Raw genomic sequence first — 1,033,310 nt, 5'->3', positions numbered from 1 at the left:
CGGAGGCCTGAGAGGAGGATCCGGCCTCGCCCAGCCCGAGTGCTGGGGAGCTGGAGGCCTGCGAGAGGCCTGCGGGCCCGGCCCCAGGGCTCTCCTTCCACCGCTGCCCGTGCCCCCGGCCACTGAGTACGGACTGCACCCCGAAAACGGAACTAGCCCACCGCCTAGGAAACCACTTCCAGGGTCTTCCTGTGATGCAGCTTCAGGCGGTGGTTGAGTAACTTGGGAGGAAACTTCTAGAAGGACTTCACCGGGCAGTAGGGTGGGCAGTGGGTAGATCCCAGGAGGGGCCCTTTGCGCACCCTGTCCCCGGGACCACGGCCCTTTGTCCCAGCACTGGGTGACTCAGCACTTGTCAGGAGAGCTGCTGAGACTGAAGTTGCGGGAGGAAACCAAACAATTCTTATTTACCAAACTGTCAAAATCCTATCATTGCAATTAAGGAGATAGGCAATTAACTGTGTCTTAATTACAGCAGCTGCCACTTCTTCTGAATGCTGTAATTTACAGAGAGAATGGGAGGAGACTTTAAATTAATGTGTCTTTAAACAACGAAAAACATTGATGGGGCCTGAAGAAAATTGTCGGCATGGTCCTCGGGTCCTCTCCTCAGGAAGCATTGTGTTTTGAGATGTGCAGCGTCTTTGTTGTTTAATGGCTGCGTTTGGAATACATGCCAGAGTGACATTGTTATACCCTATTTTGTGTACATGCAAATTTGCAGATTTCAATAGGAACTTCATCTGTGAAAGCCTGTGCAAGTGGCACCACAGTTTCGTTGGTTTACAACTTGGCTTTAAAACAAAGAGATTTAAACAATGAGTCCAGACTCATGGGCAGAGAAAGCAGCTTTGCAGTGGCAGGTTGAGAGGGTAGTCAGGTTTGCATCTTGTAGTTCGCTACAGTGACGCAGCTTTGTGTGTGTGTGACTGCAATGCTGCCTGGGTGCTGTCCTTTGGCTTTTTTGCTTACGCCTGGCGCTCTACCGCTTGAATCACATCTTCATTTCTGGTTTGTTGGTGGTTAATTGGACAGAAGTCTCACAGGCTTCCCTGCCTGGACTGGCTTAGAAATGTCATTCTTAGCTATTAGCATCCCGAGTGGCAAGGATTACAGGCATGAGCCACCTCCCTTGCTCAGTGAGGCAGCTTTTATCACCATACTTTGCAGAGGAGAAAAGCAGGCTTCGAGAAGAGCAAGCAGTTATTGAGGGTCACAGAACAAGCTACTTAGTGGCCAAATCAGTCTTAAGCCCATGGTTGACCCCAGAGAGTTGGCTTTCCTCTCAAAAGCTGGTTGGTAACATAGAGGGGCAAGTGAGGGGCCCTCAGAGGGGAGAGGGCCGAGCCTTGGGCTGCAGGGCAGATGATCACCTTGGTAAAGCCCTGCTTCCATCTTCAGTGCCAAAGGAGGGAAAAGGCCCTGAGTGGCGGGTAGCGATTGGCAAGTAAGGACCCAGACTCAGTTGCAGTGAGGTGTGGAGCTGAGCTCCAGCTCCTGGGAGCCTGGGGTGAATGGTAAGGGCAAAGTTTCCCACTGTACCTCAAATCCTTGCTCCTCCGCCTCCCTGCCAGGTGACCTTGGGGAATGTCCTTGTCTCAGAGCTGCAGTAGCATCTTTGTGTGTAGATTGGGGGACTGCATCTGCCTTGCACACGGCAGGCAGCCAGCCATGAAGGGACATGCAAGTCTCAGGGATAATGGTGAGGATGGTAAAAGTATTTGGCCTGTGTTAGTCCATCCTCCCTCTCTCCCCACCCCCTGTCCTGAAAGGTATCTGTGCTGGGCCTTACTTCCAGGAGACATGGCAAGTACTGGTGGTTCCCAGAGGGAGAGAAAGCCAGGGGTTTCTGATAGCACACAACCAAACCAGAGGCTGAGGAAATCCCAGGACTCTGTGGAAGACTGAATGGCTGAGTTCAGGGAGAGGGAGGGAGGCAGAGCTGTGGAGCTGGGCGGGGTGCTGGTCATGTGGCCGGTGGGCCAGAGTGGGTTTATTGTGATGTACATGCTGTCTTCTCAGTCTTGGGGCTGACATTCAGTGAATCCACACCTGGAAAAGCCACACTCGGCTCGGGCTTAACAGACTCAGGAGACTGACAAGGATCTCGGTCTAAAGCCTGGAAAGTCTGTGAGTCTCATCTCCAATTAACTAGTAAAGAGACACAGTGGAGCTGTGGCTCAAGTGGTAGAGTACCAGTTTTGAGCAAAAAAGCGAAGGGACAGTGCCCAGGCCCTGAGTTCAAGCCCAGTACTGGTACCCCCCCCCCCAAAAAAAAAAAAGAAAAAGAAAGAATCCTACTACTTAATTCCTAAGTTGCCAGCCAAACATCTTATCAGATGTTTAGGGCGGTTGAGTTGACTTTGGTCTTTATGTCTGGCAAGAGACGAATGCAGGCAAGACTTGAACATAAGTAAAGGTGAGAGGAAAGTTAATTAGAAAAAAAATATGACAGATAAAGAGAGTCTGGGACACAGAGATGCCACAGGAAAGCCACACTTCAACTGGGGCTCTGCCATCTTGACCCGGGTCAACCTATCTGGTTGGCGAGCCTTCTGTTTCCTAAAAGGAACTGGTACTGAAGACTTACTGACCTGTCCTCATTCCCTCAATGCCTTGTCATTCTTCCTTGGTCTTTTGTAGCCCCTCCACCTCCATTTGATCGTCAGGCAAGTTTGGGTTATTAGCATATCCTACCATCTGCAAGCTGTCCAGGCCGTTGCTCCCCGATTGTATTTCTGACCACTCCCAGCTTGCAGTGTGCCCACAGCTGTCTTGACAAGTTCACCCAGTGAGGGTTCCAGGCCTATAGTGCATGCCTAAGGCTGGTTCACCGTGTGGCGTGACTTCCATCTCCCTTCCAAAGACACCACAGCTTTCAATACAGTCCTTTCACGGAGAGTCAAATAACATGAAACTGAAGCAGATGCCTATAAATATCTTCATACGAGATTGAACCTGAGCAGAGAGTTTCCTGGTAGCTGTGAGATAAAGACCGGTCCAGCTCAAGAAGTGGATTATTTTGTGTGGAGTCCCTGAGACTGGGTAATTTATAGAGAACAGAAATTGACTTCTGCCAGTTCTCGAGGCTGGGGAACTAAGATCAAGGGCACAGGCATCTCAGGTGGGGGCTGCTGTCTTCTTCCAAGATGGTGGCCTCTGGAGAGAACGAAGCACTGTCCCCAGGGGCGAGGAGGAGGAGGAGGAAGGCCAAAAAGGAAACACTATCTCTGTCAAGGCATTTTTTAAAAGTAGAATTTTATTGTTATTAAGGTGTACAGAGGAGTTGCCATTCAGAAGTCAGGTGATGAGTACATTTCTCTTTTGGATGATTTCACTCCTTCCCTTGTCTTCCCCGTTTCCTCCTGCCTACAAGTTATGTAGTTCATTTATCACATTATGTACTCTGAATACCATGATGCATCTGTTCACCTTTCCTCCCTCCATTTCTACGCCCTCCTTTTGCTTCCCCTAAAAATACAAAAACAACAACAAAAGACCTAAAAACAAACACAATACCACCACTAACCAATCTGTCAAGCCATTTTATAGAACCCCTAACCCATGAGGCCACAGGTCGTGTGCTTGGGTAAAGTTTCCAGTTGAGTCGTGAGTCCTAGCAGGCCTTGATCTGAAATGGAGATCCTTTTAAGTTGTGTATCTCAGGCGATTTGTTATACAGTGACTAACAAAAAGAGCATGGAGTTCATCAGATCTTGAGAAGAGGAGTGATAGAACTAAGGCAGTTCTTTAAGACTCGGTTCCTGAGCGTTAGGTGTTCTCGCCTGACTCCATCTTGACCACACTGTAGTTACACCAGTGTGTGCTGAGCCAAAACCTTTAGCTCAGCGATCTGAATTTCAAACCCAGCAGGGATTTTGTGTATATCAAAATGAGTTAGGATTCTGGAAAACAGATTGATAGGTCCCTTTGCAAAGGAGTCTTAAATAAATAAAAGGGAAAGTATAATGAAAGCCACTTTGAAAGAGCTTTTCAAAATGGCGTTGGGCGTCCATTTGGGGTTCCTGTTGCTCTTCCGGAATGTGAACAGGGGTCACCTTCTTCCCTGTGACCTCAGGCCGGGGAAAGCTGGGGAATGATGGTGCCAGAGCTTCGGTACACATTGAGGCGCTGTCAGACCCCTGGCTGATAGAAGTTTCCGTCCTATGTCTACAGTGTTTCCTTCACCTTCTCTTGGTCATTCAGCCTCTGCTCCTCCTCACCACCCTAGAACCCACATGGGTTCCTGCTTTTCCTGCTTTGGTCGGGACACAGATTCAGAGCTGTGTCTAGGGAGATGAGTAAAGTCCTTGACATTTACAGCGTCTGAGTTTGGTTGGTTGATGCCTTATGCTTCTGATAAGTCCGCTTTCGATTAGGCTCTCCAACAAGCCCCGCCCCCTGCCCCTTTCAGGCATCCTGAATTTCCCAGGACAGCTCACAGAACTTGGAGAGATCCTCATGTGCATTTACTGGATTGTTTTTAGGGTGATTACTATAACCCTAATAATAATACTAACACTGATGTGGAGGGGAGACATGGCCAGGGCAAGGGGGGTGCCCAGCTTGCGGCTGCCTCCGTGGTCAGCGGCTTGAATGTCTGTGGAGGCTTCCCTGTGTAGGCATGGTGGATCGCATCGCATCGCTGGCTGCGGCGATCCCCTCTCCCTGCCTGGAGCTTGGAGTGGGAGAGGTGGGTGTGGAGTGGGAACTCTGGTCTCAAGGGAACCAGGGCTGGTTCCCCTGGCAACCAGCCCCATCCTGTTGTCACCTGAGAGCCCCAAGCCATCATTAGCACACAGCTCATTAGCATGCACAACACTTGTTCTTTGGCGATTCCAAGTGTTTTAGACATCGTCTGCCGAGGAACAGAGAAGAGACCAGGGATCTGTTTCACAGTGTCACAAGGGCCATGGGGCTCCAGTGTGTACCGCTCCAGGACACTCCCTTTAAAAGCCTGGGCCGGGAAGAAAGCAAAATCATGTAACAAGATACACCATTCCAGCAGTTAGCATGAGAAGGCTAAAGTAGCTACAGTAATAACAGATAAAATAGATGAAAAAACTCCCACAAACTGTATTAACAGTTGGAGACTTTTATGGTGATTGAGGGGTTAATGACTCAGGAAAGACATCCTTATGCTTTAAGTAAGAGTTTCAAATACAGGAAGCAATAAAATGGATAGAATGAAAGAGGCAAGTAAACAACTACAAAATCACCATTATGATGATGTTAACACCTCTGTGTCTTTACCATTGATAGAAAAACTAGAGAAAATGACTGGGTGTGTGGTGGCTCACACCTGTAATCCCAGCTACTCAAGAGACTGAGATCAGGATATTGGTTCAAGCCCAGCTGAGGTAGAACGTTAGCAAGATCCCATCTCAACTAATATGCAGGCCTGAAGAGGAGGAGCAGCTCAAGTGGTAGAGCTTCAGCCTTGAGCAAAAGAACAAGATCCTGAGCTCAAGCCTTAGGAAATCTGATCCACGCTGATGTATCTACTTTGTATTTCTCTTTGTGACTTCCAAAACTACAAACCCAGGAACTAGATTTAAAAACACCCCTCTAAACGAGGAGAGGAATCAACTTAACACTAGGTGGAAACTACCAGCGTGGTCAGGTGTAGCTGTGCAAGGTATGATGTCAGCTGCCCTGTGGCTGGCTCTGGTTTAGGAATCACCCTTATAAATGTCTAAAGCGCATGCTAATTATAATTGTATCTTGTGTTCATTTAGCTAAGTTTACTGACACATTTACATTCCTACAGTTACTGATTGCCTTGTTAATCATTTGCAGGTCATTCCTTCACATACAGCCATGTGATGGGTCTTGTACTATGTTGATTTACTGATATCTAAGATTAGCTTTAAAAAGCTTTGTCCTTGCTGGGCATTGGTGGCTCACCCCTGTAATCCTAGTTACTCGGGACTAAGATCTGAGGATCTTGGTTTGAAGACAGCCTAGGGAAAAAAGTCTGTGAGACTCTTAACTTCAATCAACCACCAAGAAGCTCGATGTGGAGTTGTGGCTCAAGTAGCAGGGCATCAGCCTTGAGCAAAAAGCTACCGGATGGAGTCCAGGTCCCAAGTTCAAGCCCTAGGACTAGCACAAACGAAAAGAAAAGAAATCCAGAAAATAAAAAAGTTCTTGAAAACTGGGTTGTGACTTGTGATCTATACTCTGTGTGTGTGTGTGTGTGTGTGTGTGAGTGAGTGTGCGTGCATGTGCGCATGCATAGAAATGCATGTAACTTGTCCTGTAGGTAGACTGACACAGTCCCAGTTAGCTCATAATTCACATGCATTGTGGTAAGAGCTCTGAACAGCCATATACAACAAGGAGATTTTTTCCCTCTTCATTTATATTTTAGTTTTTATTTACTGGTGCTGGAGGTTGAACCTGAGGCCTCGGGCTTGAGAAGGCCTCCTGGGCCCTGTGTCCTGTCTTCAAAGGGTTAATGCTGATTTTAGGTACAATACGGTATTGAACTGTGGCCTGGAGGAAAGCATTTCTGGTTCAAGGTTCTGGCACCGGTGGAAAGTCCACGTCCATGTCCACACAGCCTGTTTGTGTCTGGGGCATCCAGAATGGTGTATCCATGGATCCAACCCAATAAGACGGGAGCCTCAGTGTCTCATGGCTCTGCAGGCTGGAATCTCCAGGCTTGGGCAGGGAGGACCGCCACTCACCCGTCCCCGAGGGTGGACGTCTCCTGGCACTCCTGGGGCTCTGTGGCTTGTAGGATGACCTCCCCTCCCCCGCCACATCTCTGCCTTTCTTGTGGTGGCAGCATCTCCCTTCCAACACAAGACACATTGTGTCTCGGGCATGCTGCTGATGGATGAGTTCGTCTTTAGTCTACTACAACCCCACTTCCAAAGAAGCCCATAGTTTGAGGTATTGAAGGTTAGGGCTTTTTTTTTTGGAAGGAAATACTTTAACCCTTGCCCTATATGTGTGGTACTCAGTGTGGGTGGTGAATGGGCTTGGCATGGGACAGGAGGAAATGAGACCAGAATATTGTTATCATCAGTAGTAGTAGTAGTAGTAGTAGTAATGGCAGACATTGGTTGAATAAAAGCGTTTTATTGCAAGCTCTAATCACATGTATGTTGTCTGTATCAGAATATCCTCTTTTTGTGTGTGTGATGCTGGGGTTGAACCCCAGGTCTGGGGCCTGCGAGGCAAGTGCTCTGCTGCCTGAGCACCGCCCCACTGTGGCCCTCAGCCTTCGTATGTATGCACGTGAAGAAAGCTGTTTGAAATGCTCCTGACATCTCTCCAAAAGGAGTTCTTTTAAGAAGTCAGGTCAGATTTTCTTGGGGACAGGAGGCCAGCTCCATGTGACACCTCCAGCCTAGATTTGTGTGTGTGTGTGTGTGTGTCCTACAAATCACGGGTCAGGGAGCTGAGTCAGGATTGAGTCATAGCTGGAGTTATGTTCTTAAAGCCCAAACAAACTCTGTTTTTAGCTCTGAGTAAGTGCGAGGTGCTGACCTCAGGCTCGTGACTTTTTCAAGGGTTCACTGGCAGAGGCACGGAAGCTTCCGGTTCCAGCCATGCCTGGGGCTTGCAAAACTGGGTGAGCCAGTTCAGCAGCTCTCCAGGTCTCCGTGAGGAGAAAGGAGAGAATCTAGTGTCAAGTGGGAGATGATTTTTTTTTTCGTGTGTGTGTGTGTGTGTGTGTGTGTGTGTGTGTGTGTGTGTGTGTGTGTGTGTGTGTGTGTGTGTGTGTGTGTGTGTGTGTGTGTGTGTGTGTGTGTGTGTGTGTGTGTGTGTGTGTGTGTGTGTGTGTGTACTGGGGCTTGAGCCATAGTTCCACATCCGGCTTTTTGCTGATTAACTGGAGATAAGTGTCTCATTTACTTTTCTGCGTGGACTGGCCTCTAACCCTGATCCTGGGCTCTCAGCCTCCTGAGTAGCTAGGATTACAGGGGTGGGCTGCTGGCACCTGGCTCACTGTAGTCCCGTGTTGAGATGGAACTGGGTCTTTTGCCTGGGCTGGCCTGGAGCTTGAGCCCCTGATTTACGTTTTCATGATAGGTGAGAAGACAGGCATTTATCCCCGCACCTTGCTACGGGTTGAGACCAGGAGTGGCGCGTTTTGTCCAGGCTGGCCTGGCACTCCTCCCCACCCCTGCGCCCTGGTAGCTCACACGGCTGTGCCCACCATCGCCACAGCTTCCTTTTACGTCTCACAGAGCGCTGCGGCCTCCCGGCATTCTTGTACTCAGCCAGGAGGGAGGGTCAGGGGCTGCAGAACCCCGGGTGTCCCCAGAACTCACTCTTCTGAGGAAGGTGGCTGCTCCGGTGGTCTAGAAGACCAGGGAAGCGCTGGCAGCCGTGCATAGATCCCAGCGAGGTGCGAAAGGCCGAGGCGCCCTGAGATGCCGCAGCGAATCTCCTGTCCAGGGACTAAAGAACAGGAAAGGCTGAGGACGGCTCCAGGAGCAACTGTGAGGACAGAATTGTGGAAAGGGTGAAACTCACAACCTAGGCCTCTGCTCTGCCTGGTCAGGGCTCTGATAGTAAAGAGTGGAATAAGGAGATACTGAAAGTCCTGATTAGCAGCGCCCTTGGGGACCCCCCCCCAAGACATCAGGCCCTGTCCCTGCAGGACCCAGGCCGCCCCAGCCATGCCTGCCCTCCCCACCTCGGTGACATCAGGCCAGAGGAAGTGTGGCCTGCAGAGCAAGGGGAGGGACTGTGCCCTGGAGGCCGGTGTCCACGGGTCTGGGCAAGCCCTCTGGTACAGGCCTGGGCGAGCAGGCTGGTGTAGACAGGCCTGGGCAAGCAGGCCGGTGTAGACACACAGGGCTGGGTGAGCAGGTGGGTATAAACAAGCCTGGGTAAGCTGGCCAGTGTAGATGGCCTGGGTGAGCAGGCTGGTGTAGACAGGGCTGGGTGAGCAGGCCGGTGTAGATGGCCTGGGTGAGCAGGCCGGTGTAGATGGCCTGGGTGTGCAGGCTGGTGTAGACAGGACTGGGTGAGCAGGCCGGTGTAGACAGGGCTGGGTGCGCAGGCCAGTGTAGACAGGGCTGGGTGAGCAGGCCGGTGTAGACAGGGCTGGGTGTGCAGGCCGGTGTAGACAGGGCTGGGTGAGCAGGCCGGTGTAGACAGGGCTGGGTGAGGAGGCCGGTGTAGACAGGGCTGGGTGAGCAGGCCGGTGTAGACAGGGCTGGGTGAGCAGGCCGGTGTAGACAGGGCTGGGGCTGGGCCTGTAGAACCGAGAGGCTGGGGTTTAATGGCCCAGTTTTGTTTCTTCCTTATATTCTGTTTTTCTTTCTTTTTAATGAAGTTAATTTGTGTGGGGTGCTGGCCGTCAAGCTCAGGGCCATTGTGCACGCGAAGTAACCTCTCCGCTGTACTCTCAGGCTGTTCTCTGTGACTTTTTTTGAGTGTGGTGCTGGGGTTTGAACTCATGGCAGGCACAGGGCTCATGGGCCGGGCACTCTACCATGTGAGCCACGCACCTACCCCTTTGTTGCTTCAGTTAGTTTTCAGATAGTCTTCTGTTTTCCTTGGCCAGCCTCGGTCCATGATCCTCCCGCCCTACCTCCTGTGTACGGGGACTGTAGCTGTGACTCGTCACGTCTGGCTGGCTGGTGGAGATGGACCCCGGATTCTCTCCATCTCTGCCTTCTGGGTGGCTGGGATTCTAGGGGTAAGCCACCGTGCCTGGCTTGGTGCGCTGCCGTTGGGAGCATCCTCCCGGGGAGACTCCACAGTGACCCAGTTCCTTGAAGCTGTCAGCTCACCTGGGAGAGCAGCTGGGGTGTCCCCACCAATCAAGCAGACCTCAGCCCCAGAGCTCTCTCCTTCACCCAACTCCTGAACCCAGCTGGTGTGTTCCCCGCCCTAAACCACCCACGTCCAGGAACCCGACTGGGAGTCACTCTTTGCAGCCTAGAGCTTGGTGAAATCATTCACAGCATCCCACCCCAAGCTTACGTGTGTCCCCACCCCTGCCCGCTCCTTCCTGTGATGGTGCTGGGACAGGCTGTGGGCTCTGCACCCTCCCCCTCGCCGCTGCCCCCTTCCTCGGTCTCACACCCACCATGTGGCGCTTCCTGTTTGCTGAAACTTCCTTCCTGACCTTCACTTCCAAGGCCTCTGTCTTGCCCCGAGTGAGGTAAACAAGTCCTGGGCAAAGGGAATTCTCTAGATTTGGGAACACTCTTGGGACCGGACAGATAGGGAAAAAGAGGTGTGATAAACAGCAGCCGGGAATTCAGAAACCAACACTGTATTTAGTGAATGGGTCTGTTAGAAACCCAGAGGCACGGTCTTCGCTGTATGCCTGAGCTGCGGAGCTCATACAAGGAAAGAGAAAAGAATGAGAGCAGCTTCTGTCTGACCTCGCCCGCTGGCCCCCAAATAATCAGTGTGCTGTGTCAACGGAGCAAGGACGTCCCAGAATGCTGTTTATCCTGGCACAAGACACGCCTGGAAAAGCACAGGCGCCTTCGGCACAAAGCATTTATCTCAAGGACGGACAATGTCTGGGAAAAAAAGTGTATGGCAGAATGCACCTGTCCTTTATGTCATTATGTCATAATGTCCTGCCATTAGTGACCAAAGTTTAATGAGCAGGTCGGTCTTAGAGAGCCTGAGCCCAAGTGATAAGGCCGGGTGTGGGAACAAAGAAAAACCACTCATCCTGGAACAACTTTAAGTCAAACCCTGCCTTTTACCAGGGACGCCCCTGATGTCAGGAGAGCTCACCCCCAGTCTCTGTTAGCGTGCCTCTGACTTCCACTTGTTAGCTGACTCAATCAAGCCCGGCCACATTTTCTTACCATTGTGACTTGTCCTGGAATTCTTACTCTGTGATCAAAGTCAAGCACCTGGGACAAAAACTCCAAGTGGAGGGAAACATCACAGCCCTCAGCAGAAACTAGTGATGCTCTCACTGGATCCAAGATGGAGTAGTGCGAGGCAAAGCCTGGGAGGAAGAGCAGACGCTGCCTGCAGACGTCCTGAGCGGCTGGCTTAGCAATGCGCGGTCTTGTACTGTGCTCGACTGCTGGCACAGGTCCACTGGAGGGGAGAGTACAGCCACGGCCCAACTTGCCCCCTTCACCTCTCAGCCGACTGGCTGGGTCCTGCCACATGTCTGCGCTCTTCCAGCCTCCCCAGGACCGTGGCTGTACTCTGTAGCCCAGCGCGGATTGTAGGAGGTGCTTATGATGGCGAGTGTCAGCATCAACTTGACTGGATTGAAAGACAGCCAGAAAGCTGATGAAGCACTTTCAGGTGTGTCTGTGAAGGTGCTTCCAGAGAGGGCTGGAGTGGGGGCCAGCGAAATGAGGGGAGCGCCTGCCCTGGACACGCTTGGGCCGGAAAGGTAGAGGAGGCTGCGTGGTGCGCGGTCAGCCTTCTTGAGAGGGCATAGTTGTTATTTTTCTTTTGCAGCTGATGTGTATGTCACACCCCTGGCTTCCACCTTGCTCTGGGATACATCATGATTGCTCTCTTGTTTTGAGGCTTCCTGCTTCTTAGACTGAGCAGCTGCTGTTTTCTCTGCCTCTATGCCCTGGCTGGCTGAGATGGCCATTGTTTGGATTAATCTCCTGTGACAGTTCTACATTCTATTGTTCTGTTCCCTCCTGATGGTACCAATGCCATTGTAGAGCTGGACTCCTGGAGGGCAAGGATGGTTCCGTTCCAACGTCAGAGACACTCAACTGTCAGAGACAGGCTCTGGGATTTTGATGAGTGGCAAGAAATGGGGGTGAACTCCACCTGGCCTGGGCAGAACTCCAGAGGTGTGGAACAAACACAGTGTTCCTACAGCACTGTGGATTGGTAGACACCAAATCCAGGCATTGCCCAGTTCATACAACCTAAAGCTGCCGTGATAAAAAGTGACAACTCCATGTCCAAGTTTTGGATCTGAGATATTTTTCAGACCCAGAATCCAGCGACTGAAGAGTCTAAGTCCTCGTGGGGAATAAAAGCCAACAACATCTCTGCTGTGTTTAATGATGTTTCCCCACTCCTTCTCAAATGATCCCGTGGATATTTTCTTAGGTAAAATGCCGATTGTCCTCAGTGGCGAAGGCATTCAGTTAGAAGGAAGGCATGTGGAATCTCTTGACTGCAGGTGTTGATTTCCTCTGGAGCCTCACCCCGCCCTGCCATGTGGGCACGGGTCACTAATCCACAGCAACCCGGGGGACCTTGGCTCACCGAAGGGGCAGAGCCGGGGGAGGGGGGCTGGTTTTCTGCTGATGGAGTCATCTGTCCCCTCTCTCCGTGTTGATGGACAGGCTGTGTTGTCACCATCGCACTGCCACTTGTACCCGGAAAGAGCTGTGCCTCCAGACTGCAGGAAGTCTGGATAAGCCCAAGAACGACAGGAGGCGGAACACTGTCACTCTGTGAGGAGTGGGAAGATTGTCATCTGAATGTGCTTGGACACCCGAGTGGCTGACCCAGGGCCATGGAGAAAACTAGTTGTTGGAAGAGAAGAGGGAAGAATTTTGTGAGACTACATCCCCATGTCTCAGCTCTTGCTAGAAGTATTCTTTGTATCGTTCCAATTTTAGCTCTTGTACTGTTGAAGCAAGCACCCTCTGTCCACTCTTGTAGCAAAGAAAGTTGCCTTTTTTTTTTTTTTGCCAGTTCTGGGGCTTGAACTCGGGGCCTGGACACTGTCCCTGAGCTTCTTTTGCTCAAGGCTAGTGCTCCACCACTTGAGCCACAGTTCCACTTACAGCATTTTCTGTGTATGTGGTGCTGAGGAATTGAACTCAGGGCTTCATGCGTGCTACCACTGAGCCACCTTCCCAGCCAGAAAGTTGCTTTTAAGAAGCCTGTATAGTGGTTCTCATTCAGTGACACTGATCTATTAGCCTTTTATTCCCCCATACAATTGTTGGGTGGGGAAACAAACGTGGAGTAAGGGTGTAATACGGGAATTCAATCACCAGATACTGAGAAGCCGCATTTTGAGAGGTGGAATTGGGAGTCTTTATTAGAAAGCCAGCAGCTGCAAGCGGATGTGTCCCCCCAAAGCTTACAACCTTAAATGCACTTAATACTGTTAGGAAACTGAGCCACGAGGCTAGTAAAGAAAGAGCAGAAAAAGCATCTCAACACACCAGATCAGCTGTAGTGGAGAGTTGAGGAGGGGCACCATGGCGGCCTGAGGAACGTCGGAGACACGAGGCATGGCGCAAATGGCAGCTGTGGGGGCCAGGGGCCTAAATAGGGTCATGGCCAGGGGGCAAGGTCACAGGGACCTGCAGAGTTCAGAGTCTCTCGAGTTCACGGTACAGGTCTGGCAGGTCCAGTAACTTACTGTCCAAGTCCCTGCCTCTAGGAATTCAGTTGGGCCTATCACCTGGGGGTGGGAGGGTGGATTTCACCTCTAAGAGTTTCCAGAAAGTCCCCATCTGCCACCAAGATGCCAAGTTGGTGCCAGTTAGACCCAGTGTCCATACTTCAAGAGTTCCATGTGTGGACGAATGATAGTTTCATTGCCTTTCCTTGGTCATCTTCTTCATGTCTTCACCTGGACTTTTCTGCCTCAAATCTGACATTTAAGGAGCCACGTTCCTTCTAGGACCCATCCAGTCCTTTTCTCCTGCCTTCTTCCCTCAGGTCTCCCGTCCTCAGCCTCCACTGCCTTTCCTAACCCTCCTCTCACCTGCCTGGAGAACCCCGCTTGGAGCCCAGGACTCAGGTGTTTCTGGTCTCAGACAAGAGGGGTTAAGTAGGCCATTTTTTTCTTGTGTTAATCAAGAGGCTGCTTTTGAGCTGTGGGAATTCCCATTCTTCCAGAAGTAAAAATCTAGAGCAGCTGCTGGGGGAAAAAAACCTTGTTTGTCTGCACTGAAAAAGCAATTAAGAAAATATGAGATGTCAGGACGGAGGTAAAGGCAAGGGAAAACTGAGCCATTAGAAACTTCCATGACTCAGTGACCTGGACAAAACTGGTAGGTTTACTCTACTTTTTCTTTTTTTTCTTTTTCTTTTTCTTTTTCTTTTTTGTGAACACACTGTACAGAGGGGTTACAATTACATGGGCAGGTTAATGTACTCCACTTTTTCAAGAAGACAGACACAAACTGCAATAGTACAAGAATGATGTATGCAAATTAGGTCATTAAGCGAGTACAGAAAGCTTCTGGGATTCTGACTTCTGAGTCCAGTCCTGCTTCCCAACTCTGACTTCACTTTAGTTTCTAACTTTCCCTGTTTGTCCAATCTTTCTTTGTGCCGTGGAAGTCCCAGAGCCATCAGAGAAAAAAATAAGTTCCTTGGAAAACCTGCCACAGGCTGCAGGGTAGGCTGGGTCTGTGGCTAAACACCCCCCCGGCCCCCCCCCCCCCCCCCCCCCCCCCCCCCCCCCGTCAAGTGTCACCTGAAGCAGTTGCTAATCCTCTCTCTTCCTGGAAGAGGTAGTTTACAAAGCTGAGTTGTAAATCTGTTGTAGGACCAGCTTCTAAGGCTGGGGCTGAGGAGCGCGCAGACTCCTCCCTCCCCCGCCAGTGCCAGCCTCCCTGGAGGGAGGATTTAGGGCCCTGGGCCAGTCCTAACTCCCTCCCTTAGCTTGTTTTTCCACCTAGTGCAAGCCTGGTTCAAACCCGCTAACCTGTCTGAATTTGCGCACAAAGGTCTCTAGGTGGCAGCAGGGTACCGTTTTCCCAGATGCAACCTGCTCTGGTGGAACAGAAAGGTTTCCCAGTGCACCTGAGGACGGGGGGTGGGGGGGGTGGGGGTGGGGGTGGGGGTGGGGTGGTCCTGGCCCAGGCTTCCTTGGCATGAGCTTTCTTCTCTGCATGCGGAAGGGCAGGGAGACAGCCCAGTCCATGACAAAAGCAAACACTTCAACCAGGAAAGCAAAAAGCAGAGAGGGGACTTAAATGGTAGAAGGAACATCTGCCTAGCAAGTCAAGACCCTGAGTGCCAACCCCACATTGCCGAGGGGAGAGGGAGAAGGAGAGAGAGGGAAGGGCTGTCTTACTGTGCTGCTTTCGGCTCGTTAGCCCCAAACTCAAGCTAAACTACAGCGATCCTCCTGCTTCAGCTCCCTGAGGAGCCAGGACTATGGGAGACTACCACGTGTCTGCTTTGTATTTTTACTTATTTTTTTTGCCGCCATTGCTTGCACCGATAGTTTGCCAGGCACAATTCCTCTACTCCAGAAAAATCTCGTGCCAGGCTTACGCCTTCGGGAGTCACCAAAGCTGCTCTTTGAATACTGTGTGGGATGGCCTGTGCTGGGCGGGCCTGGGCGGTCTGTCCACCTCCGCCTCCTGCAGGGCCGTTGGTTGGACTCGGAGCTGGGCTTGCAGCCGTGCTGGCTGGGGTTCTGGAGCATCCTCACAGACGTGTGGGCAGAGGGGCTATCTGCAGCCTTCCCCAGCCACAGCTTCCTGGTTTCCTTGGGAAACATGGGTGAACTAGGAGGACACAGGACGCAGCGATCGGGGGTTCGCGCGGGCTGTGTCTTACCTGCTGCGTGACTGTGGCTCACGCTGCGGCCTCCCCATCTCCGTTGTCCTCCAGGGCATGCTGGGGTTTTGTGGGGCCGGGCCCCTGCAAGGCCCATGCTTGTTTGGTTCCCAGTGTTTCTGTGTTGAGGAGGTGGGAAGCTGGTGAGGGCGTGAGGTCAGCAGCGGGGAGCAAGTGCAGTTCTCACGGGAATGGATTAGGAGCCGCAGGTCTGAGGGCTCAGGTTCTCCTCGTGTTAGGTTTCCTCTGGCTGTGTCTCTTGCTCGCCCTGCCTGTCGCCCGCGTCGCGACACAGCACGGGGCTGGCAGGTGCAGCTGCCTGACTTTCAGAATCACGCAGCAAAGAAACTTTTCTGAGACTGAGGTGTAGCCCGGTGGCTGGGCACTTGCCTTCAATCCCCAGCAAAGCAAAAGCAGCCTTTTAGTTTTGTATTTTTTAATAAATCACTTTCTCTGCTGCTATTTAGTTATAGCAACTGTTCAGAGGCTTCCCCTCACCATTGGTTCACACGTTCAGGAATCCCATGGAGCAGGAACTGAGAAGGAGGCCGCAGCAGCATGAGAAAAATAGGGCAAACTGTCCAGCGTGGTGACTCACACCTGTAATCCCATCTGATCTGAGGATCACAGTTCAAAGCCAGCCTGGGCAGGAAAGTCCATGAGACCTTTGTCTCCAAAAGCCAGAAGTGGAGGTTATGGAGCTCCAGTGGTAGAATACTAGCCTGGAGTGAAAAAGCTAAGCAAGAGTGTGAGCCTTTTGCTTTTCAGGTCCCAGTACTGCCCCCCACCCAAAGGGGGGCAAATATCTATATTTCCCCTGGGTCTGGGGGGGGGAGAGGGGAGAGGGAGAGAGAGTGCACCTGTGTACTCTTTGGTAATGTCAGTAATGATCTAATTACCTGCTGTATCATACCACTGGGGATTCCAGTTTCCATATATGAATTTTGGGGGAGCCTCTCTATGTACCCCTTAACAGGGAGCAGCCTGGTCTTCCAGAGTTAAAAAAAAAGTTCTTTAATGATCTAACCTGGAGTTTATGTGAAAGCCATTGGCCAGGCAGTTTCAGCAGGACAGCCAGTGTTTGTGCACGGGCGTTTCCCACCACATGAAAACATCTTGGAGGGTGGAGGGCTCCCAGCCCCTCCCGCCCCGGAAAGCCATGTGCGCGAGCCGCCCTCTGGGGCAGGTGTGTGCCCGGATAGCCAGGGGGCTTGAGGGGCAACAGCTGCGTTCCCAAATCACAGACCACCCTCTCCCGTCAGAGAGGCCGGCTCTCCAGCCCCGGCTCTGCCACATACTGGCTGTGGGACCCGAGCTGTTTGCTTCAGATTTTAAGCCTCAGATGTACCCTGCATACTTCCTCGTAGGATTAATTGTGGGGATTGAATGAGGTCGTTAGTGCGTGAGAATCTCCAGCCCTGTGCCCAGAGGGGATAAGTGTTCGGTTCATGTGAGCTGTGGGGTTATGTAAGAAAAGCTGAGTGATTTCTGGGAGGTTAGTGTCACCAATAGGGGTGTGTGTGTGAGTGCGTATTGGTGTATGTGCACACATACAGCATGCGTATGCATGCACATGTGTGCATGCGTGTACAAGTGTCTGCACATGCTGTGTGTGTGTATGCACACTTGCACAGTATGTGTGTGTGTGCCTGCATGTGTGTGTGTGTCGGGAGAATGGTGGCTTGAGAAGGAGAGCATGCTGGCAGCTCTGTCTTGACAAGCTAAAATCCTCAGCCTCTGAGAATAACGCTACCACATACTACATGCCACATGCTACATGCCACATGCCACGTGCCATGTGTCTTCCCTCCCTCCCGCAGCCTCGCCCACGTCAAGAGGTGTCCGTGAGGGCCGGGGCCCTCTTCTGCGTCCCTCTCACAGTGGCCATTGTGCGACACTCCTGCTCTCTGGAGCAGTGTGTTCCTGGAAGAAGGGGGGAGGGAGTGAGGACAGAGGGGGTGCAGGGGCAGAAAGGGCCCCCTCCCAGCAGGCCTGGCCCGTTCCCCTGTGAGGGTTTGCGGCGGGGAGGCTGGGGCCGTGGTGACGCGGTGACCTTGGCTGGCCTGCGGAGGGCTGCGGAGAGCAGTTGTTTGAAGGGGAAAGGAGGTTAATTGTTCTAACTTGAGCAGAGTAAACTTGGAAAGTGCGCGCTCCTCCCATTCCAACAGGCCTCTGGTCCAAGCCCACACCTGGCCCGCCCGCTTCTAATGATGGTCCCCACAGAGCTCCAGGTGTTCAGCCGGGTGACTGATTGCCAGCCCCGCCGAGTTCGGAGGGACAGGATGGAGGCGCGGGAGAAATCCAACCAAGTTGCCAAAGGTAAAAAGACGCGTGACCGATTAGAGCGCTTCGGTGCTTCCCAGGGAGGCAGCGGCTCGGGCTTGAGCCCCTGCGGCCTCCTTGGGTCCCAGGATCCCAGGGCGCAGTGCCATCCGCTGTGGGTGCCAGGATCCCCTGTGGCCGAGGTGCCTGGGCCAGCTGACACTTCAGGCGGCGTCTGGGGAGAGGAAGGGCTGTGTCAGTTGCACTTGTGAGTGGCTGGTGAGGGCTGGCGCCTTGGCAGCTGGGGTGGAGGGGTGAGCAGGCAGTCCTGTGGCTGGGAGAGGCGCTCCCTGAACTGCACACTGACAGCCAGCTGGCGGCCAGCACCTGCTACCGCCCGGGGGAAGGTCGGCCAAGGTCGGCCATACCCACTCTGGGATGCGGGCGGAGGCAGCGGGCGGAGGCAGCTGGCGGAGGCCTCGCTGGTGAGGCTGCCTCCCCTGGTCCGTCCTTCTGTGGAGGTGGGCGCGGGTGGCCCACCCAGCATCCCGTAGCTCCGTAAGAAGGCCGGGTGTTTCAAAGCTGCAGGCAGCATGGGCATACGCAGAACAAGGGGCGGCGTCTTGGCATCCTCTGCTCCAGGGCCAGCAGCAGGTCTTAGGCTCTGGGCGTGCCAGCGGGGGCTGCTGGGAGGGGCGGCCCGGGCCGTCAGCCTGGCGGCCCATGGGCTCCTCAGCTAGCCTTCCGCAGGCGCTTGTCTGCGGTGGGCTGTTGCACCTGGGAGTGGCTGGTAAGGGCTGGCGCCACGGCAGCTCAAGCGAGTGAGATGAGGCTAGCTTTGGGGTGCTGTGGGGCTGACTCAGCCCTCCTCAGACCCGGTGCCCCCACGTTGGCCACTGCCAGGAGATCGGCCACAAGCCTGGGGGCGCAGTGGCCAGGGCTTGTCCGTGCTGCCCACCCTCCCCGGATGACCTCGACACCGGGTCCCGGGTGCCAACCCCACCCCCAGAAGGGCAGGGGTCCCCACACCACTGCCCCTGAGCCCTGCGCTGCAGTGAGGCTGGGGACTCTTCACCCAGGGAGGCTGCGGCCGGCCCCGCCCATCTGAGCAGAACGCGGCCAGGAGCTTCCCTCCGGAAGCTGTCAGCCAGGGGGACGTCCTGTCATCTCCCCCGGGGTCAAGGGGCATTGAAACTGCTGGGCAGCCCAGCTAGCTTTCTATTGGGCAAATAAACCACACACACACACACACACACACACATGTGCACACACACACGTGCACACACAGATCACAGTCTGATAGTGTCCCAAGGCTCCTGGGCACCCTGTGTGCAGCGCTGGGGGTGGAGGGGTGACCGGCCTGTCAGGACCTCAGCCCTTCTACTAGATTCTGTGTCGAGGCCTCTGGCCGTGGTTGTGGGAGGCTCTGGGCATGTGATCTTGTGTGTGTGTGTGGGGGGCAGGCTGTGTCTCGGTGACCCCTGAACCAGATGCACATGGCCATGCCTGGTGTCCCTGGAACACCCCGCATGACTGCGTCCAGAGCACCTTTGCGCTGTGAGCATTTGGTATCAGAGGTTTGGAAACCACTGAGTCGCGATGTGCTGTCTCGTGGGCAGGGCACCTTTGTGGGATTGCGGGGAGAAAGGACAGGGTCGAGGACCCCAGTCTACTGGTCCTACTTGTACCTGCTGGCGGGGTCTGCGGGAGGCAGCTGCTGGCTGAATGTTTGCACCCCGAGGTCTCCTGGCAGGACCCTCAGACACTCACTGGCCAGGCTCCACACGTGTGAAGAAAGGCAGGAGCCTGCAGACACGGCCGGACATGGCTGGACATGGCCAGGGCACCTTCCTTGTTTGCTCATTGGGTGCTATACCACTTGAGCAATGCAGCTTTTTGCTGATTATTGTGGAGATGATGTTTCATGGACTTGGCTGCCCAGGTTGGCTTTGAATCTCTGGATTTTGACCTCCTGAGCAGTTGGGATGACAGGCATGAGCCACAGTGCCTGGCTTAGGAGAAGCTTTTCACTCCCGCCCCAACCCCGGCTAGGGGACAGCCCAGGAGTCATAACTGTTTTGTTTTGTCGGTCGTGGGGCTTGAACTCTGGGCCTGGGCGCTGTCCCTCAGCTCTTCAGCTCAAGGCGGAGCGCTCTACCACTGGAACCACAGTGCCACTTCTGGTTTTCTGAGTGGTTAATTGGAGATAAGAGTCTCATGGACTTTTCCCGCCCAGGCTGGCTTTGAACCACGATCCTTAGGACTCAGCCTCCTGAGTAGCTAGGATGACAGGCATGTGCCACCATGCCCGGCTCTGGAGTCATAACTTTTGTCCTTTGCATCAGGCAGCTGCTGGAGTGGACGGGGTGGGTGGTGACTCACTCTGAGCAAAGGCCGACGAGAGCCGAATTTGGAAACACAAGGTGAGGTGCTGGCAGCAGGACGTTCGGAAGCCTGAGTCATCTTCACCACTCCCCGGGATCTGCGGCAGTGATCCGTCCCTACGCCTCACGCCCGTGAGAGCCGGCCGGTGGAGGACAGGAGAGGCCCCGGGCGCGGCCTGGCGTCCCGGGGACGTGGGCAGCAGGCCTGGCCCGGACCAGCTGGCCCTAAGTGGAACTGGAGTTGAGCGAGAGACGAGGGCACCAAGCTTGGCACCCGAAGTTCTTGGCTTCCGGAAACAACTCCCAGAAGCAGAGGCCAGAGCCAGGCTGCTTGGAGTCAGCTCGGGGACAGCGCGGCCGGCGGTCCTGCAGGGCTGTCTGGGTCCAGAGATGAAGTGGAGAGGCGGCCACAGGAACTCACGGCTGTGATCCTAGCTACTCAGGAGGCTGAGGTCTGAGGATCACGGTTCGAAGCCAGGCTGGGTAGGAATGTGTGTGAGAGTCTCACGTGCAGAGAACCATCAAAAAGCTGGAAATGTGGCTCGAGTGGTAGAGTGCCACCCTTGAGCACAAAAGCCAAGTGAGAGTGAAAGGCTCTGACTTTGAGCTCCAGGCTGGGCACACATATCCTAACAATGGCGACAACAAAACCAGGGAAGCAGAGCTGGGAGTGGTCAGCGGTGGGCGGGTTCCCAGGGCTCACATGGCCAGTGGGTTTTAAAAAACTATTAACTATTGTTATTGTTATTGCAAAGGCGACGCACAGAGGGGCCACAGTGATAGAAGTCAGGCAGAGTCTATTTCTTTTTGGACAATGTCATCCTATCCCTGTCTCCCTCCCAGGTTCTCCCTCCCTCCCCACCCACAAGCTGTATAGTTCATTTTCCACAGTTTCTACCAAGGACCATTGCTGCAATTGTTCACCCTTGGTCCCTCCATTTTGAGGCCCCCATTACTCTCCCAAAGACAGATAAGTGAACAAAGGAGACAAAAAAGAAAACCAAAGCAACAAGAAAGCTCTTGTATCCATTTCCGGGAGTTTATTTCGCTAAATGTTATTTTGAATGATCTGACCCACAGAGGCCTTGAGCCTTCGTTCCTCCTCTAAGAAGATCCTTGGGTCTCACCCTGCGTGGATGTCTAGAGACCTGTACAATTAACCATGTCCCAGTGTATTTTAGATGTGGCTTCCATATGAGAGAAAACGTGCTGTTTGTCTCTGAGCCTGGCTTCCCTCATTTACCATGATTTGTTCTAGTTCCACCCATTTCTCTGCAAATGACGTAATCGTATTCTTTCTAATGGCTGTGTAAAATTCCATTGTGTATAGGTAGCACAAGTTTTGGGTCCACTCATCTATTTAGGGCATCTGGGCTGTTTCCCTACCTTGGCCGTTGTGAATAGTGCAGCAGCAATGAACATGGATGTGCAGATGTCTTTTCAGTATCCCGGACTTGTGATATTCTGGGCAGATGCCCAGGGATGGTATGGCTGGGTCCTAGGGAAGGCCTGTGTTTAGTTTTTTGAGGAACCTCCAGACTGCTTTGCAGAGTGGTTGTACTAGTTTACAACCCCCCTCCCCCCAGCAGCAGAGTTCCTTCCCCCACACCCCACCAGTATTTGTTCATATTCATGTTGGCCAGTCTTAACTGGGGTGAGATGAATCTCAGAGTCCTTTTGATTAGCGTTTCCTTTACGGCCAGAGGCCATTTCTTCAGGCATTCCTTTGCCATTCTTACCTCTTCTTTGGAGAAGTCTCTCCTTAGCTCTTCTGCCCATTTAGCGGTGTTTTTTTTTTTTTTTTTTTTTAAGCTATGGGAGGGGTTAGTTTCTTGAGCTATTGTATATTTTGGATATTAGAGGGCCAGTGTTCTAGCCAGCATCCCCACCCCAGAATTAGGCAAAGGAGTCACATTTCCAAGCCAATGAACTTTTTTTTTCTTTTGAGAATTTGCATAAGCAAACTTATTAACCCCCCAAAGGTTGTTGATTTATTTGCTAGGCCTAAGTAGAATGATCAGAATGCAGAAAGGCCAGAAACAGGCTCTACTTACATCAGAACAAAGAAAGCTATGAGATGAGAGTTTGGGAGGCACCTGCTAGTGTGAGGCTGTTCTTTTGATCAGGGTTCATGCTCTGTCAGGGTAAGGTATCAGAGCATACTTCCAAAGAGGTTTAACCGAGTATGATGATTGAATCTACTCCTTTAGGGAATCTTACTTTTATTTTATTGTAAAGGCGATGCACAGAAGGGCTACAATTACAGGAAGGCAATGAATACAATTCTTGTCAATGCTACCCCTCCCTCGTTTCTCCTGCTTTCCCTCCCCCAGTCCCCTCTTTCCCAAGTTATAGAGTTCATGTCCAGCACAGTGTCTACTGAGTACTGATGAGTTGGTTCACTCTTTGTCCCACTATTTCTGTGATTCCCCTTCCCTTCCCCAATTCAGATCCGCTTAGATACAAGACAAAGGGTACTGAAATGAGAAACAGTGACCACAGGGAATAAACCAGAGGAAAAAAACAAAAGAAAAAGAAATAACTGCAACATCACACACACACACACACACACACACACACACACACACACACACACACACACACACTCACACACGAGCTGGTGCCAGTGGCTCACGCCTGTAATCCTAGCTACTCAGGAGGCTGAGATCTGAGGATCAAAGTTCAAAGCCAGCCAGACAGGGAAATCTGCTTGTCTCCAATTAACCATCAGAACAACTGGAAGTGGTGCTGTGGCTCAAGTGGTAGAGCACTCGCCTGAAGCTGAAGAGCTGGTAGATAGCACCCAAGCCCAGAGTTCAAGCCCCACAACTGATAAAAAACCCCAAACAAACAAACAAATACAAGAAAGAAAACTTGCTTCTATATCATAGAGTTCATTTCAATTAGCATCATTTTATATGGTCGTATGCGCTATTGTGATCCTGTGCTAGGATTATCCTAGGCATATACTAATTATTACAAATGAGGGAAACCATGGAGCCTACGTTTGTTTGGCTCTGGCTTACTTTTAATATGATTTTTTCCCAAGTCTTTCCATTTCCTTACGAATGGGGCAATGTCATTCTTTCTGATGGAAGCACAAAATTTTTTTTTTAGGGATTTTTAATATGTGTGTGTGTGCGCACGCGTGTGTGCGCATGCTGGGATTGAACCCAAGATGTTACATACTAAAGAAGCGGTGTAACAGTGGGCTACATTCTCACCATGAATGTCTCTTTTTGCTTGCCTTATCTTGTATAAACTCCACAAAACTCTAATGGAAGCATGATCTTATGGCGACCCCCATATTACAGATGGGAAAAAAGGTCCATAAATAGGATTTGCTCAAGGGTGATGTCACCAATAGTTGTCAGGTGCTTGAATTTAGAATCAGCTTTTGGACTTCAAGTCCATGTTTGTTCCAACCATTGTGGTGCAGCTTTCTGCAATGTCGTCAACAAAGCAACGTGTAACTGTTTTTGAGGAACTCTAGGCAGCCCCCTGTCCTGTGATGTGGAGTTGGAGATTTGTTCCACCTTGTGTGTCTCCAGCATGGCCACAGGATGGCAGGGCAGCCTTGATGATGGCAAAGCTGGCCTCTCTCCTGCCTCCAGTAGAGGGCTGTAGTTCCTTTTTTTCCCCCAAAAGTGAGAAATGGAACCTGGGGGGGGGGCGGGTAGGAAGAGGGGAGGGGGGAGGGAGTGGGGAAGGAAGAAAGAAAAAACAACACAAAATCCATCAGTGCCTCCATTGATGAACAGGATGGTGGGAGGTTTGTTTTTCTTTTTTTAAAATCCAGGCAAGGAGAGTTCAAACAAACAAGTCTCCATGTTCACCTCTGTGTTTGTTTTGGGCGGCCGGGGGTCAGGCCTTGGGCCAGCTGCCCAGCCCACGCCGTCCCTCTGCCCAGCGCCACTTCTGGGACACATGGGAAGAAATGAAGTCGCTTCAGTTGGGGGGAAACTGTTGTCATTGTTGCTGGGGATGCTTCTGTTTGCCAACAAACATTAAAAAAAACATACTTTGGAACCTGAGCAGGCAGGCCGTCAGAGGGAACTTTTGTTCCATGTTTGGGCTGGGACGCTTCCAGAGGGAGATCAAGCTGGCATTTGAACCTGAGGAGGGAGGCGAGGGCGGCGCACAGCAGCTACTGACCAGAGAGCCCGGGCTCTCAGCTGGGGCTCGCATCTGGGCGGTAGCCGACCGAAGCCCCGGGCTCCGGGTTGCCAAGCGGGGTCACTGCCCTGGATGGGAATCACGGGATGCGCAGTCCAGCATGGCCGCCTGGCCACAAAAGGGGATAAACAGGCTTTGGCTCTGGAGCCTCTGGAAGGTGGCCGTGGCTGTGGGGTTGGGGGAGAGTAAAAGTGGTCCTGATTCCGGGGCATTTATTTGCTGTCGGCTGTCAATTACACTAAGACGGCTGGCAGTCCCGTCTGGACTGCTTTGCTGCAAGGCCCGGATGACTCAGGTGGAGAGCCGGCCCCGGCTGTGTCTGCTGAGGAAAGTTTCGGGTATGTAAATGCGTGTTCATGCCGGTCTGAGGAAGCACAATTCAGAAAGCCGAGCTGCCCGTCCCTGCCATGGTTACATAATTCAAGTTGAAGGCCCCAGCCACAGCTGTCTGGGGGCTGCCGCTCCCTCTGCAGATGGGCGAAGCCCGCTGGATGGATGGCCGGACTTCCACTAATCTATCTATTTGGAAAGAGAGGTGGTGATAAATGACTACCGTGGCGAATATCATTACAATGCGAGAGAATCAAAGGCACTTTGCATGTTAATTCTGGCGCCTGCACCGCGCGCTGCAGAGGCTGTGGAGGGGACTTTTACATTGAGCTCTGGAGTTGGAGCCACAGCTCAGAGATGACCATGACCCAAATGTCCAGGTCCCAAATGGCAGGTCCTCTAGGGGAGGAGCTCGAGCCGTGATTGGAGCAGAGCTTTATTATGTAAATGGAGTACCAGCTCCAGGAAAGAGGTGATTGCCCCAATCACACCCCTAATCGGTGGCTAGAGCAGAGCCAAAGCCCTCCTCAGAGCTGATTGCATCCCATGCTGCCCCCTCAAGTTCAAAGCGCCTGGCTTTCTCTTATGTATTTATTTCAACACTGGAAATTGAACCCAGAGCCGCACCCATGGCTAGAACACTGAGCTACATCTCCGGTTCACTTCTGGTTTTCTGGTGGTTAATTGGAGATAAGAATCTCACGTACTTTCGAGTCCAGGCTGGCTTTAAACTGTGATTCTCAGACCTCAACTTCCTGAGTAGCTAGGATTAAGGTGCCTAGCCACCTGTGCCGGGCTTCAGTCCTGTTTTTATTGACATTACAAAAATAAACCAGCCTTACTCTAGCTCAAGACTAATTCTAGCTACTCAGGAGGCTGATATCTGAGAACTTTTATTCAAAACCAGCCAGCGCACAAAAGTCCATGATACACTACCTCTAATTCGCCAACAAAAAGCCAGAAGTGGAGGTATGGTGCAGTGGTAGCTTTGAGCAAAAAAGTCCAGAGCATGAGGTCCTGAGTTCAAGCCTTAGTACCAATACCCACACCACACACCCACACACATACTCCAAGTCTCACTTTAATCTACCATTTGCATTAAGGCTGTGTGGTCAGAAGCGGGAGGCCACCCAACCCGAGGCCCCTGGTTTCCAGCCTCCAGATTCACTTGGGGTCTGAATGCCAGCTATGAGGCCTTGTATATTTTAGTTGACCCTAGAGCTCAAAAACAATTTCAGGCATCAGCTTTGTGAGCATCTGTGTTAGAAGACCAGCAAACTGTCTGCAAAGGGCCAGTGGTCAATTCTTTTGGTCTTTGAGAGCCATCCCTTAGGTGAAAAGTTGAGATAAAATGTCTCAGTGATGACAACTCCTTTTTGCACTTCCAGCATGACAACAGCCACAGAGAATATACAGGCAAATGAACAGAGCTGTATGTTTTTCCTTAGGACTAACTTTACTGAGAACTTGGTCTTTGCCTTTTGCTCGGCCTGCTCCTGGTCTGAGCACAGGCCCTTGCACCTACCACCTTAATAAGGAGAATTCTTCATTTTTACAGTCAGGGACCTGACAACCCGAATAAGGAGATGTATTTGCATGGTGCTTTTCTCCCAGCTCTGGGACGTCCGGGATCGAAGTGTCCTTGCATTCAGTGTGTGGAGGGGGCCCCTCCTGCTTTGCAATCCCGTCGTCTCTCCCCTAACGTGGCAGAGGGAGAACGTAAACTCTCTGGTCCCTTCTCAGAAGGGCGTTAATCTGGTCATGTACATTCCCTGCAGGAGCCGCTCCGGCCCAGAGACCTATCTCCAAATGCCTGCACATAAAGGTTCACACACAAACTCGGCATGAGGGCTGAACCCAAATGCACCCCAAGGTGGCTGGGTAGGTGGGGTGCTCACTGACATAGTCACAAGCTTAGGAGAAAGCTGGACTGGGAGGGGTGGAGGCTGGAATCTAAGCTGGATGTGCCCTGGCTGTCTCGGCCGTGTCTGACACCACGTTATGCCAGGTCTTATACCACATCATCTCCCCAAATCCTCCCACCCAGAGGGGTTTGGTGCTAGGACACTGGCTTTTGTGTAGGAATCACCATCCGCCCCCGGCTGAACTCCAGCCCCCAATGACTTAGGCCCCCAATAAATGTTTGTCCAGTGTTGAATTAACATTCCAAGGGGTGGCGAGATCTTTTATTTGTACGCTTGTGTCCCATGTTCTCTTTACAAATAACTGTCCGGGGGTCGGAGGGGTGGATTGCTTGCCTGACATGAAGGAGGCCCCGGGTTCCACCCCCAGCAAAATGATGCGAAACAAAACAGAAAGCAGAAAGGAAACTGTGCACCCCAGGTCTCAGCTCAGCTTGAAGACCAGACTGAGTCACCGTGCAGGTTCCCCTTATTCCAGGTGACGTCAGGAGGGTTTCAGAGCCCTGACTGCCTGTACAAGGGGATGGGGTGCGGCACTCCCTTGGGGGCGTGGCCAGTGTGTGGGAGGAGCCTGGACAGACCACTTCTGTTCCCAGCAGCCTTCAGACCTCCACTCAAAGTCACTGGTGAATCCAAGAAATACCATTTAGAGCCTGGGGCCATACTGGCTCCTGGCTCGGTTGAGGCCCAGGTCTCCAGGCCCAGTCGTTGTGGCTCTGTGTCTTAGAGAAGCAGTTAGCTTCTTCCCCGAGGGCCTGGCCTTTGCCCTTCAATTAAGGAAGAGAGCAGCCAGGAGGTGATGTGGTCTCTCAGAGGCAGGGAGGTCACTTACCCTGTTCAGTGAAGTCACTTATAGGACTGTGTGTGCAGCAAAAGCCACATAGGATGGTGTGCAGAATGAAGATAGGAAGTTATGTGCAGCAAAATCACAGATGGTGTGCAGTGGGGTCACAGGGTGGTCACTCACAGGCGGTCGCCTTCGACACGGCTGTCACGCGTGACTTACAGGATGGTGTGTGCAGAGTGAATTCAGTTACAGGACGATGAGGCAGGGCGGCCTTCTTGTCTATCACAGGAGGTGTGGACGTCTTTGTGTCTGGACTTCTCCTTTCTGGGGCCAGACCTCAATTCATTCTCAAGGAGGAACCTGCAAAAGCAGGAAGGGAGATGGGCTATTTTTAGATCAGGCCACGCCCGGCGTGCCCATATGTTCCAGAAGATTGAGGGTGGGGGTGTTGTGGGAGGCACTGGGGGGGTCATGGGAGGCATTGTGGGAGTCATGCACTGGGGTCTGTCCTCTTCCAGGGCTCCCCACAACAGTGCCCTATGCTGAGCTTACGTTCCTGTGTGTAAGACAAGGTGTGCCCGGACGAGTTCCATAGTCTGCCGAGTTCCATAGTCTGGCATGAAGGGTCAGAGTTTGCTTTTTGTAAAATACTGATTTGAAGGGGTAACCTTATTGAAAGATTTCTAAGTCTTCATAAAGTAAAAGATTTGACCCCTTGTCATATTTGGTGCTGAATTATCTAGGTTTTCTTTTTGCATTTATTATATTTTATTTACCATGGCAATTGAAACAAAGAATGACACACAAGCTAGTCTTACTTTTTCATTTTTAAATTATATTTTTATTCTAAGATGTTGTACAAAGGAGTTACTATTCAACAAACTGGTTTACAAGTACAATATATCTCCATCTCTGTCACCCACCCTTCATCATTCTCCTCTACCATGCTCAACCTTAACCCTTCCCTCAATATTTTTAAATTTGTAGGATATACATTGAATATTATGACTGCATTCTCCCTCCTTCTGTCTTCATTTCTCCATTCTCCCTCCCCCTGTCCTCCTCCACAGCCTTTCAAGTACCCGTTTCCTGATTTTCATCTTGTTAGAAATGAGTTTTTCTAAGGAATTACATCATTTGAACTCTCCCCTGCAAATACCATACTTTGGTTAATATGCTTGTGTGCACTTGTAATCAATCCTATATATGTTTACTTGTACACTTACAAATTAGATCTTCTACATATGAGAGAAAACATTCATCCTCTGTCTCTCTGGGCCTGACTTACATCACTTAACATAACTTTTTCCAGGTCTTTCCATTTCTTTGCAAATATGCAAAACCATTCTAATGGATGAGTGGAATTCCATTGTGTATATATCTCATTTTCTTGATCCATTTGTCCACTGAGGGGCATCTGGGCTGATTCTATATTGTGGCATGGTAAATAGTGATGCAATGAACATGGTTGTCTGGTGGCTTTACTGTATCCTGGTTTGTAACCTTTTGGATAAATTCCCACGAGTAGAATTGCTGGATCATAGGGTAGTTCTATGTTTAGTTATTTGAGAAGCTTCCATACTACTTTCCAGAGTGGATGAACAAGTTTGCGTTCCCATTAACGATGTATTAGAGTTCCTTCACCCCACTTCCTTTAGCCTATCACTCACTGTGGGAACTGCTGAGTTCATTGGTAGGGGCAGAGAGAGGCCAAGGAGCCTAAGATTGTGTCTAGGGTAGAGGAGGTGCTTGGTAGGATTCTGAACCTCCTTGCCATTAGAATGCAAAAGCATTGAGTCCCTGAAGTGGAGCACAGGGCCTGGTTGTTCCATGCAAGGTCTGGCCAGGGCAGACACAGCACCTTAGCCTCTTCTTTGTTCCTACTACCACTTTGGACTATGAATAGAGGAATGTTGGCATTATTTATTTACGTGTACTATCTGATTTTAAAATAAAAAAGATGCAAATAATAACTATACAAAAAATAAAGAGAGCAAGAGGACACAGAAAAAATGTCTTGTACACAGTTTTCTCCACATTCTTCACTTCCTTTCCCCAACAGTAGTTTCCAGCACCTATTTCCTGTGTGGCCTTCTAGACTTTTTGCCTTTTCCTTCTTCCTTCCTTCCTTCCTTCCTTCTTTCCCTCCTTCCTTCCTTCCTTCCTTCCTTCCTTCCTTCTTCCTTCCTTCTTTCCCTCCCTCCTCCCTCTCTGCTTCTCCTTCTCCCTCTCCCTCTCTCCCTGTCCCTCTCCCTCTCCCCCCCCCCACACTCACACACACAGTAAAAGCAATCCATAGAGTGGGAGAAGATAGGGACTAAGCCAGTATTGATCAAAAACAAAGACAGTCCTGCAAATCAAGCATGGGATGGACAATTCGACAAGGAAAGTGGACAAAAGATCTAAGCCAAATGGGTGTTAGGTACATCAAGAAGTGGCAAGCCTCACTAGTCACTAGGAAATACCCAAACAAGAACAAAACACTACCATAACACCCAGAGAAGGTGAAAACAGTCATAACCAGGTACGTGGCAGCTTTCCTCCTGAGCCCTGCCAACACATGGGCTTGTCACTCTATTTTATTTTAGCCACTCTCACAGCTGAGCAGTGATATTCTTTGTTCTTTCCCCTAAAAAATCTTAACATGTGCATGCGCCATCTGTAGATCTTCTCCTATGAAATGTCCACTTGTGCCTTTTTTCCTCTTTCTGAAGTTATTTAATTACCTGTCCTTTGACTGTCATGTTTTAAGAGTTCTTTGTTTTAAAATGTATTTTTTATTATATTTAAATACTTGTGCAAGGAGATTTCAGTTCCTGTCTACCACTTAAAAAAAAATTGTTATTGTAAACGTGATGCAGAGCGATTATTGTTATGTAAATCAGGTACTGAGCACATTGCTTTTTAACAGTGTCCCGTCTTCCCTGGGTTTCTCTCCCAAGTCACCAAAAAATGGGAACAAGAAGTTTTTTTGGTTCTTTTTCTTTTTCTTTCTTTCTTTTTCTCCTTTGTTGCTTTTTTTTTTTTTTTTTTTTTAATTTCTGTGCCTTTAGCTTGTATGTAAATTGATCTTTTAGGGAGGGTAAAGGGGAGTATAGAAATGGTGGGTCAAAGCATGAACAAATGAAGCAATTTTTTAAAAATTGTGATTAAGTGATTCATAGTATTGTGAGATAGTGATACTTAAAGTCACAAACACATTCTAACCTTCATGAGAAATGCAGCAGTTTTAAGAATTCTTTAACAAATGCCATTTGTATCAAAAGTGTTTGGATCCAAGGCTGGTGTGTTTCTCAGCCTTTCTTCTGTTCTTTTCTGTTTGTCCAAAAATCTCACTTGGCTTTTTTTAATTGAGGGCTGGAGCTCTATCACTTGAGCCATACATCCACTTCAGGTTTTTGGCGAGCCAGAGGTAAGTTTCATGGACTTTCTTCCCTGGGCTGACTGAAAGCTGTGATCCTCAGATCTCAGCCTCCTGAGTAGCCGGGATTACAGGCGTGAGCCACCTGTGCCTGGCTGTAGTTAAACATTTTAATCTGATCGTCTTTATGTTTTGCTGAATTTAATCAGACTTCATATAGTGACATATTATAATATATTATATTATTTCCAACCTGTTTCTTCCAGTGTCTCCCTCCAAGTCCTTTTGGAAGTTGCAGCCCCCTCCCCAGCCCAGTGCCTCCTCTGCCCTACTTTGTTTCTCTGATGGTTTATCATTCTTCAAATACCCAGTGATCACAGTCACAGCTACCTCTTTTTATTTATTTTTGCTATAAATTGTAAAGAACTTTAGTTTTATCATAGATTTTATTTATACTTTTTTTTATCTCCATCAATTTCTATACTCTTATTTATACATCATCTTTGGGCTTAGTTTAGTGGTGGGTATGATGTGTTGTGCGTGTGTGTGTGTGTGTGTGTGTGTGTGTGTGTGTGTGTGTGCGTGCGTGCGTGTGCGCGCGTGCGCGTGCATGTGTTCCCAGTACTGGGAATCAGAGGTCCTTACATGCTAGGCAGGGGCTCTGTCACTGAGCTACTGTCTCACCCCAACAGCCATAATTTTTGTCTGAGAACTTTTTCATTGCTCTCATTGTAAAGCTCAGTATAAAATTCTAACTGGATAGTTACTTTTCCTCAACATTTTGAAGTTGTTACTTACTTTCTGGTCTCTATTGGGGCTGGCAGAAAATTTATTTTTTTGTGCATCATTTTGCATTTCTTTCTTTGCTTTACGCGACTTTCTCTGTGTGGCTTGACAGCTTCACGGTAATTAGCCTAGATGGAGGACTTATATGCAGAGAGAGTTGAGAACATTTTTCCATAAGATTTCATGTCTTCCTTTGATGATGGAGAACCCATAATCACTAACTTTATAGATAATACTTCTCTGCCATTTCCAACACTTGTTTTTAAAGAATTAGTTTTATTAGCTTATATTAATTATACAAATAAGGAGCTGCATTGTGATGTTTCCATTCACAAACATAATGTACTTTGAACATTATTACCCTATCCTCAATTGCCATTCACTTTTTTTTTTTTTTTTTCAGTGCCGGTCCTGGGGGCTTGAACTCGGCCTGGGCCCTGTTCCTGAGATTTCTTGCTCAAGGCTAGTGCCACTTGAGCCAAAGCTCTACTTGTGGTATTTTGAGTGGTTGATTGGAGATAAGAGTCTCACAGACTTTCCTGCCTGAGTTGGCTTTGAATCATGATCCTCATATATCAGCCTCCTGATTACAGGAGCTATTCACTTACTTTTGAAATCTTGTAAAATATGTCTAGGAATTTCTTAATGTAGTCCTTATATCTTTCAAATGTTGTGTGAAAGTAGTAGTTAATATCACATATATGCATATATATATATATACATATATATATATACATATACACAGATGTGTAACGTATGTAGAAGAAAAAATGGTACCAATTTTGAGGCATTCTGGGATGTTTCAAAGATGTATGATGTTCAGTTCAGGGCAAACATATTTATCTTCTCAAATGCCTATCATTTCTTTGTAGTGAAAATAGTACATGGTCATTACTTATAGCATTTGAATATCGATAACCTCTATGTATCTCTGTATCTATCTGTCTACCTATCATCTGTCCCTTTTGTTTTCCTGATCTTTGTTCTGGAAGAATTTGTCAGTATTCCCTTCTCATTTTCATTCTTTTTAGATTGTGTCCAGTCTAGAAGGATCTCATACACTGAGTTTTAAAAATACATTTAAGGCGGGGTGCTGTGGCTCACACCCATAAGCCTAGGTACTCCAAAGGCAGAGACTGGAAAGATCTTGGTTCAAGGCCAGGGTCAAAATTGGTGAGATGCTGACACAACCAGCGATAAGCTCAGTGATGTGGTGAGTGCAGTCATTTTAGGAAGGATTGCAGTTGAGGCTGACCCCAGCATAAGTTCAAGTCCCTGTTCAAATCAAAGCAAAAGGGCTGAGGGCCTGGTCTGAGGGGAAGCCTGCCTCCCAAGCACAGGGACTAGAGCTCAAACTTCAGTCCTGCAAACAAACAAACACACGGCTCTGGATTTGAGCTGAGTGTGTGGCCACGGCCTGAACTACCAGCGGCACTCAGCAGGCTAAGGCTGGAGGGTCTCAAGTTCAAGTCCACCCTGGGCTACATGGTGAGCTCTAGGCTAGCCAGGGTAGATAGCAAGACCCTGTCTCAAAACAAACAAAAACCAACCAAACAACAACATCGAAGAGTCTGTTTTTATATTTCAAGCTTTCTAGTTGATTCTTATTATGTACATCTGTTCTTTTGTTTTTTTCCCCCTCTACATATTCTTGGTCTGTTAAAATGTTTCACTTATGTCTTTGAACATTATAAATATCCTTTAAACGCTATTTTCCAGGCTGTTCCATAAAATTATGTAATGAGAAACCAATCAACGTTCCCTGTCTCTATTTCCTTGTCACTTGACTTCTTCGTGCTTGGAGATGTTAGTTGGTTCACACACATACGTGAGTGGGAGAGATTTTTGTTTACCTTTTCTTTCTCTCCTTCCACCTCACCTCTGCCCAGACTTCCCTCCCTCTCCAGAGATTTTATAGTTGTTCAAAGCTTTTGCCATCTGAGGCTTTAGTCCTGAGTCACAGTGACTGCTGCAGAACTTGCCTCCTTCCCTAAGCCAAGAATTCTTCAGAGAAAAACAACCAAATAAGACATATAGGCCAGGCTCTGGTGGCTCACACCCATAATCCTGGCTACTCAAGGAGGCTGAGATCTGAGGATCACAGTTCAAAGCCAGCCCTGGCAGGAAAGTCCATGAGACTCTTATCACCAGTTAACCACCAAAAAGCTAAGCTGTCAGTGGCACTGTGGCTGAAGTGATAGAGTGCTAGTCTTGAGCAGAAAAGTTCAGGGATAGCACCTGGGCTCTGAGTTCAAGCCCCAGGACCCACACATACCATACAAAAAGGTATATGATACCTGATCTACAGATTTGTTACGGAGATTGGCTCTTGCAATTATAGAGGCTGGAGAGGCAGAATGGCCGGTGCTTTGATTCACTGTTAGCCCAGTGGCCAAGGGCAGAGAACCTGGTCAGCCCAGCTCAAGAGAGCATGTGCAACGAAGCTGTCCTCATCTTTGATTTGGGCTACCAGGGGGCTGACGGGGTGATGTCCACTCACATAGGCGGGTGCCATCTTCTTTCCTCCTCTCCTCTGCCCCTCCCCTGTCCCCCACATAGTCTGGCTGGGTTGGTGGCATGGGCCTGGTGACAGATGCAGGGAAATATGATGGCTGTCTGCAGTGGTGCTCACCTGCCGTCTCCCAGTAGGAGAAGCACAAGTAGGAGGCTCACAAGACAGGTTGGCCCGGACATAAACCTAGACTCTACCTCAAAAATAACTCAGATAGCCGGGCGCTGGTGGCTCAATGCCTGTGATCCTAGCTGCTCAGGAGGCTGAGATCTGAGGATAGAGGTTCAAAGCCAGCTCAGGCAGGAAAGTCCGTGAGACCCTGATCTCCAATAAACCACCAGAAACCCAGTAAAGATAATAGAAGCCTGGACTAGGGACGGAGCTGAGTGCCGGGGGAGCTGCTGGCTGCCGAGACCACAGCCTTCACCCAAGGGTGGAGCTGGAGGGGGAGGGGGGGCCCTGTGGACAGTTTAGATCTGAGATGCCCCTCAAAGGCTCATGTGTTGAAAACTTGGTCCCCAAGTTTGCTTTGGAGGGCGATGGGGCCTTCAGGGAGTGAGCCTTTGGAGTGACAGGATCCCTGGGGGCTGGGACGTGGGGAGCCGGGCCTGGGAGCGGAGGAAGTGGGTCACAGAGACCATGCCATTGGCTGCACTGGGGCATCGCCACCTCGCCTCTTTCTCTGCCTCCTGGCAACGGCAGCAGAATGAATCCCTTCTCCTCCTGCATTGTCTGTCCGGGGTGTTCCGGGGTATCCGTCACAGCCGCAAGGCTGCGAACCCCCGGGGCCTGACCTCTACCAGTCTCCACCGAAGTCCCTAGAGGGAAACCAAGTTTTAACTGGCAGAAAAGTAGACCTGGACATGCGTAAACTACGAGCATCTAGTGGCCTACACGGTGTCACTTCATTATTTCCCTTATGAGACTACAAATAACTTCAACCATTTCCAATGAAGTCGAAAATTAAAATGAATAAAGACAAACTTTTAAAAAATATAATTGACTATAACATGGGACCAAATTTGAATTTAAAATCTCTTTGTATTTTATTAATTCTGAATAAATTTTCTTTAAAGAATATTTAACAATAATTAGCACTTTAAATAATCTAGTCTTGGCTATTACTTCATTCCCTATATTTCTTTTTCTTTTTTTTTCTTTTTCTTTTTCTGGGCAGTCCTACAGCTTGAACGCAGGGCCTGGGCAATGTCCCTGGGCTTCTTTCACTTAAGGCTAGTGCTCTATCTCTTGAAGCAATAGCTCCACTTGTGGCTTTTTTGGTAATTTATTGGAGATAAGTGTCTCACACACTTTCCTGCTTTGGCTGGCTTCAATCTGCGATCCTCAGATCTCAGCTTCCTGAGTAGCTAGCATTACAGATATGAGTCACTGGCACCTGGCTCCTGTATATCTTGAGAGGTTCTAAGTTTGTCCTGCAACAAAACCTTCCGGGGTGTAAACCCCTTGCGTTGGAACAAGTCTAGATGAAACGCTATCCATGACGAAGCTACGCATTACAGCTCACTCAGTGTGGAACTTCTCTTCATGGCCCATTACCTAACACAACTATAAAGGCACACTGAGCTTTGTGTGCACACAGACATCACTCAAGGGGTTAAAAATCTCAGGTTCTCTTGGTTCTGTGAACATGTGGTAGCCAGCCAGAGCTAGACGGAGCCATGTTAATTTCCCAGAAGATTTCAAAGAATTATCTTTTGAAAAGGAGACATTTGGATTAATAAAAACCAGGATAACCTTTGCTAGCCACATGGAAAAGAAAGAAACAAATGACTCCTGGCCTGCTCAACATTGTTGCTGGAGGCTTTTCCTCGTCCAACCCGACTGCTTCGTTTTTCTTTATTCCAAACAGAGAAGTTATTTCAGAAAGTCCTGGGAAAGGTAAGGTGTGAGAGTCTGGCCAGGTGCTTATCTGAGTGTTCCTGTGTGGTTTTGTTCTCATGTCTATCGTTCTCTCTGTCTATGCCTGTCTTTCTGTGTCTTTTTCTTTCCCTGTCTATATTTCTCTGTCTGTCTGTCTGCCTGTCTGTCTCTCTGTTTGTCTCTTCCTTCATCTCCGTCTCTTGCTTTCTCTCTGTCTACTATTAGAGATTGGATTCAGGGCCTTACCCACACCCTTAGTCTCTTCTCATTTGCTTTTACTTAGTTTTCACAAGGGTCCCATGCTTTTCCTGGGTCAACTAGACCATGATCTTGCTACCCCTGCTCCTGAGTAGCTGGAATTACACTCAGGTACTACCATGCTCATGAGCCTGAGGTTAGAAAGAGCACAGCTTCATGATGTTCAGAGCCTTAATAGGGAAAACTCGAAGGTTTGGGTCAACTGGGGTAAGAGTTATGCAGGAGTTGCTTTCCTCACATCCCCAGCTGTCCATCAGGCCTCACACGGGAACACAAGGGGTCTCATGCAGTCTGGGCTTCCTCACAGTATGGCCGCCTTCTTAAATGTCTTCTATGGATATCAACCAAGGATGCAAAGGTAAGTTCCTCAAGGAAACTGGGGGCGGGGGGAGAGAGGGGAATACCATTGCTTTTTAGATCCTAACCCTGGATGAAGTCACACAGCATCAGTTCTGTGGGTCCCAGGAGTGAGAACAGAATGTCCACATCGCATGGTGAGAAGAGAAGGACTGGGCGATGTTGGATGGCATTTTTGGGAAATACAACCTGCCCCAGTCTGACACCCCCAGAGGGGGTGGGCATGGCTTGGCCTTAGGATGGTATCTGTGTCACATCGGCCAGGAGGAAGAAACCGTGCCAGAAGGCTCCGAAGGCCCTGAGGTTGAAACTTCGGTGCCGGAGGGTGGGGTGGACATTGTCTGAAATAGGGAAGTCACCGAGCAAAGCTGGAACCCCTTCTTCCTTCTTCCTCTTTACCTACCACACAACGACCTCACTTCCAACAACCAGCGCTTTGCAGTCCTGGCATATTTTATCCGCACAGTGACACCGATCCCAGGACCTCAGCGAGTTGATGGGCCCGGACAGACTCGAAGAGGTGACGTCAATGGCTGCAAGTGGAAATGAGGCCATTTATGACTCTGATTTGGAATGAAAAAAAAAATCCCATGTTAATTTAAGCTTTACCTATTTAAAGAAAGAAACAGGTGAGGCAAGCACTTTTTCTGGAATGTGTTTTATTACCATCATGAAAAGGTATTCAAACATTGCTCCGTGTGGGAGCTCAAGTTCCTTTTGATGGCGTTGCCGGTGGTTTGGAGGTGAGGCATTTTGTGATCACTTGATCACTTCAAGTGATCCTTTCTCCACTCCACCAGCAGGGACCCCTTCCTCCTGGGTCTGCTGGCCAGGGAGCCAAGACCACCTACTTAGCCACTTGGTTTCACCAGATGGGCTACAATGAGGCTGCTATGGGACCATTTGAAAACATGAGGGCTGCTGTCCTTGGACTGGGCCTTCAGTCAGAGGCTGACCAAACATTGCAGTACACAAGCTTCTGTGGAGCTAGCCTTTGGGAATTGCTTTGAAATCCTTCCTCCTGCTTTTACCTGCCTTACTTACTAGATAAATCAGAGTTCTTTAATTTGTAAGTGCCCAAGAATGACTCCATTTAACTGGAAAAGCAAATTATTGACTCACGAGGCTAGAGTGAATGGGCATCAGGTTTGACTGGGTCCAGGAATTCAGATGGCATGGTGGCCATGCTTCTTTCGATTGTCTGTGTAAGTCCAACTCACCTTCTGTCACCGCAGATGGGGGTTTTGTGTATGTCAAGGAAGAAATCCATCAGCACCTCCAAGACTTGTCTCAGTTTAGTAAACTCAGGGAAAAGAGAGCCTGATCCTGCTTACTGTCACTCCATCTACCCATCCATCCTTCCATTCACCCATCATCCATCCATCCATCATCCATGCACCCTTCCATCATTGCTAGATAATACTGTTACTCCAAACTCAGCTTTGCGCCCATTTCTCTGGAGAGGAGAGAAATAATCACTGCCAGGAAAAAAAAAGAGAAGGATGAAAACCCCCACAGAAGTCCTGGATGGACCAAAGTAGTGGAGGTCCATGTCTGGGCACCTGCTTCTATCATCTTTGTGGATGCTGATGACCTTGGACGGCTCCCAACCTGTTCCGGTGGCCAGTAAGAAATGCCGCGCTCGGGCCCTGTCCCAGCCCTGAAAAACCAGCAGCTGTGTAACCAGAGTCCAGGTGATTCTTTTTTTTTTTTTCCTCCAGTACTGGGGTTGTAACTCAGGGCCTGGGTGCTGTCCTGGAGCTTTTTTTGGGCTCAAAGCTAGTGTTCTGCCATTTGAGCTACACTTCGACTTCTGGCTTTTTGCTGGTTAACTGGAGATAAGAGTCACATGGACTCTTCTGCCTTGGCTGGCTTTGAACCACAATCCTCAGATCTCTGCTTCCTGAGTAGCTAGGATGACAGGCGTGAGCCTCAGACACCTGGCTCATCTCTGCTTTTTAAAAACATGAGCCTTACAACAGTTAGTAAAGTGCTTGTTAGAGTGGTTCTGAAATCTGGCTCCTGTCTCGAGCCACTTCATGCATAAGAGTTTATGCAAAACACCATCCTACCTAGACAGACTTTGCCCTTTCCCACATGAATTAGTCATAGGAGTCAGATGTGGAAATTAGAAAAACTCTCAGTTGGCTCAATCAGAATCCTTCTCTTTTATCTGCTCGATTTAAATAGAGAATCCAGTAAGAAGGGTGCTGAAATGGAAAGCCCCTGCTAGCTGGATTAGGTAGAATGCTTGACCTGGACCAGAGACTGCAGCTGTTTCCTGCTGCTTGGCCAGAGGCTCTGGGACCTTTGTAACTCGTGGGTGTGACCCAGGCTGTGAGGGGAAGGGATGGGCAGAAGCAGGCTCCCGGCGAGCTGCGGCCCAGCTGGGCTGCCCAGCTCCCACACATGCGTTCTTCATGCGCATGCGTTCTTTTAGGACTGTCAGGTATTCTGTAAGCTGTGGAGGGGCTCCTGCTTCTAATGGATTTCCAAGGGCCGTGTGTGTGTGTGTGTGTGTGTGTGTGTGTGTGTGTGTGTGTGTGTGTGTGTGTGTGTGTGTGTGTGTGTGTGTGTGTGTGTGTGTGTGTGTGTGTGTGTGTGTGTGTGTGTGTGTGTGTGTGTGTGTGTGTGTGTGTGGTACTCTTCTTTGGCTTTTTCACTCCAGGCTGGCACTCTGTCTCTTGAACCGCACCGCTAATTCTGGCTTTTTGCTGGTGACACAGAGATAAGATTCTCCTGTAATTTTCTGCTTGGGCTGCCTTCGAACCTCAGTCCTCAGCCTTCTGAGTGAACCCCACAGTTGCCCTTAAAAATGCTTCCTCCCTGCCAGCAGCCAGCAGCCGGGGCTCAGGGGCTTCTTCATGAAAGACAGCTCATTGCATTTTCAGGAGGAAGCCCCTGCTCCGCAAGCACAGCTTGGGCTCCTGGCGGAGGCTCAGCGCTCGCTCCTGCAGTGGGCAGAGTGGTTGGAAACTTCCTGGGCGGTTGGGGGGCTGGCACCGAAGGGGAGAGCCCAGTGTGGCAGCACCTAACGGTGCTCAGCCCCGCGGCCACCCGGAGCTGCGTGGCAGATGCTGCCCTTCTTGTTGGCTTCTGCAATGACGCGGCCTGTGGACTGCCCGCAGCGCTTCAAAGCCAAGAATGCGCGATCCAGGCCTTCATTCTCCACTCTTGGCCAAACCCAGAGCCCAAACACTCAGGTGGCGTGGACGAGCTCACGGTGTTGGCGAGCCTTCCCCTCCAACCCCAGCCTCCGCTTCCAGACCTCTCGGCCTCCCCGTGTGCTAAACCTACTGGATGACTCCTCCTTCTCCTCTTCCTCCTCCCCCTCCCCCTCCCCCCTCCTCCCCTTCCTCCTCCCCCCCTTTCTTCTTTGCCAGTCCTGGAGCTTGAACTCTGGGCCTGGACCCAGTCTCTGAGCTTCTTTTGTTCAAGGCTAGCACTCTACCACTTGAGCCACAGCACCACTTTCTCTTGGAAGTTCATTGGAGATAAGAGTCTCATGGGCTTTTCTACCCAGGCCAGCTTTGAACCATGATCCTTTGATCTTAGCTTTCTGAGGGGCTAGCGTTAATAGGTGTGAGCCACCAGCACCCAGCTTAGGCCTTTCTTCTCCACTTTACCCAAGCAGGGCTCTCCTTCTAGAATGTTCTGCTCCTTTGGTTTCCATGCCCACCTTCTTCTTCAACTGTGTGACCCATACAAAATATTCCTGTGAGTGCAGCCCTGCAGGTCAGTCTGTTCTTGTTTAACATTGCCTGAATCCCCCAAGGCTGAGGCTACTAGAGCTGTTCCCGTCCCTTCCAGAGGTCAGGGAGCATGCTGCATCTTCCAGCTCATGAAGCCTCAAGCAAGAATCTCATTCTCCAGGTGCCAGAGCCCAGCACCCTCTCTCCATCTGCTCGCGGGGTGCTCGCCCCCCGCCCCCCCAGGCAGCCAGCAGCTTCCCGTCCCTCCACTCTGTGACTCCGTGACTTCAGATGTCCAACCAACATTGCTGAATGTGCGGGTTAATAGACGAATCCACGTGTGGAGTGGTTTTCTATTCCAAAGCGCTCCCAACCCCGGAAATGTTCCTTTTCAGGTGACATAATTATGTAAAGATGGTAGGAACTGTGGACATGCTCTCTGTCTCTCCCTGTGTCTCTGTCTGTCTGGTTCTCTCCATCGTTTAGTGCTGGCTGTGAGTTGGGGAGTCTCGATGGCCTGGTGAAAGGAAAGGGCCATTCTACTGCTGTTTCAATTCCATTTCCCCATCACCCATGCTGCAAAACACTGGTGGGGAATTGCCATCCATGCACTTTTGAAACCACGCAGGCCGCCGAGGTCTTCCGTGGCACGGCAGGCTTGGGCCCGGCGTGGCCTGGCACGTCACACCGGCCCGCAGGCTGCGAGTTCACGCCGACTGTGGGAGACACCTGGGAGGCGGAGGGAGGGGGCTCCGGGGGCGACCCCCACGATTTGCCCGTGTTCTGCTGCTGCCCAGAGCCAGGGCCTTCCTGGGCTGCCCAGCCCCACTCCACACGGGGGACCCGGAGCCTGCGGCTCCTGCCCAGACTCCACAGAGCTCAGTGCTTGGGCGTGTGTGGACTCGAGGCCTCCTCCTGCTCCTCCTGCTCCTGCTCCTCCTGCTCCCCCTCCTCTTCCTCCGGCCTCCAGCATGGCTCCCTCACTAGCGCTGCCCTTGACCCTCTCTGGTCCAGGGACTGGGCTTGCCCTGCGTGCCCCGCGTGCCCGCGTGCCCTGTGTGTGTGAAGAGGCAGCCGCTGAGGGAGTGTGAGGGAGAGGCCGTGGACTCACCCTGCATGCGCAGGAGCACGGCTGGGCCCTCCTGTCGCCGTGTCACCGAGCACAGCACCCTCGCGGGAGAAGCACCGTGGCTCCAGTCACTAAAAGGCCCAGGTGGGTTAACCTCGTAATGACCCCGGAAGAAGACCTGGCTGTGTGCTTCCGAGCGGCGTGGCCTGGCCACTCCCGGGGGGGCTGCTCCCCTCTGGAGAAGGAGCGAACAGGAGCCACTGCCTAGCAACTCCGTCCTGGGGCCCAGGGAGGTGACGCAAAGCGCCTTCCACAGCGGGGCCGTCACAGCTGTCATGGCCCCAGTGGTGTGAGCGGCGGCCAGTGCTGAGCTCCCACATACACTGGATGGGGCCAGGGCCGGCTCGAGGGCTGCAGAGGCTGGGGGGGATGGGGGCTGGCTCAGGGGCTGCAGAGGCTGGGGGGGGATGGGGGCCGGCTCAGGGGCTGCAGAGGCTGGGGGGGGCCGGCTCTGGGGCTGCAGAGGCTGGGGGGGCGGCTCGGGGCTGCAGAGGCTGGGGGGGTGGGGGGCCGGCTCTGGGGCTGCAGAGGCTCTTGGCCGGGGGATCAGGGGGCTGTAGCTGGCAGCAGACTAGTCCCCGCTCACATCCTGTTCTTCCATGGTAGAAGTGCTCAAATCATAGAAATGTGTAATGCCTCTTTTTAATTTTTTTTTGGTCGGTCGTGGGGCTTGAACCTTGGTCCTGGGCGCTGTCCCTCAGCTCTTCAGCTCAAGGGGAGCACTCTACCTCTTGAGCTACAGTGCTACTTCCAGTTTTCTGGTGATTTATTGGAGATAAGAGTCTCACAGACTTTCCTGCCTGGGCTGGCTTTGAACTGCAATTCTCAGATCTCAGCCTCCTGAATAGTAGGATTACAGGCGTGAGCCACCAGCGCCTTTTATCAACCCTTTCCTTACATGTATCATTTTACCCTTTTGACGTGTGTGTGTGTGTGTGTGTGTGTGTGTGTGTGTGTGTGTGTGTGTGTGTGTGTGTGTGTGCTGGTACTGGCGCTTGACTCAAGGCCTGAGTTCAAGGCTAGGGCTCTACCACTTGAGCCACACCTCCCTTTCAGCTTTTTCGTGATTAATTTGAGGTAAGAGTCTCATGGACTTTCCTGCCTGGACTGGCTTTGAACTGTGATTCTCAGATCTCAGCCTCCTGAGTAGCTAGGATGACAGGCGTGAGCCGCCGGCATCGGCCACCTTATCAACTTTATTTGTTGCAAAGATTGGCTAACATAAGCTCAATTGCAGCCACCAGAGTGCCTCAGACCCGCCTGAATCTGAGGACATTTTCTTTCACACCCACCCTCCCCACCAAATATCCAGCCACTCCCCATTTGAACAGCAGCCATCTTGGAGGATTTTGAACGATCCTTTGGATTCCAGGTGAGGCTTTGCTGGGGAGGAGACCGTTTTGGGGACAATTCAGGTGTAAGGACCGAGGACGGGGCGCTGGGTGGCCAGTGCCCCATGGTGGGCATTATGCCCCTTGAGGAGGGCACCCTTTGAATGCCCCCGGGGAAGGGTCTGGCCTGGGGTCCTTGGCATAGATGCACTCATCACATTTGCTTCTCTGGGAAGGAGGAAAACATGTTTTTGGAGACTGCTTGACAGACCAGGAGGATATTAATAAATGACATGCAGATTTTTAAACTGCGCTTGGCCGGCTGTGCGGCTGTGATTTCTAGGAGGTGGGCTGGGAGGGAAGCTGCTCGGCCTGTGTGTGTCCGTGGGCCATGCGCTGTCCTGGGCCGGCCGGCCGGCAGCTGGGGCTGGGCACCTCGGGGCGGGGCGGGGGAGGGAGGGCAGCCGGGGTCTCAGATTGTTCCCACCTTGCTCCTCCCAGGGCTGGACTGTGCAGCACTGTGGGAATTTCTTTCTATAGCCAGGCGGGCGGCCACACCTGAGGCCGTCACCTAGTCGCCCACCGATCGCCTTTCTACTCTGAACTTCGGTGCTGCGGCTTAGTTTCCCACTTCAGGAAAGGCAGGACTCACCTGCGAACAAAACCTGCCTCCTTCCTTCCTGGAGATGCCTGTTTCCTCGAGGGCAGGAGGAGCCAGGCTTTCACATTCGTGTTGTCACTGTGGCAACATAGCTGAAAGTCAACTTCAAGGAGGAAAGATATTTATTTATTCATATTACCTTTGGCACTCCTGAGGTTTGAACTCAGGATCTCATGCTGGCTTACTTGAACCACACCTCCAGCTTAGCTCTTTTGGAGATGGAGTTGCACAGACTTTTCTGCTCAGGCTGATCTCAGCCTTCTGAGAAGCTGGGTGTGAGCCACCAGTGCCCAGCTGAAAAGTCAGAGGTTGCAGTCCTTAGCCACGTGGCCAAGATACCTGGGGACTGTGGCCAGGCAGTTCTCTGTGGCGGGAGCGCATGTCAGAGGAAGCTGCTCACCTTGTGGTGGCAGAGAGCAACGAGGGAGGGGCCAGGGCTTCTTGAAGGCCACACCCCCAGAGGCCTCTTCCTCCCTCTAGGCTTCATGTCCAAAAGTTTTCAGCATCTCCCAAGAGCCGGTGGAAACATTCAAGGTCCAAACTGACAGCACCATTCTTTGTGAGAAGACTTTTCCTTTGTTCTGGAAAAGATCATCCTTCTCCAGATATGAATAACTGGCTTTCTCATGCAGTGCAGAAAACAGCAATGACAACTTAGAGCCAAATGTTAATTGCCAATAACTATGTGTCTCCTGCTAGCCATTCCTGTTTGCCTTACTTAATTTTGGGGAATGAACTTAGCCCTTATCTCCTCTTCTTTACATGCACATAGTTTCTTTTGCTGGTAGATTTTCATTCTTAGAATTTAAAAAACAATCGTAATATTCCACTTCTGAGGTAGAAGAGTGACTGGCTGTGCAGAGTAGTATTTTTATAAGATCTGAAGGTCATAACCAAGTGGAAGCCAAATTCAATTCGATTGTGTAAAGCTCTTGTTTAGAAAGCTGCCCAGCACTTACAGATCCCATTACTGAGATTTATGTCACACTGTGTAATCTTTCATAAATTTAAAATAATACCACTTGCTATAAGCAAGTCGTGGCTTCTGAATTATTTGTAAAATACTGTTTGTAGACGGGGTCTGGTGGTGAATTATGTGGATATGGAGCTGTAACCGGACGCCCTTGCTGTGGACACGGCTTAGAAATCTACCGAGAGAAGGCTCCCGCAGAGGACCCTGCAGCACTTGTTGCTATGTGCCGTCGCAATGCCAGCCACATTCCAGACCCTTCTTTAAGTAGGTCAGTGGAACACAGATTTTTGCAAAGACTGAGAGGTGGGAGGAGGGGCCGAGAGAATCTAAGCAGTCTCCAGTAACATTCAACCTCATTTATCAAAAATACATGAAAGAGAAAAGGAATCTCTTCCTTAAAAGCCATGCACAAGGCCTGGTGTGGCTCACGCCTATAATCCTAGCTACTTAGGAGGCTGAGATCTGAGGATCACGGTTTGAAGCCAGCCTGGGCAAGAAAGTCTGCAAGACTTTTTTTTTTGGTTGGTCATGGGGCTTGAACTCTGGGCTTGGGCACTGTCCCTGCACTCTTCAGCTCAAGGCAAGTGCTCTACCACTTGAGCCACAGCACCACTTCTGGTTTTCTGGTGGTTTATTGGAGATAAGAGTTTGATGGACTTTCCTGCCCGGGCTGGCTTTGAACCACGATCCTCAGATCTCAGCCTCCTGAGTAGCCACTGTGAGCCACTGGTGCCCGGCTTCTGTGAGACTCTTACCTCCAATTAAACCATTCAAAAACCAGAAGTGGAGCTGTGGCTCAAAGTGGCAGAATATTAGCCTTGAGCAAAAGAGCTCCCAGGCCCTGAGTTCAAGCACCAGGACTGACCGACAACAACAAAAAAGCCATAAATACTACAGACTGAAGCATGGGCCACGGGAAGGATGATTTCAGCAAGCAGCACGGACTGGAGTAAAAGGCCGGCACCGCCTCTTCTCCTTCTCCCCGGCCAGGGCCCTCCTGGGTGCCCCAGGCGGTGGCACTCAGTCTTTCTTGTTTGGCTGTCAGGTCGCTGCAGGCCCAGGCTGGCTGTGAACAGACTGGAAAACGGCTCACACTGGCAGGATGGACTCTTTTCTACCCAAGCTCCTTCCTAGCTTCTAGCCACTGCCAGACATGTTGCAATTGCTCCTAACCGTTTTTGTCTCCCTCAGGCTTCCGTACATTGCCTCCCCCTTTTGTATGGGACAGCAGTAGAGCTCACAAATGGTGTTCCTTTCCTCTGCCCTCATCCATTCATCCATTCATTCATCCATCCATTCATTCAGAAATGGTCCTGAGATTTAGAAAGAAGTGTTTGGGGCATGTGCCATTCAAGCAAAGAGATGAAACTTTCCACAGAGAAAGCTCCTTTTTAAACCCCTTCATCTTGCCCATTTTTCTCCATTGGATCTGGAACCTTCTTCAGAAGCCCCTGTAAGAAGCGGAGGCCACGGGAAGTGGGGGGCTGGGCTCCTCTTTCCTCGCACGCCTAGCCCCACGGCTTCCTCAGCTCTGCTGCCCCAGACCCAGGGCCCACTGGTCAGGGTGGAAGCTTCCAGACTGGGACCCTGAGAAGCTCTCCAAAAGCTCGCCTGGTGTGAGTCGACGAGCCCAGGTACGTGGACAGGAAGGGAAAGCTGACCCCCACACGGAGGTCACGTGACGAATGGTGTCTGTGGCCTTCAGTAAGCGTGTGAAATCCTGAGCGTGTTCTGAACGGAGGGAAGGACAGGAAGACGGAAAGACCCATGTGGAGTGGCAGCATCACTGAGTGACTGGCCTCCCCAGCCAGCCTCCCTCCACAGGCCTCCTGCCCAGCCTCCCTCCACAGGCCTCCCCAGCCAGCCTCCCTCCACAGGCCTCCTGCCCAGCCTCCCTCCACAGGCCTCCTGCCCAGCCTCCCTCCACAGGCCTCCTGCCCAGCCTCCCTCCACAATCCTCCTACCCACCCAGCCTCCCTCCACAGGCCTCCTGCCCACCCAGCCTCCCTCCACAGTCCTCCTGCCCACCCAGCCTCCCTCCACAGTCCTCCTGCCCACCCAGCCTCCCTCCACAGGCCTCCTGCCCACCCAGCCTCCCTCCACAGTCCTCCTGCCCACCCAGCCTCCCTCCACAGTCCTCCTACCCACCCAGCCTCCCTCCGCAGGCCTCCTGCCCACCCAGCCTCCCTCCACAGGCCTCCTGCCCAGCCTCCCTTCACAGTCCTCCTGCCCACCCAGCCTCCCTCCACAGGCCTCCTGCCCACCCAGCCTCCCTCCACAGTCCTCCTGCCCACCCAGCCTCCCTCCACAGTCCTCCTGCCCAGCCTCCCTCCACAGGCCTCCTGCCCAGCCTCCCTCCACAGTCCTCCTGCCCAGCCAGCCTCCACTGTTCTTGCTGCAGGACAGAGGGGAAACTGTATCCTTGGGCCTCTGGACGCCAGCTTCTGTGACTTGTAGCCAAACATTCTTCACTGAATTCACCAGTACTGCCCCAAAGGAAGGTTTTTCCAGAAAACGCAAGCCAAACTCAATCTGTTCAGGCATGGCAGGTATCCACTGTGTCCCGGCGCAGACGTGGCATCCTCCAGCCACGTTTCCCTCGTAGCCGAGGGAAGGCAGGTGATGGCCGTGATTCTGCCGCGTCTCTTTGCCATCCCTTGTCGCCCAAGCCTCTGGGGTGGTTTGTTGTTCGTTTGATTCCAGTGATCCTCCCGCCTCGGCCTCCCTAGCATCTGGGACTTCAGGTATGCACCCTAAGCCCGGCTGGGGCCTCTTTTGGGCTGGTATTGAGGTCTGAACCTGGAGCTTAGTGCTTGTTAGACAGGCGCTCTGCTCCGCAGCCGGGCCTCCAGCCCTGTGTTTTGTTGCTTGCTGCTGAGTTGAGGTGTGTTCCTGGCCCCGATCCGCCTGTGTTTGTTTGGCTTCTTGCAGTTGCCACCGAGAGTCTTCAGGCTCTTCTGCGGAGCCTGGCTTGGAACCGGTTCCTTCCAGTGTCAGCCTTCCGTGTCGGCTCGGATGCCAGGCCGATGCCTCCACACCAGTATGCAGTCAGAAGGGGTCGTGGGAGCTTTAATGCCTGGGCTGGCCTGGAACCTCGATCTTCCCATTCTCAGCCTCCCAATAGCCTGGATTACGGGGATGCACCACAGACACTCACAGCCCTTTTGTCTGGTAACTCAAATTGCCTCTCACGACCTCGGCCTTGGCCGTGTGTCAGCCCGACAGAAAGCATAGAGAACAGCATCGAGTGTTCCCATCTATTTATTTTAGGCATTTATTTATTTATTTAGCAGGTACGAATTGACGTGTTTATTAAGACAGTCTTCCCCAAAGGAAGGCTGCTGGTCTGGTCTAAGGGGTGAGACTCATTTCCAGTTAACCACTGGAAAGGCGGAGCTGTGGTTCAAGTGGTAGAACAGTAAGCCTTGAGTGAAAAAGCTGAGGGACAGAGCCCAGTCCTCCCCCTCCAGCCAAAAAGAAAGGAAGGAAGGAAGAACCATCACTGCGGACCTGTGTGAGGTCGATGCCCCCGACGACGCTCCGGCTCAGGTCGCTGCAGTGTGAGGAAGCTGCAGTGTGAGGCTCCGCCACGTGAGTTGCTTTTTGCAGGAGGACACCGCATCGCCCGCGCTTCCGCAGCACACGGACAGGTTCACCATTGACTTAAATAAACGAAGGCGTCCAGATCCCCACCGAGCTGAGCAGACACAGCCCTTTACCTTCATTACACGTCAGAAATAGCCCCCTCTCTCCTCTTCTTTCCTTCTGTCTCCCCCTCCTCTGGGTCCAATATCAGGGCTTGAATTTAGGGGTGCGGTCCCTTAGCTTCTGTACTCAGGCTGGCTCTCTAACACTGGAGCCACACCCTACTGCGGTTTATTTTCCAGGTCAATTGGAGATTCTTATCTCCAGATTTCTTATCTCAGATTCTTATCTCTCAAATTTGTCTGTCCAGGCTAGATTTGAACTGCAGTCATTGCATCTCAGCCTCCTGAGGAGCTAGGACTACAGGTGTGAGCCACCAGCACCTGACTCCTCCTCCTCCTCCTCCTCCAACGTTGTGGAGTTTGAACTCTGGGACTGGGCGCTGGCCCTCAGCTCTTCAGCTCAAGGCTAGCACTCTACCACTTGAGCCACAGTGTCACTTCCAGGTTTTCTGGTGGTTTATTGGAGATAGGAGTCTCATGGGCTTTCTTGCCCCGGCTGGCGATCCTCAGAGCTCCGCCTCCTGAGTTTGGCAACGTGTTGTTGGTAGTGCATTTGGCACTGATGGTGCCGGTCAAGAGTCCTTCCCCTCCGGGGCAGTTAGCCCCCTCTCGCGCTGGCTCTGGTTCTGCGAGCCTTGGGGACAATGCTGTCTTGTCACCCTTGCCTGACGGCTGTTCCCGGCTTTGGCCGCTCTGATCCAGCCACGTGGGCGCGCGTCCTTCTGGGCGGCACCTACCCTGTGAAAGGCTCCCTGGGCTGCCGGCCTTCTGTTCCTTGTCCCCTGCCCTCAGGTCCCCGTGGCTCAGGCTCTGCTGGGTCGGCCTGGAAGCCACCAAGAGCTTGAGCCAAGGAAGCTGAGATGATGGAGCGTGCTTCCAGGCTGCCGTAGCTGCCTGCCCTCTGCCTGTGGCCGCGGCGGCAGGGCTTGCAGCATCAACCCCGTGCCTGTGCGCTCGCTTTGCCTGTGCGCTCGCTTTCCGTGCGCGCTCACTTTGAGTGTGCACTCGTTTTGTGTGTGTGCTCATTTTGTGTGTGCGCTCATTTTGCATGTGCGCTCATTTTGGGTGTGCAATCGTTTTGGGTGTGCGCTCGTTTTAGGTATGCACTCGTTTTGGGTGTGCACTCATTTTGGGTATGTGCTCGTTTTGAGTGTGTGCTCGTTTTGAGTGTGTACTCGTTTTGCGTGTGTGCTCGTTTTGAGTGCATTCATTTTGAGTGTGCGCTCGTTTTGAGTGTGCACTCGTTTTGGGTGTGCGCTTGTTTTGGGTATGTGCTCGTTTTAGGTGTGCACTCACTTTGAGTGCACTCATTTTGAGTGTGCACTCATTTTGTGTGTGCACTCATTTTGAGTGTGCGCTCATTTTGCGTGTGCACTCGTTTGGGGCATGCACTCGATTTGTGTGTAAACTGGTTTTGCGTGTGCACTGGTTTTGCATGTGCACTGGTTTTGCCTGTGCACTCATTTGCCTGTGTGCTCATTTTGCATGTGAACTCATTTTGAGTGTGCACTCATTTTAGGTGTGCACTCACTTTGAGTGTGCACTCATTTTTTCCGGGCACTTGCTTTGCCTGTGCACTGGTTTTGCGTGTGCACTGGTTTTGCCTGTGCACTGGTTTTACCTGTGCACTCATTTGCCTGTGTGCTCATTTTGCATGTGAACTCATTTTGAGTGTGCACTCATTTTTATTTTATTTTATTTTATTTTGTTTTTTTATTGTAAAGATACTATACAGAGGGTTACAGTTACATGAGTGAGGTAATGAGTACACTTCCTATTGAACATTGTTACCCCCTCCATTGTTTTCCCCCTACCATCCCCTCCCTACCTCCCTTCCCCGAGGTTCTTATTTTTTTTTTTTTGATTGTGATTAAGTGATTACTTAATTTCCAGAAATTCACAGTATTGTGGAATAATGATGCTCATTTAAAGTCAAAAGCTCATTCTAACTTTCCTGGAGCAAATTGTCTATCACAGTCTATAACATATAACGGTGTACACATGTTATACACCATATATGTGATCAGCAGCATGGGGATATTTGGTAGTGGTTCGACCAGATGAGTGGGAGTTCTTTGTTTCTTAAGTCCTGTTAGTTTTGTCGTATCACCTAACATTTTGGATTTAGCATCCACTTATCAGGGAGACCATGTACCGTTTGTCTCTTTGCTCTTGGCATTTTAGGTGTGCACTCATTTTGAGTATGCGCTCATTTTTCCTGGGCACTTGCTTTGTGTGTGCACTGGCTTTGCGTGTGTACTTGCTTTGCGTGTGCACTGGTTTTGTGTGTACACTAGTTTCGCATGTGCACTCGTTTTGCATGTGCAATGGTTTTGCCTGTGCACTCGTTTTGTGTGTGCTCTGGTTTTGCATGTGCACTTGCTTTGTGTGTGCACCTGTTTTGCGTGTGCACTTGTTTTGCATGTGCACGTGTTTTGCGTGTGCACTTGTTTTGTGTGTGTACTTGTTTTACGTATGCACTCGTTTTGAATGTGCACTCATTTTTCCTGGGCACTTGCTTTGCATGTGCACTCATTTTGCGTGTAGTCTGGTTTTGCGTGTGCACTTGTTTTGCCTGTGCACTCGTTTTGCATGTGTACTCATTTTGCATGTGGTCTGGTTTTGCCTGTGCACTCGTTTTATGTGTACACTCATTTTGAATGTGCACTCATTTTAGGTGTGCACTCCTTTTGAGTGTGCACTCATTTTTCCTGGGCACTTGCTTTGCGTGTGCACTGGTTTTGCTTGTGCACTTGCTTTGCGTATGCACTGGTTTTGTGTGTGCACTGGTTTTGCGTGTGTACTCGTTTTGCATGTGCACTGGTTTTGCGTGTGCACTCATTTTGTGTGTGCACTCCTTTTGAGTGTGCACTCATTTTTCCTGGGCACTTGCTTTGTGTGTGCACTTGTTTTGCGTGTGCACTCATTTTGTGTGTGGTCTGGTTTTGCGTGTGGTCTGGTTTTGCGTGTACATTCATTTTGAGTGTGCACTCATTTTTCCTGGGCACTTGCTTTGCGTGTGCACTCGTTTTGCGTGTGCTCTGGTTTTGCATGTGTACTTGTTTTGCATGTGCTCTGGTTTTGCCTGTGCACTCATTTTGTTGTTTCCTTCAGTTCCCTCTGGTTTTGTCTCCTCCGAGCCTCTCTGGTGTCTGCTCTTGGCCAAGGCCTGCTCTGGGCCGCTGCGTGCCTCACTATTATTAACCGGCGTGACAGCTGAGTTCGCTGCAGCACCAGAGGCTGACACACGTACTTCTGACGGGGCCCTGCCCTTGGCACAGGTGTGCTTCCGGGGCCGCAGAGCTCGCGTTACAGAACGAGGCCTCGCTGGGGGCGGCTGCTCTTTCGTGTCCAAGGAGACACGGGCGGAGGTGGGGTGGGGTGCGGCTGGTCCGGTGGGGAGGGGTCTCTGGTGGCAGAGCCTGGAGGCTGAGGGTGGCATTGTCGTGATGTCCTCGGGTGGGTCAGGAGGCCCACGTTGGGACACAGTGGCCTCTCCCCTCCTCTCGAGGTGCCGCACACCGGAGGCACCGGCTGCTCAGCCCAAATGAGAGGGGCGGGCATGGGAGCTGGCAGGAAGGCAGGTCACCCTGATGAGAGGAGTTGGTCTGCTCGACCTTCCAAATCAAAGCAAACCAGCCCACCCTCCCCCCCCACCCCATCCTCCGCTGGGTGGAGGAACCGAGCTGAGGAGTGAGAGGAGCGTGGCGGGGATAAGATGGGACTGGGCGTCGGTGGCCCGCAGCTTGGTTCTTGGTGAAGCCTTTCCCGCCACGGCCTTGCCCCGCGTGGTGGCAGACCTCGGACTAGGCCGTAGTTGGTACTCAGTGCTGTGGAGTACTTAGTGCCTCGTGAGCAGTCTTCCTGGGAAGCAGGCCGCAAAGCATCCTACGGACACATGAGCCCTCTTGACCCCCGTCCTACCAAACCCGCCACCCCGGGAGAATCACGTCTAAGAGTCCTGGTGCGCTTCCCGCCACCCGGGCCCTGGAGAAGGGGGAGCACTTTGTCTCCAGCCCTGTGGTGTTTCATTTTCACGTTTCTATTGGAAACGCGGAATCTGGAGAATTAGAGGCTGTCCGTATTGATTTTCCAGGGGCAAGTGACAATTACATTTGGTCAGGACAGGCGAGCGCGGGGAGCGCGGCCACAGGCCCGGCGCGGGCAGGACCGGGACACACACACCTCTGCGTCTTTTTTTTTTTTCCCAAGTGACAAAAGCAAGAACTAATTTTTGATCCATGTTAAATGATTCCTGCTGTGATTTTCAGGCAGGAGGGAGGTTGAGGAGGGAGAAAGCAAGATATTGGTGAAAAGCAAATACAGGTTTCTCTTTTAAGCTGTCCAGGAGGAAGGCCGAGCCCAGGCCCAGGCCCGGCCATGGCGGAACCAGGTGGAGCACCGGCCTGGTCTCTAACACGAGGCCTGGGGCTCAGCTGTGGGCGTACTTCTTGTCTTTGCTAATTTACATTGGCAGAAGCGTTCATCTCAGAACCTCAGGTTTTCATCTGTACATTGAGGACAATAATAAGAATGACTTCTTAGGTCATGAGAGTCAGGTGACTGATGAAAAAAGAAGTAAATGATCCATGTGGCCATGCACGGGTGGCTCAGACTGTAATCCTAGCTACTCTGGAGGCTGAGAGCTGAGGATCACCGTTTGAAACCAACCTGGGCAGAATGGTCCATGAGACGCTTAAGGCCAACGAACCAGCAAAAGCGAGGCTGGCATGTGACACAAGGGGCTTTGAAGATGTGTGTGTGTGTGTGTGTGTGTGTGTGTGTGTGTGCGCGCGCGCGCGCATGCACGCGCGCGTGTAGCCACAGGGCAGGAAGGATCTTTCCAGGCAGGAGAGGAGCTCAGGGGTTCCTGAGTCCCCGGCTTTGAGACAGTGCTGACCCGGGACCCTCACACGTTTCTCCCAGATGTGCAGCACACAGCACAACAGCTGCGTTGAGGCGGAGACGCCCTGCGGATGCTGCAGAGCCCGCCCTGCCTGCTCCACCCGTCCCTGCCCGGGCCCCAGACCTGCCGGTGTGGGAGGGAGGACCCAGCGGCTGTGCTTTGAAATTCTGCCATGGAAAGTTCTCTTCCGCAGGTCCTCTTCCAACCACCCGCTGCAACAACTGGGCGCGGTGTGCGAGGGCTCAGGTTTCACCCCGGCAGCTGGAATGGCTGGCACACAGGTGTTCGCTCACTTGCTCGCTTGTGTGCCAGCTGCTCTGTGGCCTGACTCTCTGCATGGGGGAGGGGCGGAGCTCACACTTGTTGCAGCAGGGGGTGGGGGGTGGGGGGCGGGCCAGAGGGGGAGGGCCGGAGAAGGCCAGCTGTCCCCGCAAGTCCGGTGTACGTCCCGTCCAGTCCCATCTGGCTCACGCTCTGGGCCTCTCTCCTGGGATTCCCTTGGAACAGCTGCACAGCGAGCTGGCCGGGTCCAGGGAGCCTGGTGTGCTCACTGGGTTCGAGTCCCACCTCCACCTAGAAGCCCAGTTTCTCCCTGGATGGGGGCCTCAGTTTCCTCCACCATAGAGTGAGGTACATCACACCTTATTGGTAGTCTGCTCCAAGTGGCACCACGGGGTGGTGTTTGAGACATCTGGGGGGCCCGTGGTGCACCTCTGTACTGACGTACTGAGCCCCCCTTTCTGACCCGTGAGGGATCCCGGGGGCGCTCTGGGCTGGGGCAACCCTGGAAGGAGCAAGGGCTTCCGTCCTGTCCTCCAGCTGGCTGTGTGGCTGGGCTGACTCGTGGGGTAGTCACCCGTGCGTCCAGTCCTGTCCAGTGTGACTGTGGGCATCAGGAAACAGGAGCTACTCTCTCCCGGCCAGGGAGCTGGGGTCCCTGCAGCCCAACCTCTAGTTGAATTGACGTTCGGCCCCCGGGCAGGGGTGGAGCTCAGGTGTGAGGTGGGGTCTTGGATGCGGCCATCTTGTCAGACTCTACTGTCCGCACCTACTCCTCTCTACCAGGCTGGGAAACGAAAGGTGAGATGATCCTCAGACCCAAGAAACTGCCGTGGGGGAGAACCACGGAGAACCGCAGCCCAGAAAACCTGCCTTCGCTTCTGATTTAGATCCTCGTCCACTCTCCAGCCCTCAGCGACCTTTCCACGCCACAAGCCTCCACAGCCACTGCCGGCTTTCCACTCATCTCAGTCCGTTTTGAGTTACAATAACAGAATATCACACACTGGATACTATATGAAGAAGGTGAACTTGCTTCTCATCATCGCAGCGCCGTCGCCCCCGTGGGAGGGGGAAGGGCAAGACAGGTGACGCGAGAGAGCCACAGAGCGCCGCGTCCTCCGGACACACATCCAGTCCGGTGCTGGGGCACTGGGAGACAAGTCGCTCACTCCTGCAGCAGCCGCATTGATCTAGTTGTCAGGCTCGATGCAGGACGGTGCTGCCCCTCACGCGGTTGCACTGGGGAGTAGAGTTCCATGAACGCTGGAGGAGGCCCTCAAACCACAGCACCTCGGAAGATGAGTGCACTTCCAGACACCTGGCACTTCCGAATGGAAAGGCACGAAGACCGCCCGGTTACCTGTCCCTTCGCCATGTCCTGCTGCCTTCCGTTCTCCTTGAGACTGTTTCTTTGCAACTCAGGGGACTTGCTTTCCTCCATAGCTGCTGGAGCTGGGGATGCTGAGGTAGGACAGGGAAGACCGGAAGAGCCACGGGAGGTGAGCTAACCAGATGAGTCTCGAACCAGCCCAGCTGTGAAGCAACAAACTGATGTGTGTCACCTCAGCCGCTGTGATTTGGAAGTCTGAAAGGAAAGCTGGTTTTTAGGGGATAAGGATTTCAATCTCCCATCTTCTTTGCCATCTACATCTGGTCAGCACGACCAACTAGTAGTCTGGGAACTAGGGAAGGCTGAGGCTCTGCTTACAGATCCCGCGTTGCAAGAGGAATTGTGTCTGTGTGTGTACACATGGGCACACATACTCCACTGAGTTGATGAGTGTGGAAATTGGTGTTCTCTTTCAACAAATGGCATGATATCCTGGAGCCCCTCCACAGGGCGCTTTTAAACTCCCAATGACAAGATCGGAGGATTGGCTTCTCCACCAAGCACCTTTCACTATCTTGACCCAGAATTTGGAAGTTGACCCATCCTTTTCCTGAGGAAAAAAAAAAGAGTGGGTCACTTTTACAAGCTCCGTGTGGAGAACTGTGCTGTGCGTCGCCATGAGTACTAAGGCTTTCCTTGAGGGAACTTCTCCTGGCCCCTCGGGTTTCCTGTTCTGATGCTGGCCGTCTGGGAAGATCCTTGGAGAGGCTGGCCCCTGTTTGCGCTTGGGGAGTGAAGAGCAGCCGCGGTCTGCTGCAGCGCAGGGAGAGTGCATGCACAATAAACTCTTGCTGACACACAGATCAGCACTGTTATTTTTCTGCGCTCTTTGAAGGTTGTCCCAGATGCCAGAAGTTTCCTTTAGTCCAAGTCGATCATTTTTCAGAATAGACCTTATGATTTGGAGCAGTTGTAGATTCTTAGCAAAATTAAGTGCCAGGGGTACTGAGATTTTCCACCCATCTTCTGCTCTATGACTGTGTAGTGCACCCCGGAAGAGGCTACATTGTTACAATGGATGAACTGTATCGGCATCTGTCACCTGGAGCCTGGAAGGCCGTTCTGACCTTAGTTCTGGAGTCTGCTCTGCAGAGCTCAGCCCTCTCTCCTCCCGCAGCTGTCCCGGCACCGAAGACTTGTTCTGGGTCTTTATGATCTCCACACTCTTCTCTAGGAAGGCTGCATCCAAACCATTCAGAGCATGCTTCTCTCAGACCAAGAACTATTGCAGAAAGAGCACGGTCCTGCGGCCCTCCGCGATGCCACCCTGCTGGGCAGGCTTCCCGCAGTCCTCTGGAATGGACGGAATGCTTCCTCTCCTTGTTGCACATCTTTGAGAACTGATGGCAGCACCTTAACCACGGTCTGGCCAGAGCCCGGGCTGTCAGCTCTGCGGATAATCTGTGAAAAGTCCAACTGGGTAGAAATGACCCTGAGGAGAAACAGGAGTGGACGAAGCTGCGCTAGGGTGGTGGTGTGGTGGTGTAAAAGAGAGAAGGCCGGCTGATGTTGGTCCCCAGAGAGTCTGTAGACAATCAGGAATATAAAGTAGCTAAGCTTTAGGGATGGCTGTGGCCAAGCCGTACTGACCAGAGCCCCTGAGACCCTCAATCTAAAAGCGGTTCCATTCTCACATGAGACCACGAGTTGGCCCATCAATGGCCCCTCAACATCCTGTTTTACATTTTAGGCCAGAACTTGGGCTTGAACTCAGGGCCTGTGCACTGTCCCTTTGTTTTTTTTTTGCTCCAATCTGACGCTTTATCAACTCGAGCCACACCTCCACTTCTGAGACATTCCTGACTGAACTGGCTTTGAACCAAGATCCTCAGACCTCAGTCTCCCTCGTGGCTAGGATTACAGGCGTGAGCCACTGATGCCCTGCTCTGATTTCTTTTTAATACCATGTCATCCCAGTTATTAAAACCAGTGGTGTTCTCATTGGAAGTACTCCTGTCTTTGACTTATAAACCATCAAGAGGAAAGAGCTGTATGGATTTAGTGGGCAGGTTGTCTTCTTTGATGCCCTCAACTTTTTGGATAGTAGATAGTATTTCTGTGTCCCCGATAAGGACTCCGATGAAATGAACTGAGGTAAGAGGGCATGGGGTGTCATCCCATGGGACTCACCATCGGCAGAGGCTCCATCCTTTGGGGGGTGGGAGGGGAGGAGGAGACACAGGGACAGGCAGACGCGACCCAGATCACTGGCTTTCTGCCACACCTGCAACCGCATCTTCAAGCTTCGGAGCCTCTTACCCATGATCCTTTAGGACTGCTTGTTGCCTTTCTTTCTCATGCATCCTTCCCAAAGGCACCTTCCTTTCCTCAAAGTACTGCTTGGTGCTTGGTGCTCCCTTCCACAATGGACCACTGGGGAACACCAATGCCTCTCACACTCTGCCCGGACCCGCAGGTATTTTTTTTTTTTTTCATAGACCAAACAAAATGAAAGAGTTTCTTTTCTGTAGGACTTTGTGGAGCCTTAAGATACTAATAAGCATTGCAAATTTTCCAACATGTCCCCCAAGTTTACTTGCCTGGGATCCTGGCAGGAAACAGATGGCTCATTCAAGGGCGTAATTGCAGGGACTATTAACAAAAGTGTGAACAGATTAAGGATCCCAACAAGGGGGATGATGAAGCACCCCGCACCGCCGGGGAAGCGGGGAAGCGGCTCCCACCTGAGGCTTTGGGTTGAAGAAGACAGCAGGGCCTAGGGCAGGTGAGGGCCTGGGAGAGGCCCTGAGCACCCAGAGCTCCTGCCAGGGGCCCAGCCGGGGAAGGAACCTCTGGCCTCTTCCACCCACTGCGGCCTAGCGGCACCAACTGAACTCCACCAGAGCCAAAGGCCGGGGTCCAGGCGGAGAGTGGGAGAGGACAGCTTCCCAGGGAACTGCATCTGTGAACAGCAGCTACTGTGTCTGTCAGAGCGCCATTTAGGTAGGCAATGCCGGCGTGAAACACCAAACCCACTGCCCCCAGGTCACCAGCACCCACCAACTCTGTCTCCCACCGAGACCCTCTCTGAGGTCTCCGGACCCTGTCTGGATCAGTGGGTCTCCACCTGTGGCAGCCTTGGTCTCCACATTGGCAGATGCTGTCACCTGTCCCCCGCAGCTCCTCAGCACATGGCTTCCCCTTGGGGACTTCTCTGGTCACCTTCGACAAAGGTTTGCTGTCTCTGTGCTCGGTGATGGCAGGCACAATTTCCAAAGTAGGGCAGACGCTCTCTGCAGATTCCCCCTCGCTCGCTGTGGCGATCCGCGGAGTGGATTTGGGTGCCCCGGATACCCGCAGACCCAGTCACGGCCGCATTTCTGGGGGTGGGTGGTTTGAGACTGGGGTGTCGTGGGGACTTGGGGGCTGCGTCCCAAGGGATGGGGGGCATTTTCCAGCCTGGCTACTGATTTGCCATCTGCACCCATTGAGCTCAGTCTAGTTCATGGTGGTGAGTCCCTGGGCCTGGCGGCCTGCTCCCTGCCAGGCTGTAGGACAGGAGGTGAGGAGATGAGCCCCAGGGTAGGGAAGGGGTGGCACTCACTCCGGGGCCTTTGTGTTTCTGGAGAAGAGGACTCGGCAGAGCTGGGGAGGCCGACGGTGCGCGGGGAGGCAGATCTGGGGGTGCCAAGCAGGGTGGTGGCAGTGTTCTCAGCACAGCGGCCTCCACGGCCTCCTCCTCCCTCTTCCTTCTGCTCCAGAGCTGAGGAGCAGCTCGCTCCCCGCCAGCCGGGCTTCTGTCCTCGTGTCTGCGTTAACTGGACACCACCCTGTGGGGCGGGGGGTGGCAGGGTGGGGAGGGGGATGGCGGGGGTGGGAGGGGGACCTGGGACAGAGTGTGGTGTTCGAATTCACCAGCCAAGTCTCCACGACCAGGGTCGTGCTGGGCGGTGTGCAAGGCCTCGTGCTTCTGGAAAGCGCCGGCTCCTCTGGCGTCCCGCCCGCGGAGGCCAGGTGGCCGCAGGTGTAAGAGGGTCGGGAATCAGTGGGAGCTGCACCCTCCCCGCGTGCGGCTGCAAGGCTTTGTGTAAACGTGGATGGCGCTGTGTTGGAGTGAAGATGCTGCTTTGTAGGGAATTCATGTTGCCCGTGGTGTTGGGTGTGCGCGTGTGACCTCTGCGTGTCGGTGAGACACACTCTAGCGTACCTGGGTGACGTCAGTGTGTGTGTGTGTGTGTGTGTGTGTGTGTGTGTGTGTGTGTGTGTGTGTGTTGGATATGTTAGTGTGTGTGAAAGAACTGCCACTGACCCAGGGATGAATGATCAGCAATGAGATTAAGCAAACAAGTGCCCCCCCCTCGGCTCTTCAGGGGCGCCCTTTCCTTTGGGGTGAGTTGGAGGCGATGGGAGCCGGCCCTCCCCCTCCCCTGCCTCCCTTCCCCCTCTGCCAGCCTGCCGGCCTCAGCTGGCATCACAGCGGCCCTCATGCTGTGGCCGGTGGGTGAGGCCCTGCTGCCCTCTCGTCTGCGTCCTGCTGCGGTGTGTCACCCTGGACAGGAGCGGCTGGCGGGCCGTGACAGTGCCCGGGGACTTGCCTGCTGCCATGCTGGAGGCCGCAGAAGGTGGCAGGAAATGACAGTGCGGTGTCCCGCTCCCCCGTCCGCAGTGGCCTCCGGCAGGCAGGCAGGCGGGCGGCCCCTGGGACTCTTCTCCACCCGTGGGTGAGGCTTCCCGGGAGGGTGGAGCGTGAGGCTCTTCCCTTCTTTGGTCACAGCCTCTGAGTCCTGAGTGACAGGTGTCTGGCCTGGGTCCGCGCTCTTCCTCAGCCCCGCCCCGGCCTGGCTGCACACTCTGGCCCCCTGGCCTTGCGGCATCAGCACTGTGAGCCCGGGAGGGAGACTCGGATCTCAGATCCCAGATCCCAGATCCCAGGGCTCCAGACGCCCTGCTGTCCGCTCAGCAGCCGCCTTCCTTCTCAGGGCGCCGCAGAGCCGTCCGTGCTGTGCAAGATGCCGCTTGCTTCTTCAGCCCGGCCCGGCCCGAGGGCTGCACAGGGCACCCTGGCGCATCTGCAAGGCTTGGTTGAGAACTTCAGGCTGTGCCAAAGTGCTGGGGACACAGTGCTCATCTGGGAGGAGTCTGACACAGGGGCAAATAAAGCAAACGTACAGCCCTGGCACCCCAGGCCGGGCAGATCCGAATCCACGAAGGAGCCAGCGGAGGATTGAGCTGCAGGCCCGGGGCCTGCGTCACTCCAGTCCTGCCGCAACTCACGCTGGCCCAGCAGTCAGCGCCAGAGGCCCTCCACGCCCGACCCCAGCCTGGGCTGCCGTTGCTTAGTCCAGGTGCGGCCACTGCTGGCCGGTCTGGCTGACAGCTGCAGCTTGGGGAAGGGTGGGGAAGTTTCCTGGGAAACACCAGCAGCTTGATGTCAGAGATGAACAAGCTAAGAAACAAGCTCAGCTGGTGGCCCCGACTGTAATCCTAGCCACATAGGAGGCTGAGATTTGAGGACCTGGCTTCAAAGCCAGCCTGAAAGTCCTTGTGACACTACCAGAAAACCAGAAGTGGGGTTGTGGTTCAAGAGGTAGAGAACCATCCCTGAGTGGAAAAGCGCAGGGATAGTGACCATGCCCAGAGTTCAAGCCCCAGTACCGGCACACACGTGTGCAAAGACACACGCATGAAACAGGAGCTCCCCTGGGCCTCCTTTTTGGTGAGTGTCTTCTCTCTGCCCACAGCTACAATGCCATCGTCGTCCATTTTGTTCTATAGAGATGGTGTTGCTCACACCCCCCTCCAGCCTCTCTCATTTCAGAAAGAATCTCAAGGAAGCAAACGAGTTGCTGTGGAGCGTTGGTGATAAACCGCGTCCTCCAGCCTCTCCCAGCTGGCCAGGTTTTACCCCCTGCCCCTCCCATCCCCCCTGCCCCTCCCATCCCCCCTGCCCCCCCATCCCCCCCCTCCAGCGCCGGTCACAAAGGCAGGCAGTGTAGTCGGGCAGGCCCCACAGTGAGCACTTTGTGTGTCTCTCTGCAGACAAAGGGCAGGTGGAGCCCCAGCCTCGCCGTCGCCTGGGACCCGTGGCTTGCTTCACTGCAGCCACCCTGGAGCCTCCTTACCCTGGGTGCCTCCTTCCAGGCCTGGCCAGTGCCATCCTGTCAAAAGGAAGTTCTGAAGTCACAGAGTTGATAAAAGAAAGAGATGGGTCTGGGAAAGGCCCAGCGTTGGCCACCGGAGCTCCCTGAGTTTGGTTTTATTTTACATATTTAGCTAAGAACTGTGGAGAGAGAGAGAGAGGGAGAGAGAGAGAGAGAGAGAGAGAGAGAGAGAGAGAGAGAGAGAGAGAGAGGGAGAGGGAGAGGGAGAGGGAGAGGGAGAGGGAGAGGGAGAGGGAGAGAGGGAGGGAGAGAGGGAGAGGGAGAGGTGGAGAGGGAGAGAGAGAGGGAGAGAGGGAGGGAGGGAGAGAGAGAGAGAGGGAGAGGGGGAGAGGGAGAGAGAGAGAGAGGATTGCTCTTGCTACTCACTTGAGGGAAGGGGGGAGCTCGCATCTGGAGCCCCGCGCCTCCTCTTCAGCACATGACATCCACTGCTCCCCAAATTTCTTTCCCACCAGCACCTGCCCGCATGTCTCTGGGACTGCCTCGGGCACATGGACCACCCCACCCCAGCACCCCACCCCGGCACCCCACCCCCAGCACCCCACCCCCGGCACCCCACCCCCAGCACCCCACCCCCGGCACCCCACCCCCGGCACCCCACCACCAGCACCCCACCACCAGCACCCCACCACCAGCACCCCACCACCGGCACCCCACCACCAGCACCCCACCACCAGCACCCCACCACCGGCACCCCGCCCCCAGCACCCCACCCCCGGCACCCCACCACCGGCACCCCGCCCCCAGCACCCCACCCCCGGCACCCCACCACCAGCACCCCGCCCCCGGCACCCCACCCCCAGCACCCCGCCCCCGGCACCCCACCCCCGGCACCCCGCCCCCAGCACCCCACCCCCGGCACCCCACCACCGGCACCCCGCCCCCAGCACCCCACCCCCGGCACCCCGCCCCCAGCACCCCACCCCCGGCACCCCACCACCGGCACCCCACCCCCAGCACCCCGCCCCCGGCACCCCACCACCAGCACCCCACCCCCAGCACCCCACCCCCGGCACCCCGCCCCCAGCACCCCGCCCCTGGCACCCCGCCACCAGCACCCCACCCCCAGCACCCCGCCCCAGCACCCCACCCCCGGCACCCCGCCCCAGCACCCCACCACCGGCACCCCGCCCCCGGCACCCCGCCCCCGGCACTCCGCCCCCAGCACCACTTCCAGCTTTTTTCTTTTTGCTTATGTGGTGCTGAGGAATCGAACCCAGGGCCTCAAGCATGCAAGGCACGCGCTCTACCACTGAGCCACCTTCCCAGCCCCAACTTTTAATTTAAAAAAAAAATAATTTCCATGGTGACTACTCAAGCATGGCTGCTCTGTTCGCTCTGCCGATCCTCCTCTCCACCCGAGACACAGCGAGTGCTCTGTTCTCTCACGCCTGCTGCTTACCACTCCACCCGAGACACAGCGGCACTACCAGAGCGGGCTCACTTCTTGTTCTTTGAGATAGGGGCTTCCTGTGTGGCCCAGGCTGGCCTCAAACCCGAGATCACCCTGCCTCAGCCTCCAAGTGCTTAGCGGGTACAGGAGTGTGCTTCCTGCGGACAGTATCTTTACCTCTCTGACGTTGCACCTGCATCAGTGCTCAAACCAAAGGGCGCGCAGGAGCAGGGTGGCATTAATGTCCAAATCCGGAACAGAGGCGGAGTGCTCACAGGTCCGTCTCTGTTCACCAACAGGAGGCTGAGGACCCGAGTCCCTTTCTGAGTAGGAGCGGCCACAGGACCCCAGACCTGCATCTTGCATCTAGTGCCCTCCCGCGGGGAACAGCTTGTTGCCCAGGCCTACTTTTAGAGGGGAGGCCGAGTCACGGATGACGGTGGGTGAAGAAAACACAGGGAGAGCTGTGGGGACAGACAAGCCAGATGCCTCTTCCCTCCCGCTGGCCCGCCTCCCCGGGCCGGAATCTGACTCTGCAGCCAGTGCGGGGAGAGCCCAGAGCGGCCCAGCAGCAGCAGCAGCCCCGGCTGGTGTCTGGGTGACAGTTCCTGGGCTTCTGACCAGCCCAAGCCAGCACAGGGCGCCTCCTCCCTCAGCCTCCACCCCATGCCGATCCTTCCTCCACCTTCAGGCCCGGAGCACAGTGTGTGTGTGTGTGTGTGTGTGTGTGTTTGTGTGTGTGTATGTGTTTGTGTGTGTGTATGTGTTTGTGTGTGTGTGTGTTTGTGTGTTTGTGTGTGTGTGTGTGTGTTTGTGTGTGTTTGTGTGTGTGTTTGTGTGTGTGTGTGTTTGTGTGTGTGTGTGTTTGTGTGTGTGTGTTTGTGTGTGTGTGTTTGTGTGTGTGTTTGTGTGTGTGTGTGTTTGTGTGTGTGTGTGTTTGTGTGTGTGTGTTTGTGTGTGTGTGTGTGTGTGTTTGTGTGTGTGTGTGTTTGTGTGTGTGTTTGTGTGTGTGTGTTTGTGTGTGTGTGTGTTTGTGTGTGTGTTTGTGTGTGTGTGTGTTTGTGTGTGTGTGTTTGTGTGTGTGTGTGTGTGTGTGTGTTTGTGTGTGTGTATGTGTTTGTGTGTGTGTTTGTGTGTGTGTTTGTGTGTGTGTTTGTGTGTGTGTGTTTGTGTGTGTGTGTTTGTGTGTGTGTGTGTGTGTGTGTTTGTGTGTGTGTGTGTGTTTGGGGTGCTTGAGGTTCTGTTTCCCATGGATTTTCCTCTTAAGAAGCCTTAGCAGCTGTGGCCTCTAGTTTCTGTGTTTTGAGATGTCAGACAATGTGACAGAATAATGCTTTTTTTTGGAAAAGGCTCCACCTGATTATGGCTCCTCCCACCGAGCCCTGCGCCCTCTAGTAGGCTTGGGTGTGGGTGGTTGCACCCTTCCTCTTCCTACAGCTCACTCAGCACTGTCTCCTCCGCCAGCGCAGCCCAGGCTCTGCACCCTCTGGTCCTCTGTGCACACAGATGCATACACAGAGGTGACATAGGTCACAAATAGAAATGAATATGTGCATGTCGGCATGTGTGTGCATGGATGTCATTAGGCGTGTGCATATACGTAGATGCCCATGCATAAGTGTGTGTGTGTGTGTGTGTGTGTGTGTGTGTGTGTGTATTATAGTCTTTTGTCAGTGTTCGCTGGTTTCCCTGGTTATCAATTGTGCCAAGCACTTTTGCTATTTGACTCTCCTGACACCTCTACCAGATGAAGAAACAGGCCAGGAGGGTCTCTCTGCTTCCTGGCTGCTGCGGGTAAGCTGCTGTGCTCCCCCACCGCTCCTGTCCCGGCGAGCCCAGCCCTCCGGAAGTGGGGATGTGAACTCAGAAACGAGCAGAAGGATGATGACCAAGGCAGAGGCTGGGCGATGTGGCCACTGCCCGGGAACCGAGGCAGGCCAGCAAAGGCAGCCGCTGGAGGCGGTAAGCAAGGGTCCCCAGAGAGATGGAAGAGGAGCCCGGCCGTGCACACACAGCAGCTTCAGACATTTAGTTTCTATAGCTGTAGTATAATCATTTTCAGCTGTAGGCTAAAGAAAGAAGACTAAGAGAGCAGGAGAGAAAGAGACGGAGGCTCACAGACGCTAGCCCGCAGCCAGGACGAGGCCCAGCCCCTCCTCACTCCAGGCCCTTGTCCATTCCGTGCCATCTTCTGGCCCAGCCCATCCCTGGACGCCCTGGGGCAAAACCCCAGCCCTCCAGGCCGCGCTCTTACACTGCCTACAACACCTCCGTGTGGCCACACCTCCGAGAGGCCTCGCTCTTGCTCTTTTCCCATTCCTGAATGTGTTCTTTCCCTTCCTTCCTCTCTAACAATATCAAAACAAACAGAAAGTGTGGGTTATGATGCGTGAGGCTTAATTTGACTTACTATACAGACCGCTAATATTCCTCAGGAATCCATTCACTGGCATGGGGAGGCAGACCATGGCCGGGGAGGCCTGGGGTCACCTGCAGTTCACAGGGCAGAGCAGTGACTCACTCCTCAGTGGCACGGGCAGGCAGCGCTGGATCACCCTGCGGCTTCCTTCCTTACATGGCCGGAGATTCTGCCCGCTGCGTGCATAACAAAGGCCCTAATGTCCCCCTGGCCAATAGAGAGCCGGCCGGGCAGCCAAGGCACCGCGGCAGCTGGTCTTTCCCAGAGTGCTGAAGGCTGCAATCCTAGCCCCGCTCAGCTGTCGCGGTGAAACCTTGTGGGGTCCAGCGAGAGGCCACAGATGGCCCAGGGCCACGGGCCCCACCCGGGGATAGTTGCAAATCTGTGTCCTGCGGACAAGGCCCTCCCAGCATGCACTGCTGCCAGGGAAGCATGGCCCTCCCTCAGACACAGGCAGCACTATTTGCAGAGCCTGGGCAGGGAGGGGGGAGGGGAGAGCCTCCTCTCCCTCAAACCCTGAATGTCTTAATGTCTTATCTACTCCTTGTCTCCTTCCTTCCTTCCTTCCTTCCTTCCTTCCTTCCTTCCTTCCTTCCTTCCTTCCTTCCTCCCTTCCTTCTTTCCTTCCTTCCTTCCCTTCCCCCCCTCTCTTCTTCTTCTTTTCTTTTTGTGCCAGTTTGGGGGGGTGTTAAACTCAGAGCCTGAGCACTCAAGGCTGGTGCTTTACCACTTGAGCCACACCTCTATTTCTGGCAGTGAATTGAAGATAAGAGTCTCACAAAATTTTTCTGCCCTGGCTGGCTTCAAACTGTGATGTCAGTCTCAGTCCCCCGAGTCACTAGGATTACAGGTGTGAGCTACAGGCGCCTGGCTTGCCTTTTCATTCTTGACTTACTTGTGTCTGTCCTTTGGACCACTGGCTAGGCATTAGATGAATATCAAATGTTGAGTAGCCATGGGTGCTTTTTTTCATGAAGTAAGCTTGGCAGAGAGATACAAAGGTTGCTTTATGTGAAGGTCGTTTCCATCATGACTTCCCAGTCTTCTCGCGGGAAGGGCAAGCCATCATGGTCACCTGGAATAAACTCATTTTTCTGATGAAAAGGGGGACTGAATCAACGGTAGCAGCAAGAGCCTTATGTAGGGGATGAGAATCAGAATAGCACAGGGACTCCGTCACCAGCCCACATGGTTTGAATGCGGACACTTTTTTAGGGGACCCTGGGCGAGTTCCTTAGGCAATCCGACCCTCAATTTCCTCATCTGTGAAATAGGAACATTGATACTGAGCTTCCTGTGGCTGTTGTCCAGACTAAAGAGGTCCCAGGCGCTGGTGGCTCACACCTGCAATCCTAGCTACTCAAGAGTAGCTGAGGATCCAGGAAAGGTCCATGGAACTCTTATCTCCAACTCACCAGTGAAAAGCCAGAAGTGGAGCTGTGTCTCAGGCGGTGGAGCACCAGCCTTGAGCAAGAAGGCCAAGTGAGAGCTGGCGGCCCTCAGTATAAGCCCCAGGATGGTACAAACAAACAAACAAACATACAAACAAATGAAGTCAGAGGCGGTGGCAGGGAATGCTTGCGGTTAGCAAGAGCTCAGAAATGTGAGCTCCACTTCTCTCCTTTATTTTTTTTTTCCCCTCAATGTTTCCAACCAGAGGGCAGACTTCACCCGGCTCAGCCTTGGCAGACTGTCTCGGGCGAGCTGGCTGCCTGGAGGAATGCTCCGCTGTCCTAAGACCTCCATATTAATGGGGCTGATTGTGTCAAGCTGACGGAGCCTCTGTTCCCAGCCAAGAGGTGGAGGCCGCAGGGCCTCTTTCACGCCGATGAATGAGGGGCTCGCTGAGCTTCTTTATGCACACTCAAGGGAATGGGGTCAGCGTCCCTTCCCTCGAAGCCCTGTGCCCACGTCTCTGCCCCTGAAAGAGGCAGCTTTGTTGTGGGTGCCGTTGTTTTATCTAAACTTTCTTTAAATGGACCTCCTTTCTCCACAGTCTCTGCTGCCGTAATTGGCCTCCCCCACCAAATGTTTCTGAAAGGGGCCCAAATGGCCTTTGGCTAAATGCCAGATAAACAGCTCTTCTCCCCGAAGCTTTGCCAGAGCGCAGGGCAGCCATGGGGCGGCTGGGAGGCGAGCTGCTGGGTCCCGTGTCCATCCGGCGGGAGAGCCGCGCGGAGCTCGCTCTTCTGCTGACTGCCCTCTCCCCGCCTGCCCTGCGAGGGCCCCTGTCCTGGCCCTGCTAATGATTCAGGACCCACAGACATGCTGCCACAGGGAATTCAGATGAAGCCATTGTGGTTTGAACCTAGTGAACATGACCCTGCAGTCCACAGGGCTGGTTGGGTTTCAGTGGCTAAAACTGTCCGGTGTGCTCAGAGTTATTTCGTGACACCAGCTTTGGCACACAGAATGGCCTTGCTGAGAGGATCGGGGCCTCACCTTTGTGGTGAGAAGGAGCGTGCAAGCCAGCAGGGCAGGAACGCGCTGTTTCCATTGTGGCGGTAGAGAGCGTTTCATTGCGTTTACTTCACCGCTTCAGCTGGGTTTTCCGAAGTCTCCCTCACGATCACATTACCTTCTCACGGGGAACAACAACAAGAGATTGAAAGCTTGTGTCCCAAAGATCTGGCCCACTGGCCCAGGCAGGTTTCCCTCTTTCCTCGCTGATGAGCCCCTACTTTTTCTCCCGAGGTAGAAGTCATTCTTTGCAGTGCGAGCTGGTGAGTGCTATTTACAGGCTATTTTAAACCAACAAGCTTATTTTGGAAGGTTAGGGTGGACTTAGAGGGAATTACAGGATTTGGGTTGGGTAATGTCTTGGATGCAAGGCCTGTTTTGATGGACACGAGGAGAAATGACTAAGTGCCTCTTTGGCTGAGGGGAAGCAAGAGCAAGCGCCTGTGCTGACGATGGTGCAAGGAGCTGCCTTTCAAACGTCAGGTAACGACCGTAGGCCTTCCTCAGAGATGTCTTCCCTTCTCCCAAGACTACGTGGTTCAGGGAGGAGTTGGATGGAGTTGGGAGGGTTGTGGTTGCGAGCGTGTCTCGACGTGTTCCTTCCCATCCACACAGCCACGTTTGCAGCAGTGGAGACAAGCAAGATGACGCTGGGCTTGGGTGTGGTTTCACACCTCCAGCAGGCGCAGGGCAGTTTCAGGACGGCACCGAAGGAGGCAGAAGGTAGAGGGTGCCGGGGTTGCCTTCCCACTGCCTGTCTGGTGTCTGTTTCTGCTCCATTGCTTCCTCTGCCCCTGAGTGCGGACCCGGACTTGTATTGAGTGTGTCCTTTCTTCCCCGCTGTGCCCTGGAGAGATGCTGACGTGCCAGTGTGGCCCGTGGCCTGTGCGCAGACTGGGCTGTAGGAGGCTGGCACTGTGAGCTGGCTGGGGAGCCGCGCAGCCCAGCTGTGCCTGCCAAGTCTGCACAGAGCGGAGGAGGCTCGGTGGACGCTGGCTCTGCACAGGCGGCGGTGCCCTCCATTTTGGAGAGGTTGAGATGTTGGGAGAACTGGACCAGGTCCAGGTCTGGGCCAGAGAAACAGTGCTCCTCCACAGTCTGGATTTGGGGACGACTTCAGAGTAGGAGAAGGGTACCAGGTTTATGTCTGAAGAGACTTCTGGAATACCCTGGCTAACCCAGGAAGAGCTGCTAGAGAAGAGGATGGCTAGGAAGTTAGCCTGGAGCATGTGCATATGTATGTGCACATCTCAACTCAAGTATGTTCCGTGCAGCGCTTCAGTGGTCTAACTCCCTCGAACAACTGACCTACAGTTAACAACATCAATACTAGGAAGTGGGGACATGTGTTTTCAGAGGAAGGGGACGCACAGATGAAGAGAGGAAGTGTGGGCAAGTACATTTATAATATTTAATAAACATGCAATAATGGAACCAGGTTACTGAGGAGCGGGGTGGGGTTGGGGGAAATGGAGGAGAATGACGGAAGGGGTGAATTGATCAAGATGCCTCGTACGTACAAACTGACACGTGGAATTGAACCCACTTAGTACAATCACGTAAAGATAATATAAACAAATACGTTCTCAAAGAAGGTAGCCTGTGATGTTTTCACAGGAAATTGTAATTTCCTCCGTGAAAAATCACTTGTGAAATTGTGTGCAGACCCAATGGAATCTGGCGTTGAAAAGAACATCAACTATCAGGTGCTGGGAAATGAAACCAGTCATAAAATTCATTATGCCGTGCTGGCGGAACTTGGCTTGCTGTGGCAGGAGTCCCAACGAGAGGTATCTTGATTTTCTTTGTGGTGCGGTGAACTAAGGAAATCCAAATCTTATTTTCTTATCAACGTGCATGTCAGATTTATGGACTGCCAAAAGTACAAAGATGAATCTTAATTTGAGCTCTCAAATGTGAGGCTGCAAAAATTTGTCTATGTAGTTGCTCCTTCTTAGAGGATAGGATTGATCAGGACAAGAAAACTTCTTTTTTTTTTTTGGCCCAGTCGTGGGGCCTGAACTCTGGGCCTGAGTACTGTCCCTCAGCTCTTCAGCTCAAGACTAGCGCTCTACCACCTGAGCCACAGCGCCACTTCCAGCTTTTTTCTTTTTGCTTATGTGGTGCTGAGGAATTGAACCTGGGGCCTCATGCATGCAAGGCAAGCGCTCTACCACTGAGCCAACTTCCCAGCCCAGGACAAGAAAACTTCTGAATGCTATTTGAAAGCCCCTGTGGAAGAAACTAGTCCCAAGCATCCACGAGTATTTTTGAAAGAGCTAACTACAAAAAACCTGACATTGTCCCAATGAACCTCCATGCATGGAACGTTACTGGGGAACAGGATAGACAGGCAAGCAAAACAGTCTCTGTTCTTGGCACTTGAAGCCAAAACCATAGACTCAAACTGCGTAGGAACGACTCTTCATATATACCTTCCATCCCCAGCCTTCTTAAAGCAGAATTGAGAGTTTCGAACCTCACAGTCAAACCTCGAATCATCAAAGCCTCATCCATATTGCACTAATCAGCGGAAACATTTAGTGCTCACAAATCTGTGGGCAATCAGATGCCCGCCTTCAGTCCTCCTCTTGCCTGAGATTCTAGCGGCATCCAGTGCCGTTCACTGATTGGCTGCCTTCACCCTCTCGAACACCATTATCTTGTAGACTGTTCTTTCTCCTTGTTTCCTACCTTGCTTCCATGAGTCGTCTTCCAGCCCTGCAGTGCTGAGGACTGAACCCAGGGCCTCACACTTGTGCTCTCCCCCCAGAGCTACGTATTCTGCTTAGGGCTTCTGACTGGCTCTTTCGTTGGCCTTCTAACCACTGTTTTCCCAGAGCTCCATCCTCATCTTTTCTCTGCTTACTCCACATACTTTGTCTGAACAAGCTCAGAAGCTCCCATGGCTTCAACCACAAGCAGGGCACACGGTGACTCAGAAAATGTGCTCTTGATACTGAGCTCTCCATAGACAAGCATAAGACACCCATAGCCCTGAAGCACGAAGGGACAGAAAGAGACACATTAGGGCCGCAGTGTGAAGAGTGAGTGTGAAGAGTGAGCTGGGTGTTGGCACAGTGGAGGGATGCGGGGTGAGACCCCCTGTGTTTCAAGGAGACTGCCTTTCACATCTTTGTCCACTGCACATTTACTCTACTTCCACTAGGTATCTTGCCACAGTATCTTGAGTTAGGCCTGCCTCCCTTTCCAGGATGGGAGCTATTTGGGAGGAAGGACTGGCTTACATCTCTATGTATTTATGCTGCAACAATTGCTGTGGTGTGAGTCACTATTCTCAATGGAGCAGGAGTGAACTGGAAAAGAGGGAAGACAATGGCGATGTTGGTGGCATTGCTGATGGCACCGGCAGCCCAGTTGGATGTGGGGCCTGAGGAGGTGGAGGTAGTTCGGGGAGATGGAGCACGGGATCAGGAGGCGAGGGACGGTGAGGCCATCATCTAAGGGAAGACACAGAACACGGAAGGGGCAGTGGAACCCATGTGTTGGGTTTTGGACACAGAGAGATCAGGGCCCAGAGGAATCTGGATGTGGAAATGTTGAAGAGGCAGATGGAGCTGTGTTGATCTACTGTGAATTATTCCATGAAACGGAAAGCATTATAACTGGAAATTTAAAAAAATGTATTACTCATTGCATCCTGGCATCTCAGGGATTCGAAAGGTCCTTACAAACCATCTTGGTCATTTGTTCACTGAATGCCTGAATCCTCCCTGCGGCCTTCCCGCTGACCTTCCTGCCCTTTGGTCTCAGCTGACAAGCTCTCTCTGTGTTTATCGTAGTTTTCCTTTCTGATTCACCTTCAAAGACTTCAAAGGTTCTTTCACTTTAAATCTCTCTGGTTTTTCTGTCAAAACAGATTTTCATCAGTCATCTGTTTGGAGGAACCAGCCACTGGACCTTATTGTCCTGGCTTGGGTGTCCATATTTTTACTGTTAAGCTATCTGAACACATTGTTCTAGTCTGTGTAAGTGGAGTCTGTGGGTAAGTTAACTAGGAGACACAAGATAAGAACGGGTCAGCTCATAGCTGCTGTGCTTCAGAGCTCTGAGATTTCTTCTCTTGGGCACACCGAATCTGACTCTAAGCCTTGGTGTGAACAGGTCTCAGCTGCATCATGACCAGCGGAGAGACTTTAGGCAGGTGACTTAGCCACCTGGGACTATGGTTCCCTTTGGTAAATGGAAACGGACTTTGGTTTCACATTGTACTGGTTTCACAGACTTGCTGGGGAGCTTGGGAAATGCTGGAAGGAATTTTGCTGTGGAGTTGTCTTCACAAATGTTAGCTCTTCTTATCCCAATCTCAGTCATGCTCATCCTCACCGAGAACAATTCCCACTGAAGGAAGAATGGCTGGAAGGATGAGGAGAGATAGCAGGAGGCAGCCTCAGAAGAGAGAGGCAGGACTGGAACCACGCAGCTTCATGAGAGCCCACGGCCACTCCTCCCAGCTTTCCCAGGGAGAGAATCACAGGAAGAAGCAGCCTCCGGCATTCAGGAGTGAGAATGTTTTTGTCACCATTGTGGGGTCTACTTTAAATAGTTTGGCTAATTAGCTGATGATTAAGTTGCAATGTTTCCGTACGTGTGTGCTTTCTTCTCTGCAGAACGTATCCACCTCAAACCTTTATGTATTTGTGAAGGAACTCGCATATTTTGTATGTAGTAAGCACTCAAGTGTGTTGAATGGCAAGTTATTTTGTAAGATAATGATGATAATAGTAAATAGCAAACACATTTCAACACTTAATTATGTGAAGCGCCTATGAGGTTGGCACTCTTATTCTTCCCCAGGGTCCCCCAAGGAGACTGGAGAGCCACACGTTCCTGGCACTGCTGAGGCCTGTCATTTCTTTGCTTGTGTGCTGGCACTGTCATGTTCTTGGGCATTCTTAGTGGAGATGCACCTGCAGGAAAAATGATAGGAATGACTTTCAGAAGACCCGTAAAGGAGGAACTAGCATGTGGTAAGCTGATGACAGAAACATAGAGATGATTAGGCTGTGGGGCTCAGGGTGGGTGAGGAGGAGGAAGGAAGAGGAGGAGCAGGCAAAAGCCACCTGGAGAAGCAGACTGATCGAGAGCCCTTGGTGGAGCAACTGCAGACAAGCCTGAACATTTGTCCTCACCTAACACAACGCTGGGCCCATTATCAATGGACACCAGCAGACATGTCCAGCCTTATCTCCTATTACTCTCTCCTCCCAAGACCATCATTTTTCCATATCTCCAGTTTTCTTCTTGGTAATCCCTCTCCCTTCTCCACAGCCTCAACTGGAATGTTTAGGACAGCTGCTCCTTGTTTTTTGTTGTTCTTTTGCCAAAACCTAACCTAGGTCATCCCCAAGGCCGTACATCAATGCAGGGTTATATAGTCAGATTGAGGGCTAGGGGTGCATTCGAACGGATTTTAAACCCTTCACCTTCTCATCAGGGCTGGTGATTTCCCATGGCCCTCCAAGGAGCAGCCCTCATGTCATTTCCTTGGTAAAGCATTAATGGAATCCTGCAGAATATCGTGCACCCTCTCAAGTCTGTAATTCTAAAACACTGTAGACGGCATTTATTAATGCGATACTCCGATCAGATAGTTACATGGTTCTCCCCTGAGTTTCACAGTGAGAGAGAAAGATGTGTCCTTCCATACCATTGTCATAATGTGTATCTTCCCTCTCCTCATCTTCTCCTCAAGTTTTCTCTGTTGCTTGTCATATAATATGCCAACAAGAGATAATCATTGGATTCATGAATACATCAGCCACAAAGGAACCCAACATAAATCTGAGAAAACCTCCATTGTTGATCCTGCCTCTGTGTATGCTCTTCAATGAAGTGATGGGTGCTCAGGTGACTGGCCACGGAGATACCCACCTTTGCCGGCCGATGCCTGCTTCCCACCCGAGTGCTGCACTGTCGGGAGACGGGCCAGGCCCAGGGCCTCCTTCCCTGTGGCCGTGGCAAACATGGCAGCAGCAGCAGTAAAAGCAGCAACCACAGCAGGCACACCATTCCCAGGACAGTGCGAGGCTCTCCTTCCCCCTCATTTCTGACCTGACAGCAGACATCTTTGGCTTCCTCGGTCCAAACCCATCTTAGAGCATTTGTTGAGTCCTCACACATCAACACTGTTCTGTGCAGACATGCATTAAGTGCTTCTTCCATAGCTGCTCTGGGTGATGCGTTTTCCAAATGTTTGCTTGGCCAAATATCCCCGCCCCGGCACTAATCTGTGGTCTATCTTTCAAAAGAAGCAGAATCACTTAACCCCTGAGAGGCTTACCCGCATACGTGCCAATCATTTCCCGGCCTCTGTCAGTCTCTGACCTACCTCCTTTTAGACTCCCGCTACCCTTCCTGCTTTAAAATGTGATGAGACTTATTGCCAGAATAGATCTCTGGAAGCGGAGCTGATTGCATAATGACCGGGGCCAGGCTTCCTTCCTGGGAAGAATTAACCCCTTCTCCTGTGACTGATCAAAGCCACGCAGCGGTGAGCCGCGTGTCTGCGCCATCAAGACCACAACCGCCCCTCCAGGCTCCGTGTCTTGTCATAGTGTGCGATGCCCATAGGCTCTTTAACCTTGATTCTGAGTCATTCTCCTCCTTCCCACCATACACATGGAGACCTCACACCACACACACCTAGACCTCACACGACATAGACCCCCACCATGCTCATAGCTCTCCATTCACATATGTGGACCTCCCTCCCTACACATAGACCTCCCCCCCCCCACAGACCTCTTTCCCACACATAGACCTCCCCCACCCCCGCTGACATGTAGACCCGCCCCCACATATGTAGACCCCACACTATGTGTATTTTCTTTTTCTTGTCAGTCATGGGGCTTGAACTCTGGGCCTGGGCACTGTCCCTCAGTTCCTCAGCTCAATTACCACTTGAGCTGTTCTACCACTTGAGCCACCCAACCACTTCGGGTTTTCTGGTGGTTTATTGGAGATAAGAGTCTCACAGACTTTCCTGCCTGAGCTGGCTTTGAACCACAATCCCCAGATCTCAGCCTCCTGAGTAGCTAGGATTACAGGCTTGAGCCACCAGTGCCCAGCAGTATGTATATTTTCTAGAAGCCTTGGGAGACTGATTTTTTTTTTTTTTACTTAGTTTGGTTACAGACATTATGTAAATACTTAGGGAAGAGCCATTAACTGATTAACAGATGAGTATAAATTAGCTTGTCTGATTAGGTGATTAATACCTATTGTGAACTAGCAGAGAATAGAGTCTGGTGAGGGAGGGCTGTAGCAGCGCGAGGATTTTAGGCAGACTTGGCACCTATCACTGTTATATGCCGCGGGATCCACTTACTGAACGCAGGAAAGAAGAACCGGTGCGGGGGGAGGAGAGCCCGTCCTCACTCAACCTGGGTGCACGTCAGCTCGGTTCTCCCGCAGCCCAGCGAGGAAGCAGCCGCGGGCCCTGGGACGGGGAGATGGGGCTTCACAAGCAACGTGTCCAAGGTGCATGGCCCCCACTTCTGGCCTTCCTCCCGGGGTGAGAGAGCTAAAGGAGACTGGAGTTTGGTCTGTGCTGAGTTGTGAGATTTAGTGATGATGGTAGGAAGGCGAGCGCCATCCCGGTGCGGTGCAGGGTCAGGAATCCGGGGGAACTTCTCACACTTGCTATTGTATTTTGTCCGCACGGGCCTTCCGCCAAGGTGGTGGTGTGAACCTCTTTCTCTTTCTCCATGGGAAGCGCAGGCTCAGAGACTGGGTGGTTGTGCTAGAATTAGAGCCCAGCTCTCTGATGACAAAGCCATTGGTCTGTGGAGGGATGCTGAAGAACCGGAGGAAACATCTGTGCTCCTGGCTTTTCCCTTGCTGCCACAACATACCCGACATCATGAAAAAGAGGAAAGCGAGCGTGGCGCCATGCTAGCTCACTTTGTGGCTGGGAGGCAAAGAGAAAAGGAAAAGAGCGGCCTCAGCCCCACCCCCTTCAAGAGCCTCCCTCCAATAACCTGACTCCCTCTGAGTGGGCCTGGCCTCCAACAGCACCAAGGGTGACAAACCCTCTACATGGGTTTGGGGGGAGTTCTAGATCCAACCTATAGCAACACCCAACTACCGCTCAATGGCAAGAAGTCTAGAAGGAAACTTTAAACTCTAAATCAAGCTAGAGCACAACTTACCTTCTCCTCCAAGACATGGGACCATTCTAGGCAATCTAATATCAAACCAAACAAAATAAACCAACAAAACAACAACAAGCCTTAAATTGCATGTGCAGTAATTAAGCATGAGCTGTGCGAGGGCCGCCACGTTGACCCCTGCAGTGTTTGCCAGTGAGGAGCGGCCGTGGCAGTCACGGGTAATGACGCCGATTCCTGGTGAGGGCCCCGGCGGAGGAGACGGAGAGGTCGGTGGAGGGAGGCGCGCTCAGGGCGCACAGGGAGGAGGATCTGTCAGAACAGACCCGGGCGGAGGCTGGAATGCCAAAATACAGTTTGCTTCTCTCCAGAACCTGCTGAAACAAAGCCCAGGGCATTTTACTTAGGAAACACACGTGCAGACGTGTAACACGAGCAGTTCACGTTGCCTGCGTGACAGCCACCGAGGGGAGACAGGCGGCATGCACCCACCCGCGTGAGCACCGTGAGAAGGGGTGGGGGCGTCTCCTTCCATTCCCCCCTGTTCTGGCTCAGGACTCCCTTCTCAACGCCCAGGGGTCCGGGATGACCCCCAAACCTCAGTGTGAGAAGATCTGGCCCTCACTTCACACTTCTCTCTCACCAGAAACTGCATTGGAAGCGTGTTTCAAACAAACTTAGCGCAACAACAAATCCGTGCAGATAGTTAGCACCTTGTTACTAGACTTTAAAATAGGACCCTCACCAACCATCGTATGTGCTACTACTGACCAACTTTGCAGGCTCTAAGGCAAGGAGGGCAGAGCTATCTGGAAGAGCGAAGGTTCCTGCTGGCTGCTCAGGTCCGGCCTCAGTAAGCCCTTGGGAAGGCATGTAGGCCTAAGTAGACACAGGCCGCTTTCTCAGGACCAGCGGCCGCAGGCCACTAGCAGGTGCACAGGGGTAAGCATCAGCTCAGCTCACCAGAAAGGGGCTACTCGGCTCCAGAGCCCGCACTGTCCCCAGCCTCTGGCCCAGTCCAGTCACGTACTGACGGCGGCCTTGTTTCTCCTCACCACGTGCACCGCAGGGCGTGTCGGGGGTGGACACAGAGGCTGCAGCAGGAGGAAATGGGATTCTGGGCAAGCCTGGGCCACACAGCGAGGCCCTGTCTCAGAAAGAAAAGGGAAAAAGAGAGAAGGAAGCGAGAAAGGAAGGAAATGAGGAAGGGAGAAAGTAAGGAAAGGAAAGGGAGAGAGAACAAAGGAGAGAAAGAAAAGAAAAAGGAAGGAGAAGGAGGGGAGGGGAAGAAAGGGGAGGCGTTGAAGGAAAGGGGGAGGCCAGGGCAGGCCAGGGAGGATGACCTGGCGGGCGAAAGAACACAGAGGGGAGGAGGGAAGGGGAGGGGAGCGAAGGAGAGCGCAGGAAAGACAAGTCATTTAGGGTAGGGCCCCAGAGAGAACCACCGCCCTTTGGTTTGTCCTGAACGGCTTGAGTCAGAGCTCACCTCGGCACCTCGTGTGCCGGCGGTCACCAGGCAGATGTCGGGTAAGGCCACCAACCCCCAGGCGGCGAGGAGCTGTGCAGTGGTCCACCCCCACGGGCTCTCCTGCCCTCAGCCCCTGCCGTGCTCTCCGAGGAACCCTCGGATGGGAATATCTGACGCCAGATTCTTCTGTTCTGAACGTGCTTGTCTCTGGCTGCCCACGCCTGTCCATTGTTTTGCATTTGATCATGTATGTCCTCGTTATCCATGTGTGAGAGAAGCTAGCGTGCAAGACACCAGTCAGTATCAGAGCACGTGGAGCCGTTGCCTGGCCGTATTTCACCTGCAGTAAGGAACATGGCCGCTGATGTCAGGGAGCTCCAGGCCCAGGATCTTGTCTTTCTTGTGTCAGAACAAGAGGCCATGTAAGGTTCCACATGGTGTGCACACGGAGTCCAGGACTCACTTGCTCTGCTTAATGCCTTTGGAAATCTCCGTGGAAGCCCCCTGACAAATGTGAGTACCCTGCATGCCACTAGTGGGTTTGAGCATTGAAATGTTCAGTATTTGGAAATAAGGTTGAAAGATGGCTTACCCTAAGGGGTGTGTGTGGGGGAGCATTAATTCAGTGGAAAACTAGGGCACAGACACATCAGGAGACCTGGTCCCAGAATCCCTGGAGCAGACAAACAGGTAAATCAAAGCCCAGTTTGTGCCAGTGTTGGCCACGCTGCCCTGTCACTGGGACGGGAGGCAGTTGAAGCCAGGTGGGCGAGGAGAGAGCGGCTGTGATCTCTCTAAGGTGGCCAGATGGCAGGGGGAGGCCTGCTGAGCTTGGTAATGGCCAACCAAGGCCTGGGCACTTTTTGCTGGAATTTGCTCTCTGTTTTCAGGGCGCCAGGTGACACGGGTCATCTTCCGCTTCCAGCCAAGATACAGGACAACAGGAGAACTCTACCACCTGGCCGAGACACTTCAGTGAACAGCTCCCACGAGGGCTTGACTGCAAGTTGATCTGCAAGAAGAAAAAAAAAAAAGAAATGTTGTTTGTGTGGTCTTAAAGGGCCCCTCGGTGCCGGGGCTGTGCCGGGCCTGGGCCGCCTGCCGGCCTCTCTGAGCTGAACTGGACATGCAGTTACCTTCTGAGCCTTTCGTCTGAGCGTGCGGGTGCTGCACGTGTCTGAGGCTGGGACCCCACTCCCAGGCCAGCCCCTGGCCCAGCCCTCTGCCCTCCCCCAGCCTAGAAGGGGAGCAGCATGACGTGAACCAAAAAAGGCCTTCGAGAGAAAATGAATAGCCCAGAAACAAGATTGAGTATTAGGCCGTGGGCAACGGTGCTGTTGAGTAACAAGTATCTAACGGTGCCTGGTAGCCGCACCAGCCAGGGAATGGGCCTCGGTGGTAGGTACCAGGAAAGGAAGGGTTTCAGGAAAAGCTGCATACGGCTCTGTCTCCCTTCAAGATTAGAGACCCTTCTCCGCTGCTTTGTCATTGCCTGGAGCTTGAGAGTCACTATATATAGCGTTGGAGTCACGGATCTGCCAGGCACGGGAGCTTTGCACTTGCAGCCCTAGCTCCCCGGGAGGCTGACATCAGGAGCACTGCGAGAAGTGGCCTGCGCCTGGCACCCGGCCGCGAGGAGTCTGAAGCAGTGGACTGCTCAGGTGCATATCTGGGCTCTGGGAAGCGAGATTCTAGCTCAAGTATAATCTGCAGAAACATCTGGAGACATGGCTCAGTGGTAGAACACCTGCTCAGCAAGCACAAAGTCCTGAGTTCAAATCTCAGTACTGCCCCCAAACAAGCAAACATATAAGCAAAAAGCTCATTGAGCTGCTGAGCAACGTTTTGGTCCCTGAGCACCCGCTACCCCGCTGTGGAGAAGCAGGCCCAGTGTGAGCAGCAGGCGTTGATGATGGCATTTCCCCCCTGAAATTTCATCAACATTTACTAATAGTTGCATACAGCCAGGGGGACTTTCTGCCCTCCAACCTCTACCAATAACGTGCAGAACTCTCATGAGATGCAAACAATAGAAGAGGCCAAGTCCCTTAGGAAGGGGACTTTGACTTCCATCTGACTTAGACGCAGTCATAGGAAAGACCCTTCAAGGAGAGGGGTGGGAACTCGGCATGGGGTCTCCATTCTTAGATCCGCTTTGCCTTCTCCGCAAACGCATCGTCAGGAATCAGAACAGTCAAGGCGAAGAACGGGGCGCTGTTAGCAGTAGTTCTCAATCCCCTTTGGGGAACACATTTTATTGGAGCAGACAGAGTCTTCCACAGAGGGCCGGGTGCTGAGCAGGGCAGGAGGTCTGTGCCACGCGCCTGACTCAGCTCACACGTGTGTGTTGATATGTCCTGGCCCAGGTACACGGGAGAGAACAGGCAGGCCGGCTCTCATCCAACCTGAAGAAGGAAGGACACGGTGGGCTAGGAGGGGGTGAGAGGGCCAGCCCAGCAATGGCCTTGGATGTCCTCTATGAGCAGCTCGGTGGGAGCCCAGCACCTTGCCCTGGCCGTAGACACGTGTCCGGGAATGTCTGGCGTTGAGAGGCCAGAGGAAGAGCGTCCAGGAGGCTGGAGAGGCCTCAGGCACGAGGTGGAGATGCCAAAGGCTGGGGCTTCACGCTGCCCCTCCTCTCACCCCTCTCCTGCTGCTTTGCCCAGTGTCCCCTCAAACAGGCTGTGGTAACGTCTCCCATCAACTCCGCCCTGGCGTTGGCTGTGGTTCCGTGGCTGGTAGAGGCCCAGGTCGCGGGGTCTCTTGGTTGCTGAGAACAGATCTCGTGTCATCTAGCCTGGCTTGGCAGGGGTGGGCAGGAAGTGGCTGGGCATAAGGCCAGAAGGCAGGGGGAGCATTAGCCAACGAGAGTGCCTTCCTTGTCTGACCCCTTCTCCTCTCCCAGACCACTGTCCTTCGGTCCTCGGCGACGACGGAACACGAACTCGGTGACTTTCCAGAAAAGCGGTTGTGAGCGACGATCCCTGGGGATCTGTGTGGAATTGCCCAGCGTGGGAGTGGAGCAAGCCGCTGCCGCTGCTTGTCCAGCCCTAACGTCCACGTGCTCCGCGGACAGAGCCCACGAAGTGCGCGGGACGGTGGGCGGCGGGGAGGCGACGGTGGGCGGCGGGGAGGCGGAGAGGTCGCGTTTCCGCCGAGGCTGGGCTGCGCCCCGCTGCGTGGACAGCCTCCGAGCGAGGGTGGCTTTGGGTGCCTCCCACTCGGGATCTCCTCACCCGGTGGCTTTCCCTGCGGTGAGAGCCCCACCCACCCAAACCACCGACAACACACGGCCAATGAGTTAGAAGCCCCGGAGAATGTGTCCACGAGGAAAGAAATCTCGGGGGTTCTCCGAAGCTCAGAGTTGAGGTTCAGGGATCTGTAGGAGCCCAGGGAACTCTGCTGGCCGCCCAGCGCCAGACGTGGAGATCCGGGCTCAGGGTCGCGGTGCAGGGGTACTGGCCCGGACATCCCAGGCCCGTCCTGCCCTGATTCAGCCTCCCTGACTTTCTAGCACCTTTACTCTTTCTTCCCATCTGTCTATGGACATTTTTTAGCCTATGCATAATGCTGTAAGTGCATTAATACTGAGGTATAGAGGACTAAGAATTCTCACACGGTTTACAAAGATTGATTTTTTTTTTTCTCCCCCTGCCAATCCAGAGGCTTGAAATCAGGGCCTGGGCGCTGTCCCTGAACGTCTTTTGCTCAAGGCTAGCACTCTACTACTTGAGCTACAGGGCCACTTCCGGCCTTTTCTGTGTAAATGGTACCAAGGAATCGAACCCAGGGCTTCATGCGTGCTAGGTGAGCCCTCTACCACTTGAGCCACAGTGCCAACTTCCGGCCTTTTCTGTGAATGTGGTACTAAGGAATGGAACCCAGGACTTCATGCGTGCTAGGTGAGCACTCTACCACTGAGCCACCTTCCCAGCCAACACAGATTGAAGGAACTCATGGTAGGGTTAACCCAAACTCCTGACACTGAGCAATTTGGCCCATTTGAAGTAGTGACCTCCCCTGAGGGCTGATTTGTAACACCGCACAGAGCAAAGGGGCTCACAGCTCGGGGCAGGGGTCTGCTGGGGGTTGCAGAGATAATCCTGCACAGGGAGTGAGAGCAAGCCCCCTGCTTTCCAAAGTGAGTGGCCTGGCCGGGCAGGGGACAGGTGAGCACTTTCAGGTCTCCTTTCCTTGTCTCTGTGTGTGGATGTGTATGTTTGTGTGTGTGCATGTGTCTGTATCTGTGTGTATGTGTATGCATCTGCGTGTCTGTGTCTGTGTGTGTATCTGTGTGTATGTGTATGCATCTGCGTGTCTGTGTCTGTGTGTGTATCTGTGTGTATGTGTATGCATCTGCGTGTCTGTGTCTATGTGTGTGGATGTGTATGTTTGTGTGTGTGTTGTGTCTGTATCTGTGTGTATGTGTATGCATCTGCGTGTCTGTGTCTGTATCTGTGTGTATGTGTATGCATCTGCGTGTCTGTGTCTGTGTCTGTGTGTATGTGTGTGCATCTGCGTGTCTGTGTCTGTGTGTGTATCTGTGTGTATGTGTATGCATCTGCGTGTCTGTGTCTGTGTGTGTATCTGTGTGTATGTGTATGCATCTGCGTGTCTGTGTCTGTATGTGTGCATGTGTGTCTGTGTGTGGTGTGAACCCAGTGGCTGTCGCTTGCTGGGCAGGTGTGGCATCGCTGCGCCACACCTCAGACCAGCATCTAGCTCCCTACTGCTTCCCGCATAGCTTGGGTGGCGGACATGACTCCTCTCATCGCTTATTGTCATCGAACTCTCACCCCATTATTATTATTATTATCATTGATTATTTTGCCTGTTCTAGCTTTGAAAAAGCTTTCCAGTGTTTGAGGTCAACAGTCCCTGCATGACCTGGGGAGCTGGCATCATCACCAGGAAGAACACTGGATGTGGTCCTGGGGGTCCGATAGAATGGACCGCAGAGGACCTGGGGCCTTCCCAGGTGTGTGACCGGAGGGTCAGACCCGGGGCCTACTTTTCAAGGCCGGTGCTAAGTGGCTGTGATGCCCCAGCCCAGAGCCCAGGCTGAGACCAGGGAGGAACAGCTGGAGATCAGCTCCCTTCCCAGGAGCAGGATGGAGCTGCGGCTCCCCAGCAAGCAGGCTGAGCCCGAAGCAGTGCTCACCAGCTGCTCCTCCGTGGCACAGAAATTCACATGCACTCATTTCTCACTTGATAAGAAGCAGTTGTCTTTCCAGTGACGCCCAGATTCCCATGCCGAGCGCAATATCAAAATATGGCAGCCAGGAGAGCAGGGTCCTTCCCCCCGGGGTCTCTGTCGCCCTCTGCTCTCTGCCCTTTGCTGGGACACAGTTTTCCGTTTGTTTTTGAGCGCCCCGGAATCCCACTCTGCCCTATTAGCATAAGATGCTATGACTCATTGACTCACAGATTGTAAACCAGACTAACATTGAGTTTTAATTAATTATATTAATTTTAGGGGAAACAACAAAACTGAAAAGTCTGCAATGCTTCATTTACTGAGAAACTCTGAAATGTCTTTTATTTTTAGTAAGAGCCATAAAAACATCTCCTACTGAAATAATGTAAAAAAAAAATCAAGGAAGGGTTGTATTACTCAGTGCGATCGCGCCCTTTAAAAGGCTTTGACATTTTCTTTATTTTTGTAAGTTTTTTTAGAAAGAAAAAAATCTCTGTCTGTGATATATTACATACACAGCCACGGCGGCAGCACACCCGTAACTGAGCACCGCTCACTCCTGGCTGGAATACAGCGCCACGTGTTTCCACCTCTGGGCCGCTCAAAGGGAGATTAATGACCAAATTATTATACAGAATTTGAAACAGAAACAGGTTAGCTTCCTTTAAAAGATTGCTCCATGGCACACACACACACACACACACACACACACACACACACACACACACACACACACACACACACACACCCCACACTCTGTGTTTGTTTATTATTCACTTGAGTTTATTCATGTATTCAAGCTAACACCTACCTGTGTCTATTCTATGCCTGGTCCTGGTGCAGGTGCAGGGACCAGCAAGATCAACCTGGCTTTGGTGAGGGTCAGGGGGCTCCCCAGGGGGCTATCATACAGAGGGGGCTCCTGGGAGGAAGGGAAGGGCTTGCAGGGTGCTGGCTTTCCATTCAGGGAGGAAGGACGGCTGGACCGGTCGGTGTGGGTAATCGCTGGGACTCCAGCTGGGAACAAGCTAGCTGGCCACCACCCCTCTGGATTCACAATCCTCTAGGGATCATGACTAATCAGATAGTAACATGGGAGTGAAATTATGAGAGCGCTTAAGGAAACGTACAGGTGCTTGGATCATATACTTTCTGGGAGCTAAGCAAAATGTTGCAAGTAACGATAGATTTCCCTGAGAAAATGACATTGAGCTGTGACTTGACAGACAAGAGGGGTCAGCCAGAGGGAGGGAGGAAGAGCACTCCAGATAGAAGGAACACTAAGAACAGAAGCATGGAAATTTCTAGAAATTGAAAAAAAAATCCTGGAAGGCTGGGAAGAGTGTCCTGAGACCAGGTGGGCAGTCCAGGGTTACATTAGCTGCAGATTTTCAGACAGGAGCAATAAGAACATAGTGATGCACACACCACACACACACACACACACACACACACACACACACACACACACACACACACACACACACACACACACACACGAGCATCCAGAAAGGAAATGATGAATTTAAAAGTGCCCAAGAATTCTAGTCATTCTCCGAGCTCTGGACGCAGGTTCTGCCCTCGCTGGCTGCTCTGCCCAGCCTCCGCCTTCCGCTGGTCTCGGGCGGTGATGCCGCCCCGTGGGCTTGGCCGCTGAGGATCCGGTGATGCCGCCCCGTGGGCTTGGCCGCTGAGGATCCGGCAGCTGTGGTTCCTGTTGTCTCTTGTGCTTAGGCACTCCGTGACCCGATAGATCATCCGCTCAACACTCCATTCAACAAACGCGTACAAATCCGTGTGCAGAGGCTTTTCTCACTGAGCTTCTGGTACTGCAGAAGTACAGGTGAGTCCCGACACATGAGAATGACCAACGTGAAAGCTGAGTTTTCACGGCACTAAGGCAGGGGGAGAAAAGACCACGTTAATAGGAAACCCAACATGGTGTTCAGGCTCATTTTAGAATGAGTAGGGGACTTCGCCAAGATTGCTAGACGATGCCAGGCCACTTCCCCATCGTGTAATAGCCCGGAGGCTCCCCTCCAAGAACAGGCTTCTTTCTGACTCGCGGTTCGGAGTTTCACTCGCCTCGCGGTCAGCTGGCTTTCTGATGTTTGAGCTTGATGAGGAGCATGAGGCAGAGCCAATCACTGCTCGCCACAGGCCTGGAAGCAAAAGAGGAAGAAGTGGCCGGGGCCCCACAGTTCCCTTCAAAGAGGTCCCGATGACCTAAGACCTCTTCCAAGTTTCCATCACCTCCCGACAGAGGGAAGCTGGGGACCAATCCCTTAACAGATGGGTTTTGGGGAACCTCCAGGTCCAAACTAGAGTAGGTAGGATGAAATTACCAGAAACTCCGTTGTACTCCTGCAAATCGGCACCACCCTCTATGAAGGCCAGGAAGCAACTAATACAAAACATTTTAAGACATTAAATAAGACCTGTATGGACAAGGTGTCTGAAACCATAGTGAGAGATCTCATTGGGAGGAGAAAATCCAAGTGAGACTCGGGTTTTCTGACTGCACACTCAGAGCAGATTCCTTCTGGGGCCCCCAATGTGTGAGGTTTCTCCTCCCCAGAAAGCCAGCAAGCAGTTCTGCGCCAGACACCGGCCAGGTCCCCCCTGATTCCGGAAGCTTCTGCACCCTCTTCCTGGAGGCAACGTCAGAAGCCACGAGCTAAAGCCTCGGCCCCCAAGCCTGTCCCCACTCACATTTTAGAGGCAAGCTGCAAGCCCTGTGCTTTAACCCGGCTTCTGAAAGCTAGACGTCAGATTTCCCACAATCCCCTCCTCTCCTTGGATCCGTCTGTGTGAATGGCTCTCACGACACAGGGACACACTTCGGTGTACTGGTTGATTTATTATCAGGGATCTTACAAAGTTTAAGGGGAGGCAATACACCGGGAACCTGTCCTGCTAGGTTTCCAGGGAGATTTTGTTGGCTGGGCATGATGGCTAATAATCTGGTGAGCAGGGAGCCCTAGGAAGGCCCAGCGGTTCACATTCCTCTTGGCTTCTCTACAGCCCTGGTCTTCCAGGGCACAGGGGGGACCCCTCCAGAGCAAGGAGGAGACCACAACACGCTAGCAGACAAGGGTGCTGCAGAGAACTTCCTTGTGTTCCATGCTAAGCCAGAGAGATGAGGGAGGATGAGCGCATCTGTCTTGTTTTCAGGAAGGGAAATTCTTTGGGAAAAGAGTTATGATCTAGGAACCACTGGTGAAACTCAAATATATATAATGTGTGTGTGTGTGTGTGTGTGTACATACAATATCACAAAAGAAAATGAAAGCAAACAAACCAATGGAGAAATAGATGATATTCATGGAAGAGAAGGCCCAATATTGGAAAGAAATGTATTTTTCCAAATCAATTTGTAGATTCCATGTTTCCTAATCTAAAGCAGAATCTCAGCAGGATGTTTATAGAAATGTTCACAGGTGGATTTTGTGCCTATTGCCCCAACTCCTAGTTGGAGAAGGATGTCACATGTATAGCTTGACATCCGCTATAGTGGGTTCAATGCAGCACAGAAACCAACGAATGCTGCTGGTCGGGAATCCCTCTCCTCTGCTGTTCCATATTTTCTAGCTCACTGTGGAACTCATTCTGTTATAAGATAAAATGTGGGGGGCCGGGAAGGTGGCTCAGTGGTAGAGCGCTTGCCTCACAGGCATGAGGCCCTGGGTTCGATTCCTCAGCACCACAGAAGCAGAAAAAGCCGGAAGTGGCACTGTGGCTCAAGTGGTGGAGTGCTAGCCTTGAGCTGAAGAGCTGAGGGACAGGGCCCAGGCCCAGAGTTCAGGTCCCACGACTGACATTAAAAAAAAAAAAAGATAAAATGTGGGAGTTATGTAGGACTTGAGTCCTATAAACACAACAGAAATACAATCCCTTAAAAATCACGGTGTGCTGGCTTTCTTAGCGACATCTCTGGTGCACACATGCTCCTCCTCCCTTTCTCTGAGAATTGCTTTCCCGTGTGCCTTGGCAACCACAAATCCTTCCCGTTTAATTTTATTGAGCCAGAGATGCCACATGATCTAGCCAATCAGATTGTCTGTTTTGGAATTTGAAATTAGAATTAGCCAATCTGCTCTTCAAGATGACAAAATGGACACAAGAATTTTTCTCTTTTCTCCCCTGACACTTGCATAAGGTGTCAAAGAATACGTCCATAAACATAAAGATAAACATCAGCAGGCAAGATGGTTCAATGAGGATTCGTGGAATCTGAAGACAGGGTGAGAGAGGAATGAGACGAAGCTCGCGGGCTGCCCGCGCTGGTCCCAACAACCCCGGAGGCTTCGCCGAAGAGGCCGACTGCCCACCGGAAGGCTGACGCTCGGCAGACACACGACGCTACGCACTGAATTACCGAGCCATTCTTCCCTCTTCTGTCTGTTCCTAGAAGGGCAAAATGAAAGGGTCCCAGTCTAAGGGAATTAGGGTTGCTGGGGCCAGGTAGTGTCTCTGAGTAAGGACCTTTCTATCCTTGCAATCAGACGCACTTCCCACCCAAATTGGCTCCCCTACTCAGCCAGGTCTTCTCTTGCGTCTTCTGATCATTCCTGTGAAGTTCCCCAACACTGCATCTATGAAAGAGCAGGAAAATGGGCCTATATCTCAGCAAAAGGTACCTACAAACCTACCTACCTACAAACCGGTGAGGTCATTCTTTCACTTAATTAGAAATGGACGAAGTTAACTGGATCTCGGGGTTTAATGAGTAGCATGAGGACAGCATAAGCAGAACCAAACACAGTAAACTTACTCTGGTAAAGAGAAAGAGGAATTAAGGGAACACAAAAGCCAACTGATAATGGAATAAGCAACAGCATACACTTGCATCCCAAGCCAACGGGTGAAAAGCACAGGCTGACGGAACAAGGGCAGGCTGCCTTGAGTACGGAGCAGAGCAAATGGACATCAGTGCAGAGGAGGCCACAGGAAAGAGCTCAGCCACGCTGGGCCATGCCAAAGTAACCAACTTGGGGTTGTCGTATCCTCTTGTGGGGTGGAGTTAGACGCATTCTGAAACTCCAGAGTGAATGGGGTTTGCTATTTCTCTGTATGAATGCAGTGTTGAGAGAGCCAACCTCCAGAAGAAAGCAGAATGAAAAAAAACACAGAGAAAAACAAATAGAGCAAGAGGGCAGCTAGAGTCTTGATCTCTTTCCAACTCCTGCTTTGTACTCCTGGAGAGGCCCGCTGCCCTTGGGTCCGGTGAGATGACCTGGTAACTTTTTAATAAATTCCTCTCTTGGTTCAAAGTAGGTCAAGTTTTTGTTGTTGTTGTTGTTGTTGTTGCTGCTGCTGTTAGAAAACAAAAAGAGTCTTAAACAAAAGACTGGGAGGTGATCAAGTCTCAGGTCTCTTAGAATCCACTGAGAGTGCACAGAGGGTCAGAAGACTGGAGTCTAGTGAGTGTAGTGCCCTTGTTCCTCCGGGTGACTTTTCCTGAACATTATTCTGACATTCAAATTGTAAAGTTGGACAGCAGATGCCCCACACGCCGTGTCTCCTGCGTTTCCATTTATTTTCTTAACATCTTGAAAGAAAGATGGGGCTTAGCCTGCCAAATCTCTAAGCACCTTATAATAACCTATTCAGACATCATATGGAAGGATTAATTTTGTCTTTTCACACAATCATACAGTCACAGACAAACTAACCCACCTCTTCCTGCAGCCAAGACAGTCTGGGAATTTAAACTATCACCATAGGGTTATCTTCCAATGTATACATATAACATTATATGTAGCATATTTTATAAAGTCTATTGTAATTATATAATAGAATACATAGATACATCTTTATTGTTAAAACCAGATTTAAGGGAAAACAACCAAAAAGAGGCAACCAAAAATTGACTGTAAAGAGACGGACCTATCACTTGGGTGGGGGACGGCCCTCATTTCCTCCTTTTCCTGCACCTGCCTTTCCCTCTTCTCTCCTCTGGCTGGCCTTGGAGAGACGACGCCAGAGAGCTGGATGATAAAGGAGCCTGGATGAGCTCTGATTTGGAAGAGGAGCAATACAGCTTGAAGAAGAGTCCGATAACTTTGGAGAGGAGGAAGAGCATAAGACAAGCGAATGGAGTACACCAAGAGCACCTCAATCAAGACACAGGCACGTGGCACAAAGGTTGCGTTCTAACACCAGGCTAGCCTTTTCCAAACATAAAGGTATTTCCTTTTTCTCTGTTGGTTTTGGTGGTGTTTGTGTGCATTCCAGCCTGGAGACAGGTTGCCTTCTCAAACCCGGCACAGCCCATGAGCTGGTGTTTGACCCAAATCCCATTGAATGCTTCAAGAGAGGAGGAGACACCCACACCCAAGAGGCCCAGACCAGAAACAAAGGGCATCTCGTGGTGCCAGCTCTTGGCTTCGGCGGGGCCCAGTGGGGAGCCAATGCCCCGTGCCAGGGCCAGGGCAGCTGCAGATGCTGGGCAACTGAGCCATCGGTTTCAGGGGTTCCAGTTCCTCGGGGTGTCCACGCTTCCCCTCCCCTCGGTGGGCGGGCAGAGGGCGTCCGGGGCAGCGTGGTGCACCGCTGGCTGCCAGCGCGGCTCAGGCTGGGAGAGCTGTCGCCGGCGTTTGGCTGCGAGCAGGAGGTTTGCTAGCGAGCCGCGCTGTCTACTTAGGAAGATTTATGGAGGAGTCGGCAGACACTGGGCTTTGAGGCAGAACTCAGGTGAGCGCGCATCCCCTTTGTGGAGGTTCAGGAATGATCGAGAGTCATTTCCTCGGCCCTCGGGTGCCTGTTGCTATTCCAGCACTGGGCCTGGCCCGAGAGGAGAAGCTAGTGCGAGGCCTGGCTCTCAGGCGGGGTTCATCCTCTGGGGTGTGTGTGTGTGTGTGTGTGTGTGTGTGTGATCTCTCAGGGAGGGGAAAAGGCCAAGATAAATGGAGAGTCTCAAGGTCGTCAGCTTCTGGAGCTCACCAGGCTCTGCGTGCTGCCAGAGGCTGCGTGGAGGTTATGGATGCTTTGCTGGACCGTCAGAGCTCCTGTTGGATCTGGAGCCGGGGGCTGTTGCCAGGGCGAAGCCGGGCCCGGGCTGGGGGCGCAGCCACTCTGGCTCTCCTGCAGTGGGAGCCCCCATGGAAGCGGCGCCACTGGGGTTCAGTCTTTCCCACCCTACATGAAAAAGGCCTCAAGAAGACCCGCAAATCTTTTCTTGTGGGTGTGCTGGGTTTTTTCTTTTTTCTTTTGTGCTGGTCCTGGGGCTTGAGCTCTGGGCCTGGGCCCTGAGCTTCTTTTGCTTAAGACTAGTCTTCCACCACTAGAGCCACAGCGCCGCTTCTGGCTTTTTCTGAGTAGCTTATTGGAGTTACAAGTCCCTCTGACGTTCCTGCCCAGGCTGGCTTCAAACCATGATCCTCAGACCTCAGCCTCCTGAATAGCTAGAAGCCATCAGCAACTGGCTTGTTTCTGGTTTTCTTGTGTGTGTGTGTGTGTGTGTGTGTGTGTGCGCGCGCGCGTGCGTGTGCGTGCGTGCTTGTGCACATGCACACGCATGTGTTTTAAACTCTTGTCATCCTGGCTGGTGCTCTACCGCTAGAGCCACAGCTCCACTTCTGGCTTTCTGCTGGTTAATTGGAAATAAGAGTCTCATGGACTTCTCTGCTCTAGCTTTGAACCACAGTGTTCAGATCTTAACTGCCTGATTAGTTAGGATTACAGGCTTGAGCCACTAGTGCTCTGCAAGCCTCCTCCTCCTCTTCCTCCTCCCTCCCCTACCCCCCTCCTTGGAGTGGAGTTGGAGTGGGTGGAGGGGAGGCCTGGGAGGCAGGGAGGGGAGAGCAGTATCCCTCATATCAACGCCATTCTGATGGGGATTTTAGTTTTGTTTCTTTTCATTCTTTTCTGGATCCTCCGAGTTCTCCCTGTCTATACCACATCCTCATTCTTCTCTAAGCCTCCCTCTCTTTTGGTACTGGAACTGGTACGTGAACTCAGGGGCTTGTGATTTCTTGCTTGGCTTTTTTTGCTCAAGGCAGGTGCTCTACCACTTGAGCCACAGCTCCACTTCTGGCTTTTTTTTTTTTTTTTTGCTGAGTGACTGGAGGTAAGAGTCTTACAGGATTTCAAGGATTTACCTGTTGGAACCAAACCAAGATGATCAAATCTCAGCCTCCTTAGCTAAGCTAGGATTACAGGCTTGAGCCACCAACCCCCAATTCCTTTTGCAACACTCTTCTGAGTTATCTCTCCCCTCCCTCCCTCCCTCCCTCCCTCCCTCCCTCCCTCCCTCCCTCCCTTACCTCCATCCCCTCCCTCCCCTCTCCCCCTCCCTCCCTCCCTCCCTCCTTCCCTGCTGGGCGAGTCTGTGTTGATTTCCACTGCAACACTGGAAATCTTTCATCCTTTCTCCACACCATCACTTGGTCCCTCAGAAATGGAAGCAGACGCTGACGTGCAGAGCTGGTGACGCAGAGAGATGAAGCGTCTCCTCAGTCACCACTGAGGTTCACTCTAGAAGTTTCCTCCATGAAGTCTGCCCTCCTCCCCTCTGCCCCTCCTCCCCCTGTCTTCTCCACTCACCTTTCCCTGATGCTCATCTTTCCATCTGCCCTCGCTCTCCCCCTGCTTCCTCGCTCTCCCCCTGCTTCCTCGCTCTCCCCGCTTCCTCTCCTCCCGCTGTGGTCGAGCATGCCTCCAGCACACTGTGAGGCTGGCCAGGGCCCAGCCCTGCCACACCTGCGCCCAGTTGAGGGGTACAGAGGGGCCCCAGCCAGCTCCACAGGTTCTTCTGAGCTGACCTCCAGCTCCAGCCGCAGCACTTCTAGGCAGGAAGGGGAAGGAAGGGCAGGGAAGGGGAGGGAAGGGAGGGAAGGGGAGGGAAGGGGAGGGAAGGGCAGAGAAGGGGAGGGAAGGGCAGAGAAAGGGAAGGGGAGGACAGGGGAGGGCAGGGGCGGGAAGGTCTCCTTACTTCTACCTCCCGTGGAGCCGGGGGTCTTCTCCAGACTCACCATGGGGGTTCCCTCTGCAGGGGGGTGGGGGGAGGCTCTGACCACAGCCCTTGCCACCTGGCTCAGCGTGTTGGGTATGGGAAGGCCGGAGTGGCATGGGCACTATTTCCAGAGGGATCTGGCTCAGAGGAGACTGGGGAGGGGCTGGGCAGACCCAGGCAGCGGCTGACCCTGAGCTGCGGGCGCCCTGCTTCCATTGTAGCCAACGGCAATGGCCGCTCTGGCGCGGCGCGGGACTGACAGGCGCTGGGGTAGAGTTTTCTTGGGGAGGAACAGGGCTCTCCACGAGAGCCTTCAAACCGCAGATTGTCTTCTTTTGCTTTTGCAAGTTTATGATGCCTAAGTACTAAATTACTGAGCATAGCTGGTGACTGGTGGCTCACATCCGTAATCTTAGCAACTCAAGAGGCTGAGATTTGAGGATCATGGTTCAAAGCTAGCCTGGATAGAAAAGTCTGCAAGACTTTTATCTCTAATAAGAAAGAAAGAAAGAAAGAAAGAAAGAAAGAAAGAAAGAAAGAAAGAAAGAAAGAAAGAAAGAAAGAAAGAAAAAAGAAAGGAAGGAAGGAAGGAAGGAAGGAAGAGAAAGAAAAAAGGAAAGAAAAAGAAAAGAAAAGAAAAGAAAAGAAAAAGCTGGGAGGGGAGCTGTAGCTCAAGTGTAGAGCACTAGCTTTGAAGCAAAAAAGCTGAAGGACAGCACCCAGGCCCTGAGCTCAAGGCCTAGGACCAACAACAAGAACAAAAAAGACCAATGATTGGTTCTAGGTAATGTGATCCCATCCATCACTGAGCATTGGTACACAGCATCACCCCACCAGTGACTCAGCATTGGTGCACAGCATTACCTCTTCACTTAGAATTATTCATCAATCATTTACCAGTGTGACATGTCACTACTCATCATAGCGCCGGTTTATGGCATTACCCCATCAATCACTTAGCACTGATACACAGCATTACCCATCACTTAGCACTGATACACAGCATTACCCATCACTTAGCACTGGTACACAGCATTACCCCATCAATCACATAGCACTGGTACACAGCATTACCCCATCAATCACATAGCACTGGTACACAGCATTACCCATCACTTAGCACTGGTACACAGCATTACCCATCACTTAGCACTGATACACAGCATTACCCATCACTTAGCACTGGTACACAGCATTACCCATCACTTAGCACTGGTACACAGCATTACCCATCACTTAGCACTGGTACACAGCATTACCCCATCAATCACATAGCACTGGTACACAGCCTTACCCATCACTTAGCACTGGTACACCTTGCAGCCGTTCACAGAGCATTTTCACTTCATGACCTCATTGGATTCCTGCAGCCAGAGGCATGGCCGTTGTAGTTCCCTGTGAGATGACTGCAATGCAGAACAGCTGCGCTCTCTCCATGAACACACAGCTAGCCAGAGGCCGAGCCAAGAGCAGACCCCCGCCATTCCCCTCAGCCATGCACAGCAAGGAGGTGGGAGGTCTGGAAGACCGCAGGCGTCCGAGCCCTTCCAGCACCGCCACGCAGGGGGCCTCCGTCACTAAGGTGTCATATGCCAACTGTCTAATAGAAGCCGTGATCAAGTCCCGAGCTCCCCGCAGCAGAGAGGAGCTGTGCGTTCAACGTGGGGCCAAGGCCTGGGCCAGGCTCCGTGGTGAGCCTTCACCTGGCTTGCGGGGCCCTGGGATCCTCCCCAGCACCACAGCAACCATCACCAGCTCAGCCTGGAGAAGGAACGGAGGACGTGCGCCCCTGCTCAGCCCGGGGACGGTGAGGCCTCTCCAGCACCCTCGGCACTGCAGGGCCCAGACCCGGGAGAGGAGAGACGGCCCTGGAGGACCACAGACAGCGAAGCCCCTGAGCCCGGAGGAAAGGCCTTGCTTTTGCTTTTATCCTTCCAACGGCTCCTCCCTGCCATCCCCCCCAGTGTCACCAAGGGACCCGGGACAGGAGAGCGGCCCCTGCGGTGGAAGGTAAGATGGCAGGGCTCCCACAGACCGGGCCAGGCGGTGGCGGGGGCTTGGGGTGGCGGGGGGGGGGGGGCAGTGTGGGGGGCGGCAGCTGGCCGGAGTGGGCACTGTGGGCCCGGAGCTGGTCACCCGGGCCGCTGGCAGTGTGATCCTCGGACTGCCCCTCGTTCTAAGCGTCTGCGGCAAGAGGCTTTGCTTTTGTGGATTCTCTGTGTGCTGCGCTTTAGAGGATGATGAGCGTCCCAGCCTCGCTCTCCCCAAGAGCCAGCCGGTGAACTCACGCATCGCGAACCCACCCCCTGGTCAGCCAGGGCCGTCACCCTCCACGCTGGCCCCTGGCCATCGCCCGGCCCTGCGCCAGGAGCCATATAGGCAGCCCCCCCACCCCTCCAGGAACTTCTAGACCCATCTAGAAGGCCAAAAGCAAACATCCATTTCAGCAAGAAAGTAATCAAGCAAGGATCCACCAGGCACTGTAACTTGCAGCCGGAAGGGAAGGCCAGCTGCAGCTGGGATGCTCCTGGGCTGGCCCTTGCTGCTATCTGCCACGACCTGGGAGGGTCCCCCAGAGGCCCTGTCCCTGGTCTGTGACACTTTGGGGGTGGAGAGCCGTTAGTGGCTGGGGCCTAGCAGAAGGACGTTGGGTCGTGGGGGGCGCATTGGAGGACCGCTGGGATGCTGCCCCGTCCTCTCTCCCTCCGCGCTCCCCGGTGTCGTGAGCATGTCTGCTTCATACCGCGCATGCTCCCACCCCTCCTCCAACGACAGAGCCCCGTGACCGGCCACGCGCCGTGAGCCCAGGCCTCCCCCTCCTGACGCTGGCTTCTCTCGTGCATTCTGTCACAGCAACGGAGGAATGACTGCGCGCGGACCCATGGGGACGGGGCCTCCCGGGTCAGTGCTCTGCGTCTCCAGAAGGGAGGCAGGGGTTTCCGCGGAGGTCGGAGGCTGGTTCCCTGGACACCCTGGTGACTGCTGCCTGCGCTTGCCCCTCCCGAGCCCGCCGAGGGGCCTCCGAGAGAAGCGGGTGCGAAGGACCACCCCAGCCGGGAAAAGCCCTCCGCACAGACGTCCACACGGGATTCTTTATTTTTCGCCTGAGAGGAGAGCGCAAACGCGGCCAATTTCAGGCTGCGAGCGCAGGGACGCAGAGCCTGCCCTGCCCCGGGCCGCAGGGACGCAGAGCCTGCCCTGCCCTGGGCGCAGGGGCGCAGAGCCTGCCCTGCCCTGGGCGCACGGGCGCAGAGCCTGCCCTGCCCTGGGCGCACGGGCGCAGAGCCTGCCCTGCCCTGGGCGCACGGGCGCAGAGCCTGCCCTGCCCTGGGCGCACGGGCGCAGAGCCTGCCCTGCCCTGGGCGCAGGGGCGCAGAGCCTGCCCTGCCCTGGGCGCACGGGCGCAGAGCCTGCCCTGCCCTGGGCGCACGGGCGCAGAGCCTGCCCTGCCCTGGGCGCAGGGGCGCAGAGCCTGCCCTGCCCTGGGCGCAGGGGCGCAGAGCCTGCCCTGCCCTGGGCGCACGGGCGCAGAGCCTGCCCTGGGAGGTGCGCTGGGCGCTGGCTTCTGGGCCGGGCCCACTAGGTTCAGGAGAAGAGATTGGCTCGGCATTTTCCAGTGGGAGCCACCCCCCCTCCGGCCGTGCCCAGCCCGCACAGCCACCCCGGCTCACTCCAGCCGGGGCTCGCGGTTCCATTTGCCCATCCATCCCAGGGAAGCACCCGAAGACAGGATATCTCAGCCACAGTGAAGAATGAAGGAGGTAAAGGAGAAGAAGAGGAAAGAATGTGGAGGAGGAGAAAAAGGAGAAAGAGGAGGAGGAGAAATGGAAAAAGAGGAAGGAATAGGAGAAGAAAGAGAAGAGAAGAAGAATGAGGAGGAAGAAGAAAAAGAAGAGAAGGAATAGGAAGAGAAAGAGAAAAAAGATGAATGAGGGGGAGAAGGAAAAGGAGAAAGAAGTGGAGGAAGTAAAAGGCGGAAGGGAAGGAAGAGGAGGAGGAGGGGGAGGGGGAGGAGGAGGAGGAGGAATATAATCAGGGGTATCCAAAGAGGCAGAGACGGATCTGTTTCTTGGCTGTTGATTTTCTCACTCCTATCAAAAGCTATTTCTACCATATGGTGCTCACATGGTACTGATAGAGGTCAGCAAATGTCACTAAAGGGCTAAATAATAAATATTTTATACCTGTGGACCATATGGCCTCTGCTGTAACCTCACCGTGCGCCGTGGCAGCGCAGTCAACGGTTCGTGGGCGCCATGTTCTGGCCAGACTTTATTTGAAACAGCAGGTTGCAGGCTCACCTGCTTTGGTCCATGAGCTATAGTTTGCTGAGTCCCACCAAGGGCTGAGGTGTGGGGTCCCCTGGGGTGCTTCTTTTCTTCACACATACCCGCAGGTTAGAGCCAGCATTCGTGGTTCAGAGATAAGATGTCAAATTCCTAAGTTCAGGGCATCAGAGCAGCGAAGGCTCCGTGCGAACCCACCCTGCATCGCCTCCTCCAGGTAAACATTCTCCCAAATCATCCTCGCTCTCACCCCCTCAAGGGGAAATGAGTTAGCAGCTTAGAGGCGCCTGGGCCCTGGATGAGGGGAACTGGCGGGAAGCCAGGGGTCCCCTCACCCAGCATCCTGGCTCGTGAACTCTCAGGCGGACTTCCGGCTCTGTGGCTGCCACACCCTGGAATCCCAGGGCTTGGAAGGCTGAGGCAGGAGAATCAAAGCTTGAGGCCTCATCTTGGCTACATAGCTAGCAAGATGCCACCTCAAACAACGTGGGCCGGGGAGAATTAACTTAGGAAGAAGGAAAAAGAAAAGACCTCAGATCAGCACGGCTGGATTTGTAAGTTTTCAAGGTCAGCGTCTTGCTGTCCTCGATGGCTCGAACGTCACAGCAGCAGTTCTCTTCAACAACATCTTTTTTGGGGGGGTCTTCAGTGTCAGGTCCTCCTCACGGATGTGTCTTCTCCCTTTCGTAAGAGGAGCCCTCAAAACACTGGAGCCCAGATTTCCCAGTGAAAAGTACTCCAAAGGGATCCACCTTGTTGCACTCAGTTGGAACTCTCTAGAAGATAAAGAGTAAGAAGGTATCATCCCTGCTGGTTCTGAAAGTAAGCTCTCTACGATTCTGGCCATTCCAACTTCCTGTTTTCCCACCATGAAGGGCCTGAGCTTTCTTGGAGTCTGGAAGACAAACAGCACCCCTGGCACGGTCCGGCCTTCGTCACTCCATCCAGGGGAAGTGAGATGCGCGGTGACAATGGTGACATGGGATCTTTGGAGATGACTGATATCAGGTCCTTAGATGTGTCCCTTCATGTCTGGTTCTAGAGACAGGTTGGTTCCAAAACAACTTTACGTGACTGTTCACAAGCTTAGCGGGGAGAAGAGGCTGATGGGAAATATCAATACAAGCATCTACCTGAGAAGCTCCATATCAGCCATTCCTATTGGCTATGACTACAGTTTTCAACCCACTCAAAGCCAAGTCAGAGATCGCTAATGCTTTAAGCCTGTGAATCTCTGCTGTTCATGCAAGACCTGACTCTTGTGTTCTCTGTCTTCTCCCTTTTGGAGCATGTTTTACTACTCAGAGAGTCAGTTAAATGTGGCTTCTCAATCCTATTCCATTATCCCAACCTAATTTTGGATTCTGCAAAGTGAATTTTGATTGCTGGGACGCGGATGCCTTTTAATCCAAGTAGAATACGGAAACATTTCTGCCTTGCCCTTCACATTTGATTGATACTTTTCACTCGGAAAGCTAATTATATCTGAAGTGAAGGGAAAATGGAATCCAGAAATATGGGTGTTCTTTTCGTGAATTTTCCACTGGGAGGACGCGGGTCATCTGTTCAGTTTTCGCACGTCTCAGTTTACTCGCGATGGTAGCCAGCTTTCTGTGGCTGTGACCAGCTACCTGGGGACGTCAGCCTAGGAAGAGGGGAGGGTCAGGTGGCTCAGCACCGCAGGGGTCTCAGCCCCTCGTTGCTTGGCCCTGTGGTCCTTGGGCTGTGGCGGAACGCTGTGTGGGACATGTGTTCTCCTCGCCTCGCAGTGAGCGCAGTGAGCGCAGAGCAGGAGAGAGAGGAAGGCTGAGCCCCACCTCCCCTCCGCAGTCACATCACACCCCAATGGCGTCTTCCGGCCACCAGGCCCCACCTCCCCTCGGCACCACAGACCTGTGAGCAAACTCTCAGCACATGGCCTTGGGGTGACGTTTAAGAGTCAAACTGTAATGCTCATCTGCCAGCCAAGGTGATATGCCTGGTCTTGCACAGATTGTGTCTGGGAATTGATTCATTAAATCCACAGAACCCTGGCCCAGGAAGGATCGCCAAGGTCACCACGCGTGGCTCTTCACTCACCATCGGAAGGTCCTCTGTGTCCTCCCTACCAGACAGCGGGGGGCCCAGCCCTGGGGTGCATTCCTCCAGGGCCTGCCGCCCTCTGCATTCAAGTCCTCCACTCTTCTCCTAAGTGGCTCTCATTACTAGAATGTTCTTGATACATCTGCCCATGGTGGAAACCCTGCGTTCTGAAGTAAAGCAAAAAGGATGGAATCTTTCCCACGGTTCAGTCTTTCCGGTTTGTCTTCTCTTGTATAGACATGGTTGTTTAAGGTTCACTGAAAAAGAGCGTTTTGAGAAAGGTAAATGTATTGTTACATTTGCTGCGGTCACTCCTGCAATTAGTCAATTCTCAGTTAAACAAGATGTGTCCAGTGGAGTGGGAACCTCATAGGTACCTTGGTTGACAGCACCAGCGAGAGGACAGCAGCATCTTCCGGGACGTGGGCAACCAGATTTCTCTATCACACATCGCTAAGCCCTGCCTGGATGATGGCTCTTCTCTCGTCGGCGATGTTTACACAGCTAATGAGATGACGGAATCCGAAGGGTCTGACCAGAATGTAAAGGACCTGAGAGATTGCAGAAGACTTTCAGAGGAGATTCTTAGGGTGCATTTTATAAATGTGAACACTTAACATCAAGAGTCTATGGTGCCAATGAGGGGAGATTTTTATATAGACCTTTACCTTAGGGACTGGAATATTCATTTGTTTGTCCAACAAATATTTGTTGAATATCTATTTTGTGTTAGGAAACGTTCTGCATATTTGTGTTACCTAAGAGAACAAACAGACAGGAATCCTGGTTCTTGTAAAGTTGACATTCCGGCAAGCAGATTTTAAAAAATGTGTATTACAACATGACAATAAATAAATGAATTACATTATAGATCAAAAGATGCCATCTGAGGTAAGAATCTGTGATAAAGTGTCTGCCCAGCACGCTTAAGGCCCTGAGTTTCATCCTCAGTGTCCTAAAAATAATTAATTAAAATAAACAAATGAATAAAAGCTGCTATGTTTACTTATTATTGTTCTTCTTACATAGTTTACCAAGAGGTTTCCCTTCCATAAATCAGGTTATTAGTACAATGCACCTTGATCAATATCACCTTCTTGCTATGTTCCTTAAAGAAAAAAACATGACAAAGTTATGGCCAGGAATACTTGGAAGTAAGTAATACTGATTAATTGATCGATCGATTGATTTGTTGGTTGTTTGGTGATGGGCAATTTCAAGAAGTAAAAAGCAGTAGGATGGGCTGGGAAGGTGGCTCAGTGGTAGAGTGCTTGCCTCGCATGCATGAGGCCCTGGGTTCGATTCCTTGGCACCACATAAACAGAAAAAGTCGGCAGTGGCACTGTGCCTCAAGTGGTAGAGTGCTAGCCTTGAGGAAAAGCAGCTCAGGGACAGTGCCCAGGCCCTGAGTTCAAGTCCCAGGACTGGCAAAAAAAAAAGGAAAAAAAAGCAGTAGGATGTAGAGGTTGTGCACACAGTGCTTCCTCGAGGCGGGGGAGGGGGAGAGGGGGAGGAAAGGCTGACCCTTACACACGGATGACCTCCAGGGAACGTGGCTGCTGGACGCAGACACACGAGCAATGGCTGGGAGGCAGGAAAGAAAGCCAAGGGTATGTCAGGAGTTAAGGTAGAAAGCAAGCTCGGAGGGTTGCCTCTGTGTGTGTTTGTGTGTGTGTGTGTGAGTGTGTGAGTGTGTGGTGGTGGAGGGTTGACTCCCTGTTTGTGTGTGTGTGTGTGAGTGTGTGGTGGTGGAGGGTTGACTCCGTGTTTGTGTGTGAGTGTGTGTGTGTGTGAGTGTGTGGTGGTGGAGGGTTGACTCCATGTTTGTGTGTGTGTGTGAGTGTGTGGTGGTGGAGGGTTGACTCCATGTGTGTGTGTGTGTGAGTGTGTGGTGGTGGAGGGTTGACTCCATGTGTGTGTGTGTGTGAGTGTGTGGAGGGTTGACTCCATGTGTGTGTGTGTGTGAGTGTGTGGTGGTGGAGGGTTGACTCCATGTGTGTGTGTGTGTGAGTGTGTGGTGGTGGAGGGTTGACTCCATGTGTGTGTGTGTGTGAGTGTGTGGTGGTGGAGGGTTGACTCCGTGTTTGTGTGTGAGTGTGTGTGTGTGTGAGTGTGTGGTGGTGGAGGGTTGACTCCATGTGTGTGTGTGTGTGAGTGTGTGGTGGTGGAGGGTTGACTCCATGTGTGTGTGTGTGTGAGTGTGTGGTGGTGGAGGGTTGACTCCATGTGTGTGAGTGTGTGGTGGTGGAGGGTTGACTCCATGTGTGTGTGTGTGTGAGTGTGTGGTGGTGGAGGGTTGACTCCATGTGTGTGAGTGTGTGGTGGTGGAGGGTTGACTCCATGTGTGTGTGTGTGTGAGTGTGTGGTGGTGGAGGGTTGACGCCATGTGTGTGTGTGTGTGAGTGTGTGGTGGTGGAGGGTTGACTCCGTGTGTGTGTGTGTGAGTGTGTGGTGGTGGAGGGTTGACGCCATGTGTGTGTGTGAGTGTGTGGTGGTGGAGGGTTGACTCCATGTGTGTGTGTGTGTGAGTGTGTGGTGGTGGAGGGTTGACTCCATGTGTGTGAGTGTGTGGTGGTGGAGGGTTGACTCCGTGTGTGTGTGTGTGTGTGAGTGTGTGTGTGTGTGAGTGTGTGTGTGTGAGTGTGTGTGTGTGAGTGTGTGGTGGTGGAGGGTTGACGCCATGTGTGTGTGTGTGAGTGTGTGTGTGTGAGTGTGTGTGTGTGAGTGTGTGTGTGTGAGTGTGTGGTGGTGGAGGGTTGACTCCGTGTGTGTGTGTGAGTGTGTGTGTGTGTGAGTGTGTGTGTGTGAGTGTGTGGTGGTGGAGGGTTGACGCCATGTGTGTGTGTGTGTGAGTGTGTGTGTGTGTGAGTGTGTGGTGGTGGAGGGTTGACTCCGTGTGTGTGTGTGTGAGTGTGTGTGAGTGTGAGTGTGTGTGTGTGTGAGTGTGTGTGTGTGTGAGTGTGTGGTGGAGATTGAGTGAAGGCCTCCCCCTTGCTGAGCAGGCATCGACCACCGGAGCCACGCCTCCAGCTCCTGGCTGTGCTGGTTGTTTTCAAGGTAGGCTCTCATCGTAAAGTGTGTCTCAGCCAGCCAGGGCCGTGATCCCCTTCCTGGGCCTCTGTCGCTGGAGATGACAGGTGTGCTACGGAGCGCATCCCCAGCTGGGCTGGGCCGGTGTGCCCCAGCACGCCCGGTCACTGGTTGTCATGAAGTCTCATGGAAGTCTATGCTGTGTTAGCCCGAACTGTAACCCCCACCCCGCCTCCCTGGTAGCACTACAGACGTGAGCCACCGGGCCTTTAAAATGCCAGCTGTGCTTTCACTATAGTGTGCCGGGCTGGGAGGTCAGAGGCATGTGCTGGCATGGCCTGTGGCGAGTGAGATTTCTGCTGGGTGTAGACCCCGACACCCAGAGGGAAGCTGCTGGTGACACTCAGGGAGACGTGAGGGTGAACGGGCAAGACCAGAGTCACGTCTCAGGGTCCTGCCTAAGGCAGGAAGGAAAAGACTGACCGGGTAGAGCCTTCCCCGGCAGCGGCACCGCCAGAGAGAGGGAGCGGGAAGCGCTCTGCCTGTATTGAGTGAGTGGGTAGTTGGAATATCTGTTATTCGTTCATTGTATTTATTACTAATAATGTATATATTATGATACGTATGATCATTTATCATACTTATTATTTATCATAGGCTGCATCTCTCCCTACGATTCTGTGAGCAGAATAAATCAGGGAGCTAAATAGAGAAGTACAGTTTAGCACCTTCTCTCTCTTTCTACTGGTTAGGAATATGGGGAGGATTGGGTCTGGGGCCTGAACCCCAAGGAAACCTGCTGAGCGGCGGACATGCATTCAGAGTGCCTGCAGTCCGGGAAGATGGCGGTGGGCCTCTGTCAGCGCTCAGAGACGCAGCGCTCAGAGTCAGCGCATACGAGGGCTGCGCTGGGAGCCGTCCCCGGGACGCATGTGTGCGCTCCGCACACCCTGGCCCCGGGGAGCCACCCTGACGTCCTCTCCGCCTCAGGACCATTCCCTTGGCCCAAGCCGTGTGGTGTGCATGATTGTGAGGAAACTGGGAAAATCAGAGAACGCAGAACTTAGTTCCTGGGGCTGAGGGGTTAGTGACTGGACGCCCCACTTAACCCAGGGTACACAGGACCCTAGGAAACCATGAGAATGGAAATGTGTCCAGGTCCCAGAACTGGGATCCCGATGACTTGACTGTTAAGTTTAGTAAGTCATCCTTCTGCACTCATGAGAGATTTATTCCAGGACTCCAAGATCAGAGACATTCAAGTCTGTTATGTAAAGTGTTGTGGTATGCGCATGCGCACGCACACACACAGGGACACACACACATGTGCGCACACATACACGCAGGTGTACACACACTTCCCTGTGGACTGCAGATCACCTCGAGAGCCCTGCTAGTCCCTGGCACGGCCAGGCGCTGTGCAAGCAGTTCCTGCCGCACTGCTCAGGGCCGGTGACAAGAAATCCAAAGCCTGCGTGCGTTTGGAGCCGGAGCAACGCTTGTTTGCCCTGAGTGCTTTCTGTCCATGGTTGCATCCGATTCACAGATTCCGAACCTGCAGATACGGAGGGCTGGCTGTATTAACAAGCAACCCTGCACTTAGGAGCAGTAAAACACGGAGATTTTTCTTTTTTATAAGAATTTCTATGCAGGCGTGAGAGCTGTCAGAAAACCGCCGCCAATCGTCACTGACATCACTCAAAGAAGTTCCAGAAAATTCACCAGCAAAATGACAATTTTAAGATGTATTTTCAAAGTTAAGGAAATGCCTTCTGTGTTTAGCGGGGGATGTGTGTAGGGAAGGGTGGGGTTAGGGCTGGGGAGCGCTGCCCCGAGCGCCTACGTCTGGCGGGGGACAGTCACCCCTGTGCTCTGCGGAGCCCAAGGTCTCCGGAGTGAGCACAGCAGCTCCGTGGTGCCAGCCGCCTTCCTCCAGCTTCCTGGGGGCTCCTTCTGCCCGCCCCTCCTCTCTCCAAAACAGGGTCTCATTCATTTCCCAGTAGCTTCTCTCTGGAACCAGTTCCCTCATCCCATCCTGCCCAGAGCGCCGGGTCCCCGAGCGCCCGAGGCGCGGCTGGGTGCGGCCGACACACTCTTTCTCTTTTGGAGATTGGTGTGTGATCCCTTGTGGAGAGACTGCAGGACTCGAGCTGAGCCCATTGCTGCAGCCAGGGAGGACGGAGCCCGGGAGCCAGGAGATGAATATCCACCGGGCCTCGCCGTCACTGGCCCCCCGATGACCGTAAATAACGTTTGGAAAGATCGGGGTGCATCGTGAGCTATTATACGGCGGCGGCAACCGTGGTGGCTCTCTCGGCTGTGATTCATCACGCTCGGCAGCCACACAAATCCTGGTCCTTGCCCGACACCCGGGATGTTGACTTCTCGCTGCACTGTGATGAATTTGTGCTCCTGACACCACATTTTTAACCTGGGCTAGCCTGACCTTCTGCTCCAATTTGGAAATTACTGAAAGCACATTGTTATTGTTATTATTATTATTTTAAAACGACCCCTTTGGTTTTGCTGGTGTTATACTAAGAAGCTCTTTTCTTCTTCTTAGCGGGACCCATGGGCAAAAGTACAAATAGTGACAAGGTTGTATTGTGTGTGTGTGTGTGGGGGGAAGTCTGCATTTTATTTTCTTAACACTGTACTGAGAGGAGATCAGGGCAGCTCCCACGGTCCTCAGAAGACCTTAGAACTTTGCTCTCTCAACACCTGAAAACCTGGAACTTGTGATTCTCTTACCTCAGCCTCCTGAGGGCTGGGATTATAGGTGTGTACCACCACACCCAGCAAACATGAATGTCTGAGCTGCACTTGCGTTTAAATGGTGAACTTAGAAAGGCAGCAACTACACTTTTCCACCATAACTTTTTTTTTTTTTTAAGATATTTGCCTTAGATTCTCGGTTTTGAGACAGAAAACACAACAACGCTCCAGCCAGGAAGAGCAGCGAGGAGGAGGGGCTGTTTTTCTGGGGGATCTCATCTTGGGCAGAGCAGGGTGCTCCACCTGCTGAGGCCGGAGCCCCAGGATCACCTTCCTGCCTGTCTCCCAGGCCGCCCGCTCGCTCAGACTGCCCTGCTTCCTAACGCCCGTCCGCCGCTCCGCTGACAAGCCGGTCTGTGGTCCCATGCGTCCGGGCGGGAGCCCGTGCAGGCCAGGCCGGCCGCACAGCGGGGCCGGCAGCCACTTCCAGGGCCGAGTTTCAGGTGGATGCTGAGTCCCCTGAAAAGGGAGGTGCCACGATGCCCCTTCCGCCCTTTTCCTCACCTGACACACGCGTGCGCGCGCGCACACACACATACACATGCACACACGCACACACACCACACTGTCTCTTCTCCTGCCTTATTTTTCTCATTTTTCGACGTGGAATTCTGAGTCACTCTCCAAACAATAGAAATTTCGTTGGAGTTATCGAAGCTGACATTCATGTGCTAATTTCAGGCCCAGATGAAGGAGCCATGACAGTCAGCATTCAGTTCCTGCCGGTACTTTGTCATATACAGTGAGTTCTCCATACAACCCGGAGCCTTGGCAGGCACCGCCTCCGTCTCATTCCGCATTCTACTTTCTCATAAACATCTTCTCTCATCCAACCTAACATAACTCCTAATACTTTAGATAACCACAAAATTCCTCTCCCCACCTTCATTGGCTAGTTCCTCTCTCTCCCAACCCAATCTTTCCTCTATTCACTTTACATCACAACAACATTAATTGCTATTTTATGCACATCCACAGACAGACTTCTTCACAACTTTACTTCTTGGTAACTTTTCAGTGCACGGGTTGACAGCATCCTCAATTAGCAGAGTCATTTCCATATCCTGGACATATACATTGATCAGAAAAGATGACAATTTATTTTTAGACCCCCGCAGACTGCATAATTTAAATATATTTCCCATTTGGCAAAAATGGTGTTGTAGCTAATGTATGTACAATATTTCCAAAAACATTGGTACTTTCCCATAAATATCTTCCATATTTTTTTTCAGTGAGTAATAAAAAAGGTTGAGGTGGGATGTGTTTTATCCCACCACATTATATCATTCCTATTTTTCCTCTTTGTTGGATGGCAATCAGGGGCCCTGATGCCAAGCTTTGGAAGCAACAGCATCTGGCTCCTTGGCAGAGCCCGCAGGCAGCCTCACTGCCAGCCTCTAAGCTGTGTCTGGGTCTGTTGCATGGTTTGGCTGCAGATGGACGCGGTGGGTTGCCTCGTGCTTCTGGAAGGCAGTCCTGGCTTTCCTTTGATTCCGAGGACTTCACTCATTTTTATTCATTTGTGGAGAAGGACCTGTCCAAATGTTTTATGAAACCAACACAGGAGCACATTAATGGATCCACTTTTGCCTTCGAAGAGGCAGAGGTCAGTGCGCCTTTGGGCAGGGGACATGGCCTTCTGGAGAGGGGTCCTCCCCCCCTGCCAGGGGCGGGCAGGCATTTCCTGTGGACCTGTGTTCCAGAGGGCTCAGAAGGAGGTCAATCTCGAGTTACCATCTCTCCCTCCCCGGGGAGATACCTGGAGAGACAGTCACATGGACACGTGGAAGCGCTCAGATCGGTCGGGTCTCCTGATCCTGTCCCCTTCTCGGTAGAAGCAGCCATTGAAGAGGGAAAGATGCAGGGTGGAGGCCCTCCTCTCCCCTTCCCCCCTACACCATCCCGTTCTCCACCCCAGAGCAAGAAAGAAGAGTGAACATAGTCTTCATTTAGTCTGAACTAAGCACACACACCAGCTTGGAGAGTGTGGCCTATAAGGAAGAAGCGTTTCCATTTTCTTAGCAGTATAAACTGATCACCGTTAATACCATTTATCACTCAGAGCCACTGAAAAACTCCAAGCCCTGCAAACATGTGCACATTCATATTGTAATGAAAACTTACTTTATTTTTTTCTGTGGAGATTATTGTGAGAATTTTCATGACATTTCTTGCACTTATTCATTCTCATTTGCTGCTAGTTCTTTACTATTCTTATCATCATTTACCTATTATTTGCTAAATACAAAATCCTACTCTGGAGTTTACTATCTACCAGAGGAAAGTGAGAAATGAAACAATTATTAAATCAAATTTACAAGATACTTTTATAATGTGGTACTGCTACAGAGAGAGAGAGAGAGAGAGAGAGAGAAGAGAGAGAGAGAGAGAGAGAGAGAGACAGTAGTTCATGCCTATAATTCTAGCTACTCAGGAGGCTGAGATTTGAGGGTCAAGGTTTGAAGACAGTTTGGGGGGAAAAAAAGTCTTATCTTAATTAACCAGCAAAAAGCCAGAGTGGAGATATGGCTCAAGTGGTAGAGGGCACTCTTGGAGTGAAAAAGCCAAGTGAGAATGTGAGGACCTGAGGTCAAGCCCCAGTACTGGCACACGCGCGCGTGTGCGCGCACACATACACACACAGAAGAAAAGAAAAGAAAAGAAAAGAAAAGAAAAGAAAAGGAAGAGTAGGAGGAAAGCTATTTAAGGTTGACTGGCCTCACTTCTGGGTGTGAATCCAAAAGAAACAAAATCTGCATCTCCAAGAGCATTCCACTCTCACATTCATTACGGCATTCTTCATCACAGTCAAGATGTGGAAACAACCTAGGTGTCCATCAGCAGATAAAGAAAGAAACAGTGGTGTGCGCCCACAATGCGGTATTTAGTATTCGGCCTTCAAGAGAGGAAACCCTGCCATTTGGAGCCACATGCGTGAACTCCAAGGATGGCATGCTGAACAAAAGCAGCCAGACTCAGAAAGACAAATGTCGCATGATCGCATTTGTTTGTAGAATCTAAAACAGTGGAACTCATAGAAACCGAGTCTCCTGGTTACCAGCAGCTAGAAATGCAAAGATGTGGGCAAAAGATCCCGGCTCATGATCATAGATGAATGGGTTCTGGAGGCCTGGTGGACAGCATGGCGACGGTAATTAATAATAATGAGGTCTCTACTGGGAAATTGCTAAGACGGTAAAATTTAGAGATTCCGTCCCTCCCTCTCTCTTTCCTTCCTTTCCTCCCTTTTCCCTCTTTCCCTCCCTTCTTCCCTCCCTTTTCCGTCCCTTTTTCCTTCCTTTTCTCTCTTCTTCTCTCCCTCACGTCCTCCTTCCCTCCCTCCTTCTCTCCTTCCCTCCTTCTTTCCTTCCCTTCTTCCCTTCTTCCCCCCTTCTCTCCCTCTCTTTCCTCCCTTCTTCCTTCCTTTCTTCCCTCCTTTTCTCAGTGTAACATGTGAAACGAGCTAGCTTGTAGCAATCTTTTCACAACATATATGAATACCAAGACATCATGCTGCACACCTTGAATTGCTGCATTCTTATCAATTATCTCTCACAAGGTTCAGGGGTGGCTCAATTGGGGAGAATTATTTAGGAAAGTGACATCAGGTCCAAGACCAAACTGACGGGAAAGAGACAGCTGTGGCCTGGAGCAGTGTGGTGGAGGAGGAAGGCAGGCATGGCGGGGCTTGGGGTGGTCTCGGCACCCCAAGGCACAGGAAAGCAGGGGATGTTGTGTGGAAGGCAGGGAGGGCTGTGCCGCTCAGGACCTGGCGGGGCTGGAACTTACTCACCTAGGGCATCTGCATCCTCTCGCTGGGTACGAGGCCTGGCCATTGGCGGTGTGACAGGAAATGGCGCGCTTCATACGTAAGGTTAAGAAAGGCTGCTCTGTGGCGCAGTGATGTCGGAAGCAGACCCCCCTGGAGGCTGCTACAATAGAGGAAGCGATGGCCCCAGATCAGATGCCGGTGGTTCCTACCCACGGCGTGCGTGTCACAAATTCCCTGACTTGGGGATTCTTTTCCCATCTCGTAGAAGAAACCAAAGGCTCCAACCGACTCCCCTCACCCCGACCCAGGCCGGCACAATGCCTCCTTGTGCTCTGAAACTGAGGCAGGGTGGAAAATTCAATTCTTTTTCCTTCCTTCCTTCCTTCCTTCCTTCCTTCCTTCCTTCCTTCCTTCCTTCCTTCCTTCCTTCTCTTCCTTCCTTCTCTTTCTTTCTTTCTTTCTTTCTTTCTTTCTTTCTTTCTTTCTTTCTTTCTTTCTTTCTTCTTTCTTTCTTTCTTTCTTTCTTTCTTTCTTTCTTTCTTTCTTTCTTTCTTTCTTTTGTTGTTGTTGTTGTTGTTGTTGTTGTTGTTGTTGGTCGTGGGGCCTGTACTCTGGGCCTGGGTGCTGTCCCTCAGCTCTTCAGCTCAAGGCTAGCGCTCTACCACCAGAGCCACAGCGCCATTTCCGGTTTTCTGGTGGTTTATTGGAGATAAGAGTCTCACGTACTTTCCTGTTGGGGCTGGCTTTGAATTGCGATCCTCAGATCTCAGCCTCCTGAGTAGCTAGGATGACAGGCATGAGCCACCAGTGCCTGGTGGAAAATTCTTTTCTGAATGCCTTCAAATAAGAACAAGATGAGGTTAAAAGTAGGCATCCAGATAGCAAAGCCTTTGTGTCAATGCACGGAACCAAACACCCTCAGCAAATTCTGTTTGGGATTAATAAAAACAGCATGGTAGGTGGATGGCTCAGCCAACCAGAGAGGCTCAGATGGAGCCCCAGCCCTGGACGCTTGGAACACCTTCTGGGAAACCTAAGGGTGATGATGCAGCTCTGCTTCTAATCCAGGAAATCTGGGTTGTCCTAGAAGAGTACCCCTCAGATTGCTTGTCACCCCTAAGTTCCAATGTCATAATTATTACTATTAGTGCCAGTCCCGGGGCTTGAACTCAGGGCCTGGACACCGTTCCCGAACTTTTTCACTCAAGGCTGGCACTTGAGCCCCAGCTCCACTTCCTCATGTCTTTCCAAGTCACCAAAGTTATCTGCTTACCTAAACTGAAAACTCCTGGACTTAGGGAGAAAATTAAATTCTACTTGTATGAAAAATCAGCTTCCACTTGTAGGAAAGGACCTCTCAGTAGACCCAGATTTACTCCTGTTCATGGTTGTCGCCAAGAGCTGGAAGGCACTGTCGGCAGCTAGTGGGACAATGTTCAACGTAGCGTCCATGTTTCTCAAAGATTGTCACACGTGTGGTAATTCTGTCCAGATCACTGCTATGGCTAACTCCATAAGTTCTCTTTTTTAATCATTACAAGTGTCAAGTACCCCATTACTTTGTATTAGTTTCCAGTTTCGGCCTCTTATCATATATTTGCTTGAATTGACTGGTGATTTGCCTAAATGTAACCATGAATTTAATGAGAAGACTAAAGCGAGTGATCTCTATGTATTATATTTATGTATTATTCATACACATATGCATTATTTATATATGTGTATATATATCCAATGATAATATCCAATCATAGTATTGAAATGACTTTCATTTGAGCCCACTATTTTATTACTACCCAATATTTTACTAATATCATTAGCTAAGCCATTTTCTTTGTATGCACTTTCTTAAAATTCCGCCTCGGCTTCTGTCAGCTGAAAATGTGATGCCAGTGTATGATGTTACAGAATTGTCATTACATCTTACTACTGAAATGCATCTGCTTTCACAGGCCCGGGGACTCTGAGTCTCTCCGTTAGACACGGGCAGTGACAAAACACCACACCACAACACAAATGGTATAGAACAAAGGAGGTGCTGTGGAGGTCTCCAACATCCAGCTTCTGAGCCTCTTCTTTTTCCTATAGAGTTCTTGAAATGCATGCGGTTTGAGCTAAGGCACTCAGGGCCAGGGAGGAGTCTGGGCAGAGCTGTCCGTCCGTCTGCTGCATGCCTGGTGGAGCCATGGGTAGCTAGCTGCCCATGGAGGCCGGTGAGGGAGGCTTGAAGATTGGAGACTTGAGGAAAAGCAGCTTCAGTGTGAGTGGAGGGAGAGGCCAGCCCTTGTCCCACAGCAGTCTTGGTGACCGCTGAACGCTGCCAACACCGGCCAAGCTCTCCCTCTGCCCCCCCCGCCAGCCCCCAACAACTCTGCCTTCAGGGACTCCGGGCTGTGTCTGGAGAAACCTGTGCTCCCTTCCCGCTGCTCTCTCAAGTGGAGCTGTCCATCCTCTGCGCAGGCCCAGCCCCAGCCGCAGGAGTGCCCTGGCCAACCCCTCTTTCCTTCCTCTGACCCCTCCTGCCAGGCAAACACTCTCAACTCCTCCTCCTCTTCCCCCTCCTCCTTCCTCCTCCTCCTCCTCCTCCTCCTCCTCCTCCTCCTTCCTCCTCCTCCTCCTCCTCCTCCTCCTCCTCCTCCTCCTCCTCCTCCTCTTCCTCCTCCTCCTCCCCCTCCTCCTCCTCCTCCTCTTCCCCCTCCTCCTTCCTCCTCCTCCTCCTCCTCCTCCTCCTCCTCCTCCTCCTCCCCCTCCTCCTCCTCCTCCTCCTCCTCCTCCTCCTCCTCCTCCTCCTCCTCCTCCCCCTTCCTGTCACCGCTGCCCCCCCCACCTCCTGCCCCATTTTTCTCTGTCACTCAGGGTGACTTTGCTCCTCTGCCCGCTGGTGGTCCTCGCAGGGTCTTGATTCATCTCGCTTCATCTCACATCCTTGATCACCTTGATCTTTTCTTCCAGAGATCAGCGCCGCGTTCACACAGCCATGACTGAGACACCCCGGCGTGGCCGTTCACCGAGCACCGTCTCCTGAGACTCAGGCACCGTCCCACTATGATGCCCATCTGTCTCCGCTGAGGAAATGGATGGGTGAGTCACCTTTCCGTCATCCTCCACGCTGACCCTTGCTGCCCCTCCCTCCCTGCCCCTCCCCATCACCCCCTCCACCCACCATCCCCACCCCATCACCCCTCCCCTCAACAGGGCCAGGCCCAATGGCCATGGGAAAGGCATCAATGGGCAAAAGTCACTCTGGAGTGACAGAGACAGACAGGGGGCAGGAGGAAGTTCAAGGGGGAGGAAGGACCGGGAGCAAGGGCCGCTTGAGCTGTGCCTCTCTTGGGAGAGAGAAAGAAAGCAGTCTCAGCACGGATCCAGGACACACTGCTCTCCTCATTGCCTGGCCCGGGTCTGTGGCCCTACAGCCCTGCAGGGGTCCTTGTCTACTGCCCAGTCCAATCCCCAGCGCCCACGCCCGCCCACCCCTCCCCTACGCCACGGTCAACCACGCCACTCAGCCCTCCCGGGACCAGCCTGACCCCTCCGTGTAAAGGCCTGCTGTCCACCTGAGATCAGGAGCATTCTCAAAGACTCTGCTCCTGCGATTATTTCCTCTTTCTCTTCCTCAACTTCTCTCTCTATTCATTTCCATTGGCGAATAAATATGTGCTATCATCCATGTTAAAAAAAACAACCAACAACAGCAACACACACACACACACACACAGAGACACACACGCACATGCACACACAAACGCACGGACACACACGCGCACACACACGCACACACAGAGACACACGCGCACACACGCACGCACACACGCGCACACACACACGCACGCACGCACGCACACACACACACACACACACACACACACACACATCTGGACTCCTCCTCCAGTGTGGTGCAGCCATGTCTGTGAGCCTCCTTCCATGGGGAAATCTGAGAGGATGTATTTATCTTTCCTTCCCATTCCCTCACCTCTGGGGCTCCCTCCTGCTCCCCCCCCAAAAAAAACAATCCAAAGCCTTTGTTACCTTCATTGCACAGAAATGACCTCTGCTACCAAGGTCAAGGCCAGGCACTGCTCGGCCTCCCTGCACTGGGCCCTTGGCCTCCTGGCCTCCTCCCTGCCTGCCTCCCGGATGCTGCCTTCGCTGGCTGGATCACTTCTTCTCTGGTGCTCCTCCAGGGGACCCGCTATCGGGGGGCTCAGGGATCTGCCCCAACTTCCTAACAGCCCCACAGCTCATCCCGTCTGGCGATTTGAGACCCAGCACCACCGGCCCGCACTTCCCTGTGTCCGCCCTGACATTCCCGAGTGCTGGACTAACTCCTCAGCCACCCATCCTGGTCCTCACGGAGAGGACTGGGGGCTCCTCCCGGTGGGCCGCGCACAGCCCGCGTCTTTGTCTTCATTCGATGTCTTCTGTCCCACGCTGCTGAGCTCTTCTCCCCCTTTCAGAGCACGCGGCGCCATCCACCCAACCGCTCAGACTAGAAGCCTGGGCCTCCACCTCCAGTCCTCCGTCCCCGAACGCTACCTCCCATCCCTGACTGAGTGCTGTTGACTTGGCTTTCAAAGTACGTCTCCGCACAGACTGTCTCCCTCTTCTCCAGGGCTGCGACCACAGGCTCAGCCCCCCTCATCTCTTCCCAACCATTTCCCCGCCTCCCCCTCACCTCCTGTTGCTCTTCTTACCCAGGGCAGATGGAGCTGTTTTCCTATAGCATAAACCAGCCGGTGACATTCCTTTGCCTAAAGATCTTTGTTGTCTTTCAGTTACTCTCCAAATCGAACTCAAAATGGCTTCAGGATCTGAATCTTGCTACCCCCCCCCCCAGGAGTCCTGGGGCCATGCTTCCCCTGCCTTCTCAGCCCCTCTACCCCTGGAGATTGCACCCCAAAACTCAGCCTCACTCTCTACACCCTGTCCTACCTCAGAGGGCTCAAAGAAGAAGTGGAGACCATGTGTCCTTCCTGTATTTGCGTCTTGTCTCTCTCCATTACAAGGCAAGACTAACAGTGCACAGATTCAAGGCTGAGATGATCTTTCCACTGCCCACTGAAAGTGTTTAATACAACGGTTTTGCAAGATGAATGGATTCATGCAATCATTGCCTTCAGCGGTTCTCAGATTGGGGACACTGTCCAACACAGAGCAAACCAACGAAAACACCCAGGGCACGACTCAGGGTACAATGTGAATTAATCATAGATGAATCTGCGTGTGTCATTGATTCTGCCGTGTTTCATGGGTGCCGCGTGCAGACCAGGCCCCGTGTCCTGACCGGCTCAGGGAGAGGTTGAAGTCGTCCGAAGTTTGCTGAGCACTGAGCACGTGAGTGAAGGGAGATTAAATCGGGGTGCTCAACGCACACAGGACGGGCCTGGCTCTCTCACTTCCCCAGGCAAGCCCTGGCTCACAGGACGCGGCTGCCGCCTGTCTCCCTCCCAGGCTTTGCCTCGCCTCCGCCCCCTTCCCAGGGTTTGGGCGTACCTCTGCGCCTGGCATCCTCCACGCGTGGACCCTGTGGGGACCTGAGTGGGGCTTGCGGAGGGACGCTTACTCAAGGTCTTGGCCACCATGACCTCCCCTCCAGGACCGTCCCGGGTCCCTTGGCCTCAGTGGAGGCTTAGGCCAATGTCAGCAACTCTTAAAAATGAAGGCACCAGCCTGGAGAAGGCAGCCGCAGAGGCATTCAAGGAATCTCGCCCCAGAGGAAATCCTGTCCCCAGGGGAGTGAGTCACAGCTTGCTCAGCTCTGCAGGGGGGAGACACAACATGGGGGGGGGGGTTTAGAGCCTTCCCTCCCGTCTTACCCTTGGGCTTCGAACATTCCCGTTACATCCTCCCAAGGTGTCCCCAGGAGGGTCTTTGGATGGCAGCAAGTCTCGGGCACCCTGGGAGGGCACCCAAGAGGGCTTTAGCCAGGTGTTTCCCACACTGGTCCCTAGAAGCTTCCCAGGAAGCGGGGGTCATTCAAGAGCGAAGCCTTCTCCCATCTGCTCAGAAGATGAAGCCAGGGCTAGCTGTGGCGCACAGAGGCGAAGGGTCTGTGGTTCACGGGCTACTGATAGTAGATACTTGAAAGAAATGTTGGGAAATCCCTGGAATAATCTCGCAAACACCCATGTAACGCTAACACAAAAGCCACCCAGAGACAAGGAAATGGCGGCCAGAGGCTGGTCCTTCCCCGGAAGCTCCAGAGGCCCTGAGAGGAGACAGACCCCGGAGCTCAGGGCTCAGCGCCTGCTCTGCCGCAAACGTCGCTCTGCTTTCTCCCTCAACCCCGACCAAGCACTCAGAGATTAGGCCAGGACACCCTTTCCTCTTTCAGTAATCACTGGCTAAAACATCTCTAGGGGGTTGGGTGTGGTGAGTCACGCCTGCAATCCTAGCTATTTGGGAGGCTGGGCTGGTTAGGCTCAAGGTTCAAGACCATCCCGGGTAGAGACATTTTGGAGACCCCTTCTTAGTGAAGAGCTGGATGTTGGGGTGCAAAGTTGGGAGAACTTTTCCAGGCACAGGGGGCAGGAAGTGAGGCTCCAACACAGACGGTGACCCCTAGGCACATACACTGGCAAGAAGCAAGACCCCATCTCAAGCATGCACAGCCAAAGTCAGAGCTGGAGGTGTGTCACTGAGGTAAGAGTGTTTGCTTAACAAATTCAAAACCAGAGTTCAAAACCCTGCCCAGTGTCTCCAAGAAGACAAAATACAGTAAGGTACTCCTGTGACCTACGGAGGAGAGGTCTACCTCAAGGGTGAACCCTGAAAATGCCATTCCCCACCTGCCTGCGGGGGTCTGCGGAGGCGAAAAGCTGGGAAGCATCCCTGGCCTTGGAGGCGGCAGGCCTCTGATGCCACTGCTCGTTTCTTAGGAGGGAAACGGCAAAGAAAGGACAAAAGCAAGCAGACCAACCAAGGAGTGCGCCAGCACACAGCGGCCGTCCTGGGCTCTGCCGTCCCAGCGGGCGCCGCAACGCCACCTCCACGCAGAGCCCCGGGTCAGCCGCGCCCTGCGTGAACCAGAGGCTGGCGGACGCTGTGACTGCGCTTACCGCAGTGCGCAGGACCCTTGCCCTAGTCTGTCAGCTTGAAGGATTATTTCAAGTACGATGTAGTGGCATTTATTGGGTATTTGTTTAACGATCACTGCTCATTCTCCATCGGTCAGCCTGGGGGAATCGGGGATCCAGAAAAAAGAAGCATCCTGAGCACAAGGAGTTTGGGGTGCACGATAAACACAGACCAGCAAATCCACAGGGATGGTTCCGCAAGCCACGCTGGCTAGCACGGGGGTAGAAGGGGCAGGGTTACCTCAGGTAGCCCCGCGCGGGGCTCCAACAGGAAATGGCTTGGGAGGGAAATAAGTTGATGCTGAGATTTCAAGGAGAACTAGAAGCCAGCCCAAAGAAGAGAGAGCATGCAGTGCAGGACGAGGAGAGGCTGAGGCGCAGAGGCTGGGGGGGCCAAGGCCTCGCGCTCGCCCTGCTCCAGGCGCCCGTGGTGCCCAGGCAGCGAAGTCTTTCAGGCAGTCCTGAAGTCACGGGGGTGCTGGGGGGCTGAGGCTTACACTGTAGAAAATGGATTCTGTCCTCTTCAGAATAGAGGACAGGAATGAGAGGAGCAAGCCTCAGGTTCAGGATGAGGTGAAGGTTGGGATTCAAAGAAGATAATTCATCAACAGAACTGAGTGGAACTGACCACCCACCGTCCAGAGAGACCGAGGGGGAGGGAGTTGAGTGTGGCACCCACAGGGTGTTGTGATTTAGACAAATCCACCTTTTAAAGAGCAACAGGGAAGGGTGGGGTTGGGGGGAAGGTTGATTGGGGCGACATTGATCAAGATGTGCTCATAAACTGATGTGTTGAATTAAAAAACTAATAATAAAGAATTATATATATAAAAACACAGCGAAGGGATGTGTCTCTCGGTGGTGAAAGTCCATGTTTTCACTTCTCACTTAAGATAAACACACCTTCTCTTAACACAAGTTCCCTCTAGGTTTCAACTTTGACTTTGAACCAAGAATCAGAGCCTGAAGCCCCCACGGGGAATGTGGACTGTGGAGCTTGAGGTCCTCCGGGCTGTCACAATTCCCACTTCTGGGCGTGACCTTGAATGCACAAAGGGTCTCCAGAATGGGAACTGTGCTACCACTGCAAGCGAGATGTATAAATATGAATGTCAGGCCGGTCCAGTGCGTGAAAGGCTTTGAGAATGCCGGAGAGTTCCAAAGTGCACGGGGCCCAGCACAATGAAATGGTAATGAAGACGACCGGTACGGGGACCACCCACCAGCGGTTTTATGGCTGTAACTAGCAATGAAGGGTCTCCCTGGCACTATTGACAGTGGCTGGCATTGTCATTTCCAGCACACGCGGGAGCTGTGGTTGTGAGACCGAGCTGGAGGCAGACTATTTATGGACACCCCTCTCCCGCCACATTCTTGTGCCATAGCCATAGGTAAGAAAAAAATGGAAAATGGCTGCTTGGTTGCCACAATTGCCCCATAAATTCCCTGTCCATGCTTAATTAACCGAGGAAGAAATATGAGTCAGAGGCCTCTTTTGGGGAGGGCCTGAAGCTTAAGTTCAGCATAGGTCTTTTACCTTCTCATTTATTCCCTTTATCTTTGGGAAAACCTTGGGTCACAGGCCACCCACAAAGCAATAGGTCAAAGGACTGCACTTCACCCGGGGACGACTCCCCAACTACCCCACAGACCAGAGACACTGGCTTTTGTGTATGGAATGCAAATGTCGGACACAATTCACTCCACTGTCCCTGCTTTCAGAACACTCACTCCACACACACCCGTGCGTCACATGTACACGTGTGCACACAGCATGTCCTCACAGGCTGAGTGGGAATGAATTCCTATAGTCCAGGGTGAGGAACGCTTGGTGTGTGCGGTGCTCAGGGAGGCTATGGTTTCCAGTCTTTTCTCCTGGCTTTTCACTCTGTAATGTATAGACCAGTAAGAAGGTGGGGAGCTGAGCAGGGAGGGGAAGCGGTCAGTCTGGGCCCCTCAGAGATCAGTCCGATCTTGGGGGGGTCAAGTCTATGAATTTGCTTCTACTCTAAGAAGTTGGATGGCAGATTCCAAAAAGTATCTGTTAGCAAGCAAGGAACTCTAGGGTTCTGTAGCACAGAGAGGTGATTACGGGTTGCAAAAACCTTTTTATCTGCTTTATGAACAACAAGAAGAGAAGAGCTGGAAGGCACCAAACGCCAAGTAGTGATAAGGAGATGGAAATGTTAATTATCCTGCTTTGATCTGTATTATTAAATACACCTATTAAATTCATATATTGTATACATGGCTTTGCTTTCTCCCTGCTGATTTAGCTAGCCTCTAGAATGACAGATTCATTTGTTCTAGGAATAGCGGGAGTGTGGGTCAGCTGGTGGGGCTGCGGTGGGTGGGTGAGGACTTACAGAGCGAGGCTGTCTCCAGGTCACTAACAGCATGCTTCCTATAGCAGGATTTTTGTCAGGGCTGATGAACTCATAAGAAATCTTTGGGATCAAGCAAACACACATCAGACACCGCCTGACCAGCATCAAGGCCTGTGCTGTAACATAGGAATTAATGAAGGATCAGCCCAGCAGACCCGCCGTTTCATTGCGTCTTGTTGATGTGGGGTGGGGGGCAGCTGCAGGAGGGGAGACCTCAACCACTGGCACTGGGAGCTGGAGGTGGGCCCCGATGAACCTCCTGCCTGAGGCTAGTCCCTGGCGATCATTCAGCTCTCCCTGGGTGGAGTCATTACCATTCCCCCAACCCCCCTCAAGCTGCAGCTCGCTCCTACTGTCCCAGCCGCAGGTGCCCAGCTCGGACTTGGCCAGAGGGGAATAATCACAGATACACTAACCGCTAAGGAACATTTGAGTTTCTTATCAGTAAAACTAGGTAGGAAAACTGGTTAGACATAGAGGGAACTTGGTGATTGTGACATTGTGGTATGGAAGGTGGGGTAGGCAGGAAGGGATAGGGTTAAGATGCCGGCAGAAAAAGAAAGAACAACTTAAAGTTTCTAAAGAGACAAAGATCAGCAGTGACAAAAGGTGGAGCAGGAAACGCGGGTGCAGTATTGGAAGCGATCTGTGAGACTGGACGCCTCTGGCCTGTACATTTCCCTCCTCAAGTTTTGGGAGAAGTTAAGCATCTTTTTCTTTGTCCTTTTCAAACATCTGTGTTGTTGGTTTTGCTTTTTAATTATTATTATTTTTAAGGTCAGTAAGCAGTTACTGAATTAGCTTATCCTTATACTAGGGAGCAACCCAGTGTTTTCTGATAGGGGGTCCGGCGTGAGCACTTCTGAGCCTGCGAGACAGTGCCATGGATTTGCTCACATGCATTGAACACCAGCCAGGCACCAGTGGCTTACTCCTGTAATTCTGCCTACTCAGAGGCTGAGATCCAAGGATCACAGTTCAAAGCCAGCCTGGACAAGAAAACCCGAGAGACTCTTATCCCCACTTAACCACTCAAAAGCCTGAAGAGTATGAGCCTTGATCAAGAAAAGCTCAGTCCCTGAGTTCAAGTCCCAGGCCCTGAGTTCAAGTTACACTCCCCCCCCCCCCCGCCCCCCACACACACTTGGAATACTAAAGAATAAAAAGACTTTTCAGTCTGGAAACTATGTCCCAAACTACAGCTGCTGGTAGGAGCGCTAGGAAGCCAGACTGAACAAGGGAGACAAAGCAGAGGCTTTCAATCTCCACATCAGCAGGGCCGGTCGTGGTGGACAGTACGGGTGGACAGTGCGGTAACCGTGGGCATGGGGTGGAGACATCACTTTGGATGTGATGTAACTGGTGAATCCCAGTGCCGGTCCCAGCACCTCCCCTCCTCCCTGGGGGGGAGGGGCTCAGGCCCACACCAACCCGGAGCCTGACCTTGGAGAGACACCAGAGGGAGGGCACCAGGGCTGGCCATCCAGGCGTCCAGGCCTTTCCTGGGTGACCAGTGGCTGACAGCGGATCTGGAGAGCCGGGGAGGGAGGAACGGGCAGGCTGAAGGAGGCTGTTCCTCGCAGCTTCAAATCCGGGAGCTTCGGGGCTCTCCCTTGCTGGCCAGGGGGAGAAAGCACTGTGTGACCCCAAGTCCCGGTCCAGGTGATTTCCCACCTATCCCGGGCCTGGGGCTGGCAGGGGCAGCTGCTGGCTGAGCTTTATGCTTGCAGCCCTGGTCACAATACAGGGGGAGCGCCCGGGCCCAGCCTCCCACTCAACCACCCACCCAGCCTCCCACCCAGGGCCCCCAGCCTCCCACCCAGCCACCCACCCAGCCACCCACCCAGCCTCCCACCCAGGGCCCCCAGCCTCCCACCCAGCCACCCACCCAGCCACCCACCCAGCCTCCCACCCAGCCATCCAGCCACCCAGCCACCTACCCAGCCTCCCACCTGGAGCTCCCAGCCTCCCACCCAGGGCCCCCAGCCTCCCACCCAACCTCCCACTCGGCCCGGCCTCCCACTCGGGGCCGGCCTCCCACTCGGGGCCGGCCTCCCACTCGGCCCGGCCTCCCACCAGGCCCCACCGGGGTGTGAGCGCAGGGCCTCAGCTGTCCGCAGCCCGCCCCGCCCGGCTCCCTGGGCGTTCATCCCCCGCAGCTGTCGCACTTGTGCCGGAGCAGCTGCCGCCTGCGCACATCCTGCCACAGACCGCGGGCGGCGCCCTGCCGCGGGCTTCCCGGGCCCGCCCCGCGCCCACCCCGCGCCCACCTGGAGCCCACCCGGAGCCCACCCGGAGCCTACCCCTGTGCCCACCCGGAGCCCACCCTCGCGCCCACCCCGCGCCCACCTGGAGCCCACCCGGAGCCCACCCCTGTGCCCACCCGGAGCCCACCCCGTGCCCACCCCTGCCCAGCGCCGCCCAGGCCGCCCTGCGCCCACCCGTGTCCACCCCACGCCCACCCCGCACCCATCCCTGCCCAGCGCCGCCCAGGCCGCCCTGCGCCCACCCGTGTCCACCCCGCGCCCTGCGGCCAGCCGCCGGCCCCCTCTGCCCGGGCCGCGGGTTGGATCCCCACGCGGGACCCGCGGGCTGCGCTCATGCGCATTTGGTGGCAGCGTCCCGCAGAACCGCCCCATCCGCTCCCAGGAGCCGCGCCGCAGTGACCTTGAGCGCCGGCCCTGACCCTGACGGGCGGGCAAGGTCACGTGCTGGTCCAGTTTAACTGCTCACATTTCGTTGTTTGGGGGCTGGAGTGGGGGGACCCGGGCCCTGGCCGCTGACCCCGGCCTCTGACCCGGGCCTTTCAGTACGGCCTATGCCCCAGTGACCAGCTCCGCTTCTTAGCAGACAATCCCCACGGAAAGTATTCACAGGTGGTTCGAGTCCCGGCCTCGCGCCTTCGGGGTAACACCTGTGGGCACACAGCGGGGACCCATAGCACAGACACAAATGATGCCTGCATGGTTCCAACAAGCCCCTGGGGAAGCCATGGTAATAAAAATTATTTGGGTGAGACTTGACCCTTGACCTCCCCCCCCAAAGGTGAATATTGATAAATCACTGACAATTGCAGTTCTCATTTCGAAGTTTTCCGGTTCTTGAAGGGATTTAAAGGACTTAAGAATTAATACTTGATTTATTAAAATTAAACATTCATGAAATCAAAGTCCTAATTTCCCTTAAACTTTTAGGTTCAGCTTACAAATCTTGTTATTTTATTTGTAAGTCTTTTATTTTATAAATCCTATAAATTTTGCAGTTACTTTTAAGAACTTTTCCCTTTGTAGTTAAATCGCCTTAAATATTACTTAAAAAGTAATATACTCGATTTCTCATTGAAATGTTTAAATTGTCTATAAACAAAACTTTCCTAAGTGCCCATACTATGTCTACTATTAAAAGACACATCTACATATGATGGATCTTAAGTTATTTAAAGTCTTTCTGTTGTGTTTAAAACCTTAGAAAACCCCTTTTGTATCTTTCAACTTAGACTCATAGGTCAAATTAATAACTTAATTTCATGCTTAAATTGAGATGTGAAATTAGAATGTTTTGTTACATGCTGGAATTTTCCCATTCCTCCTAAATATTCCAAAACTTATATAACTATATAACTATATATACACACACACATATATATATATATAGCTAAAACTTCCAAATTTAACCTTAAATCTTAGTATGTTAATTTGATATATTTTATACTTTTTTGTGCCAGTCCTAGAGCTTGAACTGAGGGCCTGTGTGCTGTCCTTGAGCTTTATTGGAGGGGGTTGGTTAATTGGAGATCAGAATCTCATGGACTTTCCTGCCCAAGCTGGCTTTGAACCATGATCGATCCTCAGATCTCAACCTCCTGAGTAGCTAGGATTTCAGGCATGAACCACTGGTGCCCAGCCATTATTATTATTATTATCTTTAGGTAGTATATAAAGGGGTTTCAATTGAACGTATCAGTTTATGGTATAATGCACCTTGATCAATATCACCCCTTCCATTATTCTTACCCTCCACCTGTCCCATCCCCACCTATCTATCCCTTTAAGTTACCTGGCCCCATTTGGGGGTTAGTTATTTTTTGCGATAGGGCCTTGGGTTTTGCCTGGCCGGCCTGGCAGTGCTCCCCATGGTACATGCCACAAGACCCAGCCAGTGATTGGTTGAGATGGAGTCTCTCAAACTTTCTGTTCACAATTCCTCGATCTCCCCCCACCTCCCAGGAAGCCAGCTGTCTTGACTCTTGAGATAGATGAATGGCGAGCGAAGGGTAGAATGGAGCTGGTCACTCTTTCTCACTGTAGCTTCCAGAGAGCTGTGAGCTTGCGCGTTCCAAGGAATACAGTTCCAAATGTTCGTGTAACCTTGAATCATGTATGCACGCTCCACCTTAAGCAGCCTTGAGGCCATGTTTTGGTCAAGTGCCGCTTTTGTCCAGCGAGGCTCTGGGGAGCCTCCATTGCTGGACAGGCTGCCAATGGACAGAAGATGAAGTCGGTACTGCTGTGCAGTCTGCGAGTCTGTGCTGGGATGGGCTGGTGGACAGATGTTGTGCTGCTGTGTCATGCCGTGGAGTCTGTGGACAGGAGAACTGTTGGACAACGCAGGACCACCGTGCCTGGAATTGTTCTTTGGCCTGCCCGAGTCAGAGAACCTGAGAGCTTGCATCAATGAGTGTTATTAGATCCTGAATACTTCCCAAGTGTTGCCTGCCTGACTGCATTCAACCAAGACAGTGTTGATGGCACTGTGTGCACGGGGAAGGCAGGGAGGGAAACGTGCGGGGGGGGGGGGGCGTGTGGAGGGGAGCTGGCCCCCTCGAAGGAATGACAGCTAGCAAGGTAGAGTGGAAATCTCCTGTTCAATACCACAGCTCACACAATGCATCCTGACAGCAGTGGAGATGTTTGTGATTTTGTTTTTTTTTTTCTCACCAAACTTGTAGGCAGGGAGGTTATACAAATTCTTCTAAGAGATAAAATTAAAAAGCAAAACGTTGTGCTTAAAGGAAGAAGACCAGTAATGATAGATGGAACAGCAAAGAATGTCTTAAGCAAGCTTCAAACACAGTTGAGCCTTGTCTGAATTTTTAAAACAAGAATTGTAGGTAGCTGTTCCACGTTGCTGCCGGGAGAGAGAATAGAAGTTCCTGATGACAGCTGCACTGGGGCTGGGTAGGAGGACAAAGCTGTCATCTAGTGAGGAACATTCCAGAAGCTAACTTGTGTTCCTGCTCCCCTTGAAGGTCATCTCCTTTAGCTTACAAATGCCTTCTTTTTTCCCCCCTGGGAGAATCAGCTTTAATTTTTATTTGTTTTTTTATTGTTACTGTAAAGGTGATGTGCAGAAGAGTTACAGTTTTATAAGCTGGGTAATGAGTGCATTTCTTTTTGGACAATGGCACCCATTCCCTTGCTTTCTCCTAGTTTTTCTCTCCCGACCCTACCCACAAGTTGTAGAGTTCATTTTCCACATAGTGTCCAGTGAGTACCACTGCTGCGTTTGTTCACCTTCTGTCCCTCCATTACCGATCTCCTCTTCAAGAGATTTCCTGTTATCATGGACTCATACACCCTGAGTCCTGCATCCAGATGTGTAACCCAAGTCTTTGTGCAATCACCGGGACAATGTCTGGTTCTCCCGCGGTATGAGAATGCAGCCTGTCTTGTTTCCTAGCACATTCCCCAGTGCCCAGCAATCCAAGGGCTAAAAGGTGCACAAGAGGTGATTTGTTGAATGAATGTACGGCGTGAAAGAAGGTCCAGAATACCACAGGAATGGGTGAATTACTAAACGGCTCAGGATTCTTGGATTCTCTTTAATTATGCGTGGATCTCTGTGTGCTCCTGGCTCAGAGTGCCAGACTCACGTGTGTACTGAATATATGCAACCTCCAGACCCATCATCCGGGGCACCTCTTAGAACATGATGTGATGCTATCAAAGGAAGAAGAGGAAAATTAATTCCCTCATGGTCTGTTAACCAAATGATTAAAAGGAATACCAAGTTAGAAATATTTGAAATGGTATTATATCACAGTGTCTATGAGTCACTCTTTTGTTTCATTTAAACATGTGTCACATATACATACATACACACATACATAAACATATATTCAATATATATTTTGGGATTATGTCTTAAAGAAATGAATTATAGAAATAATATTGGTGGGGGATTCTGACCCTAAACCTTATGCAAAAGATGGCTTCTCAACTTTATTGCCAGATTTATGACACTTTGATTTCCAGTAATGTTTTCAAATGTTTGACTTCTAGCTTGAGAAAGAATAGGGCTTCAAGTTTCCTGCCAGATTTTGGGACACTCTTCTTATAACTACAAAAGTTCCTGTAATAAACATCTCTGAGTGTTTATGATCATGTGAATATCGCAAGGTAGTATTTTGTGCTTCTGAAATTTTATGGCCCATGAGACGAGAACCCATGGGTCATCTGCTCTGCTAGTAACTCCTGGCCTGGCCTTCTAGAAGTTACCAAGCTGCATCTCTAAGCCAATGACTAATTCTATAAAAATCTAGATGTTGTTAATAATAAGACTGAGTTGGAATCTGGAGTAAATGACTACATCAAGTTTTGGCATTCCTGGCATTTTAGAGCTCCCTTTTTTTGTTTGTTTGTTTGTCAGTCCTGGGACTAGAACTCAGTGTGTGGCGCTGTCCCTGAGCTGCTTTTGCTCAAGGCTGGCACTCTACCACTTGAGCCACAGTGCCACTCCAGCCTTTTCTGTTTATGTGGTACTGAAGACTTGAACCCAGGGCTTCATGCATGCTAGGCAAGCGCTCTACCACTGAGCCACCGTCCCAGCCCTAGAGCTCCTTTTAATGACAGGAATGAGGGACCTCCAATGGAGTCAGGAATAATGAGGGGGTCTTTGTATACCTTCACTTCTTCAATTTGATGCCTGTTGGGAGCTATTCCTAACCCAGCTGCAACTGTCCACATGGAGACCATTTCTAACAGATGAGGTCTGATTACGGAAGTACCTACCCAGTGTGAAAGTTCTAGAAAGTTCTACGTGTATCTATATAGAGGGAAGATTGACTTGGTCCAAGCTGTGAACCCATAACCATCTGCACTTGCCATGTGGGAAAATCAATGAAACTTCACATTCATGTTGTTTCTTGGCTCTCTACCCTCTGTTAAAGGAGAACGAAGACCATTTGCCTTTTCCTCAGAAGTGTGGGCTTTCCACCGCTCGGGCGCTGGGTTCACTTTCATCTATAAATACATCCTGGTTTAGTCACGCTGATGAGGCATTGGTTTTGAAGTGTCACAGCGCTGGTCTGAGACACGTGGGCGCGGCTCGCGTTCCCGCGGCACAGGCTGGGAGCGGCGGCGGTGAGCAGCTCAGCGTGGGGAGCGGGAGGCTCACCTGCTGGCCGGAAGCCCTTCCTGCTGCCCAGAAGGACTTCTGCTGGCTGGCCCGCCCTCTGCCACTGAGGTAAACCAAGCACAGCGCAGCCCGCCAGCCTGCCATGTCTCTGTGTGGGCCACGGCCCCTCTTCTTAAGTGGCCTCCCTGGAAGCCATGTGGGACGCGGCCTCTGCCCCTGGTGGCCCAGAGCCTCCCCGATCTGAGGGGCCGGGGGGGGGGTGTCCACTCTCGTTAGTGTGGGAAGGAGGGCACAGGCTGAGCACTAGGCCAGAACGCGCAGTCTGTGCGTGTGAGCCCCTCCGTGCTGTGTGTGCCCCCGGCAGCACCCCTCAAATCCACCTCTGTAAGGGGAGGGCTCGCACAGCTGGGAAGTGTTCGCCCCAAGTGGCTGCCGAGCGAGCGGAGCGCTCAGACAGCCACGGTTTCCCACCCGTGGATTCATCCCGCGTCCCCCCCTGCGCCGGTCCGGGGTGGAATCCCATCTCCTCCGGCCTTGGCCACCCCTGGCCGGGTGGTGGACTTGCAGGGAGGGCGGAGGTGACAGGGAGGGGGGCTGGAGAAGGCGGAGGAGACAGGCTGGTCGGCAACCCAGGAGACACAAGAGACACGCTGGGTCTAGGCAAGAGGCCTCGAGCTCTCAGGACATGGGGGACTTAGACAAACCTGGGTTCCCACCTCCAGCAACCATAATGCAATTGCCCTACACCTCGCCCTCTCCATCAGGAGAGCGAAGGTGACGCTAGCACCATACGTAGTTGTGCGTGTGAAGATGGGGTCACGGCTGCACGCACGCCTGGCGCAGCATGGGCACAGGGGTGGCCATGGTGACTGGCGCTGTGTTCAGGCTCCAGACGGCAGGAACTGCACCTCCTGCATGTTTCAAAGAGGTTGTGTGGAGGGTCAGGAGTGATGGAGCCCTCCTGTAATCTCAGCGGTGCGGGAGGAGGTCTGTCCTGGACTAGCCCCAGGTTCTGCTCCCCCCCTCCCCCCAAAGGAATGTGAGATCCTATCTGGAAAATAGAGCAAAACAGGGCTTGAAGACACAGCTCAAGTGTCACCTGCTTGGCAAGAGCCGGATCCTGAGTTCAAACCTTGGTATGGAGAGACAGTGCAAGAGAGAGAGACAGAGGGAGAGACAGAGGGAGAGAGACAGAGAGACACACAGAGAGAGAATGCATATAAGGCACTTGGCACAGCACCTGGTTCTCAGGAAATGCCTGTCGTAAATTCAAATGCTGTTGCTCATCGGGTTTATGTCACTGGCGACCCTGCTGAGCCTAGAGGTCAGCGTGGAGAAGAACTCGGCATGGATTTGCTGAATGCGCACATCTGTGGTGGGCCTTCACAGCGGTCACGGGCTGCCTGGGTGGTTTGCCATCCTTGAGCCTACGAAGGGAAGGATGACGGGAAAAGTTCTATTTTGTCCAAAAATCTAGGAAGTGTCATGGCTAACAGCAGGCAGAGGGCTGCTTTCCCTTTGTAGAAGGCTGAAGGCAAACAAACCAGAAAGTTCTTGCAACTTTCCGAAGCTACCTTGCGTCTGAATCATCCAGAAGCATCCACTCACAGTGCAAACTTGTTTTCTCTTCCACCAAATGTTGTCTTTCCTTTTTTCCTTTTCCACGAGCATTACTCTGGACCACCTTGACCTTCCACTTTTTGTGGGTCAAACATGGTCAAATAGCAGCATCATAACCACAGAAATAAAGGCAGGAAATGATTGTCTACTGTAGGTAACTTCCATTATCCATTTTCTCAGATGAGAACAAGAGGTCAATAGTTTGCCTCCTAAATCCACAAAGCCGCGATTAAAATTGATAGCACTTCTATTTCAAAAGCCTTTACATGTGCATACACGATTTCAGACCTAGCTTTACGCTTTTTGATTAGTTCTTTGGTTTTCTTTTTCAAGTGTACTCTGAAAGAAAGTTAAGAGTCGGAGTTCGTTGTGTGTCAGGTATCATTCTAAGCATGCTAAACACAGGGAATTATTTTCTCTCTGTAACAGGAAGGTGCAATTCCTCTTCATGTTTTACAAAACATGGGGTGAAAGAAGTTTGCCTGAATGGAGTCAGCTCTGCTGAAGATGGGGCAGAGCGGTTCCCAGCAGAATCCCCCGAGCTTGCCTGGGCCCGCCGTCCTCCTGCCGCTCAGCACAGGGGCCTCTCCTTTGATTGCTTGTTAATGCACACATGGGCATTGCATCTGGGCTTTTACTATAAGCTGCTGAAATGATCACAGGGTCCTCCTTTAAAGATGCTCATGTAGATGAGTAATGAAATACCAGTTTTGTTATTTTACAGTACCAGCGCTTGAACTCAAAGCCTGCACTCAGGACCCTGAGTTTGCCCAGCTTGCTTGGCTGGCACTCTAAAACTGGAGCTGTATATCCATCTCTGCAGCCCTCCCTCCTTCCTTCCTTCCTCTATCCCTTCATCTCTCTCTCTCTCATTTTTATTTTTGTTAATTGGAGATAAAATTTGGTGGACTTTTTTTTTTGTTTTACCCAGTCTGACTTTGAACCAAGATCCTCTGGATCTCAGCCTCCTGAGTAGTTGAGATTACAGGCATGAACCACCGGTCCATGGTCTAAATAACATCTTTAACTTTTTGTCTAAATTATCTGAAGACACTTTGTGCAAGTCAAGCATTTGCATGCATTCGCTACCTCTCCTCCTTCTTTAAAGAGTAGGCTTTGAGAACCAGTGTTTCACTGTGTATTTACTTATCTGACTGGAAGGCGGTCTTGGTCTAGGTTTCCCCAGCATGTTATTGCGTATTAAATGAATTCCTTTAGATGTGTTCATATTATAGACCCAAACAATTGTTAGGAAGATTGCACTGGTGAGTTACAGACTCACAATCAATAGCAGCAATAGTGTGAAGGACCTTCCACATTTATGCACAGATAGCCAATGCTGACATTGTAAATGAAGAGACAAGCACCAACAAAAGCAGTTATCAAAACTTTTTTGCCTTCAACTCAAGCCCTGCCCTATATCAGAGTAGAGTATGGCAGCCCAGGTGTCCATCACAGGACGAATGGTAAAAGATGTGCTTCCAGTCAAAACAGAGTTCCGATCAGCCATAGGCAAGAAAGACATTGGGTGGTTTGTTAGGAAATTGGAAATTATCACGTTCAGTGAAATAAATCCTATGTAGACAAACATTACATGTTTCTCTCTCATGTTGGAACTAGGTGGGAAAGGATATGAAGGAAAAAGGGTTCACTAGGAATATGGAAGGGTTGAGGGAGAGGGGATAAGTATATTATATGCATATGTGGAAATGTCAGAATAAAACTTATTTTGCAACTAACCTACGCTATTTTTTTAAAAAAGTATATGCAATAAGCTTTCTAGAAAGCCAGTCTCTGTATCTAACAAGACACCAGTTTCTTAACAGCTTAATTGAATTACTGAGATTATTCACTTGGCAAGATGTTGTGTGGGGGGTGGGGGTGGTGACAGATTCAGGCACAATTGGACACTGCTGTCAACTTAATTAGTAGTGTCGATCCTGTCTCCAATAGTTCCCCATCCCAGTATTTGGTGTTAAAGCAAGTATCAATCATCCTGGGTCTCTTGGTTGAGTGCTTAAGCAACTCCTCTGCTTTTCAAAGATAATCTCTCCTGTCCTCTCTGGCCCACACTTCCTTTGATGGCCAGCGAGCACGGCGTGTGTGGTCTGGAGACACGTGACAAGACGGGATCTCAAGAGGTGGACGCGGTTGAGGCCACTCATAGATTCGAAGGAGAACTTGCTAGGCTTCCAAAGGCACTTCCTTTATGGATAACTTCATGTTTTATTTGGAATAATGAGTGAATTGTCTAATATGCTAATGGCAGAATTGTAAGATCTGAAAAATAATGTTTTCGATCTCTGGTTGGTGTGTGACATTAAAAATTATGTTTTCTGAAATGCTGTGAGTTACCTTTTTCCCCCTGCACTGTCTTTTCACACAGTGGATGTGAAACGGAGATTTCCCCCGGGTCTTCTCATGGATGGCTGAGCTGGCGGGAGCCGGGCTGACCGGGTTCCAGGAGCCTCTCGGTCCCGTTTCCCAGCGCCTGACTGGAGGCCTCGGTGCAATTCTGGATCTCAGAGGCTGAGGTGGCGTTGCAAATTCCCCTCAGTGGGTCAGGCCTGGGCGTGGTGCCGCTCAGGAACCTGAGGCAGTAGCTCTCTGCATCTGGGCGCTTGCAGAGCCTGCACAAGGCTCTGGGCTCCATTCCCAGTCCCCCCTGCCCCGCCCCCAAAGGAAAGATAATACTCCAAGACAGCAAGTCTGAGACAGAGGCGCCAGGGAAGGGGCAGGGAGAAAGGACTGGAAAGGGAAGAGCCAGAGGACCTCCAGGGGCACCGGAGACATCCTGAGCACCCGCCAGCAGCCTGCCCTGACTCCCATCTCCTGACAAGAGAGAACAGACAGAGGGCTTCTTTCTGTCTGTCTCTGTCTCTCTCTGTGCCAGTACTGGGGCTTACACTCAGCCTGGACATGGTCCCTGAGCTTTTTTCCTCAAGGTTGGTGTTCTATCACTTGAGTCACAGTTCTACTTCAGCTCTTTGGTGGTAAGAGGTTGATGGACTTTCCTACCCTGGCTTGCTTTTTGGACCACGATCCTTAGACCTCAGCCACCTGAGTAGCTAGGATTATAGGCACGAGCAGCGGGTTTCTCTTAATTGCTGTTAGAAAAAGGAAAAATGGGGTGGAGCGTCTAGCTTAGCATGCACAGGCCCGGGGTTCGACCTCCAGCACCAAAAATGGGGGGAAAAAAAGCAGAGCTCTCTGTTCCCATGTAAGGAGCTCCCTGCTCCCCACACGGCTCTTTTCACCCCATTTTGCTAGTCTCTTGGTGAGAGGGTCACGTGCACTTTGTTGCATTTATCATCTTTGTTGTTAAACTGTCTGAAATTACAAATAAAGGAAACGTGATCCCATCCGGAAGCCGAAGGAGAAGCAGCGACACCAGCGCTGTCTTGCTGAGTCTAAAATAAAAACTGTAAGCGCCATCTGCCTGGAGAGGAGCAGGTAGACGAGCCACCGCTGCCAGCCCCCATGCTGCCATCGGAAAGGGCCGCGGCGCCCCGCCGCGCAGCTGGGCACTTTCTGTCCACGTGGCTTTCACCAGGGACTGGCCAGGAAGTCTGAGTTGCCACTTTTCCCTTAGATCCTAGCCCATGGCTTTCAAAGTATGGCTATTGAGCAAAGATTGGTTTCTAAGGTCCTGAGGTAAGAAAGCACTCACCTTTCTCGGTCACTCCATCGAGCCTCCGTCTGGACTTGTGGCACTCAGTGGTGGGAAAGCGTGTGAGAAGCTGGGAGCCAAGTAGGACAAGCCAGCAGAGTCCAGATCAGCTGTGTTTTCCTCCCTTCTCCGCGTCTTCCTAACGCGCACCGGTCACGGCTTATTTATCTTTAAACATCCCACAGGCCAAGTCATTCCTGCAGGGGTTTGTGTTTAAGCATCTTCAGACCCGGTAATGGCTCTCAAGTCTTCTTCTTGGGTGAGAACGTGTGACCTTTTTTCTAGATTGACTCAAGCCCATGTTTGAGAACAGATCCAAGCTCCCTGCTGTCCAGGAAATGCTGCATTCTTGTGTGTGTTGGGCAGGATTTCCTGCAAAGGGTCAAGAAAACATACTTTCCCATCATCTTTGTTTAAACTGTAAAAGTCCTTGGGTCTAAGTGGACACCCTGTTCGTTGCCGCCATGGTAACCACGGAAGATGGGCAGGTCACTCCTCATCACTGTGTAAAAAGCCCTAACGGCCACCTCCCCAGCAAAGCAAATGAGAAGCCTCGTTGTATCCAGGGCTCTGTGCGCTGTATAACACCTCTGCGCACCTAAAACAGGACAGGTGCAGCTGCTTGTCCCGAAGCAACTGCATCTGAGCCAGTACACGGAGGGTGCGGGTCTCTGGCTCATTAGTGCTCTTGCTTAAGTGTGTGTTTGTGATCCATTAAGAAAGAGCCTCAGCTGGGCGCCGGTGGCTCGCACCTGTCATCCTAGTCACTCAGGAGGCTGAGATCTGAGGATTGCAGTTCAAAGGCAGCTTGGGCAGAAAAGTCTGTGAGACTCTGATCCCCCAATTAACCACCAGAAAACCAGAAGTGGAGCTGTAGCTCAAAGTGGTAGTGCGCTCGCCTTGAGCAAAAAAGCTCAGGGACAGTGCCCAGGCCCTTGGTTCAAGACACACAACCAATTAAAAAAAAAAGTTTCAGCCTATAGCAAAACCACCCTGCGAGTCTTGAATTGCTATTCTTGAGGTTTTGCTTATAGGAGACAAAGTTTCCAAAGCATTAGCCCTGGAGAGCCAGATGGATGCAGGATCTAGAGTGTGGGCTGCAAGTCTCAGGTTGGGCCCCGTGTCTAACACCAAGTTGGCTTGAGTAAAAATAACAGTTGAGGCAGGGAACAGAAAACCTTGGCTCTCATTGAAGTGTCACAGATCCGAGGCTCTACCCACCACACTGGAGCTGCTGGTGTCCCGTGCTGCGGGCGGTCTGTCCGCAGGCCCCCTTATTACTCAGCCGCAGTCTTCCTACTCCGCCGGTAGCCGTGAAGCAGCTTGCACCGCTGTGACTTAGCAGGATTGGTTTGTGCTTATTTGGAGATTTCCAGCCACAGTGAAGACCCAGGGCCATTTGCTAGGTCAGTGTTCCCCAGAATGGCTCCACGAGGAAGCTGCGTTTCAGGGGCTTTGGTCCTTATGTCTCAGAACAACCCATTTGCTTCCGCGCTGACTGAACAGGGAGGGCAGGTCAAAGTCATCCGGGATGCTGGGGAATGAAACGCTCAACAACAGGCTGACGTGGAAAGCAAGAGATAGAGAAAATTACGCTCCATGGAGTGAGCAGCAGATCATTCGCCTGGCTTTGATCTAGAGTTACTCGCGGTCATCTGTCAAACAAACAAAAAAGGAACATAGAATGTCACAGGTACAGCTGTGCTAAAGCAGCTGCCTACATCCTAGTGTGGAGAGAAATAAAAAAAAAAAACCCAGCTGCCGCATAATCAATAATGGGATCCACTTGCCCATCAGTAACATCATCAAAAAGATGGTATAGGGCTAAATAGTTTTCAGTTAAACTCAAAAGGCCAGCAACAAGTAAGCTCCAGCCCATCAGTAGTACTATGAAGATGGGAGGAAATGCTGGTATTTTCTTCACAGGCACATTTTTGTAAGTGTTGGTTAAATGAGGCCATGATAGGTTGGCCTAGACAAATTTTACGCACACATCTAGAATAGTGTCTGGGAAGGAAGACCAGAATGGAAAGCGATCCTCATTATAGCAAGGTCTTCGCTCTGCACCTGCACCGGCCTGGGCAGACTGAGGAAGTCAGGGACACCCAAAGGAATGCCCTTTGTCCACAGCGCTCTTCAACACTGGCTTGTCCCTACCAGAAAGTTATATAACAGAACTTGATTCTGGCCTTTGAACACACACACAAAACTTATAAAGACAGCGATTCAGGCAGCACATTATTAAATGCCCAAAGATAAAAACAATGCAACGTCATTTATGCAAAGTATGACAGTCAAAATTCATCTATGCCATTAAATGTCAGGAGAAATTACCCTTCTTTGGGATGAGTGTTCTAAGACATTCAAAGAGAATGGAGCACTGGTAACACTTTTGTTTATTAATCTGGGTATAGGTCACACAAGAATATTTGGTTGCAACAATGCAAATTCATGCAATGTTTTGTGTGTGCAGGTTATATTTCATAAAATGATAGTTATGTGCCCAAAGAGAATGTAGATCTTTCTTAGTAGGGAAATTTGCAGAAAGGGATGCTTTCTGGAGAGCACATGACTAACGTTGGGCTAAGATTGGTGGTGTGTGTGTGTGTGTGTGAGTGTGTGTGTGTGTGCACACATATGTGCTCATTGCTGGAAATCGGAACAATTCTTGGTCCCAAACAAGTTATCAGTAGGCAGTTGTCCAGTGCATGGGCATCAGCTCAATGTGCACACTCAAGGGCAAAATTGTGTAGACAACCAGGTGACATTCCTGGCTGTCCTGTTCAAAACCTACCTCTCCTACCTGCATTGTAGTAAGTCAGCTTAGTGCAGGCCTTTCCTCATGCTTGCATTCAATGCTTCGGTTTTTTTTGTTTGTTTGTTTTTTGTTTTTTTTTGCTGGTCTTGGGGCTTGAACTCTGGGCCTTGGCACTGTCCCTGAGCTTCTTTTGCTCACGGCTAATGCTCTACCACTTGAACCACAGTGCCATTTCTGGCACTGGAGATGAGTCTCATGGCCTTTCCTGCCTGGGCTGGCTTCGAACCATGATCCATAGATCTCAGCCTCCCAAGTAGGAAAGATTAAAGGTGCAAGCCACTGGCACCCAGTTCAACAATCTTTTAACGAGCATACATTGCAGTGATGAGGGGTACTTGCTAATTGCTGAGAGATCTAGAAGGGTCGTACAGAGAACTGTCTTGTGGAGAACGGATAAGAAACCCATTGAATACGGCAAGATGACCTAGGGATTTCATGGATGCACCTTGGGAGAATATGGTTTTTCTTTGAGTTACTTTGATAATTGTCTTCTAGTTAATATCAACCGTGTTATAGTATCATTCTACTTGAAACAAGTCCAGGGTCACAGAGGATACTTGAATGGTCAGGTAAGCCAAAACAATCATCACCACCACTATTTGGCAAGGGAGTGCTTGCCCAGAGGTAGTCATAAAAGGGAATCAGCTGGTGCCGCTACCTTTTTACACGAGCCCATACTCAGTTGGGGGAACTGTGGTGGGGAAAAGTCCTAAGCTTTCTGCGCCTTTGTTTCTGTTTTCACAGAGTCCAGATCCTCTGAGTGGAGACTCAGTCCCTGAAGCTCCAGCTCCCCTCGTGACGTGTCAGGCAAGGGAGAGCTTTTTGGCTGGAACCAGAATGCAACTTGGCTCCAGCACAAAAGCTCTGTGCTCCTACATCTCTCTAAGCCGCTTTTCACATTCCAAGGGGAAGGCGTCCACACACGACTGTGAACGCACACGTCCTGGGAGAGTCAAGAGACTTGTATTTTGGATCAGAGAAGGAACTTTACAACAGGACCCCTGTCGACAAAAGTTATCCACTCCCAAATCACCTGCATTTCCTTTCAGCATGCAGTGAAGGCCCTGGAGGCCGTGGATGATGGTTGGCGGACCAACCATTTCCCTGAAAGATAGCGTGCGCACCTGTCAGTGTGCTCAGCTATTCCTTTTTGCCTGCTGGAGGCACACGGACAGTGTTTCAGAATTCCCATATGGCCAGTCCCTTTTGGAAATGTCAAAGGCCATGCGGCCTTCTAAGTCGTAAGAGTTTCTTCACTTATCAAGAGTCTGGTCTGGACAGCACGTGTTCGGCTTTGGGGAGCCTGACTCTGTTTCTTGGGTAACTAAAGCAGTGCTTCTTACCATGGTGTCCTGTCCACTGCTGCTCAATGCTCATTACCTTCATCAGCATCGAAGCCTGGTGAAGAGGCTTTTTGTCAAGGATAGGAAAGAGACTATGACATTCTTTCTTTATGTATAGAGGAAGTGCAGTGGTAAGCCCTGAGCATTTGGTTGAAGGTCACACAGAAAGCATGCTGTCATTTGCACTGAGCGAGGAGGAAGACACAGAAAGGTGCTGGCAGCTTCTCCACGGCTGACTCTGGGCCTGAGCTCCGCAGCTTACAATGAGAAAGGCTTGGTGTTGCTCATGGCTTAAAAACTTCAGGCTCTGTTGCTCTGGGCCTGTGGAAGTTCAGAATCTCCACAGCACACCCACAGTAGATCATGGCGGGAGAAGATGGTAAAGTAGGCTGCTCAATTCAAGACAGCTAGGAAGCGAGAGAGAGAGAGAGAGAGAGAGAGAGAGAGAGAGAGAGAGAGAGAGACAGAGACAGAGACAGAGACAGAGACAGAGACAGAGACAGAGACAGAGAGACAGAGAGACAGAGAGACAGAGAGAGGAGACAGAGAGACAGAGAGACAGAGAGAGAGGGGAGAGAGAGAGAGAGGAGACAGAGAGACAGAGAGATAGAGAGAGAGGGGGGAGAGAGAGAGGGGAGAGAGAGAGAGAGAGAGAGAGAGAGAGAGAGAGAGAGAGAGAGGGAAGGAGGGAGGGAGGGAGGGAGGGAGGGAGGGAGGGAGAGAGGTTCATGATCCCTTTCGGGAATATGCTGTTGGGACCTCACTTCCTTTACTAGGTCCCACTTAGTTCCTAGAAGTCTCCCATCGCCACCCAGGCTGACAGCTGAGCCTATCAAAGGGCTTGACCTAGTTGCTAGATACTTGTTTCTATAGCAATGATACTCATCTTCCCATTCAAGGCCTCGGGTCACGATCATGGTCACTGCCACTCTAGAAGAAGGGAATGAGCGCATCATTCTGCAAGAACAGCTCCTGTAGGGCCCCACCCCATCCAGCGGGTTGAAGGAAAGCAATGCTTGAGGGGGGTCAGACTCCCAGACGGGCTTCCAGGCTCCTCAGCCCTAATACTCTGGCCCCTGCGCAGTCTCCACCCACAAGAAGCAGGGCTGCAGACACGGCACTGGGTGTTTTCTGATGACGGAGACAGACACTGGGCATCTATAGTCACTGTGTCGAGGCACTCTTTTGTGAAGCTATACCTCTACCACGCAACACATGTTTTCTGAGGCCCAGAACTCCAAACACTGTACCTGGACCCCCTCAAAGGAAAGAAGTTATTATCCTCCAAGTGCAGAGGAGGAGCAAGAAGTAGCCGCAGCATCCAAGACACTTGGGGACTGTCTGGTGACACAGCCTCCTGGGAATGTCCGTCCGCTCTGACGTCGCCGGGCTCTGCGGGGCCCTCGGCCAGGCAGGCGATCTGCTTAGAAAGTCACCGAGATAAAGATTTGGGGACCAGGATTTTACAAATCCAGTTTTTGTGTGAAACCCAAACAAATGTTATCTAGAGGCGAAGTTATTTTTAAGGTCTTTCTTCCAACGGAAAGATGCCTGCACACGCTCACGCTTTGTATTTCACTTTCCTTTATTAATTAGCAGGAACATCTGCATGAACACAGGATCATTCATTTATAATCTAGTGGGTCTTTTCCTTTCCGAACTTCCCGGATGAAAGAGAATGGAACAAAAAGGAACTGTTTGATCCGGACTTCTCCCACAGATGTAAAAGATGCCCTCCACTAACATTCAAGGTGTCCATTTTGCCCTTATCTAGAGTTTCATGAGTTAAACCACATTAAACAAAAGTGGAGGCATTAAAATTCAGATCCTATGTTCTGTTGGCTACACCATCCTGTCTTTCTCTTTAAATTGTGAAAACAGCCGGTGTTAGTAATGGCGGCCTGAGACACACCATTTCTTGACCTAAAAGCACAGCTTCCGCCAAGGCACTCGGGAAAGAGCATCAAAATGATAAGCAGTTTTGTTACTCTCAGCATTTAGGACTCACCTCATCCTCCGTTTCCATCTTCCTCTCTATCTTGGTTTAAGCCTTGATGGATTTTCCTGAAAACAATGGGTTCTGGACATTCACATAAAATCCTCAGAAATAAAATAGGAATTTGTTCCACAAGGGGATTAACTTCCTGTGACTGCTGCAACAACCTGTCACGGGCGTGGTGGCTTCACCCCCCCCCCCTTTGAGACCACACTCACTTGAAGGACTGATGTCTGCCGCAGGCCACGGTCTCGCATCGCTTTTCCAGGGCCTTCGCGGGGGCTTCCATGGGCTGTTCCAGTCTCCAGGCTCCCTTCGGTGCCTTGCGTGACTTTTCTCGTCAAAGCCAGCAATGTGCGTTGTGTCTTCATACCGCACCGACCTTCTTTCCCACAGTCACACCCGACTCCTCTGCTCCCCGCTTCGCTTCCTCTTCCCGCTCAAGAAGCTCCTCTCCTGAGGGGCCAGGGATTCATGGGCTCAAATAAGAGGGCGCAGAGCTCTTAGGAGAGGTCATTATTCTGTGTCCCAGAAAAACCTGAGGCTGCCTACCAACAATGCTGTCAGCCCTGGCGATGTGGGCTAGAACGCTGGGCTAGCCAGCGTGCAACCTTGGGTCTGATGTCAATCACTACAAAAAACTATAATAACTATTGTACAATTACTACTCATTAGAATTACTATTATGGTCTTTATGAAATATGCCAATTAATTATAGAATTGTAATTTATAGTATGTAACTATTAGTATTAATTATATGATATTTATATAGTATATTATATAATTATATACTATATACTTATGTTATATAACATATGATATATAATTATATGATTATATCCTATAATATATCAGACTATAATATATAAGATATATAATTATATAATGTATGACTTATTACATATAATATATAATATATTATAATGTAAGCCATAATAATATATTATGTAATATATAATAATATAATATAATAATAGATTATATATAAATATATGATTATATAATTTTATAATTATAGTTATATAATCATATAGTTATTAGCCACATAATTATATATAGTTATATATAATTTTAGTCATTTATAATTTTATAACCATATGTAATTATTATGTATAATTTATATACTTATATATCTTGCAATACAGTATATATTACATATTAATATATAATTTTCTTTATGGATATATAATTTATGCACATTATATTATAATATATAAGTTATACACTTATATGTTATGTATTACAATTAATTATTGATTTATTTATTGGTCAGTAGTGAGGCTTGAACTCTGGGCCTGGGCGCTGTCCCTGAGCCCTTCAGCTCAAGGCAAGTGCTCTACCACTTGAGCCACAGCACCACTTCCAGTTTTCTGGAGATAAGAGTCTCTCGGACTTTCCTGCCTGGGCTGGCTTTAAACCTCGATCCTCAAATCTCAGCCTCCTGAGTAGCTAGGATTACAGGTGAGCCACTGGTGCCCAGCTCTACATATATTTGTAATACATACTATGGTTATATAGTATATATTATATAATGTAATATATTATGATATTTATTATATAATGTTATATACTATATTGTTATTACTTAAAGCAGTACTGATTAGTTAGTAATTAAAATGAGTGATTATAGTTAATGATGAAGAATGCAGTGCAAGCCCGATGCTGTTGGCTCTCGTCTATGATCCTAACTCGTTAGGAGGCTGAGATCTAACAATGTGGTTCAAAGTCAGCCCAGGTAGGAAAGTCTGTGAGACTCATCTCCAACAAACTATTCAGAAAAAATGGGAAGTTGTGCTGTGGCCCAAGTGGTAGAGTGCTAGCCTTGAGCAAAAGAAGCTCAGGGACAGTGCCCAGGCCCTGAGTTCAAGCTCCAGGACCAGCAAAATAAAATAAAATAAAATTCTGTGCATTTTCTCTCCTGAAAAGCTATGTGTTTTTCCGTTATCAGCAGCACATGAATTCACCCACGCTGCCCTTGCTAAAATGCCCCATAGACGGTCTTGGCAGCCAGTAGCAAGGTATTTGCTTCATCTGCAGTGAACTTCTGCAGGATCAGAGTGGACCTCGGCCAGGGAACACACAGCCCAGGAAATAGCTCTACAAGGACCACACACTTCCTCGGCCATGGAGATCACAGCAGTGCTGCTACCAGAATTACCGTTCTAGTTAGAAAGTTTTATTTTTAAGAATATCTGATGCACCGGGAAGTACATGTCTTTAAATCTGTTACACATGAAAGACACAGAGAGCGGTGGCAAGACTCCTTCCATTCCACGCTGCTCCCGTCTCTCCCCAGACTCGACTCCTTCCATTCCACGCTGCTTCCCAAGAGGCAGGCAGCATTGTGGCTCTACATTTTGTAGTATGTTAACTATTTTCTTCCCAGTACTCACCAAATGTGGACTTGAGCAGCCACACATTGCTTTATCAAATGCTTTTTCTACCAAGGCTTATATGTTCTCACTGATTTTCACATTTTCTTACTTGCATGATATGCAATCAGTATTTTACAAAGTTGGGGTGGCTGCAAAATTTTGATAGGATGTGCTCCCTTCCTTCCTCTCTCCCTCCCTCCCTCCCTTCCCTCCTTCCTTGCTCCCTCCCTCCCTTCCTTCCTTCCCTCTTTCCCTCCCTACCCCTTCCTTCCTTCCTTCCTTCCTTCCTTTCCTTCCTTCCTTCCTTCCTTCCTTCCTTCCTTCCTTCCTTCCTTCCTTCCTTCCTTCCTTCCTTCCTTCCTTCTTTCCTTCCTTCCTTCCTTCCTTTCCTTTTGCTTGAACTCAAGGCCCGGGAGCTATCCCTTAGCTTTTTGCTCAAGGCTAGTGCTTTACAATTGAGCTGCATTTCCACTTCTGGCTTTTTGGGTGGTTCCTTGGAGATAAGAGTCTTATGGCCTTTCCTGCCCTGGCTGGCTTTGAACCTCAATCCTCAGATCTCAGCCTCCTGAGTCGCTAGGATGACAGGTGTGAGCCACCTGCGCCTGATGTGCTCAGTAATTTAATACTCGATGGTATGGATCCCATTCTCACCCGATTAAGAGAACTAGATGAAAATAAAGTAGCTACAATTACCAAGGATGCTGTGTGAAGTTTCTGTCCAATAGATGTTTCATGTGTAAATTTAGTGCATCTGAAAATGCTACCAGGAATTCCATACAAGAAACAAGAGGAAACTGTCCATCTGGGCCTTTCACGCAGGAGCCAGGGCCGAGGTGAGTACAGGAAGATTTATTTCTCTGCCGGGCCGACGGCATGGCTTTCCTTTTGATGGTCAGCGCTCCCAGACGGGGAGCCCTGGCTCCCCAGGCTCTGTGCTGGAGCTCCAGCACAGGATGGAAGAGTGCAGGATGCTCAGAGCCACGGGATGGAAGAGTGCAGGACATGTGCAGCCCACATTTTCCCTCCTATTAAAGCATCCTGGACACAGGAGAAGGAAAGACAGAAAATCTCCCTCCCTCCCTCTCTCTCTCTCTCTCTCTCTCTCTCTCTCTCTCTCTCTCTCTCCCTCCCTCCCTCCCTCCCTCCCTCCCTCCCTCCCTCCCTCTCTCCCTCTCTCTCTCTCTCTCTCTCTCTCTCTCTCTCTCTCTCTCTCTCTCTCTCTCTCTCTCTCTCTCCAATCCTACAGGTGGTTTGAGTTACTCGATGTGTTTGTCCAGTTGCTCAAATGGTACCTGCAAATGTGGACCACGAGTCATCTTCTCTGGTGTTCTCCTCTTGAGCCTCCGTCCCCTTTTCTGCGCGGGGAAGCTGGGGTGCTGGGTGCTGTGTGGAGGGTGGCCGCCCCGTCTTGGGGAGCTGCCTAGCCTCTGACAAGCCAGCCAGCGCAGGTGGGGGGGGCGCTGGCGGGGTCGGAGGGGTTACGCAAGCAGCCTCCTCTCCAGGAGACAGTACAAATATTAATATTAATGCAATCCCTGCTCCTTCAGATGGGAAGGGGAAACGAGTGGGAGAAGGCTGGATCACTCGCGCCGTTTCTGGCGAGAAGACCGTGGCTTTGTGTTGTGTAAAGCACATCTGGCTGGAATCACAGTGCTCCTGGATGGAGCCGGAGGGCCCCCCTGCCATGGAACTCCTGGGGGGACAAAAGCCATGCTTGGAAATGCTCTGCGCCCCCTTCCCCTGCAGGTTGGGGAGCCCCCTGCCTTGGGTTCAGTCTTCAGCTGGTGACCGGCTGGCCGGGTCAGCCCCGTGGGGCTGCCCGCCCCCCACATCTGGCCCTGAAGGGAGCCCAGCCGCGCACCGGGGGAGGCCGTGGAGGTGGGGTCCGCAGGGAAGGACAGGAGGACAGGCAGGGGGTGGACGCGGGCTCTGCAGACGCTGAGGATGGCCAGGCTTTGCAGCTGGGAGGTAGAAACGCAGCCTTGTGAGGGAGACAAAGATGTGGGGCCCGGGGGAGGCGGGGGCCTCTGAGCCTCCACTGTTCTCTCTCTGAGAAGTGAAAAGCACCCGGCCCAGCCTGGCGACATCTGTGACCTTGCCCGTCCCCTCACCAGATGCCAGACGGCCATGCACTCAGAGGAGTGACCTTTCCAGTGACACCCCTGCCAGCTCCCCTTCCTCCCCCCCCGGGAGGCTTTGTGAGCGGCGCAGGAGGCAGAGAGCCAGGCTGGGGCGGGGGGGGGGGGGGAGAAGGAGGCATCTTCCACTCCGATGTGTGTGGAAGATCAGCGGAACATCCTGGAGAAATCTGTTTCCTGAAGCGCAGGTCTTCACACTCACCACAATCACTCCCCAACACCCCGCCACCATCACCCCACCCCACAGCCCGCTTCCCACCTCTGACACACAGGTCCCCCCACAGCGTCCTGGCAAAGTCCCTGGAGACACAGCAACCTGGAAGTCACCGCAAGCACGAGTCTTCCCGGCCCCCTGCCCCTACCCCTGGTGACCTCCCTTCCCAACATGCTGTCCTTCCACGTCCTGTGTCCATGGAGTATCTTACAATCAAGGTTTGAGGTTAATCCCAAGCAAAAAAACTTAAGACCTTATCTGAAAAATAACCAGAGCCAACAAGGGCTGGGGGACACACACACACACACACACACACACACACACACACACACACACACACATGCACACACACACACACTGTGAGATGCTCCATGGTGTTTAGAGAGTATTTTGTTTCCCGGTGGAATGTAAATTCCGAAGTGTCATGCTGTCCTCTGTTGTCTGGAACTGTACCAAGCCCAGGGAAGATTCTGGACAAATGTGTGTGGATGTGGTGACGCAGAGCTCCCCGGGCCGGAGGAGGGAGAGCGCGGCCAGACGCAGAGGGCCGGCTCCGGCTCCATCCATGTCGGCAGCAGGACCTGGCCGGGCGCCACCCACAGGACTGCGGTTGATTGAGTCAATGACGATTGTCATTCCAGGTGAGGAGCTTCAAAGCCCTCCTTGGAAACGTGGTTCCATACACGTGGTTTCTAAAGAAACACTCTTCTGCTCTTGAGTACATTATGTTATTGCTATGGAAACAGCAGTATTTTAAAGAAGAACATTGGAACTTTCCAAATACAGTATTTATTCTTCTCGTGCTAGCAAAATAATGTGTTTTGCCTGAGAACTTGTTAGGTGGCCTGAAGCTAAATATAAAGAGACAGATTCCCATCATGTGAAAGTCTATGGGAAAACTTGGACCACCAGCTTTTCGAGATTATTATTATTATTTAAAATAAAGTTAGTGCAAAACTCTAGACATAATTGGGGCTTTCGGTGAAATACCTAATATGTTAGATTTGTGTGGTGAGTTAAAAAGAGCTATTTTGTCTTTGAACCCCCAAAAGCACCTTCTGCAGGTCACAAGCTGGCGCTACCTTTGGCTTTCCGGAGCCCCAGCATCCCCGGTCACTTTTGCCCTTCCTCGGTCGATGCTCAGCTGGCTCTGTGGCCCCAGCTCTCCTGGTCTGATGTCTTATTTTAGCCAGGAGGTGAACTCACAGCCTAAGAGAAACGAGCAACGCAGGGCGGGTGATTGCTGTTGGTGGCCGGGCAGCTCTCGTTCCCGCACAAGTTCACTCTAGTTCTGAATATCCCTGGCACAGGTCACTGTCCTCACTGGTTGGTTTTGTTTTTGTTTTTGCCTGGCCTGGCCTGGCCTGGCCACTGTCCTTGAGCCTCTCTGTGCTCAAGGCTAGCGCTCTACCACTTGAGCCTTAGCACCACTTCTGGCTTTTCTGTATATGTGGTACTAAGGAATCGAACCCAGGGCTTCATGCATCTAGGCAAGGACTCTACCACTAAGCCACCTTCCCAGCCAACTCTGCATCTTTCTTTTCCTCCCTCTCCCCCCTTCTCTCTCTCTCACACACACACCTCTGCTGACAAAAAATAAAAAAATCAGAACAATTTATTAAGAAACCCATAATCTGCTCTTTGCATTATATGCAAAATGGACAGGACTCTACCCTTAGTTTTCAGTTTCAGTTTTCTCTAGTGATGGAAAAAACAGAAGCTTGAAGCTAGCGGGAGCCCAGCTGTCCTCCATCTTGCCCCTGAGCGATGTTGGTCTGAGTCATTTCCACGCCCTTCAGCTTCGTCCGGGCTTGTCTAGAAGGCCATGTGGGAGCACATGGAAAGGAGCTGAACCAGGTCTCCTAAGCGTGAATTTCTTCCTTTTCACGACGGCATGAAGTGACAGCCATGTGGGTTCCCGCGCCCTCCCCCCTCCCTGTTAAAGTTGAAAGAACTCAGAATCACATTTCCATGGACATGGTTTACTTTCAGGAAACATGTCTGCTGCTACTATTTTAGTTCGTGTAAAATACAAGTGCTCATTTGATACACGTACCGTTCACATTGTTATCGTTTGAAACGCGTTGCCGTGTTCCGTGCGCGAGGTCCTGGGGAAGCACGGCATTGCGGCGTGGCGGCCATGCTTGCTCTCCCTTTCTCAAGAGGCGGAGGCAGCAGCATCGCGGGTTCTAGGCCAGCCTGGGATAGTGAGACAGAAACCATAAAAAAAACCAACTCCAAAGGTTTTCTGCTCTTTTTATTTTTATTTTTGGCCAGTCCTGGGGCTTGAACTCAGGGCACTGTCCCTGAGCTTCTTTTGCTCAACACTAACACTCTACCCCTTGAGCCACAGCACTGCTTCTGGCTTTTTCTGTGTTATGTGGTGCTGAGGAATCAAACCCAGGGCTTCATGCATGCTAGGCAAGCACTCTACCTCTCAGCCACATTCCCAACCCCTCCAACGGTTTTAAACACAAAAGTGCTTGCAATCAGTAAGGATGCAGTTAAAATACTACACCTCACAGCCATGCCCTGAGCTCGCCAGTGCACACCTTGTATTTCCCCGTGGAGCCCATGCCCTTCTGCCCATCACCAACCTTCTGCTCTCTCTCTGCCCTGTTGGGTCTGCGCCCACTCCCGTCTGCAGTTCCAGAGGAAATCACCACCCTGTCTGACTCCATTACAAGCTCGGGCTCCCAGTTCCTCTGGGCTCCAGCCTCTGTGCATGCCTCTCCTCCATTCTCCATCCGTCTCACCAGGGCTTCTGAATCTTCACTGGTCTACCCAGTCCCTGCGTCCTGGCATCTTAGAATCCACATGGAACAATCTACCACAGGAAACACCAGTACCGCTGCGTAAAGGGCAGTAGTTGCTCTGTCCGTGCTACGCCCCCGTGTGAAGGGCGGTAGTTATTCTGTCTGTGCTACGCCCCCGTGTGAAGGGCGGTAGTTGCTCTGTCCGTGCTACGCCCCCCGTGTACAGGGCGGTAGTTGCTCTGTCCGTGCTACGCCCCCGTGTGAAGGGCAGTAGTTGCTCTGTCCGTGCTAAGCCCCCGTGCCCAGTGTCCACCCCTCCTTGGCGCTGCGTCACCTCACCAGGGCACCATACCCTCGTTTCCTCACCATCCCCTGACACAACCGCAAACCCTTTCTTCCTTTGCACCTAGAAAGGGGATCACGGATTTGTCTCAGGAAAACCAGCAGGTGATGATAACTGGGTAAGAAACAAATGCAGAACGTGAGCCTTCCAAAGAGCTTGGAGTTCCACAGAGATCCTACTGCGTCCTACCTCAGGTGGGATGAAATTCTAACTATTTCTTTACCTGCCCAAGACCCACATCAGATGGTGTTTTACTGCTTCCTTGGGCCCCGGCAGCAGCCTGTGCCTCCTTACTGACTTCACCTCGGTCGGCTTCTAGGCCTAGTGGCACACGCCTGCAATCTCAGTACACAGGGAAGCAGAGGCCCAAGAGTCATGAGTTCGAAGCCAGCCTGGGCTATATAATAAGACCTTGTCTCAGAAAGACAAAGGAACAAACCACCAACCAAGCCGAGGCCCAGCTCAGTGCTCTGTGGGAGGAACCACGCTGCCCCTCTGCCCAGCTGTGCGGCTCCCTTCCGTTTTGTTGTGATACATTTCCACATTTAACATTTAGCAATTTGACATTAAAAAATTATAATGTAAATGTCATTTGTTTTCAAAAATCTAACTGCCAAATTCTGATTCTTAAGGTCAAAGATAAAAATATTACCAGACTCGGGAGACTATTAGGGGATGATTTACTTCTACGTTTCCTACCAAGGCCACAGAGGATCAATTCCTGATGACTGCCTTGGTCAAGGGCATCGCCTTGTCTACTGTGTGTGGTGTCCAGTGGATGATACATCCTGATACACGTACTGTTGGGGACAAGAGGTACCAGGCTAGTGACCAGAGTTGGGGTCATCCTTGTTGCTCTTGGTGATATTTCCAGTAATGGATGCTCGCCCAACAATGGGACTATGGAGGAACTCACAGGGCGATGGGTACTTTCAGGTTGTTGCACAAGCCTGGTAATAAGTAGTTTGGAAATGGAAGGAATGTATGCCTTTTTTGTTGTTGGTGGTCGTGGGGCTTGAACTCTGGGCCTGGGCGCTGTCCCTCAGCTTTCCAGCCAAGCACTCTACTACTTGAGCCACAGCATCACTTCTGGTTTTCTGGTGGTTTATTGGAGATAAGAGTCTCACGGACTTTCCTGCCCAGGCTGGCTTTGAACTGAGATCAGCCTCCTGAGTTGCTAGGATTAAAGGCATGAGCCACCGGCACCCTGTGGAATGTGTGTTTTATCATTGGTGGTTTTAAATAGGGCTGGAAAACATTCACTTGAACCCAGGAAGAGTCTCTTACCTAAGCATGTAACTTTTAAGAGAGACAGAGTGCAGAGGAGGGAGAGGGAGAGAGGAAGAGAGGGAAAGAGAGGAGGAGGAGAGGACAGGAGGAGGGAGGACAGGAGAGGTGGGGGGGGGGAGGGGACAGGGCGGGAGAGGGACTTAAAAGTGACCACACTCAGACAAGGAAAGGACGGCGTTAGCCCTCAACAGAATTTCCCAGCCATTGCCTTTTTTCCAAACGTCTAAATACAGAAATCACATACAGGTAAACTTAATGACATAAAGAAATGATTGAGCACATACATGTAGTGGGACTCGTGAAGGCTGCATGCATGCATTCGTATCTTATTCCTCACTGAAAACCAGGAAGTGTATTGTGTATCTTTTGTAAAGGAGCAATAGAGCTGAACAAAGAGATTAAAATACATGATAACTGTTCAAGTTCAATGCACAGAACTTCTATATAACAGTGTCTATAAGTGTCATTTCTGAGGGCTGACATGGAAATCAAGTATCTGTGACAGCCCATGCTCCCAACTACCTTACGCCACTCATCTCTCCAAATAGATATTTTAATCTCTAATTTATTAAAAGATGAAATGTTGGAATGCTAGCTTGAAATCATTTGTCAGATCACGAAGTCCTCATAACATTTCTCAGCCTTAATAACACATCTGCTCTTAGAATGCGGTCTCTTGATAATAGCTGTCTGAAAGTGTCTGAATTTAGGGATTATTTGAGACAACAGATTTCCTTCTATTTGGAATTGGACAAGGCATCTGCTCTCTCCCCATTCGCTCTGTACAACAGTCTCATGGCAGTCATGAAAGGGCAGATCTGAACATTAGGAGAAGGGAAAAAAACCTTTGGTACAACAGGAGATCTAGAGAGAGGAATTCAGAACATTTAAGGGTAGTTTATATTCAGAAATACCATTTCACAGTTGATTTTCCAGTCTGGGTCAAACAGGAGTTAGATTTCTGGCGTGTCCATATTCCCGAACCAACAACGAAGAAGATGTTTGCTAGGAATGCTCATTCACAGAATTTTATCAGATGTGATTCGGTACAGTCACCAGAACTTGGTGGAAATGGACAAAACCTTGATCATCCCAGAGCCTGGATGCTAACTCAAGTGTCCAACTGTAAGACTAGTCTAAGCACGACCCATTTTCCTTCCCACAGAGAATACTCTAAATGGCAAAACCATAATAAAAGCTTACGCAAGTCGCAGAACACACTGGCAATACACAGAAATTGGAGGCAAGAGCTGAGACGTGTTTGAAGGTGTTTGACTGCTGGGGAAGAGGCTCGTGTCAGCTCGTTAATTATAGTTCATTATAAAAATTACCATTTATAGTTTAGCAAATTCATTTTGAGATGATGGTGTTGCCCCTTTCTTTACACACATCCACAAAAATATTCTTTACATGTGGAAAGGAGTGAGGGGTAAGTTTATCTACCACCAACCAGGCAGAGAGCATCACAGATGGCATTAATGGATATGGAACCACAAGATCACATTTTTCCTTAATACAACTGCTCCTTCCCTAAATCAGTGCTTGTGCGTGCACAAACAGATGTACAAATAATGCAGATGCGAAGCTTGTGACTTTTTAAAGTAGGGCTAAATTCTCAAATTGTATAGTGGAGTGAACTTTAGAATACTAATGAATCACAAAGACTGGTCCCTCTCTGGGGGTGGCGGGGGTGGTGGAAATAGAGTTGTCCAAATATCTGGGCATTTACTACAACCTTTAACTCTTTCTTTCTTCCTTCCTTCCTTCCTTCCTTCCTTCCTTCCTTCCTTCCTTCCTTCCTTCCTTTCTTCTTCCTTCCCTTCCTTCCTTCCTTCCTTCCTTCCTTCCTTCCTTCCTTCCTTCCTTCCCTCCTTCCCTCCTTCCTTCCCTCCTCCTCCTCCTCCTCCTCCTCCTCCTCCTTCAGAATCACTAAAGGTGTAGTGAGAAGCATACTCCCATTTTCTTCTGGTAAGAAAAGAGTCTCTATGTTTTTTGACCACATTTGAGACCACTGCCTGGGAGTCATTTTCCTCTCAATTTTCTATCATGCTGTTTTTATTTCTTGGTAATTTGGACAACTCTTTCCCTGAATCCAGATTCTCTCCTCACCCCCCGAGTTCTCCACAGCCCTGGGTAGGGGATGAGGCTAGGTGGGCCTTTGCCCGGCGCCCTGTGGTTGGAGAGCATGGGTGGGATTAGAGGAGAGAAGATGGCGGCGGTGGGGACAGTCGGACTGCGCTGTTCCATGGGGTGCGATCCACCACGTGACAGAGGGTTGTTCGGCCAAAAGGCAAAGTGCGCCACACCCTCGAAACACGGAATGGGAAGCCAAATCTTTGAGCCTCATTCCTCCTTCCATCGCCGATGACTTCAGAGCCCTTGGTTTTCATGGCGCTCCGACGTCCCGGGTGCACCGGGGCACGCTGCCCCCTGGCACTGCCTCCCCAGCCTGGTGTGCTGCCAGAGCCCCCCGGGAGGTGCAGACCAGCGTCCCAGAAAGCTGCCCATGCCATCCTTGTCTGCTTCTTCCTCCTCCTCATTCCCACACAGCTGAGCGGGCGCTGCTGGCTCTCTGTTCCGACAGCCCCAGCCTGACTCCTTACCCCACCTCTATGCTGCCGGCTGCCCCGAAGGAAGCCCTCCTACCAGCCAGACGACAAGCCAGCCCTGGGCAGCCAGAGCCCTCCACTCCAACCACACACACACACACACACACACACACACACACACAGCCCTGGGCAGCCAGAGCCCCCCACTCCAAACATGACCACACACACACACACACACACACACACACACACACACACACACAGCCCTGGGCAGCCAGAGCCCCCCACTCCAAACATGACAAGTCACACACACACACACACACACACACACACACAGCCCTGGGCAGCCAGAGCCCCCCACTCCAAACATGACCACACACACACACACACACACACACACACACAGCCCTGGGCAGCCAGAGCCCCCCACTCCAAACATGACAAGTCACACACACACACACACACACACACACACACACACACACCACACCACACACACACACACACACACACCACACCACACACACACACACCACACCACACACACACACACACACATACACACACACACACACACACACACACACACACACACACACACCTTCTTCTCCTTTTGTCTTCCATCTCCCAGTATTCCCCCATCCCAGCCTTCTGTTCCAGACATGCTTATATACCTGAAAGAATTACTTGAACTTATCATTCCTTTATCAGTACCTTCCCAATGATCCCTGACTTCACTCTGTGACCTGGGTTTTCTCACTCACAGGTTCTCTGTGGAGCCTGAGAGAAAGTGAAAATCAGACATATCAATCAGACCTTTTTCTTTTCCCTTTTCTATTTTTTTTTGGTTGTGGGACTTGAACTCAGGGCCTGGGCACTGTCCCTGAGCATTTTGGCTCAAAGTGAGTGCTCTACCACTTTGAGTTAAGCCATGCTCTACTTCTAGTTTTCTGGTGGCTAATTGGAGATAGGAGTCTCATGAATTTTCCTGCACAGGCTAGCTTTAAATCATGATCCTCAGATCCCAGCCTCCTGAGCAGCTAGGATTACAGGTGTGAGCCACCAGCATCTAGCAGTGTTCCCTTTCCTTAACATTGTGACGTTGGGCACATTATTATTTTTTTAAATGTGTGTGTGTGTATAGTATTCAAATACACGTTGTCGTGACTCCTGAGTTCTCAGGTATCTGTTGAAGTCTCAAAGCACAGGCCAAGGCCTCCCCTGCCTCCTCCCCATTGAGGACCTGGATTGGAAAAGGACATTTCTTACCTTTATTCTTATCCTATTACCCATCACTTCTGAACCCCTCCTAAGACCCCTACGGTTTTCTTTGTGGTTTTCTATCACTCTGTGCCTCACAGAAGGCCCTTGTGAGGACTGAGAGCTGGAGGGTCCCCCAGAACCCCGTCTCCAGCATTGCTCTAGCCTCATCTGTCCCCAGAACCCATTGGTCTAGCCTCATCTGTTGCCAAGTACACTGCCATGAGAGAATGCTGGTCATCTGCAGGATCGTGTCTAGTCCCCTCTGGGACCAAGGATCTGATCTTGTATGTACCTTGAAGCCAAAAACTGAGCCGTCCACTCAGTAGATGCGTTGTAAGGATCCAGAAGCATCCCGGAAGGCAGCAGCATGCAGCTTTAGAATGTCAAATCAGACACAAGAAAAACCAACACAGAGAAATCCTAACATTATTTCACTGTTATTTTTTGCTTTAAAAATTATCTACAAATAGGGGTGACAATGTAGATTATTGATGGAGTGTTTATAAGGCACTGGATTGAATTCTCAGCCCTGGGGTGGGGGGTGGACAAAGGAAGGAGGGAAGGAAAGAGGATGAAAGAAGAAAGTAAAGGAAAAGGGAAAAACTATGAGCAAACCTGTTAGGTTTAGCTTCTCAGGAATAGAAAAGTAACCTGGGCACTGGCACCATTACTGGGCTGTGGTGAATCGAGGTACGTCAGAGCACATGAGTAGTGCTGAGCCATTCCCAAAGACTGAGGATTCTGTAGTTCATCCACTTCCTCCTCTGCGCAAAGAAGCTGAGACAACGCTTCCTCCTTCGTGCAAAAACACACAGCTCTGGGATCACAGGGTTAAGCATTTCAGATGCATGTGGCAGAATAAATCAGTTTCATCTCAGCAGAGAAAGAAGACATAGGCTGCTGGAAGGTGAGCTCCTAGACACCAGAGGCAGGACTTCAGGCCGCTGTTTGGAGAAGTGTGCGGTCTTTGGATCTGAGGCCCCTGGGAGGTCTGTTCTCTGCCCCTCCCTCCCCTTGGCAACAGTGAACTGTGGTTCTGATAGGAGTGGGAAGCTGGGTGGGATCCGCCTCCTCTCCCCTCTGTGTGTCCTTCTCGCTCTGCCTGCCTTTTCATCTCTCTCCTTTCTGCCCAAATTCCCTTCTCAGACTCCTCAGAACAGTGCTCTCAGCCTGAGAGCAGACGTTGAGTACATTTGATGGCAATGAACGATTCCTCTGCGTGAATACCTTTCTAAATATTTTCTACGTATACTTTTTACGAAGAACAAGCACATATGCTGTACACGAACTGTTCTGGGCTCTTCTAAGATATAATGATTTCCCTAAAATGTGATTATTTTAAACACTACATGAGCTAATAGGAAAATATCTCTTGGCTACAATTTGGAACTTGAATATTCCCCCAAAGACCCAAGTGTTGAAGGCTTGATTCAGTGGTGCTACGGGAAGGAGGGGGAGCCTTTATGGGTAGAGCCCAGTGAGAGGCTGTTAGGTCATTGGGGTTGTGGTCTGGAGAGGGCATATGGGACTCTTTCCTCTTCTTCCTCTCTCTCCTTCCCTCTCTCCCTCTCTTTCCCCTTACCTCCCCTTCTCCCTCTTTCTTGCTCTCACTTGCTCTTGCTCTTTCTCTCCTTCTCTCTCCCCTCCCCTCTCGCTGTCATGTGCTGATTGTCTAAAACCATGTGCCAAAATATTACTTTCCTCCTTTTAAGAGGCTTCTTTTTTCTTTAATTTTTTTAATCATACTGATGGAAAGTTAATACTTTTTCAATAGAAAAAGAAGTAATCACAATATTTTTGTTGTGGCTACGTCGGAGTCACTCTACTCCCCGGTTGCAATGGACTGCTCAGAGGAGATAGTACACGATCCATCCTGCTTAGGCAGCAGATTCTGGTGAGTTCCCTCGGGACCCTGTGAGACAGGGGTGGGGCAGGGGCTGAGAGCAGAGGGGAGCTCTCCCGAGTCTCTGGTCAGCTCTCTCCTCTCCCCCCTGCCATTACCTCGCTAGGTCTGTTAGCATCAATAAGGCTTCCAGCCCAGACGATCTAATTTGCTGAGCAAAACATCTTGGGTTTTAAGAAGTGATAGGTAAGCATTTTTTGGGATCGCCAATATTTGGAATGCCTAGAAGAAAAGCATTATTTATCTGTCCAAACAATGTTTTATCTTTTCCAACCTCTGAACAACAACATTTAAGGAAACGTAGTGGTGTCGGGATAGCAGTCTGGCGAGCTGGGAGGTTACAGCGAGGCCTGCCGGTCGTGTCTGGCAGGAACATACAAACATGTATGTAGGACAAAGGGAGGCAGAACAAAGAACTGAAGGAAATGACAAAATAGTTTCAGGAATTTCTAAAAAAATGCAATGGGGTTCATCAATTGCCTATAACAAAAAGCCGCTGAGTGACTTAAAACAACACAAATGTGTTTCCTCATGGTTTTGGAGGCCAGAAATCCAAAATCAGCATTGCTGGGCTGAAACCAAGGTGGTGTCAGCTGTCCACTCCCCGTGAGGGAGTGACAGAATCCATCCTGTGGATCCATTGCCATTCAGGTGACCTCCCCCCCCCCCCCCCCCGCATGGTTTTGTAGCTCACCCTGCCTCAAGCTGCCTCTTCTGCTTCCATTTGTGGTAAGTCTCTCTCCCTCCCTCTTCCATCACAACATCATTAACTAAACTCCATTTGCAAAGTCTCTTTTCCTGTGTTAGGTGAGAAGGCAGTTTGCGGGAATTAAGAGGTGATGTTTTGGGAGAGCTTGTGGACACTCATGGAAGGATAGAAATGCCTTACTGGACCATAGTCATACAGAGAGATGGTGAGCAAAGGGCATCTGCTTAGTCCTTAGGGGTAAGGAAAATGGACTTACTTCCTTCTCCACCGCCATTTTTTTGTGCCAGTCCTGGGGTTTGAACTCCAAGCCTGGGCACTGGCCCCAAACTTTTGTGCTCAAGGCTAGTGCTTTACCACTTGAGCCACAGCTCCACTTTCAGTGTTTTTGGCAGCTAATTGGATTTAAGAGGCTCATGGACTTTCTTACTCAAGCCATGATCCTCAGATCTCAGCCTCCTGAGTAGTTAGGATTACAAGCATGAGCCACTGGAGCCTGACTTGGAATAACTTCTGTTTAACTTATCGTTTTTCCAAGAGGGAGGATGGCTTTCATATTTGAAATGCTCCTTCATGTACCACCAACAGATAGTCAAAGATCAAGCAGAGTAAGGAACTATGATCCATGCATTTAGCTTAAAAAAATTAAATCTGCATGTCAGGCTCTGGAAGAAAGGATGAAGATAATGTCAGGATCCGCTGGGAAGGCCTTCACGCAGTGCGCTACTCTTCCCTCTTCAGATTGTGGCTTTTTACGGTCACTTCTCTGAAGAGTAGTTACTACTGACCTTCCTGAGGAATCTGCGCCCCATTGTGAACCCCACAGGGCCAGGAGTATTTTCCTTTCACTCACCAATGTGTTGACACAAACAACACCCTCCTTCTCAATACTCATGGAATGAAGCATAACTCATATCCCATTAAGCACTCTTGTTATTCGTATTTATTGATTTCCTTAGGTAGGAAAGGAAGGCAGGAAGAAGGGAACACAGAGGGAAAAAAGAGGAGAGAAAATAAGAATAGGAGGTATGAGAGGACAGACGGACGATGTCTCCATTTTCATAATGGGGATAGCAAGATACACTAAGACTAAAACTTGTAACTGTGACACTTGTTCCCCAGGACAACTTTGAATGAATTATTAAACAGAGATAGGGTGTGAGGAATCTGTAATCACTTCAGGCTTGGCCCAGCTCTTGAATTCAGGTTCTCCTAAATCTGTTGTGTAAGTATAAGACAAATATGTGAGAGAAAACGAAAAAAGAAAACCTAAAGCCCTGAGCTCCTTCAAGCTTCCCTGAGCTACCCTGTGCTCCATTCAGGGAAAACATGCCCCCAACATCGGATTCTCCAATCACAGAGATGTAGGATCCCAACATGGGAATAACAGGTTGTAGGACACACAGTGAAGTGGGGGGAAAAAAGTCCAATTGACATCCATGACATGAGCAAACAGTCACAAATTTCAGAGGTTTTCTGACCTGTATAACACATGCCGATGGGGTAATTATGAGAATTGAAATAGAGAAAGGATTTCTTTATATAAAAACACGAAGGATTTTGAGTCATGTGAATTCAAGTTTTCCTTTCTCTCCCTTTTATTTCTATTGCACTTTGCCTGAGGTAATAAGGGGTGAACAGTAGTTTAATATGGGCATCTACATTTGAAGGAACACAACAAGAAACTGTAGTGGGTCCATAGAAAGGGGAGTGGATTATGGGGTTTGCTCAACACGCTGTGTCACTGCAACACTAGTCTCAATTGTGCCCACAGCACCCAACAATTTTTAGTGGGGTTGGTTCCCCCAAACAACATCGTCAGGCAAGTAGGGGAGCGTGAGCGTACCATCTCACACAGGAATCATGCGTGACTGTGGTGGTCAGGTCCCCTGAAGATCACACCATTTTTAAGCAGCAACGTTAAAGCCGAACAGAAGATAAAGCATTCATCTAGCTGCTTCTGCTTTTTTTTTTTTAATGCAAAAGAAGTGGGAAATACTACGCAAGAGAAGCCCCAAGGAAGATGGTTACCTAACTGCCTTAAAATATTAGGAGGCTTGTTCCGTGGGCAGGAAATGGATTCCTTCCAAAGCCAGAGCAGGTAGAAGTTAAAGGCAAATAAGTTTGGCTTGGCACAGGCGGAAGGGACCTCTGGGACACTGCAGGTGGCCCAAGGTTGGCCAGTGAGCTGCTCAGTGGGGAGGGGTGTGCAGTGGGTGTCAGTGACACCGGGCCCATTTGTTTAACTCCACTCTTTGAACGCCTCATTCCTGAGCGAAGCCCGGCGCTAGGCATCGTGGGAGACAGAGACAGGCAGGTCCTCAAGATGCTGTCTCTGAATGTGGATCACCTCAAATGCCCCCTCCCCCCTCCCCCCTCCCCCCGCGACGTCAGAAATCACACGAGTGTCTGACATTTTTATTGAGACAGATTTTAAGACATTTGGGAAAACACAATTGGCATCCCCGGTGGAGACTTTTAACAACTGACAGAAGGATGCTTCTGCCCCCAAATGCTGCTTTATTTTTCACTATTGAGTGGACATTGGAGGTAGCGCATCCTGATCCACAAGCCTGTGAGCCGCTCTCCGAGCCAGAAGCGGAGAATGCGACAGGGAGATGGGTATTTTCTCCTCCTGCATCCTGTGTCTGAGAGAAATCATTTTATTTATTGTCATAACAATCTAGAATCTTAGCTGTAATTTGAGGGGGAGATCAGGTCAGTTTAACACTCACTGCCTTTATATTTTTATAAAAAAAATGTAACCATGTGCCAGTCTAAAGCATTTCAATATTTGCATTTCTAATCCCTATAAATTATAAGCATTTGTTTTGTGGAACTTGGAAAGATCACTATTTGTCTCGAATTACACCAGTTCTGTCAGCATCCCACCACAACACAGAACTGTAGAACATACGAGATAGAAACCTGACACTCAGTTCTCTGCGATGTGTTAAATAGGAAAAAAAAAACTGTACTGCTGTATAAAAAGCTGGATAATCACTCTCAAACCTCACATTATAAGATTAAATCACTGAAGGAAACAGTGGGGCAAAGGTCCCCAGCTCAGAAACTCAGAAGGGAGTTCAGAAGCAGAAGGAAGGGCAGAATAACCAAATAAAGCAAACACTCGTCAGCTGCTGTTGATTTTTAAAAATTTGGTTGTGAATTTATTTGTTTGTTTGTTTGTTTTGCAGTGCTAGGGAGTGAACCCAGGGCCTCACGCATGCTAGGCAAATGCTCTGCCACTGAGACACGTCCCCAGCTATGTTATTGGATTTATAATCTGGATTAAAAATGAACCCAGAGGTCATGTATATTTCTCTTAAAATAATGCATTGAGGTATGTTTTGGGTGTCAGTTAATTGTTGCTGTTACTGATTGAAAAAAAAATCATTATTGTACCCATGGTGCCCAGAAAATAGTATTTTCTATGATCAAAAGTAAAGAAAAAAGATAATGATTGCCCTTTACAGTAAGTTAGTTTTAAAAGCTAGACCTCCTACTAGTCTACAAGCACTTTCTGTCCTACAAGATCTTCCCAGACTTTGCTATATTTCTGTGTCAAAATAATGATGTATCCGGTAACAGTAAGCCATCAGAGCATCAGAACCTTAACAAATCTCTCTCTCTCTCTCTTTCACACACACACACACACACACACACACACACACACACACACACACACACACACACACATGCTGTACATCAGAGTTCCAGATTTCATCAAAATTAATCTTTAAACAGACCCTATGTGTTAACCTGACTTATCACTGGTAAATCCTTCCATCTCTCTTGAAAGAACCCAGACTTACGATGAATCACTGAAGTAGGTCCTGGCATCTTGATTTAACTGCTGTGTGCAGAGAGATTTTTTTCTTTGATTAATAGTTAACTACAATAAGATGAAAAATTTTAAACCCTGTTTTTCAGAGAGCTATTTTATTTCTTCAGCATTCAGAAGAGTAAGTTACGAATTTGAGACTGGTAAATGATTTTTAAAAAATGTACCTCAAGAGAATGTGAGAGAGGGTTATTCTCAGCAAATATACTGTCTATACTCTGGAATGCCACAGTGAGACCCCTTGATGTAATTAATACATGCTAAAAGAAATGAATGTCAGCGAAGTAAAGCAGGCCGTGTCGGGTAGATACAGAGGGAGGAGGACGAAGAGGTAAAGGATGGATACGTTCAAAGCAGGGCATGGAGAGAGAACAAGGAAACCTGTTGAAATGGTTTCACAGAAGCAGCAGGAAGGAGTGAGGGAGAGGGATGGAAGGTGTGGGTGGCTGGGGTTACACTGCACGTATGCGTGGAAATGCCACCGTGAAACCCACGTGTACCACTAATGAATGTCAATTAGCATTTTTAACTTACCTCCTCTCTAGAAGCATCGAGGAGATTTCCTTCCTCTTTTCGATGGCTTGATAGGACAGACTTTTGGACCTCCAGAACAGGCAAGAGATGGGTAGAACTGTATGCAGCGAACAAACACTAACGCCCGGAAGACCCTGTGACTCGGTTCCCGCTCTGCCCTGGGGTTTCTCCTCCGTGCTGTCCTACTTCGCGTGAAGAGTGGGGAGTCTCACCCACCGGCTCTGGGCTGCGCACACCTGCTGCCTTGACCTCAGGTGACATTGCTAGACAGTCACACGCCGGGGCACTTCAGAACTGTGGAACTACACAGCCCCAGAGGACAGGGGTCCTGGCCCTTCCTTGGGGGTCAGTTCTGCTCCAGGTTTTAAAAGCCTTCCGTTTGTCTCATATTCCTCCAAGACACATAGGGATGTGGGAAAATATTTCATCTTTAATCTGACTCCTTCTTTTTGCTCCGTCGTGGGGCTCGAACTGCGCTGCATCCTTCCAAGGTGAGCGCTCCACCACGTGAGACTCAGCACCACTTCTGGTTTTCTGGTGGTTCACTTGAGAGGAAAGTCTCATGGACTTTTCTGCCCAGGCTGGCTTGGAATGGCGACCCTCCGATCTCAGCCTCCTGAGTAGCTAGGATTACAGGCGTGAGCCACTGGTGCCCGGCTCCCAAATCCTTCTTACGCCTGCAAACTTCCCCTCCTTGAGATGGTTCTTGGGTGGATGTGACCATCACATCCATCGTCCTGTGCTGGGGAGAGCCGCTGGCCTCGGCCTCCCACCGGCCCATCTTCCCTCTGCCCACCGCAGCTGTGAACTCTGTGGGAGACGCGCGCCTCTCGGCGTCTGCATGCCACGGAAGCAGCTATTCCACGAGTCTTCCGTCCTTCGCCTGCCTCGGTGTGCCGTGGAGACACGCGGAGGTGCGAGGTGCGGGCCCTCGCCCCGTCTTTCCCGGGCTTCATCAGCAGGGCCAGCCGCAACCTGCTCAGCCTAGCGGGACTGGTGGCTCCTTCCTCACAAGCCTCGGTTAGGAAGACGATGACATCACGCAGAGAAAAGGCCAAGTACGCCGCCGGCACCCGGTGAGCGCTCCATAATATCAGTTCATGTGCCCGACGAAAAGAATAAGCTTGCTGAGTTTGGTTGGGCAAGAGGGAGAGATGGGGAAGGGAAGGGGGAGAGAGGGGAAGCAGGGAGGCCAGAGAAGGAGGGGGAGAGGATAAAGGGTAAGGGAGAGAGGGTAGGTGTGAGGGAAAGGGGGCGGGGGAGAGAGGGTGGGGGTGGGGAGGGGTATCGCGTCCAGGCCCACCGTGCACGGGTAGAGATGCCAACGTGCAACCCTCTTGTACAGCTAACTGGTGCTAATAGAAACAGGGAGTCTGGGCTGGGAAGGTGGCTCAGTGGTAGAGCGCTTGCCTTGTATGCATGAGGCCCTGGGTTCGATTCCTCAGCACCACATAAGCAAAAAGAAAAAAGCCAGAAGTGGCGCTATGGCTCAAGTGGAAGAGCGCTAGCCTTGAGCTGAAGAGCTGAGGGACAGCGCCCAGGCCCTGAGTTCAGGCCTTACGACTGGACCCAAAACAAGCAAACAAACAAACAAAACAGGGAGTCATCCTAATATTAGCTAGTGTCTCTTCAGTGACACATTGGCCTGATTCTCAGATACGCCGTGTTTAGACATCCGGACTGTGGTACACTTGAGGGGTAACCATGAGTGGAAGTTGGCTGCTCGGTGTATCCTCAGAACCCGTGTGACCGCTGGCGTGGGGTTTCAACCTGGCCCGGCCGCACCTGATTCCTTCTGGTGCCTGAGCTGCTTCCTGAGGGCCAGCATCGCCCTCCAGGCCTGCGTGGAGAGGTCTGCGTGGACAGGTGGGCAGTGACTAATGCCACCCGAGAGCCGGCCCTGCCGTGCGGCTGGGATTCTGGGGTGGAAGTCCAGACTTCGCAAGCCCCGTCCGTACGTACTGATGAGGGATGCTCGCACATCCTCAGCCCGTCAGGGAGGGACAGATGAGACGAGAGCCAGGCGAGGGCGGGGCGGGAGGTTCGGGAAGGGCTGTTCTGCAGGAGGGCAGGGTGGCTGGCTCCAGGTCAGCTGGCCGGGGAGATAGTGCGATCGCTTGCTGATGCTACCTGCCTCTCCCTTGGGTCTTGACTTAGCGTCCAGTCCCAGGTGTGGGCTGACCACCGGGAGATGCGCGTGGGAGCCCTGGGCACCGGGTGGGGCCTAGCTGCAGGCTGCAGGCGGCTCCTGCCCGGGAAGCTCGTGTGTGGCCACAGCTCGGGCGGGAGCACAGCGCCGGCTGAAGCCAGACCTCTGTGCTCCAAAGCACCAAGGGCCCAGCGACGTTCTGAAGGACTCTCTAGGTTACATCATGTGATTGGGGGCAATGCTCTCTGGCGGCCAGGGGAGCGCAGATGTTAAGGCCCTGCATTGTCCGATGCTGGTGGTAGTAACAGAGCTGTCCTCCACAGCCTGGTGCATCGGTGGGTGGCGTGGGTTTGACGGCCAACCCCTCCTGCCTGTCTCCTTCCTCCCCGTGGCCATCTCCCCGCCCCCTTCTCTACTTGCCTTGTGTGCTTTTCTCGACCCACTACAGTTCTTCAAGCATATCTAAGATGCAATCCCATAATGAAAATCTTACCAACACAAAACACTTAATGTAAGCTCTTTATTGAAACAACATGGGAAAGAGGTTTCCTAATATTACTTTTTAAATTATATATAATTACACATATAAAATTTAAGATTATGTAATATTACATATTTGTATATTGTATAGAAGTTATGATCACATATAAGTTAAGCATTTTAAATGCATATATAATAAGTTACATATACATGTCTATATATAGATAATAGAAAGAATTATGTGTTGATCTAATTATAGCTATAGAATCTGAAATTTTAAGAAAAATGTCTTCTTTAAAGTAATTTTTCAGAACGAGCTGGAAAGCGTGCAGTGGGCCCCAAACCACATGGATAAAATTATGAGGTTGGCTATTTCTCTTTTATCTGTTGTCTTTCACTGTGTAGATGTTGCTGTGAAAGAAAGAATATTGCTTTCAAACTTCAACAGAATCAACTTCTTAAGGGAAATGGACTGTAAGGGATGCTCCTGGGTCTTCCTGGAGGAGCTGCATCACAGGAGGGAGGATTCAATCATCGAGGCTCGTGGCAGAAATAGCCCAGGCTAGTGGCTGAGTTCTTCGCGGCTCACCTCTGTCTGGTCCTGGTTTTGATGGACATTCCTTTTCGGATTTGGGGCCCATTTCCCAGACCCAGGGGCTGCAGGACTCCATGTCGGCCGGTCCCCTCCTCTAGTTTTCCACTGGGGCCCTCAGACCGCTCGAGAGGCAGCAGGTCTCTGATCACCCATTTGCTCAGGGAGGGGTTGGGGTCCCAGCGGACGCCTCCCCTCTCCCTCATCACCTCTGCTCTTGACAGAAATGGAACCTGCCTCAAAATCTCCTGAGAGATGCCATGTGGGTTTTTTTTTTTTTTAGTGTGATGCATTTTTATTCCACTTTGAGAAAAACGCTGCCAAAGTGTTCTCTGGGGAGCAGAGCCTCTATAAGGAGATCACAATGAATAATCACTTCTTTAACACCTAGCCTGCATCCCAAAGGCCACAGCCAGCCTGGGAAGGATGATCACATGTTGGGGGCACATGTGTGCTGGGTTAAAGAGAAAGAGACATCGAGAAAGTTGAGGCCCGCAGACAAGGGATGCAAGGGTAGAACTGAGTAACAAGCAAAACCAGGAAGCAGGGCAGAAGACCGGACCATGGCCTTCTCATATCAATAGTATATGTCTGTCATACATACAAAGTATCTTTTCTTTATAGCCAGGGAGAGCCCAATGAAGAACTGGATAGCTATCTTTTGGCTATGCTACAGAATTTGGTCTTCAACATTGTGTGTGTGTGTGTGTGTGTGTGTGTGTGTGTGTGTGTGTGTGTGTGTGTGTGTGTGTGTGTGCATGTGCGCTTTTTTTTTTTTAATTCACTGAACCCTGGGGGAGCAGGAGACAGTGAGGGAGAACAAAGAAGAGAAAAGAAAAAGCATGGAGACATGAATAGGTTGAGCACAATGGTGGCTGGGACACACAAAGGGTTTGTGTCTAACTCAGCGATCACCCGTGGTCTGTTTCCTTAAGACAGATACATTCTTGATATCATTTCTTTTTTGAAACATTTTACACAGTAACTAACTTGGTGCACATTAACTTGCTTCCTTCTTCATTTGGGTGAGGTTGCTAAGTTGCTTAAGCTGATCTCAAAGTTGGACTGGAGCAGCCCTCCTATCTCAGCCTCCCAAGTTGCTGGGACTACAGACAGGCACCACTGCACGTGGCTCTCCCTTTGTTGTAGAATAATCTATTTTTTAAAAATTTTGACACTAAAGTCTAGATATATTTCTGGTACACTGGAGTTCCTGATAAGACTTTTAAAAATTATTTTCTCTCCCAGATGGTGCATAGTTCAATATGGTGCATTTTTCTTTACCTATAGAAGATTCTGTATAACTCCAGGATTGGATGCCATCTGAACATTTGTTCGTGAATGTAATAGAGTACACATGCAATACCAAGTGACTGCTGTGCACTTATGCAGAGAGCATCTTTCTGGTATTTTCTTCTGCAAGCACAGTCTCAGAGTACAGGGAATTACAAGTCTCAGATCTAATTGATTTCACTTTCCTCCTTTCTTCCCCCCATGTCAAAAAGGATCTTTCCAGCTTTGCCTGGGAATAACGTCGTAGTTTGACACTTAGTACATTCTCTCTACCACCTGAGCACAAAACACAATGACAGGAAAATGCATGTCCTTCCTTTGAACCAGATGAACATTTGTTCTGAGAGCAGGACAGCAGGGTTCGAGGGCCCGGATGACGAATCCAAAGACAGGGTAGGAGGAAAGAAAAACGTCTTTCTTCCATCCTCGCCACCCATCACGGATTGTCCCGGCTCTCTGGGGACACCGCTTCCTGCATCCAGGCAGGCCTCCGTCACTTGTGCCTGGAAGTGCCTGGGGCTTCCAGAAAGTCACAGAGAAGCCCCTGTCATGGAGAGCTGTCCTGGAAGAGCTTCAGGGGAAAAAAAACCTCAGCTTCTATTCAGATGAAAATACATTCCACGTAAAAAATTCAATCTCCTCTCTAGCTAAGTATGTGTGTGTGTGTGTGTGTGTGTGTGTGTGTGTGTGTGTGTGTGTGTGTGTGTGTGTGTGTGTGTGTGTGTGTGTACACCTTTGGCAAAACTATCCTCAGTACAAGTGGCTTGTGTGGCCAGGTCTCCTTGGCTGGCACAAGCAAACTGCGGAGCTTTCCAGTGCCCTGACCTTTTCCCTGCCGTGCATGGGCCGGAAGAACCTGAGATTTCAGGCTGCTCAGGGGCAGGAGAAATGCAATGTAGGCATCACCTGTCATAGCTCACCTGTGATGGCTTTTTTCTTTGTTTCTTTCATTTCAAAGCTGTAGTTTAGAATAGAAAGCACGTAATTTCCATATACAGTCTTCCAACGGTACTTGTTCATCGTTGCAGTTACTTGAGATCTGTGCTGCTCGGCGTCTGTGCTGTGCGCTTGGAGTGGCTTCGGCCTGGGGGTCTGGATGCTCTTGAAGGCATGGCTCTGTGTTGCTTAGGACTCTCGACCAGCAGCCAACCACCTTTTAAACACACCTAATGTACTGGACCTGTTTGGTGTATGATCATAAATCCAACCTCTGCAATGGCTGGCGACAATAAGAAAGCAGCCTGGCAAGAGCTTCTGTACTTAATGGCCAATTTCTGAGCATTCAATGCTGTTTACAATCAATTTGCTGGGTATTATTGTGCTTCTGTTTATAATACAAAATTATCGAGGTCATAGTGTTACCTTTCCAGGCTAGTGGCAGAATTTACATCAGTGTTCTCTAGAATAATTGTTCAGGCATTTGTCACCATTGGGAGGGGGAGAAAGAGAAGAAGGAAGGGGGGAGAGGGAGGGAGAGAGGGAGGGAGGGAGGGAGCTCTGACTATTGGCTATCGGTAGGCTCTTGCACAGACAGACACTTCCTCTAACTTTCCCCCCTCAGGACCAGGTAATTAAAAGGGTATTGATGCAAAGGGAAGCGGAGCGCCACATGGCTTGGCAAAGTGTTTCCATAAAGTTCTGTCCTGTAGCTGTGGATACAGACTCAAGCTGGCCGTGTGCAGAATCCCGGCATGTCAGGCCCACTACCCTTCGGCACAGCCAAATGGTTCAGCAGCTGCCCTTTTGTCCTGTTTCTTAAATAAACAAAGAACAGATACAAATTAATGACCTAAATTTATGGCAAAACACACTGCCTTCCCAGAGCAAATAGCCTTAAAAGAACAGATGCTAAACTAACATTTCTTACTCACCAACACCCAGAGAAGCAGATACTTTGGGGAGCGCGTTAGTATCAGTGGATAGGAATTATCATTTGTAGAAATGCCTTAGCTTACATGAGGATTGATTTCCTCAGCCTTGGGTGTGAATAGAGGCCAGGCCAGTTATTCCAAAGTGTGCCACTCCAATGATCTTAGTAGCTGTATTTCACTTTTGCATCTGGGGTGATTTTTTTTTTCCCTCAGGAAAATCAAAAGCTCGTTTTTCTAGGATTTTTAAGTAATACCTAGTGATCGGGTTTGGTTGGCATTGTTTTTTGTGGTGGGACAGGATTTGATGAAGATAGGGTTGCTGCTGCCCAACTGGCTTCAGCGTTTGCTCTCCACGTTTTGTTTTGTTCTTGGTTCTGTCTTTGCCAATGCCAGTGGCACATAACAAAACCTGAGAGAAACAATGGAAGCTCGCTGCCGACTTCGCCCCGGGGACTTAACGGTAGCTTCTTAATTCACAGCAAATGGAGGGCGGTGAGGTGACCTCCGGCAGGCGTTAGGTGGAGACGGTACAGTATGTTCATTGGCCACACGTTGCGCATTCTCTTTATCCCACACTGTACAATATTTCCAATCTTATTCAATAATTTAATATACATTTTCTTGTCATGCTTCTTGGCAGCAAGCTACGCAGCTTGCAAGATGGCCTGAGAATTCTACAGGTGGGCTGATTAGCGGGTGGCATTTCTGAATTCTAACAAGCTGTTAGCATTATGTCTGTTTGCTTTAGGTACAGATGTGAAATGATTTGACAGTAGATTTCAAAAGTGTGTGAGTACATTTTTTGTATGTCAAACTATGGAAATCTGGTTTGTTTTATTTTTTATTCATTTCACACATTGATAGTATGTATTGTATTTATTAATTTCGGGAAGTATATGCCACTGACACGGCATGAAAATTAAAAAGCAGTATCCGCGATGTATAAAACGAACAGATTGAATCCACATCCCGCCCCCAGTTAATCAGAAAGTCTTATCTCGTGCTTCAGAAAAAGTCAGAGGTTGCAATATCACCGCCAGGAAAAAAAAAAAAAAAGGAGTCTTTGAAAAGTTTGTTTTAATTGGTGTTAGTGTGATGGTAATTTTTGAAAAAGAAGTGGGGGCGGGGGGTGGGGGGAGAAAGAAGCAAAAGGAAAAACAACGACCACACGCAACAAATGGCGTGCGGAACATTTGCCAGTCACATTAAGTGACATCTGCCCTTGTCTAAAATTTCAAAGGTGACTTCAGGATTTGTAAAGAAAAGCCTGCAAATTTAACTTAGAAATGTAAATGTCAACGTGCACCGAGGCTCCCAGGCCAACGCGAGGGGGTGGCGCGGGCGCTCCACGGCCTGGGCACAGGGCGCGTCCTTCCGGAGGGTGAGGGCACAGCTCGGGGGGTCCGGGGCTGGTCCCCCCACTCCCCTCCACCGTCCCCTCCGGCAGGACTTGGCCGGAGCAGCAGATGGCAAAGCGCCGCCGTCCTTCTCAGGTAGAGTCTGCGAAGCCACGTTCACAGTCTGGCCATCAGAGGGAAGACGGAGCATGGCAGATGCCCACACTACCCCATGGCGCACACAGGCAGCTCCTGATGGGCCCCAGAGACACCCCCCCCCTCCCAGAGACGCTCAGGCCTGATGGCTTCCGCCTGCAGACAAAAGAGATGGAGGCTCGCAGTGGAAGCACCACCCAACACCTCTGCCACCATCGCCTCACCGCCACCGTCAGTGGCAACCTAAGGTTCCGAGTCGGCCTCCACCATGAGCCCGGGTGTTGAGAGCACTGAGGACCTGAGCAGCCTGGCCACACAGGTGAAACCCCACGGCGTGGACAGACCTGGCAAGGCATGTAGAAGCAGAAGCCCATCGGGGCTCCCAGCAGGGCTGCGGGGAGGCGGGGACCCGAGGACGCGGACTTGGTCCAGCCGTTCTCTCCCTGGCTCGCACACAGCCTTCAGCACCTCAAGCGCCCTGCAGCCAAAGGCGGTTGGGCCGCACGCTTCCCCGCTGTCTCCACTCACCATGTGGTTCTGGGCACGGACTTTGTGCCGGGCACTAGTCTAGGCTAAGGGAATAAAACAGACAATCTTGACCGTGGGAGCCGGCCTTGTGGCGGGAGAGAACAGCAATGCCTGCGTCGGTTGGCGTCTTGGGTGGTGTTTGGGAAAGGGAAGGGGCTGCGAGGGAAGATGAGGCAGGTGGGGGCGGGCTGGTCTGTCTGTCCTGGGGCACAGAGGCTGGAGCCACGTCTCTGGATGGATAGAGACGGGTCCTGCCAGGTCCTGAGGGGGGACGCCGTGGCAAGACTAAGTTAACAAGATGAGTCCCAGGCTGCAGTGTGAGGCAGGCCAGACCCTCACCAAAGGCCTCCAGCGGGGCGGGCGGGGGGGACAGGGGGGCGGGGGGAATGGGCTGCAGAGACCCCGGGGAAGGGGAAGGAGAAAGGGAACACTCCTGAATAGTCCTTGCTGCAACAGTCCGTAGCACACACAGACTAGCAATACAGAATAGTCCATCTTACATACCAGACGTCCAAGCCACGCTTCGCAGCCAAACTCCTTTATTTAGAAAGGGTATCCCGCCCTTAAATATGCAACAGGCAGCCAGGCACCAGTGGCTCGCACCTGTCATCCTAGCTACTGAGGAGGCTGAGATCTGAGGATCGTGGTTCAAAACCAGCCCGGGCAGGAAAGTCCATGAGACTCTTATCTCTAATGAACCACCAGAAAACCAGAAGTGGCGCTGTGGCTCAAGTGGTAGAGTGCTCACCTTGAGCTGAAGAGCTGAGGGACAGCGCCCAGGCCCAGAGTTCAAGCCCCACGACTGACCAAAAAAAAAAAAAAGCAACAGGCCAGAGACAACACTGGCCCATGTGGGGTTCTAGCTTTTTCTACACAGAACTGGGACACTGACTTGTGTACATTGAGTCTTTTACCTTCTGCTGTGGATTCCCGTAGAGTGTGCGCCCTCTTCCCACAGAAGGGCTGCATCTGTTCATTCCTATGTACGTGAACAATCATCAGTGGCAGCGATCAGCTTAGCTTCCCGGCTCTACATAATTCTACATTTTCCTTCCTAGCTTTTCTTATAATAAGCTTTTTTTTCTGTTAATAAACTAATCTCTTACAAGCTTACTTATTCTACAACTCAAAAAAGGGGGTGTCCTGTGAACCAGTGTGGAACCCTTTGTGATATCATCCACCATGAGGGTCTGTCCCTGGCCTGTGCCCAGCCTGGCACAATGCAGACAGCTTAATAAAATCTGGTGACTGTTGACAAGAATTTTCACTAGAAAATAAAGTAGCCAGGTGCTGATGGCTCGCGCCTGTAATACTAGCTACCCTGTAGGCTGAGATCTGAGGATTGTGGTTTGAAGCCAGTCTGGACAAAAATGTCCATGAGACTCTTATGTCCGATTAATGAGCAAAAAGCTGAAAGTGGAGGTGTGGCTCAAGTGGTAGAGTGCCAGGATTGAATGAAAAAGCCAAGGAACAAGAGGCCCCGAGCGCAAGCCCCATTGCTGCCCCCTCCCACACTCACTCACTCACAGAAGTAGACAGAATAGACAGCAAAGGAAAATTATTTTTCATTTTCACCTTTTCCATATACTTGGATGTGCGTCCTTTTCCCCTCCAGAACCTAGTTCTAGAAACAGCGCATCCTGGGAGGTTTGGAGCTGAGCTGCTCTCCTGGCTGGCATCTCAGGAGGGGCTCATGCCCAGAAAACACAAGTGTTATTCCTGGGTGCGGGGCTTTGATGTTTCCTACCATCCAGGGATCACAGAGAGAAGTCAGCGTCCGCAAACACAGCCTGACCTCCTGCGTTTGTCCAGCTGCTGTGGTTGCTTCAGCCGCCCTGGAGGCCAGCTGCTCCTCGCGGCCATTGTGTGCCCGCCCCCGCCCCTCATCAGCCCCTCCGACTCAGCAAGTTTTCCACGGACTTAAGGCCTCACCCCAGCATTGCTGCACACACACACCACCTTTCAAAACACCAGCGACTCCCAAACCCGCTCATGCTGTAGAAACCAATCTACATTTATTTTCAGCACACACACACACACACACACACACACACACACACACACACACACACACACACACACACAACCTATCACCAATGTTTTTGAAATGTTTTAAAACCAACAATGATGTTTCCAAAATAACACTTCGTGGTGGCAGCACACCCTTCTCTGCGTGGCGGGAGAGCACTGCTGGGTCTTCATGCCGCGGACAGGCGCTGGAGCGATGCGTTGGGAGAGATGATGGATTTGCACCGATCCCATCCCACTCCCGGTCTGCCTGGTGCCCCCTGTGACCAATGGCAGGCATTCGCGAGACAGCTGGCCGGGTGAGGGGTACGGGCCGGGCTGGGCTTGGAGCTCACTGGCCTCTGCACGGATCAAAGATTCATTAGCATTTCGCGCTCACCAAATCAACTTATTGGCTCCGACAATCTGTACGGCTCTAAACCTTTAGACAGCTATAAAATTTGTCAGCTACGCAGGGTTAGGATGTGAGTTTTGACAGTTAACATTCAAAGTTGAAAAAAGAAAAAGCACAATCCCAAAGCCACAGAGATTGTGTATATTGTAATTCCAAAGCTGCTGGTTTTATGGTTGTTGTATTATAGGGTTTGGGGGGGCAAGTACAAATTAAAAATTGTTTTCCAAGGTACTAAAATAATAACTTTTGTTTATAAAAATGTAGCAAATAGGCCACAAGAAAGTGGAGAAAATATTTCACCTGGCAGACCTGGTGCCAAAACTTCTAAAATATGACATCATCATTCAGATTGTCTCAAGAAAATGCCAAAAGATTGATAAGATCATAGGATTTAGTGTGGACAAAGCTTGCTTTCTGGTCTATTGGCGATTATCCTGCATGCAGCTTCATGGTCAAAAGGAAAGTTGAGAAGGCAAACGATCTTGACTCTCAGTTCTTGTTTATTCCTGACAGGTCTCACCACATTGTCTGCACCATCAACAACCTGGCCAGGTTTGTCCTACAGGTCTGCACTACTCTTCAACTTCTGATTTACATTCTATCATGACTGACTATGCTGTGTGGGCGCGCACGCGCGTGCATGTGTGTGCAGCTTGAACTTTGGCCTAAGTGCTGTCTCTTAGCTTTTCCCCATTCAAGGCTGGAGCTTTACCATTTGGGCCTTATCTCTACTTCTGGCTTTTTGCTGGTTAATTGGACAGAAGAGTCTTGTGCATTTTCCTGCCAACGCTGGTTTTGAACTAGGATCCTCTGATCTCAGCCTCCTGAGTAACTGTAACGACTGGCATGTGCTTCTAGCACCTAGCTTGACTATTGCTTCTAAGAGCAAATAACTTCACACCAGATAGAGATTGAGCGTTCCTGTGGCCAGTGACGTGCTCCTTGCAGAGATGGTGAAAAGAAGGACTTTTTAAAAATCGAAAGATCATTTTACACCAGGGTGAAGGCCTTGCTGCAGAGTCACGAGGCCTGCTTCCGCTTCGGAGCGGAACTCTGCCGTGGAGGTGATGGAGAAAGTCTCCGTTTTAGCCACCCACGTGTCCCTTCCGATGCTTCTCTGCGTGGCTGTCCAGTTGCTGGGCACAGCGGAGCCAGAGCCTGGCTGCCGCCCTATTTCCTTCCAAGTATCCTCCACGCCCCTCCCGCCCTGCCGGACCAGCAGGAAGGCCGCAGCCTGATGTTCTGCATGGTGCCGGGCACTGGGAGCGCAGGAGGGACGGGACTTCACGCCTCCACCTTCCAGGACACCCTGTGTCCAGGCTGGCTGACACTGCCCATCCAGGTCCCTGGGGGGGGGGTTGACCAGGGGACACCAGTGCTTGGTTGGGGGTGGGAGGAAGAACAGCAATCATTTAGCAAATCATGAAAATCATAGGAACATCATTAAAAAATAATAATAAAGGCTTTAAAAACTCACATTACTCGGAGAGCAAGCAAGAAGCAGCTGCTGGGTGGAGGGGAGAGGATGGCGGCGGTGAGCTGCGAGGCGGCGGCTCTGCGGACCGGGCAGGGGCGGGCGGTCTGCTCCTGCCAGCACAGGAGTGCCGCAGGGCAATAAATCAAGTCAGGAACGCCAGCGCTGGTTGGCTTCTCAGCGGGTCTTGCTTTCTCCCTCATAATTCTCGCCAGTCAATAAGAGGGCAGAAGGGAGGAAGATAGAGGGAGGGAGGGAGGGAGGGAGGGAGGGAGGGGACGACTTCAAGACCAGTTGAGAGTGGGGGTTGCACCAAGCAAGCAGTTCTCATGCAATTTAATGTTTACTTATTTATTCACGTGTTGGTTTTTGTGCTGGTCCTGGGGCTTGAACTCAGGGTCTGGGTGCCGTCCCTTAACTTTTTGGCTTAAGACTAGTTAGTACCCTGCCACTCAAGCCACAGCTCCACTTGTGGCTTTTTTGAGGTTAGTTGGAGATAGAAGTCTCAAGGTCTAGGCTGGCTTTGAACCTTGGTATGGGATCTCGGCCTCCTGAGTAGTTAGAATTATAGGTATGAGCCACCCGCATCGGCTGGTTTTAAAATCAATCTTTAACGAAGGACTTTTCCTGTCTTTCCTCTTTACCAAGCATGTAATCCAGCGCCTGCATCCCTCACCCCACCATTTAGACTAGATAATGGGTTGTTTACCTGACTTATAATTGGCTTTGAAACGATGCTGAGAGCCTGTATGGTTGTGTGTCTGGAGTCCCTGCTGCTCTGGAAGCGGAGGCAGGAGAATCACTTGAGCCCCTGAGTGGAAGGCCGGCCTGGTAACAGTGAAATCCTGGGGTGTGTGTGTGTGTGTGTGTGTGTGTGTGTGTGTGTGTGTGTGTGTGTGTGTGTGTGCGCGCGCGCGCGCGCTACTCCTGGGGCTTGAACTCAGGGCTCTGAGCTTCGTAGCTCAAGACTCCCACCTTGAGCCTCAGCACCACTTCTTGGGGTAGCTAATTGGAGAAAGTCTCACAGACTTTCCTGCCTGGGCTGGCTTTGAACCACGACCCTCAGATCTCTGCTGCTGGCACCGGGCTGGTTTAACACTTTTAAGAGTCTACACTTCTTCCCTCGAGTATCCATAAGGCGGCCTGGGCTTTCCTGTCCCTGTGCATACCAGCTGACATTTCTTTTGGGCTCTCTTCTCAGGTGGGTCTAGTAAAGCCTGCGGTGACAGCACACTGCCACCCCCGCCCAGCACAGTGTTAATGTTGAGTTAGGGGTTTTAATCCTATGCATCTTGCTAAAAATAGTTTACCAGAAGCAAATCTGCTTTAGTTTAATTGCACTTTAAAAAAATCCATGTCTGCCAGGCATGGTCACGGAGGGCCAGCGTCTGAGACTGCAGTCAGCCGAGACACCCCACGGCGCGGCCGGGCTGGGGCACAGGTGGTCCCAGGGGGAGCTCCGCGTGGGCCTGGGTTCGCGTCCCCAGGGCGCGCCTAGCGCATCGGCCCAAGGACCCCGCGCGGAGCAGAGCCCTCTGCCCGGCCTGGGAAACCCAGGGCCCGCAGGTGCCCGCGCCCGATGGACGCCCGGGCGGTCAGCGGTCAGCGGTCAGCGGACTTCGGTGTGCGCGCGCCCTGCCCCCTGCGCCCCGCCATGGCACCCTCCCCCACTGCTCCCCTCCCCACTGCTCCCCCTCCCTCAGTGCTCCCCTCCCCACTGCTCCCCCTCCCCCACTGTGCCCCTCCCCCAGTGCTCCCCTCCCCACTGCTCCCCCTCCCCCACTGCTCCCTTCCCCCACTGCTCCCCCTCCCCCACTGCTCCCTTCCCCCACTGCTCCCCCTCCCCACTGCTCCCCCTCCCCCACTGCTCCCCTTCCCACTGCTCCCCCTCCCCCACTGCACCTCCCTCCCCCACTGCTCCCCCTCCCCCACTGCACCCCCTCCTCACTGCGCCTCACTGGGGCCGCAGCTGACCAGCCCCTGACCAGCTGTCCTGTGGAACCCTCACCCCATTACACACAGAGGAGAGAACAAGAAGAACAAGGTAAATAGAGATGTCGGGGATGAAAAAGGCAGAAAGATGGAACATCACAATGAGGCTCTGCAGAGAGAAGAGGCAACAAAATCGGAGTTGCTTTCCTGGGAGAGATTCCTGGCTGGGGGAGGGGGAGGGGTGCAAAGACAAGAAGCCTGGCTCCCGCTTGTCGTCCTAGCTACTCAGGTGGCTGAGATCTGAGGATCCTAATTTGAAGCCAGACTGGGCAGAAAGTCCTTGAGACTCTTGTCTCCAATTAACCACTACAAAAAAGTCTAGAAATGGGTTGTGGCTCAAGTGATAGAGTCCCAGCCTTGAACAGAATACCTAAGGGTCAATGCCCAGGCCCTGGGTTTGAGCTCTAATATGAGCACCACACGCAAGTACAAAAATCCTCTAGAGCTAAGGCACACTGTAATATTCCAGATGACTGACACTATGGCATAGATTTGAGGGACCCAAAAGTCAGAAGAGGAAAACCAAGAACAACCAGAAAGCCATGAAAACCACATGAGCACTTAGAGTCACCCTGGAAGTGTGAAGAACAGCTTAACTGTTAATCCATGCAAATGATCTCACAGCCATCTCCAGGACCCTTGAAGTCCAGGTTCACCGGAGGCCTCTACCGCACAGGCTGGGGAAGACACACACTTGAGCCCCTCTTGGTAGTGGTGGCTGCGGCAGGACGCTTCTGGGTCACCGCAGAGGAGACAGTCAAGGGACAACTATAGAAATGCTGGGAAGAGAAAATGAAGAGATGCTGCCAACCATGGGGCAGAGCCTGCAGCGTCAGAGCCGCTTGACAAATCTGTTGTGTTGTGTTTATTGCAATGTCTACTTTGTGGATGCACTGTATCATCCGTGCACAGGGTATCGCTTCTGGCTCCAATAAGATTGTTTCCTTGGGCTCTGCTATCTCTGCCTTTAATACAGTCGATATTGAGGCGTGAATTAGACAGGTGGGGGGGGGAGGGAAATTTCACCAATCTGGGGATTCCACAGAGAAGTGGGGAGGGGGATAAAGTAGACTGTTGCATTGCTCAATCTCATGTGATGAATTCTTTTTCCTGGGGCTTGAACTCAGGGCCTAGGCATTGTCCCTGAGCTTCTTTTGCTCAAGGCTAGTGTTCTACCATTTGGGCCACAGCACCACTTCCGGCTTTTTTGTGTATGTGGTATTAAGGAATCGAACCCAGGGTTTCAAGCATGCGAGGCAAGCACTCTACCCCTGAGCCACCTTCCCAGCCCCATCATGTGGTGAATTCTAATGTATTTATCTGTAAGGTTTCTCTGCCACTGTTAGAACCAAAAGTGGAAATCTATTTCCATCTTCTGTTTTTTGCCTCTCAGCACTGGGGTTCTAGTTTTTAAAAATACATGTAAGCCAATTAGCTCAGCGAGTGCATGAAATCTTCAGATTGTTTTTAAAACTTAGTTTATCCTTAAATTACTTTCTAAAAATATTGTAAAAATTAGCTGAGTGCCAGTAGCTCATGCCTGTAATTCTAGCTACCCAGGAGGCTGAGATATGAGGATTGTGGTTTGAAGGCAGCTCGGGTAGGAAAGTCTATAAGCCTCTGATCTCCAATTAGCCAGGAAAAAGCTGGAGGTGGAGCTGTAGCTTGAGGGGTAGAGCAGTAGTCTTGAGAAAAGAAAAAAAAAAAAAAAGGTTAGGGACAATGCCCAGGTCCTGAGTTCAAGCCCCAGTGCCAGCCAAAAAATAAAAAAATAAAAAACAGAGCTAGGCCCTGGGATAGTTGTGGATCCCTCGCTTGGTGCGTTTGAAGACTTTCAGCGCAAGCTCCAAACTCAAAGTTCAGCTGCTGACTTGATTGGCCTCTGGCTCAGGTGCTTTAGGCGCTGCCCCTACGGGGAGGGGAGGCAGCCCAGCCCCCCAGGGCAGACAGGCAGAGCAGCCAGCGGCAGGGAGTTCTGGCGTCCGAGGTGCCTGGCCTGGCCTGGCCATGGCAGGATCTGCCGCTGAGCCCCCAAAGCCAGCCGCAGCCCAGGGGAATGTGAGTGAGCTGTGCGCGAAGCACAGGAAGGCGCAGGTGTTACTTATTATTCCTTCAAATCAGGCAACAAGCGGACTTTCTCAGCACCCCCAGTCGCGGCTTCGTTCCTGGGACTGACCGTCCCCCCTTAGCACTGACCATTTGACACAATTGCAGCCCGCACGACCTGTCCGCAGGGCCACTACTGTGCACAATCACAACACGGAATGAGTCGGCCATAGCCAGGTCCGGTGAGACCCGGGGCGGGGGGGGGGGGGGACGGCTCAACAAAATTCCCCCCCGCCGGGCACCTGTGGCCCTGGAATCCTGGCTGTTCAAGAGGCTGAGATCTGAGAGGATCACAGTTCAAACCCAGCCTGAGCAGAAAAGTCCAGGAGACGTTTATCTTCAAGTAACCACCAGAAAAGCCAGAGGTACAGCTGCGGCTCAAGTGGTAAAGCCCTAGCCTTGAGTGAAAGGTGGAGGGCCAACACCCAGGCCCTGAGTTCAAGCCCCAGGACTGGCATCGAAGCAAGACGATTTTCACTCACCTCTTTGGAGAATTTCCCACTGTTCCATGGGAGCTGCGGGGCTCTTTCAAGCGTGAGACGTGCTACCTACAACTTCAACGTGCGATGCTTCTCGGGGCCGCGGCTCGCGTGTCCGACGACGTGACTACAAGGTATCCCGCCTCGCTCGGCAGGCTCTTTCCTGCTGGGTCTGCACACTTGGACTCACGCTGCGGAGAGCAGGCGCGCTGTACACCCACCCAGAATGGATTTTTGATCATTTGGGTTGTTTTGCTTCATCTCTGATTTTGTTGTTTAATTTCGTTTACAGTACAAATAGCCTCAGCAGACGCTAGCCGTTAATTCTGCAAACAGAGCCAGCGCCTCGTTCCCTTCCTCCCTTCCCCGCTTCCCGCTTGGCGTGGAGCGGAGAGGACTGTGCCCCGTCTCCCGCGTCTGCAGAAGGACAGAAGGCCCACGAGGACCTGAGCACCGGCGCCGGCTGGAGCCAACACAGCGAAGCCAGGCAGGGCTCCCTTTTGGGGTGTAGAGAGCCTTCCGGCGTTGGGTGCTGCTGCCAGGCGCTGCCGGGTCTTCAGACGCCCTGCTCCCCCTTTCCCGTACCAAGGGAGACCCCTCCAGCAACTCTGCTTAATTAACCTGTTCTGAGGAGCTAGCACGCGCCCTCAGCTGAGCAGCTCATACATGGAGCCGGGCCTGCCAGCCCTTCGTCACGTGTGCATTCCGAGTATTAATTATCCGCGAGGAACGCGCGCCCACCGAGCCACACCGAGGGGAGAAGGGGGTTGCTGAGCCCGGAGCCCAGCTCTGGGTCGGGCGGGGAGGGAGGGGGGTTAGGTGGGAACACCGATGGACCCCTACATTCTGGACTGTAAAGCCACAAAGTTGCCCTCGCAGGGACGCCCCAGGCCCCCTTCTTCCTCAGCCCGCCCGTGCACCCCTGGAGCCCCCTCACAGAACCAAACCCTTCGGTGCGGTCTGTGCCTATAAATACAAGCTGGGAGGAAGACTGAGTCAGGCTCAGGGCACAAAAGAGATGAACAACGACAGTCCTAACTAAGATGGCTGTAACCACATAGCCAGGCGAGGGCTCCGGAGAGAGCACCTCGTCACCTGCTGAGAGGGTGAGCACAGCAGCTGCGGAGGGTGAAGCCAGGGCTGGGGGGGCTGGGAGGACTGGGGGGGGCGGGGAGGGGGCGGGGGGGGCGGGGCACGGCCTGCCTGGCAACTGTGAGTCCTGACCTCATCCCCAGGACCAGAGGGAGACAGAGACAGAGATGGACGGAAAGAGAGAAAGAGAAGACAAACAGACAAAGAAAGAGGGAGAAAGAGACGTGAGCGCAAGAATAGAGCCCTGAGTTCAATCCTGAGACAGGGAGAGAGAGGAAAGAAGGAGGAGGAGGAGGAGGAGGAGGAGGAGGAGGAGGAGGAGGAGGAGGAGGAGGAGGAGGAGGAGGAGGAGGAGGAGGAGCCATGGCAGCAAGCTAGAGGCCACGACATGGTGACGTGGCTCAGAGCTCCTACTCCAGGGTTGCACACAGGGCCCTGCTCTGTGACAGGTGACTCTTTAAGCAGTGGCCGGCCATGCGGCCGTGTGACGCGCTGGACCAAAGGAAGGCCTGTCCCCTGAGTGGGCATCGTGGTGCTCGCGAGAATGTTCTGGGGCTTTCAGCCTCTGCCTGGCTCGTCTCCGGACCGACTGCCCCGTGCCCGTTTCTGGTCTGAGGCTGGCTGCGGCTAACTGAACCCCAAGGGCAGAGCTGTGTGTGGGGACAGAGGGCCGGGGACCTGCGCCACGGTGGTGAGTGGAGCGGACTGTGCGAGCCGAGTCCGGACACCGGCCGCAGTTCCAAGGCCTCGGCTACTGGCTGCGCAGAGGGAACTCCAGACTTCTAGAAGGAGCACCCTGCTGGGGGGTGGAAGCAGAGCGTGGCTCAGAAATCGCGTGCGTCCTCCAGCGGCCGAGCCCACACCTGCCCCAGAGACCCAGCGTGGGCGCGGTGGGGACCGCGAAGCCTTTGAGGAATGTGGGGATCTCCCACGGGGTCAAAGGAGAGAACCCCTGCACCTCAACCGACGCTGCCCGCCCCCCGCCCGCCCCCCGCCCGCCCCCATCCTCCCCCACGCCCTGGGCCCTGGCGCTGGCCGGGACTCCGGCATCCACACCCGAGCAGGGGCTCATCAAAAGCCATTAGGAAGATGACAGCGAGCGCTGAGACAGACCTGTCCCCGAGGAAGACCACGGTGAGACCACACAGCCCGCAGATGAAGCCCACGCAGGGGCGAAGCCGCCGCGCGCAGGGGCGAAGCGCGCCGTGCAGGGGGCGAGGGGGACAGACAGCCGCGGCGCGCAGGTTAGCCCGTGTGGCATTGAGACGCGCGTGGGGCACGCGCTGGGCCTGGGGGACAGGCTCTGCGGGGTGGACTGGGGGGCAGTGGCCCCGGGAGGACACCGATGGAGGAAAGGGGCCCGCGTGCGTGCTGGGAACCACCCCGTGGGGCAGAGCCAGTGGGGAGCAGATGGAGGAGGGGAGCAGGGGATAAGACCTGAGTGGCTCCACCCAGCCACGAGACGAAAGCCCCACAACTTCAGGCCCTAGGAGGACGCGGGTGAAGGTGGGACCGCTGCCACGGTCTCGCAAGACACCGATGCCCTGCTGGACCCTGCGGCTGGGCTGGAGCGCGGAGCCGGGACGCAGAGGTGCTCGGCGTGTGAGGTGAGGGCGGCTTGGCATGCGGTGTCTAAGATGCTGGAAGCAATTGAAAATTGGCAGGATGCAGATATGACTTCATCTGCATTGCATTTGAGATATTAACTCACCAACTGTTCCGACTTTGTTTCTTTGTTACCCACCAGTATTTCCCAAAAAAGGTATGTCCAGGCCTGAGGCTCAGACCGAGGGTGGTCTGAACAGAGCTATGCCCTGGCTCTGACAACCCGTGTGCGTTCGGGTCTCCAGGAAGATCGAACAAGGACCGCAGCACCACCAGGCTGCTATGGCCACTTAGACCCACATTTCATCTTTTTTTTTGTCTCAGCCTCCTCTGGTCTCACACACGCACACACACACACATGTAAACACACTCAGTTTCTAGTGTCTCAAGCCCAGGGCTTTCAATTGTGAAGGCTCCTATGCCCTGTGCTATCTTCAAAAGCGATGCCAGCCAGGCGTGGTGGCCCATGTGTGTAACCCCACTACTCGAGAGGCTGGGACAGGAGGTCAGCGAGGTCAATGCCAGTCTCGGCTCCATAGTAAGGCTTCGGGGAGCGGAGTGGCCGGGGGGGGGGGTTTCTAAACGCTGCCACGTTTTTGTAGCACTTCTCATGGCTGAGCACGATGCATACAGAACTCCGAGTTAAGAGACACTGAGTGGCGCGGTGCCCGATGGCTAGGCGTGAGTTGCAGCTGCTAACATGAGGCTGGTACCTCAGTCATGTCAGCAGTAAAAGCACCGTTCTATCGTCCCATGGAGATGAAAGAAGTTAATAAATACCACCTAGCACCTGATGCCATGGGAATTCACATGTATCCCCCACACCCTGTGAGTGCTCAGTAAACTTCGGCCGTTATCACTTGTGAATAACTCCATAAACATGACCTCGTTCTCATCCGTGTAACACTTCTGCAAAACCAGCCTTCTCTTCCCTACCTGTGAAGGAGGACTGGGAGACTCAACGGATGTGGCTGACGAGACTCAGGTTGCAGTGGGATGCGGGGACCAGAGCGTGGCTCTCAGTGAGTCCTGTGCGGAGGTGACCAAGGGTGCAAGCCATCTTGTTTAAGGGAGGGCGCTACCCATCTCAACCGGATCTACAACCTCAAGGTAGGAGACAATTTAAAAAACGGTTGATGTTAAATAATTACACACAATTAGAGCTTCTAATAGAAGTCCCTAATTTAAGCGTATCCCCCAAATAGCCACTTAGCCTTATTTAATTGTGATAATAAATTAGATTGGCCAGGTATTTTCCTCTTTGATTTTATGGACTATCCCTAGAGATGAGGCTTATTGAAAACTTGGCTTCTCATTTCCTGTGGCTGAGACTGGTGTGCTGTCATCGGGAGGTTCGCCGGTGGGGTTTCCGGCCCCGTTGAGTTGCAGTCCAGGGCCTCATGCGGTCTTGAGCGGTGTGTGTGCACAGAGGGTCTGGGCCAGCCAGGAGGCGGCAAGCGTGAGCCTGAGCTGCCCAAGCACGAGCCCCACTCAAGATGCAGCTGCTTCGTGGCCCTCAGGCCCTGGGGAAAGAGCCTGGGCTGGGCTTTCCTTGGCCTCCCGTGGCACTTTTCCATCCCTGCTTCATCGTCTCAACCCTGGGCTTCGCTCTGCCTTTGTGCCCACCTCTGTGGATGGAGCCTAGGTTGTCGGGGAAGATGTTTGCCTGGAGTGGCCACCGATCGTGTGATCAGAGGGGGCACATCAACCCTGGACAAAGGAACGGAAGCCGGAGGCCTGTGCCGACCGAGGTGTGTCCAGCACCAACAGACAAACTTATGGGTGAGGTGGGAGGGGCGCAGCGGTCCTGATCTGCACAATTGCAGGCCCTTTCTTAGTGGGTGCTTGTCTGGACCTGGACCGGAGGGTAGTAACTTATCCGTGTGTCCTCTAAACACTAAATGGAAGCCTTGAAAGACACCAAGTGTGTGTCTTGCCATTTTTGTTCCCTGTGGAGTCTGACCTATGGCAAACACGAAGCAAACGCTCACTATACGAGCGAAAGGGTGATACATCTTGCAGAGGATGCTGTTTCCAACGTTTCTATCACTAAACCAGCAGTGAACACCTGCCATGGCGCTTCACTAAGTGCCGCAGATTATGCTAGCATTTGGCATCCATCCATCTTCCTTTCCTTTCCCTCTTTCTTTCCTTTCCTTCTTTCCTTTCTTTTCTCTCTCTTTCCTTTTCTCTTTCCTTCTCTCCCTTCTTACTTCCCCCTTCTTCCTTTCCTCCCTTCCTTCCTTCCTTTCTTCCTTCCTTCCTTCCTTTCTCTCTCTCTCTCTCTCTCTTTCTTTCTTTCTTTCTTTCTTTCTTCTCACTAAAAGTTTCTAAGGCAAATGGTGCTCCTAGCCCAATTTGTAAATAAGTAAACGAAGGTTTAGTGAAGTTGTCTTCTCCAAAATGGCATCACTCTCAAGGCCAGAAGCAGCGATCCTGCCGGATTCTTCGGCTCAGGAACTTGACCGCTGGAAGCAGTTTTGTTGGAGGCTGCCTGGGATCCGGGACCCTCTCGGGAGCCGTTCCCAGCCTGCCTGGCCCTGCGGCTCCCGGGGCTCCCGGTTCCTCCAGTGGCGTCTCCAGCCGCACACCCCGCACACTGTCAAATCGTTAATTATCTGGTTAGCTGAGCGTCCTACCAGCAGGAGCTCTTGTTCATTTACGTTCTCCCATTGTGAATAGCATAATGCCTGGAATACTGTAAGTGCTAAATAAACGTTGGTGGAGTTGATTAACGATCAACTCCGAATAGACAATGGTTATTGGGAAGCCCGTGGACTGCAGACTCTGTCCATCTTCGCTCAGGAATTCCCACGCGGCCTAAATGGGCCGAGTGGAAACTGGTTTCAGCACCTCTCAGTGGCTGCGGGGGGGGGGGGGGGGCGGGGACGGGGGGGCTGGATTTATTGTCCTCTGGGGTGAAATGCTGGCCCTGGGCTTTGCTGCTTTGTCAAGAGCAGCGGCTTAAGGAGTGGGGATGTCCATTACCTCACAAGTGAACTCTTAAGCCAAACGATGAGGTGTTAACAGGGCCTCCGAGGCCCCAGGAGGACCGGGCAGGAGACACCGGAGAACAGAGCACGCTGCTCCCGCCTCAAAATTAACCAGTGAATAAAGGCAGGCTGATATTGTAAACTATAAAAACGCTAAGGCTTTTAATGGAACACAGACACAAAAACAACCTCCCAAAGTCAGTGGCTAATGGCACAGTTAAACTTGTTTCAAATTCTGACCCTAAGTCTCTTGTTAAAGAACTTTGTTATTTAGGGAACATTACTGGCTGCGCGTCTCAAATGCTCTTGTGTGTAAATGGTACTGATAATGTGTATCGCCTGTGTTGGTCAGATTTCTATTACATACCAACTGTATGAGTCGAGGTAACTTATATGAAGAGGAAAGGTGTATTTGGGCTCATGGATTTGGAGGTTTCAGGCATGAGCAACTGACCCCCTTGCTTTTCGGCCTGCAGTACATCATGGCTGGGGTTTTGACCCCCATAATTCACTACCACCCCAGAAAGAAGAAGAGCCCAGGTCCTCCAAGGCCGTGGCTTGTCCCCTCCTATTGGGCCTACTTCTTAGGGCTGCCACCAGTAGCACGAAGGGACCGACGCCTTTAGCACACGGCCTGTGCGAGGTTTTCCAGAGCCGACTCCACCATGGCAAGCATGAGATTCAGCGTGAGAAGCAGCTGGACAGCAGCAGCAACTATACAGCTAACGCTTGCTGAGCACAGCTGTCCTCCACCAGTCCTGCCCATGCCAGCTCCTGTGCTGTCCCCGCCTGTGGTTCCTTGTACAAGGAGTCATGGGTGCCTCCGCGGCGTGCCTTGCCTGGGCCTTCCCCTCTGAACTTGAACCCAGCCAAGAGGCTTGCCTGTGACCAGTGGATGGAAGCCAATGCCACGTCAGTCGAGACTTGAACCTGCTTGTGTGGGTCTCTGAGGGAGGAAGGTGGACTCAGAAAGCACAAGTCTAGAACTCAGTGTCGGTGAAAACCCACATCCCATGTAGGTGAAGCTTGGAAGGCTCTGCCACGGCCAGAGCCCGGTGGAAACAGCCATCACCGCTCGGCCTCCTTGCCACCTTTAGCCTTCGGTGTCTACCAGGGTCTTGGCCAAAACAGCGATTGTCCTGAGTGGGGGGGGGGACCATGCAGGGTCGCAGGGCTTTGTTAGGTGCATGCGGTGCTGGTGCGTGTGGGCACCCTCCCCTCCGGAAGGCAGGGCAGGGCGGCCATGTTGGCGTCACACAAGAGGAAATGAAGACTCTATGGAGTGAGATTATGGGGGTGGAAACCCAAGGCTTCCCTTCTAACAGCCTGCTGCATGTGAAGCTAGGAGTGGTTAGAAGTTACATAGAAACAGAAACATTCTGGATTCCAAAGGGAAACCCAAGGGAAATGACTTCTTTTTCTTTAGTTGGTAGAATGACAAGGATACTTAAAGCCTTACTGCCCAGACATAACGAGTGGCGGGGTCGCTTGGGAACTAAATCCGCCCCCTCAGGAAGGCCACACCACGAAGACTGCAGATGACGTGAGGGACCCAACCACCTCCCCCCCCCCCCCCCCCCCGGCTCCCAGCATGCTCCACCCAGCAGACAGGCTCCTCCCCCGTGCAGGGATTATCCTCAGGTGGGATGGTCAGCCTCCTTCTGTTCTCAGGGACCTCTGAGCTGCAGGTGATTGGATCGGGGCCTTCAGGAAAAGGCCTTTGTGCCAGCAGCCTCGTCTCTGTCTAGGCACTGTTGGGAAGCATGGAGCCTTTGACAGGTGGGGCCTGGTGGAAGGTCTTAGGTCGGGGGGAGGGACAGGCATGCCCTCAAAGGACTGTCACCGCTTCCTCCTACTTTTGTTGTTTTTCGCCTTCTTGGGCCATGAGATGAACACGCTTCCTCAGCCCCACACCCAGCCCATGTTCCGCTGCCTTACTGCAGGTCCAGGAATCATGGCACCCAAAGACCAAGGGCCGAAGCCTCTAAAACTGTCAGCCAAAAACAAACCTTTCTTCTTTTCAAGTTGCTTATCTCAGGTATTTTGTTACAGTGGTGGAAGTCTGACTACTACAGGCAGCATCCGAGGAACAGGCAGAGAGCACACGGTACGAGCCAAGCTACCCTGGTCACATGGAGCCGCAGGGCCTCGGACTGCACTTACGACGTTGAGGAAGGATGATCGTCCAGGGAAACTGGGGGGACGGAGAGGCTGTAAGAGGAAAAGGGAAGGAGAAGAGCGGAGGAAGAGTCTAGGGCCAGCCTGGCCATAACCACAGCAATGATGTAGCATGTCTACGGGGCATTTATGGTTGGTGAAATACTTCTACATAATTTTTTTTTCCATTTAATCTTTACAATAACCTTGTGAGAAGTAAACAGAGGGGCACTTTTCCCTAGATGGGGCTCTGGAAAATGAGCCCCTCCTCAGCTAATCAAAACAATTAAGTAAGAAATCCCCCTCATTGTCCTACACACTCTCTGGACTTGTCACCCTGAACCACTTGTGCCTGGCTTGGTTGTACCCTTACTTATCACAGCCGGAGCGATCCTCCGCCTGGTCTTGGAGCCTCCCCTCCCAATGCCATCAGCTAGCTGGACGGCTGTCTGGAGTTCCCAGCCTGACTGGGCCACAGCCTGCTCCCCAGCCAAATGCCTGTTATCTCCCATCACCCAGCTGCAACACTTCCTGTTCTTTTGTTAACTAAGCACCAGCCACATAGGCACCAAGGATTGACAGCTCCAACTGGAAAGCTCATTTAGGTGGAGTTCTAAGCAAGTCTAACGATGAACTTCCTGCTTAATGAGGTGATTCATACCACGCGGTTCATTCATCTACCCATTCTTTCAGTGGATGGACTGAATGCCCACTCCAAGCGTAATGTGGGGGTAGACTTTGCAAAGGACTGGAAAATTCCAAGGCATGCTCAAGGAAGGTGGAGTGGAACAGGAAAGATGAGCATACAGACAACTAATACACAGATCAAAGTGCTCTGTGGGAAAGAGAGCTGGGCTTACGCACTGCTTTATTTATTTAGTCACCATTTTCTAAGTCCCATTTATGGGGAAGGAACTAAGCCTGGTTCTACTCCTGCTCTGTTGTATGTCGTTCGTCGCTGTTGATCTCTCTGAATCCTGGGTGGGCTGCTATCCTAGGCCCCGAGGAGGACTTCACATGGAGAGAGTCAGCACTAACTTCCAGGACCCCCCACTTGCATGCGTGGGTGCTTTCAGTGGGAAGGGTCTTGGGAAAGGGTCCACATCTTGTGTTTTTGTGAGGCTCGCCACACTAATATATATGCTTTGTCTTGCTGTCCCCCATTATGTAAACTTCAGCTGTGGGTACGCCTCTACATTTAAAGGCTGAGCTTTGATTGCATCCTGAGAGATTTTATTTTATCTTAAAAAGAGCTTCCAAAATGTTCAGTGGCCCTGGAAATAGCTTTTTCCTTTCTCTCCTTGAAAGAAACCATTCTTGTGGGAATGAAACACAAAAAATATTAAATGTAGCCCCAGTGACAGTTAATGCGTTCAGGGTGGGTGTCTCTTCTCCAAACCTCACTAGCAAGCCCCGCCCCGCCCCACCCCTGCGCACCAGCTCCTCCTCCCCCGCCTGGCCTTGGCCTCTGTGAGGAGTGCTCTGGTCTGGATATTCCATTTAGATGTCTGTGTGGGGCAGACATGGTGTTGCTATGTGATCAGTGATCAATGGTACATGTGGGAGCCGGTCATCCCAGCCACGTGGGAGATTTGAAGTTCAAGGCCAGGCTGGCCAGAAGAGTCTGTGAGGGCCCATCTCAGAAGCAGTTGGGCGTAGTGACAGTCCTGTCATCCCAGCTACAGTGGGAAGTGAAAAACAGGAGCATCACAAAAATAAACAGCACAAAAATGTGCTGGAGGCATGGCTCAGCAGTAGGGGACCTGCCTAACACGTGCCTGCTCCCCCCCCCCCCCCCCCCGTGTTTAAACCCTAGTCCCAACAACAGAAAGAATGGAAAAGCCCCATAGCTCACGGCCTCACACATCCGCAGAAATAAACTCAATTTCCATCTGCCTGCAGCTCACCAAACTCAGAGCTGTGCGCAGGGGTGGGCGGGGGAGACGGGAGGAGCGCTACAGGCTGTGTTGAGAGGTGGCCCCGACCTGCCATGCCTGGTGTCAGGGCCCAGCGCCTCTCCCCGCCCTGCTGCGTGCTGCGGGGCCCGGCGGACACCTCTGATGCAGTAGCCTGCTTGGCAAGGAGGGGCACAGCAGGGCTCGGCTTGTTGCTCCCCAAGCTGCTGGCCAGACCCTGGTCCTGGGGCAGGCCCCGCCCTGGGCCGTACTCAGGCGGGAGGAGGAGGCTGAGGCAGCAGGATTTGGCCGGATGGCACCTCAGGTCTTGGGTGCTGAGACCACGCCTTTCCCAGCGATTTGCTTTTCCAGCCTGTGCCACTTAGGAGTCACAAGGGAGAGACTTGCTTCCTGAAGGTTCTGGGACAGTGGACAGGGTTCTCTGTGGGCAGCAGGTGGGGTGGGGCAGCTGTCCACAAGCAAATGTGGGAGGAGGAGGAGGGGAGGAGAGGGAGGAGGGAGAGGAGGAGGGGGAGGAGGAGGGTACAGCTGAACCTCAGGGAAACATGGAGCACTTGTGGGTGCCCCTACACCCGCTCCCAAAGACAGATAAACAAACAAGACCAAAAGAAAACAAAACAATCACAAAGAAAAAGCTTGTATCCATTTCCTGGCGATCATTTCAATAGCTACTATTCTGCATGATCAGCCGAGGCCCTGCGCGCGCGGCCCCTCCCGCATCCGTGGGGCCGCCGCGTGTGAGCCTAGCGTCCTGTGGAATTGACCATGTCCCCACTTCCACATAGACATAAACACGTGCCGTTCGTTTCCGAGCTTGGCTTAACTCCTTTAGCATGACTTGTTCTAGGTCCACCCATTTCCCTGCAAACCATGGGTTTTGAACCCCCAAAATAACATTCATCCCGTCTCCCAGGCTGCCCGGGGGCTCCAGTGCTACTCAGACCTGGGCCACGCCATGATCTCCCGCCACGCCGTCCTCCCTGCCCCCCTCAGCTCCCCCACAGAGGTCCAGGCCCCCGGGGCCAGCCCAGCACTCCGTCCACAGCTGGCCTCCCGCACTGGACGCAGACAAGGCCGCACCCCGCCCGCATCGCGAAGAGGACTGGGTCAAAGGGTCTTTGCAGGTGGGATTGAGCGAGGGTCTTGAGATGCGAAGTGTGCTCCGCACCATCTGTCTGCACCATCGCTGGGTCCAGTGCAAGCGTCCTCAGAGGAGTGCATGGAGCTGGGGGGAGGGCATGGAGATAGAGCCTGGCACGCAGAGTCCACCTGGGGCTGAGCCCAAAGGCCGTGGGCCACAGCGGGAACACCGTGCCAATGCCTGCATTTGGGGCTCATTTTAAGCCATCGTGTCTGAGAACGGGACAGGTCGCAGCTCCAGGCTGCCTGGTCTCCGCGCCCCCCCCTCCCGGGGTCCCTGGCTTCTCCCTGGGCCCCGGCTGCACGGTGGCCCCGTCTTCCCTCTCCTTGAAGAATCTCAGCCAGAATCGCCAACCTTGTAACACTCAGGACATTCCGCTGCGAGTTTTGGTTGCTGTTAAATTGATCCGTTGCTGGTCCACTGGTCTGTTCGTTCTGAGGGGGCAGAGACGGCACTGTGTCCATCCGACCACTGCAACTCAGCTGCACCCCATCCCCCGCCCCGAACACAGACCAAGAAACAGAGGCCGTCCCTGGCTTCCTGGACCAATAATCTCTTTCATCTTCAGCCCCTCAGAACGTTCTAGTTTTCCTGCCACCTCTGGGAAGCTTGAGTTAAAGCACATTCGCTCAGGCGTGGTTTTCAGGTCCCCAGGAGGGCCTTAAGGAAGACATATTGTCTAGGCTTTTCTAGAAAGTTCTTTTCTTAGAATTTTGTCTATGTCTAGATGCTGTCATCGTCTTCCTCTAGGCGTACCAGCTGGGATGTGGTGATATTGGCCCATGTCCAACTCCCCCCCCATCCCCCTCCTCCCCCCACCCCATGAAATATGGATTCAAACCCAAGAAAATGGAGTGGGAAGGGGAAAGAGTGTGAGAGAATGAACAGCATCTAAGCCCCTAAATCTGCCCCCGCCACCATCACTTCTGGACTCCTGGGTGAAGGACTTAATACATTCTCTGCCTTTTCCCAAGCTAGTCTGAGTCCGTTTTCAAGGGTCCTAGCAGAGACAAGGCTTCCTCTGCTGGGCCAGTCATCTCCGGGCTCTTCCCAGCCAGAGTGAGGATTTGTGCTGTGGTGAATGAGTGCACAGCTGGGTGGAGATCGGAGCCCCGCCCACAGGGCGGCCAGGAGGAGGAGAAGGTGGCAGAGGCTGGGAAAGAGACAGCATCCTTCACGAGTCCTCCCTGTGCCTACTTTCCACACCGCGTCATTTGAGCACCAGTGGCCAGGGTGTCCTGTTAGGACAGGATTTGTGATGCCTCCACCAATGCTTATCCACTTGACCTTGAGACTCAAACTACTCCGGCACTTCTTCTAGTGTCTTGTTTTGCATCTTTAGCCAGAGGATCTGGTGTTCCTGAGGACTGAGCAGCCTTACATCCAAATGGCCCGAAGCCACCATTTCCAACATCCTGTGTGGCTCTGGACGCAGTCTCCCTGGGGCTCAGCCTTTCCTCCCTGGGGAATGGGGCAGAGTCCTTTTCCAGCTGTGGCCAGGAGCACAGGGAGGGGTTTGTATATGCTAGGCGGCTTCTTTCTGCTCTGATTGGTGGTCACTGGTGCTCAGACTTATAGAGCCCATTTGTTCAAGAACACAAGCACCCCTAGCTTCTCACACCGGGCCTGCATGGGTCCCCGAGGCTTTGGGTAGAGCACCTGCTGCGAATGCAGAACTTCCAGGCCGCACCCGAGGAGGAGGAAGGAAATCCTGCTTCTTTGTTCTGCTGCGGGCTCACCCACTGTCCCACCCTCCAGGAACGCAGCACAGTGGAGTTCCAAACTGTCGACAGGGAGAACTAGGCCAGGACTTGAGGAAAAATGTCCGTGGATGCGCTCCAGGGTTATCAAAGGCAAGGGAGGGCGTGCACGCGAGCTAACTCAAAACAGAAATTAATTTAGATTCCACAGTACTTAAAAAACAACTCACACCTAATCACTTGGCCTAAACACACTTCATCACTTGACCGTGAATTAGGCGTTAACTGCTGTGAGCTCACAGGGGAGAATATATTCTTCTCACTTCCAAATCAATAGTATTTGCTCATTGCTTGCCTTCAAATTCAGTCTAGAAGCATAATGGGCCCCCTATTGTTTTGCTCGCTCTGCACCAGCCTCATTTCTGGGAATGGCTCCCTGCCCTGGCCCCTTGAATACACAGCCCTCCACGTGCATATGGCACCGCAGGAGCCTGCCTGTTGGCACAACGGGCCTCGCCTTGGGCCTCGGCCATTGGTCGAGAGGTGGGCACCTGATCCAAAGTGGCCAATCAGAGCCTCCTTCAGGACTTGGGCCCTGTAACTGACAAGAAGTCAGTGTCTCTCTGGGTGTCTGAAAATGAAGACATGTGGATGCAGAAGCAGTTGGCAGCCCCGTTGCACCATGTGGGCTGAGGAAGGGAAAATGCCAATCACCGAAAGAGACTCCGGGCCGAGGGGAGGAGAGTGAGCCCCGGCAGCCTCGGAGCGCCCCGTCCCAGCGGCTCCTGAGGCCCTGCCATATTCCTCTTTTGGATTCCATTGAATCCAAGTAGCCTTATGATAAGAATTCTTTTTTGGCTTAAACTAGCTTAAGTTGGATTTCTCTTCCTTTTTCACAAGCAAAAAGAATTTTAACTAATACGAGATTGTAGTCCTATTTCAGCCTCACTCGCATGCGAATTATGAAGCCCTCAAAACCATTTCACTTTGGGGCTTGACAGAAAAAAAGATCAAATGGAAGTGAAGCCAGGTCTGGTGGCTCACTCCTGTAATCCTGGCTACTCCTGAGCACAGGGCAGGAAAGCCTGGGAGACTCCTATCTCCCACTCACCAAGAAAAAGCCAGAAGTGGAGGTGTGGCTCAAGTGGTAGAGCAAATTAAACAAAGGGACAGGAGCCAGCCCTGAGGTCAAGCCCCGGTATTAACATGCACGTACACACACAGGCACACACATGTACACATGTGCACACATGGGCACACACAATAAAACTATTTGAATTAGGCTTCTGCACAAATTTAATCTAATCGAATTCTTGGGCTGGTTTTACACAAATATGCTGGTAGAGTGTTCCTCCATCTTGGAGTAGATTAAGAACATTCCAGAAATGCAGGGAATGACTAGGTCAGTGGCCAGACTGACACGGAGCATCATGGATTTTTATGACTGTCACAGACGATGCGGTCTTCTCAGCCGCAAGCACACTGTGTTCTCTTTTGACGCTGGGCCTAACTCGCAGGCCCTCCCTTTGGATACATCTGTCCCGTGTGCTGCTCCACAGCAACGGACTCTGAGGCGCTGGTACCTGTGCAAACGATCAGAATTAGCCTTGTTGTGCACACCGCACTTTCCTGGAAGAAGGCTGGGAGCTGTCCAAACAAAACTGACGGAAAAACCCGGACAGAAAACCCCTTTGCAGAAGTGCCGGGCGTGCGGGGCAAGCCTCACCTCCTCTTATTTATTCAGCATCTCCAATGAAAACATAAAACTTAGCACAGAACTCACTGGGCTTGGCCACATGGCCTCAGCTGAGCACGTGTGTGCTGGGCGCACGGCTAGCAGGTGCAGAAGGAACAGCGGAGTATTGGAACCCCACAGGCTGGCGGAAGCGCTGGCCGCCCTGCCCAGGCCTGGCTTGTCCACCCTGGGGAGTGAGTTAGTCACCATGTGTGTTCTTATTGGAAAAGATGTCCTTGTTCAAGATCAATCAACACTTCAGCTAAACAGGTAAAAAAAAGAAAAAGAAAAATAAACAAAATTGGGGGGCCGGGGGGAGCAGGCCAGAATCTCAGAATCCTTTGGCCCAAAAGGTTTATTTTCAAGATGAGACCACGAAGTCACTTGTTCAAGATGGCACAGCTGGTGAGCGGCGGGGGCGGGGGCCAGCTCCTCCGGCACACTCTCCCTGCCCGCAGCCAGGCTGCCAGCCTCTAAAAAGAATCAAGGGCCCCGGCTCCTCCAAGTTCTCCAGGGAGAAAGTTCCAGGCTCTGGGGGTTGGTGCAGCAGAGCTTTCAGCGCCTGCAGCAGGAGCCCCATGAGCGAGCGGCGAGCGAGCGAGCAGGGACGCGGTCCAGATGTCCTCAGGTCCCCTCTGCACACACAGGCTTGCACTGCGGCAGTCCGCGTGCAGGGCCGGCTGGAGCCCCAGGAGCTCCACGGGAGCTCACCCCAGACACGCAGTGCAGAAGCAGGGAGGATTCCAGGCAGCACGGGGGACGGGGGCGGGGCCGGCCCACCTGTCACCTGCCAGCCTCTGCCCCGCCACCTCGGCTCGGGGTGTGTGTGTGTGTGTGTGTGTGTGTGTGTGCACGTGTGTGTGTGTGTGGCAGGCCAGGAGGAGACAATGAATGACAGGGCACACAGAAGCCACACAGACACAGCCACACTTGGAACAGGGTCCCCAAATGCTCGGCAGCTTGAGTGGGAATGTGAGAAAATCCTGGGGATTTCACAGAGCAGGTGGAATTCAGCACAAACAACCCGGAGCGCCTTGCTAATCATTAGAGGTGGCACCTTTGTTCCATTCCAAGAAAAGCAGGCGGGCGTGGGGGGCATTTTCCCTCCTGAAAAAAAGACATTGGAACCTGCCTGGTGGAATTGTAACCTCTGTACCACTACTTACTACTACTACTAATAACAATAACAATAATAATAACACAGTGTAAATAATAAAGGACAGGGTGGGCAGAGGTAGCCACGCTTGCACAGGCCCTGGGCTCCAGCCTTGCACCCGGTAGGGGGCACTGTAAAGATAGTATTAATTTGTTTAAGCTCAAGAGGTGCAAGGAACTGCTGTCAGCTTTGGGGGGGGGAGGTGTAAGATGACTTAGCATCACCTGAGCCACAGGGCTGGCCAGCCCTGCTGCGGCTTGACAGTGAACCCCACTTGTCAGCCGCTGCCAGGCTCACACCCAGGGAGCTAGCCATTGCGCTCTCTGCCCTGGGTCTTTTGAACAGTAGGCAAGCTAGAGAGACCAGGCGTGGGAGCCCATGAAGGATTCTCCTGCATTCCCCATTTCACTAGCTTGGAGGCTTGCTGCATCACTCGCTCCCTGTACAGAGACAGCAGTCCATCCGAGGCTGGCTAGGAGGAGACCAGGCCTGTCTCCCAGGTTCTATAAACCCCGTACTGTCACTCTGATATCAAGGATGCTATGTAGTAGAGTGCACGGTTTGGGCTAGTATCAATTTGGAAGGCTGTCAAATAAAACACAAAATAGGAAAATAAATCCAAAGTAAAATTTATGACATGATTTCTACTCCCATTACATTCCACTTAACAAATGCATATGTTTTACAATATCTTTAATAATAATTATTAAACATAGTAAAATACTTCCAAACTTGGCTCATTGCATAATTGTACTTCGAGTGGAGAGGGAAAAAAACTGATCGGGGGCCTTTGTCAATATGCCACTTCCTCCTCCCCCAGCTTTGAACAGAAGCAGTCTCCAGTGAAATAATCCAAGCTGTGTTCAAGAAGTTGGCAAGTAGGTCCAATTAAATGTGGTTTTACTGTATTCTGGCGTTTGCATATCTAGTTTGCCAAGAAGTAATCTTTCAGAAAAAAAAAAGAATAGAATAGAAAAGAAAAATCTGCAGTGGTCCAGACTCAGAATGGTGCACTATCTATCACATAAGCTTCTCCCATGCCTAACTTTCTGGGTTTTTTTCTTAAATAGCTGTGGAAAAAAAAAAAAAAACAACTCTATCACGTAGCCATCATAATTCTGTGTGAAGCACAAACGCCCATCCTTCATGGAACTTCTTACATTCATACATGACAAACCGAAATTCACCGTAGTGGCTGTTTTATTTTAATTATTCATCTCAGAGGGAGTTAGTTTTTAGCCACCTGAGCTAGATGTGTTTATTCAAGTATGCTCCAGCCGGATTACCTGAATGGGGCTATAAATGATCCTACTGACTATGCAGGGCTTCTTGAGACATCGGGTGCCATACACGTGCAGCGGCCCGGCCGAGCCTCTCTGAGCTCCAGGGACGCCCCGGGCAGCTCCTTGTGGATGTTTTACCCCCGCTGGTCCCGTACGGAAGCTGCCCCTTCTTCCAGCTCACCAAGGCTCTACGTGAATGATCGGCCGTATCCAAAGTCCAGATGGAGAGCTGTCAACAAAGAGACTCCTTCCGCTCTGCCTACTGCATGATTCATGCCTGGCAAGCGGACAGGCCGGAGATGGCTCCTCCAGCCCGGCCCCCATAGGTGGGCCAGGCCAGGAACGCAGGTGCCCACTCTGCAGGTCGGCAGTGGGGGAGGACTGGGCCGAGAGGGCTACAAAACGCACAACCTGGCCTTTGTTACCAACCATCGTGCACTCATTAAAAACACATGCAGAAGTGGTTAAACAAAATCCTCTAAACCTTGCACAGAATTGCCAGTCTATTAGAAGCGCCCGGCTCAAAGCAAACTCTCCCTTCCAGCGTGTGCAACGGAGCAGCTAATGTCCTTTGGACTCTTGTCTGTGGCACCAAGCAGAGGGAAGTTTGTGGGAGTTTTTTTAAGGGAGGGGCGCATTTTTGTTTGTTTTATGGTTCTTGTTGGTTTCTTTATACTTCTTTAAACAAAACTAGTAAACAGCAACCAAAAGAACTTTTTTTTTGTCAAACATATTATTGCAGTCATTGCCTTTTCAAAGAAAAACTGATGGCAATTATAAAATTAAAAGATTTGTGTCGTGATAGAGGGAAGGAAGAAGGGAAGGAAAGTAGGTGAGCGAGGCCCGAATGCTTTTGTGCCGTGGCGTCCCCCCAAAGAGCTGTCGCGGACCCTGACTGGCTCTCCCCAGCCAGGCAGAGCGTGGCTTTCATAGGTGAAAAAGCCGGTCATCACTCTGCCCCGAGTCACGTTTGCTCAGCGTCCTGAGAAGCCCACTGCTCTGTGGACTCTCCCAGGTGTGTCTTTCCCCTCGTGGGTTCATTTGCACAGATGTGCATGGCACCACAATGCTGGTCTAGCAGCACCCCAAGGGCACAGACCCAACAAGAGGCCAGGCACCGAGAGCCCTGAGCCCTGCCACGGCAGCACCTCCGTCTCCTGGTGAGGTGGGAGCAGGTCGTTCACGGCTCCGGGGAAATCATTTCAATCCGTAGGCTTCCCTGGGGTGCACCTGGCTGCCCTCACCTTATATCCAGGGGCCATACTTCTTTTCTACTTGCACTACGCCAGTGAACAGGACCAAAACTTTCCGTCTTGATTCTTAGCGTTCAGAGGGAGGAGAAAAAAATGCCCGTGTCCAACTTGGCTTTTTTTTTCTTTTTCCGCATCAGATGAATCAGAAAAGAGCTTTGAGAGATTTGTCAAAAAGCAACTAAAAATGTGATCTTTTCTCTAAGGTTTGCACATGCGTACAAATCCACCTGACCACATGGCAGTTGGGATTTTTTTTAAATTACCAGGCTACTTTAATGTTTACATTGCATACAGAAATCACTTTTTATCAAGGAGTACTTGACACTGAGATAAAGTTAAAACTATTAGGGCTCAATCTATTTAAATGATAAAAATGTACTTAAGACAATCTTCCTTTGTGGGGAGGGGCTTGTCCTAGGGAAGGCTTTCACTTTGGTACAAAATGGTTATAATAGTGTTACTACACCACACTTTTCCTTGTCACTTGAAGAAGTGATTTGGGCGTAAGTGTGCAGCAGAGCAGGAGGAAGGGTGGGGCTCTTCTGGTGTTGCCTGGATATGCCCCCCCCTTTCCTTGGAGCTGAGAAACGTCCCACCACGCCACGGCGCCAAGGCCGATTTTCAGATTAGGTGGAAATGTGTTCGATTCCCCTGCATCTGCAGGAAAGCCAGGCGGAGGTCGGCTTTCCTGGGTTGTGTTTCTTCTCCGCCTCCTGTGTCCGCTGCCCTGCAGTTTCGGGAGCAGGGAGCCTCTCGGGGATTGCAGCAACCCTTTGGGGGCTGGAAGGGCATGGGAGAGCGAGTCACAGAATCCAGCCAGCTTTCCCTCTGCATGCACCAGAGGAGAGAGGCCTGGACGACTCTGCCACCAGCAGAGACATTTGTTACAGAGTCTGCAGGGCCAACGCTGGGGAAGGAAATAGCATCCTGTCAATCTTCCATTCTCGTGGTGAGTGTGTGGAGCAGACAATGGTGCGTGTGGCGGTGGTGAATATACAGTTGCATGATGCAAATTTCATCTGAGGCACAACACAATGTCAGCTCCAGATTCCAACCTGCTCAAAGAGGTGCCCAGCTCACGGACTTTGACCTTCCTGCACCTCCCACCGGCAAACTACATGAGACCTGAGGAATGTGCCAACTCTGGGCCAAGGCTGTGGAGGGGAGATGTGCCCCGAGCCACCGCAGCCCTTTCTCAGTCTCAAAGTGTGAAGTGTGAGTTTTCACATCGGTGTCTCACACGGGGAGACTATCACACACCTCCTCCCCTGCTGTCACATCAGGAATTTTTCTCATTTGAATAAAAAAATTAAATTCATTCATTATATCAAAGGCAATCAGTCCAGAATACAAAGTTTCAAATTTGAGATGCAGATTATTAAGTTGATTTTTTTCCTGTTTATGATACTTATATTATTTAGGATATATATATATATATACACACACACACCTATTCATTTTTTATTTACATAGTATATGCGTAAATAAATAAATAAGTAAATAGGTGTGTATATATATGTATGTGTAAATAAAAATAACGATGTGATGGCCAACTGCCTCCTTCTTCCAGGGTGTTGTTTGACTGACTTTTAAACAGAAACACTTCAATCACTGAAAATCCTGCCATGCGGGGCAAACCTACAGCCCGCCTGGCGTATCATGGCTAACGCATTGTTTTTTACTGCAAGATGGGCACCTTTACCAAGCAGAGTGAACAAACGGTGACAACACCTCCATCCTTCTGCCTTTCCCACAGGAGCAGTTCAGGTACTGCTTTGAGGCAGCCCCGAGTAAAATAACATCAATAGAATATGAGCAGCCACCCCACGATCAAGACTTCACGTTCACCACGAAAAGCCAAACTTCTCTATGTCCCAACATAGCCTTCTTCCCTCCTGAGCCTGATGTTTACACCCATGTCTAAACGTTGTGTTGTAAGGAGGCCCAGAAAGGCTGAGGCTCCTCTCCTGGGCAGCTGGGTCTCTATCTAGGATGGTGCAAGCTCGCTCATCTGGAAGGTAGTAAATAGGGCCAATCAGAAATGTGCTTTATCATTTCAAATTTGTTTCCTTTTTCTCTCAAAATGGTGGAAAGATACAAAAACAACTTGGCTGGAAAACTCAGTTGTATGTGGGGTGTCAAAATCACTCGGTGCATACAATTTACCCTCTTCTAGTAAATAAAAGGATGCACTCGAGAGCAGACTACAAAACAGGAATTTGAGTTTTGAGTCTCAACAAAAATCAGAACCTAAAGGAATATTCCATCTGCCAGACTCGGGTCTCTCCCGGTTTAGGCAATTGCAGAATCTGGAGGATTTTGTAGCCATCCCCAAACAAATGTTACACTTGAGGCTCACACACAATGATGATGTTTTGAATCTAAACATGGATTGCTCCTCCTCCTATCACATGCTGGGACACGAGACCCTCTAGCTCGAAGCCAGGTAGTCACAGAAATAACTATACAAATTACATTTTCTTGGGATATAGCTTTATGCTCAAATTTCTTCTATTTGGTGACGATGTTAAGTGACAGAGAAACTGTTATAAGGGGAAAAAAACGTTGATTTTTAACACTAAATATAAATAGATGTACTAACTTCTCTGGTTGCTATGGTTCATAAACCATGAATATTTACTTTCAATATTTTAATGATCTATTATTGTATTACTAGATTTTCCCAAAACTTGTCCAAATAGGCCTTCTTAAGTGGCGTTGCTGTCTACCTAGTAACCCTGCAAGTGACAGTTCATGACTGCCCAGCAGTTCATGTATGTGAAACAAAGAAAAGGTCTATGTATATTTTGAATCCCTTTTGAAAAAAAAAATTTAAGACATCCAGATGAAAAGCCTGAATACTCTTACTTGATCAACAATCATTTCGAGCAATAGCCATATACAAATGTTAGGGTCTTTAATAATTCTCTCAGAAATAAAGTGAATTGCTAGTGCAGTTATGGTTTTTAAATGAAATAAATGAACAAAGTCTTTTAAATGACTTTAAATAACATATACTTATAAATCATATGTAATTAAGGCATATTTTTAAATTCTGTGCCAGTACTTGGGCTTGAACTCAGGACCTAGGTTCTGTCCCTCAGCTTCTTTTGCTCAAGACTAGTACTCTACCACTTGAGCCCCAGCTTTACTCCTAGCTTTTTGGTGGTTAATTGGAGACAAGAGACTTGCAGACTCTCCTGCCCTGGCTGGCTTTGAACCGTGATCCTCAGATATCAGTCTCCTGAATAGCTAGGATTATAGATGTGAGCCACGGGCACCAGATAAATTCTTTTTAGTTCCAGCATAACTAAGGTTTATGTGATTTTTCCAAGTTCAATATCATTACATATGCACTGTGCATTTAAACAACAAATTTCATCTACCCTATACATTTACTAGTTTTCAAATATTCTTCCACTTTCCACTTCACACTAGCTACAAATACACTTTTTACTAAATATTTAGGGCACCATGACATTTAAAAATTCCTTTATTGATATTAAGCATGCCTAATATGCTTAATAAAAGCCACTTGATTTAATGATTAACTACGGAGATCATAATGAACTGAAAGCAGCCATGTCTGGGAATGGACTGTCTGGGCTGCCACGCAGCCTCGGTTCCTGACTAAATGAGCTACACTTTAAAGCCAGATTGGGCTCCGTTCCTCTTCTGCCAAAGGCAAGTTCAGTTGCGCCCAATTCCTAAAGATGAGGAAAGGAGACACTTTGAAGTGTTATGCATTATGCTCACATAACACTTAGAATGGGGATGGACAGTAAATTAGTATTGGAATAGAACTGAAAAAGGTAACTGGATAATTCATCCCTCTCCCCCCACAAAAAATTTGCTGATTTCATTCAAGGGCATAAATACTTTAGGAGAAACTATTTTGTGTGTCTAGCTTATTGGGAGCATGAAGTCACTGGATGGGGCAAAAGCAGATATACGTTATTTGGATTGAAGAAGAAAAAGCTTTCCTCGCCCAGGCCTACCCCCCCGTGCCCCCAGGCCCACCCCCCCCCGCACCCCCAGGCCTACCCCCCCACGCCCCCCCTCGCTGCGCTGAGCAGCTTCCTCAACAAGAAATTATGACAGTTAATTAGAGAGGATTCTTCCTTAAACAGTTGGGTTGCGAAAAACCAAACAACCAACCAAAAAAACAAAAAACAAAAAAAACCAACACCCCAAACCCCTGAAATTTAACTTCTAAAGCATATGAAAATGAATGACTATTTCTAAAACCTCTCGTGTCACCAGTAAGAGCTGACTGCTTTGTTATCCGTTTATAATATTAAAAAAAAAAGCCAGGGTAGAAGGGTGAAAATGAATTAAATGTTTACACCAAAGGATGGCATACGGAGATACTTTGCTGTGTTTCTTGTAGGCAAAAGGTAGAGATTTTAACAGAAGGGACAAAATCCCGGCAGTGTAATAAACTTGGACTCTAGCCAAAATGAAATTCCTAAGAGTTATTTACTTAAAAAAAAAATAAAACTATTGCTTTATTTTTAAAGGTGACATAATCTGTAACATTTCAATAGTAAAAATCTTTAATAAAAAGAATGAAGCTTTTCTGTCCAGTATTTTAAAATTCACACTTATGTTCCTTACCAGCAATTTCAAACATCCTAACAAATAATCATAACATTCCTATCAGTATCTACAATTAAAATAGGAAATTATCTGACTTTCCTACCCTGGCGTGCACAAGTTTCAAAGAATATATTAAATTTTATAGGAATGGGGTAGCAAAGCATAACACTGGGAGATTGTAAGAACTTCACAAAATTCTTATCTGATAAAACAGGATTTCTTAAGTGTTGAATATCTTTTTTGTGTATGTTTTATCTTTACAATTTGAAAGTTCAAGATTTTTTTTTTAAGTAAAACTACCTTTTGGATTAAAAAAAAACCAACTATTTTCTTTGAAGAAAGTACAAAACAAAATACTTGTTTGGAAAAAAATGAGTAATTCAGTCATTTTGATATGAACTATTATACAATCTTAATACAGTGTTCACCTTTTTCTAACTCTCCCATAACCTGTTTGTAGATGTTCATGACAAGTCTGTTAACTCTACTTGATTCACCTGTTAATTTGATAGCATAATAATAATAATAATAATAAAAACCAAACCAACATCCTTAATATTTTTTTTCTGGTATGTCTTCCAGGATACACCTAGCACACAATGCTGGGACCAGGACCTAATTGATTATCTCAAAGAAGCAGATGTGTTCAAAGATGAGACCACATCTCTAACATATACTTATGGATGAGCCAGATGTCAACGGCAAGAATCACTGCTAATGGTTCCCAACATGATTCAGTGACAACTTCTCTTTCTTCAGTGTAACAAATGACTGATTCCTGAATCTCACTTTTCAAATATGTGGCAATTTGTAAACTTAATTGTCTTAGTTTTGTAATGTTTTAAGAAGCTATTTCCAAATAGCATGTCAAAAATAGTTTGTCTGAGTCCGTCCAGTGTAGCTTCCGAGGGGGAGGCTTATGTCAAGGTAGACTGCCAGTGAACTAGGTGATCCAAGTGAACTCTCGACATCTGAGCTCTGGCAAAGACTTGACTTACAGAAGTACAGAGGGGTCCTCTTTGTCAGCTAGTAAGTGCTCAGAAAGTTTTGTGGAGCCTGATGGCCACGCACTTGGAATGTCTGGCTGATTAAAATCAAGTTGAGCTGCATATCCCTTTTTTTCTATTAAAAAGGAAACGCAAGACTTCAAATTGTAAAATTCCAATTGTGCTTTATGTATGATAATACCGAGTTTACAGACAATGCGTTCTTCTCAAGCTCCAGGTCTCATATTCTGCTCTGCAGAGTCTTAAGCTTACTACAAGCCATTTTATCTAAGGGTGCATTGATATCTACAGAACATAAAACTACTATTTTCTGTGTCTTTAGGTTGCGAGTTATGGACAGCTAGAGATGTCAGGGTTTTCTAAGACCTCTCAGGCCAGGCTGCCTGGCTTTCCAGCTCGGAGGATGTGTGAGGACTTCAGGTGGACGGCATTGCTCCTGTGCAGTCAGCATCCCGCCTCGGGCTGACACAAAACCCACCGGCTCCGAGTTGGGATGGTAATGAAGAGGGAATAGATGCAGTAGCCAAATAAATACACTTTAAAATTAGAGTGAGGAAATTTTAAACCTGGGAACCTCCAGCCTTCCCATTCTCCCAGTAACAGGAGGCACACGTAGACCTCGCTCCCCTTGAGCGACGGAAAGCCTGTCAATCCGATTGCCTAGAATACCACTCATTAGCCAAGCACTCTTCCAGGAGTCAGGTCTCTTCCAACGTTCCACTTTAACTGGAACACAGAACAGGTTGGCTCAATCAGCTTGGGGTAAATGACACGTGAGAGGTGGGTACAGCGCACGAGTTGGTGCTTGCGCGGTGGCGTGAGAACCCACACTGCCTCAGGAGCCTATGGGTTCACAGGGTTCTAAGACATCGCTTCGGCCTGCTCGATTTCTCCGCTCCAGCATGGGTCATTTTTTTTAATGTGCACTTTAGTATCTTAAGTGACTAGAATGGTTGGACATTTCCAATTTGGGTGACCGAAGGCATTCTATTCATTTCATGAAGTCTGAATAGAACTGACATGAAAATAAAGATGTCGCATACCATACCTCCTTAGCATCTACGCAACTCATGATGGTAACAAACAGCACACAGGAGGGAGAGCGTCGGTTCATATAATTTATTGCAGTTAGCACACAGTTTAAAAATTCACCAACACACCAATAGTACAAAACTAAACAGCATTATAAGTTATTCCCCCCTCAGGAAAATAAAACATACTATGATTGTCAAGGCTAGATGTCAGTCTAAGTTTTAGAACAGAGAAAGAATGTGAACCTAAGTACAGGAAAAAGCAATTGCTCACCATGACCACAAAAGAAAATCCCAAAGAAAGTCCGCTTTCTCACAGACATTGATTGTCTTTTCTAAATTAATAAAAATTATTTTAACATAAACTGTATTAAAAAAAAAACTAGAAACTCTTCAAGTAACTAAAGATAATGCTCCAAGGCCATTTTCACAGCTTTGTTGTTGTTGTTTGCTTTAAATGCCATCACAGCCAAATTAACACACATTTGACCAAATATTTCCAAAACAGTCCAGCAACACACAATGGAGTTTTCCATTCAGTATCTTAAGCACAAAAATAGGCTATGTTTACAGTAGTTAAGGCGATCAAATTTTAAACAAAAGCAATTAAAAAAAAGGGGAAAAACAGCAAATGTTTTCCATGCTACTCCATAGACCATATTTGTAAGTGCAAGACAGGAAAACAAACACTGTGCAAAACGCTCTCGCCCAGCGTGCAGGTCACTCAAGCCACACGTGGGCCGCAGCCGGAGCTGCAGCTCAAACTCTCACCCCTGCCCGTCAATCAAGGGAGTCCAGTCCTTTCAGCCTGGGGCTTTTTCAGTCCATAGAATCTTTTCATGAGTTTGGGGTGGGAGGGAGGAGGGGAGGAGGAGGGAGGGTAGGGAGGGTAAGGAAGAAGAGGAGAAAAAGAAAAGGAGCACAAAAAGAGAGAGAGAGAGAGAGAGAGAGAGAGAGAGAGAGAGAGAAATGACCTATTGTCAATTTGTGCAGTAGTATTCTAAGAACGCTCAACTGGGTAATTGTGTACATCTAAACTCTGAGCTGGCGTAGGTCCTGTGCAATCAGGAGTTTGTTCTAAGCGCACACTGCTCATGCAAATCTTTAAGCCGTTTGTAAACATTTATATGTTCCTTGTTAAGTAGCGAAGTTATCAAATTTGCAGCTTAAATTTTTATTCAGCTTAACAGTTTCAACTTAAAGACAGTGGGAAGTCAATTTAAATTATATAAAATAAAAATAAAAACAGTGCATTTGCGTTCTTCATAACACCAGTTTTCTTTCCAAATGGTGCTATTTTTCTAAGGAAATTAAATAATTTTAAACTCACTCATTAAAGTTATACAATGCAAACAAAGACAAAAAATATATTGAAACTCATGCATTTCTGTAGCGTTAATATTTACTTTTCAAGACTCAACTAAGAGCATCAACACAACCTGTCAAGTTCTTTGACCCCCCCCCAGCCCGTGTAATCAATTACAGTATACAAGAACAGTAATTCACATTTTTAAACACACACTTCAACACTGCTGAAGCTGCAATATCCTTTTCATCCCAAGCAAACCTTCACAAAGACAGTGTCCCAGGGACCCCAGTGTACTTGCAGATTACCCCGCACGGGGAACCTTCTGAAAACCAGAAGTTGCCACAGAAAGTTTTAAGTCAACTGCTTGTTTAAAAATAGATAATCCAGCATTTCAGAAATTTTCCATTTGGGTCTAAAAGCATTCAGGTTTCCAACAGCCAGAAAAGATTCATGCAATTTGAGACATAGGAAGAGGCTAATAAAACTGGAGGGGATTTCTTTCTACTTTAAAAAACAAAAACAAAAACAAAAACAAAACAACAAAAAACCAGAAAAATATGGGGCAAACACACCAAAAAAAATGGACAATACGGTGTGGACAAAGTTCAGCCCCATAAGAGCGTCTTGTGACAGGGCCATCTGCTAGAAGGTTCTTGGTAGCTTCCCTGCCTACCCCTCAAAGGAAAAGACACCCCTCTATTCTCCAACTTGCTCTAAAGTTTCTTTTATCAGAATGCTAAATTAGTGAGATTCTCATGCTATTATTCTAAAGTGCAAAAACAAGTTAAGATCCCAACTTCTTAGTTCCAGGAAACAAGACTGCTTTTAGACCGTACCACAACTATATAGAATCTATGTATATATATGTATATATATATATATATATATATATAACTTATATATATATATATATATATATATATGATTATTTCCAAAGTTCTTGGGAGCTGTCCTCCAAGGTCCAGTCTCTGACCGTGGGCAGGCTCAGCGCTTCGCTCTTGACGGACAAGGAGCTCACCAGCTCGCAGTGGAACTTGCGGATGTGTCTGTACAGGTCCCCGGACTGCGTGAACCTGCGCTCGCACCACTTGCAGGCGTGGGGCTTCTCGCGCGTGTGCACCACGGCGTGGCGGCTCAGGTTGTGCGAGTACTGGAAGCTCTTGCCGCACTGGGTGCAGGTGTAGGGCTTCTCCCCCGAGTGCGTCCTCTCGTGGCGCTTGAGCGTGTACATGCAGGAGAAGGTCTTCCCGCACAGCGAGCACGTGGGCACGTTCACATCGGCGGCGGGCTTGCTGCGGAGCCCGTCCTGCTCCCGGAAGTGTGTGCTCAGGTGGATCTGCAGGATGTGCGGGCTGGGGAAGACCTTGTTGCACAGCGGGCACATGAAGATCTGGCCCGCAGGGCTGAGGATGTTGGAGACGTAGGGCAGCAGGCCGCCCTCCACGCCGCCCTCCCCGGGGGCGCGCTCGCTCTCGGGGGTCATCATCTCGTCGTCGCTGGCCTTGTCCTCGCGGTCCAGCTCCCGCAGCACCGAGTCCTCCCGCAGCGGGGCCAGGTGCGCCGGCTCGTACGGTACCCTGTGGTTGGCGCCCGCACTGTCTTTCACAGTGCCATGTTCCATGTCATAGTCATTAGTGCCAACATCACCCTCATCACAGGACGCCTCTTTCTCCACCTTCACCTGCACCAGGCTGCTTCTCAGCACGTCCTGTGAAGAGAAATAAGAGCTGTTCAGATTGTCAACTCCCGAGAGGCTGGACTTGACAGACAGGTCCAGCACACAGTCAACATCTGCCGAATCCCTCACGGAGGTGACAGACCTCTGGGACAAAGACTCTGTGGAGCTGCAGGGGCTGGCCACTGTTTTCGCAGCTGCCGTGGCGTGCGGCTCGGCCTCGGCGCCCGCCTGGCCCAGGCCTGCGGCGTCCGACGGCAATCGCATCCACATGTTCCCGGGCTCGGCCGCCAAGTCCCGCTTGCTGGGCAGGAGGTGCAGCTTCTCCTCCTCGCCCTCATCCTCGTCGCTGGGCAGGTCGCCCGCCATGTGGCTGCTGCCATCGGACAGACTCTCCACTTTGTCCGAGCAACTCGAGGCGTCTTCTTCCTTCTTGGTGCTGTCCGCCTCGGTGGTGGCTTTCTCTTTCAGCTTCTTCTTGCAGACTTTGACAATGTCGTACATGTGCAGATAGCTGGCGGCGGCTAGCACATCTTCGATGGGCAAGTCTTTGAACTGGAGTTTCCCTTCGTACATGAATTCAAGCAGGAGTGCGAAAGCGGGGGCTGTGACAATGTCGCTGTTCAGATGAACAATGTCCCTTTTGTCCAGCTGGTCCTTGTAGAAGAGGTGGAAGTACATGCTGCACGAGGCGAGCACGGCGCGGTGTGCTCGGAACTGGGCATCCCCCACCAGCACCGTGCAGTCGCAGAGGAAGCCCTGGTGCCGCTGCTCGCTCAGACACTGCAGCAGATGCCTACTGTGGTCTGGAAACTCCATGCTGTCTTCATAACCTGGGAAGAGAAGAGCTTCTCATTAGAGCCTGCTCGGGAGCACACCGCAGCCCTCCCTCCCGCCCTCCCTCCAGTCCCCATCTAAAATAATCACCACCAGCACACCACTGCTCAGCTCAGCTCCAGTCCGGCTGTGGCTCACACCCCAAGGACAGCAAATCACACACACACACAAGACCTAAGCGCGAGGAAACGACCTCCTCCCCACCAAGCAGCCTCGCCTCCTCCCCAAACTTCTCATCAAGTTTTGAAAGCTTCCACCTAATCACAGCCTCTTACAGAGCGAGAGCTCAGATCTTTCGGGAGAAATTTAGCCATCTCTGCTCATCAAATTATATCCAAATAAAACCTGTAGATAGGCTTAATTTCAAAAGGAGCAATTTGTATAGCAAAGCAAAGTCCCAGATATCTTCTGAAAGATTAAAGAAAAACTTGCTTTGTTACTTTGGATGCCTGTCTTTACTTGGAGAGCAGTTTAAATATGTACACATTTGGCTGAATCAGGAAAAAAAAAAGAAATTGCATAATTAGACCAGAAATCAGCAAACAACTTACTTTTAAAGTCAGAGTGTTACAACAACAAGAGCCCTGTGTATAAAAACAGATGTTAGTGCTGAGATCTGCAGGTATGGCTCACGTGCAGGAGAGCAGAAGAACGACACCAACAGATGGAAAAGATCATCCTTAGTCTGAACAAATCCAAAGTCTTTTTTTTTTTTTTTAATGAATTGAGAGGGTAAAAAAAAAAAAGCTTCTATTTCTTTGTATGCTCTGCACTTGCACAGTATGAGCAATGAGAGGGGCTTCACCCAACTCTGAAAATCCTCATCTAAACTTGATCCCTACAAGGCAAGTCTCCTATTAACTCACACTTAAAAAAAATAAAGCCATACTTCTCCTCAACTGAATGACAAAACTTGTACAGGTTCAACATTTAGAGACAAGAAAACAACAACAACAACAACAAAAAACCTCTTTCTAGAAAAGAAACTTTTTTTCCTGGCTGCGCCTTACCTCACCAGCAGAAAATACTTTGTTTCAACACAACGGGCTATATTCTGCTTTCCCACTGCTTCCATGGTCTCAACTGAGCTGCTCTGCCCTGCTGGCTTTCTGGCCAGGAAAGACAAAGATGTGACCGCGGGCAGAGTCCTTTCAAAGATAGACAGAGCCCCACTTCCCCTCTGGAGACCACCTCACAAGAGCATTCCCCGAGGAAGGTGTGTGAAGTTCATACTCAGAAATTACTTCCCTTCCCCTTCTACACTTTGCCTAAAACTTTCATCCCAAAACCAAATAGATCCTGCAAGATGCCACTGCTAGACTACACCAAGATCTACAATACAATCACTTTAAGTGCCCCACAGCTAACATCAATCCTAATCCTTGAGAGGGCTAAAAATAAAGATTGGAGGGCAGCTCACAAGGTAGCCGTGATCAAATTAGGAGGCTGAGAGGACAGAGGGACAGAGAAGGAAGCTTATAAACATCTGATGCAGCTGACAGTGGCCATATGGCAGCTGCTACCAGATAAAGAGATTAAGAATGGGGGAGTGCGGTTACAGCTGTCTGGCCAATTCAGGCAGCTCACATCTACAAGTTCTAAATCAGTCGCTAACACAAAAACTCCTGCAAATAATTATTGTTATGCTGAAATAAAAGATCTCTTAAATATATATCTGAAAGAGGAAAATGAGGAAACTAGTCAAACTATTCTCCTAGGGACAAAAGTTCTTTTTGTTTTGTTTTTTTCCCCCTTAAGAAACCTCGGGTTTCAAAAGCACTCCAGCTGTATGTTTCAGCAGTGCTACTGACTGTTCTGAAGAATAAAGTTTCACAGTGGAATTCATTACACAACCACCTCGCTTCTTAACTGGAATCATCTTCTCATATCAATCTGAATGCTGGATTCCAGACAGTTTACTATTCCACATTCGCCCCCCCACCCCAACAAAAGGAACCTAAACAGCAGTGAACAACAAAAAAGCATTTTAATCCAAAGTGATTTCAAAAAGCTGCATTTCAAAGCCTTTCTTAACAGCCCCAAACTTGAAATATCTGTGAATTAATTTACTTGCTCAAAGAAGAGGGGCAAAAATGAAAACTAAGTAAGCCGAGACCTTCAACTCCAGGAAGACCGCCTCTCACTAAGTTCCGCAAATGAGTCCTGAACTGCATTAGAAAAGCAAGGTGACTCCTTAAAAAAAAAAAAAATAAAGATAAAACACCGAGGGAGCCGGGGAAGCGAGCCTGCCCGCGCGGGTCCGGGCGCCTACCTCGAGGACGCGCACCCTTGCCTAGGTCCTCTCCTCGGGGTCTCGCTGGCTCCAGGTCTGTGACATCGGTGGGAACAAGCAGACTAAGGAGACAGATGCAGAGTGGAGAGGATGTTGGAGAGGAAGGCGATACCTTCTCCGCCACAGACCCGCGCACACTAGCTCCCTGTCTGTGTGTTAGAATAAAAGGCTGAGGGGCGGCAGGCTGTCATCTGCTCTGACATCACGCTCAGATGGAAATGCTACCTCCAGCTGTGCTCCTTTTAATGCCATATGCTGCTCCCCGCCACTCCTGCCACCCGCTCTTTCTTAGGAGAACTTTTCTCTGCTGTTAGTATAAACAGAATACTTCAAAGTCTTCCTTCCCCCAAACTTTCCAACGCCGGCGCTGGAAGCCAGCATATGGACTTCTCTGTATTTATGGCACCGCGGCCTCCCCGCCGACAGCTCGCCGGGCCCGGGGCCGTCCCGGAAATCCACCCGGGCGCCGGGGCGGCCGGGGGGTCCTTAAACCGCCCAACCGACACCCCGGGCCCGCGTCCACGCCGCCCCCGCGGGGACGGTGTCCCGGTGTCCGAGGCGGGGGGAGCCGCTCCCGCGCCCGCCCCCCCCGCCCCCCCCACGCGCGGGATCAGCCCGCGGCCGCGGCGCTTTCTGACATCCTGGCAAGTGCCCGGGTCCGGCGAGACGAGCTCACCGGCCGCGGGGCCCGGCCGCCCGCCCGGCCTCCGCCGCGCCCCGCTCGGAGGGCCGCCCCGCGGGGTTCGCGGCCTCGGGGACGCCTGGGGGGGCGGGCCCGCGAGTTGGGGAACTTTCCCGCGAGTTGGCGGGCCGGGGCCCGGGGAGGGCCCGGGGCCGGGCCGGCCGGAGCCCCGCGCACGCCGCCGTGCACCTCCGCGGCGGGGCCTGCGGCGCCCGGCCCGGCCCCGGCCCTCTCACCCGGAGACCTGGGCACCGCGTCGCCCGCGCCGCGCCGGGCCCGGCCGCCCCCGCCTCCCCGAGTCGCCCGCCCAACTTTCTCCAACTTGGCGGGGAAGGGCGCCGCGCCGGGCGCCCCCGGGAGCCGCGTTCCCAGCCGGCCGCGCCGGGGCCCGCGCCGCCCCGCGCCGCCGCCCGGACGCTCATCCCCGCGCCCGCCCCGCCGCGGGCCCGCCCCGCCCGCCGCGCGGGGGTCGGGGGGTCGCGCAGCCCCGCGCGCGCCGCGCCGGGGAGCGGGGCCGCCGGAGGCCCGGGCCGGCGGCGCAGCGCGGGCGCGGGGCCGCGGGGAAACACCTCCCCGCTCGGCCGCGGAAACACCCGGGTCACGGCAACAACAAAAGAAAAGTCGCAAGAAGCGGCCGCGGGGGGAGGCGGCGGCCCCGCGCCCCTCCCCGGCCGCCGCCGCAGCTGCACCGGTCCCCGGAGCCGCGGCCGTCCCGGGCGCCTCCGCAGCTGCGGCGGCCCGCGCCCTCCCCCGCCCGCCCGCCCTCCGCACCCGGGAGGCGCCGCCGCAGCTGCACCGGCCCGCGCCCGCCCCGCGCCGCAGCTGCACCGGCCGCGGGAGGGGGCCCGGCGCCCGCACCCGCCCGACCCCGCAGCTGCGGCGGCGCCCGTCCCCGCGCCCCGGCCTCCCGCAGCTGCGCCGCCCCGACAGCTCCGACCCCGCAAACTAACTCCGCTCGCGGGGGCGCCCGGCCCGGCCGCCCGCCCGCCCGCCCGGCCGGCCGCACAGCTGGCGCCTCCGCCCGCGGGGCCCGCAGGGCGCGGGGTCAGGGGCCGGGGCCGGCGCCCGGACTCACACGGAGCGGCCCGAAGTCCCCGCGTCCCCGCCGCCGCGCGTCCTCCGCCGCCGCCGCCGCCGCCGCCGCCGCCCGGCCGCCGCCGCCGCCGCCGCCACCCGGCCGCCGCCGCCGCCGCCGGACTTGGTGGGCTTCCTCCTCCGCGGGCCCCCCGCCCCCCGCCCCCCGCGCCCGGCTCCGCCGCCCGCTCCCCCGCCCGCCCTCCCTCCCACCCACCCCCGCTGGCAGCCGGAGGCGCGCGGCGGAGCGGAGAGGGCCCCTCGCTCAACGGCTCCCCATGGCAGCAGCCCAGCGGCGGCCGCAGCCTGCCAGACACAGGAGCGGGCGGGAGCGGGCGCGGGGCCGCCGGCCGGGGGGCGGGGCGGGGGCCGGAGGGGCGGGGGACGCACCACGCACGCACGCGGCGGCGCCGGCCAGATGTTCCCCGGCCCGCCCCTCTCCTCCGCGCCCCCGCCCGCGCGGGGCGTCTGCGGCGGACCCCGAGCGGCGGGACCCGCTCCCCGCCCGCCCCCGGGCCGCAGACTCTTCCAATAGGAGGGCAGCGTTCCGGGAGGGCGGAGGGGACGGCGGGCAAGAGCGGAACTGACAGAGGAGACCAACCAATGGGAGAGGCGAGCCGGAGCTGTCGCCCGCGCAGGCCAATCGCAGGGGTCGACTCTAGGGATGGGCGGGGCTGCGGCAGCGCGGGGCGGGGCCTGCGGGCGCGGCAGCGGCGGCGGCCGTGGCGGCCGCGGAGCCCCTCCGGGTGACTTGGCCGTGAGAAAGTGAAAGGAGCCCGCGAGCGGCGGCGACAGCTGCGCGGAGAGGGCCGCGTCCCGGGGAGGCCCGCGCCCGGGGGCGGTGAGCGGGCCCCGCGGGCCCGACCCCCTCGAAAACGTACTTTGAGACGTGCGGGGCGCGCGGGGGCCGCCGAGGCTCAGGCGCGCGTCCCGAGCCCGGGCCCGGGCGGGGCGGGGCTGGGGCCCCGCGCAGGTGCACGTCGGGGCGGGCCCGGCGCCCCGCGGAACTGAACTCCCGAGCCACCGAGTTTCAGGGCGTCTCCGTAGCACTGGTCCCGGGCGGACGGGCACCGAGCCGCGGCTGCCGGGCGGCGGGAAGCCGGGCGCACTTCCGCCCGGTGCCCGCCTCGCGCGGGCGCTGCGCCCCGGCCGCCCGACCCCGCCCGCGGCCTCGCCCGGATCGCAGCGCCCCGCCGCCCCCGCGCTCGCCGGGGCTGAGGCGGGCTCCCCCCGGCCTCCCCGCCGCCTGGGAGGCCTCGGGCTGGGGAGCCCGGCGGGTGAGACGCACCGGGAAACGACCCAGACCCGACGGAACCGACGGAACGCGAGCCTCGCGCGCGACGGCAGCGTGAGGGGAGAAAGGCGGAGCGCCCTTCCCGGCGAGCTCGGCCTCGGAGAAGGGTGGGGAGCCCAGGGGAAATCCGAGGAGTCAGCCGTGCGCCCGGCGGCCTCGGGACGGAGCCGGGCTAACCAAGGTTCCGCGGGAGGACCCGGGGCGGGCCGCATCCGAACCGGACCCGCCGGGAGCGCGGACTGTGTGGCCCCGAGACTGGTTAAATAACTGGTGTGACAGAGGTGAGGGCCCCGCCCTCCCCAGCAATCCCAACCAAGGCCCCTGGGGCAATGGCAGCCTCTGTCCCCCCATCTCCCTCTCCCTCCCTCCCTCCCTCCCTCTCTGAAAAACTTACACACTTTCAGTTCTTTTTGGAAAGTCAGCACACAAAACAAAGTGGTGTCAGAGGTGTCCCACACTACAGAGTGATTACTAATTTTTATTCAGCATCCATGGGTACTTAAGGTTCCTTAGAACCCCTTCTCTAAGGCCTTGGGTCAGCAAATGAACCATGATGCCCAAGGGTAGACAAACGCCGCCTTGGCGCTCACTGGACACTATGTTGAAAATGAGCTATACAACCTGAGGGTGAGGACAGGAGGGAAACACTGGGAGAGAGTGAGGGAAGGGGTGACAGTGTCCACAAAGAAATGTCCTCTGCCTGACTCATGTACCTACCCTCTGAACATCACCTTATATTTAACAATAGAGAAGTTGGTCGTGGTAAAGCCAATAATCTACTTCCTTCTTCCTCCCATGCACAGGGGAGTTAGGGGAGAGGGGGCCCAAAAAGTGCCAACATTGAACTATCACAAAAATAGAGCATTACTTTCCCTCTATAGGCATCTCCTTCCTGTATAATTTCAGTTAATCCCTGCTTTCTTGGGAGTCCTGAAATTAGGGGAAGAAAAAACAAGAGAAACTGACCATTCATGGTTATGTTTCTTGCTAGGGAATAAGTTTTATGTTTTAATAACATGCATGTCGACCTATAACAACCAACTATATAAAGTGGTGACAGATCAAATAAAATTTAATTTGACAGGCAGCTCCATAAAGTGAATGTCTGACTTTTAAAATGTGAACCACAAGTTAGATCTTTGAAACCATCAGTGATTTTATTACACTTGATGCAATTGGTCTTGTTGAAAATTGACCTGTGAAATTCAGTGTGTGTGTGTGTGTGTGTGTGTGTGTGTGTGTGCGCGCGCGCGCGTGCACATGCGTGTGCCAATCCTGGAGCTTGAATTGAGGGCCTCCATACTGTCTCTGAGTTATTCTGCTCAAGCCTAGTACCACTTGAGCCACAGCTCTTCTTCTGGCTTTTTGGTGGTTAACTGGAGATAAGAGTTTCAAGGACTTTCCTGCTGGGGCTGGCTTCAGACCTCGATCCTCAGATCTCAGCTTCCTGGGTAGCTAGGATTAGAGGCATGAACCACACCTGGCAAGAGACAGTTCTGAATATTGGCTTTGCATAAACTTGTTCACTTCACATATAATTAGATTTTTTTTCAAAAATTAGGCAAAGAACAATAAAAGGCCAGATAGACCAAGGTGTAATATTAATAATGACTATAAATAAATTGTGACTGGAAGTTAACCTATTTATCTCATGTGTGTGTGTGTGTGTGTGCGTGTGTGTATGTGCGTGTGCGTGCACCCGTGCTGGCCCTGAGGCTTGAACTCAGCTTGGCCTCTGTTCCTGAAGTTTTTTTTTTTTTTTTTCTCAAGGCCACTGCTTTACCACCGCTCTACTTCTGCCTTTTTTTGGTGCCTAATTGGAGATAAGAGTCTCACAGATTTTCCTTCCTGGGCTGGCTTTGAACTACAATCTCAGATCTTAGCATCCTGAGTAGCTAGGATGACAGGCATGAGCCACCGGCATTGGACTCAGCGAATCTGTTTTTGAGGTGTATCTGGATTGCTCAGGCTGGCTTTAAAGTGGCCTTGGGAGATGTGCTTGCCTCAGGCACCCAGGCAGCTGGGAGTTGCCCTACTTCCTGACCCTGACTTTCCCTCTCTTCCCCCACCAGACCCCACCTCTCCTCCTCTTCCTGTCTTACTCCTAGCTTTCAGAAATTGGTGGGCTGATTGATATGGTCTAAAGGGAGAAGGAGGCATAAAAACCCAACTGAGACAATCACTGAAACATAAAGAAAAGCTGGGTGCTGGTGGCTCACACTTGTAATCCTAGCTACCCAGGAGACTGAGATCTGAGGGTTGTGGTTCAGAGCCAGCCCCGGCAGGAAAGTCTATGAGACTCTTATCTCCAATAAACCACTAGAAAACCTCAAGTGGCACTGTGGCTCAAGTGGTAGAGCATTTCCTCTTGAGCTGAAGAGCACAGGGACAGCGCCCAAGCCTAGAGTTCAATCCCCACGACTGACCAAAAAAACCTATAAAGAACTCAACACATGCCACAATAGTGAACAGAGAGCTCATATGGTATATAGCTTGGTCTTTAAAAATTCAAATTCTGCAGGTCACACTCTATAGCAGGTCACCCCGGGGTGGCAGGTTCTGTGACCCTCCTCGGAGCTGTTCACTGAGCTCCTGTACTGCAGCCAGCCTGCGCTGGAGAGAACACAGCCACATCTCAGCCCTGAGGACACAGGCGCTCAGGATTTGCACCGCGCTGGGACTCCCCAGCCTGAGCGCCCAGGACAGGGAGAGCCTCAGGAATTCAATCCTGTGGAGTGAGGAGGGCGCAGAGCCTTCCCAGAACCGCTTGTCCTGTGTGGCCAGTTTTCAGCTGCTTCCTGTAAATCCGCGCTGTGCAGAGAGCAAAACGGCTGAAGGAGGCAGATCTCTCCAGGTAAGTTAGAACTAGGCTGACCAGAGAGTCTAGAGGAAAGCAAAGCGCCTCTTCATGCCGTTCAATCCATACCTGTTTCTCAGCTTGCTCTCTCTCTCTCTGTGTCAATAAAATATATTACACAATGGCATAGTGGGGCGTTTTATAGTTAACTTCCTTTATTTGTTTATGTTTGTTTTCCATGCTGGGAATGAACCCAGGGCCTTGCCTGCCAGGCAGGTGTCTACTGGGGCTCCACCCCCCTGGACCACCCCAGGCAAGTTCTGAACCCTAAGCTAGTTCCCATCCTTGCTACACTAAAGTTCTTCCTGAAGTCCATCATGGCAGATCAAGCCATTAAAGAATTACTATTTATTTTTATTTTCTGGCAGCACTAGGAATTGAACTCAGGGCCTTGTGCCTGCTAGGCAGACATTCTTTCACTTGTTCTACCCTCTCAGCCTAGTTAAAAATGATTTAAATGTTACCCAAAGCAAAATAAACGAATACAGGCAGCTGAACCATCCTTTAAAACCACAGTGAACCTCCCAAAGCTACATGCTAGAATTTATTTAATTAGGATAACTGGAAGATACATTCATTTCATCTGCAGGTTTGTATTCTAGATTTAATTTTCAAAAATAAACGAAACAGAAGACTTTTCCAGATGCATTTACTGGACTGGGAAGGTGGCTCAGCGGCAGAGTGCTTACCTTGCATGCATGAGGCCCTGGGTTAGATTCCTCAGCACCACATAAGCAGAAAAAGCCAGAAGTGGCGCTGTAGCTCAAGTGGTAGAGTGCTAGCCTTGAGCTAAAGAGCTGAGGGACAGTGTCCAGGCCCAGAAATCAGGCCTCATGACCAACAACAACAACAACAAAGATAGATTTACTAAGAACCTATGATATTCATAACCCTTCCTATTTTAAGTATTTACAATTCCCTGACCTGAAGTGCCACCGGCAGGGCAATTATATATGTGTTCAAGTACATGTGTGTGTAAAGGGTGTGCATGTGTGTGTACATACATTGTATATGATCATGATAGCATATTTCAGTCATTAGGTTAGTTTTCTGGTTTTATCTACTATGTAGTAGATAAAAGGCACTTGTTCAAAATAAAAATCAAATTTCTATGTATTTAAACACCAACTTAAGTATTATATTCAGCTGCCTCATCTGGGACTTGTGGGAATCCAGGGTGCTAGTGAACTCAGACAACATGAACAGCTGAGCACTATCACACGACTCAGAACCACTCAGGTGCTGTGCTTCTGTGTGTGTGTGTGTGTGTGTGTGTGTGTGTGTGTGTGTGTGTGTGTGTGTGTGTGCGCACGTGCGCACACCTTGCTCTGCACCCAGAAGTCGTCCCTTCCTTGTGTCACGTGACCCCTGAACACAGCACCTTGGTGGACCCAAACAAGCAGGAAATCTGTCCATCTCTGAAGTCACTCCCTGAGAACTTGGAATACGTTAGAGAAATTCAGAGCTACAGGGGCGTGACTCTGTCAAACTTCAGCCGTTTGCCAGGTGACAGCAATACACTGAAATGCCATCCTCTTTACATTGATCTTTATTATGTATAAATGTGAAGCCCATGGACAATATTGAGACTTTTTTCTTTCGGTGGCTAAAATATTGTTGCTGCCAAATAAATGCATAGCAGTCCCAGACCTGGTTTTAAAAATTCTCCAGGAAAAGCTATACATTTAAGAAAAATGTATATTCTGTATATTTAAGAAAAAAGTCTCGACACCTACCAAATTCAAAATACTGGTAGTAGCAGGAGCAGACAGAAGGTTAAATCTCGCTCCAGAAACTTCCTTCGACCTTAACGATCACATGGAACTCGGGAAGTTACTTCCCTTACAAAGAACTAGCATTTATGCTTAAGACTAAAATGATTATTTTTAAAGTATCCATTTTACAATGCAAATGTGTATCTAAATTAAACCCAGTAAAAATAAGCATTTTAAACTGCACCACAGTGATGAGGATGGGGACAATGGGAACGTGGAGAGCAGCGTCTCGGCCCCTCCTGGGGACCAGAAGCACCCTCGGTTGGTCTGCGCATGTTGGCTGCGTTCGCCCGGCAGCCCATGGCTCAGAAGTTGTTTGACAAAACCAAGGCTGTTCAGCCAGGTCAAAACCAAAATGAAAGGGAGGGCCACAAAAGAAGAGGAAAAATTCCCTAAATGGACATCCAGTCGACCATGCCCAGCATGCTATGGACAGAGACAGGGATGCGGGTCCCTAAGACAGAGCAGCAGGACTGAGGCACTACTGGGCATTTTTGCTAGAGCTGGGTGACAGGTTGAGAAGAGGAGGTAAGGCCGGCTGCTCTACAGAAGAGGAGGAGGGCTTTAAAGAGAGGGAGAAGAAGCCGGGCACTGGTGGCTCACGTCTATAATCCTAGCTACTCAGGAGGCTGAGATTGAGGATCGCGGTTCAAAGCCAGCCCGGGCAGGAAAGTCCGTGAAACTCTTATCTCCAATAAACCACCAGAAAACCGCAAGTGGTGCTGTAGCCCAAGTGGTAGAGTGCTAGCCTTGAGCTGAGGAGCTCAAGGGACAGCGCCCAGGCCCAGAGTTCAAGCCCCACCACCGGCCGCCACAAAAAAAACAAAGAGAGGGGCTGATCCCAGGGGAGGAAGACGGTGAGGGGCCAGCAGTGACGTGTGGAGAGCAGAGATGTCAGAACTTCTGCCCAGGTGCTGCGCGTCCATGCCACTGTCTCATCTCCTGCCGCCTGCTAACTGTCCTGAAGTCATGTTTCAGGACATCGCTAGCCCAAGGTGAAGAGGGCTAGCACGTACACGGCCAGCAATTCCCTGATGAAAAGTGTCACAGGCAGGGCAATTGTGCACGTGTGTGTGACACGTGTGGACTGGAGTGCAAGCATGTATGTATGTGATCAAGACAGACTGTGTATCAGCCCTTGGCTTTTCCGGCAAGACTGGATAAATACAAAGTAAAATTTCCTCCTATAGGGTGAGAGTTTCATAGCACATTCGTTATTACATCGTCTTAGGGAAACCAACACCACATGAAGAACATGAACCCCTCAGCGGCCTGATGAACGCCATCTTAGAAATACATTTGTTTGCTCCCCACCCCCCACCCCCAGTTTCCCAAACGCTGTCACACTGAGGGCCTGCTACTGGGCACATTGGCCTCCATGCAAAGTATCTGGCACCAGGGTTCATACCAGATGCATAAATGACCACTGCCAAGAAACAAGGTTGAACACTGGGTCTTTGATGAAGTGGAACAGAAAAGTCTCACGCTATAGATGGTTTGGCTTTTAGTTGTGGGTCTCCTGCATGCTGAGCAATGCTCCACCACTGAACAGCAGCGCTGGCCCCTGGACTGCTGCTTCTCCCCATCTTTCTTTGCAAGTCAGCAGCGGTGTCTTAGCACCTACAACGCTGCCCTGCATGGAAGAGCCATTCAGGGACTAGGTGAGAAGGGGAAGACGAAAGAAGGAAGGGATGGAGGAAAGCAGGGTGAGAGGAGACATGGAAAGTGATGTACACTTTCGCGTTTTGTCTGCAGGCTACAAGAAAGGGCCGTGCTCTACATTCCAAGCAGCCTCTTCTAGTGCTGGAGGTAGCGCTTATTTTGTGAGAATGCCAAACAGACGCACAAAGCCGACGCACTTTCTTCAGGCTGTTCTATGCCAACAGAGAAAGACCCCGCATGGATGTGGTCTGGTAGGATCAGAGCAACTCCGTGTCTCACGTGCAGTTTCCTCTCGCTGGGCCATGTGGTGCCTGCGGTGGCCCCAGCCACGCAGGAGGCGGGGCAGGAGCGCCAGTCCACGTCAGCAGTTCAGGGCCAGCCTGGACACCATAGCGGGATCCTCTCTTCAGTGGAAAAACAATTCATCTTTTGTAGATGAGTTATTGTTTCATTGTTGTGCTGTTATTTTTATTGTTTGGAGAAGAATCTCGAGAGGGATTGGTAAGTCCAGGGCCCCAGGTGTAGGTTGGTAAATGTCAGGGCTAGCTGACATCAGTCGCTGACCTGCAGGTATCTAGGCCATTCTGAAACTAAAAGAAAACCCTGCGGGGCCCGGTGGTTCTTGGCTGAATCGTCGGGGACTTGCGGGCCAGCCTGGCCGAGGGAGGGAGAACTTGCTTGGAAACAAAACAAAACAAAACCCTCCATTGTTTAAAAACAAATTAGACTCTTCCATGCTTCGGAAAAAAACGAGACTATTGGTTTTGTTTTTCATTCTTAAGAAAACAGTCCGTGATTCCAACTGAACCAGATAGGCAAGCTAAAAATATAAGGAAAGAAATGAGACCTAACTTCTCAAGCATAGCTTCAAGTAAGGACGTATGCCGTTGGCGTGGATGGGTAGAAACGAGGCCATCTCAGGGCAGAGGCCTCCCTCTCTGTGGTCCTCTGGAGACGGCAGGTCCTCGGGGCAGCAAATCTGATGCAGAGGACCTGATAAACCTCCATGTGGGTGTATCCTGTGACTGCAAGAGAAAAGACTGTATTTTCATTTGCATGGTTTGCTAGGTTTTATTTGGCAGATATAATATCACAAGCTACACAGAGCCCATAAAACAGAGTGGGAACAGCAGCTCATTTGGTGGCAGAATGTAATGGTGATGGCTAAAGGGCTTACATAATTCATCTCAAACCCTTATGCCTCTATTTATTGTTGTTTAAATGAAAATTAAAGTCTCACAGCCAGAAGGAGAGATCTGGTCAGAAATGTGATTGAGAATCTTTCTTCTTACCCAGTATCTGAGATTATCAATCTGTGACACTTAAACACAGCTATGTAAATATGCTAGAAGGAAAATACTTCGCCCAAGCAACTTAGTACTGCCTCTCTTCAATTCTGCTTTTCCCAACAACTCTAAAACTCGGGCACAATGGGAAGGGGTGGAGAGAAGACCGTGTGCTCTGCTCCGACTTGAAAATCCTGGTTAGGCTCTTGGCAACAGGAAGCTATGGTTAGGAGGTGATGTTTGCTATCATGTGACGTTTAGCACAAGGGAACATCCGGGGTAGGGGATGAAAGAACAATACCTCAGAAAGTCCACGCAGAGATTCACAGACGTATAGTGGCTCTTAATTTATTAGAAATATTTCTGTTATATCATACTGCTAAAAAGTTTTTCATTCATGATTTTAAATAACTTTATTCTTACACGAGTAGAAACACTGTCAACTGTGCATGTTCCTATAGACCTGCTATTGGGGGGGAAAACTGGAATTTTGGGGTAGCGGGAAATTTTTGTTTCTGTTTTTCATTTTGGAAGAAACAGGACCGAGGGTGACACTGTCCAAAAAGAAATGCACACTTCATCTGACCTATGTAACTGTAACCCCTCTGTGCACCACCTTTATAATAGCAATGAAAAAAATAATAACGAAAGGAAACAGGCCTGAAAATAGAGTTTGTAGAAGAGAGAGACATCTAACCCAAGGTCTTTCAAATGCTAGGACAGTGTAGGTAAGTTTGAAAGTGGCAATAACCATAGTAGCAGTTTCATGGAAATGGAACAGTATGGTTGAAAACATGTGTAAAATAATGTACAGTAATCTACTTGGTGCAAATTTCATGCAGCATATATACATTACTGTAATATACTTTACAATGCCAATTAAAACTGCTTGCCATTCAATGGGGTAGGACAGCATCATGTTTCTGGGCCATTGTCATTCTATAATTAGTGTGCTTAAGAAGAAAAGTAACAAATTAAAACTTAAACTTAAAAAAAAATGAACCAGCATACCCTTTTCATACAAGATGGACAGTTAAAGATACTCCTTTTGAAAAAATTTATTATCAATGTGATGTACGGAGGGGTTACAGTTATATGGAAGTAACGAGTTCAAGTTGTACAGATCATTTCCAACATCTTGTGAGTATCGCTGTTGCATTGGTTCCCCCTCTATCCTTGGTCTCACCATTTTGTTGTTCCCTCCCCTTCCCTAATTCAGACACATGTACCCAGGGCACCAAAATCAAATGCAGTGACAACAGGGGATAAATCATAGGAAAAGAAAAAGAAAAAGAACTCATATAGTACATTAACAACAACAACAACAACAACAAAGAAAAACCTCTTGTTTCCATGTCTTGGAGTTGATTTCACTTAGCATCATCTAATATGGTCATATACATAGCAATTGAGCTACTCATCTGCTGGGACCGTCTTAGACATATACTAATTATTACAAATGAGGGATCTATGCTTCTTTGGGTCTGGCTTACTTCACTTCATATGATTTTTTCTAAGTCTTTCCGGTTCCTTACCAATAGGGCGATGTCATTCTTTCTGATGGAAGCATAGAATTCCATTGTGTCAATACACTCTTAATAGTTTATTCATTTATGTTAATAAGCAAAAGCCATGTGGCCTAAATTCTACTCAACATGAGTCATACAGTGGCTGTTTTTGAAACTGGGCTATCACTCTTGATTTTAGAACTTCTTCATTACCTTTAGGTAAATCAATATGGATACTAAAGTGATTAGCTTGAACTTTCCAATTTTGAAAATATTATGCCTTTTAGGTTGTTGCTGTCTACATACAGCAACCAATTTGGAGGGAAAGACAAATACAGAAAGTTATTTTAAGCCACTATTAAGTGCAAGTAAATAACTCATTTTCTAAATAATGAGATAATTGGTGGCATTCATCTTGCTTGGTAGTAAGCCCATGAGCAGCATGTGTATGTGTGTGTGTGTGTGAGTGTGAGTGTATGAGTGTGTATGTAAGACAGAGAGAAAGAAAACACATAGCTTTAATTGTATATCTTCCTAGCTTAATAGGCATCTGTCTAAATAATAATCCAAGAAACATTCAGAAACAAATAGAGCATTATATGTTTTCATTTGAAACAACAGTATCATGGTCATAAGTACTCATAACTACACTATAGCCTTATGCATTTATTCTCCCTAGGAATATGTTTCTTAGCCAATCTACATTTACCCCCTAATCAACTGATTTTGATGCCTGTCCAGTGGCTAGGAAGGATCTGATAAAAGGAAAGAGAAAACGATGAAGATAATTTCAGGAAGAAAGAAAAAAAATCAAAAAAGGGGAGAGGAGAATGAAGAGAATCTAGTGAAGGTAGGCAAAACTTTTAGAAATAAAACCATTTGAGAAGCTTTCAGTTGGTCTTTTTCCCAACAAACATGTTTTTGGGGTAATATATTCTTGTTAAGTTTTGGGGATAGAACCCAGGGCCAGAGCAACCTTCTAGGTAAGTACCTTACCCCGAGCGACACCTGAGCCTCCAAACTTTTTTTTTTAATTGGAACTAATGTGTTCTAATATTTTGCTTTTTAGAAAAATCTCTCCTCCACTAAACTGAAAGCAAGGATTTACTGTCTGAAACATCTAGAAGCTGCAATCTTGATTATAAGCTACAAGCATGTGCTGTGGAATGGGGCCACCCCTCTACTCGTAGACATGCGCCTTCTCAAGCTAGAGGGCCAGGAAGAGAACAAAGATGACTTTCCCTCTGAAAGACACTGAGCACAGAGGAGCTTCGCTTTGGTGCCTGCCTGTCATCCGTGTAGAAGATGTTGGCATGGTCAGTGCGAGCATCAGATCCCATTCCCAAGTGAGCAACGTCTCCTCCCGACGTCTGGAGCCTCCGGACCTCGCCTCCGTCCCACACGCTCCTAGTCAAGCTTTCTTTGTTTGAGCTCTTAAGGCATACGACCACTGATTTTTTTTTGTTGTTCTAGGGATGCAATCTTCAGTAGTCCTTATTTTCACTCAAAATTACAACACAGGGGCCAAATGGCCAATGCTATACAGATGGCCAAATAGATAATAAAGACTCAGTTCATGAATAATATCCACTCCAAAAGAGGACAAAAGCAACAGAAAAAAAAGAGCCCAAATTGGACAAAATGTGCATGCTATATTTAAAAAAAACACACACACGCGATCATTGTCAGAGATCATTAAGGGTGCCCTGTAGTTTTAATTATATGCCAGTGGCACCAATTTGGTGTGACTGTTTGCTCTTGGAGTCAATAAAAAAAGTCATAACTGCCATCAAATTTAAATTTAATTTATTTTCTACACAGCCCTTTCTGTTTTCCTTGTTTTTTTCTCTTTTATAACATTAACACTTTTTTTGTTAAGGAATGTGTGAAAGATTAATTTGTGGAATGAGGGGAGCTGTGGCTGCACAGCGCAGGACAGATGGCGCGGGGACAAGCCGGCTCTCCTCTGTTGCTGCTTACTGCAAGTGAGCGCGCGCAGCTACTGCCACCAGCACCCGTTCTTGGGGGGGCCCTGCAGAAGGTATGTTCTGGGACCCACAGGCTGGCTCGGCGACCTGGGATGCAATCCACACTGTACCCTACACAGCCGTACTCTGTCCAAGTTTTCTTGGAGTCCTGGACCCCATTCATTTGGAAGCTGCATTCCCATATACTTCCACAGACTCTTGTGGAAAGCAGAATGGAACATACTTTTTCCTGCTAAACTGACTCCACGGAGATGAATTAATGATTTGTCTTTGCTGAAGTTCCATACTGCAAAGCCAAATAAATGCAGGAAAGTTTTGATGCAGAAGAGAATTAGTATTATTTTTTAAAATGGTTGGGGCATTGGTCAAAAAGTTCTCATGTTGAAGAGGATTAAAAAAAAACTGTCAGAAAACGACAACGTGCAATTTTTGCCTTGGAACAACCCGAATTTACACATAAGTACTGTAGGAGTTTGCTATTGTAAAGGTTCGTATTGAAGACTAAAGCAATTACTGCAGAAAATCACTGTCATATGGCGTGCACAGACACTGGGAGGAGAAGTAGAACTTTGAGGAGGAAGGGGGGAATTGAGGACAGCAAGTGAGAAGGGAAGAGGGGAGTTTTTTTTTATGCACAAAGAGATCCATTAACAATCTCTTTATCAGTTGCTTTCTTCCTCCTGAAGTGAACCAGCTTGCAGAGCTCAGAGCGAGGCTTCAGGGAAGTGGGCCTGCAGGGAGGAGTGAGTGCAAGTGGTAAGGTTATGGCCCATTCGAGGTGAGGTTTGCCTCAAGTCAAGCGCCCAGCGCCTCAGCCTCCACCGGCCTTGCGCCACAGGCAAGGTCAGCAGCCGCCTCTGCCACCCGCACTCTGCTTCTTCGGCAGCCCCAACGCTGCTGTATGGTGGTCAGAGCGCTCAGGGTAGGGGGTTTGGTCTGGAAGGGGTTGTTTATGATTATGCTATTTTCCTAACTAGAAACAGGGAAAAAGGCAGCAGTCCAAAATTGTACCTGGTTGTCGTACCAGCTCTGCTGGGGGCCCAGGAGTGGTCGGAGGTCCTGGCACAGGCACTTCCGTACGATTGCAGCACCCATCTGATGTCAGGCGGCCCCTCGCTACCTCACTGTAGCCGAGTCACTGCCCGAGCCCTGGTCTCCACTGCAAGACAGTCTGAGCCAGTACCTTCGTTATACAGTTAGAGAAGAATTAGGAATGACTGTTCTTGTAAAGGAATGTGCTGTAGACCCTGCCTGGCAGAAGTGAACTCCCAAGTTCCTAGAAGTCATTTTTGCAATGTTCTTGAACACCTGACATCTATCTGAGGGCTCTTTAGTATTTATTCTGTTTCCTTAGGGGAACATAGGAGCAGGGTTGGGATGTGACTAAATGGATGTGGTATGAAAGAAAAGGAGAGATACAATTAAATCCAACCAACATCGCATCATATGGGGAGACTATACTTAGGAATGTTAGCAAATAGGGGTGAAATCTGGTATGTATGTGTATCTGGTATGTACGTGTGTGCATAAATACATACATAAGGGTGCATATATATTTATATAATAGAGTTCACCAAAAGGAAACAGGTCAAGGTATCTACCATGTATCTAACCTAAAGAAAGTTATCTATTACATATTTATGTTATAAGAATTTGACTATATTTCTATACATACAGAAAAGAAAGGTACAGCAAGTCTTTCAGCAAACCCTAACATATGCACACACACACACACACACACACACACACACACACACACACACACACACGAGGTTCAGGATAGAGTATCTATTCACAAATCAATGCAATGATCCACACTAGTCTTGCTTATATTGAAGCAATTGCAGTCTGTTATTTTGTGCTCTTACACTTATAATTAGTTCTGTGTATGCTCATGCCCCAAATGTAAAGTCTCTTCATTTTTTCTTTCCTAGTTGATGCAGACATATATATATATATATATATATATATATATATATATATATATATATATATATGCCTGAAACACTGCAGAAAAGCTAATTCACTGATTATGAAGGAATTCTTGTGGGCTAAGATACAAATTGTAAGTTATATACACTGTATATATTTTTTTATTTTTTAAATTTTTTGTCAGCTGTAGGGCTTGAACTGTGGGCCTGGGCGCTGTCCCTCAGCTCTTCAGCTCAAGGCCAGCACTTTACCACTTGAGCCACAGCACCACTTCCAGTTTTCTGGTGGCTTATTGGAGATAAGAGTCTCACGGACTTTCCTGCCCCAGCTGGCTTTGAGCTGTGATCCTCACATCTCAGTCTCCTGAGTAGCTAGAATGACAGGTATAAGCCACCAATGCCCGGCTTGTATCTTTATTTTTAAAAACAGTTTACATTGCTTGGCAGTACTGGGGATTGAATTCAGGGCTTGAATTCACAGGGTAGGTGATCCTCCACTGCTACACCCTCAACCCCATTTTTGGTTGTAGTTATTTTCAAGATAGGATTTTGCTTTATGCTGGGTTGGGCCTGGACTTTGATCCTTCTACTTGTGCCTTTCCATTGGGCCTGGCCATTAAATGATTGAGGGGAGTCTCAAGAACTTCCTTAGAGGCTGACTTCTAACTGGGACAAGTGCCCAGTACATATCATATCTTATCTATCTATCTATCTATCTATCTATCTATCTATCTATCTATCTATCTATCTATCTATCTATCTAACCTACCTACCCATCCATCCATCCATCATCCATCCATCTTTACAGTGCTGGGGTTTGAAACCAGGTCCTCACACATACTAGGGAAGTACTCTACCACTGATCTGCACCCCTGCTCACATTTTAAAAACATAAACGAGAAAATGTGTATATGTATACACATGTATGTCTACAATTGCATTTTATATACACTGACTTTCCTTTATATTTATTAATTAGATAGGTATTTCTGGCTGTCTACCCCGGTTTAGTGATAAAATTCAACTTTTACCAATAAGTACCCTGAAATAAAATTCATTTCCCAGCCTCCTTTGAAGCGAGAGATATCAATGTGACAAATTCTGGAATTATGAGTAAGTGGTTTATGTAGTTTGCAGGTTTATGTAGTTTGTGAAGTATGGCTAAAAGGCCTTTCACTCCTTTCTCTTTTCTTTGTTATTGTCTACTATCTGAAGTATGTTTTGTGATGGCTAGAGCTTTGGCTGTCATCACGGACCTTGAGGATGAGTGCCACTCTAGGGAGGCTGGAGGTGGGGGATGATCTGGAATGTTCTCCTGAATTCGAGGACTTCCTACATAATCATTCCAGCCCACGACTGCTGACCGCCCCCAACCTGGTTTCTATAAAAAAAAAAATCATGTTGGTGAAAACGTAAATCAGTATAGTTATTATGTAAAACGGTATGGGGGTTCCTCAACAAGTTAAAAACAGAACTACCATAAGATTGGGCAATCTCTCTTCTGGATATATATCCAAACAAATGATGACAGTGACACACAGAGCTACCGGTATGCCAGTGCTTACTGCAGCATTACTCATATGAGTTCAGGATGATTTTAAATGGATAAAGGAAATGTGAGACACACACACACACACACACACACACACACACACACACACACACAGTGGAATACCACGTAGCCTTAAAAAAAAAAAGGACATCCTGTCATTTGTTGCGTGAATAAAGCTGGAGGCCATGTTAAATGAAATAAGCCACAGAAAGACAAGATCTCTCTTATATGTGGAGCATAAAACAAGTAAAATTGAGACCCAGAAAGAAAAGAAGGAAAGAAGAATCAAATTCATACAAGTAGAGGATAGAGGAGTAGTTAGGGGTGTGCAGGTCAGTCTCCACCATGGGATATGGAGTTGCATTTGGGTAGGGTCAATAAGGTCTCTCCACCTAATGGACAGCATGGAGACTAGTTTAAAAATACAGCAGTCTATACCTGAAATACACCGAGAACAGTCTGCTGTGTTCTCCCCATATGCTCAAGATAGACAGACCACACACACACACACACACACACACACACACACACACACACACACACCCCATAACCATAGCTAGAAATGGATATGTTAATTAGCTTGATGATGGTAATCAATTCACTGTATCTACAAACATCACATTGTAACCCTGAGTTACATACATTTATATTTAAAAATTTAAAACAAAATCAATAGCAAATAAATTAAAAAAAAAAAAACCAAGCAAGTATACGAACTTAGTTCTAGGTAAAGGACATACAGCTGATTTTTTTCCCTTTGTATCCTTTGGTATCTTAAAGTGAAAATATAGATATTAATTGTGGACTTTTTTTTAAAAGAAGGCTTATTCTTAATCTTGCCAGTCTCAGTTCTAGGTAACGATTCAGGAATCAGGCCTTACTATTCTGCCCATCAGAACCGGGAGCCTTCTGCACAGATGGCCTCTCAAGTCCTCAGAGAAAAGAGAGTGGCTCGGGTTGCGGGTGGAATCATATGCGTGAGATTTTAAATAGTCTAGGTCGATGTGGCATTTGACACATAATCTGCCCACACTCCCCTACCCAGAAGCCATTCGTAGGACCCCAAACTAACTGCAAGAGACCCTGGGAAATTTGGGGTTAGCAGTGCTCTCAGAAAGAAGAGGTAGAGCAGAGCACTGATTTTCTCTTTCCCAGTAAATAAACAGCAATGTGTGTCTCCCACATCCCTGTTTGAAATACATACTAAAGAATATAGATTATGACATACTAATATACTTCCAGGTCATCTTCATGTTGATATATCTCAAGCTTCAACATGACTCAATTTTCTTTTCTTTTCTTTTTGGTCAGTCATGGGGCTTGAACTCTGGGCCTGGGTGCTGTCCCTCAGCTCTTCAGCTCAAGGCCAGTGCTCTACCACTTGACCCACAGTGCCACTTCCGGTTTTCTAGTGGTTTATTGGAGATAAGAGTCTCTTGGACTTCCTGCCTGGGCTGGCTTTAAACTGCGATTCTCAGATCGCAGCCTCCTGAGTAGCTAGGATTACAGGCATGAGCCACCGGCGCCTGGCTTCAATTTTCTTTTAAACACATCATTTCTCAAACATTTATGTGTGCTGGTCCCAGGGTTTGAACTCAGGGCCTGGGTGCTATTCCTGAACTTTTCATTCTAGGCGGGTGCTCTACCACTCGAGCTGCAGCTCCACTTCTAAGCATTTTTGATGAAGGCAGATGTACTTTCCAACTCATATAGTTTCAGTCATCAGCTCTGGCTACTCCATGTACAGTACTCCTGTACTGTTCACATGAGGGTAATGTTTTAACAACTACAGAGTAAGCTAGGAAAAGGACATAGGGCTCTCAACCGATCAAAATGCACTAACGTAGTGGTCTAGAGTAGCGTGGTAGAGACAGAAATTGATCATTGAGGCAGACAGAACTTTATGACTTTCTCTTATAAGTTCTATAGGTAGTTTTATGGGTTATTGTAAAATGTGTTTATAGACTATTGTGATTGTGGGTTATCTTAGAAGGTGAAACAAGTTCACTTGGAGTGTTTCTATGTTTAAACAGCATGGTGTGTAATTCAGTGCCTTACATTTGCTATGTGAGCACTCTATTGCTGAGATACACCCTCAACCCTTATTTGCACTGATTATTTTTCAGAGAGGGTCTTAATTTCTGCTTGGGTGCATGCCTAGACCACAATCTTCCTATTTCTAGCTTCACACCATAGCTACCATACCCACCTGAATTCTTCCATTGAGATGGAGTCCCTTGGACTTTCTTCCCTACTTGGCCCAGAGCCACAATTCCCCCAATACCAGCCTCTCACAGGGCTCATAGGAACTCATCACCACATCCAGGTATTCATTAAGAACAGGTCTTAGGCACATGCTGAGTTGACCTCAAATCACAATCATTTAGGGTATTTTAATAGGGTTAGGTACTCCAAAGACAGGTGGCCAATTAATTAGATAGGAAGGTAGGTATGTAGGTAGACAGACAGACAAACAGATGCTGGACAACCCTTTTCATAAATGATTTAAAAAAATAATGGAGTCAGTATTAAGAATAAAAGAAACAAAAACATCATAGAGTCTAGTGGAATAGAGTCCAAGATGCCATTTCCACTTAGTAGTCTATCTGCGGCCTGCATCCTAAGACAAGTTATTTGCTGTCACATTTATCATGAGACTTGTTATAATTTGGATCCAGACCAGATGGTCCCCAAAAGGCTTGTGCTGAAGGCTGGGTCCCCAGCTGGTGGTGCTATTGAGATATGGTAAAAACAAAAAACAAAAACAAACTTAAGAAGTCAGGCCTTATTTAGAGGGAGTGCCCTCTATCATGGAAGGGAATATTTGGATTTGGCCCTCTCTTCTTCTCGGTCTGTCTCCTCTTTCTCTCTCTGCTTTCTGGCTGCCATCAGGTAAGCAGCCTTCTCCTCCATGCTTTCTCCTACAAGGACGCTCTGCCTCACCATCTGCTGAAAGCCCCCAGCCTGGCCCAAAGCCTCTAAAATCATGAGCCAAAGGAAACCCTTCCTCCTCCTCCTCCTCCAAGCTGATTGTGTCAGGAGTGTTGCCACAGCAAGGGAGAACCAACGCAAGACTCCTGAGTTCATGAAAAAAGGACAACTATCTACAAGATGTTGATGGTATGCTGGTTTGTTGGGGTCTTTGCTGCTGTTGTTTCTCTTTTTCAGTTTTTGAAGTTGAGGTCTCTTTCAGAGGTTTGAGGTTTGGGGAATATGATAAAAGATAAAACCTTTTTGGGGGAGGAGGTTGTCTATTTCCTGAATGAATTATAAGTTTTAATAATTTGGCTTATTCATTAGAAATGTGAAATGAATTTAGTTTTTGTATTCACAAAGGAAACAAGAAATTTTGATGCTTATATGAGACACAAGAAGAAACTGTACAAACAAAACTGCACAAAAAATGCTTTTGTGAAACAAGGAAGAATTTTAGGCTAAAGATAAGGACTTTTGATAGGGTTGTGTATGTTCCAAGGAAGCCCCATTTGGAGGTTGCTAAATTTGGGAATCTGGGGTTACCTATCTATCTACAAGGTGGGACCTGGGGCCACTCAAATAGGTTTTGACTGATGAATGTGAAGGCCGGAAGAGTCTCAGCTGGTCTCCGTGTTCAGTGAGCAGTGGGAGGAAGGCCAGAAATCCCAGTCCTATGACCCCAGAGGAAGCTCATGCAGACAGAGAACCCAAGCATCACAAGCACATGTGGAGAGCAGATGTCTCACATGGACTGCTGTGGTCACCCACAGCCCTGTGCTGTCAGGACACACACGGCTTTGCCAGTTTGTGGCATAGGGAAGAAGGAAGAGATTTTTGGCTACCTGATCATGGCTCTGAGGTGCAGGAAAACCATCCAAAATCCTTCAGCCCTCACCAGTGAGTAGATGAGCCTCTTCTTTTCCCAATCTCTTTCCATTTAGCCAAGGTTGGAGACATGACCACTGCCTTGGTTACCAATTTAGAGCCATTGGTGCTTATCATAAGCACCGTGGAGCTTTGCCAAAGCACTGATGCCAGGGCCTTACTACAGACTTGTTGCATCCCAATCTCCAAAGGAAGGGCTTGGACATGGAATTGAAGGGTGCTACCTTCAAGCCCCTCTCTTGAATCTGACCTGGGCTAGAGCATAGCTCTAGTAGTAGAATGCTTACCCAGCATGCACAAGTCTCTGCACTCAAGTCCCAATTCTACTATGTGTGTGAGTGTGCGCGCGCATGTGTTTATCCATATCTACATTTATGTATATATATACACACAATATGAGGTGGTGCCTATGGGAGGAAGTTAGGCTATTGGTTCTGACCTTGAAGAAAATTGTGGGACTCTGTGGGATTCCTCTTTTTTCTTTTTCCGGCTGCCATATGTGTATATATACGTATATATATACACATACATACATACACACACATATACATACAATACACGTCCATATGCATGTATGCATACGTATGTACACACATACATCTCCTGGCCTGGTTTATCTTACATTTGAACAAAATGAGCCATGATTTCAGATAGTGAATGAAGTTGTCACAGGCTTTGGCTACCGGCTTAGTATATGCTATGATTTGGATTTTAAACACCCTCTAAGTAAAGGTCTCTATACCAAAGGCTTGGTCCCTGGCCTGTGACAGGGCTGGGAGGTGGGGAAGCCTTCAGAGGAGGGGGGGGGGGTAGGGGTGGCCTTGAGGAGGCCGCAGGCCCCTGAGGGTCCGCCTTCTCTTTCTCGCTTTTCTTGTTTCTGGCTGCCATCAGAGTCCTTCCTCACCGGTGTCCTGTGCATTACTGCAGGCCCCAAGTGACTGCTCCAAGCAACTGCAGAGTAACGCTGCAGAAGCTGCAATGCAGAATAAACTGCGCTTTACGCTGTTAACTTGGGTGTCTTACAGCAATAGAATGCTAGCTGACATCCGTGGATGGACCTGCTCACAGCCTCACTTTAGGATGTACACTCATGAGCAAAGTCCATCGTGCCTGAGTCCCCGTCCCTGCACGCGCGTCCGCCCGCACCGGAGTCCCCGTCCCCGCACGCGCGTCCGCCCGCACCGGAGTCCCCGTCCCACGCTCACGTCCACCCGCACCGGAGTCCCCGTCCCCACACGCGCGTCCGCCCGCACCGGAGTCCCCGTCCCCGCACGCGCGTCCACCCGCACCGGAGTCCCTGTTCCCGCAGCAGGGAGGCGGGTAGTGGTCCGGTATCTATCCATCTCCAAGCATTTGGATGGAGCTCCTGTGGACCTAGGAACACTCAAAAAGGACAAACTGAGGAGGTGCGGGTGGACTACTAACACTTGGGAAAACTGCACCCAGCTGTCCAGATTCTCCTGTAACACCTGCAAAAGAGTTAATGCATTTCTTGGTAAGTAACTGGCTATATCCTGATAAAATATGATTAATTTGTCTTCATTTAGAAAACTCAGATGATGTGCAGTCAAGAGCAGTGTGGTCTATACCCAGAGACGCTTTCCATCAGGAGGCCAGCTCACAGCATGCTGGACTGCAGTTCTGAGACGTCAAATAGCTCTAAAATGGAATCATCACTTTTCAGGTCCCGAGCTAGTGCTCTCATAAACGGCTCACAGAAAGGAGGAGAAGACTGCGTGAGAGGAAGGTCGGGTGGCATTTAAAAAATATATCTAGCTTGCTTTCTTTTTGAAATATTGATTTCAATCTATTAGACCTTATTTAGATCAGTTAAAGTTGAATAACCAGACTTTGAGCTTAGCTTCCCTTCTCCTCATAACAAGGATGGAGCTTATAGTCCGTAGCTCAAAAACAGTTCACAAAAAATGCCTATTACCGTTTTATATATGCCCAGGGCATACACCGGAGGGCATACCTACTGAAAAACAGAAAAACAGACTCCCCCCCACCCAGTCTTTGTGCATCTAGGTGAAACTCTTTGCACTTAAATTTATACTGTAGAAAAAAAAAACCAACAAACACTAATGTTCAAACCCCAAGGGAGCAGCCTGCTCACAGACAGAGCACGACCACACACTTGCAAAGCTTCTGCTGTGCGACACCAAGCCCAGAGGAGAAAGCCGGAGCCGGACAGATTCCACGCGGGAGAAGAACACAGCACCCACGTGTGTGTGAGTGACATGTAACCTCTGAAGAGTCCGTTCACACATGGCCCAAGATTAGCAGGGCATAAACCACATGTGTGTGTGTGTGTGTGTGTGTGTGTGCACGTGCTAAACTCACATTTACTTGACAATACACATCATCAACTTTGCAGTCAGATGTCTATGCAGCAGGAAAAACAAGCTATTTTTAGGAGTCCAGCCAAGGACCGTTTGCTCATTCATGAGTGTATTCTAAGAAGTCCAAAACCAAAATATGAAGCCAGGCCGCGCTGCCCAGGCCATGGCTGCAGGGCCTCGGACCGCCCTGCGCTGGGCAGGGGGTACAACAGACCCGAACGAGAGGGGCGATGTGTGGTTAACGCACGTCCGTTACTACGCTGAGGAAAACAACAGGAGCAGGCCTGCTGATGGTGTTCAGAGTGTGGTGCACCCAAAAGGTGCACGATTTGAGCAGGGGTGGGGTGGGAGGAGGGCCCAAATGTAATGCAAAAGCTACTCAGGTAAGGCCAAACCCTAGATGCAGGGGTCCTGTTGTTTGCAGCAAGTAGGGTGAAGGCTGTGCTGGAAGCTGGGAGGGAACAGAAGAAAGCCTCCTGCGGGGGAAGACAGATGCAGACAGAATGCCTTGCTTACCCTCTGGTTGGTCAGCGAGGCTCTGGTGGACTTCCACCTGGTCCTGCTCCAGGTCCCAGCGACACCGGGACAGAAGCCACGCTGCGGGAGCCCTGTGCCTGCTGTTTAGGAGGGTACTGATGCAGACAATCGCTCCGAGTACAGTTCCCCGTGTGGACTGTCAGAGCAGGGGCCGGTGGGGCCTGCGGGCCGGCGCCCCCACCCTGCCCCCTTGCCCACGCCCCATGTCCCTCAGCAAAGTCTGTTGTAGCTTTTGCCTTTTGTCTTATTTTTCTTCATTTGCTCAGTCTAAGGCTATTACCTAATGTTGGATTTGCTCTGACGTTCAGAGGAGCCGAGGAGCCACCGGCTCAATGGCCACAAAGGCGTTTTATAGATGAATGAAGGATTTCCTCCAGTGTGGTGGAATCTCTGGTAGAAAGGGGTCACGGGCTCCCCGCATGCATGTGTGTGTGTGCGTGTGCGCGCGCGCGCGTGTGTGTGTGTGTGTGTGTGTGTGTGAGTGTGTGTGTGCGCGCGCGTGTGCGCGTGTCTGATCTTCCTCTTGGTCTGCACACAGATGTCCCCAGGTGCTGCGGTCCCCGCATTTCCTTCTGGTAACACCCAGATGCCTCGGGGCTTCAAGGTGCTTCCCAGCATGGTGAAGGCACCGTCGGGATTTTCCAGGAGACGCCGGTGAGTCAGGAGGGAGGGTCGAGCAAAGTACACCTGTGTAAAAGCAGACAGGTTTGCAGCCAGATTTCGAGTCACTGTATTGGATCTCCTCTTCTGTAACACAGCGAGGACTGTTCCTAATTTTTGTTTGTGGCAGTGAAGGGAACCCAGGGCCTTGCATGAGCTAAGCAAACGCTACCACTGAGCCACAGCCCTGCCTGGCAAGGTATTTTTTTTTTTTTTTTTGATCATTGCAATCTCTACATTCATTCCAGCTAAGTCTACCTGATACCAAGCAGGGGGCTCTGTTTATCTGCCCCAAATACTGACAACACACAGCCTTTTCCACAAACAATAGAACTCTTCCAGAGCAATATTCTCATTAACAATTAATTTGTGATGTTAAGCATTTTGTCTGTTGTAAGTCAGAGCTGTGGTACTGTGAACAATAGTAGTCATCACCATATTTTAAGCCGATTCATGAGGAGAAAAGAGTAAGGAAGTTCTTTATAATGTAAATGATCTCTAAATTCTAGAAATTCAGTTTACCCTTATAAACATTACTTAATTTCAAATTCTCCCATTAAAATATGTAATTGTTGGAGCAACAAGCTCCCTCTTTAATTGCTGATTCTTTAAAAATAAAACTCCACTGCGTGTGACTATGGGTTAGAGGAAAGTGACCGCAGATGGGAAGTGAAGCTTCTAAGGGCGTGGCTTAGTCCTCTCCACGGAGGAAGTGCTATTTATTCCCCATTTTCAAAGAGAAAACCGCATTTCTCACTGTGTGTGCCCTGTATTGCCTGCTCCAGCCCTGATGTCTGACAGGGATTGTGTGGTTCAGATCACAGACTCACTCATGGGTTTTCATTCCTCCTGGGCCGCTGAACTAGCTGTGACTGGAGCAGGTTCTTCCCTCAAAACGCCATGAGCTGTGAGGTGGACCCAAGGAGGAAGAGGGCCGCCCCTGGGGTGCATGAAAGCATCAGCCAGGCCCAGTCTGCAGGGCTCCGATAGAAAAGCCCAGCGGCCGTCACGGCAAGTGGTGCTGTGTGCTGTGGTTCAGATGGGCATGGTACCCAAGGCCCAGCTGTTAAAGGCTTGGTCCCGGGGTCCTCCCTGGGGGGAAGCAGAGCCTTTACAAGGACGCGGGGGCCTCAGGCTTTTCAGGTCATCGAGGCCATGCCTGTGAAGGCCCCAAGGGACCCTGGCCCATCTCTGTTTTGTTTTTTCCTCCCTCCTCAAGGATGGCTCTCTACCACAGCTCCACTTTTTTTTTTTTTTCTGGGTAATTGGAGGTAAGAATCCCATAGGATTTCCTGCCTAGGCTGGCTGCAGACTGTGAACCTCAGATCTCAGCCTCCTGAGTAGCTGGGATTACAGGTGTGAGCTACCGGCCCCTGGCCCCTGTTTCCATGTTTTTCCCCTGGCTGTGAAGCGTGCAGGCCGCACCAGCATGCCCTCTTTACCCAGGCGCCCATCAGACGCCCAGAACAAAGGGGCTGGCTGCCCAGTCTTGGACTGAACTCTCCAGAACTATGGGTTTAAAGAAGCCTTCTGTCTCTGCCATCCTCTGCACGGGGTGTTTTTATTGTCGTGACAGCAGGTAACACTTTGTTGACATGCAAGCCAGCGCGGTTCTGTCCCACCTCCCTGGCTAACTGGGCACGTCCCTGCGGGAGGCCAGCCGGCAGACATGGGCGCTGGCTGGAGGGCTGCACATCCTGTCCTCCTGGTGTCCTAAGGGAATTAGTCCTCTAGACTTCACTGATCAACTCTGAACGCCTGCAACACACAACTCGGACGGCCGCCGGGCACTGCCACCTCTGCAAATAGTGCCCAGATCCCAGCCTGTGCAGCGAAGTCCTGGGAGGCTCAGGCCTGTTCCTCCCACAACTGAGCGCCTGTCTTGGGCCTCGGTGCCCTGCTCGGAGAGGCGTGCTCACGGGGCAAGTCTCAGGGCAGGAGGCGGCGTCAGGGAAGCCCCTCGGGGCAGCAAAGGGGGTGCTGTGGTTCAAAGCCCAATAATGCTCATGCTCCGCTTTAAAAACAAAATCATACGCCCTGTCCTGGGGGCGTGGGTAGCTGGTCCTCATCTTACCCAGCCCTGTCCAATGACACAGAGAATTCCCCTTTCCAGCAGCAATATTAAACCGCTCTTTATTAACTTCAACATAATTATTCTCATGGTTTACTGGGAGTTCAGTTTCTTTCCTTCCCTACCCTCCCTCCCTTCCTTTCTCCTTTTCTTGCTGTGGTACTGGGGTTCGAACCCCTGAGCCACACTTACCAGCTCTCTCTGGCTGGTTATTTGTCGGGCAGGCGCTCAGTTCTGCCTGGGACCGGCCTCAGACCACAGTCCAACAGGTGGCTCATCGCTGGACACGCGGAGGGGCGCTGCACCCCGCTCAGGAGGATACCCGTGAGGAGCAGAGGCGGCGGCGGCAGCGCAGAGCGGCCGAGGACGGGAGCCGGACGTGAACCCCCAGGGTCACCAGAAAAAAAGAAAACAAAAATGAATCAAAGGCCCTTGTTCCTCTAGATACATTTTAACAAATTTACATGTAGTATTCTGTTGGCAACAGATTGGAAGATAAATGTCTTAGGAAACGGATTTTTAAGCGATTGTTTTAATAATAATTTTAATAATCACTTAGTAATATAAGAGTATCGAATTTTAAGCCCCGAGTGTCCTGGGCGCTTTGAAGAGGAAGTGACTTCCTCCCGGCCGGCCGGGCCTCCGCGGGGTCTCTCCCCAGCTTGTCCCGGGAGGCCGGGCCCGGAGCTTTCTGAGGGATGAGCCTGGGCGCTGGGCGCTGGGCTGCTGGGCGCTGGGCGCTGCTGGGCTGGCAGCCAGGAGAGGCTGGGGGGGGGGGGTAGGCGGGGAGGCGAGGGAGGGAGGGAGGAAGGGGGGAAGGGACAGACAGCTTCCCGCCTGGCACTCTGGCTGGGACTCCTCCTCCTTGGGCGCTCACTGTCCCAGCCCTGCAGCCCCAGGTGCTGCTGTGGTCGCAGGCCTGGTCCCTGCGTCCTGGATCGCAGGCTGTCACCACAGCCTCTCCCACGCCAAGAACACAAGCACCGCTTTCCTGGAGAAGCAGGGGTGCGGCATCCACGCCCGAGGGCCTGGCTCTGTGACTCCCACCCGGGGGCTGCGCTTCAGTCCCGGGGGAGGCCGTGTGCCAGGTGCAAAGGCAGCCGTCCTATGTCTCACTGGACGGCTGGGGCGTGGGGAGGGGGGGGAGGGGAGTCTTGTCCACACTGATCACGGTCTGCCTCAACCAGGCTTCCACTGGTACTCATGCCTTGCTTACACTGCGTGTCCTCTGCTCAGAGGACTTCCCACGGCATCCCACAGCTGCAAACACCATGGTGTACCATGGTGTAATCGGATGGATCACAGACATCCACATACGACCCTATGTTTGTATTCTAGGTCTAACATCCACATATGAGAAAGAACAGGTGACCTTTGCCTTTTGAACATAGCTTATTTTGCTCAACACCATGTTTTCGAGGCCCTTCCCTTGCCCAGCAAATGGCATAAATTCATTCTTCTTCATGACTGAGTAGTATTCCATTGTATGTATATTCCACATTTTTCAATCCATTCATCAGTTTAGCTGTAGGACATTTGAGTTATTTCCGTTGCTCGGCTGTTGCGAATAATGCAGCCATGAACATCTTGGCTAACCTTAAGAGTTTTCATCTTAGAACATGGAGGCCACAGGAACTGGAGGTGGGTCAGCGGCTGCTATTCAGTGAGCAGAAGCCAGTCCTGGACTTCTGGGATTTCAGAGGCCGCTTCTTTACCCTAACCCTGTGGAACCCTCAGACACCCAGTTAATAATGCGGGTTATTGTTCTCTTTTTCAAAGTTTGTGGTACAATATACAGAATATGAAGTTTGCTACCTTAACCATTTTCTAATGTAAAGCTCCTTAGGTATGAGGTATATTTACCTTGTTGTACAATCCTCTCCACAACTCTGTATCTGGCAAAAATAAAACTTTGCATCAGTTAAATAATAACTTCCTGTTCCCTCTCTCCTTAGTTCTGGAAAGCACCATTCTTTTTTTATTTTTTATTTTATTTATTTATTTATTTATTTATTTTTTGGTCGGTCGTGGGGCTTGAACTCTGGGCCTGGGCGCTGTCCCTCAGCTCTTCAGCTCAAGGCGAGCGCTCTACCACTTGAGCTACAGCGCCACTTCCAGTTTTCTGGTGGTTTATTGGAGATAGGAGTCTCGCGGTCTTTCCTGCCCGGGCTGGCTTTGAACCGCGATCCTAAGATCTCAGCCTCCTGAGTAGCTAGGATTACAGGCGTGAGCCACCAGCGCCCGGCCTTTTTTTATTTTTTTAATTTAATTAATTAATTTATTTTTTGGTTCGGCTTGGGCCTGAACTCTGGGTCTGGGCGCTGTCCCTCAGCTCTTCAGCTCAAGGCTAGCGCTCTACCACTTGAGCCACAGCGCCACTTCCGGCTTTTTTTTTTCTGCTTATGTGGTACTGAGGAACCGAACCCAGGGCCTCATGCATGCAAGGCAAGCGCTCTACCACTGAGCCACCTTCCCAGCCCTGGAAAGCACCATTCTACTTCCCGTTTACAAATCTGACCACACCAGGTACCCTATGTGATGCACAATCAGTCAGAACCTGCCCTTTTGTGGCTGGTTTGGCTCATCTAGCTTGATGGCCTCAGCTTTGTCTACATTGTAGCATGTGCCGGAGTTCCTTCCTTTTTCAAGGCTGATTGGTATTCCATTGTATAGATATTTACTGTATTTTTCTTATCCATTTATCTTGGATTGCTTCTGATTTTTGACTATTTTGAATTATGCTGAGCACGAATTACTGTGAATTATTATGAACATGTATAAATATCCATTTAAGATCTTGAATCCAGTTTGTTTGGGTTTATATACAAAATATAACTGCTAAAATATTTGGCAATCATAATTTTAGTTTTTAAAATTTTTTTATTTCTTTTTGTCAGTTGTGGGACTTGAACTCTGGGCCTGAGTGCTATCCCTGAGCTCTTCAGCTCAAGGTTAGCGCTCTACCACTTGAGCCACAACTCCACTTCGGGTTTTCTCATGGTTATTTGGAAATGAGAGTCTCATGGACTTTCTTGCCTGGGCTGGCTTTGAACCGTGATCCTCAGATCTCAGCCTCCTGAGTAGCTAGGATGCCAGGAGTGAGCTGCTGGTGCCTGGCTTGAGTTTGTTGTTGTTTTTAACTTTACTGTGCTAGGGATCTAATCCAGGACTTCACCATGCCTGGCACAGGCCGCCGCCTGAGCCAGCAAGCCAGTGAGCTGTCCTACACACCTATCTTTCTAATGCTTGTTTCATTTTCTCGAAAATTCTCGACACCTGCATGGGTGCAGTGGTATCTGGTGGTGTTGTTTGTATTTCCCGCTGACTCAGGATGTTGAGACGCTGGCATTACCCGAGGCTCTGTGAAACCCCGGAGGTGCCCTTGGCTCCCGCAGGTTTGAGTGGAAGTTCCACACTTCCCCTCTGGCCTCCGCCATGTTACCTCCTCTCCCTGTCCTGTCTCCTCTCCAAGGAAAGGAAGGTGGAGAGAAGTACAGAGGTGGGCGCCTAGCAGATGGGCGCCGCTGGCACAGGGCGGGCCACGGGGCACCGCACCAATCCCTGCCTGTGACTCGGGCTGGCGGCCCGCAGGACCCGGGTCCCGTCCGTCCCGCCTCCCGTGCGCTCTTCCGCGCTGCTGTGAGCGCAGCTCTGCACACCCGTGCTGGTCTCCAGGGAGTCTTTCCTGCCATCCCCTCTGTCCAAACGCCCGCCCGAGTTGCTGTGGTTGTTCTTTCTAATGATCTATTTCTGCTAGATCTTAGCAGTTGGCCCAAGAGGGCTGGGGCGTAGCTGGGGCGAAGTGCCAGCGCCTTGGGTTCCGTCCCCAGGACTGAAAACACCAGACCAGCACACACAGCTGAAAAGTTACGTGTCAAGAATTGGGGCCAAGAGCCTGTCCTAGGAGCCTCAGGGATTCCTGGCCGGCCAGGTTACGCGCAATTATCTACGTGGGAATCGCCTGTCCGCGCGCCGGCTCGCAGGCTGCGCCCGAGGCAGGGGGAGGAACGCCACCCTGACCGGTCACCCCTCCCGTCACCCCATCCTGTCACCCGTCACCCCTCCTGCCACCCCATCCTGTCACCCATCACCCCTCCCGTCACCCCTCCCATCACCCCTTCCCCTCACCCCTCCCATCACCCCATCCCCTCACCCCTCCTGCCACCCCTCCCGTCACCCCATCCTGTCACCCATCACCCCTCCCGTCACCCCTCCCATCACCCCTCCCGTCACCCCTCCCGTCACCCCTCCCATCACCCCTTCCCCTCACCCCTCCCATCACCCCATCCCCTCACCCCTCCCATCACCCCTCCCGTCACCCCTCCTGCCACCCCTCCCGTCACCCCATCCTGTCACCCATCACCCCTCCCGTCACCCCTCCCATCACCCCTCCCGTCACCCCTCCCATCACCCCTCCTGCCACCCCTCCCATCACCCCATCCCGTCACCCCTCCTGTCACCCCATCCTGTCACCCATCACCCCTCCCATCACCCCTCCCGTCACCCCTCCTGTCACCCCTCCCATCACCCCTTCCCCTCACCCCTCCCATCACCCCATCCCCTCACCCCTCCTGTCACCCCTCCCATCACCCCTTCCCCTCACCCCTCCCATCACCCCTCCCATCACCCCTCCCGTCACCCCTCCCATCACCCCTTCCCCTCACCCCTTCCCCTCACCCCTCCCATCACCCCTCCCATCACCCCTCCTGTCACCCCATCCCCTCACCCCTCCTGTCACCCCTCCCGTCACCCCTCCCATCACCCCTCCCATCACCCCTTCCCGTCACCCTTCCTGTCACCCTTCCTGTCACCCCTCCTGTTGCCCCAGAAGCCTCTGGAGGGGGAGGGGCCACTTGTTGAGCCACACAGTGTGCCTCGAGCAGGCGCAAGCCTGGCACACAGTAGGTGTTTACAGTGCGCCAAACTCCCATGCAGGGAGCCGAGCACAGTACAGAATTTCCTCCTAACACAGGCTTTCTGTTGCCTGTCGTAAAGAAAAGACCTGGAGCTACAGGTAGGGTAAGCTCCTGGTAACACGGTCTGGTCTCTTGCCTCAGGTCCCCTTTAAGCCTTCTCTAGTGCTCTGTGGTCCTCACACACCCAGCACGGCCTCAATCTGGTGAATTCAAGGCTACACTGGTCAAAGGAATAAGCCCCTGGCAGGGCAGGCCGAGGGTGTCGTGAAGCGGGGCTTTCCCATTGGCAGTTTCTACAGGGCCATGTGGAGAGGCATTTTGGAGGGCAGAGGAACTCTTCAGCAGATCACTTACGGGCGGTTTGCATTTTCTTGGATGGACGTAAATAGGCCAGTTTATATATGTGCAATGCTATTGGATAATATATTCTGACTAATACACTGCAGGATTCTAGTCCAATGAATAAATAATGACTTTAGCCTCAACCTGAGCCCCCCACTCCCAAACACCCTAAGCCAACCAGAAGCAAAGAAGCATGTGCCCTGTTGGACGGGAGCCAGGCTGCTCCCTCCTGCAGGGTGGACTGTGGGCTGTGGGTTCCACAAAGGCAGGGCTGCGGCTCACGCAGCTCTGGCTCCACAGCGCCAACCTAACAGTTGGCCCAGAGAGAGAATCCTGAGATTCCTGGTGGGTAGAAGAGTCTGGGGAAGAAGAAGAGGGACAAAATGTAGCCCAGAATGACCTCAGCTTCTCCAGAGGCTGACATAGGGTTCTAGGCCAGTCCAGTGCAAAATGTAAGTAAGACCTTATCTCCAAAGCAAGCTGGGCATAATGGTTCATGCCTATAATCCGAACCACAAGGGATTGGAGGCCAACCTCCAGCTGGAAAATAAACTAAAAGCAAAAGGACTGAGGCGTAGCTCATGTGGTTGGGTGCTGAGTTCAGGCCTCAGTACCACAAAGAAAGAAAAAAAGAAAGAAGAAAGAGAGAGAGAGAGAGAGAGAGAGAGAGAGAGAGAGAGAGAGAGGGAGAGAGAGGGAGGGAGGGAGAGAGAGGGAGGGAGGGAGGGAGGGAGGGAGAGAGAGGGAGGGAGAGGGAGGGAGGGAGGGAGGGAGGGAGGGAGAGAGGGAGGGAGGGAGGGAAGGAAGGAAGGAAGGAAGGAAGGAAGGAAGGAAGGAAGGAAGGAAGGAAGGAAGGAAGGAAGGAGACCCCTCAGGTCCTACTATCCAGGGACATAAAAGAGAGTTAGGAATAATAAAATCTGTAATCTGGGCGAATGGAACACAAATGAAATTCCTTTTGGCCAAAGGTACAACAGTGAAATTAAATCAGTTTTTCCAAGAGCTCTGCTGTTATATTTAATTATTTCTTCAGAAATTGCATAGAGTATTTTACCAGCCCCAGGAGGCAAGACCACTACCTCAAATGGAAATATTGCCATAATTACCCTTTCACCCAGTTGTTCATAACTTTTGAAAATTTCAATGTTTTGGCTAGAATTTCCCCAGCTTGCTCTCAGACTAAAGGCAGATGTTGGACAGGTAAGAAATAAATCATATACTCATTACCTGACTTATGTAACTCTAATCCCTCTGTATATCATCTTTGCAATAATATTTTTAAAAAAGAACCTACTTTATGTTTAATTTGGTAAAAATGAATTCTTCATTTGTTTTCCCTTATAATAAAACATAAACTAGAAATGAAATATAGAACAAAAGTATTCCAAAGGTAAATTAATAAGAATTTGGTGTTCAAGTTTGGAAATGTTCATTACTCTATCTCCTGAGACTTCACAAAATCACTTTTCAGCCGGGCATGGTGGTACATGCCTGTAATTTCAGACTTCAGGAGGCTGAGGCTGCAGGACTGCATTTGGGACTACATTGAGATACACAGAGAGAACTTGTCTCCAAAAGACTACCTTTAAAAAAAATAATTAAACTTGAGGTACAGCCCAGGGTAGTGTGCGCGCCTTGCATGCCTACAGCCCGGGGTTTGATTTAAAAAATCAATCTGTAAAACAAACTCCTTTGTAATTACCTTGTAGACAGGAGTAATGCATTTTTACCTTTAAACAACAAAGCCCTAGAGCTAGATTCCCTTTTCGTTCAGGATGGATCCCAGCTCACGGGTGACGGGTGCAGCACCTTCACACTGTCGGAGGGAGCCCAAGCCTGTGAAGGCCTTCTGTCCCTGCTGCGTGGCCATCTCTGGTGGAGGGTGTGGCAGTGCCGGAGAGCCGCGGGCCTCGGCTGAGCAGGGCACTGGCACGGGCATCCCTGCCCCCGGACGAGGCTCTCACACACTGGGCCCCGGACTTTGGCAGTTTTGCCACCATCCAGGTTGGGGCTTGCCCTGAGCAAACCTTCCCTGACTGGCTCCCTTAAACCACAAAAGTGCAGCCACAGGCGTGGTTCTGCAAACACCAGAAGCCAAACCGCTTGCTTCACCGCTGCTCCTCGTTGCTTATCCTGAATCACCCGAGCTCCAGGCTCCAGCTGCAGGGCTGGCCGCTCAGAATGTCCCGGATGAGAGCGGTAATGGGGGGTGACTTCTGAGCTGGAGCAGGCCTTGAATTAAGTAGGTGCATTCAAAGTTGCCATAGAAACCCTGTGGGAATGCCTTCTCCTCTGCAGGGTTGATTTTATGTTTAAATGTTAATATGCCTTCTACATTTAATGATATACCAAATAGAAAGAAGACAAACATGAGAGAAAATGTCTGCACTACTTAGGCCACTGAATAGTTTTCCAACCCAGTCGCCCTTTGTAGGGGTGGACCAAAGAGGAGGCAGCGTGGGCCGCGGCTGCTGGGGGTGCGGACAGGATCTGCGGGCCTTTACATCAAATGCCTGCTCTGAAAGGCCCCGCTGTAATTCACAAGCCCAGCTTGCACTTGAAGCCAAATGAAATGCAAAGTTACTTTCAATAGCGAACCCCACTGAAGAAAATACCAGCTAGTTACTGTGAGAAATCTCAGCTCCTTCTTTTTCTTTTTTTTTCACACCGAATCTTTACCACTAAGTGTCCGTGGGAAAACATTGCAGAGCCTCTTTAAAAATGGTTACATTATCAATTAATCTATAGTATGCCTTAAATAAATATTTCTAGTCAATGTAACAAAGCCCAGCATTTGTATGGCTTGCACCTAAATTATCATCATCACTGGGAGGCAGATGCGGAATGCAGGCTAGGCGAGCAATCTGCACTGTAATTTGCCCAGTAACATTGTTTCAGATCTAATTAGTGCTTAGGCAGATCCTTTACAAAAAAAATGTGAAAACTGCACCAGGATGTAATTGTTTAATGAATTTAGTGCAAAGCACATCTGCATAAATTCCATTTCAGCTGAAAAAACCAAGTTCAACTGCTATCTGCTCTGGAGCCAAAACACTGTGAATTGTGCCCACTGTGCGTTAGCCTTGCTCTGCTGGCTTGGATATTCCAAATAAATACGGCAAAGTTAAAGCCTTCAGCTGCAGACCAACCCATCTGTAGATGCTTGTTATATTTGGCAGTATTCTAGAATGATCGTGCCTTCCTGCTGGGGGTGGACAAAAGTGGGGGGGAAATCCAAAGTTTTGTCAGCAAAAAAAAAAGTTTGAAACATTCATCGCCCAACACAAGTTTTTGAATCTGGATCTTGTTCACTCGGTTGTGAATCGTAAACTCCTGTTCCTCGGAACCGCTAGGTGAACTGGAGTAACGGACGTTCCCCCGTTTTCTTCAACATTCGATGTTGGTTCAGGTCACAGGACCATATTTACTAAAAATTAGAATACAAACTGTCACTGTTCAGAGATTTTGCTCGATACTTCTTGCTCACAGAAACCAGTAACTTCTAGGAAAAGAGGTGTGTTAGTGATGGATGTGCTTACCTGGTTGAATGGAAAGTCTCTGTCAGTCATCTGTCTGCATCTGTCTGTCGCTGCTCACACTTGCCTCCAGCTGTCTTTCTGTGTTGGTTGTTTTTGAGGTGGGGTCTGTCTTCCACCCAGGCGCCAGCCTACTGTAGGTTTCCATCATGTGGTGCTGACGCACCTGCCATGTTGTCCAGCATCCCTCCATAAAGATGGGTCTCCCCTATTTTTCTCCCTGGGCTGAGCTGGCACCAAGAGCCTCCAGCTCAGTCTCCAGAGACCTGAGGACACAGCATGCTGCAGGAGTAGATACCAACGTGGGTCACCAGGTGGCACACATGTTGACCTCTGACTCAACATGGGGTTGGAACCAATGCCCCGCAAGAGTGGCGCCTCTTCCCTTGGCCTTGGCCCTGCAGCACAAGGATTTTGAAAGAACTGGCGGCGCCGACATCTTGAAGAGCCAGGAGCTGTGTGTTCTCCCCTCTGGGGCACTATTCTGCTCCTTGGGGCCAGACACGGACCCTGGCAGACGCCAGAGTGGACAGGTGGAGGCCCCTCCCTAAGCTGGTCCTGGGACCCACGTGAGGGCTACACCTCCTTTTACTCCTTGCTTCCCAGATCCACAGGGTGCATTGCTGGGACCGTAGCTGAAGGGCCACGGACAAAGGTTCTGGAGGTTGTGGCCCATATTGCAACTGATCACCTCCAACATGGTGCTAAACAAGTGCTCTCTTCCAGCCCGCATCTTCACCAGGTCCAGTGGAGACCCTCCCTGGACTGGTCTGTTGAAGTCTATGGTCGAACACATCCTGCTTTTCCCCTTGACTGTGAGGCATACCGTTCCCCGTCTCTCACCCTCCACTGTGTGGACCGGAGAGCAGCTTAGGCTTGGCAGGCAGGAAAATGGAGCCTGAACCAGCATGCCACCCTGGTAGTTGAGGTACATCGCTGTGATGTACCTCCTCTCCCTGAAGTAGCCGTGTCGGCTCTGAGGGCTGGTGCTCCATCCCGGCTCAGGCTCTGTCTCTGTCACTGGGGCGGCACGCTCAGCAGCAGTAAGGACTGCGTGGGCCTTGATGAGCGGGGAGGTGTGTGGGTGAGAGTGGGGGCACCCATCCCAGTGGGAGACGCACCATGTTCACGCTCTGACCCGTGAGTCAGTTCACTGTCCTTTGTCTAGTGTCTTTTCTGCAGTAGAGAGAGCGCTTGTGTAGCCTCGTGCTCGATCCCACAGACACACACAATGCTGGTAGAGGCCTCGCACCTTTCCCAAGCCTCTGTCCTGGACATTTCCAGTGTCCTTGCCCACCAGTGTCTGTAGGGGACGCTTCCCTCTAAAGCATGCCAACTGATACTGCATCCCACCTACTGGGGCAGGGTTTTCCCTTGCCAGCCTTTTAAGGCTACTGCTAGGGGGACCATCGTATGTTCATCAGCCTCTCAACGGACTCTTCCATGAACTAGCCCTGGCCTCTTCCCTTCTCCGTGAGTTGATCCGTAAGAGCCGTCTCCGCCATCATTCTCACACAGGCAATCTGCACTGACGCACGGGACGGGGGCTGGTGTGACCAGGGTGCCCTCTGTGCACCGCCGCTAGCTCGTAGTGGCTGACTCCTGGTCCCTTCTGACCTTTTGACCTGATGAGTTGGACAGAAGTCAGCTTATGTGCGCAGTTCTGGCCGCTTGGTCACTTGATGCCCCTTGGTGAGGCCCTCCAAATCAGCCTGGGCGATTCTTTCTCACACAGCTCATTCTCTGCTGCAGATGGCACGGGCCCCGCTCCAGAACCTCAGGGGTGTTTGTGTCTCCACTGGCTTACCATCCACTCCACACGCATGTCATCCCACCGCAGATACCTGTGGTGACAGAAGGCCGCTTCCTCACGCGCCACCATCACACAGCTGTGTCCATCACTGCCTATGTCTGACCCCACGCCCCCATCCCGACCCCGGGCCCCACCTGGCCAGGTGGGAGCAGTTTTGAGTCTTCTCATCTGACCTTCTTTTCTTTGGTTGGCAACATCCCAAGTTCACACACCAGAGTTGTTGTGGAGCTCTGCCAAAGACGAAGTACATATATCCATCCCAGTAATACATTCACAGACCAAAGAAATACCTGTTCGGTGTCTCCTAGACCCAGGGGTCCACTGAATTGTGCAGGGCTGAGTCTACCTATTATCCGGTGCGCAACATGCTCTGTTTCCAACAGAAGGAACATGAAGATATTCTCAGGAGTTAATGTGAACTCAGAATGTATGTCTAACCACTCAGGAAATGTCAGGGTGTCTCCTTTTCCCACTGAGAAAAGTGTCTTTCTTCCTCAGGCCCCTGTGGACATACCAGAGATCATGTTCACACACAGCAGATGTCAGGATGAAGTGTCTTTCTTCCTGAGGTCCCATGTTTTGTTTTTGCTGAGTAGAGTCTGGGTTTGAAAACAGGCCTGGTGCCGGGCGCTGGTGGCTCACGCCTGTACTCCTAGCTACTCAGGAGGCTGAGATCTGAGGATCGCGGTTCAAAGCCAGCCCGGGCAGGAGAGACCGTGAGACTCCTATCTCCAATAAACCACCAGAAAACCGGAAGTGGCGCTGTAGCTCAAGTGGTAGAGCGCTCGCCTTGAGCTGAAGAGCTGAGGGACAGCGCCCAGGCCCAGAGTTCAAGCCCCACGACCGACAAAAAAAAAAAAAAAAAAAAAAAAAAAAAAGAAAACAGGCCTGGTATAGAAACACGGTAAGAACTCAGAGTGGTTTGTTATGGTGTCTGTACCTAGTTGATTGGTGATTCATTCATTGGTGATTCTTTTTGGAACGTACACAGAGCAGTCAGCTCAATGTCAGCTGCCATTTATTCTGCTTGTAGGAGGACCAAGCACCCTTCACCATTTGCACCCATCTTGATTCTGATGGCTAATTACATGTCTGGCCCTCCTATTACACTGGGGTCTGTCACTGTCCATCCACCATCCTCCAGGACCCAATCCTGACATTCTCCACTCGGGACTCTCAAGACCCTCTCCCTGGAGTGCTCTATATGGCTGAGGGGGCATGCATGATGTGCTGGATTCCCCTCTTCTCCGTGTGGGTCTGGGTCCCCCTAGAACTGACCTTTAACCTCTTGGTATGACCTCTGAGGCCTCCCATGTAACACAGTCAGCTGATGGGCTTTCTGGGTGCTCATGGTCATGTTCTGACGAAGTGTGCAATTCGCTGGCGTAGCCACAGCTCTCCCTTACACAATCTGGTTGTCCCCGCTCCCCCTAGTCCCCACTCTTAGGTCCCTGCTCCACACACGCTTTTCCAGCTTTCACTGACGTGTGTTTGCTAGTTCCACTGGTTCCTGACTGGCAGGGACCCGTCCTAGGGCAGGTTCTAAGGAGGGGAGGTGCCGCAGGCGACCTGGCAGTGGTCTGTTCTTCACCCTCTCGGGAGTGCAGAGAGGGGGCCACCGTGGCACCCGAGGTTTCAGGGCCCTGAAGTGGCCGGGCCGGGCGGCTCCGCCTCAAGCCTTCAGTTCCCCCTTACCCTGGATGAGTGGTGATTTTAGGCTGCACTTGACAAATTCTATTTTCTCCACTAGCCTTCGATTTAACTCCCTAGCCTGACCAACTCTTTTCACTTTGTTTTTAAAATGTTTTACTTATTTGCCTCTGACTATAAAAAAAGAGTAACTTCGTGTACTATGAAAGAAGTTCTGTAACTTTTCAAGGTGGAGAAAGTTTCTCTAACTTTGCCTGCGTTGATGATATTCCCTTGTAGTCACCCTCCTCTTCCTCCAATGCACAGGTGACACTCAGCAGGCACTGTCCAATGCCCATTTTTCCCTTTGGAATAAAAACTCTGCTGAACAGCATTCTCTTTCTTTGAGGTACAGCTTTGCTTCGAAGCCGCATGGGTTCCTGTGACGGGGACATGCTGTGGTCTGACAAGCATGCTTTCCAGACCTCGGTGTTCAACTCGCTTTCATTCTCATCCCATTGCTTCTTACTTCTTTCTCCTTGCTTCTTTGTGGTCTCCTCCTCCTCCTCTTCTTTTCCTTCTCCTCCCCTTTCCTTCTCTCCTCTTCCTTTCTTCCCCTTCTTCCTCTTCAACTTCTCCACCTCCTCTTCCTCCTTTTTCTTCTTCTTCCTCTTCCCCTCCTCCTCTTTTCCTTGGTTTTGGGAAAGCAAACAACTGCTTACTCCTTACTCGAGTCGATAAAAGGTTTCCTTTACTTTTAAGGCTTTTTTCCCACCTTACCTCTGAAAAAGGCTGTGGGACCCAGATGACCAATTCTAACTATCTGCACATAGTCATTTCCTGACCTGTAAGAAAGCACAGCCACACAGATGGAAAAGCCAGCATCCTAACTGATTAACATTCCACCATTGGAGAAGGTGACTGGCTGCAGGAGTGTGGCGAGACAGGCGCTGGCACGTGTTTGGAGACACACACGGGGTCTGATCCATGCACCTCATCTACACTTTCTGATGAACAGCTGTGGGAGGTGCTGTTTTGTCCTATCAGCACTCTCTACAATTCCTGAGAATTTACAATTCCTGAGAATTCCCCAGCGGGGAAGAGAACCAAGCAGAGTCCCTCTTCCTTCTCAGGAGGAACAGAGTAACGGAGACTAAGGCCCTCAGCCAGACACTGAACATGAACAGGAAAACGATACACCTGTATCTTCATACACAGCCTAGGGATTAGCCTCCAAAGCAGCTCATGCAAGAGGGCAGAGTTCAGTTGGGACCCATGGTGTGTTCAACTGGGACAGCAAAGAGCAGACAAAACCACCACTCAAGCTTCGCTCAGCTTTTTATTTTTTCTTTTGTTGGTCGTGGGGTTTGAACTGCGGGCCTGGGCGCTGTCCCTCAGCTCTTCAGCTCAAGGCTAGCACTCTACCACTTGAGCCATAGCGCCACTTCCAGTTTTCTGAGTGGTTTATTGAAGATAAGAGTCTCCAACATGGACTGTCCTGCCTGGGCTGGCTTTGAACCGCGACCCTCAGATCTCAGCCTCCTGAGTAGCTAGGATTACAGGCATGCGCTACGGGTGTCTGGCTTCACTCAGCTTTTTGTAAAGGGGATGGAGGAGCCAGCGGGTCCCAAGGCCATCACCCCTAGACTCCGGCCAGCTCTGGTGCCTGGGTGCCGTCCTGGCCACCTCGTTCATTCATCAGCAATGGGCTCAGAAGCAGAAGGGCCCCTGATTCTGACAAATGGCTCTGTCTCTCTCTGGTAAGACACAGCTGTGTCTTCTGTGTGTGTGTGTGCACTTGCCACCCTTGTGTCTGCTTGTGCAGCGTGCACAACCACTGTTTTATCTACCTGTGCAGCACTGCTATGTATGGTGTGCACCATGGTGGTGTCTGTCTGAATGGTGTACACCCCCTCTGTAGTGTCTGCTGGTGTGAGATGTACCACCACCATCGTGTCTGCCTGTGCGGTGTGTACCATCGCCACCTGCACATCTACCTGTGCGGTGTGCCCTGCTGCTGTTCTCTTACAAGCACACGGGCAAGTGGAGGCGAGTGTGTGCTGGAGCAGGGCGGTGTGGAAGGCACCTGTGTTGCTGAAACTGCTCTGATCCTCTAAGTCCACCCACTCCGCACCTGTCCCATCTGCCTTTCTTTCAGGGAAGAAGATACTTTAAAAATACTTTCTATTTTGGACTGGCTTTAGCTACACAGAAAACTTGAGAAGATACTATAGAAGATTCCTCTATTTCTCTTACCCAATTTCCCTTCCTAGTAAATCTTGCATTAGTGAGGTATATATTACAAATAATAGGTCAGTATTAATGTGCTATTATTAACTCCATAGTTTGTAGCTTCACCACACATCCTGTTTCTCCTCCAGGATTACACTTGGGCCTGCTCTCCACTTCTCTTTAAGTCTCCTTGCGCTCTCCTAGGCTATGGCTAGCTCTCATGGCTGGCCTGTTTTAGATGGCTAACAGTTATGAGAAATGCTGGAAAAATAGTTTGTGGGGCATCCTCTACTGGGATTTCGCTGATGCATTTCTCCTGATGATTTGGGGATTACAGGGTTTACGGGAGGAAGACCACAGGGGCACAGTACCATGCTCATTACAGCAAAAAAAAAAAAGTAAATAAAAAAAATTCTCACAGACTTTCCTGCCTAGGCTGGCTTCAAACTGTGATCTCAGGATCCTGAGTAGCTAGGATTACAGGTGTGAGCCACTGGTGCCCAGCTCCAAGGTAAGTTTTGACAGTTTTATTCACTACAAATTTACTTTCCCCTTTCTATACTGTATCCTGGGAAAGAAGTTACTATGTGCAGTCCATACTTGAATCATACTTGAAGAGGAATTCATCAACAAGCAGGATGTCTTTTCTCTTTTATTTATTAATCTATCATCTATTTATAGCAGAATAAAGTGATGGGCTCATGAATATTTTATATATTATTATGTTATCCAATACTAACTTATTTTGCTTTTTTTTTTTTGGTCAGTCATGGGGCCTGAATTCTGGGCCTGGGCACTGTCCCTCAGCTCTTTAGCTCAAGGCGAGCACCTTATCACTTGAGCCACAGCGCCACTTCCAACTTTTTTCTGCTTTTGTGGTGTTGAGGAATTGAACCCAGGGCCGCATGCATGCGAGGCAAGCGCTCTACCACTGAGCCACCTTCCCAGGCTCATTTATTTTGCTTTTTTTAAATGTGTTTTTAAAATTTTTTAAATTCTCTTAAAGTAGTTGTACAGAGAAGTTCCCATTCTATAAAACAGTATATGAGTACAAAGTGTCTGACAGCATTGTCACCATCTCTCCTAACCCATCCCTTCTCTCTTTTTTCTTTAATTGAGATTAGCTGATTACATAAATTTCACATATTTCACAGTACTGTGGAATAGTGATACTTAGAGTCACAAACACTTTTTAACTTTCGTAAGGCAAACTGTCATTATATTTTGCTTTTTAAAAGTTGTTACAGCTTTGGCCATTGGACCAAAGAGACAACATACTTTAAAACAAACTATATTTTTTTATTTCTCTTTCTTGTCACCCAAAAATCCTACCTGATACTATTAAAGATCTCACTAGATCATACGTTAGCAGTAAAACAACATCATAAATACTTTGCAAGGGACACGAAAATAGAGCCCTTGATCAAATTTACCCTCTGCATCTCTCTCCCTAATTCGCCCTTTTCCCTTCTTGAAACAATTTCAACAGGTTTGTTGCTCTGCTTTCATACGTGCATATAAAGTACTTCGGCCACATTTTATCCTCACTCACCCACTCCCCTCCCACACACTGGCACCCATCCCCAACAGAAGCTGTTTATAGCCTGTCATTCATTTTCATTACTGTACGTTAATTGTACAAAAGGATTTCACACATGCACATATTCTACTTCAATCAGATGCATCCCCTCTGCTGCCCTCTGTTTCTATCCCCCAGACCTCTACCATTCCACAGTGTGCTGCGCGTTTGCTGTCTTCCTACATCCTATCATGCCGGGAAGCCACAAGGTGTAGTTGTGAAAACAAAAACGGAGGCGATACCTGGAAAAATGCCTTGAAACACACGTATGGAATGTATAGACCCCTGCTCAATAAACTATGTTACAACATACACAAGTTCTCTACAAGTCCAGGGTGTAATGATTAAAACTCAGCCAACTCCTCCTTATCCAAGTCTGTGGATAATTAATGCACTGACATGGCAAAGCATAAATCACCTTTTCTTTTTTGAATTTTTAAAATAGTGATTATAAAGTTGATGTAAGAGAGGGGTTACAGTTACATAATCAGGTCAGCCATGAGCACGTTTCTTTTTGGATAATGTCACCCCTTCCCTTACTCTCTCCCAGGTTTCCTTCCTGCCCCCATCCACACGTTGTATATTTTCAACACAGTGTCTTGTGAGCACCACTGCTGCCTTTGTTCACCCTCTGTCCCTCCATTTTTGTGTCCCCCTTACCCTCCTGAAGACAGACAAACGATCAAACAAGACATAAAGAAAACAAAAACAGCAATGAAGAAAAACCTTTTTTTTCCCATTTCCTTGAGTTCATTTTGATAAATATTATTTATATGGTCAGAGGCACACAAGCATTGCCCCTCTGTGTTCCTCTCCTAAGAGCATCCTCCTTGGGTCTCACTGTGTGTGAATGCCTAGAGTCCTGTATAATTGATCATATCCCAGTGTATTTTAGATCTAGCTTCCACATGAGAATAAACACATGCTGTTTGTCTCTCTGAGTTCAGCTTATCTCACCTAACATGATTTGTTCTAGGTCCATCCATAACATGACATAATATTCTTTCTAATGGCTGTGTAAAATTGCATTGTGCATAGATATCCTAGGTTTTGGAGCCATTCATCTATACTAGGCATCTGGGTGGCTCCCATATAAACCTCTTTTCTTTTCTGGTTGTAGGGAACACCTCCCACTGAGAATGCTTTAGTAAACCCATATCGTTTACATACTAAAGAAACAGGAACTGATCTGTAAAAGTTCCAAGCACATGGTCCCCAGTGCCAGAGTGGGAAGTCTGGTGACTCCCAGGAGCCGTCCAGGCAGCTGGGGTGAGCGGAGAGGCTAGGGTGCAAGACTAAGCCCAAGTTCCGTGGCAGCATCCTGAGATGGGCCAAGCCCAACCTGACAAAGGCTGGGTCAGGGCATGTGTCCAGGACCTGCTGGGGCGGGGATCCTGGCGGGGTGTCCGGGGTGGCAGTATCACTTCATCTACGGCTTCTTTCCTCCTGCACATAGCCCTAGAAATCCTAGATGTGTCACCTTTTTCATACAGGAAAAGTCAAGTGAAAATGAACTTCAGGAACAGATGAGAAGAAAGCCAGACAGGAAATGACAGCTGTGTGTGTTTCTGTGGGTAGGTGGAAGTCTGTGTGTAGGTGTGCTTCTCTGCATAGATATAACATGTCTGAATATGTGTCTCGGTATTACTGTCTGTAAATGTGTGTGTGAATCTGTAGGTGTGTGTGTGGATGGATGTGTTGTGTCTTAGTGTTTGTCTGTGTGGGTGGAGGTGACTGTAGGTGTGTGTCTGTGTGCTTGTATGTGTCTAGATGTATGGATACGTTTCTTTCTGTGTATGAACAGGGAGATATGCATATGTCCATGTACTTATGAATGTGGATCTATGTGTATATGTGTCAATGTGTATCTGCATGTGTGGATGCATATTTATGTCTGTTTGTATGTGTTCATGTGTATCTAAGTGTCTATGTACCTGTGTTTATCTATATGTGCCCGTGAATCGTGTATGTGCTTATGTGTGTCTCTGTGTGACACGGCGTAAGTCTGAGTCCATCCTTTCCTGCTGTTGTGCCAACAGCAGCGGGGGGAGTGATGACAGACAACGGAAGGAGACAAACAGAGACGGGGACTTGGCTGTTCTTCTCACTTATTTATTCTTATTATTTATTTATTATTTATTTATTAGCACATATTGTTTGTACAAAGGGTTTCACTGTGATATTTCCACAGAAATATGTCCCCTGATCAAACTCACCCCTTCTACCTCTCTCCCTAATTCTCCCCAATTTCAACAGGTTTTGTTGTTGTTTTCGTACATGCATTTAAAGTACTTCATACTTATCCTCACTTACTTTCTCTTCCCACTCCCCCCCCTCTGGCACCCATCCCCAACAGAACCTGTTTATACTGCTGTCATTCATTTTGATTACTGTATATTAATGGTACAAAGGGATTTCACCGTGGCATTTCAAACATGCATATGTTCTACTCTAATCAAATGAACCCCCTCTATAGTCTCTACTTTTCTCTATCCTCCACACCTCTATCATTCAACATGAATTTTTCTTTATATCATCCATCTTCATAAATAAACTTAATGCATTTCAACATTATTTACCCTCCACATTCTCTTCCCATTCCCTCATCCTCCAAACAGTCCCCCAGTTAAAATCATATTGTGTTTATGTGTATCTTTTAGGACTAGATCCACATATGAAAGAAAATACATATCCACTGAACTTCTGAACCTAGCCTACGCCATTTAACATGATGATCTCCAGTTCCATCCAATTTTCCGAAAATGTCAGAATTTCATGCTTTATGGTGGAATAATACTCCATGTGTGTATATGTGTGTGCACATGCCATATTTTCTTGATCCAGTCTTCAGTTGTAGGGCGTCTGGGTTGTTTCCACAGCTGAAACAAACATGCTGTCCAAGTTCCTCCACTGTTTGCTGACTTGCATTCTTTCAGCTATACACCCAATGGTGAATCATATCTATTCTTAAAGTTTTTTTTTTAAAGGAACCTCCATACTGTTGCCCATAGGGGATGCACTAATTAACAATGTAAAGAGTATCTTTCCAAAAACACATATGCATTTGCCAGCATTTTTTTTTAAATGACAGCCACTCTGCCTGGACTGAACTGAAATGTCAACGTCATGGTTTTTCACTCAGGCTGGAGCCACACTTCCACTTCTTCAATGCCATTTGGGTTTGCATTTCCTTTACGGCTAGGCATATTGAGTATTTCTCTAAGTATTTATTGGCCATTTGTAATTCTTTCAAAAATTCTCTTTAGTTCATCTGCCCATTTAGTAAATGTGTTGCTGATGCTTTGGGAGGTTCTATTCTGGTTATTAGTGCCTTGTCAGCTGCATTTTCTCACATTCTTTAGGCTATCTCTCTAGTCTAGTGACTATTTCCTTTGTTGTGAAGAACTTTTTAGTTGGAGGCACTCCCATTTATCTATCCTTACTCTTATTTGCTGAGCTACTGGAGCTCTACTGCGGAAGCTATTACCTATGCCTGTATGTTTCTTTTCACATAGTACTTTCAAAGCTTCGGGTCTTACTTTGAAGTCTTTGACTCACTTTGAATTCATAGTAGTTCACGGTGAGAGACAAGGTTCTACTTTCAGTCTTCTATGCATGAATATCCATTTTTCTGAGCACCATTTATTAAAGAGGCTGTCTTTTATCCAACACAAGCTTTTGGTACCTTTTGTCAAAAGTCAGCCAGTTGTAACTGTGGGTTTTTATCTGGGTCTTCTGTTCCCTTGTCTGCTTGTCTGTTTTGTGCCAGTACCGTGCTGTTTTTGTTACAATGGCTCTGTAGTGTAATTTGAAGCCATATAGCATGACAACTCCAGTGTTGATCTTTTTGCTCAGGTTTTTTTTTGAGTATTTTGAGGCATTTCAGGTTTTAGGACTGACTTTGCTACCTCTGTGAAGAATATCACTAGAATTCTGATGGGGACCACATTGAATATATAGGTTGCTTTTGGTCAAATAGCCACTTTTGTGGTATTGATTTTGCCAATACATGAACATGGAAGGTCTTTCCATCTTCTTAAATTTCTTTATCTAGCAATTTGTAGTGTTATTGTAGAGACCTTTCACTTCTTTAGGTAAATTATTAATTCCTAAGGTTGGTTTTTTTGAGACTATTGGTAATGGGATAAGACATGGATAAATGTCTTGACACAAATGATACACCAAAACTCAGGATATAAACAGTTTCAACAGATCTATAATGAGTAATAGGATGGAGTGAGTAAAGAAGAATTATCCCAATAAAGAAAAGCCTAGGGTGGGGGGGGGAGGATTGGATGGGGGAGGGACGGGGGAAGGATGGGAAGGGATGGGAAGGGGAAACAAAGAAAAAGGCTACAATGATTGATAAGAAATGTACTCATGGGCTGGGAAGTGGCTCAGTGGTAGAGTGCTTGCCTTGCATGCATGAGGCCCTGGGTTTGATTCCTCAGCACCACATAAGCAGAAAGAAAAAAGCCGGAAGTGGCATTGTGGCTCAAGTGGTAGAGCGTTAGCCTTGAGCTGAAGAGCTGAGGGACAGCGCCCAGGCCCAGAGTTCAGGCCCCACGACCGGAACCCCCCCCCAAAAAAAAATGTACTCATTATCTTGCCCATGTAATTGTAACCTCTCTGTACAGTATTTTCACACAAAAAAAAAAGATGAAGAAAAAAAAAAAAAGAAAAGCCTAGGGCTAAATGGATTCATTGCTGAATTCTACCAGATCTTCAAGGAACACCACCAATCCTCTTCAAACTATTCCAAAAAAATATATAAATAGAAAGAATAATAGGAATTCATTCTACAAAGCCAATAATACCAAGATCAGGTAAAGATGCTCCCCTTACCCCAAAGAAGTTATGGACCTATTTCCTTGATAAACATAGATGCAAACATTCTCAATAAAATATTTGGAGATCTTTTCCTGGGAATGGATGAGGAAGAGGAGGATGGTCAGAGGAAGGGAGTGGAAGGATGCTGAGGCTGGAAGGATATTCATGAACACAGCAGAATGACCCTTACTACGGGAAGGGGACAGAGGGAAGGCAGGGGAATGGGGTGGAGCGGTAAGTTTGCTGAAGTACACTGTGTGCATGTGCGGAAAATGAAACTCTTTCACGCTAAAATTAATTAATGGAATAAATAAAACAAAATACTCGCAAACTGTATTCAACAACACATTAAAATGATTATATGCCACAATCAAGTTGGTTTCATTTTACTCTACAGATGAACAGCTGGTTCCACGTATGAAAATCAATATATGAAATACAACACAAAGCAGAATCAAGACAAAAATATATGATCATCTCAACAGATGCAGAAAAAGGCATTTCACAAAAATTCAACATCTTGCCAGGCATCAATTGCTCACACGTCTGTAATCCTAGCTACTGAGGAGGCTGAGATCAGAGGATCAAGGTTCAAAGCCAGCCCAGGCAATAAAGTCTATGAGACTCTTATCTGTAATTAACTACTAAAAACCCAGAAATGGAGCTGTAGCTCAAAATGGCAGAGTACTAGCCTTGGGCACAAAAGCTCAAGAGCAGCAGCACCCAGGTCCTAAGTTCAAGCCCTAGAATCGACAAAAAAATTCAACTTCCTTTCATGATAAAAGATGTGAAGAAACTAGGAACACAAGAAATTAAACTCACATAACAAAGGCTATGTATGACAAACCTATAGCCAACATTGTACTAAATGGAGAAAAACTGAAATAAATAAAAATAAAATAATTTCCACTTTTTCCACTCTTCTTCAATATTCCACTAGAATTCCTAGCCAAAGCAGTAAGACAAGAGAAAGAAATGAAAGGGCCTCAAACAGAGAAGAAAGAACGAAACTATCCTTATTTACAGCTGATAGGATCTCCTACCTTAGAATTCCACCAAAAACCTCTTACATCTCATCAACACTTTCAGTAGAGCAGCAGAATACAAAACCAATATTCAGAAATCAGTAGATTTTTCTATATACCAACAATGAACAGACTGGGAAAAAAAATCATGAAAACAATTCCATTCACAAGGACTGCTCTTTTAATCTCCAGCATTGGCAGACAAATCCAACTCTTCCTGACTTCCAACTACCTCCACAGTCAGGGTCTGGGGACCAGGGACAAGAGAAACTTGCTGCAATTCATTCTTTTTCCTGGGACTGCTCTGGTCCAAAGCCTGAGTTGATCTTGGGAAGGAACAGGACCCCTTCCCCCATACACACATACATACAATACTGGGTGTTTTCTAGGTTAACACTAGAACTTGCAAAATCACTAGTCAAGAACTGAGGAAATGAGGAAGGGATATCAATCAGCACTGCATTCTTAAATATTAACAGAAGTGAATTTGGTTAAAGCACTAATAAAAAATTTCTGGTAGCCAGGCTTCAGACCTTAACCTTGAAAAATAACTGACCACTGCTAAAAAAAAAAAAAAAAATTCCACACTTACGTCTAGGCTTCCGGCATCTCTTGGAAGTGAGTGGCCCAGCGGCTTTGGCTAGCTAGGGTGACAGAGGCCATCTCCTCCAAGGGCTCCTGGACCACTTGGTTTTCTGTCTTGCTGCAGCCAGCCTGCCCACACATTCCAATGACTTGTCTGACCTCAGTCAGCATTTTGAGGCTTATCAGCACTGACCTATGGAGGAGACGGGGGAGGAGGAGAAGGGAAAATAGTTATTCTAAAGATGAAATCTATTAGATGGGTAATGCAAATTAGATGTTGGGAAATTATTCTGACTAAAGATTTTTTTTTTTGGGTCCAGTCGTGGGGCCTGAACTCTGGGCCTGGGCGCTGTCCCTTAGCTCTTCAGCTCAAAGTTAGTGCTCTACCACTTGAGCCACAGCACCACTTCTGGCTTTTTTCTTTTTGCTTATGTGGTGCTGAGGAATCAAACCCAGGGCCTCAGGCATGCAAGGCAAGCGCTCTACCACTGAGCCACCTTCCCAGCCCCATGACTACAGATTTTTGAGAGAAAAAAAAAAAAACTTGATTAACCTACAGGTATATTTCTGTGGTATTTAAGCATTGCTACCATAGAGAACAAATTAGATGTATTTTATAATAAGGGATTTTCTGCTTCTTTTTTTTTTCAAAATTTATCTTTTGTTGATGTGGTACCAAGGAATTGAACCCAGGGCCTCATGCAATCTAGGTAAGCACTCTACCACTAAGCCACATTCCCAGTCCCTAATGACTTTCGAAATCATCTATTTAGAAGCTTCAGTGCTCAGGCTTCTAAGAGACTCTAGGACAACAAATTCTCATATTATGAAAGTATTTAAAAATTATCCTGAGGCCATTTTCTTCTATTCAGAGCCGAAGCAGATTCAGATCAATTGGGCATATTTCAATTTATAGAAAAAATAACGTACTTGGTATTTATGTTCCGGGCTTTTAAAAAAATGATTAAATGTAAGTCCTGGATCTATTACAATTATAAAGGATAAAATAAAAGATGAGCTTCTATGAATTTATCTAATTATAACAGCCCAATTTGTTTTAAAATATTCTACAAATGCCCCTAATACTCTTAAAATTTAAGACTAAGTGCAAATGATCTGGGCCACATGGCTAGAGAGGCCAACAGCAAAGTCAGCAGGAAACTGCGGATTCAGCCTCTTCAAACAAAAATGAATTGTGTTGATGAATGAGAATTCCTTAATGAATGGCCACGGGGCATGCCAGTAATATTTTCAATGTCACTCAGAGAAAGTTTTCATTTGTCTTTTGTTTGGCTGCAGCTACTTAAAAAATAATGGAAGGTCAAGGCCACCAACACAACAGTGTCTATTATGGTCCTGGAGGCAAGTTGTGCCCACACTGCGCCTAAAGGGAGGAGAACGGGGCCAGGAGGCTCCCCTCCAGCCCCCCTCTTGTTCCCTGCTCTACATGGAGCTGTGCGTCAGCATTTTGTGAAATCTAGTTTGGATACGAACAGAATCAGGCACCTGTTCTGTGAGGGCAAGTGTTAGGTGGTCACATTCGAGACCCTAGGCTCACAGGTCATGCACAGTGCATGAAAGCCTCTGTGTATGTCTGTGTGTGTGTGTGTGAGAGAGGGGGGGGGAGAGAGAGAGAGAGAGAGAGAGAGAGAGAGAGAGAGAGAGAGAGAGAGAGAGAGAGAGAGAGAGAGAGAGAGAGAGAGAGAAAGCGCAGTAGAGGGAAACAGGAGGCACTGAGGGTCGTAGGAAGGAGCCCACAGTTCTCCTGGTGCTCACACACTTCGTGACTGACACCAAGCATATGGGGGTGGGTCTATGCTATCCATCGGCCAATTCTGGGCGTCCTACAGGTTAACTCATTCTGATACTAACTTCTTGGAGCTAGTTCATGTTTCAGGTTAAGGACTCAGTCCCACAAGATGGCCAGTCCTTACTAGACACAAATTGCTAGTCCGGTCTGGGCCTTCCAAACCTCTGACTGAATCAAGAGGTTAGACCTAACTCTGCCTACTTTGGTTAAGTAACATAGAACAGCTCTGTAGGCCTGAAAACACTGATTCGTGTTCACTGGGTTGTTCTAAAGGGTACCACTTAGGCACAGCCAGATGGAGGAGGGGATGGTGGGCCAGGTGTGGAGGAGAGGAGCTGGTGCTCTACACCAGTGCCTCCCCGAGCTCACCAGCCCTGAGCTCTCCAAACACGGCCATTCAGGGTTTTGAAGGAGAGGGCGTTACCTGGTGAAATCATTGGCCCTTGGTGATTGAGTCATCTCCAGCTCCTTCCCCTCCTTGAGGAGGGGAGGCCTGCTGGCTGGCCCTCTGCTTGCACGGCTGGTTTCCCTGGCAGCCAGCTTCTGATTTTAGGGGCTTCCTAGCTGTCCCCCCATAACAGGAACTCAGGGGTACTGCACTGAAGTATGTTCCGTGCCTGGGCTGATGGTAAGGCAGCGTGGCGTGATGGGCACTTCGGGCAGAGCCCACGGCGCAACCCTTGGCCCAGAAGCAAAAGGCAGGAGGAGGAGGAAGAGGCCGGGCTCCCCAGGTCCCATCCAGGGCATACAATCCTTGACCTAAAGACGGCCCTCCAGGCCCACAGCCTCAGTAGCCTCCAGGTGGGAATCGAGGGCCTCGGGGGACACCCCAGATCCAAATGAGAGCAGAAGGACCCCCACACCTGTCATCTCATCTAGACTGCCGTGTGCAGCTCCTCCCTCCTCCCCTGCGCTCAGCTCCCTGGGACGCAGGCCATCGCGTACACCTGCATCTGTCCTTGTCCTGTGCTAGCGCCTGGCATCCCTCGCCCCAAGCTGTGGGCTCACCGACCCCTTCACACCCAACGTCCCGCAGGACCCCCTCACTGGAATAGCTTCCTGTGTATAATTTCATCTTATAAAGTAAATTGGAGAAAAGGAAATTTGCAGAGGTGCACTTTAGAATTGTTATGGTTTTTCTCGCTGGCCCGTTGGCTGATGAGCTGGGAGTTTTTGTGGTTGCCTTCCAGCGAAATGATAGCAGGATGTGGTCAAAGTGTATCCAACTGTATCCGAGTGCCTGCTAGCCCTAAATCCTCAGCTCTGGAAGCCAGGGGCTCCACACCTCCCAGCCCCGACACCTCCACACACACTCTGGTTCTCGAGAGTTCACTGCAGTGCGACACCACCCAGATGGTCTGTGTCTCTCTTTGCTTGGGAGCCATTTCTTTTCTGCCTCTTCAAGACAGTAGTAGCATTTTGTAAGCCACGGGTTTACTAAATCCCTGTCTTCCCAACCAGTGTCTCCTGTGCGCGTTTCTGACATTTTTCCGTTCAGAAGTTCCAGAGGAACCAGAAGGAAATGAAAGGGAAGGATGTTTAAGACACTCATGGTGTGTGTGAGCCCACGCACAGATGTGTGAAAGGAGGTGTGGAATGGAAAGAGCTTGTGCAAGACAGAGAGGCTGATGCTGGTGGCTTCGTAACCACCATGAACAATTTCCAAGACTGAAGTACCCAGATTCCCCCCTTCCCGGCACTGCCCGGGCAGGGGCCTCATCTCACCTGCAGCCTGCCCACAGCTTGCTAGCAAGTCAGGAAAGCTTTACATCGGGTCAGGCTTCTGAGCAGCCAGAGCCCTGAGCCATGTGGCCCTTAGGCACATACTGGTGTCTCCCCGAGCTCTACTACTGCAAGTCGAGGAAACAGCCCACCTGTAACCACCACGGGTTATCACTCCTCATCCTTACGGTCTGTCTCACAGTCGACGGCACTGCCGGCTAGCTAGTTCAGCCAGCAATCTGGAAGTGATTTCTGGCAACGTCCCCTCCTCCATAACGACTTCAGCGCTGGGTCCCAGTGATTGACTTGGCACTCTCACCAGCACTTCCAGTCCCCGCTGTGCCACTCCCCCGCCCCACCCGCGCCCTGCCTGCCACCTGGAAAGTGGCAGCTCTGCCCTCGCTCTGAGCAGTCATGGCATCTCCATGTGCTCTACAGGCCTTCAGGTGACTTCGTGAGTTCCACTTGCTTTTAGGATGAAGGCAGATCTTCAACATGCCCTGGATGGTCCATGTGAGTCAGTTTTCTGTTACTCATGGTGACCAGAAAGCAAAGGAAGGAGAAAGGACAGGGATCCTAATACAGAATCCCTCCCCCACCCCCTGCAATGACCTAACTCCCTCCTACGGAGCCTGCCCCCCCCAAAGGTTCTCCCGGCTCCCCGGAGTGCTACAGGCTGGGAAGACTCTCCAGCAGGCTTGTGGGAGTTGTGCAAGATCCAAACAATAGCATTTCTGGCCCTTGCCTGCTCACCCCTGCCACAGGGCCGGATGTGGAGGACCCCCACTAGTATGACACGTCAGCTGGAGATCAAGTGGCTTTACAAACGTCTCTCCTGCCATCAGTGGAGTTCTGACAGGGTCTTCCCGCCATAGCAACAGACTCGAGGCTCTAATTAAAAGTCAAATTCTGTGCTCTAGTGTCCTGGGCCCCTAATTGTTGATATGCCTTTGGTAATCCACTCTGGAAAAGATTCTTTAATCTCATGCATTGATGTTTTAAAGTCTTTGGCAGAATGTATTTAATGAGGATTGACTTTATGTGGTTTTGGCAGTACTGGAGTTTGAACGCAGGGTTTCATACTTGCTCTATTGACATGGGACCACGGAGTTGGGCCTCCAGCCCTATTTCTTCACTGGTTATTTTTAGGATACGAATTCTCTTGCTGCCTGGCACAGGCCCAAGCTAGGATCTGCCTACTTTTAGGATTCTTGCCATCGCTGGGATGACAGGCATCAACCACTACTTCTCGCTTTCCTCCATTGGAGATGGGGTCTCACAGGCTTTAGTGCTTGGCCGGTCCTGGTAACAGAAACCTCCCAATCTTAGCATGGCATGACAGGCATGCCCAACGACACATAGCAGTATGTAGAGAAGAGAGGGATTAGAGGACTTTTCTGCCTAGAATGACCTCAAACCAAGGTCCTTACACCTCAGCCTCCCAAGCAGCTAGGATTACAGGCCTGAGGCACTGGCACCAGTGGCAAGAATTGATTTTAGTGTTCCTAAAAAATTTTTAGTTAACTGACTCCATTTATCCTGATAAATGATTTCACTTTTCAGGACCGAGGACCTTGGCAGTCTTCTGAATATTTTTCATTTTCATTTGCCTCTTCTACGTTGCACATCCTTTGGGGCTCTACGCTCCTTCCCACATGGTTTTCTCTAGACTTACAGGGAAGCTTCTTAGGGTTGGAAGCGTGGTTCAAATGGCAGAGTGGCCAGGCAAGCAAGCAAATCAAGCAGACCTGAAGACCTGAGTATAAGCCCCAGCGTGTGTGCATGCACACACATTGGTACACACGCAGGTACCCCCCCCACACACAGAAGAATGTCTTATGAAGATCTTAGCATATATTCTAGTATAAAACAATTATTTCATTGATTCAGTTCAATGATGTTTCACCCTCTCCTACTCCACGCCTTCTTTTCCACTAGTTAGATTAACGAGTTGCTTTTGAAAGCTGGCAAGTGTACAGACAGAAATCTTCATAAGTACTTTTCCATTTTCAATATTTGGAAATTAAGAGTCAAACACCAACCAATCCTTCAGACTGGAAGCGGAGAAACTCCCTGGGCCCAGTCTGTATTTGGGCTCCTATTGAGATGAAATATTAATCAGATCATCAATAGAGTACTGAAACAGCTTCATTTGTATGTAAAAGCTATTACAGTACACTTAAAATTTCATGGTTTACAAGTTTGCATTTGACTGTCCGACCAATCAAATGTTAATAGCCTTGGTTTAAGTGAACTTAATATTTATTTCATATCTGAAAAGACAAATGACAGAAAAATAACAGGGGATGCCAACTTCCTGCCCTCAATCTGCCCCACACAGAGACAGCGCAGAGAAGAGAGATGGAGAGCCCCAGGCTGACCTCAGCAGCTCCTAGGGCGGGGCATGGTCTGCGGAGGGCAAAGGCCAGAGCCCCTGGATTCGTTATTAACTTTGTTTTCTTTCCCACACTGCACAAGAACACAGTGAGCTGGGCACCAGTGGCTCTTAGGCCTGTCATCCTTGCTACTCAGGAGGCTGAGAGCTGAGGATCGAGGTTCAAAGCCAGCCCAGGCAGGAAAGTCTGTGAGACTCTTATCTCCAAAAAACCACTAGAAAGTTGGAAGTGGCATGGTGGCTTAAGTGGCAGAGTGCTCGCCTTGAGCTGCAGAGCTGAGGGACAGCGCCCAGGCCCAGAGTTCAAGCCCCACGACCGACAAAAAAAAAAAAAAAAGAAAAAAAGAAAAGAAAAGAAAAGGAACACAGTGAGGGCCTAGGGAAGTTGGACGGAGAGGTAACATGAGGGAAGCATTCATGCCTGCTGAAATAAGAAGCATGGCGGAGGGAAGGCCGGGGGAAGACCAGGCCTCCTCCTGCCTGCTTTGACATGACTGTCTTTCTGGGCAGAAATGCTGGCAGATTCCCTGGTAGAGAGACAGCACCCAAGACAAGGAGAATGGGAATGGCTGAGCACGAATGCAATACCAGGGGCTGCTCACCTTTGGAGCTTCCGCACACTCCAACCCTAAACTATCCTGGAAAGCACAAGAAGCACTTCCTCCCTTTCTCCCCAAAGCACACGCCCTGTGTTCTGCCTCCCTCTGCTAGGCCCCAGCTTTCTCCCCTAAGCACACACCGGGTCCCCGTGTTCTGAAGTCTGTCCCCCTCTGCTAGGCCCCAGCTTTTGCACCGGAGACTCGTGGCATCCACTCTCAGCCTCTCACAGCTGGCTGTGCCATGTGTACCACATGCTTTGCTTCTTTTCTTGGAAGATGTTTCTTTTTTACCTTCACAGTAGTGATGTTTTGTACACCACGGGCTAAATAACTTTCCGTGTCTGCCTGCCTTCTGCCTGCCTTTCTGACATTCTTCTGTTCAGGTGCTCCATAGGAACTCATTTTGTCTCAGCGCAACAGAGACAAATTCACAGTGGAAAACAATGGGAAAAAAACATTCCAGAGAAAGCAAAAGTAATGGGAAAAGGGTTGGGATGTTAGATTGGTACAAAATGCTTGCCTAGCCTGCAGGGGGCTCAGGGATTAATACCCAGTCTTGTAAAAATGAAAACTGTAATAATAAATAGCAAAAATAATAATAATCGGTTGTAGGTCTTGAACTTGGGATCTGGGTGCTGCCCTGAGCTCTTCCACTCAAGGCTAGTGCTCTACTACTTTGAGCCACAGTGCCAGTTATGGTTTTCTGTTATGGTTTTGGAGAAAGGGTCTCATGGATTTTCCTGCCTGGGCTGGCTTTGAACTGCCATCCTCAGATGGCAGCCTCCTAAGTAGCTAGGATCACTGGTGTGAGACACCAGTGCCTGGCACAATCATTATTACTGTAATTGTAATTGTGAGAAGACAGCATAAGAACTTAAACTAAGTGTAACTAACTGCCCTAACATAAAGATATTGTATAACTGCAAGATAAGCAAGTGGCTGTGAAGATAAAACCATTTCAAGCATTAAGTACAAAAGGCCCCAAATTTCCAAGCAGCAGAGTCAATGGCCAGTTTAAATCACAGAATTGATGCCTATAAAAAAAGATAGAATGAACTAGAAGACCCAAGCAAGTAACCCTGAAAAGCATCAGGAAAAGGAAGGATGTCAGAGACATTAAATGGTATTAAATAGAGAAGTAAAACTTTTATATCATCATCTGAATGATATTGGGTGAAATAATTTTCCAGAGTTAGAGAAAGAATGATTCAGACTGTCGGGTTATATATCTAGTGCTAAACAAGCTTGAAAAGGATAGGAAAAATACAATAGAGATACATCATAGTGAAATGTAAGAACATCAAAGTTGGAGAGAAAATTCTTAAAGTAAAGCAGATTGAAGAACAAGAATCACAGAATCTGGATCAAGAGAGCAGCTCAGTGACAAGAACACTCACCTGACATGTACAACCCTGGGTTTGACCTCTAATCTCTCTCTCTCTCTCTCTCTCTCTCTCTCTCTCTCTCTCACACACACACACACACACACACACACACACATGCATGCACGCACGCACGCACATGCACACACACACCCTGAAAAGGCAGAGGAATCAGACTGATAGCAGAATCCCCGATAGTGGTAGAGAAATATTTTAAAGTAATGAAGACAAAGAACTTGGAGCCTAAACACGTGCACTCCTCAGCTCTGTGACTGTGTAATGACTTTCTGAAGCTTAGGGCTAAGGAAAGGCTATGACACAGTTTTATGTCTCTGAAAGAATTCTTGAAAAATTTCTATAAGAAGGGAAAGTAATCTATAAAGAAGCAAGAAGATATTAGGAAACAGGACAGATGAGCCTTGCACACATTATGTTAATGGAAGAAGGTAGTTGTGGATGGCCACATATTGTGTGGTTCCATTTCTGTGAAATGTCCTCAGCCGAGATCCACAGAGGACCACAGGATTTCGGGGGTGGGGGGGGTGGGGGGGGTGGTGGCAGTGACCACTAACAGGTATGCAGTTAGATAATAGTGAGGGTTGCACAATTTAGTGAATGTACTAAAACAAACTGAATTGCACACTCAAAAAATTATTCAAAAATCTTTTGAGCCAGAGTCTTTATACCTCAGGCTAGCCTGGAACTCCAGATGCTCTTGCCTCAGCCGCCTAAGTGCTGAGATTACAGGTGTGCACAACCACGCCCATCTTTAACGTTATTTTTAAAATAAACAAACCGCATGCACACATAAAAAATTCCTGTCAGTAGACTAGGGGTGTAGCTCAGTGGTAGAGCACCAGGTTAGCAACATCACAGCCCCATGATGAATCTCCAGTACCAAAACCAACAACAATAAAAAAGTGGGAGCTTGAAAGACAAAGAGATCAGCCAGTCTGTGGAGGGCGGGGCTTCTTGAAACAGCACACTACCCTGTAAGAGGACTTGGGTCCTAGGATAACAAAGACTCCCCGTAATGATGAAGGAGACAGAAGACTGAGAAGGACTAACACTGTGGTTAGTAATCAAGCAACAAGTGATAAATGGATGAGGAATGAATAGAAGAGCCCAGTATCGGAAACATTTTCAAAGTAGGACTACAAGTCACAAATCTGTTTACATTCCACTTCCCCAAGCAAATCTGCTTGAGATGAGCCACACCTATATTTTAAATATTATAATAATAAATAAGAAAAACGAGAGGAATTGAAGCTTCATTCCAGGATGAAGGGCTTAGTTTCAGTATGAAGCAAAGCATATTGATATTAAAAGCACTCACAAGCAAGGAAATTTCCAATTAAAATTTGTTAAGTGATTGTCTTCATATAAACCATTAAAGGAACCAAAGTAATCATCTTTTACTAGGCTACTCTGGGATCAAGGGAGTTATGACTAATAGTCATGATTGGAGAGTCATAATTGATGTATTTTTTCAAATGCACCTCTAATCTTGTTATTGAATTATAAATGATCATTCATTGAAGCCTCTCATTTCCACTAGTGGAATCTGGGACCCAGGTCACTGAACTGGTGTACCAACAGTAGGACAGACAGCTGGACCTTCGGGCTGGACCAATTCTGTCAATACCACTTCTGTCTTCACGCCAACCATACGCTGTCATTCCCATGGATTCTCTTTCACTGCCTGAAGAAGTCTCTTCTTTCGGACACCCCTACATTTAGGACAAATGGAACCTCCAAAATCTTCCCCGCTGACCTATATTTTCCAGGGTCGGTACTATACAAGGACCCAAAGCCTTCTCTCTTTGTTGAGACCATAATTCTACTGGGTCAGGGCCATATCTCCTCCAATACCACATTCAATGGAAAAGATATTTAACATGTTTAATAATTATATTCATGGTATATTCAAGGTGGTTTAGGTGTAACACGACTTCTACAATTTGAAGCCGTAATTTTAGAAATGGGAAGAGTTATGTGGGAAAAATATTCTCACCACTGGTGGAAAAATCACGTTTTCACAGGGTTTGCAAACAGGGAAATATTGTGGTTTTGTCTCATATGTTTTGCTTTTTTTTGGCAAAAGCAAAAGGCAGTTTTCTTTGCAATGAAAACGGCCTTTCGTTTTCGCCAATGCTTCACATCCATTTTTGCCAAGCAAAAAGCTGTTTTCCCAGGAGAAAACAGCTCAGGCTGAAATAAAAGTGAAGCACTGTTTGTAAAATTTCTCTCTCTGAAAACAGAAATCACTCCTCTCAATGCAAATGGTACCTGAGGGGCTGTGCAAGGAGAAAGATAATGGTTAAAACTCAGAGAAACAAGATTATTTAGGAGACAGAAAAACAAATTCCAGGTCACAGGAATGACAGATTTTAGAATTAAAACTGAGTTGTCTTTACCTTTGTGATCCCAATGTGCTTCAAGAATAAGTCTCAAGTCAGGCATGGTGGAAAATACCTGTAGTCACAGCTACTCTCATCTACTAGAGGCTTGACCCTAGGAGTTCAAGACCAGCCTGGGAAACACAGACACTGTTTTAAGACAAAGAGACAAAGGAGAGAAAAGAAAGAGGAAAGGAAAGAGGGAAAGAAAGGGGGGAGAAAAAGGGAAGGGAAGGGTGAAGGAAGGAGAGAAGTGAAAGGAAAAGGGGAGGGGAGAAAAGGGAAGAGAAGAATGTGAAGAGAAGAGAAGGAAAATAGAACGAAATAAAGGAGAGAGAAAGTTTCAAGGTGGCACTTGTTAGTTCCCTCAGTGTCATTTACTTTAGATGGCTTCTGTACTAATGACATTTTCCATCTTGTTATTATATCTGCCAGTCAGACAGAGAAGGCATTATCTCCACTTGATAGAACGTCAGCAGGCACTTAGAGAGAGGGAGGTGCAGTCCTGGTGGCTGGCTTACCTAAGGAAACCAACACTCACACGGGGCACGGTGCCAGAGTCTAAGCATCAGATCAGAATCCTGTTGTTCTGATTCACTGCTCCTGCGCTTTATCCTGGAGTCCTTTATAATAAACTCTCATCAAGATACTGTCAAGGAATCTGCCTTTTGTTCTGTTTTGTTTGGCTTTGCATTTCCTTTGGAAGACAATGGCATATCATAATAGGTATGTCATAGCTCTTTGATTATAAAGATAATCTTTAGTTTATTCTGTTCTCTTTCCAAGCAAGGACTGAACTCAGGGCCTTGAAGTTGCGAGGCAAGTAACTTGACTGAATTAAATCCTCAACCCCAAACTTTCACTTTGGAAAAAAAAAAGTAGTTTCAGTAGCCATGCCAATTTCAACGGCAAGTAGATGATAGAGCAACTGTCACCTTCACAGAAGTGGGCTGTTCATCATAGGGGCAAATGAAAAGATTGAAGGCAGTGCTGATTAACAGCAGTATTCAGTGAGCCATTCTCTGATACCACCTCTGGGAAATTTTTAATTCTACATGTTAACAACTGCAACTAGATTATAAAATGACCCCCAAGATCTGAAATAGTTTAAAATAAGCCATTTCTAATTCTAAATTTCCACACTGACCATAATTACTGTTTTCTAACTCATTTTGTACCCAAGCAGCCAGCAAGGAAAGAGCAACTATGTCTGCATACATTGCAATTCAGACACCCCTCCCCGCACCGCAATCCACAGACATACCTTCACCTGTCCCTTCTGTGTGAACGCAGGGCTAAGCCTCACCTGAAAGAGAACTCTCTGCTCTCCCCCAACCCTCCCAGTTTCCCATCCATCCTAGTTTGTAGTAAGAAATTTACAAATGATGCCACCAAACTGTCCCTTCAAAAACAGCTGAAGAGTAGTAAGGCTTGTGTTTGTTTTGGGGTTTCCTGTGGAACTGGGGTTTAAACTCAGGGCCTCGCGCTCTCACGAAGCCAACCTGCAGCCTGGCGCTTTTCTTTTCTTTTCTTTTCTTTTTTAAAATGATAATCTAGTGAACTTTACTGTCTCTGCTAGTCTCCTACTTTGATTCTACAGATCTGAGGCGCCTGAGGAGGCTCCTGGATAAGAATGGTAAGTTTTATGGCAAATATTATGTATATATTTCTCACAAGCAATAAGAAATCAAGAGGAAAAGGCTATGTTTAATTCTAAAGAGCTTAATTATAAAGTGACTGTCTATTTTTTTCTTTAACATGTTTTGCCACTTAAAAATTTATCATTTACAGTGCTTGAGTTGTTTCATGTGTGTACACTGTCTTAACTAGATTGTAAATTTTTTTAATACTTAAAGCCATGCCTGAACTTATTCTTCCCTGTCAACATTTATAACAGTGATATGATACAGAAGATCATAAACCAATCATTACCAGTTGATCAAGAAGGATTTTCATATCATTTGATGCATCCCTTAAATTTTTAGATAAATACAGGGAAGACAGCTTCAGGAAAAGTCACAAAAATCTACTTCACAGCTCTCATTCATTCTGCTTCATCATTTTAGTTTTTAATCCACTGCCATCCTTCCTATCTGTAATAAGGAGATTTGTCAAAAGCCAAAGCAGAGCACAAATCCTCTGGTAGTAAGGAATGATTTTTGGTACTAACACGGATACCATGGACAGCGCCTTGGCCCCTGTGGGGGACCCCACGGTATCCATGGACAGAGGGATATGTGCTTCAGCGGGCCTGCAGATGGAAGGAGATGGAGGACAGAGGAGGGGCCGAGATGGAGCCTGCTCTGCTGAAGGCCTTCAGTTCAGCCAGGGCCACCAGGGCTGCACAGGGCCACACAGGGCCAGCCGTGCCTGTGCGTGAGTGTGAGGAAGCTGACATTCATCAAGATCAGCACACACCTGCTGCCCACCGCCGCTGCTGCCACCACCGCCGCCGCCACCACCGCCGCCGCCACCACCACCGCCACCGCCACCGCCACCGCCACCGCCACCGCCGCTGCCACAGGACTGTGCCGGGGCCAGAACACAGGAACACACAGACAGGGAGAGACCACAGATAGCCTGCCAGGCGGGCGTTAGCCAGAAGGGGTGGATGGCCTTCACTGTGGACACTGCATGGAGGGACCCTGCATCAGGGAGGTCCCCACAGCTGCGCTGAGTGGAGATGGACAGGGGTGTCCTCATATCCAAACTGAGTGGAGATGGACGGGGGGGGGGGACTCATATCCACACTGAGTGGAGATGGACGGGGGGGACTCATATCCACACTGAGTGGAGATGGACGGGGGGGACTCATATCCACACTGAGTAGAGATGGACAGGGGTGTCCTCATATCCACACTGAGTGGAGATGGACGGGGGGGGACTCACATCCACACTGAGTGGAGATGGACGGGGGGGACTCATATCCACACTGAGTGGACATGGACGGGGGGGGGACTCATATCCACACTGAGTGGAGATGGACGGGGGTGCCCCTCATATCCACACTGAGTGGACATGGACAGGGGTGCCCCTCATATCCACACTGAGTGGACATGGACAGGGGGGGACTCATATCCACACTGAGTGGAGATGGACGGGGGGGACTCATATGCACACTGAGTGGAGATGGACGGGGGGGACTCATATGCACACTGAGTGGAGATGGACGGGGGGGACTCACATCCACACTGAGTGGACATGGACAGGGGGTGCCCCTCATATCCACACTGAGTGGACATGGACAGGGGGGGACTCATATCCACACTGAGTGGAGATGGACGGGGGGGACTCATATCCACACTGAGTGGACATGGACAGGGGGGGACTCATATCCACACTGAGTGGAGATGGACGGGGGGGACTCATATGCACACTGAGTGGAGATGGACGGGGGGGACTCATATGCACACTGAGTGGAGATGGACGGGGGTGCCCCTCATATCCACACTGAGTGGAGATGGACGGGGGGGGGGGACTCATATCCACACTGAGTGGAGATGGATGGGGAAGGGGGGTGTCCTCATATCTGCACTGAGTAGAGATGGACAGGGTTGGTGGGGGTTGTCCTCATATCCGCACTGAGTGGAGCTGGACGGGGTGGGAGAAGTACCAAGCTTCTTCCAAGGTGGCCCTGGGCCTCAGCCTCCCCTTCCCTCCGCACGGAGCAGCCCGTGTCTGCGCCGGGCTTCTGCACACAATTCAGGTCCGTGTGGGTGGGAGTACCCCAGCTCACGTCCCTGCTGTTCAGAGTTATTTTCATTATCCTACCTTATGTGCCGTCTCCCTAGCTCACCATGCTTGGAGAAGGGACAGGATGTAGAAGAAGGGGTGGAACGGACCTGCCTTAACTCTCCTGTTGCCACGGGGGCAGCTGTGGTTCCCGCCCGCCCCGTCTGGATCTGCTGGCACCGGGGCAGCTGTGGTTCCCGCCCGCCCCGTCTGGATCTGCTGGCACCGGGGCAGCTGTGGCTCCCGCCCGCCCCGTCTGGATCTGCTGGCACCGGGGCAGCTGTGGCTCCCGCCCGCCCCGTCTGGATCTGCTGGCACCGGGGCAGCTGTGGTTCCCGCCCGCCCCGTCTGGATCTGCTGGCACCGGGGCAGCTGTGGCTCCCGCCCGCCCCGTCTGGATCTGTGGTACCCAGCGACTCCAGCTATGCACAGTGCTCCCCACCCCCGTTCTACGCACACCATGACAAAAGGTTGCGTTGTGTGTCTGTGTCCTGCAATAGTTTAGAGCGCCCAGCCCAGCAGAACTACTGTTATGCAGGCTCTCGGCCCTGAGGACCTTCTAGGCCTGCCCTTTAGTGGCATTCCAGTCTTTCCACCCACAAGACCCTCAGCCGCTTGGCTTCTGCCTTCTTCCCGCCAGGACTGTGGAGTCTGTGTGTGGGGCTGTGGCAGTGTCCACAACTGGCTACATCAGAATCTTCCAACAAAGCTAAAGCAGAAAATGCAGTGGAAGGAAGCTTAGAACTTTGCCAAACCTAGATGGAAAGGGAAAGGTCAGTCTGCGGTGCCCGAGCTTCTGTTTTTCAAGTTGTGGGGGCTCTTATCTGCTCTGTTGCAAAAACAAAGTTGGGTCAGGAAACACTTACTCCCCTCTGGGTACCAGTTTTAGCTGCCTACGTGTGAATTATTGGCATTAGAAAGGGGAAAGTTAGTATGTTACACACACAGTCAAAGTAATAATTTATCAGTTCTTTTACCTTAATAACCTCTGTTTCCTTGTCCCATGATCTGGGGCTGGGGCCACTGTGTGTCCAGCATTAAGACGTGGAGCGTAACATGAGGGTGAAGGAGAGGCATGAGCCCTGAGCCGGTTGGTCAGCTTACGCACGAGTGTTATTGCCTCACTTTAAAGTGTCTGTGTCTTCTAGAATGTGCTCCAAACTGCTATTTAAAAAAACTCAACACTAATGGATAAACATTTAGAAAATTAATGCTACTTAGTTTTTAAAGTCTGTGTGTGTGTGTGTGTGTGTGTGTGTGCACGCGCGTGCGTGCGTGCGTGCACACTGGTACTGGGGCTTAAATTGGAGGCCTGGGCACTTCCCTTAGCTTTTCACTTAAGGCTGGTGCCCTACCACTTGACCAACATCTCCATTTCTGGCTTTTGCTGATTAACTGGAGATAATAGTCTCATATGATAAGAGTAAAAGACAAAAGATAAGACTTTCCTGCCTCAGCTCACTTTGAACCCTGATTCTCAGATCTTCCCTCCTAGGGAGCTAGGATTAAGGCATAAGCCACCTGCACCCAGCCAAGTATTTCCTTTTATTGTTTGCTTTATCTAGAGATCCTGCTCTGATCTGTGTAGTAAGAGATCCATCTTCTGTTGGAAGACCACAGAACAATCCCTTTGCCCACCACTGTGCGCAGAAAGAAGAAGAATGCCTTGATTTAGGAGCAAGAATCTTTTCTCAGGCAGATATAATTAAGTATTGAGATGTTAATAAAGTATTTGTTACTGCATTTTAATTACTTTTAAAGCAATATTCCTCCAAGTTCATTTTCTAGATGAGAAGATCAAAAAAATCCCAACTCATGAACAATCTTTAGCACAACATCCTTTACAATATAACCTCTAACCAGGAAGAAAGAAATAACTGACTTTAAAACACAAAACTCCCTCCATCATGATCCCTCCAAGCCATCAGAGCCAGGAAGAACCACTCTCCCCAAATTTCCAGAATAAAATCTCTTGAAATGGACTCTGAATCAGGGGAAAAGGAACAAAAACCAAAACACCAACACCACACATTGCTTCCACCTCCATAGCTATGTCTTCTGTGTTTACACATCAGAAGTGAATTCTAACTTAAGAAGCAAAGCAATTTGTAGTTTAAGAACAAATTAGCCTCATTAGCTAGTACAAAATGCAGTTCCTCCAGTGATTGCTCTGTGAGAATTTTTCCTTTTTTAATTGTAGTTATCCTTTCTTTGCCGCTAGAAGTCAGTCCTCAGATAAGGTGACAGCTCCCAGCCACCTGAGATACTGTAGCAGATACCAATTACTGTCTTGAATCACAGCCTTCTGCAGACATCAAGAGCATCTATATGAGGAAAACAACAACCATGTTGTGTGTGTGTGTGTGTGTGTGTGTGTGTGTGTGTGTGTGTATTTATTGTGTTGTGTTGTGTTTATGTGTGTTGGTCCTGGGGCTTGAATTCTGGACCCAGGTGCAGTCCAGGAGCTTTTGTACTCAAGGGTATGGCTCACTTGAGCCATAGCTCCACTTATGGCATTTAGGTGGTTAGTTGGAGATCAGTCTCATGGATGTTCCTTCCGGGGCTGGCTTTGAACTGTCATCCTCCTGAACAGCTAGGACTACAACCAAGTGTAACAGCCATCATGGAGTGGAACTTTGTAGACAATCAGGCATTTCCAAGAGGAGTGGCTCTCTTAGTGCTGAGTGTGAAGTGTGGCCTTGGAGCCCATCCGATGGAAAGTATGATCACAAAGTACACTGGCACCTTCCACCCACAGTCTCCTTTCATGCCCCTAAAAGGATACTGTATCTCATAGCTTTTATTCTACTCCACCCTCAACGATAGTCCTCTACCACGCGAGCCATGCCCCAGCCCCTTTCTGCTTTAGTTATTACTTCAGTATTTTTAAAGAAAGGTTCAAGAATGCTTTATTCATTCACTCTTTTTAAACCAAGCCAAGCAGTCATTTTTGTCATAAATCAGCCCATCACTGGCTAACCTCTTTTGTTCTTTTCTGCCGATTATCCCACTAGTTCCTCGGTATCTACCTGCTCACAAGGTAAGTGGATCTGGACATCATTTGCCAGGTGTGTTTTTCCAAATGCACTAAATGACTCCACTTCTCCCTTGTGGTGTGCTGTCTCCACACATACAGCCCCAAATTCACATTGGCTTCCATGGCATATTGCGAACACATCTAATTTGTTGTCTACTGTCCCTCTGGTCTCTCTGGCATTATTGTGTTCTGGATTTTCCTTTCTCGCTGCATACTTTGGTGACTTCCCTGCTCCCCAAACCATGGGGTTATGACTGTCTGACTAAATTCTCATTTCATTTGATCCTTTCCATATTAACCTCCCAAACCGAGTGTAGTCTTTCTCTTTATTCACTGGTGTGTTTCCAATGCTTCCTGATTTAATTTCATCTCCAAATCTAATTACATGCTGGGCTACTACATTTTTTTCCAGGTTACAAATGGACATGTTCAGAAAAAAAATACCTAGCATTAACAAAGATTCAGGGAGCCCTTCTCAGTGCCTTTCTACTGGGGTAGCCTCAGACAGCACAATTAACTCTCTCCAGCTCAGGAGATGGATGCTACAGCCTCTTCACACCATTTTGATGGACAGCTGTGTCTCTCTCCTAATCAGCCAATTTGGAGATAGAACAATTACAAAAGACAGCAATTATTGAATACAGTCTGTCATTGTAAAGATGGAGGGTGAGGAAGGAAACAGGAAAGATAAAATGGCCCAAATTTAGTCACTCGATAAAGAAAATCTCCCCCCTCTTGAGGAAGAGGGCTGGAACAGAGTGGTGGGGCCTGCAAAGCAGAGTCCTACAGTCAAGAAGGGAAGCGGCCTCCCGCTTCCCGGAACCTGCTGCCCTCTCCCACAGCTTTTAGTAACCAAAAGCCTGTGACCAAGGCCGGGGGTTTGGGCTTTTCTAGAGACTCCAACGGTGTCTCAAAAATCACGCTATGCTATTTAAACCAGTACTGTTTAAATTTCTCCTGATATCTCTCCAGTTTTTGTTGTCAGAATTTAAATATAGTTCCTTCTTTACAACATGTTTTTGATGTATATTTCATTTTTGTTCATATTTATGGTTACTTAAAAAATCTTATTATCTTTAAACAGTTGTACAAAGGGGTTTCACTCCAACAAGTCAATGTGTCTTCATTATTATCACCACTAATCCTTTCTATTCCTTCCCTACTCATCTCCTCAAGTTTGACTTGATAACGATTATCAATCACAGAGCCTTGAAGAACTTTTGTGAAGACACAAAAGTGTCCTTTCACTGTTTCTGCTTTGGGCCTGATTTTATCCTAAGTTCATATTAGCACTGGTCTCGAAAGTACCATACATTTTCTCCAGATCCAGGAGAAAGGCTCCAAAAGGGAAACTAATCAATGAGAAAATACTATTTCTGAGGTTTAATAGGCATAGTTCTTGAATCATAAGATTAGGAAAAGGTCATAAGAAAAGCAATATGCCTCTCCATTTAAAAATAAGTATTTAATCAGAATACTTTTTTTAATTAAATGTGTTTGTTTAAAGATGGGAGATGGAAAATAAGAAAGGCAATTTTTCTTTACAGGTCTCTGGCTGTTTGAAAACTTGTAGTGTTTAATGAAGCAGTCCTACCCAGCAGAGGTTGTAGAAACTTCAGGAAGGAGAAAGAAATAAACCTCTTGAAAGGATGATTGGGGAGAAGAGAGTCACAGGAGAAGCCCTTTGCCACTCTCCAGCATCCTCTGTTTTCATAAAAGAAGGCAAGAGAAACACAGGCACAATGCCAGCTTTTCCATGAGTGAACAGAGGAAATGTGGGGTGGTTTCTAGATAGAGATTTTCAAAGGATCCAAGGGAGTTAAGAATATGGAGTCAATCGAATGTGCCCTCTGCCGAGTAGACTGGAGTTAATTGTGGGAATCTGGATGGTTAAATGTCCTAAAACATGATGCAAGTGGAGAAGGTTCAAACTGGAAGCTTCCATAGTGCCTGAATATCTACAGATGAAAGTTAGGTAACTGTTTTCCCTAGAACAAAAGAGGTTAAGTCCAAGTGGGTCTGGCTTTGTCTTTTTTTTGTGTGTCAATCTTTACACATAGGTACTTGAGTGCTTTGGTTCTCAGTTTTCTCATCTGTTCAAATATCTTCTCTCATCAGGTTGCAGTAAAGATAAAATGAAAGGACAGATGACTTATACCTCAAACTTCACGTAGACATGAGCTTTTATCACCATTAACATCTCACCCCAAATTGTAATGTGTGTTACTGAAAGTATCTGTGGTTGCTTTTACTCCTGGGGGAAGATTCTGTTTTTTATTTATTAGTCCTAGTCCAGTGAGATCAATGCTTTCATTTGCAAACAAACAAAAAAAAACACCCAGTACCAATTTAAAATATTTGATAGGCTGGAAATGGAATTCAGAGATGGAACATGTACTTAGCATATAAGAGGCCCTGGGGTTCAACTTTAGCACCTAAAATAATTTGAATGTCTTAATACATAATATAGTTCTATTACTAATAATCTAATCCAGACAATCAAATTTTTATGTGTTTTTTTCACAGAATGGATGTCTGTACTTTAGAATTGCCCTATCATTTAACTGCCAAATATTTTTGCTATATTTTTATGCACATTCTGTTTTTTTTTTTTGCCAGTGATATAAAGTGATAAGCAAGTCATGGACTATCTGCTGAATTGAAGTCATGAAACACTAGACAATCACAGTGATGAATGGCTGAGCAGGGAATAGCAGAGCAGCACGTCAGTGAAATCAACTGGACCCTAGGTCCAGTTTGTGCACAGGTTATATACCAGTGAAGAATTGGCCTAGTGTATTAGCAAATATAACAGAAAAGAACCAGACTGCAAGCCTTCATTCTGAGTTTCACAGTAGCTAACTAATCATTCGGTGTTCTAAGCTGCTTCTCATCACTCAACCTGCAAATGGCCTGAGTTCTGGACACGTGGAACATGTTATTACCTTGTGCAGGATCCCTGTCTGGCCTCAAACTCACGGTCCTCTTGCTTCAGCCTCCAAAATACTAAGATGACAGGCTTACCATCCCTTCCCCACCCCCAAGGCCTGGTTGCTTGCCAAGTTCTGAATCATAAATCACATAATAAGCTCAGTTCTAAGCTGCAATGAAACCGTCGCTCATCTCCATTTAGGACAACTCTGGTTACCACTAAATGAGCAATTGCAGACCTACTTCCCACCTGTCTCTTCTTCCCACCTTTCCCACTTCCAACCAGAGTGCCCCATGGCCCTGTCAGCGCGTTGAGCTTTCCCGTGGAGTGTACCATCACTGCGCACCGCACAGCCTCCAGGGTAGGATGAGGTCCGGAGCACACCGCCTTCACACAAGTGAATGTCCTGCGCGCACACACTGGTGCTCTACCCCCTGCGTGAGCTTGTGACTCCCAAGAGGAGCTGAGCTGCAGCCTGTGGCTGACCCACCGGGAGAATCCATAGAGGTGAAAGGAAGCAGTGGCTGAATAAAAGAATTCTCCCCAGTTTTAAATTTAATAAATAAATTTCCCTTGGATTTTTGCTCTGCACTTGTAAATGGTTGTATTTTAGATGCTTTATTATTTTTTTCTTGCTCGCCACCACTAGCTCCCCAATGTAACAGTTACTTTCTATGCCCAGAAAAAATATGTATCCCAACAAGGTGCTGTGTACCCCTAAATGAAAGAACGCCTGCTCCCACCCTCCTCCCGTAAGTCCCAGTGCTCACAGCCTCCAAAACCCTCCAGGAGAGCACACGCACACAATGTGGAGAGACTGTTTGAAGGCTGATATAAAAGCACACCCTGACGTCCTGGAGCTAAGAGATGGGAACGGATATTTATATTAGATGTAAGGCCAAAAGCATGGGGAAGTTCAATGCGCTCAGGGATAGACCGCGGCTGGGACGGTGGCGGAGGAAGCAAATCGCCGCAGCAGATTGCATCTTTCATGTTTAATTTTCATTTAATTCCTAAAGAAGGCAGAGGCTCAAAGGAATGACTCACTCTCATCCTCATCCTTCAGAAAAACTTTTGCCCACCCCTCGAATGCCAAACCCTAGAAATATCCATATTTGCTACACCACTGAGTCGCTTGTTTTCCATAAAGTACTTATTGATTAGAAGCAATGCTCAGCTGAGTCTCAGCCACGAAGTGGTGTTTCAACGAAGTCAAGATGGACATTTGCAGCCTGTTCTGTGAACTAACCCATCTGTCACCATCTTTGTGCACAGAGGGAACAGTAAGCCCTCCTGTCTCCTCCTCCAGCTCTTAGCTGCTCTTTGTCACAAAAATACAGGGAACACATGAATGCATTTTATCTGTTTTAAGCAGAAACATTTTTGTCAGCTCATTTAAAAAAAAGGAACTAAAGTTGAGCTTGAATTAAAGTTCTGAATAACAAGAATAGTTCAGTTGAGTTCAACATGAGGTTATTACAAAGTAGAAATAGCGGAGAAATTGAAATCAGATATGGTACAAGGACTTTAAGCAGCCGCTTTTATAAAGAACAGGTAACAATGTGCAAGGGTCTCTGGGAACAAAGCCAGCATGTTTTTAATGGTCACCAATTTGACATCCAAAGAGAAATAATTAACCCTTCTTGTAATGGTATCCCCAAAGTCTCAGAATTCTTACAAAACATTCTCTGGGCTGCACTGATTATGAATAGAAGTTATTTATTATGCTGACTTTAGTTCAGGATGAACTAAACTCTGAAGAATTCTGGATTTACCTGGGGGAAGAGCCAACCAGCTTGGCTCACCCAGGATTTCTCTGTGGAGACAGAAGATAGCTAAAGCACAAGTAGACATTTATTATTGTAAAATCTGGGGCCTTGGTTTCCTTTATTTTCCCTCAATAGATTATTCATGAACCTTGAAAATGATTATTGAGCTAAAAATGTCTGAATATTGCCACTCATTTATCCAGCAAGAATTTGAGGAGCACCACTATGTTCAACAAGACAAGCTTAAATGTTTTTGTCTATGATTTAATCCTTTTAAGGTTTTTATGACTTTATGGTTAGAGAGTAGGTTTTTTTTTTTTTTTTTAATGTATCTGTGCTAAGAGCATACTTCGGTTACAATTCAAATATCAGGATAAAGAGATGATTTGTGACAATGATAAGTTGCTTGGTCCGCCCAACTTTCCATCTAGTATTAAATGTTATTGCTCCAAAGATTATACTATATTGTATTTTTAATTCAAGCCCCAAATTAAAGCCTCTTTGATGAAATTGGAGTCAAGTCCCTATGGTATTTGCAAGTGGTAACATCATGATTTCCCCATATTTTATATTCCAGTATTTTTTTCTCTTTCCTCAACCTGTTCCATAGACAGGTTTCCAATTCTGTACCCTATCTCCAAGTGCGATTCCACGGGAAATTTCATATGAATGAGAAATATTCACTTCTCTTCAGAAACAAATAACCCTCTAATCTGATAACAAATAAATTTAATTTAAATGCAAAGCGTTCTTTGACTTCCAAAACTCTGACCTTTATTTCCCAAGTCCTATGAAGAAATTCCATTCATGAATTTTATCTATATGAGAGCAAAAAAATATCTAATTGCCTCTTCTATGAAATCTGTATTTATCAATTATGGCTTTCTCGGGGAAATTCTAATTTGCAAAAATGCTCTACTTTCCAAGCTTTAACAGTTGGAGGTGGATGTCCTTAAGGATGGAGGGGAAAGAAGTTCTTTTTTAAATGGCACATTTACTAATTATAAAATGCTCTTATCTCTCTGCAGCCACAGCCAAAATGAACATGTGCCTTGTACTAAGAAATCCCAGGATTGTCACAACTTGTGCCAGCTGTTGAGGTTACGACACCTGTGCCAGCATCGCCAGCTCTGCCCACTGTCATCTGTTCCAACTGCTCCATCTGCACTGTTTGTACCAATTCTCCCATTTCTGCATCTGTACCTTCTGCAGAAACGTCTCCAACAATGCCAGCTGTGTCATTGGTGCCAAATACGCCAGATGTTCGATTTGTCCACCCTGGGCCAAATCAATGCAGTTTTGTGCTCATTAGTTTTAGCTGGTAGATTCTATTTTACAATTTTTCGAGATGTATTTAGATTGAATCTCGGCAAAAAAAAAAAAAAACACCACCAAAAAAACAACTCCCTTACCATGACCCATGACATTACATCTATCTAGCCATCGTTTTTGCAACCCCAACTTTTTATCTGACAACGTGATGTCGGCCCACATTTTCATCATGTTAAACCAACTCACGATAACCCACTTCAATACTAATTTTGGTAGAGAACTTCCTATCATGTAAAACTGTATATTGCAAAAGCCCATGGAGCACAGCAACAAATTGGCAAAGTAATTAAAAAAGAATAAACTTTGTTCTGATAAACAAATTGAGAATGCTCGGAAATCAATATGGTAAGCCGATTAGAACAATCTCTGGCATAATGTCCTATTAAACAGCCTGTTTATTGGTCTTTTAATTGACAGAGTCATGCATGCAGATTAATGTCCATGTCATCCTCCCGTTTCCTGGGTTCTGCTCTAGAGACTGTTAACCAAGGGTGCACATGGGTGGCAAGTCGAGACCTACCTACTTTTTACTTCCTAGCAGAAACCAGCAAGCTCAGGAGGTCGTCCGCCAGCTAGAATCTAGCTTCTCTCTTCTCTCCCAAATGTCAATTCCACTGGTGCCAACACAAACCATTCTTATTCGTATGTTCTTCCAGCCTGAAAATTGGAAAATGAAAAAAAGTATTTTCATACTTACGATTTCAATATTCGATCTCAAAGACAGAATATTGAAACTACAAAGTAATGGTTTTTTTTTTTTCTATTTTCTCATTCTAATCGGTCTTTATAAGAAGCCCTAATCTCTGGATTTTTAACTCAAATCCTTTCAAGTCATTTTCTGAAGTAGACAATAAACACAGCATTTGTTACCAGGAATTGGTGGCTCAAAGGGAGACAACACTCACCAGCCCACAAACTCTACAGGGCCAGTAACTGTTCCTCAATATCCCAAGTCCTTCACTGGCCTAGCCAACTTTTATCCCTTTCTGAACCTTCTTGAACCAGGAGAAGTCAGTGAATAAGTATCAGTTCATTATAATGGTAGCTTCCTATCAAAATATGCCCAACCTAGTTAGGAAGATAAAATCTGAATCTGCTGACCCTACTTCTAGAAATGCCATCAACATTTTTATTCCAATTCCCTGTGCTGCAAGATGCCAGGAAGGAATGAACATCCTTAATTAGGATTAAAATAGTTGTGTGACTCGTTGGGAGTGCACCCTGTACACTCCTTGGTACATTTTAATTAATATAACTTCTGCTCCCTGCTGACAAAGATGTTTCCGATGGTGTTTTGGTCCAACATATTTACCGCCTTCATTGATGTGAGTCATTTGAGCACTTGGAAGAATCCACAAACTTCATGTAAAATAGAGTTGAGTGTTCAAAATGCCAGGTGGGCATAGACAGCTCAGAATATTTTCATCATCTAGCTGGCTTCTTTATGTAACTGCTTAATACAGTGACCAGGAGAACCCCGATGTGCAGGTAAACCACAGAGAACCAGACGCTCAGAGAGGCAATGGGCAGACCAGAGAAAAAGGCTCTAGTGTTTTAGAAATTTGCTAGTACAATTAACTTCTTCTTTTCTGAGATTAAAAGGCACCATGGGGAAATACTGTGTGCTGTTCCTGAGCTCTCTGAAGTTAGAGGAACCTCGGTCCTCGTGAGTGGCCGCAACATTTGTCTTCCTGCCTTCCTAGGCTCGCTGTCTACATCGCCGTTCTCGAAGCAGAAGAACCTCTGGACTTCGCACTGTGACATTATCAGCTGTGGTTAGTACACTAGTTTACCGCCCCCCCCCTCACTAAGTCACAAGGAGGCAATTGTATGATTGATATGAAGATAATTGTATAAGGTGGCAATTGTATGATATGATAGGAAGATAACATACTGAGACGTCCTGGCCACACAGGGTACTTTGGCTACTACTGTCAATCTCTTCCTTTGCTCATCCAGTTGTCTGTGTGTTCTCAGAAAGATGACAAGCCTCACTGCGGTTCCAAGGCTTGCATGCGGCTCTGACAGCGCAGCCCTAGAGCCAGGGTTGCTAGATACAGACAAGATATCCACATCTTCCAGTCTGTTAAAATGGAGAGGAGCTTGAGGGAGCAGGACAGAGGTTGATAGAAAACAAAGTAAAGCAAAGATACAGTGGTAGAGTGGTAGCTTGGAACAAAAGAAGCTCAGGGACAGTGCCCAAGCCCAGAGTTCAAGCCCCAGGACTGGCAAAAAAAAAAAAAAAAAAAGAGTCAAAAAACAAAAAAAGCACAAGTCACTGCCCAAACCAGGAAGATTGGTGGGCAGAAGGAGACTGTCTTCATTGCATGAAACAAAGAGAATTAGTGACTCACAGGACACTAAACCACCAAGTTGAAAGCAGTCGTAAAGATGCACTAATCTAACCAGGAACCACAGACTCTGAGAGGTGAGGGTGCATCTAAGCGTACATAGCTAATTAATGGCAAACCAAGGCTAGAACTAACATTTTTGGCCAGTTTCCTCATGTAAAATGAGGTGATGTTAGTGTAATTTATAGTTGTGGTGAGAATTGAGTGGGCAGGAATAAAGCTCTAACGGGCAGTTCACACTCCGCATCAGCACCATCACCAGCATGCCATGACTGTGGTATTACCACACTTGAGCCCATGATTTTTACTTCTCCGGGATCTCACTAACTGAATCTTGCATATTTTCAGCATGGATTTAAAGTCACATTTTTATCCTAGGCTATGGAACCATATTACTTGCAGGTTTCTGTTTTTACTGTCAAGTTTGTATTATGAAAAAAAGAAGTCTATAATTAAACTTGATTTCCTGGTTACTCCCAGATGTTCAGTGCATGCAGGGAACTTCAAGGTGCTGAGCCATGATGGGTCTAGACCCATAAATGATACAACAGCTTTGATATCTGGCTTCAGAGAGAAAGCACATTCTCCACCAACACCTTCACCCATGCTATACAGATACTTTCAAGATACTTTTTTTTGCCAACCACAGGTATTTGAGTCCTAGATGAGCAGTAGAAAGGAGACCACAGGAATTCAGCCATTGTAGGAAATTAGGAGAAAACTAAAACAGAAAAAATTATAGCAGTTCCTTCATGAAACTATCTCATGGTCCTAAAGCCCATGTATGTGTGTGCTGCTGGGGATGGAACCAGGGCTTCAAGCATGTTAGGTTAAATGCTTTAGGCTGAGATACACATCCATCCCCCATGAAACATTTACTGCCTCTCTCTGTTTCCTGTTATTACCTTCTGCTTCCTAGCTTAGTATTTTGGAGCTCAATAAAGTGAATGGGGGTATGGGACTTTTTAAAAACCAGAATGTCAGGAGCCACGGTTTGCTCTATCAGAGGGCATGCTTAACATGTGCAAGGCCCTGGGCTCAAGCCCCAGCACCAAAAGAATTCTATAAATAGAACATCAGACCAACTCAATGAGAATCCTTGGGTGTTGAAGATAGGTATATGTGGGTTGGTTGGTTGCTTGCTGGGGTGCTGGAAATCAAACCTTGGACTTTGCACATACTAGACATGTGCCCTACCACTGAGCTACACCTCAGCCCCAATGGATTTGTGTTTGTAAGAATTTACTGGGCTATTACGATGTACAAGAAGGGTTAACATAACACTCTTTCTAAGCCAATCAGGATTTCTCCTTCACCAAAGCACCCTCCGGCTGGGGTTGCAGCTTGGTGATGTGCCTAGCACACACAAGGCCCTGGGCTCTGTCCCCAGCACCATCGCCAACAGCAAAAAGTAGCTTCCTAACAGAGAAGTAGCAAAACACTGAAAATGTTGAGATTTTCAGAATGTTGAGCTTTGAACCAGAAATGTCCCTTCCTTTAAAAGATCTGGATGAAACTGGGTTAACTTTTCCTGTCTGGGCTTCTGCTCCTAGAGTCATTTCTTGCTCCATCTCAATCCACTCAAGTTGGACAGAATCACCTAAACCAGAGATGGGACATTAGCTCCCGAGCTGGGTCCATATGCTGCAGCAGGAGTCCGCCTCGTTGTGAGCCTTGTTATAGCTCAAGATGCATCATAACAAGTGTTGGATGAGTGATGACACAGACAAAAGCATGTTAGAGAGCCTGGTCGCTGGGCGGGGACTCGGCGCAATCATAATGATACGGTGCTTGCTAAACCTAAGTCATGCTATCCTAAGTGGGAATCCCTAGTTTATTAGATACATAGTAGATAACTTTTTACAGGCGAATGTTTCAAATCATGTTTAAAGCAATGAACAGCTATTCTTTTTGCATGGAAGAATTGCCTAACCTATGGACCATGGCACACTTGTGTAGCCCAGATGGCTTATGAGAGTGCCAAGATAGTGACCCCATTATCCTGGGGGCAGCCAGAGCTGCTGGGCTAGTTGCCTTTGGGCGTTAGCAGCCTCAGCCCACTGACCACACACACACACACACACACACACACACACACACACACACACACACACACACACACACACACACACACACACACACACACACACACACACACACACACACACACACTGCAATCTTCTGTATGTTCCACGTGGTAAAGAATGCTGGAGAACACTGAGCAGCAAATACCAAGCTCTGGAGCAGTGCTGCTCCACATGCAAATCTCTAAACCAGTCACACACACTAAGAATGATGTCATATACCTGTAGTACCAGCACTGGAGAGGCAGGAGGATCCTAAGTTTTAGGCCAACCTGGGCTACACTGTGAGACACTGTCTCAAAAAGGGGAAGTGTAGAAGAAAGGAGAGGAGGAGACAAAGAAGAAAAGGAAGAATGAAGAAGAGGAGGAGAATCACCACCACCACCACCACCATCTTCATCAATGTGGGTGTTTCTCAAATTTTTATTTTAATATAAAGTAACTATCATCTACATTTATAATTTCATAAAAGGAAATGGTTGTATTTTGTTTCTAAAACATTTTTTGCAGGATCGGAATTATTCTTTAATTGCCAAGAATTTTGTTTAGCAAGTTTGTCTATTCAGTAATTCCATCATAACATAGGACTATTACAGCCACAGAAGTGGAAGTAGCGTGCACAAAACACTTTAAAATGGTTCATATCATACAACTTGGTACTGCCGAAACATACGCTACCAATATAAAATTTTATCAAGAAGATTTGATTTTTATGTTAAAATGTTCAATCTGTTCTTGTGAAAGTTTTTATGTTTAGAAAAAAAATATTAGGTAACAAAATGTCTAGCAAGTTCTTGAAAAGTGTCTCTTACTGACAAGCTGAAGCAATCCAGTATAAATGCCCCTTCATCAATATTTACAAACTGTTCACCTTTGGCTATGTGGGCCTTGTCTCTTTGTCTCTGCATACATGTTCACGGACTCCCGAGGAAAACTACGGCATTCTCCAACATGGTTGCTCTGCTGTGATCCCGCCTAAGAAACCAGCACTGGGCTAGAGGCCTGCACCTCAGACGCAGAGTGTTTGTCTAATGTCCACAAGGCCCTGCGCTCAGTTAGGAGCACCTCTCTACCTCATCATAACTTGGCTGTTAGCCTCTGTAGTGTCTTTAATTTGGAGCAGTCTTCCCACATCCATTATTTACTTATTTTGAGTTTCTGAGACAGGGTCTTATGTGTAGAACAGGTGGCCTAGAAACTGTGATCCTCCTGCCTGAGATTTGGGATTACAGGTGTGTGCCATCCCAGGCCAGCTGTGGTATTTTCCCGGGTTCCAGGCTTGGGAGGTGCTGAGTGGTTGGTTAAGAAGTTGTCCAGTGGCTTGGAGGGAGAGGCTAGGGCTAACACTGATTCCAGGGGGTACAGAGGAGCCCCTCAAACACTGCTGGCCTCACACCTGATGGTGAGATATGGGGCCTGAAGGGCCCCAGCCTGGAAGGATGGACAGGTGGTGAGCTGTCTTGATGAGCTTCAGCTCTTCTCCGGGGAGTGACAAGCAGGCTTCTGCAGGAGAGCCCAAGGCTGCCACACAGGTTCTACTTCCTCAGGAGACACCCTGGGTGATCTAGAAGTTTCCCTCCATCAACTCTCAGGAGAAGCGGCCTGACCCTTCCGAGCCGCATCTTCACAAGCAAAGTAGTGGCCTGGTGTAAGGTAGGTGTAAACCAACCAGGCATCTCCACCTCAGTGGATTAATTCTGACAACATGGGAGGCCAAGGTGAGTCATGGATATAGAGCTAACCACAAGAAATGGAGATAGGTAAGAAGATAGGGTTCAGAGGTTGTAACTGGAGAGGACGTTCAAAGGCAGTTGGGGTTTAAGAGGAGGGAGAGAGTTCTTGGGTTTGTTCTGTCCAAACACTGTTGAAGCAAGAAACAGATCTGTGGGAACTCTGGATGCACTGCCCCACTTTTTTAAAAAATTGGGAATTCTATTTTATATAATGAATTCCATAATGGAAAATAAAGTCCGTTAAGGTCCTCCCATGATCTTGATGCTTTTGAAAAAAACACTGTGTAGATCATTCCTCTTTCTGGAGTCCTCTGCCTCAAGGCAGAAAGGGTGTTTGTTAAACTCTAGATACTACCTCTGAGTGTGTGAGCACACTGAATTACATGAAGGAATCCCTGGGTGGTCTCCAGTTTCCTCCCTGTGGAGTGCCATCCATAACGCAGTCCATAACTTCCCATAGGCCAGCACGAAGAGGTCATTTTCCTAGAGAATCAAAGCACTTCCCCACAGTCTGTGTGTCAGCCAATGGTGTCACTGGGAAAAGGCCTGTAGTCTTTGGAGAACTGGCATAAGATTCTTCCAGGAGTCATCTACATAGGTGTTAGGAGGGTGGCTGCTTCCCTTAAGCTTGTTGTACTGTGAGATAAGGACCTTATAGGGATTCTATTTGCCAATAAACAAATCAACAACTTGTAAAACAAACAAACACATCCAAGCAGTATGATGCCCACTTAGTACCTTGACTTCATCAAAAATCTTCCTCAGATACACTGAGTACCATGTTTGGAGATCAAAGACTCTAGGACGCAGACAGACTCCAGTGCCCATCCTCCCTGGGGCACTAGGGACCATCAGAGACCATGTAAGGACAGCGGCTCCTTCCAGTAGATCTGTTAGGTTGAAATGGTATCTGACTCAATGCTGTCAGTGAACTCTCAGAGACCAGACAACTGTGCTTGTTTTAGGGAGGTGAGCAGAAAGCTGGCATGGTATGGTGGTGAATGAGAGCTTCTAGCTTGACAAACACCTTAATGTCAGTGCCATCCACTAGTGAAGGGCATTCTAAACCACCAGGTTTGAGGTGGGTCCCCACACCATTCATTCATGTATCTTTCGAAAGTTGTTCTTCAGACTGGGAAGGTGGCTCAGTGGTAGAGCGCTTGCCTTGCATGCATGAGGCCCTGGGTTCAATTCCTCAGCACCACATGAGCAAAAAAAAAAAAAAAAAAGCTGGAAGTGGCGCTGTGGCTCTAGTAGTAGAGCGCTAGCCTTGAACTGAAGAGCTGAGGGACAGCGCCCAGCCCCAGAGTTCAGGCCCCACCACTGGACCCAAAAAAAGAAAAAAAGAAAAAAAGAAAGTTGTTCTTCATCACCTGCTGTAGGCACAGAGCATGAGTTGTTTCCACGGTGACACCACAGGTGACTCCAGCCATCATGTCACAGCGTAGGTTAACAGCGAGGGAGGTTCCTGGGTGTGTGGGGAGACACAATGGGTCTCCCGATTGGTAAAACATGGAACAAATTATGAAGCGATAAAATGATTACAAATGCTGCTATCTCCTTCATAGAAGTCACTGAACCAGTGGCCAACCCCAGGAGCTCTGCTTGTTGGAGATAAATGAAACAGCCTTTGTTGTTCTCACTTAAGTGAACTCAGTGTCCCACAGTGACCAGACGGTTCTCTCGGGTGGAAACCCAGGGCAGCAGGCTTGTGAAGTCTGGGCCCTGCCCAGCTCACTGGTCCAACTCTGCGTTCGTTCACTTAGACCAGGTAACTGAGACTGACTTCTGGCTCCTGCTATGCTCCTGGAATTCTTTGTTGTCTGGAATTCTTTGTTGGCAGATGGTAAACGCCATATTAGGGACAATCAACCTACGAAAGGGAAGAGATCCTTCCTCTGGGACAGCAGAGCACTGCGGTAGGACACATGTGACACAGTTGAGTAGTGTATTCCTGCACATGGAGGCAAGGCTGAGGAAGGTGACATTGTGAATCAGTGGTCCATGGCTGTGAGGATCGGCAGCGAAGGTGGCCCCTGTCCCAGGCTGGACAGACAGTGGCTGGTCAGATCCCCTGGACGGAGTGTCTTCTTGTAACCTCAGTGAGAAGCTGTGCCCCCTGCAGGGCCCTTTGCCCGTTCTCGACCCCTGGCACACACAGGTGAGGCCTCCCTTTTTGCAGCCTCCGAGCTGTCCTTGTTGTTAGGTCTCCATTTGATCGTGACAGTTTTCTCAGGGACTCAGTATCTCCCAGGCAAGTTCAGGGAGAGGAAAGTGTGCTGTGCCGTGGCTGCGGTGATGGCACTCACTGAACGCCGCAAGACAGCAGAGATCTGTGCTCTCACAGTTTGAAGTCTCACTTCAAGGCGTCTATGAGGCCAAGAACCACGCCTCCTGACCGACCTGGCTTCTCGTGACTGATAGCTATCCTTCGCATTCCTTTGTTCATGGCCTTGTGTGTGTCCAAATTTCCCTCTTCTCATGAGGACACTAGTCACTGGACCAGGGCCCACTCCACCTAGAATGGTTTTGTCTTCTCTACTTATCTCATGTACAGAAATACTATTTACTTTTCTCTTTTGTTTCCTTAGGAACTGAATAGGAGTCTCATCTATGATGAGCACAAGCTCTGTCACTGAGCTACACCTCCAATGCCTTTACTCCTAAATAAGAAAGCAGGGTAAGAGGCAAGGGAGGTGGGGGGTGGGGAGCAAAAGGAAGCTGCAGCTTTCTGGATTTCATTCTTTGTGATCAAAGGAGACCAAAAAAAAAAACGCGCGTGTCATAGGGGAGCTCTAGGTGGAGTCTTTTGAGGAACCTCCATACTGCTTTCCAAAGTGGTTGAACAAGTTTACACTCCCACCAACAGTGCAGTCAGCTCCCCGCTGCCACAGCTCTATTTCTGCTTTTTAAAATATAATTTGGTTGTGATTATTAAGGTGTTGGGTAGAGAGGCTACCATGTCACAATTCAGGTAATGTATGCACTTCTCTCTTGAACAACCACGTTTGGAATTTCCAGTTTACTCCTTGCTATGTTCTTTGATGAGCCTCATTTCTCACATGAATTATCTTCTCCAAACAACAACTACAATAATAAATAAATACCAAAACCAAGACCTCTGGGGTCATGCATTTCAGGACAGAAAACAGCCTTGAGGACCAGGCCTCCCAGACAGAGTTTAGGGGGCTGTTCAGGAAAAGCACAGGCTTGCCAGCCTCAGGGTCAGGTGAGGAAAGGCAAGGCCGGGGGAGAAGCACTTCCCGTGACTACACTTCTTTAGATTTAATCCTGCAGTGTACTTCGTGGCCTAAGGTGTGCCCACCCCAGTGGTGGTCACGAGCCCGTGGAGGAGTCTAAGCAAGCCTCTTCCCCATTACAGCCAATTCCAGCCTTGCCCTGGTGGCCGCCCTGGTCATCAGCCCTGGCGCTGTCACTCCGTCTCCTCACAGTACCTTGGGCACCACAAAAGAAGGACTCACCCAGTGACCGGAGTTCTGAGTCCGATGCATTGTTTTCCACTTCTTGGCACGTGGCCTGTATGAGGCTTGCATACACGCAGACATGAATCTCGTGCCACAGGCAGAAGGGTGGGGAGAGAACCAGAGGCAGGATTGGGGTCCATGGCTCAGCCAGGTCACATCTGCCATGGTGTCATGCTCTTCACGTGTATGTACAGACACAGACAGACATTCCACAGCCTTCGATCCCCACGCTAGTGTCTGTCTCTGGTCTTGAACTGAGCTATTACACACTCACAGGCCTGTGCTCAGACTACCTGCAGTGGCCTAGAAAACTCCATGCCCCACATCTAGTCCCTCGGGCTCTTCCCAGTCTCACCACAGACAGCGGTCCTTGGCCTCCGCATCTGCTAATCGCAGATTAAGACTCCCTTCTGATCTCACTCAGCTTTTCTTGACCAGAATCTGGGGTTGCACAGATAAGAGCCTCGTCCCTGCCTTGGCTCACTTCTTTGTCCTGAAACATTCTCTTTCCAGTCCCTTCCCCCCACTGAGAATATGGCTGTCTTCTCTTTTTAAAGGCACATGTCATGATTCAAATAGAAAATAAAAATCTCAGCACTACTGAGTCTTAATAAAAATCTAGACAGAAACCAGGCAGCCTATGTTTCTTTGGATCTGGCTTACTTCACTTAATATGTTTTTTCCAAGTCTTTCCATTTCCTTATGAATGGGGTGATGTCATTCTTTCTGAAGGAAGCATAGAATTCCAGTGTGTGTGTGTGTGTGTGTGTGTGTGTGTGTGTGTGTGTGTGTGTGTGTGTGTGTGTGTGTGTGTGTGTGTGTGTGTGTGTGTGTGTGTGTGTGTGTGTGTGTGTGTGTGTGTGTGTGTGTGTGTGTGTGTGTGTGTGTCGTATTTTCTTGATCCACTCATCTACTGAGGGGCATCTGGGTTGATTCCATGTCTTAGCTATGGTAAATAATGCTGCAGTGAATATAGTTGTGCTGGTAGCTTTAGTGTGGCCTTGTCTGTGGTCATTTGGGTAAATGCCCAGAAATCAATGCAACAGTGATACTCACAGACAATATGTTGGAAATGAACTTTACAACCTGGGAGAGGAGGTAATAGTGTGTGACAAGAATTGTACTCATTTCCTTACTTATGTAACTGTAACCCCTCTGTACATTACCTTTACAGCAAAAAAAAAAAAAAAATCTAGTCTGAGAATTCAAGCTCATTAAGAACAGACCCCTGGGCAGCTTTATGTCTCTTAGAAATAGTGAGTTTGGAGCCAACTGAAACAACACCGCCCATCATTAACCCATTATCTTCCACAGTGATGGGAAGGTAGCACTTCTGACATCAACTCAAACTATTAATATTCACCCCAGGAGCAAGTCTTTTCCTACCCCAGGACATTTGAACTCACTGATCCTTCAGCGTAAAGCACTTTCTTTGCCCTTGGGTTTTTAAAGAAAGGGTTTCACTATGTAGTCCAGGCTGACCTCAAAATCCCAGTCCTCCTACCTCAGCCTCCTAAGTGCTAGGATTACAGGGTGCATCACAAGCACATGTCTGAGTAAGCCAAGTCCATATCCTTCAGAGCACAGTGCTGAGCATAGTTTATAAGTGGTCCTCTCTAAGTGCCTAAGGAAGTCTGCTATCGCTCTCTGTGCAAACATGTAATTACAGCTATAGTTCTTTCTCTCTTTCTATGCCTTCTTTCAGACCACAGGTCCCAGGAGGGTAAACACTGTCGCATCTCTCTGCGCTGTATGCACAGCACAGAGCACAGAGGAGAGGATGTCGCTTATTCAAGAGATCAGCACACTCTGGTCCTGGCTTGTGCGGGCGTACTTCAGAACCACACAGGAGCAGAGAACTTGGCTATCATTGTCTCTTTCAGAGTTCAGGAGCTCCCCCTTGGAGCTAGCTCTCAGGAGTTTGGTACAATCTCCAATGCTCCCATTTTTTCTCCTACCCACAGCTCATCAATGGGCTCTCACCCCATGCTGCTCAGAAGGAGCAGGCCAAGGCCTGCTCACAGAAGGGCTCCCCGGGAGGCCCAGGCCCGCGCACTATGCACACAGCTCTTCCGGCAGGGGAAGCAGGCAGCCAGATGGTCTGTCAACACCAGGACAGCTCCTCTGGGGCTGCGGACGCTGAAGACTTGTGTCCCCGTGTTGAGTAAGGTTCCTGGGGCTCAACCCCCCGCTGGAGCTCCTCTGTCACTACTTCAAGCCACTACCATGGCCTCAGTGGTTCAGGTGATATTTAGTTCCAGGCCAGGCTTCTCCGAGCCCGAGCTCAGGGACTTCCCTTGGGATCCAACAGTGCAGAATTATACATGGCCACCCTGGGAACGCAGGGGTGGAGTGGATGGAGAAGGAGGAGGGGAGTCCCAGGCTCCATGAGGAATTTTCAGGCTGGTCTAATCTGGTTATTCTTGGCAAAGAGTAACGTGGAAGTCATTTGTTCTGGCTGCCTTTTCCTTCCACTCATCCCAGGAGAACTGGGCATATCTGGATGGAGGCTGGCTTGAGTATCTTCAAGCTGCAGCTTCCTCTCAAGATGAATGGGAACCAAGTGAGGCTTGGGAATCTCTGGAGCCCAGTTCTCCATCAGCCTGTAAAGATACTGGGATCCTCAGAACTTGAGGTGAAATAAAGGCTCACGTGTTAGATTTTAGCCTCTGTGACAAAACACCTGAATCAATTAAAAGGAGGACAAGGGTTTGGGGTTCACAGGTGCAGAGGATCAGTCTGTGGTTACTCTGCCCTGTTTCTTTGGGTCTTTGTAGGCACAGCACATCATGGTGGGAGCCAATGGCAAAGACCTGATTACCTCATGGTGGCTAGGAAAGAGAGAAAAAGAGAGGCAGAGAGATAAAGCTAAATAGACGTGGAGACACAGAGAGAAGGCACAGGGCCTCGGGAGCCCCTTCAAGGATGTGCTCCTGAGGATCTAACTTCTTCCCACTAGGTCACACCGCTTAATGGCTCCACCACTTCCCTGTACCACCAGAGGCCGGGAACAGGAGCAGTTAGGGAACAATTCCAACAAGCAGCTCAGGTCATCTCTATAACTAACTTTCCCTGAGGTCGCTATGGAGACCACTGAGGAAGCATTATTAACTCAACAGCCCCCCTTATAGCTGGCAGGAAATACTCCTAGCAAAGCTTTGTACTTAATGCAATGACCTGTTTCTTCAGAGTTGTACCACAACCCAAGGGAATCAGCAGATTGGCAAGGGCAGGCAAAAGCCTGCCAAAGCAGCCCTTCTTAGACTTCCACATCATCCTGGTTGGACTCTGTATTTCGGGTATCCATTGATTGATTGAGAAGACACGCCATGGCAAAAAGATGTTAAGAATTCAGTCATGCTTTGAAACAGATCTATGTCTAATTAAATTAGACACGGAAGCATCTACACACATTTTCAAAACATAATGAGTGTATTTATATAAGGCATTCTGCATTCACTCCAGACAAAGCCTGGCGCACAGATGGATGCCTGTCTCCTTGCAACGCTCGGCACCGTCCCGCCACTGACAGGCCTTGGCTCCTCACCACCGGTCAGAGGGCCTGGCCACTCCGCAAGGTGCGGACAAGTCGTCAATATGGTGTGCTCTGTGCAGTGACAAACCCAGCAGAAGCTACACCCTCAGGAATCAGAAACCAAGTGGACGCTGAGGCTGCTGACCAAGTGTGGGGAGACCCAGGGCATGGACTCACTCCAGGGCGAAAGCCCAGCAAAGGCTACGGACCGCGTGGGCAAGTCCACTGAGCAGGCCAGGGCTGGGGCTATTAGCCGAACAAGTGCTGGGACAAGGAAGGCAGCCACTGGGGGTCCCTGGGCATACAGGAGAACAGGACTTAGCCTCGGAGCTGGCTGGCAGTGAAGGGTGTTGGCGGGCATGGCACGGAAAGTTCGCAGATCCATGCAGCAGGGCATCCTGACTGCAGAGGCATTTGATTTCATCTCAGGGTGACCGGGGCAGCGACTGTGCACTGCGCATAGATTCCTATCACGAAGCATGGTGACAATGACATCACAGGCAACCAGGTGCTAGTGACAAGCCCGAGGAAACAGAACCCCCAGGTGTGAAGCAGAATCGCCTAACTCCGATCCTGAGAACTCAAGTGAGAGAGAGCGCGAGCCGGCGAGCTAGAGAGAATACTTTTCCAGAGCCCCCTCCTTTTTTGCACTCCCCAGGCAAAATTGTATTCAGTGGGGAGAAAACATTAATACTTGGGGCCTCACTTCCCAAAAAAGAAAATGAGAGCGAGACAGCTTTCTGGGCAGAATCTTTGTGGGCTCTCTTGCTTCAAATCCTTATTGTAATTCAGGAGCCAGAAGCTTTTCCACACCGCCCCCACAACTCAGCCCGAAGCTGCCTCTCCAGACTGGGAGAAGTGGCTCCTAGAAGCCGCGCCTCCCTCCCCAAGCCCTCCACCAACAGCTCCACAGCTTTTGTCTGTGCATCAAAAACAGGATGATTAATGTAGAGGGTGGCAGTGCTTAAAAAGGGATCACCGAAACCAGCGAGGTTACCTAACTGCAAGTTTCTCAAAAGCGCTCTGCCCAGACCTCAAAGCGTTCCCCACCCAGCCCGGCCGAGCCGCAGCAGCAGGGCGGTACATGGAGATGAGAGGTGTTCAGAATAGTAAAAAGGCCGGCTGCAGCCTGAAGTCAAAACAATGCATTGCCCTGGAGGGGGACTCTGTCCTGAGACCAGCCTTCATGGAGCATAATAATACAAACTTCGGGATGGAAAGCACCATACAGGCCTGGGGTGGCAGGGCGGTCTCCCCACGGCCATGCCTCTAGCTGGTGACGTGCTTGGGAAGAACAGCATTTTGGAGTTTGATGAATTGAAGAGGGGCTTTTCAGGGGAGTCCCCCAGTCTTCCTTTGGTTCTGTGCTAGCCCCCAAGTCCCTGCCAGGCAGCAGGATTCCCGCTCACCCTGGGGCTCCCGCTCTGCCCGTGCCTCCAGACAGGCTTCCTTCCACCCTACCCACAGGTGCCCTGCAAATCAGATACAGGAGCCTCCACGTCTGCTTCCCTTCTGGTCACTGTCACCACAGAGGAGAGTTTCTATGGGCAGAGGGGAAGGTGTGGCCTGTCCCCGCCCTCCACAGCACAGGTAAAGTCCAAGAGGTATAGTTACCCACAAGGCACTGGGCTCTCATAAAGAGCCAGCAGGATAGCACCAAGAGCTGGTTGTTCCTGTGTACATGTCCACCACGCCTGGGCTTCAGGCCATGTGCTCTACACAAGAAAACAACGGGTCAATGATGGCTGCTGTGGAGGATGGGCTTCGCTTCCCCCCTCCCTCCCCCAGCCCCCAGCCTCCTCCTGCTTTCCTTCCCAAGAACCCCCACCAGACTGCCTCTCTGAAACTCAAGTGAGGCATGGGAAATATGTCCCCTCCCCATTTCCAGAGGTAGCTACTCATGCACTGGAATGAACTGTAGAGCGAAGACTGGCCTAGGAATGCCAATTACATGTGTGGCCATCTCTAGCAACTGTTGTCAGCTAGGGGCTGGTGTCTGACCTAAGTGAGCTCCACCAGCCTGGAGAGGAGGATGTCTGAGCATGCTCTCGCAGCTCTTGAACTCTCTCCCTCCTCATCAACAGTGTGTATAGTACCTCTACTGCTGTCACTGGGTCATTGTGAGAACAAAGCTGACACACGTAGACCGAAGTAGTACAGAACCACAGGAGAATGGAGAAGCAGAGGTCACAGGATTATCTTAGCATGCACTCTACTGCAGGCCTCCTTGGTGTATATGATGATAAACGACTTTATTATCAGAGCCAGTTTGAGTCAAATGTGACTTTTAGCTCAAAGTATCCAAACTGATATACCTTGATGAGCCATGCCCTTCTTCCCCTTTCTGTTCTTTCTTTTTCTTTTTCTTTTTTGGTTGCAAATCTGGGACTTGGTATGCGATGCTTTGCTCATTAGCTGGCATACCTCTAACCCCTTCCTTCTTTACTTGCAAGTAGTAGCTGTGCCACGTTTCCAGCTGCATGGTGCAGCCCTGGGGCAGATTCCTCACCTGCCCAGTCTTTGATGTCCTCATATGGAAGAACCAGATTAATGGAAGAACTAGACTACAGAATAAACTGTAAGATCAGTTCAAATCCTAACATCTGCACAACAAGATTCTACAGCAGAGACTACCGTACTGGAAAGGCAAGTGTTGTTTTAAGCAGGTAGGCCGCTAGGATTAGTTCAAACTAGCTCAAGCAGGGGCTGAGAGCAGCGAAGGCAGTGAGAAAGATGGCCTGTGAAGACGTGAAGTGATCTCCCATAAACATCAGGCTTCAAGTCAATGAGCCCAGAAAGCCAATGAGGTGAAAACCAGGAGCCCCTGGAATGAATGAGGTGAAAATAAATTGACCACAAATTGTATATTTCTTTTTATATTAAACTCCAAGACTCTGTGGTGGCTCTTGGCTCTGTCTACCCCAAGAAGACAAGGAAAGAGTCCAACTTCATTCATGACAAAGGAAGCACAACTGACGGAGAAAGACGCAGCGTGATGGGTCTCAAGGCTCCGCAAAGGCAGGGGTGTTTTGCCCGCTCTGAGTCCCCTGTCCCCACGTGACCAAAGTCAGATTCCGTTCGGAGCAGTTCAGCCCCAGGACTGCCCCAGCATGCTCTGCCCACATGCAGAGCATGTGGGGAGTGGGTGTGAGGCTCTGGGTCTGACCCCTAGTACCACAAACAAAACAAACAAAAAGATCATTAGGCCCCTTGGGGAGTTAATGCCTCAGCAGCAGGCTCATTCAAGTTTATTTTTATATTACTTAAAGATTTTTACCAGGAATATTAACTTCTCAAAAGGAAGTTGAGAAATGCATTATACAAAAAGTTCCTACCAGACCACACTTGGAAAATTCCAGACAATTTTTTCTTAGAATAAAAATTCTTAAAACTCTCAGATAAGAGAGCACTCCTCTTTTATGTTTATTTTTATTTTCTGCAGTGTACTGAATCAAACTCAGAGGAGCTCACGCATGCCAGGCAAGTGTTTTACCACCGCGCTTGCCTTTCCACACAGCACTTGCCTTTCATAGTGAAGAAAACCATGTTGGCACCATTCTATCCTCAACCTAAACCCAGTGAGCAATGTCTTCAGACTTTCTAGGGAAAAAATGATGGCCCATTCTTTTACTATATGACAATAAGTTCCTCATACATGAGAGCAAACTAAAATATTTTTATTATGTGAAAATTCTGGTAAAATAGTCCATCTTAGTTTAAAAAATTCTACTTTGTTCTCTTTCTGTAAACCTACTCAAGGAAATACTCTACTAAAACAAAAATTCAAGTTTAATAAAAATGTTTACAAAGAGAGAAGGAAATTTTATAAGAAATGGGCTGGGCTGGGTACCAGTGTCCATAATCCTAGCTACCCAGAGAAGGCTGATATATCCAGAATGTTATGGTTCAAAGTCAATCTGGTTATAAAAGTCTAAGAGAAGGAGATGTGTGGCTCACAGGACAGAGTGGCAGCCTTGAGCAGAAAAAGCTAATACGCAGGAGTGTGGGGCCCTAAGTTCAAGCCCTAGTACTAGCACACACATGCACACATATACACACGTACGCATAAATACATACATACATATGCACATGCACACACATGTGTGTGTGTGTACGTGCAGAAGGCCATTAGTTCAAATCCCCGTACTGTCAAAAAATATGATGAGTGTCTGAGTAACATGTAGAGCCAAATAGAGGACACTGATACTGGATGGTATTGTGCGGTTCAGGGGGAGGGCTCATGCCTAGCACGGGGCAGGCCCTGGGATGGACAAATAAAACAAATCAATGAGGAAGTAAGACTTCTCAAGTAGCAGCGTGTTGGTGGGCACAGTGGCCCAAGCCTGTGCCCAGGACACAGCAAAGCACAAATGCCATGTCTCCCCCAGCTTACAGCAAGAATATACCTCAAAAATAACCAATGCGCAGGGGTACCGGAGGTGTGGCTCAGGTCGTAGGGTGCCTCCTCAGTGAACACGAGGCTCTTAGCTCAATCCCCAGTACCACCAGAAAAGCACTAAGTCATGTAGCAAGAAAAGGCAATGTGATTTTCTCTGTTTTCTTGTGACATTCATTATCTTTTGTCATCCCACTGCATGGCCTGAGAGACTATATTTGCAAAAGGCCTCTGAGTCTAGGCCTAAAAGTTTTTTCACATACTCATACCAGCTTATGGGAAAACACTTCTTCTCTCAGGCAGCCCCAAGGCTCAAGATGTTCTGAGCCCCCTCCTCAAGATTTAACCTCAACAAGACAGCCAATAAATAATGTAAGAGGATATAGTGTGGCTACAAATAAAAATGCAGACAGCATACTGAGAAGGTGACCCTCTTCACCTCAAGGCACCGAGCAAAGGTTCACTCTTCCAAAACGAAAACGTCTTCAATAAGGAAGTCAAAGAAGAAATCATCTGAGAAATTGCTACTGGCAATCCATACTGTTTTCATGAAAGCAATTAAATAGAAACAATAGATTTATAAGATTTATACTTTCCACAGTAATATAAGGATACATTCAGTAAGTAATATGTAATGACAGTAATTACTAAAGCTATCTTCTTCATTTGATTTATTAGAAGTCAAGTCATGAGATGTGAGAACATAGACTGTACTTCTAACTACACATGTATGGGCTCCATAGACTCACCATGAATAACAAGGACATTCAATAAAACATGCAGTAGGTCTGCTGTTTGACATAGGGTCTTTCTATGTAATACAGGCTGGCATGAAGCTCAAGATAGTGTTACCTCAGCCTCCCCAGTGCTAAGATTACAGGCATGTACCACCACACACTTGGCTTATTTTTTCTTTTTTTTTTTCTTCTCCTTCCTTTCCTCCCTTTCGCCCTCTATGTCTCTGGGTTTTCTTCCAGCTACTGGACTGTGTGTCTAAAAAGCCACCTCTTGGCCCTGGCTCTCACAAGGATTTCTGTATGCATGCAGTTCAGACAGGGTGGAGACCTGACGCCTAGCACTGTGCTTGCATCCTCTAGAAGCTCAGTAAGAATGGCTGAGGGAATTGCGTTTGAACAAAACATTCGGGACCAGGTACAATAATGTATGCCTGCCACACTACCACACTGGCAGGGCAGAGCTGCCAGTGATCCAAGCCTGTGCCCGTGCTGCTCACTGCCAGGGGCCAGCCACTCGCCCTGGCAGCACCTACTCCAGTGAGGAGCTTGCCTCACCCCGTGAAGCAGGCACCGCGCTGAGGAGGTCCACGTGCAGACCTGGGTGCCTGCCCTGCTCACTGCCGGTGTCAAGCCCTTTGACCTTTAACCTCTGTTCTTGGGCTCCCCTTCACGCAATGCTCTTCCTCTGGGTCTCAGAATATACATTCTCTCCTCAGAAAGACTTTAAAAAGACAGATATTTGGCTTATGTGAGTTCCATCCACCAAAATTTCCAAATAAGGAATTAAACAGAAAACATTTAAAGTTTGTTCTTTCATTTCAAATAACAATAAAATTTTATTACATGCCAACATAAACCATATATTTTTATGGAAAATGACTAGATTTGTCTAAAACAAATGTGAAGAGAGTGGTATTGGTTTATGACTTTGCAATTCTCTTTAATGTCTCGCCTAAGAGAAAATAGCTAGTCTCATAGCACCATCATTCAATCTGTGGGGATATAGTGTTTTGGTTGAGGTAGAGGAAGAGAACTTGGTTCTGTGCAGTTACGTAGTTGGGAAAAGTTAACAGCCCTTTTCAGAGTTGTAATGATTGCTCTCTGCTATTCTACCAACATTTGATATTCAATCTTCCTCAAACCGTCACTGTTGATGTGGAATCTGAAATTGTATCCATGCACTTTTCTACTTGATCGAATTAAATCCATTGGCACCAGACACTTGCAATGGATCTTTTATCCATTCCTGATTTTGTAATACTATGCATTGATCGTTCAGAAAAATCCTAGCTCACCAAGTTAATGCAGATATTGTGAATGTTGATACTTTCACCAGATTTCATAAAAAATCACATTCATCAACATCAATGTTGATCTTATCAGAAAAATAGGGGAATCTGTCAAGGTCAAACTAGAAGATAAAAGTTTTCTAAAATTTTTATTTTCACTTGAAAGCTTATACCTTACTATGGGCAACAAATACTGTCAGTTATTTTCCTTGAAATGACAGCTCGCTTTATTCTTTTTTCTATTGTTGAGCAAAATGAGCAACTATCCAACCCAATATAATAATTTTCCATCTATCATCTTTTAAGTAAAAATGGGGTCACATGTAAATGCTGCCAGTCTAGCTAGCAACTCAAATAACTGCACAAGCACTTTCCTGAAGCATCATATCTAAGTACCGTATCATCATCGTATGTGCACAAGTGCTTTCTTCCTCCTTTCAACTGCAATTTAGCTTAGAATGTCCCCCTAAAGGCTGGTTTAGAGGCTTAGTCCACAGCTCATTTTGCTACAGGGAGAGGCAGGACCTGTAAGAGGCAAGGACTCGGGGTGTTGTTAGATGACAGTGAAGGGGCCCCAGCTGCCTCCTCTCTCCCTTCCTCTCTTCTTTGTATCCTGACCATGAGGTGAGCAGCTCTGCTCCACCTCCACCAAGTCCCTCACCATGAGAGGCTACTGGATGTGGGCTGACATCCCTGAAACTTGAACCAGAATAAACCTGGTCTTTTTGTAAGTTGGCTATCTCAAGTATTTGCTACAGTAATAGAAATCTGACTTACACATGTTCTTTTTAGTCTCAGTGGTATTGGGGTTTGAGCTTAGGAACTAGTGCTTGCTAGGCAGGCACTGTACCACTGGAGCCATGTCTCTAGTTCCACACTTTCCATTTTCATACAAAAATATCTTTACAATATATATTTCAATGGTTGAGATTTACTAAAATTAATACTTTTTGTTGTTCTGTTTTGAGACAAGGTCTTGCTTCTCAGCCTAATCTGGCTTTCAACTCACTCTCTTCTTGCCTCAGTTTCCCAAGTACTGAGACTAAGTCTGGCTCAAAATAGCTTTCACTGCTTTGTCAAGAACATCATAAATGAAAGAAATGATTTTTAAATTTATGTGTTGTGTTAATGATGAGTGCATAGTAAAAGGCGCACTGGCACACACAGTCTCTACTAGGATATTGTGATGCCATTATTTGATTCTTGCTGAGGTACAAGCAGCTTTATTCCCTGCAATATTCACCCAGCTTATTTGTGTATGTAAAAATCAATTCCGTAGTTCCCCCAATCCAAGGAAAATGTGCCCTTAAGATCCCATGTGGATATCTGGGACTGCCACAACTACAATAAAGCTTAATTTATTAATTGGGTACAGTGGAGGATTAACAACAATAATAAAATGGAACAATCATCATAACGTACTATAATAAAAGTTATGGGAATGTAGTTTCCCTCTCTCTCCCTGAAGCTACCTTATTGTACTGTACCCAGGCCTCTCGTTGTGATGGTGTGAGATGCTACCATGTGTATATGCTGAGCTCAAGTGAACAGCATAAACACTGAGAATCACGTCAGCGCTCTGACACCATAGACATGAAGCCATGATACTATGACACCTTGATCCATCTAGCTACTAGGTAACTGAGAGTGGGGTGGGCATTAATGGCGTGGACTGCTAGAGCAGGACAGTATGAGATTTTACTATAATGCTCTGCATAGTGGCAGTTTAAAAGTTATAAATTGTTTATTTCTGGAATTTTTCCACTGAATGTTTCTGCACTGCAGCTGACTGGTCAACTGGAAAGGGAACCTTACAATGAGGCAGAGCTACTGTACAATACAAAATGGAGAACAGTCTCCGCTTTGCTGTGACGGAGAGCTCGATGTGGATTCTACAGAGGGCTTCGAGCCCTGCCCCCACTCCATGCCCAAGGTCTTCACACTACATGTTGAGAACCGCTGCTTTTCCAGAAGGATCTCCTCTGGGTGCAGCCTTCTTATCTCCCTGACCTGGCCCTAATCAACAGGGTTAGGAAAAGTGAACTAGAAGGAGGCTTCCACAAAAATACCTTTGTATTCCTGGCTCTATAAAAGAAGAGATGTCCCATCTGAAAGACCTAGAGGATGATTTTTCAGCTGGTTTTGCTGTAGGAAAAGAATGTCATGATGTCCAATCAGAACCTTGGCTTTGGGAGCATCCGTCTAGATGGGGGGAGAAGGAGAGGGAAGGCAGACAGGAGAAAGGAGTTAAGGCTCTATGGACTCCATGGAGGGGAGGGTTGGAGAGATTGGCCTCAGCCCTTCCGTGGCACTTCCTTCCTGCCCCTCCACACTGACCACAGCCAACTGTCCTCTCTCCTACTCTTTCTCTCCATCCATGGGGAACATGATATCCGGAAGTGCAGCATTAGTGGGATATTACCAATGCATCCTGTGCATGTAACAGATACTGAAAATGTTCAGGACTGTCAGGCCTGGGGACAAACACACGCCCCTTCTCTTCCACCTGCTCCACCCAGGGACAGCAGCATTTTGTCAGGCCAAGGCTGCGATGACAGTGGCATAAAAGGTGCTGATACGAGGTCCGGGCTACTTGGCAGGCTGGGCAAAATGATGAGACTCTGACTAAAAGAACACCATAAAGAAAAAACAAAGATCCAAATTTGTGTGGCTCTGGGTGACCAGCCTTCTCACTTGCCCACTCTGGTGGCTGCAAGCGAAAGCAGGAGATGGAGATTCTAGTCACATACACACCCCATTCAGTCTACTTCCTGTGAGGTGACAGATACGGTGCCTGCAAGGCCCTGGGTCGGCTGCTGCTCTTCTACTGGGGAGCTGCCACTCCTCCCACTCCTCCACTGGGCTAGTTTTCCAGTACTTGGAGGGTCGGAGGGGGGGAGAATCTTGAAAGGCATGAGAGAATTGAGAAGAGGTACAGCAGGGCATTCTCCAGCCTCTTCTACTTTTTTCACCAGGCCCATAATCCCCTCTTTGTGCTTGCAGTCAGCACCAAGCCTGGTAATTTCTTTCCCTCTTCCAGGTCCAAAGGAGCTCAGGGACCAGGGCTCCCGCAGCCCTGGAGGGAGGCAGGGATTCCGGTGGTTCCCTTGCCACAGAGCCCAGGATACCAATGCTCACACTCACTGGCCCAGGAGTGCTGATGCATTCTGATGAGGTAGGAAGTGACCCCGCTTGGGCCTGTGGTCTAGGAGAGCAACTGGAACACCCCCATCCCAGTCCTTAAAGGAAAACACCTTGAGAGCCTTCAAAGTGGAAAGTGCCTCTGGTCAAACAACAGTGAAAACCCTCTGGTCCCACAGGAGAGAATGAGAATTAGTTCTCAGACTGACTCCTTGCACAGATGCGAGGAGCTGGTCCAAAATGTGGAGAGTAAGAGAACAGCGAAGTCAGTGTTGAATCTTCCATCATTAGAACATTCTACAGGGCTACAGGTTTGCACCAACCTTCCTGGAGTTAATGGAGCTATCAGCTCTGGTTCACTAGCTCAATGGCATCCTTTCTTTTCATTGCTCAGTTCTCTGGGTGTGAGATTTACAATGTTATTATTCCCATTATGCAGATGGTGACACCATGGGGGGGGCGTGGAATGTGCAAACTCAAGGCAAGAGCTCTATACTACATCTCCAGTCCAGCACCTGCTGAATGGAGCCACTCTCCTGGGTACTGTTCTTTTCTGTCAGGTTGGTGGCCAGGCCCCTGGAAACTGAGCTGGTTTTAGGTAGATTCTAGCTCCATCTCTTGAAAAAGAGTCTTCATCTTTCTAAGCCCAAATCATTATTAAGAATGAGGGGTGATCACTGTTGACTCAGGAATGGTGTGCAAATCAAGTGTGTCTGTTAAGTTCTTTGCAAAGTAGAAAGCACTTACTAAAAATACTTTCACATTTTTCTAGTTGTCCCGGAGTGGAGGCCGTGATCATATCTCCTGGGAAAGGCACCACGTGCACAGCAGCTCTTCAGAGTCTTCTACCTCTGCTACTTGGTATACAACACCGGAAACTCCGGGGCTGCAAGTAGGCCTCCTCACCCTTTAGCAACCGTTTTTTCTTCTTTCTGCTATTGAATTTAGGCTGCTCCCCATAGGTTTTCCTCTTAACTAAAAAACAAATTACCAAGCATCATGTTGGCACTCTGGCTAATTTTCTGGTCTAAGAAGGAGAAAAGAAAATAAACAAACAAACAAAACACCTGTTCAATTGTTAAGCTTGGAGACACCTGAAGAAGACCCTAAGTCAAAGCCCAACAAAATCACTACCAGGAAATGGGTCCTGATGGTTCAAACCTGTAATCCTAGCTACTCAGGAGACTGAGATCTGAGGATCACAGTTCAAAGCCAGCCCAGGCAGGAAAGTCCATGAGACTCTTATCTCCAATAAACCACTCAGAAAACCAGAAGTGGCGCTGTGGCTCAGGTGGTAGAGTGCTCATATTGAGCTGAAGAGCTGAGGGACAGCGCCCAGGCCCAGAGTTCAAGCCCTGCAATCAAAAAAAAAAATCGGTACCAGGAAATGGGTACTTGCAAGAGGGCAGATGTGGCCAAGAGGAGAGGGATAGAAGAATGACGGGGAAGGTGGGAGAATGCAGGAAGAATGTGTTGTATGCACCACAGAACTGAGAAACATAAGGGAAGAGGTGGGTGGAGCAGGGTGAAGAAGTTGAAACTATGGCACAGATCAAAATGCGTTGCATACATAAACTGCTTTGCTAAATGGCCCAAAAAAAATCAATATATATCCTAAAAATTAAGAAAAGTGAAGGAAGGGGGTCAGTTAGGAAGGGTGGGTGAGAAAGATGAAAGGGGTGATATTGACTGCATTCATAAACTTCTTTGTTGAATGGTAACTCTTACACAACTACTTAAAGATAATAAAACGTATGTTTGAAAAAGAGCACTCCAGCTATCTCTTTGGTTACTTCCTAGGTGAGGTCTGTGAGTTATCATGATGGGGTTTTCAAGAAGCCCTCCCCACTTTCAAAACACTACAGAGAGGAGGAAATCCGTCATGGGCAGCGGAGTGAGATCGTTGTGTAAAGGGAAGAGGAACATGCAGAATTGAGAGCAGGTGCTTCCCAACAATCAAAAATCCAGCCTGGGGCTGGGAAGGTGGCTCAGTGGTAGAACACTTGCCTTGTATGTCTGAGGCCCTGGGTTCAATTCCTCAGCACCACATAAGCAAAAAGAAAAAAGCCGGAAGTGGCACTGTGGCTCAAGTGGTAGAGCACTAGCCTTGAGCTGAAGAGCTGAGGGACAGCGCCCAGGCCCAGAGTTCAAGCCCCACGACCCGGACCCCTTCCCCACCCCACCCCACCCCCCCGCAAAAAAAAAATCCAACCTCTGCAAGGAGTATTTTTGGAAGAAATCGCTCTACAAGGAACGTTATGGTGTAGGCAGAGGGGCGACTTCAGTCACTTGTAGACATTGGTCTTTGCTGTAGGAAGTCTGCTCGGGTGTTTAGTATTAGTTAAGGTTTTGGCCTTGCTACAGTTTGAGTCTGAAATGTATCACAAAGGCTGTGAATACGTCCAGTGGCAGGAAGTTAGATCACTGGGAGCTTGCCCTGGATGGAAATGTGGAACTCCATTTCCTTCCTAGATGCTCTGAGGTAAACAGGCAGCCCTGGGGTCCATGACCCCAGACTGACTGATGCCTCTAAATCCAGGGCCCAAATGAACATCATGATTTGCTTTCTCAGCACTTTTTCAGAGTGATGGAAAGAGGACAATCACAGGCCCACGCATATGACAGGAGCAGGCGTGGACTATGAAGATGCATGCGGGTACTCTGAGTAGAGCCTGAGAGTCAGGAAGAACTTATCGTCATGCTTTTTCCATTTTACAAATGTGAATGCTGAAAGTGGAAGCATTTCCTTCGCTTTTACAATTCATTCACTATAGTTCCCATTTTGCTCTTAGATCCCAATTTATCAGTTTTAGCAGAAGTAAGATTTTAGGATTCGTGTATCTCTAAATTATCTTGGACTGTGACTGGCTAATCCTATGTACAGCTTCTTAGTCCTGACTTGATACTTCCTCTGTTATTATGTTTTCTAGACACTGTATCCAATCCACTGTAGAACATCAAAGAAAAATAAATAAGGAGTCCTAAAACCTTCACACGGGGACCCTCATCTTAACAGACATGTAAGGAATCACTGCCTGGGGCTGGGGGCCACGCACTTGTGCAGACACAGGAATTCAATGAGAATAAATGATGCAACTCTTTGTGCAGAACGCCAAGCTGCTGCAGAAACAGAGGACGCGCCAATAAAACCACAACAAGCAAGGAAGTGAGTTCTCATCTGAAGCCAAATAATGGTGCCCCTGGAGGCACATGGTCTTCCCCCAGCCCTGCCCTGCTCTGTTCCTTCCTACCAAACCACCCCGGCCCACCACTTCATATTCACAAGGCTGGCTTTGGTGTGTTTGTTTGTCTTCTCTTTTCAAGTAACTCAAGGTTCTGAATTCGGAATACCTAGCTGACAAAGCCTGAGTCTTAGCAACGAGCACAAGAGCGCGGAGCACTATCCTCACTTGCTATGTGGAGGAGCACAATTTTGTTTCATAGAGGGAGACAGGAAAGGAATCACTGCTGTCCAAACATATTCCATTAAGGTGGCAGACCGGACAGCACCAGGGCTGGGGCCACCTGAAGCTAAATTATCACTTAATATACATAGTGAGCATCTGATGGCCAGAAGCGAGCTTCAAGCTTCTTGCTAACACGATGAGCAATGACCATCTGTCCCCACAAAGCCAGGCAGCATGACCTTCAGCCCCAAGCCCTGCCAGCCCTGCTCCTTCCCGTGATGAAGGGTGAGAGGAAGAGCAGAGCTGATAATTTTCTGATACCAGCAACCACAAAGATTGAAGCTCTGGTCTCTAATTTTATTTTTTCTTTTAAAGAGAAAAAAAATAGAGGAAGAATCAAGAGGAATCCTGGTCAACAAGTGAAAGCTTAGAGCTGTGCGACTCTATTTTCTTGGAAGGAAGATGTATGCATATAATTAATATGCACTCAAAGAGCAAAGAAGAACACATGCATCATACCAGAAATTCTTTCATGCTTTATTAATTTAAACTGCATGAAAATATGTAGCTGGAACAAAAGCCACAGATCAAAACCTCAGGCCGCTAGCCCTCTATTGACAAATGGCAAGTCACGTTAAACTCGATGGCCACTGTGTTGGCATGGAGAAATTGCAATAATAGAAGTAGGTATAACTTGCCAGTGAGGGGTTTATAATTTAGATTGACTCATTAAATCCTTATGTGAGTTGAAAATGACTCCCCCATTTAGCTCCTGCCTTCTTTCTGCATCTGTGGTTAACAAGAGATTGTCAGCATCATCAGAACAAAAAGGGGTAAAAGTCCACACTGCTTCTCAGTGGGGACGCATTGTTGGACAGAGAATGAGAAAAATCACTTCCAAGATCAACAATAGCAGATTTTATACAATGTTTCTCTAAGTCTAAGACGTTCCCACAATACCAAGCAAAACATGGAAGAAGCATGTTATTTTTATAAAGAATTCTATTTTTCCATATCCTTTTACTCAGCTCTCGGGATTTAAGTTGTTCTTTTTTTTTTTTTCCTAATGTAAGTCATTTCCTAAGAATTTTGTTTAAGAGGCCATTTAAAGAACTAGGAAACATTCTATAGCATAGAAAGAGAATCATGTTTGACAGCAACCAATTCGATCTTTCGAAATAGCTGGGAGAGGACCCTGAGTGTTCCTACAACAAAGAAGTGGCAAGTAGCTGCTGGGATCAATATGCTCATCACCCCAACCTGATCATTATGCGCTGTATTTATTCGAGGGCTTATAAATAGGCACTATTATTATGAGCCAATTGAAATTAAGATTAAAAAGAAAACCACAAGAAATAAAAACATACCATGTAGGAGTTGGAGTATTCTCTTCCCACATGTTAGGTCACGAGGAAGTAAACCATTTACCATGGTATAAGCCAGAGTTGGGAGCGTAACATGATGGTTAGAGGGTACAGATAGCATGCACAATGCCCAGGATTCTATTCCCAGCACAACAAAACAACCACAAAGACCATTCACTGTTGTTCTCTCAAGAATCTGGAAGGTGGAAGCTTCTAGGTAGGTCACCCCTCTTCTTTTCCTCTGTCTCACTCTACTGTGAATATTTGATTTTCATGATAATATCTATCAGCTCAAAATCCAAACATGGCTAACAATGGTTCCGATATCATATTTTCTCATTCACATCCTAGCATGCAAGAAAGGGGCAGAGGCAACAACAGGTCGGGTCTTTGCTAGGCTCTTTTTTGATCCAGGAAAGGCAGCCTTCTGTAGTTTTCTCCTTGTATCCTATTGGCAACAGTAAGTCTCAGGTCCATCTCTAGACCATTCACTAACAAAATGGAAAAATAAATTCAGCCAATCATGAGTCACTGCTGAAATGAAATCCCTGTCAAACAGCTGTCAGTGGGGAAGATATGGGCAAATGGATCCTGGAGAGGTGAGGAGACTGTGTCAGTTGTACAATTCTTAGGGCAGATCCCATCTTCTCGCCACTGTCTAAAGCCGTGACCATCATGGGGAGGTGTGAAACAGCTACAAACAGATGGGATACTGTAATGAAAATCCATTTCATTTTTGTTTTTCCAGGCTTTCCCTAATATTATTTCATTCGTCTAGTGTAATTTTCTTTCTGACAGCATCTCTATTACTCATGCTTGTCTCTGAGCCTTCTCTCCCATCATCTCCCATGTTTGAAGAATTCCACTTGGATATCTACTCATCTCCTTCACTAGAAAGGTTAAAAACTCAAGTGGGTACAGTCAGATATTTGTACATCCATATTCATAGCTGTATTATTCATAACCACCTGAAGACAGGAGCAATCCAAACATCTCTTTGGATACCAACGAGAAATAAAATACATAATCTAATAGAATATTATTCAGCCTTGGAAAAGAAGTGCTGGTGTACTACAACATGGGTGAGCTTTGAGCACATCCTGCTAAGTGAAGTAGCGTAGTCACGGAGGGAAACGCATCGCGCGCGCGCGTGCTACTGTGTGAGACACAACACCGAACAGTGGCCATGGCAGCTGGGGAGGGGGAGGAGCGGGAGAGGCTGCGGTTTAACCGGCCCAGAGCTTCAGTCTGGGGTGTGAGGAAGTCCTGAAGAGGGAGGGTGGTAGATGAGCACACGCTGTGAGAGCATGCGGAGCGCATAAGCATGGTTACAACAGGACCTTTTACATTAACTATTTTACCACAGTTTTAAAGAAGGAGTGGGGCTAGGGATTAGCCCATGAAGAGCTGCATCCTGAGGGGCTTTGGCCTGCTCCCCGAGCCTGTCTTCTCTTTTGCTCCCCGCTGAGTTCCAGTGTACGGCTGTGGATTCTGGACACCTGTTGTCTGCGTAGTGTCAAGCTAAGGAAAAACCAGGTTGCTTCTCCTGGGGCTGAGCCCTTGCTCTTTGCACTCAGCAGGGAAACTGCTCCCTGGTACCCAGAAGCTCAGTACCCATTCATACTTGGTGCCCCATACTCCGTGGCAATGCCACCGTATGTCTGCACAACAACCAAGTAAAAGGGACTCGTGTGTGTGTGTGTGTGTGTGTGTGTGTGTGTGTGTGTGAACAGTTCTGTGAGTTTTCACATAGGCCACAACTTTTGTTCTGAAGTCACACAATCTAGAACCTCTTTAAGTAACTACTGAGCTCAGGTTAAGTAAGTACTTGCAGCTTGTTCCACGGTCCATTTTCTCCTTCCTGTGGCGGCAGTTCCTAACACTGTCCTTCCAGGACAGTCAGGCTCAACACGCTTCATCCATGGTGTTAGCTTTCTGTTACTTTAACAAATGCCTGCAAGAATCAGCTTAGAAAAGAAAAGCCTTCGTATGGCTCACCGTTGGGCAGGTTGCAGTCAATGATGAAGTGGCCCCTTGCTTTCTGCTGGTGCAACATGGCATAGCAGGAGCACATGGCAGAGTAAAATCACACGCCTCCCCGCAAGAATGCTAAAAAAACAAGCGGAGGGGCGGGGAGAGCAGGGCCTCTTCAAGGTCACGCTCCCAGTGACTGCAAGGTCTCCCACCAGGAGGCCCCATCTCCTAAAGTTCTACCTCCTAGTGCCACACCGGGCACCAAGTCATCAGCACATGGCCTTGGGGCACCTGCTGTGATGGTTCTCTCCTAGAGGTGGGGTGGGGAGGGAGCACAGGGAGGTAGGCTGCAAGGTGGACACAGTTCCTTCAGAATGGGCGAGAGTATCACCCTTTTCCCTCCCGCAGAAGAAAGCAAGCACGAGAGCGACTCCATGCAGACACGGCCCTGCATCTGCCTTTATGACGTTTCTTCCGTTGTTCACGCTTTGCTATTAGTAAGAGTGGCTTGGGCAACAGCAGCTCTCAACAACCTGACCATGAAGAAGCAATGACCGCAAATGGAAGGAATTTTTAGCCCATGTTACAGCCTGGTTGGCCCACTTCCTTGCAGGAGCTTGCCCTGAAATCTTTGTGCTTCTCATGTTGGGAGGCCTACAATTGTTATGGAGACAGATGATAGGAAATCCTTAGCACAGACTGAGTTTTCCATAAATAACAGTCTTCTTTGCGTGGAGATGTGGCTAAAATGGAACTGATGAAACCGTGAAAAGCAGAACATTTCTCTAATTCTACCTGTGCTCCAACTGTGGAAGAGAACCATGGGACTTTCTGCCCCTGGAGTCTGATGTACGCATCACAGTGCTTCCTGCTGCCTGTATGAGCCAGGATGCAGCAGAAAACACAAAGCAGAAAACACAGCTAATGAGCCTTATGTCTTTCAGCCCTGATTACCCACATAGCCAGTTTTAAGATCCATCAGTGAGTAGACCTGGGTCTGTGTAATCAAGGGCCCAAATCATTCTTTCTTCCTGTTCTCTCAGGCTCTACAGAATCTACAGACGGTCACTGGTATTTGTATGTATATTTGAATATAGTATGTATATTTGTACATATAGTATGTATATACTTGTATGTATAGTATGCATATAGTGTGCAAGCATGTCTTGCTACTCAGCTTGCTCAGTACTGGGATTACAAGTGCACACCACTGTAATGATTACAGGCCTGGCTTCACATGCCTACACCTGGCCCATCACTGGCAAGGGAAATGACAACAGCAGGAATGGACTAGACCATTCAAGCTGACCCCAGGAGTGAGGCAGGCTCTCTATCTGAGTATAAAAAAAAAGAGAGAGAATCGGTAAACAAAAATTGTGTTCTACACCATCTAAAAGATTATCTCTAGGCTAGGGAAACTTTTATAAAATATACAATGTAATGGCTATGACAATGACTAGAAGAAGCAAGCTTGGATTTTCTATCAGCAAAGTGATCATTAGAAAAGTTAATTTCTTGTCTCTTTGATTAGCCTTTGTCCTCATGATTCTGTCAGATTTTATCCAGATATACATTTAATAACAAAATTGTTTTTATCAAGATGATATACATTCATTTTCTTATTCATTTTTAATTGAACAAAATTTTAACGTGCAGGGGAAAAAGTAACAAATCACTGAAAATTCCAGTACCCAGAACCAACCATATTAATGGTAATTAGTATTGTTCAAGTCATAACTGTATATATGCAATGGATACAGAACGGAGAACTAGATAGGAAGAAATAACTTAGTAAGAGTAACAAAGCATTTGTGTTGAATTATTAAAAGCATGAAGTTTTACATAAGTTTTAGTGAAACTGATACTTATTACTGAATTTCAGACCACTTCTTGACCACAGATAGACTGCTTCCAAAAATGTATGTTTTTTGAAAGAGAAGAGATGGATCAGAGGTTAAACTAGAGCCAGCTGGGCTAGTACACAAGGGTAACCCCAGCTCTCAGGGGAATGAGGAAGGAGGATCAAGAGTTCAAGACTACCCTACGCTCTATAGCGAGACCTCATCTCTAAGAAAAGGAGGGGGTAGAAAGTCAGGTTATTCTTGTTCTTTAAATGTAAGTCTGGCCTTAGTAAGGATGAACAGATGAGGTGGCCTCCCCTGAGGCCTGCTGGCGGTACTACCTGTGTTTCATGGAGCTTGACATCTCTGCCCCGTTCCCAGTCGGAGGCAAGGTAATACAGTCAGCCCAGGCTCCCTGCCCTTCCACTGCTGGTCGGAATTCTCCAGACTTCACCATGCTCCTCCTGGATGCTCTCACTGGGCAGCAGGGCTGCCCATGGCCAGCCGAGTGCTGTCATTCCTTGTTCTGTGCTTGTTCATATTATTCCTCTCTCACAGCGGAGTGTGGTCCTGCTCTTCAGACGCTACATTCCGCATCCTTAGCATGTCTTTTCTGTCCACTCACTTTCACATCAGCGTTTTTCCCTTTTATTTGTTCCACTGACTATCCCTTTAACCTTCTACTGTTTACTGCTGGACGCTGATGTACACCCTTGAGCAGCTCAGAAGGGGCTTCCAGTCCCACCTTCAGTACTTCTCATACACTCAACAGACAACAACTACTTGGTGAAAGAGCCATGCAGAGCCAAGCAAAGCACCACTCTGATGTAACCAACACTGAAGGAGCAGTATGTGGCTGTCAGCTAACCCCAGAGTAGATAGCTGCTGGGCCCTCACACCCCCACACCCCTTAGTAAAAAAGCATGTCTCCTGACCTGACAGAAGGAGACAATTCATAAACAAAGAGGTCACTAAATAACTTCCTTCCATGTGAAGACATTTCAAACTTGTTTGTTTGGTGTTAGGGACTGAATCCAGTGCCTCATACATTCTATGAAGGCAGTCCGCATGGAGTGTTACACCAGTCCCAGGAAATAGACAGGTTTTCATGCAAATAATTATTGGTAAGAGGGTAAAGATGAGAGTTTCAATCTGTGTGTATTTGACAAACATGCTTGAGTTACTTCATGTAAGTTTCTGGGGATCCACTGTAGAACTTGGTACACTACAGTCCCTTGACTTCAGGATTTTAAATACTATTTATTTTTATATTATTTAATATGTAATACTATTGACAAATATTATAAATACTATTTTGATAGCACTTGCATGTACTAATGTGGTCAAAATCTGAACAACTGTGACCTTTTGGTTCAAAAGTTTATTGACAAAGGTGCAGCTGAGCCAGGCGCCGGTGGTGCCCATGTAATCCTAGCTACTCAGGAGGCGGAGATCTGAGGCTGAGATCAAAACCAGCCTGGCCAGTGAGACTCTGATCTCCAGTTAAACCACTCAGAAAACTGGAAGTAGCACTGTGGCTCAAATGGCAGAGCACTTGCCTTGAGCTGAAGAGCTGAGGGACAGTGCTCAGGCCTAGAGGTCAAGCCCCACACCTGACAAAAATAAAATAAAATAAAACGAAAGATGCTGCTGAAGCTCCTTTAAGCTAAATAGAAAAGTAGTTCCACCAGAAGGTTAGATTTGAGCTGGGTATTTCTGTTTTTGTTCTGGCACTTGTTCTAGTGTTGAGCTATACCTCAGCCTGGATTTTAGGAAACCTTTGCATGCAGGTGTGAAATTAAATCATAAAGCTGACAGAAAAATGACTTCTTTAAAACATTCAGCAATGAATTATGGGTAAGAAAGAGAAAAACAGCCAGAGATAACGTATTACAACCGTATTTGTCAGAGGACTTGAAGCCTTAGTTATGAAAGAACATGGTTTGAATATCTCCCTGGATGAAAAAAATTAATAAATGCCCCATTCTTACCAAGCAGTATCAGCAGTGCATCACAAAACTTCCCATTGGAAGCCCCGCTGCTTACAACCCTGTCCTGTACAATAATTTTGGCTCTCAAGCATTTTTCTGTCACTCTGATTTATATGAAAGGACTTATGATCTGGCTGCCTATCTTTATAATATATCTGCAAGTTTCTACCTGTGCATTGGTGGTTCACGCCTGTGATCTAGCTTACTTGAAGGATAATTGGAGGATTGTAGTTTGAGGCCGGCCAGGTCAGAGATGCTTATAAGATGTCCTCTCAATCTAGGCCAGGCTCAGTGACACATTTGCAGTGGTTAGTCTGAGCTACATGGAAGACCAGCCCTAGCAGAAAGTCCATGAGATGCCGTCTCCACGTCTCCACCGAGGGAAGCTGAGGTGGTAACATGTGCCTGTGGTTCTCATCATGACAGAAGCTGAAACTGGGCAGATCACAGGCCAAGGGCAAGACCTGGCAGAAAGGGAAACCCTATCTCAAAGATAGCCAGCAGAGAAGAGGGCTGGAGATACAGCTCAACCGGCAGAGTGCCAGCCCAGTAAGTAAGCAGAGGGACCTCGGTTTAAAGCATACTATTGCCACACACACACACACACACACACACACACACACACACACACACACACACACACACGTAAATATACATATATATATACACACATACATATATATGTATATATCGTAAAAAATTCACCTTTTAGCCTAGATTCTCAAGTAAGAGTTTACCTTTTACCTAAGACTGAATGAGGTATTTCATAATCCACAGAAAAACAGGTATCTGTCATTATGTTAACTAGATATATTCATGCAGTGTGTGGGGTGCATGTATGTGTGTGTATTGTTGGAAAGGGGTCATAAGCTAAGCATTGTGGTATTTTTTTCCTAATGCAATAAAATTGATTTCTACTAGGCTAATAAAAATATCAAACAAAGGGAATAACCTAGTAGTAAAGGCTTTTTATATAGCTGCTTCAGAAATACCAATATATATGCTTTGGGGACAAATGGTTTAGCTGCTTACCTTTGGGCCAAATAAGATCTGTCAGTCCCGCTCTACTTGTAAATGCTGTCCCATCAGCCCCAAACCATTCCCCCCCCCACCTCAACCACTGTATAGGCTTTCATCTGAACCAAGGCTTGGCTGAGCACTACAGAAACAGCTATGTGACTTGTAAATACAGGTTCTGGGTTGAGTGTAGCTCTAAGATAGAACACTTGTGGAGTACGGGGGTAAGTCTTGGGTTCAGTCCCTGGCACTGGGGTTTCCTGCCCCCACACCCGCAGAGAGCCTTATTCACTCCATGGGAATGGGGTGGGGAGTTGGGTCATGGGTCCTTCCCAAGCCATTCAAAACAGGGGCAATCTGGAAACCACGGCACTGCTCCCACACTCCAGTGCCCCTTTCTCTAGGAAGCCCTGCCTAGGCCTTCTAGCTGCCCTTCTCTGTACTACGCAACTGCTTCCCTGCCTGTTCCCCTCTCCTCCCTTTGTGCCTCCCCCGACAAGCCGTGTTTCTCAGATGACACTTGGGGGTTCCCAAGAATATTTTCACAGAGTTCTACCAGTGACAATATCTCCTGCCTCACACAAAAAAAAACCCTGTCATTTTTTCTGAGAGTGAGCCATTTGATTAGACATGTCTGGACAATTATGAATGCTCAATCCAGAAAATTCTTTGTTCTCTTTTTCACATAGGAGGACAAGGTGACTGTGGAGAGAAACACCAAATAAAACAGAGAAATAAGTATGTCACACCATGGTGCAGGGCTGAAGGAATGGGAGGCGTTGGTGCCCCTTCTAAAAACAAAAGAAAAGGCACCCAGAGGATGTAGCTGTTTGGGAATGCCTGTGGTGCGGATTTTGCCATTGCAAAGCTTAGGACTGGCTGCCTACATGCTCACAATATAAACAGGAAGGATTAGTGACCCACGCTGGAAAAGACGAAGCAGTCTGGGAAAGCTCTGGGTACCATGCATCCTGAGCAGCCTGCCCCTTGATGACAAATGTCCCAGATTCAGGCATTCTTTTGTCGTTCATGGGAAAGCAGGCTAATCCAGGCGAGCCCAAGCACCCAGTCCATTCAGCTGGCGGGCACAATGCTCTGCCTGCGCCTGCCCTGTGTGGCGCAAGGGGCCCCGGGGCCCAGGATGCCTGGCTCCATCCAACCTGACCACCACCCAGCTCCACCCTCCTCTCCATGCGCAGGCCTTGAGTGAGGAGCCGGGCAGGGCTGTGGGAGCACAGTGTGGGAAAGGGGAACAGGTGGCGCTGGCGGTAGGTGGTAACCAGGGGGGCTGCCCTTCTCCTCCATCGATCTGGCTCACTCCTATGCAACCACAATGTCCTGCTCTCTTAAGCCTTTCCATATCAGCCCTTTTCCTCTCCCTTGTCTCCCTTCCTTTTTGCCTGACTGCTACCTCTGTGTGGCACTGGGCACGGAGCTCAGGTCCTGGTGCTTGCTATTCAAGCACTCTGGCTACCTCAGGGCAGCAGCCCAGCCCTCAGTTAGCACTTCCATTGGGCCAGGCCCAAAGAACTTTTCAGGGAGTTTTTTAGTCACTGGAGCAAGCTTGTGTGGCAGGTACATGTTACAAATGAGGAAACGGAGGCACAAATGAGGCCGCTGGCCCTGGAGATAGGAGGAGGCTACCATGTACGTGGCTTTCACTGCTGTCACATGTCACCGTGGCTGTCACTAGCGCAAGGCCCCTCCAAGCCTGCACTGGGAGTTGTCCTAAACAAACACATCTGTTCCCATCCCAACTGCCTCATTCAGACACAAAGTTCACACCAAATGGAGAAAAGGAGGCGGCTCAGTGTTTACCAAAGCATGTTCAGCAGCAAAGCCCTCCAGGACAGAAGGTCTCCTGTTTCAGAGAGCTTCCACCCATATACTAGTTCCACCTTCCCCTAAACGAGTTCCCTTTAAGCCAATGTCAGTGGCTCACAGCCTGCTAATCCCAGCTACTCAAGAGGCTGAGATCTGACGATCACCGTTTGAAGCCAGCCTGAGCAGGAAAGCATGTGAGATTAGTATCTCCACTAAACTACCAGAAAAAGCTGGAAATGGAGTTGTGGCTCCAATGGTAGAGGGTTATCCTTGAGCACAGCAGCTCAGGGACTGTGCCCAGGACCTGAGTTCAAACCCCAGGACCAGCACCAGAAAAAAAAAACGTTTCCTCTATGGGGAGGCTTGAAAGCAAGGCTGCAGCTGGAAGCCTACAGTCCCTGCTACTGAGAGGGCTGGGCGAAGGCTGAGGCAGGAAGGAGGGCTACTCTGAATCAGGAGTTTGAGACCAGACTGGGTCTAGAATCTGAATGAAAACAAAACGCCACGCAGAAAAAGCGAAGCTTCACAAAGCACATGTCTGTCTCAGCTACATGGATGAAGGAAGGGTGGTCTACAGAGGTGTATGCATTGGTGACAAATGCCCGATGTAGTATGCTAGGTACCTGGGAATACGTTCGTAATTCAGAAAACAAGGCAGTAAACAAAATCCAAAGACTCCAGACAGCTTTGTGAAGACCTTTGGAGCATGCTAGTCTGAAAACTGTTCTGAGGGGAAGTTTCATTTATGATTATAGAAATGAGATTAGGGATTAAACATGTGGTTCAGTGGAACAGCATGCTTATTTAGCATGTGCATGGCCCCGGGTTCATTCCTCACAATGAAATGGCCATAGCACCATTAATAAATAATAAACGCTTAGGGAATATGCTTTTTATGTGGTGCAGTATCTCTGCATATTGACTTCCTCCATAAAACCCCTCCAGTTCCCAAGAGCTATTGAGTGGGGGAGGCAGAAAGTCGTGGAGGACCTATCGAGCAGAGCTGCTCTCCCTGTGGCTGCCAAGAAGCAGCCAGGAAGGACAAGGGGCTGGTGACCTTGTATGTCTTCTGGGACAGTATCCCACCCTTAGTGACCTCCATCACTTCCCACCCACTGGACATCAAGCTTTCAGCCATGAGCCTGTGGAAGATTCTCATAACTAAACCATAATACAACTCTTTTTTCATGAAGTGAAAAGTCACAGAAGCAAGACTTATGTCTTTATCAGCAACAGAAACCACAGATATTTTTGGACTGTATTATTTTTACAAGTAGATCTCCAGATAGAATGTATGCTTCATCATGACTTCAAAATAGTTTGATAGAACCATACATATTAGTCTGACTAATCTCTCAATCTTTCTGTCACACACACACACACACACACACACACACACACACACACACACACACACACAATCTTTAGTATTAACCTCCTCTCCAAGCTCCTGAATCACAGAGCCTAATGCCTCCTACCACCACCACTAGTTCACTGTCTAGTAAATCCTCAAAGGTAATACACCTGTAAATGCAGCTCTGAGTCTTTCCCCCATCTCTACTTCCCCTTCATCACCCACTTCTCAGTAGATGACTTTCCCACATCCACTGTACTGATTACATCAGTAGCTAGATGTCTGTCTTCATACCTATATCCCTCTTTATCAAGCGTCCTGTCCCTGACCACTCCAGGTGTCCTCTCCTGTCTGGATGTTGTGCTCCCGTGGCTTTGATTTGCCTCTTGGAAGCCCCACTCAGCTTCTACTTTCTTATCTTTCTGTCACCAACTCCAATGTCACCCACAGACTATCTTCCACCTGCGACCTGTGTCCATGCTTTCTGCTAGTTTCTAGTCCATCTTCCCCACCAGAACATGAGCTGATGGAGGGCAAGGATCTCATGTTGCTCACTGACACATAAGTCATCAATAAAAATATACCGAGTACATAAATGTTCAAATCACCTGCTTCATAAATCCATTCAAAGATCAGTAGAAATAATGCAGATTCACCCCTGAGATGTCAACACTGGAGGGGAGCGCTCCATCCTCACCACCACCTTGGCGAGGGGCAATGGTGAGGCATACGAAGAGGGAGTTCACCTTAACTCACAGAAAAGGATGCCCCCCACACAAACACAAAGACATTTGGGAAAATGAAGATCAATGTAAAGTGGAACTTTACTTTTCTGACATACAAGCCAGAACAGGTCTGGATTTGGGAGTAAGGTAGTCTGCCGGGCACAAGTCCTTAGCTCTTTCCTTCTGAGAGTTGAATGCTGGGGATTTCCTCAGTGTCTCAGGGCTCACCTGGAGCCCACAGGACCTGCCCTTTGAGCTGTGAAAGCTGGGCAACAGTAAATGGCACGCTGCAGACCCTTTCTAACACAGTTTCCTTTTGTCACTACACCATGCCCTCCTCCCCCAAGGAAAAAGAAGCCCCAAGAGCCTTAAGGTTCCTAACAGTGCCCTCATTTTGTCTTATGGTCTTTGATGTTGGATGTAATGAAGTACTTTGCTCTCTCACCACCCCGCCCTCAGCACTACTAGAGTGTGACTCAGAGCCTTATACTTGCTAGGCAGGTGATCCACCACTTGATCTAAGCCCCCAGCCCTTTGGGCACTAGCTACTTTTGAGCAGGGTTTATGTCCAGGCTGCCTTGATCTAGACCTCCAGTTTATACTTCTCACATAGCTGTGACCATAGGCATAGGCCACCATGTCCAGCTTTTATTGGTTGAGAGGGGTGGTATCATTTTGGTGCCCGCACTGGCCCTGAGCTGTGATCTTCCTGATCTCAACCATCCCAGTAAATGAGATTACACGCATGAGCCACCTTGCCCAGCTCTTCCTTTTTTACTTAATCTGCACTCTTCACAGAATAGGCTGTTTCAAACAAGAAGTATTTATGAAGTACATTTTACGACATGAATTTTTCTTTCTTGCAGTACTGCATTTGATGGAATCTTTTCCCAGGAAACTGTGCTGATGTGGATTCCTATCTGTATTCAGCTTAGACTACCACTGTTCTTCAAGGGTAATTTTCAAATCTTTCTACACAACTTGACATGCAGGTCCCATTGATAAATAACAGCCTCAGGCTTTTGCCTCTATACAGTATTTTGACAGATCACCACGCCAGAGAAGTTTTTGTGCTTGAGAAAACTAATTTGTCTAAAAGAAGAGGGTATTTTCAAACCACACTATATAAAACATGTCAAATAACAGGAATAATGGAAGAAATGGATTTTGGAGTAAAAGAGGTAACACCTGAGTAAAAGAAAACTCAAAAAATATATACAAAGATCAACAGTAGACACCACCCATGGAAGATAGGAATGTAAACATTTCTTACAAGTGTTTATACCTCATTATATAGTTCTAAAAGCATAAAATTCTTCTGCAGTTCTAAGAATATTAAATGTCATAAGTCTAACAAGGTAGGAAAAATGATTTTTGTTGTTGTTTTTGTGGGATTTAAACTCAAGGCCTGGGTGCTATCCTCCAGCTCTTTTGCTCAAGGCTAGCACTCTACCACTTGAGCTACAGCACCACTTCTGCCTTTTTCTGAGTAGTTTGTTGGAGATAAGAGTCTCACAGACTTTCCTGCCCTGGCTGGCTTCAAACTGTGATCCTCAGATGCCAGCCTCCTGAGAAGCTAGGATTAAAGGTGTGAGCCACTGGTGCCCAGCAGAAAAGTGGTATTTTAAAACAGAAGTGTTAGGATTTGGACATGCAATGTCTCCCAAAGGCTCTTGCATTGAGGGTCTTGCATTTTGGGAGGTACTAGGAACTTTGCAAAGTGGGACTTAGCTCAAGGAAGAGGCTCTCTGTGGGAGGGTCTGGGGAGGTATATGTTGCCCTGAAACCTTGTGTTTCTCTCTCCTGCTTCCTGGCTAGCCCAGGTAAACAGCTCCACTCCCCCATGCCCTTCGACCTGCCTTTCCATGGGCTAGAACAATGGATCCAGTGGAACATGGGCTGAAACCACATGAGCCAAATTAAACTTTCCCCTCTTTAAGTTGTTGTTCTCAGGGAACTGGTCACTGTGATATAAAACTTAGGGCCACAAAGCCTTCATCCTTCAAAAAAACTCCCTAGGTCATGGTGTGTATCTGTAATCATGAGACCAAGGCAAGAAGATCATGTGTTTAAGGTCAGCCTAGGCTACATGTCAAGACCTTGTCTTTGAAGATCAAAAAGAAAAAGAAGGATGGAAGGAAGAAAGGAAGGAAGGAAGAAAAGAAAGAAGGAAGGAAGGAAGGAAAGTAAAGTGAAGGAAGAATGGAGGGAAGGAAGGAAAGATAGATGCATCAACACAATTATTCTTACCCCATTTTAACCTACAGTCTCTTTAATAACAGGGTCTTGTTAAAGAACTACAATACCTGTTAACTTCTGAAAGAGTTTCTCATAGACCAAAGCTCTTGAGTCTAGTTTCTTAATTAAAAAGAAACTCCTTCCCCCAAGAACTTCTTTCTAAACAATCTTTAATAGTTTGTGTGGAATTATCCTGAAGTCCCTCCTGTTTTGTTTCATTTTTTTTTTTCAGTCAATTGCTATTCTAGTTCTAGTCCTAAATGTTCATGGGTTCTGTTCTGGATACCATTCCACACCCCATCTCCCTGCTCTAGAATCAACTATCTTTCCTACTAGAAACACATTTGCATGTACAGTAAGCAATAGCTTTCATTCCAAGTCCCCTGTCCAGCTGTTTAAATCACAGCTCATCTACCTTCCAGCTTTTACTGATCAAGCTCTTCAGAACTGGAACTAGGCATGAAAAAGAAATTAATCTAAGTGAAGACTACTGGGCATGGAGTAAGAATGTGGCCCTTCTGGATGCTTCTAGGAGAACTGACACTATGGTTATTTTGCCTAAACTCTAGGCATTTATATAACATGCATGAAAAGCAATAATTTGTACTACAGTTTGGAATTTTCTCTTTTAAACTGCAAGATACTAGTTTCATGTGAAAGATTATTAGACTAATGCTATTGCTATGTCTGTTATGGTTCTCACAAAGTAACATCCCAGAAGACTAACATTTGTTGGGCCAAGCTGACTTTGGTCATAAACAGTACAAATCACTTTGGTTCTGTTAGATTTAGCTTAGCTACTGATCTAAGTTTCCAGTAAGAAGGCATAGTAGTAATCAAACTACTATAGAAGCCTCTGAAACTGCAGTCGATACTCAGTTCTTCTGGGGGAAAGGTCGCAACTGTAGACATTTATGAGCAGCAGAGGCAAACTTGAGTGCTTAGAACTGTACTGGAGAAACACAGGATCTTGTAATCTTGTAATACCACAAGATTCTGTATTTATATATGTGTGTGTTATTTAAATACCAAGCTGTAATTCAAAAATTCAATCAAGCATTGTAATATATTCTCTATATGAAATTTAAAAAACAGACTTCATTTAATGCTCTGAACACAGAAAGAAATTAAAATTTATTGGCTTAAAATATGCCTTCCTCTTTATAGAAAATCATATTCTCAATTACTGAAATGATTTAAAAGAATTGAGACTGGAATTTTCTCTCCTAGTATGTGTGTCAACTTTCCATCACTATATAACAAAATGCCTGAGTTAATTTACTTTTGAAGTGTAAGATTTATTTTGGATTATAATTTTAGAGTTTTTAGTCCATGATTGCTTGGCACTGCTGCATTTTGGCCTATGACAGAATAGCACATCATGGGAAGAAGAGAGGACAGAGCAAAACTGCCCATCACATGGGCAAGAGAGAAAGAACAAGAGAACATGAGAGAGAGAATGGGGGCCAGGGTCCCACAGCCCCCTTCAGTAACTTCAAGGCCTCCAATTAGGCCTTGTCCTTCAAGTCTCTATAACTCCCAATAGTCACCCTTTAATACACGTGCCTTTGGGGACATGCAAACTGGAAACTATAGCAAGTAATATATTGTACAGTCAAGATATCCACACACAGTTTACCTCCTTTCTGTGTTTCTTGTGCTTGTTAACTTCAGAGCATATGACTATAGTGTGTATGTTCTGTTCTAGATAGGATATGAGAAGCACTTTGTGTGCAGTTTTCTACTTGCTGCAGTGGAAAAACTGAGGCTCGTAGACAATAAGTCATGTGCCAAGGTCAACCAACTTTTAAGTGCTGAGCTGGGATTACTGGAGTCTCTGGCAAAGTAGTCACAATTCTAAGCTGAAAAACTAGAATGACTAGCTGATTTCTGCAAAAAGAAAAACTTATTAGAAAGATAATAAGCTTGTGAATAGACTTTGCAGGAGGGCTACAAGAATGGCCACAGGAAAATGACTGGATGGAAAGGGAGGTAATGCAGACGGAATCACAGCCAAAATCATGCAATAAATCAGCCTAGCTGATCCAGGGCAAATCACAGCAGACACGAGCCACAGTGAAGCACGGCCCCAGCATGGCCAACGCTGGGCTGGACCCTGCACCGGCACCAACGTTCCTGGAGTCCCTGGAAATCGGGATTGTCTGCCATTACTGCAGCCACCAGCAGGCCATTTTCACATGATGTGCACTGTCGGATCACCCAGAGAGGCAGGGAAAGTGAATTTTGAGTTTAGATTAGTCTCATCTTGATTCAGTCCCATCTAAATTGAGCCTGGTCTTTAGTCTAGATTGAGCCAGGGCATCAGCTACATGGCAGCCCAGAGAAAGAAATGATCCAGCCTCTCAGGTTCCCAAGGGTGGGAGGGACGCACTGCAGTGCACCAACATTCCTGCGAGTGAGAACTTTCCTCCTAGGAGGAAGAAATGTTCTTTTCCTTATCGCCCTTCCCAAGCATTAGCAAAAATACTGAACAGGAAGTGGATGCTCATAAGTATATGTGAAATTAACAAGCAAATGTATATATGATCCATCTGTTACTGAAAAGGTTACAAGAAAAAGCTAGGAAATACAACCATACCTGATAGCTCAATGGACACAGGAAAACACGGAAACCATAGTCAAGCAAACATTGTATTGGAGTCTCCTATCCCACAGAGCAAAGTTGTGACTGACACAGCTAAGCCTGCTAGTCCCCTTCCTTCCCAGCCATGTCATGTCCCCTTGAGATCCAGATCCCCAGGAGAGGGAGCAAACCAAAGAACCCCACACCCTCTGTGCTGGTGCCCACGGCTGCTGCCAATGAGGAAAGCAACTCTTTAGAAAGCAGTGAACACCTGCTAGCTGCTACAGGTTTTACAGCCACTGTCTCATACAATCAGCACGTGGCAGTGTCAAGCTTAGTTCTCACTCTTTTTTTTACAAGGGATGGCATATGTTTTAGAAGTAACTGCTCACAGTCAGATAGACGTAGGTTCTAATCCTCAGTCTTCCGTCATATTAACACTGTGGTCTTAAATCAATCATCTGCTGCCTTTGCCTCAGTTCCTATTGCTGGAGACCACAGTCTCATCTTGCTACAGGAGGATAATGGTCCTGAACCTGGAATCAATGCACAGGATAATGAACAGAACAAGCTGCGTGTCGGTGGCTCACACCTGTAATACTAGCTACTCAGGAAGCTGAGATCTGAGGAGCGAGGTCAGAAGCCACCTTGGGCATGTAAGTCTGTGAGACTCATCTGCAATAAACTACTCAGAAAAAGCTGGAAGCAGTGTTGTGGTTTAAGTGGTAAAGTGCTAGCCTTGAGCAAAAAGCAGCTCAGGGATAGTGCCCAGGCCAACAGCAAGCCCCAGGACCAGCCTCCACCCCACCCCCAAACCATAGTCTATCGTAGACAGGCACTTCTATGTTCCACTGCTGAGAAAAAGAGTAGTTTCTGCAGGCAGCAACGATGTCTTGTTTCTTTTTCACCTAGCTCCTCAAGTAGACTGTCCACTGGAATAGAAGTGACAAACCACTGGCACACTGGGTAAGAATAAGTAATTACAAGAATAAGTAGAGGAAGTGGGGCTGCAGCTCAAGTATCAGGGACAGCGCCCAGGCCCCAACTTCCAGTCCCATGACTGACCCCCGCCCCCCAAAAAAAGTAGGCATCTGATCTAGTAGAGGAGAAAGAGGAAAGAAAGATAGGAGAGGAAATGGAAGGATGAAAAAGAAGGAAAAAGAAGAAAAAAGTGGAAGGAACAGAGGAAGAAAGGGAGCTACTATTTGTAGCCCCACTTTTACAGATGAAAAGAGCTAAGGCTTAGGAAGCTGGCTTGCCCCGGTGATGTTGTTAGGGATGGCAGAGCCTAGCTCTGAACCCATGTCTTACTGTCTGCACATCCACCGTTACAGGCACTGCAAAACATATTTGACAAAATGATAAATCTAGGTCACCGCAGAAAACACTTCTGTTGAGGAGCTTATGATCTTGCTGTCAACTCCTCTCATTGTCCCTCCGTTCTCATTTTCACAGGAGAAACCAGCCTACACTTGAGAGGCTCCATAGAGAGAAATGGAGAGCTGAGCTCGATGCTCTCCAAGGTTCTGAAAACCGAGGTTTGAAATGTAAAATGTAACTGCCACGGTAAAGGTAGCATCATTTTACATTGGCTCTTCCATTTTTACACCCAGGGCAAAGCCATCTGTGAGCGGATGAAAATGAAATAATTGTGAAATTTAGGCAGTTCTTAAGAAATGAAGTTTTCAACACACCCACATCCATTCACTAAAATTAAGGGATAGGAACTCTGAAAACAGACTTCCTTTATACATTTTTGGCTTTTCTCCACCATGATGAAAGTCGATCCATGCCAGTAATGTCTATACCCACGATGGAAATCTTTTGAGTGCTGCATCCTTAGTCCTGGAACATGGCTGAGGCCAAAGTTAGCATCTGGAAGCAGGTACCTGGTGGCACCGACAAGAAGCAGCCAGTAGGGTGAGGATCAGAGTCAGAACTGGCAGGCAGAACCTGGAAGAGGAAAGGAAACCAAAAGGAAAGGAGGGAGTCAAGAGGAAAAAATACCCGAAAAGCCTGAATGGGGCTGGTCTGGAAAGAGATGAGGCTGTGGCCCGTGGCAAGTTGTGACTTTCGACTCATGGGGAGAAAGGTGTCATTTGCTGCCTCTTTACTCTTAATGCCAACTGCAGCGATGCTGTTTCATTCCAAGTCTTTCTACATAGCTCCACGGGGGCTGACACTGGGCTGGACTGACATCTGCCGCTACTTCTTGCTGCATTCTGTGCTATTTGGAGATGTTCTATTGATATCATCCTTCTTTGACCTTGCTTCGCTCTTCCCCCTCCCAACTCTCCTTCCGCTGTCCTATTTGTAGCAACCACTTTGGTCCACTAACAAGGGCTCTTTTATCTCTTGGTCCTGCTCTTGCCTTTATTTCTCTTGTCTACTTGGAGTCGTCTGCTTGATATAAAGCCAACATGAATTCTCTCTGTCCTTGAGAAATTGTTGAATGTAGCTGACTTGCTAGAGCCGGCAGGTAAAAGTATAAGCTAATTCCATATTTCATAGTAGCCAGCTTTTAAGTAGCCTTACACTTCAGCTAAGCAAATGACCATTTTCCTTGGCGGAAATTGTCACTGTGCCCTTATAATCACAATCCTGAGCCAGGGAGTTGCAGAGACCACATGCGTTTAGAATAAATAAATAAAAGAATGAGTTCCTGTCATATGGCGTCTGGCTTTGGCTGTCTGCATCCTGCCGCTGTAGCGGAAGGCGGGTTGCTGCTCACAGAATACTAACTGCCATTACTATTCTGGACTGATCTTTCTTGTGAAAGAAAAAAAAACTGAGAGGAAAGCTTATTTTGAGTTGGTCACTCAAAATTGTAAGTGGAAAAATTCTATGTGCCACCACACACACACACACACACACACACACACACACACACACACACACACACACACACACACACACACACACACACACACACACACACACACACACACGACTTTCCTAGATACTTTTGGGTTTGTACCAAGTAGGAAGTATCACGATTTTTTTAGTTATGTTTTACATGCGAACTGTGTCCCAGGACTCTGCCAACAATATTTACTGTGGTGATTATACACACAGAGCAGTAGAAAGCCAGTCTTGTTTGTTTGACTCTATTTAGACAGAACAAATTGACCTACAAGTTTGTTTACCAGAGATTCACCATTGATCAGGTATTCTTTGATGTGCTGTCTCTCTAGTGGATTAAACATCAGATGTTAGCAAACTTGAAGAGAATTCATCCTCATCCCCAAATAGAGGCTTTCCTGGTTTTGTGGGAAAGCTCTAGATTTGCAGTCAGGACTCTGGCCCTGGTGCTTCTAATTTGCTAAGGCATAAGCAAGTCATTTGCCATTTTTCAGCTCTGTTTTACCATGTCTGAAATTTCTGCCCAGAGTATATCACAGAATTATCACAAGGATTAAGCGAGGCCATGATGAACCAGCTTTGTATATTGCAAAAGACTCTACAATGGGAGGGATTAGTAACTATGATGACATTTAACACCACGTCTATGAAATGGTACAAGCTGTTGGGATTAAGGATCACAGTTCAGAGGATGGCCACTTGAAATTACTGTCAACCTATTTTCCCAAGTACAAGTTAATACTATTATAATAAACTCAAAATATGCTTCAATTATCTCCTGTGGGGATTTCGTTTCATTGGATGAATTATTCAGAACTGAAAAAAAGAGCATTTGCAGGGACAGGAAGCAAACTGGTTTAACAAAGATTGGTTCATTTGAACAATTTTCTTAATAATACATACATACATATATATATATATATATATATATATATATATATATATATATATATATATATACTAAAGATATTGTAAAGAGAATCATTAAAGAATCTAGAATACTACATGTTTGAGAAAGCCTCATCATAAAAAACCACTTTGAATATTTTTTAACTAATTATTCTTCGTAGGGTACAAATTCATAATTGGACCATTATGGACAACTAGGAGAAAGATCTTTCTTCACTGAAGACAGAGGGCTGGAATGCTTTAAGAGACACTAAAAGGCAGGATCCTGAGAGGTTCTCTCCAGATGCATGGTCCTCAGGGATGGAACAGCTTTGCTCCTGCAAAGAACCTAGGCAGTGTCTCAAATGCTGATGGAAGCTTAGAACAGATCCGTTGTTTCATTTAAGAATTGATGTCCTTCTCCCAAAAATTAAAAAAAATCATAAACTGTCACTGTAATTTCATTGTTTTAATGACGAGAATTGACCCAAACAAAGTGAGATTGGTTTGGAGTATAACTCAGTAGTAGAGCATCTGCCTAGCCTGCAGGAAGCTCTGGGTTCCATCCCTAGCCTCAAAATGAATAAGGGTTGGAGACTTAGCTCAGTTGGTAGAGTGCCAGCAAATGAGTGAAAGAATTAGGTACTGAGTTTAAGGTCTGGTCTTGGACCAAAAAAGGGATAGCTAGAATCTCTCAGAACAAAGAATAGTCCTGTAAATATAACCATGTAGCTTACTGAAAACTAACTATAAGCCATGTATGTGGTACACACTTGTAACCTCAGGTATTTAAGAGGTGAAGACAGGAGGATCAAGAGTTCAAGGCCAGTCTAGGCAAAATTAGCAAGAATTTATCTTAAAAACAAAATAAAAACCAAAGGACTAGAGATGTGGGGTCAAGTGGTAGAGCAACTGCCTAGCAAGAGAACCATGCCCTGAGTTTTAGCCTCAATAATGCAAAGAAAAAAAGTGAAGAAGAGAGAAAAGAATAAAGACAAAATATTCCCTGAGTCTTATACCAGCTGCAGAGCCAATACTTGATGGTGATCTGGAAGTTCTCCAACCTAGAGACACTACTATTGCATAAATATATGAAACAAAATAGTAGCCCCAAACAGAACTCTTCCATTGGAGAATGCAAGCAGCTACTTGTGAGATCAAGAATAATTCTGCATTTTCAGAACCAGGCACAGTGTGAGAGTCTTGAAGAAAGACACTGATGCTTTTACCCTTTACTCTGGCAATGATTTTTTTTAATGGCTAACAGAAAAAAAAAATCTATCAATAAAATAGCACAGGTTGTTCAGATATGGTAACCAAAGACATGTAACCTTCCTTTCCTAGTGTTAGAAGGTGGTGTGTTCCATTTCTCAGGATGTAGCACAAGTAATTTTGGAGGTGTGGTATTCACCTGCTCTTTTGCATTTCTATTAGCTGCATTTCTCTGCATTCCAGTTTCACCGGAGGACCTGACTAACCTTAGCTCATTACAGAAAGAACAACTCCCCGCTGGGAAGGTGTCAGTGGATAAAGTCTCATGACTTAAGTGTCTGTGATGTACAAGCGCTGTGGCTCTGCTCATTGTGGAAAAGAAAACATGCACATTAATTAGAATATCTGACTTTGTCCTAGCCAGCATCAGACACTCACTAGGCAGAACTATTTCATACAAAAGCTCAGGAACCATGATAAATGGCTTCTTAACAGAACAAAGGTTGTTTTCTTAAGTGATGTATTTCCTATAAATAGGACGAACAAGATTGTGGCTGTGTGATATTTCAAAACTTTATAAATGTGCTATACATAGCATTTCCATTTAGCATTTCAAGCATTCTTTGCCCAGTAGAGCGGCTGAAATGCATAATAATTGTTTCTGTCTAAATCAGGTTTCCTTTTTTAAAGCTCCTGAAGGGACTGGGTTGATTTCTTGTCCTTATTTTCTCGCTGTATCACAGCCTATCCAGCAAATGTAGGATAATGAGTTCAGAGAAAATTAACCCATGCTGTACTAACACTAGCGCTCAACAGCTCCTCCACTTATTTAGTCTATGGGCATTTTTTGGATGACTGCCCCATGCAGGGAACTGTGCTACAATCTGTAAACACCTAGATAGACAAAAGAGCCTAAGATTGGGTTCAAAGTTAGTATGGGCCGACCCGGATGCAACTGAGCCAGTGTGTCAGAATCAAAGTGTTTGAAATTACTTTATCTCCCAGTGCTATACTGATATGCACACATACATGTCAGTCAGGCACTCAACATAGCTAAAATAAAATTTTTTTACAAAATTCAATATGGAATATGCTGAACTACTTTTTATTCTATTTCACTTAAATTGTTCTCAAGTCTGAAATAACTAAATTAACTTCATAGCTAAAGTGGTTATAATTTACAATGTAAGAAGTGGTGATCTGGGATTCTCCTGCTCTAGCTCTGTATACACCTAAAAATATGAAGAAAAATTTCAAAGTACTGTAAATAAAAGACATGACTAAGGTATTACCTTATGCCAATTTACCTTAAGAAAGATTTCTTACCAGGAAATGTTGGAAGTGGTAAACTTAGAACTGAAAAAGTCATTCACTAATGGCGCTGGCAGTGTGGCAATGGTGGCAAGCATGGAAGAAATGGATAGATCAGGATTGCTTGTACTTGTTCCTTTTTACTTCCGTTAGCCATGCCCACGCACCCTACCTGTGACAGCACAGAGATGGAGGTGCAAACATTTCAGAGTTGGTTGTCAGACATACATCCCAATCAGAAATGCAAATATATGAATTATTAAGTACATTCAGAGAGGCAAACTGCCTCATGAATGTATAAGATATGAATGCTTTAAGTGCATCAGATTTTTCCCAGGGACACACACCTACTTGGTGATGTCATGTTGTCTCCATTGGCACCCACCTTGGCTCACTCCTGCCTAGCTTCCTGTCTCATTTGTCCCCCATCCCCAGGCTCTTGTTCCTGAAGTCTACTGATTGGTGGAGCCAATCTGTATCTACTCTGGACCTGCTAACCAATTGCTACTAGGCCAATCCTGGGGGGGGGGGTCTTACAGATACTAAAACACCAAACATATCTAGAGTCAACACTGCCTTCCAAACCAGCTTCTTCTTTTCTGATGCTTACTAATTAACTGTGTATTACTAGAAAGAACCAGCCCATTTCTACCTAGAAGCTACACTTCCTCATGTCCCAAACCCAATCACATCTCCAAGTTCTGCCAATTTTACTGCCCTAATACATTTTAAATTATCTTTAACCTAAGTTTCAGCATGTCAATATGTGATCGATGTCACCTCTTTCCTCATTCTCCCCCTTCTATCTCTCCTTCACAATTCTTGACATCTTTGCCTTCACACTTCTTACCATGCAAAATCCTTTCAATTAGGCTCCTGCTGTAGCCTAGGCTTCTAAACTGGCTAGGCCTAGGCAAGGAGCCATTTTAGTCTGTTTTCTGTTGCTATAACACAATACCCGAAGCTGGGTAATGTATAGGAGAAGACATTGCTTAAAAGCTCAGAGTCTGCCAGGCATTGGTGGCTCACACCTATAATCCTAGCTACTCAGGAGGCTGAGATCTGAGGCTCACAGTCTGAAGCCAGCCTGGGCAGGAGAATCTGTGAGACTCTTACTTCCAATTAACAAGCAAAAAAAGCTGGAAGTGGAGCTGTAGCTCAAGTGATAAGAGGGCTCACCTTAAGCAAGAAAGCTCAGAGACAGCACCCAGGACCTGCGTTCAAGCTCCAGGACTGGCGCCAAAACTAGGCACACAAGCTCATAGTCTTAGAGGCTCCTCGCGCAGCCTTACGGTATGCGGGGAAAGTGGGGGTCGGAAGAGGCGAAACGCAAAGGACAAGCGGCTTTATCACATGACCCATTCCGCAGGTGACCGCGAGACCTCACTTCCGCCCAGACACAGAATTAATCTGTCAAGGAGGGCCAGCAGCCCGCACCTCACCGCCCGACAGGGCTGCCCTGAAGAGATGAGATCGCAATAGTGACGCACACCAGAGCAGGCCTCTCAGCTCCACTTCTCTGAGAAGCCCTAGAATGTCTGAGGCACCAACAGCCCCTGCTGGGAGGGGCTCTTAGGCCACAGTGCTGTGCTCACCACAGGCCGGGCACTTAGCTGATAAGTGACCCTGGTGTGGGAGGAGATCCACCTCCAGAAGCCTGCACAAGTGGGGCAGGGGTTGTGGGGCTCTCTACTGGGCTGAAAGTTGCAGTCAGTCAAACTCTCCCTGTTGGGAAGTGTACAGAAAGGGAGAAAGCACCCCTGGGAAGGAAGGGAAGCTCAGGAACTGGGCTTCGGGACGGTGGAGGGGCCAGAGCTCTGGAGAAACAGGAAGTGTTCTCTTGTCACCAGAAGTGACTGCACTGTGGTGGGCATGGCTTCAGTTCCAGCCTCCCGTTCCTGTGACTCTCGTAATCAGCTCCCAGGGACTCAGAAGGCTCTGCTGCTCAGAAATCTAGGACGCCCCATACTGTTCACCAAGTGATGCTTCAAAACACAAACCAGGAGTAATTCCTCCTCGTAATGATTTAATTTTTCTTTATCTTTAATTCATAATAAAACCCTCAAGACTTGAACATGACATCAACCCCGCCTTCCATTCTTGGGCCTTGGCTTCTGCCCACACATCAGCCCAGGTAACACTGGTCGATGCTGAGCTCTTGCACACAGGTCCTCTATACACACCCATCCCTCTGTTTCAATCCTACCTGCCCGTTCCCAAGATAGACTTAGTCGTTTGTCAAGTGTCAGCTCAGATGCTCTTCCCTCGTAAGTCTTTCCTGTCTCCCTGACAGGTCCTCTACAAACTTCTATGAAAGCAATGATCAGGGCACCATAAATCTCCCCAAGTCTGCATCTAGTCTATCTCCATATGGGATGGGAAGGCAGGACTTTGCTTGATAATTCCTAGTACTCTTCAGCTCTTTCCCCTATTAAGCAAATACTTATTGGATTCCTACATACATCAACTTGTGACAATACAACTCTGAACAAGGCAAATACAACCCTTGACCTCCAGAAATGCTCAGCTTGGTGGTGGAAATGTGCATTTAGTAAGACAGCATGATGAGTGTTTGTGTCAAAGGCAGAACAGGGCCTTGTAGAGACCTTGTGCTCTCCACAGGGAGGTATCCACATGAAACCTGCAGAATCAGGGCTCAGCAGCAACATCTAGACGGAAGAAGAAAGAAGGAGAAATGAAGGAAAATGGTAGCAGAAAAGGAAGCAGCATATACAAAACTGTGAGGAGAGGAGAAAGCTTGAGAAGGAATGTGGCAAGCAATGAATGGGAAGAGACTGAGACGGGAATCATCATAGTTCTTTGCTTTTAAAGACCTGCAAGGAGAGACAGGCCCAGTGGCTCATTCCTATAATCCTAACTGCTCAGAAGGTCAAGACTAGGAGGATCATGGGCTGAAGTCATCCTAAGACACAAGTTCATAAGACCCCAAGTCAACTAAAAGCTGGGTACAGTGGCTTATACCTATCATCTCAGCTATGCAGAAAGTATAAATAGCAGACTCAAAGTCCAGGCTAGCCCTGGATATAAATGCAAGACTTTATTTGAAAAATAACCAAAGTAAGAAGGGCATGGAGGTATAACAGAAGTGGCAGAGTGCCTGACTAGCAGGAGGCATCAAATTCCTACCCTGGCACCACGAAATAACAAGAACTTCAAAGACAGAAGCCATAACAATGGAAAAAAGGAATAGGAAGAGAAGAAACTGTCTTGATTTTATTTATACCCATTACTTCTCCATATTATAATCTGTCAAGTAGGCAAAATAAAATCTATTTGGATGGGGGAGTGGCTCAAGTGCCTGCCTAGCAAGCATGAGGCTAAGTTCAAACCTCAGTGCTACCACGTACACACATACACATTTGTGTTTGGGGATGACTAAGTCAATCTAATAAACATATCCATCATCTGAATACCTTTCATTTTTTGTGGTAAGAATACTTAAAACTTATTCTTTTAGCAATGTTCAAGTATACAGTATAATTAACTAGAGTCTCCATACTGGGCAACAGATTCCTAAGACTTAAGTCTCTTATTTAATTGAAACTATGTATCCCTCACCAACACCTCCCTAGTCCTCCTTACCCCACAACCCACGTTTTATTGTGTGTGCCTAATGCCCTTAGTTGATTTATCCCAAATCTTTTAGATCTCAGGTCACTGGATTGTAGCGCTCCTTTTCAAATGACAATGACCTATCCAAATGATGATATCTCTGAAGTATACTTGCTATTGTAAGAATATTAAATAAGTAGGTGCATGGCTCACAATGGCTCATACCCAATTCCAATATCAAGACTCCAATATAAAAACCTAAAACCCCTTAATACGACCCTGAAACCCCCTTAATAAAAGTTAAAAATTTGATACATAAAAATCCTAAGCCTTCCATTTCCTTTCATAATCTTCAGTAGAATGAAAACACTATATGATCTCAGCATCCTTCAGAGCACATGGTTCACGCTCTGCTCTGAACAAGACAGGTTGGTGGTGAGTCCTGTTTTCCTGGCAGGACGGTGTGCACAGAAGTTAGGTGCTGCGTGCACCACAGAAAGCAGCTGTGTCAAAGCTCAGATTTATAACTTGTAATTCGCAATATGGAGCTCCTTCATATCCCTAGTAAAAAAAATGCTAAGTATATTATATATCTAAATTGTAAAATGAAATCTACTGGAGAATTCTGTTTATCATTTTAGCTCAAAAATTGAATAACACAATCCAGAAGAACATGCATATTAAAACTGTAGATAATCTTTTTACAAACTGAAAACAGCTTAATTAAACCAACAGAGCAGACAGGGCAATTCTGTTCCTTACTGACAGCCCTCAGGTGTTTGAATTAACCATCCTACTAATCAATACCACATTGAGACTTTCACCTAGCATTTATTTTAAGGGGTATCTTGTTTTAAACAATCACTTTAAATCGTAGTAAACTGAAGAATTAATTAGCAACCACAGAGGATCAGCAAACTAATGCTTTAGTCTGTCAAACCATCTGCTCAGGACCACCCTTCTCAAATCTGGGGAGTATGGAGGGTGCGGGCGGCCGGCACTCTTGATGCTGATGCTGGTAGACAGGTCGGCCCATAATCGTTAACCAGTCCACTCCCCACAACACAAGAAGCAGCTCCATCTGAAAAGCAAGCTCATCCAAGTCCTGGCTCCTTTTGTATGTACAGTGAGAAATACAGTAAAGCCAAGCTTTCTTGGGGGAAAGGGGATCTTCATGAAGCTGGCTGGTCTCTGCAAATAAATATGTGCCTTCAGAAATGGTGCTGTAGAGGTTCTATTCTCAATCCAATGACTACCTCCATTGAGATCGTTTTTTAAATTCCACCTTTGGAATTTCCTTTTGTCTTGTCTAGCAGATGCATTCTGAAAACAGTGGAAAACAATTCTGATCTATTTAGCAAAGGAGGATGTTCTGGTTAAAAATATTATGTAACTATAAATTAATGAGAGACATTTTATTTTATGGTTTTTTAAACTTTGGAAGCAATTCAAAAAGAGGAGATCCAAAAGTCACACTGTTTCAAAGAGAACGTGATTTAAATAAGCAGATAGCTTTCTAAATTGTTAAAGACTGCTTTTTCAAAAGAAGTATCTGCCCTTCTATGAACATAGTGCCATGGGTATAGATCAGTGGTATAACCCATGCTTAGCAGGCATGAGGCCCTGATCAAACCCTGGCACTCAAAACAAAAACAAAACATGTTCATCAACTAAAGTAGAAACCTGATTTCTTTCGTGCTCAGCTTCTCCTTCCATCAGCACAGTATGCTGATTTCCTTTAGGGAGCGGCCCTTTACCGGTTCTCAGTCCATCTAGCCCTGGGGAGTGTATGCAACTTGGATCAGACCTTGCCTGACACAACCCATCCCCATGTTACAGTAACTGGTTAAGGAATGAGCCTCAGACTCAAGTCAGGCTAATGAGATTCAATTCTAGGTCTCTGGCTAAGGCTTGGGAGAAAACAGGGTGCTTTCTTTTTGGGGTTACTAAGAGGGAAAAAGTGGAATCACTCAGAACCCTCTGTGGGGAAGCCAAAGCCAAGTAAAACAGAGGTGAAAGATGATCCTGATAACAACATTTAGTAGCTAGATCCAGCTTAGCCTGAAGCAAGACCCCAGAAATGCTCAGTTATATGAGTCAGTCAGTTCGTTTTCTGGATTTACTTCCACTTGTGTGTTTCTTTTTATTGTATTGTATTATATTGTATTATACTGTATAGGTGATGTCAGAGGGGTTTTATGTGTTTCTTATGAGCAGGTCAGCTAAGAAGGAAAAACAGAGCAAGCAATGTCAGTTCGCACACATAGAAATGCAGTGCAGCTTATGCTGTGTTTCATTTGCTATCTATCCTTAACCATCTAAATGTCTTTGGTGCACAACATGTTCTTCATCTTTGGTCACCATTACAGTGCTAGTGATACAGTGGCAGGAATGGGAAGGAAAGGTGGCTATCTTTAAGACCCTTTTCATCAGTGGCCTATAAGTCTAAAATGTAATGATTCTGAGAAAGATATACACAAAGTCAGCACCACTACTTTAGATGCTATGTGAATGGAAGCTAGGCCCCAACGCTGATGTCTTTTGCCTTGTCCATGTCACACCTGCCCTTGGCCTCCCAGGTCAGCACTCCTCCCACACTCCAGCCGGCTATGATCTGGCCATCATAAAGACAGTGCTGTTCTAGCCATCAGCACAGGAAACCCATTACAGGCTGTGCTTCTCTAAACATCAGATCAATACATCTGTTTCCCCAGGGGTAGAAAAAGAATAAACAGCCCAGCCGGTCCTGATAAACCTTCTCGGCTGCCCTTGCACACTTCCTCAACTGCTAGCCACCCTGAGCACTTACTGCTCTACCCTTCACCATTAATAAGTCCTGCTTGAGGAACAGATAACAGCCTTCCATCCAGCACACAGCATCAAGCCCCCTCCCGTTCTGAGTGTTTGCTGTGCGCGTGCATGACTCATGCCTTCTCAGCGGTCCCTCTGGCCTCTAGTCTGCAGCCAGGAGAGTCAGCGCATGAAGCCTCCCAGCGAGGAACTTTTCAGCTACTGGACTCGCAGTGTGGCTCTGCTCACACCGGAGGGCGGCTGCCACGGAAGAATTCACTCAGGAGTTCAGTTCCACATCCTTAGAGTCCTCAGATGCAAACTACAGGGACACTGACTGCAAACCTGAGTGGCACCCTGATTTGGAAGCAGACCCCTCTTGGGCAGCAGGCAGAGGCAGCAGGTGTCTCCAGAGCCGTGCCCACGCCTCGCCAGCGCACCCGCCACTTATAATCTTCATAGAAACCCAGTCTCTGGACCCAAGTTGCTCAGAGAAACAGCCCCCCATCTCTCTGTCTCTCTTTCTCACTCACTCTCTCCCTCCCTCCCTCCTGCTCTTCCTCCTGCCCTCCCACTCTCCTCTCTCTTGTCCCTTCTACCATGACAAGACAGTAAGGGCTTCTAAGAAGCGCCAGCACTGAACAGAAGAAGACTGTGCTGGAAATTCTGTGATTGAAAGTTAGGAAAAATATTTTAATGATTAAAACTGTTTATGTGAAGAGCTCAACAAGACCTTCCCCTCCCTCCTACTGTAAGGGTTCATTAAGGAAATCACTATTGATGAAAAAACCAAGGACCTAGGGTGTAGCTTAGTAGAATGTTTGCCTAACATGCACAAGGCCCTGGTTCTTAGCAAAACATGCGCACACACACACACACACACAAAATGAAAAAGAAGGAAGAAAAATAAGTATATGGAAACTACTGCTTGCAGTTCCCACATTCCCAGGAACTCTGTGTAGCCCTGGGATGCTAGAAAGGGCACACCCTCCTTCTTCGAAGTCTGTTTAGAAATGGCGTTTAAGTGGGCTACATCACATGTTGTTAAGGAAAACAGTCTCAGCCAAAAACTTACTCTTGAATTCAAGAATTCAAGTTTTATTCCAATAAAATTCCCTGTTTGAGCCTGGTGTAGTGGCATGCACATATAATCCCAGCTACTTGTAAGATTCAAAAGGCCAGCCTCATAGGATCCCATCTCAACCTATAAGCTGGATAGGGTGGTTCACATTTACGATCCCAGCTACCTGGAAGATATAGGTAGGAGGACTGAGGTCTGAGGCTGCCCTAGGCAGCAAGAATCACAAGATCCATTCAGAAAAACATCTAAAGCAAAAAAAAAAAAAAAGGGCTGTGGGAGTGGGTCAAGAGGTGGAGTATTTGCCCAGCAAGCATAGGACCCTAAATTTAACACCAGTATACCTCACCTGAAAATTAAAGCTCTCTCTGCTTAAGCTCTTTAAAAGAAATGTATGTTTACCACACAAATAATTTCCAGCTCTGGGGAAAACATTAGTATTTACATTCACATATATACAAATCAGACCCTGAGACCTTTAGCTGTAATGTACAAGTCATCACACAGCGACTAATTTTTCCAAATCAGTGAAGGAAGTCAGAGCCATGAGTCAGTGAGTGTGTCACCCTAATGAATAAAAATAAAATGTATCTTCTCCCAGATGGACTGTATTTTATTCTTAAAATATTTATTAAAGCTTAATAATTTTGTGCTGAAATTTTGTTAATAAATCTCAGCTCTTCAGTGTGCTAGAGTATTTTCTACATGCACAGTTTAATACTGAATCACCCCCAAGGAATGGACTTTGAGACAGGCAACATGTACATAAGCAATACAGCAAAATCTACTTTAGTCAGAACTATACACAGAGCTAGGTGCCAGTGCTTCATGCCTGTCCTAGCTGCTAAAGACTCTGAGTCTTAAGGATTGTGATTTGAAGCCAGTCCTGGCCAGAAAGACCATGAGACTCTTATCTCCAATTAAGGATCAAAAAAGTCAAAAGTGGAGCTATGGCTCAAGTGGCAGAATGCCAGCCTTGAGCGAAAAAGCTCAGGGACAGTTCCCAGGCCCTTCCAGCTCCATTACCAAACACAGACACAAAGAAGTACACAGATTGCTATCTTTTAGTACCACTCTTATGAACGATTTCAATATTTAACACAACCTTTAAGGGCAGAAAATAGTTCTGTTTAAATACCACCCGCTAAACTAGACCTATAATGATGAGACCATTTAGATGCTTATTTTTTTCAGAGCTTGTCAAGCATCAACTGTGGTTGATGTTACTTGGAGTAAGGTTAAGGAATAGCACCACAGAGGGCTGCCCATGGATAGACATATGTACTATTTACTGATTCAGCAAACCTTCTTAAGCAAGTACAGTGTCTAGCTCTGCCTTGGAGTTATGTGGGGATTAAGGTCCTCTGTGCAGCCAGTGCAGAGGTGGCCCCGCCGGAAGATGTGATACAGGAGTGCCATGCTGAGTCTTTCCATATGAGCTTGAAGGATGGTCACCAACAGGAGTATGCACAAACCAGAAAGGTAAGAATAAGACAGGAAGTTAGGCCAATGAGGAAAACCTTTTAATAGCAAAGAAAAAAGCATCAAGATTCTTGTGACTGGCATATGGAAGTTAATAGTGTGGCTACCACCTTCTCTAGAAGAGAAAAATTTGGAAGATAATAGTGTGGCTACACCTTTTCTTGAAGATAAAATTTGAAGTTTGAAGGGAAAGTCGCTAAAATTCTTTGGGAAAACACATTAGCGCTGCAGAGGCTGAGCGCTGGTATCAGATGCTCTAAAGAAGTCTGTCTACAGAGATCTAATGCAGCCGAGTTCACAGTGGTGTAGGTAGGTGCCCACAAACATTCAACGCAAACCCACACAGAGGTGCGGCGGAGTCAAGACAGAATAATAAAGTCACATTTTAATGAGGGTTGTTGAGTTTTGCCAGTGAAAAAAATCTTTTAGTGCCAACCCAACTGAAAATCTTGAGACACTTATAGAAGTAATCTAACTCCAAGAGATTTGGCTGGGTTTGGTTTCCTTCCCTCTTGAATTCGGAAGGAAAATTGGGATAATGAAGGAGAAGTTACAAACAATGAATTACAAAGATGCTGCGTTAAGGTTTATTCTAGCATGGCCCAACTGTACTATCCTTTAACACGTGGAAAGGCATCACAATAAAAAAGGCATTTGTACAAAAATGTGACAAAAAATTTGTCCTTCCTTCCCTCCCTCCTTCCTCCATTCCTTCCATTCTTTCTTCTTCCCTCCCTCCTTCCTTCCCTCCCTCCCTCCCTTCCTTCCTTCCCTTTGGCAGTACTTATTGGGTTTTGAATGGGGCCTGTGCTTGCTAAGCAGGTACTATATGTACCGCTGAGTTACTCCAACAACCCCTTCTTGCATTTTTTTCAAGAAAGTGTCTCATTTTATGACTGGGCTCCTCCCATTCGTGCTTCCTTTTGTCACTGTACTCAGTCATGATTTGAGATGGACCCTTGTAAACTTTTTATGTCTCAATTCATGATCCCCCGACCTCAGCCTCCCAAGTGACCAAGATTACAGACTTGAGCCACAACACCCAGCTCATTTTTTTTCCTTCAAGAAATCAGGTCTTACTATATATGTCCAGGCTGGCTTCTAACTCCTGGGCTCAAAAAAAAAATCTTACCTTAACCTTCCAATTGGCTGGGACAAAAAGTACCAATCATTGCAGAAACAAATTGATAGTTTAATTGGTAAAAGCTAATCATATTTTTAACTATGATTTTTTTGGCAGTACTGTAGTTTGAACTTGGGACTTCACACTTGGTAGGCAGGAACTCTACCAACTGAGCCACACTCCAGCCTTTAACTAGCTATTCTTATTGATGCTTGGCTCTGGAGCCTGAAGAACTATAAATCAGCAACCCTTGGAAATGTAGCATACTGCAAATACAAGCAAGTTGAAGTAACTAGCTCTAATAGCAGGCACTATTATTTTGCATGTTGCATCTTAATTAATTTACCTTAGAATATTTGAACCATCATTATACAGTTGTTTTTAGTACTGAGAATTGAACATGGGGTCCCTAGCATGCTAGACACAAACGTCATTGGAGAGCTACACCATCTTTATTTATGAAGATACTAAAGCTGGACATCAATGGCTCACATCTGTCATTCTGGCTGCTTGACAGGCTGAGGTCAGGAGGATCTAAGTTCAATAACAGTGTGGGTGGGCATACATGTAAGACGGGTACCGTAGCACACACCTATCATCCTAGCTGCACAGGAATCTTGAGGTTGGGAGGATCACAGCTGCAGGCCAACCCAGACAGAAAAGTTCATGAGACTCATCTCAACAGAAAGAAGCTGAGCACAGTGGCACATGTCTATTATCCCAGCTAAGAGGGGAAGTCTAAAATAGGTAAACTGAGGTCCAGGAGCATACCCAAGTAGGAAGCAAAACCATATTCAAAAACAACTAGCACAAAAAGGAAAGGAGGTATGGCTCAATGGTAGAATAACTTCCTAGCTAATAGAAAGTCTCGAGATCAAACCTACTATGTTCCCCAACTGTACAAGTAGCACTAAGCAATATCTATCATGTAATCAAAAAGTAAGATGCATTTCTTGGGGCTGGGAAGGTGGCTCAGTGGTAGAGCGCTTGCCTTGCATGCATGAGGCCCTGGGTTCCATTCCTCAGCACCACATAAGCAAAAACAAAAAAGCTGGAAGTGGTGCTGTGGCTCAAGTGGTAGAGCGCTAGCCTTGAGCTGAAGAGCTGAGGGACAGTGCCCAGGCCCAGAGTTCAGGCCCCATGACTGGACCCCTCCCCCCCAAAAAAGATACATTTCTTGAATGAGTAATTAAATCAATCCATCCTCCCCCTGTCAGCTAAGAACTGTCTTTTCTTCTCTCAATACAGGAGAGCTACTATCTAGAACATATTCAGATTGGCTTACAGAAACCCCCAAGGTCAAGTGTGATGTTCTGGCTATCAAAGAAAGAGATCTACACTGTGGATAAGAAAGACCCCTGCTTAGCAGGTAGCTTTCCTGTCCTGTGTTCAAGGTATCCCCTTTCCCGCACTACAAAAGCTCTTTTGTGTGCGTGACTTTTCCCAAGATGGTCTTTTTGGTGAGCTGTGATTCCCCCCTACCCATTTTCTCAAATAAAACCAAGTTATTTGAATAAAACTGGTTTCTTTCCTACCAACTCTTGTGTCTCAAGCATTGGTTTTCCACTCTGCCAAAAGACAGCCTTAGATCTGGAAGTATCCATCATCTCTACCACTTGAACTTACAAGTCAGTTTTGTTCAGCAATTGAGACCCAAGGACATATGGAGAGAGCAAATTCTGCTGATGGAGTGAGCCGAGATCTCTGAGCTCAGAGAGAGATTATGTTGATCAGAAAATTCTGTGCTACTTGAATCTGTCATCAAAACACATTCACAGAAGCCCTGAGCTTCGGGGAGGTGTGTGTAGGAAAGGTGAAGTCAGATGGTGGGAGAAGGCTGTTCCAGCCTGCAGGGCCATGTGGGAGCACATGAGGAGGTGGCCTACAAGGGAAGCGTGGGAGTGCTAAGCAGTTGTGACTGAAAAGTGGAGGTAGAAAATGCAGGAAGTGGAGGAAGTGACAGCACTCAGTTGAGCAGTGGGCTTAACAATCTGGCAGTAAACTGGGAGCTAACAAGGCCCACCTGGAGTGGTTAGTGACAAAAGAACCATTTGTAGCTCACTGAGAAGATTTAATTGAGGAGAAAATAATATGATGTTTGGCTAGCAGGAGACTCATGCTGTATCTTGGACCCAACTTCGTTTGGAATTTTGAAATGGGCAAGAAATGACTGGCATATTTGTGCTTCTGGAAACTTGTTTCTTCGGTGGTATTTTAGCACCCATGCCAGCATCATCATTATTTGCTTCATAGTGATTTTTGCCTGGCCTTTTGTGTTGCTTAATTTGAAGACATTTTGTTCCTACTATTTTCCTTATTAAAATTGTTTTATTTTATTCTTTGATTAGCTGCTTGGCACAGATGTACTTTCTGATGCTAATCATAGAATTATGCCTTTTAACTTATTTGCAATCTTATTCATGATAGTTCAACTTTGCTTTTTTTCCTATATACTTATAAAACCTGTCTTCCATATTTAGTCATAAAAGATTCATTCACCTTAGAGATTCCAGTATTCATCTTTTAAAAGCCTACAGTCCATCTGTTCCCATCTCCTCCCATATTAAACTTTATTACCCTTTGTTATTTCCTCCAACTTTGGCAGAGGAGACTTTTCTCCGATAAGCCTACTTACTTCATATGGCAAGAAATGCATTCAGGTTTTTTTTTTTTTCCGTAAGGTTTTACTGTAAAGAAATCATTAAGCATACCCCAAAATGTTGCTGTATAGTCCTTGTTTTTGGCCCTGGTGCATTATGTAGGGTGGGGAAGGAGTCAAACATAAATAGGAAGTAAAGACTTAGAAACTGAAGTTGCTGTATTAAACCAATACTGCAACAGACTATCAACAAGGGTGGCTAAAGCACCATATTTGTTACCTCACAGCTTCTGTAGGTCAGGAGTTCGGGCAAGCTTGGCTGAGTTCTGATCTCAGAGTCTTACAAGGTGGTAGTCAGGGTGTGAGCAGGGGACAGAAAAGCATTCCTTTCTCCAACTCCTCTTCCTAACTCACTGGAGGCTGGCAGTGAAGGACTAAGGCTCCCTTCTCTTACTGGCTGTCAGCAGGGTAGCTACGGACAGCTAGGGGCCAAGTAGAGCTCCTTGCCACGGGGTTCCCTCTCTCAGGTGACAGCATGTCTTTCCGGCATTCTGATCAGGTTAAGACCTTCATAACCTAATGTCATCCCCAGGTAGTTTCCCGCCCCCCCCCCCCCTCAGAGGTATCATACCCCTTCCAGGGACAGTGAGATGCTCCTGCCTTTTGCCCTCTGGTGTCAGTGGAGGGGTCGAGGGGAGGTGCAGGACTCCCACTTTGTGCTTCGGAAAGGATTGTGTTCCCCTAAAATTCTGAAGCCCTAATTCCTAATCTGAGTGTCTTTGGTGATAAAGCTTATAAAGAGGTAATCAAGATTAAAGAAGTGTAGGCCTCCAATATGACAGGATCAGTGTTCTTGTAAGAAGGGACTTTAGAGGTGAATCTGGCAAAAGGAAGTCCTGAAGACAACCAGTGTTTTGGGTAGGTCTCACTCATCTTATCCACTCCAAACCATTTTCTAAGGATTACAAGTACCTAGATCTGTACCTTTATCTGTCTAGCTCCGAAGGCGTAAAAGCTACTGGTAAGAATGGCCATTTTTTTTAGTGCTTAAGTCCCATTTCCTGTGTGGGGAGTAGGAAACATTTCTAATTCTCCCAACTTGATTCCTGCTATACTAGAATACATCCTTGCTAAAACTTTCACCTTGTGAGAGCCTTTTGGAGAGTCACCTGAAATGCTTTTCATGAGTGGATCTCAAGGACCTTTGATTTTGTATGGAAACTGGGAAGTTGCAGGAAGCCCTCATCTAGGAGGCCTCCGGTAACAATAAACCTTCTTAGGACTTGCTCAGGTTTTTCAGGTAATGTCCAGGTAGGTATGTTACAGGTGGTTTCAGATGATCCAGGTGCTCCTTGGTCTTGGGTACTATGTCTAAGTTTATTATGCTGTCTTCAGTGTAGCAAAAGAACCAAAAAGAGTAGGAGGAATGTGAAGAGTGATATTTAGCAGGAAAGCAGAATTATACCTTCTGGGATCAAGTGGGAAGTTTAGGTAAAGACTGATTGCATGGAAGCTGTGGAGAATTTGACTTTTTTTTCTAATGAGATGGGTCTCTATGTGATATTAAACTGAGAGATCCCTGCATGGTCTCTCTCCATATAATTTGGCCATTATACAGAGTCTGGCTAGTGTGAGAAGTCCTACCTGCCTGTGATATTTGATCACCTTTGCCCTTCCAGTTTAACCTTCTGAGGACTGAGCCCTGTAAGGACATAGGGCCATTATCTTAGTTTGAGGACCAGCATGTGGATGCAGACGTGTGACATCTGGGGGTTTTAGAATGGAGTCTTGCAGTCTAGAGCACATTCCTGCTCCTGTATACCCTATCTGCCTACAATAATGAGTAAATTTAATGTAAAAACCCTTTGAATAATGGATTTTTAAATTCTGAAATGGATTCTTCAAAGAGAAATGCCCATTCAAAGACTAGGTCAAATATGTACAACAAGCCTCAAATGTCTTGTGTCATAAAGTAAGACAACTACAAAGAACTAATAGCATCCTGTGTAAATGAAAGAGAAGCCTAATTGAATATACTTCCGCTGGTCTAAGATGGCACAAATGGAGCATTAGGAAGAAGAAAAATGTGTGAGAAGGTGGCAGCAGAAGCAGTCCCCTCAACCTTCCTAAATTCCCCTAAAAACAAAAAGAGCAATTAGGTTAGCAATTAAAGGCCTCTAAGTGATCTCAGTAACAAATCTGGTGATAAGCTACCTCCCTAATCCCCTGAGTATGAAACACCCTCAGCCAGGAGGTCTGAGCAATGTCACCACTAGCTTGGAAGAAATAGAGCAATGATAAATGAGCTGCTTCCTAGCTGCTCTCACACAACAAGAACCACAAAAATAAACTAAGCACAACAGCTGAATCTGGGAGAAGCTTCTAGAAAGGAGAGTGGTGAGTAAGTACAAGGGGATGGGGTTGTAACAAGGGCTAATGGTGTAAATACGGTCTAATGCAGCAGTGTGGGTCTTAAAGACTCAAAATGAACAAGCTAAATCTCCCTTCCAAGACCAAGTCCCACAGTGGGGATAAAATGCTAAACAGAAAATCCAAACAGAGCAGGATCCTAGAGCAAATAAAGAGCACATCGATGTAAAACTTGGAAAGGGATGCAAGGAATCTGTTCAATTCTTCTAGTATTTGTATGTTTTTATCTTTATTGTCTTTTTATCTCCTGTGGTTTCTGGTACATGCAAATTCTTACTATTTTTATTGAACACATAAATACTAATGGCTGTTACATCTCCACTGGGATTATTGTATTTGATATTATTAAGGTGTTTTTCTATATTTTAATGCTTCTATTGTATTGGCTTTTTTGGTTTATCTTCCATGTATATCTTTCTTCCAAATTCTTATTGTCCCTTCATTAATGCCTTAAAATTAGTTGTAAACTTTCACTTTCCATCTTCGGCATCTCCTAGAATATTATCTATGATGTGTTCCTCCTGCTTTTTCCCTCAAAGCGTTTTTCTTTTTTCTAAGTCTTTCATTTTGTCATGTCTTTTTAAACATTTGTTTCAACAATCATTTCTAAAACTAAAATTTCTCCAACCAAGGTCAAAGAGTTAAACATTTTAGGAAAGGAATAGTCCTCAAGACCAAAGTCAAAGACCAAGGTCAACCAGGTGGATGCAAAGGCATCTTTCAAACTGCCAAACCCAACATTAATACCTACTTCTCAGGTTCTCGTGAACACAACAGTAACCATTTCTTAGACCATAAAGAAAATCTCAATAAATCCCAAAGAATTATCTGACAATAATGCAATCCAACTAACAAACAATGAAACAGAAAACCAGAACTTTTTTTCCCTCCTGAAAAAATTGCCAGTAAACACTTAGGTCAAAGGGCAATGCAGAGCAGCCTGTACCGTTTCCTTACGGTCAGGATAGTCATCTAACGATACACCAAAACCCTGGGAACAGCTTAATATTAGACTCAGCAGCGGAAATACATTTCATTTCATTAAACACCAACACCAATTAAAATCAAATGAAAACTCAGTCTAAAAATTCATAAACTGGCCTGGTGCGGGGGCTCGCGCCTGTCATCCTAGCTACTCAGGAGGCCGAGATCTGGGCCGGTGGTTCGCAGCCAGCCGGGGCAGGAACGTCCACTAAACCACCAGAGAACCCGAAGTGGCGCTTGAGCGCTCTCCGTGGGCAAAAGAGCTCAGGGACGGCGGCCCGGGCCCGAGCTCAAGGCCCACGGCCGCTCACACACTTCGTCGAACAAGGGGCTGGGGAAACAGCCCGGTAACCCTACAGACTTTAATGGCCGCACATCACGAACACATGAAAGCGCATGCGCACGGCTGGGCCCGGCGCTGCGCCTGCCGGCGGGCCGCTCCACTTCCTCAAGGGCCGTCACCCTCCGTGACGTGCCCCCCCGCCGTGACGTTGCCCCCCCATGCCGTGACGTCGTCGCAAGGCCGTGACCTGACGTGCGCCCACACAGAGCAGCAACTCTCGTGGCCTGGCTCGGTCTGAGGTAGACACCCGATGTATTACTTGCAGAGTTCATTGGATGCTCTTCTTTCTGAGTTCGAGAAACCTGTTATATTAACATATTTTTAAAGACAGCAGGGCTGGGAAAGTGGCTCCGTGGCAGAGGCCTGCCTCGCATGCATGAGGCCCTGGGTTCGAGTCCAGAGAACCGGAAGTGGCGCTGTGGCTCAGGTGGTAGAGCGCTAGCCTTGAGCTGAAGAGCTGAGGGACAGCGCCCAGGCCCAGAGTCCAGGCCCCACGACCGACAAAATAAAGCCACGCATAAATAGAGTAAGTGGTATTCGATACTTGAATCAGGTCAAGCGCAGGAACTCTTTATAGTGAGAATTTTGGGAATCCTTTCCTGGGTCTTGAACTCTGGGCCTGGGCACTGTCCCTGAGCTTCTTTTGCTCAAGGCTAGCGCTCTACCACTTAAGCCCCAGCGCCACCTCTGGCTCTTTCTGCTTATATGGTGCTGAGGGATCGAACCCAGGGCCTCATGCATGCAAGGCAAGCCACCTTCCCTGCCTCCTCTGGACTTTTGAAATATGCAGCGTATTACTGGTATCTCTAGTCACCCTACTGTGAATAGAATACCAGAGCTGCTTGCTCCGGCCTAACTGTAACCACATTGACCAAGTTTTCTACATGCCACCCTCCTCTCTACACCTCCTACGCTCTTGTAATGCGATTTTTCTCTCAATTTCTATAAGATATATTTTTTCAATTCCACATACAAATGAGATAGGCAATATTTCTCTTGTTCTCGTCTTATCTTATTCAACATATTCAGTTCTAGTTCAGTCTGTGTTGTCACAAATGACAAATTTCTGTGGCAGAATAGTATTATGTTCTGTGTATGCACCACATTTTCTCTTACCCATTTTTCAATTGCTGGACACTGAGGTAGTTTTCATTTCTTGTCTATTATGGATCATTGAGTTTCTTACTCCTTGATACCACATGTTGTTGGCCAGTGTAACATCGCTGAGGTTCCCATTTCCATGATATTGTGAATAATAAAGATGTAAGGTGTACACCCATGGCTCATGTCTATAATCCCAACTATTCAGGAGGTTGAGATTCAGAGAATCATGGTTTGAAGCCAGCCTGGGGGGAAAAATCCACCAGACTCTATCTCCAATTAATCAGCAAAAGAGTCTATGTTGGAAGTGTAGCTCAACTGTTAGAGTGCCAGTTGTGATTTAAAAAGCAGAGTAAAAGTGTGAGGCCCTGAGTTCAAGCCCTGGCACCAGCAAAAGAATAAAGGAAAAAAATCACATAGTCAATATTTTATCTTCAGTAAAATACTCCATACCACACCAGTGAAACTGAGTTACTGGAAAAGGAGTTCCTCATCAAATGGCAAAATAATGCAAAATAATATTCACTAATAAGACAAATATAACAATTTATCTGTAAATTGTTACATTCATAAATATGCATACACATATGTGCTGTAGAGTTACTATACTCAAAACAAATTTGGAGTTTAACAAAATTTATATTGAAGTTCTGAATATATTTTTAAGTAGGAATTACTAATCATCCTATAAAAAGAGGGGCTCCTGCTATAAAATGCAAAGCAATAGCAGAAGTTCCAGTTTCCAGTAGAGGCAGGTTTCCTCTTGAGGACATTCTAGCAGCAGTGTTGAATATACACATATCTTATGACCCAACATTTCTGTTATTAATTATTTATCCAAAAATGCATGCATATATACACCAAATGACATACAGGATGTTCATAGAAGCATTATTTTTTACACTCCGAAAGTGGAAACAATTTAAGTGGCCATCTTCAGTGATACAGATTTTATTTTTAAATATGACACATTTCTGCAATGGAATATTATATAGCCCTGTATTGTAATATGTTTGGATAGTGAATGTTTTCCAAAGGTCCCTGTGTTGAGGCTTGGTTCCCAGTCAGTGATGCTAATGAGAGATGGTAGAACCTTAAAAAGATGAGGCCTAGTAGAAGAAAGTTAGTTCTCTCGAGCTGTGCCCCTGAAAGGATTATGGCCCCCTGGTCCTTTCTCTTTTCTCTTTCTGGCTATCATGAGGTGGACATACCTCTTATCCACTACACATTCCACCACGTACTGTGCCACCTGGCTCACAGCGCCAGATTCCAGCCGCATGCAGTTTACACACAGGCAATGCCAGTTTATGATGTTACCATTAGGAGTGCCATGAGCTTGGTGGAGAAAGGTGATGGCTTTAAAAGGGTTTGAGGACGTGTTCCAGGAAGGACCTAGGTGAAGATGACATGTTGGTGTGCTTTGTCAAAAGTTACCGAGAAACCATGTTAGCTTTCTGTCTCTGTGACACAATACCTGAGAAAACTCAACTTTTAAGGAAGGAAAAGTTTATTATAGCTCAAGGATTCAGGGATTCAGTCTATAGTGGCTTGGATCTATTGCTTTGGGCCTGTGAAGGGAATGTGTGATGGACAAGGTCTGTTAACATTAAGGCAGACAGCAAGTGGAAGCAGGAGATCATGTCTTTGAGGCAATCTAAACTACATAGTGAGATCCTGTCTTTAAAATAATGATAATAACCAGGTGCCGGTGGCTCACACCTGTAATCCTAGATACTCAGGAGGCTGAGACCTAAGGATCATGGTTCAAAGCCAGCCCAGGCAGGAAAGTCCATGAGACCCTTATCTCCAATAAACCACTAGAAAACCGGAAGTGGCTCTGTGGCTCAAGCGGTAGAACACTTGCCTTGAGCTGAAGAGCTGAGGGACAGCACCCAGGCCCAGAGTTCAGCCCCACGACTGACAAAAAAAAATAATAATGATAACAATAAGAACAACAATAAAAATATAGAACTGTGTATTTTGTCTAAACTTTCACTTAGTCATAAAGTTCTTTGGATAGTATCTTTTCATGTTATTTTTGATCTGTATGATTCTGTAATGTTCCCCTTTTTCATTTTTCACATTGAATATTTATGTGCTTTTTCTCCTTTGCTTGCCCTTGCCCATTGGTTTTTCCATTTTGCCAGGGTTTTCAAACACAACTTCAGGGCAGTTACTATCTTTATTTGCCACATATTTTGTAATGGATTTGTTATTACCACGTTTTTGTTTTCATTCTTCAGTTTATTTAATGTTTCTGTTTGTAACTCCTTGGGATAAATGATTAGAAGGTTTACATGTAGCTTTTCTTTTTTTTCCCCAGTGTATTTTTCTAATGGAAACTCATATACTTTTGTTGTTGTTGTTGTTGTTGGGGTTTTTTTGGGGGGGGTCCGGTTGTGGGGCCTGAACTCTGGGCCTGGGTGCTGTCCCTCAGCTCTTCAGCTCAAGGCTAGCGCTCTACCACTTGAGCCACAGCGCCACTTCCAGCTTTTTGCTTTTTGCTTATGTGGTGCTGAGGAATCGAACCCAGGGCCTTATGCATGCAAGGCAAGCACTCTGCCACTGAGCTACCTTCCTAGCCCCAACTCATATACTTTGAAATGTGATATTTTCATTGTCTCTTAATTTAAAATAAGGTTTTTTAAAAAATTTTATTTTATTTTATTTGTGAACATACTGTACAGAGGAGTTACAATTACATGGGCAGGATAATGCATACATTTCTTACCAAGCATTGCACCCTCCTCCTTTGTTTACCCTTCACATCCCTTCCCAGCCTCCCCCCTCCCCCCTAAAATAAGGTTTATACTATTATTTTTTTTAATTCTGTTTTTTAATTCCCCAAAAGATAGAGGTATTCTTTATGTAATACTAGACTCAAAATTAAAAATATAGCAATGATTCCTTTCACGTCTGAGCTTTTGCTTAATTTTTATAAGTGATTTACAACTGTGTTTCAAAGGAATATGTCTTTTGTAGTCGGGTGTACTGTTCTATATATGTTCTTTAGGATATTATTTTAAAAATCATATGATCTACCTGGTGCTAATGGCTCATGTTTATAATCCTAGCTACTCAGAAGGCTGAGATCTGAAGATCAGAGTTTGAAGCCAGGCTAGGTTTCATAGGATGAAATCTTAGAGGCTCTTATCTTCAATTAGTGAGAAAGTGTCAGAAGTAGAGGTAGGGCTTGATCGGTAGGTAGAATGCCAGCCTTGAGAAAAAAAGCTAAGCAAGAATGCAATGCCGTGAGTGCAAGACCAAGTCTCAGCACACGAACACACACACATGGATGAACATATTTTGTATCTTCACCAGTTTTTGTCTGCATTGCCTGTCAAGTCCTGAGAGAAGAATGTGAAGACGTTTCACTCTGATGTGAATTTGTGTCTTTTTCTTGAAGTTTTATCACTTTTCAATTTGTGTATTTTAAGGATATGGGTTTTTTGTTGTTGTTTTGTTTTTTGTTTGTTGGTCATAGGGCCTGTACTGTGGGCCTGGGCGCTGTCCCTCAGCTCTTCAGCTCAAGGCTAGCACTCTACCACTTGAGCCACAGCACCACTTCTGGCCTTTTCTGCTTAGGTGGCGCTGAGGAATCGAACCCAGGGCCTCATGCATGTAAGGCAAGCACTCTACCACTGAGCCACCTTCCCAGCCCTTAAGGATATGTTTTCAGAAACACAAATTTATAATTTTTACATCTTCCTGGTAAATTTAACCTTCAATCAAACCTCTTTATCTCTAATAGTGCTTTTGACCACAATATCTGTTTTGTCTCATATTAAAGGCACAGTTGTTCATCATGAAGGGATTGGGGTCTGAGAAATGTGCTGTTTCATCATGATCTGAACATCACAGGACGTGTGTGCACAAACCAAGCTGGGACAATTTGCTACCTCCCCAGGCTACACAGTATCCGTGTGTGAGAGAGCCAATTGCTCCCAGGGCCATGACAAACAAAACAACATGAGATTAGATCAAGTTTAAGCAAAAAAGATGTGATCAAGACAGTTGGCAAACAAAGGATGCATGTTGTGTTACAGTAAGCTTTCAGTTTATCAGCAGGAGTGTCTTCTCAAATAAAGACATAGTAGGTAAGAACCTCAGCAGTAACGATGGTTTATTGTCAAGTATTTAGTACTGTTCTTAATTGTGTGCCATAGATACATGCATTCATTCGTTCATTTATTTGTTTGCTTAGTAGTACAAGGGATGGAGTCCAAGATCTCATGCTTTCTAGGTAAGCACTGAACCACTAAATTACACCCCAGCCTGTGTGGAATGCTTTTAGATTACTGGCTGTGCAGGGTTTCTTTAAAAAAAAAAAACACCATCATCATCATCACAGATATGTGAATAATGTGCAATGCTATGTATATATAAAAAGAGAGAGAAGACTCAGGGTCCCATAGAGCCGCAGGGAATGTACCTATGTGGATGGATATAATTTGTATGTATACAAATATATGCATGCATCATGCATGGGTGGGTATCACATATACAGACGTAATGTGTGTGTGTCTGGAGTGGCTGGATCTGCTTTATTTGGGATACTATTTCCATACAGTGTTTTTCTCATTCTTTTTTTTTTGTCGGTCATGGGGCTTGAACTCTGGGCTTAGGCGCTGTCCCTGCACTTTTCAGCTCAAGGTGAAAGTAATACCACTTGAGCCACAGCGCCACTTGCAGTTTTCTAGTGGTTTTTATTGGAGATAAGAGTCTCACGGACTTTCCTGCCCAGGCTGGCTTTGAACCGTGATCCTCAGATCTCAGCCTCCTGAGTAGCTAGGATTACAGGTGTGAGCCACCGGCACCCAGCCAATGTTTTTCTCATGCTTTTACTTTTAGAGCAGCATTTTCATTTTCCTTTATGTTTTCAGTACACTTGTGCTTTGCATGAATTTTTAAAAGTCAGGTCTGACAGGTGTATATTTTAAATAGAAGATTTTGTTCATTTACGTTTAATAGTTCACAAAATGGTTTGCTTGTTCTTTTGTTCTTCCTCCTCTTCTTCTCCTCCTCTTTTCCTTTGTCTTCTTTGAAAATATGATTCCCACCTCCACTTTCTGTAGTTGAGCAAGATATTCATTTGGAAGACCCTAGCTCAATGAAAAGACATAAAGCCTCTGGCAAATACTATCAGTTGGCTCCCTTCAGCCACTTCAGTAACTCCTCTTTTAATAAGGCTATTGCCTTAGCTAGGAAGACCCCACTGTTAAAGAGGCTAATTAATAGTGTCCCTGCCTCCTTCCAAGTCCCTCATAAGCATATGGAAAGAGTGCTTCTACCTGAGCTTGGCTCCAGCAAGACTTTACTCAGAATGACAAGAAAAGGAGTCCAGGTGGTATTTTTCAGTGCTGTCTGTCTTGTATCCTTGATGTGTGTGTGCCCCTCAGCTGGACTTTCTTCATATCTTCCTCTTAACTCATCACCTGTGAAAAAAATCATTGTTTATCTTCTATGAATGTGTCAATTGATTTTTGTTTATTATGGTACTAATTACTTTAGAAATTACAGCATACAAAACTTAAATTTTGAAGTTTAAAGTTTATCAATACCTTTATTGTCCTAGAGTAATGGGAAGGTCTACAAACAATACTCAGACCCCATTCTTATACCAAATTAGCACATTTATATAGTGATGTGTCTTAATTAAATATCATTTAATTTTTCCACAAGCCAGTAATAATCATCATCATGATATATTCACACAATGGAATATCCTACAGCAGGCAAAAAGGTGTACAGTTATTATAGGTGAATCTTAAACATACAATACTGAAGATGAGGAAAAAGGCCAACAGGCATACATTTACCTGTGGCCTGTTACATTGTTGGAAACCCCATAATGAAAATGATCCTGGAGGCTGGGAAGGTGGCTCAGTGGTAGAACACTTGCCTTGCATGCATGAGGCCCTGGGTTCGATTCCTCAGCACCACATAAGCAAAAAGAAAAAAGCTGGAAGTGGCGCTGTGGCTCAAGTGGTAGAGTGCTAGCCTTGAGCTGAAGAGCTGAGGGTCAGCTCCCAGGCCCAGAGTTCAGGCCCCATGACTGGACCAAAAGAAAAAAAAAAAAAAAAGATCCTGAATTTCACCATAATGAAGTGATTATCCTTAAACACAGGGAAGTGTTTATGAAAGAAGGGCTGTCATTAGGGAAGAGCAAGCAGGATTTTGCTTTCTGGACCTGAGTGGATACTTACACATGTGTTCACTTTAAAATTATTGGTAAATATACTTGTGTGTTTTATGTACTTTCTGCATAAGTACTAAGTACTACATTTCACAATTCTTAAAAATGAAGATTAAAAAATCAATACAGAACTAAAACAGTCATGTGTACAAGCTTTACTTCTTTTCCTTTTTTATTTTACAGAACATATTCTTTTCTAAGTTATTGGTTTAGGAAACTTCTGGAGACAGAAATGTCCCACAATTTACCCTCTGCAATCTGGAGACTTGAGAAGACCAGTAACACAGTATGATTGTCTGAGAACAGAGATGGTGTAGTCTCCAGTCCTGGTCTGAAAGTCTTAAGAACCAAGAGTGTGGAGGGCAAGGGAAAAGTCATTTACCCGATCAAGTGATCAGACAGAGAGGGACAGAATCCTCCTCCTTCCTCCACTTTTTATGGTTTTCAAGCCTTGATCTAATTGGATAGGGCACAACCCACAGAGGGGAGGGACACCATCTGCTTTGCTGCTCTGCTCTGATAGCTCACAAACACACCCAGAAATATTGTTTAGCCAGTTATTTGGATCTGTGATCCAGTCTGGCTGACACAGAAAAATGATAAAGAAAGACTTTTCTGCTGGCTAAGAGTGTGTTATCGCTGTCCTCACTTGGCTTCCTATTTAAGCCGCTCATTTCCACTCTACTGCAGGCTCTACAGCACACTTGGCTGGCAATTTGGGGATTGTTTTGCTGTCATTCGAATTAATATCAGTTAAATTAGAGAAAGGTGTTGGATTAATCATGAAGGAAATGGAGAGAAAAGCATTAGTTGGTCTAAAAGGTTTTGAATTTGTTGTACTTTTGAGAAAATTCCTTTAAGTCAGAACTAAAGGGTTGGTTTCTATTATGTGGCAAATGCAGTGTTGTTGTTGTTGCTGTTGTTGTTGTTTTCTGAAAACTCAAGACATTAATCATTTAATTGGTAAATGGATTTAGAAAATACTATTTGGTTAAGATGAAAGAAAATCTGAGGAATACAGAAACAAGGAAAGATGATGTGAAGGAAAGAAAGCCTTGTTTCTCTTCTAAGTTTGATGTTTTGGGAAGAGCTGGAAAGTTGGAGAGCTCTCAGGAGTGGGTATCTGAAGGCAGGTCTTGACAATTTTGGAAGTCAATCTGGACTTAGGGGTGGAGTAATATACTTTATAGTACACAGACCTACCTCCTATGTTCCACAGCACAGGATAGTCCTTTAAAAATAATTGTCATTGGGCTGGGAAGGTGGCTCAGTGGTAGAGGGCTTGCCTTGCATGCATGAGGCCCTGGGTTTGATTCCTCAGCACCACATAAGCAGAGAAAAAAAAGCCGGAAGTGGCGCTGTGGCTAGCCTTGAGCTGAAGAGCTGAGGGACAGTGCCCAGGCCCAGAGTTCAGGCCCCACGACCGGACCCCCCCCAAATAATAATAATAATTGTCATTATCTAACGTGTAACAATTTTCTTGCTGTTATTTGGGTTGATAAACCACTTGTGTATTTAAAACCGGCTTATTTCTCTTATGGATGTTATGGTGATTTGCAAAGACACTGATTGAATTCAGGGCAGTCTTCAGCCACAAGTGGAGTCAAATGCCGAGTAGATGGGCTGACAAATGAGGACACTGCTACCAGTTTAATCCCCGTATGGGCCAATTAGTTTCACATCGAGAAGAACTCTGTTCCAAAGTCACAGATTGCACCATTAACCCCAGTCAGCCGTCTCCAAAATGAGTGTCATTGATCACAAGAGGCCCAGGTATGAGTGTCAGTCCTCAGTGCAAACTCATCATCACCTCTGAGAACAGGGCATTCCAGCGTCCTGTTACCTACTACCCCCGGATCCCAGACACTCCCGAGAATGGGTCACTGAAGGCTCCTCTGTTCCCGCCAGCTTATTATTAAAAGTGAAAAGTTACAGTTGCATAGCTTCGATTTTTGTATGAAATCTATATGCTCTAAAGGAAGCACCTAAACACTTCATTGATAAGCAGAATGTTGGCAAAGACAAATAACGGTGGAATCATATCTTTGATACTTAATGACACCTTAAAAATGCCAGCATTGCAGTCAATGCTGTAAACTGGTTATCCCAACTTCATGGGAGGCTGATTCCAGGAGGATTGCTATTCTAGGCCATTCCTGGCAAAAAAAAAAATTTGAAGTCCCATCTCAACAGAAAAAGAGTTGGGTATGGTGGCACATGCCTGTCATAACAGCTACAGCAAGAGGCATAAAATAGGAAGATCAGTGTCTGCTTGATCCTGATCCAGGAAAAAAGTGAGACCCTATCTCAAAAATATTGAGCACGAAAAAGGCTAGAGATGTGGCTCAAGGGGTAGAGTACCTGCGTGGCAAGCATGAAGTCCTGAATCTAAAAAAAGTGTTAACATTGATCCAAACAGATGAGAAAAGGCCAAATACATGTTTTATATTTCTTAAAACCTTTTCACTTCTGGTCAATAAGAATTAAGATGACACATAGAAGTGTACTAATGTGAAATTTGCAAAATGTGACATTTGACTAATCAAAGAGGCAAATTTTTCTTCATCTTTTCCTTCTCAAAGCAAACTAAATCTTAACTATGTTCTTGCTATAGAAGAACTGCAGAGCCATCATTAAGGTGGTACTAAGCCTGAAAATTTATTTCAAAGGGTAATTTTGGGTAAAATAAGGTCAAATTAAAGTAATTTTAAAACAGGCATTAATAAAAAAACAGTGTCATCCTTACCGTCACTACTGCAAACCTATAATAGATGTTTTGATACAAAGATTCATTTAACATACTTATCTTTTAGTAATAAAATGTAATTAAGTTAATGGTAAAACTGATTTTAGCAAAATGCTGATGCAGTTCTCCTTTGTAACAGAGCCAACACTCTCAGTTCTTTATGAACCTTTTGAATTAAGCCCAAAATTCAGAGAATAAAGGAAAAATGATTTGAATCTAATGACTGGGAGTTGGGGTAGATTCCATTTGTGACTCATTCTTTCTTAGGCAGGAACTGCTTGCACTGTAGGTCCAGAGCTATGGGCTTCTCAGTTAGAACTGCTGGTTTTTCTTTGTATTAGCCCCCATATCGTGTTTATCTTTTACCTTCCTTGATATTTTTTTCTCTTTTTCTTTTTCTTTTTTTTCTTTGTGCTTGGTTATGGCGCTTGACTCAGGGCCTTTGACTTTGAGCCACAGCACCACTTCCCAGTTTTCTTGTGGTTGACTGGAGATAATTTTCTTGACCTGGCTGGCTTTGAACCATGATCCTCAGGTCTCAGCATCCTGAGTAACTAGGTTGACAGGTGTAAGCTACCAGGACCTGGCTTTCCTTGACATTCTTTACATGCCATTTATCACCCTGAAGAGCCTCCCAAACACTATACAGTATTTTCTTTCTTTTCCAAAAGTGTCAGAGGAAAGTTAGCAGAGACTAAAATCAGTCCCTCTTTCCCGCTTGTAAATGTGGATCCCAAGAGAAGCCCAGTGCGTTGGAAGCATGGGATGAAAGCAGATAGGCCTTGGGGAAACCCACTCCAGTGAATGAACAGATCTGAAAGAGGCAATCTCCTTTCGTCCTGCCCTCTACTTCCATGTGTGTCAAAGCTAGCCTCCTCGCCTCTCTCATCCTTTATTCCCTTATTGCCAAGAGGATTGATGGGGAATATGGGGCAGGAATGAACTAGACACTTAGCCCATTCAGAGTCCCCAGTGTTTGGAAAACAAATGCCTGCTCCCATACCCAAAGAGGCTACATTTGGGTTTCTGGGTGAAGTGTTCACAAGCTCACTTAATCTAGGCACATACGCTCATTCTCCAGTCTAGTGTTTACCATCATAAAAGGGATGTTTTCTTCTCTAATACCCATCTATGCAGATCCTCTTGATAACTTCTTCTCAAAAATAAGTAATACCATAGCGTGTGCACTCTCTCTCCTTCTCCCTCCTCTTCCCTGTTTCTCTCCACATCCATGCTTCCTACCAGTGCTGAGCACAATAATTCTCCCTCCTTCTTCTCCCTCCTCCTCCCTGTCTTTCTCCACATCCATGCTTCCTGCCATGGAAGAATAATTCTGGGTACCATCTTTCAATCTTTCTTTTCACTACCCTTCTGCTTGTAATCCAGTCACTCAATTCTAAGTCATAAATTATTCTGCAGGCTTCCTTCTCTCTCCTCCACTGCTTCTGCATTCACATAGTCTCTTTCCAATCCTGATTATTCTTCAAGACCAGCTCAGGTGTCTTCCTATCACAGCAACTTTACTGGTGTGCATTTTTTTCTTAAGAGTCCCTGGTGTGTGTCTACTGTGCGTTTTGATTCTTGATCTCTGATTACTGACCTCACTTCAACGTTCATCTTAAATGTCCTTAGCCTCTCTTTATCTTTCCTTCTCTTCCTACTCTTAATTGTTTCACATTGAGTGTCCTCCTCTCCTTTATTCATATTGTAGCTGTTATTTGGATTTTCTGCATAAAAGAAACATCTCAGATAGGCTCTGTACTGATACTTATGCTTCACTCTAGATCTTTGCCTGTGAAGAGAATAAATATTTATGGAATTAAGTTTATGGAACTAAGGTGTGAATGGTTAACATATGAACCAGATGGTCTGAGGCTTGAAATGTTTTATCAGGGAAGACAGTGGGACTAGGTAAACATGCAAGTAAGTTTTATGAAACACTGATTGGAAATTTGAGAAAAGAGGTTCTGATGTCCCATCTTTAAGGAGAAAGTGTGTCAGGACTAACAGAAGTGGAAGATTGCCTCTTTACTCAGTCTTTCTAAATTTTCCCTAAGGAATCTTCCAAAGAAGCTTCTCCTTGTAAGTAATATTCCTGGATTACACACAACTCAAGGCCTTTCTCAGATATTTGGAGAAAGGACATAGCTAGAAAGAAGCAACTTTTCAGAAAAATGAGAGGCAGACAGGGGCCTGAAATAGGCAAGCATGACATTAATTTCATCCTATTTCCTGAACCTTTTATGTGTATTCAAGGTTCATAGTAGCACTACAGGTGGAATAACAAAACATTAAACACAAAGGTGCAAATCATTTCCTGAACTTTGTGTTTTTGTTTTGTTTGGATGGTTTTGAGATCTGAACAAAGAGCCTAGTGTTGGATAGGCAGGTGCTCTACCACTTGAACCATACTCCCAGCCCTTTTGAACTTTAATTTTTTGATATAGAACAAAGGAAGGTAGCTCCTTGTTGGTAATCATAGCCCAGTCTTACATTGCTTTTTTATAAGTCTATCTGAGTCATGACAAGGATTACACTGACCTGCTTACAAATTGTAATTTTGTAGTTTTACCCTTGGTTTTCTGGCATTTGCATCATAGGAGCTTCAGAGATAAGATTTCATCATGTTCAATTCAAAATTTTGTTGTTGTTGTTGTTGGTTGTGGGGCTTGAAGTCAGGGCTTGGGCACTGTCCCTGTGCTCTTCAGCTCAAGGCAAGTGCTCTACTGCTTGAGCCACAGCACCACTTCTAGTTTTCTAGCGGTTTATTGGAGATAAGGGTCTCATGGACTTTCCAACCTGGGCTGGATTTGAACTGCGATCCTCAGATCTCAGCCTCCTGAGTAGCTAGGATTACAGATGTGAACCTCTGGCGCTTGGCTTCAATTCAAAAATTTTAAGAAAAAAATTTAACAAATCAGCCAAGGGTAAGAGCCTCTGAAATATGTAGTAACTTTAATGTAGGTAATAATGTGCCAAAAAGGAAGTATTTGTCAAACAGAAATACAAACAAATACATAGAAGATAACATTTTAATTAATTTTGAGCATTGAACACTTGTTAGCCTAAATATATTTTTATTCCATAATAGCTGCTAATTTATATTTATATAAGTATGTAGACAAACAATGAACAGAAAATCTATATGGCCCAGGTAGAACATGTTTTTCAATAGGAATTTAAAATTAGAGTTTCAACTCAAATTCCACAAAGTATGACATTTTAATCTCTCATGAAGAAAATAGTTCACAGCCCTAGATTTTGACCCAAATGTGGTCATCTGCTTTAAGAATATTCAACAGTGGAGAAGATTCTAGATAGAAGAGTTCTTCCAGGTGGAAGAACTGCGTCAGCCCGTACCAAGGCCCTTCCCGTGGCTTCCACAACATGCTGTGGGAGCTTCCTGCAGTGGGGCCATTCTGTAGACTGGGATCTGACTCCCCATCAGGCAGTGGGGAGATAAGCTGCTCAGATACTTCCATGAAGTAGTGACAAGAGAAGGAGAGAATGGCTTGTGGGACAAAGGTTGTTTTCATGTTTCCTGTGGCCTAGATCAAGTTTCAGGGCGAAGAGAGAACTGGCCTGGAGCCATCTTGAATCTTGTGTAAGAGCCTGTGGCAGGGGGGTGGGAGGGCTGCCATTGGCTAAGGAAACTGAAGCTGAAGCCATCAGGAGTATCCAGCCAGAAGAAGCATAGCACCCATGTCATGAAGATTGCAAGGAGAGGAGGCAGGAGCAACATTTTAAAGAAACCCTTAGACAGCCTTAAGCACATGCCAGCCATGTTGTGCACGTACAAGGTACTTAGCTGGTACATGGTTAACACTATCTTGAATTTTTTTAATTCTTAAATTCTTATTGTGAAGGTGATATACCTCAGAAGGGTTACAGTTACTTAATTCAGGTATGAGTACATTTCCTTTTGAACAGCATCACCCCCCCATTCTCTCCCAGTTTTCCCCCTCCCAACTTCCCTGCCCCCAAAGTTGTGTAGTTCATTTCCAATACAGTGTCTAGTGAGTATCACTGCTGAATTGTTCCATCATTGCTGTGCTTCCTCTTCCTCTTCCCAAATTAGATAAACTTACATAAAAGACAAAGGGTACAAAAATAAAAAACAGTGAATTAGCAAGAGGAAGGAAAAGAAGAAAGAAAGAAAGAAAGAAAGAAAGAAAGAAAGAGAAAGGAAGGAAGGAAGGAAGGAAGAAAGAAAGAAAGAAAAAAGCACAAACAGTATAGTAAAAAAAAAAACACATTCTGTTTCCATTTCTTGGAGTTCATTTTGATAAGCATCATTTTATAAATCATAGTCATGTAGCTACTGAGCCCTTGTGATCCTCTCCTAAGAATATCCTCCTTTGATCTCACTGTGTGAATGTTTAGAGTGCTGTTTAATCCATCATGTGCAAGTGTAATTATTTGTTTTTTTTTATTATCTATTGGGTTTACTTGTAGATTTATAGACACATTCTAATTATTACAAATGAGGGAAACCATGCAGCCTGTATTTCTTTAGGTCTTGCTTGCTTTGCTTAGTATACTTTTTTTCCAAGTCTTGACGCTTCTTTATGAATGGGGCAATGCTAGTCTTTCTGATGGGAGCATAGAATTTCATTGTGTATACACCACATTTTCTTTTCCTTTTTTTTTTTTTGGGGGGTCCAGTCGTGGGGCCTGAACTCTGGGCCTGGGCGCTGTCCCTCAAGGCTAGCGCTCTACCACTTGAGCCACAGCGCCACTTCCGGCTTTTTTCTTTTTGCTTATGTGGTGCTGAGGAATTGAACCCAGGGCCTTGATCATGCAAGGCAAGCGCTCTACCACTGAGCCACCTTCCCAGCCCTATCACATTTTCTTAATCCATTCATCCACTGAAGGGCATTTGGGTTACTTCCATATCTTAGCTATGGTTAAACAATGCTGCAATGAACAGGTTGTGCTGGTGGCTTTAGTGTGGCATGGTTTGTTGTTATTTGGATAAATGCACAGGAGTGGGATTGCTGGCTCATAGGGAAGCTCTATGTTTAGACTTTTGGGGAACTTCCTTGCTGCTTTCCAGAGTGCTTGAACAAATACTCAAACTGGACCAAGAAGATTTAAACCAACTAAATAGACCAATAGCAAGTACTGAAATAGAAATGTTAATAAAAGACTTTCCATCCAAGAAAATCCCAGAACCAGATGGATTCACAGCTGAATTCTATAAGGCCTTCAAAGGAGAACTCACTCCAGTACTCTTCAATGAGATTGAAAGGGAAAGATCATTACCAAACTCATTCCATGAAGCCACCATAACATTCATCCCCAAACCAGATAGGGACTCAGAGAAAGAAGTATAGACCTATCTCTTTGGTGAACATTGATGCAAAACTTCTCAATAAAATCTGACCAACCAAAGTCAACAGCTAGCCAAAAAAGTCATACACTATAATCAAACAGAATTTATTCCAGGGACACAAAGCTGGTTCAATACATGTAAGTCAATTAATGTAATTCCACACATCAACAGGTGCAAGAACAAGAACCACATGATCATTTCCATAGATGCAGAAAAAGCATTTGACAAGATCCAACACCTCTTTATGATGAAAGCTCTGGAGAAGCTAGGAATCAATGGAACATTCCTCAATATAATAAAGAGTGTATATGACAAATCTACACCCAGCATTTATACTTAATGGTGAAAAGTTAAAACCATTTCCTCTAAAATCAGGAATGAGACAAGGATGTCTGTTCCCTCCACTCATCTTGAAATTACTTAATTTCTGTCCAGCAAAGCACCTAGCATTTTCATTTTACTCTAGGCTCTAAAAATTGTGTAACTATGCATGCCAAGTGCAAAGCTGGCTGATAATGGTAAGAATGGGTAAGAATGTAATAATGGTACCAGCTGGGTAAGAACTTTTTGTCTTTCATAGACTGCTTTTGCTATCGAAGAGGAACTCAAAATGGGGAAATGGAAACGCTGAAGCCACATACCTTCGTTTTTAATGCTTTTAGCCTAAAGAAAACTCAAATTCTAAGTCATATTCAGAAGTGTGAATAAAATCTCATTGCCCAATTGAGATTGTGTTTACATCCTAAAGTCGTGATTGTTCTTAGTAACTAAAGGTTAACAGAAAAATTGAGACTAGATTTCCTCTCATCATGAGCAAGCTATGCCAGAACCATGGACCAACACATTTGTATCTTTCCACAAAGTCAGAATTTACTGAATATGAATAAACTCTCAAGCTATGGCAGCTTCATTGGCTTTTACTTGGCTGAGTACTCTTGCTTTTGTTTGATAACTGTGACCAGGGCTATTCCAAGTTCTTTATTCCATTCTAATCATGACAACCAGTATCTGTCACATGAAGAACATATATGTAATATAGATAATAGAAAGGTTGAGAAAAGGTTGAAAGTGACCACAGGATTTAAAGTGATATAAAGAGCTGATACACAGGCAGTCATTTCAGATGGTCAGATAAGGCCTGAAGAACTGGTAGAATGGGGCTGGGAAGGTGGCTCAGTGGTAGAGCGCTTGCTTTGCATGCATGAGGCCCTGGGTTCGATTCCTCAGCACCACATAAGCAAAAAGCAAAAAGCTGGAAGTGGTGCTGTGGCTCAAGTGGTAGAGTGCTAGCCTTGAGCTGAAGAGCTGAGGGACGGCACCCAGGCCCAGAGTTCAGGCCCCATGACTGGACCCCCCCTCCCCCCCAAAAAAAGGACTGGTAGCATAGTTAGCAAGTCACAGAACTATCTAGGCAGGAGGATCAGGATGGTTTGCAGTTTTTAAGTGGGTGTTGCCAAGAAGGAGGCAGAGCTTAGTTGACTGGTAATCTGGTGATGCATATTCAGGGTGGTTTGCTAAGAGGATGATAAGTATGGAGGTATGGGCTCCTTTGTATAGTCTTAGCTGCCTCTGCTATTGTTTTTGGTGAAGGGTTTGCACAATTTTGAAAATAAATTGATTATCTTTTAGGTACTTGTACAAAGACGGTGCTGTTTAACAAAGCAGTGAATGAATGTAATGCATCTTGATCAGTGTGAAAACATGGACTTCTTCACGAAGTTGTGTGTCATCTTTGTGCAGAGGCCAGACTAATCTTCTCTGTATCATTCCAAGTTGCACGTATGTGCTGTCCAAATGAGCGTGGTTTGCATTCTGCGTGGTTCAGTGTGTTTTAAAATCTATAGGTCTAGTTTTTCTGATATGCTATATCCATGCATGCAGATCCCTATCACTTAATTTGGTTATTCACAAGTGGTATTTTTTTTTTTTTTTTTGCCAGCTGTGGGGCTTGAACTCTGGGCTTGGGCACTGTTCCTGTGCTCTTCAGCTCAAGGAGAGTGATCTACTTCTTGAGCCACAGCACCACTTCCGGTTTACTAGTGGTTTATTGGAGATGAGAGGCTCACGGACTTTCCTGCCTGGGCTGGCTTTGAACCGAGATCCTCAGATCTCAGCCTCCTGTGTAGCTAGGATTACAGGCGTGAGCCACCAGTGCCCAGCTACAAGTGCTAATTTTTTTATGAATAACTTTTCGGTTTATACCACAGGATGGTGCCATGTAACCCAATTTACTTTTTTTTCTTTTAGTAAGTCCTGTGTGTCCAACGTCTTCTGATACTTCACTTGCCCAAATGAGTTACCAACTCATCCTGCCTTAGAACTGGCACTCAAAATACAGTTCTTGGGAAGCTGTTGCTTTATGAGGCAGGATCACTCAGAGATTAGAGGCAGGGCTCACATGGTAGAGCGATTGCTAGGTAACAGCAAGACCCTGGGCACTGCCAACCCTATCAAACCCTAATACTGCCTGATGAAGATGAAGAAGATGATAATGACCAGGATGATGATAAGGATGACGTAGTAATTCAGGACCAGGCCAATGTGAAAGCTTCTGTTCACTGCAACATAGAGCAACTGAGAGAAGGACACATCCTGCTTTTCACACCTTCTACTAAAAAAGCCAACCATATCATTTAATGCAAAGCACATAACCAGCAATTGGATGAACTTATAATAGATAAGTAAAAAGAGTAAAAAAAAGTCAGATGTGGATTTGAGACTTTCTAACTTCATATCATACATTTTCTTTCCATTCACTTTTTATTAGCAAAACTTTGTGTTTTTAAATGGGTAGAAGAACTTTCTAGAATAGGACGTTATTTACCTTAGATAACTGAAGAAAGACAAGGTGATTACCCAAGTAGAGGGTGGAAATTTAGTTTTATTTTTACTGTAAGTTGTGTTGAAAATTTCAATCCCCACAGAGCAGACTTTGAAACAACTAGAAATGCACACCAACTTAGAAAGATAAAATTATATAGTAAAAAGAAGCTCTGGGATCAAAATATGTATGCATTAGTTTTATTGCATACCATGATTCTACTGTACATCCAGGAATAATAATAATTATGTATGCTTGCTGCTTTGGAATTGGAACATGATTTCTACTTGGAAGCTTCACAAGCAGTTATTTAATTATGGTCAGTAATTCTCTGTGACCCAAGTGTCATGAAATATAAAATGTATTGCTTAGGGATTGCTTAAGCTGCTAACAGATTTAGCTCAGGGTGGGGAGAAGGAAGAAATGAATGAAAAATTTCATTCATAGTCTAGTAATATAGCACAACAAAAGAATCTGACAATCGAGAGGGGTTTTCACAGAGTGTAGGCATCTCAGTTTCACATATCAGCAGATCAGTAAACATATCTGGTTCTCAGGATTGCTCAGATGTTCCCACACAGGTATTTGGCCTGTGCTTTAAGAAAGAAATCTGTAAAGAAGAGAAAAAGACAACTATCACTAGTAATTATTGCAATAGACTTCTATTGTGTCTTAGTTGGTGTTCCTATAACAAAAGCCTCTCAGACTGGGTGACTTAACCAATAGAAATTTGTTTCTCACAGTACTGGAGACTGGAAAGAACAAGATCAAGTCCCTGGATCACCCAGTGTCTGCTGAGGGCTGGCTTCTTCATTGGCAAATAGCAGTCTTCTTGCCATACATCATCTCTCATGGGAGAGAAAGAGAAAGGCTGCAAGCTCCTATGGTGTCCGTTCTTATAAGAGCACTAATCCTAGTCATTGGGTCCCACCCGCATGACCTTGTGGCCTCCCAAAGCTCCATTTCCTGTCACTGTTGGATTAGTATGAATGTTGGGGAGACAAAATCCGTGTGTGTGTGTGTGTGTGTGTGTGTGTGCGTGTGTGTGTGTGCGCGTGCATGCGTGTGTGTGTGTGTGTGTGTGTGTGTGTGTGTGTGTGTGTGTGTGTTCCAGTCCTAGGACTTGGACTCAGCATCTAGGTGCTGTCCGAGCTTTCTTGATGCAGCTAGTACTCTACCACTTATGCCAGAGCTCCATTTCCAGTCTTTTCTGGTAGTTAATTGGAGGTAAGAGTCTCACACACTTTCCTACCTGGGCTGGCATTGAACCAGTCCTCAGTTCTCAGCCTCCTGAGTAGCTAGGATTACAGGCGTGAGCTATTGGCACCCAGCTAATGGCATTTTACTTGTACCTCTACCTAAGTTATGCTTTTGGAAATTTCTTTTAGTCACCCAGGATAGTCACTAATTACAGCTGTAGATTTAAGATAGTTATTTCAGAGATTGACTAGTGATTCAATCATTTTCTTCTTCTCCCTGAGCCCAGACTCCACTTCATGGCTTGCCTTGATGGCTTGGGAGATTTCTTACCTTTGGGAGGAGTACTGGGGTCTGAACTCAAGACCTTGTGCTCACACTTGGCTTTGTCACTCAAGGTTGGCTCTACCACTTGAGTCACATCACCACTTCTTTTATTGTTGATGGTTAATTGGAGATAAGAGTCTCTCAGACTTTTCTGTCCAATCTGGCTTCCAACCATGATCCTCAGATCTCTGCTTCCTGAGTAGTTAGGATTACAGGTGTGAACCACCAGTGCTTGGCTCTTTGAGCCTTCCTCCACATTTTCCCCTTGAGGTTGTGGTTATGTGTTAAGACATGTTAGAGCGCTAATAGGAAGTTGGACCCATCAATAAATTCTCTGTGGAAACGTATCTGTTATTCAGGACTTCACAAGAATGAGAAATGCATTTCCTTGTTCTGTGGTGATGTAGATTTTTGTTTGTTACCATGCCTATTATGACATAAATATGAATATGTTAACATTTACAGTAAAGAATTTTTGGCTTGTTAGCTGCTTAGTCTGTTTTGGGTACTAGTATTTCATAAAATTCAATTCACATAAATTGTTCAAGCAGTTGTAATTGCCATCTTTCAAATAAGGAAATTAAGACTTGGATAAATTAACTTGACTGAGATGACACATAGTGTGAACTCAAATTTTGAGTCTCCAAAGCATTTATGTTCTTTCCAACAAACCATATTATATCTGAAATGAAAATTACTATGCAGATTGCACATAGTGCATAGATTTATTTGTCCTCTTATTTGTTCATCAATTTTTTTCTTTTTTTTTGTCGGTTGTGGGGCTTGAACTCTGGGCCTGGGCACTGTCCCTCAGCTCTTCAGCTCAAAGCTAGTGCTCTACTACTTGAGCCACAGAGCCACTTCTGGTTTTCTGGTGGTTTATTGGAGATAAGAGTCTCACAGATGCCGGGGGCTGGGTTTGACCCATGATCAGATCTCAGCCTCCTGAGTAGCTAAGATTACAGGCGTGAGCCACAGGTGCACAGCCATTCATCAATTTTTTTTTTTTAATTTTTTTTATTGTAGAGATACTATACAGAGGGTTACAGTTACATGAGTGAGGTAATGAGTACACTTCCACTTCCTCTTGAACATTGTTACCCCCTCCATTGTTTTCCCCCTACCATCCCCTCCCTCCCTCCCTTCCCCAAGGTTCTTTTTTTTTTTTTTTTTGATCGTGATTAAGTGATTACTTAATTTCCAGAAATTCACAGTATTGTGGAATAATGATGCTCATTTAAAGTCACAAGTTCATTCTAACTTTCCTGGAGCAAATTGTCTATCACAGTCTGTAATATATAACGGTGCTCATATGTTATATACCATATACCATTCATCAATTTTTAAAATGCTTACTCTGTGTTTTTTTTGTGCCACACTCTCCTTGGACAAGATTTCCTGACAATTAAGTCAGGAGAAGCATTTTATTTATTTGTACCCGATGTTCTGAATGTTTATGGTGCCCCCAGGTTTATGTGTTGAAATGCACATCTCAAAGGTGATACAGCTGGAGCTCTTATATATGGGATTAGGCCATTATAAAGAGGTCAGTGCCTGAGAATGTAGCTCAGGGAAAGAGCACTTGTTTAGCTAGTGGACCTGGGTTTATTCCCCAGAATTAGGCAACAGCAACACACCCTCCAAAACCTACTGCAGTGGTGTATACTTGTAATCCCAGCTGGGTTACTAAGTGAGACTCTGACAAAACAAGCAATGCCCAAAAAGGGTCACTCCTTGAGGATACGGAAAGACAACACTATTTATGTCTCAGGAATGTAGGCCTTCATCATACACCAAATCTGTCAGTGATTAGATCTCATTGATAATTCATAACACCACAACTCTTAGTGTTAAATATTTAAGAGATTGACACTTGTTTGGGCACTAGTTGTCATAATTCATTTTCTTAAAAATATAAAAGGTGGGCTGAGGTATTATGGAATAAAATTCTTATCCATTATTTTGTGTTTTACAGCAAGAAACCTGCAACCCAACTATTTTGCCAACAGCTATAGCTAGAGATCTGATAATCATGGGAATAAATTGTGTGTACTTCAAATGCAAACTGAACAGAATTAGGACTTAGTATATGTTTATTAGTCAGCACTTGGCCCTTGTGAAATATGTGGAAAAGGACAGGCAGTAATGGAGGACTGAAGATATGCTCACAGAGGAATTGTTATTATTTTTGTGAAGTTGACAATTGGCCTTGTTCAAACACACACACACACACACAAGTGCTCTGTCATTGAGGGGTGTGTCTTAAAATGGTGAATTTTGTTCTAGAATAGAGAGGCAAAACAAGTTTGACTTGTAAATGGCAAAATCTAATTTTTAGAGGAGAAACCCTTTTCTTTCTTACTAGGTTTTCTACTCTTGCCTAGAGTCCCAGTAGAGTTCCAGTAGGGATATGCTGAGACTGGTTATGGGGTTCAGACCTCTTAAACAGTGTAGGGATGTTACTGCAGGGCTTTCTTTTAGTAAGCATGCTTTAATGTTTACTTTCCCTCCAAGTGACCTAAGGTGGGGAGGCCATTTGATTGACAGCTGCCAAACTTCCCTTGTGCCCAGGGCCTTGGGCTTGGAGCTGTTCATCCAGCAGCCCTTCTCTTGGGCACCAGTGGGACTGTCCTTATGGCAGCATGGCTGCTTTGACACCTCACAGATGCCTTGAGAGGGCAGATGCCCTCCAGATGCCCAGGACACTGCAGCTGACGCCCCAGGCGCCTGCTTCGGGAGGCCATGCCCCAGCCACCCTGGCCTCCTAGACAACTGAACGCTGGCCTTGGAGGGCAACACTGAAAGCTAAGACAAGCCAAGTAAACTACTTTGAAGCGCTGGGGACTGAACGCAGGGCCTTTGAAGCGGTGTCCTGCTGATCCGTATCCCCCATGTGTTTCTTCTTCTTCCAGGTGTCCCAGGCTGCCTCTGGGTGGCTGGGGATGCAGGTCAGCACCACCCGTGCCCTCTGCCTGGGGGGAAATGCCCATGTCTCCACAGCTTTTCTCGCTCAAGATGGCTGGGGGAGACCCTCCTGAAGAAGTCGGCAAGGACTCGGGATTAGCCCCGACAGCCGTCCACGATTGGTGGATTTGGAAGCTGTGTTGTGATAGGTGCAAATAAAACCCTTCATTTGCATCCACAGCAATAGGCCATTTATGAGGCAACAGGCAGGCGTTCTCCTTGGCCGCCACACTGGGTCGGTCAAGGGCTCCTTGGGTGACCTTCGCCATGGTGCGGTGGGCCCACAGCCGAGGCAGTGCGGGCTCTGGAAGCCGTAGAGATGAGATGGCCCGGGGGGAGGGGCTGTCCGGGAAGGCCGAAGGTGAGGGCCGCAGGAAGGGCCCCGGGGACCGGCAGCCCCAGGAGCCAGAGCCCTGATACTAGCCGAGGCGGAGCCCACGCGCGCAGGCCGCGGGCACGCAGAGCCTCGGGCCCAGCGCCTAGGCTGGCCAAGGCGGCCTGTGGTGGGAGGCTGGAGCCTCACTGTCGGCCCAGCCCGTGAGCCCTGGCTTGGCACCCAGGGGAAGGTCGAGGGCTGCCAGCGCCGGAGGCACAACTCTTCACCTAGTGGTGATCGCCATTCAAGTAGGGAAAAGGCGGCCAGGTAGAGCCCTGGCCGTGCAGCCGCGGCTCCCTCCACGCGGACCCGCTGGGAGGAGCGGCGGGAAGGGAAGGTCTCCCGCGGGGGAAGCCGGTCTGCAGACGCGTCCAGGGCAGGAGCGAGCCGCGTGCCCGGGGAGATGGGGCGGGGCCGGGCCGGGCCACGTGGCGGGCCCGCGTGGGGAGCGACGAGACCCGGTCTGCGGGTGGCCTCGATGGCTTCCCAGGGGAGGCCTGGTGGCACGCGGCCATGTTCCGAGCCGCGTCCCCGCTGCTCAGGCTCCCGGGGCCAGGAGCCTCAAAAGACGCGGCGCGGCGCTGCCTGCAACGCCCGCAGCACGGCTGACCCGGGCCCCGCGGCGCCGGCTCTGCTGAGCGAGGCGCGGGGCCCGGGGTGCGGCGCGAGGCCGGCCCCGCCCGCCGGGGCTCTCATTTGTGGGTCGCGCGCGCGGGGGCGCGCGCGGGGGCTGCGGCCTCGGGGTTCGCCGCGGGCCACGCGGCGCGGGGAAAGCCCGGGACTTCCCGCCCGGAGCCGTTCTCGCGAGAGCAGAGGGGGCGCGGAGGGCCCGGGGGCGCGGGGAAGCCTGCGGTCGAGGGCCGGGCCGGGCCGGCCGGGGACGCGGGGAAGCCGCTCCCGCCGGGCGTCGAGCGCCCGCCCTGACGTCAGGAGTTTTCCTCAAAGTCAACAACAAGCCCCGCGGCGGCGGCGGCGGCAGCGCTCGGCGGCCCGGGAGGAGGGCGGAGGGGGCGGCGAGGCGGCGGTGCTCCTCAGGCGCGGCGCGGGGCGGCGGCCGGCGGGGGAGGCCGCGGACCCCCGCCCCGCCCGGCCCGGCCCGGCCCCCGCCGGAGCGCGGTGGTCGGGGGATGAACTGAATGTGTGGCCGGCATCCGATTCCCACGTAGTCTCCGCCCCCTCCTCCCCGCGCCGCCGCCCGCCTCCCGCCGCCGCCGCCGCCCGCTCCAGCGCCGCCGCCGCCGCCGCCCGCCCGGCTCCCTCCCTCCTCCCGGCAGCCCTGCGCCTCCCTCCCGCCGGCCGCTCCGGGCTCCAGGGGCCGAGGCTCTGCGGGGTGGGGGGAGGACAGAGGGGAGAGGAGGGAGGGGGACCCCCGAGTCGCCCCCTCCTCCCCCCGCCCCCCGGCTCCATCCTCCGCCACCGCGCGAGCAGCTGCGGGGCCGCCGCCGCCGCCTTTGCAGGTAACCGCCCCCGCCCGCCCGCCCGCCGCGCCCCGGCTCCGGCCCGGCCCGGCCCCGTTCCCCCGGCCCGGGCGCCGGCGGGGTGCGGCGGGGGGGGGCCTCGGGCTGTCACCGCGCCGGGGCGGGGGCCGGCGGGGTGGGGGCGGGGATCCGGGGGCGCCCGGCGCGGGCGACACCGACACCCACACCCCTCGCCTTCCGAGGGGCCGGGGCGGGGGCCGCGCCGGGCCTAGCGGTGCGGAGCGTCTGGGCGGCCGGGCCGGCGCCTCCGGTACCCGCGCGGCCCGCGCCGCTCCCCGCCCCGCCCCGTCCGGCGGGCCGCGCGGTGGGGAGGGGGCGCCCGCCGGGCCGGGCCGGGCCGGGCCGGGTTACGTAACGCGGCGCCGGGGCCGCTGTCGGGGTGGGGGCGGGGGCTGCGGCGCCCGGCGCGGGGCCGCCTGCGCGCGGCGGGGCGAAGGCGCGGATGCTCGGGCGGACCCCGGGGTCTCGGTCCCCTCGCACCGCGCCCCGCCCCGCCGCCGCCGCCGGCGCGCGACGAGGTTGGGCGCTGCAGGCTGGGGTGCGCCGGACCCCCGGTGGGCGACGCGCCCGTCTGCGGTGCTCCGGGTAGCGGGGCTCGAGCCGCCGGGAGCGGTGAGCTAAGAATAGAACCGTGCGGAAGATGCTGGGCTCGGCGGATCCGCCGCTGCCGGCGCGGCGTAAACAAACCCGCTCCTTCCCGGCCCTCCTCCGCCCCTCCCCCTCCCCCCACCCGCGCCGAGGTCCGCACGGCCGCGGGGCGGGGGCCGCCGGGCCCGCGTGCCGGCCGCCGACGCCCCGCCCGGCGGGAGGGTCGCCTCGGTGCGGGGGCCCTGGGCGCAGGCGGGTGCGGTTCCTCTCGTGGAAGCGGAGGACCGCCTCCCCCGCCGGCCGCAGGCTCCATCCCGCGGCGCGGCCGGGAAGCAGCCCCGGTGCCCTCGTGCGAGGGTCGGGGCGAGAGCCGGGGGCCGCCGCCGATCAAAGCCCCCGACTCGAATTCCCGCCCCGGGAGCGGCCAGCTCCTACGAACACGTCCCGCGGTGGTCTTCCGAGGGTCGGGCGGGTGACTGGGAGCCGCCCCTCCGCGGGCGGTCTCTGGCCGCCGGGCCGCGCGTGGAGAGCCGCGCGGGTGCGGAGGCCCGGGTCACTCCGTCCCCTGTAGCTGTCAGTGCCGGGACCTTCGGCAGACACCGTGCCTTGTGTTAGGCTTTCTGGTCACCTAGGGGAGAAAATCGGAGCAGCCAACTCGGGGGAGAGTTTAGGAAATAAAAAGATGGTTTAGGACTCGAACATCAGTGCTCAGCACTTGAGCCTCGTTGAGGTTGCTCTCCTGGGGAGAGTGGGTGATTTAGAATCACTGCAAATCCAAGTAAGAACAGTCTGGTGGTGACACTTCCTGTAGGACAGTAAGTTCAGTCCTGCACAAAGTAGGGATCCAGGAAGTGACCAGGTACAACTTAGAATCATTGTCGATGTTGTTCAACTAGTGATCTTCAATTGGAAGAGAATTCACTCACATGAAACACCTGGTGAAATATTTGTAAATGAATCGATATTCCAGGAGATGGTTGTCTAAAACAACTTTATTAAGCATCTATTTTTTTTTAGATTCCCAGTTTCTTCGAGTATCTGATTAAATGGACACTATATAAGACACATGTGTGTACGTGTATTATACATAAATACGTGTATGTAGCAACATGATTTTTTCCCACTTTTTGATCCTGTTAAGAGGCTTGCTATTTGTTAATGAGGTTGACCTCATCTTTGGTTTTAGCTTCTACTCTTAAAGTGAAGAACATATTATGAATGAAACAATTTTGGACTTTCTAGATGAATATAGGATTTTAGTTTTCAGTTATATGTTTTTGCATTTTGCACTTACAGTATGCTTTCCAACAGTATTTTAAAGTAATTTTGCAAAAAAGTTGATGTAATAATTATTTGTGTTCATTCTGCTCCCTTCACTTCGTTTTAAAAAAAATAGTGCTTAGTGAATTGTTTTGCAACTTTAGTCTTAGTTTAATCTTGACAGTGAATGAATATTAAGTTGTGATCGTCAGAGCACGTTCTGCTTTCAACTCGTTTATGTAATTTTATTTTTGGTCTTTTTGAGACAAGATCTCTATGTAGCCCAGGCTGCCCTCAAACTTGGAATCCTTCACTTTCAGCCTCCAACGTGCTGGGGTGACAAGTGTGTGCCACTATGCTAGTCTTGTTTACATAACTGTATAACTAAACTAAATTCTTTAAAGTTTATTGAGCAAATATTAACATGAGTAGTGATGCTAGCTTGAGTAAGAATTTTTTGCAGTTCATTTAGAAAGAGAATTTGTGGCTTAAAATCACTGCAAACCTAAATAAATGGGTTAGTTAAACAGGATACAAATGTGCTTCGTATATCCTGGACACCATAGGAATTGAAGATTTTTAAAACATAACTTAGGATTAAGAATATAGATATTTCCAAGTACTTGGGCTTCTTTAAGAATAATCTTTTTTAATGGAAGTTTAACTTTTACTTAAAACTTTGCATGGTTTTATATAAAACAACTGCTTATACTTTTTTTGTGTGTGAACTTCTAGTTCAAGAATTTGAGGGGGGGATGGTAAGGCCATTCCTATTAGTGTGTTAACTGACTCTTTACCATGATTTGCTAGGATTTTATAGCACTAAAATAATGATTTAATACTAGTTTACTTTTGAACAACAAAGTATAGGAATAGGAAAACTACTCATTTTGGTTTGACCAAATAATTCTTGTAATCCGACTTGCATGTTTAAGTTAATACTAATTAATAAGGGATATAATACTTGTGGCAGATTTGTTTTAAAATATTCAAGCCATTTAAAATTGCTCCTCCGTCCAAATTTCTGCATGTGCATCAGGATTCTCAATGCTGGTGTCCTGCAGCCTGCACCTTCTACAAAGGCAACCTGTATGTTTTGACTTTAACAAATAAGATAGGAAAGCATTGGGTTCAGTTTCCATTTGACCTAACCACAGCCTGGTGAGCACTGTTAGGTGTGCTTTCCATGTATTAGTTAATTTAATCTTTATAACAGCCTTGTTACACTTCGGAATGTGATTGTCATGAGAGAAACACTTCTCAGGGCACAGAAATACATGTCAACTCTCCATATTCTGAAGCACATTTTTTTTTTTTTTTTTTGTCTGTAGTGTTTTCTCTCACTTATTTGTGCTTATTCTTAGAGTTCACTGTGACAATGCTATATTTGGTTAGAGTAATGCAATGAGTTCCAGTCAAGTTAATGTAGTTTTTAAAAAAGGTGTTAACCTGTTAACCTTTTTCATTTAATTAGTTTCATATATCAACTGCTTGCATACTTTATTGTAACATCTTACTCTGTATGTTGGATGTAAACTTCCTCTAGTTGCTACTTGAGCTATAATTAATCATTATTTAAGTATATTTAATATATTTCAGTATTTATCACCAAATACAGGTTTTTTCACATTTCTAAATGGACATATTTTACTGCTGTTTAGAGTGGAAAGTCAAAAGATTTACTAGACAACTCAGGGAAATGTTCAAATGAGATTTTTTTTCTCTGTATTAAGTAAAATAGGATCTTACTATAATCAGGTGACTGGGGGAGGAGGAGAAGGAAAGAAATATTTTTCTAGTAATGGAGTTAGCTGAGATTTTGTCTGAGGTGAATCTTTTAATGTTTTATCTTACTAACTATAAAACTCTTGAGGATAGGAGCTATGTATAATAATTTACCTACTATGCCATCTGTATATGGAGTACTCAGCAGATTTTTAACTTGAAGAATCATAAATAGTAGCTCTAGAACTATAAAGCATCTAATACTATATTTTCCTCTTTCTTCCTTTCCTTTCCTTTTCTTTCCTTTTTAATAGAGACTGGATTTCATACTGTAGCCTAGACTGGCCTGGGATTTGTCAGGTATCTCAGACTGATCACAAATTCTTCATCCTCTTGCTTTAGCCTCCTAAATACTGGAATTACAGGCATGCACCACCACACACAGCTCTTCTTCATGGTTGAGGAAATTGTGGCAAAGAAAATTAAAGGGATTTTATGTAGTATTACTGTGGATGGGGCAGAGTTGTGAGTGGAGACCCAAGTTTTTTGCTCTGTTTAGTGCCCCCCCCTTCATCCCCAGAGGACTGGGGCTTGAACTCAGGGCCTGGGCACTGTCCCTAACCCTCTGCTCAAGGCTGGCACTCTACCACTTGAGCCACAGTGCCACTTCCCAGCTTTTTCTCAGTAGTTTGTTGGAGATAGAGTCTCACGGACTTTCCTGCCCGGGCTGGCTTGGGTCATGACCCTCAGATCTTAGCCTTCTGAGTAGGCAGGATTACAGGCATGAGCCTCTCCCCCCTGACTCTTTTTAATGCACCTTTGGGATGGTCTCTGTTAGAGGATTCTAGACCTACTGGTTAACTTCTGCTTAATTGGGATAAAGGTTGTCAAGCTGGACATCTCTCATATCGCGCTCTCTCTCTCTTCCTCCCCTTCTCCCCCCCCCCTTCTGTCCCTTCCTTCTTCCAACCTGCAGTCTTCAATTTGCCCACCTTATAGGTGAATTCATATAGAGATGACATTTACATGAGAAGTGGGATAATTTAACATTTTATCGGTAGCTTGTTTAGGGGGTTAAGTGGTAGGCATCTTGTAAGCATTTTTCCTAGTGTTTCAAATTAGACTGATATACCAGTTTTTCTTTTTAGTAATGGACATGTGCTTGGAATGGCATTCTCATGCTCTAAATGGTGGGGAGAGGAATATGCCGTATGTTTTTGTTGGTATATTTTCAAGTTGATAAAGTTGGTTGTTAAGAATTGGCAATTTAGGGCATGGCACTGGTGGCTCATGCCTGTACCACTAGCTACTCTAGAGGCTAAGGTCTAAGGACTGATGTTGAAAGCCAGCCCCAGCAGAAAAGTCTGAGAGACTCTTATCTCCAATTTTAAATTAACCAGCAGAAAACCGGAAGTGGAGCTATGGCTTAAAAGTGGTAGAGCGCCAGCCTTGAGTGAAAGAGCTCAGGGACAGTACCCCGGCCCTGAGTTCAACCCCATGATCCATGTACACACATATGAAAAAAAAATTGACAGTTTAGGTGGCTCACTTCTCTGTATGATTTCTTCTTTTGAACAGATAAACAACTCTTAAAAAGGACAGACTACTTTGGAATTATTTGAAGTGCAGAGTATTTGCATCCAAAGTTTGTTGGTAGTTTAGAGAAAGTTATATTTTGGCTTTTAACATAGAATTAACATGTAGGAAATTATTAACTTGTTAATTTTGTTCTTATTTGTTTGAAAGAGTTGCTGGGTACTTTTTAACTTTATGTTAACCTACTTTTAGTCTTCTGTTATGATTTCGTTTGTGATACTTCAGCTTACACACACACACACACACACACACACACACACACACACACACACACACACACACACACACACACACACACACACACACACACACACACACACACACACACACACACACACACACAATGTATTTACATATGCTACTTTAAAACATGTTGCTTTCCTGGAATTTTGGATAGTAACTTGATAGAGAAAATGTTTCAGTATTTGAAAGTGATAATTATATATATATTTGAGAGTTCATGCCTTGTTATTTGTTAGAAAACATACCAAACTGATAGGAAATCTCATTTGCAGGTAGTCATTCTTATTGCTTGTTATCAGCTTGACTGGAAAGCTGTGGGGAAGTAATATCATTGGTATTGAGCGGTCACAGATTTTCTAGTTTTACAACTATGGCTATGTTAGCCATTACATAAATTACTGTCAGTCAAATAAATTGATATAAATAAAATGCTCTTGGATAACAAATTATAGGATTGGGGAATATTTTTTTAAATTCTTTGTTTGCCAGCTCTGGTGCTCACACCTATAATACTATTAGCTACTCAGGACACAGACCTGAGGGTCATGGTTTGAAGCCAGTTCAGGCAGGAAAGTCTCTGAGACTCCCATTTCCAGTTAACTACCAGTAAGTAAAAAATGGAGCTGTGGCTCAAGTGGTGGAGTGCTAGCCTTGAGCAGAAAAGCTTAGGGACAGATCTCAGGCCCTGAGTTGAAGCACCAGGACTGGCATACAATACCAAACAAAAAACAATGTTTTATATCCTCGTAATTTATTATAGTTACATAGTAAATAATCAGTAAATATTTATTGGCACACATACACATATACGCGTACCTGTATCTCTCTATCCATCAGTTTAGTTTTTTCCTTAAAATTGCATGATTGGTTGCTCTAAGCAAATATCTTTAAAATATTCTAGACTTCCATTTTTCTTCCCATAATGAATAATTTTTGTAGTATGAATTTTTTTTAAGTTGATACTTAATGTCTCAACAAAAATTGTCAAAAAATGTCAAGAAAGAGGACAGTTTTGTCCAGTGCTGGTGGCTTACCCCTGTAATCTTAGCTACTCAAGAAGCAGAGATCTGAGGATCGTGGTTTGAAGCCAGCTGAGGCAGATAAATCCCAGAGACTCTTATTTCCAATTAACCAGTAAAGAGTTTGAAGTGGAACACCAGCCTTGAGTGCAATGGCCTGGTATTGTCATAAACATCAAAAACAGACAGTTTTAATGTGTCCTAATTCTTGAAAGTCATGGTGGTCTGAAGTAATATGCTTAAACAGATAGGAAAGAATACCATAATTTTAATTATATACTTATATATAGGTTTAATTGTGCATTAACACCTCCATAATTTTTTTTGGGGGGGGGGTCCGGTCGTGGGGCCTGAACTCTGGGCCTGGGCGCTGTCCCTCAGCTCTTCAGCTCAAGGCTAGCACTCTACCACTTGAGCTACAGGGCCACTTCTGGCTTTTTTCCTTTTTCTTATGTGGTGCTGAGGAACCAAACCCAGGGCCTCGAGTATGCAAGGCAAGCACTCTGAGCTACCTTCCCAGCTCTCCATAATGTTTTAATTGAGTTTTTAACAACCCCTTTCTTTGTTGTCTTACATTATTTGCTTGATTAGCTTACTCATTTTTAGTTATCAAAAGCTATATTTTTTGCTCCTTTTATGATTCATTCATTCTGTATTTATTGAACAGCAAAGCAGTGCTTTAATAATTTATATTATGATTGAATAGAATTAAAAGACATGACATGTTTTGCACAGTGAAATTCAAACAAAGTTTGTAATCACCTAAATGAAGTTTTCCTTAGTGTATATAAATGCTCTGTATAAGTTAAAAATTGACCTTTTTTTTTTGAGCTGTCCCTGAGCTTTTTTGCTTAAGGCCACTTGGAGCCACATCTCCACTTCTGCTTTTTGGTGGCAAATTGGAAACGAGAGTCTCACAGACTTTCCTGCTCCAGCTGGCTTCACACCATGATCTTCAGATCTCAACCTCCTAAGTGGCACCAGTCTTGAAGTTAACTCTGCTATGAATTTTGTTTTTTTTTTTTGCTTTTTGTTTTTGGTGGTTGTTAGTTGTGGGGCTTGAACTCAGGGCCTGGGCACTATCCCTGAGGCTCTTTGTGCTCAAGGCTAGCCCTCCACCACTTGAGCCACAGTGTGGTTAATTGGAGATAATTGGGGACTTTTCTGCCTGATCTGGCTTTGACCCATGATCCTCAAATCTTAGCCTCCTGAGTAGCTAGGATTACAGGCTTGAGCAACCAGCACTCAGATTTGTGTTCATCCTTTTATAAGAAAAGGGAAAATAAATGTTTTTGATACAAAAGTCTTAAAAAAAACTCTAGAATTTGATGGTTATAACTCACAGGCTAGAACACATCTCTAGATAAGTTACTGTAGAAGGAAAAGTTCACACTGCCCTAGGAAACAGGTTGCAGAGTTTCAGCTGATCTTTCAGACTAGTGTTTTAAGTAAACATGGAAGACAGTGAAAGAGTATAGATGACCTGGTGCAAGAGCATTGCCACTTTGGAAAATTGAAATCAACATGATTTACTACTTAGGGGTTCCATGTTTTAATATACAAAAGACAGCATTTATTGCAAAGCTGTTGGTAATAGTATATTTATAACATGACTTAGGATGTCAGAGAAGGCATCAATTTAGGTAACAGAGACCCAGGAACAATTTTGAAAGAGGAAAATTGTGATTATTTATAGATATTGTTTGGTAACACTTTAAGGTACAAATAGATAAAACCATTTCTAAAATACTTGGTTTGTGCTTGACCTTGGACGGAGCAGTCTTAATAATTGCGGAGGCATTCTGGTGACTTCTCCCATAAAATATCTGATTATCTGTTTGAGAAAAAGAAAATGTAAGCTTATAACCTGTTTATTTTATATAGTAAACATGCATTCATATTGGGGGGTAAAAACCTTGGTTTGGTGGCCCTGATAATGATTGTAAATTTTTTCCTACTTAATATACATCTTAAGCATTTAATGCATAAGCACAGATAATTTTTTAAATTTGTTTTCAAAACAGTACCATACCATTCTAAAACAAAATGCATTGACTGGATTGATGGGGTATTTTGGTGTGCTGTTAATACCAAAGCGGCAGTGTGAGCAGCAGGAGGAAGGAACACACCTGATGTCTGGTCTGGTTCTGCCATTCAGGGCTTTGTGGTCTTGAGCAAGCCACTCTAGCTGTCTTGTCTTGGCCTCTCCTTCTTTAGCTATAAAGCATAGATTCCTCCAGCTGAAGATTCTGATAATGTCCATTTAAGAATTGGGATCAGTTTTGAAAATACTTTTTTTTCCCCATACTATAAATATAGGGTAAATCATCTTACTAAGTTTAAATTTTTGTTATTGTTCCGATCTCTATCCCACTTTTGTACCCAAGAATAATGAGCTATGAATTCTTCTATTCACATTATATAGTTTTATAGTGAGAAGCAGATATAGAGTGTATTGCTGCAAGTGCTGCCAGAGGTCTTCTGAGGACACCATTTTTACAGTGTTCCCCAGGACATAACGTAAAACTCTTCATGCGGAATGAGGAGATGGTTGGTCTAGTTTATGTACCCATTGTTTTGCTGTTCTTTACTTAAGGACTTTTCTAAAAAAAAAAAAAAAAGGGGGAAATGCATCTTAAATTATGTGACCACTTCTTATGGCAGTATTTAGACTTTTCTGGGATAAATTAGGTTGTATGTATTTATTTTAGACAAATATGTTATTTGAGATGTTTCAAGAGAAGGACCTGACTTGTAAAACTTTCCTAAACTTTAACAAAGAATTTCTCTTCTTTAGCTTTCCTTTTCTTATTTCTCCAAATTTCTTTAACTTAGTGCCTGTTAGATAAACGTACTTTGAGGAAATAAGCCCAGATTCTTTTGTTTTATTTTTCTTATGAGGATGGAGCTCAGGACCTTACATATGCTAGGCGAGTGCTCTGTCACTATCACTGTATTGCTATGATAGCAGACTTCTGTGATGATTTTGCATAGGCCTCGCCTTGCCTGTAGGTGTTTGCCTCTGCCCCCACTGCCCACTGTTGAGTTTTTGTCAGGCTGTTTAGGGGATGTATAGTATTGGTTCTAATATGTAAGTTATGAGGCACATAATCATCCATGATTTACATTGGAGAAAGACCTGTATAGTATACTGTAGTACTTTGGGGGTGGGGGCAGTCTAATCTTGAATTGAATGTTATACACTGTTTATCAACTCAAGTTGACTGAATAGTCCTGTTTTTCTGGTTATCTAAAATTTATGCCTTGGTTACTGGACCACATGGTATGTATATCTGTACATTTTTGGAAATGTGGAAATACTTTCACTGAATTTTTTTCTTACCATTTCCCATTTTAGATTGAGGGAGATAATAAGAAATAGTCATTAGACCCAGTTTCTGTTTATGTAAGGATGCTTTTGAAGTCTTTATTACACTATAGATATCCCATGAAGACCCACAAGATAAACTTCTGGCTTTCATGATCAGAAGCATTGTATTTCTTTTGAACAACTTCTTATTTTTTTTAAGATTATAGATAATGTAAATATGGAAACTTACCATATTTTTCCTTGTTCGCATCATTTTCCCAAAAATTTCATGTCATATATTTGGCTCATTTTTGACAAATACTGAGAGTTTTACTCTAGCTCCCTTTTAACTTAAGGCTTTGGATATAGTTCTGAAATTAAGAACATAGGCCCTGGCCAGGTACCAGTGAGGCTGAGATCTGAGGATTGTACTTCAAGGTCATCCCAGGCAGAAACATTTGCTGGACATTATGTTCAAAAAGCAAAAAGTTTGGCTGGTGGGCTAAGTGGTAGAACACCAGCTAAGCAAGTACAATGCGATAAAACCAAACCCAGTTTGGCAAAAAAAAAAAAAAAAAAAAAGAGAGAGAATGCAAGCACTGGAGTCAAATAGCCTGGGTTCCCATCTTGCCTCCATCTCCTATTGGCTATGTTGAAATTTGTCATGTTGCTTAGTTTCTATGAGACTCAGTTTCCCTTTTTGCAAAATGGAGTTAATAGTACCCTTAGGGTTGTGAAGATGAGATTGACGGGTAAGCACTGGAAGCAGTTCTTGGCTCCTCTTGATTTTCTTTTCTACTTTCATATTCCATTTGTTTCATTTTCTCTGTCTACTTTCAAAAATAATTTTATATTATATACTTCATGTAATCTACCTAAAATATTTCTTGGAACAAATCAGAGTAAGAATACATAAGTGTTGGTTTCTTGGCACATTGTATTTTACATAAAGTATAGCAATTAAAATATTCACAGTGGCTTTGACATAACTCTGAAATTACAGGGATTTGGGTACTTAACTTTCATTCTCTTTCCTTTTCTGCTCAAACACCCATCAGCGAACACATTTTCTGTATTTGTATAAGTGTGACAGAGGTTTTCTTAAGACACATTTTAATATAAGCTTTTAAGTTAAAAGTTTCACTATCATTTGAAATCTGTCTCAGGACTAGAGCAATGCATTCATTTAGAACTTTTAATTTAAGTAAATAAGAGCCAGACTTTTATTTGCAGTCAGGCCAGTTGAAGACATTTACAAAGAATTAGTTGTTTGTTATTGCTATGTGAGTTGCAAGAATGGAACATAAAAAAAAAAAGAAATTCTTTCTTCAATACTTCCTTCCAGGCTGACTCATCACTAGAGAGCGGGAAGGGCAGCAGCAGAGAATTCAAACCCTAAAGCTGATTTCTCCTCGCTGGGGCTCAGAGGGGAGCCATCATGAGCGATGTTACCATTGTGAAAGAAGGTTGGGTTCAGAAGAGGGGTAAGTGTTCAAGAAAACTGAAAATAATGTTGGTAAGAGTGCTGAACAGTGAGTGGTTGGTGTCTTTGATATTTTTTCTGGTACTGTTAAAGTGAACCATGATACAGGAGAGAAATGATATTTAATATGTATACTAAGGATTTTCTTATTTAGGAATTTCTTTGTATTTCAAAGTTACAGTAATCTATAATTTAGTTATGAAGTTAGATTTGACTTTCTGGTATGTTGTGTCCATGCATGTTACTGCTATATTTTTTGTTGTATCCACAGATTCTATAATTCAGAGGGATCTCTTGAGAATCATTTAACATCTAAAAAAAGTCACTTGTGTATATTAATATAATAAATATGTAAATAAAAGTATTCATTTAAGGTAGTTTGGATGGTAGGTGACAAAGGAAAGGGGGAAGGTTTACCTACAAAACCTATAAATTACCATAAATTAGGTAAGTGAAATTCTGATGTAAAAGGCCAAGTAAGGATCAGGAGAGAGAGAGAGAGAGAGAGAGAGAGAGAGGAGAGAGAGAGAGAGAGAGAGAGAGAGAGAGAGAGAGAGTGTGTGTGTGTGTGTGTGTGATTTTTGTATTTTAATTTTTCATTATACAATTTTAATATTTGTGTTCATATTACTTTACATAAATAAGCAAATATTTTTATTATTTAAGAAAGAACTCTTCACTATAAAATTTAGTTGATAATCTGTTAGGGTATTTGCTTACATGCTCAATGTGTAGAATGTAGAGTTTGGAATAGTTGCTAAGCAACCACTGTTTACTCATGTGGCCAAGGTATAGGATGAGAATTGATCTAGTCTCAGAACATTTTAGTTTCTGTGTGTCTATCTTCTGGTTAAAAGTTACCTCTTAAATGTGATTTTTATATTCTTTAAGGGTCTATAGTTAATATTTAACCCTGAAAACTTGTTACCAATAAATTAAATACAGGTATGCATTACTGAGCAAATCAGTCTTATTGAGTTACAATTTTCATAGATCAAAAATAATTTTTTTAAATGAATTGTGTGATGTGTTTACAGTGGAGTCAAACATTACAGTCATAATACAGAATATTTTCATCACTCCAAAAAGTTCCTTTCCTGCCCTTTTAGTCCAGTTCTTGTCCTTCAGTCTCTAGAAACCACTAATGTGCTTTCTTCTACTCTTAATTTTCCTTTTCTAGAATTTCAGTTAAATCCATAGTTTTTTCTGGTCCAGTTTTTTTTTTTTTTTTTGCCACAGCATAGTGATCTCCCTCATTTGTAAGAACTAGATTATGTATATGATATTCTTAACAGGGAATCTCAATTACCTAACTGCTTAGTGCATAGGACCATATATAATGAAATGTATCAGCATGAACTCCAATATATGGAAACAAGGTGGTTCTTATTAGACCCTGTATGTAGTTTTCTATTGTTTTTTCTTCATTTATCTTAGTTTTTTGTACCTCGTGTTTTGCATATAAGATTATGCAATATGTGGAAAGGAAAGGGAATCACAGAAACAGCAGGACAATGGATGAATCAAAGCAACATTGATACTCACCTGACACTATGTGGGATATGAACATTACAACTTGTCGGGGGGAAGGGAACAGGATGGGGTAAGTGGGAGACAATGAGGGATGGGGTAACAATGATTAAAAACAAATGTACTCATTGCTTTACTTATGTAACTGTAAATCTGTCCCCCCATCACCTTTTCAATAAAACAAACAATTTTTAAAAATTGATTCAGGTTGTATAGATAATTACTTTATTACTTTTTTTTCTCATTGAGTAGAATTCCCAGGTCTGGATATATCACTATTTATTTTTTAACAGTCGTTGGACATTTGGGCTGCTTCTAGTTTTCAAATTGTTAAAGTTTCTCTGAACATCGAGTACATGTCTGAGTGGTATGTTTTTTGGCTAACAGTGTAGGAATGAGGTCGGGTCATATGAGAAGTGTAAATTTAACTTTATAATAAGTATTTGTTTAACTTCATAATAATTGCAGTGACTGTATTAAGATTTGTTTTCATGTTAATTTGGAAAATACTTTCAGATTTCAATTCTTGATGAAAGATTTTTTTTTTTTGCTTCTTTCTGAGCTTGTGTATTTTGCTTCTTTAGTTTTCTTAGTTTGTTTTATATAGCTAGAGGTAAAATTTGCTATGAAGATACTTAGTTAAAAAAGCAGGAAATTTCACCCGTTTCAAGTTCTAAATTACAGAATTCAGTGAATTGCAATAATATGAAAGGTTTATATTAATTTACAAAACCTTATTTGCTTAGTATTTCTTTTTTTTTAAAACCTAAATGTACTAGTCTGGTTTTTTATATCATAATAAAATACTTGAAAGAAGCTATTTTATAAAGAAAACTATTTTCAGCTTACTGTTTTGGAGATTCAAGGGATGGAACCTATGTGATGCCATCCAGTTCTGATGAAGGTTGCCTGGCAGGTGGCATATGGCACAAGCCATCACTGAGGCCAGGATTACCTCTTTCATAATAATCCTCTTGTGAGAACTAAAAGACTTCTATGAGAACTATCTTCCAAGATATGTCCCAGAAGCTTTGTGACCTCCCCTCAGTGCCATCCTGGGCACTAAGGACTCTGCAGTGACTCGCCACTCCCAAACCATAGCACTGAGAAACATCTTACAATGTGATCAGTGCCTTGATAACCAAGTTTACCGTATTAGTAGTGAGCTCGTAATGCTACTGGTTTGAAAGTGGTGCAGATTTAGCAAGTGATTTATAAAACACAGTCTGAAGGAAGTGCTTTTTTGTATCCCTTAATGTTAGTTATTTAAAAGTTTTTCTACATAGATCTTCAGGTTGCCTGTGAAGAGCCTCAGTTGTATTTCTTTCCAATCCTTAGGTTTTTTGTTTCTTTTTCTGGCCACTTTTTACTGGGTGGGATCTCTAGTAGAACATGACATGGAAGTGGTAAGTGGACATTCTTGCTTTATTTCTCATCTTAATGGGAAAACATTTATTTTGCCACTAAGTATCCTATTCATTGTTTACCTTTTGTTAGGTTGAAAAGCTTCCTATCCTAACTGGCTTGCTGATTTTTATGAAATAGTAGTTCAGCTTTTTAAAAATTGAAATAACCAATTTTTAATTTAGAATCTCTTAATATACTAATGAATTATGGTCATTGCTGGAATAAATCCCAATAAGGATGTATTTCAAAGTATATTTCAAGTTTGAGTTTATTCTACCTTTTTAAGGATATTTGTTTATACTTGTCAGTTGATAGTTTTCAAGTTTTGGTGGATTTATAAAATTTGGGAAGTATTCCCATTAAAGGAAATTTTATAAGATGGATTATTTCTTTTTAAATGTTTGATTAAATTTTGGAGTTTTCTTTGTGGGAAGATTTTGATAATACATTTTATTCCTTTAAAAAATAAGGGGGTTGTATTTTCTATTTCATCTGATGTTAGTTTGGCAAATTGTATTTTTAAAAGATTGTCCACATCTAAGTTGCTCATGTTAGTATTGAACATAAAGTTGTTATTTTTAAAAGTGTTTCTTAATATTCCTTTATCCTTTTAATTTTGCAGATTTTTTATTACTATTCTCTTATAACTGGGATTGGTATATTATGATTTTTTAAAATAATCTTATTAGGAGTTTTTTTCTTAGTCTTTCAAAGAGCCAACTTTATGCCTTATTAACTTAGTTTATCCTTTGTTTCCTGTGAAACTACTTTTGATCTTAGTTGTTCTTTTACTTTCTGGATTCTTTAGATAGAAACTTAGATGACTTTTTAAACTTAAAAAATACCTAATCTCATGTATTTATCAATAATATACAGGGTCCTGATCTTGCTACACAGAGGCTATACCTCTAGACCTTTCATACATTGGTTATTTTTGAGGTTGGGTCTTACATTATTATGTCTGGGACTACTTTGGGCTACGATAGTCGTACTTGTGCTTCCTGTGTTGCTAGGGATGACAGACAAGTATGGTTTCCCTGTAGTTGGGATAACAGGCATTTGCCACTGTGCCCCATGGATGAGATGGAGGAGTCTGATGAACTTCAATGCTTGTGCTGACTTTGAATCAGTGATTCTATGATCTCTGTTTCCCAAGTAGCTAGGAATTACAGGTTTGACCCCCTGCCCCTGCCTGTGTCCTATAAGTTTTGATATAATACATTTTTATTATCATTTAGTGCAGAATAGCTTCTAATGTCCCTTTTGATTTCTTTAATTCATGGGTAGAACAGTATTGTTTTATTTCAAACTATGGAGTTTTGGTAATACTAGCCAATTGAAGTTTATTTTTAGTGGTTTTCCACCCTTAGATTCTGCCTTAGTTTTCTGCTATCGAGAGTATAGAGCTTTATAAAAGCTTAGTCAGAGGATTAGAAGCATAGCTTTACATGGTTGAATTCTGGTCATAAGTGAGGAAATTCTGAGAATGTGAGGTTCTGAGTTCAGTCCTCAGTACCAACAAAAAACAACAACCCCCTCCCCCCAAAAAACAGCAAAAAAGCTATAAGTGGTGCCAGTGGTCATGTCTGCCTATGATCCTAGCTGCTCAGGAGACTGAGGTCAGAGTATGCCAAAGTCTCTGAGAACACATCTCCCAGCAAAGTATTGGAGGATGTGGTTCAGATTGTAGAGTCCAGCTGTGTGCAAAACAGGCAAGTGACAGTGTGAGGACTGGAGTCAAGCCCTACTATCATTGTAAAAGGGAAGGAGGGAGGGAAGGAGAGAAGTAGGAGAGAAAGGAAAATAAGAAAAAGAAAGAAAAAAGGAAAGGGAAAGGCAAGAAAGAAAGAGGCAGACAAGAAAGGGCAGCCTTGGTCAAGGTAATAATGAGTTTTATCTTGTGTGTGTTCACTTACTGATATTTTTTCCCTCTAGTTCTGTTACTTGCTCTGAGGGTGCTACAATCTCTATACCTGGGAATTTATCTGCTTTTCTTTGTAATTCTGTCTTTTCAAAGCTTTTTATATATTTTGACACGCCATTAGAGACTGCGTTTGATTGCTGTATCTGATTGACATACTGGCTCATTTTTCTTTTTTTCTGGTGATACTTGGGTTTGAACTTGGGGCATCAAGGTTGGTAGACAGGCACTCTATTGCTTGAGCCATGCCCCCAGCCCTGTTTGCTTTCTTTTTTTTCTCCTGATAGGGTCTCACGCTTAACTTCCAAAGGTCAGGCTTGGATCAAGAGCCCCTTAACCTCTGCCTCCTGAGTAGCTGACTTTACAAATGTGTGAAACTCACTTTTTGTTCCTGGGCTGCCCTTGAGCCAAAATCTTCCCCACCTCCACTTCTGGGAGGTGAGATGACACCTATGCACCACCACCATGGCACCACCCTGTCCTCTCTTTATTGGTAGTAATCTTGAAATGCAAGTATCAGATACCAGTAGGACTACTCCAGATTTTTAAAAATCATTGCTTACATTTTTTACAATGCAAGCAAAAAATGCCTGTCAGCATTTTTCATTTAAGCTGCTTCTCTTAGAGATTGCATGTGTTTGGGTCCTGCTTTTAAAAATGAATTTGAAAGTCAGCTTTTTAATTAGGGACATTTAATGGCTGAATTTCCTACTTGGGCCATTTATTATTTGTTTCCTTGCCCTGCTTTCTTGCCTTATGCTGATTTAATGTCATTTCAATATGTGGTGTCCACTATTTGCTTGTCAGTTATGCTGCTGCTACTTAAAAAATAGATTTGGGGGAAGGGGGCTGGGCACTGGTGGCTCATGCCTGTAATCCTAGCTACTCAGGAGGCTGAGAGCTGAGGATCATGGCTCAAAGCCAGCCTAGGCAGGATAGTCTCCATGAGACTCTTACTTCCAGTTAACCACCTGAAAGCTGGAAGTGGCACTGTGACTCAAAGTAGTAAAGTGCTGGCCTTGAGCTGAAGAGCTTAGGAACAGTGCCCAGGTCTAGAGTTCAAGCCCCATGACCGGCAAAAAAAAAAAAAAAAAATTAGTTGATACAATTGAGTCTATGTTTTGTGTTAATCAATTTTCCATTGCTATGACAAATTATCCCAGAAAATCAACCTAAGACTAGGAATGACCTATTCTAGCTCAGGTCTCAGAGATTTCAGTCTATGGTAATTTTTTTTTTTTTGGTCGGTCGTGGGGCTTGAACTCTGGGCTTGGTTATCCCTCAGCTCCTCAGCTCAAGGCAAGCGTTCTACTGCTTGAGCCATAGCACCACTTCCAGTTTTCTGGTAGTTAATTGGAGATAAGAGTCGCATGGACTTTCCCTGCCAGGGCTGGCTTTGAACGGTGATCCTCAGATCTCAGCCTCCTGAGCAGCTAGGATTACAGGCATGAGCCACTGGCTCCGGGCAGTCTATGGTAATTTATACCTGCTAGGGCCATTAAGGCCTGTGGTGAAGCAGTACATTGTGGTGGGAAGCCTTGGTAAGGCTGTTGCTCACCTCATCATGGTCATGAAGCAGAGACAAAGTCATAGGAATTACCAGCAGTATTTTAACTTCCTTAGGGCCATAGGCCGGCGACCTAGCCTTCAATGCATGGCCTTTTAGGAACAAATGGTAATTTGATCTACTATTACTTATTTTGTTAGTCCTAGTAGAAAAGGTTCCTTGGCTTTACTTTTTTTTTTTTTTTTTAAGCACAGTATGCTATTTACCGTTTTCTCTCAGTATACATTCTCATTGTGGATGAGAATTCCCCGAAACTGTAATTGGTTCTTGGAGAATATAAAAAAAAAACCCCTTAGATATGATTAGATGGAATAGTGATTGGGGGGGGGAAAGTCTAAAGAGATTTCCTGGTATGAAAATGGACAAAACTTACAGAAACACTGTTCTGCTTCCATCTTACCTTGCACTTATTGTTTTAAGTGATTCTAGAGTAATAGATTTCAACCAAGATTATTTTGGCCCTGGGTAAGTTTGGCAGTGCCTAGACACATTTTTGATTGACATGTAATGTGGGAGTGAAGTTGCTATTAACATCTAGTGGGTAGAGATTAGGGTACTACTAAACTTTCTGTAATGCACAGAACAAGTTACCTATAACAAAAATTTGTCCAGTTCAAAATGTCAGTATTGCTGAAGGTTGGGAAACTGTTCTTGGGATTATAATATGCATCCTTAAATTATCTGCTTATACACCATTTTTATTTTACTGTATTTAAAATATGTAACTTTTACCAATGTTGTTGTGAGATTTACCCCCCTTCTTCAGTGCCTTGTGATGTTAGATGCTACATGTTATAAACCATATAAGATCATTTTTACTTTAACCATATTTTTTGTGAATGGAAAAAATATGATCTTTTATATTTATATACTTGAAGTTTTAAAGATTTCTTCCAAAGATTTGTTTCTGAGATAATTTTTCTTGAATCTGAAGAACTTTCCTCCACACTTGTCTTAATACCCATCTATTGGTTACCAGTATATTTGCTGGAAAGATTTACATGTCTTCATTTCATCTTCATTACTGAGAGATGTTTTCATTGTATATAGAACTTCTGAAGTGATAGTTTTGTCTCTTTTTATAATTTTAAAGATAGCATTTAATATCTCCTGTCTACTGTTATTTCTCAGTTACTATTTTAAATAATATATGAATTTCTCATGAAAAAATTCAAATAATAAATATAAGGAGTAAGATGGTTATTTCTTTATTCTTTTCAGAAATAATTTCTATGACATGTGACATGTTGGTAAAAATCCAAAAATTTTCTTAGTATATAAGAACCAGTAAAATAGGTCAAATCTTTTAAGTAGTAGTCACCTCTTTTCAGGAAGTTGAGATGAAAGAGATTAGGCCGGACCGAGAAGAGGGAATGCTTTAAGAGGGAATGCTTTAAGAAATGATACTTGTTTGCTTTATTCTATATAAAGGTTTGCATCTTTTTGTCTAACTTTATGTAAGTGACATCATGTCTTAGAAATTAGTTCATGCCTAAAATGTGTTATTTCAAAAAATGTGGCTAGTGTGACATTACTTGCTCTTAGTGAATCTGTTCTCATCTATCTGTTTAAAAATGTAAGTACTCGTGTGTGTGTGTGTGTGTGTGTGTGTGTGTGTGTGTGTGTGTGTGTGTGTGTGTGTGTGTGTGTGTGTGTGTGTGTGTCTGTCTGTCTGTCTGTCTGTCTGTCTGTCTGTCTGTCTGTCTTTGAAGTGTAGTTAGGGCAATTTCAAGTCCTGACTGCCATTTACTAGTGACTGTGGGCAGAATACTTGGTTGTACCCGTGGTTTGTCATCTGTCATGGAAGTAATGGTAATGACTGTTTATATGGTCACAAGAATTAAAGATCATAATATATAATTATCTCTTAGCACAGTGCATGAGACATACTAGTTAATAAACAGTAGCTAGTATTTTCATGTATTATTATTATTAAAAGAATGTTGCTAGGTTTATATTGGTAAATTTAGTATTTAGGTTCATTATTTTCTTCTGTGTAAGTTAGCAGGCTATTTGTCCTTTTAAAGCTTTTGCATTTTAATTCATTCTCTGCTGTGCTGAAATTGAACTTCATACATAGCTAGCTATTCCCTCTACCACTGAGATGTGCTCCCAGGCACTCTTTGTTTAATTGATTTTCTGTATCGATCAAAGATTATAGATGTTGCCAGGAATCAATTAACACAGTGACTTTAGGCATCAGTTTTTTAATTTCCTATGTATACTTGGAGAAGATGATTATAAAACATAAATTAATGTTTCTTTCCCATGTCTTTTCTATATATTATGCTGTCTTACTTGGGCCACATCTTTTACAATACAAAATTTTACATTGCAGTAATTGTTATTGAAATCATTATAGAAGTTCCAGTTTCTAGCATTTTTTCTGTATTCACTATTATCTTTTCCAACACTTTTTCTTAGATGAATTTGTGCAAAAGCAATAAGTACATATATTTTTCTCCCTCATTGAGAATTAAATTAGGCCTTTTTGGCCTAATGTCTATTCTGGTGTTTGAACTCAAGGAAGATCTCATGCTTGCCCAGCTTGTTTGGCTAGTGCTTAACCACTTGAGTCATGTTCCAGCCAGGGTTTTTGCTGGCTAATTGGAGATGGAGTCCTGTGAACTCTCTCCGCTGACTTGCTTTGAGTTGTGATACTTTGGATCTCAGGTTCCTGTATGCCTAGGATTACAGGTGTAAACCACTGGCATATGGCTGGTCATCTTAATTCTGTGGTTAAACTTTATGACTTTATAAACTTTAAACTTTATAAAAATGTTTACAAGAACACTAATTTTCTGATCTTACACAGTTGGAAGATAAAATATTCTATCCAGAATTTATGTGTCAAGAAATAAAGGCATATATCTTTCCAATATGTAATATCAAACAATGGAAAACCCAAATTAAAATAAAACTAACAAAAATTGAAAAGGAATTGACCAAAGGAAGCTTGATTTCTTTTGTAGTGAAAAGTTGGGTGATGCGGGTATAGGTAATAAGAAACAGGCTTGATGATGTCAAATATTAAGGTAGTGATTTAGAGAATGAGGCTGTTTTTGTATGATTGATGGATAATACCCTTTTAGTTTTAAGTCTTTCATATTCTACTGAGTGTATATGTTCTACTTCTTGTATATATTAGTAATCAAGAATCTATTTTACATGTCCTAATTGTGAAGATGTGAATATATTTTATGAGCCTATTTTGTGGAAAAAATACTATTAAGGGAAAATGTTTAGAAGTTCCTAGACTCAATTTGTCACATTTATTTGGCATTAATATGACTTATTTTTATAAGGTATACATTATTTATATTTTATTTATATAAAAACATAAATTTATGAGTATGTGTGTATGTGTGTGTGTGCTCATGTGTGCAGGCTTGTCCTAGGGCATTATCCCTGAATTCTTCCTTGAGCCACAGCTCCCTTTCCAACTTTCCTGTCCGGGTTCACTTTGAACTGTAATCCTTAGTCCTTAGCCTCCTGAGTAACTGGGATTACAGGCCTGAGCCACCGGTGCCTGAATTTAGAACTATAATTTGATTAAAGGAATTGTGCACCATTCTTTAAATGTTTGTAAATATGTAAGTAAGATTTGGCATTCTGCTGGAAATAACAGAAAATACAGCCAACAGTAACAGAATAGATAGGAATTTGTTTGCTTTCACTTGAGGGCAAAGATGGGCAGTTAATCTGCCAGCTAGGAGATCAAGACTGTTTAAGCTTGTTCTTTTTGCTTTGCCTCCTTTAACTTGTTGGCTTTTTGTCCTACCTGTTGCTGCAAAGTTGTAGCAGTAACAAGCCATACTTTTTTCCTCAAGTCACAGACCTGAGAGAGGGCTCTTGACAGCTACCCTGCCTCAGTACCAGGAAAGTAGCAGCTTTCTCAGAAGCTCACGATCACACCTCCTTTCATGTCCTGTTGTCCAGAGCTGGGCCATCCTTGCCTGTGAGAAGTGTTTTTCAAGTCAGAAAATGTAATGACATGGGTACTTCACAGCTTTACAGCTTTTGATTCCAATTCCACCAACCTGGTAATACTGGATGAACCCTAAACACAAAATTTGTTTGACGTAGGTGTTGTATTTTCTTAAATCTGCTTATTTTAATGGTTATTTTTCTGTCATAGACAAAAACTTGTTAAATTTTATATAGTTGTCATTGTGATGCTTGTGGACTTTAACCTTGAGATAGTTTTGAATAGAATACATTACTCTTAAATTACACTTATTTTTACATTATTATTAAGTAGTTGTACAAAGATATTACAATTCCATAAGTCAGGTTATTATGAGTACAGTCCTTCTTGGTCTCTGCCACCCCTTCCTTCATTTTTCCCCATTTTCCCTCTCCTCTCCCTACCCTCAAGTTATGTAGTTCATTTTGCACATAATATACATTGAGTATAATGACTGTATTTGCTTAGCCCCTCCTTCCTTCATTCCTGTGTCCACCCTTTGCCTACCCCCCCAAAGCATGTTTCCATTTCCTTGTATTCATTTTGATAAACAGTACAGTAGTTGTTCAGAACAGACTTGTTTTAAAAGTTAGATTTTAATAATAGTGTTTACCAGTGAATTGATGTACTTCTATCCTTTTTTTTTTTTTAACCAGTTGGAGATACTTATTTAGCATCAAGGTATTTTTTAAGTCCAAAAAGATTTTATTTCTTTACGCTTTTGAAGAGAGAATGAAAATAGTTCTTGCAAAGTAAATGGGCATACCCATTTCTGACTGGAACAAACCAATTTCTGTATTTACTTAAAAACATACCGTGTTTAAGAAATTAGGGATAATACTAAGATGCAGAGACAAGAAACTTGCTTTCACTTCTACTTTCCTGAAGGTAAAAGACTCTTAAGATAAGTCACTTCCTCTGTCTATAAAGTAGGAAGGAATGAAGTCAGCTCCCTTATTGAAGGTTATGAGGATGAATTGTGTAGTGTAAAAGGCTTAGAATTATTCCAGACTTTTTATTTCTACAAAGAAGAGATGTTTATAAAGTGCTTTAGAAATACAAATAAGCTAGAAATGGACTTTTTTTGGAAGTTAGGGGAATCATAAAATTTTAACTTTGAGTTTTGCTGAATAGTTTTCTTATTTGTCTTTGCCACTCAGATACTTTGTGTGTAGTAAGTCTTCAAAAGCTATATCATACATGAATGAATGTAAGAATACAAATATGCTTATATAAGTAGAATTGTGTGTGCTCGTGTGCATGCTTGGGCTTGAACTCAGCCTTGCCCTCTCAGTTGATTTTTTTTTTTTCCCCACTCAAGGATGGCACACTACCACTTGAGCCATACCTCATTTCCAATTTTTTTGTGATTAATTAGGGATAAGAGTCTCAAAGACTTCTGCCTGGGCTGGTTTCAAGCCACCATCCTCAGATCTCAACCTCCCAAGTAGTTAGGATTTTAAGCATGATCCACTGGTGCCTGGTTCATAAGTGGATTTTTTTGGGGGGTGGGGATGGGGGTGGGGTGGGTTATGGGGCTTGAACTCTGTGCCTGGGTGCTGTGCCTCAGCTCTTCAGATCAAGGCTACTGCTCTACCATTTGCTCCACAGCGCCACTTCTGGTTTTCTGATGGGTTTATTGGAGTCTCACAGACTTTGGTGCCCAGGCTGGCTTTGAATCCTGATCTTCAGATCTCAGCCTCCTTAGTAGCTAGGATTACAGGCGTGAGCCACCGGCCCAGCTATAAGTAGAATTTTTAAGACTGCTTCTTGTTCTTTTTTAAAGCTCTTTATTTTTAATTTTATTTATGTATACAGAAGTATTGAACCGAGGCCTCATGCACACTAGACAAGTGCTCCAGCACTAAGCCTTATTCCCGCCCCCATTAAGACTGCTTCTTAAAACACTTTTCAGTAAAATTTGAAGATACATTAATATTCCTTTTGGTGGTGCTAGAGTTTGAACTCATGGCCTCACACTGGCTAGGTAGGTGTCCTACCACTTAAGCCAGGCCCTACATAACATGGTATTTTTCAGGAAGGTCTTAACAATACAAATATATTACATTACAGACTACAGGGACATTAATCTATTTTTCAGTATTATAGATCATCGTAATTATATCAACTGCTGTTATATAATGGACTAATCTAGTATTCAGTTACTTAAAAGAACAATGATTTATTATTTCTCATGATTCTGTTTTAGTTTCATGGTTCTCTTACTGATCTCAGCTAGGGTCACATGTGATTGACTAAAGTAGCTGGCACAAATGAGCAGATTCTAGAATGCTTGCTTCCGTTTTGGGTCATAGGTGACTGCCAGTGCCTCAGTTTTCTTCCATGTTGCCTTTTCCCTGAAGGGTAATCTGAAGTATAACACAGCATGAGACTAATGCCTGGAGCAGAAGCTACTAGTCTTTCTAAAGACTGGTTTGAGAAATGACACTGTTCTAATACATTTTGTTGAGTAAAGAATTCATGATTGCAAGAGTCCCTTTCTTGATAGGAAGAAGAGCAATGAATTTGCCACCTTTAATACATCACAGTAGCATAGTGACCTATTTTCTTTGATGTTTACAGACTGTCTTTCATATCATTGACTTCCTTATGCTTAATATCTTCATTTTCTTTAAATTTTAGGGGATTTTTACAGTTTGTCTTCTTTTGTGTGCTGAGGAATGAATCTAGGGCCTTGTCCTTGCTAGGCCAAGTACTCCATCATTTGAGCAATGCTCCAAGCCCTTTTTGCTTGCTTGCTAACTCTCTTTCTCTCTCTTCCCTTCCCCTTCTCTCTTTCTCTCTCTCCCCCTCCCCCCTCCCCCTTCTCCTTTTTCCCCTCTCTCTCCCCCTCCTCCTCCCTCTTTCCCTCCCCTTTTCTTTCTCTTGAACAGGGTCTTGCTACCTTGCCCTGGTTTCAAACTTGTGATCCTTCTCCTTCTGCCTACTGAGGCTGGGACTGTAGATATATACTGCCAGAAAGATATATACTGTCTTCTATTATTCAAATTTCTATTCATAAAGGGTTTTAGTTCTGCTGTGTTTTTACTTTTCTGGCTTTCTTTTCACATATCCTGCATATTAGATACTTTATATTTCTTCTAATTGTATAGAATTTATTAAAATTTTTTACTCAGGCTGTAAATCATAGGTTTATTAGTAGGGCTAAAGGAGTGTCAGAACCAGTAGGGTGTTGTCTACCATCTTCTGTTTTTGACAAGACTGTGAGACTAGTTTAGTGGGAAAAAGTGAGATTATCCCACTTTGAGGTATCTTCACCTGTTGGTCATCTTTACCAAACTTCTATGTGTTACCCTGATTTCAGTGGTACTCCTAAAATTGCAGTGAAGTTGCTCATATTTTGTGATTTAAAAATTCTGAAGATAACAAGTTGATATGTTAGCTTGACAGCTGAGTCAGTCTGATGAACAGTTTGGAAAACTATCTTGAGCCATGTAAAGATGGAAAGGGCATTAAGTTCCTTTTCTTTATCACAAATACAATTATAAGCCAGAAGCCACCACAAACTTTTCAGCCCTGTGATCAAGACATCTTAGGAGCAGGCCCAACCCGAGTAGAGCCTTATGACTGTAGCCCAAGATCTCTCAAGAAACTATTATACAACCACCCAGCTAGCCACTCCTGCCCTACAGTATACACATTTACTGTATTTGAAATGCTAACTTTTGGGGTAAATTATTATACAGCATTCAGTAATCAGTATAGATTTTGGCATCAGACTGGTTCTTTCCCTCCACTCATCTTGTAAGGAGGAACAGAGTTTCAAGTCATCTGTAAGAAAGGAGGGGCAGAAGTTAAAGCATGTAGGGAATGGACAACCATCTTAGCTATAGTGAGGCTAGTTGTTCAGGAGTGCAGGGTAAATTTGAAAGCTCATTTCAAGAAGCTGATGCCAGGGAAAGAGGTATGGTGGCTACGTACATAGTAAGAGAAAGTGAATAATTTTTAGAATGAGATAAAATACAATGTTTACAACTTGGTACTTCTTTTTGGAATGTAATAAATGGTAGATTCCCAAACCAAACTTTAAAATATGTCTCATCAGCAATTAAATGAACATTGGTGACGTCTCAGGAAACTCTGATTACTTTGTATTTTCCTGTGAAGGAAAAGTGTCTTTTACTGTGTGTGTGTGTGTGTGTGTGTGTGTGTGTGTGTGTGTGTGTGTGTGTGTGTGTGTGTGTGTGTGTGTGTGTGTGTGTGTGTGTGTGTGTGTGTAAATGGTTACATGGTTTCTTGACCTTTGAGTTCAAATCACATCTATCTCTGCCTTTCTTGTTGGTGGTGGTGGTTGTGGGGGCGTGAACTCCTGGACTGGGAGCTGTCTCTGAGGTTTTTTTCTCAAGGCTAGTGCTCTACCACTTTGACCCACAGCACCACTTCTTGTTTTCTAGTAGTTAATTAGAGATGAGTCTCAAGGACTTTCCTGTCTGGGCTGGCTTTGAACTACACTCCTCAGATGTCAGCCTCCTGACTAGCTAGGATTACAGGTGTTAGCCACGATCCCCTGGCTGTGCCATTTTCCTATTGCAGAACCTTTGGTTGATTATTTAACATTTCCAAGTATTATTAGTAATGTGAGTATAATGGCTAATCAGAAGGTAGTTGCAGTGGTAATTAAGTGAAATTAAAGTATGAAGCCACTTACTCTAATATTAGACCAATTAGAGTTTCAATAAATGTTATTTTTAAAAGTTTTTTTAGTATACTGTGGCATACGTTAAGAGGGAACATTATTTTCCTGTATCTTGAAGCACATGCCGTCCAGTTGAAAGTGTCGTTTTTTTCAAGTCCTAGGGCTTGAATTCAGGGTTGGGGCACTCGTCATTAACTTTTTCACTCAAGGCTGGTGCTCTGCCACTTGAGCCATGGCTCCATTTCTGGCTTTTTGCTGGAAATAAGAGTCTCATAGATTTTCCTGCCCAGGCTGATTTCGAACCTTGATCTTCAGCTCTCAGCCACCTGAGTAGTTAGGATTACAAGTGTGAGCTTCCAGCACCTGGCAAAAATGTGTACTTTTTTTGGAATACCATTCCTGTGTTTTTAATTCTGCCTTACTTGCAGCTCATTGTTCTTCTCCTCATTTAATGTATTTGCCATCATATTGCTGGTAAGATGAGCATAGGTAGTCGAATCAGGTCAGATAAGCTATGAAGTTATATGTATGATGTTTATATGGAATGACCCCATTTTTAGTCTCATTCTTGATCTGCATATTAAAAGTTTAATTATAAAATAATGAGCTCCCTTCTGCTTTGTATGACCCTGACCATACATTATATGACTCTGATCTGTGAGGTTTAGGCATCTTTTTTTTTTTTTTTTTATGGCCTAGCTTATGTGGATATTGAGGCTCCTGATAAACTTATTGTTACATGCTCAACTTAATGTTTGGATGATTTGAGATAATTGGAGATTACTAGAATGATAGTGGGTATTTGGTTATATCACTAATAATAATCTTAGCCATGAAATCTAGTTTTGTTCTCTTACAGCTAATTAATAGTAGAAACATAATGGTGAGGAGAAGCTCAACCTGCTTACTAGGTTTACCATTGTAGCATTTGCTTTTACCAAACAGTGAACTTAAAAGGAAAGACGAATCAAGGTAGTTGTATAAGTGACTTTTATTGTTGTTTGAGCAAGAACAGTGGACATTCCCTAGTACAGGAAGCAACTTTTAAAAATTGTTGGCAGAGCTAAGAAGTCAGACTAGACTGTCCTTGACACTTAGATCAAATGTTGTAGCGTCTGAGTTTCCTTAAATCTTCTTTAACTGAGAAGCAACATTTTGGCACAAAAGAAGATTTATTCCATTTATTTTTCTTTTTATAAATGATGAGCCTAATGAATTTGCTAACAAAAACAAAACCTTTATAATTTTTACTAATTTCATCTTTTCTTTTAAGTTTCAAGTACACAGCACTTTAAAATGAGCTCGGCTGTACTAGCAGATAAACATGTTGGTTCATTTGACCCACAGCTACTGCATGGAGCCTAGAGGGGCACAGATTGTTCTTTACCCTGCCCCTGGCAGCATGTTTTTCTTCCTCTTGTTTCTGCTGAGGGAACTGGACTGGAAAAAGTGACGTTCCTTATTTAGGTTCACCTGCATTGTTGGGGGGGGGGTCAGGGAAAAGGATTTCCTCACCATTTACTTATCCTTTGTTTTATTTTAATTTTTTCCCCTTTTTTTCATTTTATTTTAATAGCACTCACAACCATCAAATGATCCTAGGTAGAATATTCCAAGTCTTTTTTTTTTTTTTCCCCTCTCCCCCACCCAATCATACCCCCTCCCCCCCCCCCCACACCGACATTGTAAAGCTGGTTTTGACATGACATTTTGTATTTTAATTCTTGTTGCTAGTATAAAGCATATACTTCCCCTCCTGTGCTTGTACTATAATAACCATATTGAATAATAACAACCATCATTTTTATTTTTGGTGGTACCAGGCTTTGAACTCAGTGCCTCATGTTTGCTAGGCTGGAGTCATATTGCTGAGCCATGCTTCTAGCCCTATTTTTCACTGGTTGTTTTTAGCATGGGTTATCTGTTTGCTCCCATTGTACTCAGAGCCAGAATACACTTACTTGAAAGGCTTTCTGTTACTGGGATCACAGGTATGTTGTCACTCCCAGCTCCTCACAGTGGAGAAAAATCTCTCGGACTTTGTTTTGCCTGAGCTAGCCTGGAATCATGGTCTTTTCCATCTCTACCTCTTACATAGCTTGTCTGACAGGCATGTACCACCGTGTAATTGATTGAGAAGGAGTCTTGGAAGCTTTTCTGCATGGGCTGATCTAGAGCTACCATTCTCCTGTTCTCAGCCTCCTAAGTAGCAAGGATTACAAGTGTGAGCCTTCAATGCATGGTTTACCTCATAGTTTTACTTCATAGCTTATATAAAACTTAATGCTCTGTTTGTTACAAGTAATGTGCTTAAGGTATAACAAGTCAGAGGTATATTCAAAATATTCCCTTTGAGGATAAGCTTAAGTGTGGATACAAAGAAATCAGCTGTACAGTGGGCTTGGGATAATAGGTATACTTACATAGAATGAATTTATGATAGATATTTTATGACATTTATATAATCAAAATAAACATAGGGTAAGATGATCCTTAGTATGTTGAGATCATTTTTAGAATACAGCCAAGGTATGTGGCATCTATTATTAAATAACCCTGAATATGAAAGAGTATGTTTCAGTATACATTGTGCCATCAGCTTGACATTTCCTGCCAACATAGTGTACAACCTGTGTATCAAAGACTGCATCAGTATAAGATGCTTTTCCTGAAAAAATAATTTGTTTTTGTACTAGTTTTAGATTAAATACAATTGAGATTTGAGAATTTTGTTCAAATGTACTTATGTCAAAAGTTCACATTGTAGAATTCCAAAAAGCAGTATATTTTGCTAAATTTCCCACACTTGGCATATCCTCCCATCCCAATGAAACTTGGGTAGGCTATGAGGGGAATGAATGCTGGGAGAGAGTAACGTCAGCATGTTTAGGATGAGGAAACACTGGGTAGATGTAATATCCAATTCATGCCTATGAATGCTGTCGCAGAAGTCCAGCATTTTCTATAGACTCTGTGCTTCTTAATCTTTTATAGGTATAATATGGGCCTTTGGTCTTTTGTTTGAAACATAAGAAATGGAATCTTTCATCCTAATTCAGCCTGTCTCAAAGCAGACTGATCATTTCTTTCAAAGTAGCTAGTAATGTCTGTCTTCTAGATTCTCTTTCCTTCCTGGAGTACTAGGTATTGAACTCTGGGCCACACCCCACCCCTTTGTTTTTAGTTAATTTTTCAGCTAGGGTCTCATGTTGACTTTGTCATGATCCTCCTACTTTGATCTCCTGAGTACTTGAGATTACTAGCATTCACCACTATGCTTGGTCTTACTTTCTAGCTTTTTGTATCAATATGTGGTTTTACTTCTTCGCTAGGCACTTGGAAACAGTCTTTACTGAACTTTTCATTTCTTTCACACAATCCTATGCTCAGCTGCTATGAATAAATACTGCCTGATTTTCCTTAAGGTTTTATTAGCTCTGCCTCACTCATGTGGGCATGTGGCTTAAATTCACAGGAAGTAGGTGACCAATAATATTTGCCAAATGCTTAAGTCATGTCAGTGATATATGATACATGTTTTTATGCTCTCTGTTCTTTTCCATGCTCTTCTACTTTTATTTATGTGGAACATATGATTTCTATTGGATATCTGTGTTTAGTCTGCTTAGGAAAGTAGACCAAATATCCTAGTGCCAAACACTAGTACAGCTTACTTTTTTAGTCACAGACTTCAATACTTTTTTATTTATAGCATGTGCTCTTTCCAAAGGATACTATTATATATCATTTCTGAGGAAATACTTACTTTCCTAGTTTCTATACTTTTTTTTTTTTTCTGGTCCTGGGGTTTGAATTCAGAGCCTGCATGCTGCCCTTGAGCCTCTGTGCTTTTAAGGCTAACCCTCTACCACTTGAGCCATACACAGTGCCACTTCCAGGTTTTTCTGAATAGTTTATTGGAAATAAGAGTTTCATGAACTTTTCTGCCCAGGCTGGCTTTGAACTGCAGTCCTCAGATCTCAGCCTCCTGAGTAGCTAGGATTACAGACATAAGCCACCAGAACCCAGCAGTTTCTGTACTTGTAATTATCTTTTTGGCCACAAAATTAATTACCTAAATTTCACCCTTTAGCACAAGTCACTTAAAATACATGATTACTCCAACTAATAATTGGGTTATTTTCTCTGAACACATAACTTTGCTGTGTAAATAGAATTTTGTTACTCTTTTGATGCAGCTCATGTATGACAGTTATTAGTATACCTGACTTTCTGGAGACAGTAGGCTATTAAAGTTGATTTCTTTAACATGAACTGAGTAACTATAATTTGAATTTTATTTCTTGCTCAGCAAAATCCAAGCTTGGTAGTATGGATTGCTGGGCTCGTTCTATCTTATGGCTCCACCATCTTCAGCAAGTGGTTCCTACTAACATGTTCATCTGCTTGAGGCCAGAATAGGAAAAAAACAAAATGAGCAACACATAGAAGACCATCTAGAGGAGATATGTAAGTGGGCACTCCTAAAAGTGGCACTGCTTATTTCTCATCTTGTCCACTAGGATTTAGGTGTCCATATTGACAGTTGGGGATCTGGGCAGCGGGCCTATGAAAACATTTTGGTGTTTATGTGGTAGTTTATCACAGTGCTTAAAAGCTTGTGTTCTTAAAGTCAAACAAATCTGAATTCTAATTCTGGCATTTTATGTACTAGAAATGTGATCCATGACAAGTATCAGTCTATTAGATTTAAGTAATAATACAGGTAGAACTACTTGGCATGTAGTAACTAGTAAGTTTTGTTGTCATGGTCATACATGTTGAAGGAATTTTCACATGATTGGTATAAGGAGTTTTGTGTGTTATAATTCTTTTTTTTTCTAGTTAATGTTATGATGGGAACTATGAAAAGATCTATCCATACCAGACCTTATAAGTTATCATATACTAAAAGGAGAGACTAATTGGAGAGACTAGAAGATAAAGTAGAAACATCTTGTATGAGTAGAGTGAAAAGAGACAGAAAATGAAAGAAAGAGTCCAGAAAATTAGAAAACTTGTATAGAAGTTTCCTTAAAATGATAGACTTTAAAGAAACCAGGAGAAGCAGGGAGACCATTTAGTGAAATAAATCAAGGAATTTTAGAACTGAAGAATGTATGTTTTCTCAAAATGAAAGGGTTTACTCAGTGGTTGTTAGTAAGCTCCACAGGAGGGTGCTCATCATTGGGAAATTTAGCTAAACCCACAGAAGAAGGATCAGGAGTTAGATTGGCTTTTGACTTCCACAGAAGCAGGATGCACTACCTAGAGAATTCTTTTTTTTTTTTTTAAATTTTATTTTATTTTATTTGAGAACATACTGTACAGAGGGGCTACAATTACATGGGCAGGATAATGCATACATTTCTTACCTACCTAGAGAATTCTAATGAAAAGTTATTCAAACTAAAATAATCATAGTATTAAGCTACAGTAGCATAAAGATGGGATCGGAGAGAGAAGGTCTCAAAAATCATCCCCCATAGTCTCTCAGGAAGTCAAGGAATATAGTCTATCTAAACCAGGGAATCTTATCAGTGGAGAGGAAAATCTGGCAGAGTGACCAAAGGAACACCCAGGATGGTAGCTGTGTACTTGAACTTGACCCAGTCCCAGTCCAGGCTGGAGCAGGTCAAAAGAAAGAAGGAGGCTTCTTCCAGGAAATGAATGCGATAGAAGTGCAAATGAAGTTTCTCAGACCAGAGAGTCAGGCCTGGATTGGGTTAACTATGTAATAGATAAGCCTCTATGGACAAGTATTTAGAAAACTAAATGAAAAACCAGTTATTCTGAGAAAAACACCATGTTATTCAAGAAAGAGAGGAATTAATGTTTACTGCTTAGCTGAACACTGATAACCTATGCAATTATAGTCATATAACCCTTAAAAACTGATCTAATCAAAAGTTAAGATAAATCTATATTGAAATGGTGGGGGCGGGAGGTTGCAGAGCTAGGAAACAGATAAACTTTCTCATTTGGCTGTTACTAGATAAAGTACACAAAGCTTTTAGGGAATGAAATGTTGGAGAGAGGACTTTTGAGTAAAATTTGTTTCTCTCCTGTAGATGAGGGGGGAAAAATAGCTTTCTCACTTTAGTCTTACTAGGCCAAAGTTTTGGTAGTGGATATTGATTTTGAAACATGGCAATCCACATTATTATCTTTTAGACAGAAAGATATTACTAGTGAGAGGATGTTTGCAGTCTGTCCCTATCAACCACTCCAGGACCAAGGCTTGAATCAAATAATCTAGCCAAAGTGTTTTTATTTTGTGTCCCCTATTCCTAAACTTAAACATTCTGTCTGCATTGTCCCCTTCTGTGTGGTTTACTTATGACGTGTTCATAAATCAATTCTTACATGGAATTCTTATTTCATTTTGGGCCTTTACTTTCTTACCAGCACCTTTAGCATTTTCAGCAGCAAGGATAACTGGGGAGAAGCTGTTATGCTTCTCTGAGGATGACTCTGCTCAAGTATAGATCCAAGGGCCAAACAGAAAGGAGACTGTGAGCAAGTTGCAGAGGTTGAGGAATGCTGTCACCCTCCAGCATTTCTGGTTTAACTGCTTATTTTTGCTATCTGCGCCTCCAACAACTTTAATGGCTGTGGGGCTCATGAACGACTGGTTTACTGTTATTTATCACATACTTACTAGATTGAGATTTCATAATTGTTTATAAGAACTGTGTTATTGTTTTGTTAATTTATGCATAAAGGAGTTTTATTGATGATATTGAGGGTCTCCCTGAACCAGTGAAGAGGCTAGGCTACTTACGTCAGGGCTTCGTAGCTAGTAACTGTTTTCCCTCCGTCCCTCCCTTTCCCATTCCTTTCCCCCTCCTTCCCTATCTCTTTTCTTCCCCCCTTACTTCCCTTCCCACTCCATCCCTCTCCTGTTCTTCTCTATCCCTCCTTTTATGGTTATTTTAGAGATGGAGTCTCATGGATTTTTCTGCCTGAGTAGCTTTGAACCATGATCCTCTGAATCTCAGCCTCCTGAGTAGCTAGGTTTACAGGAATGAGCTACTGGTGTATGATAAATCCTGTATCTAAAATAGCTGAACAGGAATACTTAATAACTTGAAAATCCTGCAATTGAAGGTTGCTGTTCTTTACTATATCTATTAGCTATTACACTGTAGATTGAGATACTTATTACTTTTATTTTCAAATAGAATTTATTAGGGGAGAAGGTTGAGATATAAGATTTGTAAATTCAGAGGTATGTAGAAAGTAATAGTTCAGACTTTTCAGGAGATAAAAACATAGATATTTGTTCCTTTGTGCTTGACTAACTCTAGAGGACAGCCTTAGATCAGTGCATTTTTAGTTTGTTCTTATTAAAACACAATTTAGATTCCTTGATTAAAACCTTTCATGTTTTCTTTTTTTTGTCTCAGAAGAAAATAATCTGAACTGTTCTTGCTGATATTTATAGTTTGTAATGATCAGAAGAGAGGTAGATAGATTTCTTTTGTGATGATTTATTTAAGGGCTAGGAGTGTCTAAATTTGCCTTGGCTTTAATTGGATATTTGCTTCAATGTAAACCTAATTTATACTGTTCAATTCCTTTTTTCTGCTTATGTGGTGCTGAGGAGTCGAACCCAGGGCCTCATGCATGCAAGGCAAGCACTCTACCACTGAGCCACCTTCCCAGCCCCTAGAGAGGTAGATAGATTTCTTACAAAGCTAAAAAGCTAAGGTCTCTCACATAGCAGCTTTCTGAAGCTGTATCTAAATTGGTTACTGTCACAGTAGTTTGTTTTTTGTTTTTTGGGTTTTTTTTTTGTCTGTCATGGGGCTTGAACTCTGTGTCTAGGTGCTGTCCCTCAGCTCTTCAGCTCAAGACGAGCGTTCTACCACTTGAGCCACAGCACCACTTCCTCCCCGTGGTTTTTAAACTATGATTGCCTCGCCATCACCCCTTACCTCCTATTGTCTCAGCTTGCGTTGAGGTAGGCACAGGCTATTTGGGATTTCCAATGTGAATTTTTCCGTCATTTGTGTTTACTGTAGTTCTTGCTGGCTGACCTTGGAACTATCATGTCCGTCTGCTCCACCAGCTCACCTGAAGTCCCAGAGCCACAGGGTGCGTGGTGCTGGGGACTGACTGGTCCTATGGCAGCCAGCCAGCACAGGAAACTTGTGAGAGTCACCATTTACAAATACGAAAGAAATGAAAAAGGTTCTCACACATTGAGTTATGTGGTGCATTTACACCACTTCATAAATAGTTGTGAAGTTTGGAGAAACTGTGGAAAAGTTTAAAGCCATTAGTAAGGAAAAGTAAATTTTCAATTGCATTCTAAATGGAGGACTATTTTCTCTAGTCTTGCTATAGAAAATTACATTACAAAATCATTGCCATATAAAGAAGTCAGGTACTGTTTAGGTAGGACAGGCTGGAAAATTATTATCAAAATGTGTTAGAGAGTTAATTATTAAAAAAATTTTTTTTGATGCGGTTGTCAGTTACAGAAAATATTGGTACTTTGATGTAGCTTCTTGTCTGATTCCAAATGAATATTGAAGTTAGGAACCAACTTGTTTTAAAAAAACAAATTTTGTGTCCTTTTTACATAAAATTACAGTTAAACTGAAACCTGGATCCCCCCGAATTATCCGGTGTGCCTCATTAGCCGTCTCACATGCTTTCTCTCATCCCTGAAGTCCAGACATGTTAGTCTTTCCATTCCTCGCATGGATATGTTCGTGCATACCCTGGCCTGTCACTCCTGGTCTACTCTTTCATTAGCTTCTCTTCACTCAATTCTCAGGACAGGTTTCATCTTAGTCTTAGAACAGTCAATATAAAGTCTACTGCCTGTTTGTTCTTGTGTTGTTTATTGCCAACCTGTTTATTGTTTATTTTTTCTTTTTTCCACATATTAGCATATGAGCTGAGGATTCGAGAGCTGCGTTGTTCCTACTGTGTTATGACAGCCCAGGAGACCACAGACACTTGTTGAATGAGAAATTGCTAATGACTTTTTGCTTAGACATTTTGCCATCTACTTGTTAGTTTATTTATTTACTTGTTTGTTTGCTCATTATTTATGGTACTGGAGCTTTTTTTGCTATAGTTATTTTTCACATAGGGACTTGCATTTTTGCTTGGGCTTGAAGCCATAATCCTTCTACATAGGTCGATATAGCCTGTATAGTCTTGATCACAGCATGCACCACCACATCTGGCTTTTCAGTTGAGACTAACTTTTTCCCCAGGCTGACCTTCAACTTCAGTTCTCCCAATCTCTGTTTCTAGAGTAGCTGGGATTACAGGTGTGTACAGTCCTTCTTACCTAGTTTCTTTTACCCTACCAGTGCAATTTTTATTTTGTGATGCCCATTTATGGTTTAAGTGAATGATATGTGGTGTGTGTGTGTATTCGTGTATATATTTGTGCATATATGCCAATACTAAGGCTAGAACTCAGGTCCTGAGTGCTGTCCCTTAGCTTTTATACCATTTGAGCCACAGCTCCTCTTCTGGCTCTTTTGTTGGATAATTGGAGATTAGAGCCTTACGGGCTTTCTTGCTCATGCTGGTTTCTTACCAATCCTCAAACTCCTCAGTATCTAAGATTTTAGGCATTACCCATCAGTTTTGATAGCAAATGATGGATAGGTTTTCCTGTACTCTGGCCACCAAGTCATCTACAATTTAGTTCAATTCTAACAGTACCCAAAATTTGTGTCATTTCATAGATTAAGGGCTCAATCCCACAGACTGCTCTCTCCTTGTGCCCACTGTAGGTACTGATTGCAAGTCTGGGCTACCCATTTTTAATGAATTTATTTATTGTTGTAAAGGTGATATTCAGAGGGGTTATGGTTACATAAAGAATACATTTCTTTTTGAACAATGTCACCCCTTCCTCGCTCTCTCCCAGTTTTTCTCCTCTGTCCCCAGCCACAAGTTGTATAAAAAGACAGATAAACAAATAAGATAGAAGGAAATGAAACAAAAACAGCTACAAAGTAAAAAATAAAAAAGACCCTCTTGTTTCCATTTTCTGGAGTTGGTTTTGAAAAATATTATTTTGTATGGTCAGTTGCACATTGGGCTACCCATTTTTGACCTGTTGGCTATAAACTGAGGTTCTTAATGCTTCCTCAGGTTCAGAATGCTCACAGTAATTAGGAAAACATCTTACTTACTCTTAACAGTTCATTAAAAAGGATTTTTCTGATGGATATAGAAGAGCAACTAGAGGAAAACATAGGGTGAGGTACAAAACAGTCTTGAGCACAGTCTTCTATCCCGTGTGTGTCCTCACCAACCTGCTAGTTTTCCAAACCCTGTAGTAGCTTATTATATGAAGGCATGATTGATCAAATCCCTGGACAGTGGTTAATTCAGTCTATAGCCCTTTCTTCCAGAGGGTGAGGGTAAAGTGCAGCTGAAAATTTGAATCTGAAGCCACGTCTCAGTCTTTTTTCCTACCGGTCTTCCTAAGGGACCCCACTACAAGTCTCATTCTAGTACAGAATTTGCACAGCTGTAGAGGTTCTTAGGGTACTAGATGCTCTTGCATTAGAAAAGGGAAGTAGGCCAAATTTCATGATAAAAGAGGTTCTTACCACTCAGGAAATTACAGAAGTTTGGGGAACTTTGTGCCAAGAATCTAGGAGCTCAGTATGAAGACACACACACACACACACACACACACACACACACACACACACACACACACACACACACACACACACACACACACACACACACACACACACACACACACACACACACACACACACACACACACACACACACACACACACACACACACACACACACACACACACACACACACACACACACTCTCTCTCTCTCTCTCTCTCTCTCTCTCTCTCTCTCTCTCTCCCCTCTCTCTCTCTCTCTCTCTCTCTCTCTCTCTCTCTCTCTCTCTCTCTCTCTCTCTCTCTCTCTCTCTCTCTCTCTCTCTCTCTCATTACAGAAGTTTGGGGAACTTTGTGCCAAGAATCTAGGAGCTCAGTATGAAGACACTCTCTCTCTCTCTCTCTCTCTCTTTCTCTCTCTCTCACAGGCTTCAGCTAGCTACTAGAATCTGTCTTATCTCTTTTGTGTGTGTGTGTGTGTGTGTGTGTGTGTGTGTGTGTGTGTAATTCTGTTAAGGTCTTTAAAATTTAGGTCTTTAATATACTTGGCGTGGTGTATGCGTGTAATGTAAGAGAATCAAATCTTTTCTTCCAAAGATATAATTGTTTAATTTAATTCATCACTATTGTTCCAGTTATATATTGATTATTGATATTTACATATTGATTATTTCTCTGCTGCAGTCTGAACATGTGTGCTCCCAACTCTGAAATGTCTATGTTCAAACCAATCCTCAATGTGCTAACATCAAGACGTGGTTTTTGGAGAGATGGTTAAGTTGTGAGGAAGCACCCCTACTGAATAGGATTCATGTTCATACAAAACAAGGAGCTGGTTAGCTCCTTCTGCCTCAGATGGGTAGAGCAAGGCTACGGGGACCAGTTCTTTACCACTGTGTCTCTGGATGCCTGAAGAATGGACTGTATCCAGGACTGAATAATGATCATGTTTCCTCTCCTTCATTTATAAGCTACCTAGTTTACGGAGTTTTTGTTACAGCTGCCTCAAAGACTCAAGACATTCTCTTTAGCCAATGTTTGTATTATTATGTCTCTAAAAGACCATTAGAAGAGGAATGGTTAAAAAATATCATTTTTTCTGGGATCTGTTTCTCAAGTTTTATGAAAAATGCAGTTAGAATCTTGCTTATTTAATAGAATATAAAAATTTGATTCTTTTTTTCATTAGGAAATAATGTCTTTCATTAAAAATATGTAATACAGAAACATTTTGTAAATCCCATAGTCTTACCATCCACACATCACTATTGTTGCCTTTAGGAGTCCTTAAATATTTGGTACTTTAAAAATGACATTTTTGATAAAGGAGAAAAGGGTAAATTATACAGTTTTTTAATATTATGAAATAACTTTGGAAGAAAAACAAACTAATACGTTATTTAGGGGGAAAAAGGCATATAAACTGGGCAGATGCCCAATGATAAGATTTTTATCGTATATCTTTTAATGTTTGATTCTTGACGTGTAAATGTGCTAGCTGCTTAATTCAGTATAATTTTAACCTAGTGTGATGCAGCATACACTTATGCTTTGTATTTCCAAATCACTAGTCTACAGTATAATGATCCTAACTTTACTCAGTAAAGTTACTGTCGATCTTGAAAAGGCATACCCTGGCAGCTATACATTTGACATTCTTACACTTGACATTCTAGTGACTTTGGAATTTCCTGCAGTTCTTCTCTACATACAACATTGCTTTTGCATATTTTGTTCACTTACATGTGTCTTCTTCATACTCTTTTTTTTTTTTCTTTTGGTGCTGGTCTTGGTCATGGGCTCAAGACCTGTGTGCTGTCACTGAACTTTGTGCTCAAGACTAGTATTGTATGACTTGAGCCACGGCCCCACTTCTAGCTTTTGTTGTTGTTGTTTTGGCAAGTAATTGGAGATAAGAGTCTCATGGATTTTCCAGCTTGGTCTAACTTCGAACCTCAATCCTCGGATCTCAGCTTCCTGAGCTAGGATTATAGATTTGAGCCACGAGTGCCTGGCCATCATCAATTTTTTAAGTCATTTTCTGTCATTTTTCTCTGAGAATCTCTGTCCTGAATTTCTGAGAGGCTGTTAAGTGATGGTCTCATCTTTTTTTTTTAAATCATATTTCATTGTAATAGTTAACTTCTTTATTGTTCCTGTTTCTGTTTTCTTTGATAAGTTTGCCTATGGGAGAGGTGCCATCTTTCAAATAGTTTATTATCTTTAAATTTTTAAATTTAACTTATTTCTAGCTTATAGTCTTTAATTGAGAGAGAACTGCAGGAATTCAAGCACTGTAAGATACTGTGTAAGGACTGGCGTAGTAGACCAGTTTTACTTTGAGAGTCTGACATGAGTCCTGAGGTGGCAAGGTGCAGGTGGGAATGTTTTAATGGTCTGTTTAAAGCAGCAAGCAATATGGGATAGCTTCACCATAGAGGATACACAACTGGAAGTGAATCAGGGTAATGGGAAGGGGAACAGGGACAGACTGTGAGATGCCTAACATTCTAGTTTAAGGATTTAAATGTTATTCTGTAAGCAGAGTATTGCTATTGTATGTTTTTGAACAAGCAATCGCTATGATCTGATCTGTTCCAGATAATTACCTTTATGCTTTCTGTAATTTTTCTTTAAAAAATGTTTGAATAAGGGATTAAATACAGATAGGCAGGCACATTTTCAAAATTGCATGATTTTTGTCCATTCCGTCTATGTAGTCCCATCAACCTAGAATTCTCTGATTCCAACAATGAAATTCTTATTCATCTCTCAAAAGACAGTTCATATGTTAGTAATTTATTGTATCCTATTCTGTCTGCATTGCATTAATTTCTTTTATGACTCCTTTCATACTTTCTTTACAGTGGTTGATTTAAACATCATCAAAGCTGCTTCCTTCTACAAACCTTTGTGTTATTTGATTTGATCTAATTATGACACTTAGCACATTATCATTATGTGACAGTATTTGTTTCAATAAAAATTGCTTGGATTCCAAGAAACTCATTTTTTGGTAGTCTACACTTTGTACTATGTGATTAGGTTTATGAGTTCCTTTGGTGAGAACTTATTTTTATTTGTTCCATTTACCAAAGCTTACACATAATAAGCACTCAGTCATCAAAGGCTTAGTTCAACACTGTGGATTAAAATTTGTATTTAAAGCTGGCGTGCCTGTAATCTTATTTATTTATTTTTATTTTTTAACCATTTCTTTATTAATATTTTATTGTAAAGGTGCTGTACAGAGGGGTTACTGTTACATGAGTGAGGCAATGAGTGCATTACTTGTGGATCATTGTTACCCCTTCCCTTTCTTCTTGTTGTCCCACTATCCCCTCCCCCACCTCCCACACTCCTTCCCACTCTAACTCCCCTCCCTCCCATCTTCCCCGCCTCCCCTGAAGTTGTAAAGTTCATTTCCAAAATACTGTCCTGTGGGTATTCTTGTTGCAGTGGGTCATCCTGTGTCCTTGTTTCAGCGTTCTGTTATTCCCCTTCCCCTCCCCAGATTAGACATATGTATATACAAAATGCAGGGTACCAAAATCAAGTACAGTGACAATGGGGGATATGCCATAGGGGAAAGAACATACAAAAGAAACAACAACAAAAAATAGTCACATGGTACATTTAAAACATTAACAATAAAGACAGACCTCTGTAATCTTGATATCTGAGGATCGTGGTTTGAAGGCAGACTGGACAAGAAATTCTGTGGGATTCTTATCTCCATTTAACCACCAAAAAGCTAGAAGTGGAGCTCAAGTGGTAAAGCTCTAGCTTTGAGCAAAAAAGCTCAGAGACAGTGCTAAGGCTTAGTTCAAGCTCATAATAGTACACATGCGTGTACACACAAGTTGGATTTAAATCTTGCCTGTACCACTGTTTCCTTGATTCATTCTAGAGAAGTTACTTAGTCTAAGCTATACTTTCCTTGTCTATAAGATGAGGGAGTGAAAGTACCTACTGTATTAGTCTCTTCAGGTCATCATAACAAAAATGGACTGGTTAGCATAACCAATAGCAGTTTATTTTTCAGTTTTGCAGACTGTATATTCAGCATTTAGCTATCAACATGGTTGGGGTCCCGTGAGAGGTATGGAGTCTTGCTTTCACAAGAGAACAAACTTACCTTAGATCTCTTCTTATAAGAGCACAAACCCTAATGTCAGTCTAGAAGTCCCATTTCCAACTGAGTGACATTGAGGAATAGGTTTCAAAGCGTTAATTTTGGCAGGGCTTAAGCAATGCAGTTTATAACACTGATATTCCCTTCATGGTACTTTGTGACATGATGCAGCATTGTGCCTGAAGCAAAAAGTGACATATTTAGCCTATCATCATCATCATCATCTTCACGGTATAAATGTTGAGTATGGAGTATTGGAAAAAAGTTATGCTTCCTTGATGAAGAGTGTGTGATAACATTAAGAAGGGAGGTAACATGAAGAAGAGCGAGCCTGCAAGTATGCTGTTGAGAGTTACTTACTTCATTGTCTTAGTAGTGGTTTGCATGTCTGGCTTACAGATGTACCTTAACTACGCCATGTCTAGAAGAAGAGAAAGAGGCTATAAACATGGTTTTGTGCATGTGTGGCCTTAAAGTTGTTTTTGTTGTTACTGTTGTTTGTCTGTCTTTGTTTTTGTGCCTGTCCTGGGGCTTGAACTCAGGGCTCTGAGCTTTTTTGCTCAAGGCTAGTAGTACTCTACCACTTGAGCCACAGTTCCACTGCTGGATTTTTTGGTGATTAATTGGAGGTAAGAGCCTCATGGACTTTCCTACCTGGGCTGGTAGTTTCTCTGGTGTCTGGAATCAGGCAGACTCTTATTTCTACATTCTTTTTGTTTTTATTGATATTGTAAAGGTGATGTACAGAGGGATTATAGTTACATAAGTCAGGTTGTTAGTACATTTCTTTTTGAACAGTGTCACCCCTTCCCTTTCTTCTCTTCTATTTTACCTTCCCAACTCTTCCCCACGTTGTATAGTTCACTGCTGCATTTGTTTACCCTTTATCCCACCATTTCTGTGTTCCTCCCTTACCCTTCCCAAAACAGATAAACTTATATATAAGGAAAAAAAATAACAAAAACTACCTCGTTTCCATTTCTTGGAATTCATTTTGATAAATGTCATTTTATATGATCGTATGCCCATAGCTATTGAGCCTTTGTGATCCTCTCCTAAGAATATCCTCCTCTGTTCTCACTGTGTGAATGTCTAGAGTCCTGTATAATTTATCATGAAAACATACTGGATGGTATTTCTTCATTCTTTAAGACACTTTTTGGTGAATGATAGATCATAATTGTGGTGGGAGATGTACAAGATATCAGGCTAATAGAATTAGGCAGATAGCTGCTGGTTTTATCATTTTTACTGTCACAGATGTTTTCTTTAATTTTGAATTATCTGAAGAAGAGGAGAGATGTCTCGGCTGTTGATCTAGAGATGAGAGAAAAGCTGCATGAAGGAAACACTTCCTGGCATATTTTATTTTCTGCATAAGGCTTTTTGATGAGTTACGCTTATGACAGGTTCTACTATGATCTAGCACCCGTGCTACCCTTCCCTCTCTTTTTGTGTGCTCCAGATTCTCACAGGCAGTCACAGGTAGATGTTAAAACTCTTCTTTTTAGCTGAGAAACAGCATGATACTTTGGTGAGAACCTGCACTGGAAGTAGGGTTAAACTGAGTTGAGTATCCAGAATATACTAGGAATTCTTACATATATATTCTTATGTATATATTTAGGACCGTGTCATCCTATGACAAAATTTTTTTTCAAATTTTTTATTGTGATTAAGTGATTACATAATTTCCCAAATTTCACAGTATTGTGGGATAGTGATGTTTAAAGTCACAAACACATTCTAACTTTCATGGAGCAAATTGTCTACCACGGTCTATAACATTTATGAGTTCTGTGAGCTTTGCGATAGTTATTTCTTCCATATTGGGTGATATGTACATTTCTTTTGTTTTGCATAGCATCAGCTGTTCCCTCTTTCCCACTTGTTCCCTCCCTCCCATCGCTGCCATTGAGTTGCTTAGTTCATTTTGGTCAATGTCCAGTGCAGCTGATGGGTCCCACTGTTGTATGTTTTTCCCTGATTCCCTCTAGTTCTGTGTCGTCCTCCTGGTTTCCCTCTGGTGTGCACATATATACCATACATGTGATCAGCAGCATGGGGTTATTTAGTAGTGATTTGACCAGATGAGTGGAAGTCCTTTGTTTCTTAAGTCCTGTTAATTTTGTCGTGTCATCTAACATTTAACATCGACTTATCAGGGAGACCATGTGCTGTTTGTCTCTTTGTACTTGGTTTACCTCGCACAACATGATTTCTTCTAGCTCCATCCATTTCAATGCAAATGACATTATTTAGTCCTTTCTAATGGCTGCATAATATTCCATTGTGTATAGAAACCACAATTTTTTGATTCATTCATCTGTGGTGGGACATCTGGGTTGTTTCCATATCCTGTCTATTGTGAATAGTGCTGCAGTAAACATGGAGGTGCATGTGTCCTTGTATACTGGTTCCTGTTGTTCAGGATAGATGCCTAGAAGTGGTATGACTGGGTCATAAGGGAGGTCAATATTTAGATTTCTGAGGACCCTCCAGATTGCTTTCCAAAGTGGTTGTATAAGTGTACATTCCCACCAACAGTGTAATAGGGTTCCTCTTTCTCCGCATCCCCTCCAGTATCTGTCATTGGCTGACTTGAGGATGTGGGCCATTCTGACTGGGGTAAGGTGGTATCTCAGGGTTGTCTTTATTTGCATTTTCTTTACTACCAGGGATGATGAATATTTCCTCATATGTTTCTTTGCCATTTTTAATCTCTTCTGAGAAGTCTCTCTTTAGTTCCCTTGCCCATTTAGTAATTGGTTTGTTAGGTTTGGGAGGGATTAGTTTCTTGAGTTCCCTGTATATAATGGATATTAACCCCTTGCTATGACAAAATTTTTTGTGAAACCAGAATTCTGGGATTTATTCTAGACTTTTTTCTCTTCTTTCTGTATGTATAGATTTTATAAGCCAAGTTTCTGATCTTTCATCTTAAGAGAAATTCTACTATTGCTGTTCTTGTACTCCTTCATCCTGTGTATAAGTTCTTTGCATTTTTAGGATGTTTGCCTATTCTGGGCCTTTTCTTCCTAACTTTAGGAAAGTTAACATTTCTTCATTGGCTAAGTGTCTTTCTCTGTGATTTCATAAACCCATGTGTTTTCCACACTCAAGGCATTTATCATTTCTTCCCTTTCCCCTTCCCCTGTTCTCCCCTTCCTCCCTCTCTCCATGATTCTCCCTTCTTATCAGTACTGGGGTTTCAAATCAGGGCCTTATGCTTTCTAGGCTGGTGCTTCACCATTTGTGCCATACTTCCAGTTCATTTTTGCTTTAGTTACATTTTAGGTAGAGTTTCATGTTGTTGCACAGGTCTGACATTAGACTTTAATCCTCCAGTCTCTGCCTCTCAAATATCTGGGATTCCAGGTATGTGCCACCACACCCAGCATCCATGTCTCTCTTCATAAGAGTTCAAGGTTTTGAGAGGCTTGTGCCCTAAGATATGAAACATTGTGATGTTTGTTATGTGTAATTTGAATTGAACCACTGCCTTTGCTATAACATATGCGCTATCTACTTATAGCTTTATCTTTCACTTTCAATAAATTCTATATAAAATAACTTTTATATCTTGAGAACCAAATGTCGGCAAGAGTTTCTGTGAAAGTGCCCTATTATTTCTATTTTAGAAATAATTTCAGTTTAAAATTATTTCTTTTTTCTTTTGATTTCTTCCCTATGATGGCAGGAAGTGTCAGCTGTACTCATTTTTGTATATTTAATATAAACTAGTTCTGCAAATACACGTTGGCTGTGAGGTGGGTGCCCCTCCCCAAGTAGGTAGCAATGTGCGTACACACAATACTGGTACTCTCAAAGGTTGGATACTAAATATTGTTGTCCTTGCTCTTTTGGCACAAAACTGATCTTTCTAACACAGTACCAGTCAGACTCCTTCTGTGGTAGACTTAAGGGTAGAATTAGTGAATACAAAGAGAATTCGGGACATCATTCCTACTTTTTATAGAATTCAGAAGTAAAGAGGAGGAAATATTTAAGTCTCTTTGGAGAGGTGAAGGAAAGCTTCCCAAGAGATATCCTCTGTGATAACTCTAAGGTTCTTCTCAGCTGAAAAATTGTGTAAATCAAATGCACCATTTTCTGCTGCAGTAAGGAAAACCTGGGTGGTTGTAAAGAGAAGACTGTGAGCCACCAGCCAGAAAGTATTGGCTGTTCTTGAGACCACCTTCTTTTGCGCGGCAGCCAACACTTACTTCAGCTAGAGTAGTAGCTTGGGAATTTAAATCTAATTCCTTACTAGATAAGAGATTATTTTTAGATTATCCATGATTTTGGTCTCGGAGGTAATCGAAGAAAGGATTAAGTAACACTCTGATGGCTTTACAGAAGCCAGGGCAGGTCTTGTTTATACTCTGGTTAACCAGGGATTGAGGAGGCACTGTTACTTAGAGCTACTGATACATACTGTGTAATTGGCTTACCATGTGATTTTTCTCTCTCAAGTCCCACTAGCATGTGAAGGAGCAGGAGTTCTCTCTAACTTGTTGTTCTGAGTACTTGTGAAATGAACACGTAGCAAGTTCTTAGCCACCAAAAAAAGTGTGAAATGGTAGAGGTGGAAGCTTGTTTCTATGGTTGAGGGCAGCTGGACTTTTGATTGTGAAGCAGAACAGATAGGGTGTTAATTTGTTTGAAAGTTTGGGTGGTCAGTGGGGATTTATGAAAATTTCTTCACAAACATTTGTTTTTGATACTGCTGGTAGTTTGTAGTCTTTTAAAGTTACCATCTTCTCTTAGGTTTCTAATTTTAAATTTAAGTTTTGTAACCATTTAGTTATAATGAAAAATTTTTTTCCCATTATTCAGGAAAGTAAAAATTTTAAGTATTTTTTCCCTTAGTCTAAATACAGCTGTGAAATGATGTATCACTAAGTAGTTTTAGACCTTAGATTGGTTTTGTTTTTTTAAATCACTAAGCAGATATGTACCAAAAATAAATACATGTGTCAATGAATTTACATTATTCAAAATTCTAGAATTAGACATCTGTCTAATGAATGCTGTTCTAAATGTTGCTAAATGATTAATAGTAATTAAAAGGTTAAATACAAGCTGAAGAAAGCTTTGAATTTTGAAATGTTTGCAACAGCTAGTAATCTGACTGATGCAGACGTTTTTGTCAAAGTTGAAAAAGTTAGAGCTAATTAATTTCTTGGGAGACATCTGATGAAACTGTAGGTGTGATAACATATTTGAGGAACATATGGTGGTTATGGGCACCTTTCTAATGACTGAACAGCCAGTTCAGTAGAGACTTTCTGCTTTCTTTTCTTTCATTACCATTCTTTGTTACTGTGTATTTTAAAACTAATTTTGTTTTCTAAAGGTCAGTACTCAGGAATTAACAATTTATACTTAAAATGTTAATATGAATATGTAATTCTTTCTAACTTGGCATAAATTTTAGTGGAATTTTCTTAAAAATGCAACCATTTGCCCCCAGCGTAAACGTGTGTGGAACTTACACAATTACGTATTAAAAGAATGGGAATTACAGTCACTTAATCCTCTTTTGCTCTTGAATGAGGACTCAAAAATACTGCCTATGATACATAGCATGGATCTACAGTTTTCTTATACAGATTTACTATTTGCATTTTCAGCACACTAACTTCCTTCTAATCCTTTTCCTTTTATAGTTAAAAATCTTAGCTTTTTGAGTATTGCTTGATAAAGATGGCTAATTAAAAAGGAATCAAAATGACTTTATACTATGATAATATGAAATGAGTTTATTACTAAAATAACATTTTGTTTATGCCTTGGTAGAGAAGAGTTTGAAGTAGAAGTCTTGCCTATAGAAATACCATCACACCTTGACTCAGTTTATATTTTTATTTTTTAAAGGTTGGATTTTATATTTGAAATTTAAATGTTAACATAGATACCTATAGATATTATAAACTATATTATAAATTAACATTTAAAATATATTGTAAACATGCAATATATTATACATATACAATATATTTATAATACATAATTTATTATGTTTAAAATATATAATTTATAATATATATTAATATATTTATGGCATTTAGGAACAAATATATTACAATAATATATACTAATATATAATAGAATTGAATACATTTATAATGTATTATATTAATTTTTTATTACATACTTGTATTATCATAAATTTGAACTTGTAAGTTTGTTATATAATATAATGATGTAAACTTTTCAACCATTCTGGCACACAATGAAATAAATGAGGTTGGGTTTCACATTTGAAATCCATGTTTGGAAATATCTTTTTGCTTTCATAGTTGTTCAGATGTTTTCTATTCAGATAAGTCTGTCTTATGTCATAATGTTAGCAAATGACTGCTATCAGGTCTATAAGCCAATGTTAAAGAAAATTGCTGTAAGTATTTGGCCTCATTGTAGATCAGCGTCTGGAACAGTGAGTGAGTAATTGTGGAGCAGTAGGAGACATACGTTTTACATGAACCTGCCAACATTCTTTACCTTGCCATGTATCATTTGGGCTGCCAGGTGTGCCAAGGTCAGTTCTGAAATGACCTCGAGTCTTGAAGGACTAATGGTTGAAAAGAAGGGTTTGAGAGGAAGCATTCTAAAAGCGTTCTTACGAGTATGGAAAGCAGTCCATTCTGTGTGGCACATGATGCGCCGTCCCAGAGAAGCATGTTTTTGAATGTTTTCATAGTCATCTGTAGTGGACAGACAGGTCATTGATTATATATAAGTCAGATAAAAAAAGATAATTTTGATATTATCTTTTCTTAAGTCCTGTGTTTCTGCATATTAGCTTGATGAAAGTATTAGAAAGGCATCCAAATAGAGCAATGAAAAACATATTGCATATATTTTGTATGACTTTATTTTAGTTTTTGCTTTTGACACAAGAAATTTAAGAACAGATGATCCACAGTCTAGTCTGAGAATAAATGATTATTTTTCCCTCTAGGAATGAAAAATTAGTTTTAGTAAACATATTTTAAGTCCATTCGTGTTACCTGATTTAGTCATTAAATACATGCCAGAACTTCTCAAAAACTCAAAATTACCATGAAAATTAAATTTACCCCAGAAGTTTAGGGGAAACTTTAGTTGATTTTAATCATTTATAGTTGTCAGATATCTGAAAGAAATCTTTCTGACTTTTGCTTTCCTGTTTGAATCCTTTTATTTCTTTCTCTTGCCTTATTTCTCTGTCTAGGAATTCTACTGCCATATTAAGAATGGGTAGAAGTTAGGTGCCTATAATTCTAGCTATTCAGAAGGCTGAGTCACAGTTTGATGCCAGTTCAGGCAGAAAGTCTACAAGACTCCATCTGCAAAATAACCAGCAAAAAGCCACGGTATTAGTGTTGGTTCAAGTGATGGAGCCAGAAAGCTGAGCACATATGAGGCCCTTACTCCAAACCTCGAAAAACAGAAGAAAAAAGTGAAGAGAGTGGACAGTCTACTCAGTGAAAGAGAGGTGCTAGCAAAAGGGGACCCCAGCAAATAATGTAAGGATCTGGTAAAAAATATGTCACATGTATGAAAATAGAATATAAAACCTGTTGAAATTGATTTCTTAAAACCATTTTATTCTTAAAGGTGTGAGGGAGAATGATTAAGGGCATAAGTTTTGATCTGGGTAAATTGTATGCATTTATAGAAATGTAACAGTTAAATACCCTTGGACAAATAGTATGTGCTAATGAAAAAAATCATTAAAAATATCGGTTTGGCCCAGGGGCCAGTGGCTCATGTTTGTAATCCTAACTACTCAGGCGGCTGAGATCTGAGGATTGTGGTTTGAAACAAGCTCAGGCAGGAAAGTCTGTGAGACTCTCTATCTCCAATTAAGTTCCAGGAAAGCCAGAAATAGAGCTGTGGCTCAAGTTGGGACAGTGCCCAGGCCCTGAGTTCATGTCCCAACACAGGCATCCAAAAAAAAAAAAAAATCTGTTTGACTTTTAGAAATTATCTTAGAGTCAGAATTTCTCATAAGTTAGGAAATTTTGATTGCTGTCAGTAGATGAGACAAGAGCAGTCCATAGGATAAAGAAACCGAAATTGTGTTCACTTTTGCTTTGACAACAAAATACTAATTATATTTCTTAAAATACATACATATCATGTTCTTTAAATTCATTCATATTATTTTAAGAAAATCAAATGTCTTTTAAGTGAATCGTTATTTCTTTCTAGCTACCGTTTACCTCTTTACAGCTTATCAGACGTTTTGCTGTGTACTCTGCATGTAATTGTTTAAATGGCTGAGTGGATTCATGTAGTATTTGATCTTTTATTACTGGCATTTTATAGTGGCCTAGGCCACTTAGCATAATGACTTCAAAGTTATCCACATTGTAGAAAGTGGCAGAAGAGCCTTTTTAAAGCTGAGTACTGTAGGTTTATACAGGTAGCACATTTGTTTTTCTATTCATTCTTAAATGTCTTTTAGTTTTTTTGTGAAAATACATTTATTTTGCCTACTTTTTTGTTGTTGTCAATGGTGGGTCTTGTACTCAGGGTCTGGGTGCTGTCCTTGAGCTCTTTTGCTTAAGGCTAGCACTCTACCACTTTGAGATACAGTTTTACTTCCAGTTTTTGAGTGGTTAATTTGGGAAAAGAGTCTCAGGGGGACTTTTCTGCTGGCTTCTAACATTGATCCTCAGGTCTCAGTCTCCTGAATAGCTATGATTACAGAGAGAGGTCTAAGTTGGGATTTATTTTCTTGTACTCCCTGAGGATGTCACCCATCTTTGAGCTTCTAGTATACTTCCTGAAATGTTAGCTGTAAAAATAATTGTTGTGCCTTGGGAGATAATCTCCTTGTTCTCTAGCTTCTTTTCTTATGCTACTTTTTTTTATTTATGCTCAATATTTATTAGCTATCTTTTAATATATAGATATCTTTCATCAATTTAAGAAAATTCATAGCATTACCTCTTTAAATAATTGTTTTGACCTGTGTTCTTTCTAATCTAAGATGACAATTAAAACCTTTTAAAAATATATGTATACTCTTTATTCCTGTACCTATCTTTTTGTTGTTCTTTTTTTTGGGGGGGGGGGTCTGGTCGTGGGGCCTGAACTCTGGGCCTGGGCACTGTCCCTCAGCTCTTCAGCTCAAGGCTAGTGCTCTACCACTTGAGCCACAGCGCCACTTCCGGCTTTTTTCTTTTTGCTTATGTGGTGCTGAGGAGTCGAACTCAGGGCCTCAGGCATGCTCTACCACTGAGCCACCTTCGCAGCCCTTTGTTGTTCTTTTTTAAAAATTTATTTTATAGGGGAGGATTTTGTTGTTAAACTTTTGTGTTTTATCCTTGGTACTTTCAGTTTCTCAGTTCACTGCTTCTCTTTTTCTATTTGTCTCATATATACTCCATTTGTCTAACGAGTTCTTATTTTTGGAATAATATTTTTAAATTTTCTTTTTGTCTTCTTGGTGGTCACAGTTTTATTGTTGTTGAGAGTTCCATTTTTGGCTTTTATCTTTTTGAACATAAATTCAGTGTAGTTGCTTTTATTTACCTTCTGTATTTAATGCTTTGCTTTCAGTGGCTGAGTCCCTGTAGGTCTGTTTCTGTAGTTTGCTGTTTCATTGGAGCTTAACTCCTAGTGTGTTTGCTTGTTCTGTACTGATTATAAATACTGTTGATTCTTGATATTCATGGTATTATGTTATAAAATGTTGCCATGAATACTGAACCATGGATTCTAGAGGAAATTCGGAGTTAGATTCCTATAATTCTCTAGTTGCATTTTCATTAACTGAACAATGCATAACTTTGTTTCTGTTTAAATAAGTATTATTGATCCAATAATATTGATATAATGGTCACCATCACTATAACTCATGACTATGAAGCTCATTTAAACAGCACACATTTTCTACGTAAGGCACATCATAGGCTTCTTGTACTGAGAGACACAAGACCGGATTAAAACATTGCACATGGAGGTTATTCTTTTAGCAGTACTGGAAATTGAACTCAAGGCTTTGCATTTGCTTGATAGGGATTCCTGCTACTTGAGCCATATTCTCAGTCCCCCCCCCTTTTTTTTTTTTTTGCCTTCATTATTTCTTGACTGGAATTTCAAGAGTATATCTGGGTAGGCTTTGACCACAGTCACCTATTTCCCTTGTTGTTGGGATGACAAGTGTGTGCCACTATGTCAATCCTACTGATTGAATGGCTTTCCATGTTTATGTGTGGGCGTCTTCTACTACTTTGAGCCATGCATTTGGTCAAGCATTTTGTTGATTAATTGGAGGTGGAATTTTGTGAACTTTTCTGATTGGTCTGAGTTTAAACTCTGAGCTCTGTGAGTAGCTAGGATTACAGGCATTAGCTACCAGTTCTGGGCAAAACATGATTTGTTTATTTACTGGGTATTGAAAACGGGGCCTGTACTAATGTGGTCTCCCATTAAGCAACACTCTCAACACAGGTTTCTGTTGTGTTGAATGAGACTGGCCATCTTGGAGAAGTTGAGATTAATCATTGTTATCCTCTTTTCTAATGAATCTATCCCTTTCCCCTTTTATCTGTTTTCTACACAGCAGCTCTAGAAACCTTTTACAAGGTAGAGGAGGCAGCTGCTCTGCCCTCAACCCCCGGTGGCTTCATGCCTTGCTCAGAGCCTTTTCTGTGATCCCCAGGTCTAGGTGACCTGGCCCTCACCATCTGCCTGACTTCATCTGCTTCTCAGCCTCTCTGTCCTTCTCGCTTTACCATTCCAGCTTGTTTGTGTTCCTGGGATATATTAGGCCTTTTCCCATCTCCAAGTTTTGCTGTTTCCTATATTAGGAAAGTTCTCTACCCTGTTGGCTCTAATCTTTAATGAAGATTTCCTTGATGACCTTGTAGTATAAAACTTTTATCCTCACCAAAGCTTCACATTCACTTCTTGTCTATTTTATGTTTTTCTTCTTAGCATTTAACACACTATTCATGCTATTCATTTGTCGTTCATCAGAAGATGGACCCGAGAGCAGTGATTTTTTTTCCTGCCATGTTCTTAGTGCTTGTCAAAGAGTAGGACACTTGATAGTGTTGAGTGGATAGTAAGCGAAGGAAGGAAATGTACTACCGTAGCCTGTAAGAGTTTTAACTGTTAATTAGGTAACTGTATAAAATGAAAATGTACAATTACAAATGCAGAGACGCTTTCATTTTATATTTTGAAATAATTTTTAAGAAGTTTTATTGTATAGCTGATGTACAGAGGGGTTACAATTACATAAGCCAGGTAACGAGTATATTTCTTTTTGAACAGTGTCACCCCTCCCTCATTTTCTCCCAGTTTTTTCCCTCCTGACTTTGAAATAATTTTATACCTAGAAGTTGTAAGACTAGTAGTTTTCTCTCATGCTTCATTTTAGGGTAATGCTTATTATTCTTAAATATTTTTGTGCACTTTTATGAAAAGAGATTCTATTATATAAGAAGAGTATGGGGTTGAAGGTCTGGCTCAGTTGGTAGAACACTAGCCAGTGAGCAAAAGCATCAGATACCAAGTTCGAGTTCGTCTTAGACCTCAAAAAAAGAAAACAACATGACTAAGGCAAGAAATTCATATTGATAGGTCAGTTACTGCCGTGCATGTATCAGTTCCTCTAAGATTTTTGCCAGTCCTTGCTGGAGAATTCTACTTCAGTATCTTACATTATATTTGCTTGGCAGAGCTCTTAATTCTTTTCAGCTGGAATGACTCTTAGAATTTGTCTTTCATGGCCTTGATGGTTTTCAGTTTGGTAGAATGTCTCATACTTCAGGATCTGTCTGATGTTTTTTCATGTTTAGATAGAGGTGATACATTTTGGGCAGCAACATCATAGAACTAATGTCTTTGTTTGGTTTTGTAATCCAGGTTTTTCTTGAGCTGAAGATCCTCCTGCATTAGCTTCCTATGTGGTGGGTGATAAGTCTGTGCCTGCCACACCAGTCTCCACTGTTAGTATTGTAATGTGTAGATTGTCTCACCCTCAGCTAGTAGGACTGAATTTTTTAGTAATTGAAAACCACTTTGCAGGTAGTTTCTTGGTTTATAATAAGAGGTCTGCTCCTGATAGCATGTAGGTTCTCAGAATGCTTTTCTCTGTTCTAGACAACCCTGCTATAAATAGTTGTTAAATTTGAAGATATTGCATAAAGATTTATTTATCTAAACAAAGCTGGTCACTATCAGGTTTAGGGCTACAATGTCGCCTAAATCTAGGACCTTACAGAGAGGGGGAAGAGTGTTCAAGGTTTTAGTCCCATTTCCCAGGTGCAGAATTGGTCCAAAAGGGTAGATACACCTTTGGTGGAATTCCTCCCTGTTCCCAGCACATACTCTTCTCTCATATCATTTTTCTACCAGTTTCAAGGTCTTCATACTTCTTCCACTCTTGATCTTCCTTAAACTTTCTAAATGTTTCCTTTAGGCATGTTTCCTTTAGCCTTTGAATCCCAACGTATGCGTTAGAATGTGATGTGCTTCTTTTCTTCCTGGTACTCTTAGGCTTGGCGCCAAAAGAGAAAGGCAGCTGCAGGCACTGCAGAGGGCAAGGAGTTAAGTGCAACCAAGGAAGTGCTGCAAAGACTTGGCTAGCATGACTGAGAGCTTGGTTACAAACACGAGACAGATCACATAAATAATGGATTGCAGATAACGATCTCAGTTTCTCACTGAAAGTTACACACACAGAAGGGGGAAAGCTAGAATAACTTAGTGGTATTAGTCAGGGATGAGATATTAATGCTAACTCAATTTTCAATATATAGGTACAGAAAATAAAGTATAATTATGTTTTTCATCTACACACACACACACACACACACATTTCCCTAATTCTGTTATTAAAAAAAGACTGGTATCAGTCAAAAATAACCAAATCAAAAAATGACTGGTAGATTGACTTAAGGGGTAGATCACGTGCTGTGGCAACTGTGAAACCCTGACTTCAAACCCCAATACTGCCAAGGAAAAGAAAAGAAAAGAAAAGAAAAAAAAGTTCTATTTGGGTTTGAAGTAATAAAAAGTTAAAATACCATATACAAGATAGGTGTAATTGAAATAAGATTGTTTTAAAAATTAGATTTGAAGTGATTGTTAATAGGAACAATTATTTTATCTATTTTAAGGTAAGATTAATTTAACAAAACTATTATTACATGAAGTTTAGGTAATGAACATGGATGGTATACCATTGTATTATTTAGCGAATCAGTCACCAAAAGGCCAAATTAGTGTTATCAAGTAGAAAGTATGTTCCTTTGGGAACCAGAGCTGCTTGGTGAGCACAGAACCAGCATTTAAAGACATTTCAAATGACGCCATCCCACTTCAATGGGTGCACTATCAGATACACACAGGCTTGATTTTGGGTACATATGTATTTTTGTACTTTTCAGAATTGAGAATTTTTTCTTAGCTAAAAATGTTTGCTTAGTGAGTGATTATTGGTTTTATGCCAAAAGTAAGAGATACTTTCAGTTGTGTCAAATAAGAAGGCCTTCTGATAAGCTGTCTGACCCAGCTCAGCAGCTGTCTTGAGTGGCTCTTCACACTTGTGTTTTCTCCTCCCCTTTCCTGGAACTAGTAGATCTTGATGGGATACAGTATCAATGTGAATAACAGACTGGTTAATCAGAGTGTCCTGTTGAAGGACTTTGTAGCTCCATGACTGAAGTTCATGGAACCAGCCAGCCTCCTAAAACTCCAGCAATGCCTGAGAATTGAGCCTCAGGCACTGCATGCTACTTCTCTGTTCTCCCTTGTAGCCCTTCTGCCTCTGCAAGTCATATTCTCCCATGCCTGCGTTTTCTTTTAACTCTTCCATGCCTGCCTCAGGCCTTTTCTTCATACAGAGGTTCAACAAGAAACTTTTCTCCCTTCCTCATGCTGTATTTCTGAATTTGGCTTCTTGAATTTCTCCCCATCTAAAGTGTCCCCTAACAGTGAACTAGATTTGCCAGTGTTGTGTACCCGTACAGAGTAGTCAGACCAGACCCTCTCTCCATTAGACTAAAAAAGAAAAGAAAACAGCCGAACAAATAGCTTATTGTTTAGCTAGACACCAGTAATTCATGCCTATAATTCTTGGTACTCAGGAGGTTGTGATCGTCAGGATTGAGATTCAGAACCAACCCAGGCAGAAAAGTGAGAGACTCCAAAATACCAGCATAAAGCTGGGCTAGCATGGTGGAGTACCAGCTGAGCAAGCTGAATAAGTGTGAGGCATGAATTGTTTTGAAAGGTAGTATGTTTCAATTCAGAGCATTTTGAAAAAATACCCAGAATTAGAGGAAAATGCACAGAATTGCTGCCTTTGGAAAATACTCAGGTTGGGTTGAGAGATGAAGGCGTACAGTATTTGCAAGTGACATGGTATAGCATTAAAAGATGTTAAGACATCTAAAATTGACAAAATGTATGCAAATATATAAAATTTCATATATTGGAAACACTGAGTTATGATTGGAAAAAATTAGAACAAGCTTAAATGAAGTAGCTTAAAGCAGTATTTTGAAGGAAGAGAAGATTATCAGAATGTAAATCTGGGCTAAATTTATAGACATTAATTTTTACTTATTAACTACACTGCTTTTTTTTTTTTAACAAACACATCTTTGCTGCTTTATTTTGCTGAAATGTATATGAGGACCATATTGCACTTAGACTCAATGAGAAGTAGTTGGAGGAAGGTTGGAAAGGATGTAAGAAGAGAATAAAAAGGGAAGCTAAGGGAAAGCAATAATTCTCATGTAAGGAGAATGAAGCCTGTAGAAACCACTGATAGAATCTCATTGGCTACCTTAGATCAGTGCCAATAGAAGAGTTTGCCAGGAATTGAGGAAGGAAAGGATACTGAAGAAATGGGGAAAGTTGTTACAGATACTTCTTTGAGTTATTTTTTGATAAAAGGAAAGAAAATATACTTCAGATCAGAGAGATATCCTTTGGAGTGGAAGTATATTGAGCAAGTTTGCAGGTTGTAGGGAAGGCGTCAGAATGCAGAGGGAAGTTGTGAAGGTTCAAGAAAGATATAATGAAAGACATAACCAATCCCAGAGAAAAGTAACAATAAAATGAGAGACATAGAAAAGTACTTAGGACTTTGAAAAGGGTGGTATAAATGAGTAAGGGAGTGTTTCAAATAGGGAACTAGAACTTTGGAATTAGACTCAGTGTTTTTTTTATCTCCAAGGAAGTAGGGTAATGATAATAGGAGGGAGAAGATTTTGAGTAAGGTGAAGATGATGTGACATCTTTTCCTAAAGGAAAATAATCATGTGATGGAGTCAACTAGAGATTAACAAAATAATTTCCAGAGTTGCATGAATTTAAGATGGGTTTATTTAGCTTAAGTTTTATGATTTAATGTAGCAGCACTTAGAAGAGTTACACTGAAAATAGATTATATATATATAGGGTAAGGATTGAAAGCATGGATACTATTATAAGAAAAAGTAAATGAAAAAAATAGGCTGATGATAAGAAAATGAGTTGCCTGAGTTGGAACTTTAGAGCGAGGAACAGAATAGAGGACTCAAGGTGATAAGAGAAAGAAAAGAGAAGTTGATTGGGAGTGAAGAAATTGTAATATGAACCTAGAGTATCGAAGGTCGAATATTCATGCAACAGTAATTAAGTGCTTACAGTATGCTAGATACTGTTCATTTTTATTACAAGAAATGAAGTGTGAAGTACACGCTGTTCAGTAAACTTGCCACTAGATGTCACCGTGACTCACATCGTAAGTCTAGACTTAAGATTTCAGGCTTTGAAAGTCAGTTTTGGACATTATACCAGGCAGATCCTAGTAACCTCTTAAGGGTCTATGGAGATCAATTTTTTGTTATCCTGGCATATCATCTATACAACATGTTTTAAAGAAAAACCGCTCTAGAACAAAACTAAGCTGGCAGATTTGAAAAGTCCGTGTGATTGATACTGCCTTTGTGTTTTTTAATTGTGTTAATCACATTGAATAGTAATACTTATTACTCCTTTGAGCTTTAAGTGTTTGTGAAGTTAATTTTATTTTCTTAATATTAAATTATTTGTTAAACTGGTTCTGCTTATATGGAGACTCATACACTTTTGCATGCAGGTATAAAGGTACTCATTTCTTAAATAGTCAAGTTTATGCATATCCACATCAAATGTGTGAATTCATATTCTGTTCTGTAATAGAAGGAAGCCTGCATTGTCTACTAAGGGTCTTGTTTAGAAAACTTGACAGGTTTCCTGCTACCAGCAACTTTTCTCATCTTGATATTTTCAAAGCCTCTGAACAGTTTGCTTTTTTGTGTGTGCCAGTCCTAGGGCCTGAGTGTTATCCCTGATCTCTGTCTCTGTCTCTGTTCCTCTCCCTCTCCCTCTCTCCCTCTACCCTCTCCTGTCTCCCTTTTTCCCCCTTCTTCCCCCTTCTTCCCCCTCTCTGCTCCTCCCTCTCCCCCCTCTATTCCTTCTCTTCCCTCTGTCTCCTCTCTCTCCCCTGTGTCTCCTCTCTCTCCATCACTTGAGCTATACCTCCTGTTATGGCTTTTTTTGGTGGTTAATTGGAGAAAGAGTCTCACAGGCTTTCCTACCTGGGGTTGCTGTCCTCAGATCTCAGCCTCCTGAGAAGCTATGATTACAGGCATGAGCCACCAGTGACCAACTGAATAGTTTGCATTTACATTTAAACACATAGAAAAAACAGATAACAGATTGACTTACCTAGAAACATATTTAACACTATCCAGACACAATGTATATTTTTAAAAGTATATTTATAACCCTATATTTTCACTTGTAAATTTTTCTTCATCTGAACACAGGGTAGAGGTGAGGTTATGTGGCATTATTAGAATGGTTGAGTTTTAATATAAAGGAATTTGCAGCTCATCATGCTGGGAAAAGCATATTGCTACAGTTTTTTTGCCTGTGATGTGTCTAACCACATACCCTATGTTTTCTACATGCCTCCTTTCATTGCTGACTCACTTAACGCTTGACTCATTATGATCTCATAGCCAGGCAGGTATAAAAAAATACTGCTTTTTCTGAAGTATAGTAAATGTATTCCTTTTCATTTTTACTGTGTTTACAGACAAAGGTAGTTTATATTGTAATTTAGTTTTCTTTGGTGTCTCCCAATGTACTACTTGCCTTTTCATTTGGAAAGGCACTTGCTTGTTATAGTCTATATAAGCAAATGTTAATTAGGAAATCTCTTTGCATGAAACATGGAACCTGAGGCCTAGACTGGTAAGATACAATGAAGGGAAAACCTGCATTATTTGGAATCACTGTAGAAGGCAGAAGATGCCATTGAAATTTGCATAAAAGTCTTCCTTAACTGGACACTTGGTCTTTCATTGGATTTTAGGACTAAACTTTAGGTATGTAGTGTATATTTCTATATGTAATTGTACTATATAGTATGCATCGTGTGTGTATGTTTATATGTATACACTTTATAAACAGTGACAACATATATAGTGTATGTATACATATACTATTATATATATACACACTGTGTGCATATATATATATATATATATATATATATATATATAAATTGTCACTGAATTACAGACTGACTTAGAAAAAGCATTAAAGTGTGGTTCAGAAATTGTCCATTAATGAAATTTCTCTCAAAGTTATTTTGTATGTCCTGTTTTGTTCTCAAGTTCAGGTTGTAAAATAACTTTCAAAATGAAGCTTTGTTCTAATGTTTTTTATTTGTACAAGGAAAATTTTCACTTTATTTCTTTGGAGTTTTACAGTGAAAATATTATATGTTTCTTTTGGGGACTGTATTCCTTTGTTTTGCTGAGAGCAATCAGTTTATTTAGATAATAGACGTCTATACTCCTTCTCTAATCCCCAAGGCCTTCACCTCCATTAGGAACAAATGTAGATTTTTGTGTGGTTGAAATAGCTTCCTGGGCATGTGAAAACGCTTTTGACATCATTATTTGGGGGCTCCCGTCCTCCCAGTGGAGTCGCAGTCTGACACAAAAACTTTGCAGCTGGTGAGCTCCCAAAGCCCCTTTTGATGATTGTGGTTGGACTCAGCGTGGCAGCTTGCAGTTGTTCCTTCCCTGTACTGGCCGGCCCAGCTCTCACGTTCACGTTCTTCCCGACAATAGGAATTCTCCAGAGGTAACACACAGGGCTGAAGATTGCTATGCCTTCTTTGTCCTCTGTTCTTCTGAATTCGTTTTCATTCTAGACATCAACCATATTCATAAGCCTCTGGGGATTGTCAAAGGGAAGATCAACCCCCCACTATTCCAATATACTTCTCATTTCTTTAAAAAACAGAACCGCAAACTTTCAGATTTCAGAGAATTAAATTTGCTGAAGTCATCAGTAGTAATCATCTTTTCAGAAGAGTATGTTTATAACAGATTAAAAAATAAAAAAAATATAGTCTGCCTATGATCTAGTTCTTTAAAACCTTGGAAATTTCTTCCTTCTTTTTTTGTGTTCTCTGTTAATAAAATGAAGGCACAAATAATCCAAGCAAGTAGCAGTTAGTAACTTACCTACTTACTGGCATATTGGGTGACAAAAAATTTTCTCTGAAGTTTTTGTTTTAACAAATTAACTAGCTTTTATTAACAGCATGTAGTAATATTTAAAGGAAAAATTGCTCAAATTAAGCATGTTTATTGAAGTGTAAAAATGTAATATATCTTATCAGTTAAGTAGGATATGACATAGATATTATGAAAACATATAAACTATGATTGAAAAAGATAAAAAGGTATGGGACTAATGATGTGTGTGTGTGTGTGTGTGTGTGTGTATAACATGATAGAATATATATTTTAGTTCAGTACAATAAGCAACAAAATAGAGCTAAATGGAAATAAAGAAAAGGCTAAGTTTAAACCAAACTCAATGAACCTGAAAGATCATTTTGATTCTATGTAGGAAATTTGTGTTTTACAGTTGTTGATACTTGCTTTAAAAGTTGTATCCCAGAGTCAGTGCAGACTTTGTTAAATTAATTGTTGAAGTAGTCTTCTTCCTAAAACCTTGGAGGGAGGGTTGGAAAATTTTCAGGATGAATACTATTGGTATTGCAGATGCTCACTTTATATAATAATTATATGCCTTGAATTAAATAAATCCAATCTCAAAAGCAGGTTATGGAAAATTCCTTTGCACAATAAAACCTCCATTTATAATGCTAGTGGTAAATGGTCAGGAGAACAGTCTATAAGGAAAAGTAAGCCAGATGTGCTGGTTCATGCCTGTAATTGAAGTACTTGGTAAGTAGAGGCAGGAGGATTTTATTTAGAGCAAGCCAGGACTACATTGTGAGTTCCAGTCCAGTCTGGTCTAGTAGACCCTTCTTTGTAAAAGCAAGCAAGCTTTCTACTTGTGTTTTGATAAGAGAGAGACCTAAATAACTTCTCAAAATCATTAGTTTTGGCATGCTGCAACCATGTCTTATTTTTGTGGTCATGTTGTCATATCTAATTTTTGTTAAAACTGATGTGTCCCTTCTCTTTCAGAACTGTACCCATCCGCATGAACATTACAGGACATTTTAGTACTACAGGTGTTACTTGGTAGCATATGCAAGGCCCTAGGTTTTAATCCCAGCACTATATCTCCTCCGCCCCAAAAATAAGAAAGAAAAATGTAAAGCTTCCTCTAAACTTGTAAAAGAACATCTTTCTGACAAATTAAAAGAAATGCCTTTTAATGAGCAAGCACACTGAGGACTCAGCCTAAGTGAGAGTCTCCTGTGGTGACTGTGGAGCCCAGTCAGGAATCCTGGCTGGTCTAACAGGCAAGTGGTACCAAAAAGCAGTCCAACCAAGAGATTCCATCTCTGTTAGCAGTAATAGTTTCTTAAGGAAACTGTTGAAGTATGAGATACATACAAAAAGTAAAAGAATCATAGATTATGCTCATTCTCACAGTGAGTGTAACAGTTAAATAGGTAAATAATAGCCATTTTTAAAAAACCAGAATAATGTCATTATCTTATAAGCTTCCACCTCCTATTTTTACAGTTACTGGGTTCTGTCAAACTAACAGGACAACAACTATTCTGTATACTTGTTGGTTTGCCTATTTTTGAATTATGGATTCACATGGCTTTTCAGGATTTGCCCATGTTGTACGTACTTAATTCATTCCCATAACTATGTAATATTTCCATTTATAATTAGACCCTAATTTATTTTTGTATTCTACCATTAGATGCTTGACTTTTAGATTTTTGAATGTATGTGTCTTAAAATGCATGTGTACATGTTTCTGTGAAATGTCTACTTTGAAATGGGACTACTTGGTTATTGGGCATGCTTATTTTCAGCTTGTGCATATACGGCTAGATGGTCCTGAAGTGTTGAAGTTCCCATAGCAGTTTATAGACTTCTTTCATTAACATGATTATCCATTTCATCCTAGGTATTTATTAGATATGTAGTGAGAAAGCATTAAGGCATTGGGGTCACTGTAGTGTGTGTGTGTGTGTGTGTGTGTGTGTGTGTGTGTGTGTGTGTGTGTGTGTGTGTGTGTGTGTGTGTGTGTGTGTGTGTGTGTGTGTGTGTGTGTGTGTGTGTGTGTGTGTGTGTGTGTGTGTGTGTGTGTGTGTGTGTGTGTGTGTGTTGAGACAGTATCTTGCTATGTACCCCAGGCTGTCCTCATATGCTCTGTTTTTTGTGCCTAAGTCTCCTGGATGCTGAAATTACAGGTGTGCCCACCTTGCCAGACTGGCATTGTGGTTTTAATTTGTACTTTCCTGGTGACTAATAAAATTGAGCATTTTTTTTCTTTCTTTTTTTTTTTTGGTCGGTCATGGGGCTTGAACTCTGGGCCTGAGCACTGTCCCAGCACTCTTCAGCTCAACATGAATGCTCTAGCCACAGCACCACTGAGCTTCACTATCCCACAATACTGTGAAATTTGGGAAATTATGTAACCACTTAATCACAATAAAAATTTGAAAAAATTAAAAAAATAAATAAATAAAATTGGGCACTTTATATGTTTGACATTTCTTTACAATGCTAAAATGTATGGAAGTTGCATTAAAAAATATTAAGCCTATGTTAGCAATATAGCTTAGTGAAGTGTGTGTTTATTTTTCAGGAGCCTCTAGATTGGATCTCTAGAGACATCACTAGATAGATAGATAGATAGATAGATAGTCTTGTGTTAAGAAGGAGTATTACAAATTAGATACTATATATATATATATATATATATATATTTTTTTTTTTTTTTTGTCGGCCGTGGGGCTTGAACTCTGGGCCTGAGCGCTGTCCCTCAGCTCTTCAGCTCAAGGCGAGCGCTCTACCACTTGAGCTACAGCGCCACTTCCGGTTTTCTGGTGGTTTATTGGAGATAGGAGTCTCACAGTCTTTCCTGCCCGGGCTGGCTTTGAACCGCGATCCTCAGATCTCAGCCTCCTGAGTAGCTAGGATTACAGGCGTGAGCCACCAGCGCCCAGCCTAGATACTATTTTAAACATTTGGCTTGATCACTTAATAATGAAGTTCTTTGGGAAATCTTATTACTTGCTATGTTTTGAACAAAATTATTTTCAGATACTTATATTTTAAGTATTAGTAAAATTATTGAAACTATATTTGAAAAAAGAACAAAATGAAGTAGTTTAAACAGATTATTTTTTTCCCTATTAGGAAAAAGTTACTAAACATTTTAGAGAGAATAATTTAAATTAGATCTCTTTTTAACTAATTTTAGTTTTAGAGGTCAGTTACAAATTATCTTTAACACAATTTTGAGCTTCCGTGAGGGGGTGGGTGTGTGTGTGTGTGTGTGTGTGTGTGTGTGTGTGTGTGTGTGTGTGTGTGTGTGTGTGTGTGTGTGTGTGTGTGTGTGTGTGTGTGTGTGTGTGTGTGTGTGTGTGTGTGTGTGTGTGTGTGTGTGTGTGTGTGTGTGTGTGTGTGTGTGTGTGTCATGGGGCTTGAACTCTGCCTGGATGTTGTCCCTCAGCTCTTCAGCTCAAGGCTGGCACTTGGCCACAGCACCACTTCTGGTATTTTTGGTGGTTTATTTGAGGTAAGAGTCTCATGGACTTTCCTACCCGGGCTGGCTTTGAACCACAATCATAAGATCTCAGCCTCCTGAGTAGCTACGATTACATGTGTGAGTGAGCCACCAGCGGCCGGCTGGTGAGCTATGTTTTTGTGGTAGACACCATATGACTTCTTCATGTGCCCTCACGTCTTCTAGCTTTCTGTGTACTTGTGTAGGAACCATATGACTTAATTTCTGACCAGTGGTCTATGATGGAAATATGTGTCACTTTGGGCAGAGGCATTTAAGTGCTGGTGATCTTCCTCTTGGTCACTTGGCTTGCTGTGGTGAACATGTCTGTGCTCAAGAGTTCATATGTTTAAGTTACTATCTGTTGGAGCAGTCTTCATTAAGTGACCTAATAGCTTTATCTCAGTAAGTGGTCTACATATGTGTATGTGTGTGACACCTTGGAAACCTTAAAATATTTTATGTCCATGATTTTTGTAAGCCTCACTTGCTGCCTTTCTTAAAGACAAGATTTAAGAATATGGGGGGGGGGGGCAAATTGGTTTGTACCAGGAAAATAAAAAGAACAAAAGTTTGCTTATTACACTACTAAAAATGAAAAAAAGTTCTTATTTATAATATCCATAAAATATCATTTTCATCACATGAAGTCATTTTAAATATTTATTTTTTAAATTTCCTTCCTTAAGGAAGGTGACAGTTGTCACAAGGAGGCGTTTGACACAGATTGTACTGGGGGTTATGTAAAAGATTGTATTCTGTAAGTATTTTTGGATATTGAATACAAAGCACAGCTAACTGGGATGAAAAATATTTAAGGAAGTACAGTCCTCAGATTTTTCTCATTTTTGTTTTTTTGAACAACAGTATGGTTCATGAAAAGCTCTTGTTTGTATGTTATAGTTGGTTTTGTTCTAGAAAGAAGTTGAGCAACCCAAAATAAGCTTGAGTTCATAATCTCCATTGCATAATAACAGGAAGATACTTAGGAGGAAACAGAGCAGCATTGAGAGAAGCAAACCTCAGGGCTAGAGGCATGGCTTAGTGATAGTGTACCAGCCTAGCACATGTGAGGCCACCTCAGTACTATCCCACTACAAGAAAGAAAGAGCTCTAGTGTTAGAACACCAGCAGAATTTCTACAGTAAACATGAAACAAAAGAACTAACATGAAAATGGTAAGGACTGGGCCAAGTTTATACTAAATTTTCTTTCTTGACATAAAAAAACATGCAGTTTTAAGGCTGGGAAGGTGGCTCAGTGGTAGAGCGCTTGCCTTGCATGCATGAGGCCCTGGGTTCGATTCCTCAGCACCACATAAGCAGAAAAAAAAAGCTGGAAGTGGCGCTGTGGCTCAAGTGGTAGAGCGCTAGCTTTGAGCTGAAGAGCTGAGGGACAGTGCTCAGGCCCAGAGTTAGGCCCCCCAAAAATGCAGTTTTATATGTGTTATTTAAATATCCCAAGTGAAGGTCTAACGTTTTCTCCAAAAAAAAACCCACATTTCAGGTACCTCAGAACTTGATTGAGACCTTTCTCCTTAGATTTAGTGCCCCCAAATTTAATAAATATGCTTAGAGAGTTTATATAAAAAGAAGTACTACAGTTTTTAGAGGACATGCTTTAAATATTATTTCTACTCAGTCTTGTATACAGTATTAGATACAATATGAAGAGGAGAGATAAAAGCCAAATGCAATACCTTATCTATGGCCAATATTAGCTAAGACTACTAGTATGTGCCTGAAACTACAGCTAGTCCTGTAGATGCTACTGTTTTTGTACACATACTGACTGTGACGTTTAATTTAGAAATTAGGTGCACTAAAAGATTAGCAGGCTGGGCACCAGAAAACTGGAAGTAGCGCTGTGGCTCAAAGTGATAGAGCACTAGCCTTGAACAAATAAGCTCAGGGACAATGCCCAGGCCCTAAGTTCAAGTCCCATGACTGACTTATTGATATAAGTAAAAATAAAGTAGAAAAATAAATACTGTACTATGATAAGAATTGTGTCAGTGTGGTCTCACAAGGTTTTGTTATACTGTCACTCCTCTTGTGGTTATGTGAGATGATGCAGTGTCTCAGTGATGAGATGAAGTTGAAGTAAGGTTCATACTGTAGATATTGTGATTAGCAGCATTAGGTACTGTGCAGGTGTTATTATCACTGCAATTACATGACATAAAAACCTGTTTTCAGTCGACCTAATAACTGAAACAGATACTAAAGGACCAATGAGTGGTTTGTACATACAGTATAGATACATGGGACAAAGTGATGATTTGTGTCCTGGGTAGATAAGCAGGGATGATTTATGTCTTGGGTAGATAGGCAGATGGTGAAAGAGTGCACCATGCATCAGAACAGCATAAAATTTAAAGCATAAATTGCATAAATGTTTTATTTCTCTCTGGAAAAGGAAGCTATGTACCAGGGGTATGCACTGATAATGTTACTGAGAGACCACTGGCCTGCTGATGGGATTATGAATTCAAGCAAACTTTCCCAACCAAGTTTCAGATTATGTAAGAGTCAGAGTTCTCTTTCTATAAAGGGCCAGGTGCTAAATATCTTTGCAGATTATATGCTTCATTGTTGCTTTATTGTTACATGCTACCCATCATCTCTGTGATTTGATGCAAGAAAACAGCCATAGATAGCACAGGCATTGCTATGTTCCAATAAAACTTTACGCAGAAACACAGGTTTCGTGTGTGTGTGTGTGTGTGTGTGTGTGTGTGTGTGTGTGTGTGTGTGTGTGTGTGTGTGTGTGTGTGTGTGTGTGTGTGTGTGTGTGTGTGTGTGTGTGTGTGTGTGTGTGTGTGTGTGCGTGCTGATTCCTAAGTAAAAAGGCAAACTTGCTTTCTGTAGCCCACTAGGTTCAAAAGGAAGAAAAGGATCTGAGTTGAGTTCTGCACATCAAGATTTTTCTCCTGAAATATATTCATCAGATGAAATAGCCTATCTTCCCAGAATTACAATGAATAAAGACGTAGAAACATGGAATTATACTAATTAACTTTCCCTTATAAGACATAGGCGATAGTCTGATATGCAGATGCATTGCCCTTTCAATGGACTCACAAGAATTTATGAGCATAAAGTTGTTAGCTCATGCTCCATATTCCCATTTTGAGAATGTTTTTTCCTCCCATTTCATTCTTGTGATGTACAGAAGAGTGACAGTTACATAAGTCAGGTAATGAGCACATTTCTTTTTGAACAGTGTCACCTCTTCCCTTGTTTTCTCCCAGTTTTTCCCTTCCAACTCCCCTACCTCACAAGTTGTATAGTTCATTTTGAACACAGTGTCTAGTTTGTTCATCCTATGTTGATTCTATGCTCCCTCTTACCCTTCCCAAAACAGATAAACTTACATGCAGGACAAAAGGTACAGAAATCAAAAAGAGAGAGAGAAAAAGATAACAAAAAAACTCGTTTCCATTTCTTGGAGTTCATTTTGATAAGCGTCATTTTATATGATCATATGCACATAGCTGTTGAACCTTTGTGATCCTTCTTCATTGTGTGAATGTTTAGAGTCCTGTGTAATTTATCATGTCCAAGTGTAATTTCTTTGTCTTTTTCCATCCATTGTGTTTGCTTGTAGATTTATAGGCACATTCTAATTACCACAAGTGAGGGGAACCATGCAACCTATGTTTCTCTGGGTCTGTCTTACTCCACTTAATATAATTTTTCCATTTCCTTATGAATGGTGCAATATTGTTCTTTCGGATGGAAGCATAGAATTCCATTGCGTATATATACCACATTGTTTTTCATTCATTTGACCACTGAGGAACATCTGGTTTGATTCTATATCTTGACTATGGTAAACACTGCTGCATTGAACATGATTGTGTTGGTAGCTTTAGTGTGCCCTTGCTCCATTTTGAGAATCTTGATATCAAATCATTACTTCTGATAATTTTCCTGTCAGCTCATTTTTAGTTAGTGATACTAGCCTTGAATTGAACTCCCAGGAGAGGCCTTAACTTCTTGCTACCTGAGGAGATGTTCAAGGATGCCTTTAGCATACTTAAGGAACCTCAGATTGTTCTGAGGAGTGGTTGATGTTTTTCAAGGGTCACAGAATGCCAGGCATTTTGGTAAAGCAGAGGATGCAGCAGTGAGCAGGAGCAGCATCTTTTCTGCCCTCCTTATCTGAACAGGTGAAGCAGAAAGGACTCTGAGAAGAGACAATTGAGAGCTGAAGGGTGAGCTGATGGTGGCCTGCTGACAGGGATGCAAGTGAATGAATAAGCATGTAGAAATTCATCCCAACATACACTAACAAGTTGTGTTATAGGAAAAAGGGAAATTGGGGCTGATGGAGGCTTAAAAAGGAGGAGTCTGTTGTTCCTAGACCTTTCTAATAGTTGGGTTTTGCCCAGAGATTAATGATTCCTAGACCCTTCTAATAGTTGGGTTTTGCCCAGAGATTAATGAAAAGGGGTTGATGGGTTTTTAAGTCTTACAGATCTGAATAATGTGCATTTTTGTATGTTGGATCTGAGTTAGTAGAGGCAAAAATTGAAGCCCTGTAGCTTCATTGTCTAGCAAAACAGCCATGAGCCATGTGTGTCTTTGAGTTTTGGAAATGTGACTAGTGTGGCTGATGAACAAGTGTTAAAAATTTTATTTAACTTTAATTAGAAATTTGGAACAATTTAAAATATTTTTTATTAGTTTGATAGGATTACATTTCACTTAAGTTGTTGAAGTTAATGGAGTTGTGCTGAATGGAGTTGTGCTGTAGGTGTAAAAGATACAGTGAAGTTTGAATTCATTATATGAAAATATCTAAAGTGCTTCTATTGATTTCATGTTGAAGTACTCATGTTTTGGATGTATTTGATTTCATAAAATTCTTAAATTGATTTTTCCCTGTTGCATTTTCCTTATCTAATTAAAGTATCTAGTTTGAGGAACTTCTAAACTACAACCATTGATGACGGTGTGTATCAGCTGCACAACTCTGTCCCAGGGAGAGGTCCTCACAGGACCTGGAGTGGTGCAGCCAGTAAGGTAGAAGCAGCCCACAGTGAATTTGGTTCAATGAGAACGGGGTGGTGAGTTCCTTGAGAGGAGGCAAAAGGGAACTGGTAAGCACTGAACTACAAGGAAGTCTGTAGTAGCTGAATAGCAAATAAAACATGCAAACTAGCAAGTGGTACACTTTGACAAATGAAAATCATGTAGTTACTGCTATTGGATTTTTTCTTTAGCATTGGTATTTTCTAGTTATTAGGTGTTACACGTGGATATGTTCTTATATAATGTAAATGTTGCATATCTTAGATTGTAACAGCACACCAACACCTTACTGTGTGAGGATGGTTTATCATCCTTGTTCTTTGTCGTTATCTACCATCTTTTCCAACTAGTTTCCAAGTGGGGCTCACATACTTTCCCAAATGTAAGTTCTTTAGACATTTTCAAATTTAATGCTGTGGAATTTATTTACTTTTATTCTGAGTGAAGAGTAAGCACATTCATATTTAAAAGAGCAAGTACAGTGTTTACCTGTGAAGCTTTGTGAGACCCCTCCCTATTTTAAGCTGAACCCTGCAGTATCTGATGCTTGTTAAATGCTTGGTGCTTCTCCTCTGTTGTCCTCATAAGAAAGAAAGATGCATTTCTAGCTTCATTTTCCAGGCTCTTAAGCTTATGAAAGTAGTCGAGACAGTTTGTTGACCCCAAAGAGACCTTTCAGTCTCTGGCTCGTTAGCCAGCAGGGTCTGTGTTCTCCATTGGCATTCAGATCACAGGCGGTCCCTGGGCTCAGCTCAGAGCCAAGCACAGCTTTAGGATTTAGACAAAGCCACCCTGGCAGGGGAGCCCAGTTGTCAGGGGAGCTGGCTGTCTTGTAAAGGACTGTTGCATAATGGGGAGACCAAGTAGAACTATTAGGATGCAAATGTAGAAAAATGGTGGAGCTAACCTGCAAAAACAAACATTTCTTTTTTGGTGAAGAGTCTATTCACTGTTGCTTTCTTCTGTTTAACTTCTCTAGGCCTTAGATGTAGTTGATGCAATTTGAGTATATTAGTTATCTTAATCTCTGTTCATAATGCTATTATAAGTTAGTTTAAAATGAACAGCTAATTTGTACAACGAGAAACCAAAGTACTTCAAGTGTTCTGTGATTGTCTTTGCTGAGTGTGTCTACTACTTCATTGTCTAGATCAGTTTGTATATGTATTTTTATAACCCATTTAGGATGGAGAATTCCTTTTCTGTTTGATGTGATTTCATCTGACTTATAACAGAATCTTATTTTCATCATTGCTGTTCAATCATATTCCTAGTGGCCTATCATTTACAACAGGAGTTGACTTTTATTTACTAATGTCTGAAGGAAATCCCCATTTCATTTTTTCTCTTTGTTGTTTATCTTGAGTATCCAGTTTTCCTTTTGTTACTTTTTGTTGTTTATGGGGCTTGAATTCAGGGCTTGGAGCTGCCCCTGAGCTCTTTTGTTCAAGGCTGGGGCTCTACCACTTAAGTCACAACACCACTTCCGGTTTTCTGGTGACTAATTGGAGATAAGAGTCTAGACTTTTCTGTCGAGGCTGGCTTCTAAACCTGGATCCTCAGATCCCAGTCTCCTGAGTAGCTAGGATTAAGGGTGGGAGCCACCAGTGCCTGGCCTTGTTTTGTTTCTTTCTTCATCTTTATTTGTGTTGCCACATTCTTATCTTCCTCAGTAAAATATATTTGAGTCTACAGTTTGATAAATGCTGCAGTAGGAAAAGAGAAAAAAGAACAAAAAGCAATAGGCTTTAAATCTGGACTTTTGGTGCTGAGTAGTTACTACATGGCAAGCACAGTTTTAGATGCTTTACATGAATTATCTCACTCAGCTATAGCTTGATGAGGTAAAAATTCTGTTACCCCATTTTGCAAATGAGTATACTGAGGCTCAGAAATGATGACATGTCCAAGTTCATACCCTGTATGTGGTGAAGAACTTGTGGTGGCTGAGCTGAGTGGAGTCACCTGATATATACTGCATGGGGAGGAAGCAGCACACTTTTCTGGAGATGACCATGGGTGGTAGACTGGTGAGGAGTGAGTCGGTGAGGATGCTGCTTTACCTTCAGATAATATTCTACATTTGCTGTTAAGTGTCCCAAGATTCATATTGTTAGCAAATACTTGCATGTCTGTAAAGTTATATGAGTCCAGTCTGTTGGAAGATGGAAAGTAGCACCTGTAGTAGAATCCATCTGAATGAAGTCAGGTAGACTAAGGTTTTTAACAGTAGATGAATCTGGAGCAAAGTCTTGGAACCTTTCAGGTGTTGTTTTGCAGCAGGCCCTGTCCTGACTTTGCATGCCCTAGTTAGCAGGTAGCACTTGCCAAGGTTCCTGTTTTATTGATGATTGTCCTGTAGGACTATATTTCCTATTCTTCATTTAGTTCTTGTCATTTTGCCTTTAAAAACCTATAAGCACAAAATAGCTGTGCTACTCTTGTTTTCCTGACTTGTGAATTTACCTCTAGTCATTTTCTTCCAGGATGGCTTTCTTTGGCCTTCTTTTGATACCTTTTTGTTTGGTTTTTGATCTAGTTAATTGCACTGGCATTGGGCAACAAGTACAGGCATTTTTGTGACCTAAGTATTTTTTGGAATCTGAAGGCTGATTATTACAGCCACTAATGATTTCTGATTATAATTTCTAACCAATAAAGATTATTTGTTAGAGTAAATACCAGGTAGTATGCCAATTGATAATACATAATGGCCGTTTGTTTTGTTTGTTTTCTGGTGGCATTTGAGTTTGAACTCAGGATCTCAGACTTACCAGGCAGCTGCTTGCCCAGCCCTTCGTCCTGTCCTCTGCATTTCAGCTAGACTCTCATGCTTTGGCTGGGACCACTTTTGACTGGCCCAGGCCTGAATCTTCCTCCATCTGCCTCCTAATAGCTGAGATTATGGATCTAAACCACCCTGCTTGGCCTTTTCATTTTGTTTTTATTTATTTTTGTGTGTACTGGTATCAGGATTTGAAGTCAGGGTCTGGCGCACTCACTTAGCTTGCTTGCTCATGGCTGTTGATTTATCACTTGAGCCATGCTTCCAGTCGGGCAGTTTTCTGGTTAATTGGAAATAGACTACTTTTTCTGCCCAGGCTGGCTTTGAAGCTTATTCCTCCAGGTCTTATTTGCTTGATAACTAGCATTATAGGCATGAGCCACCAGTATCCAGCCTATTCGTTCAATTTTTATAGCAAAAGAAGTGAAATTTCAAAAGGATCAGTATCTAGTTTACAGTGATAATGGTGGAGGTAGAATTTGAATCCAGGAATCTTAACTACAAAATATGTATTTTTTACTTAGATTGCAAGTTTTTTTCCCTACTGGTACTTGCATTAATTGAAAGTTTCCTTTCCTTTTTCTTTTTTCTCATTCCTGTCTTTCTCTCTTTCTTTTCCTTTCTCTCTTTCTCTTTCTCTTTCTCTCTCTTTTTCTCCTTCCTTCCTTCCTTCCTTCCTTCCTTCCTTCCTTCCTTCCTTCCTTCCTTCCTTCCTTCCTTCCTTCCTTCCTCTCTTTCTTTCTTTCTCTTTCTTTCTCTCTTTTTCCCTTCCTTCCTTCCTTCCTTCCTTCCTTCCTTCCTTCCTATTCTTTCATTTTCTCTTTCTTTTGTTCTCTCTTTCTTTCTCTCTCTCTCTCTTTCTCTCTCTCTTTCTTTCTTTCTTTCTTTCTTTCTTTCTTTCTTTCTTTTTTTCTTTCTTTCTTTCTTTCTCCCTTCCTTTCCTTCCCCCTCCCTTCTCCTCCCTCCCTCCCTCCCTCCCTCCCTCCCTCCCTCCCTCCCTCCCTCCCTCCCTTCCTTCCTTCCTTCCTTCCTTCCTTTTTCTTTCGTGTAGTAGTGCTTGAACTCAGGGCCTTGGTATAACATCTGAAAGAAAGGGTAAGCATTGATGAACAGCTAATAATAATGAGAACATGTGGCAGTGATGCTCATGACAGTGTTGGTAAAGCCACGGCCATTCACATGCTGAAGTTTGTTGCTGGATATGCTATAGTAGTCTCCATAATGAAGAAAATTGTTTTTCTTCATGTTTTCAGGAAAACACAACAAAATAATGTTTTCAGGTATAAAGTTTGCTCTTATCTGGGGTATAATTCAGTGGTAGAGTGCTTGATTCTCAGCACTAACAACAATAACAATAACAGTATTGCTTATTACTTTTCAGTATGAGTGGTCTGTTGTTATAGTTTCAAATATAAAATGATTTTTTCATAAACATTTTTAGATGATGGAATAATATATGTTTGCCCTATTTCTAGTTGATACTCATTTTGTCAACAATATTCCATGGTTCCAGTTTTGTCAGCATTCATTTCCATATGCAGTCATTCATTTACACATTTACTCATTCACTTGTGAGTTCTTTATTGATGGAGGATTTAGTGCTCACTCTGGCAGGGAAGGTATAGGAGATACAATGCAGACATGGAGGACACAATCCCAACTGTCACGGATCTGATGGTGTATCTTGTCACTGCATTGGATATAGGATCAATCATGTTACATTTTTCCTCTTGAGAGATTACTCCCTATTTGACTTTTGTACTTTCTTTGTTTTGTATTATTGCACTTGAAAATCCTGACTTCTGAATTTGTGGTTACATAAATTATTTGACTACTACTCATATTTTTTATGATGGTTAGCTTTTACATTTGTGCATTCTGAAATTTATTTTATTCAGTATTATGTCTTTGTATCCTCTGTTCATGCTATGTTAGTATAGCTATAGTTATTGATTGTCTATGCTTTTTTACTGCTGCATACTATTCCATATGGCCATGTAGCACTCCATTTTTCTTATTCTTGATTTAGTATACTTTTAAGATATTTTTCTCCTTTTCCCCTTCTTTTCAGTGAATTCTATAATTGTCTTTTCTTAGACACTTGAAACAACTTTTGAAAAAGAGCTAGAATGTTTTAAAACAAGTTCTGAGTTTCACTTTCAGCATTTTGGTTTGAGCTATTTGTAGAAAGGTGGTTCTGATTGAATTAGTTTACATTGACTGTACTTGGTCTTCTTCTCATGCCTTATGAGAGAAAGTCCTGAGCAGGTCATCGTATTTGGAGTGGTAAATTGTCATAGCACAGTGCTGAGCAGGTAAAAGGAAAAAAAGTATAGGAAAGCTGCTAATTATAGTGATTGCAGCTGGTTTCAAAGTACTTCTAACAGTTTGTGCATAATGCCTACTTGAAAGCATCAAATGGGTGCTAGTTGTGAAACAGAACACCTGTTTGTTGTTGAGCATGTGTTTATGCAGATGATTGTTGTTGTCAAAGCACCTTGATGTAGAGTAGTCCTGTTTACATTTACATTCTTCCCAAAGGATTAACAGTGTGCTCTCAATAAATTTGCAGTCTATTCTCCTCTCAAAGGCTGCTGTTTGGAAGGTGGTGTGAAAGAGCAACACGTGCTTGCTAATCACTTGAATATACATAATTAGCTACAGTCTGGTGCACTGGAGCCTTTGTGAACCAGAACAATACTGATGGGCAAACTCACACAACAGTAGGTGGGTCACCATATATCCATAGAGTTGTTGAGAGCAGTGATTGTGTTTGTTCTTTAATTTTCTAAACTTCACTTAAGTTTCCATTGTCAGTATACAACTTTTGTTCTTTTGAATGAACTGGTGTCCTTTATTTAGCATTTCTTCAAAGTAAGCTACCATTAGTCAGTAGTGTTTCAAATTTCTGGACCAGGGGTCTGAGTTTATTATCTAAAAAAAATTTGACATATTTAGTAATCTCAAAGGTTGAGAAACACTCAAACTCTTTGGCTAGCTCTGTTGACTCTGCAATGCAGATTCTTAGACTAAAACAACACATATAGGTGTAAGACATACAAATCTGCGTTGTAAACCAAGAAACTCAATACTTACTGGTATTTCCTAATGTTCTAATGTGACTTCACATTGTGCAGTTGCAGGGTTATGTAAACTTCCGACTCGAGTTCTTACAGTACAGATAGAAGCCAGGGCCACAGGCCCCTGAAAACACCAGCCAGGCTCCTTCCACAGCCATGCGCCAGCCTGATCTGAATAGAGTTGTAGATTCCAGAGCCTCAGTGTGGCGTTCCTTCTGCTGAGAAGCGTTCCCACAGCACTAACACGTCTCAGAATGTCAGAATGTCTCAGAACCTGATTTGGGAGTGTTATTGGAGAAGATACTTTTTTTTTTTTATTGCTTAAAACAAAGAATTACAGTTAACATAAGTCAGGCAAAGAGTACATTTCCTTTTGGACAGTGTCACCCCTTCCCTCACTTTCTCCCAGTTTTTTCTTCCCATTACACCCACAAGTTACAGAGTTCATTTTCAACATGGTGTCCAGTGAGAAGCACTTTGATGTAGATTATAAAAAGCTTTTTACCTTTATATAACAAACAAGTAGGTGTTATGTATTCTATTGTATGTATGTGTTAATGTTATTGTATTATAGTAGGAGGTTATGTTGTTGGCCACTTTGAGGATCCTAGAAGTGGCTGGCCAGTCTTGTCTTATAAGCCCAGTGCTGCACAGCATTTCCCACAGAGTGCTGGGCGAGATCTTAGGTAGCCCGTGGGGCGCATTGTCAACTTCATCATTTGTTTTTATATAGTAGAAGGGTATGACTAGCCTGTCCAGCCTGCCCTGTCAAGGTGGGGACAGTAACATAGACCCTGCAGATAAAGACAGCATCTCCTTCTTTGGCCACATGACTGCCTTACTTCCTTTGGTAGAAGTAGAGGTCAGGCAGGGGAGGGAAAGGGTCACTGTGGTGGGAGGGGAAGACATCTGTATGCATGGGGAAGCTGGGGTTTAACATCTTCTGTGGCTGTTTGGGGAGTGTCTTCTGCTTTCTCTGCTTGGTCTTGAGTTGAAAACTGGTGGTTGTTGCCTAAGACTTGATGGCTGTGAGCTCTTGACTCCTTAGAACTTGTGGTTTGGCTTTTCAGGCTGTTGCCAGCCTGGTTGTGGGTTGAAGTTCTATGTCACACATGGCCTTTGATACTCATTCTTTTACGGAGAAGCACTGGTAAGATAAAGCTGAATTGATTGTGGAAAAAATGCCAACCTATATATAAGCAAAACTGTTAATACTTAATTAAATAATACAAGTGTGGTGTGGGTATGACTGAAAGTGGTCAGAAAAGAAGTGCAGGGAGGGAAACTAAAACTGTTAGCCCTCTGTACCAGGTAGCTCTCTGTCTTCCAATGCATGTCATCTTCCTCCAATCCTCCAAGCAGGACTACCAGAACACTAAAATCAAAATGAAGATCCTGAGGACTAGGACAGTCATTGAGTCATAGTTACACAACTTAGTAACTGCGAGTGCTATAATTCTAACCCAGAGCTTTCAGACTCAAAAGATACTAACCCTGCCTTTACAAGTGGACTGAGGTATAAAACTGTCTCTCAGGCTTCCACTTCAGATGCTGTGGGGTTGGTTTTTTTCCCTTTTCGTCACAGTCATTTTGGATAAAGAGAACCTAAAGCATAATCTCCCCAGTGACTGAAATAAATGGCAGCCATTTCCAAGTCTGTGGCTGCGTCCGTGGTTGCGTGCTTTCCTCCCAGTCACTGTGCTTAGGACTTCCTTCAGGATGACCAACTCTTTCTCCTTTCTCTTCTCTGCCCTCAGTTCTTTGTGATACATAACAAGTGTTCTCTAAATTCTTATGATTTGTCTATTTTCTGTTGTTTTACTGTTGTTGATACTCTCATGACATTGAAAAGTACAGATGTGTGATTTCACATTTGAAATCCAAGTTTACTCAGGAGGTAGAGTTAGGAGAAACATTGCTTAAAGCCAAGCCCAGGTAAAAAGTGAGATCCTGGGGCTGGGAAGGTGACTCAGCTGTAGAATGCTTGCCTGACATGCATGAGGCTCTGGGTTCGATTTCTCAGCACCACATAAGCAGAAAAAGCTGGAATGGTGCTGTAGCTCAAATGGTAGAGCACTTGCCCTGAGCTGAAGAGCTCAGGGACAGCGCCCAGGCCTAGAGTTCAAGCCCCACAACCAACAATAACAACAAAAAAGGTGAGATCCTACCTCAAAAAATTGACCAGGCATGGCGGTTCACATCTGCAATCCCAGTTATGTGGAGGTAGGGCCAAGAGGGTTATTGAAGGCAGAGATAGGGGTAATAGTTTTAAGCAAGCCTGGGCAAAAGTAGGAAATAACCCTATCTGAAAAACAAACCAAAAGTAGCAGAACAGCTGAGATGTAGCTTAAATGAGACCTTGTATTCAAATCCCAGTGCTGCAAAATAAATAAGTACAATGGATGGAAAGGAGTGTAAATGAACTACTACAAACTATAACATTATCTGCAGTGGGGCATTGCATTCTTTCACTTGGCTAGAGGTGGATAGTTTTTAATTTCTTAGGTATTTATCAATTTGTAAACAAATTATCCAAAGATATTTAAAGTTGTAAAACATGTAAATGTTGAATGCTTTTAGGAAGAGGTGAATAGGAAGGGAGACACTGAGAATACAGGCAAGATGACAATAAATTTGTCTGTGATTTTACTGTCAGAGATATTACTATTTTGTTTCTTTTGTATTTCGTGAATCACATGGTTTTGTATATTTGAAATTCAACAGTATGTACTGAGAATGGGTCCTAGGGCTACTTGAGCCACACTTCTACTACTTGAGCCACACTTCTGCTTTTTGAGAACCAGGTTGTTTAGGTGGGTCAGATCAAGACTGTGTGTGTGCGTGATGTGTATGAGGTGGTTCAATACAAGATTGTGTGTGTGATGTGTGTGGTGGGTTAGTACAATACTATGTATGTGCCCAATGTACATGTGGTAGCTGTCCTTGCTTAAGGATCATGTACAATAGTAAGGGATTTCAGGACTTAGAAACTGTGGACACTTTTTATTGGAAAAAAATGTGATTGATGTTTCTGCATTATTGAACAAGTCTATTTGCTAGGTCCAGGTATAGAGAAGTCACGTTAACATAGGCAGTAAGTTATATAGGGAATGAATAGTTTTAGTCTTCAGCGTTTAAATAGTGTATCATTTTCCTTAAGCTATTAATTTTTTTTGTTTGTTTTTGGGTCCGGTCGTGGGCCTGAACTCTGGGCCTGAGCTGTCCCTCAGCTCTTCAGCTCAAGGCTAGCACTCTGCCACTTGAGCCACAATGCCTTTTCCGGCTTTTTTTTTTTCTGCTTAGGTGGTGCTGGGGAATCGAACCCAGGGCCTCATGCATGCAAGGCAAGCGCTCTACCACTGAGCCACTTTTCCAGCCCAGCTATTAATTTTTAGGTTCACATTTTACTTCAGGCGGTGAGAATGACAACTGTATCAGGGTTCAGCATAGTTAGGTCAGCTTTAATGAAGTATAAACACTCCTGTGGCCATCAAATCATTATTGTCATATCCTCTGTCACTACTCATAGATTCGTTATTTTTTTTTAGTTTGGTGCTCACAAAATAGTTATGATGTTTCATTTTTAAGGTATTGTTTTGTTTCAGTTTTAATAAAGTGTAGATAAGGGTAGAGGTTCTTTTTCTGTAGGTGTGATCTCTTACATGAAATTCTTAGTGAAATTTGGTTGTAAATAGGTTGTAAACAGGTTGTAAATAGAAGAATAAGGCTTTCAGCTTGGCATGTTTCAACATGTTTCAACTAATTAAGAATCCTTATACTGGTAAACCTACCCTTGTAGATGATGTATGCAAACTGACCACCAATTACTGTCCCTTGCTGCCCTTTCCTTTTCCTCCCTTCATATCGGATGTCAGACTGAGCTCCCTCCACCCAGCTTTGCCTAGTAGTATATAGTGATCTTCAGCTTGTGTTAGGTGTGTTGTGCTGCTTTTCAGTGTTACATGCTCCATCTGTATGTGCATGAACTGCACATTTTCTGTTATAACCTGTGGCGTGGAAGGACTGTTGAAAACTGAGGAGGCAGGGTTTACCCAGTGCTGACATCCCCCGGCTGACTGCGAGCCTTAGCTGGGCCACTTTCATCACTGTCGAACAGACTACATTGTTAGAAGCATAATTGCTTTGCTTTGACTGTGTATTGCTAGAGTTGGTTGAAGGATGCCAGGATGTTAGAGTGAAACAAGTTTTGTTTTTGCTTTCTAGCTTATGTCTATCAAATCCTTTCCTGATTTTTTCCTGGGAATTCCCTGCCTTTCAATGAGAACAATGAAAGAGGTCAAACTACACTGAAGGCTTGTCTGTAAAAAAATTTCTCTTGGGTTGACAAAGACAGTATGGATGGTTGGCAACACAGTCTAAGTTTTCAGGAAAAGTGATAACTACTATTTTAAAGAAATTACTGTTGTAACTTACTCGAACTTAGATATAAACTGAACAACCTTATTATATATATATATATGTTGGTTATATTTTCATCTTTCCTTTATTGAGTATAAAGTGTTTGTACATTTTGTAGGAAAGTCAAATGATGATACCTCACCTTTTTCCGTTTAAAACTGTAATTTTGCAAGTGTAATTTACTTAATCATGTTCTAATACATATTAAATCAATTTTTTCTGTTATTACCTACCTTTCATGAGTATTAAAAATAGATTTGGCTTTTATTTTGAGGATTATGCTCAGGTTGTAACTCCCAATTTCTGAAACTACAAGATCTGTTACCCTGCCCTGCAATACAGCAATAAAAATAGTTGAAAAAACAGCACATCTGATGTTGGATGTGTGGAGCTCACACCTGCCCTCTGCAGATTTTCTCAGAAAAGACAGTACTGTCCTGGTCTGTGAGCAACTGCAGAAACCACCTTCCTGCCTGCATGGTACTAATTACCCGGAATATCATAATCAAATATTTTCAAATGCTTAGTACTTACAAGATTTTAGGCAGCATTTTACTTACTTGTCAATAATCATTACCTGTTTGCATTCATTGAATTAACTTTGACTTTTTTGGCCACATTGTATGTGGCATATGTATGCTTTTCATTAATGTAGCTCAGTCATATAAACCAACTACCATTTGTATTTCATTTTCTTGACAGTGGTTTTGGAAGAATTATATATCTGTACTGTATATTATTTTTTAAGCCAGAAGTTTCAGGTACATGCTTGTAAGCATTTTATTTAGTTGCTGTTGGAAGACCTGATTCCATGGTCCTGTGTCTGCCCTCAGCCCTTCCAGTCATCACCCCGGGCTCTAAGCAGTATTGTGCAGACCCATTAAAAAACTGTTCTCTGTTGCTCCATTAACTCAACACGGTGTCTGTCACCTTTTCCCCAAGAATGGCATAACTTTTTCTTTTTTCTTCTCCTGTTTAACACCTGTGTCCTCTGATGAAAAACTACTTTCTCCATTCTTGTGGGCCAGTGAAGTCCTACCTACCTGTAAATCTTTGAAATGTAGCTGCAGTTTTACGTTTTTGATCTACTTCTTCCTTGCTCTCCTAGGAAAACAAACACTCCTTCCAGAACTGTCAGAACTTCTCCTATTGCACGTACCATGGCTTTGTTACTTACGTACATGATTTCAGTCTATATTGGAAACTGTCTTAGAGTAGTAATCGCTTTTTATTCATCCCCCTCACACCCACTTCTTACAAGTATTTTGTTGACCAGACATTTGCTGAATAAATGAAGTGTAGAGTCTAACTTAAATGGCAGTGTTGTTCTTTTTTCCTCCCAGGAAGAACTCTCTTAAGTTAGTGTTTCTTAAAGAGTGGCCTATAGACCATGCATCTCAAAATCCTCTTGAATGCTTGTTAAAAGTGAAATTTCTCAGAAACTAGAATTAGAATTTCTAGATTTGGACTCTTGGAAGATGGATACACTTACATTAAGTAGACCTAGTAAGTTTTAAAATTTAAGGCTCTCAAATTATGATGAGATTTCATAAGAATTCATTTTAGCTTATAAGTATTTAAACACACAGTTATCAAATATTTAACTTATTACTCTAGTTTTATAGTGTTGAAAGAAATCCCTCTTGTATTTGAGATGGTATATCTTTGAAAATTACCTTGGTGATTAACAGATTGTGGTCTTGGTTACTAATCTTTTTGGTGGGGAGGTCAGTCCTGGGACTTGACCTCAGGGCCTGTGCACTATCCCTGAGCTCTTTTGCTCAAGGCTAGCACTCTACTAGTTTTGAGCCAAAGCTCTACTTCTGGTTTTGGGGGCAGAGTGGTAGTTAATTATACATAACAGTCTTGTGGACTTTCCTGCCTGGGCTGGCTTTGAATCACCATCCTCAGATCTCAGCCTACTACTAGATAGCTAGGATTACAGGTATACGCCGCTAGTGCCCAGTTTGGTTACTAATCTGTGTGTGTGTGTGTGTGTGTGTGTGTGTGTGTGTGTGTGTGTGTGTGTGTGTGTGTGTGTGTGTGTGTGTGTGTGTGTGTGTGTGTGTGTGTGTGTGTGTGCGCGTGCGCCTGTGTGTTTGTATAAAATTAAGAATTATAACGAACTCAATTGGCTACTTTGTAAAGTGCCAAACAGCACTTGTGTGTGTGTGTGTGTGTGTGTGCCTGTGTGTTTGTATAAAATTAAGAATTATAACGAACTCAATTGGCTACTTTGTAAAGTGCCAAACAGCACTTGTGTGTGTGTGTGTGTGTGTGTGTGTGTGCGCGCCTGTGTGTTTGTATAAAATTAAGAATTATAACGAACTCAATTGGCTACTTTGTAAAGTGCCAAACAGCACTTGTGTACACTTCAAAAAGTGGTGGTCTTAAAACACCCCATTTCTTTTGATTTTTGCCTTGTCTTACATTGTTTCAGATCTTTCTTTTTTTTTTTTCCTTTACCATCTTCATTAACGTGTTAGGAATCAATCCCAGACCTTGAAAATGCTAGGAAAGCATTTTCCCACTGACCTCCATCCCTAGCAGTCTTCGTGGTTTCTTAGGAGACATTTTTTTGAGGAACTCAGAGATTGTAGCTCTAGTTTTTCTCTACTGTCTTAAACATCAGTGTTACAAATAGTGCCGAAACGTACAGTAATTTGAGGATTATCTATGGGTTAGAAAGTGGGATTTGTTGCATCTAACTTAGAAACTAATGGGTGTACATTTTATAGGATTCACTTTTAAAGGGCATTTTATGTGTTATTCTCCCTGAGAAAGTTGACGGCTAGATTATATTTTCCAGATAGGTATCAGATTCTTGAATCTGTAGTTTTTGAATCACATTCTTGAATTAGTGTCCATTTAAAAAAAATACTGATACATCATGGTAAATGACTTTCAGAGTTTTTTTTTTGTTTTTTGTTTTTTTTTTTTAGATTTGAACTTGGATTTCTGGATCTGGGAATTGGGGGACATTTGATTCAGAGTAGACTAGCTTTTAAAGTGATAAATTATATATTCATGTCTCATCGAACATATAGAAAATGAAAATAGCTTCAAAAGTATGTCTCTCTCCCTTCCTCCCTCCCTCCCTCCCTCCTACTCTCCATTCCTCTTTCCCTCTTTTTGAGTAGTGACAGGCATCTATGAATAGTGATGAATTCAGAAAAACTCCTAGGCTAGATGTTATCTTGACAGTTGGTGGACAGATGCTCCTGATCTGAGTGTGAGACTGAGGTATTCAGAAAGTACTTCAAAACATTCTCCTATGCCAGCCAACATTATTTTTGTTATATTCAGATTGAATTTTTAACTATTTTGTAATAATACTTCTTGATAAAGGATTTGATAAGAGCTGAGTAAAATATTTGTGGTTTATTTTAAGCATAGTATCTATTTTTATAAATTGCTATTTAGATCTTGTTATTACTTGTAATATAATTTTTTTTTTGGGTCCAGTCATGGGGCCTGAACTCTGGGCCTGGGCACTGTCCCTCAACTCTTCAGCTCAAGGATAGCACTCTACCACTTGAGCCACAGCGCCACTTCTGGCTTTTTTCTTTTGCTTATGTGGTGCTGAGGAATCGAACCCAGGGCTTCAGGCATGCAAGGCAAGCTCTCTACCATTGAGCCACCTTCCCAGCCCTTAATATAATTTTTAAAAGAATACATACACAAAGTTTTACCATGAACATTTTAAGTGAAAATAAATGTTAGCTGGATGTGTGGCAGCTGAAGTTTGTGATCTCAGCTCTGTAGAAGGTAGAGATCAGAGGATTGTAGTTCAGAGTCGTACCACGTGGAAAAAGAGGCCTGCGAGTCCATGTTAATCAGGGCTCAGCGTGGTGTGTGCTCATGTCACCCAGCTACTAACAGAAAGCCTAGAGTAGACAGAGGGTGGTCTAGGTGCATACCTGAGAAGTGGAGATCCTATCTTAAAAAAAAAAATTCAAGCCAGATACCAGTGGTTCATGCCTGTAATTTCACTTAGAAAAACTGAGATCTGAAAATCAAGGTTTGACGTCAACCTGTGTAAATAAATTTTTAAGACCCTTATTTTCAGTTAACCAGCAAAAAGCCAGAAGTAGAGGTGTGGCTCAAGTGATAGAGTGTTAGCTGTGAATAAAAAGCTGAGCTAGAGAGAGGAGCCCAGAGTTCAAGCCTCAGTACCTGCACAAAGTAAACAAAACATATACAGAAAAGGGCTGTGTAGTGTTAGAATGCCTAACAAGTGTGAGGCACTGATTTCAAACTTCTAGTACAAAGAAAAAGAAAAAAGGAAAGGAAAGAGAGGAATGAAGAGGGGGAGGGAAGGGAAAGGAGGAAGAAGAAAGGAAAAGTGTGAGAAAAAGAAAAGAGAAAGGAAGGAAGAAAGAAAGAGAGAGAGAGAGAGAAAGAAAGAGAAAGAAAGAAAAAAATGTAAGCAAGATACCCTAATTTTCCAGTAGAAATTGGGCAGGATGTTTTCTTCTAGGGTTCTTAGTTGGAACTTATTCTAGCTGTTAATCTAAAAGAATTCATTAATAGTAAGTTGACAAATTGTGTAGTGTGAGGGTCTCTAGGCCTTGGCTGTTGGGGGGGGGGTGTTGATCACTGAAACTAGTTATCATTATGAGATGAGACTATCTTTTATAAAAACAATATTTGGTATGTTGTTTTCTCTTTAGCTTTTTATCTATATGCATGCACTCACAAACAAGCATTTAGAAATGAGTTTTAGAAATGCTAAAATTCAGGAAGTACCACTTTACAAAATGATTTTGTATTAAGAAGTAAATTTAAACTGCTGCTATTTTTAGTGTGAATAAGTTTTTGTCTTAAATGTATAACTCTTATAGTAATCAGTTCCAATGTAATCAAACTACAATAAAAACTTAATTCAGCATAAGTCAGCAGTGTAATATTTGGAATATGAATATGGATAAAAGATGTTTCAAAATATATGAGCCATTAATAAACATTTGGCTTATGAAAATAATGTAACATGACCATTAAGCTGAAAAAATTTTACTAACTAGTAAAATTAAAGTATTTATTTCTGAAATGTGTTTAGAAATTATTTGGAATATTTACTTGGTTTGTTAGATATCTTACATAATGTAGAAATTCATATTTGATACAAAAGATAAAAAATGATCATACTAGGCTACTTTATATAAAGAGTTAATCATAGGGGAGTCTTAACCTGTGATTTACTTCCTGAAAAGAGTATATGACAGTCTTAACCTCTGATTTGTTTTATAAAAAGTTATCTGTAGGTTAATCTTACCTTTGATTTAATTTGTCCAGGAGCAACAGTAATTTTATTGTTTCCTTTTAGTACTTATATTCTTTGATTCTGATAATAAGAGGGATCAAGTGATAGGATTACATTGGAACAATACATTTCCTAGATTATTGTCTCCATGGTGTAAAAAATATAAAATTCAAGAATTATAAGGTAGTGTTTATTTGTATCAGTTAGCCCTATTTGCCCATTTAATGGATTGTGACACATAATTTAAAAGAGTGACTTTATAGTGGTACTCACTAGATACTATGGTGAAAATGAAATCTACAACTTGTAGATAGGATGAGATGGAAAAACTGGGAGAGAGCAAGGGAAAGGGTGACATTGTCCAAGAAGAAATACATTTATTACCTGATTTATGTTATAACTGTAACCCCTCTGTACATCATCTTTATCATAACAATAAAAAATTTAAAAAGAGTGGCTTTACCATGCTTAATTTTCTGAAAGGCATGCTGTGAGCTTTTAGAAATAATTGTAACACCTAAGATGTAGATCAGAAAAAAAGGAGAAAAAACCTTTTGCATATTGTTTGGCCCCAGATTGCTTGAACCTTTAATATTTATCCAATTTATAATTTTATTTGTTTTATTTTTTGGTCGGTCGTGGGGCCTGAACTCTGGGCTTGGATGCTGTCCCTGCACTCTTCAGCTCAAGGCGAGTACTCTAGTGCTTGAACCATAGCACCACTTCCAGTTTTCTAGTGGTTTTTATTGGAGATAAGAGTCTCACTTTCCTGCCCGGGCTGGCTTTGAACCATGATCCTCAGATCTCAGCCTCCTGAGTAGCTAGGATTACAGGCGTGAGCCACTGGCGCCCAGCTATCAATTTATAATTTTAAAAGATACTTTCATGCTGGGCATTAGTGGCTCACACCTGTGATTCTTGCTACTCGTAGGAGGCTGAGGTCTAAGGATTATAGTTTGAAGCCAGCCTGGGCAGGAAAGTCTATGAGACTCTTATCTCCAATTAGTTACCAAAAAGCTGAAAGTGGAGCTATGGCTCGAGTGGTAGAGTGCTAGACTTGAGTCAAAAAAGCATAGGGACAGTGCCCAGGCCCTGAGTTCAAGCTCTAGGCTAGGCATACCCTTCCCCCCCCCCCAAAGATATTTTCATTATTTTGGAGATTACCTTTTCCACTGATTTTACTTTCCAGTTAAAGCAACATGGTGATTATTGCCAAGTGTATTTTCTTTTTCTTTCTCACATCTTTATTGTTTTGGCAGTTCTGGGTTTTGAACTCAAGGCTTTATGCTTGCATTTAATGTACCATACCACTTGAACCAGCCCCTTTCTACATTGTTTATTTTGGGGATAAGGTCTTTTAAACCTAGGGCCAGCTTGAACTGTGAACCTCTTATTTGCTGGGTCACTACAATGTTAGTAGGACTTCATTTATAAATAAAATACCAAAAAATTTCAAAAACAATTTTTTAAATTCCACTGTATATATAATGGAACTCAGTTAATGTGGAGAAGCTTTTAGTCAGACCTGTGTTATCATCAGTTTTATTGAAATTGTTGTGTGAACTGCTTATCATTTTCTTACTCTTCATTTTGGGGGAAAAAAGCCTGTGAAAAAGCAAGATGCAGGGGCTGGGAAGGTGGCTCAGTGGTAGAGTGCTTGCCTTGCATGCATGAGGCCCTGGGTTCGATTCCTCAGCACCACATAAGCAAAAAGAAAAAAGCCAGAAGTGGCGCTGTGGCTCAAGTGGTAGAGTGCTAGCCTTGAGCTGAAGAGCTGAGGGACAGCGCCCAGGCCCAGAGTTCAGGCCCCACGACTGGACCCAAAAAAAAAAATCTGAGATTTGTTGGAAGGTGGCAGAAGTTGGGTAGCATTGTGGGAACAATGCATCCAGCATCTGCAGTACATCTAAATTCTGTGCTCGTGTGTACAGTTTTCCTTCAACAGGTCTCTTTGGAACCATGTACCACTGATACCCAGGGTCTAACTATCCACTTGATTACTTTGCTTTTATTACAGAAATGAAAAGTCTGTAGTCAGGTGTTAGTTTTCTTGATTTTCTATTGAAGAGGTCCATGGGAATATGTTAGTTTTCGTGTCATAGGGTTCCATCATGGTAGTAAGCCAGTAGACCACTGCATTATTTTCTTAGTGGTTTCACAATTTTGACCAAAAATTTTAAAGTATATCATCTATTTGTACTTGCACACCTCTTTTGAGGATATGTTATTCACATTTTTTGGCGGGGGGGTTCGGTTGTGCAGCCTGAATTCTGGGCCTGGGTGCTGTCCCTCAGCTCTTCAGCTCAAGGCTAGCACTCTACCACGTGAGCCACAGTGCCACTTCCAGCTCTTTTTTCTTTTTGCTTATGTGGTGCTGAGGAATCGAACCCAGGGCCTCATGTATGCAAGGCAAGCACTCTACCACTGAGCCACCTTCCCAGCCCAAAGTTATTCACATTTAAAAAGAAAACATCAGATTTGTTCTTTGGTAACATCTTAAAAAGATTTATTATAGGTAAATCAAAATAGAAATGCTACTAGATCTAGTATCATTGGATTCTAGAATCTTGTTTATGACTGTTTCTTACAGCTTTGCTCTGTCTGAATTGATTTCTCCGCATCACTCCTTGCATAAAGAATGTTGGAATTGTGATTATACAAAGACCATATTCTTCGTAAACATTACTTGTCAAATGTTAAAATGTCAGAATTAATTGCTGCCAAATGTTTTTTTTTCCCTTTTCCTTTTGGTGGTAACTAGGTATTGTGCATTCTAGGCAAGCTTTCTACCATTAGAGTCATATCCTCCACATCCATTTTACTTCAGTTATTTTCAGATGAGCCTCATACCTTTTACTTGGGCTGGCTTTGGATTGGCGTTGGACTGTGATCCTCCTTCCTGTGCCTCTCACACATAGGTAATATTTCTGACAACTACCACCATACCTGGCTTATTTATGGAGAAGATGAGTCTCACTACTTTTTTCCGAGGCTGACCTTGGATCACAATTCTCCCAATGTCTACCTTATTTAAAGAAGCTTCTAAAATATTACTAATTTATCACTATGGACAGTTAAATTTGCAATTAGGCCATTGACATAATGCAACGTAATTCTACATAGCATAGAAAATGATAGAGTAAAAAAAGCAACAACAAGCCTGTCAAATGTGGTAATATCATCTTTTCAGAAGTCAAGACCATCAGCCTTCCATTAAATTTCAGGTGTTAGGTTTGCCCTGACTATAACATATAACTAAATGGAGCTTTCAGATCAAATACATATCTTTGATTTTTTAAAAATAAAATCAAGTTTTTGTTTCTGAAAGTCATCACAGTGATGATTAGATCAGTCATTTGTTACATCTTTTTTAAAAAAATTTTATTGTAAAGATGATGTACAGAAGGGTTACAGTTACATAAGTAATGAGTACATTTGTTGTCGAATATTGTTATCCCCTCCTTTGTTACATCTTTTTAAACATTGCCACTCTCCTTTTTCCTCATTAACCAGAATTTTTAGAATAGCACATTTTTAGAATAGTAAGATTTTTAAACCTTCTGGAGATAGATGTTCTTTTTTGCTTAAGACCATGTAGTGTCATTGTGTCAAGACCTTGTTCTTATGATAGGATTTACCTGGCTTAAAAGTTTATAGTATTGGACATGTGCTGCTGGTTAATATTTTCCAAACAGAACATCTGCATATGTCAAACTAATCTTGATCCTACATGAGATTTTCAGTGAATTGTAAAGCAGTATACAAAACCAAATTATTTTTATCTAAGTAAATTGGACTCATAGCTTAATCCTAGTAGCATTGAGAGAAGCCACCATGCCAGTAGTGGGTGATAAAGTATATTTCTTTTCAACTAAGATAGAACTGTCTCATAGAGAGTGATTGTTGGTCCTTACTGGATGGGGCTTTTCCTGTTCCTTCTGAATGGAGGTATTTCTGATTCTGAGAGACAGGGTCACAGTCTTCTTGAGGTATGTTAGGATATTATTACTGTTCACATGTATGTTTATTAAAGACAGATTACTTCAAACTTAAGTTGGAATTCTGACTGAGGTTGAGGTAAAATTTCTTCCAATATTTTACTTTGTCTTCACTTGCTATTACATATGAATAATAGTAATAAAAGGTTAATGCTTTATTTCACATGAACTTTCAAGGAGTTCTGTAAATTTGGTTAAAAGTCAGAGTGTTTAACATGTAATTTATAGTAGAGGGACAAATATGTAACAGTTTGTTCTAAAAGGCAATACCTAAATTTGTGTTTAAATTCTCAAACTAACTTTCAGGGTTTTTTCCCCAGAAAAAAAAAAATATATATATATATATTGGTCTTGATGCATTGATGCTGTTGAAGCCTTTGTGTTCAAATAGTAGTCATATTTTCTTTTAAACTTTGAAATAGTAAAAATATTTTCCATTTATTTTTAGAATTTTTAAAATGCACGTGAAAACTTTACTATATTACATCATCTTTCCTGTACCTACCAAAAATCATGGCACATGTTTTTTAATAACTTTAATTGATAGCATTCTTGAAAAATGTTTTAGGACACATATAAGACATGTTTACACACATGAATGCACCTTGTACATAAGTATGTATCTCAGAAATCTTACTAACAGTTATAGTTTATTCTGTTGGAACTTAAAATATTAATGACTTAGAAACCTTCCTGTGAACCTAGATTCACTAGGTTTTTAAAATTGAACTAAGGAAAAAAACATTTTACAAAGTGGACACATTGTTTAATTTTGTTTTGTATTTTACTAGATTGTAGTGCAAGGCCAGTAAATTAAACCTAGGCAGTTCTGTTGCTAATTACACACAACTTCTCTTGACTATCAGATATTCAAATCCATTTTATGAATATGGTAGAGAGAATAACAACTGTAAAACAAAGCAGTGTGCATGTAAGTGACTGTTAGCGTGCATTTCAGAAAGGATAAATGCTCACCATATGGTACAATTACTGTGTCCAACTTTTCAAATTAGCTTCTCTCATCCTCCTTATTACTGTCTTTAAAAAGAGAGGAAAAAACCCAACATGATTTATCTACTCTGCAACAGAACTCTTGACGCAAAACAGCAGCCCAGTTCTGTCCAGTTTTTTTTTTCCCTTAGCATAATAGAGGCTGTGGGACTTTTTTATACTAATTACTGTGTGAGCCTCAGATGAACCCCCTTCAATTCACAGGGCTTTGTTAAGGGAGGAGCTGTCAATGCGTCTGCCCGCTTGCAGCTGTGCTGTGGCTTTAGCTTGCTTAACATTATGCTGTTTTTTAGACTTGACAGAAGGGATTTTTTTTTTTATTAAGGCAAAGCAGCCTTGTAGCGAAATGGTTTAAGCAGCTGCATTGTAGGGAAGCACAAAGAAGTTATTATTGTGTCTGTTTAGGGGGGTAGCATGGAGGGGGAGATACTCGGCTGCTGTTGATGCCGATTGTTGACTTGCCATCTGCCAGATAGGGAGAAGAAAAAAATGACAGCTCCAGCAGGGTGTTCAAGAGGTTGTTTGGAGAGACGCATAAACATGTGCAGATGTCGAACTGAATAATGGCTAGAACTTGAGACGGTTTATGATGCTGCTGCTGTGTGTGCACATACAGAATGAATGTGTGTGTGGATTTGGTTAACCGAGGGTACATACTAATTATCATTGTTTTCCTGCAAGCCCCCTCCCCATATTTCCTTAATTAGTTTAGGAGTTTAATACTTCCTCTTCCCTCCCTTGTATACATCTAGTTTTCAGAAAGCAACTTCTTAAACAGCAACACCAACTTGCTTATTTCCCCATATAGATGGTATATCATTTGTTTAATGTTAGGTGTGAATTGCTAACTAATAATGGGAGCTTGTGATTAAGTAATAGTTGAAGAGTCATGCCTTTAAATACTTATATTAACAGTTCAACTAGTTCAACTATCCTTTGGAAATAAATGACTGAAATGATTCATTTCATAGGCTACTGCTAAGCATTATAGAGAACCGGGTTTCTTTTACTGAGTAGTTCCATGATACTTGAACTTACATGTTCCTAGTTGTCAAAGTTATGTAGTTCCTGGCCTTTTTGGTTAATCTCTTTCTTGATTCTACTAGTGAAAGACCTACATTTTCTTCAAGCATTTAAGAGTTGGTTGTGTATTTCCTTCTGATTCATTTTTATCATTAAATGTTTGGAGTAGATTTGATGTACCTGGAATACTTTTAAATGTTGAAACATTTATAGTTAGTTAGAAGTAAATACATTTGCTTTTCTATTTTCTTACCTTAATTTCAATAATTGAGAAGACCTGGTGATGTTAGGTAAAGATTTCCTAACACATGCTCCTGATCACCTCAATTTTTTGTAAAACTTCCAAAACCAAACCCAAAGAAAATTAAATGAAAGCCCTGGCTTTTGTTGTCTTTTTCTATTACTTATTGTCATTTGGACTTATATTACCAAAGAAAAGAAAATGTGTGCGGAATTAAAAATTGTGTACTCTGAGTTTTTGTCAACTCATACTTTCCTAATATATTTAAGGGTTTGTTTGTTGCATGATTGTTAAGCAAAAATGCCTCAAATGTGATTGACACACTAAGCAAAGCTTGGTGTGAGGAGTAATGTCTTTCTGCAAGTACTATTTTCTACTTTTCAAAAAGGCAGGTGTACCTAGAAAAACGTTCTGTTTCACTTTCCTCAGTGGCCCTACCTCATGGAGAATCTGCGGCGTAGACCTCCCTTTTGTCTTATGTACTTACTCCTGTTCTTGTATTTGGAGAGTCATAAATATGTCCATATATTTGTAGGATAATTTACATACTGCTTTGTAGTCTGTCCTGATATCTCATTAAGTATGGGGCAACTGGAACACCATTTTCCTGGAAGTAAGAGAGTGGTCAGGATGTTAATGAGCATGTAAAGCTAGCTGGAATAAAGTAAACCTGCCTGCTCATGCCTGTTACTCTCATTTTGTCAGTACCATTTGCCAGTTGTGGCCAAGTATATATACCTAGTAAGATGACTGATACTGAAGGTAGAGTATCTGAAGATTTAAATTTAACAACCTGTGCAACTATGAAATAACTTATGACAACTAGGAAAGTATTTAAGCATGAATTTATCTAGTCAAAGAAGTAAACAAGAACTTCTGTGGAAGGATTTTGAGGGAACTAAAGGAGATAATATATTTAGATTATATGGAGCAAATGCAATTGCCATTGTTCTTGATATTTCATTTTTGTTAGGCAAGCCTAGTCCCAAGTCTAGAGGTCTGTTACTGTTCAAATTGGAGTGTTAATACAATGCTGACCATTGCAAAGTGAGCATACAAAGTTATGGAGACTGTTAGGAATGGTCACAAATAACATTTTTTTCTTATAATCTAATGTTTAATGGCTTACAATTATTTCAGAAATCTGGAAGAAAGTAGATTTTTTAAAGACAATATAGAGAAAACTGCTGAATATAAACATCTTGATTATGTGATATGGTATTTACTGGTGATTTCATGTTCTGTAAGATTTTTTTACTTAATTCAATATAAGATTGCAGAATTATCTTCATTCTTTTGATTCATATTAATCTCAACTAATTTGGAGCTCCATTTTTCTCTGTTATGACCAATCTGTAAGCTGTACTTGGGTTGAAATTATTTTTACAGTAAGATTTTAATATGGTTAATTAATGATGATAATAAATGAGCAAATAACACTACAAAGAGTGTTTCATCTCCTCATAAAGTTACAAAGCATTATTTGTTTGTCAGGGCTCTTTATTTTGCAGATGAAAAAACTGATCAAGTTCCCACAGGGAGTGCTGGGATACACAGAAGTATGTTCCTAGAGGAGTAATCTGCAGATGGCATTGATTGACTTGAGGCCATCAGTCCATACAGAGTATGATTAATTCCCACACAGATGTAGCTGTGTGTGTGTGTGTGTGTGTGTGTGTGTGTGTGTGTGTGTGTGTGTGTGTGTGTGTGTGTGTGTGTGTGTGTGTGTGTGTGTGTGTGTGTGTGTGTGTGTGTGTGTGTGTGTGTGTGTGTGTGTGTGTGTGTGTGTCTGTCATGGGGCGCTGTCCCTCAGCTCTTCAGCTCAAGGATAGCACTCTACCACTTGAGCCACAGTGCCACTTCCAGCTTTTTCTGTTTATGTGGTGCTGAGGAATCGAACCCAGAGCCACATGCATGCAAGGCAAGCATTCTACCACTGAGCTACCTTCCCAGCCCCGTAGCTGGTGGTTTTTAAGGATTTTCTTTTCAGCTTGTTTCTGTCAAGCCTTCAGCTTTAAGTATTATTTAGTATGGAATGATAAGAAATATTGCACCTGGGATTGCTGCTTATTTGGTATTTGAGAGCCACAGAATTGAGTATAGTGACTGGGAATTCCATTTTGGTTTCAAAGAATAAACTGGTGATACTAGAAAAATGAATGCAGTACTAATTTCATTGAAGGATATTTTAATACTTAATGATGTGACAGATGCCAAAATCCATACACAGATAGTTAAGTGTTACAGTCTGATTAAAAAAGTAATACTGTGTTTACTAAAAACAACTTACATAATAAACAAGTGGGAATATCCCATAGCCTATGAACTGTTGTGTAACAGATAAGGATAAAAATATACTTTAAAATACTATGAGGACAGTTTCACAAATGAATAGAACTGAACTTAGCATATTGTTAGGATCTCTCTCTCTCTTTCTCTCTCTCCCTTTCCCTCTCCTCCTCCCTCCCTTCTTCCCTCTGTCCTTCTCTGTCTCTCTCTCTTTCCCCTCTCCCCTTTTTCCTAGGAGCTTCTAGCTTTCTTGGTATATAGATGTATTTGAATTGAGCCTCAGAATAATCTTGTATGAGTAGTGAGTTCTTAAAAAAAAATATTGGCCAGTGTGTTAAAAACAGAAGAATATTTCACTGTCTGACATATTCTTTAAGGCATCTTGCTTCAGACATGTTTTGGCTTTAAATTTTTAATGTGTTTTTAGTCTCTTGAAAATCTGATTAAAGATGTTGGTAAACTTGGGAGTACTTTTTAGAACAGAAGATGATTAAGATACAAAGGCGGGGAAGGCATAAACCATGAAGAAGTTGGTGTATTTTTTTTTTTTTTGGCAAAGGAAGTCACTTATTTGTCAGAGACTAGAACTCAGCATCAAGTTCATAATTATATATGTTGAAGTAAAAGTGTATGGAACAGCAGCTGTTGCTTTTTGGCATCTTTGTGAAAAGATGTTGAAGTTTAAGAATACAAACTATGAATGAGATTTTTATAAGATGACCCTCTTTTCTTCATTTGCTCTATATTCATCTACCTGTTAACATATCTCATTGTACTTTGGTAGTGAAAAATGTGTAGAACTCACTAGCCTTATAATTGGAATGCTTTTATTTTTAAAAAATAATTAAAATATTTAATTCCAATAATAAAATTTAAACAACTGGTTTACTCAAAGTATACTAAATAATGACATAGTTCCTGAGTGAATTATATTTTAAGTTTTAGACACAAAGGCTTTTAAAAATAAATTTTAAATCTAAATAAAAAGTACATTTTGATTAAATGGCAGCCATATATCAGGAGATCAGTTGTATAAAAGTAGATTTGATGTTTACCTCCTTGTAATAATGTTTATCTCTCTGCAGTGGACCTTTTTTTAAAGTTAGGTATATTTTTCTTTTTATTTATTTTTTAGAGAGTTAGTGATATGAAGTTTAGACTTGGATAATCACCAGTTTTATATCTATATAAAACTCTGACAGGGAGATTAGCACTTTTTATATTCTTCAGTGAAAAGTCTGTCATACCATTGAATAATATACTGCCAGTTCCTCTGTGTTTGGCAAAAATGGTGACTGAGTAAACTGCAAATAACTTCTTTCCTACTTTCTGTGAGAAAATGCACTTTCTGTGCATTGACTCAGGTGCTAGGGGGAAAGTTGGTAACTATTGCCCTGCCCAAATATTTCATGCTCTCAGTTACACAAAGCAGGGTATACTCCACTTTATATTTGCCAGTGTGTCATTTGCATTATCAAGTGCATGGTTTGTAACAAATGATCCCAGTTGCTGCTTTTAACAACAACAACAAAAAATAGTCTTCTTTAGTGAATGATTGAACATTCTGATGTCTCAAAAAAATTTAAGCATGCACTATTATACATGAAACATACCAATAGGTATTTCTTAACTATTTACACAGAGTGATTCATGTAACTTTTTATTTCATCAGTTTGGATGGCCTCCATGAGACTTTGAAGGCCTTTTCCTTTCAAATGTCTTAGTTTTTAAAAAATTTCCACTTAACATTATTAGAACCATTTGGAAACAAGCAGTATTTTCTGTGTGAAGGTCAGATAATAATGAAGATAGGAATACTTTCATGTAGTGAGCAAATTATGTCTATTTCACTTTTTGAATTATTTCTGTTTGAATGGCGATGGTTCTCCGGCTCTGGCTGTGTTAGGTAACACTGCCCTCAGAGGGCCGAGGTGAGGAAGTTCATTCACAGCACTGACAAGTAGCTCTGCTGCTGTTCATCTGCTCACAGGCTTGGAGGGGAAAATGGGCTTATTTGAATAATCGAATAGTATTTGCTTTATGGTTGCATTTCTTTGATATGTTCAGTTATTTTTAAGGTGTTAAGTGTATGTGTGCCCCTGAATTTGATGGCAATATTTAAGCACATTTAGTTCTCTAAAATAATGATTAAGAAATGACTGACTGTAATGACTGATTTATAAAGAGTAGAAGAAAATTATCTGGAGAGTTTTAAGACTTTACTTAGGTGGGTTTTTTTCTGTCTTTGATAGTAGTCTAGTTAAAACTATCTACAGTCTTAATTTGCATATATAGCAGCATTCATTGGGATGGAAGCATATATTCTCTAATTATATCTTCAAAATATGAATAAAGAATAATTACTTCATTGGATAATCAAAGGCTTCTATGTAAATCTACCAGCAATTGAAATATACTGTTATTCTCTTTTTAAAAAACCTAATAGTGATGTGTGGCTTAATGTGTCTGAACAGTTTAAATGACGATTCACTTGTATAATAAAAGATGAGTAAGAAAGGAATAATGTCAAAATAATTATATGTATCCTTTGCTCTGTTCTTTCTTTTTGTATGTAGTAACTTTTTCATGAGATAATTGAAAGAAACATTAAAGTGTTTAATAATTCAGTGTAAACACCTTTAATTTTTAAGAATTAGCTATTTAATATTAAATCAGAGGATTTCAGTGAGAGTGTTGTCAGCTTTTAACTAGTAAGTTTAACTGGTTAAGCATAAGTGAGATGCAATTCAGCAGCAGCAGCAGCAGCATTATCATCATCATCATCACCACCATTATTAATGAGGATTATTTTGTCCCGGTACTAAGTTTTGAACTCAGGACCTGGGTGCTGTCCCTGAGCTTTTTTGCTCAAGGCTCGTATTCTATCACTTGAGCCAAAGCTCCACATTTTGCTTTCTGGTACTTAATTGGAGATCAGAGTCTCATGGACTTTCCTGCCTGGGCTGGTTTTGAACAGTGATCATTAGATCTCACGCTCCTGAGTAGCTAGGATTGCAGATGTGAGCCACCAGTACCTGAAAGAGTTCATCATTATTAATCATGGTAGTTGAAAATGGCAAAAACAAAGGGATGACAAAAATTGAATTTTTTCCCACAAAAATCCCTCATTTATTCAATTAGGAAAATGAACAAATTTCATTTTATTTTAAAAACTGTACTTTCATGTAGCCTAATATTTGGCACACATGAGTCACTCATCAAATCTTTGCTTTCCTTCACCACGCTATATCTTATTCAATTAACAAATACTTATATAGTATCGAATGTAAGCCAGATGTTATTCTGTGTGTTTAATAAATATTTGTTTCTTTATTATTATTGCATGCCTGTTTGATATCCACATACTTGGTGAATGACAGACGCATTTGAATCTGGGCAGTCTGTCTTCACAGTGCACCCACTACCACTGCATGGTATGAAGCCAGAGCAGGGCAGGGTGATGACCTCTGTTCACCTCAGCTCTGCCTTTAACTGACTGTTGTGTGTCTCAGGGTCTCAGGATGCCGTGGCACCTGCCTCTCAGCACTACTGTGAACAGCTCCCTTGGGGTGCCTGAGCACAGGGCAGAGCTAAGGACTTCCTTGGTTTTTCTCGTTCAGCCACCATTTCTTCCTCTAACCTTTGACTTACATGTCTCCACTTACTGTCTAAGGAAAAACAAAGGGCACTGAGTTATTCTTTGAATAATAAGAGCCCACAGGTTTGATGCAATATCAGTTTTGAATCCCAAAGTACTGGAAATAAATGTATGGTAGGAGAGACCTTTTGACAAGAATCAGAGATAAAGCCCTGTTCTGTTACATTAATTTTTGTTATGTAGGCAGTGAATTTAGTAGAGAGGAGGGATAAGTCGGCTGAAACTCGGGCGTTCCCTATGGCGTAGGCCTCCTGATGAGCAAGGACTACGAACTTGTTTGCCAGACCCAACACGACCAGCTACTCCACTGCACACCATGCCCAGAAAGTGGACTGAGCTGTAGAAATGTGGTAGCAGTATTTATGATTGAGATAGTGGTTATTGCTTGTCTGCTATGTGTTAGCTGAGATACATGTCAAGGCAGTCGTTGCTTCCACATTTGATGTTAAGATTACCCACTGCAGTTTCTATACAAGGTAAGATATTACATTTACTTGAATATTCAAGAGAATGTGGTTGATAAATGGAAAATAGTTACAGTAAAGAAGTAAAAATTTTAAGTTGGTCCGTATCTTTGCAATACTTTACACTTTGTTAAAATTGTATAGACATGACTTCATATTCATTGCAGTGTAGTGTGTAGAAATGGAAACTTTACTATTATGCAGAAAGCAGATTAAAAAGAAAGCTTTGCTTTCACAACCTACGAGGGTGTAAATGTAAGCAAAATAATAATTTAGCTCACATTTACCCAGCAGGAAGCTGAGTACAGATTGAGTAATTCTCCACAACATATCTACTGCTATGTAAACTCATCTCATGGTTTATTCTTCATTAAATTGCAATAATGTTGTTTTCCATTGACTGGTGTGTGTGAATGTCTCTCCTCCCTCACCTTCTCACCTCTCTCCCTCTCCTTTCTCCTTTCTCTCCCTCTTCTCTCTTTTCTCTTCCCCTCTCTCTCCCTTCCTCTCCCTTTTCCTCTTTCCATCCATATGGCTTTTCTTCTCTCAGAATAAAACTTGACACTATAATTTTGTTACGATGTTGCTGTGTTGAATAGAATACAAGTATCCCTAATGGAACTGAGATTTGATTGACCAATTTATGGAATATCACAAAACAAATACCAGAATGCTTAAGGTAGAAGGTAAATTATGAAGTTTTGAGAAAGTAAAAGGAAATGGCAATGAGAGAGAGTACTAACAGACCCGCTACTCTGAGAAGTTTAGGGCGTAGAATTTTCTTTTCATTTCCTCAGCTTCAAAGCAATACATGGACCTTTCCTTCTTTAAGGAAAAAAATGACAGGTTCATGCATTATGTAGTAGAGGCAGAGCTTCTTGACTATAATACACTTTTCAAAAGAATCATGAAGGGACATATGTGGGAAGACAGAAGAATGGGTTTGCATCTGGAAAGTTTTTAAGGCATCTTTGAAGCACAGAAGCAGATTAGCAAAATTGTAAACAACTTCCATGTGGCCAGTTGCAGGGTGATAGTTGACTGGTCCAGTAGCAGCCAGGCCTCTCAAGGAGGCCTGGGCAGGGCCCCATCCTGAAGTACTGCAGGCTCATATGTGCCATCTGCCCAGTCCCTTCAGCATAGGAGAACCATGTCCCTTCCTCAAGGCTCAGAGAAATGCCAAGGGTAGAAGACGCTGCGGTCTGGCAGTGCTTCAGATTTGCCTGAGGGCAAGGAAAGAACTTTGGAAAGCCTTAGAGAAGGGAAGCCATAGCCTAAACGTTCTTCACCAAGAATGGAGAAGGAAATGGGAGAGATTTTCACTTTGAAAAAAAATTTTTTTGAAACAATCTTACTAAGTTGCTCAAACTGACTGAAAACTCTTGGGGTTCAAGCAGTCCTCCTGGCTAAGCCTCCAGACACCCCCAGTTTTAGTCTGAGTTAAACATGTTTACCGCATCCTCTTGTTCGGTGTTCTGGTTTCTTAAAACTGCCCACTAGAACTAAAACTTGATGATGTTTGCATTATGCATTCTTGCTACTTGAACATATTTTGACACCAAAAGTAATCTATTTAGAAGCCTATTTCCTCAATTCTAAATACATTTTTAAACGCATATTCTTTGACCTAAGATGTTCATTGAGCAGCGTCTTAGAATGAGCAATCTTGGAACCAGTATGTTTCATAGACCTCCTAATTTTCATTGGTTACTCAAACCGGCATACATAAAGCTGCTGATGGTAGTGGATGACACCGCATTAATGTCACAGTAGGTTTTAGCATTGTAACTTGATGAAGGGCAAGAAAAGGACATATTTGAAGGACTTGGTGAAAAGGAAATGATAACCTAAACATGTAAGTTCACAGAAGCTGCAAAATTTTACATATATATATAAACTTATATATAACATATATGCATATTTATGTATATATAACTTATTTTAATATATAAATATATAATATATAATATATGTTTATAAAATATATAAAAATATAAATATGTATATATTTATGTATTTATAGTATAAAATATATAAAATATTGTACACTATGTATTTATTACATATAAATGTTTTATACGTATAAATGTATTTATATGTAATAAATGTTTTATTTATTTATGTATTTATTTATTTATTTTTGGGTCTGGTCGTGGGGCCTGAACTCTGTGCCTGGGTGCTGTCCCTTGGCTCTTCAGCTCAAGGCTAGCGCTCTACCACTTGAGCCACAGCGCCACTTCTGGCTTTTTTCTTTTTGCTTATGTGGTGCTGAGGAATCGAACCCAGGGCCTCATGCATGCAAGGCAAGCGCTCTACCACTGAGCCACCTTCCCAGCCCCAATATAATTTATATATAAGATAACCTATCTTAATAAGGACCAAAGCATTTGCATTTTTTAAAAGTTAAATTTTATATTTCCTCTGCGATTGAAAAAGTACTATAGTAGTTTCCTATACATATGATAAGATAAAATCTTCAGATTAATTTTGAGGCATGTGTAAAATAGAGTAAGTTCAGGGAAAAGTATGTTCCCATTGTTTTCTAAGAGACATGGACAGTGGTCCATTAGCACCTCTGTAAAAAATATAGCAGGCAACTTTAAAGATTTCAGGTGTTTTTCTATATTTATTATTATGCCTTATTCAGTAACAATATTTAGTGTTAGGATAAGAAATCACACAATTATGAATTATATAATTCATTTGGTTGGAAGATGGTGAGAAAAACTTACGTTTACTATATTGTGAAGTATGAAATTAGTTCCATTTCATACTGATACTAAATCTCCTGTCTGAAGTAGACTTTTATATTAAGAGTATTACTGAAGATAGGTTCATAAGTCATTTAAATTTATTTTTTACTGAACACTATCATTTTCTGGTTTAAAGCTCTGCTCTCTGGAAATTTTTTAAAAAGCTTGTGTTTTCATAGTGCTGGACATTTGTGTATATCAATAAAAAATCAGAAAGGCCAGTTGTAAATTTATTTATTTATTTATTTACTTATTTATTTTTGTCAGTTGTGGGGCCTGAACTCGGCCTGGGCACTGTCCTGCAGCTCTTCAGCTCAAGGATAGCACTATACCAGTTGAACCACAATACCACTTCTGGCTTTTTCTTTCTATGTGGTGCTGAGGAATAAAACCCAGGGCCTCATGCATGCGAGGCAAGCACTCTACCACTGAGCCACCTTCCCAGCCCCAATTTATTTTTATTTAAGAAAGTTTTTTGACAGTACTGGAGTTTAAATTCAGAGCCTCATGCTTACTAGGCAGGTGCATCATCACTTGAGTTATGCCCCAGACCTTTATGCTTTTAATTTTGAGACAGGGTCTCCTTTTTCCCCGGCTAGTCTAGACCACACCCTCTTATTTGTCTTTTTTGTTATAGCTGGGATGGAGGGAGCATGCCACTACAAACAACTTTTTCTGTTGACATTGTGGTCTCAGTAACATTTTACTGGTGCTGGCCTTGAGTCACAGTCCTCCCAATCTCAGCCTCACAAAATAGCGAGGACTACAGATGTGAGTCATATGTCCAGCTGGTGGGATGAATTTATTAATGCAGTATTTATTAATTTAGTATTTATGCAAATACTACCGAATAATCACAGTACCATTACAAATTATGTTATCAAATTAGCAGTTCCATTTAATTTAGAGTTTAACACTTGTTAAATATGAAATGCTAAGGACTTTTACAGTATGCCCTTACAAAAATTCTTTATGTAAGTATGATATGATTCCCATTGTACAGAGGAAGAAGGTAAATATAGTGGAGTGGCTGCATTTGTGCGGCGAGTCAGTATAGTTAAGAATTCTTAATTATCACGTTTTACTTAGAAAAATTTTAGATGCTCTATCTGTGTACTCCAGATTGTCTTCAACTTATGCTTTTTCTACCTCAGCTTCCTGAGTGCTGGAATTACAGGTATATACCATCTTGTCCAAGGTAGAGTAGAGAAGAAACATTTAAGAATGTTTATTCTTTGTTCCTTGCAGAGTAACTAGCTTTAAAATCCAATGTTATATATAACAAATGTGACTTGCCAGTGGTAGTTGAAAAATCTTTATCCTCTGTGTATCTTAGAAAACTCTGAATTTCAACTTGGTTGCTTTACACATGTTACTCTCTAGGACCTTTTATTTTCCATTTTATTTAAGCAAATAGCATATTTTAAAAACAATGGCTTTGTCTCCATAAATACATAAATGTGGATTTATATTCATTTGGATTATGTTTGTGCTTGTTCTAGTAAAACATAAGTTAATATATATGTGTTTTTAGTACCATCTCATTTAGCATTGGATTTCAATAGATGGGTAGGTCTCTTAACAGCTAACTAAGCATTGCTACAGCAGTTTGTACATGGTTCAGCTCATATCTAACTTTGTATTTCTCTTGAAGTTAGAGTTATAACTCAACACAACCTAGCCTTAAGAGAACTCATGTTTATTTTAATAAATTTTAAGCAGTGTGGGAAAGTTGGCAAAGGACCAAAATCTAGAGTCCTTATAAGTAGAACTCTACACTCTAGAAAACAGCCTCTTCCAACTCTGCATTTCACAACTTGGATTCTCTCATTTTTATAGAAGGTATAAGGATTTTGTCATTTTCATTCAGGAGATATAAACTGAATCTGTATATTATTCCATGCCAAGGACTAATGAATTCGATTTTTGTTGTTTCTGTTCTGTGAATAATCCTTTGGTTACAGTGATTAGAAGCTGTATTTATTTCCTGTGGTGGTTGTAACAGAGTGTAGCAGGGTACATTAAAACAACAGAAACTCATGATTCTGTCCTCGTTGTATAGACTGGAACTTAGAAAACAGGGTGTGGCTGAGCCTACTCCTTTTGAAGGCTCTAGGGTCCATTCCTTATTTCTTATGGCTTCTGGTGGTGGTAGGTGCTTTTTAGCTTATGGTGTATCATTCCAGTCTTTGCCTACATGGTTACATTGCCTTCTCTCTATGCATCACTCCATTCATACACAGACATTTAAAATTGGGTTTAGGGCTCACTCAGATAAGCTAGCAGAAGGAAGCTCTTTCTCAAAATCATTGACTTAATCACATCTTTTGCCAAATAAAGTGATGTAATATTCTTAAGTTCCAAAGGTTAGGATGAATGCATCTTTGAAGAATGAATCATTTAGCTTATTACACAAGCTAAACTACCAGAATCCTTGCTAGGAAATGCAGTTATGCCCACATAAGGATTTGGTCCGTGACTGACCACATATTGAATAATGGTCGCAGGAGATTATAATGGAGCTTAAAATTTCCTGTTGCCAAGTAAGATTTTAGTCAGAGTTCAAACCATTCCTCATGTGCTTGTGATGGTTAGCAAACCTGTGCTAGGATATGTGCAGGCTGTACCATCCAGATTTGTCTAGGTACACTTTCTGATGTTTGCACAAGGACAAAATTGCCTTAAAAATGCTTTTCTCAGAGTATCTCTTGCTGTTAAGTAAAACATGATGGCGTATTTTGGAATTGGAGATAAAGTAGGTCAAAACAAAGTCCAGCCACAGGAGCAAGCAGAACACCTGCAAATGTGGGTAGAGAGTTGATGAGAAGTTTGTGTTAGTTGTCACATTGTACCAACTCACATTTGAATGCAGACAAATTTGGATGTATATTGATGGATGTCTTTGGAACAGTGCCTTTGAAAATTGTGTGTGTGTGTGTGTGTGTGTGTGTGTGTGCGCACGCGTGCACACGCACACACACACGCATGCGCACTGGTTTTGGGACTTGAAATTAGGGCCTGGGTGCACTTTACCACTTGAGCCACAGCTCTACTTCTGGCTTTTTGGTGGCTAATTGAAGGTAAGGGTGTCACAGATTTTGCTACCTGAGCTGACTTTGAACTACAATCCTCACATCTCACTTAGCCTCCTGGGCATGACCTACCAAGGCCTGATTTCTTTTGGCTTTTTTCTTTTTTTTTTTTTTTTTGTCGGTTGTGGGGCCTGACCTCTGGGCCTGGGCGTTATCCCTCAGCTCTTCAGCTGAAGGATAGAGCTCTACCACTTGAGCCACAGCGCCACTTCCGGCTTCTGCTGCTTATGTGGTGCTGAAGAATCAAACCCAGGGCCTCATGCATGCAAGGCAAGCACTCCACCACTGAGCCCCCTTCTCAGCCCCATCTTTTGGCTTTTTGATAGTTAATTGCAGAAAAGTCTCATCAGGGCTGGCTTTGAATCATGATCCTTAGATCTCAGCTTTCTGAAGAGCTAGGATTACACAGTGAGTCACTGGCACCTGGCTTAATTTTTTTAAGACAGGGTCTCACTACATGGCCCAAACTTGATTTTAACTTAAGATTCTTTTGCCTCAACCTCCCACGTACTGAGATGATAGATATAGCTGCCATGTACAATTTTCATTATTAAATATTGACTAAAGCTTATTTTTTTTGGAAAATAACATTTTGTAAATGAAAATTATAAGTCAAGAAAATGAAAGAACACAGGTTGAAACACAGCTTAAAGCTATCTACAGTAGTCCTAGCTACTCAGGAGGCTGAGATCTGAGGATCATGGTTCAAAGCCAGCCAGGGCAGGAAAGTCCGTGAGACTCTTTTCTTTGTTTATTTTTTTTAATTTTGTTTTATTATTAAGATGCTGTACAGAGGGGTTACAGTTACATGAGTAAGGCAATGAGTGCATTACTTGTCAATCATTGTTACCCCTTCCCTTCCTTGTTGTCCCAATATCCCTTACCTCCCCCACCTCTCATATTCCTTCCCATCCCCACCCCCAACTCTTCAATAAGCCATTGAGAAAACCAACATGAAGTGGCACTGTGGCTCAAGTGCTAGCTTTGAGCTGAAGAGCCCAGGCGCAGAGTTCAAACCCCACGACTGACCAAAACAACAACAACAAAACTGTATACAAGTACACAGACAAAGACATAGCTGTTAACAACACAGGTTAAAGGGCCATGACATAACAGTCAATAAATGTGCCTATTATTAGATTTGCACATACTTCTAGCTAGACAACCCAAACAGACTTTCCTAACATTAAGCAACAGTTGTGCTCTGTAGTACCACAAGAACTGCATGGCCATCTGATTCCATTTTCCAGTCCTGTACTGGATAGTTGTACCCTGCTATTAGATCTCAAGCACCTGTAATCCCAGCTACTCAGGAAGCTGAGTTCTGAGGATCAAGGTTCTAAGCCAATATAGACAAGAAAGTCCATGAGAGACTCTTATCTCCAACTGAGCCAGAAGTGGCACTGTGGCTCTAGCCTTGAGCACCAAGCTTAGGGCCAGCGCCCAGGCCTGAGTTTAGGACCCAAAACCAGCATTTTTTTTTCCTTTATATAAAAATAATACCAAGTAGTCAATGGTACATGAGAGAGAAATACCTTTTATTACTCTTGCAAATGTTTTTCACCAAAATTCATAAATGCTATATGCCTGATTTTGTCAAGGCTTTTAAAACTACTGGAAATGTACTCGAACAATCATCTGACAAACTGGAAAACCAAACAAAATGCTTACTCAGATGAATGATTTCTGGAGGAATAATGGTGCAAATGAATTATCGAAGTGTGGAATTATTAAAAACAAAACATGTTTGGGTTTTAATTGAATCTTAATTGTAGGTTTATGTATTTTCTTTTGTAAGCTTAGTTAAAAGAAAATTGCCTAGCTAAATTTTTGGAGGCCAATGTTGTAGGACATACATTGTGCCATAATTTATTTTTCACATGAAAGCTACTGCTCATTTCCTTTTAACATTAACACGTGTGTTTTACTCATGCAGGAGAATATATAAAAAACTGGAGGCCACGCTATTTCCTTTTGAAGACAGACGGCTCATTCATAGGATATAAAGAAAAACCTCAGGATGTGGACTTACCTTACCCCCTCAACAACTTCTCAGTGGCAAGTAAGTCCATTACCTTACTACCGATTCACTTTACATTTACTTTTTCTTAGAATTTTGTGTGTGAATTATGTTGGGATATCTGAGAAGTCTATGGAAAAGAAGCATTCATAGTTACACTTTTCTTATAAATATATAACAAAAATTAATTTTTTAGAAATACTGTAATTGTTTAAACATAGCACAAAATTAACTGAAAGATAACTGATAATAACAATTATTAAAATTACGTTTCACCCAGGCCTTTTAACACTGTTAAGACCTATTGATTCATCAGTAAAAAGGACTTTTCTGTGCTAATTGAGAAGTAAAGCATTTTAAAGTTGAGTTTAAATCAACTTCTGTTATCTGTGAACTTGAGATGAAAAGTTTAACTGGATGACCTCCTTAATATTCATTTTGGATGTGTTACTTGTTATGTTTGGAAAAGATTTTAGAAAATTGAAGCTTTTTAAAAACCCAGTTAAATAACAACCAACATCCAAGAAACGATAGTGTTTGAATGTTATAAATTTCATATTACCACTGTAAGAGCCTGGAGTCTGTTTCTATTTTTAATGATTTTTAAGATAAACTAAAGTTTTTATAGTTAATTGAATGATCATGTTCATATCAATGGATTCTTAAGTAGCATTTTTTTTTAAAAGAGATCCTATTCAGGTTAGGATAGATGGAAGGGGGAGACACTAGAAGATACAATATAGTTATAACATATTGAATTGAAATCTCTTTGTATAACTACTTAAAGATAACAAACCCCTCACATATATACTTTAAAGAAACATCTTTTTCCCCATCAAACTGTTTATTAGATAGTAATGGCTTTTTTTTCAGTAGGAAACTGTTTTTAAATCTTTCTGATAGTTGGAATATTATCTTGTATTTATTACTGATTTGAAAACCTATTTTCCTTCTAAAGATCCTTTGCATGAACATTGCTTTAAAGTGATAGAAATTATCTGAAAAGATTAGCAGCATATAATAGCCAGTATAGTTCTGTTTGTCTAATTTATAAGCAGTTCTGTTGGTTTGTCTGAAATAATTTATAAATGTAGAGAATTCCTATGTCTGCTTATCAAAATGCAGCATTTCTTGACCTTATGCAATTTCACACCCCAACAAGTTTTAAAGACAGACTGTATGTCACAGTCTGCCAACATCTGCTCTAACACTTCCACTGGCAGAGGCTGAAATAAATGCTGTACTCTTGGGGAGAGATCCTGTTCAGTGACTGACAGTCATCTGATATACAGAATAAGTACTAGTTGACATCTGTAGTCTTGACTTGTATAACCAGCATCACTGCTTGATTCAGAGTGGTGAAGTTTTCAATATTAGTGTGAATCTTAGAGCAAGTAAAATTATCCTAATTTACTATTTTTAAAGCTTGAATGTATTATCTTAAATTCTACTAACACTAGTAATTTACCTAAGGAAATAATGAAATCAGGGGAATGTTACCAGTGAAGTTTCAACTTTGGCACAGGCTGTAAGAATGACCTTCATAGATCATTCTCTTTAATTCCATTATTGGTGGAGTGGAAATGTGACTTCAGATGACAGAATTTCTTTTAGGTAGCATTTGGAACAAGACAGTGTTACTTCACCAGTAATGCCACTTTTACCTTAGCCTACTTTACTCTGTGTATGTGGAGGTCATTGTTTATTTTGGCAGTATTTGAACTGAATGCAATGGCCTCGTGCTTGCTAGGAAGGTTTTCTATCACTTGAATTATGCCCAGGCCCTTTTTTCCTCATTCATTTTTAAGATAGGGTCTAGTGATTTTTGCTCACAGCTGGTCCCTCTCCCATTGGTGAGTCCTTAAGCTTAGGTGTGATGATGATCATGGGAAGTGGGACTGGACTAGGGGTGTAACCTAATGGTGATCAGTGAGGAACTGAGTAAGGCCTGTTAGTTAAATTCTTCTCTGCACCTCAGATAAGGATGATTCTTTCCTTTGGGAATAGTAAATGTAGCTCTCACATGAGAAGCCAGCACCTGCTTCAAAGGAAGGTCTCCTAGGCTTTCTGACCTGCTTTAGAGGAAATGGGTAGGAGAAAGATGAGAATAGCTGTCCTGCTTCTATTGTTCTCTCATTTTACGGCTCCTTTTTTCCTGGAGTTACACCCAAGCTTCACCACCCTATCTCGGTGAGGAGGACCTCCTTCTTGAGATCATCTCTCCCTCTGTGTTCTGTGTCACTGTCACCTAGTTTTTTGTTTTTTTCCTTTTGAATGGCACAGGATTTTGGTACTTAACAAAATCTAGCCAGGAATCGTACATACCCCTTTATTATAGCTTCTCCCTTGTGGTCACAATAATTCCTCATGTTTCAGTGACAGTGTATGCAGCTTCTTCACACAGGCTGGCGTCCTGAGCATTGGGTTACTGTTTTAAACTGGCTGTGTACATCGCTACCCTACAGACTTTGGAATTGACATGTCCTAAATTGAACTCAGGATAAGTTTTTCTGTTGCTTCCCCTTTATTCAATATCATTCTGTCTCTGTCTAAGCAGAAACCTGGATCTATTCCATTCTTTTTCTTTCCTGTCACATCTTTACTCCACTTTCAATCCATTTCTAGTCCTACTGATTGGTTTCTTATTTCTTGAACCTGTTATGTCTTTTGCTATAATCACCCTCGAATGAGCACGTGTCATCTCTGCTATAGATTCTTAACTAGATTCTCTGTGTCTAGTTTGTATCATTCATGTTCTTCCTTTGCATGGCTGTCAAAATGATCTTTCTAAAATTACATCCTAACTATGCCACTTGCCTCTGAAAGCCCTGCCTTGGATCTTTATTGCCTACTGGATAACGTCCAGCTTCTTAATATATCATATAAGGATCTCTTCAATCTGGCCTTTCCTTCCAACTGTTGCTTCATGTCTCTTCTGCTTTGTAGATTTGCTGCAGAAGCCCTGTACTGTTTATGATTTCCTAGCCAATCTCAGCTGCTTTTCTATTCAGCCTTTGTTTCTCTCTGCTTTGAATGTCATTTTTATCTCCTTAAATTTTAATTTCCACTCATACATGATTTAATTCAATGTAAGGTCCTCTCGCCATTCTTTCTAAGTGACTTCTTTTTTTCTTTCCCAAAGTTCTTATCTTCTTTTGTTATCACATTATTGCTTCTTGGCTATCCTCTTCATGCTTGGGTCATATCCATTTATCTTTATTAGGGAAAGGATCTTAGTCTTATTTATCTTATATCGCCTAGTGTTAACATATTATGGCTTTAATATCTCTTCTTGAGTAAATAACTGAAGTCATCTAGTTTAAATTTCTTTTTAAAAGAGAAGAATGAGACCTTTGGAGAGTCAGTGGTTTTTTTAATATAATGGTAGTTCAATATTTAAATTAAAACTTGCATTGCTCAATTGTCATTTAAATGTTATATCCCTCCCTTCATATGATGGCATTGTGTTAGTCAGCTGAGTTAATCAGTGTATAAAGAGAAAAGGTTTCCAGGCATGGTGGCATGTCTCTATATTCCTCAGCCTTAGGAGCTGAGTCAGGAAGATTATGAGTTTGAAGCCAGCATGGGCTATATCAATGAGTTTAGGGTGAGACTATGGGGTACATAGTGAAACCTTGTCTCAAAGGACAAGAGGAAGAAAAAGACAGACAGACACAGACAGAAACACTATGAGAAAACTGTTATTTTGACCTTGCTTAGGAGGGTCCCTTTTATAACTGGCTGGCCCCATTGCTTTTGCAATATGGTGAGACAGTAAGGTGTGACCATGTGCCAAAGCAGGAGTGGTTCTCTTATTACCAGGAGAAAGGAAGAGACCAGGGTGCCACACTCCACTCAAGGATATTCCCTAGTGACTTAGGACCGCTGATCAGGTCCACCTCAGTTTCTAGCACCTCCCAAGAGCTCCAAGTAAGGGCCATGTGTGCAACATCTAGGCCTTTAGGAGGCTTCTAAGATCCAAACTGCAGCAGATACTTACCACAGAATTAGAGTAGTGAGACCTGATTTCAGGTCCAGTGTCCAACACTTGAGTTGCTAAGTATACTTTGCCATGCAGAATAAGAAACTCTCCAAGTACTATAGACTGTGGCTATTTGGCCTTTATCCTTCTTTGTGTAGATCTAATGTAAATCATATGAGAAGATGCCTTCTATATGTACATCATGTAGAGATAGAAACTTCTTCTGTGACCAGGAGCAGCACGGGTAGTCTCTAATGATGGTAGGTTGAGATCATTGGTGTACACAAAGCAAAGTTTTTGGTTGAAAAATAGTGTAGGATGTGCTTAAAGGTACTTTGAGCCAAATGGCTTTTCTACTCGGTAGTTATTGCCTCTGACATTTTGACAGTTACCTTCTTTTCCCCAAATTCCTAGCTTGCTCAGCTATAAGTGGTAAATAGTCTTATGGAGGACTTAAGGACTTGCTTATATAACTTTGGGTTCTTTCTGTTTCCAAAAGGTTTCTTTTTCCTCTCTGGGGTGGGAAAGGGAGACATATCAGCCCTAGTCCCAAGAGCACCTTCTAGAACTGAACTGTATATCTGCTACAAAATATTGACCCAACCTAAAATAGCCTTCTTCTCCCAAACCTCTTTTTACTTGTCTTACAAAAAATAGGTCAGTCTGCATTTCTAGGCTATTCCCAAAATGAAGTGAAATATTTTCTTTATATATTTGTCCTATTTAGTTCTTTCTCTCTTCCAAGGATTGTAAGGAAATTATGGGGCTTCAATTTAATGATGATACAAAAAAATGACAATATATAGATTTAAATTTACATCCTCCTTTCTTTTCTTTTTCCTTCCTTTATTTTTTAGTGCGTGCGTGTGTGCGTGTGTGTGTGTGTGTGTATGTGTATGTGTGTGTATGCGTGAGCACACACGCATGAATATATACCAGAATTTAAACTTAAAAACTCTTGGCCTCATACTCACTTTTTCCACTCAAAGCTGATGCTCTGCCGCTCTGGGCACCCTTCATTGCCAGCATTCTCTTGGTGAATTGCAGGTTGAAAGAGCCTTCTGGAGGAATTGTCTGCCTGGGGACTGGACTTACCCTGAGATTCTCAGGTCTCAGCTTTCTGAGTAGCCACCAGTGCCAGTTAAATTGTACTCTTTTTTAATTTTATAAATTTAAGAATTACCTGTAAGTAGTTGTACCAAGGGGTTTCAGTTCCACATGTCAATTTATGAGTACTGTACATCTTTTATTTTAATAATAAGCATTTTGCAACTGGCAGAGTGAGCAGTGAGAATATTTAAATATTAAAATGAACATTTCAGTTGTTAAAATTAGAAGAAAAATACTAGTTTTCTGGAGGTTCCTGTCCCTCCATTAAAAGTACCCAAAGTGTTACTGGAGTTAGTTGTACAACTTTTATAGTTTCATGATTTTTAAAACACCAAATTATACATTTTTAACTACAAAAAGAAGTGACAGTAATATTATACTGTGTCACTTAATGTGTCCTCCTGGAGAAGCACAACACAGTCGATTTGCTGATATTTTGAAAAGTTTACAAATAGGCAAATCAAAGGGAAAGTACTTTAAATGACTAAAATTGCTTCCAGGATAAAAAGGAGGTGTATTTGCCTGATCTTGAATTTTGCATAGAACTTAAAGCGCGTGCGCACGCACGCACGCACGCGCACACACACACACACACACACACCCCGATCCCAAAAACATTTTCTGTTTTTAATGAACATCTACTTGAAAATAAATCTTAATTTTAGTATTGATTTTCTTTCAGATATCTACTGTATTATATTTAAATACTATATCGAGTAATGCTTTAAAATTATAGGAATACAACTAAATGTTCTTCTCAGAAAAATTATACATACTTTGTGTTTAAAATTTTGACTTGGTGTTATCACCAGGCGTCATTCTGACCTTAGACAAATGGTAATATAATACTGCTTCTAAAAAGCCCTGCTTTTTCTCTTTGTCCTGCTGTCTTGTTGTCAATCAAGAAAGATTACAGTAATCAGTCTTGTTGTGTAAGACTATTAATAACATTAGAATCTTAGATAAAAACTCCCTTTCTTCTACTTTGGAAAGGTGGTGAGGTCTGAGACTTGAGGTTCTCTGGATACCCATGTTTCCTACTTTCCTTTTGGGGGCTTTGGGCCATGTGTATCCAGAAGATCATTTCATCTGGCTGCCAAGGCAACCAAAGATGAGACTTGAAATCAACAAATTAAGGCCCACAGATGGTGTTATAATACCTAAATGTACCTTGGAAAGAAAAAAAGCTCCTCACCCTTGGATAGAGACAGGAAAAATAAAGATGGAAGGGAAGTTGATCAGAAAGACATCGCTGAGAGAAGAATGCACTCCTAAAACAGAAGAAGCCACCTCTGGCATCACAGGATCTGCAGCTTGAGGGAAGAGTCCAAAGGGCTCATCTGCACATCTCTGCACCTCGTACATCCATGTTTTCCTGCAAATTAAGCTCTTACCAGTAACCATGAAACCTATGAACTACTACTGCATGGAACCTCCTCCAAACCCAAAGTATTTTAGAAAATTGAGATTATTCCGAAAAATATAAATATCTCAAAAGATAAGATTCCAGGTAACAATGAGCACATTAAGTTTTAAAACCATTTCTGTGAAAGTTTGGCTGTCTTCCTATTGAATTAAATAGGTATAAAATCCTCAGGAATGAATGAAAACTCCAGATGGTATGTTATTTCCTGGATTCTATATAGAATGAAAAAATATCAAAGGAGAAAGAAGGATACATGAAAGAAGCAAATGTGGCACTTGAAATAATTAACGGAATGCTTTAATCATCTTATATATCTTGCTTTCCCTTGGGTCAGAATTCAGCTCTTGGAAGCCTGTTCAGTTCACCTGATGTTTTCTGTGTAGTTTCTACAGTAACCTTGATGTTTATCTTGTCTTATAAGAGATTTCGACATAAGTTTTTGACATAGGTAAATAACCTATTTAAAATCCTACCTTAAAGGCAATTATTTTATTTATTTATTTTTGTCAGTCCTGGGTCTTGAACTCTAGGCATGGGTGCTGGCCCTCAGTTCTTCAGCTCAAGGCAAGGGCTCTACCACTTGAGCCACAGGGTAACTTCCAGTTTTCTAGTGGTTTATTGGAGATAAGAGTCTCACAGACTTTCCTGCCTGGGCTGGCTTTGAACTTTGATCCTCAGATCTTAGCCTCCTGAGTAGGTAGGATTACAGGCGTGAACCACCAACTCCCGGCAAAGGCAATTATTTTGAACAAAAGTTTTAAACTGTAGCTTTCAGGTTGACAGGGCACTTGGTCTCTTTTAGATCTTACTCTTTTGCTGTAGGAGAGGTAGAAGGATTTGCACTTGCACCCATGTGTGTGATAAGGCACAGGTAATGGGTTTATTGTAGAATATCTTTGCATTGAATGATTTACTAATAGGTCATTGTACTTTAGATTTTCAGGTAAATATCTGAGTATATAATACTATTCAACATCAGGTAGCCTTTGATACTGAGCTAATTAATGATCCTGGTACTGTTATCTTACTACTGATCCCACCATTTTCCTCCATGACATCCTTTCATAGATGGATAGTAAAAATAACTCTGTCACATGTCTTTCCAATAACATTCATTTATGACCTGATTAAACCTAGATTGTAGGATGTAGATGCCAACCTGATTCATTTGTTGAGTATTTTTTCCCAGTAAATCATTTTTTAACTTAAAATTGTTAGTTTCTAGAAAGTAGAGTTTGTAATTTATTCCCTCCCTCTCTCCCTCCCTCCCTTCCTCCCTCCCTTCCTCCCTCTCTTCCTTCCTTCCTTCATGTCCTGAGGCTTGAACTTTCTGGGCCTTGGCACTGTATCTGAGTTCCTTTTCCTCAAGGCTAGTACTCTACCACTTCAGCCACAGTGCCACACACACACACACACACACACACACACACACACACACACACACACACACACACACACACACACACACACACACACACACACACACACACACACACACACACACACACACACACACACACACACACACACACACACACACACACACACACACACACACACACACACACACGCATTCCATCATGTATGTGTGAGTTACATGACAACTCTCTTCAGGAAATGCAGAGGCCATAAACATCGGTGGGCCAGGTGTTCTGTACAGTGGAACTTGTGCTGAAACAGTAAAGATGTGGTAGCCAGCTTTGAGTTTTCTAGTAGTTTATTGGAGATAAGAGTCTCACGGAGGGGCTGGGAAGGTGGCTCAGTGGTAGAGCACTTGGATGCCTGAGGCCCTGGGTTCCATTCCTCAGCACCACATAAGCAAAAAGAAAAAAGCCGGAAGTGGCACTGTGGCTCAAGTGGTAGAGTGCTAGCCTTGAGCTGAAGAACCAAGGGACCGCACCCAGGCCCAGAGTTCAGGCCCAACGACCGGATCAAAAAAAAAAAAAAAAGAGTCTCACGGACTTTCCTGCCTGGGCTGGCTTTTGAACCAAGATCTTTAGATCTCAGCCTCCTGAGTAGCTAGGATTATAGGCATGAGCCACCAGCACCCAGCTTAATCATCTCATTTTTAACAAATTAGAATCAAGGATCACATTTTGTTACTTCTTCTGAATTGTTAATACTAAATTGTTTTCCTCCTCTATATCTTTATTAATTAAAAGGCATTTGTTGTATTTTCTGTACTGTTAAATGAGGCCTAAGGCCAGAGTGGAGGAAAGCAGGCCTTTCAACTTTGGAGTTTAGAGATGTAGAGGAATTGCTCGGGGTTGGAAATAGTGCATAATCAAGCAGATGCTAATGACAAAAATGAAATGCAGGGAAAGAGAAAAGAGTGGTGTGCCTGTTTGGAAGTTTCGCAGAGGAGAGTACATTGCCTCTTTATTACAATGATGTTTCTGCACTATAATAAGGTCTTTCATTGCAAGTTCAGCCTTTTTCATTCATTTGTTTTGTACTCTGCTTCCTGTTACTAATTGTCAGCACAATACTCTTCCAACTATAAAGTCTCAGTGTCCTTTTGGACCAATTTGTCATTGTCTTTGTCCCTCAACTCCAACCCATGCACTCAGAATCTATTACTATGGTTGCATTTTTAGACATTTTCTATGTTTGTAAAATGCCAGTGCTTTTGAAACATGCCAGAATAGTTCATGATAATGATAATTGAATTGCCCAACTAGCAACAGTTATTACTTCCAAAAACACACTGATAAAAGTTTCTGTTTCTTTAGGGTATTCTTATAATTTAATGTACATTATTACTTCATATGCATTGTTGCTTTTAAAGGTCACATAGAGGAATATATTTTATATTTGTCAATCTGTATCAGTTACATTCATTGTTTACCTAAGAAATTCTTTGAAATTGCTGTGACATCACCAAGTTATATGTCTATTCCTTTCCTGTTAATGGCTCTTTACTCTTAAATTTTTTTTGTATGACTAAGGAACAAAGTTGACTTAGACTAACAAACCTGAATAATTCTGATATTAGACACAGGCAACTCTGACTATATGTTAACTCATGGCAGGTTTTTAACATTTTGGCCAATAAATATTTCAAATGTACTCTCATCTTTGTTCAAATAATGACAGAAAGATATTTTCCAAATGTGATTTCTTGATATATTATCTATCACTTCAAATGTTTCTCATTTTTGTTGCTTTTAAATGTTAGTAGTAATTTTTTTTCTGAAAGTTAGTTGCAATTATTTTTAGTGCATGAGTACTTAGTAAAAGTTAGGTCATTTGTGGGAATTTTCTCTGGAAAACACTTCAGTACTGTATATGTCAACTGTTTCAAGATTTTTTTTTTGCCTTAAATAGCAAATGAAATATATGAAGCTTCTTAGAAAGAAATAAACCTTTATTTTCTCTTGTAAGCGAGCAACATTTTTAAGACAGAGAGCACATGATAGAAAAGAGCAAAAAATTTACAGCTAGAAAACCTAATTTGAGACTCAAATTAGGCTTGATGATTGATGACTTTAAACAAATGGATTTTTAAATTATTGTTAGCATAGATTATTTGTATAAAGGTGTTTCATTTACTGTGTTTGCTGATGGATATAACGCATCTTGATCACCTATGCTGACATTCTTCTCACTCATCCCTTGCCCCAACCAGTATTTATGAGTTTTCTTGTTCTATTTACACAATATGTACATAGATTATCATGACCATATTCACTCTTTACTCCTGCTTTTGTTTGTTCCCACTGCCACTACCACATTCCACATCTCAATTTAGACATGTTTGAACATGATATTTCTTTGTTATGATGCCTGTGATTGTTCATAGTGATTTTACATGGTAGGCCTCCTATCTGAGAATACTATGTTTTAGCTAGGTTGATCCCACACCCTCTGTGTGTGTGTGTGTGTGTGTGTGTGTGTGTGTGTGTGTACATACACATGCCTATAGTGCCTATACATGCTTACATATATGTTTGGATTTGGGGTCTAATATCCACATATGAAAGAGAACATGTAACCTTTGAAGTAAGCTTGGCTTACTTCCATTAATAGGATTTTTTTACAGGTCTGCCTCTCCATTTCCCTGCAAATGACATAATTTCATTCTTCTTTATGGCTGAAGTAACATCCCATTGTATATACGTATGCCACACTTTCTTGATCCTTGCATCGGCTGTAGGGTAGGTAGGCCATCTGTATAGCTTGGCTACTGTGACTGGTGGTGTGGTAAGCATGGGTGTGTAGGTATCTCTGTTGTATGTTGACTCATGTTCCTCCAGGTAGATGCCTGAGAGTGACAGGTGGTTTTGTAACAGTTTTCTGATGAGCCTCCATGCTGGTTTCTGTAGCCGTGGCACTGGCTTACAGTTGTCTTCGTCTGCATCACCACTAGCACCTGTTTGCTGTGTTCTTGATGGTGGCCATTCTTTCGGGTGAGATGGAATCTCAGTATTGTTTGACTTACATTTCCTCGATGGCCAGAACCGTGGAGCATTTCTTTTTGTATCTTTAGTCATTTGTTATTCCTTCTTTTGGGAAGTGTCTGTTTAGCCCTTTTGTCTGTTTATTAGTTGAATTACTGACTCTTTGGGAGTTTTAACATTTTTGAGCTCCTGTATATTCTGGTTATTAGTCCTATGTCAGATGTATAAATGGCAAATAAAAAATGAAACAACTTAAAAAATCATGAACTGGAAATGATGTAAAATTCTGTAGAACTTTACTGAGAAAATTAAATGAAAGGTTATGATCTTAAAGCTGTTTTTTAAATGAAAGGTTATGATCTTAAAGCTGTTTTTATATTGAGGTTTGAATTCAGTGCTTCCTAGATAGGCACTCTACCACTTGAACTAGCTTTTTGCTTTAGTTATTTTACAAGTAGGGTCTCATGTTTTTGTTGAGACATCCCTCTTGACAGGGATTACAGGAAAGCATCACCATGACCAGCTTATTAATTGAGACAAGATCTTGCTAACTTTTTTAGGGGTCAAGGCTGGCCTGAAATTGCAGTCCTCACAATCACTATTCTCTGAATAACTGGGATTACAATTGTAAGCCATCAGACCCAGCACACATGGGAAGTCTTCATGTTGTGGTGAAGTAACTGATAATGTGCTAAAATAGTTAAATACAATGGAAAGCAATTTCTTTACTGACCTAAATTGATAAAGATTTGAGATAAACTTTATTTCTGTATTTTAGAGATGAACAATCTCTTTATTTAACTTACTGTGAACTTTATTTATTCAGAATAAGGTGGATAGTGTTCTTGTTTTTTAAAAAAACTGTAGTAAATATTCAAAGACAAAAGAAAAACACCTGTTCTTTCTTCTTAAAGCTTCTGGCAGTTTTCTAGGGAGGTCAGGTACTAGTAATGACTGTTTGGCTTTTTTATATAATTTTAATGACATTACTCAGTTTGTTTATAATCCTTTAAAATGCACTATTAAATCAATTCTATATGCTACTTTACATATATGGGTCTATCATTTACTTTCTATTTTCTGAAAAGGAAAAAAAAACCTTTATTCCATAAATTAAATCTTTCTCCAGACAAAGAAGGGTATCTCTTAAATGTTAGAACTGATGTGCTGAAATGAACAATGTGATTAGGGCTTAAATATATTTCTTTTCAAGCTCTTGAGGCTTACAAAAATGTGTGTGTGTGTGTGTGTGTGTGTGTGTGTGTGTGTGTGTGTGTGTGTGTGTGTGTGTGTGTGTGTGTGTGTGTGTGTGTGTGTGTGTGTGTGTGTGTGTGTGTGTGTGTGTGTGCGCGCGCGCGCGCGCGCCCATGTTTAAAGCACATTCTTTCCATCTTTTTTCCTTCTCTCCTCTTCCTTCCTTTCACCCATCCCATCTTGTCTGTATAGTCTGTACTCCCCTCTGCTTTCCTTCTTCCTTTTCCTTTTCATTCTGTTTTCTTTTCTGTTATTTCTTTTCTCTCCTTATGGTCCATTCATTTTGCCCAGGTTGATCTCAGATTCCCTGGCTTAACTGATCTTTTTGACCAAGAAACACTTTTATGTAAAGTTTTCAGCTGGAAAGAGATCATTAAAATAACTTCTATTTAAAAAATAAACTTTAAAATACTGAGGTTATTAGTTATAATAAATTTCATTGTACCGGAAACATTCTACATTCTCTGAATTTTTTTAGGCTCAGTTTATATGTACTTGATTGTGAAGACTAAAAAGAACCTATGAAAATCTTTCCAAATTCTATGAAGTTATAGTATAGTTAGGAAGAGTCACATGAAACAGAATCATAACATAAACTATTCGATCAACACATGAGATGCACAGCATAGTAGATCTTCAGGGAGAGTAGAGTGGAAAAATTAGAGAAAATCTGGAATAATTAGGCTATAGACAAAGAGGAGAGAGAAGATTCAGGTGAAGAAAACAGCATGAGTTAAATTCCCAGGGTAGTGCTAATTCGGGAAGAGGCTGAAGATACAGCTCAGTGATAAAGGGCTTTGTGTAAGGTCCTTAGTCTAGTCCCTAAAATTATGGGGCAGAGGGATGTAATCATGGAATTTTTAGGGGATACTGAAGAGAAGTATTTATCAGCAAAAAGTCCTCTTAGTTCTTAGTGATAGAAAATAAAGTCTCTCTTTTTTTTTTAAAGAATGGTGCTTGCATATGAGTTACATAAAAAGTTAGATTAAGGAGTTTGAACTCGGTCTTACATAGAGTAGAATATTTTTGAGAAGGATGATAGATGGAATAAGAATTTGAGTAAGAAAGACTAATCTGGCTAGTAGTATGTAGGGCAACTTGTAGAAGCAGAAGGTAAAAGAGAGAAGACCATCTGGGAGGCCATTTAGAGATCCAGATTTCAGAGCTCCAGATCGGAGAACCCAACTTCCCAGGGTTGGGTGTCAACAGTGAGAAGTGATGGCTGGGAGAGACATAGGAAAGAACTGTTGCCGTGAGTGTTGTGGCTTGGCCCTGGGGGGTTGGAAGAAAGGGATAAGTCAAATGGGACTGAGAAAGTGTTTCTTGGGTGGTTTGAAAAATGATACAGGAATCAAATGAAAAGAAAAACTACTGGTATCAAAATTTGCAACTTGAAAAATATAAAACCCACAAACACATGAAACTCTTTTAGTACATTGAGAATAAGGTAATAAAGGACTCGAAAGAGAGATGCCAATGTTGCCACATAGGGGGCTAGGACCAGAAAATTAGGTCTGAGAGTCACCCCACATCTGGAGGCAGTTACTTGAAGACTTGAGAGCCTTCCCTTCAATCCTAACCCTTACCCTCTCACTGATGACGTTTTTCCCCATCCTGTTTAAAAATCTTAAGTGTAGCTCAGTGGTGGTTTACTTGCCGCGCATGAACAGGGCCTTGGTTCTACCCAGCACTGTGGGGTAGAGGAGATCTTAATTGCCTTTATTTGCAATTAAAAATGTGCACTGTGCCATTCTGTAATATAGAATAAGTATTCCTTCACTGAGAGTCTTTTGATTTCATCTTTTACTACTCCCTAACCTGCTTTACTCAGGTCTCTCTGGGTGTCCTGCTGTTTCTCCAACCTGCTTTACTCAGGTCTCTCTGGGTATCCTGCTGTTTCTCGAGCTCCTCCAAGCATGGTTTGTGGCACTGCCCTAATCACTCTTCTCCAAGTGTCTGTGTTGTCCCTTCATTTCTAGTCTTCCTAAAATAGTACAATATTCTTGTCAACCTAACTCATTGTCCTGCCTACATTTTTTTTGTAGTATGGTACTGACAAATACTATGTTGTAAATTGTTTTGCCTATTTATTGCTTGACCAATCATCCTTTCAATAAAATATGTTTCATAAAACATAAAGACTTTGTTTTATTTGGATTGCTTCAGGGACATAATAAATTATTTGCTCAATGGTTTTCCAAATGTACTAAGGGAAAAGTTATCACAAAATAAAAATACAGCACAAAGGTTGGTGCCTACTGAACTAGCTCCATTTGGAAGAAGAGCCCTAAAAAAGACAAAAGGATGGCTAGTACCTGGTAAAACTTCTCTAGTAAAATCAGTCAAGAACATCGAGTACAACAAAAATGGAGGTGAGAAGAAAGAAAATATCTAATGTGGAGAGACCACACTTAACCTCCCTGATAAGTAAACAGGTAACAAATGAAGAACCCTTACAGATGTAATGGTTTTGAGTTAGTGAAATGAAGAGTGAGAAGGGGAGAATAATAGGGAGAAGCAGTACTCAAGACAGCTGCTTGAAAGATGGGCCTTGACTCTGCATCCTGAGTAGTTCTTGTTTTTATTTACAGTTCAGTTTACATATCCTATTTGTTTCACTCCATGTCCATTGATAAGCCTCTCTCTAAATAGGTGGTCAGAGCCAGAAGCAAACACATCCTCTCGCCTCTCTACCCTCCACGCTGCTAACCAGGGAAAACTCCTGAGTTTCCTCACTGGGAAAAGGTGTCACAAGTGGGAGAATGGCCAAGCACAGAGAAAGTACTGTAAAAGTGTAGAAGAAAGACTTGCTAGCCGGGCGCCAGTGGCTCACACCTGTAATCCTAGCTACTCAGGAGGCTGAGATCTGAGGATCGCGGTTCAAAGCCAGCCCGGACAGGAAAGTCCGGGAGACTCTTCTCTCCAGTAAACCACTAGGAAAAAAAAATGGAAATGGCGCTGTGACTCAAGTGGTAGAACGCTTACCTTGAACTGAAGAGTGCAGGGACAGCACCCAAACCCAGAGTTCAAGCCCCCACGATGTACCAAAAAAGAAAAAAGAAAGACTTGCTTTCAGAGGTTACTAATGTTTAAAAGTAGTTTTCTTAGTACTGTATTCTTTTTTCAGAAGAACATGGGGTTTTGATTTAGATACAGCTGGAGTAAATTTTTACAGTTTCTTACAAGTTAAGTATTTGTGGCAAGTTCACTTAGCTTGTTTGAATCTTACAAATTTGATGATTCACAAAATGGACGATAGGTCTGTGCTCTGGATTATATAAGAACCATTTAGGAACTTCTCTGTGAGTAGTGTCTGCACATGCTGTTCAATCTCCGATCTCATGCTGCAGTGCTTTGTCAGACCAGGGCCTAACCCAAGCTCCCTCATGCTCAGTCGGCTAAATAAAGTGTCTTAAGGTTGATATTTCAAGTCTTAATTGGGCTTAGCATACCTTTGTCCCTAAGTAGAGAAAACATGAAATAGAAGAAAAGAGTTGTAGAGTGCTTGCCTACCTAGCAGGAAGCCCTAAGCTCAAACCCTTGCATCACCAAAAGTAAATTCTTGATATTCTTGGGCTGGGGGGACAGCTCAAGTAGAAGAATACTTGCCTAACAAATACATGGGCCTGCGGTCACACAAATACAATGACACAATGCACTAATATTTTCTCCCTTTTAAGAACTTTCAATAGGGGTGAGAGTGTCTAATGGTCTATGTTCAGGAGCTTTATTATTAATAATAAAATTTGGAATCTATTATACTTTTTTACCTTATATTTTTTAAACTTTTATACTTTTTCCATTTTATGATAAAATTTATTTTTAAAAGATGAGGTTAGTATTTAAAAGGTTAAAGAGGTTGCAATAAAATCTTAAGCGTTTTAATAGAATTTGAACATATGATTGCCAAAACTTTCTTTTGGGTATATATATCTTTTTGATCTGGCATCTTGCAGTCCTGTTAATTGGCTTTCACATTTGCAGAGTAATTACAGTTTCAAACAAACTTTGTCATCTGTGGTTCAGAATGGTGTAAAGTAAGCAGAGTGTTTGAAATTCAGCTTTTATTTCAAGTTGCTCAAGAGTTTAACTTGTATAACTGTCTAATGGAAGTACCAGTGAGTAAATACCGAAAAGTATTACACCTTATAATAAAAGTTAACTACAGCTTATGTAAGAACCACTTGTCAATCATGTACTCTAAGTGATTTCAGAAGTTACTAACTTTTGGCTACTGTCTTTTTTAAATCTCTATCCAAAGCTTCCACTTCTGTTTCTAAGATTTAAATTAACTTGTTTTGGAACTCTTTACCTAACAAAAAAGAAAATATTCTTCCAAAGAAGTGTTGTCTAGCCGGTTTATTAACTATCTTACTCTTAAGAATCTGCTGCAATAAGGAGTCTCCAATCCACTTTGATGTGAATACTGAGAATCTTTGTGACAGTTTTCATTTTATAGAGCTGTAGGAGATATGCATAATACCATTTTCTGTTTCCTAGTCACTTGTTTTATCATGAGAGTTTAAAGTCATAACCAGTTTATATTTGGATATAGTTCTTTTACTTGTGGTTGTTTCTTTACAGCACAAAACCCTGAGCTAGAACATTTTTCATCTTAGTGTGTTTCAGCTACCACTTGAATGTCTTAATAACCACTTCTTTTATAAAGTCTCAATCTAATGGGTATTATTTTATAATTTTTTTTTATAATTTTTTTTTTTTTTGTCGGTCGTGGGGCTTGAACTCTGGGCCTGGGCGCTGTCCCTTAGCTCTTCAGCTCAAGGCGAGCGCTCTACCACTTGAGCTACAGCGCCACTTCCTAATGGGTATTATTTTAAAACCCGATTCATGGTAGAGCATTTTATTGGAAATTCATTTATTGAAAGCAAATTGACAAATAAATGTTGAGAAAATGTGCTTAAGAAATTTAATGTTTTTCTGTAGTTTAAGAGCATTACTTCCTAGAGAATTAGGCTATTTGGTTTTTAATTAATTCTGATATGTTAAAGTACTTAAATCTGAAAGAAAAATAATATTTATATAGGGATTTATACAAATAAATTCTTTGAATAGATTAATGCTGATATATGACTAGTTTATGTAGTATATGTTACTTAGCAAGTGATAAAACTCTAGGACTTGTTGTTACTTATTTTCCTTCATTAGTAAGACAAGGGATCTGATTCCTTTTTTTATTACTTTTAAGTAGTTATACACAGGGGTCTCAGTTTATCCTGTCAGTTTATGCGTACAATGCATCGTGATCAGTTTCTCCCTTTCCATCATTCCCGCCCCCATCTCTGCCAACCCCACCCATCCCCTCAATTTACCTGGTTCCATTTCCACATATGTATATTGAATATTATAGCTATATTCATCTACCCTTCTTCTCTCCATCTACCCTCTTCCTTTTGTTCTCACCCTCTTCTGAAAAAACATGCTTCCGCTTCCTGGTGTTCATTTTGTTAAACTTTAAATTAATTGTTCAAAGGTGTTACACCATAGGAATCCTCCCCTGTGCATACTGTACTTCAGTCAGATTTCATGTTTATAACTTAAATTTAACTCCCGCATGTGAGAGAAAACATGTACCCTTTGTTTCTCTGAGCCTGACTTACTTCATTTAAATAATACTTTGTGCTGAGACCTATAAAATCTGGGTTGTTTGTAATTACATGTAATATTTTTGTTAGCCTAGAGTTCTTAGAAAACCTGATTAACTAGTGAAATATTTCTTTATAATTATATATGTAAAATGATAAATGGAAGAATATGGTTGTTTTGTAAACTTTCAGATTCTTCCTCATTTTATGTGCTCAGTATCTTGCATAGTGCTTGGATCTCAATAGTTCATATATTACTGTGAATAGTTAATTTATCAAACTGGTTGATATGTGCAATAACTTATTGCTATTTTAATACTTCTCTAAGCTACCCCATACAGAAATACAAATGCTTTATTCTTTTCTATGTAGTTCTTTTTGATAGTCTGTTTAAGAATGACAAGTAAGGCTGGGCATGCGTGTCTCATGCCTATAATCCTAGCTACACAAGAAGCTGATACCTGAAGATCGAGATTCACAGTCAGCCCACACAGGAAACTCCATGAGACAGACTCTTATCTCCAATTAGTTGCCAAAAAAGCCAGAAGGAGAGCTCTTGAGGCATAGCTCTCAAGTGGTAGAGTGCTACTTTGAGTAAAAAAAAGTACTCAGGGCACTGCTCAGGCTCTGAGGTTAAGCCTTAGGACTCTCAGACACACAGAATAACAAGCTAATCATTTTTATTGTCATTTGTCCCAGCTTTGAAAATTACCATAACTTACAACCACGTGGAATCTGGCAATATATTTTAAATAGCTTTTAAAATTCTAGGTTTGAGAAGTTTTTTTCTTTTTTTTTGTTCAAGATCAGGACTTGAACATATCTCACACTTTCACTCTACCACACGAGCCATACCTCCAACCCTAAGAAATTCTGTAAATCATACTATTCTAACTTCGTTTAGGTATGGTGTTGAAAATATATATCCTTTGAAATCTTACTTTTATTTCTTATAATGCTTTTAAAGATGAGAAATCTGGGGGCTGGACTGCATAGCTAATGGTATGCATAGAGCTTGGATCTGAGTCTGATATTCTAATTTCGAAGTCTCTTACCTTAATTGCCTCCATCTCATCATAAGGGAATCTTAAGTAAAGCCCAGATAGATTGAATACCCTTCTTTTTTCTTCTCCCTAGTGCTCTTCACTGCTCATGCCTCCTGAAGTATCTCTATCAGACTGGCCTCTCTCTCTCTTGGATGTGTCTCTCTGGTTGTTTTTATTAGGATCTGGTCAGTCAGTGATTAGTCATTATTTGCTATGTTCCTGATGTGGTATCACATCACTTTGAAGTGATTAACTAGGAGCTCAAACACATAGGGCAGAGGAGTGAACTGGTTGCCTTGGGGTTTTTTTTGTTTGTTTGTTTGGGTTTTTTTTTTTGTCCTTTATAGCTGTTTTGTTTTTTTTCCAGAGCTAAGGATCAAACTTGGGACTTTACACTTGCTAGGCAAATGCCCTTCCACTGAGCTAAATCCTCAATCTGCAGGACATCTAATAGGAATTTGTTTGGAAAGAGAGAGAGATGGGAGGAAATAATAGGGTTCTAAGAAAATAAAACTGCTAGGGAGATTAAGATGTGGTAAATGAAGTGATTCTTGATTGGCATAAATTAGTATAATATCTCTGGTATCTTAAAGTTTTCATATTTAAGCATTATACACTAGAATACTATAGTTAGTATTTTTAGCTTTGTTAATTCAAAAGTAGGTAACATTGTCTACAAAGTTTAAATATAATAAACTTTATGATCTATCAAGTTTGTGTTTTCATTATCTGACCATTAGGTTCTGCCTTCCCTCGATGCACATTTTAGAGTGCTTGACTGACTATCCTAGTCACCTCTGTGCCTCGGATCCTCTCCTCTTTCTACTGCTTCTGTCTCGACAAACTTAAAATACTGCCTGGCTTCAATCCCACCTCTGTGTTCCCTGCTCTGCATCTATGCAACTCTTACTTCTGGTGTTTACTTCAGTTCTTGGTCATTAAATTCAAGAGGGCCTTAATACTATCAACAGTCCCAGTATGTTTCTCTGTCTGCTCTTCCATTTTCATGGAGCATGCTTTCATATCTTTCATCTGCAAAGACCCAGTGCATCTTCTTTGTACCATATTCTTTCTTTTTTCTTTTGTTGGTTTTGGGGTTTGAATTCAGCCTGGGTGCTGTCTCTGAGCCTCTTTGTGTTGAAGGCTAGCTCTCTTACCCCTTGAGCTACAGTGCCACTTCGGTTTTTGAATGGCTACTTGGAGATAAGAGTCTCGCAGGGACTTTACTGCCCAGCCTGGCTTCGAACCATAGTCCTCACCTCTCAGCTCCTGAGTAGGTAGGATGACAGGTGTGAGCCGCTGGTGCCCAGCTCTACTGTATTCTTAACTGAAGTCTTTACATCCTATCTCACTGAAACAAAAGAAGCAGTGAGAAAATTAGGTCTACCAACTCCCCCTTGCTTATGTGTCTTAACTGCATTTGCCCTTCTATCCTCTTTTCCTGCCTGCTCTAGCACTGAGCTGTCTATATACTCTTTTTTAAAATTTTAATTTTATTGTCAAAGTGATATACAGAGGGGTTATAATTACATATGAAAGGTAGTGAATATATACTCTTGATTATAGCGACTTTTTTCACATCCTTTCTTCTCTACTTAAGAAATTGGCTTCAGCGAACTTTACAACTTTGGTGCGGGGGGCGGGGGGCTGCCGCAGGGAAGATTGGGTGGGTTGGGTGGGGAGGCAGAAGGGGGAGGATGGGAAGGGGAAACAAAGGAGGAAGCTACAATGCTTGATAAGAAATGTACTCATGGGGCTGGGAAGGTGGCTCAGAGGTAGAGCGTTTGCCTTGCATGCATGAGGCCCTGGGTTCGATTCCTCAGCACCACATAAGCAAAAAGAAAAGAGCTGGAAGTGGCACTGTGGCTCAAGTGGTAGAGCGCTAGCCTTGAGCTGAAGAGCTGAGGGACAGCACCCAGGCTCAGAGTTCAGGCCCCACGACCAGACCCCCCCCCCAAAAAAAAAATGTACTCATTATCTTGCCCATGTAATTGTAACCCCTCTGTACAGTATTTTCACAAAAAAAGAAAAAAGAAAAAGAAATTTGCTTCAGAAATTCCTTTACATCTCATCGAAATTATCTTTATTTGGAATTTTTACTCTGGATTTATCTATTTGGAAAATATGTATTGAGTGTTTGCCATGTGTCAGGCAGATACCTGTAATACCAGCTACTTAGGAAATGGGACCAGAAATATCATGAGTTCAAGGTCAGCATGATGAAAGTTAGTGAGGCACTATCACAGGAAACAAAATCTAAACAAAAGAATATGCCAGTGTAGCCTATGTTCCAGTTAAGAAGATAGATAATAAGTGAGAAGTATACCATGTAAGCAGTCATATTTTACAGATAATGTAAATGTTACAAAATAGAAAGTGGAACTGATGAAAGAAGTTGTGGAGTCCTGAGTAAGAGGATTGTAAATTGATTGCCACAGTAGGTTTCAATATGAAGATTAGATTTAATCTGAGTCTTAAGGAGAGAGTGAGCCAAAGATACATGAGAGAGAAGGTTGCCAGGCAGAAGGCATAACTTAACAAAAGGCACTGTGCAGAGAGAAAGTAGTGTGTTAGAGAAATATAAGGTGTCTGATGGGGCCGTGTGAGAATCCCGGAGGCAAAGGAGAAACTCCAGCATAGGCAAGGTGAAATGAGATAGGACCCTATCAGTCATTTCAGGCCTCCGTCTTCTAAATATTTACTGAATCAAAACGCAGCATATTTTGTGGGCATGATGTGCATTTTCAGAAGATTTCTGGCTGCTGTATTGAGAATGACTTACTGTGGGTCAGCAGAGAACTGTTGTGATTGTCTGAGGTATAGAAGTGATGAGAAGTAATCTGAAACTGGATATTCAGAAGCAGTGTCATGTGAAGTGAAAAGTAGACCTCAGGTGATTCCAGAGTTTTTGGCTTGAGCAATTGAAAGTTGCAGTGCCTTTATCTGAAATGAAGAAAACCTGGATACAGGTCAGCAGAAGGAACAGGAGCAGGAGAATTCCCGAGTTCATTGTTAAATGTATGCAGATATCTCAGAACACCTGCCCTTAACTTACATGACCTCTCAACACTCTGGAGTAAGAAGATTCTGGCTTTCAATATTGGGTAGTAAGAATTTGAAGTAGAATTGCATGAGTGCAAAACCCAGGTAAGAGTAAATACTTCCAATATCAAAGAGGAAGACCACTTCCTGGCTGAGTGTAGATGATGGGAAATATGAAATATGGAAGCCTAGAAGGGGAGTGGAGCTAAAGGGAAAGATCCCATGTTTAGTTGAAATATGGTCCCAGTAGTTCAAGGTAGAAGTGATGCTCTTTATGTGCCCCTTTCAATGCTCTGGATTGAACCTTAGCCCTAACACATGCATGCGAAGCATGCACTGCTCTGAAGATACACACCCCACTCCTGACACATGCCTTAAAATAGAGACCCAAAATGGAAAGATACCTGGATTTTTATATTAGAGAACTTGAAAAATGTTGGCTAAAATCATGAAAGACTGTTAGGAAAGAGAAGAAAACTAAACAGAGAAGCTTGGGTGAATTATCTATTTCAATGTGGTGTCCACAGAGGATTAGTCTAATGTTAATTGTGTCTTGAACCTTAAAGATGTAAAGCAGCAGATGATGGTTGTTGTTGATGAAGAAAGGACAAGATGTGAGCAGTGTTGAACTTGTGGACTACGGGTAAAGAAGTTTCTTTCAGAAGTGTAGTATTTGTAGACAGCTCTGCCCTTTCTCTTGAAATTGACCATTTACATTTTAGTTTAAGGTATAGTCAGGTGTGCATCCAGTAATAATAGTCTTTATTCAGACTTATTATTATTGAATTTATTAACTCCATACTCAGTTTTTATTATTAAACCACAAACAAATAATTTTTCCTCTCTCAACTTCTGAAGGCTTGAGAGATGACATTATCCAAGATTGTATAATTAGAAAAAAATCAAATCCTAGTACATTAGTGTCATCGAGTGCATACTTTTACTAACTTTAAAGTCTTATATATTCACTGACAGAATTCTTGTAGTAACTATGAATACTAAGATTTATAGGCAATTTAATATATCAAAAGGTAGAAATTGCCAGGTACCAATGACTCATGACTAATCCTAGCTACTCAGGGAAGGAAGCTACTAGGGAAGGAAAATTCTGTAGAACTGTGGCTTAAGTGGTAGAGTGCTAGCCTTGGGCAAACAAGTTCAGGAACAGTGCCTAAGGCCTGAGTTCAAGTCCTAGGACTGTCACTTGCATTTGTGTCTGCGCGCACACATACACACACAAGATAGAGATAAATGGATATCTTCTTAAAATGATAAAGTGTACCATAATACTATGCTAAGTACATAACAAGGGATAAGTAACAATGAGAATAGAGAAGAAACAGTTTCGGACCTAGGTTTATAAAAATACTTCGTGGAAGGAATGAGACTTGATCTGGACTTCAGAAGATTACCTGGACAGATAGCGATGGTATGTGGGTGGGAGTGCAATAAATGAGAGGCACTGCACATGGCTAGCAGTAACAGCTAATGTTAAATATAAGGAAAAACAAGGTCTGTTTGGGAGAAATAGTTAAAATGGAAGGGAAGGGAATGCTAAGACATTATAGAAAGCTATGAGTTTGCACCAAGTTTTGTGTGGAGTAGCTCTCAGTTATCACCAGTTATTTCATGGCTTTTAAGTACTTGCATGTTTAAAGAGATTCTGTTTTATTTCTAGAATGCCAGTTAATGAAAACAGAAAGACCAAAGCCAAATACATTTATAATCAGATGTCTACAGTGGACCACAGTTATAGAGAGAACATTCCATGTTGATACTCCAGAGGAAAGGTAAGAGACTTGTCTTACCCATTTTGTGAAAAAGCAGCAATCTAAAGATGTGCCGTTTCTTGTATCATACAAAAATAACTGGAGCTGGGCGCTAGTGGCTCACGCCTGTCATCCTAGCTGCTCTGGAGGCTGAGATCTAAGGGTCGAAGTTCAAAGCCAGCCTACGTAGGAATGTCCATGAGACTCTTATCTCCAATAAACCACCAGAAAACCAGAAGTGGTGCTGTGGCTCAGGTGGTAGAGTGCTCGCCTTGAGCTGAAGCACTGAGAGGCAGCACCCTGACCCAGAGTTCAAGCCCCATGACTGACTAAAAAACAAACAACAACAACAACAACAAAAAACCAAACTGGAGCTTGCAAAATACTAAACCAGGACTGCTAAGCATAATGTAAGTTACAATTCTTCAGAGAAAGTAGAACACTTTCCAAACTACCTTTTTCTTAAATCACAGACTTGATTGTATTCTTATTTTAAGTTCTGAGGAAAATAGGATAGTCAAGGTTTCTAGTAGTGTACCCTTTTATATTAATTGCAAGTGCCTGCTTGGAGTTGACAGGCCTTCTGCCACTAGTTCTGAGTCCACGTAAGGGGAGCATTAGGATGATTAGCATGACTGACTGCTCCCCATTGTGGAAGAGAGAAACTGCAGCACATTACAGCCAGCTCACTGACTCTTGCATGGTCTTCTTCCATCCTCTTGATCTACACTCAGACTTGGCGAACACCTTCCCTCCCTCTCGTTCTGGCTTTCTAGTCTTTTTATCTGGTGAATTCATACTTTAGGTCTGGGGACTGCAAACACAAAATGATTTTCCCAGACGTATGTTATCATATAGGATCTTAGTTGTTGAAGTTAAATGCCTCATTTTCAAATGAGTAAATTAAACTTTTCTTATAATAGTCTTCTAAGATCTTAATTAAACCAAAAAAAGACAACATTTATTTATTTACTTTTTTTACAGAGCTAAGAATGGAGCATAGGATTTTGTAAATGGGAGGCAAATGTTCTACCATTGAATTAAAATTCTAGACCTACATGAAGTTATTTTTTTCCTTCTAAACCATTATTTTGATAACAATTATAATGCTTACTTACCTTAGAAAATACAGGAAAGAAAAATAAAAAAGATATAGAAAATACTCATAATTGTAATTCTATAACCAGAATTTAGCATGATAATCTTATTTTCTATGCTTCCAGTATTCATAACCTGTAGTGTGTCGTCCACACCCCTGCCTGACTCCCGCTCTACTTCCCACCCCTCATCTGCACTGCACGTTTTCATGTAACAAGTTCAATAATCATGTTAATTCCTATCAGTCTCTCAGATCTTAACATGACAATTTTTCCACAAAACCTGACTTTTGTAGACTAGATAAGTAGGTTCCCTGTCTGTACTAATTCATATGTATCTCTCTTGTCTTTCATACCGAACATGTCATGACTGTTCTTGGTCTTAGTAAGTAACCTCCCTTCCTCTCTCCCTCCCTCCTTCCCGCCCTTTCCCTGTCCCTTCCTTTCTCGCCTTGCCTTTCTTTCCCTTTCCTTTCTTTTTAAAATTTACCATCTATAGATGCTCAGCTCCTGCTCAGAGTCACCTTCCTCCCTCCCTCCCTTTCCCCCATCCCGGTCTCAGCGGACTTCATGTTCCATTTGTCTCACCTACTCCTACTAGTAACCACATCCTAAATCAGACCTGTTTCAACTTCACAATACTCATTTTTGTTAATATGCATACAAATTGCTCAAAAGAACTTTACCATGGTATCTCACACATATGTGTACTTTAATCAAATTATATATATTCCTGTATATGTTTACATGTGTTTATCTTTCAGGTCTAGCATCCAAGTATGAATGAAAAGATGACTTTTGTCTTTCTGAACCTGGCTTACTTAGTCTGAGGTCTTCAGATCCATTTATTTGCCTACAAAGGATATAATTTCACTTTTTGTGGCTGAATAGTAGTCATTGTATAGATATATTGTATTGTCCTGATGCATTCATCAGTTATAGGGTTATTTCCATAGCTTGGCTACTGTGAATGAACCTTGGCTGCTGTGATGAACCTGGTTGTGCAGGTGTCTATTATTCCTCACTCACATTCCTTTGGATAAATGACAAACATGGTATTACTGGATCTTAGACTACTTTTACTTTTAATTATTTAAAGGACCTCCATAATAATTTCCATGTTGATTGCACTAGTTTGCATTCCTAACAATGTAAGTGGTTAGGATTCCTTTTCCCCCACATTTTCTTTTTTTTTATATATAATTTTTATTGTAAAGATACTGTACAGAGGGGTTATAGTTACATGAATAAGGTAATGAGTACATTTCCTATTGAGCAGTGTTGCCCCTCATTGTTTTTGCACTGGAATCAAATACAGTGACGTGACAACAAGGGTTATACCATGGGGGAAGAACATACAAAAGAAACAAAAGAATCACATATACATTAAAAACAACAGTGACAAGGAGAAAACCTCTTGTGTCCCTATCTTGGCGTTCATTTCACTTAGTATCATCTTATATGCCCTTCCCCCACATTTTCATCAGCATTTTGTGATTATTTATGTTCTTAATGATGACCATTCTGACTGGAGTGATATGGTCAATGTCATTTTGATTTACATTTCCTTTATGGCCAGGAATATTAAGCATACTTCATGTTTTTATCGGCATTTGTACTTCCTTTTGTGTGGTTGTGCGTATACATACTAGTCTTAGGACTTGAACTCAGGGCCTCAGCACCTTTTCACTCAAGGCTGGTGCTCTATCACTCGAGCCACATCCTACTTCCAATTTTGTGCTGGTTAATTAGAGATAACAGTCTCACAGGCTTTTCTGCCTTATTTGGCTTTGAACCATAATCCTCAAGTCTCAGCCTCCTGAGTAGCTAGCATTACAGGCATGAGCCACCAGCATTCAGCTGCATTTGTACTTCATTCTAGAAGTATTGTGTAAGTTTCTTGACAGTAAGCATTATTTCTTCCTTCCTGTTTTTTTTTCTTTATCTTAAGCACATAGTCCAATATCTGACCACAGAAGTAATCGATGACTGGTTGAGTGAATGGAACACTCCCATGAAACATACATTCTTTGAAAGTACTATTTATAGTATGTTGATACTACCTTTTTCAAGCTTGATTTTCTTTGCACTTTATGTTTATAAAGATAGACTTGAGCTAGAGCTTAAGCACTGAAGTCATTTGCTGCTCTTACAGTATTATACTATTCCTCTACATAAGTTTTTATTTATTTTTATGACTAGAAGAATAAAGTACTTTAAGTAAAAATAAAAGATAGTATCTAGTATAATTATTTTTTACATTGGTGTATGCTTTTCTGTATTCATTAAAAGACTTAACGGTGGCAAAAAATAAAAGTTTCATGCGGGCACTACTGACAGTATCCTTAAAAAATATGAGCATCATTCAGCATCTTCGGTTAATGAGGAATTTCACTCATTCCTTTCTGTAGGGAAGAATGGACAGAAGCTATCCAGGCTGTGGCAGACAGACTACAGAGGCAAGAAGAGGAGAGAATGAATTGTAGTCCAACTTCCCAGATTGACAATATAGGAGAGGAAGAGATGGATGCTTCTACAACCCACCACAAAAGAAAGGTAGAAGACAGTGGCATCTTAATGCTCTGAACACAGTTGTCTGGGTAAAACAGGTAGTAAACTGCTATTTGAACTTTAGGAAATGGAAACTAGAACAAACTAGAGAACAAATAAATGCTATTTGAGAGGGAGGTCTACCAGTTTTCTTAGGATGTGTATGTGTGGAGTTATTTTGTCCACACTAACCTAAAATACCTATCATTTAAAACCAAATGTGATCAGCACTTCAGCAGTGCCGTGCCCCCAAACAACTTTATCAGTTGCACTTCCCTTGTTTTCATTTTTATAAACTTGGAAATCAAATGTTTTCCCTGAGCGCTTTGCGCCTTTTGCATTTGGCATCCTGTGTTCCACTGAAAACCCACATAGAAAGGCTCTGGTGTGTTGGCCAACCCCCCCAGACCCCTCCCCTGTCCCCCCCCACCAGTCCCACGAAGTGTGACCTTGCAAATGGGGGCTGCTCCTGAGCCAACGAGAAAACAAGCCTCTCCTCTTCTTGACACTCTAGAACAAGGGACACTTGATGTTTCCATGGGAATTATAAATTCTTTTTGCTGCTACAAAAAAAATGTGAAAAAAGCATCCTTAATTCTTTAAAAGGTATCTTAACTCTAAAGATTGAAAGAGAACAACATGTCATTTACCTACATAGAGTTTAGTGTATATGCAATATATAATAGGTTGTAAATGAGTCTTCAGATGAGGAAACAAAAATATTCAGTGTTATATGTGAAATTTGTTTTATTTGTTTTCTTAGTCTTTTGTAGGAAAAGAGGTAGGGATAGAACCCAGGGCCTTGTGCACGCTGTACAAATATGCACAAGGTGTATCTTCAGCCCAAAATTTGTCATTAATGCATTGATTCAGAGCTCTTTGGAGCTAGACTGCCTGCGTTGAAATCCTTCCTTTTGCACATGTTAAACATGTGAACTTAGTAAAATGATAGTTATAGCTTTACAGACTGACTTCATAGACTTCTCTCATGCCAAATTTTTGTTTTAATTAAAATTATATTTGATGTTTGGTTTTGGCAAGATATGTGTACACATTTTCTCTTTTATAGGCTTAGCCTTGTTTAAACTGAGTGTCGGTTTAACTTAACTGGTTCCTTATTCAAAAAGAAAAACACAATGGGACAGTATGGGGGAGGGAAAGAGGGAGAAAAATGAGGGAGAGTAACAGGTTCGACAAAAAAATGTACTCACTACCTTATGTACTGCAACCCCTCTGTATATTGACAATAAAATTAAAAAAAGAAAAACAATCTAGTTTTGCCTACTTGCTTAGAGATAAGAAATTTCAATTTGTGCACATAGGCGCACATGTACATCATTAACTTAAAATTTTTATTATAAATTGATAAATTTAAAATCAAATCCCAATAAATATAATCCTTTGAATTTTATACTACCATTCAAAAGCTATACCATTTTTAAAAACCTATACTATTTTTTTTAAAGCTATCCTATTTACTTTTCTGGAATCCCTAAAAATCTGCCAGATTTAAAGGCTGGTTCTGGAGCCAGCAAAGTGTCTTTGATTGTAATCTTTATGTTCAAAGCAGGGGCCAGTCTACTGGGAGGGGAAGCGAGGGAGCGGACAGAGAAAACAGCTTGGTGCAGTGGGTAGGCAGACGCGCCGGGAAACGTCTAATACTTCTGCCTTTTTCACCTTTACTGCTTGTACTGGCTGGAGTCGATGATGTCTGAGATTTTTGCAAGGCATATCTGCAGCTTATTTTCTATAGCTTATTCCATCTGTGTGCATGCTTGCTTTCCATACCAACCTTTTTCTACAAATGTATATGTCTAAGTCAAGCAGAAAAGGTCAGATAAGTTGATGTTAGGGGAATGAACTCCCAAGTATTCAAATGTTTTTTTCTCTTTCATGCAATTGTTTCTAACATATTTATAAGATGATTTCTATGTTGCTTTGTATGTGCCTACCCCCACAGTATAACCCCTGCTTTCACTGTATTTGATGTTGGTATAATTTGCAGAGGGGAAGGGAAAAAACAAATCGTTTAAATAGGGATACAGGTGGACCCATTGCAACAAGGAGATGTACAAGTCGTTATTTCAAAAAACGAACTTTACAACTTTGGTGGTGGGGGGAGGTGGGGAGAGTATGGGAAGGGAGGGGAAGGGGAAACAAAGAGGAGGCAACAATGCTTGATAAAAAATATATTCGTTATGTTGCCCATGTAATTGTAACTCCTCTGTATAGCATTTTTACAATAAAAAAATTTTTTTTCAGTAAGTGAAAAATTTCAAGGACTCAAGTTTTCCTGGATTTAGTTGTTTTCTCAGAAGTTGCAACTGCTATCCTTGTTATATTTCTTTTCACTGAGCTCCAGTGAAAAATATTTGTTGAAATATTTTTTTTCTTGGATGCCATCCTTATTTTGTTGGAGTTACTCTCAGGTGTCTCCTTCAAAAGTGCTATCCCCTTAGGCATGCTTAGGAATGAAGGGGGGATGTTCTTAAGTTCACTAAATCCATGAAAACTTGAGTCCTTGAAATTTTTCACTTACTGGAAATTTTGCATGTTGAGAAATTCTAGGTTCACAATGCTTTTGTCTAGTATTTGAGAACTATTTATTTTTAATATCCATGACTGCTGCTGAGACATCCAGGAGCAGTCTTATTCTTTTTATTTGCAGTTACTTAGAAATTGGTAAAAAAAAAAAAAAAAAAAAAAAAAAAGATATTTTTGAGTGGATGTTATACATATATTTATATATGATAAATTGTGTCAAATAATTTATAACAGATTTTTTAAATTTGTATTTTTCAGACAATGAATGATTTTGACTATTTGAAACTACTAGGTAAAGGCACTTTTGGGAAAGTAATTTTGGTTCGTGAGAAGGCAAGTGGCAAATATTATGCTATGAAGATTCTGAAGAAAGAGGTCATCATTGCAAAGGTAATAGGTTGCAAGAGTTGGGGACAAAGTTTTGTTTGCGGTATGAATGTGTCTTCAGGTCTTTGAGAGAATAAATTGTTTTTTCATGTCAAGTTTCTAATAATTTGCTGTATCGGCACCAGGAAGTGAATGTACAGATACCTACAGTAAACACTTTTCACCTTCAGAAGGCACAGCCCGGTTCCTGATAAGAGACCATGCTGACCCCTAGGCAGTACCATCCCTTCCCCCTCTCACAGTCCAACTGGTGTGAAGGCAAGCCCATCCTGTTAGCCCAGGGTAATGATTGAGAGTACGGTCACACTTCCTTGGCATCCACAGTCACAGCTGTGGTCTCAAGATCACTGCAGCAGGCAGAGAAAAAGACAGTAGAGGTATTGTGAAAAAAGGGGCCTGACATCCTCTCCTGCCCCACTTGTCATGGCCTCCAGGAAAGCAGAGGGGTCTTTCAAGCAGGAATCCTTCTGGGGCCTCACAAAGTTAGGTATGAGTCCATATTTGTGAAGACTTCTATGCCACCCTTCATCTTTATCTCCTATTTTAGACAACAAATGTTTCAATTTCCCATTCCAGATCTCTGTCCATCTATCCTCCTCATGAAAACATTATATGTTCATTCGATGAGATACCTCTTTACCATCTTTGGATACTGTGGTCTCTAAAGTATATTTTTTTGGTCTAATGACATGTGATTGGTAATTGATCGAGTACAGTATCTTTTATTTGTGCATGCACAAGCGTGTGTGTGTGTGTGTGTGTGTGTGTGTGTGTGTGTGTGTGTGTGTACATGCATGTGCATGTGCGCATACTTGCTGTCCCTAAGACTTGAGCTCAGAACCCCGGTGCTCTCCCTTAGCTTTTTCTGCGTTCTGCTCAAAGCTGGCACTCTACCTCTTAAGACACACATCCACTTCTAACTTTTTGCTGACTAATTAAGGGTAAGAGTATTATGGACTTTCCTGCCCTGGCTAGCTTTGAATTGCAATCCTCAGATTTAGATCCTCAGCTAGGATTACAAGCATGAGCCATTAGTGCCTGAATGTTGCAGTTGTTTTGTGCTTTTGCATCTATTACCAGGTTATGTAAAATTCAATCCAGAGTGTCCATTCTTCCCTTTATACCTTATAATGGATAGTAGTCCAGTTTGTAGTGTTCTTGACAGCTATGTTGAGCTTGGGAGTCTGCTCCTGGGAAATGTTCTGTAGTTATTTGAAGTCCCTTTGCTCTTGCTGACAGAGGGGACAGTTTTATTGGCACTTTCATATATCAAGAGCACAAGAGGAGTATGTTAGTGGCATTTCATCTCTATTGCTGCAGCTCCCTCCACCCAGTCTTGAACCCAGGTAGCCATTCTATTTTAACTGGTCTTTTTATTCTGATGAGCATCAACTTGTCCTATTTTAATGGCCTAAAAATTCCCATTCTGATGGCCATATCACTGTGTCTCCTTAATACTCTTTCTTTGTCTAGTTTTCCGTTGCCCATCTGCCTTTCCATACAACCTGAAATGACCACCTATTTATCAATGTATAACCAAATGTTCTATCTTTGGTGTCATTCAGTTCTCCTATCACTGTGAAGAAACAGCATTCAGTTGAGCATCCTGAAATGGCTTGTGCTTGCTTCTTCAGTCAGAAATGAACCCTCTTGGCAGATTGGTTCTTGTCTTTTTCAGAGTTTTACATTATCAGTCAGTGTGGTAGCTTTCCAAAGATGCTTTTGTAGATCATAGAATTGATGTTTCTTCATACAAAAAGTCACTTATTGGTTGGTCAGTTGAGAGCTCAGAGGGTACTTCCTAGGAACACAGATTGTGATGATGGTCTATGGCAGCTTCTCATTGGTTTCATTAAGGAAGGAACTAAAAGAGGGAGTACCTGCTCCTGAGCATGATGAGAACCTCCTTGCGTTTCTCCAGCAGAACATTCTTGTTAACTATTTCTATATTATGGAACTCTTGGGGATACATTTTCCTTCTTACCTCATTTCCTTGACATTATTTAAGACATGCAAGTACTTCAGGTTTTAAGATTGTGTTTTATCCTTTAGTCGTACAAGTTTCAATGAATGCCTGGGAGCTAGCCAGTAATTGCCTCTCTGTACTTTTATGTCTGGAAATTTTCTGGCTCAAGATTCTAGTCATTGCTTCTAGTTAGCATTCTTGAGCTTTTTGGTCTAACCTCTAATTTGTGTGAGTTGAAGGAACTTAATATATGCTGGTAAAATTTTTTTAAAATATGGAACACCCCTCTGTATGTCACCTTGACAATAAAATTAAATTTTAAAAAATCACTTCAAGAAAAAAAATAAGGAACCTACAAAGATAAAAGAAAAAATTGTTTCTATCTTCTCTGAAAATAACATAGAATCCTTAAATGCTAGAATCTTGAGCATTGGCTCCCCTCAAATCAAGAATGAGACAGAGGTGTTTACTTTCCCCACACCTTCGCTAGCCAGAGAAACAAGAGTAGGGAACAAAAGGGGTCCAAATGTCTTAAGAAAGAACTCGGGTAATCTCTATTTGCAGACAGTATAATTCATTACTTACAAGCCTAAAGATTTCACCAGAAAACCTCCTAGATGATCATAAGCACTTCGACGAGATAGAAGACTATAAGATTAACATACAAAAATTAATAGCTTTTTAATACATCAATAACGGAGAGGCTGATAGAAAAATCAGGAAGACAGTTCTGTTAACAATTGCCTAGAGGAAAAAAAAAAAAAACCTAACCAAGGAGCTGAAAGAGCTCTACAGTGAAAACTATAAAACCTTGAAGAAAGAAACTGTAGAAAACACTATAAAATGGAAATACCTATGTTTGTGGATTTGTGAAATTAATGTTGTAAAAATAAGCCATTGTACTGAAAGCAATCCAGAAATTTAATATAATCCTTGTCAAAAATGTTATTTTTGCAGAAATGTAAAATTTTGTTCTAAAATTCATAGCAAGCATAAAACACCCCAAATAATCAAGAGCAAGCCTGAACAGGAAGGATAAAGGAAACAAATGCTTTTAGACATAATGTATACAGGTTTCAGTTACCTTCTGATAGACTCATCAAGGTAGACCTGTGGTCAAACTGGAGAAAATTATTAAGCAGAGTAAAGGAATCTAGTTAAGTAACCTCGAAGCTGTTACTATTTATAAAATGTACAATTTAGAATTAAGTCTTCTGTATATAACCTGTGGTCCCTTTTTCAATAGCTGGTTTTTCTTTTAAGTAGACTTAAAAGATGTATGCTCTTTACTGAATTACATCCTGTATATCCCCTGGAAGCATGGAAATACTAACTACTACATGCTAAAATACTACCTGATAAGCCATTCCTTAAGAGGAAAATGGTACTATTTCATTTTCCCAGTGTATGATATTTTTGGTGTTTATTTTACATTATTATTAATATAGTTTGATCAAATATGGGTGAGTTATATGAGTCTAGGTCTTCTGACATATTATTGTTTTGCTTTGTGTGGTGGTAATGGCTGTATGCAATAATGGAAGCATGCCAGTGTATTTTGTACCTGAGTATAACTGCTGCTAAGTTCGGAAAAATGGTGAAAATGCTTACAGCATGTACTGATAGGTTGTTTTTTTCTCTTTAGGATGAAGTGGCACACACTCTAACTGAAAGCAGAGTATTAAAGAACACCAGGCATCCATTTTTAACCGTAAGTGCCTGGGGCCCCTGGTGATAGTCCTAACAGACTTTGTAAATAACATTTGTATAAATGTGGGAAGCCCATAAATTGTTGGAATACAGGGGTTAAATTTATCATATCTATTAATTTATAATCACTCCTGTTACCCACTTGAAACTTTTTCCCTTCCCATGATTATCCTTGCCAGTAAGAAATAAAAAAATAATAAAGAGCAAATAGATGATTGTGGCATTTTAAAGAGTTCACTGGCACAATGGTAGACTTAAAACACCTTTGAAATATTAAATGTAAATTTTGTTTATTTTGCTTATTGGCTTCAGATAAATATTTAAATGATCAGGTAACATTCTCTTCAGATTTATAAATCATAAATGAATTTTACCGATGTTCAATGTTGATAAGTCGCCATACTGTTTCTTCCCTTGACAAAGTATAAGCTGTGTCTTAATGCATATAAATGTGATACAAGGACAATTGTAAAGTTCCTCTATCTATGTTCCTGACTCCAGTGAAGTACATTCAGATTATGATTAACAGACAGACTTCCAGAAATCTTTTACTAAAAATTTAGAAATACTTGAAATGGAAACTTTCAAGGGTATCCTTAGATACCTGGATTTCCTGTGTTACTTTATTACATGTTGATTATCTGTTGTTACATTATTAGAAACTCCAACATGTCAACAGGAACTGTATTCCTGTGGAACTTGCACTGGAGTAATTTGCATGGATGAGAACTTTGATTACCAGCAGTTTCAGAGAGATGGGGTAATGGATTGAGCAGTTTAATTTTACTTACAGTCTTAGTTTCCCCCTGACAATACAAAATTTGCTTTATGTTTCTTATAAACTCTTCTGTAAGCCCACAGTAAGTGGACTGTGAAGGAACTTCATGTTCCTTAACTCCCGATGTTCCTTTCCGGTTTCTCATCAGTGTTGTCTCATCAGTTATGCTTACAGTTTTTAAATGTTCTCTTTTCATACTATTATAATGGTAAGAATATAGGATTATAACTTTTTTTTATTTTTCATTTCAAGTCCTTGAAATATTCCTTCCAGACAAAAGACCGTTTGTGTTTTGTGATGGAATATGTTAATGGGGGAGAGGTGAGTCAAAAGCAATCCGGCGTTTCATCCTAGTAACTTCTCATTATTTCAAACATTACTTAAAATACAAGTTGTACTAATTCACTACCCGATAGAGATTTGTGTAACTCTCTCTACTATTGTGTAGATGAGACCTTAATAATTTCTAATGACGTATTATGAGTGCTTTTTATAAGTACATTTATAGATTGGAAAAGATAATTACACTTTTCCTATATTTAAGCATTTTAAAAGTCTTCCCACAGTATGATTTTTGAAATTGTTATTAAATTTTGAAAACCAGAAATGTAAGATTTATTATGTTTTATAAAGTTTTTCATCAAGTAGGTTTCCTGTGAAACTTGTTTCTATGTTAGTAAGTTATTTTACCTATTTTAAACTAAGGGGAGCAGTATTTCATAGGTAAATTGTGATGAAACTTTTTCTTCTGTGTAGTAGTTAAAGCATCATGATTAGACTTAAGAGATTTAAGAGATCTTACAGTTTTGAATAGAAATTCAGTCACTAGTAGTACTTTCTCTTCCCGATTTTTGAACAAACTTCTTCTTCCCTATTTTTGAACAAAATTAATGTAAAGGCAAATGTAATTTATACTAATAATTAACTGGAAATATTTTATATTGTGAGCTTTCTGAAATAAATTTAGTTATTATATTGAGGTCTGTATGTATCTCATGGATATTGTCATTTGCCAAAATAAATATTGTTTGTGGACACTTTTTCCTGTAGATTTGTATGCTTGTATAGGAATTACTTTATTTGAAGGCTTCATTCAGTAAATACATTTTGAATACCTAGGCAGTGTGAGTTTATCTAAATGTTTTAAGACATTACCCTTGCCATGAAGGAATGTATAATTTTGTCTTAGGAGTACATTATAAATCAGAATGTCTAAAACCTAAAGGACTGTTGAATTCATGAAAGGGAGTAAATTGTGAATGATCTAGCATTTAAGGTAGACTTTTTGAAATGTCAGCAGGTTTGATTTGAGATGCTTCCAGCAGAGAGGATGCTGTGTCCCATTACAGATAGATGTGCCTAAGGCAGGAAAACCTTGAGCTGTAGAATAATAATAACCCAGACATGTAAAATGTGGTGCTTACAAGTCAGATATCTGAAAAAAAAATAGGAAAAAGATGAATGTCTTAGAACTGTAGGATTGGCACATATTAACAGCTAGTTAATTGGATATGGATAGGAAATAGAGACATGAGATTTGCTTGAAATCTGAGAAAATTAACCAATACAGTGAAGTTATGAAGTTATGAAGAACTTAAATTTTGGGGTAAGATTAATAACATTTTCAAAGGTTTTGCCTAAGGTTCTGAAGAAATATATGTATGGCAGAATCACAGAAATTAAGTAAGGGAAGCATCCCCAAGGAGGTTGTAGTTTACCTAGGGAGATAGAAGTTAAATTAAGGAAGTATCCAGAAGTCTCTGTCAATATCTTATCAGTATATTGATAAAAAGGCACATATTTTTGTACTCAGCAGTTCCACTTCCAGGCATTTGTTTATAAACATATCATGATCCATAAATAAATATGTTCACTGCAACATTATATTACCTTAAATGAATGTTTAGTAAGAAGTCTGCTCAGGTAAATGGTGTTGGAGCCACGCAGTAGAATCTCAGTATCCATTAAATACAATGAGGCAGCCCACTCTGAACTAATACGAGTGAGCAAAGCAAGATGGGAAGTTTGAAGCATTGTGCTAAAAGACAGTAAGACCATGTTCATATATATATGTTTGTGTGCATTATCTCTGTGATTATGTACTGGGTATTATGGCTTGCCTTTGGGTAGATAATCTGGGTGGCTGGACACAGGGTAGAAGGAAGACCTATTTTCCAATTACGTATTTGTAGCTTTCATATTTTGTGCCATCTGCAGATATTATTTAATAACTTAAAATAGTCAGATAGGTATATGGCTGACCAAGGAGAAAATAATATAGAGAAAATGATTAATTCAGTCAGAAGCTTGAACAGCACACTTCTAATGTCTTTCCAACTTTTTTATATGGTCTCCTGTATTTACATATATGTATCACTTACCAGATTGTTTTATAGTAAGGATATCTTAGTATAATTTACAAATATCTACCTACTGGGTTGTGTACAAGATACTCTGGTCAATATTATGGGATGTACAAATCAGAGTTCAGCATAGATTTTTACCTCAGAGAGTCTATAGTCTATGAAGAAGATAAGATAACAATTATGCTAAATGATGTGTGTGACTAGTGTTAGATACACAAGAGAAAGGCCATGCGTCTTCATAGGCAGGACCCCTGCATGATGGAAGGAGAGCTTTCTGGAGGGAGCCAGCACACGCGTAAGCTTAGAAGACTTACAAGATGCTTTAATTGATGATTGTTGAGAAAAATTATACAAAAGCAGATTGTCACACTAGCCAGATGCTTTTCTTTTGCATTAAAGAACATGTTTTACTTCTTTTGTTTGACATGTCTTAGGCCTTTTCTACTTTTTTTCTCCTGCCCTGCTTTCTAAATTTTTGTTTGGGAATAAACTATAGGTTAGGACCAAATTGTTTCAAATTTTGAAGCTGGAGAAAAGATTCTATATCTGACATGTAATAAGTGCAACGGTAATAGTTTCAGCACTGCCATGTATGGAGGAAGGGAGAAATAATTTTAGTGAAAGTGACGTCTTTAGATTAACAGATGTACTTTGGGTTAGGTGTAGCTCGGTAAGGTTAATTTGCCCAACATCAAAAAGAGTATGCTTCTACCAGTGTGTGTTACCATAGTCATTGTCAGCCTGCTTTCTTCCCTCCCTTCCCTGCCTGTCCCCTTTTACTTTTTTTCTTTTGCCAGTAGCAGGGTTTGAACTCAGGGCCTGGAACTAGCTATTTGGCTGATGCTTGTGCCATGCCTCCAGCATTTTTGTGCTGGCCCTGGGTTTGAAGTCAGGGCCTAAGCATTGTCCCTTAACTTTTTTGCTCAAAGCTGGTAGTCTTGACACTTGATCCATGCTTCCACTTGCAGCTTTTGGATACACAATTAGAAATAAGAATCTAATGGGCTTTTCTACCTGGGCTAGCTTCAAACCTCAATCCTTAGATCTCAGTCTCTTGACTAGCTAGGATTATAGGTATAATCCATCCGTGCTCAGGGTGTCTTTATGGTCACACTGTTTTGTGTTTTAGGTTCACTTTAGCATTTTTTTTCTCCTCAGGAATGCTTCCTAGAAATGCAAAAACGTTAATTGCTATAGAAAAACAAATATAATCGTAATTGTGTTCATGAATAAGGAGGAATGCTATGAACAATTCATACCAGCATTTGTACCCCCACATATGACCTGTCCAGTAATTATCCATGTTGGCCCAAATGCCAGTATGTATTTTATAAGGTCATTGCTGCCTTGGTTTTTACTGGTGGCTGTGGCACTACAGAGCGCTTGGAGAAATGGAAATGAGAGGGTGCCAAGGAAGAGGAATCTTTGCAGTGTTGATTAAGGCTATGGAGCTGTCTGAGTTATATCAGTAAGAATGTGAAAGAGGCCATCACTGTGCACTGTAGAATTAACCATAAAATACTTCACTCACACTGCTGCCGACATGTTTATGCCACTGTTTTAATAGCTTAGGTGTTACTGATTTACATCAGAAGCAAAAAATGCCCTGGGTTGAAACTGAAAACCGGTGATATTCCCTTTGGTTTAGGAAGTCCCTAGTTAAAACTCACCCCCAAATTTTTTTCACACCTATACTTCTTTCAGGCTTGTAAATTGTATTTCCATGATCTCTCACCTGTTTGAAATGTTCTGGAAGTTAAGAGATTCATTAGAAATGAAGGAAAACGACCATGTAGAGCATCTGACAAATTTTTCACATTCTTACATTCTTTATATTCATTATTACTACTATCTATCCTTAGCTCTTTGCATAGTCTAGCTTGGTCTCGTTGATAAAAATTCAGATTTTTGCATATGAATTTCAGTTTCATGTCATTCTTGAAATCCTCTCTTATTCAGATTTCTTATTATTTGGCTGGCATCTTGTCTTCTATGAACCAAAATCATCTCATTTTAAATTCACATAAGACAGAAGTGCCGGCAGTCAGCATTTGAGTTTCACTTACTAATTTATAGAGGTGTGATTTGGGTGATTTTTACATTAAAAATACTTCATTTCATATTCATAGTGATGCTTTTTAAAATTTTACTAAATTTATAGGCATGTAAATATCTTTATTGTCAGGAGTTATTAACTTTTATGTAGGTTATATCAAACTTCTATTGCCTTCACCCCAATCTTTTTCAAAAACTCCCTCGCCAAGAAAGATAGATTATAATATTCACATTGGCATCTAAAGTTCAAGCCAAAATAAGTTAAAATTTTATTTTACATGCCATATTTACTTTATGATTGTGTAATATTTCTAGGCCAGTTCCTAAAATGAATCATGAAACCAAGATCTCATTGCAATTAAAGTCAGCATGAGAAGACTCAACCTGCCTCCATGTGTAAGATGTTTTCAAATGTATTTTTAGATGAGTTTTCTGGAACTGGACTGATCAGCCACTTTTTTCATGATTCCTTTACCTCTTATGTGGTTATGGCATAGAACAGTAACTTATTAATAGTTAGACTTCTCAAATGGAGGGTATTTTACCGCAGAGTAAGCATTTCAAGAAGATAAAAAGAGGAAGACCAACACATATATAATTGGAGACTCTGAAGACAATGACACCAAAAAATAATTCTTAAAATTGTACTCCAGAGCCACATTGTATAGCCATTTGTGTTCCACATTAAAAAAAAATGACCATAATTCATCAACATTACATTTTGGAGACGTCTCATGGACTTTGTGCCCAGACTGACTTTGGACGGCATTCCTCTGGGTCTCAGTCTCCTAAGTAGCTAGGATTATAGGCATGAGCCACTGGTAACCCCAGCTCTTCGTCTTCGGTATCTTCTTGATGCCAAATTGTCAGAGTTTATATATTTTAGTTATAAATACTTTTAACATAGTTTTATTATGTTTAAGTAGTTGTACAGATGAGTTGCCATTCACCAAAGCAGTTTATGAATACAACGCATCTTGATCAGTGTCACCCCTTTCCTCGTTCTCACCCACCCTTCCCTACCCACCCCTTCTCTTACTTGTCTTAATTTTGTGGGATATACATTGTACTTGTTACTGCACTCCACCCACACACCCCTTCTCTTCATCCACTTTCCTCTTCTTGACCCTACCCTAGCCCTGTCAAGTTCTCATTTACTGGTGTTTGTTTTGTTGGACTATGATTTTTGTCTTTCTAAGAAATTACACTGTTTTGAGTTTCCCCTAAAAATTACAAAATTAATTGAAGTATCAGTACTTTCCATAGCATGTTTTTCAATTTTTTCCTGTTCTACAGTTTTCTTTTTTATTTCATGATGAACTTTGTGCATGATTTTAAGCACAATTTAATGCCAACTCCAACTTTATGCATCATTTCCCATAATTCATACAAAGTTCAGTGAATTTGGACCAATATATGTAGTAGTTTCATATCACCAGTCATCGCAGAGAGCATTGTTGGGAAAGATGATGGACTCCATGTAGCTAATTTTGCAGTGAAGGCCTTTGTACCATTATCTGCAAGTTTGCTATTAGCTATAAGTTTGTCATCAATGCTCTTTATGAAGTTGAAGAAGCTCCCTTCATTCCTAGTTTGTGGACTGACATTTAGAGACATAGAAGCTGTTAGATTTTGTCAAAGGACTTCCTTATGTATCTGTCATGATAGTTATTTTTTTTATCATTGCTAATACCTTGAATTTCATTGTTTGATTTTTGAATGTTAAACAAATTACTCATTTCTTGATAAACTCTATTTAGTTATAAGACATTATCCTTTCAATATATTTTTGGATTTCAACTAAAATATTACTGGGAATTGTAAGTCTGGTAGTCATTACAAATACCATTCTATGAGTATCTTTCCCTGACACCTTGTCCAGAGTAAAGTCTGTGGGTTTGGATTTGGGCTAATACTGACTTCTTAACATGAGCAGAAGCACCACTTCTACTACTTTCTGGCATACTTCATTCATAGAGAGGAAGAGGGAGGGAAAAAGGGAAGAGGGAGAGGTAGAGTGTGTGGGGTCTCTGGCTGCAGGAATCCAGGCGAGGCAAGTGCTTTTCCACTGAATTACCCTCTTAACAGCAGCCAAATTTTGTTAGTAAGGATTGTCTTTGTGGGAAGGTTTTTTTTTTTTTTTTGTCGGTCGTGGGGCTTGAACTCTGAGCCTGGGCGCTGTCCCTCAGCTCTTCAGCTCAAGGCGAGGGCTCTACCACTTGAGCTACAGCGCAACTTTTCTGGTGGTTTATTGGAGATAGGAGTCTCACAGTCTCTCCTGCACAGGCTGGCTTTGAACCGCAATCCTCAGATCTCAGCCTCCTGAGTAGCTAGGATTACAGGCGTGAGCCACCAGCGCCTGGCTGTGGGAAGGTTTTCAACAATAAATTGAAATGTAAAAATATGTACATATACAGAGCCATGTACTTTATCTTCTTCTGGAGTTAGTTTTGGTCGTTTATCCATTTCATTGAGATTTTTTTCAACTTGCAAATGTGTTTGTGAATAAGGTCTGTCATTTTGATAATGTTTGTAGGCGATACAGATACCTTTTACTTTGTTTCTAATATTGAGTTTGACCCACCTGAAGTTTAGGCATTTTTATTGACATTATCAAAGATCCAGAGTTAAATTTCATAGATTTTTTTTTCTTTGTCAATTTTGAATTGCCTGATTCATTGGTTCTTGCTTAGTTTTCTTGTTTATTATTTATTACTTGTTTGTTTATTTATATTTCCTTTCCTTCTAATTACTTTGAGTTCTATGGGCTTTTTGTCTCCTTTGTCCTTTCCTACCTTTGTTTTATTTATATTTCCTTTTATTTATATTTCCTTTCCTTCTAATTACTTTGAGTTCTATGGGCTTTTTGTCTCCTTTGTCCTTTCCTACCTTTAAACAAAACTAGTGTTGAACTCACGGCCTTGTACCTGCCTAGCATCCCACTCAGCCACACCCCAGCACTTATTGGCTTTAGATAGGTTCTAGTACTTTTGCCACAAACCATAATCCTCCTACCTAGGTCTCCATCATAACTGGGATCACAAGTTTCATGCCACTATGCACAGATTATTTTGAAAAATGGTCTCGCCAGCTTATTGCCTGGTGCCTTAAATAGCCATCCTTCTGTCGCTGCGTCCCAAGTAGATAGAGTAACCGGCAGGAGCCACTGTTCAGCCTTTTGGTAGGATGCCATGTCTAAGAATCTTACCTAGGGCCTCATACATATAAGTGATTCTTACTTGCTTTTTTTTAGTTAGGAGTAAAACTTGATTACAAACAGGTTTCGTTGTGATATTTCTATACATATATACATATATATAAATGTACTTTGATTAAATTTATACTTCTGTTAATCTTTTATATTTGACCTCCCTCCTTTCTTCAACCTTCTTAAAATAGTTGTCATGGGGTTTAGTTATGCTACTTCACATATTTTATATATATATATATATATATATATATATATATATATATATATATATATATAATATGTCTGTGTCAGTATTCACCTCTGTCATCCTCTCTTTTCCCTTCTCTCCCTCACCTCCCCCCTAAGAAAACTATTCTACAATAATGCCATATTAATTTTTTTACATCTAGAGACAGCATATGAGGGAAAATGTGTAACATTTAATATGCTAACCTCACACAACATAATGATCTCTGATTGAAAGTATTTTCCTGCAACTGACATGATTTTATTCTTCTTTATGGCTGAATACTACTCTGTGTATGTACGTATATGTGTATATGCATATAAATATGTATGTGTATGTATATGTGTGTGTGTGTGTGTGTGTGTGTGTGTGTGTATACATTTTCCTTTATCTAGTCATTGGCTAATAGGCCCTAAATATTGATTCCATATTTTGGCTAGTGTGCATAATGCTCTTATAAGCATGGGTATAGGCCAGGTGCCAGTGATTCTCTCTTAGAATCCTAGCTACTCAGGAAGCTGAGATATGAGAATTATGGTTTGAACCAGCCAGAGCAGGAAAGTTTGTGAGACTCTCATCTCCAGTTAACCATCAAAAAGCCAAAAGTGGATCTGTGGCTCAAGTAGTAGAGTGCTAGCCTTGAGCAGAAAAAGCTCAGAGACAGCACCTGATCCTGAGTTCAAGCCCCAGGATTAGCGCCAAAAAAGAAAAAAGAAGAGTTCCATAAAGTAGCAAGAGTAGACATGAAATGTTAGTGAATTGAGAGCATGTAGAATTTTTCCCCATAAGCTGAGATTTTAGCTGATACTTTTATAGAAATTGGCTGGAAGACAAATTGAAGATACATAATCTAAATAAAGACCTAGAATCGTGAATATATTATACTAGTTTGGGGAGAATCTATATTTCCTTTCTAAAGTAGAAGAGCAGTGCTTAGAGTGACCTTCTTTTAAGAAAATTTAGACACTTAGTCACTGTCTTTATCCCTTTAGAAGAACACTATAACTCTGGGCAGCCACAGGGCTTCCTTCATCAAAGCCAGTGATGTAAAGTATGGGAGAAGTTGTTCACAACAGCTTATTGATAACCCATGTTCCTTTTTACTCTGTGCCCTTGTATGGATGCCAATGCATTAAATATAATTATTGTCACTGAATAATTGTATAAATTGGTTTGATTTTTGGCATTCCACAGTTTGATCATTTGTAAGACACAACATTCTGCAGTCAGAATGCATTTTTAGTACATAATGTATCATAATTTTAGTTATTAGCCTTCTTTTGTGGTATTACATAAAATGGCAATGCAGACTCAAGCACCCCAGATTGTTAAAATATGGCATTTGGGGAACAATAGGTAGCAAGTATTAAAATTGAGAGAATTTTGTCATATTTTAATTCTAATATGTTCAAATCTTTTTTGACAATAATTATTCTTCTTTTTACTGGAGCTAGTAGACAATATTTTAAAGTTTGTCTTAAAACAATAATAGCTAGGTACAGTGGCTCATACCTATAATCCTAGCCACTCAGAACCAGGGATTGGAAGGCTCTTGCTCAATGTTACAAGACCCCATCTTAATCAGTAGCTAGGTGGTGGTGTACACTTGTCATATCTGCTACATGGATGGTTGAGATTGGAAGGATTAATGTACTAGGCCAGGCCAGCTGGGGGGGGGGGAAGGGGGGGGAATAAGACCATATCTCTAAAATAACTGGAGTAAAAAGGCCTAGAGCCGAGGCTTAAGCAATGGGAGCATCTGCCTAGCTGATGCAAAGCCCTGAGTGCAGTCCTTAAGACCACCAAGACCAAGTAAGGGAAGCAATAATAGATTAATGAGCAGTGGGACAAGGGAGGTAAGAAACTGTAGTGAGCTGTTTTATGTTACTTCAGATGATAACTTCTTGTGTAAACAAAATTGTTAACAGCCTTATAGAGACATTAAGTCAGTGATCCATGTGAAGGTGTTGTGAATTTCTGAACTTGAAGTCTAACATACATTTATTGCTTCATTTTTCTCCAGTCATAGACATGTGTTGAGTACCTCCATGGCAGCTAGCAGTGTACTCAGCACTGTGACACTTCTTCCTTGTTTTTGGCAGATTTCTTAATACACTGAAACAGAGCAAGGATTGATAGTGTATAATCCTGAATTCCAGAATTCCTAGTTGTGCTCCTTCTCTATTATGTTGTCAGACTGAAGGGTGAGATGTGGTTTGGGGTTTTCTTCCCTGCGGTGTCTGCAGCATGCTAGGGAAGAAGACTCCTCATATCCCCAGTCAAGAGAAGAGATCTGTGCATGTAGAAGTTAAGAGATGAGATCTATACTTCCTTTTGCCTCCCTCCCTCCTTACCTCCCTCCCTCCTTACCTCCCTCCCTCCTTCCCTCCCTCCCTCCCTCCCTCCCTCCCTCCCTCCCTCCCTTCCTCCCTTCCTTCCTTCCTCTCTTCCTTCCTTCCTTCCTTCCTTCCTTCCTTCCTTCCTTCCTTCCTTCCTTCCTTCCTTTTTGTGGTACTACTAGGGTTTGCAAAGCAGACATTTTTTCCACTTGAGCTCTGCCCATAGTCCTTTTTTAAGTTATTTTTGAATAAGTTCTCATAGTTTTTGCTCAAGGTCAGACCATGATCCTTCTTACCTTCTCCTCTTACGTAGCCAAAGTTTCAGCTATAAAGCCACTACACCAAGTCTTATTTATTTATTGAGATGGGGTGTCATTAGTTTTATATCTGGACTGGCCTCAAACCACAGTCCTCATCTCTGCCTATTAAGTAGCTGGGATTTATAGGCATTTCACTCCCCTCCTTTATAGGAAGTAGAGATCTAGATACTTGGACTCAGTATGTTTCCAAGTGAATAGTGGATAATTAAAGAATAATTTTAAATGATGATATGAAAAAAATGATATAAATGTTATTGAAAATATAATGAAGGGCTGGGAAGGTGGCTCAGTGATAGAGTGCTTGCCTTGCATGCATGAGGCCCTGGGTTCGATTCCTCAGCACCACATAAGCAGAAAAAAAAGGTGAAAGTGGCACTGTGGCTCAAGTGGTAGAGCGCTAGCCTTGAGCTGAAGGGCTGAGGGACAGCGCCCAGACCCAGAGTTCAGGCCCCACGACCCGACCCAAAAAAAAAAAAAAAAAGAAAATATAATGAATATATATTGAGGATCATAGCAGGAATAACAGAAGCTTCTCAGTTTATATTGGACATTATTGAAATAGATTTAAAACACCAGAGACAAAGTTTCTCACTGTGGAAGGTGTAGCCTCAAACATTGAAACTGTTTCTATAGACATAGTGATCAAGTTGTAAACTATAAGTTCATATAAACTGATTGGAGGAAATCACTGACGTTTCTTAAAACCAATCTAAGTAATTAAGTACAGTTCTCTATCGGTTAAAAATGGGCATAGGCATATGTGTAATGTTTATTTGTTGCTTTTATTTTTTACTTTTATTTAAGTATTTGTTCAAAGAGGTTACCATTCAACAATTCAGTTTATAAATAATTCTTTCCCATCCCTCTCAAACCAACTCCTCCCCTCAGTTTTCCTATTTTATAGGCTATGCATTGAATGTTGGGATTGTGCCCTTCCCTATTCCTTCCTTCTGTGTCAGTAGCTGTTCCTTGAGTGAGTGAAGCAGCAGGGTAGTGAGAGGAAGTGCAGTCTAATGGTGCATGGTTTTCTCCTCTGGTAACTGAAGGTTAAATGGGTAGCAAGCAGAATGCCTTAAACAAGATTGGTATATTGATTAAAACGCTGATTTAACAGCTCTTGGTTTCCCTTTGGAAACCTGGGAAAGATAAGCCAGCTGCTGTCTAAGAGTGCCGAGTGTCCACGGAGAGTACACTATCTATCATCACAATATGGCAGTGAGAAGTGTTTTATGTTTGTGTTAATTTCCCCCACTAAATCAGTAATTATTACAATCCTGTCCCTGCTGTTTACCCTGCAGCTGTTTTTCCATTTGTCGAGAGAGCGAGTGTTCTCTGAGGACCGCACACGTTTCTATGGTGCAGAAATTGTCTCTGCCTTGGACTATCTACATTCTGGAAAGATTGTGTACCGCGATCTCAAGGTAAAAAAAAAAAGTAATCAAAATTTGTTGTCTGTAGAGACCATAGGGACAAACAAAGTAATTAAAAAGTTACACAATTTTGAGAAAAGCAGATTTAGTTCAGAAAAAAAAGCACTTTGTTTAGGAATGTCCTGCTACTTTTGACAGGAAATTTCATTCTCTAACATGCATGTGGTTCCTGTGTGTTTGAGTTTTTTGGTATGCAAAATAATTTCTGCTTTACTATTCTGATTGACTGATCTACCAATAATAGTTTCATTTTTCTGTACATGTTATAAAAAATTTTGAACATCTGCCGGGTGCTGGTGGCTCACGCCTGTAATCCTAGCTGTTCAGGCAGCTGAGTTCTGAGGATCATGGTTCAAAGCCAGCCCGGGGAGGAAAAGTCCATAAGACTCTTATCTCCAACAAACCACTCAGAAAAACAGAAGTGGCGCAATGGCTCAAGTGGTTGAGCGCTAGCCTTGAGCTGAAGAGCTGAGGAACAGCGCCCAGGCCCAAAGTTCAAGTCCTGCAACCAACAAAAAGAAATTTTTTTTGGAACATCTGAATAAAAGTCAAATAACTTTGCAAGTGACATACTAAAACAAGTTTCATTATATTCTGTCATCTTGTAGTGTTTATAAAGAAGCTTTTACAATAAATAAGACAGAAGGAAAACATTCATCTTGCTTAGAGTTACAACTTTTTGGTAGGTTTTGATACCTGATGCATTTTAATATAGGATATTATTTGTTAAGCTTTTTATTCACAAAAGCATAGTCTGTGTTTTATTGATAAGAGCTTTGACCTCTCTTAAGTTTTAGTAGGATGAGAATCCAAGGACAGCTCAGATTGAGCAGGCATTCTGTGAAGGTGAGATAATAAATACTTCCATCTTTCCTGCTCATGAAGTCTTTGTTGCAGCGATTCAGTTCTGTTTATGGACAATCCCATACATTATGGAACTGAGCATGTTTGCTGTGTCCTGATAAGATGTTATTGACAAAACAGGCAGTAGTCTATCTATATTTGGTCTACATACCTTTAGATCCCTGGAACAGAACGTGTAAGCTAGTAACAATTCCCTTCACTCTTATAAATGAGGTTGCCTATATTAAGAAAATTTGTACTGTGGTGTGTTTTGAACCAATTCTAAGTGTTCTAGTCTTACTACCTTAAAACTCAATCTTAGGAGTGGGATAATAGCCTCATGATAATTGGCTTGCATAGCAAACATAAGGCTCTGAGTTCTATCCCCAGCAGTAGGTGGTGGAAAAGAACTATAAGTCAAATATAGTGACACATGCCTGTAATTCAGGCTACTCAGGATGCTGAAGCAGGATCATAACTTGAGGACAACCTGGGAAATTTAGTAAGACCCGCCCCTAGATAAAATAGACCAGGGATGTCATTCAGTGATAGAGCACTTGCTTAGAATATGTGATTCCCTGCGTTCAGTCCCCACTATAGGAGGAAAATGTTGGTAGTGTAGTAATCTAGTTCAATTCAAGGTAGGCACCAGCAGCTCGGGCCTGTGATCCTAACTCCTCAGGAAGCTAAGATCTGAGGATTGCAGTTCAAAGCTAGCCCAAAGAAGGAAAAGTTGTGAGACTTTTATTTCCAATTAACCACCAAAAGCCAGAGGTGGAGCTGTGGCTCAAGCAGTAGAGTGCTGGCTTGGAGTATAAAACCTCAGGGACAATGCCCAGGCCCAGAGTTCAAGCCCCGAGACTGGCTTTGAAAAAATAGTTAAATGCAGAATTGTTCTACTGATTAAGTACCAGTTTATGTAAGCTGCAATTTGACTTAGAGAAATAGAAGTCACCTATGCCCGTGCCAGTGGCTCACACCTTGAAACCTAAGTACTCAGGAGAGTGATATCTGGAGAATTGAAGTTTAAAGCCAGCCCTGGCAGAAAAGTCTGAGACTCCATCTCCCACTAACCAGTCAAAAGCTAGACTGGAGGCCTGGCTCAAGTTGTAAAGCCCCAGCTGAGTAATCATGAGGCCCTGAGTCCAGACACTAGTGCCAAAAAAAAGATAGACATCTGAGATTTTTTAATAGAATTTTATTTGTGAAATGAAGTATGTACCTTAAGAAATCAGAATTCTATTCTTTAAAACTATCTCTGGAGGCTGGGAAGTTGGCTCAGAATGCTTGCCTTGCATGCATGAAGCCCTGGGTTCGATTCCTCAGTATCACATATGCAGAGAAGTGGCACTGTGGCTCAAGTGGTAGAGAGCTAGCCTTGAGCTGAAGAACTGAGGGACAGCACCCAGAGTTAAGACCCCACAACCAGGCAAAAAAACAAAACAAAAAAAAAAAAAAACTGACTCTTAATTTATATTATGTAAGAATTTCTCTAGATTAAAATGTTCCTACTATGCTCCTTTATGCTATGAGTATCTCTCTTGTAAAATATAATTTTGTATAGTGACAAGTAAAATATTGAATGTAGTTGTATAATAAATTAATTATTAAACTTTTACCCAGGTGTGGTAGGACATAGCTATAATCCCATTGTGAGTTTTAGGCCAGCTTGGGCAAAATAGTGAGTTTGAGTTGAGATCAGGATATATAGCAAGACCTTCTGTCAAAAAAAAAAAATAGAAACGTAACAGAGACTCTTAAGATACTGTATTTAGGAAAAATGAACTGTAGGAAGTGGCGCGGTGGCTCAAGTGGTAGAGTGCTGGCTTTGAGCTGAAGAGTTCAGGGACAGCATCCAGGCCCAGAGTTCAAGCCCCATGACCGACAAAAAACAAAAAAAAAAAAAAAATGAACTGTAATGCAACTAAAAAAAAGTTCATTAAGCCAAGCACCAGCGGCTCATGCCTGTAATCCTAGCTACTTAGGAGGCTAAGATCTGAGAATCGCAGTTCAACTCCAGCCAGGGCAGGAAAGTCCGTGAGACTCTTATCGCCAATAAACCACTCAGAAAACCAGAAGTGGCGCTGTGGCTCAAGTGGTAGAGTACTTGCCTTGAGCTGAAGAGCTGAGGGACAGCGCCCAGGCCCAGAGTTCAAGCCCCATGACCGACCCCCCCCCCAAAAAAAAGGGTCCATTAGAAGATACTGATTTAAAGAAATTAGCTTTATAACATGGCAGAATATTTGTTAACCCCCAAAATATATTTTTCCTTCCTGAGTCTCCTTTTACCTAACTCATGTTTTAAGGATCCTATTTATAAGAACAAGAGGGGTAAGGTATGGATTTTAGGGATGTGAGCAATTTTAATGTAGAGGGTAACACATTCATAGTCTGTGTAGCTAAAAGAATTATCTTAAGTAACATTCATTAATTTGCTAGCATTGATATGGACTGTTATAATCAGGAGAATCTTGGTTGATACTCTATTTATCATCTCTAATCAAATGAATCAGTATATTAGTTATAGTCCAGTTAATCTAATACTCATTTTACTGTCTATTGCTTCTGATGATGGAATTAGGCTGAATGCATTAAATTGCAACATTAAGTAGCTACTTTATGTATAATTTTCCAAATACAGATATGACTAAACACTTACAAAGGTAAGCTAATACTGAAAGTATTAAGAATTAATTTCTTAGAAGTGTCCAAAAAGAAATGTACTCATTACCTGAGTTCTGTAACTGTAACCCCTCTGTACATCACCTTTATAATATTTAAAAATAAAATTAAGGGGCTGGGAAGGTGGCTCAGTGGTAGAGTGCTTGCCTTGTATGCATGAGGCCCTGTGTTCGATTCCTCAGCACCACATAAGAAAAAAGCTGGAAGTGGTGCTGTGGCTCAAGTGGTAGAGCGCTAGCCTTCAGCTGAAGAGCTGAGGGACAGCGCCCAGGCCCAGAGTTCTAGGCCCCACGACCAGATCCAAAAAAATAAAATAAAATAAAATAAAATAAAATAAAATAAAATAAAATTAAAAATAATTTCTCCTAGAGCTTTATAAGGGGATAAAGTAATAAACTGCTGCTAAATTTTTGGAACAGCTAATCTTTCTACCTAGAGAGTATTTGTATTATACCATGTTTATTTGTATTAAACCATTTTTGAGACCCTAAGATGGCACAGAGGTGGCCCTCCTAGCTTTTGACATTTCTCCCTGATATTCATCTCCAATAAATACTCGTAATGAAAAGACTGTGCTTGCTTTGCACACGAAGTCTGAAGACATGTTTTCCACCCTCACTTCTAACCACACGGCCTGTCTCGTTCTCTCTTTTCTAGAAAACGTAGGCACTAGTTAGTATTAAGAACAGCTTCTACCTCTGAAGTTAAACTGTACTGTTGGGCCATGGTCCTTATTTTTATCAGGAGGGGGGAAGAGAGGCATGGCAAGTTCTCCAGTTTTACACGATGTGAATTATTTTTGATTTGAGTGTGTTGGAAGTCAGACTCATTCTTGCAGTATTGCAGTTCACTGAATTCCCTGTCTTTCAATACCTGTGTGTCAGTCTGTGACATATGGTAGTTAGATATCCATAAACCGGGGTGTGTGTGTGTGTGTGTGTGTGTGTGTGTGTGTGTGTGTGTGTGTGTGTGTGTGTGTGTGTGTGTGTGTGTGTGTGTGTGTGTGTGTGTGTGTGTGTGTGTGTGTGTGTGTGTGTGTGTGTGTGTGTGTGTGTGTGTCTGTGTGTGTCTGTGTGTGTCTGTGTGTGTCTGTGTGTGTCTGTGTGTGTGTGTCTGTGTGTGTCTGTGTGTGTCTGTGTGTCTGTGTGTCTGTGTGTGTGTCTGTGTGTGTGTCTGTGTGTGTGTCTGTGTGTGTGTCTGTGTGTGTGTCTGTGTGTGTCTGTGTGTGTCTGTGTCTGTGTCTGTGTCTGTGTCTGTGTCTGTGTGTCCGTCCTTATGGCCTTGGTGCCTGAACACTGAGCTCATTGTATGTTGGGGCTGGAACTCAGGGCATGAGCTCTGTCCCCGAGTTTCTTTTACTCAGAGCTAGGACTCTACCCCAGCTCCACTTCCGGCTTTCTGGAGGTTACCTGGGGATAAGCATCTCAGGTACTTTCCTACCTGGGCTGACTTTGAACTGCAATCCTCAGATCTTAGCCTCCTGAATAGCTAGGATTGTAGCTGTGAGCCACTGGTATTGGCATGATGTATTGAGAGAGAGCTAAAGAAGAGCTTGGAGGTGAGAGTTGGGAACAGCTGTTCCTTATTGTCACCTGCTTGTATAAAGGCAGCGCTGGCCAGGGCCTCCCTCTGCCACACAGCGCTCAGCGGGGCCCCTGCTTTCCCAGGCAGGAGTCCAGGCCTTAGCCTGTCAACCAACCAGCCACGCCCTACTCTGTGAAATGGAATGGAATTAAAGATGTATAGGACTTTGAGAGTTTAATTTTATATGCAAAACCAGCAGGATCCTAATTTTTAGTGATTAGTAATTTTTGTTCACAATACACAGAGGACAAGATTTCGAGGTCTGCCATTACTGGAAATGCACACTGAGTTAAGACCTCTGCCTGCCCATTTCAAAAACTGTTCGCTGTGTGTGTTCGTGTGTATGTGTAAATTCTATGGAGTATATGTCTGATTTCTTCTAAAAAGTGTGTGTGTTTCTCTTGTTTTGTAGTACTAGGTATCAAACCTAGGGCCTTGTGCATGCTAGGCAAGTGCTCTACCCTTGTTCTATACTGTACTCCACCCGTAAAGCCTGAGCTTGTAGATGATAGCCCTCTGATTGACTGCTCCTCGTAGTATTATCTAGGTTTCTTTCTCATGACCTCCTGTGTGACTTCATCCTTGCTTCTGCCAATGGATAAACCCATCAGCTATGAGCATTCAGCCCCTTCTGTCTTGGAAACTAACTATAATAATAAACCCAAATAGAGAGTGCCTGAACAATGAGAAACCATATGCATTTTGCATTTTACAGCTAATGAAAGGAAGAAGGAAAACCATGAGATGCAGAAGAGATAGCAGAAGAAAGATAATTTGTAAATTATCTTATTATCTATTGCTGGAAGAGGCCTATAAATGACTACTCAAGTTTATGTTAATATTAAAAGAACTGAATGCATAATTTCTAGGTGTCTTTGTTACCTTCATGTCATTAATCTGCTTTAAAAAACTTTTTTGGCCGGGCGCTGGTGGCTCACGCCTGTAATCCTAGCTACTCAGGAGGCTGAGATCTGAGGATCGCGGTTCAAAGCCAGCCCGGGCAGGAGAGACCGTGAGACTCCTATCTCCAATAAAACCACCAGAAAACCGGAAGTGGCGCTGTAGCTCAAGTGGTAGAGCGCACGCTTTGAGCTGAAGAGCTGCGGGACAGCGCCCAGGCCCAGAGTTCAAGCCCCACGACCGACCAAAAAAAAAAAAAACAAAAAACTTTTTTGTGTTACCTTCATATTCCTGAATAACTCTGATACTTTTTGTACTTGTTTTTATAGTAACATTGTTAGTGTACCTTGTGTGAGATGTTATTTTTTTGTAAAGATTTCACATTAGTTAGGTTATTTTAAGTTTAAGGGTATGTTTTAAGATAGTGCATCTCTCTTTGTTCATATCTGTAATGAAAAACTTGTTTGGGATTCAGCAAATGACATTTTGAGACAGGAAAACAATTGATGATAGCAGAAATAAAATAACTAAAATTGAAATTATTATACATGTTTTATTATTTTCAAAATGACTTATTGTATATTGGTAGGTATTTTTAATGCAGTCATTGAACTAAGTACTTTCATGAAGTTTCCTTCCTGAACTTTTCTCCTCCCTTTAACAGTGTCATCTAGTAGGTCCCACATCTTGGTAACTTAGGAATTGATCATTAAATTCTCCGTGTTTAAAAGAATGATTGTTTATTGAATGTTTACAGTTTAAGTTCTCCTTTCAACATCCATGTTTACAGTTTAAGTTCTTCTTTCACCATTTTGGTGAGTTCTCAAAATCTTCATTGAAGCACATAGAAGTTAGCAGTATGCCAGTGACATACAGTGGAAAGGGGTCAGCTCTAAATTTAGTGTGAGCCTCAGGTTTGTACTTCACACTTAACCAACTTAGCTCTCTCCTGCCTCCCATTGCTGTGACCCATACTCTCTCAGAATTATCCTCAGGTGAACTTCATTCTTACTATGTTATTGTAATTTTTTTAAAGCTGACTTACAAAACAAGTCGGGTGACCAAGTGTCTTGGTTTGCCCAGGTCTGTAGTTTATAGAACTTTCAAGTCCTACATGCTAGAAAGACCCTCAGCCCTGGACAGACTAGGAGCACTTGTCATCTATGTCATATTTCTTACCCAGTCCTCTACAGAGGAGTTACAGTCAAGCAAAGAGTACACTTCCTTTTGGAAAGCCCTATTCTTCTTCCTTTTAGTCCTCATCCCTTTGCCTTGTAAGGTTCGGAGCTGAGATATAAAGGTAGATAATTAGGTACAAGTTGGTATTAAACACATACTTTGCCTGATAGTTTAAAAAATGTTTATATATTTTGATTCTTTTGTATATAGCCATTCAACATAACTGCTAGAATGTGGAGAGGTAGTATGTGCCATAAGTTTACACACACATGAGGCATGTGAAGAGAATTGTACAAATGAGTGGGAATGGGATCAACATGCATTCACATGTTGTTCAGTATTGTTGTGTATCCTTGGAAGCTTGTATAAAAATTTTTGTGTGTTAACAAAAGAGACAAAATTTTGTGCATGCTAATAATACCAAGGCTTAACCTCAGAGCCTTGTTCTCTCACATCTCACTTGACTTTCTTGTTTAGGAAGGGCTCTGTACCAGTTGAGCCATACCTTCAGGCATTTTATTGGTTAATCAGAGATGGAGTTTCTCCAACTTTTCTGCCAGGCTGGCTTCAATACTCAGTCTTCCAAGTTTCAGCATCCTGTGTATCTAAGAATATAGGCATGAGCCACTAGCACCTGGCCAAGAGGTGGATATTTTAAAAGATCTTACTGTATCATTTTAAAAGATTATGGTATTTTTACCCTAAAATAATAGGCATATTTTAGAAATTAAGTTTAGAGCATAAAGGCTTTTATTCAGCAAAGCAACACAAATTTAAATGTAAGGTTTTCTTATATTTAATTGTGGCAAATTAAGGAAAGAAGGGTGTTTGAAAGAACTGGAAAAGGAGAGAAATGAAAGACTTGAAGAAAAAGATGGGCAGAGAAAGAGATGGGAGGAATGAAAAGTAGAGAATCTTTACTGATGCTTCAGGTCGGATTTCGTATTTCGTATTTACCATCATTTGTGCAGATTAGGCTTGATTTCTAGAATCTAATTAGTTGAAAAGCATAAAGAAGTTGCAAAGCACTTGAATTTGGATAAAATGTAAAACTTGTTAAAAGTGGTCAGCAATGTATTTACAGCTTGTCCAACTTTCTGTAGGCTAATTAAAGAAAGGCTGGCTTCTCTGATGTGTGCCACAGCTGCAGTGGGTTTGGAACGTTTAGCTGCCTTGGGGTCGGGCAGTGTGCGCCAGGGCTTAGGTCTCTCCACAGTTGCCTGATCTGTATTGTCTGTTTTTTAAGACATTGGATAATGCATGTTGTCATTGCACTCCATATGATTGCTATCTGATGTGTTCATGTTCTGCTATAAGTTTGCTATTCAGAGTTTGAAGTACCATCAAATTAAAGAGTAGAATAAATATTTCTTTAGAAAAAGTTAACTAAACCTCATTTGGTTATGTGTATTTTTCACAATTGTGTATTTCTTCTGCATAATGCTGTTTGAGCACACTTTAAAACTCATGCATACTTTTGTGTAATGAATGATAGTCATAACTTGGCTTCAAATTGTAGGGTGTTTATTAACTATTGAATGACTTCGATACTCTTTTGTTGTTGTTGTTGTTGTTGCTTGTGGGTTTTGAACTCTGGGCCTGGGCACTGTCCCTTAGCTCTTCAGCTAAAGGCAAGCGCTCTACTACTTAAGCCACAGTGCCACTTCCAGTTTTCTGAGCAATTTATTGGAGATAAGAGTCTCATGAACTTCTGTGCCCAGGCTGGCTTTGAACCACGATCCTCGGATCTCAGCCTCCTGAGTAGCTAGAATTATAGGCGTGATCCATCAGCCCCAGCTTTGGTACTCTTTTCTTTCTCTCTTTTTACATTTAAAGGGGTTTCTACTTCATTTCAAAGAACTGCAAAAACAAAACAAAACAAAAAAAAACCTTATCTCACAGAAAGAGATTTAGGTTCAATTTATAGCCACCACCAAAAAGCATTTCAAAATAAATATGTCTTGTTATTACAGTAGCTTCCCAAGAGAAATTTTAGAAAACTGTATGCATCTAGAAGAAGACACTCATCTTTTGGGACTTGTTTAATCATGTATTGTTTGGAAAAAAGCTAAGGGTTGATATTGGCTTCTAGAAGTTGATTAGACTTTAGTTCTCATAACTTAAACAATCGGTCTCTTAAACCTCTTTCTCTACTACTATAGAATTATACCACTATAAAATCTCTTATCACATTTCCACCAGTTTTTCATATAAAACTATACCACAGTTTCTAATAATTTTATCGTTATCAAGTATTTGATAGAATATATTTTACTTAGCTGGGCTCTGAGGGATCATGCCTATAAATCCTTGCTACTCAGGAGGCTGAGATCTTGATGGAAGTTCAAAGCTAGCCTCATCAGAAAGTTATAAGATACTCCATCTCCAATTAACCAACAAAAAGCTGGGCTGGAGGAGTAGTTCAAACGGTAGAATGTCAGTTAAGTGAACACAAGGCCATCTCAAGCCCTGGTACCAGCACAGATAAACCAATTAACCAGTCAACGAAATGAATATGTTTTCCTTTATACATGAACATATAGATATATAAGTATTAAGAGTTCTGTGAACTAAAACTAGATTCTCTTTTGGAAATAGCCTACTCAGCATTCAGGTATTTTTCACAATAGTATTTTCCTATACTTGAAAACTATAGAATAAATTGTGTCATTTTTTCCCATTCTTCTTAATATACAGTTGGAGAATTTGATGCTGGATAAAGATGGTCATATAAAAATTACAGACTTTGGACTTTGCAAAGAAGGGATCACAGATGCAGCCACCATGAAGACATTCTGTGGCACCCCAGAGTACCTGGCACCAGAGGTAGGCTTTCGTCCTTGTTAGGAAAAATAATAGTAATACAGTGTTTTACAAATAGAAACATTAAAGCATTTGTAATTACAGTAGTTATTGCTACCTTTACCAGGTTTCAACCTGAATTGAATTTATTTGCTCTGACTTGTTTAATGTGGTGGTTTGGTTTTTCATTTGTTTGTTTGTAGGATGAGATTTGAACTCAGTGTCTTGTGCTTGTTTCTTAGATCTTCTACCACTTGAGCTAATCCCATAGTTATTTTTGACTAAGTTTTTATGTTTTTTGCCAGGTTGGCCTAAACTGGGTTCTTCCAACCTATGCCTCCCAGGAAGCTGGGGTGACAGACTTGCATCACTATACCCATGTTATTGGTTGAGATGTGGTTTTGCTGAGTTTTTATCCAGGCTGGCTTCAAACCATCATTCTCTTTTTTTTTGGGGGGGGGTCCGGTCGTGGGGCTTGAACTCTGGGCCTGGGCACTGTCCCTCAGCTCTTCAGCTCAAGGCTAGTGCTCTACCACTTGAGCCACAGCACCACTTCCGGCTTTTTTTTTTGCTTATGTGGTGCTGAGGAATGGAACCCAGGGTCTCAGGCATGCAAGGCAAGCACTCTACCACTGAGCCACCTTCCCAGCCCCCAAACCATCATTCTCTTGATGTTTGCCTCCCAAATAACTGTGGTTACAGGTGTGGGCCTTATGCCTGGCTAAAGAATATGTTTTAAAAAATAAACTTTATAGAGTTCCCTAAAGTAGATTAAATAGATTTTATTTCTTGGTCATGCCCATTTTGGGTCCTTTTTTTTGAAATACATTATGAATTACTTCATGAGTTCAGCAAGAATGTTCAGTCTTATAAATCATCTTAGACTTAGAAACAAAAACAATTGTGATTACTTGATTCGTAATACTGAAGGGTTTTATACTTGACTACTAGAAGGCCAGACAAGTAATTATCTCCATTTTAGAGTTCATGTTCCAAACCTGAGCAAAGGCTTCACAATAATTCAAATGAACCAACCAATGAATGTCTCTGTGTGTGTGTGTGTGCACGCATGTGTGCACATGTGCATATATACCTGTACTGAGCTTTGTGCTCTCATTTAGTTTTTTGGCCCAAGGCTGGTGCTCTACCACTAGAGTCATACCCCACTCTTTGCCTTTTGCAGTTTATTGGAGATAAGAGTCTCATAGACTTTTCTTCCAAGCTGGCTTTGATCTCAGATCTCAGCCTCCTAAGTAGCTAGGATTACAAGTATGAGCCACCAGTGCCTTGTTATATTTGCTTTACATTGAAAAGCTTTCTGTATGATGTGCTCATGGGACAAGGCAGAAAGGCACTGTGCTCAGAGAACTTACAGTGATGAGGGGCAGGGCAAACCTAAGTGAATAACTTGATAGCTATGGAGCCTGTGGGGGCTGTGAAGGCCACAGAGGCTGTGAGGGCTGTGGTGGCTCTGGTGGCTGTGAAGGCTGATGGGGTCATGGGGGCTCTGGAGGCTGTGGGGCTGAAGGGGTCATGGGGGCTGTGGAGGCTGTGGGGCTGAAGGCACAGTGGGGAATGTGGAAGCCATGGGGGCCATACAGGCCAAGAGAGGTGTGGAAGCTGCAGAGGCTGTTGGCAGGTGCACCAGCAGGACTGCTGTGTAACAAGATCCTCGGTTCTGAGTGGTGAGGCAGGCAGCCAGGATGGTGACTCCTGCTCTGCCTGAAGCATCGTCACTCATCTATCCGGTGACAGATGAGGTAGCTTCAGGCTGCCCTCTGTGATAATCACCTTTGTCCTCGGCCACTTTATTGGAGCTGTTGACAGGAGCCTCTCCATACAGCCTCACTGTGGCCTGTCCGTGTGCCCTCTGCATGTGGCCCCTCTCCATACAGCCTCTCCATGTGGCCTCTCCATATGGGCTCTCCATGCAACAGTGACAACTTTGTATCATTTTGGCTTTGAGCTCTAACAGTGAGTGGCCTAGGAACAAGTTAGAAGCTAAACTGTCAGGAGTTTAACTTCAAAAACATTTTTTCATGGGATATTTATTAGGATTTTAATACAATTCTCACATTCCATAAAACTCCCATTTTAATATGTACTAGTCTGAGTTTTTCTTTGTTTATACAGTTGTACATCTCTAATTCCAGAATTTGTTAATCACCTCAGCTCCCCCCACCCCCACAATTACTAGTGTCCTTTCTGTTTCCACACCTATCCAGTACATTGTGTATATGTGACGTTGAGGGCAGGGCATGGAGTCTTCGCTGCTTGGCTTCCTTCACTCACCAGTTGTCTTCTAGACTCGCCCCTGTTGTGCCATGTGATGCTGCTTCATTTCTCTGTATGGCAGTATAATGTTCCATCTGATGGCTGTCTAACCACATCATGTTTATTCTTCAGGTAGTGGGAGGATATTTTAGTTTTGGCTTTGACAACTTATGCTGCTGTAGACACTCATGTTTGCATCTCCTTTTGTGACCTTACTTCAGAAGTTATACTTGGTTTTTGCCACAGGCACCCTGCTGGAAAGAGTTGTCAGCCTGCATGGATTTAAAGGCTAGAAATGAGGTGCCACCTCCACTGTGAAAGAGGAGGAGGGAGGTTGTCTGTAATGATCAGAGGTCTGAGCCACACAAAGAAGGAAGAGATGGTCATGCAGAGGGAGCACCAGTGAGAAAACTGAGGCCAGAACAATTTGATTTCCCCTTACTTGCAAGGAGGTTAGTGTGACCAGTCATGGTGGTGCACACTTGTAATCCCAGCTTCTTTGAAGGCAGAAGGAAGAGGAGCAAGAGTTTGAGGCCAGCCCAGATAGAATTAGGGAACCCTATTTCAAAAACAAAATATAGCCAGGCATGGTGGCTTACACCTGTAATCTTAGTTACTCAGGAGGCTGAGATCTGAAGATCACAGCTCAAAACCAGCCTGGGCAAGAAAGTCTATGAGACTCTTATCCCCAAAAATCCATAAGGGGAGCTGTAGCTCAAGTGGTGGAATGCTGACCTTGAGCAGAAAAGCTCAAGGACAGCAGCCAGGCCCAAGTTTAAACCCAGGACTAGCACATACACACACAAAAGAGAGAGAGAGAAAAAAGCACAAATGGAAGAGCTAGGGGTGTGATAGAAGTGGTAGAGCTCCTGCCTTCGTGCACTCCATTGTGGAGTGAGTCCCCCAGCTGAGGTTTGTTGTGGCTAAAGTCAATTATGAAGACACTAATTTTTGATGCTTAATTAGAAATTATTGTCCATTAAAGATTACTTCACTAGATATTTGGAATAAGATTTTATGATATGTGTAGCAAACCTGATTTTCTTTTGGAAGATGAAATGACAGAGGTTCCAATTTTTTTTTAGGTAATCTGTACTAGGAGGTGGTGGAGGTATACTATAGTAATCAGGATCTAATTTGGTTTTTCTGACCACAAAGTCCACTTTTACATTTATAACTACATGCATATTGCCCGAGAAAGTTAATTTCAAGGATAATTACAGAAGTAAGTGAATATAATTTTTAGATGTCTTACAAATGCTCAATGGGAAATGGTAATCAGAAGTTTGGAAGAATAAATTCACCTTGATATTGACATTCTCATCTACAAAGTAACTAATATTGGTTTACTGTGATAATGTTTTCAAGTAGAAATTAAATTTATATTGCCAAAATATTGTAAGTAAATTCTAATATTGAAATTGCCATAAATTTCCAACCACTATTATCTTGCATAACAGGGAAAATACTATTTTCCCTGTTAGAGAGCCGAGGGTTTAAAATTCTCTACTTTTGTGCATGAATTAGGTAAAATTTCAGAAACACTGTTCTTGGTTTATTGAAATACAAGATCATATTTTCTAGAATAGAATTGTTTTGTGAATGTCATGAAAAAACAAATTCTTTGTTTCTCTGGTGTTCGGTTACTCTGGCTATACATTTTCTGTGAATGATGATATGCCATTTTTAGAGTACCAAAATTAGTTGTGTCACAATTAGGGGAAGTTATTTCTGAAGATAAATACATCTCATTTCAGAAACAGATGATCTCCTAAGAAACAAAGATACTGTTTTCTATGCAAATGTCATCAACTGAAAAACAAAACCAGGAATTTAATACAAGAACATTCTGATTGTTTCTAAATAGAAAATTTGTAATTTACAAGCAATTATCAATTTTGTTTTAAAAACAAAACATTTCTGTGTACCTTTTTGTAACTATCACATAGGTCTGGTTTTCAAAGCCATTTATATTCTCCATCCATGATTAATACAAGTTTGTTCATAATTAAAAAGTTGACACCTTATTTTTATGACTGATAATGATAGTTGGTTTTGCGGGTGAAAGATTTCAAAACAGTCATGTAAATAATTTTAATTTATGTAATTTAAATATTTGTACTTTATAATGGCTCATAATCTTAATACAAGCCATTCATTGAAGACCATTCATTTGTTCATTCATTCAAGAATTGTTCATTGACTGTTTATCAGGCATCAGGCCTTGTGTCCACTAGTACACATGTAAGAACAGTAAAAAGTCATTCTTCAGCTGCTGTGCAGTTCACTATGGAGATGTGGAACAGAAAGTGATGCTTACCATGCATTATTACTGACCAAGAACAGAAGTGTTTTACATTGAGGTGACTAAATCTGCTGTAAACCCGAGGTCATCCAGGGAGGAAGACAGGGCACAGACTGGAGTGGAATGGCAGCATTTAGGTACATCTTGGGATGAGAGTCAGTGAGTTTCAAGCAGGGAGGTTATCTAGAGCAATTGACATGGTCAGGATTAGGGAGGGACAGACAGGTTTGAAACTAGCCTTGCCCCTTATCATTCAGTATCTGTCACTTTTTGAACCTTGAAATTTCTAGTGTACACTATTCTTACTGCTAGTCTTTTCTTGGTAGCAGCAGTATAAGCCTGAGCTCTGTTTGAGAGCTGGCTCCCTTCTGCTCTGGTGAGGACCTGCTAACCATGCGCAGAGATCTTTCTGCTCCCTTTCATGTAGCGCCATTACCTGGCATTTGTTTTACTTGGGTGGGAAGGGTGTGCTGTTAAAGATAGATGAAGGACATTCAACACAACAGAACCAGTCTACTAAATGGTCATTGTGTTAGACTCAGCAGATTTGTAAATAAACTGCTCAGCTTGCTTCCTGTGGTAAACCAGAAAAGATAAGTCTTGCATATAAAGTGCCATTTGTTGGAAAAAGAATATTTTTTAATGTGTTCTCCCTACCTCATAATAAAGGATGGGGCTTACAATGAAATTTTCCTATTATGAAGCATTGTGGGTCTTTATTGTTAAAAGAAAGGATATGTTGGGTCATTTTTCAGTTTGTGTTTCTGTTTGATTTTGGTGAGAGGTTGCAGAGATGGGTTCCAGCAGGCATATAAGCTATGTGTTTAGGGTGTTGCATCTTTAGAAATGCATTATATGCATACATATAAATGAATCTGCTTTTCCTTTTATGTTAGAAGGAAACAGAACTGGTCCTGTAATAAATTATGGGCCATAAGCTATGTTGAAAGGAGTCTGGGCTTTCACACCTAGAATATAGAAAAGAAATTAGAAGTCACATACAAACTCTTACTGTTAAATTTTATTATCTGATTCGGCTCCAGTTGAGTCCAAACCATTTTATGCAGTGCTAATTATTTAGAGTCTCAGCTTTGCTCTTGAGTTAGCAGTACTTGATCAACTTTCCAACTGTAAAACAGTTTGAAAATCAAATGTAGCTTACATGCAAGACCCAACAAAATTAAAAGTGTTAAGTACGTTTTGGCAGTTCACTTTTATTATGCCCAGTCCTCAAATGTACCAGCAGATAATCATCTGAATGTTAGTTATTTTTCACATGCTTATGTGATCACACAAAAAGTACACGCTAAAAAGAAGCAGATGGTGACAGATGGGGAAGGTTGAATAAGGTGGTTTTGGAAACCTAGAGAAATGCACTTCTGTAATCATGTAAAAATAAAAATTATTTGATAATCAAGTTAGAACTAACAAAAAGATGGTTAAAAAATGACTTGATTGTTGAGAAATGCATACTGTGTAGCATTAACTACTGAGGAAGAAGTATATAATTTTATCTAAGTACAAAGTGATTTTTCCTGTAGGTGAAAATGCAGTTTCTGATGTAGTCTTTTTAGTTTCCAGAATTCCATTTCTAATTTAGAAACCATTCAGTTGCTAATCAGTACATTCATTTTTCTTTTGAAACCTGTGTTTAATATCTCATATATAACATTGCGAACATCTGAAATATATCTGAATATTTTGATGACTATTTTGTTACAAAGATTTATTTCACTGTGCTAAATCAAAACACAAGTAGAAATTAATTCTTTATAAATTTCAAATCATGGACATGCATTGATTTCCTATGAAGCTGGGGAGTGCATGGAGTAATGTAGATAGAGGGCAGCTAGGACTAACATGATTGAAACCCATTAACTGGAGTGCAGTTTAATCCAACAAAGAGCAAATGTGAAACATGTCATTTTCGGAGCTTCTTTGCATGTTATCTTTAAGAAATCTTAAGAGAAACAAATGAGCCTAATGTTGCACATGTTTTTCCATTTAATCTGCAGATAAAAATAGTAACATAAATAGTTACATTTTTATTACGCCTTGAACAAAGTTCTACTGTATTGCTACTGATTGTGAAATTAGTCTCCTAACTCTTAAGCTTTTGTTAAAAGTTATTTTACTAGCCTTTCAAAAACAGGATTCAACACTTAACATTTCATTTGTTAAAATGCATGTAACACTGGAACTGGACACTATGTTGAACATGAACTATCCAACTTGTGGGTAGGGATGGGAGGGAAAAACTGAGAGAGCAAGAGAAGTAGTTACATTGTCCATTTAGGGCTGGGAAGGTGGCTGGGTGGTAGAGTGCTTGCCTTCAGGAGGCCCTGGGTTCAATTCCTCAGTACCACATAAAGCAGAAAAAGCCAGAAGTGGTGCTGTGGCTCAAGCACTAGAGCTCTAGCCTTGAGCTGAAGAGCTGAGGGAAAGCGCCCAGGCCCCATGACTGGCAAAGAAAGAGAGAGAGAGAGAGAGAGAGAGAGAGAGAGAGAGAGGAGGGAGGGAGAGAGGAGGGAGGGAGAGAGGGAGGGAGGGTACACTTTACCTGACTTATGCAATTGTAACCTCTCTGTATATAACCTTTATGATAACAATAAAATGATGCATATTATGCCTGCATCTTCCGGTAGTTCTGAAAGGTCTCACCACTAATATTAAGAGGGATCTTTAGGGCCCAGCAATTTGTTCAAATGCAGTTATCTGCTTCATAGTTAGAATTTATATTTAAGAGCTCTGTTGTTAAGAGTTGGCTTACCATTTCATTGATGTTTAATTTATTTCTTTGCTATAATGCTATTTTATACGATTTGTGGGTAACATTAGCAGTAACTCCATCTTGTCCCATAATTGGATATTAATAGTCCAATTATGGGACAAGATAGAGTTTACATTTAAATGTGAACTAAGATGAAATTAATGTCTTAAGGGTATATGTAAGTAGTAGCTTATTTAGAGGGCTGTTATTTCTTAGAATAGCTATTTGTCTCATAAACCTCTTTTCCATGATATGTGGTTTTTGGCATTAATGATCAGAATTTTTGATATGATTAATTTGGATTCCAGTTAAAGCACAAAGTGTGACTGCGAATCCTCTGAATCCTGAGAATGGGTTTAAAAACTCAGTTAAGCTGAGAACAGTAGTAATGAAAGTAGTATTTTATTAGGGTGGTTTTTACTTGGAGTATAATGATCTTGTATTTTAGAATCCAATATTTACTACTTTATGGTTTTAAAAGTACAGAAATCTACAGGAAGGTATATCTAAGTATGATTTTACTACCATGATTATATCTATTTAGCTTTTGTCTTGTTCAAGAATTTTTCTTGTTCTAGGCTGAGATTGCTTTAGATGTTATGACTTTAGCTGAATGCAAGCATTTGTGCATGCAGGAGGTGACTATAAAGCTTTCTGCATTCCAGCTGAAAGCAGAGGGGCTTCCCGAATGCCGGCTCTGAAGAATCATTAGGTCAGCTGAGAAATAGTTCTATTCATGAAGAAAATACTGAGAAAACAATGTATAAATCTTTTTTCTTTTTTCTTTTCTATTTTTAAACATGTTTTATTGTAAAGATACTATACAGAAGGGTTACAGTTACATGAGCAAGATAATGAGTACATTTCCTATTGAGCATTGTTTCCCCCTCCTTTGTTTTTCCCTTATGGTCCCTTACCTCTCCCAACACTCCCCTGCTCCCCACCCCCCGCAAAGTTGTAAAGTTCATTTTCAACATAGTGTCTTGTACATCTCATTGTTAGAATGGGTCATTTTGTATCTTTATTTCAGCATTTTGTTATTTCCTTTCCCCTCCCCAAATTAGAAAAATGTATATACAAGATGCAGGGCACTGATATCAAATATAGTGACAACAGAGGTTATACCATGGGGGAAGAGCATACAAAGAAACAAAAAGAAAATCGCACAGTACATTAAAAAGAACAACAAGAAAGATAAAATACCTTGTGTCCCTATCTTGGGGTTCATTTTGCTTAGCATCAGGTTATATGGTCATATGTGCATAGTTTTTGACCTCTTCTGCTTATCCTAGACATATACTAGTTATTGAAGATAAGGGATAAATCTTAAAGACTGACATATATTTTTCTCCTTTCTGAAAGTTGAGTTTATTTAAAAATCTGAATTGGCAAAATTACAAGTTACTCTTTTTCATCAAATACCTGTGATGTTAAAGAATTTACAAAAGGCTTCTATAAAGTATGAAGTACATATATATAGAAAACTCGTAGATATCACTTACCTGAAATGTAAACCAGAAAAAAAAAATTAAATTAGTATAAACTGGTTCATCCAAGTTCGCAGTTTACTTTCACAACGTAGGTGTGTAGACACTTTATTTAGATGTTTAATTTTTTCCCATCTGTTCTGTCAGGCTTCCTGATTGAATAGTGAGCACTGTAGGGCACACAGCCTCCTAGTATCGCTGGCCTAAGGGGCAGCTAAGAAAGGCGTCTCCTAGTCTCCCAGCACATCCTGACAGGTGAAAGCATGTTGGATTAAAATGGCTTCTGAAATACCTATTACCAAAAAAATGTTTACATTGGACCTTTAATTAATGGTCTCATTTTAAAACACATAGTTTCATCAGTAGCCTCATTCTTTGAAACTAGTAAATACTCAAGAGTTTATCTGAGGTGATTTAGTGTTTTTCCACCTAGTTGTTTTATGCAAGCGGACTTACCAAATATTACAGAATATTGAGCATTAATTGATGTTCGCTGCAACTTCCTTAGATCTGAGGTCTGACTGTATCTTGAAGTAAAGCAATTTCTGGATCCTGGTAGAAACATGGAACTCAGCCTATTTCCTGAAGTTGGCACTCTGATTTTGATTTCATATGAGCTCTCATGTCCTACTAACATTAGTGTTTCATTAGTGTTACAAATTCTGTCTTGTCCTTTATCTATTTAGACATTTGTGTTAAATGTTGGTGTAAAGTGTGACCTACATCTAAGGTGACCAAGGACAATAGGGAAAGGAGGAAGTCAATCAGATGTCACTGTTCATAATTGGCCTTGAACTGCATTTGAAAGTCAGAAATAATGAATTTATGGAAAAGAGACGCTTTAGATTAACTCATCAAGATAACTCTTTTAGTAAATCATTTGTCTGGAAGCATGTTTTCATCTGTATTTACATCCAGTGATAAATGATATTTTAATAGAGTTGAAATGGTCTACCATTGTGACTATTATTGTACCTCTACTTTATCCCTGAGATCAGCTTTCTCTTATAGCATTGAAAAAAATTGCCCTTTCACTAAGAAAAAACAGAATTACAACACTGACTGAGATTCCAGAATTTGAAATGTGTATGTTACTGTAATTTTAGAAAGAGAAGTCCTTTTCATGAGAAAAATTTCTTCCAAAACTAATATAAGGGGCACAGGAATGAAGGGAGTGGGAGCAGATGCAGATGTACTCTGTGTGCCTCCAGCAAAATGAACTACGTAGCTGGGAGCGGGGAGAGATGGGGAAGCAGCTAAGGGACCAAGAAGCGTGTAACTCATAACCTGTCTTATGGATGGTAACTTCTTTGTACAACCACTTAGTTTACAAGAAACAAAACCAATATAGAGAGTGGAGAAAGGGGTGATGTTGTCCAAAAGTGTACTCATTACCTGACTTATAAACTGGTAACCCCTCTGTACACCTACCTTTATAAACAACAGTTCAAGGAAATTTAATAATAAATGTAAAAACGAATATAAAACAGGCAATTGGGTTTAAAATAATGTGATTTGGGGATTTTTCAAAGTATTTCATAGTACTGTGTTTTTAAATCATTTAGACTTAAGGACAAAGAAAGATGTAATATGTGTAGAGGGAGGATGGTTCATATTCCCATAATTGAAAATTATTATTTCTTGTAGATCTTATCTTCCACATAGCTATCAGGGGAGAGAAGTTGAATACAAATCATTGTTTTTCATTGGTGAGCAAAATCTCTTAAGTAGTGAGGGTTGACTGGTTGTAGGAGTGTATTGTTCAGTAAGGCATTACATCAGTGTTGCTGGGTATGAGGTTCAGCAGACAGTCCTGCTTACAGTACTGTGTATTTGAGTGTCAGTTAAAGCAGGTATTCACAGAAGCAAAGCTGCTTATTGTGAGAATCTGATTATTTTACAGAGCTAAATGAAACATTATATCTTACAAAATAGATTTTTTCATAAAGCAGTTTTATTTTTCAATTGCTTATGTCTCTTTAGAAATGAAAAGCCTCTTTTTATGTGCTCACTTTCTCTTCTGGCTGCAGACCAGGTATTTAAACAAAAATAACGGATTGCCAGTTTTACCAGCTGGGGATGAGAACCCGGCTGCTGAAATGTAGGTTCGGGAGGCAGTTAGTCCAGCTTTTATGCTTTTTATGCTTGTGTGAAAAAAGAGGTTAAAAACCACATTTGGCTCCTTTTTGTGTGTGCCACTATTTTGTTCGTGCTGTAGGAATGCAGTTAAAGAGTACTTAGATTTAAAAAAAATTTTGTTTGGTTACTAGATAGAATCCTGCATTATGATACATAAATTCTCACAAAACATTACATTCTGTTAATTAGCCATGAGACAGGCCTTGAGCCATCAAAAGTCCCTGGTGTTCCACAGATAGATACCGGCATTTCCTATGACTGATGAACAGAACAGAGTTCCTTACACATCTTAGGGTATTTCTTGATTTCCCCATGTTCTCAAGTTACTCATGTCAAACAAGTAGAAATTTTAAATGTGTTTTGGCCAGTGATGAAAACTAGAATTTCTTGTTCCTTTAGAATTTTTTTTTTAGTTTTGAAATTGTTTCTGGAAAAACAGTAACTGTACTTGTCTAAGTTTCTAATTCATTTCCTAGACAAGTTTTTTATTTGTTTTTATTATTATAAAAATTATATACAGAGGGATTACTTTTCATTTTGGATAATGTCAGCTCTTCCCTCACTTTCTCCCAGTTTTTCCCACCTATCCACTTACAAGTTGTATATTTTCAACATAGTGTCTAGTGAATACCACTGCTGCATTTGTTCCTAGATCTCTTTAGCCATGAAACATTTTTACAATTGAATTTTTAAAAATTACAGTACTCCAAAAATGCTTACTGAATAGATCTTTAAGTAACATACTATTCTTCTGAGATCTTAGCCTTAATCTTTATTCTGTCTTCAAATGTACCTTTCATGATATTTTTAGGTTGCAACGACACAACTGCTAAATGTATTTGCAATTCAACAATTTTAATTAAAACCAAGAAGGTTTTTTAATTGATGTAATTTATGTTTGTGATTTTTTTATCTGATTTGCCTTAAAGCTTCAGAAGCTTAAGTAAGCTTAAAGATTTTTAAAGCATATTCATTTAAAAATACTTGAAGTTATCTATTCATGAGGAATGTTTCATCGAGTAAGAAACAAATATGATAAAAATGAGTCAAATTGTAAATGATCATGTTCTGATTTGAATAGATCTAACATAATAAAAGTTATACTTTAATGTCACCTCTTTTTTTCTTTTTTGGGGGGGAGTAGGGGAAGTTGGGGACTTGATTGAACTCGGGGGCTGTTGCTCTTGCTTGGCATTTTCCACTCAAGGCCTGGTTCACTACCACCTAAGTCACCTCTACTTTGGCTTTTTGCTGATTATATGGAAATAAGAGCCTCTTAGATTTGTCTGCCCAGGCTGGGTTTAAATGTTAATCTCTAGGTCTCAGCTTCTTGAGAAGCTAGAAATACAGGTGGGAGTCATAGGTGCCTGGCTAATGTCTAAAACTTCTTTTGCATCTGATATTTTTGTTTCTGGCAATACTGGGACTTGAACTCAGGGCCCGTTGCACTCTCACTTGCTTTTTTTGCTCAAAGCTGGCACTCTACCACTTGGAGTTTGGGGGCTGGTTAATTAGAGATAAGAATCTCAGAGACTTTTCTGCTTAGCTGTCTTTGAACCTCAAGCCTTAAGTCCCAGCCTCCTGAGTAGCTAGGATTACAGGTATGAGCCACTGGCACCCAGTCTATCTTCTGTATTTTGAGAGACAAATGTAAGGGTACATACCACACAGATTTTAGGTCTGGGATTTGGGTTGTGTTTGCGTTAATGAAAGGGTTGTTTTGAATTATTGAGACTCTGAATGCTAAAACTGGTTACAACCCAAATTACAAAACTTTATGTTTTCTTCAGTGTTCTGTCTCTAGTACCATCTAATTTTATGTTGTTAAAGTCTAGATTAGTGGGACTGAGAATGAAAAATTGAGTCAACCTCAGAGGATGTATATAGATATGCTGCTACATTTTTTTATTTGATCCGTGGATATGCTTATTCACTTCAGGGTTGTGTGTGTGCATGGATGAGTGTGTGTGCATGCCCCCTTTGTAATATACTGACGGTTTCTGTGATATTGCACATACTTGCATAGGTTATATCTTTTGTAGGATGTATCATAGGTTAAAGGTCAAGACGTTAGACTTATCTAAGCCTTAGAAGTCAGGGCTCACTTTCTGTAAGCCTTGTTTTTTTCACTGTTCTTGAAAGGCTAGCATACAATAATGAGTCACTTTGCTGATTTGCTTTTAGGTGTTGGAAGATAATGACTATGGCCGAGCTGTGGACTGGTGGGGCCTTGGTGTTGTCATGTATGAAATGATGTGTGGAAGGTTACCCTTCTACAACCAGGATCATGAGAAACTTTTTGAACTAATACTTATGGAAGACATAAAATTTCCTCGAACACTCTCTTCAGATGCAAAATCATTGCTTTCAGGGCTCTTGATAAAGGATCCAAATAAACGGTAAGCCTCAAATCATGCTTGCTGCATTATTGATGGGTATGGTTAGAAACCGTGATTTGGAAATCAATTCAAATAAAACTAATTCCAAAAAGCAATGTACTTAGTGTAGACATCTTCCCACTGAGATAATGAATTATTTTTAACCACATAATATAGATCAAAGTCTCTCTCAGTGGAAATTTTATGTGGATTCACAAAATGTCCACACATAATGTGGACATAATGTTTCTCAGTTGTCCATGGCTTGATCTTCCCCACAGTATTCCCCCAGCCTTCCAATCTCTGCTGGTTCACTTTGTAGAAAGAACAGCCGTGCTGCTCTCCACTCAGGGAGTCTCTGCTGCTTTGCTCAGTTAGCCACATATCCTTTATCCCGTTACTTCACACATGGGGCGTGTGAAATGACTACTGACTTTAAGGTGTCTTGTAATATGAGCAGTCTTACTAGGGGCCCTCCACCCAGGTGTCTGTGCACACCTAACAGCTTCTGCAGGTGATGAACTGAAGCACTGAGCCTGTGATTTCCCTGAGTCCCATCTCATCTAGGGTTTGTTTGTGGCTCCTGACAAATAGATTTACTGAGTGACCGAACAAATGAATCCTGAAATTTGAATTTCCCAGCCTTTCTTAAGCAGCTCTGACTGCCGTGGGCACCTCTCTAGAGGCGTGTACAACAAAACTGAATTCATGGTTCCCATGTCCATATCCACCCCGTCTGTTCACCATTGGCTCACTTCCATCCCAGTGAACAAAGGCTAGGTGAATTTCTATAAATCCAGACGCTGGATACATAGTGTCTCCTGCCAGAGGTTAGTGGTGCTCCAGAGACAGAAGGCAGTATTCGCAGCTACTTGCTTCGTTGTTTCCTAAGAGATGCGCTGGGCCCCACTGTGTTGCTCTACAGAGTCCAGGACACAGACCAGTATGAGCACGTCCCTACCATAGACACTTGGGCATCGATGAGGCCCAGCGCATCCACGCATGTTTGCTGGTGCTCAGTGCTGTCAGGGTAGTTAGTGAGGTCTGGGGTGAGCTGGCCGAGAGTTAGGGTTAGAGGTGACACTCAGGAAGGCAAATTGACATGTGAAGGGTGGCTGGGTTGCAAGTTGCAGCTGTCAGGGATGAAGCTGTGGTGTTAGTTATAAGGACTTTATGTTTCTTAGAGGACATTTAGTGTTTATTCACAAAATGATGAGAAGCCATGAGGGTATTTTAAATCAAGATTTGTATTCTGAAAATGTAATTCTGAAGTGAGAGCTGGTGGCTCACACCTGTAATCCTAGCAACTCAGGAGGTTGAGATCTGAGGATCGCAGTTCAAAGTCAGCCCTAGCAGGAAAGTCCATGAGACTCTTGTCTCCAATTAACTAACAGAAAACCCAAAGTGGAACTGTGGCTCAAGCGTAACCTTGAACAAAAATAGAGCTCAAGGACAATGCCCAGGCCTTGAGTTCAAGCCCCATGACTGACAGAATAAAAGAAAGGAAAGGCTAATTCTGGCAGCTTTGAGGTAGACTGATGAAGAAGAGCGAGGAGCAGGGAAGGAGAGCAGTTAAGAATTCCTGTGGAACCAAGTGTGGTCGCATGTATCTATAGTCAGCATTCGTAGACTGAGGCAGGAGGACCGAGTTCTGTGTCAGCTTGGGCTACAGCACGAGGCTGAGTGTAAAAAATAAAAAGAAGCCAGGCCTGACGCCTCATACCTATGCTTGCTACTGGGAAGGCTGGGGTCCGGAGGGTCATAGTTCTAGGCCAGTTTGGGCAAAAAATGTATAAGATTCCCATATCAATAGGCACAGTGAAGCGTGCCTGTCATCTCAGGTACTTGGGAAGTATAAAAACGAGGACTATGGACCAGGACAACTTGAGCAAAAGCAAGATCCTATTTGAAAGCAAAAAGAACTCTTAAGAGTACCTCAAATGTTAGACTACCTGCCTAGCAAGCCACAAGTCCTTAGTTCAAACCCCAGTTCCCCTTACAGTAATAATGAAATTGGGGTTCTTCCTGAGTGCAAATGATAACACAAAAATGATGAATTTGGGAGTCAGGGGTAGCTAGAAGGTCTCAGAGTGACTAGTTTAAAGAACGAGGTGTTGTTGACTCAAGGAGCATGAACTAGTGTTGATGTCAGTGTTGATGACAAGCATGCAGCTGGATAATACCAGCACTGAAAAGAAAAGAGACCAGCCATTGATCGTATGGCTTTGGGATCCAAGGACATCTAGGAGCCTCCTAGACTGTAGAGAGAAGCGGGCCTGGGCAGAACCCTGGCCATGTCCAAGTTCACAGGTAAGAAAAAGCCATCAAAGGACACTCCTGGGAGGTCTGAGAAACATGCCAGTATCATAGACTGCTTTCTTCCCCTGGTCAGGTTCTTTAAACTCAGCCTGGATGTGTCTAGTGTTCTTTTCCCTTGCATGGTGCCAGGGATCCAGCCCATATCTGGCATACAGTAATTTTCCTTATATATCTTATTCTCTGTTACTTTGTGAGCATTCTATTAATTCTTTATCATCCATGCACCTTACAGGAAAAACATGCCTCATGTTGCATTTAGTGTACTAGGAAAATAGGAAATCTGTGGTGTTTCTAATAGTAAATTATACATAGGCTGGTCACAGTGGCTCATGCCTATAATCTCAGCTTCTCAGGAGAAAACAAGGAGGATTGCAGTTCTAGGAGAGCTACACAAAAAGTTAGCAAGACTCCATCTTCATAAGTGATGGGGCATGCCAGTTAACCCTAGCTGTGTGGGAAGAGATCATAGTCCAGGCCAGCTCTGGGCAAAGCTAGGAGAAGAAAACTAAAGCAAAAAGAGCCAGAGGTACGGCTAGATCAGTAAACCATCTACCTGGCAAATGGATGACCCAGTGTTCAAACCCCAGTACTTCCTCTCCCTCTCCCTGACCGCCCCCCCATCCCTCGGCCAAAAACAAAAAATCTATGGGCTCCAAGGATTTATTTTGACATTATGATATTGACATTGAAAGTGTTAACAGCTTCACTCTCTGAAGTTATACCTATCTAAAACAACAATCAAAGTTTATAATCTTAGACTTTGCAAGTCTTTTTGAGCAATATTTTGTGTATATATTTGGTAAATTGTGCTAGCCATATCCCAAACCAAATTATTACTGAAGAACTGAGATTTCAGCTGGGTGCTGGTGACTCACATCTACAATCCTAGCTACTCAGGAGGCTGAGATCTGAGGATCACGGTTCAAAACTAGCCTGGGCAGAAAACTCCATGAGACTCTTATCTCCAATAAACCACTAGAAAACCAGAAGTGGTGCTGTGGCTCAAGCAGTAGAGCACTCACCTTGAGCTGAAGAGCACAGGGACAGCGCCCAGGCCCAGAGTTCAAGCCCCACAACTGACAAAAAACAAACAAACAAAAAACAGATTTCATTTCATTCAAAAATAAATAACAAGGTAGATTAAAACTTTTCATGAACCGGTTAAGATTCTGTGTTCAGTTCTCACCACCTGTACCATGTCAAGAACACATCAAAAAGAGTTAGTATTACAAACAGTAAAACTGTGAAGCACCAACCCATTGCAATACCAGTGTAGGAAAGTACATGGGGTTTTGGCTGTTTTTCATACAGACTACCTTTTTTCCTACAATAAAATATTAACTTCTTTTTAGAAACGAGTGCTTTGGTTATTGTGCTTTTCTTGTCTCCTGTGTGGACTAGAATACCTTTTGGGCAATCAAGTACTGATGTTTGTCTCCAGAAGTTCCCAGCCTATTGGAAGAGATGAACTTACCTGAAGCAGAGTGAGAGGGAACAGAATGCATTAATAGAGATTCCACCAGACAAAATGTGCCAGATGTGAGCATACCAGCTGTAACATGAGGCAACCTTAAAACTTGTCTCTGTGATGTAGTTCATTTAGAGATTTCCAGCTAGAGTTCACAGTGGTGACCCCTCTCTGGGAGCCACTCATCAGCAGAGAGCCAAGTGTCAACCAATTATCTGATGTTCTATCGTTGTGTCACCTGTTTCTTACTCATGACAACCAGAACTTGTGAGAAGTAACTGCCACTTACCATGACCTGTTTGGTTTCCCTTCTACCTACTAGTATATTATAGTTGGTAGGTACAAGCTTACCAGAACAAAATGGTAAATTTTCAGGAATGTTGTAGGCTAGATATTTAATGTAATTGTCATTATTAAAAATAAACCTAGGGCTGGGAAGGTGGCTCAGTGGTAGAGCGCTTGCCTTGCATGCCTGAGGCCCTGGGTTCTATCCTCAGCACCACATAAGCAAAAAGGAAAAAGCTGGAAGTGGCACTGTGGCTCAAGTGGTAGAGCACTAGCCTTGCGCTGAAGAGCTGAGGGACAGCGCCCAGGCCCAGAGTTCAGGCCCCACAACCCGACCCAAAAAATAAAAATAAATAAAAATAAAAAACCTGCATAAATTCATAAAGAAGAGTGAATCAAAGGACTAAATACTCAAAATTTATCACTCCCTATTCACTTAGTTACATTTTACTGTTTTCTGTGTTTTGAAGTCGTATCTTCATGGAGACTATATTGGCAGCTCCTATGACAGCTTGAAACTGGCCTGGTGAAAAAAGACATGCACCGCCAGAATTGGCCAGTGCTGTAAGTCAGGGCTTAATTTATTGTTTTGATTTAGGTTTAAGAGAGTGTTGGAGAGCATGTTAACAGTGCAGATTAAATTTTAAAGTATGTGTTTTTTAGGGTTTTTTGTTTGTGTGTGTGTATGCATGTGTTACATTGTAAATGATACAAAAACATTAAATATTCTTGCTCTGTTCCACAACTACTTACCCATCAAAGAAGTCACTCATGTAACTGACAAATGAAGTTTGATATGTGTCTCTGTTATGTGACTTTCATCTGTGACTTTAATGAACAAAAACATCAAACTGTGATCACATCAGAACTGATCCAGAAGCATTTTCACTGTAGTTGACTTTAAAGTTGAATAAAAACTAACAAAAGTTTTCAGTGAGTTTGTTTCAAAGTAGAAGTATATTCTTTGTAAATTGTGTTCAATTGTATTTATATTAATACTTTATAATAATTTATAACACCCATACATGGTTTTCCATGTATTTATAAGCACATATAATTTCTTGGAGCAGTTGAAATAAATCTGACTAAACTGACTGCATTAAGTTCAGAATTAAGCTCCTGGCCTTGCCTTATTTTTCCTTTTTTTCTTTTCTTGTTAACTTTTTTTCTCACTCCCCCGCTCTTCCTCTCTCTCACTTTCCCTCTAGTTTTTCCTTAGTGACTCAAACGTGCTTCATGAGACTGAGGAAGCCGGAAAGGACTTGCATTTCCTATTATGCTAGATATTGACTAAATAAGAATATCTTCAAAGACAGCGGCACCTTTTTTTTCATTTTTTAATTCATGCTATTTCATAGACGAATAGAATTCCTGTTGAATTCTCTTAAAATATGAAATAGTTCATGAGTATTTATCAGTAACAATTCTCCACAAATTATTTTCTCTGAAAATATTTCTCTGAAATCTTTCAGAATTTAAGAACAATGATACATTTTTTACTTGAGTTATCCCGAAAGGAATTTGTTTTAGACAAGTGATAGTAATAATAATAATAATGTGTTTGCTAGGTACCACCTCTGTTATTTCTAACTCTTGGTATTACCTTGGGAAGGTATGGCTGCGCCCGTGCTGCAGATGGAAAATAGAAGTGCCACATATCTCCAATGTGCCAGCAATACTGGCCCATACCATTTTCTGTTTGTTCTGACGATAGGTTTTATTAGCAGCATGTTGAGAAAATTAGATCTTATAGCAAAACTTTCTATTTTGGTGCCTGTTTATCCAAAGAATTATTTATCACATGGAAAGTTGTATTTCCACCAAGAAAATGGACATGTTGGGCTTCTGTAAATGTCTTGCACTCATTCAAGTTTGTTTCTGTCCTCACAGCCTCGGTGGAGGGCCAGATGATGCGAAAGAAATCATGAGACACAGTTTTTTTTCCGGAGTAAACTGGCAGGATGTGTATGACAAAAAGGTAGGCTTGCCCAACGAGGTGTGTGTGCACTCTGCTCTGTTGTGACTGTTGCCGACACACTCAGGGAAGAGAACTCCAAGCATAACAGAATTTCCACTATTATACTGTAACACTTAAGTGACCAGTGGACTGCTTGGCACAAATTCTTAGTAATAATTGAAATGCCTCTTGAATCATTATTCCACATTGTCAAAGAATTTATTCTTCCTCTTCCTCCTCCTCTTCTTCCTTCTCTTCTTCCCCTTTCATATCAGTTTGCTAGTTCAGGGGATCATTACTTCTTCAATTGGAGAAAAAAGACACCTAATGTTTCCTTTTTCTTTAGGAAAATCAGCAAGCAATATAAATTTAAATTTACTCATGTCACATTTTAGGGTAAATACAAGATTCATTTATACAAATGTTTATTTAAAAGGAATCTAAAAAATAGTTTTAATATTTAGTAATTTAATATCTTTATTAGTCTTATTTGAGACTTCTTTGATTTTTTTTGGAAATGTTACTTTATTGCCCACAAAGTGCATATTCCTAGGTATACATATCTTTATTTTCATTATAATCCTATTACATGTTTTTGATACTACAATATTTTCTTAAGGACCAGAAACTCATCATGTATGCTTCACCTTTTTTTAATACTACAAATATTGTTAGTATAGGCATTATTTGTCATTTTTATTTTCAAATGCTTATATAAAATTTTAATTAAATTTTTACTTTGAATTTTTAATCTATTTTGTTTAGCCAGTTTATCTTTTTATTCCAGGTTTTCTTATTTTGTTCTTTAAATTTTCCAGATAATGACATCTGTATAGGGTTTGTTTTCTGCCAAATATTCGTCTTTACTATTCCCTTAAGAACAGTGGAATGAATTATGAAGAAGTAAGGTATTTCATTTCTGCCTTACGTTTTGGAGAGAAGGAATATGGTGATTTCCTATCCATTTCTTTTAAGCATTTGAAATAGTTGCAGCCACATTAAACACTGATTCAAACTTCAAGTCCACTCAACTCAGAGTCTACAGACTCAACATCATCATGTCACCAGACACAGTGAGGGTTTGTGAGCTTTCCCTTTAAATGTAGGCACTCTTCCCTTAGGATCCTTGACTTTGATCACAGAATAAGAATTTCTGGACAAGTCACACAGTAAGAAACCTGGGCAGAGCTTTATTGAGTAGGTAAGCAAACAGACAGACAAACAGAAGGGCAGGGTGGGGGCACACTCTTAACAAGAGTGTGCGTGCTCTACAAGGGAGAGAATGAGAGAGAAATGAAGCTCTTTGGCTGTTAGGGCCATTTATATGATAAAGGCAAGGGGTCTGGCTTCAGAGTTATGTAAACCTAGGTGTTTCATCTTTGCTTTAATTACTCCTGGTGTTACTTTCTGGATGTTTGGGAACATTTCTTCCAGGTAAGAATGCATGCTGCCGTAAAACAGATCCTTATCCTTGAGATAAGGAAGGTGCCCTGTTACCTGCTTTTGGGTAGGAGGTGGCTTAAGTTGAGGGGAAGCATTTTCCTCAGGAATGCATACATCCTGTCAGACAAGTGTTAATTTTGTTGTTGTTGTTGGTCGTGGGGCCTGAACTCTGGGCCTGGGCTCTGTCCCTCAGCTCTTCAGCTCAAGGCTAGAACACTACCACTTGAGCCACAGTGCCACTTCTGGCTTATGTGGTGCTGAGGAATTGAACCCAGGGCCTCATGCATGCAAAGCAAGCACTCTACCACTGAGCCACCTTCCCAGCCCCCACAAGTGTTAATTCTTGGGGTGAGCAGTGCACCTCTGGAGAGGCGATACATCCTGTTGTCTCTCTTTGAAGCAAGGATGGCACTTCCAGGTTTCTAAATACCATGTTTTGGAATTGCCTTCTCCAGGCGTCATTTCCCCCTAAATGATTCTGTTCCCTTAATCTTAAGGGGGGTAAATGAATGAATATCTCCTCTATTTGCTGTAAGCTGATCATATCTAATCTATAGCCTTTTTCCCTAGTCTGTCCTGCTTCATTTTCCCCTAAATGATTTTTTCCTTAATCTTAATGGAAGTACATAAAGGAATATCTCCTGTATTTGCTGTAAGCTTGACCATACTTATTTTCCCTCATTTATTCTGCTTTAATCATGAGAAAATAGACAAAAACAGTGGTAGCATTTTTACCAATAGTAGAAAATAGGGTGATATGACTGAATGCTGTATGGCATCTTGGCTTCAATCCTAGAATAGAAAAGGCAAATAGCGGGGAGAAAAATGGTAAAATCTCAATGAAGTTGATAGTTTCACTCAGCATTGTACTGATATTTCTTTTGTTTTTTGTTTTTTGGGTTTTTTTGGGTCTGGTCGTGGGGCCTGAACTCTGGGCCTGGGCACTGTCCCTCAGCTCTTCAGCTCAAGGCTAGCACTCTACCACTTGAGCCACAGCACCACTTCCGGCTTTTTTCTTTTTGTTTATGTGGTGCTGAGGAATCGAACCCAGGGCCTCAGGCACTCTACCACTGAGCCAACTTCCCAGCCATGTACTGATACTTCTTAATTTGAGTAATTAGGGTGTAAGGAGCTGACATTGAGAAAGTGGCTGGGCAATATGTGGGAACTATGTGCTGATTTTGTAAGTCTTTTGTGAGCCTAAAAGCATTTCAGCATCACCTTACTACATACATTAATGACTTTCTTTCTACCTGAGGAAGTTTTATCTCTAGTTAATGGTGAGTTTTTTATCATCAGTGTGTTGGTTTTTCTGTTTTGTTTCGTTGGTGTTTCTGTTTTTCCTTTTGCAGTGGACTCTGCTGTATGGCCAGGTGTCTCCTACTTCTGAGCTCCACAGTCCTCTGGTCTGATCTGTTAGGTTTGCAAGAGTTATTGCTCTGTGGGTCTGACTAAATGCTGCAGAAGAAAATGCTGCAATGACAAAACCCAGCAGACATGAGCTTTAAAATAGCAGCTACTAAACTGAATATAGCATTTTAGGATGCTAGTTAAAATTGAAGCCACTGTCAGCTCTGTATCCACGGTGGCTTTCATACTTGGGAAACACATACTAAAAACTTGACAAACTAAATAGTACACACACAATTACTTCCATAGATGGACATAAAGAATGAGATACTCGTTTTACATCAGTGTATTAATCTTGACTTTATTTAAATCACAGCCAACTTAATTACATGCCAACTTCACTAACTTCGCTCATAAGCTCTTGGAACAAACAGACAATTCTTACTTTCCAAAATCTTTTCTTATCCAAAGAAACCATTTTTTTTGTTTCCTTACTACCTTTCTCTTTCTTTACCTTTCCTAATCGTCCTTATGCTTGCAAAGAAATCCATCATTGGCCATGTTGGTGAATTTCTGCATTAGCATACAAATTGACCTTTGAATACTTGTTAGAGTGGATGGGGATTGCAGGAAAACCCACCACGTGGTCAAGAAGGCAAAGAACAAGTCAGGAAGATAAGAAAATTTGGTGGAGCTTTATTAAGTAAGCAAGCAAGCAGACAGACAGACAGGCAGGGCACACAGAAAGAGTGAGGGTGCTCTTGAGGAGAGACAGAAAAAGGCAAGAAAGGAAATTGAACTTCTTCAAGACAAAGAAAGTTACCTTTCTAGAGAAGATGCCTGGGAGGTTCTGAGTGGAGAATCACTTAAGGATAAAAGTAGAATAGATGTTGGCTGTCTTGGAATATGGAATGAGAGAGAGACTTGGAATTTAGAGAGCAAGTCTAGCCCTAGGTGGGGTGTGGGACAGAGGGGTAAGATTGGGAAGGAGTGTGAAAAAGGAAAGTTTTCTGTCCTCCATGGTATTAGTCCAGTAGTTGGGGGACAGGTAGGAAGGCTGTCTACATTCATCACTGAGATCTGGGAGGGAAAAGTTAGGCCTGCATAATGAGATAGCAGAAAAATCCTGGCTCGTATATCCAAAGGAAAGGGGATGGGCTTACTGGCAACTCGAAAAGATCCTTGGGCTCCTCCATAGCGATGTTCTTGGGGTCAGCAACCTGGGCACTGTGTCTTCTGTGACCAAGCAGAATGTCTCTGGGGAGTTGGGCTCCCCCTGCGTGGAGGTGGGGGGGGGCACTTGTCCTACCTTGTAGAGAAGAGGAACGATGTTGACTCCCAGTGTCCCGGCTGCCCACTTTGGCAGGTTTTGCCCACTGACCTTCCTGGCCACACTTGGAGCTGGTCTGGGTGGTGTGTGCCGGGTACCTCTGAGGAGTCCAGGGGGGCAGGGGTGGGGGTTGGGTAGCCCCCACAGGCTGTCACTTCCCCCATCATGAGCAGTTTACAGCCTTCACCTGATCCTCTTGATAAATAAAAACCTTAAAGGCTGTGCTCACCAGATCTCGTTGGGGTGAGGCATCTTCAGCCTTTTTAAGATAGTAAGAGCATTAAGAACAGCCGTGCCCCTCTTGACTCTGCTGAACCCTCCATGAGGTGGTGGAGAGGCTGGGTCTTCACTGGGCCCCTGGGTTATCTCAGGGCTGTCTGGTGACTTGGCAGGGGTGGGCTGCCTATGCATGGGGTCAGGGGAGAGGTATGGGGAAAGGTGGACAGGATTGGCAAAGGGAAGGACAGGCATGGGGGGCAAGGACAGCCTGAGCAGGTAGAACTTATAGCCACTTACCAGTACTGCAGCAAAAATTGTCCAAATCTCAGAGAATATTATATATACATATGCATACATTTATTCATATATACACATACACAATATACACATATATATGCCCATTTGGGGCCTTGAGACCGATTATCTAGTCTATACTTTGGCCATGCCTTATTGGAATAGAAAATAAGGTGCTTTGGCCTTACAGAGTCCGTAAGCGAAAAGTCATCTAGAGAGGTAGGAGACACCCCTCAGAGTGTCCTGGCTGGGAGGGAGGAAGAGAAGGACTGGAGGGAGGAAGGGAAGGACTGGAGGGAGGAAGGCCCTGGAGGGAGGGAGGGACTGGAGAGAGAGATGGTGAAGAGGCTGCAGATGGGAACTGGATTAACCCTCAAGAAACAAAAAGGGGAGGGAGTCCAGCAAGCCCTGACCTTGGCCCCTCCCGGTATCCAGCATCAAGAGGTTATCAGAGGTTGCTGAACTGCTGGACCACATTTGGTGTGGCTTGTATAGAGAAGGGGGCGCCTCTAGAGGGATCGGGGTTCTATAAGGAGAGGGTAGGGAGAAGGAGAGCTACGTGGATGGGGATATAACCACATGTGGAGCAGGGCAGGAGAGACGGGCTGGATTAAGGCTAATGTAGGGAGATTGGTTACCTCCTGCTAGCCAGAAGGAGGGGAGATAGGGTGGTCTAGGATGTGACCTTGGAGAAAGGAGTGGGAGGGTAAAACTGCCTCTAGGTGCATGGTCACCTGGGCTAGGAATGCTGGGGGGGAGGGGACTTCTAGCTAAGGGGCCATGTGTCTACCCAGGAGAACAATGGGACAGGAGATATGTGTGCACCAGGAGGACAATGGGACAGGAACATGTGTGTATCAGGAGAACAATGGGACAGGAGCACGTGTGCACCAGGAGAACAATGGGACAGGAACGTGTGTGTACCAGGAGAACAATGGGACAGGAACGTGTGTGTACCAGGAGAACAATGGGACAGGAACGTGTGTGCACCAGGAGAACAATGGGACAGGAGATATGTGTGCACCAGGAGAACAATGGGACAGGAGCATGTGTGCACCAGGAGAACAATGGGACAGGAATATGTGTGCACCAGGAGAACAATGGGACAGGAACGTGTGTGCACCAGGAGGACAATGGGACAGGAGCATGTGTGTACCAGGAGAACAATGGGACAGGAGCACGTGTGCACCAGGAGAACAATGGGACAGGAACATGTGTGTACCAGGAGAACAATGGGACAGGAACGTGTGTGTACCAGGAGAACAATAGGACAGGAACGTGTGTGCACCAGGAGAACAATGGGACAGGAACATGTGTGTATCAGGAGAACAATGGGACAGGAATATGTGTGCACCAGGAGAACAATGGGACAGGAACGTGTGTGCACCAGGAGGACAATGGGACAGGAGCATGTGTGTACCAGGAGAACAATGGGACAGGAACATGTGTGCACCAGGAGAACAATGGGACAGGAACGTGTGTGTACCAGGAGAACAATGGGACAGGAGCATGTGTGTACCAGGAGAACAATGGGACAGGAGCATGTGTGCACCAGGAGAACAATGGGACAGGAACATGTGTGCACACCAGGAGAACAATGGGACAGGAGCCATGTGTGCACCAGGAGAACAATGGGACAGGAGCATGTGTGCACCAGGAGAACAATGGGACAGGAATGTGTGTGCACCAGGAGAACAATGGGACAGGAACATGTGTGCACCAGGAGAACAATGGGACAGGAACATGTGTGCACCAGGAGAACAATGGGACAGGAACATGTGTGTACCAGGAGAACAATGGGACAGGAGCATGTGTGCACCGGGAGAACAATGGGACAGGAGCATGTGTGCACCAGGAGAACAATGGGACAGGAGCATATGTGCACGCCAGGAGAACAATGGGACAGGAATGTGTGTGCACCAGGAGAACAATGGGACAGGAGCCATGTGTGCATGCCAGGAGAACAATGGGACAGGAATATGTGTGCACCAGGAGAACAATGGGACAGGAACATGTGTGTACCAGGAGAACAATGGGACAGGAGCATGTGTGCACCAGGAGAACAATGGGACAGGAACATGTGTGCACCAGGAGAACAATGGGACAGGAACGTGTGTGCACCAGGAGAACAATGGGATAGGAGCATGTATGCACACCAGGAGAACAATGGGATAGGAGCATGTATGCACACCAGGAGAACAATGGGACAGGAACGTGTGTGCACCAGGAGAACAATGGGACAGGAACGTGTGTGCACCAGGAGAACAATGGGACAGGAACCATTTTTTCCAGGCAGACCTAGCAAAAACCAGAGTAGAAAGTACTCCCTTCTCTTCAACTTTATAAGGTAGTATGTGTTATAGTATTCTCATTGCTTAATTATTTGATAGAATTTACCAGTAAAACTGTCTGGGCCTAAAGTTTTTATTTTGTTGTGAGGAATTTAATTGTGAATTGTTTCTTTTGGAACAAGTTTTGATATTTTAAGTCTTTCAAGGTATTTGACTATTAAGTCTATAATTCATTGGCAGGAACTCTTTTAATATCCCATTATTCTTTTAGTGTTTTATAGTGATCATTTCTGTCTTTCCCGATAATGGTAATTTAGATCTTCCATCATTTTCTCAACCACTCTGGTTAGAGCTTTATCTGTGTTACTGACTTTTTTTCAATGAAGTAACACTTTTGTAATTATCTTTGTGCTTCCTTATTAAGTTGAAAGATATTTAGAACTATGTTGTTTAATGTTTAAATATATAGACTTCCCAAATATTACTCTCATTGATTCTAGCTTCTCTTGTAGTTGGAGAGCATAATCTATATTACTTTAATTTTTTAATATATGTAAATATCTGTCTTTTGGTTCAGGAAATGTTGGTATATGTTTTATAGTTATATTTGTTCTTATATACCTTGAATTCAGTTTAATTAGAGTTGTGGAAAATGATTAACTCTAGATGGTGGGTAGGAGAGGAAAGAGAATAGGAACACAGACACTGACTACTGGAAAATAGTCAGGCCTAGAGTCAAAGTTGGGCTGGCAATATAGCTCACTGGTAGACTGTTTTGCAAATGTTCCATCCTCAATACTAAAAGATAAGGAGGAGAGATTCCAGGAAACATTTTTGCAAGATGTACCCAAAGTGAAATGTGGTATAGGTATTACAGTGGCACTTTTCTTCCTGAGCCATCACTTTTTACTTTCCAGCTACACATTTTATGTTGTTTGGTTGTTGATGGCTGCTGTTGCAGACGCTAATGGTTGTGTTGTACTCACATAATGGGAACACTAGCAGAAAAGAGAAATAAAGGTCTAAAAATTGGTTTCCTGGTAGCATCATAATATTTTTCTTATCACACTCAAATGATGGCTCTTTAAAATTTAATTCAAAGATAAGAGTGTCAGATCAAAATTGTAGTCTAGACATCTGATGGTTAAACATTGTAACTAGTGTCTTCTTTTGATGAGGTATTTTACTTAAAATATAAAAGAACACAGATAAATGTCAAAACTAACAGCTATATCATGAAATGTAAATAGTATGAGCTTTGAAAAATGCCTTCAAATTGGGTTCAAAGCAAAATATACCTACATGGTTCTTTAAAAGAATATTACCTACACCTGGCACTGGTGGCTCACACCTTTAATACTAGCTACTTGGGAGGCTGAGATCTGGGAATCTTGGTTTGAAGCCAACTCAGGCAGAAAAATCTGTGAGCAAACCTCTTATCTCCAATTAGCCACCAAAAAAAAAAAAAAAAAGAAGAAGAAGTAGAACTGTGGCTCCAAGTGGTAGAGTGCTAGCCTTGAGTAAAAAAGTTCAGGGACAGAACCTAGACCTTGAGTTCAAGCCCCGGGACTGGTGTGCACAAGCACGCGCACACAAACATACACACACACACACACACACATTCTCATCTAAGCAAATTTGCAATGCAAACTAGAAAAAATAAAGGGATGTAATAATCAAGTGTCAAAACCCTGCAACAATATTTTGGGTCTAAGTAGATTTCAGTATACTTACACTTAACAGGATAATGTGTTGTTTTGGACATAGATGACAGTACTGTTATGTGTTTCCAGACACAGATGACAATACTGTTATGTTTCCAGTGTGTCTCATTGTGGTCTAGGAGCATACTTTTATACAATAGCTATTCTTTTCAATGTGTTGAAATGTATTTTACTGCCCATAAAAGAAAGTCTATTGGTAAACGTTTGGTGTGAGCTTGAGGATTGTGAATTATGCTATTATTGAATAAAATACTCTATAAGTGTTGATTAGCTCTGATAGATTGATGGTGCTGTTCAGCTTAATTATATCTAGAACCAATTTTTTCAGCCCACTGCATGAGTTCCTGACCCCAGCTGTATTCATGGATTTCTCCATTTCTCCTGTTTCTACTGTTAGACACGTGACATTTCAGATTGCTGTCTCCCTGGAGGACTGGTCCAACTGGGCAGATTGTCTGTCTCTGACAATATTCCTTGCTGTCAAATCTTTTTTGTCTTAATGTAGCTACTTCAACTTTCTTTTGATTGTAGGATATACCTTTATTCCATTTTTTTGTTCTGTTTCATATATGAAATGGGTTATCTATGCATAGTGTAGTTGGATGTTGGATTTTTTTTTTCCAGTCCACTCAGAGTCCTTTTTACTTGGTATGTTTTAGCCTGTTGACCTTTAAAGTGATTATTGGCACAATTGGTTTGGTATCTACTAAGTTTATTCCTATTTACTCATAGTTCTTTGTGTCATGTGCTCCTCTGCTCTTAACTGAAGATTTTATAAGACAGCCTCTTTGCCTTTTCATAGCATGTCAACTAAATCAGTTATACTTCTTTCTCAGCTATATTTTTAACTGCTTACCCTTGAGTTTGAAACACACATTTATAACTAACTCCAAGTCATTTTCTAAATAAACCATGCTATTTCACAGATAGTGCCAATAATGTATAAAAGTATATCCATTTTTCTCTCTCCTATCTCTTAAAACATTGTCATCATTGATTTTACTTTTACATACACTATAATCGCTGAATCTATTCAGACTTATGTTCAACTTTCTTTTTTATCTGTTTAAGGATAGGAAAAGTGGGGCTGGGAAGGTGGCTCAGTGGTAGAGCGCTTGCCTTGCATGCATGAGGCCCTGGGTTCCATTCCTCAGCACCACGTAAGAAAAAAGAAAAAAGCCGGAAGTGGCGCTGTGGCTCAAGTGGTAGAGCACTAGCCTTGAGCTGAAGAGCTGAGGGACAGCACCCAGACCCAGAGTTCAGGCCCCACGACCGGACCCCCCCAAAAAAAGAATAGGAAAAGTAACAATTTTATTTGACAGGTGAGAGTTATGGAAGTGTTCAGTACTTTCTTTTGATTGACATAGAGCAGTTGCACATATTCATGGGACCCAGTGTGGCATCAGTACATGTGTACAATGTGTAATGATGAAGTCAGAGTGCCCAGCAGATTACTGAACTCACTCCTCCTCAGGAAATGTGCTTCAGTACTCCTTACCCAGCCTCCTCTCTCCTTCCATCTTCTACCATTCCTAGTTTCTTTTTTTCTGTTGGTTGTGGAGCTTGAACTCAGGGCTTGGGCACTATGCCTGAGCTTTTCTGCTCAAGGCTAGCCCTCTACCATTTTGAGCCATAGCTCCACTTCCAATTTTCTGATAGTTAATTGGAGATAAAAGTCTCACAGACTTTCCTGCCTGGGCTGGCTTTGAACCATGATCCTTAGATCTCAGCCTCCTGCGTACCTAGGATTACAGGCATGGGCCACTGGTACCTGGCCTGGTCTGCTTCCTTGTCACTGGTCTGCTCTTCCTGAAATTAGCATTCTTAGCTTCTATACATAAAGAATAAACATTACTATTGATCTTTTTGTATCTGATATATTTAACTTAATATTCTCCAACCTCATCCACATTGTCACAAACAGTAGGACTCCATTCTTCTTTTATGGTTTTATATATATATATATATATACACACATATATATATATGTAATATATAATAGTAATATATATACACATATGTACATACATCACATATGCACACCATGTTTTTGTTATCCATTCATCTGCCAATAGAAACTTTTGTTGATTCCATACTAACCAAATAGCATAGATATCACTGAAATTGTTTCATTTCCTCTGGGTATATAACCAGCAACGTGATTTCTGGGTCCTATGTTAATTCTGTTAATTTTTCAAGGATTCTCCATACTGTTTTCCAAACAATTTTGGTAAGAGCCAGTGTTTGATGGTGTCTTCACTTTGCATCTCCTTGGTGGCTAGTGAGACTGGATACTTTCTCCTGATTGTGCTGATCATGCATACATCTTTTCAGACATGTCTGTTCCAACCTTTCCCTTTTCAAATGAGCTTACTTGGAGGGGCTGTTGCTATTGTTGTTTTTTAATTCCTCATATGTTCTGGATGCTAATACTTTGTCAGATGAATACTTTCCACATACTTTCTCCCATTCTATAGGTGAATCTTCCAGATCTTATTACGTTAATTTAATACTTAAGTATATGTCTAAATTGGAACTTTGTGTGTGTGTGTGTGTGTGTGTTGTATATATAGTGTACGAGTATACATGTATTATATATACATGTGTATATATGTATATACACACATACATATATCTAATGGATAACATGTCCATTTGACTAGACTAAGCTACATTTCCCAGAACTGGAAAATTTGCTATGTGATATTCTTGGAAGATTTGGAGGGTAGAAGCAAAGTGGCTTTGTGGGATATTCACGTGTTCTCATTAACTTTGCCTTTAGTAGTTGTCCTGTGGTGTGGGTTTCACTCTGTGACCAGCATCCTAGCTTTTGCATGATTCTCACCGCAAGGTCTGAGCTAGTAAGATTGATGCCATTTTTTTTTTGTCTTCCCTTATGGCCCAGCATGAACTCTAGTTCCACTGAACACTGAAAACTGATAAAGGCATTGAGAAAATGAGAGATTTTTTTTTTTTTTTTGGCTGGTCCTGTGGCTTGAACTCAGCCTGGGTGCTGTCCCTGAGCCTCTTTGTGCTCAAGGCTAGCACTCTACCACCTGAGCTACAGCACCACTTCCAGCTTTTTTTGTGTTTTTAATTGGAGGTAAGAGTTTCACTGACTTTTCTGTCTGAGCTGGCATCAAAACACAATCTTCAGATCTCAGCCTCCTGAGTAGATAGGATTCCAGGAGTGAGCCCCCAGTGTCCAGCTGAGAGAGAACTTTTTAAGTGAGAGATACTTCCATTTCCTGGAGTTCATTTTGATAAATATTATATGATCAGAAGCACTTAAGCACTGTGCTTTTGTGTTCCTCCCCTAAAAGTATCCTCCTTTGGTCCTACTGTGTGAACACCTAGAGTCCTGTATAATTTATCATGTCTCTGTGCATTTTAGATCTAGCTTCCACATATGAGAGAAAGCATGCTCTATTTGTCTCTCTGAGCTTGGCTTGCTTCACTTAACATGATTTGTTCTAGGTCCATCTGTTTCCTTGTAAATGACATAATATTATTCTTTCTAATGGCTGTATAAATTCCTTTGTATATAGTTACCACATTTTTTGGATTCCCTAATGTATTGCAGGGCCTCTGGGCTGTTTGTATAACTTGGCTATTGTGAAGAGTGCAGCAGTGAGCATGGATGTGCAAATGTCTTTATGGTATCCTGGCTTGTGATGCTCTGGGTAGATGCCCAGGAGTGTATGGCTAGGTCAAAGGAAGATCTATGTTTAGCTGGAACCTCCAGACTGTTCAGAGTGGTTGTACTAGGTTACATCCCTACCAGCAGTGCAGTAGGATTTCTTTTCCCTACATCCCTGCCAGCATTTCTGGTTATTATATTTCAAGATGTTGGCCAGTCTTAACTAGGGTGAGATAGAAGAATCTCAGGGTTGTTTGATTTGCATTTCCTTTATAGCCAGAGATAATGAGCATTTCCTCGTGTGTTTGTTTGCCATTCTTGCCGCCTCTTCTGAGAAGTCTCTCCTTAGCTCCTCTGCCCATTTAGTGAATTTTTTTTAACTTTGGGAGGGGTTAGTTTGTTTGTTGTATGTCTTTTGTGTGTGTGTGAAAATACCATACAGAGGGGTTACAATTACATGGGCAAAGTAATGGGCAAGCATTGTTGCCTCCTCCTTTGTTTCCCCTTCTCATCCCTTCCCATCTCCTCCCTGCCCCCCCACCGCCAAAGTTGTAAAGTTCGTTTTTTGACATAACGTCTTGTACATCTCATTGTTGCAATGGGTCCACCTGTATCCCTATTTAAACAATGTGTTTTCTCCCTTCCCTTCCACAAAGTATACCAACATCAAATACAGTGAAACCGTGCAAAGAAAAGGCAAACTGTTTTGTTTTTTTTTTATCAAAGGTAATTTTGTGACTACAGGCAGCCTCCTAGTAGTTAGGGTTACAGGTGTGAGCCACCAATGCCCAGCTACCTAAGACTTTTACATAAAGATTTATAGAAGCTTTATTTGCAGTGGGTGCAAGCTACAATCAGCCCAGCTGTCTATGAGGTGGATAACTTGTACAGTGGAATATTACCCAGCAGTCACACTGGGGGCTCATGGTATATGCATGGTATGGTTGATATCAAAGCAATTAGGTTGGATGAAAGAAGCCAGACAAAAGAGTGCATAGTTTATGACTCTACATAAAATCCTGGGAACTGTAAGTGAACTTCTCACAACAAGCAGCATATGAGTCACTGTAGGCAATAGGAGAGAGTTACACTGGCATGGGTCAGGGTTGTGGCTCGGTGGTAGACCACTTGCCTAGCATGCACTGTCAAATGTGTAGTGTGTGTGTGTGTTCATATGTGTACACACAAGCACAGACATATATATGCAAGTGGTGGGCATGTTTCCTATTTTGACAGTGGAGACTGTTTCATGGATATAAATGTATAAATTGTACACAAGTAGTAGATGCCAGTCATGCCCCAAAGCGTTTGTATTTTATTGAAAGTGCAGTTGTGTGTGTGTGTGTGTGTTTGGAGAACAAATACAGCAGTGTGAGAAGAAAGGGTGATGGGGAGGGCAGTAGATCAGTAGATATGGATAGTTGATAGGTACGGTCAGGACAGTCCTTAGCAATGACCTGATGTGTGGACTGATGACTAGGCTCCTGTAATGGTTCTGAGTCTGTGTGCTGCACTGGCCTGGCTGCCTCTGCAGGGTGCTGCTGTCTGCTTGCCACCGGAGAAGAGCGGCGCAGCTTTCTTTCAGTTTGGCCCTCCCACCCTATTTTTAGTTCTCCTGCTGTGTTCCATTTCACCTGACATCTCCAGCCTCATGCTCAATAACGAAGCACTCCCATTCTGCCTGTAGACTTGACTGGAGACACTGAATGCCTCTGTCCTCACAGGCACTTGGTGACTCTGTCTCCTGGTCTTCGGCCCTGTGCACCTTGCTGCTCATACTCAGATTTTTCCCTAGAAGTGAAGCTTTCTGAATTGAAATCACTTAACAGTGCTCTTTCTCCCTTCTTGCAGCTCGTGCCTCCTTTTAAGCCTCAAGTAACCTCTGAGACGGACACCAGGTGTTTCGACGAGGAGTTTACAGCACAGACCATCACCATAACGCCGCCTGAGAGATGTAAGTGACTCCCCAGCCGCATGCGATCCCAAGACAGAGCCCACGCTGATGCGCATTCGTTCTGTTTTAAAATTACAACTAAGAGGAAATAGCAGAGGTGATGCAGAGAAGCTCCTCTGGATCAGAAAAACCACATGTGAAAACTTATAAACCAAATTACAGAGTAACTAGTCCTTTCTCACTACTCTACAGTAGATTCTTAGGACTCAGCTGAGAAGATTTGAGTCAGGAGATGCCCCATCACAGGCCCCGCTCTTTCACACGCCATCAGCCATCTGCCCCTCTCTACTTACTTAGAAGTTTGAGTTCACTTTAAGTTGCATTATTCCTTTTAACTGACTTTTTCTTAAGTATCTATATCTGTGAAGACATAATTTCGTTTGCTGTTAGTATTTGGTACACATACATTGAAGTACAAATTTATTAAACTATATATTCATTCAGATCCTCAAATCATTCCACATAACATGTGCCCCAATTTGAGAAATGGCATAAGCAAGTGGGATTTGGTGAAAGCAAGCCATTCCCGGCTATAGTGCATCCACGCTGACACATGCAAGTCGTTCTCAGCTGTAGTGCATCCACGCTGACACATGTCGTGCTGATGGAGGAATGCAGACAGGATTGAGACTAGAGAGCTCTTTGGATAGTTAGAGGAGTTCTTCAAGGTACACACATTCTAGGCTCATATTAGTGTGTTTTTTGGTTGTTTCTGTGGAGCTGGGGATTAACCCAGAGCCTTGAGCTTACTAGGCAAGTGCTTTATCACTTTGACCTTACCCTCATTTCTTTTTGGTTGTGCCATTTTGGCCTGGGCTCAGGACTGGCCTTGAACTTTGAGTTCTCAAACCTCCACCTCACAACCAGCAGGGGTTACAGTCATGCGCCACCATTGCCCAGCTCATGTTAGTGTTTCTGTACTTTGTGTTTTCCTCTGCTTAAGTTAGTAGTCACTTGCGCTGTCTGTGAAAGGGAAGATGGGAGTGAAATACTGTCCCCTCAGTCATCTTCCTCCACTGATTTTATTGTCAAAACATGAACTAGGAGTTTGTTGTTTGTTTTTGTGTTGGTACTGGGTCTTGAACCCAGGGCCAGCCACTCTCTTGTTCTTACTCATGCTGGCTATACTTGAGCCACACCTCAAGTCCAGACGTCTTTCTAGTTAATTGGATTTGTCTGCCCAAGCTGGCTTCAAACCTCGATCTCAGTTTCTAGAGTAGCTAGGATTATAGGGGTCAGCCACCAGCTTAGTTCATAAGAGTTTTTAATCTGGGTCTGTACCCTGGCAACAAGGAGATTATATGTACTGTGAAATTGAAGACAAAGTGCCTGTCTCTTTCTTTGCTTTTTTTAATTCAAAAGAAGAACCTATTACCTTTCAGCTCAAAAGTGAAGAAATTGAAGCCAAAGAGAACTTGAGCTGTTCTGAGGTTCCACACATCAGGCCAGCCTCAGCTGGGAGGCCAGCCCACCGCCTGGGCTGGTGCCTGCTGAGTTCTTGGTGTCAATGTGTTGAAGGGGCAGTGTGTGCCATTGATAGAGTTCCAGAGTGACAATCAGAAACGGTGGAGTTGTGAGGAAGTAGCCAAAGGTGTGGATGATGGGTATGGGTCTTGACCAGGCCCCAGCACAGAGCCAGGTCAGCGCCGGTCAGCTCTCCCTGCCAGCCCTTTGCTGGGCTCTGCCATTTGGATATGATACTGGTTGTAATCAGACCGTCATTCTTGGTCTAAAGCCTTCCAGATGCGTCTGAGGCGCTGTATGTCCGCACCTGTCACTCTGGCTCTCTGGCCTGCTCACATCTTGCCCAGCTTGCTTGCCTTTCCTGGTCCCATTTTTTCCCATCCTGTGTTCCAGCTCCACCATGGACATGCCATGACTCCATGTACCTTAAACTTCAGTATTTGCTGTTCCTAGAATGCTCCTTGTCCCGTGTATTTGTGTGGATGGCCATCACTTTTTCAGAGCGCTGCCTTTGACCTTCCAGTCCTAGGGACAATACAATCTAACCACACCCTTGACTCTTGGTCCTCTTAAGTGAACCCCTGTACTTGCCAGTACATTTCAGGTTGTATGTTTTCTATTCCGCTAGAACACAGCAGCTTGTAAGAGAAAGGCTCTGTGTCACTGACCATGGCATAGCCCCTATCCTTTCCTGGGGCAGATGTTCAAGAATCCGCAGACAAGTGATAGGAGTAGAGGGCCAGGGCCCCCTCTGCACAGGTGCCGCCCTGGCTCCCGCTGAGCTTCCCCAGTGCACTTTGGGATATGGTGGTCATGTTTTTAGGAGGGTCTTGCTAAATAAATAGCTCAGGCTCCCCTGAACTCATGAGCTTGTCTGCCAAGCTTGGTTAGAAGGTCTCGCCCCCGCTTAGCCTCTTCCAATGTCCTTTCTTAAACAGCTTTGGGGTTTGCGGGCTTGGTTTTTTAGGACAGCAGAACGTGTTATTGTGGAGTCGTAGAAGTCGGTGGGCACTGTATGTTCAGCTTTGGGCAGATAACTATGTCAGAAAGTTAAAAGCAAAATCTCAGTGTGGGAGACATGAAAAGCCCTGGGATCTGGCCAGGGAGCTGCTTACTGACCTCCCCGCTAGCTGTCCTCAGAGTGGGTTGTGATGGGGTCGGCTGGGCGTGACAGCCAGCTCCAGCCCCGCCCGGCCGCAAGGCCAGTGCGGGTGCGCGAGTTCGCCGTGGGGAAGACTGACCGGAGCCGGGGCCGGGAAGGCCTCCGCCCGCTGGTGTCACCGCTTAGGAGCGCTGCCTAGCTGCCAGTCGTTCTGAGATGGCCTCGGATGTCAGGCCCCCGAGCCAGTTCGGCCCACAGCCCCCGAGCCCCCGCGCGCACGCGTGGACACGCGCACACCAGGCCCCGGCCCCGAGCGTGCCAGGCAAGTGCTCTGCCGCTAAACCCAGCCTGAGTCTGCCTTGTTAGTCCGGTCAAAGTTTGGAATGTGACTGAAGTGTAGAATGTAATCAGCCACAGAAACCTGCCCGAAGGCGTCCCTGTGCGCGGCCTGCTGAGCCGCAGCCGGGCCGGGCCGGGCCGGGCCGGGCCGGGCCGGGCGGCGCCGAGGAGCCCGCCAAGGCCGTTCGCCGCCCGGTGCAGCCCGCGAGTGCTTTTCCTCGCGGGAGGCGCCTGCCACCGGAAGTGGAGCCTCGGCCCCTTCTCAGGTTTGGATGGTTCATCAGAGACCCGAGTCTTCCGGCCCAGGCTGGCTTTGAACCGCCATCCTCACCTCTCCGCCTCCGGACTACAGCGCTGGGCCCTGAGGGGAGGCTCTAGGCCCCGGCCGGGCCTCCCTCGCCACCTCGGCCTCCCAGAGCGGGGCCCAGGTGTTCTAGAACACACCAGCAGTTGCAAAAGGAAAGCGAACTGCTCCGCCTTCACGGGCGGCGGGGACCCCACGTGTCCTCCCTGGTGCTCGTTCGCTGGGCGACTGCGGACGGGGCTCTTGTTAGATGCACGTCCTTGCCGTCCTCCGCAGAGGGGGCTTCTCCCAGCTCTGGTGGCTTGACCGGGAGATCCGCGCGTGCGCCGGGCCAGGATCGGGGATCCGCGCGTGCGCGGGGCGGGACGCAGCGCTGCCCGGCCCCGCCCGCCCCGCCCCGCCCGCCCCGCCGTGCCCCAGGCTCCTCCCAGCCTCAGCTCCCGCCCTCCTCACTCCCAACCGAGCCGGCGAGGAGGCCGCGGACGCGCAGCAGACACGCTCCGAGCGCATAGGCGTCCCTCCGCTGCCCAGCGCCCTGCTGGTAATGACGTGTGTCCTGCACGAGATGGTCTAGGCAGAGACGGCCCCTGGCGGAACAAAGGCCTCCAGCGAGCAGGGCCATCCTGGTGATTCACCCTGGGTCGGTTCACACCTGGGAGGGCGCGCTCCGCTCCGCCAGACGGTGAAGGCTGTCTTCCTCGGTGATAGTCTCCCCCCTCCCCCCAGAAGCCCTGCGGACAGCCGGTCCCGGTTCCCGCGCGCCGCCGCGTGCTCGCCGCACAGACACAGCGAAGCAGCTGCGGGCGGGCAAACCGCCCTGTGGCACGTGATTGATTGGCACGTGCCAGAATCCGGACCGGAAGCCTGGGGGGCCTTGTCTGTGCTGCCGACTCCTCGGCCAGGCCTCTCACAGAGGAGACGCACCTCCGAGAGTGGTGGTGCGGAAAGGCGCCCTGCGGGCCTGCTCCCCGACGCACGCACGCACGCACGCGGGCCCATCTCGGAAGCACTCCGCATGCAGAAGAACATGGGGAGACAGGAGGGAGAGCGCGACACGCTTCCCGAGAGGGGGCGGCGCGGCGGGCTGGGGCTGGGACCCAGGCCCTGCAGAGGCTGCAGCCGCGGCTGCTCTGCACCGGAGGCGCAGAAGGATTTGAGGCGATGGGTAGTGCGCAGAGCAGAGGTCGGGCGAGGCGGGGCTGGGTGGACCCAGGGGCCGGGGCTGACAGCCGGAGGGAGGCGCGGTCTCCTGACCCCTGGAAGGGGGCTCAAAGCGTCTTGGTGAAGGAAGATGTTCAGATGAAACTGCCCAGGAAACTGGATTCTTGCACCAATAAAAAACAACTATAAGGGGCTGGGAAGGTGGCTCAGTGGCAGAGCGCTTGCCGTGCATGCCTGAGGCCCTGGGTTCAATTCCTCAGCACCACATAAGCAAAAAGAAAAAAGCCGGAAGTGGCGCTGTGGCTCAAGTGGTAGAGCGCTAGCCTTGAGCTGAAGAGCTGAGGGACAGCGCCCAGGCCCAGAGTTCAGGCCCCACGACCGGACCCCAAAAATAAAACTACAAATACTTAAAGTCATGTGGCGTGTAGGCGTGGGCCACTTAGACTTGCGGTTCTCTGGAATCAGTGGCTTCTAAAGACCAAGATGCGGTTTCCCGCGGCTTGTCACGTCGGCATCCTCGCGGAGCGTGTGCGGGAGGAGTGATCGGTGTGGTGCGGGCGGGGCGGGCGTGTGCGCGGGGCGGGCAGTGTGCTGACGCGGCTGTTTGCCTCCGCAGATGACGAGGACGGCATGGACGGCGTGGACAACGAGCGGCGGCCACACTTCCCGCAGTTCTCCTACTCGGCCAGCGGCCGGGAATAGGCCTCCTCCATCCTGCTGCTTCCCGTCACCCTCGGTTTCTTACTGGACACGATCCTGGACCTGTCGCCAGTCTCGCCGTTCCGGACAGCGGGGCGGCCCGCCCGCCCGCCCAGGCCCACCGCGCCACCGTCGCCCCGTGAACACGCGCACACACGCACACGCACACTCTCCAGGTTTTGTTTTTGCATGAAATTGTATTTCAGTCCAAGGTCTCATGCTGTTGCTGCTACTGTCTCACTATGATAGCAACTTCGAGAAGTAAGTTCCGTCTTCGGGAGTCATGAGCCGCCCTCGTTCATTCGTGCACCGGTTCTCGTTCGGTCTCGGAGTCTCCCTGCGGTGAAGGCTCCACGAGACGCACTGATTCTAGGTACACTTTTTAACTTTCTAGAAGATAAATTAACTAATTAGACGACGAAGATGTAGTTCATATTTCAAAGCAGCTGTCGTGGAAGGACGGTGAGCGCGGGTGCCCGCGTTGAGCCGACTCGCCGGAACGGGCGGGGCGCTGCTGAGAGCGGGGCCGGGCCGTGCGGCCGGCGGGGCCCGCGCCAGGCCGGCGCCTCCGCCTCCGCCTCCGCCTCGTGCCGCTGCCGCGGCCTCGGAAGGTGGACGGCGCCGACCCGGCCCTCACCGAACCGCGCGCCGCGGTGACGGCGCTGGCCCTGCGCGTGCGCGTCCTCGGGAGGCCGAGGTCGGACCCCTGCGCCCCGCTCCCGCTCCCGCTCACGTCGGTAGTATTTATGTTAGTGAGGGCCGCGGCCTCCGGCGTGCGCCTGCGCAGAGCCCGGCCGAGCGGAGGAGGCGGAGCGGCCTCGCAAGGCCAAAAGCGGGAGGCGGCGCGGCGCCCGTGGCGCTTCTGGGACCTCCCCTCACGCCCTTCGGTGCTAGGAGCCGACCCTTTCCAAAGCCAGTCGGAGGCGGGGCCGAGCGCGCGGCCTTGGGCCGCGGCGGGGTGGAAGGCTCCAGGACCACTGCTGGCGGTGGCGCCGCGGCCGCGGGTCCAGGCCTACGCGCCGGCCACCTTCGCTCGAGGCCCCGCCTTCTCCGCGGGCGGGCTGAGGGCCGCGTCCCTTAGTCATCTCCCGGGGCACGTGGCTTCGTGCTGTTTCCCTCTCCCAATCGTCGTGACTTCCGGACCCTGGCCAAGGGCGGCCCTAAGGGTGTCACCCGGCCCGGCCTCGGAGGCGGGGCAGACCCGGGTGTGGGGCGGAGCCGCGCCCTCCCGGAAGGCGGGAGGCGGGAGGCGGGCGGCCCCTGCCCCTGCCCCCTCACCCACTCCCCGCGGCCCAGTGTTGCTTCCAGGCCTCGCCCGCCGCGTCCCCCAGGCCCAGCCCCCCCTGCCTTGGGGCCGCGGAGCCGACCCCGCTCCCGCCGCCCCGCTCCCGCCGCCCCGCCCCGCACCGCCCGCGGGCGAGCATGAAATGTAAAGTATTTATTCTACGGAGGGCCCCGCCGAGGCGCCTCCCCAGCCCGGGCGCCTCTCGCGCGAGGCCCACGCGGTGGAGCCTCCGGCTGGGGCGACCCCGAGACACCCCCACTCCGCCGGCCTCTCCTCGGGGCCTGGGACCCGGGGCGTGCGCGAGCGACACGCACTGTTTGTACACGACACCCTTCCTTCGTCTCTGCACACGGACGTGGGGTGCACTCTAGTTCCTTCGTACCGCAGCGTGAATAAAGCACTATGTCAACCTGCGCCTCCTGTGGTGGTTGCTGGGTGGGGCGGCCGCCCCGTGTTCCGGGCGTCTCCTGAGCGCCAGAGGCGCTGAGCTGTGCGTGATGGGGTCGTGCGGGGCCTCAGACCCCGGGGGCGGGCCCGGGCCGCTCATCTTCACGGTCTTCCGGCCCGCACACCTGCGGCCCCGCAGCGTTCCCGACGGGGAGGGGTCGGACTCGGCGTCCAGGGGCCGGGCTAGGCGCACACCGCGTGGGGACCTCCGCTGGGCCGTCCTCAGCCGCTCCCCGGAGCTGGCGTAAATGACCTCCATCATCCTTCAAAGGTGCTATCTTCACAACACTGTACTTTATCCGTGGTGTACTAAGCCAGAAGGGAGGATCGCGGAAACCGCTGTGACGGCCCTGGCGTCCGGCCGGGCCTCTGCCCGGGGTGCGGAGGCCGCGTCGGTGGTTGGAGAGGGGCCGGGCGTGCGCTGCCCCGAGCGCCGACCGCCGACCGCGTAGACTTAAACATGCTCGTCTCCGCGAGGACATTTGGGAGGCTGAGTTTTCTAACTTCACTGTGTACATTTTTAGGCTCGTCTCAAATCCTTGCTACTGGAAAAAATCTGACACTAGTGAGCCAAAGATGCTTTTTTTTTTTTTAATCTGTTCACAGAGTGGAAGTTAGAGCGCCTGCGCCCCCGAGCGCGCCCTGGGCGCGGGTGGCTGCTGGACGTGTGTCACGGCAGGTAACCCAGCAGGAATGGAAACCCAATGGCAGGAGGAAACGTTTGGTCCTTGACACACCTGGTTGAAATATGTGCCTTTTTGGTGTTCTGTTCACTACTACAAGGTAAAAAGGAAACGTTACAATTCAAGGCTTTAACAAAGATCATTTAATCAGATTCCTGCGTGTGACTTAGCGTACAGAAGCGGGCTTAAGAACGGTCACGCGAGCCATTTGCGAGGCCCCCGCGAGCTCTTCTCCCCGGCTCGGACTCCAGCTCGGGCTGACCCACAGTACGGGGAGCCGGCGGCCTGGGACGCCGCGCTGCAGTCCGGGGTCAGCCTGCCATGGCCGCAGCGTGGTGGTGCGTGAAGTACCAATCGGATGAATGTAAATATCTCTCTGTAAATCATTTATTTCACTGTTTCATCCAGGTCGGCAATCAGATTGTGGCATGCTGGGTAACTGGAAAAATGATAATAAAAAGTAAGTTTAAGTAGATCATGGGTATGTCTTCTCATTTGCTGGCTTAGTCACGATTATTATTAGTTTTAGGGGGAAACTTTGTGGTGGTTAAAAATGTGGAAAAATTAAGTTTGAGGCCCTGAGTTCCCGCCCCCCCCCCGGGCGCCCCCTCCCGGCTGTGCGGGCTGGGGCCAGCCATGAAACGGAGGTCGGCAGCAAGGTCCGGATGCTCAGTCCCACAGCCTGGATCCGGGCGCGCGCTCTGTCTGCACAGCGGCCAGCGGCCTGTCCCCACTCCCGCGAAGACGGCGCGGGTTGGGTCGGGATCTGTTACAGTGGGTGAAGTGGAAAGTGCAGGCCAAGCGCTCCCCGAACTCCCCAGGCCTAGTTTTAACCAGATTAATCACCTGGAGCCGGGCCCGGCCAGTCCCGCGCACGGAGCGGGCTGGTGCCACCCCGAGCCGAGCCGCACGACCGCCGCGGGGCCGCCGCACGGGTGGGCAGCCCCGGGAAGGCACCGAGCTCCGGCCCGGCTGCCGCCATCGTCAGGAGAGGACCTGGGTCTGGTAAGGCCACGCGTGACCTCCGCCCGGTCCCTTTGTCAGAGACCTGCACGTGCAGACCGTGGACGAGGTGCAGATGTGGATAGAGGCTACGGCCTCAGACAGATGGGTGGACACGGGGACTGGTGGCATGGGTCCACGCAGCGCCCAGGCCTGGTGGGGACCCTCCCGGCCACTGGACGTGTCCAAGTCCTACCCGTCCAGCCCCGCCCCGATCCTCGGCTCTGCAGCAGAGCCGGCAAGTGCAGAGCATCCCTTCCTCCCCCTCCTCTCCTCCCCCTCCTCCCCCTCCTCTCCTCCCCTTCCTCCCTCTCCTCCCCTTCCTCCTCTCCCCCCATCAACGCAGGGGCAGGAGGCTCCGCCCAGGGTCTGGGCTGACCGGTTCAAGGCAAAAGTGACTTGGAGGCGTCTGTCACCGTCAAAGTGCCTGTCAGAAAGCAGGCGTGTGGCGAGTCCCCGACACCCCTGGCAAACAGCCCAGCTCCAGGACAGGCCTGTCATCCTTCCGTCCCCGGGCCGCAAGGCGCCCGCCCGCCAGCCCGGCGTCGTCGTCATCCTAGGCCTCATCCTCACCGTTATCACCATCGCCCCGCACCGCTCCCTTCCCTGCAGCCTACTCTGCGGGGCGCAGGACGCAGCCCTGCAGGTTCCCGGGCCGCCCAGGGTCCCCCGCGCGGGCCGCCCTGTCCTCGCAGGGTCACCGAGCTGCTCTGCCGGGCGCCATCCACCCTGGCACAGCTCAGCACCGCGGTCTCCACAGCAGCAGACGCCGGACCAGGGCCACCGGTCATGCTGGCCGCCGGGCCTGGAGGGCCAGAGCCACTGCGCTGCGGCTGGAATCCGGCCACCATCGTCCAGGCCTCGGCCTCCTGCAGCCCTTGGTGCACGGGTCGGGGGCCGCCGGCTGGACCTCTCCCCGCGGCGGCCCAACCCTCGGATTGCGCTGCTCGTTTCTGCTGGTTTCGTGTGCGGCCCGGGCTGCCTCCTCCTCGGCCTTCAGGGTAGTTTTCATCCCCTCTGTGCGCCCGAGTGCAGGGCCTCTGCAGTCCATGGGCAGGGTCTCCGCGGCCCGAGCGCAGGGAGTCTCCGCGGCCCGAGCGCAGGGAGTCTCCGCGGCCCGAGCACAGGACCGCAGGGTCTCCGCGGCCCAAGCGCAGGGAGTCTCCGCGGCCCGAGCACAGGACCGCAGGGTCTCCGCGGCCCAAGCGCAGGGTCTCCGCGGCCCAAGCGCAGGGAGTCTCCGCGACCCAAGCGCAGGGAGTCTCCGCGGCCAAGCACAGGGAGTCTCCGCGGCCCGAGCGCAGGGAGTCTCCGCGGCCCGAGCGCAGGGTCTCCACGGCCGGGGCATAGGGAGTCTCCGCGGCCCGAGCCAAGGGTCTCCGCGGCCGGCCGTGGCGTCTACAGCAGCGTGGCCACCTCCTTCAGTGTCCTCGACGGTCCAGACCTGCCGAGGCCGGCGCTGGCCCCACTGGTCTCTGGAAGCTCCTGTCCTGTTCCCGGGACGCCAGAGGTGGCAGGTGCCCACTGCCTGCACAGGCAGGGCGCGGCCTGGGCCGTGGCCGGGCGCAGCTCAGGCTCCAGCCACAGGGCCTCCGGGGGCGGAGTGGGAGGGTGAGGCCCGCGGCCTGGCCGCCGCGCCCCCTCCGCCCCCCACCAGTGCCGGGCGCCCCCCCCCGCCCCCCCACCGGTGCCAGGCGCCCCCTCCACCCTCCGTCCCCTCCACCTGTGCCGGGCGCCCCCTCCGCCCCCCACCAGTGCCGGGCGCCCCCTCCGCCCCCCACCAGTGCCAGGCGCCCCCTCCTTCCCCCCACTGGTGCCAGGCACCCCCTCCGCCCCCCACCAGTGCCAGGCGCCCCCTCCGTCCCCCCACTGGTGCCAGGCGCCCCCCCCCCGCCCTCCGCCCCTGTGCCGGGCGCCCCCTCCGCCCCCCCAGCGCTGCCGGCGCCCCCTCCGCACAGGGGGCGTCTGTGTCTCCCGGGGCCGGGCTCCCGGGCGGCGCTGGCATTTGGGGCTGCGGGGAGCGGCCTGCCCGCACGCAGCAATCAGTGTTTTGTTCACTTGCGTCTACCGGGAGGCGGGGGGCCGTGGGGAGCCGCGGGGGGCGCCGGACCCCCCTCCACCCCCCTCCCCGGCCCCTCGGCTCCACGTGAACCAGGCGCTGCGCTCCGTGGAAGAAACAAAGTAAAAACCTGTCTGCTAGCTCAGTAGCCGGGAACCTTCTAGAAGGTTGGGAGGCCCATGTGGAGCCACCGCCGGCCGGGAGTTAGGGCACGGAGCCGCACCCAGCACGCGCGTGCGCCGGGCGCGGGTGGCTCCCGCCTGTCACCCCAGCTCCTCAGGAGGCTGAGATCTGAGGGTCGCAGTTCAAAGCCAGTCCCGGCAGGAAAGTCGCTGCCACTCTTATCTCCAATAAACCACCAGAAAACCGGAAGTGGCGCCGTGGCTTGAGCTGAAGAGCGCGGAACGGCGCCCAAGCCGAGTTCAAGCCTCACGACCGACAAAAGCAGCGGCAGCAGCAGCGACTTGGCCGAGACCGGGTTGGGTGCTGTCACCGAGCGCCGCCCGGCGTCGGCCCGTCCCGGCGTCGGCCCTGCAGAGACCCCTGCGGAGGAAGGGAGCTCACCTGCGCGCGCCGGCGGCGCCCGGCCCGGGCCGCCGCTCCGCCTCGGCCTCCGGCCCGCCCGGGGCGCCCCGCTCCAGGAGGAGCCGGTTCTGCTGGTTGAGCAGCTGCAGCAGCTGCTGGGCGGCGGCCTGGCTGTGTCTGTCCAGCTGCTGGAGCCTGCGGGGAAGCCGAGGCAGCGTCAGTAAGGGCGGGGCGGGGAGGCCTGGCCGTGCGGGGGTGGGGGGTGGTAGGGGTCCCGCGGCCTGGCCGTGCGGGGGTAGGGGGTAGGGGGCCCGCGGCCTGGCCATGTGTTGGGGGGGGTAGGGGCCCGCGGCCTGGCCGTGTGTTGGGGGGGGGGGGTAGGGGGCCCGCGGCCTGGCCGTGTGTTGGGGGGGGTAGGGGCCCGCGGCCTGGCCGTGTGTTGGGGGGTGTTAGGGGGGCCCGCGGCCTGGCCGTGTGTTGGGGGGGTGGGGGGTAGGGTCCCGCGGCCTGGCCATGTGTTGGGGGGGGTAGGGGCCCGCGGCCTGGCCGTGTGTTGGGGGGGTAGGGTCCCGCGGCCTGGCCGTGTGTTGGGGGGGTGGGGGGTAGGGTCCCGCGGCCTGGCCGTGTGTTGGGGGGGTAGGGGGGCCCGCGGCCTGGCCGTGTGTTGGGGGGTAGGGTCCTGCGGCCTGGCCGTGTGCGGGGGTGGGGGGTAGGGTCCCGCGGCCTGGCCGTGTGTTGGGGGGGGTAGGGTCCCGCGGCCTGGCCGTGTGTTGGGGGGTAGGGTCCCGCGGCCTGGCCGTGTGTTGGGGGGGGTAGGGTCCCGCGGCCTGGCCGTGTGTTGGGGGGGTGGGGGGTAGGGTCCCGCGGCCTGGCCGTGTGTTGGGGGGGGTAGGGGGGCCCGCGGCCTGGCCATGGGGCGGACACGCTTGGGCTGCAACCTCGCTCCCCCCACCAAGGGCACCGGGTTGGCCCCGCAGCTGGGGTGAGGAGGGGCGGCGAGAGGGGCGGGCCTGTGACCAGCCCTGAGGAGGACCACAGGCATGGACGGAACCCGCAGTGCTTGTGCACGGCCCCACCCCGCCCCGCAGTCCTGAGCCCCGCCCACTCGTGTCCGCTCCGCCCCCAGAACCCCGCCCCCCGTGCCCCGCCTCCCCGTCCGGCCCCCCAGCGGGTGCCCAGAGGGACCCAGCCAACGGGACACCTAACACAGGACACACGTAACACATCGACACACACCAGACGCACATAACACACCCGACACACACATGTAACACACCGCACACACAACACTGACACACACCAAACACATAACACACCAGACACACTGGACACACATCACACCACACACCTAGCACACCGCACACACACCGCACTCCCCTGGGCGGGGCTCTACTGGGCGGGGCTCTACTGGGCGGGGCTCTGCTGGGCGGGGCTCTACTGGGTGGGGCTCTCCGCTGGGTGGGGCTCTCCGCTGGGCGGGGCTCTACTGGGCGGGGCTCTACTGGGCGGGGCTCAGCTGGGCGGGGCTCTACTGGGCGGGGCTCTCCGCTGGGCGGGGCTCTCAGCTGGGTGGAGCTCCCCCCTGGTGGGGCTCTACTGGGTGGGGCTCTCCCCTGGGCGGGGCTCTCAGCTGGGTGGAGCTCTACTGGGTGGAGCTCTCCCCTGGGCGGGGCTCTCCCCTGGGCGGGGCTCTCGGCTGGGCGGGGTTCTCCGCTGGGTGGAGCTCTCCCCTGGGCGGGGCTCTGCTGGGCGGGGCTCTCCCCTGGGCGGGGTTCTCTGCTGGGTGGAGCTCTCCCCTGGGCGGGGCTCTGCTGGGCGGGGCTCTCCCCTGGGCGAGGCTCTTCATTGGGCGGGGCTCTCGGCTGGGCGGGGCTCTCGGCTGGGCGGGGCTCTCCGCTGGGTGGAGCTCTCCCCTGGGCGGGGCTCTCCCCTGGGCGAGGCTCTTCATTGGGCGGGGCTCTCCGCTGGGCGGGGCTCTCGGCTGGGCGGGGCTCTCGGCTGGGCGGGGTTCTCCGCTGGGTGGAGCTCTCCCCTGGGCGAGGCTCTTCATTGGGCGGGGCTCTCCGCTGGGCGGGGCTCAGCTCACCCCTTCCTGACAGGCGCCCCACAGCTTACAACTCACCCTGGTGCAGGTCGGGGCGACTGAAGCGTTTTGCCTGGCATTCTGACCCTTCGTCCCTGGGCCTGCACTCACGTCTGTAGGCTCAGGGACCTAGTGCATGGGTGTCTACGCCGCTGTCACGGCACCCGGGGCAAGCGTGGCCGCCTCCCGCCCCAGACCCAAACCGTCGGGGTCAGCGGGGGCACAGTGGGGTCAAGCTGTCTACACAGAGACGGCGGGTCCTCGGCCAGGGCGCAGGGCCGTGCCACACGGCCCGGAGGAGGGGGACACCTCCAGGGGCCAGCAGCTGTCGGTGCTGGGGCGAGGAGGTCAGCAGAGACAGCAGCCCCAGGAATCTCCGGCCTTGAGGGACAGCTGTCTCCACGGCAGAGTGAAGGTATGGTACAGAGGAGAGTGCCGGCCCGGCCCGCGGGCCGAGCCTGGGCAGATCCCTGTTGGTCCATCAGCTCCTCAGCACCCCACCCCCACTGTCAGAACCGGCACTTAATACACACACACACACACACACACACACACACACACACACACACACACACACACATCACAAAGTTTCAAGATAAGATGGAGCAAAACAACATCACAAAGCTGAGTGGGCTGGGAAAATATCTATGCAAAACAGAAGCAGTGCAAGCTGCCAGCTCTGGTCCTGCACTGCAGACATTCATTTGCTATGAATACTGTGAAAGCAGGGGAGTACAGAAATGTAACTCTTCATGTTGCACGTGAGACAGGAAAGTGTCTGTAGCTTGTGGCCTTGGAGGCACCGTCGCGAATGAGCACTTGAGTCTCACGCGGGGCTGGGCACGTCCTGGCCCAGGCCTGTTCCACCCCACAGGCATGTTTTAACATTGCACATGTCGCCTGCAGAGAAGGGTTTCACCCAGAAGCTCCGAGTGTCTTGTGCTCTGGGACGTTTTCAGCTCGAGCCCCTGCCCTGTGGTCACGAAGGCTGATTTCCTCCCCTTCTTCTAGCCGTGTCCTCGGCACACACAGGCCCACTACGTTCATGGGACAGGGCTCCTCTTGGGAAAGAAGTACATATTCCAAACAGTGTATGGACTCAAGGGTGCGGTGGTGACGGTAAAGCATGCCCTCAGTTCCCAGCACTCCCAGCAAAGCCTAACATTAACGGAGCCTTTCCTACATGCCCAATGATCTTTTGCATTCCTTACATAACAACCCTCCTAACAATACCACACAGTGGGGTTGTTATATGCCTCCTGTGCAGGAGAAATGCTAGGCACAGAGAAGCCAGCCCCGGCCCTTGGGAGGGCTCAAGGAGTAACTTCAGGATAATGGAAGCCCAGAGATACCCCAAGTTCCTGGCTCCGGCCTGGCCTCCTGCTTCCCTCTCCTCTCTGCCCTAATGAACACCAATGCTGATTACCAGACCTCCACTACCCCTCACCCACCAGAACCCCACCATCTGGTACTATTAGACACTCATGTCTCCTACTCCCAGATCACTTCTGTCTCCTACCTACCTGACCTCCACCATCCTCTACTGTCAGTATTCCACCAGCTCTGGAAGGTGAAGCTCTGTCACTCCACAGCTATTTGATCTGAGGCCAGAGCGCTGAGCATTCTGCATTCAGGCTCTCCACTGGGAAAACAAAGTGAGCACTAGCAAACTCCGCACTCCAAAATGCTTGCACAGCCCATGGGGGTGGGGGAGAGGGGAAGAGCCACAGGCCCAGGTCGCCGCTGCAGGATCTCACCTAAGGAGCACCGCACATTGTCTCACGCTGCTAATCATGCTTGCAAAATGTTAGCCAGAGAATACTTTTCATTCACCTCCGTGTTTTTACAAAGCAACCAAACAACCAATCAATGAGCCGTCCTGGGCCACTATCTGTTTTTGTACCAACGGCATGCGAGAATGTCAATCCTACTTAAAAAAAAAAAAAAAAAAAAGGTTTAAAATGATTGAAAAGCCAGGTGACTACTATGTGAACACTGTGAAATCAGCCCCCAGGATCCACATAAACTGTCAGTGACACCCTGCCCTGTCCTGTGCTCACACGTGTGTGTTCACGTGTGAACACACGTGTGTTAGCTCACAGGGCCAGAGTCTAAAACAACACACTAGGTCTTTGACAGCCCAACTTTTCCAGCCTCGGGCTAGGCAGACGACCAGGTTCTCTTCCTCTCCTCGTTTTTACAGAACCGTGGCTTCAGGTGCGGTGTTCCTGCATCCCGTGTCCTGTGCCATTTCAGGCAGTGGGGACCCAACTTCCCTAAGTGCTGTGCTGGGGATTAGTTTTGCTAGGTTAAAGTTGTACATTTTATCCTAACACTTTCAGATTGTTGCTGCCTTTTACACAATTACACGTCATGATTGTAGCCGCTCAGACTAAGCCGTGTGCTCTGAATGGAGAGCTCAGTCATCACGCTTGGAGTCCTCACGCATGGATCCTCCCTCAGAGTCCCAAGGTGATTTCGAGAGGAATTCCTCCCAAGGACCGTGTGACCGCAGAGTGTACCCTCAGTCAAGAGCGTCTGCGCTCCTGGGCAGCACCTGGCTCCCCGATGTCTTGATTGCCCCGCGGCGGTGAGCTGGAGGTCTCAGCGACGGAAAACGTCCGGCCCTGCTCCAAACGAATCACACCCTGTCAGAGGTCAGCTGGCAAAGCCGAGGCCCAGAGAGCACCGGCGGCTCCCAGATGCCATGGGCGCGGCTCCTGGCTTCCTAATCCAAACCTGTGCTCCGTGGAGCATCCCAGCACGGGCGGGGGCACCCACGCGCTGCCCGCCGGCCCTGCCGTGCACCGAGCAGGGTGAGCGCCACTCCAGGGCCGGAAGGCCGTTTGCGTCCAGCTGGAGCTCATCTTACCCAGCTTTTTAAAAAGCAGAATCGGAATCAGCACAGCACTTCGTGCACGGAACACGGGGAGAATAACTGTTGAAAATCGGGATCTTGGGGTCCAGTCCAGATTGTGGGAGATGACGCCAAACTTAGAAAAAGTCTTGAAAAGTTCCAAGAATGGCCATCGCCCTGTCCAGCTCTGTTGGCTGTGCTGGCCCCGCGCAGGGGCGCCGCGGCACCGGCCCCCTCTCCACTGTACGTTTTCAGAGCTATTTGACCATGACTGGCCCAGTTCCTTTCCTCTAGCTGCAGCTCTGTGTATTCCTAAGCTACTCTTGTTTTGTACAGAACCTTAGTCTAGTACCAAACGCAGGAACCTTACTACTGCTGTGATACCTTTACCTAACCACTGAACTCCAATTGTGTCAACTGACCTAATACTGTTTCTCTGGCCCTTGGGGGGGGGGTCCCTTTCACCAGGCTGCCACGTCTCCAGCCTTCTTCAACCCAGAGCGCTTAAAGACCAGTTTCCTTTGGAGAGTGTTCTTTGCAGTTCACCCATGCACAGGCTCTCAGGAAAGCGGGGGGCTGTAGCTGCATGGGATCCCGTCCCCTTGCGCTCGGGGTGTGGGTGACACTACCCTGTGTGTTCTTAGAGACTCGGTCCTCCTGGGGCGCGCCAGGCCAGGCCTCGGGGACCCCTTCATGCCGCCCAGCCTCGGTAGGCAAACTGCTCTCAGAGGGATGATCTAGGAGGGGCGGGCCCGCGGCAGCTCAGCGACCAGATTCGATCACCACGGCGCCATTTATTGGCACATATCTTAATTAAGTTTTAATGCGAATAATTTGATGAAAAAAAACAACTCCCGTCTATCTACGACAGCGCTGTCTTAAGCTGGGCCTAGGCTTTACCAAGGCAGTCTCCCCGCTGACCTGGTCAAAGAACCCCATCTGCTGGTTACCACGGTAACTGAAGGAGTCCCACTGAGCCCAACTGAGGGATCCTGAGATAAAATCTGCAGCAGAGGAACTGCGTGGGGAGAAATCAGTCCCCGGCTAGAAGGGGCTCTGGCACGGCGGCCGCGGGCCGGGCCGGGGCGGAGGCGGCCCCGACGCGGGCGGGGGCGGCCCGGCCTGCGCTGCGGGCGCTGCGGGCGCTGCGGGCGGCTGGGCTCCGCGGGAGCAGCGGCCCGCGGCGTGCAGGCCGGGCCGGGGAAGGAAGCCCGAAGGCAGCTGCTTCGGGAGCGGCCCGGGGCGCCGTCGGCCCGCCCTCCCCCGGCGTCTCTGCTCCCGGCCTGGGCCCGAGGGTCCTCGCGGGGCTGAGCACGCGCTTCCTGCTCCTGCAGGGCGGCTACGAGACCCGGGTCCGCGCGCAGCCTGCGGGCCGCCGGGCGGGAGCGGCGGCCGTCCGGTCCCCGGGGCGCGGGAGACGGCCCCCTGGGCCGCGGCCGCCCTCACCCCACCCCAGTCTCAGGAGTTGCCGGGAGTTGGCAACTGCGGCCTGGCCTCCCCGGCCCCGGGTCGGGGGCCGACGGGACCGCGAGGCAGCCCGGAGCCCCGCGCCCTTCCACCCTCCGGGGCCCGGCAGCGCTCCCGCCCCTCAGGCCCCGCCCCGCCAGGCCGGCCCCGCCCCTCCCAAGCCCTTGTCCCCAGGTCCCACCCCTGAGGCTCCGCCCCAAGAGGTCAGCCTCACCGAGGCCCCTCCCATTCCCAGCCCCAGTGGCCGCCCCGCCCCGCCCGCGGCCCCGCCCCCGGGCAGGCCCCGCCTCGCAGGCCGGGCGGGCCGGAAACAGCCGGCGGGGGGGCGGCTCCGGGCGGGGGGGGGGCGGCTCCGGGCGGGGGGGGGGGCGGCTCCGGGCGGGGGGGGGGCGGCTCCGGGCGGGGGGGGCGCGGCTCCGGGCGGGGGGGGGGGCGGCTCCGGGCGGCTCCGGGCGGGGGGGGGGGGGCGGCTCCGGGCGGGGGGGGGGGGCGGCTCCGGGCGGGGGGGGGGGGGAGGACCGGAGCGGGCGCGAACTTCTCCAGGCGCGGGCCTGCGTCCGCCCGTCTCCCCGCGTGGGAGGGGCGCTCCCTTTCCTCTTGATTCCCTGTTTGTAAGCAAATGAGTCCCTGTTCGTTGATGGTCGTGGAGGGCCTACATTTTCATTCAACAGGGAAAAGACGGGGCTAACAGGCCAGGGAAATACGGAAGCCCACTGCATCCACGCGCCGCCACTAAGTGTCCGTGGTCAACGGGACAGGCGGGGCACAGGGCGCAGGGGCGCGGGGCACAGGGGCACAGGGCACAGGGCTCCATCCCGCAGCCCGGGGCGCGAGGCTCAGGGCTCCATCCCGCAGCCTGGGGCGCGGAGCGCGGGGCTCAGGGCTCCATCCCGCAGCCTGGGGCGCGGGGCTCCGTCCGGCGCTTCCCCGCTCTCCCCCCCCCCCCCCCCCCCGCTTTGGCCTCGGCGTTTCAGCTCCCAGTCGTTCTTGAACCCGCGCACAGGCGGCCAGCTTGGGCCCGCACCGATCACGCGCGTGTTAGGCCCGCTCCGGGACAGTGAGGCTCTCCAGCCCCGACCCCAGGCCGCTCAGAGCTAGGAGGACCGGGCCTGGGCCGCGTGTGCGGACCAAACGGACCACGGACATTCAAGGCACAGGGAGAGGGGGAGGGGATATGAGGGTGGCGGGAAAGAGAAAACAAGTTGCTAGAACCAGTAACTTCAGTCTCAATTCAGAGTTAGGAGATTGTTGCACTGTCACTGCATTGTTTCAGGAAACTCCTCGGCTGGCAGATCCGACGCACTGCACACTTGGGGGGAAGATCTTGGGGTTAAAGTGGCAAATCTTCCACCTGGTCGATAACCACCGAAATCCTGCCTACCACAGATACACCCGAAACCCATGAGAAATCCTGAAATGTTTAGTAAGAAATGAACTCTGAAACGGGGAAATACTTTACCGTATGTACATAAGAACCCAATTTTAAATACTAATACCAAGAAGTCACAAAAACGAAGCAGGGCTCTTTATCTAAGATCCCTGTAGAAACAGTGGTGGATGAGGGAAGCTGGTGCTTCAGATGCCCTCTTTCCACAGAAGGCCAGCGGAAAGCACGCTGGTGAGGAGTGTGCCCAGTGGCGCCTTCCTGGGGGCTCAGGCTTGAGATCGTGGCACAGCCAGTTTAGGACAATGCATTGTCTTTGCTGCAGGTCCTTTGAAGGCCACTGTGGCCGTTTCTTCCTGTGGCTCACCGCAGAGCTTCCGGTTACACCTGGACACTGATTTTCCTACTTAACCCTATGGGGGCAGACAGTAGGCGTTGCGGCCAGTGGACAGGAGGTCTGAGCCAGGAGGGAGGAGGCACCGCGCACCAGCTTCTCCCAGAGGCTCAAGGCATGCGTGTTTGACTGGTGGTTCTTGGACCAATCAACCAGCCATTGCAATGGACTTATCCATCTGTCCCAAAGAAGGCAGATCTGACCTTTCCGTGCTGCATTATGGGCGCAATGGCCCTGAAACTACAACAACCACTCAAGGTGTGTTTGTCCTAAAATGTGGCTGAGGTGCTTCAAGAGCCTGTCTAAGACCAGGTTTCGCAGCCCGCTCTGGCCGGGGGGCTCGCTTCTTCCCTCCAGGGCTCTGAGGACCTGACCACAGTTGCTCGCTGATGTGCCGCTGGCATGGCACAGCTCGCTTTTTTTTTTGGTCATTCATAGGGTTTGAGCTCAGGGCCTGGGTGCCGTCCCTGAGATTTTTCGCTTGGGGCTAGCACTCTACCCCTTTGAGCCACAGCGCCACTTCGCTCCTTAAACCCATGTTTTAAGTCTGTATTAGGAAGTGGGAGTCTGCTCACTACCCGTGTTCATGGCCTAATAGTCCGTGGCACTCACTATTACGGGATTAGCATGATTGTGCCTGACACCCCGCAAAGCTCTCCGGCCGCCGTCTCATAGGGTCGCCAGGCACACTGGTGGGCGCTGAGAGAGGCCTTCTGTGTCTGCGGTGCTCCTGCGGGGCGCGGCACACAAAGGAGTCTGCAGCACAAATGAAAGCAGAGAGAAGAGTTCACCGGACCCGGGGGCAGGACAGCTCGCCAGGCAATTACAAGTTGGAAAGTTCTGGTGATTTCTCAGAGTTCAAAGAACATTAAAAGAAGAATGCACAGTGCTGGGGGGTGGGGGAGCAGCACCCGCCCGAGGGCCAGTTGCCTCTCCAGCAGCGGCAAGGCTGTTCCCGGCTCGCAGGACCATTTGTTCCATTACACAATCTCCTGAAGCCATTTAGAGGGAGCTCGAACAACTGTCTGTACCAACACGACACATGGCTTCCCATCCCGACTCTTTGCTAATCCAGACGCTCCAACCATCTTTCTTTAAGATGCCATATGGTTGGCAGAAGCCTGTAGATCTAGCAGCACATCTGCTTGTACGTCTTCCTTCCCGCCATCCCCCACAAAGGCGGGCAGACAGACAGCCCTGGAGGAGGGCACTCGTGCACCCTGCCCAGAGGCCAGTTCCTCCTATGCGGGCTCTCAAAACAAGAGGATTTAAGAGGATGACCAGGAATTATTCTGGGCTCAATCATTTTTACGAACATAACAAGGCTATTTATTTGAGGGGGGCTGGTCGTGGAATTCTGTGGATGATCTAATACAAGATCAGAAAAACAAAGGATCAATAGTCTCTTTTCTCCAAAGGATGGTCACTTTAGAAACACTTTAAAGCTCTCTCTACCAGAAGGGACAGAGCCCTTGCCTGAAGCTATTTCTTCTCCTCTTTTCGGTCAAGGAAGACAGACAAGCTGAGAAAGGAGCAGATACTCAGAAACTGCTTTGTTAGCCAGGCAGCTCGGCTGTATGCTAATGAGCCGGCGCAGACACAGGGTTTTTTAGTGTGAGGAGCAAAGACTGTTGACACTGTTAAAATCCTGGCTCTCCTGGCCTGTGAGCAAGCGGGCTGCCTCCTTGGAGTCCACCCCAGTGAGGCAGGCTGCAAAAATCATACATTCTGCCTCCCGACGATGGAAATCTGGCTGGCTGAGACGGGGAGCAGTCGGGAATTGGGGTACACTAGGAAAATTGTTATCAGACTGGAGGTCAGAAGACACACCTTACAATTACAGCGTTCTTCTGAAGTAACAGCTGAACCTGGTAGACATGTGAGAGGCAGGGAAGTGCTGGCCTCCATGGCTAACAGGTAAAAGGCAGGAGGCAGGGAGGCTGGGGGGGGGAGGAGGAGGGAGGAGGCCAGAAAGAAGGGAGAGAGAGGGCATCTGCTGCCTCGGCCATGCCAGGGGCAGGTGGCTAGAACTTGGGCTCTGCCTCTGGGTGGCCCCGTCCTGCGAGGGAGCCACCTCCACGATACCTTCTTCACCACAGGCTGAAAATTGGTTTGGACCGACAGGGTTTTCATATCATGGAGCTATGGTACAGTCAAAAGGAAAGCTAGTAGTTCACTCCTTACTTAGTTCACAAGGCCTTACTCTTTCAGACAAAGAACAGAGGAAAGGAAAGATGTGTGTATGGAAGTCTGAGGCTTTAAAAGTTACACACACACAAACAGTCACACACTCACACACACACACACACACACACACACACACACACACAAAACACGCCAGAAAAGTAGTGCAGCTAGCAAAGGACCAGACTCAAAAGCTCATGCTTGCCAGGCGCCCATGGCTCACGCCTGTAATCCTCACGACTCAAGAGGCTGAGCTCTGAGGATCGCAGTCCAAAGCCAGCCCGGGCAGAAAAGGCCCTGTGAGACTTTATTTTCAGTTAACCACTCAAAAACTGGAAGTGGTGCTGAAGCTCAAGTGGCAGAGCGCTAGCCATGAGCACAAAGAGGCTCAGGGACAGTGTGCAGGCCCTGAGTTCAAGCCCTACAACCACACACACACACACACACACACACACACACAAAGCCCAAGCTTATCTCTGGACAAAACTAGGTTCTAGGATGCAGAACAGCTGTACAAAAATACACACTGCACAGCTGTGCCCCAAATCCAATGTGTCAATCAATTGCTGTGGACTATTGAGCACAAAGCCAGCTACCATCCGTAAGGAGCCAGGAGCACAAAACAGCAAATTCAGCTTACTTGACAAATGACAATACAAATAAAAAGTAAAAGCCATGAGGTCTAACTTCAGAAACACGGAATATTATGATAATGATCTATCTATCTATCTATCTATCTATCTATCTATCTATCTATCTTGCTCCCTTCAAACTATTCACCTTGAGGAAAGGTGTTGTTGCTAATGGTTCTTGGAGTTGTTTTCACTTCCTAGGGCTTAAAGCAAGGGCCATTACCCATGTTTATGGTTAGAAACATCAGAAAGCTTGTGAATGAGTATTACTCGGTGCATTTCACGGTAAATCTCAAACATGACATAGCCTAAACCGGACATGGAGAACCAAATGGTGCTATCAACATGAACAAGAAAGTAGAATGTAGAACTAATGTGGAGAGGTGGTAGAATAATGACTGTGAATTTAAAACAAAACAGGCCTGGGTTGAATCTGAGCATAATCCTGAGCAAATTCTTGTAAAACTCTTCCTTTACTTGCAATATAAAATAATCCTACATACCTCATAGGAGCATTGTAAGAATTAGAGACAGTACTTAAAGTGCCTGGCGCTTAGTAGATCTTCAATGAGTGAATGCATTATAGTTATTATTTTAATAGGGTGCTTCAGAGCGTATGAAGTGCTTTTCACATCTCTTAGCTCATTCAACTGAAAACAGCTCTGTTAATGCAGGAAGTGTTTCTTCTCTCTAATGAATGAGGTAATTAAGATTCAATATCAGAAATGACTGAGGCAATAAACAATCTGTGTTAAGCCTTTTTTTTTCTTTTTCTTTCTTCCAGTTTTTTTTTTTTTTTTTTTTTTTTTTTGGGTCCGGTGGTGGGGCCTGAACTCTGGGCCTGGGCGCTGTCCCTCAGCAATTCAGCTCAAGGCTAGCGCTCTACCACTTGAGCCACAGCGCCACTTCTGGCTTTTTTCTTTTTGCTTATGTGGTGCTGAGGACTGGAACCCAGGGCCTCAGGCACGCAAGGCAAGCGCTCTACCACTGAGCCAACTTCCCAGCTCCTTCTTCCAGTTTTTGTTTGTCCATTTTAATTTTTGTTTTGGAGCGAGGGTCTCACTACATTTCCAGGCTGTCCTTGAACTCCTGGGCTGCAGAGTCCTCCTGCCTCAGCCTCTCAAGAAGCCACGCCTGGGGCTCTCAATGAACCCTTTCCACATGCAGGTGCTTTGCTGCGCTCTTGGAGACATTTTAAATTGTAACTCTGGGTCTTGTGGGTATGATTACGATGCTCATTTTTATCAAGACTGAGACACTGTTGATATTTTGCCTAAGTTTGTAGAAGTAGGTAGTACAAGGTACACCCTACTAAAATGACTGTCAAATAGGAAAGGCAGTATAAAAAGGGCAGATTTGTTTACAATTTGGGACTCTTTTGTCTATACTACATTACTCTTTGATAGAAAATACTCTCAAGGTACTGGGCACTTGGCAAGGATTCCTAGCACAAAAATCCTTGGTTTACCAAATTCCTGTGCATGCTCCCAAATTCTCCAGCTTTCTTTATTGTAAAGGTGATGTACAGAGGGGTTGCAGTTACCCAAGTCTGCTGGTGAGTGCGTTTCTTGTTGAACAGCATCGTCCTCTCCGGCATTCTTGAGTCACTTGAGTCAGCTGATGAGTGCTTGTGCATAACTGAATACAGCCAGTGTGCTCAGGGCTCCCAAGACAGTGTCCTTTACAAGATAGTGGAACACAACATACACACCAAGATGCACCGCTCACATGAACACACACACGCCAGGTACACTTTTATGTGTGGAATCTGGTTTAACATCACAAAAACTGTGATTAGTTGCCTATCATGGAACATGGTCAGGCTCAGACCTGGATTAATGGCTCCTATGTGTGCTTAACTGTGCAGTACTCTCCCAATAAAGCCGCCACACCGCTCATTTGAGCGCCCTTCTTATTTCTGTTAGTCACCTCTGGTGGGTCTTCTCCTCCCTCTGTTCTCTCTTCCTCCCTGTGTCTGCTGGGTCTAATGGATCGGGACTGATTTCCATCAGCCTGTGACCTGCCCTGAAGACCACAGGCTCATGTTCATCCTGTCCAACATGGGACAGGATTCAAGACCAATGCACAAACAAATGCCTTTGCTGTCACTCCCATGCTTCCAAACTTATAAATCTGTGCTCCTGTTATCAGACCATCAGTAGACACTTCCAGAAAAGGCCCTGAGTCCAGGAGATTATGAAGGCAGATGTGTTGCTTGAAGCTTGGTTGGATTAAGTACAAGGCATCCCAGGGTTTCAGTCTCTAGGGTACAATCCCCAAGGCTTCTGGAACACACCACTACAAAGCTGGATCCCATCCTGCTAGAGAGCCACATACGGCTATGCCTTGGAGACTCACTCTGTCCTAGAGGCAGACCTTCCAGATGAGTTGTCTGTTGTTGGTTTTGTAGACTAGAGAGTCCTGGCCTGTACCAGGAGATCTAAAGAATGGTCAGCCGTGCAAGGTAGACTACATAGTGGCACAGCACAGACAGTGGCACAGCGCAGAAGCGGCAGCGCCAGGCTCTGCACCCACGCTGCGGGGCTCAGAGCCAGTGCCCTTCCCCGCTCTTCTGAGGGATGAGTCTGAGGCACTCAGCAGGCCCACCAGCCTCCTTGAGTCTGATTTCAAGTAATGTGGCATTTCATTAATGCCTCTCTCACCTCATTGATGGGAAACTCACTAGTTGATAGGAAACCACATCTATCAAATACTGATATATACTAAGTGTTAGTTATTGAAAGATTGACCCCGCCCGGTCATCCCTGGTGCATATGGACACCAGGCAGGCAGGGCCACCCAGCTAAGCCTGAGTGTAAACATTCAGTGTGGGCCTAACTTGAGACAGGAAAGGGTTAAGAGGTTGGAAGGCCAGAGGCTGAGATCTGCACCCTGAGAAGGTCTGACCATCAAGGCAAGGCAGAGGTAGCGCTGTTTGAACATTAAAAAGCTTGAGACCTTGGATAAGGGAGTCAATTATCTTTATATTTTTCTGCCCTATTTTCTGTCCGCACCTGCGGTCACCTCCCCTGTACTGAACTAAAGTAACCTCTGTCCTTGCTCAGACCCCATACAAGCCTAACTCCAGCCCCACCTCCCTGACACCTCCATTCCTGCGGGAGAAGCTGGGCCCCTTGCTGTTGTACCTCAGCAAACAGTGCAAGTCTGGTGACAATTGAGTCCGGCCTATTCCTTTTTCCGTTGTTCCTGACAGTTATCGCCAACACCGTGGCAGCCTCATGCACTGCCATCCTTTGGGTGCTAAGTGGAGCCTCAAATTGAAAACCCAAGGGTCTTCGGCTTTGCCAATTAAAGACAGGGTGACAGCTTGTTCGTACTCATTTGACATTTACATACCTTTATCAAAATGGCCTCCAATGAACGGAAAGACCACGAACAGCCAGCCCACAACACAAAAGGCACGACAGCACCAACAAGAGGTGAGCCTTCCGCCAGACCCGTGGCCAGCCTGGGTGTCTGCACACACTTGCAGGAATATGAGAAATACAACAGGCTGAACACAGGGAGTGGGCTGAAAAGGGGGAGGCATTATATATGAACAGACATGCTGCCTGGCTTCTAGAGACAGAAAAAATTGTTAATACAAATGAACAGCTGTTTGGGAAGACAACATTATTTCCCCAAACCCAGACGAAGCTCTATTTATTACACTTCAGAGACATTTAAATTATAGTGTCTGAAAACCATTTATACTGGGTATCTGTGACACCTAAATTATCTGAGAATCTCAGAGGTTAAGCCAGAATCCAGACTTTACTGTGAGAAAGATGGAGAGGAGGCTTGTCTTATTTTATTGCATGCTTTAAAGGCTCAGGTGAATGCATCTGATGGAGAGGGTGAGCTCGTGAGCACTGCATTCAAAGACTCCTTTTGTGTATGTGGAAATCCAATAGAAGGGGGGAACTCAAAGTTGACTCAAAGAATGAATGAAACCATTTTCAATTCCAGATGCAGAAGCCACCGGCCTCACTGGTCCCCTGCTACATTTGTGCTCACACGGGGGCCCGTCAAACCCCAGGCCTGCTTCTGGCCCTCACCAGTTCTGGGAAGTTCTCAGTGCTCACTGTGGGGTGCAGATGCCCGGGCCAGGCAGATCCAGCGTTCCAGTGGGGCTCCCTCGGTCCTAATCGTCTTAGAAAAGACCAGCATCTACTCACGCCTTTCCATTGACCAACTCTGAGCATTTCTAGAAAATGGACTTGTCACACTTTAGTGAAAAGTTCTGGCCAAGAAAAATAACTATTTAATTGGGCTTAGGTGAAGTTAAAACGATGGATCAAATGGCTAGAATGAAGTCAACCCTGTGCCTTTCTTTCAGCGGAAAGTACAATAACCCAAACAACATCCAGAAGCATAGGACAGCCCAGGATGCTGCTGGGTTCTTCCCTCTGGTGTCTCACTCTGGGGACCCACAGACACCTCCTCCCTGCAAGCCCGCGCCCGCCCCCCTTCGGCAGCTTGTTTACTGCTTTACCTTCCTTCCTCCACACCTCACAGGGTGCTCCACAGTGCGGTTACTTAGTGAAGGCTTGAGATGTTTCTAATGAAAGGTGTTATGGTGTTATGTAAATACACAGTATTATTTTGTCTTTAATCCAGAATTACTGGTTTGAAACCGTTCTGAGTGTAAATATGTTGAATAATGCCTACTAGGTTTTTAGGAACTCCTGGGCATCCTGGCTGATAAGTAGTACAGCCTCACTTGCCCACTAAAATACTAAGTATATGCTCAGACAACTGTTACCTGATCTCCTTCTCTTTCAAATTCAGATCTTGTTAGACGAATGCACCGAACTTAACTAGTAGGAGCAACAGGTTGTGACCTCTGGTGGAGATCAGATGCAAAGGTTAAAGTTCATCTGACCCATCTCAGCTAGCCTAGCTGAAAAGTGTAATTTTTTAAAATAATATTATGAACATAAAGCACCACCAATACTACCACAGGCTTTAAAGTGGCATTTATAAAAACCAAATCCCACCGTGCGGATCACCTGGTCCTCAGGGCCATGCTAGATCTCAGCAGCCTTTTGTTCCCCTCGATGAACACCATTTTGTCCAACCACATCAATAGTGTGGGAGCGAGAGGCTCTGCCGGTGGCAACCCAACTTTCTACACGAGGCTCTGAATCACGGGTTACTCCCATTGCCCCCGGCCCGCTGCTGCCTCTCCCAGGAACGGCACCCAGCACGGTGGAAGCAGCCCCTCGACAGGACGGCCCTCCAATCACACATGGCCAAGGATATTTTGAGTCCATGCAAATGAACTCAAAGCAGGGTTCTAGTTTTATCATTAACATGGGGAAGACCACGTTAATATATTACTGGAGAATGTTTGAAAAACACGTTACTGGATGGAACACTTTTTTGTGAGGTGCACTATTCTCCCCGTCCTCGGAAAGGAAACACATGCTGTCACTGGACTTTGTACAGGTGCGCCTGAGCCTGGGCAGTCCTTGGGCTGGATGGCCGTGCTGGGATGGCCGGGCACTCAGCAGGCCCAACAAGGCACACACTGTGGCATAACACTGGGAGTCGAAGGGGAGTCACACAGAAGCCATCATGTTTTTTCTTACCTTGGGTCTGAAACCCAAAATGATGTTCTAAAGTATGTAATTCAAAGAAAATTCCCTTCCCTACCCCGCACACCCTGTGCACCTCCTTAGGAGTCAAAGGTCGCTGGAGCCCTTCCTGTGCTCGCAGCGTGGCTTCTCCCTGTGTTATGCTCTCTCCAGTGCACCATGGCTGCCCATACCTTGCACTAAGATGCAGCACTTTGGACACAGCACTAAATCTGGTCCCGCAGCACCCAGCGCAGAGCCTGACAGGTGGACATGTTGAGCAAAGCGGTGCATTTTAATGATGGCCTCACATGGACTTGAGCAGGCCTCTAACGCACCTCCTGGCGCTAGACCAGATGGTACAGGCCGGGAAGGTGGACAGATCTGTTTTCCTTTTTCACAGAGATGGCTTCCAAAGAACACTGACAAAGCTGCTGTTCTACCTTCCGCTGAAGAAGAGCTGGCTGTGGCTGTGGCTGTGGCTGTGAGGTTACTTTTGCCTTCTAAAGAACATGGGTTTCTCCCCAAAGAAAACTGGACAGAAGAGGGGAATGCGTGTGGGGACTTTGCAGAAGAGTTCACTGTAGTAGCACCGGGATTCTGCTATGGCTCAGATGCAACACACAGTGCAGATGCTAAAGGCAGCAACTTTAAGGCAAGTGTGAAGAAAAAATACCACATTAGCATCATCTATCTTTTATTCTTTCATTTGTTCAACAAACTTTCTGAGGACCCAGTATGGCTTCTCGGCCAGGCACTGGGCTACACTGGAGACAAGGTTTCACCCCAAGGAGGTTAGAGCTGTTCCTGAGCTTTCAAGGAGGTTAGAGCTGTTCCTGAGCTTTCAAAGACGCAGCTGCAAAGTCCTCACTGTGCATGCACACGACCCCCATCCCAAAAGGCTCTGTGCTCCGTGCCCCATCTCCTCTCTCTATACCTCCATTGCCTTTGTACTGAGGCTTATTTGGAGGCAGAAACGTGGGGTAACATGGAGAGGCAGGCTCCCACTCAGCTCCTGGCACTTGGGTGTGCATGGCTGATGCCTGACTGGTGAGATACAGACAGGGTACGACCCACCCCAGCCTGGCCTCTAACCTAGCCTCCAGCTTCTTTCCTTACCTCTTCACTGTCCTGTGTGGTGCAGGGCTGAGAAGTAGCTGAGAGGAAACAAGGCAAATAGAACCTTTGGGCTAAGGAATGATGTGACGGGATTCTGGGTTTAAAGTAGATATCTGTACCTCTCCTCAAAGATGTTACAACCCATCTGGTCTGGAAAAAGCCTTCATGCATGGGAAAAAGAAGAGTTGAGGACTCACTCTGTGGAAGAACTTTTGTCTAGCAAGGACAAGGCCCTGAGTTTGGTCCCCAACACTGAAGGGTAGGGGGATGGGCAGGAAACAGGTGACAGGAGTCTAGGTAGAAGTGAGAAATTTCAGAATACAGGAAGGATGCTCATCCAAGCAATTATTTCTACAAACAAACAAACAAGTATGTAGCCAGGCACTGGTGGCTCCTATCTGTAATCCTATCTACTCAGGAGTCTGAGAATTGAAGACTGAGGTTTGAAGCTAGCCCGGACAGGAAAGTCAGTGAGATTCTTATCTCCAATAAACTACTTTAAAAAACAAACAAACAAACAAAAAAACGCTGGAAGTGGAGCTGAACCTCAAGTGGTAAGTGTCCAGGCCCTGAGTTCAAGCCCCTGGGACACACACACACACACACACACACACACACACACACACACACACACACACACACACACACACACACACACACACACACACACACACACACACACACACACACACACACACCAAAAAAATGCAATAGCACCCTGGACACACCAATAATCCGGACACAAGGAAATGAGGTAGACTCACTGGTAACAAACACTTTGATGCAAAATGAATTTCAAAACAGATGAATGATACTGGCAGGCTGCGCCAAGAAAGAGAAAACATTCCCCATCAATGCAAATGATTTTGAAGTCTAAAATCAGTGGACTTCTAGAGTCTCTTAGAAACTACAAATCACACCACGGGCAGGTACAAGGAACTGGTAACTCTTGTGAAGCTCCGGAATTACAGCAGATCTGAGGGGCTGCTTGCCCCCTCCTGACATCTTGGGGACCTGGAGGTCAGGCACACCATTTAGAGCGCTCACCCGAGCAGTCAGACTGACCCTGGGGAGGTTTCTTTGATCAACCTTATATTTGACTGTATTTTAGTAAATTATCCATGTAGTTGTATTTTGACAGCTCTCTTTACAGCAGTAAAACAAAATGTGTGCATCGCAAATGGCAAAGATTCAAATTTCAGCTATGTTTATCCAAAATAGCACTGAACTGCTTCTGTACTTATGCTATACTGCCTACAGCTTTACGGAAGGGAAGACAGATGGGATGAATTTAGCAGGGAAACAGCTGTGGCTTGAAGAAGAGACAAGCAAAAGTTTTGCTCTCAGGCTTCATTATGTATCAAGGTACCAATAAAATGTGTATCCAGAAGGCAGCCAGAAAAGGGCTTTTCATTTGACTAGTGATAATTACCTTTTCTCAACAGCTGACAATGTTCTAAGTAGCATTAAAAAGGTATAATAATTAAGCACGAAGACACAACAGGCAATGCCCTGCAAAGAATGCTGGTTCCTTGTAGGTATGTTGGGAGCCTCTAGATGAGAGGCCAGAGACTCCAACCACCTGAGAAACGGAGGCTGCAGGACCTCATCTGGAAGGAGTGCATGCAAACAGGAAATGGGAGAGTGTGGGCAAGTGCAAGCAGGGATCTGCTGTGTAATCTCAGCATTACTGACAGACAGTCAGGGAGTCTCACGCCTACGTGGCCCACCTGCCACGGCTCACCTCCTCCCCCTCAGCCCCTTTAACTTACAAAAACCAAAAATGGTGCTTTTCATCTCCAGAAACACCTTCCTCCATGTCACATGACCAGTCAGATGGTTTTCAAGGCTGATCAGTTTCAGATGTCTGACAACTGGAAATGTCCAGTTTCACAATATCCGCCTTTGCAGTGGCCAGGGGTTCTGTGCTCTTGGCTCACCTCGGAGAAATCCGAATACACTGCTGTGTACCTCCACACACTTGTTTACTCCCATACTTGGTGATGAAAAAAAGAGACCTTCCATTTTGTTAGGGGGAAATATGCCTCAAGCGATGACCTTAAACAGACACCTCTTTACTGAGGTACCCCAAATGAGAGGATCTATAATCATTAACAACTGGCACGATGATCTAGGTAGATTCCTTATATATCTGTGTATGCCAAAGTGCTACAACATCCTGTTTCCCCCAGATCAATATCATTAATATTGCCATGGTAACTGAAAGGAGAAAAGTAGAGATACTTTAAAAAAAGAACAAACAAAAGAAGACATACGGGCAGTAGACCCGAGGGTCACCATAATACCTAACATTACCACGTTCTCCTAAGAAGACTGAATGATTGTCTCACCAGGGAGTGGTCATAAAACAAGAGCACTGAAAAGCATGTGGTAACTTATCAGAAACTTAGATTCCTAACGCTTTGCTATTGCCTTCCCTCTCACTCTTTCCTGCAGTGGTGTATTTGATTTCCTTTTTTGCCCAACTCCTCCTGGCCACTTAAACTTTTTTTTTTTTTGGGGGGGGGGTACAGTCGTGGGGCCTGAACTCTGGGCCTGGGCGCTGTCCCTCAGCTCTTCAGGTCAAGGCTAGCGCTCTATCACTTGAGCCACAGCGCCACTTCCGGCTTTTTTCTTTTTGCTTATGTGGTGCTGAGGAATCGAACCCAGGGCCTCATGCATGCAAGGCAAGTGCTCTACCACTGAGCCACCTTCCCAGCCCATCACTTAAACTTTGCAGGGACTCTTGCTCCTGGAAGCGTCTGCTGAGCCTTGGGCCTCCGTCCTCCTGCATAGGACATCCTTCCTGTAGGACTGCAAGCCAACACAGCCGCTGACTTCTCACTGAGAACATGTAAAGTGGGGGCGGGCCAGCTGCGAGAGCCCAGGTAAGTTCTGCCTTCACCTGTCAGCGGGCGACTGTGGAGCCTGACTGTTCTGTAAGCTGAGGCTTCTTTCCTGTGGACCGTGTAACTTGAGAGGGCTTTGGAGCCCAGTAGTAGCCCGTGTGAAGAGCGAGCCGTCAACAACTGAGTTGCTTCTACTTTTATGGAAGAAAAGATTTTGCTGAATTGTCCTTTCACATTTAAGGCGATGTAAACATATTTGGAAACGTTCATATTTCCGGGCCATCAAAACAGTATTCATTAGGACTCCAGGAAGGATGTCACAAGGCACAAAACCAGAGCCAGGCAGGTCCTGGGTGTCTAAAGGTACAGTCAAGTTTCTTTGATAGCAAGGTCTTGAGACCAGTCAGCCATATTCATAAGAACACCCCTATAATAAGTAACTCACACAAGAGCAAGTCTCACTGGAACTCCATCTGCTGCCTCCTGAGCCCTCATTTGGGGATGGTCTGGTGGGTCCCCAGGGTGAAGAGGGATGAGGGCTCCTTGTCACTCCTCTGACAGACACAAGCATCTGGGGCACCGCAGCTACGTGCTGTCTCCCAGGCCGGCCGGGGTACACCAGTGAGATCTGGTTTCCTCGTGTTGTACACAGCAATGGCCGTCTTTGTCACCCACTAAGCAGCAGAGTTGGAGGGTACAGATGGAAATGGAGAGCGAATGCCTGAGGTTGCAGTTATGGAAAGGCATCTCCCATCCCTCTTTTAAGAAACAATTCTGAGTGGCTTAAATCAATATATTAAGGGCAAAAGCTTCATAAACTGAAATGAAAAAGTGGACTTTGAGTACTGTACATAGACACCAGCCATCAGTGTGACAGACATCGTGTTTGCACAAGAACTGCTACCAGCAGCGAGTTCAGAAATAAACAATGCATTTGAAAAAGTATTTCTCAAGGCGTTATGCCAGCCAGTAGTGGGAAGCTACTGTAAATATGAAGACTTGATGAGCAAACCAGACACACTTTTATTTAACATGTTTCTATTCCATGTATTTTATACAGGGCTCCTATGCTGCATTTAAAATAACCATCCTGAATGATGGAGTTAGAGAGAAAGAACTGTGCTCAGGATCTAAAACCAATGACTAGACAACAAGAACACCTAAAGGAATCATTTTTGGAATTCTGATGATCTTCTCTTGAGATGACACTGAGAATGAAACTCTCTCGCAGCTTTAAATCAACAGGACAGACCCAGGTGCTGAAGGTCACACCTCGAATCTTGGCTAACTGGGAGATCGGGATTGAGAGGAGGATTGTGGTTCAAAGCCATCTTGGGCAGAGAAAAGCTGGTGAAGCTCCTTGCCAACTAAGAGCTGGCTGCAGCGATGATGTGTGCCGGTTATCCTAGCTCCAATGAAAAGCCTAAAAGACACAAACTCAGGCATACACCTACAGGAAGCAAAACCCTGTGTGGAAAGCAACCAGCAAAAAACAGGCTGGAGATGTGGCTCAGCAAGTACAAGGCCACAGGTTCAAACCCTGGTACCAACCAAACAAATCAACATGAAAACAGGAAAGGCACAAGCTGGATCTTAATATTTCCTACTTTTCCATAAGGAACAAATATAAATCAACTGACAAGTCAATTACTGCAAAATAGGATGCATCCAACCTAAAGAGACTAGACAGTTCGTTTGTTATTCAGAAAGCACTAATATTTCTAGCATGTGTGAAAACGACCTATGCTTTCTCCATCCTTTTTTTCTTTTTGTGTGTTTTGTGACAATCTGCTTCCACAAATCTTGAATTTAACTAAAACAGATTCGGTTGCTTTATTCCCCAGATAAAGGCACAAAGTAGTTTATAAACAAATGTTTTCCACGAACAGTATCATGAAGATACTTAACATGTGTTAAATATAGCATCTACCCAAAGTCCTTCAGTGTGAATGTGAGATCTTCTAGCTCAGTTCTGCTAAATGTGATTAGAATGGAAAGTCTAGGAAAATGTATTAAGAAAGAATAGAGAAAGATGGAAGACTGGCTTCAGGGTAGAAAGAAAAGGAAAACAACAACAACTTATTCCCACACACTAAAAATCAACAAGGAAACTTACTCCCCTGTCTTTTAAATCATGGCCATGGCCTACTTTGCCCTGGACAAACTGGTGTAAAAGTAACAACTAAAAGGCGGGTTTTCCTTGCGCATTCACCTGAGACTTACGATCACAATGAAGCACGATGAACATTGGGCACGCTTGTCGGCCTCTCCAGTCCGGTTCTCCCAAACTGGTTTACCGAGTGTGGTGAGTGCAACTGGAGACACTATTTACCCTACACGGTGTCGTCCCATTGGAGATCCGCCTTTATCTGAGCAGTTTCTTGAAGCTGATCTACGTGCGAATTTGCGCGCGGGGTGTGGCGCGGCGTGCACGGGATGGGGATGGGGATGGGGATGGGGATCGGGACGGAGGCAGGCCCCCGGGCCCAGGCCGGGAGCGGAGGCCCAGCGGAGCGAGCGGCTGACCCGCGCGCCTCTGCCCCTTCCCGGATCCTGGATGGTGGGGTGATGTTCTCAAATGTACGCGATCTTGACCTGCGGCCCCTCCCGAGGGGTCTCATCACCACCACCAACGACCTGGCCGAGTGAAGAACGACCGCTAACATCCAGTTTGTAAGTCTGAATTTGAGGCCCAGGCTCGAAGCCTGGTGTCCATCGGGCTGCATCTGGAGTCAGACACTGAATTAGGATCCGTGGGAGTTTCAGAGCACTCGCTCTGAGCATAATGGGTGGAAATAAAATCATTATGTGTTTAGCATCTAGTCCACCTTTTAATGGCAGGGTAAACGAAAATCTCACAGTCTCCCAGAAACTTTTTCTGTTAAAGCTTAAAAATTTTTTGTCAGTTCTTTCCTTTTTAAGTGGGCAGACTGGGACAAGAGGCCAGGCTCAAGCAGCGAGTGCCGGGCAGCAGACATAAAGGCTCAAGTTCAAAACCTCCCCCAATGCCGGCCTCAAATTGAAGGTCTCCTCCTTTTAAAATTGCTGTACTTCTCTTTAAAAAAAAATAGGTATTAGGCTGGGAAGGTGGCTCAGAGGTAGAGTACTCATTTCCCAGGCATGAGGCCCTAGGTTCGATTCCTTAGCACCACATAAGCAAAAAAAAGCTGGAAGTGGCACTGTGGCTCAAGGGGTAGAGCGCTCGCCTTGAGCTGAAGAGCTGAGGGACAGCGCCCAGGCCCCGAGTTCAAACCCCACGACTGACAAAATAAAACACACACACACACACTCACACACACACACACACACACACAAATGTGTTAGATTATGATACAAATGACACTTTAAACCTACACAGTAAGTACAACTTTTATCAGGGGTTTGAAACCAACATGAATAATTAAAAATTATGAGATGGTGAGTCATGAGTTTTTTTTGGGGGGGGGGTTTCATCTTTTAGACTTTTTGTTTGACAAGGTCTCCCTATATAGGCCAGGCTGGCTTTGAACTTACAATCCTCCTCCCTCAGCCTCCTAAGAACTTCAACTACAGGTGTGTCCCTAACCCAGCACAGTAATGATGGATTCTATTCAGTTCCTGAAGCATTTTGTGTCTGCCTCAGGACCACCCAGACACCCAGCACGGGGGTGGCACATTATCATGTGCACTGAAGCCTGCCTGGCCATCTGCCGTGAAGTGCTCGCTGCTCACCATGCAAGAAGCAGGGATAAACCAGGGATTCTTCTCACTGTCAAGAAGGGAACATGGTGGGTCATGAGGAGGCAGGTGCATGTTACTGAAAGAACATGGACTCTGAGAATCTCGGTTATTGAATAATTTAACTTCTCAATGTCTCACTTTGCTCTTTTGGAGGAAAATACTATTATTATTATTATTATTAATGATAACAAATGATACAGAATGATATAGTCAGCTAGCGCCAAATCAGATTGGCCACTCAAATAATGCTCTTTTCTTATTCACCCTTGTACTAATAGTCTGTTAGTTGCTGTGACAATGCCTTAAATAATCCATTTTTAAAAGGGGAAGGCTCGTTTTGGCTAAGGATCTCAGGGGCTTCAGTCCTGGAGTATGGGCCCCAGTGCCTTTGGGCCTGTGGCACTGTGGCCTCACATCGCATCACAACACATCGCGGCCGACGGCACATGGTGAAGCAAAGCTGTTCCCCTCATGACGGCCAGGAAGCAAAGGAGAGAGGAAGAGGCTGGGGCCTCAGTAACCCAGTCAGAGATGCAGCCCCAGGGACCCAGCTTCCTCCCACCCCCTCCCAACAGTACCACAGGTGAGTAAGCCATCAGTTTATGATGGTCCTTTGGGGAGTGCTTAATCCAAAGCACTTTCTCAGTGGGTTCAATAACACAGACATCTTGTGCTGTGGGACACCCGGGTGTGAAGACATGCATTCACAGCAGACACCTCACTTCCCACACCTTCAAGATAACCACGCATGAGCAAGGCCTCTCTGTCAGATGACTAGGTGTATGCCTCATGAACAGGAAACTTGGAATCTCAGTCCTGTGGAAATTAGTTCTCAGATGCTTTGTTCAGCCTCTGAGCCTTAGGATTATAGTCTCAAGATCAAGACAATACTAATAATCCATCTTGCATCGCATATATGAAAAGAAGTATCTACTTCGTGTTTTAAAGGTCATTGAATATATAACAGCTAGATAATTGAAGCAAAATACCATATTCATCAGTGAAATAGAAAAAGTTTAGCAGCATTCATCTGTTCTCATTTTAAATTTACCACAGTATGTAAATCAGAGGATTTAAAAAAGCATCAGGCAAAAATCTGAGCTAGGTGAGAATGAAAAGCACAATCAGAAGCAGATTTGTAACTGCCTAAAGTGTAAGAGTTTGCCAAATGGGATGGTACTTAGATTTTACTACTAATCTGAGTTTATGTAAAGCCAATAGAAAGCTCACAATTATTGTTAAATACCCAAAGTGGAGATTTGCTGCTGAACGGCTGCAGAGTGTGGGTCTCAGGTCGGCTTTTGTAATCATCTTACTTTATGTACTGAATCACCACAGGAGAACTACACACCGCACTGAGCTTTAAATACACAGTCCTACTCACATGAAGAGTCTATGAAAACAAACCAGGTACAATTTGGATTCGAGGTTCAATTACCTGGTTTAAAAAACTATTTTGCTGTACTTGAGAGAATCTAGTTAGCCAGGAACAGCAGTTATTCCATCAACTTAACATTTCAAAATACGACTATGGCAAAATGAGATAACCTGATCGTCCCTCACAGGATTTTCTTACGCATCAGAACATTCACACCACACCAGAGATGTACAGAGGCGGGCTTGTGATTCACACCCTTGCAGATCTCAGTGGGCCAATATGTTACATTGAGACATCAGCCTACTATTTCAACAACACCCTGTCTGGTTTCTATGGAACAAACCACCTTCAGAAACAGAATGAGCCACATTAAGTGAAGCCAAGGGGAGATTAAGTCAGGAACGCTGCCATATTCTCTAACCCAGAAGTCACTGGCCCTGCAGGCTTCTGCCAGGACCTTAGGCCAGCCAAGAACAGTGTGACTAGAGTAAAAAAGGGCCTGGGTGCCCACACAGTCCAGCCTGTGGGACAAGGAGACAGACGCCCGCTGGGGTGCCAAAAGAAACCTTGCTCCAAGACCCACGTTAGAACCACCCCCTGCCCCGGTCTGAATTCCCACAGCTTTGGATGCATTTGATTGTTCCCTGCTTCCTCTCATAACATGGTGATATTTATAATCAAGTGCGAACAGTGAGAGTAATAAAACGTCTTTTCTGCCTCACAGTGCCCATTCAACACATTGTACTTGATCTATTCCAGGTACTCTTCTAGGCAACCGGAAATCCTCACTAAACAAAGTGGGCAAGGTCCTCACCGAGGGCACATTTGTAATGCAATTCTAGAGGCAGAAAGCTCATGAATGGGGAGAGTTTGGAGGAAGATGGCGCAAGAGCTCTTAAGACGTCTCCATTGGGTGTGGAGGCTCAGACCTAGACCTTGGCATGGCACAAAGGACTCAGAAAATAATGGGCTCGGCTTGCTTCCCAGAAAAGAAGTGAGTGAACACAAAATTCTGCAGACAGTTCCAAAGGATCAAAGTTCATCTATGATTTCAGCTTAAGAATTCCATTTCAGGAGGCGGGTAGAGTCTATTTCGGCAATGAAAAAAATCTACCCAAGCCATCAAGAACTGGAAGGAAAACATAATTTAAAAAACACTGTTGTAAGGCAACAGTGTATGTTCAGAGTGAGAGAGAAATTAAAATGTCAAAATGATAAAACAAAACCTCCTGGATGGGTTACTCAGGGAAGGCTTCCTAAAGAGCAAAGCCTTAACTGAGCCTGCTTTTATTGTTTACATTTCTTTTCACCAAAGGAACATGCGCTCAGTGCAGAAAACTTACAAATCATTGGAGAGTGTATTGAGAGAAAACATGCCAATAATTCCCCTGCCTAGTCTGCTAATGTTCTGCATCTTGGGGTGTGTGCTATCATGTGTATGCGCGTGTATGTGCATGCACATGCATGTGTAATAAGATGGAGAAAACTGTTCTCATTCGGTGTTTGGAAGAAATATTTTGGTAATCTGAGAAGTGAGGGTCCATAGGAGTTCGTTAAAAGTCACCGAATAGCCTCTATGCCCAGCTTTGCAAAGTCTGGGTCATGACACATTGGTTGGTGACAAAAAGAAAACATGTGTTTCAGTAAGAACTGTCACTTTTGAGTTTCTTTTGGTATCTACATCAGTGTGTGCATGTGTGCCTACACACAGGTAAGCATGCATGCAAGGTTTCAAGGCCGAATCCACCTCCTACTTATGGCCCAGGACACCCTGAGCATACATAGCTTTGAATAAACATATTTGAGGCAAGGGCTGGGTAGGGTCATAACGTTCTGCATTATGGAGTGTGAAGGATTTATGCTTCCCACAAACAGGAGAAGCCAACAAGTAGATAAGTAGCAAGCAGGTAAAGGGTGAGCAGGAGAGACAAAGAAAGTTCCGGAGCAGATACAGAGCCAGGAAAGGACCATGGCCCAAGAACTGGGCACTGATTAACATTGTCAATGCTTGTAAGCTAAGTGTGGTATAAGGACCTTCCTATAGTGACCTCAGAGAAGACCATTTTGATTAGCAGCATTCTGGGGCACAGGTAATCTTTTGGGAGTTCAATGAGATGCTGAAGTCAATTTACAAAGCTATTGGAGGGTAAAATCTAAGTCCACAGGTGTGATGTGCAGGTTGGAGAATGAATTAGACAGGACAAGGCGATACCTATGCTCATCTGACTACCTATATTTTATGTGCACAAAACAGTAGAATGAAATAGATATATTCTTTACTGTCTATTTCCTCTTGAACACAAAATATTTTGGTATGTCAATAAACACTCTTCAACTAGTAATTTTCTTGGCTCTTTTTAGAATCTAATAATTTTCTTGGCCTTTCAGAATCTAACTATAGGAAAATTATATAAGCTGTCTATGGAAGTAATCTCTTGGTATTATACATTTTAATCATTTTATTTAATATTTTATTCTTAATTTTTGGTAATACTAGAATTTTTTTTTTTGGTTGGTTGTGGGGCTTGAACTCTGGGCTTGGGTGCTGTCCCTGCGCTCTTCAGCTCAAGGTGAGCACTCTACCGCTTGAGCCACAGCGCCACTTACGGTTTTCTATTGGTTTTTATTGGAGATAAGATTCTCATGGACTTTCCTGCTCAGGCTGGCTTTGAACCGTGATCCTCAGATCTCAGCCTCCTGAGTAGCCAGGATTACAGGTGTGAGCCACTGGCACCTGGCTAATACTAGGATTTAAACTCAGGTCCCTGTGCTTGGTAGGCAGGGGCTCTGCCATTGATTCACACCTTTCACCCTTGACTCAGTATTTAATGTAAATGTCTAATATTTCACTTAAATGTTTTCAATACTACATCTTGGGAGTCATAATTAGAAGATCTGTCCCAAAAGACCCGTTAGTATACTTGTGACAAAAACGTTTTTACCTGTTTATGTTTCTGCCCTGTAAAGCTCATGTTTCACCTAGCACCAAGGACAGAGCTGGGTGAGTCCCACATGCAAGGCTCACTGAGCCGGCACTGCAGGGGTCAGAAGTCAGAGCCAGAACAGTGCACAAGTCAGAGACAGGTTATCTTCTGGCACAGTTCTCCACACCCGTTTCTTGGGATTTAACGTATTTTCTGAAATACCTATAAATTGAGTTTGGCCATAGAGGCAAGAGATACATACATTTGAAAATAATAAGGCAGGGCTGGGAAGGTGGCTCAGTGGTAGAGCGCTTGTCTTGCATGCCTGAGGCCCTGGGTTCCATTCCTCAGTACCACATAAGCAAAAAGAAAAAAGCCGGAAGTGGTGCTGTGGTTCAAGTGGTAGAGCGCTAGCCTTGAGCTGAAGAGCTGAGGGACAGCGCCCAGGCCCAGAGTTCAGGCCCCAGACCGGAATCCCCCCCCACAAAAAAAGAAAATAATAAGGCAGATTTGCTTCAGTAAAAGCAAAACTGAATGACCAACAAGTCCTGACCAACAAATGTCAGATTCAGATCACTGGCTCTGAAGGCATTTGCAGGCTTATTCCCAGGGGACACAGAGAATGTCACTAGAAAAAACAACAACAACAACAACAACAAAACGCTTCCATTGACTGCCTTGCCTTCATGTACCATTCACTGATAAGACACTTTATGTCCTAAACATTTCTCTGGTCCCTCCTCTGCATACTAGTTTCAAGCCCATCATATTTCCTTCCTACCTAGCTCTCAAAAACCCATCTGCATGCTTCTGCCAGAGTGCACTATTCTCCTCTTCAGAGGCAGTTTTCCTCTCCTTCTGGCAGGCATTCCAGCATGTCCTCCAAAGTCCCATTTCTGTACATCTGAGACCTTTCCTCAGGGCTTGCAAACCTGGGTGTGAGCATCTCTAGTGAGGTTAGGGGTCAGAGGGCACAGGGGCCCTACCACCTGTCTTCCTCCTATCAGAACAAGGACCCCTGGGAGTCAGGGATTGCTTAATGTAACTGCCAAGTCGCCAAGGCTTGTAGAGTTTGTGTCACACAATGGGATTTCACTTTGGGGTTTATTTTGGTTTTAAATAGATTACTGCAACTTAAAAAGGCAGGAAAACAATGAACAAAGCTAGCTGAGTTCAAATTCTAAAGCAATCAAGGGAACATAGGAGCAAACCTGTATTAACTCACTCCCTAACAACTCTGAAATGAAAACAATGTCCATTCATAGAGGACTGTGGAAATTGGTAACACATGTCTTACTATGAAGAATTCTCACTGCACCAAGAACAGAAGGAACAAAAGGCCGTGAAGTCATGAGTTAGCAGCAGAGGAAGTTACTAACAGGGTACAGTCAGGGTGCGCTGCCTCAGTAAGAACTCAAGTTTTTGTTAACCCTCCCTTCACTAGTCGGTCTCAAAGATTCCACTGTGACACAGTGGTTCTTGTGGAGGACTGGGCACTCAGACTGGGCACAGCAGCAAGCCTCTCCACACAGCCATTTGTTCCCTGAATCCAAATACGGAGATGTAGCATCTCAAGATCGGAGTAAGGAAAAGGGCCAGAAGGGCTGCCTGAGTTTTGCCCCATTTACAGCCTCTTGCGTTTCCCTATTCTGGGCAAAAAGCCAAACAGAGTCCAGGAAGCCACGATCCAGACGGGCTCAGCAGCAGCTCCCCAGGCCCAGGGACACAGTGGCATAATTCAAACGAGAAACATCAAGTATACATAACATCAACACAATGTGTTAACAATCGTGTGGGAAAACTGGTACGCTGCCGTACACGGGTCACAAAAATAATTACTTTTAAATAGAAGATACACGGAAGTTGAAGATACCTGGTTTGAACAGGAGCACCAGCAGGAGGGAGGGCCAGCAGGAGCGAGGAAGTACGTGTGTTTCGCAATGATACCTACCCTTCCCTTGTACAGCTAATAGATGTCAGTAATAAAGCTTTTCGTAAAGAACAAACAGACAGGTAACACTTCCATCTCTCAGCGATAAAATGTAATCACACCTGTTCTAACTAATGAGGAGTCAAACCTGTCAGATTTTACTTTTTATTCTTTACAATTTATGGAAGGTAAAGCTTAGATACAGAAAAAGTTCCAATTGGCTTCTTCAGATCTAGTGATTTAAAAACGACCAGTCTGTTGGGATTTTATCGCTGAAATTCTATTTGTATATATACATCTGTTAACTAATCTGTACATTATAATCAATATATTTGCAATCATTAAAAAATTAAAACGACTTAAAAGGAGAATAAATGACAATTTCTTTTCAAAGGTCACCTTCTATGGGTCATTTTTCCTAGTGAAGTAAAAGACGCAGTTTTCAAGCCTCAATTCTATACTATCTCCATCTAGGATACACAAGTCACTAGGCTTATGTAAAAAAGCCAAGTTTAGCTGATTAAAAATTTGCAATGTAACAATCATGTTTTAATGTATCAGGCCACTGGGGAAAGGCTTGAAAAATATAACTCATTCCAAATGACTGTCATAAATTTGTAAATTCGAAGTCATGATGTAACTGCTAACAACTTTAGCAAGTGGCTCCATTCAATATGACCTATCAGCCTTCAAAACTAAGACCCACATGTGACACGTGTGACACAGTGTGCTGTTACACAGCCTCAGTGGAGAGAGGACTGTGTTAACAAGATCAAAGCATCTTTAATAGTTGTTGTTAATGTGAATTGTGTGCCCACTGGGTGCATATAATTATGCAATCAAATTTTATATTTTATATTACTTAATGATAGTAATTACACACCGAGTGGGTAGGTTTAGCAAATGGGAGGATACAGATGAGAGGCTGTATAATAGTTTTTAAAATGTTACACACTCACAGCATATTCTGATTGTCTCTCTCTCTCTCTCTCTTTTTTGTCAATCATGGGGGCTGAACTCTAGGCCTAGGCGTCATTCCTCAGCTTTTCAGCTTAAGGCTAGCCCCCTACCACTTGAGCCACAGAACCACTTCTGGCTTTTTCTGTTTATGTTGTGCTGAGGAATCGAACCCAGGGCCTCATGCACGCAAGGCAAGCACTGAGCCAACTTCCCAGCCCCTGATTATCTCATTTTTACCTACAATTTTAGGAGACTAGAAAGGATGATTTAAAAAATCAAATAAAAAGATCACAGGCATGTGTAGTGAGTGTCTTCTCAGTGCCAGGCCTTGTATTACATGATGGTGATACAAAGGACTGGGTGTAGTGAAGAACACTTGTAATTCCCAGCTATTCAGCAGCTCGAGGTCAGCCTGAGCAAAAAATTAGCAAGACCCGATCTCAACAAATAAGCCAGGCATGACAAGTCCAAAATCTCAATACTTAAGAGGTGGAGGCAGGAAAATTAAGAGTTCAGGGACAGCTTGTATAATCTAGCAAGTTCCAGGCCAGCCATTCAAGGGTGAGTTCCAAGATCAAAGAAAGACAAAGACAGAGAAAGAGAAGGGAGGAAGGGAGCTACGGAGACGGGAGAAATGAGGTCTCTCTCCAGGCAGTGAAGTGCAAGGCAATGTAGACCATGTGCAACTCAGAGACAGGCTTGTCTTCTGCATCTTTTCAATCCTTAAGTCTTTGATAAGTCTCTGTTATTATAGGTTAGAACTCAATAAATATCCTAAGATGATGAATAAAGCAGTAGGCAATGAATTAATAAGTGAAGGGACTTGAGTCTCCTCCCCTCAATTTATATTTTGAAAAGATTTCGATTTAATATAATAAAACAGAAATCCCTTTTGAGAGCCCCATTAGCTGTTTTTAGAGGGAGGCACTTATTTTCTGTTCATTCTCACCAGAAATGTGGTAATACATCTTCTAGTACAGTAACAGTAGCAGAGTTAGTACAGGAACAGTGCTCAGAGGGACCAGACCCTCTCGATTGCCCAATGAACAACACTTCTCTCTTCTCTCCATCAAACACACTGAGCGACGCTGACTGTGGCACATTCCGAGCACCAATTCATTGGCAACTCCGGGTCCTTGACTGCTATTCTCCAACACAAAGGGGCTGTCTGCTCCCCCCAGTTACACCATTCTTCCCAAACAACATGCCATTTGCATAAATCCAACTAAATATTTAGGGATCTCAGAAATACGGTTATTAAAAAATGTTGCTGATTTTATGAAAATAAAATAAATTGACCTAGAGAGATTCAGCAACACTGAATTTCCCCACGCATGAAATCAGCTGATCAAATCAGGTGAGCAGGAAACAGGGGAAAGACGTGGTGGTGAGACTCTGCATGGATGCGGCTGTCCGGGTGTGTCTAGCTGGTTTAGAGAAACCAAAGTTGGGACAACAAAGGTGCCACTTGTGTGCAGTTTATCCAGAATAAAAAAAGAGGGCACTCCAAATCAGGTTATCTAGATCCGAAGAAAACATTTTGGCATGACATGTGCATCATTTTTTTATGATTTCCTAAGCTTCCAAATAATGATCCAACTTCTGGCCTCAACTTCACTAGAGAAGACAGATAGCTTCAACTGAGGCTGTCATGTCCCTTTAGACTGACAGAACTGGGATGCCTCCCTAGTCCTGGAACATACAAATTATTGAGCAACTACAATAGAAAGCACTAGACCAGAAATCAGAAAAGACAAGAGTGTAACTCCTTGGGCCTCAGTTTCCCCGCTTGTAAAGTCTGTATTGGGAATGGGATGGACAGTGGACACAGATGACGAGGGCTGGAGTTGGACTTGATGGCTTTTCAGGTCTCTGCTGATCTCTAACATGCCAACCTCTACGGTTGGTCTCATATAGGATAGATAGGGCTCCTTAAAACATCTATTAGTCTTTATTATTATAACAGAAAATTAGAAGGGAATATATAAATCTTTTTAATGCTGAGATTAAGTCAATTTACTTGAGAGGAAAAAAATTGCTTAGAATTTCTCCTTAAAAAAGGAAAATACAAAAGTAGTCACATGATATATTTGTATATAAATGATCAAAGTTAATTTTTAAGCTGCCAATATAAAATTAATAATTAATTTCAGAATGAAAAGAGATGTTACATCTTAAATATACATTTTTGTTGCATTACTAAAAAAACTATTGGAAAAAACTTTTTAATTTATGGTCCCAAAGTAGATTACAAACAAAGCTATCGCTCTGAGACTAACATACAATATAAAGTGGTCTGAGTAATTTCCAGTACAAATTTCAACTTATAAATATAAAACAAAAAAAATTGTTACTTGGAGAAGATAAGCTATACCAAGAAACAAATGCTGCCTTCTTTGAAATGTTTACTTCTGGAAGAGAACTAAAATAAGTTAAACCCAAGAATCAAGTTAAAGGATCTGGGGTGTGTTCAATGGTAGAGCATTTGCCTAACACTCTCAAGACCCAGGTTCCCCCTCTAATACCTAGCTAGCATAGGAGAAGGGAGGGGGGACACCAATGCAAGCCACACCTGATTTGTTTTATAAGTCTGTCAAAAAACACATGTTTCTAGGACAAAAAGGTAATGACTAGAGACTAGCATATTGTTTTAATATTTCAATTTTAATATTTCAATTAATAATAATATTATTAATAAAAAATGGTGCCTACATCATACCACAAAAATAAAGCGAGCTAAACTTTTTGTTAAGATCAGAGACTTACATGCAAGTGCATGTCATCTTTTAAAACAACCAATTTCCATTTGTGAGTAGGAAAAGCCACCCAAGTGTCATCTTCAGCTTATATGCTGCCTTGGAGTCTACATCAATGACAAGTTTTCTTTTAAGATTCAGTTATTCCAAGAGTTCCAAGAGTCTGAAAATATTTCATTAAAAATTAATGTGTTACCCACACAAATGGCAAATATTGAAAACCAGGAATATAAATAAAAAATAATAAAAATAGTCTACTAATACTGAAGAGGAAGGAAGACAGGAGGGGAGGAGAGCATGTGGAAGGGAGAACCATTTTAAACATCCGGTTTCTATTCTGGACCGTTTATGGCAACAGACAGACACAGCAAGCGGAAGCCAAATATAGTCTCAGTCTCTGACGGGGTTTGTTTTCTATCTTGTCATTATTTTTACTGTCTTCCTAATACTATTTCTCCAGTGTTTTAGACTTTCTGACCAGCGCACTAATCTCATTAACAGCTTACAGGGGAGAACTGGGTGGATTCGGGGAGCTGGCTGCCGTGGGGGCTTCTCACAGGGTCTGAAGCTTTCCCGGCCAACTTTCAACAAAGGCACACCACCAAGTGACTTCACCCCTGTCCTGTGCCTCCTTTCCCCAGGCCCCTTGGGCAATCTTTTGAAGACTGGACAAAAGCCCTAGCAGTGACAACAGGGCAGCACTGAATGAATGATGCCCGTGGCACTAATGCTGGCACAGAGGAAACTAACTCAGCATGCAGGGCTCTATCTGCCTTCTTGTAAGAACTGCTCCAAATCAGGCAGTACTTCCTTGTTCTGTCTCCACCCTCTCGATGTAAATGCTACTGAAATTCGGACAGCTTATCAAACATGAAGCCTGGATACACACTCCATCCTGCTCAAAACAGAACACAATGGAGCTGCTCCACACCACAGATAATGAGGGACTATTGTGAAAATATGAAAGATTTGTTTAATGCAGACTATAAAAATACCCCTCGGCAGCAAAATAAGTGTCTCTCTTTACTGCACACTGATTATTTTCTATAGAATTTAAATTGTACAAAAAATTATAATCGTGCCTTGTTTAACGTAAATTGATTGTCTCAATTATTGGGAAAGGATTTGAATCTAAATGGACTATTTTGCTGGAGATTTGCCAAGCAAATCAGCAAAAACTCTAATAGCTCTAACTAGAGGTATAGTGCCAAACATTTACACAAATAAGGAAGACAAGTGGTCTAAGGCATTGATCCTAAAGTAGAACAAAAAGGTTTGTAAGCATTTCTCCAGGTACAGAAAATCAGCTTCAGCTTTCAATATTAGAAGATTTGGAACTCTTGTTTTTTCTTTAAAAAAATGGGGGAGGGTAAGATGCACACATTAGTAGAAAGGGCTATGGCTCCTCTTCCTTCTTTCATGGTTTTTTTTCCCCCTACAGATTAGATTAACCATGAAAATCAGGACGTTAGCCTGAAGGGAGAACTGACATAAAATCCAGTGGCATTGTGACACACTTGAACGCTACCCTTGATTGTCCATGGGAAGGCCACCCCAGGAAGCTGGCTACAGCCACAGTGCACCGTATGCCACAAAGTTATTGCTTGACTATCGCCTTTATAAAAACCTAGTATCTATGAAGTCAAACACGTCTCCTCCACACTTAGTTCATGGGCTGCGGCAGACCTGAGAGACTTTGCTACCCAGATGGTAGCAACAGTTCTAGAGTTAAATTACAGCCAGGGATGCCAGAGGTATAGACACATCTGCCTCAAATTGCTAGCCTTGTCAGATTTTTCCCCATACAATCAGTATCAAGAAATATTGTTGATCTAAATGTAAAAATCACGTCTGGGTATAACAGGACAAACCATTTACTACACAGCCCAATTTATACTTTAGCTACTCACCACTATAGGTTTATTTTTATTGCTATCAGTGTCAGATATTTTAGGAATTGAAAATACAATGTTTTGGTCACTTCACACTTGAAAGGACCTCTCCATCTGACATGGAAAACTGTCTGCTTAATATAGGCCTACATATAAATGCAACGCACTGAATGCAATTTAAGATTTGGAAAGTAAGGTTTCTTTGGTGACCCATCAAACTTTCTTGAATGAATCTTCATGTCAATTAATAATGAAGATGAATGTAAGGCATTTCTTTCTATGCCAAAGTTGGGAAAATATAGAGAGGACTTATGAATTATTATCTCTGAAAATTCTGATTGATTTCTTCCTAAGTGTGGGGCTGGCCTCATAATACAACCTGGGTGTTAAGGTACTCCAAAGTCTACATGACATATCTATATATTTTTTAAAGAACACAGAGTTTTCTGGCAATTAGATGGTTGGTTAAAATTCCATGTTTCATAGTTAGTAAGAATCAGATTTTGGATAAAAGCCTCCTGGCATGAAAGCTAATAAAACATCACACACGTCGCATGCCATTCTACTGTATGAGAGTATAAATCTGACCACAAACCTCATTCTGGAAATGAAATGGAGATTTTAGAGAGAGAAAAAACAGACCCACAAGATGGATGGAAAATAATGTGAAGGAAATATTAGACAAAGAAGGAGGTGAAGAAATGGCAGGTAAGCAGCACTAGCTGGCTAGAAACAACACAGCAGGAGCAGCAGGCCAGACATGCTAACACCTTGGTACCCACCTCAGCACAACCTGCAGAGGACTGCAGGAATCTCACCTAGCAGCCGGTTCTGGCAGCAGACCAGCTCAACGGATGCCTGCTTTCTTACGATGATACATTGCCTGGCATAGAAACATTAAAATTTACATTTAGTGGAAAAGAGTGACTGAAACATTACTTTAATGTTCCTTTTTGACATTCATAGAAATGCTCTTACAATACCTGCTCTTTAAGCTCCTGTGTATTTTGAATGACTTATATGGCAAAAATGGATCTATCTTTCCATGTTCATATAAAAAAAGTTGCATAGATAACAGCCCCTTCTAAACCAATTAATTTGTAGAAAACAAAAGACTTCAAAATATTACTATATATCATAATATTATCACAAAACCAGACTCCTTAATCTGCTAAACCTCTATTATCTGCAAATCCATATTATACATGCCTAATACAATGCAAGAAATTGCTTTTCCCTAAATGAAAGCACTCAACTAGACAAAGAAAAACTCTTGTTAAAAGCATTGAAGGCATTACTCTCCTGGTGGAATTCCCCCAGAAGTTATTTTGTTCAAAAAACTTACCAAAGAAATGGCATCCCAGAAAGTAGTTAATTCACTGTATTGCAGTGAGTCTGGGTTTCAATGTTTTGTATAACCTCAAAAAGCTAAAGAGCAGGAGGAATCGTTGAAGCCTGCCAGGCAGCACACAGAGATCCAAGGCCAAGACCAAGCCTCTTTAGCACACATCTAGTCCTAGTGGACCACAGGCCCACTGACAGGCCTGGAGTGCTATCTTCCCCTAGTCATATAAAAAAAGTCGATCTTGCCAAGTGTCAGCGGCTCACACCTGTATCCCCAGCCACTCAGGAGGCTGAGATCTGAGGACCACAGTTCGAAGCCAGCCTGACAGGAAAGTCTGTGATACACTTATCTCCAACTATCTACCAAAAAAGCTGGAAATAGAGCTGTGGCTCAAGTGGTAGAACACTAGCCTTGAGCAAAAGCAGCCCAGGGACAGTGTCCAGGCCCTGAGTATAAACCTCAGGACCAGCACCAAAAAAGAAGGAGGAGGAAGAGGAAGAGGAGGAGGAGATGGGAGGAGGAGGAAAAGGAGAAAAGGAAGAAAAAAAGTTGACCTTAGGAAAAAACCTTGTATTTCCCTAGAAAAGTAATACTTTTGAAGTTCTGTTGTTCCATTTTTCTTACTCTTTAGTACTATTAAGTTGGAACTGCAACACAAAATCCAGGAACTTATCACTTGAACAAAAGCACACATTATTTTCCTAGGCCAGGCTGGCTGTAAGCTAATTTAATTAAGACGACACAATTTAGTGAAAACTCTTCTTTCCTCTTTTCACAAACTAAACAGTGACACATTGTGAGGTGAACTGCCAAAGGTCAAGAGCAGGGCGAGTCTGCAGACTCCAAGTACCATCTGCTCCAAAAGTAACTAAAAAGTCTTTTAGAAGCTCATTTAGTCTGCCTATAACCTGGGGACATCTAGAAGGCACATTTCAATAGTGCTCAGTCCCAATTTTATCAATACGAAATTAAGGCTAAAAATGTACAAGATCATAGCATAGCAAGGAACATGGTTAATTCATAAGCTCAAAGCGTTTGCTCCTGATCTGAGTTCCTTCTTATTACAACTTGCTATAGCTCCATAAAAGACATGCTAGCCCTTGCAATGTGCACATAGATGGATACAGGATATAAAATATATGAAAGAATAGAGATAAACAGCAATCCCTGGAGAGAAATAACTGCTGTCTCTGATGGGCCTTTGTTGGCAGCCTGTGCCAAGGCTCAGAATGTGGCATCTGGGATTGCTTGGAGGTGGGAAGAAGTCAAGGTAGAGATGTCAGGAGTAGAATGAGGGAAAAGAAACAGTTACCAAAGACAAATGGTCAGTGGTGCTTTTAACCGTGGAGGGTAACTGGTGGCTCTGCAGGGGGGGAGCACTGGAGAAAATTCAGATGCACAAAAGGGACCACGTCTCAGGGGCAGCAGGGCTGACTGATGGGCCACGGCAGGTGTGTCGTATTTGCTGAGCACCGAACTGTCTCAGGTCCTCAGCAGCTGTTGCCGCTGCTGTGCTCACTGACTCCGTGGTGGTCTCCCTGGCTTTGCCACCTGAGGTCTCCCATGCACATGTCAAGCCGTGGCCCCTCCTGTCACTCGGAGTCCAGTAATATGCCCGATCCTAGAACTGAGGAGTCAGTGTCTGACTCGGCCACCGAAAGGCTGATGTGATCTGAAAGGCAGGGGCCATGTAGAGGGCTGGGCAGATCCGCCTCCTCCCCTGTTCTCTCTGCAGGGAGCTGTTTGGAGGCACAGTTCCAGGCACAGCCTGTCCCGAAACCGTAAGGTCTGGCTCCCTGGATATGTGTGATCACAGTCAGAGCAGCATTTTGCTTCCCTGTCCCGCGCCCCATCTACCTTTCTCCCACTCTGCACCCCAGAAACACAGACTGAAAAAAAAAATGGCACTTAATCTTTGCTCAGGTTCAAAGGTAACAGAAATGAAGAAATGGGCAAACTTTTCACTGAAATCACCTACCTAGTTGTTTAGTTCACCTTAAACTAATTGTATGGAAACATATAGACAAGAGCACTAAGGCACAGTGCATTATGGGTAACATGGCTGGTGAAGAAGTCATTCCGTAGCTGCATGTGGCAGGGGGCTCCAGGAGCCGCTCTGGCACAAAATGTCTCTCTTCTACTTAAGACCCTTCCAGGGGTCCCTTTTCACGGTGCTCAGAACATAATCTAAATAGTTTTTTAAATCCAATTCAAGAGAAACCACTCTTCTAAGGCAGGAGGATCGAGAGTTCAAGGCCAGGGATACATAGAGATGTTGTCTCAAAAACAAATAAGTAAACAAAAAGGGGAATGACTTTCATGTTGAACTTCCAATGATTCCACTTCTTCTCAGATCGTAGAAGTATACAGGTGTGTATGCATGCAATGCACACGCGTGCACACACTCACACACACAGAGATGTACACATCTGTCATTCCCACGTTAAGAATGAGAAAAGACCTGATAATTTCCTAAATTATAGTTTTTCTTAAGACAGAGAACTGAAGTTGCATGATAACCAATAAATCCCCAAAGATGGCTCGTCCCCTTGAAGACAAAGTGATGACGCCTGCTCACCTCCCACTGGGCAGGGGGAGGCGGCAGTGGGGGCGGAAATGGCCGCCAGAAAAGCAGACAGGAGGACAGCAGCCATGACTGCCATGGAGTCAGGGTGGGCCCGTAGCCCACTTCCAGGGTGCTAGACACAAGGAGTCGAGGGGTCTGTCCTCACTGGTAAGCACCTTCCTGTGGCTTCTGCCACTGCACACGCCCAGAAAACCTGGGCAGGGTAAGGACCGGAGAGTGGCAGCCTTGGAGGCAGGCCACTTACTAGACACAAACTCTTCACATGAAACAAAAGCCTTAGCTTCTAGAAATGGGCCAGAGACCTTCCCAGAAGGTGAGATACAAAACACCACCTTCCTAGGGGCTGTGTCTTCCTCTCACCCTGACCCCATTCACTGAGAGGTATGGTGGCAAATATTTAAATACCAGCTCTTTGGTGAAAAAAAAAAAGAGTCCTATTCAGAGTGAATGAGAAACCCTGTGATTTAAATACTTCTTTCATGACCAATTTTAAACTATCAGCATGATGTCAAATGGCTCACATTTCTAAAAATAAATCATTTTCACAAAGCACTGCAACTGATCCCAAGGAAGCAACAGAAGATGCCGTCCCACCCCTATTTCCCATAATAAGCCTAGAAGAGAGGCAGACATTCTAGAATTAAAAACTGAAGCTGAAAACATCAACATCAGAAATCAAGATCACCAGCTGGGTATATCAGCGCATGACCACAATTCCAGCTAGGCAGACGACAGAGATTGGGAGCATCACAGTTCAAGGCCATCCCAGGGAAGGAAAGTAAGTGAGACCTCATCTGAACACCCACAACAAAAGCTGGTGTGAGCACATGGCCTGTCATCCCCACTATACCGGGGAGCATATGTAAAAGGATCACAGTCCCAGCTGGTCTGAGCAAAAATGCAAGACCATATCTCAAAAATGACCAGAGCAAAAAGGGGCTAGAAGTGTGACTATCAAGTGCTAGTGCACTTTCCTAACCCTGAGTTAAATTGGGGAAGGGAGGGAGGGAAGGAAGAGGGAGGGAAGGAGGGAGGGAGAGAGGAAGGAAGGAAGGAAGGAAGGAAGGAAGGAAGGAAGGAAGGAAGGAAGGAAGGAAGGAAGGAAGGAAGGAAGGAACCTACCTATTTTTCAAATAGAGTCTAGCATTTATGCCAGGTCAGCCCAGAGAGCAAATCCTACTTAAACTTTCCAAGTAGCTGAGGTGACAGGTGCACAGCACATGCACACAGCTTTATTGGTTGAGAGGTGGGGGGAGTCTCATTAACTTTTAGCACTGGCTGGTTCTGAACCACAATACTCCTGATCTCCATCTTTAGACTAGCTGTCATTCCAGATGTGGGATATAGCATGTGGCCTTTTTGGTACTTGGAATTGACCTTAGGGCACTGTGGATGCTGTGTAAGCACTCTCCCACTGAGCTATATCCATGTCTTTCCTTATTACTAGCCGAACATTGTTGATTATCCAAACTTAATTACATGAACAACAAAAATAACAAATATTTTAAAACCATTAAATTTGGTTGGTTACAGATGGTTTGTCAAAAATTTTGCCTCCAAACAGGCATTAGTTATTTCCTAGTACCTTATGTTCTTAACAGTTTTTTCTTCTTAATTTTTAAATGTTATAATATTTTCCCTCTCAGAAATTGAAATTAAACTTCATTAGCCGCATTTGTTTCTAAGGAAAAGATGTAATGAAGTTAGGGCTGCTTGAGTGGCCAATTTTTGGAATAAATCAAGGTGTCCATCTACAGATGACTGGATAAAGAAAGTGTGGACCATATACAGCAAGCAAAAGAATGCAACTGTGTGGTTTTCAGTAAAATGGATAGAACTGTGGAGCATCATGTTAAGTGAAATAAGACTCTTTCACAAAGTCAAGCATTACATGTTTCTTTCATATGTAGAATGTGATGGGCAAAGGACAAGAAGTAAAAGGTAAGCTATAAGGCAGTGGAGAGAAGGATTATTATAAGATATAATAATCTGAGGTGTGAATATGATCAAAGCCGTGGAAATACCATGCTTTGTACAACTGGTTCCATGCTCAAAAAACAAAAGTAATTTTTCCCAGATAAATTCAGTCACCTGCCTTGAAAAAAGAGCACTGGTAATCCAATGGGGCAAGGATAGTCTTTTCAACAAATAGTGCTAGAACAACTGAATATCCACATGCAGGAGAGAGAAGGGTGGGGAGGGGAGGAGGGAGGAAGAGATGAGAAGAGAAGAGAGGAGAAGAAAAAGAAGAGAAGAGAAGAGAAAGAAGAGAAGAGAAACGTCCACCTGAAGTTTACTGCTTTCACTCACATTAACGAAAAATGGATCACAGACTTAAATGTAAAACACCAAACATAACATCTAAAAGATAACATCTAAAGATAACATGTAAAACAACAAAAATAACAAATATTATATAACCATTAAAACTGGTTACAGATGTTTGCCAAAATTTAGATGACATCTACAGATAACAGATGGCCCAGAGGACCGTGAATATGGCAATGACTTTTGAGAAACAACATCAAAGATTTCAAAAATCCATTGAAAAAATGATTGATAAGCTGGATTTCATGACAATCAAAAAAACTTCTGTTTTGCAATAGACAATATCAAAAGAATTAGAAGACAAACCACAGACTAGGGAGAAATATTTGCAAAGGACATATCTAATATTTATAAAGCTTTGTTTACTTATTTGATTTTTCCGCTAATGCTAGAGAATGAACTGAGGGCCTTGCAAACGGATAATCTCTACTACTGAGCTACACTTCTAGACCAGGACACATCTAATAAAGGACTTTAATCCAAAATACACAAAGGATTCTTAAAAGTTGACAATAAGAAAACATACAATCTGCTGGGCGCTAGTGGCTCACATCCTGGTGGTGCTCCTAGCTATTCAGAAAGCTGAGATCTGAGGATTGTAATTTGAAGCCTGCCAGGGCAGGAAGATCTGAGAAACTCTTCTCCAACTAACCCAAAATATGGCAGAAGTAGAACTCTAGCTCAAGTGGTAAAACCAGCCTTGAGTAAAAGCCATGCAAGAGTGCAAGATCCCCCCCCCCAAAAGAAGAGTGCAAGACCCTAAGTTCATGCCCCAATACTGGCACCAAAAAATAAAGGACAAATATCTTAACACACACATACCTGCAGAAGACACAGATCCCCCAAAATCATATGAAAACATGTTGCACTTCACAATCATCAGGCAAATGCCAATTACAACAACAATGAGAAACCAGTATACTACTAGAACTACGACAACAGCCCGGAAACTAGAAGTTAGAAACACTAACAACATGGTAGAGAAGACGTGGAGCAACAGGAACGCCATTCATCATTGCTGATTGAAAGCAAATAGTGCAGCCACAAGTCAGCTTGGAGGTTACAAAATTAAACACACACTCACTACATGTAATACAGTAATACATTACAGTATTTAGACACACCCAAACTCACATACAGCTAAATATAGTTACTCATAATTACCAAAACATGGAAGCAACCAAGATGTTCTTTCGTAGAGAAATGGATAAAGTATGGTACAGAAACAATGGAGTTTGGTTCAGCACTAAAAGGAACTGAGCTGCAAAAGCATGGGAGGGAAACCAAAATGCCTATTATTAAGTGCAAGAAACCAGTTAGAAAGGTTCTATGTGCTGCCTGACACTAAGGAAAGGGCATTCTGGAAAACGGGGGTGGGGAGCATGGAAAAAACACATCAGCGGCAGCCAGAAGTTGGGGCAGATGGGGGATGATTTCCAGGGCAGTGAAGAGGCTTGGAGTGATTCCAGAGTTGTGGATGTCTGTCATAATGCAGACAGGCCCACTGAACAGAAAAACTGAGGGTGAACCCTAAGGTACGTGGAGGCCAAGGCAGGCTGATGAACTGCAGCAACTGTGCTCCTCTCGTGGAAGAAGTATATGGAAAAACTCTTGCCTTCCTCTTAATTTTGCCATAAAACTAAAACTGCTCTGAAAAATAAAGTCTTTGAAGGGGGAAAAAAAAGTGTGTTTCTAATGCTCAACTACCATAAAAATGTGATTTTTAAAAAACATATAAATGTATCCATGTTGAAATTTTGTGTTTTGTTTACACATATACGTAGAACACACTGACTATATGCATGTGCGTGCATGTGCATGCATGCATACACACACACACACACACACACACACACACATACCTTCGTACATTCACATAATATCATAGGCATAGTCCAAGTCCATGTCAAGGTCCAAAATGTTCAAAATCAAAAGCTATGTCAAAATGCAGAAGGCATTTTTCCTCAGAAATAACATTATGTGAACAAAATATTTTGCTTCACAGATAAAATGCGTGAGGGCCAATATTGACCCACAGAGTAAAGACAAGGCCTTCTAGCGTGGAGAGCCGGGAGCTCCCGCTGCACACACATGAAAGAAGGGCTTCAGCGGAGTCACAGAGTGAAGCATTTGTTGAGCACAAACTCCACATCATGTGCTGTTCCAAAGACAGTGTATGGATTTTTAGGGAATTTTCATAACTTTACCAGGTAACATTTTACAGAAAAAGAAAGTGATGAAGATAAAATTTAAGGCTAAAGACTTTGCTCCTGGCCACATGGCTAGAAAATCTAGAAAGTTTTGGTTCTAGGTTGCATGCTCTTAACTATAATACATACTGTCTCTCTACCTTCTACTTCAGGGCTTTCAAAGCAGAGGCCTCAACACTGAAGATGGCCAAGAAACAACAGAGAGGAAGAGGAGGAAGCCAGAGTCTCACCTTCCTCTTCAAGGACATGCCCCAGTGACTCCCCCGGGGCCTCACCTCAGAAAGACTCTACCACCCCAGGGACCAGCGTTCACGACATAGGTCCCTGGAGGACACTGAAGGTACACACTGTGGCTGTATGTCAGATCAAGCCAGTACTCCTGCTCTTAGGGAACTTCATTCTTTACGCAATCTTCTCCCAGGGGATAGGTTATTGTTGCCTCTTCCTTGTTCCAGCACATGGGCTGTTTAAAATAGCTTATTAGCTAATAAGTAGGGTGGAAGTGTCCTGTGTTATTGGGAGGGCAGTGGCATAATTTTAGGTCTTCCTAATAAAGTCTAGTAAAACATGGTTCCCAGTGGTCTTAGGAATTTATCTGTAACACACACTGAATGCTGGACTTGGAAGAGATTGCTGTTAACCTCAACAGTAATTTTTGTACAACTTGGGGGAGATAAGTTAACTTTTCTAAGCTGTCCTGGTTCTTGTACATATTTTCAGATTGCTGTGAGATCCCATAGTTGAGGCATTTAACCTAATCCACACTAGTCCACGGTCAGCAAAATAAATGCTAGTGATAATGAAGAAATGTACTATTATATCTCATGCTAATGTTTCTAATATGAAGGATGTAATAGTATATCATGATAGCATATAAATATAAAGTAACAGTCATTTTGTCAATTTCCTTCTATCAGTATGCTGTCAGATATAAAAACAATTTGCAAGCAGCATATCACAAAAGGAATTCCTCACTTTGAAAATGTGTGATATGGAGGAATAGGAGGCAAAGATTATATATCCATCTGCTTTAGCAAGAGATACAGATGATTCATCTCTGAATCGTAATCCATACCAAATTTGAAATGTCATTATTGGAAACCCATTATACTGCTAAACCAAGAATGTAATACTGCACTGTAGGAGGTTAACAAAATATACCAAAACAAACCAAATTATTATGATGAAGCTAAATTTGTAATTAAAAGCAAAAACAGCTGCATTTTAAAACCTAAACATTCTCAGTACAACACTGATAATGTAGTAATTAAACATATTTCCCACAAATCATAGGAGCCTGGAAAGACAAAGAGGCAGCCAGTAGAATAGTACTCTAGCATTCTCAGCAAGTTGTTTTGATTCATAAAAAAACAAATATTATTGTTTTGCAAATGTTCACTTTGTAGGCTTTAAAACTGTCCATAAGCATTGGGGTGACTCCTGGCCGTCCCTACCCAGGAGCTGTGGTCTACGTTGTGATTGATGACTCTCCTAACTGCAAGGAATTCTCTCATGGACAACACTACTATCCTAAATCTGACACTAGAAAGTTCTACGCTTTCTGGAAGTGACCGCCAACATGAAATGAGGAAGATATCTAGGACATTCAACTGCCAGTGGGGTGGGGCCTTAGACGCTCTTCTCCTTACCTCTGGAGTTTCTGGAAGCCAAGAGTGACTCTCAGGAGACAGAGTAGGGGCAAGGCTACCTCCACTGTGAACTGGCGAAGTTTTAACAAGCTGTTCAAATCTAAATAAAGCATCCTGTGAAGTCCCTCCTCAAGGACAGGGACCCAGGCTTACTTTATAGGAAGGCGGTGGGCCCGCACAAAGTTGTCAGGTCATAGGAGTCAAGTCACACTGCAAAGCACTGTGAATCCCCAGCCTCTTTCTCTTCTACCTCTTGTTCGTCCTTCCTTCCTTCCTTCCTTCCTTCCTTCCTTCCTTCCTTCCTTCCTTCCTTCCTTCCCTCCTTCCTTCCTCCTTTCCTTCCTTCCTTTCCTTCTCAGCCTCTTCCTCTTCTACCTCTTGTCCTTCCTCCCTCCCTTTCTTCCTCCCTTCCTTCCTTCCTTTCTTCCTTCCTTCCATCCTATCTTCCTTTCTTCCTTCCTTCCTTTCTTCCTTCCTTCCTTCCCTCCCTCATTCCTTCCTTCCCTCCCTCCCTCCTTGCCTCCATCCCTCCCTTTCTTCCCTCCCTCCCTCCTTTCTTCCTTTTTCTTTCCTTCCATCCTATCTTCCTTCCTTCCTTCCTTTCCTTCCTTCCTTCCTTCCTTCCCTCCTCCCTCCTTGCCTCCATCCCTCCCTTTCTTCCCCCCCTCCCTCCTTTCTTCCTTTTTCTTTCCTTCCATCCTATCTTCCTTCCTTCCTTCCTTCCTTTCTTTCTCTTTCCTTCTTTCTCTCTTTCTTTCTATCTCTCTCACTCTTGCTTGCTTTCTCTCTGTCCTTCCTTCTTGCTTTCTGTTTCCCCACTGTGATTGGCTCATGAGGGGGCTGCTGACCTCTTCAATGCCCCAATCCATTGATGAATTCATAGCTGAAAGGACCTATCAGGAAGGGAGGCCTCGTTGGAGGAAGTAGATCACCAGGGCAAAACCCTTGAAGGGTAAATGTTGCTCCATTCATCCTTCCCTTCTCTATTTCCTGGAGATAGAAACTAAGAAAAACAGTATCACCTAAAAAGAAAGAAAGACAGAAAGACAGAAAGACAGAAAGACAGACAGAAAGAAAGACAGAAAGACAGACAGAAAGAAAGAAAGAAAGAAAGAAAGAAAGAAAGAAAGAAAGAAAGAAAGAAAGGAAAGAAAGAAAGAAAGAAAGAAAGAAAGAGAAAGAAACTAAGCAGCTTTTCTCTGCTACATCCTTCTGCCACTCCCCATGGGCCCCAAAGCAAGAGCCAGTCCACTAATGAATGAAACCCTGAGTCAAATTAAATCTTCTTTAAAATTAACTCATGTTTTTCTCAGAAGTTCAGGTACAGTGGTGAAAAGCTGGACGGCCCCTCTGCTATTTACTTTCACACCATGTATCAACACAGGTCCAAAGATATGGGGCCAACCAATCACAGAACAAAACCTCTAAAACTGAGCCAAACAACCTTTTTCTCATTCACAGTCCTTTGAAGGATAAAATTTCCATTGGAATAGGGAATAAGAATGTAAGGTTTTTGGTAATAGTCATCCTATGACTATTTTACCAAAAAATTAACCAAGTTTGTATTCATTACTAGCTTGTTTCATTTCAACCAGAAGCTTCATGTTTTTGGACAAAGGTTTTTATGTATATCATTCAAACAAAACAATGTATATCAGAAAAGAATGTGTCAGGTCCAGGAATGTGGCTCAAGTGGTAGAGCACTTCCCTAGCAAACACAAGGCCTTGAATTCAAACCCCAGTACTGCAAAAATAAATACATAAATAGGAACAATGCAGAACTGTACAAGTGACAACACGGTCAGAACTATTGAGGGTTGGAGATAGTACACAGCTAGGTAAGAGAACACAGCAATGAAAGACCTCCAAGTCAGGGCCTGCTTCACTCCATACACACTTAAGTGCTCTTAAACCTTCTGCTTTTCAGGAGAAATTTTGTGAATCAAAATTCTCTATATAGTAGAAAGATAATTTAAGAAGCCGTATCTTTAATATGGATTTCCTAGACTGTCTGTAGACACCAGAGGCTGGAGCGCTGAACTGTCGTGATCTTTATAAGGAGAATATACGGGTCTGCACTGTCCACACCCAGGCAGCTTTCTGGGCTTCCTGCCCCCCTTGCAGTCTCACACTACCTCAACCCACTCAAATCTGGCTTCTGTACCCACTCTGCAGCTGAAACACGTGTCACCAGTTGTCAGGTGCACAGAAGTGATCCCTTCTTCCATGCCAACGTATACTCCTCGGTTCCTGCTTCTCAGGCTTACTAGTGTTTATCCTTTTCTCCAACCTGTATTTTACCTTTAAAAGTACAGACTCCTGCCGGTCAGTAAGCCCTCCTTCCTTTTGACTCTGTTTTTTTCTAGTGACCCGATTTTCCCCCAAAGGTGTGAACATCCTCCACAGGTGGAAGGAAACTGTCTCCAGCCTTGCTCAGCCCCACATCCTGATTCCAGCCCCTTCCACCCACATGCTCGTGCAACACTACCCCCTGAGCATTATATTCAGTCTGGACAGATCGGAACACTTGGTCTTATCCCAAACCTAGGTGATGTCAATGGCAAATCTGCTTCTTTGGCGAGCTCTCTAGTGCTCGGTACATAGCATCACTCTGCAACCACTGCACTTGCCAGAAACCTGGGACTCATCCTTTCTTTACACAACACCAAGGGCATTAGTGGTCTTGTTGAGTCTACCTCCTAAATGATTTGCCAATCTGTTCACTTCTGTGTATCTTCACTTGGGCTATAGCCCAACCCATCATCATCATCACCACCACCACCACCTCCACCACCACCTCCACCACCACCACCACCACCACCACCACCACCACCACCACCACCACCACCACCACCACCACCACCACCACCACCATCATCATCATCATCATCATCATCATCATCCCCCTTCTCCTCCTCCTCACTTCCCTATTCAGTAGCTCCCCACTGGTTCTTTGAAACACTATGATTCTGCTCCATTCCATTATTTACTCAGGCTGTTTTAAATTCCAAATCTGATCACATCATTCCAGTTTTTATTTATTTTTTTCCATTAGCATCAGAATTAAAAGTCTGCATGAAAATGGCAGAGCAGAGTCTGTAGGCTAGGCCCTACCTGCCTCTCCAACCTCTTCATGAGCCATGTTCTCTCTCTTATTTTTTTTAAACACATGGTTCTTTCTCTTCCTCAAAAGTTGCATCTTTTGGGAGCTGGGAAGGTGGCTCAGTGGTAGAGCGCTTGCCCTGCATGCATGAGGCCCTGGGTTCAATTCCTCAGCACCACATAAGCAGAAAGAAAAAAGCTGGAAGTGGCGCTGTGGCTCAAGTGATAGAGCGCTAGCCTTGAGCTGAAGAGCTGAGGGACAGCGCCCAGACCCAGAGTTCAGGCCCCACAACCGGACCCCCCCCCAAAAAAAAAGTTGCATCTTTTGGTGGGTGCTGATGGCTCACATCTGAATCCTAGCTACTCAAGAGGTTGAGTTCTGAGGATTGGAGTTTGAAACCAGGCTGGGCAGGAAAGTCCATGAGACTCAAAAACACTTCTGAGAAAAAGCTGGAAATGGTGCTGTGGTTTAAATGGTAGAGCTCTAGCTTTGAGCAAAAAGAAGCTCAAAGGCTGGTTGTAGGTGGCTCACACCTGTAATCCTAGCTACTCAGGAGGCTGAGATCTGAGGATTACAGTTCAAAACCAGCTCAGACAGCAAAGTCCATGAGACTCTTATCTCCAGTTAACTTCTAGAAAACTAGAAGTGGTGCTGGGGATCAAAGTGGTAGAGTGCTAGGCTTGAGCAAAAAGCACCCAGGCCTTGAGTTCAAGCCCCACAACCAACAAAAAAAAAGAAACTAAAGAAAAACAAAGAAAGAAAGAAGGGAGGGAAGGAAGGAAGGAAGGAAGGAAAGAAAGAAGGAAGGAAGGAAGGAAGGAAGGAAGGAAGGAAGGAAGGAAGGAAGGAAGGAAGGAAGGAAGGAAGGGAAAAAAACAAAACAGTTGCACCTTTCCTATGTCAGTACCTTCAGTCTTACAGTTTCCCCTTCTCTATATCAGGAACTGAATAACTTTAGGGGACAGGGATAAATACAGGCAGTTGTGTGGTCAAGAGGCCATTGTCACTGATGCAATGCCTAGACCCTGACATTTATGGAACAAAAGCAGCAACAGAAAATAAGTAACTACAGTCCCAGCTGGTTGTCATGTCCTGTTCTAGAAAGCTAATTATCAATCACTTACAATCAATCATGTTCTCATTGAGACTTTCCCTATAAGAATAAGTCTGCTTATTAAATGTGCTTGGATCACAAAGTCTGTCTCCATCTCACCTTGTATCTTATTACTCTATCACTAAGCAAATCCTCTGGTGTTTCTTTGCTCTGACATTTTGGTATAAGGTCTCCCTTCTTACCCAGGTACATGCCTGGACTATTGTCCACCTGTTTTGGGCTTTCTGAAGTAGCTAGGATGTCAGGAACAAACCACCATGCCCAGCTCCTTCCAACTAAGAATCTCACAGATTTTTCTTCCTGGACTGGCCTTGAACTTCAATTTTCCTGCTCTTAGTTTCCCAAGGAGCTAGGATTACAGGTGTGAGCCACCAGCACCTATTCCTCTTTTTAAAAATGGATCATTATCATGGTTAATGAGACATTAGTGAAATTTTTTGTCAACAGCCATCATCATGTGTGCTCACCAAAGTAGGAGCCATATCTACTTTGCTAATTTGTTCCCAGCACCCGGCAGAAGAACATAATACATAGAAGTAACCAATAAATATCTGCTAGATTAATTTTTAAAATTTATTTTTTAGTGTCAGTCCTAGGCTTTGACCTCAGGGCCTACATACTGTCCCTGAGCTTTTTATTTATTTATTTATTTATTTTAATTTTGTGCTAGTACTGGGGATTGAGCTCAGGGCCTGGATGCTACCCCTGAGCTTTTTTTGCTTAATGCTAGTGCTCGACCACTTGAGTCACAGTTCCAATTCCGGCTTTTTTTGTGGTTAATTGGAGATAAGACTATGAGGGGCTTTCTTGTTCAGTCTGGCCTCAAACCATGATCCTTAGATCTCAGCCTCCTGAGCAGCTAGGATTACAGGTGTGAGTCAGTGAGCCTGTTGCAGTGAATTAATTATGAATTTGCCCTGTGACTTTCACTTGGTAAATTTCCTTTTCTGAGTCTTCTCTATCTGGAAATGGAGATGACAATAACAGCTAGTTTCTGGGTTTGCCTCTAGGTACATAAAACAATGTGCATGCAATATAACAACAAAAATTAATACTAGAATGATTCCTTGGTTGCCTATATTGGAGCAAACTATGGCACAAGTGCCAAATTGTCTGCTTTATTTTCTAAACTTTCTAAGCTAAGAATAGTTACTACATTTTTGTTCCAAAAAAGAACAAAAACCAAAACAAAGAACATCACAGAGAACAATGTGGCCTTAAAAGCTGTAGACTTGGACCTATACAAAAAGTTTTCTGACCCTTGGCCTATAGCAGTGGCTAGGTTTAAGTAAATATTTCAAGAAGTGAATGAATGAATGATTAGATACTTTGTTACTATAGCTACACTTTACTATTTTGTTAACTGAAAAGCAGTAACATTTTCTAACTGCTTTTCATATCCTCAATAGAGCAAGTAAGCAAAGTTATGAAAATACACTATCATTATCTCTTCCCATGCTTTGTTTACTTAAGTTTTAAAAAGTAAACAAAATCTCTAGCATCTTCATATGCCTTTCATGATGTCAATGCTGTTTTTGAAACAGAGAAGGCACGTGGCCTCTAGAGAATGAGGTGGGGCGTTGGAGGTCAGACCATCCATTTCCACCACTAGTCCAATTGCTGCTGCTATGACAGCCATCATGAGGGGAAGTCCCGAGCTACAGAAGCAACGCAGTGCTGGCTGGATAGTTCTTCCCGATGAATCCACTGTCACATAGAATTTAGAAATTACATGTTGATTAAAAAATATTGAGAAGCTATGTTTCTTACCAAACCACAACAAAATCCAATATTACATAAAACGGAAAAGAAATGTGGATTCTAAAGGTCAAGATTTGTGCTTGATCTCTGAATTGGGTCAAAGCCATTAGTCCCTGTGAACTGAGTTTCTCTGTCTATAAAAAGAGAGCACCCTGGAGGTGGCCATTATGAAGCAGGAGTTTTACTTGGTCTTTATATCAAGGTGGGCACTACCAGGACAACACCAATATGCATGTGAAGAAACAATGCTCGGAGATGGAAAGTGACTGGCTCAAAGTAATTCCATTAGAAAGGAGCCAGGGGTGGCAGTATAGTGCATACCTGTAATCCCAGCATTAAGAAGCTGAGGCAAGAGGATTGTGAGTTTGAGGCCAGCAGAGAGTACAGAGACTCTAACGCACAAAAGTTTTCCAAAACTTAATAAAAGACAGGGGAAGGAAAGTAGGAGAAAAATGAGGGAGGGGGTAACAAGTTTGACAAGAAACGTACTTATTACCTTACTTGTGTAACTGTAACCCCTCTGTACATCACCTTGACAATTAAAAAAGAAAAGAGCCCAGGGTTTGGATCCAAATCCTGATGGTAATAATACTCTCAAAACAACTCTAATACCTACCATTTCGTCTACTACACATTTTGTCTTACACTCAAACTCTTCAGAAGAAGAGTTCTGAAATTCCTTTCTAGGACCATCAACTTGGACCTTACAGGTGGATGGGTTTCCTCCATTATTTTATATTAAATCGAATCTGTATCTTTAGAGAAGACCAAATAAAGAATGCGGCGCCTTCTCTGCAGGTCCTCAGAACAGGGCAGATGCAATGACCTGGCGCACACCCTTGGGTAGCCTGGTGATGCTAATCGCCACTTCCCGCTGGGCTGCAGCCATGGACGGCGCACATTCCACCCTTGGCCCCTCCGTTACCTCTCCTTCATTGTCTCGTGCACTCGGCCATGCTGCACGCACTGATCCTCCAACTCGCTGTTCCTCCTCTGTAACCTCTCCAGTTTCTCATACGTATACCTTTTTTCTTGATTGAGCTGAGCTATTTCAGATCTAGAGGTAGAAACACAGAAATAATAGATGTGAAAGGTTCTTTCTGCTAACATATATATTTTGTTGCTGTTGCTGGTCCTGGGGCTTGAACTCAGGGCCTGAGCACTGTCCCTAGGCTTCATCTTGCTCAAGGCTAGTGCTCTACTACTTGAGCCACATCTCCACTGCCAGTATTTTGCTAGTTTATTGGAGAGAAGACTCTTACAGATTTTCCTTCCTCAGCTAGCTTCAAACTGTGATCTTCAGATCTCTGTTCTGCCTCCTGAGTAGCTGGAATTACAGGCATGAGGCACCAGTGCACAGCTTTCACTACATTTTTAAATGGTTTTCAATAGTACTAAGGTTTGAACTCAGGACTTTGCACTTGCTAGGTAGGTGCTCTACCACGCAAGTCACATCCCTAACCCTCCTTTTTTCTTTTTAGTTATTTTGTAAATGGAGCTAGTATGGACCATGATCCTTGTATCTTTTTTTTTTTTTTGGTCATGGAGCTTGATCTCTGGGCCTGGATGCTGTCCTTTAGCTCTTCAGCTCAAGATGAGAGCTCTACCACTTGAGCCACAGCACCACCTCTGGTTTTCTGCTGGTTAATTAGAGACACGAGTCTCACGGCCTTTTCTGCCTCATCTGGCTTTGAAGCGCCATCCTCAGATCTCAGCCTGCTGAGTAGCTAGGATTTCATGCGTGAGCCACCGGCAGCCAGCTCCTCCATCCATGTCTCTACAATAACTGGGATGGCAGGTACCCACCACGTCTAGCTTTTTGCTATCAGCTGAGATAGGGTGTCTTGTGAACTTTCTGCATCTACTGCATGTTTTTCTTGTACAGCTTTATCTCAAACGCCATACTTAAACATTAACTATGTAATAAAAATTAAATTACTATACATATAATACATATATTATGCATGAGAATTTTCAGAAGATATCTAGTAGAGGCATATGTGCATTATAGGGATGAAGGAAGAACTTTAATAGAAATGGTTCAAGCATGACCAAATCTCTCTTTTAAAAGTCAAGTATTTGTTATATGTTTACTGTAGACCAGGCCTGTGCTGCTAACGAAGCCTTAGGCCTAATTTCTAGAACACAGAGTCTCGTTTAGTTAGTGGAACCCATTTAGCAGCATGTGGCTGAAAGTCCAGTTGTTCTATACTGGCTATCTCATGTGTCAATGTGGTTGGACCATGTGCCCTGATATTTGGCCACATGTTCTTCCCGATGTTTCTTGCAGGAGGAGATTAACATTTTAAATGGGTGGGCTCTGGGTAAAGCAGATTACCCCCTGTAGTGCTAGTGGGCCTCTTCCAATCAGATGAAGTGCTTAACAGAGTAACGCTAACTCCTGAGTAAAAAGAGTTGTTGCCAACAGATTGGGAGTTCGACTTGAGTCACAACCCTTCCTGGTCTCTCCAGCCTGCCAAAGTAAGTCTCCATTTATCTAGACCTACGCTGATGCAGATCTATAGCAACAGAGCCATCAATAGACCAATGGATAGACATCCTGTTAGTTCTGCCTGTCCAGCAATTCTGGTTAATAAATTCTTTTAGAAGACTACTAATAAAGAACAGCAGTCTCCTGCCCTGCAACTTTGTCATCCAAACCATGCAGTGACAAATACTTTCAACTTCTATAGTTATTTCTTTCCTATCTTCCTCCATATTTATAGATGTGTTCATGCCGTTAACGGTCTTACGCCATTAATGGAGACATTTCAGCTAACCTATTATGACAGGGACTGAACTCCCTGGAAGGCCTCTTCTCGCACCTCCAGTTTCAATGTATGTACTAATATCTCATTTGTGGTTGCATCATAAGGAGTACTTGGTCCACATTGTGATTCTGGCAAGCCATCTTTTCCAGTGGTTGATTTCTACATGCTTTCCTCCAGTCACTTTTCTCAAGAGGTGGAACCTACAGTTTTCTGCTTCAGGGCACAGCCCTGACTGTCCAAGGAGGGGGTGGAAATCTCACAGTTCAGAATACAGGCTTTTCTTCATCCCTCTGTTTGTTCTAACTTCAGTGCCCCTGGTGCAGTCAGAATTCTCTGGCTTGGTCTCTTCAGCGAGGAAGCCCTGAGTCTTTGTAAAGTAGAAGCAGTGCCTGGCTCCAAGGATGAAGGTGGGAAAGCCCGTTTGGGTTTCAGCTCCACCCCATTCTCCAAGTTTTCCTGGGATTGAGAGCAGATCAACTTGGTTTTGTTTGTTGGTTGGTTTGGTTGGTCATGGGGCTTGAACTTAAGACCTGAGTGCTGTCCTACAGCTTTCCTGCTCAAGGCTCTAGCACTTTGAGCCATAGCACCACTTCCCATTTTCTGGTGATAATTGGAGCTAAGAGTCTCATAGACTTTCCTGCCTGGGCTAGCTTCAAACCATGATCCTCAGATCTCAGCCTCCTAAGTAACTAGGATTACATGCGCCCAGCTCAGATAGGCTTGTTTTGTACATGTTTATTCCTCTCTGTAGATGTGAAGTCTGATATTTCTCTGCTCTTAAGTCAAATATCATTTACAAATGCTCTGCCTTCGCCTATTCCATTTGGCATCACTGTATTCCCTCGGGTGATGGCTGAGGTCCTACAGGATATACACTGTCTTAGATGACCATTTCAAGTCTAAAGTTTGCAGATGAGAAGGGAGCCTATCCAAGAAAACTGTTTCTTTCTTTTAAATTGTGAACTGTTGCCACTGCCACCATCCCTTTGTGCCCCAATGCCTTGCTAGCTAGGAGTGAAAGTATGAAATCCTTCTATATTATATTATCAGTAGTACCTTAGACTAATGATTGGTTTGTTTCCTAAAGATTAAGAAAGACTCCTGGTATAAAACAGGGCACCATGGGTAGGGCCAAATTCACTTCTCTTTGTTCTCACTGTATTTTCATAGTGGAGCAAGGATCATCCCAAGGTCATCCCAAAAGAAGCTTGTCCAGGTCTTGCCAGCAGTTTCTAAAACCTCTAGCCTTTATACAGGTACTAGTCTACTATTCATGCCTTTGAATTGTAGCCTATCTTGCTAAATTACAGATAAGAACATAGCTTATCTCATTTTTAAACTCAGATCTGATCATCTGAACTTACTTCTCCTAATAAGAAAACACCCAGATTTGAAATAGTCCAAATGGGTTAATAATGACTTATATTTCAGAACCATTTACAATATAAAAGAACTTACAAGAAGTAATAATACAACTTTAATTTAGCATTTCTCCTAATTTTTACACTAAAAATAAATAAAAGGAGAAAAAATCCTCAAATTAAATTAGGAAAAAAAATGTCAAAAGAACTTTTATCTATTTTCAAGTCCTCTCCAGGAAAAAGCATTTTAAAAAGGAAAATTACAACAATATATTTTACAATATAAAAATGTAAAACCTTTACATATAAAAGCCATATATTTCAAAAACTCACATTTATGTGAGAATATTCTTTGTAGGAAGGTTTTTCCTAGAAAAAAATAAAGTTGTTCAGAAGGTTGCTTAGCCCAGAAATCTATTAAAGGAAATTGGTTAAATGGCTTATATAATGGAACACCAAGATATTGTTCTAATGATATAGGAACTTACTAGTGTTATTTATTGACTTTTAGTGTGACAATCTTACTAATATATAAGAAATGGTAAATATTAAAAATGAGTCTGCATAGTGCAATTTCATTCCATATTTTAATTACCTTGACTTATATGCTACGGATAAATTAATACTGATTATTTCTGGTGATAAGGGTAGAAATATATTTCTTATTTTATGAATTTTTAAAATGGACATGTAATGCTTTTATTTTTAATTTTTTTAAATAATATTTTTAGCCAGGAGCTGGTGGCTCATGCCTATAATCCTAGCAACTCAGGAGGCTGAGATCTGAAGATCATGATTTAAAGCCAGCCTGGGCAGAAAAGTCCATAGGACTCTTATCTCCAATGAACCAGGCAAAAACAAAATCCAGAAGTAGAGCTGTGGCTTAAGTCATAGAACACTAGCCTTGAGCAAAAAAGCTCAGAGACAGAACCCAGGCCCTGAGTTCAAGCCCCAAGACCAGCACACACAAAAATAGTATTTTTTTTTTTTTTTGGTCGGTCGTGGGGCTTGAACTCTGGGCTTAGGCGCTGTCCCTCAGCTCTTCAGCTCAAGGCGAGCGCTCTACCACTTGAGCTACAGCGCCACTTCCGGTTTTCTGGTGGTTTATTGGAGATAGGAGTCTCACGGTCTCTCCTGCCCGGGCTGGCTTTGAACCGTGATCCTCAGATCTCAGCCTCCTGAGTAGCTAGGATTACAGGCGTGAGCCACCAGCGCCCGGCACAAAAATAGTATTTTTAAATTATCTTTTAAGTAGCTGTCCAAAGGGGTTACCATTTAACAAGTCAGTTTATAAGTAAAATGCACCTAGATTGATATCACACATCTTTCACCATTCTCCTCTATCCCTCCCAAAGTAATGCTTTTAAAAAAAATAGCTTGATTTTGAAAAAAATTCATATTAAAACCAAATGCAGTATCAACTGTGGGGGAAGTTGTGGTAGGAAGCAGGGAATATTTAAGAATTCTCCCTTCTTTCTACTAAAACCACTCTAAAAATAAAGTGATTAATTAAAAAAATACAAAGAACTAGGAAAATATTTACAAAATATGAAAAAACAGCATCATTAAATAAAGTATGAATCCTATTCTAACAAAACTAAATTCAGAAAAGTACACAGACTATAAAAATATCTACCAAAGAAATACAAATCATCAATAACATTTACATAATAGTCATTTTCATTATTATCCAAAGAATTGCAAAATAAAACCTGATACTACTGTCCAATATTTATCATAGGCCTACCCAAACAGTGGAATTCATCCTTTAATGATTTTCATTAACCTAGAGGGTAATTGTTCATTGTATGAGGTAAACAGTGCTGTTTAGATACTTGCCTAAGGTTACCCAAATGGTGAGCAGCCAGACCAAGCCTAAATGAGTAGTCCATCCCATCTGCAACACCACCTTGCCCTCTTTTCTTCTTCAGTTTCTCACTTTTGGACATCACATACTGACAGGGGCAGATGCATACTGCGTAGAACTTAGTGCAGCCCTTGTTAATATCCTCAGGCAAACTCAGAGCCTTCCAGGCAGGGATCCATCTTAGACATCTCTATCATGGGGACCGTCAGGCCATTTTCATATTGTCTTTTATAGTAAGTAAACATTTAAAAAATTGTAAATATCTAACATATCAATGCATAAAAAATATCTAATTAAACTTTTGTTTCCTGAGTATTTACTGATGTAGAATTATGTTCATTAGTAAGACAACATTGAGAAAAAAAGCAGTGGCAAAACTGTGTTTGTAGCATAATCTCAATCACAACATCAATGGAACACATTTACACAGACATGAAAGATGACTGAACAGAAATATGTCAAAAGTGAACAGCAGTTATCTCAGGGTGGTAATGTCACAGGAAATGTTTCCTTAATTCTTCTTTGTATTTACCAAATTCTCTACATTGAGTAAGTCTTACATAATCAAAAAATACAAATGTTATTAGAAAGTACTCATTAATACAATATGTATTATTATAACAACCTCTTGCATTATTTGCAATTTTGTGTTTTTTCCCTTACTTATAATGGAGGAAGTTGCATACCACCTTTCACTGTTCAGTAAAAATTTGGCATATGTGCAAACATGTCACTCTTCATCTGTGTAGAGCTCACAACACATCATAAAACTATTTGTAGTCCAAAAAGTAAACTTACAAGTTTGTATGTTAGTCTTCAAGATACATTATGACATGCTTATGCTTGTATTCAATAAAAGAACTGACAGTAATGTATTTCCATAGGTAATTCCTGGCTTGATAGAAGCCTGAACTTACCCCTGCTTTTTTTTTTTTTTTGCATACCAGCTATATATAATTACATTTGCATAAAATGTAGGACATTTTACTACTATAAGTCAGACTATAGTAATAATTTCTTTTAAAGAAAAGTGGGACACCTTCATTTTTTATTCTTTCGGATTGTAGTTTGATTTTTTTGGTAACAATTAGCATAAGGCCACTATCAGTCTCCTCTCGTGTAATATAATTTTTGTAGTATTCCAACCTAATGTCATTTAACCATGCAAGGGGAAAAAAAACAGTTCAGCCGGGTGTGTGTTCTTTTACTTCAATTAAACTCACACAGTTGGAGACCTACTGTTGCCAAAACAGTAATATAATTTATACATTATAGTCCACACAGTAAAACTATACTAAAAGTCATTTAACAATATTTATAACACCATAAAATACAGTGTTAAAATATATGAACTGCAATATGTACCAAAATTATAAAATTTGTTTCTCATCATCAGTGATTAAAACCAGGATGATTGCTCTAGCCTCAATACTCACAACCCTGGTGACAGATTAGAATTCAAATCTTAATGATCAATTTACAATTAACAAGATAGAAGTGAAACAAATTAAACCAACCATTATATATAACGAGACCCCATGGACTCCCATTGTTCCTCTTAATTACAAAACGCAAATCACAAATACACAATGGGCAATGTTAGACATCAATCCGTAAGCCTAGCAACCCAGAAAGTGACAATGACAGGGAAGAAGAGAAGTGAAACCACACGGCCCTGGTCCTGAGCTCTGTGCCGCTGCTCTCTGCGTGCTTAGGTACAACCCGGCCTGGGGTGAGGGACAGGCCACACCTGTCCCAGCCAGCACCCAGCATTCTGCAGCTATATCCAGGCCAGGCTTTAGATCACACTACAAATCATACTGTTAATATTTTGCCTGGAGAGAGGAGGCAGTTCCTTCACTTGGATAAAGAAAAATCACAGATGTAACAAAGATATTTATGTATCTGCATTGAGCTCCCCCAAGAACAACTTCACACCTGCAATCAGCTTTCAGAGTATTGGGATGCAGACAGAAGGGACAGCTAAAGTTCATGTGGCTTTGACTAAAATCAGCCAGGACTTCTGCCTGGTGTCAATTACAGACAAGATGGCATTCATTCTCTTGCCTGATGATCACACATGAGCGACAAAAACACAGAATCGGCAGGTCCTTTTTAGTTTCAGCGTGTGACGTGCCATTCACAGCCCCCTAGGTTGCAGACACAACGACATGTAGAGTGCAGAGCACACACAGGGCAGAAGGTTCTGTGCTAATCATTAGGAAGGCTGCATAAGAGTAAAATCAGTTTTCTCAATGCAATGTCCTGACTACTTGGAGAGAAAGCACATGCAAAACACACACACACACACACACACACACACACACACACACACACACACACACACACACACACACACACACACACACACACACACACACACACACACGGTACCATTTTAAAATGTTTCAAAGAGCAGCATCCCATGAGGCTGGGTGGAGAGGCGAAGTGTACCGGCACCATGAGCCCAGGCTGTCAGTCTCTCCAGTGATATGCCTAGATTTGAGCAAAAAAGCTACTTCAAATGGTCTGAATCCATTTGTTTAATATGTCATTTGAGTAACACAAAATGCTCACAGAAATGTTGCTAATAAGGAAGGCAAAAGAAATGTGTTTTGAATTAGTAATCAATATAAAATAAGTATACCTACTTTTAGGAAAATTTTTACTGTATTTGGGAAGAAAATCTGGGCCCAAATTGCCATATGGATAAAATAATGATTTTGGAGCTGACTTTCCACAATGACAAAATGCTAAGATTTTCCTTGCATCGAAGCACAGTAGAAATGATTTAGCCCAATGTTTGGTATATGGTGTACAGTAGTATATCCCAGAGGGCTTACTAGGGCTTATTACATTTTTTTTATTATTTTAAAAGAAACATTCATGACAGCATTAAAAAAGAAATGCATGCATTACCTGACTTCTATAACTGTAAGCCCTCTGTATATCATCTTTACACTAACAATAACATTAAAAGTTAAAAAAGTGAATAAAAGAAGAAACATTCTGAACTCTTCAGGTTTTATAGGTGGCTTCACAGCAGAAAGTAACATGGAAATGGAATGTTAAATTTGGCATGAATGAGCTATTGGAAATGTCATAGTAGGAAACCAGAGAGAAATGAGACTGGAATCGATAGGAAATCAACAAACAAACAACACCTAAATCACAGTTAGTCTATCTACTTCTTTCTTGTTAGGCATACAAAATACACCATTTAAAAACTTTAGAAGCTCCTTAAAGTTTTAAAGTAGTAAGTGGTAATTTACTCGCAGGCCTTAGTTTTTAATCACCTACATGTAGGTGCCTACTTTAAGTCACCAGATCTAGCCAAGTAGTTACCAGAACATGATCTGCACCACAACCATGTCTACCTCTTTTTGATGTTGCTTTGCCCTTGGAAAAGTTTCCACTGTGGTACACAGGCTTTGTGTTTGTCAGAGAACGGCACTCAGACTTTCACTAGCTAAAATAATAAGAGTTTGGAAGAGTTACAAATTGCCAGTTAAGGTCCTTCAGATAAAGGCACCAATGACAACAATAGCACATGTCTGTTACTACTTGGGAAAAACTGGGAAGGGTGCCTCACAGCTGGCATTCCACGTCTGTGGCTCTGAACCTATGGGTGAAGATAACCATGGGTTAAAATACCGAGTCTCTACTCAACACGCATTCTTTTTGGTCATTCTTCCCTACACAACACAGTATAACAACTACGTACAGAGCATCAGGTGTTACAAGCAATTGAGATAGGATTTCAAGTATGTGCAAGAGAACTGGGCATGTAGTTCAATGGTAGATCACTTGCATAGCATGCATGAGATCTTGGTTCCATCCCAAACAAAGCAAACATTGAAATGAAAAGATAAAACACAGAGGAGAATGTTTCTAAAATCTATACAAATACAAACTCAAATACCATGTCATTTTATCTAATGGATTGAGCATCTACAGCTGTGGGTATCCCGGGGTCCTTGAAACAACCAATCCTCTGCGGATACTGTAAGACGGCAGGGTAAGCATGCATGCATGTGTGTATGCGTGCATGGTATATGTATGTAGGTATATGTGCTTCTCTTCTTCTTTTTGAATTCCAAAGAGTTCTTTTCTGCATCCTGCCTGACATCAAGAAAGAAACAGGCTGGCACTGGCAATCAGATCAGCATGTGGGGTATAGCACTACACCTGTTTGTTTCAGTCATTCATCATTCATTCAATAAACATGCATTGGGTGCCATCTATGTGTCAGATACAAAGACGCATGTTCAGTTTACAAAGTAGTGGTCAGGAGCTGGAGGAATCAGAAGCAAGAGGAGCAAGGGGCACTGAGATTCAAGTTCTCTATATCTGTACAGAGTAAGTTGATAGGTCTAAAGGAAGAAAAGGGACACAGACTAGAGCTTCACCTTGGCTCACAGTCCAAGTACAACTACTTCTCCAGGGGCTTTAAAGGTTAACTTTCCCTTCTTAACCTTTCCCACATTGCTACAGTAGCCAGAATTGTCCCACCCCCCTAACCCCACCCTGTCCTTCCCTTGGGTCCTCTCCCCTCCAATCCTCTTCTCTTCTGTCCTCTTCTTGTTTTTGTTTTTGTTTGTTTTTTTCCTTCTCATTTAAAAGATAGGGGTTCTGGCTATACTGCCCAGGCTCAAGCACACTTCTGCTTTACCATCTTGAAGATTGGGGGGCTTGGGAGCTTCACATCTGACAGATGAATATAAAATACTACAGTTATCGTAAGAAAGTCTATAGACTTGGGAACTAGAAATTCCTAGATTAGATAGACCTATAGATCTCCCAGCCACCAGCTATTTAAACAGTTTTGGTTTCCTTACCTGTAAAAGAAGATAATAATTCCTGTCTCAAGCTACTGTAATTAAGTAATGCATGTATTAATTAAATAATACATCTTCATCTCATCAATTTCCCTAATTATTTGACCTAAAGGTATCTTTTGTGTGTTCATGGAGACTTCTCCTAATATATCAAACTATGTTAACTCTGTCATCAGAGGGTTTAAAAAGTGTTCTACCTAGCACTAGCCTTGAACTGAAGAGCTGAGGGACAGCGCCCAGGCCCAGAGTTCAGGCCCCACGACCGGCCCCAAAAAATAAAAAATAAAAAGTGTTCTACCTGTCTGCATCTGCTATTACAATAATTGCCACCTTGATATTTGTTTTCTGAAATGTCATCATTTCAATTCTAAACAATAAAAGTCAGGTAACAGTATGCATACGTAATTATTGAAAAACACCTAGGCTGGGCTGGGCAGTAGCTCCATGGTCAGAGCTTGCCTACCACACACAAGGTCCCCGGGCTCCACACCTAGCACCAGACAACAAACAAACAAATAAATGTGTCTGCATGAACAATGATGAAAATGTTCACTCGGAACGTATTTTCACAGAAAACTTTCATCAGCAGATAATTTTAACAATAGATGACAACATAGTATAAATGCTATTTTTTTAAGGAAAAATTAAGTAATCAAGCAAACAGCACTCTGAAAGTATTATATAACAGTACCTACCTGCTTTTTTGAGATATTTCTTCCAATTTCTTGGCTAATGTACAGCACTCTTCCTTTAACTTTGTCAAAAATGTATTCTGGGAGGTCAGCAAGGAATACTGTTCATTTTCTAGAAATAACAATAAACCCACCAACATAAGACTTTTAAGGTTTTATTTGTGCAGTGTCCCCATATCCGCATATGATCACAACATATTTCTTGGAAGCTACTAGATTGCTTTCACTGTCCTAAGTTAAAGGACGTGTCATCTGGCAAGACAGTGTTTCTTGTGAGACATTTCTTTCATAATAAAATTATACACCATCAACATTTTTATCATATCAGCTTGTGTAACATTTTAGCATGTTCATAAATTGTCAAATACCTCAAGTGAAGTCATAGATGCTTATATCTTTGTAATATGCAAGATATTATATTTTATTTTGACAATTTTACTATAAACAGTGTCAAAATTCTCACAACCAGATAATTCTGAACTAAAATCATCAAGGAATTCTCTTTGGGGCTGTAACTCATGCTTTATGTTTTGCATTTGCACAAAATTTTCCACCACCCCTCCTTGATTTTTGCATATGTTCTCCAATTATGAAGGTGAAATACATGATCTTACACTGGACTTTACTGTCAATACTGTCATTGCCAATACAATGAATAGTTGTTCAAAGAAACTGAAAAGTTTAATTGTGTGTACACACAATAAAAGGAAGTGTTCTTGAGGGAATTTTAGCAACTGAAAACTCTTATCTACTCTCAGATTCTGCCAACAAACCTGGGGTCACTAGGATTCTGCTGGCAGTTGGGGCAAATGATCACTTAACCTTTAATTTCCCTTTTGTGACTTTTAGTGGAAAAACTGCTCCTAAAATCGGGTGCCTTTTCATTTCTTCTGGCCAAATGCTATGAAAAGAAATTCTCCACTGCAAGGGCCGAAGGGAATTGTGCAAGTCATTATATCATCTGCTTTTTTAAAAAAATGAGTAAATAGATTATTTAATAAGATTTATGGTAGTGATTTTTCACCTATGGGAGAAGAAATATTATTTAATATATCAATGAATATAATCTACATTATATCTTGTGAAAATTACCTCTGAGTAATTACTCTCTTTCAATTTTAGCTAATTGATTGGCAAAAAGCATATAACATAGAAAGCAAAATAAATCGAGACACTTAAATTAAGCAACATCTTTCTGGAAGAGGCAGGATCAATTAAACTTTGTTTTAATAGTATACAGCATAGAAAATGTGGCGTGGAATTATAATGACTGACACTGTCTTGTTTTGACTAACACTGTCTGTGAACACACAACTCAAAAGTGAAAGGAACTACAGAATGCTCCGACTGAACAAATCAAACTGCCTATTTTCAAAGTGCATTTTACTTTCAAATTAAAGGTAAAGAGTTACTGGCCAATTCAGTCTGCAGAACATTGCCAACGTGATGAAAGATGGCAATTTTTCGCCAAGCTGCCAGCTGTGGTCAGTGCCTTGTATTAGTGAATTTTAACAGCAGTTGTGAGAACTTGAAGAATGCAAAGGATTAAACATCACTCGAGATTGGATTGGGGGAGGTGGGGAAATCATACAAATGCTAAAAATGTTCGAAGCTGCAAAGATTAAATAAAGGAACATATCAATTTGGAGCCACTGAATTACATCCAGCTGCGACAGTGAATTAAGAACCGATTAATGGCTAAAGCTTTTCTCCAGTTTGGATGCTGAAGCAAACTCATTAGGCTTTTAGAGTAGCTATAATGTGTGTACTGTGGGAACTGTTCAGTGCTATTCAGGAGACTCTAACTGTAAGCTCAGAGCATTTCCCGCAGAGCTTCTGATGCTATTTTCTTTATATAACATGTGTGCCTGAAAACCAAGCCAAAAACAAGCCCTTTGTTTTTCTACTTTGTTGTGGTCTCTCTCAGCTTTACGTTTCTTGAACACAGGTAAATAAACTCATAATCCAGATGGTGCAACAGATGTGTGAGCAGCACTCTGAAATCAACAGACAGTGGGCAATACTTTCCATTTTCTCTTTTAAACGCTAACTAATATGTAATTCGGAATCTCCGGTGTAGTTAGCATCTGCTCCCTTCGGCCAGCCAAAGGTTACAGGTGTTCCTGATGTCATTTCACAGTAAGGCGTGGGCCTGGCTGGTAAGCAAGTGCCCAGGCTCTAATCTCTCCCTACCACCCACCAGTTTTGTCGTGCTGGGTCTCCATTTGCTGTATCTTCTGTGTCAGCTCCTGTTCTCGCTGCTGAGCCTGAAGGGCTTGGGCCTTTGCTTCGTTACTAAAGCTCTGCTGAATGCTATCTTTTTCCAGTCTGCAAAACAGAGAGAAGACACAGAAATGGGATCTGCAGGTGCCCGGACCTCCGCACTTCCCTGCAGATCACAGAGTGGACAGGCAGTGAATTGTTAAACATAAGAAGACTGTCTCTCCACAGCACTCCCAACCCCAGAAGGCAGAAAATCAAAGGCTTCCTCATGCAAGGTGAGATGCATGGCAGACTGACTAAAGCTCTAAAAAAAAAAAATCATGACAATTCAACACTGAATTCTATAATCTTTAAGCACACACACACACACACACACACACACACACACACTTTTGCTGTAACATTCTTACTGTTTTGCACTAACAATCAGTCTTGTTTGCACTAACAAATCAATCTTCAGAGTGGTCAATATTTCCTAAAGATTATTCCAAAAATAACGTAACTCAATTCTTAAGGAAAACTGAGATTCCTAAAACTAGACGACTCTAAAATGGAATCTCAACTGCCACGCGGGGAGACCCTCTCTAGAGGCCAGCAAGCAGTTGTGCAGCACAGCGCATGTATGAAGATGCAAACCAAAAGATGCCCATAGCACTTCCTGGTAAAATCTCTCTTCAGATTGTGTTAACTGATCTGGCAGGGTAAGAAGCTTAACAGGCAGAGACAGCGTCCCATTCCACCATGGTACGACATCCTCCTAGCCCACAAGGCTGTATCTCAGCCCCGTGGTTCCTAAAGGGAGAAAGGCCACCAGCGACCACCTGCCACATCGGTTCTTCAAGCTCTAAGAATGAGAAAGTGATAGGAGGCTTTCCTTCAATTAAGGGACTTAGTTATTTCTAACGCCTGATCTCCTTGTGGGCATTTCTCAACCACGCTGCTTTAGTTTACTAATTGAGATATTTACTGCCTTGCCTTTGCCAAACTAAAAATAAACAATTCCATAAAGCTATCACTACCAGTCTATGTACCGCTGTGGAACTTCAATTCACTGGCTTCTAATTATAAAGCAACATAAGGAAAGCCTGTATTGAAATTGGTCAATGCATGTGGTAATGTTGTAGTGTAAAATTCCAGAATGAAAATACACCCACACCTCACTCAAATGGAATCATCAGGGGTCCATGCTAAATGTGAAATAAGGTCCCTTCTGGTACTTCTAACAACAACACCCCCTGGAAGCAGTCCAAGGTCTTGTCTCACACTCGGTTCCAAAGTAGTATATTGCAACAAACGGATAGTCAGACAAGGCTACTTTCTGCCTTCCCCACCACACCACAGATTTTCTGGCTGGAGACCACTGCACATGTTTCCTCTTCTTGCTGGGGTGTCCTCACCCACCGATCCAGCCTCGGCATATGCATGGCATTCCTTTAGGGCCTTCCTCGCCTCTTCCTCCAGCATGACTACCTTCCCTCAGTAACCTCACTATCTGTTGGGACATCCTACAAAGACATCTATCACACTTTGGCTGTTGGTTTACATGGCTGTATCCTGCTGTCACCGTGGTCTTTCTATCTGGAGCCCACATCGGTCCATGGCACACAGGCAGTGGGCAGTGACAGTGTGATGATTAGATGTTCTTATACCCTTTCCACCGTGGGGGAGGAAGGGCGCAGACTAAGTGAGCCTGGAACAATCTGCACAGGACTTAGGTGATGGGGGTAAAAAATTTTCACACACTTCACTTGAGTGCTTGCACAAGATGGCTCTTGGGAGGGCGGAGGGGAGGCACTAACAGCTGGAGATGCTGCTGCTGAAGGAAGCGACTTTAAAGGACCTCTGTGCATGCTTCACAGGTAGCCAGGCCCCAGTTGGGGCTATGGCCAGAGCATACGGGCAGGGAGGACAGGAGGGGCTCTGAGACCCCTAACCACTGGTAGCCATAAAATTCACTCTCCAAAAGCCCAGTATACATTGGAAAGGGAAAATGGGTATTTTATTAATAATTATGCCAAAATCATAGTCATACCTAAGACTATCTGCTGCGAACGGGGCCTTACAGATCCCCAGAGTAAAGAGCCGCCAGTCTCATGGAGACACTCTGATTAACCAGGTTACAGATCCCCAGTGTAAAGGGCCATCAGCGTCTGAGACACTCTGACTGACCAGGAAAGAAGAACCACTTATAAAATGATCCACTCATAGGCTGCATAATGAATGTCTTAGATGCAAATGTAAAATCAAACCTACTTACTTAGAAAAGCCTATTTTTTTTTTTTTGGTCCCGTTGTTGGAACTGAACTCTGGGCCTGGGTGCTGTCCCTCAGCTCTTCAGCTCAAGGCTAGCACTCTACCACTTGAGCCACTGCGCCACTTTCAGCTTTTTTCTTTTTGCTTATGTGGTGCTGAGGAATGGAACCCAGGGCCTCATGCACACAAGGCAAGCGCTCTGCCACTGAGCCACCTTCCCAGCCCCAAAAGCCTATTTTATAATGCTCTAAAGGTGAGGTGATAATAGATTGAAAGAATTAGAGGCCAGAGGTTCACACCTGTGATCCTAGCTACTCAGGAGCTTCCACCTGAAGGATCAAGGTCAAAGCCAACCTGGACAGGAAAGTCCTCAGGATTCCATCTCCAATTAACCAGCAAAAAGCTAGGCTGGAGGCATGACTGAGTGGTAGTACTCCAACCATGAGTGCGCAAGCTGTGTGAGCGTGGGAAGCCCAGAGTTCAAGCCCCAGAACAAAAACAAAAGCCAAGCAACCAAAAAAAAGTAGGTATCCATGGAAAGAATCCAAAGCAATCGATTAAGTATTCACTGTGACACTCTTACGTAAAAACACCATATTAGGCACTGGGTTAAATAAAAATAAATAAAGCATAATCCTTGCTCCTAGTAGTGAGTTCAAAATGGATAAACAAACAAACAGACCAAAAAAAGATGGGAAAATAGTTCACAAGAAAGGTATAAGAGGAAAAACTACCAAAGTGTAGAAGAATAAGAGGCCAGCTGAGATGGGAGCCTAGAGAAGGTAGTAAGGCCAGTCTACCATGACTGGTTTACATCTAGTTCTCAGTCGTCACCATTGATGATCGCATCTGACCAAGCTCCTAGTTAGTTCTATTTTACAAATTAGAATAAAAGCAATGGAGGTAGAGAGGAATACTGGGTAGTTATTAAAATGGGCTGAAGGTCACAAACAAGCTAAAAGTCCATCACCTATGGAGAAAGAGACTGTGTTACAGTCTTACAAGACAGTAATAACACTCCAGCAACAGAGGAACAAGTAAGTGCTACCTAAGACACGTGTATTATGTCTGAGTAACGGCACAAGTATGACTTGTTGGACAGATTTTTCAAGTTCACTTTTAATTTTGTAGCTAGATTAAGGATTAAAGAGTTTCTGATGATCCTCAAGTTTAACAACAGTCCTGACGCCTCCAATCTGAGTTAATGGCAGTGTGGGTGACCAGGCACTCCACCATCTACCTTGTCTCCACTCACCTCTTTCCAGAGGTCTGAAGTGCTGCTGGTACTCAAACTACCTTATAAAGTATCATACATATCATTTTGACATTAATATATCTGTGCAGCAAACAAAACTTACAAGAAGGTGCTGGGGTATAGCTTAGTGGTAAAGTGTTTGCCTAAAATGTACAAGGATCTGGGTTCCCTCTCTAGCACTACAAAGTAAGTAAGTAAACCTTTATGAGATCTATAATAAACCAGCTGAAAAATATTCTTGAAGTAATAGAGAGAAAGCTGTTAGGATTTCAGACGTATGATAACATGATGTCCATTTGTCCCAATGCTGGGTGATACTAGCTTTGATCTCTTGGTTGACATCACCAGCATACTAAGAAGTGTTTAGTAACAAGACTCAGGGTTTGGGGTGGGGGCAGATAATCCCTCATTTGTAGTGCTAAGGATAGATATTTCCATCTCAATTTTAAAAAATTATCTTTCAGTAGTTGTACACAGGAGTTTCAGTTCAACAAATGAGCTTGTAAGTACAATGCATCTTGGTCAGTGTCCCTCCTTGCATCATTCTCCTGTTTTAAACCATCAAAGTGACGTCACTGAACATCAGGTTGGGAAGAAAAAGGCACTATCAGCGGGAGAGATTGACTGTGACAGCCCCAGTACACTGGAGTCACCTGAGCTCTCCTAGGCTTACCCCTTTTAACTGACAGGTAATACATCGGAAGACACTGACACTATACAAACATCTTATTCCACTATTACCTACTGGTCTTACATCTAAGATGATTCACAATTCTCTCTCTACCTACATTAGTTAACATTGTCCTGTATGAAAGAACTTTACTTTCTTATTTTATAATTTACTATTATCAGTACAGAATTCTGCATTCTTTGGTTTAATGATCAGTAGGGTTTGTTTGTTTTATGGTTGTGTGTGTGTGTGTGTGTGTGTGTGTGTGCGCGCGTGCGCGTGTGAGTGAGCACACATGTGCGCATGCACACCAGTCTTGGGGCTGAACTTGGGGCTAGCACTGTCCTTGAGCTAATGTGCTCAGGGCTAGTGCTTTACCACTTTTGGCACATTGCCACTTCTGGCTTTTTAAAGTAGTTAATTGATAAGAGCTTCAAGAACTTTTCTGTCCCAGCTGGCTTTGAACCTTGATCCTCAAATCTCAGACTCCTGAGTAGCTAGGATTATAGGCATGAGCCACTGATGCTCAGAAGTAGGAAAAATTTTAAGTTCAACTCATCTTGTAATCAGCAAGCTCCAACACGGAACCCTGCAAGCTGACTCCTGTGGCGTCTCCTGTGCACTTTGTGGCTCTCTACCCCAAGATGCATCAATCTTGGACTCAGCATTTGTCCAAAAAGCTCTCTGTGCATTTTTTTTTTAGAAATCAGTAATAGTTTATGATCATTGCTATTGTGAAGCTGCTGTTTCTAGGTCATTTTAAGAATATAATAGTCAGGTGCTTTGGCTCACACCTGTATTCCTAGCTACTCAGGAGGCTGAGATCTGAAGACTACAGCTTGAATCCAGCCCAAGCAAAAAAGCCTCTGGAACTAAGGCTCAAGTGGTAAAGCACTAGTCTTGAGCAATAAAGCTCAGGGAAAGTGCCTGGGCCCTGAGTTCAAGTCCCAGGACCAGAACGAAAGAACGAAAGAATGAAAGAAAGAAAGAAAGAAAGAAAGAGAGAGAGAGAGAGAGAGAGAGAGAGAGAGAGAGAGAGAGAGAGAGAGAGGGAGAGAGAGAGAAAGGGAGGGAGAGAATAAGGGAGGGAGAGAAAGAGAGAGCGAGGGAGAGAGTAAGGGAGGGAGAGAAAGAGAGGGAGGGAGAGGTAAGGGAGGGAGAGAAAGAGAGAGGGAGGGAGAGAAAGAGAGAGGAAGGAAGGATGGAAGGAAGGAAGGAAGGACGGACGGACAGACGGATGGACGGACGGAAAGAAGGAAGGAAGGAAGGAAGGAAGGAAGGAAGGAAGGAAGGAAGGAAGGAAGGAAGGAAGGCAGGCATAAATAGGAATACAACTAAGAACACAAATATAAACCTTATATATAGACATGTACATTCATACTAATACTTTCCATTATAATCCAACAACATAGAGAATTATGGAAATTGTAATTTTCTTTTTCAATAGTGAGAAACTTGACTCCTATTCTCTTTACCATGTTTACTTAAACTTGGAAGTTGCAAAAAGTTTCAAAATTGCCAATCTACAGAAGGCAAATCTACCAGTAACTAGAATTAAATTTTTATAGTTTTGTTTTGCTTCATTCTTTTTACAATGCACACATACTATTTGTAGTTGATTGTTTTTATTTTAGGAAAATGGTCTTGAAAGATGGTTGAGAATAGGTAGCTCACATAGCTAGATGTCAGAGAATGTCATATGTCGACTTATTATCTCTATGACTATGGACAAGCAAATTTTTCCTTTTAATCAGGTTCTTTATTTAAATAAAGCAAAAAAAATCTTAAAGGCTAGATCACTTTACTAAACCGCAATTTATTAATGTTTACCATAAGTGAACCATTTTCCATATGTTCTTTTATTTGCCCTCCTACTAACCTTTTAAGGTGGGTTGTCATGTTAGTGTAAATGAGGAAAGATTGAAAGAGACTGTACAATCTATACAAGTTCCCAAGTTATCAAAGGTGTAGCCAGGAAACCCTGACTCTCTGACTGAAGTCCACACACTGAACCATTTGCTTTAGTCTCTGACTTCCAAGATATGCAGACAAGTGAGAGAGGGTTAGAAGCTAAGCGTTCACTTATCCACAGCATCCGGCCAGAAAGCCAGATCCCAATCTAGTCGTCTTTGTCTGCCATTTGGCCCATGTGCTACTGGATCACTTCTTCCTGTAATGACACCATCAGTTAGTTGTATCCTCTTCGAAGAAATGGATAAACTTTGCAAGAACGTTGAAAGGAGATGTTGTCCAGAGACTCTCAGGAAAGATGGGGTATATTCATTTATCTAGAATGAAAATGCCTGGAGAACCTGGATCTTGAACCCAAGAACCTGGAACAGCAACTGCCATGCAAAAGTGCAGTCAATAAATATCTGATTAATAAATAAACGAACAAACTGATAACTGTTAAGAGACAGAGACATGGTAATATGTACCTCATAGGTGCGGCTTCCTGTCTCAAGGCTAAAAGAGAAAATTCCTACTTTAGCCAAGAATTTCATTTAGTTAGTTATTACTGAAAATAACAGTACAAAAACAATCGGTTGCATTAGTGGACAGCATGATGTCTTTCATATTGAGAAGGATCCAATATCCAGGGATTGTTTGCTGCTAGTGGGGACTAGGTTCTCATCGTTGAGCCAATGCAGACCCCTGGGAAGGAACAGGCAGGAAAAGGAGTCAGGTTCTATAACCCCTACTTCCTCAAGACTGAAAAGAACAAACAAAACTAAAAAGCCTCAATGGCATCATTCAGATTTCCTAGAGGCAATTACTTCTATTTTCTTCACTGCAAACTATGTCAGGACGTTAAGTGCTATGTTGAAATCCAAGTTCTCAGCTCCCAGCATGAGTCATGTCTAGGAGAGAAAACAGAAAGTAAAAGGAGGTCGACTTCTTTCAAAGGAATGTACAGGAAGGGTATGTGTGGATAGATATCTTCTGTTTTGATCACACCTGCTCAGCTCATATTTCCTTCAAGCCATTTGTCATGCCCAGCGGTATGAAATCCCAGGCCTCATCCAACTAGGGAAGTGCCCTGCACTGAGCTATGCCCCTAGACTACTCCCTACCATCCCTAATCCTTGACCAGTCTGTGCTTCCTGCTTTGCAAAGCACATTCAAATGCACTGACCTCTCTTGACTTCCAAACAAATCTAGGAGGCAGGGAGGTGCAGCAGACAGTCCTGTGTGGCACAGAAAGCATCACAAGCTCAGGGAATTAAGAGATTTGCTCAAAGCCACACAGTGAGTAAGTGGTAGAGCTGGAAGCAGACCTGTCTTCTCCCTCCAAGTCCAGTGTTCTTTTTATTCCACGGTACTGTTTCACATGAGGGGTTTGTTTAATCCAAAAGTGTAATGCTCATCCATTCAACAAATACTTAAGCCACTTCTGTGCCAACCATGAGAGTACAGAGATGTATCTTGTACACAAGCTACAGCCCATCCCCACACAGCTTATCATCCACTGAACTCAATAAAGAGGTTTCCAAACAAAAAGGCAACTATTAGAGTCTGGCAAATATTAAGTTAGGGTTCAATTCTTGCTGTCACGTAGGTGGATAGGACAGGAGTAAAGGAGTGGATGTGGACAGTGGGGTGTGTTTGGGGGCTCTCAGGAAGCTTAAAAATTTATAGGCTTAAAATATGAGTGGGAATGAGAAGAAAATTGTGACAAGTGAAGTGGACAGCATGTGCAAAGATCCAGGAAGTAGAGATAGCCAGGTGCCATTGGAAAACTGCAATAATTGTCGTATGACTGGAGGCTGGAATGGGGGGGAGGGGGCGGGGAGTAGTGAGCAGTTGGTGGAGGGGAGATTATTGAAGAAAGATGAGACTAGAGATGGAGGCAGGAGCCAGAACTTGCAGCTATTTTTAAGGCCTTCATCCTGAGGGAAATAGGGAGCCAACGTAGGGTTTTAAGCAGGGGAGTGTTGTGATCACACTCATGCTCGAGAAAGATCACTCTGGCTGCAGCTTGGGAACAGATGGGGAAGGGACAACATTAGAAGCAAGGAAGGCACTTATTACTACAGCAATAGTAAGAGCAATTTCTACAAAGGTTCTTTAGCCATGGAGATACTGAGGCTGGACTGACAGATACTGAGGCTGGACCGCCACCAAAGGCCTACTTCTCTAGTCTTCTATCTTTATTTTTTTCCCATAGCTCCAATATATCTAATAGGACTAGAAAAACCACATTGCAACTTTACTCTTGCATTTGCACACTGTAAAAAAAATCATATTTCCTATTTCTGATTTCTCTATGGGAACTAATGACTAGTCCATTCTTGCCTTTCTTTTCTGAAATAAGTATCAGTTTATTTCCATGATCCTAGTAATCAAACATTCTGATGAGGAATTTATATCAGATCGCAGTAGGATCAATGTGCATTACACTTGCATTTCTGTTAGCTGTCAATGGATAAGCTTCAGCTTCTAATTGTATGACTAATTGAAAGGTTTCTATTCCATTTCTATTCTAGAAATTAGTTTATAGGACCAGTTACTAAAATGGAGGAGGGATATTGGTTTCTTTGTAGCTATCAAGTTTTTTAGAAATATGCTATAAGAGAAAAGAATTATAATTATCAAATATATTTTATAGTAGCTCATTTCTTCAATATGATAGAGTAATTTTTCACTTATTTGAAAATGTTGAGAGAGAGGTTCTGCACATGAGAAAAGCTTCTACACAACTGAGCTCTGATCATTTGCAGTAGAAAAATTTCAACTATGCATTTACCTTCTTAAGTGAACTACATCAAACACAACAATCTCTCACTGATGGTCAAAGATCAAAAGCTGCATATGAGGCCCTCTTTCTGATATATGAGGAACTCCAGGGGATCATGGCTCATTTGGCTTTTCTTATTTCATATATTTTTATATTTTCAAACTTTCCTGTGAAAGGTGTAGGGTTTTTTTTGTTTTTTGTTTTTTGTTTTTGAGGTCATGGGGCTTGAACTCTGGGCCTGGGTGCTGTCCCTGAGCTCTTCAGCTCAAGACTAGTGCTCTAGCACTTGAGTCACAGTGCCACTTTTGGTTTTCTGATGGTTAATTGAACTTAACAGTCTCGTGGACTTTCCTGTCCAGGCTGGCTTTGAACCCCAATTCTCAGATCTCAGTCTCCTGAGTAGCTTGGATGACATAGATGTGAGCCACTGGTGCCCAGCAAAGGTGTGGATTTTTAGACAGGGTCTGGCTAGATAGCCCAGGCTATCCTCAAACCCACACTTCCTGCCTCAGGCTGCCACGTTCTGAGATTATAGGCATGCCACCACCATGCTTCCCCATTATTGTGTCTTTCATTCCCAACATACTGACCAAAAACATAAATCACTCAATAGTTTTTATTATAAGAAAAGTTTCAGATACTTTTTTTTTTTTTTTTATTGGTTGTGAGATTTGAACTCTGGGCTTGGGAGCTGTCCCTCAGCTCTTTAGCTCAAGGCTAGTACTCTACCATTTGAGCCACGGCGCCACTTCTGGTTTTCTAGTGGTTTATTGGAGATAAGAGTCCTACAGACTTTCTTGCCTGGGCTGGCTTTGAAACGTGATCCTCAGAACTCAGCTTCCTGAGTAGCTAGGATTAGAGGTGTGAGCCACCCGTGCCCAGCTTTCAGATACTTTTTTAAGAGAACCAAAAATATGGAAGCACATCGGTCTGCTTACAATTCTTTATTGGTTATTTTGCTAAGATTTCTGTCATATTTATTTTGTTTTATTTTCTAATGTCTGAAAGTAATGCCTTAAGATAGTCTAATTGATTCTGCACAGAAAAATGTTAAGAGTTTTGTAGTAGTTATTTCATTCTTAAAAATTTTTTGTTTTGATAAATGAATCAATAGACTGTGGTACATACACACAATGGAACTTTAGTTATCCATTAGAAAGAATGAGTATGTCATTTGCAGGGAAATGAATGGACCTAGAAAAAATCATGTTAAATGTTATAAGCCAAGCTCAGAGACAGTGCATGTTTTCCTTCGTATGTTGAAGCTAGACCTAAAATATAACTGGACATGAGAATCTATACAGGACTCTATACATTCACACATGTACTAAAGAAGGATATCCTCAGGGGAGGAACCCAAAGCCATAACTGCTCTGAACATTCAAAATGGATTCCAGGAAATGGAAACAGTTTTTGTTGTTGTTGTTGGTGGTGGTGGTGTTTTCAATTTGGGTTTTTTGTTTGTTTTGTCTTTGGAGGGGTAGGCAAAAGGTGAACACAGCAAGGGCAGAAGGAGGGTGAAAATGCAATCATGCAATTCAGTAGATACTTTGTAGAAAATGAACTTTGTAACTTGTAGGCAGGGATGGAAGGGAAAATGGCAAAAGTGAAGGAAGGGATGACACTGTCCCCAAAGATGAACTCATTACCTGATGTATGAAATGGAAACCCCTTTTTCAATACCTTAATACTATCAATAAAATTATATTAAAAATAAGACAAATGATTAAGTATTTGTTTTGTTTCTTGGAGACAGTCTTTCTATAGCTCAAGCAGGCCTGCACTTGAGGTCCTCCAGCCTCAGCCTCTTGCATGCTAGAATTACAGGAGTGCACCATCAATGCGCTTTTGAATTTATGGATGGGCTTGTGAATTTATATCCCAGTTTATAGCTATGTTTCAAATGAGTGACAAGCTGAAAATCTAAGTGTGAGTACGTGGGCACTGCTGTAATAAAGACAGAATTCATTACTGCAGAGATGGAACATTGTTGGTCCGGCATACAATCTGCTGTGTGTAGGAATTAGGGTTGTGTTCTACTTGGTAACAAGAACAGCAGATCGTTTTAAAAGCTTACTCGACATGTCTGTCACCTCTCCATCGATGGAACTGAAGAGGGCTACATTTTCAAGAGAGAAACTGACCTGAACCTGTTCTCAGGTTCTCACTCTACTACTCCCATTCTCCCACACGAGACAGCCACGGTTCCAGCCACAGTGACTAGGTCTTATTCTTCATCAGAACTTTTGGCTTAACATGTGGCTTTGTAATTCTCGTTTGTCATACGGCCTATCTGCATTTTAGAGTGTTTCTTTCTTCGCTTCGGTGAATGTGAATGCTGCTTCTCAGTCTTGGTCCTTGCCATTCCCACTGTGGCAGACTACTCCTTTTGCTGATGCCCTATTTCTTCTTTTATCTTCAATCTAGCTTTAACCTCATTTCCACGAGGCACCTGCACTTAGTATATTCAAGTCAGAGGGAGCCAGGACCTGAGAAAGGAATATAAGCCACTGAAAAAGATGTGTACCTGAGGCCACTGTCCCTTCATCTCACCACTATCAGAGTCATGTGGCTCCTTTGCACACAGAAAGCTGAGAGCGGGCAGATGTTGAGAGAACAGCTCTAGTATCTACCAGATTTGGCATCAAAGTTCCGATTCCTCCATTCACTGGCTCTGTGCCCGAAGGGATTCACAAACCCTATGACTGAATTTTCTCAAATGGACAAAGGGTGAGAGGATAGGCCCATAAAGTGTTCTTGGTATAACATCACCACATGGTAAGTTCTGAAACGGTATCAAGTAATCATCAACATTTCCAATTATAACTTCCTCAAAAATGATTATTCAATGTGCATTAATCAATACAATAATTCAAAGACAGTCAGTCATGAGGAAAAAATTAAAACTGTCCTTGGTTTTCACTACCAGCTCTGGGGAAGGTAGGGAGAGGGTTTGTGCTGAGGCCCCGGGGCTCAATTCCCAGCCCCTTCAGGGACCGGCTAGTGCAATATCCAAGCAGAGCTTGGGTCCAAGAGAGCCTGGGTCTCACTGTGTGCAGCGACAGTTTCAGGGTTGAAGGAGGACACACACAAAGTGGCCAGCACTGTCCAGCCTGCATCACCATGGAAATGCCTGGTATCCTCCCTCGAGTCATGGACTGGCACTCGTCTGTAGTCCTCAAGTTTGTTTTCAAACAGTCCTAATGCTCAGAGATGGGATGGCAAGAGACAGGGCCCCACACCGGGATGCTTGTGCACGTGCCCTTCATCCACTGCTCTTCAGGGGTCGGCAGCATCCTCCCTCCCCTCCCCCACTCGGCCTCATCCCAGCAAGACTAACCAAAGTCAGGATTGGCCACTTCCTCCAAATTAAACAAACAGCTGGCATGACATTTTTGCTTCATTAATGATTCTCATAGCTGTAGACATGGAATTCAGAGGTGTTTAAGTTCATGAGATTCAACTACATTAACCTTGGGCGACGTAGGGAAATTCCACAGCTAGTAAAGCAGCCACTGGCCATGGTAGGCCACCACAGACCTGAGATCTGGCTACATTCAAGCAGGATTGTGCTGTACGTGCAGTGGGAAGGGTGAGCTCAAAGGAAAGACAGTCAAAGATATGTCAAAGAAATTGCCACACTGACTATATGTTCAAATTGCATTATTTTCTACACACTGGTTAGATAAACTGAAATTAACTTCACCTGTGTGCTTTTACTTTTATAAAGTGGTTATTAGAAAATTTTAAGTTATATGTGTGGCTTGCATTTTATGGCTCCTATTATATTTCTGCTGGCTAGCACTGGTCTGAGTACTAATCTATCAGTCTTTGTCACTGCATCTTAATCCTGATGTTCCAAAGATAAAATTAACCTTATCACTAAAAGTTACTAAGTTCAAATGCTTCCTCAAGACATCAAAGGCCAACAGTTTTGCTGAGTGCTGGTGGCTCACACCTGTCATCCTAGCTACTTAGGAGGCTGAGATCTGAGGATTGTGGTTCAAAGCTAGCCCAAGCAGGAAAGTCCCTGAGACTTTTATCTTAGCTCAAATGGTAGAGCACCAGCATTTAGTAAAAAAATTTCAGGGGCAGTGCCCAAGTCTTGAGAGTTCAACTCCCAGAACTAGAGAAATAATAATAAAAATCTTAGTTTTAACAAAAGCAAAACCAATTCATATCACATTATTTTTCACATTTAAGTCAGTCAGCCACCATGATTTGAAAGGAGAAACAAGGAGAAGAATTCTAACAAGATACTAACCTACCAAAGCTGTAGCATTCTCTATATTATGCAAAAGTAAATGAAGGCTGGGCTATAGCTCAGTGACAAGGCACTTGCCTACCAAGTGCAACGGCCTGGGTTCAATCCCCAGTACCAAAAAAGAAAAAAAAACACAATTAAAAGAAAAAGTAAATGAGAAGGCTGGGAGTGTAGCCCAGAGGTAGAGCTCTTGCCCTGAGTCCCATTTCCAGAAACACACACACACATACACACAGTCTTTTTTGTTCTGTGTTAAGTCAAATCTTGTATATTTAAATGTATATTCACATTTAAAATTAAATTATGAAGCCTATAAAAAGTTACTCCATTACAGCCAAGCTGGCAGATTATGCACAAATATCTGGTTTTGTACATGGATTACAAACTCCTAACACAATTGAACAATCTTTATCACTAGATAGTCTTTCCAGTTTTAAAATGTGAAACAGGAGATTATCTGAGAAACTCCCCTCCAAGAATTTCCTTCACATTTTCCAGTAATCATCTTCTTATCATTCATTACTTATTTCTAGTAAGAAATTAACACTTTTGAAGTTCAAGAGACCACGTAATCAGTTTGCCCAGCCAGTTAGTAAACTATGCCATTGTGTGACGAGTTAATCTTTGTAATTTGTTGTCTTTGTAATTTTTACTTGATGCAAAACATTATCTGCACCTAGAGGAACACAAATAAGATGGTTTCAAACTTCTATAAAAATTGCTAGAGCTGATTTCTTAGAAGAAATATAAATTAAAAACCCAGAAAGTAGAGTAGGTAGAAAAGGACCACATATAGTAAGTTCTCTTTGAGAATCCCAATACCAGTTGTTTTCATTACAAAATGGCTATTTATAGAAAATGTCACTGCTATAAACTGCTTGAAATCATAAATTATGTGTACAGAAAGATTAATACATGAACCTTTTCCACTGCTAGAGCTTACTGCCCATTGGTTGCTCCGCTCCTTCAGCGTATAGGGAAGGGTCCACAAGGAAAGAAGGAAAGATGGGATGTGGACAGTCTGAGGGAAATAGGTATTGCACCATCTCATTTAGGGGCCAAAAATACCTGACAAGAAACTGTCTAAAAGGGTTTACATAGGCAAGTATCTATACTAACATCTTAGCCTATGAAATCTTATTCAGACTCTTTGAAAAAGTGTTTAAGTTCAATCAAAAGGTTGACTTCTAATTATTTCAACGGTAATTTACTTTGAAAATGATTATTAACACACAAAAGAAAAGCTGTGCCAGCAGAGATGAAGATCCTGTACCGCCCAGGGAAGCATGAGGTAACCTTCAGGCAACGTTCAAAGAAGCTCCTTCCATCCCACAGCCCATTTGAGAGGGCAGATTAAATTTAAATACCAAGTTCCCTACCAGCCTGCTTTTTTTTTTTAAATTTTTTTATTGTAAAGATACTATACAGAGGGTTACAGTTACATGAGTGAGGTAATGAGTACACTTCCTCTTGAACATTGTTACCCCCTCCATTGTTTTCCCCCTACCATCCCCTCCCTCCCTCCCTTCCCCGAGGTTCTTTTTTTTTTTTTTTGATTGTGATTAAGTGATTACTTAATTTCCAGAAATTCACAGTATTGTGGAATAATGATGCTCATTTAAAGTCACAAGTTCATTCTAACTTTCCTGGAGCAAATTGTCTATCACAGTCTGTAATATATAACGGTGCTCACATGTTATATACCATATATGTGATCAGCAGCATGGGGATATTTGGTAGTGGTTCAACCAGATGAGTGGGAGTTCTTTGTTTCTTAAGTCCTGTTAGTTTTGTCATATCACCTAACATTTTGGATTTATCATCCACTTATCAGGGAGACCATGTACTGTTTGTCTCTTCGTTCTTGGCTTACCTCGCTCAACATGATTCCTTCTAGCTCCATCCATTTCCCTGCAAATGCCATTATTTTGTCATTTCTAATGGCTGCATAATATTCCATTGTGTATAGATACCACAATTTTTGGATCCATTCATCTGTGGTGGGGCATCTAGGTTGTTTCCATATCCTAGCTATTGCGAACAGTCCAGCCTGCTCTTTTTATGATCCACAAGCATTTTCTTCTGTCTTTTTTCTTTTTTCTTTTTTTTTTTGTTGGTCGTGGGGCCTGGACTCTGGGCCTGGGCGCTGTCCCTCAGCTCTTCAGCTCAAGGCTAGTGGTCTACCACTTGAGCCACAACATCATTTCTGGCTTTTTCTGCTTATGTGGTGCTGAGGAATCGAACCCAGGGCCTCATGCATGCAAGGCAAGCGCTCTACCACTGAGCCACCTTCCCAGTCCCCCACAAGCATTTTCATAAAAGTGAAGTCTAGAGGAAGAAGTGGAGGGTATGATGCTCCGATGAGATAGAAGAACCATTCCATGTGATCATTTTCAGGTGTTGGTTAAAGTATATTTATTTCTAAAACCCTGACCTCTGAGAGAGATGCAGAGGTTCAATGGAAAAATCTCCAAAGATAAAACTGGGAGACACTGCAAACTAAATTCCTTTCTAAAAGACTGACAATGAGCATTGATATATTGAAGGCTCTGAGAAGTCCTGTAGTGAATAATCTTCACGAACTGTATTAGAACTTGCCAGAAGGAATAAATACAGAACCCATTTTTTTGCAACACCCACTGTAAGAACAAACAGTATAAAGGATAAGACTGGCGCCTGGAGCCAGATAGCCCAGGTTCCAAAAAACAGTGCCACTGAGTAGCACTGGGATAGTGGTTAAGGTACTGACCTCTGTCTGCCTTGGTTTGCCTATCTGTAAAGGGGGCGGGGATGGGGGGTGGGGAGCTCATGATGAAACCTGCCTGCAGTCTTGTGTGGAATGATGTGAGTTTAGTGAATCAGCAATGCGTGCATGGGGAGCCCCTTTCCTACCCCCTTCAGAATGAGTGTTCCAGAGACAGCACTTGATAACTGCTGTTTGCAAGAGCAAGTTCCTCTTCTTGTTTCAAGTACTGGTAACCAAGTGAGCTAAGCATGAGGGCACAAGGCTGAAATCCCAACCACTTAAGAACAAAGATGGAAGAATTGTGCTTCAAGACCTTGAAGGTTTTTAGGTGGTTAACAGGAGATAAGAGTCTCATGGGACTTTCCTGCAAAGCTGGCATTGAACCTTGATCTTCAGATATCAGCATCCTGCATCGTGTGAGCAGTTATATATACTTTATTTACTAGGCTTTCAATACCTACAAAGAAATATCGTTTCTTCATGATAAGATCTCACACAGTGCCTGGTGCAGCTGGGTCAAATGTGTTCAGTTAATGAGAAGTGGATACCTGTTTAACAGCAATCCCTTCATTCAGAACAATGCCAGAAGCCTGTAACCAAAGGCACTATTCTGGGCACAACTAAACATATGTATTCCTGGGAAGCTATTGGTTCTACCTAAAATACCCTTGCAATTTATCTGCGGTGTGAATGTCAAATGACAACACTAACAGAGGGTTTTGCTTTTCCCCTTTCAGTGTGTGTCCTCTAGTCCAAGCGAGCTGTTACTTTACACAGAAAAGAAGCACCACATCCCTGCCATCAGTATATGAATGTGTTCAGTAACCATGGTAGACGACTAGGGAAAATCAGTTTGTTACATTTGAAGCAACTATGCTCCAATCAACTTCAAGTAAAACTTTAGATTTATAAGAATTGTTAACTGGTTGAAAATTAAGTAAGTGGAAGAAAAGAGATTTCAGAGGACCTTTTAAGATACAGGTTATTAGTCTTTTTTATCAGAAGAAACCATATACTATTTCCTCTAAAATAGTTATATAGCCTTACCTAAACTATAAAAACAAACACAAAAAAAGACTAAAAATGTTGACCTTCATAAAAAATAGAATTAAACAAACATCTCTATATGCAAAATGTCCAATCTTCATGGAATGCACTTTATTTGATCCAGGCTCTGAGACAGGACAATGTGAGGAAGAATGCCCACTTACTTTTCTCTGAATATTTAATCTTTGTGAAAGGGTAAAGAAACTTTTGAGGGTACATTACCAGGTCTTTAAAAAACTCAATTACACATTTTTATCATTTTTCTCAGCAATTGCTTCCTAATGGCTATCTTTCCTTTGTCATCCCCTGTTGGTATGGTAAAAAACTTTTCAGGGCTAACATGGTGGACAGGAGCCAACATAAAGTGGCATGCACAAGGTGACCAGATAATTAGCTAGCATGTCTTTGGCTTGCAAAGGAGAAAGTTTAATTTTAATAGGTCTAAGAAAAGAAGGAAGTTTGCTTGTCTTGCCCTACTTCTCTTGTAAATTTCACATGTATCTGCAGGTGTCTGCAGGTCACTACAAGTCCGTGAGTCCAACAGCAATGTCAACAGCAGAGGCCAATCCCAACAGAGATCGTGGCAAGCAAACATGTATTTTCAGGACATTCTCCTGACTGAAATGATCTCAGTGTACTGCTCAAAACGAACAGACTCAAACCAACAAAAGCAACCAACAGCATCTATTCTAATGTTGCAAATTTCTTAGATATTACAGATGTCATCCAACAAACAGTGTGTGCATGTGAATCAAACCAAGGCATCACAGGATAAATCTAAATGGAATGCTAACCTTCACTTGAATTTTTTTTCCCTTTCCTAGCTGATGACATAATTTTAGTATTATCACAACGCAGCTTCTAGCTTGAAAAAAAATAAATTAATGGATGGATAAAAAAATCTTAGAAACTTAAAAAAATAAACAACTTTCAAATATCTACACTTGATGGTGTCAAGAGCCAAGATGAATGTAATTCAATTGCAACTTCCAAACTAAACTCACAAATTACTACCATTATGCTAAGTGTTAGCTACCCCACTGTGCAGTTTTGCTTTGTGAATTTTTACCTTCCTCTATGAACACTTTTAGCCACTGATCGCACAGCCTTTCAATGTTTTCTGCCTTTTCCTTTAAATAAACTGGCTCTGGCTCCTTCCATCTGGTTCCCCTTCCGTCAGCAACCCTGCACCTGTTCACACCTCCTCTCCTGTTGGATTCCACTGAACATTTCCTCCTCTGCCAGGGCTATTCTGGCACTCGCAACCTTTCTGTCATTCAATCCATCTGTCAGAAGTGAACTTTGTTTACCGCAAGCTTCTGCTTTCTTCTTCAAGAAGCAAAGCCCCTCAAGGTCATTGTCAAATGAACTGCCGGCATGGATTTAAATCTTCTACTGCTAACCAGCACAAGATGAAGTTCTGTTGTGTAATGTACTTGTGAAAATTACTTAGGGGTTTGAGAAGACAATAATTTGGAGTCAAAGTAGTAAAAGCATGGTTGTTTTAATGATCATTTGTAAAACCAGACAGCTGACATGTATTTTCTTCATGTGTGTCTGCACTTCTCATTATACTGGGTATGAACTATATGTATAAGAAGCTAAATAAAAGTTTTAAAGTGAAATCAAAATATCACAAACAAGTTTACACTATGTAAAAATTGCTTGATACTATATAGCATTAACTTGAGGGATAAATATTTTCACTAATGAATTAGCCAAGGGAGAGAGTATTCCAATGAAGAAATTTTAGTCTGAAAGGCTTAAAATGTACAAATATGTATGTACCATTTCAATTATAAGCTATAGATTAACACACAGTTCCATTACTGCTTTGGAAAAACTTAACCCATAATATACAAATAAATTCATGTGTATTTTAAATTCCAACATTTACAAGGAAGGCGCTATATAAGAAATATTTAAATATATGATGCCAAAAAATCCATATAATCTACCTACAGAAAAATAAGTTCAATCAATAAGTCTGTGGGGAAAAAATTCCTTGAAATTTGTGCTCTCAAATTTAATTTATTCTGTATCATCTACAGCTATTAAGTACTTACTCTCCTTTTATAAACCAGACAAAAAATTATGTTGAATTATTTACCAGTATTTTAAGATAATTGTGTTCTTCAGGAAAAGGAAAAAAACAATGACTTAATTAAAATTTCTCAATTCAAATTCCAAAGAAAAGATTATTTTTCAGGAACAAAACCATGATAAAATTTTAATCAAAGCACTGATACAAATGTGAGCCTAACTGTGACCCAATGGCAGTTCATGCAAAAGGCTGATTTAATATTTTGTAGAATTACAAAATAATCTTATTGTAATCTTACTTTAAATAAAATCAAGAAAGTCCTTCATACATAGGGCTGCTTTAAGACTACAAATTTTATCTTAAGATTTAAGCATACTAGGCTTACAATAAATAAAATTCATGAGATCTATAAAGTTTTCTAAATTCTTTTTAGAAAATAGAAATAAAAGCTTTTCTTGAAGACATAAAATTGACGAGTTTCAGTAATTAAACAATCTAGAAAACATGGAATTTAAATTTTATATCTGATATCTGCAATTTCTAATTAATTAAATATTCATAATTTATAAATTTTTTGTCAGGGTAGGTTTTTTTTGGACTTGATAATACTGTGATACAAAATACAAAAAAGTAAAAAGAACAGATTAAAATCCAAGTATAGAAATATTCTTTTTTGCCACAATTTTCATTTTATTATTAACCTTCGAAATACTTTATTCCATATAAATTCCTCTTATATAATACTTTATGCAATTTAAAATATGGTTTTGTACTATATTTTAAGCATATTTCTTTTCAAAACATAATTTCTATCCATTTTGAGAAAATTTCAGAAGTGCTGTGTAATTTACCCAGCAAGTTTGTCAATATTTTTCTGGATATTTTTCCCTTAGTGCTTCATAGTAGTTTGGTCAGCTAGATCCCTGGCTCTGAATGATATTGAATGAGTGCTGGTAATTTGATCACTTCTAGGGTCTGATTTGCTATATGAAAGAAAGAAGCATTAGCAAAATGCTAGTGTAAGTCACCGTGAAAGAACTCCCGTTCTCAGTGAACTGTGTTTCCAAAACACAGTGGGAGCCTTCTTTTGGAAATTGGTTTGATAAGAACATAAACAAATGAAGAAAAAAAAAAACTCACTCAGTTCTAACATCACTTACAGTCACACAAGGATGCACGGATGTACACACACACACACACACACACACACACACACACACACACACACACACACACACACATTTCCCTTCCATAAATGCGTAAGAAAAAGAAGAGGGGAGCAAATCATGATTACTTTTACACATGGACTAATTTAGGAACTTAGAGAATACGAGCAGTTTTCTGTTTAAGGTGGAATATGCTTACTTGATCTTTTAAATAGGAAAACTAAGAAAAAGTGTAGTTTGATATCAACACCTGAAATGCAAATTTTACAGGGGAAAAAAAGGCATTGCGGTAATGTTGCCAGGTTACAGCACGGAAGAGGAAAGCAGCTTCTGAGGGCACAGCGAGGTGAGGACAGGAGCTGGAGTGGCTCACATGCCTTAGTACCGGTTCTCCTAAAACAGCATATGGATGCAGGATGGAAGGACTCGTTAATAAAGCACTGACCTTAATTTATCCACATTCTGAACGAGACTAAAAGTCCCACTTCTCTAAGAACTGCAAACGAGGAAAACGTTATTCTTTTTCTCTGGTTTACTTATTTTTGTCTGCCGATATACTCAGGATGTCTTTTAACCACAGAGGATACGCATTTTTCCCCCAGTCCGGTCCTCCGTTATCTTAGGCAAGACCTTCTTTCAGATGTGAAAATATCTGCAGGACTGCAGGACAAAGAATGCAGACTTTTTCGTAGTGGTGATCAAGGGGGAAATGGATTTGTGTTTGTCTTAAGAGTAAGAAGAGATTAAATGACAACTTTAAATCTGCCACAATCATTTACTAATGTGCTGCTGTATCAAATAAGTCTAATTTTTTGACAGCACCAAATTAGATTTATTGCAGAAACTGCTGCATAAATAGCATATGGCTATGTTATACCACCTATTGCAAATCCTGGTAATGTTTCTCCCTCCCCCCCCACCCCGAAAAAAAGAATAAATTGAGCCAAGCTATAAACCTTCTGCAAAGAAAGACAAATACACAAGTTCAAAAACAGATGTAAGAGATCTGGATTTCTTTGTCTCTCTCAGTTTTAGCATGAATGTCTCAAATCTATATTTAAAGGACAACGGCTCCTTAATAGGTAATTTAATTTAGTATGTCAACTTTTCATTTCTTGCAGAATTATTTTATTTTTGTTTAATAGTTTTGGCCACTAAATTGGACTTATATTTTGATGTTTCACCCAGAGTTACACAGGGGAAAAAAGGAGGGGCAAGCAGCTGTAAATCAAAGAGCTTAAATTAGGTTACAAAGAATTAAGTAGAAATGCACTTGTGAAGGACATGTGGTAGAAATCATACAAAAAAATCTTTTCTAACTATAGTCTCCATATTGCAAATTCTCTGATGCATAAAATATACAAAGTGATCATTCCATGTGCTGCACTATATACCAGAATGGAAGAGCCATACAGGCAGCAAAAAAATCAAGGTTCCCTGGAAGCTGAGACTGAAAACTCCCATAAGAAACCCAGAGATGGACAATTCTTCCTTTCTCAGTCTCTCTGCTAACACTCATCATCTCCCCGCCCTCCCTCCACCCCCGAGTTTGACACAATTCAACTCAATCCTCCTTTTCACACAAAAGTTTCTGCTCTTCCATACATGGGAAAGACATTACAAGGTCTTATCTCAGACCAATGGGCACACCACTGCAAACATCATGGCACTCGGCTACCCCGCAGACTCCCTCTCTGTGGTCAGTCTTCCCAGCTGCCCTATCTGTTACTGTCTGATTAGTTCTGCTAAGGAGCCCCTCCCCTGCCAGCTTTCGGTGCCATCTGTTCTATACAAGATGGCTGCTGCCCAGCAACCTAACACTGCCCTCCTACCTGGCACCCGGCTACCATCCTTACCCCAAAGTGCTAACACAGGTTCTCACTGCTGGCAGAGTCAGGATTTCATTACTACTACTTTGACAAGTGCAGGGTTGTTTGTAATTTCTCTTTTATCCTGATTTTGATTGTACAACCACCTCCCACTGATTCCGTTTGCTTCAGTTTTGTTGCTCACAGATTTTACTCTCCACATTAATCTCCCTCTGGCATGTAACTGCATCTGTTCCCTTTTTTATTATTAATTTTCAAATTCCCACCATTTTTGACAAAAAGGAGGTAATCTACACTCTGTTTCTGCCCATTTCATTTTCTTTAATTTGGAAGATAAGTATGAAAGCATGCCAAAGAAGTTAATTCTCCGTTAACAGTTTATTTGCTGGCACCCCTAAGCCTTTGTATATGAAAAACAGATAGGAATAAATGTTGACTGAATCACAACAACATAGTCGCAACCATTCCTCAATTTAATGAAAAGCAAACATATGAAACAGCATCTAAAAAGTTTATTAGTTACTGAGTTGTTTCATGCTGTCACTCTTCCTTCTACTTTGAATAGATAATTCTTTCTGCAAATTGACCCGGATGCAGGGTCTGAATTTGAGTCCCTCCGCAGCTCTGAGAAGGGCTCCTTTCACTACAGATGAATTTTAGTATTACTTAATATGTCATCTTTCCTCAGCCCAAACACTGTTGACCGACTCCACAGAGAATGATTCTGAAGAAATGCCTGGGTTCCAAAGCAGCTGAAGAAGAGAAGGGCTATCAGTGCACAGTGCAGAGCTAATGGAGCCCCTGGGCTGCAGGTCTGTCTCCACTACATACTGCTTTGATGAAGAGTTAATATCTGGAGTTGTAAGGTGGTTTTCTTTCTCAAGACAAAGAGGACCACATGAGATGTAGAAAATAGGAAGCCATGTTATACTCTCTGTATAACTAATGTTATACTCTCTGTGTCCCTAATTTGTCAACACCACAACCTTGCCAAAAAGGGCTAGATTATTTGGGTCATGCCTTCAACTGCCCTGCATTGTGACAGCTAATTTATTTTACATTAATTCATATTAAAGTCACAAGAGTCCCCGAATAGACAAACAGCCCTTCACATTGATAGAAGCCTGAATGTGTGAAAGTGCTTGTACATACTGGCATATACCCTTATAAAATCTTAGTTAAGAACTGCAGGGAACAAACCATGGTTGGATATCTTTCCCAAGGTACAGAGGATGAGCAGAAATAGACCAGGACAAGGGCCGGGGTCAGGCAGCCTGACCGACCACACTTGAGAACTGCAATTAGAAAACAGACAAGAACGTTGAACACTCCCCACGTCCACCCTTACACATACTCCAACAGTGACTTCTTACTTCGCTGTGTTGGTAGAATTATTACATTTACAACCGCTCTTCCACCTCCAGGTACATACTTTTGACATGTCTTGGTCAGACAGAGGCTCCTGGTGGATACACTAAGGCACCCAAGGACTGTGCTGCTTATGTGACGGCACCTTTCCTGGAGGAGGAAGCCCTGTGACATCCTGGGATGAAGCCTCCTCTCTCTCATTTTCTACTCCATGGCTTGGTTGAGGTAGAAGATGCTCAGCCCTTCCCAGGTGACTGTGTGGCCGGGGAGAGGCCATGCAGCCGACGTAAGCACACGCCGGTCCTCGGCTGACTGTGTTGGCCTTGCAGGCTGCTTCCTCGCCTGCCTGGTGCCTACTGGGAGCTCCTGAACTGGACTGCACTCCCTACTGATTCGATCTGGCTGAGTTTTATCCGCAGTGTGACCCAAATGTATTCCCATGACTTGGTCCCAATGAAGCAGGCCTTTAGATAGGCGATAGAGGAGACCAAATATTCTCCTAAGGGCTTGCTTTCCAAGGATCCTTAATAAGTCTTGATTCTAGGATTTAGCAATCGCAGATTTGCTGTGTAATAAACTGTGGCTACCAAGGAAATATTAGGTAACAAAAAACACACGCTACCCAAACAAACACACCCAATTAAGACAGGGTGGTTATGGGGAAAGAAACAACACTAGTTGATGTTACATCTAAAATAAGATTGCAGAACAGAATTTTCTTTTAGGAAAATAGACTGGGGTCTATTCTGGTAGGAACTCCATGTTTTTCCCTCTTTCTCTTCTGTTTTTATTGAACTTGATACTCATTGTTGCTGGGCTGGGCGAATGGTATGGTGTGGGCAATACTTGCTCAGTTCCGGGGAAAATGAGTTGGCTGCTGCCGCCGCCATGCCCCAGGCTGTGGGCCTGGGTGGCAAGGGAGAAGAGAGTGTCCCCAGCGTGGATGTTCATTGCACACACATTTGGGCTTTGCAGCACGGAGGGGGAGGCGAGCAGGGGCTGTTGAGCAGAACCTGCAGACACACATTTCCTGGCAGCCTCTGAAGCTAACCTCTCTGCCCCCGGGCCACAAGGAGGCCGTGGCGCCTCGCCTGTCACACAGGTGGAGCAGAGCGGGCACAGGCAGGGGGACAGTGTCCACCAGAGCAAAAGGAAATGCTTTGCTTCCCTGGCTCCGTGACAGTCTGTTTTTCTCGGATGCTAGATGAGGGAGGGAAAAGAGGATGTCATTTATAACCGCACCAAGGCCATCTATTTTGAGCCTTGAAGATGTTGGTTGCACATATATCCATTTAAAATTATTTTTGACACGTTCTCTGCTTAATTTATTCATGAAAGGAGTACAAGAGGAAAAAAACGAGCTTAACTTTTAAATGGAAACTTTGGGCTAAAAATTCTTGAATAAAACACAGGAGGAAAAAAAAAGATAAAGTTCACTGTGGAATAGCGAGAATGCACTCCAGTATTATGCTACCTTCCTCAAAGGAACAGAGTACAAGTTAGGGTTTTCTGACCTAGGCTAATGGGTGACGGCAGCTCATTCTTCATTTTCTCTAACAATAAATAGTGGAGACAAATTTATTCAGCAACTCTAGAGAACCTGCTCAATGCCTCATGCCATGCTCAGTGCTGAGGACACAGAGATGAAAAGAATTCTGTCTCCTGGCCCAGGAGCTGACCCTTTACAACCCACAACGTTTTCTATCGAGTTTTCCAGTGCATTTTTCCATGTTTTGTATGGCCAAGGACTCTGATGGGCCCTCCTCTCCTCGCTTATGGCTGTGTGGCTTCAGGCTTCACCTTCTACACCCAGCTTCTTCACTCAGCCAGGACTGCTCACCTCCAGCTCCCACTAACGCTGACAAATGAAGTAGTGTCCTCATCTTGTAGTCACACTTAAATCTGCTTGAATTTCTGATCCTCCGCAAAGCACTAGTTTTGTAAAAAGCATCGCAAATGAATTTGGTACCAAAATGGTTTCTTAAAAACATATCCCCTCTAAAGCTCACTGATCGTACACTTAAAATTGTAGCAACGTAAAATTGGTATAGGTATAGAAGCTCGGGGTATAATTAAGAGGCAATCATATGCTGAATAAACAGATACATACGTAAATAATCTGACATGACGGTTGCTGAATGTGTACTCTCAGTTATTGTGCTGACCTTATCATAGACTAGTGGCTCCCGGCTCCCACGGCCTGGAGCTGGAACTGTGATGGGGAATCATCCAGCCAGCCTTCATCTTGCTCTTTCTATACTCAAGAGTTCTCTGAGGAAGACAATAAATAAATCCTGGGAAGAAATGGCCATGACTCCTGGGACTTCTAACATGTTGAATCCAGGGTTGTTAGACTCCAATACACACATGTAGAAAAGTGTCGTTTCCTGTTTTTGTTTTGTTTTGAACAATACTGAGGTTTAAACTTGGAGCCTAGTATTTGCTATGCAAGTGGTCTACTTCTGAGCCATACCTCCAGTGCTGTTCTTGGCTGTTTAATTTTGAGATAGGGTCTCACTTCCTGCCCAAGCATCTATTTAGGTCTCCTACTATAGCTGGAATGATAGGTATGCCCACAATACCCAGCTTCTTCCACTGAGATGAGTCCTCTGGACTTTTTAGCTGACATTGGGCTGCAATCTCCCACTCCCAGCTTCTCAGGATTACAGTGTGATCCACTCACACACAGCTTCTCAAGTACAGGATTACAGAGTGATCCACTCACACTCAGCTTCTCAGGTACAGGATTACAGTGTCATCCGCTCACACACAGCTCAATATTCTTCCTCCTCTTTCCATTCCAAATCATTTCTTAACCAAAGGAAAACTTATATTCTTTTAAATAACAGGGGCAATATAGCAACCAACCTATTAGCTTATCTGTCCAGGGTCCCTGGTATTCTCAGGTGACATTCTCTTCTCTTGCCACCTGTGGCTCTGAGGAAATCGTCATAGCCCCCCAAAGGGCAGGTGCTTACTTGGCTTGATTTGCTTCCAAGGGTGAACGTGGAATTGAAGGTTTTGAAATGGAGGTGGAGGAGCGAAGAAGTCAAATTCTCACATTTTGAAATTAGAGGCCTCTCCGTTATATTCAGTTTCAGACTACAGCGTGGACTCCGTGATAAGGAGGAGTCTGAGATAATGAGCCAGCATGCAGACAAAAGTGGAGCTGACAGCACACACAGGCAGACCTGACTCCCTGGGTCAAGACATCCCCAAATCAGCGGCACCGGGGCAGAACATAATCTGGAGATAAAAACTAACCAGGTCCCCTTTATAAGGCTTCTGACACCTCTACCAAAAAAAATAAAAAATAAAAATCTGATTCATACTGGAAGTCTGAGTGGTCAAAGGATGTTAGAATAATTTGTGGAGGGGAAGGGAAAAAACAAATTGTTTAAATAGGGATACAGGTGGACCCATTGTAACAATGAGATCTATAAGACGTTATGTCGAAAAACGAACTTTACAACTTTGGTGGGGGAAGGGATGGGAAGGGGAAACAAAGGAGGAGGCAACAATGCTTGATAAGAAATGTATTCATCTAATTGTAACCCCTCTGTACGGTATTTTCACAATAAAAAAAAAGAAGGAAATTCAAACAAATATTTCAAATAGTGACCACAGAGAACCTGCATGTCCTGGAATGCTCTGGAAACAAAGCCTCTGTCACCTCTGCCAGTGCATTTCCTCATCATAAAAGGGTGACCTTGTGACCCTCCCCCCTGCTGTGTCCTACTTCGTTTTGAAAAAGATCAAATGCTGTAGCTCAGTCCTTTACCTTTCTAGGTCAGAGGTCAGAGGTCAGGTCTTGCCATCAGGATCTCAAACGTAGGTCTAGTCTAACACTAATTTTGTGGCCTCTTGCTTAAATTCCCCACTTGGAGAAGTTCTTTGAAGTACAATATTGAAAATATCATTTATGCAAGAAGAAAACTAAGGATTTTAAGGGTCCCGCTCATAGAACCGAAGACTTCAGGTTTAATGGCAAGTTGGTCTCCCTTCTGCACTTCAGATAATTTTCTAGTAACCGAGAAAATAAGGCTTCTGCAGTCTCTGCCATCCTGGTCACTGACAAGAAAGGGATGCATGCAGGGTGTGAAAGAATTTGTTTCAACACAGGTACAGCAGACTTGTGGGACAGTGTCTGCTACTCTAGTTAACAAACAGTCCCATAAACAGAAATAGTTGCTTTAGTGAGCTAGATCATAAATTAACCTATCCCAGATGTACAAATGTGAGAGGCATTCAAATGTTACGGCCCCAAAGATGTTCACACATGTTAAGAACAACTCTGCAAAGCAATAGCCACTTTTCCATAAAAACTTGTTTCCTCTTGGTAAAAAGGAAGTAAAGAGAATGGCAGTTGTTTGTTGCTGGTCATTAATACTGTACATAAAATACATTAGACTAAGGCAAATAAAGGGCACAGGAAATGGCAGAGTCCAGACCAAAATTCACCCATATGTATCTCTATCAGTAGCGCTTCTATTACATCTATTACAAATTTATGGTACTCATTTTCCCAGTTGTCTTCTCGAGAATAATCACATTAATCCATTTCCCCAGCAATTTACATAGAATTACAGCCTAATGGATAGGGATAAGTGTGGCAGGCAAATTACTGCTCCCATAACCGATCAGCTGTGTGACCTTAGATGACTCATTTTACGTCTCCAGGCCTACTTGCCTCAGCAGTGTACTGGGGAAGCAAGCCTCTGGGTGTAGAGGAGCTGCGGGAGGGGCTCTGACCAGCACTCCACTCCTGGAAGCAGCCCTGAAAACGGCCTCACCTGTCAGCCACACCCTATTGTTTTCTGCCCCAGGCAGAGGGTAAGATGGCTCCCTCCTTAGCCTCAAGTGTCCCTCAAAATGGGCAGAAGGCATCCAGTGAAACCTGCTCCCTTGGGGGCATGAGTTACCAGGGAGGGCTACAGCAGAGAACTCGGGGTTTCAGGGAGGCCTGGAAAGGAAGGTAGGATTGTAATGAGGCCAGGGGTGGAGGGTCATGAAAGAGGTGAAAGTCCCAAACTACGGGGGAAGCACCGTGTACAGGGATGTGGCCCGTAGTCAGCATGAGCAGGGAGGGACAGTGAGTCCACCAGCATGAGGGGAGATGCCAGGGGGCGTGGCCTGGACCCTCAGTGGACCTGTACAGTACAGCACCTCAGAAGGTTTGGAGAGTAAGTGGGTAATTCAGGAAGTTCTTGATAGAAGGGAGAATAAGGGGTAGAGACAAGGCGATGGCCTGTGAATACTCCTTACACCTGGTAAGCAAAACACTGGAAGGGTGATAGGAGACTGCTTTCATAGATCGTGTGACAGATGAGCAGAGCCTAAAGTGACAAATGAGAAGTAGGCATGACAGACACTTGTAGCAGTGCCAGAGACTGGACCCAGGCCTACTGTGTGCTCAGTGGCACAGAGACTCTGGGCTCAATGCTCAGCACAGCCAGAAAGAAAGAGAGAGAGGGAGAGAGAGAGACAGAGACAAAGAGATGGATGGAAGGAAGGAAGGAAGGAAGGAAGGAAGGAAGGAAGGAAGGAAGGAAGGAAGGAAGGAAGGGAGGGAGGGAGGGAGGGAGGGAGGGAGGGAGGGAGGGAGGGAGGGAAGGGAAGGGAAGGAAAGGAAAGGGAAGGGAAGGAAAGGAAGGGAAAGGAAAGGAAAGGAAAGGAAAGGAAAGGAAAGGAAAGGAAAGGAAAGGAAGGAAGCCACTCCTCTGGCTATAACCACTGCCTCTAAGTTCAAAGTATCCAGAACTCAGCCAGTGGACAGGACCTTTCTCCTCCCATAAAGTTTGTATTGGACATCTCTTGTTATTTGGGTAAAATGTATCACTTTTCTTGGCTACATCTTTTAAACTCCATACTTGGATTAGATAATTACCAGGTCAATTGAGGCTAAAAATTGTAGAGTCACCTTTAGTTCTTTCCTGTCCGACTTGGTGATCTCGGTGTCTCTGAACATGACTTCCCAGCCACTCGACTGGCTGGACTGGCACAGCCGAGGCCCAGGACTTCAATACTACCCTCTTACACTGTGCTTACATTCGAACGGAGCCCTGCTAGCCACCTCCAACCTTTCAGAATGTCTTTCCATTTTCTTCTAAATTGAATTACCTTCTAATAAACATTTGAACTTGCCAAAGTTCAGGGGGTTTTGATGCATATTATCTTGAATCTCCTATCTGAAGAACTGGTCAGCTTTTTCTGTAAATGGTCAAATAGCAAATAGCTTAGATTTTGGACACCACATTCAATTCAGCTGTGGTAGAGCCATATAGCAAACAAAACAGATGATCACAGTGGGCTCCCCCAAAACTATATAGTCTATAGTTTGTGTATTATTTTTAATTTTTTCAATTATTAAAAGTATAACAGCCTATTCTTAGCTCCTATAGAAAGAGGTGATGAAACCACAGGCTGTGGCTTCTGACCGTATTCTAGCCTATCTTCTTATCTCCCGTATCAACTCTCCCAGCTTACTTACCACATGACTGCCTGAGCCAGAATCCCAATGCAGAAAGCCCACTGTGTTGGCAGCCTGCTTAAAATGCATCAACAACAACCAATTACTCTCAGAATGACTCTGTTCCAGAGTATGGTCCACAACACCCTTCCTCTATTCATATCACCTGCCAAACAACTCACCTAACTACAGAGTTGACTTTGTCTCCCATCTGTATGTCTACATAGTCCAAAGCCCTCACCTAGGGTTCCTATCCCACCTTTAAAACTCTCACCCATGAACTCATTAATCAAGATCACTACACAGCCAGGAGCCAGTGGCTCACGCCTATAATCCTAGCTACTTAGGAGGCTGAGATCTGAGGATTGCAGTTCAAAGCCAGCCCTGGAAGGAAAGTCTTTGAGACTCTTATCTCCAATAAACCACCCAGAAAACCAGAAGTGGTTTGTGGCTTAAGTGGTAGAGCATTCATGTTGAGCTGAAGAGCTCAGGGACAGTACCCAGTTCAAGCCTCACAACTGCCCCCCACCAAAAAAAGATCACTACACAGCATGGCCTCCCCCTCACCTGTCTCTACCAGCTCTACCTGGCCGACTGTCCTCTGTACGTCCAATGCAGAACAAGCCCTTCCCTCCTCTGGGCTTCAGAGGCGATCTTTACTTCCAGTGCTCTACTGTTGACAGAGCGACTGCAACTGCACAGGTAGACATTCCCTTAGGCTGACTGTGAGCTCTAGGATAGAAGCTGAGTAACCTAAATGTGGAAGCAGAGTCTTAGTGTTCTCTCTATGCTGAGGGCCAAGCAGAGTACCCCAAAGTTAGTTCAAAGTATAGAATCAGCCTAGGTGCTCATCAACCACTGAATGGGCAAAGGAAATGGTAGATATACACAATGGAGTATTACTTTGCCATGAAGAAGAATGAAATTGTATCATTCATAGGAAAATAGATGGAACTGGAAATTGTGTCAAAGCAAAATCATCTAGTTTGAGAAAAAGAAATATAGTCCTTAAAAAAATGAGTGATAGTAATAAGGGCAAAGTACTTTATAGAAATGTATTAATAATGAACTAATGAATAATAAAATCTGTTTCAAAAAACTGCCTAAAGTGGGGAAAGAAAAAGTCACAGGGTGAATTTGATCAAAGTACATTATATGCACATATAGGAATATCATATTAAAATCCTTCTGTAGAATCAATATATGCTAATAAGAAGAAAAACTAGTAGGTGCTCAAAAAATATTTGTTGACTAGGTAGATGCTACACTCACCAATTGAGTCTCATAATAAATGCTGAATTTCTATTTTCCATCTTTAAATCTAATTTAAATCCAAATAAGAACAAACAGAGCATGGAACAGTATTTTTCTTTTATTTTTCTATTCTAGTTTTTAACTTTTCTTTACCCCTAACGATTTAGGTCCTTATTTTTATTACATTGTAACACAGTTTTCACATTTAATTTTAACCTTTGCTTATAGCATGTCTTTCAAAATGTTTGAGGCTGAATAGAGAGGTGCTGCTTGCATGGGGCTTGTGTAGCTCAGATTAGATAAAAAGAGGCAATGTTTTCCAGCCACACACCTGAGTGTATTCAATCAGTAAATGGTGAGGGCTAACAAACTTAAAAAAAAAAAAAAAAACCTCATTAGAAATAGCTCAACAACCAACCAAATCACACATATTGAATGTGTATGTGTGTATATATATATATATATATATATATATGTACATATATATACATATGTATATATAAAATATAATTCCTTGCATTTTGGTCACCTTTAAATTTATGAATGTGGATTTTATAAAACATGAAATAAAACTATGCATAATGCTCACACAAAAGCACAGCACTTAGAAAATAGGTGATTAAGTTTCATTTTCATTTCCTAGGTTTAATTTTTTTGCAGAACTGAGGTAAATAAAGCTCAACAGAAAAAAAAAAAGCTTTCTAGGGAAGCTAACAAAACAGTTTAAGAACAAAGGAACTGGTTACCACTCGTCGCTTTCAGCAGTGACTGCATCTTAATACGCTCTACTTAGAAGAAATGGATCTTTTCAAACAGTACAAATTGATCCTGCTCAGGAAACTCTACAGACTCTGACTTCAGAAATTAAGTCTCTGAATAAGATAGAACTGCAAAAGGGGCAAATTCAGCATTAATATTTATTTGCTGAAGCTCAGCCACACGGAGACATTAAAAGCTGTCCTATTTTGGTGGTTTACTAGTGCTTAGCACACAAATGGTTGGTTCTCAATAGAAGTCTGACAGAAAAGAAAAACTAGTAACATTATCATGATGAAGGCAAATTCTAATACTTCTAAGAGTAAATCACCATGAGAACTACGTTAATATTGTGTTCTCAGTTCCACAATGACAACACTTCAAATAGGCACTAAAAGAACAGCTATTATCTTGCAGTATTAAGCAATTTTTCCTCATAAAAGTGTCTTAACTGCTGGGAGATTTTCCAGATATTGTACATGCATAAATGCTTTCTTTACCCTCTCCTCCCTCTTTCTCTTTCCTCTCATTTACTTTCAGTGTTTAAATAGGAAGGTGTCAAACCATTTGGAATATTATCATAACAAAATGTTCTAACAAAGTTTGATTTTAACAGAACTAGAGGCATCTTAACACTAACCCAAAACTTTGGGAGGTTCACCAACCCCTAGAATTTTTTTTCCTCCAAATGCAGGCTGTTCAAGTGGTGCTTTTCTCCATCTGTTATCATACTGTGCTCGGAATTACATTGTCATATTTAATGTAAAAGGGATCAGTCCCCTTTCATAGTTTAAATTCAACACAGCACTGTAATTTGTAAGACCAGTGTTTTCCATTTTATAAACTAAATCCAATATCATAAACTTACATGTATATTTAGACAAAATTTTATCTAAAAACCAAAAAACTCTAAGAACTGAACAAAACCTGAGGCTTGCTCTGAACACTAAAAAAATCTTCACTAAAACTCAAAATGAGAAGACACAACTAACATAGTAAAGTGAAATATCTACTAGCTCTATCTAGATGAATTTTTCTTTGTGTATCTATTTATGTGTATGTATATTTCTAATACAACAAAGTCAAAATGATTTTAATCTAGAGAGTCTTATTTTATAACTGTGTTATATTCTGATTAAAGTTCATAGTAATGATGATCACATGGAAGAATCTCACAATGGAAACTTAGATTTGAAACCTAAAGTAATGGTAATGGTAATGATCTGAATATGAACAGTGCCGGCCAATCAATTATTTCATCTCTAAATTTGACACATCTTTAGGATACAGATTGCTTATTTTGTATCGGCTACATTTCAATTTGTGTCTTAGGATTTCTTTTAATTTTGTCTTTCACCACTGACAGTATCTGATTTATTTCCCTAACTACATTGCTCGGATCCTTCATTCTAACATTTGTATCAGACATGGAATAAACAGGCAAAGTAGTAGATGGAGGTGGGGGAGAAATATGTCATTTTGCTTATATTGACAGAGACTCGCCTAAATATTTGCGCACTGTAGACGAGCAGTTTTGAAATATATCAGTAATGCCCTGCCCCACTCATCAGTCACATAGCTGGGTGTTTTGCTTTCCACGTCCCCACTTTGCTTAATGCACTTGAAAGCTGTGTGTGAACTGAATGGCTAAGAACAAGTCTAATAGCCGTTTGGAAGCCTGTGGCAAAGAGCAGTGGGACATGAACTGGGCCTCGGCGTACCTGGTGAGGTGCAGTTGGTGCTCAGCAGTGGGACATGAACTGGGCCTCGGCGTACCTGGTGAGGTGCAGTTGGTGCTCAGCAGTGGGACATGAACTGGGCCTCGGCGTACCTGGTGAGGTGCAGTTGGTGCTCCGCTTTCCCCAGCAGCTCTGTGACTTTCAGGCACTCTGCTCTGGCCCGGGCTGCCTTCTGCTGCTCCTCCTCCACGTGCTGCCTGCTTTCGTTCAGTTCCAGTCTCAATTTCTCGATTTCCTTAGGGAGAGAGAAGGAGAAAATATCCATATCAAATATATGTACTTGAATTCAAAATGAGCTCACTTTTATTTCTGCCATAAATGTTAACAAAACAAAAAGCTAGTAGGAAATTCAGGCTAGTTTCTGTCTTATGACAAAAGGGATTAGCACATCCACAAAAGCACATTAGTGAGGTTGCCTGAGTTTAAAAAGAAAATGATTAAATGAGAGTAGTCCAAATGGATAATGTCGACTTTCGTTCTAAAGCTTGTGCCCTTTGAAAAGTCATCATAACTTAAAATGCCACATCTTTTAAAACATAACATTCTTAAGAGATTTGATCAGATACATGCAGTGATTTTCATCAAATATGAAAGATTTATGATTCCAACTGGATGCCACAAAAAGCAGATAGAAAGAAAAAATAATTTATCTCTTAGAAAAATGTGAAATATAAAAGAAAAAATAATGTAGGGAAAACTACTCATAAGAACACTTAACCTTAAAATGTATGAGATTTCAGAAGTAAAATGATATTGTACTGATATTTTCATTTAAAAAGGCAACAAAAGCACTCTAAGACAAATAAATATGAGTATATATGAAAGTTTGTGATAGGTTATTGTTTGGTCTCAGGAATAAATTAACCTATTTTACTAAAATTCAATCAAATATTTACAAGTAAAAATGCTTTGTACTGAACATATTGTATTATATATTTGGCTTTTAGCATATTTTGCCTATACATTAAAGTACAATATTTATTTATCATAAAACATCTGTAAAATTAAGCAAAACAAAATAGTTGTTGAACGTGCAAAACAAGATAATAAAAGAAGGGCAGATGTATTTTCAAGTTCAAAAACCAGAAAACAGTTTTGGCATAAAAATGCATGATTTGGAGAGAAAAAAATCTCATCTAAGCAGGTCATTTTAAACTTAATATTTAAATATATTTTTAATGCCATTACTAGATATTCTGAACAGTCTCTAACTCTATTTAATCCATCATGTAAATAAACAACTTATTTATATTTTACATATTTATAACATTATATTCAACAGTATTTACCAACAGTATAATAAAACAAAATATTACAAGTTCTCAAATATTGTTCTATTTTTAAAAGCCTAATGATGAATATATTGCTTTGATTCAGAGTAGATTTTTGTGTGTTTCAGACTGAAACAGTAAGTGAAACTGATTTATTTATTTAGCATACTTTATTATTGCCATTATGAAAATACATTTCCAACCTTACAGTTCAATATAATTAAAGATAAAAAATATAATAGAAAGGTCTGTTTTATTGCCCAACCTTTATGAAATTAGCAATAACAAAGAAGTATAGAATTAGAATTGTATGTTGGTTTTCAAAGCTCAAAAACCTACTCTATTTTTTTCAAAGTGATATTTACAATAAATTTTATTAATATGATGGATACTTCTACACTCAGGAGTTAGTCATCTGGGTAAATGAGACATACACATATGAAAAAAACTATCAAAATACAATGCATAAACAACAAATAAGCTGTAAGGAAAGTGTACGCCTCGGTAGGACACAATACCTCGTAGAGCAGCAGATCACATCACACTATGAAAGATCTGGAGATTAATAAAACTTTATTTGTATTACACATAGTGGGAGACATTAATAGTTTACACAGATATGCAATGTGACAAAAGCTGAGCTTTCAAAAACTAGATCAATGTACATGATCAATTTCAGGTGGCAAGGGATGACAGAAGGGAAACCATGAAAAGCTAGCAGCAATTATCCAGGCAGGGGGAATAGAAAGACCTAAAACAAAATAGAAAGAGAATGAGTGACTTTATGGAATAAAGGATGTATCAAGAACAAAAATGAGTCCAAAATGTTGAACTGAGAGGATAAAAAAAATGACAGAATTAGAAAACAGAAAATCCTAAACTTACTTTCTTCTTCTTTTTTTTCTAAATTTAATTTGTCAAGGTGATGTACAGAGGGGTTACAGTTACATATATAAGGTAACATGTACATTTCTTGTCTAACATTGTTACTCCCCTCCCTCATCTTTCTCCTACTTTCCCTCCCCCTTTAAGATCATTTCCTGCATATTGTCTTGTGAGTATCGCTGTTGCATTGGTTCACCCATTGTCCTTTGTCTTAATCTTAAACTTTCTTACAAAGAAGTGGAATTCTTGTCAGAATTATCCAATAACGACATGTGTAGCCTTTAAGTTCAAATTAGCTGCCTTCTTATTTTCATGCAATAAAAAGCCAGAGGCTGCACAAGAAGTCAGCTAAACCTGTGGTAAAGAGCCCAGGCTGAGGAGTAAGACAGATCAGGGCTCCACACTCAGCTCTGGAACTTTTTCAGCTCCAAGGTCTTGGGCAAGTCACTCAACTAGCATGTAGTATGTTCAGCCTCAAATGCCAATGCCGACGCTCCCAGGACTGCTATGAGGACTGCACAGATGATGCCCTCTTCCTCAGTGCTGGGCACAGAGGAGAGCCAGATAAGAGACAGCTAATAGCATCATCAGTGAAGGAAGAAAACTGACCTGTCTAAAGATATATGACTATCGTAGAAGTCTTCTCAACTTAGGGCTGGTGCTTGCCTAGCATGCATGAGGCCTTGGGCTCTATCTTAACGTTGCCTGAAATCAAAACAAGCAAAAAGTTCTTGATTTAATGCAGTATTGTTTCCCCCTTCTCTATATAGCAGTCTCTTGGTAGAAATGGAATCAAGTTTTACCAATTGTAATTTCAAAATGCAAAAAGCATTTTGTTAGGAAAATGGAAAATTACTCTCTGCTTCTGATTATCCAAGCCAGCAAAAGGGCTTATTGGTGCAGATAATCAAAACCAACAAATAATCTAACCAGCTGGACCAGGGCTCAACACCTACTCCCGGAGTCAGGAAAATATGCCCTGGCATCAACTCCAACAGTTAGAAGAGAAATCACTTGCCAGAAATGCCATGCTCCCACTGGCAAGATAACCCTTTGCCTCACCCAACTAGGTCAGGGCTGCTCCCTTGGCTGTCTATTGTGGCTCAGGGATGAAAGACCAACAGCAGTCATAGGCCAATTGTACATTACTCTCAAAGCACACTATTAACTTGCATGGCTGCAAGGCAGTTGGAGGTGGCCACCTTTTGGCCAACTGGGCAAAGGCAGGCCCAGATAGCTTTACACCTTAACAAAACAGACTTCGAATCATGAACACAGGGACGAGGGGTGTAACGCACTGGAAAAACCATTCATTAGCATGTTCAAAACCCCTGTGTGTTAGCCCCCAGCACCAAAACAAAATAAAATAAACCATAACCACCAAAACAACTAAAGTAGAAGCTGTTAAAAATATTTACCTCAGCAGAATGGTAGCAGAGATATGAAAAAATAGTTGACTTCAAAGGAAGAAGTTTTTTTCTTAATCATGGATATAGATACCTTTGTTTTCATTCTTGAGTAAATGTTCTCATCAAAGTAATCACCTAATTTAAGTCAAATAATACTCTAATGATCATAGCAAAGAAGAGCAGTGCCCATGTCCTTTTATTCATCATGAAATCGAATCCCAAGGTATATCATCAGGCCTTCTGATATTTAACCTACTATAAGATCACATACTAATATTGCTATTTTTTTTATTTTGCAGTAATCAGTCGGTGCTGGTGGCTGATGCTTGTAATCTTAGCCACTTAGGAGGCTGAGATCTGAGGATCAAGTTCAAAGCCAGCCTAGGAAAGAAAGTCCATGACACTTTTCTCTAATTAACCACCCAAAAGCCAGAAGTAGAGCTGTGGCAACCAAGTAGATTAGCTACTGGCACTCAGCCTATGGTATGTTTTTGTAGTTCCAGATACTCAGGAGGCAAGACAGAGGGTAACTTGAGTCTAGAAATTTCATTCTAGCCTAAACATCACTATCCAACTATGCTCTCATATACTTTTGGTTAAACCATTGGTAGTTAATTTACATTATGATTATGGAAAATTTGCTGACTACAGAAAGAAGCATTGCTTTCTTTACTTTTAACACATTACTTTAGTATTTCTGGGATTAACTGTATAGGCATTTTTTGTCTTTTGAGATGGGAGGGGGTCTCAACTATGTGGACCGGACTGGTGTCAAATTCCTGGGTACAATGAGCCACTGCCTGGGCCCTGAGCATCTGCGACTGTAGACATGCACCACGTTCACTTATCTATTTTGTTTTTGCTTTTTAGTAACTGTAGGGCATCAAAATATTTTAAGATAGTAATAAAAGAAAGTATCTTCAAAGAAATTAGCCTAGAGATTGGAAAGCATCTACTGAAGACAGACCATGAAGAACAAAAAGGAACCTGTTCCAAGGTCCATCATCATAAAAATTTCAAAACAACTGAGTAAAGGGATAATCACAGTTTCCAGAAAGGAACTACAACAACAAAGAAGCAAATCATAGATCAAGTATTAGGAGTCAGAGTATTAGAGAGAGAGAGAGAGAGAGAGAGAGAGAGAGAGAGAGAGAGAGAGAGAGAGAGAGAGAGAGAGAGAGGGAGAGAGAGAGAGAGAGAGAGTGTGTGTGTGTGTGTGTGTAAGTGCACTGTGTGTGTGTGTGTGTGTGTGTGTGTGTGTGTGTGTGTGTGTGTAAGTGCACTGTTCCCAGGGCTTGAATTCAGGGTCTTATAATCTTGTCAGCTTTTTCTGCTCAAGGCTGATGATCTGTCCCTTGAACCATGCCTCCAATTGTAGCTTCTTGTTGGTTAACGAGATTAAGAGTCTCTCGGATTTGCCTGCCTGGGTTGGCTTCAAACCACAATCCTCAGATTTCAACCTTTTGAGTAGCTAGGATTATGGGCATGAGCCACCCAACACCCAGCTAAAATATCAGAAACACTTAGTGTTTTAAATGTTCTCTTCTGTTGTTATAAGTTTCCTCACTTTTCTCCAGGTTTGTCTCAATCCATTTTCTATGTCAAGTGGAATTCCTAACATGGGGTAATTTACAAAGAAAAGAGGTTTGTGTTGGCGCATGGTTCTGGAATTGAGGTGATGTAAGGATGGGCAGCTGCATCTGTTCAGGTGCTGCTGTTGTGTCAACTCACCGCACCAAGTGAAAAGGCAGGCAGGGCTTGCAGAAGTGCAGCACAGGGTAACCTTGCTCTGTAACAACCCCTCTGCAACCACCAGTCCAGTCCCACCGCAGTGCCAACTCATGCAAGAAAGGCACATCCATTCAAGGGGACTCTGCCCCATGACCCAGTTGCCATCCATGACGCCCCCTCTGCCAACACTGCCACATTGAGGAATTAAGTATCTAAAGCACAGACCACTGGAGGACACTCCACGCCCAGGATTTGTCCATCATGCTCAGACACCTGACTCTCGGCTATGCTTTCATATTTGGAATGGGGTGGTAGACAAAAGTACACATCTAGTGAATTTTGTGTAATATGATAGTTTAGACTACATTTGTCAAAGTCACTCCTATTTCCCTTCTTACTGGTACTAGAATATAACATCTTTCCCCAAACACTTTAGGTTTAGTCAAGTGATTTCATTTGGCCAATGCAATTTTCACAGCTATAATATGAGAGAATTCGTAAGAATTAGGGTTCTGAAGTCAACAAAATTGACAAAGTGAATTTACCAGTGAGAATCCAGTGGTTGAAATCATAGAATGTGTTTGGAACCGTGAGGTACTATGTGATACTGGAACTTGAAACATAATAACCTATCATTAGGAAAGAAATTATTCCTATCGAGTTTTGTGTGGCTAAAAAAGAATGTACCCATTGCACCAGGGGCCAGCAGCTCACATCTGAAATCCTAGCTATGCAGGTGGCTAAGATCTGAGGATCACGGTTCAGAGCCAGCCATGACAGAAAATCTGACTTTTACCTCCAACTAACCAACAACAACAACAAGAAAAAACAACCCAGAAGTGGTGCTCCACTGTGAGCAGAAAAATTCAAAAAAGTTGAATAAGAGCACAAGACCCTGTACAGCAAAGCCCCAGTACCAAAAGTTCAAAGCCCCCGTACCATTTTAAAACAAGTACTCACTGGGAATTTAACATTCACTAGTTACATTTCAGCTTACAGATGCTAAGCCTGATTTTTTAAAAATCAAATTACAGTATTTTTCATCTAGAGCTTCACTAGCTACCTGTGGCCATTTAAATTTCAGCTAGCCAAGATAAAGAATATGATTCCTCAGTGACATTAATCACAGTGAGCCATACTGAACAGCACAGATATAAAATACTTTCATCCTCTCATAAAATTCTATTGGATGGCAATTCTATTGGTGTGCAATACACACAAATTTATTCCTAAATCTAACTCTCCAGACTGGTCTTAGGAAGCCAGCCTATGTAAGAGGATATTATAATTAGTAACTAAGTCATTTCTGAAAGGGTGAAAAATGGTTGTCGTATTTATTTATTCATTCATTTACTTACTGGGGTAATGATTGAACTCAGGGCCTCATGCTTTCTAGGCAAGTGGGTTAACACTTGGGGCAGGCCTGTAGCTGTTGGAGGCTACTAGATACTCTTGAATCCCTGTTCACAGGTAACGGTGGTGGCATACAACACTGATTTATATATTTATTGTGGGGCCTACTGGCAACCCCAATGCCTGCATCATTTTTGAATGCTCACTGTGTTCCAGGCACTGTCTTAACATTTCATATTTTAAAATCTCATTTTGTGTTCATGACAACCTTGTAAAAATAAGTATTCTATTTCTGTTTTACAGATGAGAAAACTGAAGCTCACAGATGTTAAGTAACTTATATAAGATTATACAGTGACAGAGCTGGGATTCAAAACTGGGTTAGTCTGACTTCGAGTCTTATAATCTTTCTACTATACCATATTCTCTACCCAAACAAACCTAGATGCAATATAAAATAAAGAGGAAATGACACATAGTCTGCATTCAAAAACCTCATGGTCTGCAATTTAGCATGAGTAGAAGACACAAATAACAGAGATACTGAAAGAAATAATCCAGATGGCTTGGAGCAAAAACCATGATACCAAAATCTCTATCTTTGCTAAGCCTTAGCCATGATGCACATTGAGGAAGCATTTCCTGGAGACTTTATTGTTAATGATCTCAGGTTTCATAGTCAACTTTTTTTTTTTTAACTATATCTATACCAGCATGAGTGAAACAGAACTTGACAGGTTAGCCTTCTCAATCAAATGTGACATTTTTGTGAAAATCAATTTCCAATGCTTCTTCCACTTCTTTCTCTTCCTCCCCACTTTCTTGGTTTTTGTTTGGAGTGTGTGTATGTGTGCATGCGCATGTGTGTGTGTGTGTGTGTGTGAGTGTGTTAATAGCAGGTGAACTGGGGGCCTTGAGCTTGTTAGGCATGCACTCTACCTCTTGAGCTAGTTCACCACCCTTTTTTTTTTTTTTTTGGTCCAGTCGTGGGGCCTGAACTCTGGGCCTGGGCGCTGTCCCTCAGCTCTTCAGCTCAAGGCTAGCGCTCTACCACTTGAGCCATAGCACCACTTCCGGCTTTTTTCATTTTGCTTATGTGGTGCTGAGGAATCGAACCCAGGGCCTCAGGCATGCAAGGCAAGCGCTCTACCACTGAGCCATCTTCCCCACCACCCTTTTTTTGTGTTGGTTATTTTGAAAATGGGTCTGTCTGTATGCCCAGACTAGCCTGTATTGCTGTTCTCTTATTTGCTCTTCCCCATGCTGCTTAAATGACAGGCCACACCCAGCCTTTATGCTTCCACGGTAGCTGGGATAACAGGCACTGGCCACTGCATTTGCCCAGCATAAAGATGAAGTTCTTGGTAACTTTTAGTTTTGACCAGGCTGGCCTGGAATGGGAATCCCCAGATCTCTGGATCTTGAGGCACCATGTGTGAGAGCTACTGAATCAAACCCTACTATAGGCACATATCACTTGAGAAATGTGTTTGTTTCCTCTGCATAATGTTAAGAGAAGTGGTATCAGCTGATCACTCAAAAGCACTTCCTTAAGCCAAAACACATGAAGAACAGATGAGACGAGGCTACCGGAAGGAAGAAAATGCCTTTCTAAAAATGTGTGTCTAAAGTAGAGAAGATTTCAAGACATCTGATAGGACACTGATGCTATTATATTGTACCCATATAACAGAGTATTTGGTTAAACCAAGTTAGGTTCTGTCATGCCAAGAGACTCAGGGAAAAAGTAATCATTACAACTCAATCATCAGTTGACTTCAGAGTTCATATGAGAGCCCTGGGTTTTTGAACTGCTAAGAAATGCTTTACGAGGAACAGCTTGCTTTCCACTCTCACAAAGGTTAAGTCTTTGTTTATTTTAGACAAACTATCAAGCTATGCATAAAGCTCATTTTGAAAAATTAATAGAGTATCTTTTGCCTCCAACTCTCTCAAATTCTTTCAGTGTTGTAAAGGAATGAATGAACATTTCCCCAGACAGTCTATTTTTCCATATTTTCTTTTTTTCTTTTTTTTTTTGGGGGGGGGGTCCAGTCGTGGGGCCTGAACTCTGGGCCTGGGTGCTGTCCCTCAGCTCTTTAGCTCAAGGCTAGCACTCTACCACTTGAGCCACAGCGCCATTTCCGGCTTTTTTTTCTTTTTGCTTATGTGGTGCTGGGGAATCGAACCCAGGGCCTCATGCATGCAAGGCAAGCACTCTACCACTGAGCCACCTTCCCAGCCTGTTTCCATATTTTCAATGTAAACATAATGGGGAGAGATGCTGGCCTTTTATGTCTACTGGTATTAGTGATATTCTATAGTTGGTACCATAAAAGAACATTAAGGTAACCCAGATGAACTTAAATAAGCCTACACAAGATGTGATTGTTGAAATCTGTAAAAGAAAAAAGTGATACACTTTTCAGACGATATGTTGCAAAAGAGTTGTTAAATATTATAAACATGAATAACAAAGAGTAATTGGAAGAAGTAGGTGAAGATCATATAGGAAGTGGACTTGCCTCGGGCCCAGGTATGTCATTCATTTTCCACTCTAAAGTTCCCTGTTTCTGTCTAGAGTCTGACAGTGGTCCTCCCTGGTGCACTTTCACATCTGGCTGTGTGGTACATTTCATTCTTATCTCCACCTTGACCTCAGAATCTGATGGCTTGTTAACCTACATCCCCACTGTGGGAGAACAGGATGGAGTTGTAACAAGTAAAAGAGAAATGGACAAGGTGCTGGGGACAGCTCACCATTCAACTTGACTACGCAGATGTAAGTGTGCAAAGCCTGAGGACAGTCACACAGGCACATGGCCTGAGTGAGCATCCCCACACACTATGTGCGATGGCATCAAAGATACAGGATGTGTGTGTGTGTACGAGTGTGTGTGTGTGTGTGTGTGTGTTTCAGAACACTGAACCAGAGTTTCACACTAGCTAGGCAAGTGCTCTACCACTCCATGCCCCAGACCTTGTGATTTTTAGTTTATTTGAGATAGAGATAAGTTAACTTTGCCCAGATACTCCTGTAGCCCATCCTGGAGGCTGGGATTACAGGCATCTACCACCATGCACAACAAGATAGGGGTATTTTTCATACAAAAACATCTCCAAACACAAGTCATCTTGTTTATCTGGCTCCTGTCTATAATAAAGAGCAAAGAACAATCAATATCAACAATGGAAGATGGTGGATTTAAGTTTTAGAGAAAGGGTTTAAATATTGGTATGGTAAGAAGAAAATACGGCACACTAAACACATAAAAATCAATATAATCAAACTCATCTAGACTATTAAGTAATGAATTTAGATTTTTCAAGAATAATTTTGATCATATGGAAGATTGACCTCTAAAGTGTAATTTTAAAAGATAATCCTCTACCAAATGACATTGTGCTATAATGAAAGTTTATTTTAGTAAATGTACTTGAGTGGCTTAATAATCTATATTTACAAACTTCCAAGAGGTTGAATTGGTCACAGTTTACAATACTTAACAGGAGGAATTCCTTGCTTTTGTCATCTTTTGCAAAGATCTTGAGATTGGTCCCCACAACTGTCAAGGGCCTATAAGATAACAACAGGTCTAGTCCCTCCCATACACATACTTGTGAATAACCTCCACATTAATGCTTCTGCAATCAAAAGTGTCCTAGGCCTTGTGCAAACCACCCAAGGGAACAACTCTATGCTTTGTCCATAGCCATATTGTTAAGTGTCATATTAATGGAGTTAATAAACATAAAACATTCAGAATTTGGGGCCGTTCCTTATTTTACAAGGCTAATGAGCCTCGGGCACCTATTCTACTTTACACACCATAAAACACTGTACTGAGACCTTTAGATGTGTCAGTCACATAGCTCTGTTTGCAGAGTGAATATAACAAACATGATTTTAATGCAGGCCCCTGTTCCTTCACTTGAAGTAAAACTCGTAAAACAAAGACTCAAAATAGATCATAGGTTTTGTATCTCTTCAAAAAAAAATTTTATGCCAGCAATGTCTTTAATAACCCAATTTAATAAAAGGAGAAAACATTTTTACACTTAAAATGCTAATATAAAATTAACTTTATATGCATATATTTACAGATAGCCAAAATATACATACATTTAAATACATATGTTACATATAATATTACATATGAATACATATATTAACCATATGTAATATATTCAAATTGACTTTGCCACTTAGTAGCCCTGGGGACATCAGAGAGAGGAGAGTGCCAAGAAGTAGCCTGGAACTCCCTCCACTCTTCCCTGAGGATGGATCACGCCCTGGCAGGGAGGCAGAGAGGTTGGCTGGTGAAGGCAACACTGCTTAGAGAGAAAGAGTCACAAATGCTAAGGAGTCCTTGACCTGTGTTTGTTAGCAAATTAACACATTATTTTAAATAGCAGCTCTAAGTTTACTTCATGTAAAAAAGAAAAGTTACACTAAATTCTGACCCAATCCTTTTGAAGGCAGTCCAAAAGCATCGGGCTGTTACAAGAACTAAGGCTGAAAAGAAAGACAAATATGGAGTAGTTTCTTTCACAATGAAATGTAATAAAAAGCGAGAAGCTCTCTTTTCTGACAAACATCCCTCTATAAAAGGTGATCTTTCCAGCCAGACACTGGTAGCTGATGCCTGTAATCCTCGCTAGTCAAGAGGCTGAGATCTGAGGATTGTGGTTTGAAGCTAGCTGGGGTATGAAAGTCCACAAGACTCTTATCTCCAATTAATCAACAAAAAGCCTGAAATGGAGATATGGGTCAAGTAAGTGCAGGGCACTAGCCTTGAGCACAAAAGCTTAGGAACAGTGAGTGCCCAGGCTCAGAGTCCAAGCCCTAGGACTAGTAAAACAAACAAACAAACAACAAAAAAAAAGGTGATCTTTTCAAAGATCAAGACACTGTTTCATATGCTTTTTACTTCTAGTAAAGATGAATACTATAATAAGTAAAAAGCTTCTAAATTAAAGAAAAAACCACCTTGCAAGCCCTTCATTCAGCACATTTCTCAATACATACTCTGTGCCTCTTACCAGACATACATATGAATACACACATATATATACATATATATTGCAAATGGCCAATTTTTACACATGTATGTATTTTATATACAAACTACATGTGCAATATTTAATATCCTTGCTGTCCTTGATAATTATTAAAACAGATACCTTATCATTTCGATGAGAAAGCAAATCATTTACCCTATCATCTCTTCCTCAAACCATCTGAATCACAGTAAATACTCCTGTTCAATAATTTTATGGCAGAAAATACTAATAAATATTAATAAAGGCTCCAGAAACCATGTTAAATGAAGACTAGTCATCATTTTCACAGTAGATTACTGCATTTTAAGGAATTCATTTTATATCTCTATCAAGGGTATTAACACTTTCTGGTGGAAAAATTCAATTGAACACACTGAAATACAAGAGCAAAACAACAATGAGTCATAGTGCTGCTGCTACCACAGCATCCTCTATGTGTAGAAATGTTACCACTGTGAATACAAAAACCATCCTAAACAAATTTATCAACAGGAGCAGGAAATGCATTTTTGAGGCTTAAGTTGGATGATTTATTTAAAAAGTTCATTTGAAATGAGAATACTGCTATTCCTAACATCATATCTGATGTTGCATTCGAAAAACTTGGTAGGTAAATTTAAACATATGAAGTTTTATTATTTTAATATTGCCATTTTTGAAAGTACTTTTGTAATTAATTTTAGTGACAGGGCTTTCAGTTTCTCATAATGAGCTAAAAAATACATAAAAGACAGCAAGAATGCTCTTCATAATCCTAAATCATTTAGTTTTTGAATAGTTTATTTAAACGAAAACAAAGAGCAGCCTAATTACATTGCTACATTTTTATTCATGCTTCAAATGTCATGTTTTCTTAGATACTATGGTAATAGGTATATCAATGTAATATGCTTTTCAAAGCCAAAGAGTTTTAATGTAGACATAAAAGAACTAACAGCTTCAATATCACAATTTCCAAAGAAAATGAAATACTTATCCCTTTAGTTAGGACAGTTTTTCAGTTTTTATCAGCTATTAAAAATTACTCTGTAAAAAGGAAAAAAAAGAAACAACAACTGGAAGCCAGTCATAGAGGCACAGTTTTATAATCCCAGCACTAGAGAGACTAAGGCAGGAGTTTGAAGCCAGATTGGGGTAGAGTGAATTTGAGGCTAATCTGGGCTATATAGTCAGACCCTGTTTCAAAACGACAAAAAATTGGCCCATTTATTCTTCATCAGAAAAACAAGCCATTCTGGCAAAATAATTTTGTCTCCTGCATAATACACACATTTTTATTACTTTTCTACTACCACAAACTAAAACTCACAGTGTTGCTTTTCTAGCTGTCTGGAAAACAAGCAGTTAAATATTCTGATTCCTAAAGGAAATATAATTTTTAAAAAAAGGGGGGGTTAGTTTACACTTAACTTTCAGGAATTCAATGTATATTCTTTTTAACTTGGCAAAGAAAATGCCTTTTTCTAAGTGTAGCAGTAGAGGACAGTGGGCATTGGCGAAACTGAATCATACAAGTTGTGGGTGGAGATGGGAGGGAAGGAATGGAAGAGAGCAAGGGAACAGGTGACACTGTATGAAAGGAAATGTACCTATTGCCTGGCATGTGTAAATGTAATCCCTCTGTACAGCACCTCTATAAAAATAAAGTAAATTAATTAAAAAATGCCTTTTTCTTAAATGTTGTGAGTTTTTTTTTTTTAAGTGAGATTCTAAGACATTTGGGAATAAGCATCTCTGTTTATCAAGATTTTGTTTGGTTGTTTAATAAAAAATACAAGCCTCAAAAAAATAAAGTCTTTAGTAATAAGCCATATATTGCCAAACACACATTTTCCCTGAGTTCAATTTGGCCTACCACTACAAACACAACAAAACAAAAACAAAAAGAAGGAGGGAAGGTGCGGAGGGAGGGAAAGGAGGCGGCAGGAAGGGTGGTTAGAAGCATATGCGCAGAGACCTGATGACTCTTCAGTCATCTTCTGAATTCCACTCTCCCCTCCTTACCCCCCCTCCACCCCCCTCCCCACACTTTGCAGATGAAAGCTCCGGGGTCCAACTAGATCAAATCATTCACTAAAAACCAGGCTCCCAATTTTGGTCATAGTCATCTCCCTTCAAATGTAGAGCAATGCCAAATAGCAACGCTAACTCAGTCACAAGCATAAGCAAGCTTCGATTGGCAATAATTAATTTTTAAATGCAATAAACAAACCACATCATCTGTTTCTCCTCTGACAAGTGTTATTCAACAAGAACTTTTTCTTTTTGCTCTATGTATTCTTTTTGTTAAATCCTGTCAGTCTCTTATAATCTGAGTAATTTAAATTTAAGGCTGTTTTATGTTAGCTTCAGAAGACAATATATGTTATTTCTTAAGAAAAAAATTTTCTTGGTTTCATTTTTATCAAAAATACTACTTGATGCAGAAGCTAAGTTAAAATATTTTTTTCTTCTCCCAAAGCAAGACAACCACCAGCATTTATTCAAGATCTGTAGGATTCCACTTCAATCTGAATGAGTTTATGTTATAAGAAATTACTTTATTATTAAATCCACATGAAAGGAGAAAAGAAAACCCATTTATGTGGTCTGGGAGACTTAACAGAAAAGAGGATGGAGTCCCAGCGGCTCTTCCACACACACAACATACTGGACCTCTCTGAGGTACCTCTCATTCTACCCAGCCAGTTTCTGCTTCTGCCTGTTACACCTGGCAGCATCCAGACCAATGCTAGTCTATAAATGCTAAACAGTAGAAGTCTGAGAACATTATTGAAAGCACACCAAAAGCACTTGAACCTGCAGGCTCCTGACTGAATATTCTTGAATAGATCCAAAATATCCTGACACCTTGATAGCACACGTATTAAACTTACCTCTTGGCTGTTACCCTGCTCACTGGTGACACCAAATGGACTCTCTCCCACTGAAAAATTGGACAATTTAACCTTGTTTTGTTGGAAGGTTTTCGCCAAAATTAATGAGATGTTCATATGTGAACAGGAAACAGCAAATTTTAACAAAAAAAAAACTAGGTTTATTTTTAGAGACATACTGATTGGGGGAAAATCCTTCTGTATTGAAACATGGTATATGTGATCTCACCTTATGGGGAATTTTTAGAAAATTCACTAGCGATGGGTTATATCAATATTTCTGTAAATTTTATTTGAGGAACTTGATTTTATTGCACTTAGTTTTAACTTTAAAATATGGCCTATTTTTAAGCTAATTTTAGCAAGCAGTTCCTAAGTATGAAGTCTCTGTTCTAGTCTCTGCTTTAATGAAATGTTGTAAAGGTAGTTTTTTTAAGTTAACAGAGATACACATAATACAATACATCCAATTTACTGGCCATCTATTCAATCAAAATAGTCATATAGTGGTATAGTTTTGCTTTTCTTTTCTTTTCCCCTTCCCATCCCTTCCCATCTCCATTCTGCCCGCCCCCCCGCCCCGGTAGTTTTTTATAAAACATTTTTATATACTATCAAATGTAGTCTGTGAAAATTAACATAATTACTTTTTTGTTCATTTTGATAAAGAAAAATAACAAAGAATAGATAGACTTAAGGCACTGACTAGGAAAGAACACTTTAAGATATCTTAAGGAATGGCTAGACAGATTTAATTCCCCTAAACTTCTAATTTAGCTCATCTATATATTATTTAGAGGAAAATTTGGAATTTTGGGTAGCCAACTTCTATTTTCCTCTCCCCTAGGAAGCAGTAGATAAGGTTTATTAGGGGTTTTGATTGAATGTACATCTGAAAGCAGGTGAATGTAAGTTTGAGTGACACTTTCTTCTCAGGTCCTATCAAAAATATCAGGTTACGATACTATCATGACTTGGAAATTAACTAGACAAAGTAGAACATAGGAGGGAGATGATACTAGAAAGTGAAAAATAAGAATCTTAAAATTGGCAAAATCATAATCATTAACATTTATTAAGCAATTATTATATGGCATGTGTTGAATTATATAGACCCTTATAAAAGAGGAATTGTATCCATCCTCATTTTACATAAAATTAGCCCAAAGCCAGAACATAATTAAGAAATATTTTTGAGTTCAGCAAGCAGTGGGTAGCAAAATGAGAATCAGGCAGTCTTTTAGAGGTCTGAACTCTTGGCTATCCATCCCATCCAGGAATGCAACAGTGGTTAAGATAGTCATGAGTATGTGTCCTCAACTTCCATCTGCAAACAACCAAGTAATAAATTATAATGAGTTCAATGAAGGAAAGAAACAAGGTACCATGAGACAATAAAAAAGGTGAAATATATACCAGTGGTTAGAGAAGTAGAGACATTGAATGATCATTAAGAGAAAGAACTGAATAAATGTAGGAAGATGTCTGTCCAAGCGTTCTGGCATGTTTGAGAGGTTAAAGTAAAACACTGAGACTCTAGGGAATGGAGATATAGAGGAAGAGTGGATGAGAAAGGGTAGAAAGACAGGTGGCAGTCAAATTATGCTGGGTTTTATAAATTGTGGAAAGGAGTGTAGACTTAACGTTTCTAAGTGCTATCCTGAAGTTAAATGGAAAAACAAGGAAATGTGATCCACACTTTGCTTTTGCTAATATGTGAAGTATGGACTGAAGAGGACATAGCTTCACAAAGCTCGTGTTGTGATGACAGAAGACAGATAATAAACAAAATGAATACATTATCAAGTAAAATGAGGCAAAAAGAGGGAGGAAATGCTGTACAATTTAAAATATGGTCGTCAGGGAAGGGATTACTAGAGACACAACAAAGAGTAAGACATGGCCTAGACTCGGGAGTAGGTCACAGACACTGGTGGTGAGCAATGCTAGTGCCCTAGGCTCCGTTTCCCATTCCTATCTGTTGAGCCTCCTTCATGCTGTCCAAGTACAGAGGCAACATGCCTTTGCCTAGTCTCTCTTCCATCTACTGTCATGCCACCTTGGGATAATAATTTTTTTTTGTGCCTGTCCTGGGGCTTAAGCTCAGGTTCTGGGCACTAGCTAGTGCCCTACCACTTGAGCCACAATTCCACTTCTGGCATTTTTGGTAGTTAATTAGAGATAAGAGTCTAACAGGCTTTCCTGCCTGGGCTGGCTTTGAACCATGATCCTCAGATCTCAGCCTCCTAAGTAGCTAGGATTGCAGGCATGAGTCTCCAGTGCCTGGTGCTAAGTGACGTTTATGGTCACTATTCTTCCCTGAAAATAACAGCTTTCTTGATAGAATTCAGACCATAGAATTCAACCATTTAAAGTATACAACTGAATGATTTTCAGTATATTCAAGATTTGGGCAACTATTACCACAAGCAAATTTAGAATATTTTATCATCCCCAAGAAACTCCACACCCATCAGCAGTTTCTCGTTTTTGCCTCCCAGTCCTCTCAATCCTAGGCAATCACTGTTATTTCTGAATAGATTTGCCTGCTCTGGAAATTGCATAAAATCCCAAACAATATGCTGTCCTCATGATTGGTTTCTATCAGTTGGCATGATGCTTTCAAGCTTCATCCATGTTACAAAATGTAGATAGACAGATATGCAGGCAGGCAAATAGATCATACTTGCTTTATTCATTCATCATTGGACAGACACACGAGAAAGCCAGCATTTGAAAATGCTGCACGTTATACTTGTGCTTTCAGATACAAGTTTTTGGACAAGCAAGTTTTCACTTTCCTTGGTAGACACCTTGGAGAGGTGCTGGGTCATATAAAAACTTTGTGTTTAACATCTCAAGAAATGGCCTGACTTTTCTAAAGCAGTTGTATCACTTTATACTACTCCCAGCATGCATGAGAATCCCAAATTTCCACATCTTTGCCTGCGCTTGTCCGTTGATTAGAGACATCCTTAGGACACATCTATACACACAGATTTTAAAAGAGCCATCAATAGGTATTGGATCCACTCATTACTGTGTTTGGATCCTAGAAATCCCTCAGAGATTCCCTGGGTAAAGGCTCGTCCCCAGCCTAGGGCACCGCTGGCAGGTGGTCTCAGAGCCTTTGACGTTCTTTAATCTAAAAGGCCAAGTCTAACGGGAAGTGCTGAGACCACTGAGGACCCCAGCCCCCTTCTCCCCTTCTTCCCACTCTCTCATGAAGTGAGTGGTTTTGTTTCCTCACACACTCCCACCATGCTGCTGCCTGATACAGGCCTAAAATCAATGGAGCCGAGTGACTGTAGAACGAAACCTCCAAAATGGTGAGCCAGAACAAACCTTTTTTTTTTCTTTTTCTTTTTTTCTTTTTCTTTCTCTCTCTCTCTCTCTCTCTCTCTCTCTCTCTCTCTCTCTCTCTCTCTCTCTCTCTCTCTCTCTCTCTCTCTCTCTCTCTCTCTGTCTCTCTCTCTCTCTCTCTCTCTCTTTTGTCATTCGTGGGGCTTGAACTCTGGGCTTGGGGACTATTCCTCCTATATTCCTCAGCTCTTCAGCTCAAGGTGAGCGTTCTACCACTTGAGCCACAGTGGCACTTCCGGGTTTCTAGTGGTTTGTTGGAGATAAGAGTCTCACGGACTTTCCTGCCTAGGCTGGCTTTGAACCATGATCCTCAGATCTCAGCCTCCTGAATAGCTAGGATTACAGGCGGGAGCCACCAGCGCCCACCACCTTTGTTTCTTTATGAGTTGGTTATCTCAGGTGTTTCTTAAACCCCAGCTGACCCCTTCACTCCTCCTCGGCTAAAACATATCTAAGTCTTGTTATACAAACCCTTCTAAGGCTTAAATTGCTGTACACATCTGACAGCCTATTATTCTACAAGAAGAGAGAGAAGTTAAAAATGATATTCTTTAAGGTTTGTTAAATACACACCAAGCTATGATGTTCACCTTCAGTATGAGTAGATTCAGATGACTATGCAGGTAATTCTGAGCAAGTCAAAGAAAAATCCACCTGAAAAGGCAGCATTCCCAATGGTGGGACAATCTTCCTCTTCCGCAGAGTGCACTGAGCAGGTATGAAGTTCTGGGTTCCATCCTTACCACCAGAAAATGTTTTTAGAAAGCCATCTTTGGGCTCACAGTGCATAGTAAAGTTGTACTCATGCATAATCCATGTTTCATCTTCCATCATGAATCATGTGGGAGTCTTCCCTGACTTAAAATGACTCAGTTCTTTCTAGGAAATAAATCCTATGTGACTGCTAATAAGATGACACTGTATGTTACCTGAAAATCTAAGATTGCTCTGTGTAGCATAGTGGCAAGTAACTGTAGTCCCAGCTACTCTGAGGCTGAGGTGGGAGGATCATTTGGGCCTAGGAGTTCAAGAGCAGCCTGGGCAACACAGTAGGGCTAGGTGGTGCTAGGGTTCAGTGGTGAATGCTTGCCTGGTTTGTGTGAAGCCCTGGGTTCAATCCTAGAATGAACAGATGCTTTCCCCATCATTCAGAAATAAAACAAAGGAAATGAAGAGCATATGCAAATACTCCCAAAGTAGAATACGACCTCTCCGTACGCGACGCAGTGCTTAGGGATCGAAAGGAACATGTGTCCTTTCTCAGTGCCCCTTTCTCTTTGCTCAACCCACCATGTTGGATCTTTTGGCCAAATGCCTTCTATGTGCTTTCATACTAACCATTCTGAAAGAGGCTGTCGGTCCCTCTTTGAAATACACAGACCTTTGTGTAATTTGTGGTATTTATTATGTTCCTTTTGACTTACATTTATTTGTGTATCTGTCTTAGATATTTCCTTCTGACAAAAATTCATACACACATATATGGTTACTAAATTAAAATGAAGTTCAGGGTAGAATTCTGAATTTGTGTTGGTATTTGTTTTCTTCAAAATCTGACTTCGAACATCATTTTTTGTAGCTAGATACTACAGGCTCACTCCTATAACCCTAGCTACTCAGGAGGCTGAGATCCAGAGAATCATGGTTCAAAGCTTGACGAGGCAGAAAAGTCCACAAGATTTCATCTCCAAATAATCAGCTCAAAGCATAACTCAAGTGATTGAGTGCCAAGCAAGCAGGGAAAGTTAACATGAGGCCCGGTTTCATTTTCCTTTAAAACTCTATGTAAACACTCATATTAAAATGATCACTATAAATATATGAAGTAGTATAGAACAGTGATTAAGATACTGTTAGGTAAAAAATAAAATAAAAACAAAAATTATATCCAGTCTATGTTAACTACTTGCAAATCTTCTATATGCACATGGGGAAAAAGTAAAAGGCAAAAGAAAAAGATGAAAACAATTTGCTCTACTGTATGATGTAATTAGTGGCTCCTGTTAACATGCTATGTTTACACAATAAATATTGTTTTACAGTGTATAGCCACATCTGCGTTAGTATCATTCTTACTGGATACTGGTACTAACCTTTCGTACTAACCTATGACACCAGTGGCTCACACCTGTACTATTAGATACTCAGGAGGCTACCATCTGAGGATCAGGTTTCAAGACAGACCAAACAGGAAAGTCCATGAGAATCTTATCACCAATTAAAAACAACAAAACAGAAGTAGAGCTGTGGCTCAAGTGGTAGAGCACCAACCTTGAGAAAAAAAAGCTCAGGGACACCACCCAGGACCCAGACCTGAATTCAAGCCCTAGGACCAGCACAAAAAAAAGGAAAGGAGAAAGAAAAGGGAGAGAGAAGGAAAAGCATTTGTAGCCCATGTCTATTGCGTGCCTGGGCCTGTCTGCACACATGGACACCTTCAGAGAACCACCACCAGCCCAGGGGGCCCCACTGCAGCCTGGACTCAGCACACGGCTCCACAAGGCTGTGGGGAGCCTGCTGCATCCGCACTTACAGGCAAAGCAAACATAAAAAAAAAAAAAAAAAAAAAAAACCTAAAAGACCAAAATATTTATCACCAATTTAAAGCACAGAAACATCTTTAAGGCCAGTAGCAGAATTTTATGCATTCCTTAACACATGAAAATCTTCTTTGAGTTCAGTTTGGTTGACTATCCCTAACCAAAGGCAAACACTTCCCTCTTGCTGTTCATCCCATAAGGCACACGATGTCTAAATCGGCATGTTTTGTTTGCATTTGTGCCCTTATCCCCAGAACACACCTAAATTTATATTTTCAATTGATCTTGATACTGTTTCTGTTTATCTCTTTGATTTTTAAAAATATAAATCATGAAAAACAGAATTATCATCTTTTATGAAAAATCAGATTATAAATAAGAATTCCCAGATTCTTTTTTGAGCACATGAATTTATATACATGCACTGCTGCCAGAGAAAGAGGAAAAAAATCTGCCCAAATCATGAACAAGTTACTGAGTCCTACATGCCCTGAATATCTCCAACTTGTTATTACTCACTGAATTTATTAGGAACTGTTCTTTCGGGTAAATAAATGTATATAAATAGATTTGAGCTTTTTTTTTTCTATTTTGTGACTTTACCAACACAATGATTTAAATGAATGAGAAACTAATTCAACATGGTGACTTAGAAATAGAAGTACAATAATTTGAGACTTTTATGAAGTGAATATATTTTAAATTATTTATAGTCCAATAAATCTTATTGATACACTCAAGTATCACTAAGGATAAAAACAAAAGATGCTGATTTATAGCCATACGCCAGGCTGAAGAATTTTCTCAGAAATCTTGGTTAGGCTGTGATAAGAACACAAATTCCTCTAAGTATGCTGAACAATGCTTTAGGGCATACTTAAGAGAAGATGCTATTTTAAAAAAAATGAAAGAAAGGAGAGAAAAGGCTTGATTGCATCACACACAGAACCAGATTCCCCTCTGTGGGCTGTGGCTGGCATGAAGTTCACACTACATTAATTTGCACTTGTCGATATGCTGCTTCGCAAGTATTCTTCAGGCATGTACAAATGTGTACCCCAAGCCCTCAACTAGAACATAAACTCCCTAAGGGCAAGGCTTGGTCTTCCAGTCTACCCAACGCCAGGGTCTACCGCCAGGCTCTGGGTCAGTGAAGCTCTCATCCTGACAGGACGGGGATTTGCCAAAGTGGGGAAGGGTGTGGAGAAGGCTGGAGAAGCTCTGTCATCACCAGGACAGAGTGAACCACAGACATGCTGAAGTGACCCTCCCCCAGAAGAGACTGGAAAGAGAGAGGTGAGTCCCCAGGTGGTAGCTGGGTAAGTCTCTGAAACCTAGCTCTCCAGATTCACCCGTTCTCTCTGCCTGCCGAAGAGCATAATATAGCTTCCCAGACACAAAGCACAGAACAGAACTTCCTGAGATTTTAATCTACCCGTAGGTGCCAAGTCACAATTAGAAAAGACTAACACTGCTGTTACCCACTTTTAACAGAAACCGTGATCTACTGCTAGGATGTTTCCAGAATCAAATAGACGGCGGTGGACCTCACACCGCTGCTACTTTTTAAATCTAAAAATGAAGTCCCATGGCCTATTCCAGAAATCTACTTTGATCTTCTTATTGTCAGAAAATTCTTCCTTCGGACTACAGTGGTTTCCAGTTGCTGTGATAAGTTGCTTTGTTCTTATTCTTTCCATATTGAAGATAAAAGATCAGGTAACTTTCTCCTTGAAATATCAGTCAACTCCTTGAAGACAGTGACACAGTGTGTGTGTCTTTTCTAAATGAAAAGGTTCGATTCTTCAGCTTTTCTTTATTCCTTTTATTTCTCTGTCCTTAAATAGAACTGCCTCTTAGGACTTGAGGGTTTCCTCTCACTGTTGCACGAAGTGGGACAACACAGACGCCCTTCTTTCGAAAGTCTGAGTGAGTCACCTGAATGTAGGCACTCATTTGTATGGCTGTGCACTACAGGCTTCTGTCTGCACAGAAATGCATGTCACAGTGCTGTGGAGCTGAGCCACCCACAATTCCTTTCTATTTCTTTTGTACCTATAGCCACTCTTAAACATCTGCTTCGATCACACCAGTGTGGTAATTTTGAAGATATGTGCTTCTTCCTCATGTGCTCTCTACAGCTTAAAAGTTACAGCGCACACAATATTAATAAGAAAAGCAACGACAGTCATATCACTGAAAAACTGATACTAACCTAAAAATCAAAGTGCAGACCAATAATGCCATATTTGTACTCTTGCCCAAGCCACAAGTGAAGCAATGACACCACAGCAGTCCCTACGTGTGTGGCATGATAAAACAATGATACAATGGCCAGTAATACACTAGATGACTGAAAGATCAGGAACATGCTACATTGTTGCACTGCAAACATTCTAAAACTACTAGGTAGAAGATTTCAGATTGATGCTCTTCAAACGCAAAGGTCTGTATTCCAGTAAAGGCAGAGAAGTTTACATTGCATGCCTGGGGGAGGTTGGGAAGCCGTTCCTGGAAAAGATGAGATAATAAAGATTTCAGGCTCCCAGGACTACATGGTGTCTGCTGCATCTCCTCCTGCAGCAGTGGGGAAATGGTGACCCTCGCTCACCTCCAGCTCTTCTGTTTTTTTCTTTTTTGGGGGGGGGGTCTGGTAGTGGGGCCTGAACTCTGGGCCTGGGCGCTATCCCTCAGCTCTTCTGCTCAAGGCTAGCGCTCTACCACTTGAGTCACAGCGCCACCTCTGGCTTTTTTCTTTTTGCTTATGTGGTGCTGAGGAATCGAACCCACGGCCTCATGCATGCAAGGCAAGCACTCTACCACTGAGCCACCTTCCCAGCCCCGACCTCCAGCTCTTCTTTGTGCAGTTATTTTTTTTTTTTTTTTTGGGTCCGGTCGTGGGGCCTGAACTCTGGGCCTGGGCACTGTCCCTCAGCTCTTCAGCTCAAGGCTAGCACTCTACCACTTGAGCCACAGCGCCACTTCCGGCTTTTTTCTTTTTGCTTATGTGGTGCTGAGGAATCGAACCCAGGGCCTCAGGCATGCAAGGCAAGCACTCTACCACTGAGCCACCTTCCCAGCCCCGACCTCCAGCTCTTCTTTGTGCAGTTATTTTTGAGATGGAGTCTTGCTTCTTGCCCAGGAACACACCTAGACTGCAATCACATCTTTTTGCTTCCCCAGGTAATTCTGATGGTGGGCTTGCACCATCACGACCAGCTTCTTTCCACCAAGATGGGAGTCATGGCGGACATTTTTGCCTAAGCTGGCCTGTATCCTCTTATCTTCCTGATCTTTGCCTACCTTGTGGCTAGGATGGTAGGTACAAACCACCATGTCCAGCTACTAGATGAGAAAAGGTCTCATGAACTTTTCTGATGGGTTGGCCTGTTCATCTCGTGAAGATTGTATGCACGGGCCCCCGACATGCAGGGACTCAGCATCTTCTAGGAATGCAGGGTGCGTGGACACAGCAAATAGGTGGAAATGTCTGTTTCTGCAGTCAGGAGAGTCTGTAGGTCTACTAGCTCTGCAGACCCCTGCCCTTCCTGCGCTCTGGCAACTCCATGGGTGTGGAGGTCAGTACAGGCACACAGACATGGTTAGGAAGGGCCTTGCAGTGAGGAGTTGTGACACCTGCTTGGAATCCCAGCACTTGGGAGTCTGAGGTAGGAGATGGGAGTTTCAAGGACATCCTGAGCAGTGTAGAGTTCCAAGGCTAGCCCAGACTGATGAAAGGTCAGGAGCTATAAACGTTCACCTTTGAGAGTTAGTGACAAAATGTTCATTGACACATTTCTTATTTGGGGGCTGCCTGCAGACCTCTACCTCTGAAAATGTAAAGTTTGAAAATCATAGTTTTGGGTTTAAGGCTCTATAGAGCTTCTTTTGGAACATGATGACTGGCAGTGCTCCATGGAAGCCATTTTCTTCAAATTGTTGCTAGAGATTCATTCATATCTCTTTAGAATAATGATGAGTTACTTGAAACTATAAAGCACAATGAAAACATTCATATCTAATTTAACAACAATCAAAGAAAGTTGAAATTTTAGTAAGAATCCTCTTTATTTCCTTTTATTTTTTATTTACTTATTTATTTTTTGGGTCTGGTTGTGGGGCCTGAATTCTGGGCCTGGGCGCTGTCCCTCAGCTCTTCAGCTCAAGGCTAGCGCTCTACCACTTGAGCCACAGCGCCACTCCGGCTTTTTTCTTTTTGCTTATGTGGTGCTGAGGAATTGAACCCAGGGCCTCAGGCATGCAAGGCAAGCGCTCTACCACTGAGCCACCTTCCCAGCCCCTTTATTTCCTTTTAAAGAGCATAAAATTGCAGTATACTAAAATATAAGAATATAACTGTTGGGCTGGGAAGTTGGCTCAGTGGTAGAGCGCTTGCCTTGCATGCCTGAGGCCCTGGGTTCGATTCTTCAGCACCACATAAGCAAAAAGAAAAAAAAAGCCGGAAGTGGTGCTGTGGCTCAAGTGGTAGAGCGCTAGCCTTGAGCTGAAGAGCTGAGGGACAGCGCCCAGGCCCAGAGTTCAGGCCCCACGACTGGACCAAAAAAAAAAAAAAGAATATAACTGTTTTCCCAATCTAAACAAATCAATTTCAAAATGTTTTTGAGATAAAGACATCTAATTTCAGCTGCGTATTATTTGCTACTAAAGAATTATTGTTAGTATTGCGAGGTATGATGAGGGCATACCGAGTACATACCGAACCCTTCAGTGACGCACACTGAAGTATCTGCAGGTGAAATAATAAACATAATGTCTGAGATCTACTTTAAATATTTCTCCAAAAGGAGAAGAGGTATAGGAAGGAGAGACCGAAGAGGAAAATGGAAAAGAAAAAAGATGATGACAAAAGATGAAGAAGACAACAAGGAAGCCTCGGGAATCAAGAGAAAAGATGTGCAGGAGATGCAGCAGTACTGATGCAGCACACGGTGGGAAGAGGTGAGGGAAGGGACTGCTTCGTCCTACTCTCGTGTGTTTCAAGACTCCCATGGTGGGATGCGGGTGTGAGTGCACGCATGTATGTGAGTGTGTGCGAGTGTGTGAGTGTGTGTGCGCGCGCGTGTGCACGCATGCATGCAAAATACAACCTACAAAAAAATCTCTAAAAAAAATTAAGGCAGAAATTTCTCACTCTCCTCCATACTAAATGTCTTCCCCACCCCACTAAATCTTTTCCCCCTTCGTGGATATACAAAGTATCCTCTGTGGATGACAGTTTCTGAAGCTAAAAAGATACAAAAGAGCTGATGTGAAGGAATTCCTGACACATAGAAAAAAGAAAAGAAGAACACGGGTGGGAGAAACTGCCATTGTCACTCTCCTGACCTTTCTTTCTGACCAGGCCAGAGTCAGGGTTCATGCTGAAAGGAGGCATGTCGTGGGGACCAGACGCTCACCCTGCTTTGTCTATATCAGAAAAGCTCTTGGACTCAGCACATTCTCATCTCCATTTCCCACCTACTCAAAAATCTATCAAGTTGTCAGATTCACTAAAATAGAAATAAAACGAGGATACTATAAAGAACACCAGCTTGCAAACCAAGAGATAACTTTCTCATTGTATGCTCAGTTATGTGACACCCTAAAGGTAAATATGCATTAAGTGTTATAGATATTTCAGATAGATGCTCAATATGTCTAGCTCTTAAAAATTAAATGCAGATTTCTCTCTTGAGTGCAGATGGGGGCCAAGCAAAATAGCGCTTTGGTCTGACAACAGAAGGTCAGGTCATGGCTCAAAGACCAAAGAACAATGACGGCTTTGCCATTCCAAGTCATTCAGGGACTGAGACCCCACCACTTTCCTTTCTAAAACACAAAGTAGTTACAAAGAATAACTATAAAATTCCCACAGCTTGTCCAAGGAAAAATGGTAACAAGTTTATCACATCATAAACATCTTGTCATTCTTCAGAGGTTTTCTTCCTAATGAGTATGGCCCTCTCAAAAGGTACATCTCTAAAGAGAACCACTACAATCTAAGAATCTAACTTTCACTAAAAAGCATTAAGAAAACTGTGACTATTTTACTATCCCGGGAAAATGTTTACAAGTGAAAACTACTCCTTCAGATTACTGCAGTCTTAGCCTTCAACTATTACTAGTCAATTAACAAGAGATACAGTGCTAAAAGAAAAGTATTAAAAATACTGTTAAACACGTGATTCATTATGCTCTTATTGTTCTGATGGAGATAGTTTTCTTCTAAAATATTACAATTTCTTTTTAAAATTCTTTTAGATTCTTTCATGCTGAATTATTCCCAGTTTAGTCCAAAATATTATGCTACCAGATGGTTGTATCATAGTATAAGAGGTATTTAATAGTGTAGATGGTAAGCCAATATAGCTTTAAAAAATTGTAGAACATCAGAAAGGACAAAATCTCTGCACTTGACTTAGTCCTGGGCCTTCAGCCCCTGACAGAGGATTTTCCCATTCCACTATCAGGAACGCCCCCAACTGGAGGAAATAATAGCTTCATCATGTGTATATGTTAATAAAGAACCATCTTCTAAAATCGTAAAACTTGTTGTAACACCTTGAATACAGTGGTATAAAAGGAGAATTTTGTTCTAATTTTCTGGCTTTTAACTTAATACTAAAGATTGTAAATAGGACCTGGAAAATTTTTTTGTACTAAATTTCATTATCACTTAATTTTTAACACTTTCCAATTGTCTTTATGGCATTTATAACAAAGAGTTGATTGAATTGAAAGGAAAAAATGTTGAAAATTATTTTTTAAAAGCATTGAACAGAAATATGTTTGACAAAAATTTACTTGAAGTTAATTACTCACTTCTGAATTGTAGAGATTTCTTTAAAATATTGATACTAAGAACTCAGTCTAATTGTTTAATAGAATAAACAACTTGCCATTCTTGGCTATTTAAAAAAAAAGCAAGCATTCAATGGCTTGTATTAGAATATAAAAAAGAACCAGTTAGCCTATTAGAATTGTCTCTCTTAAAAACTTTATCCATATTGTCAATTAAAATTGGAGCATCTACATGAGTTCAACAAAGTTACAATGTAAAACATCTGTTCAAACTGAAATTTAAGCATTCCTTCCTAAACATTTTAAATTGTGCTGTATTTAGGCTTCCTGAGCAAACGTATTCATGGTTATCTTAGTTAAAACTGGTTTGACTCTGCCAACAATCAATTTGATTGACATATTTACATATCAACTCATCTCATCTTACAAATTTTAAACTTTTTCATTTAAAATTGGATGCAAGTTGGCATCTTTCAAAAACTTCATGTACGTATATTTTAGGTTCAAACTGTGCATTAGAACATTTTTTTAACTTTTGTAAGTAATAGATACACATATCCAAATGTATATTTATGACCTGTCAGATTGGAATTTTATATGCATGCAGTTGTATTCTTACTACTTCCTATGAAAGGTGATAATTTTAAGCAACTATAAATGAATCTCCTTTAATAGTATGAACTGGATTGTTGCATTAGCTAGAAACAATATTAGTTCGGAATAATAAGCAAAATAAATAACTTCTGAACCAACTTCACAGAGAGAACATTACTTATATCTTTAATTGCTATTTATACAATGTGTTATCCCTTACCTGATTTTTAATTTCAAAATCCCTTTTAGTTTTTGCTCTGTATTCTCTGTGCTCCTTTTCTGCCTCATCCTTCTCCATTTGGGTTTTGTTCAACTGGAAGCGTATTTCTCCACACACCTGTTCCATTGGAAAAAGTAAATGAATAGCCACTGGAATCCACCAGACGATGCCTGCAATTAGATCTTTTGGTGCCCCCTAGAGGCCATATGTATGAAATACAACAGAGGATTTTCTTTAAGAACACCTAGTCGAATATTCAGTATAGCCTGGTAAAATTTGGAAGCAAAAATCTGGGATTCTTAAGTCTAATTATTTCATATCGAGAGAAAGAAATACATAACTAATTTAAGTGACATTCTCAAAGATTATTTTCTGTAAAATAGTTGCAATTGGATATTATCAACTGAAATGTAGCATCATCCAAACTTTAGGTAAAAATGAGTAGTTAAAACATCACATGCTCTTTCTCCTCCAAATTTTTCTGGTGAAGTATTCACTGTTCCTTTGAAGATTTCAACAGTTAAGCTTTTATGTAAGGAAATTTATGAAGGTATTGTTTCCTCTAGAAGATTGTATGATTGATATTTTGATTTGACGTAGGACTTATGCAAACTGTCCAAACACCAGTCTTATAGCAGTAAGTATACAATATCACTCAAGTCAATATATGATGGAAAAAGTCATAAACTAGCACTTAGCACACCTGATGATTGTAATTGGAGCATTTAATATGAGAAGAAAATGTGTGTGGGGGAGGAGGATTGGATGGGGGGGCGGGGGGAGGAGGAAGGATGGGAAGGGATGGGAAGGGATGGGAAGGGGAAACAAAGGAGGAGGCTACAATGCTTGATAAGAAATGTACTCATTATCTTGCCCATGTAATTGTAACCCCTCTGTACAGTATTTTCACAATTAAGAACAAAGAAAATGTGTATCTAACATGAAATAGTCTTAATATATCATTAAGTAAGAATATATTTTAAATGTTGTGTATCATTATTTATACAGTGTGCATTTTTTCCCAATCCAGGACCACTACAAATGCAGACATACAATTTGAAAATGCAATTAATAGATAAATCCAAATAGAGAAATTATGGGCCTTTTGAAATTATTGAGACCCTCTAGAGAGATAAACTAAATCACAAGGTAATTTATAAAGCAAGGGTTTTTTTTGTTTTTGTTGTTGTTTTTTTTTGCTTATGTGGTGCTGAGGAATCAAACCCAGGGCCTCAGGCATGCAAGGCAAGCGCTCTACCACTAAGCCACCTTCCCAGCCCCACAAGGTTTTTTTTAATGTTTCTTTTTTTTTTATTTTTTTGTCGGTAATGGGGCTTGAACTCTGGGCCTGGGCGCTGTCCCTCAGCTCTTCAGCTCACAGCTAGTGCTCTACCACTTCAGCCACAGTGCCACTTCCAGTTTTCTGAGTGGTTCATTGGAGATAAGAGTCTCACCTACTTTCCTGCCCAGGCTGGCTTTGAACAATGATCCTCAGATCTCAGCCTCCTGAGTAGCTAGGATTATAGGTGTAAGCCACCTATAAGTATCATTTAAGTATCATATATATCTACTAGTTATACTTGTCTGAAATTTTTCTGTTTTGTTTTATAAATGATTTTGAAACTCTAGAAACTAATCCCATCAAAGCTATAGGACCTATCTGATTTTTGTAGAAAGGTATTTGAATAATATATTTAAAGAAATAAAGGGTTCTGAGTTTAAAAGTATGACAAGAAAGAAGAAAGCTTTTCCCAAGTGGCTGTCAAAAAGGAGAAGGAACTTATTTAAAAGAAAGTGTACTAGAAAGCTGTCTTCAACCTCTGAGCTGATTCTCCCACGTGAAAAAGTTACAAACACTGTCTAGCCAGTGTAACATCCTGGATTTGGTCTCCAGTACCAAAAGAAAAGACAAAGAAGCTATAAACATGAAAACCCTTTTGTGGTATAATTATATAAAAATTTTAAATCTTTAGTGACAGAAATTTATTTATTTTCTTATTTTTTATTGTTTTTACTGTTTTTTTTGTTTATTGTTTTTTATTCTCTTTATTTTCTTTTTTAAATGTTCACTATTCCAATCTATTTTTTTAGGACTGTGAATTAAATTGGCAAAACTTAAATTGATAATACTAAAAAATAACAGTTACACACCATAGTGTAAAATCCAACACCAACAAGCTGGCTATGTTTAAAAATATGAGTATCGGGCTGGGAAGGTGGCTCAGTGGTAGAGTGCTTGCCTTGCATGCATGAGGCCCTGGGTTCGATTCCTCAGCACCACATAAGCAAAAAGAAAAAAGCCAGAAGTGGCGCTGTGGCTCAAGTGGTAGAGCGCTAGCCTTGAGCTGAAGAGCTGAGGGACAGCGCCCAGGCCCAGAGTTTAGGCCCCATGACCGGACCCAAAAAAAATATATATATATATATATGAGTATCATGTCTTATTTAAAATGATTTTATTCCCTCTATTTAATTTTGAAGCTCCTTTGTCTTAATATTTTCAGTTTAGCATTTGTTTATTGATAATACTTACATACCATCTAAAATACATCAAAAGTCTAAACTGAACCAGAATCTCAAAGTCAAGACTTTTAGGATAGTTTTGAAAACAGAAATTCATTCTTTGCATTTCTCTTCCTATAATGAACTGAAAGCTGTCACCATAGATTTCACCTGTAAATGTCGGTAAGCATCCATCCATCCATCTGCACTCGGCTCTATCACTACAAAGACATCAGGTACACTAGAAAATAGGAGCTTCTTAATATTTCTACATTTGCTACCTTGAATTTTAAGCAACCAAATGGAAAATTACCAAAACTGAAAAAAGGAAAAAAAATGGGGAAAACGGCTCTCTTTCCTAAGATATCAGTTAAAATTAATTCAAATTACTGAATTATGGAGCAACAGTGGCATTTAAGATGTATCAAATTTTAGGAAAATGTGGGAGGGGCATGTATCTTATACAAACTGTATATGTAGTAGAGAATAATAAATTGCTTTAATTTACTATATTATGCACAATCTCATTTAGATTCTCAGTTTTAAGTTAATTGATGCAATCTAGATAAATTTCTAGTATTTCTTAAAACAGGGACATTACATATTAGCCTTATCCAGTTGAAGCCACTTAACATGTAGAACTTGCTTCACGAGTTCATGTGCCCAAAGCACAAATGCTGTGGTGTTCTGATAAACAAACTTGTTTCAAAAACAACTATGATACTACAGTCTTGATTTTTAGAGGCCAGATATGAAAAGTAAGTGGAAGGGAGGTAATTTTTTATGTTAAGAACACTTTCAAACTGTAAATAGATGTCTTTGACAATTCCTCTGAAGAGTAAGCCTCCTCTATGGGGTGTGGGGGGAAAGAATTTAGAAATACAAGTTTCCCTAAATATTCAATCATTGAAGTTATATAACTCATATTTATAAGTCTGTCTTTGGCACTTAAGTCATGAGATGATGAAAGACATTCAATCCTAATTCACCTTTGAATCTGTAGTACCTGTGTGTGCAGGTGAGCATCTGCTTAGTGATTATTAAGTAAACTTGTATTATTCTAGAAATAAGAAAAATATTTATGCAAGTAATTATGGAAATAAATCTTTCTGTACCTTTGTGACATCCATTTCTTGTGAAGAAAGCTGGTTTTGAATGTCCTCTAGTTGACTAATAGCTGAACTCTTTTCCCTTGTAACCTTTTCCATTTCAGCCTCCAGTTGGGCAATATTCTGAGAGAGGAGCAACATCTGTAAAGGGAAATAAAAGTTCTGAACAAATTCTAAAATTGTGTCTAATTAGGAGTCTCCCACAGCCACTGGGCTGTTTTTTTTTCTGTGGAGTGGGTCTGTCCATTTCCCTGCTCCCTCAGCCCATCCAAGACTTTCATTCATCCTCTATTCCTTCCTCTGAACTCTAACCTTATTACAGAAAATGTACAAGCTGATGAAACCCAAGTCTTGGTTGAAGACCTAACATGACAGCCAGGCAAGTTATGGAACAGATTGAGAAATGCATTTCAGATGCAGCATGGAGAAACAAGGCAACTTCTTCCACATGGAAAGCACAAATGTCCTGATTGGGAGAATTCAAGAGGATGATAGCGTTAGAGAGCCATGATTTCATTCCCTTCCTCCCAAAACAGTGAGGGCTCTGGGCTTCCTTGGTTAGCCCCATCTGTGCTCATACTGTCTTGCGCTCCCCTGTCTCCTCCCCTGTCCTCACACTGTCTCATGCTCCCCTGTCCTGGGTCACGGGAATCTCCCTGAGACCCAGCTCCCAGCACACAGGAGCCTTCCACTTCCTCAGGGCTGGCATTCAGTTCAGATGCCAGGCCCGCACGCCTGGTGTCTTCAGCACACAGACACTGATTCGTTGTTACCCAGGCTTCACTGCTAGTACCCTGGAAGGCATCCTGAAATCACAAAGCCTTTCTATACACAACCTCTGGATACTTCTATCACAGCACTTTTATTTACTAAGCATGGATTTTTTTTTTCAGTACAGGGGTTTCAACCCAGGACCTTCCACATGCTAAGCAAGTACTCTACCTCTTCAGCTATACCCCATCCCTTCTGTTTCTATGTTTGCCTTTGAGATAGAGTCTTCTACCTTTTGCCCAGACTTGCCTCAAACTCATGATCTTCCTGCCCCTAACTCGCTAGTCACTAGGATAACAAGTGTGGGCCACCATGCCAGGCTCTCCCATAGCACAGAGTGGCACTGTTTTTAGTTGTCTGCATTCTCTGGCTAGAAGTTGCTAAGGGCAGGCTCATTAAAAGCCAATAAATGTGCTAGGAATGGATGAATAAATAATTTGAATACCTGCTTTTGCAGAGGAACGCTAAATGTCAAGTACTTCTCAGATTAAAAATGCTTCCTAGATCTTAAGACTTATCTTTCCTAGTTTTTGTTTATAATTATTTTGATCTGTTGCACTCAGTCAACTTTTTCTTCTAGACTCTTAATTTCTCAGTTAAATTAGCAGTTTTAAAATGAACCTACATGTAGGGATGCCTATCAGGTTTTAACTTTTAAAATAGGAATAAATCAGAAATAATGGTACCTGAAATTTGCTATTGTACTCACACCTGTATGAATTCAGCTTTATTAATGAAATCAATAACTAAATTGGGATAAAAAATTAGCATTGATCCAGACATTGGTGGCTCACATCTGTAATCCTAGCTACTCAAGAGGCTGAGATCTGAGGAATGAGGCTTGAAGCTAGGAAAGTCTGTAAGACTTCTATCTCCAATTAACTACCAAAAAAGCCAGAAGTAGAGCTGTGGCTTAAGTGGTAGAGCACTAGCTTTGAGCACCCAAGCCCAGAGTTCAAGCCCCAGGATCAAGCAAAAAATAAAGAAAAAAAAATCATCATTGAGCCACAGTTTTGGCAAATTAAGAGCTTTACATAAATGAAACCAAGTGAGGTGCCTTTGAATTACATAAATAGCTAAAGTTGACCTGAACAAAGGATGAGTCTTAGCTATTTTCTAATTTAGGCAGATGAATAAATTAACTTCTGAAGATTGTGGTGAATGGTATATTTGATTTATGGTTGTTCACATGTCCTTATCATTATAAGATTGTTTATAAATTTAATTTTCACATAAAATTAGCTTTAGTAACAACAAACTATAGAGTTTCACTGTGCATAAATACTAGTTGAACCTGAAAATGAAAGGTCAAAAGTAGGTGAAAAGAACAAATTATGAATATCAATTTAATTTCTTAAATTTTCAAATTCAGGTTCATGATGAATGTGTAATTATAGGTTTTTCTAGGTTTTTTTTAATGACCAGCTATTAAAATTATATTAATGGGGAGACAAACCTGGTAGTTACACTTAATATTAACAGGGCATATAGTTTTTCAAGCAGACACGCAGACATTTATTTGGCTACGGATAAATTCTGAGTCTGCTGCTATCACAGGCATATACCTGATTGCTTCCCTGCCCTACGATTCTCTTCCACTGCCACCCACCACTTCTTTCCTCCGCCCATGGCCTGTCTGCCGCCTCCTGTCACCCACTTCCGGACGCCCCCTCCTGCCGTCATGCCTTCTTTTCCCCGTGCCCACCATCTGGAAGTCAGCATCACACTGCAGGAGCTTCTCCATCCACATCTGTTGCAGAGCCAGAAGGAACACAGACAGCTGCAACACTGCTGGATGTCCAAGGCTCTGACATCAGGGAAGTTCTTTACACTTTGACGGGGGGCAAAGAAAAGACAAAGACACCAAGGTTGGGAGAACTCGACAGAAATTTCTGCAAAGCAAGCCCCCTGCATACTGAATATGGTATGAGGCAGTGCTTCCTAGAGAAGAGATACATGAATTAAGAATTCTAGGAATGTGCTGGTGTCAAAACAAACAACTAAGAAAATGTATGGGCCATAGGGGGTGGTCAAACAAATACTAGATGAATGACTGATGAACCAACACACCCGGGTGGCTGGGTAGATCATTACAGAAGGCACCAGACAAAACTCTCCACAAGTAATAATCAAGGCAGAATGATGTAAACCTGGGTATAGAGAAGGTACATGCTCTGCTAAAGCTTTCCACACAAATGGAATGTGTGTGTATGTGAGAGGGCTGGGGGGGGGGGGAGAGAAAGAAAGAATATTAGAAAATAAGAAAAAAACATAAAAAGAAAGATAATCCATGCCTCTCAATAGTCTTCCTGATCCTCCTATTGGGAGAGCAGGGTGGCTTGCTCTAACTTTATCTAGCTAGTGCTTACAAAGTTATGACGTACAGTCCCTTCCTTCCTTCCTTCCTTCCTTCCTTCCTTCCTTCCTTCCTTCCTTCCTTCCTTCCTTCCTTCCTTCCTTCCTTCCTTCCTTCCTTCCTTCCTTCCTTCCTTCCTTCCTTCCTTCCTTCCTTCCTTCCTTCCTTCCTTCCTTCCTTCCTTCCTTCCTTCCCTTCTGAACTGCTCCTGTGCTTGTTATAGAGAGTCTCTCTTTAAAAGAAGCAACTATACTGGTTTTAAGTTGATATGAATATAGTTGAATTATATATTTATACTAGATGAATTTTCAGTTCAGCTGAAATGAGCTTCAAGAACTAAGCATAAACTCGTTTACTTAAGATAATAAATAGAAAAGCTGGGCTTTATATTTAAATCTATCTGCTTTTACTAACATGAGGGTCTGAGAAAGCTACTCAATAAAGCTGTTTCTTTCTCTATAATAATAATGAAAACCACAAACAACTTTATTCACTCACCACTTTAAGCTAAGTATTATCTTTACAAAACATCATTTAATCCTATGAAGTCCTTGAAATATTTTCAATTTTATTCTTCTAAAGTTTAAAGAAGGTTTTTAAAAAAGTGTCAAGCTGGTGGCTCATGCCTATAATCTTAGGTGGCTAATATAGGAGGATCATGGCTCAGTGCCAGCCCTGGTAGGAAAGTCCATTAAGACTCTCATCTCCAATTAACCACCAGAAAACTGGTAGTGGCCCTGTGGCTCAAACTGGTAGAGTGCTAGCCTTAAGCAAGAAAGCTCAGGGATACGCAGGCCCTGAGTTCAAGCCCCCATGACAGATAGACACACACATAAAGAAGTGTCAAGGTCACCAGAAGGTCAATTTGGATTCTAGCCTGAAAGCTGCTTTCCCTAGTGAGAATAGTTGTCTAAATGCTAGCGCCGCTGCTGAGTCTTTACCATACCTTTACCAATGTTAGGACCAAATGTCCACCAAAGCTTTAGGGAGACAAATATACATAAATGATTCAGTCTCCAAACTGTGCTACATTTTAGCCACCTTGCAGTTATTCATGAGACTGTTACATATGAACATAATTGACTTACAGTAGCCATCCTTTTGCCTTTCTAAAGAGAAAGCCTTATCAACATCCTTTTCTGTAGTAAAACTTCCTAGCTTAATGGCCACCACTAAACACTCCCCCAAATAAACTCCGCTATTGCCTCCCCTTGCTAATTCACATCCTTCCCTCACACAGAATACAGCCACACTTGGTCTCCTTCTGTGTCTTGTTTGGTTTGGCTGTGAACAGTTTCTTTCTACCATTGTCCTTGTTTCTAAATCCTACCCAGTCTTCAAATCTTTTCACTGTCTCCTGCACAAAGGAATCAGTTTTCTGCTCTCTCTGTAGTTCAGTGCTATTTTCCAAGGGCATGAGGCCCTTTGTTTTTATTCCTTATGTGTCCTTACTCATTTGTCCAAGAAACATATATTGGAGAAGATTTTATGTGAGAAAAATAAGCCAAAGAATAAGGATGTGAGGTCACAAACGCAGGGGATTTGTAGCACATGCCAAATCCTGAAATGAGACAGAGACAGAGAAGGCCCGTGTGCATGCTGGGGAAGTGCAGGGGATGTGCAGGAGGTTGGAAGGGTGGGGACGCAAGGAGAAGAAATGAAGGAAGATGAGACTGGAGACCAAAACGAAGAAAAGAAGAAAGAAGAAAGAAGGAAGAAGAAGAAGAAGAAGAAGAAGAAGAGGAGGAATAGTGAAGCCTCACTGTACAGTCTGTGCAATGGCTTTCCGTGCTCTTTTGGATGAAATTTTAAATCCAAATTTAAATTTGGGTACAGGCCATTCATGACAGGGCATCTGCTTCCCCCAGTGGCCCTGTCCTGCTCAGTGCCCATTCCCCCTGCCCCAGCCACCGGTGCCCTCAGTGCTCCCTCCCTGGGCCCCAGCCACCCAGGTGCTCTCGGTGCTTGCTCCCTCCCCATGCCCCAGACACCAGATGCTCTCTACATTCCCAGAAACCATCGTGTTTTTCTAGCAGTGGGTATGATATCTCACACACACATGAAAATTTCCTCCTGTCATCTCTATCCAAACACTCTTCCTCCTCCTCACAGGTCTCATTTCAAAAATCTCGCTGTGATGGAAAGTCTATCCTGATCACTGAGAATAGGCCAGGTTCCCCCATGACAAGTCTTGAAGGATCTCTACTGAGCCTCCAAAGACTTTTCACAGCTATGATGAAAAGCCATTGATGAAAGCACTGCTTCAACGTCTACTTCTCGCAAGAGTATGTCAGCTTAATGAGGAAGACCAGATTGGACCGTGACTACCACAATCCCATTCCCTCCCATAATCTCTGCTGATGGCTGAGAAAGGACCCACACAGGATTGCCCGGTTGCACTGGGGACCCCAGTGTGCACAGTGGCTATCTGTGGGGGATTTTCACCCACTGACATCACTAGTCCAGAACATAGAGAGGACCAGTTAGACTAAGCTACCATAGGGTTCTGACAGCTATAGTCAGTAAAGTCAGTATAGTATAGTATAGTATACTATAGTATAGTATATTCCTCAGTTTACCCATTGGAGTTAAAGCTGGTTGGATAGAAGCTGTGGGTTTTCTACTTATATTTCCTTACACTGCCTTGACATAGCAGAGATGCATAGGTATTTGCTATGGAAGCTAATAATTATCATGCATCACAGTATCATAACAGTGTCTGGGAAAGAAGGCTTGAAATCCCTGTAAAAGAAGCGTGAAAGAATTGTTCTGGTGACTTCTTGCTCAATTTTATTCCATTGCAACAATTTCAAAGCTGGTTTCTACTTTCTGCAGAATTCCAGTATTGCTCTTTCATACACCACAAATTTCATGTTATTTAATTCCTTCTGCCTTTCAGTTATTCATGTGGGTATCATGATGTAATATGTCAGAATTGATTTAATATTGTATATATAGTCACTTTTGCTTGCTCACTCAGTTTCTCACATTTTATATTATGCATGCTTGATGTGGGGTAGAAGATAAAATAGAGGAGTCATTTCTCTTTAATTTGGTGAAAGTGGATATAAAACCTGGTTATCTTCAGAGGAGGCCCCCTTCTCTGTCTAATGTGTTTAAGAGAGAGGGAGAGAAGCAGAAAGAAGAGGAGGTAGAAGTGGAGATGGAGGAGGAGGAGGACAAAAGGAGGAGGGGGAGAGAAAAAGAAGGAGACAGAGACAGAGACAAAGACACAGAGACCTCTTGCAGAATTAAAGTTTGAATTTCATAATATGGAACCTAAGAGGTTATTTCAAAGGTCAGAGAACAAGCCTCATTGAGAAACAAACATCTGGAAAAATATGCCACTTTTGACGAACTCTAACCTAGAAAAAACTGTGATTAGTTAAAAAGGTTTTATGTTTACGAGTGGCAACCCACAGGCTCCTAAGGGGTACTCCCTGGAGCACGCTCCTGCAACCCGCTGACGAGGTGAGGCTGCATACCTTCGACTCTGCCTCCTCCTTTTCTTTCCTTAGTTCTTTTTTCATCATCTCCTTCTCAAAAGCCCTTTTCTCTTGCTGAGATGCAAGTTCTCTTTCTAGTCGCTCTGTCTGCCTTTCTAGCTCACTCTTCAGCTGCTCGCACTGGATCAGAGCCTGCCAGGAACAGAGATGAAAGATGAGTTTATATTTGGGGAGAAAAATAAAGGAGAAATGACACGATTCAGCTTCACTTTTATTTAGCATACTCAAGGCGCATTATAAAGTCTATGAGCATGATTTTGTGTTTATCAGTATCAGTTAATGACTTAAAATAGTACCCAAATGTTACAGGCACTCACATGTTTAATATTCATAATTAAGGATATAAACTAGTCGGCTACAAAATTCCAGGAGCAGATCTTGCTTCAATTTTGAAAGAAGTTCAGAAAAATCAGCTGCCCTAGTATTTTAATTACATGTTGTGATATGCTGTATATGAGCTTTATTGACCCCTTATATCCTCATAATTAAAAATTACTTGAACACTTAAAAAAGATAAGCCAATTAAAATTTTAAAATGGTATATTGAATACTATATTTTATTACACAAAGCCTCCATTGGTTATCACTATATTCATAATTTCTTCAATACAACTAAGATTTACTTCACTCTGCTAACATGTAAAAATTAGGTTACAGTCAAAGCAAGACAAATATCAAAAGAGAATACACTACCTAGTTTTATGAAGACTCAAGACTGTCATCTTCCAATTCTGGTAAAAATTCATAATTGCACTTTAGTCTAAATTTTCCACTGTTCATTTTCAGAGACCAGAATTTTCTTTCTTTTGGCCATATTCATATTCACAATATTATATGTATAATACCCACCTAATGAATAGGACTTAAAAATCATAATTTTTTAAAAATCCCAACAAAATGAAAATGCTTAGTATCTCACTCTTATCTTAGTAGCTCCTATCTTCAATAAATACTTCACCCAAGCTTTACTTTCTTCTGAATTGGTAGAAAGAAAACAGGGTCTGTTTTTTCCATAGTTATATAAGTCCCTTTGGTAAAAGCTACAAGAAATACAGACAGGGCCTTGAATTCTTGCTTCATTTTTTTCACTCAAGACAGGTGCTCTAACTTGAGCCCGACCTCCATTTTCAGCTTCTGTCTACTAGGCTGGCTGCAGATCTGAGCCTCCTGAGTATAAGGATCATTAAGTGTGAGCCACTGGAGCCAGGCACTCTTTTTTTAAGTAGAAGGAATACATTCTAAAATAATGATAAACAGAACAATGCAGTAAACATACAAGCCAATAAAATCATCAAGGGTTATATACTGTATGTAGTTATATGTGCTATACTTTTATATAAATGGCAGACCAGTAGGTTTGTTTCCACCAGCACAACCACAAACGAGTGTGCAATGTGTTGCATTATGAGCTTACTAAAGCTACAGTATCATCAAGTAATAGTTATTTTGGTTCTATTATAATCTTTTGGGACCACAGTTGTGTATGTGGTCTTGTCCTTGACCAAATGGTATTAAACTTTGTTCTAAATTTGTTCTTGCTTTAGAGCAGAGAATATGCACGTTAAAGAGCATTTTCTCTGTCTGTGACTACAATCAAATGTTCTATATTTTTCTGATTTTCTTTTTACTCCAGGTTTCTAGTTTCTGCCTTTCTGATTCTAGTAATAAAACAAACCGAATTAACTTGGAAAAAAAGGTTGTCTGTTTGTTTGTGCCAATCCTGGGGCTTGAACTCTGGGCCTAAGTGCTGTCTCTGCGTTCTTTTGCTCAAAGCTAGAGCTCTACCACATAAGCCACAGATCCACTCCAGCCTTTTTTTTTTTTTTTTTTTTTTTGGTAGCTAATTGAAGATAAGAGTTACTTGGAGATAAAGAGTCTCACAGGATTTCCTACCCAGGCTGCCTTCAAATCGTGATCCTCAAGTCTCAGCCTCCTGAGTAACTAAGATTACAAGTGTGGGTCACCAGAGTTTGGAAGGCATATAGTCAACCTTCCACGTTGGTGCTTCACAACCTTTCTTTAGAAAGCTCCTCTAGTAGGACTCTCCAAAGCTCTCCTTCAACGTACAGGCAGCAGAAGGCCAGCTCCCCTTGCACCATTTCTTGTGGCTTTACCAATGACACTATAAAGCCTCTACCTTTCTATGTACATAATAACTTAAAATTTCCAAATGGTAACTGTCATCTAACACTTTACTATTTGCTAGATATTTTGCTGAATAGTTTACATGTATTATTTAACTAACTCTATTAAGAAATTTTAACTGATTCTTATCACTTAGAGAAAACAGGGCTTTAAAACATTAAGATAATTTGTCCAAGTAATCTGGTCCAAAGCAGTTCCGTGAAAATATCTATGAAAGACATCATCAGTTTCTCACATCATACATTTACGTCCTTATAAAATCCTCAGGTATTGTCACTGCTACTGTTAATGTAATATACAGTCAACACAAAAATAGGTCCTTCTACCAAAGGAATAGAATTGAAAACCCAGAAATGAACCTACAGACCTATAGCCATCTAATTTTAAATAAGGGGGCTAAAAAAATAGAATGGAAGAAAGACAGCCTCTTCAGTAAATGGTGCTGGCAAAATTGGTTAACTACTTGCAGAAAACTAAAGCTAGATCCTTATATATCACCCTGCACCAGAATCAACTCCAAATGGATCAAAGACCTTGGAGTCAAGCAGACACCCTGAAAACATTACAGGATGGAATAGGAGATACCCTAGGACTCCTTGGCACAGGCCGAAATTTTCTTAATAAAGACCCAGAAACACAACAAATCAAAGAAAAGTTGGACAAATGGGATTGCATGAAATTGGAGAGCTTCTGTATGGCAAAGGACATAGCTAGCAAGATTAATAGAAAGCCCACGGATTGGGAGAAGATCTTCACTAGCCTTACAACAGACAAGGGTCTCATATCTAAAATATACCCGGAACTCAAAAAATTAAATCCCCCAACAACAAATCTTCAAAGAAACAACTGCCCAATAAATAAGTGGGCTAAAGACTTAAGGAGAAACTTCTCTGAAGAAGAAAGAAGGATGGCCAATAGACACATGAAGAAATGCTCAACCTCTCTAGCCATAAAAGAAATACAAATCAAAACAACATTGAGATACCACCTCATCCCAGTTAGAATGGCTATAATCAAGAACTCTAATAACAACAGATGCTGGAGGGGATGTGGACAGAAGGGAACCTTACTGCATTGCTGGTGGGAGTGTCAACTTGTTCAACCACTTTGGAAAGCAGTGTGGAGGTTCCTCAAAAGGCTCCACATAGAGCTCCCCTATGACCCAGCAATCCCACTTTTGGGCATTTACCCAAATGATCACAAACAAGGCCACACTAAAGCTACCAGCACGACTATGTTTATTGCAGCATTATTTACCATAGCTAAGATATGGAACCAATCCAGATGCCCCTCAGAAGATGAATGGATCAAGAAAATGTGGTATATATACACAATGGAATTCTATGCCTCCATCAGAAAGAATGACATTGCCCCATTTGTTAGGAAATGAAAAGACATGGGAAAAATTATATTAAGTGAAGTAAGCCAGGCCCAAAGAAGCATAGGTCCCATGGTTTCCCTTATTTGCAATAACTAGTATATGTCTGAGTCAAGCAGAAAAGGTCAGATAAGTTGATGTTAGGGAAATTAACCCTAAGGTATGTATTCAAATGTTTTTTTTTCTTTCATGCGATTGTTTTCTAACACATTTGTAAGATTATTTCTGTTGCTTTGTATGTCCCTCCCCCATGGTATAACCCCTTCTTTCACTGTATTTGAGGTTGGTATAATTTGTGGAGGGGAAGGGGAAAAAAATCGCTTAAATAGGGATACAGGTGGATCCATTGCAACAATGAGATGTACAAGTCGTTATGTGGAAAAAGGAACTCTACAACTTTGGTGGGGGGGGGGAGGAGGATTGGGTAGGGGGGTGGGGGGAGGATGGGAAGGGATGGGAAGGGGAAAAAAAGAAGGAGGCTACAATGCTTGATAAGAAATGTACTCATTATCTTGCCCATGTAATTGTAACCCCTCTGTACAGTATTTTCACAATTAAAAAAAAAAAAAAAAGGTCCTTCTAACTTTACATGCAAGACACAAATGGAACACTAGATGGCGACACATGCCAAGAAACTAAAGAACAAAGTTGTAGCTCAGTAATAAACGATTCTAAAATTAAAATTTATGTTCTCTCATTTTTTTCTAGATAAAACTACTAGACCTGCATTACATTTTGTAAGCTGCTTGGTAGTCCTCATATTCATTATTACTAATTCAGTGAAAAGGTAGATTCGTAATATCCTATACTTTGATTGTTCTTTACTGTTAAATTTGAAAAAGCACTAACTATAATAAAATTTTACACTAATATTCAAAATTAAGTGTTCAACAAACATTGTGTAGTTAACACATAAATGGCCATGTGAGAGATACAGTGATAGGTGTCACAGACCTGATTTCCATGGTCTTCCAGTAGAGACAGTTATGTACACACTCACTGAAAGTTTGGACAGCATCAGTGGGGATTCAGAGGAGAAACAGATTAATACAAAGAAAAAGAGGCTATGGAAACTTCAAAAATGAGGGAGACTCATTTACTGAATAGATACTTCACACATGAACAGAAGAAGAATAGCACTAGCTGACCAGACTCATGAAAATAGCTAAGTGCAGTTTGTGTACTGGAAATGAGCACACACAGTGTATATGGAAGGGTGAGGTAGAAGAAATTATAGGAAAGTTAGAACAGAGATAGACTGAAAGGAATAGAAGGCTATACTGAGGAATTACCTTTTATTTGCTCATGAGGGGAGCGACCTGAACCGAGAGATTTATAACCCACGAAGTCTAAGGCAACACTGTGGTAGATATGTGAGAACTAGAAGAAACCTGCGAGAAACCAACCAGAAGGCTATAGCGAGAGTCTGTGGATGTGCACAGGAGCATTTGAGGGGCTGCACAGAGGCAGGAAGCAGGGGCAGAACAGGAGATCTGAAGACAGCTAGGCAAATGATTTGATGTCAAGAGTAGGGGTTGGGGCAGAGCTAAGATATTTTAAAGGTTATAAGGTAGGAATGTTGGGAAGATGAGGATGCCATTATTTTAAATAAAACATAGAAAATAGTGGATGGAAAAAGAAGTGGTAGACAGGAATGTGGAGGAATTAACAACGAGGTTGTATAGTAGATGCCACTAGAATACCATCCACACTATCCACATAAAGAGTCCTAGCAGCAGCAAGAAATGTAGGTCTGGGCTCAAGAAAGCCACAACGTGGGTCTGTCCAAACAAGATAAACATTTGACCATGAGTGGAGGAATGAGTCAGGACACAGGGCAGCATGGGAGGAGGGTTAGGAACGAACATCCACAAATGTCTCCATTCAAGGAATATGAAAAGCCAGTGAAGCCAGACCTCAGGAAGCAGGCAGGAGTCATCTAAAGGATCCACCCATACAATTACAGTGTCAGCTAAAACAAGGAAAGAGATGAGATATAAGATATGGTATGCAATATGGTATGCTTTGGCATGGATATGATAAAATATGATGTTAGTGTGACCTCCCAGATCTTTCAAATTGACCCTGTTCTAACTTTTCTAGAATTGTCTTTCACATAAGTCACATTCATTCCCAGTATATGAACTCTGACTTCAAAATTACAGGGCCTGAGCGTTATAAAGATTGAAATGAGGATACTGGATTTGGTAGTGGGGAATGACCAGTGCTAATTAAATGAGCAATTCAATGGCAATTTGTTGAAAGTCTGGTACAATTTATTGACTGTCTGACTGCAATGTGGTTAGGAATGAAGGGACAGCTACCAGGGCAGACAACTGTTTGCAGAGTCTGCCAGGAAAATGATAGACTAATGGTAGGAAGTTGAGTGGAAGCTGATCGCGTGAAACCTGCTTTCTCTTCAAAAATCTCTGGCATGTAGATGGAGAGGAACGCAAGGGAGGAAGGTGGAGTGACTGATGACAAACAGGCCAGGATTCTAAGAAGTAGAAGACATCAAGAACTTAGAGAATGCAAAACAAGTTGGGAATACGAGGGCCAGAAAGGGAAGGAGGGGAAGACGAGAAGAGGAGAAGGGAAGGGAAGGAGAGAAGGAAAGAGAAGGGAAGGAAAAGAATAGAAGACATATTTAGGGATGGGAAGCTGTGGAGGCAGCTCTGGACTTTGTCTTGATCTCGGGGAGAAGTGAGTCATATATGCCAGGAATAGAGAAGTAGGTGAGGAGAGTGGAGTTCCCCAGGCAGAGTATATACATAGTGTAGCCAATCACAGAGAAACAAAGGGTGATGTAGCCACTGTAATCACTGGAGGATTTTACAGGGTAGTTCAGTTGGTTTCTTCAGCAATGACTGGTAGATTCAAACTAGCAAAAGAAAAACTGACATGCAATTGGGCTCTGCATTCCCTAATAACTGGAACCGTGAGACAGGCCAGAGCAAAGGAATCCTCCAGTGCTGGTGAGAACAGAGCCACTGTTCCCTTAGTGGACATTACTAGATACCAACAAGGGCTTGAACAGTGAGCCCACTGGCTCAATTCCTCACTGTCAGAGGATACAGACAGACCAGCAGGATAGCTGCTATAGGAGGGGTGGTCCTCAACTTGGGTGAATTTGCCAGATAAGGAAAGTGTTAGTGAGGGAAAAAAAATTCAAGAAAAATGTTGAGAATAAGACATACACGGGGTTGGGAAGGTGGCTCAGTGGTAGAGCGCTTGCCTTGCATGCATGAGGCCCTGGGTTCCATTCCTCAGCACCACATAAGCAGAAAAAAAAAAAAGCCGTAAGTGGTGCTATGGCTCAAGTGGTAGCTAGCCTTGAGCTGAAGAGCTGAGGGACAGCACCCAGGCCCAGAGTTCAGGCCCCACAACCAGACCCAAAATAAAAATTAAAAAAAAAGACATATACTTAGTAATGGGCTGAAAGCAGGAGTGGGGGTGGGAGGTAATGATGTCTAGGTTTTCAATCCATAGGGCCAGGGTCATGGCTAAGGGTGCCTTTCAGTGAGAACACAGAAGGAGCAACATATGGAGCCAGGGATGGGGGGAGGGAAGGGAGTATAAAGAGTTCTATTTCAGATCACAAAAAATCCATAATTAAATGAAAAGGAAAGAAATCCAACCTGGAAACAGAAAAAAGGACATGAAGGAGAAGGACAGGAAGAGAAGAGGCTTAAAAGCTACAGGCGGGAATAAGAACTTGGAGCAGATTGCAAATGGGAATGTGAAGTGAAGGAGAGGAAAAGGAAGAAAAGGTTTTGGCCAGAGTGAGTGTTTGCAGGATTTGAGATCTCAGAGACAATTGGGTTTATGTGGGACTTACAGTGGGTAGAAGAAAAGTATTATGAGTTAAGGAGGCCAAAGATGGTTGGTGTTGCACGTGTCAGCACAGGGATGTTGAAATTTTTAAGGGTGATGCAAGGAGCTAGGATGGAGAAAGGGTGAGATGACAGAGCTCTTAAAATGTCTAGACTGAGTTCACTGACTAAGATGAAGGAGAAAGAAAATAATATGGGTTTCAAAGAGGAATGATACCATAGACCAGAAGTGGGAGTCAAACAAAGGCGCCGAGGAGGCAGGAAGGGCAGGCAAATGCTGGCTGTCTCCTCTAACACTGCCATGTGAGTTGCCAAAGGGATTTTACAGCTCATACCGCCACCAAGGACAGACATAGCTCAAGACAAACAGAGAAATTATTTGTGTTTAAGGGTATAAAGTAGGTTCAGAACCAAACCTAAGTTTGAAAAACAGAGAAATGTGATTAAATTACTAATAAGATGGTCTGGAAAGATTACAGAAGAACTGAATAGAGACAAATAGATAGGCAGTAACTAAGAGAAAACAGAACCAAACTGCTCTAATATTTTAATAAAAGACTGATGTTACTACAGGTTGAATATTTCTTCAATATTCAAAATGTCTGGGTGGAAGCTCTTCAGATTTTGGAGGTTTTTGGATGTTGAAATGCAGTACTTGCATAGACTTTATAGTAGATGAGTACTCCTAATTTAAAAATCCCAAATCCAAAATGTTCTAAAATCTAAAACTTTTTGAGTGAGGTGTTGATATTCAAAAAATTTTTCATATTTCAGTGCACTAGATATTTCAGTGCACTTCAATTTCAAGCTGTTGATTCATATTTGGTTCAGACCATTGCTTTCAGCAATGCCAAGAATATTCTGCACACTCTTCTCTGGCAGTCACTGGCTGCTGGCGGCTATTAAGCAGGTGGAGGATGGCCAGCATGTCAAGGGAAAGTTCCCAGCAACTACAATGGATTAATTAACACTGCCCATCACTTCATGCCAACCATGACTGTCACTGTCATCACTTAGCTTACAATGGATCTGAACTCACAACCAAAGGTGCCATATAATACACATGCAAAATTATCTTCCACCTATTTAGATGTTTTTAGAATTTCCCACATTTGGCAGAGAAACATTTATAGTTAGTCACAAATAGACATACATAAACCAGGGACTATAGGTGTTAAAAAATTCATAGCAGCGAAAAGAATCCAGGTACTTTACCATACACTACTACAATCTCTGAATAGTGATATAACAAGAGTATTTGCGGAGGAGTAAAAAGCCTCCAAATAAAAAATTTTACAAAAGTCAAAATTAACAGATTGGTATCAAGTTTGTGTGTCTGGAAGAGAGCTTAGTTATCACATGTAACCAAGGAAACGGGGGTGGGGGGGGAGGGGAAGCAATTCTGTGATCTCTTTGTTTCCACCTCCTAGACTTGCCTGGGTCTTTTCAAAGTTGGCTTCTTCAGTCATTAGCACAGCTTGTTTCACCTGTTCATAGGCTCTGGTTTCTCTTTTCTGTACATCTGCCAAGCTGCTCCTCACGGAAACGAGCACAGACATTAAGTCATCTCTTTCTCTGTCAGCACAAAAAGAACATTCAAAACAAGAAATGATCAGATGAATATATACTCATAAATCAGGAGGGAGGGGGAAAAGTACTAGTATGCACTAGGAAAAGAGCCAGGGAGGCCAGCTCAGCATATATTAAAGCACAATCCAGAGAATGACCCTCTGTTCTCACTAAGCGGTGGCAGGCAGAGAAGCCAGAGAGGCTGAGTGCATTCATGGCCGGGCCTCATCTGTGTGGGACAGGAACTTATTGTGGAGAGGGCTGGCACTTGGAGGCCTCCAACAAAGCCCCGAAAAGAGCAACTAGTCAGAAAAGGAACAGGAAGTGAGGAAGAAAACACAAAAAAAGCAACCAAGTACCTAAGAGTGGCGTTTTATCGCAAAGTAGAAGCCATGATTTTAAAGAAGAGACTGAGGAAAAGATAAAGATTTATACCATCCTACTATTAGAGGCCAGTAAGATCCTGTTCCTGCACTGAACCTTCTCTTGTTTACTTAGGTGCCTGTGTTTTCTATCTTCCTCCACAGTCCTCCTGTTCGCCCTTCTCTTTCACCTGACCAAACCCAGGAGTTCATTCTTTCACTGCTTCTATTTCAGTGTGTGGTGCTAACCCACCCCTGCTACTCCATCCTTACACATATTTTTTTAACCAAATTTTATCCCATTGGGTTTGACTGCGGCCAAGCTGAGCCCCCTCCCTCAGCAATTCTCACACGTCCCATAAGCCACACTGTCTATTGGCAATAGAAGAGAACTACCACCAAACTGCTTTTTTTTTTTTTTAATGGCAGTATAGGGGTTTGAACTCAGGGAACTTGGCACTGTTCCTTAGCTTTTTTGGCTCAAGGCTGGCACTCCACTAGCAGAGCCACAGCTCTACTGCTGGCTTTTTTGGTTAACTGGAAATAAAGAGTCTCTTGGACTTTGCTACTAATATTGGCTTCAATCTAAGATTGGCTTCACAATCCTCAGATCTCAGTCTCCTGAGTAGCTAGAGTTACAAGGTGTGAGCCACCAGCACCAGGCCTGAAATGGATCTAAAACAGTAAGGATCCAGTTTTATAAGTTAAATACATCCTGGGTGCTGCAGGTGCTGCAGAATCTTAGTTGCTCAGGAGGCTGAGATGGAAGGGTCACAATGTGAAGCCTGTCTGGGCAGAAAAGTGCATGAGACTTTCACCTCCACTTAACAACCAAAAAACCAGAAGTAGAACTGTGACTCAAGTGGTAGACCCAGCAGCCTTGAGAAAAAACAAAAACTGAGAGTCAGGACCCAGCCCCTGAACTCAAGCCCACAACTGACCAACACACTTGCACAAAATGCCCCTATCAAATTTTCAGAATATTTATAACTTATCACCAAATCTGAGTAAAGATATTCAGAAGAAAAAAAAAAAGGTCAGGCAGAAAACTTTCTATATACACAAAGCAATAAAAAACACAAGTACTGGGGCTGGGAAGGTGGCTCAGTGGTAAAGCGCTTGCCTTGCATGCTTGAGGCCCTGGGTTCCATTCCTCAGCACTCATATGCAAAAAAAAAAATGCCGGAAGTGGTGCTGTGGCTCAAGTGGTAGAGCGCTAGCCTTGAGCTGAAGAGCTGAGGGGCAGCGCCCAGGCTCAGAGTTCAGGCCCACAACCAGACCCCAAAAAAATAAATAAATAAAACAAAATAAAAAAACACAAGTACTTCAGACTATTATATATGCTATTGTAGGCTCTGATAAAGAAGTTAAATTTTAAATGATACTTTCAAACTCAGCTGAAATAAATTATTGCAGTTTTTCCAGTGCCATGTTCTCATCTATCAGAGAGGAGCTGTGATTTGTTAACTCATCACACTTTAGAGTCATAGTGTACATTATAAATACTGGGTTTAATTACTTCCTGAATTAACCAATGGCTCCATCTAAAAGCATCTTACAAGTGAATTAATTTAAACTATGTGTGGTATTTGGAAAGCAGCCACATGCTAAGAAACATAATTCTGAACAAAGTTACAATCATCAGACATTTCATTAAAAACTCCTTTTGTTTAAAAAAAATAGAATAAAATGCAAAAAAAGAAAATACGAAGATTGTGAGACTGAAGATCTTCACTTTATAATATCCTGATTTGTTTTAAATTGATATAAATTAGTTGTTTAAAGAAAATGAAAAAAGAGCAAGTTGTTTTAATCAAATACAATGAAATACAACTGAACTGAATGAATCAAAGAAAGAGTAAGGCATTCTAAAGTAAAAAAAAAAAAAAAATGAGGCAAAAATTTGAACCTGTTAGTATCATTTAGAAAGGGACTAGCATCATCTAGGATATACAGACCAACAGGACATATGATTATAGAAGAAAATTCATTAAGGATAGTAAATGGGGATAAGATACAGTCACTTGCCTTGAGTTTCTAAGTCCTAACGCAAGGCAAAAGCTACTACTCAAAGATATTATCTGTTCCTGATACCATACTGTCATCAAAGCCAGAGTTCCATGTTTAATAAAGTAGAAAACTAGCTCTGTATTTATGACAGATCACAAAGTCAAAAACAGTTGATTCCTCATGGAAAATATACTTTCTTTGCAGGCTATCCTCTCATCAAGAGTAATATCTGTTACATAGTAGACGTTCCACAAAATGAGTAACAAAAGAACAAATGGTCTGATAAAGAAATTAGAAATTCACAAGAGGAGGACACCAAAAGGGAGATCCCTCCCAGTTCTAATATTATAACTCACAAAAGGCCATATAACTATTTAGAATTGGAAAGTACATAATTCATTACTCTGGCTCAAAAATGTCTCGAGTATAAACTTATCAACTTTATATATTACTGAGCCAGACAAAAATCATTAAAAATAAACCCCAAAATGTTTTCTTAAACCAATCTGTAGAGCACTGAAAGTGTACATAGTCACTGGACTGATGCACTTGCACTTTCTGTGTGACAAAACACATAGGTGCTGCCACTCTGGAATGGTGCTGGCGACAAGATCTTCCACTTAGACCCCGTGTTTTGGTTTTGGTCTTGATTTTGGTTTGCAAACTGCATACCAAGGAGCAAACACTCCGAAAGCCTATGGCAGCCCCTTCTCATCCACACAAGACCTTGTTCCCATCACCCTTCTTCCCCTGTTCATGTGGCTCTCACTTTCTTGATTATCTCCTATTCTCAGCCCCACACATATTCCTCAGACCTCACAGTGTTCTACATTATCTATCCAGTGCAATCAGCCAGGTTCCCTACCCAGCCAGCTCCAGAGTCCTGCTCCAAAGACCTGTTGACTAGGGCCTAGGGCCAGCCCTGAAGGAGGCTCTCAGAACAGATGTGATTAGAAAGAAGTTCTCAAGTCACCATCTTCCAAGGCAAAATTTCTGTTGGTTGCTCATAAACATCCTGTGAAAGCTTTAAGGAGTTTCGTGAAGAAAGCAAGCCAGTGTTGACCTCCCAACATTCCACTGGCCTGATGAAAGGCTACCGGGCAGAAAGATGATGAAAAGAGCAGGCGTGTCCGTTTGGGGCTGGAAAAACAACTACTTACACACACTAACATTTAAGGAATTTAGTTCAGTTATAAGAGCAGGAAAAACCCTGAATCCCTTAATATTTCAGTCAAGTATTTAAGCAAAAGAGAACTGTTTAAGCAAAAGAGTTTGTTGGTATAAACCTGCTCTTGAAATATGGAGTACCTACAAAATGCTCTACTTCATAAATTACTCCACAATTACTATCAGTTTTAAGCATTACAAAGCACCATAGGTATGCATTATTACTGCTGTTTTTAGAAAATTTAGAAGGCTGACCATAACATTTCGCGTTCCTCATTTCTGAGAAGTTCCTGATATGGTCTTTCAACACCAGTACACAACACTGACAATGATCTGGCTCAAAAATCACAAGCTTGACTGCAGTCTCAAGGTAGGAGGGTAGCAATCATTGGTTGTAAAAAGTAGTACACTGAAATTTCTCCAAGATACTGTGAATTATCAAAAGGAATTTAACGTAAAGCACTTACATCTAGATTGCCACTTGAAGAAACTTTGATCACTAAGGGGGAAAAATGGTTAATATTACTTTTACCTGGATAAACAGCCCTAAGTGGAAGGCAGAAGTTCTAAAACACTTTTAATCAACCTTAAAAATATACCCAAGATCAGCAGCAGTTGATAAGAATACACAGTAATGAGGCCCTGGGGGGTTAACAAATGCCACAAATATATGTATAGATGGTCTGGTCTCCAAGCTGTGCCTGAACTCCTTGTCAACGATACCAGGTCATTGGGTGCCACAAATTCAAAACACATGCCAGGGGCTGAAACAAGGCAGCTGGGAGCTGTGTCACAAATACCACATTTCCAAAAATGCCCAGCAATTTTTCATTTCAAGTTAATAAATGTAGAATACACTTATTAAAAATTTCTCCTCAAACTCCGGAAGTCAGTACTATCTATACTATCCTAACAGATTATTGGGGGAGGTGTCAAGATTCTATATACATGAAACTAGAAATCCAAAGCTAAAAAGTGTTGCATAAGTTGGATGGAGCTGAATGCCTGCTTAGGCCAAAGGAATTAAATATACAAAAAAATTCATTGATAATACAAGCAGAAAGTTTGCACTCTCTTCTGTTAGTAAAGCAGAACATGAAACAAAGGTACGCTGACACAGCAGAAAAGGGAAGCACGTAGGCTTGATATTGAAAGCAGCTGAGATCAAATTTAGGATGGAGACAAAGGAATACATAACTGAGTAAGAATCTACTTCCAACTGACTACCAGACTTGGGATCAATGTAAACATTGTAGCCTCATTTTAAAATATTTTTTCTGATGATCTAGAGGGATATGCAAGGCAATATAGGGACAAAAACAGATTTTTATTAGTTTCTTGGCTTTGCTATACTCTTAGTTTTAAATGCTGCCTTTTTAAAAAATCCACATAACATAGAATGTGATTTCTTTTTTAAACAATTTTTTCATTATATTCTCCTTGCAAAATTAGGTGCCAACATAGTGAAAAAGATATGTGACACAAATTTTCAATTTAATTGATTTTTTTCTACCTCTCCAGTTAACCTCTGTCAAATTTTTGGTGTCTTTTCTCTTTCAAGTCTTTTTCTATGCATATGGATGAAGCTAGAGAAAGTAATGGAGGGCTGGGAATGTGGCTTAGTGATAGATTGCTTGTCTATCATGCATGAAGCCCTGGGTTTGATTCCTCAGTACCACATAACAGAAAGAGCCAGAAGTGGAGCTGTGGCTCAAGTGGTAGAGTGCTAGCCTTGAGCAAAAGAAGCTCAGGTGTTTGATCTTTAAAAAGGGATACAGGTGGACCCATTGCAACAATGAGACGTACAAGTCGTCATGTCGAAAATGAACTTTACAACTTTGGTAGGGGTGGGAAGGAGGGTTGGTTGGAGGAGGTGGGGGGAAGGATGAGATGGGAAGGGGAAACAAAGGAGGAGGCTACAATGCTTGATAAGAAATATACTCATTATCTTGCCCATGTAATTGTAACCCCTCTGTACAGTATTTTCACAATTAAAAAAAAAAAGAAGCTCAGAGACAGGGCCCAGGGCCTGAGTTCAAGCCCCAGGACTGGCCAAAAGAAAAGAAAACAATGGGAAGCACTTAGAAAATGCAAATGATTTCATATTGGTTTTCCTTTGGCCATTTTGTTACCTTCAATAATGAATTCTGAAGGGTGTTTTTTTCTTGTACACTCCATTAAATATGATAGCTTATCCAAGGCACAGTTTAGTTTGTTTTTGTATTGGTCAAAGCCGGGGCTTGGCTCTTACAAGGCAACTGCTCTGAACCATCTCCCCAACCAAAGCACACTTTACTGTCCTTTAAAGACAAGTAAGTTGTGCACAAATGATGCTGCAAAGCACGTGCCTCTTGCACATGAGTTTTTTCTCTAGGACAGACATTAAAGTTTTATACATAATTTAAATAATAAAGCCCAAAGTGACTGTCCCCAAAGTACAAAGTGACAGTCTCACCAGACAGGCATGAAAATACTCCTTACTTCTTGACCTCATCATCATTTGGAATTATCAATACTTTTTATTTTCACCAATATGCTGGGTTAGGTTAGATCGGATTTCCTTGAACACAAACAGATTTAAAACATTTCCATGTGCTGATATCTTCCTCTTTTGCTCCTTCCCAGTTCCTCTTCTTATAGTGCAACTGGGCTGTTTGACATTTTTGTTTATTTATTTACTGGTTATATTGAATATATATGAATAATTTAATACAATACAACATTTAACATTTGATACAGTTAAAATGCAACATTTTGTGCATTTTGAACTACCAATCAGTCCATACTGGAGATGCAGTTTTCATAGAGCAACCAAGTTACTCATTTGTGGATGTCACAGCTACCAGATACACTGGCTATTCTTGGAGTCTGGAGGCTATAGACTCAAGTAGTCGGCTTTAAAAGCCAGTGCTAGATGGGCATGGGTGACTCACACCTGTAATGCTAGCTACTCAGGAGGCTAAGAGCTGAGAATCATGGTTCAAAGCCAGCCTGGGTAGGCAAGTCCCTGAGACTTTTATCTCCAATAAATCTGGAAGTAGAGCTGTGACTTAAGTGGTAGAGTTCAAGCCTTGAGCAAACAAACTTCAGGGATAGCATTCTCTAAGTTCAAGCCCCAGGGCCAGGACCAAAAGAAAAAAAAAAGCCAGTGCTCCAGATCACAAGCATCAATACAGCATCAAGAGGCGGATTAGCACTCTTCCAAACAGCAGAAAACCCCGAGCGGCTGTGCCTGAAGTTCAAGACACGAGTGGCCCTGGTCGGCAGTCACTCCTCCTTCCTCGTGGGTCTCAGGGGGAGGATCTCTGACTGTGAAGCCACAAATGCTTCCTCACAGCAAATACAAACACTGCAAGCCTACTGAAGGCCAGCATTCTGGTGGGCAACACAGCTGAGAAGCAACCAAAATCCAGTGGCTGAGGCAGGTGCTGGTGGCTCACACCTGTTACCCTAGCTACTCAGGAGGCTGGGATCTGAAGATTGCAGTTTGAAGCCAGCCTGGGCAGGGAAGTCTGTGAGACTCTTATCTCTAAATAACTACCCAAAAAAAGCTGAAAGTGGCACTGTGGCTCAAGTGGAAGAGTGCTGGCCTTGAGCACAAAGAGGCTCAAGGACAGTGCCCAGGCCAAGTTCAAGACTCAAATCCAGAAAAAAAAAATTCTAGTTGATGTACATGATGTTATAAAACCACAGCAGAAAGAGATCTAAGTCAGCTGAGGAACAACCTTTTGGATTCTATAGTAAAACAAAAATGTTCAACTTCCACTGAACAAAATTGCCACAGACACACAAGCTTCCCCTGGCAGAGTAAAAATAGAACAAAAGAAGAACAAACAATGTGAAAATGTGATGGCCTGAAAGCTCACTTATAATTAGTCCTTAGCAACCCTCAAATGGTAATATTACTATAGCATCACTACTCTTGCTGTCTACTCTCAATATTCCTCATGTCAGATACATGATAAAGATGTGGAACACTTTTGATCTGAACTACAGGAGGGAAACTCAAGAAATGGTAAAGTCAAAGGAATTTCTAGCATATTCCGTTTCCTAGGAATAGTGCCAGAGAGCCAGGTGTGCTGGTACACACCTGTAATTGCAACACTTGGAAAGCTGTGATTGCAGGATTACAAGTTCCAGGTCAGCTGTCCTACCTAGTGAGAACCAGTCTGAAAAAACAAACAAATAGGGAAATATAATGACCTAGAATTAGACTATGAAGATGATATAGTTTAGCCAGGTACTGGTGGTTCATGCATGTAATCCTAGCTACTCATGAAGCTGAGATCTAGAGGATCTAGAGGATCCTGGTTCCAAGACAAGCAAGTAAAGTTCACTAGACTCCATCTCAAAAAAATAAAATAAAAAAAAAAGTAGGACTAGTGGCATGGCCCATGTAGTAGAATGCCAGCCTAGTAAGCTTGAAGCCCTGAGCTAAAACCCCAGGAAAGAGAGAAAGAAAAGAAAAGAAAAGAAAAGAAAGGAGAGAAAGAAAGAGAGAAGGAAAGGAAGAAAGGAAGAATGGAAGAAAGAAAGAAAGAAAGGAAGAAAGAAAGAAAGAAAAAGAAAAAGAGAAAGAGAAAGAGAGAGGGGGGAGGGAGGAAGGAAGGGAGGGAGGGAGGAGGGAGGGAGGAAAGAAGGAAGGAAAGAAGGAAGGAAGGAAGAAAGAAAGGAAAGAAGGAAGGACAGAAAGCAAGCAAGAAAGCAAGAAACTGCTTTGATTCTCTTACTTCAAGAAGAGACTAAAACCAAGAGATTAAAAAAAAATTGTCCAAGCTGGGTGCCTGGTGGCTCATGCCTATAATCCTGGCTACTCAAGAAGCTGAGATCTGGTGACAGCCTGGGCAAAAAAGTCTGCAAATAACCAGCAAAAAGCCAGGCTGGAAGCATGATTCAAGTGGTAGTGTGCCAGTCGTGAGCTAAGCAAGAGTGCAAGGCCCTGAGTTCAAAGCCCAGTTCTGGCAAAAGAAAAACAATATTCGTCCAAAGTGATATGATTACCTACAGATGGGAGAACATCCCCACCCCATTCTTTTTTCAAGAAAGCTACAGTGATAGACTCTAAAATCCTCTTTATCTTCATGTGTGAGCCAGCAAGGGACAGAAGAGCACAAGGCCCTCCAAAGACACGATTTTCTGGCTGGCAGAGATTCTGCACGAGGATGCATACTCACTTGGTCAGTCTTTCGATGGTCTGGATGTGGACGTTGCTATGGGTTTGGGAAAGAACAGCTTCATGCTGAGCACATTTCAAACAAAGCCCACCAACGCGGCTGGGAACATTGGCAGCAAGAAGAGACTCTTTATGCTTCAGCTGCCCCTTAAGGTCTTCACAATTCTTCTGACTTTCAGCCAAGTCCTTTCTAAAAAGAAAGGGAAAACTCTAGGGAATGGACAGATAAAAGGATACAACTTTTACCACAGTAACTACTACCATCATTAATGGGTATTTAACTTAGGAGGTGCTTATTAATCCTTTACCAAAACCCTGCAAGATTGGTGTGGTTATCCTAGTTGACACTGAATATAGGGACTTCATTACACTAATTAACTCAACTTCTTGTAAGATTTTAATACAGATTAGTCTGTCTTTTAATGGAATCCCACTTCCATTAACATTCTATTACTCACAAAAGGAAAACTCCAAATATAAGTCTTAAATAATTTATCGTAATAAAGGAACTAGGCCACATAACACAGTATCCTTTAATTGAGGGATATGCCTTTTCCAAGTGTTAGCCTATAAAATCTATAGAGAATTTCAAACTTTCACATAAAAAATGTGCACAGATACCTCATACTTATAATCCTTAGTAGCTACTCATGAGGCTGAGATCTGAGGATCACTGTTTGGAGCCAGCCCAGACAAACCAAAAGACTTAAAAGTAGACTTTTAAAGAATTGAATGACCATATGCTTTATTTCCTTTTCTTCCCAGTCAACTTGAACAACTGAACTTCATTGCCTAGATGTCCCTTTCTCTGTGTGTGTGCATGTGGGGGGCAGGGAGGGAGAATGTTTTATGTGCATGTGTGTGTGTGCGTGTGTGAGTGTGCATGTATGAGAGAGACAAGGTCTTGTTATGCCACTCAGGCTGGCCTAGAATTCACCATCCACCTGCCTCAGCCTCCTAAGTAGCTGGGATTACAGGCCACACCACTTGGCTCTTAGTGTGTGTGTGTGTGTGTGTGTGTGTGTGTGTGTGTGTGTGTGCGTGCGTGCGTGTGTGTGTGTGTGTGTGTGTGTGTTTAAGCCAGGTCACTAGCTAACGAAAATGCAGTGCTGTGAATTCTCAGACTTTCAGTGGCTACTACATGTCCGCTTGGTGTCTTACCACCCCCCTCCCCCATCAGACCATCAGAGTTTCTGTGCAAGGGAGTACAGGTAGTTTCTCTTCAGGGAGGGGTGGGTGTGGAAGGCAGGTATCAGGGGCACAGCTCAACTGACCACTGTTGAAGAAAAGCCAATAACCAAGACACCTGGCTGCGACACTTGAATTTAGCAGGTCCAGGAAATCGAAGGGTTAAAAGAAAAAGCTAATCTAGTGACAGTCCAAATTAGGGAGAAAATTAAAATAAAAAAGGAGGTATTTTGCCCAATATCAAATTTTTTGCCCAAGATAGCATCTTTGACATAGTGAGTTTTCATTTTCAGTGTCAGACAAAGTCTGACTTTCAAAAAAATTTTTTAACTTTGAAAGGTAATTCCAAAGTTTAAAGGACTCCTTTACAAATTTGTCAGGCTCAGAGTCATATAGATTTGGTTACTACACATGGCAAACTAGAAAAATTAAAAAGAAGAGCTAGAGTTTCTGAAAAGTGCTCTCATCTTTTTCTCTAAGAAAATGCTTTTTAATAATCTTAAATTATGCTAAAATAAAGAGAAGAAACCCAAAAATACAGAGAAAAAATAAAATTTATTCAAAATTGGTATTATAATGTAATTAAAGAAGGTATAGCTGAATTCTGAATGAGACAAAATACGTCTTAAAAAGTCAAACCACAATAGACATTAAAATCTAATGAAGTAAAATTTGAAAGCAAGACAGTAAATATTAAACTATTTTTAAATATTAGGTTTTTTATGAAAAAGTAAAACATCTATCAAAATCCTCAAACTCATCAGGACAAACTAGGAAAAACTTAAGAGTACATTAAAAATAAATGCATCAAGCCATTAGAAATGACAAAATAATGGCATTTGCAGGGAAATGGATGGAGCTAGAAGGAATCATGTTGAGCGAGGTAAGCCAAGAACGAAGAGACAAACAGTACATGGTCTCCCTCATAAGTGGATGACGAATCCAAAATGTTAGGTGATATGACAAAACTAACAGGACTTAAGAAACAAAGAACTCCCACTCATCTGGTTGAACCACTACTAAATATCCCCATGCTGCTGATCACATATATGGTATATAACATATGAGCACCGTTATATATTACAGACTGTGATAGACAATTTGCTCCAGGAAAGTTAGAATGAACTTGTGACTTTAAATGAGCATCATTATTCCACAATACTGTGAATTTCCGGAAATTAAGTAATCACTCAATCATGATCAAAAAAAAAAAAAAAAAAAGAACCTTGGGGAAGGGAGGGAGGGAGGGGATGGTAGGGGGAAAACAATGGAGGGGGTAACAATGTTCAAGAGGAAGTGGAAGTGTACTCATTACCTCACTCATGTAACTGTAACCCTCTGTATAGTATCTCTACAATAAAAAAAATTAAAAAAAATAAATAAATAAATGCATCAAATCAGGCATTGTGGCACAAGTGTATAATCCCAGCTACTCAGAAAGTGGAGGCAGGAAAATAGAAAATCTGAGTCCAGCACAGACAAGTTAGGAAGATCTTGTCTCAAAAACAAAAGGACTGGAGGGCATTGCTCAAAGGGTAGAGCCCTTAGAACTCTACCCATGAGTTCTAATTTTTATCTTCTAGTCGTGTCTAGTTGGTACATATGGGCTAGAAGATTTTAATACTTCTTTTAAATTGGACTTACTAAACTTGAATTATAAAGCTATTTAATTTGAAAATATTATTGAAATTACGAAGTATTTGACTTGAAAATACTTTATTACCATTATTTTAAAATAACTCAATAAAACAAGTTTCTAAGTACACATACATCACTGATGGTTAATCTATAATAAATAAGTTATATTGAGATTTAGAATACCTATATGTTATAGAGTCATACTTTAGTTCATACTAAAGTATATGAACATTCATCAAATATATTCAAATTCTTCACACATACAAAAACTCCAACTATCGTATTACTGCTGCACATTTAAAATTAGATGGAGAGTATAAGGGAAAATGCTTGTAATTTCAAAACTGAAGCGCTCTATTTTCACCATTTTACTACAAAAGAATAACTTACAAGAACAGCTAGTAATCTTTATGAGCAAACATAAATATTCTACTACTGACGAAGGGATAGAATTTACAATTTAGCTCATACAAATGAGATTTAGAAAAGAATGCACAATTTTGTATTCTTTTACTCCTTAGTAATCTGAGGAAGTTTTTACACAAAATGTTATAAGTAATTCTAATATTGAGCAAAACACACAGAACACTAAGTGTTCAAGTATGCTTACAACTGCCATGCTTTTGTAGTGATTATCAATGGAGGATTTAGCTTTACCTCAAAAATGTCAACTGAGATTCCAGGATTTCACTCTTGGCCTCATACATAAGTTTTAGCTTCTCCTACAGATTAGAAAAAAAGAAACAAAATATATTTTCTATATGTCCTGTGTTTAATAAACAAATTTAAATTATTAATACATATTAAACTTTTCTTTTCCTTTTAACTTTCAGGAAACATTTTCTCTAGATTACTCTAAATGAGAATGTCTACAGGGAACTATTAAATCATCAACTGACCTTTTTATCTCTTTCAAAATTGCACACAGTAGGCCTTACCCCTGAAAGTATGACTGAAAAAAACTGAAGCTTTTCTGATTATGACCATAAGGATAAAATTAAAATATTACCAGAATCCCCTACCCCACATGACTTCAGCTTATTTGACGTACAATGTGTATGTGCTGGGTGAATTATATGAAGGAAGTGTATAAGTTACACAACAAAAAGCCAAACAGGTCTACTACCGATCTACAAGCCTCTGCTGTTTCCAACTATTCTTTAATTCGGCCATATTTATTGGATATCTAAAACAAAGGAGCTTCAAACCTCTATTCCTCTATTCCTTAGGAAGGAATAGAGAGGTAAACAACTTCAATTACATGCATTTGTACTAGTGAGGAATACAGAAGATTAGACAAAATCAGAAAGGCCTGTACCTTCATTAACTGAGCCAGAAAGAAAGCTTCACAGAGCAAGTATTAAGATACCTGGAGGATAATTTCCAGTATCACATACTTCAAGAAAAAGAAGGTACAGAAATTTGAATGGGCCTCTCAGAATAGGGGTCAGCACATGCTCAACAAGCATATAAAAAGATATTCAATCACACTTGAAATCAGAGAAACACAATAGAAAATCACAAGATAGAACTGAAAATTCATCAGAAAAAAATTGGCAAGGACATGGAATGACAGCTGGACTCAAATACTGTTAGTGACCTTAAACCATCTTAAAAGACTGACAATTCTTATGAACATAGACATATCATATGACCAAGAATTTTACCCCAAGAGATATATGCAATATAAATGCATGAAGAGCATATCAATAGATATAAAGTGTCCACAGCAGGAATGTTTACAATAGCTCCAAACCATAAAAATATAAACATTCATCAAGAGTACATAGATAAGTAAGTTGTAGATCATTCATACAGTAAGCACACCAGTGACAATGAACAAACTTCTACCACATGCAGAAAGATAAATTAAAAAAAAAAAAATAGCCCAGTGCCAGAGGCTCACACCTGCAATTGTAGCTACTCAGGAGGCTGAGATCTGAGGACTGCAGTTTGAAGCCAGCCTGGGCAGGAAAGTCTTATCTCCAATTAACTACCCAAAAGCCAGGAGTAGAGCTGTGATAGAGCCCTAGCCTTGAGCAAAAAGCTATGGACAGAACCCAGGCCCTGAGTGTAAGCCCCAGTGGTAACGCACACATGTATACACACACACACACACACACACACACACACACACACACACACACACACACACACACACACACGAACATGTTGACTGACTTCAGGGGCTAAAGTTCAATCGAAGCAAAAATGGAATGTTTCACAAAATATAGACATGAATACAATTGCTTGAAAAAACTGGTATGAAGAAGAGCAAAAATGTAGGTTAATGAGCAGAATAAATTGACAAATACTCTCAAAGAGCTAAGAGAAAAAGTATAAATAACTAAAGAAAATTAGGAAAACAAACTATAAAAAAGGAACCACATAGCAAGTCTGAGACAGAAAAAATTAAAATAACTGACAGGAAAAATTCTTTAGAGATTCAAAAGCAGATGTGGGCAAACAGAACAGAGTCAGTCACACAGAAGATAGGAAACTGAAATGACCAAATGTAAGAAGCAGAAAGAAATATGAAGAATTATCACATTATCCAATGACCCCCATTTATATACATTATATAAAAGGTTCAAACAACCGTTGGGCTATAAATTAATGAATGGAAACAAAAGTAGCAAGTACATATTAACAGAGTATTGATCAGAGAATGAAATGAAATTTTAGTATATGCTGCTATGTGATGAACTTTGAAATCATTATGGTAAGTAAAATAAGCTAAACACAAAAGGATAAATATTGTTTTGACTCCAAATATGTGAAGTACCTAGAATAAGCAAATTGACAGAAACAGAAAATAGACTGTCAGCTATCAAGGTTTGGGAGAAAAAGGGGGTGGAAATTTATTATTTATATTTGGGATGATGAAAAGTTGTAAAAATTATAGTGTTGATGGCTCCATCAAATTGGAATATATACTTTAAAATATTTGAGAATATTAAAGTGGCAAATTTCCCATTTATGTGACATTTCCTACAATTAAAGAAAAAGTACAAAGAAGAAAAGGTATAGATGTAGAACTCACCAGTTCCAACTTCCATTTTTCAGTCTCTCCAGCACACACAGCTGGACCCATGTCTACATCACCCAGTGGAAATGATCTCTTGGCAGCTTTATCCACTCTAGAATCTTCACCTGTCTTAACCCACAAATTCTGCATATTTCCCTAAAAGAAAAATGTACTAGTAATATAATTGGCATTCAACTTTAAATTAAGCATGCAGAGTTTACAAATGGAATGCTGATTTTTTTATGCACATTGCAAGGAGAGGAAAGCATACATTTCTAAACTACAGGAAATCATTTTACATTTTTGGGCTATTAGGGTCATATTGCACAGCAGGTGTTACAAAGACAAATATGAACAAAGAGAGCTGGATGTCGGAGCATTCAGCACAGGGGCTGTCCCTTACTCCTCTGAAGACAGAGACTCTTGGAACACATCCCCTGTTCTGTCTTGGCTGTCACTTCCTACATTTCAGAGTCACATAGCTAATAACAGTAATAACTGCAAACAAACGTGCTCTTTGCTACGTGCCAGACACTCCTTTATATATTCCCATACAGTTTAGTAATGGTCACAGAGGTAAGGGGAACTGAATGTATATTTTGTTTACAGTGCAATACATAAACAACTATCATTTCAATATAACAAGGTAAGTGCTAAGCCAGTGAAGTACAGAGAACTAGGCTAGAAAAGAAGAATAAAACCTAACTTTCTGGAGAAGTTTTGGCCCTCGTGTACTATTTAGATGGGAAAAGGGAACCTCACTAAAATCATCACACAGGCGTGGAAGAGCCTGGCTCCTGGGATCACAGGCAATCCCCCATTACTCGAGGTGAAAGTACAAGGCCATGAACCCCAGGACACAAAGCTCGATAATAAGGGTGGTAAGAGTAACACAGCATGCCATGCCAATGAACTTGCGCTTGATTCTGAAGGCAGGGTCAAATCTCCCAACATCTCATTGCATTCAAACTTGCTTTTGAGGTCAAAATAGAAAAAGGGCACAAATTTTGTATGGAGAAACTGGTGAAATCCTGCAGACCACAGATTGCTAGATTATAATATAAAGTACTATTCTTCTTTTTTAATATAATTTTATGACTATTGTTAAGATGTTGTACAGAAGGGTTACTATTTAATAAGTCAGTATTCTTATTTTTTAGAAAAGAGTTCTGAAGATGGTGCCAAAAGCGAAGAAGGGAGCTCCTGCCCCTCTTAAAGCCGAAGCCAAGGAAAAGGCTTTGAAGGCCAAGAAGGCAGTGCTGAAAGGTGTCGGCAGCCACAAAAAGAAGAAGATCCGCACTTCACCCACCTTCCGGCGGCCCAAGACGCTATGGCTCCAAAGACAGCCCAAATACCCTCAGAAGAGTGCTCCGAGGAGAAACAAGCTTGACCACTATGCTATCATCAAGTTTCCCCTGACCACTGAGTCAGCTATGAAGAAAATAGAAGACAACAACACACTTGTGTTCATTGTGGATGTTAAGGCCAACAAGCATCAGATCAAACAGGCTGTGAAGAAGCTCTATGACATTGATGTGGCTAAGGTCAATACCCTGATCAGACCCGATGGAGAGAAGAAGGCCTATGTTAGACTGGCTCCTGATTATGATGCTTTAGATGTTGCCAACAAAATTAGAATGATCTAAACTGAATCCAGCTGGCAAATTATAAATATACATTTTTTCCCACCAAAAAAAGAAAAAGAAAAGAGTTCTGGTCTAATGAACATGTTTTTCCACAGATAGTGTTTAAATACTTGAATTGGGTATTTAAGCAAGATTTTTTAAAAACCTATGTATATTAAATCTCTAAATATGATTTACAATCTTTTATTTCTTACTGAAGAGAGCACTGGTAGTGGAGGTAATGCAAACAAACACATAAAGAAGTGACTCAGAAAATTTATACTTAAAAAAAAAAAAAAAAAAGCAAACTGGGGCTGGGAAGATGGCTCAGTGGTAGAGTGCTTGCCTTGCATGCCTGAGGCCCTGGGTTTGATTCCTCAGCACCACATAAGCAAAAAGAAAAAAGCCGGAAGTGGCGCTGTGGGTCAAGTGGTAGAGCGCTGGCCTTGAGCTGAAGAGCTGAGGGACAGCGCCCAGGCCCGGAGTTCAGGCCCCACGACTGGACCAAAAAAAAAAAAAAAAAAGCAAACTTCTAAATCAGGTGCTGGTGGCTCACACCTGTACTCCTAGCTATGCAAGAGGCTGAAATCTGAGGATCATGGTTCAAAGCCAGCCTGAGTCAGTGACACTCTTATCTCTAATCGACTACAGAAAAAGCTAGAAAAAGAGCTGTGACTCAAGTAAGTGGTAGAGTGCTAAACTTCAGCATAAAAGCTCAGGGGCAGTGCATGCACACACATATGTACACACACACGCACACACACAAAACTTTTAGATATCTGAATGAGTACATGTGCCAACATTTCTGATTAATATGTCTTAGGATTACTTTAACTTTTTAATTTTAGATAAAGCTTTCCAGGAAAAGAGACTTCATAGGAATTTTTTTAGAAGCTAGGAAAAATGAAAATAGAAAAGAAATATACTTGGAAATTTTTTGGTTTAAAAAATAATCAGCTTCCTTTTTGAAGATCTAGGTCATAAATTAGGCCCAAGTCTTGCTGGCTGTCCTCCCAGTCCCAGTCCGGGGTGAACAGTGAGACACCAAGGAGGAGGTCCATATTTTTTCTGATGGAAAACTTCAAGTTTATGGAAAAACATTTGGTTCAACACTGGCTAGCTCTTTCTAATTTCTATAGAAGGGCAGCATGAGTTGTGGGAAAATAAAGGGATTTGAGGACTCAAGAGAGTTGGGATTTGAATCCTTGCTTTGGCGCTTTATAGATCTGTGTCATTGGACCAGATTTTTAGCTTCCTTCAGTGTTGTGCATGTAATAATAAACAGATAATAACAGCTGTGCATCCACTGTGACACTGTTCAAATACAGTACAAACAATGTGCCTGATACAGTGGCTGACACATATAACCGTGAGGTCATAAATAAATGTTTCTATGACCTTATGGTTCTTTTAGTTATTTTTTCAAAAGAAGACATTAGGAAACACTGGAAAAATCTTTATTCAAATGAGCTAGTAGCACTGGTAATGGATAACATCTTAACTGAGTCATTTAAAAAATCTCCTCTAAAAAAAAAAATCTCTTGATTTGCTTATATTCAACATATTCTAAAAGTGTTATGTTAAGTCTCCAATATAATAGCACATGTATATCTATGAAATGTATTAATTCACCTACAAAGGTAAAAAATTGTATTATTATACAATTGTATAATAACAAAAAACAAAAGTCACTGGGCATCAGTGACATATATATGTGTATATGTATATGTATATATATGTATATATATATATATATATATATATATGCATGCTATAACCCTAGCTACTCAGGAAGCTGACCTCTGAGGATCAGAGTTCAAAGCCAGCCTGGGCAGGAAAGTCCCTGAGACTCTTATCTCCAATTAATTACCAAAACGCAAGAAGTAAAGCTGTGGCTAAAGTGATGGAGCACTAGCCTTGAGCATAAAAGCTCAGGGACAGTTCCCCGGCCCAGAGTTCAGGTTCAGGACAGGCAAAAGGAAAAAAATATTAAGCCTAATATTAATTAAATATCTAAGTCACCTGATTTCTGTCTGACACTGTACACCAAGTGAATGCTTAAGATCAACAATAGAGCCTCCCTGTAACATTGTCCATTCAACAATTAGGACTGTAGTTTCCTCTGAAAATTCCCTGTGCTAAACACACTGCAAGGAGAGTGTGCTGCCACTTCCTCTGCGCCCTCACTTCCCCTGCCCTGTGACTCACTGCTCTGCCCCATTTCCTCTCTCAGTTCCCTTCTCCTTATCCCACTTCTATGAATAACTGATTCACTACTAAGTCATTACATATTTACAAGGAAGTCAAAAAATGCTTTTTAAGGAGCTATATGGTGATTTCTTCAAATTGACATTAAAATAGGTAAGATGGAATTTTTAACTAATATATATATATATTAACTAATCATATATATTTTGACTAATATATACATATATGCATATATATTTATTTATCTTCAGAAAAATATAAAGTTAAGGGGAAAATAATTGATCACAAATGTGAATGTAAGCTGGGGGAAAATGAAATAGTAAGCAGCCTACTTTATTTTTCAGAGTTGATACAACAGAATCTTCCATACAGCAGACTCTAATATACATAGAACTGGAGGATAGGAAAAGAAATATTAGGTCAGATTTGGAAAATGAACTTCAAAAGCAGAATCAAGCTAGGCCCTGGTGGCTGGCATCTTTTATCTTAGCTATTCAGAGGCTGAGATCTGAGAACAGAGGTTCACAGCCAGTCCAGGCGGACAAATTCACAAGACTCTTTTTTTTTTTTTTTTTTTTTTTTGTCGGTCGTGGGGCTTGAACTCTGGGCCTGGGCGCTGTCCTTCAGCTCTTCAGCTCAAGGTGAGCGCTCTACCACTTGAGCTACAGCGCCACTTCCGGTTTTCTGGTGGTTTATTGGAGATGGGAGTCTCGGGGTCTTTCCTGCCCAGGCTGGCTTTGAACCGCGATCCTCAGATCTCAGCCTCCTGAGTAGCTAGGATTACAGGCGTGAGCCACCAGCGCCCGGCCACAAGACTCTTATCTGCCAATTAGCCAGGAAAAAAAATACAAAAAACAAAAACACCAAGCTGTTGGAGTTTAATTTTTCTTAACAAAACTTGTTTAGTATAGCAATTAGTCAAAAAGTAAGTCTGCAGTAGGCGAGTATGAAAACTTTCATGGCACACCTGAATTTGTTTCAAAAAAGCAGAACAAACTATGGTTAACAGTGAGCTGTAGCAAAAGAGTATTCTAGAAAACATTGATGCAAAAATATCTCTGATAAGTTAAAGGTATGAAATTTAGACTTGATTTAAATATTGCCACAAGAATTACATGTCAGAATTACAGAGATTGTCTGATCTATGGGCCACAGACAGTCACTGTAGAAACTCATTAAAACCTCATGAATATGACATTTTAAGAATAAACCAAGTGATGGAATCAGGAAGAAGCTCAGGAACTGCACCACTGTCTCCTGACTCTTCTCAAATTATTAAGGACTTAGCTGACAGAGTAAGTTACAAAAAGCATAGTTACTAAATACTCAGCTTCCTTTTTTTTTTATACTCAGCTTCTTGGTAGCAATTGTAAGACTGATATTTTGATTCTTGGACTCTCAGGACAACATTCTTTCTGATATACCATATTGCTAGTTAGAATTTATTCAGATTTTAGACGTCAAGAAAAATTAGAGAAATACAACAGAGATCTATTTTTTTTTTTTTTTGTCGGTCGTGGGGCTTGAACTCTGGGCCTGGGAGCTGTCCCTCAGCTCTTCAGCTCAAGGCGAGCACTCTACCACTTGAGCTACAGCGCCACTTCCAGTTTTCTGGTGGTTTATTGGAGATAGGAGTCTCACGGTCTCTCCTGCCCGGGCTGGCTTTGAACCGCGATCCTCAGATCTCAGCCTCCTGAGTAGCTAGGATTACAGGCATGAGCCACCAGCGCCCGGCTACAACAGAGATCTAAGGTAAAGTTCTGAACAGTTTCTAGATTTAACAAAGTCTTTCCTATATAACATTTCCTGCTTTCAGCGTCACTGTTTCCATGTGGCAAAAGCAAAATGGCCCATTCCAGAAAGCAGAGTAACTACTAGGCATTAGTACATCATTTCACAGTAGGATTTATCTGCCACAACGAATTCTAACTTTTGGGACATCAGGCAAATGCCAGTACCTTGGCCAAACTTACAGTTCAGAGGACTGGGAAGGAGGGCAAAAAGGAACATCCAAACAAAAATAGAATTTATAGTTATAAAACATGCTCACAGATGCATCCTGGGGGTTTTGTTTCCTCCTTGTCTCCTCTTGCCTTTGAGATTTCAACTCTTGCTGGAGACTTTCATTTTCATGTACAACCACTTGTACCCTATTTTTCATTCCAGCAAGTTCCTCCTTCAAAAAGCAGAAACCAAAATACTAGACAATCCAGAACAATATAAAGTATGGAAGACTTATGCTATCAATTTCCTAAAATACTGTTATCATATTTAGATGAGGAACATTATCTAAACATTACCCAACAAAGGGAAGGCTTGGGTGTATCTAGCTGAGGGTCTGCTGATGGTGGTCTATCCTGAAGTATATAATTCTTGGCCTCACTTCAGCAGCACATATACTAAAGTGTACAATTCCTGACAATTTCCTTCTCCACAGAGTAATGCTTTTTCAACTAAAGTTAAAAAGGGCTGGAGGCAAAAAAAAAAAAAAAAAAGCAATAAAGCCCCTATGTAGAAGGTGCAAGACCTGGACTTAAAATTCCATTTGAGGGCTAGGAAGGTGGCTCAGTGTAGACTGCTTGCCTTGCATGCATGAGGCCCCTCATAAGCACCTCCTCAGCACCAACTAAGCAGAAAATGCCAGAAGTGGTGCTGTGGCTCAAGTGGTAGAGTGCTAGTCTTGAGCTGAAGAGCTGGGGGACAATGCCCAGACCCAGAGTTTAGGCCCACGACCAACACAAAAAAAACAAAAACAAAACAAAAAACCTCCAATTGAAAAAACGAAAAAGAAAAGAAAGGAAAAAGCTATACTTGAAATCTGTAATGTAAAACCATGTATCAGACTTCCAAATTTCAAACTGACATGTAGCATCAACTTCACCTTTACAACAAGAAAAAATGTTGCATAAACTGAAAAGCAAAAGTCTTAGGCTTATCTGAGAACTGAGGCCCCAGGGAAAACCACTGTTCCAAAAAGACAAAAAAAAAAAAAAAGTAAAAAAATTGAAACAAAATTAGAGGCTCAAATACTGAGGGTCATAACTTACTGGAGAAGTAAGCCATAAGAAAGAGAACCACAAGTTTGAGGCCAGCATGGGCTACATAGCAAGATACTGTCTCAAAACAAAAACCAATATAAACCAAAAAATACCTGTAAGAGATGAGCTTTTCACAACTTTCTTACCATATTACAGTTAGAGTTATATCTTGGAATAAAAGACTTTTATTTTCTAGTATGCTACTATGGTGGTCACAGGTAATAGTTCTGTCATTTAAACAAGATGGTAAATTTATTATTTCTTAAGTTTTATCCACATACTGTAGTAAGTTGCAGATTCTTCTTCTTTTTCCTTTTTCTTTTTCTTTTTTTTTTTTTTTTTCTGTTGTGGGGCTTGAACTCCAGGCATAGTCTCTGAGCTTCTTGTGCTCAAGGCTACCACTCTACCACAGCACCATATTAGGTTTGTTTGTTTGTTAGTGTTTTATTGGAGATAAGAGTCTCACAGGAACTTTTCTGCCTGGGCTGGCTTTGAATCATGATCCTCAGATCTCAGCCTCATGAGTAGCTAGGATTACAGGCATGGCCACCAGCGCCCAATTTTATTGGCAATCCTAAAATGTCTGTCTTTGTTAATGATTATGCCCTCCGATGACAAGTAGAAAACTACATGTCAAAATATGAACTCTCTTGTAAGCTCTAGGTAATGGGATCTAAAGGCATTAAGTTATATAATGTCCTTATACCTTAGGAGACCACCCAAAATGTTAATACAATAAATGATTCAAAAATACATTGATTCCTGTAAAAAAAAAAAAAGCACATAATTCAATCTGCAGCATTAAAAGAAACAAAAATAAAATAAAGTATAATCAAACTACCTTATGCAATGATAATGAAAAAAGTAGGGAGAAAACTCTATACAGTAATGTATTTGGGGAAAGCACAAAGGCTCTAATGACATTAATGATATTAGTAAATTGAATACAGTCAAGAAATATAATCTATATTTTTTGTATATATCACACAAACTATAGGTATGCATCTGTTTTCTTGATCATTACTATCTACAATGTGTATTTCATGGGTATTCATAGTCAAGGTTAGACTTTTAATACTAACACTGGGGCAAATTTAGTCTATAGTTTGGAATTCCTGATTGTTGCACCATAGCTTCATAGGTTGAAATGAGTAGGAGGCAGCAACACTGGTATTACAACTTCCAAAGCATGTGCATATACTTCAGTAAATGGAGTAGAAAGGAAAAGTGCTGAAACTTGGAACACATTATGAAATCTTTAAAAGTATAATGGACTAAGGGGGAATTAAGCAATCAGATATGTCATAGTGAAAGCCATTCCAGGCTTTCCAATTACTTACCAAAAAAACACACAAAAACCCAGAAGTGGAGCTACAGCTCAAATGGTGATAAAATGCTAGCCTTGAGCAAATGGTGATAAAATGCTAGCCTTGAGCAAAAGAGGTCAGTGACAGTATGCAAGTCCTGAGTTCAAGCCCAATACTGGCATAAAAATAAAAAGTAACAAAAGAATGGTATTTTCAATTATTGTTATAAACATGAAGTCATAATAATAGCAAATTTCTGTGTAAGAGGTAATAGCATTTATTGGCATTTACATTTTTAATGAAAGACGTACCTTGCAGAACTTGACTTCTGCTTCCAAATGATGAATGTATTGAGACTGGTCATTAATGATGGGAACCAGGTTGTTCAGTGTGGGTACACTGGCTTCTTCACCTTCTGATGACCTCTGAGGCACAAAGGACAAAGGAAATAGATATGGATGTAGTAACCAATCAGCAAATGCTGACATAATATAAACACAGGAGAGATAACAGCATGGCTAACAGTATTTATATCTCTGTATTATATTTATATCTCTGTATTATATTTATATGTCTGTAAGTTCCACAAATATACAAGACTCAAGGATATGAATATTTCTTTTTTAAGAGAGTGTTATGAGAAGCTCATGCAGGTGGAAATGGCTTGGACTATCTGTCTATTTGAACACTGGCAACCTGTGATCCCATCCAGAAATGCTGAGGGACAAGGGACAAGCCCCTCTACACTGCCGGCTGAAACTATAGGTCAGCTCACTAGAGAAACCTATGGTTTGTTTTGTTGGGGTTTTTTGTGGGGGGAGGGTTGTTTTGCTTTTTGTTAAACAGTATCTTACCTTGTATCCCAGGCTGGCCTCAAACTTACAGTCTCTCTACCTCTGCTTCCGAAGTATTGAGAGTACAGGGATATGCCAGCACACCCAACAGGAAGAGATTTCTTAGAATATATGGTTAAATGTGAAACAATGAGATGAATTTTTTTCATCTTAAAAAAAGAGTGTTGCTTAAATTTTTGACCTAGTATTTAGGCAATCTAAAACTATACTATTCTGGTACACAGAACAGCCAAGGCTAGAGCCACACAAAATGGAGTGATAAACCACACAGAGACATCTCAGAAAGAGTTGCAATGCAATTTAGCTCCATAGCATCCCTAGAGCTGACTTTTAATGCATGCCTCACTTTACCTTGAAATGATTGTGAAATGGTTTATGAAATCATATATCATACTGTAACGTCTGTTGTTTTCTGGCAGTACTGGGATTTGAACTTATGGTTTCATGCTTTCTAGGCAGGAACTCCACCATTTGAACCAAACCTCCAGCACTTTTTACTCTGGTTATTTTTGAGACAGGTCTTACTTTTTGTCCATGCCTACAATCCTCCTGTTTACACTTCCTGCCATAGCTGGGGTGAAAGATGTGTACCACCACATCCAGCATGTGATACTGATATGAGGCTTCATGAACTTTCTTTCCTGGGCTGGCCTAAAACCACAATCTTCCTGATCTTAGTCTTCTACACAGCTGGGAAGACAGGCATATACCACTACACTCTTCCTGGACTGAGTCAGGTCTCATAAACCTTTTGCCAAAACTGTCCTCAAAGAATGATCTCCAGTCCTCAGTCTCCTGAGCAGCTGCTGTGCTCTGCTTAGATCATAATACTTTAAAAAGAAGAAATCATGAAAAGGAAATGAGGACCAATCATTCAAGTCAAGAGGAGAGCTCCAGATGAGTCATAGTTCCTATTTCTCAATCATTCTATTTCTTAGTCCAGTAGAAATTCTAAACCACCATGAAATATCAGCTCCCATGGCAGGGCTTTGAGAATTTTTTTTTATACTTAAGAAAAGTAAAAACCAAAGTAACTTAAAAATATTTTAACTGCCCTGCTGGGGTAAACCCAGGGCCTCATGCATCACAAACAAGAGCTCTACCACTGAATTCTACCCCAGACCCAAAGAAGCTGCAATTAAATGATCCCATCTGTGGAGAGCAGAAAGCAATTATGATCATTTTATATTAACAGCTATTTTCAGTCCTCTGTATCTATGGATTCTATATTCAAGAATTCATTGTAGATGAAAAAAGTATTTGTATGTATTGAAGATGTACAGACTATTTTACTTGGCATTATTCCCTAAACAATATGACAACTATTTATACCGCATGTACATTGAAGTAATCTACAGGTCATTTAAAGCAAGTGAGAAGATATGCATAAGTTATACAAATATAACATCCTTTTGTATACGGGACATGAGATTCCATGGATTTTGGTATCCGAAGGGGTCCTGGAAGTAACCTTAATGGATAGTGAAAGAGGACCACATTACTATGTATATGTAGGTAAAATCAGTGTAAAAATTTTAAAATCTCAGCCAGGCACTGGTGGCTCATGCCTGTAATCCTAGCTACTCAGGAGGCTAAGATCTGAGGCTCATGCTTCAAAGCCAGCCTGGGCAGGAAAGTCTGTGAGATGCCTTATCTCCAATAAACCACAAGAAAAACCAGAAGTGGTGCTGTGGATCAAGTGGTAAATCGCTAGCCTTTAGCTAAAGAGCTGAGGGGCAGCGCCCAGGTCCAGAGTTCAAGCCCCACAACTGTCCCCCCCAAAAATAAAAAATCTCAAGCTGATACTGTGGAAGAAATACCCATAAATGATTTGTATATACTCTGGATGGCTTATTAGTTTGACATTCACATATTAAAATAATAATTGCTATATTTTCTTCTTAACAATGTCTCCATTTCAAGTCTCAATACACCTACATATTTCTGAGATGTCATACTGGATGAAAGTGCATTTTAAATGTACAATCTTACAAAGCTACTAACTATATACAGGCTATATGCATCTAGAGTCTAACTTCTATTCTTTTACATCTTTTCATATAAAGAAGGCTGTATATTTGTACATACTATGTGTGTATTAAACAAATTCTCCTAAAGGATATCTTCTTAACCTGTTTTGATTCAGTGAGTTCTCTAGTTACACTGCTCAATTTTATTTTTAAATCCAATAAGCATAACTAAGTACACAACAGATACAGGAATTTCATCTAATTCATTTTAAAGCATTCCACCCACTGTATGTTCAAGAGCATTCTAAAAACCAGATGTCAACAGCAATAAGTTCACTGAATGATACAATGTTTTATGAAAATTATCATCTATTTCTACAAATATTGAATATGTAGATGAAATATATTTCTCTAAAGTGGGAATTAAGCATAGAAGTATGTGTCAGGCTGGAGTGAAGAGCTAACATGGGGTACAATGTGACAGTTCAGTAGGGAGAAAAGGCAAGTGACACATCTCCACAGTTTCCAGCACACAGGATGTATAGTCACCTGTCACACACTGGAAATGCAAAGCGATTATTGCAGCTATAATTTCTAAAGCACTCTAAATATGTAATATTTGACTAGGGCTGCAAGAAGACTATGAGCCAGGCACAATGTGCTTGCTACCGGGCATGGTGCAGAGCTGAAGCCTAGGCTATGATACAGTTTTCCCCTCAGTCTATGGAACTTTAGCATACTGCATCAAAGCAACAAAAATCAACACCAGGGACTCAGAGTGTGCCTCATGTGTAGGCAAGTGCAAGTCCCTGACCTCAGAGAAAGAAAAGAAAAGAAAACAGAAGGGAGGGGATAAAAAAGAAACTCAACCTCAGAAGAAATAGAGCATACCTTCTCATGACAGTATTTTAGAACCATAAATTTATCGCATAATAATATCACATTCTTCAGTTTAATACTGCAATAGTACTGTAAAATATTAAATAACCCTGAAAAACAATAGAATATAGACATGATTTTCTAAAAAGGAAATAAAACATTATGCTCCTTTTAATACATTTGCTATGAGTAGCAAATGAATTTTCTGAGCTGTTTTCTTGCTTATGCTTTTAAGCAAATAAGCAGAAAGCATCAAGATTCCCTTCACCATGACAATGTTTCTCCTCTTCAGTCAAAATACTCAGGATAGAATTTCTTCTAATGCTTTACTCTATTACTATGATCAGAAATGTCTACAACATCAACTACTAAAACAACACTGGAAAAGTTAGAAAATAATGCTTTAGTCCATTTACAAAAGTTGATATAACAAAGGATAAATGCTTTAGTCCATTTACAAAAGTTGATACATACCAAAGGAGACATTTTTCGTCTTCTTGTTGGAGATATCTCATTTTCTTTATTGGCTTGTTGGTGCAACAAGGCTTGGAGCTGATTTACTACAAAGCAAAAGCAATCGATTTATTAACTTACTTGACTGAATCCATGGTTTTCGGTACAGGTTGGATCACAAATGTTCCCCAAGGCCATGTGTCAAAGGCTTACTCCCTAGCTTGCTGCTACAGGGGGGGTCATGGGAATTTTAAGAGGTAGGTTAAGTAGGAAATCATTAGGGACTGAGGGTTATGATCTTGAGGGTTATAGACAGCTCCAGCCCTTTCCTCTGTTTCTCCATTCCCACCAGGAGGCAAACCAATTTTTGCTCTTCCATGTGCTCTAGGCAAGATGGACACTGTCTTACCACAGTCCCAAAGCAACAAGGCTAATTTATCATGGCCTGAAACCTCCAAAACTGTGAGCCCAAATAAACCTTTCCCTTTTTATATTATTTATTTATCTCAGATCTTTGCTGCAGTGATGAAAAGCTAACTAATAAGTTTATCATCAACTATTCATCCTTCTATCCATCACAGAAATAATTTAAACTTCTATTAGGCATCAACAGCTATGATAATGACTGGGAATATAAGGACAATAAAAACTGGACTTCTTAAGAGCTAAGAATTCAGTGGGCAAAAGAGCTATAGTAATACATATAAGATGTTTGGGCTGGAGGCATGACTCATCAGGAAAGTACCTGCTTAGCAGGCCCACAGCCTTGATAGTTCAAACCCTAGTACCACCAAAATAAATGTGTGTAAGCAGATGTAAAGCTATGCATAGTGCGAAAGAGGGGGAACATGTAACTGTGCTTGTTTTCACTGAGGAGCAGTAGAAACAGGAGTTCCTCAGGAAACAAAGGATGAGTCAGGAGTCATTGCATGTGCAAAGGCACAAATAGGTTAGTAGGATAGAACATGGTTTGTGAGAGGGCAATTAGGATAAATGGACCATGTGAAGAGGTAGGCTATAGCAATCTCAGAAAAATACTGTTCTTTTCTTAAGGAATTTGGACTAGATGTTAGAGAATCAAATATTAAAAACTAATCAGGGCATAATATTACTTGGTTTGTGTTTCAGGAATAACATCCTAGCAGCAGAATGGAGAATGGAATGAAGTCATTTTTCTGTGGGGTCTTAAAGATGCATTAGCACCACTCAGGCTGGCACTGACGTTCATACTCACCAGCGTGGCTGTGCTGATGCTCATGCCAAGCTGCCCCACCATCCTCACTTCCTACAGTGAGGTTAAAGGAGGGGTCCAGTGTGCCTTCTTCAACAGTGACCTCACCTTCTCTCAAGACAACTTTCAGTTGGTGCATGCTTGTCCTGGCACGTTCTAAAAATTAAAATAAAAAAGAAACATCTAACAAAAGTAGAGCTGATAAAATGTATGCAGTAACATGGACAATTGGTAGAGGTTAGACTTTTAGACTTTATGATATAGTCCCTGTCACTGCAACTGTTGGTAATCACTACATATAGCACCACCAGCCCAGAGGCTAGAATGGCAGAGCTCTTCCTACCTGCATAAACTCTCATCCCCCTTGACTTTAAGATGTGCTGACCCCACCTGTACATATAAGGTAAGTGGTAGAACCAGCCAGAGGGACTCAGTCACACCAAACTCTGGCCTAGGGAAGCCTGATTGTCCCTGAGAATCTCACATCCCCTTGCCCCACCAAGACAAATCAAACTGACCAGTCTAGGTTTTTTATTATTATTTTTTTTCTTTTTGCTGGACCTGGGGCTTGAGCTCGGAGCCTCAGCACTGTCTCTGAGCTTCTTTTGCTCAAGGCTAGTGCTCTACCCCTTGAGCTGCAGCTCCACAACTGGCTTTTTTTGTAATTTATTAGAGATAACAGTCTCATGGACTTTACTGGATAGGCTGGCTTCAACCACAATCCTCAGATTTCACCCCCTAAGTAGCTAGGATTATGCGTGAGCCAATAGCCTTGGGCTCTAGCTTAGTTTTGATCAAGAGTTGAAGTGGTTATGGTGGCAGATCCTACTGTAAGGTGCTTATGTACTGTACTGACCACCTATCATGTGTAATTTTTTGGTTAATGCAACTAAACACCTTTTGAATAGAACCTTATACTAGCCAGCACATATATAACATACATTTCCTAACATAAAGTACTTCAAGGTAATTTTACTGTGATAGTTCATCTCTAAACTTAACCTCATATCCTAGTTTGAAAATGAGTACGCTTATAAAATCATAATGCAGTGGAAGGTGGTAGGAAGGACTGACTGCCTCTGCTTTCTCTGATCTAGAATGCTTGCTTTTAGAAACTGGCCACCATGCTGCAAAGACCTGTGGAAAGGCCATGTGCAGAGGAGGGGCACTGAGGCTGTGTGGAGGAGGAAAAGCCCTGGCCGCTACCTACCCTTCTACCATCTTCCATTCCACCATTTACTCTAATAGCCCAAGAAAACTGCAGTACAAGGGGTCACTTAACTGCAATAGCAGGAAAAGGACCAATTCATTGCCAATCAATCATGATTTTCGTGGATAAAAATGCATTTATAACATATATTCTACAGGACCTTGAAAAACAGACCCAATTTTCATTCTGTTCATTAAATTCAAAATTTAAAACAATATTCACATTACTTAACAGAAAAAATACTCTGTTACAGAAATAGGTAATCATTTCTTTACTGGCAGCAACTCATTTTCAATTTTAATTAAACTAAAGAGAACAGATCTTCCAAGTATGGATTAAACAGGGTAATTCTCTATTACTTGACTTCTCAAGAGATTCAGTGAGTTTATCACTATATTTTTCTCCATACCAATGCTATTTTCACACAGATCTTTCTGACACAAATGTGGTGCTGATTACTAACCAAGCCTCATCCCCATTTCCTCACTCTGAGTTAAAGGAAGTCCAGATAAGATGCATTCCAACTTTGATCAATATAAATAGCAGAAATAGCTTTCCAGTAACTCAGTATTTTCTAGAGATATTTGTCAATGGGAAAGGAAAATTAAAGTGTTATATGATAAGCAGTTTAGTTCAGAGCTTTAGATTTATGCTCTTAAATCTATGAATAAGGCATTTGTCTTGATTGCACCCATTAGAGCAGAAACAGTTTGACTAACATTAAGAGTATACTCCTTGGAGCTATCAATTGACTTCATCTCTAAGACAAAGGATAATTATTTATTCATACCTACTCTGACTAAAAGCTAATAAGCTATATTTGGAAAAATAGAGGACATCTGCAATGAAAATTGCATAGTTGAAAATGCCTAACAGTAGCATCCTTTCATCAGATTACAATGATAACAGGGCTTTTTGGTGGTGGTGATGGTAGTGGTTGGTTGATGCTTTTGTGTTTTTGTGCTATTCCTGGGACTTGAATTCAGGTCCTGGGTGCTGTCCTTCAGCTTATTTGCTCAAGTAGAGCCACAGCTCTACTTCCAGCATTTTGGTGTATATCTGAAGACAAAAGTCTTTTAGATGGGCTGGGAATGTGGCTTAGTAGTAGAGTGTTGGCCTAGCATGCATGAAGCCCTGGGTTTGATTGCTCAGTACCACATAAAGAGAAAAAGCCAGAAGTGGTGCTGTGGCTCAAGTGCTAGAGTGCTATACTTCAGCAAAAGCAGCTCAGGAACAGTACCCAGGCCCTGAGTTCAAGCCCCAGGATTGGGGGAAAAAAAAAGTCTTCTTATAGACTTACCTGTCCACACTGGCTTCTAACTAGGATCCTTTGATCTCAGCTTTCCTGAATAGCTAGGATTACAGGAATGAGCTACCAGTGCCTGGCTTCTTTGGTTTTTGAACCAAGTCAAGGTTCTTGTGAATGTTGGACAAATACAGAATTTTGGGGTTTTTTTGTGTGTGTGTCTGTTTAAGTTTAAGCAAGTTATTTTATTTTTATAGGGCTAAAGTAGGGAGAAACAGAAAAACATATTCTACTCCACAGTAAGGAACTGAGAGTTAAAGAATCAAAATGGCTGATGGCAGAGTTTAATAGTCCTTTCTAATACTTTTGTTTAATCTTTAAGGATTCATAACATTTAATGAGTGTCACAAAATTTCACTAATAATGAGTTAACAACTACCCTCAAAGAAAAGTGATGTGTAAGGTTTTTTGGTGGGGGAAGTTTTTTGCAATTACTGACTGAGTTATGAGGATCAGAGAAGAAGAGACAGAATTTGTAAAAACTGTGTTATAAAAGATCAAAGAAGTGACATTTTAAAGCCATTTCATTACATTTCAAAACATTCAAAGTGATCTTCAAATATATGTATAGTAACATAATTATACACTATGACACAATTTGAGTTAATCCTCAGAAGATTCAAGATGAAATCTCATCACTCTTCAACCGGCTACATCAGAACTGAATCCACTCCCTTCTCCTTATGAAGAACACCAGTCCCCAGTGCATTATCTGCTGCTGAAGCTTAAGGAAACCAGAGTTGTGAAGAGGCTCTAACATCATTTCCCGTTCCACTGCTAATGGAACACAGCTTTATCTAACCAAGAGACAGAACACACACTTCCTCTTCTCTCCTGGGAGGACAGCAACACATTTCAGAATGCATCCTGACTTCTTCCCAGCACCAACCACGGACTGAATAAGAAATTATAAGTATGAATACACACAGAACTTCAATGAGTCCCACAGATCACATGAACATAAATCCAAGTAAACAGTATTTCTGCTAGTCCACTACCCAAACACCAATCAGCACAATGAGCACTTAAAAGGCTTCTGAGATATGAATGCTGGCAAACTTTAAGTCTCACTTATTTTCTCAGTCCATTTCCCTACTCTCTATGCTCTATCACCCAGCTCACCATGTGGAGCTTCCTATCTAGATGAAGTTTTTTAACAAAATGCAGGTATATCTCAGTCCAGGAAGGATCATCAACTACATACATAGCATGAATTGTTAATTTCTACATTAGCCATCTGTTCTGGAAAATGTGAAAGAGAATTGTCCTGGTGACAGGGAAAGGGAGCCACCCCTGCAAAGCGCCCAGCTGTCTCTGAGAAAACTATCCCTTAGGCTAAAATCTAGATGCACTACAGTTACTGATATAAGCTTAGACAAGAGCATACAAGCAGGAAAATAGCCACAGTAAGAAAAGAGCAACATGTGTCTGCCCACTACTGACTGGACCACAGCCTATTTTGATGATTGCTGTCATGGTTTACTAAAAGATTGAAAGGTAGCAAAATCAAGGTTAAAAATAGCATAATCCAGAGGCAGACCAAAAAGAAAAAAACAGTCCAAAAGAGTAAATATATTCACTCACAGCATTGTGCACAATGCCTTTCTTGCTTCCAAATGAAAAGTGAAATGTGGTTTTTTTTGGTATGTAATCTTATAACACTAATACATTAATATACTGATTAAGATCTATTCTTTAACTCTTACTGTATGATTACTGAGAATGTTAGCAACTTATAGCACTACAATCAATCCCACAAAGTTTATAAACCTTCATACTCATTAATCTCAAAATCTTCATTTTGCAACAAGTATCAAGTATACACAGCAGCTAAAAATTAATGAGCGTGTATGTGCCAACTATTGATCTTTACTTTTGCTATCAGAGTTATATGTAATTATTTTGCCTCTGATCTTTCTCTCCCATTAACCTGGAGACTGTACAACACTGGGACTTTATCTTATTCCTTACGTCAAACCCAACAGTAGTAGGCATTGATTGAATATTTGCTGAATAAATTTGGGTTTTAATGTTTCAAACTTTACTGTTAGTCATGACTTAGGGACATTATAAAAATGCAGCAGAACAGAAAACAGAGGGTATTACATCTAGTATAATAAAAATACCCTTATTGAAATTTTTCTAGTTTTCATGATGTATCTCACATAAAATCGGTTTTTTTTTTTCATTACTGGATGAACATTGAGCTACATCCCCAGTCTTGACTTTTCTTATGATAGGTAACAATATTCACAAGTCTGAAAATTACTGGTTTGTGTACCTTACTCATTTGTTTCTCATATCTTGGAAGGTAATACCACAATTTCCATATAATATATCAAGAATTGAGATTTCTAAAGGATACATGTATTGTTGGAGATAGCAAAGCTTAAATATAGACATCACTTCTCCAAGTTAATTACTCATAAAGAGTACCAACCAAAGAAAATTTGAAATAAAAGAATAGCTTTTTCTTGATTAATGGAAGGAAAAGATGGGCTTTGAAAGGCTGGCCTGAATTTAATATCTGACTCTCCCCTAACCAGTTGTGTGGGCTTTGGCCTATAACTCAACCACTCTGAGCTTTAGCCTAAAATAGGGATATTCATAACATGGCGGTAATTTGCAAATGATCCACTGTATGAAAAAAGTATATACCAATCAATAGAAATATCCGTGTCTCAAATATTACTAGTGTTTTGCTCCTGGTCTTGTAAGTCACATTGGACTCAGTACACCATAATTTGAATGTACAACAAGTGGGAATCGGGAATTCATAGTATTTAACAGCAAAGCATGAAACAAGACAAAACTGGGATTGGGCCGTCCAAGAAATCTCTGCTAGCACTTGTTGAGGAAGTCAAGATCAGGACCCAAGTCAAGATCAGGGAGCCCTGCCGGTCCAGGGAACGCAGGCGAATCCAGCGCAGCTTAGCCCTAACAGACAAATTCAAACGGTGTGAGGCACATTCGTCTCCTTCCCCGGCAGCGCGGCTGCAGCCCGGAGGAGGTGCTGGGCAAGACACCTATCTGCTCCCGCCCACGGCGGCTCTGGGACCCACGGCGCGGCTCTGGGGTCCGGAGCAACTCACCCCGGAGACTCCGCTGGTACTGACTCAGACTCTCCTCCAGGGTAGAGTTCCCTGGGGGCTTCTCCATGGACCCAGAGGTGCGAGTCAGGCGGGGGACAGTCCAGTACACTCCCCTGGGACGACAGGCCTAGTACCAGGGGACGCCTGCCAGCTCCGAACCGCTCCTGTCACCAAGGGGCCTGGAGTCCGTCCGGGACCCAGCTCTGGGGCTCTCCCTAACCACTGGCCCTCGAGGTGCACGTCGGGAGTTGTAGTCCACAGGCCCGAGGCCCTCAGCCTCGAGGATCCTCGAAGCCTTCCTGCTACACTACCACTCCCAGAAGGCTGAGCGCCCCGGTCCCCGCACGGGCATTCGGTCGCGGAAGCGTGTTGCTAGGAGACAGGCTTGGAGGCCGCGCCAATTCCCTTCAGCCCAGCCTCGGCTAGTCCCGCCTTTCCTCCCGGCCTCCTCAAAGTGCGGACCACCCGGGTGACGAACGGGACTCGTCCGAGGGCTTGGGCGCTTCCGAGTGTGCGGCCACGCAGCTGACCCCGGAGGCCTCTCCAGGACGCACATCACCAGCGCAGGAGCCCTATTCTAGTTGCGACATCTGTCCAAACAGCCAAAATCCTCCTGAACAAGGATTTGTCGATGCTCCCTCAGCCCGGCCGTGAAGGCGGCCGGCACCCAACCTCCACTGGGAGCTGCAGCTGCGCGCGGCCCGCCGGAAGCCGCGGTCCTCACTCGGCGGCCCGGACTTAGGCCCGGCCCGGGCCTTATTGTTCGAGCCAGCCTTGGGGGCACGCGTGCGCAGTGGGCAGCGGAGGAGCGCGGGACCGAGACCCTCGGCGAAGCCCCCTTCCATTGTCTGGGCCCGGCGCCTGCGCACTGGGCACCGCTGGGCCCGGGCAGGCGGAGGGAGCGGGCCTGGCTCCTCGCCCTTTCCCCGGCGCCTGCGCACTGCGCGGCCGCTCGCTGCCGTTACCGCTATGTGTGGGGCGTGTGTGGAATAACGTTATTGCCCAGCGGAGCCACAGGCCCCGGAGCCCGGCCGCGGCGATAGCGGCGACGCCGCCGACGACGCCGGGGTGGGCGGAGGACGGCGCGCCAGCGACTCACGGGACGCGACGCGCCCCGCCTCCCCGTCCGGTCCCTCTCCACGGTGAGGGGTAAGTGATGCACCCGGGGGCTCCCGGCGGCGCCCGCCGCTGCCCCTCGTCCTCCTCCTCCGGGATGGTGGCGGCGGCGGGGTCGGGGGGCGCGGCCCGGCGGCCCAGGGCGGCTTCCCGGACGCGCCGCGCGGTCGCCGACCCCAGGGTCCCCCGGCCGGGCCCGGCGGGCCGCGCTCCCTCCCCTCCCCGCCCGCCCCGGGGTCCGCTCCGGACGCCCCGCGCTCGGGGTGGGGCGGGGCGGGGCCCGGCTTTGTGCAGCGCCCCCCCCCCGCGCCGTGGCCGTGTGTGCGGGGCGCGGGCGCAGCGCCGCGGGGAGTGGCCGCGCTCGGCCGCTGGGGAGGGGATTTCCCCGCGAGGACGGCCGCGGCGCGCCCGGCCCTTTTGTATGGTTGGCGTCCGGGCCCGGACGCTGGGCGGGCGGGGGGGGGGGCGTGGAGGACGCGGTGTCACGCAGCCCACCGGGAGGAGGTGCCCCGCGTGGGCTGCGGCTCGGTCTTCCTGTCGGCTGCATTGTCCTAAGGCTCCGATGCGGGGTTGGGTATAGTTCCAGCAGCTGCTTACCCTGGGCGGGAAGACGGATTTAGATGTCCAGCCTCCTACTCCCGTGCCCTGATTTTCAGTAGAGGTTGCTTCTATATATATGTATGTTTTCCCCCCCCAAGAATGTAAAAAAGGCAGAGATGGAGGTAATCCATGTGAGATTGCCCAGTGACCGTGAGGAGCTGAGCTAGGAAGGGGCTGACAGGCTGCTGTGCAGCAGGAAATGAAGCAGCAGAATTATTTTTCTTTTCCCCCCATCGGACGGGTAAATGCATTCTTGTTCCCGAGGGAATGGATTGGGATACATCTTTCCCTTTCGTTATTTAAGCAATCGAAACATTAAAAAAAAAAAAAAAAGGCCTGGCACGGATCTTGTTCTGCAACGGTTGGTTTATTCTGTTCATGAAACTACAGCCAACTAAGAAAATTGTTGAAGCAGAGGATACATTTGGTTTGGAAAGGCGTCTTTTAAAATGATTTGAAAATGGGGCTTTCAGTGTTTGTCCTTTGCTGACGTTTCTGCTTTAAGCAAGCGGAAGAGAGGATGGAGGAGAAAGGGGAGGGGCAGGTGGAAGAATAATGGGCGAACTGAGTTACATTATGGATAATATAGTCTCTCTACAACTTCTCTTCTATAAACCTACTTAGCTGTGCTTCATAGACTTAGGAATTAAGCTCTGGAACGTGTGGTTACAACCCAACCTGGATTTCTTTTCTTTCTTTATTTTTGCCTTTTTAAGGAACTAAAACCTAACTACCCTTAGTTTTTCTCGACATTGTAAGTACTGTAGAATTTGAGTCTTTTTTGTTTCGTTCTTTTTGTTTATTTGAGGTAGAGTTTTTACCCTGTAGTCCAGGCTGGCCTCCCAACCCAGGATCTTGCTACCTCAGCCTCCCTGGGGTATGGATTGCAGGCTAGCCCCATTCTTCCCTGCTACAAGATAGTTTTAAGTGTACTTGACAGACAGAGTCAGAACAAACTTGAAAGGTTTGCAAGCCAAACTAACGAGAAAACAGAACCAAATAGTAAAACCTAGGTGTATCTCTAGTCCTGCTACTGGTCAAAATGTATGGAAAGCTCTACTGGTTCTGTGAGTTGTTGGTATCATTGAACTTGGTTATCATCACCGTGTTAAATTAGTACTTGTCTTTGTGAAGTAGAATTTGTAGTTATACTAAAAAGGAACTTTAGGCTTACAAAGTAACTTAAGAAAAGGTGCTCTCACTTGTGCTTTTCATAAGAAGTAACTACTGGAATATTTTCTCCACTTATTAGTAATCAAGTTATGATAGCTCTTCAAACTTAAAGTGTCCACATTACAGAAGTCATAACCTTGATTTTCTTCAATTAACAAATTATATATTACTTTCAACTTAAACCAGGGTTTACTTTTTGAGAAAAAGTAGCTTTATTTTTTAAAATTAGGTTGGATTTGCAATAAAGTATTTCTTGATGTTGACCTGTATAATTTTAGCCTTTTAATGCTGTACTTTACTGTGTTAGGTATTTTCTGTAGAACTTATTTCTCTTAAATTTCAACCAACTTAAACATAATATGTGAACTCTATATGTGACTCATGTTTAGTTAGACTTTGGATGTATGTTACTGTTCAATTCCATGGTATTGTAAAATTATTTTGGATAGAATAAGTATTTTGCAGTGTCCTATTTTAGCATTCAGGTGATATAACATTGTGAACCTTACCATTCATCTGTTTTGTTAAGAATTAGGTTTATGCTTAATGAGGAAGACCCTCAGATCGTCTTTTTAAAAAATTAAGCTTGCTAATCATGGGAATTTGTAATAATAGTCACTCTTTGGTAAATGGGATTTAATTTATTTACTCAAATATTTTGTGAGGAGTATGTCCAGCAATAATTTTGACATTTTGAAGTATAAAACGAAGGAAGGGCACAGAAATAGAGGGACAAAGAGTGAACAAATGCAGCAGTGGTTCTCACTAGACACTATATTGAAGATGAACTATAACTTGCAGGGGGGAGTGAGGGAAGGGGTGACATTGTCCAAAAAGAAATGTACTCTTTACCTGACTTATGTAACAGTAATTGTGTATTTCCTTTATAATAACATTTTTTAAAGAATAAGAAAACTTGGTTGCTGATTAAACTGGTTGTGACCAGCTCAGTTGAAATACTTGTGCAATAATATAATTTTAGCCAACATGAATATAGCTAGTACATATACAGAGCCTGCTTTTATGTCAAACAAAGGTGAAAAAAAGAAACTGAAAAAGAAAGATTAAAGAAAGTGTCATAAAAATTACTTGTATACTAATAGGGACTACATAGACGTGGGAAAGGATCCCCCCAAAAGCATAGACTTAAAACAAGTCAGACATAGTAGAAAACAAGTCATTATTTAAGTATATCAATAAATAATAAGTGCTATAAAATTATCACTATTTGGAACACCATATTTATTGTGTCAGGAAGTATGTGTGTGTGTTTAAATTGCATACATACTTCTTAAAGTATTGTTCTACATATTTAAAATTGAACAGGTTTTGGACACAAAAGCTACTGAATACGTTTCTGTGCCATATTACCAAGTTATAACTGAACCTTCCTGTTTTTGACCAAAGCCAGTTTCTACCCATCTTTTACTGTAAGTTAAATGGGCAACACATATATTTCCTTCCTCTGATTCATGTTAGAATTGAAGAAGCTTTACAAGTTGTTCATACAGTGTGCCAACCTACTACTATTCCTGATGGGTTTTTTTTTTTTTTGATCAATCAAGGGGATTTCATTTTGACATGTCAATGGATGCATACAATATACCTTGACCAGACTCATACCCTTTGTCACTGTTCCTCCTCCTTCTTCCCCTGCTCTAGAGATGTACTACTATTCCTGATGGGGTTTTTTTTTTTTTGATCAATCAAGGGGATTTCATTTTGACATGTCAATGGATGCATACAATATACCTTGACCAGACTCATACCCTTTGTCACTGTTCCTCCTCCTTCTTCCCCTGCTCTAGAGATGTTTTTGTATGTGGCTTTGTCATGACTCTTTCCCTAGCATAAAGAGAAAGCCCATTTAGGTTAATGAAAAAATTGTTTCTAGAGCATTAGGACTGAGGGCTTGCCAGCAGGCTGGATTCAGCTATCTATGAACTTAAGAGTAAAGGCTGCTGGTGAAGCAAGAAAGGAATTATTTCCTTTAGCTACTCTGGGAAGGAACCCAGGATTAGCATCCTGGTCCTGTCTTTGGGAGGACTGGTAACAGTTCCAGGGTTCTGTAGAGGAAAGACAAGGGCAGGACCAGAAGTAAGCATAGTCAGGCAATATTGGTCTGACTGTGGGCTGGTCAAGAGTGGGTTCTGCTAGGTTTTTGCTGACTCAAGTAAATCATTGTTACTTGAGGGGTAGTTAAGCTTTTATCTCTGGTTGTTTGCTGCCTAGGATGGAAGTCTGGTTTTTTGGTTTTTTTGTTGTTGTTGTTTTGTTTTTTTCAGTAGGATGTAAGCCTGAAAGAATTGTTATTACTGGAATTTAAGATAAGCTAGTTGGTCCAATTACATTGTTCTTCAAGAGGAGCAAAGGCATCCCTATTATAAACTTTTGCTTAAATTGAGCTAGTACCTGTTTTTCTGCCCAACTTCTTCCCATTTGTAGCAGTTCTATCGTTAGAATGGTTCTTTTTTCACTCAATATATTAGATTCTACTAATACTTCTTTTACTGAAATAAATATTGCAACTTCATATAATGTGGTTTCCTTTGCCTTTTTGTTCTGATCTAGTTTTCTATGTTTTAGTTCTGCAGTTATGGCCTGAACGCAGTGTGTACTGCAACTGTCCCTTATTTCTAGCCATACACTTGAGTTTACAGTCTAAAAGTGCGTCTTTTCTACTTCTAAGCAAAAACAATGAGAAAAATGTGTTCTGTGGCTTTCCAAGTTAAATTTATGTATTGAGGTGATTTTTTTTTCTTCAGATTTTGTACGTTTGCTTCTCTAATGTGAATCTACTTCCTTGTATATCTGTGCTGGTACTGAGAATTGAACTTGGCCTCACACTCTTGCTCTGCTTTTTTGCTCAAGGCTAAATGTTTTACCCCTTGAGCCACGCCTCCACTTCCTGCTCTTGACTAGAAATAAGAGTTTCATTGACTTTCCTGCTGGACTAGCTTCAAACCTTGATCCTCAGATCTCAGCCTCTCCAGTAACTATGATTACAAGCATGAGCTATCAGTGCCTGTTTGAAAGTAGCCTTTCTTTATGAAATGATATTGTTAGCAAGTAGTAAGCTTCTTTTGATATTGTGAGTTTTTGTTTTGGTTTCGTGTTTTTAAGTAATTGATTAAAAGCACCTTATGTTGGTTCCCACTTTGATTTTTGAAAAAATTATCTGGAAGTACTCATTTACCTAGATCTATTCTGTTTAAATTATATTTTGAATTTAAATTATATTTTAAAGCAATATTTTATCTTTATTCTCTATTGTTTTTCATCTTCTTATTCTCTATTATTTTTCATATAGCCACAATGAAATTTGTTGAGATCTTCTTGAATCATGATTCTGTCATCCAAGGGATTAGCTTCCCTTCCTGCCCTTCTGACATTTATAAATTTAACAAGCCAGATCTCTAATGTCTTTATCCCGTTGACGAACTGGATATAGCCAAGGACAAAACCATGCAGATTTATAAATAGAACAGATGTTATATAAACAAATCATACTGAGGAGGATGTGACACAAAGATAGTGAAAATCATTTGGATAGTTTTGTTTTATTTTAAGAATAATACTTGTATCCTTTAGTAGTTAAAAGAACTGGATGAAATTAAAGTTTAGTAGGTGATATAATCATGTAATCATATAAAGTTAAGAATAAAACTGTTGCATCCTCTTAATAGTAAAGGACATGGATGATATTAAAAATTTGGTGGAAAAAAAATTTTTAAGTTCCATGGATGCTAGCTAATCATCAGTGGCTCATAACTATAATCCTAGCTAGTGAGGAGGAGGTTCAAGGCCAGCCTATGAAGAAGGGTTCGTAACACCCTTTTTCAATTCACAGCTGGGCATAGTGGTACATTACTGTCATTTCAAGCTATGTAGAAATCAGAAACCAGAAACCCAGAGGATCACAGTTCTAGTCTAGGCTGGGCAAAAAAGTCTCTTAAGACTCCATCTCCACAGAGAGGCTGGACAAGGTGGTTCACACTTAGGACCCTAGCGGCAACAAGAAACCTAAAATAGGGAGGAAGCAAGGCCCCACCTCAAAAACAGAAGCAGAGTTGAAGATCTGACTCAAGTGGCAGAGTGCCAGCCTAGCAAGCATGAGGCCCTGAATTCAAATCCCAAAACCACCAAAAGAAAGGAAGAAAGAAAGAAAGAAAGAAAGAAAGAAAGAAAGAAAGAAAGAAAGAAAGAAAGAAAGAACCTATTTGGTGATGCTATGTATAATTAACATAATTGAATGATACAAAGTTAAAGTTAAGTAGAAATAGGTACTACAAAGAAAAATTATTCAAGGTGAAGAGAATGAAGGATGGAAAACTGCATTTTTTTTTATCCTTTAACTTTACAGGGGTTAATATATTCAAATGATTAAAAAGTCAGTTTTCTAGAACTCCAACTCTGGAACTTCTTTGAACTGAAAGTCTATTCTTTTTCCCTTTCAGTAAAGTTGCTGCTTTACTACAAAAAAATCAATTTTCTTAGACATAATATGACAATTCTTTCCACTCCTATTCTTTGTATCCTTACCCAGTGACCTTTTTCCCTGACCCAGTAACTTATTTTTTATATATCCTTCAGTTCAAGCAAATGCAAATAAATAGATGTTCTTAACTCTTCTTTCTTCTTAGACATGAAAAATTGCCTCTACATCTTTTTTAAAAATTTTTATTTATTTATTTTTTATTGTGAAAATACTGTACAGAGGGGTTACAATTACATGGGCAAGATAATGAGTACATTTCTTATCAAGCATTGTAGCCTCCTCCTTTGTTTCCCCTTCCCATCCCTTCCCAGCCTCCCCCCGCCCCCCTAACCAATCCTCCCCCCACACACACACCAAAGTTGTAAAGTTTGTTTTCGACTGGACAACTTGTACTTCTCATTGTTGCAACGGGTCCACCTGTATTCTTATTTAAACGACTTGTTTTTCCCCTTCCCCTCCATCAAATACAGTGAAAGCAGGCGTTGCCTCTACCTCTTGAATTCTGTTCTTTTCCTGTGGGTTGAGAGCATCTTCCTCTCCCACTTTCCCCTCCTACCTTCTGTTAGATAATATTTAGCAGATTTATACTAGAGAAGTTGACTATGTTATGTATCTAGGTAGAGATTATTCTACTGACTGAATGTCCTAATCACATGGATGGATGAATGAGTTCAGGTAATGGAGGGTAAGTGAGCCAAGGAAAGAGTAGCCATTGAGATTGGGTAAAGAGTTTATTGGTTAACTTTAAGTGCTGGTGGAGTTTACTGAAAGTTTTTTTTTGTTTGTTTGTTTTGTGTTTTGGTCTGTCGTGGGGTTTGAACTCTGGGCTTGGGCATTGTCCCTCAACTCTTCATCTCAAGGTGAGTACTCTACTGCTTGAGCAACAGTGCCACTTCCAGTTTCTGGTGGTTTATTGGAGATAAGAGTCTCATGGACTTTCCTGCCTGGACTGGCTTTGAACCATGATCTTCAGAGCTCAGCCTCCTCAATAGCTAGCGTTACAGGGTGAGCCACTGGCACCCAGCCTACTGAAAGTTTTTAAAGGATGTTTCTGGCTCTTTTCATGGATAATAGATTGTACGGGAGCAGGAGAGATGAGCTAAGAAATAATTGGAATACTATAGACTAAGGCATTACTGTTTAGAGTAGACAACCTTGGTGATTATTTCAGATTTTAAAATACGAGACTTTTGGAAACATAAAGTTAAGAATATCTGTTAAGGAAGTGGCGCTGTAGCTCAAGTGGCAGAGCGCTCGCCTTGAGTTGAAGAGCTGAGGGACAACGCCCAGGCCCAGAGTTCAAGCCCCACGACCGACAAAAAAAAAAAAAAGAATATCTGTTAAACATCCAAGAAGAAATACCAAGTAGGCAATGAGATATATAAATATTCAGAGGCGACACTCAGATTGAAAATAGATTTTAAGTGCTAGCTGTAGACTGGGGATTAACTAGGCTGAGCAGAGGCATGAGGATTGAGACCTGATCCCATTGAAAATGTAGCAGAAGAAGCCATCCAGAAGGACTGAAAGATACCAGAATGGTATGAAGAAGCTAGAACCAGTGTCCTAGAAGCCAAAAAAGAAAGGGTTTTTAGAGGAGGAGGAGTAAGTCACCTCCGTCACTATAATCACCCGAATTCTTAACAAAGGAGTAACTTGTCCATGGTCTCTGAGAAAACTCTCCATTCTGGTTAATCAACAGGAATTTTCACAATTACCCTTCCCTGGAAACTACTGAATCTGAGCAAAGTTGTACTCATAAATAGGTCACTGCAATTCCCTTGCTAGATGGCCACTGGTGGCTATTGAGATTTCAACAGAGAGGCTGTGAAGTTAGTGAGAATTAGTTATCAGGAACTGACTACAGTATTACTGTTGCGTGGTGTTGACTATATTGCTTAATCTCAGGAGCTCAATTTTATGTATAAATTAAAAGTAGTAGAGCACCTACCTCAGAGGTTTATTGCAATGATCAAATGAGATTGATGTAATAAACAAAAGACACGCATAATTACAGATAAGGATCTCCTTACCTTATTTCTTCAAATGTGATACCATCTCATTATTGTTAGTTTTAAAGAAATATGTTGGCTAGAGTAAGAAAAATACTTTTCATTCTGACTGTAGAAGTAGTTTCTACATCCTGTGGTCCCTGCCCACAGCAGTTTTGCGAATCACTTTTCAGAACTGGGAGTGGAGCAAAGGCAAGAGACTAGGAGAGGAAAAGAGTAACCAGGCTTTGAGATAGTTCCTTCCCCAGTCCTGAACTCCTTTTAATTCTAAACAGTGTCTAAATGATGAGAGTGAGGGCAGAAAAAAAGGTACGAAAGCCCACTTACTTAATTGTTTGGCAGATCAGGAAGACTGTTTCTCTTTTAACTGACTTTTCTATGGAGGTACTGCCTAAAGGTTTATGAAAGGTTGCATGAAAAAGAAAATACACAAATCTTAGAAGTTGTTTAAGACTCTTGAACTCCAGGCAACCATCTAAAACACTGACTTGAGGAAATCAGAGGGTGGAGAAATGGAGCCTACTTGATGGTGTGGGGTAAAGTACTCACTTTGGTGAAAAAACAGACATGGATTGTAAATGAAGGACTGTCTGTAGTAAGCTTTTGAGGCAGTAGGACCATAGCTTAAAAATAACGTAGGCGAGGACTCAGTGATAGAGCCTGTATTTAGCATGCAGTAGGTCTTGGGTTCTGTCCTCAGGATCAACAACCCAAACTGCCATCATCCCCTTAGGATTCAAGGAAGATTAAATTCTTGGATGTTTCAGTCTCTTAAATAAAAGGCATAGTGGCAGAGAATGAGGGAAAGGCTGACACTGTCAGCAAAAAAGAAGCATAGTATTTGCATATAATCTATCCACATCCCTTAGTATACTTTAAATCATCTCTTTATTGTCCATAATAGTTAATACAATTTAGGAAATAATGAAAAAATAGTCCATATGTATTCAAAACAGTTTTCCCCCAGTGCTTTTTTTATCTGAGGTTGGTTGAATCAACAGATGCAGGATCCATGGATATGCAGTCCTGACTGTACATACCTTGAATATTTGTTCGTCCATTCATTTGTCCATGGACATTTGCTTTGTTTCCTTGTGTTACCTGATGATACCACTAATCTTTTAGCCATTATAACTGCTTTTTAATCCTACATCTTGGGCTGGGAAGGTGGCTCAGTGGTAGAGTGCTTGCCTCGCATGCATGAGGCCCTGGGTTCGATTCCTCAGCACCACATAAGCAAAAAAAAACCGGAAGTGGTACTGTGGCTCAAGTGGTAGAGCGCTAGCCTTGAGCTGAAGAGCTGAAGGACAGCGTCCAGGCCCAGAGTTCAAGCCCCACAACCAAAATAATAATAATAATACATCTGAATTCTTTAGGCTGATTATGCCTGAAGGTGATCTTCCTTAACAGAATTTTCATGTATTTCACTTTATCAGAAATAATCACACTCCAGAATATCCTCAGTGAACTTTTACATGCCTCATGGTATTCTGGGAAGAATAAAGCCTAATCATTTCAATAAGGACAATAAAGTATTACAGATTCTGAAAGAATAAACAGATTCCTTAACAGTTGAAGTGGTTGTTGAAAATTTTTAGCCAAAAGGTAAGATTTGATTGCTTATTTAATATTTAATTTACTAATTTATTTGTGAGTCATCCTGATACTACCTTTCTCATTTAATCAGACAATTAAAGTATGTTTTTTGTGCTTTAATCAAGCCGTTTTTACTGTAAATAATTGTGGGTTCCTATTTGTGTAGCATTGGAGTAGATGCTAACCATATATGAAATTTGTAAGTTAAGATTAATTAAAATTAAATAAAATATTTGCATATTTCAAGTGCTCAATAGTTAACATGTGGCTTGTATCAGCTTACAAGACTACCAGACCCAGAATATTTCCCTCATCACAGTGCTTTTGCATTGTGGAAGTATAGAGCTATTTGTAAGCATTATAATCTAACTGTAGGTAATAAGAAAAATTGCATAGTTTAAGCTAGTAATTAGCAATGTATTATACAGAAGTGTACATTTGTGATAACTTTGTAAATGTATTCATGCTTAAAATGCACTCTTGAGCCAGGCATGGTAGCACATGTCTGTAATCCCAGCAGCACATGTAGAAGCATCACAAGTTCAAGACTGACCTGGGCAACATAGCAAGATCCTATTGCAAACAAACAATCTCTGAGGCATGTTAATTTTTGGTATTACAGCAATACTGTATGAAAATAACTTATACTTACTCTCCAAATAGTTAACATATAGTGTATGAGAAAAAGTGTTGAGGAAAATAGAAACTATAACTTTAAAGGGTATGTGAGACAGTAATATGGTTAAATCAGTTTCATTCAAATGACAGAAATAGAAATTGTCATAGAGCTAAAAATGGTGCTTCAAAAACATTTGGGTGTCACGATCATACAGACCCTTAACTCATACTGCTTTCCTCCCATTATCACCCCTAGTTTGTTTTCAGGTCTTAGAGATAAGTTCATGAACTTTTTCTTAGTGCTCTGTGACCTTATATTTTTCAGATTCATCATAGCTCCAAGTGACTAGAGGTAGTTTATACTTCTTTCACATCCTAGGTTTCTGATTCATGCTGTACCCTGATTTATTACATTTGCCTTATTCCCTAGATTGGTCAATTGGTTTTAGTTTGGTTTTGATACCTGAATCTGCCCCTCAGGTACAGAGTGCTAGTTCTACTGAGGATTTAAAGGAAAATCAGAGGGGTAGGTCAAAGAGAAATTGAATTTTGCTTAATTCTCCAGCTTATTGCCCAAAAAGATAGTGACAGAGAACATGTCACAAACTCTTCATCCAAATTTGAAATTATTATCACTAGGATCATTTGAAATTATTGTCACTAGGATCATTTTAAGGAACCTAAGGAGATGATGGTATGGGAAAAGCTTTATTATCTGAAGGCCCAGGTTTGAGTCTATATGATTGTTTATTACAAGTCCATTTGTGACCTAGAGTAAGCCTTTAATTTCATATTTCTCATGGGAAAATGTCTCCTATGCTAATTTTAGGAATTAAATGAAAGAATATGAATGTTAGTGCCAAGGAAAGGTACTGCACAAACAGATATTTGATAAATGTTTGAATCTAAGTCTTTATTGTTGTTAGTACAACAAAATGGTAAAACAAGGGCTGAGAAGGTGGCTCAGTGGTAGAGTGCTTGCTTTGCATGCATGAAGCCCTGGGTTCGATTCCTCAGCACCACATAAGCAGAAAAAGCCAGAAGTGGCACTGTGGCTCAAGTGGTAGAGCGTTTGCCCTGAGCCGAAGAGCTGAGGGACAGCGCCCAGGCCGAGTTTGGGTTGCACAACTAACAACAGCAACAAAAAGTTCTTGCCAAATTTTCTCTGCCAGGCTTTAAAAAAATAAGAAGTCTGTGAGACTTGTACATCCTTGTTTAACTTTTTTTTTTTTTTTTTTTTTGGTCAGTTGTGGGGCCTGAACTTTGGGCCTGGGCGCTGTCCCTCAGCTCTTCAGCTCAAGGGAGTGCTCTACCACTTGAGCCACAGTGCCACTTCCTGTTTTCTGAGTGGTTTATTGGAGATAAGAGTCTCACAGACCTTTCCTGTCCAGGCTGGCTTTGAACTGCGATCCTCAGATCTCAGCCTCCTGGGTAGCTAGGATTACAGGTGTGATCCACCAGCACCAGCTTGGAATAATTTATGTAAAAGTGTAACGTTTTTCCGCCTTAAATGTTTTCTTTAAGCATTTTATTACAATGTTTTTATGAAAGAATGTTTTACTACATTGCTAGTTTCTTGCATCAAAGAATGAATTGTAAAACTGTATGCTGATATGGACCATGTGGTCACCTTCACTTGTTTTTTATGAGAAGTATTTTAGGTTTACATTGTAAATTCCATTTCTTCTTGATACATACTTTAACTACTCTGTAAAAAAAAAAAAGAATTGTTTGTGTATATGGCAGATGATAAAGGTAATCATTTGAAGCACTCCAAAATAATTATTCCAAAATAATCATGAGTATATGAGAGCATACTTTTTCCCAATGCTGAGTTTGTTCACATGAGCATGCAGTATGAATCTTGATAGAAATCCAAAACAAGCACAGCTGTGGATTTGTTTTTGAGGAGTAACTGTACAAATGAGGGCAGGGATAGAAACAAACCAATTTTCCCAAGAGTACATCTGTCCCAGATCCAATTAATTAATCAGCAAAGTTGAATTTTTGCGAGTATTCTAAGCATGTCAGTTTTTCAGACATTTCATCTGACCATCCAGCCTAAAGAGCACCACACCAAGCCTCTATGTTGTGCTTTTCTGGTTTTTTTCTCCCCAGTGTCACTGAAATGGTCTTTTTTATTTAGCTATCTGGTTTTGCTTTCATGAAATTAGGAACTTTTTTATATTGATCTTTATTCTCTCCCTAATATCTGTAATGTGTAGTACATATGAATTAAAGAAAATAGATTAATTCATTTTGTAGTTTATAACACTGGAGTCTTGTGTAATTTGTGCATAGTGTTTATATCCATTTCCCAGAACTGGGTCATTTTAATTAAAAACAATTATATAGTTACACATAAAATATTAAATATGTTTCCTCCTTATATATGATTATAAGTGGTTACAGAAAATTATGTTTGCTTTTATAACATGATCTATACTTACTAACCTCAAATTACTTTAACAAATATGTGATGATAAGAAAACTTAATATCCAGGATACTTTCTATTAGGGACTTAATATGGGTAAAATGTGAAATGGAAACCCTGAAGTATACATTTAAATTTTTTTTCACATTTTAGGTACTTGGTATGATCGATTAAAAGACAGTACAAGCCAAGTACTGGTGGCTCATGCCTGTAATCCTTGCTGCTCAGGAGGCTGAGATCTAAGGATCATGGTTCAAAGCTAGCCTGGGCAGGAAAGTCTGTGGGATTCTCTTACCTCTAATTAATCAAAGAAAAAACTGGAAGTGGTGCTGTAGCTTAAGTGGTAGAGTGCTAGCCTTGAGCAAAAGTAGCTTAGGGACAGCTTCCAGGCCCAGGGTTAAAGGCCCAGGAAAGCAAGTAATAATAATAATACAAATTATAAAAAGGTAAAGTTGATGAAGTTGCTGAGTGAGAGTTTGGGGGAGGATGGGTATGTGTGTGTACTGGGGTTTGGTCTTCGGGCCTTACATTCATTCTCACTTAGCTTTTTCTGCTCAAGACTGACATTCTACCATTTGAGCCACATCTCCACTTGGGTCTTTTTTCTCAGATGGTCTTCCTGGTTGGTTTCCAGCAGGGAGCTTCAGATCTCAGCCTCCTGAGTAGCTAGTATTACAGGTGTGAGTTACCAGTGCCCAGCAGTGAGTTCATTTTAATTTGTAAGTCCTATTGTGGCTCAAATGACAAAGTTTATCATTTTCATTGCCTTTGTTTACACTTTCACTTAGTTTGTTAGGAAAAATCACATCATTTGTGAAATGGAGGTAGACTTTGAGCTAGGCATGTAGAGATCATTATCACTCTTTCCTGCCTCTAGAGGAAATGATGAAAAGTTGTTACATGGATGCAGAAGTAGATAATATTTTATCAAAATAAAAAGCATGTATTTTCCACTGTATAGTAAGAGTCCTGATGTGAGACCACCTTTCTCTCTGCAGTAGCAGGAATTTGTGGGATAAGAACACATTTATTCTCTGTAAAACACTCTTATGAGCCAGCCAGCTGATTTTCAGAGTGTAAGGTTGAACTGTCTGTAACATGTGTTTTTGTTCAAGCAATTGCACACATTGGTTTTGTATTCTTTTTTTTTTTCTACAAATTAATCATGCCTGTAAACTTTTTTTGCCATGGGTTTTACAATGCAGTATTTCATGGTTGCAATGTCATTAACTATCTCATAACTTTATAGCTACACTAATTAAGATCAAACCCCTCTTATCATTCCTCAATTTGAATTATATGACCAGAGTCAATATTCTTTAACATAAATAAAAGCAGTAAAATATAGATTGTTAAATCCTAGAGTGTAAGTAAAGCTGTATGTTCTACTTAACTACAAGGGTTTCTTCTCTTTTTAGACCTAAACCTTAAATAATAAAATTTAAATTTACTCAATATTGAAATGCACTGTGATTCCAAGAAGAGTCCATTATTAAACATAGCTCTCCATCTCAGGAACATGGAAGTGAAATTGTGAAACTGCATTGGTTTTTACACTTGTTGAATTCTAAATGTTTGAGTACTTTTTTTTAGTGAAGCAAATCCTTATGTTCCCAAGATACAAATAAAGGAGAGCTCTAAGAGGTCTATGACTTAAGATTTAATGGCTGGATTTAATTGTAAAGGTTTGATCATTTTTCCTGCCTCTAGAAATATTCAGGCTTTCTGAACTGGTACCATGTACCAGCTCTAGAGCTACTCATTCATTAAAAAAGCTTGGTGGCTCACGCTTGTAATCCTAGCTACTCAGAAGGCTGAGATCTGAGGATTATGGTTCAAAGCAAGCCCAGGCAGGAAAGTTTGTGAGGCTCTTACCTCTAAATAACCATCAGAAAATTAGAAGTGGTGCTGTGGTTTAGTGTGGTAGAGCACACACAGCCTTAAGCAGAAAAACTCAGTGACAGCAACCAGGCCCTGACTGAGTTCAAGCCACACTGCCCACCCACTCAAAAAAAAAACAACAAATAGCTTGTCCAATATTGGCATGGGTGAAATATTGCTTTAGGCTCCAAGATACAGAGATGAAATGTCTGTATATGTCAGCCCTCTTCGAATTTGGAGTGGTACCATCTGTCCTGAGTAAACTATGTGGAAAACATAAACAAATGCATTTGTGTCTTTCTGCAGTGTCATAGTTTATTGAATCTCAATAAATTCACACAAGCTTCATCAATTTTGTTGGCACTAATTTGCCAGGTATTACTGATTGTGCTTGATAACCATGAGCCATTGGCAAAGTCTTTTATTCCCATTTTAATTATTGATATTAACTTAATAATATTAGGCTACAGGAAGCTAAGAGTTAATATCACTTCAAGGTTCAAAGACACCTTCTGTCTAGGAAAAAACTAGAATTGATAAAGGCCCGCATTCATAGTAGGTGGTCAGATGAGGAACTCATCCACCTAGTTCTTGAGGCCTGGTTGTGTCAAACATCAGGGCTGTTCCCTGATGCTGGTGTGAGGTGTAGAGTTGATTTCAGTCTTACTGGATCTGACAGCTGGCAGTTCAAAAAGCTCTAATTCCAGTGGTCCACTTACACGCCCAGGAATTTTTAGCCGAGCTGACGCCCTAGAGTCAAGAGTACATTGCCTGTTGATCCCGGATATTGTGACACCACACCACACCATAACACACACACACACACACACACACACACACGCACACACACGCGCACGCACACACACACACACACACACACACACACACACACACACACACCATGCTCATCTGATACAGGTGAGGCCACATTACTCCTGGGTGGTCTAATGTGATGGATGAGTATGTGGACTTGTTTTTTGTAAGATAGGTTTGACCAAATACCCATATGTCCATTTTGTCGCTGTTTATTTTAATTCAGAGATGGTAAAATTTCATTTATGTAAGTAAGTTACCTGTCCTTCTGTCCCATGTTTTGGGGCTGTACAGAACAGTGGCTGTTTACTTGCTCACACAAGATACAGTCACCCTGCCTCAGCAGTTGCTCTCACAAAGTGTGGAGCAGTGGAGCTGTTTTATAAAACACTCAGGACAACACACAGCCTGAAAGCTACTATTGTGTAAAATAGGGAGAACTGATCCGCATTCCCTACAGGACTGAGTTCCTTGAGGCAAGATTCTTTTGCTCTTTGCTTGATGTCCTAGATGCCCCTAAGGGCTGGTCCTGGGAAGCTTCTAGATAAGGGTTTGTTGAAATGAGGGGATAGAGGAAGACAAAGACAGTTCTATGCTTTCCCAGTGCTGAACAACTAGACACATAATCTTGTAGTTGCAATACAAAACTATAAATTATAGTTTAAATTATAAATGTTTGAATAAAATATTACAGAGCTATTGGGGGAAAATGGCTATCTATCATGGAGAAATGGACAAAAACAGATCTTTTCAGTTCACTTAGTCATACACATTTATGTCTCCCCCCCTTTTTTTAAAGGTGTATTGGGGTTTGAACAAAGGCCTCATATTTGCTAGGTAAGTGCTGTAACTGTAGTCATATCCCCATCTCTTCTTGCCTTTTAGTTAATTTTCAGATAGGGTCTTGTGATTTTACCCAGGGCCAGCTTCAGAACATGATCATCCTGATCATCCTACCTTTACCTACACGTAGCAGGAGTTACAGACTTGAGCCATTGTGCCTGGAATATTCTTTGAGATAGGGTTTCACTAAGGTTTTGTCCAGGCTCACCTTGTACCATGATCCTCCTCACTCTACCTCCCAGATAGCTGGGATCCTTTAACAACCACTGTGCCCAGCCTAGGATTTCATTCTTAAACACAGATCGGAAGATAAAGACATACAGTATTATATTACACTTAGTCTACTTTAAGATAAAGTTATTATAATACCAGAAAAGGCTAATGAGGATTGCTGATTTGGAAAATGGAAGAGCATGAAATCTGCTTAAGTTATACTTCCTTTTTGTTGTTGTTTGTTTGTTGGTTGGTTGGTCCTGGGGCTTGAACTCTGGGCCTGAATGCTGTCCCTCAGCTCTTTAGCTCAAGACTAGCACTCTACCACTTGAGCCACAAGTGCCACTTCCAGTTTTCTGAGTGGTTTATAAGAGTCTAATGGATTTTCCTGTCTGGGCTGGCTTTGAACAGTGATCCTCAGATCTCAGCCTCTTGAGTATCTAGGATTACAGCCGTGAGCTATCTGTGCCTGGCTTAAGTTATACTTCTTTTACTAGTACAGCTGGGCACCAGTGGCTCACGCCTGTAATCCTATCTACGGAGGAGGCTGAGATCTGAGGATCACGGTTCAAAGCCAGCCCAGGAAGGAAAGTCCGTGAAACTCATCTCCAATAAACCACCAGAAAACTGAAAGTGGCTCAAGTGGTAGAGCGCGTTCACCTTGAGCTGAAGAGCGCAGGGACAGTGCCTGAGCCCAGAGTTCAAGCCCCACGACTGACATTAAAAAAAAAAAAAGAATACAAGTACAGGGTCTCATATAATTAACTATAATAAATAGGATAGGTACAGCATTACTCCATATTAATGTCTGAGGAAGTAACTCAGACTTACTTTATAGTGTAGCATGTTGATTAATAGCTATCATAAACCACTAGTAAAATTCAGTAGAATTTATTATTTTAGTCAAAAAGGTAGATAAATGTGAAATATATTTAAAATTATTTCACCCAAAGTGGTAAAAATGAAAACTGGTATCAGTTCTGTATAAACTTTAGGCTTTGGAGTTATTTGGTCTCTGTTGCAGCTATTTAACTCTTCATGTGTAAAGTAGAAGTATGCTTATGTTCCAATAAAATTCTATTAAACCGCTGGGCCCTGGTGGCTCACGCTTGTAATCCTAGCTATTCAGGAGGCTGAGATCTGAGGATCGTGGGTAAAAGCCAGCCTGGGCAGGAAAGTCCATGAGACTCTTATCTCAAATAAACCACCAGAAAACCAGAAATAGTGCTGTGGCTCAAGTGGTAGAGCACTTGCCTTGAGCTGAAGAGCTGAGGGACAGTGCCCAGACCCAGAGTTCAAGCCCTATGAACGACAAAAAAAAAAAAAAAAAAAAAAAAAAAAAATTCTATTAAACCATTCTTAGCCAGTCTTTGATTTAGAGAAAATTGTTAGAACTCTGGGAAACCTGAGTGTTCAGTATGGCTCATGCTAAAGCAGACAAAAATACATAAAGTCACATTCAGTATAATGATATTTAGTCAATGATTGGCCACATATAGAGTAATGGTCCCATAATGCTGTATTGTCTGGGGCTAGTGTAGCTGTCTTTAAGTACATACTATAATATTCACTTAAAGACACATTACTTCCCAGACAGTCCTCGAATAACAAGCAGGCTATATCCCCAAAATCTCATGGTAAGTAGAAAAGACTACAAGGCAAAATCACATATCTTTCCTCTAGAAATGTAATCAGTCTATGGTAGATGTCAGTTGTTTGTTCCATTATGGCAGGGCTGTCTGAGAGTGTATCTTGCTGCCATTGAAAGTATCTTGATCATAGACAGAATCATGCTGCATATTGCTATTATAGGAAGAGCTTCAAATTCCAAGTATGGTTCATGTTGAATATGTGCATTTTTGTAAAGTTCATGTTTTCCTTATAATAGTGGACTATCTGATGATAGAAAACAAAATGAGGGTTTTTTTTTTTACATGTCTTGTTTAAAAATGGAGAAATACACGCAGATACTGGGCTGAGTGGCTTTTTAAAAATTACATTGAATGCTGTGAATGTGACTTAGTGGTAGAGTGCTTGCCTATCATGCATGACGCCCTGGGTTTGATTCCTCAGTACCACATACATAGAAAGATCCAGAAGTGGCACTGTGCTTCAGGCAGTAGAATGCTAGCTTTGAACAAAAGAAGCTCAGGGACAGTGCCCAGGCCCTGAGTTCAAGCCCCAGGACTGGCAAAAAAAAAAAAAATTGGAAGTATTGGAGGTGTGCCTTTAGCAATAGTGCACAAGCCTAGCAAGTGTAAGACCCTGAGTTTACACCCCACAGCGAAAAATGAAAAAGTTTGAAACTGCTCTGAAGTACAGAAGGCCTCCTTGCCTGTGGAGATGTCCATGCTGTGTACACCTTGTGTACACACTTTATACACTTTCCTCTGTGTGCATAACACAACGCTTAGTTTATATATTGGAAGCTTTAAAATTTTAATAACATAAAGCAGCTCTAGCAGTCTGCTGTTGAACATGTCATGTGAGTGTTGGCTCTAGTGTTCTGTCGTGTCCTCACCTGTGGCGTGAGGCAGTGCAGCACCTCTGTGGTGAGATGGACAAGGTGAATGATGTAGGGATGGAAGATGTAAGGGGGAGGCAGTGTTTCTCAGCACACTAGTACTTGAAAATATGTCCGGGCACCGGTGGCTCATGCCTGTAATCCTAGCTACTCAGGAGGCTGAGATCTGAAGATCCTTGTTCAAAACCAGCCCAGGCAGGAAGTCTATGAAAACTGCAAGTGGCACTGTGGCTCAAGTGGTAGAACACTAGCCTTCGGCACAGAGAGACTCAGGGACAGGGCCTAGCCCCTGAGTTCAAGCCCCAGGACCAGCAAAAATAAATAAATCAACGTTTTTTTAAGTTTTGATACTTTGTAACATGTCTTCTTAGGGATCTCTTTGACTTCTGCTTAGAGTATGTTGGAATTCTTTAATGTGTATATTGATATCTTCAGATTTAGATTTTTCCATTGAATCTTTAGTTATTACTGAATCTTAAGTGCTGAAACCTTCTCTTTATGGCCTATGCATCTTAGGTGCATAACCACTGTGTGTGGTCAGTAAAGTCTGTTCTATCATCTCTTCACTCAGCTAGTGACCTAATAAAGATGATTTCAAAGGTGTTTAAAAAAAAAATAAGGAAAACTAACACTGTCTTTATTAATCCCTTGGAAGCTACAGAAGCCAAGGATGATTGAAGTGTGGTGGCTAGCCTTTGTGCCAGCCCCTCAGTAGTCTATGAGACTCTTACATCCAAACACCACCAAAAAGCCAAAAGTAGAACTGTGGTTCAAGTGGTAGAACACTAGCCTTGTGCACAAAAGCTCAGGGACAGCACTTGGGCCTTGGAGTTCAAGTCCCAGGTCTGGCACCAAAAAACAAGCCCAAGGATGCTTCATCTGTTACTTGAAGAGTAGATTCTTTTTGCCTGTTTTGTCTCCAGGGTCCTGTAGTTACTGGTATAGTAGACAGGTAATGAATGATAGTAACTACTGCCATGGAAAGACTGAAGCTTAACTTTAATACATACCAGAGTTCGAAAATAGTTTCTTCAGATATTTTCTGTAGTTATATCTTTCTCTCAGTTCTGTGTATTTGATTTCTTCCTTTTTATAGATAACGTACCTAAATTGTAGAAGCATTACTATATACAAAAATAATATAGATTTAGTTGTACTCTATAAATTATAATTATATATTGTAATTGTTGGGAAAATGGAGGAGAATAGAAAAGGAATAGGTCAGACTCGATCTGTAAGGACTGTTTATTGAGGAACAGCGAGGGGCACAGACATTCCTGCAGGTTTGAGGTTGTGCAAGGGACTGGATTTGGGGGATGGGCTTATATAGATCTTAACAAGGAAGCAGAGGATAAAAATGGGCTATGGTCTCTTGGAAGCCAAGAGCAATGTCCTTGGCCAGGCCCACAGTGGAATGCTGTGGTGTAGGGGCCATTGTCTCCTGGGGGCCAAGGACGGAATAACTTGCCTGTGGATAAGCGCATGAGCACGCACCTAGTGCTTTGCTTGACCCAGGGGAATAAGGCAGGACTCAATCCTTAATATTCCATCCTTGGATACATAAAAAGATTGAGCAGAGGTGGGAGAGGCAGATCCTTCAGTAATTATATTCAGTTATATGTTATTATAAATCTGCTATCACAGATATTTTGTGTGTATATGAATACACACAAAATCACTTAGGTCGTATAATTGGAATTTTACTCAGAAAGTGCACTGTAACTTCCATGTCTTGTTGACTAATCTGGAAGCTAAAAAATAATATGACTGCTTTCACATCTCAGTAAAACCTGGGTCATGTCTTACACAAGTTCAAACCCAAAGATCTCTTCTATCATTTAAAGGAACCTGGATTGGACATACCTTAGCATCTGCAAAAAACAACCTGCCAGATAGTGTGTTATCTATGCTGAGTGTTAGTAATAATAGAAAAAAGAGAATTAAAAAACTGAAGAAGTGGCGGGAAAGCGAGATTTCCAAATAAAAACATAGCAGCTTTATATTACATTCCCACTTACAGAACAGAAGCCACTATGTGATCTTAAAGCCCAATAAAGAATTAAAATTTTACATTTTGAAAATTAGGTGATTTCATTGTTGTTTCTCAGAAAATAACAGGGTGTTTGGTTTTGTTTTGGTAGTACAAGGTTTGAAATGGAAGCTTTTTTCTTTCTGGAGAGGCACTGTACCACCCGAACCATCCCTCTAACCCTCTTTGCTTTTGTTATTTTTACATAGTGTCTCATATTTTGCTCATGATAGCTTGCCTGTACCATGATCATTGTATGTATTATTTTCTGTATAGCTGGGAAGGCAGGTGTGTACCGCTATCCCCAGCTATTGGTTGAGATATGGGAAGTCCGTTAACTCTTGCCCTGCTTAGCATCTAATTACAATCCTTTGGTCTCTGCTTCCAAAATAGCTAGGTTTAGTAGCCACTGTGCCTAGCTAATAGTTCATTTTTGGCCTCAGTTGTTACTAACTAGATACCATGTATGCTTATTTTAAATTTATTCTTTTTAAAACTATAAGACATTATTTGTACAGCATAGCTACTTTCTAATGTTATCATTGTACTAATGTGGACACTTACTTGAAGATTATAGACTTTCATATGCTATTTTAAAACTTTACTGACAGACCACCTACTTAAAAAAATCTTTTTCTCTTTAATTGTACTCTTAGTGAAATGTGTGGGCTTACATAACACATGACAACTTAAACTATTGGGTATAAAAAGGTTGATGTTGCAGTACTGAGGTTGGGCTTACTTAGGATTTGTGAATAGGTACTATAGCTAAGTGTATCTTTCCCTATTGCAGGATGACGTAGCTTTGCCAAGGACTCAAGACGCTAAGCAGAAAATGAGCTTAACATCCTGGTTTTTGGTGAGCAGTGGAGGCACTCGCCACAGGCTGCCTCGGGAAATGATTTTTGTTGGGAGAGATGACTGCGAGCTCATGCTGCAGGTATGTTCTGCCTTTTGTATGTCACTACTCACCTCAAAAAAACAAACAAACAAAAAAACTCAACTATTTATTTAGGATCTGGTCATGGGGCCTGAACTCCGGGCCTGGGAGCTGTTAGCTCTTCAGCTCAAGGCTAGCACTCTACCACTTGAGCCACAGCGTCACTTCCAGCTTTTTTCTTTTTGCTTATGTGGTGCTGAGGAATCAAACCCAAGGCCTCATGCATGCAAGGCAAGCGCTCTACCACTGAGCCACCTTCCCAGCCCCTGGTTTTTTTTTTTTTTAATACATTTTTTATTGTAAAAATACTGTACAGAAGGGTTACAGTTACATGAGTAAGGTAATGAGTACATTTCCTATCAAGCATTGTTACTTCTTTGTTTTTCCCCTACCCTCCCTGCCATCCCTCCTCCACATCTTGAGCACAAGTTTTTGAATGGGGAACAGAATACCCTAGGTATATTCCAATTGGGATACCTTTTTCCTCACCCTGATGGAGGCATGTGATGTTTCCCTATCTGTGCCTTGACGTACATACATGTTGGGCTTCTGGAAATAAGACGTTATGAAAAGAAAAGATGATGGCCTCATTTAGATTGTGCTATGAATTTTTATGTCTCAAGCCGTCTGCCTCTTGGCAAGCTGTTGTTCTCTTTTCATTTATCCCCATACTTCCCACTTGGCTTTTGCCTTCTGCAATAAGGTGTTACTGTTGTTTTTTTGTTTTGTTTTGTTTTTATTTTTTATTTATTTTATTTTTGGGGGTATCTGGTCGTGGGCCTGAAGTCTGGGCCTGGGCGCTGTCCCTCAGCTCTTCAGCTCAAGGCTAGCACTCTACCACTTTAGCCACAGCACCACTTCCGGCTTTTTTCTTTTTGCTTATGTGGTGCTGAGAAATCGAACCCAGGGCCTCATGCATGCAAGACGAGCTCTACCACTGAGCCACCTTCCCAGCCCCTTTGTTTTATTTTTTAAAATCATTTTACAATTAATATAATTGTACAAAGTGGGGTTTCATTGTGATACTTCCACACATGTATATAGTGTATTCTCATCAATCTCAACCCCTCTGCTCCTCTTACCCTTCTTCCTCCTTCTTAAAACAATTTCCATTTTCATACATGGGTTTTCTTCTACTTTCATACATAGAAACAAACACTTTGACTGTATTCATCATTATTCATCCTCCTTCTTAGCCCAACCCGATCCCAAGATAACTTTTTGATTTTTGTTTGGGGGGACGGTGGGCTTGGGGCATAAACTCAGGGCCTAGGTGATGTCCCTCAGATTTGTGCAGAAGGTTAGTACTCTACCACTCAAGCCACAGCTCCACTTCTGGCTTTTGGTGATTTGTTGGAGATAAGAATCTCATACACTTAACTACCTTTACTGCATTTGAACTGGGATCTTCAGGTCTCAGACTCCTGAGTAGCTAAGATTATAGGTATGGGCCACCAACACCCAGCTTTTTTCTAATGAGAGAGGAAGTAGTAACTTCCAAGTTCTTTATATATTAGACACTAAAGTACAAGCCATATTTCCTCGCTATTTCTGGTGCCACCTTTGCTGCTTAATATCAAAGTTTACATAGCTACCTTATGACAAGTGGTTTTAAAGTTCAGATTCATTGGTTCCCAAGCTATTTCTTCCTGTGATTGTACTGATACTTCTTTTCAGTAGCAGTTTCCTAAAGCTTATAAATGATGTACAAACAACTGACTTTGAGGGAGAAAATGGAAGAGAGCTTTAAAAGGGACTCAAAAGCAACTTTAAAAAACTTTTTTAGGGGCTGGGAAGGTGGCTCAGTGGTAGAGCGCTTGCCTTGCATGCCTGAGGCCCTGGGTTCAATTCCTCAGCACCACATAAGCAAAAAGAAAAAAGCCGGAAGTGGCGCTGTGGCTCAAGTGGTAGAGTGCTAGCCTTGAGCTAAAGAGTTGAGGGACAGCGCACAGGCCCAGAGTTCAGGCACCACGACCGGACCAAAAAAAAAACTTTTTTACTCATGTAATTGTAACCCCTCTGTATGGTATTTTCACAATAAAAAAAATACAGTGAAGAAAAAACTTTTTTAAAACTCCTTTTTATTGGCTTTCTTTCACTCATAAAGCTCACCCAAAAAACCCAGTTTTAGAATCCACATTTCAAGTAAGGACAATTAGAGACAAAGATACCTCATTATGACTCTTTTATGTCTTTGGATTGCTGTACAATTATAATTTCCAGTATTTAAAGAAAAAGATTCAAGAAGTGGCGCTGTAGCTCAAGTGGTAGAGCGCTCGCCTTGAGCTGAAGAGCTGAGGGACAGCGCCCAGGCCCAGAGTTCAAGCCCCACGACCGACCAAAAAAAAAAAAAAAAAAAGAAAAAGATTCAGAGTTGGGCACTGGTGGCTCATTCCTGTAATCCTAGCTGCTCAGGAGGCTGAGATCTGAGGATCACGGTTCAAAGCCAGCCCAGGCAGGAATGTCCGTGAGACTCTTATCTCCAGTAACCACCAGAAAACTGAAAGCGGCACTGTGGCTCAAATGGTAGAGTACTAGTCTTGAGCTGAAGAGCTTAGGGACAGTGCCCAGGCCCAGAGTTCAAGCCTCATGAGTGACAAAATAAGATTTGGGGCTGGTTATGTGGCTTAGTTGGTAGAGTACTAGTCTTGAAAAAAAGAAGCTCAGGGACAGTAACCAGACACTGAGTTCAAGCCCCAGCACTGGCAGGAAATAAAAGAAAAAGATTCTTCAGGTACTGTTTTTTTGTTTGTTTGTTTGTTTGTTTTTAAGTAACAAGATACATAAAGGATGGCCTTACCTAGCACACACAGGCCTGGATTCTACCCCAAAAATCATGGAGAAAAACATATACAAGGAGGGGGCTGGGAAGGTGGCTCAGTGGTAGAGTGCTTGCCTTGTATGCATGAATCCATGGGTTTGATTCCTAAGCACCATATAAGCAGAAAAAGCCGGGCACTATGGTTCAGGTGGTAGAGCACTAGCCTTGGGCTGAAGAGCTGAGGGAGTTTAGACCCCATGACCGACAAAAAAAAAAAAAAAAGGAAATACACACACACACACACACACACACACACACACACACACACACACACACACACACACACACACACACACACACACACACACACACACACACACACACACACACACACACACACACACACACACACACACACACACACACACACACTACAAGGAGGAGGTAACAATACTCAATAGGAACTGTACTCATTACCTTACTCATGTAACTGTGACCTCTCTGTACAATATTTTTTCAATAAAAAATATATACAAAAATATTACAACCTAATTTCCATGGTTTCTATGTAAAAGTTTCATATGTTTTAAATGTAATGTGATATATTTAACAAAGTCATCTACATTAAATTCTCTCAAAATTAGAACATGTACATTGAGTAGAAAGAATATTCTTTTTTAATTTTGTTAATTTCTTCTTTGGGGAATGATGTCAAATATGTGTTGTGTAGTAACACAATTTTAATCTCATTTGATATACTTTTGTTTGGTATTTGTTCTGTCAACTAATCTAATAATATATCTAGTTTAAAATCTTTTGTAGTATTTTAGTATTTCATTGTATTTATTAACTTTAAAAATTATTTTCAGTCTCGCAGTGTTGATAAGCAACATGCCGTAATCAATTATGATACCGCTGCAGATGAACATTTGGTGAAAGATTTAGGCAGCCTGAATGGGGTAAGTTGATTTCTCACAGCTTCCTCTTTCTGATGTACCAGCACAGGGGCCGTAGTTCAGAGACCTGAGTCTGAATTACTGCTCTAGACGCTGAGGCCTCGATTATAACTCCTTTTTCTGTACCCCATTTTTCTTCCACCTATACACAAGAGGTAAAGTTGTGATTGAATGGTGTTGCAATAGAAACAAATCTTACTTAGCTTCCTGTATGTAATTTATTAGTGTGTTTGTTTTTTTTGGGGGTGGGGGAGGTGGCAGTCATGGGGCTTGAACTCTGGGCTTGGGCACTATCCCTCAGCTCTTCAGCTTAAGGTGAGCACTCTACCGCTTGAGCCATAGTATCACTTCTGGTTTTCTAGTAGTTTATTGGAGATAAGAGTCTCATGGAGAGCCTGGGAAGGTGGCTCTGTGGTAGAGTGCTTGCCTTGCATGACTGAGGCCCTGGGTTCGATTCCTCAATACCACATAAGCAAAAAGAAAAAAGCTGCAAGTGGCACTGTGGCTCAAGTGGTAGTGTGCTAGCCTTGAACTGAAGAGCTCAGGGACAACGCCCAGGCCCAGAGTTCAGGCCCCACGACCGGACCCCCCCCAAAAAAAGAGTCTCATGGAGTTTCCTGCCTGGGCTGGCTTTGAACCATGATCCTCAGATCTCAGCCTCCTGAGTAGCTAGGATTACAGGCGTGAGCCACCAGCATGTTTCTTACTTGGTTTACTAGAATTACTTTTTCCCTGTTGCTATTTAAAAATTTCTCTCTTCTTTTATAATTTTAGACCTGCAGGAGATTTTCTCCCAGATGTTTTGACTTACATGTTTGTGAGCTGAAATTTTGTCTGGCTTATTTCCTAGCTCTTTTTAAACTTTAGGGAATATTTCTGTCATAATAGCATGTTAAAAATTGTTTCATGATCTCTGAAAAGTGGCTGGTACATAAAGTCACCCTATGGATGCTTTATATTTAGGAGAGTTGAGCAATCAAATTTTAAATGGGTCTGATGGTCATTTTAGGCCTTTTGAGTAAATGTATTTTTGATTGACTATGAGATAGATTTAAATAAAATTGACTCCAAATTCCTCTTAATTATGTACCTACTTGTTTATCTTCTGCATACAGAAATCAATGAATTAATATGTTTATGCTTTTGTTTTCCTGGGCTTTTCTGTTTTGTAATTATACTGTATTTTGATATACTTAAGAATATAACTTTAAGCCAGCACCAGTGGCTCATGCTTGTGATTACAAGCTACTCCGGAGACTAAGATATAGATGAAGATTATTATGGTTTGAGGCCAGCTGGGGCAGGAAAGTCCTTGAGACTCTTTATCTCCAATTACCCTCTAGAAAACTGGAAGTGGTGCTGTGGCTCAAAGTAGTAGAGCTCTAACCTTGAACGTAAAAGCTTGGGGATAGCACCCAAGCTCTGAGTTCAAGCCCCATGACTGACAAAAACAAAAACACAACAACAACAAAAAACCATAACTTTAAAACACTCTGACATGCTTATTTTAGAAATGAATCTGATTTAGAGTTTATAAGTCCCAGAAGCATTCACATTTCAACCTCTCCAGCTTTTTTTTTTTTTTCTTCTGCTTATGTGGTACTGAGGAATCGAACCCAGGGCCTCATGCATGCAAGGCAAGCACTCTACCACTGAGCCACCCTCCCAGCTCCACATTTCAACCTCTCTATACAGTATGTTGGAAAGTTGTGATTTAAGATTACTTTTGAAACCAGGCACCCGTGGCTCATACCTGTAATCCTAACTACTCAGAAAGCTGAAATCTGAGGATCACAGTTCAAAGTCAGCCCAAGCAGGAAAGTCTATGTAACTTTTAACTCCAATAAACTACTCAGAAAAAGCTGGCAGTGGCACCATGGTTCAAATGGTAGAACACTAGCCTTGAGCAAAAGAAGCTCAGAGACAGCGCTCAGACCCTTGAGTTCAAGCCCTAGAACTGACCAAAAAAAAAAAGATAATTTCTGAATCAGATTGAATTGTGATTTAGAAGTAATTAACTGTTTCTATATGTCTGTGATTGGAATTAAGATTGCCAATTTCAGCCGGGCACTGGTGGCTCACGCCTATAATCCTAGCTATTCAGGAAGCTGAGATCTGAGGATTGAGGTTCAAAGCCAGCTCAGGCAGGAAAATCCATGAGACTCTTATCTCCAATAAACCACCAGAAAACCAGAAGTGGCACTGTGGCTCAAGTGGTAGAGTGCTCACCTTGAGCTGAAGAGCTGAGGGACAGTGCCCAGGCCCAGAGTTCAAGCCAATTTCTTTTGTAGACCTAGGAAGTATTATTATGACATATTACAAGGAGCTAATTGTGCATAGAAATTTGAGAATATGTAGCATAGTCCTTTCATGTACTTTATTATTCAGCACTGGAGGCCCTCTAACCTTCCTCGCCACGGGGAACCTTTCCAAACAAGCTCTCCATGTATTCTGAAATTAAGTAGAATGGAGAAATGGAATTTACAAGGAAGGAAAGTTTCAATTTACCAAAGAAAATCTTTAAATGATCTCCACATTTGCTCTAGTGTTCTTCTAATGAATTCTAGTTTTTACCTCTCAGAATGCAAGCAGAAATAATCATCACCTTTTACCATTTATCTGTGTCCAGAGAATCTTTTAACTTCACATATACTTCAAGTTTTTTCACAAATAATTTATATTGCTTAGGTATGGTAAGCAAGTTTTTATTCTGTACTTTCCTAGTTTTCAAAGGCACTCAATGGACAGTAGTGTTACTTGAAGGCAGCCAACTGCTTACCAGGTAGGATACATTCACCTGTGATGTACTGCCACTTGCTAAGTACTGGCTGGTTCCAAGAGTCAGGTACATCTCTAGTTGGCTATAAATTACTATTTTTGTTTATTTTTGTTCTGATACAGTCAACTAGCTTTTTAAAAATTTTAATAGCTTTTAAACTCATTTAACTCATTTTCAAAGCAAATCATTTTATGTTTTAATATTTTGTTCTTGAAAACTCTATTTTTAGATTTATAAACAAGTAGAAGATGGATAAATCTCATAATTTCATTTCTACATCGTTTTGTATATACATTATTAGTTTTCCTCTTAAGTCACCTTGCAGTAGACAGTCGGTTTTGAGCGTTGGTTGACTTACAAACTTTACCACAGAAATATCAGAACATACTCAGAAAAAAATACTGGAAACATTAATTTTAAAATACAAAATCAGATTCTTACTAGAAAATATTGTATGATTCTTATTGAATATATAACTGGATGAATATACCTTGTTTTCTTTTTGCCCTTAGAAACATTCTATTTTCACTGATTCTTGGGTTAAAGAAAGTTAACATATGATCATTTTTCTCTGAAGGCCTGAAGGCCTCATAATTTTTCTCATGGTATCATTTATCTTTGTATCTTAGTCTATAGAATGGTGCCATCTGTGTCTTGTTATATTTTTTATAAATGAGAAATATTTCTGCCTGTTCTCTTTACTTTATGGACATTAAATCAGAAATTCTGAATTTTCATTAGTGCTCTTTGATAGTTTAGCATAAAAAAAAAAAACCTCACAAAGATAGTAGTGCCAGATGTCTTTTATGTCTTCTTGGAAAGCTCATGTAGTAGTTTAGGCCTTGCAATAAGAAAACTGAAGGATGATAAAATGATGACTTGTTTCACTGTGGCATATTCCCCGAGGTCTGTGCTTGTCTTTATAGTAGCCATGAGCCATGTGGCTGGCTATTGAGTACTTGAAATGTGACTAGTCAAAATTTCAAAGACTTAGTACCAAAATAAAAATAATTCATATATTATTTATTTAGTCAGTCATGGGGCTTGAACTCGTCCTGGGCTCTGTCCCTGAGCTCTTCAGCTCAAGGCTAGCACTCTACTTGAGCCACAGTGCCACTTCTGGTTTTCTGGAGGTTAATTGAGATAAAGAATCTCACAGACTTTCCTGCCCAGGCTGGCTTCAAACTGTGATCCTCAGGTCTCAGCCTCCTGAGAAGCTAGGATTGCAAGCATGAGCCACTGACACCTGGGTATATATATTTTTATATACACATGCAAATAAAAATCTTGATGATTTTTCTTTATTATTTATTGAAATGGCACACTTTTGGAATATACTGGGTTAAATTAAAAGTATTGTATTAAAACTAACTTTATTCCTCATTATCTTCATTTGTTCCCACTAGAAAATTTAAATAGTGTTCATAGTTTATTTTACGGTTTGCAGTATACTGTTGAATAATGACTACTGTATAAGGTGATTCTGCTATTCTTTTGTCTTACTACTTAAGTATTTTAAGTAATTACTATTTAAGTAATTTTTTGCATTGTTAGAAATAACTGAATAAAGATGAAACAATTAAAATGATTATAAATCAGCAGATTTTCAAAACATAGCAAACATTACTTCACTAAAATTCCATAATGTATCTTAGATTCATAAGATTATCCAGAGACGTTATCTAGCAGTTGTAACATAGAAATTTTATTTTTCTTTTTTCGTCAGTCATGGGGCTTGAACTCTGGGCCTGGGTGCTGTCCCTCAGCCCTTCAGCTCAAGGCGAGTGCTTACCACTTGAGCTACAGCACCACTTCTGGTTTTCTAGTGGTTTATTGGAGATAGGAGTCTCACGGTCTTTCCTGCCTGGGCTGGCTTTGAACCACGATCCTCAGATCTCAGCCTCCTGAGTAGCTAGGATTACAGGCTTGAGCCACCAGCACACGGAAGAAATTTTTTTTTTTCTTAAGTGGTTTCTTTTTATTCTTTGGGATAATGTTAAAAATAAAAGTGATGAAATATCAATCCTCACAAATATAGTGTTCCTAAATGCTACAGTTGCAATCAGTAAAGCTTGATATATTAAGAGTTAAATATTTCTCTCTTTACAGTTTGTCAGCTTCAGAGTAGGAGCTTTCTTGGCATCATTTTCAGAATGGTGCTAAGTGCCTATATTCATCTTGGCAGCACCATGTTCTTTGTTTGCTGTCAGTAATACTGAGAAAGGATTGCTATAGAATAATATATCATGCTGTAGGATACATAGTGCATCTGAGGATAGATGCACAAGCTGTGTTGGCCCCCATATGTATATGTATACGATATGTGACACGTATGAGGTTTGAGAATTTGATTGCATGGAATGTGCGAAATTATACATCATATGTAACCTAACATCTTTTCTAATTGCAGACTTTTGTGAATGATGTAAGGATTCCAGAACAGACTTATATCACTTTGAAGCTTGAAGATAAGCTGAGATTTGGATATGATATCCTTATGTGATTTTGTTCATTTATTAAAATGTATTCAAAAATATTTGCTCTGGTATAAATTAACATTTTGAGATAGAAGAATTATTAATATAAATATATTAGAAATTTGTTTATTGGATCCCTTCCCATGTTAAAATAATACATATTCAGAAATATTTTTTAGTTACTATGTCTATTCCTAAAAATAATTATTGAAAAATTGATAGACTCGGCTAGATTTCTTCTCTTACTCTTTGTGTAGTCTTACCAACAGTCTCCCTGCAGTACTGTTGCACATATAATTTGTGTACCAAAGAATGTAACTGGAGAAAGGGCCTGGAGAACATTTCATTTTTGCTCAGCTCAGAATTCTTCTCAGGTAGCTTACAGTGATACACATCAACCTCCTGGAGAGAATGTAAGAATTTCAACCTACTTTTCCTTCCAAGTGTTCCCCTATGTTACCTATTTAATTCAAACTTTCAGCATCATGTGCCTTCTAATAACAATACTCTGGATGTTTAGTGTGTATTTGAATTTCTATTTTTTTAAAGATAGGCCTACTGTTTGTAATCTCAGCTCCTTGGAAGGCAGATCAGAAAGCTTATGGTTCAGTGCAAGCCCAGGTAACAGTTAACAAGAACCCTCAATCAGTAAGCCTGGTGTGGTAATATGGGTCCATATTTGTCCCTCAAGTTATGCGGGAAAGTGAAGGTGGTAGGATAACAGTCTGAGGCTGACTTTAGAAAAAATATGAGACCCTTCCTGAAAAATAAAGCCAAGAAGGCTAGAGTTGTGGCTCAAAACTATAAGGCACCTGCTTAACAACTGCAAGAACCTGACTTCAAATCCCAGTTTCCCCTACCCACCTCCCCCCAAAAAAAATTTTTTTTCAGTCTTAATAGCTAAATAGAGACAGGGTTGTATTATTCTATATAGGGTAGCTTAAACAAGCTCCAGTAGTAGGAAGGAATATAATTGGAGAAGAATCAAAACATTCCTATTTGTACAAGGCAGAAATCTTTGTACAAAGAACTTATTTATATGTGATTAAAATATAGGTGCTCTACATTATGCTGGTTCTGTGGCTTGAACTCAGGGCATGGGTACTGCCCCTGAGTTTGTGTGCTCAGGGCTAACACTCTACAACTTGAGCCACAGATCAACTTCTACCTTTTTGATGGTTAAGTGGCGATAAAAGTCTCACAGACTTTCCTGTCAGTGTAGCCTAGAACTGCAATCCTCAGATCTCAGCTTCCTGAGTAGCTAGGATAAGAGGTATGAGCCATGGACACCCACTTAACTCTTTCTAATTGCTGTGTATTTTTGGATTTCAGTAGTAAAAGAAAATGCATTGAACATTGGCAGTTTGGGTGGATTTTATCACTAATAGAGAAATTTGTAGTGTTCTCTAAAGTAGTGGTGCTCAGTGAATGCACTTAAAGAATACTAACACTTAAAATTTGTGAAATATAAAATTTTTTAGAATTTAAATGTAAACTTAGAAAAAATTTTGTAGCACATCTTATATTTATTCTTGAAAACCCAAATGAATATCTAAATATCAACCCCTTAACTATTTATCAATTGTATATTTAAAATCTTTAAAACCAGTGGTTCATGCCTATAATCCTAGCTACTCAGGAGGTTAAGATCTAAGGATCAATTTCAAGGCAGAAAAATCCAAGATACACATCTCCAGAGCTGGAGGCATGGCGCAAGTGGTACAGCACCAACTATAATCGAAAAAGCTCAGCAAGAGCTCAAGGCCCTGAGTTCAAGCCCCACTCCCAGCACACACATACACATGTATGTATGTTTTACGTATGCATTTAGCATGTAGAAATGTAACAATATGTTCCCTCCCTTGTATAGCAGATAAAAGGCAATACAAAAGAATATACATTAAAGAATGTTAGTATGTAAGTCTTCATTTTCAACCAGAATAAGTTTTATCAGACAATCAAATGCAAATATATTTTGTATTTCTATACCTCCTTAATTTTTATATATTTTAAAATATATGAGAATATTAAAACAGATTTAAATAAAACTGGAAAGAAATTAATTTAGAATACAAATTCAAGAAGAATCTATAAAATGGGTACTGTACTATACACCTGTCTCTAATCCTAGTCTCAGGAGGATTACTTGAGCCCTGAAGATAGAAGCTAAGGATGTCTCAGAAAAAAAGGACAAGAAATTTAAGAAATAATTTATACTTTATAATTTATATATGTATTGCACAGTAATACAGTAAACTAGCAGATTTTTCCTAATACAATAACTCATACTATGTCTATGTCTTATCTAAAATTGTCTTAAGGCAAATGTTTCATACCAGACAACTTTCTCAGGGTTGTACAGTGAGTGTTGAGCCTCTACCACTTTCAATCACAGCTCCACTTCTGGTTTTCTGGTAGTTAGAGATAAAGAGTCTCAGGGACTTTTTTGCCTAGGCTAGCTTCAAACCTCAGTCCTCAGATCTCAGCTCCCTGAGTAGCTAGGGTTATAGGCATGAGCTACTAGCAACAGCAGCATTCTACTTTTTAAATTGCGTTCTGGTGTCTCTGTTTCCTTTTTTTTTTTTTTTTTTTTAGTTAGTAATTGGCATCATTCAGATGAGACCTCCTTTTGTTATACATGTGTTCAGTGCTATAGAATTCCTCCTAAATGCTGTTTTTCTGTTCTGTATGCTTTCTAATTAACCTTTTGATTTCTTCTTTGAGTTATATAAGTTCATTCCAAATATTTGAAAAGTTTTGCAGAGATCTGTTATTGATTTTTAATTCTCTTTTCGTCAGTGAACAGAACTTTACTAAGTTGTATATTCAAAAATCTATCTCAAATCCTTTTGAATTTATTGCTGTTTTTCCATAGCACAGAATTTGGTCTAGATAAATGCTATGTGAAAAGGATGTACATTCTGTTTGAGAGCAAACACTCCATAAATGTTCATTGGGCCTAGGTATTATTTTTAATAATAAATGTTTAAGCTTTTTGTAATTTATTGACATGAGTAATTGTGCTTAGTTTATCAAATTTTTATTGATTAGCAAATTAAAAATAACTCTTTAACAACTTAGAGCAGCACCATAAGCTTTGAAGGAAGCCTGGGCTTGGGTATTCTCCAAATCCTGTAGGTATGTGAAGTTCACAGATAAATTGATGACATACATAAGAACTCTTGAGGTAGTCTTATGTCCACATTCAAGCAACTTTTTGGAGTTAAAGTATTTGAACTAAGAGGCATGGGCCCTCTCAGTTCTTCTCTGACCTAAAACCCATCTAAATCTCAGGACAGCCCAGACTAGCCCTAAATAATAACCTTCACATATTACCAAGAGGTAAACCTGAAGCTCAGGAAGTCTTACAAAATACTAGAATTACTTACGTTTCCTATCGAGAGCAAATCACTACAATTTCTTAATGCTATTATTTCCATTAAAAAGGTAGAAATGCTGTGAATATTTTCCAGCCAATTTAAGAGTCTTGGGGGTAAAATATTGCTAATAGTTACTTATTTTTTATTATGAGGTGTGTATTCTATAGATACCAGCAGATATAGGACAGTGTATGTACTTAGCAGAAAAGGAAAGTTTTAGTATTTCAAAGCTATTAGGACCGATATGAAGTGATAGGAAAGCCCTGGGCTGGATTCTGTAACTAGATTCTTGTATTAACTTCTCTCTCTCCTGTACCCAAATCTTTATCTAAAGTAAAACAAGAACAAAAGGTAATGGATTTGATTAGACATTCTCCAAAGTTCATCACAATTCTAAACAGTTGTGTTAGTAAGTTTACTGCTTCTATTATGTTTTGGAAGTTGCCTTTATCCCCAATTAGTCATGCTAATTAATTTTCTACCCTAGAAGCGATAGATGAGTGTTATAAATTAATACAGAAGAATAGATTGTAGTGCATGGTTTAAAGGTCCTTTCTTTACAGGTGAGGTAATGAGGGGGAATAAGATCATTAGTAAATCTTTTAAATGTACAGAGGCATTATTCTTGGGGCATGATAATGAAGGCATTCATATCTAGTACTGTGTTCTAATCTGTATGGAATCTGTTGTTGATAATGTAATGTGACCCTGGTTTACAGTACATGGTTGAAAGGAGTAGTGGTTGTCATAAGACTTTAGTTATAGCATTTCTTTTGCACTTGTAAAATGAACTTTATTTTTATCCAAATGCATGAAAATCTAAGTAATTAAATTTCTTCAGGATTTGCTGTTGAGTAATCACGTAAGGCAGACATATTTTCATCAATAAAACTTGATTCTCAGTGCTTTTTCTTCATCATAAACAGGTCATTTTACAAAAATTAAAATGTGTTTGAGCTCTCATTAATTCCTTATTTGTTTTTTAAAAGCCAATATTACCTAAAGTTTAGAAATACTTGCTCTAGGGATTTTTATCGTACTTAAGATGAAATTTTTATATTTGTAAGTATGTTCAACATTTTATATTCATATTTAAATTAGGTTGAAGCTGGTTACCAAGATTTCAGAGTTCTATTCTTCCTTAGCCCCGTTTACATACAAATCTTTTCACTGTAGTTCGAGGAGAGCTGAGGGTCCCTGAGGAAGCTCTTAAGGTAAAACTCACCCTTCTTTCATGGACAAAGCATTTGCGGGCTTGGTTTCATTCACGATGTATCACTTCAATTTTTAAATGTTTCCTAGCATGAGAAGTTTACTATTCAGCTTCAGTTGTCTCAGAAATCTTCAGAATCAGAATTGTCAAAATCTGCAAGTGCCAAAAGTGTGGATGCAAAGGTTGCAGATGCTGCTTCAGAAGTGCCACACAAAGCCACAGAGGCCTTGAAGGCTGAGGAGAAATCCACAGGTAAGCCCATTTCCCAAAACCACCTTACTATACTTGACTTGGAAGAAATTGCATTAGTTCTCAAAAAAAAAAAACATATTGCTGTGTACATATAAAAATGTACACATATAAAAATGTACACATATAAAAATGATGATTTCATAGTGTATTTATTTTTGTCATGGGGCTTGAACTCTGGGCCTGGGTGGTGTTCCTCAGCTCTTCCCTCAAGGCTAGCACTCTTCTACTAGAGACACAGCACCGCTTCTGGTTTTCTGAGTGGTTTATTGGAGATAAGAGTCTCATGGGCTTTCCTGCCCGCTGTCTTTGAACATTGATCCTCAGATCTCAGCCTAGGATTACAGGAGTGAGCCACCAGTACCCTGCTTCCACAGTGTATCTTAATGCAGCTGATGATTTCATTATTAAGCATTATAAAGCACAGCCAGGTATGGTAGCTCATGCCTGTAATCCCAGGAAGTGTAGAGATAAGTAGAATGGTGGTTTAAGGTAAGCACAGACAAAAAGTGAGCAAGACTCCATCTCAATCAACAAGTTAGGCATTGTGGTTCATCCAAGATACCTAAGAGACATGAGTATAGTCTGAGACCAGCCTCTAGGATAGAAGTTCAAAACTCTATCCAAAAAAGTTAAACATGGGGGGCTGGAAAGGTGGCTCAGTGGTAGAGTGCATGCATGAGGCCCTGGGTTCGATTCCTCAGCACCACATAAGCAGAAAAAGCCGGAAGTGGTGCTGTGGCTTAAGAGGTAGAGCGCTAGCCTTCAGCTGAAGAGCTGAGGGAGAGTGCCCAGGCCCTAGAGTGAAAGCCCCACAACCGACAAAAAAAATAAAAAACTAAACATAGCCAGGCACCTGTGGCTCACACCTGTAATCCTAGCTACTCAGAAGGCTGAGATCTGAGGATCGCAGTTCAGAGCCAGCTCAGGTAGGAAAGGCCATGAGACTCTTATCTCAAATAAGCCACCAGAAAACCGGAAGTAGTGGTGTGGCTCAGAGTGGTAGAGTGCTAACCTTGAGCTGAAGAGGTGAGGGACAGCGCCCAGGCCCAGAGTTAAAGCCCCACAACTGACAAAAAAAAAAAAAAAAATGGAGAAAAGGTCTAAGGGGCATGGGTCAAGCGACTGATTTCAAACCTCATAACCCAAAATCAAAGTTAGAAAACATAATTGTTGCAATTGTATGTAGTTACACTTAATATTCTTATTTAGGAGAAATAATTTTAAATATTAGAAGGAAATCAGTGTATTCTGTTTGCATTTTTCATAATTTTCATAATCATTGAAATTAAAAGGAACTTTTTTTTCATGGTATATCACAATCTTTTCAATGTGTTGAATTTGGTTTGCAAGTATTTTGTTGAGAATTTTTGCATCTGGGTTTTTCAAAGAAATTGCTCTGTAATTTTCCTGTTTTGTCATGTAAGAGAAAGTTTTAAATCTGATGATTTTTGCATCATCAAAATGTTATCAGATTAATTACAGTTGCAGGAGCTATAAAAAAAGTATTAAAAGCTAGTGTAAATTCACACTTTATAAATTTTAGAAAATAATATATTTTAGTTTCACCTTTAGCATTTACCACTAATGACAATTCTGATGACTGGTTTCATTCTTTCCTAGCTATTTGCCTAGTTTTAACACTGCTGAAGACACTTCTGTCTATACTTGCAAGTTGAATGGGCTTATAAATGGCTCAGTTACGTACTTTATATGCTAAAGAACTCTTAACCATATAAATAACAAAAATCTTTTGAGTTTTCGTTCAATGTAGAGAACTTTTAATCAACTGAACAATTTGTAGTCTTATGTAAAAAAGTATGTTGTTGTTTCATCTACTTTAGACAGATTTTTTTTTTCACCTTCCAGATGTTTCTGCTGTGCCCCGTGGCACTCCATTATATGGACAGCCATCTTGGTGGGGTGATGATGAAGTGGATGAAAAGAGAGCTTTCAAGTCGAGTGGCAAGTCTGAAGAGAAAAGTCATGAAACCGGACCATCAGGTAAAAAGATCTCAATGGTTGTCATTCAGTGAATATTTTAGGAAGTGTTATAGTCTCACCAAAAATCTGTCTACCTCTGAAAGAGGTGATCTACTCTGTTACTTGATTTTAAAACTTAATGAATGTTTTAATTGCTTGTTATTTTAATAGAAATTTCTTTCTTATGAAGTCTTTTCAATATCTTCGTATGGTGCTTTCATTTAAAGTTTTTTCCAGTGTATGAAATCATTAAAACTTACAGATTAATTACACAGCTGGATATTTTTATGTTGAATAAAACCTGGATAAAATGAATTTGACAAAAATAGGTACAAATGGGGCTGGGAAGATGGCTCAGTGGTAGAGCACTTGCCTTGCATGCATGAGGCCCTGGGTTCGATTCCTCAGCACCATATAAGCAGAAAAGCCGAAAGTGGCGCTGTGACTCAAGTGGTAGAGCGCTATCCTTGAGTGAAGAGCTTAGGGACAGCGCCCAGGCCCAGAGTTAGGCCCCATGACCGGACCCAAAAAAAAAAAAAAAAAAAAGGTACAAATGACTTCTGTGTTTTCCAGAAGCACATACTCAATGTAACGTAAATTATTTCTACTATGTACAAAAATGTGATATGTAATGACAACTTCTTTAAAACCTGAGTGTCTTAAGTTTGTTGGAGTATGGTAGCAACATGATTACTGAGCTTGGCAGCCAGAGTGAATAATGTTCTGGGTCAGATTAATGTTAAGATGAGTAAACTGGGAATCTGTTAGTGGAGTGATTAAATATTCAAAAACCGGAATATCAGTTTTCCAGAAAATATTGTGGAAATAACAATTGTCTGCCATGTAAGGATATTAAAAAGACATCAAACTACATGCTGGGCCTTCTTGGCCCTCAGCCTCACTCAGGAGGCTGAGATTTGAGGATCGTATTTTGTAGTTTGAAGTCAGCTCAGGCAGAAAAAACTATGATACTCTTTTCTCTAATTAACCACCTAAAATCTGGGAGTGGAGTTGTAATTCAAAGTGGTAGTGTGCTATCCTTGTTTAAAAGAATTCAGAGACAGTGCCCAGGCCCAACAATCAAAAGAGAAGAGAGAAAAAGACATCAAACTGGAATGATAAAGCAGCAGTACAGTAAAGAGGCAAAACCATCACTTAGCTTATACTTGAGTGATACTTAGTTTATGTAGACACTCTTCTAAGTGACATCTGTATATTTGATCCTCATAGCACTACCAAAAAATAGTAATGTTATTTGTGTCCTTTTTATAGATTAAAAAAAACTAAAGCACAGTAATGTTCATTTACTTACCAAAGTCACCCAACTAGCAAACAGTGGAGCTGGGATTTGAACTCAGGTTCAAAGCTCCAGATCCAATCTCTTAACAAGCAGTTAAAATTTCAGTGACATATTACTCTCATAAACACATAAACTCACATACATACAATCATGTGCATAAAATTAATTAATTCAAAAGGATACAATTCAGAAGGTGCAAAAACTTTAGACTCCAAAAACGGATGTTGAAAATTGATCCTTTTTATCTCAGCATAATATAGTAATTTTCAAATTGTGTAGTATTTAACAGTATTTTCTAAATTTTTAAATGCTTGGCAGTTTGTTGCACTGTACATTGTCATTTCTTCCAGATGATCAAAAGCTCTCTTAAAACTAATTGTCAGCCGGGTGCTGGTGGCTCAGACCTGTAATCCTAGCTACTCAGGAGGCTGAGATCCCAGGCTTGCGGTTCAAAGCCAGCCTGAGCAGGAAAGTCCTTGAAACTCTTATCTCCAATAAGCCACCAGAAAAGTGAAAGTGGCACTGTGGCTCAAATTGTAGAGCACTTGCCTTAAGCTGAAGAGCTGAGGGACAGCGCCCAAGCCTAGAGTTCAAGCCCAACGACCAACAAAAAAAGAAAAAAGAAAATAAACTTGTAAATGTCTTGAGTATTAAGGAATTAACTGATTTGTCTTGGGTTAAAAAGCTTTAAAGTGGTCAAATTCAGCTGACTAACGGTTGTTGAATGTGTCTTATTTGCTTATATTGATCTGATCATGTAAATATATCATTTGCAATTTTTTAAAAATTAAGAATGGAGGAGAAAGTTTATTGACTTGAAATAATTTCTGAAGTCAGCAGATATTATAGAGTAGGATTTTAAATGTTTACCTTTGATCATTTTGTAATTACAGTATTTTTTAAGAATTTAAGTGCTTTACATGAAATATAAATTATTGCTTTAAAAACATACTACAGCCAGGTGCTGGCGGCTCACGCCTGTAATCCTAGCTACTCAGGAGGCTAAGATCTGAGGATCACTGTTCAAAGCCAGCCTGGGCAGGAAAGTCCATGAGACTCTTATTTCCACTTACAACCAGAAAATGGGAAGTGGAGCTATAGCTCAAGTGGTAGCGTGCTAGCTTTGAGCTGAAGAGCTGAGGGACAGCAGCCAGGCCCAGAGTTCAAGCCCCACAACTGACCAAAACAAAACAACAAAACAAAACAAAAAAAACCTTCAAGGATACTCTCAATAAAAACAAGAAATGAGTTTTTGGTTGGAGGTGTGAAGTAATAAACAATTGTTCAGCATGTAGGAGACCCTGGTTTTGATTTCACCCCTCAGGAAAAATAAGGTGATTTCTTCCTTGGTTATTGATATTTTTAGAATTTAAAAACTGTATTTACTATGTCACTATAAAAAGGTGAACAGTCTAAAAACAGTAATAGAGTGTTTATTACAAAATCATTTTTGTCACCTTTGTGGGTCTACATCTATAATGTCCTAAAAAATATATAACCATATAACCTAAAAATATTAAAAGCACTTCATTAGAGCAATGAAGTCCAAAAATTATGTTTGTATTTTGAATCCTACTACAGAAAATGTACCCTCAGCTTATGTTGCTGCAGTTTTTCTTCTACTTTCTGATTCTCAGCATTCATTTAGGTTACAATTAAGGACTTTAAATGTCAAGTATGTTTTGTAAAGGCACATAATTGAACATAGCATATTTCCTTTACATTAATTTTGAACAAACAAAACTAAATTTATAAACATTCAGTTTGTACTTCCCTTTTTGCCAAAAGGAGCATAACAGTAATTAAAGGTATTCAACAAGGCTAGTATGGTGACTTAAGCAGAGTACGTCATAATAATCAGTTTTTGTTGCCTTGAATTGGTTTAGCATTTTATTTTAGCACAGAACAATAGCCATTTACAGTGGATAATGTGTATTACAAGTACTCCTGGAAAGTCACACAGTCATGAAATACCTGTGAATATGAAGAACATAAACAGATTATCACCAACTGATCTCCTTTGAATAAAATGTACACAGTTAATTCTGGCATAACCAGATACCAAGTAATTTTTAATCTAAATAATTAAGATTAGTAATAAAATATTCATATAAGCAAATAGTATATGATATTTACTTTGGCATAAACAAAATTTGTGTTGAAATGATTGGTAAATTCAGAAATCACAGAATATGTTCTCAGTGTTCTAAGAAAGGGTTCTATATAGTAGGTAATAATTTTTATAGTAGACACTTATATAGGACCACATTTCTAGTACTTTTTTGAGGGGGGACTAGGAAAAGGAATCTCTCCACACAGTGAATATTCTACACTAATTGAATTGAATTAATTAATTTTACTTTTATAGCAGTTTTTTAAATAGTTGAAACCATTTCCTTTCTGTTAAATATACTACACATATCACTAGCTTCTTAAGCAAAGGAAATAGGTAGAGTGCAATTTAAACTTTTCTTTATGATTCAGAATCCTTGTTATGAAAATGATACTTTACAGTGATGTTCTCAAGAGCCTTTAGTAAGTAAGACCGCTGTATATACAAGATGGCGCTGAAGCTCAGTGAGTTTTAAGCTTTTGAAAGATTTTTTTTCTGTCTTAACCTCTATATCCAAATTTAATCTTTTCATTTTCAAGAGTAAACAAAACAGTACATTTTGAAGATAATAATTTTCATATTAAATTTTTTACATCTGAGATAGTCTTGTGTTTAGTTTTTTTTTGTTAGTGGTAGTTCTAGGGTTTGAACTCAGACTAGGGCAAACAAACACTCACCTATTGAGTAAATTTTGAAAATAATAACTATATTGAAATTGTTGTCCCGAAATATTCTTGGCCTTCTGTTTACATTTTTTTCTTTTTTTCTTGATGATGGTTCTAATGTATGAATTCAGGGCTAGGCAAGCACTCTACCACTTGAGTCATGCATTTCGCCCTTTTTGCTTTTGGCTATTTTTCAGATAGGGTCTTACTTTTGCCTAAGGCTAGCCTCTTAGATTCGTAATCCTCTTATTCTTGCTTCGTATAATCTTCCATGCAAATCAGGTGACTGTCTTGTGCTGCCATATTGGTTAGGATAGGGATCTTACAAATTTTTTATTAATGGCTGGCCTCAAACCACCATCCTCTGATCTCTGGGATTATAAGTAATTGGGATTATAGGCAAGATCTACCTTGCCAGACTAGATTTTTTTATTGACAATATATGTTCATGTTTTTATTATTACTATTATTATTATTATAGGAACAGAGCTTAATGCCTTCTATACTTACCCCACATTTGATTACAGGGATGTTAATTCTGTTCTTTTATAGCCTAACCAGACAATTTTATGATTGTCTCATATTCAGAGTGCTATCAAGAAATCAATTATTGCAACTGATGAATCTCACCAAAAGATTGAATATTTGAAGCTACTTCAGAAGAAAAATGCTTTACTTAATGAAAAAATAATTGGAAAAAGTTTTTCTCTATTGCCTTTTCTTCCTAATAAATTATTTGTAACTGATTTTTCTACCAATCTGTTTGAATACAGAGTGGATTTTTGAGGGAAAAATACATTATTTAAATTGATTCTCAATAATAGATCTTCATAATAATAGATACAGTTCTTTTACTCTTTGTTGTTGTTGGTACTGGTGGTAGTGGTCATGGGGCTTGAACTCACGGCCTATGCACTATCCCTGAGTTTTTTTGCTCAAGGCTCTAGCACTCTACCACTTTGAGCCACAGCTCAACTTCCAGTATTTGAGTGGTTAATTGGAAATAAAGAGTCTCACAGGGACTTTTCTGCCCAGGCTGGCTTTAACTGTAGTCCTCAGATCTCAGCCACCTCAGTAGGTAGGGTAATAGGCATGAGCCATCAGTGCCTGGCTCTTGTTTCATTTTAATTTTTTCTTGTGCATTTGCCTTACCCAATAACACACAATATAAGACATTTTAGTTATTTCATTTACATGCTTTATGTATCTTACTTGAAAAAGTATCTGTTTTCATGCCTTTCTGCTTAGAGGCAGCACAAAAATTTAACATTTCATAGTTGCTTGCTCCTCTTTCCAGCTGTTACTTATCTGAGATTTACAGTTCATCTTTCCTCCGAAGATTTTTTTTTTTTTGGTCTCTTGTGCACATTGTGCTATATACAAATGTAAGATAATTTTCTTTCAGAATTACTGACTGGCAACTGAGTTGTCTAATTTTACATTATTACTTTCAAACTGTTGCTTGGACTGTTTTGCTACAAACAAACCAAATAGTTTACCTGATCATTCTTTGGTCTTTATAAAATGTAAGAAGTAATATTATTTTTGACATCCTAAACATAATATCATTAGTGTATGGTAAAGAATGGTAAGTGTGATGATTACTTCCAAAACACAACTTACCCTTTTACTTCATGCTTGCATCCTCATTTGAATACCTGTTCTCCATTGGGGCGCTAATTTGTTCATAAATATTTCAATATCTCATCCTGCTAACTTGATGAAAAAATTTCATGCTTTTTCTATCCATCCTGCGATATTTATATTGGACCTGTATCTCCATCTCCATTTGATTTCAAATCTTTTGCACCTTGATGATTTCTAGATCAAGTTGGGAAAATGATGGATCTATCTGTGCAAGGTCCATCTCTTGATTATCCCTTGCTGTCCTTGGCCATTGCTGCTGCTTATCTTGCATGTTCATAATCCACATTCTTTCTTCTCTGTTACTTTTATTTTTCTGATGATACCTGAGTTTGAACTTAGGGCCAAGTGCTCTACCACTTTCTTTTCTATGTTAAAAATGACACTGTTCATCGAGGCTATAATCAGCCTTCTGATTCTCTGAGAGAAATGCAAATGGTCATTACCAATGTCCCTCAAATACTAGAAGTCCCCAAATATTTTGAATTCTCTCTTATTTTTCTCATTAGGATGCAGCGTAAATGCCAAGCAAGTTGAGGAGCAGTCTGCAGCTGCAAATGAAGAAGCACTTTTTCCTTTCTGTAGGGAACCAAGTTACTTTGAAATCCCTACAAAAGAATTCCAGCAGCCATCACAAATTACAGAGAGCACTATTCATGAGATCCCAACAAAAGACACACCAAGTTCCCATACAACAGGTGCAGGGCATGCTTCATTTACCATTGAATTTGATGACAGTACCCCAGGAAAGGTAACTATTAGAGACCATGTGACAAAATTTACTTCTGATCAGCGCCACAAGTCGAAGAAGTCTTCTCCTGGGACTCAAGACTTGCCGGGAATTCAAACTGGAATGATGGCACCAGAAAACAAAGTAGCTGACTGGCTAGCACAAAACAACCCTCCTCAAATGGTATGGGAAAGAACAGAAGAGGATTCTAAAAGTATTAAAAGTGATGTTCCAGTATACTTGAAAAGGTTGAAAGGTAAAGTGAATTGATCATTTCAGAACTTCGTATTGTCTAATAAAAAAAACCAAAAACTTTGACCTTCATAATTATCAAGTCATTAGATATTTGAATCATAGTTGCTTTTTCAAAGTTTACATTTAATTTTAAAGCTCAGAAGCAAGTTATGTTGCCCATATCCAACTTATTCATTCAAAAATAGTATTTCTTCATTTTCTTGCCAAAACCAAATTGGTTTTGTGAATTTTGATTTGTCATTAAATTATATTTCCTATGGAAATATAAAACTTAGCTCACCAGTGGAATTCCCTAGAAGATAATTACCATCATTTTCTTGATTTAAGGAAAAGATACATACAATTCTATTCTCTATGTACTGCTTCTAGGAAAATATTAATATCTAGATTTAAAAAAAAATTTTAAGCTGTTGTTGGTGACCCAAAAGTTCCACTTTTATAATATAGTTACACCATTGATTATGTCAAACTATTTCTCAATAGTTACTCATAAAACATAACTTTTTATTGAGAAATATGGGGTATATCAATCTAAATTTTTCTTCATATTAAGACTGAGAATCACAGGTTAATGTTCATTTGTGAAATTATTATATATTCCTTAATAGTATAATGCTTGGCCAAAATACTTTAAAAAATCTTTGCCAGATGCTGGTGGCTCATGTCTGTAATCCTCACTATTCAGTAGGCTGAGATCTGAGGATCACCATTCAAAGGCAGCCTGAGCAGGAAAGTTCATGTTTCATGAACCTCTCATCTCCAATTAACTACCAAAAGTCTGGAAGTAGAGCTGTAGTAGCTGTAGAGTGGTAGGATGTTAGCCTTGAGCAAAACAAGCTGAGAAACAATGCATAGTACTGAGCTCAAGGCCAAGGATGAGCACAGAACTTTGTACTGTGATGGTATCAAATGATACATTTTTTCCCATTAGTTTTGTTAGTTGAATTTTTTTATAGAATTATTAAACACAGATATATGTTACTCTGTATATTTAATAAGCTACTCATAAATGATTTTGGACAAATTGTGACTGTATGTTAATCTGATTGTTCTATGCCTTCATTAAAAGTTAATGAGTTTTTTTTTAAACATATTCTTTTAAGTTAAGAACTATACTTTATAACTTAACACGTTATCTGGGACTTGAGCATGTGATAGGTACTGAGCAATTTGAACAAACAATGAATGACTTCACTGTTAATGAGAGGATTTACACTGACAACACATTCCTTATATCCTAGGATTTTGTTCAAGTAATGAAGAAATGAAAACCTTATATTTATTTCTCATTTGTTCCTAAGACATTTTTAGGATAGTAAGATGATGTAATTTGCTAATTCTTTATTGGCACCTATTAGAATATTTCCTTTTTTTTTAATTGTGAAAAAACTTTACACAGGGGTTACAATTACATGGGCAAAATAATCAGTACATTTCTTATCAAGCATTGTAGCCTCCTCCTTTGTTTACCCTTCCCATCCCTTCCCATTCTCCCCCTTTCCCCCCTAGAATATTTCCTTATAGTCATCAACAATTAAGTGGTATGTGTACTTTTCACACTTGATTATGGTTTTTTGTTTTACTTTTGGACTAGATAATATAGATATATAGTTGCAAACAATTAAAGCTGACAACTAAAAGCTATACATATCATAATGTGCTGATGATAAGTGGTAGTATGAAGGGAAAATTTAGAAAATCTTTTTTAAAACCACACTTAACCACATAAGAAATCATCTATTATTATTATTATTATTATTATTATTATTATTATTATTTCTAGCTGTGTGCCAGTGGCTCACAACCATAATCCTAGCTACTCAAGATGCTGTGTTCTGAGGATCATGGTTCGAATCCAGCCCAGGCAGAAAAGTCTGTGAGACTCTTATTTCTAGTAAACTACTTAGAAAAAGCCCAAAGTGGAGCTGTAGCTCAAGTGATAGAGTGCTAGCCTTAGAGTGCTAGCCTTGAGCACAGAGAGGCTCAGGAACAGTGCCCAGGCCCTGAGTTCAAGCACCAGGACTGCAAAAATAAAAAAGAGCATACCATTTTCTAAAAACCTGCTTAAATCCTTTTTAGTCGTCATAATAGTTTTTCTGTATTTGCTGCTGTTTTTAAGCTATCATTCTCTGCTCTTGAAAAAGAGCCCATTTGTGACAAATAGACATTGATGTCCACATGCACACTGTATCACTACATTAACCATAGTTATTTACTTACCAAGTTATAAAACAATCTTTTCTTAATGGTTAGCATGTCAAGAGATATAACTCAGAGTCCGAATAAATACAGTTAGCAAGTAATAACCATTTTACCAAGATTAGACTCCACCTGTTTACTTAAACAATTAAAGTAAGCAAAACAAAACAAAAACACCTTGCTCCTACAAGAGTAAAGTGCACGCGCTTTGGGACAGTGAGGAAAATAATGTTCACAAAGCCCATACACTTTCACCCTTTAGGAGAGTTGCAGCTTCTTTTAGCTACAGCTACTAAGTACATCTAAGCTAATCTAACTGAAAAGAACTTCTGTGTGTCTAGGCATGGCTAATGATAGCAGGAGCTGGGAAAGCTTGGTAAAGAGTTCCTAAGTGATCTTTATATTCAAATACAGAAGGTTGTAGCTCTATTTAGTTATCTCCCTGATTCAGAAAGAAAAATAATGGTCCAAATAGAAAATGGCTTATCTCTATAAAACACTTTAAACTATAATTTACATGAAAGATATCCAAAAGGGCCTGACACAATTAAGTGCCAGAATTTGTATGTAAATTCTATAGCAATCATATTTTTCATTAACACATTTAAGTGGAAGTTTCTTATGGGTTATGTTGGTCTTATTAAATAGGAGATAATTGGAATTTTGTTATTTCTGGCTATTTCAAACTGGATTCATTTTCATTATATCCAATGTAAAGTAAGATAAGTGGTAAAATGTGATGTTCTCAGTGAATTTTGTATTTGAATTAGGGCTATATTTCAGTTTTGTTTTCCTCTGCTCTATATGATTTCTAGGTTATCTGAGGCAGGGATTTTATTAAACACATTTTTTTCTTTATATACTGTAATTTGAATAATGATTCACAGAGTTGTAATTTTGTTGTATTTTGATTTTGGGGGGGTGGGGAGGGTCTGGTCATGGGGCCTGAACTCTGGGCCTGGGCGCTGTCCCTCAGCTCTTCAGCTCAAGGCTAGCGCTCTACCACTTGAGCCACAGCACCGCTTCCAGTTTTTTTTCTTTTTGCTTATGTGGTGCTGAAGAATCGAACCCCGGGCCTCATGCATGCAAGGCAAGCGCTCTACCACTGAGCCACCTTCCTAGCCCAAGTATTTTGATTTTTTATGATATTAATCACTATCACTTAGGTAGGCATTCTCCCAAAGTCCCTTAGCTTTGATCTTTATTTTTCTTACATTTCTAAAACATCATCGTTTTCTGCTACTTGGTGAGTCTTCTCATTCCTTTCATGTTGCACATTTTTAACAAGTAATTTACTTATGTTTTGTTACTGCTATTTAGTAGCTTCTAAATTGATTAGGAACAAACCCAAGAGCATTAAAACTCAACTTTTTCCCTAGGCAGGGCTTGATGTCCTCCATCTCCCCCAGCCTTTCACTTCTGCTCATTATTTTGTCAGGTATAATATTATTGAGCAGGCATTCATTTGCATTAAAGTCTGTAACCCAGAAATATTTAAAAATTGTCTTTAGTTCTGGAAGCATTTTAGTTCTGGAAGCATTGTAATGTGCTTCCAATGTACATTCTGATGTACCAGATTCTTTGTAGCTTTCAATGAAATCATTTATTTAAACACTGATTTGTGATTATCTTTTTTTTTTTTTTTTTTTTTGTATATTTGTGTGCCAGTGCTGGGGCTTGAACTCAGGGCCTGGGCACTGTCCCTGAGTTTTTGTGCTCAAGGCTTAGCACTCTACCATTTGAACCAAAGCTCAACTTTTAGCTTTTTGGTTATTGGAGATAAGAGTCTCACAGACTTTCCTGCCCAGGCTGGCTTCAAACCATGATTCTTGCCTCTCAGACTCCTGGGTAACTAGGATTACAGAAGTGAGCCATCAACACCCAGCTGGTTATTCTAATGTAATTATTATTTAGGTAGGAAAAAATTTCAAATTGAAGTTAAATCAGTAAAAGGTCAAATGATTCTAATAGTGTCACATCTAGTCTCTAAAGAACTCTTAAGAGTTAATTAACTACTTAATGGTTTTTACTTGCTCTAATACAGGAAAAACTGAAGAAAATGTTTCTAAATTCAAATATTGTAATTTTGACTGTAGATGCTTTATGTTGAGGAAATCTGTTTATATTTAGCCCTATGTTATTTGCCTAGAGGTGCAAAGATTAAAGATGCCATAGCTGGACTGGGAATGTGGCTTAGTGGTAGAGTGCTTGCCTAATGTGCATGAAGCCCGGGGTTTGATTCCTCAGTACCTCATAAACAGAAAAAGCCAGAAATGGTGCTGTGGCTCAAGTGGTAGAGTGCTAATCCTTGAGCAGAAAGAAGCTCAGGGACAGTGTCCAGGCCCTGAGTTCAAACCCCAGGACTGGCAAAAAAAAAAGTTGTAATATTTTCTGTGATAGACCTATTAGCATTCTTTAAGCCATCTTTAAAGCCATTAGAAATTATCATACTAAGAAAAAATAGAAGCATTGTGTTATTGCTAGTATTAAAGCAAGGGGATGCTGGACTTTTCATAGTTTTCAGTATTACCACACATGAAGACTTAACACTTTTTATAGTATTTGTGTTCTCTTTTCATAGTAAGTATTTTAATAGTATCACCCTCTTTCTTGTCTTTCTTGCATTCTAATGTTAGACTAATTTTTATTAAATATTTTTAAGATTTGGAGACAGAAGCAATGTGTATTGAGTTATGAATACAAACTATAACAGATGATAGAACATTGCTTATCTGTTAAGACACTGATGGATCTATAAAGTGAAGATTTGGAGAAAGAAAAGTAATCTGATTCAGTTGTTTATAATGGACCTCATTGTTGGTTGATAAAATTTGAATGTAGCCATTGCAGTTGAGGGAAGTTTGCAGAGCCTGTTACTAAGAAGAACATATGACTTTGGATAAAAAAGGGGGAGGGAGCCAAAACAAACAGCACTTTTGTATATGCCTCTAATTTTCTACATGGGACTCTTTTCTTCTCTATTATGTGGTTTCTCTCTTGTGTCCAGGAAATAAACATGATGATGGTACACAGAGTGATTCAGAGAACGCTGGGGCACACAGGCGCGGTGGCAAGCGTGCTGCTCTCGAGGAACACTTAAGACGCCACCACTCTGAGCAGAAGAAGCTGCAGAAGGTCCAGGCTGCTGAACGACATCAAGATCAACCTGCTGTAAGTTAATCTGCTTTTATTATTGCTTTTTTTCTTTTTCCTTTTTTTTGTACCAGTCCTGGGGCTTGAACTCAGGGCCTAGGCGCTGTCCCTGAGCTTTTCAGCTCAAGGCCAGTGTTCTATCATTGAGCCACAGCTCTACTTCCAGCTTTTGTTGTTGTTGTTGTTATTTTTTGGTGCTTAATTGGAGATAAGAGTTTCGCAGACTTTCTTGCCCAGGCTGGCTTTGAACCACAATCCTCAGATCTCAGCTTCCTGAGTAGCTAGGATTCCAGGTGTGAGCCACTGGAGCCAGGCATGATTGCATTTATTGATGAAGAAAGTTCTAGAAAAAGGTCACATTTGTTACTAAAAATACAGGAATCCTTCATCAGGAAACTACATATTCAGCACCACATACAAAACTTGAAAAAACAAAATCAACAACAGCAGATGCCAAAGTGGTTTCTTTGTCTTTACAGACTAGCTCTGCGCATCACAGAGGGGGGCATGGTGTTCCACATGGGAAATTGTTAAAACAGAAATCAGAGGAGCCGTCGGTGTCAATACCCTTCCTACAAACTGCATTATTAAGAAGTTCAGGGAGTCTTGGGCACAGACCAAGCCAGGAGATGGATAAAATGTTAAAAAATCAAGCTACTTCTGCCACTTCAGAAAAGGATAATGATGATGACCAAAGTGACAAGGGTACTTATACCATTGAGTTAGAGAATCCCAACAGTGAGGAAGTGGAAGCAAGAAAAATGATTGACAAGGTAAATAATTGAATGCAAGCATGATATTAGTTGTTGTGTGGTGTATTTGACTGTTAGAAATTAATGGAGAATCAAGATGAAATGGTCTTACACAGTCAGTGGTCTGAGAACCTTAGAGTTTTGTTAGGGATCTAGAAGACTGATAATAAGACAGAAATGCTTTCTGCTTTCCTTCGATTATATTCTGCATTTGTCTAAGTTTCATATAGAAGGTCTTATTCTACATTTAAACTGGACCTTTTAAACTTGTGTAAATCTCAGCTAGGTTTTAAAAATAGCATATTTTGGAATTTTCTTTTTGCCATCATTTGTATCCAAATTAAACAATGAAATAAGTTGCTGTAATTCTGTTGTTATAAACCTAAAATATTAACTACAGACTTATTGCATACTGATTTTATGATGTTGGAAGCAGATGATATTACATATGTTTTAACGAACTTTTTCCTAATTTTTATTTTTTTATTCCTATTTATTTTATCTCTGGTGATAGAAAAAAACTGTATGAGAACAAAGTCATTTTTTATATTGTACTCATTTTAGCCAAATTTACACTAAGTGATCATCATTATCTACATTTCCAATATTTCTTTAACTTTATTGATGTTTATAATGATTGTTGTATGTTTTTAAGTAGTTCGGTTTTTTTCAATTTTGACTTCAGTTCAAAGTTGACTTTAGAACCAGCTATTTATTTTACCTCCTGGCTAAAAATCTCTTATTTAAATTCTGGTTACTTAAAGTGTGCCCCAGTAGTGAGCAATATTAACATCACTAAGAAGGACCACTCCAAACATACTGAATCAGAATCAGAATTAAAAACAAGATGGCTAGGTAATTCATATGCACATTAATATTTGAGATGCTCTAATTTAGCTGATTAGTTTTCAGAATGATCCTGCCTAGGAAATGGACAAGATGTCTAACATTTAGGGATGCAGAAAAAATGTTAGGATTTATGTTTACTTTATCTCCTCTTTCTTGGCTTATTTCTTTCTTTGCTATCCTGGTATCTGAACTTCAGGCTTGGTGGTTGTTAAGCAGTCACTTTACCACTTAAACCATACCATTTTAGAGTTTATCCTATACTATATTTAGTGTATTTACTGTAGTGTACATATTCACAATTCCTTTTATTGAAGAGTACATAAAAAGAAACAGATTTTCATTCATAATGATTGTTTTTTTTTCCCATAAAGGATTATTTTAGCTGGACACCCATGGCTTACACCTGTAATTGAACCTGCTCTGGCCAAAAAGTTTTAAGACTCCATCTCCAATTAGCCAGCAAAAGTTTCAAGTGGTAGAGCACCAACTATGAGCAAGAAAGCCAAGAGAAAACTTGAGGCCCTAGAATCAAGCCCCAGTACCGGCACAAAAAGATGATTATACTATTATAGTTAGCAGTTTATTTTTTTTTCAGCATTTAAGAATGCAGACATGTCTGCTTTAAGTGTGAACTATTGAGATGCTAATGTGTGCTCTTGGGTAAACTAACTTCTTTAAACCTGGGTTTCATTTGTAAAACGGAAGACATTTCATTAGCTTTCTAAAAGAATTTTTAAAATACTTACTAGTCTTATCATAATGTTTTATGAGAGCCTGTAAAGTTTAGCTGTGTTTATTTGCTGGTTTTGACCAGCAGATTCCAAGATGACAGATGAAGAATATGCCTATGCAGTATTACCTAATAATCTTCTAATAATGAGTTAACTGACAGACATGATAAACTGAGGATGTCTCCCCCAGCCTCCACTTCTATAGGTTTAGTTTGCCCCAGGCTTTAAGAGAGTTATGGGGAAAATAAAAGAGCACATTCCAAGAGGTAGATAACAGGAAGCCAGGAAGCAGTGGTATAAGTCCATGCAGAGACTCTTCCTATCTTTTGACAGGATTACAGCATGAGGTCGCAAACTCATAATCCCATACTTAGCTATAAATATAAACAACCACCCAACCAGGGTTTTCCACTGGTATCACCTAAGCATACTAGTCACATCTCCTGTAGCCAGTTACATCCTCACAGGGCTCTAGGACTCCCATATTTGTTATTACTCATATTAATAATTTCCACATATGAACCTCAACACAAAGTAGTGACAAACCCTTGGAACAGTTTTCAGCACTGAAAGAGTCAAATGTGCAGCTGAAGTGGAAGTTATCATGCAAGGTCCTGTAGCCAGGACAGAAGATAGCCAAGAAAGTCATCGTTGCAGATGAGGCCCTTTAGGAAACTGTTGGAGCAAAGGGGGGTTACAGAATCTAGTTTTATACCTAGTGTCAGTGTCATAAGCATCTTTTGTCTTCAAGGAGTCCCTTCTCCCTCCCCCCCCCCCCCCGTTTGACATCAAGTTGCTAGTCACACTAGGAATAGAGAAACCCAAGATTTAAGAACAGGATTCATTTAAAGGAGTAATGGCAGTATGAAACTAGATACTTAATTCAGGCTTTCTTAATATATATAAATCAGAAAACCAAACTGAGACCCTATTTCAGAGAAAACAAGGATCACTGCATTCTGTCTTGTGACTGCCAAAGTAAAAGCGCTGAGATTCCATTATCTGTGGTTTATACTGCTGCTAGATTGAGGCTAATTCAGGGCTGGCTTTGAGGAAACAAAAGAAGTGAACCAAGAGCCAAATGTCTGAAGAACATGAAGTAATCTGTGGGTGTGGGAAAACAGAGGCAGAGAACGGCCATCCTGAGGGAATGAGCCGCACTGCAGTGGTTAAAAGTAGATCCTGGCATTGTATCAGATTTCTTTGTGAGCTCTGTCACCTCTTCCTTGTAAAGTTTGGGTGTATGAGGTAGAAGTTGGGGCAGCTGAACCTAAATGGTTTTAGGTCTTGAAAATTTCACAACGAGTCTGCTTTCTCACTCCATAACTGGCTTGTCATTGGTACTGGGCCAGGTTTTGTGTGTGAGGAAGGAGTATACAGTGGGATAGCAATATAAATAAACTTAAAGTAATATGCTAAATGCTTTTGATAGGTATAAGGTATTGAAGGAATATTTGTTGGAAACTTCTTTAGGCATCCACACTAAAGAAACTCCAGGGAATTGCCTTGGGCCTGTTCCACTGTGATCATGAGCCTTATCACTCCTTCTGTTTTCCTGTTCTTTTCTCCTCACTTCTCCTGGGGTAGGAGGAGATAGGAAATGTCAAATCCATGACCACAAGAAACTTAGTGACACCATGTAAAAGCTCCTCAATAAGAACTGTATTTAATGGCCAGTGAGCCCGTTTTCAGCAGATGGCACATAGGATTTTCGAAAACTATGGACTAGTCAAACAGTGGCTTAAGCCTATAATCCTAGCACTTAACAAAATCATACTTTCATGATCTTAAAAAAATAACAAAACTAGGGCTGGGAAGGTGGCTCAGTGGTAGAGTGCTTGCTTTGTATGCATGAGGTCCTGGGTTCGATTCCTTAGCACCACATAAGCAGGGGAAAAAATCCGGAAGTGGCACTGTGGCTCAAGTGGTAGAGTGCTAGCCTTGAGCTGAAGAGCTGAGGGACAGCGCCCAGGCCCAGAGTTCAGGCCCCACAACTGGACCAAAAAATAAATAAATAGCAAAACTAATCACTTGGAGTCTTTACCTGCCATTTCCTCTGTGGAACAGGAAATGTTTCACTATTTAACCTCTCTCTACTTTATCCTGTGATATTAAAGTAAATACTTACTAAGCGTCTACCTCTTATTAAAGAAATAAAACTCCAGCCGGGAGCCAGTGGCTCACACCTGTAATACTAGCTACTCAGGAGGCTGAGATCTGAGGATCATGATTCAATGCCAGCCTGGGCAGGAAAGTCCATAAGACTCTTATCTCCAATAAACCACTAGAAAACCGGAAGCGGCGCTGGCTCAAGTGGTAGAGCACTTGCCTTGAGCTGAAGAGCGCAGGGGCAATGCCCTGGCCCAGAGTTCAAGCCTCACAACCGACAAAAAAAGAAACTACAGACAGGAAGTGGTGCTGTGGCTCAAGCAGTAGAGCGTTCGCCTTGAGCTGAATAGCACAGGGACAGCACCCAAGCCCAGAGTTCAAGACCCACAACCGACCAAAAAAAAAAGAAACTACAGACAAGTTAGATGTAGAAGAAATATGCATTAACATAATAAACTCCATTTATAACTATCAGCAGTGAAAGCCAAAACTGTTCCTCTAAAATCCAGAACACTACATGATTCTTTCTGAGAATGATTCATATGTAAAGAAATCCAATTTGAGCCTGGCACAATGATTCACACCTGTAATCCAAGCTCCTGAGGTTACAATTAGCAACATCCCAGTTTCAGTCCATCTGGGCAAAATGTATTGGGGCCCCATTTTAGCCAATAAAAAGATGGATGTAGTGATGAATGCCTGTCATTATATAGCTGTGCAAGAATTTAAATTATAAATAAATATTCTCATTACCCGACTTACCTAACCGTAACCCCTCTATGCATCACCTTTATAATAACAGTAAAGAAATAAATGAAGTATAAATAGGAGAATTGAGGTTCATGCTCACCTAAGCATAAATGTGAGACCCTGTGAAAAATAAGCAAAGGGCTGGGAACCTGGCTTAAGTAGTAGAGAACCTTCTGTCAAACAAGTCCTGAGTTCAAACCACTATTCCACCAAAAAATAAAAATAAAGTACCATGGACTTTGTGTTGGTGATGGTGTGGTTGGTGGTGGTGGTGTAAGGGCTTGAACTCATGGACTCATATCCTTACTGAACTTTTTCATTGATGGCTGGAACTGTATCACTTGAGTCATGTATCCAGTCCATCCAACCTTTTCTAGGGAGGTGACTGTTTATTTAGAGATACAGCTCCTGGGACTTGACAGCCCAGCTGTTTTCAAACTGTGATCCTCAGCTCTCAACCTCATGAGTAGCTTGGATTATAGTTGTGAGCGGCTGGTGTCTGGCTGTCTTTTTGTTCTTTCTTTTTCTTTCTTTCTTTCTTTGTTTCTTCTTTTCTCGTCTTTTCTTTTTTTCCTTCTCTCTTTTTTTCCCTTTAATGCTGAAGGCAATGGGGATAATCATAGAAAACAAATTTTATATAGGACAGTGACATTCAAACTACTGTCAGAAGTATATACTATGGATTAGAAGTTGGAAAGATCAGAAATAGAAAAGGCAATTTAAAATTACAAATTTCTGGATCTCAGTAAAAGATCCAGATTGAAAATATAATAGATTTACTATTAGCACCAGTGGCTCATGCCTGTAATCCTAGGTACTTAGGAGGCTGAGATCTGAGAATTGAGGTTCACAGCCAACCCAGGCAGAAAAGTCTGTGTGACTCTTAGCTCTAATTACCAAAAAGCCAGAAGTGGAGTTTTGGTTCCGTGGTAGAGTGCTAGCCTTGAGCAAAAAAAGCTCAGAGACAGCACTGAGTTCAAGCCCTACGAACAGCACACATATACAGAATACAGATTTACAAATTACTAGAATATAAGTGGGATGTTGGGAGTGTTCAAGTGGTAAAGTACCTGCCTAGTAAGGATGAGGTCCCAAGTTTAAACTTCATTATCACCAGAAAAAGAAAATAAAGGGAAGTTGAATATAGAATAAGAGATGAAATCAACTAGACAGATGAGAGAAAATGAAGTTCTTAGCCATAGTAACATTGGTGTGGAAAGAACTAATAGACAAAGGAGACTGATAAGTCTGATTAGATAAGTAAACTATGAAAAAGTACCATTTTGGCATCAAAATCAAAAAGAAATGAGTAGACAACAATATCACATGATACACTGATGTTAAATATAATAAGCACTGGCTTTTTAGTTTTCCCCACAAAACATTGTAATCCCAGATCTGAGGATGATTGCAACGTGTTTGATCTCTGCCCAAGAGAAGTTGTGCACAATTAAAATAGGATCTTTTTAAAGATCCATGTTGAAATGCTATATCCTTTCTTTTCTGTTACCAGTAGTTAAAATGTTAAGATATCTAATTCCCTACCCTCAAATTGTGAGATTCCTGCATTCTAGTTCTTATTTTTGTTCTCTGTCTGTATGTAATCCTATTTTATACATGTCCCCAAATTTACCTTTTGTATTCTTTTTAAAAAATTTACTTCCTTGTTGTTTCAGAGTCATGTACAGTGGGGTTACCTTTACATATATCGTGTATTAAGTACATTTCCTTTCACACAGTGTCGTCCGTGTCATCTGCTTCTCATTCCCTCCCTCCTCTCTCAGCTGCATAGTTCACTTTCCTCAATGACCAGTGCAGCCAGTACACTCCACTGCTGCCCTTCTCGGTTTTTCCTCTGATTCTGTGCCCTCCCCCCAGCCTCCCACAGATGTGCACGTGAATATACTGTATATCAGGTAAAGAGTACAGAGTCATCAGAAAAAGAAATAGCAAACGAAGACAAAAGTCCTTTGTTTCCATATCTTTGGAGTTCATTTCATTATGTATATTATTTTATGTAAAGATGAAGAGGAACTTAGGCATTGCACCTTTGTGATTCTCTCCTAAGTCTGTCCCTTTTTGGTCTCACTGTATGTGGGTATCTAGAATTCTGTGTAATTTGTCATTTCCCAGTGTGTTTAAAGTCTAACATCCACATATCAGGTAGAATATGCATCATTTATATCTCTGATCTTGGCTTACCTCACTTAACATGATTTGTTTTCATTCCATCCATTTCCATGCAAATGACATATTTTATTCTTTCTAATGGTTATGTAAAATTCCATTGTATATAGGTACCACATTTTTTTATCCACTCATCTAAAGTGAGCATCTGGGTTGCTTCCATATCTTGGCTATTGTGCTACAGTGAACATGGATGTGCAGTTGTCCTTATCATATCCTGGCTCACCTTTTATATTCTTAACACTTGCCTGATAGACTTCTTAAGTTTTACATCGAAACCTATATGGAAAAATTCTATTTATTATGAACAGTATGTGTTGAAAGTGTTTTTCGCTGCCTCAATCGAGCAAAGTCTTCTCCCCCCCATAAAAATCATTTCCTGCGCTTCTTCCTGTCTTGACCTTTCTGTGAAACCTTCCGGAGAACACATCACAGTACCAGTTTCTTCTCCCTGCTCCTCCGAACACATGCTACTGAGGGTAAGGAAAGTCTTCCCTGTCACTCCCTCCTCGCCTCCCCCAGGCTAGGTGAGAAACTGTCCTGAAATGGAAAGGGGAATATTAAATGAAGATGAGAAATGTGGATCATTGTAGAGGACTTGCGAAGAGTATCTCTCTTCCTCTTAAATTTCCTATCAGAGAAAAACCTGTGCCAAACATTTTTTCCTTGTCCTGTGTTTTTGTTCTTTACCCACTGTTGCAAACATCCTCTTCCCTCATGGAGTATAGTTTGTGCTAGTTCTATTTCAACTTGTGGGATGGAATCCATAACCAGAAGTGTAGCTAAACAAGAAATTCAACATAGAGAACATCTATAGCTGTGAGTCATAGCCCAGCAAAGGCTTGCTGAGAATGTGTATCCTGGGTCACAGCAAAATTTTCGATTATATCTAAGTCAGAACCAAGAGAACCATGGTCAGTCAGAACTAATGTGGACAGGGCCAAATTGAAGGCAAAGCAACATAAGATGCATGTAAGAAACACGCCTGTAATCCTAGCTACTCAGGAGGCTGAGATCTGAGGATCGCGGTTCAAAGCCAGCCCGGGCAGGAGAGACCGTGAGACTCCTATCTCCAATAAACCACCAGAAAACCGAAAGTGGCGCTGTAGCTCAAGTGGTAGAGTGCTCGCCTTGAGCTGAAGAGCTGAGGGACAGCGCTCAGGCCCAGAGTTCAAGCCCCATGACCGACAAAAAAAAGAAACACAGAGTAGCAGACCAAGTGAAAGCCATCAAAAGGAAAAATGGAATATTTTTACTTTATAAGGAAGACGAAATAGGAGTAATTTGAAAGTATTGAAAGAAACTTAAGAATAGGTTGAAAATATAGGCAGTAACTGAGCCACTATAGAAAGTAAAGTAATATCTTTTTTAAAAAATTGAAATAAAATTTACATAGCATAAAACTGGATACTTTGGTCATTAAAATATGCAAATAGTCCAGGCACCAGTGGTTCACGCCTGTAATCCTAGCTACTCAGGAGGCTGAGATCTGAGAATTGCAATTGAAAGCCATCCCAGGCACGAAAGACCATGTGACTGTTACCTCCAATTAACTACCAAAAAAGCTGAAAGTGGAGTGGTACGCAAGTGGTAGAGCACTAGCCTTGAGCTCAAAAGCTCAGGACAGTACACAGGCCCTGAGATCAAGCCCCAGTATTGCCCCTATCCCCCAAAATAAAGCTATTCGTGCCCAATACACACCAATCTCAGCATTCAGGAAACCAAGGCAGGATAATTGGAATTTTGGTCCAACATGGAGTATATAGTAAAATTCAGTGGCTGTTGTACAATGTTGTATAGTGATCATGACTAAATCCAGAAATTTTTCATTATACTAAAACAAAAGTCTCATACTCATCAAGTAATCATTTCCTGGGCTGGGAAGGTGGCTCAGTGGTAGAGCGCTTGCCTTGCAAGCCTGAGGCCCTGGGTTCGATTCCTCAGCACCATATAAGCAAAAAGAAAAAAGCCGGAAGTGGCGCTGTGGCTCAAGTGGTAGAGCGCTAGCCTTGAGCTGAAGAGCTGAGGGACAGCGCCCAGGCCCAGAGTTCAGGCCCCACGACTGGACCCAAAAAAAAAAAAAAAAAAAGTAATCATTTCCTGTTCCTTCCTTCTTCAGACTCTTGGAAATCAGTCATCTGTTTTTTGCCTTTCTGCATTTGCTTTTTCTGGACACTTCATATAAATAGGATCATTTATGTGTACCCTTTAATGACTGGCTACTGTCACTTAAAAGTTTTCTAAGAATTAAGCAGTATAATAAACATTTATTTTCATGGCCTCATAGTAATAATATTTTATCCATTCATGGACATTTGAGGTTTTTTTTTCCAACTTTTGCTATTATAAATAATGCTGCTATGAACATGGATGTACTTGTATTTATGTGTATATTTTGGAAAATTATAAAACATTTCTCCTAGCCTCTTTCTGAGTTCTAACAATTTTGATTGAACCTTAAGTTTAAATGTTGGTTGCACATGTATTATAAAAATCACAATGTTAATTCACACTCCACTTTAAGAAATTTTTCTCTTTAAGAGAGAAATTAGTGGCCAGGTGCTGGTGGCTCATGCCTGTAATCATAGCTACTCAGGAGGCTGAGATCTGAGGATCATAGTTTAAAGCCAACCTGGGCATTTAGAAAGTCCTTGAGACTCTATGTCCAATTAATAACCAGAAAACCAGAAGTGATGCTATGGCTCAAACTGGTAGAACACTAGCCTCAAGTAGAAGATGATCAGGGACAGTGCCTAGGGCCTGAGTTCAAGCCCCACCATTGACAAAAAAAATAAAAACAGAGGAGAGAGAGAGAGACAGAGGGTGGAGGGGGGGGGGAGAGAGAGAGATTAACTAGGCACAGTGATCCATGCCTCATTGGCTGGAAAGCACAGTGCCATCCTCGACCAACCTGGGCAACAAGTGAATGAATGAGACCTTGTCTCAACAACAAAAAGCTCCTGGATATGGTGTTCTGTGCCTAGTGTCACAGCTCCACAGAGGCTTCACAAACACAATAGCTCTGGCTCTGGCTCAGGTGGTAGAGCATCCACCTAATGACTCAGGGCCCTGATACCTCTAAAGTAAAGAGAGTTGGGAGAGGGAAAGTGAGACAGGGAAAAATATAATTTTTTAAGTCCTCTCCCCCACTTTTTTTGGTACATCCTCCCACACTATAGACTTGCAGCCTGAAGTACCTGGCTGGATGAAAGACCTGCATCTGTGATGGTAGTTTGGGATTTCAGTTGAGACCTGGTCAGGGTGGGAAGGGGAAGAGAATAAAGGCCCTAGCACTAACTATATCTGAAATATCTTGTGCCATCTAGGAAGACAAAAAACAGGTAGGCAAGCTGTTGATAAGAGAAGTGAATGAAGACTTCCATGTGGATGAAGTCTCCAGGGACAGAATCTAGAATGGAAGATTAAAAAAAAAATTGGTATCTTGATCTTGGTTTTGACAAGCGCTCAAGATATTATCTAAGGTTGCAGGTACTCTCTTAAACATGAACAACATGTTAGCCTTAAGGTATATATCAGTATAAAATGTTTGTATGCTTTGTTTTCAAAATAAAAATGTCACAAGTGAGTATTTTTGTATAGCTACATACAAGAATGAATAGATAGGATTTCAAGCTAGTCATTGCTGTAAGAGAGTTTTCCAAGATGCTACCAAAAATATATGAGATTTGAAGTCTTCTTCCCCTATATTTTAGTATTCCTGTCCTGCTACCTATGTGGGAAAGAAATAATTACTGCATCTCTAGCAAATATGTGTAGGTCTCGACACCTTAAAAGGAATTTTTAGGGCCTTTTTTGTGCCAGGAAATGAGTAAAACTCAGATTCTGTTCATTTAAAAATAAAAGAATAGCTGGGTGCTGGTGGCTCACACCTGTAATCTCAGAAGGCTGAGATCTGAGGATCACTGTCCAAAGCCAGCCCGGGCAGGAAAGCCCAAAAGACTTATCTCCAATTAACCACCAGAAAACCAGAAGGGGTGCTGTGGTTTAAGAGGTAGAACACTCGCTTTGAGCTGAAGAGCTGAGGGACAGCGCCCAGGCCCAGAGTTCAAGACCCACGACTGACAAAAATAAATAAGTAAATAAATAAAATAAAAATAAAAGAATATCTGTGCTTTTATTCAGAACTTCTCAAAGTGACCACCTTAATTCTCAAACTTTATTTTCTTGACATTTAACTTAAAAATATGTAAGTAAATGTTTAAGTCAGAAATGGAGCTTTGGCTCAGGTGGCAGAGTGCTAGCCTTGAGCAAAAAATCTCAGGGACATTGCCCAGGCCCTGAGTTCAAGGCCCAAGACCAGCACAAAAAAACTATAAGTATAAAATTAGCTAAGTGTCACTGGTTCACACCTGGAGCCCTTTATACTTGGGAAGCTGAAATGGTTGTGATAGCCGTTCAAAGCAGAAAGATGTTCCAAGAGACCCCTTCTCTCTGTAGAGCTGGATTCAGTGGCTATGTACCTGTTTTCCTAGCTTCCAGAAAACTTAATATAGGAGGATCAGGCTGAAGCTTGTTTCTGGACAGGATGCAAAACCCTGTCTCAAAAATAATAAGCAAAAATTAGCACTGGAGGTATGGCTCAGCAGTTAAGAGTGCTTCCTTAGCAAGCAACTGGCCTTCAGTTTTGACTCCCCAAACTGAAAGTTATGCATATTAATTTAACTCTCATTTAAATGTTAAACACTTGATATGGAAAGAATAGATAAAAAGTTACATGTCTGTTGTTTTTCAACATTCAAAAATGATAGCGCAGAACCAGGCACAATGGCTTACACTTGTAACTTCAGCTTCTTAGGAGACTGAGATCAGGAAGATCCTAGTTTAAGCCCCGTTGGAGCAAAAAGTTACCCATGTCAACCAATATACCAGCTATAATAGTTCATGCCTGTGATTCCTGATAATGTGGGAGACCTAATTAGGAGGATCTCAGGCCAGTCTAGGCAGAAACTCAAAACCTATCCCAAAAGTAACTAAAAACAGAAAGGGTTTGGAATGTGGCTCAAGTGGTAGGTAGAGCACCTGCCTCACAAGTTTGAGGCCTTTAGTTCAAACCCCAGTACTTTCAGAATGGAGCTGAGAATCAAGCTGAAGACATGCTAAAGAGGTTCTCTTTCCTAACTCTGAATTATTGTCATATTTAGCAAGACTATTAAGTCTTAACAAATCAAGTGGATTTCTTATTTTTTATTGACCAGGACATTTACTAAATATTTTTTAAAAAGTAATTACGTGGACATAAATCACAACTGCTTGCTTTCTTCTCCAGCTACTACTACAGTTGGATGTTACCCTTCCATTAAACAACTTTTTCTTGTTACTGAAATTCTTGTTGCAGTTAGAGTATTTTTATTTGCCTCTGAAGTTATTGATAACACCCACATAGTAATCTGATGTTCAGACTTACATTTTCATTTATAAAATAATTTTTTCCTCATAGGTATTTGGAGTAGATGACAATCAGGATTATAATAGGCCCATTATCAATGAAAAACATAAAGATTTGATAAAAGATTGGGCTCTCAGTTCTGCTTCAGTAGTAATGGAAGAAAGAAAGCCACTTAGCACACCTGGATTTCACAGCTCTGAGGTATTCATCTCTTCTGTATACTTAACATTTTAGATGCAACATATACATAAAGTATAAATGTTTATCACTTGAACTTATATTAAATGATATATCCCCCCCCCTTTTTGTTTTTGTCGGTTGTGGGCTTGAACTCTGGGCTTGGGCGCTGTCCTTGCGCTCTTCAGCTCAAGGCGAGCACTGTACACTTGAGCCACGCCGCCACTTCTGGTTTTCTAGTGGTTTATTGGAGATAAGAGACTCACAGACTTTCTTGCCCGTGCTGGCTTTGAACCTCGGTCCTCAGATCTCAGCCTCTTGAGTAGCTAGGATTACAGGTGTGAGCCACCGGTGCCCACCTCCCCTTTTAAAACAGTTGTAAAATCTAAGTCTTCATTAAATGGAAGCCTGAAGTAATTTTGGCATGGTTTTTAGGATTTTTATATGTAGTTGTTTTGCAGTAGGTTAGTTTGAACTCATAGCCTTGTGCTTACCACTTGAGCCACATACAAGCCCTGTTTGCTTTCATTTTTTTTTTTGTTTATTTTTTTCCCCAAATAGATTTTGAATGTTTTCCTTAGGCGGTCTGGAGCATGATTCGCCTATTAATGCTTCCTATGTAATTGGGATGACAAGCACTTACCACTGTTATTTGAGATGGTTCTTGTAAACTCTTGGTTCATGCTCTCCTTGAACAGCAATCCTCTTGATTTCAGTCTTATATTAAAATGCTTTTGTCAGTGAAAAGTAAATTAATAAATTTTCATACTCATCATTCTAAATGACATTATGAGACAAAACCAGAAATATACACTGCTTCTACTTTCCAGGAAGTATATGTCTGAAATTGAAAGACCTGTTATGCCAGGAAGTGTGTGAAAGATACTTTTTGATAAATATAACTTACATACCTCAATAAGTCAATGTAAAACAGGCCAGGATGTAATTAGTAGAATAATGTAAGATTAATTAAGGATGACTTGGTTTAAGATAACTGTGGCATCAGATTTCCTATGTCAAAAAAGAATGTAAAAATATATATAGATCAGAAGGAATTACTGAATTACTTGTCTAGATAGTAGAAAGTAAAATACAATGGATGCCTGTATTGTGATATTTACAAATAAGTAAACTGGAAGTATATAAGGACACATTGGCCACATTGTTTGTGGGAACAGAATCTGGATCGGAAACTGATTTCTTAATTCTCTTACTCATTATGCTATATTGTCTTCAGAAAAAGTGAATTTTTGATATATGAATGGTAAATAATACCAAATATAAAAAAGAAATCAGAGGGGGCTGGGAAGGTGGCTCAGAGGTAGAGCGCTTGCCTTGCATGCCTAAGGCCCTGGGTTCGATTCCTCAGCACCACATAAGCAAAAAGAAAAAAGCCGGAAGTGGTGCTGTGGCTCAAGTAGTAGAGTGCTAGCTTTGAGCTGAAGAGCTGAGGGACAGTGCCCAGACCCAGAGTACAGGCCTCATGACGGGACCCAAAAAAAAAAAAAAAATCCTTCCAAAAAAAAAAAAAAAGAAATCAAAGAGCCGGGAGCCGGTGGCTCACGCCTGTAATCCTAGCTACTCAGGAGGCTGAGATCTGAGGATCGAGGTTCAAATCCAGCTCGGGCAGGAAAGTCCGTGAAAAATTTATCTCCAATAAAGCACCAGAAAACCGGAAGAGGCACTGTAGGCTCAAGTGGTAGAGCGCTATCCTTGAGCTGAAGAGCTGAGGGACAGCACTCAAGCCCAGAGTTCAAGTCCCACAACTGCAAAAAAAAAAAAAAAAAAAATCAAAGTATACTATTTTACTGACATGTATCTTATTTATAGTTGTATGAAATGTAAAAAAAAAAAAACTTTTGGCTGTACTATGTTTTAAGTCAGTGACTTACATTTTTAGTAGACAGATGCTCTACCACTTAAACCACACCCCCAACTTTTTTGCTTTCATTATTATTCTAATAGAGTATATCTCTTTGTGCAGAACAGCCTGCACTGCAGTACTCCTATTTGCACTTCCATATAGCTGGAGTGATAGGTGCCCACCACCACATTCAGCTTTGTTAGTTGAGATGGTTCTTGCAGACATTTTTCCCCAGGTTAGCTTCAAACCATTTCTCCAGATCTCTGCCACCTTAGTATAGAATTGCAAGCATGAGCCTCCATACATGGCTTCAATTTTTTCCAACTAGGGTCTCATATTATACCCAGACTAGTGTGTACTGGAATCCTATTAATACTTTGCACATAGCTGAGAGGACAGGTTGTGCCACTGCGCCGTTTTTTGTTTTTGTTTTTGTTTATTGAGATGGGAACACACAAACATTTTGCCCAAACTGCCCTTGGACTGTGGCCCTCCCTCATCTCTGTCTCCCATGTTGCTAGAAATACAAGTGAGAGCCCCACACCTGGCAGATAAGATAGTTTAGAGACCTACATATTGTTTATTGATGATAAAATGATACACCGCTATGGTTTGCCATTTCCTGGAAATTGTCAAAAACAGAACCATTACTGCATTATAGTGTTTATTCCCCCTTGATTTGCCAGAATTCTGGCATCTTCTGAACAGTGCTTTATTTGTTTATTGAAAGGAGATGATAGTTATGACTAAATGAAATTGGTCTTCATGAGAATCAGAACTGTCCGGACTATCTTTCATGCTCTTGTTCTTCTCTTTTAGGAAGGCACATCATCTGGAAGTAAGCGCTGGGTTTCACAGTGGGCTAGTCTGGCTGCCAATCATACAAGACATGATCAAGAAGACAGGATAACTGAATTATCTACATCTCTTCCTTTAGAAAAGGGTAATTTCCTTTCTTTTCCTTTTTTTTTATTTTTTGGAGAGTCATAAATCAATAATTTTTTAAAAAGACTAAATTGGCATAGTAAAAAAACAAACTTAAGCAAACATTCATTTATGTTTTATGGGGTTTTTTCTTTGCTGGTTAATTGGAGGTAAAAGTCTCACAGGCTTTCCTTCCTGGGCTGGCTTTAAACTGAGATCCTCCGATCTCTGCCTCTTGAGTAGCTAGGAATGCAGGTGTGAACCGCTGTCACCTAGCTTGCTATTGACAAGTCCTTTTTGTTGTTGTTCAAGACTGGGACTTGAACTTGATGTTTGACTCTTTTTGCTCATTGGCAGGCTCCCTACCACCTGAGCCACACCTCCAACCTCGGCAAAGAATTTTTAACTTAAAATCTAATATAATATTATTCACCCTTGGGCTGGGAAGGTGGCTCAGTGGTAGAGTGCTTGCCTTGCATGCATGAGGCCCTGGGTTCGATTCCTCAGCACCACATAAGCAAAAAAGGAAAAAGCCGGAAGTGACGCTGTGGCTCAAGTGGTAGAGTGCTAGCCTTGAGCTGAAGAGCTGAGGTATGGCGCCCAAGCCCAGAGTTCAGGCCCCACAACTGGACCCAAGAAAAAAATATTATTCACCCTTTTAACTTTTTTATCACAGTGGGTTCCTTGTTTGTGGCTTTTATATTACAGAGGCAGATACTGGTGAATCAGGCATGTCACTGCGAAATACTAGCTCTACAGCTTCTTTGATTAGTCAGGGAGAAAGGAGGAGACGAACTCTTCCCCAGCTTCCAAATGAAGAAAAGGCTGTTGAGAGTGCCAGAACAAAGATGATGACACAGAGGTCAGAGATAGGAGAGAAGCAAGACACAGAGCTGCAGGAGAAAGAGACTCCTACACAGATGCACCGGAAAGACAAACAAGATGCTGATAGAACCCTGAACAAAATGAACCGGGCGGTCAATGGTGAAATTCTTCAAAGTGGTGGTGGAGATAATAAGACCTTGCTTCATCTAGGGAGCTCTCCCGGGAAGGAGAAGAATGAACGTGATTCAGAAGCTTCTTTGGTAAAGCAAACGTTAGCTAAAATCCAGCAACAACAGGAACAGAAGGAGCAGATCCAGTGGACACCTACTAAGCTGTCTCCAAAAAATGTTTCAGGCCCAATAGATAACTGTAGGGAGGAAACTTCTAAACAAGAGTCCCAGCCTCCAGAAAGAATTTCAGGACTTTCTACAAGCAAAGGAGAAAGGATAATACAAAATGAGAGCAAGAGGAAAAAAGCTGAGGAAATCCTGAAAAGTCAAACTTCGAAGGGAGGAGACAGGAAAGAATCTTCCAAGTCTTTAGTGCGACAAGGGAGCTTCACTATAGAAAAACCTAGCCCAAACATCCCCATAGAACTTATTCCTCATATAAACAAGCAGACGTCATCTACCCCGCCCTCCTTAGCATTAACATCTGCAAGCAGACTGCGAGACAGAAGTGACTCTGCAGAGACCGATTCTAGTATGGACACAACTCTTATTCTGAAAGACACAGAAGCGGTGATGGCTTTTCTAGAAGCTAAACTACGTGAAGATAATAAAACTGATGAAGGCCCAGATACTCCCAGTTACAACAGAGACAATTCCATCTCCCCAGAGTCCGATGTGGATACAGCTAGTACAATAAGTCTGGTCACTGGAGAGACGGAAAGAAAGTCCACCCAAAAGCGGAAAAGCTTCACCAGCCTATACAAAGATAGGTGTTCCACGAGTTCTCCTTCCAAAGATGTTACAAAATCTTCATCTTCAGGTGTTCGGGAGAAAATTGAAAAGAAAACAAAAAGTCGTTCCACAGATATAGGTTCCAGAGCAGATGGTCGAAAATTTGTACAATCCAGTGGGAGAATAAGGCAGCCTTCAGTAGATTTAACAGATGACGACCAGACGTCCAGTGTGCCTCATTCTGCTATCTCTGATATTATGTCATCTGACCAGGAAACATACTCTTGCAAATCTCATGGAAGGACTCCACTTACCTCCACTGAAGAGCATATACATTCCAAACTGGATGGAAGCAAGGGAACAAAGTCTAAGACTTCTCCAGTAGCACCCAGTTCATCTGGTAAACCCACCACTCTTCCGAGACCTAGACCTACCAGGACTTCCCTCTTGCGCAGGGCCCGGCTTGGTGAGGCTTCTGACAGCGAGCTGGCTGATGCCGACAAAGCATCTGTTGCTTCTGAAGTATCCACCACCAGCTCCACATCCAAACCCCCCACGGGAAGGCGCAGCAGCTCTAGGATTGACCTGCTGGCTCAGCCCCGCAGGACAAGGCTTGGCTCGCTATCAGCCCGTAGTGACTCTGAAGCAACACTGTCCAGAAGTAGCGCCTCCTCACGCACTGCAGAAGCCATCATCAGAAGTGGAGCCAGATTAGTGCCGTCTGATAAATTTTCTCCTAGAATTAGAGCTAACAGTATCTCTCGACTATCAGACTCCAAGATCAAAAGTATGACCTCATCTCATGGCTCTTCTTCAGGTAAATTGGATTCAGATTTCTAATAGCATAAGCCTGTTCTGTTTGAATTAATTTCTTCACAGAATAGTCAAAATAAAAGTTAAAATTCAGTTACTCTTCTTCCTCTAAAAATAATGTTTAGTGGGTGGAAAATTCCGAAGTAATTACACTTCCAAAAGTACTCAGGCCGAGTCATTGGCTGAGTCAGGAGTTTCACTTTTCCATTTGGTAACACAGGTGTATTTATGTGTCACAATTGGATTAGGACTTAAATAGTTTACACAGTAGAAATTAATGTACTCCTAAAAGCAGGTACTTCAAAGCCCTTACAGACCTGAAGAGAAACACAGTATACTGGCTTTTAAGAGATAGATAACAATGTTTTTCTTTTATTATCTATTTATTTTGAAGTGTCTTCTGTACTTACACATTTGAAGTTTATGATTGAATAGGTGAATACTACCTCCTATTTCATTGGAAGATGGCATCATAGGTACTTGTGAACATTCTCACAAGTATCTGTTACTGTTTCATTTCATTGTAGTAATTAACTGTAATTGAGTATAATGACTACAGAAACTACTTACTGACACCCAGAATCTAACTGCTGTTGGTGTATTTGTCTGTTTATATGCTTCATACTCACATTGGTGACTATAGTAGTTAGGTAGAGACTTATGTGCATCCTGTAAGCATGCTCTTATTACTTCATAAGCAGCTTTGTTTACGGGTGTGGCTACAAAAGGCCAATGGAAATCCACCTGTTATAAAACTGAGAGATTTATCATTATTTTCAGTCAGCATCCCAAGTGCCCAGTCTAGAATTAAGAGTAGAGGGAAAGTTGGTATATAATTTTATCTTTTATTTTTGTTTGATATACATCTACCACAACATATCATACAAGACTCAAAACTAAAGGTAATTTGGAATATGTATTTTTTCTACTTTCTGTTCCTCCTCTTCTTCACTGCTGCTTTCCTCCACCTTTACTTCTCTGTTGGCTAGTAGGTTTAGTAATGGTAGCCACAGTCTATGGTAGGAGTGGATACAGCTGAAACTGGAGAATATATGATTGTGGACTTTTTAATTACTTTAACCCTTGTTTCTACATGTCGAGCTTTGATTGGTTTTTAAATTTTTATTGCCAAGTATTTGAAGACAGTGTTTTGGTTTGTGTTTATTTAGTTCTGTTTTCTTTGTTTCTTATGGCTCTACTACCTCTTCAGTTCACATTCCCTTTGTGCTGAGTTTTATGGTGTGTACCCTGTAAATTTCTCCTGCCTCACTGTTTGGTTTATCACTCTATCTCCATTCCAGTGCATTAAAATATTCAATATTCTTCCATCCTATCATAAACTGTATCATAAATTGTTTGATACCAAGTAGTGTAGAGTAGTTCTTCCTTCTATGCCGCGTGACTAGCTCTTACCACATGAGTGAAATAGTTTTATTCCTTATTGTTTAGTGTAAGATTGCTTTGGCAAGTTAGGGAACCCATAAGATACCATATTACTTACATAGACAAATTAATTTTATATTCCACTTTGATCAGAAATTAATAAATTTTCTGTGTCCAAAAAGAAGCTTGAATTCCTTAATAAAATTCCTTAGGGAAAATAGAGATGCAATATATTTATGAAAGTATATAAATAATGTATTAGTCCTATATAAAGTAATTGCCATCACAGAATTTAAGAAGTAGAAAGGGCATTTCCTTTAGAGACCAGGACATGAACTGTCTCTGTCCAGATGGCACGGACAAGCAGAATGAGAGTCCAGACCCTTTCAACATGGCCAGTTTCTGGAAGACAGCGTAAATCTGTTGGATTTCCAAAGTATACATAAGGTCAATGTACAATATCACAGTTTTGTATTATTCATTAAAATTTTTTGCAAGTGCTATTTTACCTAGATTGTACCCTGTATTCCACTCTGGGCCTAAAGCCACATTGTGATTGTGGAGAATAAATTCAGATTCTCTTAAGGTGTCCAGTTATTATAGTATTCTATCTGATCAAGAAAGATAGTGGCCATAATCTTTCAGTTAGTGGGGAAAATACTATAGTAGCTGTATATACGAGGTAGTATAAATAAGGTAATTAGGTGTCTTTGACAGTTGGCATTTCTAATGTCTTAAGATAGTTATAATCTTTAATGGAAAAATTAAAAACCTTAGTTTTTGAAATAGGATTTAAAAAAACAGTATTTTAAATTGCATATTCTACAACGTTAACAAAAGTTTTTATAGGAATATATATATATATATATATATATATATATGATAAAAATTGATCACTGGAAAGTCTGATTTGCCAACATTATGTTGAGTCCTTGTAGGAGGTTTCACAAATTGCCCCTACCTCCAAATTCTTTTTTTTTGGGGGGGGGGAGGGGTGAGGGTCCAGGCATGGGGCTTGAACTCGGGGCCTGGGCGCTGTCCCTCAGCTCTTCAGCTCAAGGCTAGCACTCTATCACTTGAGCCACAGCGCCACTTCTGGCTTTTATCTTTTTGCTTATGTGGTGCTGAGGAATTGAACCCAGGACCTCATGCATGCAAGGCAAGCGCTCTACCACTGAGCCACCTTCCCAGCCCCATACCTCCAAATTCTTTCAGTGATACTTTTTCAATATTACTACAGTAGAAATGTCCCTACAATATTGATTTAGAATAGCATGTTTATAATTATGGATCTTGAGTAGCCAAAACAAAGAAGATTTTCTTGGGTTATGTATTAAATGCATACTTTAGAAAGTAAGAACAAAGCCGGGCGCTGGTGGCTCACGCCTGTAATCCTAGCTACTCAGGAGGCTGAGATCTGAGGATCGCGGTTCAAAGCCAGCCCAGGCAGGAGAGACCGTGAGACTCCTATCTCCAATAAACCTCCAGAAAACCGGAAGTGGCGCTGTAGCTCAAGTGGTAGAGTGCTCGCCTTGAGCTGAAGAGCTGAGGGACAGCGCTCAGGCCCAGAGTTCAAGCCCCACGACCAACAAAAAAAAAAAAAAAAAAAAGAAAGTAAGAACATGTTGATATCTTTAGAAGATGTTTTAGAGCCAGATACTGGTGGCTCATGCCTGTAATCCTAGTTCTCAGGAGGCTGAGATCTGAGGATCACGATTCAAAGCCATCCCAGGCAGTAAAGTCTGTGAGACTCTTATCTCCAGTTAACCATCAGAAAACTGGACGTGGGGCTGTGGCTCAAGTGGTAGAGCACTCCTTTAGCTAAAGAGCTCAGTGATAACGCCAAGGCCCAGAGTTCAATCCCCAGGACCAACCAAAACAAAAAAAAGTTTTAGAATATTTCACCCTCTCATTTTACCCTAAATGAAATTATAAAGATGTCCTCCAATTTTTAAAATATACTTTCTTCTTTTGGCTTTTAAAGATAATTCTAGATGTACTCATATTCTTACAGACTTCTAAGTAGATCTGTAAAACTAGGTGGAGCCAGATGCCTGTGACTCACTCCTGTAATACTACCAACTCAGGATGTTGACATCTAGAGATTGCAGTTCAAAGCCAACATAGGCAGAAAAGGCCTTGAGATGCCATCTCTAGTTAACCAGCAAGATGCCAGGTTGTAGTGCTCAAGTGGTAGAGCACCAGCCATGAGCAAGTAAGCCAACTGAGAGTAGGAGGCACTGAGTTCAAGGCCCAGTACTAGAACACAAAAAGTATAGAGACAGAAATATTTTTGTTGTTGATATCTTTGTTTTTTACTGTTCTTTCTCAAAATTCTTAATTGTTTTATAAATTTGGGGACTTATATTATTAAAAGTTCATTTGAATGTGGCTATATAAGATATACTGTCTTTTGATGGTTAGGATGTGGTACTCAATTTCTCATTCTGCTTTTATGTATTCTGCCACACATGAAATTCACCTGCTATTGATTGATGCTGTTCTTTCTAATTTACCCTGTTTTCACCAATCATACTTCTTTACGTTTTCATTTAATCTGCAGCTTAGTAAAACTGATGTTATTGGGGTTTTGTTTCCAAAACAGTTTTCAATTGTAGATATGTCGACTGTAGCTTCAAACTATAAAACAGGATATATGAGCTAATAAAAATGATCCCTTTAGAAGTGGAGCTGTGGCTCAAAGTGGTAGAGCACTAGCCTTGAGCAGAAGAGCTCAGGGACAGTGCCCAGGCCCTGAGTTGGGGTCCCCTACGACTGACAAAAAAATGCTTTTCTTATTTATAAGATATTAAAATAAACATACATTTAGTATTTAATGAAATGCCCTATTGCAAAGTAAAAACTTATTCACCATATTTTTAATCTCTTGCTCTGATTTACAGATTTTTTTATAAAATTGTTTCAAGTGTCAAAATAACTTCAATTTATGAGAGTTTTCATATGTATGGAAATGAGTAAATTTCTACCATAGTAAAGGTATTATCTATGTAATGTATCTCAAAATGTTAAAATCCAAACTTGTATTTTAGTCTGACTTAAAAAAATCTGTAATTAATTACCTAGAGTTCTTTATATGTTTGCACATATTTCCATAGAGTTTTCCATGAGTTTTTTGCATCTGCTCATTATTATAAGCCATAAATCTAGACCTAGACCCCCAGAGTTACAAGGAGAATTAAGAATGAGAACAATTGGGTTGGCCCTAAGTTATGGCATATTCTTGCTATTGATTTCTCTAATGTATAAGCTAATTCAGAGAGTACCAACCAAAAAAATTTGTTGGAAGAAAAAGTCTAGTGGAAAAGGACAAGGGAATTGTGACTTGACCAATCTGCTGTGCAACTTAGATCAAGGTCCTGAGTATATGGCTATAGACAGACACATGGAGAGAGAAGAAAAGTCTTCTAGTATTAGTAGCATTTGAAATTTACAGCAAATATCCAAGTTTTGTCACTTAAAATACCAAAAGCATCTCAGGCTGCTTCTCACCTTGAAGAAAACAACCATGTTACATCCAGAAACTCATTACTTTAGGAATACTTAATAAGTTCTAGGCATTGTGGCTTACATTTAATTGTAACTATTCAGGAGGCTGAGATCTGAGAATTGAGAGTCAAAGCCAGCCTGGGCAGAAACGTTGGTGTGACTCATCTCCAATTAATCACCAAAAAGTCAGAAATGGAATTGTGGTTCAAGTGATAGAGCTCTAACCTTGAGCAGAAAAAGCTAAGGGACAACCTAGGCCCTAAGTTCAAGCCCCAGTACTGCCATATAGAAAGAGTACTTATTAAATATTTGCTAGTCAGACACTTCACTAATGAAACTACTATATGTTAATGAATTACATGTTTCCTGCCCTTATTTACCATGAATTAGTCATCTCTCGGTTTTTTACCTCTACTTATGCTTCACAAATTGGCATATGTTTGGTTCTCATTTCAACAGTAGTAAAATGTCTGCATAATTGTCTTCTGATTTTTCAAATGTGTCAGCAGTACCATTTTTCAGTGTCCTAACCTAAAATAAGAAAGTGTGAACCACTTTCTTTCATGTGATTATTCACAGTGTCTCCTGTGCCCTAAGTGTCAGTGATCATGAAAGCAGCTTGCAGTTGCACTCTGTAGCTTCTTGCTCCATTGTCTATGCTGACCATGTGCTTTCAGTGACCAGCAGCAGGAAGTTTTACTGAAGATGCTTTGTTGTTTTGTTTTGTTTTGTTTTTTTACCATATAAAAAGCTTTTTTCCAACCATAGCATAACAGGATGTTGAATGACAGAGGTAATGTTTTTTTTTTTTTCCTGCCATAAAGGCATAATTTCCACCACAGGAATTATGCACATGTATCTGTTGTGAAAAGAGAGTTTTACCATCTCCATGTTGGAAGTCCATGTGGCATGAGGAAGTCTTTTCCCCAGTTTTTATTTTTGTTAGTGTTGGTGTTGTTGCTGTCCTTTTTATTAACATCCATTATTTTCACTCAAATGAGAATATTTACAATTGATTAGAGCTTGCTTAGTTGTTCATCATCAGTGAACTTTTCATCTGAATGTCTGTTCACTACACTATGGAAAACAGTCTTTCGGTTGTTTTTAATTATTCGTTGTATCTTTAAGGAGTAGTGGATTTATGGTTTATGTGAGGTATGTGTGTCAGTTACTGGCAACTGTGCTGTGTGTGCACTCTCATTGTGGTTATGATATCATGATATTTATTTTCTCTCCTTTAAATGATAATATAATAATTCTTTTTTTAATAATTAAACTAATTTAGTAAATTCAAGATGGAGGCGCTTTCCTACTGATTATGCTTCCACCTCAGAAGATGAATTTGGATCAAACCGTAATTCCCCTAAACATACTCGTCTACGTACTTCTCCAGCCCTGAAAACCACTCGCTTGCAGAGCGCTGGATCAGCAATGCCTGCTAGTTCTTCATTCAAGCACCGAATTAAAGAACAGGAAGACTACATCCGTGATTGGACTGCTCATCGAGAAGAGATAGCCAGGTTGGTTCTCATCAATACTTATTTCAACAAGATTCGCTTTTGCTTGACTTGTACTACTAATAAGCATTCTGGGGTGCACAGGTATGAAAAACTCAGTTTTGTCTGGAGAATTACTTGCCATCAGCTTTTTTCCTTTGTTTTAAAATTTTCCTCTTTTTTCCATTTATTTAAATGGCTGTGCTACCAACACACTATAGAACACATTGTTGTAGAATTAACTGTTTTTTTCTTTCCCCCTTAAAGTTTCCAATAGAGATGATGATGAGCAAATTTAAGTTTTGAAAAGTAGTATCAGCTCTACCTAATTAAGAATTCTACAGGAAGCTGATCTCTTTTAACTTCCAAGGAAGTAATCATCTGTAAGATATGTTGCTATTATTCTCTTGGGAAACGTAGAGTAAATAAATTTTCCCTTTGTTTTTGTTTTTTGTTGAGAGTGGAGTCTCTCTCTAGCCCAGGTTGCCCTCAGACTCACACACAGCTTCCATTATACTTGGATGAGTTAAGTATAATTAGCTCAACCCTTTAATAAAGAAAGATATGAGTATTTTGAGTATTAGATGACTTTGACATAACTTTTAGATTGTATACAAAAAGTAAAATTCATGCTGCAGATGTGATTAGGTAGTAACTTATTTTGGTTGAACATTAAAGAGCAGTTAGGGCCAGATACCAGTGGCTCATACCTGTAATTGCTAGCTACGCAGGAGGCTGAGATCTGAGGATCGTGGTTCAAAGCCAGCCCAGGCAGGAAAGTCCATGATTCTCTTATCTCCAATTAAGGACCAGATGACCAGAAGTGGTGCGGTGGCTCCAAGTGGTACAGCACTAGCCTTGAGCTGCAGAACTCAGGGACAGCACTCAGGCCCAGAATTCAAGCCCCACAACCAACCAAAAAATAAATAAAATAAATAAATATAATGTGTGTTTGTCTTTGTTTAATTTGTAACAAAGCCTTACAGACAGATGTGAACAGTAAATCCACTTTGCAACCCAGAACTTATTGTTGAGTAAGAGATTTTGTAAGAAGGAATCTGATTCCTACAATAGTTGGCAATGTGAGGGTTTGTTAACTCATACAGGTAGGCCCTGAGAATAAAGTTGATGTAAAAGCTAAAAATATAAAATAAAGATCAGTTATAATCAAACTGATGTAAATCATAATTCAAACATAAGACTTGAATTTAATATTTGTGAGATAGTAAACTTACTGGTGTGTCATATGTTACTAAGCATTTTTGTTGCATATATGCTAAAATTACTTCTTCCTTTAGGATATTGTTTAATTCTTGACAGTATTAATAAACATGCATATGATAATAATCTACAAAGCCGGGTGCCAGTGGCTCATGCCTGTAATACTAGCTACTCAGGAGGCTGAGATCTGAGGATCATGGTTCAAAGCCAGCCCGGGCAGGAGACTCCGTGAGACTCTTTTATCTCCAACAAACCACTAGAAAACCGGAAATGGTGCTATGGCTTAAGCGCAAGAGTGCTTGCCTTATGCTGAAGAGCGCACGGACAGCACCCAAGCCCCCAACAAATAAATAAATAAATAATCCACAATGGGTTTACAAACTTTTACTGTAGTTCAATGATGTTTTTGTCTTTTTGTTGACGTCTGTGAATTATTTTTTTTCTGGCCCATTAATTTAAAGTAGGCTTTAGTCCTCTATGTTTTAGGAATGTTCACTTGCACTGCTCTACTTTTGAGAAAACTTAACCTTCTAATCTCTTTGTGCCATTTTAAATATCTTTGTTTTATTAAACAAATGGATCCTTAAGGTATTCACTGAAACTTTTTATGTCAGTTGCTGTAGTTAGAAAAAAGGCTTCAAGGAAGTGGCACTGTGGCTTAAGTAGTAGAGCTAAAGAGCTCAGGGACAGCACCCAGGCCCAGAGTTCAATCCCCACAACTGACCAAGAAAAGAAAAGAAAAAAAGCCTTCAAGATCTGTAGCTCATCATGGACCCACAAAATGCTTGTAGAGAAAAACCTACCACATTTTCTGTTCTGGTCATAATTGGCCTTTTCTCTTTCCCATGAGGAAATGTCCAGTTACATAAGGTCAAGGAAGGCCCAGAAAACGAGACTCTATGTCTCTTCTTAGCCCACCTCTGTGGGCTCTAGTAAGAAGAATTAATGGCCTTGTTCTCCTGGGAAAGTGCACAAAGGCATGGAATGAGTAGCGGCCAAAAACACTTTTTCCCTTGGTTTCATTTTGCTCTGTGTGCGGTACCATTACCTTCCTTATGTGTTATCTGTCTGCAGGGCTCCAGAACACAGCTGGCAGCCTAATGCTTCCTATCCTGCCTCACCCCCTTTCTTTGCCAGTAGTAACTTTTAGAATCTTAATTTTTCAAGCCACATATTATAGCACCACAGCACTGGTTTTTTTTTTTTTTTCATGGAAAACAGAGGAAAAGTATGAAGAATACAGTATAAAAGGAAAGGAAGTCAATGTTGATTGTTTACATTTTTATTGAGTAGTAGATAAGTTAGCATGATGTGAGAAAAATTATTTTCAAATACTTTAAATCATAAACTAAAAACTGTGAAATCTGTTTTGTACAATTTTTTCTATACACATACATGATTGAAAGATAAGCCAGTGTGTAATATTTTATCTTTATGAGTTGAGAGCATTATTTGCAAAAGTTGTAACCTGTTTTTGAATACCAATGCAGAACTGTTTTCAATTAAATTTACTTGTATATAAGAGATTGATTTAACACACACATATGCACACACATTCCTGGTCAACTACATATATACATTACATATACATATACTTAAACATATACACACACAGAGTTCCCCATCAACTCAACAGAGAATTTTTAAGCACTCCGATAGTGCTTAGCCTCAGACCATGAAGATGACTTCAGTATGAATATATTTAGTAGGGCTGGGAAGGTGGCTCAGTGGTAGAGTGCTTGCCTTGCATGCATGAGGCCCTGGGTTCGATTCCTCAGCACCACATAAGCAAAAAGAAAAAAGCTGGAAGTGGCACTGTGGCTCAAGTGGTAGAGCGCTGGCCTTGAGCTGAAGAGCTGAGGGACAGCGCCCAGGCCCAGAGTTCAGGCCCCACAACCGGACCCCCCCCCAAAAAAATGAATATATTTAGTAGAGTCCAAGGTGTGTGTCTGATGTGTCCTTGTGATTTGAAATATATCATGTTTTGCTCAAACAAAGAAGTACAAAGATAGTTATTAGATGAGCTAACTAATGCTGGCACAGAGCTGGCCAAGTAATAGGAGCTGCTGAGTGCCAGGTCATGGGTGTGCATATTTTGTGTGCTTGGTGGGGGCTTTGAAGCATGTGAAGAGCAAGATAACTTCAAATCTGCATTAAAGAGCACTAACTGTGAAGGCAGTGTATAGTACTGTCTGAGAAAAGAGAGCTTATTATAGATAGACTCATGATTTATATCAAAATTTTTTTTCCGAAACAGGTGCCAATTACAGACTTATATCTGTAATCTTAGCTACTCAGGAGGCTGAGATAGGAGGATCATGGTTTGAAACCAGCCAGAGCAGAAAAGTATAAGACTCTTAATCTCCAGTTAACTACCACAATGCAAAAATAGAGATGTATTACAAAGGAAGCAAATATAGCCACAAGTGAAAAGGTTGTGTTCTTTTATAATTTGTTCCTTCAGCAGAATTGGAAGGACTGGATAGTCAGATGATAGAGTCTCCTGTAGGTAGTGTAGTCTGTGCATGTTGTTAAGTGCCTGGAGCCATGTGCCCCTTGCTCTCAGGGAGGAAAATACAGGGAGACATCTAGAGTGCTTCTGAATGCATAAACAAAATACTTAGAGCTCTAGTTAAATGCAAATAATCCAGTTACCAAATTATTTCAGGTATTAATATAGCATAGGGTCCCTTATAAACATATTTTATAAGACAGTATTGCAAGTTTAATGAGTTTAGTAATTTTGAAGAATTGATGGACTTTAGTAATTTTGAAGAACTGATGGCCACAATGAAGTCTGGGAAACCTCTAGCAACTATAATGTTATTTCTCTGGATCATAAAAATCACCAGTCTCGCTACTACCCCTGGAGTTTATTCCTGAATTTATCATTGAAACAACTTAGTTACTGACAGGTTAGTGAAAATAGGATGGCTTCTTCTCATCCTGTTCAGAAACTTCTTGAATTCTCTCAGATCCCTCCCTGTGATGACATCATTAGTCATTAACACATGCTGTATATATGTAAAGGCCTATCTCTACTTCAGAGTGTCAAGGTGTTAGTTATCTTGTAGACTATTCACAATGTAGTTTTCATTAACATTAATTTCAGGACTTAAGGTCTAAGACTTTTTAGTACCAAAATAGTTAAGACCACTTCCAGAGAACCAGGAGTCGTGATTATATACAGCTTCCAGAAGTAGTTCTGCAATTATTGTGTTTCTAGAGCTGGTATTTAATTGGAATTAAACTTCTTTCCTGAAATGACCACCAGGATCAGCCAGGATCTCGCTCTCATCGCTCGGGAGATCAACGACGTGGCGGGGGAGATCGACTCGGTGACGTCGTCGGGCACGGCCCCCAGCACCACAGTAAGCACTGCTGCCACCACCCCCGGTTCTGCCATGGACACTAGAGAAGAGGTAGGAGATCTGCATGGAGACATGCATAAGGTTCTTCCTTTTCTTTATTTCTTTTGCTTTTCGCTTTTTGCTTAAGTTCTTTTACTTCTGTCCACCCCTCCTGTCTGCACGAGTCTCCGCATTTTCCAACTCGATTTAGCAAAATCATTTGGTGTTTGTAACAAGAAGTAAAGGCTAAAAGGCTAACATTTGGTCTACTACTAACCTAAAGATAGAAAGCCATTCCATATATGCACTTTGCCTGCTTATTCCTGGTCCGTAACTATCCTTGAAATGTGAATATACATGGTGTCTGAAAAGCACACCAAAATCTGACAAATTAGCCGGGCGCTGGTGGCTCACGCCTGTTTAATCCTAGCTACTCAGGAGGCTGAGATCTGAGGATCGCGGTTCAAAGCCAGCCCGGGCAGGAGAGACCGTGAGACTCCTATCTCCAATAAACCACCAGAAAACCGGAAGTGGTGCTGTAGCTCAAGTGGTAGAGTGCTCGCCTTGAGCTGAAGAGCTGAGGAACAGCGCCCAGGCCCAGAGTTCAAGCCCCACGACCGACAAAAAAAAAAAAAAAAAAAAAAAAAAAAAAAAAAAATCTGACAAATTAGTGCATAAAGGGTCAGTAAACTTTGACTATGAAAACACCCCAGTTCTCTTTGCTGGTTCACAAGGCAATATATCTTAAGCACCAAGTGAAAAAAATTACAGTTTTCAATACTTTAAATACAAACATATACACACAAAGGTATTTTATAACAATGTATGTGAACATATATAAATTCTCAGATTATTTCTGTAAACTATGGGACATAAGTTATCACAGTAGACTGTTGACCAGCCCACATCAAGGCCTTGTACGGTAAAATTTCAGGTGGCACTGTCTGCATAGCATTGTTCCAGAAAGTGCTTACAACATACCAAGCTCATGGAACAGTGATCTCTTGTTCCTTGATATCAATAGAGGATTGGTTCCAGCATCTCCCTCCTCTCCTTACAAATAGAAAAATTTAAGGAAACTCAATCTCTTACAGAAAATGATTTAGTCACCTATCCAACTTATGTGCGACCTTCCACACTATACTAAGGCAATGTGATAACTATTGCTGGAGAATGACAGAGAAAGTTCTATGAATATTCATAGTTTCCACTGTACTTTCTGGCCATGTTGTCTATTTTGATCTGGGCAGAAAGGCAACCAAAGAATTGACATGTAAAAGAATTACAAGGTCTAGAAGCATAGCACAAGTGGTAGAACACTTGCCAAAAGTGTGCCAGGTATGAATGAGCAAGCCTCTAATCCCAGTGTTTGGGTAGAAAGATTGTGATTTCAAGGCCAGCATAGCAAAACCCTGTCTTAAACAAAACAACAACAACAAAATTGATGTATAGATGAATGAATTTATTTTCATATGATGTAAAAAGTGGAAATCATATTTATGGTTTTCAGTGATTGAAAAAATAGAAAGTAATAAATCATACCAGGAAAATTGAATGAAATTCACATTTCAGGGTCCATAACTAAAGTTTTTTTTTAATTACATTTGGCACAGTCATCTAGTTAACCATTGACTGGAGCGGAGGTGAGACCACGGCTGCATGGCTGCACGGCCTAGAGGATACTTACTGTCCACTCACAAAAACATCTGCCAGCCCTTGAGCTTGGCGGCTCACTTCCTTAGTCTTATTAAATAATATTCAAAGTAGTAGCCAAAAACAGCTAGCCTTGTTGATGTTTAATTCTGGTAAACTGTTTTTCTTCTGTTGCTTTTTGTCACATTTCTTCTTTCATGTAGTTCTCTAATAATCACTTTTTTGTCTGTTTTTCTTTCATATGTTGTCTAACTTAATAAATGATATTTCATTAGTCTGTGTAGAGTTTTGTTACCACCTGATCAATTGTAACTGTAAATGAAATCATCCTTATTGGTTAAAAAACCTTGGTGGCAAGACATACACAGGTGTCTGGTACATTTAAAATGATGGTATTATTTTCTGTTTTCTAACTAAAGTTTCCCTAACATGGTTAACATCCACCCAGACCCAGTAAGATTATGAAGCATTTCATTCACTAGAGTCCATTTCCCTTTCTGTTAGTGTTTCACCCCTCTTCAGTAAACCTGGCTTACTTAGTCTACGTGGTGTCTTATTGGCACTTCAGCATATGGTAGCATATTTTTACTGGCGTATGGTTTCTGTATCATTATTTAACTAAAGAACAAAATACTTGTTTTTCCTTTTGTAAACTTAGACTATGCAATATATGTATCCTATGAAGAAATTTGACACTTGGATTTGGATTGGACAAAACAAAATAGGAAACTAAAAAAGTAATACTACTTTACTTTGTAAGACAGCATGAGTAAGTGTTCATCTACATGGCTTAGGTATTTTCTTGGTAGCATCTCTTTTTCAGTTGAAAAAAACTCTTATTCATGAAAGAATTGAATTTAGCCTAGTTATACATGTTGGATTCTGAAAATAAAATCAACATAGATGAGCATCTGTTTTATTAAGGATTTACTTTGAAGTGCTTATTAAAAATTAATTGGTTTATTGAAGATATCCTGTTTCTGTTACTATAGAAATGGAGTAACTTCTGTCACATCATAAAAATTATATTAGTGTCTAAACTCTTCAAAGTTACCCTGTTCTCATAAGGGTCTGCTTTTGTCTCATTAGTTGGTTGATCGTGTTTTTGACGAAAGTCTCAACTTCAGAAAAATCCCTCCATTAGTTCATTCTAAAACTCCAGAAGGAAACAATGGTCGGTGTGGTGATTCGAGATCTCAGCCAGTAGAGCCTCCTGATCACCTCACAATTACCAGACGGAGAACCTGGAGCAGGGATGAAGTAAGTCAGCCACTAACCTTAAGCAGCAAAGGAATCATGTCTGGGAAGTGGGCTGAGGAGAAGAATGTGGTTACCTTGTAGATAGAAGGCACTGCGTCCACATATCACATCATATACACATATATGTATATATACACATATATATGTCTCTCTCTATATATAAACATTCTAATAGGAGATAATGTCTTAAATGACACAATTTTTCACTTTAAAACATTGATAAATATGTATATGTGTGTGTGTGTGTGTGTATATATATATATATATATATATATATATATATATATATATATATATATATGGACTTTTATCTATCCAAAAAAAAATGACTTTGGCTCACACCTGTAATCCCCGCTACCCAGGATGTTGAGATCTAAAGATCAAGGTTCCAGGCCAGCCCAGGCAGTAAAGTCCATAAGGACTCTTGTCTCCAAATAACCACCAAAAAACCCTGAAGTGAGCTGTTGCTCAAGTGGTAGAGCATTAGCCTTGAGCACAAATGCTCAGGGACAGTGCCTAGGTCCAAAGTTTAAGCCCCAAGATCACTGCAAACAAAACAAACCAAAAAACTTTTAACACGAGACACTAGTGGCTCATGCCTCTAATCCTAGCTACTCAGGAGACTGAGATTTGGAGGATGGCAGTTCAAGGCCAGCCCAGGCAGAAAAGTTCTCTAGACTCCATCTCCCAGATGGCCAGCAATAGCAGAGCTGATGCATTGATCAAGAGGCAAATAATGAAAGAGTATTGCAAGAAAAGAATTGAGAAAGGAATTGATCATAGATGGATACTTAAAAAATCCTGTTTCAAAGAATGGGACCTGAAGCCCCAGGCACCAGTGGCTCACACCTATAATCCTAGCTATTCAAGAGACTGAGATGTAAGTATCTCAGTTCAAAGCCAGCTCTGGTAGGAAAGCTTGTGAGACTTTTTATCTCCAATTAACCACCAAAGAAGCCAGAAGCAGAGTGGTGACTCTAGTGGTAGTGTTAGCCTTGAGCATAAAAGCTCAAGGATAACTCCTATGCCCTTAGTTCACACACGTACACGCACACACACAGAGAATGGGACCTTGAAAGTTTATGTATTAGATGTGTGTCTTTCCCCTAATGGGAGAGTGTGGGGGCCAGCTCCAGCACCACGCTCGTACTGTACTGCTTATACAGCATGCTTTTACTCTCATGCCTGTGTGGACATTTGTTCTCGTTATCCAGAAAAGGGCTCATTCTTTATCTCACCTAATTCTGTGCTGAGATTTTTCAGACACAACTGTTCCTGTAAATGTAATAAAATTGTTTTATTTATAAAGAAGAGAGAGAGAGAGAGAGAGAGAGAGAGAGAGAGAGAGAGAGAGAGAGAGAGAGGAGAGAGAGAGTGCGTGTGTGTGTGTGTGTGTGTGTGTGTATGTTATATTTGGGGGGGCAGTGTCAGTTGTGGGGCTTGAACTCTGGACCTGGGCACTGTCCCTCAGCTCTTCAGCTCAAGGCGAGTGTTCTACCACTTGAGCCACAGCTCCACTTCCAGTTTTCTAGTGTTAATTGGAGATAAGAGTCTAATGGACTTTCCTGCCTAGTTTGACTTTGAACCGTGATTCTCAGATCTCAGCCTCCTGAGTAGCTAGGATGACAGGTGTGAGCCACCAGCACCTGGCAAGTTTACATTTTTTAAAGAGAATCAAATTATGTAATTGATAGTTGTCACAAGGTTGACATCAGAAATTTATTTAATGCATGTAACACTAAACTATGCTTTATGAAGTAAAAAAGAGAAATATCATGTTCTGTTAAAATCCTGCTCTTTTTCATTCTTTCCTAATTTGGGAATGTCTTCCATTTTGTTGAATTTTCACCTTGCCGGGCAGGTGCTCTACCAATTGAGCCATCCCCCTGCCTTTTATTTTTCAAATACAATTGTGAATTTTTGCAGGGGGCCAGCCTAGAGTATGGTCCTCCTACTTAAAGTAATCCAGGCTATGGGTGGCAGAGATCAGGTGGACCATGTCTGCTTTGTTGGTTGAGATTAGATCTTGCTTTTTTCCCCCTAGGCTGGCCTTGAACCATGGTCCACCTGATCTCTGCCACCCATAGCCTGGATTACGGGTGTGATGCCACACCCAGCTCCATGTTACACTTGTACCTGAAGACCCATAAATATCACTATACTTAGATCTATCCTTTTCTTTGTTATTTTTCTCATCTTAAATAAACCATTTTGCCCTCCACTGAATTCACATCCTTGTCATTAAGTTCCATTTTTCCCATGACCTTTTTTTTTTTTTTTTTTTTAATGGGTCATGGGGCCTGAACTCTGGGCCTGGGCGCTGTCCCTCAGCTCTTCAGCTCAAGGATAGTGCTCTACCACTTGAGCCACAGCGCCACTTGTGGCTTTTTCTGCTTATGTGGTGCTAAGGAATTGAACGCAGGGCCTCATGCATGCAAGGCAAGCGCTCTACCACTGAGCCACCTTCCCAGCCCCTGATGACCTCTTTTTTATTATGTCACCCTTAGTGAACTAACTTTGCTTACAATTCTTACAGCACTGCCTCACAAGATTTCCTATTTGCTCATGAGTCGCACATATTTTCTTTGCGCTGTTAGCTATGTGCTGTGGGCCTTTAAAGCAGCTGTTCAGACAATCTTTGTTATTCTAGGTTTTCTTACAGTCAGGATATAGTCCTGAAAACACAGCTGATTTTGGAAGCCACGTACTCAAAGTCAATCCTTTTTCTCTGCCTTTTGTAATATAGACGAGAACTAGAGAGACTGCAACCTGCGAGGCCCACAGCTGACCTGCTTTTCTTTTTCTGAATAACACAGCTGTGCACGTTGCCTGCACAGGGCTGCGTTGAAGGAAAGTCTGCAGCCCCTGGGAAGCTAGCGCGTCCTGGCTCTGTGGCTCTGTAGAGGGGCTGACTCCTGGCCACATCTCAACAGCTGCACCAGCTCCACAAAACTTACTATTTTGAGTACACCTTTGAAAATGTCCCTCTCCAGCTAAACTCTGTCTGAAAAACAAGGCTTGTGTCCCATTGATTTTTACATGGCTATTCCTTGGTGAAAGAATAAATAATAACTTTAGATCCCAGAGTTACCTGAATTACCCTTTTTCTGATCATTTGGATTGAGAGGGTGATCGTAATTGAAGGGAGATAAAATGGATTGCTTTTTGAACATGGAAACCAAAAGAATGGAAACTACAAAAGTTGTTCAACAAAGAATTCCTTTGTTGAGGTATTCCTGACTCTCAGTTTAGTACCATGATACTCTAATTACTTCATTGTTCTGATTTTTCCAGTTAAAATTAGCATAAGGATGAGAAACAGTGTAAGTTGTGACTCGTATTTTCGAAGCCAACCTCCTCTGTGCTGTGTTTCAGGTCATGGGGGATAATCTGCTGCTGTCGTCCGTCTTTCAGTTCTCTAGAAAGATACGACAGTCTATAGACAAAACAGCTGGAAAAATAAGGTGCGTCCGTTCCCCCAATCATGCTTTATAGCGCTTCTTCCTTTTTATTTTTTTCTTTGTTGTTTTGCTTTTTAAAATTTATTATTACTGGGTTGGGAAGGTGGCTGAGTGGTAGAGCGATTGCCTTGCATGCATAAGGCCTTAGGTTCGATTCCTCAGCACCACATAAGCAGAAAAAAGCCAGAAGTGGTGCTGTGGCTCAAGTAGTAGAGTGCTAGCCTTGAGCTGAAGAACTGAGGGACAGCGCCCAGGCCCAGGGTTCAGGCCCCACAACTGACCAAAAAAAGAAAGAAAAATTATTATTACTATGTTTAGTTGTACAAAGGGTTCTCTTTTAAAAAAAATTATTGTAAAGGTAATACACAGAGGGGTTGCAGTTACATAGGGCAGGTAATGGATACATTTCTTTTTGACCAAGGTCATCCCCTCCCTCATTTTCTCCCATTTTCCCTCCTAACTTCCCCTCCCACCAAGTTGCATAGTTCATTTCCAACATAGTGTCTAGGATCACTGCTGAGTTAGTTCACATTTTGTCCTGCCATATTTTTGTGTTTCCCCTCCCCCTTTCCAAGTCACATAAACATACATACAAGACAAAAGGTACAGAAATAAAAAACAGCAACAAAAGGGGCGAACGAGGAAGAAAAAAAAGAACAATACTAAAATAAACCATTTCTTGGAGTTCATTTTGATAAGCATCATTTTATACGATCATATGCACATAGCTATTGAGTAAGCCAGACCCAAAGAAACATAGGTTGCCTAGTTTCCCCTCATTTCTAATTAGAATATGCCTATAAATGTACAAGTAAACCCAATTTCATTTGGACATGATAAATTAAACAGGACTCTAAACATTCAGACTGAGACCAAAAGAGGATGTTGTTAGGAGAGAACCACCTCTTCCTTTCTAAACCCATGCCTCCCCGCTGGGAGGGAGCAGGGTGACTCTGCTCTGCTACTCCGTGCTGTTCAGGCACAAAACAGATGTCTTCGCTGTGAGAATGAATAGCTATAATTACTGGGACTAATTTTATTAATAAGAAACATTTCCTTCTTCACAAAAGAATAGTATGTTAAAATAACAGTCTGAGTGTCTGGCTCAACACATCCTTTTTTATAAAAATAACAGCAAAGTGCAGTGACTCATACCTGTAATCCTAGCTACTCGGGAGGCTGAGATCTGATGATCAAGGTTTGAAGCCAGCCATAGCAGGAAAATCCTTGAGACTTTTTGTCTCCAATTAGCCACCAAAAAGCCTCAAAAGTTTGTAAGTAGAGCTGTGGCTCAGATGGTAGAGCAGCAGTCCTGAGCAAAAAAGCTAATGGAGTCAGGTGGCTCAAGTCTGTACTGTCATCCTAGCTACTCAGGAGACTGAGATCTCAGGATCACAGTTCAAAGCCAGCCCAGCTGGGAAAAATCCGTAAGACTCTTAACTCCAATTAATCACCAAAAAAGCTGGAAATGGAGCTGTGGCTCAAGTGGTAAAGCACTAGCCTTGAGCAGAAAAGGTCAGAGAGAGCACACAGGCCCTGAGTTCAACTTAGGACTGAGACCCAAAGCAAAAAAGGACTAGAAAGAAAAATGGCTGACGTGCTTCCTTGCAGGTGCAAGGGCCCTGAGTTCAAACTTCAGCACTGCCCAGAAGAAGTAATAGGAAGGTAAAAAGATTAAATCTTTCTGAAGGTTATTAGTTACTGATAGGTTATTTTTATATTAAAATGTGATAGATTTTTAAAATATGAATCACTAAATGCTTCTGGTTTTTTCATTTACAGGATATTATTTAAAGACAAAGATAGGAACTGGGACGAAATAGAGAACAAGCTAAGAGCTGAGAGTGAGGTCCCCATTGTGAAAACCTCCAGCATGGTAAGTCCCCTTGTGAGCACCCCAGCACGGTGAGTCGGCATTCTGCTCAGCCTCGTGCATCTGAACAGCAGTGTGACAGGAAGCTATGTGGTGGTTTACATTGTCTCATAAGAAGGACTTACACAGCTTGGGGATTTCATTCCTTCAGCTGAACATGCAGAGTTAAAATGTTGATTTTTTTTCCAAAGGCTCTGAAGGAGACACCTTTGTGCTTCTTACTGTGATCCATCTCAATAATTGTCCATTACAAATAACTAACTCAAAATTAGAACCAAGCTTCAATACCAAATCCATGAGTTATTTTCATTTCATACAGTACTTGTCTTTTTCTCTAAAAAAGACTGTACAGGGGGGTGGGGGGGAGGATGGGATGGGAAGGGGAAACAAAGGAGGAGGCTACAATGCTTGGTAAGAAATGTACTCATTGGGCTGGGAAGATGGCTCAGTGGTAGAGCGCTTGCCTTGCATGCCTGAGGCCCTGGGTTCGATTCCTCAGCACCACATAAGCAAAATGAAAAATGCCAGAAGTGGTGCTATGGCTCAAGTGGTAGAGTGCTAGCCTTGAGCTGAAGAGCTGAGGGACAGTGCCCAGGCCCAGAGTTCAGGCCCCACGACTGGACCAAAAAAAAAAAAAAAAAAAAGAAATGTACTCATTATCTTGCCCATGTAATTGTAACCCCTCTGTACGGTATTTTCACAATAAAAAAAATAGAGGAAAAAATAAAAAAAGACTGTACAGATCATTGTTTTGCTCAGTATACTTGTAGAAGTATTTAAGTTGTCGTTCATCAGTTTCCTCAAAGAAAATCTGTAGAGGTTTTGTTACAAAGCTGTTGAATGAACAGAATAGATTTTTCACCATCTCTCCTTCAGCAGTGTAAATTACCTTGAACTTCTCACCTTTTACTGAAAAGATCTCATTGAGAAAAATTACTCTGTTACATTGTTAAGGATTCCAAATTTGAATCCTATTCACTAGATGTCATATTTCATATGATATTGCTACCCATGTGATTCCCAATATAAAATGGCCAAAAAAAAAAGATTGGGAGGCATTGCTTGTCACTTGAAAATGTTTTATAGCAAGCTAATATTTGTTTTTACTTCCTCTGCAGGAGATTTCTTCTATCTTGCAGGAACTGAAAAGAGTTGAAAAGCAACTACAAGGTAAATTGCTACTCAAGTGGGTAGAGAGACAGACCACTGCACATGGTGGGATTCCAGTTCTTAGGAGCCTGGAGCTGGAATTGAAAAATAACTCTAGGAGCAGGAACAACAGGGAAGGGAGGGGAGGGGAAGGGAAGGAAGAAAGATGAAAGGAAAAAAGGAGGAAGGAAGGAAGGAAGGAAAGGGAGGAAGGGGGAAAAGGAAAGAAAGACAAAAGGAACTAACAGTTAAGGGCCACTGCATTCTAGGAGGTATTTCTTAAAATATTAGGACAATATTGATTAAGTGTAATGCTGTTTATATAAACCTACAGTCCTCTACATACACATTATTCATAAAAGAGAAGGTTTTTTGGTATGTGTGTGCTAGTCCTGGGATTTGGACTTGGGGCTTGGGCACTGTCCCTGAGCATTTTTCTTTGCTCAAGGCTAGCACTCTGCTGTGTGAGCCATAGTTCCACTTGGGGCTTTTTGGTGGTTACCTGGAGACATGGACTTTCCTACCTGGGCTGGCTTTGAACCAAGATCCTCAGATCTCAGCCTCCTGAGCAGCTAGGTGTGAGCCATGGATACCTGGCTAATAGGGAAGTTTAAAACCCAGTATAATAATCAAAACTATAATGATGATAAATCTTGAGCATATTTTGTGCTTAAATCTGACAATAGATTAGCTATTATAAGTCTATTACATATTATACATTGTATATAAGTAATATATTAAAATAAGTTTAAATGATCTTACATGCTCCCATTAATTAAAACATGGCTTGCTGACACAGTGATAGAATCAGAGTATATTCTGAAAAGGCTCTTGAATGATCCTCACATCTACAGTGCTTCCGTCTCCTAGTTCTTTACCTTCTCCAGTGCCAAATTGAAAACCAGGACCCGAGACCTTCCCCTCCCCACCGAGCGCACGCTCAGTGTGAAGGCGGGTCTTTGCCTGGCTTCCCCAGAGCTTGCAGGTTTGTGGCGAGGGGGCTGCCTGGTTGTGAGGACTCAGCCAGTGTCAGTGACAGCACACTTGTGAGTAGGACATTCAGAAATACAGAGTTCTGAGCCCACAGCCTTGCGGTGACTGAATCCTACCTGCTTGATGAATAATCAAGTACCACTGGGAATGTATATATTAAAGCTGTACTCAGTCTTTTCATGATTCTTTTTTATTAATGAAAGCAAATTTCAGGTCTTTCTTGAATTGTATGTACATCCTCTCTGAAATGCCCTTGAAGGACACATTGAGGGACCCAGGAAAATACCCAGGTCTGTGAGATCTATTGTGCAGACTTGCCACAGGGGTGTTGAGTGGGTTCTAAGTACAGTATTAGAGGATTAGCTATATATAGACCACTCATATACTGATTCTGGAAGTATCCAAATCAGAAATTATAGTCATGTCCAAATTGAACTGCAGATAGTTACATACTTCCCCCTTTTCCTTGTGTTTTCTCTTCTTTAGCGATCAATGCCATGATTGACCCAGATGGGACTCTGGAGGCCCTTAACAACATGGGATTTCCCAATGCCATTTTACCATCTCCACCAAAACAGAAGTCCAGCCCTGTGAATCAGCACAGCAGCCCGGGTCAGACTCCGACACTGTGCCAGCCAGAAGCTAGCGCTCTGCCTCCTGCGCGCTCCGGCTCAGCTGAGTTTGACAATGCCGAATCTGAGGCTGATTTCAGTATACATTTCAATAGGTTCAACCCTGATGGGGAAGAGGAAGACGTTGCAGTGCAGGAACGGCTTTCTCTCGATTAAGAAATTACTGCCTGTGGAATTACTAGGAATGTTGGAGTAGCATAGCATTGACCTACAAAACAAGACAGCTTAGTCAACTACAATCTTGTTATCCTTGTCTCCTTAATTTTATTTATTTTGTACCTATAAAATAATGTCAGACCAATCCTCTCAAACCACTCGAAGCACACATAGCAGCAAGTAGATTGTGGCAGTTTTGCCTTTTGTGGTTTTGTGATTTTCAGACTCGGTTAATATCATTGCAGCCTTTCCCCTCATAGATCTTTGTGTGTGTGTGTGTTTTCTTTAAGCCATGCTGTGACCTCCAAGCAAACTAAACATCCGCCATTTCTGAACCCCATGTCTCCTGTGCCAACTGCTCCCTGAACGGGCTTCTCTCCACAGCCATTGCTGCCTAGGATTTCTGACCTCACTAGTTGCCCTGTGGCGCGTGGACATGCAGCTCTGCAGGAAAGCAGACGCTGACAGCAGTCATTCTGTGTCCTGACCATTTCCAGCCTGGCTGTGATTTCTACAACTGTTGCTGTGTAACTTAGAGGGTTACAGAGACCACGGTTTGCTGGGAGTGACGAGTGGACCTGTCTTTAGACCAGTTAGGACTAACTGTCCTTTTTTGTACATAGGAAATTGACAGAACTTTGTTTTAACCTCAGCGTTTTACTCCACTTTCAAAAAGATCAAATTGGCACTTTTTTCCAGTTCTTTTTAATGGAAGATTTTTGTCTCTCACTTTAAATAATTATCTAGACATTAATCTAGACAAAGTATAGGTGGAGTATATTTTTAAAACCAAGAACATGTACATTTGCCCTGTGTTACCAAGTTTATAGGAGACAGTTAAAAAAAAAAAAGTTCCCCTTGAAATGATCATGAAGGCAAAATTTTCCTCATTAGGAAGTTTGGAGAACCAGTAGTCATAAGATTAGTTGATAGTTTCACTCCCAAGCAATGAAGTCCTCCGTCTCCTCGGGGACCTGGTGGCAGACCCTGTCTTTCGTGCCTGAGGGCCCTGCAGGACGTCGGCAAAGGCTTTGGGCACGCGCGGTGAAACAGAAGGCCTCGCGGAGATCTTTTACACTTGGGTTTTTGCTGCTTTTTCTTTTTTCTTCCTCCTATTTCTCTTCTCTTCTCCCTCCTCTTGCCCCGCCCCCCACCCCGCTTCTCTCTTGTAAATTCACGTTTCATTTGGATGAGTTTAAAAGAAAATAATATCTTTGTGTTTCCAGAGCACTATAATTTGAGTGAATCTGAATTCTTTTTAATAGTTAGCAAACTGGATTTACCCCTGACCTCATCAGTCTATAATGGTTAAACTGCAACTTTATGAAATGGTCTTTAATATTTTATCAATACCTTGTGCTACATTTGTTTGAAGAAACAAAGTAACTATACTTAAATCTTCACAGGATTTTAAGAAATCCTGTACTGTCGGATCAGTTAAAAATGCAGAATCGTTTTGTAGAGATGTAAAAAAAGTCTGTTGTATAATGGATCTCGTATTTTTCTTTAAATTGAAAAAAAAGGTAAATGAACTGTTCTCCTTGTAAAGCTAAATTCCCCATTCTAATAAAGGAATACTGAAAAAGGTTTTAAAGAATTAGAAGATAAATGCTTTGAAGGAACAAATAAAACATGAAAACAGGGTCAGTCCATTTCAAGAGAAAGTTAAATCATCTTTGTTCCCTCTTACTTAATCTTTGGGTACTGATCATATCCACATGGGAGTAGAAGGTAAGGACTTCAGAAAGTATTAGAATCTACGTATATTATTGTTCGTTTACAGTTTTGTTCAATTATAAACATTTGACCTTTTACTATGTTGTTTTTATTTTATATAATACATTATTCTCCTTATTTATTTTTATTACATTTATTACTTATGTTATTTTGTTATGCATTTACAACTCCATTTTTAAATAAAGTGTTTCTGGAACTTTATAGTGATATATTTTATTTCTACCATCTGACTTGTATTCATCAGTTTCCACATACCTATTTACAGACCACTTTGCAAGCCAAAATAGCCATTCTACTTTAATTAACATGATCATTTTGAAACGTTATTTTTTACTTTATTAGCACATTAAGTATAATTCACTTGAGTAATGTAGTATTTTTAGCCAGCCTGGAGTCTTCAGGAAAGCTTTTTGACAGTGATGTTGTTTGGGAAAGCAAAGTATTTGGACATTTGAGAATTAGCAGGGTGCTGGTGGCTCATGCCTGTAACCTAGCTACTTAGGAGGCTGAGATCTGAGGGCAGTGGTTCAAAGCCAACCCAGGCAGGAGAGTCCCTGAGATTCTTACCTCCACCAAACTCCCAAAAAAACCAAAAGTGAGGCTGTAGCTCAGGTGGTAGAGTGAGTGCTACCCTTGAGCAAAAGCTCAGGGAAAAGACCCAGGCAGGCAGAAGAAAAAAATTATTTGGACTTAATTTCTTTCACCAATATAGATGCTCAGGTATATGGAGTATCTCACACTTGACAGCACTGTTGACTTCGACCTTTGAGACTGCACAAGCCAGCCCTGGTCTCTGCTGTGACCCAGCCCACGTTCTACCACCGCCTTCAGAGCTCTTGCCCATGTGGGTCTCTCTCCCTGCAGACTTCCTTATGTCCTTAGATTTGCTTGCCACATGGCAGGAGTCTACCTTCTGGAAAGGAAGTTAAGATTTGGATGGTTAATATCCAGACCCATTCATTCTGTTAGCAGCAAGTGCAGCTGTCTTCATTATGTAAAGTTACAACATTCTTATCCCAAACTCTAGTGCAAGTCACTTCATGAAATGATTCTTTATTCCTTGTGGAAATCCTCCATTTTCTTGGATTTTCATAACCGCTTGGACCCAGTATGGGCCCCCAGATTGCCTGAACAAAATATTCACACTTTATTTCCCAACATTTGTGTTCTGCCTTTATCCTCCCTGCCTGGCTGTCCCCTTTGCTCTAGATGGAACTGGAAGTCATTTTCAAGTTTACCGCAGCTATGCTGCCGCTGCCAGATTCCTGGCAGACTTCTGAGTAGGCAGCCCAACAACCTGGTTTTAACAGAGTTCGCCAAGACAGTCCACAAAGCTTTCTAGGTTCAGGAAAATCTGTGGTTGAGTTACTAGAAACCGGGATTACCAGTGTAGCTAGAATCTAGCACAAGTACATGGGTGTATCTGAGCTTGGTAGTTCTGGCTTCAACGGTTTAACAAGTGGTACACGTCTTGTAAGAACACAGGCAGAACACTCAAGACTTAACACAAAAGAGCACAGCAGTACACAGGGAAAAGGATCACTAAATACACAATGTTCTTGCCACCTCGCCCTGGTGAACTATGGGTAGTAAAAATCAGACGTGTTACATTTCTAATTGTTTCTAGGAAGGGAATAATTTAAATCCTCATTCTTATCAGACAAGAATGAAATCTTCCTTTGTGAAAACAATTCTGATTATATCTAGCAATGGGTTATTAGGATTAATTAAAGGCACTGATCAAACCAGGCACTAGTGACTCACACTATAATCCTAACTACTCAGGAGGCTGAGATCTGAGGATCACAGTTCAAAGCCAGCCCAGGCAGGAAAATCCATGAGGCACTCATCTCCAATTAACCACCAGAAACTGGGAAGTGGTACTGTGGCTCAAAGTGGTAGAACACTAGCCTTGAGCAAAAGAGCTCAGGGAGAGTGAGCAGGCACCTAGTTCAAGGCCATGACCTCCAAATAAAAGGCACTGATCAACACATAAAAAATGTTTTCAAGGCACTGTCTTAACAGTCTCATGACCCAATCAACCATCTGACCTGGTGAGCTGACTGCTCTCTGCTGGGAAAAGAGCATGTACCTCGGGCTAGCAAGAGCTATTAGCCGGCACTACAATGTGGGCAGGCCTTCATTTACAACTGCACAAGACTGGCCATAGAATTGGTTGTTTAAAAAAAAAAAAAAAAGCATAAAACTGAATAGTCTTCATCTACCCAGTCATGAAATTCTAGAAAAGGCAAAAATGAAACAAGTTTTCTTCGAATAATCCCTCAAAAAACCATCCACTAAAACATGTATTTCTAGATTGCTTTTCCATCATCCTTTTTATATATCCAGAACTAGCTTAATGACATTTCAAAGCAACAATATATGAACCAAGACAAGGACAAGTCATATGTCTTTATTCACTAGCAGAAATGATTTCAAGTGTCACAAAGCATTTGTAATCATCAAAGAAGCTGCAGACAAAATAAGCCATTCTTACAGTATGGAAATGCCTATCAAAGAATTTCACCAGAATTAGATGAAGACAAATCCTTATACCTCATAAGCTAGTTTTATAAAGTGTCATTTGATACTGCTCTTAATTGTGTCTTTATGACAAGATTTTTGTTCTAATTATCTTTTATGGTTATTGCTTTCTGTGATGGAAACAGACTTTCACCTGTTTTCTACAGAACATCTTTTTCCTCCTTAGCTGCTACAAACTTTCTCCCTTTGATGCTTGGCTACTCTCCTCTGGCTCCTGTGCTTGCAAGTGTTACTTGTCTGCCACCTCTCACAAATCATCAGGAATATAGGAACCTGGCTTCAGGCTCTCTTTCCTGTTCTACTCATGTAATTGTTGCTTACTACTCCACAGCGATCCTGCCTTGTTATTGCTTTAGGAAGTTTAAGCACAAAAGTGGTGAGTCTCAATTAATCCAAGATAATCCTTAAAATTTAAACTGTAATATCACAGCTTTGAAACATCTATCATCACTTTTAGAATAAGGAAAATGCATCCACCCAACAAATGGGAACCCACAGATTCTTACTTGCAACTGCAATTACAGAGGAGCAATATCTCCGTGATTCCCCTCAGGAGTGCTGAGCAATTTAACAGTACCATGATTAATAAGCTTAAAATAACTCGACGAAATTCATGTGATGCTGGAAGAGGGGAAGAGCAGAATTCAGTCAATAAAATGAATTACACTCTATAATAAATGTTTAAAAGTCATGGGTCAGCCCCCAAAATGTGCTTGACAAAACAGGTTATTTTCTTTATAAAAAGAAGTTTTATAGGGGCTGGGAAGGTGGCTCAGTGGTAGAGTGCTTGCCTTGCATGCATGAGGCTTGGGGTTGGATTCCTCGCTACCACATAAGCAGAAAAGGCTGGAAGTGGGGCTGTGGCTCAAGTGGTAGAGCACGAGCCTTAGAGCTGAAGAGCTGAGGGACAGCGCCCAGGCCCAGAGTTCAAGCCTCATACCCAAAAAATAAAAAATTTGTAACTTCCCTTTAAAGTTTAACTCAGGGGAAATATGAGCAAGAATCACAGTAAGTCAAGGGGAAAAAAAAATCTGTTATACGCAAATTGTCTGCGGCTCAGGGAAACAGAGGCTGAAGTAAACTTATTCAAATAAGGTAAAAGTATTCTCTACTTCAGCTGCCACCTTCCTTTCTGAAGCACATAAGCTGACCTACAGTCAGTATTATTTTCAATAAAGAACAGTTTGAAAAAGTTGCCAAATTGAGAATTGAGAGTAACACATTTTTTTTTGGGGGGGGGGGGCAATACTAGGGTTTTAACTCAGAGTCTCCAACCTCCAGCCTACAATGTGTTCTTAACCCAAAATGTGATAATATTCAGACTTCCTCAAACAGTTCCACAACAAAACAACCCCAAACATTTGAAGAAAGTTTGCTACGATAAAACGGTCAGCAGTTAAAAAATAACTAGAAATAGTACTTTAGTTTTTTTTACGATGGTTTACATGAACATCAAATAATCAGTTTGAGATAAAATCCAGCTTTAAGGTTCTCAAAACATATATGACAGAAATTAATTTTTTTCTCTTAAGTGATCTGGTTTAATTAAGACCTGTCATTTATAATTAGAAATACTTAAACCAATACATCAAGAGGTTTCATTAGAACAATTACAGGTAGAGAGTATGATTGAAGATCTGCTACGTTCATGACTGCAGTTCCGTACGTCCAGACCCAATGTCAAAGAAGGAATGTGAGCAAGCACTCATGACAGCATTTTATTCCGAAGATGCAGGCAGGGAGTTTGGAATCCATGCATTAAAGACAAGTCACCGCCACTGCTGCAGACGTGCGCTAGTCCTTCAGGATGTGGCTCCAAGTCCCTTCAACCTCTCCATGACAGCAGCGCAGGGCAGCGTCCACACCCCAACACACCCGCTTCATTTGGCTTCCTGAGCTTTCTTTGCGTTCTGTTTTTCTTTTGCCTAACGATTGAAGGTAGTGTATTAAAAAATCTCGTCGGTTTTTAGAGCATACTAAAGTAAGATGTGCTGAGGGCATTCTATGCTGGCTGGGCTTCGGGAAGCCCCAGGTATTCAGAGGAAATAATCCTACCTTACTGCTGCGTATTTCAACCAATGAGTTTAACCCAACAGTTTAAGTGAATTTAGTACCATCACCGAAGGACCATGTACCATGTGTACCTGTGGTGTCTTTCATGCTTTACTGGTATTACCTCAAAATGGGTTCTCTCATCATTTTACCTGATGCCCATAACTCTAATGTGGCTGATTTCTCACTTATTCTGCAGCAAATGAGGAAACGAGGGCCCATTCGTGTGACCCAACTTGGCCAAGTTAGTATACAGTACAACTCCAACAGAAGTCTAAGACAACAGTCTACAACAGTGCTGCATTTTCAGTGTCTGTACCATGAGCTGGGCACGCTCGGTAAGACAACTCAAGTCATCAGCACACCTGAGCTGCGCAGCCCCAACCAACGCCAGCTGATGCCAGCTGTGCTGGTCTTTGAAGAGGGTTGTTTGCTATCATACAATTTAAAACCGAAAGATTTGCCATTGATTAAAAAGGGGGGGGGGGAGCTGAGCACCAGGGACACACCCCTGTAATCCTACTCAGGAGGCTGAGATCTAAAGATCCTGGTTCAAAGCTGGGCTGAACAGGAAAAGTCCATGAAACTTTTTTTTTTTGTCGGTCGTGGGGCTTGAACTCTGGGCCTGGGCGCTGTCCCTCAGCTCTTCAGCTCAAGGCGAGCGCTCTACCACTTGAGCTACAGCGCCACTTCTGGTTTTCTGGTGGTTTATTGGAGATAGGAGTCTCACGGTCTCTCCTGCCCGGGCTGGCTTTGAACCGCGATCCTCAGATCTCAGCCTCCTGAGTAGCTACGATTACAGGCGTGAGCCACCAGCGCCCGGAAGTCCATGAAACTTTTATCTCCAATCTCCAATCAACCACCAAAACAACAGAAGCAGAGCTGTAGCTCAAGTGGTAGAGTACTACCAGCTTTGAGCAAAAAAGCTCAGGGACAGTGCCTAGACCCTGAGTTCAAACCCCAGGACCCACACCATAAAAAAAAAAAAAAGAAAAAGGAAAAAAGTCATCATGCCCAGACAAGTTCCCTATTTTAAAATAATGAAAATATTTTCGAGCATACTTTGAAATAAATGCATGTATTTCTTTTCTATTGATCTCTAAATTATACTTAACAGAATGTCTAGTAGAAATTTACAAAAATAAATTTATTGGTTTATGTTATAATGACTTTAGAGAATGAACAAGTATAAAAAAATACTCATACATTAAATTGCATAATGTAGATACACTCAAAGGGTATATAAAACAAGTCATAGGTAATGCCACATGACAGACCGTTCCCACACTTTATAAACTGGATCTCATTCAGTCACCCAGAAAGTTCGGCAGGTATAATTCGATTGTCAGTACTAAGGAGACAATCACAAATAACTTGCCTTAAAATAAACTCAGAACCTCCATGCTGTTCCGTCCTTGCTAAAAAATGAAAAATATTACCGTATTTCTAAACGGCATGAAAAACATACCATCCTTTACATGTTAAAAGTTGTGGGCCTGTTATTCTAGCTGTGAAGGAAAGCCAGAAATGGGCATAGTCAGTCCAAGTGATTGGGCAGGAAGTAAGGCCCTATCTGAAAAATAACCAGAGGGAAAAAAGTGCCTTCCACCAAAGGAATTCAGATCATACCCTAGAGAATGTCCTCACTGACTACACTATGGTTGCAGCTGTATCTTTGATGAACAACTAAAAATACTTCAAGAATTCCAACCTAACGATGAGTCTCAATTTCTTCAGAGCCTGGGAGGAATAGTAGATACTGCAGATATACAAGGATTTAGTGTGTCTCAATATCACTTGTTACAGAATGGTTTCCAGAAATGGGCAAAATTAAGTCAACAAGTACTTCCTCAAAAAAAAAAAAAAAAAAAAAAAAAAAGCTGGGCACTGGTGGCTCACGCCTGTAATCCTAGCTACTCAGGAAGCTGAGATCTGAGGATCGCGGTTCAAAGCCAGCCCGGGCAGTAGAGACCGTGAGACTCCTATCTCCAATAAACCACCAGAAAACCGGAAGTGGCGCTGTAGCTCAAGTGGTAGAGCGCTCGCCTTGAACTGAAGAACTGAGGGACAACGCCCAAGCCTAGAGTTCAAGCCCCACGACCGACCAAAAAAAAAAAAAAAAAAGCAAACAGAACAAATGGAGTTGGTGTCTCAGTAATATTTGTTATCATACACTGCCACCTCATCTCCAAAGTGCTGTGACCCATGAATGGTTCTATCACAAAGCTGAAAAACTGTTGCTCTGAATGCTCTCAAAATATTGGGGTAACACTGAGTGCCTGTAGCTGATGCCTAGCTACTCAGGAAGCTGAGATCTGAAGACAGGTTCAAAGCCAGCCTGGACAGGAAAGTCCATGAGACTCATCTCTAATTAACCAGCAAACCAGAAGTGGAGCTGTGGCTCCAAGAAGTAGATTGCTAGTAATAGACTGAGCAAAAGAGCCCAGACCCCAAGTTTCAAGACCCATGACCAACAAACAAACAAACAAATACTGAGGCAGACACTGTCATGAAAAATTAATTTTTTTTTCTAAATTGCACAAGAAAAATTGTATCAAAGACAAACCTTAAGGCAAAAATCTACAATGTCAGTGACACCTTATCAGACTTATATAAAATTTAAATCCGATTCCAATCAACTCTTCAGATGGTATGTTATTTTCCATGGTGTTTCATACAAAGAGCACTTTAACCATGCAAGTCTGAGAACCACAGGAGCCTAAACTATTCATTTAAAACCTTAAGTCAGTTTCCCATCTTGGAATGCTCTGAGACACATAAACAGGAAGACCATGGGAGAAAGACTTAATAATATCCCAAAATAATTTTTTAATCTACTGCTAAAAGTTGGAACACATGATACAGGTAATAGAAAAATCGTGACGATCTCAAATCTCATATTATTTGCAACTGATCATACGAAACGGCTAAGGCTGACACGTACTTCAATTTGTATACTTTAAAAATTAGTAAGGAAAATATACCTACCATTTTGTTCTGGTCTTTAAATTAATGGTCCAGAATGTTATTTGCCTAGTAGTGTCTTCTCAAAGTGTTGCTCAAAATGTGGTACTCAGATCAGCTGTATTAGAATCACTTGGGGAACTTATTAAAGATTCCTTTAATATCAGAATATCTGGGGAGGGGCCAGGTAACAGGTATTTTAAAGAGTACCCAGTGATGGTCATTTTCAGAAATGCTGATTTACAGTATAAACTTTAAAACAATTTAATTGCATTTCATTTATTATACAAATATTTTATTAAGTTCCTTCTATTGACGAAAAAAATCTTACAACTCGGGCTGGGAAGGTGTTTCAGTGGTAGAGCGCTTGCCTTGCACGCATGAGGCCCTGGGTTCGATTCCTCAGCACCACATAAGCAGAAAGAAAAAAGCCGGAAGTGGCATTGTGACTCAAGTGGTAGAGCTTTTGAGCTGAAGAGCTGAGGGACAGCCCCAGGCCCAGAGTTCAGGCCCCATGACCGGACCCAAAAAAAAAAAATCTTAGAACTCTTTTTTTTCACTGACTGTTATCCTCATAGACAGGACAGTAAGAGGACTATTCCTCAGTCCAGACCATCCTGTGACCTCTTATCATGTCCATGGCAGTTCCAAACTATATTAAAAACAAAAAAACAACTCTATGATATTAATTAAATGTAATATATGCCAAAATAGACATGAAAAACTCTACTATCTACATTATCTACAATAGGTTTTGCTCAAATAAAGAACAGTGTTTTAAATTTTAGTTTGATAATAATATTGTTGGGCAACTCTTTTATTGCATAGTATTAAGCCAAACTGTCATAGAATATAAAAAATAGGTAAATGCTACAGAATAAAACTAAAAATGCTTCAAGAAATTTTATCTCAACTTATGCAAAAAGAAAAATGTTAGTTACTCATTACTATTAAAATACTTACCTTTTCTACAAGTGGTATCAACTGCTGGTGCTCTGCTAATGTCTTTAACAATTCCATAATAAAGGGCAGATAATTATGCTTCCTTCGGATATTTTCAATCTGAAAATAAAACACGTCAGATTACACTAATTACATTTCTGCTAATTTTCTGACAGTCTTAGCATCTAATTTAAAACAGAAATGGACTACATAAGAAAAAACAATGTGGTGACTTTGTTGGCTGTGGCTTCCTGCCTTCAGCTTAACAGAGGCTGTTAAATGTGCAATCTAAAGCTAATTACAAAACTACCAATTGTAAACTACGTATTACTACTGTCTGAGGCCTATAATCCTCAATACAGAGGAAGCTAAGATCTGAGAATCGAGGTTTGAAGCCGGTCCAAACAGGAAAACCTCATGGCCTCACATTCTCACTTAGCTTTTTCCACTCAAGGCTGGCAATCGGACCACTACTTCACTTCCGGCTCTTGTGCTAGTTAACTAGAAATAAGAGTGTCTCAAATTTGTCTGCTTAAGCTGTTTTCACTCCTTGATGCTCAGATCTCAGCCTCCTAAGTAACTTGGATTACAGGCATGAGGCACTGGAATGGCTAAGTAGTTAAATTTTTTCTTTTTTGTCTATCCTGGGGCATGAACTCAAGGCCTGGGTGCTGTCCCTGAGTTTCTTTTGCTCAAAGCTAGCACTCTACCACTTGAGTCACAGAATCAATTCCAGTCTTTTCTGTTTATGTGGTACTGAGGAATGGAACCCAGGGCTTCATGCATGCCAGGCAAGCAGCACTTCACCCACTAAGCCACATTCCCAGCTCATTAAGTTAAATCTTAGCATGTTAATTTATGTTAGTATGAGAACCATTTTACCCTTATTTTAGAACAGAGCTTTACCAAACATTTGGACAGTTACCAGATTCTGAAAAGAATTTACATTTTATTCCTGACTGCTGGTTTTCTAGTTATAAACTGCAGATGAGAGTCTCATTGACTTTCCTGCTTAGACTAGCTTCAAACTACAATCCTTAGATCCCAGCCTAAGTAACTAGGATTATAGGCGTGGGCCACTGACACCTGGCTGGGCTGATGTTGATTACAATCTCCCACTCTCTGCCTCCGAAGTCAGCTGAGGTCAAAGGCTTCAGATGGTGACTTTGAAATACCACTTCCACTGTGAAAACTCAGAACTTGTGAGAAAAAAATGGATGATTTCAATCTGAAGCATGAAATATACAAGAGTCCAAAACATCTTGTTACATGAAAAAAAAGGCCTGAGAACAGGTGTTCCAGCTGACAATGAAGGCTTGAGAGGTGGGCCTGGGTGGCTCACTCCTGTATTCCTAGCTACTAGTGAGGGTCAGGCATGGAGGATCAATCATTTGAAGGCAGCCCAAGGAATGAGGGTCCATGAGTCCCCTCCAATTAACCAGCAAAAAGCTGGGCTGAGCTGTGGCTCAAGTGGTAGAGTACCAACTATGGACAAGAAAAACCAGTGATTGCAAGGCACTCACTGAGTTCAATCACTGGCATTGGTGACGGGGGAGCGGGGGCAGGGGAAACCCTTCAGAGATAGCCTAAAGTTCCTAATGGATTGAAGATGGGGTGATCTGACATCCACAGGAAAAATAACCACAGAAAGCTAAAGCTCATGAGGACAGTTCTGTGGGGCTTTTAAAAACATGTTTAAGCCCAGCCAGCATGCTAGGGCCTAGGTCTACCTTTATCTTTGTGCTCAAGACTAGCCGCCTTCTTACCACTTGAGCCACAGCTCCACTTTCAGATTTTCGGTGATTAATTGGAAAGAAGTGTCTCATGGACTTTCCTGCTGGCGCTGCATGAGCCTCAGATCTTGGCCTCCTGAGTAGTCAGGACTACAGGGGTGAGCCACCAGCCCCCAGCTCAAAAAATTATTTTAAAGAAACCACATCTTATTTTAAAGAAACCACTGATCTTTGTAGGGTGTTAGAAAATCAACATATTATTCTGAAAATTGGTAAATGATGGGAGGAAAAGCCATCAGGCATTCAGCAAACCTTATCACAAACCACAGTACTTTTAATAAAACATTAGAGGAATGTAGTTTTTAAATCATACCTTGTATCTCTTTAATTTTTGTACTTCTTCTTCAATAAGCATCTGATTCCTGGCCACCTCTGACTGAATAGCACTTAACATACTGCTGCCCTCATCAGTCTCCATAGGTTCCTCCTTGGGAAAAAGGAAATGGTACACCCTAATGACTGAGCTTACGACCAGAACACTTTACAAGGCTGACCGTTATCAACTACTTTTCAAATCCCTTACTCTTCATGTTAGAGAGAGAGTTTCAGTCTAGTAATAGCAAAATTAAAAGATCAAGTCCTAAATAGAGCTTTCGACATTTCTGGAATACTGTGAATGGATCTTTCACCTCAAATATACTGGACTATAACATACAATGTTGCTATAGTCCTCTATTATGCTACAAAGTAAATTTTGGAATTCTTAAGATATGTAATCGAAGGCAAGACTTTGTTCTTTTTTTTGTCGGTTGTGGGGCTTGAACTCTGGGCCTGGGCGCTGTCCCTCAGCTCTTCAGTTCAAGGTTAGCACCCTACCACCTGAGCCACAGCACCACTTCTGGCTTTTTGTGCTTATGTGGTGCTGAGGAATTGAACCCAGGGCCTCATACATGCAAGCCAAGCACTCTACCACTGAGCCACCTTCGCAACCCTGACTATTAATTTTCCTTTCCAATCATATTTACTACAGAAAGGTAACCATAGAAGTAACCATACAGATTCTACATAAATGTAAATACACCCAGTGAACTCTGAGACTTATGTTCTAACTTGTTTAGCACAAGAACAGTTCATTGTTAATCCTCGTTTAGCATTTGCCAATCACTGTGGTAAGTAGTTTGCATGCAAGATTTCTGTACACTGTCTCCTTCGCCCTCCATGACCTGAGCAGTAACTGCAACTCGCCTCATGCCACAAGAAGCAGAGAAACAAAAAGTGGCAAAGCAAGATTCCAAATCTAGGCAAGCCCAAATCCCAACCATGTTCTACTGTTTAAAAAAAAGAAAAAGAAGCCGGGCGCCGGTGGCTCACGCCTGTAATCCTAGCTACTCAGGAGGCTGAGATCTGAGGATCGCGGTTCAAAGCCAGCCCGGGCAGGAGAGACCCTGAGACTCCTATCTCCAATAAACCACCAGAAAACCGGAAGTGGCGCTGTAGCTCAAGTGGTAGAGCGCTCGCCTTGAGCTAAAGAGCTGAGGGACAGCGTCCAGGCCCAGAGTTCAAGCCCCACGACCGACAAAAAAAAAAAAAAAAAGAAAAAAAGAAAAAGAAAAAGACAGAAAAAGATCATGACCTTGCTCATGTAACTGTAACCCCTCTGTACAGTATTTTCACAATAAAAACCATTAAAAAAAATAGAAAAAGATTCCCTATGACCCAGCCATACCACTCCTAGGCATCTATCCTGAACAACAGGAACCAGGATATAAGGACACATTGCAGCACTGTTCACAATAGCCAGGATATAGAAACAAGCCCCACTACAGATGAATGAATCCAAAAATTGTGGTACCTATACACAATGGAATATGTAGCCATTTGAAAGGACAAAATAATGGCATTCACAGGGAAATGGATGGAACTAGAATAAATCATGTAGAGTGAGGTAAGCCAGGAGCAAAGAGACAAAAAGCACATGGTCTCCCTGATAAGTAGATGTTAAATCCAAAATATAAGGAGGTATGACAAAGTAAATGAGACTCAAGAAACAAACATGAGAGGGAAACCAGGAGGACACAGAAACAGAGGGAAACAAGGGAAAGCATACAACAGCGGGACCCATCAGCTGCACTGGTCATTTATCAAAACAAGCTAAGCAACTCAGGGGCAGCGATGGGAGGGAGGGAATGAGCGGGAAAGAGGGAACAGCTGACACTATGCGAAAGGAAAGAAATGAATACATCACCGATGGGGAAGAAATAACTGTATTGTCAAAGCTTATAGAACTCATAAACTTTATAGACCACAATAAAGACAATTTGCCCCATGAAGATTAGAATGTGTTTGTGACTTTAAGTATCACTATCGCACAATACTGTGAAATTTGTGAAATTTATGTAATCACTTAATCACAATAAAAAATTGCTATAAAAAAACAGAAGAAAGCAAATACCTTCCCCAGGAGAATAATCTACAACATTGTAACAAATAAAACATGGTCACAAACCTCTGCAAGTTGTCTTTGTAACTCTGCTATCTTCTGCTCATATATCATTTTTCTGTCGGACACAATGGCCATTAAGTTAAAGCGAATCTCTCCTTCACTATACCTAGAAAAAAGTTATTTTAAAATTTATAATGTAACAAAATTAGAGTCATCATTATAACTCAGTGATTACCATATAATTCTTTGGGACAAACAAAAATCTATCAATTGGTTCACAATAAAAATTGATTTTTTTAAGGTTTGTATGAGAGATATAACTGGCAAAAAATTTAAATTTTATCCTCACAACTATTTTTAATTACACTAAAACAATGCTAGTTCCACTTGAAATGGCAAATTTAAATAACATTTCCGTTGTATTTCCCTAACTTTATTAGAAATACAAAATTTATTTAGATCTCAATAACTAAGATCCCACATTTCGGGGGTGATTATACTAGTTCTGCTTGTTTGTCTTTTGGATTGGACTCCAGGCCTTGGGCTGGCTAAACAGGTTCTCTAATTATAGTGCACTAATATACTGATATACAGTATTATTCCAAATTATGTAGTTTCTATTCTTATTTAATATACTTATTTATATATCTAATAGATGCATAACAATTATATACATTTATATGATTTATCATAAACTGCAGTAAAATTCTACAATACAATTTGTTTTTCAATACTCTTAAACCAGTAGGATCGCTAACTGGGAAAACTTATTTATGTTAGGAACTGGAATTGAGGAAGTTATCCATAAAATATGGATGAGAACATATCAAAGATGTAACCCCCTTTTCTTGCATTAAGTTTCTCTCCAAGAGTTTCTCGCCAACCTAATTACTGGGAAGAACATGGTACGGTGTAACTACAGCTTTAAACTCTGTACATATGTTTCTCCAAGTTCTACTTACAGGACTTCTGGCAATCCCAGTAAGCACAACTAAAAGCCCTGGTTGACTGTACCAATAACAGACAGATGCCAACAGTGATAAACTTAAAACCTCCATGTGACAGAAGATGGATTCAGAGTTTCTTTCTGCCACAAACACCCTAGACTTGTAGTTGAAGAAGCCAGCAACTCAGACATGCAATTGACAGACTAAGAGACACTAATGGAAATCTAGTCAAACAGGAACAGCAGAAAACTTAGCAATAGTTGTGCTATTGTAGTCCAACAAACTAACAAATAAAAACATCTGTGACCACACCAAGAATACCAACAGTAGAAAGAGAGTAGCCTCCCTTCCTACCTGGATGAGAGCCGAACAAGGAGTTGGGTCTCTGTCAATGCTAGGTGTTAAGTATCTGAAGACACTAAGTGATAAGGAAGTAGCAAAGTCTCCCCATCAACACCTGGAGTGGAAGCCATGCAGAGCACAGCAGCACAGCACGTGGTGCCATCGGGAAGCCATGGCACTCTACTGCCCAGCCTACTGGCATCTGCAGAGGCCCTGCTCAAGGCCATAACCCACTGATGACCAGCATCCAGAGAAAACCTCTTTCCTCAAGTATTAACAAAGTCCTGTAAGAAACCTGAACTTCTGATCCTGACTGGCAATCATGGGGTGGCACCCCCAACCGCAGTTTACACTGCGAGAACAGTGTTTATAAACACAGAGCAGAACTTGTGAGATTCAGAGTCTCATTGTGTAAAAATTACCCAATGTCCAGGTTTGGCCAGTAACTGCTCCTCATATTAAAACGATGACAAGGCTGGGAAGGTGGCTCAGTGGTAGAGCGCTTGCCTTGCATGCATGAGGCCCTGGGTTTGATTCCTCAGCACCACATAAGCAGAAAGAAAAAAGCCAGAAGTGGTGTGGTGGCTCAAGTGATAGAGCACTAGCCTTGAGCTGAAGAGCTGAGGGACAGCGCCCAGGCCCGGACAGCGTTCAGGTCCCAGGACCGGACCCAAAAAAATAAAATTAAATTAAATTAAAAAATAAAATAAAATGACGACAATCTCATCTTCAATGTAAAAAGAAGAGAAAAAAAAACCCACTTAATAATAAGACAGCAGAGAATTGTTGGCCAAGGTTTTAGGAGTCTGGTTAAAATAACCTAATGTGCAATCATGAGAACATCTCAGCAAAGAAACAAGACACAAAAGAGCCAAATGGAAATACTACAACCCAGGCATATGGTAAGTGAAAGACCCAATGATGGACACATCAGCAAAAGGGAAGGGACAGAATGAAGGGCAATAAACTTGAAAGCAGAAAAACAGCAAGCACCCATTCTGAAAACAGACCGAAAAAACTAACAGAGGCTCAGAAATGGAAGAGAGAGAGAGAGAGAGAGAGAGAGAGAGTGTAAATCTGAGTCCCTGGAGTCCGGTAGACAAAGAAAAAGGGTAAAGTTAAACATGTATTACAGCTGGGCACTGGTGGCTCATGCCTGTAATCCGAGCTACAGGAGGCTGAGATCTGAGGATCACAGTTCAAAGCCAACCTGGGCAGAAAAGTTCATGAGACTCTTATCTCCAATAAACTACTCAGAAAAAGGCAGAAGCAGTGCTGTTGATCAAGTGGTAGAGCACTAGCCTTGAGCAAAAAGAAACTCAGTGACAGAGCCCGGGCCCAGATTTCAAACCCCAGACCAGCCAAAAAAAAAAAAAAATATTCCAGCAGGGCACTGGTATGGCACAGCTGTAATCCTAGCTACTTAGGAAACTGAGATGTGAGGACGCACTACAAAGCCAGCCAGGCAGAAAAGTTCACGACACTCATATCACCAAATAACCACCAAAAGCCAGAAGTAGAGCTGTTGCTCAAGTGATGGAGTACTAGAGCTCTGAGTACAGAAAGGGCAGGTAAAGTATCCAGGCCCTGAAATCAAGTTCAAGAACCAGCAATGCACACATACACATGCATACGCACATGTGCATAGCATGCACACAGCACAAGCACAAGCACACACACACACACACACAAATATATTCCAAATCAAGCAATGGTGGTTCACATCTGTAATCCTAACTACTAAGGAGATCTGAGGATCAGCATTTAAAGCCATACAGGTCAGGAAAGTCTCTGGCACTCTTACCTCCAATTAACCAGCAAATTGCTAGAAGTGGAAGTATTGGCCCAAGTGGCTGAGCACTGGCCTTGAGATAGTACTCAGGCCCTGAGCTCAAGTCCTAGTGTTGGCACAAACAAAACAATATAGTGACTGACAACTTTCCAAATTTCATGGGATAAAGCACTCTAGGGGTTTAAGAAGGTAAGCAGGATCCAAACAGAAGGAATGTTAAGAAATTCTCAGTAAGAAACATCACAAACTTTTTTTTTCTAGATATATATTTTTTAACCAAGAAAAAAAATCTCATTTCTATTTCCTGGAGTTCATTTTGATAAATATCATAGTCAAACTTTCGAAAACTAAAGATGAAAAAATTCTTGCTGAGTGCGACTGGCTCACGCCTATAATCCTAACTAGCTACTCTGGAGACTGAGGTTTGAAGAACTAGGTTCAAAGGCAGCCAGGCTTTTCAGAAAAGTCCACGAGACTCTTATTTTCAATTAACAAGCAAAAAGCCAAAAGGGGAGCTGTGACTTAAGTGGTAGAGAGTCAGCCTTAGGCACAAAAGCTCCAGGACAGCACCCAGGACAGGTATTTAAAACAAAAAAGTTCTTAGAACAGCATGAGAAACATCACATGTACAGGAAGAAGACAGAAGCTTATTTTCAGAATCAATGATGACAGAAGGAAGGAGAACTTTCTTCCTGTGTTGCAAGAAAGACTGTCTAGCTTGACTCCACATCCCCTGAAAATACCTTTCAGGGAGGAAGGAGAACTCAGGGTCTGCAGATGAAGAAAAGTAAGAACTCTGTTCCCGAGGGACCTGTGCTAAATCATACTTAACAGAGGCTTCTAAACAGAAAGAAAATTATCAAAAGAAAAGTTCTGGAACACCAGGAAAGAGTGAAAGTATAGATAAATAACAGTATGTGTCCTCTTTAGGTTTCCAAAACTGTTTCATGACTGAAGCAAAAACTGTATTATTTGATGTTCTTATAAAATACAGAGAAATCACAAACACAATTGTGTTTTAACAGGGAAAGAAGGCTTTACTCATTACTCTGAAACTGTTGAGATGTTAACTCTGGTGTGCTTGAGAATCCTCAAAAAAAAAAAAAAACCACTAAAAACTACTGCACATAAAGATAGGATTTTTAGGACTGGGAAGGTGGCTCAGTGGTACAGTGCTTGCCTTGCATGACTGAGGCCCTGGGTTAGATTCCTCAGCACCACATAAGCAAAAAGAAAAAAGCCGGAAGTGGCACTGTGGCTCAAGTGGTAGAACACTAGCCTTGAACTGAAGAGCTGAGGGACAGCACCCAGGCCCACATCAGGCCCCATGACCGGACCCAAAAAAAAAAATAAAAAAGAAAGCTGGAGTAATTTACAGAGAAATGGGAAGAAGAAAAGAGAAGTGGAAAAGAAAAAAGAAAAATAAAGGGCAAAATTAAACTACTATATGTAACCACTAAGTTTATATTAACTTTATATTCAAGTTAGTGATAACTAAAATAAATTTGAAGAAAGAAATGGAGTTCTCCAGTCTACTTCATGTTGAGATTCACTCACTATAGTATACCACTGGTAGAAAGACAAGAAGTAATAAATTAAAAAGAAATAGTGAACCCAGAAAAAGAATCACCCAAGCAAGCCCTGTTTTTTTCTAACAAAGCTTTCAGAATTCACCGGAGGATGGAAAGCTTTTAAACAGTGACTGAAATAATGAATATGTAAAAACAAAAACAAACATTATATATACAAATTACATGTAAAAATTACTTAAAGGTGGGTGCCGGTAACTCTTGCCTATAATCCTAGCTACTCAGGAAGATGAGACCTGAGGATCATGGTTCAAAGCCAGCCCAGGCAAGAAAGGCCATGAGACTGTTATCACCAATTAACCACCAGAAAACCAGAAGTGGCGCTGTGGTACAAGTGGTAGAATGCTAGCCTTGGGCTGAAGAGATCAGGGACAGCGCCCAGGCCCAGAGTTCAAGCCCCATGACAGACTAAAAAACAAAAACACCTTCAAAACTTATCAGATTTAAACATAAAAACTTTTATGGAAATCCAACTACCAGCCAACCAACAAGGAAACAGAAAAATATCATTTAGGCCAGCATGTGACTACAAAAGCACCAAGAATAAATGGGAAACACTGATAAAGTGGAATTCCTTAGGACTAAGACTTCTCACTCAAGAGAGAACATGTTGGCCTAGAGGAGAATAGCTGGAGGCCATGAGTCTGACCAGGAACTATCATCTAAAGTGTAAAAAGAACACAAGGGTTTCAATAGCTAAAAAACCAATCAGCAGGCCATCAGTGACTTATAATCCTAGCAACTCACGAGGCTAAGACCTGGAAGATCATTACTTGAAGGCAGCCTGAGCAAAAAAGTGTCCACATCTCTTATATATAACCCAGACTGGTCTCCGGTTCACAATCCCTCAGAACATCCTCCAATTTGATATCCTCAGCCTCCTGAATGTTGACATTATAGTATATATCACCATGCCCAGCAAGATGAAACATTTCTAAGTGAATTAGTGATTTTCTTGAATAGATTTCCTAAATGAATTAGTCAAATCAAGTACATGATCAAACACACTGTTAAAGAATCAAGTAAAAAACAAAAACAAACTTAAAAAGCAGAATGTTATGCCAGTAGTATTAGATCATTTACTTTTGTATTCTTTTTTCTATGACGGGCCTTACTGCGCTAATCCAGTCATCTTGATTACATGCACCTAGAAAGAAATGTAAAAACAATGTTAAAACAAAATTAGCAAAAAGCACTATTAACATTCTCTCCAAAGTTTCATCTAAAATATGCTTTATAAATACTTTAGCAAATTCAAGACATACTAAGTCTTTTCTTGCCCTTTTCATTTTCAGAGAGGGTCCTGTGAGTCTCCCAGGCTGGCCTCACACTTGTATTTTTCCAGCCCCCAGGTGCTGAGATTACAAGCCTGAGTCACCATGCCTTTAACAGTCAGGAAAGAGTATTATCATAACTTGCATTGTCATGTTATCGTGACACAAACGAATATTTAAGAGAAACTTCTCTCATTTAAACCCTCAACTCTGTTACAGACCTTCCTTTTACAAATGATAAGACTTAAGGCTTGGAAAAAAAAAAGCAGTAATTAATAAAAAGAAAATAAATTTCTTATATCTGCCTTTCCACAATCATAACTTTTTTTTTTAAAGAAGAAAAATGAAAAAGATGAGGTTAGAGGCATGGCTCAGGAAACAGAGCCGCACCAATGAGTGAAAGAGGCAGATAATGAATGCAAGTTCTTATCTGAGATAGGGAGAATCCACCCATAATGTAAGACCAATTCTACTCAAATGTCTTAACTTTTTTTTGCAAGAAATCATAGCACAGTTGCAGTAAACTAGCTGCTGTTTTTTCACTTCTTCCATGTTTTATGATTCTAATGAAGTAAGAATGGCTGACCAGAAAGAAGTCAGCAGAAAACATGCAGAAATCAGACCAATGTAACTGTAACAAAATTAAGGAAACAGTCTACTTATTTTCAGACACATAAAAATAAATGTCAGCCAGGCACCAGTGGCTAGTGCCTGTAATCCTAGCTACTCAGGAGGCTGAGATCTGAGGATCACAGTTCAAAGCCAGCAGTCCAAAGTCCATGAGACGCTTATCTCCAATAAACCACTAGAAAACCAGAAGTGGCACTGTGGTTCAAGCAGTAGAGGGTTTGCCTTGAGCTGAAGGGCACAGGGACAGAGCCCAAGCCCAGAGTTCAAGCCGGCTCCACCACCGACCAAAATAATAATAATAATAAAGAAGAGTCTTAGACACAAAAATAAATATTTTAAGCAAATAGCACACAAATCTGCACAAGACAATGGATTCTGCATGCAGGATTTTATTTTAAATGTACAAACAAGTGGTGCTGCTAGCTCAAGCCATTAAATGCTAACTACTCAGGAGGCTGAGATCTTAAGATTAGTTTGAAACTTAGAATGAATGTCTGAGAGATTTTCCTATCTCTAATTACCAAAAAAGCCAGAAGCGGAGCTGTGGCTCTAGTGGGAGGGCACCAGCCTTGAGCGAGCAAAAAAAATAAACTCAAAAAGTACCTAGGCCCCAGGAACATCATTTTGTTCTTGTTTTCAAGGGCTGAAAGAACCCAGATCTCATGAACTTTTTAGGGCCTGGGTGCAGTTTCTGAGCCTCTTTGTGCTCTAGGCACTCCACCACTCTGAGCCAAAGCACCATTTCCCGCTTTTTCTGAGTAGTTTATTGGAGACAAAAATCTTACAGACGTTCCTGCTTGAGCAGGCTTTGAACTGCAATCCTCAGATCTCAGATTTTTGAGTAGCTAGGATTATAGGAGTGAGCCACTGGCTCAAAAGTACAAAGTATTTAACGTGAGATTCAATGAAAACACATTTTCTTGGATTAAATCTAATTTTTTTTAAAGATCAAGAAATTTCAAAATCCTTTGGCAGGAGTAGGGAGTACTGTGCAGCAGTGCAACACTTACACATGCAACCCTCAGCTTGATCCCTGGCACACGCAAATTGTTCAGTGGTTTTATTCAGTATCACAGACTGCAACCCCACCCACAAAAAGCATTTTATTATTTTTGCTCAAGGTTAAAGATGGAGTATGTTCATGAGAAAACTATTCTTGTCTTGGTACAAAAGACAGCACATTAATATGCTAAAATAAAAATTTTGATCAAAAATATTTAGTAAACTGATAGACAAGGGATGAAAAAAATATTTTTTTTTGGTGGTCATGGGGCTTGAACTCTGTACATGGGTGCTGTCCCTCAGCTCTTCAGCTCAAGGTAAGCGCTCTACCACTTGAGCCACAGAGCCACTTTTGGCTTTCTCTGCTTTTGCGGTGCTGAGGAATCGAACCCAGGGCCTCATGCGTGAGAGGCAAGCACTCTACCACTGAGCCACCTTCCCAGCCCCAGGATGAAAATATCTAATGCAAGGGGATGGTAAGAAATGACAAGAAGCTGGACACCAGTGAGTGGCTCACGCTTGTAATCCTAGCTACTCAGAAGGCTGAGATCTGAGGATCATTGTTAGAAGCCAGCCAAGGCAGGGAAGTCCCCCACGAGACTCTTATATGCAATTAACCACTCAAAAATCCAGAAGTAGAACTGTGGCTCAAAGTGGTAGAGTGCTTGCCTTGAGCTGAAGGACAGTGCCCAGGCTCAGAGTTCAAGCCCCATGACCAACCAAAAAAAAAGAAATGCTTACTATTTCTTATCAATAAGTTAAAGATCAACAAGTTCAAGTAGACTGAAGTCCACTAAGAATAGTTTTTTAAGTTAACTAGAAAATATGTATTACATGATCCAGGGATTAAAAACAGGTGAAAATGGGCTGGGAAGGTGGCTCAGTGGTAGAGTGCTTGCCTTGCATGCATGAGGCCCTGGGTTCGATTCCTCAGCACCACATGAGCAAAAAGAAAAAAGCCGGAAGTGGCGCTGTGGCTCTAGTGGTAGAGCGCTAGCCTTGAGCTGAAGAGCTGAGGGATAGCACCCAGGCCCAGAGTTCAGGCCCCACAACCGGACCCAAAAAAAAAAAAAAAAAAAACAGGTGAAAATTAAAGGCCTCAATCAATTTGTAGGTGTCAACATGTCCTTCCTATATATATTATTTAATTTTATAAGCAGCTTAAGACCATCCTATTATACTACCCATAGTAACTTTCACCTCTAAAATTTTAGCAACATTGTAGCTAAAATAATAGTTAATACTCAGTAGCAACAATCAGATTACCTAAATCAATTGGTCCTTCTCTTAATCCATCTAATTCATACAGTCTTCCATTAACAGGAACATAACTGACAAAGTGAAAAGCATCTTCTTCTTTGGCTGATGTCTTTGCATCAAATTCAAACATTTGCTGTCTATAGTAAAGAAACCAGAGAGAGATAAAGCATCAGAAAAGAATTAGGTAAAACAGAACAAAGAAGAGAAGAGTACATATTTAACACGAGGTGAGAGAGGAGCACATATTTAACACGGGGTGAGAGAGGAGCACATATTTAACACAGGGGGAGAGAGGAGCACATATTTAATGGGGGGGGACAGGGAGAGGAGCACATATTTAACAAGGTGGGAGAGAGGAGCACATATTTAATACGAGGGGGGGAGTACATATTTAACATGGGGTCTTTACCTGGCAAAACTGTTGTGCACTTGTCGAATCACATCTGAATTGCTCAATGCCAATCCTTTCATCTAAAACAATTTTAAAAGTAGTCTATTAAAACAAGACCTATCACAGGTCACTTTAGGATCAAGAAAAGACCATACTCACGGCTGCATCAAAACTTTGTGAAAACTCCTTAAACTCTGATAAGGTCTCTCCTAAATGGACATCTTGATGAGTACAGTTCAATAACACACTCACGATGGCTTGGGTAGCACATGCATTGTTAATTACCTACAAAACAGACATGTGAAAATACAATGAATTTGTTTACAAAAATGTTTTACCTGTTGACAATAACCCCTACATGATGAATTTATTATATTTAATTCAAATTATCAGTCTTAAACATAACAAACATCTAATTTCTATTCTTGTCTGTTTTCAGAAATTTGTTGCAATTCCCTGGAATTGTACATTTTAGGAACTAAGAAAAACTAAGTCATCCATAATATTAGTGACAGCCAATCCAGCTAAAAAAGGCCAACTGTCCCAACCTAAAACATAGTTATGAAAGAACCTTTCCTTGCCACTGTCACAACTGTAATCCTAGCTACTCAGAAGCTGAGATGTGAGGATCACAATACGAAAGCCAGCCCAACTAACCACCGAAAAGCTAAATGTGGCCCTGTGGCTCAAGTAGTAGAGCACTAGCATTGAGCTAAAAGCTCTGAGACAGTGTCCAGGTCCTGAGTTCAAGCCCCAGGACGACCTTTTCCTCCCCTCCCCCCCCCCGCCTAAAAAAAGAACTTGTCCTCCCCCTCCTCTATTCTTCACTTCTTCCTCCACTTATTCCTGCCTTTTTCACCCCTTAATTCAGTACCCAGCACAAGCTCAAGCTCACATATGTGGCTATCAGGGAGGTTCTGCAATACCCATATTAATTTGATCTAATAGGGGTATATTGTTGCCCATGTACTGTTTTTACTCTATCACATAGTACTGTCATTCAGCTGTTACAAATGCACATTTAACATACTAAGTGAACCTTATACTCTACCTAGAAGAGAAAACATTTGTTAGCATCTGCTAGGGACCACGTAGTTTTCTAAGGCTCTTTACAAATTCTTTTAGTTCCTCCACAAACTATGATGGAGTAGTTCTTATCCTCTTTTACACTGTGGGCTCGGGGGCATAGACAGGTTAAGAAGCTTCCCATGAAATATATAACCAAGAGTTGATCAGGATCCAAATTGAGATATCTAGAATCAGCATATGGAGCCATCATGCAGTAGAAACTATGGGCAATGGCTTTTTTCCACACTCGACAGCACCTCTGCTGTGGGAGCGTCAAGTAGAAAAGAATCCAAGATGATGAAAGTGAGCACCTTCCTTCTCTGCTCTGTGGCCAAGGTGATTTCTTTTAAATGAAAAGAAGAAACAGAGAGAAGAATCCAGCTGGGTACTATGAAGCCAGACATGAAAAAGATTTGAAAATATTTAAAACAAGCTACTCTTTTTCCCAACTTTTTTGTTTTAGGGAATATAGTTAGCACCAAGATATACCATAGTGCTAGAGCTCTTGACTAGTATGCATTAGGCCCTTCATTTGTCACACAAAAAAGCTATTAATGTAAGACATAAAACTTTGGAAGTGGCGCTGTGGGGCTCAAGTGGTAGAGCCTTAAGCTGAAGAGCTGAGGGATAGCGCCCAGGACCAGAGTGCAAGCCCCACAACCGACCAAAAAAAAAAAAAAAAGTGTAAAGCTTTATTGTTCCTATGTCTAAGTCATCTGATATATTTTAAATGTTTCAGTTTTACTTTCTAATATAATAAATATCAACATATAATCCCATAAAAAGCTCTTTGACTCAGTAATCTCTAAGTGTATAAAGGAGTCTCAAGACAAAAAAGTTTGAGGACTGCCACATTAAAAGCACAAAGTTCCTGGACTCTAGAGACTGTACAGAGACCATACCTGCTTGGCAAAAAATATTGTTTCAAGTCTGGAGTCCTGAACTACAGAGCCTGCTGGTTCTTCTCCTGGCTGCCATTTGAAAAGGAAAATTAATCCATGAACGGGCCTACAAAATAAAAAAGAAAATTAGTGACATCAAATCCTTCATAACCCATTATTAATATATTAATTACAGCCAAGCATCAGTACCTAACGCCTGTAATCCTAGCCACTCAGGAGGCTGAGATCTGAGGATGGTGGTTAAAAGACAGGAAAGTCCATGAGACTCTTCCAACTAGCCACCAAAAAAACAGAAATGGAGCTGTGGGAGGAAATGGGACCAGTAGCCATTATCTTTAAATTACTGTTTCCTTTTCTTTTTTTTGGTAGTACTTGAGTTTGAACTTAGGATTCCTGCCTAGGAATTCTACACTTTTTGCTTTGGTTACTGTTTGAACACAAGCTCAAATTGCTCCGCCAGTATGAACCACACTCTTCCTGCACATGACACAAAGGACAGTTTGGTTACTTTTGCTGAGACTGTAACTCAAACTCAGTATCTAATGCTTTCCCTCATTGGCTGGTGCTTGACCCCTAAGCCACTCTTAAAACATCACAAGCCTCACAGTTTTGGGTTTTTTTGGTCAGTTGTGGGGCTTGAACTCTGGGCCTGGGCGCTGCCCCTCAGCTCTTCAGCACAAGGGGGAGGCTCTACCACTTGAGTCACAGCACCACTTCTGGTTTTCTGGTTACTTGGAGATAAGAGTCTCATGGATTTTCCTAGACCACGCAATCCTCAGATCTCAGCCTCCTGAGTAGCTAGGATTACAGGTATGAGCCACTGGCACCCAGCCCAAGCCTAGCTTTTTAATAGTTAAGAAGGAACTTCACAAATTTTTTGCCCCAGCCAGCTTCAAACCACAACCTCATGATCTCCTAAGCACTGTGAGCCACCCTGCCCAGCTCCCATTTTTCCTTGTAAAACCTTATTCTAAGGTCCCAAGAACACGTTCGCTCAACCAAGAAATGCCCCAGGTCCTCCATCTGCAGGCTGCAGGGTGGTGAATGCTTGATAATATGGAGGTCCAGGGAAGTCAGACTCGAGAGGTGATGAGGAAGGGGAAGATTCTTCCTGTTATTACTACATTTGGAACTTGTACTACAACTTTTCCAAGAAGCAGTTATTAAACAAGCCTGACCAAATGCACACTTCTTACGATAAAATGTGTTCCACATTCTAATACTACTTACCTATAAGTGAAGTTTCTGAAAAATCATCCAACTAGTATACTGTGAATATATCTGTATTCCCAGTACGCTCATGGCTCTCACAGGTTACCTACCCATGGGCCTCAGGTTCATGGTTATAATACTGGAACACCTGGGGCTGGGAAGGTGGCTCAGTGGTAGAGCACTTGCTTTGCATACATGAGGCCCTGGGTTCGATTCCTCAGCACCACATAAGCAAAAAGAAGAAAGCCGGAAGTGGCGCTGTGGCTCAAGTGGTAGAGCGCTAGCCTTAAGCTGAAGAGCTGAGGGACAGCGCCCAGGCCCAGAGTTCAAGCCCCACAACTGGACCCTCCACCCCACCCCCCCCACACAAAAAAATACTGGAACATCTCCTGTTCCTTAACGTTAAAAATATGCTTAAAGAAGACAATGTATTTGGCCTGAAAGTCTGAAGTATAGGTATTTTATTTCAAAACAACTTGAATTTTACTTACTTTAATTTTTCAAAACTCTCAGGCTCTAAACTCCATATTTCTTCTACTTGGGCCCCACGGCAACCTAAAAACAAAATAATTTCTTTAGAAACTAACTCACTTTTTCCTTTACCACCAACTAAAAAAGCCTCAAAGGGTCAACAAATGCAGCAGATACTCACTAGACACTACGTTGAAAAGTATACAACTTGGGGTGGGGACCAGGAGGGAAAAACTGGGAGATAGTGAGGGGAGGGATGATACTGTTCAAAAAATGTACTCATTACCTGACCTATGTAACTATAACCCCCCCTGTACATCACCTTTACAATAATAAATTAAATAAGCCAGACAGATACACAAATTCATATGAGAAAAAGTGATAAAGCTCATGGCCAAATTCTATTACTTCTCATTACATTATTCTATTTTTCACAATCCTATCGTTTCCATTACATTAGCACCCTATGACTGTTCCTTTTCTCTCTCAATTCTAGTGTCTTCCTCCTCTATTGTTTCCCCTATCCTATCCTTGCCCTCTTTTAAAAGTTAACCATGTTGGGTGCTGGTGGCTCACGCCACCTAGCTACTCAGGAGGCTGAGCCAGCCCCAGAGACTCTTATCTCCAATAAACAACTCAGAAAAACAGAGGTGGAGCTGTGGCTCAAGCTGTAGAGCACTAACCTTGAGCAAAAACGCTCAGAAACATCATCCAGGCCTTGCCTTCAAGCCCCAGCACAAGAAAAATACTTTGGAGGAATTCAGATTGTTGTCAGTGCTGTTTTCCCACAGAGTTTTGACCATTTGACTGACCTTTCCCTTCACCAAGTCTACCAAAAAGAATAGGGAAGGCCCAGCTTCTGCACCTCCCACAAAGACTACCTGCTCCAGATGCTTCCCCAACCTCATGCTTTTAGCCCATGATACAAATAAATGATTTTTGCTGGTGATCTGACTATAGGAGAAAACTGGATTGACAAGCCCTCAAACAATCTCTTTTTTTTTTTTTTTAATTTTTTTATTTTTAAATGGGGCCTGAACTCTGGGCCTGGGTGCTGTCCCTCAGCTCTTCAGCTCAAGGCTAGCACTCTACCACTTGAGCCACAGCGCCACTTCTGGCTTTTTTCTTTTTGCTTATGTGGTGCTGAGGAATCGAACCCAGGGCCTCTGGCATGCAAGGCATGCGCTCTACCACTGAGCCACCTTCCCAGCCCTTAAACAATCTCTTTTAAAACAAGGCCACACAAGCCGGGCGCTGGTGGCTCACGCCTGTAATCCTAGCTACTCAGGAGGCTGAGATCTGAGGATCGCGGTTCAAAGCCAGCCCGGGCAGGAGAGACCCTGAGACTCCTATCTCCAATAAACCACCAGAAAACCGGAAGTGGAGCTGTGGCTCAAGTGGTAGAGTGCTCGCCTTGAGCTGAAGAGCTGAGGGACAGCTCCCAAGCCCAGAGTTCAAGCCCCACGACCGACAAAAAAAAAAAAAAAAAAAAAACAAGGCCACACAGTTTTGAGACCTGAACTGGCAGGTCTAAAATGGACACAATATTAGTTTGTATTTTCTTTTTTTGCTAGTACCAGTTTGAACTCAGGATCTGGCGCCTCCTGGCTGGCACTCTACCACTTTCCACGGCTGGAACCATGCCTTCCATCTCTGCTTTTTGCAAGCTATTATGGAGATGGAATCTAGTGAACTTTTCTGTTCAGTCTGGCTTCAAACCACCATCCCACAGATCTCAGCTTTCTGAGTAGGTAGGATTATAGGCATGAGCCTCCAGTGCCTAGCTTGACCCTAATTTCTACTCCTCAACTGATACTCCAGATTTCCTTTCTCAAGTCAAAGCAGAGTCAGCAAAATTACTATGCATCCTGCTGTACCTAGAGCCAAGAAAAAAAGAGAAAAATACCTGACCTCCTATAAGGAGATGAACAGATGTGATATTAACTTGTCAGGCAGGTCAGGCTAATTAGTGTGAGGGAATGACCTATTTGTGTGGAAAGGAAGTACAGGCATTGTTAGGAGACATTTTTCAATGGATGGCTGTTTCTGTCCTTCTGAGAGGAATGACTGGCTTTGCTTGCGACTATGTTTTCAAGGACATTCAGATAGTTCGGAAGTGGTACTTGTCTAGAAGAATAGAGATGTTTACCTGGAGACAAAGGTTGAGTAGGTTTGCTAAGACTGGGAGCTTCCTAAACTCAGAATTTCTCAGCTATGACACAGAATCACTTTGTGTAAATACAGAATCTATCTAGGTCCATTTCCTTCCCCCCCTTGGAGAACAAGGGGTTGATGCAAACATGAGTGTCCCCTGTCCCCTGTGCTGTATAACAGGATCCTTTATCTTTAAAGCAGAAGTTGTCCAGCAGCATCTTTGAAATTGGCAAACCAACTTGTTAGCTGGAAAGCATCCTAAGTTGTCAAATTTACCCTAACTTGTATTTCCTATTCTTTTACATCTGTAGAATCTGCAATGATGTCACCTCTCCCATTCCTATGTTTTCTTTCTTTTGATCTGATTAATCTGGCTAGAGGTTCACCAAATCTTCTCAAAGAAACCTTAATTTTCTATATTTTCTCTCTTGTTTCAATAACTTTAATTCTGATTTTTATTATTACTTCTTCCTACCTGCTTAACCTAGGTTTAATGTGTTCTTCGTTCTCATTCCTTAAAAAGAAATTTGAGCCTTTTGTCTATGAGGGGGAAAACTAGTCCTTATTACTTCCCCTTAGTGAAAAGTTTATAATTCTGTCTTTATTAATAAACTATCAGTTTGTTTTGGCACATGTATGTATTCTGTGAGTGTGCATCATAATTAAAGCATAAACGTTTTGTCAGCTTCTTAGTTTAAAAAAGAACTTTTAAGCTGCTGCTAGTGGCTCATGTGTGTAATACTAGCTACTCAGGAGGCTGAGATCTGAGGACTACAGTTCAAAACCAGCCCACGCAGGAAAATCCCTGATACTCTTATCTCCAATTAACCACAAGAAAAGCTTTCTCTGAGTATAAGAGCTTAGGGACAGCATATAGGACCTGAGTTCAAGCCCCCAACAGGAAAACTTTTTTTTTTTTTTTACTTCAAAAGGTTCTTTTGGGTTTTTTTTGTCCAGGAACTGGATAGAAAAAAGAATTGGAAATGATTGGAATAAGCTGATTTGTTTTTTTCTTTAAGTATCTGATTGTATGCAACTACAAACAGTTAACATTTTTGCAAAGGTCTTTTCCTAATGGAGCCAATTCATTAGCAGCTATTGTTTTATTTATAATACATTTAGATGCCCCAAATGCTTTTATGTATTACTGTCTTACAACTTTACTTACATCATTTTCTTTTCTTTTTCTTTTTTTGTCAGTCTTGGGGTTTGAACTTAGGGCCTAGGCAATGACTCTCAACTTTGGTTCTCAAGGTTAGTGCTCTACCACTTTGAGCAACACTTTGGGGTTGGGTCATTGGAGATAAGAGATAAGAGTCTCACAGACTTTCCTGCCCAGGCTGGCTTTGAACCGAGATCCTCAGGTCTCAGCCTCCAGAGTAGCTAGGTTTATAGGGACAACCTAAATCATTTTCAAGACCTAAGTCTTCTGTACGTATCAAATTGCAAAACTAGCTGACAATAGAATGATGGTTTTTTGGGGGGGGTTGCTGTAGTTTTTGTCAATCCTGGGGCTTCAACTCAAAGACCTTGGGGGCTGTCTCTGAGCTTATTTTGCTCAAGGCTAGTACTCTACCACTAGAGAATCCTTGCTTCTGGCTTTCTCTGAGTAGTTTGTTGGAGTTAAGAGTCTCACTTATTTTTGCTGTTCCTGCTGGCTTTATACTGTGATCCTCAAATCTCAGCCTCCTGAGTAGCTAGGATTACAAGTGATCCACCAATTTTAAAATAAACCTATTGCTACAATACTTGCGAAGGCCAACTTTTAAAATATCATAACAGCTAAGGTTTTGATTAAACCTAGAACTATCTCAAACTTAGTTTATGTGCAAAACTGACCCCAAAATTGAACCTGTTCTTGTAACTATACATTACCAGCCACCCTGGATAGAAACCAGAGTCATTTTCACTTCTTTTTCCCCACATCCACTCAGCAGTCCGGTTGATTTCACTTCCCTTTGATGTAGGAGAAATATACTACTACTCAACCTCTACTGGAAGGTTGGCAGCCCTGAGAACTCCTTCTTCAATGTAGCATGCTATGGATGTATTCCTGCTCCAAAAGCAAGGAGAGGCGTTTCCACATGCAAGAGATGAATGAAACACCGCAAAGTACTGACTCTTCCTTCTCCTCTCCACTGCCCTGTCGTCAAGCCAGGCACTTCACTCTCACCATTTTAAGATTCAGAGACATCTTGTCAGTGAAGTGACAAGCTCCTCACCCCTTCCACTCACTCAAGGCACACCACACCCATTAGCACATCTTGATTTCCGAAGCCATCTCATTTCATTAAGTACCCAGTGACAACCCGGCGATCCAAAGGATACAACATGGCCTCAGTTTACCCTTTCAACTTCAGATCCAATTACTCTTCCTCACCGTGACAGCTTTTTAATCTGTTGCTTCCTAAACTGTTTATGTGTAACCAACAGCACTACAGTTTACGCTTTTCCTTTTTGCCCGTGTGCCTCCAAGACCTGAGTTCTTTTGAGTATTTTCTGCACGCTCTTAACGTAACAATTACCCAGATCTGTCAGTTCTTCAAAGCATTATTCACAATAAAAATGCCGAAATCCTTAACCGTGTGCCTGAGGCGAGCCACATGTAGTAAACGTGACCGTAAACGTTCGCGGACGTGCGCCGGGACACCTACAGTAACGTTTGTCACTCCAGGTGGACGTCCTGACAAAATAGCCAAAAACCGGTAACCGAGGGGGAGGTGACGAAGACACGCCCCCGGGCGAGGCGGGGCGCGGGAGGACGCGGTCCCGCGCTGCCGACCTGCGGGGGGGGGGGGCGGGGGCCGCGGCTCCGGGAGCGAAGCACGTGGCCTCCGCGCGAGAGCCCGACCCGAAGAAAACCCCGAGGGCCGGAATCCGCCGCGCGCCGGGCGGCGGGCGCGGGAGGGGCGGCGGGCGCGTGGGCCGCGCCCCGGGGGTCGCGCGCGGCCGCCCCGAGGCCGCCCGCCCTGAGGGAACACGCCCCGGCGGGCCTCGCGGGCTCCTTCCTCGCAGGGCTGGGGGCCGGAGCGCCGCACCCGGCCGCACCGGCGGGGGGGGGGGGAGGCGCACCCCCCGGGGCACCGGGCGCAGGGGGAGCCCGCGGGTCCCCGCCGTCGCGGGCGCGCGGCAGGGCACGAGCCGGCCCCGACCCGCGCCTCGCGCCGGCCCCCGGAGCGACTGCCGAGCGGGCCGAGCGCGCCCCGGCCCCGCAGCCAGGCTCCCGCGCGGGGCGCGCGCCTCTCCCGTCCCCCCGGCCCAGGACGCCCCCCCCCACCGCTCGGTTCTCACCGAATCCTTTAATGAGCTCGGTGAAGACCCCGGGGTCGCTTTCCATGAGGCACCACTCCCCCGCATTGCTCGTCATGGCCCCGGCCACACACCGCTCCGTCCACCGCCGGCTCTCGAGCAAGCGGCCCCTCCGGTACCGGTACCGCCGCCGCCGCCGCCGGCCACCGACCTCGGCAAACCCGCCGCGGAGCTCGTCAGCCTCACGTCACCCCGCCTCCTTCCCGACAGCCTCCGGGCGCCACCACCTGCAGCGCGACGGAGCGCGGGAGGACGCTCTAGCCACGGGAGAGACGTCGAAACGCCTTCGCGGCTCCGCACGACCCGTAGATGACCCGGAAGGGACGGGCCCTATGGGGAAAGGGCGGGGATTCCGCGCGCGGAAGGAGGCCACATCCGGGATTCTGGGCTATCTAGCGAGGGCGGGGCTCGAGGAGAGAGGCGGGGCTCGCTCGGAGACGGAACCGCGGGCGTCGCGGCGGGGGTGGGGCCGAGCTGGTCGCCGCCCGTCAGGCCGGCAGCTCGGGTCGTTTTCCGTCGCTGCGCAGGGAGCGTTTCGCGGGCTTCGGGGCCGGCTTCCGGGCAGAGGTGAGGAGAGTGCGGGAGCCGGGCTTGGGCAAGGGGATGTGGGGACCTTTGTGCGGTCTGAGAGACACCGAGGACGCGCGCCGCGGCCAACGCCTCGCCGCTGCCCCACCCGCCGAGTAGCGGAAGCGGTGGGCCGGGCCGGACCGGACGCGGCCGTTCCGTGCCGGTTCCTGCCCGAGCTCGGGCCCAGGCCGCTCGCCACCGCCACAGCCCCGCGCAGCCCGCGGGCCGGCGGCCTGCCCCGCCGCTCCCCGCCCCCCGTCCTCCCCTCCTCTCCCCCCGGGCCCCCTGCCGGGCCCTCCCCTTCGCCCCCCCACTCCCCACGGCGGCTGCGCGCGCACCGGCGTGGTCGCCCCTCCGCCCGGGTTTGGGGAGGGGGTCTGTGCGCGGAGCTGCAAGGCCCAGTTGATCTCCGGCGCGGGGAGCGGGAAGGTCTGTCCCGAAAGCTGTAGCCCGGGGTCCGGCATGCGACGACTTAAACGAAGTTGAGATTCCATTAAGGCTAGGTGAGGAGGTCAACCGAAAATGGCTGTTTTTCCAGGGCCTTGGGCTGTCGCGTGTGGAAACGGAGTCCCTGTTCTCAGGGTGGCTGGCAGGTGTCCCAGAGTCAGGAACCGGCGGCCGAGCAATCTGTGAAGCCGCGGTGAACGTGGATTTTTTTTTTTTCTCCTCGGTCCCGGGGCTGGAACTCAGGGTCCGGGCGCTACCCCTGAGCTGCTCGGTGCAAAATGCTAGCCCTTGAGCCCCTTCCGAGTAGTTGACTGGGGATAAGAGGCTCCCACGGACCCTTCTGCGCTGGCTGGCTTTGCAGCATGATTCTCAGATCTCAGCCTCCTGAGTTAGGGTTACAGGTGTGAGCCGCCGGCACCCGACGGAAAACCGAAAAACAAAGTCGCTTTGTTGTAAAACGAAAGACAAATGTATGAAGCTTGTAGGACACACGTGCTGGAGGAGGTGGGGACTGTTCAAAAGTCTACCCTTCTGATACCTGATTGGAGAAGTTGGACGGTTCCCAGGGCCCAGCCTAATTTCCTTAGGAACCGTTCCTAGAATAGTTGGCATCAGATCTCAGAGCCGTGAGAAGTATTTTAAAAATCTGTAATACTGCTATGAATTTGAAAACATTTTCAGAATAATTTGATGTCCAGGTTCACATGGTACTTCCTATTGGAAGATCACACTGAACATTTACCCATTGGGACAACACAGAAGTAATCAAAAAGGGAAATTAAAATTTCCTTAATTTTGCTGACTTAATTCAGTACTAAGAATTTACAGCAAAAGCTGGTTTATAGATCTTGAGAAAAGCAAGACCAGACAAGACCAGGCCCACACCCATTGGCATTCAATTGGTCTGCTTCTAAAGAGCCCTGCGTCTGTCTGACACTCTTCCTCACCCTGAGGTATTGAAGCACACAGGACTAACCGCTGATTGCCCCATAACCATTTGCATAGAACAGGTATTTGAACTTGGGACTCCTGTTTCTGTAGTGTGACTTCTTGCCAACTCTCTTACTACTCACTCATCCATGCCAGTCAGCCCTGACTTCATTATAAAAGGATTAAGCTACACACTTATTTGGGTTTGGGGGGTAAGTGTATTTTTAAGTAACATATTATGAAGAATCATTGGAAAGCTGCCCAGGTGTATAAATTCTAGAAAAACGTGGGGAAAACAGGGAATCATTAAAATTATTACTACTTCTTGGAGTACTAATGAACTTGAAGCAGAAGTGGGCCTGGGCACTGTCCCTCAGCTCTTCAGGTCAAGGCTAGCGCTCTACCACTTGAGCCACAGCGCCACTTCCGGCTTTTTTCTTTTTGCTTATGTGGTGCTGAGGAATCGAACCCAGGGCTCCGAGCATGCAAGGCAAGCACTCTACCACTGAGCCACCTTCCCAGCCCCAGAAGTGCTATTCTTATGTGATGTGTTTTACTAGTTCTACTATTTTGCATTTTCAGTTAAATCAAGGACAAGAATGGACAATGTATTAAATATTGGAAATGTTACCATGCTTTTATACTGAGATCTTTTTAACTTCATCGCAAAGTTTTGGTTTGTACAGACTGTTTAAAATTCTTTGGGAGAATGTGCTTGAAAAGATTAGAACAACCCAAAGAAGAATCAACTGTTTTAATCTATTTTTGTTGCTGTTAACGTGCATTTGCAATCCTTGATTATTCAGTAGTGGATTAGCCAGTGACCAGTCTTTGACTTTACTCACTGCCTATCTGCCTTCAAAACTATTAGGATGAAGCTTAAGCTTTGAAAGGAGAGCAGTATTGACAGCTGCAGAAAGAACTTAGGTTTCTGTATGTATCTCATGTTTCTTTCCAAAAGCAAATATAGAAAGTATACACACAGCTAGGTATCATCATACATTACACATAACTTAGACCATACATTATACTGCTGCCACTTGCACTGTGCTATTTAAATTACTTTCCAAATGTACTTCACTTAGCCAGGTTTTCTCTTTTTGTTTCTTTCCTTTCCTTACACTGGAGTTTGAACTCAGATCCTTATCCTACCATTTGAGCCTCATCCTCAGCCCTTTTTGTTTTTCTTGGTGCAGGGTTTTGAGGGTGGGTGGTAGAGGAGGGCCTAGTACTGAGGTTTGACTGCAGAAGCCACACCTCCACGCTTTTTTTTTTTTTTTTTTGGAGGAGAGTGTGGTCATGGGTCTTGAACTCTGGGCCTGGGCACTGTCCCTGAGCTCTTCAGCTCAACGATAGCACTGTACCACTTGAGCCACAGCACCACTTCTGGTTTTCTTAATAACAGATAAGAATCTCAGACTTTCCTGGCCCAGCTGGCTTTGACCAGTGATGCTCAGATCTCAGCCTCCTGAGTAGCCAGGATGACAGGCATGAGCCACCAGCGCCCAGCTTCCACACCTTTTATTATTTGTTCAGTTAGAGTCTTGGTTCTTCCACCACCACAGGCCTGGGTCACTATCTCCCTATTGGACATTTTCATTAATTGCTTAGATGACAATATGCACCACTCTATAGGATTTGTTTTGCTGGTTAAGATGGCGGTCTTAATCTTCTTGTTCAGATTGGCTTGAACTTTAATCCTCCCAGATCTCAGCCTCCAAGGAGCTAGGTGTATAGGTGTGCCTGGTTATTTTAAACCTTTTAACTTAAAAAAATTGGAATAGAAACCCGATAATGTTAAATTTATTATCTTACATTTTAAAATAATTATTTTAAAGTCAATACATTGGCTCTTAGTATATTCACAGAGTTGTACAAGCATCACCACTGTGTAATTTCAGAGCATTGTTAGCTCGGAAGAAATCCCTTCCATAGCAGATACTTGCCAGCTTCCCCTCCTCCTGGCTTTCAGCAACCACTAGGTTTTTCTTTCTATAAAATTGCCTATTCTGGAAACATACAGTATATGGCCTTTTCATTCGTGTATGTGACACATACATTTCAAAATGTATGTGTCAGTACTTGATCACTTTTTTTTTTTTTTTTTTTTTGGCTGTACGTGGGGAATGGAACTCAGGGCCTAGACACTGTCTCTTAGCTTTTTGAGCCATAGCTGTACTTAATTATGGATGACTCTCAGAGCTCAGCCTCCGGGGCAGATAAGATTACAGGTGTGAGCTGCTGGCCTCCAGCACTTTATCTCATTTTATTGCCAAATAGTACTCCATAATGTGGATATAATGCGTTTTTTAACCCATTCTTTGGTTGATAGACATTTTCATTTTTCCTCTTTTGCTATTGTGAATAGTTATGACAAGAACATCTTGTCAAGTTTTTTTTTTTTTTGTCTTTTCTTTTTTGGTACTGGGGATCGAACCCAGGACGTTGCACTTGCTAGGCAAGCGCTTTGCCACTGAGCTACATCCCAGCCCAATCTTGTCAAGTTTTTGTAAAGACACCTGTGTTCACTTTTCTTGAATATATAGGATAATTCCTGAATCACATGGGAACTATACATAACCTTTGGAGGAGCAGCTACACTTTCCTAATCATGACTACATCATTGATATTCCCTTTAGCAGCAGATCCTTATTACCAACACTTAATAATATTGCCATACCAGGGTTTCAACTTAGGCCTCAAACTTGTTAAATGCACCAGCCCTTTTGTATTTTATTCTTTTTTGTTTGTTTTTGCCACTCAGGGCCTGGGCACTGTCCCTGAGCTGCTTTTGCTCAAGGCTAGCATACTACTGAGCCACAGCACCACTTCCAGCTTTTTCTGTTTTTGTGGTACTGAGGAATGGAATCCAGGGATTTGAGCAAGCACTCTACCACTAAATCACATTCCCAGCCCCATGTATTTTATTCTTGAGATAGGATCTCCGTAAACTTTGCCCAGACTGATACTCAAGATCCTCCTACCTCTGCCTCCTGAGTAGTTGGATTACAGGCATATAATTGTCTTCTGTTTAGTCTTTTATTTGCAGTTCTAAACTGACAAGTTGAGTGGTCTTATTGGGCATTAGTTGATCTGTGGCTTAGTGAGATGGAAAGGAAGAAACGGAATAATAGGGAAAAACTGGCTGGTTAATTTAGGGTTGTTTTTTTCTAGGCTAAAGTAGGAAAACTTGCAGCCTCAGACAAATTCGAAACTCCTGTTTTCAGGAAATACTGGTGTATTTATTTTGGCATTTACTCCATTAAAATTTTTCAATTTGTGCAGGACGTCAGTGGCTCACACCTGTAATCCTAGCTACTCAGGAGGCTGAGATCTGAGGATCATGGTTCAAAGCCAGCCTGGGCAGGAAAGTCCATGTGACGCTTATCTACAATTAACCACTCAGAAAACTGGAAGTGGCCCTGTGGCTCAAGTGGTAGAACTCTACCCTTGAGCTGGGAAATCGCCCAGGCCCAGAGTTCAACCCCACAACAAAAATAAAAATTTGTAGCCTGGCACCAGGCTCATGCCTATAAATCCTAGCTATTTAGTTGGCTGAGATCTGAGGATTACAGTTTGAAGCCAGCCTAAGCCCAAAAGTTCGTGAGATTATTTCCAGTTAACCACCAAAAAACCTGAAGGCTCAAGTAGTAGAGAGCTAGCCTTGAGCACAAAAGCAGTCTCAATTACTCATGCAGCATGAGTGACTGAATTTTAGCTTAGTCTGGTACCTTGAGGCCTAACTTAGGCAATTAGAACATGGTACTAGCCTTGCATAATTTTTACTTAACAAATGGAATCTATTTGAAAGTACAAGGGTTATGTTTAAGAAATACTTTTAAGCATTTTTGCCAGTTTTGTTTTTGTTTTATTGGTCCTGGGGTTTTAACTTGGGGCCTGGACACTGTCCCTGAGGCTTTCCACTTATGGCTAGTACTCTACCACTCGAGCCACAGCGCCACTTCCAATTTTCTGACGATTAACTGAAGATAAGAATCTCGTGCACTTTCTGCCCTTGCTGGCTTTGAACTGTGAACCTCAGATCTCAGCCTTCTGAGTAGCTAAGATTATAAGTGTGAGCTACTAGTGCCCAGATAACAGTTTTTAAATTGTATTTTGCTGCATGTTCTACCAAAAATATTAAATATCTTTTTTTTTTTAGTTTGAGAAATATTGTTCTCCGGTGACATTTTTACTCCATTTTTCATTGCAACTTTTTTTATTGTATTTCTATTATATACACATTATTGTGGTTTATAAACTTATAGTAAAACCTTGCTCACAATGTTTTTTTTCCCCCAATGGTGTTAATTTTTTTATTATAAAGATGACATTCAAAGGGGTTACTGTTACATAAGTTAGGTAAAGAGTAAATTTGTTTTTGGACAATGTCAACTCTTCACATTGGTTTTGTTGTTTTGTTTTTCTTTTTCTTTTTTGCCGATTGTGGGGCCTGAACTCTGGGCCTGGGCGCTGTCCTTCAGAGCTCAAGGCTAGGGCTCTTCCACTTGAGCCACAGCACCACTTCCAGCTTTTTCTTTTTTTTCTTTTTTGCCAGTCATGGGACCTGAACTCTGGGCCTGGGTGCTGTCCCCCAGCTCTTCAAGGCTAGCACTCTACCACTTGAGCCACAGAGCCACTTCTGGCTTTTTCTGCTTATGTGGTGCTGAGGAATCGAACCCAGGGCCTCATGCATGCAAGGCAAGCACTCTGCCACTGAGCCACCTTCCCAGCCCCACATTGGTTTTTTTTTTTTTTTTTTTTTTTTTTTTTTTTTTTTTTTTGTCGGTCCTGGGGCTTGAACTCTGGGCCTGGGCGCTGTCCCTCAGCTCTTCAGCTCAAGGCGAGCGCTCTACCACTTGAGCTACAGCACCACTTCCGGTTTTCTGGTGGTTTATTGGAGATAGGAGTCTCATGGTCTTTCTTGCCCGGGCTGGCTTTGAACCGCGATCCTCAGATCTCAGCCTCCTGAGTAGCTAGGATTACAGGCGTGAGCCACCAGCGCCCGGCTCCACATTGGTTTATTTTTAAAACAAGTTATAGAAAAAAAATAATGTGCATATGTCATAAACAAGTGATTCAGAAAACTAACATTCAAGCTATTTCATTTTCTTAACTATGTGGTACTCATTATTTTAAAATAGTGGTGGGTCTTCTGGGTACAGAAGAGGATTATTTTTAATGATGAAACCTGGTTCTTGCTCTCAAGAGAACCAAAGCTGTATTAGATAGAGGTGCTCACAATGAATTTTAATGAAAGGAAAACAGTAACAGGTTGGGGGATGTGTATTGTAGAGTTTGGATTGGGACCTTTAAATCCCACCACTTGAGCCTTGGGGAAGGAAAACAGGTGTAGTCAGACCATCTGATGAAGTAGCATTTCCATGTTATTTATGTAACAAGTTGAATAAGGTGAAATAGACATGTTGAAGTACCACCCAGAGTAACAGTTGAGCTAAGGAAGAGGCCTGTAATGTTAAATAAGGCTCAAAATAAAAGTTTCTCTTGGAATTGACTTCAGTCTCAATTTCCTTACCCTTTGCTCCCTCTCAGCTCTGTATGCATACTTGCCCTATGAGGGTAAAGGAGGTATCTGTCCCCATTTCCTGTCATGTCCCTGCCCCCTCCACCCCCATGTCCCCCTTCCCCCATCAGTCAGTGTTAGCTGGATTCTGTAGGCTTGTTTTGTTCCCTTCTTTCTGGAATTTTGCTTCCTAGATTAACCCCTTTCTCTACTGTGTCTTCAGTTCTCCAGACTGAATATTGTGACAATCTGCAACCTCAGTGTTCTCTCCCTAAAAAAAACAAAAAGATTTTTCCTGTAGGTCCCAGCCCCTCTCACCTTCCTTCATAAATACACTGTGATTGTGCTTCTATAAAAGTAATCTAAGCTAGATTCAGACCTGTAATCCTAGCTACACCAGAGGCTGGAGTTAAGATTCCCAGAGATGGGAAGCTGGTCATGGTTGCATGTGCCTGTAATATAAAGCCTAAAGTACGCAAATCACATTTAAAGCACTGTTTCCTTGCAGAAAGTAAGATCCTATCTCAAAAATAGCCAGAGAAAAACAAGGCTCTAGGTATAACTGGGTAGTTGAGTCTTCTCTGAGGTCAGGCCCCCGTAGCCTTCAAAGAAAAAAGGGTAATCTGTAGTGTCTTCTCATAGCACAACAATGTGATCATGTGACCAATGCGATCATACTGTTTTTTGTTGTTGTTAATGAAATTTCATTGTTATTAAGGTGCTATACAGAGGGGTTACCATCTCATAAGTAACAATGGCCCCCCTTTCGCTTTCCCCCAAGTTGCATAGTTTTCTATAGTGTCTACTGTATTTCTGTATTTGTCCATTCTCCTTCCATTTCTACACCTCACCTTTGCCCCCACACAAGCAAAAGAACAGAACAAAAAGCAAAAACAAACAACAGCAGCAAAAATAACTTTCCATTTCCTGGAATTCATTTGGAAAAGTAATATTTTAAATGCTCAGAGGTATTATACGTTTGGGTTCCTTTCCTCCTTTACTTGGACTGTGCTAATGTGTAGACCACTCCACTGCACTGGATTTTCTAGTTACTCATCTTGGCTAAGCCAAACAGTTATTTCCCTGATATTATTCCCTTGATCTCTGAGCATTTGACATTTCCAGCCATTTGTTTCTACAAATGCTCTTTGTAACCTGTAATAACTCTCATAGTTTCCCTTTTTTTGGGGGGGGAGGGGGGTCCGGTCGTGGGGCCTGGACTCTGGGCCTGGGCGCTGTCCCTTAACTCTTCAGCTCAAGCCTAGCACTCTACCGCTTGAGCCTCAGCGCCACTTCCAGCTTTTCTCTTTTTGCTTATGTGGTGTTGAGGGCCTCATGCATGCAAGGCAAGCTGTCTACCACTGAGCCACCTTCCCAGCCCCTCATAGTTTTCTTTAAATGTTATTTTCTGCGAATTTCTTTCCTTAGCTCTTGATTTGTAATAGTCACCCAGGATTCCGTGCCATTCTTTAGCCTTTCTCCACAGTATATAAATGTGTGTCATCTTTGAAGCAGAATTTCTTTTCCTATGTCTCCTTTTTAAGCGAGAGCTGTCTTCTGTGTCAGCCCATCTTTATAGCTATGCCAGTATATTTAAGCAGCTCATTTCCTAGACTATGAAGACACAAGGCTGGATTTCACAAACCTCTTTCAGGTTTTTAATTTGATTCTCCATAGCATCTTTCACATTACTGAGAGCATTGTTCTGTACTTGCTCATGCATAGAAGTTTTCTACCTTAACATTTGATTATACTTGCTTCATGTTTCTACATCCATAGATGAGTGTGCTTTCTATTAGAGCAGGAATTTAAATACATATGTATATGTATATATGTGTGTATATTTATTATATGTAATAACATAAAATGCATATTTTATTTATATAAATATCTTGGTCTTTTTAAGGGAATAGAAGTCTCTCATGTCTTAACACATAATAGGAACTTAGTACATAGTAGGTACTTGGCTGCTTGTTGAGATTTAGTGTCGATTTCTTGGCCTATTAGGGACCTGGACAAACAGCCATGCCCTAGTGAGAATGATGGTTGGTTGGTTGTGGCTCAGTAGGAATAAAGGGGTATTGTTGCTACACCTTATAGCGTTGGAGATGATGAAAGTGGGCAAGTGAAGATTGCCACAGGTGATATATAAGTGAGCACACTTAGCAGGATGCTAACTAGTCAGTTGGGATGCTTGTAATTTCACATAACAAAAGGCCTTAATGGGTTATACAGTAAAGATACATTTATGACATCTGGGAAATTTATAGGTAAACTGGTCCAGAGAACTCACTGATATTCAGGGCCAGGGTTCCTTCTGGTTTTTCTGCTCTGTCATCCTTATACATGGGCGTGTTTTCATAAACTTGTGGTCTGAAGGTAGCTGTCATTATTCCAAGTATCACCTGCAGGGGCAGAAAATAGAAACATTGTTTCTAAGAGCTAAGCCCCTTTGAGGACTGAAGAAAACCTAGAAAGAACCAAGCAGGGGCTGTGTGAGTTGAGACAGGTGCTAGTGCCTGTATTGAGGCCTGCCTGCAACAGCATCACCTGGGGACAGAGCAGTGCATGTGCTTAGGCGTCACGTCAAGCTTTCTCAATTATAAAAGAGCCAAGGTGAACCTCCAGTTCTTGTGTGTTAAAATTCATTGGTAATTCCCAGTGAATTCTCTCAACTTCTGAGGGACTCCAAAGCCAGAAAAAAGGAAAAGGAGGAGAGTGGGCATTAGATAGGCAACCAAAAAATGTCTGTACAGTTCTTCAGGGAGTAAGCAGTTAGGGTCAGCTACTCTTGCTCAAGTCTTTTTCCCATTTATCCCTGTCCAGGACTCAAGACCTCATGCAGATCCCCTTACTTAATCCAAATCTGTGCCCTACTCTTCAGAAGTGTGACTCCTGGGGTTGGAGGTGTGAGTGTGACTCAGTTGCTAGAGTGCTAGCCAGTGAGTGAAAGTGTCGGGTACAGAGTTGAAGTCCCAGTCTCAGACCTAAAAAAAAGAAAAGAAAAGAAAAACAAATGTGACTATAGTTATTTCTGGTTACTTTGCTACTGTGGCAGTAATCCAGTGTTTTTCTGCGTGTTTTGTTGGTGTGGATTTTTTTTGGGGGGGGGGTGGTTGCTCTGAAGTATTTTGCATAGGGACATTATAAAAATCAAATGAAGGGCTGGGAAGGTGGCTCAGTGGTAAAGTGCTTGCCTTGCATGCCTGAGACCCTGGGTTCGATTCCTCAGCACCACATAAGCAAAAAGAAAAAAAGCCGGAAGTGGCGCTGTGGCTCCAGTGGTAGAGCACTAGCCTTGAGCTGAAGAGCTGAGGGACAGCGCCCAGGCCCAGAGTTCAGGCGTCATGGGTCCAATTTTTTTTCCTACCTTTCAGAAATTTTCCTTTAGGGCTACTTATATTGATTTTGTATTGAAAGACTTACTGAGTTTGAAAGATATTTAGCTTAAAGATTTTGTAATAGTCAATAAGTTAATAATTGCAGTTTACTCTTTTTTTTGGGGGGGGGTCCAGTCGTAGGGCCTGAACTCTGGACCTGGGCGCTGTCCCTCAGCTCTTCAGCTCAAGGCTAGCACTCTACCACTTGAGCCACAGCGCCACTTCCGGCTTTTTTTTTCTTTTTGCTTATGTGGTGCTAAGGAATCGAACCCAGGGCCTCATGCATGCAAGGCAAGCACTCTACCACTGAGCCACTTTCCCAGCCCCAATAATTGCAGTTTACTCTTATGTAATTGTAAATTATGTCTATTTACTTGTAATATGTTGCTTTTTTCAATAGGTTTTCTCACAGACAAGAAAAATGGAGGAGTCAGTAAACCAAATGCAGCCACTGAATGAGAAGCAAATATCCAACTCTGAAGGTGGATATGTATGGCAAGTCACTGACATGAATCGCCTACATCGGTTCTTATGCTTTGGTTCTGAAGGTGGGACTTACTACATCAAAGAACAGAAACTGGGCCTGGAAAATGCTGAAGCTTTGATTAGACTGATCGAAGATGGCAGAGGATTTGAAGTGATCCAGGAAATAAAGTCTTTCAGTCAAGAAGGCAGAACGGCAAAACAAGAGCCTTTGCTCTTTGCACTGGCTATTTGTTCCCAGTGTTCTGACATCAGCACAAAACAAGCAGCATTTAAAGCTGTTCCTGAGGTTTGTCGCATCCCTACCCATCTCTTTACCTTTATCCAATTCAAGAAAGACCTGAAGGAGAGCATGAGATGTGGGATGTGGGGTCGTGCTCTTCGGAAAGCAGTTGCAGACTGGTACAATGAAAAAGGTGGCATGGCACTGGCTCTAGCAGTTACAAAATACAAACAAAGAAATGGCTGGTCTCACAAAGATCTTTTGAGACTGTCACATCTTAAACCTTCCAGTGAAGGTAAGTATAAGATCTCCTGAAGGGGCAGTGTAGTGATCTCATATTTTCATGTGAACTGTGTATTGTTTTCTAGAACTAGCCTTTTATTCACAAGACCTATTGACTAATTAATTCAAATATATTTAATGTCAGTCTAGAACTAAACATCTGCCACATGCATCCCAAATCATGACAGATTTACCATGCTAAATGCTAATAACTAGACTGGTCACCCAAGTGACCATAGGTTCTTAGTGCCACACAGATGAAAGCTGTAGCAGAGGAACTGCTTGTCAGTAGATAGCAGATAGCAAGGCTTTTCCCACTGCCAAGGAGCCTAAGGCCACAAGAAGTAATGCTGAATTTAAATTCAGGAGATTGTCAGCAAGCATGTTAACTTGCAGTTTTCCTATCCCCATAAGTAGTTGCATCTACAATAATCACTAATCCTTAGAAGAGAAACAGGACCTGAGAAAGGATAACTTATTAAAGTTTGAGCTTCTACAAAAGTCAGCAGGCTCAAAATTTGACTTTTTTTTTTTTTTTGGTGCCAGAAGTAAAATTTAAAAAGACAGTTACTCAAATGGCTCAAATTTTAGTCCTGCTCATTACTTTGTGTCCTCAAGTGAAATAAATTAGTGTTTCTGAGTTTTTGTAACCTGCTCCCTTAAATGAGGGACAAAGAGTAACAATGGAATGTATGAAATGTATGTTAAAATACTTGGGGGGGGGGGATATAGGGATGGGAAAAGGAAAAAGGGAAAAAAAAAAGGTAGCATGGTTCCTGGAATGTAGTAGAATTGCCCTCCCCATTGTCTCTCTTCTATATGAATTGTATAATGGTAGCTTTATACCCAGAATCTCTTCAGTAATCCATGATGATCAAGTTTTGACAGAAATGATCTTGCCAATGAAATTTATCAATAAAGTATTGCAGATATTTGTTCATTTTTTTGTTTGGTTTTTTCTTTTTTTTTTCCTTTGGTCCTGGGGCTTGGGTGCTGTCCTTGTGCTCTTCAGCTCAAGGCTAGCGTTCTACTGCTTGAGCCACAGCGCCACTTCCTGTTTTCTTGTGGCTTATTGGAGACAAGAGTCTCACGGACTTTCCTGCCCTTTCCTGCCGAGATCCTCAGATCGAGATCCTCAGATCGCAGCGTCATGAGTAGCTAGGATTATAGGTGTGAGCCACTTGCGCTGTTTTTTGTATTTTCTTCTGGGGCTGGGCACAGTCCCTAAACTCCTTTTTGCCCAAGGCTAGCGGTCTACCCACTTAAGCCACAGCTCCACTTTTGGGTTTTTTTGTGATAAGTTATAGATAAGAGTCTCACAGACTTCCCTGCCCAGGCTGGCTTCAAACCACAATCCTCAGATCTCAGCCTCGTAAGTAGCTAGTATTACTGGCAGTGTGAGGCACTGCGTCCAGCAATGCATGTATTTACATATATGCTTTATTTTGATTTTTTAAATTAGGTATTACTTATTTTTAAGTAGTTGAATACACTGGCTATGGTGGCACACAGAGAAGTCTGAGGCAGGAAGATAGAGAGTTCCAAGACCCTAGGCTATATCCTATTGGATATTACAGAAAACTGATACAGAAAGTGTGAATTCTGTCCTCAAGAAGAAATGACTGAATATGACGTTTATGTATTATTGCATATATATCATTCTTCCTATTTACTTAGCTGTGCTTTACCAAAAAAAAAAAAAAAAAAAGAGCTTTACATACTTTCTGTTAAAAAGAATTGCTATTTTTTTCAGGTCAGTAAAAAATAATTGCTTATATAATATTATATAAATATTCTACAGTTTAGTCTTAGTATTATTGTGCTGATTTTAATTAAGTAGTACCACTTTTTTTTTTTTTTTTTTTTTTTTTTTGTCGGTCCTGGGGCTTGAACTCTGGGCCTGGGCGCTGTCCCTCAGCTCTTCAGCTCAAGGCGAGCGCTCTACCACTTGAGCTACAGCACCACTTCTGGTTTTCTGGTGGTTTATTGGAGATAGGAATCTCAAGGTCTCTCCTGCCCGGGCTGGCTTTGAACCGCGATCCTCAGATCTCAGCCTCCTGAGTAGCTAGGATTACAGGCATGAGCCACCAGCACCCGGCTATCACTTTTTATACTATTATAAAAATATATATTATAATGAAAATTTACATACAAGTATGTATATATAACTGTAATGTCCACACACAGAAGGGAACAGTGGCGGGCTTCCTCACCTTTCAATGGGCTATTGTGTAGGCAGAGAATGGCATCTTATTATTTAGATGTGTATTCTGGGGTCACAGCTCATCTTATATGCTGTGCCTTTGGGCATATGCATTATATTATGTCATTGCCCTTCTGCCTAGTTAATTACTGTTTTTGACATTGATTATGTTAACTACTCTGATTCAAGTAATATTTAGTGAGCATTTAATTTTTTGGCACTGATAAGAATTTGGATACATGTTAGAAGAATTTATAACTTCTTAAATGTATTTAGTAGAATATATTCCCTTTGTTCCCCCTCCCCCCAGTTTTTCTTCTTGATGTGTGGGGATTGATTCTGACACACTTTTTAAATGAAATCAGACTTGCTTATGTTTTCATAGTGTTTTGTTTTGTGTTAGGCTCTTTTTTTTTTGGTGGGTGGTTTTGTTGGTTGCAGGGGCTTGAACTCTGGGCCTCACTGGCCTTGAACACAAAAGCTCAAGGACAGCACCCAGGCCCTGAATTCAAGCCCCAGGACAGCACGCCAAAAAAAAAAAAAAAAAAAAAAAAAAGCCTCTTTAAAGACTTTAGAACACTCAAGTCATATGGTATTTTTATTTAATTTTGGGCTGCATAGGGGTTTAGGGTTTGAACTCGGTTTGTTTTTTGGCAGGGTCTAGCTTCCCATAGTACCTGGGATTGCAAGTGATGCCACCCGCCTACCTCTCATAGGAGAATGGGTCTCCAGAACTTTCCCCAGTCTTACCTGGAATCACAGTCTTCCCAATCTTAGCCACCTGAGTAGATAGGATTATAGGTGTGAAAGATCAAAAGACATACAGAAATATATATTTTTTTATTGGTTTTGGTAGTACAATTTGAACTCAAGTTCAGCCACTTGAGCCATACTTCTAGTTTTTTGTTTTTATTTCCTTTTCCAGAAGGGTCTTGTGTTTTTGCTGGAGGCCAGCCTTGGGCCAAGATCCCCTCCTACTTAAGCATTCTGCATAGCTGAGACCTCAGGGGCACATCATCAGTACCTAGCAAACTTTTTACTTTAATGTCTTTGATCTGGTATGAGAAGTATATAGGCACCTAGCTTTGTACATTGAGATATTGCATGGTGGATGTAGCAGGTACTAGAGTAAAATATACCTATTACTCGTTCTAATTATACAAATTAGTTTCTAAGTATTTGAACATAATACTCTGAACTTTTTTTTCTTGGTTGATAAAATGAAGAATTAGATGTCCCTTAAACTTGCCTCCCACACATAAAGTTCTTTGGTTCTAAGCTGTTCCTAGTGGTTCATGCCTGTAATCTGGAGGCTGAGATTGAGAGGAATTGATGTTTTATTCCAGCCCAGGCAAGCATGATTGCAAGACCCTGATTCAGCCAACACTGGTCTTGATGGTACAGGTCAGCCATCCAACTCCAGAGGAGGGTGATTCTGTAGGATCAAGGTTCCAGGCCAAAACGTTCACAAGGTCCTATGAACATGATGGTGTGCACCTGTCATTCCAGCGAGGGGTGGAAGTATAGATAGGAGGGTTGTAGCCACGTTTCACCTGGATAATAACATGATCCTATTATCCCAATGAGCATAGACACTCCCTAAGCTTCTCACAGTCAGATTTTCAGACTCCTAAATTAGCTACTGAATAAATAATATTTTAATGTTTTTACTAAAATGGGTGTTTGTAACTGACAAAATATGCTTCAATTAACTAGGCATTGATTGTGCACTTGAGTGCCAATGTAGTATAAAACTGGATAAGACTACTTCTAAAGTGCCACGTGTTCATAATTAGTTTTATTGTTTGTTTCTGTGTGGGATTTTGTTTGTTTTGGTGTAAGTGTTAACAGCTTCAACTCAGTCTGGGCACTGTCCCTAAGCTTTTTTTGCTCAAGGCTAGTACCCACAGGAGCTACATCTCCACTTGAAGTTTTTGGTCCTTAATTAAAAATAAGACTTTCCTTGTATAGGCTTCAAACCATAATCCTGAGATCTCAGCCTCCTGAGTAGCTAGGATTACAGGCATGAGCCACTGGCACCTGGACTAGGACTTACTGTTATCACATCTTTTAAGTTTAAATATAGCACATAGACTCAGTCTAGCTCATATGGATGTTTTATTTGGCCTATAAAATATTGTAGGAAAAAATGGATTGTCACATCAATACTTTGTGAAAGATTAAAAGACATACAGAAATATTTTTTTTATTGGTTTTGGTAGTACAATTTGAACTCATGTACTTCCTGAGCCTAAGTGCTATATCACTTGAGCCACACTTTCAGACCTACTTTTTGCTGGTTATTTGGAGATAGTCATGTAAACATTTCTGCCCAGGCTGGCTTTGAACCAGTCTTCCAAGCCTCAGCCTCCTGAATAGCTAGAATAACAAGAATGAGTCACTGGTGCCTAACTTAAAATTTTATATTCTGACTTATCTCTTTATTGCCAAGTACAATTTTTGACAGTGCTAAGCCAATACATGGCAACAGTACAAGTCAATGTACATGTTTCTCAGTCCCCATAGTCCTACTGACACTTTCTTCATAAGTATCTGTTGAGAATTAAATGCCCATCCCTTTCATATGTAGAGACTAAGATCTCACAAGAGCAATATTTGTTGACAGTTACAGGCTACAGCCAGGTTTCCTTAATCCCACGCCTCTTTCTGCTATTAGAAGAAAATTATCAATTTAAAAAGGACCTATCTATCTGTCAATTTCCACTAATATCCATAAATACCTAATGTGCTTGCTGTATGCAGAAAGCAGCAGCCTACTTTGAGAGAGTTTCACTGTGTGTCTAGTTAAGCGGATCATCATGTATTCTCTAGAACCATGTTCTATTTTTTACTTGGTAATCCTACCTGCCTTTTTAATTCATTATCTTGTTACAGGACTTGCCATTGTGACCAAATATATTACAAAGGGCTGGAAAGAAGTTCATGAATTATATAAAGAAAAAGCACTTCCTGTGGAGTCTGAAAAATTACTGAAGTATCTGGAGGCTGTAGAGAGAGTGAAGCGCACAAAAGATGAACTTGAAGTCATTCACCTAATAGAAGAGCATAGGTTAGTTAGGGAGCATCTGCTGACAAATCACTTAAAGTCTAAAGAGGTGAGTAAATCATTGCCCAGAGAGAATCATGTGTAAGGCCCTGGGTTTGATAATCGGCATCACCAAAGAGAAAGGTCTTAAAACAAATGTTTATTAAAAATACAAACATGACTGGGCATGGTAACATGCCAATACTCGCAGGAAGGCTGGTGCAGAATTATAAGCCAAACCCTGCCTCAAAACAAGCAGAGTACTGGTGGCTCACGCCTGTAACCCTAGCTACTCGGGAGGCTGACATCTGAGGTTTGTAGTTCAATGCCAGTCTGGTGAGGAAAGTTCGTAAGACTTATCTCCAATTAACTACCTGAAAACTGGAAGTGGAGCTGTGGATCAAAATGGTAGCTCACTAGCCCTGAGCAAAAGAGCTCAGGGACAGTGCCCAGGCCCTGAGTTCAAGCCCCACAGCCAATCAAAAAAGTAAAAATATAGCCTCACATTACACCCATATGTAATTAGCATTTTATACTAGTTCCACTCCAAAAAATACACTATTTTTTGCATTTAAAAAAAAAAGTGGAAGCTGGGCGCTGTTGGCTCATGCTTATAATCCTAGCTACTCAGGAGGCTGAGATCTGAGCATCATGGTTCAAAGCCAGCCCAGGCAGGAAAGTCTGTGAGACTCTTATCTCCAGTTAACCACCAGAAAACCAGAAGTGGAGCTGTGGCTCAAGTCATAGAGTGCTTGCCTTGAGTTGAAGAGATCAGGGACAGAGCCCAGGCCATGAGTTCAAGCCCCAGGAATGGCAACAAAAAAAAAGATATGTGTATTTCTTCGATAAAATACTAGTATGCTCTCCTTAGTTACACTCAGTTTTGACAAAGCATGGTCAAGAAAAATAATAAATTTTTAAAAATCAAAAGAAATTTTAAGTCTAGTAGCTCATGCCTGTAATCCTAGCCACTTACGAGGCTGAGATCTGAGGATCAATTTCAGCTGGTGGCACACGCCTATAATTCAGCTATTCAAGGAGGTTGAGATCTACGGATCACAATATAAAGCCAGCCCTGGCAAGAAAGTCTCTGAGACTCTTTATCTCCAATTAACAACCAAAAAAAGCCAAAGATAGAGCTGGCGTTCAAGGAGTAGAGAGCTAGCATTGTACAAAAAAAGAACTCAGAGAACAGCACCCAGGCACTGAGTTCCAGCCTCAGGCCTGGCAACACCACCACCACCTCCCCCCAAAAGAATTTCAAAAGCAAAGCCTTTTAAGTTCCTGTTGCCAGTGCTGTTTAAATGGTGTTTATCTGCTGAGTGTTGCCCTGTGCTTAATTTTGTTCCCACCCAGCAGGTAGTGTCCCAAAAGTTTAGTAAAAGTGATTGCACTTTAGGTACAGGTCCAGTTACATGTTAAAGTGATAAATTGACACTTATTAAGACAGTTATAGGAAAAATGAATCAAGTATCCACAGTGCGGTGGTGAACTCTCCATCCTAAGCACATGTGGTTCTCACCAGTGTCTCCTTGGAATCACAAACCACAGATAACAATAGTCTCCTGTACTCCGTTTATTTATTCTAATAAAAAGAAAGCTATCTGGGCTGGGAATGTGGCTTAGTGGTAGAGTGCATGCCTTGCGTGCATGAAGCCCCGTGTTCGATTCCTCAGTACTAGCACATAGACACAAAAAGCCAGGCCCTGAGTTCAGGACTGACCAATAATAATAATAATAATAAGCTAGCTTTTTTGAGTGTGGAAGTCCCTGAAACCAAAACAAAAGCCTTAGAGAATATGCTATAAATATTATCATTGATACAGCTATGTTGTCCTAATTCATTTCCCTTAATTTTGTATATCTCTACCTGTATGAGTTCCTTTAATTCCTTCCGTTTCTCCCTATAGGTATGGAAGGCCTTGTTACAAGAAATGCCTCTTACTGCATTATTAAGGAATCTGGGAAAGATGACTGCTAACTCAGTGCTTGAACCAGGGAATTCTGAAGTGTCTTTAGTATGTGAAAAACTATGTAATGAAAAACTGTTAAAAAAGGTATGCTTTCACAGTGGCCATGGTTAGTACTAACTTGAAAAAGTAGGCTCGTACAACCAATGAGTGGATCAAGAAAATGTGGCCCATATTCACAATGGAATTGCACTCATCTATCAGAAAGAATAATATGTTATTTGCAGGGAAATGGATGGACCTAGGAAAAATCATGGTAAATGAAGTAAGACAGACTCAGAAAGACAAACAGCTCATGTTTTCTCTCATATGTGGAAGCTAGATAGGAAATAAAGTTAGGCGTGATAACATACACACAGCTCTGTACATATACTTAGAAACTTACCAAAGGAGGGTATACTTGAAGAAATCCAAAAGGGTGGGTAACTTCTGAACAAAGAAACTTTATCAGAAAGATTACCAGGCTGGCACCAGTGGCTCAAGCCTATAATCCTAGCTACTCAGGAAGCTGAGATCTGAGGATCACGGTTCAAAGCCAGCCCAGGCAGGAAAGTCCGTGAGACTCTTCTCTCCAATAAAACCATTAGAAAACCAGACATGAGGGGGCTGGGAAGGTGGCTCAGTGGTAGAGCGCTTGCCTTGCATGCCTGAGGCCCTAGGTTCGATTCCTTAGCACCACATAAGCAAAAAGAAAAAAGCCGGAAGTGGTGCTGTGGCTCAAGTGGTAGAGCACTCACCTTGAACTAAAGAGCTGAGGGACAGCGCACAAGCCCAGAGTTAAAGCTCCATGATCGACAAAAAAAAAAAAAAAGAATACCAGATACTGGGAGGCTAGGTACTGGAGAGGCTGAGAACTGAGGGTCATGGTAGAAACCATCCCAGGCAAAGAAGTCATAAGCCTCTTCAATTGACCACTCAAAAACAATAACAACAAACAAGTGGAGCTGCAGCTCAAGTGGTAGAGCACTAACCTTTGATAAAGCTCAGGGATAGTGCCCAGGTTCTTGAGTTCAGACTAGGACAAAACAAAACAAAAAAGAATACTAGGAAATGTTTTTGGACACAAGGAGATGAGGAATGGAAGGAAGAAGGGTGAGCAAATGCAGTCATTGTATTTAATGTATACTATGTAATCTGAAGGGCTAGGAGAGGAAAACTGAAGGAAGGGGTAACATTGTTCCACAAGCATTGTACTTACATTACTTAGGGAATTATAACTCCTTTATACAACTTCTTAATTTAAAATGAAAGAATAAACTGGCAATTTTTTTGTTTTGTTTTGGTCGATAGTGAGTCTTAAACTCTGGACCTGAGCACTGTCCCCCAGCTCTTCAACTCAAAGCGAACACTCTACCACTTGAGCCACAGTGCGAGTTCCGGTTTTCCTGTGGTTTATTGGAGATAAAGAGTCTCACGGACTTTCCTGTCCAGGCTGGCTTTGAACCGAGATCCTTAACTCTCAGCCTCCTGAGTAGCTAGGATTACAGGAGTGAGCCACTGTTGCCTGGCTAAGCTGGCAACTTTTTTAAATGGGCTCCAAAGTCTTAGAAACGCAGAATTTTTAGATGTTCTAAGACTTCTACCAAATTGCAACTTGACCCTTAAGGATACTCTGTTTTGTTTAGGTTTCTCTGTTTTGTTTATTAGCTACAGTAACAACAACAAAAAAATCTAAGGAAGATAATTACTATTTTCACTTGAATTTTGCATTTACTTTGTTTCTTTCTGTTTCTAGGCTCATATACATCCTTTTCATGTTTTGATTGCACTAGAAACTTACAAGGCGGGCCATGGGCTCAGAGGAAAGCTGAAGTGGTGCCCAGATGAGGAGATCCTGAAAGCATTGGATGCTGCTTTTTATAAAACATTTAAGGTAATCCTTTTTTTTTCTGTTTAGGGTAATGTGAGTCTTAGCTTTTATGTAAATGTGTCTTTTTTTTTCTTTTTTCTTTTTCTCATTTTTTGCCAGTCCCTGGGTTTGAACTCAGGGCCTGGGAGCTGTCCCTCAACTTCTTTCTGCTCAAGGCTAGCACCACTTCTTTATCTGAGTAGTTTATTGGAGATGAGTCTCACAAATTTTCTTGCCTGGGCTGGCTTCAAACCACAATCCTCAGATCTTTGTCTTTTTTTTTTTTTTTTTTTGTCGGTCGTGGGGCTTGAACTCTGGGCCTGGGCGTTGTCCCTCAGCTCTTCAGCTCAAGGCGAGCGCTCTACCACTTGAGCTACAGCGCCACTTCCGGTTTTCTGGTGGTTTATTGGAGATAGGAGTCTCACGGTCTTTCTTGTCCGGGCTGGCTTTGAACCGCGATCCTCAGATCTCAGCCTCCTGAGTAGCTAGGATTACAGGCGTGAGCCACCAGCGCCCGGCTAGATCTTTGTCTTTTGAGTAGCAAATGTTACAGGTGTGATTCACCGACACCTGGCTGTAAATGTCTTTTGTAAAAATACATTTTAGAGCCAAATGCTATTCAAATGAGACTCATGTAATTAAATGCCTTAATATGAGTAGTGTACTTGCCACACAAACTAAGATGAAATATTTTACTCATAAACTTAAAATGCCAATGATGTTATTACTTTCACTCAAATTAGGAAAAGTAGGGAAAAAGTACCAACAAAATGCTTTACCCTATCATAATTTCAGAAATAAATATCCAAATACATATAATAAGATAAGCTTAGGAGTAGACCAGTGGACTTCATTAACATGGTACAGAGTCTGTTTGGAAGGGCAAGGATGAATAGTAGTCAAAGTACCTTATATTCATATATAAAAATATAGCAGTGAAACCCAGGGAAGTTGATTTTTAAGAAGGGGAGGAGAGCCAGGTACCAGTGGCTCACTCCTAGCTACCAAAAAGGTGGAAGAGGGGCTGTGTCAAGTGATAGAGTGCTAGTCTTGAGCAGAAAAGTTAAGAGTGCTTATTTCCTGAATTTAAGCCCCAAGTCGGGCACCAAAGTAAAAGAAACGAGGAAGGGGGCAGGGAGAATTACAGATGGACGAGGCTGATGGGTACATTGCACCCATGTGTGGAAGTGTCACAGTGAAACCCTATTGTACAATACTAATAGAAATATCTTTAAAAATCAAAATTAATCAAAAAATAACATCCTAACATAATACTACCAATGGTGAAAGACAAAGTTTTTCCTTTAAGATCAGGAATCAGACAGGCCTGGCGCAAGTGGTAAGTACTTTCCTTACAAGTCTTTTTTTTTTTTTTTTGCCAGTCCTGGGGCTTGAAGTCTGGGCCTGGGCGCTGTCCCTGAGCTGCTTTTACTCAAGGCTAGCACTCTTACTTGAGCCACAGCGCTACTTCCAGCTTTCTCTGTTTATGTGGTACTGAGGAATCAAACCCAGTACTGAGGAATCAAACCCAGGGCTCCATGCATGCTAGACAACCACTCCCACCACTAAGCTGCATTCCCAGCCCTGGGTCAATCTTGAAAACAGCTTGTTAAATGACATAAGCCAAATGAACACAAGGATTATATGATTGCATGATAAAAAGTGTGTAAAATAGGCTATTTATTGAGGAAGAAAGCAGGATAGGTGTGTAGGCTAAGGAAAGACAGGATACATACCGTGAGTGCATCTGATGCCACTGTTTTTTTGTTGTTGTTTTTTTCTAACTTCAGTGAAAAAGAATAAAAAATAGGATAGTAACTTATTTAAATAAACTTACCAAGTAGATTGCCCTTTTTTGTGTGTTTGTTTCACCTGTAGTAAGAGCTAACATTTCAAAATATTGATACCTAGTATCAATAGTAATTAATTGATAGATCTGAGTCTCTTATTTATTTTATTTTTTGCAGTATTAAGGTTTGAACTCAGGATCTGATTCTTACTAGGCTGGCATGATGATGCTGAGCCACACCTCCAGCTGTTTTTCACTGCTTATTTTTAGTATAGTGTCTTTCACCCATCTAGACACACCCTGGGCAATGAATGATCCATCTACCCTGTCAGTGGAATGAAACACCACTAAGCCAGCTTCCTTCCATGGAGACAGTATTTTAACCAGCTGGGTTGGCCTAGTACATATCTCCTGGTCTTCACCCTCCCATGAGCTTGGGATAGCAGGCATGTGCAGCTGCTACCAGGTATGGGTTGAGATGGGGAAGTCTCTCAAACTTTTCTGCCCAGTCTGGCCTCCACATGTGATCCCTCTGAATTCAGCCTCCCAAATAGCTAGGAATACAGGCATCATCCTCAGTCCCTGGCTTAAGAGTCTCTTTGGAATTAAAGATAAGGGAATATTATCTCTTGGGTATTTTGTCTCATTATTTCTGTGACTAATGGTTTTCTTATTTTGTTTTCTCTTGGGTAACAGACAGTTGAGCCAACTGGAAAGCGTTTTTTATTGGCTGTTGATGTCAGCGCATCTATGAACCAGAGAGTCCTGGGCAGCATACTGAATGCCAGTACAGTTGCCGCAGCCATGTGCATGGTAAGAGCATGTGAAGCAGCCACACAGCATTGTCCTCTAGAAGTGCCTGCCATTCACGAGTCTAAAGCTAGATGTCTTCAACAATTAGTGTTTTGCTTATTTTTGTCATTTCAAGTTTTACCATTTTATATCTGATGACTAATTTATAAAGCAGAACTTTAATTACATTGAAAACATTTCCAAGAAATAGTTAGTTTTAGATTTTATAACACATTAAATATTAATAGTATTTGTGAGGAAGAAAATAATGCTTAAGAAAAGTTGAAGGGTCTAAGGATTGATTCTAGCCCTAGTGTGAAAAGAAGCTAGGTGTTGGTGGCTCACACCTGTAATCTTAGCTACTCATCCTGTGAGAGGAAAGTCAGTGACTTTTTTTTTTTTTTTGGAGGGGGGGGGGTCTGGTCGTGGGGCCTCAACTCTGGGCCTGGGTGCTGTCCCTCAGCTCTTCAGCTCAAGCCTAGCGCTCTACCACTTGAGCCACAGCGCCACTTCCGGCGTTTTTCTTTTTGCTTATGTGGTGCTGAGGAATCGAACCCAGGGCCTCGAGCATGCAAGGCAAGCGCTCTACCACTGAGCCACCTTCCCAGCCCCAAGTCAGTGACTCTTATCTCCAATTACCCACCAGAAAACTGGAAGTAGAGCTATGGCTCAAAGTGGTAAGAGTGATGGCACTGTGCAAAAGAGCTCAAAGACAGGCCCTGAATTCAAGCCTCACAACCTACAAAAATAAATAGTTTGTGAGAAGTACTTTGATAGCTATTTTACTATGATGTAGTATTTTAAAACACAGTAATACCACATTGGAAATAAAATAAGCATCAGGGTCTTTCTTTTAAAGGTCAACTTGTGGGCTAGGAATGTGGCTCAGTTCTTGCCTAGCATGCATGAAGCCCTGGGTTCCATTTCTCAGTACCACATAAACAGAAAAAGCCAAAATGGCTCTGTGGCTCAAGTGGTAGAGTGCTAGTCTTGCGCAAAAGAAATTCAGAGACAGTGCCCAGGCCTGAAGTTAAAGCCCCAGGACTAGCAAAAAAGAAAAAGATCAAGTTCTATAAACATCAAGAGACTGTATTTATTGTTTCCAGATCTGCTGAATATGTCTACCATTTCACTTTTCAGGTGGTCACAAGAACAGAGAAAGATTCTTACATAGTTGCTTTTTCAGATGAAATGGTCCCATGTCCAGTGACTACAGACATGACCTTACAGCAAGTTTTACTGACTATGAATCAAGTAAGAACCTATTAAATGTACTTAATGTAACTTGTATTCTGACTTTAACTTTATATCATACAGACTGCTGTTTCTCCAAAAGAAGCATAAAATCAAATATGTAGAGCCTAAGGAAGGCTTATCTACTGGCTCTAAATAAAGTTCTATTGTAAAAAATAGCACTAAAATAATAGCACTTTGAAACCTTTGATTGTTTCACACATCTCATTAAGGACAGGAAGGAATACTGTTTTATTCTGTCCTGTTTGTGCTCTGAGTTAGATCCCGGCAGGTGGCACTGACTGTGCTCTCCCCATGATCTGGGCTCAGAAGACAAGCACAGCTGCTGACGTCTTCATCGTCTTCACTGACAACGAGACCTTTGCTGGAGGTGTCCACCCTGCTGTGGCTCTGAGGGAGTATCGGAAGGTGGGGTAAAATAAGTGAGGGTAGAGGGCACAACTGATAGGAAACGTAAGATGACATCCAGAGCTCCAAAGGGGCCCTAGCCTATAAGCAGAGCTGTTTGAGAGGTGGAGATCAGAAGGTCATGGTGTGCAGCTAGTCCAAGCAAAAAAGCTTGTGAGAGAGACCTTATCTCAGCCCATGACTGGATGTAGAATCCTGCACCTGTCTTAAAAAGCTCAGTGGAAACATAGTGACTGGTCACAGTGGTGTATGCTTGTCATCCCAATGAGCAAAAGTAAGCACAAATAGGAGGATCAAAGTCCCGGCTTCTTGAGGTGTTGAGACCTTACCATAAAAAGAGACTGTTAGAGTGACTCAAGTGGTAGAGCACCTACTTAACAAGCACCAGCTCTGAATTGAAACAAAAAGAACACATAGTTTAAAGAGTTCACTGTATTGCATTGACAATTCACTTCTTTAGTTATCCTCAAAAATTCAATCCTTTAACCTGAAATGTAGCTATAAAGAGGTTGTAAAGCACTCGCCCAGCATATGCCAGATAATGGCTCCAACTTTTAGCACAATTTTTTTTTAAAAAGTAACTGTAGATAACAACCTCTATTATACACATCAAAAAGTAAACCAAATGCTGGTAATGTAGAGAAGTGTGTCCTTACAGTAATAGATCCTTTCACAGTCCCTGCCTTTGATATTTGGTACAATGCCTAGCACCCTGCAGCTGCTGACAGGATTTGTTTCACAGAGTCTTCAGGCTGCTCAGGTTACTCTACAGACCATAAAACAAATAAAATGCAGAGCCAGAAAATGTCAGGGAGTATTTTTATCATTGTGTTTTCTTCTACAGTTGACATAATCTGACCCAAAAGACTGACCAACAAACAAATCTTAGAAGCCAGGCTCCTGTGGCTCTCACCTGTAATCCAAGATACTCGGAAGAATGAGATCTGAGTATGAAGGTTGGAAGCCAGCCAGGGCAGGAAAGTCCATAAGACTTACCTTTAATTAACTACCAAAAAACAGAAGTGGAGCTGTGGCTCAAGTGATAGCATGGGCTAGCCTTGAACAAAAAGCTCAGGAACAGCATCCAGTCCCTGAGTTCAAGCCCCAGGACCAGCACCAAAAATAACAATAATACTTACAATACAAACTGTATTTTTTCCTTTGTCTTTTTTTATTCTGGGGATTGAACCTAGGACACTGCCACTGAGCTACATCCCAGCCCTAGAGTCTTTAAGTTTGAAGTGTTGCTTATGTAACTATTTTTTGTGTTTTTTTTTTTCCCCCACAGAAAATGGATATTCCAGCTAAACTGATTGTTTGTGGAATGACATCAAATGGTTTTACTATTGCAGACCCAGATGACAGAGGCATGTTGGATATGTGTGGCTTTGACACTGGCGCTCTAGATGTAATTAGAAATTTCACATTAGATGTGATTTAACTGTAAGCACCAGTTGTGGCCTAAGAGGTCGTCCACTGCCCTCCTTGACTCCTACAAACACTGGCTACTTCCCTGCTGATATCAGTGCACTGACGGTGGTTCAGTATGTGCAGAATGGGAACTTATTTCACCCAAACGAAGGGAAACAAGGAAGAGATGAAAAAGGAAAGGAGGAAGGAACAAAATAAGAGGTGCCCAAGATTATGTACTAAGCACTTGGGAAGTAGGTTCAAGATACTGTAGCTTCCTCTATATACTAGAGAACTTCTGTTGTTAATAGACACTGTCACATAGTCAAACATTTGTACTTACGAGGTGAGATCCAAAAGTATGGGCAGTTCCACATCACTTGTTTGAGAACTGCTTATTGTTTTCTTAAACATTTTCATTGGAAAAAGACAGCTTTGATAATGTCCAATATCTCTGCAGTACACTAGACCATGTAACTGTGAGGGAGATCAGACTCCTGCAGACTTACACCACAGGGTCCAAAAAAAGTAAAACATTTGATTAAATTATGAATGAGGTTTACAAATTCAGAGCTTTCTAAGATCACATAAAGAACAGTTTATTCAGTGAAAAGATACTTTATTGCTTGTGTTTTATTTACTTGTAGAATTGGTTGATAATTAGGCAAAATGTAATGGAACCCCTAAGAAGAGACTCTTCACTGGTCTGTGTGGGCAGTGAATAGTCTTTGGGTGGTGAATACATTTCATTGTTATTTTATTGCTAGGTGCAAACACCTGAAGAGATTTCTTCTTAGCCACAATCTAGCTCTTTACTCACAGGGTTTTGTCCTATTGGTAGATGAAAATAACTTCAGATATTTCACAAATTTAAGTCACCTATTCATAATCTTGAAAGCATAAATATTCAAATTTCAGTTATAATCAGATTAGGACTTTTCTTATTCTTAAAATAACAATAATTTTCTAATTGTAAAAATGTCAGTGGCCTCTTATGCTTTTTGATAGCATAAAGGAAAAGTCTAGGTTCTAGAAAGGCAATTTTATAAGTAGGAATTTTTTTTGTTAAATTTTATTATAGTTACATTCTTGAGTAAGTATTCTGTCTTCATTGGAAGGTTTAAGATGCTATCTTTTAATTTTGTAATAATGGCTGAGATAGCTTACATGTGCATTGTTCTTTTAATATTAATTGAAGGTTTGGGGGGAGAGGATAGTAAAGTAAAACCCTTATCGTTGTTACATGAAAAGTCAGACAGTAGTATAAATTAAAGCCCTGTGTGGGTCTGGGGATTAGAAGTTTTTTGTATATGGGGAAAAGGTTTTGATAGTGTGAGGATTTATGTACATATTTTCTTTCTGTTTCATGAGAAATGTAGGCTCTAAGCATAATGAGAAAATGTTCTTTTCAGATATATTTGACATATTAATGCTAGGTTTGACATGTAAGCATGCCTCAAGGCCATGGTAGCAGTTATTATTTACCTAGGGCATTGTGGTTGGCAAAGCTAGCAGTACCTTCCATGTCAAATCTGTATTGCTTGTGTGATTATTCTCATTTTAACCCTTTGTCAAGCATGAAGTTTAACATTTTAGATACTTTGACACATAAAAATAGTATGTTCAAATTGAATCAAGTTAAAAAACCTAAATATTTTTATGAGCTTAGGAATTCTTTGAACCCAGGATCTTCTGAAATTTAACTTTTTAACTCCTGATGGAGATGGTAAATATAATGGGAAAGCTTATTTCCATCAGTTACACACTATTTACTTTTAGGCAGTATAATATGTTTAGAAGCCAGCATTGAATCTTATCAGAAAAGTAAGATTAGAGGTACCTCTTTGAAGTATTTGGATTGATCTAATTGAATGGTTCAGGGTAAGATTTAAGAAAGGACAAGTAAACGAAGCCACTACCACAGGTAATTTTTATTTTCAAGTCATGGAACTACAGTCTTGGAAGTAAACCTGAGAAACTTTAAATCTTTTTTGACCTTTTTAGAGAGCCAGAGTCCATGACAGTATGCATCACTTAGAAATCTTGGCCTTTCACTCCCATTCCATTCCATCCAGTGTTCTTTTTTCCTACATGGGAGCACGTGTCTCAGATCTGTAAAACTTCTATTTACATACTAGGAAATGATGTGAAATATGACTGCTATAGGAGTAGGGCACCAGATAGTGAATGTGTATAATTTTATAATTTGTAGTAATCCTTAAACACAACTAATGTTTTATTAAGTCAGTGTTGCTATATAACATAGTCCTACAGGAAAAAAAACAAAAACAAAAAAACAAAAACAAAGTTTTTACCTCATTATAAAGAGAATGTACTAAAGTGATAAATAAGTTTCGTTTTCTGGACTATTTTTAGAGTTACTGTTGGATTATTATTTGGAGAACTGTTCCTTTTAAAAACAAGCCTGAGAAAAATAAACATTACTACTTAGATAATGTAAATATTTTAAAATTTAATTAGTAAACAAAAACTTAATCCTGTAATCTTACCCTTTTTATTAACTGAACTTCCTTAGAAACGTTGTTTATTACAACTTACATTAGTTAGCATAGAAGCTTCTTTATGAGGATATTACATTCAGTTTACGAGGGCAGAGACTTTAGTGTCACCTGCTGGAGGCCTCGCGCTGTAATACCCTGCGTGATTGTAGACAGCCAGTTCAACCAGGAAGTCAAAGCTTGCTCTCTTCCAAAAACAACATATCGAGGATTGGGTCATGGAAGAGTCAGTGATTTAAGTTTATAAAATACTGAAAGAGGGCTTAAATTCAAGTTAAAATACTTTTTTCTGGATAGGATTCTTAATAATAGTTTTAAAAAATGTTTTAGAAAAATAGGCCTGTTCAGAAAGGAAAATGTTTTCAGTTAAGATACTAAGATGTCACCCTTCTCTCTATATAAACTCCAAATAAAGATGATCTTGAGTAGAGTTAGAAAAACTCACTTTAAAGCAACACTACTAACAAAAAGCTTAAATGTTTTAAACTAACATCTACAAATGGAATAATGCCACTTGTCAGGATTTTTTTCTCATTTTCTAGGTTTTGGGGGAAAAAAAAGACCATCTAGATTCTCTCTCTATATATATGTATATATACACATATATACATATATGTGTGTGTGTGTGTGCATATATAGCAGAATTTCTGGGTAAATTTCAGAATATAATAACTAGATGAAAAATACCCTTAAAAGCACAGTAAAGCTGCATCTTTATTTCTAAGTAAATAAAAGCTAAACCATTTTTATCTCGTTGCATTTATTTTCATTTGGCCTAAAGATAACAGCATAAATGTGCTAAGTTCTGCTTGGTAAAGGTATACAAAAATGAAAACTACAGTCTTGAATCATAAAAGTTTAGGGTGACCTCAGAAATGTCATAGAGTCTCAATCCAAACATGAGCAAGGAAAAAGCATTATGTGATGCTGTGGGGTTATATGGTATTCACCGGATTAGTCTAGTGTTTCCCTGGTATCTGCACTAATCTCTTATTTCATGGACAATTCTTTGATGCTTTTTTTTTTAAATCCCTTCTCGTCCTTTTTGTAGTCTAGTCTACGTGGGTAATAAAGTGATAGACAGGAAAGTTGTCCAGAGTTAGGTTTGAAATAGTGTCTTAACAGATTTTAGGTTTGGACTCAGGGCCTGGACACTGTCGCTGTGCTTTTTTGCTGAAGGCTACCACTCTACCACTTGAACCACAGCTTTACTTTTAGCTGTTTTGGTAATTAATTGAAGCCTGGAGGCTCTTAAGCTTTCCTGCTTTGGCTGGCTTTGAACTGTGATCCGTGGATCTCAGCCTCCTGAGTAGCTAGGATTACGGCCGTGAGTCTTTGGCATCTGCTTTAGATTGCTTTTTTTTCTTTTTTTTTTTTTGGTCTCATTCAGAGTTAAGATCACTTTTCTGAATAGGTCTCTCGCAATAATAACTGGATTGGTATACTCTCTTCCCAAATCGAGTTAGACTGCATAGTCTAAACCTTTCAAGGTTGCTTGGTAACTCAGTCATCTAGCCTTTGTTAGCAGTTACAGATGTATTTATTTACCCACATGGGGCTCTAGTAAGGTACTTTTTTTTTTTTTTTTGTCCCAAACTCGGCCTGGGCGCTGTCCCTCAGCTCATGTGGTGCTGAGGATGAAGAATCGAACCCAGGGCCTAATGCATGCAAGGCAAGTACTCTACCACTGAGCCACCTTCCTAGCCCTAGAAAGGTACTTTTCTAAGTGAGCATTCCTGGAAGAGTGGCCAAGCATGCTCTGAAACAGCAGTCTCCAGGCTTCTGTTATCGTCATTGTAAATACTATTATCAGAATCTTTGGTTTTTTAGTCTTTCCTGAGTTTACATGCACACAGAGCATACAGTGTGAGAAAACTTGTAAATAACTTGTATTGACACTTGACATCTTTATAATTAATAAATTTCTTACTTTCTCTTGAAAAATTCTTATGAAATTAACTACAAAGGTAATTCTTGATAATATTCTCTACCTAGAATACTAATGATGTAGCCTGAGCATACTAGAATGACACATTTTCCTAAACCCTGAATATAGCAACATCTATGGGAAAATAATAGAAAATAGGTTGTAAAATCTTACTACTGAATTTAAGGTGACTAATGAGAACAGAGCTGTTTCTGACCCCAAGGAGTTTTTTACTCCTTTTGCTTCTAATTTAGGCATACATATATTAGCTTTATGAATGAGTAAAATTCCATTTTTAATTTTAAAATGTTTAAACAGACTATGGCTCACACCTTCAAGTCCTAGCTACTCAAGAGGCTGAGGGGCTGGGAATGTGGCTCAGTGGTAAAGTGCTTGGCTAACATGCATAAAGAAGCCTTGGGTTCTCTTCCTCGGTACCACATACACAGAAAAAAGCCAGAAATGATGCTGTGGTTCAAGTGGTAGAGTGCTAGCCTTGAGCTGAGGAGCTCAGAGACAGTGCCCTGGCCCAGAGTTCAACCCCTACAATCAACTAAAAAAAAAAAAAAATGAGATTTGAGGATCACAGTTCAAAGCCAGCCCCAGGCAAGAAAGTAATTAATCTTAAATTAACTAAGTAGAAGTAGAGCTGTGGCTGAAGTGGTAGAACACTAACCTTAAGCAGAAGTTCAGGGATAGCACCAAGGCCCTATGTTTAAGCCCCAAGACTGGCACCAAAAAAAAAAAAGTTTAACATTTTAGGAGAATCTGTACTTAAGCAAGGGAGATAATAGATTGTTTGGAGTGGTGACTGAGGCTGAACACTCACTGTTTTAGACAATCATCACCATAAATAATTGGTAGAATCTACTATCAATACAACTGGATTGATACTTATGTTAGCTGGCTTACTAGGCTGTTTGCAGTGTAAAGTTCTAATACTGAAGCCAAATTTAAACACCTAATGGATAGAAATAAGAAAATGTTTTTTTTTGCACTCTTAACCTGAATACCAACTATATTTGGTATTGTGACTAGACTTCCTTTGTAATGTATTGGAGTTATGTTGTCTTCCTTGTATTGCCAATTTCTAATAACAAACTCTCCAAAGGAATGAGATAGGAAATACTTTCCTCTTAAAGTTGGGAAAGGGGGACTGTTAGAATCTTTCTGAAGGGTCTGTTTGCTTTATGTAATAGCTTTCATTTCCAGGATTGGCCACTTGATGGATATTTAAATTATCCTGAATGATGTCTGCATAGAATCAATTTAAGTATCTTAATGGCCTTAACGTTTAAATTTTAAAAAAAGACCCTTTTGACTGCCTTAATATACGATTAGCTCTCCTACACAGGCATACTACTTCCTTACTTTAGGGTCATCATTCGGTAATGCCTTAATAGTGTTATAATAGTTATGAAGTGTAGAACTCAAGGGTCTTTTCGAGCTTTTAATTTTTCATAGAGAATGGGAATTTTAACTATTTAAAAACCTGGTTGTACCTTAGTACTGTAAACATGGGTAGAATAATCTGGGTGCACTGTTGTGTTGTGACTAATGTCAGTAGCATTTTATGGTAGTGCTTTTTATTGTTTTGCATAAAACCAGTTATCCAATAAGCTGAACTTTATTTATATCATGACCTCCAAGGACCAACTTGAATACTTAACTATGAATGATGGTTTCAAAAATGGTCGCTTTTTAAGGGAATTCTTCAAGACAAAAAGCAAGTATTTTGATACCTACAAGCAAATTCTGACAGAGAGCCAGAACCGTTAGCTGACTGCACTGAGCAGCATACAGACCTGTGATCTAACAGAGCGCCAGAACCTTGAGCTGACTGCACTGAGCAGCATACAGACCTGTGATCTAACAGAGCGCCAGAACCTTGAGCTGACTGCACTGAGCAGCATACAGACCGGTGGGTTTTTTTTTATTACATTCCCATCTTTACCTTGCCTTTCAAAGCAAGAATGTCTTATAAAACTGGAAGAAAACTACACCTTGAGTTGTCAAGCTTCAGCAACGTGTACATTTACAGAAAGCAAGTTTTATTTCCGAGGAAAGGAGCCTGACTGGGAAGTGGGGGTTTTGCCAGGACTGCTGAGCACCTGGTATTTTGTTAAGTCTTCCAAGTTCACTGTAAACAAACAGCTCTCCATGTAATTTTGCTATGTTCTCATCAGCAATGAATGAACATACTAATTTTTCAATTGACATCAATATAAAAATTGTCACCAATACTGTGAAATCTTTTTCTCCTAACACTGCAAAGTACTTTATTGAACACCATTACCAATACTGTGAAATCTTTCTTCTACCTAACTCTGCAGAGTACTTCATTGAACACCAGTTGAGTGTCCTTTATCTGAAATGCTTGGCACCAGGGGTGTTGGGGAATGTTTCAGGTTTTGAGAGCACTTGGGGATATGCCCTGCACACCCTACACACACCTCAAGGTGGATGTGGTTGTAGTATATGCACACTTACCTGCAAGCTGTCACACATGCTGTCAGGGGTGGGTTTCCACACCACTGGCGCCATCGTGCATTGAAAGGGTTCCAATTCTGTAAGAACTGAATTTTCTCATTTAGGGTTGTTCAGTCTGTTAATGACTACACACATAGACTGCAGGTGAGCATGATGTTTCTGGCCAGTTTATTGTAAATTGGTAGGTGTACCAAATAAATCCTATGCACATCAAACAATTGTCTTTCATTTAAGTAGTAGGAGTTTTAAGGTTGATAATATACCTCCTAGCTAATACCCTTAAATAATCTCTCATGATAGGTCAAGGTAAAGTCAAGTTTTAATGCCCCAAATTTGCACACAGGCATTTAGTTGGTGGTTTGTTTCTCCCCACCCCTGCCCCCCTAGGGCTTGAACTGGGCACTGTCCCTATTTTTTTTTTCCTCAGGGCTAGAGTTCTACCACCTGAGCCACAGGTCCACCACCAGCTTTTTTGGATGTAGTTTATTGGAGTCTCATTGGCTTTGAACCATGATCCTCATATGTCAGCCTCCTAAGTAGCCACTGGCACCCAGCTTTAGTTGAGTTTCTTTTCCAGTAGAGTTCACTATAGGATCAAGACTTTTTTTTTTTTCTTGTCGGTCCTGGGGCTTGAACTCTGGGCCTGGGCGCTGTCCCTCAGCTCTTCAGCTCAAGGCAAGCGCTCTACCACTTGAGCTACAGCGCCACTTCCGGTTTTCTGGTGGTTTATTGGAGATAGGAGTCTCACGGTCTCTCCTGCCCGGGCTGGCTTTGAACCACGATCCTCAGATCTCAGCCTCCTGAGTAGCTAGGATTACAGGCGTGAGCCACCAGCGCCCGGCAGGATCAAGACTTTGAGATTATGCAAGACACAATTTTTTTGTTTGGTAGCCCTGCGGTTTGAACTCAGAGCCTCACCCTTTGCTTAGCCAAGCCCTTGGCCCTTTATCGTAGCCAGCTGTTTTTGTACCTCTTGTATCTGAGAAATTTGGTGCACATCTTTCCTGTCCTGTCTGGCCTGGACTTGGATCCACCAAACCTCAGCCTCCCCCTAGCTAGGATGATGGGCGTGAACCCCAAACATCTGGTCACATCTGAATACGGGAGAGCACAAAACCTAGCTCTTAAAATGCCTACACAAATTCCTAAACATTCTTTCCTTTTTGACACAAGTCCATTCTCATAAATACCATCTCCTTAGTCGGGCACCAGTAGCTCACACCTGTAATCCTAGCTACACAGGAGGCTGAGATCTAAGGATCATGGTTCAAACAGCCCAGGCAGGAAATCCATGAGACTCCAATTAATCACCAAAAAAGCCAGAAATGGAATTGACTCAAAGTGGTACAGCACTAGCCTCGAGCACAAAAGCTCAGGGATAATGCCCGGCCCAGAGTTCAAGCCCCAGGAGTGGCACAGTACGAACACCATCTCTTTTGCTCAAGAATTGGCAATGTTGGGCATGGTAACTCACACCTATAGTCCCAGCTACTTGGGAGAGGTTCAAGGCCAATCTGGGCAAAAATATTGGCAGGAAGCAATCTCAATAAATTGGGCATGACATTTTGTACCTGTAATCCCACCTAGACAGGACTGCAGCTAGAAGCCAAGCCCAGGCAAGGATTTGAAGCCCTGCCTGAAAAGGTAGAAGCATGACTCAAGTGGAAGAGAAACTACAAGCTTAAGGTCCTGAGTTCACACTTGAACTACTGCCCCCAAAAGAAACGACAGGAAGACAAAGTTTCCACAACAATTTATCTTTGGTTATCTTCACTGTTGGTTAAGGTGATTCACAGTCATCCTGCAGCGTGTAAGAGGAGCTATGGCATTATCGCTGTTTCAGAGCAGGCGATCGGGAGTCGGGGCACATCACTGACACTCCTCCCTCTTATTCTGTCTTAAGTAACACTGGTGAACCATCGGCAGAAGCTTCCCCTCCCTGTGTAGCCGATGCGTGTCAGCTGCACCGCCAATAAAAGTTCCATTGACGAAAATCCGTGGGACCTGTGGGGCGGTCAAAAGCCTCGGTGACCAGTATAAAACCACTCCTCAGAATGACAGGCTGACAGGCTGGGTGCTAAGTTCAGCCCAATTTTCTTTTGTTGGGGGAGGTGGCACGGGGGGGGGGGGGGGGGTCCTGGGTGCTGTCCCTGAGCTTCCTTTGCGCAAGGCTAGCACTCTACCACATGGGACACAGCACCACTTTCTGCTTTTTGTGTTTATGTGGTGCTGAGGAATCCAACCTAGGGCTTTGTGCATGCTAGGCAAGCACTCTACCACTGAGCCACATTCCCAGGCCAAGTTTAGCCCAATTTTGGAGAAAGATGAGGGTGCATAACTTGCCCAAGATCCTAATTACTATAAAAGATGAAGTCGGGGCTGGGAAGGTGGCTCAGTGGTAGAGTGCTTGCCTTGAATGCATGAGGCCCTGGGTTCGATTCCTCACCACCACATGAGGGGGGAAAAAAAGCCGGAAGTGGTGCTGTGGCTCAAATGGTAGAACACTAGCCTTGAGCTGAAGAGCTGAAGGACAGCGCCCAGGCCCAGAGTTCAGGCCCCACAACCGGACCAAAAAAAAATTTAAAAAAAAGATGAAGTCACTATTAACAAGAATGACTGCTCAAGGACAGCATCAAAGCCCATAAAACAAAACCGTCTGATGGACTTTTCTGCCCAGGCAGATCTCAGCCTTCTGAGTAGATAGGATTACAGGTGTGAGCCACAAGCTTGCTTATATATAATTACTTGAAGAATACACTCCTTGCAGATTCCTATGTACATATAAACAAAGGGGACCAGCCAGACTGAGTATGCATGTTATATAGAAAAGGCTACAAACTCAAGAATCCAGAATGAAGAGTACTAAGCACCATACTAATACCTGTTATAACACAAGATTGTTTTCCATTATTTTGAAAAGTACTCCAAAGGGATCTAGACGTTCATGAGGACACAGTGGTACCCTCAACCCCCACACACAAAGAACACAAATGAGAATGAACTCACTCTGCTCTTCCCCGTTCAAGAATCCATTTCTAGATTTGCTATTTGTTTGACGATTATAGAGCCTCACAGAGCCTGGAATTGCTTTCCCTACCCTTAAGGGCTGCCGTATGAAGGCCCGGCCACCAGCCTGCTCAGGAGGTACTCACCGTGCCCTCCCCTGTCATTTTGCAAAGGGCATCTTGAAACTGGTTCCCGTATTCAAGCTTGTCCAACTCTACAGCTTTATAATTAACATTCATGTCGTGGAAAATCTTCTTTGCCATTTTGCAGTAAGAACAGGATGTTTTTGAGAAAATCACCACACAATTATCAGAAATTGTTTGCTGAAATGAAAACAAAAGTGAAAACTCAATTCTGGACATTAAGTTTTGGAAAAGAAATCATGGTTTGGTGGTGGTGGCTCACATCTGTAATCCTAGCTACTCAGGAGAGTGACATCTGAAGACTGCATTTGAAGCTAGCCTGGGGAGACAAATCCTTGAGAGACTCACCTCCAATTAACCATCCAAAAGCTAGAAGTGGAGTAGTGGCCCAAGTGGTAGAGAGCACCAGCCTTGAGTGAAAAGCTAAGGGATAGCACTAGGTTCTGATTTAAATTCCCATAACCCACACACACATCTAAATCATAAAACAGTGATAAAAATATGGATTTTTCTATGTGCCTGCAGAGCCTGTGATGTTTGTTTTGCTCTAAGCATCTCTCCAAGAGATTTTAGGCCTGGCTATCAGGCAGATTTTGAATGCACAAGTCAAGCACCAAAGCATCTCTCTAGATTGTTTTTAAGGGGTGGATCAAAAGCAGCACCATCACTAGAAAGGCTCAAAACAGGAAAGCAAAGACGTGCACCATGGCTCATGACTGTAATCCTAGCTACTCAGGAGGATTGCAGTTTAAGTCCAGCATAAGCAGAAAAGTTTGCTGGACCCATCTCCAAAATAACCAGCAAAAAGCATGGTTTGGAGACCTTGCTAGAGTGTATAGTGTTGGCCTTACAAGCCTGAGGTGCTGAGTTCAAACTCCAAAAGAAAAAACCATCAACACAAAGAGGAACACAGCAATGTACAGCATACCGAAGAGGAAACATGGAATAACTACTGCATACTAGCTTCTGTGTCAAGGTAGAAAGCTGTTAAGCCAGGCCCAAATCAAATAGTATCCATAGTTAGGGCCAGCTTGAATGAAAGGCATCAACAGTTTACTTAAAGTGGGTAAAATGAAAAGCACTCTCACAGATCCAACTTGGAAGAGAGGTTCCATTAAAAATAAGTGTCAGACCTTGATCCAACATGTCCATCCTGTACCAAGTCACTACAGTGAATTAAGCCAAAGCCTGGTTACTTGTTGAAACCTTAGAAATACTTTGTGCTGAAAAAGTAACTTAATAGTAACTACCTAGGCATTCCTTTTCAATTTTTACTACATGAGGATTATGAATAAAGATCATGTGTGGTTTCATTGTAAAAAAAAAAAATGTCATAAATTTTGACCACAAAAATGAGACAGAACCTGGCACATTGCTAAACTCTGCCACGGTTGTACACATACTAGGCAATTAAATGTGTAAAGCAACTCTTTTCCCATAGATTTTTCTACATCTGCCCTGTCACTCACCTGGATCTGTTTCACAGGAGTACTTGATGACTTCCCTAAAGGCGATGATGTGGTGTTCCCCATCCTAAAAAAAAAAAAAAAACTACCAATGAGTCTCATTCAAAGGAAACCTTAAATACTTAAACCCAAGGGTACAAAAATGGAAAAACATTTATCCATATAAGACGCCAGTTAAGAAAGTATTTGAGTCTTAAAACCAAAAGGGCAGTGTACTTAACTAATCAACTGCTCTAAGTTCTTAACCATTTAATAAAATCAGTCACTGTATTCAAAGTTTGAGACCCTCTTACTCATAAGAAAATAACCATTAAATTTCAAATATTGGGCTGGGAAGGTGGCTCAGTGGTAGAGCACTTGCCTCGCACGCGTGAGGCCCTGGGTTCCATTCCTCAGCACCACATAAGCAGAAAAAAGCCGGAAGTGGCGCTGTGGCTCAAGTGGTAGAGTGCTAGCCTTGAGCTGAAGAGCTGAGGGACAGTGCCCAGGCCCAGAGTTCAGGCCCCACGACTGACCAAAATAAATAAATAAATAAAATTCAAACATTTTGTTCATTGATGTCCTAGCTACCTACCTATTTATTATAAATGTGGCAGGTGCTGGTGGCTGACACGTGTGATTGTAACTATTCAGGAGGCCGAGATCTGAGAATCGCAGTTCAAAGACAGTCCTGGCAGAAAAGTTTGTGAAACTAGTATCTCCACTTAACCACCAAAAAAGCCAGAAGTGGACCCGTGGCTCAAGTGGTACAGTGCTAGCCTAGAGCTGAAGAGCTCTGGAACAGCACCCAGGCCCTGAGTTCAAGCTCCAAGACTGGCTTTCTCTTTTTCTTTCTTCTTTCTTTCCTTTTTTTTTTTTTTAATTGTGAGAATACCATACAGAGGAGTTACAATTACATGGGCAAGATATGAAAGGTTAGAGTATTTGAGGCAGTGACCATTTGTTGCTTGTTTCAGAGCAGGGCAACACTTGGTGCTAAACCACCTGGTTGTGTGCCCTTATAAGACCTGCAAATCCTTAGCTTGGGGCTCTCCTCCTGGGCTCTGCTGTATCAGAGTGTAGGACGAGGCCCGAGCTGCAGCCTGTTTAAATAAAACAGCTGTAGAGTCTGACTCTTCATGGTCTTCTTGGTGGGGGTCCTGCGACCTTGGCATAACAGATATCTTTCTTTTCTTTCTTTCTCTTTCTCTCTTTTGTCATAGAGGGTTGGATAAGTATTAAAAGAATCAAAAGAAAATGAAGGTTCAAGTATCTTTAGAAAGTACTTTTTTGTGGCAGAACCCAAACTTGGATTAAAAAAAATCCTTCAAATGTTTGTGACTGCACTTAACATTCAAATGCTATTAAATACAAAAGTAAGCATCTCTCAGCAGTTGAGTACCTACCTAGCAAGCCTGAAGCCATGAGTTCAAATCCCATTACCACCACCAAAACAATAAATTGTAATGTATACCTCCCTTCACAAGTTATAATTACCAATGTTTATCATCTGTTCCCATAGACTAGCAAGTAAAGCATTAAAAGACCTGTGTACTCATCTCAGCAAGATAGGGAATTTGGGAGATTATGTTCCAATTGGAGGCCGTGACAGATTTCAGACAAAGAGGTAAATGTGTGAAGCCTAAATCACAAAAGAAGAGGTTAAGCCAGGGGCCAGTGGCTCACGCCTGTAATGCTAGCTACTCAAGAGATCTAAGGTTCAGGGCTCAAACCTACCCAGGTGGGTTATCAAAATTTAACCAGCCAACGAACAGCGCCCAGTTCCTGATTTCAAGCCTCCGTACTAGCACTAAAGTAATTCTGCAAACACCAATTGATGCCTGCTCCCAAACTAACTTGTGTAGTTATTTATTTAGCCAGATGGGGAGCAGGGCCCTAGGGCGCGGGCTGTCCCTGAGCTGTTCTTGCTCAAGGCTGGTGCTCTACCACGGAGCCACAGCTCCGCGGGTGGCTTTGGGCTGATTAATGGCGGTCTCCTGCATTTCCTCCGGATCCTCCGATTCACAGCCTACGATCGCTACCAGGCCCCAACTCACATTTGAACCACTCTCTTTATGATGTGGGGTGCAAACATTTCCCTTCGTTTAGAAAAACCCAATGCAAGAGCCACTTACGTTCAAAAGCCTACTCTGTGGCACAATGACCTCTTCCCGGACAGACAAGACTGACGCCACCCCGGGGGGAGCCGACCCCCGCGGGAGCGCCTCCCAGGCCGGGCCCCCGCCGGGACGGGAAGGCGAGGCCGGGCCGCAGCAGGGCGGAGGCCGGGCCCGGGGCGCACTCCAGCGGGCCTCCAGCCTGGGCTCCGGGCCGGGCGGCGCTTCCCGGGGCCGCCCCGCTTCCCCCGGGGCCGCGGGGGAAGTGCCAGGGTCCCCCGCGCGGTCATTTAACCGGACCCGGCCCCGGGACGCCGGCCCGGGGTCTCCGGGTCCCACAAACGATCGGCGCCCGGTAACCCGAAGTTGCGAGCACCGCGCCCGCCGGCGGCAGCCCCGGACGGACCGCACCCGAGGGCCGAATGCAAACGCCGGGAGCCGGGCCCCGCGCCGGCCGAGCCGCGCCTCGAAAGCCCCCGGCTCCCACAGCTCAGCAGCCCCGGCCGGCGCCGCGACACCGGCTTCCCGCGCCCAGGCCCCGCTCCACCCCGCCAGGAGACCCGGTGCCCCGCAGGGCCCATCCCGCCCCCGGGCCGCGCACCTGGAGGCCGCGCTCCACGCAGCCCGGCCGAGCCGCTCCGCCGAGCTGCTCCCGCTCCAGATGAGCCCGGTCGCGGCCAGAGCAGCTCCGCGGCACCGGTACATGATCCGGTCTCCCCGCGGCCGCGAGCGCAGCGTTCTGGGCCCGCGCCGCCGGAGGCCACGCCCCCATCGTGGGATGCCCCGCCCTCGCGCGCCGGCTCCCGCCCTCCAGCCTGCTGGCCTCGCTGCCGGCCACGCCCCCATGCGAAGGTCCACCCTCCTCTTATGCGGCCACGCCCGCCGGGCGGCTGGAATCGCCGCTGGCCACGCCCCCGACGGGCCACACCTCCTCTAGCCACGCCCATCCGCGCGGTCCCGTCCGCGTGCGCCGCGTTCGGAGGCTCCTGGCGCTGCGGCCGCCGGCCTGGTGTGCGCGCCTCTCGCCGAAGCTCGGCAGCCTGGCGTCCCCGCGAGGCGGGCCCGCCGGAGGGTGCGGGGCAGGGGGGACGGGGGGGGGTCATCGGCCGCCGCGGGCCCTGCTCACCTGGCGATCGCGCGCTCTGCGAGCCCCGCCGCCGGCTATTTCGGCGTGGCGGCCGCTCCTAAGACCTCCGGTGCTGCGGGCGGCGCGGGAGCGGGGCGGGCATCCCGGCGACGCGGGAGGAAGCGAAGACGGCCGGCCGCAGGGTGGCAGTGTGCGGGGTCTGCCCGGGGCGTGCATGGCGGCCGGACAGGGTCCTGTGTGACATAAGGCCCCGAAGGTCACCTGGAAATTGTTACCCGCCCCCCCGCCCGGGGTCCCCCCCCGGCCCGGGATCACCACCACCACCCGGGGTCCCCCCCACCATCCGGGGTACCCCCCCCCCGGCCCGGGATCCCCACCACCACCCGGGGTCCCCCCCCCGGCCCGCGATCCCCACCACCACCCGGGGTCCCCACCACCACCCGGGGTCCCCCCCACCGCCCGGGGTCCCCACCACCACCCGGGGTCGCCCCCACCACCCGGGGTTCCCCCCCCGGCCCGGGATCCCCACCACCGCCCGGGGTCCCCCCCACCATCCGGGGTCCCCACCACCACCCGGGGTCCCCCCCCGGCCCAGGGTCCCCACCACCGCCCGGGGTCCCCCCCCCCGGCCCGGGGTCCCCCCCCACAAGCGGCCCGTGTGTACAGCGCCCTTCGCCAGGTGAAAACGGGAAGATGGAGCAGCCTGGAGAACCCCCGCGTGGCCGGAGCACCGGCCGCCCCGTCCCAGCCACACTGTCCCGCGGGGTGGGTGGGGGGGAGGCCGGGTGCAAAGGAGCAGGTCGGCCATCCCTCCACCCCAGGACAGGCGGGGCCAGCAGCCCAGTGGGAAGGGGACACTCTGGAGCAGACACGGCTCCCCTGTCCTGATCCCACGTGGACCGTGGACCGTGTGTCCTCATTTCCTGCGAAGATCATTAGTCACCCGAAAAGTAACCTGAAGGCCCAAATCATGTTTCATCAGTTCAGGTTTAAACTTGAAACTAAGGTCTGCTATCTCTAAGTTGGGGGGGAGGAGGCTTTTGTCGTAGTCGTGTTGGGTAGCCGTACTGGATTTGAACTCAGGACCCTACACCTGCTGGACAAGTTTGTATCACCCGAGCAGTGGGCCCCGGCCCGGGGGCCCTTTTTAAATCATTTTGTGTCTAGCATCTCAGCTTGTGGAGGGCCAACCTCAGACGGGGAATCCTCCGAACTCCACTTTCTGTGGTAGCCTCAGAGGGGCTCTAGCTTGTTTGTTGAGATGCCCCGAAACCTTCATCCTCACAATCTCTACCTTCTGTGAAGAAAGGAAAGGGGGGGGGGGGAAATGGGAGGAGAATAAAGAGAAAGGGAGGGAAGGGAAAAGAAAGGAAAGAAAAGAAGAAATAGACATTGTATCCCTGTTCACCTGTTTAAAAGTGCACACACTTTTCTTCATCTTCATACTCCTTCACTGAACAAGAGTCAGAAAAGTTGGCCTTCCTCCAGACTGAATGACCCTGCTCTCAGGTCTAGTCCTTGTGCCCTAGGGATCTGCCAGGCACACCTCCAGAAAACTGCCTGGCCCTCCCTGCTACTTTGATCCAAAAGGTGGTCATTAAAAGTCACCAGAAACACCACCCTCAAATTAGCATCTCAGATGTCAAGGGTCGGCGGAACTCATCATGTCAGAACACTGTTGCAACAGGAATGCTGGGGATATCCCAGACCTGGCACCCAGGGCAAAGAAGCACTTAGCTAAAGGAATGCTTAACCCCAGTGCCTGTTCTACATGTTATAAATATCCCTGCTGGAAGGGGGCTCAGCTGTTTCTACCCAGTGCCCACACCCTTGTCTGGGTGTGTGTGGCCCGTGCCTGGCCTGGATTTACTAAATAATTTTTATGGTCTCTATTCAACTTATTTTTTTCACCAAATATATTGCCATTATAATCAAAATCATGCTAGTTTAAAATTATTGCTGAACCCTATTACACTGCTGGTGGGAATGTACACTTATACAACCACTTTGGAAAGCAGTCTGGAGGGTCCTTAGAAAGCTAAAGATTGACCTCCCTTATGACCCAGTCATACCACTTCTAGGCATCTATCCTGAACAACTGGAACCACGATACAAGGACACATGCACCTCCATGTTTATTGCAGCATTGTTCACAATAGCCAGGATATGGAAACAACCCAGATGTCCCACCACAGATGAATGGATCCAAAAATTGTGGTATCTATACACAATGGAATATTATGCAGCCATTAGAAAGGACAAAATAATGGCATTTGCATGGAAATGGATGGAGCTAGAAGAAATCATGTTGAGCGAGGTAAGCCAAGAGCAAAGAGACAAACAGCACATGGTCTCCCTGATAAGTGGATGTTAAATCCAAAATGTTAAGTGATAGGACAAAATTAACACGACTTAAGAAACAAAGGACTTCCACTCATCTGGTGGAATCACTACTAAATAACCCCATGCTGCTGATCACATGTATGGTATATATGTGCACAGTGGAGGGAAACCAGGAGGAGGACACAGAACTAGAGGGAATCAGGGAAAAACATACAACAGCGAGACCCATCAGCTGCACTGGACATTGACCAAAATGAACCAAGCAACTCAATGGCAGCGATGGGAGGGAGGGAACAAGTGGGAAAGAGGGAAGAGCTGATGCTATGCAAAACAAAAGAAATGTTCATACCACCCAATGTGGAAGAAATAACTGTATTGCAAAGCTCATAGAACTCATAAATGTTATAGACCATGACAGACAATCTGTCCTATGAAATTTAGAATGTGTTTGTGACTTTAACTAAGCATCACTATCCAACAATACTGTGAAATTTGGGAAATTATGTAATCACTTAATCACAATAAAAAATTTGAAAAAAAATTATTGCTGAGTTTCACTGTAAGGATTTTGTCATACAGTTTGTCATTCTACAAGCACAAACATTACAACACAATGTTATTTCATAGGAAAATTTGAGGATTATGTGCTTTTTTGAAACAACATCCAATAATACAATTCTCTGATATCAGATAAGTATCCTACAGTTCAATTCAACAATGACACTAAATGACATAAAGAACTCCCAGGAGATGGGATCCAAGAAACACTTCTAAACACATCATAATAAAAAACATCAGATGTTAATAGCAAGGAACTGATTTTAAATGCCACAAGATTAAAGAACTATATATTACAATATAAAGACAGTCACAATCACTGAAGACTTCTCCACACAAACCCTCAAAGCAAGCAGAGCCTGAAATGGTATAATCTAAGCCCTGAATATCAACAACTGCCAACCCAGACTGATCCTACCCAGTGAAGCTATCATTTACATTAGATGGTGAAACTAAAACTTTCCATGACAGGGCTGGGAAGGTGGCTCAATGGTAGAGCACTTGCCTTGCTTGCCTGAGGCCCTGGGTTCAATTCCTCAGCACCACATAAGCAAAAAGAAAAAAGCCGGAAGTGGCGCTGTGGCTCAAGTGGCAGAGCATTAGCCTTGAGCTGAAGAGCTGAGGGACAGCGCCCAGGCCCAGAGTTCAAGTCCCACGACCCAAACCCCCCCAAAAAAAACTTTTCATGACAAACAAACATTAAAGGAATTCATGATCACTTAATCAGCATTACAAAGACTTCTGAAGGGAGTCAATTTAGTAAGCACAGGAAGAGGGAAAAAATATAGGAAATCAAGAAAATGACAGGAAACGATACATCTTCCTGTGATAAACCTAAATATTAAAGGACCCAATTCTCTAATCAAAAGAAGAATAGCAGATTGTATCAAAAATAAGATCCATCCACTTTACATTCTGTCGGGTTATTTTTCAATTGATTAAAGCTTCCACTATATGTCTTTTAATATATTACCTGCATCACATTTATTAAATAAAAGATATTAATCTCTGATCTTAGATAAAAGAATTCAGATACAGAGATTTGTACAAAATAACATACCTTTAGATATAAAGAACTGTGAAGAATGTCAGAGGCCATCAAGCTAACTTATAATAGAAAATAGCCCTTCTGCAAAAACAAAAAACTAAATGTTAGAAGCTTGGATATTTTAGTGTTTGATGTAAAAGTCTCCTATCACTTCCACTAGTAACCCTGCACTCACTTTTATAAATGCTCTAAAAGTGCAATAATTAAAAAAAATCAGAAATAGGCACAATTGTGAAAAGAAAATGTTTTCTAAGCCAGTGCAGCTGGCTCACACCTGTAATTCTAGCTACTCAGGAGGCTGAGATCTGAAGATTGTGGTGCAATTCCAGCCTGGCAAAAAAGTCTATGAGACTCTTATCTTAAATTTGCCACCAGAAAAGTTAGAAGTGGAGCTGTGGCTCAAAGTGGTAGAATACTAGCCCTGAACAGAAAAGCTCAGGAACAGTGCCCAAGCCCTAAATTCAAGTCCTATGACTGACAAAGTTTTCTAAATAGCAGAATCAAATGGTCAAAGGAGAAAAGGAGCTCATATGTATTGGTCTATCAGACACTACATTTGAATGGTTCACACATAGAATTATGTGCAAAACTGGACCTGGTGGTAAAGACCTGTAATCCCAGCTACTTGGGAGACTCAGGAGGAGAGCAGTCTAACGCAGCAAAGTTAATGCAAGGCCCAATCTGAGAAACCTACTGAAACACAGTAACAACAGAAGAAGTGCTGTGTCAGAGAAAAGGACATGACCTGTGGAGAGTCAGAGGCCAAGAGGCAGACTGGGGGCCACAGGCAAAGGGGCTTAAATAGGGTTCTGGGTTGGGGTAGGGTTGAAGGTGCCTAGAAGCTACAAAAAGTTTCAGGATGTGCTTTGTAAGTTTGTGGCTTGAGCCAAGGATGATTTATGCAGGCTTGGTCCCAGGTTCTATTGTGTAAATGCACTGACTGGTTCAGCCAGGTGTGGTCTGCTCCAGGGAACTGGGCACCTGCTACCTGGGGGAGGTGGGATTCCACGTTTTGAGAGCACAGATTCCCATCAGGCTGTGTGTGGCTCAAATGGTAAAGGTCCGGAGTTCAATCCCCAGTATTGTTTGTAAAAAAAAAAAAAAAAAAAAAAAAAAAAAAAAAAAGTTGCTGGCGCTTGTCGCTACCGCCTCGGCCGGTAATGACGACGCGACACCGGACTCTTCTCTCTGCAGTTTATTCAGGACCTTTTTGTAGTCTTCTGACCCCAACCCCCGGGGAGAATTCCCCACAGCCTTAAATACCCGCTGGGTAGCCAACCCTGATACGCCACATGGGAACCGCCAATAGGTTCAGGTGCACAGAAGCAAGCCAGATTCTTTGCCTTAGCCATATCAGGAGTTGTTTACCACGAGAGCACTCGCCATCGGGAAGGCGGAGGGCGGAAGCCGGCGCCATCTTCCAGGTGCGGCCTCTCGCAGCTCTCTACAGTTCCCCCTTTTTTGTTTAAAGAACACAGATGAGAACAGAGGTCTGATCCCTGTTGTGCAATTGCAAGGACTGCATACAAGCCTTCTCCCAGAGGGTACCTTCTCTAGGGATGACTCAGCCTGTCCATTGATTCGTTTTTCACAAGGACGGGAAAAGGCGAATCGAACCCGTGTGCAATCAAACATGCTCTCCTCGAGGGCAAAACTCATGCCTCTCGACTGCAGTACTTTGGCTTTGCAATCTGTGCTCATTGTTTTAGGGTGGCAAGCCACGCTTAGGGGGACTGACCTGCTCCAATGACTGTAAAGGCTTGGATAACCATGGCTGCACTGCGACGCTGAGAACCTCTAATTTGGCAAATGCACCACAGACATACCAAGGAGGCTAACACCAGGAGGCCTGTCAGGGCTCCCAAACCCGCCCCCTCCTTGAGATGATTCATAGCAGCGGAGATCCATGAAGATAATCCCTCCGCCAATCCGGCATCCACTCGGGTCGAGTTCACCACGACGATGGCAACCCTGAGCTGTTCCATCAGGCTGTCGAACTCCCCAGTTCAATTACCTAAAAGATAACTAAACAACTGTTTAGACAAATTTGCAGCGTTTTTTAAATAGGTTTTTTTCCTGGGCCTGAACTCTGGGCCTGGGCGCTGTCCCTCAGCTCTTCAGCTCAAGGCCAGCACTCTACCACTTGAGTCACAGCGTCACGTCCAGCTTTTTCTTTTTGCTTATGTGGTGCTGAGGAATCGAACCCAGGGCCTCATGCCTGCAAGGCAAGCGCTCTACCACTGAGCCACCTTCCCAACCCCCTTTCTTCTGGGTTAATTGCACCACAGCAGCAGCTAATCCAGCATTAGTTAGTGGTCCGCCCAGCTCTCTGCAAACTTTCATCCATGCTTCTAGTCCCCTATTCTTATATGGGGTTATGGCGGCTCTGCATTCCTTAGTGCACTGCTCGTAAACAAGCTGTTTAATTAATGGCATGGCTGTGTCTGGGTCACCAAAAATTCTGCCAGCAGCCTCGACCATACGAGCAACAAAGTCCGAAAACGGCTCCATAGAGCCCTGCAGGATTTTGGTGAGATTGCCACTCACCTCGCCTTTATTTGGTAAGGCCTTCCATGCCTTTATGCCAATTTTATTGATTTGTTCATAAACTTGGACCGGGTAGCCTATCTGCTGATTGGCGAATCTCCCCTGTCCAAGCAGCATATCTCTATCCCAAGCTGGGTTTCCCCCAGCCTGATTGGCCGCAGCCTCTTCACTAGCAAATTCAATCAAAAAGGCCTTCCAATCTAAATACTGACCTGGGCTCAAACAAGCTCGTGCGAGCCCACTCCAATCACCGGGTGTCATGCAGTGTCTGTTTAGGGCCTCCACCTGGGCTACAGTAAAGGAGGCCGTGATTCCGTATGTCCGCACAGACTCAGCTAAAGATTTTATCACCTTAAAATCTAAGGGTTCATGATACCGCTGTCCCTGTGGATCCTGAAATATTGGACAGGCTAGATGTAACTTGGTTCTGACCGCTTTCCACACGCCTGGGCTGAAAGAACAGCCGGGGCTGCCACTTCCAGGGTCCTCCGCATAGAGTGGAGGGGCCGAAGGTGTGGGGCGGTGCACGGAGGGCGTGCATTCGTCTTTATCTGGGTCCTCTCTCTCCTTCCCTTTCCTCCTCTTTCTTATCTTTGTTTTTTCTATTTGTTCTATGAGTGATTGTAGTTCCTCTGAGTCTGTAGACTCAGAGGTCTCTAGTTCGGCAAAATCGGGGTATAACCCCCTCCTGCTCTCCTCCTTTTCGCTGTCTGCCCTTTCCGATCTTTCTTCCTGCAGCATTTCTAAGGTGGCCTGACCATTCTCTACCGCCTCACTGCAACGCTGGTCCTGGAGACAGCCTCTTATCAGTTTCCATATTGGTCTCACTCCGCTCTTAAGCGTTCCTTGTTCAGAGGCAAAATCTAGGTCCCTCCCTAGTTTCTCCCAAGAGGCCACCGTGAGGCTTCCAGAGACAGCGAACCATGGGGCAACGGTGTCACATTCATTCCAAAATCTCTCTAAAGTACTCTTTTTTATTTTTAACTTTTTTGAGTGCAGTAGCTCATTGAGAGCCAAAAAAATTGGGTGCGAAGAAGAAGCGCCCATGTTTTAAACATTTAAAGCTGGTAAACAAACTTTTACTTTCACTTTTGGCTACTCTATTGACTAACCCCGGGTTCTCACTCTCTCTTTATCTACCGAGAAGAGCAAAAATCCCCCCGCTCTTGTGGCGGATTCCCCTTTTACTTGGGAACTTACTCCCCGCTCTTGTGGCGGATTCCCCTTTTACCTGGGGACTTATCCCCGCTCTTGTGGCGGATTCCCCTTTTACCTGGGGACTTATCCCCGCTCTTGTGGCGGATTCCCCTTTTACCTGGGAACTTACCGGTGCACCACCCTGACCACAGAGAGTTCTGAGTCCTCGTTGGGGTTGTGGCTGAGTCCCCGTACGGGCCACCACGTGTCGCTACCGCCTCGGCCGGTAATGACGACGCGACACCGGACTCTTCTCTCTGCAGTTTATTCAGGACCTTTTTGTAGTCTTCTGACCCCAACCCCCGGGGAGAATTCCCCACAGCCTTAAATACCCGCTGGGTAGCCAACCCTGATACGCCACATGGGAACCGCCAATAGGTTCAGGTGCACAGAAGCAAGCCAGATTCTTTGCCTTAGCCATATCAGGAGTTGTTTACCACGAGAGCACTCGCCATCGGGAAGGCGGAGGGCGGAAGCCGGCGCCATCTTCCAGGTGCGGCCTCTCGCAGCTCTCTACAGGCGCTGGTGGCTCATGCCTGTAATCCTAGCTTAACTCGGGAGGCTGAGATCTAAGGATCTGGATTGGAAGCAGCTTGGACAGAAAAGTCCATGAAATTCTTATTGCTAATCAACCACCAAAAAAGTCAGAAGTAGAGCTGTCACTCAAGTGGTAAAGCACCAACTTTGAGCAAAAAAGCCAAGCAAAGGCCTTGAGTTCAAGCACCAGTGCTGACATTTAGGTGTGCGTGCACGCGCGCACACACACACACACGTCCCTCTGGTTTCTGCATCACAGAAACACGTCCCTCTGTGTTTCTGCCAAACACAGACCAAAGACTAGTCAAGCTGATCACTGTAAAGGTTAAATCTAATAAGCCATCTATGATGGCTCATCCCAACCCCAGACCTCCTCGATGAAGAGAAAGGCAGGCTTTGTCGTCAACGATCTCCACTGGCACCAACACTTGGAGCATGATGTTCTGCTGAGCCCTTCACGGAGTGTGGGTAATCAAAGGATGCACACAGGATCCTAATAAATCAGGAGAAAACAAGACGAGTTGGGAATCTTTTGCATATAAATTGATTCCTGTAGAGGAATGTGGCTTAGTGGTAGAGTGCTTGCCTCTCATGCATGAGGCCCTGGGTGTGGTTCCTCAGTACCACATACACACACAAAAAACCTAGAAATGGTGCTGTGGCTCAAGTGGTAGTGCCTTGAGCAAAAGAAGCTCAGGGAATAGTGCTCAGGCCCTGAGTTCAAGCCCCAGGACTGGCAAAAAAAAAAACAAAAAAACTGACTCCTATAATAAAGCTAGGAGCAAATCTCCACCACTTCCTTCCTTCTTTCCTCATTTTTTTAATTGTCTGTAAGTAGTTGTATAAAGGGGTTACAATTCAATGTGTCAGTTATAACTGCAATGCTTCTTGATCAGAATGACCTCTTCCATCATTGTCCTTACCCATCATGCCCTCAATTTTCCTAGTTTCATAGAATATGTATTGAATATTTTTGCTGCATTCTTTCCCGATCCTCTCTTCATGTGTATGCCCTCCTCCTATTGCCTTTCCTCCAGCTTAAGTCCCCCAACACACACCAGTTTCCTGCTTTTCATTTTATAAGACTGTGAGTTACTTGTATTAAGGAGTGAGTTACCTGTATTAAGGAGTTACACCACGAATCCTCCCCTGCATAACCATACTTTGGTTAATATGCTTGTGTACTTGTGCATACTGAAGTACAGAAACTGGGTCCATGCAACATCACCTTGTCTCACAGCCATCCTGGTGCCTTGTTGGGTGGTAGAGGCTTTTCACCCAGCTTCCAAAAGCCTAGGGGTGAGATGGACCATTCATTGAATTGCAGATATCAGAAGAGCTGTACTACAGAGAAATTTTTGCCTGTTTCCCTAAATGGTTTGATTTTCTCACCTCTGAGTGTCTCCCTGTGTGAAAAGTCTAGCTGAGCCCCTGAGCTACTTCCCTAGATAGAAAGTTTTGCATTTCCCTATGCGGTCTGCTTCTGCTGGGTTTGGGACTCCATCCCAAACATGTGGCTCTTATCTTTTAAAAGCTTTGTGCTAGTTGTACTCTGGGCTGCAGATCTTTGAGACAGGAGTTCACCTGGCTCTCCAATAGACTTCCAATTCAACCATTTAAAATGTGGCTTCTCTGTTTCTCACAACTGAATTCCCATACAATACAACCCTGCATTTGTTTCCATATTTATATTTATAAATTAGATCTAACTCCCATATATGAGAGAAGACATGAGGCCTTGTTTCTCTGGGACTTACTTCACTTAACATAATTTCTTCCATGTCCATTGCTTTTTTTTTTTGTCAGTCGTGGGGATTGAACTCTGGGCCTGAGCGCTGTCCCTCAGCTCTTCAGCTCAAGGCCAGCGCTCTACCACTTGAGCCACAGGACCATTTCTGGTTTGCTAGTGGTTTTATTGGAGATAAGAGTCTCATGGACTTTCCTGCCTGGGCTGGCTTTGAACCATGATCCTCGGATCTCAGCCTCCTGAGTAGCTAGGATTACAGGTGTGAGCCACTGGCTCATCCATTTCTTTTGCAAGTGTTATATCATTTTTTTCCTAACAGGTGAGTAAAATTCCATTGTGTATTTATTCCACATTTTCTTGAGGATCACTTCATGAATTTTTTTTTGTCTTTTCTTTTTTGGTACTGGCGATCGAACCCAGGATGTTGCACTTGCTAGGCAAGCACTTTGCCACTGAGCTACATCCCAGCCCTACTTCATGAATTTGTGTCTCAATCCTTGTTCAGGGACCATGCTAATCCTCTCTGGATGGTTCCATGTGCTGCCTGCCTGCCGGCCTGCCTGCCTGCCTTCCTTTCTTCCTTCCTTCCTTCTTTCCTTCCTTCCCTTCCCTTCCCTTCCTTCCTCTTTCCTTCTTTGGTGCTGGGGATTGAAATTTAATAAGCCTAGGGCTGGGAAGTTGGCTCAGTGGTAGAGTGCTTGCCTTGTATGCCTGAGGCCCTGGGTTTGATTCCTCAGCACCACATAAGCAAAAAGAAAAAAGCCGGAAGTGGTGCTGTGGCTCAAGTGGTAGAGCGCTAGCCTTGAGCTGAAGAGCTGAGGGACAGTGCTCAGGCCCAGAGTTCAGACCCCACGACTGGACCCCCCCCAAAAAAATTAATAAGCCTAATTCCTACCACTGAACTACAGTACTAGCCCCACATGACCATTTTTGTACAACTTTTGGGGGAAAAAATTGAGATTACTGGGGAATTAAATTCAGGCCCTTGTGCTTATAAGGCAGACAGTATACCACTTGAGCCATGCCCCCAGGCCCCTTTGCCTTGGCTGATTCTTCTCACTTTATGCTGGGGAAGATTTGGGGTGCAGTCCTTGTGCTTCTCCAGTGTCACTGGGGAAGATGGGTAATCACCACTAGGCCTGCCACTGTGCTCCCTGTAGCTGAGATACTAGGTATGTGCCTAGAGTAAGTCAGGCTTCCCAATCAAGACTTGCAGAGTGCTCTGGCCTGCACTCTCTAAGGTCTATGCATGATTCAACTCATTCTGCATGTTCAGATAATCTTGAGTCATGTGTGCAGGTAGCCTTGAGGCCTTGTTTTGGCCAGATGCTGCTATTGCCTAATGAAAACACAGAAGCAGGGACAAGTTGGTGAACAGGTTCATAGGGTGCAGGTTCTGCAAGTCTACACTGTGATGGGCAGAGATATGGAGTCCATTTGTGCTGTAGCCTCCTGCTGAGTCTGTTGTAAAGCAAGAGCCCTATTCCCACCATGCCTGGCTTCTTTGACCTGCTTGAATGAGAAAGGAACCACCAGCAGCACACAGGTTTTTAGCAGAATTAAAAAAAAAGTTTACACTCTTAAATGCTACACCTCTAATACTCAGCAGGGCAAGATTTGAGGACCACAGTTTGAGGTTGGATCAGCAGACAAATCAGGGAGACTCTGATCCCTAGTTAAACAGAAAAAAAAATCCAGAAGTGGAGGTGTAGCTTTTCTTGAGTGAACAAGTGAAGCACAAGCACTAGGACCTGAGTTCACACTTGGCTTACTGTCACAGACACACACATGGTTTTTAAAAAAGCAAAAGAAGATATAAATGAATTTGTAGCTTCTGAAGGTTCTCAAGTGATTTATCACTCCCTCAACCCCACCACACTGGGGACCAAACTTCTATCAAATGACACACTCAAAACTCAACTGAAATAAAGCACTTCTGCCAGTTATTTAACATGACCTCAAAATTAAGCCCAATCTGATGGCAGGTATTCTCTCCAATTATGGCCATCAATCAATGAGCTAACCCCTGACTAATAAATATGTCAAGAACAGGAGATAACTTAGGTAAGTGCGATCTGTGAGTACATCACCTTGATGGTACAAGTGACAATCCGTGTGCACATCACCTGGATGGTACAGGTGGGCAATCCGTGTGCACATCACCTGGATGGTACAGGTGGGCAATCCGTGTGCACATCACCTTGATGGTACAGGTGGGCAATCCGTGAGCACATCACCTTGATGGTGAAGGTGGGCAATCCGTGTGCACATCACCTGGATGGTACAGGTGGGCAATCCGTGTGCACATCACCTTGATGGTGAAGGTGGGCAATCCGTGTGCACATCACCTGGATGGTGAAGGTGGGCAATCCGTGTGCACATCACCTTGATGGTACAGGTGGGCAATCCGTGTGCACATCACCTGGATGGTGAAGGTGGGCAATCCATGTGCACATCACCTTGATGGTACAGGTGGGCAATCCGTGTGCACATCACCTTGATGGTGAAGGTGGGCAATCCGTGTGCACATCACCTGGATGGTGAAGGTGGGCAATCCGTGTGCACATCACCTGGATGGTACAGGTGGGCAATCCGTGTGCACATCACCTTGATGGTGAAGGTGGGCAATCCGTGTGCACATCATCTGGATGGTGAAGGTGGGCAATCCGTGTGCACATCACCTTGATGGTGAAGGTGGGCAATCCACGTGCACATCATCTTGATGGTACAGGTGAGCAAAAAGGCTCAGAGGTGACGCCCAGGCGCGAGTTCAAGTCCCCGGACTGCACAAAATGCAGACAAAGCACTGACGCGTAGTTCTGGCATGCATGCCACGGTGTGCACGTGCTCGGGCTGGAGAGGTGAGAACGTCCGTGGAGCGGACACTCCGGCAGCACTTCGCGTTTGCCCGCGAAGACAAACCGCACACTTGGGAGTCGGCGCGCCCCGTGACCAGCCGGTGCGCGCGCACCTGTCGCCGCCCGGACGCTCTCCCCGGGACCGCGAGTACGTGCTCTTAGCGCGCGTGCGCGCCCGACGCCAGCCAGCGCTTCCCCGAGAGCGCGCGTGCCGCCCGTGGGGGGGCGTGGTTTCCTGCGCTCCACGTTTCGGGCGGGGGAGTCCGCCGCGAGCCGCGTGGGAGTCTGGGAGGGGCATTTTCCCCAGGCGGGCGTAGCGCCTCCTGGCGGCGGCGGCGGCGGCGGCGGCGGGGCGCCGGCGACGCGCAGTCAGGCGTTCTCGGCGGGCAGCCCTCGGCGGGGCCTCGCCTTCAGCGCGGGGTCCTCGGCGGCCTGGGCGGCGACTGCCCCTGCTGCTGTCGTCGACGGGGGGCGGCTGTTGGTGCGGCGGCTCTCGGCTCGCGGCGGCGGCGGCGGCGGAGGCCCAGGCCGAGGCGACGCGGGAAGGCGGCGGCCGGCGCGCTGACGGCGGCGGCGGCGCCCGGGCCGGGCGGCGGCGAGGGGGGGGAAGATGGCGGACGTGCTCAGCGTCCTGCGACAGTACAACATCCAGAAGAAGGAGATCGTGGTGAAGGGGGACGAGGTGATCTTCGGCGAGTTCTCCTGGCCCAAGAACGTCAAGACCAACTACGTGGTGTGGGGGTGAGTGGGGCCGGGCCGCGGTGCGGCGGGGCCGGGGCGCGCGGGGCCGGCTCCGCGGCCTCCCCCCCCCCCCGCCGTCGGGGCCGGGGCCCGCGGGGGCGCGCGCCGGGAAAGTTACCGTCGAGACCCGCGGCGGGCGCGGGGCGGGGCCGGGGCGGGGGGCCGCTGCCCGCAGGCCGGGGGCGCCCCCGGGGTCGCCCGGTCTCCCCCGCGGCGTCCCGGAGGAGGCGGCCGCCCCCCCCCGAGTTAAGCTAGGGGCCGCGCGGGCGCCGGGCCGGCCGGGCCGGGGCTCCTCCCGAGAAAGTTGGCGGCGGGCTGCGGCGAACTTTCCCGCCGGGTTTTGGAAGGCAGGTGGGGAGGGGGGGGCGGAGGATCCCGCGCCGCTGAGCTGAAGCCGGCGCCGGGCACCCGTGGGGGGCGGGGCACCCGTGGCGGAGGGGCCGGCTCTCCCGTGGGGGGTCACCCGTGGGGCCGGGTCACCCGTGGGGCCGGGTCACCCGTGGGGGGCGGGGCACAGGTGGCGGAGGGGCCAGGTCACCCGTGGGGGGTCACCCGTGGGCCGGGTCTCCCGTGAGGGTCACCCGTGGGGGGTCACCCGTGGGGGACCTCTCTCATGATGTCGCTGTCATGGGCTTATGCGGTTCCGAGCTCGGCTCCCCATTTTGTTGGAATGGGAGGGGAATGGAAGGAGCTTTTTGGACAGTCCATGGAAAACTGGGGGGGCGAGTTTTGGGGTTCGAGGGTCCCCCCTCCCCTTCCCCCTCGCTTTTGCCCGGACGATTGCTTTATGAAATGTTGATTAAATGACACGCTGAGTTTCCTGTGTTTGATGCTTTTAAAGGAAATGGCAGAGACGGGATCGTAGTCGATGGGTGTGTGTGCGCGCGCACGCGTGTTCAAAGTTGGTTACAGTGTCATTAAGGTGTAAAGTGATTGAACCTGAGAAACAGAGGAATCCTCGGCACCCCTAAATTGAATAGAAGAGAGAAATCTGGTACTCTGGTGTGAAACGCCGTCCAGTTCCAGCCTGGGCACATCTGGGCCGCGCGGGGCGCTGCGTTTGATGCTTGCACCCTAACCCGGGGAGCAAACACCAGCAAAGAACCAGGAAGAACTGGGCTCAGGCCTGTCAGCCCAGCCACTCAGGAGGCTGAGACCTGAGGATCACAGTTCCAAGCCAGCCTGGGTAGAAAAGTCTGTGCGACTTTTATCTCCAATTAACCAGCCAGAAGCTGGAAGGGGAGCTGTGGCTCAGGTGGTAGAGCACTAGCCTTGAGCAGGAAAGCTCAGGGACAGTGCCCAGGCCCTGAGTTCAACCACCCCCTCCTAGTGCATGAGCACGTACACACACACACACACACACACACACACCAGCTAAGAATTCCGTGAGAGTGGGATGGTGAACTAGTCTTCCAGGGGGACAGAGCTGTATCACTAGAAGCACCAGAGCTGGAGAGGACGTTTGACAGCAGTTCATTGGTGCCAGTGAACAAGGAATGCTTCAGCCATGTTCAAACTTTCTCAACAGTGAATCACACAGTTAGTTTTCTGTAGGCATGTGCACCCGTGTGCATGGGTGCGTATGTAGTATAACATTAAAAATGCCTTTGGGGGGGGCCACTGGAAATGTGGCTTTTTACTGGTAGAGTGTTTGCCTAGCATGCAATCACATACACAGAAAAAGCCAGCAGTGGCATTGTGGACAGTGCGCAGGCCCTGAGTTCAAAGCCTTGGGACTGGTTCCGCCTCCTACCTCCCCCCCCACAAAAAAATGCCTTTTTGCAGTCTATATGATAAGGAAAAAACCTGGTTAAATTATTTTGTACAATAATTGACAGATGTTTAAGGAGCTGTGGCTCAGGTGGTGCAGCGCTAGCCTTGTGCCAAAAAGATAAGGGCCCTGAATTAAGTCCTAGTATTAGCACCAAAAAAAGAAACCAAAACAGCAACAAAACTCTTGCAAATGGTATGTGGGTTGAAGCACATTGACGTTCAGGAAAAGTGATGGTAGAGGCCAGAAAAGTAGACATGGAGTTCATTATAGTGGGCTGTATGTAGATAAACTCACATAATAAATTTGAGTTATGATGAATAGATGTAGGAGGAAGGGTGATAGGGACCTTGGGTTGTGTGTGTGTGTGTGTGTGTGTGTGTGTGTGTGTGTGTGTGTGTGTGTGTATTTACAATGCAAAGCTTGCTCCCCCAAGACAACCTTGATGTTTATTTTTTGTTGATACTGGGTTTGAATTCAAGGCCTTGAGCTTGCTAGATCGGGACTCCTATTTGAGACACACCTTCAGCCCTTTTCCATTACTTAATATTTGCATGGTATCTCATGTTTCTCCCTGGGGGATTGCCTTGGGTCGTGATCCTCTATTTGCCTCTCCTGCTGGTGGCGAGTACAGGCTCAGGCCATGCTTCGTCTCTGACCTTGTGTTTACTGTATCAGTATTATTAAGGACATGTTGTTCAGCAGTATTTTATTTAAAATGCCTTAGTGCTACACTAACAGTTTGGTCCTTTTCTCATAAGGATACTTTCCAGTGTGTAACAGGTTAGTTTCTCTATTGACAAAGTCCAGAGCCTAATTTGGACTAATTCTAGGAAGTACTTTAGAGTATGTTTATATGCTTCCCCTATTTCTTGTGCCTTTTAATACAATTTTATTATTATCATCATCATTTCTTTTTGTGGGTCGTGGGGCTTGAACTCAGGGTCTGAGAGCTGTCCCTGAGCTCTGTGCTCTACCACTTTGAGCCACAGCACTGCTTCTGGCTCTTTTTGATGGGTAATTGGAGATAGAGTCTCACAGACTTTCAGCATGGGCTGGCTTTGAACTTTGATCCTCAGATTTCAGGCTCCTGAGTAGCTAGGATTTACAGTCACTGGTGCCTTTGCTTCAGTGTAGTCTGTCTTCTCCCTTTCTCCTTCCCTTCCCTTGGGGCAGGCGGGTGGGGGGGGGGAGTGTTGTTCCTGAGCTCTTTTGCTCAAGGCTAGCCCTCCACCACTTCCAACAACAGGGCTCATTATTGTTATTATTAAGATGTTGTACAGAAGAGTTACCATTTCATAAGTCAGGTAATTAGTACATTTCTTTTTTGGGGACAGTGTCACCCCTTTTTCCGCCAGGTCTTCCTCTATTTCTTGCATTAAAAAATTACTTTTAAGTAGTTGTAAAAGGTGTTTCTATTTTGTTTTGTCTTCCTTTGTGTTCTTTTTCCCCTATTGACAGCCCACTTATTAAATTTTATAGTTTATGTGTATTTTTAGAAAACGTTAAATACTCTGATAGCTTAAATGGGTATAGCTAAGAGAATATGTGCAACTAAGCCCTGAGAATTGAATGTGAATTGTGAATAAAAATCTTTCCTCTCTGTGTGCCAAGATACTCAGGAGGCTGAGATATGAGGAGCACAGTTTGAAGCCAGCCTGGGTGGGAAACTCCATGGGTCTCTGATTTCCAATTAAGCACCAAAAAAGCTGAAAGTGAAGCTGAGGCTCAAATGGTAGAGCACTAGATTTTAGCAAAAAATTCAGCGACAGTGCCCAAGACCTAAGTTCAAGTGCTAATAAATAAAAATAAATCTTGGCTTAATTATTGCAGGACCGGGAAGGAAGGCCAGCCCAGAGAATACTACACATTGGACTCCATCTTATTTCTGCTTAATAATGTGCACCTTTCTCATCCAGTTTATGTTCGACGTGCAGCTGTAAGTAGAACTCATTTTCAAACTTAATGAGTTACTTATTGGATAACTAGGCATTGTTTTCATCATGGATAGCTCCCTTCCTTTGGTTTCCTGTCTGGGAAAGTTCTGGAGGGTCAGAATTAGACTACTGTGATTGGTACAACTTGTTTTTTTTTTGGGGGGGGCGGTCGGTTGTGGGGCTTGAACTCTGGGCCAGGGTGCTGTCCCTGAACTCTTCAGCTCAAGGCCAGCACTCTACCACTTGAGCCACAGTGCCACTTCTGGCTTTTTCTGCTTATGTGGTGCTGAGGAATCGAACCCAGCGCCTCATGCATGCAAGGCAAGCGCTCTACCACCGAGCCACCTTCCCAGCCCATGTGGACTTCTTTTAAGCAAGAAAAACTTTATGTGCTTTTAGATTTACAAGGAGAAAATGAAATTGATAATTTTTTAAAAAGGGATTAGATATTAGTTTCTAAGTAATGAAATAGTTGAAATAGTTGAACAAGTCAGTAAGATGTTTGGTGTCATTATGAGATAATTGTCCCAGAGACATGGGGTTCTTACTCATCATAGATATCAAAGGACTTCAGCTGTGTTTATATTGCACGCTGTTTAGAAAATTGTGAGTGGGACTGGGAAGGTGGCTCAGTGGTAGAGCGCTTGCCTTGCATGCATGAGGCGCTGGGTTCGATTCCTCAATACCACATAAGCAGAAAAGGCCAGAAGTGGTGCTGTGGCTCAAGTGGTAGAGTGCTAGCCTTGAGCTGAAGAGCTGAGGGACAGCGCCCAGGCCCAGAGTTCAGGCCCCACGACTGGACCCCCCCCAAAAAAAAAAAAAAAAAGAAAAGAAAATAGTGAGAGTGACTGCCTAGTGTGAGCGTTTTGTTCAGTTTTTTGCACATTGCTAATGTAGATTATTACAGGAAAATTACCCTGTTTTCTACGATGCATATATTTTTTTCAGGCTTAATTTTTAAAACTCTTCTGCTTTCAGAATTTATTCACACTGAGAAATAAAAAGAATTATTAAGCTGGGCACCAGTGGCTCACTTCTACACTACTACCATTTAGAAGGCTGATATGTGAGGATTGTGGTTTGAAACCAGCTTCGGAAACGCTGATCTCCAAATAATGTCCCCAAAAGCCACTTAAGCTGTGGCACAAGTGATAGAGCAACAGCCTTGAACAAAAACTCTTCAGGAACAGCACCCGGCCCTTACTTCAGCCTTCAGGACTGGCACCCAAAACAAAGAATTGTGTGATGTCGGGCACTAGTAGCTCATGCCTGTTATCCTTAGGCAGAGATTTAAGGGTCACAGTTCAAAGCCAGCCCAGGCAGAAAAGTCTGTGAAGCTCTTTCTCTCCAATTAATCACCAAAAAATAGTTGGAAGTAGAGCTGTGGCTTCAGTAGATTGCTAGCTTTGAGTTCAAGCCCTAGGACTGGCATAAAAAATAAAAAACTATTTGATATAGAATGTAAATGACTACCACTATTAGTATTTTCCTGTATAATCTTTTATGCTTTATTTCATACCAAAACAAGATGAATCTATCATTGTCAAGCTTAGTTTTGTTTTTTTGTTTTTTGTTTTTTGTTTTGGGTTCGGTCGTGGGGCCTGACCTCTGGGCCTGGGTGCTGTCCCTCAGCTCTTCAGCTCAAGGCTAGCGCTCTACCACTTGAGCCACAGCGCCACTTCCGGCTTTTTTTTTCTGCTTATGTGGTACTGAGGAAACGAACCCATGGCCTCATGCATGCAAGGCAAGCACTCTACCACTGAGCCACCTTCCCAGCCATCAAGCTTAGTTTTGGTGACTAATTTTGTTTATTTGGAAGAGTTCAAGTTGAATATCTTGAAGTCTGGTTTTTTGTATGAGAAAATACTAATAGGTACTTCATGAACTGAGACAGTAGGAACTAAGGTGTTCATTTCAGGCACATACTATCATGAGTGTAGTTAGAGAATAAATACTTAGAATAAATCCGGGCGCTGGTGGCTCATTCCTGTAATCCTAGCTCCTCAGGAGGCTGAGATCTGAGGATCGCGGTTCAAAGCCAGCCCGGGCAGGAATGACCGTGAGACTCCTATCTCCAATAAACCACCAGAAAACCGGAAGTGGCGCTGTAGCTCAAGTGGTAGAGCCCTCGCCTTGAGCTGAAGAGCTGAGGGACAGCGCCCAGGCCTAGAGTTCAAGCCCCACGACCGACAAAAAAAAAAAAAAATACTTAGAATAAGTTAAACAGAAAAAGGACTGGATTCATACCTTGAACAGGGATAGTCATTGCTTCTTTTTGAATAATTATCTTTTATATCTTACTAGAATTTCAAAACTTTATGAAAAATAAACATTTAAAGTGGTTTTTAGTTTTAGTCTAGGATTTTTAAATCTTTCATTATTTAAAAGTTTTCAGTCTAACATTTTTTGACTGGTTTCATATAGTTTTTTTTTTTTTTTAAATCATTTCAAATTTTGGCTGCAGACTGAAAATATCCCTGTGGTTAGAAGACCTGACCGAAAAGATCTCCTTGGGTATCTCAATGGTGAAGCATGTGAGTAGTATTTCAATTGCTCCCACTCTTTTTGTTTTTCTCTGATATTGGGGTTTGAACTTGGGACCTTGTGTTTGCTAGGCAGGTACTCTACCACTTGAGTCACCTTCCCCCAATCCTGGCCCCTTTTTGCTTTTGAGTTGTTTCTCAGGTAAGGTTTTACGTTGTTGCATGGGACTCACTTTAGACTATTACCTACCCTTCCATATCTGTACCTCTCTACTGCAAGCTATGTCTGAAGGTATGTTCTTCTAGGCTTGGCTTGTTGAGAATAAGAGTCTTTGCTAATTTTTTGCCTGGATTGGGTTCAAACCATAAACCATTCATCAATTCCCAGTAGCTGGAATTATAAACATGCACTACCATTTCTGGAACTTCCCTCCCTTCCTCCCTCCTTCCCTTCCTTCCATCAGTTGTGGGGTTTGAACTCATGGTACTGTCCCTGAGCTCTTTTGCTCAAGGCTAGCGCTCTACCACTTGGAGCCACAGTACCACTTCTGGGTTTTCTGGTGATTAATTGGAAATAAGTGTCTCTCCAGACTTTTCTGCCCTGGCTGGCTTTGAACTGCAATCCTCAGATCTCACACTGCTGAGTAGCTAGGATTACAGGTGCGAGCCACCAGCACTTGGCCTGTTATTTCTTTCTGGAAGCCACTCCTGTCTGGCTTTTCCCACCATACTACTAAAATCCTTTACAAGGCCAAGTGACTTCAAAATTGATATATCCTTGATTTCTCTTCCTTCCTTGACCTGATTGGCATTAGGTACTGTTGGTGACTTCCTCTTTTGAAAACATTACTTCATTTGGCATTTGGGCCACCAGACTCTGTTCCTACTTGTTGCCCGCCTCAGTATATTTTGATTGTTTTTTCTCTTCCTACTTGTTACCCACCTCAGTATATTTTGATGATTTCTGTGCCTACTATCTTGAGTTTGGAAGTTTCTACTTCTCCTCCGCTCCCCCCCTCCCCCCCAATCTGGTCGTGGGCCTGAACTCTGGGCCTGGGCACTGTCCCTCAGCTCTTCAGCTCAAGGCTAGCGCGTTACCACTTGAGCCACAGCGCCACTTCTGGCTTTTTTCTTTTGGTTTATGTGGTGCTGAGGAATCAAACCCAGGGCCTCATGCATGCAAGGCAAGCGCTCTACCACTGAGCCACCTTCCCAGCCCCTTCTTTTTTAATTCTAAAATTTCTTTCTTTTTTTTTTGGTTAGTCGTGGGTCTTGAATTCTGGGCCAGGGCACTGTCCCTCAGTTATTCAGCTCAAGGCTAGAGCTGTACCACTTAAGCCACAGAAAACCACATCTGGTTTTCTGGTGGTTAATTAGAGATAAGAGTCTCATGGACTTTCCTGCCCGGGCTGGCTTTGAACTGCGATCTTCAGATCTCAGTCTCCTGAGTAGGTAGGATTACAGGCGCCACCAACACCCGGCTTATTTGTATTTCTTGTATCTACAAGAGGGAACTCTAGAAAAAATATGCATAATTGATACTGTAACATTGGTTGCGTGTTACATTGGTGGTAGGAAAAGGTAGATGGAATAAGTGCAGCCTTTTTTATCTTGGTGTAGATTTTTGTAGTTTTATTATATTAAGCTATTCAAAAACAAAGTAATATTAGCCAGGCACCAGTGATTCACACCTGTAATCCTAGCCACTCAGAAAGTTGAGATCTAAGAATTGCGATTCAAAGCTAGCCTGAGTAGGAAAGTCTGTGGAACTTTTTTTTTTTTTTTGATTGGTCATGGGGCCTGAACCCTGGGCCTGGGCACTGTCCCTCAGCTTTTCAGCTCAAGGCTAGCATTCTACCACTTGAGCCACAGCGCCACTTCCTTCGGGCTTTTTCTGCTTATGTGGTGCTGAGGATTCGAACCCAGGGCCTCAAGCATGCAAGGTAAGCACTCTACCACTGACCCACCTTCCCAGCAGGTGGAACTCTTATCTTCACTAAACTTCAAAAAAAATGGAAGTGGAGCTGAGGCTCAAGTGGTAGGGCACTAATCTCTGCAAAAAAGCTCAGGGACAGTCCCTGCAACCTGAGTGCAAGCCCCAGAACAGGCACGAAGTAGATAAGTAAATAGAAAAGATAATTTAAAGTTTTCTGCTGATTATGAATAACCAAAAATTGCATGTTTAATATGAATGTTAACAATATGTACATATTATTTATTTATTTATTTTTTTGTCGGTTGTGGGGCTTGAACTCTGGGCTTGGGCAATATCCCTCAGCTCTTCAGCTCAAGGCAAGCGCTCTACTGCTTGAGTCACAACACCACTTCTGGTTTTCCAGAGGTTTATTGGAGATAAGAGTCTCATGGACTTTGCTGCCCGGGCTGGCTTTGAACCTCGATCCTCAGATCTCACCCTCCTGAGTAGCTAGGATTACAGGCGTGAGCCACCGGCGCCCAGCTTATGTACATATTCATTATTGATTTGCTTCTTTAAGTGTGTTATATATTCTTTAAAATCACCAGTTAATTTCAGTCATATTGTTAAAAAATAATTTGTTCTCTTACAGACTTTGTAATCCAGATTAATCTTTTGAACAAATACTTTTCAACTTTTTTTTGTTGTTGTGGGTCATGGGGCCTGAACTCTGGACTTGAGCACTGTCCCTCAGCTCAAGGCTAGCACTCTACCACTTGAGCCACAGCACCACTAACGGCTTTTTTCTTTTTGCTTATGTGGTGCTGAGGAATTGAACCCAGGGTCTCATGCCTGCAAGGCAAGCACTCTACCACTGAGCCACCTTCCCAGCCCTACTTTTTAAATTTTATTTATTTTTTTTGTTGTTCTTGGGGCTTGAACTCTGGGCATGGGTGCTGTCCTTGCTAGTGCTCTACCAACTGAGTCACAGTGCTACTTCCAGTTTTTTAATTGGAGATGAGAGTCTCATGGACTTTCCTACCTGGACAAGCTTCAAACTGTGATCTTCAGATCTCAGCCTCCTGAGTAGGATTACAGGTGTTAGCCTGGCTAAAACTTACTTTTACATAGGGAAATCCCTGCACTTGTTCAAATACTGACCTGTTCATGTGAATCTTTTAACATTTTCAGCAACGTCGGCAAGTATAGACAGAAGTGCCCCCCTGGAAATAGGTCTTCAGAGATCCACTCAAGGTACACTTGTCACATCCTTATTTTCCGTGTCCAAAATCCCATTCCAAAACTATGCATTTATTTACTTTCCTTTTTTTTTTTTTTAAGTCAAACGAGCTTCAGATGAAGTTTTAGCAGAAGCAAAGAAACCACGAATTGAGGTAATAACTTTATTTTAAAGCTGACTCATACTATTACCTGAATTGTGATAATTCTAGGAGCCCTTTATTCCTGGAAATGTTTTTGAACTGAAAGAAAAGTTGGTTAGAATATAGCTTGAACAGTGTTAGCTCTCATGTCCAGTCTTTATGATAGGCAACTAATTTCATTTGTTTATTTATTTTTGCAAGTCTTGGGGCTTGAACTCAGGGCCTGGGCATTGTCCCTAAGCTTCTTTTACTCAAGGCTAGCACTCCACCACTTGAGCCACAGCACCACTTCTGGCTCTTTCTGTGTATGTAGTATTGGGGAATAGAACTCAGGGCTTTGTGCATGCTAGGCAAGCACTCTACCACTGAGCCACATTCCCAGCCTAATTTTTTTTTTTTATTTTTAAAAATTGTTATTGTAAAGGTGATAGGCAGGGGGTTACAGTTACGTAAGCCAGATTAGAACTTTTTTTTTTTTTTTTAGGTCCGGTCATGGGGCCTGAACTCTGGGCCTGGGCACTGACCTTCAGCTCTTCAGCTCAAGGCTAGCGCTCTACCTCTTGAGTCACAGCGCCACTTCCGGCTTTTTTCTTTTTGCTTATGTGGTGCTGAGGAATCGAACCCAGGGCCTCAAGCATGCAAGGCAAGCACTCTACCACTGAGCCACCTTCCCAGCCCGAGATGAGAACATTTTTAAAAAAATCTTTTTGACAGGGTTACCCTTTCCTTCCCTCTCCCAGTTTTCCCTCCCGTTCCTACCTGTACGGTACATAGTTCATTTTCAACATGCTGTATAGTGAATACCACTGATACTTTTATTATCTTTGCTTTTATTGAAAATATGGTTGGTTGGGGCTGGGAAGATGGCTCGGTGGTAAAGCGCTTGACTTGCATGCTTGAGGCCCTGGGTTGGATTCCTCAGCACCCCTAAGCAAAAAAAAAAAAAAGCCGGAAGTGGCTCTGTGGTTCAAGTGGTAGAGCGCTAGACTTGAGCTGAAGAGCTGAGGGACAGCGCCCAGGCCCAGAGTTCAGGCCCACGACCAGACCCAAAATGAAAATATGGTTGGTACTAGATCTGGCTGGATGTGGTAGTATATATATACCTATAATCCCAGCTACTTGTAGTAGAAGCAGGAAGATCTCAAGTTCAGGGCTGGCCTGGACAGTTACTCAGACCCTCGCTCAAACACAATAAAGCCAGAAAGTCTGTGAATGTGACCCCTGCAAGTGGCAGAAGACCTTGGGTTTAACCCATAGTACTACCAGACAAACACACAGGTTTGATTTTGTAAAAGTACAGAAAGAAGTGGTATATGTTCTTGCCCACATGCTTCTCTATTCTGTTGTGCTGTGAAAACCATCACAGACGGACAGTGGCTTGGCCCAACACAGCTTTGGCACTAGTAGTGAGCTTTGGGTATGGTTTTCCTACTCCTGGAGAGGGGTGGAAGCGGGCTTGTCTTTACTATCAGCTGTGTGTGAGCCCTAAGTGCTTGTTAAGTTATTTCATTAACATTGATGTGAATTCGAGGTTTTTGTTTTTTTTTTGTCGGTCGTGGGGCTTGAACTCTGGGCCTGGGCACTGTCCCTCAGCGCTTCAGCTCAAGGCGAGCACTCTACCACTTGAGCTACAGCGCCACTTCCGGTTTTCTGGTGGTTAATTGGAGATAGGAGTCTCACGGTCATTACTGCCCAGGCTGGCTTTGAACCGCGATCCTCAGATCTCAGCCTCCTGAGTAGCTAGGATTACAGGCGTGAGCCACCAGCGCCCAGCTAATTCTAGGTATTTTGAAGCATGTACATAGTGTGAGGGAATGTCTAAGAAGGTTTATAAGCTTTTACACATGGTCATTGATGGTAGTGTGCATGTGCGTGTGTGTGTGTTTGTGTTTGTATTTGTTTACGGGGCTTGAACTTAGGGCTTTGCACTCTTTCTTGATTACTGAAGGCTGGAGCTCTACTCCTTAGCCACATTTTCACTTCCAGCTGTTGCTGGTTAATTGGAGGCAGAATCACTTGAACTTTTCTTCCCAGTCTGGCTTTGAACCAGATCCTCCAGGTCTCAGCCTCCTGCGTACTAAGATTACAGGCATGAGCCACCAGTGCCTGGCTGCTTTTTCTACTTTTAGATGATGCAAAAGTTGATAGGCTTACATTCTTTACAGAGTGTTTCGCGTTTAGTGTAGTATTCAATAAATTATAAGAGCTGCCAGGGGCTAGGAAGGTGGCTCAGTGGTAGAGTGCTTGCCTTGCATGCCTGAGGCCCTGGGTTCAATTCCTTAGCACCATATAAGCAAAAAGGAAAAGGCCGGAAGTGGTGCTATGGCTCAAGTGGTAGAGCGCTAGCCTTGAGTTGAAGAGCTGAGGGACAGCGCCCAGGCCCAAAGTTCAAGGCCCCATGACCGGACCCCCCCCCCAAAAAAAAAAAGCTGCCAACCTCTAGTTATTTTGCTAGTTATTTTGCTAGTGATTTTGTCTAACAGTGGACTGGTGTGTGTTTCAAGCTGCACTATTGAATAGGATAGGTTTGTTAAACCCATTTTTGGCTTAGGACTTTTTTTGTGTGTAACTGTCCTGGGGCCTAGTCACTGTCTCTGGGGTTTTTTGCTCAAGGCAGTCACTCTACCACTTAAGCCACAGCTCTGCTTTTAGCTTCTTGGTGATTAATTATAATTAGGAAGAAGCATCTCGTAGACTTTCTGCCCGGACTGTCTTTGATCTACTATCCTCAGATCTCAGCCTCCTGAGTAGTGAGCATTTTTAATTTATCTTGGGTGTATCAGAGTGGAGCCACACCCTAAGTTAAGGAACGTCTGTCGTTAGTTTCCATCTTTGTGTGACTTTACACACAGTTGTAATGGTGGCTTGAGTACAGGAATACCTGGAACTGCAAAGGGGATTTTTGGTAAGAAAAATCTGTGTGTGGTGATTTTACTTTTTCAAAATTAAATAAAAATGAAATGTTTACTAACTAGTGATTGTTTCCAGGATGAAGAGTGTGTGCGCCTTGATAAAGAGAGACTGGCTGCCCGGCTGGAGGGTCATAAAGAAGGAATTGTGCAGACTGAGCAGATCAGGTAAGGGTTTCTTTAGTGGAGAGGAGTTAAGGAGTGCATATGGGAAATGCTGTCTGCATTTACATTTGTCTCCATCCATTCCATGCCTCTGTTTCCTTGTGCAGGAAATGAGTTGTCCCTTGGACCCCATCAGTGATTGCTCCTTGATATAAAATAGCATGCTATTGGCTGTACTTGCCTTGCTGTATATTTTGTTTTTTATTTTTATTTTTTGTCAGTACTGGGGTTTAGATTCAAGGGTTTGAGCTTGCTCAGCAGGTGCATCACCACTTGGGCAGCATCTCCAGCCTTTTTTTGCTTAATTTTCAGACAGGGTCTCACGCGTATTGCTCTGGGCTATCTCTGACCTATATTCCTTCTACCTCTGTCACCTATGTAGTTGGGATTATAGGTATGAATTACAATGCATGCCTTGTTTCCCTGGGTTGGCCTTGAACTATGATCCACCCCCCCCCCACTTCCTGCAGAGCTGGAATTATAGGTATGGGCCACCATGTTCAGCCCCTCCTGTGTACTTGTTATTTCTAGATTATATATCACAGTTTAGAGTTTCCAGCTGTGTGACAAATACCTGATAAAATGATGGAAGATTAATTTTGAGTCACCATTTCAGAGGTTTATCAGTGCCACTTGACTCCATTACTTCTGGGCCTGTGTGTAGTAAGACAAAGCCTCTGATCCCGGAGGGAGGCTTGTTCTCAGTCAGGCGCCCCCCACAGTGTCCTGTCTAACACATGAACCTGCTGGAGTCATTTCATAATTAAACCATAACTTTCCCCCCTTTGGTCCTAAAGTCTCCCATTTCTCTACTGTTCAAGATTCTTTTGAGGCTGTCACTCCCTGTGACAGCTCTTAGCGGTGAGCCTCCATAACATTTCAAAAGCATAATACATGCCTAGAACATTTAATGACCAGAGTAAGCATTCCCATTCTGAAAGGAGGAATGGGACCAAAGCAAGATCAGAACCCAGCAGGGCAGATAGCACGTTCTGCAGAGCCATGTCTGACCCAGTAGTGTTGTGTCAGGAAGTAAGCTCCAGTGGTCTGCAGCCCCACTATAATGGTCTTGCCACCGGAAGCTCAGTGGGACTCTCAGGCTGCCACTGTACACTGCCTGCAGCGCAGCAGACATTCCACATTCCTGGCATCTCCATAATTTTTAGAGATCGTGCCTTGGCTTTACCTTCATTGTTTCATGCATTGCCCTCTCTACCTGTTTCCAGAGATCTGACCCTGCCATAAGTTGCTGGGCCTCGCAGACCTTCCTTTGAAACTGGGTGGAAGTCTCCATGCTTCCTTAGCTCTTTTTAGATTAACTATGCATGTAAAAACAGTATCTCATAGATGTATGTCACAGAGGCCTGTTAATGTCAAGCCATAGCTTGGCATTATATGTTTATTTTTTAGGAAAGTTCAAAATTTTCAGACATTTTTAGTTGTCTTTTTTTGGTTGGTTGTGGGGCTTGAATTTTCTGGGCCTGGTGCTGTCCTTCAGCTCTGCAGCTCAAGGTGAGTGCTCTACCACTTGAGCCACAGTGCCACTTCCTGTTTTCTGGTGGTTAATTTAAGATAAGAGTCACCGGCTGGCTTTGAACTCTGATCCTCAGATCTCAGCCTCCTGAGAAGCTAGGATTACAGGCCTTCAGCACCCAGTTCTAATTGTCTTTTTGCTCACGATTCTCTGTTAACTTGGCTCAAAGCAACTATAGCCTTCGTGCCTGTATACTGAGCTTCCTTAAAATTTCTTCTGCCAGATTAATTAGTCTGTTACTTCTGTCCTTTTTTTTTTTAAAGATGATACTGGTGTGTAAACTTAGGCCTTGTACTCTGGCACCCTTGCTTGTTTGCAGTTAGTGTTCTGCCACTGGAACCACATTTCCAGTTAGACATTTTGTTGGTACATAGGAAGTCTCATGGACTTTTCTGCCTGGGCTGGCTTTGACTCTCAGTCTTCCACTTCTATTATAGGTGTATGTCAAATTAGTCCACTACTTTTCAGCTTGGCTTCATTCAAAGTCTGGGGGAATATGGCTCTTTGCTACAGTGTTTTTTTTTTTTTTTTCAAGAGGCCTCAGTTCTAATTCCAGACAGAGTTCTAGTTCTCATGGGAGACCTCAGGAACAACAGTTTTTTTGAACTCAGCCTGGGCGCTGTCCCTGAGCTTTTTTATTCAAGGCTAGTGTTCTTCTATTTGAGCCACAGCTTTTTGGTGGTTAATCAGGTACTTTCCTGCCAGGGCTAGCATTGAACTGAAATCCTCAGATCTTAGTCTCCCGAGTAGTTACAATTACAGGCATGAGCCACTGACACCTACATGAACTCCTGTGTGACACTCAAGTATATCAGGTCTACAGATAAAATCTTAATTAATGTTATGTAAGCTTTTTACGGGAATTTTATAATAAATGATATGATAAGCAATCTCTGCTGCAAAAGTTTAAGAATAAGTTGCTTTTAGGTCTTTGTCTGAAGCTATGTCAGTGGAAAAAATTGCTGCAATCAAAGCCAAAATTATGGCTAAGAAAAGATCTACTATCAAGACTGATCTAGATGATGATATAACTGCCCTTAAACAGAGGAGTTTTGTGGATGCTGAGGTGGACGTGACCCGAGATATTGTCAGCAGAGAGAGGGTGTGGAGGACACGAACAACTATCTTACAGAGTACAGGAAAGGTAATTAAAATGTTACTCATTCCTTAGTTACAGAATTGTTTAAAATGGGATTTGGAGGAGTGTTGAAGTTGCATGTCTTGGAAATCTTGAATAAGCTGAAAAAAGTCTGGTTCAAAGTCTTCATGCATCGTTTACGAATCAAAATGTGGCCTAATTTTCATGTTGAGTTGAGTTTTGTCTAAACTTGATGTAGTGGAATGCTGATGAAAAGCTCTGAATCTTTGGAGAGCTGATATAATCACTATAATTCTTTTTCATACAGAGGGACATTCAGATAATAGTCAACAAATAATTATTGTCTTTATACATTATGTTCTCTTGTAGATGGTAGGCATTTATTAGTTCCTTATTGATGGAAATGTTACTTTGTTTTTGCCCCAGGAATTTGGAGTTTGTCTCCCTTTGCTCTGTTCCTTTTTTGCCTCCTTGCCCTCTCCTCTCTTCTGTTATCCTTCTCCATCCTCCTTTTCTTCTTTTTCTTCCCTTTTATTTTCACTGTTAGAAATGATGCATTAAAAGACACGCTACAGTTCTGTGCATTTGTATCTGTACAGCCAAAGGATTCATACTTGGAAATAAAACAGGATGAATCCCTGTTTGAGGCAGGCTGGCCATGAAGCCATGACCTTCTTCTTGCTTCAGATGTACTGGTAGTGTAGGCGTCTACCCAACACCTAGTCCAGATTGGTTTTGATTGTTGAATTTTTGGATTTTAGCCTTAAATTATTTTTAAAAGAAATTGTTTTTTTGTTGCTCTAAAGGTGATATACAGAGGGTTACCATTTCATAACTTAGGTAATGAGTGCATTTTTTTTGGATAGTGTCACCCCTTCCTTTGCTCTCTCCCAGTTTTTTCCTTGTGACCCCATAGCCTTAAATTCTTTGTGCCATATAAGTAAGAGTCAAGCTGTTATACCTGGTGCCTGTTGATGCAGTTATAATCCTAGCACTCAGGAGACTGAGATCTATCACTGTTTGAAACCAGCCCAGTTCCTGAGACTCCTGTCACCAAGTAACTGCTAAAAAGTTGGAAGTGGAACCTGTCTCAAGGGGTAGAATTGAGGGGAAAAGAAAGCTCAAGCCCAAACACCTGAGTTCAAGCCCCAGGAAAGGCATGTACACACAAAGAAAAGAAAGCTGTTACTGAAGTGCATAAAGAAAAGAATTCTTCCTGTTTTTCTTTCACTCATCAACATATTTTTGTTGTTGTTGTTGATGGTGGGGCTTGAACTAATGGCCTGGGCGTGCTCCCTGAGCTTTTTTTTTGGTTCGGTCGTGGGGCCTGAACTTTGGGCCTGGGTGCTGTCCCTCAGCTCTTCAGCTCAAGGCTAGCGCTCTACCACTTGAGCCACAGCGCCACTTCCGGCTTTTTTTTTCTGCTTATGTGGTGCTGAGGAATCGAACCCAGGGCCTCATGCATGCAAGGCAAGCACTCTACCACTGAGCCACCTTCCCAGCCCATCCCTGAGCTTTTTCTCTCAAGAGTTGTGCTTTACCACTGTGAGCCACAGCACCACTTCTGGTTTTTTGATGGGTAATTGGAGAGTCTAACAGACTTCCCTGTCCACGCTGGCTTTGAACCTTGATCTTTAGATCTCAGCTTTTTTTGTTGTTGTTGGCCTGGGCACTGTCCCTCAGCTCTTCAGGTCAAAGCTAGCACTCTATCACTTGAACCACAGTGCCACTTCTGGCTTTTTCTGCTTATGTGGTGCTGAGGAATTGAACCCAGGCCCTCATGCATGCAAGGCAGGCACTCTACTACTGAGCCACCTTCCTAGCCCCTCAGCTTCTTGAGTAGCTAGGATTACAGATGTGAACCACTGGCTCCTGGCTTGTTTTTATATTAAGTACTTGTACAAAGACCTTTCAATTCCTTAAATCATGTTATAAGTAAAGAATAATACAACTTACAAGTTATGAGTAAAGAATCATCCTCCAGAACCTAGAACTGTTGATGAAATCTGGTGCTTAGAAAAGTTTCATTTTCTACTTTTGTTACAATCAAATGATCTACGTATTTCTTTTCATTACCTAATATGGCTAGTTCTTGAAACATACTGTGGCTTATAGAGATCTGGATAATTTTTAGAAATTTTAAACTTAGAGTAAATAAAGCAGCTGGTACCCTCCTTTTTTTCTTTCACATGAAACAGTGAATTTTCTTTCTTTTTTTTTTTTTATCAGTTGTAAGGCTTAAACTCTGGGCCCAGGTACTGTCCCTGAGCTCTTTAGCTCAAGGCTAGCGCTCTACCATTTGAGCCACAGCACCACTTTCAGCTTTTTCTGTTTATGTGGTACTGAGGAATCAAACCGAGAGCTTCATGCATGCTAGGCAAGCCTTCTACCACTAAACCACATTCACAGCCCAAACAGCAAATTTTCAAATAACTGAGATGAACATTTTTCTTTAAGCTCTAGGTGGCAGAATTGTACTACAGTTCAAAAACCTAGTGATCTAATTTAATTTAATGTTACTGGTTCCACTGTACTTAAAAATAAGTTGATAATTTACTCATTGTTATCTAGGCTTGCTTCTGTATTAAATTAAAAAAAAAATCAAAAGTAAACATTCTGGCTGATAATCTCTCAGTATACTGTTTTGTTTTTTTTTTTCTGTTAAACTCTAATCTTACAGATTTTAGATGTACCTTCATTATTCCTGGCAAACAGGACCTTTTTTTTTTTTTTCTGAGTTTAGAAAGGCTTAAATTACCATGAGAAATAGAAATACATTCTTTTGTATACCTGTATTAAAACACCCCAAATAATGCAACCTAATTTTATAACGCCATTAAATCATACATTTTATTTTGTAACAATAGCACAAATTGAGTCATTTATGATGATCAGAACTTTCTGTGGGTGACTGTTCTGGAGGCTGGGGAGTCCCAGGTAAGGACACTGTGTCTGGTCAGGGAGTGCTCTTCTGAGTGAGAAGGAAACTGCACTCCTGCTTTTCTCAGGAAGCACTCTTCCAGACATATGCTGTCTTAGAGATCACTTCCAAAAGATCTCAGCTCTCAGCACTGTTGCATTGACGATATATTTTGGAGGACTTGTTCAAACCATGGTAGTATATGTTTGTTGAAAAATCCATTAAAAAGGCCAGTAAAGGAAGAGATCATCTATAATTCTACCATGCAAAAGTATCTGATGATGTTTCCATTTATTCTTCTAGTGTTTGTGTCTCTGTTTGTTGTTTTTTTGTTTTGGTCCAGTTGTGGGGCCTGAACTCTGGGCCTGGGCACTGTCCCTCAGCTCTTCAGCTCAAGGCTAGCGCTCTACCACTTGAGCCACAGCGCCACTTCCGCCTTTTTCTGCTCATGTGGTGCTGAGGAATCGAACCCAGGGCCTCATGCATGTGAGGCAAGCACTCTACCACGGAGCCACTTCCCAGCCCAGTTTGTTGTTTTTTAAAGTAGATTTGTTTTTCTTCAGTTTTCTCAGTAGACTGTGATTTCATTTGCATTTCTCCCTGCCATGATGATACAGAAGCAGTGGTTGCTAAGTCTGCGGGCCCATGGCGTGTGTCACCGCAGCAGCACAACACAACACTAGTCGTGGTGGTGTTCTACAGCCACTGATAATGATGAAGTCTGGTTAAATCTTGATCTTTGTTTCTTCTATTATTTGGTGTGATGCAATTGGAATGGATAAAACAGGCCTGCACACCAAAATACTATGGTTGACTTCATGAACAGCACCTGTGCTAATGTCTGACTTTTAATTGAATCAGCTGCTTTGTAAATTACTCTTGTAGAAAGGCTTTGTTTGGTATCTTTTTTTTATTAGCTTACATTAGTTTTATAGGGAAGGATTTTATTGTTACTTTCCTATATTCATTTACAATGTATTCTAGTTTGTCTTTCCCCTTCTCTCACTCTTTCTGTCAAAACTCATTTATTTTTTGTGTAACTAACTAGACTTGGGCATTTGACAGATATTTTTTGAAAATGAAGTGTTAATTCAAGGAAAACAGCTGTCAGCATTTGTTGTCAATAATAGAATGGAATGTAGCTAGCTCATTTCCTAGGCAAATACACTATGTCCTGGGTTCGATTCCCAGTACCAAAAAAGAAAAGACAAAAAAAACCCCAAACAATAATAGAATATGAGATTTTATGAGAAAATTAGTTTTAAGAAGGTTGTTTCTATTAGTCTGATGATATTAGCTTTCTTTTCTAGTGAGTCTTTAATGAGTAATGTTAATAAATGGATTCTAACAAACATAGAAACAAATGTTTTAAAAATAATTAGTTGCTACTTTATACTACAATGTGCCAGTGTTTTGGGGAAAAAAATCTGCATAATTCATTAATGTTTTCCATATGACCAACATGGAAAAGCCCATTTAAAGTGCAAGATGACCACGTGCTGGTGTCTACCCAGGAGGTGGAGAACAGAGGATCAAGGCTCAAAGCTAGCCTAGGCAGAAAAGTCTAGGAGACTCTTAACCTCTAGTTGACCAATAAAAGCAGGAAGTGGAGCTGTGGCCCATTTGGTGCATGCCCAGGCCTTGAGTTCAAGTTACAGTACCAGTTCCCAAAAAAACAAAATGCAAGATAGATCAATTAATTTTAAGATGTTTTCCACACCAATAACATTGGTGTAATATAATATAAGGAATATCCACAATTACTTGCAACGTTATACTATATTTCTCCCTTTTCTAGTTGTGAGGCTAGATTGTTCTTTGACTATTAATAAGCACAATAAATACTGGGTGGAAAAGTAAATAACGGAATACAGCTGAATTCTTCTTAAACTAGGAATTTTAAAGAAATTTAAAACAATGTCACTTTTTTCTTGGTACTGGATTTGAACTCAAGCCCTGAGCTTTCAAAATAGGAGCTCTACATTTGAGCTATGCCTCCAGTCCTTAAAACAATGTTACTATTGTCTTTTTGTACATTTTGCAAAATGTATGCTATGGGTTTTTTGTTGTTGTTTTTTTTGTCAGTTGTGGGATTTGAACTCTGGGCCTGAGTACTGTCTCTGAGCTCTTCAGCTCAGGCTGAAGTGCTCTACCACTTCAGCCACAGTACCACTTCCGGTTTTCTGGTGGTTTATTGGAGATAGGAGTCTCATGAACTTTTCTTGCCTGGGCTGGCTTTGAACCTGGATCCTCCGATCTCAGTCTCCTGAGATTACAGGCCTGAGCCACTGGCACCCGGCTAGGCCTCACATTTTTTTAAGTCTCACCACCTCAGTATCATCACACTAAGAAAGAAGCCTCCAGTTGTGAGCCTGTGGAGACAGCCCATATCCTCCTTGCCATAGCGTTAGTAATTAAACCCTGGGTACAGTAGGGAAGAACCGACAGGAAGAACGGTTAATTCCAAACTGCTTCCTGCCTTTGTGTACCTGGATGCACTTAATTAGAATTCATTTATTTTGCAGAACTTTTCCAAGAATATTTTTGCAATTCTTCAATCTGTAAAAGCCAGAGAAGAAGGGCGGGCACCTGAACAGCGACCAGCTCCAAATGCAGCACCTGTGGTAAGGATGTTTTCTGCTTACATAGAATTTTTTTTTTTTTGCAATACTAAAATATTTTTATTGAAGTTGGAAGAAAAATATATTGTACTTAATTTCCAAAATAGTTTAAACATTCACCTACACAGCTATATCAAAGTCAGTTTATTTTGTTCCCAGCTATGCAGTCATTTATAAAATAGAGAGGACCAAAAAATTGGCCATGTAAAACAATAATAGTCAATGAAGAAAACTATGGCCTTTAAATATCTGTCAAAACATAAATGCTTTCTACAATTATTATACATAAAGGTTTTAATGAAAGTACTGGTGTGCATTGTAATTTGAAGATGTTTTGGTTTTTTGTCTTTTGGGTTTTTTCTTTCCTGCGCTAGTTCTGGGGCTTTGAATGTACGCTTGAGCTTTTTTGCTCAAGGCTAGTGCTTTACCACTTGAGCCACAGCTCCAATTCAGCCTTTTTGGCGGGTTAATTGAAAGTAAGAGTCTTACAGACTTTCCTGCACAGACTAATTTCAAACTGTGATCCTCAGATCTCAGCCTTCTGATTATGGGTATGAACCACTGGTGCCTGGCTTTGTATAAGTTCTTTAAAAGAGCTTGTGCATACCTGATGGGTGTAAAGACACTTCCTAGCATTACAAGTTATTCAGGTTGGGGGCTGGTAATCCTGTAATGCCTGTAATCCTAGTTATTCTGGAAGCTGGGATCTGAGGATTGTGGTTTAAAGCCAGTCCAGGCTTAGTCCAGGAATAGTCAGAGTTATCTCCAATTAAGCACCAAAAAGTGGAAAGTGGAATTGTGTGGCTCAAGTGGCAGAGCAAAAAAGCTCCAGGGTGCTGTCAAGTCCTATAACTGACAAAACAAAAAGTTACTTCAAGCCGGGTGCCGGTGGCTCATGCCTGTAATCCTAGCTACTCAGGAGACTGAGATCGGAGGATCGTGGTTCAAAGCCAGCCCGGGCAGGAAAGTCCGTGAAACTATCCATTAAACCACCAGAAAACCAGAAGTGGCGCTATAGCTCAAGTGGTAGAGCGCTAGCTTTGAGCTGAAGAGCTGAGGGACAACGCCCAAGCCTAGAGTTCAAGCCCCATGACCTACCAAAAAAAAAAAAGTTACTTCAGTGGTAATCCTGGGCTGCTGTTGTGACCTGTGTGAGTGTCTGAGAGAAGTTAATTAGGAAGGTAATCTGATAGTTATTTTAGGTAAACTTTATTTGCCTTTGGGAGAATCTCTTAACCACTGTTAAAGTTAAAAATCTGCCTTATCTTCTAAATGTTTTTTTTTAAGTTGTTTTTGATCATCTTTAAATAGTCATAAAAAGGTATTTTGTTTTGCTATGTTGACTGTGTATAATACATGGTTTGTTTTTTTTTTGTTGGTCATGAGGCTTGAACTCTGGGCTTGAGTGCTATCCCTCAGCTCTTTAGCTTAAAGCAAGCGTTCTACCGCCTGAGCCACACAGCCACTTCTGGTTTTCTAGTGGTTTATTGGAGATAAGAGTCTCAAGGACTTTCTTGCCGGGCTGGCTTTGAACCTTGATCCTCCGATCTCAGCCTCCTGAGTAGCTAGGATTACAGGTGTGAGCCACACTAATGCCTGGCTCCCTAAGCTCCTTTTTGCTCAAGGCTAACACCCTTACTTCATGAGCCACAGTGCCACTTCTGGTTTTTGTGTGATTAATTGGAGATAATAGTCTCACAGACTTTCATGACCAGGCTGGCTTTGAACCATGATCCTCACATGTCAGCCTCCTGAGTAGTTAGGATTACAGGTGTTAGTCACTAGCTCCTGGCATGGTATTTCTAATAGTGCATATCAAACTAAAGCATTTTAACTGTTGTCTTTATGACTATGAATATTCTCTTTGTATTTACGTAAGCTTTGACTTGCAAAGTAAATATACCTTCCTGAGGTCCAGATAATTACCTTTCATTTGTGATAATACTTAAATGGAATCTATTCTATCAAAATGAAGAGTATTGCATTCTTTGTGACTATCATAAAATTTCTCAGCCAGATTTGGGACATTTTTTGGGGCTTGAACTCAGGGCCTCAAGCTCTTTCCTGCTTATGACTGGCACTCATCACTGAAGCCATGCCTCCAATCTAGTATTTTCTGATTAATTGGGATGAAGTCTAGCAGACTTTTCTGTCCAGGCTAGCTTTATACTGAGATTCTTCAAGTATCAGTCTCCTGACTACCTAGTATTACGTATGTGAGCCACTGGCTTCTGGCATATTTGAGATATTCTTTACTTATCTGCCTGTATTACAGACTATGAGTTTAGTATAAAGTATTTATTAATTAAAGTATGCAAAATTGGACGGGTAACTTCGTTATTTAAAACTTATTAATACTTTATGGATTTATTGTCATGGTTGCCATGTTAATTTAATTTAGAGATTAACATCTTTGTAGGTAATTCAGTTAAAGACTTAAAAGTTATCAGTTCAGTAAACTTTGAATTAAAAATTGTTTTTCTTTTTTTTTTTTTTTTTTAAGATGACAACTTATGGGGCTGGGAAGGTGGCTCAGTGGTAGAGTGCTTCCCTTGCATGGATGAGGCCCTGGGTTCGATTCCTCAGCTTCACATAAGCAGAAAAAGCCGGAAATGGTGTTGTGAATCCATGGTAGAGCGCTAGCCTTGAGCTGAAGAGCTGAGGGACAGCGCCCAGGCCCAGAGTTCAGGCTCCATGACCGACAAAAAGAAAAAAAGATGACAGCTTGTTTCATTAAAGTACTTGACTAGTCTGTGGAACTCTGCATAGTGAATATCTAATGCCCTGGTTTGGGCTGAATGCATGTTTAATGTGCCTCTTCTGCCATGTCTGTGTCCCTCCTCCATGCCTGTCCATGCATTACCCCAAGGAGTAATGCCCCTGTCTCTGCCCTGCCCATTCAGAAAAAGCCTAGCCTTGCCTCCTTGGTAAATTCAGGACCCAATTCTTAAAACTTAGGGCCAGGGCATACTGGCTAATCCTGAAGCAGATTTGCAACTTACACTGAATGCAAAAAAGTTTGTTTCACCATTTTTGTTTTTGTTTTCTTTTGGTGCCAGTACTGGAACTTCAACTCAGGGCCTAGATGCTGTCCTTCAACTTTTTCTGCTTATGGCTGGTGCTCAATGAGGTACTTGAGCTCCACATCCAACTTTTGAGTAGTTAATTGGAGATAAGAGTCTCATGGACTTTGCTGTTTGGGCTGGCTTCAAATTGCAATACTCAGATCTCAGATTTCAGCTTCCTGAATAGCTAGGATATAGGAGTGAGCCTTGTGTGCCCAGCTGAAAAGTGTACTGTTAAAAAGGTCATCATTGCAGAGAGAGTATTATTTCACAAAGACATTTATTTAAGTAATCAGAATGAAATTAGTAATCATTTTATTTCTGAAGCTTTATAAGTTTTAAGTTTATTTGATAAGGACAGTACTTTTTAGCAGCAATAATATGACTATTGGTCATCAAATGTGGCCTAATCGCTATTTTTTTTGTCTTCTTGGCTACATAGTAAAAAAAAGGAAGCACAGAAAATAAATACTTCACCAGGCACTAGTGGCTCATGCCTGTAATCCTAGCTGCTTAGGAAGCTAAGATCAGAGGATCGAGGTTTAGAGCCAGACTGAGCAGGGAAAGTCTCATGAGACTTATTTCCAATGAACCACCAAAAATTTAGGAAGTGGAGCTGTGGCTCAAGTGTAGAGTATTAGCCTTGAGCAGAAGCTCAAGAATAACTCCCAAGCCTTGAGTTCAAGTCCCAGGACCAGCTTTAAATGTGAGTACTAAAGTAGTATTTTAAATATTAACATAACTCATTATTTTTCCACAGGATCCCACATTGCGTACTAAGCAGCCTATCCCAGCTGCCTACAATAGATATGACCAGGAAAGATTCAAAGGGAAAGAAGGCAAGTTGCTTGCTTTTACCTTCCTCTTACTGTGGTTGTGCTGACCTCAAAAGCGGTATGTTCTGATATTTAAGACTTAGAATTGGGAAGAATCAGTTTCATTCATACTTTTGTAAATTTTTTTTGGAACACAGCCATGTTATTAATTCATTTGTATATTATCTTTAGTTCTGTGACAGCATAATTGAAGTTGTTTTGACAGATCATATAGTGGGCAAAGCTTAATAATACAAACTGGCCCTTTACAGAAAAAAAATAATTCTTGGTTGTAGTTTGGATTCTAGAAGCAGATAGCTTGTGTCACAGATCATTATATTGTATGAAATTTTAGTATTTTATCAGTTCTGTCTATGTCTCTCTCATGTAAATAAATACATTTCTAATAGTATTAGTACCTATCTCTTAGGCTTATTGTTGGGAAGCAAACTTGTTAATAAAGATGATATCCCTAAAAAGGTGTCTGATATGAAAGAAACTACCTACAGATGTTTGCTATTACTAACACTGGTTCTCTGTGTGTGTGTCTCTGTGTGTATGAGTTGTGGGACTTGAACTCAGGGCCTCGGTGTTGTCACTGAACTCTTTTTGCTCAAGGCTAGCACTCTGCCACTTGAGCTACAGTGCCACTTCTGGTTTTCTGGTGGTTAATGGAATATAAGAGTTTTACGGACTTTCCTGCCTGGGCTGGCTTTGAACCACCATTCTCAGATCTCAGCCTCCCAAGTAGCTAGGATTATAGGTATGAGCCACTGGCACCTGGCAACATTAATTCTGCCTGGGAATTTATTTTAGGATGGAGATTCTACTTATTAAGTCATGATCTCCAATTAGAAATGTATACATGGAGAACTTGGGTAGCTTCCGTGGACCTGAAACAGGAGAAGGCATTCCTTGTGATTACTATGTAGGGTTCTGGCTAATGCAGTAACATGCCCTTTCTGCATGATTCCAGCATTGATGGACGGATCATCTGAAATCTGCATTTAACTTTCTTTAAAGATTATGTTGCCTTAGTGCAGTGAATTTTTTGTACTGATGTTAATCTACTGAATAAAGTCTTAACCTGTTATTTTCATTTGTATGGAAGATAATGATCCACTCTTCACTGCAGTTTTTCTTTATGGAATGAATCATATAAAGCAGCCCATGGAACAGGTCTAATCCTTCATGGACTATATCCACCCTGCTTTGTGTACATGCAAATATTATTTATATTGTTTTGGCATTATAATGGCAAAATTTGATATGGTGACAGATTTGTGGCCTGCAAAGTGTTCAGTATTTGCTCTCACCCTTTTCAATCAAGGATTCTCAGCAGTGTCCTGGGGCTGTGATGACAACTATAAATGACATGTATGAATAACAAACTAAGTAACACGGTTGGAACTTTGGGAGACAACTCTGTATAACTTAAGAACTATTCCTATTCTTCTAGTGGTACTATTATTGGTTATTGCTAGTAAGTAATTTGAGATTTCAGAGTATTCAATCTTATTTTGGAGCATAGAGAGATAGTTTTACCCAGTTTCTGTGCAGTAGGCTTGTTGTGTATAGAATATTTTTGCGGCTGGTGTCTTCTAGAGAGATTTTATACAGAGTAGATTCAAAGCTTTGTTATACTGTTTGACTTTCACATATAATTTTAGGTAAGTTTAGATTTCTTTTTCTTCTCTCTCTCTTTTTTTTTTGGTTGGTCATGGGCTTAACTCAGGGCTTTATTTATTTATTTTTTTAATCCCTCAGTTGTTTTGCTGACCGCTAGCACTCGACCTACCACTTTGAGCCACAGCATCACAGCACCACTTCTGGTTCCTAATTGGAGACTCAAGGGGCGGGCTAGGAAGGTGGCTCATTGGTAGAGTGCTTGCCTTGCATGCATGAGGCCCTGGGTTCCTATTCTTCAGCACCACATAAGCAGAAAAAGCCAGAAGTGGCTCTGTGGCTCAAGCGGTAGAATGCTAGCCTTGAGCTGAAGGGCTGAGGGACAGTGCCCAGGCCCAGAGTTCAGGCCCCATGATGATCCTCCCCCCACCCCCGCCAAAAAAAAAAAAAAATAGATCTCAAGGGCTTTCCTGCCTGGGCTGGCATTGAATTGAAATTCTCAGATCTCAGCCCTCTTGGTTGCTAGGATTATAGTCATGAGCTACCAGCTCTAACTTTAGATTTCTTATCTATCAAGAAATAAATAATCTTAACAGCAACCCCCTTTTGTTTGTAGAAACGGAAGGCTTTAAAATCGACACCATGGGTACCTACCACGGCATGACTCTGAAGTCTGTAACGGTAAGTTATCCCAGCCACACAGCTTATTTGCTTCAGGCACTTTATGTGAGTAGCAGATGTTGAAGAGAATCTTTGTTTTCTAATATATCCTATTTCAGGACATGTATTTTTAATGATTAGTTGTGCTGATGGATTGTGTGGTTATTATTTGATTCCTGGTTGTTCTGTTTCTTGTTTTTTCTTCAAGCTTGACTATGTAAATAAAAGGCTTTTTACTAGCTTGTAACTAGTGCAGTGCTGTATGGTTAGAGTTTATAAGGTCACACAGGAGCTTTTAAGAGTCACTGGGGACGAGTTCTTGGCTACAGTATCTCTTGTTTTTTTGAATGTAATACCTTACACTTTTTAAAAAGTTAGGGTGAGGGGCTGGGAAGGTGGCTCAGTGGTAGAGCGCTTGCCTTGCATGCTCAAGGCCCTGGGTTCGATTCCTTAGCACCACATAAGCAAAAGGAAAAAAGCTGGAAGTGGCGCTGTGGCTCAAGTGGTAGAGCGCTAGCCTTGAGCTGAAGAGCTGAGGGACAGCGCCCAGGCCCAGAGTTCAGGCCCCACGACCGGACCCCCCCCCCCAAAAAAAAAAAGTTAGGGTGACTGGGCACTGGTGGCTCACTCCTGTAATCCTAGCTACTCAGGAAGGCTGAGATCTGAGGATTGTAGTTCAGAGCCAGCCCAGGCAGAAAAGGCCGTGAGACTCTTCAGCAAATTATGCAGAAAAAGCTGGAGGGGTTGTTTTGGCTCAAGTGTTAGATTGCTAGCCTTGAGCAAAAGAATCTCAGGGATGGCACCCAGGTCCCGAGCTTAAACCCCAGGACTGGCACCCCAAAAAAGTTTGAAAGAGTGCAGTGGTAGCCCAGCGCTGGTGGCTCACGCCTATCGCCCTAGCTACTCAGGAGGCTGAGAGCTGAGGATCAAGGTTCAAAGCCAGCCTGGGCAGAAAAGGCTGAGAGACTCTTATTTCTAATAAACCACTCAGAAAATCGGAAGTGGCGCTGTGGCTCAAGCGATAGAGTGCTTGCTTTGAGCTGAAGAGCTGAGGGAGAGCACTCAAGCCCAGAGTTCAAGCCCCACAACCAACAACAACAAAAAAGACGAAAGAGATTAGTGATGATGGAGTGCTGACACAGCCCACACCTGACAACCTGCCCTTGATGTCCACAAGGGCTCCTCCCCTCCCCCACCCGCCGCTTTCTACTGCCCTTTCTCCCTGTGCTCCCCACTACCTCATCCCCACTCGCTGTGTTGGCCAGGCTCAAGGGGACCCTGCTTTCTCAGCCTCATGAGTACCTGGAACTACAATTGTGACTCTACCTGGCTTCTCTTTTAATTGTTTCATTTCTAAATGCTAACTTTTATTTAGTCAATGATAGGATTTGATGCTGTGGAGCAGGAATTCTGTTACCTTCATTTGTATATTTATTCTTAGAAGTTTTATACTTTAAAATACAGTGTTTATTCATTAGGATGCCTGTATACTTAAAACCTAGTGGTAGTGAAATTACTTTTGTATTTGCTTGTGAATCACCAGATCTTCACAGGCTCTGCATGACAGAGAATCATAATATACTTGCTGTGATTTCTCAGAATTAAGATACATTTTTATGTCAATTTGGAGTTTGCCATGTTTTACTCATTCATTTCCAGAAGCAGACAAAATAAATGTAAAATCTGACTGAAAAGTTAGAACTTCTGTTTCTTTCTATAGACTTCAAATTGAGATTGAGTATCAGATGTTTTGTTGATATGCATACTTGTTTTTAAATTGTCATCAGATTTTTTTTTTATTACTGAAAGTAACTAATTCAACAAGTGCTTATCGAATGCCGCTTAGTTGTGGGTGAACTTCTTCTTTTTTTTTAATTTTGAAAATACCGTACGGAGGGGTTACAATTACATGGGCAAGGTAATGAGTACATTTATTATCAAGCATTGTTGCCTCCTCCTTTGTTTCCCCTTCCCGTCCCCTATGCCCCCTTCTTTAGAGGAGGGTAGTGAGAGCCTCTCTAGCAGGTGACTGAGGAGCAGAGTCCAGGCACAAGAGCATTCTTTATACTAAAATGGGGTACGGTTGAAGGCCAGTAGATGAAAGCATGATGGCCAGTGCCTCTGGTTTCAGATTTGCGATGGAGGGCAAAAGCAGTGAGTGAGTCAGTGCGCACGTCCTGAGACACCTGTGTTCTTACCCTCACTGAGGACTGTAGTTCATGGCTATAATAGTTCACTTAATTCTTACCTGATTCCGTTATGGGTGTTTTCCTGAGGACAACAGCCTTGTCTCTGATTATTCCCCAATTGAGTCACTGGGGAACTGAAATTATTATCATTAGCCATCAAAGTTACTTTTTCCTTATTACTGTTGCTGTTGTTTTACTTTTATATATATGTCTAAGCAAGCCATGAAATTTATTTCATTATATGAGCTTCTATGCAGAGAGTAAAAGCAATGATACTTTTTAGAAGGGATACTTGAAACAACAATTTTTCTAAGACTCAAGGATACCTTCTTAATTAAGCAGTATGAGAATGATAACCATTATGTTTCCTGTCCAGAGTCCTTATTAAGTATATTCAAAAGAGGTGAATCTAAACAAATTTATGCTGTAGGATTTTAAAGAATAATCATGAAAATGATCAAATTGCTATTATTATTTCTTAATTTTGTAGGATATATACATTGAATTCTTTTTTTTTTGGGGGGGGGCAGTCTGGGCCTGGGCGTTGTCCCTCAGCTCTTCAGCTCAAGGCTAGCACTCTACCACTTGAGCCACAGCGCCACTTCCAGCTTTTTCTGTTTATGTGGTGCTGAGGAATCGAACCCAGGGCCTCATGCTTGCAAGGCAAGTGCTCTACCACTGAGCCACCTTCCCAGCCCCTATACATTGAATTCTTTTTTTTTTTTTTTTTTTTTGGTCCGGTCCTGGGGCCTGAACTCTGGGCCTGGGTGCTGTCCCTCAGCTCTTCAGCTCAAGGCTAGCGCTCTACCACTTGAACCATAGCACCACTTCCGGCTTCTTTTTCTGCTTATGTGGTGCTGAGGAATTGAACCCAGGGCCTCATGTATGCAAGGCAAGCGCTCTACCACCGAGCCACCTTCCCAGCTCTATATGTTGAATTCTTGACTGCATTCTCCCCTTCTTCATTGGTTTACTTTCTTCACTTGACCCCACGCTATTCTTTTCATTAACTTAGAAATTGAGATTTTTAGGTAATTGTTTCTTTTTAGTTTATACCTCAAACGTAAGCTATTTCCTCCCCTTCTTTGCTTGGTTGTGACTGTGTGTTTTGCCCAATTCTCCCTTTATCTCTGGTTACAGCAGCCGTGCTGCTGGTTATTTGGTACAAGACTAGTGTCTTAGTACTACAGAGGCAAAGACAGGAACATTGTATGTTCTAGGCCAGCTACACAGGGAGACCATGTCTCACAGTGTCTAAGCAGACACACAGAGCTGTTAAATGCTTATTAAAAGGCTTTATGGCTTTAAACACTGCTTAATTGGTTTTGCTATTCTCCTTCAGAGTTATATACTTTGTTGATATACAAACTTTATGAGGTTTGGAATATTCTGTATCAGGGTTAACCTATAAGATGCAAAAGTCAGATGCAAGACTAAATTAGTAAATTGACAGTTTTTATATCACTATTTTAGTAACCAAATTTAATAAAAAGTCATACATTACTATAATTTGTTATGAAAACAGAAGTAACAAATTTGTTATGAAAACACCTAGGCAAGGTATTGTTCTAATATAAAAGTAGTAATTTATTGAAATTCCCTATAAGAATAGAATTCTAATTGTCTTTATTTTCTATGTCCTGGGGCTTGAACTCAGGGCCTGGATACCATCCCTGAGCCCTTTCAGCTCAAGGCTAGTAGTCTACCATTTTGAGTCACAGCTCTACTTCTGGTTTTCTGGTGGTTAATTGGAGATAAGAATCTCACAGACTTTACTGCTTTCAGTCTTCAAATCAAAGCCTCCTGAATAGCTAGGATTACAGATGTGAACCACCAGTGCCCAGCTCTAGGTCTGTTTAAAGTTACAGGTCTCTGCAGTTTAATATGTTTGACTTTTTCTCTAAGATACAATCTTTACTGTGTTGTCCAGGGTGGCCTTGAACTACTGGATTCCAGAGAGTTTCCTGTCTTAGCTTCCCAACTAGCTGGGCCTATGAGCATATATTGTCTTACCTGGCATCTGGTTAACTTTATTTTTTTATTTTAATTTTTAATGAAGAAATATGAACTGTATTTCACAGTAAACTTCCAGAGGAACAAGTTGTACAATTGTGGTTACTGAAGAGCTTCCCTTGTCCTTTTCCCTTTCCCTTTCCCTTTCCCTTCCCTTCCTCCCTCCCTCCCTCCCTCCCTCCCTTCTGCCTAAGAACAGGACTCAAAGAACCCAGTACCTGTTGCTTTTTTTGGCTAGTGCTCTACCAACTGAGTCAAACCTCCAGCTCTGGAGAGCCTTTCTTAGTTGGTAGTTTTCCCCAAAATATGTTACTTGTTTTTTGTTTTTCTTTTTTTCTGTCTGAACTCAGGGTTAAAGCGCTGTCCCTTGTCTTGTGTGGGTGGGTAGGGGGTGGGTAACAAGGGGTGTAAGGGTTGGCTTGCACATGCAGTGGGCAAGTCCTGGGGCTTGAATTTGGCATCTGTCCCTAAGTTGTAGTCTTTAAAGCAGGAGCACATACACTAGTCAGCTTCTTATCATCAGGCTTCCTTTCTTCTCCCTTGTTTGTTGAGAATTTGTTGTTCAGTTCTGCAGGTTGTATTGTGTTGTGTTGTGGAAGTACTATAGAACTATAGTAACAGTAATGTTCTGTCTGACTTTTCTTCCATCCTCTCTTCCTTCTGCAGACACTTGTAAAATAGCTGCCCTGTATCACTCACTCTCCTGGGATTTGGGACAGCAGAGATGAATAAAAGCAGATGTGTCCTATGGGGTTTCCTTGTGGAGAGTAGATAGGTACATTAGTGGTGACTTGAAAATGAAATTGTGATTGAGGGGAGACATTGTGCCCTGAGAGCCTGAAATGGGGGATTTGTTGCAAGAATCATCACACATCATTAATGAAGTAATATTTGAAGGAAGATCTGTAATTTACGTAGGGGTTGACTCGATGAAGATACAGGAAAACTGTTTAAGGATTAGCAGACAGCAAGATTAAAAGCTCTGAGATTGCAGCAGGAGTGTGGCACCTGGGAAGATTTGAAAGAAGACACTTAGATGGTACAGATTTTTAAGCACAGCTGTAGCATAGTTTTTCCTCAGCATTAGATGCAGCATTAGATGCAGAGTTAGATGTCAGTGTGTTGTCCCATGTGTATTAGTGAACATACTTCTGGAGTCATATTTTATGCCTGGTCATTCTCACTTAAAATTTCATGCAACTTACAAGCATTTAAAAAGCAGTCTGAGGGGCTGGGAAGTTGGCTCAGTGGTAGAGTGCTTGCCTTGCATGCATGAGCCCCTGGGTTCGATTCCTCAGTACCACATAAGCAGAAAAAGCCAGAAGTGGGGCTGAGGCTAAGGTGGTAGAGTGCTGGTCTACAGCTGAAGAGCTGGGGGACAGCACCCAGGCCCAGAGTTCAGGCCTCACAACTGACAAAAAAAAAAAGGCAGTCTGAATTTCTAATCTTTGAAGAAGCTATCTAGTGTGAGTGTATGATGGGTACAGCCTCATATAGCCATAGCCACTGTTTCATCTGAGCAGTGACCTGCTCTTGTTTCTTTAGATTGCCAGAGACCTTACCCCTTTATTATTATTTTTAATCTACCCTTGATTTATTCATGCTCCCTTCATAGGTAGGAGTTTGAAATCCCTGATTAAGGGACTGGGAAGGTGACTCAGTGGTAGAGTGGTTGCCTTGCATGCATGAGGCCCTGGGTTCGATTCCTCAGCACCACATAAGTAGAAAAAGCCAGAAGTGGTGCTGTGGCTCAAGTGGTAGAGCGCTAGCCTTGAGCTGAAGAGCTGAGGGACAGCGCCCAGGCCCAGAGTTCAGGCCCCAGGACTGGCAAAAAAGAAATCCCTGGCAATGCCAGCTTATTACAGAGAAGTCAATCAGTTTGAATCACTAAAGATGTAAAGCTTTGAACTTAGTGTTGGCTCTGAGTCCCAGCCTTACTAGTCATTCTGTGTAATTTATAATAAAAATAGAGGAGAAAATGTGTAAAAGTGCTTAACATAAACAGGAATCAACAAGTGATGACTGCCTTATGAATTTATGATTATAATTATCATTCTAGATGAATGTGATGTACCTGTAAATATTGGCAGTAGCTTCATAGCACATTTATTGTTGCTTGTTTAATAATACACTGTCATGGGGCTGGGAAGGTGGCTCAGTGGTAGAGTAATTGCCTTATATGCATGAGGCCCTGGGTTTGATTCCTCAGCACCACATAAGCAAAAAGAAAAAAGCCAGAAGTAGTGCTGTGGCTCAAGTGGAAGAGTGCTAGCCTTGAACTGAAGAGCTGAGGGACAGCGCCCAGGCCCAGAGTTCAGGCCCCACGACCGGATCCCCCCCCCCAAAAAAAAAAATACAGTGACATGCAAAGTTATATGTTTTTAAGAGAAGACAGCTGTAAAGACGTTGATAAGACAACTCCTTTTCCATCTCCCATTAGGGCCTGTATATACAGGAAGAGTCTAAAAGGGCATCAGTAGTATTTAGGATTTTGATCATTGTCATGAAATTGTGAGTGGAAATACTACTTTTTTATGATTTATATTTAGACTGGTATAGTGAGTATTGTAACAAACTCTTGAGTAATTTTAAAACCTGGTTGTTTTTTTGGAGTATGTTATGTGTCCCATGTGCATGCATGCATGCATACATGTGTGCATGCCAGTATTGGTACTTTTGACATGTTATACAATCAAATTTCATTTAATTTAGTTGTGTATTTCATTAAAGAAAACTTAATGGTTTAACAAAACCTAGTTCTAGGTTGTGGTGATTTTAGTAATATGTGTAGTATAAACTTTACAATCTGCCAGTTATCATGGGATTAATGGCAGGATACTTGAGATTACTTGTAAAATACACAAAGTTATTGTCACCACATATGGTGGAATAATCCGAAAACAATTGATAAGTTGTAATTATCAATTTGACATTAGCTTGACTGAGGATATTTTAATATTATTCACTATGAAATAGAAAATGATATTTTAGTAATGACATAAAATATATACTATGAAATTTGAATCTGCATATATTTATGTCATGTTAATTTGTTAGTGTATAGTTCCATATGAATCTTTTTTACTTTTTAAAATTTCATGATAAAGGTGATATACAGAGGCACAAAAGCAAATTTTGGTTTTCTTCTATTTTTTGTTTTGTGCTAGTTCTGAGTGTTGTCCCTGAGCTTTTTTGCTCAAAGTCAGTGCTCTTCCATTTGAGCCACAGCTCCACTTCTGGTTTTGTTTTGTTTTGTTGGTGGTAATTGTAGATAAGAGTCTCAGGGACTTTTCTGCCCTAGCTGGCCTCTTAACCTTGATGCTCAGATCTCAGCCTCCTGAGTAGCTAGGATTACAGATGTGAGCCACTGGCACCCTGTTAATTTTCTTTTCTGATAAGTCTCCCTTGACTGTTCAACAGTTTCTTTTGTTTTCCTGCATTGATACAAATTTGTTTCATTTAGTTTTAATAATATTAATATTTGTATTAAGCATATTTCATCACATTAAAATTCCAACTTCCACCTACTTTTAGACTATTGCTATTATTTAACATAGAATTTTAAAATTAAATGTTTACCTTTATTATCTTGAAGAATAGATACGAATCTTTGTATTTTAAAAAATTTCATGATGGAAGAAACTCTTGTTCATAGGAGAAATCCAAGTATATTTAATGGCATGCTATATTTTTGTGTTTAGATATATATGTCCTTGATACTTTTCAGTGACTCCTAAAGGCTGTGCTTTAGTTTGTTTTTATCAATTTCTAGATCTTCATCTTACATCTTCAGTGAGCTTTTATGTAGTTCTTACATTCGAATTATTATTTTCATTTTGTGTTAGTACTTTTGTCTTAATATTTTTGGGGTTATCTAATTAGGTCTCCTCCCTCCTCCCTTCCCCCGTCCTACCAAGCCTCACTTGATCTTTAATTCTAAGTTTTGGTTTCTTTTCCAGGTCTTTTTCTTGATGGATGTTTCTTTTAGTGTTGTTCTTCTTGTCTTTCCTGCTTCTCATGTTCCTCTGTGAGTGATTGTTCCCATGTTTATTTTAAATACTTGTTTTTAAACTTCTGTTTTTGGTCTATTAGGAATCTATTAGAAACAAGTTTTTATTTGAAAATTTGGAATGGTGCTTTGCTGTGAATAAATTGAAGACATTCATTTGAAATACTTAGAATTGGAAATAATTTAAAAATTAAAAAAAAATTGTGACAGAAGACTTGCCACAGAATAGTGGTGTTTGTATTTTAGTGTGTCATTGTGTCTTTACATTAAAAGTTTTACAACATATGTAAAATGTAGATTTACTTTGAAATTTATAAATTAAGAAGAATTGGTTTTAATCTTTTAAAAGTCAGATTGTGAATTATGGACACTGTTAATCATTTAAAAATTTACTTAAGTTGAGTATTTTTTTAGATAGAGGTTTAAAATTTCCTGCAGTTTTATTTACTTACTTATTTATTTATTTTTGTTGGTCGTGGGGCTTGGACTCTGGGCCTGGGCGCTGTCCCTGAGCTCTTCAGCTCAAAGCGAGCGCCCTACCACTTGAGCCACAGCACCACTTCTGGTTTTCAGGAAATTTATTGGAGATAAGAGTCTCATGGGCTTTCTTGCCTGGGCTGGCTTTGAAACACGTTCCTCAGATCTCAGCCTCCTGAGTAGCAGGATTAAAATTGTGAGCCACTAGCGCCCAGCTTTAACTTAGACTTTATAGGTAGCTTTTTTACTCTCTCTTTTAATGGGGATGGTTTTAGTTTTTTGGGGATAGGATATTATGGATTTTCTATGCCCAAGTTTGGCCTTGGACTGCAGTCTTTCTATCTATGGCCTCATCTACACTTGGTATTAATGGTGCTAACCACCCTACCCAGCTTGTTTGTTCTTGATATATTCTGGGGCCAGCTTGGAACTACTGCAGCCTTGATCTACTACTTCCTAGTTCTTGGGTTTACAGGCTTCTTTTTCTTTGTGAAAGCAAAGTTTTCCAAATTCAATTTCTGATGTTAATTGTATTTTCAACAATGTTATAGTGTCCTTAGGAATATGGAGTTTAAAATAGGTGGACTGGCACTTCCACCAGTCATTTTGGTAATAAATTTATAATACATTGTAATTCATCATGAACTTTGGTATATGTATTTTTTTTTTTTTTTGGTTGGTCATGGGGCTTGAACTCTGGGCTTGGGCGCTGTTCTTGTGCTCTTCAGCTCAAGGTGAGTGCTCTACCACTTGAGCCACAGCACCACTTCTGGTTTTCTAGCGTTTTATTGGAGATAAGAGTCTCATGAACTTTCCTGCTCGGGCTGGCTTTGAACCTCGATCCTCAGATCTCAGCCTCCTGAGTAGCTAGGATTACAGATGTAAGCCACTGGCACCCGGCTTATATGTATTTTTTAAACTATAAAAAGCTACTTTAACTTAATAATAGGAAAAGAAACTATAAGAACATAGTTACTTAAAATTGGTGGAAGAGAAGCTTGTTTAGCATGTGCAAGGCCATGAGTTTAATCCTCAGCACTGCAGAGGAAAAAAATAAAACTTGATTGTTTAAATTGATATTGGGAAATAGTTTTTCTTTATTTGGGTTAAATGGTAAAGTTTTTTTGGGATAGGATCTGATGGCTTCAAACCAATTGATAGATGTCAGTGTTGGGGAGATTAATGTTTTTTTTGTGTGTGTATATATATATATATATATATACACACACACATAATTATATACACACAATAATTCATATGTGAATTATTGATAACTTTGAAAACGTATTAGTATTTTGAAATGTTTCTCTAAGTACCAGCATATAAAGATCACAGTATAGTGGACCATAGAAAACATACTTCTAATTGTGTCATATTAGAAATAGATATATACTTGCATTTTTTGTGGGAAACTTCTTATAAATCACTGAGGACTAGTCAGTAGTTGCATTGTCGGGTGCTGAATAGATTTCACCGTTGATAGTAGCCCATCAGAGAATGGGTGATGAGTAGGAGGCAGAAGCTTGTGGTGCTGGGGAAGGTGGGCTGCTTGCATCCCAAGTTACTTCAGAGGGTGGAGAGAAAGGCTGAAGAAAAGGTAATGTCGGTATACAGTTTGAGTTGATTCCTTTTAATTAAGTTCATCAGTCTTGCATCTGACAGCAAATGCTGATTGATTTCTTTCTTTCTTTCTTTTTTTTTAAAATTGACTTGAGTTTGAGCTTGCTGGGCAGGTACTCTTAATTTGAGCTGTTTCTACTGTCCTAAATGCTGATTTATTAATTCATAAAAAGTACAGTGGCCAAAGATCTGATGGTCACACCTTCTGTCTAGCATACCTACATTTTTTGTGTAAAGAGCGGATACTGGAAGTTGCATTACAGCTGCATAACAAGCACAGAATAATTGTATCCTTCAAATGTTGAATTATCTGAGAGTGTGAGTGTGCCCCTGTGTGGACAGGTTCTATCATCATTTGCCATTAGGACTTCTGTTCCTTGGGGCTCGGTCTGACTGATACCTTCCCAGTTAGAATGTATTTCTTTTTTTTTTTTGTCGGTCCTGGAGCTTGAACTCTGGGCCTGGGCCTGGGCGCTGTCCCTCAGCTCTTCAGCTCAAGGCGAGTGCTCTACCACTTGAGCTACAGCGCCACTTCCGGTTTTCTGGTTTATTGGAGATAGGAGTCTCAAGGTCTCTCCTGCCTGGGCTGGCTTTGAACCGCGATCCTCAGATCTCAGCCTCCTGAGTAGCTAGGATTATAGGCGTGAGCCACCAGCGCCCGGCTAGAATGTATTTCTTTAGATACATAAATTGCCAGTTCAGTTTTAGGAATAACACATCACCATATTTTACTTGATTCATTGTCAAGTCTTAGGGAATGACCTTATTTGACTTTAAAACACATAATGCAAACTAAGCACTGGTGCCTCATGCTTGTATTTCTAGCTACTCAGGAGGCTGAAATCTGAGGATTGTGGATTGAAGCCGCTCAGGCAGGAAAGTCCTTGAGATTCTTATTTCCGGTTAAACCCTCAAAAAGCTAGAAGTGAAGCTGTAGGTCAAGTGGTAGAGTATGATAACCTTGGGCACAAAAGCTCAGGGACAGTGTCCAGGCCTTGAGTTCAAGCCCCAGGCCTGGCATGGACTTTCCTACCTGAGCTGGCTCCTACCCGTTATCTTCAGATCTCAGCCCTCTGAAGAGCCGAGCCTTTAATGAGTAGAGTGCAGAAGACAAGGGAAACTAATTTATGTTTATCAAAATCTTAAGCATAGGCAATTATGACAGGGTAATTTGTGCTTTACTAATGCATCGTAAGATCTAGTGGCAAATAAAATAAATGGCAAATTGTAAAATATGAGCATCTATGTAATATTTTGTATATTTGTAGCAAGTTTAATACCATATGAAAGTGTCTGACTTCCCTTGGTTACACAGCCATTGCTCAGAGCACTGTGGGTGGCACATCTTTACCTTTGGCATTCTCCAACGCCCCTGAGCACTTCTTTTCCCCAGAGATCTGGCAGGCCAATATGCCAGTCTGAAATTTGTGCTTAGTGCATAGGTAATGAGGGTTTTCTCTACGGAGTTTCTGTTCACACTCGTCGATGACCAAGCTTCCCTTTGGTGTAGGGGAGATGCTGTTCTTCTGTGAACTCCTTAGTATTTTTTGCCCATCTCCATCTCACGTTTGATATTTGGGACTATAAGACTTTAACGATCGCAAGTATCCTTACCTGGTTTCCCATTGGACATCTGATATTTTAATTGCTATAGAAATGATCTTTCCAAATTTTTATTTAATCATATTTATAAATATTTGTTTCTTGGTTTTGTAAAGTTAGGAACTTTTCCCAAATTATAAGGGATTTGCCTCCCTCCCCAACTTCAAGTTTGTCTTGTTACTTACATTTGCATCTTTGATCCATTTGGAAATTATTCTCATGGATGGTTAAGCCAGCATTTATTTTTTCATACGGCTGTTCAGTTATGCAGATTTCACCACATTTTAGACGCCATTAGTAGACACCATGTTTTATCTGACTGCCACCATAATGTCAGTGTCTGGCAAATAGTGGGCACTTGGAAATGTTGGAAAAGTGACTGAAGTGTTTACTTTAAACACTTTATAATCTAAGCTGCGCGCCAGGGCTTCCTCCTACAATCCTAGCCACTCAGGAGGCTGAGATCTGAGATGCACAGTTCAAAGCCAGCTGGGGCAGGAAAGTCTCGAGACTCTCATGTCTAATTACCATCCCCCCTCTTCCCACAAAAAGCCCTAAGAGAAGCTGTGGCTCAGGTGGTAGAGTGCTAGCCTTGAGCAGAAAAGCTTAGGGACAGCATGTGCTTCCTAAGTTCAAGCCCTAGGACCTGTACACAAAAAAGATTTTTCTATTCCTGTAACTATTAGGATTTTGATGATTGCCTTTTAGTTCTAAACAGTATAAATATAGTACTTTAAATTTATTTGACATTTGATTAAATTACAGATTTATTGAGCAGTGAATATATTATGTAAGATATAGATGAACTGATAGGATGTTCATTGGCTTGTTAGTGACGTTTTCATGAGAAAAATACACAAAATGTAAAAAATAAAATAACCATTATTTATTTTCAAAATATTTTTGTTTTCTGGGTATATGTGGTTGTGATTGTAGAATAGGCACCATGAATAGTTCATTATTTTTTCTGATTTTTTTTTTTCTTTTAGGAGATCAGAGTGGGATTCTTTATCTTGTCATTAGGTAAAATTTACCTTTGTACCTCTTCCTGTTTAAAAACATTATTTGAGAAAAATCTTCCTGTCTTGCCCATAATGATCTATTTTTTAATGTTCAATCATATTTTTCTCTTTTAAAATTCATGTAGTTGTACAAAAATGTTTCAGTTCAGCATGATGTCAATTTATGAGTACAGTGCATCTTGATTGATAGCAACACTCCCATCTTCCTTCCTCCATCTATTTCAACTACAATTTAAATGTGAGAATTTAACAAGAATCCCTAAACATTAAACTCCTTCCACTAGCCAGTTCAGCTGTTTTATAAGAGGTACTGAGTAATCTATTAACTTCTAAATTGTTCTGATAAATATTGGGATCTTACTTGGGCTAACTAGGGCTCATGTCTGTAATCCTAGTTATTCAGGAGGCTGAGATCTGATGATCGCATTTCAAAGCCACCCTAGGCAGGAATGTCTCAGAGACTCTTAGCTCCAATTAACCACCAGAAAATTGTAAGTAGAGTTGTGGCTCAAAGTGGTACAACACTAGCCCTGAGCAAAAATGCTTAAGAACAGCTCTTAGGCCCTGAATTCAGGACCCATGACTGACAACAATAACAACAACAAAAAGGGATCTCTTTTGGTTCCAAGGTTTGAACTCAGAGTTTCATACTTGCTAGACAGGTGCTCTATCATTGAAACCATGCCCTAATCCCTAATTTTCTTTTCTTTTTTTTTTGTTTTTTTTTTTTGCCGGTCATAGGGCCTGAACTCTGGGTCTGGGCGCTGTCTCTCAGCTCTTCAGCTCAAGGCTAGCGCTCTTACCACTGGAGCCACAGCGCCACTTCCGGCTTTTTCTGTTTATGTGGTGCTGAGGAATCAAACCCAGGGCCTCATGCTTGCAAGGCATGCACTCTACCGCTGAGCTACCTTCCCAGCCCCATCCCTAATTTTCTTATTGGCTGCCTACTTCTTGTGCCTGTTCACATCAGAATCATTGTTGCTTTAAAGTAGAATCTTATGTCGTCTACCAGATTTTCTTAGAGCTCTTGATATGTGGCTCAGTGGCAGAGTGCGAGTCTACCTGTGCAAGGCCCTGGCGTCCATCTCTAGCCCTAATGAAAAAAAAAAGGATTTGGTAACATTTATATTAATCCCACATCATATAACTTTTCCATAGAATAGTTAAATACGTTGTGAACCAAACACGTGAAGTGATATTTTCCTTTGTAGTAGTGTTTTTGTTACCTGTCTATCTGTATTAGAAGAGGTTTCACAAAATTCTCTTAATAAAAGTTTAATTTGACCTATTGAATTCTCCACTTTCTTGTTATTTCTTATTTTTTTAACATGCTACTGTTTTGGATTAGGTTGTTCCCATATAGTGTAGTAGGTTCTTACGTGGTTTGTTATCTTAATTTTATTTTTGACTGATTTTCTGAGGTTTTTCAGTCCACCAAGTTAGTAGAGCCTATTAACTCTTTCATAGTAAGCAAATGTTTTTCTTTCTGTGATCAGAGTTATTTCAGTTCAAGAATCATTGATGGGGGCTGGGAAGGTGGCTCAGTGGTAGAGTGCTTGCCTTGCATGCATGAGGTCCTGGGTTCGATTCCTCAGCACCACGTAAGCAGAAAAAGCTGGAAGTGGTGCTGTGGCTCAAGTGGAAGAGCACTAGCCTTGAGCTGAAGAGCTGAGGTTCAGGCACCGTGACTGGCAAAAAAACAAAAAAATGAAAGAATCATTGATGTAGTTGCCACTTTTCCATTTTTTAAAAAATGAACATTCATTTGGCCTGACTTAATTCAAAGTATAAAAACCAGTTGGTGGCTGGGCACTGGCTGGTGGTTCATGCCTGTAAACCTACTCTTTAGAAGGCTGAGATTTGAGGATTGTGGTTCAAAGCCAGCCTGAGTAGGAAAGTTGTGAGACATCTATCCAGTTAGTCACCAAAAAGCCATAAGTGGAGCTGTAACTAAAGTGGTAGAGCACTAGCCTTGAGTAAAAAGTTCAGGCACTGAACCCAGGCCCTGAGTTCAAGCCCCAGGACCAGCACAGACACACACAGACTGAAGGTACTGTTCAGACAAAAGCAGGGTTCTGGAACCTATTGACTCTTGCAGTCTTGTCATTAGTACTACAACTCCTGCAGAAATTTATTTTTAGTTTCTTTTTTGTGGGCCAGTACTGGGAGTTTGAACTCAGGGCTTTTCGAGTCACATGATCTACCACTGAGCCACACCCCCAGTCTTTAAAATTCATTTATGACATTTATTTTACATGTTATGAAAGCATAAGTTTTTACATATTTTGTTACAGCTTTCTGTTTTCTAGTCTATAATCCTATTGGTTATTGGTATTTTCTCTTTTTAGGGTTTAGGATTCTATTAAGTATCCTAAAGTTAGGTTGAAATGCCAAACCTGTGAAATTTAGTTTGAAATTTATTTATTTATTTATTTATTTATTTATTTATTTATTTATTTATTTATTTATTTATTTATTTATTTATTTATTTATTTATTTATTTATTTATTGGGTCCGGTCGTGGGGCCTGAACTCTGGGCCTGGGCGCTGTCCCTCAGCTTTTCAGCTCCAGGCTAGCGCTCTACCACTTGAGCCACAGCTCTACTTCCGGCTTTTTTTCTTTTTGCTTATGTGGTGCTGGGGAATCGAACCCAGGGCCTCATGCATGCAAGGCAAGCGCTCTACCACTGAGCCACCTTCCCAGCCCTAGTTTGAAATTTAAATAGAGTAGTAAATACGTGGAGGCAGGTGGGTACTTTAGCTTCAGTACTGTTTCAGCCATTTATATGGTAAAGGGGAAAGAAGCCATTTTCTGTATCGTGAGAGCAGTCCAGTCCTTGCAGCCCTTGAGTGGATGTGTGTTGGTGGAGTTTACTGTGACAGGCTTCTTTATGAAGTTCACAGTGTCTCACTTTAGTATTTGATGTATATTACTAATGTCTGTTGCAAGCAATATCTATATGATGCAATTTAGAAATGTATGTAAAAGAACATTGTTTGAGTCTGTTAAGTATTCAAATGTTGTAGGCACACAGTAAGCATGAGATGGGGGGGACTTTGCCTGGACCAGCTATCTGGCTTCAAAACCACTTTACCACAAATAATAACTTATTGAATAGTGCAGTGGGCAAATGCACTGTTAGTTTTGTCTATGAAAAAGAAACTACCAATAGTACTTCAAAAGGAGCACCTTTTATACTTTTCCAAGTACTACCAGCTATTTACAGATGCATGTCAGAGCCAAAAGGAGCAAGAGAGAATGGTCATTATTTTTCAGTGATTGTGGTACCACTCCTCAACTACTAGAGAAAAGTACTAGTGGGTTGGGAAGGTGGCTCAGTGTTAGAGTGCTTGCCTTGCATGCATAAGGCCCTGGGTTCAATTCCTCAGTACCACATAAGCAGGAAAAAAAAGCCGGAAGTAGTGCTGTGGCTCAAGTGGTAGAGCGCTAGCCTTGAGCTGAAGAGCTGAGGGACAGCACCCAGGCCCCACGACCGATCCAAAAAAACAAAAGTATTAGGAAATTGCATGTCCCCTCCTTTTCTTTCTTTGTACCTAACATCTAGTGCCATAGTCTAGTGTGCGAATAGCTATGAGACTTGGAGGTCCTTGGCAAAGAATGAAGAAGGAGCAGAGAATGGGAAAATAGAGGAGCAGGCCATGTGCTTATTAGCTTTGCAGACCATCTCAGAGCATCACCTGTGAGATATTACGTAGAACAGTGGAATGGTTAACAGCATGATCTTTGAAATGTCTTCCCTCAAATGTCTTTTTTGGGGGGGAGGGGCGGGGTCTGGTGGTGGGGCCTGAACTCTGGGCCTGGACGCTGTTCCTCAGCTCTTCAGCTCAATGCTGGTGCTCTACCACTTGAGCCACAGTGCCACTTTTGGCTTTTTTCTTTTTGCTTATGTGGTGCTGAGGAATCGAACCCAGGGCCTCAGGCATGCAAGGCAAGTGCTCTACCACTGAGCCACCTTCCCAGCACCCTTCTCCCCTCTCCCCCCATCAAATCTCTTTTTTTTTTTTGTCGGTTGTGGGGCTTGAACTCTGGGCCTGGGTGCTGTCCTTCAGCTCTTCAGCTCAAGGCGAGCGCTCTACCACTTGAGCTACAGTGCCACTTCTGGTTTTCTGGTGGTTTATTGGAGATAGGAGTCTCATGGTCTCTCCTGCCCGGGCTGGCTTTGAACCGCGATCCTCAGATCTCAGCCTCCTGAGTAGCTAGGATTACAGGCGTGAGCCACCAGTGCCCGGCCTCAAATCTCTTTTTTTTTTTTTTTTTTTTTTGGGTCCGGTTGTGGGGCCTGAACTCTGGGCCTGGGCACTGTCCCTCAGCTCTTCAGCTCAAGGCTAGTGCTCTACCACTTGAGCCACAGCACCACTTCCGGCTTTTTTCTTTTTGCTTATGTGGTGCTGAGGAATCGAACCCAGGGCCTCGAGCATGCAAGGCAAGCACTCTACCACTGAGCCACCTTCCCAGCCCTCAAATCTCTTTTTTTTTTACCAGCTTTGCTTTAACTTCTTGGGTGAGTCTTGCTTGTCTCTTAATGTTTCTATGAAGATTATATGAAGTATTATATGTAACATACTAACAAGTACCCTGCTTGCATAGTTAGTAAGTAGTCTTTCTGTGGTTGTTGGTATTAGTTTTGGAGAATTTCTTGGAAATAGATATAAATAAGGTTCTAGGTTAGAACATATGATTGTTCCATGTACAAAAAAGAGATGAGAAGTGTGAATTATTGAGGTGACTTAGGATTTCATTATATCTAATCTTATTAAACTTACATTGTAAACAAAGTTTTGGTATTTTCCTTCTAAAATATCTATTCACATTCCAAGCATAGCATACACAGTTGATTTTGTAATTTTTTTCTTTATCCAGTGTTGTCATTTAAAATTATATTTTTATGCATACAAAAATTACATAGTACTTGGATAAATAAAACACAGTTAACAATTGGTAATATATTTAAATATTAGCTTTCTCAGCTCAAACAGTCAACTTGCAAATAGTAGAGAGTGACGTGTCACAATAAATAATTGTAGATTATTTACTTTAGCTAAAATAAATTTTTTTTGAGAGACAGGATATACTTTTGTAGCCCAAGCTGCCCTTGAGCTTGGTATTATTTTAGCCTCCTAAGTGCAAGGATTATAGGTATTCACCACCACCCTGCAAAATACAGATTTTGGGATTTACTAAGCAACTTCACTACTCTAATGCCATTCTAGCACTCAGAATGTCAGCACATTATCATCATTTTTCAAGGTGGAATTATTAGGAACATAGAAATAATTTTAAATTTATACCCAAAAAAGAAATTTAAATGTCTGCTAAGAAGTCTGTTTTTCCTGTCTGCTTTTTAACTTATGGTAAAAGTTATTGAGATTTGAACTCAGGACCTTGTGCTTGGCTAGACTCTGCTTGCGCCACATCTCCAGCTTTTTTTTTTGCTGTGCTTATTTTTGAAATACATTTTTATAAGTCTTTTCTTAAACCTGAATTTTTACAGAAGAAAATATTGTTCTTAAAAGATTCTATACTTAATATGATCATAATTTGTACATATAGCGTTTGTGGTTACACACCTGAACACACACATCTGTGTACACTCACACACATTCCACCCACCCTTTTTTTAAAAAAAATTTCTGAGGTATAAATGAGAGGGAATTTCTCTGCCCTGATAGTCTTCTGATTTTCAATAAGTATCTATCTGACTGGGTTATCCTTGTATGTATGAGTTTTGCTTAGTAATGTTGGTCATTCTGCAGTATATAACATAAAGGAAAAATAGGCTTGAATCAGTAGTTGGGAGTGTTTCACAACTTACTTGGAATTACTTCATGTAGAATAGAATACTTTAGGCTACTGATTAGAAAATAAGAGGTAAATAGAAGTAGGAATCAGCATATTAAATAGTAGAAACTTAAACAGTTTTCATGATTTTAAGCTATTTTGGTTCTTTATCCTTTCATAATGTAATCAGGGATAAAAATGATTGTTACTAGAATTTAGATAAGAAACATCCTGACTTAAGTTTAAGAAATATATGTCCTTATGGGGGATAAAAATACTTTTTTAAAGTTAATGGGTTAGTATGTCTTGATTGTAAAATTCATAATGCAGCCAAACAAATTGTGAAAGTATTTGTATCATGACACTCAATGAAGGCTCTTCTGTTTAACCTTTTTATTAAAAACTTGATAAAAGTGCATTGTATACATTGCTCTTCCAAGAATCAAGTGCTCATCAAACATTTTTAACTCTTCTCCCTAACCTTCCCCGGAAGTTTTTAATTGGTGATGTAGAATATTTGTCATCTACCAAATTAAGAACTGTAGGCTTGTAAACTTGGGACTCAGAAATAGGTGCCACAAAATAAGTACGGCACGTGCACACCTGTTGCCAGTGAAGAAGCTTTCCTGCATGTTGCAGTTTATTAGATGTGTCAAAATGTATTGCATGAAACTGCTACTGCATTCTTTCTTCAACAGTGCATCTTCTTGGTGCCTTTTAAGTGATTATGTTCTCCTGTTTGAGGAACATGATTGGGTTTTACAAACATACGTAAAATCAGGTGGAGTTGAAGTTAAATAGTGGTATACTTGAAGAGTGCAGCATTCAATCTAATCAAATAACACTGAATTACTAGAATGGCTCTTAATACCAATCAAAGAAAATTTATCTGTTTTGAAGCATTTAATAACTTTTCAAAATAAAAATTTGAGCCTGAGTCTTTTTCACATTTAATCATGTTATGTCAAAATAACTTTCCCAAAATGTATATTGAGTATCTCAATTACTTTAAAAAAGTAAATCCTTAGATGAGAACTGCATTGATAAAACATCTGAACTTTCTGAATGAGTTTATGGAATAACTCAACTAAATCTTAATTCATGAATATAGTCTTTAGAACTCTGTTATAGGTCTGAAAATTTGTCCTTTACACAATTACAAAGTTTCCTTAAAATTGATAAGTGTTTTATTTACATTTAGTTTTTATATTCAGATGAGAAGTCAAATCTAAAATGAAGTCTTTTGACTTCTTTCATTTTTTAAATGAAAACTTTTATGGAAAATGTATGCAGATACATTTTATTGGCCCCAATATAAGACTTGACCCATTGATGTATGATGCATGCTTGTTATTGCATGTTAATACACATAATCCCCTTATACATTTTTTAAAATAGATTCTTTTGGGGTACTTAAAAAAAATCATATAACATTGCAGTATTAAGAATTACCTTCAGAAATAAAATCATTCTTTTATGTGGTGAATTGTTAACTAAAACTTGTCCTATAGATGTCATCGATTTTTTTTTTTTAACTATACATGCTTTTTAACACTATTTACAGATTGTACACTCGAGCCAACAATCTTCTTTTTTAGTGTAATTTACGGTGGCGATACCTGCCTGCTTTCTCCTTTGCTGCATTGGCACAGGCATTGTGCTTATTTTGTTGTAAATGATTCCAGTATTTTATCAGTTCACTAGGCTGGAACTGATGAGAGGTAATTAGGTGGCTGTATTTACAGCTTGAATAAGAAACTCGCCAGTGATTGAACACAAACTCATTGGGCGGGGGCACAGGATCAATTCTTAACTTAGCCAGACAGATCCCTACATACACGTCTTCCAGATGCAAACGACGGATACCTAAAGAAACTTTAAATATCTTTTCTGCTAGATCTCCAGAAAAAACATAACCAGTTCCGGAACAGAAGACAGGATAGCGCTCACTTGGGTAGAGGTCTGGTGGCATGTACCACTTGCTGTCTTTGTTTCGATTGGGCGCATAGCCTCTCATGAGGTACCCAGTGAAATAGTTGTGCCGTGGAGGCAGGTCTGGCTTCAGCAACTTGTGGATCAAGTATTCAGTGTTGACAAACATGTCACTGTCAGTTTTCATGACATAAGGAATATGTGGACAGTATGTTGCAACCCAGTTCATGCCCATTAATGTTTTAATAGTCAAGTTGTAGTATGTGTCTAAGTATTCCTGTTGAATTATATCATGATACTGTCTGCTTTCTTCCAATATTGCATGTTGAACGTAGTCGTTTAGCTTAATGCTTAGGCCCAACAAAAAAATCCGTGTTATTTGGATACCAGGTGCTAGACTTTCATTTCCCCAAGTGTGCCGAATCGCTCTTCTAGCTTCTATTTGTCCAGGTTCTGCAGCTATTAGCAGTATTAGGAAAGGACTTTTGTCCTGGCATTTTTCAGGCTCATTGATGATATATTTGAAGTGATAAGCATTTGGATGCTTAGTACCCTTTTCAGTGTAAATACTCCCATTGGCACTGAGTGTGTTCTCCAGTCCTGTAACTCCTTGTGGTGTCTGGTCTGTGTCATTGGAGTTAGTTACAGTTTGGGGTCTCAGAGTCTGAGGGACTGTTTCTTTCCAAATGTTTCGAAGAGAGCTGTGGTTTGTCTCACTCTTTGTGGAACGAAATCCTCGAAAACTGTATGTCACAGGATTTTCTTTGAATCCAGCTCTCCCTGGCAGCCAGTCATGATGGCTGAAAAACAAAAACATAGCAAAAAGGAACACCAGGGAAAGTACCCCGATAAGATGGGTTCGGAACAGAGACCTCTTAGCATTCCAGGTCATCTTTGCAAAGCAGCAGTGCCGTCTTCTCCACTGAAGCATGTTGTAAATAACCCAGTAATGGTGTGTGAGGTATCGGTGGCCCCAAATACTGCTTTTCTCCTGAGTCAGTGCTGCTCTTTGTCATCTGTTTTCAGTTCAGCCACGTGTCCCTGGCAGTCATTCTGTAAAGACGAAGCATAACGGTTTAGAAGTGCCATAGCTCTTAAAATGGGCTGAAGGGGGCTCTGGATACTAATACAATTAAGGCAAATAGGAAGAAGTTTTAAAGCTGTGAACATAGACTAGCCCAGAAGCAGAGCCTGTGATTTGCTTCCTTTTGGCAATACAGTGGCATCACTGAGAACAGGATTAATTTCTTTCTTCCTTTTTTTGGGGGGGGGGTTGGCATGATGAGCAGGAGGCGATAGATTTTTTTTCTTCTAATTATGTCATTGTTTCAGTAGCTCTGGTCATTTGTATCTTTGATCTAGGTTAAAACTTTAAAGGTTGTATGTAGAAAAGAAAAATGTTACTAGCTTCCTGACAGAGGCCGTGTAAGAAGGCCTTGAGCAGATGGAAAATTTATTGACATTAATTAAAATGGATTTGACATACCATTGATGGTATGGTGCTCTGTCAGCGGCCTTTTTTGTAAAATGGTCATGTAACAGTCATGGGACAGACGGTGCAAGGTTGATTATAGCAGAGTTCTGTTAGTCACAGTACACTGCTGGGCATGTTTCCATTGGCCCCCACTGTGCTGAGGAAGTCAATGAGAAGATGCACCTGTCAAAATGAATTTCAGGGTCCAGTAACTTCAGGGTAGGATTTTTAGACAGTAATAAATGATGAACAGTTTTGAGTACTCTGCTAATTTAACCTTCCACTTCAGATAGGAAGTATATAAAGGTTATTGTTCTTGCATTTTAAGGTTGACTTTAAAAGACAACAAGCAAGTATCTTTAGTTACCTATGGTTTTTAAAAATCAAATTCCCACAAAATACATTTTAAAACATTCTTGAGTTAAGTTGTATTTGGATGCAGAGGGTTTGTTAATTTTTAGTCTTCTTGTAGGCTAACACTTAAAGCCCCTTATATTAAAAACAAATTAGCAGGTCAGAAATGGCAACTCCTTTGTACAGCTGCTTAATTAAAAAAAAAAAAAAGAAATGTCAGAATGAGAGGTTCATGATGTCAGATACTAAAAAAAAGCCTTTTCAGTGTACAGCATAAACTTGTTTATTTTCAGTTTCTTTCTCTGAATTCTTAGATTTTTCTGGCCCAAGGATTTGGGTGGTGGGGGAAAATACAGGTAGATGAACTGGAATTGAATTGCATGAAAGGAAGAGAAACAAACTTTTGGGATAGCATACTAAAGAGTGTGTACTTTTAATTTTGAATTTCTTCCTGAATATTATTTCTTTAAGCAAAAGAAAACTAGTAAGGTTTTAATTGGGAACATTTGTTTATTTGAAATTATTCATGTAAATGAATGGATTTAGCCTGTGATACTGACCCACATGCTCAATGAAATATTTGTCTGTGCTATGAATTATTTTAGGCAGTAATAGCATGTGAATCCCGGCATCACTGAATTATTGTAGAATAAAATTCACATGCATAATGATAGGCACCTTGAAAATATTGAGTGTTGGATGTGTATGAATGAAAGTGCTATTCTGGCAGTAGCCACTAGGAGGAGCAAGTAGGTAGGAATTTGAATAAATCTCTAAAGTGTAACAGCAGACACGAGCATTTGATAATTTCTAGTTTCTGAAATTAAATTTGCTTTTAGCAATTATAATATCAAATAAAAATTACCAAAAAGTTTTGATAAATGTGTACAATCCTTTTTTCATAATTTGGAATCTTTTAAAAATTAGTTCACTATTCATTAGTTTACTTACAAGAATTTTAATATCACATTGCTATAATAAAAACCAAGGATAGTCTCTGTATCAACAAAAATTTCTGTTCTGCTATGAGTAAGCTGAAAATATTAGACTGAGTATTTTGATTTAGAAACTGTATTTTCCTATTTATACTTACAAATACTTGACCATTCTGTCTAAGAAATTATTTTAAAGCTTTTATTAGAAAATGATATATCCTGCAAATAGTAATGGCACTCCCTCATAAAGAGACTGGAGCATATGAGGGCTATATATATAAATTGAAAAGAAACAGGTTTATTTGCTCTGCTTCAAGTATTCTAGACATAATTTATATCTATCAGCCTGCTATCTGTTGTTATAGTAGTGTTTAGAACCTGGCTGAGGTTTTTTTTTTGTGTGTATGTCTTCTAAAAGTATAAATTCATTGTTTAAGAAGCAACAGATATAAGATCAGATATGAATAGAAGACTGAAGAAGTGAATGAAGGTAGTACAGTACTAATAAATTCCAAAGTATTTCCCAGCAGAGAAAACAGCAAATTGTACTCTAGTATAAGTGTATAATTGTGATTCTAATATAATTTTATAATACCATGTGATTAACATGGTGTTATGTCTTATTCATGATAGTTGTGATTTTATTAATATTAATCTGAAGAGGCTTGAAATCCACATAAGCCTATTTGTTAATCTCCCATTGATAAAATGAAACTCAGGTGAAACTCTGGCCTTCAAAATTTTTTGTTACAAGTTTTCAGGTATTTATCATAATTTTACTGTTAAAGAGAAAAACTTGAAGTAACTATTTCTCCTTTAACTAAATGATAAACTTATTCTCTAGTTAATGCCTGTTGTATTTTAATTCTTGCCAAGTGAGAAGACATAAAAGTTAAATATCTTGGTATACAAAAATAGCAGTTTTGCACTTTATATTTTTAGACTAGAAATAGCTGTCATTTATCTTCTATTTCAAAATATAAATATGTACTTATATCTTATGAAGTTTGTAAGCATGCTGTCATAAAATGTGGTTCTCTCTCACATATACAGAGTTTTAGTCATTTGACTTTCAAAACTGAATGTATTTAGTTTGGTGGAAAGGTCTAGATGTAAGTGCTGGTCTTATAGAAAAACTTCTGAACTTGCATTTTGAAATATCTAGCTTGTAAAACTGCTTAATTGGTGACTATAACATTGATCAAAGTACCAAGAGGGACTTGATTTTTATAACTATATTTTTATTCACGATTTTAAATTTTATTAAGATAACCATTTGTGGTTATGATTAAGAATTAATATTGAATTTGTTTAATCTTAATTTTGGAATACAATGGTTGCCTGTCAAAAATGTTTGCCTTTTGCAGTTATTTAAATAATAGGGTAATGAATTGTACGAAGCTGGGAAAAACCAAGATTGGATAGATTTGGAAAATTGTACCTGACTTCTTGAGTCCTGAGTTGCTATTTTGATGAGTATTGTTGCTAAAATAGTTTGATTTATCTTTGTCCCGTATACACATAAATGGCAGCAGTTTACTACTGCATGGTAATATAGCCTAGAAGACATTAGCTACATTTATATGAATTGTTTGATCTTGTAATGCTGTTAGTGGATTTTTTTATATCTAAAGTATCTTTTTATGTTATAATTTTACTTTTAAGATGATCTTAGGAAATAATCTTAGATTTGATCATTGAGAATAAGTCTGTTACCTAAACTGAAAGTGTACTGTTTCAAATAGGGTATTTTTTTATATACAAAAACAACACTATTGACATCTCTTTGTTTAAAGTTGTGTTCATGGATCTATAATAACATGTGACCACTGTGGTATTATGCTGTGCATAAACTCATACAACCTATGTGATCCTGTAGCTCAGTAATACCTAAGATTTGTTGGCCTGTTCTTAGATTGTGTTTAGATTGTGTTTATTACCTATTTCCTTTATTTGGGGAGGTGGATGTTAGAGGAAGGACATCATTTCTATGAGCTATTAAGATTTTGTTTTAAAAGGACTTCTCAGCCAAGCTTCTAACGCAAAGACCATGCTTGATACTGCTTAATGTAATTTCACTGCATTGTCTCTTGATAGCCATTTTCAAGAGTGCTCTTTAATTTACTAGATCAGTATTCAATTTGACCTAATTTAATAGAGGATTGCTATGTTTACTGTAAAGGGCTACAGACTTTAAGTTTATTTTCTCGGATAATTCTTTATCTATACCTAGTTATTACTGTTTTTTCTCTCCTATGTTGATATTCCAGAGCTACTTCAAGCTACATATTAGCTGAAGAAAGCAGTGACAGCTTGTTTTCTGAACAAAACAGATTTTAAAATCGTATATTTAGGAATCCTTTAATAGTTTCAAGGGCAGTGAGCTGTATGAACTTGCTTATCAACTCTCAGTGCCTCCAGGGCCCCACAAAGGCAACACATTTAAACCAGCATCACACACAAGATAGCGACATACCTTCCTTGGTCAGGCCGTTTGTGAGGAGAGGATTATGCCACTGAACACACTTTTGGCAGAAAGATGCTATGGAACATGCGCACATCCCCCAGCCACGGTCGCTTTCCAGTGTCCAGTGTCCAGTGTCCATCTGTCTGTGTGTCTTCCAGTTATCCTCCTGGTTCATATGGGTCCGCGTCTTCTGAGATTTTCCCTTTCTTTCATTTTCTCTCTCCTTTGTTAAACAAAAGAGCCGGAGCTGGCCGTTCTATTTGGAGCACTGTTGACTCTTTCCGACAGTTGATGCATTGAAGCTTTTTACATCTGCTGTTTTCCTGGCTGGACAATGCAGTGCTGTGTTCTCTTCTCAGTATCCATATTTCTAGTGATAACACTGAGCTGCACTGTGAAGCAGCAGAGCCCGAACCTGGAGCTCCGGGTGTGTGGGGACAGAGCAGGGTTTTCCCCTCCTTTCGCTGTTGCCTGGCAGCTGCAGGAAGGATTTTTGAGCAGTTTCACGGGGGTTTTAGGCTGTAATATGAAATCCACGCTTCCTCAGCTGCCGCACAGGCAGGCAGCAGTTTAAATGTGGGCTTGACAGATGCTCTCTCTGACAGAGCAGAATTGAACGTCACTGCTTGGCTGAATCCCACGTGATTGTTTGCATTCATTTTGACTAAAAGCCTAAGGTAGGGAGAGGCTTAGAGATTTTGCTTCTGTGTGACAGATCCTATATATTCAGTACAAGTGTAGTGATGAGTGGATCGTATGAAAATGGAATGATTATGAAATGGAGATTATGGTTTTCTTACAGTTTAATTCCCTTTAAAAACAAAGCATAGGCTTTCTAAATATTTTCCGTCTTAGATGGTGGCTGTCCTGTGTCTTACACGCTTCTGTAAGGTATAACAAATACCAGCTTTGTTAATATACGCTGGACTAAGTTAACCTTTTCAGTGCATGCCTGGTCTTGAAGATGTTTTTTCTTTTAACCGCTCTGATTTTGATAAGGTGTGGGTTAATGTTCATCGATGCTTTTATCTTCCATCTGTAGCCTAGGTTTTTCTCCTCTGTTTATGTCAATGGACTGTCATGGATCGCTCCACACATAGTGTGATAGTTTACTGACTTTGTTCTCTGTGGTTCCTACTGTTCTTAAAGGCAGAAAAGTTGACTTTCAATCGCTTTTCAGTATCAACTGTTTTGTATTTTTTTTAGAAGTACATGTATCATAAAATTCAACAAAATGATATAATGTGGTATACTTTTATGAAAACATCTTCTTGGTGATGAGATTTGTCCCAGTTATGTTTACTTATCCTGCTATTTCAAGATGGTCTAGTCAGTTGCCACAAACAGATTTTGTATTAGGCACTTGGAATTCCTACTTAGTGTGGCTAGTCTCCTGAGTATTTTGGTAACTTGTTTCTTGTTTTTCTGTGAACACAGTGACAGATTGTTTTTTTGTTTTTTTGTTTTTTTAAAATAAATTCTCAGTTTTCCCCTGATACGTCAGGGACAGGAGCTCTCAGAAACTATAATTGTGGAGCTTTGCCTATATGTTTATAGTTGCATGTATTTTTCATCTCACTTGTCTCTACAAAATATTATTTCAAATGAATAAAGATTTTAATTATATTTTATCCTAGTATTTATTATGTGACTTTTCTAGAAATAATAGAAGGATTAACTATGAGAGAGAAAAAAAATGTTATAAACCAGAAACATAGTCCCATACCTTTGACTCTTCTTGATGGATGTCACCCTGGAGGGGCGCCTTGAAGGAACTTTGTGATTGATATCTTCTAATTCCTAGTTTGTGTTGTGTTTAGAAATAATTATTCCTTTATTCATGTAGTTAATAGTTTTTGAATGGTTATTAAGGTGATCGATCAGATGTAAACCTCAAATTGGGCACCATCTAGTTAGATCGAGTACAACTCAGATTCAGCTGTATGTCCTTGGCAAAAGAAACTTGAAGGGGAGAACATACCAAACCCCAAGCAACAGAAGATGGCCTTGAACAATATCACAAGAGAGACATAATCTACTCCCTCCATTGGTTTCTACTCCTATGTTAGAGTCATTGGTACTAAGCATCAGTACTTAGATGCTTCAATTGTGGAGGCCTCTAGATAATTTTGCATAGTAATATTTGGAGTTTATACTCCTTTTATTTAAAACTAAGTGTCATCTGAAGGGTACTAGTGGCTCACGCCTGTAACCCTAGCAACTCATTTCTGTAATTCTGGCAGGTTAAGTTCTAAGCCTTCTCTAGCAGAAAAGAGAGATTCCATCTCCAATTAACCAGTGAAGTACAAGATTATAGGTCTGGCAGAGTGCCAGTTGTGGGCAAGCCTGCTGAGTGAGGTCTTGATGTGGGTGTGCACCTACAAACAGATGTAGTTTTTTTCATCATATGAAAGATTTGGATGAATTGACCTATTTTTGGTTGTTTAATTTTAGTAAATATTTGTTGCTTTTTAAAGAAAAATTAAATATTTCTTGAAAGTTTAAAATTTCCCCATGAAGTCCATTAATGATGTGTGAACCACTTTTACTTTTCTTTGAACTCATGAAGGATGAACTAGCCCAACTGCAGATCGGCAATCTCAGAATGACCACAAGTGTCAGTGTTTGCCGTCTTATTTTTACTCAGACCCAACACATTACTAGTTTTATTTATTTATTTATTTATTTTAACATTACTAGTGTACAACAACGTGTATATAGCAACGAAAATTCAGGTGTCAACATCCCTTTAGGACTTCTTAAAGAGTCATAGCCAGAATTCATTAGTATCAGAGAGCAAGTTTCTTACCAAAATAGTTACAGTAGATAAGAAAGGAAATCAAGTTTTAGTAGTAAGTAAATAGAATATTTTTTTCAAAGGCCTTTTTTGAAGAAAGGAGGAAGCAGCTAGCATGCTTGATTCTAAATTCATATGACCATCTCCAGTATGACTGTTCATAGACTGATTAGGTATGGAGTCATTAATATAAAGAAATTTTGCAAAGCAGGCGAAAAGGTGTTTTATATTTAGCAGAAAAACAATTTGAAGCACATACCCTTTGGTATACAGAGCTAATTAAGCAGGAGAACATTGCATTTTTATTCACATCAAAAATTTTATGTAACTTTAATCTTAATTGTCATTGAAGTAAACCACATTAGATATGTCTTTAAGTTTTAATCTATTAAGAACATTAAAAATGGAATCGGACCAGAACTTAACCTTTGCAAAAGCTGTTGTCTTCCTTTTACAAATACGGTAAGTAACTAAGTTCCTGTGAGGTCAATATTTTCCTAAAGGTCTATTTCATGTGGCAAAGGCAAGGCTAGAACTGGGAACTCAAGATTTGTATATCAGGTTTCTTTTCCTTCGTTAGTACTGCCTGCTAGCTCCATTATGAATTTGGACCCATTAAGCTACTCAAACAATTCAGTGGACCTTCTTCCTCAGCCATGCTACTATAAACATAAAATAATCCTGTTTTCAATGAAGAAAGATAATCCCCTGATTAATCCTCAGTGAGCTCTGCAAAAGAATTGTTTGGAAGTGATGTGACTCAAGCGGTGGAGCTCTAACTTTGAGTGAAAAAGCCAAGCAGGAGCACAAGGCCGGAATTCAGGTTCTAGTGCATACACCAAAGGGGGAAAAAAGAATGATCATTTGTCCAGAAGACCTTGATATTGAAGGAGATCAATACACATGCTTGGTACTGTTTCTAATTACAGTTTTCTTTCTCTCTCCTCTTTTTTCCCTCCCTCCCTCTCTCCCTCCCGCCAGTCCTGAGCTTGAACTCTAGGCTTGGGCACTGTCCCACTACCCCTGAGCATCTTTTGCTTAAGCTAGCACACTACCTCTTGAGCCACAACTCCACTTTACACTTTCTTGGGTGATTAATTGGAGACAAGATTCAAATAGACTTTCCTGCCTAGGCTGGCTTCGAAATAGTATCCTCCAATTTCAGCTTTCTGAGTATCTAGGATTACAGGTGTGAGCCATTGGTGCGAATTGCATTTCTGTAACATTTCAGGTTCACTCATGTGGATGAAAGTTTTCAGTCACTAGATAAGAGACATGCTTTCAACATGTCTCTTTTAAGAGTGTGCATTTGTCTTACTCTCTTTTCCTCCTTCCCCTCAGCAGCCCTGCCCCCCCCACCCCCATCCCTACCCTGTGGAACCCAGGATATGAAGCATGCTAAGCAAATCTATACCATAGAGTAAAGTATGTCCCCCTCCCTTGTTTTTAACTGCTCGCTGATATTAATTATTACAGACCCTAGCTCTTACTTTCTTGTGGTTCAATTTTAATTGCTGTATTAGTCTACATTCTCCGTAGAAAATAAGCCAACAACATCTATTTCTATATGTTTATCACTTATGTGACAAGCCACGTTAATGCATTGTAGATTTTATTGAGAATAAAATTAACCTAGTCGAGAACAAAGAAAATCACATTTATTTGGAGCTAACTAGTATTGAGGTGTGGGAAAACACAGGTTCAGGTAATCTTGAAAAGTGCTCCAAATGTTGTCTAAAATGTTAGTTGTATTTTTTCCTTTTCTTCTTTTTGGATTTTAATGAGTTTAGCCATAGATTGGCTCATGCATTAGGCATTAGTAGAGGTGAAAGCGATTTTGTTTAGAAAGGGATTGGGACATGGTGCCAGTGCTTACACTAGTAATCCTAGCCACTCAGGAAGCCGACATCTCATGGTCATGGTTCAAAGACAGCCCAGGAGGAAAATGTTAGAATTTTATCTCCAGTTAACCACCAAAAAGCTCAAAATGGAGCTATGACTCAGTTAGGCAGAGCACTATCCTTGAGTGGAAAAGTCTAGGGACAATGCTCAGCTCTGATTTCAAGCCCCAGGACCAGCAAAAAAAAAATCCACAACCAGCTGGGCACAGGTGGCTCATGCCTGTAATCCTAGCTTCTCACGAGGCTGAGATCTGAGGAACGTGGTTCAAAACCAGCCCAAAGCCAGCCTGGGCAGGAAAGTCCATGAGATTCTGATCTCCAGTAAACCAGTCCGAAAACTGGAAATGGCGCTGTGGCTCAAGTGGTAGAGCATTAGCCTTGAGCTGAAGAGCTGAGGGACAGCGCCCAGGCCCAGAGTTCAAGCCCCCAACTGACCAAAAAAAAGGAAAGAAAAAAGGAAAAGAAACGGATTGGAGGGATTGGGGTCATCTGAGTCTCAGGGTAATTTAGGGGAAAGGGATCCACTGTACTGGTCAGAGAAGTTAACAATGTTTCAAGGACTGGTTTACATCTGCCAATTAGCAGCCCAGTTTAAAGATGCAGTTGAGGATATGCCTGAGATGTAATCAACAGGTTTCACCCAACTCCATTTTAAGGGCCCTGAACCACTGCCACCCCATTTTTAGTTTTTCCCTTGACAGCTCATACTCAGAAGTTTTTCAGATTTTAGATTTTGGAATGTTTATATGTCCATAATGAGAAGTCCTAGGGATAGGGCCTAAGCCTAAACGAGTTCGTACTCTGAAGATTAATGTTACCCTCTATTTTTCATGTGCCTGAATTTGATGATGAACTTGTCACATGAGGTAGCAGAAACACTTTCAGAAAGTCTTACAAGAGTTTGGAGTAGTTCGGATCAGTGATTCTCACCCACTGCTCTGTATTTTGAGTTATTTTAAAACACTGGTTCAGAAGTACAGGGTCTACAGGTTGCCTGGTGCAGACCCAGGAGCCCCAAAGGCCTGAGCACGCAGAGCTGAAGCAGGGTGACTTCCGTGCAGCTGTGGAAGCAGGAGAATGGCTCTCTGCTAGAATACAGGGAGTGCTATCTCAGCCTGCCCTTTGTTCTATCCAGGTGCACTGTGGATTGGAGGGGGCACTTACAAAATTTGTTCACCTCTAGTTTTTTGGGGGGCCTGGGTGGGGTGAGAGTAGTACTAGTCCTGGAACTTGAGCTCAGGGACAGCACCCAGGCCCTGAGCTTTGGTGCTTAAGGTTAGTGTTCTATCTCTTGAGCCACAGGCTCCACTTGTATGTTTTGGGTTACTAATTGTAGGTAAGAGCCTCCTGGACTTTCCTAGCTTGTCTTTGACTTCAAATCATGATCCTTAAATGTTGTCATCCTCCTGAGTAGGATTTCAAGGTTGGGTCATCAGCGCCCAGCACAGTTAACCATCTTAGTTGTCTTTCTTTTACTGCCTGCTAGAGGAATATACACCTGGTTTGGTGACACATGTAAAATACTGTGCTAGCCTGCCAAATATTTTAGAATATGTTTAATGACTAAGGAGATTATTTTCATGATCCCCTTATGTCTTTTAAAACAGTCTTTTAAGTTTATTTGTATTTGTTTCTTTTTTGGTATGATGCAGTTACTGTTGAACTAGTTTTCAAACCAAGAAAACACTCTGGAATGATGAATGAAAAACTGGTATTAATTTAGGTTTTTAATCAGTATCTTGCTTCTTTGTAATGTAATGTTACTGCTTAGCACTGTGTATTCCAATTTTTCTGTGACTATAAATAAAATTAGTATTGTATTCCTGGGTCAGAGTTTTAATTACTGTGAATAGATAGGGATTGAAATAGAGTATTTTTCTTCCATTGAGATTACCGTACTTTTAATTGTCTTTCAGGTAACAGAAAACCACTCTATTTGGTTAAAGAAAAATATATCCACTATCATACTATATAGGAATACTTCATAAAACCTCAAGCCAAGAATTGTATCTTGGCCTTTAAAAGAATACATTGAGAAACTGGAAAGCTGTCAGAAATCAAGGAAACTTGCCTTGTTTCTCTGTGATGTTACATGATTACTTGTCGTTTTCTGCATCTGTCTACTCGTTCTCTGGTCCTTCCTGTGCACAGGCATCCCCCAAACCAAGACTCCAGTTCAGATTACTCCATTTCAGCATGGCTTTTCAGACTTTCAGGGGAGAAAATGTGGCTAGGTAAGTTTAGTGCAGGTGGCTCACACTTCTGAGCAAAGGGGAAGGCTGTGCTCAGAGTAGACATCCCCCAGCAAGCACACTGCACAGGGACTTGGATTTTATTTATATCTTTAGGAATAAGTTTTCATTTTGTTTTAGTTTTAGTTTTTGTCTGTGCTGGGGCTTGAACTCAGGGCCTGGGCACTGTCCCTGAGTTTCTGTGCTCAAGGCTAGTGCTCTACCACTTGAGCCACAACACCACTTACAACTTTTTCTGAGTAGCTTATTGGAGATAAAAAATCTCACAGACTTTCCTGCCCAGACTGGCTTTGAACTGTGATCCTCAGATCTCAGCCTCCTGAATAGCTAGGATTACAGGGCGCCCCCCCTTCCCCCTCCCCCCTCCTCCCCCTCCCCCTGGGCCTCTCCTCACACCCAGCCCCATGCCCCAGCCCACCTGCCCGCCTGTGTTACTGAATGTGTGCTGACACTTTCCTCCTCCAACTGGGTAGAGGTTTTTCTCCTGGTGCGAATGTTTTGAAAACACAAATGCCCGATGGCGGCCCTGTTGTCTCCTGCGAGCGGGTGTGGGTGTGATGCTGTGGCCTGGAGTAGAGCACGGGGTGGGGCTGGACTGGACTGTCCTTTACCTGATGATGGAATGTGCTTTTGTAGCTGGATGGTCATTGACCGACGGCATGATTATCCACAGAAATCTTCCTAATTTCCTCACTTAAATCGGTAGTCTGTGGTCATGTCAGTTTTCTGTCTTGTTTCTGGCTTTCTTTCCTCCTTTTTTTTTGTTGGTCGTGGGGCTTGAACTCCTCTGGGCTTGGGTGCTGTCCCTGAGCTCTTCAGCTCAAGGTGAGTGCTCTACCACTTGAGTCACAGCGCCACTTCAGTTTTCTGGTGGTTTATTGGAAATAAGAATCTCACAGACTTTCCTGCCAGGGCTGGCTTTGAACCATCATCCTCAGATCTCAGCCCCCTGAGTAGCTAGGATTACAGGCATGAGCCACCAGCACCCGGCTTTTCCCTCTTTCTTATCTCAAAAATTAAGCAGAATTATACTCTAGTGACTCAGACAACTTGAGATTTCAATACATTTATCTATTCGATAAAAATCTGATGTGATTGACAGTGGTAAAAGAGGGATATGTAGGGTGTGGAGAGTGATAAGGTTCAGGGTGTTTAATGAATGGTTAGGGGTGAAATGTACCTTTCAGAAAGAACATTAAACGAAGATGGTAGATATTAAAGACATTACTACCATTCTACCTCTTCCGGCATTGTATCTTCACTCAGTCCGCTGTGCTGAGTTTTCTCCATGAATCGTGGGTTTGCTTGCCAGTGATTGCAGGCACTTTGGAGGCATCTGTTCCTGAGTATATAATTCATTCATTCATTCATTCACCTGGAGCTTATTTCTTTGTACATGTTACCCACTTAGTCATTAGTTGAGATTTGCTGTTAAGTTTTTAAGGTATTCTTATTTGCTCATAATTTAAATACAACAAATCTTTTAAAGGTACTTATTGGAAATGTTTGTATCTTTTTAAAATGGACTTTCAAATAATATTGCTTATATCTTGCTAACATGAGATTTTTTTTATCATTTATTCATTTCGGGACTATTTTATTTTTTTCTATTTTTGGAACTCTTTAGATGAAAAAAATTGACTTGATTTTAAAGCAGGTAATAGCATTTCTGAGAGTATTAAAGTGGTCAGCAATTAAGCAAATCATTAAAAAGTACTACATGCTCATAGTGCCTTTTCTATGGTAACAATTTAAATTTATTTTCTACTAAGGAATTTTTTTTTTTTTTTTTTGCGGGTCATGGGGCCTGAACTCTGGGCCTGGGCGCTGTCCTTCAGCTCTTCAGCTCAAGGCTAGCGCTCTACCACTTTGAGCCACAGTGCCACTTCTCACTTTTTCTGCTTATGTGGTGCTGAGTAATCAAACCCAGGGCCTCGTGCATGCAGGACAATCACTCTACCACTGAGCCACCTTCCCAGCCCCTCCACTAAGGATTTTTATTGCTCTACTTCAGAACCAGTAATATTAAAGATAGTTTTGTTTTGTTTTTGGTCGGTCATGGGGCTTGAACTCTGGGCTTGGGCACTGTCCCTGCGCTCTTCAGCTCAAGGCAAGCACTGTACTGCTTGAGCCATAGCACCACTTCTGGTTTTCTAGTGGTTTATTGGAGATAAGAGTCTCACGGACTTTCTTGCCTGGGCTGGCTTTGAACCTCAATCCTCAGATCTCAGCCTCCTGAGTAGCTAGGATTACAGGCGTGACCCACCGGTGCCTGGCTAAAGATAGTTTTATTTAGTTATTTTACATCTTCGATTGTTATGGTTTAGAGGAATATTGAATGGGAGCAGTGAAGGATTTCTTGGCAATAATTGGATGTTTAACTATTATGTAAAGGAACTGTGCTGTCATACATGGTTACGGTTATTTTTTTTTACTAGGAAGGTGCATCTGCCCGTAAGACTCAAACTCCTGCAGCCCAGCCTGTACCGAGGCCAGGTAAAAATATAAAACTTCTATTTTTTCTTCTACATAGTCATTACAATGATTTTTTTTCTGTTTTTAGTTATATGTGTGATAATGCCAAAGAAACAAAGTTTATTTAGAATACATTAATTGACTACCAGTGCTTATAGATATGCTTGCTTAACTTTGGTTAGTATCATTAAAAATACAGTCTTAACAAACAACCACAATGAAATGAAACGCATACAGGATCATTGTTTTCCTGTGCTACATTTAAACAGCTTACCTGATTTTGTTAATATTCTTTACTGAAGTAGTGTTTTCCTCAATCTGGTTTAAAGGTCGTTGATGAAATGGATTATACACTGTTTGACACTATCATAGGTTCTTTGGCCATACTATGTAGGGAACAAGTAGATATAGTGAGAGTTAAAAGAAAAGGTTGATATTTTTGTTTTGGTTGAGAATTTTTTCGGAAGTGTTTTTAAAAGGTTGTCTATTCCTTTTCTTACTGACTAGATTAGTGATAATTATGTGTGTTGCTTTTTCTATAGAAATACATTATCATAATTTCAATAGACTATTTGTTTGACTTTGATACAGAATTGCAGACATCTCTATTACAGAGCACCTAAAATTCTGTAATCACATAGAAATAATATGTGTTAAGCAAGGGTATTGTTGAAGTTATTTCCTAGTACCATACTCCAAAGAAGTCTCTATAGATACATGGAGATGCCAATACTACATTTAAGTGTTTTAGATTTGTTTTTTTGATTTTTTTTTAAAATTTAGCATAACAAGTGCTAGCCTATACCATCTAGCCTATACCCTCCTCCTCCTCTCCCTCTTCTTTCTTTTTGTACTGTTTAATGTGACTATAAAGAAAGTGAAAAGATTTGGAAATGCATAGACAAGAATTTGGGTGATATTTCTCAAAATGTAGTAGCAATAATGCAGACTTGCCTTTTTTATTTGTTGTATGTTCCCACCATACAAACACCATACAGACAACTTCTAAAACTCTGTACACGATATTAGGTATTCCTAGAAGTGCTTCAAAAGTTGCATTAAAATTATTTGACACTTGAATTGGGATGATTTCCTGGATTTACATTCCCCTTAGAAATGGCCCTTTATTTAAAATTAAAAAAAATTATAATAAAGGTCTTGTACTGAAGGCTTACAGTTACATATATCAGCTAATGAATACATTTCCCTCTCCTCTCCCCTCCCCTTCCCCCTCCTCTCTCTCCATCTCTCTCTCTCTCTCTCCCTCTCTCCCTCTCTTCTTTCCCTCATTTCCATCCTTTCACTTCTTCCTTTCCCTCCCTTCCTTCCTTTCTTCCTTTTGGCTTGAACTCTGGGCCTGGGCACTGTCCCTCAGCTCTTCAGCTTAAGGCCAGTGCTCTACCACTTGAGCCACAGCACCACTTCCAGTTTTCTGGTAGTTTATTGGAGATAAGAGTTTCACGGACTTTCCTGCCCAGGCTGGCTTTTAACCGATTGTGATCCTCAGATCTCAGCCTCCTGAGTAGCTAGGACGATAGGCCGTGAGCCACCAGTGCCCGGCTTGGTTTGGCTTTTTTGCTCATGGTTGACACTGTGCCACTTGAATAATGTCTCCAGTTGCGGGGTTTTTTTTGTGAGTAATTGGACATTAAAAGTTGTGAGGATTTTTTTCCCTGGGTTGTCTACCAACTATGATTTTCATACCTCAGTTTATAGGTGTGAACACTGGCAGCTGGCTATTGTTTTTTTCACCTGATTAAACCATTGCACATACCTGTTTTTTCCTACTTTGTTTCATGGACACACCTCTACACTTCACTTTTCTAGCCTTAATCCTTCATTTGTAGTTCATAGATATTTTGAAGTCAATAAATGACCTATAGCTCTAGGTTAGTTGTTTAAAAAGGTCTTCTATTCAGCCATACAGTTTATAACTTACATACTGTTTGACATACTTCTTATTCTATAATCTTAAGTCTGTGTGCTGATGACTTCCAAGTCTGAGCCTTCAATTAGACCCTCCAACCTATGCATTAACATACCTGTTTTCCATTTAGGTATGACATAGACATTGTAAAACTATTTTCCCTTCAAATCTGTTAGTGGACACTTTCCTGCTTCTTTATAACTAGTATCTCCATTAAGTCTGTTTAATAGTCTAAAACCTTCACAGACATACTTTTCTTCACATTTCCTTAGGTCTTTCTGTTAGGTAAATTAAATTGGCAGCTGAGGAAGGAGAGCAGCACGTGGTTTTCAGGAAGGGAAAGGTTTCTTTGCAGGCTGCCTCTGGTCAAGCTGGAAGCCCACCCAGCAGGAATAAACCAGGATTGAACCACAGCCAGGCCAGACTTAACCATGGCCAGGGCCGGGAGGTGTGGCCACACCGGATGCCCGTGTGACCTCAGGAAGGTGGAGACTTAACCAAGAAGAGGGAGGAGTCTGTACCTCCTTCCAGGGTGGACCTTACACTTCCTTTATCTGTCCTTGGGTTCTGTCAGATTATTTTGCTGTATTTCTACTTTACCTGTTTTGCTTTTTTCTTTATTGCTCAACTGAAGACCATCATTTATCTAGAGAGCATCTTAAATTGTGGTCAGTAGACCAATACCAGTCCATCTGTCTTTTGTTTCTGTACCCCAGCAAGGTACAAGAGATTTAAGGGTAATTTACTGTCATACTATTCAAGGGCTTGATCATCTTTTTTTTTTTTTTTTTTAAGTACCCAATGGTCTTATATTGGAACTTAAAAAGAGAAAAAGCCTCTTATCCCTAAGCCACGAATGATTTAGGAGCACCGTTGTAGATTACTGTACCTGTTCCAACTGAGCTTTGTGCTTTCACACAGTCCCCTTTTGATCTCTTGTCTAAATCCATTATTTTCTTTTGCAGAAAGTGTGACATGAAAATCAAATCATGTCACTTTCTGGATTAGAAGTGATAGGATTTTGTGATAGCTCTAAAATACAAACTCAGGGGCTGAACATGATGCACACATGTGATTCCAGCTACACAAGAGACTTTTGTAAACAGCAGGCATCAAGAAGGGCAGGGGCAATGGGTAGAGCCCTTGCCTAGTAAAGTATGAGGCATCAATTCAAATCCCCTTACGTGTCCCCTTCTCCACTTCCCCCATATGAATTTAGGACTCATGTAGTATTGTGTGCTTATAGTCTCAGCTGCTTGGAGGCAGGTTGCTTTGGGTCCAGGAGTTCAAAACCAGCCTAAACAATATCATAATTTTAACAAAAGTCTCTGAGAATTGACTTCCTGTTTAAACGTGCAAGTTCACCTTTTGCCCTTCGTTTCTTCCCTGTGGTCTGCACATTTGCATTGTTTCAATTCTATAAACATAGCAGCTTCTTCCTACCCCTTGCATTTGCAAACATTCCTGTGGACAGTTTACCCACTTGTTCTTTCCACGTTGGCGTCTTCTCATCCTTCAGAAATTCCAGCCTAAATGTCACTTTCATTGAGAGGCCTTTTCTACATATCTTAGCTAAAAGACACTTTACTGTACACATTCAGTTTGTTCCTTAGTATGTTGTGTGTGTGTGTGTGTGTGTGTGTGTGTGTGTGTGTGTGTGTGTGTGTGTGTGTGTGTGTGTGTGTGTGTGTGTGTGTGTGTGTGTGTGTGTGTTATTCTTAAGATCCACCTCTCATAGTCTTCTGAGAGTCCTTTCAAAGAGAGGCATAACTACTATTTCACGTACCATTTAATAATAACCGGCTTTGTACATAGGCTCTGTATAAATGTTACTTAAGTAGAGAGTACAGTCATTTGAAATCAAACAGGGCACCAATAGTGATTTTACTCATGGCCTTTTCTTGGCTTGCCATTGGAGTCACTCTGTCTATGTAGCAGAGTCGCTGCAGCAGCATTTAGCATCAGCTCTAGCCGGAGGGTCAGGAAATTGTAACCATGACCTGGCTAAGAACTTAATAAACATTAAACATTATTGTTTTTAATGTCTGCACACCACTTACCATGATGTAGGAATTATTATTTCTGTGTATAGGAAGAAACCGAGGCTAAGTGCAGTCAATCAGCTTACCGTAGGAATATCCCTGGCAGTGGCAAATGCGGGTACACATTTAAGTCATCTGAAGCAGACACTGGCTATGAAGGGGTCTCAAACTCCCATTTCCTGCATGGGGAGCAGGCAGTGTTTCTTTCCCTACTTTAGCCTATTATACTAAAATAAATCTTTGTTGAAAAAACAAAGCCAGACCCTTATTATTGAGTGCTTTGCATTGCCTCCTTGCCTCTTGGGTCAAGCTTGCCAGCACGGCTGTCACAGCACCCTGCCCTGACAGCCTGTGAATGCTCCTCTGGAGTTGTTTTTCCTCCTAAACCTGTGATCCTTATTTTTCAGTACACGTGGAACACCCCCTCCATGTGTGCACACAGCCTCTATACTGGGGCTTGAGCTCAGAGGTGCTACGCTTCCTCATTTTTGGCTCTTGAGCCCTGCCTCCAGTCTTGCTTTTTTGCTAGTTAATTAGAGACGGACTCTTGCAGACTTTTCTACCTGGACTGGTGTGGTGTAAAACCACAATCCTCAGCCTTATGAGCAGCTAGGACTTCAGACATGAGCTCCTAGCACCTGACGTTGACATCTGGGGCGTTTTGTATTTTGCCCTTTCCTTGCATTTGGTTTTCCGAGCCTTTATTTTAAATTCTTGAGTCCATTTGTTGACGCCTTTACCAAAAAGAAAGGTCACTGAGTGAAGTGAAGTAGGGGCTCCCTCCCTCCTCCCTCCTCCCTCCTCCCGCCCTTGTCCTCCCTCTGCCCTCCTCCTGCCCTCCTCCTGCCTTGTCCTCCCTCTGCCCTCCTCCCTCCTCCTGCCCTTGTCCTCCCTCTGCCCTCCTCCCTCCTCCTGCCCTTGTCCTCCCGCCGCCCTCCACCCTCTGCCCTCCTCCCTCCGCCCTCCTCCTGCCCTTGTCCTCCCCCCACCCTCCTCCTGCCCTTGTCCTCCCCCCACCCTCCTCCTGCCCTTGTCCTCCCTCTGCCTGCCCTTGTCCTCCCTCCTCCCTCCTCCTGCCCTTGTCCGCCCTCCCTCTGTTGTACGCACAGCAGCTTCTGTCTCTTGTTTACTCATGGGACGGTACTGTCATTCATTTTTCCTCAAATACTAAAATACCATATGCCAGATTACACTGTATAGATGATCAGACTTGTGAGTTCTTTTTCTAGAAATGATTTGAGAAAGTTTCAGTAGCTTTTCTCAATAAGAGGAATAATGAAAAGACAACAGTAAATATGTGCTTGTGTGAGCTTTTTGTGCCTGGAAGATCATATTATCTAACAACTTGTACAGAAGAGTTTGAAGAATTAGTTAAAATGTAGCAGGGGTGTTGTCTCTAAAGAAAATTGTCTATTTGATTCTCTTAGTATCTGACTTGAAAATTGTCTTATTTGATTCTCTTAGTATCTGTTTCTAAAACCTGGCAGTTGAGTTAGAGTTTCCCACTACTGTTCACCAGTCACTTAGTGCAGGCCAGTGGATGTAGCACAGTAAATGCACACAGTACTGTATACACATACAACAGTTTCAGAATTGCTGAGCCGTGTTCTCGTGTGCAAGAAGCACACAGACTAGATTCCCTTTTGCATGCAGTCCTGGAATGGACTGCCTCCTGGTCCCCACCTCTTAAGGGACCTGTCCTGTGCAGGGCAGCATGGCTTCTCCTCACACCTCCACCATGCCCAATTTTTTTTTTAAATTATTTTTTAAGTTATAGAAGAATTTGCACAAATCAGTGTTGGTGCTGTGAAGTTCTGTGGTTTTGACAATTCTTAGTGTCTTGTGTTCTCCATTACAGCATCATGAAGAAGGAATAGGAATTTTATGTTTTCTAAATTTTTTTGTGATTTTTTTTTTTAATAAAGCCAACTCCAACATTGCATATGCCACATAGAATACATTTAAGATTTTTTTTTAAATTTTATTTTATTGGGACTGGGAAGTTGGCTCAGTGGTAGAGCGCTTGCCTTGCATGCATGAGGCCCTGGGTTCGATTCCTCAGCACCACAGAAAAAAAAAAGCCGAAGTGGCGCTGTGGCTCCAAGTGGTAGAGCCTACGCTAGCCTTGAGCTGAAGAGCTGAGGGACAGCGCCCAGGCCCAGAGTTGAGGCCCCACAACTGGACCCAAAATTTTTTTTATTTTCTTGGAAAAATGAGTTACAGTTACATGAGTAAGGTAATAAGTACATTTCTTGTTGAGAATTGTTACCCCTCCTTTGCTTTTCTCCTACTATCCTTTCTCTCCCTACCTCCCCATTCCTTTCCTTCCCTCCAAGTTGTAAAATTCATTTGCAACATAGTGTCTTGTGAGTCTCATTGTTAAGATTTTTTTTGCCGGGGGAGATGGGGGGTTCGGTCCTTTTTTGCTTATGTGGTGCTGAGGAATGGAACCCAGGGCCTCAGGCATGCAAGGCAAGCACTCTGCCACTGAGCCACCTTCCCAGCCCTCATTGTTAAGATTTTATTACATGGATAGATACTGAAAATTGAATCTGCAGCACTTCTTATTTTTAGAATTCATCTGTTAAGTTACAATTGTCATAATGCCAATGAATTTTTTTTAATGCTTTATGAAGTCTATCTCAAAAACAGTAAAACTGAGCCGGGCACTGGTGGCTCAGGCCTGTCATCCTAGCTACTTAGGAGGCTGAGATCTGAGGATTGCGGTTCAAAGCCAGCCCGGGCAGGAAAGTCCGTGAGACTCTTATCTCCAATAAACCACTAGAAAACTGGAAGTGGTGCTGTAGTTCAAGCGGTAGAGTGCTCGCCTTGAGCTGAAGAGCGCAGGGACAGCGCCCAAGCCCAGAGTTCAAGCCCCACGACTGACCATAAAAAACAAAAAACAAAAAAACCCAGTAAAACTGGCCTGGAGACATGGTTCAAATGGTAAAGGGCCTACCACCAATAAAAAAAAGTAAAACAATAGTTTCTAACACAACCAAAATTATTTAATCAATTGAAATCAACATCATAATTTATGTCAAAATATAATCATTACCATACCATTAATAATAACATTATGGTCAAGATAATGTTAATATTATTGGTAACATAGATATATTAAGATCACGTGTATAACATAAATCTTCAAATACACTTTATTCCTTACTTTAATGGTCTCTTCCTAAGAAGAAATTAAAAATTCTTTGGAAAGCAGGTATTTAGATCCTAACTCCCAGTGAAATAGCTGTGCTCTCCAATGGCCCTTTGGCCAATTGCTGTGTGCTTTTATCCACTGGTTTTACATTTACTGTGTGATGATTTCCTTCGTATCAAACCTTAGTGTCCATGAACATAAAATATTGCTGAGGAATGCTAAGTCATTTTCATATTTTGATGAAGCAGAGAGGTAACATTACTTGAGAAAATACTTTGTATTTTTTTTTTTTTTTTTTTTTTACTTTTATAGCTAGTAGTGTGAATACTGGCAATTTTTAGGCCTTCATTGTAAAAGCTTGAAAATAAGAATATGGTTTTTGTAACACTCAGTTGTGATTTTTTTCCCCCCTTCTTACAGTTTCTCAAGCAAGACCTCCTCCAAATCAGAAGAAAGGTAAGATTTTAAAGTTATTCAAGAAGCAAAAGTGTTTGAACTAGGTTATAAACCATTGCTGGTGCTATTAATGAATGTGCTTTGTACCTGTTCGGATTGGTCAAGACCTAAGACACATTGATTATATTTTTCCTGTTATTGCTAGCTCTAAAGAATTAGTTATATATTTGGAAAATTTCATTTTCTAGTAGACAGAGCAAGTATAATTGCTTCTAATAAATTCTAATAATAATTACTTGATATGTTTAAAATTTGGTCTTTATAGGATCACGGACACCCATTATCATAATACCTGCTGCTACCACTTCTTTAATAACCATGCTTAATGCGAAAGACCTTCTGCAGGATCTGAAGTAAGTGCATTTTGCAGCTTCTTTTCCTAGGACACTGAGATGTCACTGGAAAATTAGTTGTTACTGAGTCAGCATTATTTGTTAGGAGAATACAAAATTTTATTTAATAGCTACAGTATTTATTTATTTTTGTCAGTTGTGGGGCCTGAACTTAGGGCCTGGGTGCTGTCCTGAGCCTCTTTGTGTTGATGGCTAGTGTTCTACCACTTGAGCCACAGCACTACTTCTGGCCTTTTCTGAGTAGTATATTGGAGATAAGAGTCTCACAGACCTTCCTGCTTGGGCTGGCTTTGAACCACGAGCCTCAGATCTCAGCCTCCTGAGTAACTAGAATTATTGCTGCATATAACTAGCAAGTGAAAGTACTTTAAACACTCAAGCAATTCTGGTATCTCATTAGAAGCAGGTGGGATTCTGGGACTCTTGTAACTGAGCCTGACTCTGGCCAAGCCAAGGGACACTTGGAACTTGTGGCTACCCCTTTTGGTCGATGCCCAGGCCTCTGGCTGCACCCCTAGTTTACCTGGACCTTCCTAACCCACTGGGCACTTTGAGAAGTGGGTGCCAGTGAATGGCTAGCCATCGTGGAGAGAATTGTGCATGTGCAGAGAATGGAATGAAAAGGAACTCTACTGGCATAATTAGGCAAGTAATGTATTATTTGCATTGTTACATGACTTTTATATAGCAAAGAAGTTGTTGATTGGTTTGTGACATGATTTAATAAGCTTTTATTGGCCCCTCCCAAAAAAATTGCTATCAGTTCTTCATTCTCTAGAACCTTTGCAATGTTTATCTTAACATATTACAAATCTTGTATTTATAGTGAACAGAAATCACAAAGTAGATTTTGATGTCTGTCTTTAAAAGCGTGGCTACGGAGAAGCCAAACCATTAAATGGACAACGTTTTGAGGGTAGATTATGCTAGGTTTCTTTCAAGTTCAAAACATCTTCTTCATTGTTTAACACCTCATTGCAACTGACATCTCCCCTACTGCTCAAATCAGCTGGAGACTTAGCTGTGTAATTAATGCATAATTGAAACCTCCTCCACACAACTTTAGGACTGGCTGTAACTCAGGGTTCAAACTGGCTAGATTGTTTGGTTTTATGTAAAGGCGTAGATTCCTCAATTTTGTAGCCCCTCCAATAAGTAAATGAAACCAAAAATAAAACGAGGCTTAACTTTTAACATCCTAAATAGCAAACCTGAAAGAAGTGTAGTAGGTTATTTTACGATAAATAGTAGAACGTGTGTTCTGTGCATGATGGCAGAGTCCAAGGAGAAGGGAACAAGGCTCAGATCTGGAGAGCGTTCCCCTCGCTTTCCTGCCTATGAGGAAACTGCTTGAGGCATTGGAAAGAAGCAGGCAGGGCAAGGACAGTTCCTGGAGCTTACATGACAGGAACGGTCCTCAGCTGTCCACGTTACAGCCACAGGCAATGCAAGTGCTTAGAGCTGCTTCAGGACGGCAGACAGCAAATTTTAATTTTCTTGCCACATTGAAGATCTTCTTGCAGTAACTTCTAGATCCCTTATTGATGATGATAAGCTAGCCTTCAATGAGGTCATCAGTTGTAGGAGGGAAATTGTCCTGTGTGGTTATTTTAAAGATAATTTAAAATGTTCTTAGATGTAGAGGTCCTTCCTGTTTCTTATTTGGGAGTTTTAGAATTAAATCTTCAGATTATGGCCCATCATGATTCTCAGAGGCTTGACCTTTATAACTTACTTCACATAGATATTCTTTGGGATATTTTTCTGAGGAAATTGAGTTTTCAGTGAATGTGAGGAGTACTCCAGTGAAGATTTACTGAATATGTTGTGGAAGCATCCCTTTAACTTTTCCGTTTGAAGGGTCTGTTTTGTTAGTATGGAGGTTGGAAATACTGGGCCTTGAACTTGCTAGGCAAGTTCTGTCACTTAAGCCATATCCACAGCCCTTTTTTGGCTTCAGTTATTTGTTTCAGATAGTGTCTTATATTTTTATAGGGGCCAGTTTAAACCATAATCCTAACATGTTGCCCATGTGGTTTGCATCATAGCTGGTTGAAATGGGGGTCTTACTAACCTCTGCTTAGGCTGTCCTCGAATTATGATCCTCTCCATCTACAAATCCTGTGTATCTGGGATTAAAGACATTTGGCACTATGCCTAGCCAGTTAGAGTTTAAATGTCCAGATATTGTTGCATTTGCTGCATATTCTGTTTTGAGACATTCTAGTTTTCTTTGCAGGTGGGTGAAGTTTATGTCTTGGGGAAAGGTATTACCATTGTGCTGAATTTAACACGATTGTCAGTTTATGAGAAGAGGAACTCTTACTAGATTTCTTACAGTGAGAGGATTTGAGCTTTGTTTTCTATACAACTAGAAGAAGCCTTGTGAGATGTGGGAAACCAAGCCTAGATTTAATAGGTTTGTAAGTGCTTGCTATGCCTGCCGAAGCACAGGGCATTACTTTTTCACCCAAATGTTCTTTACAGTTTTTTAACTCATTACTCAGAGATGCCTTTAAGAATCTTGAAGGACTTTATTAATAACTTAGCTTTTTTGGAGGTATTATTCCAATTACTTAGGGAGTTTGTCATATTATCATATAAGCAGAATGAAAGACCTATACCAGTTAGAATGGCCATTATCGGGAAAACTAATAATTAACAAATGCTGGTGGGGATGTGGCCAAAAGGGAACCCTATTACACTGTTGGTAGGATTGTAAACTTTTTCAACCACTCTGCAAAGCAGTATAGAAAGACTAAACATAGAGCTTCCCTATGACACAACAGTTCCATTCCTGAGCATTTATCTAGTGGACCATAAGCCAGACCACACTAAAGCCACCAGCACAGCCATGGTCATTGTGGTATTGTTTGACCATAGCCAAGATACACAATCAACCTACAAGTCCCTCAGTGGATGAATGGATCTATATATATACACATAATGGAATTCTACTCATCAGAAAGAATAATACTGTGCCATTTGTAAGGAAATGGAAAGACTTGGAAAAAATTATATGAAATGAAGTAAGCCAGAGCCAATGAAACAGGCTGCATGGTTTCCCTCATGTGGTAACTAGAATGTGCCGTGCCTATAAATCTACAAGTATACACTGCATGATTATAGACACACATAGACATGTATACATATACACATAGACATGTATACGGACACACACACTGGGACATGATAAATTATATAGGACCCTAGTCATTAACGTACTCTTAAGGCCAAGGAGGACATGCGTGCAGGTGGTAGACAAAGTCATGAACAGATGCTCATATAAAACAGTGGTCTATGCAATGAAATCCAAGAAAAGGAAATGAGACTTTTTTTTAGTTGCTATTGTTGCTGTTTTTGTTTTGTTTTCTCTTGTTTGTTTGCATTTGGGAGGGGAAGAAGGGAGGACGCATAAAAGGTAGAACAGGATGAACAAATACAGCAGTGATACTCAGTAGACATTATGTGGAAAATGAAGTGGATATCTAGTCTGTGGGGAGGGAAAGACTGGGAGAGAAGGATGAAAGAGGAGACAAGGTTCAAAAATAACTATACTCATAACTCATTACCTGATTCACTAACTGTAACCCCTCTACATCAACTCTGCAATAGCAATTAAAAAACAAAGGAAAAAAGACCTACTTGGTAAAGGTCCTAATTTGTTCATGTTACCTCAAGCCATTGTTCTTTTTTTTTTCTTCAAAATAAGTATAAAAATATAATTGTCAAGAGTTCATGAATGGGTGTCAGAACACTCAGGAATCTTAAATAACATGGTTCTAGCTACGTAAGTCTTTCAGGGTGATTTTCCACATTAGCCAGTGTCTGAGCCCTGGGAGAGGGGAGCAGCACACTAGCTGGTGTGAAGGCCATAGCCATGGCCTTCAGGAAGCCTGAAGACTGGTGGGAAAATAACAACTTAGGTAATTGCTGTAGTAAAGAAAACACTGGCAGAATTCAGTACAATTAAATGCTACTTTGAATAAAGGCAACAAATTCATAGATTCAAAGTGTAATACACATGGCTTAAATTTAGAATTAAGTAAATTTAAATCCATCCTTAGAGATGCGTTTAAAGTTTGGTAGGCTAGGAAACCAGAATCACCTCATTCAGATTTGAATGTCAGATGCATTGCTTCTAAGATGCCACCTTATAGACTAGGAAACGACAGTAGTTTATGTAAAGAGCACAGTACTTACTTTTCACACTTCTTGGGCAAGGAGTAAAATAGTACGACGTGCTCCGTTAAGACTTTAGTCTGGCAGAAGATGATAGGCTTAGTGTTTGCTTTGTTTACTTTAATCTGGCCATTGCTGTCATCATTGGCTCATATTTGTAAGTTGTGAATGGAGTTACAGTGGAAGAGTACTCATTGAGAATTGACCGTTTGCCTGGAGTAACCAAACCAATAGTTCCATGGTTTACAGCCCTTTGGTTAATTGGCTGGAGCACTGTACTTTTGTTTCTAAGACAGGCACATGCTTTATGTTTTAATGTCTCTGAAACTGGGATATTTCTTGCTAATTGATGACATCTTAGCGAGAGCTAGGTGGTACTCCTGGCACAGTTTGGAAATACTATCATTGCATATTTCTAATAGTCAGGGCCAGAATGTCAGTGACTCCACTTTATCAACATTAAAAAGACAATCAGCATGAGCAGAAGTCTTCACAAATACATAATGAGGTAGTACTTGAGAAAAACTGAAAAAGACTGCTGGATGTCAGTGGCTCACTTGTATAATCCTAGCTACTCTCGAGGCAAAAATCTAAAGATTGTGGTTCAAAGCCAGCCCAGTCAGGAAAGTCCATGAGACTCTTATCTCCAGTGACCTACCAGGAAACAGGAAGTGATGCTGTGGCTTAAAGTGGTAGAATGCTAGTCTTGAGTGAATAAGCTCAGGGACATGCCCAGGCCCTGTGTTCAAGCTCCATGGCTGACAAAAAAAAAAAACACCTAAAACTGGGAAAAAGCTTAATCTGAAAAACTTCCCCACAGTTTGTTGTAAAGCTAAACACACATGATCTACCAGTTCTGTTCAAAGATACTTACGAAAGAGAGAAGAAAGCATATGTTACACAGGTTCATAAACGCACCTATAGAGTACTAACTTAGCTTAGCTTTATGTAGTACCCACATTTGCAACCACTCACACAGCGTGCTTGTGTATACCCCTTCCCTTCTTCCCCAGTCTCATGTGTTGAAGTTTGACCCCAGTATGATGGTTTTTCATTGATGGTTGTGTCCAGAAGTGGGTTCAGTGTTCCCATGAAGCGAACCCCTTGCCCCCATGCCCCTCCACTGTGGAGAGCGCCGTAGATGAACCTCATGAGACTCCTCAGGTGCCTCTTGATCGTGGACCTCCCAGACTGGAGAACATGAGAACCAAAATTCTGTTGTTGGTTAGTCACCTAATCTGTGGTATTTCTGTTATTGCATCCCAAATAGACCAAGATACCCAAATACCTACCAGCAGGAAAATGGATAAATTGTGGTGTATTATTGCCGTAGGATTCTACCCAGAATAAAAGAATGAAGCACTGATAAACCCACAGCATGGGTGGATATCAGACACATTAAATTGATTGGAAGAAGCCAGGTACAAAGGAGTACATCCGTATTACTGTATGTCTAAATTCTCAGGACAGGCAGAATTAATGAATAGTGACAGAAATCTAAACAGTGTTTGTCTATTGCAAATGGGGACTGGGGACTAGGATGGCCTTGCCTGTACAGCCACTGAATGCGTTAATGTGTTCTTTCTTTGTCGTAATTGGTATGGTGCATACACTGGGTATATATAAAAACTAACTTGCACATTTCATGGTACGTAAATCTTGCGTCCATAAAAGTGCTGCTTGTGCAGCAAATATAAATTTGGTGTTTGTGAATTCTTTCTTGTAGGAGGAATGATCTCAATGCTTTCTTGTGAAACAACAGCCAAGTATTTTATGGAATGAAGTAGTGGTACCTATGCAGAACCTACCATAGGTGAACAAAAGCGTTTCCTCTCACAGTGTCAGACAGGGAGTCCCAGTCAGGAGAGTAGCCAGCTCCCTCCAGGATGGTGGCTCCAATTTAGGTGTGTAGGCGTAAGGTACTGTTGGAATGGTAACTGGCAGTCGTTTCCTTCCATAGTGGTACAAGGTAAGTGGTGTATCTCACAGTCTGTGGTGTGTGAGATTTGACCAATTACTATAGGGTGAGCTGGTAACTTTTATATTGACCTTTTGTAGAAGACTAGTCTTTTTAATAGATTTAAGTTCAAGGGATCATAGATCTATCCTTAAGTTGTCAACTGTGTCAAGGCTGAAAAGCATTTTGAAATAATTCATTTTATTTCTAATAGAGGCTATAGCACTCTAAGGAAATAATCATGATTTGGTTAGAAAAGAAGATGTGAAAATTCTTTCATTGAAAAACTACATAACTTTAGTAAAAATTAGAGCAATCAGTGTGTAAACATGGAGATGCTATGTAACTTTTTAGGTAGCAGCAGTTGAGTTAATTCTTCAGTAGACTTAGTTGGATATTTTAATATTTTACTCACCTGTATCTTATGACTCATTCCTTACTAAAGATGAGAAGTACTTTTATACTTTGACAGCATCTTTCAGAAGCCAAAGGGAGAAATATGTAATATTATATTTAAGAATTAAAACATTTTAATCCCATCTAGATATATACTAATTGAGACAAATTAAAGGAAAGTGTGTGTGTGTGTGTGTGTGTGTGTGTGTGTGTGTGTGTGTGTGTGTGTGTGTGTGTGTGTGTGTGTGTGTGTGTGTGTGTGTGTGTGTGTGTGTGTGTGTGTGTGTGTGTGTGTGTCTCAGTCGGTCATGGGGCTTGAACTCTGGCCCTGGGCACTGTCCCTCACTCTTCAGCTCAAGGCTAGCGCCCTACCACTTGAGCCACAGCGCCACGTCTGCTTTCTGAGTGGTTTATTGGAGATAAGAGTCTCACCCCTGTCCAGGCTGGCTTTGAACTATTATTCTCAGATCTCAGCCTCCTGAGTAGCTAGGATTACGGGCGTGAGCCACCAGCACCCAGCATCTTTTTCTTTTTCTTTTTTTTTTTTTTTTTGATAGATCCTTTTACTCAGTGAGATTCTTTTATTCTGGAACAAGTTCAAGAGTGCAAGAACTGAGTTATATATATATACACACACACAGAATAATTTGTAGGACAGTGTACTGCACATACTGTTTTGTAGCTTGTGGCTTTCCATTTGAAATCAGTTTTCAGCAGAGTACTGTATCTCAGGGTGTTAGTATTATTTTCGACATTTTCTGTTGAGTCTGATTAGGAAAACCGATCTGTGAAGAGTAGCTGATTATCTGGGACAACTTATTGTTAGGACTTGAGCTCAGGATGCTTTCCTTTGGCTTGTTTGCTCACTTGAGCTCTACCTCCAATCGTTGTTTTTTTTTTTTTGGCTGATTATTTTGGAAGTAGAGTCTGGGTTTGCTTGGAACTGCAGTCCTCCAGATTTTATACTCCTTCCTGGATAGAACTAACCTGTGTGAGCCACTGGTACTTTGGTTGTTAGGCTTTTAGGCTTTTTTTTTTTTTTTTTTAATGTTATGAATACCTTGGTTTTTCATCAGGTTTCAAAAGGTGAAATCAGTCAGCTTAGACATAAACTTAAGTATTTTCACCATCATGTATTAAAAGCTTTGATACTGTTTGATGAGTACAACATGTAGCTTTGAAACTTTCCAAGGAACTTCAGAGTGCGGGCTCTCACACACCTCGTGGGCCGTCTCTGTGTGTTGGTTGTATTGGCCAAATGCCATTGGAGGGACTCTTAGACTGTATGTTTGGGTTATGTTTATTTTGAAGAAAAGATTGTTTAAAATTATTAAAATGCCCACAAGAGCCTAACTGTAGAGCTGACAGTGGCTCTGCAGATAGGAAATTTTAGAAAAGATCTGTTGGGAGTGAATGGAGAATTGAACCATTTAGGTTGAGTTGATGGTATTAATGATATTTACTAAAATAGACTATAAGGTGATTTCCCTACTTTAAAATCTTAAAAGCAACTGAAGCTTTATGGCATTTTTCCTAATTTTGCTGATGCACAGAACTGTGAAAAAGGGTGAACTGATATGAAGATTTGGCATAAACTACGCTACCCACTGGAGAAGCCTATCCAGCCACATGAGTTTCTTCTTCTTTGTTATTTAATAAAGCTTCCTTTATTGTTTTTCTCTAGTAGATAGTTTTGAGAAATGAAGATTGAGTGTGGTGAATGTTACATACTAGTTAAAGGAAAGGTCCATACTTTATAGGCAGCATGATCTATATATGCATAGAAGATTTATTTCAAAACATTTTAGCTTAAAAACATTAGTCTTCTAAAGATTAAAGATTATTTCAAAATGTATTTTCCTAACTTCATCACACTGAATGCATTTGATTTTTTTTTCTGTTTATTCAAAGATTTGTTCCATCGGATGAAAAGAAGAAACAAGGCTGTCAACGAGAAAATGAAACTCTGATACAGAGAAGGAAAGATCAGATGCAGCCAGGGGGTGCTGCAGTTAGCGTCACTGTACCGTATAGAGTGGTAGACCAGCCCCTTAAACTTATGCCTCAGGACTGGTAAGAGAGAGAGAGAAAGTGAGAGAATGTATATGTGCGTGCGTGTGTGTGTGTGTGTGTGCGTGTGTGTGTGTGCGTGTGTGTGTGTACCATGTATCTGTTTGTTTGTTAGTGTGTGTGTGTGTGTGTGTGTGTGTGTGTGTGTGTGTGTGTGTGTGTGTGTGTGTGTGTGTACCGTGTATCTGTTTGTTTGTTATTGAACACTGATCATGTAGCTCTAACTTGGTCATCAACAATGATACCATTGTAGTATTTCAGCTGCTGTGTGGGATAAATTACATTGTAAAATTCATTTAATTCAGTGTCACAGTACTGAAGATGGTTTTGATAGTGTGGGGCATAATCCCATGGAATGAAGATTTCTTTTTTTCCTTCGGGTTTAATTTTAGCTTCAGAAATCTTGTGCAGGGTTAAGAATTTTAAGGCTGCAGTTCTCCTCAGGAGTATTGAGGTTTTATTGGATGTGAGGAGTCCCCAGGTCTCTGGGCTTTGCCAAGACCCTTCCCTTGGATTGTAAGGTCGAACTCTATAATATATAATAGATGATTGAGTGGCTGTTCTCAGTCCTTAAACAGGAACCGGCCACCCACGTCCCAGGTGCCAGCGTTCACCATCTGGTCTCCTTCCTGCCCCTCTCCCCCTGCCCCCTGGGTAGTGGATTGTTCTCCAGTGTACCAAGGCACTTCTGTTTTCTCATCTGAAAATGGAGGAACAGTATGGTAGTATTAACCCCTGCAGGTTGCTTTTGTGTGGCCAATGTAGAGCTGCCTCATAGTTCCTATGCTTCATTAGTGATACTAGCCACCCTGCGTTTTGCTCCCAGCTGGGTGGTTACTGCCTTAAACTACTCATGGGAGTACCTATGATGATTTCTCAACTAATAATGTACAAGATAATGAAATGTGAGTGCCTAGAAAGAGATTTATTCTCTCCTGGAAAAGCAGTTGGAATGGCTGGAAAAACAACTTGCTCTAAAAAATTATAGCCGGGCATTGATGGTTAACATCTCTAATCCTAGCTTCAGAGGAGGCTGGGATCTGAGGATTGAGATTCAAGCCAGCCCAGACAGGAAAGTCTGTGAGACTCTTAGAGTTCAATTAAACTACCAAAAAGCTGGAAGTAGAGTTGTGGCTCAGAGGTAGAGTGCTAGCTTTTAACAAAAACAAAACAAAAAAGCTCAGGGACAGTGCCTAAGCCCTGAGTTCAGGTCCAGGACTGGGGCAGGAGGCAGGAGTAGGGAACGTAACAGAGCATGTAGGGTAAAGGAAGCACTTGGAGAAGTAGAAAAGTCAAGATGGCTTCTGAAGATAGTTTCTGAAGATCTGAAGAACTAGAAAATAGGGCCTTGGGCTTCATCAGATAGTTGATGAGTTACTATATTTTAATTAAAACAAAATAAGATGTATTTGAATTTTAAGTTCTTTTTAAAACAAAATGTTTCAGTTCATATATATCTAGTAATTCCTATTCACTGGAAAAGTGCACAACTACATCAGTTAATGGAAAGGAAAAGCTGAGACATGGGAAACTATTGTGTGAATATGTCTGAAAGATTTAGAATCACAGAATTGAAGCCTGGTGCATGTTCTCTCATGTGTGGAAGCTAGAGAAAAACTACAGCCATGCATGGCAACATAGTCAGGGCTCAGCGCTCTTACACACACACAGACTGGCGTGAGGAGGGTATGCTTAGCGGAAGAGCCCAAAGGCCCACCGCCTCCAAACCCTAATGCGCTGTGTATCACAGTGATTACCAGGAAGTAGAAACGTGCTCTGCAGAAGGGGGCGGGGCACAGGAGTGAGGCAGGAAAGGTGAGCAAATGCAGTCATTATGTTCAATGTACAGTATATAAAACATGAACTATGGGAGTGGGGATGGGGGGGGAGGGGAGACTGAAGGAAGAGGTGATAGCGACCAAGAAGCTTTATACTTGTAAGTCCTTTCAGCAGCTACTACGCTTAAAACATGGTAGCTGAGAATGGGGAAAACAAGCAACAGAAGCCTGGGCGGGACAGCGGCCTCCGAGTGCTGTGATGGCGTCTCCGCCTGGCCCCTGCTAGGAGGCAGGAGGCAGTGTCAGGTGAATAACGTGGACTGTTTCCTTAGCAGTTTACAGTACCTGAAGCTCGACTTTGAGATATTCTCCCTTTCTCCCTCACCCACCTTCTACTTATAGGGACCGAGTTGTAGCAGTGTTTGTTCAAGGTCCTGCGTGGCAGTTCAAAGGCTGGCCATGGCTTTTGCCTGATGGATCACCAGTCGACATATTTGCTAAAAGTAAGGCTCTTGGTATATTTGCTGCTTATCCTATATAGAAACGTTCTTTATGAGAAGAGCTCACGTGGCTCTCCCTACGCGGTGAGTGTGCTGACGGGTCGCCTTGAGTGAAGGACACAGAGCCAGGGAGTATTTTCAAGCCCTTTCCTACGTTAATATTTTCTGTGCGGTTATATATGGAAGTGAATGTTGATTATCTTACAACATTAATAATTCTTTTAGGTCACTTAAGTCACTGATATGTGTGCATATTTATGCTAAAATTGTAACTCGTTTTTTTGGTTTTTTTTTTGTTTGTTTTGTTTTTTGGGGTTTTTTGAGACAAGGTTTTGCTCTGTGCCCAGGCAGGTGTCAAATTTGCCATTCTCCTGCCTCAGTCTCCCAATAGCTGAGACTATAGATGTACACCACTGTTCCTGGTGCTTAATAACTGGTACAAATTTGTGGTTTTCACTGATGTTTCCACACATGAACCCAATGATAATGAGCGAGCGCGCTTGCCTGCCTGCCTGCCTGCCTGCCTGCCTGCCTGCCTGCCTCCCTCCCTCCCTCCCTCCCTCCCTCCCTCCCTCCTTCCTTTCCTTCCTCCCTCCCTCCTTCCCTCCCTCCCTCCCTCTCTCTCTCCCTCTCTCTCTCTCTCTCTCTCTTGCTTCCTCTCTTCCTCACTTGCTTCCCTCCTTCCTTCCTTTCTTGTTGTTTTAAATTAACAATACTGAATTCAGGGTCTCATCCTGCCAGATAGGCACCTTTACTGTTCAGCTGTGCTCCCAGCCCTCTTTTGTGTTGGTTATTTTCAAGACAGTGTCCTACTTCCTTCTCAGTGAATGGAGGCCAGAATCCTCCTATTTTGGGCTTTCCATTGTGGGTAGGGTACCTGGCACCCAGTACCACATCTTGCTCTCCAAAAAGGGTTCTCTCAGACTTTTCTGTCCTGGCTAGCCTTGAGCTGTGATCCGCCCAATCTCAGCCTCCCAAGTAGCTAGGATTACATGTGTGAACCATCATTGCGTGGCTAATAATCATTGTTTATTTGGCTAATTTTGCTGACCCAAATGGTGTAGCATTAACTCAAAATGCCCTGTGACATGCCAGTTGTTCCCATCATGCGGCATAATTGTAACACAGCTGGCCGGCCTTTCCTCCTCATTCACACCTCAGCTCAAGTGTTCTGTCTCTGGCGGCTACTTCTCTGACCATCATCTCCCACTTGCTTTCTCTCTCAGCTATTTTAGTTCATTGACAGGACTCACAGTACTTAGGGCTCTGCTGTAGCCTTCTGTGTAGGCCGGAATGCAGGCTCCCCCACCAGAGAGGCCTTTGCTGTGTCCTCCCTTTTGTGTTCTCAGCGCAGAAGAAGGCCTGCAGTGAGCTCCTCTGAGCACAGCCCTGCACGTGGATTGCATCTCATCCTCTGGCACAACCAAGTCCACTAGTCTGTCTATTTGCCTGGAAGGACCGTTCAAACGATTATTTAGTTGGAGGGTGCAGCTAAAATAGTAACATGAGTAGAATTAATGTAAAGCGATTGTGGTGTTTTATAATGAATATACATGGCACTACTGTGAAGGCACAGCTTTTCTGCTAACCAGTTTTGTGGCTGGTACCACCATTCGGCCACAAATATTCCAAGCTGGGATCATTTGTTGTTTATTTTTTTTAATGAATTACAGTACTACTGTCATTATAGCTCTTTATGTTATTGTTAGAGTAATGCTTAGAGAGTTGGTAAATAGAAGTTAAATATGCAGAGAGGATGCAAATTAAATGAAAGCAAAATGTCAGTGAATGCAAATGTCCTGTCTTTTATATATTTGGTTTGCTTCATTGAATACTATTTTAACCAAAAAATATCCTTGGCCTATAAAAATATATGCTCAGCTGTGTAGGATTCATGTTACAATTGTTTATCCTCCATACTGCTTAAAGACATCCCTTTTTTACATCTTTTTTATTGTTGTTACAAAGGTGATATAAAGGGTCACAGTTACGTAAGACAGGTGAAGAGCACGTTTCTTTTTGGACATTGTCACCCCTTCCCTTGCGCTCTCCCGGTTTTCCCTCTTGTCCCCACCACAAGTTGTATAGTCCATTTTCAACATGGAAGACAACTCTTTGAGTGCATGATTTCTTTTTTTTTTTTTGGGTCCGGTCGTGGGGCCTGAACTCTGGGCCTGGGCACTGTCCCTTAGCTCTTCAGCTCAAGGCTAGCGCTTTACCACTTGAGCCATAGCGCCACTTCTGGCTTTTTTTCTTTCTGCTTATGTGGTGCTGAGGAATAAAACCCAAGGCCTCATGCATGCAAGGCAAGCGCTCTACCACTGAGCCACCTTCCCAGCCCCAGTGCATGATGTCTTACACAGATTGTTCATGCTTCTCTTTCGCCTTGCCTCTGCACATTTCTTTTCTGCTGGCATTTAGAGAGCTGCTCGTGTGGTGTGGCACGGCGCTTTGAGAGGGGGCCGGGAGGACTGTGGTTCTCTGCTGGGTTCTTTGGGTGCTTAGAGCCCCTGCAAGTGCAGCAGCAGAATCATCAGGAGTGGGCTGGCCGGCGCTGGGCGGCGAGGTGCAGTGCGCCTCGAAGCAGGAGGAAGAGCCAGTTGCCCCAAGTTGTCGTCTTGGGCTTATTATCTAACAGGCAGGGCTCCTTGTCGGCACAAGATGCGAACTCTCTCAAATGGTTTGCCACCCGTACAGCGGCTGCTGAGTGTAGGAATCCGGGCACCATCCTTGCTGCGTGCCCTGCCCTCCTGTGCTAGGGATTAAACACAGGCACTGGGCTTGCAAGTACTCTGCCACATAAGCCACGCCCTCAGCCCCTTTTTGCTTTGGTCATTTCAAGGTCCAGTCTCACATTCGCCAGGGTCAGCCTGGGCGTCTCCTGCTTCTTGTGCTGCCTCATGTCTCCGGATGATGGTGCGGGCACCACCCTGCCCGGCCACAGGGAGAGGGAGGCGGCCTGCTGGCTTATCGTTGAACCCTGATTCCTAATCTCTGCATCCTAAGAACCTAGCTTGGTCATTTGCCTGTTTTCCCCTGGCTTAGTGCTCCTCTAGGCGCACGTGAAGAGTGTGTGGTGAGGATGCTGGAGGGCCTTCGTCCTAATGGCTGGCCATCTGGGGTTTCAGGTCCTGCCTCTGGCAGGGCAGTGGGGCTAGTGGCAGGGCCTCGTCCTTAGTCCCAGCCACCTGCGCGACGGTTGTCATGCCCGTGGCAGTGGATCTGGACACTACTCGAAAGGGCACCTTCTCCATTTCTTTTGCTTCATTGCTCCCCACCAAGAGTGCTGGTAGGATTTATGCATGAAGCAAGCCTGAGTCATGCGAAATATTTCATTCATTATGTTGGTATATAACTGGTATCTTTTGTTTTTACTTGTAGATACTTAAAAACTTGTAGTTCTTTTTTAAAATAAGTTTTTATAGGGCTGGGAAGGTGGCTCAGTGGTAGAGCGCTTGCCTTGCATGCATGAGGCCCTGGGTTCGATTCCTCAGTACCACATAAGCAAAAAGAAAAAAGCTGGAAGTGGTACTGTGGATCAAGTGGTAGAGCGCTAGCCTTGAGCTGAAGAGCTAAGGGACAGCACCTAGGCCAAGTTCAGGCCTCACAACCGAAATACATATATAAAACATCTTAATGAGAAAAATCTTACTTTGTTTCTCCATTAGTGACAAACTTTTATACTAATGACTTAGTATGCTAGCTCAAATTGAAAAAGATGTCTCTTCTAGTATAAAAATAAGTTATGCCAATTGAATCTCTTGAGATGGTTAAGGAAGTATCTTCAGGAAAGTAATTTTTTAAAAACGAAACTGTTAAACTTTTTTTTTTTTTTGGTACTGCTGGTTGTGGACCTCGAGCTCAGGGCTGAACTCCGGGCACTGTCCCAGAGCTGCTTTTGCCTAAGGCTAGCGCTCTACCATTTGAGCCACTGCCCCACTTCTGGCCTTTGGGTCAATTGGAGGTAATAGTCTTAGGGACTTTCCTGCCTGGTCTGGCTTTGAACCGTGACCCTCAGATCTCAGCTTCCTGAGTAGTTAGGATGACAAGTGTGAGCCATAGACACCTGTATTTTAAACAATCATTTAAAGAAAACCAGGAATCATATTACAAAAGCAAAATGTATGATAGGAAGAACAAAATAACTTAATAACTTTAAAAATTGACAACGTTTTTAAGAATGGGTTTTCCAAACTCCTGTAGCATATAGCTTTTCTAACAAATTGATTTAATTAATGTCAAAATGAATAATTTGTCTCTGATGAAGAGGATTTTGCTTCTAAAAACAACATGGTTTTGCTTTTTCTCCTGGGTACAAATGACTTATTTTAAACTTCCATTAAGAATCAAATGTTGGTGAGTTAATATCAAAAGCCAGTATGCCAGTATGCTTTATGGAACAATAATTAATAGAGTAGCTATCAAAAATGTTCAGTGATGTCACTTTTTTTCTTGTTAGAAACCCTATACTGGGTGATGCTAATGACAGTAAAAAAATTATACGCTAGTAAAAAAAAAACCATAAAACCTGAGAAACAAATTTTAAGCATTTTGCATACATGCATGCAAAACCCAGTTAACTTGGTAAGACAGTAGGTGCAAGTACAATAGTAGACTAGTTGGGATGAGTCCGTGGGATTACCCAGGAGAAAGTCTGTAAGTCTTCCCTCTGCCCAGACCTCGGAGGGCGACTGACTGAGGCCGCGTCTCGCTGCAGCCCAGGCTGGCCTGGGACTCAACCCCCCCCCCCCCCTTTCCCCGGCCTCGTCCTCTGAAGTGCTGGGATCACCGACGGGCACTACCAGGACTGACTGTCGTTTAAAAATGAAAACAGATTGATGTAGACCATCGTCTCCAAGAACTAATTGGAGATAAGACGTTCTCAGCCTATTCGTGTATTTCAAGGACCTTTGTGGCAGCCGTTCCTCCCGCCTGATACTCTTAATTAAGTCTTTGCAAGACATACTTTTCATTCACCACCTTCTAGGTTGCTTCCTCAAAAAAGGCCTTCCCTGAACATGGATGTAAAACACTCCTCACACACTTGTATTACCTTGCTTCCCTATCCTGCTTTGTTTTCCTTTAGTGGCATTTCTGCTGCCTGAATATTTTTCATACGCCGGCTGTCAGAATGTGTTCTTCCTGAAAGTGGACACCACTCTGGCCACTGGTGTGTCCACGTGTCTATAATAGTGCATGGTGTGTGCGAGTCATTCACTAAAAGGTTCAGTGTCTTTAATGGTGAATGTTTCTTTTTCCCTTCATCGTTTTTATTTAGGCCTGTTCTTACTCCCCAATTCTCTCTTGAATATTTCTCTTCTATATAATTTCTACCTAGTTGAAGAACCCAACTCTTCCTCTCTTAGATTACTAAATTGTAGCAGACTCTGTTAAGTACTTGGCAGAGATTGCCCATGTCCCTTGAACAAAAGTGCACACTCTGATAAAGCTGGGAGCCCTGCATCGCTCTGAACCTCTGTGCGGTTACATTAGTCTTTTATCCCTTTCTACATTACTCTCTATAATACCGTTCGTAAGGCATTTCAGATTTCCTGTTTCCTAGACTAAACTGTGCTCTTCTTGCTAGCTGGATCACTTGCATTGTATGCTTGCTTCTTACTTTCATGACCTTTATGGTCTTAGATTAGATACCACTGCCTTTTTTGGATTCAGAGTCTAGGTAAGACTCTATTTTGAGTCTGACATTGACTACCCTTGGTGTATTACTGTATGAATAGTGTTTTTCTTACTCTTCACTGCGCCATTTGCATTTTAGTTTGCCGTATTCTTCATTTTTAATCCCCAGTGGCTGACTTGTATAAATGCTCACTACTGTTTCCAACAATACTATAGTGCTCAGCATCTATTTAAGAGGTAACTTTGCTGATTATGTAGCTTCAGCTGATATTGGGAAAATTGAGTGTTTTTTAACTTTTTGAATTTTTTTCCATTTTTGTTTTCTTGTTAATGTAACGCTGGATGTATATATACACACTTTACAGATGTTTTCCTAATTTTGATTACAGCTTGAATAGAAAAGACTTTTTTTTCTTCCCTGTCTTCTGTAGTTAAAGCCTTCCATCTCAAATATGATGAAGTTCGTCTAGATCCAAATGTTCAGAAATGGGACGTCACGGTATTAGAACTCAGCTATCACAAACGCCATCTGGACAGACCAGTTTTCTTGCGGTTCTGGGAAACCTTGGATAGGTAATTCTGATCCTAAAGTACACTCAGCCATGTGTTAATCATAGTGGTTTTCGTGTCTCATCAGTTACATTGTAAGTTCCATAAAGTTGTAAACCATCTTCCCCAGTTTCCCTCTTCAAATATTGTCTAATTTGGTGCTGATCTGTAATAGAGGATTAACAAATATCTTGGATCCACTGACCTTTGAAATAGGTGGCGCGAGGTTTATGGCCTACACTGTGAGTGTGGAAGGCAGACTTGAACGCGTGTGTACCAGTGCACCCCTGTGTGTCAGCACCAGTGCTTGCACACTCGAGGGTGTTTGAGTGATGGGTATCTTGTGAAAGGAACCCAGTTTTCACATTCACCTCCGCTGCTCATGCGCGTCGCGTGCTGCAGTCCTGCGCAGTGAGGGCTGTCGCCACCCTCACTTCTTTTATTCTTTTTTAGGTACATGGTGAAGCATAAATCCCACTTGAGATTCTGAGTTACTTGGTTCCTCCCTCCTCTTCTGAAAAGCTGAGTTAAGAAGCAATGGAATACCTTGACCTAGAGACTGGGTTCAGCTTTATGAATTCGGCGATGAACTTGGAAGTGCCAGGACTCGCTCGCGCTGACGCTTTGTGCTGCAGAGCGGCGGTGGCCGTCATCCGTATCAGCAAACTTTTTGGCTTACAGCTATTTTTTTAATATTAGCCTTCTAGTCTGTAATGGAAATTGTATATTTTGATAGAAGTTTTTTCTCTATTGGTTAAATTAGCATTACTTAAAGTTTGTTTCTTTAGAAATACAGGTTATAAATGTGTGTATATTTAGAGGTTATAAGGCTTCCTAAGCCATCCTGCTTCTGATTTTTCATTGCTCTATGATCCCTTCCACGGAAAATACTGTGTTAAGAGTGGTATTAAATGTTAGACTTTGGAAACTTAAAAGACACATAAAAAGGGATGTGACTATTTTGAATGAATCAAAATGTCAGCCTGTACATCTATACTTTATTTAAAAAGGAATAATGAAAAATCAAGAACAATTCTTCGTCTTTGGTTGAACTGTTCAGACTTTTTTTTCTTTTATAAATGAATATATTGAATGAATGTACATTCTTCTCACTGACTTTGATGATTTTAAAACTTAGAATGATATATTTCTATCTGGGATATCTTTCCACTTGGAAAATCTCAAAACAGATTTAAAACGTAATAGGCTTGTAGGGGTTTTTATTGGGGGAGCTAGCGTATGATTTGGGGAAGAATGAGTATCAGTCCTATTGCAGTGTATCTTTAACTTTCTATTGTTTCTCATAAGTCCACTTTTGATTGTTACTTTATATGGTATAGGATTTCAAGTCTTCTATTTCTAGGCAGGTCAGTTTTGGTCTTAGCTTTCATTATCCGTATATACTGATAAACTCCCAGCCACCAAAGAACATATTTGTTCAAGTGTCTGAACAGAAACAAGATAAAAAAACAAAACAAAAACACTGGTATTTTTATGTGTGTATTCAATATGCTATAAAATATAAAACATATTTTAACTTAGTGAATATTTTACTATTTCTACTTCAGGCAGTGTTGTGTCCAAGGTACAAGGAGTGGCCCGTTCCTTGAGTCCCGACTTTGGCTTCCGCTGCTGTAGAACGGCTGGGAACTTCCTGCCTTGTTTCCTTGTTTTTGCCGTTAGAACTACTGCTGTCCGTTCGCTCTTAGGTTTTTTCCTCTCTAGCGATGCTGTCTTAGGCTAGCTTTTTTTCTTTTTCTTTTTTTTAAACAGCTAGCTCTTTCTTATCTACTCAGCTGACATTACCTCGTGTTCTTTTTGCAATTTAACGCTATCATAAAGCTTAGAAGCAATCATTTTTTATTTTTAAAGCAGCCACACAGATCCATACCAATAAAACCTGGAACCAGTATGAATTCAGATGGAATTCACAGGGCTCTTCAGAAGAAAAGCAGTCAGCATTTTAAATGACAGGCTTTAGTGTATTTGTAAGATTTGAACAGTGTGCTTACATCTTCCCCTTCTTTGCACTTCCTCCTCGAATAAAAGAAACTCACTTTGTTCACATTAGAATTTCTCAGCATATAAATCTGTTCTCAAATTATGTATTGTGTAAACTTTCTCCATGTGGACATTTTTAGGGACAGACTCTGTAGTACTTTAACATATGGTTACCCCTGTTAGGACTACTGCAAGTGGACACGAACTACCTTTCCATAAAGACTTTTGGTATTTATACTTGTATATGAAATTCACTTGATACAGAGTATGGTTAAAACTAACATCTACTTTGAACAAGGTTTATTTTTCTATTTTAAATTTGCCTTATGTATATTCAAAAACTTCTGGAAATACTATATGGAACGTGAGGTAAAGTACAACTATGCTATGCCATGTGTTTTTAAATCAGACCCATCATATGTAATTGGGTTTCTTCTTCAGTTGGGAAGAAAATTAAGGAATTAGGTCCATGTAATTAATTTTATATCAATTATTTAAACAAAAACACAACCCAGACTCTAAGCTAATCATTTTCTCGTGACCCTCCTATAGCAGCACCTAACACAGTGCCTTGCACATAGTAGGTGTTCAGTAAATATATGCATGGAAGAATGGTGTGCTTCCAGTCTAACTGGAGTGTCACGAGCAGCCGGACTGTACTTGGTGTTGGAGTTTGAGAAGGCAGATTTCCAGGGAACAGGGAGGCACACGTTGGTCATCTGATAGAAATCAGATGATAAACCTGACTCACCCGGGGGTTGCCGTTAACGGAGGCACCCTGCCGCCGGCTTTCCGAGCCCCGGAACTGTGAGGAGAAAGCATGTGTCTCATCGGGGCTCAACCCCGACCGCACCGCAGAGTCTCCTGGTGGGGGAGTTTTGGACAGTATCTGTGTCTGCATCCCGACGGGGTTGGGGTGAGACCTGCTCATCTGTGTGTCACTTGAGTGTGCAGGAAGGAGCGACAATCATTGGGTTGACGTGGGACAGGAAACAGCAGCAGTATTAAATGCTGTGTTTCTCCCCCTCTCTACTGTCTGTGCCTGTGGTGTGAGCCCCCTTTGTGCTAGCCTGTCCCCCGGGGTGGGGGTACGGCCTAGATCCCCGGGTGACTAATTCCCCTCTTAATTTATTTAATCTAGAAGTATTTTGCTGCTTAATGTTTAAACACTAAACACTAGACCATCCCCAGTACTGGAGATAGTGGCCTAGATTCTCAAATGGCAAATTCCAATCTTAATTTATTTAGTCTAGGAGTACTTTTTTTTCTGTTTAATGTCTAAACAATGTGTATTATGGCTCACTATTAATTAGTATTCCGGCTTCTGGTTTCTTTCCCACGTGCCCATGTTTTCGACTTTTTAGGAGCAGTACAACGGTCGTCCATGCAAAAATAACCACTTCATAATGAGGAGAACCCCACTTTTCAAAGTAGAAGGAGGTATTAATTTCTTATCTGCCATGCAGAGTGAAGTAGTTTGCTTATGAAAGAAAGAGGCATACCTTTTAATTGGCCTATGCATAAAAGTAAATTATTAAATAAGATTCACTATCTGATAAACATTGAAGGGAATATTTTTCCTAAATAAAATTTTTTTTTGTGACTCCTAACAAAGTTAAAGTGATGCCAGTGTTGTTTTTTTGAAGATGGGTGGGAAGGGATTTGATTCACTAACATATAAAATTCTTACCGATTTAACATAGACACACTACAGCATTACAAATACAGACATTCCAAAAGCTGGTCAGAGCAGCTTAGGAAATGGCTTCAGACTTTGCAGGTTGTTTTGATTGTTTGCTGATGTGCCAGAGTCAAACCCAGGCTTTCTCCTGTCAAGGTAGCATTCGTCCACCAAGCTACACCACGAGCCCTAAGCTTGGTGTTTTAAAATGGTTTGTTTAAATGCAGAATTGTAACCAAAATAAGAGTAGTTCAACTTTTTCCAGACAGTTTATTAAGCCTACCCATACACACATGACAGACTGGGTCGGGGAGGGGGTGAGGGGAGGCAGAATAAAGCTTAAAACCGATGGAATGCTGAGGAAAAATAATTTCTAAAATGTGAACTGTGGACGCTTGTTTTTATCCAAACAAGTTGGTAGCTGCTATTTTAACATTGATTATAATATTACTAAGACTAAATTTTCACTCTTCAGTTAAATTTGAGACTCACATGGTTAAATAGAAATAAAAATGAGGGCTGGGGCACTGGTGGCTCATGCCTGAAATTGTAGCTACTCAGGAGGTGGAGATGTGAGGATCGTGGTTTGAAGCCAGCCTGGATAAGGAAAGTCCGTGAGACCCTCACCCCAAAAGCTAGAAGTGGAGCTGTGGCTCAAGTGGTGGGGCACTGGAGTGGAGCGGAAAAGCTCAGGTGCAACCCGGAGGCCCTGCATTCAAGCCCTGGGACTGGCACCAGACAAGGCGAAGGTTGGATTGGAAATTTTCAAATGCCAAACCCCAAGTATTCCGGCACATCCATGGCCATGTTTAGCAGCATATCGATGCAAGGCTCGTTTCCATATTCATCCCTTGTGTCAACACTAAGATTACTTGTGTTTTGTTTGGTGTACAGTGTGTTAGCAGAGTATCTTGGAAGCTATAAATAGGCCATTTGCTGAACTGTCATAAGCATTTTTATATGACTACAGTTAATGAAATCAAACTAGTATTCTCCAAATTCAAAAAAGTGGGATGACATGTCCAATTTAAGCAAAAGCTGTTTCTCCAAGTATCTTGTTGGTCATTGAATTCCATTTTATCAACTTCCAATTTACTAAGAAGGTAATACCCACCTCCCACCCCCCCACCCCAGCTGGGGCTCTCTTGGGCAGTGTGGGTCAGTGGTTCGCTGGAGCAGCCTCCGGATTGATTGCTAACCCACTGGTTCTACTCCAGCAAAGTGATTGTTGTTGTTGTTGCTGCTTGTGGCGCTTGAACTCTGGGCCTGGGTGCTGTCCCTCAGCTCTTCAGCTCAAGGCTAGTGCTCTACTACTTGAGCCACAAGCCACTTAAGGTTCTCTAGTGGTTCATTGCAGATAAGAGTCTCACGGGTTTTCCTGCCAGGGCTGGCTTTGAACTTTGATCCTCAGATCTCAGCCTCCTGAGTAGCTAGGATTACAGGGGTGAGCCACCAGCACCTGGCTCAAAAGTGATTCTTAAATATTGAGCTTAGTTTGGGCCGCTCAGTGGTAAAATGTTCTTTCATTTTGATTAATTTCAGGTTTAGTTTTACATAAAACATTTGTACTACATAGTATTAAAAATCTTGGGGGGTCTTTGTAATCCTCCATTCATCTCCAAATAAAGTACTCATAACCAGGCAAGCAGGAGCTGTGGGTTGGAATGTTGTCTTTAGGTGAATTGATTGGTCAAATGTATCATTTTGGTTTGGAGACTAAATGAAAGTTTTCATTTGAAAAACCCTGAAGTTAAATCCATTTGCAGCCTCCTTTTTGGTTAATGAGTTATGTGGAGTCTAGTTCTTCATAAAGGCTAGCAAGGTGTATAATCTATTGAACTTACCATTTAGTTGTGGTCAAATTTCTTGTGCTGTTTTTCTAGTACTATTGCAAATACATACATATATATATATATCCCATTTGGGCATCTTGAATTCAACATTTCATAATAAAATTTAAAACAAACTATACTCCCCTATAATCAAATTGTTGCAATATTATATTGGCAATGCCAATGATGTGTGAGTCTTCAGTGACAGAATTTCTTTAATAAGGAATTTAATGGGCCATATTCAAATTTAATTTTCTGTTCATAAGTGCCCATTAAATGCATATTTTATTCTGCTGTTCTGTTTCTTGATCATCTGAGCTTAGCTGAATATCTGCATAACTACAATAGAATATAAGTTATAATCGATGTTGATTTTTTTAAATCTTAAAGGTGCTAGTGTATAAATAGCACATTGTCAAGTCTTTTTTTTTTTCCCCCTGTCATCTAAAACACTTATCTACCTGTGTAACAGATGTGTGCTCTTGTATGGCCATCGACAAGTTGTGAAGGAAGTCTGATGCTTGTGGCTCACGCCTGTAACCCTAGCTGCTCAGGAGGCTAAGCTCTGAGGATGGTAATTTGAAGCCAGCCCAGGCAGGAAAGTCTTATCTCCAGTAAACTACTCAGAAAAAGCCAGAAGTGGTGCTGTGGCACAAGCGGTAGAGCACTAGCCTTGAGCTAAAGAGGCTCAGGGACAGTGCCCAGGCACTGAGTTCAAGCCCTAGGACTGGGGAAAAAATTGTGAGAAGGCTCTGCGAGTGTAATAATTACTTGTAAACCTTTTGTCACATTTTATATTTTATAATGCACTCTCATCCAAAGCTGATCTTTATTAGACAACTAAGTAATTAGGGCTGAGACCATGAGAGGTTCTGTTACCACATCTGGATATTTTATTGGATTCTGCTCCATTTGCCAACCAATTCCAAGTGTGAGCGCATGGAGTCACAACAGTCACTGTGTGGTCATGTGGTCGTGTGTTCCCACAGAACAGCTGCCTTCCTGGAGTTGGGACTGTTAAAACCGTGGTAGTGGCATCTGTTTTTGTTTTCAAACTGATAAGCAGTGTAAGCACTGTTCTTTAGGTGAAAGTGAAGGTTTATCTTAAAGTGTATCGGGTCCCTGTGTCGTATTTGGGGGAGAACAGATTGGCTCACTCAGCTGTTGAGCACATTTGAGCAGCACGTTTGTGGTGGTTTCGACTATAAAACAATTGGGAAGTGTTCATATTCTTACATAGTGTAATGCATTTTTACCCCACAGTCTGCTACTCAATACAAAGAAATTAAGGTCACTGATGAACTGAACTTTAGAATAGTGTAGGGCTAAAGCAAGTGGATGTGGGGATTTGAGAAGTCATGTGGGTGGGAACAGCTGGAAGGGGAAAACATTGGGATTTAGTCTGGGCTGTATCCTTGGGGTGGTCATGAACTTCAGGGGAATGAAGCGCAGCTCTGGCGTGGACTTTCCCGGCCCCATCAAGCTGCTTCATTGCAGGTGTCTGCAATCGCAGTTAGTAAAGCAGTTCTTGGGACCTGAAGACATTGGTAAGGTGGTTCTTTTTCTTTCCCTGGGGGATAGTCCCGAGGCTTGATCTTGGTGCCTCAGGCTCTCACCCCACTTGCTTTTGCCCTCAGCTGGCACTCTACCACTTGAGCCATGTCTCCAGTGTAGCCTTTTGCTGACTGACCGGATATGGAGTCCTGTAGACTCCTGCCCCGACTCGTTTTAATGATCTTCCAGGCATCAGCCCCTGAGTGGCTAGGATTAAGTTAAACTCTCTCCACCTGGCGCCCAAGTGATTTAGGAGCCAGCAGGTGGATCCGATCAGTTTGAGGAGGCGCAGGACTGGGAGGAGACGCGGAGGTGAGGACGCTGCTCCGTCTCGTGAAGGGAAGCTTTAACGAGGTGAGCTGGCTAGATGGGTGGTCAGGGTGGGCTGCCGGAAATGGAGACTAAAGGTGGTTCATGATCTTGGGTGGCTGGGACAGGAGGGGGTGTTCTGGGAGGAGTCAAGGATGTCACCCGCGGACCTTTCAGTAGCAGAATGCCAAACTAGACGGTGATAGTATGAGCTTTAAGGTGCCAAAAGCGCAACACACGCAAAAGGGTCACATCGAAAGAACACAGTGTGAATTTCAAGATCAGTACAATGTTCAGAGTTCAGATCACTTCCGTTCCCATCCTCGAACAACCAAATTTTAGGAAACGGTCTGTACTTGCCCGTAACTAAAGTGTGCTGTGCAGCAGGTCTGAGGCGGCTGGTGCGCTGCAGGCCTCTGCCAGGCTGCCCACTTCTCTCCACTTCCCCAGTTTGCTTTCGTGTGCAGCTACTTTTTCTTTTGCTTGCCACTCTTGTAGCCTGCGGGGCTCTGTGAGGCTGGGAAGCCTGTGCCGGAAGACCGGGAGTTGGCTTTTTTTTTTTCCCTTACAGCTTTGATTAAGGGCCAACACGGAGTCACTGGTTAGCTGTCTGAGCGACTGATGAGCGCGGGGAGCCAGGGCCCTGCGTGGCACCTGCGCCCACTGTGGGCGCTAGGCAAAGGGAGGCTTCTTGGATTTTTCTATGCATGCCTGTTTGCTTCCGCTTGTTCTGGGTGTGGGGTTTGCATTCTTAGGACGGTGTCGGTGTTTCCTGTAGTGCGGTGGGCCGGGGGCTGTTGTACCCTTAAGTAAATCCGACCACATTTTCTTTTGTCCTTGGGTGGTTTCCCTTCCAGGCTCTGTCTTCCAGCGCTGTGACCCCTCTTTCCCCATTGCTGGCACCCAGAAGTGACCTTTGCCCTTGGCCATCACAGCCCGCAGCCGCGCACCAGCGAGCGTCCTCTCCTGCCCGGGCCGCGTGGCCTGTCCCTCACCAGCCGCCGTCCACATGCATTCTCTTGGCGCCTCCAGGTCAGGGCCAAGTGTGGCGTTCTGACTGTTGGCTCTTCCTTCACACTGCAAGCGTGTTCTCCTCTCACCTTCCACCGTGGGCACAGTGGGGTTCTCCACGCCTTCCCCTCCAGCCTCCTCTTCTCCTCTGCCAGTGAGGATTGGGCTAGCGTCTTCCAGAACACTGTCGATTGTGTCTCGAATCCTGGGGGCCTGTACACTAGCAGCTGCGGCCCCAGCGCCTACCTCCGCCCCGCAGAGGCCTTGAAGAGGGACACGTGAGGAGGGCAGGTGAGGTCCCCCACCTCATGCTACGGGGTGACTGCCTGGAGCCTCATCCCAGGTCTCCCGTTAGGCCTGCAGGGCCGGGGAGGAGCCGAGGGAGGATGGGTCGCCAAAGCTCACCGGCAAAGGAGACCTAAGGAAGAGGCCCCGAGGAGAATTGCTTCACTGATTCAGAGGCTAACCTGTGCTAGGAGGGGCCCACCGGATGATCTGATGAGCCGCCATTTCTAGAAAAATAACACTCAGAAGACACAGACAAAAAGTATACATAGGAGACAGATCTGGGGCACTGACAGAAATGAGGAACCGGAGGAAGCAATCGATGAAGACTTTGGAGGCACAGATACTACTAGGAGACTCGGCTCTAGGCAGCTTCAGGAAAAGATGCCTCCTCCACACGTTCCTCCAGATGCTGTGCCAATAGCAAGTGGCCTTCTAGTAAATGGAAACATGGGTACAGCTTCGCTGCCGGTGGAGCCGGGAGAGCTGAACAGCTGTGCCCGGGCGGCCACGAGCTACTGGTGAAGGGGTTGTGGCCAGCCTGGGGGCCAGGTGCGCAGAGTTCGCTCTTTTATGTGGTGGTCAAGAGACTACGGTGACAACTGAGCAGGGATTTAAGTGACAAGGCTTGCCGTGTGACTCTCTGGTACCTGCTAATCTCTTTTCCTTCTCCAGCATTTTGTCGTTGGAGACTATCATCGTTTATCATGCGGCTCATAATCTTTGATCTTGGTTTTCTCTACTCTTGGTCTCCAGTGTGCGGGAACAGCTGTTCCTATTTCTGATCTGAGTGGGCCACCGTTTGCTCACTGGTTCACCTAGTGAAGGATATTTGGATTGCTTCCACTTTTTGGCTATGGTAAAAGCCTAGAATGTGTGAACATGTGGGCGTGAGTCTGCTTTGCTGGGATGCGTGTCCTGGAATGCAGTGCTAATTGTAGGTGCAGCTTAGTATTTCCAACCTGTACCTCTCCAGTCCCATCGGGGTGCACCCAGACAGCCAGGTGCTCCGCTTCTTGCCAGCACATTTGATACTGTTAGAATTATTTTTTGTCAGTCATGGGGCTTGAACTCTGGACTTGGGCGCTGTCCCTGCACTCTTCAACTCAAGGCAAGTACTCTACCACTTGAGCCACAGCACCACTTCCCATTTTCTAGTGGTTTATTGGAGACAAGAGTCTCACAGCCTTTCCTGTCTGGGCTGGCTTGGATTGGTGATCCTCGGATCTCAGTCTCCTGACGACAGGCGTGAGCCATCAGTGCCCGGGTTAGAATTTTTCTTTTTTTTTTTTGAGTCTGGTTATGGGGCCTGAATTCTGGGCCTGGGCGCTGTCCCTCAGCTCTTCAGCTCAAGGCTAGCACTCTACCACTTGAGCCACAGCACCACTTCCAGCTTTTTTCTTTTTGCTTATGTGGTGCTGAGGAATCGAACCCAGGGCCTCTGGCATGCAAGGCATGTGCTCTACCACTGAGCCACCTTCCCAGCCCCTAGAATTATTTTTTAAATTAGCTGTTCCAACAGATACTTAGTGCTATAGCATGATGGTTTTAATATGTTGAAATGACAAATGATGTTGGACTGGTCTTCAGAAACTGAAAATGCTACCTGCATATCCTCTTTGGTGAAGTGACTGCTGTCTGTTTTCTAATTTGATTCTTTTTCTTTGGTGTCTGTCCTGGGGCTTGAACTCAGGTCCTTTCCATTGGCATTTTTTCTCAAGGCGGGCACCCTCCCACTTGAGCTACTATCAGCTGTTTATTGGTTAAGTGGAGATGGACTTTTTGAGCCACGATCCTCCTATCTCAGCCTCCTGAGTGGCTGGGATTACTCTCTTAGCCTTAATCATTGAGTTTGGAGAGGCAGCTCCCCCTTTGCCTGGCGTCTCTGCTCAGTTAAATACACACTCCCACTTCAGTGGTCAGGACGCACTAACTGTGAGACGGCTGAAAGTATTGACTTTCTGACTTAATTCTCCAGAGTACAGATGGTGACATGAACAACACATGTGTGTCGTGCTCAGTGGTCAGTCCCTTCTTTCTAAGTCTTTCAGCGACAGATCACTGCACATTTCTTTTGGGGCAGTATCGCCCTTTCCCTCACTCTCTCCCAGATTTTCCCTCCCAGCTCACCCACAAGTTGTGGAGTTCATCTTCAACATGCCTCGTGAGGCCCACTGCTGCGTCTGCTCACCCTCCGTCCTTCCGTCATTGCACAGCTCTTATTCAAGATACAGAACAAAAATATGTGTTTCTGTTCTCTTCTAGACTCTGTGATTGATTCCTATGACATTTAGTGAATTGTTTTGAACAAAGATGAACTGTTTTTCTTTTTTTGTACTGGTCCTGGGGCTCAAGGTTAGCACTCTACCACTTTAGCCACAGCTCTGCTTCTTCTTCTTCTCCCCTCTCCCCCGCCCCCCCCCCCCCCCCCAGCCCTGTGATTAATTGGAGAGAAGAGTCTCATGGACTTTCCTGCCTGGGCTGGCTTCAATCTGCAGTCCTCAGAACTCAGCCTCCTGAGTAGCTAAGGATGATAGACATGAGCCACAGGCACCTGGTTCAAAGATGAATTTTGGTTACAAAGTGTGTTGCACTTGTAGGAGAGAAATTCAAGACTGAAGCTGGACACAGAGTTTGAGTACAGCCCCAGCTGCAAATGAAAAGATCAGGGGAAAGCTTGAGGCCCGGGTTCAAGTCCTTGGACACACACATGGGCTGAAAATTAAGTTCTAATAAGCGGAGTGCTAGATGAGTTGTCCAGGAGAATGTTGATGCAGAGGAGTATAGAGCAGCAAGGCTCGTGACGTAAGGAAGTGGTGAAAGTTCCCATTCAAGGACCTCTCAGGGCTGGTTCATGATGTTACAATGTGGAAGGTCAAGCATTGGAAGCCAGTCCACTTTCAGAAGCCGTGAGGCAGTTCACCGAGGGGCAGAAGGGATGTGTTCAGAAGACCCCAGCTGCCCGTCCCCAAGCCTCATCACCGCGGCCTGAGAGCGTCTGGTCCCGGCGCCCGGGTGGCTTCTTACCGTTAGAACCCAGGGTTCATCAGCCCGGCTCCTCAGCCAACAGCAGGCTCTGCTCGCAGACCGGTGTGCTTGGATGTGATTACTCATTAATGAGCCACAGGAAGTAGACTGCTTATCATTTAGAAGATAAGATTCATACGGCTAAGGAGTCACCCCAGTTCCACATCCAGTCTATCATTTTGGTCATATCTAATCTTTATGATAAGATTGCTGCTTTCCCCCCTCCCCGCCCCCCATTTCCCCAGAGATTCCGTTAGCCTAGCCAAGTTTCTCTTGATTGTGCACCGTGAGCATGACTGTTGGCTAGCTCTACCTTTGCTTCTACTCAGGGAGCCGTCTGCGGAGAGGCCCAGTGCACGGGACAGTCTCCTTAAACACACCAGTGCGGGCGCCGAGGTGGTCCCGTGAGTTCTTGGTGAACTGATTTGCAAGTAGACTTGATCAGAATCACCTTATTTTTAGGTAGGTGTCTGCAGCCCCCTTGTTACCCCTACAAGAACTACGTCTGGTAGAACCTCCCGAGAAATACAAGTGGAAAGATTGAGCGCCTGGGCCTGGGGAGCGGGTCGCTGTGAGTGCGCGGCGTAGGCTCAGGCGTGCGCACTGGAGTGGTTTGAGCTTTCTGCCTCCTCACCTCATCGCAGCTCTGTGAAAGCTCCATCGACCCACACAACTCCTGCCCTTCACAAGCGGTGTCAGTCATGGCTTGCCTGACCACTGTTACTCTCGCTTCCCGCTCACTAGCCATTGTGAGGTATTCGCTGGAACACTGGAAACAGTGGGACAGAGACTGTGGGCTCAAGTACACTCTGGTTCCAGCAGGGAGTCCAAGTTAAGTCCTGGGATAGAGTACAGACATGCACACATATGTACACACATGCATGCATACACACATGCACACGCACACACATGCACACACACACACACACACACACACACATGACTGGGCTATGCCACAGTCCACTGGATCAAGAACGGGAAATAGTGACCCTCCAGGCCTCCTCAGGCCTGGACTGTGCATCGGGGGTGGGGTGGAGTGAGAGTGACCAGAGACGCCAGTGCACACGTGGGCGGGGGTGGGGCGTGGGGGAGGGCTGGGCCGACGGGGGGGGGGGGGCGGGCATGGGAGGGGGAGCCACACCGCACTGTCCTGGTCCTTGACTCCCCAGGCCTCACACTGCTAACCATTACATTGATCACACTCACGAGATGTCTGCACACCCAAGATGGGTGCAGCACTGCTGTTGGTGATGAGTGTATGTGTGCATGTGTGTGCTTATATGTGCGTGCGCATCGCCCGGCCTCCCCTGGAGCCCGCCCCGGGAAGGGCCCCTCTGAGCTACACCTGAGGAGAAAAGAAGCCCAGAAAGCACGCGCGGCGTGCACTGGCGTCCACTGGCGTGCATTCTACTCAGCCGTGCTCAGATCCTGTGCTGAAGCGTGGGAAGGACGCCTCACATTTCTTGCCACATAAGGTGATGGAAACAAATGCGGCCCTCCCGCTCTGTACCATTTCTAAGAAAGGGAGCTGACTTCTTGATAATGTGCAAAAACAAATCTGCCTTGTGTCATCCAGCATCAGCTTAGAAATGTGGGGTTTAACAGCTGGTTTAGGAAGTGGTGCTGTGGCTCAAGTGGTAGAGCACTTACCTTGAGCTGAAGAGCTCAGGGACAGCGCCCAGGCCCAGAGTTCAAGCCCTATGACCAACCCCCCCAAAAAAAACCAAACAGCTGGTTTAGTAAGTGCTCGATAGAACTGGTTTCTAGAAGGCTGTTGCTCAGGGAGGAGGTGTGTGTGTGTGGGGGGGTGAGTCAAGGAAATTTAAACCGTTTATACAACCTGTGTGCGTATTCTCCCGTGTCTCTGCCTTGGTAAAGCAGATGTGTACTTGGTTAATTTTTTAAATTAATTTTTGTCTGCACTATCCTTTATGTTAACTTTTTTTTAAAGTGTCAATACTGGGGCTTGAACTTGTAGCCTGGGCGCTGTCCCTGGGCTCCTTTGTTCAAGGCTAGACCTCCACCACCTGAGCCACAGTTCCATTTCCAGTTTTTTGTGGTTAATCGGAGATAAGAGTCTCACAGCCTATTCCTGCCCGGACTGGCTTTGAACCATGATCCTCAGATCTCAGCCTCCTGAGTAGCTAGGATGACAGGCGTGAGCCGCTGGTGCCCAGCTTCTATGTGAACTCTTAATCAGCACATCCTCCTGATGTCTGTAGTATCCACAGTTCTTTAACAGTTATCAATAATCACAATGAGGCTATTTCTTTGATTTTTTTCTGTAAACAATAGTGTAGCAAGAATAAAATATTGACTTATAGTTGAATAATATAATAAAATATTGATTTATAGTTTGGTAATGAGATTAGAAATTTGTAATACCAAAAAAATGCTTAAAACTAGTATTTTACACCATAATGCCATATCTACCCAGCTGAGCTTACGTCAATTGAACAGATGTTTAGTGGGACGCTCTGTGCATTGTTCCAGAAGCCGAGTACAGAATGAGGAGATGGGGAAAGGAGGGAGTTTCTGGTGTGGAGCACCACCACGCTGAGGGAACAGTAGGAGGCCAGACCTGGAGGGCGCTGGCTGGTAGAGTTGCGGGATTTGGATTCTGTCTGACAGTCACAGAAAGCTATTAAGAAATTTCAAATACAGAGCAGCATGCTTTTTATAAAAGTGTGGCTAAAAGACACTGCGCATGCACCTTACCACCTTAGCTGTTGTAAAGTGTGCCGCTGTGTAGCGTTCAGCTCTCCGCATGATGGGGAAACACATGTCACAGCAGGGCTGAGCTGCGAAGATGCTGGGCTGCGGGGAACATGGCCAAGGCTTAGCTGTGCCGGAAACACCAGGCCGATGTCGACACAACCTCCAAGACTTCCCACTTGGGTGATGTGGAAATCGGCGTCATCCATCAGTTGCTTTTACTGCTCTAGAAAAGTATGAGCTCAGAATTTCAGATCTAGAAAGGTAACTAAAGCAAGGTATAATCACTTCATTCATTTTCTTAAACATTTGATGACTGTAAATCCTAGGGTTGTAGGATACTTATCTAGTCTATATTCTCTCTAGAGTGTACTTTCACTCTACTCTACATGATATTCCAATGTAAAACTGGTTTTTTTTTTAAAGAGAAAAAAAAAACCACGTAGCTAGATAAGGACTAGATTTCTATTCTGAAGGGAATTGAAGCATTTTTCACTTTTGTCATGACTGGATAGAGATTGAATTATATTGTTTGATGGCTGGATATTGTATAAAATAAATTGTTCTCAATCCAATTTCTTGTAGACCGATGCCTTCATCTCCCAAATTGCTATGGCAATAGCTGTGTTATTGGCGGTCTTTGCAATCAGGAGCTGGCAAGGGGGGAGCAGAACTCGGCCACTGATTTATCTCTGAGCCGAGATTTGGATGCAGGTGGAGTTGCCTGAGTGCGGGAACTCACACGGCCTCTGTGGATAACACAGGGGGACTCCCCCATGATCAAACCACATGGTGGCCTTCACCGAAACTCAGGTTTTAATAAGAAACGAACTGTGTTGGGAAAGGATCCTAGAGTCCAAGTTAATTGTGGTCGTTTTCTTTTTCTTTAAAATGAAAATAGATTATCCACGGAAGAAAAAAAGAGCCAAATGTAAATCTGGGTGTAACGTTTATTCCTTTATGATAATATTG

General features: G+C 43.5%; 10 protein-coding genes, 1 long non-coding RNA gene, 3 other non-coding genes and 1 pseudogene across 39 annotated transcripts; 7 read left to right on the top strand and 8 right to left on the bottom strand.

The window, feature by feature from the left end:
- Nucleotides 1-196,430: 196,430 nt before the first annotated feature.
- Nucleotides 196,431-204,307, bottom strand: LOC138841230 (zinc finger and BTB domain-containing protein 18). 8 transcript variants are annotated; one of them, XM_070041933.1, is made up of 3 exons: nucleotides 204,229-204,298; nucleotides 202,451-202,533; nucleotides 196,431-200,174 (listed from the first exon to the last, which is right to left on the bottom strand). In XM_070041933.1, exon 3 carries the CDS (start codon nucleotides 200,158-200,160, stop codon nucleotides 198,592-198,594), a length of 1,569 nt encoding a protein of 522 aa, XP_069898034.1. In that variant the 5' UTR covers nucleotides 200,161-200,174; nucleotides 202,451-202,533; nucleotides 204,229-204,298; the 3' UTR covers nucleotides 196,431-198,591. The 8 variants fall into 8 exon arrangements, with proteins under 8 accessions (XP_069898034.1, XP_069898028.1, XP_069898030.1 ...); XM_070041927.1 differs by lacking the exon at nucleotides 204,229-204,298 and adding an exon at nucleotides 201,189-201,287; XM_070041929.1 differs by lacking the exon at nucleotides 204,229-204,298 and adding an exon at nucleotides 201,189-201,283.
- On the top strand, nucleotides 202,546-205,788 carry LOC138840997 (collagen, type I, alpha 1b-like). Its single transcript, XM_070041434.1, has 3 exons — nucleotides 202,546-202,622; nucleotides 203,138-204,973; nucleotides 205,275-205,788. Exons 1-3 carry the CDS (start codon nucleotides 202,546-202,548, stop codon nucleotides 205,786-205,788), a joined length of 2,427 nt encoding a protein of 808 aa, XP_069897535.1.
- Nucleotides 205,789-252,124: 46,336 nt separating this feature from the next.
- Nucleotides 252,125-302,756, bottom strand: LOC138841038 (uncharacterized). Its single transcript, XR_011376306.1, has 3 exons — nucleotides 302,673-302,756; nucleotides 275,668-275,804; nucleotides 252,125-252,231 (listed from the first exon to the last, which is right to left on the bottom strand). It is a non-coding gene; the product is annotated as an uncharacterized lncRNA (long non-coding RNA).
- A 55,209-nt stretch (nucleotides 302,757-357,965) lies between these two features.
- Nucleotides 357,966-358,072, bottom strand: LOC138841240 (U6 spliceosomal RNA). The gene has a single exon (XR_011376354.1). It is a non-coding gene; the product is annotated as a U6 spliceosomal RNA (small nuclear RNA).
- Nucleotides 358,073-363,919: 5,847 nt separating this feature from the next.
- Akt3 (AKT serine/threonine kinase 3) lies at nucleotides 363,920-566,624 on the top strand. 4 transcript variants are annotated; one of them, XM_070041925.1, is made up of 15 exons: nucleotides 365,223-365,412; nucleotides 376,520-376,658; nucleotides 379,526-379,593; nucleotides 469,550-469,675; nucleotides 493,175-493,286; nucleotides 496,774-496,918; nucleotides 499,715-499,846; nucleotides 503,455-503,520; nucleotides 504,550-504,618; nucleotides 516,113-516,235; nucleotides 526,130-526,258; nucleotides 539,394-539,608; nucleotides 545,550-545,637; nucleotides 559,759-559,861; nucleotides 564,848-566,624. In XM_070041925.1, exons 5-15 carry the CDS (start codon nucleotides 493,186-493,188, stop codon nucleotides 564,931-564,933), a joined length of 1,257 nt encoding a protein of 418 aa, XP_069898026.1. In that variant the 5' UTR covers nucleotides 365,223-365,412; nucleotides 376,520-376,658; nucleotides 379,526-379,593; nucleotides 469,550-469,675; nucleotides 493,175-493,185; the 3' UTR covers nucleotides 564,934-566,624. The 4 variants fall into 4 exon arrangements, with proteins under 4 accessions (XP_069898023.1, XP_069898022.1, XP_069898024.1 ...); XM_070041922.1 differs by lacking the exons at nucleotides 365,223-365,412; nucleotides 379,526-379,593 and adding an exon at nucleotides 363,920-363,940; XM_070041921.1 differs by lacking the exon at nucleotides 379,526-379,593 and having other exon boundaries at nucleotides 365,222-365,412.
- Nucleotides 566,625-567,471: 847 nt separating this feature from the next.
- On the bottom strand, nucleotides 567,472-751,947 carry Sdccag8 (SHH signaling and ciliogenesis regulator SDCCAG8). 4 transcript variants are annotated; one of them, XM_070041917.1, is made up of 18 exons: nucleotides 751,499-751,947; nucleotides 745,894-746,046; nucleotides 744,681-744,766; nucleotides 740,815-740,928; nucleotides 738,209-738,334; nucleotides 732,341-732,481; nucleotides 729,955-730,019; nucleotides 726,473-726,661; nucleotides 717,627-717,765; nucleotides 708,814-708,966; nucleotides 702,208-702,342; nucleotides 698,594-698,710; nucleotides 670,579-670,721; nucleotides 636,866-636,993; nucleotides 634,669-634,777; nucleotides 624,062-624,193; nucleotides 570,971-571,126; nucleotides 567,472-567,784 (listed from the first exon to the last, which is right to left on the bottom strand). In XM_070041917.1, the coding sequence occupies exons 1-18, from the start codon at nucleotides 751,563-751,565 to the stop codon at nucleotides 567,733-567,735; spliced, it is 2,205 nt and encodes a 734-aa protein (XP_069898018.1). In that variant the 5' UTR covers nucleotides 751,566-751,947; the 3' UTR covers nucleotides 567,472-567,732. The 4 variants fall into 4 exon arrangements, with proteins under 4 accessions (XP_069898018.1, XP_069898019.1, XP_069898021.1 ...); XM_070041918.1 differs by lacking the exon at nucleotides 624,062-624,193; XM_070041919.1 differs by lacking the exons at nucleotides 567,472-567,784; nucleotides 570,971-571,126 and adding an exon at nucleotides 623,019-623,082.
- LOC138841037 (large ribosomal subunit protein uL23 pseudogene) lies at nucleotides 733,501-733,971 on the top strand (annotated as a pseudogene).
- Nucleotides 751,948-752,410: 463 nt separating the features above from the next.
- Nucleotides 752,411-845,008, top strand: Cep170 (centrosomal protein 170). Of its 7 annotated transcripts, none has more exons than XM_070041912.1 (20): nucleotides 752,411-752,647; nucleotides 774,643-774,789; nucleotides 778,420-778,509; nucleotides 783,696-783,777; nucleotides 788,301-788,356; nucleotides 788,445-788,607; nucleotides 790,474-790,608; nucleotides 796,819-797,295; nucleotides 802,501-802,664; nucleotides 803,126-803,419; nucleotides 815,483-815,632; nucleotides 818,292-818,415; nucleotides 819,105-820,940; nucleotides 827,220-827,346; nucleotides 831,818-831,965; nucleotides 834,636-834,806; nucleotides 838,182-838,270; nucleotides 840,050-840,143; nucleotides 841,259-841,310; nucleotides 842,769-845,008. In XM_070041912.1, the coding sequence occupies exons 2-20, from the start codon at nucleotides 774,685-774,687 to the stop codon at nucleotides 843,068-843,070; spliced, it is 4,659 nt and encodes a 1,552-aa protein (XP_069898013.1). In that variant the 5' UTR covers nucleotides 752,411-752,647; nucleotides 774,643-774,684; the 3' UTR covers nucleotides 843,071-845,008. The 7 variants fall into 7 exon arrangements, with proteins under 7 accessions (XP_069898013.1, XP_069898011.1, XP_069898016.1 ...); XM_070041910.1 differs by having other exon boundaries at nucleotides 827,112-827,346; XM_070041911.1 differs by lacking the exon at nucleotides 752,411-752,647 and adding an exon at nucleotides 762,420-762,502 and having other exon boundaries at nucleotides 827,112-827,346.
- Nucleotides 828,263-828,383, top strand: LOC138841249 (small nucleolar RNA SNORA40). The gene has a single exon (XR_011376361.1). It is a non-coding gene; the product is annotated as a small nucleolar RNA SNORA40 (small nucleolar RNA).
- A 2,182-nt stretch (nucleotides 845,009-847,190) lies between the features above and the next one.
- Nucleotides 847,191-876,045, bottom strand: Uchl5 (ubiquitin C-terminal hydrolase L5). 5 transcript variants are annotated; one of them, XR_011376348.1, is made up of 12 exons: nucleotides 875,811-876,045; nucleotides 870,386-870,449; nucleotides 868,683-868,788; nucleotides 866,872-866,997; nucleotides 866,731-866,792; nucleotides 866,328-866,458; nucleotides 863,239-863,302; nucleotides 857,549-857,651; nucleotides 855,416-855,529; nucleotides 853,331-853,429; nucleotides 852,392-852,539; nucleotides 847,191-849,276 (listed from the first exon to the last, which is right to left on the bottom strand). XR_011376348.1 is itself a non-coding variant. In XM_070041903.1 (11 exons), exons 1-11 carry the CDS (start codon nucleotides 875,884-875,886, stop codon nucleotides 849,232-849,234), a joined length of 990 nt encoding a protein of 329 aa, XP_069898004.1. In that variant the 5' UTR covers nucleotides 875,887-876,043; the 3' UTR covers nucleotides 847,191-849,231. The 5 variants fall into 5 exon arrangements, 4 of the variants coding, with proteins under 4 accessions (XP_069898004.1, XP_069898005.1, XP_069898007.1 ...); XM_070041903.1 differs by lacking the exon at nucleotides 852,392-852,539 and having other exon boundaries at nucleotides 875,811-876,043; XM_070041904.1 differs by lacking the exon at nucleotides 852,392-852,539 and having other exon boundaries at nucleotides 855,416-855,526; nucleotides 875,811-876,041.
- Nucleotides 874,479-874,609, bottom strand: LOC138841250 (small nucleolar RNA U109). The gene has a single exon (XR_011376362.1). It is a non-coding gene; the product is annotated as a small nucleolar RNA U109 (small nucleolar RNA).
- A 235-nt stretch (nucleotides 876,046-876,280) lies between the features above and the next one.
- On the top strand, nucleotides 876,281-906,289 carry Ro60 (Ro60, Y RNA binding protein). 2 transcript variants are annotated; one of them, XM_070041901.1, is made up of 9 exons: nucleotides 876,281-876,395; nucleotides 887,080-887,680; nucleotides 892,766-892,986; nucleotides 894,827-894,973; nucleotides 896,622-896,759; nucleotides 899,221-899,337; nucleotides 900,457-900,570; nucleotides 900,832-900,978; nucleotides 902,267-906,289. In XM_070041901.1, the coding sequence occupies exons 2-9, from the start codon at nucleotides 887,101-887,103 to the stop codon at nucleotides 902,417-902,419; spliced, it is 1,617 nt and encodes a 538-aa protein (XP_069898002.1). In that variant the 5' UTR covers nucleotides 876,281-876,395; nucleotides 887,080-887,100; the 3' UTR covers nucleotides 902,420-906,289. The 2 variants fall into 2 exon arrangements, with proteins under 2 accessions (XP_069898002.1, XP_069898003.1); XM_070041902.1 differs by lacking the exon at nucleotides 876,281-876,395 and adding an exon at nucleotides 876,801-876,901.
- Nucleotides 906,290-911,065: 4,776 nt separating this feature from the next.
- On the bottom strand, nucleotides 911,066-917,309 carry Glrx2 (glutaredoxin 2). 2 transcript variants are annotated; one of them, XM_070041908.1, is made up of 4 exons: nucleotides 917,162-917,309; nucleotides 913,943-914,006; nucleotides 912,477-912,653; nucleotides 911,066-911,328 (listed from the first exon to the last, which is right to left on the bottom strand). In XM_070041908.1, exons 2-4 carry the CDS (start codon nucleotides 914,003-914,005, stop codon nucleotides 911,194-911,196), a joined length of 375 nt encoding a protein of 124 aa, XP_069898009.1. In that variant the 5' UTR covers nucleotide 914,006; nucleotides 917,162-917,309; the 3' UTR covers nucleotides 911,066-911,193. The 2 variants fall into 2 exon arrangements, with proteins under 2 accessions (XP_069898009.1, XP_069898008.1); XM_070041907.1 differs by lacking the exon at nucleotides 917,162-917,309 and adding an exon at nucleotides 916,637-916,789.
- A 13,082-nt stretch (nucleotides 917,310-930,391) lies between these two features.
- Nucleotides 930,392-1,020,159, top strand: Cdc73 (cell division cycle 73). Its single transcript, XM_070041900.1, has 17 exons — nucleotides 930,392-930,698; nucleotides 934,303-934,408; nucleotides 936,871-936,940; nucleotides 939,996-940,058; nucleotides 940,146-940,198; nucleotides 943,175-943,263; nucleotides 945,722-945,938; nucleotides 951,339-951,437; nucleotides 955,260-955,338; nucleotides 957,557-957,621; nucleotides 992,883-992,940; nucleotides 1,000,466-1,000,501; nucleotides 1,000,767-1,000,854; nucleotides 1,009,301-1,009,462; nucleotides 1,011,640-1,011,740; nucleotides 1,017,806-1,017,947; nucleotides 1,018,377-1,020,159. The coding sequence occupies exons 1-17, from the start codon at nucleotides 930,568-930,570 to the stop codon at nucleotides 1,018,411-1,018,413; spliced, it is 1,596 nt and encodes a 531-aa protein (XP_069898001.1). The 5' UTR covers nucleotides 930,392-930,567; the 3' UTR covers nucleotides 1,018,414-1,020,159.
- B3galt2 (beta-1,3-galactosyltransferase 2) lies at nucleotides 975,353-984,069 on the bottom strand. The gene is made up of 2 exons (XM_070041899.1): nucleotides 983,504-984,069; nucleotides 975,353-979,317 (listed from the first exon to the last, which is right to left on the bottom strand). Exon 2 carries the CDS (start codon nucleotides 979,193-979,195, stop codon nucleotides 977,927-977,929), a length of 1,269 nt encoding a protein of 422 aa, XP_069898000.1. The 5' UTR covers nucleotides 979,196-979,317; nucleotides 983,504-984,069; the 3' UTR covers nucleotides 975,353-977,926.
- Nucleotides 1,020,160-1,033,310: the final 13,151 nt, after the last annotated feature.

This window comes from Dipodomys merriami, unplaced genomic scaffold (assembly GCF_024711535.1).
Source record: "Dipodomys merriami isolate MVZ:Mamm:240054 unplaced genomic scaffold, mDipMer1.0.p SCAF_31, whole genome shotgun sequence".
NCBI lineage: Eukaryota > Metazoa > Chordata > Mammalia > Rodentia > Heteromyidae > Dipodomys > Dipodomys merriami.
This window is presented reverse-complemented; position numbering and strand designations above follow the sequence as displayed.

Excerpts from the sequence above, each read along its gene's own strand:
- LOC138841230 (XM_070041926.1), bottom strand. The coding sequence starts at position 202,352 with ATGCAGTTCAGGACTCATTTGCGGAACTTAGTGAGAGGCGGTCTTCCT. Across the intron at positions 200,175-202,294 it reads CGGTCTTCCTGGAGTTGAAG|GTTATGAAGACAGCATGGAG; the intron begins GTCTCGGCTTAC and ends TTCTCTTCCCAG.
- LOC138840997 (XM_070041434.1), top strand. The coding sequence starts at position 202,546 with ATGCAGAGTGGAGAGGATGTTGGAGAGGAAGGCGATACCTTCTCCGCC. Across the intron at positions 202,623-203,137 it reads CGCACACTAGCTCCCTGTCT|ACGAGCTCACCGGCCGCGGG; the intron begins GTGTGTTAGAAT and ends GGGTCCGGCGAG. Across the intron at positions 204,974-205,274 it reads CGGCCGCGGAGCCCCTCCGG|CACTGGTCCCGGGCGGACGG; the intron begins GTGACTTGGCCG and ends GCGTCTCCGTAG.
- Akt3 (XM_070041922.1), top strand. The coding sequence starts at position 376,613 with ATGAGCGATGTTACCATTGTGAAAGAAGGTTGGGTTCAGAAGAGGG. Across the intron at positions 469,676-493,174 it reads CAACAACTTCTCAGTGGCAA|AATGCCAGTTAATGAAAACA; the intron begins GTAAGTCCATTA and ends TTTTATTTCTAG. Across the intron at positions 545,638-559,758 it reads AGGATGTGTATGACAAAAAG|CTCGTGCCTCCTTTTAAGCC; the intron begins GTAGGCTTGCCC and ends CCCTTCTTGCAG.
- Sdccag8 (XM_070041917.1), bottom strand. The coding sequence starts at position 751,565 with ATGGAGAAGCCCCCAGGGAACTCTACCCTGGAGGAGAGTCTGAGTCAG. Across the intron at positions 746,047-751,498 it reads GTACCAGCGGAGTCTCCGGG|AACGTGCCAGGACAAGCATG; the intron begins GTGAGTTGCTCC and ends TTTAATTTTTAG. Across the intron at positions 670,722-698,593 it reads ATTTTGAAATTAAAAATCAG|GAAATCGAGAAATTGAGACT; the intron begins GTAAGGGATAAC and ends TCTCTCCCTAAG.
- Cep170 (XM_070041910.1), top strand. The coding sequence starts at position 774,685 with ATGAGCTTAACATCCTGGTTTTTGGTGAGCAGTGGAGGCACTCGCCAC. Across the intron at positions 774,790-778,419 it reads ACTGCGAGCTCATGCTGCAG|TCTCGCAGTGTTGATAAGCA; the intron begins GTATGTTCTGCC and ends AATTATTTTCAG. Across the intron at positions 778,510-783,695 it reads ATTTAGGCAGCCTGAATGGG|ACTTTTGTGAATGATGTAAG; the intron begins GTAAGTTGATTT and ends TTCTAATTGCAG.
- Uchl5 (XM_070041903.1), bottom strand. The coding sequence starts at position 875,886 with ATGACGAGCAATGCGGGGGAGTGGTGCCTCATGGAAAGCGACCCCGGG. Across the intron at positions 870,450-875,810 it reads CGAGCTCATTAAAGGATTCG|GTTGCCGTGGGGCCCAAGTA; the intron begins GTGAGAACCGAG and ends TTTTGTTTTTAG. Across the intron at positions 855,530-857,548 it reads TACAAAGACAACTTGCAGAG|GAGGAACCTATGGAGACTGA; the intron begins GTTTGTGACCAT and ends CTTTTTCCCAAG.
- Ro60 (XM_070041901.1), top strand. The coding sequence starts at position 887,101 with ATGGAGGAGTCAGTAAACCAAATGCAGCCACTGAATGAGAAGCAAATA. Across the intron at positions 887,681-892,765 it reads TCTTAAACCTTCCAGTGAAG|GACTTGCCATTGTGACCAAA; the intron begins GTAAGTATAAGA and ends ATCTTGTTACAG. Across the intron at positions 894,974-896,621 it reads ATGAAAAACTGTTAAAAAAG|GCTCATATACATCCTTTTCA; the intron begins GTATGCTTTCAC and ends TTCTGTTTCTAG.
- Glrx2 (XM_070041907.1), bottom strand. The coding sequence starts at position 916,740 with ATGTACCGGTGCCGCGGAGCTGCTCTGGCCGCGACCGGGCTCATCTGG. Across the intron at positions 912,654-913,942 it reads CTCCTGTGAAACAGATCCAG|CAAACAATTTCTGATAATTG; the intron begins GTGAGTGACAGG and ends TTTTCATTTCAG. Across the intron at positions 911,329-912,476 it reads AAATGACAGGGGAGGGCACG|GTCCCACGGATTTTCGTCAA; the intron begins GTGAGTACCTCC and ends ACCGCCCCACAG.
- Cdc73 (XM_070041900.1), top strand. The coding sequence starts at position 930,568 with ATGGCGGACGTGCTCAGCGTCCTGCGACAGTACAACATCCAGAAGAAG. Across the intron at positions 930,699-934,302 it reads ACCAACTACGTGGTGTGGGG|GACCGGGAAGGAAGGCCAGC; the intron begins GTGAGTGGGGCC and ends TAATTATTGCAG. Across the intron at positions 955,339-957,556 it reads AAGATTCAAAGGGAAAGAAG|AAACGGAAGGCTTTAAAATC; the intron begins GCAAGTTGCTTG and ends TTTTGTTTGTAG.
- B3galt2 (XM_070041899.1), bottom strand. The coding sequence starts at position 979,195 with ATGCTTCAGTGGAGAAGACGGCACTGCTGCTTTGCAAAGATGACCTGG.